This window comes from Equus przewalskii, chromosome 19, assembly GCF_037783145.1.
Source record: "Equus przewalskii isolate Varuska chromosome 19, EquPr2, whole genome shotgun sequence".
Classification (NCBI taxonomy): Eukaryota; Metazoa; Chordata; class Mammalia; order Perissodactyla; family Equidae; genus Equus; species Equus przewalskii.
Genome location: NC_091849.1, coordinates 38,150,778 through 39,124,310, shown reverse-complemented (window position 1 = coordinate 39,124,310; position 973,533 = coordinate 38,150,778). Strand labels below are relative to the sequence as shown.

General features: G+C 42.3%; 7 protein-coding genes, 1 long non-coding RNA gene and 1 pseudogene across 10 annotated transcripts; 4 read left to right on the top strand and 5 right to left on the bottom strand.

Moving 5' to 3' along the window:
* The first annotated feature begins 55,192 nt into the window (after window positions 1-55,192).
* Window positions 55,193-94,773, top strand: KCNK5 (potassium two pore domain channel subfamily K member 5). Of its 2 annotated transcripts, none has more exons than XM_008518020.2 (5): window positions 55,193-55,802; window positions 87,769-87,880; window positions 89,298-89,464; window positions 89,668-89,836; window positions 92,012-94,773. In XM_008518020.2, exons 1-5 carry the CDS (start codon window positions 55,617-55,619, stop codon window positions 92,869-92,871), a joined length of 1,494 nt encoding a protein of 497 aa, XP_008516242.1. In that variant the 5' UTR covers window positions 55,193-55,616; the 3' UTR covers window positions 92,872-94,773. The 2 variants fall into 2 exon arrangements, with proteins under 2 accessions (XP_008516242.1, XP_070442123.1); XM_070586022.1 differs by lacking the exon at window positions 55,193-55,802 and adding an exon at window positions 82,488-82,593.
* A 65,338-nt stretch (window positions 94,774-160,111) lies between these two features.
* Window positions 160,112-176,494, top strand: SAYSD1 (SAYSVFN motif domain containing 1). Of its 2 annotated transcripts, XR_011530079.1 has the most exons (3): window positions 160,161-160,470; window positions 165,473-165,924; window positions 168,408-176,494. XR_011530079.1 is itself a non-coding variant. In XM_008518016.2 (2 exons), the coding sequence occupies exons 1-2, from the start codon at window positions 160,264-160,266 to the stop codon at window positions 165,815-165,817; spliced, it is 552 nt and encodes a 183-aa protein (XP_008516238.1). In that variant the 5' UTR covers window positions 160,112-160,263; the 3' UTR covers window positions 165,818-166,360. The 2 variants fall into 2 exon arrangements, 1 of the variants encoding a protein (XP_008516238.1); XM_008518016.2 differs by lacking the exon at window positions 168,408-176,494 and having other exon boundaries at window positions 160,112-160,470; window positions 165,473-166,360.
* A 1,837-nt stretch (window positions 176,495-178,331) lies between these two features.
* Window positions 178,332-217,728, bottom strand: GLP1R (glucagon like peptide 1 receptor). Its single transcript, XM_070584533.1, has 13 exons — window positions 217,586-217,728; window positions 210,145-210,241; window positions 209,127-209,234; window positions 201,005-201,123; window positions 200,553-200,659; window positions 196,574-196,727; window positions 195,754-195,913; window positions 191,268-191,328; window positions 190,621-190,690; window positions 190,409-190,497; window positions 189,930-190,068; window positions 188,977-189,018; window positions 178,332-183,800 (listed from the first exon to the last, which is right to left on the bottom strand). The coding sequence occupies exons 1-13, from the start codon at window positions 217,661-217,663 to the stop codon at window positions 183,633-183,635; spliced, it is 1,392 nt and encodes a 463-aa protein (XP_070440634.1). The 5' UTR covers window positions 217,664-217,728; the 3' UTR covers window positions 178,332-183,632.
* A 20,386-nt stretch (window positions 217,729-238,114) lies between these two features.
* Window positions 238,115-522,035, bottom strand: DNAH8 (dynein axonemal heavy chain 8). The gene is made up of 93 exons (XM_070586021.1): window positions 521,898-522,035; window positions 512,023-512,492; window positions 511,780-511,914; window positions 507,490-507,574; window positions 504,425-504,576; window positions 503,500-503,689; window positions 502,419-502,582; window positions 496,481-496,657; window positions 494,141-494,254; window positions 486,825-486,932; window positions 484,360-484,461; window positions 478,057-478,203; window positions 473,597-473,794; window positions 471,306-471,382; window positions 469,901-470,000; window positions 469,191-469,310; window positions 467,749-467,884; window positions 464,608-464,795; window positions 458,156-458,236; window positions 457,632-457,748; window positions 456,695-456,814; window positions 444,759-444,894; window positions 443,776-443,891; window positions 441,743-441,849; window positions 435,102-435,177; window positions 433,944-434,139; window positions 429,259-429,455; window positions 428,580-428,706; window positions 425,950-426,185; window positions 424,146-424,250; window positions 419,838-419,951; window positions 418,502-418,564; window positions 413,051-413,151; window positions 410,000-410,137; window positions 409,593-409,833; window positions 406,769-406,968; window positions 403,855-404,008; window positions 402,054-402,217; window positions 400,532-400,634; window positions 399,425-399,529; window positions 398,897-399,058; window positions 395,268-395,492; window positions 392,390-392,562; window positions 390,823-391,001; window positions 385,041-385,228; window positions 382,574-382,660; window positions 382,373-382,480; window positions 381,377-381,511; window positions 379,738-379,899; window positions 377,478-377,724; window positions 377,109-377,350; window positions 376,880-377,020; window positions 375,302-375,539; window positions 370,236-370,378; window positions 369,650-369,784; window positions 369,087-369,209; window positions 363,321-363,534; window positions 360,834-360,943; window positions 356,538-356,701; window positions 354,732-354,924; window positions 352,781-352,903; window positions 351,101-351,231; window positions 345,437-345,590; window positions 343,948-344,112; window positions 342,577-342,803; window positions 340,341-340,459; window positions 338,583-338,686; window positions 337,468-337,644; window positions 335,311-335,478; window positions 334,575-334,790; window positions 331,601-331,738; window positions 330,367-330,494; window positions 328,502-328,673; window positions 326,846-327,001; window positions 322,320-322,475; window positions 320,396-320,578; window positions 316,609-316,714; window positions 314,638-314,890; window positions 314,339-314,529; window positions 308,603-308,724; window positions 305,509-305,627; window positions 303,677-303,879; window positions 293,355-293,428; window positions 291,203-291,355; window positions 290,668-290,823; window positions 282,776-282,892; window positions 280,880-280,981; window positions 272,498-272,658; window positions 256,927-257,083; window positions 253,191-253,343; window positions 252,920-253,109; window positions 241,700-241,821; window positions 238,115-238,538 (listed from the first exon to the last, which is right to left on the bottom strand). The coding sequence occupies exons 2-93, from the start codon at window positions 512,446-512,448 to the stop codon at window positions 238,251-238,253; spliced, it is 14,169 nt and encodes a 4,722-aa protein (XP_070442122.1). The 5' UTR covers window positions 512,449-512,492; window positions 521,898-522,035; the 3' UTR covers window positions 238,115-238,250.
* On the bottom strand, window positions 481,591-483,221 carry LOC103553086 (dnaJ homolog subfamily C member 2-like; annotated as a pseudogene).
* An 8,909-nt stretch (window positions 522,036-530,944) lies between the features above and the next one.
* On the top strand, window positions 530,945-556,692 carry GLO1 (glyoxalase I). Its single transcript, XM_008523498.2, has 6 exons — window positions 530,945-531,230; window positions 547,574-547,656; window positions 551,040-551,180; window positions 552,021-552,088; window positions 552,495-552,584; window positions 555,228-556,692. The coding sequence occupies exons 1-6, from the start codon at window positions 531,147-531,149 to the stop codon at window positions 555,314-555,316; spliced, it is 555 nt and encodes a 184-aa protein (XP_008521720.1). The 5' UTR covers window positions 530,945-531,146; the 3' UTR covers window positions 555,317-556,692.
* Window positions 556,693-575,945: 19,253 nt separating this feature from the next.
* LOC103553082 (uncharacterized) lies at window positions 575,946-580,978 on the bottom strand. Its single transcript, XM_070586019.1, has 2 exons — window positions 579,596-580,978; window positions 575,946-578,818 (listed from the first exon to the last, which is right to left on the bottom strand). Exon 1 carries the CDS (start codon window positions 580,693-580,695, stop codon window positions 580,000-580,002), a length of 696 nt encoding a protein of 231 aa, XP_070442120.1. The 5' UTR covers window positions 580,696-580,978; the 3' UTR covers window positions 575,946-578,818; window positions 579,596-579,999.
* On the top strand, window positions 580,390-962,351 carry BTBD9 (BTB domain containing 9). The gene is made up of 11 exons (XM_070586015.1): window positions 580,390-580,526; window positions 617,774-617,985; window positions 621,355-621,718; window positions 622,838-623,102; window positions 633,047-633,266; window positions 635,990-636,109; window positions 824,375-824,484; window positions 858,723-858,912; window positions 882,805-882,912; window positions 939,531-939,609; window positions 955,918-962,351. Exons 2-11 carry the CDS (start codon window positions 617,801-617,803, stop codon window positions 956,113-956,115), a joined length of 1,839 nt encoding a protein of 612 aa, XP_070442116.1. The 5' UTR covers window positions 580,390-580,526; window positions 617,774-617,800; the 3' UTR covers window positions 956,116-962,351.
* On the bottom strand, window positions 862,764-877,227 carry LOC139077499 (uncharacterized). Its single transcript, XR_011530078.1, has 2 exons — window positions 877,071-877,227; window positions 862,764-863,504 (listed from the first exon to the last, which is right to left on the bottom strand). It is a non-coding gene; the product is annotated as an uncharacterized lncRNA (long non-coding RNA).
* Window positions 962,352-973,533: the final 11,182 nt, after the last annotated feature.

Genomic DNA, 973,533 nt, shown 5'->3' with positions numbered 1-973,533 from the left:
GAGGCATGAGCCATCCCGGAAGGCTTCCCAGAGGAGGCGAGCCCTGAACCAGCCAGGAGCTGCTGTGAGCCCAAGAACAGGAGCTTCCTGGGAAGAAGGCTGCAGGGGCCCTGAGAGGGGAACGAGCTGAGTGCAAGGCGCTGCCAGCAAGCCAGGAGGGAGGGCGGCTCCTGCGGGTATTAGCGGAGCTGCGCAAATATTGTTGTTTTGACTGGTTGTTGGGATCAGTTTATTTTCCCCAGGAACCACAAGTGTGCTGTGCAGGTTCATTTTAGAACACGACACCCTGGGAAGAGCAACAATCTCTGGCCTCGCCTTTCCCACTTCTCCTGGTGAGACACACACACATACGCGTGCACACACACACACTCAGCCATAAAAAATAACCCAAACCACAAATGCTTAATCCACCAACGTCAAGGGTCTGCTGGAAATATCTCTCTCGTTGCAACAGAAGAACATCCCACTTTTTGTGTGTGAAGCACTTACGACAGTGCCTGGAATACTGAAAGCCCCTTAAACGTCTTTACCATGGTTTGGAGGCTGAGTCGCTCAGCAGCAAAGAGCATGGACACTGCATCCTCATCATCTGGGTTCAGAGCTCAGCTCTACCGCTTACGAGCTGAGTGACAGTGGCCAACTTGCTTAACCTCTCTGTGCCTCAGTTTCTCCATGGAACATAGGGATAATAATAGTAGCTCCCTCACACAGGGCTGTGAGTATTAAATGAGTTAATGCATAGAAGGAGCTTAGACCTACTCTGGTCTGGCTCAGAGTGAATGTCATAGACAAGATAGCCTTTATTCTCTTCACCATCACCTCCCGCCTGTGGAGGGAACCAGAAACAGCCAAACTCCCCGAAGCCTGTGCCATAGGCTCCCCTCCCCACCCCTACCGGCTCAAAACCGGCCAGGCCTTGGACACTAGTGCCCCGTGACCATGATGGAAGGAGGGAGAGAGAATGAGAATGTGCGATCCCGCGCATTTAACGGGAAATAGATGCCCAAAAGGCTTGATTCCAAGAGGGTATGAATCTCCCCTTTTCACCCCAAAACTACATCCAGGGGCTGAGGCCTCCACTACACCCCCTCTAGGAGCCTCCTGGGGAAAAGACAGCGCCATCTCCCCACCCGGAGGAGATTCTTCCTGCCCCGACTGAGCTCAGTTCCGGGGTGGGAGCCGGCCGGTGAACTGAAGCTTGGACCCGGCCAGGGTGAAGGCTCCTTTCATGGTTGAGTTTGTCTGGGGACAGAGTGGGTGAGGGCCACCGCACCCCATTTTCAGGGTGGGTTTGGGGTGGTAGCTCTCACACTGGAGTGTACGTCCATGTCCCCTGGAGGGCTTGTTCCAACACAGGTGGCTGGCCCCACCCTCAGTGTGTGTGATTTCTAGGACAATTGGCTTTTCTGGCAAGTTCTTATTGCTGAAGCTGCTGGTCCAGGGAGACCACCTTGAGAACCGCTGGTGGAGGAGCTGGAGCCTAGCCAGACCTTTGTGTGAACCCCAGTTCTAGTCCTAGGAGCTGTGTGACGTTGGTCAGGTCACTTAACCTCTTGGGCCTCAGTCTTCCCACTTCTAAAATTAGGACTTCCACAGCGTCCTCCAGATGGGTGTGAAGATTCCATGAGGACGTGGAGGCAAAGTGTCCGGCACAAGGCCTGGCCCCCAGTAAGCAGACACTGTGACTATTGCTATTATTCCTCCAGGGGCTGGAACTGGTGGTTCTCCTCCACCATCTGCTCTTCCTCAGTAATGCACCCCGATCATTAGATGGGCACATGGCTGCCCAAAATACAGACCACGTTTCCCAGGCTCCCTTATGGTAACGTGGCCTTGTGATAAGTACTGACTGATGGGGTGTGTATTAGATATGATATTGGTTTGCTACTGAAACAGAGAGATGTGAAATGGTAGTGACCTAAGTAATGGAGAAATGTATTTATTTCTCATATCGAAGACTGGTAGGTGGTCTATGGCCCGTCTGTCTTGTTGCTCTATCATTCTTAATATAAGAGATTCATCTCATCAAATAGGAAGGCTGCTCTAGCTCCTGCCATCACATCCACATCCCAGTCAGTGGGAAGGGAAGAAAGGGGAAAGGAAGATCATACTTCTTCCCTTTAAGGTCACAAATAGTAGCTGTAAATATCATTTCTACTCACATTCTACCTGCCAGAAGTTAGTCACATGACCACATCTAGCTGCAGAGGGGGCTGGGAACTGTAGTCTTCAGCTGAGCAGCTGTAGGACCAGTTAAAAATGCTATTACTATGTAAGAAGGGGAGAATGGCCACAGTGTTTACAACCAGATAGAGTCAGAAATTGTGTGTACAACTTCTGGGAATTGTCATTAAAGGAAGGGACTATTCCTTTTTTTAGCCCTTCCTTCTTCCTGCTGTTGGAATGTAGATGTGATGGTCGAAGCCTAAACGGCCCTCTTGGGCCATGAGGTGAAAGCTGCATTAAGGAAGTAGATTGACTGTGCAGGAGGGCCTGAGTCCCCAACAGTGGGGCCCCGCCGTACCAGCCCTGGGCTGCTGCCCTGTGGACTTGGTTTACCCAAGAGAGGAAGAAGTGTTTATGTTATGTCGTTTAGCCCACGGTTATCTGGGGTTTTCTGTCAGTGGCAGCTAAACCTAGTCTTGTCTTTCTTTTTTTTTTTTGAGGAAGATTAGCCCTGAGCTAACATCCGTGCCCATCTTCCTCCACTTTATATGTGGGATGCGTACGACAGCATGGTGTGCCAAGCGGTGCTATGTCCGCACCCGGGATCCGAACCGGTGAGCCCCAGGCCCCCGAAGCGGAACATGCGCACTTAACCGCTGCGCCACCAGGCAGGCCCCAGCTAAACCTAGTCTTAACTGATCGTCTTCTCCAGCTGACCGAGCTCCTCCTGTCCCTGGCGCTCCAGCTCCGAGTCCCCAGATTGTCAGTTGCCACGTGTTTTGGGAAATAGGAGGGAAGGGGGCAATCACGGGAAGTTCTAATATCTTACTGAGCTTCCCGCTGTGTGCCCCTGGCCCGAGCTGCTTGCTGTGGGAGACGAGAGAATGGCCCCAACTCTTCCTCCCTCGCTGGATCCCTGCCCTTTGCCCTGTGACTCTGCGATGCCCTCCCATGCTGCTCATACAGGTGCGGTCATGTGACTCGCTTTGGCCACTGTGGTGTTAGCAAATGAGACGCCAATGAAGGCTCAAAAAGTGCTCATGAGTTTGGGCTTGTTCTCTCCCTCTCTCTCCCTCTGGAAGTCTCTGTCTCTGTCCCTCTCCGCCATAGCCACGAGAACACTTCTGGACTAACCTGCTGGAGGAAGAGAGACGCGCGAGGAGCCGGCCATTGCATTTCAGAAGCAATAAGCAAGCCTCTGAGGACGCGAACGGCACCCTTAGTAGAAAGTGGGGAAAGAAATGAAGCTGCAACTTCCTCAGCACCTACGGTGTGCCTGGATGTGTTCACTCGGTTCAGCGAGGTGGCCATGCTGGGGCCAGCGTTCTAACCAACCTCCAGCCTGACTCCAGAGCCCTGGGCATTCACAGCAGCCTTCAGGGCCCCCAGAGACAGACCCTGACCCTGCTTCCTCACCTGGTCACGTCCGTCACCCCCACCAGTGCAGGACCTGACCCCACAGTGTCTCGCTGTGAGGCCAGGCTTTCAGGTTGTGAAGTCCAGGTGTCTTAGTCAGCTCGCGCTGCTGACTAACAAAACACCATAGACTGGGTGACTCACAAACGGCAGGAATTTATTTTTCACAGTGCTGGAGGCTCGGAAGCCTGAGCTCAAGGCACCAGTGTCTGGTGAGGGCCCACTTCCTGGTTCATAGGTGGCCATCTTCTCCCTGTGTCGTCACAGGGTGGGAGTGGGGAGGGAGCTTTCTCGGGCCTCTTTGATGAGGGCACGATGCCATTCATGCAGGCTCTGTCCGTATGGCCTAAGCACCTCCCACAGCCCTCACCTCCTTGTACCAGCCCCTTGGGGGTTAGGATTTCAGCATACGAATTTTGAGGGGACACTGACGTCCAGACCGTAGCACCAGCTACACTTTGCCACCTCATCTTATTGCCCCTCTCAGCAGGTTGGCATCTGTGTGCTGCCCTCCCCAGGATTTCCTCCTGCCCACCTGGACACACCTTTCCAGTGTAGCAGGATAGTATGTCTGTCTGTATTTTTTTCCTTCTTTCATTCTTTCCTCTTTTCCTTCCTTCCTCCTGCCTTCTGTCCTTCCTTCCCTTCCTCCTTCCTTCTTTCTTTCCTCCCTTCCTTCCTCTCTTCCTTTCTGAAATAGAGGACAACTGACCTTTGTCAGGCAAAGGGTCACTCCGGGGAACATTTAGTTACTCAAACATTCTGGTGACTGAGCATCCATTGTTCTGAGCTTAGGGGAGGGGGTGGGTCAATTTGTACAAACCTGTAGAGATATTCAGGGAGAGGGACGTGCTGCACCAGTTTACAATAGCGACCTGTGGCCCTGGGATTTGGGGGCAGACTGGACCGAAAGGTTCCGGGTCCCTCTCGCCCCATGCTTAGCCTCAGGATTTAGCCCTTCGGGACTGAGTAAACCCCTGGGGGTCTTGTCAGTTGCAGATAAGGGAGTCCCAGAGGGAGACGTTGGAGCTGCCATAACAGGGCAGGCGGAGACTGGAGCCGGTAATTGGAGTCATATCTGCCACCCCAGACCCCTGGCTAGCTCATTATCTGTAATGTTGGTTTTGCCCAAGGTTCATCCTTAGGCCTTCTTCTTTTCTCATTCCACATTTTCACCTGAGGCCATCAAGTGCCTGCCAAGGTTTCAACCACCGACTACAGCTTGACCTCTCTCAAATTTTTATCTCTAAACCAGATTTCTCCTTTGAGCTCCTGGAGCAAAGCAGTCAAGCCATCACCTGCCAATCGTCTCACGGTTCAAGATGGCCGCCTGAGTTCCCACCATGTTGTCTACATTCAGGAGAGAAGGAAGAACGGGGAGAAGAGATGCTCCACACTCCCCACTCCTTTTAAGGAGATTTCTTAAAGAGCCAGGCAATACACTTGCTTACATTTCACTGGCTAGAAGTTAGTCACATGATCACATCTCACTTCAAGGGAAGCTGGGAAAAGGAGTCTTATAGCTAGGTGAGAAAGCGCCCAGGGCCCCACTGGTCTGGCCCCTGCCTACCTCATCAGCCTCGTCTTCTCCGTCGCTGTCATACTCTGCCTTCTTCGCTGTGCAATAGTCATATTGACCTTCTCTTCGTTCCTCAGACAAGCCCAGTTCTCTGCCACCATGAGGCTTTTGTATAGACTATCTCCTCTGCCTAGAACACTGTGCAGCCTCTCCCCTCACTCCGTCCCACAGACTCAACTCCTTCTTACCCGTCGGTGCTCAGCTCAAATGCCGTCTCCTCAGAGGCCTTCCCTTCAAATGCCCTCAAGTCTCCCTGAAACCTTCATTCATGGCCCTTACCATACAAGTTTGTAATTATATACTTATCTGGGTGTTTATTTCAATTCAAATCCATTCAACTCAACAAAAATTTTTGGAGGACCTACTATATGTCAGACACCCTTCCACAGCACCTCCTCCTTGTCCCAGCCACAAGCCCTCAAGGGGCCCCTTTCTGATGGTCTCTCTGCATCTGCCTTTGTCCTTGAGGGGCCAGGACAGGCCCAGCCAGTAGACTCATGGACAGATCGTGACTGGGATAGCAAAGACTCCCTCCCAGTCTATCCTTTCCTGGGCCTGACTGGCCTGGCAGCAGGCAGGGCCAGTGGGGTGGGTGGGCAGAGCCTGGGCTGAGCACCTGGAGACTGAGTTCTGGACCAGCTCTGCCACCCACTGGACACGAGGCCGTGGGCCACTCACTGTCCCTCTCTGGACTTCAGTGTCCTCATTTTTAAAAAGAATAAGTCTCTCAGCCTGACTTTCGATGAATAGTCTCCTAATAAATGGTCAAGGCCTTTATGAAAAATCTGCAAAGGGAAATCCTTTGGGTTTCATTCATTTACCATTCATTCATTGATTCACTGACACATTCTGAGGAGCACCTTCTCTGTAACTGGCATGGTCCTGGGGCTGATGAGTCACAGGGGACCCAGAGAATGACAGACATGGGGTCAAGGAGACAAACATGTCAACAGGCGATCCCAGTTCTGTGTGAAAGGGGAGATTTCCACCTACAATCTTATATCCTTGAGACATGCAATGTTCTTTATTTCTTTATGACTTAATCTCTACTTCAAGTGCCTCCTCAAACGGGGTGAAAGGACAATGTATTCATTACCTATTGCTCCCAACTTCTCTTCTTCCATCACCTCCTTTCAATCTCTCCTCCTTTCTTCTAGCCCAGGGAAAGTATTTTCAAGTCGTGGAAGGGATGGAGGGTGGGAGAGTCTGGTTTCTATGGTTACATAACAGAATACCCCAAAACTTAGTGGCTTACAACGATCACGTTGATTTTGCTCACAAAGCTTCAATTCAGGCAGGGCTTGGTGGGGACAACCCTGCTCCACCCGGCGTCAGCTGAGGTAGCTTGAAGGCTGGGTGGATCATCTGCAGAGTCACTCACTCACGTCTGGTATTCTATGTCGGCTGTTGGCTGAGACCTAGCACGTCTGCATGTGGCCTAGGCTTTCTCACAGCACGCCGGCTGCTTCTCAAGGGTGAGCATTGACAGCGGGAGAGAAGTTGTACTGCCCTGCACGACCTAGCCGAGGAAGTCCCACGGTGACACTTGCACCGCATTCTGTCCTTCCAGGCTGTCACAAAATCCCACCCAGTTTCAGTGAGCTGAGGAAATAGACCGCACCTCTTCCAGAAGAGCATGTGGGAAAGAAATATGGCTGTGCCCATTTTTGGAAAATACAATCTACCTTTGGAGAGGAGTCCTGTTTACCTTTTTTATTTTTTTCACTTTTTTCATCGTGGTAAAATACACGTAACATAAATTTACCTTCTTATCCATTTTTAAGTGTTGTTAAATACATTCACATTGTTGTGCAACCATCATGCCCATGCATCCTCATAACTCTTTTCATCTTACAAATCTGAAACTCTATACCCTTTAAACAATACCTCCCCATTCTCCTCCCTCCACCAGCCCCTGGCAACCACTATTCTACTTTCTGTCTCTAGGATTTGCCCACCCTAAGTACCTCATATAAGTGGAATCATTCAATATTTTTCTTTTCATGACTGACTTATTTCACTTAGCATAATATCCTCAAGGTTCATCTATGCTGTAGCTTATTGCAGAATTTTCTTCCCTTTTAAGGCTGAATAATATTCCATTGTGACTATAGACCACATTTTGTTTATCTATTTATCCATCAATGGATGCTTGGGTTACTTCCACGTTTTAGCTGTTCTGAATGATGCTGCTATGAAAATGGATATACAAATATCTCTTCAAGGCTCGCTTTCAATTCTTTTAGATATACGCCCAGAAGCGGAATTGCTAGATCACATGATAATTCTTTTTTTTTTTTTTTTTGAGGAAGATTAGCCCTGAGCTAAAAACTACTGACAATCCTCCTCTTTTTCTGAGGAAGACTGGCCCTGAGCTAACATCCATGACCATCTTCCTCTACTTTATACGTGGGACGCCTACCACAGCGTGGCTTTTTGCCAAGCGGTGCCATGTCCGCACACAGGATCCGAACTGGCAAACCCCAGGCCACAGAGAAGCCGAACATGCGAACTTAACCACTGCACCACCAGGCTAGCCCAATAAAATTCTATTTTTAATTTGGGGGCAACTGTCATACTGTTTTCCACAGAGACTGTACCATTTTACATTCCCATCAACAGTCCACAAGGCTCCAATTTATCCACATCCTTGCCAACACTTGTTGTTTTCTGTCTTTTTTTTGATAGCAGCCATCCTACCGAGGTATGAGGTGGTATCTCATTGTTGTTTTGATTTGCGTTTCCCTGATGACGAGTGATATTGAGCCTCTTTTTCTTATGTGCTTACCTTTTTTTTAATGTTTCTCCCATTTTTTTTATGCCCTTATCCTTGCAGTTCTCCTAAGAGCCTGGGGTTTAGAACACAAAGATCAGGGACTTTCTGCCTCCTGCTTTGTCGTGGCCCACCCCTGAGGATATAGGACACCAGTTAACATCTCACTGGTATCCTCCAGCTGCCGTGAGAGAAAGTCCTCTGAGAGCACGAGGAAGGGAGTCTCCCCCAGGCCTGGATTAGGGGAAGCTGAGTGGAGGGAGCAGCAATGTGAGGATGAGCAAGAGTCAGACAGGTGCAGGGAGGAGTGTGAGGCATGGGGCTGGTGGGGGGACAAGTGTTCTACATTGAGAGGGAACAGCGTATGCAAAGCCTCTGAAGGAAGAGTGAAAAGAGATGTCAGAGTTGAAAGAGAAAGGAAAGAGATGAGGATGGAGAGGCAGGCAGGCCAGTTAGACTTTATCTGGAATCTAGTGAGAAGTTTTTGAAGGATTTTGAGCAAAAGAATGAGAGAAGATTTTGAGATGAGGTTCAAAGATTACTTTGAAGAAAGTGTCAACAAAATGAAAATACAACCTACAGAAAGGGAAAACATATTTGTAAACCAGTATCTGATAAGGGGTTAATATCCAAAATACAGCAAGAACTCACACAACCCAATAGCAAAAACAAATAATCCAATTAAAAAATGGGCAAAGGAACTGAATAGACATTTTTGCAAAGAAGATATACAAATGGCCAAGAGGGACATGAAAAGGTGCTCAATATCACTAATCATCACAGAAATACAAATCAAAACCACAAAGAGTTATCACCTCACACCTGTGAGAATGGCTCTCATCAAAAAGACAAGAAACAACAAGTGCTGGCGAGGATGTGGAGGACAGGGAACCCTGTGCCCTGTGGGTGGGAATGTAAATTGGTGCAGCCACTATGGAAAACAGTATGACAGTTCCTCAAAAAATTAAAAATAGAATTACCGTATGACTCAGCGATTCCACTTCTCAGAATATGTCGGAAGGAAACAAAACCACTATGTTGAAGAGATATCTACATGCCATGTTTGTAGCAGCATTATTTACAATAGCTCAGACATGGAAAAAACCCAGTGTCCATCAACAGATGAATGGGTAAAGAAAATGTGGCATACATAGATGTAATGTAATATTAGCCATAAAACAAAAAAAGAAGGAAATTCTGCCATTTGTGACAACATAGATGAAACTGGAGGGCATTATGCTAAGTGAAATAAGTCAGACAGAAAGATAAATACTGTATGATCTCACTTGTATGTGAAAACTTTAAAAAAAATTCATGGAAAAAGAGATGAGATTTGTGGTTATCAGAGGTGGGGGCTGGGGGAGAGTGGGACCTAAATAAAGGTGGTCAAAAGGTACAAACTGCCAGGTATGAGATAAATAAGCACTGGGGATGTTAACACGAGAACCATAGTTAACACTGCTGTACGGTGTATTTGGAAATTCTTGAGAGAGTAGATCTTAAGAGTTCTCATCACAAGGAAAAAAATTTTTTTTTTTGTCATCTATATAAGATGATGGATGTTAACTAAACCTATTGTGGTGATCATTTCACAACATATATAAGTCAAGTTATTATGCTGTACAGCTTAAACTTACACAGTGCTGTATGTCAATTATATCTCAATACATCTGGAAAAAGAGTAAAATGAAGTGGATTTGAGAAGCATTGGGAGACAGACATTTGGGGTCCTGGAGTTGGCTGGGCATAGGGGAGCAAGAAGGGACCACTCCCCCGGCCCTCACAGTGCCTCGTCCTCAGGTTTTGCTCAGATTCCGGCAGGGCGGCACCATCACAGCCTCTGCCAGGAGCCACCACGTCCCATGCGCTTGCCTGTTAAGTGGCCGGAGCCATGAGCATGACAAGGCCTCTGGGACCAGATGTCCACACCCCAAACTGTCCATGGATTCAGTAAGGGCCCTAATCCAAGAACGAGGTCCCTCTCTGGTCTCTTCTAGGGAGAGGAAGAGCTGCTCTGCCCTGCACACAGGGGAGCACATCCCCGACCCTTCACCCATCCCTGTCCATACCCTCAGGTGGCCGAGTGACCACTGACCTTCAAACCGGAATACCTGGGTAAGGGAGGACAGAAAGGATGGAGGGCCTTCTCACACAGCCGAGGTCGGGTGGTGAGTCTGCCCTAGGACTAAATCCGAGGCCACCTGGGCCCCTGGGTCACTTGCCCCGGGCTCCCACCGCTGGCACCATTGTGCCCTGGACAGCAAAGCCAAAGGATAAATATGCCCCATCTTCCTGCAACACTCATTTGACTCAAAGAATGTGAGGAAATAATATTATTTTTGTATTAAACACAGATATGATGGAATAGCACACAAAATTTGTGTGTGGGTTTTAGATAAACAGAAGACTTGAGATCCTAGCGGGGCTGGGAGCTGGCTGTTTCGAGCCAAGGCCCTTGGGGGAATGTGGTCTGGCCCCTTCGGGCCCCACTTTGGTGGAAAAGTTTCAGAAAGCTCAGCGTTCTCTGACAGCCGCGGTCCCAAGGGCAGGTTCTGCAAACAGCAGCCGCTGCTGCCAGGAACAGCTGTGTGTGGAAGGGGCTCCCGGGTCACATAGGAGTCACCTTGATGAGCTGCTCCTAGGGCAGTGACCTCAGGGTCACTGACAATGTGAGGGATGGTGGGAATGCTGGCAGAATCTCTCACTGACTGGTGTGGGCCTCTCCTGGCCACGGCCAGCCAGCAGCAATTCCTTCCTGCTATCTCTCCTTCTAGATGCTGCCCAAGCCGGTTCTCTCTGGGTCTCAGCTCCCAGTGAAGACAGAGCCACCGTGAGCCCAGCTGGACTTCAGTCAGCCATCGGGAGGAGGAGGCAAGAGGGAAGACGGCCAGCCCTTGTGCTGACTGTTTGGTCTCTGGTTTCACCAGCAGTGCCCCATTCTGCCACCTTTGCTCCCAGGTCAATGAGTACTAGAGTCTCGTGGTTAGAACAGGGGACCAAAGGGCTGGGGAGGGACGGACACGATGTAGGATGAGTGGAGGGAGGAGAGGAAAGGCGGCAGCCCTTCGTGATCTGACTGGGAGACAGGAAAGGAAAGAGGAGAGAGGAGCCCAAGAGAGAAATGAGAGACTTCATGTCCTGGCATCTTCCTTTGATGTGAGAAGAACCCCAGGAAGGGACATCCAGGCCATCTAGTCTGTTCCCGACAGGGTGCAATAGTACCTCTGAAGAGGCACCCAAGGCCCTTGGCTACAAAGGACTTGCTGCAGAAAAATGAGAGCTGGACACAACCTCAGGAAGCCCCGAATAGGAGGGGGAGACACGGCCTGTCCTCAGGGAGCCCCGGTCTGAGGGGAGACACGGCCCACCCTCAGGGAGCTCCGGTTTGAGAGGGGGAGACACGGCCCTGTCCTTGGGGAGCCCCATGCTGAGGGGCGTCTGGTTAGGGCCCTGCAGAGGCTCTCGCTCTTGCCTGGCTCACATAGGTACCTCTGTGGCTTTGCTTTGAATTCCTGTAAACAGAAATGGGGAATCCCAGGAACTGAGACACTTTTAATCACTCTCCTTTATTGCCCTTCCCGGGATGACTCAGTGGGAGGAAAATTACAGCTCCTGAGTGAACTGAAATGAAAACTGAAAGGGAGAGTGATGAGCAAGCCAGGCACCTCCTGGCCCTGCCTCTGCAGCCGGCCCGGTTCCTTCACCACACAAGTGGCCGCTCTCAACCGGTCACAGACAGCCACTGAAGCCACTGACAGAGCCAATGGCAGGGGGCGGGGGGGGGGCATCAGCGGGGGTCAACCTGGGACTAGAGGATGCCCAGTCCCCCAGGAGCCTTGGCAGCAGGGCTGGGCCCTAGTCCCGGCAGGGCCCAGTGCAGAGGAGCGACAGTCTGCGGGGTCTGAGGGGGGTCACTCCACGGTCCAGGATCAGACTCCTGCCCTTTCAGGCACACACCTGTTCCCCTCAGCTGGAAATCCCTCCCTTTGCCTTCAGTATGCCACCTCCTGCTCTCCTTCAGCCCCATCCCGCCCCTCAAAGCTGCCATCGCACCCTCTGTCTGAGTCCCTCTAGGCACTTGCTGTCACCTGACTGATTTGGAGTACGCGGGGCTTGTGTCTTTTCTTCTCAGCTAGACCCTCAAGCCTCAAGAATAGTGTTAACTACAGCAGAATGGGCCCAGTCCTTAGAAAAGCATGAATGAATGAATGAATGAATCAGTGAAGGAATGAATCTGGAACCCAAAGTTTTCTTGCCAGAAACAAGAGGTTTGGGGGACACCCAGTCCCACTACCTTTTCCTGGGAGGGTTGGAGGGAAACACCTCCCTGAGCTGAAAGGGGCCTTAGAAATTTCCGGAACCTGAGGCCCAGCAAGGGGAAGGGGCCTGCCCAAGGTCACACAGCTTGCCAGGAGCAGAGCCAGGGCTCGAACCAGGGTTCACTGTCTCCCTCCCTCTCTCTGACCTTCCACCCTTGTACCTGGCCCAGCAGGGGACTCTGGGCCAGGCTGACACCTAGAGGGAGACATGCCATTCTGTTCTCCCCCCACTGAGGTAGGACGTCACAGCCATGGCAGTGGCTGACAGGCTCCAGCCAAGGTGGGCACATTTCATCACCAGGAAAGCCTTGCCAGGGCTTGCAGCCTCTGCGGCCCACAGAAAGCAGGTTTTGCAAACCCTGAGCCACCTGCATCCCCATGCCAAATTTTATGCAAGCACCCAGGACATTGCAGCCCCTACAGTGAGGGCTGGGCTGTCTGGGGCCCTTCACCCACCAGAGCAGCTCCTGAGCTCACTCTCAGGGGGGTCCTGGCCCACACTGCTCTGGAGGGGTCTTGCACAGTTTTTCCTACTGTCCCCTAATAGCATCAGTGTTTGGAGATGCTCATAAAAATTACTATTCTGACTTACTCTGCCTGTCACTTCACAAATATGTCCTCACCAAACCCTCCTACAACCCAGTGAGGAGTTGGTGTTGCCCCCATTTGACAGGATGAGGACACTGGAGCCCCAAGAGGCACAATGACTTGCGCAGGTGGCACAGCTGGTAAGCGGTGGAGTTGGGACTGCCCAGGTCCAGATCCTTGCTCTTCACCGTCACGCTGCCAGTGACCCAGCGGCGACGACACCACTTGCAAACTCTCAGAGTCCTCCCAAGGAGAAGGGCACTCAGCACCCTGAAAGCAGGAAACAGGCTTCTGGATAAATTAGAGAGTGGCTGCAGGAGCTGGGGGAGTGGGTGGCGGGGGGATGCCTTTGCTCGGCCAGAATACAGGTGTGTACTGGAGTCTCCCCTTTGCCTGCTTCCCCTGCTGGTGAATGAGGGGCAGCAACTAGCGATTGAGGTGGGGGTGGTGTGGCGGCAGCCCTGGCCGGCACCTGTGAGGCCATATCTGGCCCCAGGCAGGGCAGGTCATTTCAAAGTTCTTTGGAGTTTGAACCAGCCGTGTTTGTCGGCCTGGTGCCCTGAGGGTGACAGCCTCTCAGAGGGGCCCCAGGGCTCCAATCTTAGATCTTTCCTGCTCAGTGCTGTCATTAGAGACCCCATGAAGACACAGCCACCCACCTACTGAGTTTCTAGAGAGGGCTGGGCAGGGTGGGCTAACAAACGTTGTGGAAGGTGGAATCCAGGTGGCCCCATGGATGACCCACAGTTCCTAGAACAGCCGTTTGTCTCTACTGTGTGCCAGGCCCTGAGGGACGTGAGGGACCCTGAGGGGTCACTGCCCTTGATGCGAGGGGGCAGGTTGAGTGGGACCACAGGAGCCGGAGTCAGAGGCTGCCCCGCCCCCAGGATGGAATGATTAACCTGGGGATCCCGGGAGGTGGAGATAGGGTTTACTGGAGAAGGGCTTAACTGAGCTGGATTTGAAAGGCAAATCAGAATAATGGGGCTTCCTGCCCTGGTGGATTAGTGTGAAAACCAAATGAGGTAATGGAGGGGGAAAGTATCTCGCGAAGTGATTAAAAAACAAACAACAAAACCAGACAGTTTCGAGGGCCTGTTATGTTTCCACAGGTGAGGAAACTGAGGCTCGGAGAGAGGGCGTGATTTGCCCAATGGTTTAGAGGCAAACACAAGACTTGAACCCATACCTTCTGATTCCAGCACTGGGCTGTGTCTCCTCTACACTGACTTCTCCAGAGAACGAATTCCATGGTAAAACTGCTTTTCTAGCTATCTTGTTTTATGAATTGTAATACACAGTGGGGATCCTTCACACTATAGTATAAATTAGTGGTCAGCATGCTTTGCAAAGAGACAGTAAAAACAGGGCAGTGAGGGAAATGTAAAAGTGGGGAGGGAGGTTAGGGAGGAAAAGGGACAGTTAGGGGATATGTAAAGCTTGGAGCCAGGAGGGTGGTTAAAGTACCTAGACAATGGGGGACAAGGAGGCTTGTCTGGAAGTGGAGGAGAAAGCTCAGAAAAGAGAGAGGAGAGTGCCAAACACAAACTTTACCAGATTATCAAAAGGTTCAGTGCTCAAACCCTTCCTGCCCAGGATGAGAAGCCGGGCCTGGTGTGAGATTGCAGAGTCCTCTCTCCACAGGCCCCCTCAGCCTCCAGCTCTTCTGAGCACCACCCTGGAGGCAAATGAGACGTCCCTCTCCATTTTCCCCTCCTCATGCAGAAGGGAAGAGAGGAATAAGTGAGAATCTGAGATGATCATTCAGGCTTCCTGGGCCACCCTTACTCCCATCCTGAATGGAGTTAAAGAGCCTTGCTGGATGTCTTTCACCGCTTACTAGAAGTCACAAGCCGGCAGTGCATTCTCGTCCATTATGTGAAAATGCTGAGTCTAGAACCTCATCCCCAAGTTAAATAGACTCTGAGGATAATATATTTTTTTCAAATCTCTGTTGATGTCCTCACTCTCCATCTACCTACATCATCAAGCCATGGAAAACAAATTTGGAGAAAGCAAAAAAAGGCTAAAGAAGAAAATTAAAATTGCTCATTATCCTGCTCCCTAAGTGAAAAAATGATGGTTAACTCTTTGGTGTATTTCCTCCCAGTCTTTCTTCCATACAGAGAGGTGGGAGTTTCACAGAGCACGAGACGGTGTAAAGGCTTTATATGCCACCTCCTGCCTCCCAGGAGGAGAAGCCAGTGGTCTTCTTTCTAAAAAGCCCTCAGGGCACCCACAGAAAGGCAGGTCTGCTGATCTTCCTCGTGCGAGGATGATCGAGGTACCAAATCATTTGCATGTCTTGATCCTTCAGGCTGATTTATATGAATGTCCCTGGGACAAACTAATCCCGTAAGTACAAAGTTCTTTCCACCTCCTACACTCCCCATCAAGCTCTGCCTGGGTCTGGAATGCAAGGATTCTCTCTGCACTTCAGTCCTCCAGCTTGTCCCTGTCTCCCAAGGAGCTTGGTCAAGCTCATGCCTGTGTTCGCTGTGGCCTCAGAGTTGGAGTCCTCTCTTCTTCTCACAATGAATAGTCTCTGTCCAGACCTGGTCCCTTCGAGGCAGTAAGGCCAGTCACTGCCAAGCACGCCTCGTGGCCCCGATGCCCATTGACTCCATGTTTCCAAGTGTTTTGATGCACAGACTATGGGCATCAGTGGGTGATAATAGTAGCTGCCACTCTACTCAGGGGTAGGCACTGTAGTGGGCTCTTTACATTATTGTCTCATCTAATCCCCACAGCCCCCATCACAGGACATTCCTTGATCCCACTATACAGATGGGAAACTGAGGTTCAGAGAGGTAGGGTGGTTCACCTGAGAATGTCTGGCATGACAGTCCAAAGCCATTGACCTTCCCACTCCTCCTGTGCCCGCTTTGTGCCCGGCAAAAAACAGAGTCATATGCAGGTGCCAGTGGGAACTATTGCTCACCCCAAGATAGTCCTGCGTTACCACACTGCTCTGATATCATTCCTGCCAAGGCAAAAGATCGGGTTTTTCCATTAACCTGAGTGGTCTTATTTCATCTAAAAGCATAAACTCCACGAAATTATTTAAACCGTGGAAACAGCTCTTTCACCTCCATTATTGCCTTCAAGGGCGCCTTGGGAACCCCAGCTTGGGGACATCCAGGAGGGTCAACATATCTAGTCACTGGCCTCCCACCAGACGGCCAGACATCTTGGGGATCTTCCCCCCCTTCAGTCGTTTATTGGTGATTTATTGAGCATCTGGCATATGCCAGGCACTGGGGTCGGGACCGAGCGTGTGTATATCTCTCGTCATCTGGATGTACCTGTTCATCAGGTCGGGCTCTCAAGGAAGCAGCATTAGGCAGGGGAACATGTCACTAGGGAGTGACTTTTGTGAAAGGAAACAGACAGAAGCAGAATTGGGCAGATCTGACAGGTCTCACCAGCCCAACAGGAAACTCCCGAGCAAAGATTGGCCCTTACAGGAGCCGTGCCTGAGCTGGGCGGCAATGACCAGGCCCTCAAGGCCAAGACTAGAGATAAGTGAGTGAGGTGTCTGGCGCCCAGAAGGAGAGGAGGAGTTCACACGACCTGAGCGCCCGCACCTCCTTCCATTTTGTGTCTAGGTGCCTAGTCTGCTCAACCCCGTCCCAGCCCTGGGGTCCCCCATGAGGGTCACAGTCCTTACAACTTGAAGGGAGGTCTGCGCAGCACATCTCTATGTCTGCCACGTTCTTCCATTTAGCAGATATTTACGGAGCCCCTCCTGGGGGCCAGCTTTGGGCTGTGAGATGAAACAATCGGATCCGGCTCTGCCCTGGGGCCTGCACATTCCTGGGTCAATGCCTCACTGTCTGCAGGTCGGGGTCAGGGTGACCACTTGCCTGTGTCGGAGCAGACCTGTGTCTCTGGGCGTGTCCACCTGTGTGCATGACGCTCAAGAGGCAGACACAGAATCAAGGGGGCCCTTGAAGGGTTGGGGAGATGTTCAAAGAAGCTGCAGCTTCTGAAGAAAGATGACAGAACCAAAAAGGAAGGCAGGGGCTGCTGGGCAAGTGGCCTGACAGGAGGGCGGAAAACCCCCAGCAGGAGAAAGGGAAAGTGAGTCAGAGAGGCAAGCCAGTGTCTGCTGGGGCATTTCCATGCAGGAATAAATAAGAAGCAGGTGACGGTGTGGAGGGCTCACGCAATCCTGGGCTGGCAGCTGGGCTAGGGGCCAGGAAGGAAAAATTTCTACTTCCTTAAGAACTAGGGAGTGGAGGGAGGAGAAGGAGCCGTGAAGGGAGTCCAAAGACCAAGGGCTGGGGCTGGTTCCCAGGAGAAGGAGCAGGCTGGCAAGGGGAGGGCAGGGGGATGAGAGCCGGGGCAGACCACCTGTCACTTCTGTCAGTCATCACTGACTGTGAGCCACATGCAAATGGTGTATTGGAATAAGAAGAAGTGGCAGTAACATTTGTGTAGCCTTTACATAATGGCCCCAGGACTCCCCGTTCCCAAACTGAGTCCCTTGCCCAGGCCAGAAACCTGGGAGTCGCACTAGACTCTTCTCTCTCCTTTGCCCCCTTGGCCCATCAGTCCGCAAGACTAGCCTGCTTTTTGAGGACTCTGAGAATCCTGCTCTTTGCCTCGTCCCCTTTGACCTGGCCTAGACCACTCTCCCCTCTGTCCCATGGTGTTAACAGTCCTTCGCCTGCCTGTGTCCCATCTCCCTGCCCCCTCAGATCCATTTTCTTTGCTACAAAATTTGTCCCAGCACTCTCTTGCCTAAACCCCATAGTCTTCGAGACAAAGCCTTTCTTTCTGTCTTTCTTTCTTGCTTTCTTCCTTTCTTTCTTCCTTTCTTTCTCTTTCTTTCTTTCTTTCAATTCTTCCTTTGGCCTTTAAGATACGACCCCTACTCTGCCTTGCAGCCACCTCTGGTCCCCTCCTGCAGCAGCACCCTGAAGCTCCTCCATCCTCAAACTTTCCCTCACCACATACACCCCCAGGGCTCTCTTGCTCCTGGGCCTCCCCACTGCTGTTTCCTCTGCCTGGATCACCCTCATGTGATGAATTCCTGCAGTGACCTTTAGGTCTCAGCTCTGGTACTGCTCCCTCCAGGAAGTCTTCCCTGGATTCTCCACCCCCACCCCAAGGTTAGGTGTTTTTGCCCAATTCTCTGCCAGTGGCATTGGCCTGGTTACTGTTACTGGTTAATTATAGTGACTCCAAGAGGCACAAGCTGCCTTCTGTCTTGCCCATGTTGTACCCGCAGGGTCCAGCCCACATCACCAACAAATATTTTTGAGCATCTACCTAGTATGAGGTACCACAGTAGACCCTGGGGAAAAGATGAGGAATTAGCGAAGTTCCTGTCTTCACTGAGCTTACACTGGTTTTTGCATATTTGTAAGTTATCGTGGGGAGCGAGTATTGGTTTTATAATGGGAAAATAAAAAGTGGGGGGAAAAGAAAGAAGTGAGGGAGGGGAGGAGGGAGAGAGAGAGAAAGAGAAAAAGAGAGAGAAAGGGAGGGAGAGAGGAAAGAAGAAAGGAAAGAAGGAAGGGAGAGAGAGAGAAAGAAAGGAAAGAAGGAAGGAAGGAAGAGAGAAAGAAAGAGAGGGAGAAGAGAAAGAGAGGAAGAGAGAAAGAAAGAAAGAGGGAGAGAGAGAGAGAGAGACAGGGAGGAAGGGAGGAAGGGAAAGAATGGGCCCTGTCCTGTTCCTGCCCAAACTCCTGAGTGAGTAAACCAAGCTCTTCACAATTCAGGACCGGGCTCCATCCAAGTTTTTTGACTCACTTCTTTTCACTTTCCTGCACAAACTTTATATTCCAGAGAAATGCAGTTCCCCAGGGCACCATGCTCTTCCCACCTCTGCACCTTTGAACATGCTGTGGCTCCTGCCTGGAACGCTTTTGCTGACCTTGTGGCTCATTGTTGCCCCTCAGGACTCAGCTCTTGTGTGTTGTCGTCTCCCCAGCTCACATCGGATGCTTCCTCCTCAGGGCTCCCATGACACAGGCACATACCTCCCTGGTGGCATTTATCCTGTCGCAGGCTAACTATTATCTGTGTGCCACATCTTGCTCCCACCAGACTGTGAGCCCCACGAGAGCAGAGAGAGGCTTATTCTCTTGGCTCCGTAGAGCACGTAGACCTGTGCCTGGCCCAGAGCAGGCAGTGTGGTGTCTGCTGAACTGAACCGGAAGGCTTTTAGCTCAAATCCTGTGCTTTATTCACCATGTCAACCTCCCCGGCCCTGCTCAGGCCAATGCGCTGCCAAGGCCAAGCAGAGGGCTGATGGTCCAGCCCACTCAGCCCCCGTGGGCCTCCCCATGCTCCTCAGACATGGTGATTTCCCTCTGCCATGGTGTCATCCTCCATCCCCATTTTCTTGTGGGTCCTCAACTCTAGTGCACCGTAGGCCCTGGACAGGAACAGGGACTTCAGAGTCCTGAACCCGAAAGGGACCGACAGCCCTTCAGAAACTTGTCTCCTGGCTGCTCCCATCGCTACCCTCCCTCCCCTCAAAGGTCACCACTAGCCTGACACCTGACACTATAGATTTCTTGTTGCTGTGTTCAAATTTCCCATAAGCAGAGTCACACATATGCCCCCTTTCGAATCTATCTTCTTTCACTCAACAGCATGTTTGTGAGACATACTCCCATTGTCCCACATGGCAGTCACGTGCCCATTTTCATCACTGTATGGTATCCCATTGCAAGAATATTCGAGAATTTATTTATCCGTTCTACCCTCAATGGGTATTTTGGATGTTTCCAATGTTTGACTGTTATACACGATGCTGTTATGCACATTTTGAACAGTCTTACGGTGGGCAGACATGTGCATTGCTGTTGGAAAGAAGCCTGGAAAAGAAATTGCTGGGTCATAAGATGTGCAAGTTGTCAGCTTTCAAGATATCGCCGAACAGTTTTGTGAAGCGGTTGCACACCTTTTTTTTTAAAGATAAAATAGAAAGTCTAAGCCTACACAAACATCTATGTTCCCCTCATTTTCTGCACTGTGGCGGAGGTGCAGGGAATAGTGTTGGAGGGGAAGGAGGGGAACTGGCTCTTTAGAGGACAGGGCTGGAGGTGATAAATTTCACTCAGCTGTCCTTATACCTTTGGAATTTTGAAGCATGTTAGAGTATAACCTAGTAACAGTTTCTTTTTTTAATTAAAAAAGAAGAAAGGGGAGAAAAGTTCATGTGTTCTTCAGACACCTCCTCGGGGTCTTTGCAACAGCCTCGCTTCTGCTCACCTCCAGACCTCTGTCTGAGAGTGGTAACTCCCCACCCCACCCCTCCATCCTTAACTTTGACATACATGCCAACAGTCTCAGGGAGCAGGGCGCTCCTAGTCTGAGGAGGGAGGCACCGTCCCCACCAGGAAGGAGCTGCCAGCATAATAACGACTAGGAATTACACAGCCTTGGCGAGACAGAGGAGACAGAAGAATAGGAGCGGATGAATAAACACAGAGCTGGTCACATCTAGAAATTCCAAGGAGACAGAACTAAGGTGTGGTTCAGATTCGTTGGAAGTTATCTGAAAGCACTTGCTGTTAGAAAGGGTTTGAAGGGCAGCGACGCCAGGAGGAAAGCCAGGAAGGGGAACACCACCCGAAAGCCTGTGGGGGAGGCACATGTGGACCGGGGGGCCCTGCTCCCCTTCTCCTTCCCTCTCAGAAACTTCCACTGCCCCCTAGACCCTGTCCACCTGACCCAACCCAAGAACACTGGACACTTCTCATTCAAGGACACTCCCCCACCTACTCAGTCAGGCCTAGGGGAACAAACACAGAGGGTCCTTGGCCCACCTCCCACCCCACCCACCCCCACCCTGTGACCAGGGGGCACCTGCACTTGTAACTGAAGCCAAGAGGAAGTGGCTGCTGAGCTGGGCCTGGAGGAGGGAACCAGCACTGTCTGGCTGCGTCTGCTTCTCCACCCTGAGCCCTCCAAGAGGGGCTGAGAAGGGGAAAGGCAGGAACAAAGTGTTGCTGGAACACCTGGCAGCGTTGGAGCATGTCATTCACTCATTCATTGATCCATCCTTTCAGCAAAGCCCGGACTGTGGGACAGGCTCGGTGTGAGGGGCTGGCGACAGAAGACCGGCATTGCTCTGCCGAGCTTACGACTGAGATGGTTTCACTGGCTTGATGTGATTTTAGAGATGGCAGGAAGATTCCCCCCTCCGAAATGAAGCTTTTTTCCTAACTTGCTTGAAATCCCACCATTATAGATTAGTGGTGGATTGTGGGGCCTGCAGTTCAAACATTTTGGTAGGGGGCACTCTTAGAAAAATAATCCAAAAGGGCAAGTTTTACAAAAACACGTAACCATGGGAACATGTTGCTGGGGCCCATCACAGCCCGGGAAGGACCCAGGCAGGTAAGACAGACCCTGAAGCTTGAGTTTCATGAGCCTCTCGGTAAACCCAGCTCTCCGTGGACTAAGGCCCTACTTCTTAGAAGTGCAGCTTTTAATCAAAGGAACCAGTCCTCAGGATGAGGCTCGTGCAAGGATGGTGGGCTCTGAGGGCCAGCATTCTGACAGGAAAGGAGGGTCTCCTGGAAGGGGTGAGGCCCAGACAAGATGGTGGGAATTGGAGGCGGCCAAGGTTCCTTCTCTGTCTGGCTGACCGCCTTCCCTCTGTGGCCCCAGAGCACAGTCCCTGCTCCCTACAGAGAATCTGCCTCCCTCCTTGCAGCCAACGGGAGCCTCTCTCCCCTCCTGCCCAGTAGAGTCAGTGAGGGGGTGCAGGAGGCAGAAATGTGGCCCCCTTTGAGCTTCCCACCCAGCTGGGGATACTTTGAGAAGAGAGAGCAATGCCCCCAAAAGGAAGGTGGGTGGGCTGGTTCTACACCAACCCTGTGTGGACTTTCCCTCTCTGGCTCCCTGTCTTCACTCCGGTTCAATGCAGAAGTTGTAAATCAGCTTACACCAACTTGAAGGCTTGTGAAGGCCCAGGGTCTCCCAAGGGCTTCCTAGCCGGGGACTTTTAGTTAAAGGAGATGATGGTGTCTATGTCCATCTTAGTTCCTTACAATTTTAATAAATTAAATAATTGCTTTGCTCACCCTGAAGGCCTTTCTAATTATGACACAAAACCTAGAAGCCATAAAATAGAAACTTGAAAAATTGAACTCCAAACAACAAACAATTTTTTAAATTTCTGCATGACAGAAGTTATCATAAACAAAACCAAAGGATAAACAACAATCTTGGAAAAGTATGTGTGGTTAACGTTATAAACATACAGCTAATTTTTCTAATATATAAAGAGCTCCTACAAATCAATAAGAAAAAACCTATACTCCTCAATAGAAAAAAGTGCGCAAAGGACATTGACAGACAACCCACAGAAAAAAAAATTCAAATGACCCTTGAGCATTTGGAAAGATGCCCAACCTCACCTGCAGTAAGAGAATTGCATATTTAAACTAGCACTGACATAAGATTACCACCCATCAGACTGGTAAACATCAAATGCTTATTTGTACCCTGAGTTGGCAAAGATGTGTAGAAACAGCACTCAGGTCTTTCTGCTGAGCATGTAAATTGGAACAAACCCTCTGGAGGATAATTTGGCAACAGCTATTGAAATCATAAATGCTCATTCACTTTGACCCAGCATTCCCCTTAGCTCTTGTAGTTTTTGCATTTAAAACCACCTAACCATATTAGCTATTCAAAAGTAAATTAAAACAAATTAAAAAGCTTCCCCCTAGAGCGATGTGAGTGCTTACTGAGTGAGCAAGCAGTTCTTGTAACTCATTCTTGGGTTGGGGAGAGTGGGGCGGGCAGGGAGGGGAGTGGGAGTTGGGGGGGTCACCTTCTTACTCAGCCACACACTATAGTTGATGTGTATTTTTTTTTACCATTAAACAACTTTAAATAGTTTTTCGATGCTGTCATTTATTGTTTTATGTCTATCCACAATGGCTGGTTGGTTAATAGGGTGAAGTAGAAAAAATACTGATCCTGAAGCGTAACAGCCCAACAAGGAGTTTCGCAATTTGCCTCAAAGTTCTTGTCACCAGGTCCATGATTTGCCTTCATCTGATCAAAATTATTTTAAAGCACAACATCTTGGGTTCTTCCAAAATAACAGTAAAATGAAACAAGAAAGGGTGATTCCTTCCAATTTGGCTTTGCTTTTATTGAAAAGGGAGACTTAGTCATAGATGCAAAGTGTTAGGTAGGGGGAAAAGCTTAGAAAAACCAGCCTGAAATCTTCTCCTGCACCATGTGGAAACCAAACCTGAAATGCATGCAAGGAACCCATTGACTTTTCATGATGCAAGATACAAGAACTCAACATGTCACATTCTGAAACAGTTTTTGACAATTGTTGATGTTCTAATGCATACAATAGTATCAATCCACTTTTAAATGCATTCAATACTTAATCTAAACAGGATATAACTTGTCATTTTTTAAATTGCAGTAACATTGGTTTATATCATTATATAAATTTCAGGTGTACATTGCTATATTTCAATTTCTGTGTAGATTACATCATGTCCACCACCCAAAGACTAATTACAACCCATCACCATGCACATGTGCCTAACCACCCCTTCCGCCCTGCTCCTTCCTCCCTTCCCCTCTGGTAACCACCAATCAAACTTGTCATTTTGAGTTTGTCCAACAAATCATGCTTTTCCTTAAATAGTAAGAGGCAGTTACATTGGAAAAACTCAAAATTTGTCATTATACATTAGAAATGTTTAATTAAAATGAACTCTATAATATAATCTTTAATAATACATTTCTAAGATATATCTTTTTTAACTGAAAAACACGTGTCGTATAAAAAAAAGTGCCAAATGACCTTTCTAAAATATTTTAGGCAATTCCAAATATTATATATTTAGTCTTGAAAGTGTCAGAAACTTTTGCATAACTGAGAAATGCTGTCTAAGATATGACATAAGCAATGATATTCTTGGCTTCCATGACTTAACGTGCTGTCCCTCAGCATCTGAGACTACTCAAAAGCTGATAAAGGAAGCCAGGTGAGAGTTAAACATTTTCTTGTAGATAATCCCTATCTTCAGCAATTTATAAATACTCTTGATCTCACTGGACCTTGCAAAACTTCTAGTATCTATCTATCTACCTATCTACCTACTTACCTATCTATCTATCTAGTTATTCCCACTTTACAAACAAGGACACTGAGGCCCAGAGAGGTTTACACCACTCGCCTAAGTTCCCATGGGTGTCAAGCCCAGGTCTACACCTCTACTTGACCTGTCACTCAGAGGTGGCTGCAACAACTCCCAGCTTCCCCCCACCTCCCACCCGCCTTGTATTCTAAGGACAAACCGGGTACTTTTGTAATAAAAGTAGCTCAGAGCAGTGGTGGGTGGGGTCTGGGAGGTAAGCCAGGGCTGAAGCGCTGTTGGCAGGTGGCAGCCTTTGCAGGGGGGCCTGGGGCCAAGAGCCTGGGCAGAGGGCCCTGAAGTGAACGTCAGCAGTTCTGCTCCGTGGACCGCTGAGTGACGCTCAGTGGTCATCGGTGCCTGACCGAGCTCTCGTAAATGTTTAAGCACTGGGGATGGTGGTGAGGAGTGCTGGGGGCGGGGGGGGGGGGGGGGGGGTTCAGGTACAAGAAGCGTGGAAATGGAGACTTTAACCCCAGGAGTGGGTAGTCACTCCCCACCTCCATCATGCTCCTCAGAGGCAGGAATGGGCTGCTGGGTCAGGCTGGCAAGGCCTCATCTCAGGAGTCCTGCTCTGAGCCATTCCAGGCAAGGAGGAAGGTAAGAGACTCTTGAGTCCAGGCGCCCCCCTCGCCTCCCTCATGCTAACCGAGATCCGTTTAGTCAGGACTAGGCATCGAATAGGGCTTGGCTGATTCCTTTTCGAGGGTCAAACTTTTCTGGGTATGCAGTTGTCTGAACTTTATCCTTCCCCATCCCTTTGCCACCTCATAACAGGGCCACTCCATGGGCCTCTGCCTTCCTAGTCCACCTTAGCCTCCTCCCAGGCATGGAGCCACTGATCCCTGAAGATCCAAATATCTCCTGGCCCAGGCAGGTGGAAAACAGTAAGAGATAGTGTGACCGAGGCATGGAGGTGGGCATTCAAGCAAGACTGATGCCTAAGGTCTGCTGTCCTCTTGGCAGGCTCCACTGGGCTTCCGCCATCTGCTAGGAACACTTATTTTGAACCCCCAGCACTCCCTTCATCACCATCAGCTTCATCACCAGCACCACTTGAAGGCTGGGCAGGGCACTTCACAGGTGGAATCTCATTCCATGTACTCTGTCCACCCTGGATCTGAACCAGATTTTTGGGGACCAGGAGAGCTCTTAGCCCTATGTTGAGTCTGTTGGTTGCCATCTCATATCCACCCCCGCCTTCATCCTTATTATACTGTTGTATATTAGAAGTGGCAAGGCACCCAGTTTAAAACAAACGTATTTCCCAGACTCCCTTTAAGAGCGAGGTGGCTGATGATACATTGCTGGAGGGGGCAGGGTTCAGGGGAAATTCATTCGAGGATCTTGACTGAGCTGACAGATATGTTTTGCCCTATCTCCTGTACTCCTTCCTTCCTCAAACTTGTGCTGGCTGGAGCTCCAGCTGCCATCTTGGACTATGTGGTAACCCTAAAGATAAAAACGCACGCAAAGGATGGAGAGAGAGAAAGCTGGAAGGAGCCTGGGACATCATGACATCATGGAGCTGTCACAGAAACTCTTTACTGGCTTATCTATGGACTTCTTTTATTTGAAAGAAAATAAAGCTCTATCTTATTAAATTATACCATTTTGAATGTCTCTTACTAGCAACCAGATGCAATTCCTAACTGAAACTTTGAGCTTCCCTGAAATTCCCTCTGAGCCAACACAGGCTTCCATTCCTGAAGATCTCAGCCATGAGGGGATGACATCACACATCATTGTCTTTGGGCAGTGGGTGGGAGGGACTGGGGGTGGGAGCAGTGCAGAATGTGATCCACATACTCAAACCTGAGACACTATCTACCATCAAGACGTCATTAACAAAGGGAGAGAGGCCTCATCACTGTGTTATCAAACATAAGGCCTTGGAGCCAAGGTTGACTTCAATGCCAGATCCATAAATCTCAGCTCCTCCCCTCCTTGCTCACCCTTCCAGAAGCCTTCTGGGCTGATCAATGAAGAGCTGGCAGTCCTCCCATTATCGCCTCTCTCTGACGTCTGTCTCATTCCCTGCATCACACATCTTTGGCACGTGTTTGGTTTCAGCCACAGTTGTGGTGGACAATCCCGTGTCAACCTCATGCCGCCTCAAGGTGGCTGCTTTCTGCCCCAGGAGCCTCTCCAACATCTCAGGAGCCTGTTTGGTCCAGCACACAGCCGGGAAGTGCAGGAGGCCACCTTCAGTCAGTGGGAGATGGGACCCTGTGGAAAGATGCTCCAGCCTCCTGTCCTTTGGATGGACCACTCTGGGAAGCAGCCTGTACACTTCTCAGGACATCCTGCCTACAGCGGCAACCTTGGTACGGAAACTTACTTTCCCTGTCTCACTCTATCCATTCCCTCACTCCTGGGACCACCTCTCAGATAAACTGCAAGCCCAAATCTGTATCTCATGGTCTGCTTTCAGGGGTCCCTAAACAATGACTCTGCCTTTACCACCTTGCTCAGCTCAGTCCTGACGTGATGTCTGACACACGTTCCTGTTTCTAGCCTGACCCTGGTGAGCCCTGAGGACCCTGGGTGGGCTGTGCTGGTGGGTTCTGAGAGCAGAAGCTCCATAGTAGGGATGGTGCCTGTTTATCGTAGAGCCTGGCAGATTGTCAGCTGCTGATAAAATTTTAAGGGCTTTTAGATGATAATGATGATGATAGCAAGTATGATGGTGACGGTAATGTTGAGAACAGTGCTGCTGACAGGCCTGTGAGCTGCTTATAGACAACCTGGACCAAAAGCCTTCCTTGGGAGTCTCTCGTTTGTCTCTGGATGAGTGTCCAATGGGCAAACTATCCGAATAACCAGATCTTTAACAGCAGTTCACAACCTCTGTGGAGAGCAATTACCTATCACCTTCAAATTTACAAATTCACATCCTCTTTGATCCAGCAATATCAATGAGAGAATTTTATCCCATAGAGCAAATGTGCACTAGATGGTATATGCATACGGTTATTTACGGAAGCCTTGCTAGCGTTAGGAAATTGTTGGGAACAACCTGAATATCCATCAATAGGGCACAGCTTCAAGAAATTAGAGTGTATCTAAACAAGAGAATGTTACACAGCTGAGGAAAAGAATGGGCACAATCTTTACACAACGACAGAACTGTCTTCAAGATACATTGTGAAGCGGGGGAAAAAAGGGAGCAGAACAAGGTGAAAGAGAGAGGGGGAGTGAGTTGCAAAGGACAGAGATGAGAGAGAGAGCCTTACTAATTTTTGGATTGTGTGAATGCATTTTGTTGTTGTTAGTGCTGTCAAGTCCATCCTGACTCCTAGTGGCCCTGTGCACAGCAGAGCAGAACCTGCTCATCTTTTTGTGCAATCCTCTCACCTTCCAGCGCTCTACCAGACAATGCTCGGCGGCTATTCATAGGGTTTTCATGGCCAATTTTTTCAGAAGTGGGTGGTCAGGTCCCTCTTCCTAGCCTGAAACCTGTGCACCATGGGTGACCCTGGTGGTATGTGAAACCCCAGTGGCATAGCTTTCAGCATCACAGCAACACACAGTTGCCACAATATAACAACCAACAGACGGGTGATGTGGTTCCCTGACTGGGAAACGAACCCAGGCCATGGTAGTGAGAGCACGGAATCTTAACCACTAGACCACCAGGGCTGGTCGTGAATGCATTATTTTTACAAAAAAATAAATAAAATAAAAACAACCGTTAGGCATAAGATGCAGAGATCTTTCACAATCATATCCATTTATTCCACAGATATTTACCAAGGGTCTGCTGAGTGCTGAGGAGTGTACCACGGACTAGAATGACAAGGAAGAAAGACCTCAGTAATGCCTTATATGGGGTGGTAGGTGAGGCCTGGGGGAGCTTGGAAAGGAATCAGCAATGAAAACTCATGCCACAAATGCTGAAAATGGGGTAAGTGCAGAACACTGTGGATACCTAGAAGTAGGGAACTAAAGAAGATCCAGGGTCCAGGAAGGCTTCCTGGAGGCGGTGGCACTTGTTTCAGGGTTGAAGTATGAGTAGCAGGCAGCCAGACAGGAGAAAGGGAATTCTAGGAAGGGAGAACTGCATGAGGAAAGGTACTGAGATGTGACCCAGCCCGGTAGGTGGGAACCTGCAGGGTCATTGAAACAATGGTCACTCTGAGACCAGGCCAAATGGAGTTCATGCTCCAAGGAAGAGGCCTTGATAAAAACCTAGAAGCACATGTCTCTTTTACTGAGAAACCAAATCAAGATTGGGGAAGGGGCTGGCAGTCCTGGGGCGTCTGGTCGCCTTGCTCCACCTCCCTCCATCCTTCCTCAGAAACTGGTGTGGAATCAACCTGGTTGTCAGAAACAGGCCTCAGACATGTGACCAACATGTCACCCTCTCTCCTGCCCAAATATCACATTTGGTCAGTCAACAAGCATTTACTGAGCAACCACAAGGTCCTGTTGGAAAGTGCTGAGGAACATGGGAGAAATTTAAGATACAGCCTTTGGCCTCGGAAGAGATAAAATTTACAGACAAAATAGCTTAAAAACAGAATAACTCAATTTATGACTTCATATTAAAAAGATGACCCAAAGCAGAGGCTCAGATACATACACGTATACCCCAATGTTCGTAACAGCACTATTCACAATAGTCGAGAGGTGGAGGCAAGCCGAGTGTCCAGCAATAGATGAATGGATAAACAAAATGAGGTATCTCCATACAACAGAACATCATTCAGCCATAAAAAGGGATGAAGTTCTGACACATGCTAACATATGGGTGAACCTGAAAGACATTATGGTAAGTAAAAGAAGCCAGCCACAAAAGGAGAAAGACTCTGATTCCATTCATGTGAGATATCTAAGATAGGCGAGTTCCTAGGGACAGAAAGTAGATTAGAGGTTACCAGGGGGAATGGGAGTTATTGCTTAATGGGTATAGCATTTCTGTTTGGGGTGATGAAAAATTTTAGTGATGGTGGTGATGGTTGTACAACAATGTGAGTGTAATCAATGGCACCGAATTGTACACTTAAAAATGGTTAAAGTTGCAAATACTATGGTGTATGTATTTTCCCACAATAAAAAAATAGTTTAAAAAATGTTGCTCAGGAAAGGGAGATAGTGAAGCCTCAGGCAATTTAGGAGGGCTTCCTAGAGGAAGCAAATTTGAAAAGGTCTGGAAAAATGTGGGCATAAGAGGAGAAGGAAAAGCACTGTGATGGGAGGTGGGGTGGCAGTGAGAAGGACCCCAAAAGGGATGAGTCTGATGGCCTCTCTTGGACCAGAGGGAGGACAAGAGGAGAGTCGTGAGAATCAAGGGGTCGGTAGGTAAGAGGGGACCTTCGGATCAATGATGCTCATGACAAAAATACTGCAGGGAAAGAGTGACCACTCCAGGCAGACAGTACTAATTCCATTTTACAGGTGCGTAAACCGAGGATTCTCAAGGGGTAGAGATCTGCTCAAGATGACATAGCTCGTAAGTGGCACGGTGGGGATTTGATTTGGAGTCCTGTGGCCCCAAAGCAGAGGCTCTCAACCCCGGCCATTCGTCAGGATGCTCTGGAGAGCTTTGAAAAACACTGGCGGCATCCCATCCCCAGATGGCTTTCTCGTTGCCTGGGCTGGGGTTTGAGGATCAGTTTTTTGAAAAGCTCCCCAGGGGTTCTCCTGTGCAGACGGGATTGAGAACCGCTGCTCTAAGGCCCAGCACTGTTCATCCCCTCAGCTCTTGGAGTTACTTGCTGTCGACCTCGGGCAAAATGCTCGATTTCTTTGAGCCTCATCTGCAAAATGGGTAAAAAGTACTTACTCTGCCTGCCTCACAAGGCCGGGATGATATTAATGGTTCCCTGAGCTTCCCATCCCCGCCCCTCTCCTTCGTCTCTTCTCTTCAGAGAAGGGTGAGCACACCAGGAGGCTGAGGAAGTGAGGCTATGAGGACGGGGGCTGCGCAGCAGCACTGGTACCCAGATGTTGAGGGCTCCCCTCAGAGGCTGCAGGCACAGAAGGGTAAACTGACTGAGAAAATAAGTAAATATATTGGGGATAATGGGAGCTAAGTTTCTCACTGTGGGAGAGGTGCTTTACACGTGTGGAAAGAGGCAAGGCTAGAAAGGAACTTGAAGTTTGAGATTGGAATAGGAAGTATCAGTATGAACTCATAGTTTCAAAGTATATTTACACAGATACTGAAATAGTTACAAATGTGTGGGGTGTATTATGTATTATGTGTTTATGTATGCTTTGCAAGTATATACAGTTGAAACTAATTGTTTTTACTGAGATATAATTGACATGTAACATTATATTAGTTTCAGATGTACATGATCGCTATTAACATATATTGTGAAATAATTACCACAGTAATTCTAGTTAATATCCATCACCATACACAGTTGCAATTTTTTTCTTGTGATGAAACTTTTAAGATCTACTCTCTTAGCAACTTTCAAATATACAGTACACTATTGCTAAGTATAGTCCCCATGCCGCACATTACATCCCAGGACTTATTTATTTTATAACCGGAAGTTTGTAGCTTTCGGCCCCCTTCACCTATTCTGCCCAGCCTCCAACCCCTGCCTCTGGCAACCACCAATCTGTTCTCTGTACCCAGGAGCTCAAATTTTGGGTCTTTTTGGGTTTTTTAGATTCCACGTATAAATGAGATCATACAGTATTTATCTTTCTCTGTCTGACTTATTTCTCTTAGCATAATGCCCTCCAGGTCCATCTATGTTGTCACAAAGGCAAGATTTCCTTCTTTTTTATGGCTGAATAATATTCCAATACATATACCACAACTTCTTTTTCCATTCATCCATTGATGGACAGATTGCTTCCAAATCTTGGCTGTTGTAAATAATGCTGCAATGAACACGAGGGTGCATAAATCCTTTCAAGTCAATGTTTTCGTTTTCTTCAGATAAATACCCAGAAGTGGGATTGCTGGATCATATGGTAGTTCTATTTTTAATCTTTTGAGGAGCCTCCATACTGATTTCCATAGTGGCTGCACCAATTTCCATTCCCACCAACAGTGCACAAGCGTTCCCTTTTCTCCACATCCTCGCCAACCCTTGTTGTTTCTTGTCTTTTTGATGATAGCCATTCTAACAGGTGTAAGGTGATATCTCATTGTGGTTTTGATTTGCATTCCTCTGACGACTGGTAGTGTTGAACATCTTTTCATGTACCGCTTGGCCGTCTGTATGGCTTCTTTGGAAAAAAAGTCTACTCAGATCCTCTGCTCATTTTTTAATCTGATTGGGTTTCTTTTGCTATCGAGTCGTGTGAGTTTTGTTCCTCATTATTCACAGACTCCATATTTGAGAATTCGTCTACTTGCTAAAATGTATTTGCAACCCCAAAATAAATGCTCACGGCATTTTTGAGGTCATTCACCAACATACACAGAACGGTGAAAAATTTCATTTGTCCAGTGCACCTGTTCCCAGCCTCTTGTTTCAGCTCTCCTACTGTAAACAAGTGTCCTTTTCACAGTCTATTTAGTGCCATATTTTTCTCATTTTTGTGCTTTTGGTTGTTTAAAATAGACCCTCAGTGCAGTGTGGAAGCACTGTCTAGTGTTCATAAGTATAAGAAAGCTTTGATGTGTCTTACAGAGAAAATACACATTAGATAAGCTTTGTTCATGAGTTATAAGGCTGATGTCTGAGTTCAATGTTAATGAGTCAACAATATATCTTAAACAAGTGTCTTTAAACAGAAACACACATAAAACAATATTACGAATTGATCGGTTGGTGAAAATGTTGTGACAAGAGGCTCACAGGAACCTGCCCCTGTATGTCTCCTAGGAGCAGTGATTCAGTGTCCACTAATCAGCGTTGGTGGCAACTCTAGAAAGCATAACCCACTGTGAACAATAAGTGGCTATATATACATATATGTCCTAGCTCCATCTTTTGAGAGGGCTTGGAAGTAATGATACCCCAGTAACAACATTCTATTGAGCACCCAGGTCTCAGTTTCTAAATACATCCTCCACTAAAGGAACCAGGGCTCCTTGTAGACCTGGCTGATTCCAGGGCTGGAGCAGAGAAAGTACAGAAGGACCTGGAATATTTTATCAAGCCAGAAAGTAAAGAAATGCTGGGAGAATGATGGGGACATGTCAAAGGACACAAGGAGCCAGCTTGAAGGGGGTCTGTCTGGCCCAATCTGGGACCATTTGAACACTAAAATGAATAATCATATTAATAGATTTCAACCAATTAAATAAAATAGGAATCCATGAGTCCATCCTGATGTAAACAAATACATGGGGGAGTGAGGAAGATTTTCCTTATAGCAGAATGCCAACCAATAAATGGTAGAAGGAATGCTGGAAATAGAAACATTTCTATTTAGCGATCACCACACTGGTGTTTGATTTAAACAGGAGTTGTCAATGGATGTTAAAGCTGGTGGGCAGAGGTTCAGTGAGGATCAGGATATTGGCATAATCTAATAATATCTGTCCACAAAACACATATTAATTACAAAGAGGAGATGGTGACTTTGTGGTGGAGGAGCCTGGCAGACACCAACTTGACTGAGGGATGAAGGCATGGAATCATTTCTGTGGTATTCCTGTCAGGAATGTATGCAGTGTGGCCGACCCTGTGGCTGAGTGGTCAAGTTTGCACACTCTGCTTCAGCAGCCCAGGGTTTCGCTGGTTTGGACCCTGAGCGCAGACATGGCACCGCTCATCAGGCCATGCTGAGGCAGGGTCCCACATAGCAGACTTAGAAGGACCGACAACTAGAATATGCAACTATGTACTGGGGGGTTTTGGGGAGAAGAGGAAAAAAAAAACATTGGTAATAGATATTAGCTCAGGGCCAATCTTAAAAAAAAAAAAAAATGTATGCATGGCCTGGGGCTGGTCAAGAGAAAACATCAGATGAACCCAAATTAAAGATCACCCTATAGAATAGAAGGCCTGAACTCTTTAAGACTGCTAAGAACACAAAAGGCAGGGAAAGGTGGAGAAATTATTTTAAGTTGAAAAAGATGGATGAACCATGACAACTAAATACAATGCATGGTCCTGGGTTCCATCCTGGACCACAAAAGGCAAAAGGCGTTGCTGGGACAGTGGGTAACATTTGAACACGGTCTGAGGACTGAATGCACCCCTGTCAATTCTCTAATCTGGATAGCCATAGAGTGATTCTTACAAGAGATCATTCTTGTATTTAGGGATTATGGGCATCATGTGTGCAGCTTGCTCTTAAATTCAGAAAAAGATTAATGGATGTTTATAAAAAGAAAGAGGATATAAAACAAATGTGGCAAAATGTTGAAGAGTCTGGGTGAAGGGGATAAGAGAGTTCTTAGTACTGTTCTTGAAATGTTTCTGTAAGTTTAAAATGATTTCAAAATAAATTATTTAAAAAAAATAGTGTACCCTAGTGCTTTGCAAATGCAGAGACAGTCAGGAGGGGACAGTTGTACGATGTTTTGGATGTGGATTGTTGCGGAGGGTGTGCTGTGCGCGGGGGTGGTGGTATTGCCATGGAGTGCGTGCTTATTTATTTTCCCTCCCCCGTGTTAACCCCTTCTCCTCCAGGGCAACAGGTGATGCAACCTGGGCTGTGGCAGGGAAGGGCCACACCTGAGCAAACAGTAAGTCTGGGATCAGCTGAGATGAAGGCTGTGCCGAAGTGTTTATGACTCTTCATGCCTTATCATCCCTTCCTGTTGCAACGGAGTGCGCCCCTGCCATCTGTTTGTACAGACGCTTATAAAACAACACGGCCTCGTGCCTTGCTTGCTCATAGCCTTGGGAATATCGATACAGTGCTCCTGGCTGGACAACTTGCTTCCTGCTTCCCCCGCTGAGTGTTCCCACCTCATGTGGCCCTCTGTCTCAGGTTGGAGGGGGACCCAGAACAGAGAGTAAGGAACCACGAACCCAAAGTCACCCAGCAAGTCATGGCAGGGTGGGGCTGACTGCAATTCAAGGCTATAGGTATTTATTATGGGCCTAAAATGGGCAAGGTCTAACGCTGGGCCAGGAATAGGCATTTCTCCAAACCCTACTGTGCAGGGACCTGCTATCAGGCACAGAGAGGGAAGAAAAAGGAAGGACACCATCACACCACCACTGTTGCCACCATTATCATCATCATTATCATCACTGTTATGGGCTGAGCTGTATCCTCCCCAAAAATGTTAAAGTCCTAACTCCCAGTACACAGAATGTGACCTTATTTGGAAATACGGTCTTTGCAGATGATCAAGTTAAGATGAAGTCATTAGGATGGACCCCAACCCAATATGACCGGTATCCTTATAAAAAATTTAAACACAGAGAGAGACACATATTGGAAGAATGCCACGTGAACCTGAAAGCAGAGACCAAGGTAATAGGTCTACAAGCCAAAGAACGCCAAAGATTGCCAGCAAACCACCAGAAGCAAGGAGAGAGACACGGAACAGATTCTGCCTCACACTCTCAGAAGGAACCAACCTTGTCGACACCTTGGTCTCAGACTTACATGTACTGTGAGACGATAAACAACTGTGAGACAATGAATTCCTGTTGTTTAGGCCACCCAGGTTGTGGTACTTTGTTAGAGCAGCTCTAGGAAACTAGTACAATCTCTATCACCAGCAGCACCAGCGGCAGTGCCACCACCATCATCTGCACCATCATCGTCATTGCCACCACCCTTATCATTATCACCGTCACTACCACCATCACTCCCATTGCCACAATCATCAGCACCACCACCAGCATCATCACGGTCACTTAACTCACCACATGCTGTCACTGTTCTGAGCACTTTATTTCTAGGAGCTCATTTAACCCTCGCAACAATGCTATGAGGTAGGTACTGTTACCATCCCCATTTTTCATAGACTATGAAACTGAAGGTCAGAAAGGTTAAATCATCTTCCCAAGGCCACACAGCCAGAAAATGTCTGTGCACGGGCCTCAGCATTCCTCCAGGACTGCTTCTTTCCTCTCACCTCGACAGCCATCTTTCTCCCCAGCTGTCAGCTGGTGTGTATGTGTCCTGTGCTCATCTCATTCCGCCAGAAGTCTGCTTTAATTGAGCAGATGCTTTGGCATCGTTCCCGTGCTTCTCAGGCCGTTAGGAACATGCAGGAGCACGTGGGAATCATGAACCGGGGCAGTGCCGTGCATGGAGTCCTGCCCCCAGGCCTGGTTCACTCTTTGCCCTTGGAGTGCCTATGTCCCCGCAGACAAGACTGTCCCAGCCTTGATGCCAGCAACCATCAGCAGAGGTGTCAATCACCTTTGGATGCAGTATCCACGTGGATTATGATGGAGTTTTATTGCTCCAGTTGATAACCACAGGCATTAACCACGTACATAGTAATCATGACTCAGAAGGAAATCAACCTGAGCTGTACGCAGGTATTCCTAACGGCTATCAGAAAGGGCCTAGGGGGTGTTTGAATTTCCACTAGCAATCAGACGTATGGTTCTTCACATTTCCCACTGTGCCTGGAAGCATTCTTCCCACATCAAAATGCTTCCATCAATGTTTGTTGAATTGTTTTGACACATTTCAAACGCAACCAGAGCCCCTAATCTTTTTTATTTATCAAATTTACTTGTCCTTTTCCCCTCTCTTCTCATCTTTATCTAATATTTATTTCTTGTGGAAAGGGTAGATGATGATCAGTTTCAAAAGCTGTAATGGTTTTCTCAGGTTTGGGCCTGTAGGTGATGCTTTTATAGACTATTGTCCAACTGTTTGCAGAACCTATAGCTGTTTGCAGAACCTGCAGGTGCTCGCAGACTGCAGAGCTTGTCGCTTTTTGCAAAGCCTATAGCAGTTCACAAATCCCACTGCTGTTTGCAGAGCCTATCCCTATTTGCAGAGCCTCTAGTTTGCAAATGTTTAAAAATTTTAAATCACAATTTAAAATTGGAAATGTTTTAAAATATGCATCTGTTTGCAGAACTTGAAGGTGTTTACAGAGCCTACAACTGTTTGTAGAGCATGCAGCTGTTTGTGGAGCTCTTCATTATTTGCAGATGCTATAGTTGTTTGCAAACCTTGTTGAAGTTGATCAGTATGCCTGCTGGATGCTTGGCTTCTGACTGGGCTTTTCTCCCTGAGTTAATAAGGGGTACATCTTATTAAAGCACAGACTGTGTGTCCAGTGTGATGCCAACAGATTCAAAAGATACAGAGTTCAAAGAAAGGCCCCTGGAAGAAGAGGTTTTCCATACAGTGGAGGAACAACTATGGAGCATATATGGGCCACCCTGAGAAAAATCCACAAAGACGCACAGGGTTGGGAGGATGTGAACTTCTAAAGGATCAGTCCAGCTCGTCCCCACATACATCTGGAACAGCACAGCTCCATCTATGCTGTACCCCATTCTCACCCCATGCCCACAGCCTTCAAGCTGCACCCCACCCTCTGTATCATCCTAAATTACACAACAACCACTGTCCTTCCCTGTCCTCATTAAAACTCCTTTCTCTCCGGGTCCTGATCCTAGCTAACCCTCGAGGAGAAAAGGGAACAGATTTGCAACACTTTCTTAGCCACTGGGATGTGCCACCATGAAGGGACATTAACATTTTGAGATAAGAACCTTGGAGGCTGCCATGCCTTCGCCCAATGGCACGCCCCCTGATGGTGAGATCCAGGCACAACGACAGGTAGCAAGCATGACCTGAGTGCATGGCAACCTGTCTGCCCAAGGAGAAGGTTTGCCTTGCAGGTGAGCCCCACTTTTTGGCCGCAGTTGTAGTCTGATTGAATCTTTGTTAATCGAATCCTCTTTTTCCCGTGACTCATATGCCCATTTCAGAGCAAGGATGCACCCGGAATGAAAAGTGGCTCCAGTCTAGGCATGAGCTGCAGGACGATTCAGTGGGTCCCAGGCAGTGATTTTCACTGAACAGGAAGGTCTGCTCTCTACATGTTCCTACGTGTTTGTTTTCTTAAACTTCTGCTTGGACTCTGACTCAATACATGGAATTGACGGCTGTTTCAATTCCAGTTCTTCCCTGGTTCTGTCTCCCCCTGGCACAGGTTTGCATCCTTGTCTCAGTGAAGATTTTTCTTCCTCTCCAAGAGCCATGGCTGCTAACAGTTTGGTTTTCCAGCCTGAGAGCAGGAGTGAGGCAGTTTGATCCACTTGGGAGAAGACAACTGCCATCTGGGCACGGTGACCCCTGAATCTGTCCCTTCAGATTCCTGAATTCCTGGTCCTTCATCCCCACTGCCCTCTGGGCTTCTTCGCCCAGGTGTGCCAAGAGCACCTTACACATGAAAAGCCCCAAGGCGAGCTCATTCTCTCTCCCCTCTGCTCTACTCTCTCTGCCTTATTCCTTACTTTGCAATCCACCCAGTTGTCCAGGTAAGATGAATCCTTTCCCTCTAGTCCTGATAATCCTACCTCCGAAAGGTCCCTTACTCTCTACCTTCCACTGACGGTGCAGCATCCCCATCTCATCCTTACCAGAGCGAGGCAGCAGCCTCCTTCCGGCTGTCACCAGTGCCCACCTCCAATCCAGACCCCAAGGATCAGCATTCAGTCAGTCTACAAATATTTATGGAGCACCCATAATGTGCCCATCACGAGGGACACAGCAGAGAACAAGACAGACACAGCTATGCTTCAAGGAGCTTATAGTCAGTAGGGTCTTTCTTTTAGTACTTATCTGGAAAGAATGCTTCTCTCTGTTTGGTTTTTAATGTTTTTAATACACAAGCAAGAGGTGTTCATTGAGAAAGAACTAGAAAATGCACTTAAGCATAACCAAGAAAATAACGATCCCTTCTTTTTTATGGAGATATAATTGACATATAACATTGAGTGAGTTTGAGGGCTGCAATGTGTTGATATGATACATTTATATATTACAACATGATTACCACTGTAGCATAGTTAACACCTCTATCATGTTACATAATTATCATTTGTTTCTTGTGGCCAGAACATTCAAGAGCTAGTCTCTTAACAACTTTGTAAAAATTACTCTTAAACCTACCACTCGTTCCACGCCCTACTACCATCCACCCCCCTCCCCTAAAAAACATTGTTAACCTTTTGGTGTACAGTCATGTGTTGCTTAATGACAGGGATACATTCTGAGAAATGTGTCGTTAGGCAATTTCATCATTGTGTAAACATCAGAGAGGATATTTACACAAACCTAGATGGTATAGCCTACTGCATACCTAGCCTATAGGACACTAATCTCGTGGGACCACCGTCATATATGCCGTCTGTTGTTAACTGAAATGTCATTATGTGGCACGTGACTGTATTTCTTTCCAGACGTTTTTCTTTTTCTTATTTGAATGTTTTAAAACACCATGGGTGTCTCTTCTCACCTCGAATGTGTTTATTTATTCAGCAAACGTTTCTTATTAAGCACCACTATATGCTGGGCACCGGGCTAGGTGCTGGGGATAGAGATGGGCAATCTAGCGGAGGAGACAGACAGCAAGCAGAGTCACACACACTGATATATGATTCTCCACTGTGATGGTGCTCATGAAGCCAGGGTTCAGGGAAGCATGAGTGCGTATGGTGGGGCCACGAGCTCATCACGGGGACTTGAGCAGATCAGGGAAGCTTCTCCAAGGCAGAGTAGGGCTTGCCAAGATAAGGTAGAGGGGAGAGTGTTTGGGCAGGTAAAGACTGAATTCATGAGCAGGCCTGACTTGTCTATTAGCTTTAGTGGGTACAGTGTCCAGGACCCACCATACTAAAAGGAACCCATGAAAGTGTTTTGATTTCTTTTAAAGTTAGAAGAAAAAAATGAACTTTTAGGTTGAAGAATATGTTTTAAATATAACATTCACGCCCTGGTTTTTATATTAATACATTTGTAAAATATACTTTATAGAGGAAGGGACCCACAGAGACAGACGTGCCCCTGAAAGTCACAATGTGGTCCTGGTGTGAAGGCCCACGTGGCTGAAGCAGACAGCATGGACTGAGAAGATGACGGGAGATGTGGGCAGGGGTTGGATCTGAGGCCATGGTAGGAAATAGGACTTTATCCATGAGCAACGGGAAAACAGAGAAATGACAAGATTCTTTAAATACTTCGTTTAATCTCTAAAAAGAAAATGTCCTTTTTTGAAACCGCAATACCGTATTACACCTTAAAAATATTAACATCTGGCAACAAATGATGATGATGGTTGCGTAACATTGTGAATGTACTTAATGCCACTGAATTGTACATTTAAAAATAGTTAAACTGGTAAAATTTATGTTATGTATATTTTACCACAATTTAAAAAAAGTACAGGCAACAGATAGCCACTGGGGGAAAAAATTAACAAAAACTCCTTAATATCATCAAATGTCCATTTGGTGTTTGCATTTCGAATTGCCTCATAAATGTGACAAATTGTTAAGCTGTTTTGCTTTTGTTTTCTACTGTTTGAATCAAGAGCCAAATAAGGTCTACACTTGTAATTGATTGCTCTCTTTAAGTCTCTTGTCATCTATAGGTTCTGTTCGATCTTTCTCCCTCCCTCCCGTCTTTTCTTTTCTTCTTCCTCTTCTTCTTACTTATTTTTTAAGGAAACCAAGTTGTTTGACCTGCATCTTGTAGATTACATTCTTATGGTATAGTTTACCATATTCCTCTGTCCCTTGTTTTTCCTATACAGGTAGGGTCTGTATTTCTCAATGGCAGTTGGATGTAGAGACTTGATCAGATCCAAGCTCAATTTTTGGCAAGTCTACTGCAGGAGGTTGTCGGATACATCCACAGATGGCACGTAAAGTCGGCTTTGTCTCTCTTCTGGGGATGTTGACAGCCACGGAAGGTCACCACTTAGGACATTGGTCTGTTATGAGTTGGTGGCACTCTGGTGCCAGGTGCAGAGGGGAGAGCAGGTTGGAGGCTCAGGTGAGCCCAGCATCTTTCTGTTCATCCAGGGAAGGACTTGCTGGTGGAGAAAGGGGTGGCGGGGGTCCCTGGGCCTTTTTCTCTCCACCACTGCTGAGCACTGACAGTCCTCACCTCGGTAGGGAATCTCTCCTGTATGTGAAGCTGCTTCTGGCAAATGAAGACAACCTCAGCCGGGCTTTCCTTTTGCCTTAGGTTTTTAGTTTTGACATCAGGAGCACAGCTAGCACCGCTGCGCCCCAGCAGGTAAAAGCCTGGCTTTGGAGGGACACGGCACTGGGTGCTGGACCAGTAAAGCTCGCTCCGCCCCACTCTAAGTGCCCAGAGGCCTCTACCATCAGACCAGCTGGGGTCCCAATCCTGGCTTCCCCACGCACCAGACTGGGCAAGTTACTTCCTCTTCCTGAACGCCAATCTCCTCGTGGGTAAACTGGGGACAGTTACTAGGCTCACCTTAGAGGGCCATTGTGAGGTTAAATGCAGTAATGTGTATCAAGTGCAAAGGGCAGTGCCTGGCACGTGAGAAGCACACAGTAATGGTGACTCATATCACGCATCGCTATGACCAGTCCCTTCCTTGCCCTGACAGTAAGGGAGTAAGAGGAAAGGGGCTAGACCATTCCAATATGCTCACCTTCAGTAAGGTCCTTGAGCTGGACCCCAATCCACGGTTTTTCCAGACAAGGCCATCTTGGGTCTTGACACAAGGATACGAGGATTTGGGTGGCCGGCTTGAGGAGGGAGGTGCTTCATGTCCAGAGGCAGGGATTCCAGTCCCTTATGGTATTAAATGAATAGTGGCTTATGTGCCATGAGCCCCATAATAAGGTATGGAGGCCCAGTGCCTGGTGAGCCATCGCCCAGAAGCGCACGTCCCAGGAGGCCAAGGCCAAAGTCCTGTGTGTGCTCAAGTGTTTACTGTCTAGCTCACTCTTGGATATTGGTTCTGGAGGCAGAACTTGCAGGGCTCCTGGCTCCTCCTTCCCCTTGACATCCTCCTCCCCCTCCTCCCCTCCCTGCCCCCATCTCCACCAATCCTCAGGACCCTCTACTATTTGGTGGACAAGTGGCCACTGCAATCTTTATACCCCTTGGGCGCAGTCACATTGGGGCCAGACATGGCTGTCATAGGCACTAAAGAGTGGCTCTGAACGAGGCCTTCTGGGTTTCGAGCAGCAGGGTGCGAGGGAGGGAAGGCAGGCTGCAGGAGAGGCTTGTGTGTGAGCCAAGTGTTCAGGCAGATAGGAGGCAAATTATCATGGGTGCCAAACTCCACAGAGCAGCCAATCCCGCAAACAGCAGCACGAAGTAGTGGAGCCACGAAAACAGTGACAAGCTCCCAAGTTGTGAAGCTGTTAATGCCCTAAAATCTCCTGAGTCGTCCCTGCCTCTCACTGCCACTCCTCTCTTCCTTCTGATCTCTATTGTCTCACCCCTGGACTGTTGCCACCACCTCCTAAAGGACACAGCTGCCTGGGCGAACTCTTGAAAATGCTACAGGGACCAGGACACTCGTCTGCTTAAAACCCTTCCAGGCAGAATGCTTAAATTTATTTTGTTTCACATACCCCTCTGGCTGGCTGGTGAAGCCTGTTGATTTCTTGCCAGTGTAATGTTTTTACATGCATTAAATAAAATGCACTGAATTGCAGAGGCAACCAATTATATCAAAACATGATTATCAAAATATTTCTTGAAAATAAAAATTGCATATAGCAATATAAGTGCTTTTTAATTAACATTATATTACAAGTTATAGGTGGGTCTAATAACTGACATAATTTTGTAACAATGTTTTGAGGTATCTGCCACCATTTTCTCATGATAGCAAAAGAGTCTTGATATCCGTTGGTGACAGAGTGTCAGGGGCTGCTAATGCTACTATGATTCGTTATTGAGGATGATGATAAATTTCAGGTAGAGGTTAGTGCAAATAAAGATGTGACATGTTTTTGCATCCAGGTTCATGGAGCCCCTGAACTCTATCCATGGACCTCTTGGTGACTGCAGGTTAGCTCTCCTCATGGCAACCCAACTACATTCACGCACATACCCCATCTCTGCGGCTCTTAGACTTAGTCTCTGGCTGCTGCTCCCCCTAGTGCAGGCCTTGTTGAGTCTCTTGCAGCTGCTCAGCTCACCTCCTTGCTTTCTGCCTTCATGACTACATGAATCCCTCCCTATGTGCAGTTTCACTTTCTGCGGTTTCAGTTTCCCCCAGTCAACCACTGCCCCAAAATATTAAACGGAAAATTCCAGAAATAAACAATTCATAAGGTTTAAACTGGTGCTGTTCTGAGTAGCATGATGAAATCTTGTACTGTCCTGCTCCATCCTGCCCAGGATGTGAATCATCCCCTTGTCCAGGTATCCACGTTGTACATGCTACCCACCCGTTAGTCACTTATTAGCCCTCTCGGTTATCAGATCAACTGTCACGATATCTGAGTGCTTGGGCTCAACTCACCCTTACTTTACTTAATAATGGCCCCAAAGTGCAAGACTAGTGGTTCTGGGAATTCAGACATGCCGGAGAGAAGTTATTGTTGTAAATCTCCTACTATGTCTAATTTATAAGTTAAACTTTATCATAGGTATGTATGCACAGGAAAAAACATAGCAGATGTAGGGTTTGGTACTATCGGTGGTTTCAGGCATCCCCCGGGGCTCTTGGAATGCATCCCTGCAGATAAGGGGGGACTACAGTATTTCAAAGCTGCTGTCTCCGCCCGGGCCATCTGGTGAACTCTTACCTAGTTTCCAAAGTGACTATTAAGGTCAGCCCCTGTTTGAAGTCACTCAACTCTACCAGACAGAATTGACCCCCTCCACCACCTTTGTGCTCCCTGGCCACCAAGCCTGCATAGACTTTTACTGCCCCGTTGTCTCCTGGTCATTCAAAGGCCCTTTAGGACAAGGACAGTGCCATATTATGCCGTCTCCCCAGCGCTGTGGCACAGAGCCTGGAATGTAGTATTTGCTCAAAAAAACCTTGAAGGAATGAACAAATACATAAGTGGATGAACATGAGGCATTGTAAACAGTCGCCCAAAGACACTGGCAGCTCAGTGTGGTACTATCATCCCTACAGGCAAAGAGTAATTGTCCCACTGACCATTTAGTCTTCTTATCTCCAAAGTCCCTAGACGCAGTAAGGGTGACCAGCCAAGGAGCGAGCTGGAAGAGGCCAGCAGGGACAGGTTACAATCTCCAAAAGGGATACCCCAGGCTACATAGGAAGTTGCTCACTGCAGGACAGAGAGGAGAGAGGTGTCCCCACAGGGCTGCCAGGCACACACAGTCACCCCAACAACCAGTAGGGGAGCGCCTGGCCCAGCAGGCACAGAAGGAAACCAGGAGGCTTCAGGGCAGCTGGAGGAGGCCATGGGAAGGAGGGTGGTGACAGGAAGTGCTCAGGTCACTGAGGAGAGCCACTCTCTGTGGTCTCATGTCACCCTGAGCAAGTTACTTCACCTCGCTGAGCCTCAGCTTCCTCATTCGTAAAACAGGCTAATAATCCCCACGGTGTCACTGCGACTGCTAAATGAGATACTAATAATGACTAGATGCTTTATTTATGTGCATTATCTTACTTAGTGTTTATTAAATATCTAGCACATAGTGAACATTTAAAAAGCACCTTATTATTATTGCTCCAGGCAAATATTGTAAAGACAGTCAAATGTGCCCAGGTGCCCCTGACATTTTCCACTCATCTTTTTCCTCTTCAACCACTCTCCTCATCAACCAGCTCCACTCACTCTCCCAGAACCTGCCTGCCCAAGGAGTTTATAGAGTCATCCAGCCAGGAACAACCTTGCTGGGAGTTGAGAGCAGGGTGTTCCTATGAACCGTCAAAACTTGCACAAAAATTTCAGTGGATTTGTGCATGGGTGTGTTTTTCCAAGGAAATGTCCATAGATACTCAAAGTTGTGACCAAAACAAACAAAAAGAGGATAAGAGCCACAGAAGTAAAGTGGTAGGGTCCTAATGCCATACTCTTTTCCGAGGTTTGAAAAGAGGTCTTAGGGAGAAGTCAATATTTGATGCAAAGGAATGATTCTCAAATGGTAGAATTTCAAGGACCAATGACAGTTGGAGAGAAAAGTTCTGGGGTAGGTCCCATAACTCACACACTGCTGGTTACTCTAAAAATGACCCAATCTAAGGAATAGCTTTGGGTGACCTCTGAACTGGTCAGAGTGGGGGCATCTCTTATTACTGAGTTGTTTTTCTTGGCAGTAGAAATTTTAGATGTTGCCCAAAAGCAATAAAATTCTAGTATTATCAGGTTCCCTTTTTAAGGAAAAGGCTCTGAAATGGCAATAGAGACCTATCTGAAATTTTCAAATACAAATAATTCAGAATCAATGCTCGAGCTCTGCTCTTAACCTACAAGGACATGTTTCTCAAGAGCTTAACTGGCTTTCAGAGCGAAGGACATACAGCTTCAGTACTGAGAGTAACTGAAACCCTGTCAAGGCAACACTTACCTGACTTAATTATTGTCACTTGGTCATATCTGTCTCCTCGATGCCTGGCCAATTCTTGTAACGTCAAATATCTTCTATTGAATTTACAACTTCAGTTTTTACCTTAAACCTTACACATAATATAAAATTTACCATTTTAACCATTTCTAAGTGGACAGCACAGTAGTGTTAATTCTGCACACCAATTCTGTGGTACAACAGATCTCTAGAACTTTTTCATCTTACAAGACTGAAACTATATACCCATTGAACAGATCTTTTTTCCTCCTCCCCACAGCCCCTGGCAACTTCTATTCTACTTTCTGTTTCTAAGACTTTGACCACTTTGTTACCGAACCAGGTTCGTTTTGCCCACCGCACGATTATGCCAATCACTGAGACCATGAGTTTGCAAAGAGAAAGGATTTAGTCACAAGGCAGCCAAGTGAGGAGGCAGCAGAACCAATCTCAAATCTGCCTCCCTGCAAAATTGGGAATAAGGGATATTTATGGGATAAGGGGTCGGGATGGTCTGCAGTGTGGGAATAGATGATCGGGGTTAAGAAGTAAGGTAATTGACGATCTGCGCAAGCGTAGTCCAGCTTCATGGCTCTTGATAGGACCCATGCTCACAAAATGGCAACATGACCATCACCCAAAGGTGGAGTTTTCATCTCCTTGACATCAAAGGGTCATTTGCTACTCATTCTCGCGGGTCCAATTGATGAGTTGGTGGTGTCGACTGGCCTGCACTGGACAAGAAGTTGACTCTCAGTTCCTCAAAAAACTTAAGCACCCTACCCCTTACCATGGTGACGCAGGAGCCAGAGATGTTCTCTGTAGGGTGGCTTTAGTAATGCATTATCAAACTACTTTTGGAGACAGACAACTGAGTATGGTTAAAGCAAGTTGGCCCCTGGTTTCAGCTTTAGCTACTTAATATAAGTGGAATCGTGCAGTATTTGACTTTTTTGTGACTAGCTTATTTCACTTAGCATTACGTCCTCAAGGTCCTTTCAGGTTGTAGCATATGACAGAATTTCCTTCATTTTTAAGGCTGAATAATATTCCACTACATGTATATACCATTTTCACTACTGTTTTTTACTACAACTTTATTGCTCTGTGATCTTATTTTGCTCTTCCTGGTATAAAACATGAAGGTAGCCTTATCATGTGCATTGAATTTACCACTCAGAAGCCTAATTAAATGAATAGAGGATTTGTAGGCAAATTTAACAGATTTTCCCTAGGTATCTAAATGATCCATTAGGAAAAGAGCAAGGTTACAAATTAATTGATAATCTTTCACGATGCAAGCTATTTTATAAGGCATTTAAAATGGCCTCTCTTTCATGCAATATGACAAAAAATGAAAATAAAACTTTGACCTTTTGAGTAGAGAGCTGTAAAGCTTTTGTTTAAGGAAACAAGGTTTTCAAGTGATTGTGATGACAAATAAAAATGGCAAGCAATAGCATATATTGGAGAATATGAGGAAGCCATCTGGTGTAAACCTAATTCGGCCTGACCTTTTCTTTCCAAAAGGGCCTGACTGAGGCCGTTGAGCATGCATTGTATATCTGCTTTAGATATTCTCTATGGCAAGAACAAAGGCCCTTGAGATAAAGGTGCAACTTCCCTCCCCCTCCCAATGTTGGCATTTCTTTAAGGATTAAGCATCTTTCCTTAGCCTAGGAACTGATTGCTGAGCTCACCTGTGACCACCCAGCTCAAGACAATAGACTTGCCTCCTGCTACGCCCTCCAAGAGAGCAGACCCACTACCTTCTGTGTCCATCAAGCGCTGTGCTGACAGGGCAATCTTGTGACTATTGTGGGAGGGACATTTCAATCATATGTGAAACAGCCTGTTTGGGGGTATATAACCACTCTGTATACCTCACTTCCTTGGTGCCCTGTCTTCCTTCAGGAAGAAAGGCCCTGGGCCATGGTCCTCAGATTTCAGCTCAGAATAAACTCACCCAAATTTTCATTTGTAGATTGGCTATGGATTATTGTCATCGACAGTTCTTGGCGTAGTCTCGGCAGGATTTCAGAGAAACCCACTGGAGGCCACCTGGAATCTACACTGAGCTGGCATTCGGTACCAATAAGGGCCCATTGAGCCCCCCGGATCACTGCATTCTTCAGGTGACCCTGGTGAGTTCTCTTGAAACCTGGACCTCCTTATTTTAAGTTGACGGTCCAAGAGTTTATATGAGCTGGGTAAGGTCTTAAGACTAGAGGTTTTTAAAGGGTACCGGTACAACCCTAGGTAAGAGGAACCTAGGAGGAATTTGCTAGGCCAGAGGAGCCTAGAGGGAAGTTCCTAGGTCAGAGGAGCCTAAAGGAACTTGGGAGTGAATGGGGAAGGCTGACGTTTTTAATTTGGCTTTAAATTGGAAAGAATTGTGTTTATAAAGTCTGAACAAACTGCTTGATAGAGAAGTGAGAGACTGAACGTGTTCAGCTCCAAAGAAAAGGGACACTTGCTCCTCCTGGCCTTTACCAAAAGGTGTCCTTAGGTGACTAAGGACCTCAGCGGGAGTGTCAGAGGATCAATCCTCGCAATGTGCAGCGGTCCCATAGGGAACTCCACTTTCATGCACGGTAATTAATTACAGGCTCGTCCGGGGACACGCACATGAGGGCTGGTCACCCTGCGCTCCGAGCTCCCACGGTGGTATTAGGCGGCCGGAGGGAAAAACCAAGGCATGTAAGAGAGTGTTTACAACCTTTCTATAGGGAGTAACACTCACAAGCAGCACACTGTCTGACCCACGACACTGTCCTTAGAAGTTGTTCGGACTTTATAACAAAACAAAATTAAAAGAGAAGTGGGAAATCGAGCTTCTAAAACAGCCGGATCAGTTCCCAAATGGTCAGCCTTTCCTCCAGACTCCCGTTGGCTTCATGCTGTGATTGCAATTGCTCAACAAAGGGGGATCCCAAGCCAGATTGCTAAGGCCAAAAGAAAGAATAAGAAAGAGGGGAAAAAAAGAACTGGGAAAACAAGTTTTTTCACCGCGGTCTGCTATGAGAACACCTAAGTCAAATCTAAGGAAAATCTTTGTCTATATGTCTGTCTGTCTGTGTGTGTCTATATATGTTACAAAAGTTTTTTATATTTTACCTCCGGATGGTACAATTTCTAAAGAGCTCCATTCCATTCAATTAAAGTAAGAGCTTACAAAAAGTTTTTCTAAAAGTTTTAACCCAAATGTCTTTCAAGTTAACATGATATAGGTTAATCTTTGGTTAATGAAAGTTTAAATTGATGGTTTGATTGAAAAGGCATGTCCTCAAAAGCTGTTGGCATTTGAATATGATGCAGATATGCAGCCTAGGGTTACTAGTCAAATAAGCTCAAGTTATGTGTTAGAAATTTGTCAGCAAATAATAGCTTTAAATGATAGCTGTTTGTCTAATGCCTCATGAAGTTTTCGTAGGTAATCTGAACATAATTGTTGGAAACAAATGACTTAAACAGACAAAAGTGAGTACAATAACTTTTATGGTCTGTATACTTGGGAAAAAAACAGCTTCCAAATTCTTTTTGGTAACAATCTTGAGTTTTGCCAAGTCAAGTTAAATGATAAAAATCTGAGTATCTGGGTCATTTTTGGATTGGGTAGAACACTGAAACATTATTGCTAAATGTATCCAAGTTAGTTACTTTGGGCTTCTTATTGCAGAGAGGCTAAAAGTCTTTGGGTCTCTTACTGTAAAGTGTGGCACGTTTCTAGAAATTATGAAAAATGTTTAGAATGCTGAGACAAAAGACAATTCGCAGTTGCTTACCTTTTTAGTGTTTACTACGGTTTGTTAAAGGTTAAAGAGTTCTAATATATGTGATTAAAGCTGCTAGAAATTAATAAGAAAAAAAGCTCTGTATTCAAGGAAAGTAACGTGTAAGTTTTCAGTAAAGAAGTTATAAAAGGAAGGAAAATTTTGTTTGGTTGGTTAAGAAAGATAAATTTGTCCTAAAGTACTAGGAGGAAAAAAATAAAAGGACATGGGACAAATTCTGAATGCAAAAGAAAGTTATAGAAGGTTTGCGTGAAAGAAATTCAGAAAAGAGTTTTATACCTGGTAAAGTTGGTTAAGATTGAAATAAATCTAATTAAGTAAATGGGTTTTAATATAAAAAAGTAAACTGGTACAGAAATTAAAATTTGGCTTTCTCTTAAAAGGATTATTTTCTTAAACTCTTAGTCTGCTCTTGATAAAGAAGTTGTAAAAGGTTTTTCCTTCTGAGTAAGTTTACAGAAGATCTATGTTTTGTTAAGGTAATTTCCTAGGTGCAAAAAGACAGAGGTCTCTTTATTAAGGTTTTTTTTTTTTATGAAGCATTGTTTCAGTGACCCTTGTTTCATGATGACAAGGTCAGCAACCTCTTGATCTTGTTTAAGTAAGTGTTTTAAAATCTTTTGATATTTTTGACAAGCTTCTCCCTCAAACAAATAGTCAAGTCCTAAATAAAGGTTTTCCTTTGATCTGGATGAAGGAAGAGAATTTCTCTGAGGATTTTCAGAGGGCCCCTGGGACTTCTCAAAGAAATTTGTTCTCTCTTCCTATAAAGGAGGCATACTAATTAGGCTTGTTTGGAATGCTAAAATTGCATGAGAAGCATTGTGAAGTAAATGATAATAAACCTTAGGTTATATTGTGTAGGTAAATATTATTCACTATTTTAACCTTGCTACTGATGAGGATTATTTTTGGCTCATTACTGTTAAAACTGCAGATGAGAAGGAGGCTCTGAGGAGTGGAAATTGCTTGCCCTTTGATAAGAGACATGTGCATTTGTGAAGGAAGTCTCCATCTGGGGTGTTCCCCTCTCTGTACCAGGAGGAAGGAGGGTGACCTAATCTCTAGAAACTCTTAATGGGGATGGCAAGGACTCAAGTCTTGTTTTTTGTGCTTGTCTGGTGACCTCATGTAGCTGACTTCCCCCACCACCAACGTCCTCCTTTGTCTTTAGCCAAAGATAGTATTTAGGGTGGTGGCTTCTGCCATTTACTTAATCCAATTTGATTCTTATCTAAAAGTTATAGGACCACCCAATAGCCAGACCCCACCCCCACTGATACCATTTTAACTTCTTTACATATTCTTTCCCTTGTCTTGTAAAGAGATAACTCACATGCACATGCCTTAGATTTAGCTCTACTGTCAACCCATGTTTGCAGCAGCAGCTCCTCCTGCCCATGGGTTCTGTCCCCATGCTATTCTTTAGATGGGAGAGCACTACTGCCAGACCTTGAGAGAGTCCAAAAAATCTTTCTTTTGACTCCTCAGCTCACCCACCCTGCATCAGCTACGTTGCTTCCAACATCACAAGGGGAGAAGATCATGACTGTGTTCTATTGTTTAATTTGGTTTACAAATGGGTCTTAAATATTGTATATAGGTTGCAACAAAAGGGAAAATAATACTTTGGAAGCTTTCTCCCAGTGGCTTATATAGCATCTACTCGTTGTGCTATATGCCCAAAGTATAACTCAGAGAAGCCACTTCATGAGTCACAAGGCCACTCTCTCTTCCTAAGGGACCCTTTGAGGTATGACAATTGGACTTTGTCCAAATGCCACCATCTCAAGGATAAATATGTCTTGTAATGATCTGTATGTTCTCACATTGTTTTGAGGCCTTTCCTTGCAGAAGAGCAACTGCTTTAACAGTAGGTAAATTACCATTAGAGAGAATAATTCCTGTTTGAGAAGTTCCTCCCGAGTTACACAGTGACTGTGGAACTCAAATCTGTTTGTAGTGTTTGGCCAATATTGCAGTTTTTCTACTGCGCTTACCATCCTCGATCCTCAGGACTGGTAAAACTAATGGCACAACTAGAACTTAATTGGCAAGCTTTCAGAAGCATTTACTCTCTCACGGCCAAAAGCTCTTGAGCTAGTGCTCCTTAATCTTAGATCTATACTTTTTGTAAACATCGGCTGTCTCATTTTGAAATAATAATAAAACAGCCTATGCAATTAGATGAAGAAATATATGAACCAAAGTTTGCTTAAGGGGTATATTAAATTGTTGTCATGGTCTTATTGAGGTGCTTAAAGACATGAAAGATTGGTAGCTGATTCTTTCACAGACAGCTCCCAGAACTTAGGGATCTTCGACTATAACCTGAAGAATTTATTTATTGAAAGAGACATCAAATAAGACTCTATACAGCCCAGTTGGAAAGGACCATACCAGGAGGAGAAGAACACGACATCTATTGTAGACAGCTGTCCCAAGACTCCGGACCAGGCCTGTATTCCTGACCTTATATCTCCTCATTTAAACCTTTGTTATGCTTAAACTGTATACCTATTTTATAATTTGTTTGGAATACTATCATACTTAAAGAAAGGGATTAATTTGGAACAGACTTGTCTTGAAGGCCAGGAATTTATCGAGTGACTCCTAATGGAACTCAATGGTTATATGGAACAAATCTTTGGCCTTGGCTACTGCCTGGATGGCTAAAACACTGCACCCTGAGTTTCCTTTAAAAGCAGGGAATGAGTCAGGCTGACTTAAAACCTGTTGCCAACCTCCCTCTCTTTAAGGCCAGATGGGCTTGTTCAGTGCTCCACTGGTATGGCTATATTTGCAGCTATATGTGCTTCTTCTTTGGGGTTAAAAGATGTCATTATTACATATGGAATCTCTGACTAAATTTACTCAAGAAACCCTTAATGATAGTCAAGCAGGAATACCCTTATTTAAATACTGAAACGTCTTTAATGCGAAGGGCTGTTCTTCAAAATAGAATGGCCTTAGATATTCTTACAGCATCCCAAGGTGGCACGTGTGCAATCATTCAGACTGAATGCTGTGTTTTTATACGTGATGAGTCTTCCAATGCGTCATCTCTGCTAAAGCACATGAAGAAGCAAGTGGATGCCTTAAGTGATCCTACACCCAGTTTGATTTGCTTGATTGGTTCCCTTTCAGTACCTGTTCCCTTTTTCAATCTGGATTGCAATTCCTATTTCTATTACTTATTGGAATCCTTGTACTGGTCATAATATTCAAACTAATTGTTGTTTTCTTTACTCAGTGTTGTAAGAGTAGCATACAAACTAAAGTAATGATTGCTCCATGGCTTAAAATGGTCGATCTATCTTATAATCCTGGACAAATTTCCTTTTCTGATAAAAACTATGCCTAAGAACTCATTTTAAACTAATGTTTTCAAATAAGTTGAATTATTATTGTTACTGTACTTGTTCTATGATCATATACAATGTAACTGCAAAGTGTCATAGAAAAGCACATATACAATGTTTGTGAAACAATCTAAAATTAATTGGAAATTACATGACATATGAAATGCTTCCTCTCTTAATACATATATCTCCATGCTTGTCCACTATTTCCCCCCAACGTGGACGACTAGGCAAATAAATGAGATAAAACCCTAGCGCCGAGGGACATGATGGACCCAGGGCAGGCAGCAACCACCCTGGCGCCAAGGGACAATATTTTGATCATCAATGCTTTCTATCGAAAGATTAGAGATCAAAAGGGGGAAATGACAAATAAAAATGGCAAGCAATAGCATATATTGGAGAATATGAGGAAGCCATCTGGTGTAAACCTAATTCGGCCTGACCTTTTCTTTCCAAAAGGGCTTGACTGAGGCCGTTGAGCATGCGTTGTATATCTGCTTTAGATATTCTCTATGGCAAGAACAAAGGCCCTTGAGATAAAGGTGCAACTTCCCTCCCCCTCCCAATGTTGGCATTTCTTTAAGGATTAAGCATCTTTCCTTAGCCTAGGAACTGATTGCTGAGCTCACCTGTGACCACCCAGCTCAAGACAATAGACTTGCCTCCTGCTACGCCCTCCAAGAGAGCAGACCCACTACCGTCTGTGTCCATCAAGCGCTGTGTTGACAGGGCAATCTTGTGACTATTGTGGGAGGGACATTTCAATCATATGTGAAACATCCTGTTTGGGGGTATATAATCACTCTGTATACCTCACTTCCTTGGTGCCCTGTCTTCCTTTGGGAAGAAAGGCCCTGGGCCATGGTCCTCAGATTTCAGCTCAGAATAAACTCACCCAAATTTTCATTTATAAATTGGTTATGGATTATTTTCGTCGACAGTGATGTTGAACCACTTTATGCTCTTAACGGCTTTTTATATGTCCCCTTAGATCATACATGAATTTCAGAGGGGGACTATTCCCCTTGAAATTCCTAAACAGAATATAAACAGAAATATTCCTGAATAGAAGTAAAACAAGTGTCTCAGCATTATGAAAGGATTATCAAATGTTCATTCACCAAAAGGATAATCCCTTTACCTAACTGAACTAAGGAAGAAAGAAAAGTGAGTATGCATCCTTTTGAGACCAGTGCTTAAGAGCATGAGCTTGGGGAACACAACCGCCAGTTTCTCCTAGTGGGACCCAGGGAAGTCTAGTGATGTGCTGCTCTCAAGATGAAACTCAACTCCATTCTCCAAGCTGACTGCCTTTCAAAACATGCCACTCTGAAATGATTATCAGCCATCATCTGATAAGCAAGTACAATAATAAAGCCATTGGAATGGCATTATTTATGCAACGTGTAAGAAAATACATACCCACCCCTCTCCCTATACCTACTTTTTCCTTCTCCATCTTTGAGGCTCAAGTTGTCCAGACATTCATTGATTTCAGTACAGTTTATATTTCCAAAAGCCTCACCTGGCCACAGTACAAAGAATGGGCATAGCTCCTGATCGGCAATGGAAATTGTTGATCCAAACTTGTGGATGGGGCCAGGGAGGGTGGAGAGGGCTGGAGAAGGGGAGGAGAATCAGATTCAGTGTGGAAGGAGACACAGGGAAGAGAGGCAGGAGCAGGGAGAATGGAGAGCTGGGTTAAGGAGTTTGGGAAAATTCGAGAAAGTAAGGAATAGGGCCACAAAAGGAGAGAATGAGGACAGAGTGAGCACGAAATTGAGAGCGAGAAAGGAGTCAGGACATGGAGAAATAGGCAAAGCAGAAAGATAGAGAAACCAGAAATTGTTAAAACTTCAAATAAAAACTATTTCATCCCAAAGTATTCTGCAGTGTTTTTGTGAGACAGTGAAACTGAAATAGGAAGAGGCCCTTTATTTTCTTAGGAAGAGAACACGGACTGGAGGTGGAAGAGGAATGGCAGAGGATTTTCCAAACAAAGAGAGCCTGTGGCCTCTCAAACTGCCCCCACCCCACGCTGCATGAACTGTTCACACCACAGCCCCTGACTTTCTCCATCCAGAGAGGGGGGATGTGGGACAGAAGCCTGGTCTCTGTACCAGCTGAGGGCTGGGGCATGGGACTGCAGAGTTTGGTGCAGGGTGGGTAGGAGGCGGGCAGAGGTTAGAGAAGAGGGGGCTCTCTGGGGTGGGCGAGGGACGTGGCTGGGGAGTGGGTAGTCCCCAGAGGGAGCCACTCCAAGACCTTGTTGAGGGGACTTAGCTCCCAGAAGGACACAAACATAGTACCATAAAGGAGAGACAGAAACACCTACAAACCCAGATCAGTCCCCCAAACCTGCATGCCTAGCCCCTTCCATCCAGCCTCACCAGAGATACCCAAGTTCCTGGCCCCCCACCCCCAGTAAAAATGGCCCTAACTCATGACACCTGAGCAAAGATCCTCCCTTCCCATGAGGAAAAAAAATGGCCTTGGCCAGGGGACAGTGCCCGGGGACTCAGCCCACTGCTGCCTCTGCCCCGACAGAAACAGGAGAGCATCAGGGCCAGCCCTTAGTGCAGAGCGCTGGAGGGAGCGTGCCCCTCCAACTTCCTGCCGTGGCTGGTGGAGAGACTTTGAACAAACGAACCCACCTGAGCTTCAGTTTCCTCGCTGCGAAGTGGGTATAATGATAGGTCCTGCTTACAATACACGGAAAGGATGCCGTATCGCTGGGGTTTTATCCACACTCAGTAAATGGTAGCCAAGTGAGGGAGACATATCCTGGGTGTGTGTTTTTGACAAATTCATTTACCCCTTCATTGCACAAACGTTTGTTGAGTGTCTACTATACCACAGCCACTGGGGATATATTGTTGAACAATCCAGACTCCCCACCCTCCTAGCTGAGCTTCGTGTGTGTGTGTGTGTGTGTGTGTGTGTGTGTGTGTGCGTGCGCGCGCGCGCGCATTGGGGAGTGGGGGGCGCCAAACAGAGTAAACCAGAGAAATAAAGTTATATAGTATATTAGAAGGAGTTTAGTGCTAGGAAGAAAACAAGGCCAACGGGGGGATAAGGAGCGTGCGTGGAGGGGGTTGCAATTTTAAACAGGCTTGGGAGTACGAAAGAGGTCAAGTGTTCCCTGTAGTTACAGTGCGGGGGTGGGGGGAGGAGGCTGGAACAGTGCTGCCTCCTTGGAGCACGTGGGGATATGGGGGGTCTCCCCAGGCCAGGTGAAAAAGGGGCGACAGGGAGTCGCGCCTTTATGGCTGGATTAGTTCCTGACATCCTCTGATTTTCTACAGCTTCTCCAGTCCCTTTCTAATCTCCTTTCCCCAGACTTATAGGAAGGTGTGTGAGACAGAAAGAGACTGAGAATCAAGCTTTCTTGGCAGAAACATCAGTAAGTGAAAATTGAATTATAATGAAAATACCAAGAGTAATAACTTCCTGACCTCGGTCATCAGGTACACACTCAGTTAATGCACCAGCGCTAGTAACGGACGCGACTCTCAGAGATCGCAACCCCCGGGGCCCTGCGGGGCGCGCAGCCTCCCCTGGCGGCAGCCCCGGGGGCGCGAGCGCACGGAGCACGGAGCTCGGCCCAGCACGCGCCGGCCGCGACTCCGGGGCGGGCCGCGGGGCCTGCGCGGGGCGGGGCCTGCACGGGGGCGGGGATGGCGGGGCGGGGCCTGCGGCGGCCCCTCCCCCGGGAGGGGGTCGACACCGGCGGGCAGCGCGCGCTGGGCGCGGGTTAAAGAGGCGCGCGGAGGCGGGCGCGGCGCACACTGCTGTGGCGCGCGGAGGGGTGATCCACGTGTCTCCCCGGAGTCCGGCCCACAGTTCACCCAGCTCTTTTCGCCCCGCGATTCAGGGCTTCCCCTCGGCCCCCTGGGTGTCCGCCCGCCCCCGGCCCGAGTGAGAACGGCCCCACACAGTTCCCCGCGCTCAGTGGACCAACTTGGCGGAGCAACTTTGTCCCGGGAGCGGCGCCGGGGGGACGGGACACTGCGCATGCGGAGCTCCAAATTCAAACAGCTGTTCCCAGAGGCTGGAGGGCGGGTGGATCGGGAGCCGCTGGGGCTAGGGGAGGCTTTCTCGAGGAGGCGGCCGCTCCGGAGCCATGGTGGACCGGGGCCCTCTGCTCACCTCGGCCATCATCTTCTACCTGGCCATCGGGGCGGCGATCTTCGAGGTGCTCGAGGAGCCGCACTGGAAAGAGGCCAAGAAAAACTACTATACGCAGAAACTGCGTCTGCTCAAGGAGTTCCCGTGCCTGGGACAGGAGGGCCTGGACAAGATCCTGGAGGTGAGCCGCCGCCGTACCCCTACATGCACCTGAAGCTGGCTGGAGCTGTGGGAGTGCGGAAGGGAAGCCTCTCAGCTTTGGACGACCCTCAGTCCCTGTGGGTGGTCCTGGGGATGACAGGAGAGGATGTCTCACTATGCGTCTGGCTGCTGGGATCTCTCGTTCCCCGGTGGACACGGGAGTCACCCACGCGCCGAGACTCTTTGGAACCCAGTTTGTCCAGAGAAGAACTTAGGGTTGATCTCGCGGTGAACCAGGCCCCGCGGGGGCTCGGTGTGGGTGTGCGGGTACCTCCCTCCTTAGAGGGAGGCTGTGGGGCAGATAAAGGCGTTTATCTTTCCTTGGAGACGTTCCCGGAGTTCGGGAGCCCAGTCGGTGCCACCCCGTCGCGTCACCACCTCCCAGCTCAGGGGCCGGTGCCGCGCCCGCCCGGCTTTTCTTCGGGACCCTGAGCCCGTCGGAGTTGCGGGAGGGTCCCCCAGCCCCAGGCTGAGCAAAGAACCCCGCCCCGCAGGGCTCGGGGAGGGCGTGCGGGGCTCTGTCGGGCCTGAGCCCCCGGGCTGGGGCTGGGGCTGTGGGCTGGAATGTTCGGGACGGGCTCAGGCTTCCGGGAAGACTTATCTCGCGGAGACATCCCTTAAGGGCTTGGAGTTAAATTTTGTGAAAGTAGCAGGTTGAACAAAAGAATAAAACCCAGGGAGTCCCTTTTTGGGGGAAAAGGAGAGGTTGTGCAGAGTGGAAGGTGGTGGGGAGAGTTTCTCGTCCACCTTGGCATTGGGAACCTCTTATCTTCTGGTTCATATGCCCTATGGATGGCATTGACCTCACTTGGATAAACTGTGGGGCTGACCTTGGGCCAGTTTGGGAACCGAGGCCTTCTACTCCAGTTTCTGCAAGGCTCTTAGCCTCAACCACCCCACCCTTCTTGGCCTACGCTAATGACTTCCACCCAGTGGACAGACTAGGATCTGGGTAAGAGCCTGTAGGGGCTCTAGATTGTGAGGTAGAATAGGGGTAGATCTCTTGGGGTGAAACATACCAGAAAGGAGGTTTGATGAGAAACAGCATTTAATCTACACCAGCCCCACACTACTTTATGTCTGTCTAGTTGTCCCCATTTTTCCAGCCCCAGTTTCTCCATAGGTAAAATGGGAATGAACCCATCTTCATCCGTTTGTCCTGCCCCAGACTGTTGGAAGGTAGAAAGCATTGGAAAACATGAAGATGTCTTAGATGTCTTGCCTGTGGCACCCCATTTTTGTCCCCAGGTCAATGGACACTCACACGAATGAGCATATGGGTGCCCACCAACAGCCGGGCACATGAAGACTTGTCTTCTCAGGGGCCGGTGGAAGGGGAGCTTGGTTTTCGTGGGGAGAGCCTGGGTCCTGGAGCAGTTCCCGGGGTGGGGGCGGTGGGAGGTGAGGTTGGTGGGGAGGATGAGCTTCAGAAGGTAGTTGAGCGGGTTCGCTCCTCACAGCTGGAGTTGTGGGATGAAGCCGTTGCCTGTGGATGGGTGTCTGCCCTGTGTGTGTGTGTTGGGGAGGGGTCACTTGATAATTTCCCTGAGGAAACAATTCCTCTGGAGAATGAGTTGTTGTTTAGTTTCTTCCAGGGCTTTGTTTAGAGGGGAAAGGGGCAGGCGGGGATGATAAAGAAACGAGCTGCCCTCGAAGTGTTTCCCTCTTCGCTGCTCCTCCGCCACTGCAGGGGAAGGAAGGAAAGAATTCAAGGCTGAATGTGGGAAAATAAACTTCAAAACACGAGGGGAAGGGAAAAGGAGGGGTTGGGCTGAGGCAGCCGGGTGCAGCTGGTGGTAGTAGCTTTGGAGGTTAGACAGCTTTCTCAAGGTGTTGGAGCAAACAGAATGCCTCTTATTTTGAGGTCCTGTTAAACCCGTCAACTATTACCCCCCAAGAGTGGGCAGGTAGCTTTTAGAAAAGGATTGGGCTTCAGGCCAGTCTGATTTGGAAATGATTATGGGCAGCCCTGCCCCATCCCCGGCACAAACCATCTCCAACTGGGCAAGTCCCCTCCCTTCATAGGAAAAACCCAAGAAACGAAAACGGACCAGTGGAAGCATTTTGCTAGTGTCACTTTTAGTCTGCAGAAAATTCTGCCTGGCGCGGCTTTCTGATCTGTGACTTGGGGCACTGCCTCAGGCCTCAGGAAATTGGTTTAAGGAAAAATGAAAACTCAAAAATCTTCTTTCCCATCTGGCTGCTTCAGCATTTTCCACCTGAGATTCTGTGTCGTCTTGCCTTTGTAAGCCTAAAACAGTCCCTCGCTAGGAATTCCTGGGGTGGGGGCAGGTTCCTGGGAAGGGTCGTTGGAAGGGAGGGGGCGCACTCTGGGTTGGGGTTTTTCTTAACACTGGAAGTTGTATCTGTGCTTTCATATGCATGAAAGAGAGTTAGCACACCTTTAGATCTTTAGATCTTTGGAAATAGTCCTGAGTTGTCAGGCGCTTCCTCCCTGTTCAATTGTGGTTGAACGGGGGCGGACTTTCAAATGCTCAGCACGCTACCAGCCCTGGACCACGTGATCGCCCTCCTTCCTGCCTTCAGAACCATCTTGAACCCTTGCTCTCAAGCCTTGTTCCACCAGGTGTTGGGTGACCCACTCCCCCTGCCTGTTCCGAAATTGCAGAGGCTCCCAGAAGTGGGGTTAAGCGTTGACTGAGCACCTTGTATGTTGGGCGTTGTGGGTGGTATCTGCACTTTTATGAGAGAGGGCACAGGCTGGTTTTGCCATCTGTCTTGGCCATTTACCCACCAAACCATTTAATTTTGCCTCTCTTTCCTCATCTGCAAAATGAGGCTCTGGTGAGGGCCAAGTAGAGCGTTAGGCTGGAGGTGTATGGAGCAAGCACATAGCCCTCGCCAGCATTTATTGCGCACACGTTGACCAAGGCAACTTGCCAGGTGCTTTACCTGCGTTAGTTAAGGTACTCTTTACTGCAGCCTTATGTATTCAGATAAGGAGACCGAAGCTCAGGGAAGGTAAAGTGGCCTTGGTGACACGGCAGGAGGGCGCCGCCTGGGTGGGGAATGGGGCAGTCTGCCTCCAGAGCCTGCTCTTTGGGTGCCCTTGCCCTCCCTCTGGGGCACGTGCACCTGTTGAATGGCTGGCCTGTAAGTGAGCTGAGTACATTGGTTCAGCTGGACTCTGCTCTGCTGGGAAATTCTGTTTTCTATCTCCCCTAAAACGGCATTGGCACGTGGGCTTCCCCGGCGTTCCGCCTGGCTGAGCGCCACCTCCTCTGTTACTGAAATGACCAGCCGTCCACCCCACCCCACTATTCCTATGGAAGCACAAAAAAGCAGAGGGTTGAGGTACAGGGGAGGAATGAACCTCTCAGCCTTTACCCCTGGTGTGCAGTGATCAACAGGAAGGATTTGAGAGCCCACCATGCCCCAGGGCTTCGAATAAGCACTTTACATACTTTCTTATTTTAATTTAATCTTACCAACCACCCCCTTTTATAGATGAGGACAATGACACTTGAAAAGATGATGTAACTTGCCCAGGATCATAGAGTGCAGGGTCAGGTTTCAAATCGAAGTGTGTTGTATTCCAAAGTACATGGGAATTAGTCAGCAAGCATGTATTAAGCACCTACTGTGTGCCAGGCACTGGGCAAAACACTGGGAGTTCAAAGATGAGTTAGACACGGCTGGGCTCAGACTGGCTGCTGGGGAGAAGGATCAATAAACCCACCATGACAGGATAGTTTGTGAGGCACCCCCAGAGGAATTCAGGAGGGCTTCTTAATGAGGGTCCCCAGGTCCAGCCTAAGGAGTCAGGGAGGGCTTTCAGGAGGAGGTGACCTCAAGCCACAGTGGGGTTTTGGAATTACCAGGGTTTAGCAAGGAAAAGAAGGGGGAAGAGAGTGGGGTGTTGCTTTGTGCTGTGGCTTTTGGGGGTGCAATAGGGGTCACCCCAGGCCCTGCCCTCCACTGGGGCCCCCATCCCTAACTGGGTTTTCCTGACTGCTCACGTAGCTGACCAGTTCCCAGAAGCCTCTTGGATCCTGCTGGCCTCCTTGCCGCTAAGCTCCAAACTGCGTTATCCTCTCCGGAGATTTTCCAGGTCTGCCAGACTTCTCTCCTTTCATTTCCTGGACCCTTCCTACTCTATACACGTTCCAGTCTACAGTAGTGAGGCCAATTCCCATTTTGAGGTTCTGACATCCTGTTATTCACACCAATCCTCCTCCTAAAATTTGAAAAATATAACCATGGATTATGTGGTAAAATTACATCTGACCAAAATGCTTAGAACAGGGCGTGTTAATTGGATATTTTGGAGAATTGAGGGTTAACATGAAAACCTCTTTTGTTTCAAGCCTTGGTGAAAATTGTAAAGCGCACTGGTCCACTTAACTGCCTTTGTAAGTAAAGGGAACACAATAGATCTTTTGATTATCCAGGATTGTGGAGCCTCCACGTCATTAGTTTGAACTTGAACTTTCACGTCTAGGACTGCAGAAGTGGAAAGTGGAGAAGTTGAGCTTTTGAGAGGAAATGGAAGAAAGAGGTCCCTTCCTAATGGCTCGCTTTCTTATTTATGTTCCACTCAAAGTTGAGGGCAGCCAAAAAAAAAAAATCTCAAATCGATAAATCTGCCTTAGTTAACTGCTCTGGTTAGAGTTTTAGCAGTTAAAGTGAATTTTTATTGAATCGTTTTGAGAGGTTTACTAGAGCCCTTAGGATGATTGCAGATGGATGGCATGGTAATAGAGACTTAGCCAGAATAGAAATTAGCAAGTGTTGAAAGGTTCTAGTGGGGGTGGGGGGGAGTCTTATAGAAGCGGGTACAAGGGAGGTGATGACTGTTGTTTCTAGGTATTTTCCTGGGGTTTTGCCATATTTATCATCTGGCGTTTAAAAGAAACACAATCTTCCAGTTGTGGGTGCTGTGCTTGGCTGGCTCTGACCTCAGGTCAAGGGCTTTCATCTTGAACTTGGCTGTTCGCTGTCATATTAGGCTAGCCCCTGAACTCGATGTGTGTGGTGGGGTGAGGGTAGGGAAGTACAAGGCTTTGGGGAGTAGAGGAGCCAGGCTCCTAAGACGGAACCCCCAAGAGAGTCTTTGTACAAATTGGTATGCTAGATCCAGTGGTGGGACAAGAATTGATGGGCCAGAACTGGGTGACACAGAGAGGCCAGGTGATGTGGATGACTATGGAAAAGTATGTGAAATAAGTTCACCTCCTTCTGATGTTCCTTTTAGGGAGTGGAGAAGGTAGAGGTTAATGTCTTCGGAGATTTCACTGAGTGTCCCCCTGGACTCTTGGAATAAGGCAGAGGAGCCCTGACTGGTCCGTCCTCCCCAGGCCTGGGTTGGCATGGATAGAGAGCATGCTGCCCTTAACAGGGATCTCTCACCAGCTGCCACTCGCCTCACCCAGTGCAGGCCCCCTGCTGTTGCTGAAAGACCCACCATCCAAGCAGTGTCTGTGGTTATGGGGTGGCCCCTGCAGGCATGCCATAATGTTACCCTCATAGGCTGTTTAGAACAGTGCTGGGCACATAGTGAGCGCTCATTGTGTTAGCTGCCACTGCCACCCCTCCTCCCAGATATCCCTACTACGTGATGGGGCCATCCACGCACGAGTGTGGCTCACATAGATTCAGGAAGACCTTCCTAGAGCAGAAGAAATGTCAACCAAAGTTTTTATTGTTGTAAAAAAACATATAAGAAGGAGCCGGCCCTGTTGCCGAGTGGTTAGGTTCACGCACTCCACTTTGGCGGCCCGCGGTTTACTGGTTCGGATCCTGGGTGCGGACCTAGCACCGCTCATCAAGCCGTGCTGTGGCAGCATCCCGCATACAAGAACTAGAAGGACCCATGGCTAGGATATACAACTATGTACCAGGGCTTTGGAGAGGAAAATAAAAGAAAGGAAGATTGGCAACAGATGTTAACTCAGGGCCGATCTTCAAAAAAACAGAAGAAAGTTTACCATCTTCGCCATTTTTAAGAGTACGGTTCAGTAGTGTTAAGTATATTCACATTGTTGTGAAACAGATCTCCAGAACTTTTTCATCTTGCAATACAAATTCTATACCCATTAAACAACTCTCGTTTCCCTCCTCCCCCAGTCCCCGTGACCACCATTCTGCTCTGTTTCTGTGAATTTGACTGCTTTAGATGCTTTATAAGTGGAATCATACACTATTTGTCTTTTTGAGTAAAATGGTGCAGTCCCTATGGAAAACGGTATAGAGGTTCCTCAGAAAATTAAAAATGGAACAAACGACTATATGATCCAGCAACCCCACTTCTGACTATACAGCAACCAAGTTTTTAAAGAGCTAGACAGAGGAGGAGGGGATGGTGAATCTTTCTCGCCCACAGCCCTTGGGGAAGTGTAAAACTTCGAGCTGGTCCTGGGCTGCGGCCACAGGGCAGAGAGGTGAGGGTCAGATGACGAAGCCGCTGGGTTTAGCCAAGGAATTTGAACTCACTAAATTTTTGCAATTTTCAAGTCGGGGAGTGAACGGCATTTCAGAAAGTTTCATCGTCTCTCACAGCCGTTTGCAACTTAAAAGTGGAATATTCTCCTCTAAATTAATGGCGTTTCTGTGCATTGATCCCTTTACCCCGTGGCTGTTCTGATAAGGACGCCTCCTCCTCTTCTCCTTCTGACATAATGGAATGTGTGCTTTTCCACCAAAGCCCACAGAGCTTACAGCCCCCCAAGGAGCCCACCCACCCTCCCTCACATCCCAGCTTTCAGTTAGGGCGCCTCTCTCTTCTGTTCTTCAGAGCTGGGTCCCTGTCCCTGCTGAAGACACAGCCCCGCCCAGTGGATGACCTTCCCAGATTGTGCCTTAGTTGCCCCTTTATGTAAAAGTGGGCGTGATGTGCTCCAACTCTCTTAACAGCTGCCTGGGGCCTCTAGGCTTTTTGTGAGGAGTTAACCCGGTCCCCCAAACCTCAAGAGAGACCTGGGCAAAGTAAGGGTGGGGTCACAGAAGGATCCCTCCCTACCACCTATCATTTCTGTGTTTGCTGAAGCCTCAGAGGCCAAAGGGGGCTTTAGCCCTCAGGATCTTGGTCTAGCTGGGGAGAGAAAACGGGGCCTCCCTGGTGAAACGAGGGGAGATACGGTCCTGGTGCTGAGTGATGGGTTGCAGATGGAAGAGGCTGGAGAGTTGGATGAGGGTCAGAGGGCTTCGGAAGATTCAGTTCCTGTTTCCTGAGGCCTGTAGAAACCCCTGGCCTGTGGGCGATCTCGCTTTGAGCAAAACAAGGTCCCTGCCCTCAGGGAGCCCCTAATCTAGAGAAAGAAAGGTAAGGAGCTGTTACCTGAGTGACGTTGATAAGTGTTCCAAGTGCGTACCATGGAGATAGATGTCTGCTCTTGAACTTAAAGAAGGGGGAGTGTGAGCTAGGATCGAAGGATGAGAGGTGTGAGTAGCAGACCCTGTGAGTGTCCCTACTATGTGCCACACATTGGGCTGATTCTTTACTTCTGTTTCATTGAACCAGTCCTGTGGGTGAGATTCTGCTCCCATTAAACAGAAAGCCAGAGCCAGGGGACATGCCTGAGTCTACATGGCTAACTAGAAGCTGGGATGCATCCCCGCTCCTGACTCAGAGCCTTGGGTCCTATCCATGAGTGGAGGTCGAGCCACCAGATTGGGGTGCCTGGAGTGCGCAGGAAGTTGGGGTAGGGGAGGGAGATGCCAGCTAACAGTTATTGAGCACTTGCTTAACCTCAGACTGCAGGAACTATTTTGTGCATCATCTCATGAATCTTCAGAGCAGCCTTCTGCAGTTGGTACTCTTACCGCCACTACCTCATGGTGGGAGCAACAAAATATGGACCATAGACGTTCAGTAACCTGCCCAAGGTCGTACAACTGGGAAGTGGAAGAACAAGGATTTGAACCCAGAGCCCACCCTCTGAACCATTCTGCTCCATATGAGGCTGCATTGAAGGTGGAAAAAACAAGGAACAAAGACCTAGAGGTGGGAAAGTGCAGGGCATGGGTGGTTTCTTCAGAGCCTTAGCATGTATGGGACAGCTTTCGGGACGCTTCCTTAGCTGTGTGACCTTGAACAAAAGTCAGTCTCTGCATCAATGAAGTGGGATAATAGTATAGCATCCCCCTCATGCCCACAGAATCCGTGCAAACACACTAGACAGAGTGCCTGGCACGTGCAACCAGTGACTTGCTATGTATTAGCGAGGTGCTGTTTCTGTACCCCATCTCTCTGCAGGGCCCCTGCTCCTGACACCCACTTCAGGCCCACCATGTATTGAGCTCTTAACCTGGAGATAGAGACAAGGATGATAAAACCCACCAGATCTCTCCTAGTGAAGTCACTCGTCATTTTCCATTTCCTGCAAACCCTCATTTTCCATTTACCCACAACCCTCCCCCCGAAAGAGTTAATAGTCAGCATCTGAAAATATGGAAGGTTTACTTCTTCCCTACCAGCTGGGCCCTGCTCCCTGCTCTTGGAAAAAAGGGCAAGGCTTTCTCTGCTCAGTCCTGGCTTGTCCCAGGCCTTGGTTAAACCTTTTCCCTTCTGGAGGACTCCTGGGTTCAGATGGCCTCATGGGTGTCCTCCCTGGAGGGTGGTCACGCAGGATCTGGGGACAGAGTTATGCCCTCCTTGGGGGCAAACAACATCCATCTCCCCTCTCAGAGGGCCCTTTGTAGTTAGGTCCCTTTGATTGGCTTTGAAATGTACATTCTATTTTTCCTCTCCTCCATCTAAATATTTGGGTTTCCTGCCAAAATATTTAGGCAGGATTGTGTACTTCTGGTGTTGTCACCTCCCATGGCCTACTGTAATCTGGCTGCAATTGCTTAGCTGGGTCCCTCCTGTGAGAGAGAGGCTTACCCCCAAGGCTAGGAGAGAAGCCAAGTGAGGCCCTTTGTTGCAGGGCCACTGCTAGCTCCTGTAGCCTGGTGGCTAGCGCTGTGGGCTGCTGGGGGCCTTGTCCTTGTACACAGTTGAGCTCCTCCCTGTGTCTTTGTGGACCCACGCTTGGGGCTGGGACCTGTGTCTAAACAACTCTGTAGGGAATAGCTGATTCTAACCTGGGTTCTGATTCTCCCTACAGTACTGGTCTGTGCTGTGTGAGCCCAATTTCACCTCTCTGGACTCCACTTCCTTTGAGTAAATTCATCCATTCATTCAAGAAGGCTTGGAGCGCCTGTTAAATTAGGCCCAGCGAGACTGCAGGAGCCCTGCATGGGGCCATGTCTCCCATCCTTGGCCCTGTGCACCCAGGCGTAGCCCACAAGACATGCTCAGTAAGCGTGTGAGTTTTAGTTGACCACTGACTTGCTCAGACAGTGTCCGTTGGGCCCTGGGTGCCCGGCGGTGTACCTGGCTGTGAGGGGGACCCCAAGAGCCATGTGGACCTTCAGGTTGGAAGTCCAGTCAGGAGGGCCCAAGCCTCTTAGAAGGTCAAGGCAGTCACCTGGGTGGATTGAGGCAGGCCCAGACTCTGGCCCCTGGTCTCCTAGGCTCCAGATCATGACAAGGACAGGGGGAGTGCCATTATCAAAATTTACTCCCACTTCCCCTTCAAGCCACTTGAGGTGAGGCCATGTTGCCTGATGGTTAAGACAGGCTTTCAAGTCCCACTGCCTTTGCAAGCCATGCAACCTTGAGCACACTGCTTCATTGGAAAGTGGGAGTAATATTACCCGTCTTGTTGGGAGTGAAGATAACCGGAGAAAAATGCCGGTAAAGCTCACCGCAGCTTCCAGCTCCAAGTTAACCTTTAAAACCGCCTTATTGTTATCTTCTCCCTTTGAAGGACTTTGCAGAATAAACAGCTCTCCCTCTCTGGGTCTGTTTATCTCCAGGAACCCCCGTCTCTGCTCCCCTCCGCCCCTTGTTTCATAAATTCTTCCTAAATTCCTTTCCCCTGGGATTAACAAGGCCAGTCAGCGTGAGCGTGTTTGGCAGGTCTGTCCTTCACACTGGGCTAGGTGCTGGAGGCGAGCTGTGGTTTCTGCTTTCAAGGAACTTGAGACAGAGCAAATACCCAGGCCTTCCTCCAGCAGCTGTTTCCTAAGCACGTACTATGTGCCCAGATCTGTTAGAGGCTGCTGAAGAGAACAGGCCCGTCCCTGCCTTTTGGGGAGTGTCTTCAGACCACGTACTGCGGAAACCGACAGGGTGAGTGGACGTGCTGGGGGGGAAACAGCACCCCCCTGCCCCTTCCTTGTGGAAGCTGGTGTTTGATCTTCAGAGCCTTTGCAGGAGGAGCAGGAGGAAGGCCGGGCTGTTTGCAGGGGAGAAGGGCGTGTCCCAGCTGGTACCTCCTTTGGCATGACGAGCCTGCACTGGGCTTTTTCTAAAACCCCATGGCCCACCCCAGATGGCACCCCCTCCACATCTGACCGAGGATATTGGCCCCAGGGGATGGAGCAGGAGTGTTGTATGGTGTTGCCTGGGTGACCTCAAAGAAGCTCGAAGAAATACAGGCTTTGCACGCTTGGAGCCCCACCTTTAGTCTTGCCACGGATCTGTGCACACGTGTTCATTGGAGGTACCTTCCGGTGACCTCTGGGCCTTACTCTGTGAGGTCTGGCAGCAAGACGCCATCCCATTTGCTGGATGGCAAAACCAAGGCCTGGCGAGGAGCCAGGGACACCGTCTCTAGAACCAAGCTCGGGTTACACTACCTTGGCTCACCCAGGTCCAGAGCCTTTCTTCCCTGAGCCGTCTGTCACCCTACCTTGAATCCCCTTTTAAATCAAAACCTCGATGGCGTTTTGAGGGGCAGAGCACTTAGTCTCCTTACACTAAATTGGCCTGCTGGATTTCATAACCTGCCGCAGCACACCCCTTCCTGTGATCTTGAGCGCCAGCTGCCCCACCCACTAGTGAGTTTTTCTGGGAAAAGAGGTGAAAGGTGAAATTGTGGTGAAATTGCAGGCTCAGGAGGGAGGATGTTTTTTTGGGGCCATGCAGAGCCTGGAGCAGAAATGACCTGATGCTTCCCCAGGGAGTTTCCCCATCACAGGACCCTGCTCCCTGTGTGTTTGCGCCCAAGAAGCTGTTGTTGGCTGCTTTCTCCGGAGCCTGCCTTGGAGGCTGGCAGGGGGTGGCTGACAGAGGGGAGGAGGGTCAGGCTCTGGGCACCTCTCCTGGCAGCGAATCATAAAATGTGAGGTTGCAGGGAGCTTAGTGGTTATCTGACTGGCCTCCCTTTACAGCCCTGGAGCCAAGGCCCAGACCTTGGGAGGTTATGTAATTTTTCCAAGGTTACTGTGCTTACCAGGGGCGGGGGAAGTACAATAAAGGAGTAATTAGAGCTAAGTGGGGCAATTAGGGAAGGCTTCTTGGAAGCAGTGGCCACTGAGGTTGGTTAAAAGGTGATTGCCACATCTCGAAATAGGTCTCTTGGTCCCTACCACAGCAGTCAGGGGTCCCAGTAGAGTCAGATCGGGACTCCCCCAACTCAGAAAACCCTCAGCAGCTTCTCCCTCAGACGAGGAGCCAAGGTCCTCGCAGTGGCCCAAGTGATTTGGACTCTGCTATGTGTAGTCTCGCCTCTTTCTGGACCCCTGCCCTTGACTTCCAGCTGGCCTCCTTCCAGACAGGAGGCCATCTCCTGAGGGCGGAGAGGCGTTCTCAGAGCCTGCACACTCATAGCGAGTTTCAGCTTTTACCAAGAACTCCAGGTCTCAGTCTACTGATAACGTAAATGACTCTGGGGGTGGTGGCAATGGAGGCGTAACGACAGCCACGCGACAGTAGTAACAGTAGCTGACACTTGGTGAAGGCGGGGCCACACCACATCACACCGACTCCCCAACAGTGGTAAGACAGGTGCTGTGGGAACCTCATTGTGCAGACAGGGTAACTGAGGCAGAGACATTAAACAATTTAGTCAAAGTCGCATAGCCAGTTAGTGGCCTGAACCCAGGCCTTCTGGGTCCAAGGCCAGAGCTCTGCAGTGACCTCTCATGTAGACTCTGTAGGGTCCTAACTTAGCACCAGTGACCCTGATCTTGCTAGGCTCCCAGCATTCCTTGGGACCGGCTTTCTACTTGGGCCTGTGGGCTCCCAGCCACCCAGGAGCGCCCCGAGCGTGCTTGCTGGCCTTCGCTGAGCACTGCTCTCTTCAGCATCATGGGTTCTGACACCACTGTTTCCTGACCACATTGACATATAGGCTTGTTTGCTATTTTCAGCGTGAAAAGTTTTAAAGCAAGAAAACCTGAGTTATGTATGTAGGTGCCACAGCTCAGAGTTGGGGCTGTCAGCTCTGTCCCTGGCCTCAGCTCCTTTCCCTCATCGTCCTTACAGATCTAACAGGCCCCTGACCCTTCACTGCAGGGTTTGTGGGTCACGGGACCTGGAAACTGAGCCCTCAAGAATCAAGGAGCTGGAGGGGGAGGTACAATAGCCTCTTGGCTGTGGGGTTCCTGTCTGCGTCCCCACATTACCTGCCACCTCCCTGGCAGCTAAACCCACATTTGTGACACATGCCCTGCGTGGCTTCCCCAGGGCTAACTGCCAGCAGGACGGTTGGTCTGCACCTTGGGAGGGAAGAGCTTTTTTTTTTTTCTTTTTTTTTTTATTAATGTTATGATAGATTACAACCTTGTGAGATTTCAGTTGTACATTATTGTTAGTCATGTTGTGGGTACACCACTTCCCCCTTTGTGCCCTCCCCCCACTCCCCCTTTTCCCTGGTAACCACCGATCGGATCTCCTTGTCAATATGTTAACTTCCACCTATGAGTGGAGTCATATAGAGGGGAAGAGCTTTTTTTTAAAGATTTTATTTTTTCCTCTTTCTCCCCAAAGCCCCCCAGTACACAGTTATGTATTTTTAGCTGTGGGTCCTTCTGGTTGTAGCTTTTGGGACCCCGCCTCAGCATGGCCTGATGAGAGGTGCCATGTCCGTGCCCAAGATCCAAACTGGCAAAACCCCTGGCCGCTGAAGCGGAGCATGTGAACTTAACCGCTCAGCCACAGGGTCGGCCAGGGAAGAGCTTTAATCTTGCCTTTCTCCTGGAGTGTAAGCGTCGCCTGGATACTGCCCGCATGGCCAGGGACAGTGAGGGGCTATTTTGCAGCATGCTGAGGACTTCAGAGCAGGCCCTTTATGGACTTGAATGTTTATTTTGGCTCAGGTGCCTCTGGTGTCTAGTGTAAGGTTCTTGTTCCTCCCATGCCTCCAGGTGCAGGATGGCACCTGTTCACAGTGCCTCTGGATGAGAAAGAACTGCAGCCCCATGCCTTCCCCATAGCTCCTGTTCAAATAAAACTCTCGCCTCCCGGGTCGTGGAATGCATCCTGACAGTGTTAGCTTTGGCAGGGTGCCCTTCCCTTCTCAGCATCCCGGCCCCCTCTGGAGCCGCGGGTGGAAGGGCTGCCTCTCGCCGAGGGATAAATGCTGAGTGGGCTCAGTGGAGCAGGCTGATGCAGTAGTGTCTTGTCAGCATCCCCCCGGGGAGCAGGAAAAGGGAGGGTGTCCTCACTTTTATCAGCTTTTCAGCATCCCACCTCCCGCATCCTCCAAACTTTAGCCACAGCCCTGAGATCTACTTGAGTGGCCCAGTGAGTTGGGGACTAGAAGACAGAGCTGGGTCCTGGGCCTGGTTCAGCTGACTTGCTGTGTGACCAAGCTATATCACTGCCCTTCTCTGAGCCAAGGACTTGCTCACCAAGGCCAATTAGACACTAACTGAGTGCCAGCTGAATGCCTAGGGCTGGTTTAAGGGTTGTGGGTATTGTAAGCATTAGACATATCCCTGCCTTTGAGGTTGGGGTGGGGCCATGCAACATCTATGAAGGATTATTAAGTAGGGGTGTGGCATGTTGTAGAGGCCTAGGGGGCTCCAAGGCAGAGAAGTTGCTGCAGGCTGGGCTGCCGGGGAAGGCCCCACTGACCCTGGGCCTGCGGGTTGCCTTTCTTTGAGCCCCATTGCTCTGGGCCACGCCCCGCCCCTCCGCCCCCATCAGAGCACATTGCACTGGGGCTTCTGCCTTGTCTGCACTCCTCCCCCCTCCCCACAAGGCCTTCAACCTGTGCCACGTTGGATTCCTGACCTAGCGCTCTGTGAGAGGGTAATTATTAATGAACCTCCTGAGCCATGAAGTTATGTGTCTCTCTCCTTTGACCTCTCTCCCCCCAGCCCCCAAACCCAGAGCCAGGTCCTTTGCCTTTCAATGGGCCCACCTCCAATCTGGAAACCTCCTGTTCCTAGCCCTCCCAGTGGGGGCCCTGCCTGGACAGATTCTGCCCCCACCCAGCAAGCCCTCTGGGACTGCCCCCAGGCCTCTGCCTCTTGGGTGCGCAGTGCCCTCCTCACTGGGGACACTCTGTTCCCTATTAGGACAGGTCGATAGGTTACCTGGAGAAGTACGTCAACATCTCCCTGGGTGTGCATCTGCCTAGACCCAGGGCAGGTTCCCCAGGGCCGGGGTAGGGCAACTTGGGAGTCAGAGGGTACTTCTGGGTCATGTTCTAGAAGGTTCCACCAAGCCTACTGGGGATTCAGATTTCACAGACCTTGGTTTTGGCACACCTTCTCTTTTCAGAATGCCCCGGGGCTGAGAGCTGCATGTGGTCCAACCCCTAGTCTCTACTTGTGCTGTGTTGGGGTCGTTGTGTACATATGTTAAAAGTTCTCCTTCCTGAGGCATTTCCCATCTGTGTACATGCTCCTCCACACCTCTGCCCTGCTGCTCTGCACACGCGGTTTAATCCTGGCCTGTTGATTGACTTGGTGGGCTCTGGCCGGTAGAGTGGGAGACCCTCAGACAGACTGCAACGGGGACACCTGGTGCACGAGCTGCCCTGGCCCTGGGGGTGGCATGGTTTCCTGGTGCTTCAATTTGGTGTTTCTCAAAGTGGGTCTGAGCCCTGAGCCAGACTCCAAGTGACACAAAAACAGGACTAGGGGAAGCAGAGAGACTCAAATTAACGTGCATTTTCTGTTAGCATTGAGTCATAGAAACTCCACGTAAAAACGAAAGGCAGGCGGTTCTGAGTGGGAGGCAGGATGGTTAATGTCTTTTTCTTTCTCTGCCTCCCCAGTTTTCTGAAATGCTGTTGTATTGCTTTTAAAAAAATGAAATCGAGGGGCTGGCCTAGCGGCATGGCAGTTAAGTTTGCATACTTTGGCAGCCCAGGTTTCACCACTTCAGATCCCAGGCGCGACCTACGCACTGCTTATCTAGCCATGCTGTGGTGGTGTCCCACATATAAAGTAGGGGAAGATGAGCACGGATGTTAGCTCAGGGCCAATCTTCCTCACCAAAAAGAGGAGGATTGGCAGCAGATGTTAGCTCAGGGCTAATCTTCCTCAAAAAAAAAAAAAAAAAGAAATTGAATTTTCTTAAATGGTAAGATGTAAGCATATATCATCAGCCACTTCTACACTGGCCATTTTTAATATACAAGGGACACAAAGCATAGATAAACATGGTTTTTACAGACCATACTCTGAAAACTGGTATCACTTCTGTAATTGCTAAACAGTGTGTTAGCTGCTGGAGCGCTGACTTCTGGGCAGTAGTGCTGTTGAACAATTTGAGGGGAAGGCTCTCAAAATCTGGGGAAACTAGGTGGGCCTTTGGTCTGCAGACCAAGAAGTTTGAGATTGGACACAGGAGCCGACCGTCCCCCGAGAAGAGTGTGGTTCCCTAGGAGAGGCCTGACAGAGCCAGGGGAGCCCCAGTGGTTGTACCCAGTGTTGGGGTCAGTGTCCCCTGTGAGGGAAGGCGTCCTCCAGAGGCCCAAGGACAAGTATTGTCTTGGCCTCTGCTTGCATCCACCTCTTCCAGGTCCTACAGGAGCCCAAGAAGATGTTGTCCTGCCTGTCAGATCGACAACACAAGCACAGGCAGGGTTTGGGACAGCCCAGGACCACGCGTGCAATTCAGAGTCAGAGTGTGCTGCAGACCACGGCCCAAGGCTTGGGTGAACCCCAGGGTCCAGGGAAAGGCAGACCCTGCCTAGGGGAGCATTTGGGTAGCATGTGCTGTTGTGTTTGACTCTGCATCTGTATAGTCATCACCACCCACACGTTGCTAATTAATTTTATTTTAACATGATAGTCCTAATTATTGTGGCTGTTTCGTTTTAAATTAAAATTAATAAAATTAAAGTTTAGTTCCTCAGTCACACTGGCCACATTTCAAGGGATCAGTAGCCACGTGGGACTGCTGAGATAGAGAACATTCCAACAGCACAGTTCTATTGGACTCTGGGGAGTGTTGATAGGAATCTGTTGAGGTTTTGATTGGCATGCCTGCTTCTCTCAGTGCCTAGTCAAATTCCATTCCTGCTCAAGGTGGGAAAGGGGAGAGCTGGCTCAGCAGCTTGGGAGTGGGGAGGATGATGCACCAAGAACCCGCAGGAAGGGGTTTTCCTGTTCCACCAGCCAGGAAACTTGCAGGCTCTTCTGAGGTGAGAACACCTACTGGTCTGATCTGAAGAAAGCGCGAGTCTTACAGAGGCCTGTGGATTGTCTTACCCTCTCAGTCCCATCAGACTCAGATGAGTGTGTATTTGGCGGGAGGGTGACTCCAGGTGTCCCAAACCCAGTGTCATCACTCAGCTTTGGCTCCCTTTGAGGTGGGACCAGGCTGTAGAAAGAGTCATTTTTCATGGATCTCCAACTTGTCGCTCAGAGTCTCCAGGTTCCTTCTAATTGCCTGCTCCAACCCCAGCCCCCAGCCCACCAGTCTGCAGTGAAGCATCAACACGTCCCCAGTCCTTGGAAATGCATCCCCAGTTCTAAGGAAAGCCTGTTCCTTAAGGTTCAGGGTCACTGGTCGGGTCAGTCTGCTGGCCACATGGGTACATCTCCCCTCTGGGATGAGAACTATGAACATATCATCCCACTACAAATCTAGAAAGAATGGAAAAAGGGGGTGACTGACGAAACTTGCAGGAGTTTTCCAGGTTGCTCCTAGGACACGTGATGGGGGTCCTGGGCCAGGGAAGGTGGAAGACCCGAGGCTAGGGGAGCGAGGAGGGGTGAACAGTTTTCAGAGCAGGAAGCATCTGACTGGGAGTCTGCTGTGATCTAGTTCATTCATGTATTTTGAGCTCCAGTCCCCCCATCTATGTTTGGGTTTCTTGTCCTGCTTCATGCCCCATTGCTTGGACTTGAAAGGGACTGTCCTGGCCTCGCCGTTGGTTTGCCCACTGCTTTCTTGTGCTGTCTTCCACTGTCATGTAACCCCCATCTGCCCGCCTGACTCTTGTTAGACTGTGATGTCCTCCTGGGCACAGCCTGTGTCTTGTACCTTCTTGTTTTGCCCACAGTGTCAGGGCATATGGCTGCCACTCAGCAAACACCTAATGAGTCAGTCAACCCAACTTTGAGCTGCATAGTACAAGGAAAAGGTGCCCATGACTCTGGTCCCATCTTTCCTTGGGTTAAATTGGGTTTGGTGGGTTGTGGTCTGGTACCCGGTGAGATGTGGCATTTGGAGCAGGCAGGCACAGCTGTGTTTTGCCCCTCCAAAGAAAGAAATGGTCCAGGGTCCCTGTGCGGGAGTGAGGATGGAGGGAACCCTTGTCCCCTCTTGCCCCTTTGTCCCCTGACTCTCCCTGGAAGGTGACACATGGGGAGAAGGCAGGCTCTGTCCTGGAAACCCACTGCAAGGTCACTGGCTTAGCCCTTAGCAGCCCTGGTCAGATGGCCATCTTCAGCAGACTTGAGGGTGATTGGACCTCCCTGGACAAGCCTGAGAAGTGGCCACTCCAGCTGCCGCTCAGTGTGTTGGTGGGAAACATTTCCCACAGGGGGACAGGATGCAGCCACTTGAGGAGCAGGTCTCACTCCCCTGCCTGACCCTTGGGTGACTTGGAAATCTGGTGGCATTTACTTTCCTGTCTTTGAGCCTCCCCTGGCCACACTCAGTGCACGAGGAGAGCTGAGAGGAAGCCTACCCCCAGCAACACCAGGTGCTAGAAACTAGAGTTTGTAGGTCAGGAGCATCTCTAGTTTTGCCTGTGCACCTGCTTCATGCTCTTCACATTCATGTCCATCGAGCCTTTGGACCCATAACCCTGAGAACTGAGGAGACAACGCCATGCAGGCTTGTGCATCGTGTTCCTCCGTTCTCCTGGGCAGATTGAGGGCCCCCAGAGCCTGGGTGGGCGTTCGGGGGTTAAGCAGGCTTTGAAAATGCTCTTGCTTAAAATCACAGCCCTTGAGAAGGAGAGAGAGTGTGTGTGTGTCAAAGGCATGGTCTTCTTTCTGCCTCCTGCATTTCGCAACACCGCTGTCTCAGAGTCAAGATTCTCCTCCTGTGCCATCAGGAGAATTTCCATTTCCTGTCGCCCAGCCTGTTTCTGGTCCTGTGCCCCAGGTTGGGGCGGGAGGTTTTTCCAAGCCCCACACTGCCCCTCACCTCAGCCTAGCCTCTGTGCTGGGAGGGCCAGCTGTACTTTTCCATACCTTCAGCACAACACAGCTCTGTGTTTCTTCACCCTGGTCACATCCACACACCAGTCGGCTGGGATGGGAGGTGGGTGGGAGAACCTCCCTGCAGGGTGGAAAAGGCAGAGGTGGCTATGCCTGGGCTGCCCCTCTACTTTTGTGACATACCTGAGTAGCAGTGGCAGGGATGGCATGTGGCTGGGGAGGGGTGCACCAGTTGCAGATGTCAGGTACCCGCTCCTTTCCTACACTCTTTGGGGATCCTGTTTGTATGCCATCCCTGTGACCCCCAAATGGGGGCCTTGGCGGGCCCGAGCCCCTGGTGCCACTGGTGTGGTGTGAGATCTGTGTCTGACACTTGGGGCTGAGGGAGTCTGCACTTCAGAGCAAAGCAGTGATTCTGAGGTGGTCGAGCCTTGTAGACTTGGCCCTCATCTCTGATTGTGACTCAGTCTTCTGATCTGGGATCTGGGGGCTGTCGAGGCAGAGGGCTCCCCCACCCTGCAAAGAGCACCATCCATCCCCAAATGCCTGTGCCAGTTTGCCGGTCGTTCTTGTACAATTTATTCCAGAGAAGATGCAGGCCAGCTGTTGTCCATCTCCAGCTGGAGCCTGAACCAAAGGAAATGGGCTTGGCCAGCAGCCGGGGGGGATTTAGGTTAGAGTCAGACAGTAAGGAAGAATTTTGTGGCAGGTGGTTGGCCCTCAGGAGGATCCCGCAGGGGGCTTCCTGGAGAGGGATGGGGGTGGGGTCACGCGTGGAGGCTGCAGGGCCAGGTCTGGGTGGGAAGGGGTGGTCGGTAATAAACGGGGAGGGAGGTTGCCTCATGGGAGCAGAGAAACTCGGCTGCCGACCCTGGTTAGTGCAGGATTCATCCCACTGCCCAGTACCCCTTTGGGCTTTCTTATTTTAATTAGTGAAGATGTTTACAGTTAGTTCAACCATCTGGTCATCTTAAACAAATTATAGCAAGTGGCTAGGCTTAATAATCTCTTATCATCAGAACCCCAGCCTTCAAGGATGGGCAGTTACTTATTACCTGGAGGAGCTGCCAGCAACAGGTGAAGGGAGTGGGGAGAAGAGGAAGCAGGTGGGGAGGCTGCTTTCTCCCCTGGGAGTGGGGAGAGTTTGCTGGTGGTCTGGGGCACTCTGCAGGGCAAGAGGTGGGGGGATGGCTGAAATTCTCCTTAAGGGTGTGGGTGTAACCTGGAGGGATGAATGTGGCAGGGCTGGGGTTTTGTCCCATGGAGCTAGGAGTCTGGGGGTGTCAGTGGGGGAGAGTCTTGGCCTCAGATCTGCCGCAAGGAACAGAGCTGGCAGCCACCAGGGCTCAGAGAGCTTCGTGGAACAGGGCGTCGACCGTCCCACTGCTGGGGGAGCAATAAGCAAGGGCGTGCATGGAAAGACCTGCGGCCCTCAACCGTGACATCCCTCCTGGGCCCTCCCCCCTCCCACCCGCCCGCCTCCTTCCTCTGGAGTCCTCGTGGTTCCAAAGTCTGCAGGGCAGCTGACTCACTGGGCTAAGACCTGTGCGGGCTTTCGCCCTGCACACGGGTTGCAGGGGGTAGGGGGCGGTGAGGTAGGGAAAAGGCACCATCAACCTGGGCTGCCCACACCTGCCAGGGCTGCCCATCTCATCTAGTGGAGCCAGAACCCGCTTTAGCTACAACACTGGCACCCCCCTGTGCCCTGGGAGGAGTGATTATGAAAGGCATGCATCTTGGAGACTCAGTCATGCATCTGGCAAATACTGACTCTGCACGAGTGCCAGGTTCTGCTCTGGGAACAGGGGAGATGAAGTCTCTGCCTGCAGAGCTCAGAGTCTATCTGGGGGAGATAAACAGTAGGCCAGATAACAGATCCCCTGCAGACTGTCATGTGGCGATGAGTACTGTCCCATACCCTGATCTTCCAGACGGTGGTAGCCAGGAAGGAGGGCATTGCTGTCAACGGATAGCTCAGCTATCTCCTCAGCAATGGAGGCCCCAGGCAGCAGGCACAAACCCTCAGAATGGAAGTTGCCTCCCCAGCCCCCTCGTTCTTCCCATGTTCACTCTTCTGCCCAGAGCCCGTTACGGGAGCACACCCTGTATGCCAAGCACCGAGCCATGCATCATTTCACATAATCTGCACCGCAACCTGATGAAGCCTTGGTACCCCCACTTTCCAGGTATGGAAAGGTGAAAGGCCATGCCCCAGGTGACCAGGATTTGGACCCAGGTGTGTCTGCTCCAAGGCTGGGCCTTTCCCCCTCTGCCCCCATGGTGCTTGTGGAGGGTCCCAAACTTGATGTTTGTGATTTTGAAGTGGAGTAGCCATCCCACCGTGTGTCGTCCAGGCTAACGCACAGACCTGGGCTCCGGAGAAGGGGGCAGGGTGGCTGAGCTGATGATGCACCAGATTTCCTTCAGGTCATTGGCCCGGGATGGGGAGATGGACTCAGCAGTCCCCGTGACCTCCTTTGTGCCCTCTTTAAGGGCTGTTTTTAGAAACTTTGAGTGGCTGGTGACTTCCGTGTTTGCTCCTTCCACCCCACTGTGAAGTTGGGCTAACCCTAAGGCATCTCCAGGGGCTGGGGGCGGGGAACATAAGCACACACTCATCTTAAATATCAAGATTAGATTGGTGGGTGTGACTGCACAACCCTTTTATAGTTCTGTGTCACCTGTCACCTGTATCTACCTGTCTCCTGTCACCTTCCCTGCTCCAATTTGGTTGGCATTTCTTAGTCCCATCCTAGGATGGGGTTGGATGGTCTGGCTTTTTGGTGGAAGGGCCCTCAGCTGAGACTCAGGGGCCTTCTGGCTGGTTCTTCTCTGTGCTTTGTCATCAGCTTGCTGTGTGACTTCTACCATGTCACATGCCCTCTCTGATTGGTTTCCTCAGCTACAAAATGGGAATAGCAATATCCATTTTGCCTGTCTTCCCTACAGGGTCATGAGTCTCAAATGAGATTAGGAACAGAGGAGCGCTAGGTATGAGAGGTACCTGATGAATGTGGGGTTCTGGCAGGGAGGAGGGAGATGCCGACTCAGTGCTCTCCTTAGCCTTGTTACAGAGGAGTTGAATGGGGCCCAGAGAGGTTTGCCTGGAAAGGACAACAAGCCAGAAGCCAAATCTTATGCAGGGACCTCTCTGTCCTTAGTGACTCCCACCCCTGTGGGGAAGGAGAGAGGCTGTTCTGCCTGCTTGGCATGTTTGAGGGGTCCTGGCTGAACAATTTCCTGTCCTCAAGTCTTTGACCCACTAGTTGGGAGACATCTCTTGGCATCAGTCAAAGCAGAAAGATGTCAGACACTCCCAGGATCTGGATTCTGGAGGCTGATCCAGGCCCCAGGCCAACGTCCCAGGTAGGAAAGAGATACCAGCACAGGACTGGGGGGTAGGGAAGCTACAGGTGGATGAAGGATTGTCCCTCTTGTCATTTAAACCTCACCGGACATCCCACCTGCCCTGAGTCCTTCAGAAGATGAGGCAGGGGGTGGATTTTGAGAACATGGCTCCAGAGGGTCATCTGGTGTGTGTGTTTGGATGGGAGGGAGTTCTGTCCTATTCCCCGGGGCCAGCTCTCAGGCAGCATTGCTTTGGGCCTGGAACTGGGCCGGAGAGATCCTGTGTGTCTGCACGAACAGGGATTTCCAGTCTCACTCATCAGCTCAGCCTTCCAGGTGGCTGAGAACGCCTGCTGACATCCCATCCTGAGCTCAGACCCCGCCGGCCCTTCGCTGTTTGCTTAGCCAAGCCTGCAGCCCTCCCAGGTCAGCCAGTCCCTGCAGAGCTCTGCCCTGGACTCGGCTCTCACGGGAGGGGCCATCCCAGCTGAGAACAATGGAGACACAGGGTCACCTGCCTTGTTTTCATTGTCCCTCCTGAGGGAGGACAGGGCTCCCGAGCCTGAGAAAGTCGGAAACCCGGAGGTTACTGCTGAAAACGTGCTTACCTCTGGCACGGGCTTCCCCGCCTTGAGCGTGAGACCCAGCAGTGCATCTGGGCTCTGTCGAGGCTGCTGAGAGATGGCTGTGGAGGGCACACGAGGGGAAGCCCAAAGGGAGGACCGTCAGACCTCCTGGCATGCCTGTTGATTCCAGGGGCGGGGCAGACTCGGACCTTTCCCCTAACAAGGATGGTTTGGGTCTAGGGCAGTGGTTCTGAAATTAGCTCTATATAACATTAGAGGCACCTGAGGCAGCTTCCAAGCATTCTAGTTCCCTATCCATGGCCCAAACCATTTCTGTCTGAATCTCTGGGGGTAGGACCAGGCATGAGTATTTTCCCAAGCTCCCCCAGGTGGTGTCTTACGTGCAGTCCAGGTGAAGAAGCAGTAGTATAGTGACTGCTAGAGTGCAGTGAGGGTGGGCGTGCTGTATCACATTCCCCTTGCCCAGTACGATTGCCTGGGTTTACTGTAGGCGTGACTGACACTGGCGGATGGCATTTTGTACATAGCCCCACCCGAGACACAGGGGTGGCGGGGGCGGGGGGGGGGGGGCGCTGGGGTGGTGACATCATGCTGTGGCTGGCTGCTTCCTCCCTGGCCTGGGGGCAGGCAGCTCGGGCCAGCCCTAGGCACATTACTTCAAGGACCAAGGAGGAGAGTGTGCAGTGAGGCGCCTTCTCCATCCTGCAGTGGGATCTGGGGAAGCAAGGAAGGAGGTGTGATCGAGGAGTAGGGCCAGCTCCCAACAGGGTCAGCCTGGCTTGCTGGGGGCTTGGGAAGAGCTGGAGCTGGTGGCCAGTAAGCTGAGTCCTGAGAACAAAAACATATTTTCTCAAATGTGCTGTGTGGATTGGGGGCTTGGAAGATGCTGGGCCCAGAAGACCTGGTTCTGGCCAGAGAACATGTGAACTGTAGAGAGGCATCGCCTGCCCAGGCAGGGGGACCCTGGTGGTCATAGGCCCACCTCCTCATTTTACAGAGAAGGAAGTGGGCAGAGGTCAGGGGTCCCTGGAGAACCTCAACATGTGACAGGCAGAGCTGAGCTGAACCCGGGTCTTCAGACCCTCTGTTGACATCCTAGCACACCAACCACGTCTCCAACAACTTGACGTTCCGTCTGTCTTCCAAAAACATTATAAATGTTCCATGTAGGTATTGGCGCAACTCTGGAATGCAGATAAAAAAGAAGTTAAAGTTCATTTTGCAACCACCCAGGTCTGGTCTTAACTGAGACTTGGTGTGGCTCTGTCCCCTCAGGTCCCTGCACCTGCCCCACAGCGTCCTGGAGAGACAGGGCCCGGGCAAGCTGGGCCTGTAGCTGGCACAGGTATCAGGGTGTCACCGCTGGGCCCTTGCCAATACCCTGCTCATAAACCGCGCCTGCCCCCAAGCCGCACCCTGGTCACCTGGGCTGAGGCAAGAGGGTGGGGAGAATACCGAGGATTCCTTCTGCCTGCCCTCACGTCCTCCCTCCTGGGTCAGGGAGATAGGAGGCCTGAGCCCAGCGCCCACACCCCTCCCGCTCCACTAAGGCAGGGAGCCGCTACGCGTCCGAATCACCTGGGGGGCTTGCCAGTCGCCCAGGCCCGGGTCAACCACACAGACAGGAGACGTGTGCGTGGGACCCAGACGTAGTGTTTGTGTAAACTTCCAGGTGGATCCATTGGGCAGCCTGGACTAAGAGCCACTGTGTCTGTGGCTGTGTAGTATCTAAGGTCCCTGATCCTCGGTTTCCTTGTCTGAAAACACTCCCAACACCCCTCCCCCACCCCCAATTCGCCTTAAGGGAAGTTTGAGAAGTTGAGTCAGTCTGAAAGATGGAGAGTGAGACGGATGAGGATAATTGAGGACTTGGCTAATAGAACCTTCAATTCTCTAATTTGTCTTGGGACTAAGGGAGTTAACAGGGCTCACCTTATCTCCAAGGTACTTTTGATCTGCCAGCAGTCCCCAAAAGGACGATCAGGGGGAGGACTAGCTGAGCAGCTAGACAGACAATCTATATACACCAGCCCCGTCCCACCCTACTCCCCCTTCTCTCACTGAGGCAGGGAGTTGGGGGGGTCCCAATGCGTAGGACCTGGGGTCCTACCCCCACCACCTTTTATCTGTTCATAAGTTCGTGATATTAAAGAATTTAAAAACCATTGTTCTAAACAAGCCCAAACTGCATTTCTTTGCCTGAAAAGTGCCCATGACGGGTTTCCTCATCTCCGTTTCTGTCTGTCCTGTTCAGAAGTGCCCCGACCCCCTGGGACCTTGACCCCACCCTCGGCCCCCTGCCCTGAGGGAGTTCTTTGTTAGAGACTAGGTGGACATGTGGACAGACATGGACACACAGGGAGAGCCCAACACAGAGACTGGGGAGTGGGCATTGGCTGTGTTGTGAAGCTGGGGGCAGCCGGGCGGGAGTGGGGCCCAGAGTTCAGAGAAGCCGCCACGGCCCCGGCCTGAGCTCCACCTGACAGGGCAGGAGGGGGACCAGTATGTGGCACTGTCCTCTGCAGGCTGCCTACCTTGCTTGGCTGTGTGGGAAACTGGCCAGGGTGGCTGGGTGGCAGAGATCAGGAGAGATGGGCCGTCTGAGGGATGGGGGCGGGATATCTGGGGTGTGCCTCTGTTTCCCCTGCCCTCTGCTGCCTTCGAGGAGACCTTTAGCGCACACACCCTGCCTCCCAAGTCCCCCGCTCCAGCTGTCCGGTGGCCCGGGGACCCCTGCTGAGCCTCAGTTCTCCTGTGCCCCCTGTGAATTTTTCTGGTCCCTGAGGACATTGGAGAAGTCACCGAGGAAGCACATTGATCAGACTGAGAAGATCGTTTTCACTATTCAGACAGGGAGATTGGGGCGAGGTGGCAGGTGTGAGGAAGCTTGGGGACAGGGCAGGGAGGTAAACCCCTTGCCCTTTGATTCAGCTTTGGGGGTAAGTGGTCTTCCCCCGGGGTTCTCAAGTCCCCACAGCGGCTGGTTTCCTGACACACGTGCCAGTCATAACACCGATTGCAAATACGTTGATTCATTGCTTATGGAGGTCTAGGCACTTTTCATGTGTTCAGATAGGTGTTAGTGTTGGCACTTGGAGAAACTGAGGCTGATGAGCTAAGTTATTCACCCAGAGACTTGGTGCTAGCAATTGAGAGAGCCCCCCTAGATTCAGACCCAGGTCAGTGTCACATTTCCTTGAGCCTCCGCGTGGGAGAGGGGTCGGGGCTGCGCTCCAGAGAGCCCTGCCTCTCCCTAGATGAAGAGCTCAGCCTGAGCCCAGAGGGGCTTGTAAGGATTCAGTGAGGAAAGTGCCAGGCTTGTGGTAGTAAATGTTTCCACCAGTGTTGACTTGTATATTCCTTTTCCTGCTCTCTGCGCATCCACTGTCCCCTGGGAGAGTTTCCGGAGGGGCCAGGCCTCCCGTTTCTTCAGGAAGGACAGTCCCTCCAGTCACCCCAGGGACTCTCCCACCCGCACTGCCACTCACTCTGCTGTCTGGATGAGGGGGCTTTCGTCTGCCTCCCTCACCCCGCCCCCAGCACCTTCAGCCCCTTGCCCTCTCTGTTCTCGCGGTCTGGTGACTACCACCCTCCACATGCCAGTTGAATGCTGGTGGTTTAGGCAGCCGGGCATTGATCCCCTGACCCCGCCAACCCCTCCTCTTGGTGGGATCTGACTCCGCCTCCCACCCTCTTGCTGGATCAAGGCCTTCCACCTTGTTACTGATGAATTTAGTTAAAACCCTCCTGCAGAATGCTGCTGGGAAGGTGTTGAGGGAAGGACATTAGAGGATGAGTTAGTAGAAGCCAGAGAGTGTATCCTCATTCATTCACGTTCATTTGCTTTTAACAGTATTTGTTGTGCACCTGCTGTGTGCCAGGCAGTGCTCTGGGCTCTGGGGATACAGATGAAAGTCCCTGCCCTCTCAGAGCGGACCTTCAGGGGGAGTCTCTGCGTTCCTGCAGAAATTTCCCTTGCAGTTTCCTGGGAAGCTGTGTTCCTGAGGCCTGGCTTCATTCCATGTGGCTAAGAAACCCGCCCTGCATCCCCTCTTCTCCGGCTGTAGGTAGCACAGAGATTAAGAGCCAGGCTGCTGGGTTCACACCGCAGCCCCACCCCTGACTAGCTGGGTGACCTTGGGCAAGTTACTTAATTAGCTCCTGTGCCTCATTTTCCTCACCTGTAAATGGGGTTAATAGTACCTATGTTATAGAGGTGTAAAGATTCAGTGGAGCTAAGTGATTTAAAGTGCTTTGATTGGTGCCTGTCATATAAGTGCTCAAACGTCAGCTACTAGTCAAATATCAACTGTTATACTCTATGAAATAAGGATTAATAAGCCATTCCCCGCCCACCTCCTAAGGTGGCTAGAGGGCTAGATAAGAGGGATGACAGGTTCTTTCTATCCTGCCCAGCACCGTGCACCTAGGACAATTAGCCTGTTTCACCTTCCACGCCAGAGGAACCAGGTAAGCTTTGATGGAATGAATTCAGGATGAATGCAGCCAGGGATGGTAAAGGACATTTGGCTCGGGTACCACAGACAGGCTGGGTGTGGTGGAGGCCAGCATCAAGGAGGGTCCTTAAGGCTCATCCTGCATAGCAGGAAGGAGCTCTGTGGTCCGTCCATGCTGCGGGAGCTGGACGGAGCCCAGGGAGTAGCTGCCATCCCTGGACAGGCTGCCCCCTGCCTTCCATTTCCCCCACCCAGCCTGATGGAGGGCAGGGCCCACCTCAGCCCCACCTGCCTGTATCAGAAGGTGGGCTTCATGTCCCAAGCCCTGGCTGTGCCCGCCTGGAACCGCCCACTTGTCAGGATGAATCTCTCCAGGAAGAGGAGGCCTGGCAGCCGCCTCTGCCTGGGAAACCCCGGATCCCCGGGGGTGAGGAGCTATCCGCGAACCCGGATTTTGTGGACAGTAGAGCCCGGGAGGGTGGGGTCAGGGCAATGGTTGCCTGAAGCCAAGGCCAGGGCATGAATCTCGCCTCCTGGAGGCCTAGCTGGAAATGCTGAGCTCGGTCAGAGTGGACGGACTGGTTCTAGGGCACTGTTTTTTCAGCTGGTGTGAAGGGGTGGAAGTTTGCACTGCCTCCTCCCTGTGGCCTTTGCGGGGAGGGGGGTATGACAGCGGCTAGGACCCAGAAGGGCCGGGTTCTCCTCCTGGCTTCATCGCTTTTAGCAATCAGACCCTAAGTTACTTACTTAACCTCTCTAAGCTGTAAATCCTCCTTTGCAAAATGGAAAAAATTATGGCATCTTCCCAGCAGGATTGTGTCCTCGTTAAATGAGCTCAGGGCATGTGAAGCGCTTAGCACATCTCTCTCTGCGTGGTGAGCCCTCAGTAAATCAGAACTACTTTCTTAGGACGTGACAGAGGTGGGAGCTCCATTCAGTCCCCAGACAAGAGCCGGGCTGGAGCCGTGTACAGGATCCCCCCTCTCCTGTCACTATCCAGGGTTATGTGGAAAATGAAAATAGTGCCTTGGGTGAACTTGGGAGCCAAGTTAAAGAATCTTGTGAGTGAACAGGGGCCGCCTCCTCCCGAGAAAGCTGTTTCCCTAACCCCGGGGACAGGATGCCTTGTCTAATGGGGTGTTGGCCTGGCTCCCCAACGCCCCTCCCCCAACCCTGGGATGACCTCAGTCCTGGGTCAGCTCCTCTGTTCTGGGACACCTCCGCCTTGGCCTGTGTGACCCTGACCATAACCAGTGAGGTGTTCCCACCAGAGCCACAGCTGTACATGAGGGGAACAGGGAGCATGGACCCCAAGTTCACATCTGGACCTGTGCTCCCCAAGTCTAGCTTTCCTCACCTGTCAAGTGATGCCTGGCAGAATCGCAGGGAGAGCCAGTTAGGTAATAGGAAAGCCCCAGCAAGGGGTGTCTGACATCCTACAGCACTGAAACCCTGCTGCTCTCCCCAGCCTTGGGATGGAGCCAAGCTGATTCCCAGGCCAGCTGCTTGGGCCCCCTGGTCAGAGAGGAAGCAACAACAAGGGATGCTGGAGACCACCCAGGGGCAGGTCAAGCAGTGAAGGGAGGGGGATAGGGACCATATTGACTTGCACCCCAGCTAGAACCTGGCCCAGTTCTGCCGCTTAACCTCTCTCAGCCTCAGTTTCCTGACCTGATCAGTAGGCACAGCTCCTGCCACTGGAATGTTGTAAGGGTTAGTGGTGCTTCTAGCCCTTGGGGTGGCGAGGGGGTTGGGACCCTTCAGGATGCCCCCTTTGCCTGCCCCTCTCTGGGTGACCATGGATTGATGATGGAGGTCATGGGGAAAGTGCATAGGGCCAGAGGCTGAGGCTGCAGCTGTGCCCCAATGGGCACACCATTGGTGGGGTGAAGGGCAAGAAGCCCAACTTCTCTGCTTCAAGAGGCACACTGCCCTTGTGGGTTATCTTGTTTTGCCCACTTTTAGGTTTGATGTCTCCTTCCCACTTACTAAATGATTCCCAAATCACAGATCGCCTTGGGCAAGCCAGTGGGAGCAGTGGGAGCAGTGTTGGCATAGTGGGTGGGGCTTTGCTGTGAATTGCAGGGCATTTAGCCTTTCTGATCCCTGCCCACTTAATGCCAGCAGCGCCTCCATCATCCCCTAGAATAGGTGTGTGAGAGGACAAGGATTTCGTCCCTTCACTGCCTGTCCTTGGTGCCTGGAACAGTGCTTGGCACATACAGTGCTCCCCACTCAGGCGGCAGTTCCAGACACTTCCAGAGGGTGCTACCACCCCAGTGGAGAACCCCTGTTTCAGTCACACCTTCAGCATCCCTAATGTGCGGAGGTCACCCTTGATCGAAACACTTTTCATTATCGGGAATGGATTACTGCCAAAAGCAGTCCATTCTGAAGTAGCTCATTATCCAAAAAAGCCACACCTATCCCCTCTTGGACTTTGGCCTGCTGGTTAACATATCGTGTGAAGTCTGACACCCAGAATAGAACAGAGTGCCCCAGGTATGGCCTGACCCCACAGCAAACAGTGGGCTGTTACCTCCCAGCCTTGAATAGATAAGGTATTGACACTGCCCCAGATAGTATTTACTTTTCTTTTGGGAGCCACCTTCATATTTGTTGGCTTGTTGTCAGGTGAAACCCAAGGACTTTTCTCTTCAATCTATATTCATCTTTTCTAACCCAAAGTGTAAGACATGAAAATTTTTTTTAAAAGACAGTCATTTCTTGTTAGTTTGGGCCCATTTTCCCAGTCCAGATGATTTTGAGTCCCAAACTGCCATTACAGTGTGTTAGCCATCTTCCCAGCCCAGCCTTGTCCCCAATATTGCATCCCTGGCAGATTAGACTGGTCAGCCATCTATGTCCTTACTGTGTTGTTGATTAAAATATTGAAGAGACCAGGCCTTCGGCATGACAGTGGAGAGCTCAGGCCAGGTTGATAATGATCACTCGTTCTTGGGGTTGTTGATCTGCTTTTAAATGGACCCAAATTAATCCCAGCTTCACCCTGCTTTTCCCTGTCTTGTCCACATGAATATGTTTAAGCCCATCTGTTCAGCTGCCTTGCTGAAATCTGGATGGACTGCATTCCACCAAACTTCAAGGCTTTGCAGCCCCTTGGGAGAGGGAGATGCACTCAGCTGAGCGTGACTTGTTCTTGGTGAACCTGTGCTAGCTTATGGTGCCCATCACCTCCTCTTCTGAATGTGCCAGACTTTCTGCTGTCCCCGTTTAGAAGTCTGCAAGAGTTCAGGTTTTGGTTTCTAGAATCCACGCTTTCCATTTGTATGAGAATAGGGACAACTTCTCTTCTGACATCTTTCCTGTCCCCCCGAGATTCCATGGGGATGACCAGAAGTGGCTCTCCAGTCGCATCTTTCTCTGGTCAGTGGTGCCGTTCTCACTTAGAGGTGTTCTCGTATTGCTCGTTTCATCTGTCTTGGGCTGCGCCGCCCTTTCCACTGTACAACGGATATCTGAGATAACAAAGGCTGAGAAAGGGGAGCTCAGTGGCTCTGCCATCTCTTTACCATTAACACACAGGGTGTTAAGACTTCCTCATTCTCTTGCTTTGAACATAGATTTGGTTTTTTAGACAACCTTTTGATGGACCCTCATGTTTGTTTTAGTGCTCCTGTTAGCCTAGTCGTGTCTAAATGTCCTGGTGCTCTCATCTGTATGTGGCCTGGCCAGCTAGACAGTGGCTCCCTGAGGGCAGGGTTGAAGGCAGCTGTCCTTCCTTCCCCCTGGGCTGCTGCGCGGCCTGCAGAGAGATGCTCTGGAAATGCTGTGAGGAAGCAGGGCAGCGAGTGGTGTGGTTTGATGGCCTGTCAGATGAGCATGTCATCATGGAAAATTCTTTATAGAGTTTGCAGATCCGTTTACACGGCCCTCTGGTGCTGCTGCAAACTGCACATTCCTTCAGGATAACCCACCCTTTCTCTGTTTTCCCACCAAACTTCAGTCACACCGCGGGTGGGTTAGAACTGTGGTTTTTCTTTCTCCGTCCTGCTTCCATCCATCCCTCCTCTCTCTTCCCTCGGTCCTAGGCTCCATTTTCGTAGGGAATTTGGCTGTGTTCCTGGTCTCCTGGCTGGATGGCCCATCCTGGGGCCCTCCTTGGGGGCAGAACTGGAACCTCAGATTTACAGTAGCCCCTGGCCCCTCCTTGTGAGCCTTCATCTGGGGTCCTGGCCCTGCCATTGATGGCACAGTGAATGATGGCAGGACTGAAGGATGGGATAGAGGCAGGGTCTGGTCAGGCGGAAACAGGTTTGGCAGTGTTCCTGGACTAGATAAGGTCTGTCCTGGGGTCTCCCAGTGGACTTCCTCAGGTGGCCTCTAACCTGCTGCCCACGGTGGCTGGAAGCTCTGTGGGGACTGATAGCACGATTTTGAGTCACCCTGAAATATACACATCACCTTCTGATGATCTGTCCTGGTCCAGATCTTGAAGTTGCTCAGCCCAGGGCAGAGAGAAGAAGGGCATCAAAGAAGGGAGGGAAGGGGGTCCTGTAGAGAGAGAGGACAGAGGCCCAGGCATGGGGGAAGGAGGCCAGCTGATTGGTGTACCCTCGGAGGACAGATCCAAGAGGGCACTGAGCTGACCTTTGCAGGTATCCTGACAGGGGCAGTGAAGGATGTATGGGGGTCCCTTCTGGGCCAACTCTGAGCAGTGGAACACTGCTCATGGAGGGCTGAGTGCGGCAGAGGGATCCTCCTCTGTGTCTGCATCACATCTGCCCTCTTTGAGAGGCAGAATAATCTAGTGTAGTGGTTCTCAAAGTGTGGTCCCTGGACCAATAGCATCAGTATCACCAGGGAACTGGTTAGAAATGCAAATTCTTGGACCCTTTCCTGGACCTACTAAATGAGAAACTCTGGGGAGGGGGCCCAGCAGTCTGTATTTTACACAAGCTCTCCTAGTGATTCTGGCTCAGTGAGAGGGTGAACCAATTGCCTGGTTTCCTATTCTTATCAGCTGTGGGACCTTGAGCAAATCCCTTAAGCTCCCTGATCCTCTATAAAATGTTTCATCATCTATAAAATGGAGACAATAACTACCACCTTGTTATTGTGATGATTAAGTGAGAATGCTTATAAAGAGTTTAATAGAGTGTTGTCACTGAGAAAGCATCTGTAAGTCCAGCCTCCTCTCCCCGCTTCATTGTCTCTCTCTTTTTAGGTGGTATCTGATGCTGCAGGACAGGGTGTGGCCATCACAGGAAACCAGACCTTCAACAACTGGAACTGGCCCAATGCAATGATTTTTGCAGCCACGGTCATCACCACCATCGGTGAGTCCTCTGAGACCGTCAGGATACCCACTGCCATGCCCTAGCCCCCGAAACCTTACAGGAGTCCAGCTCTGGTCACACAGCTTCATGGGGGTTCAAAATCAAGCCAGTTGCAATCTGTTCTTTTGACATTTTCCTGTGGATTTAGTAAATGCTTGGTGACTGGCCATACCTGGGATAATGTCTTTCAGAAGTCCTGACCTGGGCTCTTGGAGCAGAAACGACACGGCCCAAGAGCCAGACCCATGCAGGAGGTTGAACAGGTTGTTCACTGCACAGATCCAGCCTGTGTTTGCTCACCAAGCTGGGTGTCTATTCTAGTTATCTATGGCTGCACAACCAGCAACCCCAGACGTTAGTGGCTTAAAACACAGCTTATTATCTTTTGTCATTCTGTGGTTGACTGCGTTCAGCTGGTTGGTTCTTGCTTGAGGTCTCCTGTGCAGTGGCAGTCATGGTGGCTGGGGCTGGAGTCATCTGAAAGCCCAGCTGGTAGACCTCCAATCATATGTTTGATAGTTGCTGCAGGCTGTTGGCTGGGGGCTCAGCTGGGGATGAAAACCCAGTGGCTTGGGCATCTCACAGTATGGCAGCTGGGTTACAAGAGGGAAAATCCCCAAAGTGAACATTTCAAAAGATCAAGGGGAGAAGGAGCAAGGCTTCTACCTGGCCCACCCAGCATCACTTGTGCTGTGTTCTATGGTCAGGCAAGTCACCAAAGCCCAGCTTCAGAGGAGGGGACTCAGACTCCAGCTTGACGTGAGCAGCAGTGTGCTTGCATAAGAAGGGAAGGGATTGAGAATGGCCGTTTCTGGAGACCATCTACCACAGCGCCTCCGGGCTGTCTACCCAGAGAGAGTATCTGTTTCTCATTTGCACACTGGTGCCATATGGGCTAGTGGACAACTTGCTAATGTTGGAGGCTTATCCACCTTCAGGGAGCTCCAGTCTGATGGAGGAGACATAGCCCATACCATCATAATTGCTACAAAGGATCATGAGCATAGTGTGATCAAGGGAAATTTCATTTTTTTTCTTTGCAGGGAAAGAGTTGCCCTGAGCTAACATCTGTTACCAATCTTCCTCCTTTTTTTTTTTTTTCCCCTCCCCAAAGCTCCAGTGCATGGTTGTCTATCGGGGTGGTGTAGTTCCGCAACCGGGAAATGAGCCCGGGCCGCCAAGGTGGTGAGCGTGCCGAACTTTAACTGCTAGGCCATCAGGGCTGGCTCGGAAATTTCATTTCCTAAGTACTGATATTAGATCAACAGCAAGTAATCTTAGAGGATGGGCCTCCCTCAAGCTGGGGTGTGTGTGTGTGTGTGTGTGTGTGTGTGTGTGTGTGTGATGGAGTCAGGGCACTCTGAGTCTAGGTCCCCACTATGGCCCTGTTTTCGACCTCACTTCTCTTCTTCCTCAGGCTATGGCAATGTGGCCCCTAAGACCCCCGCTGGGCGCCTCTTCTGTGTCTTCTATGGCCTCTTCGGGGTGCCGCTCTGCCTGACATGGATCAGTGCCTTGGGCAAGTTCTTCGGAGGACGCGCCAAGAGGCTGGGCCAGTTCCTCACCAAGAGAGGCGTGAGCCTGGTATGTCCCCACCCCTAGCTGCTGGGCAGAGGTGGGGGGACCCTGGCAGGTGACAGGAGGGTGGGAAGGATTCAAGAATTGGACAGAGGTGGTAGGACAGACGGCAAGAGGGCAGTTTCAGAGCCCTCTGACCACCTCCCCAGCCCTCCGGGTTTCCCCCATCTCCACCATTGTCTGACTTGGTCTCCCCGCCACCCCCTCAGCGGAAGGCGCAGATCACATGCACGGCCATCTTCATCGTGTGGGGTGTCCTGGTCCATCTGGTGATCCCTCCCTTCGTGTTCATGGTGACTGAGGAGTGGGACTACATCGAGGGCCTCTACTACTCCTTCATCACCATCTCCACCATCGGCTTTGGCGACTTCGTGGCCGGTGAGTCCTGCCCCTCTCTACCTGCTCTTTCTCTGCTTCTCCACTCTCAATTCAGCTGACCTTCTCTGGGGTCCCTCAGGCGTTCAGTGTCCTGGGCACTTACCCTACCCAGTGAGTCCTTGATCAACCCTGCCAGGTACAAGAAGAAACTAAGGCACAGAGTGACTGCAGAAGACTTCTCTCTAGTCCCCTTCCTCAGGACGTGGCTTTTCCCTCCTTTTCTTTCCATGTTTAGTGTCTCACCTCTTCCTCTCCCACTGTTCTCCCCTCTCTCCTGAGCACTAGGGGCTGGTGGTAGGGCCTTCCCCCTGCAGGGTCTGTGCCAGGGGCCCCTCCCCATCACAGAGCTGCCTGCCTTCCCTCATTCACAGGAGCTGAGGGAGCTGCCCTGGAGGCTTGGCTCCGAGGCCCGAAACTTCACTCTGCTCTTGCCACAGGCGGCTTCAAGACAAGAGAGGCTTTCTCCCCAGCTGCCTGCCCCTCGGCCGGGCCTTCCTCCCACTCCTCCCTGCCTGATCCAGGCGGGCCGCAAGAGTCTTTGGCCGCTTTGTCTGTCCGGCCCCAGCCCCTCCTGTACTAGTGCCTGTGGCCTGCGCAGCATCTCGGTTCTTAATCTTCGGACACCCCGTTTGGCAACACTGCCCAGCTGTTTGTTCCCTCAGTGCCTGCTGCCCTGCCCATTTGCCCTCGACCTCTGCTCCAGGGGCCTCTGGTCACCCCTTCCCCCTTCCTAGGGGACAGGGGCGGGTAACCAGCCTTCTGCCCCATTGTCACAGAGACTTGGAATGCTGGGAGGGGGGCCACTGAGTGGGTGGGAGGAACAGGAAAGAGCCCTAAACACTCCACTGACCCTGGCAGATCTGGGCCTGCTGTCTTGGGAGATAAATTTAGACGGAGGCACAACCCTGCCATTGTCTAAGGGACCGTGAGCCGGCTAAGAAGCCTTTGTATTGGTGGAGTACAGCAGTGTATTTAATCACACTTTCCCAGCTCCAGCAAGACACCTAACCTCAGCCTCAGTTTCCTCACCTGACAAATCAGTTTCATAAAAAAGAAATTGCACCCACCCGACAGGATAGTGGAAATCAAATGAGTGCTATGGGCTGGGCCCGGCTACATTAGTGTGAGTCCTGGTTGTCATCATACCTTGCTTGTGACCATGACCCCTGAGCAAGATTGACAGCGCCCCTCAAACGGCACCTCCTGTCTTCAGGGGGAGACACAACGGCCCTTGCATTCGGGGAGTCTCGGCTCTAATGAGGGAGTCCTTGCCCTGAGGGAGCCCCCTCTGAAGGAAGCCCCTTCCTCCAGTCCCTTTTCCAAGTTGCTCCCAGTTGGGAGGCAGAGGGGACAGGATACATAAGACAGATGAACATGCCTGGAGGTGTAAAGTTAAACAAGAAATCTCAGCTAATCCTGGAGTGTAGGAGAGCAATCGTTGCTGTGTGGGGTGGCCCGGGAGGGCTCCCTGGAGCAGGCGTCGGGAGCCTTGCCTCAGAGGAGGGATATGTGAAGTGGGCAGAGCCCTCCGGCCGCAGGAAGAGCCAGTTTGAGGAGGTCAGAAACAGGAAGTCAGGAGGCAGGCCAGACCCCACTGAAGGAAAATCGAGGCTGCCCAGAAAATTTCCTGCTGGACCAGTGCTCACAGACGCTTGGCCCAACCGCCGGTTTTGTTCATATTGAACCAGTGAGTTCATCCCCACCCAGGAGGGTGCTGGCCACCCTCTCACTTAGCTTCCATCCTGGTTTTAACTGAACTGTAACATAAACACCAACAAAGCGCACAGAGCAGCCAGGTGGAGGTGAACGCTTGAGACGCAAACATTCGTGAACTATTTCCTGACCTGTGTGTTGGCTCCATTACTGGCCTTCCCAAAGCCCCTCCCCTTGAACCTCCCTCACCCCAGGGAGTCACTCTCCTGACCTTTCACAGAGGAGGAAACTGAGGCTCAGGCAGGTTGGGGACTGCCATAGGCACATCAGTGACTGGGCCAAGGCCCTTTAGCACAGTGGGGCAGTCCGGGTTCTAGAACAGGCCTCCCTTCCTTCTCAGTGTGTCCCCTTCTGCGTCCTAGCACTGTGCCCACTCTTAGACAACACAGCTCTGGCCTTCGTGTGTTTCCGGGTCCCCGCTGACCACCTCCTGACCCTCTGGGCTCCCCGTCTTGTCCTCAGGTGTGAACCCAAGCGCCAACTACCACGCCCTATACCGCTACTTCGTGGAGCTGTGGATCTACCTGGGGCTGGCCTGGCTGTCCCTCTTTGTCAACTGGAAGGTGAGCATGTTTGTGGAGGTCCACAAGGCCATTAAGAAGCGGCGGCGGCGGCGGAAGGAGTCCTTCGAGAGCTCGCCACACTCCAGAAAGACCCTGCAGATGACCGGGAGCGCAGGGTCCAAGGATGTCAACATCTTCAGCTTCCTGTCCAAAAAGGAGGAAACCTACAATGACCTCATCAAGCAGATCGGGAAGAAGGCCATGAAGACAGGTGGGGGTGGGGAGAGGGTCCCAGGGCTGGGGCCTCAGGGGGTTGGGCTGCCAGCCCTCCCCACCTCCCTGGCCCCCCTGGTGGTCTACTCCAAGAACCGGGTGCCCACCTTGGAAGAGGTGACTCAGACACTAAGAAGCAAAGGCCACGTGTCACGGACCCCCAGTGAGGAGGCCGGGGCAGGGCCCCCTGAGGATGGCACCCCCACCTCCGAGGTGTTCATTAACCAGCTGGACCGCATCAGCGAGGAGGGTGAGCCGTGGGACGCACAGGACTATCACCCACTCATCTTCCAGAATGCCAGCATCACCTTCGTGAATGAGGAGACCGGCCTCTCAGATGAGGAGACGTCCAAGTCCTCGCTGGAGGACAACCTGGCCGGGGAAGAGAGGCCCCAGGAGGGTCCCAAGGCCGAGGTGCCCCTGAACCTGGGCGAGTTCCCCTCGTCAGATGAGTCCACTTTCACCAGCACCGAGTCGGAGCTCTCTGTGCCTTACGAGCAGCTTATGAATGAGTACAATAAAGCAGATGGCTCCAAAGGCACATGAGGCGAGGCCGCTCCCCACCCCGCCTTCGATGGCTTCTGTTCCCCTCATCCTGGGGCAGCCTACGATGGCTGGGACCCCTGGCCCTTGGGGGGGGCGGCCCTGGAACTGGGAGGGGGCACCAGGGGCCTTCCTCACCTTGCATCCTCTCCGATCAAACATGGCATGCGCCCAGGACAGGGCCTCTGTTCTCCAGCTGAACAGGCACCCTGGCCATGGGAGGCATCTGTCCTGAGCACGGTTGGTGGATTTTTGGTGGTTCAAAGACATGTGTGGACTGGCAGGACAGACCCTGAGAAGACCTGCACCTGCGTGGGTCTTCACCCAGTCATTCGGTTGAGAATGTCACACGGTTCTCTTAGGCGGGGGCTCAGCCATTTGAGCTCACCAGTATTAATGAGCTCCTTCTGTGTGGCCAGCACTGAGAGAGGCACTTCCCAGAGAGAGGGAGGGCAGTGAGAGACCTGGGAGCTGTGGCGTGCGGGGCCGGCCCTGAGCTCCTCAGTAGTGGCAGGGCCCTGCCTGGGGGCCCGCGTTTCCCCATCCCTAGTCCCACCTGTCTGCCTGCCTGTCAGGCCCCTACCCAAACCTCAGTAGGGAAGGGGCTGCCTAAGGGGAGGGAGAGAGGAGACAGCGGGCTGGCGGGCTGAAACACTTCTGATACAGAGGACCCAGAGCAAGTCCTGACTGGGGCCCAGGGTCCTAGTCGTCCTTGATTTACTGGGACAGCCCAGAGCCAGTGCCGAGTCTCAGACACCCTTTGGCCAAGTGATGGGAGACGAAGGCTTTCTGCCCCCTGGGAGTGGTGGGGGGAAGAGCGTAACAGGCCGTGGCCACTGAGGCTGGGGCTCCTGGAGCTGGAAGCCAGGGAGCCACAGGAGTGCGCACAGCTTGGGCGCCTTCTGCCCCCACCCTCCCCGCCCCGATGGCCTCATTCCCTGCGTCCAGAACAGGGACCTCCCTGCTCCCCAGGTTGCTCTTGGCTCACAGCCGGGAATGGCCAAGTATGTGAATTGAGCTCCCTCCAGCTACTGTTGGGTGTGTGTGTGTGTGTGTGTGTGTGTGAGAGAGAGAGAGAGAGAGAGAGAGAGAGAGAGAGAGAGAGAAAGAGAAAGGAAAGGATTTGTGGCAGGGGAGCAAAAGATAATGTGAAACTGTACACAGCTTGTTTCTGGTGAGGGACTGGCGGAACTGGGTGTGCCTGAGTTCTGAGTTCTTGTGTTCTCCACAGTGCGCACCCTAGGGCCACCCACTCTGTCCTGCATGTTTTGTTATTTTTTGCATAAACTGCTGTTTTGTGTACCTGGCATCTGTTGGCTTCAGAGCCAGAGGGGAGAAAAGGTGTCAGAGTTGAGTCCCAGGGATTGGGATATTCCGTGTTCACCCTCCACCCCCAGCTTCGTTGGCCTTTCTCGGGGGACCTCAGCCAGGGTCATGATGTCAAGAGTTCCCACCCAGAGTCGGGGAGGGGGCCCTGCTCAGCAGGTGAGCAGAGTGGGGGAGGGGCATCGGTCGCAGGCGGCTGATGCTGGGCAGGAGGCAAGTGACCACTCTTGACCCAGACACCCTGTCTGCCTCTCAGCTCCCTCGCCAATACTGTGGGGCCAAATGGGGCCAGAACCCCACCCACCTCCCGCCAACATGTGAAGACGGTGATGGGCTTGTGTGTCCACTCCCCCACTCATCCTGTACCCAAGGGGCGTGCTGACCCAGCAGCGGTGCGGTGAGGAGCGGCCTCTGTCCTTCTGTGAAATGCTTTACCGAGCTCATCTTTATTTCCTCACCCCACCTTGCGGGGGTGTCGCTGGCTGTCCTGGAATCGTACACACTGTATGTACATAGTGGCAAGGATGTCAAATGTAATTTATTTTAATGTTTTTACAATAAAACATGAGATGGACAGGCCATCCTGGTGTGTGCTGTGGGGATGACGGGGAGGGTGCTGGGAGGGCAAGGTGTGGGGACAGTCTGGGAGCGTCGGGGCAGGGAGGACTGGGGACAGCCTGAGGGTCAAGAAGAGAAGTGAGGTGATCTGGAAGGGAGAAAAAAAATGAAAGTGGTGAAGAGGTGGAGGAAGGGCTGGCCACTTAAGATGAGGTAGTCAGAACAGGCTTCTTGGAGGAGGTGACAGTGAACAGGTCCAAATGTGGATAGGGGAGGAGCACTGTAGAAAGGGTCTAAGAACCAGGAAGGCCTCAGGAACCAGGGGGGAGAGGTCAGGGGCCATCACGGCAAACTCGTGTCACCAGTTGGCCAGGCACTACTGTTCAACGTGCTTTAAACTCATTATACTTGAATGAATGCCTTTGCTCTTGCAACAGCCCTGTGGGGCGGGTATTACATCCCCGTTTCCTAAGCGAGGAAACAGACTCCGTGACTGTGCATGATCTCAATAGGTAGTGAGCCTGGATTCAAACCCACGCAGCCCCGCTCCCAGGTCTGTTCCCACAGCCACCATGACGAGATGAGAAAGAGAGCCTGTGCCTTTGTGGCACATCTGATGTCCCCTGAAAGGGCTCCTGTCTCCAGGAAGGTGGACCAAGAACTCTGGAGGAGACCAGGCCTTCTGAGTTCCAGGGGGGCACTGTGGGCGAGAATGTCAAGGAAGGATGAACCAGGCTCCACTGGGTCTGTGTGCATCATTTAAGGCGAGGACTTGCCAGGCTTCGTGGTCTCAACTGTTCAATGACAATCCAGGGCCCCCTTCCCAATGCCACACAAGACGTTAGTTAAAATGTTGAGCCTTGGGAAAAATGTAAAGTTCTGTGATTGAAGGACTCAACCACATTTTTCATGAGGGCATGGGTGTGTTTACAAAGCATTCTATGTGTTTAATATACCAACCGATTCTATAACTACTTGATACCATCGCTCCCTCTGCCAGAACGTCTCTCTCTCTCTCTCTCTCTCTCTCACACACACACACAACACCCACACACACAGGTCCAGGCTTCTCTGGTTTTGCCTTAGCCCCTTTCAGCCTCCAGGTAACATTTCATCACACTAAGTACTATCTATTTAGCCCTTGACCGTCTCTCACAAAGCCCTTTGACAAGTAGGGCTCAGAGCACCCCTGTGGCATGGGTTATTTGGCCTCATTTTTCTTTTAAGGAGATGAAAATTCTGCTTTATCGGGGCACAGCTTCGCAGAATTGTGCTCACAGATGATAAAGCACAAACGGAAGATTGGGGTGGAGCTGTGGTCCTGGGCCACTGTTGCTAAGATCGGTCAGGAGCTTTCTGAGTAGAAGGTCTGGGGACAGCAGCTGGAACAGAGGGTGGGAGCCAGGAGGCCCCAAGTTCCTGAGGGATAAAGAGCAGAGGAGGGGGTACTGTGGCAAGGAGGGTTGGTGAGGCCTCACATCACTGTGTAGACTGCTGGGGAGCTGTGGTGTGGGAGAGACGGAAGGTGGAAACAGTGCTTTGGGAGTTGAGGGAGAGGACCCTGGCAAGGAAATCCCCCTGTTGATGGTAGATTCATAACCTGGGTCAGGGAGACGTCCATAAATGAGACCTACAGGTTTATGGGGGGCATTCTTCAGCCCCCAGAGGACCACCGGCCTCTGAGGCGGACGCTCCACTCCCATGGATGTGCTCCCAGCAGCACCCCCAGCCCCTGGCCGGCCCCTACTACCTCCCAGAAGCCTTCCTGCCCTACTAGAGAACTGGCACTCTGCTCTCCACCATCACCACCTGGACTCTCCATTCGTTTGGTCAACTAGTGTTCATTGAGCACCTACCATGTCCCGGCTCTGTTCTGGGCACTTGGAAAACAACAGTGGGTAAATGGACAGAAATCCCTGCATTCATGGGACTCACAGTCTGGTGCCCTTTGCTCATTTCTGGCTGTGTTCTGGTATTTACGTCCTGTCCGTACGCCCCAAGGCTCTTTGATCTTACCTCTTCTGTCTTTATGTCTTTGAATCCTCACAACAGGTTTTATTATCAACCCCATTTTACAAATGAGGAAATTGAGGCATATGTAGGGTTTTTCATTAATTCAAACTATTAAGTGGCAGCAAAACAGATTCCCTGACTTGCATTCCCATTCCTCATTCTACTCTCTGGAATCTCCTAATCTGATGGGGGAGACACCCTCAGAAAACCCACCGTCTGATGGAGGAGACAGTTCTTACCCTCAGAGTCTGCAATCTGAGGGTGAGAGAAGCACAGAGATAGAAAACAAGCACAAACTCTGTGTCCCAGCTGGGCCTCTGACCTCTCAGGTGATAGTGCAGGAGTCACTTGGCTCCATGCCAGGATAGATGAAAAGAAACCGGGGTGTTTGGATTTCACCCTCTTATAGGAAAGGGCCCATCCAGGTTACCCTCAGCCGACGTTGCAGAGCAACTTTCTGGAGCCTGGGGCAGAGTGAGGGGGAAGAAGGAGGCAGGCTGGGCTGGGCTGCCCTGGGTGGGGTCTCCAGGAATGGCTGCCCTCCCATGGGGCCCCTGAGGTTTGGGCTCAGCTCTCCCTATCAGCTCTCCACCCTTGAAATAACAGGTCCCCAATTTCCAAATTCACTCACAGCTGGTCCAGGAACCGGATGCCACTTTGTGAATTGCAGGATGTGTTTATGTAACAGTGAGAGCACCTCCCTAAATCTCTGCCTCTTCTCTCCATCCTGGCCACCATCCAGGTCACTACAGCCCCTTGCCATAGTTTCAACAGATGTTTGTTGAATGAATGAATGAGCCCCCTTAGCTGGTCTCCTTGCCTCTAATACGGACCCCCTTCTACAGACCCCCTTCCACTTGGTCATCACTGGATGTATCCTGAACTCAAATCTGACCCCTTTATCTCCTGCTTTAAACTCCTTCGGGGCCTCCATTGCCCTTCCTGGTGCCACCTCTCTCTCCAGCCTCATCTTCCACCCCCTCCATCTCCCTTTCTTTTTGGAGGCCCTCCAGTGAAGTTCTTCAAATGAGCCAGGCCTCCTCATGCCCATGCCCTTTCCTCTGCCCTGGATGCTCTTCCTCTCTCCTGGCTAAGTCCTAAATCCTGTTGGGGTCCAAGGTGCCTATCAACTTCTCTGGGAAGAGTTCCACAGTTACCTGCCCCCTGCCCGCCAGTCAGATGTCCATCCTCTGTGCCCCAGAGCACCTCCCTCAGCAAGCCAGCTGCTTCGATGCTGTTCAAGCTGCCTTCCTCCTGGTCTCACATCCACCCCCTTGACTGGGAGCCTCGGAGAGAGCAGGGAGTGGCGTGTTCACCTTTGGATCCCTACCGCAGGGCTGGGCATGGAGAAGGGCTCAGCTTTTCAGGGTTTACTGGATGGAGGTGAATGAACCAGACTCCTGGACCCTCCCATCAGTAACTCAGTCCCTGTCTTCCCAGGGCAGAGGCCAAATCAGGAGGTAAGGCTTGTTCCACGAGGACAAGTCCCAGCAAGTGGGGTGGATGATCTTGAGGGACCTTGCCGCAGGCTGTAGTGGCTGGGTGAGTCACCTAATTGTGCCAAGTCACCCGAATCTGGCAGGCAGGACAGAGACACAGTGCCCCTTATTTCTCCACACCCCAGGAAGCACTTCTATCTTCACCCCCTTTTGTGTTCCCCCACACCTCTCTGTCCTCACCTCTCATCATCCCCAAGGCAGCTCCAGTCATCCCTCACTGATGACCCGGGGGCTGGCCTCCCACCCCAGCAGCCCCCATGTCCCCCTGCTTCCCTCGGGAATACCTCTGCCCACCGTGACCCTTCATCTCCGTTCCCAGCCGCTCAGTTTACAAAGCCCTTTCACATCCATTCCTGTGGGATTGCTCAACAGCTCTGGCAGCCAGGTGCAATATTTTATAGCCCAATTTAAGGGGCTTTTTCAAATGTGTAAACCAAGTGTCTTGGTTTGGTTTCCCAGAAGAGCAAGCCCTAAGACCAGAGCTGGGAGATGGTTGGAGGAAGTAGCAGAAAGGGAGGGGGACAGAAAGATGGGGAAAGAGGAGATAGCAATGAAGGGGGTATTGTTGAGTTGCTGAGCTGATTCCACTATGGGCAACTGGGGCTCAATCGTGCTGGGGAGCCCCTGAAGAACCTGTCGAATACGCCCCAGAATTGTCCCTCTGAAGGACAGGAGACCTGCATTTATCCACCAGTTCCCACCTTACTGGTTAAGGATGTCCCCAGGGGCATTAATCCACCTTCCTCCCAGGCAGCCCGGATGTGGCAGACTATGGTTCAGTGATGGCCACGACAACGTCTCCCATCCCACGTTCTCATCACAAAGTGACCTTGTCACTCCCTGAGCAAGGGAGTCATGCCCTTGCATGTGGGCTGGCCCTGGACTGTTCCTTGATCAATAGAATATGGCAGAAGTGACTTCCTGTGATGTCTGAACCCATGAGTTAACAGGCCTGGCAGCGTCCACTTTTGCGCTCTCGAGGAAACCAGCAGCAGTGTAAGAAGCCCGAGCCCCCTGAGACCCACTTGCTGTGAAGAAGCCCACCAACCAGGTGGAGATGCCCCGTGGAGAGAGAATCTGTCTGGCCGAGGTGCCATCTTGGACATTCCAGCCCCAGCTGAGGCCACGTGGGGCAGAGCCCAGCCATGACCCAAATTGCAGAATCACGAGCGAAAAAATGATGGGTCTTTTCAGCCTTTAAATCTTGGGGTGGTTTGTGACACAGCAATAGACAAGGGGAGCCGCGGCTGGGCTGGCCCCGGGCTAAGCCACCTTCTGCCGGGCTTTGGAGAAAGCTCTAAGGCCAGATGGCAGAGGCACCAAGGCGCCCTGAGGAGGCGCTCAGGCAGTGTGTATGGACTGTCCGCGACAGCTGCCCTGACATCTAAGGAGGCTGAGGGATTGGGACAGGGGCCCAGACGGCATCTACTACCCTGAGACTGAAACTCTTTAGGTGGCAGAATTGAGACCACAGGCCACCAGGTCTTCTGACTCCCTACCAGGGGCTCTTTTCCTTACGCAAGATCAAAGTATTTTACCTTCAAGATATCAAAGTCCCTTCTACTTTGGGGTCTCTAGTCCTCTCTGCTATGTTTAAACAGCCCTGGGAGGCCTGGGGTCTGCTACCATCTAGCCACGTGACCTAAATAGCCACACTTGCCATCATGGGATCCTTCCTACATACAGGCCCTGACCAGAACACTTTCTGCCCATGATCCCATCTAATCCCCATAACAAAGTGAGGTCAGTAGTGTCATCCCCATTTGGAAGCTGAGGCTCAGAGTGGTTATGTAATTTGCTCAAAGTCACACAGCTAGAAGCAGAGCCTGGGTTCTAACCTGAGAACCCAGAGCCTGTGCTAGTAACTACCATACAAGCCAGCCAGAGCAAGGCCCTCCTGCTCCAGGGCGAGGGTGTCCAGAGAGGGTGCCCTGGCTGCAGCTCCCAGCCACTCCTCATCTGCAGGACCAGTAAGGTGAGCCAATCAGCGGGTCCCAGCCCTGCGGTGACTCCCCAGGAATCACCGGGGGATTCCTGGGCTCTGCCTCGGGGGCTTTTGACTCAGCAGGTCTGGTGTAAAACCCAGAAATACCCAGGATCTGGAAATCCCTGGCTGGAGAGCTCAGATGTCAGGTCCTGTCTGTGTGTCTGATATCTCCTGCCCATCCACCCCTGCCTGTGTTTTCATTCCGCACTGAAACCTGTGTTTACCTCCAGTGATGCAAAACTTCCTCCTGGTTCTCTGATTCCTCCACCTGCGGCTCTGGCCAGCTGAGCGCTCTGTTTGGGGTGTTGACGTCACACTCTATTCAGTTCCAATGACCTGCAGTTGCTGAGTCTCTCTTAGGTTGCCTAGAACACCTGATGTTGGTGACTGAGGAGGAAGGAAAACAAGCAACAGACAATTACTGACCAGGTGGTCAGGCCCTATCTCCATCTCTCTATCCGCTCAGATTCCCACCCTCAGCGGTTCATTCCGGGGGAAAGGTTCTGACCCAGTGGTCTAGAGCCCGTTTATACCAGCTCATGAGAGCCAATGGTTAAAGTTTCAGAAATTTTACAAACCGATTGTATGGAAAATTAAATCATATAAACATACAATTAAATTGCATTAAGAACAAATGTAATAAATACTCAAAACTCATCATTTCCTAACTACTTTACTTGTTACTGTTATCTGTGCTTTTGAGGTTATTTGCATTTATGTAGATGTATGGTGGAAATTTTATATAATGGTATGCTATGGTCACATTTTATGACATTGTGTTGGAACATTAAAATCACCCACAACGGGAGTATTTACACTACAGAAATGGGCAAACACTACAAATTGGGCTCGGCCCTTGCCAGAGGTTAAACATTTACCAGCACATCATTGTACTGAACTTCTGGACTGGCTGTGAGGACTGGGTGGGGTGGGGGGCGGTAAGGTTTTGCCCCCCTTGGAAAGGAGCAAGCAGCGTCTGGTTTTCTGGGGAACATAATTCATAAAGTGTCGCTTGCACTCCCTTGGGCCCCTCAGATCATTGCTGGTCTGGGGGTGGTCTGGGGTGAGGATTCAAGGCCTATGGGACTGCCCATGAGGGTGATGGGGCGCAGGTTACACAAGTCCGTGCCCCACGTATGTACACGGAAGCTCTTGGGTCATGCTCCAAGCTGGAGGCAGAGAGGGGCACACAGGCCTCATGTAGACGGCATGTCTGCCTTCCGCTGGCATTCTCAGACTGCCCCAAGCCCAGTCCAGGCATTGCCTTGCGCTCTGCCAAACTGCACTGTGACTTCAGCAGAGTCCTCATCCCTTGGGTGGTCTTACAATTAAACAGGAGACCCTCTTGGCAAACACGAGGTCTGGCAACTGGACTAGGACTATGGGGCGGGTTGGGATCCAGACTAAGGCTGCAAGGATTGTACTGCTGAGCACAAAAACCAGCTGACACACAGGACCCTATGCCTGAGGTAAGCCAACACAGGATGGAGTCTAAGGACTTCCAGAAATGGTCAGTCCCCAGTGCGGCAGAGGAGGTGACTTCACACAGGATGTCCACGGCCCCGGTGGGCAGTGGACGCTGCGGAGGTCCAGTGCCCCTCAGCCCACCCCAGAATCCTGCCAGCAGCTGTCCACAGTGAGCCAGCCATTGTGCAGCCCACCCCTTAGGGCAGGCATTGTCCCGCAGTCCACCAGACATGCTCTGGGCTTGTAAGCCCTCTGTGGTGCTGTCCCTCTACACCTTTTTATTGACCACTTGCTTTGTGACACCCTCTTGTAAAGTGCTAGGCACTTTACAAGGGGACCCAGGAAAAAGGCTCCTCTTTCTTTGTTCTCTTCTACTCTCATACTCTGTGTGTGTTGGTGGTGGGAGATAGAAGGAGAGGTCATGGAGGATCCAATGGGGGGTTCTTAATGACCCACTCAGAAGTGCAGTGTGTCAGCCCAAATTCTCCAAGAAGCAGATGCCACAGCTGGATTAAACTGGAAAGGACTATATTAGGGAAGGCGCCTGTGAGAAGCTGGGAGCATCATCTGACCGCAGTGCAAGTCCAATCCCAAGTAACTGAGATGGAAGCATCCTAGACTGCCATACAGACTAAGGCAGGCTTGGCTCAGCTAGGACAAGTCCTTGGTCTCCTGGGAATGGACCTACCTTGGTATTCTGCCAGGCTCCGTCACTGGCTCGAACAGCCACGGGCTGGGCGCAAACTTGGCAATGGACTTAGCTGGGGTCTTTGGTTAATTATGCTCCTTGTCTTTGGAGGTCTGTGGGGTGCAATTTTATAGCCGCCACTACAATTATTGGGGACAGAAAGAGTGCTTACATAGAAGAAGTCAGACAGTAGATAGAGAACAGAGTAAGTTCAGAGAGAAAGGCAGAAGGGCTTGTGTATATGTGTGTGTGTGTGTGTGTGTGTATGTGTGCGTGCACTGTGAAGTCAGAGAGAGAGAGGGAGAAAGACTAAGGGAAACAGAAAGACAAAGGCAGAAAGAAAGAAGGAAGAGTGGACACCACAGAGAAGATACCTTTCCAGCTCCCAGCTCCAGGACTCTGCAAGGAGATGCTGGTCCTACCTCTGGACTTCCTCAAGATCACTGGCTGAATCCTGACCACAAACTCTTCTTTCCTTGCGCCAGCTAAAGTGGTCTCTGGTCCTTACCTTGGAAAGAACCCTCACTGTAACATCCAGAGTTCTCAACCCCAAAGACCCTGGCCTGCCATCCCAGGGGAGGCTCCCCAAGACATTAGTTAGTGAGACGTCATTTCCTCACGCCCCTCCTCCACTGGGTGGCCTGGTTCTACACTAACCATCTAGAACAGTTCTTTTAGTAGTCTCTGCCCTTCCCAGGTTTTTTCTCTGATCTTGTCTACCTGGCAGGGAACTTCTCATTTGTGGCTGCTGGCTTGTTCTCTAGATGTCCCGTCTTCCCAACGAGAGGGCAGGATGGGGCTGTTCTTGGGCTGCCTCACATCCCAGGCTCGGCCTTCTCCCAACTGCTTGACCCTGGGAGGTCATTTAACCTGCCTGGGCCTCTGTGCTGTTACTTCATGTTACTGTCCATACGGGCAGTAGGTACATTTTTGTCATTCCTTTCACCCATTAAATGCTTAACGACGACTCATTGAAATTCCAGAGAGAACTATGACTGGACAGCTGTCATTCTCCAGGGTCAGACCCTGACAATTTACTGTCCTCTCTCTACCACTCCCTCAGGGTACTTTGGGTAGCCATATATCTGGGATTTACCTGAGATTAGGCCTCAGATGAATAATTCTTTACATTCGTCTAGTGTTTTCCAATCCTCTGGCACCCTTCATTTTCCCAACAACCTAGTGAAAAAGAACTATGTATTCCTGTTTTGCACACGACAATCTGGAGGTTCATTGACTTACTTGAGGTCACAGAGCTGGTGAGGGGAGGATGCGGTGCTGGCCTTCAGGTCCTCAAGATCTCGTCTCTGCCTCCAGCCTCACGGTCCCCACGGCAGCGTAGGTCCCAAAGAGTCATCTCCAAAGAACCTCGCTGAGATTCCTCAACTGGCAATGCCCCTCCCTCCAGTGTCTTTCCACCCCTGCTTGTGAGCAAACCCTTTATTTTGGTCCCACAGGAGCTCCCCAGTACCCCCAAACCTGCCTCTCAACTCAGAACAGAATGTTACAGCTGAAGGGAATTTATTCCTTCAAGGAGAACCTACTGAGTACCTATTGCAAGCCAAGGACCATTCATTTTCACCATTGAATATTAGTGATAATCTAAAGATTAGATTTTAATCCAATGGCTCCCAACCCTGACTGCATATTAGAATCACTGGGGCCTTTTCAAAGCATGTCACCCAGATCCTACTCCAACCAGTGAAATCAGAATCTTTGTGGCGTTAGGGGGCTGAGGCCAGCTATTAGAATTTTACTTAAAAACTCCCTAGATGATTCTAATGTTCTCCCAGGGTGGAGAACCTCCAGTCTAGTTGAAACACAGGCCCCCTCATGTTACAGAGGAGGAAACTGAGGCCCATAGAGGGGCAGGGCCTTACCCAAAGTCACAGATCTGAGCCTGGTTCCTCCACCTTCAAACTCCCAGTGCCCTTTCTGAAGTTACCTGGCAGATAATTGCTAAAGGCATCCATGGATAAATGTTGAGCAGGAGGGAGAGAAGGGTGACGAGTGTAGTAGACACATTTGAGATGTTTTTCCTACCCATAGTCCTTCCTGAAGATGCGACAGCCTAGGTAGCCATCTTTGAACCATGTGACCCACCTTGGCAAAGCTGATTGGACTAGGAGAGGAAAGCTGAACCAAGATGGAATAATGAGATGACCCAGCAAGGCATCTGAAATCAGGATATTGAGAGACTAAGTTGTGGGGAGCTGAGCCTGAGGTCGCAGAGGCTTGGGAGTGGTGGCAGGCATGTGGGGTCATGTGAAAAGAGAGAACAAGAAGGTGTGCAGAGAGAAGTAGGAGAGTAGAGCAGAGACATAGCAAGAGAGGCAGAGACAAGGCACTGGGAAGGCCTTGTTTCCCCTGAGAGCTCTATCCTTACATTGAACCTCATCTTTTATAACTAATGGGTTCCTTGATACTCAAGGGGCCTTGATCAATATAGGCAAGGGAACAGCCCATGCAAAAGCCTACAGGCACCAAAGATCCTTATGTGCCCCTCACTTTTTCCCCAACCCCCATCAGTGTCCCACTGAGACACTAAGTGCCTGTCATTCAAAGTTCTCAGGCAAAGGGTCAGTGTCCACCTCTTGGAGATGTTGGCAAGTTGATCTCCTAGGTCCTGCTCAAACTCATGATTCTGAATTTCCACGATGGGCGGGCAGAGGGGTATTTTAAGATTGCTTTTTTCTCTTTCTCGTGCCCCATGCCTGACACTTGGTCCCTGGCAAGGAAGCCTGTACCCTGGGGATGGGAGTGGGGCACGCAGTAAACAAAGAGCAGAAGAAAGTTCTGTGTGTCCCCGCCCCCACATCAGCACACACATCCCCACGGTGGGAGAGTGGCAGGGGTGTGGAAACAATGGGAGCCGATGAGTCATGGGGGAGGCAGGATAACATTTCTCCAAAAAGGCTCCCTCCAGCCATGTCCGGAGCTGCTGACGTCGGCAGCTGCCAGGCAGTGACACCTGGAACGATCCCCAGTTCTGGGCAGTCACTTGCCCTGCCCTGGATGGCCTGGGTTTTCTTTTTATCTCTTAATTCAACTTTTATTTTTAGCAAAGTGATATATATATAGATAAATACTTTCAGAAAGTCAAATAATATGACACAGACTGTAACGGAAAACAGCAATTGCCTGCCTCACCCTTCCCCGTCCCCAGAGGCAACTCCTTTTAGACTTTCCAGCTTTTTCTTCTTATTTTTCTTCCACTTCTTTAAATAACATATAGCTATTTCTCACCCATTATTATTTTCATTAACGTATTTTCGTTAGTAGAGATTATCTTCCTACTACAAAAGATGAGGATTAGCTCCATTCCACCCCCAACACACATACTTCTTTCCCTATCCTCCCAATAGAGTTAGATCTCAATTTATGGTTAGCTCTCAATTTGGTGCTTACATTATTATGACTATGTAAATATTACATGAGTCAGCCCTGGAGGTCTAGTGGTTAAGATTCAACCCAGGTTCATTTTGCTGTCAGGAAACCACACCACCCATCTGTCAGTTGTCGTACTGTGGCAGCTGCGTGCTGCTGTGATGCTGAAAGCCATGCCACCGGGATTTCAAATACCAACAGGGTCACCCATGGTGTACAGGTTTCAGTGGAGCTTCCAGGCTAAGACAGACTAGGAAGCAGGATCTGGCCACCCACTTCCGAAAAAATTGCCCACAAAAACTGTATGAATAGTATCAAAGCATTGTGTAACATAGAGCCAGAAGGTGAGAGGACAGCGCAAAAACTCAGGGCAGGGTTCTGCTCTGCTGTACCCAAGGTCACCAGGAGTCAGAATTGACTTAATGGCATTAACGACAACAAAAATATTACATAATGTAGTTGGATACACTTTCTTTCTTGCAGGGCATTTTGTTTTCTGTGTTTTTTGTTTGTTTGCTTAAATTTGTATGTTCCTGTCCCTAATTAATTCCCAAACTCCCTGCTACATATTGTAAAACTTCTCTTAGAAGAATAATCTGTCAGTCCCATTTTTTTTTTTCTTCATATATTGCTTTCAGAGCCAAACGCCTTTCTGCTCTTGGCTGCATGGTTGCTCTCTAGGCCTGCTACATAGCTAGCATCCTGACATGTCCCTTCACCACCGAGTAAGAATGCCACCCTTGGCCTCCTTCCTACATTGGAGCCCCTGTTTTCTGAATCCAATGCCTTCTGTCTTTCCTCATTTACCTCCTTGTTTGAAGGAGCACTTCCTTCAATAGCTTTCTCTGAAATGGTGCAAGGGAGTAAAGTTTTTGAGATGTACATCTAAAAATATCTTTCGTCTACCTTCGGCTTGATTGGCAGTTGGCTGGATATCTAATTCTAGGTTGGAAATTTTTTCAGAATTTTGAGAGTTTTTTCCCTTTGTCTTCTAGCTTCCTGCGTGGTTGCGAAGTTCAGATATTCTAATTCCTGGGACTTTAGATGTGACCAGTTTTTTCTTTTTTTTCTCTCTCTTTCTCTGGAAACTTTTTAGAACCTCTATTTCTGAGTGCTTTGCTTGGTGTATTTTTTCACTCATTGTGCTGAGCCCTCAGGCTCCCCTTCAACCTAGAAGTTCACCCCCTCTGGCCCCTTTCTGTGCTTATTGTGTCCCATCCTGATGAGTTAGGCCTCTTGGGTTGGTCCTCTGATTTTTCTAATCTTCACTTTTTGTCTTCTTATCCTACTTTCAGGAGGATTTTCTAAACTTTATATTCAACTCTCCTATTGATTAAAAAAAATTCTTTTACTTTATTTTTATTGTTTCTTTTTCTTCCTAACTTTTTAAGAGAATTGCAAATATACAGAAAAATTGAAAAAATAGTATCCTTCACATTCTTTTCCCCATCATCTAGGTCAGTGCTGTTTAAAAGAAATATAATGTGAGCCATATATGGGTTTTTTTTTTTTTGGTGAGGAAGAGTCACCCTGAGCTGACATCTGTTGCCAATCCTCCTCTTTTTTAGCTTGAGGAAGATTGGCCCTGAGCTAAGCTCTGTGCCAGTCTTCCCCTACTTTTATGTGGGATGTCTCCACAGCATGGCTGAGGAATGGGGCAGTTCCACCCAGGGGATCTGAACCTGTGAACCTGGGCTGCCATAGTGGAGTGTGTGGATCTAACCACTTGGCCATGGGGCAGGCCCCACCACATATGTAATTTTAAACTTTCTAGTAGCCACATTAAAAAGGTAAAAAAAGAAAAAAAAAAGTAAAACTAACTTTAAGGGGGCTGGCCCAGTGGCGTAGTGGTTAGGTTCACGCACTCTGCTTCCATGTCCTGGGATTCACAGGTTCAGATCCCACACGGGGACCTAGCACCACTCGTCAAGCCATGCTGTGGCAGCATCCCACATACAAAGGCTGTTTTTTGGGGGGTTTTTTTGTTTTTTTAAAAAAGATTTTATTTTTCCTTTTTCTCCCCAAAGCCCCCTGGTACATAGTTGCATATTCTTTGTTGTGGGTCCTTCTAGTTGTGGCATGTGGGATGCTGCCTCAGCATGGCTTGATGAACAGTGCCATGTCCGTGCCCAGGATTCGAACCAACGAAACACTGGGCCGCCTGCAGCGGAGCGCGCGAACTTAACCACTCGGCCACGGGGCCAGCCCCCAAAGGCTGTTTTTTGATCCTTATCCCAGGCTCCTGGTAAGGGGCTGAGCCAGCGCTGACCAAGTTAGATGTGCAAACCTCCTCAAAAATAGAAAAGCCCTCCACAAGACACAGTTGTTTCTTTATCATCATTATCATTATTATAAGAGAATAGATGAGCTTGCCTTGCTGTTTCAAATGATCTCCTATGGGTGCCAAAAGATGGACACAGATGTTAGCTAAGGGCCAATCTTCCTCACCAAAAATGAAAAACCACCACTTTAATATTTTATTTCAAAATATCATTTCAAAATATCAATATAAAAATTATTAACAAGCTATTTTACATTCCTTTTTTGGTACTAAGTCTTTGAAATCCAGTGTATAGCTTATATTCACAGCATATCTCAATTCAGATGATGTCAAGTGCTGGGTAACCACATGTGGCTAGTAGCTACTGTATTAGACAGTGCAGGACTAGATTGAACAATTGTTATTACGTATCTATCTATGAACTACTTGTATATTCTGGCAGAATGATTTGAAAGAAATTTGTAGGCCATATTATACTTGGTTTTTAAATACGTTAGCCTGCAGATCCTAAAATTAAGGACATTCTGCTATACCATCACACCACCATTATCACAGCTAAGAAAATTAACAATAATTCCCTAATATCTTCAATATGCTGTCCGTATTCAAATTTCCTCAATTGTGTCCAAATTTTCTTGTATAGCTGGTCTGTTTGAACTGAGATCCTGTCTGGTTTCATTGGGTTGTTAGATCTCCTTAGTCTTTTTAAAATCTATAATGGTTTTCCTATCTCTTTGTTTCTGCTACAACATTGACATTTTAAGAGTCTGGGCAAGTTGTCTTATAGAATGTCCTACATTCTGGATTTGTCTGACTGTTTCCTCATAATGTCATTTAATTCCTTCCTCTACCCACTGTATTTACTAGAGACTGGAAGTTAGATCATGGTTAGATTCAGGTTAAATATTTTTAGCAAGGAGGTTGGGATCATATTTTTAATTTTCAAGAGCTATTTCTTATTCTGTGAATGTTACTTTTTTACAGCATCCTATTCTTGTTTCAAAGGTTGCAGTATTTTTTTAATCTCTGAGAAAATTATTTCAAAGAGACAAAAAAGATTCTGCTTTCTGCGTCATCTCTCAGTTATGTTTTGTTCTTATTTTGGTTTCTCTTTTTTATAGAGACACTTTCTTCCAACACCCAGTGATCCTTGGTTGTCTATTCATATTTCACACTGAGGCTCTGAGTATATGAGCAAGCTTGTGCCTAGTAGACTTGGTGGCAAGTGGACTTTTTCATTGAGAAGTCCCTAATGTTAGTATCTGTAAGACTTTTCTTTTGGGCCAATTTCCCTACAGAGGGTCCCTAGAATTTGCTGGGGGATATAAACCTGTTTCCAACGTTCTGATGCTGAGCGGGGAGCATCAGGAAAACTTAACCATTCGGTGTTCAGACTTGCACTGAATTCCCCGCCTCAGCTGACAAGCCAGCCCAGTGTCTGCGAGGGTGGGGAAGGCAGTGTCCAGCAGTGCGAGGAGTGGGAGGGGATCTGGGGCTGTTGCTGCTCCTTTACCTACTTCCAACCAGGCCTCCTCAGCCCCACCCCGCACCTCCCTTCCAGAAGGATCTGGCGATTCCAAGTGCCAAGACGCTTAAGGCACCCACAGCTCGCAGCGGCCTGTGTCTCATGCCATCCTGCCCATCCTCCCACCTCCACCCAGGCAGTTAAGGTGCAGCTTCTGCCAGGCTAAGTAAGCGTCCATCCCTTTTTCGGCTTCCAGGATTTTACCGACTGCCCTACAACTTCACTCTTCCTGAGCTTGTGGGCTGTGCCTTACCCTGGCCATCTTAGTGGGTTTTAGGAGCGAGCAGAGATAAAAGCAATCAGTCCTCCATGCTGTCTCTTCAGTGGCCTATTCTCTGGCGGTGAAAAGTGAGGCTTACAGAAACTTCCAGGAAATCCCACATTCAAATTCCAACCCCATTAGGAAAGCAACATGGCCAGAGGCCTGGGAGAGGCTTGACCCCTCAAAGCTCTGCTCTGTGCCTGACTTCTGAGGAGTGCAGATGCCAGGACCTCGATTTTGACCGCAGCACTAGAGTTCTGAGAGGGCCCCTTCGCCCCAAGCCAGCACCTGCATGGCCCCATTACTCTCCTGACTCCGGCCCAATCCTTGGGGTCTGGCCACCTGCTTGCCCTCCCCTGCCTCCCAGGGCCTGGCCTTCACTCTGTCTCTCTGAACTTGCTTCTCTCTTTTGCTCTTTTTAATTCTTTTCACTTTTTATCTTATTTTCTCACTCTCAGTATCTCTTCCTCCTTCTTTTTTCTCTCTCCGCCCGCTTCTTTTCCTTTTCCCCATCTCTCTTCTCTCTCCCCACGCCCCCTCCATCCCTGTCTTCTTCCTTTGGTAAATCAGGACCTTTTCAATCTATATCAGTAGTTCTCAATCAGGGTTGATCCCCACCCCCCAACAAAACATCTGGCAACTGGGGAGGGGGTTGGAGCTAATGACCCCTAATAGGTAGAGGCCATGGATGTTGCTAAACATCCTGCAGTGCACAAGGCAGCCCGCACGACAAAGACCTACCCAGGCCAAAGTGTCAACAGTGCCGAGGGTGAGAAACCCTGCTCTCCCGTCACCCCTACTTCATGTACACTCCCGGTCCCTCTCAGAAAAACCAAGAGTACAGAGCAGAGGCCCAGAGAGGGAGCCACGCCAGCAGCTGGCTGTGAAGAACAGCCTAAACGGTGGGCGGGACGCAGCCTCGGGAATCTGCCGATGTTGGTTTTGGCCTTCTAGGGGTCAGACTGTCTGGTGGGACAGTGCTGCTTAGCCGCTCCAGCTGCTGTTCTAGCTGTTTACCTGGCTGTGGGACCACCCCCAGTCCTGGCTCAGGAGCAGGTAAGAAAAACACAGCCAGCCCACTGCCCACACCAGACTGGCCTCTCCTGCCACTGTGAAGGCCGAAGGAGCAGCCTCTGACCAGTGTGAGCAGTGGAAACTTACTTCTTTCTGAGCCTGTCCTCCCAGTGGCCCAGAAACCCTCACAGAACTCAGTGTGCAACATGATGGGGGGCAGGCAAGGGCTGGGCTGCCTTCTATGATGGTAACCCTACACTACCAAGCCTCTATAGCTGCATCCCTTCCTGAAGCTGGTAGGAATGGGGGTGGGTTGTGGGGCAGGATGGAGCCCAGCCCTGATGAACTCAGTGAAGGAGGCTAGGGCAGCTCAAAGCCAAGAGGAGAATCCTGGAGAGACCTGGCTGGGTGCACTGGCTCCAACTCTACCTTCAGACTCTGGGTCACCTCCTGTGGCCCCCCAGTATTCGTTTTTCCATTCTTACATAGTAACAGAATTTTTAGCTGGCATATGGCTGCCTAGCTAAGGACTACATTTCCCAGACTCTCTTGCAGCTAGATATGGCCACATAACTAAGTTCTGGCCAATGAGATACGAGCAGAAGAGCCAGGTGCAACATCTGGATCACGCTTTTAAAAGGAAGGAGGGTGCAAATGTGATGGCAGGAGCTGGAGCATTTATTTTGGACCATGTGAAGCTATGTGTTGAAGGTGGCAGAGCAAGAAAATAGAAGACGCATAGCTCTCCACCACCACTGAACTGCCATACTAACTCTGTACCATCTACTCAGATTTTTATATGAGAGAGAAATGAAATTATTTCTTGTTTAAGCCACTATGTTTTGGGATTTCTTTTTAATAGCAGCCTAACATGTGTCGTAACTAAAATATCTCCTCAGTGAAGTCTTACATGAGCTATTCCCAGCCTAGGCAAAGTATATGTTTCTTCTTGCACACCCAATGCTTTTCAGATGAGAAACCCATGACCTAAGATCACATTTACAGTTAATTTATGATGGAGCTGAGGCTTGAAGCCAGGCTCAAAGCATTAGCCTGGATGAAGCTCAGGTTCTATCCATTTCTGACCCTCTAGAATTCTCTGAAACCTATTAATCAAGGGGCGGGACAGGCCCCAGGGAACTCTGGCTTACTGGAGACTTTTATACTCAGTCTCATCTGATCCAATGTCTTTTCCACTGTCTGCCCTCCAACCACACTGATCTTTAGTTCTTCAAACCACCCACCCTCCATCCAACCTCAGGGCCTCTGCTCCTGCTGTTCTCTCTGCCTGGAATATGCCTTTCCCCTTTTCGCCAAAGTAACCTCTTCAAATGCGGCTCGAGCGACATTTCTTCAGGAAAGTCTTATCTGTCATCAGTCCCACTAGCCTGAACACTCCAAAAGGGCAGAGACCATGTCTGTTTTTTTGCTTATTATTGTATCTCTAATGCCTAGCATGATGCCACAATAATATTTGTGAAATGAATGAATGAATCCATCTGGGAGACCAGAGGCATAGCCACACCTGGGGGCCAGGAAATGGCTGGGCTGACCTCACAAAGTGCCTTCCAGACTCAAGGGCGGAGTCTACGAAGAGTGATGTCATCCAGGCCTCACCCACGGAGAAACCCCCACCGGGGGTCCAGGAAGCTGCTGGAGAAGTGCCTCCAGAACTTGCATATGTAAATGGATAACCAGGCTCTGATTCAGTAGGTCTGGGTTGGACCCAAGATTCTGCATTTCTAAGAAGCTCCCAGGTCACGCTGCTGCCCCCATGAGTCACGCTTAGATTAGCAAGGCCCTAGGGCGCCTCAGAGTCCCTCCAGGAGTTTATTTGTCCATCTGTCCACTCTCCTGTTCTGTCTGTCTCTGTGTGGGGCCCCTGAGCCTGGCTCCTTAGTCCAAAGAGGCAGGTCCTTTGTCCTTTTAGCCTCTCAGCACAGCATCCGAGATCAAGGCCTGGTCTGTTCACCCCAGAGGCGCCACACCACAAACCTGGCAACTGCACCCTGCGTGTCCTGCCCCTGCCGCCAGCTCCCACTCCTTCCCTTTGCAGGCCAATTCTGCATCTTGGCACTGATGGCTGCTGTGACACCCTTGGACCAGAGCCACCTCTTTAACTCTGTTTTGCCAGGGTTAATTAACTTTTAAACACAAAGGCTCTGTGTGTGTGTGTGTGTGTGTGTGTGTTTAGGAAGATTATATCAGAAAAGGGAACATAGCCTTGTCCACAGGGGTCCCCTTGTTGTGTTGTTGTGTGGTGCGTGTATATGTGTGTACGTGTGTCTGTCTGTGGGTCCTTTGGTGTTGACATCGGGTGTATATGCCTGGGCTTCTGACCCTAGTCCAATGCTTGAGTGTGTGTGGCGTGAAGAGGGAAAGGCAGGAAGGAAGGGCCTGGGCACCAGCAGCTTCATCCCTCGTCCTGTCCTTTTGCCTTCACCGAATAAACACCTTGTTTGTCCACCAGACAGTAGCCCGAGGACTCACACTCCTCCTCCTGCCCCCCAGGGCTCAGAACGGGCCAGACCTGCACAGGAAGTCTGGCTGAACCATAAGCCAGCATGGGAAATGCCAAGGCAGGGAGGCTCCATGCCCGGCCTGGGATTGGACCAGATGTACCGTACCTTCATCACCCCGTGCCTCAGAATGCAGCCTCCTCACCACACCACCCCCACCTCCCTGGCGCCACGGAGAGCACAATGGGGCCATTTCACAGCAAAATCTGTCTTTCCAGGAGAAGTTTCCAGACTCATCCAGGAAGACGCTGGGGTTCCGTAGAAAATGGAACTCAAGCTCCAGTGCCCATCTTGTTACTGGCCAGGATCTGCTGTGACCAGGTGGAGGACAGGGGACCCAGCAGCCTCACCATCCAAATCCCCCCGGTCAGAGGCATCTAGTGAAGGCAAGGACAACTTCGAAAAAGAGTTAGCTCCTCGTCACTGGAGATATGACCTGTCACTGGGAGACGGTGATCTTGCCACTTACAGTTTCCGTGGTTGTAGATGTCAAATTCTTCATCCCTCTGCCTCTAGACTGGCTGAACTGCAAGGAAGACGATTGGTCCTGAGTTTAAAGAGTCCTAGAAAAGTTGCCTTCACAGCTTCTCTGTATCCACAGATCACTCATGACTTCCTTTCCTCCATCTCTCATTTGGACAGTGTTAATTCCAGGGCATAGCCTCCAGTTTCCATGTTTATGGAAGAATTGGAGTGGCCTTTTTCTTGGGACAGAAAGTGACTAGGGTCATGCAAGAGACAGAACAGTGTTTTCCAAATATTATTGGAATCGAACCCCATTCAGAGTCCCTTCCTGCCCACCCCTTGGCCCTTCCCAGCGTGGAGGCCGAAACAAGGGCGATGGGACCCATGCTTGGAAGATGCCAAGGCCTGCTTTCTCTCCCCTGGGCTCTGGGAGTCAAGACAGATGTGTGTGTGTGTGGCAGGGGCGGGGGTGATTCTCTGCTTCTTGGCCTGGCCTCCTATGGGGAGCTTGGACATTGGTGATCGGCCCCACTTCTCTCGTCCCACCCTATCCCTCCAACATCCTCAGTCACTGTATGTGCTCCTCATCCTTTCAAGTCCTGGTCCTTAGCAGTCAGACCATGTATCCTGGCATATGAGGCTAGGAGGCAATAGTACCAAGGAGGTGGGGCTCATACCCCATCCTGGCGACCATGGAGGACACATCCACTGGTGAAGGCTCAGAGGGCACAGCTGGATTCAAGGCCCCTGAGTTCAGGTGAAGTCTGGAGCCTTAGCCCTGGCAGCTCGACCTCAAGATCCTCCCTGACTCCTCACTGAGTTTGGGTCTCCATGGCCCTTACAGTTTGGACTGTGTTCTTAGCATTTATTGAAATTTGGTCTTGAGTGTCTTTAAGACTTCTTCTGAATGTCTACAAATGTGTGTGTGCATGTGTGTGTTTCTGCATGTGCACACACATGAGAGAGAAAGACGCAGAGAGACCAAAAGGAATGGAGGCAGCCAGACAGAGGCAGGGAGACAGAGGGATATTCTATGAGAGACCCTTGGAGACCAGAAAATATGTCTCTCCCCACAGACTATGTCTCGTCTCTCAGCAGGGACATGTCTTCCCTCAGACCGGGGCTCCCTGAGGACAAGCTGTGTCCCCCCTCAGACCGGGGCTCCCCGAGGACGGGACCGTGTCTCCCCTCAGACCAGGGCTCCCCGAGGAGCGGGGCCGTGTCCCCCCTCAGACCGGGGCTCCCCGAGGGCGGGGCCGCGTCTCCCCTCAGACCGGGGCTCCCTGAGGACAAGCTGTGTCCCCCCTCAGACCGGGGCTCCCCGAGGGCAGGGCCGCGTCCCCCTCAGACCCGGACTCCCCGAGGACGGGGCCTCGTCTCCCCTCAGACCGGGGCTCCCCGAGGACGGGCCGTGTCTCCCCTCAGACCAGGGCTCCCCGAGGGCGGGGCCGCGTCCCCCCTCAGACCGGGGCTCCCTGAGGACAAGCTGTGTCCCCCCTCAGACCGGGGCTCCCCGAGGGCGGGGCCGCGTCCCCCTCAGACCAGGGCTCCCCGAGGGCGGGGCCGCGTCCCCCTCAGACCGGGGCTCCCCGAGGACTGGGCCTGTCTCCCCTCAGACCTGGACTCCCCGAGGGCGGGGCTGCGTCTCCCCCTCAGACCGGGGCTCCCCGAGGACGGGACCGTGTCCCCTCAGACCGGGGCTCCCCGAGGGCGGGGCCGCGTCTCCCCTCAGATGGGGGCTCGCTGAGAAGCTGATCTACCTAGGAATGAGGAACCACATGTCCGCCCTGTGTGTGTACGATGAATTTGTGAAGAGTCCACTTTCCCTCAGTCTTCAGAGGCCTCTGTGGAAACCCCCAGGGAACGCGCTCTGTTTCTCAGCTGGAGTTTAGAGAGGTCCCGGCTGGGAGTCCTCACTAAGAGAGATGATTAGGATGGACCTGGAGGCCTGGGACCCCTGACAGGGCTGCTGTGGGGGGGGGGGGGGGTGGGAGCGTGTTGCGGCCAGGGCCGGCAGGGGAGGGGAGGTGGACGGGGGAGCGGGGGTTGCCCTGCCAGCTGTCTCCTGCTCCTCCCTCCTATTCCTTCTCTCTTCCCCTCCCTCTGCTATGGGGCAGAAAGAGCTGGAGTCTGAGATCTGCGGCCCAAGGCAGTCCCTGATGGGTTAGTCCTTCTCCTGGGGGGTCAGCACACTCAACCCATGGGTGCCAGTGATGGGCCAAGGGGCAGCCTGCTCCGGGCACAGCAGGACCTCTGGCTTCCTCCCTTCCTGTCCGGCCCCAAGTGAATAGCCCTCAGTGTTCATGCCTTGGCCCTGGGTGGATCCGGAAGGGCAGCCCCTTCTTGGCTGTCACAACACCTCCTTAGAGGAAGAAGAGGAGGATGGATCCAGGAGCCAGGGAATACACGGAAGAGATGGACGAACGGTACGAAGAAATAAGAGGACAGATCATGAGGAGGGTGGCATATAGGCACAGCAGCTATGAATCTAGATGAGGTCGGGGTGGGTTTCTAATCACCTATCTTGCGTTTTTTGCTTTGTCACAGAACAAACAGAAGTCTCACCAGCATTTAAGCTTCTCGAAGGTGGAAACTTTGTTTTGTTCACTGTTGCATCCCATGTATCTACATGCCTGGCTCATAGTAAGTGCTCAATTTATCTTTGTTGAATGAGTGACAGATTCTCAACTGGGATGGTTTCATGGACTTTCAGACTCTTCTGTCATGTGTCTGACAGTTAGGAGAGTTTCCTCTGCTCTCCACCTGCACCACTCACATACCCCATATGCCCATGGCGGGCCATGTGGGCTGGGCCTGGTGGCCAGGAGACCTGGGTTCCAGGTTGACTCTGCTCCTCTTGAGGCTGGTGATCACACAAGTCTCTGCCCCTGGGTCTCAGTTTTTCCATCTGTGATATGAGGAGAACAGGTTCGTTTGGTGATTTGCAAAGACTTCTCCTCTCCCGCCTCAAAACAGCGGAGCCCTTTCTTCATAAGAAATCTAAAGAAAAACCTCAAAATACAAATAGCTGATCCTAAAGGGCTCTAAAGGGAGAGGGGGGAAGGACCAGACTCCAGTCCACTCCCTCTCCCCACCATTCTACTCACAGGTTCCCTGGAGCCCTTCTAGGGATCCCAGAAGCCCTGTTGAGCCGAGTTTGAGGACCATTGGAAGGGCTGCTCTCTCAATTCTAAGACCCTGAGGAAGGGGAGAGAAGGAGGAATCACAAAAGGATGGCACAGACCCTCTCTGTGCACAGTGCCCGGGGAGCAGCGGAGGGGCTGGTCAGTGTGGATTTCAGTCCCCAGGGAGGCTGGAGTGGGGGCTCCAATGATTTTGAGTTGAGGTTGAATGTTGGTGTTTGTGGTGGGAGATGGAGGGCTCCTCCAGCGTCAAGCCCAGCCCTGGCTCAGAAAACGCTGGAATAACCAGTCTGAGTCAAAGTTATGTACCCTGAAAGCTGATAAGCCTCTCCGTGGCGGAGGGGGCTCTGGGGAGAGTCCTGGCAGCAGGGAGCTCAGAGAAGGTCCTGGAAGCAGAGCCCCCTCCCCACCTCTGCAGACCTCAAGCTCTAACCCGCCAGCGTATCATCGTGCAGGCGCCACTGCCCCCTTGTGGTCATGCCAGCAGCAAGGGTGAAGCTTCTGTCCCTAGCCATGCTCAAAGAGCCTGGGGGATGAAGACCCCCCAGAGCCAATTCTCCCTGGCTGGGGTCAGGACTGGGGAACTCAGGGTATCTCTGTCTCTGGCTTCACCTTCTCCCTCAGGCTCAGCCTCTCAAAACAGGAACCACCAAAAGCCATGCAGTGTGGTGTCCCCAGCTCCAGGCTGGGAGTCTAGAGAATGCAAGCTTGAATATTGCTGCCTCCGATGCGCTGTGTGTCCTGGATAAGTTGGATAACACCCTTTGCACAAAGCCCCGGGCGGGTACAGAGTGTCCAATACATAGAGTCACTGTCAAGCGGGGAGCAAAAAAAGGTGGAGTTGGGAGGGCCCAGCCTGGAAAAAGCAGTGCTGGGGAGTTTGAAAGAGAAAGGAAAGCGGGAAGGAGGAACTCACCTGGGCGACCCCACAGACAGGCCCCAGGATTACTCACTCCTTGCCTTTAAGAAACTCACCTTGTCTGCAGGGCATCTCATATCCTTGCAATTCCCCGTCAGGGGCCATGCGTGTCCCTCTAGTCCCCCCACCCCCTACCCCGTGAGCCTCATGCTGACCCCATGGTGGGACAACAGAATAGGACGTCAGAGCCCTCATGTTTGCTGAACAATTCCTGCACAGGACTGTCGTGTTTATCCTCCCCAGCCCTGAGGCACACAGACCGGGATCGCCTTTCCTCCACTTTCCAACCATTTCCTCATTTCGGTCTGAGGTCTCACCTTTAACATTCATATTTCTAGCAACAGCCTCTTTCACCACAATCTCGTTTTTTTCTATCATGCACCTTCAAACTCTTCCAGCCTCTACCCACTACCCAATTCCAAAGCCACTTCCACATTTTCAGGTATTGGTTATGGCAGCGCCCTGGAACCCTGGAGAAGCTGGGAGAGAGGTGTGAACACATTGCCCCTCACAGCCCTCAGAAGACACCGACACTGCCGAAACCTTGATCTCAGACTTCTGGCCTCCAGAAGTGTGAGACAATAAGTTTCTTTTGTTTTAAGCTACCCAGTTTGTGGTTAGCGTGTTACGGGGGCCATAGCAAATGAATACACACCATTTCGTCCTTTTCTAACTACCAGCTTCTGCTCCTGCCCTCAGGACAGCCCCTCATCCTGGGCTCTGCCTCCACCCTCTTCTTCAATCCCTCCATCCGGCCCCCTTTACTTCCGGGACGTCCATCCCTGTGGCCTTGCAATGGTCCTAAATCAGATTCTCAGCCCCCTCGTGGTTCCTTGGTCGGGTCTTCACTCCTCTCTTGCCAGTGATTGTCATAGCACACATTTCCTGCCCTTATCATGTGCCAGGCTCAGGGGGTCGATGCTTTACCTGCATTCTCTTGTTGAATCCTCAGATGAGGCAAGTGCCAACGTTATGCCAAATTCCCAGAGGAAACTGAGGTTCAGAGAGGCTAAGTAACTTGCCAAAGTCACACAGCTGGAATATACTCCCTAGGTTTGTCTTATTGAAAGTCTGTGCTCATAACTACTGCACTCTCTGGCCTTCCACACTGTCCTGCCTCTCTTGGAGTCACCGTTTCCACCTGGGTGGCCTGCGTGCTCCTCAAGTTCATAGTGTCTAGAACAAGCTTGATAGTCCACCCCCAACCCTACTACACACACATGGAGCAGCTACCCACCACCACATCCTGTAATGGCCTCAGAATTGCCTGGGCTGGAGACCTGCCTTTCCCTCAGCCTTGCTCTGATGTCGCCCAAGTTTCCACAGAGACTGGGGCCACTTCTCTTTGAGATCTTAGTTTTTTTTTAATTAAAAAATTTTATTGATTGATTTTTAAAAATTTAAGTACAGTATTTTTCTCTTTGGTGTACAATTTTATGAATTTAACACATGTCTAGATTTTTTTTTATTGAGGTATATTTGACATACAACTTTATAGAAGTTTCAAGTATACAACATAATGATGCGATATTTGTATATATTATTAAATGGTCACCCCAATGTCTAGTTAACATTCATCACCATACGGTTACAAAATATTTTTTTCTTGTGATGAGAACTTTTAAGATCTATCTCTTAGCAGTTTTCAAATATACAATATTATTAACTATAGTCAGCATGCTGTACCTTACATCCCAGGACTTATTTAGTTTATAACTAGAAGTTGGTCCCTTTTGGCCCCCTTCTCCTATTTTGTCCACCCTCCACCCCTGACCTTTGGCAACCGCCAATCTGTTCTCTGTTATCTATGAGCCTATTTTCGTTTGTTTGTTCGTTTTAGATTTCACATGTGAGATCATATGGTATTTTTCTTTCTCTAACTTATTTCACTTAGCTTAATGCCTTGAAGTTCCATCTACGTTGCTGCAAATGGCAAGATTTCCTTCTTTTTTATGGCTGAATAATATTCCATTGTATATACCACAGTTTCTTTATCCATTCATCCATTGATGGGCGTTTAGGTTGTTTCCATATTGGCTATTGTAAATAATGCTGCAGTGAACATGGAAGTGCATAGATCTTTTTGAGTTAGTGTTTTGTTTCCTTTGGAAAATACCCAGAAGTGGAATTGTTGGATCATAGAGTAGTTCTATTTTTAATTTTTTGAGGAAAATCCATACTGTTTTCCGTAGTGGCTGCACCAGTTTACATTCCTACCAACAGTGCAAAAGGATTCCCTTTGTCCCGCCTCCTTGCCAACACTTGTTATTTCTTGTCTTTTTGATAACAGCCTTCCTAACAAGTGTGAGGTGATATCTCACTGTGGTTTTGATTTGCATTTCCCTGATGGTTAGCGATGTTGAGCACTTTTTCATGTACCTATTGGCCATCTGTATGTCTTCTTTGGAATAATGTCTATTCAGATCCTCTACCCATTTTTTAATTGGATTGGGTTTTTTTTTTTTCTGTTGAGTTGTATGAGTTCTTGATATATTTTGGATATATTATTAACTATAGTCAGCATGCTGTACCTTACATCCCAGGACTTATTTAGTTTATAACTAGAAGTTGGTCCCTTTTGGCCCCCTTCTCCTATTTTGCCCACCCTCCACCCCCGACCTTTGGCAACCTTATCAGGTCAAAGAGTTGCAAATATTTTCTCCCATTTGTAGGTTGTCCTTTCATTTTGTTGATGGTTTCCTTTGCTGTGCAGAAGTTTTTTAGGTGATGTAGTCCCACTTATTTGTTTTTGCTTTTCTTGCATTTGCTTTTGATGTCAAATCCAAAATATCGTCACCAAGATCAACGTCAAGGGAGCTTATCATCTACATTTTCTTCTAGGGGTTTTATAGTTTCTGGTCTTACGTTCAAGTCTTTAATCCATTTTGAGTTAATTTTTGTGTATGGTGTAAGATAGTGGTCTAGTTTGATTCTTTTGCATGTGGCTGTCCAGGTTTCCCAACACCATTTATTGAAGAGATTGTCTTCTCCCCATTGTATATTCTGCACTCTTTTTTGGTAAATTAATTGACCATATATGTGTGGGTTTATTTCTGGGCTCTCTATTCTGTTCCATTGATCTGCATCTATTTTTATGCCAATCCCATTCTACTTTGATTGCTATAGTTTGGAATATAGTTTGAAATCAGGCAGCATGATGCCTTCAGCTTTGTTGTTCTTTCTCAAGATTGCTTTGGCTATTTGGAGTCTTTCGTGCTTCCATACAAATTTTAAGATTGTTTGCTCTATTTCTGTGAAAAATACCATTGGAATTTTGATAAGGATTGCATTGAATCTGTAGATTGCTTTGGGCAGTATGGACATTTTAACCATATTAATTCTTCCAATCTATTAACACGGAGTATCTTTCCATTTATCTGTGTCTTCTTCAATTTCTTTCATCAATGTCTTATAGTTTTCTGAGTACAGGTTTTTCACCTCCTTGGTTAAATTTCTTCCTAGGTATTTTATTCTTTGTGATGCAATTGTAAATGGGATTGCTTTCTTAATTTCTCTTTCTCATACTTTGTTATTAGTGTACAGAAACAAAACAGATTTTTCTATATTGATTTTGTATCCTGAAACTTCATCCTGAATTCATTTATTAGTTCTAACAGTTTTTTGGTGCAGTTTTTAGGGTATTCTATATCTAATATGTCATCTGCAAATGGTAACAGTTTTACTTCTTCCTTTCCAATTTGAATGCCTTTCATTTCTTTTTCTTGCCTAATTGCTCTTGCTAGGACTTCAATACTATGTTGAATAAAAGTGGCAAGAGTGGGCATCCTTGTCTTATTCCTGATCTTAGAGGAAAAGATTTCAGCTTTTCACTGTTGAATGTGATGTTAGCTGTGGGCTTGTCAAATGTGGCCTTTATTCTGTTGAGGTATGTTCCCTATATACTCACTTTGTTGAGAGTTTTTATCATAAATGGATGTTGAATTTTGTCAAATGCTTTTGTTGCATCTATTGAGATGATCATATGCATGTCTACATTCTCGTAGCCATCACCACAAACAGGATACAGAACAACTTCAACACTGAAGAATGCTAACCTCTGGAAACCACTGATCTATTTTCCATCCTCTATTAGTTTCTTGTGGCTGCCACAAATCTTGTGGTTACCACAAACTTGGTGGCTTAAAAGAACAGAAATTTATTCTCTCACAGTTCTGGAGGCCAGAAATCCAAAATCAGTATCATGGGGCCAAAATCAAGGTGTTGGCAGGGCCACGTTCCTTCTGAAGCCTCTAGGGGAAAATCTGCTTCTTGTTTCTTCTAACTTCTGTTGGCTGTCAGGATTCCTCGATTGTGGCCGCATTAATCCAATCTTCCAGGCCAGCATCATCAAATCTCTCTCTGTGTTCCATCTTCATATCACCTTTTCTTCTGTGTAGAACCTCCTTCTGCCTCCCTCTTAGAAGGACACTTATAATTGCATTGAGGGCCCACTTGGATAATCCAGGATCATCGCGCCTCTCAAGAACATTAACTTAATTGCATCTAGAAATCACTTTTTTGCTAGATAACATTCACAGGTTCCAGGGATCAGGGTGTGGCTACCTTTTGGGGACAGGGGCACATAACTGAGCCTGCGACATGTCCCTATCACCTTTTTCAGAAGGTCATATAAATAGAATCACGTAATCCTTTGAGACTGGCTTCTATCACTCAGCATAACGTTTTTGAGATCCATCCAATTTGTTGCATTTGTCAATAGTTCATTCGTTTTGATTGATGAGTAGTATTCCATTATAGAGATGTATCAGAGTTTCTCCATTCACCAGTTGAAGAACAGTTGGATTATTTCCAGTTTGAGTGATTATGAATTGTGCTGCTATAAACATTTGTGGGCAGGTGTTTGTATGAACATAAATTTTTATGTCTCTAGAGTAAATATGCAGGAGGAGGATTGCTGTGTTGTGTGTAAGTGTATGTATAACTGTAAGAAATTGACAAACCATTTTCCAGAGTTGCTGTACCATTTTGCATTTCCACCAACCAAGTAGGAGAGTTCCAGTGGCTCCACTTCCTTGCCAGCACTTTGTATTTTCAGTATTTAAAAATTTTCAAAACCATTTTAATAGGTATATAATGATGTGTCATTGTGGTTTTAATTTTGTATCTTCCTAATTACTAAGAATGTTGAGCATCTTTTCATGTGTATGTTTGCTATCTGTATCTTCTTTGGTGAAGTATTTGCTCAAACTTTTTGTCTATTTTTTTAATCAGGTTGTTTGTTTTCTTATTGCTGAGTTTTGAGCGTTCTTTATGTATTCTAGATACAGTCCTTTGTCAGATATATGATTGACAAATATTTGCTCTCATTCTATGGCTTGAATTTTCATTTACTTTGCTGTGTCCTTAGAGTAAAAGCTTTAAATTTCAATGAAGTTAAATTTATCTTCTTCTTTTGTGAATCATATTTTTGGTGTCATGTCTAAGAACTTTTTGCCAAACTCAAAGTCACAAAGATTTTCTCTGGTGTTTTCTTATAAGAATTTTGTTGCTTTACATTTTATATTTGGGTCCATGGTTCATGTTAGGTTAATTTTTGTATATAGTGTGAGGTATGGGTTGAAGTTCATTTTTTCAGTATGTGGAGATTCAGTTGTCCCAGCACCATTTGTTGAAAACATGCCACTGACTTGCCTTTACCTTTGTCAAAAATCAATTGATCATAGGGGCTGGCCCGGTGGCACAGCGGTTAAGTGCACACGTTCCGCTTTGGCGGCCTGGGGTTCACTGGTTCGGATCCCGGGTGTGGACATGGCACTGCTTGGCACACCATGCTGTGGTAGTCATCCCACATATAAAGTAGAGGAAGATGGGCACGGATGTTAGCTCAGGGCCAGTCTTCCTCAGCAAAAAGAGGAGGAGTAGCAGCAGATGTTGGCTCAGGGCTAATCCTCCTCAAAAAAAAAAATCAATTGATCATATTTGTATGAGTCTGTTTCTGGACTCTCTATTTTGCTCCATTGAGCTATATGTCTAGTCTTTCCCCAAAACCACATTATCTTGATTATTGTAGTTTATAGTATGTCTTAAAATCAGGTAGTACAAATCCTTTGATTTTTTATTTTCTATTTCAAAATTGTTTTCTCTATTCGAGTTTCTTTACCTTTCCATATAATTTTTGGAATCAGCTTGTCTATATTGACAAAGACCCTTGTTTGTGTGTATCTTTGTAATTGTATATTCAAATTCATTTGGAGATAACACCAAAAGTTTACATACTCTTTTGAATGTGAGGCTTGGCCCAGGACTTCATCTCCCTATAGGCCCCAGGTTGGTCTCTTTGGCCATTCTGCATCCAGTCACCACGTTCTGTTAATTCATTCTTCCATTAACCGTCTCACTTGAGTCTACCCTTCATTGTCACTGTCAAGGGTGTTGCAGAAGAAGGTTCAGCCCCGTTATGATCTCACCCCTGAATGGGGGTAGTGGGCTCCAATGGTCCTTGCTTAGTCCATGCTGCCCTTTCTGCATCTTGCTGAAATCTTTACCTGGAACACTTCACTGGCTCCCTTCACTGGCTCCCCTTTGCCTCCTGAACCAAGTCCAGATTGTGTAGGTTGACATTTAAGTTCCCTTCAGTCTGTCTGCTCCCCACCTCCAGGTCTTCTCTCTTTTTTCACTGTTGTGACACCCTCTCCCTGGTCACACTGGGAGGAGTCACCTTCTCCTGTGAGGGCCTTGGGGTTTCCTACCTGGGTGCCCTTGTACTTGTTAGCCCTTCTGCCCAGCATGCCCCCTCCCCTACAACTCTTCTCTGACTGTTCATATCCTCCTGACTGGCATAGTCAACCAATGTTACTTATTGAGCACTTCACTAATAATGCCCTGGCAGGTGGAAACACATCCCTGTTCTGCAGGACATGCCAGGTACACAAGAAGCTGAAATGTTGGGTAATTTATGCTAAATGCCAGATCATAAGGACTTGGAAATTCAAAGAAGGTAAGACAAATACTTTGAGAAATAATCAGAGAAAATTTCCTTCAAGGCCTAAGCCAAACTCACCTTCCTCATAGAAGCAGCCCTACCTCCCAGCAGCCTAAAGCATGGTTGTGTGGTTGTGTGTGTGTGTGTTAGATGTGGGTGCGTTGGGGACGGTGTGGGGGGTGGGCATCTGGGAACAATACCTCTAGTTTATGAAGACAGCTTAGCAAACTCCCTTGTGACCAGTAATAACAGTTAGGTGTTACTATTTAAGCTTCTAAGGTCCTCTCCAAAATGACGTCCTCCAGGCTCAAAAACAGGTGTTTCTAACTTGGGATCCAAGGATGGGCTTCTGGGGATGCATGAATCCTTTGAAATTGTTGGGCACAGTGTGTGAGCACATGCATAAGTGCAGCTTTTCTGAGGAGGGGGTACATTTCCTTTGAGCAGATTATCAAAGTGATCTGTGACTCCAAAAAGATCACAAAATCTCTGCCCTAGGGTGAGACAGGCTGAGCTGACTCTTAAAAGGAGGACAGAGACTTGTTGTCTCCATAAATGAGACAGAGAAACAGAAGACATTATTGAACTTCTGAACATAGTGAAAGATTTGATCTCTCTCCCTCTTCTCTGCTTCTCTGCTCTTGACACCACCCCGTCCCCCAGACCCCACCTCTCTACCCCCCACCATGGGGAGTAAGGAGGGAATTCAAACTTCACTTGCAGATGAGTGACCATCTGTCCTTCCAAAGGTTTATAGAGGAAAGGAAGAATTTTATAGCCTCCTGGGGAGATAGATTAAACCAAATTAGCTCAAGGCAAAGGAATCAGGCTATTCGAGATAACACCCTTTTAAAAAACAACCCCCTTATTTGTCTCCAGATCAGGTGCGTGAGCTCTGCATGGGAAGTTGATAAATGATTTAGTTATGTTTTCCGTGTGGGGAAAGCGCCAGCTTTTATCTCTGTGATTGCTTCTTGATTTGGCAAGTTACAAACTTATCTGTTTTTCCCTAATATAATTGCCTGGCCCCTCTCCGCAGTTCGCAGTAATGTCAGCTGGGCTATCTTTCCATTTTCCTCTGGAGTTTAATATTGTTTAAGCAAACTAATTGGACTCTATTTCACTTGGCTTTGTTTTCCTGTGCCAGACCCAGCAATCGGCTGCTTGGGTTTTACTTGTTTTGTTTCTTTACAAAGTGTCACTTGGGAAGTTCCCAAGGATATTGGTATTGCTCCTTCCTCCCCTCCCGCTTCCCTTCTTTCCTTCTGTAAACATTTCTCTTCCTCTGTACTGGGACAGGCACAGGTCTAGATGAGGTGGGATTACAGAGGTAAATAAGGCTCAGGCCCTGTCCTCAGGGACAAACTTTGCACCTCCCTAGCCAGAGTTCCTAGTGAGAATCATGAAGGTTGTTCACTATACAAGGGTGCCTGGCCAAGGAGCCAACAGGGGCTGAAATCCAGCTTCCACTCTGCTTGCCAAGCCATGCACCTTGGAGCAGAGCTGTGTCCACAGGAAGAAGGGACGCCTTTTCTTATTCACAAAAAGCCACCATATGAGCCAGAAGCATCCCTTCCACTGAAATATAGTCATTATTTACTAGAATGAAGACATATTAGCATCTGGGACATCCAATTAAAAGTCTAGCAACGCAGGTTTGGTCAGAATATTCAGGACCTTCTCCTCTCTGGGCCTTGGTTTCCTCATCTGTATGATAAGGGTGTTGGATTCAAAGATCTATGGGGGCCCTTTCACTTCGGACATTCTAACCCTATTACTTGTCAAATTTAACCAAAGTGGTTCCACCCACCCACCCATCTATCCATTTCAAGAACATGGGCATCCAAGGGGAGGGATAGAGTTAGGCCACTGTAGAGAAGAGATGCGCCCTGGTGAGACCATTTCCAGCAAAGTGTACTGCTGTTACCACACAAAATTCAGGTTCTCCTACCTGATGCACATAAGAGAAAAGCCAGTTATTATGGCATCAGCTTTGGGGAAAAGAAAACAGCTTTATCGCTAAATCGATCTGCAAGGAGATAGGTGGCCAATGTTCTCAGATCTGTTTCTGAAATCCAGGCCTTTGGGTGAAACTTATGGGATAAAGGGCAGGGCAGTCTGAAGCATAGAGATAGATGATGGGAAGTAAGCAGAAGTGAGGTAATTGACGATCTGCACAAGCGTAGTCAAGCTTCATGGCTCTTCATAGGATGCATGTTCACAAAATAGTTGCATTAGCGTGATCTGAGGGTGGAGTTTTCAGCCCTTAGACATCAAAAGGGTCACTCATCGGGCATTTGCACAAGCCCACTTGATGGGTTGGTCATCTCAACCAGCCTGAACTGGACAAAGAGTCATTTCTCAGTTCCTGAAAAACCACTCTTAATTACTCTGCTGATAAGACGGGGTCAGTTGAACTGGTCCTAGAGGGCCCGTTGTTACACTCTCGTGATCTCTGGGGACATATTTCTGCCTTTGACAAGAACCTTTTCCTCCCATCTGAGAGTCACGGTATTCACATGTCCTGCTCCAGAGAGCAGCCACCATGTCATTGTAGATGCAATCAATACAATCAGCGCCGGCAGCCAGCCATGCAGTGCGAAGAGGCTGGAGCATGCGTGGGCCCATCCACCCACTGCCTCGACATGAAATATCACTACAGCCGTTAAGACTAATGAACTTCTCCCTCCCAGGCCCCGACCCGTCAGGGGTGGCGGGTGTTTTTACAATCAAAGCACCAGCAGCCCAAATGGGAGGCAACAGACAATTGCAAATATTGGATCAAATTGACCTTGGGGGCCTGGGGAGGGCAAAGAGCCACAACCAAGCATTAAAATATGGAGGCTGTAAGTGGAGGACTGAGGCAGGAAGAGAGAGTTGGCTCTGCCAGGGAGGGCGGGCCCCATCCTGGGTACCAGAGCAGGCAGGCAGGGATTTCCCACTCCTTCGGAGCCCCTTGCTTTCATCTGCCTGATTTATTTTCTCCTTTAGACCCAGCCCTCTGCCAAAGAGGATTTGTAACGGTCAGCAATAAAGACACCTAAAAGTAAACTTAAAATGAACTGGGAAGTTTTAAAGTCTCACCGGGGGAAGTCATCGTTCATTCATTCACTGGTTTACTTGTCAAATAACAATTCTCTGAGTCACACCCAGCACTGTGCTGGATACTCTGATTCATCTGGTCCTTGTCATTTAGGAATTTACACAGTACTGGAGGATCAAGACGTATATTAGGAAACTGGGGGAACTAGGCATCCTGGTGTAGGGACTCAGCATGGGCCTCACTCCGCTGTGTCTGACTCAGGGGACCTCAATTTCCTCAGCTGTAAAATGGGTGGGACTAGATCAGTGGTTTTTAAACTTCAGTGGGGATTACAGTTCCCTAGGGGACTTGTTAAAGCTGCAGATGCTTGAGATGCCCAGAGATTGTCCTTTCAAATGTCTGCAGAGGAGGCTGGAATCTGTCCTTTAACAGTCCCCTGATCCTCCCAATGTCCCCCGCTCAGGGAATTCTGATGTCAGGGTCTCTGGACATATTTTGAAAAACTCTGGGTCAAATACTCTAAATAAAGGTTAGTTTCTGGAAAAAAAGATTCAGTGGTTCAGTGGTAGACAGAGGGAAATCAGATGGGAAAATGAAAGAGCCAGGGGAGCTCAGAGACGGGCTATTTCAGGGTGGGGGGTGGGCCAGGATCTGGGGGCTCCTTCGAGGAGCCGAGGCTCAAACTACCCCTTGCAAGCTGTGTGAGGCATGGCTGTGACTGTGGTTCAGCCTTTAATTCCCTGAGCAGAGAAGCTGCGCTCTTTAGCTGTTGGTGTCACCTTAAGGAGCAGCTACAGAGTGAGCAGTTGACACGTCCTGGTACTGTTTCTGGGATGCACCAATGGAGTCACCTTCTGCTGTTAGGGTGGGGCCAGTGTTTTGGAATTTGGAAAATAAACAGTATTCAAACATATTATATTTTCATAGCATTTAAGATCATTTATCAATTACCCAAACTATAGGAACTAATGCTAGAACAGGGATGCAGCAGGACAAAGCTAAAGAGATGATCTTTATTTGAATAAATACAAATTTTTTCCCCCAACTACAAAATTCAGGGTTGACTTGCTTGGTCATCCTAAGGCAAAAAGCAGAAGAAAAGAACTTTTAAGGGGCCGGCCCCGTGGCCGAGTGGTTAAGTTCACGCACTCCGCTGTGGCGGCCCAGGGTTCGGATCCTGGGTGCGGACATGGCACCGCTTGTCAGGCCATGTTGAGGCGGCGTCCCATATGCCACAACTAGAAGGACCTGCAACTAGGGGGGATTTGGGGAAATAAAGCAGAAAAAAAAAAAAAAAAGATTGGCCACAGTTGTTAGCTCAGGTGCCAATCTTTAAAAAAAAAAAAAAAAAGAACTTTTAAAATGCTGAGGACAAGTCCAATATTCAAAGGAAAGGCATATTTCACTTTGAAGCATAGGAAATGTTTCAGAAGTTCAGCGGCTCAGGCTGAAAGTCCAAGAGAAGCCCCTGGATTGTCCTGTGCATGACACCAAAGGCAAGTGTGTTTGAGGGGCAGTGCATATGCTAAAACATGGAGGCCACTCCTTGGATGGCAGTGACAGCGTGAGTAGGTAAATAGCAACCAGAAGGAATGTATGATTTTACTCCAAGAAACTATGGATCTAGAAGATGGATATCCATGAAATACTTGAAGGACCTTTATTCCAGGACTCTTCTCCTCGTCTAGAAGAGCAGCCCAGTAGGAGTCTGAGAAGGAAAATGGGTGGAGGCCTCTAAGGTGGCCACAGGTTGGGTCCAATCACCCAGGGCTGTGGTATCCTCAAAGGTGAGATCATGCTGGCACTCCTGGGACAGCATCAACTATGTCATCCATTATATTTGAAGGAGAGAGGCTTCCAGAATTGGGTAGAGGCTGATTGACAGTCACAAATTCCCTTCTACATCCAGCTCTTGAAGAGAAAAGGATTCAGTCCAGGAAGCAAATCATGATTTAGGAGATAGAGTCAGGGCTGGCTTCATGGGCGTGCGACTTGCACAGTTGCACAGGGCCTGATGCTCAGACAGGCCCCATGCTTGGTTTAACATTCTGCTGTTGCCATCTTGAAATTCTTAATAATGCTGTCTTTGAATTTGTGTGTTAGTTTCATGAGCAGAATTCCAGTGGACCCACAATGTGTGGGAGTTGAGTGAGACAAGGTATAAAGCAAGTACAAGTTAAGCACGTGTTATGACTGAGTAAGTGGGGCTGCTGACAGCCTGGAGAGGCCATACTTTCGTTAGAACAAGAACTTGCTTCCAATGCAGAAAGAAGGCAGAGGCATTCTAAGAAATGTGAATGACCTAGGAACTCTATCCGATCCTTTTTCACTTGTGTTATTTCCCTGAATTTGCCAACCACTGACACTGAAAAGGATGACACAGAAGGAAACGGAAAGACAGGGTAACTGAATAGCTCCTTCTCCCTCAGGCCTTCCTTCCTCATCAGGAAGCCAAAGGGAGAGAGTGTTGGTAGAATGTGCATGAATCGAGAGGCGAAATTGAAAGAGTTTAGTTAGTTTTGTGCAGCGTCTCCACTGTTCTGGTAAGAACTAAATACATACACGTGTATAAGCTACAAAACGAGAATTATGTAATTTTGGTGATTCTGCATATGAGATAAATGCTCTTATATTTGCTTTTAAAACTGCCATAGGATAATATAAAGATGATTGGTAAAATTCACGCTAATAGTAAAAAACATGTTTTTCTCTGCTTAGATTGACATTAAATAAATAAAAAAACACCAAGCCAAGTCAAGAGATCCCAGAAGGAAGGAGTTATGTACTTTAGTATTTTTATTGGCAGTTTTTTCCTGCCTTTTGACCAAAAGACCTGGATTTTCATTCTGCAGTGAACCCGGCAAATTAGGTAGTTGGCCCAGGGTAGACGCCACCTCCAGTGCCGGCTGGTGGGCCAGAAGGGCCGTCTGGGATCAGAGGACCCCTCTGCAGCAGGATTTGGTGAGCACATCTTCCTGGAGTTATAGTCACTGGTGTTTGAAGCATCGGTGCCTTGGTTTTACTTGTATTAATTTCTGTCCCCAGCCGGCAGCTTGCCTCTTCTCTCCAAAAAGAGCTCTTCTGCAGCGCCAACCATGCACCTGCTGTCACAGACTTCCTGATCAAAAAGAGCAATTTAGATTTTATTACATCTCATCCCTCCCTTCTCTCCATAATTCATCCTCCTGTTCTTAAATTCTCTGCTTATAAGCTTTCACTTCCTCTCAACTGAGGGCACTGGCTCTCCCTCTTCCCATTCATTCCCCTGCAGAGCCTCACCTCTCTGCCTGTCTGGGTTGTTGAGAACTTGGGCTTCAGCTGCAAGGCTGTGCATCCTTTTTCCAGGGCAGCTTTGATGCAGTGCTGTGTCCAAGGGTCAGTGTCCAACTCCTTTGTGCTTCCAGCTTACGCCTCGCTGACACCTCATTGCTCAGTTTGGATTGGAAATGGGCTCTACTTTTTTTTCAACCATCCTTCACTTTGTCCCAGAGGTAGCCATTGACTTTTTCTCTTCTCATCCTGAGATTCTTCAGGGGTTTCAGCAGCCCAGCACAATTGTTCAAAACAGAGTTCCATCCTCTTTGCACAACAGAGCTTCTTTTAGGACTTCCTGAGATTTCTGATAGGATTTGATTCATTTGCTGAACTCAGTATTTCATCCATTCCAATCTTCTCCTTCTTGAGCAATTGTAGTTCCATGCCAGCTTAAGTCTGGAATTCTTCTTCTTGAATTTAACAGTGTGCAGTCATCATCTTCACTTTATTTAGATTATCTTTATTACGAATTCTTTTCCCCCTCTGGAAGTTTTATAAAATTACTGGTAAAAATGTGTCATCTTCCCGTAGAGTTCCAACTTTCCAATGAATTCTTCATATTCTGCTCCTTCTCAGTTCCCCAGACAGCAAGCACATTTCCTGTGCGTTTGAATTATTTCTTTAAGTCATGTGATTGTATCTTTAAGCCCAGATACTTCTTTAGGGAGGTGTTTTTTTGGGAGTCTTGATTTCTCTAAAAGATAATCTTTGCTGCTTTGATGTTCTGTTCTTAATTAGATAACTTTTGGAAACTTAACATCTGCAGAAAAATTGAGAGATTAGCATAATGAACATCCCTTATAGTCCCCACCAGGATTCACTAATTGTTAACATTTTGTCATATTTTCTTTTTCTTTATATATGACATATACTTTTTTGTTGAATAATTTGGAAGCAAATCACAGATGTGACACTCCAGCCCTAAATATTTCAGCATAAATCCCCATTAAATAAGGACATTTTCCTACATAACCATAATACCATGCTCACATTTCAGAAAATTAACAATAATTCCAAAATCTAATACAACCCACATTAAAATTTCCTTATTTGTCCCCAAAATGAATCTGACAACTTTTCAATCATTTTTTAAAAATTCTGCCATGATCATTTTGAACTACTGAGCAATCTGTTGTTCAATCACTTGGTATCTTCTACTCTTTGTAGAAAGGAGTGTTTCCCCCAAAAGAAACTGGCAAATGCACCACTCCCAAGAAGGCAGTAAAAATTCCATATTCCCAGGGCACATTATAAAAATCCACCCCACCCTAAATTCCTTAGGCAGTGGCCAATAGCATCTCGGTATATCAGTTTAAGAATTCTTAATCTCCACTGCTGTCAGACATGGTTACTTTTCTGAAATGACTTCTTAGCTATATTCTGAGGCACTGGTGCTTCCAAGCTCACGTACAATCAAGTTCCCAGACTCTTCCAACATATTTAAATTTTCAGGCATTTCCATTCTAACAATGGACTGAATTTCTCTACCAGGCAATGTTCCTCATGCAATTCCTTGTTATCTTCCATTCTGAGTGTCATTTGGATTGAAGTTGGTCCTCCAGTGGTTTCTTCGGGAAATGTTCATAAGAACATCTTTCCTAAATTCTTGCATGTTCAAAAATGTTCGATTTTACCTTTTTAAAATAAAAAGCTCGGTATAAAAATTATAGATCACACTTTCTTTCCTTGAGGAATTTTAGGATTTTTCCACTGTCTTCTAGCATTGAGTGTTGACTTAGAGAATTCTCAAGTCAGCAAGTCACTTACGTTGGTCCTTTTGCCTAATTGCCCAAAAGAATCTTTATCTCTGAAGTCCAGAAATTTTGCTAGCATATGCTTTGATAATGAGAATGCTTGTTAATTTTTTCTGGAATCAGCTGTCCCTTTTCAATAGCTAGATTCAAGTCTTCCTTGGCTTCTGAAAAGCTCTGGTGAACTATATCTTTAAATATGTGTCCTATTACGTAATTTCTGATTTTTTTCTTCAGGGCCACTACTTTTTTGTATATTGTATTTCCTGGGCTTTTCTTGTCCTTCATTTTTTTAGGTAGTATTTTGCATTTTTATTGAGGTGTATTTAAATACAAGAAACAATTAAGTGTACAATTTGATAGATAATTTTAACATATGTATATATACCCGTGAAACCATTGCCACAAATAGTGAACATATTTATTACCCCAGAAGGTTTCCCTGTACCCCTTATACTCCCTCCCTAAGTTCATTCCCACCCCTTCCCCACTCCCATGCACCACTGATTTTCTTTCTGCCACTTCAGATTAGTTTGCATTTTCTAAAATTTTATATAAATAGTATCATCAGTATATATTCTTTTTTTGGTCTGCCTTTTTACTCTGTGTAATTATTCAGATTCATCCACGTTGTTGCATGTATCAGTGGAAGTGGTGAGAGCAGACATCCTTGCCTTGTTCCTGATCTTCAATAGGAATTTTTCATTTGATCCTTCAGGTGGGTCTCTCCCCATGCACGCCCCCCACCTGTGCCCCGCCCCCGCCAGGTAGCTTCCTTACATCCATGCACTTATTAGAATTCAGTTGAAGCCTCAAGAGGGCCCTCTGGAGCTCTGGAGCTTTGTGACACTCTCCTTTCTAACATTATTCCCTGCAAACTCTAGTCCCCTTAGCCTCTCAGGTCTTCTAGCTCCTTCTACTGAACTGAGAGACTGACAGATTCTGCCTGGGTTTTTCCTTCTCTGTGCTATGACCTAAAAACTCTCTAAGCAGTAACCTGGGACAATTGTAGGGCTCACCTCATTTATCTCCCATCTCTCAGGGGTCACTGAACATCACTGAATGACACAACGTTGCTTAAATATTTGTCTTCGTTTTTAGGGTTTTTTTTTTTTTCCCCTCAGGCAGAGGGTAAATCTAGTCCCTGTTACTCCACCTTGTTCAGAAGCAGAAGTCATCGTTGCATAGACATCTGATGAATAAACTTTGAGTGAGGGGAGTTTTTTCTCCATCTGATACCTGTAGGAGTTCATGCAGGAAGTCAGGTTTCAAACCAGCAGGAATTTTCCTTATAAACTAGGAATGTAAGTTTGAGTCTGATACTGGCACAACACAGGGTTGACATAAGGGAAGACATATTGTAGAAAGTAAACTATGTTGTAACTTTGAATGACCTCTGATTAACTAACCCAGACACTTTCTGTAGATTTTATGGCCCCTCCCAGCTGCTATAAATTGATAATCTTGTTCTTTTGAGTTCCTTAGGAATGTGATGGCCCCTGGGCAGAGAGCCTATGCTGACAGCCATCATCAGTGACAACTGAAGGATCAGGGTACAGGGCATTGCTTCAGTCTCTGATGCATATTGAGTAAAATAAAAAACTATCAGGAACTAAGACCAGATGTCTGCCTCCACCTGGAGATCAGATGGAGACCCCACTGGGTCTAGGTCTATTTTTCAGGGACTGTTAAAATTTGGGTTGTCTATACTTCTTTTTTTTTTTTTTTTTTTTTGAGGAAGATTAGCCCTGAGCCAACATATGCTGCCAATCTTCCTTTTTTTACTGAAGAAGACTGGCCCTGAGCTAACATCTGTGCCCATCTTCCTCTACTTTATATGTGGGACGTCTACCACAGCATGGCTTGCCAAGCAGTGCCATGTCTGCACCTGGGATCTGAACTGGCAAACCCCAGGCCGCCAAAGCAGAACATGTGAACTTAACTGCTGCACCACCGGGCCAGCCCAGTGTCTATACTTCTTATCCTTCTGGTCCAATACTTGATTAATATGTGCCTTTGGATGTTGTTACAAAACTGTTGAGCAAGGTACAAAACTCTAATAATGCAAAATGTCAACCTGAAGCCAGGAACAAGAGAATATTTCCAAATGAGTGCTGAAGAGTTTCATTCCTCTAATCCAGATCTACGCCCCAATTCAGCAGGAAGTAGCTAGATGGGTCATCACCCCGAATCCCTCAAGAATGAGGAATGACCAAAGAATAGGAGGGACTGAAACTGGCAAACAGTTAGTCATTGATGATTAGCTAGCTAGGAACTAAAGGTTTTTTTCCTTTTTGCAATTACTGATTATAGTTTTTAGCTGTTTAACCCACCCGTTGTTAACTGTGCTGCTTAGGCAGTATGCTATCTGACTCTCACTAGGTTCCTATAGATAATATCTCCCTGGAGCCTGGGTCATCATGGTAATGGGCATGTGAGAAGGTTTTTCAGGAATTAGAACCCCTTGTCTACTTCAGGCCATCAACTGGGCCTGCACAGATGTCTGATAAGCAACCTTTTGACATAAAGAGGCTAAAAACTCCACCCTTAGGTCATACTAATGTCACCATTTTGTGAGCATGAATTCTATGAAGAGCCATGAAGTCTGACTATGCTTGCACAGATCATCAATTACCTCACCTCTCCTCATCTCCAATCACCTCTCTCCACACTTCAGACCGCCTTGCTCCCCATCCCATAAATATCCCTGAGTCCCTATTTTTGAGGAAGCTGATTTGAGACTCATGCTCTCGCTTCCTCACATGGCTGCCTTGTGATTAAACCCTCTCTCAGCTGCAATCTCATCGTCTCAGTCTTTGGCTTTCCAGTCAGTGGGCAAAAACGAACCTGGTCAGTAACAAGTCTTTACTTCTCTTCAGACAGTCGATATAGACAGCCAATGGCCTGGTACTAAAGTAAAACCTCTCCTCTCCCCACTCTCACACTGATAGTTTCCTACAAACACGGCTTGACTGTGTGATTCCTCATACCACCCCTTCTTCTTCTGTCCTCAGGACCAAACTAGATCCAGGAAAGCTCAGTTCCTGGTCTGGGCACCCAATTCTTACTCTTGTAAGTAAAGGATTTAGATTGTAAAACTTAAGGCATGCCCCTCACCTTAGATAAGTGGACTTTGCAAACTCTGAGATCTGCAGCCTCTGCATTCTCTCCTCTTCCCTCCCTTGCTCCTCATCTAATTCCACATCTTTTGACACTTTCCACCTATTTAGAGTTTCAACTTTCTTATAGTTTTAACAAAGATAGAGTATGAATTTCTGTTTCTTGTTCTCCTTGTTGCTTTTGGGTGATTTCCAGAGAAGAACAGGGAAGCATGAACTTGAGACCATCATCTTCAAACTGGAAGTCAGGACCATGCAGTTGTTGCTGTTGTTTTGAATATATTTTGTGCATCTTCACTAAGCCTGACACAGTCTCTGATCCCCAATAGGAAGTCAACAAATGCTGGAAGAATGACTGTCAAACAGATGGAGCAATTCCCCCCTAACCTGGGTCTACATATTGAGGCACATCACTGCTTCCACCCCACCTGAGATGTCCCAGAATGCACAGATCTTTCCCCCACTGAGTCTGGAGCTCCCCTCAGCACTGATGGAGCTGATGGAAATCCAAGAACACGAGGCTATCTGAAGTCTGTCTTCCAAGAGCATGGGCTTTTGAGTTGGACAAACCCAAGTTTGAAATTCAGTTGTAACATCTACTTCTTGTTGGATCTTGTTTTCATCAGGGTTCTCCAGAGAAACAGAATCAACAGGATGGATATAGTTAGTTAGAGAGATAGACAGATAAAGATATAGATACTATTTATTTATCTATCTAACTATATCCATCTTCTACCTATTTATCTATCTATCTAGAGAGAGAAAGAGAGATTTTAAGGAGTTGGCTCATGTAATTGAGGGGGCTGTCCAAAATCTTCAGTGAAGGTCAGCAGGCTGGGAATTCTGGCAGGAGTTAATGTTGCAGTCTACAGTTTGAAGGCAGTCTGGAGGCAAAATTCCTTCTTCTTGGTATGTGGGAGGGGAGATGGACCTCAGTCTTTTCTCATAGGCCTTCAACTGATTGGATGAGGCCCATCCACATTATGGAGGGTGATCAGCTTCACTCAAGGTCTACTGATCTAAATGTTAATCACTTCTAAAAAAATACCTTCACAGCAACATCTAGACTGTTTGACCAAACAACTGGGCAACATAGGCTAGCCAAGGTGATATGTAAAATTAACCATTACAGACTTTGAGGAATTTGTTCAAGCTCACTGACCCTCAGTTTTTTCATCTGTAAAATGGGGGCTATTATTATACCTTCCTCAAGGGACTGTTGTGAAAATAAATGTGGATAAATATGTAAACCTCCTAACATAGCATCTGGCAAATTGTAGACACTTAATAAACAAAAGCTACTCTTGTTTTGTCTAGAAGATATGCCTGATCTGATCTCCTGGAATCCAGTCCACTCTCTTCCATGTCCCCTGACTCCCTGTCTGTATTATAAGAGCTGGAAGTTTCAAAATCTACTTTGCTAGAGTCCTTTTCAACTAGAGAGTTTAGGCTGAGAGCAACTCAGGCAAGAGCTGGACGGACAAAGCAAGCAAGACTGGGTGGATGTGCTTATGGCTGCCAGAGGCCAAGTTTTGGTTATTGGTCACCAGCTTTGTGGGTTCACAACATGGGGGCAGCAGCGCAGCAACAGTGTTTTCCTGACCTCTGGCCTGCAGCTGTGGTGGTGTGACCTTGAACCCTTAGCCTTCAAGTGGCCCTGACTTCTATTTCTCTTGTAACTCTCTAACTGCCTGGATTAAGTCTGATTGCTTTGGGCTTGAGATCCCTAGAGTGGTTTCTGTTTCCTGCCCTGAAGCCCGATTGCTACAGAAGACTTCCCTGAAGGTCACTTCATGATGCTCTCTTCTCTGCAACCTGAGGGCTCTCCAGGCTGGCACTCTGTCCACCAGGCCCAGAAACATTCCCTGGGTCTTCCTCAGCAGGCCCTCTCAGAGAGAGAAAGGCTCTGGATTAGAGCTGTCATGATGACAGAAGAAAAAGAGACAGCATCAGTACAGCCAGCCCAGCACAAGGCATTTTCCGAACTGTACCGGTTTTCTTGCTCTGGATTAAGATCTGACTGTAGAAGAGACAGTTCTACCAACTCAGACCCGCCATTAACGTGATGATCTGCCTGTGGGTGTCGCTCAGCCCAGGGCTGGACATCTGTCTCTCAGCAGCCGGATTTTATTACACTGTAGTATTTATAGCCATAAACACCTGGGCACATTTAAAGGAACATCTCAGTCTAAAAAAACAAAACAGAACAGAACCACATTTCCCAAATGAGGACACGGACCACAACTCTTTATGAGGGGGTAGCAAAAGTGGCCTCTTATTCTCCTCAACCCCACTCCCCACTGCAGTCCAGTTTCAGGAGGGTGACATGAAAGAGTAATCTATAAAGCAACTCCTGCTGCTGGGTAAGAACTCGAGACACACTGATGGGCTGGTGGGCGCTGACTTCACAATGAGCTCAAAGTTGAGGGTTGAGAAAACAGGAGAGAAAGATGGGTGAGGAACACAAAGACAAACTTGCTGTGACCGCTGAGGGCAGGAATGGCTCACAGAGGGGAAGCACTTCCTTAAGGTTTGTGATAACAACAGCTTGTACCTTTATCAAGTGCCTACTGTGTCCGTTTCACATAGGATTTTATTCAATCTTCACAACAACCCTATGGGTTAGGATTACTAATCCCATTTTACTTATGAGAAAACTGAGGTTTAGCAAGATTAAGAGACTTCCTCCAGGACGCTGGTGGAAACGTGATTCAAATTTAGGGAGTCTGAGCCCAGAGCCAGGTCTATAAGCAGTATGCTACACTGTCATCTCTGAGGACGATGAGAGGGGTTATACTAAAGAAAGGGATCGAAACCACTCTGAAAAATAACAAGTTTGGAAAATTCTGGGTTAATCAAAGTGAAATAGATTGGATGTTTTTGCCGTTTGCTTTTGCTGCAGGACTTCTCAGAGCCTTTACTATGCTAATGTGACTGATGCAGAGTTAGAACCATTGAGAGATGGCCAGGAGGGAGAAGAAAGAGTCTTGCTTTCACACAGTGTTCATAGATAGATATAATTGCAATTACCTAAAAAAATATTCAACATCCAATCCTAGACAACTGAAATCGAGAAAAATTTGTGCATCCAGCAGTGGTCAGCTTTTTAGTGTAGGCAAGAATAAATATGTCCATGCAATGAATTGACCACAAACTGGGAAGAGAAATCTTCAGTAAAGTGGTCATCGTTAGGTGAGTCATGCCAAAGTGCTCGTAATTTGTGTTTATTTTTATTTTCTATCCTTATGTTAGAAACATCTGCTGTTTTTTATACTGCTGCACACAGAGCTAGCTACATAATTTGCAGGGCCCCATGCAAAATGAAAATGCAGAGCTCCTTGTTCAAAAATAGGGGAAAAGGTGTCGTTAAAAGTACAAAAATAGAGAGCTTTTTCTTTTCTTCTGAGGTCTCTCAACTGGTCATGGTGTTTTTCTGTTTGCTATTTCAAGTCCTTCTAAGAAAAAGATAATTAAGGTTTTAAATTATCAGCATGAATTTTACTGTTCCTCTTCATATCATGCAACGCTAGTTTTAAATACAGACCATTAGACCAAAGCAGGGCCCTCTGAGCACAGGCCTCTGGCAACTGCACAAATCTCATGCCCATGAAGCCAGCCCTGGCTGCAGAACAGGAGGAAACATGGCTTTTGTTTCACATTTTTCAAGCAGCTGATGTTGTGCCCTTCAGACAGCACTATCGGCTTTCTGACATTTACAGTGTTTCTCCTGTAGAAGTTATGGCACATGTTTGACTGATAGAGTCCACCTTTGAAAGACTATAATGACCGCTTCATTAGAGAGAGAGAGAGGAGTCAGCAAGAAAAATGTTTCCCTTGCACTTCTTGAAGCTGTAAATGTCACTGCTCATTGTAAAGAAATGTTCCCAGGGCCAGGACTGATAAACCAATCAGGCGGCCTCAGGTGAAGGCATTTCATAAACATGTTTGAAACCCGCCTGGCAGCTTTAGGGCTGAATGGACTGTGGGAGACCAGAGGCTGAGGAATGATTTCCTGAGGAGAGAGGGAGAGGACAAAGCCACCACTCTTTCAACTAGGAAGGGCAGGGGAACTGGACACCACTGGGGAGACCTCTTTTCTTTCTATGGGCTGCAGTGGACAGAGTTAAGACCGCCTGTCTGCCTTTTCCTCCTCATCCTTCCCTGCCACACAGGATCTAGTGCAAGTATGGATGCTTATGCTTTGCATAGAACTAACATTTCCACCAACTGGTGCCTCTTCTTTGCTCACCCATAACACTAGAACTTACTGGTTATGATCCTCATAACAACTTTAGGAGGCTTATGTTTTCTCTCCCATTTTCCCAGTGAATAAACTGAGACTTCAAAGGATGACGTAATTGACAGAGGTCACCTAGCCAGAGTGGGCTTCCCTGAGCCTGGAGGCCAGGCCTGGCTGGCTCCAAAGGGCATCCTCGCCTCAATGTTTCCCTGCCTCTGGGTATCAGCCTGACCCTGGCTTTCCGAAGTCAGGTACTAATTCAGCATCACACCTTTGGCTGCAGGTCTCTCTGCTGGTCTCATGGTGTTGTGGATTTTACTAAATACCAAATGCACACACATATACATACATACTCATAAATATAGTCTGTAGTCTAAAGAGAAATCTTTAGAATCTAAGCATCCCTTTGAATACTCTTTATGGTAGCAAATCTTTACCTCTAAAAGTATATTTGATTTTTGGAAATGGAAGAAAATCATTTGGAGCCTGTGATATTGTGACTTAATAAGAAATATATGTTTGGTCTTCATCCCCAGTCCCTGACACAGGACTCCTAAAACCCTTGTACATTCCTAAATGATAAGAGCACTGGGAGCATATTTTGTTCTAATGAGGAGACTCTGGGTGGCTCCTGATGGGGGCTGGTCCCCGGAAAGACCAAGCCATGATCAGAAGCTTGGAATTTTCAGCCCCTCCTCTCACTTCTCCAGAGAGGGGGGAGGGGCTGGAAATGGAGTTAATAACTGATCATGCCTGCGTGAGGAAACCTCCATAAAAATCTCAACCATATGGGTTCAGAGAGCTTCCGGGTAGGTGAACACATCCAGGTACCAGGAAGGTGACGCACCCCAACTCCACAGGGACAGAAGCTCCTGTGCTCGGGACCCTCCCAGACCTCACCTTATATACATCTTCATTTGGCTGTTCATCTGTATCCTTTATCATATCCTTTAATGAACTGGTGAACATAAGTAAATGTTTTCCTGAGTTCTGTGAGCTGCTCTAGCAAACTAATCGAACACAAGGAGGGGGTCTTGGGAACCTCCGATTTATAGTCAAGTCGGACAGGAGTTGTGGGTAACCCGGGGACCTACCACTCGTGATTGGTGTCTGAAGTGGAGGGCAGTCTCACGGGACTGAGCCCTTAACCTGTGGGATCTGACGCTGTCTCCAGGTAGATAGTGTCAGAATTGAGTTAAATTGTAGGATGCCCAGCTGGTGTCACAGAGAATTGCTTGGTTGGGGAAAACCCCCACACATGTGGTGACCAGCAGTGTCAGAAGTGAAGTGTTCTGTGTGAGAGTAAAAGAGAAGGACACGGGGGAGAAAGATTTAGGTTTTTCCAATACAGAACCTGAGAGTTTAGTGGGCTGTGGATTTATTTAGTGGATAAAGTGGGTAATCAGGATGGAGAAGGAATGACAGACTGAAGGTATGTATATGTGGATATATTAATGTATTTTACTGTGTCCCCTGAGCCAAGCACCCTGCCTGGTACTGTCGTCCAACCCTAAGCTCGGCTGTGGCCATGCTACAGGGTGGATACTATTATCCCCACTTTCCAAGGAAGGAAACCAAGGTCAAAAGAGATAAAATTATAATCCTCCAGTAGTTAGTTGCAAAGCTGGAGCTGGAATCTAATTTGCCTTAGGGGAATGAGAGGGGATTTTTTTTGGCTAAAAAATAAAAGAAGCAAAAGGAAAGAAGAAACTCATGGCTATAAAGCAATGAGATGATTTTCTAATTTGGCTCCAAGAACTGGCTCTGCAGATAATTTTAAACCAATGAATCTGAAGATGTTTTGAGAAATGGCAGCGTCGTTATAATAAGAGTCAAGTTCCCAGGGAGATCAGGAGGATGGGAACAAACACTTGGCGGCTTCTGCATTACTGTTAAGTCATAGAATTTCCTAGTCGCACCTTGGATACAGTTTAGAACCCAGGCTCTTGGCGCTCGCACAAACTATGGAGACCTTGTTCAGCAACCCCGTTCCAGGGAGGCGAAACCCAGGTCCAGAGATGGGGAGTGGAGTCACTTGCTCAAGTTCACATGGTGAATTTGTGCCATTGCCTTGACTAAAACCCAGGTGGTTCCAATGCAGTGCTGTTTCCCCACAGAACATGTTTCTTCCCCACTGTTCCGGTCTCTCACTGATACATCTTCCTAAAAACAATAGTAAACATTTTTTCAACAGAACTTTCTATGTGTCAGACACTTGAAGTGCATTATCTTATCAAGCCTTCAATCAGACCTTATGGGTGAGAAGCATCATTCCCATTTCACAGATAATAAAACCAAGGCCCAGAGAAAATTAAATAACAGGGTAAAGTTACAGAGCTAGGAAATAGAGGTTCCAGGATTTGAACCCTGGTCTGCCCACCTCCTGGTCCCGTGCATTTCACAACACCCGACACTGCCTCCTTTTGTCTGAGCTCCTTCTGCCTCTTCCTCTTTTGTCCCTTAGGGGCCCAGGATAAAGCACATTCCACTTAAACTCACCCTCCCTCCAGCTAGTCATTTCCCTTCTTTTCGTGTTTATCAACACAAATAGCCTGTCCGCCTGGCACATTTGTTTTGTTGGAGGCCTGCCTTATTCCCTGGGAACCCTGAGGAACAATGAGTTGTTGCCCAAGCCCTCCAGGGCTCCGCCCCCATCCTGGACTGCTTCCTCAACTTCCCCTGCTCACGCTGGCCCCCAGCAGAGACTGCGTTGAGGCCCCTCCAGCTTGTCTACAAAGTGCGTCAATCACTTGTTTACTTGCTTTTCCTGCCTGACCCTGGGGGTTCCGCTGGCTATTTCTTCTCTCTGGAGGTTCTCCTGAGGTGAGCTTTGATCTTCAGAGGGGAAGGGGCAACAGGAAGACGATGAGAGATGCTAGGAGTCTTGTCAGCATCTGACTCACTCTCTGAAAAGAAAAAAATCCCTCTTTTAAAGCAACTCGAGGATGCTGATGAGAACGGTGCATCCCTGCCAGTACCTGGATGGAGGTCTGTCTTTTTTCCAGGACAGAGCTGGAAAAGGAGTAAAAATTCCACACGCAAGAAACAAATTCCCCCAGGCCTTTCTATACTTAGCTAGCAGTATAATTCATTGTATAATAAACCAATGTATAACCTTTCCACAAAAAGCCACAGCTGCCGACCCCCAGTGGAGGAAGCTGTTTTTAGATGTGTATCTTCCCTTGAACAAGGCTGCTTGTAAAAACAACCCGCTCCCCGGTCTGATTTTGAGAGCTGACATGGGAACTTCTCTGGAATACTGCCTGAAAGGCCACCCCATTAGAGAGCTACTTCTTTGGGCTTCTGAGGGCTTTTTGAGCCTCAAAATCTATATTAACGTGAAAATGTACCAGTGGGCAGGGACACCTAAATATTAAAGTATTAGCCAGGGTCTCAGCAGGAAATGAAAGGGATACTCAAAATGGTTTAACTGAAGAAAATTTAATGTGGGACTATTTATAGGGGTGTGGTGGGACTAAGGGAACAATAAGGGATGGTGAGGCAGGGAGGGAGAGAGGAAGAAATACCCTTGACCCCTCTCTCCTCCCTGCCCTCCACTCTCCTGACAGTGCCTGCCATTGGCAGAACCCAGCTAAAAGCCAAAGAACAGAGGAGCCTGGGTGATGTAGTCCGTAGAAGTCAGCCTCTGGGGCATAGAGCAAGGTGGACAGGGTGAGAATGGATCAGAGGGGCCATGGGAGAATACACAGCCACCCACCCTCTCACTACAGCGTTGGTGGAGTTCTGAATTGCTTCTTTATGCAGAACTGTCTTTCATGGAATCTAGGTCATTACAAGGGCATTCTAAGTGCTGTGAAACCAGTTTATTAAACTGGTCTAAAAAACCTCAGCATTGGGTATTTTATTGTTTTTCCTGCTGCCTCTTGATTAGGGCTGTGAAAGAGGAGAACTTTATGTCCCTTTTCATATGCTCCTCTGTTCAAGGCCCAGAGAGGACACATGAACATATGATTTCATTACTCCAGAGGGTGGTTTTGCTTGCTATGTAAATTTTTACTGTAAAGTGTATTATAAGTATAGAAGAGTATATTAAATATGTGTAGAGTTGAAATACAGTACATTTAACACCTATGTACTTACCACAAAAATTAAGAAATAGGACATTAACCAGTACCTTAGAAGTCCTGCAAATGCCCCCTGTTCTTTCCAACCTCCTCCCCAGAGGCAACCTCTATCTTGACTTTTGTGCTAATCATTCTCCTGATGTTTTTTTCCTCTTGATCTTCTTTATAGTTTTACCATCTAGGTATGTATTCCTAAACAAAGTGTGTTGAGTAGAAGCACGAATCTAGCTAAGAATGAAAGGGCAGTGTTGCCCCTGTTTGATGAAGGCATCCAGGAGAGAGATAAACTAAACAGAATCTCTGGGTCAGTCTGGTTTCAGTTTCCTCAAGAGTTTGCGAGAGCCCCTTCTGGGGAAGGAGGTGGAAAGGGTCAGGAGTGGGTCTTGGGAAACACAGGGCTCTCCAGAGCTGGAAATCTGATAAGGCTATAGTGGGGGCCAGGCACTCGGGTATCCAGAAGAAATATGGCCCAGAGTGTGGGTTGCTCCTGATTTTCTGCTTCACCGCAGCCTACCTTCAGCTTCAAATCAGAGCACTTTTGTGGGGTGAAAGGAGCATCCTCAGCTGATCAGAAAATAGGCCATAGCAGGAAAAGCAGCAACCTCATAATAAATGATTAAGGCAAGTCAAGAACAGATCATCTCAGCCAGATTCACCCAGGAATTCTGTCCTCGGGTCAAAAAAAGTCTCAATAGCAGTGGGGATCCTGGTGATGACAGCTCTCAACATCAACATATCTATCTTTTGAGGCCCTCTGCTCTCATCTGAACTGGTTGTCCTGTACGCCTGGTACATAGCTGTCAATCTGAGACCACCATTTACCATCCTCTCGGGTATTTCTTTCACCCCTCTCTGGTCTTGGAGTTCATGTTTCCTGTATTCAGTGTTTTTCTCTTTCTTGGCTCACTCTCTCTTTTTTGTGGAGCATATACTCTCGTAAGTCCTTAGGCAGGGTGCATGGGGGTAGAAATTTGTTAAGACTGTACAGGTCTAGAAACGTTTTTATTCTATAGTATTTAATTTATAATTGGGCTGGGTATAGGACTCCAGGTGCGGGTTAATTATTCCATCAGTATTTTGAAGACACTTCTCCGTTGTCTTGCCTCAAGTATTACTGTTGAGAAATTTAAAGTCATTCTGATTCCAGATTTTTTGAGGGGGCTGTGTGTGTGTATTTGTAGCTATATTTATAAAACATTTTTTTCCCTCTGATAGCTTGTGGAATTTTTTCTTTACCCTCACTGATCTGAAGTTACACAATGATCTATGTGCCTTGTGAGTTTCTTCGTTTCATTCATTATGTTGGGCACTTGGTGCATTCTTTCCATCTGTTTGGGTAATTTCTTGCATTATTTCTAAGAGAATTTCCTACGCATCTCCATTTTCTCTGTTGTCCCTTTTTAGAGCTGCCAGTGTTCTAACGTTGCACATTTAAGATGATCCTCTCTTCTTTTTAATGTTTTCTCCTATTTTCCTTCTCTGTATGTTTGCTCTTTTGAGGTGATGGGGTGGGGGTGAGATGAAATTTCCTCAGTATTATTTTCCTACCATGTTAGAGTTTTTCAAGTCTTCTATCATGTTTCTCATTTTTAAGTGCTTTTAAAGAGTTCCTTGGATATATAAAGAGTCATATATATATATATAGCATCTTGTTCTTGTTTCATGGAAGTTCTTTGATTCTCAAAATATATTAATATTAGAATTTATTTGGGAAGTTTTCTTTCCCTGCATAGTTTTTGTTTCCTTCAAATTGCTTTTTTTCTGTTTGTTTGTTTTTATCTCCAATATCAAAGCCTTTCCTTAGATGTAAAACTTGGCTGTATGCTCATGATAATGAATTGGAAGGTAAAAAATTCTTCTTTCTCCAGTGTATGGGGCCTGACAACTTTGGGCTTCGGAGTAAAGTGATCTAGATCAGCTGTTTGTTGGGAGAACACTAAATTCTTTAGGCATTTACTTTTTCAGTGGTCAGATAACCCAGGGAATGGTCTTCTAGTGTCCTGTCATGACGGTAAAGGTCTAGATGCTAATGTACTGGGAGCCAAGTGTAGAAATAACACAATCATACTCAGAGTTAGTCCTATTTCATAATTCTGTTCCTAATGAAGGCCTCAAGAATGCGAAGTGGGAAGGGCATTATCAGTCCATGCCTACAAAACCTGGTGCCACCTTTTTATACACCTGGCTTGCCTTTGCTGTAGTAGAAAACTGAGCATCCAAGTGATGCGATAGGAAATAGCAAACAAGCATTTGCTGAGCATTTCTCTTATTTAAGCAACACAGTAGTAGATGCGTGTGCTTGAGCTCATTTAGTATCCACAAGAGACCTGCATGGTAGGCATTGGGGAATTATTGAAGGTTTGTCCTTTATTTTTCATTTTGCAGTTGAGTAAACAATGGCCAGTGAAGATTAAATTAACTAACCCATGGGCTGGCCTTGTGGCGTAGTGGTTAAGTCCACGTGCTCTGCTTTGGTAGCCTGGGGTTCACAGGTTCAGATCCTGGGCGTGGACCTACACACCACTCATCAAGCCATGCTGTGGTGGAGTCACACATACAAAATAGAGGAAGATTGGCACAAATGTTAGCTCAGGGACAATCTTCCTCAAGCAAAGACAGGAAAATTGGCAACAGATGTTAGCTAAGGGCCAGCCTTCCTCACCAAAAAAAAAAAAGAGAGAAAAATTAACCCAAAGTCAGACAGCTATTAAGTGTCAGAGTTAGGATTCACATCTCAGTCCTTTGATTCCAAGGCCCTTTTTTATTTTAAATATTTTTCTAAGTAAAGAAATATATGCTATTATAGGTATCTTAGAAAATATGTAAAATTCCAAATAATTTTTTTAAAAAAAATAAGGCCACCAAAACACTGTGCAATATTCTTTCATAGGGACACACCATAATTTATCATTTATTTGACTGTCTCCCAATTTGAATCATTTAGGTTGGTGAACCTATTATCTTTCAACTACATAGCATCAGCCAAGGGCAGCAGGCATGGGCAGGAGTCAGGATCAGGAAGAAGCAGGGTTCTAGGCCGTCCCTAGGTAGAGAGCTGCTGATGAAGGGCAGTTCAGATAGATATGGTTCAGTACCCTGGAGAGCTCCAGGGCAGTACCACTCAACTGGGGAACATAGCTGGGAATTCTTTAGGGTTCTGAACTGCTTCTCGAGAACGGAATGTTAAAAGAAACCGTGCACAGCTGGGATTAGAGGGTGGTCTCCTTGTCCCTGAGGGATTCAACTTCACCACTCCCTAGTTCAAAGAGCTTTGTGGGAGTAGATCATTATTCCCACCACTATGCCTTTTCTCAGCCTGTCCCTTCAGCTGGGAATGCCTGGCTAATTTCTACTCATTCTTTCATTTTTCATTTAATCATTAATTTCTCCAAAAGTCTTTCTGAGATCCCCTGACTTCCTCCTCAAAAAACTTTCCCCCTTTCTTCATCTGCATCTCTTTTGGTCACTATATATGCCACACTAGATTATAATTGTTTGTTTGTCCTCTTAACTAGACTATGAGCTCCTTGAGGGCAGGGACTGAGTCTGTTATCCTCGCTCTTAGTAAGTACTCAGTAAGTTATATTAAATATTTCATAAATGAGTGCATTTTATGTAGGCAATAGGAAGCTATGGAAGGCAGTTATCAACAATTTTCCCCTCCAAAGGACAGTTGGCAATGTCTGGAAACAATTTTTGTTGTTGCAATTCAGGGAGGTGGGCACTAGTGGCATATAGTAGGTAGAGATGATGGATGCTTCTCAACATCCTCTATGCACAAGACAGCGCCCACAACAAAGAATTATCTGGCCCAAAATGTTATTTGTGCTGAGGTTGGGAAACCTTGCTTTAGAATAATGAAATGGATTTAATCAAACTCTTCTTAATCAATTTAAGATTCTCAGAGAGCAGTAAGTCCAACTGGCTCATTTTACAGAGGAGAAAACTGAGCTCGCTGGTTGTAAGGTCAGGGCAAGAACTTGTACCACAGCACCCTTCCTACACAGTTGCACTTGGCTAACATTGTTTTTCAGCCATCTAGCACCATGAGTGGTGTAGAAATAGAATGGTTTTCTTAATGCATATTATCCTGAGTTCACCAATCAGCTTCAGGGGATAAGGATGAGACTGTTCAAATCTAGGGCTAAGTGAGAAGAAAGGGTTCTCTCAGTGGTTCATTTCTGAACAATCCAATCTGCTCTGGGAAATGAAAGATTAGTATGTGGAAGAGTGAATTATTTTAAGCCACTCTGCATTAGAACCAATTAAAGCTCTGAAGGGCCCAGCCTGCCACAGGAGAATTCACTCAAATTGCTACAGAACAAGAGGATCCAGTATGATTTCCCTCCTATCAGCAAATAATAGCATTTGGGGAGATGAACCAAAGCTTCCTGCAAGGGAAGCTTTGAACCAAATGTGATGGTTATCTCCCTCTTTGAACCAAATGCAATGGTTATCTCCCTAGAATGCTCCTGATCCCAAAGAGTGCCCCAATCATCTCTCTCATGAGCCAAACCTGCCATTTTCCCAGCAGTAATCACGTGCCTGGATTTCTCCCATTCAGCTCTGTTGACTTAGAAGAGCCAAGTGATTCATTCAGGCACAATACACAGTGAATCAGCAAAGGAAGGAAATGTAGAAAAAAGGAATCTGTGTGGCATCTTGAATAAAAGTGCCTTCCAATAAATTTGGTAAATTGCCTTCAAGGGAATCAGCTGAATGTGTTAATCATTTATTGTATATCATAACTGTCTGGTGCATATGTGATTAGCTGGAAATGAAATTTGTGGGTCCACTGAGGCTCTGAAATGATGCAGAGGGGAAGCTAGTTTCTGCAAAAGGAGCTCAACTTTCTTTGCTAAAGTTTGCCTGGGAGCGTGAAAGGCTGTTCCTGTATTGGTTGCTACTGGCAATGAGAATGTGAAGGGGGGTGGGGACAGGAAAGGATAATAGGCAGCAGGTCCCAACAAAGAAATACTATCTCTCCACCTCCATTCCTTGTCTTCTTCCTCTCCTCTGTCTCTTCTCTTCCTCCCGCCCTAGCCCCCAAACATGGGGAGAAGTAGTTTAGTAACTCAGAATTTGGATTCAGGTAGATCTAGGTTTGAATCCCATGTCTGCTCCTTTTCTGAGCCTCAGATTCTTCACCTATAAATTGGGACTACTCATGTTAATATCCTCAGCTTGTCAAAGGGGTTTACATGAGATGATGAATATAAAGCACATGGTTCATGAAGGCACTAAATAAATGTTCTATTATCATCACTGGGCTCATCCCTGCCTGGGTAATTTTCTAAAGACAGAAAGCTTGGTCCAGGGGATTTGGGAGATAGGAATCATAGGATATGAGTGGTCAAATGTAAGAAAAAAATCTCTATCAGGGATCCACTTGAAATTTTGAAGTCTAACGATTTTCCAAACCTCTTTACAAGATGTAAAACAGTTGGGTTAGTGGTTAATCAAACTTTTGAACTGCTGAGCTCTGTATTTAAGTTTCTAGAAAATGGATTTGTCACTGAGCAGGCTTGGAGAATGCCCAAAGTCTTTTGGACAATGCAATAACTCACGGCTTAGAGTTCAGAGAGAACATCAAACAAGAATCACCCTGCTATGGGTCCAAAGAAAGAAAAATGCTTCTGCCATGAAAGAAAAAGGAGTTCATTTGGTGAATCTGCAGTTAGAGGAAACACAGGGTGGTCACAGGTCTCCTAAGTGTGAGGTTCCCCACTCAGCTCTTCATCAGAATCACTGGGAGAACTTTACAAACTATCTAGATTCCTGAGTCCCCTCCTGGAGATTCAAGGGCCATGGAGGGGCTCAGGATCTTTTGCATTAAAGTGCCAAGGTGGTTCTGATGATCAGTCAGGTTTGGAAACAGCTCAGAGGGTGGAAGGCTTAGGCCCATGGGTTCCTGCTTGAGAAGTGATTCACTGAGTATTAGCTTCTCTATTCCATTTCCCTTCATAAAGATTTGACCCGTGTCTCTCCAAAATGATGTAAGAAAGATTTGGGAGTGTCTTAACCCACTTCAGAAGCAGTGATTTTGGATATGTGCCTGAGAAATGACCCTATCTGACAACGAAGGTTACTGTCATCATCAGAGGTATTTTTGACATTCAGGTCCTGCAATGAGACCCAACCTTCATGATCTCGTCTCCCACCACTCCCCACCAGGCATTTAAAATGTCTCCCAATATATCTTGAGCTTTTCTAACTTTTTTCACATCTTCCTCCCCAATCTCCAATGAGCTCAGCTTCACTAATAGAGGCAAAATGACCTAGTGGTTAAGAGGCTGGCTCTGGAATTAAGGCAGGCTGGAATTCTGGTGTGGTTGTGAGCCAACTTGCAGTATGTTAGTCAGTACTCTAGCGATAGCAGAGTAACAAGACAGAAGGGGCCTGGGTCACTGCCCAGTGGCACTCTCAAGTAATGCCTAGAAGAAAAACATAAACTTCTGTCTTATTCAAGCCACTATTATTTTTGGTCTTAATTCAAAAATCGTAAACTATATCCTACTAATTGGTAAATCAACAACTGTAATACAGGTGATAAAGATTGCTATAGAGGATGCACTTGGTGCTGAGAGAGCATACCTGAGGGAACAAAACCCTACCTGGGGAGCAAGGACTAACAGGCTTCCTAGAGGAGATATTTAAGTCAAGTATGTAAGATGAGTGGCACTTAGTGAGTAAGGGAGGAAAGGATGCCCCCAGATGAAAATAAAAAGTGTGGACAAAGGTACAGAGACAGGAAACAACATGGGATGTTTGGGAAATCACAGTTCAACATAGCTAAAGAGTAGCATTTGAATGGGCAGTGGGAAGTAATGAGGCTGGGGCTTGGGAGTGGCTTTTGTGTGCGAATGGCAGAGTGTGTGGTGACATGACAAAAACTCTAATCAGAGAATCCTTCACCATGAAATCTCTCCACATCATTAGCATCTCCTGATGAGAGATGAGAGTGAAAGCCAAAGATAAGTGCTAATGGTTTCCCTCCTAGTATTAGCTTCCTCATGGAGATCCCAGATTCACAGAGGGGCTTAGTCCATTGTCCCTAACAGCTGGATTTCTTGTGAGGCAGACAGGAATCCCCAATGGCTCCTACAAACAGACTGTGTGAGGCTGGCTGATTGATAACCCTATCAACACCACCTCAAAGCAACCTCGAAGGGAAGCCAATGGTTGAGTAAATCAAACCCAAGCCTATTAAGATAATGGGAAGAAGAGATTGATTTTGGTTCAGACAAGCTCTGGAGAGTGATGGGAGTCGGGAGAAGGCAGGAGCAGAAGTCATATGTTAGTTTTTTGATATGTAAACAATTTCAATTCAACCATCTCAGATGAATAGTGTCTTCTTTAGTCTAGAAACCTACCAAGGTACCAATTCTCCACATGCATTCCATTTTCTCTGGGTAAGGAAGATCTTCTTTTCCTCCCTGTTTCTTCCCAGGCCCTTGGTCTCCCACTGAGTTGGGATCATGCTGGTTTCATACTCTCTAAGCAGCCCATGTTAACTGGGCAATTACCTGATGAGCCAGGTACTGCTAGGCACTCCCTATCAGCTCACCTCATCCTGATATCTTCCTGTGAGGTTTATCCTCCTTGACAGATGAAGAAACAGAGGGAGAAGTGCCCTGCCCAAGGCAAAACAAAATTAGAAGCTGGGGGGTGGGGGGTGGGGAGGGGTGGTTCTTTATTTTGATGGCTCAGTGGAACGACCACTTAAGCCTAGATAGAACTTTGCCAACATCCCTCCCACCTCAAATCACTACCTCCTCCCTCCACACTTCTCTTAAGCCTCTTCTGGTTCCAAACTTTTGCTTTCTCCCCTACTCCATCTCACCTTCTTGAGCCTTTCTCTTTATAGTGAAGGAAATGGAGCAACAAAGGGAATGAGGGACTTTCCTATGACTGCGTAATGTCAGAGCTGGGACTTGAACTCAAGTGTTCAAAGTACTCGGTCCCTTGATTTCCTCCTCTCAGTTTTCCTAAGTCCTTTCCATCTTTCAAGGCCAATCAAATGCCCTGCTCTTCCATGGAGCCTTTTAGACCACCCCTGCCATCACTGATCTTGAGGTTAAGTCCTGCCTGGTAACTTCCTGCCCGTCTGTTCCACTGAAAGGACACTTAGCAGATAGTTTCTGGCATTATTTAGCATTTCACGTTCTTGTTTCATCTTCCCTATGAGTTGTAAGTTTTTCAGAGGCCAGGAATCATAACTTATACCTGTTTGTATTCATAGAAACTTAAAAATGGTCTGCACGAAGGAGGAGGTAGAACAGTGGATTCCTGGGCTCAGGAGTCAGACTCAGGTTCAAATCCTGGCCCTGCCGGTTGCTTGCTGTGTAACATGGAATTACTTAATCTCTGTCCAAGTGCCTTCCTGAAGGGTTGTTGAGAAAATTTAAGTACATAATAGTTTTCAAGGGTGTAACACAATGCCTAGCACACATTAATCACTCCACAATGGTCAACTATTTTGGAACCCAAGAAGAATTTGTTGTTGATAGTGAATTACTCAACTGGTCCTCAAAGTTAAAAAAACTTTTTTTTTAAAAGAAGCACTCAGACAGAAAATCTCCTTTCCATGGGATACAAGTCTAGAAAAGCAAAACATAAGTTGGAAGGAGGCTGACCATAGGGTAGGAATTGCCTTACTTCCCCTCCATCACATCCACCTCACTACAGAAGCAATATTGGCTCCCCCGTGTGCAGACTACTGAAACGACTAACAGCCGAGCAGGCGACAACCAAGCAGAGTCAGGACCCTGGCTGTGTTCCTGCTGCTAAGTCATGCAGAACGGGCCAACTTTCCCTTCAAGCCTCAGCAGCAGCTAGTACTGTTAGGGTGAAAAATGGGTCCATTTGGGCCCCAAACCCTGGCGGTCAGGCAAGATTCTAGAAGGTCAATGGCTGGAGAGAAATGCAAAGGCTGAAGCGGGGGTTTCCATGGAAGAGGCTGAGCAGCGGATTTTGTCAAGAATCAGGAAATATACTACTCTGGGTGCATGTGAATATATATTAGTGTAACAGTCCAGTTCTTCAAAGGATTTTAAAGAGCTTAAAAGCTTGGCTTCCTTCCAATTTTATTCCCATACGTAAACGAGGCAGAGCAAGCTCATGGGAAACACACAACGCCTATTGCTTTATGTGCCTTCTCAACTTGCAAAGAGATTCTTCTCCAAATACTTTGAGAAAATTTTAAGGACAGTTTTGGGATGGAATTTACATATAGATTATCTTTGCTGTAATCCTGTGGGCTTTGTCTGATCATCTGTCCTGCAAGCCACAGGAGGCATTTCTCTGAGCATCAGAGCTGAGCACAATGCAACTCAAAATAGAACAACATAAGGCAAGTCAGGTGGGTGGAAAACTGTCACAACCGGAGATCTTAGAATCTAAAGGGAGTTAAGGAGATGAAGAAGAGGGTAATGAGGAAGCCTCAGATAACAGGATTGGGCAGGACTGACTAAGAAAGACAGCAGAGACTGCTGGGCTCTTTTGGAACACAAGATCCCTGTAGATGGGGGAACACAAAAAGGCAAAGCTCAAACCAGCAGTAGGTGTCAGGAAAAAGCAGTTGTGACCAAGCCAAGAGCAGGTGGGGGCAAGGGGGTCATGCGGCAATACTTTCTGATGCAAATGCAAAAGATAGTGCTCTAAAGAAATGAGCTATTACCAGAAATATTTTTTGTCTACAGTAATGCCCAGGAATTATATAACCTCATCAGCTTTCCTTCTCTGGCCTCAGTTTCCCCACATTTAAATCTGAAGAAGTCATACTACTCCCCAGCGTGACTTAGTGACCCTCCCCTGCTCCCACAGACCTCTGTGTGTAACTGTCTATTAATGAGTCTGCCTCCTCAACCAGACCTTAAACTCCTAAGGGCTGGGACTGTATTTCATTCCTCTCTGCACCCTCAAAGCCTGGCACAGGGCCTGGCATATAGCAGGTGTTCAACCAACATTTGTTGACAGAATGGTCTCTAAAGTCCTTGGAGGACAGAATCAAATACTCAGTTTTTCTGATTCTGTCCTCCACAAAGCTCAACACAAACTGTGGGCCAAAACATCGTCCCAGAAGCTGTCCTGAACAGGCCGCTTCAGCTGAAGCACTGTGGCCCTCCCCTCCCCTTCTTTTCTCCTTTCTCAATTTCTTTATTCCCGCCTCCAAATATCCTTCTCGGACTGTGCCAGTCTAAAGCTCTGTTTTGCTTGCTTCAAACTTCAAGACGGGGGTCTTGTAAAGGTGAAATACCAACCAGCCCTCTAGTTTACTTCCCTTTCTGCAAGCAAGTCTGTAGGCCTGGCTTAGGTCTTACCTTAGATTCTCTTGGAAGACCCTGAGATAAGGATTAAAATGAAGAGGTTTACTGGGGAAGTGACTTCAGGGAGCACTGAGAGTGGAGCAAGGAAATGAGACAGGCAAGGGAAAAAAGGCGATATACAGTACTTTAATGAGCAGCACCGCAGTGAGCAACTGAGGCTTGTTCCTCCTAAAGACCCCTGGGAGAGTCTATGGAACACACCTCAGAGTCATCTCCCCCATGAGGAGAGAGAGAGCTGGGGTATTTATCCACCAACTGCCATCCAAAGTTGGTTGAAGACTATTTGAGGGGTACTAGTCTGCCTCATGCACTGGTTGCACACTCTCCTGCAGCCAGAGAAAGCCCTCAGGTGCGTGTAGAAACAAGCCATCAGCTTGGAAGCAATAGTGAGATCTGAGATGATACAGGCAGCAGCACCAACACCTAAAGCGACACGTTCTTAGCCTGATGCCCCAAAGTCTTCCATTCTCTCCTCCCAGTTTGCTCTCTTTGGATTAAACATAACGTTCCCCAGTTGGAAGAGATGTGGTGATCATCTAGGTAAACCAAATCCCTCTCCAGTTCAGAAATCCCCTCTACTACATTCCTGACAAGTGGTTAGTCAGCCTCTGCTTGAATACTGCTAGTGTCGGAGAACTCACTGCTCTAAAAGGCAGCCCACACTGTTGCTGGAATCCTTTTTTCTTTTTTTTAGATTCCATATTTGTCACCTTGTAATTTCCAGCTGTTGGCCTTAGTTCTGCTTTTTGGAGCCCCACAGAATGATTCTCCTCCCCCATTGACAATAGACTTTTTAATAGTTTCTAAAACTATCTGTTATGTTTTCACTATGACTCTTCTCCTCGGGCCCAAATCATCAACTGCGTTTACCACTCTTACAATATGGTCTCTAGACCAGTCGTTCTCAAGTGGGGGAAAATTTGCCTCCAGGGGGACATTTGGCACTGTCTGGAGACATTTTTGGCTGTTACAACTAGCAGGGAGTGCTAGTGGCAACTATGGGTTGTGGCCAGAGATGTTTTGAAGAATCCTACCAGACAGAACAGAGTCCCCACAACAAAGAATTATCTGGCCCCAAATGTCTAAAGTACTAAGGCTGAGAAACGCTGCTCTAGAAACATCATTATGCAGGTGACTCTCCTCTGGACACGCTATGGCTTGTCATATAAAGCACAGTGCTCAGAACTTTACATGTGGTACCCGCAGGGACAGGACCAAAGAGAGCATGAGAGCCTGGGGGTCCTCACTCACTATGACAATGGGAGTGACTGTAGCAGCTGAAGCATCCACCACATACACCCCCTCCTCCGCAGTCTGTGGTCAGGGAAAAGCTCCAGGTCCTACTGAAACAAATGATTAAGAAACAAAAGCAAAGACAAAACATAAATGCAAATCTAGAAGGAAGCAGGGTTCCCTCTGAGCATCTCCACAACCCTTTAATCATGACAAATTGAACGAAGTTCATTTCAGTTTATCTTTTTTACCCTAAAGACATAACTGTAGATCTTCTCTATCAAATTTTTGTCACCTGAAAAATGATAAACTGCCTTTTGTGTTTTCATCCAGGCCACATCAGACAGGACACACTGATGTTGATTCATTTCTTAACACTTTTTGGGTAAGCTTGTGCTGACTAGCTATGAACCCACTTAACTGTAGCTAACCTTTATTTATCTGATCTAAGAAAACACCAGGTCTAGAAGGTATTACTGCTAAGTCCCATCAAACATTCAAGAAATAGTTAATTCCCATTTTATTCAAACTGTTCTAGAAAATGAGGGGCAGAGATGGAGGCACACTTTAGCTTCTTTCATAAAGCTAGTGTAGTTCTAAAACCCAAACCTTTTAAGTACAGTACATGAAAAGAAAATTATAGGAAAATCTCATTAATGAACAAAGATGAAAATTCCTTTAAAAATTACCAAACCGAATCTAGCTTTGAATTTTCTATTTTATAAAGTGACTGAGTTCTGTTTATTCCAGGAACGCAGGATGGTTTCACAGAATCTCTATTAATGTAACTCACTACATTATTAGACTGAAGAGGTGGGAAGGAGTCAGGAACGGACGGACCACAGGCACACAGAGAAATGTTCTTTTTCTGGACTAGCTTTTTCTGTGTAACAAAAAACCACATTTCTGTAATATAAAATAAGCATTTATTTTTCACATATCATGGGGTAAGCTGGGGTCAGCTGGGCAGCTTGGCTTTAAACTGTAGGTCTGTGGGTCAGCTGGGTGACTATATCCATGGACTCTTGTTATTCTTGGACCAGCCGGCTAGCTGTTGCAAGTTCATCTCATGGCAGCACAGAGGACTAAGAGGGCGCACTCAGCAGGACAAACACACTTCAAGCCCCTGCTTGCATAACGTCTGCCATCATCCCATTGGCCAAAGCAACTTGCATGGCTAAGTTCAAAGTCAAGCAATGGGGAAGTCTACTCTGCCTTTTACGGCATGGATACAAGGAGTAGTGAGGAACTGAGGCCAAAGACTTAATATATCACAAGGCATGTGGGTATTTTATTACTTATAACTTTAAATATGACATATGTACACATATTATATATATGCGTATATATGTGCATGTATACATATATAATTTGGTATATACAAAGTATTTTATAATAAAAATCAAATTCACACATTAAGTACACTTTGGGACCCTTCTTATTTACTAGTCTCATAAACTTATTCAAAAAGGAAATTAAGTTAGTTTGGCAGGAGTTATTCTTCATGATCATCTCTTTCATCTTTATTTTTTTCCATTCTTTCAATCTCTTCCAAAAAGGGTTTAAGAGGTTTACAAAGCACTGAGACAAAACAAATGTATAATAAATCAGAAAACAAGCAAAGGAAAAATAAGGTTACTAAAGCAAGATGGAGCTGGAATGACATTAGCACTTGGCTGTACTTTCTCTGTTTGCTCTCTCAATCCTCTTTCCACTCTTCTCTACCTGCTCTATGCTCCTTTAAGGGCTCCCCTGTCTTGGGCTTCTCCTATAGCTACAGGTCCCACTGGGTTCTGATGACCACTCCGTCCTCTTGCTGCTTGAGGCCTAGAGGCTGGTAACACTTCCTGTGAACCATCCCTTGCTGGCTCCCTTAATCCTGCCACATCTTTGTAACTAACTCCTTCATGAGACTCTCCTCACTCAACCCTTTTGAAGGTGCCATGTTTCCTGCCACTGACCTGATTGCAACAGCCCACAAATCACATGTCTTAAGTCTAAATGCCTCCTCGAAGTAGACCATAAATACAGCTCTGAGGTTTCAGTGTGATTATCAACTGAGAAACACAATCAATAAAAAATTCTCCAGTCCCTCGAGAGAAGCAGACCTACTCCTGACACCAAGATGGGCAAGAAATTTTCTCTGTGGTTTCTCAAGGAGAGGTCATTGTGGTATAATGATGTCATTCTTTTATGCTTTACAAACCATCTCTAATTATTCAGGGCTCAGTCCTCAAATATCTTCTCTTCTTAGCCACACTCACTCTCCAGTTGATCTCATCCAGTTTCATGGCTTTAAATGTCACACACATACTGATGACTCCCCAAAGGTATCTCCAGTCCTGACTTTTCCCTGAATTCCCAGTTTTCACTAACCAGTTGCCTAAACTGGATATCCAATAAGCATTTCAAACTCTCGGCATGTCCAAAACAAAACTCCCCATGTTTATTCCATAATCCTTTCTTCCTAATCTTCCCTCATTTCAGTAGAGGGCCCCAGCATGATTCACTTGGTTGCTCAGGGTGTGTGTGGGGGGTGGGGAGGAGGGGGAGTGACAGAAATCCGTCTTCTTTGATTCCTTTTTCTCACACTCCACATTCAATCCATCGGCACATCATGCTGGCTCAGATCTCCAAAATATATCCAGAATCTGATCATTTCTCACCAACTCCATCACTACCACTCTAGCCCAAACAGCCAGTCTCTCTTATACTACTGTATTTGCTCTTGTTTCCCTCCTTGTAACTTGCACTCTTCCAGGGCCCCATCTGAAGCAGCCAGTGTGATCCTTTAAAAATACGTCATAGCATGTCATCTCCTGATCAAAATCCTCCCATCACCTACCATCACACCCAAATGCAGTAGTCTTCCATGGCCTATAAAGCCTTATGTGACCTGGCCCCTGGATACCTGTGCATCTTCAGTTTCTACCATTCTTCTCCCTCCTCCCACCATCCAGTTATACTGACCTCCACAACGTTCTGTGAGTAGGTCAAGTATACATACCACTTGAGGTCTCAGGACCTTTGCACTTGCTGTATCCCCCAACTGAAACACTCTTCTGCAGATATCTACATGCCTCACTCATTTCATTTAGGTCTCTGCTCAAATGGCAACTCCTGAGAGAAGTCTTCCCAGGTCATTTGCTCTAAATAGTCCCAGCATTCCTATTCCTTACTTTACTTTTCTTCATAGCACTAATCAGTACCTGACATTACATTAAACATAAACACATGGTTACGCATTTGTCTTTCCATTTATAACATAAGTGCTAAGAAAAGAGGGGTTTATTTCATTCACTCCAACACCTCTAGTGCCAAGTAAAATACTTAACACATAGCAGGCTCTGGATAAATATTTGTTAAATGAATGAAAGACTCCATTCTAGTTTGTCTAGTTTATTGACTCAAACTCACCAAGATCCAAGAAATATTTCAGCCTCAATTATGTGAGTGGCACTTAGCCAGAGGCTTAGAGCTTTAAAAATCCATCTAACAGTCCCTGACCTGAAGTGTGACCTTTGGGTGAGCAGCTATTAGAAGAGGGCACAAGGGAGCCCTCAGGGTAATAGAAATGTTCTTTATTCTGGAAGTAGGTATATAGGTGTATCCGTAAGTACAAACCTATTTAGCAGTACACTTAAGATGTATTTTAAGTTTCACTGCAATAAATTTTTTTTTTTAAGTTTCCGGTCTATCTAGACACATCAACAAGTAGTTTCCATCGTGGTTCGAGCAATGATAGACGTCTGCACGGCCTGCCTGCCAGACGAGCAGCGAGAAAGCCTCTCCAAGTGCAAAGATCGGTAAACCCGTTAAAAGGGAAAGTGGAGGCTGCCTTCCTTCGGACACCAGAACCTCCCAGAGATCAAGGGCCTTCTTCAACGCCCTGGGACCACCTTCTCAATCTGGCGCCCAAGATGAGCGCTCAACTGCTCAAGAATGCTCCACCTGCTGGGGAGCAGATCCCTGAAGAGAGATGAAGCCCGGGGCAAGAGAGAGGAACAATGGGGCAGTCTGTATGCTTCAGATTCTGAACGATGCAGCGTGAAGAGTTGCCCACAGCGTCCACGCGGTTTTGGAGGGGACTGTTAGCCATACAGCCGGCCCCGGAACGTCACAAACCAGCGCACGCGAAGCCCCAGGGCCACAGGCCCCGAGCGCGCACGCGCAGCACAGAGCCTTCGCTACGCAGGCGCACCGCGGCCCTGCGCCAGGCAAAGAGGAGGGCCGGAGACCGCAGGCGGGCGCGCGCTGCCGGGCGCGGGGGAGCGACGGCCGCGCCATGGAACAGCGGTTAGCTGAGTTCCGGGAGGCCCGCAAACGGGCCGGGCAGGCGGCCGAACCGAGCCCTTCGAGGCAGAGCGCACAAACCTCGGGAGAGAAGGCGGAAGCAGCTGCGACTCCAAGGGCAGCCTCAGGCTGGCTAAAACGGTTTCTGGGGTGGAAACCGAGGCCCGCGAGTGCCCAGACCCAGCCCAGCGTCGCTCAGGTGAGAGAACGAAAGCCTCGGCCCGAGACGGGGCCTCAGCGCCGCAGTCGTGAACTCTCCGGAAACTCCAGTCGAGGCCCCGCCCACCACGTGGTGACGCTCAGGCCCCGCCCACCATGTGACTGCCTTCTAGCCACGCCCCCTCCTCTGGTTCCGGGCGGGGCCGGGGCTGCGGGCGCCTCCGGCCTCTCGGGGGCGGGGCCTCGCGTGTCCTAGCCCTCGTGTCAGCGCTGATAACGTGGCTTTGACATTTTCTTTCCAGTGTGGAGCCCACGCAGGTCCTGTTTCCAGGCGGGAAGCGAGGGTCTAAGGTCCTGGAAGAAAGCACTCCTGCCCTTGAGTGATTCACAGCGAGCTGAGTTATCGTGACGCCCTGTGGCTTTCCACAGCCGTGCCGAGCCACAGCCCTCTGCTAATGGAGGGGAAAAGGTCTAATTGGATACTCATAAAAAGTGGCCGTAATTAAGGCTTGCATTTGATTTCGCACCTGGGCCACATGCAGCCAGTAGACCAAATAGCCTGTGCTTTAGAAATAGAAAACTTGTATTCAAACTAGCGTTTGAATGCAAAACTTGCAAAAGTGTGGCACCTGTAACTGCCAGTGGTGGCATATGCCTATTGTGCGTCACTGTTGAACTAGAGAAGCTTATTCAAGGTCAATAAGGAATATCCAAGGCGAAATCAATATTTAGATTAGTATGATAGTCTTTTTACCCTTTAATTCTTTGGTAATCTCTTATTTTGCTGATAAACTTAGCATCTCTTGGTAACTTCATTTAGTTTTCATTCAGGAGTAAAAAGGCAAGGTGGCTTGCATGTGAGATTGGAGCCGTGTGGGAATACAGGACAAAACATTAACGGAAAATCAGTGCTTTGAGACAATCTGTGACAAGGCTTTTTTACCTCAAAAGTGTAATAAGAGCCAAAAATTCCTTTTAAAAATTAAAAGGTACTGGAGCAGAAGTGTGCTTTACGCCTCTTAAAGTTATTTCTCTTCAGTTTATTTATTATCGCACAACGTCTGGTTTTGGGGGATTTTTTTAAATCAAGGAGAACTTTTTGTTTCTCAGTTTTGATTAGATATTTTTCTCCATGACACGAAAGGTTCCTTTATTCTCCATGACACGAAAGGTTCCAGCTGACTTGCAGAAACAGTGTGGCAGGATTCAGACAATCCGTTTCCTTGCGGGCAGTCTGTCTCAGGATAACTTTGTTGTTGATTAGAACTCACTGAGCACAGTTGCTTGAGATTTTAGAATCCACTTCCCCTACCCTTTTTCCTCCCCACAGTTAGAATACAATGTGTAACCCACACAATGGGTTTTGACTGTATATCTCATTTCCAAAGAAATATGAGATTACTGAGGTGGACCCAGAGAAGCCAAACTTGGAGAAAGCTTCCATGGTTAAAAACCCAAAAGCTGATGCCCTGGCAAAAGGATGAGAGAAGTGCTGGACCTCCAGTTGCTTCTTATTAATCACTCTGTTTTTCATAAGGGACTCTGTTTTAAGCTCATTGTCATGGACTTGGTTATCATTCCTGGGTTTGCTCTGATGTGAAATTTCTCATTAAATTCTTTTTTTTCTAATTTGCAATCCATCTCTACCTAATAATTTTGGTGGCTTGCCAGAGATTTCTTTAGCCTTCTTTTTGTAATTGCTTCTTTTCAGGAGTCATTGATAAGGAAGCATCCACATCCCCCTTCCTCCACGCTCAAATTTAGCTTGGGGAAAAGCAGTCCCTCAAATAAAATATTTCTTCCTGTGACAAGCTTCTACTACATTAGGACAAAAATGCTTGTAACTTTTTTTAATCCTGCAGAAACCCCCCGTCTCCCTCCCCAAGCATATCCCACACCAGCCCCCAGTGCAACATGTCGTCCCAGGGTCCACTGCCCACACTCATCCTGCAGCTCCTCACCTCCAGGCCTGGGCTCAGGTTGGCCCACAGCTCAGTGCTCTCCTTCTCTGGAGTCACCTGGCTAAGCACAGCCTTTGCATCACCCCCTCAAAGCCAGGGGTCATCTTTTAATTTCTTCCTGTCCTTCACCATCATGTGTTCATTCAACAAAATCCTTTCATGTACCCGCTGTGTTCCAGCTCCTGTCCTAAATCCAAGGAGAAAGTGTAATACAGACAGATAAAGCCCTCCTCTCACAGGTCTTGCATTTGAATTTGAAGAGGCAGGGACAGCAGCCAATAAACAAAGGAGCAGAAGGATGAATGCTGTGAAAGGGGAAGAAAACCAGGCTAGTGTGATAGTGAATTGGGAGGTGGGTGCAGAGTGCTACTTTAAATGGTGTGGGCAGGGAGGACCTCCCTGAGGAGGTGACATTTCATAGGAAGGAGCCATTCTTGCAGAAACCTGGGGACAAGGTGAAGGGCACATGTGATGACATTTTTGCTGAGGTTTGTAGAAGAGGGAGCCAGCCAGGTGACATGAGGGGGAGGGGACATTCCTCCCAGAGGGAACCACAAGTGCAAAGGCCCTGAGGTGGGAAGCAGGTTGGTATTTGAGGAATGAAAGTATCTTCCTTAAACTATGCCCAGATGTGCTGTGACAACCACAACACTTCCACACACAGCTTTCCCAGCAGAAGGTGCACTGGCACCAAAGCAAATGCCAAGTGAGGCAGAGGAATTCCCACATCCCTTCTCTCCCTTGTTTGTTCTCTGTGCCAGTTCATTTACCCCCTTCCCCCACCCCATCTCCTTCTAGCTCTCTAACCCTTCCCTTGCCATCCCCCATGAAGACCCCTAATCAAGTACAAAGAGCCTTGGAGGGAGACCATCCCAGGATCCTAGACCAACCTCATTTCTGCCTATCGCTAGCTCTGTGACTTTAGAGAAATTAATGTCTCAATGTTTCCTTATCAGTAAATTGGGAATAATAACACCTGCCTCCTGGGTTACAGGAGCTCAGGTGTCTTGAAGGCGCTCAATAAGTGGTGGCCATAAGCATTATTCTTTTTATACTCCCTCAATAATAAAATAAATTCAGTTTACTGTGAATTTCAAGTCATACACATTCAAAATGTATTCTGTATCCATCAACCCATCATTTCTCTCCAACTTGTGTGTCACCACCCTAGTCTATGCCTGGTCCTCTCTTTCTGGGCCTCTGGCAGGAGCTACTAGCAATTTTCCTGCTTCTGCTCTTGCAGCCCATTTCTCTCCGTGGCAGCCAGAGTAGTCTTAAATATCAATCCGATCGTATTAGTTCCCTGCTAAGACCTGCAGTGATTTCCTCTTATGCACACTGGTCCAATCTGAAAGGGACGTTTATTTATTTAGTAAATGTATGTGTCCTGGGGTTGGGGGGGGGAGTGTTGCTGATGATATGTTAAGGGCCTTTCCAATCTAACTGAAAAGGTAATAATTACAATGTTGGTGCTAAAAAAGGAGGTTCTAACAAAATAGAATTTCTGAAGCAACATAAATCAAATTACCTGTATTTTTTATTGAGACCAAATGATATTTGTTGTCCCCTTTTAAATGATCATGTGAAGAGCAGGGGATATAACTGAAGAAATGAACCAAAAGCTCTGCATTGAGAAACTCTGTGTGGGGTGCTGTGTTTGGCTCTGGAGACACCAAAAGATAATAAATGGCAGTCCATGGCTTCATGGTAACAATCTAGGGACATTTGTGACCTATATTAAAAGAGCGAGACTTCAGTGCTGAATAGTTTGGTGCTCAACGAGAAAGAGTGCCAGTTAGTGCTCCAGGAGGCAGAGGGGGCGCCCTCCTTGATGGCCGAGGAGGTCAGGGCATCCACAATTCACTGGTCGTGCTTTCTTGGAAGGAAGTCAAGGAGCTGGGGAGAGGAGAAGAAGCAGAGGGTATTCCAGGCCGAAGCTGGCAATGGCTTTGGGTAGAAAGCCCAGTTGAACTGCATAGAGGGTTCATGTGTCGAGCAATACATTGTGGATTGTGTTGTACAGGAAAAATTGTAGACTATTGTTTTGCAAACTGCAAGTCATGACCCATTAGTGGGTGGTGAAATCAATTTAGTTTAAAGTTTAAAAAATAGAAGAGAAAATGAGAGCTTCATATAGTGAAGGTATTTGTTGATTTGTGAAAGTTTTTTTTTCTGTTACACATATATATGCTGGCTCATAGTACAAAATGTATTTCTTATTGTGGGTCATACCCAAAAAAGTTTGGAAGATACTGGACTACAGATCAAGCTCCCTAAAGCTACCTAAATACCTGTGTCTCCCATTAGCACCCAGTGCAGAGGCCAATGTCCTGGCATTTCTGTCTGCTGAGTAAATGGAAAGCCTTGGATTCCAGCCCAAGGAGTTTAAATTTTAACCTGCAGGCAATAAAAATGTGTTGAAGGTTTGTGAGCAGGAGGTTGATGGGCGTCTTAGGAGATTCATTTAGCAGCCGTACTATGGTTTGGGGAGGGAGGCGGGAGGAGGCCGGGAGTCTAGTTAGGAAACACTGCCTGGGTCTGCGGGGAGTAGGATGGTCACAGAGGATGGAGAAGTTGTGGCTATAACAGTGATTTTTTTCTTTTTTATTATGTGGAAGGGATTTTTGTTTCCTGTTTCTGGTATAGTCCTCATTTTAGAATCATGTCACTCACAGAATTTTAGCTCATCTAATCAAATCAACAAACATATCGATTCTGTGTGCAAAGCATACGCATGGCTGTCGCATGATCAGTTACTGAGGAGCTTCTGTATGGGGCACAAATTAGCTCTTGTTAGCAGCAGACTAATCTGAGGAAATGTCTCCCGTGAATGGGAATCCATTTGAATAGTGTAAGGTTTTTATTGGGTCGCATCTCACTAAGTGCTGATCAGTTTTGATTCAGTCAGAACAGGGCGCATGAGCTCCTTGGAGATGATTGTTTTAGAGAGCAGGGCAGGAAAATAGAAATCAATGAGCCGGAAGCCTTCCCAGAGCGCTGAGAGCTGCCTCTCTACACTGGTTCTCAATCTCTCAGCCCCATGCCCCTTTATTCTTACTTCTGTTTGTTTGTGTATCCTAGGAAGCCGCTCAGCCTGGGAGCAGCACATCACAGCCACCACGGAATACAGCCATTCCTCTGCCATCGCCACGGGACCAGTCTATCCTGACCAACATCACCTTCTTGAAGGTTCTTCTCTGGCTGGTCCTGCTCGGACTGTTTGTGGAACTGGAATTTGGCTTGGCTTATTTTGTCCTGTCTTTGTTCTACTGGATGTACGTTGGGACACGAGGCCCAGGAGAGAAGAAGGCGGGAGAGAAGAGCGCCTACTCTGTGTTCAACCCGGGCTGCGAGGCCATCCAGGGCACTCTGACTGCGGAGCAGTTTGAGCGCGAGCTACAGTTTCGACCCCTGGAGGGGAGATAGGACCAGGCTCTGCTGTCCTGCAGCTGGCCTCCGCGTGGTCCCCTTAGCCCCAGGGCGTGGACTTGTGGGCTTGATTTCAGGTGCCCAAGACTAAGGACAGCGTGCAGGTTAGCTCTGTGAGCACGCGGTTCTGCATTCTCTCCCTGATCTTCCGCTGCAATTTTTTCTTTGAACTTTGCTTTGGTTTTGGTGAAACTCCCAGAAAGACACTCACTGTGGGTCTGACGCAATTTATAAAAATTACGTACAAAATAATTAAAAAAATAAAGGAGACCCGTGTCTCATTATTTGAGAGAGGTGATTTTAGAGCACTAGGAAGGCACTGGGGACATAGCTGTTTGAAGTCATGGTCGGGTACATTGGGACTGTGCATTCAAAGTGAATGTTCTCTTTCAGTCCTTTCATATTTATAGCATTTTTCCCCCTAAGAAGCTTAAATTGCAAGTTTTGTTTTTTGGGTTTTGTTTTTATCTCTTCCTGCTTTAAGGCTTGCTTTTTGGGTCATTAATGATTTTGAAAAATAAAATATCTTTAAAACGTGTACTTTTCAGCAACAGATCCGCATTGCCCATCACCACCTTCCACTCTCCTCTGTTACTCTGCGCCCACTCAGTGAAGGAAGAGAAGAGAAGAGAAAGCCCTAGGTGACAGGTGTGGGGAGGGATTTCACAAAGCCAACACTGGTAGATTTGATGAGTGGTTGTTAATGATAAACTCAGCAAGAAAAAATTCTTGAGTGTGTAGGGAGGTTCCTCTGGAAGTGAAACTCCAGACTTATTGGCTGCTTGGGCTGTTTCTTATATTCTGGGGCTTTGGAGTAAGCAGTCCCTTCGCCTGTGGGCTTCTGGTGAGAAATCAGGTAAACAGTGGTCATCCAGGCACGCTGTCACAGTCCCTTCCTCCTCCAGGACAAAGCTAGAGCTTGCCTTTGTTAAGATTGCGCAAAGCAAACCATTAAATACTTATTTTATGGATCCTACTGATGAGTAAGAGGAATCTAGTTTTAAAGCAATAGATTTTTCCGAACGTAAGATTTTAAGAATTAACGATTCCCCAGTAGATTTTCAACTTCAGAATTCAGTTATTAATTCTTATATTCTGAAAGTAACTTTAATATTTATGAGATGTTATTAAGTAATGGAGGCCTGTTGTTAATTCTTCTTTTGTTCTTGCCTGATTTACTTATTAGAGCAAAATCTTTGCTCAATTTAATTAATTTAACTTTTATTCATTGAATGCCAGCACTTTGCTAGGTGCTTCACATATGATAAAAAAAAAAAGCAGACGTGTTCCCAGTTCTCCAAGCATGCAGTCTAGCTGGAAGTGGGGTGGTGGACAAAATAATCCAGGCAATTCCAATGATAGAGTGAGGCACATTTCAGTGATGGGAGGAGTGCCGAGGGACCTTCTCATTCATCACACTTGTGGCCATTCACCCCTGTGTGCTTCAACCCTTGCTGAAAATTCCTCCATTACGCATTGCTCCTCTCTCCAGCCCTTTGCTGGTGAGAGTTGGACTGTCCCTCAGTCATCCAGTTGAACAGAAGATCCCTTTAGCTCGTAAAGAAGTCTTTTCTCCCGTGACTTCTGTCTGAACTGGACCTGTAGAAAGTGTGGGAAACAGATGACTCCCTATTAAACGTGCAAGTTTTGCTCGTATTTAAGATCCATGATTTTGTTTCCTAATTTACTTTCTTAAGGCTTCCTTCATTTCCCTGATGTTTAACTTGGCCTTTTCCACTTCATAAAAGCCAAGGACAGGGAAGAAACCTTCCTGATCGAAGATTCACTGCAATGCCCAGGGCAGTAAGCACTGTTCTAGGAAAGAATTATTTTGCATTTTAAAAAGGTATAATTCAAACTTTCACCTAAAACAAAGCACCTATAACTCTGAATTAGGTACATTTGATCCAGTTAGTAATCCCGGCAAAGTAGAGACTTGTCTTAAGCATAGAAAAGACTCAACTTAGGAGTGGACCTCACTGGCGTGCTTTGAAAATGTTGCTGTTTGTGATGAGGCAGAGCCTAGATTGCCTTAAACCCATCTTCCACGGGATCTTCTGTGAACAATTTGTCTCCTCTCCTTGCTCACCTCTTCCCAAAGTTTGCATGTAATGACAGCATTAACTTCTAGGAAAAAGGGGGTGTGAACCAATTAAATGCCTGGCAGGGTGAAGAGGAAAGGACAGTATGTATTTGCTGTTCTTATCAGGCCATTAAGCTTTAGGTGCAGTCTTGATTTCCTGAATTTGGAAAGGCCTATTGATCTCAGAATTTCCACTTAGGCCTGACCATTAGCACAGCAAGCATCTTCCATTAAAGGCTTATTCTGTCATCAGGGAACTTGAAATCCCAGAGATGCGTTCAGTTCCTATGATAGCTGTGTGTGCCATGAGGTCGTTTCTGTCTGAGTCTTACAAGAAAATTGGCTTTTGCTTTTATTTGTGTTATTTCGTCTTGCCTATTCACAGGGACTGTTAAATGAGCCTCTACTTGTAGGGCTGGAAAGGACCCAGAATGCCATCAAATGCATCCCCCTTGCCTTGGGCAGGGCCGCATTTATTTCTGATTACATTTTTTTTTCTCCTAGTGACCTCTAAAGAAGAAGAATCCAGGTGCAAGATTCGGGCGCTTCTTAGGAAGCTCTTTACCAAAAGAACCTGAGCCACCCTCCACTGCCACCCTAGGTTATTTCTTCTTATTCTCAGTGGACACAGAGCATCCTCCAGGCTGGTAAATCATTGCTCAGTTCTCTTAGTCCTCTCTCTTCTTCAGGCTAAATCCTCCGAGTTATATTCCTGGAACAATCACTTTCAAGCTAGCCTTAGCCCGTTCTGAGGGTTCCAGGTCTGGGTGGGGATGATTGTCTCAGTTGTTGAGTGCAATGACCTTTCTCAAAAGCTCTAGAGTTTTACCAGTGACGAGATAGGCGTGTATATTTTGTGCTATTAGGATTGTGCTTTGAGTGTAAGAGGTCTTCCACATTTGCCTTTTGACGGATCTGTTCATTAAAAGATTAGGCTCACAAGTTCTGTGCTAAAAAAAAACCTGGGAAGTTACACAATTGGCAGAACCAGTGATCCTCAGTTGAGCAGAAGAAAGAAAAACTCTAAACACGGGTTTTTGTTTCCTGTCACTCATACTGTTAACTTATTTTCCAGCAAATATTTGTAGGCGCACTGGGCTTGGTGCTCCTGGAGACACATAAATGAACTTGGTTCATCGGAGTCCATGGTGCATAAATGAACTTGGGCTGTGGGAGTCCGCCGTGACAGCCGGGATGCGGGTGGGGCTGGGATGCCATGGAGCATCTTGCCACCAGGGGGTAGCATAGAGCTGCCGCTATAAATCGTGGGTCCCTTCACATCACACTCGATAATTTATGTCATGTGGGAAACCCACTGGGATGTTTATCTGAACAATTTGTGCTGCTTTTTCAGGCATTCTTTTCACTCTAAGATTCTCAGAGGAAAGGGCCCATCAGAGGTCCTGGGAAAGCTACCAGAAGTGATTTATACATGTACTTTTACATAAAACAACTGCCCCTCTCTAGACTTACCGGGCAGTAGTGCAGTGGAGACGGTTAGCACTGTGCTGTCCACATCTGAGCTTTGTCGGAGGAAGAAAGACTAGGAACTTACACAGCTGGCAGAGAAACAATCCTTAAGCAAAGAAAGTAAAATTGGAACTGTATGCTCTGGTTTCTGTCACACATACTTTATTTCACACCTTTGGAGCATTAGGCTAGAGAAAGACATGGCTCTCACTCTCAAAAAGCTGAGAGAGAAGACAAGGTGAGTGTTCAAAGAACCACATTTTAAGGCATATAACGTAATACAGATGTTTATAAAGGTATAAGTAGTGTGTGTGTGTGCACGCGTGCCTGTGTGTGTGTTGGGGAAGGAGTCATCAGAAGGAGAGATCTAAATTTTGTACTACTTAGGATTGTCACTTTTATATGAGGAATACTAAGTTTCCTTAACACGGCATGGATGAATGTTTGGAAAAGTGCAGTCTATGGATCACCTGCATTGGAATGCCCTGTGGTGATGTTAAAAATGCAGATTCTGGAGCTCCACCCAGACCCACTGACTTGGAATGTCTAGGGGTAGGACCCCAAGAATCTGCATTTCAACAGCCTCCCTGGGGTCATCTCCAGCTCACTAAAGATCAGGAGCCACTGATGTAAATCATAAATGTTAAAATAGGAAGAAAACAGTGTATATTAGATCCAAGCAAAGAGAGATGGGTGTGTATTTTTAAAAGGCGCAACAAGGTTTGCCATTTTTCAAACTGTTCACTCGAAACATCAGAGCTAGAGAAAAAGAAACACAAAGATGACTTTAAAATGATGAGGAACTAACTCCAGAGGCTGTACTGTCATTAAAGGTGCTTTATTTCTGAAGTTTTCTTTAAAAACAATTATTAGCAAAAGAAGCACATGCTCACGTTAGAACATTTTGGAACAATAGGAAAGTGTTTTCTGTTGTGCTTATATGAGTATATGTCAGAATTCAGGAGGTACATAGGCTACACAGTGATAGAGTCTCCCTCCCACCATCCTGTTTGTTCTTTCTCAAGCCCACAAATGATAGCATCCTCTACACACCATTCTGCCCTTTGCCTGCTTTCTTCTTTTTTAGGTTTTTGTTTTATTTATATGCATTTGAAGTTTTCATGTAAAAGAATGACATGATACAATTTTCATTTTGAAAAGTTCATGTGGAGAGCAGATTCTTTATGTTGTTCATTCGTTCCCCTGTCTGTCCATCCACCCACCCATCCATCCATCTACTTATTTATGGAACACCTAATCTTTTTTTCCATTGGTGAAAATGTTTATATATTTTCTATACAGCCATCTTTTAAGATTTTGTTAACCGATATGGACATTGCAAAATTATTGGCTTAAGACGTATACATTCTACTTCTTATGTTAAAGTGGAGGATTTTAATTTGGGGAAAACAATAATATTAATGATTATGATAATTAAAAACTAAATCAGAATATCCTAAAAGTCAACACAACAAATTTAACAAATATTTTAGGAAAGGAACCAAATAAAAGCTGTAACCATTTGTTTCTAGAACAAATACATTCATGCATTCATCAATTTAACAGTTTTGGACAGCATTTTACTGAATAAGTGTTTTTTATTCAATTCATTGTTTCATTAATGAAAGAATTACAATCCATAAAGATGACCAAATGAGGCATAACAACCTACTCACCAGCACCTGCTTTTCCAACTTATATGAATCTAACATCTCTCTCCCTCTCTATCTATCTGTCCATCTTCACCATTTCTTAGTCTGTCTTTGGGTTTGGGCCATGATTTCTTATGAAGAGAATCAAAAGCCTAACTTAGTGTCTACTGTGGACTTTGACAGAGCGCCTAATCTTTGCCAGGCCCAGTGCTGGGCTCTGAGTATGTAGGGATAATGCAGACGAGGTCCCTTTTCTCAAGGAGCTCACAGTCAAATGGGGGCAGCAGCCAATAATCAGTTACAGAACAGTGTGGTAAGCACTATGTGATGTCTAAATGAGGACCAGAGGATAGAAAAGGGATATCGAAACACTTATGAGGTCAGGGGGTGCTTCCTGGAGGTGGTGACATTGTGCTGAGTTTGAAGGAGCATCAAGTACTCTCCAGGGAAGAAGGCAGGGGCAAGGAGGTAGCATGTCAGTCACAGGAACCCCCTGGGAAAAGGTGATTAATCATGAAGGAGAATAGCATACTTGAGGAATATGATACATTCTGAGAATTTTTTTATTATTTCTTCCAACTAGGTGTTACATATATATATGAAAGTTATTGATTTTGGTATATTAATTATGTACCAGCTCTTGCCCTTTACTGAATTCTCTTACTAATTATAATGATTTTTCGATTGATTCTCTTGGATTTTCCATATAGATTTTTTTTTCAAATTTTGTAAAATTTAGCTCCTCTTTTTCCAAGTTTTATACCTCTTATTTTTGCTCTTTGTCTAATTACATTGGCTAGAACATCCAGAAAAATGTTAAGTCAGAATAATAGTCAATATCATCTTTGTCTTGTTCTTGACTTTAACGAGCGTGCTGTAGTATTTTCCCATTAAGCATGATGCTGGCTTTAGCGTAAGTGGATCGATCGATAGACACATGGTTATCTTCAGGAATTGTTCATCTGTACTTATGTTGTTAAAAGAGTTTTTTTCCTTAAGAATGGATGTTGAATTTCACGAAATCTCTTTCAGTGTACTGGAGATTGATTATGTGATTTTTCTCTTTGATCAATTAATGTAATCAGTTGTGTTATAGATTTACTCATATTGAACCATCCTTTTATTCTTGGAATAAGTGATCCTTGACAGTAATGTCCTATTCTTTTAATGTGCTGATAGGTTCTGTTTGTTAATACTTTCATTTATATTTTTGATTAATAATTTTCATGAGGTTATACAATTTTTTGAGTATTTTTTTCAGATTTTGGAATATATAAAGACATGTTTTTAGGTCTCCATTACAGATTGTTCCCTTTTATCATTATAAAAAGCCACCTTTGTTTTCTTTATTGCTCTTTGCTCTGAATTCATCCTTATCTGATATTAAGATTGGGACCCTGCTTACTTTTTGTTTGCGTTGGCCAAGTATGCCTCTGTCCGTCCTTTGGTTTTCAGCCCGAGTCATTTTTGTCAGGTCTGTTGCTTGTATATAAAGAACATTTGGATTTTGCTTTAAAATCCATTATGAGAAATATTTTTCTTTTAATAGGTGAATTTATCTCATTATATTATTGAAGTCTTGTTCACCTCATCACATTTTATGTTATGCTTTCTGTTTATATTGCTTCTTTTACCATATGGTCTCTGCTTTTTGTTCTGTTTCCTTTTGTGTGTGTGTGTTTCTTTTGATAATTTGGAAAACTTAAATGTCTGTTCCACAGCTGTTTTTTTTTTAACTTTAAATTAATTCCTTAATCCTTCATATTTTAGGCAGTATTTATTAATATCCTGTGAAAAATGAATGTAATAAGTTTGTATTTCCACCTGTTCCCTGCTTCTCTCTATTCCTCAATACTCATTCTATTGACTGATTAATTGATTGACTTTACATTTTTAAATATAATTATAATCTATTACTTGATTTATTAGCCTTAAATTACATATTTTTACCTGTGGCTATGAAAGATGAGGAAATCCACATGCCTACACTGCTTTACGCACCTCCTCTCCCTTCTCCTCGCCTCTTTTTATTAGTTTTATCATTACTATATTGCTAAGGTTTTTCACATCTACATTCTGTTCTTTAACCATAATTGCTACATTTGTTTTAGTCTTAGTCCAACCTACAATTGATTTTTTTTCACTTACTGATAAACTATGAATATATTCTCATGCTATTCTTCTACAATATTGTTTTTGACAGCTGCATAATATTTCTGTATGGATAAATGTGCCATTTCTTGTTTAGCCAATCCCCTATTATTGAGCACTTAAGTTGTATCCAATGTTCACTAGTATGAATAGTATAAACCAGGCTAACCTCTTTGAAACTTAAAACTCTATATTTCCAACTCTTGCAAAACAGTAATTAGAGGCCAATTCCTCTCAGGACAGTGGTCTCAAACTTTAGTGACCATTCACATCTCCTGGGAGTCTTGTTAACATGGAGATTCCGATCCATAGGTCTGGGCCGGAGCCTGAGATCCTGCAATTCAGACAAGCTCCCAGGTGATGATGATGCTACTGGTCTTCAGACCACACTTTGAGTAGCAAAGTCTTTGAATACATTTTGTGTCTGTGGAATTTTGCTTGAATGAAAAAAATGCAGAAAACATAGTCTGTGGCAGTGGTGCTCATTGTGTCTTGTGAAACACTTTAAAATATTAGGTTTATATCAAAGTAATTTGTAGAAAATCATTATTATTTGTGAATGTTCATTTTGCGATTTTGTTAGTGCACCTTCAAGGTTACCCTTATGTTGTAAATCTCCTCACTTGCCTAGGCCTATTGAGGATGTGTGCATGGGAGCCTATCAGATGGCACATTGCTGTCACATGGGAAAAAAGACTGAGAACCTGGGGACCAGAAATAAAGCAGAGTTCAGACTGGCACCCTGGAGTGAGTCAGTGAAAAGAAGACTTTGATCCCCAATTTGTAGATGATACCTGCACTCCTAACCCTTGGAGATGTGTCTTTCCTTTGGCGGGTGGGTGGTTGTTAGGGTGGTTTTATCCTACCAGACCCTAAGTGATCTGGCCCCTGCCTGCATCTCTCAGTTACATTTACCTCCTTCATGTTCATCCTACCCAGGGGTTAAGCAAGCTTTTTCTATAAAGGGCCAGACAGTAAATAGCTTTGTTGACCATACTGTCACAACTACTCAACTTTGCTATTGTAGAGCGAAAGCAGCCACAGACAATATGTGAACAAAGGAGTATGCCAATAAAACTTTATTTATAAAACCAGTTAGTGGGCCATAGTTTGCTGACCCCTGCTCTAACACACCAAATAAGCTTCTGCTTTAGGGTCTTTGCACCATTTGTTCCCTTTGCTTAAAACTCACTTCCCCTAGATGGTCCAAGGATTTGTTCTCTTACTCCATTCAGGTCTCTCAGCTGTCATGTCATCTGAAAGGCCTTCCCTGACCACTCAGTATAGAATAGCACCCTTCCCCCATATCTCCATTCCTTTTTTGCCTCTCTCCTATGATAAATACTTCATTTAGTTACGTTACTAATAATATTGATCATATTTTGATAATTTCTGGAGAAAAGTATATGTATTTATAGGCGGAGTATTTTTTATACGTGTAGCAATTCATTTACAGTGAACCATCTCTATGGACAGACTTAGATTTGTTATGCAGAGTTTGTTTTAATCATATTCCTTCTAATAACTTTTCCCCTGAGATTTAGAATGAGTTTGACAGTGCCAAACATATCATATGATGAAACGGCACAGGGTGAAATGAAGGAATTGCTTTGATCTAGATCCTCATCAATTAAAAAAAAATAATGTCTTTGGCTATTCTACCTCTTACTATGGATTATACCAGGTTCTGCCCCTGTATGTAATTTTCAAAGAACTATTTATGGAAAAAGAAGAATTTCCTATATAATTTGCATGTTTCCCAGAAGCAGAGGAAGCCTCGTGGCCTAATGAAAGGCTGATCAGTGCAGGGTGAGTAGGGGAACTGGGAGAGATGTTTCCTAAGGAAAGATAATCAAATAGGAAATTCATGTGAGGACATGATAGCTTTGGAGGATCCAGTCCCAAGGAGGAGAGAGAGATCGGATTCTGAAGAGTCCACACAGGGTGTCCATGTAGCCATGCCCGTGTAGCCAAAGGCTGCTGTAGCCTTTGGAAATCTACATCAGTGTACCATTTTGAATGCAGCTGAAGAAAATCTCTCCATGTGGGCAGCTAGTGTAGAGGGTGCATGAGCCCCACATGCCCTTAGGGAGATGACTCCAATTATGGGGTATTACTGAGGTTCAGATGGCTTGGCATACTCTCAGGGGGTCCGTACCGTGGAAGAACATCTCAAGAGCTGTTGCACTTTTAACATGAGGAGTGACACCAAGACTAACCCATTGAAGGACCCCAATAGGCAAAGGACCCCTCCTGCTAGAAGAGGGTCTATATCTGAGAAGCAGGCAGAATTCAAGACTAGGATAAAGTGAGAGAATTGTGGTTTCAGCTGATGCTAAGATTCTACAGATGAGGCATCTTTTCTGGACTTGTGGCCCCATCATGCTTTGGTTGGCAGGCTTTGCGATCTCTACCAATTTCTTTAAAAAGGTGATTTTGTAAATACCTATGTAAAGTGTGGTGTTATGGACCTTTTTCTTGATTGCTAAGAATATTCCAACACAGTATAATTCCTAACATAACATGATTCTGTTATATAACATGAGTGTACATAAGATGACTTTTCATCTGTATTTTTAACTACCTTTCCAAAGGATGCTGTTGGAAGGACATTGGTTTAGCTTAACCAAAGTGAGATGTCCTTATTTTGGTGTGTGTCTCCCGCATTTTGGTTCTCTAGTCTCCGCTTCCCACATTAAGATTTGAAAATGAAAGAGCTTGAGGCTGGTTTCATTGTAAAGTGGCATCTAATTGGTGGGTACCAGTGGGGTTCAATAAAACTGAAAATTCAATTTCCTAGGAATTTTGAAGATTCTGAAGCTTTCTAAGAGGGCAAAATACATGGTGGTAAAACATCGGTCTCTTTAAGCCAGAAATGTACATAAATGGTTATAGATTGTTGAAGATTGGACCTAAAAGCTAAAGTAACTATAGCCTTTTTGTTGCAGCTATTAAAAGGTGTGATTATGTCCAAGTCCTGAACTGTGTTTCTAATTCCACCTTAGGTCATTGGAACTGAAAAGTCTTCTGTAAACATTGTTTATTATTTCAAGTCTTTGCTCTTTCACCCTAGAGATATGGAAAGTTAAAAAAAATTGTTTGCCAGTTCCCTCCAGGTGTTAGCAGCCTGCTTCAGCATCCCTCAGCGTGGGACTGCTCAGTGTTTATAATACTCAGCTATTGATTTTATTCTCTGAGGTTGTAACACAGATAAATTCTCAGGGCTATTGGTCCTATGTGAGGAGGAGCCACAGTAATTCATTCTAACACTGGTGCCTGGCATCCGTGGGAAAAAAATAAAAACAAGTGTTGGATTTACTCTTGGCTGTGGGTCTTTTTCTCTTTCTAAAATCATTATGTTAGTTAAAATGAGCCTTTGTACCAAAGGAAACAATCTATCACAGCTTGGGATTGGAGAACTCTACAGGGAAAGAGCTCAGATTTATGGAAGAAGGAGTTAATAACATTGGCTAGAGATGGGGCTCCTAACTTGGCTCCCTATAGCTTGCCTCTTGTAATTCTCATTCTTTTTTCCACCTCTGCAATTTCTTCCTCTCTTTTACTATAGCTCTTTTTCACATTTAAACAGTGCTGGGTTTTTTAATTTACTTTTCTTATGTTCTGGCCTCTTCATCATCTCTTTCCCACCTACCCTTCCCGCCTTTGGGATATATAATTTCTACTCTTTCCTTGTCCCAATACTGGGTCTATTTTCCCATCTTCTCCAACTATCTGGATACACTTTTTATCTATTCCAGTTTGTATTGCTGGGGTTCTTTCCCCCACTATTTCTATCAGAAAGGGAGACCCCACTGTTTTCAGTATTTGTCTTTATTGTGGGGATGTGTAATGGGGTGGGGAGGAAGGAAAGGAAGAGGGAAATAGGGAAGGAGAGAGAAAGAGAGAGATTGAAAGACACTGAACTGTGGGTGTTTATGACATAGGCTTCTTGGAAAACAGTGAGAGAAGATGGGTTGGGGGTGGATTCCCAACCCTTGGGAATGCTGATACACATGGCATAGGAGTGAGCTCCTTCACAAATTCTATGTGGAATTCAGTTATCCCCATCTGTGGGGTATCAGTCACTGGAATGTGGCTCTATATTGCATGCGTACATGGATGAGTCTGGAGGCCAAGAATTCTCATTTATTTCCTCCACGGCTGGGCCTCTGCAGAGCAGGGCAGCTCCATTAATCTTTCTTCAGGCTGAGGTTAAACCCCATTAAGCCAAAGTGCACCTGCTTTTCCGAGATGTCATCTATCTGACTTACGCATCCTACAAATGTGGTGGTCACTGGTCTGGTTTGGTTTGGGCAGGTGTTTTCCTGAGGGTGGGGAAGGGAGAAAAAGCTCTGAGCTCCATCTTGCTCCTGCTGAGTGGCAGAGTAAAGACACAGAGAGGTGAGAATATCAATAGTGGAGTGAATAAAATCGAAAGCAAGATTGGTGCAGACAAACCAAAATGCAGACATTCTATCTGCAGATATCAAGAATTGGCTATCCTTGTAGTTTGCTCTCAGAGTAAGAATTAGGTTTGAAAGGGACAATTCCCACAGCTTGTCTAAAAAGGAGGTGTATTTAAGGAGACCTTCAGATAAGTACATTTATCTTCAAACAGGGATAACGGAAATAGTGGAGGGATTAGGGAAAATCTGCAAATCCTCTGTTCTTCTATAAAAGTGAGTTGCAAATCCAGAGAGTGAGCAATCATTTTTGGGGAAAAGTTCATTTTCTGAAGATGAATCTCTAAACAGCAGCTCCATTCAAATTCTGTGGCTGCTTTGCAAACAAGGCTTGTGCTTTTATAGCATTTTTTTTAAAAACGGATTTAATGGACTGAGTTCATTTAGACAGGGGAGATCAAATGAATGAGTGGAATTAGAATACACGTCCATTTGGCTGTCAGTCATTATTTAAGCCACTCGACCACCCAACTTCTCTAATTAAATGACTTTGCAGTCCCTGTATAAAGGCTGCGATGGATAAATTAGTACTTGGTAAGTGCTTTGAAGATGAAAATCACAATATGAGTAATGAGCAAAGATTTTTTTTCCTTGGGCTGGAAACGGCGTCTTTTGTGTTTTCCTACTGCACCATGAGTCACCTAGGTTGACATTGCAGAAAACCTCCTCTCCCAAAGGAAGAACAAGAGAGACACAGTAATGACAGGCTTTTATTTGACTTACAAGGCAAATTAGGAAACAGCCCGAATCCATTCACATCTATACAAGGAATTACATACCATACATATTTGCTACCTATAGACACAGGTCATATTTTACATGAATTTACACATTAGAAATCACATGGAAATTATCTTGTTTAAACATTCATGAAGAGCAAACATCCGCCAAGAGCACTGAAGATAGAAATTTAGCTCTCTCTTCTGAGAGCCTGGCTCACCTCTCTCGGTGCATTTAAAGCTCTGTGTTGAACCACCTCCAAAACCAATGGGATGTTAAGATTTATCTCCTTGAGGATGTGATGGTTATTTTTAATAGGGGGGCTTATAAGATCTGCAGATTTGGAAGTAAAGTGTGAACCATTTGGCAAAATCCAGCTCTGTCCGTCGGGGGCGAATCTTGCCCCTTCCTGGCTCCCCCCGCTGGCCCCTCTGCACAGAAGCGAAAAGCCTAACTTACATGTTCCAGACTTTGCTGGGAGCTCTTTTTCCCTCACATCCAGACATTCTCATTTATATATGATTTCCTTCTCCTGGATTGCTTTGACGCTGTGATAATTAGTCATGTTAGTTTGTCCAGGTTGACTAATTACTGATAGTTTGGACAGGCCCCATCAGAAAGGTTGCATAACCCCAATGTAAGTTAGGATCCAAGCTGATGGCTGCAACGCTCCTCACTGCGCCAGAGTGAGCAAGTGGTGCATCATTGTCAGCCCTGGCAGTGCCTCACTCTCAGCTGTACCCCTCAATTGGTCACAGCTGAGAGGATGGCATTCACAGCATGGCTGGCAGGGTCACCTCTTACTGAGGCGGCAGGGGGAGGAGGGCGGGAAAGCTCATTGCGGGGATGGGCGGGTATGAGGGAGTAGCGTGGGGGTGAGGAGGAGGATGGATGCATGGGGGGAAAATGCACCAGTGCTGGATGCGGTCCTGAAAACCTGGCTAAAATGGTCGAAGGGGAGAAGAGAAAAGCTCCCTCTCTGACAGATTCAAATATAGGCAAAGTCCAAAAGACTCTTAGGAGTTAAGGGAAAACAATTATGCTTATCAGCTTCCTGCCAATCTGTCTCCACTGACAGCGCAGAAGGAATTATAGATACCATAGACACACTGTGGCATTAATTGTTAGAAATTATACTGCTTAACAATGCTTCCTGATAGGGCCCTCTGCACGGGGCCAGAGAGCTGGTTTGAGCCAGCAGGACCACTGTAGGGGCGTGGTGATGCTGTCTGCAGAAGTTTCTCACATTGGGCCATTTTCTTTCCCAAGAAACCTCACTCCAGCCATGAAAGGAAAAAAAGTTCCAGTTGATACTAATTTGGATTCGTTGAATATTTAGCACGTCATTCACATAGCTGTCTTAGCAGAAAAAGCCGACATATTTTATTTGAGGGTTTTTATAGTTTGCCTCGTAGGAGCCAAAAGCAGGGTCAGCACTGGAGATTAGAATCAATTCAGTGGAAGGAAAATAAACTTTTGGAATACATTGTGCCTTCCCTGAGCACGTCGCAGGCATTAGCAATAATGGGAGCCCCGTCTGCGCATGGAGAGGAAGCATCTGCCGCTCAGGCTCCCGCCCACCCTCGCCCTGGATTGTGCAGCCCCATGACCTTCTCAGTGGGTGGGATGATTCTGTATTCATCATCTCCTAACTTTATGCTGCTGTGCACAAGACAAAACACACACGCACACATGCGCATGCATGCACACACACACACACACACACACAATGTTCTCTCCTTGTGGAAGAAAGAGACAGGGGAGGGAACGGGGATGGAAGCTGCTGAAACATGGCCCACACCAATGAGGTGACCAAGCCTCTCAGGGCGTGCATGTGAACTGACTCTTTCTATTTGCCCTTCGTGGTGGCAAGGCCATCTTTGCTAGGCTAAAGTTGCCCAGTTTTCTAGTCTTCTCCAACTTCAGGGGGTACTAGAGAAGCAAAAGGGGAGATTTGGGACCTTTTTTTAAGGTTCTTCTAGTCTACTCTGTGTGGCTATCAGTACAGCTTCTCAAACAAGCACAGATGCATCAGAAAAACAGTAAGCCAATCCATTAAAAGAGCACTGGCTTTGCTATCTGCTATGGCTCATTTGCTATTTCTATGCATACGTGTGCTCTTATGCATTTCATTTCTTAATTTTCAGACAAGGAAAGAGATACTAGAGCAGAGATAGTAAAGCACACCCTTCCCCTCTTCTCAGTGGGATAAATCACTGGGGAGATGGCACTTTCACCATCCGGTGTGTCTATCTTTGCTGCTGTGTTTCCTCCTTAACAGAAACTCTGGATAACACTGCCAACTTTTACTTAGAGTATTTTGAATGGCCATTTATATTTTGCACTTATTCTTTCCAGAGGCCTCACTGGACTGGGAGGCGAGAGTTGGCAGGAGTCCTAGTCCAGCTTAGCCACCATCCAGCTCTGTGACCTTAGGCAAGCCACCTCTGCAAGCCTACCTCCTCACTCCTCTAGGTCAGGGCAGGAGAGATGGCCAAGGTCTTTCCCTGCTCTGAGTCTCGGAGAACTCCACTGGTGTGAGCTTCAGTGTGAACTGCATCGAGGCAATTGAAAATCATGCCTGCAATCTGGAGAGTCATTTTGAATGGAAGGCAACTTTGCAGTGTAAGTGGTTTGTTTCAGTTCTGTGATTCAGCTGCTCCAAAGATTGAAATGGCAAGGACAAGTTGACAGGATTTAAGCCTCTAATAAATTCCAGGGAGCTGGCCAGGGTGCTGAACTCAGTCTCTATTATGACAGTCTTCAGACCTTGTTGGCTGCACAGCTCACACACAGAGCGCCCCAACCCTGCTGGTCAGCAATAGTACCCCCAGGATGGAGGCAAATAAGAGCGTTCTCAGCAAGCTCCAGACTTTAGGGCATCTGACATGTAAACAGCTAGTGGAATTTTGGAGTACATTGCATTCGATATTTCCCAGACCTATTAGAACTATATTTAGCTTTAGGAGAGTTTGGGAATAGCTTGGCGGGAGTGGACTGCCATTCAAATGAATATTAATAGTGTGGCTCTTGGAGCAACGAAAATATTTCTTCAGTTCAGTGTCTGGTATCACGAAGGAAAAAGTTCCGCAGTGTTAAAAGGCTTGGGGCGTGGGGGTGTGAGGAGCCTTCTGAAATCAGGAATCACCAATATCAATTAGAGTTTAAACCAAATTGTCTGAGCTTCCCAGGTGCCTAACCAAACACTTTCTCCCCACAATTCCTCCCCCAACCATTTATTTTTCACAGATTATATCAATCTATCTCTTTCTTGCTGTGTAGTGTATTAATGATTCTCAAAATCTTCCAGTTTATCCAAAACTGAGACACTTGCACCAGAGGTTTACCCCACCCCCCATCAACCCACCAGTGTTCACCTCCCCTCTTCCCTACTCCAAAGAGAAAGCTAAATGAGTGATGCCTATTGGGAAGTCTTCCCTTATTCTTGCGATGCTGTAACATCCCCACCCCCCACCTATCTACATTTGCTCAGTCAAGGAGGCAGACTGCACAATTCCTTTCTCTAGCCTGAGGTTCAACTTCCCTATTAACATAGACACAACACTTCACTGAAGCTGAAGTATAAGAAATTTTCTGCTTGATGTGTTTTATGTCCCATTATTACTTTCCCTGCACATCACTTGCCTCTCTGAGGGGCACAGGAGAATGTGTCTGGTGCAAGGCTTTGGGGAGGGTCCCCCATCACTTAAAAAGGAGAAGGAGGGAGAGATGGACTCATAAAGGAATTCATCCAATGCTTCTCCCTCTGCCCTCCCAGGAGGTCCTATTGGACTTGCAAGAGTTGTCTCCTGCTCTGGAAACTTCCTTCGCATCCATGAACTCAATTGCCAGCCTCCCTGGGATGGCAGTTCTCCTTTTCCCTGGGTCTCTGCAGTGCTGCTACGTGTCTGCTTTCTCATCATGGCTGGGGCAGGATTGATAGGTTTTCCCTGTCTAGCCTCTCTGCTGCTCATTATTTATGGGATGAGACTGGAGGCAGGGCAAACATTAATAGCTCAAAGTGTGGATGAGCCAAGTCAATTACTACCCCACTCCCCCAAACAACATCCACCACCACAATGATTTAGTTCTTGTTTCCATCAGGTGGGAGAAATCAGAATTGCACATTTGCACATGGAGATTATTCACAGCAATAAGGAAAAATAAATAAAGTGTGTACAAGCTCCCAAGTAGGGGAATTTCAAAGGGAAGAAACCAAGGGCAGGAGAAGTCGGCCTCCGTGGTAGCAATGGCAGCTGGTAGTTTCCCCGAAAACGTCTCTTCTTGGTCACATGCCCTAAAGTTAGAGGACACACCCAAACTCCCATGCAAGATACATAATCTCCTCACAAATGAAAAACATTTCCATGGACAGGTGGAGCCAAAGCTCTCTTGGCCCTCTGAGTTCCCAATAGTGGTAGGCAATCTACTCCCCCAGGGCAGACATCTCTAAAGTTCCCTACATGAACCCAGAGGATTCTTGAGCCTTTCTAGAATTCAGAGCTCATAGCCCAGGAACAGGCTCCTCGGCAGTGGGCTTGCCCTCATTCCCTGGGCCTGGTGGGAGCAGGCACCAAAGCCAATCAAATACCCAGGGGAGAAGTGATCACCAGCAAAGGAAAACTTCAGCCACCTTTTCAATGTTCATTCTTAACATCACCCACAGCCATTTCTAGGAATAGCTGCTGGTGGTGGCCCAAACAAAGCCCCCAAAGAGAAGCTGCGTCGTGAGATGAGGGGTCCAGATGAGGGAAACAAGCAACACAGACACGTGAACAGCATCCCTTAATGAGGAGGCAGATGGGGGTGGCTGTGGCCCCAACCAGAGGCAAGCGGAGTTGGCCCATGTTACCTAAGCTCTGTGTTTGGCTGAGGTTATACCAGCATCTTTCAGAACCACCTCCTCTTACAAGCTCCCGTCTCACTAATAAGTCATTGACCTTGAGTTTGAGTCTAGGGCTGATTTGCTGCTCTGTCTGGGGAACCCCAGGGGCCTTGTAGCTTAACGGGAAGAAATCTTCCTCATTTGAGCAGCAATCGTTTTTCCTCTCCTCCCGCCACTGTGATCCAATTAGTAGGCTGCTTCTCCTTGGAGAAAATGTGTCCACAGGTCCCAGGAGGCACTGGCCATTTGCCTGTCTGATGGGTTTGGAAAGGGAAAGCAGGGATGTATGTGTGCATGTGTTCCTTCCTTCCTACCCCGGACGGTCTCTCCCACCTGGGATGACCACCCAGCCAGCAGCGAGAGCACAGGGGTGGCAGGTGCTGGAGTCTTAGCTGCAGGAGGTCTGGCACGTGGCTGCGTACACACCGCTACCCACCGTGCCTCCGCTGCTCAGGCTGCTGGTGGGACACTTGAGGGGCTTCATGCTGCTGTCCCTCTGGATGTGCAAGTGCTCAAGCCGCCAGCGCTCCCAGCTCTTCCGAAACTCCATCTGGACCTTCCGTGGGAAAAAGAGGGAAACAAAAGCCACCATGTAAACCAACTGCCCACAAAATGGCCCCATTATTACATTAGTAGGGAAGGGAAAAAATCCACTGCATTATATTAAGAGACACAAGTCAAGGCCCTCGGGCACCTAAATTAATATCCCAATAAAATTGTTTATTGTTGTCTCCTATTTTCCGCCTCCCCTCAGGAGAGAGATGGGATTGATGATCTAATTGGCCTCTTTCATCTCTAAACTCTGTGACTCAGCTAAGTACTTTTTACAATCCATCACAGGATTATTTAACGGAAGAGAACAAGAGGGACAGAGAGATTCGGGAAGAAGGGACATGGGAGAGAGGAGAAGGAGGGAGGACCTGACTTTAGAGCACGCTCTCCCAGATTTCAGCCCGGACGACTGAGAAGAGGGACGGCCCAGCCCTAAAGCTCATGGTGCCTACACCAGACTCTTCTAAACTGCTTGAGGGCTTCTGGCCCCAGCGCCTTGTGAGGAGGATGAGGACAGGAGGGAATAAGGCTGAGACTCACAGCAGCAGTGAGGAGGGGGCCGCGGACAAGGGCTTCTCAGGCTGAATTCAAACTAATCCCATCTAGAAACTAGTCCTGACCCATGGGGGCTGCAGCCCAGGTGAGGTCAGTCAACCAGAATCCCTGCTGTGCTGAGCTCAGGCCTCCCCATCAGGAAAAGCCTTCTCAAGAGGGCTGATGCTTGGGGACCAGGTTGTTGGGGCAGAAAGATACAAATCCAAGTAACACTGCAAAGCCCCAATCACCTGATGGCTCATGGCAATGCTGTGGCTCCTTGTGATGGCCTGTGATTCTGGTCCCCCAGAGGGGGCTGCTGGGACCTACATATCTAGCCTGGAGGGGTCTGGAGGCTCTTCTGGGGGACGTTCCCATAAGTTTGCCTTCCAGAGCTTCTCTGATGTCTCCTATCCTTGCCCCCAGGCACCCCCATGACGGAATGTCTCAGGCCCCAGGCCAGGAGGCCAGCTGCCAGCAGCTGTAGGTAAGCAGCTCACTGCCAATGCCCCCATCAGTGCCTGTGCAAACACCCCTCTTCTCCTGCAAGGGCTGCTATCCATCTAGCTAAGCCCAGGAAGATGCCTGGCATGGCCGCATGCTACCCCTTAAAAGAACTTCTTCTGCACGGAGTGGAGCTAAGATGGCCCAAGCCTGCCTGCCAGGATGGCCCCAGTATCCTGGACAGTGTCACGGAGCCCAGGCTTGGGTGCAGGAGGGAGGCTGAGCAGACACCCCCTATGGCCACCCTGCTCTGTGCCAGCTCGCTGCCTGGCCAAGCATGTGTGCTGGGTGTGCTAATAGCTGGGGTAGGGACACCCAAGGCTCATGGTGGCCTCTCCTGGTGCAGCAGCAAGAAGGCCAATCTTGTCCCAAAGCCCTTACCTGGGCAGAGGGGGGAGAAAGATGGTAAACTGAGGCACATCCATGGGAAGCCACAGGGACTGAAGAGGTTTCATGGATACCAGCAGGAAATCAGACAGGCCAGGACTTCTCAGAGTGCTGACAGTGGTGTCCCCTTCTGCCCCTGTCTCCCTCGGCACTTTTTCTGAACCTCCACTGTGCTCCATATGACAATTGTCATTAGAAACCATCATTTATTGGGACCTTATTATATGCCCAGCATTTTCCCATTTTCTATAGATTATTTCGGTGACCTTCAGAGCAACCCTGTAAAGCAGCTCTGGTTATTACTCCTCACTTAAAGGTGAGGAAACTAGATGCAGAGTCTTTAAGTATTTCCCCTGGTCTCAGCCAGGATTTGAACCTAGATCTGGGCTGACTCAGAGCTGGTCTCCTAACCACTGGCACCCTGCCTTCAGTGACTCTATAGGTCATGCTTTTTTCTGGCCACATCTCCTCCCCACTCAGCAGGAGGGCCATGAGGGCTGGGACCACATCTTCCTAGCTCAGTGCCCAGCATCCAGCAGGTACTCAACAGTGTTTTTTAAACAAGCCAAATGAATGAATGAGTAACTAGGTGAGCATCTGACACTGAGTTCCTACTCAGTTATTCCAAGGAAACGACAAAGGCGATAACATGCATCCTGGACCCCCATCCTAGCATGAGGTCAGTGCACGTCCTCACACACTAAGATTACCATCATTCCTCCCTCCAAGGCCCTCTCTGGCCAGGCACCATGCCAGGCTCTGGGATTTGGGATGAACTGGTAAAGCTCATTCACCTCCATTTATGCTTGGGGAGAGAGGCAAATTGATGGCCTCTGGTCACACAGCTGGGCGGTGGCAGAACTGGGACCAGCACTCAGGCTCCTGATCAAGAGCCATGGTGAGAAGACACAGCCACAGCAAAACCACCTGCCGGCCTCCCCTCCCCGTGCCCAGTCCCCACCCACCAGCAGCTGGTGCGGGCCTTGGCAGCCATGCAGGACCAATGTCCAGGTCATCTTTTCTCCTCGGGTCACAAGTACCTGGCATTGCCATGGCAACCCTGGGTCTGGAGAACAGCTCTTGTGGACAGAGGCCTTAGCCCAGGAGTCATGTGTGTTTCTGTGGCCCAGGGATGATGACGTGTCTGTCCTTGTGCCTGGAAGAGCCAGGGCACGAGGCGTCTCTGGGAGGGTTTAAAGGAACTGGGCTGTGCAGTAAAACAAGACAGACTCTGCGGGCCCTCTGAGTGGGGTCTCCTGGACCCCATGGCAGGAGCTTGGGAGAGCCCGAAGGGGGAAGCCAGCTGGGGATCTGGTGATTCAGGGTCAAGTTCTTCGCCAAGGGCAGAGCAGGGAGTGTGTGCATCCCTCCCTCCTCACAAAGCGTGGTGTTCCTGGGGGCAGGTGAGGGAAGAGGTGATGAGTGACTGGGCTTTGAGGAACGGAATCAGGAGAAGAGACTGAGCCAGGGTCCAGGGGAGACTCTCCACAGAAGTGGTGGGGAAGCCACTCACACACGCGTGCAAAGAGGGGTGTGTGCGGTGAGCGTGTGCTGCTAGAATGGCTTTGGGGAAAGAGGGAGAAGTGGGAAACAGGGGACTGGAGGGGCTGAGAAGCTGAGAAGGTGCAGAAGTGAGCCTCATTGCCTCCTCAGTGGCCTCTGCTCCTCAGTGCACACTGGGATATCTGCTACCCTGCCCCCGTCCCCTGGAAAATAAAGCAGCACAGCTTAGGGTCAGGCAGCACTTCTCCCCTCTGGCTGAGAACCACTCCTGAAACGAATGCCACCCGACAGAGCTTGTGGTTCCCCGTCGCTCAGCATGTGCTTCAGTTCCCCAGGAAGTCCTTTATGAGGACTCAGATGTGGCGGAGAACCAGGGCTGGAACGTCCCTCTGCCTCCCACGGATCAAGGGCCTGTAGGATGAGGCCCCTGGAAGCAGCCTCTACAGGTACCTTCCCTCCTTCCCTGGCCCAGCTCCACTGAGCCTGGCCGGCCTCTGAGACCTGCCCAGGAGAACAGCCAGAACCCATTTATAGGCCACCCTTTGCCTGGCACTGCCTCAATTTCCCAACCCAGCAGCCCTGAGGTATTAGCAGGGACTCGCTCCCCAACTACTAGCTCTACCACCTTCTAGCTGCTGAACTGGGACTATTCACTTCACCTTCCTGAGCCTTAATTTCCTCATCTGTAAAGTGGGGATAACATCCTGGGACTACACAGGATTGGATCTGATAAAACACTTGAGCACCCTATATACAGTAAGCACTCAGAAGATGTTGTTCGCTCCCTTCTAGAGATCTGAAGTCCACATGCTCTGAGCATTATTACCTCCATTTTGCAGATGAGGAGACTGAGGTTTGGAGGAGGAATGTGACTTGCCCAAAGTCACACAGCTCGTTAAGTGATGGGCCTGGATGGGAGCAGAGATCTGAGGCCAGAGCCCACATCCTTGCATCTTTCCTGCTACATCACACTGCTTCTTTGAGCCTTCTCACAGCTCCCTGAAATACCCAGGCCCCCATCCTCTGCTCCCCACCATGTCCCCAACACCCATAGCAAAAGTAAAATTTGTGTTAATGTGCTGATTCTTAAGATCTGTGAGCTCCAGGATCCCAGACTCAGTGACACATAAGCCACACAAAGAGCACTGAGTCTTTGAGGAGCAGTGTCCTTGGGTCACCCGAGCCCCAGCCCCACTGATGTAAACCCTCACCTGGGCCTGAATGGAGTTAACAGAGTCCTCCGCTTTGCCCCAGACTGTGGGGTGGGGGTTGTACTCTCTTCCCTGCTGGGGGTTAATCCTCTTGCAGATAATTCCCCAGACGGCCCTGCTGCAGCGTCTACAACTATTATTTGCTCTCCCCTCTAGAAGAAATTGCGGGGAGAGGGTACTGGAATTGTGGGGGAAGGTGCTGTGGCATTCGTGACAAGCAGTTTGATGGCTTGGGGTTGCTCCAGTCTGCTCCAGGCAGAGGTGGTACCTTGGAGCACAGGGCCTTCCCTAGGCACCCACAGATAGACACCCCCTCCTCCTGCGAGCTGACAATCTCAGAGAGGGGAGGGCTGTGGTCCTGCAGAGTCTGCAGGAGATGGTGTGGGGGTCGGCAAGAACCCCCTTCTCCCACTCGAGCAACCGGAAAGCCCCCGAGGGACTCATCCCCTTTCCCACAGCGGACCGGGGTCTGGCCTGCATACGCAAAGAGTGGGGTGCTTTCCTCTTTCAGTCAGAATTAATTTTAATTCTAGCCCTGCCACTATTTCCAGATCAAACCTGGGGCATGTTCCTTACTTTCTCTGATCTTCAATGTTCTTGTGTGTGAAAAATGGGAATATTGAAAGCAGAATTTTAGCAGGGACTTTTTGGGGGAAGACAGTGACAATTAAATAAGATAGTGATTATTAAAGCCCCAAGTATGTGACTTGGGTATGGCTGTGTTGAGTCACCGTAAAACAGTCAGCTCCACTTGTTCACTCAAGCCTCCCCTAACACGAGGCTAGGTCTTCCGCAAGTTCACATAGCATTGGGGTACACCTACATGTGTGTGCATGCGTGTGTGTGTGCGTGTGTGTATGAGAGAGAGACCCACGTGCAGAAAACAGAATACATGGACAAGAGGCCTCCTCAACTCTAGTGCCTCATTGGCTGAGGAGGGGGTTTCAGCTGAAAAGACTGATGGGAGTCCCCATTGCACAGCTCCAGACCAGCCAATGGCAGCAGCCCACAAGGGTCCCCATGTCCCTGCTCCGGTCTTACCTCGTTGTTGACAAAGCAGTACAAGATGGCCACCATCAGGCCCTGGAAACAAGAGTCACATCATCAGGGAGGAAGCGGGAAGGAGGTGTCCTGCAGGCAGGGCCTAGCCTGAAGCTCCTTGGGCCTCCAGCCCCAACATCCCCCTCCTCAGATTGGGCAGCCCAGACAGACCAAGAGATGGGGCTGCTGGGTTCCTTCTCCTTTCCTTCTGGAGGAACAAGCCCTTCGCTCAGATACCATGGAAGCTCTTCAACCACCCTCTCCTTGAGGAGGCCTGACTCGAGAAAGTACACTGCCTCTGACTGGGGGGCATTTTCCCTGCCCCAGCCCCATTTGTTCACTCAACAGACCCAATGCTCCAGAACCGTGATCTATGTATGAGTGTGTGCACATGTGTGTAAGTGCACATGCGTGGGCTAAGATGCTCATGGCCATCCCACAAGCCTCCTGAGGGGCTGGACCAGTTTCTTATATTTCTACATCCCCAATGACACTCACACCCCCTCAGCATCATCTAACACTAGTGGAGAGGATGAAGTCTTGGCTTTGGAAACTACGTGACTTGGCAAATCTTGTTTTAACATCTCTGAGCCTCAGTTTCCTCCTCTGTAAAATTGGGATAATCCTGCACACCTGCAATTCTGTGAGGATTAAATGCACGATGTGTGTAAGGCACCTGGCAGGGTGCCTGCCACCCAGGAGCAGCCCAATAGATGGCAGATGTGATGCCAGGCTGGGTGCCCACAGCTACATCCGGTAAGACTTCTTGTCCAATATGCTTATAGAGAAGATTGGCCTGGACGTCGGGACACCCAGGGCTTCTAGCTCTGGCTCTGCTGCAACTACGTAACTTTGGGCGAGAGCCACTTTGCCCCCAGGCCTCAGGCAGCGCATCTGCATGGTCTCTGCCCCAACCCTCCCCGGGACTTCACAAGTGAAGGCTGTACAGTCACCTGGAAGGAGGTGAAGGAGAGCTCTGTGAACAGCTTGATGAAGCGCAGCGTCCCCCGGGCATGCTCGTCTATCACGAAGGCAAAGATGATCTCATGGGTCCCCAGCAGCGGGATGAGTGTCAGTGTGGACTTGGCAAGTCTGGGGGGTGAGGGAGAGACATCATTCTGAACCCATCCCATGGATTCTTCTCCCCTTTCTGTGTCCCCAGCCCCCACGAAGTCCTGGCCTCTGGGTCACGGACACCATTCCACCCAAATACCCTGGGACAGGCTGCTTGGAAGGGAGGAAATAGAGGTCAAGTCCCCTCAGAAGCCCCGGAGCTGTCCAGGTACAGAGGTGAGGGCAGGCTTGGGGCCCGAGGCCAGGCTGGGTGGGAGAAGAAGGCCACATGGGGTTTCAAGCTCAGCACCCCAGGATCTCTGTCTCTGCTGGAAAGAAGGGCCGAGGGAGCCCAGCAAAAGCAGCCCAGTTACATCACCTGCACTTGATGTCCGTCTTGCACATAAGATTAGCTTTCAGTTTGGACACCACAATGCAGATAACCCGGACAAAGATGAGGAAGTTCACCTGCAGGGCAGATGGGCAGGTGGCTGGAGGCCCTCTCAAGACACCTACTCTCCCCCACTCCTTCCCCTGGCACCACCCCAGGCCCACCATAACTCCCACTCCCACCCCCACACCGTCACTCACTCCAATGGCAAAGAGAATGGGCAGCCGGATAATGAGCCAGTAATTCATGTTTGAGTTCCTGGTCCAGCAGCTAGAGAGGGGAGAGACACACACAGGCACCCCGTTGGACACACAGAGACCCCAGCCCACAGTGCAGGCACAGGAGCACACAGTATACATGGGCGTGCAAAGTGACACACAGAGCCACACAAGCACCACCACCAGGGGCTACCCGACAACCAATCCCACAGACCCATGAAGAGCCCTTCAAGCCACACACGCACGCGCGCGCGCACACACACACACACAGTCCTAAATACACAGTCACACACAGAGAGATATGCACGTCCCCTTCATGAACCTATGAAAGTGGTCATGTATGTACTCAGCATCATACACCAAATAACAGAAACATTTCACTGACAGTTATTACAGAAAAACCTGCAGGGGGTCCCCACGTACCCCACAGACTGAGCACCATTTGTCATCACACAATCCCAGGGAGAGGAAGGGAGGGTGTAGAAGAGAACTAAATTCATAACTTAAGCTCCTCGTCCCTCAGTTTATCGTCCCAACAGGTAGAACCGCATGCCCCTGGAGCCAAAGAACCCCATGGGGTTTGAGGATGGGGACCTCAGCACACCCACTCTTTGAAGCAGGACACTCACCCCTCATCCTCATAGAGGTACTTGACAATGCCCCAGGGGATAACAAACAGCAGGGGAACACCTAAGAGGAGAGAGGGAAAGAGAGAGAGGGCAGAGGGGCTGGCAGGCCAGAGCCACCACCATGCATACCCAGAGGCCTCTCCTTACCCTGGGCCTCTCCCACCTCCAGTCCTTCTCCTTGCCTGGCCCCAAACCACACTTTCTAGCAGGTAAGGAACTAGGCTGGTCTGGGTGCCTGGGAGAACAGAGGTGGCAGGAACCAACCCTCCCCCACACCCAACTCCCCTGACAATTCCTTAGAGAGAGGCCCTACCACATTGTGGCTGTGTTACACCCTCAGCAGTTTTCCCCCTCACATGGGCCAAACATACTGTCAGGGCTTGCTGCCAGGGCCCTGGTTGAGACACAAGGATGCCCACACCCAAGTAGCAGAGGGACAGGGCCATGGAGTAGGGAAGACATGCTGGATGAGGTGGGAACAGGCCAACTCTGATGCCCTTCTCCCTCCCACTCCCCCACCTGAGCCCACATGCCCATCTCAGTCAACTCCTTCAGGCACTGGAAGCCCCTCTAGTCATCTGTTCCCTCCCCACATGCACCTGCAGGTGGCTGTGCAGAAGCCTGGAGTAGAGATAGGAGCTCTATCCTTGATGCCAACAGCCCAACCAACTGTGCACGGTGGCCCACAATAACAACAGCTACAACACCACTTTCCACTTGGCTGAGACTTGATTGGTGTATTAGGCAGTTTCTAGTATGGTCCCCAACTATCCTGACCTCCTGGTCACACCCTGGTGTACTCCATATTGTATCAGGATTGGTCTGTGTGACTGATAATGGATGGCAGAAGAGATGGCATGTCACTCCTGAGATTAGGTTATAAAAGACTGTCTTAAAAGGTTATAAAAGCCTGGTTTTGGGCTCTCTCTCAATCTGATCACTCACTCTTAATCCGAGTGTTTTTGGAAGTGGATTCTCCAACCCCAGCTAAGCCTTGAGATGACAGCAACCCTGGCCAACAGCTTGACTGCATCTCTGTTAGAGATTCTGAGCCAGAGGCACACAGCTAACCAGATTCCTGACCATAGAGACTGAGAGATAATAATTGTTGCTTTAAGCAGCTCAGTTGTGGGGTCATTTGTTACACAGCAATAGGTAACTAATACAACAGGTTTCCAGTTCCTTGAGGGTACAGCCTCATTCATCTTCAGAGCCTCAGTGCTCAGCTCACCCTAAGAACTCAACATGTGTTTGCTGACTTAAAATTAGATTGTCCATCCTCACATGACAGATGCAGATGGATCAGGAGCTTAGGAGGGTACAGGTGGGACTAGAATGCAGGGCACACACCCACACCAACCACCCTCAACGGCTTTCTGCACCAACTCTCTCCATGCCTGTGTCTATCAACGTCTTCCTCAGGGTTGGAGATGTGGGTGCCTGAGATAGGTAAGGGTGTGCATCCTAAGATGCATGGACACAGATGTGTGTGTGTGTCGGGGGGGGTCCATGCATATGCATGGGTGGTTTTGGGGTGTCTCCCCCAGGAAGGAGCTCATTTCCAGGGCAGAACCCACTTCATACCCTTCCTGTCCCCAGCATCCATATCCTCAACACAGAGATGTCCACTCAACAGCAGCTACTGAGCAGCTCGAAGGTCTGGCTGGTGGATGGAGGAAGGGGTGGAGGAAGCAGAGAAGCTCAGAGCTGACCAGCATTCTTCATCAGATCGATCTCTCCTTGGCCATTTATTTTCACACAAACCAGACCTCTCAGCATCCATGATGCTTTAGTAACAGGCCTTCGTGAGACTGGACAAGGGATAAATGGCCTCCAAAGGCCCTAGCACATAGCACAGAGCCTGCCACACAGAAGATGCTCAGTGAGAATGGAATGAATGAATGAATGAATGACGAGTGAGTCAATATATCAATGAGAGACGTGAAGCTCTCCAGGAAAGACAGCGCCAATTTCCTGAGCCATACATGTACAGAAACCTCCTTCTTGGGCTTCCCCAGCCACTTGCTGTCCTTTCTCTCTGAGACCCCATTCCAGGATTAGGGAGCTCACTCACGTTATCAGCCAGACCTGGTGACTTCATTCAATCACCAGCATCTTCTTAACAAAGCCTTTTTAAAAATGCAGGCACAGCTCTGCCACATGCAAACATTACACACTCCCTGCTGGCTTCATCTTTCTCTCATTTAGAAAATTAACAAGACAGGCTGGAGAACAAAGCTCGAATTAAGACACACAGAACTGGCTCCAAGAAGTAATGATACCCTTGTCCATCACTTGCCTCCCTCCTGTGCAGCCTCCTTGTGGTGGCTTATGGGGGCAACCAGCCACCCACGGACTACAGCAGAAGCTGACGTGCCTTTTGGGGACTCCCCCAACTGTGTTGGAGTCCTAGGTTTTAATTCTTCTGCTTGCACAAGAAGCTAAAAGTTGTTTCTCAAGCATCCCAACTTGGGCTAGGCCTCCTGGTATCACAACAGAGCTCTTGGCTCTCTGTGAATCTCTCTCTCTGTCCTTCGGACTTTGTCCCTCTGTCTCTCTCTGTATCTCCCCACCCCAGTTCCTCAAGAGGATGTTCTGATTGGGAAGGGAGGTCCCACAGGTCCTGCCCTCGTGCCCCCTCAGACTCTGAGCCCTGAGCTGGGGCATGACGTGGTGGAAAAGGACTGGCACCTCCCCCATTTCCTACTCAGAGACCTCCAGGGCACCATACATCCCCACTAACCCTCCACCAACCACCCCCGCTCCTCTGCACACATCACACCCTCCCTTTGATTGTTCCTGCCCTCGGGTCGCCATGGTGACAGGCACTAACAGTGCTGATGCTATTTCCCAGAATGGACAGACACAGTCCCCCAGCCTGAGGACAGCCTTCCCAGAACTCCCCTTGATGGTCTAACCTTGCCCCCACCCCTAGTTAGCTGTAGGGCTCTCCAGCTGCCCACTGCCTGTTTGATTGCCCTAGCAGGATGAAGAGGCCTGGGAGGGAAGGAAGGCCAAGCAGGGAGGGGCTAGACCCGGGGGGAGGAAGCGGAAGGGTGAAAGCAGGGAGCTGTGTGCAGAGGTCAGGTCCACCTGTGTAGGAGCCTGAGCTTACTCAGCTGGGCCCTCAGGGGACCAAAGAGATGCAATGCAGGCCAGAGAATTTTGCACGATGGCAGCAGAGCCCAGGAGTCAGGAGGGCTGGTTCCAGTGCCTGCTCTGCCTGTAAGGCCCTGCCCTGCCCTAAGACACAGATCACATTTAAGGTCCCTTTAGAGCTACTCTTCTACAATGGGGCTATACAGAACCAAGTGGCCGAGGAACACCAGCAAAAATGAATGAAGTGCAAGGACAGCGGGCAGGGAGGCTGAGAGGGCCCACGAGAGCAGACAGCCAGGGCCTGCTGGGCAACCTGGACCGGGAACAGCCTTGTAAAGGCTCAGAGGCAGGAGCCAGTATGGGAGGGGGACATCGAGGGAAGATCGTGGCTATGACTGAAGCGAGAAGTCCTGGGAGGTCAAGGGGCAGCAGTGGTCAGAGCAGCCTGAGGCAGGCGAACCAGGGAATGAGAGGAATCAATGAATGAATGGCAAGCTCAAGGTGGAGGGCAGGGTCCTGTGGTGTGTGGCAGGGACACCAGCAGATTAGGGAGGACCAGAGGGCAGGGCCTGTTCTCCGGCTCCGTCCCAGGTGGGTGCCTGAGGGCCCCTCCAGAGTAAGCACTGTGGTACTTGTTTCCCGCTAGTGGGGTGGGGAGGTGGCTGCTGCTGGTGGGCGTCCCAGCCTCTGCCCCATCCCACCCCTGTTCTCCTCGGAATCCCACATGGCGAGAGGCAGAAGCACAACCAGAAATGTTCCAGCAAAAAAAAAGACACAATGGTTCTCGGCAACCTTTTTTGGCTAGAACATTTCCAGCTGGGCTCCAGGCACATCCTCGGTCCACCTTTTCCTCAGCTGGCTTCCGGCGGACCCACTCTGCCTTACTCGGCTCTCCTCTGGGCCCTCCTCTTCACCATGATGTGACAGAGCCATAGCCCCTCAGCCCCTCACTCCCAGGGACCCCCACTCTGAGGCCCAGGACACTCTATTGCCCTCAGGGCCTGGGCTGTCCAGGACTGAGTGTGGGGCTGTATTCCCAAAGGGGTATTTGAGGACAGTTCCATGACTGCCAGTGGTGTGTGTGGTGTTTTTGGCCAGATAGGGTGGGGGGGCCTCTGCTTCCATTAAGGACAAAGCGTTGTACAAAGTGGGGAGGGTAATCATAACCCCCTGCAGTGCCTTGACAGCCCCATCATAAGTGAGTCCTGAGCCCAGGAGGGAGTTATTCAGTGGGCCTGCCCCTTGGCCAAGAGGTGGTTCTGAGTAACTAGTTGGCCTCTTGGGGATAGAGTGATGGCAGCAGTTCAAAGAGGGGTCATGGTCTCCCACTGCCCCCATGCCACAGGTGGAGGAGGGGGAGGGGGAGATGAATGACAGTAGACCTTACCCCAGCCTATGCTCAGATAGAGCCTGAAGATGCGCTGCTCGGAGAAAGCTGAGAAGGCCAGCAGCGTGTACAGGTACACACCCTCCACCAGGAGCCAGTAGTAATTGGCCGCTACGCAGTACTGCATGAGCAGGAACACCAGGCGGCAGCCCAGAGAGTTCTGGGGGCAGAGGAAAGGTCCCCAGGGGACAAGAGCTCTGCCCCCTGCCTCTTTTGACCTCCCTCCCCCTCCTGCCCCAGCTGCTATCCTGCCTTGGTGAATGCAGAATGAGAGAGCTAACACCTTCTGGCCAGGGCTAGTGCTAAGAACTTGACCCGCTTTAGCTCATTGAATCCTCACTATCCTGGGTAGAAGAAACTAATATTATCCCATACAGGTGAGAAAACTGAGGCTCAGAGAAGTTAAATGACTTGCCCAAAACTAGACAGCTACTAAGGGACAGAGCTGGGATTCAAACCCAGGTCTGTCTCCAAAGACCACTCCTCTGTGTCAGGCTGACAACTCCCTAAGGGCAGGAGCAGTGTCTCCCTCCTTAGACTAGGGGTTCCCCAGGGTAGACTGCCTCTCCCATCAGACTGGAGCTCCTCATAGTGGACTGCTTCTACCATCAGACTGGGGGCTCCCCAGGGTGGAGTGCCTCTCCCATCAGACTGCATGTTTCCCCAGGGTAGACTGTCTCTCCCATCAGACTGGAGGCTCCCTGAGGACCAGGCCTGGGCAGTTCTTGCTTTTCTTTGTGCCAGGCCTGGGTGGGGTGGGGGAGGCTGGCCTTCACTGACCATCCATCCCTCCTCCAGCCCTTCCTAGACACACACACACCTGGTAGGAGAGGAGCCCATCCCACTGGTGCTGCTGGGGGGCCGTGTTGTACATCCACTTGAGGACCGCATCCTTGATGAAGACGGACAGTGCTCGGAGGATGAAGGATGCAAACAGGTTCAGGTGGATGTAGTTCCGGGTGCAGTGCAGGTGTCTGTGGGAGAAAGCAGGGCCCTTCCCTGGCAAGATGGCCAATAGTTCTGCATTGCAAACCCCGGCTCTCAAGCTAACACACACCTTGGGCGTGTTTCTGGCTCTGGGACTGTGCTCCTGTCTTCCCTCCTCTGAGAATGCCCTTCTTCCTTATAACCTTGAAAATCCTCCAGGTCCAACTCAAGTTCTGCCTCTCCATGAAGCCTTCAGCTGTGCAGTCACTGCCACACCCGCCCCATCCTCCATCCACACTCTATCCTTCTCTCTAAGGCATCTTCTTTTCTACAAAGTCATGTGTAACCCAAGTTGTTTATGGGTGAAGACCACTTTCCCCAGTGGAGACTTTGCTTTGCTTCTTGATGACAGGGCCCACGTCTTGTGTGCCTCTGGGCTGCCTTACAGAGGCAGACTGGGGCTAAGCACACCGTAGGAATTCAAGAAGTATTGGATACAATCTCAATATCCTCTCATGTAAAAAGGCATAGGAGGGGCTGGCCCCGTGGCCGAGTGGTTAAGTTCGCGCGCTCTGCTGCAGGCGGCCCAGTGTTTCGTCGGTTCGAATCCTGGGTGCGGACATGGCACTGCTCGTCAGACCACGCTGAGGCAGCATCCCACATGCCACAACTAGAGGAACCCACAACGAAGAATACACAACTATGTACCGGGGGGCTTTGGGGAGAAAAAGGAAAAAATAAAATCTTTAAAAAAAAAAAAAAAAAAAAAAAAAAAAAGGCATAGGAAACTGGAAATACAAGGACATTTTTTAACCTAATAAACGCTATCTACCCAAACTGGGAGCAAACATCATTCTTTTTTTTTTTTAATGGTTGACTTATAAGCTCTCTTTTTTCCTTTTTTTTGGTGAGAAAGACTGGCCCTGAGTTAACATCTGCTGCCAATCTTCCTCTTCTTTTTTTTTCTCTCCCCAAAGCCCCACTACATAGTTGTATATCCTAATTGTAAGCCATTCTAGTTCTTCTATGTGGGACACTGCCACAGCATGGCTTGATGAGTGGTGAGTAGGTCTGCATCCAAGATCTGAACTGGTGAACCCTGGGCCACCAAAGCAGAGCATGTGAACTTCACCATTCAGCCTGGGGCTGGCCCCCTCAAACAGCATTCTTAACTGAGAAACTTTAAAAGCATTCCCTTTAAAATTAGGAACAAAATAAGGATCATCTAGCCTTAAGAAGCTATCATCATTCCATTCAACATTGCACTATAGATCCTAGCCACTGTAATAAGGCAAGAAACAAATGTATAAGAATTGGAAATAAACAAAATTATCATTTGTGGATGATGGATTATCTTCTTAGAAAATCCAAGAGAAGTGACACACACAAATTATTAGAATTAATAAGAGAGTTCAGCAAGGTTGTTGATGTATACATACACATCAGCAATAAACAATTAAAAAGTAAATTTAAAAATTCATTTATAATATTTTTAATTGGCTACCTAGAAATAAGTTTAACAGAAGATAGGCAAGATCTCCATGGAGAATACCATGAAATTTGCTTACGCTCATTAGAGAAGACAAATTAAGGGAAGACACACCACACTCATGTATAGGAAAACTAGCTTAACGGTGTCAGCTCTCCCCACATCGATTGACACACTGAATATGGCTATCACAAAAATTCCAGCAGTGTTGTTGTTGCTGTTTGTCATGCAACTTTTAAAACTTATAAAGCAGAGCCAAGGGCCAAGAATAGTCCAGACACTCCTAAAGAACCCAAATGGGCCTGCCATAAAAGAACCAAGATTTTAAATAAAGCTATAGTAGTTAAGGCACCATGTATTGGCAAAGGGACAGATAAATAGACCAATAGGCAAGAATATAGAAGACAGAAACCAACCCAGGCATAGGTGACCCTTGCTGCATGGCAGTGTTGGCTCTGCAAACTGAGGAGGAAAGGACAGGCTATCAGTAAATGGCCCTGAAGCAATTAACTATATGTATACATGAAAAACGAAATTAAACTTTTTCTTTTCACCATAGACGAAAATAAATTCCAGGTGCATCAAAGAACCACGAGGAATGAGCAAAACTGATGACCCTAGATTAAAGAAAAAGTTCTTAAACAAGACTGTAAAGAAATTTGGTCTTTGGAAAAGAAAATTGATAAATTTCTTTTCAATTGATAAAATTAATTTTTATCAGTTGAAAATATTTATTGATGAATTTTATCAATAAAAACACATAAATTAATATATTTGATTCCACTAAAATTAAGGCCTTCTGTGGATAAAAGTCACCATAAAGTGAGTGAAAAAAACCCTACAGACTAAGAGAGGATATATCCTGGATTAGTATCCAGAGTATATAATGAATGCCTAAAATAACAAAGAAAGAGCCAAATAAAAAGCAAGCAAAGGATGTGAACAAGCAAGTCACAGAACAAAACATAAAAAAAAAAAAAGCTTAATCTCTCTAGGAATCAATATATGCAAATTATAATCATAATGAGATATTTCACACACTTCACATTAGTTAACAGTTAGATCTGAAAATACTAAATATTGCTGAGGATGGTAAGCGAAGGGAACTCTAATTTATTACTGGTGACAGAGGAAACTGGTATGACCACTTTGGAGAGCAACTCAACACCTAATAAATTTGCAAAAGCACGGGGTATTCAGACTAGGTGATTCCGCTAGGAGGTTATTCGCCCCTGGGGAAATGCACAAGGGGTCATAGGTAAGAACATTCATTGTAGTAAGGTTAATAATTCAAAAAAGAAAGACCTCAAATGTCTATTAAAAGCTTAACAAATAAACTGTGATATATCATACAATGGAGTAGAGTGACAGTTAAACAAATGAAACAGAAACACCTGTATCAACGTGACTGAATTTCACAAAAATGTAATGTTGGGCCAAAAATAACATTGCAGAAGATGTACAACATGCCATGAAAAATTTGCAAAACTTATGCTATATATTTTTGCAGATACTTACAAATGTGGTAAAAGTACAGAAAGATGTGTGGGAATTATAAGCGGCCCCCGCAGGGGTTCCCTCTGGTTGGGGGGAGCAGGAAGGGTTAGCCCAGGAAACATAACTGTGTGATAGGCTTCAGTCCTTGGGCTGGATGGTGTGTGCACAGGTGCTCATAGTATCAGCCAGTGTATTTTTGGATCTCTGAAATACTTCATAATATAAGGGGAGAGTATTCACTGAGTGAATGCATTTACTGAGCATTAACTGTGTGCCCAGCACTGACTGTGTGCGCCAGGTGCCATGGGGACAGGAGGAATGCTGCCTCTCCTGTTCCTGCTGGCTGGTGTCCTGCATTCCCATCCTTGAATCCGGCCCCCCTGGGCCTCGTCCACCAAGTGCAGAGGGAGTAGGAAGAACCTGGTACTCTGGAAGGAATGGCCAGTCTAGGTTAGATGCAGGGAAGAACTTTTCCATGGGGGCTGACAAGCTCTATAGAGAGCAGAATCTCTAAACCCCTGAAATCTCGTCTAAAATCATACTGACCTTCTGGTTATTTAAGTTACACTGCTCACCGGAGAGGATTTCTCCTAATCCTACCATCCACTGGTAAGGTTTGGGGTGTGTGCTTTGTGTGTGTGTGGTGTTTGTTTTTCCCTTTTTGCAGTATGATATGCACGCATCCACATAGTAGAGATTAGACTAAGTATACAGTCTTGTATCCTGTGTTTCCGACCTCATAATCTCTGGTATGGGCTCTCTGGAGATCTCTTAAGAGAAGAACCTGCAGCACTGTTGCCTCGGTTTGGGGTCCCCCTCCTCCATTTGGGAACACAGCAGGGAGTTAGGACGAAGCAGCCCCCTCCCACGCCCCGGGCCCCCTTACCTGAAGCCGAGGAGGATGGCAGAGGCGATGACCAGAGCGGAGAAGGAAAGCGCATAGCCCACCGTGTAGATGAAGTAAAGGGAGAGGAGCTGCTTCTCCGGGAAGCTCTGTGTGCACACGGGGGATACAGTGTACGTGGGGCAGCCCACATCCTTCTTCCCCATGGGATGGCAACGGAGCTGGGGCCCCAAGTCAGGCCCCACTGGGGACCCCGGAACACAAGAAAAAGAATAACCCATAGCAATGGTCCTGGGATTTCTAGAGCTCTGTTCCAAGGCCAGAAAGGTGAAGACATACCACCTTTGTCCAGAAAGCATGGTGTGCAAAGCCCCCAGAGGCAGGGGAACGGACAAGATGGACAGACCAGCCCACCAGATGCCCAGGGTCCCTGTTCCAATGAAGATGGGACCCTGCAACCCCCCCGCTGCTCAAAGCCCCCATCTTCAACTCACTCTCTCCCCTCCCTTGGAGTCATCACATTCAGACAGGTTCCTCCAGGGTAGGCTGGAGTTGTCCACATGCAGCCAGAGGCCATCAGCTGTGCAGAACCGGTACACGTGTCCCTGCAGCACTGGGGTGGAGAGACGCAGGAGCTGAGCCTCGAGCCAACACCACACGCCCCTCATTCCTCTCCACCCTGGGGGTCACACCTGCTCCCCTAGAAGTGACCCCTCGGAGTTAGCAACACCTCTTCCCCTCTATACACACACACAAACACACACACACCCTTCTTCCTCTGCCATATGCCTGTTTGATCTAGGGACAAGAAGGGGTCACAAAGGTGAAGGCCACCCAGCCACACCCTCAGCCTTCCCTCTCAGCCACCCTGGGATGCAGTTTGATGAATCCATGCCTTTGAGATGAGACCACTCTAGCCCATTTCCATGTCCCTGCCTGAAGCCTCAAATCACACTACTGACATGTTCTGGCATGGAGCAGCAGTGGTTCTAATAACCCCACAGCCACCCCTGCAACTTCTGAGTCTCAGGACTCAGCACCCACCTCCCTCCAATACTCCTCCAGCAGAGCAGACTCTGAGAACAAAGTAGCATAGAGCTCCTGAGAGAAAGGAAGGGACATAGCCCTGCCCTCAGGGAGCCCCAGTCTGAGCGGAGACACAGCTCAGCCCTCAGGGAGCCCCAGTCTGAGGGCAGACACAGCCCCGCCCTTAAGAAGTCCTAACCTGATGAAGGAGACACAAGTGATTTAAAAGTCGAAGGTAGAGACACAGACTTTGGAGACCCGCCATTCAAAAGGGAGGAAGACCCAGCTCCTCCCTTCAGGTAGCTCCAAGTAGTTGGAGATGGAGACTGCACTTGGAGACCTCTCAGTCTGAGAGGGGGCAAGGATCCAGCCCCTGTCCTCAGAGAGCTCTAGTCTGAAGAAAGAAGGAGATACAGTCCCGAGCTTCAGGGAATCAAGACTCTCACAGAGAGAAAAACAAAAAATTGCTCAGAAAGGAAGAGCATAAATGCAAACCAAGAGAGATCAAACACAGACACAGCAGCCCCAGGGGTGGGAAGTCTCCCTGTGCCCATTCACATCAGCTCTGGGCATCTGGGCACCAGGCAGTCCTCCTGCCATGCCTCACTGTCCACCTTCCCCGAGAGGTGCATGACTGTGGCTCCAGGTTTGCTGTGAGGCCACAAGATGGGATAAGGGGCCTACTTGCATCTGAGAGGAAATGCCTCATTACCTCTCTGCAGGAGAACGTAAGTCTGACGGCAGGGTCAGGAAACCCGGGACAAAAAGGGAGGGAGATTTAGCACAGCGGGATCAAGGAGAGAAACTGGAACCAAGGATGAATTGTAAAAGATTTTATAATTCTAAAAGATTAAAAGATTTTAAAGACCAGCTTCCCCAGCTGGGGGAGGAAGGCACAGTGTGAGGGAGGAAGAGAGAATGGAGAAGCCACTGAGGCTCTAGTTGGCAGTGGCTGGTCAGAAGTTTCCAGGTGGAGAGGTAGCAGTAAGAACCTTGCTGGGGAGAGGCTCATTAACACGTGTGTGTGACAGCATTGCTAGCCCCAAGGCTTACCCAGTAAGAGCGCAGGAGAGACGCAGCCATCTGCCATGGGGCTCTGTTTTACAGCTCACTAACTATGCATTGACCACTGCTGTCACATGCAGGGAGGACTTTACTTCAAGATCTGGTGACAGCCCTCTTCCCACACTGTCAGGCACCTGCAGGGCCTGTGGTGGGACCTTTGCCCTTCCTTAACTCTGACCCAGCGCTTCTCCTTTCTCCGCCTCCCTTTCAGAAACAAACCCCGAACTTGGTCCCTCTTCAGGAGACAAAACTGTCTGGTAATACAGTGGGGTAAGTCAGCTCAAAGCATCACTGCTTCTAGAAGAAACTGCATTTTAAGAGACTTTATCTTGTAGAGAAGCAAAAACCTGAAAATGTAATGGCAGGACTTCCGGCAGTGAGAAGAGCCGCATCCCAGTAGCTCCCTGATGCATTTATGAACGAAATCAGGCAAAGGACAAAGAGAGAGAAGGAGAGGGATGTGGTTGATACCGGCTCAACACAAGGTTGACATAAGGGAAGCCATACTGTAGAAAAGAAACCATATTGTAACTTTGAATGACCTCTGATTAACTAACCCAGACATGCTCTGTAGATTTTATGGCCCCTCCCAGCTGCTATAAGTTGACAACTTTGTTCTTTGAGTTCCTTAGGAATGCGATGACCCCCGGGCAGAGTCTATGCTAATAGGCATCATCAATGACAACTGAAAGATCAGGGTACAGGGCATTGCTTTGGTCTCTGATGCATATCCAGTAAAACGAAAGACTACCAGGAACTAAGACCAGATGTCTGCCCCCATGGAGATCAGATGCCTCCCCGACCCAGAGACCAGCCCCATATATAAAACTGGCCTGCAGTCTTTGTTCTGTAAGATGGTTTTTTTGGACATCAGTCAGCCATCTTCCCCCTTGCTAGCAAGCTGTAATAAATAACCCTTTCTCTCCTATCACCTTCCTCTCAACTATTGGCATGTCTTGCAGTGCAGACAACCCCGCCACCTTGGACGGTGACATGGTCTAATTTTAGCAACCTGAGGGGCTCATCTCAGGCCCCCGGATGCCCCTTTTATCTGCTGTGTGTATGCCTGGAATTCTTCAGCAGGGGTCTGATATGAGGCCAAACCAGTCTCCAGCGGTAGATAACCCCAGAGCAATAATGGGGATCTGGGCTGACTTCATGGGGAGTGAGACTGATGCCAGAACCTTTTCTGGGAGTCTGTTTTGATGAGAGGAAGCTGACAGAAAAGAGGAGGCAGATGGGCCCAGGAAGGGAGAGGACAAGGCAATGGGACACAAACGTTCGAACTGCCCATTTACCCAGGACTCAGCCAGCAGGTGTATGACTCGAATAATACCCACTTGCCACAGCTGGCATAGGGCCTGGCATACAGTAGGCACTCACAATTGCTGGTTCCCTCCCTACACATACCCCTTACACACCTCTCTGCAGGCCATACATTCAGAATCTGTTTTTGAACACCTGCTGTATGCCTGACACCTTTGAACATCACAACCACTTTACAAGGTAGGCAAGGTTAATCCCATTTTACAGATGAAGAAACTGAGCCTCTGAGAGGCCAAGTGACTTGCCCAAGATCATCCAGCCAGGAAGTAGCAAAGTCAGGATTCAAACCTCCAGCTGTTTGCCTCCAGAGGCTAAACGTCAGAAGCCAAATTTGCTGCTAACAGTCAACAATGGCCACGTACCATTTCTCCTCTGCCCTTCTTCTGGGCCTGGATTTGCTAACATTTAGTGTCCTCCCAGCAGGTCCTCTTGCCAGTACAGACCCCTGGCAGCCTGCACCGTTCCAAGGCCCTCTGTTTAGGATCAGCTGGGAGGCTGAGGGGTGGGGGAGCTGTGTGCACAGACGTGTGTGTTACTGCCCTAGTGTCGAGGGATCACTGTGTGCCTGAAAAGCTCAGGGAGCCTATGTGAGTGTGTCTGCCAATTATCTTCATTAGCAGCCAATATTAAAAGCCAGGGCTGGTTCCTGGCTGGGCCTGTGGTCCCCAGACACCCATCTTTGCTGCAGGTGGGGTGGGTCTGGGCACAGTCCTGCATATCAGCCCAGCTTTATCTGGCCCAGAAGCTGCTGATAAATCACAGCCAGGGGCTTGGCTCTGCTCTTGTCAACACTAGGAGGCAGCCGGCCTCATGCCAGGAGGCCCAGGGATATTTCATTAAGTCAGGCCCTGTGCTGGAAATAAAACCCCCAATTAAACACCTCCCCTCCTGGAAACTGCAGCGGCGTCTGTAATCAAGCTAACAGCCGCCCTTCCACGTGGACGCGGGCACTCAGGGCTGTGGAGAGCTGCTCATGAATCCATTAGCTCCTGCACCCTGGCAACCACAGCAGCCAGGGAGGACTACTGGGCCCCCGTGGTACAGACCAGGAAGCTGGGGTTCAGAGAGGGAGTCACAGGTCCTCCTCAAAGTAGTAGAAAGAGGGTCAAAGGCAGGGGCCCAACTGAAGGCATCAGCTTGGGGTGGGGGTGAGGGGTAGAGCCTCACATCATGACGTAGCAGAAGGAGCTGAGGGTCGGAACTAGACAGACTCAAGTTCAAATCCTGATTCTGCCCTCAATCTGCTATGGGACCTTAGGCAGACCTCCCCAGGTCTCAGTCTCTTCATCTGTAAAATGGGAACAATATGACTTCCCAGGTCTACGGTGTGAGGATTAGGAAAAAAAGCATGTGCAGCGCCTGGTGCATAGTAGGCCTTCAAACTACGGTCACAATGGAAGCCCTGCTGCTGCCCCACCCCAGTTTCTCGAAAAGGCACTCTTTCCCTGAGGCTGTGGCTGGAGCTGAGGACACCACCTCAGCCAGAAGTCCTCCGGGGCCACGCGCGGGCCTCCATCTCCCTTTGGCAACCCCGGCCTGCTGTGAAAGCTCCCGGCTCAACATTACTCAAGGGAGGCACCTGTCAGAGTTTCCAAGAATTGTGAGTTATGGGCTATTTTAAAAGCATTTTATGACTCTCATATAATTAGAACTAAGCTAACAAAACAGGTAGAGACCAGGAGGGGGTGCAGCTAATGAGACCGGAATGATTTGTAGCGAGCAGATCAGCTGTTTGTGGGTAAACCAGCCTGCTGGAGGGCCCTCAGGCGGCAGCCGGCTCTCTGAAGCCTCTCCAGCCTTCAGGTTTACAGAGAATCTTGTTGACACGAGGCATCTCCTTTGAAAACCTGCCTTCCTGGACTCATCTGCTCCTGCCCTCTCTGCGCAAGCTGGAGTCCCAAATTCTGCATGAGAGGGGTCTGAATTTGAGGGCTCGGCTGGCTTCCCTGGGACATTGTGTAGCTCTGAGGCCTGGCCCGTCTCCAAGGGGTTGCCTGCATGTCCTCCCTCCCTGGAGGACCCTCCCTCCCCCCTCTCCATCTGCCTGTTCTTTCAGGCCTGGCCTCGATGTCACCTCTCTCCAAAAGCCTTCCTGATGCCACACCCCGGGCAGAAGAGGTGGCTCTGACTTCCCTTAGCACCACTTTTGGAGCCACTGAGCTGACCTCTTCAGCCCCGTGGTGAGGGGACACCCCTTCAGCACAACACACATACACTCACACACCCCTAAGGTCTCATTGGCATCCCTGGCTCCTGACACAGACCTCACTCAGTGCCCTCTTACTGTGGGAAACAATTCTTTCTCTGGTCGCTCATTCCTCTGCCCTGCTCTGCACCCAGAAGGCTGCCCTGGGGACAGCATCACCTGGGCTCCCTGCCCTCTCCTGCATTTGGCCAATGGGAGGCACAGGAAGAAAGTAGGAGGGTGGAAGGAGAGAGAGGCTGGGGTATTTCTCCCTTGCTCCCTTCCTGCCTTGATTCTGAGGTTCTGGCAGTTGGCTTTGCCTCTCTGTGGCCACAGCTGCTGAGTAGCCTCTCTGTCACCATGACCTCCAGCTCTCCTGGGGGCCCCATAGCCCCTTTCCTGCTCCACGCAGGTCTAGGGATGCTAAAGCTTCCCACTGCTGTGCTCCTTGGTACTTTACATGCCTTACTGGCCCCTTAAGCTGCCCAGCCTCTGTAAGTGGCCTCTCCATTAAAATCTCTTCCAATTCCCAGCTGGGTGTGTTTTCTGCCAGGACCCTGCCTGAGACACCCTGCTTCCTTCTCCCCACCCCTAATTCACACTATGAAGTTTCTCCACAGGCTACTCCCTTGATCAACCCAAGAAAGCTCCAGAACTCCAGAAGAAAGTTCCTGCTCCCACTTGTGCTGGGTGAGGGTCAGAGAAGCCCCCAGTGCCAGCCTTTGGCAAGGGGACAATCAGGACAGGCCAGAGACAGCAATTATGCTATGGGATCCTGCGGTGGGTGACTCTGTGGGTCCCTAGCTCACAGAGAGCGGGGAGGGAGGCAGAGTCGGTGATTCCAGGTATCAAAAAGGAGTGAATTAGCCTGGTGAGTCGGGAGAGGGGAGCGGAGGCTGGCAGGGGGCCTGTGCAGTGGCCGTTATCTTCATAGAGAAAGCAATAAAACTGTGTTCGCTCATAAACGGGCACCACCAGGACCTATTTCCTGCTCAAATAAAATTAAAGGTGATGGATGGAGCCGTGAGCAGCAGGCAGAGCTGGGGGCGGCTTGGTGCTGAGTGATGGGCCCTGTCCTGCGCCCGGCTCCCTGGGGTCTAGAGGCCCAGCCCAGGCTGGCCAAGCGGCCAGTCCCAAACCTTTGGGAGGCAGAGAAAGTATGTGTACTGCAAGAGGTGGAGGAGGTATGTAGGGTGGTTGGAAAAAATTAACAGCTACCATTTTTCAAGGACCTGCAACCCTCCCAACACCCCCATCACCTGGTGTTACCCCATCTCCACGGGATAAAGCATGCTGAGGCAGAGAGGGAACTTGCTCATCACACAGCCACTCAGAACATCGGCAAACAGAACCATTAGATTGTAAGGCTCAACTTTTTCGTCTATAGGGAGAGGGCAGGCAGCTCACTGCCCTCCCAAGGGGTGTGCCCAGCCAGCAGAGGCCCAGGCCACTCACCTGTCTCCGCGCCCAGGGCCACACACAGGTGCTCCCACACACACACGCACACGCACACTTAAGGAAGTCCAATATAGCAATTAAACACACTGACTAAAGCAGACCCTGGAAGGATTCCTGGGTCTGCTACTTACTACATGTGTGAGCTTGGAAAAGGCACTTAGCATCTCAGTGCCCCAGTCTCCTTCTCTGCAAAATGGGAGGACAATGAAAGTCCTTGTCCCACAGGATTGTTGGGAAGATTGATTGAGGGGACGCATGTAAAGTGTTTTACAGTGGGCCACAGAAGTGCCATGTGAGGGGCCACTAATCCCCCATGTGTCTTACCCAGGTGCCCGCCTCTTTCCAGGGCCGGGCTCTCCCTGCGCACCTTGGAGAGAGGCGGGCGTATTGGGAGAGCGGAGGAGAGAGTGTCCTGAGGAGTCCTGTCTGCTCCCGCCAGGACCTGCCAGGGGCCTTGATGTTCCCCTCAGGGGCCGCCTCCTCCAGGAAGACTGCTGGCTTCCCATAGTACGACCTCACTCTCTCACTTGCTTCTGGGCTGGTTTCTGCTTGGTCTCAGGCCCCTTCAAGGCAGAGTGGTCAAGAGCTTGTGTTCAAACCCTGGCTCTGCCATTTACCACGTTATCTGGAGTGAGTGAGAAACTTTCTGGGGCCTCAGTTTCTTCATTTGTCTAAAAAGCATATCCATGGGGCAGTTGTAAAGATTAAATGAAAACCCTGCCTTTAGGGAAGGACTTAGCACAGAGTAGGTATGCACTATACATGAGTTGTTATTATTATTATAAGAGAGTGTCTTTTTTTCTCTTATTGAGACTGTGAGCTCCTAGAGGCTAAGGTGCAGGTCTCCTGTGAGCCTGGGATAGATGGGGGGTAGTGGGGGGGGCGGGGGCGACGCCTTAACTACCCACACAGTCAGATCTCCCCCTGCAACCTCTGTAGGTCTCTTACTCCAATGACCTTCTCACTTACCCAGTCATACCCTTCCCAGCGCCGGGTGTCCCCTGCAGGCAGAAGTGAGCTGGGGAGGGCCTGAGGGACAACCCCACCAATGCCCTGATCACTGTTCCCATCTGGGCTCATCTGATCAGTGAACCCCTAAAGAGTCAGGAGGTGGCTAGGTGCAGCCACAAACTAATGTTGTACATACATACATCATACATTCACACATCACGCACACACGTCATACATAAATACATACATCATACACATACATCAGAGTAATGATGCTCTGGGTAACCCCCCCCCCCCCAACCCCCAGGATCTGGCTACTTTCCTGATTACTGGATGGGAGGGGGGCTCACATTTCTCTCTTAAGTCAGACCTCACCTCCCCCGCATCTGCCAGCACAGGCCTCAGACCCAGTTACACCGATACCCCCGACTCCCCTTCCATAATAAAAGACAGGCAGACTGCCCATTAGGAGGCCTAAGGACCTTCTGGGATGGAGAGGGCTGTGTCTCAGGGAAAGATAGCAGTGCCCTGCTACTCCACACCCCGCCCCAGGCCTCCTGGATACGGAGCGGAAGGGTGGTCTGTGGAGTGGGGAGGGGACTCACCGTTACTGGCCCAGGGCAGGTACCAGGGGCAGCTGACGTTCACGAGGGAGCCCGGCAGCCCGTCTGGCCAGCAGGCATACTCGTCGAAGGTCCGGTTGCAGAACAGGCCTGGTGCAGGGGGAACAGTCTCTGAGTCCTGGCCTGGCCATGGCACTTCCCCTCCCCTCCGCACTCCAGGGCTGGCAGGGCAGAAGCCTCAGCCGTGTGCTTCCTATGTGCCAAGCACTTTCCCTACCCGGCAGGTACCAAGCAAGGGGACTCGGCCACTTATCAGCAGTGGGACCTTCAGCAAGTTACTGTCTCTGTTTCCTCACCTGTAAAATGGGGTGATCCCAAACCCACAGGGCTTTGTGGGGGTAAACAGTGTATGTGATGTACATTCCTGAGCTTAGTAAGTGTATGCTCCGCACACGATCCCTAGAGGCCTAGTCTTAAGTTAGACATCGCAGATGCAGGGGAAATGGAGCTCACGAGGCTGAAGGAACCTTACTGATGTCACTGTGTTATGATTGCAGGGCCAGGACTTGAACTCAGGCCTATCTGGCTCCAATCCTGTGCTCTTTAAACAACCCCACAAACTCCCCCAAAACATTTATTCCTGTAAATACGTTGGTTGGGGCTCCAGCCCCTGCACAGGCTGGAAAGTGCTCAGGAAGATGGAGAATGGAAAGCCCAGGTCCCTGCTTCTGAGGGGCCCAGCTGGGGACGAGCGGGAATAAGGCCACAATGAGACAGCACCCCAAGGCTGACTGCAGAGCCAATGGGCAAGAGCCAAAGACCACCTCATTCCTTGGGGAAGATTTACAGAGGAGGTGGTACTCCCGCTGGACTTTGAAGATCCTGCGAATTTTCAGTAGTTGGAAAGGGGGCAGGAAGGCATTTGGGTGAAGGAACAGAATGGACAAAGGGATGGAAGCATAGGACTGATGTGGCATCCTAGAGGGACAAATGATGCCCAACCTTGGGGCCCTTCAAAGCCTCCAGGAGGTGGTTGGGTGAGGGCCCCACCTGGACTCACCTGTGGCTGGGGGTGGAGTCTCCGTCAGGAAGCGCTGGCACTGGCGTCGGTATTCCCACCATTTCTGCAGTGTCTCTGAGAAGGACACAGTGGCACCCTGGAAGGAGGGCAGAAATGAGGGCCCCGTGGGTCCAGCCAGTCCCTTGTCTACCCACGTCCCTCTACCTTTTGGTTTCTTGATCTCCAGGGGATCTCAGATCCCCAAACTCCACCAGGCACTGGCCATCTCTGACAGTGGGAGAGAACAGCTCAGCACCACAGCGGGGCTCCAGGTGGATGTTTTGATGTCTTTATCCCTCCCAGGGGACCAGTGCACAGCTTGATGTCTAGTAAGTGCCCAGCAAATGTCTACTGAATGGATGCTGTCGGGGGTGAGTGGGGGAGGGGGGAGGGGAGAGTGTGTATCTCATTCAGGTGTCATCTGGCCTCACCTAGAAGAGAGAGTTCCTGAGGGCCCACTGGCTTCATTATTGCCACGTGTTCCTTTCCAGTGCCCAGTCAGCCTGCCTATGAGGCTGTCGCACTTCCTCAACTAGAAGGGGACATGCAGGCCCAGAGTGGAAGAGGGACTCAGTCAAGGTCCCACAGCACGCCAAGGAGCAGAGCTAAGGCTAGGACCCAGAGTCCCCCAGATCAGTGCCTGTGATGGAGCATTGGAGGGCCTGGGGCGTGGTGGGATTCAGCGCCACAGAACCTGGTAATACTACGCCATTAGCATCCCCCCAGCAAAATGCAAGCATGTTACCTGGGAGACTACACAACCCCCAAGTGTCCCCTTCCAACATAAAACTCAGATCAAATGTTCAGCTCAGCTTCTATCAACTGGAGAAGGAGGAGTCCTGAGGACATGGGGTGAAGGGGTCAGGAAAGTTCCAGAACATGGAGATCAGGCCTGCGATGGGAGGGGTCCCCCATCTGTGAGTAGGGAGAGATGAACCTCAATTTTCAGGTAAGGTAACAGAACTGGCTTTTTAGCACAGAGACCCAAACAGACCCACTCGAGTGAGAATTGTCCCTTCCGAACATTTTTGTGTACATCCTTTAGATATGTCTTGGGACTAGGTTTCTTTTTATTTGTACTTTTTCCTGAATAGGCCAAAGAGTATAAATATTCCTCATTTAGAGGCTGCAGATGCTGGAATGACCAGGGAGCTCCTTGTATAAAATTTACGGCCTATACATAATTTAAAACAAAATTTCACTTTCTGAAGTCACAAAACTACATGTGTGCTGAAATTAAAATAGCTTCATTTTGGAAGCTTGCACCTTTGACGGCAGTGCCCTGAGCACACGCTGGATCTGGTTTCTGGGTAATCCTGCCCTGGTTTAAGCTGAGTCCTGGTTTATAAGACATGTCCCATAAAGACACGGGTTGTCATGTGCTCATCCCCGGCTGCAGAGGAAGCCCCAGGGAGGGGACCAAGTTTGCCTGAGCCCCAGCCACATTGTTGGAGTAGGTGTGCTGAGGCTGCAGGTGGGCCTACCTGAAGGACTGAGCTTTTCCGCAAAGGTCAAGTGTATTTGTTTAAAAGATGAATAAATAAATAAAAGAAGAAGGAATCAACCACAACGACAGCAAAAGCAGTGCCATGAGTTTAGTTACAACTGAGTGCTCGGCACAGGTCTTACTAGAGCTGGTCCTGGGGGACCCCACCCTTTTTCCTTCTCCTCCCTGCCCCTAAAAGCAGCAACTGCTGGTGGTAGGAGGGTGGAGGGACCAGGCAGAAAGGCCCATTGATCTTTTTCTAGGAGGAGAGCAGGCAGGAAGCAAGGTCGCTGCTGGGAACAGGACCAAGCAGAAGGTGTGTTTGGGGTGGGGAGTGGTGACAAGAAAGCCCATGGAAACCAGAAGTCTCAAGGTGGGGGTTGGGGTGGGGTTAAAGGCTAAGGACACCACCAGGAAGCCAGCCTGGCCACCAACTCCTCAGAGAGCTTCAAGACAAAGGCAGCCCTGTCACCTGCCCTGAGGACCCTCAAACACAAAACTATCTTCAGACCGGGGCTCCCTGAAGACGGGGCCGTGTCTCTCTCAGATGGGGGCTCCCTGAGGACAGGCTGTGTCTCCTTCAGACTGGGGCTCCCTGAGGGAGGCGCTGTGTCTCCCCTTACATAGAGAGCTTCCTGACAATAGGGGTCCTCTGCCTTCTTCCTGCACCAGTGCAGGGTCTCCCATATGTGCTCATCCTCACAGCAACACACACAGCACAAACTAGTCACACCTCTGATCTCCCCCGACCTGGTGTTTATGGAAGCCACGCCTTGTGCCAGGCTCTGGGTGCTCAGGGGGTTTGGGTGGACATAGGAAACCCAACGATAAAGGACAGAGCCCTGGCCTGAAAGAGTCCCTAGACTACTTGGGGGTGAGGTGGAGTCAAACGCTTTGCAGGACCTAACAGAGAAGGCCGTGGGTGAAAGTGCTCGGCGCAGGGCTCAGCGTCAATGCAAAGCAGGAGGACCCTGCAGACTGAGCTCCGGTGAAGTGGGAGTTGGGGGTGCCAAGACTGTACTGGCAAGGTTGGAGGGTGGGCATTTCAGCAGGAAGGCCCAGCAGGGACAAAGGTGCAGAGGTGGGGACAGTCATCCTCCGGCAAGCAGAGGAAAGCCTTGAGCTGATGTCCAGGAGGACTTTCTGGCCCAGGGAGAGAGCACAACCTGGGACAGATGTGAGGCTCCAGTCTGGGACAAGGCTGGGACCCACCCAGTGCAACGGTGCCCCGGTGACACAGGGGAGGGTGAACAGCCCTGGCTTTAGGCTCAGATCAGGGCCTGATCCTGGCTCCCCCATAAAGTTTGTGATGTTGTAGAAGCATTTTAACCCCTAGCCTCAGCCTACACATGTTGCCAAATGGGAATAATAAGAGTCCCGACCCCTCCAGGATTGTTGTGAGGATTAAGTGAGTTAATGCTTAGGACGGCCCCTGGCACGTGGAAAACGCACAGACACTGGCAGCGGTTCTCAGGATTTCTGCTGGCAGAGTGGACCACCACTGGGCAGCCTGGCTTCCTGGGGAATCTGGGCCCCTCCCCTCTCACACTTCTAGGATCAACAAAGTCCCAGAAGGAGGAAATGAACATATTTTCATACCCAAGGACCAATCATTCTGCTCAATTGGTGACATCTTCCAGCAGCAACCAGAGCCAGTGGCAAAGCCAAGAGGGGACACTCGGGACTCCATGCCCATGGGCAGGGAACTGTGAGGAGGGGCAGGGCCCTGTCCACCAACCCCCGCCCCATTTCATCCTCCTGTGACATTTCTCCCTGAAGCAAGCCTGGAGAGGTGGAGCCGGGGGTGCTGGGTGGTGGAGAGGACACAGTGGTGATGCCCCTGCCCCTCACAGGGCAGCAGAGCTGGCCCAGAGAACAGGGCAGCTGCAGGGGGCCTGAGGGACCAGGGTGAGGGCAAGCTGGCAGGTTTGAGAATCGGGACTTGCCAGGCTTCATGGGAGCTTTCTGAGTGGGATGAAGGCAAATGGGGACAACACCCAGGGTGGAGCTTACAATAAGGAGGGGGCAGACTCAGGAGTCTGGGGAGGAAGCAGGAGGTGAGAAAGAGGATGCCAGGAGAGAGTGGTGTGCAGGAGAGAGAGCACTGGACAGAGAGTCACAAGTCCTTGGTTTAAATGCCAGTTCTGTCTGGTCCTGTGGGACCGATGGGACACACTGTAATCTTTTGGGGTATCAGCTTCCTCATCTGTAAAATAGGCATATCATCCTTCTCAAAGAGTTACTGTACAGATCCAGCAAGATAAAGCAGGTGAAAATCTTCACGAATCATCAAGCCCTGCACAAGTGGGCAGTATTAAAAGGAGAACGACATAGAGTGGTCGGTCTCAAGACCTTGGCCTCTCTGGCCCACTGAGGTGGGAAAAACTGAAAAGGGCATCCCCAAAGGAGAAAGAGGGCTCCAGGACAACTCCCGGGACCCCCCAGCCTGGAGCAGCCCCTCACCTTCCCCAGCAGCTCCTCCCAGGACCACTAGCCTCCTCCCCCTCTGCCCTCTTCCCAGAGCTCAAAGCATCCCAGCTGGCCCCGGAGCCCTGCAGGGGTGGGGCAGCCCGATCCCTGGCTCTTTGACTCCTTTTTTTCTCTTAAGGGCTTTAAATATCTGAGCAGAAGGGCAGGGCAAGGAAAACAGTACACACATGCCCACATGCATAAGAATGCTCACACGGATACACTGTCACACACAGTATCACACACACCATCCAGGACATTCTTACATACTGACACACTGACACAGAGCGTCTCTCTCACATGCACAAACACACAGACTGTCAGGCACGGACTCACATGCTGAGACATTGCCCCTCGATGCGCACATCACACTCGGACCCCTTGACTGACATATATGCAGCTCACACTGTCATACACACACGTACAGAGAAAGAGCCACATGTTCTGTCACAAGCACACTCTGTCTCACCCACACACGGACACATACTGGCAGACATCTGTTCACACACTAAGGTGTCTCACACACACACACATGGATCTTTCCATAGACACACTATCTCACACGGGGGCACAAACACATATACACTGTCAGACACACAACTACATGCTGAGATGTTTCACACAAATGACTCCCACACAGGCAGACTGTCACACACAGTGTCATGTACAAATACAGAGAAACAGGGGCTCGTAGAGGCCCCCGCCATCCCCCCAGGTCTGTCTCTCTCTTCCTGTCTCTGTCTCTATCTCTGCATCTCTGTATCTCTCCATCACACACACAGAGAGGAATCTGTCCAGGGGCAGGCTGCAGCTAAGGAAGAGCCTATTTTTCCTCAGCACCAGTCATCCGAGGGCAGCCTTGGATGGGGTTTCTTGGTTGCTCCTGCCCCGGCCCCCACCCGGGGTCCATGTCCAGGAGGGAGCCCAGCTCACGACGAAGTACACGCCGATGGCTACACACCTGGCCTCCAGCCACCCTTCCCGAGAGTGCGGAGGCACGGGGCGACCAACGACCCCTCTCCGAGCCCTGTTCTGCAGCCTGGAGAAGGCTTCCAGATTCCCCAGTGACTAAAGCTGCCGCTTCAGGGTGCCAGTGTCTCAGTCCTCTCCAAAACCCCACGTGGTAGAGCTTGTGATCCCTGTTTACAGATGAGGAAACTGAGGCTTGGGATGGTCTTGGGTGTCCTACCCAAGATCACCAGCTAATAGCAGAACTGATACTTGAACCCAGCTATGTCTTGTTCTAAACTGAGGTGTCAAAGGCTTGTCTCCTCGGTAGACAGCTCCCTCACAGGATTCTTGGGGAGGTAGGGAAGAGGGGAGGGGATGGTCCTTCCCAGCAACAATGAAACCTAGGTCCCCTTCTTCAGAGGTCAGTTCAGCCATCTCCTTGCCTGCAGAGAAGTGGCTTCCAGCCTGGCCAGACCTGCTGGAGGACAGCTCACTCTGTGCTCTTCCTTCAGTCCCTCTGGGTAAGCGGGTATTGGGCACCAGCCCAGCCCTGAGCCCCTTTCTCCTCTCTGTTCCTGAAATGCTGGGTGACCTTACACAGAGAACTCTCTTTTTCAGAGCTTTTGTCCTCCTATCAATGACATGGAGGGAGTAACTCTAGTCTTGCAACCTCATGAACAGAAAGTAGAATGCAAAATCCACCATTTTTTAGAGTCTTATATACGGACACAAGTTGTGTCACAATTATTGCAGTCTAACCTCAAAGGCCCTGTTGCTCAGGTCTCTGCGGCAGCCAGGGATGCTCAGGGCCCCCCAACAAGAGCATCGCCCAAAGCTCCACCCTCCCTGCTCACAGTCTGTCTCCTCCTGCTGCCCTGCTCTCCCACCCCAGGCCTGTTATGGCCCCAGGACATTCAGCTGTTGCCTCAGACCCAGGCTAAGAAATAAGGGGGATCGAAGAAAGGGCAGGTTCAAGACACCCAACACCTCTGGGAGAGAGAACTCTGGGGAGAAGATGGGCAGCTTCCAGAACCTTTCTACTTCCCCTTCCTCTCTTCCCTTAATCCAAATGGGGTCTGCAAACTTGACCTGGAGCAGGATGGGACCAGGGAGCAGAGCCTTCCACCCCCACCCCATCCCAGCCTGGAGGAGGTAAAGGTGACAGAGAAGCACATAATGGGTCTGCAGTCCTGGCTCCTGAAAGATCCCAACCACACCAGGGAGGCAGAGGCCTGGCTGGGGTGTTGGGGGAAGGTGCCATGGCAGGGAGGGTGTGCCCTGGGGCTAGGGGCAGTAGCTGGACTGAGGGACAAGGAGAGGGAGAGAATGAGTCCAGAAAAGAATTTAGGGGCTGAAACTGGGCTAGCACCTTAGCTGGGAGGCACATCTGTCCATATCTGGGTTCTCAGCCAGGGGTAAAGTGGGCCCTCAACAAGCCCCTCAACCTGCTGCCTGGGACAAATTTCAAGGCCTGCACAGGCCCACTGCCCAAAGCTCTTGGTTCTTTAGGTCTGGGGGTAGGAGTGGGAGGCAATGGGCGGACACGATTCCCTGACACAGGACAGTCCACCCCAGCCTGTGCCTCCTCTCTGCTCAAGCATCTCACAGCATCTTTGGACAATCGCCCTCTCCAAAACATGCCAACCACAGCCCCCAGCCTGCGAGCCTGGGGCAGGAAAGACAGGAGGACCACAGTGAGGGCTGCAGGGGTCCACCTGCAGTCAGTTCTCTGAGGGCGCCAAGGTGGCCAGGCTGCCCCTGTGTGTCCCAGTACACACCCTGGTATGTGTTGTCAACCTGGGGGGGTCGGATTGGGGGGTCAGGTGAGAGTGTGTGAGGGGGGCCTGGCTGCTTCTAGAGGAGCAGGGAGCCTCCTGCATGTTTGCTGCAGGGGCTGGGGGGAGGCGGGCACTCAAGTTCCATCTGGGAGGTCACAAGGAAGGACAACAAGCTGCCACCGCAGGGTCTCTAGGGTTATGACTCAAAGGCTGTGCTGGGGGGCTTGGGAGCGGGGAATGGAGCTGGGTGTCCACCCCCCGGCCCTCTTCGCCCTCCCAGAACCTTCTCAGGGTCTTTGACCAAGAGGGCGGGTTGAGGGGGTTGGCACTGCGGGGAAGGGGTCCGGGCGCAGTGGGAGAGGTGAGGTCGGGGAGGGGGCGAGTCGCGGGCTGTCCCGGGGCCGCAGACCCAGCTATCGGAGGAGAAGGAGTTGGGAAAGTGGTCTGGGGAGAGAGCTGCGGCGCACAAGTCCGCGCACGGTGGCCGCGGGGCAGCCGATGCCCGGGAGTGGGGCCCCGGCGGCGGGGAAGCGGGCGCCTCGCCGGGGCCGGGAGAGTGGTCCGCCGTCCAAGCCCCCAGCTCGGCCACCCAGCCCAGGGCGCCCAACTCTCCAGTCCTTACTCCCCCGAGGCTTTCGGTTCCCTCCGCCTGAGGCCGTGGAGTTTCGCTCAAGTCCCGGCCGCCCCTGCCAGGACCCTGCGCCCGCCGCCCGCCGCGCCCCCTGCATCCCCCTTCCCCGGGGTCCGCGGGTCTCACCTGGGGACGGGGGCCGGCCCTGCCCACCGCCCCGAGCAGCAGGAGCGCCAGGCGGAGCGGGCCGGGGGCGCCGGCCATGGCGGGGCGCTCAGCACTGGGCCATCGCTGCCACCTGCGGAACCGCGCGCGGCGACGAATCCCGGGCCGGTGGCGGGCGCCGGGCGCCGGGGGAGGAGCCGGCGCGGGGCCGCCCCGCCCGCGGGAGGGGCCGGGCGGGGTCCCGGGTCTTCCGCCCCGGCCGTCGGAGGCCGCCGGGCCGCCCCGCCGCGCCCTCAGCCCGTCCCGGGCCGGGAGGTGCCGGGCCCCGCGCTCCGGGCGGGCGCCGCGCGGGCTCAGGAAGCGCAGGAGCCGGGCCGACCGCTCTGAGCGCCGCCGGGGCGCTTGGCCCGCCCCCACCCCCACCCCCGCACCCCAAACCTCCTCCCAGGTTCCCCCGGCCGAGGAAAGCCAATCCACTGCCACCTACTCAGGGTAATCCGAAGGAAACTGAGGCTGGAGGAGCGCACAGGACTCGTCCAAGGTCATACTGCCCGTTAGACCCCTCCCGGAGAGTGTAACCCCAAGAGCTGCGAGTGTAGTAAGAAAGATCCACCCGGCAGGGTTACCCCCTCCCCAAGTCCTCTCCTCCTTCCTGGGCTCCGTCCCGAAGGCAGCCCTGGGACAGCCAAGGTTGGGGGCAGGAGTGGGGAGACAATGACAAATGAATCAGTGGAGCCCAGAGCCGGGGAGGGTCTAGAGGTTGCCCCACTGCGGCAGCCCCCGCGGCCCTTGCTCTGAATCACTGGGCTCTTAGAACCCATGTGTCCTTGTGATGATGTGTGCCCAAGCTGTTCCCTGTGCTTCCTGGATCTTTGTCTCCCTACTTTGTGGGCACTCTGTATCTTACCTGCCTTTGTATCCACTCCCACCTGCAAACAGTGTGGGGCAGGGGATGCCAGGCCACCCTCAGGTTCCCTTTCTGCACCCTGGCTGTGGCAGAGAGTGCCAAGAGGCCACTGACTTTATCTTCCCTAATGCCCTTGAGGAGTGGGGGTGGGAAAAGGGGATTACTCGCCCATCACAGAACTTAGATGTCACAGTTGGGAAGGGGGGCAGCAACCATTCAGCCCTGGATCCCCCAAGGGGCATGTCTGGACCATTCTAAAGAGAAGGGAGTCTGTGAGAGCAGCTGTTCCTCAGGGAGAGAACAACACTTCTCAAAGCCCCAAGGAAGGTTGAGGAGGGGCAGTGAGAAGGTGGAAGGAGATAGCCAGTGGGAGGACTACCTGGGAGTCATTTATTCCCTCCCCTGCCCAGACATCAGTCTGTAGTCACCTTCCCTGTGCCACTGGGGATTAGCTTGTTCAGCTGCTTGTGACAGAAACCCCAAATAACAATGGCATAACCGAGGGCTCTCTCCTGTGAAGCAAGGCCAAAGGTTCAGCCCAGGGCTACAGCGGTAGCTCCCTGATCATTAGGATCCCGGTTCTTCTAACATCCACCATTCTCATGGCCCAAGCCTTCCACCGAATGATCCAAGGTGGCTGCTTCAGATGGGGCCATGATATCCAAATTCCAGCCAGCAGGAAGGAGGAAAAGGAAGAAGATGGGTGTACCATCACCACCAGGACACATCCTGAAAGTGGCAGTTGTCAGTTCCACACCCATTGGTCAGAACTTCAACATTTGGGCGCTTGCCTCTAGCTGTAAAGGAGGCTGAGGAAAGTACCCTTTATTCCAGGCAGTCACTGGCAAGGTTAAATGTTAGGGCTTTTATTACTCTAGAAGGCGGCAAAATATGTGGATATAGATACAGATATAGAGAAACAACTTGCAGGCTCTGCTATACAAGGTTTGGGGGCTGGGGAGAGGTGGAGAGGAGAGAACAGGATAAGAGGCTAGAGAAAGTATTCAGACAGAACTGGGACTTTCCCATGAATTTATCAACCTCCAGATTACATTTATTCAATACATATCTATTGAACACCTGCCTGTGCTGGACACCGAACTAGGTCCTGGGAATAAAGTGGTGATGTTGTCCCTGTCCTCAGGAAGATTGTTTTCTAATGCAGGAGAGAGACATTAAACAAACAATTATTGGAGCCATTGACATTACAATTACAATCCTGATGAGCACTGTTGTGATAAGCAGATGCTGTTGAAGTCACGCCCTCAGTAATTAAAAGACTACTTTCTCTCTGCCAGGGCTGTCTCTGACCAGGAGGAGACTTTTACGTCCAGCCAGGGCAGGGGAGGCACCCCTAGGAGCAACTCTCAAGCATAGATGGACAGGAGTGGATGGATAAATACCCCAGCTCCTCACTCCCTGTGTCAGACAACTCAGAGGTGTGGACCAGTGTCCCAGAGGTCCCACTGCAATGGAGCCCCAGCCTTCCACAGTGGTAACCTGCTCAATAATGCTCCCAGTGTTGGCTTCCTCCCCTGGCCTGTCTCACTTGCCAACAGTAGGGGACTAGTGCCTCCTGGGGGCACCTCTCAAATAAAGATAAACTACTTGTCCTTAAATCTTTGCCTCAGGGTCTGCTTCTGGGAGAGCCCAGCTGAAGTCTGAGCATATGAAAGTATCCAGGGACAGAGGCCGGCCTCCTGAGCCCAGACACATTTGGGTAGCAGATTATTCAACCTCTCCTTTTAACACCTTGGGGTCCAAGCCTCTGAGTTTGCTGTGACGCTACCTCTCATCTCAGCATGTACAGCCCTGGGTCATGGCTGTTTCCTTCTCTTTAGGCCAAGGCTCCAAGAGGGCCAGCGCACCATATTTCAGCCCTGGCCCCCTAAGTGCCCACTGTTCGCAAACCCTCCTGGTTCAGCCTCTGGGTATGATGGATGATACTGGGCGCTGTATCATCCTGCACCTGACACAGGTGCTTCCCTGGATGTTGCTTCCGTGGATGTGCCTGCAGGGGCTGGGAGTGGGAGGTTTTGTCTCCCCAACTGGGAAGGTAAATACTTTTCAGAGTAGGTCCAAGGTCTGATTCCCTTCTTTTTTTTTAAACTTCACTTCTCTCTTTCCCTCCTTATCCAGTGTGCTCGAGGATTAGCTTTCTCAAACCCTTATCTGACCTTGTCCCTGAGCCCATCTGTTGGTTCCCCATCACCCAATCCTCAAAACTCGTTAGCATCTAAGGAGTCTGCTTGGGCTGCCCCCAGCTTACCTCCCAACTAGACCTCTTGCAAGTTCTTCCTCCCACCTCTTGGCTTTTGCACACTCAGTCCCCTCTGTCTGAAGTGTCCTCACCCACCTTGCTTGCCTGAGCTTCTACTCATACTTCAGGACCCAGCTCAGGCAGGCCCCTCTCTAAGAAACCTCTCATCACCCCTTCCCCTGAACACCCCTTCAAGGCAGCGTGGGTGCTCTTGTCAGCAGCAAGAGCCCTGGAAGGCTCCCGGAAACCTGCTTCTCCTCCAGGATTTCCCAACCTCTGCCCACCGCCAGAGCCTCAGTGAAGGAGTCACCCCCACCTGCAAGCTTTCCATGGTCTTCCCCACCAATTCCTCAGGTCCCTGGTCCCTCGTGCTTATGGCCATTTGGGCACTTTGGAGTCTTCTTGAATGTTTGCTGGTGAGTTTCTCGGTTTCCCCATGGCCTCTGAGCCCCGTGAGGGCAGGGGTCTTGTTTTACTCATCTCTGCACCCACAGCACCCAGCGCAGTGCTCAGGACATACTAGGTGGTCAGTGACTCTTGTTTAAAATAACAATTGGAATGAACTGAAGCATTTACCGTGTTCTGTCACCGTCTTTATTATGACATTCCCGCATTAGACTGTGAGCTCCCTGAGGGAAGCGATGTGTCCTTGTTCATCTCTGGATATCCAGCATCAGCACAGGCCCAGTACATGGTGCTCAGTAATGTTAGTTGCAATTGAAATACATCAATCCAAGTGTCCAGGGAAGTGTCTGGAGTGTTGAAGGTGCTCGAAAACTTAAGAGAAGAAGGATGAGCTGGGAGAGGACAGTCTGTGTACTGGGGTGCACAGCCCTCCCTCCCACGCTGTGAGCAGGGCCCCTCGCTCAGGCCCTGCTATGGTCTGAATGTTTGTATCCCCCCACTGCCACCAAATTCATATGTTGAAATCCTAACCCCTAAGGTGAGGATATTTAGACATGGGGCCTTTGGGAGGTGATTAGGTCATGATCACAGAGCCCTCATAAACGGCAGTGGTGCCCTTAGAAGAGAGGTCCGGAGAACTCCCTCCCCCGCTTCACCATGTGAGGCCGCAGAGAGAAAATGGCCACAAATGAACTAGGAAGCAGGCTCTCACCAGACACCAAATCTATTGGTGCCGTGATCTTGGACTTCCAGCCTCCAGAAGCGTGAGAAATAAATGTTTGCTGTTTATAAGCCACCAAGTCTATGATATTTTGTTATGGCAGCTCAAATGGACTAAGACAGGCCCCCTAGAACAGAGGGCAGGATGAGCTCCCTAAGAACAGAGATTTGAATGGATGGAGTACCATTTGCTAAACTAATAATAACCGTGAACGAAAGCAGTAGCTGCTACTTATTGACTCCCACTCTGAGCTGGGTGCTGCTGAGTGCTTAGTGGGCCCTGATCTCCTCAAGTGTTATGAGCAAGTACCGTTATACCCATTTTATAGCTGAGGAGACTGAGGCTCAGGGATGAAAAGTGAGTTGCTCAAAGAGCAATGCTGGTATTCATCTCAGGTCCACTTGCCCTCCTGATGAGCAGCTGGATCAGTGGCAGTGCCGAGGGCGCAGGCTTCAGCTCTGCCAGCCTGTCTCGGGAGCACCTCTGCTGTGGCTCTTTCCTCCACAACCCAGAGCCCTGGGTCCTGCTCCCTGCCCTCATGCCCGAAGATTCTCCTGTGGCCCTAAAGTGGGGTACCCTCAGCTTCCACTAAGAAAACTTGGTTTTCAGATCATCTTCAGAAATGGGAATGATGTGTGCATCTGAGGAAAAGATACTGCAAGTGCCTGTCCCTGTGGAGACAGATCTGAGAGCAGGTCCCCTCCCCTCCCCCCGCCCCCCCCCCCCCCCCCCGCTTTGTCCCTGCCTGGGGGAAACCCTCTCCTTAGTAGGAAGACCTGGCTAGTGGGCAGGATAGAATCTTTCACTTGCGGGAAAGGGGAGAAGGAAGAAGCGGGGAACAGAGAGAAGAGAGGAAGGGGAGAGTGGGGACAGGAGAAAGGACTGCTAACAAGGACAGATGTCTCTTGCCCATATTATTCAGGTTTCTTTCCAAGCTCCAAGTTCCTAAGAGACTTGTTTCTTTTCTGAAGCTCAAGACCATATCCCTCTTCTGGGAGACCAGATGAGGAAAGAGCCATCATCTTTTAGCCTAATATAAACGCACGAGCATGCACCCACACCTACACACAGATCTTAGAGTCTGTCAGTCTTGGGTTCGAATCCAGTGCAATCACTCACTGAACATCTCTGAGCCTCGGTCTCACAATCTGTAAAATGGGGACAATAATAAAGGCCACCATTTACTGAGCACTTGCCTTGAGCCAGGCACTGTTCCAGGAGCCCCATGAGTGTTACTTCGTTTAATGCTCGGCATCGCCCTCACCCTAGTCATCATCAGTAGAGTCTGAAGACTTGCTGCTGGGAGAAGGCAGAGACCACAAGAGTAGGCCCAGGAATCTGCCTTCTGCAGGAGCCAGGAGAACCTGGCTGCCAGCAGCTCCCAGGGGTAAAAGAGTGTGTCACTGAGGATGCCCTTGTGGGCCAGAGCTCCACCGCCGCACCTCCTGCTTCTCTTCTTGGACCCTGCCCTCTGTCCCTGACCCAGCACTTCCAGGAGCAACCCTGGGTTGTGAAGTGGGATATCCATTTTACAAATGAGGACTCTGAAGCACAGAGCAGTGAAGTAACTTGCCCAAGATGGCTTAAGATAGCCTAAGAGAGCCCGGATGCAAAGCGGTCCAGACCCCGCACACTGACTGCGTAACCCACAGTCGCCACCTTGTAGAACAGTTTGACATCAGAAACAGCTCTTGCCCAGAACCTGGCACAAAGAAGTCCCCAGTAAATGGCAGCGTTAACACCGCTATTATTCCCCACGGCCCTCCATCTTCCCTGCTGTCATTGCACCAGCTGTGCCAGGTCTCGGCAAGGCAGCAGGTAGGGCCACTAATGCCCAGGGGTCTGGCTCGGTACATCCCTTCCTGGCCAGTGTCTGGGGGAGAGAGGAGCCCAGCTGGATCAAAGAGGCCCTTCCCTCTGTGCGGTGCCACTATTGCTGCCCCCTACTCACCAGTCCAGCCGGGTTTCCCAGGTGCTGGGGCCTGTCCAGCTCCGGGCAGTCAGCTGGGGAGGATTTATAGCCTCTTGAGCTACAGTGATTATTGCTCCCTTGGGCAGATGCAACACACCATATTTCCAAAGTGTCACAGCATCGTTTTCAAAACCAACTCCTTTGTTGAGAGAGAAGTCATAGGATCACTCCCTCTTGCCAGGGAAGAAAACTGAGACCCACAAGAGTCAGGGATTAGCTTGAGGTCGCTTAGAGAGGTATTGGCAGGGTTGGTGCCCCTCTAGACAAGGAAGAGAAGAAAATGAGGTGAGAACAGCAGAGCTCCTCTCTCTCCTTCGCATGGGGACTTCAGCCAGAAGTGACAGAGGCTCCCTCCATCTCCCCTGGGAGGGATTGGTGTCGGCAGTGGGGAGAAGGTGAGAGAAAACCCAGGGGAGGGAGGGTGACCCGGGAGAGGGGCTTGGTAAGAGCAGTAGAACCAGCCGGGTGGCAGCTGTTGCCCTGAGAGGCATCTGTTCTCTCCTTTTTGACAGGAAGATTGTGCAGCAGAGCTGGCTGAACTGCTCCCCAAACCTGGGCACATAGCACGTGTTAGTTTCCTGGGGCTGCCATAGCAAAGTACCACAAACTAGGGGCCTTAAACAACAGAAATGTATTGTCTCACGGTTCTGGAAGGCTGGGGGTCTGGAATCAAGGTGTCGGCAGGGTTGTTTCTTCTGAGGGCTGAGAAAGAGAGTCTGTTCCAGGCCTTTCTCCTAGCTTCTGGTGGCCTCAGGTGTTCCTTGGCTTGTAGATGGCATTCTCCCTGTGTCTTCACGTTGTCTTCCCTCTGTGCATGTCTCTCTGTGTCCAAATTTCTCTTTTGTATGAAGGTGCTGGTCATATTGGATTAGTGACCTTATTTTTACTTGATTACCTCTGTAAAGACCCCATTTCCAAACAAGGTCTCTTTCCAAGGTACTAAGAGTTAGGACTTCAAGAACTCTTTTTGGGAGGGGACGTGATTCAACACATAACACACTGAGGCCACGTTTCCTGGTCTCCCTTGTGTTTAGTGCAGCCATTGGAATGTGGTGGAAACTGGTACAGGCCACCTCCAGGCTTGGCCCATAAAACCTCCCACACAGTCCTCCACACCCTCTCCTCCTCCATCTACCAGCTAGACACAGATGATCCAGTGGAGAACTCCAAGGCCCCAGGGGACTGTGGAACCACAAGACAGAAGGAGCCTGGGTCCCTGAATGACTGTGTGGAGAAGAATTTCCTGCTGACCTGCACTGGATTGTATCGTGTTAAGCCACTGAGATTCAGAAGCTGTTTGTGTCTGCAGTTAGCCTACCCTGAAAAACACAGCTGGCATGTGCCCCTGAGCCAGTCTAGGAGCAGAGTGAGTTAGTCCAAGCAGAGGGCTTCTGAAGGTCCCCTCTTTGTAGCTGCAATTAGGTAAATAGGACTCCTCATTCTGGGCCCATCTCCTCCTCCTTTGCTCCCTTCACCTTTGTCAGTGGATGGCAGCATCGGAAAGGGGATTCTGGGTCTCTGTGGCTGTGGCTCCTGGCTTGGGGCACAAACCTGTTTGTTCTTATCCATCTGGCTCCTCTCTATCCCTTACCCTAGTTATCTCCACCTGTCTGTCTTTTTCTCTGGAGAGAAGGTGGGGGTGGTTATGACAGAGCCCACCTGTCCCTTCACAGAATTAAAGCTCTGTAGGGAAAGAGGAAACATGACACATTCCGCACGTTTGGAAATCAAATAAAAAGGAAGCATCACACGGGCCTTCTCATCGTAGCCTTTCAGCGCCTCCGTCATGGCTAAGAAACCCACTGTGACCGAAATGAGAAATGAAACCAACATCAACCAGAGTCTGAAATAAGAGGTGTCCTCAGACTGACATGCTAACCGGCCCACCGGCAAGCGGCATCCTTCTTAGAAACTCTCCCTAGCTGTTCCCAGCTCGTAGCTTCCTTCAGACCAGCCAATTACAAGCCTCATAGAAGGGAGGAAACGCTCTGCAGAGGAGCCTGCGGGGCCCCAGAAGTTCTCTCTGAAAAGAATGTTCTGGAGCCGCGGTGAGGAAGCTGTCACTGACTTTCAGGAGTCCAGGGCTGAATCAAGGTCACTGTAAAGACTCATCAGAGTGCCCCAAGGCAAGAAGGATGAGCATGTGGGCAGATAAGACCTCCTGGCAACGGCCTGACTCTCATCCAGGAACCTTCTGGATCTGTCTCACTGACACAGGCTGGACAAAATCTTCTCCCTCGGTTCTGTATAAAAGGAATGTGGTAACCCACTTCCTTCCTTCCCCTAAATAGCAGAAAACAAACACAGAAGGGAAAATCTGAAAGTTTCTGGGCTGACTCCTCTCAGCAACCTGCACCAGGCTGCTTAGTTCTCTGAGTGGGCTGAGTGGTCATCTATGGCCACCTAGCATCTCACGGGTCACCCCCAGGATCTGGCTCGAAGCAGCTGCAGCCATCTAGGACTCACCCTGCAGATATCTCCTGTACCTCCACAAGGTTGCAGACAAGAAGTTTCCGCTCCCGTCTCTGGTCATTTCTCTCAGTTCCATCTGACTAGCGACACGGTAACACTTCAGAATTCGTGACTAGCCTACCGTTTGGGGAAGCTCAGAGTCTCCTTTTGTTGTTGGGATCTGACCTCTAGACTTGGCCTCAGGTAGACCTGCAGCTTTGCCCTGCAGGTGACATTTTCCGAGGACCAAGTCTCTTTCATTCTTTCCCCTCACAAGACCAGCTCAAGAGTCACTTCCTCCCCTGTTCTGAACGCCCTCGCTCCCAATGCACTCAGCGATGCTCCGGTTTCTGGCCCATTTGCCAAACGGGATGGCAAACAAAGCTGATGAACCTACCCAGCACGTAATGGCTCAGATGTCCAATCCCCCACCATCCAGGTGCTCTCAGGGGGAGCACCTCTGGGGAGTGGGCTCACAGAATTCATTCCAAGCACGGCGGTTTTGCCATATGAAAAGGTACAAACACTTCTCCAAGACAAACGCTGATGATGCTGGCACTGCAGGAGGGGCTGGAGGCCCCGGGGGTCCTGGAATGGGAGGCCGTGGAAACTCTGGCAACAGCAGCCAGGGATGGAGTCTTCACTGCGGTCAACACCTGGGCTGAAGCTCCAGAACTCACAGAGGCAAATCGAGGACAAGGAGTGGGTCCCCATCACCAAGCCAGGTCACCGAGTCCAGGATATGAAGAACAAATCCCTGGAGATCTAGCACTTTCCCTCTTCCCATCAAGGAGTTTGAGAGCATTGACTTTTTTCCGGGAATGCCCCTCAAGGAAAAGGTTCCGAAGATCATGTTGTACAAAAGCAGACCAGGGTCAAAGAGATTGTAGCCATCAGGGACTACAGCAGTCATGTCAGTCTGGATGTCAAGTGTCCCAAGGAGGTACCCACTGCCATCTGCAGGGCCTTCATTGTGGCCATGCTCTCCATCATCCTGGTGCAGCAGGACTACTGGGGGAATGATGTCGGCGCACCCCACATAGTGACAAAACACTGCAGCTCTGTGCTAACGTGCCTCATCCCTGCCCCCTGACTCATCCCTGCCCCCGGGCTCCTATGCCCAGGAAGCTGCTGCTGATGGCAGGTGCCACCAGCTCTGCCAGCTTTGTCAAGGCCACTTCAGCGTCACGTCCAAGACTCACAGCTCTGACCTCTGGAAAGAGACTGTTCCCTAAGTCTCCCTGTTAGGAATTCACTGACTCACATCAGAGTATCAGAGGGGCCCACCACATGCGGATTTTGTACAAGAAAAATCAGTGAATTAGACCTGAAAGCAAACCAACAAACAAAAATCCCACAAACATGGTACGGGAACATCCTAAGGAGCAAGTTCTCCTGCAGGCTCCCTACTACCATGTGGCTTAGGGGAGAGGCGCTGGTTGGGAGTGGGAAGACCTGGGCTCTCACACAGTTCTTCTGCCATTTCCTTTGTTCCCTAAAGCAGGTCACCTCCACTTTCCATCTGTACAATAATCTCTGCTATTGCCTGCTTACAGGATGGCTGTGAAAAAGAAACAAGATAATGCCTGAGAAAGAGCTTTGGAAATGGCAACACAGAGGCCTAGGGAAGCCTCACGGTCATACCTACAGTGCCCTGGGCCCCCACGGTCACAGGCTCACGGGCTTTCCTCCCAGCTCTCCTCCTCTTCTGTCCTGTGCCATAGCCAACCCGAATGTGTCACTGTGGTTTAAACTCAGCCTGCTTTTGTCCACGTCTAGCGTTTGCTCCTGCTGTGCACTCCTCCTGGAAGGTTCTTCTCTCCTATTTCCTTAGGTCAAATCCCCTTTATCCTTCATGCTCAGCCTACATACTACTTCCTCCAAGGACCTTGCCCTCCCAAAGAAAAGCTTTCCTCTGCGCTCCTATGCCACCTTATCTTTAGCACAATGACCGCTCTCTGACTTATATTGTGGCTATTGGTGTGCAGAGTTTGTGATCTCTGCCATGGCACCTGACTGAGGGCAGGGTCCCTCTGGCATCTCACCTGAGCGTTAGCATGGAGCTTGTGCACAAAAGGCTCTGGACACCATCATATTGAGTTGCAATCAATCAGAAAGGACCTCTAGAGGTAATCAATGTCTTTGGGCCCTGGAGGCAGAAGATGAGCGGCCAGGCTCCAGGGAGCAGGTCTATAAACATCTTTTGACAGAAAAGCCCAACTTCAAAGCCTAGCAATTTTAGATTATATTTGCATTGGAGGCTTTTAAAATAGCAAAACTTTAGATTTATGTCTCCGTGAACAGATGTGGAAGGGAAAATCAATTCCTCATAGGATTGGCTTATTTGTTTTTTATCGCAGTGCTAAATATTATGCACCAAGTGACAAATTAATACATAAATTGACCTAGAGACGTACACACTAACTCCACTGGATGAGAACAGAGTGAGGACCTTCTGGATCTTCTCGTGGCTGGATGTGGCAGATGTCTGCACGTTATGTGTCAGTCAAGTTGGAGTTCCCCAAAAAGATGCTGGAGGTGAAGACAACTCTAAAAGAGCCCAGACTTTTCCCCAGAAGAGGGGAAACACTCACACACATCGTTTCATGGTATGGAAGGCTGGCGCCAGCTTGCCACTGGCCTCGGAGCCTTTCCGGGGCTGTTAGAAGGATGTCAGGAGAAAGGCTTGCCAGCACCCTGGCCCCTTCTCACCTGTGCCTTCCTCCAGGACGAGAGGAAGAGAATGGAGAAACATCACAGACTGGCCCTGAGGGCAGTGCCCTCTGGAGCTGGCGGGGTCCTGCCCACCCCAATCGACCACCTGCTGTCCCCTGGCGTGGCTCCAGGAGTGAGTAATGTGAGCAACTGAAGCATGAGCATGACCATCCTCCTGCAGGCATCAGTGTCCGCACCCTCTCAGGAACCTGGAGGGCAGAGTGGGCAGGTGGGCGTGAGAGGCAATGGCGGGGCCACATGAGAAGATACGTCTGCTCATCCCCTGGGCCGCTGTCCCACAGCCCAGGATTCTGTAGGCAGGGGAGTGGCCAGAGGGGGATGTGCGATCCGGGATCCACCAGGGAACACCACAGCTGACTTCTGGCAGCCAAGGACTGGCGTGGGCTTCCAGAGAAAACAAATCAGGCAGAAAGAGCAAGACTATTCTCTAAAAAAATTCCATAAACATGGAAAAAAACTAAATGCGACCGCTTTCCCCAGGAGAGGGGATGACACATAATAGACAAAGCTTCTGACGTGGTCTAATGAAACACCAAACCGTTGGTTCTTAACTCTGGAGACAGACAGAGAGAGAGAGACTAAAGAATATTTTCTATTTGTCTGGCAACCTCTCACTCAGGTTCTCATCATGATGGACACCGGATGTCCTTTGAGGGGAGAATAGAGGGGAACAATAGAAAGGGGGGAGGATTTGCATAGTCAGGAAGGGATACATGGAAACCACAAATGACAGATGGGTGTCCTTATCCCCTCAGACACAGGTTGAAGTCCGCCATCACACGTCTGAGGAGGCTGGGGCTCCAGTGACAGAAGCACCCATGAATTTGTCATTTGGGAACTGCAAAAGAGCCCCCACATTCATAAACACCATCTTGAAGCAGCTTTGAAGGTGCCAGGAAATTAGAGGCTCCAGCGTCGAGTGGAGCGTCTGCACCGGGTCAAATGAGGATTTTGCCTGGAAATAGAGAGGAGGTGCTTTAATTAATCAGCCACAGCCTGAGTAAGAACGAGAAAGCGCTTCTGTCAGGAAAGGCAGGGAGCTGCCAGCGCAACACATATGTGTAAGCGAGGAGGAATTCCCCCCTCCCCAGGACACCTGTTCAATTAAAACTGTTTATAAGAAACAACTGTGACACGGTCACCCTGCCACATCCCACATTCCCAAGGAGGGTGATTTCGCAAGCCCCGGAGGATAGATGCAACAGAACCTCTCCCTCTCTGGCTCCTGTGGGGGAGAATGGAGCAGTTAGGGTAATCTACTATAAACCGACAGCTTCTGAGGAATTGGTATTGTTTCAAGGTAGACGAAGAACATTTTCGTTTCTTGAGCATTCCGCCAAAGTATTTATATTCATCTCAGAAGGGCGTATGTAAATCGAGACTGGAGCTTTCAAAGAATAGGGTTCCTTTTTGCAGTCAAAGCCAGATGCTGGAAGAGAGAAGCAATAGAGTTAACGAACTTTTTTCCAGGTGCTCAAGGTACAAAAGTCATTTTTTTTCTAAGGGAAAATGTAGCTCTAGCCTTCAAAAATTCTTGGGGAATTTATAGCTCTGGAAAAATAGCAATTAAGAATGGACGCTTTCAGGGGCTGGCCCCGTGGCCCAGTGGTTAAGTTCGCGTGCTCCGCTGCAGGCGTCCCAGTGTTTCGTTGGTTCGAATCCTGGGCGCGGACATGGCACTGCTCGTCAGACCACGCTGAGGCAGCGTCCCACATGCCACAACTAGAAGGACCCACAACAAAGAATATACAACTATGTACCGGGGGGCTTTGGGGAGAAAAAGGAAAAAATAAAATCTTTAAAAAAAAAAAAAAAGAATGGACGCTTTCAGATTTCAGTTGTCTTTGTGTTATGGGGTCTTTTCAAAATCTGTCCTGTCACTCTACTCAGTCTGGGGGCTCCCTCAGGCAGGGACCCCTTCATCCCCAACCACTCGGAGGGGACAGGAATCCCACCTCCCTCAGAGTCTCTGTCCCACCTCTTCAGGCCCCGGCGAAAGCTCTCTGCATTTCAGGGATGTGCAGACTGTGTGCAGATGTCAGAAATCCTCTCCCTGAAGTTGTCAAGATCCTCTGAGGAGACCATAAAGAGAAAGCAAGGGAAAACATGTTCATGATTTGTTTTTAAATCAAAGGAGGTGAAGAAGAGGATGAGAGGAGAAAAGGAAGAGTGTGGAGGAAGAAAGGCAGCGTCATGGATGCTGGGTGCTGCCCAGACCCCTCCCTCAGGTCCCAGGCTTCCCCAGCTGCCAGGTGGTTGGCTTGCCATTGCTTACAGCTACCCAGCCTCCTTGGTCCCCTTACCCCATGTGGGTCCGCCTGCAGGGCCATCCCGGCTCCGCGGCTCCTGTGGGTGGCCGAGGCCTTTGCTGTGACTGCATCACAGCACTTCTCCCTCTGCCCAGTGCTGCTTCCTTCATTCCCTCCACGGGAGCTTTTCCCGGGAAACCTGCACACAAAGCTCCATCTCAGAGTCTGTTTCCAGAGAACTTGACCTAAGATGGGTAGAGGGGCAAAATTTTTAGTGTTTTCAATGGGTGGACAATTTTCATCGCCTACAGAAAAGCCCGATAAGCCAACGTCAATACAGCCCTGGTAAGGTTTGGCGGATTCCTTGTCCGTTCAGTATTGGGCATGTTTCTGTTTATGCTGTATGTCCTAACTCTCCCTAGAGTGTTGTCATGTGACATTTTTGTGTCTAAAGCAGGATCATTTTTTAAAACCTTAAAAAAAAAATCAGAGATTCTGTTAGACACCTAAGATTAAGTCACTGAGTTACTTTGTGAGTGGCTTTTTGGCTTTTTAAATGGAAAGGATCTCCATGGTTCCCTAATTTTTTAAAAGATTATTCTATTGAGGTCACATTGGCTTATAACATTATATAAATTTCAGGTGTACATCATTATATTTCGGCTTCTGTATAGACTGCATCATGCTCACCACCAAAAGCCTAGTTGCCGTCTGTGGCCATACATGTGTGCCCCTTGACCCTTCTGCCCTCCTCCCATCCCGTTCCTCTCTGGTAATCTCCAGCCTGTTCTCCTTATCTATGTGTGTGTTTGTTTATGAGTGAAATCATACAGTATTTGTCTTTCTCTGTCTGACTTATTCTGCTTAGCATAATATCCTCAAGGTCCATCCATGTTGTCACAAATGGCGTGATTTCACTTTTTTTTACGGCTGAGTAGTATCCCATTGTGTATATATACCACCTTTTCTTTATTCGTCTTTTAATGGGCACTTGAGTTGCTTCCAAGTCTTGGCTATTGTGAACAATATTGCAAGGAACATAGGTGCGCATACATCTTTTCAAATTAGTGTTTTCATGTTCTTTGGATAAATATCCAGTGGGATAGCTGGATGATATGGTATTTCTCTTTCTAAGTTTTTTGAATCTCCATACTGTTTTCCATAGTGACTGCACCAGTTTGCACTCCCACCAGCACTGTGTGAGGGTTCCCTTTTCTCCGCATCCTCTCCGACACTTATTATTTCTTGTCTTTTTAGTAACAGCCATTCTAACGTGTGTGAGGTGGTATCTCAGAGTAGTTTTGATTTGCATTTCTCTAACTAGCGATGTTGAACATCTTTTCATGCGTCTGTTGGCCATCTGTGTATCTTCTTTGGAAAAATGTCTGTTTACATCCTCTGCCCATTTTTTGATCGGGTTGTTCATTTTTGTTGTTGTTGAGTTGTATGAGTTCTTATATATTTTGGAAATTATCCCATTATTGGATATATGATTTGCAAATATTTTTTCCTAATTGGTGGGTTGTCTTTTCATTTTGTTGATGGTTTCCTTTGCCTCGCAGAAGCTTTTTAGTTTGATATAGTTCCATTTGTTTATTTTTTCTTTTCTTTCTCTTGCCTGAGGAGACATGATATTCAAAAAGATACTGCTAAGACAGATATCAGAAAGCGTACTGCCTATATTTTCCTCTAGAAGTTTTATGCTTTTGGGTCTTACATTCAAGTCTTTAATCCATTTAGAATTAATTTTTGGATGTGGTATAAGATAATGGTCTACTTTCATTCTTTTGCGTGTGGCTGTCCAGTTTTCCCAACATCATTTATTGAAGAAACTTTCCTTTCTCCAGTGTATGTTCTTGGCTCTTTTGTTAAAGATTAGTTGTCCATAGACATGTGGTTTTGTTTCTGGGCTCTTGATTCTGTTACATTGATCTGCATGCCTGTTTTTGTGCCGGTACCATGCTGTTTTGGTAGCTGTAGCTTTGCAGTATATTTTGAGTTCAGGGAGTATGATGTCTCCAGCTTCGTTCTTTTTGCTAAGGATTGCTTTGGCCCCTAATTTTTCTTTTCATTTAGGATAGTGAATTATTTTTTATACTTTTGCTCTCTTTTACCCTTTTTTGAGCTGTGTTCTTTAAAATAACATCTTAGTTTCTTTTTCTTCTTTTGCATGTGGACAAGGAAGCGCACAGCAAGAGGCCTGTGTCCAAGAAACAGACCTGTGTCTTCTCTCTTGGAATCTAGAACTAATTTCTCCAGCTCTTTCCAGGTAACAAGGTACCTGCTGGTCTAGAATTTTCAAGAAAGCCCAGAAGGAGCATGTTAAATGAACCTACTAATTCTCTTCAAAATTCCTGAATTTCAAATGTACATTTGTTTGCATACCATACAAATGCTGATATTTGCCTCATAGTCTCTCTTCCATGCACATTATCATTTCCATCCAGATGATGAAAGCTGCTCGAATTAATGAGTCAGAGAAACATAGTTGTACTATTTTCTATGCACAATTATGAATTTCAGAGGTTTATGGTATTAGACTCTGGCTTTTTAGAAAGTCACATACTGCCTTGCGAAGTTCATTGGAACATGGACTGGAAGCGTTCAGCCTGGGTTTAAGTGTCAGCTCTGTCACTTGCTAGCTGTGAGAACTTGGACAAGTTATTTAGCTCCCCTGTGCCTCATTTTCCCCATCTGGGAAAAGAAGATGATAATCTTAGTACTGACGTCATAGGGTTGGCATAAGGATTACGTAAGTTGATTCGTGTGAAGTGCTTAAACCAGCGCCTAGCATATGATAACACTATGTTATTAAGCCTGACAGACCTCATTGAGAGCAACAGTGAGCACACAGATCTTTGATTCTTTCTTCAGAGACTCTGGCAGTTATTTATAAGAACTTGGCTAGGAAAACAGCTCTTGTGCCCAAATTGTAATGACAGAAGGAACACCAACTAGACTCTCCGGGCTATAAGCTGCTTTGTCTTTCAATCCTTCCTGCTTATTATTCATTTCGTCAACTTGGTTTCTGAATCCCCAAATTTTGCCTCCATACTGTCTTTCAAGTAACTTGCTTTACTTCCATTCTAATTGTCTTCTCTCTAGTTCCAACCCTCATTTCCTCTTGTTTGGTCTGGAGCAATAGCTCCCTAAGTGACCTACCCACTTCTATTCTCTTAGCAGCCCAGAACCATCAGTGGTTCCCCACGGTGCTTCCGTGGTATTCCCAACATGGCCTCCACCTGACATTTCCTCCCTCCCCATCATGTGCCTACATTTGTCAGTCAAACTGGGTTACTTGCTGTTCATTCAGTCAGTCAGTCAACACTTCTTGGGGTGCCAAAAAGCCAGACTCTGTTTTCAAGAAGCTTGCTATAGAGTAGAGAGACAGGTGTTATTAATTCACAGGATTAAAATTGCTAAATTCAGTTGCAACCAAAACACAGAAGGAACAATAAATCCTACCTGGCAGAAGGATGAGGGGGTCATGGAAGTCCTTGCAGAGGGTGAAGAAAGGACCAAGTGGTGTAGGGAGAACTTTTCTTTACAGACTGACCGAGGTGTAATTGAAGTCTAATGAACTGCACACGTTTAAAGTGTACAGTTTGGTACGTGCTGACACTTGAGAAATCATCACCACAATCAAGAAGATGAACACATTCATCATCCCCCAAAGTTTCCTCCTGCTGCTTTGCAATCTCTTTCGCCTGCCCCTCCCTGCCTCCCACCCCCTGGTCAGGCAACCACTGATCTGCTCTCTGTCACTGTAAATTAGTTTGCATTTTCTAGAATTTTATACATAAATGGGATCATACATTATGCACTGACTGTTTTTTGCTTGGCTCCTTTCACTCAGCGTAATTATTTTGAGATTCAATAGTTTGTTCCTTTTTATTGCCGAGTCCTTTTCTATAGAATGGGTGTGCCATAGTTTGTGTATCCAGTCAAGTGTGGATGGACATATGAGTTATTTCCAGTTGTTGACTATTACAAATAAAGCTTCTATGAACATTCATCTGTAAGACTTCGTATGTACAATGCTTTTATTTCTCTTGGGTAAATATCTAGGAGTGAAATGCCTGAGGCTTATGATAGCTGGTTCAGTCAACACTTATGGGGTGCAATAAGATTAACTTTTAAGAAGCTTTTAAGAAGACTTTAACTTTTAAGAAACTGTCCAACCGTTTGCCAAAATGGTCGTAATGTTTTGCATTGCCTCCAGCAGTGTATGACAGTTCCAGTTGTTCTATATGGGAGCGTTTTCCTCAACAAGGAAACAATGTGAGGATGAAAGTAAGTGTGATATTCAGGGAATGTCAAATAGTCCTCTTTGAGCGAGTAGAGTGATGGTGGCCCACAAGGCAGAAATTCGATTTTAGGCCAGCTCGTGCAGTGCTTTCGTACTGGGAGTACACATTCCGGGTGATGGAAACTCTCTGCGGGCTCTTGAGGAGGGGACTCCATGGTCTGGCCTCTGTCTCTGCTGTTCTGTGAAGTTTCCCATCTTCATATTATTCTCTCTCTCATGCTGTTCCCTTCCTTAGACTACATCCATCTACTGCCTTGGTGCCATCTTGGTACCATCTATGGAAAGACCAAGACCTAACTGAAATGCTACCTTGTCTTCAAGTTCATCCCTCACCCCTGAGTTTCTTTAGCCATTCTTTCATAATTCACCCATGGCCCCGAGCCACACTCACATTACAGGTGAGTCCCCTACTTGTCTGAGGTCTCTGACAGCAGAGGCTAGGGCTCATTCATACAACATCACCCACAAGAACAATCCCTTTTGGAAGATATATCTTTAGACACTTCACTTTTGGTCTTATTTTTATGCAAAGCCCAAACTAAAATAACATTTTAAATCAACGAAGGTATAAATCTCTTTGCTCATTTTGCTGAGACCTAAATGAGACTATGCGGACTGATTCCAAGGAGGAAAAAAAGTTGCTTCGCCTCCCTCCCAGCTTCAGTTGGCTTAACCATCTTGGCCCCGATCCTTTGATCTTTTCTGCTCACCAGGTCTCCCTCACTCAAGTGTGGCAGATTATGGAAGTAGTGAAAGAGCAACAATTTTGCTAAGAAAATGGTTATGTGTTTATGGAAGTTCAATAGCTCAAAATGTCTAAGGAAACCATTTAACAGGCCTAGAGAAAGAAAGCAGAACTGGGCCCCAGCCAGTTCTGCAAAACTAGGGCTAGCTGAGAAGTGCCCACCATAAGGAGGGCCATTTTGAGACACTGCTTAGGTGCCAGGTCCCCATCCCCGGGGGAGTCTCCACACCCATCTCTCTCTCCTCTGTGTTGACACAGAGCAAAGTAATCAGTAACAGCGAAAATGTTCCCAGGAAAGGGTATGTGGCTTTAAACAGTCTGATTTAGACACTTGCAAGATTCACATCTTTTCCATCTCTCTCCAAATTTTCCATAAGACGTTCGTCATTAGAGAACATTGAACCTAATTATTATTCTTTGAAAACCTACTGTGATATCTGGGGGTTTAGACTATGCTGTCTGCCTTCAACCATTTTAGCGAATGGCCAGGAACGTGAATAAAATGTGTGTGTGTCATTTGGGGACCTGCAGTTTGATCGCTATAATGTGTTTCACTTCCTCTGGGCCCACCCAGAACAGCAGGTGCTTCCAAATCCTAGCCTCAGTTCAGAAGGACATTCTTTCCAGAGAATGCCATCCTTTCCTTTAGTGTGTATTGGCCAAGGGAAATACCAGAACCCTTGGGCCATGGGCTTGGTTACTTTAGTTTTTAAACTGCCCTGGAAAGTTCTATGGCTTTGACATTGAATCAATATCAGGAGCACACCAGAGGCCACTGCTACAATTTGCATTTCACTATATATTTTCTAGCGTTAGAAAGTCACTAGACTATGTGGAATTTCCCCCGGGGTCTTCCCTGGACACCTCCCCTGGGCTGTTGCTCTGCCATCTTGTTTTGCTTATCACTGGCCTCTCTGATCAGGGCGACAGAAGGATGAGAGGGGAGCAAGGCAACTTGAAACGCTCCCTTCGTTCAGACTAAGCGGAGGGAATGAAGTCTGTGAATTTAGCTGGGGGCAGCAAGAGGAGCCTAGATGGGAAGACCAGTAGAGATGCTTCTTCACTGTCCTGAAGCTGCATGAGCATTCAATATAGGACCTCATTTGTTTTGTTAAATTGACAATTTCCTTTAGCAGGAAATAAAGGTTCATACTGAGTTTCAGACTAGCTACAGAGTAAGAAATAGCTTCACTTTTTAAAGACTTAGCTTTGTCAGGCATTCAGCATGTAACCTAATTTCATTTGATGGTGTTTGTTTTTCCTTCTCCATTTGCTGCCTAGAAATGTGTGCTTCATTATCTCCTGCAGAGTTGGGATTGGGGGGGGTGAGCTAGAGATTCAGAGTTTTCTGGGCCTCAGAAGCACTTAAAAAATAAAATAAAATAATATCAAATAAAATTAAAATAAATGACAACAGCAGCCATCCCAAACACTTCGCACCATACCACTGTTACTCCTAAGGGGTAGTGGCCGGACCCCTCCAGTTTCCATTCCACAAGCATGGAGAGGACCAAACTCAAACATTAGCACAGACGTGAGTAGATTTTATTCCAGGGAAAAGTGGCTTTTATTTGAGAGAAAAGTTTGCATCTACTAGGCTCCTTTTAGGATGCAACAAATTAATACTTTGTTTTAGATTTTTTTAAATTCAAACCTTCCAAAGTTGTTCTAACATGAGAATAGGACTTGATCTAAAAAATTAATTAGAATGGAATATGATTTCCTGGGCTGAAAAGCATTACTTTAGAATTATCTTTTTGAATATTGATATGAAGGAAAAGACGCACACAAGCAATTGCAGAACATCAACTTTTTAATTTAGAAAGAATAAACAAGCAATTATCAGGGAGAAAAAGACACACATCGCTGAGTCTCTCAATAGCATTGGCCCTCTACATGGCTCCAGGTGCCCTCAGCAAGTGGCAATGAACTTACTTGATGTCACACAAAAGGGCCACCCCCCTCAGGATCCAGTGATCTGGGGACAAGACTGTTCGCAAATACACTACAGTGATGAAGGTCAAGTCGGTTCGCCTCGGTTTCTTGTAAATAGGACACACGTACAGCTTGGGGTCCTTGGGCGCGGTGGAATTAATGGCGAAGATGTGCAGCACGGGCAGCTGTGTGAAGAGCACCTTGGGGGTGGATTCTGTGAGCTTCCCGTTCCGTCTGTCCCAGGCAGCTCCGTCCATATAGAGCCCATAAATATACACACCTTCCTGGAAGAGTCAACCATAAGGTAATAGGATTTTTTTAAAAAATTAGGCGCTGTGAGATCGGCATCTATTACTGTAATAAAGGTCGTTGGTTTGGAAGGAAAATATATACCAGTCTCAAACGCTACCAAATAAGAAAACACCACTGGGCACGCTGCACTAGTGAAATATTGAGCCCAATTTTCCCCTGCGGTATATCTGGAGGCTATGAGCGCTGGAGAAATGTTCCTGTTATTGGTTATTTGAGCGTGGGGGTGGCCTGCTTGGGACAACAGATTTAGCCAGCAGTGCCAAATCACCTCTGCGGGGAGATAAAAGTCTCTGAGAGGTCTGGCCTGTCGGTGTAGGATGGGAGCACAGAACAAGATTTGGAGCTGGGTGCCATGTAGGATCTCAGCCTGCACTGGCCTAGCTAACCTGTGGCTCTAACTTCATCTCAGTCATAGGGTGAAGAGAGATTTGTGCAGCCAGGCCTGGCCGGCAGGAGAGCCAGAGCGCCCCCAGAGGCCAGGTGTGGTAGAGCAAGACGGGCATGCTGGGCAGGGAGGGGCAGGGCTGGTTCAGCAGTGGCTGGCTGTCAGCCCAGGTCTCTCTTTCACACAATAGGACCTGCCCGAGAGATCCTCACCATTAAATCAGGAGACAAGACACACACAGAGAAAAAAATTGACAAGACATGAATTGAATACCAGCACACACTTGTTAGAGGGCTGCCCTGTGAACAGCGCTGAGGTTAAGGGCAGTAACTTCTGACGTGAAAGCTACTGTGGGCTGGAGCGCTCAGGGGCATTTGGAGAGGAGACGGCCTTGAATCTGGCCTTGAAGAGTGGGCTGCTTTTGGAAAGAAAGAGGAAAGAGGGTAGGCTTCCTAGGCAGGAGCAATACCACAAAGAAAGGCAGGATGGGTAGGCAAGCCCCAGCGTTTTATTTAGCAGAAGGTTCAATGGTTATAAAACAGGTTAAGACTTGACCTTGGAAGAATCTAGATGCCAGAGTGAAGAGTGTGAACTTTCCCTTGTAGGCAGTGGGGAGCCATAGAACTTGGCTCAGTGAGAAAAGAAAGGCTAAAAGGGAATCGCAGGGGAGACTCCAGTAATCACAGAAGCTGATAAGACATATTTATGTAGGAGATGGTGACCATGTTTCCATTTCCAGTGAGGATAGGGTAAGGGGAAGTAAGTGTAGATTATAATAAAAGAGAGTGAGATTAATTGCAAAGTGTTTCCCGGAATCCCCTCGTGTGGGCTAACAGTATGAGGATCGTATTTTTTGAACCAAAACGTGAAGTACATTGCTTGACAGTGAAACCAGGGGCAATCCCAGAAAATCAGGACACAACCAGATTGCCACCATCAACCCAGTGGGTGACAATTACTACATGAACAATACAACCACTTAGGTACCATCGGACAGTAAATTGTATCCCTTCTAGGCCCCTTTCAATCTCAGAACTTTACAAAGTCACAGTTGGAAGTGAAGTCATGGTGAATTGTATAGTGTCTCCCCAAAATCCACATCCAACTAGAACCTCAGAATGTGACTATTGGGAAACAGGGCCTTAGCAGATGCAAATAGTTATGGTCATACCGGATTAGGGTGGGCCCTAAATCCAATACGACTGGTGTTCTTATGAGAAGAGGAGAGGACACACTGAGATACACATAAGGAAGAGAGCTCTGTGACAATGGAGGCAGAGACTGGAATGATGTAGCTACAAGTCAAGGAATGCCAAGGGGCTGGTCCCATGGCCAAGTGGTTAAAGTTCCGCCTGCTCTGCTTCAGCAGCCCAGCGTTCACAGGTTCGGATCCCAGGCGTGGAACTATATACCACTCATCAGGCCACGCTGTGGAGGCATCCCACATACAAAATATAGGAAGACTGGCACAGATGTTAGCTTAGGGCTAGTCTTCCTCAAGCAAAAAGAGGAAGATTGCCAACAGATGTTAGCTCAAGGCAAATCTTTCTCACATCCCTCCACACCCCCCCAAAAAAACAAGGACTGCTAGCTACTACCAGAAGCTAAGAGAGAGGCATAGAACAGATTCTCCCTCAGAGCTTTCAGAAGAAGCCAACCCTGCCAATACCTTGATTTCGGACTTCTGGCCCCCTGAACTCTGAGAACACAAATTTCTGTTGTTTGAAGCCACTCTGTTTGTGGATAGTTTGTTACAACAGCCTTAGGAAACTAATACAGGCCTTGCTACCAGGAAACAGGGTACCGTTGCAACAAATACCTAAAAATGTGGAGGTCACTTTGGAATTGCGTAATGCGAAGAAGCTGGAAGAACTTTGAGGCTCAGGATAGAAGAAACCTGGGTAGCCTTGAATCTAGAGATTGTTGGCGGACACATGGAGATTAAAGCACTTCTGGTGCTGTCTCTGATGGAAATAAGGACCCTGCTGTTGGAAACTGGAGGAAAGACAAGCCTTGTCATAAAGTGGCAGAAAGGGCCAGAACTTGGAAATCATCTGGTCCAGCCCCCTTATTTGACAACTGAGGGAATGAAAATCAGAGAAAGGGAAGACAGGATGAAGATTTATCGAGTGTCTATGTGGGGTCCAGCACCAAACCTAAATGGTCCCCTTTCATTCTCACAACCATCTTTAATGAGGGTATCATCTTCATTTTATAGGTGAAGAAATTGAGGCTCAACAAAGTTAAAGAACTTGCCTGAGTTCACAGAACAGGTAAGCGTCCTAGCAGTGGCTCCCAATACAGCTGCTGCTTATCTCTGGAGCCCTGCCTTCTTCCAGCCAGGCATCCTTCCACCCAGGGTCCTGCAGCTAGTGGGGACACTGCTGGAACTGACCCCAGAGCTCATGACTGCTAATCCAGTTAGTCTCTACTGCCCTCAACACTCATCAGTTCTGTGAGTAGCCCACAGCTGTAGCTGGAGACGTGTGGAAAATCCTTTCCAGCAAACACAAGTGTAACTTGTAGTTATAAGGAAATACAGTCTGGGGAGTTCCGAGGACTGGTCCATAATTCCCACTCCAGCAAATGGAGGAGGTGTTGGCATTGAGGTCTCTGGTTACAACCAAGGAAACCCTGGCTGCAAAGCCAATGAACTTAACTGAGGCACTCATAGGTCAGTTTTAAGCAGAACTTCAACTTTCCGCCCTGGCTCCAGAACTGCCCCTGCTATTGCCCAGGGGTGCCTACCCCCGGGGGTGACGTGATCTCTTCCTTGGTCTGCCGCAGCACCTCATTGTGGATGGTCACGGAGTCCAGGGCCCAGCCTTTGTGGGCTCGGGTCACTTCTTGCCTCATTGCTGTGAGGAAGCCTTAAAAAAAAACAAAGAAAGCAATGATTTTGATGCGTTGCTGCAGTCCACTTTAGAAACAGGAAGGGAGCAGTGCTAATGCTCCTCTCTTATCAATCTCCGAATGCGCGCCCATCCAAGAGGAGCTGAGGTCTAACCTCAGAAGGGACATCTCTTCCCAGTGTTTTGTTTCTATGGGGACCTGCGATGAGCTAGATATTTCTCACCAGCTGACAGCAGGAAGGCAGTACCCGTTCTGCTTCAGACAGGGCCTTGGTTTGAAATTCTCCCGGGATTTCAACCACACAAGCCCTATAAGGGTTGTAATTCAGTCCTATCTTATCATTGCTGTTTGAAGATACAGTGTCTGGGATGAGACTGGAATGGTAAAATATTCTGAGAACAGCATTCCAATTAAAACTTGAATCAAACCATTATCAAGCTTCTATTGCTATAATGGAACAATTTCATTTAGTCTAAGGAAATAAGGCATAATGCCCAAATAGAAAACCCGACTTTCAATTTGATCAAACAAAGCAATCACACCGGAAAGGAGAGCTACATGTTTTAATGTGCATAATACAGTTATTTTAAGACAATACATGGTTCCGCATATTGCAGCCTTTCTTTAAAGTTAATATTTGCAAACCATGCCATTCAACTCAATAAGAGAAGTCTTTCTTGGAGAGTAGCATTTGATGTTAGAAACTATACCCTAAACTTCAAAATGGACTTCAAAACCTTAGGAAAATTTATTTGTGGCCTACATATTACATTTTGGCTTTCATGTTAACATTAAAAATTATGCAGCTCTTTACTCACAATCATGAATGAATTTTGGAAAGTGTATGTCCCTGCTACTGCTAGTGAGATTTGAGAACTATTATGCACAAACCAACACATAAGTGATAATATTTTATCAAGTTTGGGAGCAGAGGGGAGAGAAGTTGCAAGGCATAGTTACAGGCACTGAGTTAGTAGCCCGTGGAGTTAGAAAGAAAGAATTGGCCCCTAGCCTGACTTAATAAGAGAGTCAAGTTCTTCTTGCTCCCAAGTCTCTTCTTGGTTATTAAATCAGACACTCGGGGGTGCATTCATTCATTCATTCATTCATTTGTTAAATCTCTTGAGAGTGGCCACCAAGTACTAGGCACTGCTCTAGGTGGAATGACCACAAAGATGAAGAGGCCATCCATGGACCCCGGATTCAAGGAGCTCAGTTTAGAGGGAACATGGAAGGAGGCAGAATATACAATACAATGTTGTTATTAGCAAAGGTGTGAACAAAGTGAACCACTTAGAAAGACGGCCCAAGGAAGGCTGGCCGAATTGAGAAGATGAAGTTGAAGATGACTGTTGAAAAATATGTAGGAGTTTGCCAGTTTGGACAATTCCATTTAGAGGAAAAGTATTTGGAAAGTCGTGGAGGTCTAAGCTAAAGAGGCAATGATGGCAGACAAGGTTAGAACAAAGGTAGAGGGGGACTTTTCAGGGTCAGAGCTTGGACTTGATTTTGTGGATGGTGAGAAGCCACTGAATACTTAGAGTAGGCAAATGATTTGCTTGTATTTGCTTCATATAAGGCTTACCCAGAGCACTCACTCAAATAGGATTTGGTGTGCTAAAGAAAAGCCCTTGCATTAATCCAAAGAAAAGCTGGTCAATCAACCAGAGCAGCTAATTGAAGGGTTTTCATGGGTGATTCTCATAAAGCTATAGTTTCACAAAGCCGAGAGTGCCTAGTAGGAAGGGATGATTTTATGAGACAAAGCGTTAATTACAAGGTCAGTAAACATAGCAGAAGTTTGCCTGGAAGCAACTGCTGGTCAATGCCCATGGGTACCTGTAGAGTCACTTGAGGTGATTTGATCAGCAGGTGATTCTGTTGACTTCCATTTTAAATACTGGGGACCTCATACTTTAGTAGTAAAACAAACATTTTCTGTGTTTCCCAGCTAGTGGTATATATGGCCACAAGAAGAAAATCCAATTTTCCCTTCTAAGTCACTCCATGAAACCGTCATTTCATCATTCAACATTAAGCGTGCACCCATGTGGTGTATTAGACACCGTGTATCCAAGTAGAGTACTTAGAATTAAATTGACCTATTTTATGATATTTTAAAATTCACCAGTGATCTATGAATCTACAAGGTCATAATGCACAAGACATGAATCCTGGTCTTAACCATCCATCTGCACAAGTTGAAAAATTGAATTTTTCTATAACACTTTAAGTTTCAACTAAATTGCAAATTTAACTTCACTCCACATGGGGCACTCAGGACAATGATATAGGTGCCAGATGATGAATGAGCAGGATTCTCTCTTATGTAACACACCTGCTTCAAAGACTTCGGTCATTGTCAGAGAGCTCTGAAAAACTCTAGGGTAATTAAGGAGACACCATCTCGTATCTTCTCCCTACTGGGGAATATGCATATTGTTGTCTAGCTGGCTTCAACAATAAGCCTCCTAATGTTTAGGAAGCACTCTTAGTATGCCAGTAGATAGAGTCTAGAATATACATGATCTTGAGCCATTAAGAAAGGAAATGTTAAATAAATACATTGGAGGCCTGAGACTGGAGGGGAGGGGACTGTTCCACGGGCCAGTCCCACATAGAGAACATGGAGAACATGTGTATTTTTTCAAGTCTTGAGAGTTTTGTTTTGGCTTACCTAAAAAGAAGAACATGATCTTGCAGAATTCAAATTGTAGTGAATCTACTGAATTATTCATTATTGAATTTAAAAAATGAATGACCATCCTTCTTGTAGACTGATATTAATTCTAATGGAATGAAAATCTGTGTTTTCTGAAGCCCGTATAATTTAAAAAGACTATTGATACATTTTTCTTTATAAAAGCTTGAAAAGTAGTACTTTTGTCTTGGCACCAATTTATTTTTAATAATTCTTAAAACAAATTTCAACCATCAGTCGTGGAAAAGTGATTCCTATGTTCATATGTTTGACTCTGAAGTCAGAAAGAAAAGCTAGGGAAAGTCTTCAACAAGAATAACCTTCTATTCTTTGTGAGATTTAACCACCCACATGAAAATGGGTGATTTGACTATTCAAACATCTGAGTCACATGTGGTCTAAATGAGGTGCTTTAAAAAAATTGTTTCCCTTCCAACTCATACAGCATAACGCATTATTAATACACTTGTCAAGCTTGTTCTTTAAAAAAACTCACCTTTAAGCTAGGATTATACTGTGGAAAGTCAGGTCTAAAGTAACACTTGCTGTGTCTTAATTCCTGTAATAATAGTAACCCAACGTTTCAGTAAACTACTTACTATTGTTTGACTTGTGCAATCGTTGGCTTAAAGAAAAGTGTAGAGTGCTTTAAGTATCATTTCAAACAAAGCCTTGGAAAGATGAAATAAATAACTAATCAGGAAGGTTGCTCTTTTTGATTTTATAAGGAGTTGGTTGGGATTCTGTAATGATGGTTCTATAGGCGATGGTGGTTTTTTTTTTAATAAATGAATCAGTCCTTACGTAATGGGCCTTGGGTTGTGCAGTACTTCCTGTCTTATCAGTTACTAAGCCTCCCAGTAGCATCTTTGAAGATGAGGAGAAATGATGTTCCTGCCACAAGTTTATGACAGGCAGTTTTTCCCCCAAATGAGAAGCAAATGGAGTTCATTGGTAAGTTAAATAAAAGGTCAGAAATCATTAAACAAAATGGGGTTGATCCACTCAGTTGAGTAAAAATGCACCAGGCATGTTTTCTGATGCTTTGCTTGATGCTGTAAGGCAGGGATCTTAAACTTGGCTGAAAATGAGCATATCTGGGAAGACTTTAAAACTCCTGATCCCCAGGCCACAGCCCAGATCAATAAAATGAGGATCTCTCCAGGTGGAACCCAGGCATCAGTATTTTTTAAGGCAGGGCTTCTCAAACTTTAATCTTCACAGGAATCACCTGGGGAAGGGCTCTTACTAAAATGCAGGTTCTGATTCTGCACGTAGGTCAAGCGTGGGGCCTGAGATTCTGCAGTTCTATCAAGCTCCCAGGTGACGCCAATGCCAATCTGGCTGGTGGACCAGATAATTGGGTAGCAAAGGTCTAAGGCCAAGGCTCTTCACACATTAGAATGATGAAGACGAAGGGAGCTTTTAAGAAAATGAACTGTAGAGGCTCTAGAGGCCTCATCCCCAGAAGTTTTGATATAATTGGTCTGGGGCCCCAAGCATTCGTGTGTATTCAAATCTCCCCAGGTGTCTGGACCGTGCGAGCAGGGCTGAAAACCACTGCTCTGTAAAAAGATCTGCATGACAGGCCATAGACAGGTTACTGACCCACATTTGTTTCAAGAATAAATTTGACACGTGGGAAGAGAAATGCCTAATAGTATAAGCAAAATATTAGGAAAGCTGTCAGTAGTACGAGCTCTTTCCAGAATCCCCTGAGATGCACGTGTTCTCTGCAATGTCATTAATGCAGGACACGGCTGGTTCTGGCAAAACATTGAGTACAAGAGGGCGAGCTGGGCTAATTCTCCTGGCCAGGCTAGGATCAACTAACTCCACCGTGTCTGCCGTGACAAAATGTGTGCTGCTTTATGCTTCCTTTCCCTTGACCCAACCTCTCACCCCTCCCCTCCCTCCCAAACCTGTCCACTGTTCTCTCCAGAGAAGTTCTGTGGTTAGCAAACTCTTCAGCATTTTCCACCTCTTCACAGAACATTCTTTCCATCTTCTTACTCTTAGTGGAACCTGGCTCAACTCTGAAGACACTGTCCTTCCCAATTTTTCCTACACCCTTTATGAGACTCTCTCCTGCTTTGACAACCACACTCTCTGGCCACATGCCCCTCCCCTCATCGTCTCTGACAAACACCCATTTGCCCTCATTCACTGAGCATCCTGCATCATCTGGGTCTCTTCAGTATCCTACTCAGCATTTTGACCTCTCAATTCCTTGACCTCATCATTTCTGGAGACCTTCTCCTCAACTCCACCCCCTCTTTTCTTCACTTCCTTTTCTAGTTAGTCTAGATCCACCCTTTTCATCACTTGCCCAGCAAAACCCCAAGCCTGGATGAACCAAATGTCTCCCTCCTTACACTTATTCCAGGCTGCTGAACAATACTGAGACCGTCACACAGTTGCCACCATGGTTAACCATCACCAGCCTCGATGGGATTCTCAAAGCTCCCCAGCAATCCTTCCCTGTCCCCCTTATTAGTCATCTTTCTTGAACTTCTGCCACACTCCTTAAATCTCTCCTCCAACACCTTTCTGCTCTTGAGATCACTTCACTTCCTTCTTCAAAGAGAAAATAGAAAGCATCAGATGGGAATTCCCTTAACTTCTTGCCACCAAACCTACAAACTCACTTGCACCTATGCTCATTCCTTCCTTATTGCTCTTGTTACAATGGGAGAGGTGTCCCTCCACCTGCCTGGAGTGCATCGCTCCACTTGGGAGTCATCCCCTCCCGCCTCTTTTACCCCTCTCTGGTATCTTTGGTCTCTCCCTCTCTTTCTCTCTCCCCCTACCCCTCACCCCGCCACCCCCGCCCCATGCATGCGCATGCATGCCTTCCTACCAGTATTTAAATAGGCTCAAAACTCTCCTATCATTAAAAGAAGAAGAAAGAAAATTCTTCCTTCTTACCACTACTCCCCCAATTTGCTTCTCCTCTTCAAAGCCAAACTTCTTGCGAGAATTATCCATGTCGTCCATCCTCACCCTCTATCTCCATCTCCCGGTCTCTCATTCACCAGCCCTGAAATCTGACAGTCTTCTTGCTGATAAAGCCATCTGACCGTTTTTGGCCCTATCTTACCTGACCTCTGGCAGCATCTGTTACTACTTCCTAACCTCCCCTCTGTCTTCCATGGCACTGTGTTCTCCTGGTTTCCTTCTTTTAAGCTATTTGGACATGAGAGGACCATTCACAAGAGTTTGATCTGGAGGATGGTGATGCACAAGCAAATATAGCAGAATCCTGGTGAGGATGGCTTGGGAGAAAGATGACCAGATGGTAGCACTGGTGAGGTTCCCAGGAGGATGGACTATTCTACATTGGCAGTTAGAAGTGAAGAATCCGAATTTTACACTGGGGCTTTAGATGAGTCAGTCTTAGGGAGAGAAGAATAGTTGCATCTGTGAGAATGGGCGAGGTCATCAATGAAGGGGCCTGGGCCAAGGGCAGATCTACCCTGAGCAGAGCCCACAAGCAGCAGCCCTCTGAGAGATAAGAGGAGAACCAAGGAAGGTAATGGACAGAAGGCAAGGTATGAAAGAGTTTCCAGAATCAGCATCCTAGTATAGTCGAAGGGAATGATGTTGGCAGGAAGGTGGCCTTGGAGAGAGCAAATTCAGTACAGTGATGAGGTTGGCAAGGTTACAAGGGACTAGGTGGCTGGTGAGGAAGGTAACTGTGTGCAGAGACTAGAGTGATAAGGGATGTGGTTGTGACTGAAGCCAGTGCATCTAAGCCCCTCACACACAAAGGCAAGGAGGACAGGTTGTTATTCACTCTGGAGGCATTGCTAGGGCATCCACAGTCCTTCTATTGTTCTGTGATTTGGGGTCAGGCAAGGTGAGTGCCATCACTCATCTTGTGGTTTAGAACCCTGCAGTCCCTCCACCCGGATTCCCTCAGACATTAGGGGCAGCTCTGGTTCGGCAAACAGTAGCTATGGGGCATGCTTACGACTGTTACTAGATTAGAGGAAATCCCCCAGTCCCCTCCAATCCTAAAGAGCTATTAGCCCTTGGTTTGCACACCAAACAAACATCAGGCTTTTACAACCGTCCTCAAGACAAGCATTCAGAAATTGCTGCTAACTGATGATGTCACCCCGAAAACAAACACCCAGGTAAGAGGTTGTAGATGATTTTTACAGTAACAAAAGATAACAGGACAAAATTTATCCATCTCCTAGCTTGAGCAAAATCCCCTCTAATGGAACATCTTGATTTGTATTAGTGAATAATAAGTTGTCACTGATATCTGCTACAACAGACTGGCATGGTCTGTCAAGACACTGAGAAAAAGAAAAACCAGAAAAATGAGAGGAGTTTGGCATCCAAATGGCATCAAGCTCCAGATTGAGTTAAACATTAGAAAATAATGACATTGCCTGGTTCAATCTAATCTAGAGGTGAGAGACCTGGAGAGCACGTTCAGCGTCTGCTCCATTTCATTAGCAGCACCTGTGAGTCATACCTAACGTCAAATGGCAAAGCATGACTATCAATTAAGAGGTTCTGAAAGGCAGTCAATACCCTTACTTGAAGTCAGGCTCACTATAACTCCGTAGCCTGTGGGTTTAAACATATCCCCACCTATCACAAACACACACACACACACACACACACATTCACTCTCTCCACACACACACACACACACACTCGCTCTCAGAAATCAGGATCTAAATCACGTGTACCTGACGTTCTGAAAAGGTGCACCTGTGGGAACAAGAGACCAAATAAATCCTTTGAGAACCCCAAGAAGCACAATCTTAAACAATGTGTGAATATGTATACCAATGACTGCTGGGAAAACCCAGTGGAGGACAGAGCTTCTCCTGGGCCTGAGGCAAATTCGTGAACTGCCAAAAGCTGCACCACTGAACAAATATAGGGTCATGGGTACAGAGAGCTGGGCCATTTTAATAATCAAATCTAATTGCCACATGGTTGAGTTCGTCAACTGCAACAGAAAGGATAGCAAAGGGAGCTGAAGACACCAGATTGGCTCCACAGTGGCTGATTCAGCCCCTTCAAATATGACCAACAAAACATCAGGCCACCATAAGGCCACAGAGCAGCAGCACACACAGCATGAGCTCAGACACAGACCGAGGGGCAAACAACGCCTGACGCCTCTCCTTGCAGTGTGGACTTCAAAGTCACTTAGGCCTGAGGAGCAATCGCCAGAGGCATGATGGGAAACACACATGAGACAGTATCAGATGCCACACAACAGTGTAAGAACACAAAATAAATGGTCATATATGAATAAAATATGTTCAAGTGTTTTACAGTCTAGGTGACTTTGACTATACGTATTTGTGATCAAGGTGCAAACTGCATTGCATTGCATTTTACTTAAAAGTGTGTGGTTTTTTCAAATTTAAAAAATTTACTTAAATGTTTTGAGCCAAAGAAAGAAATTATTTTATCAAAGGGGTCTGGGTTAGAAGACATAAAGCCCAGGAGAGATATTCATGTGGAGAAATCAGTCGTTGACGTCAAATAGTGGCCAGAGAAGGTTCCGAATGGAAAGGACTTGATCAGCTTGCACATCGCCTGTGAACACTCATGCAGTTCGTATGTTTTCCGGATTTCCAGGTGATATGGAATGGAAAGTAATTTGTCTCTAATGTCAAGAGAAGGAAAAGGAAGCAGAGAGTTGATTGGTGTGCAAAGAAAGTTGACCTCCACTCTTCTGTGCTACAAACAGAAAGCCATCATAGATGGGGAGTGTGTGTGTGGGCCTGTAGGTAAAGGATGGGGTGCTTGCATAACTTCAGAGCTTTCTCAGCCACAGAGAGCCATGAGAGAAAGAAATCAAAGTTTAACTTGAAAACAGGAATGAAGCAACAAGAAAGGATTAGTATTACCAACAAGCAAAGACCAGTAGGAAAACTGAAATATACATCTACATTTGTATTTTTTTAAATGTTCTGGTTTGCAACATTTCTTAACAAATAGTAACAATTAAAGATTAGTTCATATGAATAATTTGCTACTTTAAGTCACATTTTTTAATTAAAAAAATCAATCACTAGAAGAGATTCTGGGCTGTGATATATGACTTAGTCATCTGTGTCTATGGACAGCCAGCGATGAACCATCCCCACTTCCTTGGTTTCTGAATATCAAAAGTGCACTAAATGACCTCAGAGTTTTTCAAATCACTGGTCCTTGCCACTCTCCCAAACTCCACGGCTGCGGGCACACCTCTCCGCCTGGATGTCCTACCAGCCCTGGCTGCTCCTTGCCTTTACTCCCAACCTGTCCCTCTTCCAGTGCTCCCCGTATTGTACCTTGCCTTCAGCCTCAGCCATTGCCACTCTCTGCTTTCTCAAAGACACCCATTTAACCACTCCATCAACTCTGTCCCCTCCTCCGCACCTGGTTACGGTCCCAGGCTCTCTCCCTTGGACCTGGTAAGAGTCTCATTGCTCTGGGCCTCCATACTCCAGTCTAACCTTTACCTTCTCATGGGATTATCTTCTATCTTTAGTGACTTCCCATTGCCTTGTGGCACAGCCCAGGCTCTCCCAGAAGACTTCACGCTCCAGCCTCACTCCCCACCACCCCTGCTCCTGCTTCCTGAGCTCTGGCCACACTGGTCTCCTTTTGTCCCCAGACGTGCCTTGTCTTTGCTCAGGCTGCTGCCTGGAATGCCCTCTTCTCAAGTCTCTGCCTCTGCAAACCCTACTCTTGCCTCTTCTTCTCAGCCCTGCCGCAGCAGAATTCCTCTCTCTGCCCTAGCGTGGCACTCCATTCTCACATGGGTGAAGCACTTATCACATTACACTGAAGTTGTGGATGTGTCTGTCCTACCAACCAGATTATGGGCTCCTTTAGGGCAGGAATCAGGTCTCAAATCTCTCTCTCCATTGACAGCACCCAGCAGAGGGGCTGGCAAATGGAAGGTGGTTAAACAATCCTAATTAAGTTAAATGCTATTTCTTCAGGCTCTCAAGCCAGAAATTACCTGGTGACAACTTACTCAAATTGAGGGCTGGTAAGGAGGACAAAGACTCATAAATAGACACACAAAATCTGAGAACCAGAATAAAAAAATTTCCTCCCCAAATTCAAAGGAAATTCTGGGAGAAAAATAGATCAGTGAAATCTGGGGGCTGTCCTTTACATATCTAAAGCCTATTGATACAATAATATACTATGTATAATTTTGGTAAGCTCATAAAAACCACCATGGTTTGTATTTTAAACCTGGAAAATGTTAAGGCATTTGAATATGCATGAAGTGAATGAATGTATGTACATAGAGGGCAATTAAATATATACTTTTAAGGTATACTATTTATTGAAGTATTATTTACACAGGGAAAAGCGCACAAATCATAAGTGTACACCTCAATGAATTTTCACCAAGAGAATACAGCCAGAGATGCAACCAATATCTGGATCAAGAAATGGAGCATTTCCAGACCCCCCAAAGCCTCCTTGTACCCTTGTGCAGTCACTGCCCTCTCCCTCAAGGGCAACCACAACCCCTGATTTTTAACACCATGGATCCAGTTTTGCTTGTTTCGATTCTTTGTATAAATAGAATCATACAGTATGCACACATTATACATACAATGTATACAGTATACATACATTGCAATGTGTTCTGTTTGATTTCCTCCGCTTAATATTATTATATGAGATTCAACCATATTGATGCAAGTAGCAATAATATTTCCTAAATCTGTAAGCGTGAATGCTTCTTAAATTGCATCACTAGTGGGGCTGTAAGGTAAGGAATCCAACATCCCTTCATTTGGGTCAAGAATTACTTGAAATAAAACCATCCATATTGTAGTAAGACAAAAAGTTGTCATGTTTCTGAACTTGAACTCTATGACATCCAGTCAGTAACACACTCAGTAAATATTTCTAGAATAAAGGAATGAATGCGCAGTGGAACCACAAAGCACTTTTTCAGGGGGAAAACAATGGAGGGAGGACATACTGTAGAAGTTAACTGAAAGAAACTTCTGCTACGTGATCATTTTTGAAATTAGTTTAATTTTCTGAATTCTAGGAACAATTTTTGCATATTTTGGTGTTTCATTTTTGCCATTTTCATAAAAGTTTAAAAACTAATGTTTGAGTGAAACTTTTTTACTATTTCACATATGCTAACCATAGACTGATGGTTTGCTGAAGTGAGCGAGAAGAAAAACAGGTTTTGCCACCATATTGAGGAAATGATATCGTAGAAAGAATTTCAGATTGAATTAGTAAAACAGATACGGGAGGATGCTCTGCGGTCTCCAGCCTTTGAAAGCATATGTCCAGCACTCAGCAAGCTGTGCGCCTCTATACTATTTTATACATTTATCACACAATGCTACTAACAACTACCCACATCTTCCAAGTTGGGCCACTCTCCTATGAACACATACCTTGGGGATTAAAGAAACCAGTCATCCAAAACACATTGGGCCTCCCTTCAAATATCCAAGTAGAAAACTGAGCATTTCTTTCCAAAAGTTCAGTAAACCAGAAGCCCAGTGTGGATGAGTCCCAGGACACTCTTTTCCAGATCTGAGGTATGCGAGCATCATACATGTTGTCCAGGGCATCTCTCAAGTTCTGAAAAAGATAAAGCTAAAATATGAGAATCAGAACAATCAACAAAAGAGAGAAATGACTGTTGAGACAATAACAGCTCACCTCACTCATAATGATGGTTCCCTCAATAGCCAATTTTAGATCACTCAGGCTATTGCGAAGTACTGAGATGACTTTTTGCATTCTGTCAATTTCTTGTCTAAGAAATATATTCATTGAATTAAGATGTCCCATCTTTACCAAACGAGCTTTCACCTAAAAAAAGGATACGATAAAAGAGAAATTTTTTATCATCTGTCACTTCTCTTCCAATGACCTCTCCTTTCTCTAAAAGTCTTCTTTTTTTCCCTCTAGAAGTATCTCTACCAGCCCAAATGAACTCTAAAATATCTCTTGCAGAACTAAACTTGCCATTAAAGTCCCCATTTTCTGGACTTCAAAAACTACTGTTCGACTAAAATGATTTTTATTTCCTACTGATTGTACTTAGTTGGTAATTGGAAATGTACTTTAAAAAGCTGAAATAAAATTGTACCTTTTTCCCTTTCAAACGATTAAGTACTAAGTGTCAGTTAAATAGTCTTTTGCAATCTAACCTTTCTAAGAGTACAGTCTGGAATATTTTTTTCATAATGCTTGCAGAGTCATTATTAGAAATGTCACAAAGTTCATACAGTACAGCCAAAATCTTTACAGAACAGTTACCAATAAATAGGATTGGCTGCAGTTTCCTAAGATCATTGTTGCCTTGTCTAGGGTGACTAAAGAGAGCCTTTCCTAATCTAATCAATGAAAATATTTGACTTTGTGGGAGAGCCATTAAACACCTTTCATTTGTTCCTTTTTGGTATATCATTTATTGACCATTTTGAAGAGATCAATATAAAAGTCTCTGGCTGTCGGGACCATAAAATACAACAATCACTGGAAAATAAGCCAATATATATATACACATTTCAATTTAGTGACATATGCCCAAGAAAAGATTGACTACAAATACTGGCAAGAATTCATAAAGAGATTTGAACTTTCTGCTGGCCACCATGGAAGAGATGGCAGAATAGAAGGGGTAAGGAGAAATACGTGGAGTGGGAGAGTTTAGAGTGATGTACCGGTCCAAAGAATCATCAATAACCCAGTCAACTGTGGAATTCTCTGCTGGAGACGCCCACTGCCCCTTGAGTCATGGAATGTTACAGATGGACGAGCTTCAGAGTCACCTGGGCCACTCTCCTCGTTTTACAGAACAAGTTTTCTGGCATGGCACAGAAGTTTCCTACTCAGCAGTGGACACTTCTGCTTTACGGCAGCTGTAAAGCACTTCTAGCAAGGGAGGGATGAAGAGGAGAAGGAAAAACTCAGAGGGAAGCTGTGACGTAAAACTGAATAGCCTGGACGGGGTACCTGAGCAGACAGAGCAAGTAACACTGCCATCCCAGTCAGACACGCCTAACCCAGTCGGCCACACCAACTTCTGGGTGCCATGCCAACCTTCAGGTATTCTCCTAAATTCCTGGTTCTAGAACTTGCATTTTTGCAGGCTCCACTGCCCTGTTCTCATCTCGAGCCCATTAGCCTCCAGTGGCTTAAAAGCATATATATCATCTTCTTTAAATCATGACTACTCTGTGGAAATTCACACTTAAGGAAAAGGGAAATTATGGAAATACTTTTGCTACCCCCTCAAAAGTGGGAAATTAAGCCTAGGTATTGTCTACAATGTCAAATCAATAGCTCAGGTACCTTTCAAGATGCTAAGAGCCCCAAACAAATCGCCTTGCCCTGCTTACGGTTTTAAAAGAGAAACTTCACTTGCAGTAGAGACACACTTGGGAAAAACTTACACTCTAGAAAATCTAATTTTAGTACTGATTTTATTTTGAGTACAATTATTGTTCTAGCCTAAAACTTTTTATTAATAAAATGAAAGATTTGCTGTAGTCTGGTGTAACATTTCATTACATTCCTGGGCCCGGGTAGTCTCTTCGACAGTAACGTGGCTCCATTTTTACTACGGAAGTCAACAGTATAATTACATTGCAACTTACAAAATTCACTTTACAGCCACATTTTCAAGAACACATCTCTTCTATAAAATAAAAGACACTAAAGAGTAGGTGCTCTTGGAAGAGGAACCCATTTCAAATGTCTCTAAGTACGAACGCTCTCCCATATAGTGACCCATTCAGTGACAATCCACTCAGTTCCTGCCAGGATTGTGTCAGGACACAGATCGTGGTGAAATGGCCCCGACCACCCCTGGATAGCTCAAATTATCCCAAGGTCTTGAAACCCTCCTCTGGTAATACCAACCTGTGGTCTAGCCACACAGAGTAAGTTTTATCTCAGTTTCACATGCCAGTTTCTAAAATCTTTGAAGGCAGGTATTATGCCTCATCTGTCTTCTGAGGATCACTTACGATGACCCATTGAAAGTACACGCTTATAATATTTATCCATTAAAAAAATATTTTCTCCCTTTACATAACTGTGAAGCCATTGATTTCAGTATCTTGGCCAAATGTCTTGGTACCCATCTTTACAACAGAAGCAAAAATTGTTTTAAGAGGCAAGAAAATGTTTTTTACTATTGGGGGCACTCACTGAAAATGGGAGGCCTGTAGCCTAGGCAGCCTAGGGGCTCCCAGCTGACAAGTATATTTTCCCCAGACTCGGGATGCAGGAGAGGGTAGACACAGGACCATAGTTACACTCACATAAGGGCAACAGCCTCTTCCTTTTTGGTTAAAGAGTTAAACTGGACTTAGCCCAGTCTAGGACTCAGGTGAAGCTCTGACCGTGAGCAGTGAGGGACAGAGGAACAGGAGAGAGGAAGCTCTCGGTGGCCAGAAGAAACAGCTCTGTCTTCTTGCGTGAAGAAGGAGGCCAAGTCGGAGGGAGCTGGAGGGCCTCTCAGAACTTTCAGGCCATCCAGAAATGTCACAACAATTAGACATTTACTTAGATCAGCAGTTCTCAGTGTGTGGTGTGGGACCCCGGAAGGCCCTTGGGATCCTTTTGGGGGGGGTCCATAAGGTCACATTTTTTTCATAGTAATGCTAAGTCATTATTTGATCTTTTTACTCTCCTTCTCTCAGGAGCATACAGTGGAGTTTTCCAGAGGCTACATGACTTGTGATTATCAAAACAGACTCACTGCAGAAGGAGGTAAGAGAATCTAGCTGTCTTCTGCTAAACCAGACATTAAAGAGATTTGCAAAAATGTAAAACAATCCCACTCTTCTCAGTGAATTTTTTTATCTTGGAAACTAGATTCATTTTTTTAAAAATAAAAATGTTGTTTGTGTTAGCATGTAATGACTTTATTACTATTACTTTACAACAAATTAATACATATTTTTGAAATTTCTCAGTTTAAATTTCTAATATATTAAATACCAGTAGTTATAACCCACATAAACAAAAGCTATTTGGGAGGACTGAGAGAATGAAAGTAGGGTGGACAGGAGACGAAAACAAGTGGTAAGTTTAAAGGATGGTCTGAGCTGGCTTGGGTAAGAGGGCTAGGGAGAGGTTTCCAGCTCAGAGGGTTCAACTATCTAGGGACCCAAAGATGGCAAAAGGATACAGAAGAGGCAACTGAAAGAGAAAGTGGAGTAGAAAGGAAATGGAGAAAGATATCAGAAAACTGCAGATCATCATTTGCAAGATGCTTGAGAAAGAAGGAAGAGAAGACCAAAAGGTAAAAGAAAGAGCTGAAAAGGAAGAAGGAATGAGCAGGGAGAGGAAGGACTGAAACCTACTGTCCCAGGGCTGTGCTCAGCTTGGTGGAACCCAAAGGTAGCCCTGCCCCGCAGGGGAGAAGGGCACAGCTCACCTCATGAGGAATGTAATCGGGAGGCAGCTTGCTCAGCATGTCTTCAGATAACCTATAAACAATGGCTTCTCGAGTCTCTCCCACTCCACCTCCGCTCTCTTTGGGTTGAATGTTGGTAATTGTTTCAAGAACAGCAGAAGCAGTGTTACTCTGATACCTGGTCAAAAGAGTGAACAGTTCAGAATACAGGACGGAAATGCACCTTCAGAGATAACTATCAAAGCTAAAATGAAATGATGAATCACGTTAGTCAAATCCAGCCAAAAAAGGGGAAACTTTGCCATCAACCTTCAGGAATGAAAAAACTACTGCCTCCTAATGGAACATGTCAAGAACATCACAGAAATGAAAAGCTCTCCATCTTCAGGGAAAGAGATTCCACAAATGACCTCAATAACCCAAAGCAGTGCCGTCCAATCGTGCTTGTGGCTATCCTAAACACCTCATGCTGGACAAGGAGCCCACCTCCTTTTACTCTCCGACCATTATGGACTGGTCATAAGAATCTACCGTTATATAACAATCTGTTAGATCAGAGAGCACCACTCACATTTCCTCAATGAATCATAAATTACTAAAATTCTTTGTTTTTTCTGTTTTGTTTTCTCATTTTCCCAGTTGTTTTATGATTTCCAAGGTGACCTAGTGGCATCCATCTGTTCCACCTGTCTAAATGCACTCCCCCATCTTTAAAATCCATATATTCAATACAGATTCACTATGCACCAGGCACTGAGCTAGGTGCTACGATATGGTGGTGAACAGGTCCCTGCCTTGGTCTGTTTCTTTAGCAGAGAGAGGAGACATTAGTCAATACCATTGTAATAAGTGCTGTGGAGCAAAAGAACAGGATGCTTTAAGAGAGTCTGTCTTTTACAGTCTGTCTGTCTCTCCCTCGCTCTCACTCTCACTTTCTAACTCTCCTTTGGGTCAACCAGATGCTCTGAGGTGCATGAATTTAGTTTTTGTCCCAAAGTTGCTGGGTTGACCAGCAATCTGGACACACAGATGGGGGGGTGTGTGTGAATGTGAGTGAGTAAGTGAGTGTGTATGTGTATGTATGTATGTGGTTTGGAGACAATTCACACTGGAAGATCAGGGAAGGTATCTCTTAAAATGCCATATCTAAGTTGAGACCTTCAGGATGAGAGGTCAGCCAGGCAAAGTGGGATGGGGAAGGAAGTAAGAAAGGACATTCAGATGAGAAGTAAGACCTGGAGGTGAGAAGGACTTCAGTGCATTTGAGGGACAGATACAAGGCCAGCACAGTTGGAGCCAGTGCTAGGAGGAGAGATGAGGATGGAGAGGCAGCAGGGGCCAGACCATGCAGCGTCCTGGGGCTACTCTAAGGATTCTGAAAGTCACCCCAAAGGCAATAGGCGACCACTGAGGACTTCCGAGCAGGGGTGTGGCAGGACCAGATTTAAATTTTCCTGTCTTACTCCTAATTTTCCACCCACAAACATTACATGATTAGATTGTTTTGAGTTACTGTTTTGTTTTGTTTGTAAATTCTGTCTCTTGCCCAGATGTATACCACATTTACATCTCTTTTCATAGGTGTCAGAGGCAAATCTAAAAGGAATTCAACAAACGTTTGAGATTAGTGATTTGTTTTCCTGTTTTATTTCCTTGGACATAAGGTAAGTCTTTGTGACATGCTACATGTATCAAAATTTTAAATGTGCATAACTTTTAGTTGAGAAGTTCTACATCTAAGAGTTCATCTTAAAGAGGGAATCAGACATTTCCATTTCTGACAGTCTAGTGTGATTGTTACCCTGAACAATTCTCCTGAAAATAACCAAAAATGCTGGCTAAGCTATGAAAAACATCTTTTTCAATACATTACTAAACTGGCAAGAAACTGAGAAACTCTCAGGGTCAAACAAAATATAGAGGGAAAGCTGGAATCTAGAGAGCTAAGCCAGATCTTACCCTGGAGGCATCGACTCACCCCTGGCGTTCTTGAGTTTCTGTTTGAACGGTACAACGAGAGGAGAGGGAAGCCCTAGTCTCAAGGTGGAAAGTCTAACTGGAAACTCCTACATAAACTTGGGACCCCAGAGGGCTACATCCAAGTGTAACAGCAAACTAGAAATAACCCACCTGTCAGCTGGGGATGGCGGGAAAAAACCCTTCCTGAGAAGTCTTAATTCACCAGGTCTGTAACATTAATTAACATTCATTCATATTACCTATGTGATTTGAAAAACCTCAAGCCAAAAATTTATTTTAAGGTGGTCCCAGGATGTCCCAGGGGGCACCTGGTGAAAGCAAACACAGATCTTCCCTGGAACAATGTGCCTTCAACCCAGGTCTCAACAACCCAATAGTTAATTTCCAACAGACATGAGCTCACAGTCAAAATTCACACACACACACACACACACAAACACACTAAAAAACCCACAAGGCACAAGTGAGCAAGAGTCAGTAGAAACAATAGAAAGCAGAACCAGGGGCTAGCCCAGTGGTGTAGTGGTTAAGTTCATGCACTCCACTTCAGTGGCCCAGGGTTCGCAGGGTGAGATCCCAGGTGTGGACTTAGACACCACTCATCAAGCATTCCGTGGCAGCATCTCACGTACAAGATAGAGGAAGACTGGCAACAGATGATAGCTCGGGGACAATCTTCCTCACCAAAAACAAAAAGAAAGAAAGAAAGAAAGTAGAACCAGACCTGCAAAGCTCTCAGATAGTGAACTTTCAGATGCACATTATAAAATATGATTTTACTATATTGAAAAATATAAAAGGTGATTGAAAATATAGCTATGAAACAGGAAACTATAAACAGGAATAGCATATTTGAAAAAAGGCCAAGTAGGACTTCTTCAAGTAAAAAATAATTAAAATTTAAAGACTGTATTAGTTTTTTATTGCTGCTGTAACAAATTACAGTCACGTGCTGCATAATGATGATGTGATCAATGACAGGTCACATATGACAGTGGTCCCATAAGATTAGTGCCAAATAGCCTAGGTGTGTATTAGGCTATGCCACCTAGGTTTGTGTAAATACATTCTATGATGTTTTCACAACAATGAAATCGCCTAAGGATGCATTTCTCAGAACATATCCCCATTGTTAAGCAACGCATCACTGTACCACAAAATCAGTGCCTTAAAACAACCCAAATTTATTATCTTACAGTTCTGTAGTTAAATCTGATGCAGATTTCACTGGGCTAAAATCATGGTGTCAGCAAGGCTGAGTTCCTTTCCTTGGGGAAGTTCTATTTTCTTGCTCATCTGAGTCATTGGCAAAATTTACCTTCTTGCAGTTGTAGGAATGAGGTCCCCAATTCCTTGCTGGCTCCCAGGTGAGGGGCCTTCTCAGTTTCTAGAGGCCATCTGCATTCCTTGGCTCATGGCTCCATTCTAACATCTTCAAAGCCAGCAATGGCAGGTTAAGTCCTTCTCTTGCTTTGCATCTTTCCTCCTTCTTCCATTTCCTCTCTCTGACCCACTCTTCTGCCTCCCTCTCCCACTTTTAAGAGCTTATGTGATTAAGTTGGGCCCACTTGGATAATCTAGGATAACATCCTCATCTCAAGGTCCTTAACCTTAATAACACCTATAAAGTCCTTTTTGTCACATAAGGTAACATATTTACAGGTTCTGGGGATTAGGATGTGGACATCTTTGAGGTGTCCATTATTCTGCCTACCATAACGGTTAACAATGGGTTAAACAGCAGATTAGATAAAGCCAATAAAAGAATTAGAAGACTGGAAAATAGATCTGGAGACATTATCTAGAACGCTTCAGAGGGGAAAATAAATGGGAAATATGAAAGAGAGTTTAAGAGACATGTAGGCTAGAGTGATAAGCTCTAACATACATTTCAGAAAAGTTTCAGAAAGATAGAAGAGGGAGAATGAAAATGAGATAACTGATGAAATAATGACTGAGAATTGATGAAAGATCTGAATTCTCAAGTTCAGGGAACTCAATGCATCCTAAATAGGATAAACAAACAAATAAACAGAAATCCATACATAGACATGTCACAATGAAACTGTTGAACACTAAAAACAAAGATAATGTCTTAAAAGTGGTCAGAGAGAACAACAGGTCATCTAGAAAGAAATGACAATTAGCCTGACAGCCAATTCCTCAACAGCAGCAATGGAACCAGAAGAAAATAGAATACTGTATTCCATGTGCTGGGAAAAAATAGCTATAAACCTAGAATTGCATACCAAGCAAAACTATCTTTCATGAATAAGGGCAAGACAAAAGATCTGAATAGACATTTCACCAAAGAAGCTATATTAATGACCAATAGCACGTGAAAAGATGCTCAGTTTCATTATTTATTAGGAAAATGCACATTAAAACCACAATGAGGTACCACTTCACCCCTATAAGAATGGTTATAATAAAAAAACAGACAATAAGAAGTGTTGGCAAGGATGTGGAGAAACTTGAGCCCTTATATGCTGCTGGAGGGTATTGTAAAATGGTGTAGCCACTTTGGAAAATAATTTAACCATATAACCCAATAATTACATTTCTAGTTTTCTATTCAAAAGAAATGAAAAGACATGTCCACACAGACTTGTCTGTGAATGTTCATAACAGCATGATTCATGAAAGTCAAAAAGTGGGGACTACCCAAGTGTCCATCAACTGGTGAATGGATAAACAAAATGTGGTGTATTCATTCACATATTGGAATATTATTTGGCTATAAAAAGCAATGAAGTACTGATACATGCTACAACATGGATCAACTGCAAAAACATTATGCTAACTGAAAGAATCCACACACAGAAGACCACATAGTATATGATTCCAGTTATGGGAAATGTCCAGGAAGGGTGAATCTATAGAGACAGAAAGTAGATTAGCAGTGGCCTGAGGCTGGGGGTGAGGGTGGGAATTGATCACAAATTAGTACAAAGATTCTTTTGGGGGTGACAGTTCTAAAATTAGATTGTAGTGATGGTTGCACAACTCTGAAAACTTACTAAAAATCATTGAACCGTTTACTTAAAACGAACGAATTTATGGTAGGTAAATTATACCTCAATAAAGCTGTTTTTCAAAAAAGGAGGGCAAAATAAGACATTTTCAAAAAACAAAAGAATTTATCATCGACAGGCCCTCACTGAAGGAGATTCTAAAGGATATACTTTAAAAGGAGGATAATTATTCCGATGGAAGGTTTGAGGTGTAGAAAAGAACTGGCCAATGCATGGGCAAATCTAAATATACATTATGGTATAAAACAAGAATTATGTGTCTATCTGTGAGGTGAGAAAAAATAAGATAAAATTAAAATACTGAAATGCCAGGAGGGAGATGACTGTAGTTAAAGTTACCTAAAGGTTTTGGCGGAGAGGAGAGTAAAGATGTAAAGATTAAAAATGGATGTTAAAATTTGCAGGATAATCAGTAAAAAGAACAGAAACAGAATACATAACTTCCAAACTAGCCAAAGGGGAAAAATAGTATGAGAAAACCTCTTTTTCAGCAAAAAGTAAAAAAGGAGGAAGAAGAAAAGAAACAAAATATAGAAAGTGTACAAAGAAAGCAACATTTTATATTTATTCTTTATATTTTATGTGTATGTTATAAAGACTCTTGCATTTATTCAACATTTAATAAATCAGTTTTAAAAAGAAATAATCAGATAAGTGTACATAGATGTATGTACAAGACTGTTTATAATAGTATTTGTAATGATAAATCCTGGCAAAGCTCTATAAAAATCTATACAGCCAGCAAAAAATGGTGATATAGCACTAGATTTATTGTTAAGAGGAGGTTATTGAATTGAGATTATTGAATGAAATAGCATGGTATCAAAACCATAAGGTATGATCTAATTTTTTGTTGATAATATTGTGCATATAAACATAGGAAAAAATCTACAAGGGTATTTTGAGTGTGAGATTTTTGAATGATGAGCTTTTCCTGTAATTATTACTTTACGCTTTCTATTTCATGTATTGTTTATTTTTCTCAATGAGAAAGTACGATTTTTATAATAAAGAGTATTATAACAATTTTCATTTTGAAAAACAGAGAAAAAAATAAGCTCCCAGAGGCAAAGGCCATAACAAGTGTCAAGAACTCAACAGAGATGAATCAGTGACAAATGTTTTAGGTTCACTGAAACACGTCTTACGAATCCCTAATAATCTTTAGACCCCACCAGAAAGACCCCTTTCTGCCTTTTCTCACAGCATATGGAACGAGAGAATCACACCTTTCTCCGTCTTCATCTCTAGGTGTGAATTAAACATTCTTTTGTGCAGATTGCCCCACTAACTGGCACAATCCTAAGGAGCTACTGCGAAAGTTAGCCAGGCTTCTTTGCTTATGAAAAAGCTGCATTTTGTGTGAAAGCTGGCCTTTAATTCGTTTAGGAAACCAGCTGAGGAATAGAGGAGATGCTTCTGTCTTCAGCATTTGTGTTTGATTCACAGGTAGAATACCACACCTGGACCCAAACCGAAGTGTCCAAACAAGTGCATCCTTTCCACAAGTCACAGCTGGGGTAAACGCACCTGCCACCGTGCTCTACATGCTGGACCTTCAGTCAGACACAGTGACTCTGAGGGTCCTGGGCGACCTGGTAAGTGTTTGTAACCCAACCAGGGTTGGGGTAGTAAGACCACATTACCTTTAAACATGTGAATTTCACAATAAAGGCCAATAAGGTAGAAGCTGATTTTTAATAAATGAAATTGATTTTGTACAAATTTGTATATGATTTTAAGTTTATTTTTTATTATTTTTTTGTAAGTAACCTCTGTTCAGATGTTGGGGGTTTAGAATATTCCAAAAGACACTTATTTAAAAAGTTGAAAGATGAACATATCAAACACACACACAATTGGACATATGAATAGAGAGCAAAACATGCCAGTAAAATGACACAAAAGGCACTTGCAAGCCATTCTGGAATTTTAAAGTATGGCACGCTCCCAGTTTTAAAAAGTCATATAAAGTATAAGGAAAATACAAGTAACTCTAGGGAGAAAAATCCTATGAAAATAGCTGATGGGACAACAAAATGAAGTTATTAGGAGTCAAAGATCCACATTATTACATAACACTTTTCAGAGATTTAAATTTCCATGTGATTCATATTACTCGACTATCTCATTCTAGCATTAGATGCAGTAAAGATAGATGATGTGGACGAACCACCATGTTAGAGAAGATGTAGGTGTCACTGTCACTGACATCTTCCGAAGAGCTGTGAAATGCAAGGCAAGTCTGGGTAACACTAAACCTCTGACCTTACCACGAACTCCATGTACGCACATTTCCACTGATTCCTGGGGCTCTCTGATTCTTAAATCAAACAAATCCCAAATCTAACTCATTGTTTGACTTCTCCTTTATCCCTCACCTGAACCGTTCCTTGTCCCACGTCCTCCAACAAATCAATGTCTTCGCCCAGCTGCCCAACCCAGAAACTTCAGAGACAGCCTCCTCATGATGCCACTCCCCAGCCTTCTTGATTTCCAAGTCCTAGTTCCAAATCATTTCTAGCATCCATCAAGAAATGTCCAGCATCTTCATCCACACTGCCTTCAAAACTGTCCCAAACTCTTTCATATGATGCCCAAATCTTCAAAAAAAAAGTCAGTCTCTGCCTTTGTCATCAGCCTTACCGTTAGGTAACCTGGCTCTTCGTGCCCCTCCCCCACCATGCTCTAGGCACCTTGGACTTGGTTCCCCTGAACATACCACACACTTTTACATCTTCATGCCCCTCCTTGGATTGTTCCTTCATGTATGTGCCCTAACCTATGTCTTTTTTTCCACTGAGCTACAGCGTTCTATTTTTAATTTTTTTTTCAAAGATTTTATTATTTCCTTTTTCTCCCCAAAGCCCCCCGGTACATAGTTGTATATTCTTCGTTGTGGGTCCTTCCAGTTGTGGCATGTGGGACGCTGCCTCAGTGTGGTTTGATGAGCAGTGCCATGTCCGCACCCAGGATTCGAACCAACAAAACACTGGGCCGCCTGCAGCGGAGCGCGTGAACTTAACCACTCGGCCACGGGGCCAGCCCCCTATTTTTAATTTTTTGATTGTATGTATTTAAGGTATACAACTTGAAGATTTGATATATGTATGCATCCTTACTGCTCATCATCTTCCTCTTTACTTGAACCCTCTCCTTCTTGCCCCCCGGTGCTGCAGTCACTTCTTCTCCACCTCTTCTCCAACCTGAGAACTCCTGCACATCCTTTAAGGCACAACTCAGATGTGTCCTGTCTCACCAGCTTCCTTGGATCGCCGAGTTGGAATTTATTACTCCTTTGCCTTTGTTCTCATAGCAATGTATATACACCTCCTGATTTTAGAGTTTTCTGTATTGTACTGCATAATTATTTGTCATTCATCTATTGTCCCTAATAGCCGATGAGCTCCAAGGGCAAGGACGGCATCTTACTACTCTTTGTATCCCCAAGCTGGCTAGACAGTATGTTCTCAATAAATATTTGTTTATTGAATTGAGGCCAAATGGCTTGGATTTTATTAAACCTCAAATATAAAGGAGAACAATTCTCCAATATTTAAAGGGCATAAAAATTTAATTATTTGTTCTTTCTTATGGTAAAAGTATAGTATATTATCATTACTATTTGTCTATGTCCTAGAAATTTTCTACAAAGGGAAATCTATATATAAATTTACATGCTCCTCAAAACACAGGAGAATCAGAAAGATATAGTTTGAGAGTGAAGGAAAACTACTTTCATTCTGACATTTAAACACAGATCTTTAAAGTTTAAAGAGAAGAGGGGCCGACCCCGTGGCCGACTGGTTAAGTTCGCGTGCTCTGCTGCAGGCGGCCCAGTGTTTCGTTGGTTCGAATCCTGGGCGCAGACATGGCACTGCTCATCAAACCACGCTGAAGCGGCGTCCTACATGCCACAATTACAAGGACCCACAACGAAGAACATACAACTATGTACTGGGGGGCTTTGGGGAGAAAAAGGAAAAAAAAATAAAATCTTTAAAATGAAGAAAACCACAGTAAATTTCCATTCATACTAAGAAAATCCAGGTTTATTCTTCCTACCTGTTCTAGCTACAAATAAAAAAGGGAAAAGAACCCGTATCTGGGATTCTCAGGAGCTCTCGGCTCACCTCCAGCTTGAATCCTCTTTGGAAACCACTCTGCACCAGTGGCTGGGTGCTAACAGCACACGCCACTGCAGGCATGACCATCCTGCTCTTGGCCACGCCAGCCACTTTCACCAGTGCTCCAGAGGGCTGCAGTGGAGATGCTGCTGCTGCTGCTGGATCTCATCTAAGAAATCACTTTCATGGTGGGTGGTTTTATTTTTTACAAGGTGATCTGAAAACAGTCTTCAAGACATGGATGTGGGGAAGCAGCCCTGCAAAGCTGACCCATTTTGCATATGAGCTGACCAGCTCTCCAGAGCATCTCCCCGCCACACATTTTATCAGGCACAGAATGCCAGGGCTGTACAACTTACATGGCTTTTTCCACAGTGAGATTTTATATTTGCAAAGATAGGAAAGGCAGAAGCCTCAAGAGCTAGCTATAATGGAGAATTGCAAATATCTCTATATGCCTCAAAAGCCCAAGGGCTTTCGGGAAAACAGTCCCCACAAATTCTCTGAGACGAAGATCGAGAACTATAATGCTCCATGAGCTTTGGTTCCGAGTTACTTCTATAAGGGAATTTCTCCTTGGAGTAAATGGGAGAAGAAGCTCATACTGGTCTCGTCACTTAGCGGTTCGGGGAGTCATCTAGGTCCTCTCTGTCGGTGGTAGAGTCAGAGTCAGGGACAATAAAAATGCAAAACAACTGAAAAACTGAAAACTGTCTATAAAATAAACAACTAACCATCTGAGATATTTAGTGCACTATCATTTCCGAATCAGCCTAGATTTATATACATCTTTGCACATGAAATACCAGTGAGCATAAATTCTTGCTAAAAAATCCAAAACTCAAAAGTGTCAGCTAATACTAAAAGGAATAATAATTACATTTATCCTGCATAGAAATGAACATAAAAGTTGTAGTAAGACATTTGATAAATTTCAGAAGGTAGAAAAATATGCATAACTGCTAATGAGAAAAAGAGTGAAAATAAATAACTGTTTTTGACATCACGATGGTTGAATTTACAGAGTCTTTGGTACCTTATAAATCTAGATAATAAAATATGAATAAACTATGCATTTTTATGGTTCCTGTCACCAAGGCATCTAAGCTCTTGGGAGAGATTATACTTATTTTAAAGCATTTATTCAGCTGGATTTCCCCCCTCCAGGTCAGGGATTCTGCATTCTCAAGCAAGGACCGAGGAGAAAGACTCATGGTCCCTTTTCCCAAATCTCCCTCTTCTCTCAAGTGCGTGGATGCTAACTTCAGAGCACAGAATCTGATAAGCAGGGACATGGAGGTCTCCGCGATGGCCCAAACACAGCCCGTGAGCCTATCTGGAAGCAAGAGTGCTGTCGAACAGGATGGACAGTCAGATAAATTAATAAGGATTCCTTCAGTGGGGGCATTCTCGCAGATTTCGCCAGTGTATCTTAGAGAGTCTGCCCCCTCCCATGGCGTCAACTGTTATCTTTGCATAAATGCACTCAAGCCTCTCACCTGGGCGCTAGTCCACGTTTCTCACCCGACTCAGATACCTCCCACTGTCTTTCCCAATTCAACACGCCCCAACTGGACTCCAACTCCTCCTCAAACACACTCCTGTTCCCAACTCCTCCGTCATCCCAGCTCCCAGGCCAGAAATGACAGGGGAACCTGTGACTACTTCTTTCATTTCACACAGAACTTTGAGAGTTACATCTCACTGGAGTGAGAAGGGTGTATTTGGGACAAGAAAACCAGGGGTAGGTTTTAGCTGGGAAGCTTCATCCGTAATTGCTTCCTGCCTCCTGGTGGCTGATGGGGGAACAGCGAGGGGTTGGTGCACAGCCCTCCAAGAAGGCGAGCTCAGTTGCGGGAAGAGTGAGGCTAGGATTCTAGTCACAAGATACTTCAGAGCCCGGAGGGAAGAAGAATCAAACCTGAGACAAAGCTCCCCCAGAGACTGAAAAAATTACCAAATGCAGAGCAGCAGAACAGAGCCTATGCCTGAGCAGGAACCAGAAACGAGCCAAGGTCCCTGGGAAGAGAAGAACAAAGGTGGATGGGGAAGACCCTAGGACAGACCAAGGGGGAAGTTCAGAATAAAGAGAGATCAGAGGAGGAGGGCCACAGGTCTTACAGGCCAGCAGTTGTCTCTAGCAGAAATAATCCTCCCTTTGAGGCAGAGATCTAGGGCTTTTTACTTGACGTCACATGGTGTGAGGAGAGATTGCAAGATCCTGACACTCTATTTTGGGAATAGATAGCTTACAGCATCTGTAGCATGCTTGCCAGCGAAAGGCTCATATGCCTGGGTCGTGAAAAGAGACAGGCCAAAAGACAAAAAAGCCTGGCCATACCCTCTCCATCCCGTCATTGTCCCTAATCTCAGCCTTCATCACACACAGGACAGGGTCTCCAAGATGGCTTATTAGTCCAAATAACCCTTCAATGTATAAAAATGTGCCCAATTTCACTCAAAATTAGAGAAAGTAAACTAAAACTATGTTGAGATGCCATTTCTCACCTGTCATATTGGTGGAAATTCAAAAGCTTCATCAACACTTCGTTGATGAGACTTTGGAAAAAGAGGCACTAATATTGCTGGTGAGAGTGCAAAATAGCACAGCACTGTATGAGGAATTTGGTAATATTCACTAATCCTTGATTTATCAATGCTGCCCATAGCAATTTACCCTGAAAATACATCTCCAACAGTATGAGAAACCATAAGCATAAGATTCTTAATTGAGGAATTATTTAGGATAGCAAAATATTGGAAACAACCTAAATACCCATCCAAAAGAGAATGGATGAATAAACCATGATGCATACAAACAATGGAGTAGCATGCAGCTGGAAAAAATAATCAGGGAAGATATCTATGGACGGATATGTGGTGATTTATAGGATACATTGTTAAGTGAAAAAGGCAAGACACAAAATAAAATACATATTATGGCAACTTTGTAAAAGAAAGAAATGGTAATAAGAATATATATCATATATGTATGTATGTTTGTAGGTATGCATGTATGTTTGAGCAAAAAGAAACTCAGAGAAGATAAACCAGAAACGAAAGCATTTGATTGCCCATCAAGGAAGGGGAAATGGGATAGAGACTAAGAAAATCAGAGTGTGAGACAAAGAGCATCTTATTAACTAGTAATGACTTTTAAACCACGTTCATGTTTCACATATTTAAAACAATCAACAAAGATGGAAAAACCTTAAAATGTAACTTAAATAGAAATAAATGTCCCTATATGTCAACTGATAGCATAACCACACAGAAAAGACAATCTGAGTGACTTCTGAACACAGTGCTTTGCACGTCCTCAGTGGGATATATTCTCGGGACAGAAAGAACTGCCAAAAAACCTTGATCTCCACCCAGCACACTTGTTGTTGGTAGAGTGATTGATGAAGTCATTCAGAGAAAAAGAGCAGATATGTTGAAGTTGCTGGGAACCAGTGTTCTCACTGTGGGAGAAAAGAGATATCAATATGGAATGAAGGAAGGCAACGAAGAGCCCCGAAGTGTGCAACTGGAACTGGAGTTATTAGTATTAGCTCATGATGTTTTAAAAAATACATATTTCCTAGCTCTGTCCACTGAGAGAGCCTATGAGGGCGCGCGTGCACGCGCACACACACACAGAAATAGATTTGGTTATCCAGAGATATATAAACATACAGAGATATAAATATAGAAAGAGGAAAAGCAAATGGAACAAAATGTTAGCGACTGGTGAACCTAGGTGAAGGGTACATGGTGTTCACTGTACTTGCAGCTTTTCTGAGGGTTCGTGAATAGTTCAAAATAAAAAGTCAAGGGGGAAAAATAAAGAATTCATTTCTATCATTGCCCCCATCCTGATGACATTTTTTTTTTTTTAAAGATTTTTTATTTTTTCCTTTTTCTCCCCAAAGCCCCCGCCCCCGGTACATAGTTGTGTATTCTTCGTTGTGGGTTCTTCTAGTTGTGGCATGTGGGACGCTGCCTCAGCGTGGTCTGATGAGCAGTGCCATGTCCGCGCCAGGATTCGAACTAACGAAACGCTGGGCCGCCTGCAGTGGAGCGCGCGAACTTAACCACTCAGCCACGGGGCCAGCCCCCATCCTAATGACATTTTAATTGCTCTTTCAGGACTTTTCCAGCTCTGGTCTGTCTTTCTTGAGAGCTGGTGAGCAGAACTGCCTAGGCACAGGAACGCCGGCCCTGTAAGCCAGGGTGAGATGGTTTCAGCCTCGTTTTCATGCTCCTTGGGAGGATTCTGTAGTGCCCTATAGGATCAGGTTCTCTAGGAATCAGCCATCATGACTCCTTGGGTCCTCGCCAAGGATGGAATCAAAGTCCAGAGCCCTCACATGTGAACCGCTTCAACTGCAAATTTGTAAGTGTGTTAAGAGTTATTGGCCATTTTTCTTCCCACTCACATGAACTCATGAGATCTTTCTATAGATTATCTCCATTGATTTACCTTCTTCACAACCTAGAAGAATTTAGTATCACCGACTGATTCAAGAGATATTCTCTGAGCACCAGGTACAGTTTAGCACGGGGGTAACGCAGTGAAAAGTTTCAGACTCATGTTTAATGACAGTAGATAGACAATAGCAAATGAATGAATAAACAGAGGGTATATCACTTGGTGTACAATTTATAGAAAAAAGAAAGCAAGGAGGAAAGAGTCTGGGATGAGGGTTGGGAAGAAGCCTACAATTTTTAAGTAAGGCAGCCAGGGAAGGCATCACTGAAAAGGTGACGTTTAAGCAAAGACCGGAAAAGGTGAAAAGGTGATCCGCAATGCTATCTGGGGGGAAGGACTTTCCAGGAAGCGCAAGTATCCTGTGGTGGGAGCCATCTGGCCGGTTTGAAGAACAGGAAGCTGGCGGGAGCTGGAGCGGAGGGGCCGAGAGTGAGGGCGAGGGCAGAAGGAGACCAGGACAAGATGGGGGGGCACATGGTATTATTGGGCCTATAGGTCATCTGAAGGTCACTGTCAGCCTTTGACTTTGACTTGGAGGGAGATAGGAGCCTTAAGAAGGTTCTGAACAGAGGGATAACGTGGTCAGATTGACGTTTTTAAAGTCTCAGCTAAAGTAAAACTATTTCTCTGTGCGCTTCTCTTTCAGATAATGTTTAAGTTGATTCTCAAACAGATCTCTAAGGAATCTTTTTTATTTCTTTACTTTTTCCCTGTCTCCAGCTAATTTATGACAGCCTCTTCAAATAACAGCTAGAGCCGCCACCAAAGAGCCATCACAGTTCTGTCATGGGGTCTGAAAGGAGCGTTAGCTATTCATGGGTCTATGAAGATGGAAAGCGGCATGGGAGAGATTAGAGGGTACAGAGAAGTTAGAATCAACACAGCTGACACAGAGGCCAGGAGGCCAAGCCTTGTGCCAGGGGTGAAGTATGTGTTCAGGGACCAAGCAACGGGAGCAAACTGGGACTCCAGAGAAGCCCAGCCAGGGCAGGAGGAGAGAAGCACCCGTGCCCCATCGCAGAGTTGTTAAAACCACAGCAGCAGGTGAGAAACTACGAGAGAGGCACACCCCACGGCTTCTTAGTCATTAAAGCTTAGAATCTGCCAGAGGAGTCTTGGTTTCCTTCATTTCCTGAAACCACTCTCCTGGACGTAAACTTTGTGGTCTTTCATCGATGGGCCAAAGGCAATGACCACCCAGAGGAGAATCTCAGCCGGGGCTTCCTGGAGCCCTCTCTGTGGGGCTGGTTGGTCTTCTTCTCAGGTAGGGATCTCCAGAGAGATGAGGGGTGAGTCCTCATCCAAAGGATGGGTCCAAGAAGGGGCTTGGGACATGGGTGCATTTCTTATCTCTTCACTCATCGCCTCCTGCCTCAGTTGCTGGGGCAGGGACCTCACAGTGACCTGACACCTCCAGCCTTTCCTCCTGGGCTCTGCATCTGTGTCCTGTGCTCCTGTGCTCTTTGCCTTGTGCCTACTGTGTGCAGTTAGGGACAGAAGGATGCAGGTGAGCACATCAGGCGAGAGGGACCACCACAGAGAGGATCGAGCAGAAATACAATTCTTCATCCTGCTTTCTCTACCCTCCTAGCCTTTTTAGATTCTGTTTATGACCATTATTTTTCATGGGTGTTTTGAGGTAAGAGGCAAGGAGCCAGGACACTACAGTTCTATCAATGGAGAGCACCAATACTAGTAACACCAACTGGTTTTATGACACGACAGAGGAGAAAACAGTCAGTGTATACGTTAGAGTTTTAACATTGCCATAAACTCTGGAGCATCAGGATTCAGTGAGGGGAGAGCAGGCCAAGAGATGACAAAGTTGTAACTGGGAGACAGGAAGTGACACTATTTTTCACAGTAAAACAAAAAGAAGGGAGAGGAGAGAGATTAAGAGAGAAAATAAAATGCCTAGTCTTTGCCTGGCTGAGTTACAAACGACCCCTTCAAATTAAAAAATGCCAAGAACTCACGTGATATCAGCGTTAGGGTGAAGCCCAAAGACTTCAGGGTTATCCAGAGATGGCAATGACTGGATGTATTCAAAATACTGGTCTAGAGTTATGCACAAGGGGATTTTATATCCGGTATAAAAACAGAACGACGGTTCAAACATCTTCTCACTGAACCAGACCTATAGGGGAGAGAAAATAAAATTGATGAACACCTAAATGAAAACTGCCACTATAAAGGAGAAAAGGCCACCCTATTTCCACTTTAATAGTTTTTTATATTGGGTTTTGAAAGCACCTTAACAAACCCGCTGATAGAATAATCAGCACTTATATGAAGTATAGACAGAGGCCACAAGACAAAAACAATGAAGCCTGGGCCTCTGCTTAACACCAAAGAAAATACTTTCTAAGAGTGAAGAGGAGAGAGAAAGCCCACTTTTGAAGAGGAGTGGGAACACGCTGCAGAGTAGATGAGGCAATAAACACACATGCGAGAGAATATCTGGGCCTTTTCATTGCCTCCCTTCTCCCACAAACGGGCTCACGCCCGGGGGCTATGCTTGTGCTCAGTGTGGCTCACAGCAGCACTGAGCACCACACAAGGCCAGGAAAACTTACAAACGCCTCCCCTCCCCTCCTGAGCCAGAGAGCTCCCTCTGTTAATTAAGTTATGTCCCTGGCCACAAGAAGAAAATGTCTTATTGTCCAACTGTCTTATTGTTCACCTTAAGGACAGCCTTTTCTCATTCCTTATGAATTGATTATCTGTAATGTAACAGCAAGAGAACAAATATATACTTGGTGTGAATAGACTTATTCCAAAGAGGGGAAAAAAAAAAATGCTGAATGCCTCTGAGCCAGATTTGAGGCAATGACTTCAGCCTCTAACAGAGCGGCTCTCCCAGGAGGAGGGGAAATAGTGGGAAGACAGGAGGAGTCGAAATGCAGGCAGGATGTCTGAATCACCGGGAGGACTCGATGTGAGCAAAGGTGGGGACTGTGCCTTACTTCAATTGACCATCCTTTCTCTAGTATCTTCCCTCCCTATCCTTCTTCCAGCTCTTTGTGGGTCCAGTGATTGCTCTGAATTACTCTGTGCACCAGTTCTCTCTTTTGCTTTATTCAGCTCAGTTTTAACCTATTCAATTTCTGTGTACAAGGCACTAAGCTTAGAATGGGAACAGAATGCAAAGATGAGACACACACAGTCCTTTCTTTCCAGGAGCTTGTGACCAGTAGCAGGATAAGCCAATTATATAATAACTACAATATGAAGTGCACTAAGGTAAGAGCCAGAGGAAACAAAAAGTGGCAAAATACTAAGGAAGCTTAAACCAGGAAGAAAGACTAGCCAGACGGATGACAGGTAAGGCTTTATCTAGGGGGTGATTTTGGAGATAAACCTGGAAGGATAGGATTTTGACAGGGGAACTTGTGATTGGGGAGACCACACAAGCAAAAGCATAGAATAACTGATGCAAAATGTGAGGCAAGTTGTGGAAATGATCCCATATTCCCTCTCCCACTCTCCAATATAATGTAGTGGTACGAGATAGGACAGGAAGGGTGAAGTGAGGTCATATTATGGATGACTATGGATGTCAGGGTGAGGATTGGTGCTTAATTTAAGAAAATGGGGAGCAGTTGAAAGTTAAAGAGAACAGTGCTGTGATCATGGGCATTATTTAGAAAGATTGGGTTTTTAGTGATGTGGATGTCTAGGGAGGTGAAGGCCGTGGGGTCTTCAGCACACAGACAACAAATGACCACACTGAGTTTCCTACTGACAGATGACACGTATCTATGAAAGTAAAATGAAGTTCCTTCTTGTTTTTCCATTACCTTATTTATGTGCACACAAATAGTTGGATTCAAAAACACACAAATAGCTGAGTTTCACAAAATTTGGAAGACATTTTGGCATATAGTCAAAATACAGACTATGAAGTCTACATGAAATTACTTTGGGAGATGGCACCTTACAGAGATAAGAAGGTACCTTACAAAGATAAGCAGTCATCTTCCAAGGACAATAAATAAAATTCTACAGTTGTTAGTTTTAGGGGAGACACAGCATAAGACCCTGAGAACAGAGAAAACAGAGGTTCAAAGATAAGCCCCAAATTGTAGGTCACAGGGACTGAGGATCCACTTTGAAGGCACTGATACACAGGCGAACTGAATCTCACTCTGGTGACTCTGGATACCATGGTCGGGGTAATGTGGCAGCTGATTCGAAGGAGAGACTGAGCCTGAGACTGAGATAAGATGACACGAAGGCAGGATGTGGACTCCACGGTGCTTGCCCGCAGCCTTCTTCAAGACGTTTCTGCCGTGAGGTTCACGTGATAACCTTGCGTCCTTAGAGCTCGAGACCCAAACTCACCTCTCTGGTTATTGAGTGGTGATCTTGGGCACGTCCAAGCTGGACAGAGGAATGAGTGAGGGGAAGGAACCGGCGAGACGGGAGGTTGGAAAGAGTGGAGGATACAGGGCAGATTCAGGGGGCATAAGGGTTTGGGGCGGCCCATTGATCAGAGAGTTGGAGCCACTAACGGTGGAGCAATTCTAAGGAAAGTCCTGAGAGAGAGAGATGGAGAACAAGTCTGGGAAAGCTGCCCAGGGGAAAAGAATGGAAAAACTGTAGGATGAACTTTTCATTTAGGGCAGTAATTGCTGAGAACAGGGTTCAAAGAAGCCAGAATCAGTGAAATAAAGGAGAAACACAACCCAGGCGGGGAGGGACCTGCCGTTACTCAGGAGCAGCCAATGATCTGCGTGGATAAGGAGCCCTGGGCTTCTAGACCAGAAGGTCTGCATGACGGAGACTGCTGTCCCAGGGGCTTTCCCCAGGCCAGGCTCAGGCCCAGAAGATGGAGAATGCTAGTCTTCTGAGAAGCAGGTTGGGATCTGCTGACTAGTCTTCTGTTGCCGTGAATGCTACAGAGAAGAAGCAGGAGAGGAGGAAAGACGCGTTAGGAAAGAGGGAGGAATTACCCAGCCTGAGATTTTGAAGGGGGAGCAGTCTGAGCTATGGACTCTTCTTCCTCTCCTGCCCTGTGCCCTGACTCAGCCGTCCACCTTGAGGTGACCATTAACCACAAGTAGCTTTCAACTGTGCTCAAGAGAGCTCTGGTTCTGACATGGAGAGCAAAGAGGTCTCCTAGAAACCCCCTTCCCTTTGCCAGCAAACTGCAGCGTTCCTGCCGCCTTTGGGTAAGGCGGTTTCAATAAAACAGATAAACCAACTAAGAGAGTTGGCTAATCAGGACTTTTCCTGAATTTTACTTTTTAGAAAAAGAGTCAAAGCATTTTTTTTTAAAGACTGATATAAAGTGCTGTAAAAAAGTATACCTAATTTTCTGGTTGTGCTCTGGAGGTCAGTAAAAATCCAATCCAATCTACTCTGTCTTAGATAACAGTAACCCTGAGCACATAAAGCTCTCAATCTGCTGAGATTAAATTGTGTTGATCATCATCAACAAACACACATTGAGTGTATCCCAGGTGCTAGAGAGAAGGCATACAGAGACCTAGAAGACTTCTTTCTTACTTCAGTGGGCTTGTAATGCAGTGGGGGAGGCAGAACACGTGTATTAGGACCCCGTATTCCCTCTCCCACTCTCCAAGGCAACTGTTCACAGCTTTTCCTCTCTCTTCCAATGTCCCAAACTCGCTCTCCCCTGCCCTCAGCTGAAGACCTGCGTCCCCTCAGCCGACGATGCTTCTTATTTCACTCTGAACATAGACAGTCAGAAGAAAGCAACGTTATCTTCCCCCATGAAACCTCCCAGTCCCTGAACCCATACCCATGTCCTTCCCATCATAAGGAAGGGGCTGCCTCCTTCTACCAGGGGGAGAGGAGGGCACCATAGGGATGGTGTGCAAAACAACCGGCACACAGATTGGTGAATCTAAACCAGCACGGGTGGCTAAGAATCATCATAATGAGTAACAGAGGTGGGGGAAAAAGGAGGCGCAAACAAAGTGTTCCACAACAGTAACACGGAAGATGCAGGTCAGAAGGGCTTGGAGTTAGAGCCTACACACTATGGTTAGATCTCAAGTCATCATGATAGAAAATGTAAAGGATAGAAATGGACTACACAATTTTCAAATTTTATTTCAAAGAGAGAAATAAAACCACATTTTTCAAAGAACAGAAAAGACAAAAAGGGGGAAAAAAAGCATAGTTAAAGAAAACCACAAAATTAGATGGAAGAAATAAGTCAAAACATAGCAGTAATCACAACAATAGTAAGAATATTAATTTGCCTGTTAAAATACAAAGACTCTCAGATTGAAAATTAAAAAGTCTGGCTATTTGTTATTTTTAAGAGATAAATTTAAAACATAATGACAGAAAAGTTAAGATAAAAGGAATAGAAAAATATAGGCCTGCTATATTAAAATTAAGATTTATAATCATTAAAAGACTAACAGGAGAACGAAAAGGCAAGCTTCAGAGTGGGAAACGACATTTGCAACCACATAATCAACAAAGAACTTGTGTCTAGAATATGCAAAAAGTGCCTATAAATCAGTTTTTTATTTTATTTTTTTATTTTTATTTATTTATTTTTTTTTGAGGAAGATTAGCCCTGAGCTAACTACTGTCAATCCTCCTCTTTTTCCTGAGGAAGACTGGCCCTGAGCTAACATCCATGCCCATCTTCCTCTACTTTATACATGGAACACCTACCACAGCATGGCTTTTGCCAAGCAGTGCCATGTCTGCACCTGGCATCCGAACCGGTGAACGGCGGTCTGATGAGAAGCGGAACGTGTGAACTTAACTGCTGTGCCACCGGGCCAGTCCCTAAATCAATTTTTTAAAAGTACAGACTACTCAAGAGAAACAGAGGCAAGGATGTACAAGCAAGTCACAAAAATGAAAATAAAAATAGCCAATAAACAAGTGAGGGTGCTCAACTCCACTAGTATTCAGAGAAATAAAAATTAAAACCAAAGTAGATACCATTATATGCACACTACACTGGCTAACATTAAAAAGACTCATAATGCTCAGTGTTGGCGAGGATGTGGTGAAATGGGACATCTCATTCTTTTGCTGGATTTATAAACTAGAACAATCACTTTGGAAACCAGATTGACATAATTGATTAAAACAGAAAATACGCAAACTCTATAACCTGGCAATTCCATTCCTAATAGAAAAACATATCCATATGCACCAAGAAATCTGCACAAGAATGTTCTCAACAGCATTATTTATAATAGCTCCAAATGAAAATGATCCTAATTTCCACCAATACAATACAATGGAATACTATACAGTAATGAAAATGAGTAAACTATTGCTACATGATATGATGTGGATGAATTTCAAAGTATGTTGAGAAAAAGAAACCAGACACAAAAGAAAACATACTCTATGATCCCATTTATATAAAGTTCAAAGACAGGCAAAATTAAACTACATTATTAAGAAGTACATACTTAGCTGGTAAAAGATATAGTGAGAAAGAAATTGTTTCTAGAAGTCAGAACTGTGGTAACGCTGAGGGAATGAGAAGTCGTGATGGAGAAGGGGCAGGCATGAGTCTTCAGGGGTGCTGGAAATGTTCTTTGTCTGTTTGAAGAAACTTATTAAGTTATACGTTTATGTTTTATATATTTTTCTGTCCTGTGCTATATTTCATATTTTTAAAAAGTAGGTTAAATTTTTTAAAAATTTGTCAGGCAAATACCAAGTAAAGGTCCATTCCCTTTCCTCTTCTTCCTTGATCTTTCCCAGTTGACGATTTCTTTTTTCTTGGTACGTTAACATACTCAGGACCTTGTCCTTAGCTTTTTTTTTTTTTCCTTTTCTTTCTCTACAATTTGTTCTTAAATGATGGTCTCATCTAATGTTTTGACTTTAAATGCCATCTACATGCTGACAAATTCCAAATCTTTCTCTAGCCCTGAGCTCTCTACTGAACTCCAGAACTGTACATCCAACTGCCTTGTTTATCTTTGTTCATTCTCTCATTCAACAAATATTTATTGAACACCTGCTATGTGCTAGGTTCTGTTCCAGATGCTGAGAATTTGGCAGTTTTGTAATCAGGCAAAGTCTCCGCCCTTATGGAACTTACAGTCTTAGACAACTCCACATGAGTGTCTAGTAGGCATCTCAAAAGTTATATGATCAAAACAGAACTGATTTCCACCCCCAGCCAATAAAACTCATTTCTTCTGCAGCCCTTCCCCTTCTCGGTAAATAGCCCCATTCTCTGTCCAGTTGCTTAGGTCAAAACTAGGGGTGATCCTTGACCCCCGACCCCTTCTCTCACCATCAGCATAATGCTGGTCGTATCTGTACAATATACCTAGAATCCAGCCACTTCTCACGTCTCCAGTGCTGAAACTCCAATTTTAGGTACTTTGGGAATTATTCTAACACAAAGTATCCTTACTAACACATCTATTTTTCTCCTCTGAACCTCAGATACGGAGGTGAGTTTATCACATTCCTTTATTTTATTATTCTCACGAGTCTAAGCCCCTTTTATTTTAGTTTTTCCCCATTCAGCCCTGGTGTCCACTCCCAGTCGCCTTCCCTCTGAGGGCATCCATTTAAATGTAGTTGCTGTATGTCCTTGTGAAATATACATGTGTTACTTCATAGATCTCACTTTATTTTTTTAAACTCTCAACACCAAGTTTTTTGTTTTTGTTTTTTTTAAAGATTTTATTTTTCCTTTTTTCTCCCAAAGCCCCCTGGTACATAGTTGTGCATTTTTGTTGTTGTTGTGGGTTCTTCTAGTTGCCAACGCTAAGTTTTTAACATGTATGCATGATGTCGTGTGGATTGTTTCTTCCAAGTGCCGCCTTGTATTCCACGATACGAGTCGACACAAACATTTAACTCATCTGTTCCCCTGTGACAGGCTCCTAGGTTGCCTTCAACTTCCTACTACCACAAATAATGCTATAAATAATATCTTTGCACATGTACACGGACCTGCCTGAGAATTTCTCTGGAAAATATAGAAGACTAAGTGCCTCCAGATTGCACCCTAGAAAGGTGAGCAACAGTATTCCGCTGTGCTCATCCACTATTTCTCATCTATTCTCATAGGATTCTTAGGGATTTGTAGTGGATGCTGTGATGCACCACCAGGCACTTCTTCAGGACCCAGGCACTCGTTCCCCCAGCTGTCTGGAGTATTGGCTACTGAGGGCTCACAGCATTGTTCCTCCCCAGGAATTGCCCTGGCAGAAAGAAGCCGCCTCAGCCAAGGTCATGTCTAGGGGTAGTGGGGAGCTGCAAACAGATCTCCATCTCAGAGTCTGTTTCCTACGATGATAACCTTCAGCTCCACATAAAATGTTGCCACGAACATTTTTATGCATATCCATTTGCGGAGTTTTTCTAGAAATGTTCTGGGATGTATCTACCCAGGCTACTTAATTTTACTAATTTTGTCCAATTGCTTTCCGGGAGGCCTGTACCGGTTTAACCCCCAGCAGCTGGGCTCCTGCCTCCACTCATCCTTACCCATACTTATCATCATCCACCTTTCTCCACATATGGCTTCAAGAAAAACTTGCAAAAATAAGTCAGGGTTGAAAGAAAAATCAGTTTTCTGGTCAACCTCCGGTCTACCAAAATACCTCCAAAGCTTATGCTTTGTTATTGAGGTTTTAATTTTGTTAAGGGGGAAAAAAATCATTGAGACAGAGAATTACCAATATAGATCCTAATGTAAAGAATTCATATAACCATAAAATACTCACATATCTGATTTTTCTCCCACTTAGGTAATGTTTATTGCTTCTTTAACATGTAAAAATTTTAGGAAGAATTTGAGTCTGGTAGATGCAGTTACACTATTCATCCTTGACGTGAGAGCCATAATTGCTAAGGAATAATTTTCTCTAGAAAATGTTTACCAAAGTGATATACATGGATTTTACTAAGCACAGAGGGGAAAAAAATTAACACCTCATCAATTTTTGATTATCTGTCCTAATGGACGAGATGAGAAAACTCAAATTATGGTTAATTCTCCAATCACTAATTTTGGGGCTTGAAATTGCCATGAGACTTGCAATCAGAGGAGGAGGCAGAGAAATTATGTCCAGTGTTTTCACAGAGGAGGGGAGGTGGGGAGAGACCCTGGGTATGAGGAGCCCATCTACATAGGAGAAGATTCATAGACCATTGAGAGTTGACCACTGCTCTGCTCTGGACCACAAGTAGACGGCTAGTTAGTTCGGTTTGGGTTTTGGTTTTGGTTTGGTTTGGTTGACTGATTCTTTTCAGCAACTCTACTGTATAGTTTTTTTCCCTTTAAGTTTGGTTTACCTATTACAAACAAAAAATACTCTTATTTAAAAGGAAAATGCAATGAAATGTGTCCCCAAGCTTTTTTTCCTAAATTGACTTACTCTAGCAAAGCAATTAAGTAGACGTTTATCAAAGTCATCTGTCACTCTGCCACCATATTGTACTTCTCCTATCATGTACCGGACCGTACTCCATGATACACCCTTTAGTAAAAATAAAAACAGAGTTATTCATTGTCAATCCAAATGAATAATTCTAAACATTTCAGAGCTTTCCTTAGAGCAAAGGTCTGGAAAAGGAAGCACTAGCATTTAAAATCACTCATTATCTTACATTAATAACTCCTTTGCTATCACATGATTGGAACTGCTATTGTTTGCTCACCAAAGAAAAATCTACAATACTAAACATTGGTGGATACATTGCTCACTGATTACTTAAAAGAGGGACAGAACAGCTATTTTTCACTCTGTGGATGTAATTACCTATAATACTCATTATAGTAATGCCAAGCCGTTAGAGAAGAAAAAAGTCATGTTTAGTGAAGAAATAAGAAAAATCAAGTAATCAGTGCTTTAAAATACTTTCTTAGTAATGTATTTTCTGAATAGGTATGAGAACAACTAGAAAATTATTCATTCACAAGATTTTTCTACAAGGTAATCCTTTGCTGTCTCAATCTGTGAGCTGTAACTACATCAAAGTATTTATTAATTTCCACAGCAATCTTATACTAGCACTACATTTCAGATATTAATAGTTTCTTTATTTTAAAAAAAACTTTTCAATATATTTGGGGTAGAAGAAGTAAGGATGCTTGATTTTTATTTGCTTTTAGTTAAAATTTTATTTTTCAGCTTCGTTGACTTTCAAAGCAACTATTTCAAAGTTACCGTTATTTGTATATACCAAAATGATAAATAATTACAGAATATGAACTCATATGATATAATTTCTCATCAAAATGTCATATTCAATTTAATACCCCTTTGTAATTTCAAGGAAAATTGATGGTTTGATGCTAGATTTCCCACCTGCTCAGAGAAAAATTCGTCATGGTTCACCCTCACCATACTGATGCCGCAGTGTCTATAATTATCTTCAAGATCTACTATGAGAAGGAAGCAAGGGAGAAGCAGCAGGAAACTGGTGTATACTGGGCTGTTATTGGGTGCCATATACCGTGCTTTCACAAATGCTCACTCATTGTTTCTCACAGAAACCATGGCCACTTTATAGATGAGGAAACAGGCTCGAGAGCCTACTAAACTTGCTCAAGCTCACAGAAAAAATAGATTTCCAACCCTTTATGACACGTGTGAAAGGACAACTGGGTTTGTGTTCTTGCTGTGTGACCTTGAGGAAGTCCCTTGTTCTCTCTTGTCTGTTACCTCATCCATAAAATGGGGATAATAGTAATGCCTTCTGTGTCTACCTCACGGAGTTATGAAAATAAAAATGAGATCCTGCATACTTGAGCACTTTGAAAACTGTCAAGTGCTAAATAATGATCAGTGACCACTATTAGAGATTATTGCTATGTATAAGCAAAAGCTTGAAAGTCTGATAAGATGTGACAAGGTGAAAAGGAACTTTCACAGGGGCTGGGAGATAACATCTTCACTTCAAAGAGGCACGAAAGAAGAAAAGTTTGATTTAAGGTACACATTCTTTTGAAGCGCACTGTGGCCCTTGGGTGTGATATGAGGAAGGCTGTGATGTTTCTCAACACACTGCGTTTCTTCATTAGTGGTCCGCCTCTGTTCTGTATGTGGTAGAGACACAAGTGTGAGACAGGGTCCGAATGCACTCCTGTGGGCAGTAAGTGTGTGAGTGGAAATGGCTGGACCAGTAAACAGCTGACTGGAATGAGCAGTCCCTTTTGGGGAGGTGGGGGGACCCCAGCAAGTTCACTGCATATCACAGATTGAAAATGTCTGTAGGACCTTGGCTTAAGGAGAGCAATAAAAATAGAAAAAAGAAACAATTTCACTCACTTTTTTAATATCACATTCATCAAGGTGATTCTGAATAAACTGAACACTGGCTGTAAAGTCAGCAGAGTTGAATTCATAGGGAATATTCCATCCTAAGGGACCAAATTTGCGTCGCTCCTTAAAAACACCAAAGAAAAGTCAGTATGGAGTGAGATTTTAAAATTGTATGCAGCTATTTCCTTTTATTAGTAGTAGTAAAACATGAAGTACAATAAAATTAAGGCATGATATAGAAATAAGTTGACATCATAGAAAAGCAGTGTACAATTTCGGGTATATTAACCATCAGAAATATCGTTCCATGGCTCTATAGCCAGATGGTTGACAAGAACAAATCTCCACATGTTTGCCCAATGAGAGTTCTTGGGTTTAAAAAAAACAGTCTAGGTCTCGATTGCCAACTCAAAAAAATGTGGTAGGTGCTCAATAAATGTCTGTTGAATGAATTCATTTATTCTAAATTGGACTCTTGGAAAGAAAGTTTCAAATGTTAAACCTAAGGGTTTGAATTTTTGTTTGTCAAGTTGAATAACTTCAGCACTCAAGAGTATTTAGACTCCCTGCTAGTTTCATTTTGTAATTTCGCAATTTCCGATTTTGAAGACTAAGAATTTCTATTGCAAAACATGACACGCTGTCTTAAAACTTTCACATTGCCTTCATTTGTTCTCTCCCATGAACCAGTGACTAACAGTTTTGAATTGCCAAGTCACCCATAAATAATCAAACTGGGCTCAGATCAAATGATTCAATTGCCTTGATATTCTGGAGACCATTCTAAAGGTATGTAAGTGTTGGAACTGATCATTCCAGGCCCTGATTACCTAGCAACCCACATAGATTAACTCAAATGTTACCATACCGTCATCTTGCCCTGCCTCAGCACACAATCTCTCTCTACGGAAGGTCCAATTGTTTATTGGGGTTAGCTCCTAGGCCTCTGAGCCTAGTACCTGAGGTGGGGACTTCTATGGAATGTAAAATCCTGATACACCTATGGGAAGACGTAATTCTACTTCTCTATCTCTACATATACACAGTCATGCATTGCTTAACAGCAGGGATATGTTCTGAGAACACATCATTAGGCAATTTCGCCATTCTGGAGTCATCATGGAGGGCACTTACACAAACCTGGATGGTATAGCCTACTACACACCAAGGCTAAACGGTAAGAATCCAATGAGACCATCATCATACATGTGGTCTGTCGTTGACCACAGTGTCATTATGTGGCAAGTGATTGTATTAGTTTTTCTTTCCTTTTTTGCCTTTCTCAACCCAACACACACACACACACACATTGTTGACACAAGCCATTCCAATAATTCTTACTGCAGCTGCTCCATGCTTTAGATACTCAATAATATCACTATTTAAAGTTATCTAAATGAATTTTAGTTTAGACAAGTTCATGGACAGGTCAGAGAAGAAATTCAGAAAGCAAGAAGGCTTAATTACTGATTTTTAGGATATGATTTTTAAATATTAGGCATACCGTGAAAATTAATGAGTCTAGATGTTCTGGCCCTAGGAGTTCAGACTGAGGGCAAACAAATAACTCTTAAAATGTAAACTACTCCCATTACCTCTAGACCTGTACTTCTTTAGGGTAGGTTGTCAGGTGTTAGACATTTGTCTGGTGTGACTCCCACGCCCACACTTTACCTAATTAGATCAAAGGTGGACAACCAGCCCAGGAGGAGCCAATCAGATTCCTTCTCCCAGGAATTTAGAGTAAGGGTTCAGACTTGCTTTCCAGAGTTATCCTAGTCAGAGCTTAAACCAAGGAGACTTGTGAACACAGGAGCTGTGAAGCACCATCTTCGACCTTGAACAGAGAAAGTGAGAAGGAGCAGAGGTGCAGCCTTGACAGGAGGAGAGACCTGTGGTGTCCCAGGTGCAAGAGCGGGGAGCCTTGGTTCCTAAAGGTGTGAGCTTCACTTGATGGCTTTCTGCTTCCTGGTCTCAGCATTCAAGTTGCCTTGCTTTGTTTGTCTAGTTGTTTCATGTTGAAATATGTGGTCTTGTAACCAGATTTTGAGCCTTGATGGTGAAAACCTGTCTCCCATTTTTGTCTCCCCTTTTGCAACTGCACCTTGGGGAAAGGCTCATGGTTGTCTAATAAACAGCAGTTGATTATTGTTAGACTAAAAGGCACTCTTCCTCTCACCCTCTGTGGGGATCAATTTAGAGGCTGACATAGAGATTTGAATTTCTTGAGTGGTGCCCAGAAACATAGAGGTGAACCGCCTCCAGGTTATTCTAGGAGCAAGGGTGGGTTGGAAGGGTCTATGGGATATTAATATGAAAATGCATTCAGCTAAGCCTTGAGTCTCTGGCGTTCCTTCCATCTTGAGGACTTCAAAGAGAAGAATGCTAACCACTTATTGGTGAAATGCAAATGTTTTCTAATTTTTTAAAAAACAGAATCAACTCTGAAATAGTTCTACTTATGTTGACTCAATTTTTAAATGTTACTGTTCAGTTAGACAGGAGATTGAATGAAGAATAATTCTTTCTTTCCTATTACTGAAGCTGCTTAAATTGGCTCTATAGAATCACTCCCATTTATACGCACTGAACGATTGCAATTCACTTGCTCCTTAAAATGTGATCTTTGAAAATTGCCCCAATGCTGAAATTTGCTTCATTTTATGTTACTTCCCATCAATTTTCATTTAAAGCATTCACTTTTTAGGTTGGTTTACTAAAGTCATAGACTGTTTAGCATATCTTGGGGAAAAAAAGTCAAAATCTTGGTGGGTGTCTTTTCCTTCACAAATGAAGTCATTTCACTTTCTTGCTACTTTTTTTGAGACTCACTAATCTCTCTAAATGACAATAAACAAAAAAACCCCTGAATTATCAGCTTGGATTACTATCAGGAATGATTCAAACCACTAGGGCCTAAGAACTCATTCAGAAGCTCAAAAGCAGGGAACTTTGCTAGAATTTGGAATATTTGGAATATTGAGTCTTTTTAGTCCAATCAGTATTTTTGAAACTGTGAAATGAGTCCTACGTGATATAATAGAAAAATTTTTGAATCAGTGTATTTTCAAAAGGTTTTAATTTCGTTGAGAAAATAAGACCTAGAAATAAGGAAAGGACAATGTGACAGTGAGCATAATTAACTGTCAAAATTTAATAGATGATAAGCCTGAAGAAAAAGACATTCAATCAGAGGCTTCTGGAAAGAACGAAACTGAAGCTGGTCTTTGAAAAGAAGGGAGAAAAGACTTCTGGGCTTGGTGAAGGCCATGAGCAAAGATAGGAACGCAAAGCTCACGATGCATCCAGAAGGAGTTTTCAGGTAGATGGTTCTACTGCAGCAGAGGGCAACCCCTAGGGAGTAGCTGGAACCATGTGCTCAGGTGATGACTCAAGGATGGAATGTAGACAGACTGAATGTCAGGATAGAGAGCCAAAACCAAACTCAAGACAAGGGAGTTATTATCCATTACTAAGATGAAGAGTTATGATTTTAGGAAGAATAGTCTACTCCTTACTGAATTTAATGAATACAATTTTTTCCCTTTATTCCAAAAAATATACAAAACACAGAACTGTTAGTGACGTATGGAAAACTGGATTCCTCCCTTAGAACTCTGAAGAAAAGTCGCTCAACGGAATCATCACTTTAATGATGGCAAAGCTATTTTCAATTTTATGGTAGGTTCTACTTCAGCCCAATGATCCTACCTCCCACAGGCCCATGCAGAATCACTTCAGTCACATCTTCAAATCAAGGCTGTCTTTGGAGCACCACATCCTATTTATTTAATAACTGGAGATAACATAAAATGAAAAAATACAATGCATACTAGACAATATAAGAGAAACTTTAACAGGTGAAAATAATTAACAGAAATGGCCAGAGCCACTGGGAAACACTACAGAGCAAAGTGTAGAAGATCTTTTTAAAAACCTGTGTCATATTATTGTAATTATTCTGAATACGTTTAAATTAAGAACTCAATAATCACGCTCCTCAAAGCAAGAAGTTTATATACACTATTAAACTTGAAGGGAGTGTTTGTCAAGGCTCAAACTTTAGAAAGAAAACAAAATGTAGGAGAAGGAAACATTTTTCTGAATAAAGACCTGCTCATAGTGGAATTCCCTGGCTGCTATTGATATGGCCATTTTTATTTAATATTTAAATTATTTCTAAGAGCCGTGATAAAATTTCCAAGTTTGCAACTGCCTCTGCAGGCCCTGAGAGCTCCTAATCAATCTCTTTAGCAAAAAACCTCAAAGAGTTGGGTATAAGCTGTTAGAAAAGTCCCAAATGTGGGCCACAATGTGGGCATGCCAAGGTGATGGGGAGAAAATTCCAAACCATGAAAAGGATGTAAAAATGACTAAAGACTCCTCCCTTAAGGGCAATGTCTGTTTGGCAGTTATTCTCAACTGTTGTTGCATGTTAGAATCACTTGGGAAGTTTTTAAAAGGACTGAGCACCCCACCCCATCATCTCCTCCCGGGGTTTCCGAGGCCCAGGTAATGGGTACGTTGGGACAATGGGCAATGGTACATTAACCATTAATAGGAAAAAACCAGAAAACATTATTCTGACCTTCCACAGGAGGTGTTGAGAGGAGACTACAAATGTAATTATTAAGTTTCAAAAGACCAAGACTTTGGAGGAAGATGTATTTAAAATTAAAATCCTGAAGGGTGAACATGGGCTTGCTTTGAAACCCAGAATGATGTTATGCTGGAGTTTCTGGGAAACCATAGAGAGACAATACTGAGTTCCCTTGAGACTCATCTTCAAGACGATTCGGAAATCTCCTCAAGGAGTAGTGGACAAATGGAGCCGAGGCATGCACCAGGGCACCGAGAAGGCAAGGCTCCCAGGGCGAGGGCAGGAGGGCTGGCTGGCAAAGAGAGACATCACCAGACTGCAGTAAGAGCAGCTGCTGCTGCAGTAACTTCCTGGCCTATGAGGATGGTAAGTTCCTGGAGGAGAGGGGAGGGAGGCCGGGAGAGTTTGGAGCAAGCAGAGCTCAGGGCAGAACTGGCTTGTGCATCTATGCAAGTTCCCATGGCAGCACCCAGGGCACCCTCCTACTGAGTAAGCCTGCTCCCACCTCACCGACCGACAGAACAAATCACACCTTCCACCACTCTTCTACCCAAGAAAGTTGTCCTTGACCAGCCAAATCTACTTCTTATGCAAGAGGCAGGGTGCTCATTCTGTTGTCTGTACCAATGAGTAGGGTCCACATAAAACATGATGCCCTTGGGCAGGGGTGAGCTGATAGCATGATGCCAAAACATAACTTAGTACGAGAAATTACGCTGGGGGACATCCAACTCTCACATTTTACCACTAGGTTCCCCATTCTAATGCGTGATGGACTCCAGCATGAACTCCTCCCCAGCTCTGAAGCTTCAGATTGTGTGACATGAGCCAGTTCCCTGTTCTTTTTTTCAGTCTCTTCAAGGACAAAATATATACACCATGTTTGTAGAAAGCAAGAGATATCTAGGTTAATTTGGAGGCATCAATTAATCAATTAACAAATGAAGTATTCGGCTATCATGTCCGACACTAGAGAAATATAAGTCACAATCTGTCCAAATCCAGAACAGTCCCTCCCATCGCAGTTGTGCCTCAAACTCTACTGAGCACACGAGTCACTTGGGCATCTTATTACAATGCAGGCTCTGACTCAGCAGGTCTGCGATGGGGCCTCAGATTCATCTCTTACAAACTCCCAAGTGAGGCACATGCTGCTGGCGCGGGACCAAAAGCCCCTAAAGAACTTTGGATCTTTCTGTCAATCTGACTCTATCCTAACCAAATAAGAGAAAATATTTGGACAATATCACAGTAAATCTTTCTGAAATTGATGAAAAAAGAACAGAGGAAACTATGTTTGAATTATCTGCACTCCCCACATAGCCACAGAACGGGATAACAGAATGTTAGAAATGGGAAAAATCTTGAAAGATCACCTCCTTCCGCCTCTAGACACACAGATGGGGAAACAGAAGCCTTGAGAGGGACATAACAACCTCACAGAGCTAATGGGCTTCACAGCGAGTCTAACGCCCAGGACTGCGATTCTCCATGGAGTGCTCTTTCCAGCACACCATGACTGGATTTTAAGAGATATTCAACCTTTAGCTTCACAGCCCTAGCAGTGGAGACTTTTTTCTGTTTTAACCCAAATACACGTGATGTTAAGTGCGAGCATTTTGGCTCCATGACTAAACCGTGGTCCTCTTGTTCTTCTGTTTAGTGGTTGGCTAATGGCCACTAAAAACACAGGTTGCCGCACAGACTGTATGGAAAATACCCCCAATCATCTCCCCGTGATAAGCACAGTGGAAGAGTTGAATCATCACCACTGAGAACAGAATCATAAAATATATTATTTGTGAATTGAGAATTAAATAACAGAGTTAAAGCAATATTTGTATTAGAGCGTGATAAGGTCTAGCAAAGCGAGCAATTCCCAGATAAGAATGTATGAAATAGACTTCAGTGACTTGGAAGCTGTAATTTACAATCCAAAGGCCACAACGGAACTTAGTGAAAATAACTGCCCACAAAGCCTTTAACCTGATTTTAACTCCCTCAGGGTTCGGGGACAGATAAACACCAGCTAGTCCTCTCTACACGGCCCTCTCTGCTGGGCAACATGGAACCTGGTAAAGTGGTAGAGACAATGAACCTAGGGTAAATATGCCCAGTATTTTCTGGGGTGAGCACCAAATTCCCATCCACCTTTAAGCAGGGTGGGGAGAGATTAGGTGAAGCTCTTGCACCCCCATGCACAGCTAAAGCACGCCTCCTGGGACCAGCCAGTTAACTGTTTTGTCTTCACTCCAGCCTCAGGGAAGGAAGACATGTAGGAAGGGGTTAAAGGAGGCTCTTCATCTCTCTGTGAAATCAAGAAGTGGATCCAGTACATTAAAATGATACAGTTTTCAAATGCAGAACACATATAAAATTCAAAAATAGAACAAAACAATGAAAAAATCCCATAGATAAGTTGCTGGGTAGCCAAAAAATTATTAAATTACTATATAAGTGGGGTTTGCCTGGTGGTATAGTGGTTAAGTTCAACCTGCTCCACTTCAGTGGCCCAGGTGCGTGGGTTGCGGTGCCTGGCGTGGACATACACAGTTCATCAAGCTATGCTGTGGTGACAACCACATACAAAATAGAGGAAGATTGGCACAGATGTTAGCTCAGGGCCAATCTTCCTCACCACACACACACACACATGCGTGCACACAGTACTATATAGGTAGATAGCAAAAGCAAAGAGCAAACTACCTGAGAAAGACAAGTGACCACTGTTACTCCTCCTCCCAACACCACCACCAATTTCACTAGCGGGGAGTAGGCTCAAAACTTGGAGTATTTACTTCCAAGGCAGGCAGTGTGGGGCTTGACCCCTAGGTCTACCGTCTGCGAAGTGGACTTAACTTCTCTGAGTCTCAATTTCCTCGTTTCTCAAACGGCGATAGTCCTACCGTGAAATGTGTCGCTAGTATGACACGAGACGGTGTACATAACATTCCTGGCCAGCATAGGCACTTTCAAAACCAAGCTCCTATCGTAATAATCTCTTTGCTCATCCCACAAATATTTACTGAGCTCTGGCAATGCCCCAGAAGCGGCTGTGACAGAGGAGATACAGCAGTTATAAAAAGACAAAGTCTTTGCCCAGGAGTTTTACATTCTAATGGCCAGGGTGGGGACAGGGCAGGAGGACACATTCAGTATATAAACAAATATATACTATGCCAGGTGGGGAAAAGCGTTATCAGGGGGAAAAAATCAGAGCAAGGAGAGCAGACAGTGCAGCAATGAGGCAACACAGCATTAGCATCCCCTAAACGTGAAAACTGCTCTCAAAAGTTACCTGCACGGTGGAGTGTAAAAATGCTACCGTGTAAAGCATTGGCTTCCACATGGGTAAATTACTGACATCCAGAAGGTCTTGATTAATTCCCGCAAATGTTCTCTTCAACCCTGCGCGTACACCTTGGGGTGGCTCATTAGTGAATTTGAGAGAAGTCTGTCATAAAAAGCAAACAGTAGTTTAGGTTCTATAAATTATTGTAAAGGATAAAATAGACATTATAATACATCAGACAACAATATGTTTATGGTACATAAAATGAGGGCTGAAATTCAGCACTGTGTAAACTAATGGCGTTAATCAGAGCCGAAACCCAATAAATTAGTACTGAGTCTTATAACTCTTCTGTAGAAATACTTGCTATATAATCTGGGTGATTCTAACCAAGATTTTGACAATTATAGTATAAGATTTTGCAGAGTAGACTTTACTGGACCAAAAAGTCCTGCTGTGTTTCCATCTTTCAATAATGCCAATTATGCCATTTTATTCATATAACTCTCAAGGAAAAGACACTTATCTCATAGTAACCAACCTGAAGCAATGTAATTGGAAATCGATCGTGGGGCTCGGTCGTTATCCATACCCGGAAAGAATCATCGCTGGCTTCAGTGGTAATTAATGTCTCTAGTAATTCTTCCATAAATTCTAGGCCAAGGTGACAATTTTGCAGTAATACCCAGCCACCCTGTATTCAAAAATGATTTCATATTAATTTCTTGCGACTTTTTTATGATTTTAATAAAACCAACTGTACAAAACTGTACACATTTTTTAAAGCATTGCTTAGAGCATGTGAATATTTTGCTTTCAGCACATGTTTTTAATAAAATTAGTATACGTCGATAGAATCATTTCTCCTGCTACTCCTAAAACTGATTACTTGAAATCAAGTGAGTTCAAAATGATTGTATTCTGCCACCCCTCGTTCAGAAGGGAACAGAAATTAAAACTTGAAGTCAGACTTGTGTGAGTACAGTGTGTGCACCATCTAATGGTGGGAATGAGTATTCTGGAATTTGTTAACAAACTGTCCTGCCTAAGGTGAATCAGAACGCACTCCAAAACCAAGTCGTCCATAGTTACAAAGAGGGATGCACGTTATCTCACGGAAGTTGGACACAAAACATCTGGTGACGTTTGCTACCATAATACTAAACCCTATTCTTGTCATCACTCTTCCCATAAATTCCTGAAACCACAAAATATTGAGCACTATCTAAATACTTGATAAAACTACCCTTAACAAGTCACATGACCATCCCTGCTCCATGGGAACACAGTTTATAAACCAGACAACGTTTTGCTACCTTATATAACAAGATCAGATACTTCCAGCTACAAAATATTGAGCACCACAGATACATAGTCAGGCTCATGTATTACGCCTTCTACTGTAAGAGAAAATACAACTCAGACTGGCCTAAACAGCAAGTGTGTTATTCTGGACAACTGCAGTGTCTAGAGGAAGATGGACTTCACGGTTAGCTTGTGTCATTGTGGATCCAGTCAGTTTCTGGTTCCCCACTCTGCATCCTACAACGTCAGCTTTATCCTACATCTGGCGTTCCTCAAGCTGCAATGTGGCCGCACCTGTTCATCGGGGGCTTTTTTCTGACAGTGGCATTATTATCAATACTTATAGCACTTTGAGAAACAGAACGTGAAAGTTATAAAAGCTAGTATTTCAAAGAACGTTAATGTGGATGCAGTATTTAAATTAAAAAGTTTCTCACTCACGGAAACTAGAGAAATTATTTAAGGCCCAAAGTTGAACTGTCAAGTCACTCAATAGAGTGAATTATTTGATCTGAGTAAAAATAATTATATATAATTGCTTTGATATCTATAAATTAAATACAATATATTACTGAATTTAACTATGTGATAAATATTAAGGCTTAGGGCACTTAAGAATTAATGACTAGCTTGAAAATTTGATGACCCAAGCGGAGTTTTAGCCCATTAACCCTCTCTAGTCATTAATTCCCAGGGAAAAGCTGCACCAAAGTTGCTATAGACATTATGACATCAAAGGCTTAAAAATAAACCAAGATCTTATTTTATTTTTATAAATGGGGCAGTTACTTATTACAGTTGAAATTGCCATCTACCAAGCATTTCTAGAAAATTAATGTCCTGTGTATTTATTAGGTGTGATGGAAAATATTTCTCAACACTCCGTCCAGCTTGCAATTTTCAGTAAAAAACATTATCAATATTTTAACATAAAGTTCTCAAATATTTCTTATTTGCCTGAAATTATTCATTAATGAAAAATGAAAGTCTGACTTTTAAACGAAAATTGAAATGTAACTGTCTCAATCTGTCACTTCTTAAGCACAATCTATTAATATTGATCATGAAATTCTGAGACTGCTAGAGTTGCATCCTTAGTAACCAGAAAGTGTATCTTCCAAATTGTCAAAAAGAAATATGTAGTGTAAAAAAAAATGGAGCATATACTATAGAATATGGAACAATCTTTTTATGGGGATGTTAGGAGCAAACTAGGTTGAGGTTTAAAATTCACAGGTAATCAAAGGTTGTCTATATACACATAAACAAAAATGGAAAATAATGATTGAGCAGCACACGCATCACTGTGGGGGTCCTAGGTGGACATGACGGCCGGAGGGACAATAGCAAGAATGTCGCATTTGGGGTAAGTGTCCCTTGCTACACACCTGCTGCATTGACATCTGAATCAGCTTTCGAGCATGAACTTCTTGTCCTTGCCCCATTGAGATAGTTCTGCATTCTGTAACACAGGAGAAGGATCGCTATGATAAAACGTGAAGTTATAACAGGATTAGAACAAAAATTAATTTCTGAATGGTCACAGCCTCCCTCCCTCTGTGGCTTCTAAGAAGAAAACTTTGTTATTCAAACAGGTCTGGCCTTTGGTTGTGTTGACGAGAGAAATAAGTGGAGTGGACACTGGAGGACCACCTGGAAAAGTAGGGACGGGGGAGAGAGACAAAGGGTGCAAGGCTGGGTGGGCTTTTAGAGAGTTTTTGCATCTTTGGAGACAATGAGAAGGAAGATTGATGGTGGGAGAGGCAGCTACAATATTATCATGGGTATTTAGAGGAAAAGAGAATTTTTAAATTTTGTTATATGTTTTGATCTGAAATCTCCTTTGGTGTTTTACAGGTGCTGCAGTAAAGATTTAATTGGCTTTTTATTCTTTTCTGATGTCAGGCTGGCAGTTTCTTCTGTTTGTCGGTTTTGGTTTTGTTTGCAAGTCTGTCTATTTCCTGAGAGGGAACTCGAGGCAGCTCAGCCCTGTGAGAGCAACATTCAGGGGCAACTGCTCCTCAGATCATCACCACCTTGGACTGAGCGTGAAGAGAAGGTGGAGACCACTTCAAGATCAGAGTTGTGATTATAACTCAGGGAAGAATACACTATTTAGGCTCATCAGTGAATTTGATGTTATAGGCAGAGAACCACACTTATGCCCTGACATGTGAATTCACTAAATTAAAGAAGTCTATGGATCATGATTGTGAAAACGGAATTGGAAATTAACTTTTTTTTAAAGATTTTATTTTTTCCTTTTTCTCCTCAAAGCCCCCCAGTACATAGTTGTATATTCTTCGTTGTGGTCCTTGTAGTTGTGGCATGTGGGACGCTGCCTCAGCGTGGCTTGATGAGCAGTGCCATGTCCGCGCCCAGGATTCAAACCAACGAAACACTCGGCCGCCTGCAGCTGAGCGCACGAACTTAACCACTCGGCCATGGGGCCAGCCCCTAGAAATTAACTTTTCATCAAGGCTTTGGGGACCTAGATTTTCCTGAGTTTGAGAGGCATGATCTCAGCCCGGGAAGATGGGGTCAGTGGGGACATCGTGAACCAGTGTGTGCTTTTGCCCTGATCTACTGGATGAGCCTGAATCTTCAGAGACACAGACCACTGTAGTTGGGCAAACAATGAGGCTGAATTGGGAACTGCTGGTAGAGGCTACAAAGGACTGGAGAAATCCATGGGGTAGGAAGGGAAATACATCAGGAACCAGAGAAGAAGCTGTCAGGATACACCATTTAAATGCCACCAGCTGGTTAATAACCAGAGATTCCATTAGGGTTTACAAGGCGCAACATTAAGGATTATTCACGGACTCAAGGCCACAGGAAGAAACTTTGCAATGGGCACCTGAGAGAGGGTGGAAGTGCACTGCTTGGAGAACCAGGAATTGCAATAGGCCAAGGGTTACTGAGCAAAGCTGGATTTTCCCACCAAAGCCCCCATGAATCTCTCCTGCTCAAGGGGATCCAGGCACTGCTCCCAGGGACGTTCAAGAAGAATCTATGCGAACTATAAAAGGAGAAGAAAGGAGAGGCGGGACTTGAATGGGAAGAGCCTCTGGATCATACAGAGGTACTGAGCCCCTCTTATTCTGACAGAATTCACAAATGTTCAATAGGTCAGTGGGGCAAGGTGTGAGAGGGACAAAAAGTAGTAACACGTGAGTGTGAGCCATAGTCTATCTCCTCTCACTTTCCAAACTCTTCTGAAATACACCTTCTCAAAGAAAGAACTGATTTTTATTCAGGTGGCTATGAGCCTGAGATTCTTCTACTGATCCAGGTAAGGGGTCAAGAGGAGACTTAGCACCATCCCTTCAAAGCATACCTGGGATCTGACCACTTCTCAACATCTCCACTTTTATTCCCCGGGTCCAAGTCACCACCACCTCTTGCCTGGATTCTTGCAACAGCCTTCTCACGGTGACCTGACTCCCACTCTTGTTCTCAGACTCTTACAACCTCCCAAAGCTGAGTCAAGAAGAAACAGACAATCTGAATAGACCAATCACAAAGAAAGAGATTGAAACAGTAATCAAAAGCATCCCAAAGAATAAAACCCCAGGACCAAATGGCTTTCCTGGGGAATTTTACCAAACTTTCAGAGAGGATTTAATACTTATCCTTCTCAAGCTATTCCAAAAACTTAGGGAAGATGGAACACTTCCTAACACATTCTATGAGACCAACATCACGCTGATACCAAAGCCTGACAAGGACAGCACGAAGAAGGAGAACTACAGGCCAATATCACTGATGAATATAGATGCAAAAATCCTCAACAAAATTTTGGCAACCCGAATTCAGCAATACATCAAAAGGATCATACATCATGATCAAGTGGGATTCATACCAGGGACACAGAGATGGTTCAACATCTGCAAATCAATCAACATGATACACCACATCAACAAACTGAGGAATAAAAACCACATGATCATCTCAATAGATGCAAAGAAAGCATTTGACAAGATCCAACAGCAATTTATGATAAAAACTCTTCACAAAATGGGGATAGAAGGAAATTGCCTCAACATAATAAAGGCCATATATGACAAACCCTCAGCCAACATACTCAGTGGGCAAAAAGTGAGCACCATCCCCCTGAGAACAGGAACAAGGCAAGGATGCCCACTATCACCACTCTTATTCAACACAGTACTGGAGGTTTGGGCCAGAGCAATTAGGCAAGAGAAAGGAATAAAAGGAATCCAAATAGGGAGCGAACAAGTGAAACTCTCACTGTTTGCAGACGACACAATCTTATATATAGAAAACCCCAAAAAATCTATTGGAAAACTAATAGAAATAATTAACAACTACAGCAAAGTTGCAGGGTACAGAATCAACTTACAAAAATCAGTTGCTTTTCTATACTCCCATAACGAACTTACAGAAAGAGAAGTCAAGAATACAATTCCATTTGCAATCGCAGCTAAAAGAATAAAGTACCTAGGAATAAATTTAACCAAGGAGCTGAAGGAATTATACAATGAATACTATAAGACATTACTGAAAGAAATTGATAATGACATAAAGAGATGGAAAGAGATTCCTTGCTCATGGATTGGAAGAATAAACATAGTTAAAATGTCCATACTACCCAAAGCAATTTACAGATTCAAGGCAATCCCAATTAGAATCCCAAGGACATTCTTCACAGAAATAGAGCAAAGAACCCCAAAATTCATATGGGGCAACAAAAGACCCTGATTTGCTAAGGCAATCCTGAGAAAAAAGAACAAAGCTGGAGGTATCACAATTCCTGACCTCAAAATTTACTACAAAGCCATGGTGATCAAAATGGCATGGTACTGGTACACAAACAGGCACATAGATCAATGGAACAGAACTGAAAGCCCAGAAATAAAACCACACATCTACGGGCAGCTAATCTTCGACAAAGGCGCCAAGAACATACAGTGGAGGAAAGATAGTCTCTTCAATAGATGGTCTTGGGAAAAATGGACAGCCAAATGCAAAAGAATGAAGGTAGACCACTATCTCACACCATACACAAAAATAAACTCGACATGGATCCAAGACTTGAAGATACGTCCTGAAACCATAAAATTATCGAACTAAAAAGGATCTTTTCAAATACCATGTCATCTCAGACAAGGGAAACAAAAGAAAAAATAAACAAGTGGGAATTCATCAGACTAAAGAGCTCCTGCAAGGCAAAAAAAAAAACAAAAAAACAAAAAAAAACTAGAATCAAAACAAAGAGAAAACCTACCAATCAGGAGAAAATATTTGAAAATCATATATCTGACATGGGGTTAACCTCCATAATATATAAGGAACTCACACAGCTGAACAATAAAAAAAGAAACAACCCGATCAAAAAATGGGCAGAGGAGATGAACAGACATTTTTCCAAAGAAGATATACAGATGGCCAATAAACACATGAAAAGATGTTCAACAACACTAATCATCAGGGAAATGCAAATCAAAACTACACTAAGATACCACCTTATGCCTGTTAAAATGGCTATAATCACTAAGACTAAAAATAAGAAATGTTGGAGAGGGTGTGGAGAGAAGGGAACCCTCATACACTGCTGGTAGGAATGCACACTGGTGCAGCCACTATGGGAAACGGTATGGAAATTCCTCAAAAAGCTAAAAATAGAACCACTACATGACCCAGCTATCCCATTACTGGGTATCTACCCAAACAACTGGAAATCAACAATCCAAAGCAACATATGCACCCCTATGTTCATTGCAGCACTATTCACAATAGCCAAGACATGGAAACACTGACTGCTCATCAACTGATGATTGGATAAAGAAGATGTGGTGTATATATATATATATATATATAATACTACTCAGCCAGAAAAAAGGACAAATTCATCCCATTTGCAATAACATGGAAAGACTTAGAGGGAATTATGCTAAGCGAAATAAGCCAGTCTAAGACAGACAAACAGCAGATGATTTCACTCATATGTGGAATATAAACAAATACATGGACAAAGAAAACAGTTCAGTGGTTACCAGGGGAAGGGGGGGATGGGGGGTGGGAACAGGGGCTGAAGGGGAGCACTTATGTGGTGACAGTCAAGAAATAATGTACAATTGAAACCTCACATTGATGTAAACTATTATGAACTCAAAAAATCAGCAAAAAATTATATGTATGTACATATGTATATCATATGTATCATATGTATATGAATTACATATATATACATACACTCATACATGTTATTTTATATCTTTATTTCTTATCAGTATGTTGTGAGCATTTTATTGTCACTAAGTATTACTGGAGAATAGTTTTTAATGGTGGCACAGTGTTCCATCATTCTGATTCATCCTTGTTCATTCAACCACTACCCTTTTGTACATTTAAGACATTTTCAATTTTTCAATATTACAGATAGCACTAGATTAAACATCTTTGTATATAAATCTTGATGCATGTCTCTCAATATGTTCTTACGAGAAATTCACACATGTAAAATAGTTGGGACAAAACATACAAACATTTTAAAGATTTGTGATATATATATAATAAAGGGCTGCCAGTGTCTCCAGCTACAATGGAATGCTGTAACTCCCACCCACACTCTTCTCGTTTGTGCTTCAATTTTATTTATGGTGCTTTTTTTTTTTTTTTTTAAAGATCGGCACCTGAGCTAACAACCGTTGCCAATCTTCTTCTTTTTTTTTTTCTTTTCTGCTTTATCTCCCCAAACCCTCCCATACACAGTTGTATATCTTAGTTGCAGGTCCTTCTAGTTGTGGGATGTGGGATGCCACCTCAACGTGGCCTGACGAGCAGCGCCATGTCCGCGCCCAGGATCCGAACCCTGGGCTGCCGCAGTGGAGCGTGCGAACTTAACCACTCGGCCACGGAGCTGGCCCCTATGGTGCTTTTTTTAAAAAAAGATTTTATTTTTCCTCCTTCTCCCCAAAGCCCCCTAGTACACAGTTGTGTATCTTTAGATGTTGGTCCTTCTAGTTGTGGCATGTGGGACGCCACCTCAACACGGCCTGACGAGTGGCACTATGTCTGCGCCCAGAATTCGAATCGGCGAAACCCTGGGCCGCCAAAGCAGAGCACGTGAACTTCACCACTCGGCCATGGGGCCGGTCCCCCTATTTATGGTGCTTTCGACATACTGAAGTTTTAAAACTTCATCCAAACTCCCCATCTTGTCCCTCTGAGTTTGGACTCTGGTATTATGATTAAGAAAATCCTAGCCACCCCAATAGTATATAACTGTTCAACATATTATTTCGCAGCTCAATTTAAGCCATTTAAAACCTTAATCAACTTAGAATTTACTTTGGAGTTTACCGTGAGGTAAAATTCTTACCTTCTTCTAAAGTTAACCTGCTATCTCAACCCTTTATTGACTAATCCATTTTCCCTGCACTGATTTGAAATGTGAATCTTATCATAGACTAAGCTATTATGTATACTGGAGTCTAATTTGGGGCCTTTCATTTTGCTCCATTGATCTGTTTATGTACTCTGAGCCAGTTCCACACTGATTAAATTATTGGCCATTTGACAAAGTTTTAAAAATCTGATGGTGTTGGTTCCCATTATTCTTTTTCGTTTTCAAGCTTTCTTGGCTATTCGTGTACATTTATTGTTCCAGATGATCTAAGACCCCTCCACTATCCAATTAAAAAAAAATACTGTTGGAATTTCAATTAAACTTGCATTCAATTTATAGATTAATTTAGAGACTATTGACATCTTTACAGTATTGAATCTTTATACTGGCAATATAGTAACTCTCCATTTATTCTATCCTACTTTTATGACTCCAAGAAAGTTTTATAGTTTTCTTCTAATAAGCATTTTTAAAATTATTTGTTTTATTTTTGTTGTTACAGTGAATGGGATTTTTGCATTTTATTTTACAAAAATGCTCCATTGATTTTTAAAATATATTTATTTTGTGACCAGCCACCTTACTGAGCTATTAAATCTCTTAAATCTAATAGTTTTTCAGTTGATTCATTTGTGTTTTTCAGTTAGACAATTACACCGTCTGAGAGTAATAAAGATTTTTGTCCCTCCTTTCCAGTAGTTATATTTTTTATTTATGATTCTTACATCAGCTGTATCTTCCGCGACAATACTAAATAATAGTGGTGAGAGCAGACATCTTTATCTTCCTCCTGCCTTTAATGGGCATGTCTCCAGCTGTTCACCAGTGAGATGATGCTGTCATTTGAAGTTCATATTCACTATCGCATTAATAAAATATTCTTCTATTCCAACTTTTTAAAAGTCAAATACAAATAATTCCTTCTTAGCATCTATCAAGGTAATAATAAGATAGCCTAAGGAAAAGTTTTTCGCTCATTGTTGTAATGAGATTTCTTAATATTGTATCTTTCCTATATTCACCCTACTTGGTGCATTCCTACTTGGTCAAAGATTATTATTATTATTTTGCATGTTTTTTTTTTTAATGTCACACTGAATTCTTCCTGCTTGCATTTTAGTGAAGATCCTTACATTTATACTGATAAGTAGGATCAATCTGTGGTTTCTTTCTTTTATGCAATTACTCTCTTGGTCTGTTTGTGATATCAGGATAATGCGATTCCCCTAAAATAAAAAGGAAAATATATCCTCTTTTTCTAAGTCTGGAATGGAAGATAGCATATGAAAGTTTTAAAGGACTTACCAAAAAAATCATCCAAGGCCAGAGCCTTTGCTGATGTAGAAATTTTAAAACTTCTAATTTTTCTCCTCTTGATTATTTGTCTATTCAGGTTTTTCTACCTTTTCTGAGAAAATTTTGTAAATTTGTATTTTTCTACAAACTTGTCCATTTTAATGTTTATTACCATAATTACATACCATTCTCTTGTTATTTAAATTTTTTCATCTGTACACATCGTTATACCCATTTTCTCATTCCTACTCTTGTATAATTGTGGGTTTGCATTTTATGTGTTTGCTCTCGAAGTCTATTTTCAAACTATCCTTCCTCTGGGACCCCTTTCTCCCTCACCCAGGCTCCCAGGAGGGTTCTCATGTTAAATCCATCTGTTTCTCCCCGGTGCCCAGGCACCCACTGCTTTCGTGCAGAATGTATCTGCTCTGAATCTCTCACTGCAGACCATAACAGGCAACAGACGGTATCCATGGTGAGAGGTTTTCTTCTCCTCTCTTCCTACCAAAACTTATTTGACTTGGTCCCATCCCTCAAGCTGCTGTCTGGTAACTGGTTAATTGATCTAATAAACTCAGTGAGAGGGAACGAAAGAGAAAGACCACTGAAGCGGGAGTTGGAAGCCCTGGGATAAGCCCTGAATCAGATCTGTCACAAACTGCCTCCCTGGCCTCATCTCCAGACCTCAGTTTCCCCAGCTGTAAATTAAGGTAGCTGGTTTTCAAGATTTCCAGAGTCCTATTCACCCCAAGCATTCTATGATTATCTACTATCCAGTTATACAAATAAAATATTTCTAGTGAGACTAGAATAATATTCTGTCTACATAAGAGTTCCATTTTCACAGCTATTTTGGGGATTTTTAACCCAAAGTAGTGAACAGCCTGAGACCTCCTAACATTCCCAAAAATGATTTAGCAAAGAGTTCTTCATAAAATTCACTGGGTCCTTCAGTGTCACAATCAAATCTACTCTTTCACTATCCTAACAAAGTAACCAATAGAAACTTGAACAACTGGAATTGGAAAAACTAAAGTAGCAGCAAGAAATGAAAACACCGAATTGCCCAGCAAAGCAGTACGATAACATGTAGTAACACTAAAAGTGATCGCACAGTTCTGGCCTTATGTATTTATTTAATGTCATAGTTATAATTTCTCCCAAAAGAGACTTTGAATTTCCTAATTCTGTTGTTATACCCTTGTTCTCCAAAACAGCATCCTTTTGAGGTAACATCTGAAATGGTAACTCTAGTGGAATATGCCCTTCTTCTAGGAACAGTATCCCCTTCTAAGAAATGTCCTCCACTCTAGCTCCATATATGTGGCTCCTGCTGTGAACCCATGTCCACAGAAACAGTTCATTGACTGGCCCAGAAAGGAGCATGTGACCAATGCATATCTTCCCTGGATGTTTGAACTTGGGACCAAGAGAGTAAGGGCAGTTTCCCTGGGAGTGTCGCACTTTGAACTTGTGAGCAGTGAAGCCCACGAGCCACCAGAGGCTAAGAGAGATGATCACGTGGAGATCGGTTTGTGGCAAGACAGAAAAAAAGGAACTTATACACAGAGAGGGGTGGGGTATAGAAGCAGGGGGACAAAGATCCACAGAGGAGTAGATCTGAGAGAGGTTTGCAAACTACAAGCTGCGAGAAAGGCACACTCTTGGACCGACGCAGATGACTGGCACACTGCAGTAAACACCAGAGCAAAACAGCCTACTTTAAAGGTGGTTAATGGGGCTTAGCCATGAGCAGTTGCCAATAGAACCCGGGAGCTCTTTGCATTGGGCATCAGTGTTCAGTCAGAAGAATGCGACCATTCAAACATGGATCCATATAGAACAGGCAACAGTGTGGTGACAATGAACAGAGCAAAGTCAAGATGAGAAAAGAGGGAATGAACATAGACCATGCCACCATAAGCGAACGGTTTACAGTAAATTCTTAATGCAGAGGAACATGTGGCAAGTACTTGGAGATGACAGAATTGATTCTATATCATGTTTATGTTAACGATATAATAAACTCAGTGTAAGTTTTATTTCATAGGGCAGGTTTAGTGATTCATAATCAATCACTTTTATAATGTTTACAAAGACATGAATGAATTAACCCTTCATAGTATGGTCATAGAGACCTGAACCTGGACAATCCCAAACGGCAATTCCACCAACATTCAGATTTTCAGAGTATGGAGAGCAGATCAACAGCCCTCCTGTAAACAGCCACCCTTAGCAGGATGGCTTAATTCTATCAAGATGTGCTCTGCATCATGTAGGTCCTTGTCCTTTAGTCCTGCTGCCTCAGTCACTGCCCTCACAACTTGTGTGTTTACAACCTTCCCCTGGAATAACTTTCCTTCTACCTCCCACCACCCCACCTGGTAAAATTTTATCTACTTTTTAGATCCTACTCAAAGTATCATCAGTGTGATGCTTTCCCTTACACCCCATGCCGCCTGAGTAGCTCTGGATCTTGTAATCAGGCATGTCTACATAACTCTGTTACAGCAGTTGTCACATTGTCTTCTGTTATGCATTTACGTCTGTCTTTCCCAGCTATGCCGTACTCATCTCTGTACTCCCTGAATCTAGCACACTGGCTGTACTAAATGGTTATTGAATGAAAACATTAATGAATGAATCTCTAATTACTATGCACTACAGTAATGGTTATAGTTTTTCACCTTGTGATAAAACAGACTTTGTTGTAATTTTATATAGATATGGCAAAAAAATTTACTCCTGTATGTTCATTCTTTCTAGTCTGCTATTCATGTACCAGGGTCACCTGCTTATGACTTAAAAAAAAAAAAAACCAGTATATGGTAGATGAGTGTGTTCCTCTCTGCACAAAGATATCTGTATCACACCCTCCCTCTAGAAGATCTGAAAAGAGAGCAAAGAGGAAGGAGTGTAATATTTTTTCTACCTCAGTTTTATGGATATGTTTCTAAGAGTCAGTTATAAAATTACGAAAGGCAAATTTGAGGCAAAAATTTGGACGTTTTGCTAAATTTCACAGATTGCTGATCATACCCAGCTTCAGTTTCTTGGCCAAGGCGTCAATTTGAATTGTGGGATCAGATCCCATAGACAGGAAACATATCAGAGGTGTTCGTGTATCACTCTCTTCCCAAGTTTTCTCCAGATTTAAGATAACTGGTTCTGTGTACTTCTCCTCCAAAGAATCTGCAATATACTTTCTTGCTTGAAAAACAGTACGGTCTGGGCACCAAGACCTAGAAATTAATACGAGTTAGAGGAAAAAATTCAGTGTGTTCATTTTTTATTCTATCAAATTCTAAGCATGTAAAGAACATATTTAATTAGCAAAGGAAAAAAAAAAGCTAGTCTCCCTTATGCAGATCTGGGTAAGAGAGATGGCAAGGTTTTCTATCCCTGGGTGAGTGCAAATTTAACCATGTGGTTTTGGTGCTAGGCCTTGGCAAGAAATAGGGCAGGGCCGGCAACAACACGGTCTGTTGCCAATCTGGAAGGGAACTTAGACATCATCTGATCCAAGTGTCTCATTTTCAGAAGCAGCAGAAACTACCCTGAAGCTTCAACTAGTTAATTTTTACAAACACATCAATGATTATCTGAGTAACTGAGGGTGCCAGCTTCATGTAAGCAATTCCTCCCCCAAACTAATACACAGGAGCACATTCATTCTTTGACAAAGATTTATCAAGCGCCAACTGCACTTCAGCCCCATTCTGGGTGCTGAAGACTCAGCAGGAACACAAGGCGGACGAGGACAGGGATCTTCTGCCAGCTCCAGTGCACGATGGGGGCTGGCCTGCTGTGCACGCTGAAGCTCTGCAGTCTTCAAGGGATCTAACGTGTCAAAGGTGTCAAAAGCAGGCTGACCAGCAAGCATTGGTTTAATCCCATCTGTGAAGCCTAAAGTGTAGTAGGTTCTAAACACAGCAACGCATTACACAAATGTCATTTAATATTTGCTATTTTAGATCACAAACTCTACAGATTCTTATTTGCTAGTAGATTCCACTATTCATTTGACTTAGATTCAACTTAACAATGATGGATGAAAGAGAGAGACATCTATTCCAATAAAAACAAGTAGCCTTTTCATACTCTGTCGATCATGAGGTCACCATTGCTGACTGCTCTGATCACCATCAAATAGTGACAACATCCAGGAAACAACTTTTTCTAAGAAATGCAAGCTCAGGTGTATAACATTAGGAAAGACAACAACTACTCCGAAATAATTCTACATCTTTTTGATATTCTTTTGGTGGTCTCATCTCTCCCCAACTCCACTCTCCTGTCTTTCTCACTAATCACACACACACACTGATCTTTCAATATAGAATCCTTCTTTGAGGTACCAGATATTGAGAAAATGTGAAAAGTGAGAAGGAAAAGAAAAGAATCTTCTTCCTTAACAACAATTTCAAATTTTTGCCTTCTATTTTAATAGCTAAATCAGCATTTATACATTTCAATAGTACAACGTTCTTGGGCTTTTCCTCAGTTGAAATTGAATTTCAGCTTATAAACTAATTGCCTTATAATTTGGTAAGGTCTACTTTTTTTAAAGAAGTAAATTCAACAATAAATGATTCACTCAAAGGTAAATGATGAACAAAGTGAATGATGAGCATATTTTTCATATTTTTTTGCTAAAAGCACTATCATTAACATGTTGTCAAGATCCCTGCACCGTCACCATTTTATTTGCTTGTCAAGGAAGTAAAGAATTGCCATCCGAAACTGCAATTTAGAAGCACATACATTTCTTATAAGAACTACCATGATGGAGTGAAGTAAGCTCCCTGAGGGGCGATCTGTGATTTAATATAATGCGTGATGCTTCCAGGTCTGATAATCTCTCTTCTCACCTGATCAGTAAAAGTTTGCGGCAAGTATCCAGTGAATCATTATATCCATCCGGGATAATTTCTTCCTCTGGAGCATCTTTATCAAACCAGCTTTTCCACCCCTTCTCATTACGAGATATCTAAAATAAACAAGCCAATTAGCAAGCCATAGGAATTATGCAATTCGAATATACTGGGGAGGATTCCAAAAAACTTCTTTACAGGCAGATAACTTTTCAACATAACTGCACAGTTTACATTTTTCTTCAGAGTCAATGACTCAAATAACATGGATATTACTATTTCCTTTCAGTTTTCCATTGCTTTTCTACATTATTCACTAAATTTAGGACCATTATACAAAATTATACAAAATGATTTGGCAGAAAAAAAGCAGACCAGGGTTTCTCAGCCTCAGCACCACTGGCATTTGGGGCCAGATTATTTTTTGTTGAGGGGCCCGTCCTGTGCATTGCATGATGTCTAGCAGCATCCCTGGCCTCCACCCACTAGATGCCAGTAGCACCCCTCCCCCCAATTCCTGACAATCAAAAATGTTTCCAGACATTGTCAGATGCTCTCTGGGAGGTAGCACAAAGTTGCCCATGGTTGAGAACCACTGATATAGACCATTCTGATATCCAAACCTCTAAATGTTGACCTCTACTTAAAATAGTGATGGACGACAAAATCAAAGCTTTTATTTTCCTGGTGACCCTCCACCCTGAGACCTTAAACCTAGGAACAGAAGAAGCGTCTCCAAGAGCTGGTCTCAAATACCTGTTCTTTCAGAAGCAGGGAGAGAACCGCGGGTTTTCAGAGGCACTAAGAGGTGCTCCCTGCAGCCCGAGTACTGTTGAGACGGATTACAAAATTGTAGATTGGGAGCCTGGTGCTACTCCTCAGCAACAATCAGGCTGGATTATTTAGACGGTGTTTGTACGCATGTTTTAGAAGCCATGGTAAGCGCTGATGACAAACAGCAAATGCTCACATAACAGATATTACGTGCCAGACTCAAGGACTGTTCAATAACTGCCCAAAGTCCACATCAGGCAAACAATTCATCACATAGGATACAGACAGGGTGCAAATTAATAACAAAAGCAATTACTCTGTAACTCAGTTGCTCCAACTTTTTCCCTGGGACACCAAAGGATGGAGGAGGATTTCTGAAATGTTTCACAACTGCCATCTTTCCCCTGAAGATTGCATGGCTCTCCCTATTTGGCTGCTCCCAAAGCATCTGCCTGGCATACGGCTGGGAGGGCCTGGGTGCTGCTGCAGCGTCGCCCCACTGCGCTGGCACCTGCGCGCTGCCACCCACAGTGCCCCCTGCAGGCCTCCTCCACACTGGTGGCTGGAGAGAGGGCACAAGGAGAGAGTGCTTATTCCCGGCCTGCTGGCCTTCCACCTGCTAATTGTGACTCTACTGCAATAGAGTGTCTGGGCGACCTGCATCTGCGATGGTCAATGGGATAACTTCCAGCCCCTTAGCCGCCCACTTCCATTTCTTGGTCCTTTTTCTGGTCCACCACGTTGGCAAGACCACTTCCAGGTGTTAAACAGTTTGGCTTGTGATGCCAAGGCAGGGTAGTTGCTGTGTGAGGCTATTTTTGTTTCAATTCCTGACACCCACTCAGCTGGGAGATTGATCTCCTTCTACTTCCTCCCTTCCTTCCACAGACAGGCCAAACCAACGGCCGCCCGAGGACGGGTCCCTAGTGAACTTCTGCAACTCTCCTGAGAACGACTCCTCCCCTTACTCTAGCCCACTCAATGTAAAAGGAGTTGGAAAGAAACAACTCATGATGTCAGGGAAAGAGCATGGGGCCAAATTACAGCTTTGCCATTTATCGGCTATGAGGCCTTGAGTAAGTACTTAACCTCTCTGAATCTCAGTTTTCTCATCTATAAAGCAGGGTCAATACTACTTCCTTGCACAGTTATCTTTGTTGCAAAGTACTTATCCCACAGTTAGCAGTAGTAGCTCCCAGATTCGACACCACAGATACTGATAATCCAATGGACAGAGGCAAATCATAATGCACATCCCTATATCAACATAGTCTGTCAGCAGAGGGCACGGGTTTTGAGTGACATTTCCAGTGGTGCTTGAAGGTCTCCCTTACCCAGTCTCTGAGCAGACCCAGACCACTTTTTTTTCCCAAAGTATTTGCTTGGGCTTGGAGCACTCATCTATGGCTGTGCTACAAAACAAAGCTTACTGTCCACCACAGATGGAATCCAGGGACTGCATTGCATTGACTCTGATCCAACCATGGTTGAATAGGTAGGAGTCTACACAACGTTCCAGGAATACCACTACACTGGCACCCCTAGTATGCACTGGGCAGCGGGAGCGGGAGTGTGTGGAGGGGAGGGAACCCATGATGACAGCATGAGGCCCCTGCCAACTTATGGTCTACCTATTGCCCCATTTGTCCATCACCAGCAACTGCAAGAAAGATGACGGTCCGCATTTGACTCTGGGAAAATGCAGGCCCTCCAGCAGTGACAGGCAGCTGTAACCAACACACCCCAGTAATAAACAACTATCTTTATTCTGAGTCACATAATTGTTTTCCAGTGAGAGTTGAATCAACCACTAATCTACAATAACCAATTTGCATTTTCAAATAAGAAAAATGACAGTAAATCAGGACCTGTTACACCATTTCACCACTATACTTCACCATTTTACAAATCCTCCATATAAATGACTGATTTTTTTTAAAAGGATCTCAGCCTCTTAATTTGCCTCAAATTCAAATTTGCATAAATTATTTAATCACAGGAAGAAGTGAAAATGTAAAAACGTCAATAGTCTACAATAAAAGGGTCCACCCGCTGTTTCTGATTCTGACAGCGAGTCAAGCAGGCTGATAAATGACCCATGCCCACCACACGGTAGGAAAATGCAGTTGCCTGCACCTTGGAAAAGTTTCCTTCTGATACTCCTTGGTCCAAAATCTCCCCAGAGAACCATGACACCTTAAAGCTACACTATTGTGCTGCCTCCTTTGGGTGAAGGAATTGTCCCAGGAGGCCCCGATTAAAATGGCTGGGGGTATTTGCGTTTACAGATCTGTACTTTTCCCCAGCCCTTTATTACCTGGTTCATAATTTCCGCAAATTGTGGAAGTTTACTCAGCTCCACAAGATTCAGCCAGGTCATATCGAGGATCCAGCGAAACGGTTTGGGAGGGCAGGCTTTCAGATCCAGGGCTGCTCCCCCTGGGGAAAGGCGTCAGCGGGAATCAGGTCAGCTCGGGATCCGTTTTTAGGAATTTATTTTCCAAATGATAAAAACGATATAACCATATTGCAGGGAAAAAAGTTGGAAAATAATTACATTACAGAAAATGTGGTTATCTTTTTTGGGGGTATATTTCTTTCAAGTCTTAGTGTTTTGTTTACTGATTAATAGCATCTTATAAGATACAGATGGCAACTCCTTGTCATTTTTTCCTGCAAAGAATTTTTCTCAGGTGGTTACAGTTGTTTGCTTTTTTTACTGTCTTTTTAACAATCTGAAATTTACAATTTTGATACCAATGAACAGGTTGAACTTTTTCATGTGTGATTTTAAAAGTCACTTCTTGGTCAGTCATCACTCCTCCAGAAGTTTGATATTCCATACTATTTTTCACGAGGTCGAAAAGATGGATAGACAGATAGATGGAGGGAGGAAGGCAAAGAGGGAGGGAGGGATATAAAACATCTGCGGGTTTTTAAGGAGGTAACTAATGTTCAAATCATTTATTCATTCATTCATTTATTCAACAAATATTTATTGAGCACCCTCTATGTCTCCGGCATATTCCAGGCACGGGGAATAAAGCAGAGAAGACTGAACAGGGCCCCTCCTCTCACGGAGTCTAGTCACAGCACTGGATCGGATTTTGCAGCACGTCACACATCAAATGAGCAGACCCAACGTGACCGTCTTCCAGCAAGACACGTGATTATAGTTACAATGTCAAAATACCTCTATTGCATGCCTTTAGCAATGTTTTATCATAATAATACCAGCTCTCTTGTTTAATTCAGATGTATGCAAAACAGTGGTTCTTGACCTTTTAATTCCAATAATCCTCCTGAAGAACTCATCAAATCCCTTCACTTCACATACCAACCCTGGAGCAAGTGTGCACCTATTAGCTGTTACTTTCACATGAACTCTCTCTCTCTGTTTTGGAAGGTTTGGGTCCAATCCAACCTGGAAGGCAAGAGCAGACCCCCTCCCTAAGATGTCTTTTTTTGTCCATGGTTTACGACAAAAGAAAGTGATATCCTTCTAAAATAACCAGGCAGGAAAAACAGGTAGATCAATTACTCTACAACGCAGGATTGCCCCTGGTATCTATTTCATTTTTCAAAGTGTTCTGACATTCTCGGCCGACGAAGAAAGTCAAAGGCACCTTCCAAATATTGCAGAAGACAAGTAGGAATTGATACAAAGGCACAGTCACTCTTGGGAAATTAAACATTTCTGCTATGACAAATAAGTCTTTCTTCTTTCCCCCTTAAGTACTGAGTTCAAAATGATAAAAAAAAAAACCATCAGTGATCTAAGGGCCATGTTTGCTAACTTTGTAGAAAACATTAAAAACAAAGTCATACCATCTTTTAAAAAATAATTTGGTCAAAATGTAAGCCAGTTCAAAACTAATACAAACTGTACAATAAACCGGTTTGGGGATGTTTCTTTAAAAAAATAAACAAATAAATAAATAAATAAAATCTCTTTGCTGCTTAGCTGATTGTACCTCGGTCAACAAACCTATCATACAATCCTAAATTAACCTTCCTGAAGCACTGCTCTGTCCATGCTACTTTCCTGCTTGTAAAACATTCAATGGCTCCCTATTGTCAACTAAATTACATCCAAACTCCTCCCCCTGGCTCTCCTGACCCTATACAACCTGGTTCTCCCTGACTGTCCAGTTTGATGACTTGGGGTAACAGCTGTTGCTCTCAACACAACCCAGATATGCAGCCTTCTTTCTTTTTTTTTGTGACAAATCTAATCCCTCTCACAAATTCCCTGCCCACTGTGTTGCACTGTGTTTCTCAGTCTCCTCTGATTGACACATTTTCGGTCAAAGAATCCAGTCTCTTTCAGGCAGTGGCTCTGGTTTGGCTGGTTTGCTGGATGGGGAGAGGTGAGGTGGGTGGGACTGTGTCTTGATGGGGAGGATGCCTCAGATCTGCATGCTGCCCTCTAGCCTCGACTTGTCTCAGTCACAGGCTGGGATCCCTGTGCTGTATCCTCTGAGCTATGACAAATCCTGTCTGACTGATAGGGGCACTGGGCTGCTGTCCACAGAGATCGGTCCTTCGTCTCCAGTTACAAAGTCCCCTGCCTTTCGGCTTCTTGGTTTGCACCTCTGCTGGGCACCAGCCCTCTCAAGACTTCCATGTCCACACTCCTGCTGTCAAACCTCAGGCTTATCCACCTAGCCACGCCCCTCCCCAATGCTGCAACACAATAGGATGTGGCTCTGGGCAGAATACAGGGGCATCTTCTATCTGGATCTTTCTTGAGCATCCTTCTCTGCTTACCCGAGGTTCTGCCTCAGGAGACAGGAAGAGACAGAATCTTTGCATCTGACCTCCTTCCACCTCTGGCTTCCTTGTCCTTCCCATGACCCGCTGTGGACCAAGGGGCCAGGTTTCCTACTGCTTTCTGTATCATATCTGTCTCTTTCCCAGGAGCCTTCCTGGCAAATGGGATTCAGGAAGCAAAGCCAGCTCACTGATAAGGAAAGATTCAAAAGTGTGCTTCCCATCCCACTTACGCTCCACAGATACAAAGCTTCCCTGAGTTATGAGGCCCAGTTTGCTCCATCTGCTGCCTAGATTCCCACAGGCTTCAATGTCCCCCTCCCCACTGCCTAGTGCCCCAAACACTAAGGATGTGGCCCCAAGTCCAAGTGAGAGCTTCAAGGTGACTGAGATGAGTCAAAGTAGCTTTCTAGATGTGATAAATCCGGGCTTACTTTATTGAGTGTCACAGAGACCACAAGCCGGGACATGTGAGCCCTCCTCTGTGGAGCCTGCCCCGCCTGCCCCTGGTGGTACTTATCACTTCCCCTCTGGGCCCCACAGCCTGTTGTACATGGAGGTACCCGGCGATGGCTGTCTGAGGTCACACAGCTAGTCAGTGGCAGAGCCCAGTCTGTCACCCTGGTTCCTAGTCCACTGCACGCTCCCGCCTTACTCCTGCGTACATTTAAAGACTCCCTTTTCTCCAGGTGTATTAGACTCGAGAAAAAATATGAACCAGATGACAGATTCCGATTTCCTTTGAACTACAAGAAATAAAGAAAGAAGAAATTTTAGAGATTATGCGAATCTGTTTGCAAAGTTTCTGCAATAGCAATTTAACCTGGATCTGAGGAAGACAGTAACTAAAGCAGAGAAAAAAGAACGATAAAGTACGAAGAAGTTATAGTTTACTGCCTGTTTGTTATAAATCGGATGTTGAGATAAAAGAGTATCACGTCCTATCACCTTGCAGTCTGAATTTGGAAATATTCGACACCTACTTCCTAAATAGTCTCTTTCATTCCCATGGCTGTGGTTGTTATTTCTAGGCCCTACCTTGGCAGCTGTCTGACTTCTAATTTGTCTGGCCTGTCCTTTCTAAGCATCTGCTGGCTATTTCAAATGCAACATGTCTGTGTAGTCACCAGAGCTGTTCGAAAACACTCAGATTCCCTCCTTCTACGCACATGGGGGCACTGCCTTTCCCTGCTCTCTCTGAAGTTCCATGTGGCCGTGCGTCTTGCTTTGGCTGATGAACTATGAGCATCAGTGACACATGTCACTTGTGGCGTAAATTTTAAGAGCCAGCACTCAATCTGCCACATCTTGTCCCTCTGCCCTAGTAATTATGGCAGCCATTTGGATTCCTGGGCGACCATGACAAGCATGTCAGAAAGAGAGTGAACGAGAAGTATATCTCTGTTGTACTAGCCATTGAAATTTTGGGACTGTTTTTCTGGCCACAAAACCTGGCCTAACCTGACTGAAACTAGGTCCCCAAATCACACTCGTTATAACCCCATTCCAACACTCCTCAAACTAGCTCCTCTTCCAACCAACCAGATCAGAAATCTCCACAGAGACCAGAAATCTTAGACTCATTTCTGACCCCTCTCTTAACTGATACATCTAGTCCATTGCCATTTTACTTCTAGGATCTCACATACCTTTTCTTCCTTCATGTTCCCATTATTTCTACCCTAGGTTATGAATGCGTTCATTACCTGCGGTTGGGAAGATTACAATAGACTCCCCTGAACCTCTTTTCTCTAATCTACACATCTGCCAGAATAATCTTCCTAAAGGACAATAAAAGCTTCCTAATGGACCGCATCATCACTGTACACAACTTGTTTCTTACCAGATCAAGAAAATCCTTACAAGCCAACCCTGGGGGCCTACTGGTTAAGTTCCGTGCACTCTGCTACTGTGGCCTGGGTTTGGTCCCTGGGCACAGACCTACACCATTCATCTGTGAGCAGTGGCTCACATACAAAAAGAGGAAGACTGGCAGCAGATGTTAGCTCAGGGCTAATCTTCCTCAGCAAAAAATGAAAAGAAGAGATAAGAAAATCCTTCCTCTAGGAATCAAGGCTCAGCAATTTAAATACTCCACTCATTTCTGTTCTCACGCTGTGCTGTTTCAGCATGGTATGTTTTCTTCATTTCTACCTGTCCTTCAGGGTCCATTTCAAAAGCTACTTTCTCCTTTTGGGGGAGAGAGGCAGCCAAAAAAATGATTTATTAAACTATATACAAAGAGCAAAAAATATAAGGAAAAGATTGTAACATTTTTCCCATGTATCAGACAATCTGAAAAATTCACAGCTTAACCTGCTAAGGTATATTTTCCAAGGAGCTTTTATTGATCCCACCAACCACATGTAATCTCTCCCTCTTTTTAGAGGTAACACTTTGTTGTTAGCTCTCTTATAACACATAGGTTATTCTGCCTTGTTTTGCGGTTATTTTTTTTTAAAGATTTTATTTGTCCTTTTTCTCCACAAAGCCCCCCAGTACATAGTTGTATATTTTTAGTTGTGGGTCCTTCCAGTTGTGGCATGTGGGATGCCACCTCAGCATGGCTTGATGAGCGGTGCCATGTCCAAGCCCAGGATCTGAGCTGGCGAAACCCTGGACCACTGAAGCAGAGTGTAAGAACTTAACCACTCGGCCACAGGGCAGGCCCCTGCAGTTATTTTTTGAGTTATCTTTAACCCCATTATGAGACTGTTATTTCTTTTAAAGCAACGTCTGGTTTACCCTTGTATTTGAAACACTAGCATGGTAGGTTTGCATAGCATGTGCTCAATAAATACCTGTTTAGCTGAATTGAATGAAAATACCACTATTTTGTCTTCTTAATTATACTTTTAACACGAAGATAAGTAATGAATAGGATTAACTTCACATGTGAAATACAAGTATGCCTTTTTCGCAGTCTTTTAAAGTCATTATACTCCCTCGCTTAAGGAATTGCCCTCTTGCAATAGCAAGCTCATGGCCAGCATCACTGTTCCTCCTTTTGGCATTCGGGCCTCCTAGTCATGGGCAACAATGATCAAACTTAATTTATATATAACTCAAAATCACAGAGTTAACAAAGACCTGAAGTAAGTCATCTTGAGTAACGAGAGCAATGGAAATAAAACAAAAGAAAAGGAGATATGAATCAAGAACTTCACTTTCATTAGAACATAATTCCTCTACTGTCTTATAAAAACGGATCTACAGGTCATCAAAGAGCATCTCAAAAGCAATATCCTTTGCATATCACATCCATTTCCAAACCCTTCACCTTTAATGAGAGCCTGAAACTCTTTGTGCTTCACTGTCCCTCGCTGAAGATCGATCTTCAAGGTCATGAGGAGGACAAAGAGGAATTTGTGGTTTTCATACAGGCCTCTGACAGAGTATGTAAAAACTTCGTATGTCAGATACTCAATAATGTTTGTAATTCTCTTTTGAGGTAGTGGAGACTTCTCAGATCTGCAATACATTTTAAAAATCAGAAAAGTAAAAAGACATTTCTAAGAGAGTGGGAATACAAACAAAAATTTTAAGGGATTGCTCTGGGGGAAGGGAGTGAGGCCCCACCTGGCCATAGATTGGTCAAATAACTTCAAGAACTGGGCCAGCGAGGTCTGGTACATGATGTTGACCATGCTCATCTCTGTGATGAGAAAGTAGAGGATGCTTCCACGGGTGGCCGCAGGCCGGAACTCCTCCTGAGCCATGTTAATCTTGATCTCTGTTTCTGCAGCCACGTGTAGCTTTTCACTTACTTCAGCCGCTGTGTGCTTGGTGGTTCGGAGGACACCAATGAGAGATTCATCATCTACCAAGGAACCTAAAACCCAAACAGGAAAACTGTAGAACACAAGATGAGAAAGGCGCAAAGCGAGATGTGTCACTTCTGAAATCATCCCGCGAATTTTCAACTCTGCTTCTTCAAAGCACAAAGAGCAGAATCTTAAGACACTGAAAGGCTTCTAGTCCAACTACCATCTGATGCCTGAGTCCTTCTAAATGTGCCTGTAGACGGTTTATCCCCCACTCTGCCTGAAAATCTGCAAAAGACAATTCTCAAGCAGCCGCATGGCTGGTCTTCAAATGTCTCGACAAAATCATGTCTCCATGCACTGCCAGTGGTTTCAGCTGTTCCATATGTGACACAGCTTTCACCTCCATTATCATCCTGATGGTTCCCCTCAAAACGTCAGAAGCTGAGCTGATCCCAATGTTACACACCAGCTTTCAGTTGAACGGCACACTCTCCACTCCTCCTGTTTTAGTACGACAGTCCTTGCCACCAAGAACTCTGAGCCCTCTACAGTCTCTGACAAGAGTAAATAGGGAGAAAGTACAAGCGTCTTGCCAGGAAGACAAATCCTAATTGTATTTTTAGTTTTACCGTTCATTACTATTTTTAATAGAAATAACACATCTACGACAATAAATTCAGTTTTAAGTTACAGAAAGACACTTGGGACGTGCTGAGCTAATGGTCATGATATCTGCAGATGGCAGTGCCCTGGCCTACGCTAGAATTCTGGATGGCAGGTGAATGCTACGGGAAGGTGCTGAGTTACTCTGATGGGCATGCCACGTCTACTAGGGAAGTCCAAATTCCAATTAACCTCACAGGAAAGAGATCTTGATCCAGCACACTCCTGGCTGGATCAGGGGAGGAGTCCTCAGCTCTCCTTGCTAATATTCAGAATGCCCAGGGGTATCCAAATGACTGGGAGAAGTCACTGGGCCAAGAGTCTGAACTTCACCAGCACAAGCAGCGCAATTAGGGCAGATGGCTTTTCCCGGTGGTCACCTTAAAGGTGGTGCTAGAGACTGTCGTGAGAGTAATGCATAACGTACGCCCAAGAATTGAAGTGCTATTGGGAAGTACTCATTATTAGACTGCTAATAAATGGTAGAACTTAGGTTACCGTAATTTGCCTACTATAGAACAATATAGTGTTTGTTGATTTATTTTCCTTGGACAAAGTATTCTTATATATTGAGAGAGAGAGAGCACATCCCCAAATCAGGGCATGGTACAATGACCCGACTGTCCAGAGGAGAACCCCTCCCTGACCTCTGAGTGGGAGGTCAAGTCAAGTCAAGCAGAGAACAAGCTGGGCCTTGGGTGCTCAAGTGCCTCTGACATGGATTACACACATCCTAACCCACTGTGGAAACTGCATTTTAATATCAAATGAAAGAGTCAATCTAAAAAAAAGAAAAATAGATTGAGCACATTAGTTTCCTTTAGGCAAGCAAATTAGCCTATTATGAGTTACCTAGCTGTATTGGGAGCCCTTATTTTTCTCATGAGAGAGCAATTATATCAAGAAATCTCTGTTATTCTCAAATGCTCAGACTCTGCTAATTCAGAAATCAGATTCTCTGCGGTCTCTCTTTAATGTCTAGATGGAAATTGCCTCCCCTTGTTTGTGCATTGATAACTCGACTATTTCCCAACATCTGTAATCATGAGGACACTGAAAAGAGGGTACAAGAAAGCCTTATTCAGAAGCCATTATTTGATTACTCCTAATAGCACAATACCTTTTGTAGCGCTCAATTTGTAGAGGAGGTTATCTTCAAGTTCTTTCATCTTTCGCTTATTAAAAGTCACATCCTCCAAAAGTTTAACCCTCTCAGACTCTAACTCCTGTTATTAAGAAACAAAAAATAGCATCAGAACTGTAATTACCAGTTATAATGGCAAATTCAATGTACTAGTGTTTGTTATCAATTTTTGAAAGTTTAAACCGAAGTGCCTTCCGAATGACAGAAGAAATTACTATCATTAGTCAAATCTATCTGTATTTTTGTTTCTCTGAACAATTTTTTAAAATTATGCCCACGAGCATTAAATTTCCATAGCACTTACACTGGCATGCATGAGATAACGCTGCTAAAATAATTTTGCCCCTTATCCCCTGCTCTAAGCTTACTTAAGTCAGAGTGTCCCATTCTCTTGGCCCTGTCCCCACACTGCCTTTGTGAGAAATGCTAACTTTATTTGCAGTCAGAAGGCATTAATATCAAGAAACCAAGAGGCGACCCAAGCCAAAAGTAAGCTCTTAGCTTGGGACCTGCCTCTAGGCACACCAGGTGCCTGGTTTGGCATAGCCAGTTGCCAATACGAATCCATTTTCCATTATTTTGCAGCCCCTTCTATCAGAGGGGCTAAACTGGATGTTTGGAAGGTACATCTTATTCTACATAAATGACGTAGTTTTCAAGTTATATTTTGAAAAAAACTTCAAGCTTTCAGAAAAGTTGCAAGACTGATACAATGAGCTCTCATTTACCTTTCACCTAGATTCACCGAATAACATTTTTCTTTATCTCTCTCTATATAAAACATTATCATTATTGTTATTATTATTATTGCTGAACCATTTGCAGGTGTCATGATGCTTTACCCCCAAAACTTGAGCAAGTCTCTTAAGTGCGCCAGGCCATTCTCTTACAAACCATAGTGCAGTTTTCAAATTCAGGAAATCTAACATAAACATAATACTCTTGCTAAATACAGAGTAAATTGAAATGATCTCAATAGCATTTTTATAGCACTTTTTCCTCTAATTTTATGCATAATCACATATTGTACTTAGAATTACGTTAAAAAGTGTTTTTAAACTACTTATTTGAGAAAGTTTCTTTAAAAACTGCTTCAGAAATTCCATCAGTTTGAGAAAGTCTTCCTAAACCAATTCATCGATCAAAAGCCGCAGCACAGCATTCATATGTGCATCTCCTGCGGCTCACATCACAGTCTGTGTGTAGATTATGTCACTCCAATTAGATCTTGTGCATCTAGGGAGCAGGAGCTGGTCCTGTTCATTTTTGTATTCTTGACAGCACTTATCTTGAGGCTCAACCCAGCAAATATTTGCTAAATTGAAGTGTGCTGAATTTAGTTCAATAACTTTATTTTACTTCTAGGAAAACTGAGCCAGAAATATGAATTCCAAATAGCATCCCAGTATAATATGCACAGCTAGTTTCAGGGAGAGACAAGTCTAATACTCTTCTTCCCCAACTCCAAGACTAGTGTACAAAGCCATTGCATGATCAGATTTGCAGTATTTCATGGGGTGGCAATGAAGATCATGGCTTTATTTGCGGGGGAATAGCTAATGAACTGGTTTCACTAAAATAGTCATCCCTGGGTGGCAGTAGAGGAACACATGGACAAAATGAAATCATGTTTGCTTCCTTTCCAGTATGATATGGAAAAACAAGCATCATGGTCCAGTGGACACTTGCGAGTCTTACAGAACGACCTGTAAAGCTTATCTAGGAAGCATTGGCAGGGTGAGAAGTCCATGTGGTCATAGAGGTTGAGACTCTGTTCTCTCTGGTCTCCATTTGTTCATGTGTACAATGGGGGTGTAAAAGCAGGATTGTTAGGAGAGTTAAGCATCCAGGTCAGGATGTCCTCCTGCAGATTAAGTGTGTGCATTTTGCTTTGTCCAGCAAGGTTGATATGAGCATCTTAGCACATCTCTTGAAGAGGAAGCTAGGCCCTAGAAAAGTGGGTGTTGGGCATTCCGGGGACATGGAGTATAGCCTACCTTAGACAGTGGAGGGGCCTGCCATACAGAAGCTAGCGCAGCCTGCATAGGGGATCTGGACCAGTGAGGAATCATCTCAGAACAGACCAAGAGTACTAGTTAGAACATGAAGGAATGACTAATTTTCAACAGTTGACACCTCATGGCCTCAAAAGGTGATGGAGGCAATGAATTGAGGGGCCCATGCTCTCTGCCTGGCTGTGGAAGTGGGACAGATTCCCTTTCTGGATTGCATAAACCCAGCACTGTTTACTGGAAATGGAGATCAAACAGCTAATGAGAGTGGAAGCTGAACACTCCCCTTTCACTCCACCCTTTCCTTTCAAGGGCTGCCTCGAGTTAACCACCTCTATTAACCAGGTGGAATTTTACTTCTTGTTTTACTGAGTCTCTCAATGTCTTTGGTGTCAGTATCATTTGTCTTTCCCTTCTTGAACGTCTTTCTTCTGTGTTTGCGGTCAACTGTTCATCTCTCTCCCTTTCCCTCCTTCCCACACGTCGTCCTCAGCCATTCTGTTCCTCACCCTCCAAGTTTGTCTCTCTGCTCTTATTTCTAAACTTGCCTTTCCTTGAACCCTTAATCCTAAAATTAATTTTATTTAAGCCAATATAAACTTTCTCGGATTTTACACAAATATATTTTATGTATGCAAATATATATAATTATATTTTATGCAAAAATTTTAATGTTTTCTAAGCTTTATCTTAAAAATTAGTTTAATCTTCTATCAGTCTCTTAAAATCTTCCAGTTTTAAGTTGTTCTTTGTTTTATTAGAACCCTAAATTTATACTTAATTAATTTCCCTGCTTTATTGCAAATTCCATTTAATTAAAATGAAAGTACGAAATCAGAAATCCCAAGAGTCCCTTGCACCCCTATGTTCATCGCAGCATTATTTACAATAGCCAAGACGTGGAACCAACCTACATGCCCAGAAATTGATGATTGGATAAAGAAGATATGGTATATATACACAATGGAATACTACTCAGCCATAAACAAAGACAAAATTGGCCCATTCGCAGCAACGTGGATGGACCTCGAGGGTATTATGTTAAGCAAAATAAGCCAGTCAGAGAAAGACGAACTCTATATCACTCCACTCATAGGTGGAAGTTAACATATTGACAAGGAGATCTGATCGGTGGTTACCAGGTAAAAGGGGGGGTGGGGGGAGGGCACAAAGGGGGAAGAGGTGTACCCACAACATGACTAACAATAATGTACAACTGAAATCTCACAAGGTTGTAATCTATCATAACATTAATAAAAATAAAATGAAAGTACGGCTCCCTATATCACTAGATTATTAGATTGTAGTAGCTGAAACTACAACAGTGGCAATAATACTCATTCAGAGCAATTTCTTTTTCTCCAAGATCATTATTTTATTGAATCTTTCAGGTATACCGAAAACCATCCAACCATACGACTATAGATATGAAAGTCAATATACCCAAAGGTTTAAAGACAGAAATAGAAAGAGTGGTGTGACAGGTGAGTGTGTGTGTGTTTGTATGTGTGTGTGTGTGTGTGTGTGTGTGTGCACGTGCAGGGCATGTTTTGGGTTGAAGGAGAAGTGAGTCAGTTACATGATTTCTTGAGAGGACTTGAAATTGTAAAACAAATATTGATGTTAACAAAGGCAAATAGGATTTGCTTAATTTTGTTGCTTTCCCATACACTTAACAATTTCCCAGGCCATTTTAAACATTTATTATAATTTACTATCAGCAGAAGTTCTTTCCCTTGAGAAATTATTACCTGTTTCTCTGTTAGAATCACTCTCCTTAGTAGCTGATTCTCAAGTCCTTTCATGGTGACGGTGAAATCAATGACTGACGTTTTAGCGTTGATCTCAGGGGTGAAGGCAGGGTTTGGTAACTTCGTCGTAATATAAAGTTTAAATGTATCCATGACATCGCATTCCTTGTCACCGACCTTCACCTACATCGATTCAAACATAAAATTAAAGACAGCATAAAGGACAGGACAAAAATTTCGGGTTCAATTTAGGAAAGCATTTATCAAAGGTCAGTGCCTGAAACTTGAATGAATTGCAAAGGAAAGACGCAAAATTTTCATCACTGATCTTCAATAATAAAGCCTATTCCTTTAGAATCATTTAGATTTGTAGCCCTGCCCGATGATGTTTTTACCCATGATACCAAGCAAATTAAGTGAAAAAATTATCCAAAACAAATGTTGAATAGAGGAAAACTCAAGGGGCCAGCCCAGTGACGCAGCAGTTAAGTTCACACGTTCTGCTTCAGCAGCCCAGGGTTCGCCAGTTCGGATCCCGGGTGCAGACACGGCAATCGCTTGGCAAGGTATGCTGTGGTAGGCGTCCCACGTATAAAGTGGAGGAAGATGGGCATGGATGTTAGCTCAGGGCCAGGCTTCCTCAGCAAAAAGAGGAGGATTGGCAGCAGATGTTAGCTCAGCGCTGATCTCCCCCTGCCCCCCCCCCCAAAAAAGGAAAACTCAAACACATCCAAGACTTGACTGTTTTTCCCAACGTGAGGAAACTGTTTCCTACCATGGAAATTTGCCATGTTTATAGGAAGTGTTATTTCTTTTTGCATTTCACAAGCATATCTGAAGCATTCTGACGACAGAAAGGGTTAATGAAATTTTCAAAGAAAAAAATGCCAACTTTTTCTCAGAAAGAGAACATTTATCCTAAACAGTACAATTTGCAGTATATTTTAAAAAATTGATTTTGCTATCTAAAAATCAGGTGGAAATTATAATATTTTTAAATAATTTAAATTTTTAATTCATCTTAATCCCACTTGCGAGTGAAAATCAACACCGCTAAGGCAACTCCCGCATTCTCAGGCACCACGCCTCCACATTGCAGATAAGAATCTGGGGTCTTTTAAAAGACCTTCAGGCACGTAGAGCCAACAAAAACTCCTTTGGCATGTTAGATACGGCATATAAAAGAATTCACATTATGAAGAAAATTTTTCTAAATAAATCTATCTACGTTTAATGAGAGAATTTGTATTCTTTACTTATTCACTGAAATTCATGAAATTAAGTTGTCCAGAGCAAAAAAACTCAATCAGAAATGCTGTCATTTATCAAGAAATAAAACTCAGGAAGCCTAAAGGTAGAGAATGACACCAATTAAAAAAGAAACACATATAATGAAAACAATTCATGTTATCACGAACGATTGGGAAGAGTTTCCATAGCTTGCGGCAAAGTCCATGAGCTTAGACTGAAAGTTAATAAAGAGAGAAACGAACAAATCAGTGTCCCTAGACTTTATGAAAATGCCATTTTCTCTAGTGAGGAAATGCAAGTTTTATTGTATAGATGTATACAAAGCTTGCAAAACCAATTTTCTCAGAGCTGCTAAAATATATTGTGTGTGTAACACTAAAATATTATTATTATTATGACCAGACAAATCTTTCCTTAATACGTTTTTTAGTTTCAGCTAAATGGCTACTCTTACCAAGATATTGCTCTCCTCCTGTATTTTTCATATACTATTAAAAAAAAAAGGAAACTGAATGTGAGTTTGGAAATAATTTCTTTTCTAGTGTATCAAATACTACCACCACCTGAAGAAAAATGCCTTTGCTGCTATGCTCAAAAAGATAAGTAGATGTCACCAGTGTTCTTTTCTTTTTTCTTTTTCTTTTCTTTTCTTTTCTTTTTTTAACAAGCTCACCTTGAAAGTGGTGCCCGATTTAATGAAATTCTTTTCCAATACATTATCCAAGGCTGGATCCAGCTCTTCACGAATGTCCTCGATGAGAAGGGGTCGACCCAAGGAAAGGCTGTCCTCTAAGTGTGTGCGGAAATATTTATGGTTCAGAGACGTTACCTAAAAATTAACAGTTCATTGCTACATAAATGTCACAAAGAATGTGCCTATTCCTAAGAGGAAACCAAGAGATTTGTGGGACAAATGAGCAGGAATCTTAAGGGCTATATAGGAAGCCTTACTCATAAAAATAAAAGTAAAAAACAAAAATTAATTTTCCAAACTTGGTGGGTCATGACTTTGTGGAAGCCCTAGATGTGTAATGGGGTCTCTCTGATCAAAAGAGGAGACTCAAGGGGCCGGCCCTGTGGCATAGTGGTTAAGTTTGCATGCTCCACTTAGGCAGCCCAGGGTTCACAGGTTTGGATCCCAGGCACGGACCTAGCACCACTCATCAAGCCATGCTGTGGTGGCATCCCACATAAAATAGAGGAAGATTGGCACAGATGTTAGCTTAGCGACAATCTTCCTCAAGCAAAAAGAGGAAGATTGGCAATAAATGTTAGCTCAGGGCCAATCTTCCTCACAAAAAAAAAAAAAAAAAAGAGGAGACTCAAGTGACATTCCTGAGATGAAATGTCAGAGTTCTGCTCCTACAGACGGAAGAGAAATAATCAAGGATTAATCCTTTTAAACTTACACATCTACAATCACTCAGAGAAAGCAAAGTAGCTTGCATATTTGTGATATTCATTTATCTTCTCTGGACCCCTATGAGATGAATAAGTGATAAAAAAAAAAAAAAAAAAAGAAGCACAGAGGACCAGCCCTGTGCGTAATGGTTAGGTCTGCACGCTCTGATTAGGCAGCTCAGGGTTCACCAGTCCGGATCCCATAGGCCAACATATACACTGATTGTCAAGCCAAGGTGGTGTCCCCCATCCAAAATAAAGGAAGATTAGAACAGATGTTAGCTCAGGGACAATCTTCTTCAAGCAAAAAGAGGAAGATTGGCAACAGATGTTAGCTCAGGGCCAATCTTCTTCACAAAGATAAAAAATTAGCACAGAAATGTCAGAAATGGTATATTAAGTCAAGCCAAGTATTCTGTCTCTAACAGTGGCACAACAAAAGAACATGATAGATACTTCCCATAAAATCAATCTAAAAGACTATATATTCACTTGTTGTATTTTTACATTTTAAAAACTTTAGAATTCTGAATGCCTGACAGGGTTATCCCTTTTAGATCAATGTTTGTTATTAGTTAGAATAGACCACTGGGCTGGTTGATCTTTGCATGAGCCAACTGGCTTTGAACTCTGACTTCTCCTATGACCCTTCCCCCAGCCTGAGAGTGAGGATTCCCTAAGGGTCAGTCCTCAACTCTCTGGCTCCTTAGACTCTAGCCTCTGAATTCAGCTAGCGCCTCAACGCTACTGTGAGTGCTAATCTCAAGACCCAAGGAAGATCCTCTGGGACAGCAGCCGATTAGGAGAGTGGAATTAAAAAACATTCTCTCTCAATTGCTATAAAAAAAAGATGTGGAATTGAAAAATTAAATAAGCCTACTCTTATCTTGTTTTGGTTAAAAAGGAAATGACTAAAACAAAAAATCCTGCACATGAAGGAATTTGTTTCTCTGGATAGATAGCTTTATTTATGCAAATACTGTGAAAGACCTTACTATGAGTTGATAAGGTAAATGAATCGAAATAAAGAGCTTTTAACTAGCTTATTAAGTAAGATGAAAAAAGGTCCCAATAAGATTAAGTCTTACTGCTCTATTTTCCAAAGAGTAAACACTATTTTTGTGATTTTGCTCCTAAGTGTGATTGTTAATTTTGGATGTCCGCTTGACTGGGCTGAAGGATGCCCAGATAGCTGGCAAACATTATTTCAGGGTGTGTCTGCAAGGCTGTTTCCAGAGAGATTAGCATTTGAATAGGTAGACTGAGTAATGAAGATGCCCTCACGGATGTGGCTGGGTATCACCCAACCTGTTGAGGGCCAGATTAGAATAGAAAGGTGGAGGAAGGGCGAATTTGCTCTCGGCTGAGCTGGGACGTCCACATATTCTCCTGCCCTTGGACATCAGTTCTTGGTTCTTGGCCTTCAGACTCGGTTTAGGACTTACACCAGTGGCTTCCCTGGTTCTCAGACTCTCAGCGTTTGGGCTGGAACTACACCACCAGCTTTTCTGGACCTCCAGCTGGTGAATGGCAGACGGTGGGACTTCTCACCCTCCATTATCCCATGAGCCAATCCCTTATGGCAAATCTCTTTCTATATATCTGTATTTATACTTAGATATCCTATTAGTTCTGATTCTCTGGAGAAGCCTGACCAATACGCCAAGTAAAGAAATAATAATTTTCAAATTGTCAATTGATTTAAGATTACATTTAATCATCTTCGATGTCTTTTATAAACTTTAAATAATATCTTAGAGCCATAATTTCAGGCTTAATTCACTTGATTTTTCTTGTGTAGAAACACTATGTTGTAGCCACCCCCAGAGCCTGGGTCATCTGCACAGACCCTCAGGTGTTGGGTCTTTACAAGGTGGTCAGTGAATTCTTTACAGGGAAATTTGGTGAATACCTTCTCTTTCCAGAAGACAGAGCTGTAGGTCTTGGAGATGGCATTGGAGGTGGCCCTGGAAAAACTGCCAAGGAGGAGCGCAGCCCTGGATATATGAAACATGTTTTGTTTTTCATTTATAAAGTGTTTCATTTTTCACTTTGCTTTCCTTCCCAAGTAAAGAAATAATAATTTTTTTCATTTTGTTTTCATTTGCATGTGTTTGTGCACGTGCTTATTCACACATTCAACTGCTCACATCCCAGCAGTTGATGGTTTTTAAAATAAGGAATTATCTCTGGCATATTTCTATTACTTCCTCAAGAAGGTTCCTGGGCTTGGGTTGCATCAGGAAGGACATTACTGAAGGCTGTCAATGAGTTTAACGCTGAAATGGAGAGACAAAGCTATGATCGGGGAAAACATGATTAAGATGAGCAGGGAGATCATCACCCAGGCGAGGCGAGAGGAATGGAGCAGGGGACCAGTTCTGGTTGAGCTGGATCCAGGAAACTAGGTTCAGGAGCAGGAGCGCTGGCATCCTCCACTCGTGCCCTCCTTCTGTGAATGCAGCTCCTCAGAAGCCACATTCCCATTAACCCCAATTCCCTTAACTCCTCTCCTCCGTTACGCTCTGATCCTTTCTGGGATTTCTCTGGGTTTTTTAAGTAAACTTAGTCTGATGTACTGTGTTCTGGAGTATTTATGAGGTGGGAGTATCTTAGGGGTGTTCTTGGGCGCTAGGCAGTGTCCACTTACCAGCAAAGCCCTAATCTCAGACGGAAATCTTTCATCCATTAAATCATCTCACCATTAAATATGATGTTTGTTGTAGGCTTTTGTAAATACTCTTTATCTGATTAAGGAAGATCCCTCCTACTCTTGGTTTGCTGGAAGTTTTATCATGAATGGTGTTTAATTTTACCAAGTGATGTTTTTTCTGCATTTATCAAGATTTTTCTTGGGCTTTTTTCCCCATAAGGATGACAGAGATTGATTAATTCATTTAAATTCAATAAATATCAGAACTCCTACTCTGTTTGAGAGCTGTGCAGAGAATATAAAGATGGTATGAAATCATAAACCTGGCCAGTAATAAGTTTATGGTATGGTAGAGATAAAAAACAAACGTGCAAAGAACAACAATTCAGGACAGACTCTAAGTCCACCACAGAAACACAAACAAGACATTGTAAGGATTCAGGACAGGCTATATTAAGCTGGAGACACAGACAAGTCTAGATGAAGGTAGTGTTGGATGTGAACTTTGAAGAATGTTTAAGACTTTCATCTAGCATATAAGTGAAGTGGGCGGTACAGCGGAGAAGACATTCTGTTTAGTAGAAACAGTACAAGAAAAATATGGATCCAGGAGACGCAGAACTGGGAAGAGTGTCTCGGAAACAAGGAATAGTCCCTATTGATAGTGGAATTGAAATACTGATGGTAACAAGATCCTCAAAGGAGCCAGGAATGTTGGACTCTGCCCTTGTCTACCCTACCTTAAAATTACTCCTCATGAGACTCCAACTCCAACACTGGACTCCAGGATGCCATGCAGTACCAAGCGCCTGAGCTAGGTTGGCGCAAATGGCCTCCAACTGAGGGATCACAAGTTCTATTGTTGCTGCTTTCCTGCATGCCCAAACCCAAGACCCAGAATAAAAGCCACATCCAACACTGGCAAAAGCAATAGAGCCAGGAAAATGGACAGAGAGAAGGAGAGTGAGATGTAGGAGAGAACAAAGGAGAGAATAATCAGAGCTTTTGCCCCAAATCACTGTTACAAAACCCAGGGTGTAAATTAGCAAACAGTTGTGACAGCTTTATTACTGGCAGATTTAACTGAAATTTGGGGAAAATTTATGATTTCAACATTACTTTCCAATGCACCAAATGGTACATACCTGCAAGTCATTTTCTTTTTCCTTTGATTTAATCCAAGTTTTGCCTTGAGTCTGTGGATCTATGAGGAGTGGGTATCTGGTGGCCTTTGTCACAATAATGCCATTCTGAATTGAGAGGTCATCTCCCGGTAGCCCCTGCAGCCCCCACTCGCCAATCTGAATAAGAGGAAAGGACATGGCCATTCGATGGAGAACAAGACTGCTTTCGTTAGTAACTAAAAGTACCACAGTAAAAAAGAAGCCAAATTTTGACATTTTTTTCCATTGAGACTATGCAACAGGTACCTAGAAAAAAACCCAAACTTGTAAATGTGAACCAAATAACATTAAATTAAAAAAAACAAATTTATCCTCTAATAAATCCTTTCTCTCATAACCCAAGACTAGGTTTAGTTCTTTATGTTGTATTTTCATATTTATGAGGAAATATCATAAACTGATTGCATATTAAACCTAAACGGGGGATTTGGAAGCATGGTTGCTGAACATTCCGAGAACATAGGAGCTTAAGATGTGGGGACACTAGCTGGGTGCTGAGGTCCAGACGGCTGGAGTTAGTGGAGATAATGAGTATCATGAGATGTGAGAGAAGAAGATACGCCCAGAGGGAGGAGTCTGAAACTTCTGCTTTCTGCCCTTTGGTTCTGCTTTCACAGGGAGTGGGGGATTGCATAGCTGGAGGCAGAGAAATGAGGGGAGACGAGACATTATACTGACAGGAGCTCATCAGTGACATTTAAAAGAAAATTTCCTTTCCAAATTAAGAGGTCACTGCCAGCCTGCCTCCACATGGTCAATAAAATCACCCGAGATCCAATGAACCAAGAAGCCTCCATCTTTGTCTAGTTACCCCAGCATCTGTCACCAAAGACCCTAATTAGTAGAGGATATCCTGGCCCACTTTGCCTCATCAGTACCCAATACATCTCCCATATATTATCTAGTCCCTGTAAGGCTAGCTGAACATTGTTTGAATTAGGGAAGATAATTTTTTAACTTTGAAATACAGATAACATGAAATTAATAGCATAGCATCCCTAAGGAAACAGCAGCTGGGGAGCATATTACAAATCAGAAAGCAGCTCATGAATACAAATTGCCTGGAAAGCATTTAACACCACAGGAGCTCTACAAGATATACTGAAAATTGACAGTGGTATCAAATTTCCAGGGAGAAAGGTTAGCGCAGTAGGGCATGCTATCGCTCAGTGATACCAGAACATGCTATTGTGTTATGCAATTGGACATTAAAAAAAGGATGGTTAATGATCAAAAGAAGGTTAATTCTAGTACTTATGGCCTAGCTAATGCCTACATTTGCCTAAAATGTTTGAAAGAGAGAGTGTCTTAATAGGACAGTGTACATAATGAGGGTTGTAAGAAGAGCTCAGTATTAGCAGGCCTGTAATTCACAAAAGAGCTTTCAGTTCACAGCAGTGCAATTGGTATTAATTTGAAAGCAAGCTTTCTTAAAATGCAAAGAAAATTCTATACCACTAAGAAAATTCTTTCTTTTTTGTAATGCTTTAGCATTTTCAAAACGATCTTTTCAATTAAAGGAAGAAAGAAAAAATTAGGTGTACCTTGATTTCTTAGTAAGCAAGAAATCAAATGAGGCTGACGCTCAAATAATATTATAAGGAAAGTAACACTTACTGTTGGAGGATCCACCAACATTGAAATAAGATTCAGGTTTTCAGTGAAAGGAATCTTCCGTGCTCTCAACTCTATCTCCCACTGGTCCTTAAGCAAATTGTTCCTAAATATCTGATTGAAAGGACCAAGATAGGAAAGGAATCCGGTGCACAGCAGAATATCACCTACGAGTCTAAGAGAAGACACAGAGTGAGTAACCTAACACACGGTCAGCTCGGCCATTAAGGAGTTTGAAGGCCACAGTGCAGTTTTGTTTCCTTACTAGGCGAAATCCTCCTGTACTCTCTGCTTAACACTTGGTAGCCAGACATGGAGAGACCCTGCAAAAAGGTGTCCCCAAGCCCAAAAGGGAGCAGGAGTGGCCACAGTTGGGGTGGGTCAGGCAGCAAGAGGGAAGGCTCCTTCCTGAAGCCTACAGGTCCAGAGCCTTGACTCCCAGAGGACCGAAGTACGCTTTTCCCGTCCCACGCCCTGGTCCTGTGCAGACTCAGTCTTGCTTAAACTAGCTTCTCCTCTCCTCCTCCTCCTCCTCCTCCCCCCTCCTCCTCCTTCTCCTCTTCCTCCTCCTTCTTCTCTTCCTCCCTCCTCCTCCTCCTCCTTCTTCTCTTCCTCCCTCCTCCTCCTCCTCCTTCTTCTCCTCCTCCCTCCTCCTCCTCCTCCTTCTCCTTCTCCTCCTCCCTCCTCCTCCTCTTCCTTCTCCTTCTCCTCCTCCTCCTCCTTCTTATCCTCCTCCTCCTCCTTCTTCTCCTCCTCCCTCCTCCTCCTCCTTCTCCTCCTCCTCCTCCTTCTTCTCTTCCTCCCTCCTCCTCCTCCTCCTTCTTCTCTTCCTCCCTCCTCCTCCTCCTCCTTCTTCTCTTCCTCCCTCCTCCTCCTCCTCCTTCTTCTCCTCCTCCTCCCCTCCTCCTCCTTCTCCTTCTCCTCCTCCTCCTCCTCATTCTTCTCCTCCTCCTCCTCCTCCTCCTCCTTCTCCTCCTCCTCCGTCCTCCTCCCTCCTCCTCCTCCTTCTCCTCCTCCTCCTCCTCCTCCTTCTCCTCCTCCTCCTCCTCCTCCGCCTCCTCCTTCTCCTCCTCCTTCTCCTCCTCCTCCCTCCTCCTCCTCCTCCTCCTTCTCCTCCTTCTCTTTCTCCTTCTTCTCCTTCTTCTTTTCCTTTTTTTCTTTTGCCATACTCCTACTCCTCTCCTTAAATTTTCTGAGGATGCCAACAGACACCAGCATGAGATACCCTTGCATTTAGAACAAACCATTCATCTACACTTTCAAAACCCCTGAGGTGAAGAGCATAGAACTGGAGCAAATATCCAGATTGTTCTGGCAAATCCTAACCATATCAGAGGCACTCTTGTACTGAAAACCTACATTGCTGAACTGAAATTGAGATTAAAAGTGTTTTACAAAATTTTCTGCCCTCTCTGTTTCCTGAGAGGGACTTAACCTGTAAGCTCTTTCTTTCTTTCTTTCTTTTTTTTGAGGAAGATTAGCCCTGAGCTGACTACTGCCAATCCTCCTCTTTTTACTGAGGAAGACTGGCCCTGAGCTAACATCCATGTCCATCTTCCTCTACTTTATACATGGGATGCCTACCACAGTGTGGCTTTTGCCAAGCAGTGCCATGTCTGCACTTGGGATCCAAAGTGGTAAACCCCAGGCCACTGAGAAGCTGAACATGCGAACTTAACCACTGCACCACCGGGCTGGCCCCTGTACGCACTTTCTTAAATGACAGGATTCAGAGATGGGTAAATGGAAATGAAGAAGAAAAGCACTTGAGGGAAATGAACTTTACGTTCTCTGACGTCCCAGAGAGGTGGTGTTTGGGGTGATGATTGAGAAAGAGAGCGATTTATAACAAAAAACAAAATTTATACCTATTAATCTGAGCTTTGAACTCTTTACTTTGCTGAGTCCATCGGACTTTTTCTCCACTCAGCCCATCGATGAGAGTGGAAGCTGCTTGCATCTTTTTCCGGCACATATCAGCGTCATTAAGCAAATCCTGCATTCATAAAGGGAGAATGTTTCAAGGAACTTTTTAAATTGCTTAATCAAACATCCATTATATTCACACGTGAAAATACATGGAGGAATTTTAATTCCCAAAATAAATATGATCTAAAAATACAGTATGATTGAAACTTTACATACTAAATTCTTATAATTCATTCATAACTTAAAATAGTATTTCTATTAAATATTTTCAAAGCATAATCAAATCAACAAAATATACCATTTTAAGTTTTGGATTTACTAATAATTCTGAGTTCTTTGCAGTCCACAAAGTATTTTTTCCCAGAAAAAAAAATTCTACACAATAGTAGTGTGCTGCAGCCAGCTTGTATCAGCTCACAAGAGCCAATTGTTAAATTTTCAGAAAATTTGTGAGCACAGCCATTATGAAAAATTAAATTATAGAAACTTTCTATTAAACAAATTATATTAAAGCAAAGGTAATAAATAATCAAAACTCATCACTTCCTAACTATTTACTACGTGTTTGTGTTATCTGTATCCTTAAGGTTAAGTCCATTGCGTCTGCGTGGGGGAAATAGTCATAACGATGTGATGCTGCCCATCTTTTTCCAAATCTGCATCCAGTGTCGTCACATTGACCACTTAAAATTGACAGTGGTGGGAGTACCTAGACCACAGAAATCAGCAGACACGGCAAATCAAGGCTTTCTTCTCCTCCTGCCTCCACCCACTAACAAGCTGACTGTCCAACATTTCCTAGACCACCGCTGCTTACACAGCCCATCCTCTGAGGTCGTATTAGGATTCGCATTTGACAGACGCAGTTAGATCAGTTGCCTCCAACTGCACAACTGATAACTGCCTGAGCTGGGTCTCAAATCCCTTTTCTAACTCCAAAGTCAGAACTCTTTGGGTGTGACATCACGGCTTACTCTTATAGAAAGTGATTATTAAAAACACAAAAAAGCATTAGGAGTGTCGACGATCCCAAATAAGTAGACAAAGCCAGGGAGTGAGGGCATTCAGGTAAATAGTTTTTCATCATAAACATTTGCCTCCTTTCTAAGTATGACACATACTTGTGTAAAATTTCAGTACGTTGTTTTAGCAATTTTGTGTATTTCATCTCACCATTTTCTCATTCATTGCTCCATCAAATTTTGCTTGGACTTTATCCAGCTCAGCTTGTTTCTCATCAAGCAGTGCTTGTGCCTTGCCCAGTTCAGCGTTGGCAACTGCCAAACGGCCCTCCTGCTTGGCCAGGTTAGCCTGGAAAGGAAGATGAGGCGATCAGTGTGGAGTCGCATTAGCACTACAAAACGTTCCTGATTTGAACTGGTGAATAATAACATCAATTACATAATTTTTTCCTTACATGGAATCTAGAGGTCATCTCTTTCAGTTATTTCAGCTGGGGAAGCAGAGGGTCTCAAAGAAATTTCATGGGAGTTCTTTTTTTCTTTTAATTATTAATGTTCAATATAGAAAACATGGAAAATGCAGAAATATACAGGAAGGACAATAAAAGTTACCCATGATTTTACCTAGAGATAGTCTGTGAGTATTGTGTTAAGAAGCTGACAACTGGTATTTTTAGGTTTTTTTTTTCCCACTTAACGTAGTATTTCCCCACATCCTTAAACACTTTTTCATGAACATTGGTTATATAGCTGCAATTGGATGTATCATAATTTACTTAACCTTTTCCCTACTTTTGAACTTTCTTTTTTCCCTCCCCATTTTTAATTATTATAAATAATGCTGTGATAAATACTATTGGGTATGTAAACATTTTGGATTGTTTCTTTGGTAAAGATTTCTTGAAGTAAAATTACCATCACAGTAATTTTTCATCTTTTTCTAAGTCTTACAGTATGGTAATTATCTATTTCTTGTAAATTTGAAATAATTAATCAGTAAAGTAACATAGCCCTAGAGTCTGCTGAAACAGAAGTTCCTTGATAACTTCCTCATTTTCTTTCTCAATATTTGGTTTTTTGAAATTAGTCCTTTCTCCCAGGAACTTTTCATTTCATTTAGATTTCTTAATGTATTTACATATGACTGTGTAAAATTTGCTTTTTAATTATTTAAATCTACATATCTGTGATTATGTGGATTTATCTTTTTTCATTTCCTCTTGTACATTTTCTTCTTGATTAGCTTTTCCAAGAACATCTCTCTTACATATTTTCTTTTGCAAAGCACCAATTCTTCAATTTTGCTACTTTTCCCTAATTTTTATTAGCTCTATTCCACTCTTGTTAAATTGTGTGTGTGTGTGCTTATAATTGAGTATATACTAGAATATTTAGTTTTTTTGATTCATCTAAGGGCTGAGAATGAAGCATTTTGGCCACATCACAAAAGCTTTAGATTTTTGTCATCATTTTCTAAATAGAAGTAATAGCTCTTTTTTTTAATGTAAACGTTCTAATTTTATTGCTTATAATCAGAGAATGAGGCCTCAGTAATTTTTGCATGTGGAATTGAATCAAGGTCTTCTTTTAGAATTGAATATGGTCCATTTTTGTAAATGTTTCTTGGACACTAGAAATAATTTTATTTTCTTTGTTCATATTGAAGAAAGTTCAATGTAGCTATTCAACCTTAAAAATAAGTGTAAAATCTTTAAATAAGTGTAAAAAAAAGTGTAAGATCTTTAAATAATTATTGATTTATGCCTACTCAGGACTGGCTACATAATTTGCAGGGCCCAGTGCAAAAGGAAAATGCAGGACCCCTTGTTAAAAAAGTATTAAGAACTTCAAGAGGGTGACAGCAGAGCATTAAGCCAAGCATGAGCTCTTCTAAACACGGGGTCCCTGTGCACAGGCTGCACGCCCATAAAGCTGGCCTCTGCCTACCAGATCTGTCATGGGTTGACAGCATGTGCCACAATCTCAAATTTCAATACTATTTTTGCTAATCTTCACTTAAAACACTAATGGATTTGGCTTATGGAATTTGACGCTATTTTATTTATTGCATAAACATTATTACAGTTAAGTCTCACCACGGATCACAATTTTTATCAATAAAAACAACTGCTCTTATAAGTCCTTTATTTCTTGAATTCTGCATTTCTAGTAACATTTCTCTCTTGGTATCTTTTTCTTTGGGTGCATTTACCATACTTTCTCACCATTCCCCTTTGCTAAAATTTTCCTATTTTCAATTTATTTTCTTCTATTTTTCTCAAAGTTACTTACCCACAGTTAAAAAGGAAGCCAACTTCTATAACAGTAACCCCCCGATCACCTACTCACAATTTTCCATTCCACAGAGAACCCACTTTCAACTCTTTTAGCTTTATGGGGTTGGGGGCAGGAGGCAGTGGGTGGAGCATGTCTGGTTGTGGATTTTAGGAACCCTTTGTACTCGTGAGGATATGCTTCTACCCCTCCATCATGAAGGACAGTCTGGCCCAGTAAGGACGGTGTGTGTGTGTGTGTGTGTGTGTATTTACCCCTCAACACTTCAATTGCATCCTTGAGAATGTCTTTTTGTTCCCTCATACGTGAAGGGCAGCTTGGGTAGTTATTGAATTCTTGAACCCCAGCATTTCCTCCTCAATACTCTGCATATGTTTTTCCATTATTTTCTAGTTTTCAGGATTGTGGGAAGTCTGCAATATCCTGATTTCTCTTCTTTTGTAAGCAACCTTTGTCATTTTGTTTGATTGATTATTCCTTAGATGTGTATAACTTTCTCTTTGTCTTTGAAATTTAAAACATTTCTAGGTGTTGGTTCTAATTTTTATAAATTTTGTTTGGAATGTAGTAATTAAATGCAGCCTCTAAACCTAATCTCTAAACTTTAAAGATATAGCCAGTTTTCCTTTACAATAGCTTGATTGTTATTCCCCCAAAATTAATTTCCTGTTTAACAAGTTGGTTTCAATTTCTTGTCTTGATGCCAAGAAATATGAAATAGATGTGAAAAGAAGAGAAATTGTGAGAGGACATACAGAAAACAAAAAATTGATTAACAGGGATACCTACCTTTATTAGTTGAAATTATGACTTCTCTTTTAATAACAGTAACACCTAACAATTGATTTTATTAAACATTGATTTACTGGGAGAAGGAAGAAAAGTTTTACCTTCAGAGGCAACACTTCTCTATTGATACCATAAAATGTTGCCATAGCAAGCGTCCAAGAAAGCAGACCAGCCACATTCCCACAGACTTTTTTGGCACTTTCAAAAGAGTAATCATCCATACTAAAATACGGCTGCAGTAACTCAACAGTCTCTTCATTGATAGTGTCCTTGGGGAACTGCTGAAGGCTCCAGAGGAAGCCCGTTGCACTCATCAACTGAAAAATAGTATTACAACCTGTAAGTTCTGAAAGAAACGAAATACTTTCTTCTTGCGTTAGGATGTACTTCTAAATTGAATTTTTTCAAAGAAGTAATAATTGATGTGCTCTAAACATACAAATCAAGACTATGGCAGTAGTCAACCTACATCTGTAAATTGCAAATTTTCTTCCCATTTCCAAGATGAAAGAGTGAAAAAGAAAAGCTATGTAAGTTTCCTGGCCAGTGAGTGTCTCTAAACGCCGCCAACCACACAGGCACTCCTTTGGAGACTGAGTTGGGTTGACATCAAGACTGTGCCAATACCAGCCACTGGTTCTGGACAGATTTTCTAAAAGGAAAACATTCTGTTTTAAAATCTTTCCCTACTTACATGTTGGGAGATGCAGTTTAAGCTAAACTATTCAATCCACAGTGATCGATTATCGTCTGCCAACTTGTCTGGTCTATATTAGTGTCCTGGGATGAGGACGCCCGCTGTGCCTCATGGGACCTACAAAGACAGATTCTACTCACTTTTAATGACTCTCCCCATGAAGGCTTGCAGCAAGGTTTTTCTGGATCCATAGTAACAGGGTCAATTTTCTTTTGAAATAGCAGCAGAACACAGTCCATAATTCTCATAATAAGATGCGGGGGCTTCGCAAGTTTCCTGACTGTGGCAATATCGTTTGGTTTGATAGTCTGTATTTGGGGTTAGGAATTAAAAAAAAAATTGAGTAGTATTCATAGTCATATGGAAATTTAATACTTTTAAAGATTTTATTTTTTTTTCCTTTTTCTCCACAAAGCCCCCCAGTACATAGTTGTATATTCCTCGTTGTGGGTCCTTCTAGTTGTGGCATGTGGGATGCTGCCTCAGAGTGGTTTGATGAACAGTGCCATGTCCACGCCCAGGATTTGAACCAACGAAACACTGGGCCACCTGCAGCGGAGCGCGCGAACTTAACCACTCGGCCACAGGGCCAGCCCCCGAAATTTAATACTTTTAAATAATTAAAGTAGATACTTTAAAATGTGTTTTCTCCCCAATCCCTGACATTATTTCCTCAAGGACTTGCATTTCTTTGCATAATGGCTCTTTCATTGTTATTCTGGGATTTCTGTTTGTTTTTATTCTTTTGTCGTCTGTTGCCCTCAACTCATTGCTTTAGAATCTCACTACCACTCATTGTCCACCACTCCACATCTCTGCTGGCGACCAGCCTCATTGATGGGTAACATTTAGACGACTCGCATCTTCAAAGCACAGTCCATATTATGTGTGGATATTAAAAGAGGAGCAAGGCCCTGAATATCAGAAACCTCACCTTCCATCTTCATTTTGAGGGCTGCCCTGTATATGGAAGGGGAAGAAATTCAAAGGAGACAAGAGAAGTTCTTATAACATCTGGCTCATAAAAATACCTTTGAAAGTTTCTATCTGTAAGCTGGATTTGGAAGAAGACATTACCTGACATTCAAGGCAAGAAGGACTGGGACATCGTATGATCAATAAAATCTCCTAAGACTTGTCTGGTTCCGTGATCTCTCTCTCTTACACTTTATCATAGGACCCATAATGGGAGTGGGAATGGAGAATGTGTCCTGGTCATTGCCAAAATTTTATTAAATGATTATCATGAATCTACTCATTTATTTAACAACTACAGGCATTCTCCCAAATAAAACAAAAAACAAAGAAAAATAGCCCTGTCCTCATAATCTTCCAGGGAAGAGAGAGAAAACATAATTATCCCAAACTAGGATTATTGGCCATGATAGAAGCATAGAGGTGCTAGGAAAACAAAGGAGAACCAGAAGAACTGAAAACTTTCTGGAAGAGGTGAGGTCTGAGCCTGGTCTTGAAGAATGACTCTTGTTAGGCAATGAAGGTTAGCATTCCTGGCAGAAGAAGAGACACATTTAAACAGATCACGATTCTTCCAGAAGCCTATAGATGTTTCTCTATGGCTGGATCATATTGCATGTAGGGACAGAATGACAAACGAGAAAGTTCAATGGGTAGACGGGAGCCAGGTTATCAGCTGCAGCACTAATATTTACTGAGTACTTTCTATGTGCCCAGCAAACTGCATTCATTACTTTTAATGCTTACATTGATCATTCAAGGATCAATGAAGAAGTATAATCCCCACAGAGACCTAAGGAAGTTAAGCAAATTTACTCCAGATCATATATCTAGGAAGCAGTGGTCACGAGAGGCAAACGCAGATCTGCCTGCCTTTGTAGCTGTCTGTGTCTCTCTTGTCTCACAGCTGTGGATGCCTCGCTTGGGACTTTATCCTAAGAGCAACAGGAACCAGAAGGGGCTTCTAAAAGGGCACATGGCACAATCTGGATAGGATGCTGGAGGAACCGAGAAAGTTCTCTATATAATCGGAATCCCTTATGCTACAGGTTAGGCCATTAATCACGAGCATTATTTCTCAGTTCTCATGGAAGGCTGATTTACGAAATGAAAATAATAAGTTATGGGAAGTGAAGACTTTAAAAAACTAGAACTTAGAAAACTTAATCAAGGGAAACATTTGTTTCCAGACTCAGAGACCACAAATCATACCAAGAATTCAATACAGTTTTCTGATTACAAACATGCCACACTTATTTCGCATCATGAATCGTGGTGCCTGCTAGGACTTGTGTTGGGAGGGATAACAACGCACTGCTCACATTCAGGGCTGCTTCTGCTTCTTCCAGCGCGGGCTTAGCCGCCTCCAGTTTGGTCTCTGCTTTTACTTTTTCACTATCAATTTCATCCACAATTTTTTGGGCTTTGTCTTTTACCTCCTGCACTTCGTTTTTTACTTTGGCTGAAGCCTGAGCACTTACTGTGACTTCTGCTAATACCTGTTAAATTGAGGAAACACACGAGAGCAAACAGAGACATTCTGAGCAAAATTATAGATTTGAGTAATGAGAGAATATGTCTTTAATATAATATAAAACATGAATAGGAGCAAATTTATTCCCCATCGAAGTCATCTGTATTTTAAGTTGTATTAAAGTAATTCCTTTGAGGCGTTCCTTGCAGTGTTCTATTTCCTAAGCTTTCCTCAGGCTTAGAATTTATAAATAAATATTTCAAGCTTTCAGAAAAATGGTATTTCCATTCTATGGAATTTGTAGAAAATTAAAACAATTCAAGTAAGTGTAATAGAATAAGGTCAGACACTATATTAAGTCTCATGGAAAAACAATAAAAATGGCTCATGTTTGTTGAATGCTTACCACATGGTGCCTCCCCTGTGCTATCTCACTCAGTCCAGTAACTGGCTAAGGGTCAAGCTTTAAGTATCTATTCTTAACAGATTCTCAGTGAGCAGAAGCTGAAAGTAATCTGAGACTGGTGGGTGGTATACAAAGGAGCAACACACATCCCTATCACCTTGGCAGGAGTATCCTTTTAACTCCACCAGCTCTTCCTCTTATCCTCTTCCCTCCTTGACACAAACTTCACATGGGACTTGGGCTATCCTGGAAAACTAGAGCTTGCAGGGACCTTAACGAGAAGACCAATATAAAGTATTGTCCAGCAGAAATTTCATCAACAGATGAGAGAGAACAAGAGAGACAGAGGCAGAGAAGAAAGAAAAGTCTTAGCCCAGGTGGAGGATCTAATAGTTTAAGTATGTCTTGCGATAACTTAAAGGGAAATATTGAATAGTCTTTGTGAACATTATCTTACCAGAAATAGTTTGTAGGTTTATACTCTGTTTACTTTTTAATAACACTTATAAAAATAATTTTTTTCCTCACCCCTCATGACAAAAGAAATGCCAACTCACTTCATCTGCTTTTACAGAAGCCACTGCCAATTCCTTCTCCTTCACCGCAAGATCCTGAGAGAGTTTCGCAACTGATTCACTTGCCTCCATAAGCTTATCAAGACCTTTACAAACACACACATATACGCTTTTGCTGAGCATACGGATACACCTTCATCAAATGCTTATTCAACATTTACCACTTATAAGGCTCCGTATAAGTATTATAACAAATACAAGACGATTATTTATGGACAAACACTTTAAAAATACACCTATCTTGGTAGCAACACATTGACCATATTCCTGAGAGTTTCAGCAGGGGATGAAGAAAGCAGCCATGATAGAAGAACATCACCTCGCTACATTTGAGGGAAAGTCACAATGCCTTATGGAGTAAGATTAGTTTAGTCAGGAAACTTATTTGACAAATTTACACTCTCCTTGGCTTTGCAAACAGCTTCTAACTATCGCTGTTTGCCTTTGAATCATATTATAGCTGAGACGGCAAATGAGACAGAAAATGAGACAGAAAATATGTTAACATTTTGGGGTTCTGTTTGCTATAAAAATGAAAATAACTGCTAAAACTGGTGCAACTGGCTCTGTGACTTTCAGGACTGTCAAACAAAACCCCTGGGAAACTGAACTTTCACATTGCGACCGGGTTCCAGACAGTGTGAGCTGGTGCATGTTTAGCATCTGGGCCTCATAAGGGGAAGGGGGAGCGCTCATTTGTATGTTTTCCAATTCCCACGGCGTAAACACTCCCAGGATGGCTGATTTCAAGCTACCAAGAGATTCTCAGTAGCGCAGCCTCATATAACACTTCTATCATGCAGAATAGAAATAAATAACCTCAAGAACACGAATAATAGTAAACTAGAGTAAAAATAACCAAGAAGTGGTAAGTTTTGAGCATTTATTGCCTCTTTTTTTTATTGCCTCCTTTTTATTACAATTTATTTAATCGTAAGTCTATATGACAATTTTTAATAGACGCTGTGTTTAACAACCAGATGATAAAAATTTAACAATCTACCCTCATGAGCCAGTACAGGTAGCTTCAGCCCGCCACTGAGTCTAGAGCGTCCTACAGAAAAGCTGCAAGAAGGTGAGCCAACAGAAGACTTCTTTCACGGTGCTTCTATCTTCATAGTAACTTCACAGACCTGGGCACGCAGTTATGCTATGTGACCAAGTTTCGTGTAGAAGAAGTGAAAAGAAAGCACTAAAGTGTCTTGGATTGTTTGGACCAAATGCTTTCCGGACATATAATCCATTCCATTGTACACTTTCCCTACGTTTGTTACCTACACCGGACATTCAGAAAATCATTGCTCAGGAAAACTCTTTCTTTTTGTTTTTGTTTCTGTTTTGCCTTTTCTTTTGTTAGAAATTTGGGAAGCATTAACGTAGTAAAGTTTATACAAATTAAGGCAAATTGTAAAGAAACCAAAAACTGAAATTGTGGTCCGTTGCCAAGAGCTGGCCTCCCATCTGCAGTGGCTATGGTGACCCACTGCCCGACAGGGTGGACCCAGAGTTGAACGAGCTGGGAGAAAGGGTTTTAGACAGAAAACAGGCCACCGCTACTCAGATTTTCTTCTGCCCAGAGTTTCTTGGCAGGTCAAAAGACCCATAAGGGTATCCCTGAAAATAATCTATTACTAACAATAAAGTCAGTATTTCGTTTTCAAACACAACAACATCCGCCAAACAAAATATAGGGATCTCTATCAAACAAGCCCTAAAAAGACAAGATTCCATTCTGCTTACCAATATTCATACGTTCAGCTTGTTCATTAATATATTTCACCTTTTCAGTATAAATGTTTTTATAACCGTTTATAAAAGAGAGATAAGATTTGGGAGTCACATGTGCTCTTCGGCGGTATCTGAAAGTAGAACATAAAAATGGTCTTCATCTCTATCGGTCTGGTGTACTCTCATAGAATGTCAATACAGACGCTCTTCCCACAGTGACATCAGTGCCATTCCAGAGAGTGAGTCGCCAGCAGGAGGGCAGGAATTGTGAATGGTTTCCCTAGAGTCAAGGTGGGAAGAACACTACATCTCTGATATTTTGATCTTCTAGAGGTCTCTGACTCGACTCTTAGCCCTGCTCTGGGCTTATTTCCTCATTTGGAGAACTGAGAAAAGAATCGTGGCCCTACACCTTCCAGAATTTTGTGAAGATCAAAAAATAAAATAGCATATGGAAACACGCTTTCAAACTTCAGGATTCTGTACAAATGTTAGGGATAAATGGTTGAAATGAATTTGTGCTATGATCTGTTTTAATTCAACTGATATGTGCTACACACCTCTTCACTGCTAGAAACCAGCAGGGTGGGCTTACAAAGTGAAAACCAGTCTCTCCACTGACCCGTCGGGTCATCCTTGAAATCAAGGCAGCCACACTTGATTCAACATTCCACTCTCTGTGGGCTTTGTATAGTAATTATATTTAACAATAGAAATAATAAAAGGAATTATTGTATACAGGAGAAACTCAGGTCAAAGAAGAGCTCCTCATAGTCTATCAAATCATTTTACCTTTTATATTAAATTCTTCACTTTTGGAGTTCTGAAGATTTATAACATTTAAAGACAAATTTTAAGGACTTGGGCATATATGTGACTATCATTAAAGCATTATATAAATATTACATTCAGAATAAACTTCTACAGCCTAAGAAGATATGAAAATACACCAATATTTTCAAAAATAAAGACATGCGTTTTTCGGGGTCGGCCTGGTGGCACAGCAGTTAAGTTCGCACATTCTGCCTCGGCGGCCCAGCTTTTGCCAGTTTGGATCCCGGGTTCGGATGTGGCACCACTTGTCAAGCCATGCTATGGTAGGCGCCCCACATATAAAGTAGAGGAAGATGGGCACAGATGTTAGCTCAGAGTCAGTCTTCTTCAGCAAAAAGAGGAGGATTGGCAGCAGACGTTAGCTCAGGGCTAATCTTCCTCAAATAAAATAAAAATAAAAATAAAGACATGGGCTTTTGCAGCTGTACAAAGGTAAAAATTTCTCTCCACAGATGATGGTAGCAGGAGTTCAAGTTAAGTAGAAAGAAAATCTTCCTAACAGTAAGAATTAATACACACAGATTCACCAAGAGAATCCAGGAGATTGTCTAGAATTATTTAGGAGAGTGATCCAGGTATGGTTTCAAGTAAAGAAAAGATTCTAGGATAAACAAACTTTTGCAAGATAGGTACTCCCTGGAAAAATGGATGAAAATGTTACCCAGACTCTCTCTGCAGAAAAATAGGTAGTCTTTCTGGGGGGTTCCGCACCCTCTGCAGCCCATCCATTAACGCTAGGGGAGAAGCCCACTGTTCCAGAGACCCATGATGGGCCATGTTTACTCACGTCTGTCAGTTGTACATAGTGAATCTCAGGCTTTGGGGGAAAATGCTGTATTTCTGAGCTGTCAACACCAGCTTTCATATAACGAACACTACTGCTGCTTTTAAGGAATGGTCTCTTCTACAGTCAATTAAAATTTTGTTTCATAATTATTTGGCATTAAGGCACTGATAAGACTAAGTAATGCAAATGCAAAACCTAAATCCCTTAACATAAGGCAATAATGAAACTTTAAAACAGCGTACTTCTTTAATCAAGATAATGCGTCTGAATAAGAAATTAATTTTAAATAGTTTAAAATCAACTAGTTAAGTCATTTTCAAAAGAAAAATTAAGCAAACAAAATAAAGTGATTCATTAAGCATCCGTTACTTGGAGGCCTGGAGGGAAAAGAGGCACTTAAGTACGGACAGTAGTTAATTTTTAAATCTTGTTTACTTATCATCTTTCAATACATACTCCCTAGAAAATCAAAGCAAGAAAAAATATTAGTATAGCTGGGCCTTTGTGCTAAATCAATATTAAGAGTCTTTTACTGGATGTTTCTATAAAAAAGAAATTAAAAAAAATTTCCTCTTTGGGGTGAACTCTGTGGGTCTGTAGCTATCATGCGTGTGTTATGTCACTTACCTTTGGAAGTAACTTTCACAGCTCTCTGAAACCATATCATGGAAGAGCCCCATTGTTTCTACAACTTGTCTTTTTGTGTCACTAGAGCAGACAATATTATAGCCTGAAAGGAAATAGGAGGCCACGGCGATCAGAGCCTCCTTGGGCCAGCGACTGAACCAGTCCATAGTGCAACCTGATATCAAGCCAGGAAATTTCAAAGAACGGGCACGGAACTTCTCACCAACCTATTGAGAGCAAAGTGAAGAAGTATTAGGAACACAGGGATTATGATTCAGCTAGAGAGGGGTTTATGTATTCTGAGCCAACAGTGTGACATCAAAAAATGTTTTAAAAAATTTTCCTAGACTGCATTAATACATAAATTAAGTGTCCAGATGAAAGGAGATAATATGTCCACGCTCTTCCCTGTCCTAAGACTACACCTGTTTTGTTCCAGGAGCTCCTAGAATAAATAATAAATAGCTCCTTTTTAAGAGGAAACTGACCAACGAGAACTCTTCTAATGACAGATGACCAGGAAAGACCTGGACACTGAAACAGGTGAGAACAGCAGAAGGAACGAGAGGTGTTTGGTGTAAAAAGGAAACAACTTAGGGAGAATGCATAACTTTCTCCAAATATCTAAAGAGCTGTCTATGGGAGACCGATTGGGTTCATTTAATAGCACTGAAACAAAATCACAGGGAAAAGACAGAGAGATAAAATTCAACCGCTGTAAAGAATATATTTCTCACTATTAGACTAAAATTTAAGCAGGTTGCCTAGTAAGTTAGTGAGATCCTCAGAGCTGGGCTGCCCATTAGGACTTTCTGTGATGATGGAAACGTTCTATGTATGTGTTTTCCAATATGGCAGCCGCTAGCCACACAGAGCTATTGAGCACTTGAAACGAAGTAGTGGGACTAAGGAATTGGATTTTTATTTTTACTTAATTTTAATCAATCAAAATTTAAATGGCCAGACATGACTAATGGCTAGTATATCGGGCAGCATGGTAAGCTAGAGATATTCAAATCTCCATCAGGGACATTCTAGATGGTATGTCTATACTGGAGGTAGAGCTGAATAAGATTATATCACCAATATATTCAATATCCAATATATTATAATTCAAACAGTCTATGTCTCTAGGTAATTAATGAAAGTTGTAGGCTACGCAGTAGTTTCCAGTAAGATGAGTATTTTAAATTATCACACTTTGGTATGAGATTTTGGTCAGTGCAGAATGGTGGTAGTAAAGTGTTCATTTGAATTCAATGTAACAAATGTTAGTTTCTGCTCAAATCATCTCATCAGAGAAGGTAAACTATCAAGTGCATTTAAACAAGTAACTCCTCCTACATAGATATAAATAAAATAAAACCTCACTGGAGAGAAGCAGAGAACAACATGCAGGTTCTTCCGTGACCTGGAGATGAAGTACTCATACAGGTTATCAAAGGTTGGAGGATGGCGAGGCAGCTCCCTTTTCATCACCGATATCAGACCTTGGGTGATTTCATCCATCTCATCTCGTGCAAACAAATTGGAGATCTTTGAACAATAGACAAGAAAATGTTCTGTATTTTAAGAGTTGCCCACAGCCAATTCACTGCCAAAGTCTGGTCTTTTTTCCCCCTGTATGTCATCTTTCTTCATATTTTCTTTCTGCATCTCCATAGCCAAATCCCTGGTTTGCCACAGATTGCTAAAAGTGCAACTTTTTATTGAGCAGCTTAATCAGGAGGAAACTACGTTTCCCTTTGCTCAAATAGCTATCACCAAAAAGCCATCTCTTCCACCATTCCAATCATCCCTTTAAACGTCCAGTGACGCCCTCTGTTCCGACTCATAGTCTCAACTCTGGCTCCAAGGTAGTTAACCAGTTCATGCTCCAGTGAGCATTACTGATACGTCATTATGAAAAGAAGAGTTAACACGCAGGTCTGATGGAGAGAAGGATGTGCTTGCAGGGCTGGCCGGCCCTCTGCTGGCATCTGGGAACTTGGCTTTTGGACTGTCTCCTTCATTACTAACTGATACGGTTGTTCCACTGCGTCTAGACTACTTATACAAACACTGGGATATATGGTGAACATCTGCGTTCCTTCTGGGAGTCTGGAATTTTGGCAGTTGTGGCTAGGTAGGGAGTAACTGCATGACCAGCCCTCCAAAAAACTGTTGGCCTCTGAGTCTCAAACAGGCTTTCCTGAACAGAAACACAATGCATGTGTTACTGCAGTTCACTACTAAAGGAAAAGCACATTCTGTACGGCTTCTTTGGTAAGCACATAGGAAGCCTGCACGTGGATTTCTCCAGACTCTACTTGAGGGGTCTTTTTCTTTACTGATCTGGCTGTGAATCCTTACTACGTTGCTGCAATAAATCTTAGCCATGAGTACAACAATATGTTAAGTCCCAGGAGTGCTTCTAATGAAGTACCAACCATGTGGGTGGTCATGGAAGTGCTGAGACAAGTGGTATCAGGAGTGGTGACAAAAACATCCATTTACTGCTGGTGGAACTCTTTCAACTATTCTATCCTCTTGATTATTAGAGAGAGAGAGAGAGAGAGAGAGAGAGAAGACAATGATAGATAGAAAATTTTGCTTCTCCGAAAATAAATTATAAGATCAAATTGAAAATTGAAGAGACAAATAAGGAACCATATTTAAAATCAAACAAAGCATACAAAATATCTGAGGCGGGCAGCATTAATTTCACAAGAACTTCAAAAAATCTACTAAATCTCACATGTTAAGCATGTCTAAAATGAAAAACGTGTGCTAAATGGCCTCGCTTCTCAAGGGTGGCTGCTCTTTCTATTCAAATTTACATTTTAAAAATATGAGCTTTTTCTCTACTTTCGGGACTTACCTCCCCTGAAGATAGCAGGTTGTTAAGATATTCCAGAAATGCCTCATCTTTTATTTCATTGTCTGTAAAGATGAAAGTGATACCTTTTCCATCAGCACCAGCAACTTTGTACAAACCTTTCAAGTCCTCTGTTAGATTATTCACGTTATAAGACCTAAAAAGAGAAGCAGTAGGAAATTTAAAATTAAAAAAAATATATAATCATAATTTATCTCAAAACACCATATAACCCATGATAATTAGAGCATAATCTGCACCTGCTCCAATAGATATTAAGTAATAGTGCCTGCTAGATAACACGGAGATTAGAACCAAATGGCTACATTATGATTCAAAGTAAATATGTTGTACTTAACTTGAGAAGTGAGAGATGGAGAATTTACCAGAAGCGCTTCGCGTTGAATAACTGGGAACAGAGAATGAGCTTTTACTCGCTGAGAGCTGAGAGTCCTCAGCAACAGATTTTGCCCAAGTGAATACATGTGTAAAACCAATCTGAAATTTGGATGAATTTGGATTTGCAAGAAAGCCAAAATAAATTATAAATAAAATTAGTGATAAATTTTATACAGTGGTAATTTGCACATCTAAGTAGCTGGATTCAGAGAAAGCCTGCAGAAAAACATGCATTATGCAATGTGATATCAATAAGAGAGATGTTATAATTATGTGGTTGCAGATGATGAAAAGAGAAGCCCTTGGTCTTTATCTGTTTCCTCTGCTCCCTACTAAATGCATGCGCCACCAGAGATGTGTAAAAACAAAGCAGACGTTTTCTGCAGTGCTGTATATGAATCCTCATGACTATAAGTCCATGATGAGGACTATAAAGAACCCACTCTTGAAGGAGATTTTACAGTGCAAGTAATAACAGTAATATGCCATAGGGTCTAATGGAAAGACTATGGGCCTTGGAACCAGAAGGACCGGGGTTCAAATCCCCATTCTGCAGCTTTAGAAAAGTTCCTTCACATTTCTCAGGTTCTGTTGACTCATCTGAAAAATGAAGATTTGTAAAGATTTGTAAAGAAAGATTTATTTAAAAAAAACAAACCTATTCGTTAAAGGTTGTTGTGGGTGTTAGAGATGATGTAGCTTAAGCACACTTAAATGAATAAATAGCTTATTTTTAAACTGGGGGCATCAGCTACCCCCTTCAGAGTGGCACTACAGTAGAAGTCTTAGAGACCTCGGCAAAAGGAACCCCATCAAAAAGAAAACATAGGTCCCTCACAAAATAATTCTGAAGGGGGGGAATTCATTAAAAAAGAGAAATTGGTTAAGATGGTTTGTTGAGATGTAGCTGCACCTACGTCTGCATCTGTGCTGTGACAGTAACACAGCCCACATCCTTCCTGCAGAGGTGGTGTAGCCAGGTGCTGTCAGAGTAATCCTCTCACTAACAGGCCAGTCTCTAAATCGACCAGGCAGTGAAATCACATAGCTATTTTGGCTATTTTTTTTTTCTTTTTTTGTTGGTGAGGAAGACTGGCCCTGAGCTAACATCTGTGCCAACCTTCCTCCATTTTGTATGTGGGATGCTTACACAGCACAGCTTGATCCGTGCCCAGGATCTAAACTGGTGAACTCTGGGCCACCAAAGCAGAGAGTGCGAACCCAACCACTACCCCACTGGGCCAGCCCCTGATTGTTTTTTTAATTAAACTGACCATTATATATTGCTTTTGCGATATGTAGACACAGTCATAACACACCTCGCCCTAGGTCCTGACCTCTCTTGCTTCTTTCTTTCACAGCTAAGCTTCTTGAGGAATTTCTAAATTTATCTTTGCTTCTTGACTACCTTAATTCAATGTGGCGTCTGCACCCATCCACTCCACTGAAAGTTTGGTCACATTGACCATTAGTTGCCACTTTTCGTGCCTTAACTTAATCAACATTTTCAGGCTAATTCGCTCCTTCCTTGGTTTCTGCAAACCACTCTGGATTTCCTCCTCTCTGCTCGTCTCTCCTCATTCCTCACTGCAAGCAAAGGGGGCTCTCTGTGTTGGGAGGCCCCACAGTTGTTTCCTCAGCCGTCTTTTCTTCTCACTATGCACCCTATGCCTGCTCCTCATTAATCTAAAAGTGTTCTCTCCATGGAGACTTCTATACTTAAATCTCCAGAACCCCCTCCTGAACTCCTCCTCCACGTGTCTAACTACCTATGGAAACTGCATGGTCCTCAGACATCTCATACTCAACACATCCTGAGCCAAATTCTCATTTTACCCTTTTAAACCTGGTCATTTATTCATTTGCTCAAACATATTTTTATAGCGTTGGTTATAGCAATGGTAGACAATGCAAAGGTTACAATGGTCCATCCTCAGGGAGCTCACAGCACAGGGAAGGAGATAGAAAAGTGAACCCACACTGCTTAATGCACTGTGACAAATACCGCTAGAGAAACTAGGGTGTCATCCAAGACCCCTTCTTCTAACATATTTTTATAGTGTTGGTTATAGCAATGGTAGACAAGTCAAAGCTTACAATGGTCTGTCCTCAGGGAGCTCACAGCATAGGGAAGGAGACAGAAAAGTGAACCCACACTGTGTAATGCACTGTGACAAATACCACTAGAGAAACCAGGGTGTCATCCAAGACCCTTTCTTCTTTCCTCTGTCACCCCACATCCAACCAGTTGCTGTCAATCCTACCAACTTTAAACAGCCCCCACTGATGCCTCCTCTCTATTCCCACTGACCCTGCTATTTTAAAATATCCCCGGGATTTGTTTTAATCAGGTATAGTAAGAAACGCAGACACGGAAAGGACTGTCACAAAGGAGGAAGCTTATAATCACAGATCCCTAGAACCAGGAGGCAGCATGTCATGCCACACAGGGCTACATGGGGAAGCATAGGGTCGGTCACGAGGCAGAAGGAGTGAGGGGAAAGCATGGGCAACAGCCTTTATTGTGGTTTCCTTGAGGAAAGCAAAGGCCGGTAGGCTGAAGAGACAGGATTGGCTAGTCTGAATAATTTCAGCAGGCTCTGGGGCATGGATGCTGCCCCTAGTTGACTGGTACTCGTCTCTGGGGTGATTAGGGAAGATGAATATTGCTTCCTGGAGTGTAAAGCCAGATAGAGGCAGTGGTTTGGAGTTTGAGCTCTGGACTGGCTGGTTTACAGATGAAAGGCACACTCCTGGGCTAGTCATTAGCTATCTCGAAGAACTGACTAGCCCTGGGAGGGGCAGTCTCTCCCCACTCAGCAAGGCTCCAGATGCCAGAACATTAAGAATACAGAAAACGAGAAAATATAGTTACATCTGTCAGAATTTAAGCCTCTGTCATTCCTGTCTACAATGACTGCAACAACACCTACGCTTGGATCACAACTCAGAGAGCTTCAGGAATCAGGCAGCAATGCCAGAGTGAAGTAGGGCTGGTGGGTCTCTGGTAATTGGAGGACTGGGTGTCCCATCTCAGGAGGCAGCTGCTGCTCAGCTCCAGGCACCTGGGAACGTAGGCCCAATGTCGCCAGATCTTCCAATTATTTCAAGAGAAGTCAGAAACATGTTTTGTTTTTTTGGTTTTCATTTTTGCTGAGGAAGATTAGCCCTGAGCCAACAGCTGTTGCCCATCTTCCTCTTTTTTTGCTTGAGGAAGATTAGTTCTGAGCTAACATCTGTGCCAATCTTCCTCCACTTTATATGTGGGTCACTGCCACAGCATGGCTGATGAGGGGTGTAGGTCCATGCCCCGGATCCAAACCCATGAACCTGGGCCACCAAAGCAGAGTGCACTGAACTTAACCACTACACCATGGGGCCTGCCCTGTTTGTTCGTTTTTTATGTGGAATCTCCTAATTTTTAAATGTTGACAACTAATTAAATTTAATTTAATTAATCTCTAGATATTTGATGTTTTTTGTTTTTAAAACGTTCTTGTAAATTGTATCTTGTTAAATTTGTATTTATTTGGCAACAGAGTGGTGTGCATGTGTTAATTTAAAAAGTCATCTAAAATGTATATGGAAATGCAAAGGGCCAAATATCCAAGATAATCTTGAAGAAGAACAACAAAGCTGTTCAAGACATACTAAAAAGCTACAGTAATTAAAATAGTGGGTAATGGTGCAAAGATAGATAAGTAAACCAGTGGAACAGACTATAGTCAGAGATATGACGAGTCGATTTATGGGAAAAAAATGACACTGTGATGTGGTAGGAAAAGGATGACCTTTTCAATAATGGAGCTGAACTAATTGGATATCTATTATATTTAAAAAATAATCTTAACTCCTATCTCAGACTGCATAAGAATAAAAATTCTAGAGAAGTTATGGTTCTAAATGTACAAACAGTAAATTTTATTTGTAAATGTGCAAGAAATTACAGGAGAATATATTCATAAACTTGGGGTAAACAAAGAGTTTTTTTAACAGAATACAAAGAGCACTAAAATAAAGGGAAAAATTGAAAGCTTAAGCTTCATTAAAATTAAGATCCACTGAGAGTGAAAAGGAAGCCAATGACTGGGAGAAGGTATTTGCAACACACACTCTGACAAAAAAATTATATCCAAAATACATACAGAACTCCTAAAAACCAATAAGAGAAAGAATCGTACCCCAACTGAAAAAAAAAAAATGGGCAAAGGATTTAAACAGATATTTCACAAAACAGGCTGTCCAAATAGCCAAGAAGAGATGAAAACGTGTTGAACGTCGTTAGCCATCTGGGAATTGCAAACTAAAACCACAATGAAATACCACTCTATATCCACCAGAATTTCTAAAATGAAAAAGATTCACAATGCCAAGGGCAGGCAGGCATGTGGAAGAATCAAAACTCTCATAAACTACTGGTGGAAGTGTAAACTGGTAGAATCACTTTGGAAAACTACCCTGCAAATCTACTAGAGCTGAATATATGTCTACTCCATTTCCAGCAGTTCTTTCTCTAAGAGTATACCCAGATATGTACAAGAATATTCAGACCAGCTCTATTTGCCAAAAAAAACACCCCACAAATGTTTGTAGTACAATGGATAAAACAAATTGTAGCAATATGTGATAAAGCCGAAGATTATACAGTGATAAGGATGAACAAGATATTGGTACATGTGGCATCATGGATGGATCTCACATAAATAGTGCAAGCAACAGAAACGACACAAAAAAGGCAAGCTTGTATGAATCGATTGATATAAAGTTCAAAAGTACAAGCCAGCCCTGATGGCCTAGTGGTTAAAGTTCAGCACTCTCACCACTGTGGTGGCCCAGGTTCATTTCCCAGTCGTGGAACCACACCACCCGTCTGTCAGCTGCCATGCTGTGGTGGCAGCTCACACAGAAGAACTAGAAGGACTTACAACTAGGATATACAACCATGCATTGGGGCTTTGGGGAGGAAAAAAAAAAGTTCAAAAACAGGCAAAACTAATCAATGGGGTTAGAAGTCCAAATATGGTTACCCTTGAGAGGGTAGTGACTAGGGTAGGACATGAGGCTTCCTCCTGGGGTTTTCTTCCTACATAGGTGTACTTACTTTGTGATTGCTCTGATCTGTGTACATTTCCTTATATATGTTACACTTCAATGAAAAGTTTACTTAAAAAAGAAATATACCAAATTGTTGTATTTTTTTTAAGTGAACATTTCACTCCACAGAAATTAACTATAGAAAACATACCGCCATGTTTTATTTTATCTTACCTGGTTAATGTTATCTGGAATATTTGATAGCCAGCAATAAAAGAGGCCAGTCTCGAAAGGCTTTGTTTTCCTGAACCACCGACACCCACCAGCAACGCATTTCCACACGATGTTCGAATTATTCGTGAAATCTGTTTTGAAATAAAACAGCATTTATTTGAAAATAGGATTCAGCTGTTTACATTTTCTTGCACTAAATGGGTCCAATGTTGACCATACGCTTCTAGACTACATTAAACTCTTTAACGGTATCTCAGAATTTTAAAAATTAAAGTTTCAGATTGATTTATTTGATTCAAATCCTTCCCGTGCCCATCTACATTTGCATCATGAAAAAGAGCACAAATTGGCTTTCCTATTTCCTATTTCAAAACTATTCTGCGTGTGTGTGTAATTTTATTATTTTTTGACTCAGTGGATGGTAGAGCTGCTCTTCCCAATACGCAGAAAGAAGATTAGAATTGTTTGCATATTATTCACCAGCCCAACACGTTGAATTATGTAGACACCCAGCTCGTCAACAAATACTACGTCTATCATATCTCTGCCAATGAAAGTTTTTTAAAAGTACCAAAATTCTGCTTACAACGGGGGCAGGAAGGCTTTGGAGAAAAAGACTTGGAGAAACAGGCTTCAGTTTTGTGTTGCTTTTTCTGTGGTTGATTTCCTCAGTGAAGGAGACTAAGGCTCGAGCTGTGGTTCTAATCTTATGTAGGCCAATTGAAGACATTGCTAAAAAGTTGTCTTTTATCATTAATGTCACTGATTGGGAAGACAGTCTAGATGGATCACTAAATTCATTACCACCACTAAAAAGAATTTTTTTAAATGCGAGTTTTACAAGTGGCAGATCAGTAACAACGCCTTGATATGCATTAATTCTATCATTATAGTTTTAATATATTAATCATTTATGTGGTTTTGCACCTAGAACAGGGTCCCAGACCCCCAAGACCTAGTCACAGTGGGTGCTCAATAATTACGTGCTGAACTGTAGGATATGAAACAGCCCTAGTACACGTGGAAATTCATGAACTTTGCAGAAGACAACTTTATGATAAATACAGAACTAACTGCCTCCCCTTTATTAAACCTCCCTACTCGGTGTTTTGACTTCCTAGAGAAACTCCTTTTTGATCTACAAATTATATAAAGAAATAACTCCTTTCTGCAGCCTTTCAGACTTGGATCAAACTATGCTCCTTTTGGGTGCTGCCTCCAGTTGGTTTCTATTTTTTCACCAGTGCTGTATACCCACCCTAACCTTTCCCCATCAGTGTGCCCATGTTCTGTAAGCCAATAATGAAATTGACATTTTTTTAGAGCATCGACTTTTCCCCCAGGGGGAACAGGATTCCTATTATATCAAAATATAATTTGAGGAGGGAGTATTTCTTCACAGGGTTCTCTATCTTACTTTCTAGGAAGGTAAAACTCTTTGACTCAGCGTGTCAAAAGCTCTGAACACAAAAGCCATCAATTTGCCTTTGAAAAACATTTGCTGTCATGTAGGTGGATTCGGGTAAGGGGTTTCTGATCCTTTGTTCTCTGAGACAGTGAACTGACCCAACGTATGGACACTCTTCTATACACTACTCGATACTATATATTTATTGTCTCATAAATTTACTAAGCTTTTACACGATCGAGTTCTATCAGTAAATAGTCAATAGTTAGAACCTTAATAAGATGAGTCATTGCGTCCTTAAAAAACACCAGATCAAGAGTTGTTCCTCTGATGATTTCGTTGAACTGTCTCTGGTAAAACTGAAGCTTTTCAGACAGAAAGTCAAAGGATGGGATCTACGGTGGGGGAGAGAGAGAGAAAAATAATATTTAAGATCCAAGTATTTATGCAAGTAACAATTGTAAAGATACTCAAAAGTAATCCCCCAAAAAATTGCTTTAAAAACTTAATGGATTTCCAAACAACCCAATCACAAAATGGGCAGGGAACATGAACAGACATTTCTCAGCCATAAAAAAGGACAAAGTTGTCCCATTCACAACAACATGGATAGACCTTGAGGGTATTATGTTAAGTGAAATAAGCCAAACAGAGAAAGACGAACTCTGTGTGACTCCACTCATAGGTGGTAGTTAACATATAGACAAAGAGAACTGATTAGTGGTTACCAGGGGAAAGGGGGGATGGGGGGAAGGGCACTAAGGGTGAAGTGGTGTACCTACAACATGACTAATAATAATGTACAACTGTAATTTCACAAGGTTGTTAACTATCATAATCTTAACAAAAAAACATAAAAAAATAAAATAAAATAAAGGGGCCATTCTACTTGAGTGTAAAAAACTTAACAGATTTCCAAAGATTTGTCACAGATTAGTCTACTTTTAGTTATTTCCATTTTCGGAGGCCTGAAACCTAACTGCATTAGCTGGTTTCCAATCTGAAATCATTCCTGATTTTTCCCTCCAAGGACCCCCGGCACCAACTCCTACCCATGGTAATTAATGTGGGAATATAATAAAGATTTTTTTCAGTTTTATTTGCTTTTTCATATTCTTTATGGATTTTAAACAAAATGCAGAAGGTGTACATAGTTTATGTAATCAAATCGTTCTGAAGGAAATCCTCCCATATTTGTTTTACAAATTGTTTCTCCCCATTTAATTCTTTGATCTATGTGCATTTCAGAATTACTTTATGTGACCTCGTTTAAAAAATCCCTTTGTTTCAAACTTCATAAAACCTATACATTAATTTAGGAAGAATGATGTGTTGTGTTGCTATTTAATCAAGTAAAGTTTTGTCATATTTATTCTTAGATATTTTACATATTTGTTGCTGTTGAATGAAATACTTTTCTGTTATATTTTCTATCTTGTGATTGTTGGCAAGAGTTGTCAGACTTTTTCTGTAAAGGGCAAGAAAGAAAATATTTTAGGCTCTGTGGCTCATAAGGTCTCTGTCACAACTATTCAACGCCGCTACTGTGGTGCAAAAGCAGCCAGACAATCTCTAAAGGAATGGGCACGGCTGTGTTCCAATACAACTTCACTTATGGATACTGAAATTTGAATCCCATACCATTTTCATATGTCACACAATACTATTCTTCTTTTGATTTTTTTTCTACCCATTTAAAAATGTAAAAACCCTGCTTAGCTCACAAATCTAATAAAAACTAGGTGATAAGCTGGGTTTGGCCCATTGACTGTAATTTGCCAACCTCTTACATAGAGGATGGGTATTGAGTTTTATATTTATGTCATACTCGGTTATCTTACTGAACTCTTAAAACAAATTTTAAGTTCTCTTGGATTATATTAAGAGATAATCATATCATCTGCAAATAATGATATTTTTGTTTTTTCCTATCTTCTAATTAGATCTATTTTCTTTTTGTCATTTTGTTGCAGCGTATAAAACTTCCAAAGAAATATTAAATAAGTGTGAAAATTGTAGACATGCTTGTCTTATACCTGACTTTAATGGGACTGCTGCTAAATTTCATTGAAAGAAATATTTCACTTGGTGTGTGATGACAGGAATCACAACCCGTAACTAACGTAGAAGTTACCGCAGCTCCGTCGTGGGACTCGAGCGCAGGGAGAAATATCTAGTTAGGTGAGTGGTCCAAAAATCTCTTTTAAAGATGAAAATAAGTACCATTTCATAGATTTTGGGGACTTCAAATGTAGTGTCTTCAGGTTCATCACCAGTTGGTTCAGGCATCTCACGGAGAAAATCTACAAAGTATGGCTCAGGAAGGATATGTGAAGCCACATCTGCGCCAACATTTTCTTCAATTGCACGAATAAGGTGCACATTAAACCACTGCTCATCTTCAGGAGTTATAAATCTGAAATAAAAATACAGTAGTAAAAATGCAAAATCTGGAGGCATGTTTCCCAACTGGACGTGGTTCCGACCTCCCTCCACCTCCTCTCAGCCCCCATCCTGCACCCCCATAGCCTCAGAACAGGGAAACAATATGTTCTGCCTTCTGACGAGAAGGACGCAACTCCACCCACGAGACTATAACACTGATGGTGTCACTTATAGAAAAGACGGACAAAGAGTCTCTCCTTGACCAAACAGTCAGGCTCCTCTGAATTTTCTCCCTAATGAGGCCACGACTTTTGGCCTTCTGTGGCCTTCTTTGCCTCACCCAGTTTTAGCAAGAATCTTGTCAGGTCAGATAGGTCCGAATCCCCCACTCCTCCTGTCTGATCACCCTTGATATCTGACCAAATTCCTCATTATCCCCAGCCCCCAGGTAGTATGTGGTCACCCCGGCCTGCTTTCAGCACGAATCCTCTTAGGTCAGTTTAGCCAGAATCCTCCCTTGCCCCTGATATTTCCTCTTAGTCATTTTCCAACCTCCCCCATCCTGTTCTTTGCCTATAAATTCCCACCCTTTCCTTGTTGTATCCCGAGTTGAGCCCAATTTCTCTCCCCTAATGCAAAACCCCTCTGCAGTAGCCCCTATACCTATCATGACCGTCCTGAGGAAAGTCTGTGTGCCTTATCGTTTTAGCAAGTGTCATGAATATTCTTTTTTCTTTAACAATATGGATGACTCACTTGGGTGAGGGCAAAGGTCCCTAAAATTTGCAATCAGAATGCAGAAGTGATAACGGTCAGTAGTGGGCAAGCATCCTCTTTCTGGGTTTGTGGGCACACAGTGCATGAAGGTCCTTTTCAGACTTACAATATCAGAGGGGGAAGAGAGAAAGTAGGGGGACTAACATTTGATGAGTACCACCTCTGTGTGAGACACCATGTAGGCCCTTTACAACTTTGTAAGACTGGCATTACCACCCATATTTTATTTTATTTTATTTTATTTATTTTTTGGTGAAGAAGACTGGCCCTGAGCTAACATCTGTTACCAATCTCCCTCTTTTTGCTTAAGGAAGATTGTCACTGAGCGAACATCTGTGCCAATATTCCTCTATTATGTATGTGAGACCCCACTACAGCATGGTTTGATGAGTGGTGTTCAGGTCTCACCCGGGATCCAAACCCATCAACTCCAGGCAGCTCAAGTGGAGCATGCGAACTTAACCACTACACCACTGGGCCAGCCTCAAACCATCCGTATATTATAGGGGAGGAAAGTGAGTCTCAGAGAGATGACTGGGCTTACGTACTGGATTTCACCATGCAAAACCTACATAGAACTCACATATTTTAGAAAATATACATAACTACAATTTGCCTCTGAACGCTATCAACTCTCTGATGATGTGATTTAAAAAGATGTCCTGTTGAAATAATACTCAGGTAAATTAGCAGAGTATTTTTTCAAGGTGACCACCAGGTGGGAAATGGCATCAATGCTTCACAAGCCCCAGAACAAAGTATCACAACACTCTTTACTCTATTTATTTGAGTAGATAATGCAGGAATTAATCCAGTAATGTAAACTTCTTATATAGTACATTTAAACTGAAAGACTGTAATGCACACCTGTCTGCAATTACTCTATTGCACTCGTGTTTGAAAAGCGACAGGAGAATAGACAGTGAATTACACTCCTCAGCTTTTATGGTTAACATTCCTTGCCAAATTCTGGAAAGATCTCGAAGATTGAAAATGTAATGAAATTTAGCAGGAGTTGGTAGCATCTTCACCTGGAGAGGAAAACAAAAGTGATAATTTCAATTCACTTCACAGATAAAACTGAAAGTAGAGCTGCTTTTAGAACTATTTAATTTCACAAATCCCATTTTAAGCAAAATAGACTGAGTAAATAAACCAAGATTAAGTTTACATTTTTGTCACAGCACTGATGGAAAAAATACATCATAAATAAACCAACATGGAATTTGGAAGACCATAAGCTCTTGTATAGGATAGATTCCAACACTGCCTTACCATCATTAGTTGGCTTCAAATAAGTCACTTTCCCCTAAGTTCTTAAAAACTATGTGAGTCGTGGGAATAAGCATTCCTAATCGTTATTAACCTTATTAGTGCATATATGGAAGTAAGTCATAACAAAAAACTGAAAGTGAGCTGGCTGTCCAACAGTTAAGAACAATGAATGTCCACTTCTAAAGTCACTAATGACTATCTTCTATAGATTGCTTGATTAAGGTCCTTAATGTGTTTTAATTTCCACAAATATATCTCTTCCTTCCTTCCTTCCTCCCTCCCTCCCTCCCTCCCTCCCTCCCTTCCTTCCTTCCTAGCTTCCTTCCTTCCTTCCTTCCTTTCTTTCTTTCAAGGAAGATTTGCCCTGAGCTAACATCTATGCCAAGCTTCGTCTGTTTTGTATGCAGGTCACCGCCATAGCATGGCTTGATGAGTGCACAAATACATTTCTATGTCACAATCTAGATTTCAGTGTGGGCATCCAGACTCAGTCAATGTGCTTTCATAAATCCATATATCTATAATAAACTGGCAGGCAAGGCTAACATGCAGCTGTAAGTACTGTGTGGTTTTTCTGGGTTTTGTTTGTTGTTTGAACACTAATTTACTGATTATTTCTACCAACTTCTAGAACTCAAACAGGCAAATCTATAACAATGACACATTCTTATATGGTGAGATACCAGTTAAAGGATAAATGTGAGGTGTACTAGGTGTAAGAAGCATTACTGGCCACACTGAAAGATTGCAACTGTTATCATTAGCATCATTTTAAAGTGAAAACAATGACAATTCTGGAGATACAAAGCAAACTCTCCACATGATTTCAGGAAAGCAAATGCCTTCTTTAGCATCTATTCACAGAATATGCCCTTTCTATAGCAAAAGAGCACCCTATTGAGTTTGTGGAGTAATTTTTACAGCCTAATTCACAGTGCAAGTTAGCACAGCAGGTAGCAGGGGACATAGAACGAAGGGAAGGGAAGGGTTATTTTATCAGTCACCTTTCAATTTCCCTCTTTGCCCAGTTCCATTCCAAGCCAAAATGTTTATTCTACTCATCAAAATGTAAAACATACACTTACATTACAAATATGCAAAATAAGGGATAAGGTTATGCGAATATTGCTTTTTTTTTTTCCTTTGCTATAAAAGCCTGCAGCTATGATGGCAGCCATTGGCAACTGAAGCAATCACTAAAGAGAATTACACGAATTCTTTCCCTCTTCTTCTCATTTATTAACCTGCTTCTTTCCTTCTCTGCCAATAATTCTCTTTAATTTTTGTCAACTTCTTTCTTTCCTCACCTGCTTGTGCTTTAAAGCTATGTAAACTAATATAAAGGCGAAGTGATATACAAGCCATGAGTGGACCAAAACAGTGCTTTGTGAAGATGGGAGATTTGAAGAAAAGGTACAAAGAAAGCTGCTTGTTTGGGAGTGGGGAGAGGAGCAAGGTTCACTCACTTCTCAGTGAGTATTTTTGAGCACCTCCCACTGCCCTTAAGAAGCTACCATGGTAAAAAGAGCAGCTAAGTCTGCTGCACCAGGGAGCTTCTGTTCTAGTGGGGGAGGCTGAGAACAAATAGGAAACAAAGATGTTGATCAACACACAAATCAACAAACAATAATGAAAGTCATGGTTAGAAAAAATAAAGTAGGATCAGAAGACGGATGGGCCCGTTGACAGTTATTTTAGAGAAAATGATCTGAGAAAGCCCCTCTGAAGGTAAGAATGAGGAGAATGAGTCAATTGAAGTCTAATGGCCCAGGGGCATGAACTACTTGAAGTGTTCCAGGAAGAGTGAGAAGGGCAGCATAGCGGGAGCAGAAAGATGGAAGGCAAGAGAGGTAAGCAGGGGCCAGAGGTGAGTTTCACGGGCTAGAGCAAGGCAGTGGGTTTCATTGTAAAGGTAACCGGGAATCTACCGGTGGTCTTAAGAAGGAGTAATGATCACTGATTGACTTTTTTAAAAAGCACTTTGGGACAGTGTAAAGAGCAGACTCTAGGCAGGCAAGAAGAAAGTAAGGAGATTGGTTAGGAAGTCACCACATGGTCCAGAGGGCAGGCGATGGAAGCACTTATCAGGGTGGTCACAGCGAGATGGCAATAAACGCTCAGCTTTGGGGCATGTTTCAAAAGCATGGTTACTGAGACTTGCTGATGGATTGGATGCAGGGGCTGAGAGAGACAAATCAAGGATGGTGCCCGGTCTGAGAATGAGGACAATTGGTGCTGCTGTTAACTAAGATGCAAAAGTCTGAGGGAGGATCATATTTAAGGACAATTAAGAGTTCTGTTTGGACATGTTAACTTTGAGATGGTTATTAGAGATCAAAATAATGATGTCTACTAAGTAGTTAGAAATAAGTTTGGAGCCAAGTGGAGAAGCCTGGTGTGGAGGTATTGATTTTGAAGTCATCTGCACAGAGAGGTGTTTAAAGCTTTGAAGCTGGAGGGGACTACCTGGGTAAAGAATGGAGATCGAGAAGAGGTCCCGGCATCAAGATCAGGTGCACTCCAGTATTTAGAGGAGGGGAAGAAGAAGGGGGGACTTAAAAAAAGGTAGCTAGTGAGGTAGGAAAGAAACTAGGAGCATGTGGCCCCTCTGAAGCCAAGTGAAGAAAGTGATTAGAGGGATCATTTATGTCAAACGCTGCTAAAGAGTCAAGTAAGAGGAAGGAGAAACTAACCTTTGGATGCCAAAATTGAGGTCTTTGGTGCCCTTGATGAGAACAGTGGAAATGAAAGCTTGTGCAAAATGGGTTAAAGATGTAAAGAAAGGTGAGGAAATGAAGCCAGTAAACATTCCTATGACAAAAGAAGCCTTGACGGAAAGACACCAGGAAGGCCAAGGCTTTTCAGAAAAAGACGTACATAAGCACATTAAATTGAACAATAGCTCCACTGGAAAACACATGGATATTCCCACATAAAATTGTCTCAGACAGTCAGACCTTGCCATTCATTCTGGAGTTTCTGTAAGAGAGGCATTCTGGAGTTTCTGTAAGAACAGCATATGCAAAGACCCTGTGTCAGCAAGGAGCAGGCCCATGAATAGAACTGATCATTACAGGGAAGAGCGTTTCCTAAGAAACACCCGATTCAATTCCTCCTCTGATAATTCTGTATCTGGAATTCCCCTAGTCCACCCAGGAATCTGAAAGGCTGGCACACTCCAGATTTCCCTAGGACATAGACTTCTGCCCAGATACGTGTAATGGCCTAATGAATTTATAGTGAACCATGACAGCTAATCCTTATCTCCTTCACCATTTTTTGGCAAATATATCAACCTTTTCTTTATCTCAGACCCACATTTAATTGCCTTTTCATGAGTTTGCCTTAAGCCACCTGGTGACAGCTACAGGCCTGCTGAGCTTTGCTCAGGGCACTGACTTGTATATTAAAACCTAGACTATTTTATTATGTAGACTTCCATCCCTCTACTAACGCACGCTCTACCTCGGAGAAACACAGAGACTTTAAGTCTTGGTTAGCCAAGACTATCCAGAAATCCGTGTATTCTCTCAGTCAGTAAACATTTGAGTGTCTGACACGGTGCAGTTGAGGGGAGACAGACATAGTCACAAATCAGAGTAACAAGTGGAAAAGCAGTCTTCTCATTTCAGCAAAATTCTGCTTAATCTCGGATGTCGTGTCTGGTTTATAGTAATATCTCATACATATGGAAAGCATCATTCAGTCAGAATATCTGCTCCCTGGAAGGAAAAGGTGTCATAAATCTATTTGAGCACCTAATTTGTCTTTTCCAAAAAAACACTACCACAAATGATGTGATGATAACTTCATGAGCCACGAGGTGAGAACTAAGCTGAATAATAGTTGACTTTTTTTTTTTATTATTGACAAGAGATAATTCTGTACCTTAGTCCATTGCCACAGCACTCTGCCCACCGAAACTAAATTCGCAATCATCTCACATATTTCAGGTTTGAACTTTCTGCAAGGATCAAAGTATCCACAGCCAATAATTCCTGAAAAATAAACGAGACTGAAGGGACAAGCTTACTAAAAGATTATAAGGTATGTGTTTATCCCTGTGAATAAATTATCCCCGGACTGATTAGATGACGTTAAGAATTTCTCTTAAGGAATCAGCTAAGACTGGAAGTCAGCAGCGGGTCCTGTGAAGCTTAGTACGCAGTGGTAAGCATTTTATACGTATTAACTCATTTAATCCGCCCAACATCCTATGTGAAAGAATCTGATGTAGATATTATCATTATTATTACTATTTTAATAGGAGTTTAGTACCTTGCCCAAGGTCACACAGCTTGTGTGTAGGCAAATCTGAGACTTGAACCCAGGGAGCCTGGCTCCAGAACCTGTAAAAACAGCACTCACCCTGAAGCATATGGGAGCTGGAAGAGAACTCAGAGACTATTTCCTCATCTTGCAGATAGGGAGACCAGCCCAGACAGGCAAAGCAAATTGTTCAAGGTCACACAGATCGGTTGTTGATAGACTTGGAATCAGGACTCACATCTCCTGACCTGCAGTCAATCAACACTCTAGCCTGGGCTAGTCATGTGACAGGTCCCAGCAGACACCCAGCACAGTGACAGTCTGACATAATCAGCCTCAGGAAGGGATGGGCTGTAGGTTTACAGACTATTCTTCCAGCTTCAAAATGTCTTTGGTTTTAGACTGCAAAAATAGCTTTACTCCACTTGGCTCCAGTGAGACTATCTGTTGAGTAATATGTTCATTCTGGGCATGGTATTTTCAGAAGGACATGAACATGAATACCTGCACAGAGATGCAGGGCAGGTTTATGAGGGGTGGAGCAGCTAAAGAAACTGGGCTGCATTCACACAGACCCAAGAAGAGCAGCCTTGAGGGAGCAGGAAATGGTCCTCCAAGGCCATGGCTGGTTGCACTAGATGCCTGTAAGGCCCTTTGGCTTCCTGAACTCCTACGATTCTAGATCTCCAACTCCCTGCGGGACAAATGCGTTATACAAGGAGCACGGGGTCTAGCACCAGCCTCTGCCCTGCACTAACTAAATGGCCTTGATTGGGCAGTTATTTCACTCCTCTGAGCCTCAGTTTCTGGTCTGTTTCCATATTTAATTTTCAATATTAATCATATTGAAGGGTATATAAAATAGTTTAACAAATGAGCAAACACTCATGTACAGACCACTAGACTGAGAACTACGACGTTGCCCCAGTACATTAGAAGCTCCCCCAGTCCATCCCCGCCCATAACCCCTTCCCTCCTCCAGAGGAAGCCACTACTCTGACTTGGTGAGAATCAGTAACTCACTTTTATTTACAGCTTTGCCACTTATGTTTTTAAATTTTGACCTTTTATTTATTTATTTATTTTTTGAAGATTGGCCCTAAACTAACATCTGTTGTCAATCTTCTTTTTTTTCCTCCCCAAAGCCCCAGTACATAGTTGTATATCCTATTTTAAGTCCTTCTAGTTCTTCTATGTGGGACGCCACCACAGCATGGCTTAATGAGCTGTGTGTAGGTCCATGCCCAGGATCTGAACTGATGAACTCCAGGCCACCGAAGCGGAGTGTGCTAACTTAACCACTATGCCACCAGGCTGGCCCCTGACCTTTTATTTTTAACTTTAATTTTTTCTTTCTTTCTTTCTTTTTCTTGGTGAGGAAGATTGGCCCTGAGCTAACATCTGTGCCAATCTTCCTCATTTAAGAAGTTTTGTCCTACCCAGTGGTCATTTAGATATTTTCCTACAAATATTTTATAGCTTTGCCTTCTATATTTAGGTCTTTAATCCATATGTATTGATTTTATCCTTAGTGTGAGATAAGGGTCCAATTTCAGTTATTTTACCATAAAAATTACTTAATATCCCAGTACTACTACCTATTGAAAGTCTGCCCTTTCCCTTCTGAGCCACAGCACTTGCTGTGTCAAATAACAAATGTCCATATACACATGTCAGTTTCTTTTGTGTGTCTTCATGTACATAACTTTTGATGGTACAGTTTATGTGAGCCTTAATTTGGTGTCAAAAATCTCATTTTAATAAACATATCAAAGTGCTCCACTTGCCTTGCTATATTATATTGTTCATCATTCATCAGCCCAAATTTCTCTGGTTAACCATGTCAAGAAAACCAAAACACAAGAGTTCCCCTACCTCCACAGCTGACCCTCAACAAGGCCATTTCCAAATATCCCTGAGTCTTCGAATAGGCTATAAAGATGAGTATTCTTAGTATTAATCCCTCTTTTCTGGTACTTAGCTCTCCATTTCAGATACTTAATCCCTTCTTCAGACAGAGCCTTTTTATCTCTTAAATAAAGTTTTTGCATGGCTTACGTTTGTTATGTAATGCAATAAAAAATTAAACACCAAGAATAGTCATACCAAAAATTTTGTCTATGGAGGCATTTGAAGGCAACGTGCAATTAAACACAGTAAACTGTCTCTTTAGACGTTGTGGAATATCATTTCGACCACCTCCGGGGTGAATCATTGCTGCTATGAGCTGCACATCCACAATAGTAGTGAAGTCTCCAGGCTTGTCCAAGCTATACATTCCTTCCATTTCCATCATCTGTCGCACAATCTCATTAGTTATCTGAAATTTTATACAGTAATATTTTAGTAACTTATCACTATCATACTCCTCCATGGCTCCTACAAAATAGCGCAGATGAGATTAGAAGAAAACCTGCAACTCTCATCAGCGAAGGGTTTGTGAATGCCAACAACCACCTTCAAGGCAATGAGACTTAGATGATGCCACTCAGGAACTCTAAACCATAAGTTAAACATGTTTGGTGCAAGTCCAGTGTGCTCTTCACCACATTGATGAAATTAATTTCCAAACAAATGTTGATAAGTGAATTATGGAATATTTGATACAATTACAACAGTACTCAGAGTTACAAATTTTGCCAAAGATATCTTTCACACTGAATATTCAACACTTCAAAATACTTTAAATCAGAATACGGGACAGTCTTACTCCTGAGCTTTCAAAATTACATTGCTGAATGTTTTCATTTGGATTTTATGTTCTTATCTTTTCTGTAGCCTCTCATACTGCTAACACTGCCCCCTTATTGAAATTTCTTCCTCTGTTGGCTCCAGAGGCTCAATTCTTTCCAACTTTGTCTTGTGACTCTGGATTGCTTCCCAAGGCCCCCTTCCTCCACTCATCCTTCATGTGTAACTGTTCTACAGGGTTCTATCCTTGGCCCTTTTCTCTTCTCACTATTTCAGGGGATGCCATCTCAACCCTATACCCTAAATAATCTCAACTCAAGAACTCTAGCTTCAGATTCTAAGATCCACGCCTGCATATCAAAATTTCTATTGAGTATCTGCAAGTAGATGATACACAAGCACCTCAAATATGATACTCTTTCATTCAACTAACATTTAATGAATGATTACTGTGTGTTTGGCTCTACTGTAGCATAGATAAAAAGCCCTGTCTTCATGGAGCATACATTCTAGTGGTAGTAGACAAAATACATGTATAGTTGTGTGTATATACGTATGTAAATAAAATGGTGTGTTATAAGCTTTTTGGAGAAAATAAAGCAGAGGGGGGAAATAGGCAGCGCTCAAGGGTGCAAGTGAATGTGGAAAGCAGAAGAGGCTTCAGCTCATGTGACATAGAAGCAAGGACCTGAAGGAGGTGAGAAAGCAAACCATTTAGATATCCAAGGGAAGAGCGTCCCAAATGGAGGAAACAGCAAACGCAGAGGCTCTGAGTGAACATTATACCCAGTACGTACAAGGATCAGTAAATGTGGTTGGAGCAGAGTCATGGGGAGACGGGATCAAACAGGTAGAGTCTTTGGGTCACAGTGAAGACTTTTCTATTTACCTTCCACAAGTCTCATGGGAGGATTCTGGGCAGAGAAGTGTGTCATGACCTGACCCATGTTTTAATTGGTTGCTTATTTGAGAATAGACTGAGACAGGTGAGGGAAATAGGGAGACAATTAAGAGGCATTTGTAATGATCAAGAAGCAAATTGTGGTTTGCACCACGTGTTTGTAACAGAGATGGTAAGTAGTGGTCAAATCTTGGATATAGTTTGAAGATAGAGCCAACAGGATTTCCTGGCAGATTGAATATGGGGTTGCTATTTCTTGAGATGAAGAGCACTTCTGGAGGAACAGGTTTAGGGAGTAACAGGAATTTGGACCTGGTAAATTTGAAACCCAACTAGACATCTCTAATTGGATAAATGAGCCTGAAATTCAGGAGCTCTTCTGCTTATAGATGATATCTAAATATGCCTCCACTCTCCTCACCTTATAGGAACTGCGGAGAAGTCTACCTTCCTTGGAGCCCTGCTGAATGGGAGAGAAAAAAAGAAAAGAAGCCTTCCCTGAGAGGTTGTGGCCTCAGAATGACACTTGCATAGATTTGCACCCTGGGTAAGCATAGCCTAAGTGAGCCAGAGACATTCAAATCTTAACCTTGCTTTGCGATGATGTTGACTGAATAAGTTCCCAAGGATCTGGCAGAAGAAAACTCAAAACCTGTCTGGATGATGGCACATACATCCTAGGCTTCAAGAAACAGCCACAGATAATTTTTAAAGGGCAATGACCTAGCAAGCAAAGATACATACAGAAAACAAGACAGTTTGAACACGAACAAGAACTATTAAAACCACAAAGAGCAGAAACAGACCCACATAGACTTCACATGCTGGAATTAACAGACACAGATTTCAAAACAAGCATGCTCAACATATTTAAAGAGATAACAAATTTGAAAATATATGCAGAGAATAGGAAATTATAAAAAATGACAACATATTTGAAAGAAAAAAGAACCAAATGATAACTGGAATTAGAACTCAACGGATAATTTGACAATAGATTAGACAAAGCAGAGAAGAAAATTAGTGAAGTGGAGGACAGAGGGAGAAATTATCTAGAACATAAGCATTGGCGAGAGAAAAAGTTGGGATGCACAGAAGAGAATTACAGAAACACAGAGGGTACAGAAGAAAGTCTAATATACATTAGAGTCTGAGAAAAGTGGAAAGAAAGTGAGGGAGAAGTAATATTTGAAGAGATAAGGACTGGGAATTTTCTAGAAATGATGGAAGACACTAAACCACAGATTCACGAGTCCCAGTGAACCCCAAGCAAATAAATACAAATAAATCTACACCAAGGAACATTATTAAAAGAAGAAAAAATTGGGCCAGCCCTGGTGACCTAGCGGCTAAGTTCAGTATGCTCTATTTCAGTGGCCCAGGTTCATTCCCTGGGTGGGGACCTACACCACTCTGTTAGTGGCCATGCTGTGCTGGTGGCCCACATACTAAAAAATAGAGGAAGATGGCACAGATGTTAGCTCAGAGTGAATCTACCTCAGCAAAAAAAAAAAAAAGAGAGAGAGAGAGACAGAAAACTTTATAAGAAAGTAAGGTAAAGAGAAGGTCTTAAAAGCAGCAAGTGAAAAAAGGCAGATTAACTTCAGAGGTGCAGTGATTAAGTGGTAGTTGACTTAACAGCAACAAGGAAAACAGAAGGCAGAAATAACATATTGGACGTGATGAAAGAAAATAACTGCCAAGTGATGGGCCGGCCCGGTGGCGCAGTGGTTAAGTTCGCACGTTCCGCTTCTCGGTGGCCCGGGGTTCGCTGGTTCGGATCCCGGGTGCGGACATGGCACTGCTTGGCAGCCATGCTGTGGTAGGCGTCCCACGTATAAACTAGAGGAAGATGGGCATGGATGTTAGCTCAGAGCCAGGCTTCCTCAGCAAAAAGAGGAGGACTGGCAGTAGTTAGCTGAGGGCTAATCTTCCTCCAAAAAAAAAAAACAAAAAACAAAAAACAAAAAAAGAAAATAACTGCCAAGTGAGATTCTTACATCCAGCAAAAATACCTTTCAAATAAAGAAGATGACATAAAGACATGTGCAGGCAAATAGAAATTAAGAATTAGTCATTAAAAAAACCTTCTCTAAAGGAATTCATAAAAGCAGAAGGAACATGATACTAGATGGAAGACCTGAGAAGCAAGAATGAATAAAGAGCAAAGAAAGTGGTGAATATGTGGGTAATGCAAATAAAGAGTGAACACATAAAACAGTAAAAATAATGCCTCATGGGAGTTCTTTTTAAAAAGAGAGATATAGACTTAAAATATAAGTCAACAATAAAAAGATGTCAGGAGAGAGATAAAGGAAATTAAAGTGTCCAAATGTTATTGGATACGCAAGATGAGAATAAAAGGTTTGATTATCTTTATTTTTGATTTTCTGCGTATGCAGGATGTACTGTCTAGGGTTAGGTAACCAGTAGAACATAAAAACTCAGTATACTATATAGAGAGTAAACAAACAAAAGGAAAGAAATGAACTTCCTAGAGAAATAGGAAGAAAGCTGCAACACATCTACGCTCAGCTGAGGGCAAGGAAATGGAGGTGTCGGAGGTCCGGGAAAAAGAAGAAGGTTTGAAATAGCCATCTCACAGAGCAGGAGCCTGAATGGAAGTGTAGCAGAGGAGCAGACAGGACTAGGATGTAAAACATGAGACGTGCAGAATAACGGCTGGGCAGCACTAGGAGCTCAGCTGAGGTCCATGATCACAATTTTAAAGTGAAACTCAGATTGTGTGGGTTTCTCCAGGCAGTTTAGCTGCATAGGAACGGGTGGGTGGAGAGCAGGCAGAGAGTTTTAATGGGACTTTAACGTGGTTAAAGCTTTCATAAATGAGTAGAGGGTGTATACTCCAGTGATTATAATGAGGGATCATGGGAAAGGAAGTGAGGAAATGGAAGGTAGTTTCATGACGGCAGGAACAATGGGTGGTAGCGCCATCTGGAGGTCTGGTAGCAGAAGGAATGAGCTACAGAGAGTGGACATGACGATCAGAGAACAAAATGCTTGAAATTGAGATAATGAAGGGGTCACAGTTACCGATAATGCCAAGGTGCAGGGTATGACTGCATGAATGAGTAATTCAAACAGGGTGGAAGGCACGATCATCGGGAGGAGGCAAGGTGAAGGAACCCAGAGGCCAAGATCACGTAGATATTGGCATCCCTGAGAATTATGACAAGCAGGACCAGCTGCATAATTTGTGGGGCCCAAGGCAAAATGAAAACACAAGGCTCCTTGTTCAAAAATTGTTATTAAGAATTTAAAGACGGCTACGGCAGAGTACCGAACCGTGTGCAGGGCCCTTTGAAACGAGTTCCTGTGCGACAGCAAGGGTCACACAACCACGAAGCTGGCCCCGGGGACAGGGACACTGCTGGAGGGAGTGACAGTGATCCAGGAATTGAAATCTTCAGGGAAGGAAGAGGTGTGATCTGAGGGTCCAGGATGGCCGCAACAACAAGCAGAGTGTGGAGTCAGACTGAAAGGATTTTGGGGAGTAGGGAAACGAGAAGCAAGGAGGACATCTCCCTTGTCTCCGGGCCCAGGGCTTCAACTTGAGAAGTCTTCAACGAAAGCAGCGTCTTGAGTTTCCATTAGAGCAAGAAGGTGACGGGAAAGTTGAGAGAAGAAGTTGAATTTACAGGGCATTTCGTGGATGAACTACAGCTTCCGGGGGCACACTGGAAGGTCTCAGGAGTTGGGAGCACAGGAGATGGAGTCAGAGAAGGGCCACACAGAGCTGTCTGGGGATTGGTCTCAGGATGAGCTGGGACCTGGGGCTCCAGGTAGATGGTGTTGATGAGGCAGAGGAGACGGTGGCGGGAAGGAGGTGTTGGGGCTCTCACCGGGAACACACACAATTCTGGCATCAGTGAGGCTCTCTAATGGGGAGTGACTCTGCGGTGCAAAGGTGATCACAACTAGGACAGTGGTGGGTGGTAGAGTTATTGAAAAAAAGTGTTTTCTATCATCAAGTACCCTCAGAGAGAGTATGTAGAGTAAGAGGTAAGAGAGCAAGGATAAAACCCTAAGAAAAGGAAGAGAGGAGCCAGAAAGGGCCCTGAAATCAAGCAGCCGGAGACAGGAGGGCAATATTGCAGAAAAGTGCATAGGGATTTCAAGAAGGGAGAAAGTCAGCTATAACTGAGAAGTCCAAGAAGACTGAGAATTGTTACTAGGCTTCATAAGATGAAGATTATTGACCTCTTTATATATAACTAAAAATACTGATTAAATATCATCTACAGGAGATATTTTAGTCATACCTGATCTCCCCATTCATTAATCACAGGCATATTAATATCATCAATAAAGACTGTCATTTTTCTGCCTCCTGGTGGCCCATATGTGCTTCCCATACGTTTATCCACGTAGCTTTCAATTGTTCTCTACAGAAAAGGAAATGGTTTGTCTTATGCATTAGATTTCAATCCATATTACTAAAAACGATGAGCATGGTTTTCAGACAGAATAGAATTTATTTAATATGTATAAATATAATTATTAAAATATATATTGTGACATTTTTAAAAATAAGTAATTTAATCATTAATTTATAGGAAAAGAGATACACTGCAAAGTTCAGCTTCGGCCTCAATATTGGTCCTAAATATGCAATTTGCTTTTGGCTTCTATCTCAGCCTGAATGCCAACTGCAGTATCATTTCTTTTGAGATATATATGTGTGTGTGTGTGTGTGCATATATATATATATATATACACACATACGGGTAAATATACATAAATGTTTTATATGCATACACATTTTATTGTAACTATCACTTAAAATATTTACTATGCTTATTACTATGGCAATGATGAGTTTTACCTGAAACATCATTGGTTCCGTGGCGGATGAAAAGTTCAGACTTTTGGATAACTGTACTTCAGGATCATATTTTTTCAAATAGGCCTTAATCATTACAGTTTTTGCAGTTCCCTGTTCTCCTGTGAGCAAAACAGCCTGCAATCACAGGACAACCACGTTGAAATGTGTCATAACGTGTTTAGTTTTAAATATTTTATGATTCTATTATTCTTTCATTCCATAGCTTAATACAACTACTCTTTAGAATTACACTTACATCAAAAAAATCCTAGTGGGATTAAAGATTTAAATGTAAACATATACTATAAAAGTACTGGAAGAAAATATGGGTGAGTATTCACATGACCATAGGAGTGTGGAAGGACTTTGTAAGTAGACATCCACTTTCCTTAGCAAGGTGGGCGTATGCAATTCAGGCGATACTGAGTTAAGTGTATCCTGGGACCTGGCGTTCATTTGTCAAACGTTTCCCTCAAATGACACTACTTCCACCCCTTGTGCTGGAATTTAATTTTTCTATCTGTAGTGTGTGAAAAGGGATGTTTCCTTCACGGTTTGCAATCACCTAAGAAACTAACAAGCTTACCTTATGTTGTTTTGCAATGGTGTCTATCAAAAAATTTGTTCTAACATTGTCAACATTTGGAACCAAAATTGATGAATATTCTGGGATACTGTCAGTTGGATAATAATATGGCTGAAGTTTCTTATTCCAGTGCTCCCAATCACCTATAAAATAAGCAAAAATTGATTTTAATAAAACTGCATTCTTCGAAAGTCGTCTTGGAAAACAAAAATGCAAGTGTTATAAACAATCAACAGAATCTCTTAAGTATTTAAAACATTTTCGTAAAATACGTAAACACGTCTGCTTATCTAACGTATGTGGCATTTGATAATTTAAATTTGTTTTGCCTCTTTGCAAAGTCAGTTTTTAAATTGCTAAATTTTTCACCTAGAGAGATCTGGCCTGAAATGGAATTAGAATCAGCAAGTGGTAAAACCAATGACGTGTTTAGTATCCGGTAGGAAATCCACATCGACTGAAAGCATGGGAAAGACCAAGAAAGCAATGACTGATGACTGGACATAGGAAGTGTGCTGTGAGAGATGGGAAAAACAAATGTGGCCCTAAACTTAGTGTAATAGAGAACCCAGACTCCTGACTTACTTACTGACTGATATTATTGCTGTAAAAATTATTATTACTACATTTCATCAATGCTAAGAAAAAAAATTTGTTTTTTTACAGAGAATTTTGTGGATGAATTGCAACTTCTCTGGAATTTAGCATTTTAGCATCTCTGGAATGCGCCTTACAATCTACGATGGCTTACAGTCGATCCATCACTGTTGGCTAGGCAAACTTGGTCAGAGATACTCAAATTGTTGCCATTTAAATTGAATTGCTTGCATTGTTGATATTGCATTGTTGAGTTTAACTGCTATTTTAAACGTCTTTAAAAAGATTATACTACGATTCAGGATTGTACAAAAAAAAAGTTACTGTGTACACGAATGCATGGAAAGAGAGCAGAGGAGCACATATTTGAGCAGTAAAGCAAATATTCGTCACTGGAGGAATAACCTCAATTTCAAGTTTCCTTGCAAAAAATCACGTCATATGGTGAATGTATGTTTAACTTTTAGAAACTGGCAAACTATTTTCCAAAGTGGCTGTATCATTGTGTAATCTATGAGAGTCCCAGTTGTTCCACATCCTCGCCAATATTGGTATTATTAATATTTTTTAACTTTAGCCATTCTAGTAGCTGTATAATGATATCCCATTGTAGTTTTAATTTGCATTTCCCTGACGACCAATGACATTGAATACCTTTTCAAGAGCTTTTTTCACCATCCATATATCTTCTTTGGTGAAGCATCTACTTAAATTTATTGCCCATTTTTAAAAAAAAATTTAGATTGGCTGTCTACACATTACTGAACTGTTAAGACTTATTTATGTATTCTGGATAAAGCTCTTTTATCAGTTATATACTTTTCAACTATTTCTCCCCATTTTGCAGACTTTTTTTCCTTTTTTCAAGGAAAGATTGGCCCTGAGCTAACGTCTGTTGCCAATCTCCCTCTTTTTTTTCCTTTTCCTCCCCAAAGTCCCAGTACACAGTTGTATATCCTGCTTGTAAGTCCTTCTAGTTCTTCCATGGGAGCTACCGTCACAACATGGCTACTGACAGACAGGTGGTGTGGTTCTGGGACCAGGACGTGAACCCAGGCCACCAAAGCAGTGAGTACCAAAACTTAACCACTAGCCCATCAGGGCTGGCTCAGCACTTTTTATTTTCTTAACAGCGACTTTTAAATAGCAAAAGATTTTAATTTTTATAAAGTCCAGTTTACCAATTTTTTCTTCTATGGTTTGGGCTTTTTTGATCCTATCTAAGAAATCTTTGTTTAACCCAATGACACAAATATTCTTTGCCTTCTTCTAGAAATTTTATAGTTTTAGCTTTTATGTTTAGGTTTATAACCTATTTTGAGCTAATTATTAAGATGAGTTTTGTGGATAGTGTGAGGTAAGAGTCAAAGCTCTTTTTTTTTTTTTTTTTTTTTAACATTTGCCTGATCTGTTGCTCTAGCACCGCTGGCTGAAAAGCCAGTCCTTTTCTCCACTGAATTACCTTGGCGTCTTTGTCAAAAATCAACTCGCCACATATGTGTGGGTCTATTTCTGAACTCTATGCTCCTTCGTTGATCTATATATATACCCTTCCACCAATACTACACTGTGCTGATTACTCTGGCTTTACTGTAAGCCTTGAAATTAGGTCACACGAGTGCTCCAACTTTGTCTTTTAAAAACTGATTTGGTTATTCTAGGTTCTTTGCATTTCCATATAATTTTAGAATCCATTTCTAACTTTCAACAACAAAAAAGCCTATTGAGATTTTCACTATGATGCCCTGAATCTGTATATCAATTTGCAAAGAAATAACATCTTAACAATATCAAGTTTTCTGGTCCATAAACATGATCTCTCTCTCCATTTATTTAGGGCTTCATTAATTTCTCTCAGTACAGTTTTGTGGTTTTCAGTATACAGATCTTACACATATTTTGTTAAATTTATCCCTAAGTATTTTACTTTTGGGATGCTATTTTAAATGGTATTTTAAAATCTCAATTTCCAGTTGTTTGTTGTGAGCATAGAAAAATACGGCTTATTATTACATATTGTTCTTTCATCCTGTGACCTTGCTAAATTCATTTACTAGTTCTAATAACTTTTTTAAGGATTCTACGTATGGTCATATCATCTGCAAATAAAGAGAGATTTACTTGTTCTTTTCCAATTTGTAGGTATTTATTTATTTGTTTGTTTGTTTACTACATTATTGCACTGTCTATAATCTCTAATACAATGCTGAATAGAAGTGATAAGAAATGTATCCAGAATTTGAAATATGAAGTACATCCGAAAAAAAGAAAAATTAAAAAAAAAAAAGAAGTGATAAGAAAGAATATCCTTGTGTTGTTCTTAATCTTGGTAAGTATTTAGTCTTTCACCATTAAGTGTATTGTTAGCTTTTTTGTAGATGCCCTTTATCAGAATGATAAAGCTCCTGTTCCTAGTTTACTGTGAGTTTCATCATGAAAGGATGTTAAATTTTGCCAAATGCTTCTTCTGCATCTATTTAGATGACTGTATGGTTTGTTTGGGTTTTAGTCTGTTAATATGGTGAATTATATTGATTGGTTTTCAAATGTCAATCCAACCTTCCATTCCTAGAATAAATGCCCACTTGGAATTAACATATTATCCCTTTTATATACTATTGGATTTAATTTGTTAAAATTTTATTAGGAAATTTATGTCAATGTGCCTGAGGAATACTAATCTATATAAAGCTTCCTTTTCTTGTAATGTCTTTCTCTGGTTTTAGTACCTGGATAATACCATCATACAATGGGCTAGGAAGTGTTTCTTCCTTATACATTTTATATACTTTGGAAGAGTTTGTAGAATTGGTATTATTTCTTCCTGAAGTATTTGGTAGAATTCACCAGTGAAGTCACCTAAGCCTGGAGTTTTCTTTGTGAAGGTTTTAATTAGAAACTCAATTTTTTTTACTAGATATAGGGTTATTTAGGATATCTATTTCTTCTTGATGAAGTTTGGTAGTTTTTATCTTTCGAGGAATTTGTTCACTTCATCTACATTGTCAAATGTATTTTTCACAATGTTGTTTCTAATATTCATTCTTATTTTTAATGTCTGTAGGATCTGTAGTGATGTTTCCTCTTTCATTCTGGACAATGCTAATTTATGTCTTCTTTTTTTTCTTGATATCTCTGATGAGAGATTTATCAAATTTATTGATCTCTTCAAAGAACTATCTTTCGGTTGGCTCTGGATTCAAAAGGAATTCATATCTAGATTTAAGGATACATTTAATTGCTAGTTTACTTTTGGAGTTAGAGCTCCCTTTTATCACTCCACATTTTTAATACATCTAATCACTTGCTGTAGAATTATTGGTCATTCTGTTAAAGATGGCCAGCAGAAAAATTCATTTACCTCACTCTCTTTATAAAGGTGCTTTAAAACACAAACTTTCACTTAATCCCCATTTTCAGCATGATTCTCATACTCTTCAAATGCGCCTGGTGTCCCCTAAGTCTACGCAACCCTGTGTTTTACAATCTTCAAACAATAATTCTTTGGCCAGTGTGAGGTAGGTACAGTTGTCTAGCAGCCTGGCTTTGGAAAGAGGACCTGGAGGTCTGTTTCTTAAACAGACTTACAAGCATCCCTCTGGTTTTCACCTCCACCTTCACCCCAGTTTCCGATGCCTGAACCCTTTGAAGGCTCTGTGGCGTACACTACATTGCTTCTCAACTCTTCCCTCTGCCGGTTTAGGGCTTCCCTTTGCCTAGTGTGCTAAATCAGTTGCCACTTACTTTTCTGCTCTCTTGCATTCAAAATGTCATCATTACTGTCTATTCTCCTGTTGTATTTACCCTTTTGATTTATGCATTAAAACAAAAAAAATACTTTTGCTGTTTTGGGGGTTTAGGAAGAATCAGGGGTAAATACAGTTTTTAGGAAGGATACTTTTTCTTCTCTGGAACTTAGAAAAAATGGGAGGTTGGCTCTGGATAAAGGCACCATGCTCACGGGCATTTCTTTTGGTGAGAGGTGAGCTGGGCCCTGCCACACACGGGAGGCTGGGGGCTGAGGTGACAGCACTGGACCTGGCTGAGTCTGCTACATGTAAGTAGGATACCATCTGCTTGGTTCATTCTCTACTTATTCTGACATTTCCCACAGGGAAGTTGTGAGACTGCTCTGTTATGCGCATTACCGTGCTTTGCATCATGAAACGTCTGTGTTCTCTACACTGCTACCTTTCCTCTTCAGGCATTACAAAGTAGGCGAGGCAAGAGGTATTGCTAGCTTATGTATGTCACTTAGGCCACTCTAAAAGGAGAAGTCAAGAGTCCCTATATCAGTTTCTGACGTAGCCAATATGGAAAATTCTACTATTCTTTGCATATATAGCCTTTAAAAATGGTATTAGCAATTATGTTATTCATAACTGGTTTAATATTTGTCCACAGAAGAGTTTACATTCTTCCCACTTAAAAAATGTCATTTCATTTCAAGTGTAAGTCACTGTGCTTACCATAATCTGTAACATAAAACTCATACATGGTTTGATTTGTGCCTTTAGGTATTTGCGGCAAATCTAACTTGCTTTCATGATTTCGTAAAAAGCCTTCAAGCTTGTCTCTGCTTTCCAATTCCAGAAGGGCTCCTAAACTCCACATTAGGCCAAACACAAATAATTTATGAAGATGTTCGACACATGAAATACCACCTTCTTCTTTGGAGGGAATCAAACCTTCCAGGAGATTGAGAGACTGAAAATATTTGAAACATAATAAAATAAATCTTTATATTTAAATTTTTTATACAAAAATTTTAAAATAATAATAAATGTAAATGAAGGAGGGAAAGAGAGAAGAAAAAAAATATATCCAGATACTGCTTGATCACTGTCCTAGAGCCAACAGCATTTAGAAGAAAGGCCATCTGTTTAGAAGGGCTGCAGGGTCTCGCAGTAAAGGATGCTAACCTGGGAATCTGGAGGTGTGGTTTCTACCCCCAGCTCACGCCACTAATCTCTCTGAGTCTCAGTTTCCTGATCTGAAAAGAAGAAGGCCTACACTAAGAAAGTTTCTGGTTCTAAGGTTTGGTTACTCCAAATTTTCTAGATCAAAGATTTTAGTTCTTTCTAACGATTTTGCAGGGCTCAGCAAACTGTGGTCCCAGGGGTCAGCCACCTGTTTGGCAAATAAAGTTTTAATGAAACACAGTAACATTCACATACGCATTGAGCCTGGCTGCTTTTACAATATAACAGCAGAGCTGCATGGTTGAGACAGAGAATTATGCAAAGCTGAAAATATTTACTATCTTTCCTTTAAAAAAATGTGTGCCAACCCCCATCAGAAAGAAATCCATCTAGGGTAAGACAACCTCAGTTTTTAAAAACAAAATTATTTCAAGATAAGATTTTTACTTATATAATGCAGTTTAAAGTAATCACTAAACAATTCATTGATTTGGGCCTTATGTATTATTCCTAACCTACCCACCCTCACTGATGGACAGCACTTACACTAAGAGAATCCAAACCCTAGAATGGATAATGAGAAATCACCTATTCACTAGAATCGGGAGAGCCTTTAAAAATCTATGATTACTTCTGTTTTTTCCAAAGACTAATAAGGAAAACTGAGTATAAGAAAAAAACTACCAACTACTCAGAGAATTGCTTAAAGTTTTCCCTATCTGATATTTATTAAACCTGCAAAGCCAAGATTGCCATCCAAGTTTTCCTGACGGCCACCAGCCCCTTTCTGTATGTTTCCGTAGAACTGCCAGCTTTATTTGTTCTGTCTACTCTCATTATTGAATGCACTTTCTGGGAAGGTGGCTAAGCTTAACGGTGGGAAAGACAGTTCATTTCTCTGCCCCTGACAACACCCCTCTGGGAAGTGAAAATAATAAAGAGACGGCAGTAAGAGCATTAATGAGATCTTTAATAGAAATCAAACTTCTCAGAGCTTTCATAGCCACATCATAAGAAGATTTCTGTGGACTGCACGAATTTTCTATTTCAGATGCCCCTAAGCTGCAACTAAGTTGAAACAAATACCTCAAGTGTAAGTAGTGAATGCACAAACAAAAATCTTACTTGCATAATGTAGTTGCACTCTAAGAGCTGCATTTTTGGATGGAGGTTTAGTTTCATAAATGTATATGCATCTTCAAATATTTTATCATACAGAGCTAGGAACACTGAACCCTCCTGTGTAGTACGCTTCTTCAGCCAAGCCTGCAGCAAAGAAACAGAATCTCTGTCTGTTAAGAAAGTGAACCATGGAAAGATGCTGAGCCTGCTTCTGCAGGTCTCTCATCCTCACCTGTAATATGGGCCTCCAGCTGAGGGCAGAGCTGCTGATGTAAACCATGCCCATCCTCGACACCGTGGCAGGAGAGGCGTTCTCGATATTGTGGACTTCAAACAAAAGCTTACAACTAGGGGCCATGGGGATGCGATCTCCATTAGCCAACGTGAGAGTTTTATTGTCGTCCAACACAGAATTTAAGTTCTCGATCCAAATGGCATCTACAGGGCCGTCTAAAATAAGGAAAATATTTTCACCTGCAAACAATTAAAACAGAAAATCACTTTTCACTTGCAAATAATTAAAGCAGAAAATTCAACAAATAATTGCGTTATTCATAAACTGGCAGGAATAAAATAATCCCAAAGGAGAGTTTATGTATACCTTTTTTAGCTTTTAACGTTTTTCTCCACAGTGTAGAAAAAATCCCATCTGTCCAGTCATTGGTAGCAGTGTCCAGTCTGCCAAACATCTGTGGCGCGGTAATAGCTTTTGGATTCATTCGCATTTCTCTGTGAGGCCTTCCGCACTCTGTTAATGCCTTCATCAGGATTGTTATAACGGTCGTCTTCCCGGAACCACTGGGTCCAAGAGTCATCAAGCCGTGACGTACCAGTGATGTCTCGTATAACTAGGCAATGAGACAATCAATTGAAAAACGTAACTGATGAGTCTTTTGCTGACATTCATAGAAGTAGGGTGCTGATATTTAGAAGGCTTTCAATAAGCACTTCATTAAAGTAACTAGCTCACTATTTAAAAGATGAGAAAATGTAAAAAGATGTTTTTTGTTTTACCTGATGTGGATAGCAGATTAGCACCACCTTATAAAAATGATATAAGTAATAAAGTAATGACGTTTTGGAACTTGAATTACATCTTGGAAATAATTAATTCAGGATTTAGTTTTTGCTTCTCAAACTACTATTCCTTGTGATTTGGGTTTGCTGATACACAACCAGCAATTTTTCCACTTTCTCTGCATGCAATGTGATGATATTGCCCCCTGGTGGTGGAAAGCAGCCACACAAACAATCATGGTGAAGATCCAAGCTACACACCTGCCTTGTGGTTCCCCAGAAGCACAATTTGAGATGAGGATTCCTGTGCAAGTGATTTATTCAGGGAATGCTCGCAGGAGAAAATGATAAGGGAGTGGGGGAAGTGGGACAGGAGAGGGGAGAAGCCAAGCAAGGCGTGACTGAGGACAAAATTCTGCAGAGGGCAGACTTAAGACTGGTCCTGAAGGGCACTCTGGAAAGTAAGTTACAGCTCAGTGTTTGTTCCACCTGGAGGCAGGGGAGCTTGACCTTCCTACTCCATCATCCGTCAGTCCTTAAGTAAGGAGAGATTGGTTTGGGGGGTGGGTGGGAAATAAACTCCCAGGCACGGCACTGCCTGCAATTCGGGGCTGCCAACCCAAGTGGCTTCCATCCTTCTGAAGGGAGTGGTGAACGTGTGTATGAGGGTCACATGGAAGCTGGGGAAGGGGCACAGAGAAATGGTGAAAGACACTCAAGGAGACATCCTAGAACGTGGACAGTGTCTACTGTAACATCCCATCTTTTGTTTCCTTAATAAATATAAGAGGTCAAAGGCCTTACAGCTGATCAGAGGTAGAATTTGAGTTATTCTCCTAAAATTTTAGATAGAAATTTATTACTACTGTAACCCATAGTTTAAAAGCAACAAAGCACTAGCCGTAACATTATTTTAAAGACTAATGTTATTGACATCTAAAAAGAACACAATATTCTAGTCCCCCACTCATTCAGATGGCTAGGATTTTAGTACTCAGTATACTATATGCATATATAAAAAATGATGTTTTACCAGAAATTAAAAAAAATTACATGGTTTCCAATACATGGATGATGAAAAATACTTAAACTTTTAAACTTTATTTCCTTGTAAGATTTGGATATGTCTCATATATTTGCACTTCTTATAATCTGGCAAGAACAGTAAGTTGAAAAAAGAATTGTTATTTTTCAAACGCAGTTTTTAACACTCTCCACAGTTTCAGTTCCTTCATTTTCCAAAAGCCCTGGAAAATACCCCCAAAGCATCAACCTCACAGAGATTTAATACTTTGTGTCTGCTACAGCTTCTCGACTCTGCTAATGAAGTGGTTGGGTGGTTGTCACAAGAATGAAATGTGATGGACAGAAAGACACTGAGAGACACAGGCAAAGGATTCAAGTCGTAGAGTAGGTGTGAACATGTTCACACACACAAAGCAGGAGCAAAGTAACACTGCCAGATTCCTAGGGCTCCATGCCCTGCGAAGGTGCCCAGCCATGGGTGAGACTGCCAGATCAGCACAAGAAGTCAGCTGGATCATTCCATCTCCCTGGATTTTCATAACCTACTATCCCCTGCTAACCATTCTTGAGTTTCTGGTTACCATCCAACCTTCTCACGGTATAAGTAACCTCAGTAAATTACTGTGAGGCAGGGTAAACCCATCCATCCCTCTAGGACCAACACATCCCCCTGAGGACTCTTCTTGAAATGATGTATTTTAACTCAGTTTCAACATTTACATCAAGTAAGACCAATATCATGAGTTCTTCTCCTCAAATGGAAATCTTGAACAATGCACACTTACTGTCATACTGATAATAGATTAAAATTTCTTTACCTGCACAAGTTTGAGATTCCAGGGTGGATGGTTAATCAAACCTTCTATCTGAACCTGGTTGGCTACTGCAGCTTGTAGTTCCACATAAGTATTACTATCCAGTTGTAATCCGGGAAACAGGTCATTGATTAAGCTGAGGAACAGGGGTTCATCTTCATCAACCTAAGATGGCATCGATTAAATTCACTTAGTCAACAAATATTTATCAACCAGCTAGGAAGCACATAGCTCTTATCATTTCATGCCCAGAGAATCATTTACTACTCTTCTAACCAGAATTGTACCCTCTAGTACTTTCTCCCTGAATACCACCACCAAATCCACATTACCAACATCATTGCACCCAAAGTTCCTTGGCATTCAATGTGTTTTATAATCTACCGCTCCAAGGTTTGATCTCATTACTTTATCATATGAATGCTTTTCTTCTCAGAGACAGATATACACATCAGTCTTAAAAACAAGCAATTAATAGTCCCAACCCCATAAGAATAGAATATTAATATTTTGTTTAAATAAGGAAAAAGTCCATAACCTTGCGTGACTGGCTCATCCAACACTGGCTCGAAAACCATCAGAGCAGAGTTCTGCCTTTCTTATAAACAGTAGGTTTGAGTAAAGTGACTCTAATCCTTATTTGCTATGTCTTGAATGCTAGATCACCCCATTTCCAACTGCTGACCCCTTCTGATTTCTCCTTACTCTCCAGGGCTCCCCTGATGCATTCTGGAATTCTTGTCTAGGAGTTTCAAGAATATTACGATCTAACGGAGGCAGTGAAGGACACTGAGCAGAGGACGTGGCATCAGAACGTCATGTAGATTTTTATTCCTGCTTCTCCACTGTGACTGTGGATGAGCTCTCTAAACTCTCTGAGTCTCTGTTCCCTCATAAGTAAAATGACAATGAGCACACAAGCCATCCATATCCCACAGGGTTGCTCTGAGACTCAAACAAGACAACACCCTGACAAGGCTTTGTAATAGTATGGAAATACAAAGATGTTAATTGTTCATTTTTCTAACTAGAGTATGAGCTTCCTAAGAAGCATTTCTTCCTCAACCTGGTACTCCCAGGGCATGGACACAATACACAGCATATAGAACCCTTGAATAAATACCACATGAACCTGTCCATCAGCTAGTTCAAAACAACCCGGCCATAAAGGTGACAAGCACGAAAGCCATGAAATAGCTATTATAATCTCCAAGGCAAACTTTCAACGTATTTTTGGAAAGTAGAAATGGTGCTGACATTTGGGGACACACATAGCTGAGACAAGCTAGTCAAATACAGAGAAAGCAAAAAGTTCTCATGATTCTCTGTGAATCCAGATTTTGATGCTTAGTATTTCTCTTACGTTATGGATAATGGTGAAGGATTGGACTAAAGTTTGGGGGCTGAAGGCTGTTTTACAGCACACAACTGATAAGGAGATGCATTTCTAGGCCATGGTGGTCAAATAAAGCCACGGAGTTTTTTTCCTTCTTCTAGAAGCACAGTGGTAGCTTCGCACACCTATTCTCCCTGCAATTATTAATCTCACGGCATAACGTGAGCCAACTCCCCTTTCTCAGCTGAATAGAAAGAAACCAGGTCAAAATCCTGAAAGAGGAGTGAGTTCAGAGAAAAAAGATACCAATTTAGAAAGGTTCATATCTCTTAGTCCTCTCATGACGGTGCTTAATTCACTATCTTCTGGTCTGGCTCTTTTTTGAGATCCAAGTGTCCTCAATACAGACAGAATATTTCTCAACCCAAAGTCATAATGAACCTAAAATGAGAAAAAAGATTATTTAGTTGAAAAACTCTAAATGCAGATATCCTGTATACATAGATATTCTGATACTTAGACTGCAGTTTTAGAGCGGCTGAGCTGCAAAGTTTTACTAGCTCAATTCTCCCGCCTTTCCTTTGACTGAAAAGTGACCCTTCCATTGGGAAGATGAAGCTGTACGATACAGCGTTCACACTTAAAGTATCTTTTGAGAATAAGACAGTCTGATACAGTCTGAGAGGCAAATAGATTTAAAATGCATAACTAACAAGTTATATACTATGTGATTCTATTTATATAACATTCTTGAAATAACAAAACTATAAAGATAGAGAAAAGATTAGTGGCTGCAAGGCGTTAGAGATTTGGGAGAGAGGTGGGGGTGGCTATAAAGGGGCAGCAGGAGGGAACCATATGGTGATAGACAGTTCTATATGTTGGTTGTGGTGACAGTTACATGAATCTACACATGGCACAACTGCACAGAACTACACACACACACACAAGTGCATATACAATCGATGACATCTCAGTAAACTCTGTGCATTGTACCAATGTCAGTTTTCTGGTTTTGTTATTGTGCTACAGTTATAAGATGTCAACATTGCAGGAAGCACAGTGAAGAATACACGGGACCTCCTCATATATTTCTTTGCAACTTCCTGTGGATCTGTAATCATTTCAGAATAAAAAGGTTTTAAAAATACATAACCAATAGGTCAAATTAATTATAAATATATTTTAGAAAAGAGGCAATGAGATTTTTTTTTAACTCACTGATTATCATTTATTAAGGCAAAACTACAAAGTAAAAAATCAAGTTCTATAGCTAGGGGAAAAATAGATATAAAAAGTTACCTGCTTAGTAAGCTGCTCTTCACAGAGTTTGTAAAGAACATAAAACTTTTGAGCCAAGATAACATTTTCAAGAAAACCGCAGCTTGCAAGTTTAACTCGCATAATGATCTGAAAATTAAGACAGTGAGATTTTTCAACCATTTTAGTGAAAAACAGGTAAAGAACATAAACAGTATTATGCTTTTAAATCCTGAGGCTTACCTGTCTATCAGGAACCATCATAGCAACAGTTCTAAATTGAATTTTTAGGTTTTCTGGTAGTTCCTGGCGCCCAGCATATCCAGGGTTCTAAAAGTTAAAAATATTTAATATTTAATTGTTGATATAATTTTAATTTCATGAATACAAATACATTTCAAACCCCTAGTTCAGATTCTAAGGTAGTACTGAAAAACATTAGATTCATAAAACATCCCTCTTTTCTCAGAAATGTGTATTGGACCATGTATATTTATTAACGTCACACCACTCCTTCTTACATATTTCCATTTTCATTTTACTAATAAAGTCACACATACACACACACCACTTTGTGTAGCAAAAATTAAGCATATGTGTATCTACTGGTTAAGAAAATAGCAAAGAAAATGAAAGAAAAGAAAAGAAAACTGAATAAATACTGGGATAGTTATGACCTAAAGTATGTTATCGAAAGAGAAAGAAAATTCAGCATTTCATATTGATCAGTTTACTTAGGTGATTTTTATTTTATCTCTTCAATTATTCTTTGCAGTCAGAATTATAGAACTCTTTGGCTGACAAAATACCATTAAAAAAAAACCATGGGGGTGAAGGGAAATAGGAATATGATGAGAAAAATATTGAAAAGGTCAAAAGTAGAGGTGGAAAGGAAGCCAAGGCATAGTAAGTAACAATAGGCTGAGGATACGTCAGAGCCAAAAGTCCAAAGGGAAAGTTACGGTTCAAAGACAAGGAAGGCAAAGAGGGGTCAGTTATTTTAGGAATGTGCATTAAGAAACCTTCAACCCCCACATATTTACTGGGCACTATCAATAGGCCAGATACCCTGTGAGGCGCTGGGAATACAGAGATCACTGGTTACCTCTCAACACTCCTTCTCTTCTGCTTAACCTAGCCACAGAACCCCAAGGCAAGCTGGGTGCATCACCACCCAGATTAAAAACTAAATTTCCCAGCCTGCCTTGCAGCTGGTGTGATTAAATTTTACACAGTGAGATACAAACGGACACATGGTAAAAAATATCCTTTTATATTTGTTTGAAGGGAGTTGATTCAATCAATTGACTGCAGCAAAACAGAGATGCTTCTGTAGCATCTTTGGTCATAAGGTGACCGTGAAGATGAAAAACGGTTCAGTAGAAACCTAGAAGGATCTTAAGGGAATAAATCCTTACGTATTAAGCCACTGTTTGGCATGTCTCAGTTATTCACAGCCTAATGCAATATCTAATTGATATTTCCAACATTCTTACTTCAGGGAGAATGTTAAACTCCTTTTATATTCTTCTAGACCATAGCATCACACTGAGTAAATTTCTTCACCCCATTTCCTCAGTTATAACTGACCACTACTGGATTATTATCATTTATCCCCAACTGCTTTACCGGATATTCGCTTATAATAAAGCTTATCAGAAACTTTCCCAATTTGCTTCCTATAATTTATCTTCGTCCACTGGAACTCTTAAAACTCAGAGTACTTTGTATTATCTTGAAATTTAGAGATTTAACTGTACAGAGAACATATAAAAACATTAAAACTGGTTTAACGTTAATTTCACTGCTCCAATTCATAGGAAATTCTATTTATTCATGCCTTCGGTTTTCTATCTTTACAACACTGTATCTCAAAGCTCTGCCCCCAATCACATGGTAACTGAATTTGTTACAGTTCTTTGGTATAGAACCTTGATGAATTATTTTGGAGATATTAAATCACTTCCATCATCCTTTATTAAGTGTCAGAGAAAACCCAAGAAAAAACCTAAAGATTAAGTAGTTAGGTTTTGATGTTACACAGATAGTAACGTCTTTCTCTAACTGGGTGTGTGACTTGAGCAAGTTTTTAAATCTCCCTGAGTCTTGGGCACCTCAGTTATAAAATACCCAGCATACAAAATACAGTACAGGGCTGCACTTCCCCACCCCCTTAAAGTTAGGCGTGGACATAGAAATTGCTTTAACCAATGACTTCTGACCTGTGTCACTTCTGGACAGAAACTCTAAGAACCAGAGCAAAATTCTTCATGTTGTCTTTTTCCTTTGCTACAGCAACCAGCAGTGATCAAGATAGTACCAGAGTAAGGATCATAGAAAGCCAACCCTGCCCTCTCCACCCACAACAGACATGTGGTGTGAGGGAGAAATAAATTTCTGTGGTTTTAAGCCACTAAGACTTGGGGATTGTTTGTTACTGCAGCTATCCTGTCTGATACAATACACATAACACTAAACCCGGCACCTTACACATAATAAGTGCTCAATAAACAGTAGCTATCATTATCATGAACATACCACCATTTTATCTTTTGTCTGGGATACTTTTACTACTCAAAAAAACATAATTCAATAAGTGAGAATAGCTCATGACCTCTGGACAGTCAGTCATTTACCCACTAATATATGCTTTCTTTTATTTAAGTCTGTAACAATTAAATCAAATTGCATTTAAAGCCTATGTTCTCACCATTGTCAAGAAGATTCCAAATTCTGGGTTTAAATCAACACAATCACCATCAGAAAAAATGAACTGTTTTTTTCTCTCTTTTCTTGCTGTCAAAACGATATAAATTTGTTGGGCTGCTACTGATAAGACAGGCAACTCAATTCTGTTAAACTCATCAAAACAACCCCAAGAACCTGACTGTGCAAGACCTGGTATGAAAAACAGAAAATGTGAAAAATTAATAGTTTACAAGATACCTTCCTGATAGCAATCATTTCTCCAAAGTGCTCCCAAACAATGATAAATTGAAACACCATTTATATACAGTCTGTTTGGCTGTTTATAAAGACATATTTAACTCCAGTGAGAAAGAGAGGTTTAATTATTTATACTTCATCACCAAAACAATGAAAATAGTATATTGCTAAAATGAAAGTGGAGACATGTCTTTACGCCCAGAGATGCTGAAGCTTGATAAAATTTCATTCAGTCTGGAAGCGCCACCTCCAGTGGGGATGAGGATGGAAGGAGCTGTAACATTTTGGGGAAACTGGCAAAATAAGGGATGCCCTGTCTGGCACAGATCACTCTGTTCCTTTTGTGTTGCAATGAGTTAAAAATATCAAGACGCTGGGTGAGACAGAGAATGGCCAGGGAGATTTTTATTTTTTCTTTATAAAATCCAGCACAGAGAGACACCTGGATATCATGAACATTGCTCCTGTCTAGTCTCTAAGGAGGAAAACTTTCATTATCTTCAGCTGCACAAAATGCTCTTCTTTCTTTTATTACTGCCCCCTGCCCCCACCCCCACCCGCCGCCTTCCACTTTTTCTTCTCTCTCCTTTGGGAATTTCCATTATACAGATGTTGGAACTTATATATCCATCCCTAAGACCCTTAAGTTTTTCTGCCAAACTTTCCATTTCCTTCTGCAAGGTATTCTCTTGGCTAGATATTCCAACTCAAGATAGATGTGGGGTTTTAAAAATTATTTTAATGAAGAGAGATTTTTTTAATTGACATTTTCAATTTCCTGTTATTCCAACTGCTATTTTCTTTCACAGCAGTCTGTTTTTCTTTAATTGGTTGTACATGATAAATTCCTGAATCTCTCTGAAGCTATTAATTTTATTTACTTTTGAGTTTTCCTCCGTGTCTCTATTAACCAGTTCAGTGGTCACTAGGTCTCTTTGCTGTTTTGGGTGCCTCCCTGACTTCTTCGAATATTTTATGAGACTTTGTTCTCTCTATATGTGTGTATCTCCTCATCTCAAATACAAATTCCTGTTTGCAGGATGCTTTCCTGCCTCTGGTGATTCCGGGGAAGGGGTGGGAGCGGCAGCAGAGCTTCTCCTCTGGGTTTGGGGCTTGCTGTCTGACCTGGTGTCTGAACCGGTGCACTCCTTGCCTCTCTGACTCAAGTTCTCATTTGGTGTCAGGACTCTCACTTCACAGAACCGTGTTACAGTTTGTACATGGAGGAAAAACACTGAGACAGCCAATTCCATCTCTTTTTCTCTGTCTTCTGCTATAATATTGGCATTCTGGGGATTACCTTGTACTCTGGTCTGCTTCTCTCAACCATCCCCCACCCTCAAGCCATGAGTGATCCACAGAAGAACCCTACTCTTTGATTAGAGAATGATTCTCGGGGTTCGAAAATATTTCAACAAGACAGGCAATTATAAAGAACAATATAATGAATACCCATGCACCCACCTATCAAATGTTAGCAATTTGCTTCAGATTTCATCGTAAGAATAAAGTATTAGAGCTACAGCTCAAGTCCAATGTGTCTCTCTTGGATGCACACTTCCTCCTTCTCCAGAGGTAACTTCTACCCTGAATTTGATGTCATTGGTTCCTACACCTGCTTTTAAACTACTGCTCTAATGCATGTGTTCACAAACACTATCTACTTTGCTTATTCAAAATGTAATTGTGTGTATCTATTTATATATCTACATCTATCTATAAAATACTGTACATACCCTCCTGAAAGTTGATTTATTTGTTCAATATTATTTTTCTTAATTTTATCCATGCTGATAACATAGATCTAATTCACTATTTTAAAATGCTCTGTGGTGCAGTATTCCATTGCATAAATATACCAGTTTAAAAATTCATTCTGCTCTCAATGGATATTTGAGTTGTTTGTAAAATTTGCTATAACAATGTATCCGTCTTGCTCATATCTTCTCGCAATACAATACGTGTGAGGAGTGGAAATGCCAGGTCAGAGAGCATGTGGGTCTCCACGTTCACCACCTGTCAGCAAGCTGCTCTCTGAAGCACCTCTAATAACTTACGCACACGTGAGGCATACTAAGAGTTACAATTTCTGCACCTCCTGACTAAGAGTGGTTTTGTCAGACTTTTCTATTTTCGCCAATTGGCAGGAGTGAGAACGGTATCCCCTTATCATTTTGCGTTTTTGAGTGATTTGAAGAAAATCTTTTTTAATGCTGGATATTAATCTTTTGTCAGCTATACATGTTAAAATATCTTCTCCCAGTCTGTAGCTTATGGCTATTTTTCCTCCTTCTTAAAGGAGAAACGCCACAACAGACTATGTAATTATATATACAAATATACAGGTATGAGATGTGCATATGGAATATATACATATGAGACCTAATTCCAACAGCCAGGTAATTAAAGGAAGGAGCTGGGTGTGCAATCTCATGTTATCTATTACAGGGCTGGTCTCACAGCCCATTTAGAGGAAGGGCCGGATGAGCGAACTCATGATATTTAATACAGGGAAGCCCCAGGGTACTTCTTTCCAACTACAGCCCCTTTCTGTCCTCCCAGAGAGAAGGACTCTCAATCTGAACCTTGTGTTTTTCTTTTCCTTTTTTACCACGTACACATATCTAAATAACATATATTTTTAGTTTTACCTATTTTGGAATTTTAAATAATCTTAATCATATTGTATATATTTTTGTGAGACTTACTTCTTTCACTGTAAATTATATTTGTGAGTCAGCTGTATGTCATGCGTCTTGTTGTAGTTACTTATTTTTACTGCTATATAGCAGTGTTATACAGAATTTCCTATTTTTTTAATTTCGTTTATATATAATATATATATGTTTACAATTTATATGTATTTACATATCCTGTCCACCACAGAGGACACTCGAGTTGTTTCCAGTTGTTTGCTGTTGCAGGTAATGCTGCCATGAACATTAACACAGAAGCCCAGGGCATAAGTGCAGTTTGTCTGAATATATACCAGGAGGTGGGATAGCTGAGAATAAACACGTATGCTATTTTTTCCAAAGAAGTTTTGCACGCCCACCAATAGCGGATGATTGTTTTTGTTGCTCTACACCTTGATGACGGTCAAAAATGCCAGGCAAACTTTTGTTAATCTGGCGTGTACAAAATGGAATTTCTTCAGAAGGGGGAGAGACAAAGGGAAGAGCTCACTCTGCCGTGTTGCTGTTGTCCTTCTTTCTGCAATTTCTTCATAATGGGCAATTCTCTGATTGCTGGTCATTTGCTTTCCTTCATTTGTGAAATGTCTGTTCAAGACTTTTCCTCGTTTTCCTATTGGGTTATCTTTTTCTCACTGATTCACAGGCATTGTTCATATATTTTGGACACTAATCCTTTTGTGGGTAATGTATGTTGCTAATGCCTTTTCCAAATTTCTGCATGGCTTTTCTCTGTCTTTTTGATATCCATTCATGAAAAGAATTTTAAAACTTAAGGTAGGCAATGTATCAATCTTTTCTTTACAGTTTGAGATTTTTGCATTAAAAATCCCTTTCTACTTTGAAAACAAAGATGTTTTCCTTTATTATCTTCTAAAAACCATATAGTTTTGCCTACCATATTTAGGCACTTAATCTCCAGAATTGATTTTTATATATGGTGTAGGCATCCAATTTTTACATATGTAGGGATCCAATTTCCCTTGTTAAATATTAATCTATTGTCCCACAACAATTTATTGTAAAGTCTCTCTCTTCGTCACTGATTTCCAATACCACCTCTGCCATCTGCCAAGTGTCCCTGCGCTAGTTCTGTTTTCTCCATTATATTCCACTGGTCTATGTATCAAGCCCGGCACCAATACCACACTCTAAAGTATGTTCTAAATGACATCTTTCTGAAATTTTCATCTTCGGTTTTTTTGTGGTTTATTGAAATGAAATTCATTTTGTATATTTCATATTCTAGTAAACTTGCCAAATTCTGTTTTCCTACAGATTAGTTGAATTTTCTTCCCATACGAATTTTCTTCATATCATTCGTAAATAACGAAGTTTTGCGTTTCTTTCTTTGCACTCTGCGCTGCTGTTGCTGCTCTGTTTGCTCCTTGCTGCATGGAGTAGGATGTGGAGCACAGTGCTGGACATAACAAGGATGGCAATCCTTCTCTTAGACGTTATCTTAAAGAGGATGCCTCAAGCTTTTAACAGGAGGATGTTTGCTGTGGATATCTTTTATCAAGTCAGCCATGTGGACGGATATCTGGGGAAGCATCTAAAGAATAGCAAGTGTAAGGGATCTAAGGAGAGAGGTGCTTCAAACGTTTGAGAAACATCAGAAAGGTCAATATGGCTGTAGTAGAGAGAGTGATTGGACAGTAGTAAAAGATGAGGTCAAAAGGTCAGGGCAATACAATGGGGATGGGGGGGGAAGGAGTGAGTGGGATTGTCCAAGACAATATAAACCATCGCAAGGATTTCAGCTTTTACTGAGCGAAGTCACTAGACAGCTTTCGGCAGAAGAGTGTAATGATCTGACTCATGTAGTAGGACTGCTGTGGTGCTGTTTTGACACTAGAAGGGAGGGGACAAGGGTAAACAGAGGAAGATCAATTAGGAGGCTTATTGGAATGGTACAGGTGAGAGAAGATGATTGGCTTGAACCAGGATGATAGCAGTGGGGCTAAGAGGTGGCAGATTTGGGATGTATTTTGAAGGTAGAGCTAATGGTGTTTGCTGACAGTTTGGATGTGAATATAACAGAAAGAAAGGAGTAAAGGATAAGTCAAAGATTTTTGTCGGAGCATCTGGAAGAATGGAGCAGCTACTTAGGGCGATGGGGAAGGCTGAGGAAGGAGTAGATACTGGGAGGGGAGATTAGGAGCTTGGTTTTAGATATAAGGAATTTGGACCTATTAGATATTTGTGATGTCAAGCAGTAGATATCAGTTGTATGTATGAATCTGGAGTTTCAAGAAGTCCAAGTAGAGATAGAAATTTGATCATATAAATAGTATTTAAAGTTCGAGTCTGCATGAGATCACCAAGAGAATGCACGTAGAGAGAAAAGAGAAGACCACCAAGGACTGAGTTCTAAGACCGAAGTGCTCTCTACTCTTTTTTTCTCTGTCCACCTGAAACCTATCTTTCAGGATTTTCTCAAAATTTCCCACCAGCTTATGGCCCCCCTTCTTGTTTTCCAGTGTTGCTATGCATCTTAAAAATCTTTCATTTCAGTGGATAACGCAGGAAGGGAAGTCACATGTGTCATCAGTTTGCTATCTTGATCTTAGCTCCTCCACCGCTGTTTCAGGCAATAACAAACTGACTCTATTTTCATAATCAAATACACATTCAACTCTTGGGTTATAATGCCTGCAATAGTATTGAACCATATGCAACTGATACTATGTAGCCATTTTTGACCCAGAAAAATAGCAATATCATAAACATCAACTTACACTAATTTTGGTTATGTGGAATAATATTACATTAGATTTGTATCAGAAAGTAACACTAAAGTGCAATAAAAACAAACTCATCAAAAATAATTTAACGGTGTTTGACACTTGCCTTTAAAAATCCTTCCTAGCCCTCGAAAATCCATTTGATCTGAGCAGTTAAACACGACCACATATTTTCCCAAACACCTTCCCATGTCTTTTGTCGTTTCTGTTTTGCCAGTGCCCGCGGGTCCTGCTGGAGCACCTCCCATGTTCATTCCCAAAGCCTGTGCTAAAGTGATATAGCATCTGCAAATGTGAACCAGATAAAGCGTTGTGAACATGGGATGACACCTGTTACAGTAAAGCACAAGCAAAAGTCCAGTGTGATTGGAATGGGCCTGTTTATTTTAGAGTTTAAGAAGCCACATAAAAGATACAGGCAACCAAACAAGGCTGGAGAACTTGATATTCATTAGAAGTCGTACAGTGATTGCAAAAATTTCTTGGGACAAACGTCTCAACTCCTCAACCCTGACTTAAAACCTTCAGGCCTTCCTTCCATTGTGGTCAGGATAAACCCTAAGTCAGAGGACCAAATAAGCTGTGGTGTGCTGGCAGAAGTTTAACCACCAAATCTCAAGGGAAAAAAATAAATCTCATTTTCATATTTGCTGATTTCAGTGGTACAAATACTTCCACCAAGGTGTACGACAAGCTACCAATGTGATATCACAAAATTGGGAAGATGTGCGTAGCTGGCTCTCACAGGCTGCTACAAGCCAACTCCAGAACACTATTGCAAATAAATCATTTTACCACGAAAGGTTTCACTCATTTAGATAAGTGTAAAGAATAATATAATGATTCTCCTCGTATCCCTGATCCAGCTTCAGTTATATTTGTTTCGGATCTAAGCAAAACTTAGCGAAGCTTTGGGAGACGTGCAGCTTTATACGTAAACATCAATGGAAGAGAAAACACGTTGACAAATTTATGCTGCAATGACAGTAGGCATATAAAGAGAGGTTGGATGAATCAGGAGGAGGTTGAAGACATAATTTGACTGTCATAATTTTACCTGGAGGCAGCCCTATTTAAAGTAATGGCAGAATTCATTGTTCTATGACCCAATTTAATGCAATTCTATAAACATTTATTGAGTGAGTTCTATGCACAGCACATGGAACTGAGTGTCGTGGGATACAAAAAGATGAAAAAGATCCAGTTCTTGTCTAGTGTCATATACTGGAAAGAACTGTGAGGGGATCTGCCATTGACTGATTATTCAGACCTGGTCAAGAAGCTTCACTTCCGGTATCAATTCCCACATTTGAAAAACAAGGAGACTAAATTAGACAATCTCCAAGGCCCCTTCCTTCTTTGCAATTCTAAAGACTTCCTTTATGGTTCTAGAGATATTTTGCCATCTTGCAACCTAAAATTCAAGACTAAATTACTCGTAGTCAACAGTCTAGCTTGTTTTTATTCTTTTATCTTTTGCTACTTCATAAAAATTTAATGTACAGGTAAGTTTAAGTAACAACTATGGTTATTTCATTGTTAGACTGACTTTGATGAGCTAGCATAGATCTAACACGACAACAATACGCTTTTTCATTTCAAATGCAATTTCAAAACAATTTTAAGCACATTATTTAATTACAAAATGGAACAACAAAAACTGAGTTTCCTACCTGTCTGTTAGTGGAGTGATAACAAGACGATCAGTGCAACCCAGAAATTCATTTTGGTAAATAAAATCAACATCTGTAATAGATACCACAGTTTGATCCAAGTCTTCCTTAAAATAAAATCTACTCTGTTTTAGCCACTCAAAATCAGTAGCTGATTTGATATGCATTTTTACCTAAAAACATGAAATACATCGAGGTTACATACTGAAATGCAATAGCGTAAAAGACAAGCATATGGGCAGTTTTTATTCACTCATCCAGGAACTGATCCTCATTCATTTAACATACATTTATTGAGCCCTTCCTCGAACCTGACATTGCTGGGTGAACAAAGACAAAGATGGTTCTTGCCTTCTGGAGCTAACAGAAAAGTACAAAAGACAAAAGGATAAACAAGTAATTGCAATAAAGTAAGAAAAGAAATTCAGAGTTCACAAAAATATGTAGCAAGAAGACTTAGCCTAGAGAGCCTGAGAGGTGTACTCAGAGAAAGACACACCTAAACTAAAGCCTGGATAAACAGTAAGAATTAGCCAGGGAAATGAAACAAAAGGGGTGAGGGAGGTGTGGGAGGGCAAAATGTTCTAGGCAAAGACCCAGAAGATCTGGTTGGCATGTTCAAGAAACTGAAAGAAGTTCAGTTCAGCTGAGGCATCAGGACTCTGGCAAGAGAGTAAGAGGTGAGGCCAGAAGAACTGGGCACGGGAAAGGGGTTGGGCATTGTTCTCACAGCAATGGGAAGCCACTGAAGGGATTAAGCAGGCAGATGCAGGTCATATATGCACATTTGTCTTCCTACACCAGCAGTATAGCCAAAGCAACCAACCTGCCCAGTCATCAGCATTTACTACGGGGCAAGCGGTACTGGGCTCCCACTGCAATGGATGCAAAAGACAGAAACCAGGCAAGTACATTTAGGAACAACATCCCACTATAACCACATTCTGGTGCTTCATGACTTTCCTTTGGCAAAGTTGGAGAAACTCCAGTCCCGCCCACTCAGGGGATTCAACATAGGAAAGCGGCAAATGGTCCCCTTCACTGCTCTTAAACCCGGTGGCCCACTTCCAGCCATTCAGCTGACACTAAAAAATGGACCTCTGGCAACTGTACAATGTTCCAATCTCCATCTAATCAAGTCTCTGTGCTATTTACAGTCTTGCTTTTGTTGTTGTTTCATTGTCTATGATTTTGCATCCCCCTCCAGTTAAGAATTCTGGCTTCCCTCCTAAAGCACAGTTTGTATTCATCCCCCTAAAACAGCTACTTTCAGGTAATATAATCCAATGCCACCCCCAGGGACTCTGCTAACACAGGACCCGCAGCCATGGAGATGCAATCAGCTGGCTACTTTCAACAATGTTAAGATGGTAAGGACGAGATGGAAGAGGAAGAAGAAAGAACGGGTAATATTTATGGAGTTCTTCCTGTAAATCAGGCTGTTCTAAGCATTATACATGGAAAAATAAAATGCAAATATCTTGGCCATGAGATCTCATTTTAGTTGAGATGTAAACTGACCAAGAGTTCAGCAGCGATTAATACAAAAACAAAACAGTTTCATGGCTTTAATTGTATACAGCCTTTTTTCTTTTTTAAAAAACCATTGTGTTTATAAAGTAAAGCTTTGCTCAGCACTTAAATTGGAAAGAAATTTCTTCAATAGGACTTCAGCTTTGAGAGTCAGTGAGAGATGTATAGACAACATCCTCAATAGTATGCTCTTAGCAGATACAGTAATGCATTCCATAGGAGTTTTTTGAGATGGACTTTAATGAAAGCCAAAGCATAACAGTAATTGCAATGCAGTGAAAGGAAATCTGTAGAAAGCCAAAGAAACATGGTCTAAGTATGTAGCTTGCTGATGATTAGCTGGATCCAGAGATCCAGAGATACATCCTAGAGCAGCGTTTCTTCACCTGGGAATCTTGCTGAAATGCAGATTCTGATTCAGCAGGTGTAGGGGAGGTGAGCAGGGGGAGGAGACTGGAGATTTTGCTTTTCTAACAGCTCCCAGGAGATGCCAATGCAACTGGCTAGCATGCAATACTTTGAGAAGCAAATATCTAGATTCCAGGGGAATAAATGGACTGAATGTCCTTCAGTCTTCAATAAATATAACTTATCTGATCAGAATTTTTGATACAAGTTTGAAACAGGTAGTCTGTGATCACATTCTCTAAAAAAGGGCCGCAAGTCGCATGAATTATGTGTCTCTGATAAAGGAAAGAGATAGCTTTAAGACGAATCAAATCAAATCAAATAAAGCAATGGTATTTAAAGACAAAGATAGTCAAATGGTGCTATTTCAATACCTCCTGGAGCCCCTACTCTATAATAGATAACCACTGCTTTAGGAGAACTTGATCTTGCTCAAGACCACTCATTAGAGTCCTATTTCCAAAGGGAATTCAGGTACCACCCCTGTTACTCGCACCACGCAGAACCTTGCCTAAGTCAAGTCTGTGATGCCAGGCTGGACACTACCAATTGGACAAACAGCCATGAGAGTTCTCTGAAGCTTGATTCTATTCAATCTGGACTTCTTTCCCAATCAGCCCATCATAACTCATAACCAATCCTACCTAAATTATATTATGTCCCTGGTCATTTAGTTTAACGTAATGATTAGTTAGTTCACATCACATCAGTCTGTTCCAGACTTTCAGGATGCCAAATGTGAGTGTACATATACGCTTGTTTAAACCACTAGATATAGGAATTTGTAGAGGTGGTATATACGGAGACAGTTGTGATGAAGGACCAAGTAGATAGAAGGTTCATATAAGGTAGGAAATATGTATGATTTAATTGTTCATTATTAGGAGCACTAAATTATTAATTAGTACATTGTTACTTTAAGAAAAAAATACTTTACCAAGTCATCAAAAATATCTCTCTGATGCACATGGATGGTAATTAGAGTTTCAAATTTCACTCTATCAAACTTGCTTAGGTCGTGTGTCGTCTGACTAATTAGAGTATTCAGGATGTCCAAAAATTTCTGATTGGTCGCTTGCATGATCTTCCTGTCATCTTTTGCATTATTTAAAGCCTCCTCTGAATCATGTGTCCACAACATCTGAATTCCCAGAAGACCAACCTACAAATCCAGCAGACAAATAAATTTGCCAAATATTTCAAGCATGTCTGCAATAACATTTGGGGGGTCACTTATTCACAAAAGACGAACAGGTTTTACTTATTTTAAATTTAGAAAAAGACATGCATTTCTCCACTCCCAAAAGAGAAAAAAAACACAATTAAGGTTCTAACTGTTGATATTTAATGATTTCAGTGTAGATATATAAATAATAATTAAAACAATGGCCACCATTTATGGAGCGATATGTGTGTTATGGAGGATGCTTTGGAAATTTTTCTCTAGAGGGCCTGAGACCACCAGATACCTCCGTGAGAGAAAGATTTTTCTTTCTCAAGAAAAGCAAGTGGAATTAATAGACTCTTTGTTGTATATTTTTCTTCAACAGGTTTTCCAAAGGTTTCTTCATAACTTCTAAAAAAGATATGCTGCCTATCTCCTTTCTCGATCTCGAGGTCTCTCTAAAATCCATATCTTTATCTACATCTACTTCTCTGCCTCTATATTTATCTAAAGGAGAGAAAGACAGAAAATGAGAAGAGCAGAAGCTTGTCCTTTGTCTCCTCATGCAGGCATAAGGAAATTGTGAGTGAATTCATGTTATCTACAATTTCTGCCCCAGAAAAGGGAGTAAAAGTAGTCAGAATGTGCCCTCTCCCCACCTCTTCGCTCTAACAGTTGTCCCTTTGGGAAGTTTGATTCATTCCCAGAGATAGATCTAAGATCACTGGGACCAAAAAGGAGCCCCACGTGTGGCAGAGGACTGAAAGCAGTGTGTGCGGCATGTGGACACCGTGGGGCATGGCACTGGATGTGGGTGAAGCAGGAATAAAACCTCCTTATCTCCGCCTCCTCAGAAACTTCCATATTTGTCCTGCTAGAGCAGTGGCCAACCTGGGGCCTTCAGGTGAAGATATATGAAAGCACCTGGCTGAGGTGAGCAACAGGATATAGAGGAAATAGCAGGTGTCAGGAAGCTCCCAATAAGTAAGCCAATTCTGACCCTGATGGCAGCAGAAGATGGTGCAAGATAGGAAAAGCGAAGAGAAACAATACAGAAACAGCAGTGTAAGGCGGTCTGATTTAAAGACAGAACCACAGACCCTGAAAAAAACCACTGCATAGTGGTACATTCTAAAAACCCATCTTTAAAATTACTATCCTGAGTCACCAAGAAAAGTTTAAATTGTGTTTTTTACTCAGTTTAAGAAGGCGGGGGACTTGAAAACTGGAGATGTCTCGTTAAAGTAAAAAAATAAAAAAATAAGAATGTCCATTCTCATCAATATTATTTGATGCCTGTAATAAGCACATTAAAAAATATTGGAAAGGAGGGGACAGCCCCATGGCCAAGTGGTTAAGTTCACGCACTCTGCTTCGGCGGCCCAGGGTTTCGCCAGTTTGGATCCTGGGCGCAGACCTAGCACCACTCATCAAGGCATGCTGAGGCGGCGCCCCACATAGCAGACTAGAAGGACCTACAACTAGAATATACAGCTCGAACTTGCTCTTCAGCTCTTCCACTTTAATGCTAAATCCTCTGTCTAAGGCTCTAGACTAAGCCTCTCCTTCAGAGCATACATGGTGAGCAAGCTTTCCTGGGGGAGGGAAAGAATGTTGATTTAGTCTAAGGAGCTATTTTCTCAGCTTATCAAATTAAGTATTCTATAAAACTTTACAATAAAGGTAATAATGCTAATAAAAATATTAAAATTTGCCAAAGATTTTATACAATGTAAAAATTGTATACAATATAAAAAATAACAATATTAACATATTTTCTCCAGGGGCTGGCCCGTGGCCAAGTGGTTAAGTTTGCGTGCTCTGCTTCGGTGGCCCCGGGTTTTGCCAGTTTGGATCCTGGATGCGGACATGACACCACTCGTCAGGCCGCACTGAGGCGGCATCCCACACAGCTCAACCAGAGGCACTCAACACTACTGGAATATACAACTGTGTACTGGAGGGCTTTGGGGAGAAGAAGAAGACTGGCAACAGAGGTTAGCTCAGGTGCCAATCTTTAAATAAGAATATTCTCTCCTGGGGCTGGCCCCGTGGCCGAGTGGTTAAGTTCGCGCGCTCCGCTGCAGGCGGCCCAGTGTTTCGTTGGTTCGAATCCTGGGCGCGGACATGGCACTGCTCATCAGACCACGCTGAGGCAGCATCCCACATGCCACAACTAGAAGAACCCACAACGAAGAATACACAACTATGTACTGGAGGGCTTTGGGGAGGAAAAGGAAAAAATAAAATCTTTAAAAAAAAAAAAAAAAGAATATTCTCTCCAACAAAGGTTGATTCTCTATACGAACTTATGTCGTTTGAATAACTAATTTCATATCATTTCAGCTGTCTCCACTGTGTGTGCAGTAGTTCAGGATTTGGAGCGTGGGTTGGGAGGAGCAGTTGGAGAAGAAATACAGTTTGGGCAAAAACTGCCTATATTTTCCCTGGATAGCTGTTGCCTTCTATCCCACACTATCTCTGACCTGGATCACAAATCATCACTTTTCATTTATCTTGGCTGAAAATTTAATAAAACTGTTGGCTCTTCACTTTCTATATCCAGTTCTAATAATACTTAGCACTTCTCAGAGCCAGAGGACATTGGAGCTGTTCAAGAGAACACTGCTCCAACCCCCAGCCTCCTCAAGGTCTTCTCTATTTTTTTTTTTTTTTTTTTTTGAGGAAGATTAGCCCTGAGCTAACTACTGCCAGTCCTCCTCTTTTTTGCTGAGGAAGCCTGGCCCTGAGCTCACATCCGTGCCCATCTTCCTCTACTTTATATGTGGGACGCCTGCCACAGCATGGCATGCCAAGTGGTGCCATGTCTGCACCCGGGATCCAAACCGGCGAACCCCGGGGACACCAAGAAGCGGAACGTGCAAACATAACTGCTGCGCCACCGGGCCGGCCCCCTCTTCTCTCTTTAAAAACTCAGTTGCATGAGAAGGCCTCTTTTAACATATTATGCCAATTTTTAATCACTTGAAGGGAAAATAAAAAGGGAAGATGGATTTCTTTTAAGAAAAGATATGCTCATTCTTTTTATATTGTCCATGTCCATATTTCTCTCTGTATTTATATCTATCTATGTATGGACATATAGAGATAGGTGCCTTTTCTATAGATAGACGTCTTATATATAAGATGAAGATTTTCATGAGTGGTTTTACCCTCAGTGTATGTCTTTAATGATGGGAGAAAGGCAGCAAGTCCTCTTCTGAGGGACGGGATGAGTTGGCCTAGAATGGTGTAGATGGACAAGCAGGTGGCTGGGAAACGAGGGTGGGCAGGCCTCTCTCACTGGTTCAAAGCTGCAACAGCCTCCTCACCATCAGGCCAACTTTCTCCTGCGTATCCTTGCCCCTTATTCCCACTGTTTAAACACTGTGCATGCTCACCTGTGCTGGAAAGTGATTGAGGAAAGGTAAGAGCTGAAATCCTGAATCGCTGATTTGATAGTAGGCAGATCTAATTATATTATGTAGTGACGACATCTGCATTTTCAACAATTCCAGAAGCCAAATCTCTACAGGACCTTTGGCCACAACAGGAGTATCCAGCTAAAAAATACATTACAAATATATTACAAATTGATGATAATTTGGTATTTTTACAAACGTCACATACTTAACTGGAGAAAGCAAATAATACTACACAAAGCATTTAAAACACGAGTAATATCAAGCAACACTAGCGGGGTAAGGAACTATAAACATCATCTACTCGAAAACCTTCGTTTTGCAGATGATAAGATGAGTCTCAGAGAAGTTAAATGAGTCATTCAAACTGGTTTGTCACAGAGCCCGGGCTGTAGAACGGGAACCCAAGTCACCTCCCCTCCCTTTTTTTCCTAAGAGAATTGCATTCTCCTCAACCTAAATTTGTAAAGAAATGCTAATAACAAGATTTTAAACAAGTTAAATTACAATAATTTTTTCTCCTTCTCTTGATATGACGGCCAGGATACGATCGTAGTCTTTTGCATGAAATGTCACCTCATTTATGTTGTCAGATACCGCAGGGAGATGTGGCTGTAAGAAGCACAACACAGAGCGCAAACGTCACACACACACAAAAAGCCACTGAGACATTTTAAAAAGCCGTCTATTTTGTATCTTTGTAAACGGTTAAGAATTTACTTCATTGTCTCCAACAAGCAAACAAACAAGATTGCTTTAACCCTTGACCGACACGGAGACCCGGTTTTTAAAATCCAGCCCTAGAGAATGTTTCCTCTAAATCCTGCAAACGCCCCTCTTATGCTGTGAGATTGGAGTAATGACCGTCGCCTTCCTCTAGATGGAGACTGAACCATATGGTACCCGCCCTCTTCCCTCCCAGAGACAGCTCAGTCCTGCCCTCCCTCTTGGCTCTGTCTCTGCCTGACACAGCTTTCACTTCCCTCCTCTCTTTCTTCATCCCTGCAACTCCCTGGAAACCAACAGGGAAGATATTATTAGCCGTTTCCCAGATTCCCAAACCAGAAACAGCCCTGGGATGTGTTTCAGTGCCTCTCCCACCCAGTTGTCTATGGTTTTTCTCCTTCTTCTGGAAGTACTGCCCTCGGATATGGCTAAAAGCATTTGAGAAGCACTCTGGAGGGAAAAAAAGGACAAATCCAAGCCACAATACTTATTTGATCTAAGAATATTTAGAGTAAAATACTCATAATAATGGATTACATTTAGTGAGCATATACTGTGTGCCAGATGCTTTTCAGTGCATTGTGTCACACAATCCTTATGACGATTCAATAACATGGGGACCCTTAATAGCCCAGTTTTATAGATGAAGAAAGTGACGCACAGGAAAATTAAGAAGCTGGTCAAAGTCACCCAGCTGGTGAGCTACATAATCAGTGACTCCTGCCTCAGGTTGATGGGCTCTGAATATGCAGAGAATAGGACATTTTATAAGAACATAATTTTTAATACTCTTCTTTCCTGCCTGCACTTTTATGATGTTGACTTCATGTTTATTATTATGTATGCTGTAGAAAAAAATGATTTAGGTAACAGATATTTAGATTATACCTGTATGGTATGGGAATCACTGGCTTGTCCAAGAATTTCCAGGAGAACTGGATCAGATACGAAGAAGAATCTTGGAAATAGTAATCGCTTCTTCTCCAGATACCTTTAAATAAAGTCATGTTAACAAACGATTTTTTCTGGATTATTAATTTTCGGGTTTTTTAGCCAAGACACAATCACTAATATCTTCACTAAGATAATAGCAAACACCTATCGTCATTTCCCATTTTCCTCTGAAATGTTTGGTTGGAACGAATGACCATGCTCCACCATGGATGGCACTTGGGAAAACAAGTGGAAATAAGGAAAGGATCCAGGGCGAGCCTGCCCATTATCTGTCTTCTTCCTCATCAAGAGCCCTCCTATGACTTTTCTAAGAGTATTGTGAATCTCATGGCTTAAACCCAAGGTGAACACATAATTTATCTCCAAACCCAGACATCCTGAGAGTGAAAGGGGGTACAATGAACCATTAAGCCAAGACTCAGGCATAAACTTGTACAAACCAGAATAGACCATTGTCGTATTTCAAATAGAAATTGAGAATAAACTGCCTTTTAAGAAAATTATCCATGAATTTGTCTGGCTAATTATTCTCTGAGTTCACATCTCTACTGCATGCCAGTAGTGGGTTGAATGGCAGCCTCCCGAAAGATATGTCCACATCCTACTCCCTGAAATCTGTGAAATGTGGCCTTGTTTGGAGAAAAGATTTTTGTAGATGTATTGAAGTGAAGGATCTCAAGAAGAGACAATGCTGGATTACCCACATAAGCCTTAAATCCAATGACAAGTGTCCTCATAAGAGACACAGGAAGAAGGAGAAGAGGAGAAGGACGTGTGAAGACAGAGATAGAAGTTACGTAGCCACAAGCCAGGGAACTCCTAGAGCCACCAGAAGCTGGAAGAGGCAAGAAAAGATTCTCCCTTAGAGCCTTCAGAATGTGCTGGCACTTTGATTTTAGACTTCTGGCCTCCAGAATTGTGAGAAAATAAATTTCTGGGTTTTTTTTTATTTTTTCTTTTTCTGAGGAAGATTAGCCTTGAGCTAATAGATGTTGCCAATCCTCCTCTTTTTTTTTTCTCCTGGAGGAAGATTAGCCCTGAGCTAACATCCCTGCCAATCTTCCTCCACTTTACATGGGGGTCGCCACCGCACCATGGCTGACAAGTAGTATAGATCTGTGCCCAGGATCCAAACCCGCAAACCTGGGCCACTGAAGTGGAGCACACCGAACCCAACCACTACACCACAGGGCTGGCCCCAAATTTCTGTTGTTTTAAGGCACCAGATTTATGGTAATTTGTTACAGCAGTCCTACAAAACTAATACAATGCCTTAACTCACCCACTCCCAAGTTGAAGGTCTTTTTTTGCAGAAAAGTTATGTGGAATGTTAAATTCCTACTGCCACTTCAACCATCACTACCAAACCAGAAATGCAGTCAGTGCTATTAACTTGTTTGAGACAAAACACTGCCACTCAGTAAAATGATAAGTAATTTTAAAATTAAACTCTTACCCTGTAAGTGACTTCTGACATACTTCCAACTGTTCATGTAAATGAGGTAAAAGCTGCCCCATGGTTTCATCTCCAACACAGCAACTAATCACATTGGGATTCTCATGAGCTCGCTGCATTATCTTTATCCAAGACTTGTCAATATTCTGAAAACGTTTTGCTTCCTAGAAAAAGTCCATAGTTAGTAAAAATTAGCATTTGGATGGTTGAATAAAGCAAAGTCTTCACTTTGGAATTTCCAATAGTTCTTCCAATAAGCCTCCATTAGTCTCATGCTACATAATTTAAAGGAGCAAATTTTTTCCATCTGAATTAACTCTGAACAACAAAAATCCAAAGTCATAAAACTGCTTATTGAAATGTTGCTTTATCACAATGGGGTTTATTGCTTATTTGTTTTCTTACATTTAATACATTTTTCAAAGTGCCACCTGATTAATTTGCAGAGCTATCAACTTAGAGCTGAAATCCAGGCTTTCAGCACCCCAGGTGTTTTGGTTTGATGAGCAAACTGAAGAAGCATGGAAATAATTTGATCCTTGGAATAATTACAGCTCAATAGTACCCCAGGAAAAAGAAAACAATAAAAACCCAAAACAAAGCGTCATTTATATTTTTGCAGAAGAAAATTTTCTATTTACTATGGAAGATATTAAGCTTCGTATTCAATTGCAAAAATGCCTCTAGAAATTGGCACAATATCGCCTCTTTTAAAACTTTAAGTGCATTTTTTTTAAAAATGTGCAACTTTGCGATTAAAAAAGAAAAGATTTATGTTTAAAAAAGAATGTGTTACAAAGGGAAATCAGTCATTTTCAAAACCCTTTTATCTTTGGTTTTAATTGATAGAGATCCTGTAAGTATGGAAATTCAAGAAGAGCAGGTTTAATTTTTATAACAAGAAAGTTACCTTCATAGAATAAAGCTATTAATAAGTTACTGGCATTTACTTAAAAGACTCTAATAAAGCTGTTTTAAAGATTTTGTTACTAGCTTTTTTTTTTTTTTTAAGATTTTATTTTTTTTCCTTTTTCTCCCCAAAGCCCCCCGGCACATAGTTGTATATTCTTCGTTGTGGGTCCTTCTAGTTGTGGCATGTGGGACGCTGCCTCAGCGTGGTTTGATGAGCAGTGCCATGTCCGCGCCCAGGATTCGAACCAACGAAACTCTGGGCCACCTGCAGCAGAGCGCGCGAACTTAACCACTCAGCCACAGGGCCAGCCCCTTGTTACTAGCTTTTAAGGCCACATTTCCCTGCCCCACAGTATGCTTTTCATCCACAATTAGTCGACTTGCTAATAATTAACTTGTGCTTACAGAATGTGGATTACTTTTAATTATACTCTCAGAGGAATGTTATAAGGTTGATTCTTGGAAGAGATGAACGGCCATAATTTAATAGCATATTTGAATGTACATCACATCTTCAGAGAACCTGGAGGTTTCAAAATATGTGAGTTTCTTCTTTCTGTTAATGTAAATCAAATGTCAGCACTTTTTTTTTTTAACTTTTTTTGGAAAGGGCCAGATAGTAAATATTTTAGGCTTTGCAGGCCATACGGTCTCTGTTACTCAACAACACATCGACTCTGCTGTTACAATATGAAAGCAGCCATATGAATGGATGTGGTCGTGTTCCAATAAAACTTTATTTACAAAAACAGGCAAGTGAGCCATAGTTTGCCAACCCCCGGTGTAAATAATCAAGACATGACCATATGTCTTCGTGAAGACTTTTACAGAGACATATAGACAACACACACCAAATTATTCCATCAGTGGTTACAAAAACCAAATTTACCTGAGGGAGCTGTTTGGCAATATCTCCACCTACAAAGACAGCTTCAAGATAAACCCAAAGGTTCTGAACTATTAGCCACTCTTCAATTATATCTGAGGAAGTGGACAATTTATACACCCAATTCTGGATATTCTTTTTAAATGGAGCATTATATCTAAAAAGTAAAAATGGAAAAACATTATATTTTAGGGAAGATTCAGAAAATAGTATGGCCTAACAAAAGTAAATTACAGGAGAAACATTCCCTTGGAAATGAACAATTTTCTAAAAGGCAGTTCCTAATAAATTTCATACAGATAATGAGATTTTTGGTTTTTTATGAATAAAACATATAATTATAGTGATTTCACTTATTGTTTCCATGTATCAGTCATGGACTAGGAAAATGGGCCAAGTTTTAGGCCACAGAGGTCCAGCAAAGGAATTGCGCTGGTTGCTTCTGGGAATAAAGGGAAAACAAGGAATAAGACGGTTTTCCAAGACTTCTGTGAACCAAATCCAAGTGGTGACTGCCTATGAGAATGACACACAGGACGCCATTTGTTACTGGTCTGTGGAACTATTACCACAAGGCCAGGGTCAAGCTGGAGCTCTGATGTCCACCTACTGATGTGCTCTTCCACTCATAGACTGCTAATTCCACCAGGCACTGTGCCTAGATTTTGCAGTGTTAGAGATCCAGCATAGCCACCCTAAAATAGCAGGGTTCCTGTTTTCTCATCATCAGGGATAGCTAAAGTGTTCATAAGAATACGAGGTGTCCAGAAACCTGGGAACAACTAAGACAGACAAGAAATAGAGTGGATCCATGGAGGAGGTGATGGGAAGATACTGAGTAAAGACCCAGTACCCTACAGTTGGATTAAGAAGCTGACTTCAGTTTGTGGCAATGGCATGTAGCTTTGAGGTGGCGTAGCTGCATTTCCTGGTGAGTGGCACTTGTTGACTAGGGCCTATTAAAACTTTCCTTGATCCAGAACAAGGTGATATGAAGATGCTCACACACAGGATGACATTCTTCTGGGTGTAGTCTGATGCCTGAGTACAACCCATAACTTCTCTGGAAGCCCATGTTATACATGGAGGTATAAAGGGAGTTGCCCCAGGGAGGTAGGCAAGTTGTTCAGGCAGTGAGAGGCATTTTTCTCAACACTCAATTAATACTAGTCTAGAACTGAAAGGCAGTCAATATGCCAGAAGCATTTTCAAAATCAAGACATGCAGACTAAGACAGTATGGCTGGGCATTCAGGGAGTTGAAGCACCTAGATATTTGGGGCCAAAAATGATCCTCTACAGGTAAAAAAAAAGAGTCATTTTTGATGGTGTATCACTTCCCAACATGACAAAGGAAGATTTGAAATAAAATCTAGCATAACCAGTCTCTGTCCTTTGGTACCTGCATTGCACAACTTTGCATGGTAGAACCTGTCGTGAATGATAGGAAGGCCCATGGAGCCCCATGGGATCAGAGATCCACCAGGAAAGTGTCGCAATCCAGGCAGTAGCTGGAATTAAGTCTCACCCATGGAGATATACAATTTCCTCCTGAAGTCACATCCAGGCAGCCCTAGAGATCCAGCAGGCACTGACTGCTAAAGATCAGTCTGAGGTTAGTTCTGGAAGAGGCTTTCTGGGTCCATTTGATGTGGCAAAGCTCTCTAGGAGGAGAATCTCCCAAAGTATTGTGACTTCTTAGATATCCTTATACTCTTTCTAGCAGGGCCTCAAGATTGAGTTCACTAGCACTGTAAATAAGTACTATACTAATAAGGCTATACGCAGGTTAAGTATGAAATTAAGAAAGCCTTGAAATCCCGAATTTCTTGGCCAGGCCACAGACATGTTCAGGTGAATCTACAGCCCTTCATCAAGAGGTCATCATTCAAGAAATCAGGATGGCAAAATTTGCAATGAACCATGAGGAAGCAGTAGTCTGTGAAGTCTAGGAACCACTGAACATCCTATGGTCCACTTTGCCAGGATTATTCAGGTTCCCTGAAAGCAGAGGATACACCCTAGGATCTTAACCCCAGCACATTCAATCCAGATCCAGAACTCGGAGCTTTGTGAATTAGTACATTATCCAAACACAAGACTGCCTCTGGGGCCAGAGGAGATGAAGGATGTCATTCATTAACGAGGGACCCCAGCCTGGAGAAGGGTTATTAGAAGCTCCATGCACCCTGGACATTGACCTCTGTTAATGATGGGGTTGTGACATACTTCTTAGGTGGGTTAGGGTGAAGGACAGTTGAGAATCACTGCACAGTCAGCTAGGGCATTAGAGATTGCTGGTGTCCAGACCAAGACCTGACAGTATATTTAATTTGACTGAGCCCATTTTCCTAAAGCTGCGCTTGAGATCAGTCACCTTTGAGCTGGTTCAATAGTCCAATGATGGACAGGTTGCCTCATTTAGGACACAGTGGACCCAGCACAGATTTACCACTTTTCACCATAACAAATGCAAGTGTGTAAGTGCTGAGGCCCTAACAGTATATTCCTTTCATGTCTTGCCAGTACACTGTTCCTGGGCCATTGGGTAAACACTTGAGCAGGTTTAAAGGAGGGCAATGATGACAAATCAGAGGAATGAAAGAGAAAGAAGAAAAAATAGAAAGGTCATCTCAGTGGGGAGCCAAGATTTTCAGGAGATAAGCTGTCAATCTAGGGGAGAATAATTATGATAGGGCCCACCAGGAAAAATGGGATGGGCAGATAAGTACCATAAAAGAAGAGATGGAGGCCATGATGATTAGGGAAAATATAGGTAGTTCATATAAGGACAGATAAGAGTTAGCCCTTTGGGTCAGAATGTTGTGTAATGCCACACCTGCAAAAGTGGGCTTTTACCCTGTATTTTAGAACCCTCAATACCCGATTAAAGCTTTCTCCCCAAGTTATAAAATCACCTGTTGCTTAGTAAGGAACCTAAGACCATTAAACTATCCTCCATCAAGGTGATAATTTCTCCCGATTCAGTTCCTTTGAGCAGGAGCTCTCCTTTTCCCTTAAAGGCTGCAAAACTCAGGTTCTGGTTGGTCCAATTCTCAACCACCTGAGTCAACTTGGCTTCAATATCCTTCTCCTTAATGGCAGATATGCAAATATCCTTCAGAGGGAAATAAAAGAATATGTCATGACATTTTCAATTACAAACTAAGTGCATCGTAAAATCAGAATTTTTTAGCTTGGACGTAGAAGTCATTTGGTCATTTTCTGGCCAAGGAAACCGAGGCTCAAGATCATCGTGTTGCAAGTTCAAACCAGAACCTTCTGACACTCTGACTACTAATTATTTTTCTGTACCATATACACAAGATAATGGAACTTAAATCACTATGTTTCTTCATTATATTTTTAATTGGCGTTTTTCTGCCAAAATGGAGATGATCACAGCTGCTCTGTCTCGGTGGCTTGCTAGGAGAAGCAAATGAGAACATATGCGAGAGTCTTTTGAACCCTTTAAAGTAACATATACACATTGCTATATTCCTGCCTGTGCTGGCCCTAATATGAATATCTCATTTGCTTAAAAAATCAATTCTATCTTTTTCTTATAGGTTTTCCTGTTTTCTTCTGAGAATCCTTGGTGGACAGTCTCACAAGGGAAAACAAAAGTAAGGCGTTTTCCCCACCATTCCCCAATTAATTTTCACACTTAGAATCAGAGAATCTCAGAGATGGGAAAGAATTTAAAGGTGCAAGCTATTTCCACGAATAACTTTTACACAAATGAGTCCGTGATAAATGTTGAAAGAGTGGTGTGAACTGCTGTGAGTTCTGAGGTGGGAGAAACGACTGCTGCCTGCAGTCAGGAGGAAAGGCCTCCTTGAGGGGCCCCTGAGAGCAGTGGGACTCCAACAGGCAGAGGAGAGGACATTGCGCAGGGAGGGAAAAGGCTTCCTTTAGAGGCAGTGCACCCGGCAACAGTAGGAATCCAGCCTGGCTAAGAGCAGAGCACACGGGGCAGCACAAACAGGACCGACTGGGGTAGACAGCACTGAGAGTCCATTTTGGAGTACAAGTAGTTAACAACTGAATCCTAGAATTCCTTGGAATTGTCAAACGGAGTTTTCAAAGCACAGTCTATGAATGGCTATATTCTTAAGTGTAAAAACCTAACTATAAGAATGAGATGGTCACCAAAGTTTTTTCACTCTTTGTTTCCTTCAATAGTATTTGAATGACATTTGTAAATAGGGTAAATAATGCTTTGAAAACAAAACTTTTGATGTACATATGTTGTTAAAAAGAGGCAGGGGAGGAGGCCGGCCCAGTGGTGTTGTGGTTAAGTTTGGCGTGCTCCACTTTGGCGACCGGGGTTCACAGGTTTGGATCCTGGGTGCAGACCTACTCCACTCATCAAGCCACCCTTTGGCAGCATCCCACATAAAATAGAGGAAGATGGCCATAGATGTTAGCACAGGCAAAAAGACAAAGATTGGCAACAGATGTTAGCCCAGGGCCACTCTTCCTCACAAAAAAAAAAAAAGGTACAAACTTCCAGTTATAAACGATAAATAAGTCCTGGGGATGTGATGTACAGCATGATGACTATAGTTTTAATGCTGTATTGTAAATTTGTAAGTTGCTAAGAGAGTAGATCTTAAAAGTTCTCATCACAAGAAGAAAAATTTTAACTATTTGTGGTGATGGATATTAACTAGACATATTGTGGTAATTATTTCATAATATATACATATATCGAGTCATTAGGTTGTACATCTGAAACTAATATAATGTTCTATGTCAATTATATCTCAATAAAAGAAGAAATAACATACAAACACTATGCATAAAAAAACTTGCAAAGAAAAAATATAAGAACTTCCACATTATGTAAATGTCTATATTATATAAATATAATAATTTTAAATATTTAATAGACTCATAGGAAAAAGTATATAATTAGAAATTTGGAAAATGTTCTGAGGAATCCACCAAGAACACAATACAGAAATAAACAGATTTCTTTTTTCTAGTAATTAAATTCTTACTAGTAATAGAAAAATTGACTTATCTCTTTTCCCTTGAAATTAGAGAGAGCTTAAAAATTTTAAAAAATGCTTGACCAGGAGGTGTGAAGACTTTCATATGTGTGAGACTTCTGGCAAAACCCCGTCTTATCAATCAATTGTTCTCTCTTTGTCAATAGTTGTAGACATAGATATAGGAATGGATTTTTTTTTTTATTGTGGTCATAATAGTTTATAACATTGTGAAACTTCAGTTGTACCTTATTATTTGTCAGGCACCATATAAATGTGCCCCTTCAGCCCTTGTGCCTACCCTCCTCCCCCCTTTCCCCTGGTAACCACCAAATTGTTCTCTTTGTCTGTAAGTTTGTTTATCTTCCACATATGAGTGAAATCATACAGTGTTTATCTTTCTCTGTCTGGCTTATTTCGCTTAACATAATACCCTCAAGGTCCATCCATGTGGTTGCGAATGGGAAATAAACAGATTTTTAAAAATAAAAGTACAGTTAAAGGACAAGGAGAATAAATTGAGGATCTCCAGACTAACATATTTCAAATAGTGATATTACCACCTTGGATTACAGCATTATTTTGCAAAACCAAGGGATGTTCACAATCATTCCAAATTTCGAGAGTGCATTATCTAGGGCAACTGGTACACCCTTGAATAAAATGTCTGTTGGTACAATTTTCAGAAAAGGAAAAGGAGACTTTCTTTAAAGGACCACTAATAAGACCTTATAATCTTATGTACCTCAATGTCATCCTTATTTTTAAGGAGTGGTGCTTCCATAATATTTCTAAGACAAAAAGAATCGGATTCCACATCAAACGGGGTTTTAGTTAACTCGGAGATTCGGTCCCAGTGTCTCTTTTTCATTGCCTTATTGGTCATCATTTCTAGTAGAGGACAGGACTCACTGAAATCATCAATTCTTTTTTTCAGATCCAAAAAAGCTTGCCAATCTTTAAGCCCTTTTGGAAGTTTACGACATCTTTCAGAAAAAAAAAGAAAAAATTATTTCATCTACACATTTCTTTGAAGAAAGTGTTATGTGTATACAGCAATATATCAGAGGATAAATTTTTTGGTGAAATGCCTACAAGATCCTAAGAAGATAGGCAATATGAAAAGATAAGCTTAATTCAACTGAAACTCACCTGTTTTGAAATTCCTGCAGTTCTGCGTTAATTTTTTCAATGTCTACATCTCCCCAAAGCATTTCATAATAACCACTAATATTGCCCATTACAGTATCATACAGTCCATACAGCTTCTGCAGTAAGTTGAGCTCCTTTCTGAGAAACCAAATAATTAAGTCATTACATAATGTATATTTTAAAAATAAATTCCATTATTGGATAGTCAGTATTCATCCAATCGAAGATGTCATATATTAGGAATACAATATCTTACAGACACCAACATGCACACAACCCTGTTGGTTTCCAAACAAAGACTTTATTAAAGTTCCATCAATTAGGTCAAGTTTACAGCTTTCAAATATTCCAGATCATATTATGACTCGACGTTAACAAATGGCTTGATTATTATCACCATACCAATCACTGCAAACAACGTGACCAAAACTTGTTAATAAGATCAAAGCTAAGGCTAAAGTTTTACTTGATTTTTTCTTTCAAAGGCAAGATAGATTTTTACAAGAATGCCTGCCTTTAAGTATAACTTTAAACATCACTTTCCTACCAAAAGCTTTCTCCCATGTGCCCAAATAAAGTTATATCCAAAATGAGAATAAAAGGAAGGATTCCAGGTCCAATCCAAGTAAAGGAAAAGTTCCTCATTGTGTAAAACACCAAAAATTGACCACTCAACAAACTTTGTGCATCTCCCAGGAATTCCTCAACCCCAAGCACATCATGAGGGGCCACTGGACCCAATTTAAGTTTTTGAGTTTATTTCTTGAGTAGTTCTAACTATTGGCAAGGATTGATATTCACAACTTTCATTATTTATTAGATAATCCAGAGACCAAAGATAAAATTGCTTATGTTTTTAATGGAGTAAAACTCATTCTATCTTGCAATTACCATATGGGTGCACTGAATCTTTTTATAAATCTAAGACACATTCTGGAATCTTAGTTATCTTGCTTTTCCAATTCTTGTTTCATTTTGCTAATTCACCATCCTAGGACCTATTTCACTATTAATCACTGATTATTCCCAACTATGCTGAAAATGACTAAAATAATAAGAAAAGAGAATGATGAAATCTCCTGTAAGGATGAGGCAATTGTGAAAAAAATAACCACTCTTGCATCATCCTTCAGGTTTCTTGTTGTGTTGCCCAAAGTAGTGCATCACCTTTCAAGAAAGTATAAAGAAAGAACTCTGGAGACAACATTTTTGTAGTCTTTGGATTTTTGTTTATTTGGCTTTCACTTAATACAGTTAAGAATTCAGAATTTTTTCATTTTCCACATAAAACAGTAAAGAGAAGAAAATTGACAAAGGCAGGTGCTTCCCACATACTAGACAGAAAAGAGACAGACAGCAGCGTTCTAGACTAATTTTGATAGTGAAACTGATTGTGTAAGTGAAATCTCAGACTATGAGCCTTTAGACGAGAATAACCTAGATGAATTTTATTAAACTCAGTCATTGATGAGTGAACAGTATATTTCAGTAGAGGCCAGGGCTTCATCATGCAATAGCTTACAACAGATCCTAGACTATCCCACTTTGTGAAAAAGATAAGTGATAGTGTTCTCTCATTATTTATGATGTTTGAGGAGGTTTTGTTTGATGCAGTCCACAGTAGACAAATGTTGGAGGCAGATGTGTGTTCAGAGGAAATAGAAGATGCAGAAATTAAAAAATTCATTGATCGTTCAAATCTAAAAATAAAGATTGTTGTATTTATAGTGCAAAGAAGATGGTGATCATCTCTTCAACAAAATCACGAGTGTCCAAGTTTTCAACAGTCTTGAGTTTGTGCATTGTTAAATGCAAGTGCAAGAAAAAACAGAAGATAAGCTAGAAGCTGTTGCAGATGGATTTGATATCTGGAATCAGTGTTTACAGGATGGGTGTGTTCCAGGTTCATGCATGGCAACTGATGAGCAGTTGGTTGCATTTGAAAGTCGGTCTCCATTTTGTGTATATATATCTTCAAACCAGGACATTATTGAGTAAAAGTTTGGGTTTTATCTGCTTAAATTCTTATTAATTTTCTAATAAAATTGTTTTTCACCATGCCTTTATTCTTACTTCTGTAAATTATTCATAAATTACTTAAAAGTATAAAAAAATAAAAAGGGTCCATGGGTCCAGATGGTAAACGAGGATGACTACTTTTCCTAGAATACTGAGAGTTAAAATAAAACATTGAGTCTCAGACTGAGGGTGCAAAAGAATTAATGAGAGAGTTTATTAAAATGCAGATTTCCTAGGACCCAATGCCAGAGATTCTGATTCAGTAAGTCAGGGGCAAGGAGAAGATGTCTGCATTTCTAACACAATTGGTCACTGGGTTAAGCTTGGCAAATGACTACTTTAGAAAAAGAATACAAACCATCTACCCTAAACGACTGAAGCATTAATTTATCTTCAGACAATTTCATGTCCATTTTGCCATGATTTTCATGCAATGACTTTAAAAGAAGTTAACGTAAAGTTCTTTTCTAAAGCCAAGATCCTAATAAGCTAATACCACTGTTTTAATTTTGCCTTTGTGGAAAGTTATATTTAAAATTCTATTAAAATATACTTGTTTAAATCCTTGATCCATTGTTTAAAATAGATTGTTACTGTTTAAAATCAATTCAGTTCCTTGGCCTTCAATCTCAATGAGTTCTGTGTCTACCCAACGAGGAGGAGCAATTAACACAAACGCAGTAAGAAGGGATTGAGAGCTAAGGATGGCTATTCCTCCAAACAAACAAAGTTATCCAAAATTGCTGTGCTTCTGCACCATCATTGACGCTAACCAAAAATAGCGATAATAAAAAAATAAAGCACAGGCTAAATATAGGCCATGAACACCCAGAATTTCTGCAATGTATTTTCTACTCCTAGAACATTGCTTCTGTATTTAGAGATTGTGTCGCCAAAGGGTCAGGAATAGCCAGGAATAAGGGGACTATTTAAGAGTGTTCCAAGGAAGGCTCTTCTCTGCAGGACAAAAGGTTTAAGGATGGACAGTATTTAATTATTTGCGTGTAACACTTGTACAGTTTCTAAACTTACCTAGTTTTGTGTAAAACCTCATAGTCAGTCACAGGCAATCCAAAAAGTTGTTCACCAGATGAATATGTAACAAATTTCCTCCACAGATCATCAAAATTGGCCTAGAAAAAGGTTTTAAAATTGTAGTAAAATATAGTTAATTCAGACCCCATTAAATTAGAATTTATGATAATTGGAATAAAAGCCACATTGAGATTTATTTAATAATATCTGTGAAACGAGGATTTGTGAAGCAAGTTTACACTGATATCAAGCTATCAGAGGAAAAGTTAAGCACTTAGGAAAATTAACTTTCAAGCATTCTAAAAGTATCCATTTTATATAAAATTATTTCTTTACTAAATTAAGTGGTCCCCGGAAGACCTATATTTCAAGTTCCCATAAATACATCTGAAAGCAATAAAATTGCATTTTAAAAAGTCTATAATTTAGGCTTTTTCACTAATTTCAACTGGTCAACTCTCCTACAAGGTTCAAATGAGTGAAGCGTTAGTATAATCCATTCAACCCTGTTTTCTCGACAAGCAATAAAGAGTCTATAAAATGAAGGATTCCATTTTAACGCCATTTGAAATAATTCTCACAATTTAAATCAGCAAGGTTAATGCACATGTCTTTTGAATTGGAATTTGAGTCTCCTAACTTAGAACGCTAAATATTAACAGTGTTAAAAGCATAAAAGCTAATAGAAATAATCCACCTGTGACAAGACATGAGTGCTCCACGTAAACAGTATAATATATCAATAAAGATCGTAAGTTCCCAGCCCTGGAAAATATCTGGCATCAGACCTGACAATGCTCAGCTAGTAATATAGACCTAACAGACCCATTAGCATATTTTACAGGAGCCAAATCAGGAAGATGTGACGACACTGGAGGAACTCAGCTGAATTCTTAGTTCCTAGAGGGCAAGGGCCACATTTTGCATTTTTTACATTCCTTGCTGGCTAGTATAGTGGTTACTCAAAAAAAATTACCGAATGAAGAGCTCATGGGACTATGTGAACATCAGGAAAGGAGAAACGAAAACTTCCAAGTTAACGTACATTCAAATAATGACATTTAAAATCTTGTTAATGTGGTGAAGACCATTGATGGATGCCAATCACTCATTCCTTTTTCCATTTAAGTCCCAAATAATAATAAAAAAAAAGACCCACAGCACCAGCTAAACCGGGAACAAAATAGCAGGTTTGTCGGCAGGCTAGCCGAGTGCCCACTAACTCCGGAAACCAGAGTAAAGCTCCATCAGAGAACACCGCTGGGAGCTGAGGCCCAAGGCAAGGCTCCTGCTTCTTCTCCAGGTCTAGATCTTGGCAATTGCTTCTGAGGAGGCAGAGTGGGCACCTGTTTTTAAAGAGAGATGGGTCTACAAATCTGACCCCAAGTCACATGTGCAGCCAGATGCATGGCAAACATCCTGCTCAGCTCACACCCCTAGGCATAGGCAGAACAGAAGGGGCAAGAAGGCAAGAGAGCGGCCCTACATTGTCTTTTCAATGAAGTGACCACACCCCTGGTAAAAGGGTGGCACACTAAAGTCCCAGTTGCTGACCAATAAATTGTAAACTCCTGAGGGAAAGACAAGGAAGTGGGTCTACCTTCAAAATACAGCCAGGCTCCAATCACTTTTCATCAACCCCAATGCCACCACTTTGGTCCAAATTACTATCACCTTTCACCTGGATTACTGCAATAACCTCCTAATTAGTCTCCCTGCTTTTACCCTTCACTGTCTATAATCTGTTCTCAACACAGCAGCCAGGGTGATCCATTGAAAACATCAGTAAGATCATGTCACTCTTCTCAGAGTCAAAGCCGGCAAGGCTGCCACAGTCTGCTTACCTCTCTGGCCTCATTGCTATTGCTCTCTCCTTGCTCATTCTGCTCTAGCCATACCAACCTCCTTATTGCTTCTCACATATGCTCTTACTCAGGGCCTTTGCTCTTGCTCCTCCGGCTGCCTGGAAAGCTGCTCCTCCAGCTATCTGCCTGGCTCATTCTCTCACTTCTCCAGGTCTCTATTCAAATGTCACTTTCTCAAGGAGGCCTTCTCTGGAGACTCTACTTTAAATTGTACCTCCACTTCGCATACACACAGCCCAGAACTCTATGCCCTTCCTTGCTTTATTTTATTCCTTGGCACTTATCACCATCCAACATTACTATCTATTTCATTATTCATCTTGCTGTCATTGCTGAGGGTTCCTCCTGGCTCAGCTGGCAGCCACCAGGTGAGCAGGCCAGTCTTAGTCTTGCCTCCTCCAGAGAGGCAGGCCAGGCCTTTCCCTGGGACCCTGGATCCAAACCTGAAGGCTTCAGGAAGCAAAGGATCAGAGCCTCCTCTAGAGTCCAGCGTAAAGTGCTGGCAAGGGTGATGAAGGGAGCTGGTTTTAGTCCAAGAATGAGCACCATAGTTCTAGAGAGAGAAGAACCCCGACAATAACCAGGGACTAGACTTTTTGTCTGAGGACATCATACATAAGTGGAAGGCTTGCGCCTACTGCATCCCATGAAAACTTGCCAGCACACCCATCCTACTTTATAGAAGTCCACAAGAGCTCCTAGGCTAGACCCACCCTCCCTGGAACCAAGCAGTAGAGACACTGGCCTCTGTGACAGATGATTTCATCTACTTGGCACAAGTTTATTCCACCAAAAATCAGCTGCAATTCCCAGTTGCTCCAATGATCTTGGAGAAATATTTTTCTTATCATGGGACGGATTTTCTATTTTAAAACACTCAAATCAAGGGATATTCCAGTCGGTTATGATGGAAAAAGCCTGAAATACCCCTACCACTCTCAGGAGAACCTGCAGCTTGAGAGATTACATCCAACTTGATTGAAACTTTTTGGCAAAAGGATGCATGGAACCAGCCTGAACCATCCATGGAACATACACATAATGCAACAGGACAAGATTACTGACTCCACTCCTCCATTTATTTGCTTTGAGGTGAAAAACCCAATAACCAAGCGATATGAAGTAAGTTCTAACATATGTAAAGGGATATTTAGAAATACCCACCCAGTATGTTGCAAAACTACAGAAAGCCTTCATATGGCTTGATTTGCTGCCAAATCTGGATTTTCCTAGTAAAGAAGAAACACTAGTTTTTGGACACCAGCTCTGTATCTCCTGGTGGGAGGACCAGGAACCTGCCTGATTATAAATGGAGGCAGAAATTGGGGCCAGGTGAAGAAAAGAAAACGTGGGAGCAGGAGAGGGGGACGGAACAGAGAGAGATTTTTATTACTGTTATTTTAAGAAGCAAAGACAAACAGTTTTTAAAATGCTGATTGGGAAGATTTAGTAAAGCGGAAGAGTTTAAAAGTAATAGAGAGATAAGGGTCAATCTAAGAAGAGAGAAGGGAGACAGTAGAGAGGTCCCCTGGACAAGAAGGGGGTCACGTCTCTCTGAAATTTACATCACAGACCCAAAATTTCCTCAGTAAATTTGGAGACAAGGTCATCTGTTCAAACAAATCTCATAAACAATCCTTTTCCCGTATTTGTACTGCAGTAAACAGCTCTCCTTCAGCTATTTGCCCACGTGGGAAACCTTCATCTTTCCCCTCAACCCAGACTCCAAGCCCATCCAGTGGATAGCTTTAATAAACTCATCATCTGTCCAGTTTTCTTCATTCCAACTGCACCTGCTTGGTCTCAAGCTTTATAATTTCTTGCTTGCATTTCTGCAACTGCCATCAGTCTGACCATCCTCCCTCCAAACCATTCTCCACATTAATGCCAGAGAAATCTTCTAAAAACGTGACTATTTTAAAAATTCAAATCTGATCATATTCCCCGGTGGGAGCCCCCCAGCCCTCATCAGGATGGGTTCTGAGCTCCTTGTCACAGCCTACAACGCCGTCCATGAGTGATCTCTGCCCACTCCGCTGCCCCATTTCCCCCACCATCTTCTTTGCACACTGCACCCCACATTACACTCCTTACATCTCCCCAAATCTCCCTGCTTATCTCCTCATAGCTGGGCCTTTGTACGAGCCCCAAATTCTCCCTAACTTGTTTTTCCTCCTTCTTCCCCTCGTTGACTCTAACTAGTCCTTCATGACACAGCTTAGACGCCTCCTCTTCCAGGAAGCCTTCTCTCCCTGCCCCACCAGCCTCCATCCGGGTTGGGAGCTCCTTACATCTGTTTCCCTAACACAAGTTCTCATACCTAGATCACAGCGTTCACCACAGTTTGGCGATTGTCTATCTAGCTCTCTGTCTCCTTACCACATTTCAGCAGCTTAGAAGTAAGAACCATGTCTTAATCACCTTTCTATCAACAAGACACACAGCAGGCATCTGACAAATTGTTTTTAATGACCGAGAATGCAGGTGGGATGGGGACATAAAGAGAACATGAACATACAGTACAGCCACTGCAGGAAACAGGACAGAGAATTGCCTGATGCTCCTGAGGGGCTAGCTGACTTAGGAATTCATGAATCTGCAAAACATTAATCCAAATGGGTATGTGATTTTTCTCCAGATGTGCTTGGCAATCTGAGCATAAAAAAAGATGGTGAATGGTTGGCCTGATCCAACAAGTATTGTGTGGTCTGAGATGGGACAAAGGAGCTGAGAAGGAAGACAAAAAATGGAAACAACCCAAGTACCTATCAATGGATGAATGGATAAAAAAGACGTGGTGTATATATACAATGAAATATTACTCAGCCATAAAAAAGATGAAATCTTACCATCTATGACAACTTGGATGGACTTTGAGGGTAATAAGCTAAGTGAAATAAGTTAGACAGAGAAAGACAAATGCCATATGATTTACTCACGTGTGAAAGGTAAAAACAACAACAATAGCAGAAACATAGACACAGTGAACAGATTGGTGGATGCCAGAGGTGATGTGGGGAGAGGAGAGGGCAAAAGGGGTAAAGAAACACATTTGTACGGCGACAGATGGTAACTAGATTTTAAGGAGTGAAAACAACGTGGTTTATACAGAAGTCAAAATATAACGATGTACACCTGAAATTTAAATAATGTTATAAACCAATGTTACCTCAATAAAACATTAATCAAATAAAAAAATGGATACAGATGGAAGATAGGGAAACCATTTGTCAATATTGAAATTCTTATTTTAATACATTTTATTATTCTATGAATTTTTATCACTTTATATACAAATAAGATGCTTGGAACTAGAATAAGGTACACACTTAAGTTCAAAATTAAAGTCTCATTCTCTAAAGATACAGAGAGATAGTGTGTGGAGAAAAGCATGGAGGGACCCAAGAAAAGGAATCAATTACATTATTTAGCAGATTAGAACATAATTAAAATCTGTATGCATTTTAAATATTAACTTTTCCATGTTAAGGTAAAACATAAATTTTTCCCTAAAATCATTTTAAAAAATAACAATGCATTGTTAATGTAACCAAAAAAAATAAATATATAAATGCAGTTCTACCTGAAATATCTGTAGCCTGTTGCTAGCTTCTTGGGGTGGTATATTTGGAACCATGGGTCCTTCCTGTAATGAATTTTAATTCTTAGTCATATATATTTATCAATTTATTTGGTTTATCTATTATTTCATTTTAAATAAATAAATATTTTTAATTTAAATGGTTTAATTTTGTTCTGTACAGGAAGCTTTCATTTATTTTTTATAAAAGCTTTATTGGAATACGTCACATATTGTACGATCCCTCATTTAAAATGTACAACTCAATGGTTTAGTATATTCACAGGGTTGCACAACCATAACCACAATCAGTTCTAGAACATTTGCATCACTCCAACTTCTACTCATTTTTAAAGGATCTCGACATAGGTAATAAAGAATGTGACAAAATTACATGCTGTATGAAGTTTGTACCACTAGAGCTCTGTTTCATTTCATTCATGATTAAAAATGATAATGCTATGGTTGTTGATACAGAGTTTGGAGACGAGACTCCTTTCACTAAATTGTTCAGCCCAAAATGGAAATAGAGATTCACAAGGTTGAATACTTAGAAGAAGCAAAAGGCAGTCTCTGGTGGCCACAAGCCAGAACATAGTTGCAAAAAGGACCCCAGATGGCCTGAACAATCATGAATATTACGGATATGCAAAATAATAGACCAGATTCCCAGTATAGTAGAATGATCGTGCAATCAAATGTTAATTAATCCAATTAAAAGAGATCAGTTTAGTACTTGTGAAAAAGAAAGTGTTATATAAGCAGCATCAAGGGCTTAAATTATCTTATGAATCCAGATCCATTGTGACCACTAAAAGAAAGTAGAATATTCTAGGGGAATATACCCAACTTCTGAGTCTAACTTCAAAGAGGTCAACCATTATAATCATTAGACCGGGTTGAATAGTCTGTGGGACTGACCGAGTATGACATTGATTATTTATTTCCAGCAACCCTTTTGGTTCTCTAAGAATTAGTGAAAAAAAAAATCAGTGGCATAATACCCTGGTATTAGGGTATTTCTAGTTTCTTCCAGCCTTCCAACCATTGTATTACACGTTCAACTGTGAGAATTCTGGCCCTGAGAAAGACAGATCCTTTGATTCTTCCACAATCACCAAAGTTGTCGCTCCTTTTAACAGTTAAATCTTCTTTCTTCCTCTACAAAACGTGCTTAAAGGACGAGCTAGCCCCTTTTTTGGATAGCTATACACGTGCAAATATAGCCTCTTATATACAAGGTACAGATCACAGTGTCTTTCTCAGGGTTCATCATTTCCATCTCATATAAACATACTCCAGAACACTTTAACACCCTGCATGCAAATGCTTAAATTACCGTCTCATATGCTTCCGCAAAGTTCATCACATCCTCACGGAAAACTTCCACGGACTCAAGTAGACTACTTTTAAATTTTGGCTGCACTTGAACTAGTTCATCTTGTACAGAAACCTAGAATAAAAAGGAATACTCAACGTGAGAGTGAAAGTACTGCACTTAAATGAAAACTATAATTCTATTCCACCAAGTTTATCATCCCACAGATGTCCTGTATGAACAGAGATGTTTCTGCAATGTTGTTTGTAATAAAAACACAGAAATAAACAAGCCAAATGCACCAACAGGAGCCTCAAATCATTCTAGTTCATGACCCAAGAGGCAAAGCCATCTTCTCTAACTGCAGTTAGACAAAAGGTTTCAGGCTGACCCAGCTCAGGCCACCACTGAGGCCAGGGTAACCGTTATCACTATAGGCCCAATCTGGGTCACATGCTGTCTTTGGGGCCAGGCCAAGGGCTGGCATTAGCAATCTCTAGTAGGTTCACGTGGTTGCCATGGCTGGAACAGTTCCCTAAAAGAAAGTGGTATTAGTCCAGGTTTAAAAAAAAAAAAAGCAAATTTCTTCCACAATGGTCTTCAAAGCTTCTGCTTAAACCTTCAATTATAACAGCTGGCACTTAATTCATGCTTACTGTCTGCCAGGATCTTCACCTAGGTTAAGTCTTTTAATCCTCAGAACAACCCTGTGTGGTAAATACAAATATTTTACCCATTTACAGGTAAGACAACTGAAGCTGAGAGAGAGTATCGTAACTTGCTCAAGGTCCCAGCACCAGTATGACGCAAGGTCAAGATGCAGAACCTGCCGCTGTGGTTTCAGGGCCCCTGCTCTTAATTGCTCTCAGCAATAGCATCTATCTTGTTTGGAACACATACTATTTTAAGCTTAACGGTGATTGTAGCATAGAATTGTTTATCTTTACTAAAGGATGGGTCAGTGGGTTTAACACTATCAGTTGAAAAGCTGAAAGATCAACCCACATGAATTTTTTCCATTGGACAATAACAGAAAGTTGGGCCTCACTGAATCTCAGTGGATGGTTCCCCATCTCCTTCCTAAGACTCACTCTCCTGACCAACCAGCAAGCATTTTTCAAAACAAGCAATTAGTCAACATTTAACATGAATTTAAATAAACATGAGTATTAAAGGATATTTCATATACATTACCTCAAGCGAGCCTCATAACTGCATATAAAAAAATTCCTAAAATATTCCTAAATGACCACATGAAGAAATTGAGAAACAAAGGTTATTAACTTGCATAAGATCACCCAGTTGGCTGATGGCAGAGATGGAGTCACAAGTCATGACCCCAGTTTCAGCTTTGTGTCCTTGCTACTATGCCTTGCTTCAATCTTAACGACAAATCTTTCCATAAACAAGAAATTTTAAACCAACATTAATTTAATTTAATTAGTATTCCATAAAACTTTTCAGTATAATTAAAGAATCTGGACATTCCCTTGGAGTTCACTCTCATGTCTAACTCGCAGTGTGTAAATATTTACCAGCTTCAAAAGAGCCTAGAGAGAAATGTGTAGCTATAAAAGCATACATTAAAGGGAAAAAAGATCTTGGGGCCAGCCCGCTGGTGTAGTGGTTAAGTTTGCATGCTCTGTTTCGGTGGCCAGGGATTCACGGGTTTGGATCTTGGGTGTGGACCTATACACCGCTTGTCAAGCCATACTGTGGTGGCATCCCACATACAAAATAGAGGAAGATTGGCACAGATGTTAGCTCAGCGACAATCCTCCTCAAGCAAAAAGGGAAAGATTGGCAATGGATGTTAGTTCAGGGCCAATCTTCCTCAAAAAAATCTCAAATCAAATCAGTAACCTGACCATCCACCTTAACAAACTAGGCAAAGAACAAACTAAACTCAAAGCAAGCGGAAGGAAGGAAATAATAAAAAATAAAGCACAAATAAATGATACAGAGAATAGAAAAACAATAGAAAAACTCAGCAAACCAAAAGTTTCTTCTTTGAAAAGGTCAGCAAAATTGACAAACCTTTACCTAGACTAACCAAGAAAAAGGAGAAAGGACTCAAATTACTAAAATTGGGAATAAAAGATGGGACATCACTACCTACCTTACATAAATAAAAAAGATCATAAGGACACAATCAACAGAGTGAATAGGCAACCCATGCAATGGGGGAAAATATTTGCAAACCCTATATCTGATAAAAAGTTAATATCCAGAACATATAAAGAACTCCTACAACTCAACAACTACAAAAACCCAATTTAAAAATAAGCAAAGGATTTGAATAGACATTTCTCAAAAGAAGATATACAAATGTCCAACCAGTATGTGAAAAGATGCTCAACATCACTTATCATTACAGATATACAAATCAAAATCTTAATGAGATACCACCTCACCCATTAGGGTGGCTACTATCAAGGAAATGGAAAATAACAAGTGTTGGCGAGGACGTGGAGAAATTGGAACCCTTGTGCAGTATTGGTGGGAATGTAAAATGATACAGCCTCAATGGAAAACAGTATGGTGGTCCTAAAAAATTAAAAATAGCCATTACCTTATGATCCAGCAATTCTATTCCTGAGTATATATCCAAAAATATTGAAAGCAGGGTCTCAAAAAGATATTTGCACACCCATGTTCACAGCAGTATTATTCACAATAGCCAAAAGGTGGAAGCAACTCAAGTGTCCATTGATGGATAAACAAAATGTGGTATATGTATACAGTGGAACATTATTCAGACTTGAAAAGGAAGGAAATTCTAACACATGCTACACCATGGATGAACCTTGAGGACATTATGTTAACTGAAATAAGCCAGTCACAAAAAGACAAATATTGTATGATTCCACTCATATAAGGCACCTAAAGTAGTTAAATTCATAGAGACAGAAAGTAGAATGGTGGTTGCCAGGGCCTGGGGGAAGGGAGAAATGAAGAGTTGTTGTGTAATGAGTATAGAGTTTCAGTTTTGCAAGACAAAAAAGTTCTGGAGAGGGGTTGCAAAGAAATTTGAATATATTTAACACCACTGAACCGTGCACTTAAAAATGATTAAGATAGTAAATTTTATGTTATGCGTATTTTACCACAACTTTAAAAAAAAAAACAGCACAAACCTACAGTAATCAAGACAGTATGGTACTGGCTTGGGGTAGACATATGAATCAACAGAATAGAATTGAGAGTCCAGAAATAAACCCTTACATTTGTGGTTTTCATTATGATTATGATTTTCAACAAGGGTGCCAAGACAATTCGTTGGTGAAAGGATAGTCTTTTCTTTTCAACAAACGGTGTTGAGACTACTGGCTACCCACATGCTTTTGCATGAAGTTGGACCCTAACTCACACCATATACAAAAATTAACTCAAAATGTATCAGACACCTAAATGTAAGGGCTAAAATTATAAAGCTCTCATGAGAAAACATAGTCGTAAATCTTCATGACCCTGGATTAGGCAATTATTTCCTTGACAACAATACCCAAAACACAAGTAACAAAAGAAAAAATAGACAAATTAGACTTCATCAAAATTAAAAACTTGCATGCTTCAAAAGACATCAGGAAGAAAGTGAAATGACAATCCACAGAATGAGAGAAAATATTTACAAATCCTTTGATAAGGGACTTGTATCCAGAATATACAAAGAATTTTTACAACTCAAAAATATACAACCCAATTAAAAAAACAAGCAAAGGATTATTTTTTATTGAAGTATAATTGACATACAACATTTATATTAGTTTCAGGCAAGCAAAGGATTTAAATTCTCCAAAGAAGATATATAAATGGTCAATAAGTACATGGAAAGATGCCATCATTAGCTATTAGGAAAATGAAGTGCCAGTACTTGGGACAATATGCATAAACCTTGAAAACATTATGCTGAGTGAAAGAGGTCAGCCACAAAAGACTACGTATTGTATGACGGTGTCTATATTCAGTGTCCAGAAAAGGGAAATCCATAGAGACAGAAAGCAGATTAACGGCTGCCAGGGGCTGGGGTGAAAAGGAGAATGAGGAGTGATTCCTAATGGGTATGGGGTTTCTTCTGGGGTGACTGAAAATGTTCTAAAAGTAGATAATGATGGTGGTTATGCAACTCTGTGAATATACTAAAAATCACTGAATTATATATGGTAGATTTCATGAATTTAAAATTTTATGAATTTTAAGCGTAAATTTTATGGCATATGGATATCTCAATAAAACTATTAATATATATTAAGCTTTTAAAAAGTATGCAATATATTGTTTTCTGAAGATAGTGACTTAATAAAAAATAAGAATTAAATTTGTACTTACAGCTTTGCTCTGCAATTTGTTGAAGGAATATCTCAAGGTATCAACCCCTTCTGATTCTTCTTTGGTTACTTCAACTTCAAATCTGTTTAAAATAGCATAGGCTTCCTGTGGAGTGGGGGTGGAGATGAAAATTATCACAAGGAAAGCAACTGCCAGATGATTCAGATGTTTACTAGAAACACATTCCTATGTCTTAGAAGAAGAGAGCATATTCTAGAAGAGTGGTTCCCAAAACTAAATGCGTATACAAAGCACCTCTAGATTCTCATGGGCACCAGATATTTACTCTAGATCCTAGGTCCTGATTTAATAAGTGCCTAAGTGATTCTGATGGACACATAGGCAGATCACATTAAGATAACTCTCCTAGAAAATACTATGCTGGAAAATATCCCCGGAATCGTTTTCTGCCTCTCTCTCCTCGTATATATGATGATGTGGCAGATACTCCACAGAAAAGAAACTTGAATCATCAAAAGGATGGATTAGCAATTGGCTTTACCAAAAGAATTTATGCTGAAGAATTAAGCTTCTACAGTCAGGAGAAAATGGTATGATAATTAGTTAAATCTTGAGGAATGGGTAGTCAGCATCCAAAATTTCCAAATATCAAGATTTAAAGAAGTAGTAAAGGCATAAAGTTCATTCGCTACCAAAGTGTATACATTTTAAATAGGTTCAAGAAAGCATACAATAGTCATGAGCATCAGGTACCCAGAGGAGGCAGTGTGCCAATCCTATGCCATGCAATAAGAGAGTGCTTTGTTTATACAGAACTTACAAATGAGTAATAAAATACATTGAGTCTGATTTTTATCACCGTGAGCCAGAAATTTTAAATAATACTAGTCACAAAATACTTGTGGTAGTCAAAATAATGGCCTCCCCAATGGCGTCCACATCCTAATCTCGGGAACCCGTGAATGCGTTCTTACCTGGCAAGATGGACTTTGCAGATGTGACCAAGTTAGAGTTTGAGCTGGACTAACCGAGTGGGCCTGATGTAACCACAAAGGTCCATATAAGGGATAGAGGGAAGCGGGAGAATCAGGGTCAGAGAAGATGTGACAACAAAAGCAGGGGAGGAGTGATGCCATTGCTAGAGGGGGCCATGAGCCACGGAATGCAGGCAGCCTCTAGAACCCAGAGAAGGCAAGGAATGGACTCTTCCCTAGCGCTTCCAGAAAAAAACACAGCCCTGCTGACATCTTTATTTTAGCCCTATATGACCCATTTTCAGATTTCTGATCTCTAGAACTGTAAGATAATAAATTAGTGTTGTTTTAAGACATTAAGTTTATGGTAATTTGTTACAGCAACAATAGGAAACGAATACAGAACTCTTCTCTAAAAATATATTTTGCTGATCTAAATTCCAACAGTCTACTACTGAGCCTAAGTGGACAACTCCCCCGGATGCTGCCCATGGTATGCCACTGGTCATGAGTGAGACCTAGCACTGGTTTCTAAGGAGAGTCAAAGATATTTGGGGAACTTCCCTAACACGTTGGGAATAATATGATAGAGTGAAATTATTCTTTTCTGTGAAATGTTGGTGTCAGTATAAAAAACTGAAAACTGTCTGGACCAGTACAGCATTACAAATACATTGACATTCCTTTGCATACTGTTCACTATTGATGATTGTCAAAATCCCTCCAAGGACATCAACATCAGAAAGGAGAAATAGGCAGACCGTGCCATAAAATAGATTAAGAAATACATTAACAGAATCACTTTTTTAGTGTGTATCCACCTTTTAAAAAACAGCATTTCAAGAAAGAAAAATATAACCATTTCTTACTTCAATTGGTCCCAAGGTCATATCCATTTGAATTTCATTATCACGGATACAAGACAAGGCTTCCATTGCAAATCTGACATCATCTAAATCACGAATAGGTCTAGATAACTTTTTCAAGTATTCATTGATAAACGCTATCATGTCTGACATTTTCTTTTTGTATTCTTCATTCAAATAGCGACAGAGTAACATCTTCCATGCCTTAGCCTCAATTGATAAGGCCAATTTCATTGGCTCTGGTGAAGACGAGAAAAGATCAAAATAGAATACAATTGATATTCTGAAACTATTCACTTTATGTATAATCTGAGCCTCAATAACTGCACTGTCCAATTTGATTGTCACAAGCCACATGTGGCTATTGAGCACGTGAACTGTAGTTAGTCTGAATTAAATGTGCTGCAAAGGTTACTAGATTTTGAAGACTATCCCCATGGAGTATGTTAAGCTGTGCATGAAAAGGACACTAAAGTCTATGGAGGAGAATTTTGGAAATTAGTCCTAGGACTGTCCAATGTGAACCTTGCTCTGCTTCTGGACATCCCATTAGCAGTCCTCCCTCACACCCCATTTTCTTCGAGGTAACTCCACACAGTGGAGTATAATCTATTGTTTTATCTGTGAAATTCTGCCCAGTTTTCTTGTTATTCCATTCCCTATCTTATACACATGGTTAGAGGATATATATAACCTGACCCTGTACCCTGGGCCTAGCTAATGGTCCCAGGTCAATCTTGATCTTCTATGGACCAATCAGAATCCTTTCTTGAGAGTTTGGAATGAGACTTGATGGGGAACCATGTGGTCTAGGAAGCAGAAAAAGTCATGCAGAAAGGGAAGAAGAAATAAGAGGCAGAGAGAAAGGATTTGCTCAGCTTCCAATATTGTCCCTGGTTCTGGTTCATTTTTAAGGCCCTGCTGCATCTTTGATTTTGCGATGCACTTTTTTTCCTTTAATGTAGCTCAAATACATTTCCATTCCTTGAAAACAAAAGAGCTCTAACTAGTCGACTCTACCTTATCAATCCTTGTGCATTCCTCTTGTCTCCTCTTGGCACCCCTACACTCCCCAGGCCTGCCAAGCTTGAAACATGACTGCTCCCCTCCCAGCTTCCAGCAGTTAAACTGAGAGGACTAGGGAGCTGAGGAAAGCATAGCCTGAGGAGAGACACACAGCCAGCTTGTTGATTGAGGCTGTGAGATCCTATCTCATGAGGTCCACGCCTCCCAGGTCTCTTTTCTTCTTTTCCTCAGCCCCCAAGGATTCAGCCCACTTTCCCCTATCTTTATAACTGTTGTCACCTATTCCGTGTTTTAATTTCCTCTCTCTAAAACCAAGCACCCAGCCAGCTAAAACACTGTGCTAACGTTGATTTTTGTATTAAGGATCATAGTGCTAATCGCTATGAGGAAACAAATAGGACAGTAAAATAACAATAATAATAATAGGTAGAGAATAGTTTCCAAAACTCTACAGAAGTTCTTATAATTATTGCCCCCGATGTATGGTTTCTGATTTCTAGCTAAATAATCACCTCAAGTACTTGCGGTTCTTCTCCAAATTAAATTCCTTCTTGACAGCTACAATAATAACATTTAATATTCATTGAACATCAACTATGTGCCAGATACTATGCTAAGTGTCTCATATAAAGTGGTTCACAAGGAGGACACTGTCATTATCACCAGCAGAAGAGATGGAGATTAAAGAGCTCAAGCAACCTTGATCGTCAAATTTGAGAGCCACAGTTACACTGTCTCCCTGAAAACAGCTCTGAAAATCTATTTTAGGTTGATAATCGATTTTACATTGATCATTCAAATATCCTCTGAAAATAAAATCTTCTCACAAATGTAAGACAAGACTGATTGTACCTCTGTAACCGTGGTAATATGTAGCCACCACAACCAGTTTTAAACTCAAACAATAGACAACATCATCTCAGTTCACATGTTTTTGCAAGCCAATCATTGTCTGCCCCTCCCTTCTGAATGTCAACAACCAGGAGGGATATACTCAATAAGCCCACCTCTGAGTGCCAACCAATCAACAACAGTCTCACCCAAGCAGGCATCCTTTTATTGATGATGGTGACCTACTTATGCCCACAATCCCAGGACTCCATGCTGCCCAGACACCCAAATGAGACTGGCAGTCTGCTCTGCTGAGAACACTGTGCCTGACCAGCTCACAACAGTAAGCAATAGAGTCAGATTGATCTTTTTATTTCAGACATTAAGTGGTTGTCTCATCATCCTTTGATACTCTAGTCCCAAATGGATTAACTTCTCAGGAGACTGCAAACTGGTTGCCTCCTATCTCATGTACACAAGCCCCTCCTCACAGTAACCCCAAAAAGAGTTTCACCTGTACTTTTAGTTGTTTGACTGTCAACTGAGAAATTGCGTAGCGTATTAAGCCACCTTGGTGTAATATTACATATGAACAATATATATAATATATATTATACACACATAATATATTTAACATATATATGAACAATACTGGTGGTTCAGAAATAGTTAATATTTATAATATTGTACCAAGGTAGCTTAATAACTGCTTTCTAAATAAAGTAACATTTCATGTGAAAATACAGATACTTTTCATAATAAATGTTTTTAAATACCTGTATGCAATTCAAGTGCTCCTACAACAATAACAGGCTTCAACTCATCGATCTCCTGTTCAAAAGTAGCATAGTGTAGAATTTCTGATCTGATTTCGGTCAGAGAGGGGTTGTTAGCCAAAAACTCCTGTAGTAAGGAACCAATGTTCTCTTTAGCTTTTTGACAGTATAAATCTTACACGTGTGATAGTTTAATTACCAAATGGCATTTCCTTATTTACTTTTCCATTTGCATGCGCTATGAGGCCAGTGGCTCAGTGAAAAAGGGATGAACTGGTAGCACTGGGAAGAGGAGGCTATGTGAGGGAATTTCACAGTCCACCATGAATGGTTACTGAGAGATCTAAAACTCTGAGTTTCTAACCAAAAATACAGCTGAGTCTATGTAAGTAGGACACACCCTTGAATATCTGGTCTCTGGACACGTCTGGAACATTACTGATACTCAACTCTTTAGGGAATTAAAGGAAACCTGCCCCAGTCTCATTATTCTCAGTTGCCTCAGAATGTCAATGCGAGAATTACACAAGACAGAAGGTGCTAGATGCTTGGCGTTTAGAAGGTCTTGGCCCCTGCTCATGAGCTCCTGTCATTATCACTGATATTTTCCTGGTCCTCCTGCACGAGTTAGACACAAAGAACTCAAACCCAGACTACATCACAAGTAGCAGAAACACACCTTCACTTTCACGTCCCGGTCCTCTGTCCACAGCGTCTTGTACTTTTGAAAGTCCTGCAAGGCCTCATGAGCCACCTTTCTGAGAGAATTCACAGAGGAAGAAAGGAGAAGGACCAGCTTGGAAATATCCTTGTGCTCAGCTACACCCGGATAAAAATTCTTCAGCTTCCGTGCAGGAATAACTTCCTCAAAAGATCCTGAAAATAGATATTTTTACATATAGATAACTTCTATATTCAAATTTAAATATTTTCAATTTTAAAATGTATAGACTTTCTTCAAGCTGTATGTTCTTAAAGACTCTCCATTCAAGTAATTAAGAGAAATTCTCTTGCTATCCTCACTTATTAAACTATTGTGTCAGATGTTGAGGTCTAGATTTCTTTAATGTGGGAAAACTGTGTTATTCCGAGGAGAGAAGCGAAAGACACTGATTAAAACCCCAAAAACAAAAAAAAAAAAGTCCTCCAAAGGAAGGTCAAAAGAATTGAAATTACTACCCCACAGAAGAGCATGGTGGTTAAAGGAGAGACATCACATTTATCGCCGAAGTGACCTTAAGCCAGTTAATCTTCCCAGAAATACTTGTGAGGATTAAATGAGACAACATATGTTTGTCTTCAGTTCAGCATCCAGTATATAGAGATCATGCAATCACTATTCACCACCACTATAAACATCTCTTACCAAAATCCGATCATGTCATATATATGTATACATATATATAATAGTGTTAGAGAATATAGAATAGTGGGTATGTAAGTTAAGATACATTTAAGATCTTGTTTAAGTTTCTTCCATACAGATAAAAGTCTCTGGCATCATTTATTAAATAGTGCATTCTTTCCCCACTGATTTGTAATTCCACCTGTGTCATATATCTAATTTTCATATATATGAGTGTTTCTGCACCCTCTGTCCTGTTTATGATCTATTATCTATTCATTGACCATTAAAAGGTTGTCTTAATTAGTCTGGCTTTATCATACTCCTTGCTATTTGGCAAGGCAGAGCCCCTTACCTTATTTTTCTTCGCCACTTCTTGGGGCTATTTTTGGTTCTTTGCACTCCCATATAATTTTACAATGAAATTTACAAATTAAATTGACAAAGTATAGAAAAATTCTGTTGTGATTTCACTGGAATGATATTGAATTTGTAAATTAGTCAAAGAATTGACCTCTTCATGATGTGGATTATTCCTATCTTCCATTATGTCATTCAATAATAATCATTTTCTCCAAAAATGCTATGCAAATATTTTTTAAACTTATTTATTAAGTACTTTATGGCTTTGTAGCTATTGAAAAATCTATTTTTTTCTATCATATTTTTCCCAGATTTATTGAGATATAATTGACATATAATTCTGCTACATTTTAATTGAATTATTGGCCATTATAGAAATACTCTTTTATTTTTGTATCTTGGTCTTTACACAGAAACATTACTGAATTTATTAGATATAATATTTGTTTCTAGATTCCTCAGATTTTCGATGCATGATCTTTAAGTAAGGACAACCTTAGTCTTCCTTTCCAATCATTATTCTTATTTTCTATTATCTGATTTCATAGTGAGGATCTCCAGTAAAATATTGAATAAAAGTGATAATAGCAGGCTTGGTTGTTTCTTCTTCGTTTTAATGAGAAAGAAATGCTCCTAGATTTTTCCACAGACACCATTATCAGAAAATCCCTCACATTCCTAGTAACCAGAGAAGATGTGTGTGAGTGAGTGAAATACCTCACATATTAAGAAGTGTATATAAAACATATGTCAAAGAAGAAGAAGAAAAAGACTTCCAATGTACTGAGCACCCAGGTTAAGAAGAGAATGCTGCCAAGATCTGAGCAGCCCTCTCTAGGCCCCTCTCCAATCACATTGCCCTCCCCTACTCCCAGAGGTAACCGCTATCCTGAATTTTCTTTGAAGATAAACCCATACGCTTATCTCTAAACAACACACAGCTTAATTTTTTAAAAACTGAGCAGTAAGCACAAACCCAGCTGTAAAGGAAAGAAAGATTAATTGCCCATGTTAGACAAAAATTCCTAGGAGAAAAGAAGCTGAACAGAGTCTCTGGGTCTAGTCTTCAGCTCTCCTACAAGTTTACAAAAGGCTTTTGTGGGGAAGCCATGGGAAAGGATCATAAGTGAGTCCTATATAGAAAACACGAGTCTCATCATTATCAGGGCACCTGGAGGGCAGCATTTGTGAGTCAAGTAATGAATGTCCATCAGGAATACAGCCAGGACAGTGGGCTAATCTGTCTTTTCCTACAACCCTCCAGTTCCCTCCAGTTGTCAGTAGCAAGTCAAAGCAGAACACTGGGAAATGAGTTTCCTCAGCTGACCTGTGGCAATGAGAGTAGAGCAGCAACTTCATCAGCACTTGGTGAAAGTAAGCAAGCACAGCCAAGAACATGGACCAGGCTCACCCAGGCATTCAGTGCAATGGTATCAGGCATCTTCGCGAGGGCAGCCAAAACTCATCCTTCTCTTGAGTCACACCGGTGGCCCTCTAGGCTTAGAATACAATTGTCATTGTGTAATCATCCTTCACCATTCACCTGAGAATTTCCTTCACCTCTCAGCTGTGTTTTATCCTGTTTCCAATAGCCCATGTCATCCTTTTTTTTTCTTCTTTCTTTACTTTCTCATTGCAGAAGAGTATGACCTTTAGTAACTTTGTGGATAAAGGTGAACTGGGGGTAAGTTTTTAAAGATACTGCATGTCTGAAAATGTCTTTATTCTACCATCACACTTGGTTGATAATTTGAGAGAGAATAGAACTCTTACTTGCCAGGTTGTTGCTAAGTCCAAAGATTCTGGCACCGAGTGGTTTTTAGTTTTACATTTAGCCTGCTACAATAATAGAGAGACATATGCAATGAACTAGGGACAAAACAAAGAATAACGGCAAACATTGGACTAAAAGTCAGAAAATTGGATTCTAGGCCTTTTATCTGGGTTCATTCCCAGACCTGCCACTAAATTTGCGACTTTGGACAAATTATTTAACCTCTCTGAAAAAAGGATGGAATAAATATTTATTTTGCCAGCTATTTTATGTATATATATATATATATATATATATATATATATATATATATATATATCTGTCCACATGTTTTTTTCCTAGACTCTTTTGCCTCTGATTTCCCAATGTTGCTCCTTCTAGGTTCTGAACAACCAGCTCAGCCATTGGCAGTTGCCTAAGAGTCCATATGTATTTTTGCTTCAGATAATTTCTCCCTCCTTCAAAAGGATATACTGTTTGAAGCTCTGCCCAGTAGGGGAAATTCCTCCTCTCACTATTCTTTAGAGCCACTCCTGAGTAGGCTGTAGTGCAGCAGAAGTCCATTTTCAGTTCACACCAACATATCAAGCCAACTCATCATAGACCGGGTCTGAGATTTTCCATCCTCCATTAGCTTGTCGCAGGGAACGCCCCAAGAGACCACAGTTATAAGCTGAGAGAGCAGCGTTGGTGGAATACAGAAAGGTGGCACTGGGGTCTGGGCTACCTGTTCATGTAACTTAAACAGTATCTTGTTTTTAATTTATGTCTCCCTGATCACCAGTGGAGGTGGTATTGTTTCAGAAAAAAGCAGTTTGACTTTTTTTCCCCAAGTGTAAATGAGATCTTGCGATATTTGTCTTTCTGTGTCTGGCTTATTTCACTTAGCATAATGTCCTCCAGGTTCATCCATATTGTCACAAATGACAGGATTTCATTCTTTCTTTAAGGATGAATAATATTCCATTGTAAAAAAATGTCAAACTCACAGTAGCAGAGAGTAGAACGGTGGTCACCAGAGGCTGGGAGGTGGGAGAAAAGGGGAGCTATTGATCAAAGGATACAAACTTTAAGCGATAAGAAGAATAAATTCTGGAAACCTAACGTACAGCATGGTGACTAAAGTTAATAAAAATGTATTGTATACTTGAAATTTGCTAAGAGAGTAGATCTCAAGTGTTCCCATCCCCCCCAAAAAAAGCAGCTATGGGAGGTCACAGAGATATGTTAATTACTTTGATTGTGATAACCACTTCACAACGTATAACTATATCAAAACACCACATTGTACACCTTAAATATATACAATTTTTGCTTGTCAAAAATAAATTTAAAAAATTTTAATGTGGCAGAACAGCAAAAAAAAAAAAAGAAAAAAGAAGAAAACAGTTCCATTCTCTACACAAGAAAGTGTCCAAAAATGTCCATGGAATTTTGAGTCAGTGTCATATCACACTCATAGCTACTTAAGGGAATAGCTCATATACACTTTATATAGGAGGAACCCATGACCTAGATTTTCTAAGCACCACGTTCCAGAAAACTAAGTTTATCAGACCAAATACAATGCTGGAAGCAGAAACAGAACTAAGGCTTACTGTAACTTTTAACTCTGACTCTAAGATTATGATAGCAGAACAGTGATAAAAATCCTTGCTCACCCATGACCAAAATCTAGAAAGAAACATCTCTCTGTTATGTTTAAGATGAAAGATGGAAAACACTAGTTGTTTTTCAAATGCAAAATTTAACAGAGAAGCATATAAAAATGACTTTTAAAAATATCTATATGCTAGCATACCCAAGAAGAATGAGAGAGACCATTTACTAATTTTTATAATTATAAGGTTCTATGGATGTGAGATTTGACTTAACGTCTTACTCTCTTCCTTCTTCAGCTGTTTTCCTGCGCTTGTATGACTCTGGTCAGTAGTGGTCCGGGAGGAACTGGTAGCGGCAGGCTTCATGTAATGGGTCTGCTGTTGCCCCCAGTGAGCCACTCCTCTGCTGACCTCCAGGGTTAACTGGATCATACGGTTAATGGCTTGTTGGATGTCATCCAAACTAGGAACCATTACCTGTGGAAAGGCAGAAACCAGTTCCTGCGACTGCCAGCACACGCTGTCAGTCCCTTTGGTTCTCACTACCCTCCTTCCCCGATGAGTGGGCAAAGCCTCAACTGGCCCAGTGGAAAGCCGCTTTAAAGAGAGGAATGTTAGAGAAGGGCAGACTTCAGACTTTTCTCTGTTCTGACGTTTTCCCATTCCATCAATTCCTGCAGGCAAAAGGGTCAAACACAGTACTTGTCATCCTTTCCCTGTGAGGGTGGCTAGATGCAGACCAAAATTACGGAGTACGTGCTGGATGTGGATGAAGCGGAATAACTGAAGAAGCTATACTGCCAAGATTCTGACCTCTGACCTTTAAATGAGCCAAGTAAGCAAAGAAGTTGTCCTCCAGGAGGCCAGAGTGGGTAGATGCGGTGTTAGGTGAGCCATAGATTGTTCCCGCCTGGCCTTATCCCTTGGCCCATCACAGAATGCACCTCAGTCATCCTGTGGGGCTTGGAGTTCCAGCTGCCAGTAAGCAGCTGGGGTGGTAGTCGAGAGAAGTTCCATGAGGAAGCAGAGGGGATCCACGGTGCTCAGGGCACAGGCTCTTTCTATTTTGCCGGCCTTAGTGGGTTGCCTCATGGTCGTGTGCTTGGGGTAGGGATTTGGACCTCGGAGATGGTCTTATGTAGACAATTTAATGTCTGAAGTAAGAAAAAGCAAGGAGATTTTTCAAGTACTTGCTAACTGATGGCTGAACAGATGCTTAACTCAACTCTTACACCAACCTTCAACAGACCGTGAGCTCTGCAGAGCAATATTTTTATAATACATAGAAATAACATTTTGATTTTTGTTAAATACTGAGATGAAGTTAAAAAATACATAAGACCAAGAGGTTACTACAATGAAAGTTGTTCTAATGCTATACTTCTTAAATGCATTAGCAAAATATCATTGTGTTAACTTGATCACTTAATAATACTTACCACATTAGGAATTGCAAGATGTACTTCAGCTTTTATAAAGGAAATAACATCTTCCGACCACTTTCGTCCGTGATGGCTGTGAAAAGATGGACATTTAGCTGATAAACCTTAACCTAAAGTTTCATAAATAGCTTGTTATGCTACAACTTTCAATCCCAAAAATAAAGCTATTTCCAAAATACCAAATTACAGGAAGAGAATGTTATGACGGAACCATAAATGTCAGAGAACTAAGAAAACACAATGATTGAATATTCTTAGAAGTAAAATGTTAGTCTCAAAGGCATTTTCTAGTATTTTAAAGTTGCTCTCTCTCAGTAATAACCATTTAACATTTTCTACAAGCACTCCTTTTTCCCAGCCCTGTATCAGATGCCAGACAAGATCACCAACAAAAAGCATATACCTCCATATACTTTTTATGTATACTTTCTGAAAGATTAAACAGGAGGGTTTTGGTCAAAGCCTTCCCAAAACCGCCTTTTTAAACACTATCACTCATGCTCACACAGAAGTACAGACACCCAGACACACAAGTGCAAGTAAAGAAGGACACACATCAGAGCTGCAAATTAGTTTGGTTACCTCCCTCTGCCTTGATCTCTGTCCCCACCCCAGACAAAATTATATAAAGGTAAACTTTCCATAGCAAGAGATGCTGGCATCACTGAAGAACCACACTTCCATTGATAAATATAAGCAGATGGGGGGAGGGAGGGTTGATCACAAGACACATAAAGCCTCTGTAGTTCAGAGTGGGGACCCAACTTTTGCACTCAGGATCAATGGTGCCCAGAAAAACACATTATTGCAAGGAACTCTTTGAACTAAAAGCACCCAAACAAAGGGAAAAAAAACCCTCTAATTCTTAGTCTTACTGTGAAATTGAAGATGCAGCAACAGAGCACATTAGACTGTATTAAAAAGGGTACAATCTGAGAACAAGAAAGACTTTCGTTAAGTATAAACAAACAGCTGACATGATAGAGGTGGTAAACAGCATGTTAGATCATTCAGTAAGATTTGACAAACTAGAGGATTAACTTAAGGAATTCTTCAACATTTCAGATGCAAAATACAAAGAGAAATTACTTAAAGAAAAAGTAAGAGAAAGGATAAAGCTAAGTAATGTTTATTGAACGCTTAATGTACGCCAGGTGCTTTTCCAAGCACTTTCCGTGAATTAACACACTTCACCTTCACATTAACTCTGTGAGGCAGATCCTCTGATTTTTTTTTTTAAGATTGGCACCTTAACTAATATCTATTGCCAATCTTCATTTTTTTTCTTCCTCTTCTCCCCAAAGGCCCCCAGTACATAGTTGTATATTCTAGTTGTAGGTCCCTCTGGTTGTGCTATGTGGGACACCACCTCAGCATGGCCTGATGAGCGGTGCCATGTCCGTGCCCAGGATCCGAACTGGCGAAACCCTGGGCCGCTGAAGTGAGCACGTGAACTTAACCACTTGGCCACAGGGCCGGCCCCCAGATCCTGTGATTTTTATTTCCATTCTGTAGATGAGGAAACCAAGGCAGAGAAGGTTGAATAGTTTACAGAAGGTCACTCAGCTCTGAGATGCCTTACTACCTAGATCCAGAGAGTGAACCCCGCATATGGTAAATTAAAGCACAGCTCTTCTCTAACTTAAGAATAAACTTATCTTTTCACCTTGAAATGATTCTCTGTGTGCCCAACAGGATTAACAGGAAAAAGTGACCTACAGTTAAACGTATAATTCGCGAATTGCCAGAATAAAGGGGGAACTCCTGTAGGCATCAAACAACAGGTTGTTACTTAGAAAAGAAAATCAGATTAGCAGCAGAACTCTCACCTGAAAATGGAAACAAAAGAAGCCAATGAAACAATATTTGCGGAGTGTGAGAGAAAGAGATTATAACCCAAACTGACCAAACTAGCACGCATGTGTGAGAGTAAGAGAAAGACATTATAGACAAAAGAGGATTTTGAAGTATCATGCTCATGAATGTCTCTTGAAAAATCATTTAAGTACTGCAGCACCTGTAAATCAACATGGCACAGCAAGCTCAGACTTCAAAAATGCCTCTTTGTGCCAAATACATCACAATCATGGATAGAACATAAAGAACGCGTACATACAAGATAAGCAACTCCATGAATCAGGAATGGATCACAAACACAAAAACAGGCTGGCCAGAGTTCTGGTCGGGAAACAGGCAGCAACAGTGGGTGGCTGGCCCCCGTGGACTATGGGACAGTAAGTGCTTCATGTGAGATGGGAACTCAGTCAGGCTTGCTACCTGAAGCCAGAAACTGAAGTCTGGTTTCCCCACTTGTAACGAGAGGCAAAACAACAACAAAAGAAAGTCCGTCCATCTACTGCCTCCAGCTGCAGCTTTCCCAGAAGACGGGGGCCTGGGGTGACAGAAGCAAATCCACAGCATCTCCAGTAAGCGGCCAAGCTGGGCCATTTCTCTGCTCCTGACTGAACCTCCCGTTTCCCAGTGCACTGTCTCTTCAGGGACAGTAACTGTGAACAAATAAGACTTGGTTCTGTACTCAAGGGTCGAAGGGTCATGTGGAGGCAAAAGCAAAACTCCTAGATATAGAGGGAAGGAGAAAGAAACAGAGAAAAATGAAAAACACTCTCGCTCAAAGAGGACCTACAAACTAAACTCCCAATATGCATGATTAAGTCTAACAGTAAGAAAGGAGACTAAAGAAATCAATAATTGGAACAGAAACTCGCTCCAGATAAAATTCACTGTATAGAATATGACAAATAAAATAGGGATATTGAGAATGCTCAAAGCGATAGATGAAGGCTATCCTCCATAAAATAATAATAAATTGCTAAACTAAAAAGGCAGAAATGATGCAATACCTGGAGGATAAGAAAAAGCATTAATTGAAATGTTTAAGATGCAATAGATGAGATCACTTTTAGATCTGGTACAGAGATACTTGCCCATAATGTAGTCCAGAAAGGCCAAAAGACAAAATATATGACAAAGTAGTTAGGAGACAGAGAGACAGAGCAAGCGGCACCCACGTTTGAGATGACCACATGTCCAGTGTGCCCAGGACAGTTTCAGGTTAAGTCTGTCCTGGTACTTCGTGTGGGTAAGCGCCTCTTCACTCAAAACAATGTCCTAGTGGGAACAATAAATTATGCGATCTCTCTGTGCAGCATTCAGCTCCTAGGAGTTCCATAAGAAAAGAATGAAGGGAATGTCCTAGAAGCAATAACCGAAGAGGAAATTGCTGAGGCTTTTCCAAGATTGAGGAACGCTATAAGCCCTCAAATAGAAAGAGCACTTCAAGAACAAAGCAGCATTAAGTAAAGACAAGTCCACACAGGGAAAGAAAACTGCAGAACACCAAGGATAAGAAACATTCCTCAGCGAGATCACTGCAGACTTCTCATCAGCGACAACATAGGGCGGAACAAAACAGAGAAATTCTTTCAAAATGCTAAGAGACAAATGAAAACTTTTTATCCAGCCAAACTGTCATGAAAGTGTGAGGGCAAAAAAGGGCATTTTTCAGGCTCAAAATGAATAAGGGAGTTTACCCCTCACAGACTTTCACTAAGGAACAAGCAGGATCAAAAAATACACAAGAACCTGAAAAGTTTATTAAAATATGCAAGTAAATAAATTATTTTTGAGTGTTCAAAACAGGTAAGACTAGGGGCTGGCCCAGTGGTGTAGTGATTAAGTTCTTGCACTCCACTTTGACAGTGGCCTGGGATTTGTGGGTTTGGATACCAGGCGCTATACACTGCTCATCAAGCCATGCTGTGGAGGCATCCCACATGCAAAATAGAGGAGGAATGGCACAGATGTTAGCTCAGCGTCGATCTTCCTCAAGCAAAAAAAAAAAAAAAAAGAGGAAGACTGGCAACAGGCATTAGCTCAGGGCCAATCTTCCTCACCAAAAAAAAAAAAAAAAGGTAAGACTAAAATATCAAACAGCAATGATAAGGTAGGTACAGTTCAGTGAGTAAAGTATGCTAAAGCCCTTGTAGTCAGAAATAAGCTAGAAAACTGAAAAACTACAGGAAGTACTTTATAAAAACTGGACCAAAATATGTGTATTCTAAATTGAAGGGTAACCACTTAAAGAACTGAAACACAGAAAAGAGGATAAAAGGGAAAAACTACCCATCCTAAAGACAAGGAAATGAATCGAAGAAAACACAAAATAAAAATTATAAATTCACCACAACAATATTAAAAACTCACAATAAGTGTAAACAGATTAAACTCTGTTACAAGACAGAGATAATCAGATTGAATAAAAATAATCAAATCTGTACCTAGGTGAGGTGACGGATGTTAACTAAACTCATCATGGTAATCATCCCACAATAGACACTATATCAAATCATTATGTTATATGCCTTTAACAAATACAGTGCTATGTGTCACTTATATCTTGATAAAATTGGGGAAAAAATGTTTCATAAGATGCTAGGTTATCAATTCCCTAGAGGAACAAAAAGGTTCTTAAAATTAAACATTATAGAGTTTACATTTAAATGTACAATAAACGGGCCAGGTCTGTGCCGAGTGGTTAAGTTCACGTGCTCTGCTTTGGCAGCCTGGGGTTCATGAGTTTGGATCCCACGCAGACCTACACACTGCTCATCAAGCCACACTACGTGGTGGCGTCCCACGTAGAAGAGCTAGAAAGACCTACAACTAGGATATACAACTATGTATTGGGGCTTTGGGGAAAAAAAAAATGAGGAAGACTGGAAACAGATGTTAGCTCAGGGCCAATCTTCCAAAAAAAAAAAATACTAAAAAAAAAGTTAAGGAATAAACCTAACAAAAATGTGCAAGACTTTTACACAGAGAATTATAAAACTTCATTGAGGGGGCCGGCCCCATGGCCGAGTGGTTAAGTTCACGCACTCGCTTCGCCAGCCCAGGGTTTTGCTGGTTCGGATCCTGGGCGCGGACAGGGCACCACTCATCAAGCCATGCTGAGGCAGCGTCCCAGATAGCACAACCAGAGGCACTCACAACTAGAATATACAACTATGTACTGGGGGGCTTTGGGGAGAAGAAGAAAAAAAATAAGAAAAATTATTAAAAAGAAAAAAATTTCATTGAAGAATATTAAAGAAGACTTCAATAAATGGAGAGATAATCTATGACGTTTGGCGGTAATTCTCTCCAAATTTATCTACAGATTCAAAAATGTAATTTAAATAAGGCTCAAAAAAAATTAGTTTTCAACAACTTTTGCTTGGTTAACTAATTAACCATACGGAAAAAAAATACACTGGTCTCCTACCTCACACTAAACACAAAAATCAATACCATGTGGATTAAATTCCTAAATATAAAAGATAAAACTTTCAGAAGACATTACGAAGTAAAGATTTCTTTTAAAAGATATAAAAATCACAAATCACTAGGAAAAGATTGATAAATTTGAGTATTTTAAAGAAAATGTTGATAAACTTGAATATTTTTAAATTCAGCAAAGGCTACCATAAAGAGAATGAAAACACAAGACACAACCAAGGGAAGATATTTGCTATATTATTTTCAACAAAGTAATACGTTAAGAACAACCACGTTATGTATTAAGCCAACCCGATAGAAAAACAGGCAAGAAAGGAAGAAAAGAAAAAAAGAACACAAATTTTAAGGAAGAGAAAGAACAAATGTTTTATAAACATGAAAATATATTCAACCTCATCAGTAACCAGGAAAATGGTGATTTAAATCCCAATGAGATGCCGTTTCACACCCCCTTGCTGCCAAGAATTGTTTAATGGAGCAGTATCAACTGTGTGCAAAGATGAGGAGCCCTGGGCTCTGGCGCCAGGCGTTTTCTGCTAAAGTGAGCACATGCATACCCCACGGCCCAGCCATTCCCCTCTTAGCAAGCGCAGCAGGAGACAAGTACAAGAATGTCCACAGGGGCTTTCTTCACAATAGCCCAAACTGGAAACAACTCAAATGACCATCACCAGTAGAATAGACAAACAGACTGCACACATGCTAACTATCCACAAGTGAAAATAAACTATATCAACATAGATGAACCTCAAAAGCAATACTGAACACTATTCAAACACGGGCAAAATTAAGTGAAACATTGATGAGGGATGCAAACGTGGTAAACTGTAAGGAAAACCAAGACAACGACATAAACATCAAGGTCAGGATAGTGGTTACCTTTGGGTGAGCAGAGAGAAGACCAGGAAGGGGACTGGTAGCGCTCAGTATTCTTTATCTTGGCCTGGGTGCTAGGAACACGGTTGTTCATTCGACCACTCTTCTTGCAACACTACACGTTTTCGTATAGTCTTTTCATGAATGGCATGTTTTAAATTTTATAATTTTGTTTGTTTTTGTTTTTGTCAGGAAGATTGGCCCGTAGCTAACATCTTTGCCAAGTTTCCTCTCTTTTATGTGGGAGGCTGCCACAGTGTGGCCTGATGAGCAGTGCTAGGTCCGTGCCCAGGATCCGAACCTGCGAACCCCTGGCCACCAAAAGTAGAGTGTGCAAACCTAACTGCTATGCCACCAGACTGATCCCAAACTTCATAATTTTTTAAATTAATAAAAATAAGAGATGCTATTAGCATTACGTTATGATAGTATTACCAGACATATTTAGCACTTTTTCAACTTGCCTTGCAACAAATATTCTTCTTTTCATTGTGTCCAAAGATAACCGTGTAGCCTTTTGAAGACTGTCTAGTAATTGATGAGAGAAAAAAGCATAGACCTCTTTACATTCCTGTAATAAAAAATCATATTAAATTTGGTACAAAAAATACTCTAACACACCCAAAGCAATAATATTAGAAATGACACGTGAAAGATGAAAAATGATAAACTATACAATTTCAATTATAGCGTAGAAATAAATTCTTTGTTTACTAAATTACTTGTTTGTTTTTTTAAACAAGAAGCAATATATGAAAAGTGTGCTTCCATAAACACCCTAGCAAACCATAAGAACTTACTCAAAAGCCAAAATTCAAAAACAGTTTATTCAAAATAATCCCAGTTTTCTCAATACTCAATAATTCACTCAACAAAACAAGCACTGATTAAGTGTGGTGCACTTCCCAATGCTTAGAGGTGTGGGCACAAGAGGATATTTAGTCTGTACTCTCAAAAAGCTCAGGGGCTGGCCCAGTGGCACAGTGGTTAAGTTCGCATGTTCCGCTTCTCGGTGGCCCAGGGTTCGCCAGTTCGGATCCCAGGTGTGGACATGGCACCACTTGGCAAGCCATGCTGTGGTAGGCGTCCCACATATAAAGTAGAGGAAGATGGGCATGGATGTTAGCTCAGGGCCAGTCTTCCTCAGTAACAAAAGAGGAGGATTGGCAGAGTTAGCTCAGAGCTAATCTTCCTCAAAAAAAAGCTCAGCTTGCAGATAAACATATTTTTAAATCTACAACACCAAAATATATAGCATGAAACAAGGGTCTGCCCCTCTCTCCAAGCCCTTCTTTCCCTCCAGAGGAGAAGTAGCCAAGTTTATCGGTCAGAACGTAGGACAAATATTGAGCCCAGGCAGGCATCTGGGCACCACATCTTGCTTACACAGTGAGTCACACCTCCAGGGCCAGCCTCTGGCCAAACTGTTCCTCTGCACTCTCCACCCAGCCCCTCTGAGACTGGGAGGGTGACGCAGGTTGAGTCGGGTCAGAAGGGAGGGTTATCAGGCATGAACAAAGAAAAATATGGTCAACGTCGGTCAATTATCAGGCTGAAGCACAGACGTGACATAATCAAATATTTTAGGTAGATCATACTGGCAGCAGTGGAAGATAGACCCGAGAGGCAGAGCTACTTAGGTGGTGACTGCACTAACGCAGCTCCAGGTGGTCCCCCAATTCAAGAGGCTCTGATGGTACTCCATCTGGCTCTGAGGACCCCAGCCAGCGTCAAAGGGAATGCAATTGGAAGAGAAGAACTCTCGTGGAAACACACTTCCTCTCTCCAGCTGACTCCAGCGATTGATAATGGCCATCTGGTACATGGTGCTGAGAAGAAATCTATGGCTAAGATCTAGACTCAGCAGGAAAGCATTACTGGATCAATTGGTGATATCATCCTTGAGCAAGAAGGTCAAAGTGGAACAAATGTGTGCTGTTTATTTCCAAAATCGGATTAGGGTGTGTGTTAGAGAGTGTAATAGTGTGTAAAATAGAGAAAGAAGGAAAGGAAGGTGAGTATAAGGGATTAAAAGAAAACGGACAGGAGCAGGAGAAGGCAGGAATGAGTATAAAGGTGGGAGTGGCATTCAGAACGGACGCACGACCAGAGGCGTGAGGCCTAAGGAGAAAGAAACTCTATACCTCCTTCTCAACCTTCACTTTCAACACAACACGGAAATCTGCCCACCCAGCATTTCTCCTGGGAGGGAGTCCACCGCCCATCTGCAGAGCTAGTGAAAAATGCACATCCCTGGACCTCAAGTGATTTGAAAGCTGAGCTTGCCTATAGGTAACTCTGCTAACACAACAATGGAGAACAAAGTCTCCACTCTGAGTCAAATGCATTGGCATTACAATCCCAGAGGTATGACGTTTACTATATAAGAAGAAACAGTTCTAGTTGTAGAATTGCCTAGAAGCACCATTAGGGGTTACCTACAATCCTGTGAGTCATAAGTCTGTGAAATTGCATGAGGTTGTTTCACAGTAAATACCTTTTTAAATTCATCTTCTTTATCGTTAACATCAACCTCAGTCACAGCATTAGGGTCATAGTCAGCGCTGTCGCCCTCTTCTGTTTCACTGCCAAAAGCAACATGTTTCCTCTGCTCTATAAAGACAAAACAAAAATATAACATTTAATGTTGAACATTTGCCTTACTCTACATGGCCAAACCTTCTTAGGAAACCCCTTCTTAAAAAGTTCTTAATTTAAAATGTGTTCCTGTAGGAATCATCTTGGAATTCAATTTAAATCACCCATCTCAATAGAATCATCATTCTACTAAGAAATATACTCCTTAAATACACTCTGTCTTAGTATATAGAAGTAAGAAACATTTTAAGAGGGTTTTATGTATTATCTAAGTATGTCTACCTTTTGAGTTTTCTAGCTTAATGAGCCGATATTTTTGTATTTTTGACATTTCTGACAAAAACTAATTAAACTATGTGGAAAAACTCCACGAGAAAGAAGACGTGCTATGGATACTTATTTAAGCTCCAAGTGTCTCAGCCTCAGCACTATCGACATTCTTGGCTGTTGGGGGCTGTCCTATGCATTGTAGGATGTTCAGCAGCATCTCTGGCCTCTATCCACTAGATGCCAGTAGCACCACCCAAAATGTGTCACCAAAGCGTGAAAACCAAAAATGTCTCCAGATGTTTAGAATGCAGTGCAAAGAAAAAAAAAAGAGAGACAGTTAACACAGCAGGACTGAGACGGTTATCCATAGAAAGGCCTGCTTGCGAGGGTGGTACCATCTGGGAACTTGGTTTTCAGGATTCCCACCATTCTCTAACTGATTTTTTAAAAGAAAGGCTCACTGTGCCCAGTTTGTGCAAATGATGCGGTAAATGCTGAACGCCTGCTTTCCTTCTGGGAGTCCGGAAATTTGGTACCTGCTAAGCAGAAGGAGGCTCCTTGAGAACATATCTGTAACTCTTGTAATTCAAACATCATAACTAACCAAATTACCTGGTATATGTTTTGCTGTTTTCCCGGTGTACTTAACTTCATAAATAGCCTCAAATATTGATATAAGTTCTCTAACGGCTTCTTCCACATGCTTACTTTTGTGGTTTAGAATATCAGCCCATTCTTTTGTGTATGTCTGTTAAGTAAAGAAATGACTATTAGTTTCCAGATACTTAAGAAATACTGTGAAACTTATTAAGATGACTTTAATTTATAAAACAATAATTAATGCCATTTGAAAACAGCTAGAGACAGTTACTAACAGTGTAATGTTTCAGAACTAAAACTGTCAATGGCTAAAGGTACAGCTGCTAAGGTCTAAGCAAAGAAAAAAAGAAGAAAGAAGAAAAACTTAAAGTCTTTGGCCTTTATCTGAGTCAATCACACATGGACATCTACATTCACATTTATGTGGTGAAAAGAAAGAAGGCTGAAGAAGTACAGAGATGATGATGTCAAAAGTTGAAAATGAGAAGTGATTTAGAAAAGGACAATCCAAAGTGTTGCTTTGAGATTCAAACGAGATAAGGTTTTTAAGTGAGCATGGTGTTATATGCCAGGCATCAATTTAGGAGCTTTCTGTGTATTAACTCATTTCATTAAATGACAACAACAATAGGTAACATTATTGTCTCCATTTCACACACAAGAAAACTGAGGCTCAGAAAGAATAAGAAATTTGTCTGAGGTCACACAGTGAGTGATAAAAATAGAGGTTGAAACCAGCTTTGTCTGATTCTAAAAGCCTGTATTTTGCTGTCTGAACTTTTCCAACAGACAGCAAAGGCTTTAGGAAGAAGTTAAGAACTAGTTAAATTCAGAAAAGAAAAGTGGCTTACAAAATTGAATAGGCCTTTTGTCAAGTCCACAATATCCATACACTTTAGGAAAGAGAAGAGTAAATGGCAGCAGCCAGTTGGGCCTTCAAAAGCACTTCTGTGGAAGAGCCCGAGCCTGTCCACACAGAACTCCCTCCAGACAGGCTTTGGGAGGGCCCACATTCCCTGTGTACTGTCCTCGTGTGGTCCTTCTTTAGCTACTGGATTGAAAGAGATACTTCTAAGTTTGTCGCTCCCACTTATAGCACCTCATCTGTATCTGAACCCATTCTCATCTTTTCTCAGTCTTCGGGGAAATTGTGTTCCTCCTCTTACCCAAAGACCTTCTCTGATCCTTCCCACCCCCGCCAACTCTTCTGACGTTGCTCCATCATTCATTCATTCCATCCTTTCTAATTTATCCAACGCAGTGTTAAACATTGGCATGACAATGGTGGCTGAGAGCCACTTCAGTCTAGTAGGGAAAACGAGTGTTAAGCAAGTGGACTCTTCCATCTGATGGTGGCAGACTGGACACATGTGTTTACATACACCACCACCCCACCCCATCATGGTTGCTCTGAAATCCCCTAAGAAAGGAACTGACACTACTAGTTAGACATGACAGACTGAATACACGTTTATCTCGGCACTTCCCTGGTTTCTCCAGAAACCTCAACAAAACAACAGAGTAATCTTTTAAAAAGAACATGCCCACGAGAATAAATGGGAGGGTGCCACATAAATTCTTCTGTATGTCTCCAATACTATGTAATAATAAAGTTCAGGGGATTCCACAGCAGGTGCTAGGACAAGTGAACAGCCACTTACAAAAGAATGAATTAGATTTTTTTCCTTACACCATACACAAAAACTAACTCAAAATGAATCATAGACCTAAATGTAAGAGCTAAAACTGTAAAACTCTTGAAAGAAAATGTAGGCATAGAGATTCATGATCTTAGATTAGGCAAAGCTTTCTTAGATATGACACCAAAAGCAGAGCAACAAAAGGAAAAGAAGATAAATTGGACATCATCAAAATTAGAAACTTTTGGGCTTCAAAGGACACTGTTAAGAAGTGAAAAGACAACCCACAAAATGGGAGAAAAAATTAGCAAATCATATATCTGATAGGGGCTAGTATCTAAAACATATAAGGAACAATTAATTATGACTCAAAAGTAAAAAGACAAACCAAATTTAAAATGAGCAAAGGATCTAAATAAACATTTCTGAAGGAAGGTTTACAGAAGGTTAATAATAATAAGCATATGAAAAAATGCTCAACATCACTAGCCGTTAGGGAAATGCAAATCAAAACCACAATGAGACACTACTTCACACCCACTAGGAAGGCTATAATCAGAAAGACAAATGGTAAGTGTTGGCAAGGATGTAGAGAAATTGGAACCCTCATACAATGCTGTTGGGAATTTAAAATAATGCGGCCATTTTGGGAAATAGTCTGACGGCTCTTCAAAAGGTTAAACCTGAGGTCAACATATGACCCAGCAATTCCACTCCTAGAGAAATGAAAACATGTCTTCACAAAAACTTATACATTTATGTTCATAGCAGCATTATTTGTAATGACCAAAAAGCGGAAACAACCCAAACGTCCATCAACTGATGAATGGATAACAAAAATGTGCTATATTCATACAATGTATTATTATTCAGTAAAGAAAAGAAACGAAGTACTAATACTCAATGAACTTTGAAAACACTGTGCTAAGTGAAAAAAGCCACAAACAAAATACCACATATCACATTATACCATTTGTATGAAATGTCCAGAACAGGCAAATCTATAGAGGCGGAAAACAGACTAGTGGTTGCCAAGGCATTTCCTCTCAAGGCAATTTCCTGAGGGTTGAGAGGAAATGTGGAATGACCACTAGTGAGTATGGGATTTCTTTTGGGGTGATGAAATGTCCTGAAATTGTGGTGATGGTTGCACAACTCTGTGAAGATACTAAAACCACTGAAGTGCACAGTTTAAGTGGTTGAGTTGTATGGTATGTGAATTGTAACTCAAAGTTGTTAAAAAATAATAATTAGTGCCAGAAATAATTCGAGCCAGGAATTTGGGAAAGAAAACGGAGATGGGAAATGAGAGATGGGAAAGTGAAGGCAGCATGTGTGGAAATTTAGAGAAGTTTGGTTGTAAATGAGAAGTGAAGGGAGATGTGGGAAGGTTTTTGTTTGTTGGCAAGAAAAAGGTGAGAGCATATTAGATTGCTGGTGGGAGGGGTCCAGTGGGAGGAGAAAGTTGAAGACATAGAGGAGAGGGAAGAAGACTGGTGGAGTAAGTTTGCCAGGAAGGCAAGAAGGCGTGGGATCTAGAGCCCATTTGGAAGGTCTAGCTTTTGAAAAGAAGTAGGAGCTTTCTCCATGGAACCAGAAGGAAGGAAAAGTTGGATGCAGAAGCAGACAACAAAGCACCAAGAGCTCTGATTGTGAAAATTATTTACAAGACTTTAATTTAGAAAACTATAAATAATCCCTGTAACTCTGTCAATGCCATCTTGCAGACACTCCAGGTGCTGGTTACTCTCCATTTGCCCCCTGCCAACCCATTCTCAGCTCTTCTCTGCTCTGCTCTGTGCAGAGGTAAACTGCCCCCTGGGTTGCCTTATTCTCTGATTTCCGGTTAGGTCTGACCCAGTGGGAAGCACCAGCAGAAGCTGGGAGAGCTGGAGGAGAGAGAGGGTGGGGTGTTTCTTTCCCACCCGCTCCTTGCTTGGAGGCCGCATCTCTGATAGAGGCTGTCTCTTCACAAATTCACCTCCTACAGTATGAGCCCTTCCACATGGCTTCAACTTCTACTGGGCTCTGAAAGCACTCTTGCCTTCCCTGGTCCCTTCAGCCCCGGGCGGGTGATGACTTCCCACCATTGGGATTCCTGAGGTGTCTCACCTTGCTGGGATCTTCACTGGTGCTGTCCCATACACAATATCCCCAACTCCATCCTAGTGCCTAAACTCTGATCAAAGAACACTTGGAAAAAAATATATTTGACCCTTGCTGAATTGGATCATCCCAAATAATCCTGACAACTCATACTGCCATAAATGCCAAGGATAAGAAACTTGGATACACACATTCCACAGCAGAGAAACTTCCTGTGTCAGCTGCCAACCCAGTGGCCCAGCCATCTTCTTTTGTTCAACAAGTGGTATAATAATGCCACTGCAAAAATTGCCTCTATAGCATGTCATTAACAGTTGAGGCCAAACAAACTAAAGCATCCTTTCCTGATAAGGACCCCATCTCTTCTCGGGAAGACTAGTCCTTGAAGATTAGGACCATACTCACAACTCAATGAACAACAGACTGAAATACTGAGGGGAAGTTCAGGGACAGACTTTCTAGGGGTTTTTTCCCTATTTTTTATAATTGAGATGTAATTCATATGCCACAAAACTTATCCTTATAATGTGTACAGTTCATTGGTTTTCAGTATTTTCACCGAGGTCTGCAACCATCACCGTTATCTAACTACAGAACATTTTCATCACCCCAAAAAAGAATCCCCAAACCCATTAGCAGTCGCTCCCCATTCCCCCATCTCCACAGCCCTGGCAACCACTAATCTATTTTCTCTTTCAATGGAGCCAAGTTGATTTTGTTGATATAATTTTGAATACCCTTTCATGTATTTACCAGTGTTTTCCTATCACAACTTGGATCATAATATTTCCCTGATTTTCTATTCCATTTGTATATCTGTTGATATACAGATAAGTCAGTCAGGGTCCAGTCATGAAAACAGATGCCACACCAGCTATTTTAATAGTAACATCCACCCCTGGGGCGTGGGGGAGCACAAGGCGGAAGCTGGAGTTATTAGAACCTGGAGCTGACAAGTGAGGGAGCTGCCCGGCTGGTGCTGCTGCCTCAGGAGCTCAGAGGGTTCTCATGGTGCTGGTACATCTGAGAGGCACACGAGGCTGGTACTGGAAGGGCTGGAAAAAGCTAGAGCCTGGGATTAACACCACTGTCAGGGTGAAGAGTTGTTGCCCATGTGACTGTGTCAGAAAGAGGAGGCAAAAGGGGAAAGAGCAAGTCCCTGCTCCCTCCTCCACCCCACTTCTAGCACATGATTGGCAACGCCTAAAAGGGAGCCAGCAGGCCAAGGAGAAATGTAGTTTGCAGAGTCCCAGCCCCAGCATCACAGAGCAGAAGGTCCAATTTGAAGCTGGCAGATGATAGCTTTTTAATAATTAACATAAGCTGTCCTAAAACCACAGTCCGATGCTCTAAGCCAAGGAACACTGCCCTGACTGCAAATAGCCTTGGTTCCCAAATACGGTCTGAAACCACTGGTTGGCCCAAACTAACCTCGTCCTTAAAAACTAGTGTTATGTATGGCATGTTTCCAAAACTGATTTCTGCACAGAGTGTTACCTGACTTGCCCTGTCATTACCCATTTTATTCTGCCTTCACTATAATGCCCCACTTGATGATAGGTTTGCAGGAAGGCAGCCCACCTGTTACTAGAACTTAGATTCCTCTGGTGCGAGTGACTGGAGTATATTGATTGGCAAAGGCACTCTTCAAAATTCCATCTCCTGTATCTTGACTTAGCATTGAGACATCACTTACCTAATAATAATAGCTTCTTCTGTTGTGCCATCAATGCAAACACCACATTCATACTCAGTCACCCTTAATCTATTCCAATTTCCTTCGTTTGTGTGATCAGTTACTCTTTCTGGGCATATAAAAGTTCTTTGCTGGTGTGTTCAAAGTAAATTCTCTCGGTAGCATGAATTTCTCCCCACTGAGCAGTTGATAGTGTCTGAACAGTTATAGGTACATATCAGTAGAAGATAGTTTTCCTTGTAAAGGGGACAAAAAGAAGGAAAGCAACAAAGCAACATAGGAATTTCCCTGCTCCTTTGCATTCTGTTCGTTTATAAGTGAGACTTAGTACGACGTGCATACAGCCAGATTGGAGGATGAGCGAGAAGAAAATGACAGGTGGGAAAATACCCCTTACCCCCGGGCAGGAAACAGGAGACTTCTTTGGAAAACTTCAATTGCTGAAAAAAGACCAGTATAGCATCTGAATGGCTCTTCCTCTGAGAATAATACGAAATCCAGGAAATAGAGCAGACGGGGAGGGTCCCAGGTTAACAATTTTGCAGCTGACCTGGAGAGTAATCAACCCAGGTTGAAACAGGGATTCAGAGGGCTCTCAGGGGAGGTCTCTTGGGGGGAAAATAATGGGGTCTCTCATATAATAGTGTATTTGAAAGAAAATGTGAAGAGAAAGACAATTAGAAACCCCAGTAAAAATTAAAAGTTGTATATGAGAAAAGATATATTACATGTACATTACGTGGTTTTGCATTGGCTAATATTTATATAGGCATAATAAAGTGTTGCTATTGACAGCTACTGTTTAACTAAAAGTGCTTTTATAACTATATTGAGAAGTCAAAGGAGGAGTGGTAGAGGATAGGGTCAAAGAGCTAAATGCTCACTTATTAAAGTAGGAAGATAATAATGTGCAAATTTGCCAACTCAAGAAATACTACCCATAGTATATTACTAAGGGATGCATAAATAATTCTATAATAGCTAAAAGTTAAAAATGAATACCTTTCCTAGCATGCAGATTGTGATCTCCAAATACCATTTCCCACTGGTAACATGGAAAGAAATGAGGGCTACCTGGAGAAATGGGTGATCTCAGATCTGGGCAAGAAATGCACAAGATGAACCTAAGATTCCTATAGTTCCAGAAAGCAAGGAAGCTTTCAAAGACTTCTGGAATCATATCAAAAACATAAAAGCCAGCCTGAAAGATTACTGGACAAAGATGGGAAAATTTAACCATCAAAAACAATCATGACTGTAATAGACTGAATCCTTCAAGTATTTAAAAATCCATAGATTCATAATGATATTTAAACAATTTAAAACTCAATGGTCATTTTATAAGTTGCTAGTGAGCCAACTCATTATTCTGAAAAGTTTTCTGTACAAATGCTATTTCAGAATAACCAACCAGTTAATGAGGGACATTTCTTCTTTATAGAAATATTTTATTCATAAATACTAAAATTAGAATATCAACATTTGGCAACCTCAAATAAAATAATGGCTCTAGGCAACAATAAGCAAGGGCTGCTAAAATCTTTAGGTGAAACCTTTAGATGAAAGGTTGGTGGAAGACTATACTGATGGATAAAGCTGACTGCCCTCTGAACCTATTGATCAATCTTCTTAACACTAAAAGGGAAACAATCTGATATTATGTGCCTCCTGATGTAATGTAACAGGAAATACATAGTATCACCTCTGAACTAGTCTGTCAGAAAAAGAACAAGAAATTGAACCTGAACTAAATCAAGCCTTTAGATCGAATTAAAATTTACAGGAAATTCAGGGGATAGAGGAATATGTTAACATTTTAAATCACACTACTAGGATGAAATCAGCAAAATATAGAACATGGAAAATTCCACAGGGCAAATGATCCCATTTCTTCAACAAATAAAGAGCCTTAAAAGAAGGAAAGTCACAAAGGACTTAAATAGACTTTCTTTTCTCCAAAGAAAATATACAAATCACCAATAAGCACATAAAAAGATGCTCAATATCAGCAGTCATCAGGAAAATGCAAATCAAAACCACGAGATACCACTTCACACTCATTAGGACGGCTACTATGAAAATTCTTTTTAATTAAAAAAATTTTTAATTTAATTTTTTTTATTTTAAATTAACAAGTGTCAGCAAACATGTGGAAAAATTGGAACCCTTGGGCACTGCTAATGGGAATGTAAAAGATGCCGCCACTGTGGAAAAAAGTTTGATGATTCCTCAAAAAGTTAAACATAGAATTACCATATGATCCAGCAATTCCATGCTAGATATATACCCAAAGGAATTGAAAGTAGGGACTCAAACAGATAATTACACACTAATATTCATAGTAGCATTATTCACAATAGCTAAAAGGTGGTAAGAACCCAAATATCCATCAACAGATGAATGGACAAACAAAATGTGGCACATCTATACAATAGAACATTACTCAGCCATAAAAAGGAATGAAATTCAGATACACATTACAATATGGATGAACCTTGAAAACATAATGTTAAGTGAAATAAGCAAGACACAAAAGGACAAGTATTGTATCATTCCACTTATATGAGGTACCGAGAATAGGCTAATTCATACAGACAGAAAGTAGAATAGGGGTTTTCGGGAGCTGGGGGAAGGGAGGACTCGGGAACTACTGTTTAATGGGTACAGAGTTTCTGTTTGGAATGATGAAACTGTTCTGGAAATAGATAGTGGTGATGGTCACACAATGTTTTGAATGTACTTAATGCCTCTGAACTGTACACTTTAAAATGGTTAAAATCGTAAATTTTATGTTATATATATTTTGCTACAATAAAAAACATTGCAAGCAAAAAAACAGGAGGGATGGTAAAAAGAACCTTAAGAGACACATCAATCAAATGCAATACATGCGATATGTGAACCCATTTGGCTCCTAATTCAAACAGACCACCTTTAAAAAGACATTTTCTATGAAAGCTATACATATGCATGACCTACGATCCAGTAATTTCACTTGTAGGTATATACCCACCAAAATAAGTGCTTAGGTCCACAAAAAAAGAAAAAGAAAAAGAATGCTCAGTGTACTATCAAAAGCTATAAACTATCCAAATGCCCTCAACAGTAGAATAGATAAATTGTAATAAATTCCTACAATGGAATATGATACAGTAATGAGAATGAAAGAACTACTGCTCCACACAACTGCATAGATGAATCTCACAGACCTGATACTGAGCAAAATACGCCAGGCATGAAGAACATGTGCTGCATGCCTCCATTTATACGAAATTCAAACACAGACAAAACTAACATACAGTGATAGAAGTCACAATGGTGATTACTTCTGGGGAGTGACTACTGCCTGGAAAGGAGCACGAGGGAACCATTTGTGGTAAGGAAGCGTTCTCTATCTTGATCTTGGAGATGGTTACAAGGGTGTGCCAAATGTAAACATTCTTTGAATGGTGCACTTATGATTTGCACACTTTGCTGTATACACATTATATCACAATAAAAAAGAAAAAGACATCAGCCTAACGTGAAAAGCAAGCTTTCCCCAACCTCCAGGTACTGCCTCTCATGAGAGGACGGGCCACAACAGCAGTGACGACAGTGAGCTGTGGTGGTGGTGGTAGTGGCAGCTGGGATGGTGGTGGCCATGTTAGAAGAAAAAGAAAAGTAAGCTGAAGTCACAGCTTCTATGGGGGCTTTTTTTTCCATAACCAAAATACCAAATAAGGCCTTGGATCCCTCACAAGGGTAGGAGGCTGGACCTGAGACCTCCCATCCCCTTTCCTGACATAGCATCAGGCAAATCAATGGCTGTAGTCTCAAGGAAAGTTGACTGTCTTGGTTGAGGCTCTGAGGTGGAGGGCCAAATTCTCCCCTGGGAATTTACAACCACTAGCTTACCCTCAGACAGGGTCTTGAGTTTACACTACCTTGTAGTTTGGAAAATTCTATCATCTGGGAAACTAACATACAGTTGTCCTGAGTTGGTAAAACTCCTAGGTACCACATAGGAGCAAATAAAAATGGACAGGTTCTCAACCAAACAGACATGCGTGCATTGGCTCTCAATCCAAAATATTAAAAACACAAAGAAATAAGTCACCTGAGCAAGAGTTGGCAGAAATAACAAAGAGCAGAATCAGACCCTCCAATTTCTTCAGATAATAGAATTGTTATAAAATATATTTTAAATGACCAAATAAAAAATAGAATCATAAACATGAGAAAGGAACAAGAGTATATAAAAAGACCAGATATATTTGTAAAAGAACAAAAAATAACTTCCAGAAATAGATGAGTAAATTCAGGTAAATAGAAAACACACAGTAAGAGGGTAGAGAATAGAAGTATACCCAAATATATTGACAGAATAATTGTATATAGACTAAAATTTTCAGTTAAAAAAAAAAAAACAGAGACTTTTCAGAGTTAGATTAAAAGCAAAATCCAGGGGGCCGGCCCCATGGCCAAGAGGTTAAGTTCGCGCACTCCACTTCGGCGGCCCAGGGTTTCACCCATTTGGATCCTGGGCGCGGACATGGCACCGTTTGTCAGGCCACACTGAGACAGCATCCCACACGCCACAACTAGAAGGACTCACAACTAGAACATACAACTGTGTACCGGGGTAATCTGGGGAGAAAATGCAAAAAAAAAAAGATTGGCAATAGTTGTTAGCTCAGGTGCCAATCTTTAAAAAAAAAAAAAAATCCAGTTAAATTTTCTTTATAAGAGAAAACCTAAAATAGGAGAACCCAGAAAGGTTGAAAATAACAGAATAGAAAAAGATATACCTGGAAAATAATAACCTAAAAAAACTGGCGTGGGGCTGGCCCCGTGGCCGAGTGGTTAAGTTTGTGCGCTCCGCTGCAGGCGGCCCAGTGTTTGGTTGGTTCGAATCCTGGGTGCGGACATGGCACTGCTCATCAGACGACGCTGAGGCAGCGTCCCACATGCCACAACTAGAAGGACCCACAACGAAGAATACACAACTATGTACCGGGGGGCTTTGGGGAGAAAAAGGAAAAAATAAAATCTTTAAAAAAAAAAAAAAGCTGGCGTAACTAAAATTAATATCAAACAAAATAGACTTCAAGGATAAAAAGCTTAATAATGTTAAAAGGAACAAATAGCCAGGAAGATATAATCATTCTAAACTTGCATGCTCCAAGAACAGGATGTTAAAATGGGTCGTTTAGTATTGTTTCCATTGCAGCCAAGGCCCCAATACTGAAATCAAATGATTTTAAGATCCAACAAGGGGGGAAGGAGGCAGTTCTTAAAAGGTAGCGGGGGAGGCAAGCCTCAGCCCATTGCCCACCTTGAAGCTATAGAAGAGAAGCTTGATCATTGGTAGAGATTTGGTAGAAATAAGTGTAGTGAACTTCAAAAGAACTACTCAGAGACCTTGACCCACGTCCTCTAGAATTGAGGGGTGGAGAGGGTGACCCATGCCTTAGTCCCGAGGCAAGAGGCTGGCTGGCTACCCTAACCGCTAAAGGCAAGAAGCGGTGTCCCGAGAAGAAGCAGCTGAATTTCCAAAGAAAGAGGAGCAAAGGCATCTGTCTCCCATGGGCCAGACTGGATCCCTTGAGATGGAGCCACCCTTGGTTGTCTTGAAAAGGACACTAGCAAGGTGACGGAAACCACCAGAGTAGGTGTAGCTGAAGCACAAGGCAGGCAAGAAAGAAAAAAAGAATTCAGTTCAAGACATAAAGTGTGTGCTTTTGAGAGTGCTTTTGCGTTATAGGCCAGCCCTCAAAAATGATTAGACAGGGTTCCTGTCTTTGTGCTTTCCAGCCAATGGAGGACAAATAGGTACTCAAATAATTTCAATTTAATGCGATGCTGAGGAGGTTAGGTTTTATCCTGTAGGACTGGACGCCACTGCTATTGAAGGATTGAAGCTGGGGGGTTTCACAATCAGATTTGGCGGCAATGTGGAGGATGGATATGATGGGGCCAAATCTGGAGGCAGAGAGACCAGTTGGATCAAACCATCGACTGCTAAACTCAAAATGAGCCCTAGGGGCCTCACCTAAGAAAGGAGTAGTAGATGTGGAAAAGAAGAGTCAACTCAAGCAAAACCTGAGTAAGAGGCAAAGCCTGCCTAAGCCTTAAGACTGACTGGGTTTAGGAAATGAGAATGAGGAAAGGAGTCCAAATGACTCCCAGATTTCTGGGTGACTTAAAGGGAAAGTAAGTGGTAGTTAAAACCATGAGAATAGACGATGTTGCCCTGGGAGCATGCACAGAGAAAGAAGAGCAGTGAACCACTGACGGAACCCCCGGGAACTCCAGCATGAGGTTGAAGACATCAGCAAGATAATGTCTAGGGCATGGCCATGGGCTTGAGCTGTTGAAGCCTTGTGAGTCTTCTGAGCTGAAGACATCTGAAAAAGCTAGAATACGTAAATGCTACTGACACAGATTTCCTCTTTTAGGTAAACTCGCATTTTAGGTTTATGAGCTAGAATCTCTATGATTAAAATATCACACACAAATCATACCTCATTGAGCGTCAACATATCTTCTACTTTGGTCGCTCGACCTTCAGGCAGGGAAATTAACACCGTTTTGGCTATCTCCTTTAGAACTGTATCGATATGCATTTCACACAAGTCACTGACCTATCAACAAGGAAAAAATGTGGAAGAAAACTCTTCTTTCATCCAAAGTGTACTTGAGTTATCAATTAATTTAGAGGACTACATCTGGAAACTTGCATCCTAAGCTAAGCGTAATTTGGTGGAAATTTTAGGAGTACGTCGGCAAAGAAAGCTTACATGGATCTAAAGTTTTATTGAGCAGCAACGTGTGCCATAACAGCATATTGTTATCTCCTTGAATCCTCATTCCAGCCCGTGAACCATTACAATCCCAGTTTCACAGCTAAAGAAACCAAGGCTCAGAGAAGTAATCTGTGGAGGAACACACAGCTGCTAAAAGGTAGAGAATCATACCTAGGTCCATCTAACTTCCAAGCCTCTGAGTTTTGTCTGTTACATCATGCTGCCACCACAGACAGACTAGCACATCTAAAAAGATATGCATCTTCTATGCAGCAGAAGTCAGAAATCAACGGACAGTCTCCAGTTAGATGACCGCCTCTTCTAATTAATGTTAGATGTATTAATGTTAATACTTAAGCATGCCATTCTGCCATCTTCCAGAGTCTACAATTGTCTTATTTTCTAAACTACACTGTGGAGTTGAACTACCATTTTAACATATTAAAGGCAAGGTAATTCAGAGACAAGAACAAGGCAACCCTAAATGAACAGGCCCCAAAGAAGTTAAAGAAACACAAAGCATTATTTTTTTTTAACTTAATGGATGTCCTTTTAGGTAAAAGTCATAGATAATTAGAGCCATCATAGATAATCAAACTATTACTTATAGCCTGAGTATTAGTGTAGGCAGTTTTAAAAAATTTATTTATCATACCTTCTTTAAAAGTTGATTGAACATATTCAAAACTGAGTCAACTTCTTGAAAGAAGCTTTCTAGTGTTAAAGATGACCATGTTAATATTGTGAGCCCTTGTCGCAACACAGACTCCACCTAGAAAAAGAAAAAACATAATAGTTTCCTTTATTAATAGGAGCATCTGCATTTATTAAAAAGAAGGCTTTCTTTTATTACCTGGAAATATTATAGGTTATGTTTCCTTAATTATATTTCCCTTCCATTATACCTAGTAAAGGTGACTTTTTGTTTTTAATCATCTTTGGCTGTCCATGAAGCAATCATGGATTCTCAGAAAGTGCTCATTATTTAGATTTAGTTGTTTTTCAAAGGCAACAAAACTTAGACAAGAAATCATTCCGTAGGAAAAATAGAGCTATAAAGTTGAAGTGGAAAGATAGAGGGTCTAGGCAAGAATAGATGTTTTAAAATCCATAATCTATAGAACTGGAATCTAATTTTAAACAACAGGGAAATGAATATAAATCTTCAATATTACTAACCTTTTTCATTTTAGGGGTCATCAGATTGACAAACACAGAAGGCACTTCCTGACATAACTCATCATAATACTGCAGAAGGCCCTGTTAAAAGTCAAAAAGGCATGTTTTACTTTAATTTATTTTAAAGCAACAGTCATACTTTGATTCATACCAGAAAGGTTTCATTATACCTGTTTCCTCATAGTCCTGCCAAGAGGGAGGCTGCTCATTTAAATTTATACTAATTTACCGTAAATTACCTGAGCATCTCCCTTAAATAGTGAGTCAATGGAGCTTTCTAGATCTGCTCTTTTCATACTTATTATTTAATTGCCTTTCTAGATTTATGCTATTTTCAAAAGTTTGGATAATTATCTTTTCATGATGTCTGCACTATGCATGTTTCCCCCTTCTGTTCCTTGTCTTCGATCATATTAAAGCATACTTATCACTGATGTCACATTTGTTTTCTTGAATCAAAATAAACATACAGGGGGTAGGCCCAGTGGTCTCGTGGTTAAGTTTGGCGCATTCCACTTGGGCAGCCCAGGTTCGGTTCCTGGACACAGATCTATACCACTCATCAGCCATGCTCTGGTGGCGACCCATGAACAAAAAATAGATAAAGATTGGCCACAGATGTTAGCTCAGGGAAAATCTTCCTCAGCAAACAAATAAATAAATAAATAAAATGTACATATAATCAGAATTAATAAGCTTTTCTATTTACTTTTAGATATTTTTAGAGATGAACCACAATGATCAATTTTTTTTTTCCTGAGGAAGATTGGCCCTGAGCTAATATCTTTTGCCAGTCTTCCTCTTTTTTTTCCTTGAGGAAGATTGGCCCTGAGCTAACATTTGTGCCAATCTTCCACTATTTTCTATGTGGGATGCCCCCACAGCATGGCTTGATGAGCAGTGTTAGGTCCTCATCAGGGATCCGAATCTGTGAACCCTGGGCCGCCATAGCAGATTGCATGAATTTAACCACTATGCCACTGGGCCAGCCCTATGAGGATCAATTTTTGACCATTTTGTAATTTATTGCACTATGTGATGGGAGATGTGGATTCAAATTAATTCATCCCCAAATTAATTAATATTAAACTGTTTCAGTGTTTACTTAATAGTTTCAAAGGTATTAATTCCTTTCCTCCTTTTCTGTTACTTTTCTGTAGTTGAACTTTTATGTGTACTTGACACTTGGCAAAGGACTTTGACTTTCATAATATCAATCAATACTATCTAAAATCCTGTAAAATGCAATGCAAGTGACATTAACTTCAATTTAAAACAGTACATTGACCACAGCCAACATCATACTCAACGGACAAAAACTGAAACCCATTCCTCTCAGAACAGGAACAAGACAAGGTGCCCACTTTCACCACTCTTATTCAACATAGTACTGGAGGTTTTGGCCAGAGCAATTCGGCAGGAAAAAGAAATAAAAGGAATCCAAATAGGCAATGAAGAAGTAAAACTCTCGCTGTTTGCAGACGACATGATCTTATATATAGAAAACCCCAAAGAATCCATAGAAAAACTATTAGAAACAATCAACAACTACAGCAAAGTTGCAGGGTATAAAATCAACATACATAAATCAGTAGCATTTCTATATGCTAACAATGAACTAACAGAAAAAGATCTCAAGAACTCAATCCCATTCATGATCGCAACGAAAAGAATAAAATACCTTGGGATAAATTTAACCAAGGAAGTGAAAGATCTATACAACGAAAACTACAAGACCTTCTTGAAAGAAATCGAAGATGACATAAAGAGATGGAAAGACATTCCATGCACATGGATTGGAAGAATAAACATAGTTAAAATGTCCATACTACCTAAAGCAATATACAGATTCAACGCTATCCCAATCAGAATTCCAATGTCATTCTTTACAGAAATTGAACAAAGAATCCTAAAATTCATATGGGGCAACAAAAGACCCCGAATTGCTAAAGCAATCCTGAGAAAGAAGAACAAAGCTGGAGGCATCACAATCCCTGACTTCAAAACATACTACAAAGCTACAGTAATCAAAACAGCATGGTACTGGTACAAAAACAGATGCACAGATCAATGGAACAAAATTGAAAGCCCAGAAATAAAACCACACATCTATGGACAGCTAATCTTTGACAAAGGAGCTGAGGGCCTACAATGGAGCAAAGAAAGTCTCTTCAACTAATGGTGCTGGGAAAACTGGACAGCCACATGTAAAAGAATGAAAATCAACCATTCTTTTTCACCATTTACTAAAATAAACTCAAAATGGATCAAAGACCTAAAGATTAGGCCTGAAACAATAAGTCTTCTAGAAGAGAATATTGGCAGTACACTCTTTGACATCAGCTTCAACAGAATCTTTTTGGACACGATAACCCCTCACATGAGGGAAACAATAGAAAGAATAAACAAATGGGACTTCATCAGACTAAAGAGCTTCGTCAAGGCAAGGGAAAACAGGATTGAAACAAAAAAACAGCCCACTAATTGGGAAAAAATATTCACAAGTTATTTATCCGACAAAGGGTTAATCTCCATAATATACAAAGAACTCACACAACTCAGCAATAAAAAATCAAACAACCCAATTACAAAATGGGCAGGGGACATGCACAGACATTTCTCCAAAGAAGACATACGGATGGCCAATAGACACATGAAAAGATGCTCATCATCACTAATCATCAGGGAAATGCAAATCAAAACTACACTAAGATATCACCTTACACCTGTTAGAATGGCAAAAATATCCAAAACCAAGAGTGACAAATGTTGGAGAGGCTGTGGAGAAAAACGAACACTCATACACTGTTGGTGGGAATGCAAACTGGTGCAGCCACTAGGGAAAACAGTATGGAGATTCCTCAAAAAGTTGAGAATAGAAATACCTTATGACCCAGCCATCCCACTACTGGGTATCTATCCCAAGAACCTGAAATCAGCAATTCCAAAAGTTCCATGCACCCCTATGTTCATCGCAGCATTATTCACAATAGCCAAGTCATGGAACCAACCTAAGTGCCCAGCAACTGATGATTGGATAAAGATGTGGTATACATATACACTGGAATACTAGTCAGCCATAAAAAGGACAAAGTCGTCCCATTCACAACAACATGGATAGACCTTGAGGATATTATGTTGAGTGAAATAAGCCAGACAGAGAAAGACGAACTCTGTATGACTCCACTCATAGGTGGTAGTTAACATATGGCACTAGGGGTGAGGTGGTGTACCTACAACATGACTAATAATGATGTACAACTGTAATTTCACAAGGATGTTAACTTTCATAACCTTAATAAAAATAAAAAAAAATTAAAAAACAGTACTTTGAGACTCAATCCTCAATTCTCCAGAGTGACAACTTGTTGTTAGTGCTGTCGAGTCAGTTCTGACTCCTAGCGACTCTGTGGACAGCAGAGCAGAACCCTGCCCAGTCTTTTTGCACCAGCCTCTCACCTTCCGGTGCGATATCAGACAATGCTTTGCTGCTATTCAAGGGTTTTCATGGCCAATTTTTCACAAGTGGGTGGCCAGGTCTTTCTTCCTAGTGTGAAACCTCTCCACTATAGGTGACCCTGCTGGTATGTGAAATCCTGGTGCGATAGCTTTCAGCATCACAACAACATGCAGTTGCCACAGTGTGACAACTAACAGACAGGTGGTATGCTTCCCTGACTGGAAAACAAACCTGGGTGGCAGTGGTGAGAGCACCAAATCTTAACCACTAGACCACCAGGACTAAAGTCACAACTAGGTACAAAAACCTAGGGCTTTTGATGCTGAAGCCAAAGTTTCCACCAAAAAGCTTCTTCTGAGTTTTTTGCATACATAAATAACAATTAAATACTATTCTGGTAAGAGCTAAAACCATTAAAGTCTTAGAAGAAGGCATATGCATGAATCTTTGGGATCTTGGATTAGGCAAAGATTTCTTAGATATGGCATTAAAAACACAAGGGACAAAAGAAAAAGTAGATCAATTGGACTTCATCAAAATTTAAAATGTTTGTGCTTCAAAGTGCACTATCAAGAAAATGAAAAGACAACCCACAGAATAGGAGAAAATATTTGCAAATCATATATATGATAAGGGATTTGTATCCAGAGTGTATGAAGAATTCTTACAACTCAATAATAAAGAGACAAATAATTCAATTAAAAATGGGTAAAGGATTTGAATAGACATTCCTCCAAACATTTACCAATGGCCAATATGCACATGAAAAGATGCTCAACATTATTAGCCATGAGGAAAACGCAAATCAAAGCCACACAGAAATACTACTTCAGAATCCAATTTATATTTAAATGAAAAAGACAGATAATAACAAGTGTTGACAAGGATGTAGAGGAATTGGAACCCTCATACACTTAATCTATAAAATTACATTATTAAGAATATTTTTTAAAATTTGCTATTCATCATTGCCATTATCCAGAAGTCTAAATCTGATTTCTGATAATCTTTTCCAATTCTGCTTTCCAACTCCAATCTCTCCCTTTGTTTGCACATCAGTATTTCAATGCTATCAAGAATCAACAATGGAAGAGAACAGACAGACCAGAAATCAACCCATGCATATGTGGTCAATTAACTTACAAAGGAGCAAGAATATACAAAGGAGCCAAAAATATACAACAGTGAAAGAACAGTCTCTTCAATAAATGGTGTTGGAAAAACTGGACAGCCACATGCAAAAGAATGAAACTGGACATCTATCTTATGCCATACGGAAAAATCAACTCAAAATAGATTAAAGACTTGGGACTGGCCCAGAGGCGTAGTGGCTGAGTTGGTGCACTCTGCTTCTGCAGTCCAGGGTTCACAGGTTTGGATCCCGGGTACAGACCTAGCACCACTCATCAAGCCATGCTGTGGCAGCATCCCACATAAAATAGAGGAAGATTGGCACAGATGTTAGCTCAGCAACAGTCTTCCTCAAGCAAAAAGAGGAAGATTAGCAACAGACGTTAGCTCAGGGCCAATCTTTCTTGCAAAAAAAAAAAACAGTAATAAAATAAAGACTTAAATTTAAGACCTGAAACCTAAAACTCCTAGAGGAAAACACAGGGGGTAAGTTCCTTGACATCCATCTTGGTAATGATTTTTTGGATTTAACACCAAAAGCACAAGCAACAAAAGCAAAAATAAACAAATAGGACTACAAACTAAAAAGCTTCTGCACAGCAAAGCAAATCACCAAGAAAATGAAAAGGCAACCTATCAAATGGGAGAAAATATTTACAAGTCATATATCTAATAAGGGGTTAATATCCAAAATATAGAAAGAACTCACACAACTCAATAGCAAACAAACAAAAAATATGATTAAAACATGAGCGAGGAACAAAATAGACATTTTTCCAAGAAGAGATACAAATGGCCCATAGGAACAAGAAAAGATGCTCAACATCACTAAGCATCAGGGAAATGCAAATCAAAACCACAATGAGATATCACCTCACACCTGTGATGATAGAATGGCTCTCATCAAAAAGACAAAAAGTAACAAGTGTTGATAACCATGTAGAGAAAAGGAAACTCTTCTCCACGGTTGATGGGAATGTAAATTGGTGCAACCATTATGGAGATTCCTGAAAAAATTAAAAATAGAACTACCACACGATCTAGCAATCCCACTTCTGGATAGATACTCAGAAGAAACGAAATCAAGATTTTGAAGAGACATTTGCATGCCCACGTTCATTGCAGCATTATTCACAATAGCCAAGATATGGAAACAACCTAAGTGTCTGTGAATGGATGAATCAATAAAGAAGATGTGATATATACACACAATGGAATATTATTCAGCCATGAGAAAGAAGGCCATCCTGCCATTTGTGACAACATGGATGGACCTTGAAGGCGTTATGCTAAGTGAAATAAGTCAGACAGAGAAAGGTAAATACTGTATGATGTCACTTATATGTGGAATCTGAAAAAGCCAAACTCATAAAAAGAGAGAGTAGAAAAGTGGTTGCCAGGGGCTGGGAAATGGGGGACGTAGAGAGAGGTTGGTAAAGGGGAACAAACTTTCAGCTACAAGATGAGTAAGGTCTGAGAATCTAATGTACAACATGGTGACTATAGTTGATAACACTGTTTCGTATGAATGAAATTTGCTGAGAGAGTAGAACTTTAATGTTCTCACAAAAATATACATATAAATATGTGACGTGATGGATGTGTTAATTAACTAGATGGGAGGCATCCTTTAACAATGTATATGTGTACCAAATCATCATGATGTGCACTTTAAATAGCTTACAATTTCATTTGTCAATTATACCTCAATAAAGCTGAAAAAAATAAAAAGAATCAACATAGCAACAAATTTCCCCTCAAGGCCACGTCAGCACAACTGCAGTGACATATTTTGCTTTTACAAAAAAGAAAACAAACAAAAACTCCTTCAAAAACAATTAGAAAATATAATCTATCTTACCTGCAAATACAATTTGTCTGCTTTCAATTTACTTTCCAGTTTTAGCAATCTCTTTGCCTGTTCTGGTACATCCAGCTTCATTTTTAGCATGCATTTAGTTTCCCGAACAACTTTCAAAATTTTGGGGTCAAAATTAACCAGCAACTTTCCTGTTACTGGATGTCGTACAAAAAGTGTGGCTTGTAAAGCTACAAATAAATGATTGTTGACATTACTTATTCTGAATTTCTTTTCTGCTTCCAGCCTTGTTTACATGCCTGTCTTCCCCTTGGACTACTGACTCCTTAAGAACAGAACAATAGTTTTGACATTGTTTGAGTATCTGACACATGGTCAGCACTCAAAACTTAGATAAATGAATGCAGAGTGTCTGCAAAGCCATAAATCAGATCCAGAGAGATAAAAATGGACCAAGAACAGAGTGCCTTTGTGCTCTGAACTGCAATACTTTTCTGAGTGAGTCTAAGGCAGCTATATTACAATGTTAGTTTATTTTTATAAATTGTGATTTAACCCCTGGGAGAGAACCAGAAGATGTGCCCAATGACAAAATATGACACATCTCACAGATTTCAAACCTTTCTCCACGCCTAACCCCCAAACTGGCTTCTTTAAGGAGGGTTATATGAGTTAAATCTCCACCCTGAATTTCTGAGAACTATACTCAATATAAGAACTGAGAAATATTTACTAAACACCATTAAGTGTGAACTCCTAGAATGTGGAGGGTTTTTTACACTACATCTGAACTACTACATGAACACCATTCATATAAATAGGCATTTTCAGATACGCTTTTTATTATGAATTAGAATACATAATCCCAGTTAGTGCCTTAGAGTGTTAGCCTAACATGAGTTACTTCTAAAGTCATAATAATAACACACTTATAGACTAGTAAGTGCTAGCTTGACTTACATCTTGTATTAACACCACCACTAACAGGGGAAGTTCACCTGTATCTTCCAAGCCTCATATTACTCCATTGAATGTGGCTGCGTCAAATTTCTAGTACAATAGTCTGTATAGCCCTTTGAAGTTAGTTGACTTATACTCATCAGATAAAATTAGTCTTGATGTGGTTCTTAATGATGCTAGTTTCATGAAGACTTCAACTAAAATATCCAATTCATTTGGAATCTTTTTAAAATTTGGCTAGAAATCATTTATTCTCCTGAGTAAATTCCAAAATAACCTTTGAACATTCATTTAATACAATCTGTCTTCCTTAAGGCTGTACTGAGTGCTCTTGAAAGGACAAAACGGCCAGACCGCTAAGAATAACGACAGCCAGGAAATCTGCTCCAGGACTGAGCGAGTGTTTCATTCCAGGTCAGTCATCATCAGAGGAACTTCATAGAGCAACCAACTAAAAAAGGCCAATACGAGGTCCCAAATCGTTATTCCGAGTTCCTATACAGTTAAATACAGTCACATCAATATAACAATAAGAAGCCTTCCAGAGCATTTCCACTGGCCTCTGTTCACATGAGAGGCAGATTTGAATCCTGGCTCTGCCACTTCCTAGCTGTGTGATCTTGGGAAAGTCACTTAACCTCTCAGTACCTCAGATTCCTCATCTGCGAAATGAGGATAATAATAGTTCCTTGTAGGGTTGGCATGCAGATTAAAGGAAGTTGCATACGTGAAGTGCTTAGACAAAGCCTGGCATATGATAAGCACTATGTAAATATTAGCTATGACTGCTATTGAAAGGATATAAAGATGAAAGTACATCGAGAGTATCCTTGGAATGCGTAGGGCAAATAAGACAGATCTATAAAGCAATAAGTGTCATGATAAAGAACTGCAGATAAAGTGTATGGAGGAGTCTGGAGGAGGAAGATATTATTACCTGCCACAAATAATAAGGAAGGGCTTTATGGAACAGGTGACTGTTCAACTTATTTTTGAACACATGCAGATAAGAGGAAAAGTCAGCAGGAGCAAAAAAAAAAAGAGTAGAAAAGTGCACGGTATTATAGAAGCAGAATAGCACATGCTCCAGCTTTCAGTTGTAAAAATTCTCTTTTGCCCTCTTCCATAATGTGAATTTTAACCTTGTCTTGATGCTCCTTTGAGAGTGTTGCTCCATTAGCAGGCTTTCATTAGGATCCATAGAATCCTGCCATACACATTACCCAGAAACAGCTGGCCTGATAGAAGTGGCCTATTAAAGGTTTAACTAAGGTGCCATTTGGGGAAGACACTGCAGGGTTGGGGCCCTGTCCTCCAAGATGCAGTGAATCCACGGCCTGTATACAATGCTGTGTCCCCAGCAGCTAAAATATATGGGTCTGGAACCAAGAGGCAGCAGTAGGAGAAATCCCTCCCACCATCATTCCCAGTGACCAACCGCAGAATTTGTGCTTCCTGTCCCTCAATCCTGTGTTCTGCTGATCCTGCCATGGGAGGGAGAAAACTTTCTCCCAGGGAACACAGTCAGGGTTCCACCACGGTTACAGATAAGAGCTTAGGGTCCAGATGGGACAAAGTGGGAACCTGAATGGACCAACAATTGAGCCCATACAATGACAACATCCCAGGGGATGCCAGCACGGATGGAGATGGCTTAGGACCATTCACTCCCCACCTCTCACTTAACTCTGCCCAACATCCCTCAGAGGTACTTAGACACTGCCCTAATACTCTTAATTTACTGGAGCTCAAAATTGAAATTAAATTCAGTTATAGGGGAAAAAAAAGAAAGAAAGGGAGGGAGGAAGAGAGGAAGGAAAAGAAGGGAAAGGAGGGATGGAGAGAGGGAGGACGGAAGACAAGCAACCTGCAATTCTTTCTCCCCTGATTGGGACTAAGATTTGAATCTACAACACGACAAAACCGAACATGAAAACTCTCCTACATCTATGGAGTAATACGTATAGAGAGTCTTGACATTTACTTTTAAATACTGTTTTTCAGAAGAAAGTCATAATCTGAGTATATCATGGCAATTTTTGTTTATAAAATTAGAATATTATTAATAGCTGTAAAAATAAATAATTGTATCATCTCCAAGTCTAGATTTTTAACCATCATAAGATTATATAAAGGGAACATAAAAACCTTTCCAGAACCATGAACCCTTTCAAAATCCCCTAAGATCCCCTCTGGGGCAGCATTACATAGTCCTATACACACCGTACTGTAACTGCGAGATCTCTCTGACCCAGGCTGTGTGATAGACCACCTCGAATTCCACCAGAACATAGGAAATTTTGTTATACTGACGAATGACAGCTTTACCTTCCACACTGGATAAGATTTCTGAGTTTTTCTGTTTTTTAAGGAAAAAAAAAAGATCTGTGTTTAAAAGACTGCTGATTGTTTTCATATCCAAACCATAAAGCTGTTGATATTTAAAATGACAACAAATAATTATGCTACCAATTTAGATTTTGCCTCAGAGTAAAACAGATGAGGAAAGCCATACAGGCCAGAGATGGAAGTAAGGAAACATACTCAGGTGAAAGGGAAAATTGGAAAAGGAAATAAAGAATTTAAAAGGAAGTCTCCAGGCCTAAGCCAACCCCAGGCATTGAGAGTCTTGACCTCCAATTCTCTATTCCCTCCCCATTTTTCTGGACAAGATAAAATGGACTGATTTTCCTTGAACTGTGGATATCAGGGCAAATTCCTAAATCCCAGCACTAAAAAAATTAGCTGTATATCAAAGGACAAAAACCAAATTTCTTCACATAAAAATGGAAAGTTCATGTTCTGATTCACGTATATGAAAAACAGGGCAATCTGCTCTGCCACTGCAGAGTCAATCAACAATCGAGCCCCCATCCTGGCCTCTTTTCTAAGACCAGGGTTTTAACTTCTTTTTTTTTTTTTTTAATATTGAGAACAATAGAAGAAATGATAGCAGTCAAACAGAAACAACAAAAATGTAATATTTAATAATGCCTAAATAATAAAATCACTTGCAAGACTATTATTTGGTGGCTATTTTGTTCTATATTTAGGCATAAGACACAACACCAAGCAAACCAACTCTGCTTTGCTACTCTGTCTCTGAAAAAATAAAACAGAAGAGAAATCAAAGAGAAGACAAACTGGCCATTTCAGAATGCCAACAGAGCCTAAGAGTATCCTGGTGTTCGTCAGAAATCTAATAATCTCAGGGACACAGAGAATGAATGTACTCTATTATCCTCTGCTGTGGTCTGTTCTCCATTCAGGAACGTCCTCTCTGCGGGTCTCTTCACCTTCACTAATGTATATCAGTGACTCATCTGTTCACACAGAGACGTGAGCTTCAACACTAGGCCTGTACTTTGTTTTCAAAACAATCATTTTTTAAAAGCTTTTATAAAGTGTCCTGCATTATTAAAAGTCATAAAGTTATAAGACTCACCCCTGTAGAGATAACTATAATTAAACAGGCTTATCTACCAAACATGAAAGAATTGGCTTAGTCTGACTCAAGCATATTTATGAACTAAACTTTCTTCGCCCAGTGAAAGAATTAGCTCTAACTACTTTATTGAACATGGATATTATAGGATAAAATATATTTCTCGTCCTAAAAACCATCATAATCCACATACTGTAAATTTAACTATCTATCAGCTTACAAAGAAATAGTCGATGGGCTCACTTATCCGGCGATAGAGCTGCCTCACCCAAAGTATTTTTCCTGCTATAGGGGGCATGTTGCGAGCAAGAGGGGGGTCATCTTTCTGAGAATGATAAAGCTGTAATTAAAGAGCTAGCATTAATGTTTGAAATTCAATACAATGGAAAAGGCAAAAAATACACAGCTATATTTGTATTGATGTCTTATCATTATTTACGTTTTATACACAGGGGAGAGTCAATAAACACGTAAGTGCATTTCAGAGATGATAACCTGAGGCTCAGAAACATGATGTTTACAATATAGAACACGTAATTATCTCTTAAACATTGCTTGTATATTTTTTCTTCTTTTTATCCCAAATTATAAGGAAGTATTTAAAAGAAGAAGCACATGGCTACATTATATCTGTCATAATATTCTCCAGAGTCCATATTTCTATACACAAAAGTATTAATTTAAATGGGCTTTCCTATACACACACAAATGCTGTTTGAAAAAACGGTTCTTAAGAGCAAAGGAGCGCAAATCGGGCTGTCCAGTGACGCACTGTCAGCACCGTCCCACATACAGCGAGGAGCATCAAAGCCACTGAGCGGTGAAAGGACAGCTCTGAAGCGCTCGGCACAAGATAAGGATGGCAAATACTTTCAGAGTAGTTCTCTTTTTGTACTAAACTACCATTCTATTTATAAACATGATACTTGCCTTCTTAGTAGCTTCAAGTTCAGCCACATAATACTGAAGAATTCGCTCAACTGTGTGGTTTATTTCTATTCGAAGACAGGGAATATTCAGCTTCTGGAATCTAAAAGTAATTGAAGTTGAATAATTAAAAAGTAAATGAGAAACACACTTAAGAATTATTGCAGCCCTAAAAATCCATTTGTTCATTAGACAAATATCTATACAGTCTTCATGCCTTGTCCCAGGATACAGTGATGAACAAGACAGGTGTGGTTCCCGCCCTCTGAGAGCCTACAGTTATCTCATGGAAAAGGGAGATATCAGTCAAGAGTCACATAAATAACTATTTAAATTACAAGGGCGCTAGAAATGTATGCAACAGGGGAACCCACCAAGGCTGGGGAGTCAAGACAGACTTCCCTGAGAAAGTGACATCCAAACTGAGATTGAAAAGATGAGTGGAGAGTTGGCTTAGCAGAGATGGAGGGGAGCTCACTGACTGGCCCTCTGCCAATATTAATGCTCACATAATTCCAAATAGCCATAATCCGATAATGATTTTGTCAGCCAAATACCACTTCCACTTAGAGACTAAATGATGCACAGGAAGTACTAGAACCACAACGTCCTGACAAAAAAATGAACTGACACCAGCATACTATAGGTAAAAAGAAAGAGACAGAAGCAGAAAGAGAGAGAGACAGAGACAGAGAGAGAAATTGCCAAGAAAATGGTACCCGTCATCTGTCTGTACAGTACTGTCACTTGTCAAAATCACTTTGTCTGTTTGGACTCTTATGATGGTCTCATGAGGTGAGGTCTCAGGAGGCATGATCCATCATCACAGAGACATGGAACTATGGCAAAACCAGATCCAAACCCAGATACCCTAGCTCTCAGAGGAGAGTGCCTAAAGGGTCCCAAACATGGGTCACGAGCCCGTCCTGAGCGGGAAGAAAACAGCTTCTGGTCCAGCTCGTCCCTCTAATCCAGGCTTTCCTGCCTCTTAGGTGAGCATGCTGCCAGGAATAGGAGGAAAAGAAGCTGCAGGGGCACTCAGCACAGAAAATGGAAAGTTTGGGGATCTACGTTTAATGATAATGCCAGTATGCAGAATTAAAATATTATTGGTTCCCTTTCTAATAACAGCTATGAAATTAATCTCAAATACAATACATAGCTGTGGGGGGAACATGTGAAATAATTTCATTTTCTTATTGAAAGACTTACTGCTACAAAAAAAATGCAATGAAAAATACTATATTTCAAATTTTTACCAGTCTATTTAGTGGTAACTGCAAGATTAAGGTTTATAAGTTTTAAAGTTTACATAGAAGAGATTCCCAAGAACATCTCATTTGAAATTGTATTTTCAGATATAAAGTTATCCCATCAGAAACTATACTGCCTAATGTATTATAAATACCTTTGAAGCAACTGAAGAGCCTGCTGAGAAGATAAGATTTTCCCAAAAGTGCTACTCATAAATGCCTGTATTTGTACCTAAAATAAAATATTAACATTTAAATGATTTGGGGCATTAAGGAAGAGATTAGTTTTAACAACAAATGACTTTCCTACAGAAGCAACGGTCTTAAACATACCTACCATCCAAGCATCTAGAACTGAACTGTCCAATATGGTGGCCACTGGCCACACGTGGCTACTGAACACTTGAAATGTCACTACTTGGAAGTGAGATATGCTGTAAGTGTGAAAAACACACTAGATTTCAAAGACTTCGTACTAAAAAAAGAATGTAAAATATCTCAATGATTTTTATATTATGTTTAAATTATAATATCTTTAATATGTTGGGTCGAATATATTATTAAAATTGCTTTCACCTGCTTCTTTTAACTATTATTCATGCGGCTACGAGAAAATTAAAATTACATATGTAGCTTGCATTTGCCATTCATTGCTTATAGGATATTACTGACCTAAAGAATTTATGAAAGGAATGAATGTCCCTTACTAACCACATTTTTCTGGGACATTTAGAATTTCTAAGCATGTTGGTAGAGCAAGGTAATGACACAACAGACACCCAGGGTCAACAGGTGTCATTTTCCAACATTCCTGCTCTCAGAAAGCTCTTTGTCAGTGCTAAGGAGGAAGAAGTAGCAGAAAATATCTTCTGACACTCCCACCATCCCTAGCAGTGAATTCTGGACTCCTGGTACCCAACCGATGGAAGTGAAGCACTCTTGCAAATTACTTTCACTTACAGATTATATCAGTATGGTCTACTGATATATACCACATCCATTAACCAACACTGGAAAAGGAAGGAAAGTTAAAATGCTGATACCTCTTTTTAAATATTAAAAAGTTAATTTGGCCCCCAAATTTACTGAAAGCTAAAATTTGCATCTAAGACCACAGTAAAGCCTTTATAACATATAATCTTTATTAATAACTCATAAAAATAATTTAGGCATTAATTTAAAAAAAAACCACAAGCTCCCATTGCCATCAAGATATAACTCCCAAAGCATTTTGGAAGCAAACTCCACTCTGCTCAACTAGTCAAACACTAAAAGTAATAAATAAAATATAACATATCTTAATATTAGAGTCTACTTTTCAAAAACTGGAAGGAGGAGCCAGCCTGGTGGCACAGTGGTTAAGTGCGCACATTCCACTTCTCAGCGGGCCAGGTTTCATGGGTTCAGATCCTGGGTGTGGACATGGCACTGCTTGGCAAGCCATGATGTAGTAGGCGTCCCACAGATAAAGTAGAGGAAGATGGGCATGGATGTTAGCTCAAGGCCAGTCATCCTCAGCAAAAAGAGGAGGATTGGCAGTAGTTAGCTCAGGGCTAATCTTCCTCAAAGAAAAAAAAAAAAACCTGGAAAGAAATCTAAGCCAAAAAGAAAAAGTGTTATTGTTAGAATTTTAGGATCTTTCTTATTTAGATTGCCCAGATTACATGTAATGTTGTTTTTAAAGTCTTTAAAAAAATAAATTAGAAAAATTACATAATTTTCCTCACCTTTGTGGCAAGAATTTCAGACTCAGGAAGTAAACAGAGTGTATTCTCATCCCTCCCTGTGTCTCCAGGACATTCTGCAGCAAAGAGGAGACCATTCCCCAGGACTAAAGCCAAGTTTTCAGCAGTTTTCAGTAAGAGAGTAACTGAGGTCATATAAACCAAAAAGGTGAGAGAGAAATGTCACAGTCTCACCTGACATAATTTCTAACTACCCTTCATCCCTCTGGTGTCCCTTAAGCTCTGACACACAGGAGGAAGGTCTCTTCAGAGCCGTTCTCTAAGCTGCAAAGAGAATGCGGCCACAAAATGCAGGGCCAAGGGGAGACTGATCCATCTGCTTACTCTCTCCTCAAATCTTTTCACATTTAAAACAAAGAATAAGGATCACAAATGTTCTCTTAGACTGGAAAAATGACATTGGCTCCTTGGCACAACAGAAATCGAATACAAATTTTAAAGTAAACTAAAAATAAACCCTGGTGACAATAGCCCTTTGGGCTTCTGGTTATTCACTGACATCTTGTATTGAATACACTCAGTTTTCATTGAAAGAAAAAAGATGGACAATATTTTGTGGACTAGCTATAAAATTATTCACACTGGCAAATATTTTTGATCAATTTGCAAGAGTAACTTATAATAAATAGTAAATATGTGAATTCCGGGACTATTGATCATATTTCACCTTTACTAAGGTAAAAATATGTATAAGTACTTACCTCTAAACCATTGATTTTTGCCATGAACTCCAAGAAATCTGTGTCAAATTCTGTCCTTCTTGGATCCAGAATGTCATATTGCTTTTTCTTGACCCCTTGATAGATATTTTTGAATTTTATTGCCATAATATCTATTCCCTCTATGGTAGAATTACCCAAGGCTGAATATGTTTGCACAATAGTTATCATTTCTGTAATCTTAAAGAGAAAAGTGTTAGTTTATTTTTAAAATGAGAAATTACCACCCTCCACTACAAGAAGCTCTTAATGAATCGCTGATTTAAAAAACAGACCAATAAACAGGCCCTCGAGTCATTTACCTAAAACCAACCAGAGGAGATAAAACGGAAGACAAATCGCTGTCCTGGCCATTACTCCTCTTAGACCGTTTAAGACAGATGACATTCTGCCACATCAGAGAGAGTTTACAACCTTTCTCAGTTTGATCACCTTGTCTTTCAAGAGGGGGAAAATATTTTGAGTAAAAGCCCTTGCAGATGTCTAAAGAGCTTCATCCCTTTGTTCTTGAGAATTTTCTAAAAATCATTTCACTGGATCACTGGATTCAAAAGCTTTGCCCTTCTTCTCGGCCCTCACTTGGCTAGAGGCTGACACTAGCATAAATTCACATCAGTTCTCCCTTTGTACCTGCATTCAGATAAAGAAAAGGCCCCAGAATCCTAAAGGATGACTGCAGTCACTTCTGACGCCCAAGAGCCCTGGGAAACCCTCATAACGAAATTTATTCAGACATGGCTGCCACCATCTCAATGTACCAACACAATCTACTTCACCAAAAAGAAATCTTTCATGTCTACTGGATACTCAGGTCCTTAATCTTCATCAGGGACTCCCCCTTTTGATTCGTGCCTTAGAGAAGAATGCCCAAAGCTCTCCTGGGCCGGCCCATTTGTCCAATGGCCAAACAGAAGAAACCTGTTTTCAGAGGAGTCCTCCAAACACCACACACCATGAAGAGAACATTACTGTTTCAGGCTGAGAAGAAAACAAAACTAAAGACAGAGCTCTCGGAAACACCAATATTCACCAAAATTTACATGGCAGGAAGATGAGGAAGAAACAAAGGACATTGTACACACTTAATCCTGTTTCCTTAGGACAGACTAACACTCAATGCAACGTCAAGTCTCCATCTACCAAAACAAGGTGTATTTTAGGCACCTGAAGCTGATACACCAGACCTTCCTCACTTGTTCCTTAAAGATCCCCAACATTTCTACCCAACTCTGAGGTCTTGGCTCTCCAACCCCAATCTCAGTCCTGTCTGTCGCTTGACTTTGGCACTCGGTCATCCTGACATTTGAATCTCAGCTTTCCCCAACAGGCTCTGACTTAGCTTGCCTTTCTGACCCTCCTCTTCAACTATGTAAAAGTTCATGGGGGTAGCCCAGCTGTGGTCTCTACTGTGCCCCACTCATTAGGGGAAGCCCATCCAGACCGCTCAGCAATCGCCTGTAGGGGATTATACAAAATCCTGACCACACTTCAGGGTAAGTTTTATAGTCCCATCTTTGAGAATCTGGACACCAATATCCACCATTTACACCTGGGAGAGATGCTAGTTAGCCAAGAGATTGTTAGCCCAGGGAAGTTGGGATAACCTAGTAATCAGGATGCACTTCAAGTGGGGCCTCTAGGGGGTGCTGCATTATCTGGTTTGGAGCCCTTGTAGCCTGAAGTTGTATTCTTAAGACAAGAGGCAGGGCTTTTCCAGAGGTAGGGCAGGGGGAGTAGCTAATGCAGCCGGCCATTACCACCCACTCCCTCTAGCATCAGGACTGCTTCAGCTGCTGCTTCACAGATCTAGGTCCATTATGCCCAGCATTAGACCTGCAACCAAAGATCTTTGCTGCTAAAGGGCTAACCATTAAAGTCCAGCCCTGAAACTCTGCCAAGTGTAAAATGCACCCAGGTTGACAAGAATCCTGGCTTCTGGAAAAATTAAAGGTAACCCGCACCCACCCCCAGGTTTACAGTCTAGTGGATTCAGAAACATCAAGCATCTTTGTGGAAGAGGTCCTGACCAATGGGGTCTACTTTTTAATTTAACCCATGCCAATATTCTTCTGCCAGCCTGGTGGTCTAGTGGTTATGATTTGATGTTCTCACAGCCACCGCTCGAGTTCATTTTCCAGTCAGGAAACCACACCACCTGTCTGTCAGTAGTCATGCTGTGATGACTGCGTGTTGCTGTGATGCTGAAAGCTATGCCATGGGTATTTCAAATACAGCAGGATCATCCACAGTGGACAGGTTTCAACAGAGCTTCCAGACTGAGACAAAGTAGGAAGAAGGACCTGGCCAACCACTTCCCAAAAAGTTGGTCATGAATGGCAGCAGAGCATTGTCTGATAGAGCACTGGAAGGGGAGAGGATGGGGCAAAAAGAGAGCACTGGCAGGGGAGAGGATGGCACAAAAAGACCAGGAAGGGTTCTGCTCTGCTGTGCACAGAATTGCTAGGAATCAGAACCCACTCAATGGCACTAACAACAACAACACATATTCTTATAGTTGGACTTTAGCCCCCAAGAAATCCCCACTGTTCACAAAATAGCCCTATACAACAGTTTCCTAGATATTGCACCAAAAGCACAAGCAACAAAAGAAAAACTTAATAAATTAGACTTTATCAAAATTAAAAACCATCTACTTCAAAGAACACTATCAAGAAAGTGAAAAGATAACCCGCAGAGTGGGAGAAAATATTTGCAAATCCTATCTAATAAGGAACTCATACCCAGAATTTATAAAGAACTCTTATAACTCAACAATAAAACTACAAATAACTAAATTTAAAATGTGTAAAGGATTTAAACAGACATTTTTCCAAAGAAAATCTGCAATGGACAATAAGCACTTAAAAAGACACTCAACACTACTAGTCATCAGAAAAATCCAAATCAAAACCACAACGACATATCGCTTCACATCTACTAGGATGGCTAAGTTAAAAAAGACATAATAACAAGTGTTGACAAGAATGTGGAGAAATTGGAACCCTCATACACTGCTTCTGAGAATGTAAAATGATGAAACTACTTTGCAAAACAGTTTGGCAGTAGCTATATGACCCAGCAATTCCATTCCTATACATATACTCAAGAGAAATGACAGCATTGGTCCACATAAAAATGTGCACACAAATGTTCATAGCAGCATTATTCATAATAGCCAAAAAGCGGAAACAACACAAACGTCCATCAGCTAATGAATGGATAAATAAAATGTGGTATATCCATACAGTGGAATGGTATTCAGCAATAAAAAAGAATGCTACAACATAGATGAACCTTGGAAACATTATACTAAGTGAAAGAAGCCAGTCACAAAAGGCCAAATATTATATGATTCCATTTATGCGAAATTTCCAGAATAGGCAAATCTATAGAAACAGAAAGTAGATTAGTGGTTGCTTAGGGTTGGGTAGAGGGGAGAATAGAGTACGACTGCTAATGAGTACAGGGTTTCTTTCAGTGGGAATGAAATGTTCTAAAATTCGATTGTGGTAATGGGTGCACAACCCTGTGACTATATTAGAAAATATTGACTTGTACACTTTAAATTGGTTAATTGTGTGGTATGTGAATTATATCTCAATAAAGTTGCTAAAGAAACAAACAAAAACAGCCCCATAGAAGCATGTATAAAAGACCCACTCAGTACCTTGCTCTCTTCATCACCCATATTTTCCTATCCTGGCTGGATCAGGAGGTTATAAATGAAAAATAGACTTCTGGACACGTCTAGGAAAAGTCCTTCAACCTGTGTAATGCCTCCACCAATTTCCAGCAAATGATGGTCGGGCCCCTAAATACTACCAGGACCTAGGGAGCTGGCAAAATGGTGGGGATGTGGGGAGGATGGTACCTAGGTGATATCTTATACAGACTGACTCCAGGGAGCCTCTGGTATGGGCTGCTTTATATGCCCTGAAAAAATATCACTCCTCCCCTGGTAGTCCTAATAAATGAATCAAAGGTCAGAAGTTTCTGACCCATGTCTGCCCAGCAAAGACATCACAAGGTTTATATACACACCATGTATACTAGCCTAGAAAGAGAAGAGGCCCATACATCCAGATATGACACAAGTACTGGGTTCTGCCAGGTATCATAGGTATTTCATCTTACACTTTTTCTCAGCCTAATACAATGGTTAAGAGCAGAGGCTTTTAAGTTCAAGTTCCACAGGTGGAGGCAGAATTTAGGTATTGAGAGAGGTGAAAGTTTGCGATAGCTTTTGTGTGACTAGCAGAAGACTGTAATGGGGAATGAAAAAATAAGGCATAATAAAATGCAGTGATCTGTGAGTAACATTGGACGAGTCATATCAATAGTGAGACGAGATCTGAACAATAATACTCGACGGCGCTACATAAAGCACAAAATAACCAGAGAGGTGTGGTTGGGGGTGGGAACTGTGACTGCGTAATGCCTACCTTCTCCAGTCTTTTGCAGAAAGCTTCAAATTTTCCAAATATATACATTTCTGAAACCTCAAAAGATTTCTCCCCTGAGGATTCTAAAATTTGTTTCCTTGTTTTGTGAAAAGATGTCTGATATTCCTTGAATAGAAAAATGCAATCCTATGAGAGAATTAAAAGGAGGAGGAGAAAGGGTAGTGAGACATTTGTTCAGGAGTCAAAAATTGAAAAGTTCTGCCCTCACACAGAACTGATCACATAGGCCCCTCAACAGGGACTGTTGCTTTTAACATTAAAAATTCAAGTTCTCTGCCTGCATTTTGAAAGGCCTGTGAAAATTAATATAGTTTTTAATTGACAACATATTTTCATCTTCTCCATTCTCATTATTTTCCCTTAACTCTTACCCTTATCAAAGCATGACATACACTATTTGTTTTCACATTTTCAAGACTAATTAGAGCTCCTAGGAGGCCAGAAATTATCTATCAATTATCTATCTATTCAGTTGTCATCTTTTAATCAGAATTCTTTACATACAGGTATATAAAACATTAAGATTGTGCAATACTAATTTATCATCCAACCATCATCATTTCTCCACAGGGAGATCATAAAGTCTTTAATGAGAGCATTGCTGAAATCCTAATATTTGACTATTGTTATACCAATGGCAAGTTTAACCAGGCTAGCGAACCTATAAGAGAGAAACAAGAGGACATTGTCACTAGGGTCCAGTAGGAATTCACTTGTCAAGCTAACATTACCTAAAAACCAAACCAGCTTTAAAAATAATGTTAAACTTTTTCAAAGCCACCAACGGCCAAGTCTAATCTTTATCATAACATCATCTCCCTGGTTTTGACTCTTCCAGCTCCCTCTTCACCAAATAAGGACCCTTGTGATTACATTGGGCCCACTTGGATAATCCAGGATCATCTCCTCAACCCAAGGTCAGCTGATTAGCAACCGCAATTCCTTCTGCAACCTCAATTCCCCCTTGACATTTAACATAACATAGTCACAGGTCCCTGGGACTATGATGTGGATATCTTTGAGAAGCCACTTGTCTGCCTACCTCAGCCAGTAAATCAGAATTTCTGTGAGTGAGACTCAGGAATCCATATTTTTAACAAGTTTCTCAGGTGATTCCTATAAACATTGTTTTGTGAATAACTGGTCTGATATCTATTTCTAGCTATGACACATCCTTCCTCCTCTATCTCCAAAAGAACATCATTACTTTCTTCGAGGTCACTGATTATTTTTCACTTGTTCAACAAAAGTGTATCAGTGCCTACCATGTGTTAGGAACTCCTTGAGATGCTGGGAACACAGATAAGATCCCTACCCTCGTGGAATATAACATCTGACAGGAATTATTTTGTATTTCTCCCTCTCCACCAACCTATTCCTTCATGTTGGATAAGGTCTTGAATAACAATTCTCATTGTTTTCTCCAATTCATCTGAAAATTATTCCCAAAAATTACACAGTAAAATTTTCCTGAAAAAATTTCACATGTAAGAGAAAACAGGTTAAACTAGAATTCAGAAAAGCAAAGCTTCCATTTCTAATTCAATCAGTAAACGGCTAGCGATTTCAAGGATTTTAAAAGAATTATGAGACTAAATTGCTAAAGTCTACGTGAACAGTTCTGGTTCCTGCCAATTGGTCAGTTTGCGGGAAATTATTTTTTACTCCCATGCCCAAAATTAACCATGGAGAAACTATAGAGGGAAAGATGGAATCCAGCAAATAACAATAACAACAACAAGAGAAGTCAGAAACTCCTAGAAGGATGATGGGTCATTTTGAACCTGAGGATGGAGTGAGCAACAGTGATTAAGAAAACAAAGAGAGAGAAGATAATATTATTTATGACTAAGGAGACATTGTACATAATAAGGCCAAGATTAGTAAGGAATATTATCAACATTATGCCAATAAATTACAAATTTTAGACAAATTGAAGAAATTTCTCAAAAATATAAATTTATGAAAACAGATTAAGAAATAGAAAAAATAGTCAAAAAACTAGGTTTTAAAAAAATGAAGCAATAATGTGTTTGTAAAGTATATATAAGGGATTAATATCCAGAACATATAAAGATCTCCTGCAATTCAACAAAAACAGAACAAACAAGCTAGTTCAAAAAGGAGTAAAGGATTTAAATAGACATTTCTCCAGAGAAGACATACAAATAGCCAATAAGCACATCTGTTTATGTGATCAACCATCACTAGCCATTAGGGAAATGCAAATCAAAACACAATGAGATACCACTTCACATGCACTAGGATGGCTATTATGAAAAAAGAGAAAATAACAAGCATTGGCAAGGATGTTGAGAAATTGGACTTCTCGTGCCCTGCTGGTGAGACCGTGAAATGGAACAGCCACTATGGAAAACAGTTCGGCAGTCCTCAAAAAGTTAAACGTAGAATTACCACACGATCCAGCAATTTCACGTCTAGGTATATCCCCAAAAGAAATGAAAACAGAGACTCAAAGAGATGGTTGCACAGCCATGTTCATAGCAGCATTACTCACAACAGTCAAAAGGTGGTAACACAAGTGTCTACCAACAGATAGATGGATAAACAAAATACGGTATATCTATACAATGGAACGTTAGCCATAAAAAGCAATGAAATTCTGATACAAGGTACAACGTGCATGAACTTTCAAAACATTACGCTAAGTGAAATGAGCCAGACACAAAAGGACAAATACTGTATGATTCCACTTATATGAAGTATCTAGAATAGACAAATCCATGGAGACAGAAAATAGAATGGAGATTACCAGAGGCTAGGGAGAAGGAAATAAGGAGTTATTGTTTAATGGGCACAGAGTTTCAGTTTGGGAAGATAAAAATGTTCTGGAAATGGGGTGATGATGCTTGCACAGTACTGTGAATGTACTTAACACCACTGAACCACACATTTGCAAATGTTTAAAATAGGGGGGCTGGCCAGATGGTGCAGCAGTTAGGTTTGCATGTTCTGCTTCGGCGGCCCAGGGTTCACCGATTCGGATCCTTGGTGCAGACCTATGCACCACTTGGCAAACCATGCTGTGGCAGGCATCCCACATATAAAATAGAGAAAGATGGGCAAGGATGTCAGCTCAGGGCTAATCTTCCTCAAAAAAAAAAGTTTAGGGGCTGGCCCCGTGGCCAAGTAGTTAAGTTCGTGCACTCCGCTGCAGGCGGCCCAGTGTTTTGTCGGTTCAAATCCTGGGCGCGGACATGGCACTGCTCATTGAGCCACGCTGAGGCGGCGTCCCACATGCCACAACTAGAAGGACTCACAATGAAGAATATACAACTATGTACCTGGGGGCTTTGGGGAGAAAAAGGAAAAAAAAATTAAAAATATTTTTTAAAAAAGTTTAAAATGGTAAATTGTATATGTTTATTTTACCACAATTTAAAAATTTTAATGATAAGAAAAAGAAGCAATAATTTAAAAATCATCCCACAGAAAATATCAAGTCCAGGTGACTTAGATGAAGTCTATCAGACTTTTTTTTGTACAGTATTTTCAGTTTTATTTTTAAAATGCAAACACAACAAAGATTGTCTTTAAGTCATTTCATGGCTCTATTTGTATTCAGCACTTGATCTTGAGCATCTGTCTTTGCTTTTACCATCTCAACAAGTTCCTTATGTCATTTCAGGTAGTCCTTTTTTGTCCTGCCAGATACTGTTTCTGCTGTTTTTCCCTCATCTTTCAGGTGTATTTACTGGACTCATTTTCAAAGCTTGTTCCAAAAGCTTCTGTTCTTCTCTTGTCCAAGAGGTGAAATCTAGGCGTGGACTTGCAAATTGTTCTGAAGGTGGTGTACTGTTGGCTTGAGGCTCTACTCCACGTAGTAGGTCATCTTTTTGAGGAGGGTTAAGTTTCTGAAGACTATTTATTGCCAATAAAATCTTTGGCAGTTCTCTTGATTCCAGTGTTCGTGTAATTGGCAATAACTTCCCATCTTGAGTTTGTTCCAGCAAGGAAGAAGCTCACAGCTTTAATTAGTAATTGCAGATCAATTCTCTTCTGACCAATTTCCACCTTTCTCTCTGTTTTCTTAGATGCTTGTCACATACAAGCCTCAACTTCTTCTTTCTCTTTTCTAATTTGCTTGTTGATTTCTTCTATCAGTTACCAGAGTGGCCCTTCCTACTTCTTTTGTGGATGATGTGTTTTATTTAAGGACAGTAAGATTTTTCACTTCTTCCATCATTTTTGCCTGCTCTATCTTCTTATCAGAAAAGTGATTCCAGGTCTTCCAATGAATTTCAAAGTTTTTGCCTTTCCCTTTTTTTTAAATGGAGATATAATGGCCCTGTAACACTACATTAGTTTCAGGTGTACAATATAGTGATCTGATACCGACTTTCTCATTTAATGGCTTTTTTTCTGGACATCTTTTTCCTCCTTTGCCAATAATGCTTGTTGTCTAACTTACTCTTCTTTCTCTTTAGCTCTAATGCAGCTCATCTCTGTTTTTCTTTAGCTTCTTGCTCCTTCCGTTTTCCTTCTGCTCTAGCTTTCTTCTCCGCTTCTTTCTTGGCTTTCTCTTTTTCTTTGAATTTTTTCATCCCTGCATCACAGCTATATGCATTATCAACTGATGTTCTTACTCAGTTCATTTCCTCTTTTTTCCATTGCGCCCTTGTTGCTCTGTTCTGTTTTTAAACTTCTCTCCTCCCACCATAACATTCTGCTTTTTTTTCCTCTTCATTTAAACAAGAAAATTCTCTCTAAGAATAGAAATATCAGAAGGAATAAAATGCCTCTTTGTCGTCAAATGATGAACATTCTTTTTATTTGACTATCTGGAATTCCTTTCAAATACTGAGAAAAACGCTTCTAAGAAATTGTCCTTTGCTTCACTTTTAGAAGGAACTGAGTTACCAAAAGCAAGATCTACACAGTTAACTTCTCCTCTTTTCACTGGACGTTTCATAAGCTTTAGTTATGCAAGTCAACTAGCCATTATCTCCTTTTATCGGTTCACCAGCTGCTTTCAGTGACGTTTTAAAACATTGCTTTATGAGCTGCCTTGGTCTGTCTCTGTGTAACTTTGTATCTTACATGGCCAAGTTCAAGAACCACAAAATGATTCTGATTCTTCCATCTTTGGGATCAAGTGTTTTCAGCATGAGAAACTATCCTAACTGCAATTTCATTTTCTATTTCCTCTGGCAACTCTTTCTTACGCCCCACTTCCAGAGGTCAGTGCATGGTGATGGCAGCACTCAGGGCCAGCCCTGAGAGCACAGAGGTTCACGTCCTGGAGGGTACTGAGTGTCTTTTCCGGCTCTACCTCGCAGTCCCAGCCTCAGGTCTTGGCTCTAGAAAGCCTAGGAATTAGTGCATGAAGACAGCCAACAACCACTTCCTGATGGAGCCTTCCTCGTGTGGTCATTTCCTTCAGACTTTAAAAAAACAGATCACTTAAATTTTCTGAAAAGTTTTCCAGAGAATAGAAAAAGGGGAAATACTTCTTTCCTCCTTCTTCCCACTCATTGTAAGACCCCAGTCTGAGAAGGACAGGAGGAGAAAGGAAAATTACCGGCTATCTCCCTCATGAAGATAGTTGCAAAAATTTTTAAACGAAATTGTAGCAAACTGAATTTGAGTGTTCAAAAAAAGATAATTACACCATGACCGACTTGAGTTTATCCCAGGGATATTAGGATAGCTTCATTTCAGAAAACCTAAAAATGTCATCCATCACATTAACAGATGGAGGAGGAAAATCTTATAAGCATCTCAATAAATATGTGCAGAAAAATTTTTTTAATCCATTCATAACTTTAAAAAATATCTCCTAGTACTAAAATTAAGAATAGAATTTACTTAATCTAATCAAAGATATATTTAAAACCTATGAAAGCATCAGAATGAATGGGGAAATGTTAGAGACATTTTTTTCCAAAGGAAGATCAAAATCAGATGCCAACTATCACCATGTCTACTAAGGATGTATGGCGGTCCTATGCAATGCAAAAAGGCAAGAAAATGAAATTAACAGAGGCTGGAGTGAGAGGTGGGGGCCAGAATATATGAAATAGCACACAACAGGTGTCTGATACAGGCAGCCATGGAGAAGATGAGGACTAACTTATGCCCTAAAAGGAGCACCAAATATAAACGAAAGTAGATAATTTTAATGAAGTTCTCTTTATATGCACATGCTACTCTCTACAATGTGTTTTTAAAGTTAACATGTTTTGTGAACGAACAAAGTAGACAAAATTGGGCCATATGGTGAAAGCTTTACTTTATGAAAATAAATATACTTATACAAACCTGAATTTTCTTTAGTACGACTGGTGTTTCCTGATCCCATACATGGTTAATTCCTCCATCAGTAATATATGCTTTACATGCTGTCACCATTTGATTTGTTACCTAAAATAAACAGGAGTACAAAATAACTACAGGCAAAGAGAGAAATAAAATTCATTTAATTTTTAAAAATCACAAGCATAAAATATGATAAATAGTAAACTTAGGGAATGAATTAATCACGGATTATTAAAAACAAAAAATAAATGCACTCCAGTCAAAACAAAGAAAATGCAAAGTCACATTTACCTGCTGCATTTAAGTCAAGGTCACTGGGGCCATAAATTTCAAAGTCAACTATATTTTCCACTTGTCTATTTCTCCTCTAATTAGTGGGACTTGATTCAGTCCAAGTGTGATTCTTCACCATGCAAACTAAATATAAAGTTAACCACTTCTCACATCCCCAAAAATAGTGAAAAAAAAAAAACCCAAGACAGCTATTTAAATGGTCAGGAGGTTAGATCAAGATAGCAGGCTGTCGCACAGAAATTTTGGGGAACTCCTAAAATATGGAGAGCACACAGGATCAAATCTACAGGGGAAAAAAAAAAAAAAGACTAGAGAAAACCAGAACCCAGCTCTGAAGAAGGATACTGTGAAGGTAGAAAGTGGAACAGTCAAACAGCTGGAAATTTTCCAAGATGAGAGACAATGTGAGGTGACCCTCAATTGTGACCCTGAACAGTGAATCTGGAGCAACTTGCACAGCAGGCAACAGTGACATATGCCAAAAGAACATAGCCGTGGGTATGAACCACAGTTTTGGAGAGGTGTGGCCACGCCCCAGACAGCTCCTGCACCCCAAGAGGACAGATCAGAGAAAACGCTATTCACATTCCCCTCCCAACAGAAAGTCCCGGCCCTCCCCGACAAGAGTCAGATTACAGCAAACAGAGCAGGGAGGGAAATGAGGAGTCTCAAATGCAAAGATGGGCGGACAACCAAGAATTACCTCACGACTGGAGAAAATGAACACGGCTACAGAGGCATTAAACTCAACAAAGAGGAAATATAGAAAAGACATATGTAAAATCTTTCAAACTTTTTTTAACTAAATAAATTTATGAGAAATATATGAGAGGATTTCTCATGATGAAAATAAAACAACTAAGAACTTGGAATTTGACATTTTTATTGTCAAAATAAAAAATTCAGTTGGGAACTGACAAGCAATTGGATATAAACGAAGAGCAAATAAGAGAGCCAAAGGTCAAAGAACAAAGATGGGTCAAAAAAAAATGTTAGGAGAAAAGAAAAGTTAGATTCCAGGGGAGAGAATAATCAAAGTCAAAAGAGGAAAACTTCCCAGGAACGAAGAGAGACTACGGTCTTTGGATTAAAACAACCTAGTGAGTATAGAAAAGATAAATGTAAAAAGAACCACATCACTTTGAAACTTTAGACATTCAAGGATCAAGAAAAAAAATCCTAAAAGCTTTCTGGGAGAATAAAACAGGTTTCCTACAAAGGAAAAATAATCGGATTAACATCAAATTTCTCATCAGTAATACTGGATAGTACATGACAATATCTTCAAAGCTCCAGGAGAAAATTATATTGAACTTAGAATCCCAGTCAAACTAATATTTTTTGAGTGGTAGGACAAAATAAAGCTATCTTCAGACATGCAGGAATTCAGGAAGTTCACCACACATGGACCCTCTCTAAAAGAACTACTTGAGAATTTTTTTCAACGAAAGAAATATGGAAATCACAAAACAGAGGTGATCAAAGAAACTAGCAATACTTAGATTTTAGTCTGAATACTTGTTGATTCATATGCCGAAAAAATATTAACAATAATATGGAACTAGAAATCTCAATGTGGGACATATGCAACAGGGAGAGAGACAAGCGACAGGGAAGAATCCTAAGGTTCTTGCCTCCTTTAGGGCAGAGATAACAATGTAATTAAACCTTAGATTTTAAAAAAAAAAAACAGTTGAAATGTGACTGTTACTTTGTATATTTATGTTCTACTTGAATCATTTACAAAGCAATTCTATTCATGTGTTTCTTGGATGTTTTTTCAAATTAGTTAAAGTAACTAACCATACAGCACGCTACACAGGAAGACATTACACAAAGCACAGTGCTGTTGGGGGTAGCTGAAGAAGCACTGTTAATAGTGGACACAATTCTCAGCTCTTAAGCAAACCTATTTGAATGAATACATTAGAAAATCACCAGCTACATTTAAACGAAAAGGCTGAGGGCTTACTTCCAACAAAGAGAAAGATAACCCTTCAATTAGGTACAACTGACTCCAGTCAACACCTTTCTTTTCTTGTCCACAGGAAGCACTAAAATCCAGAATTCTGAGAGGCACCCACACTTCCCATTTCCCCTCTCTGGATCAGAGGGAAAGCACTGTTAACTTTTTCACGTGGTTACTTGTGTGATTTCTTCCCTCGGAAACTTACCTTGATAAACAGTGAAGTCATTCTCTCTGAGGTATTATAATATCTTGACACACTGTGAATCATCCTGATGGCATTAATCAAATTTTGTATTCCATGCGCCATGGAAACCTAAAATTGAAATATATTAAGTGAATTCCATCATATCTTTATAGTTTCAATAGCCAATATCTTTTAATATTCAAACTCTAAACATACATAAAATAGAATAACAGTTTAATCTTAAGATCATATTTTACAAAATGCAACGTGGTATCCCAAACTGGATCCTGGAAACAGAAAAAAGGAGATCGGTTTTGACAAATGGACCAAGATAACGCAAGATATTAAAAGGAGAAACTGGGTGAAGAGAATTCTGTACTATTGTTGCAACTTTTCTGTATACATCTAAACTTAAGTTTATTTAAAAATAAAATTTTAGAGGTGAAAGTGATTTTAAAGATCACTAGTTGAAGCTGCTCTTTTTAAAGATGAAGAAACTGATAGCTTGAGGTGTAAAGTGACTTACTTATGGTCAGAGAGCTTGTTAAAAGCAAAGATCAGACTAGAAATCATGTTTACTTAATTCAATTCACCTTTCAGCAAACCTACTAAGTGCCACCAGGTTCTGAGGATATTGGGAGAAATTCAAGTATAAGGAATCTATTCCGGAGGAGGTCACAGCAGACTGGAAGGGACGCACACAAACAAATGAGACAAGTAGAACCGTGCAGAGCAACAGAGATACAAAACAATCGCTAATGTATATTGATTGCTCACTATGTGGCTGGCACTAGGCTAAGTGCTTCACATATTACCTTAATCCATGTTGGACATTTAAGGTAGGTTTGATTTCATCAGATCTAAAACATCACTAATTATAAGAGTGTGCTATTTCTTTACCTGCTACTGAGAAAGGAAAAAAATGCCCAAGATGGGGAATCTAACTCCAATCGGCTATACCCCCTCTGTGAAGGTAAGCACGAAGAAGAACCCATGGAGAAAAAGATGGCAAGAAAACTTACCTGTCCCATCTTGCTCCTAGAGAGGAAGGGAAAATAAACTCCCCTGAGAATTTACATCACAAATCACAAATCACAAACTAACGCTACCCCGTCACGGGGAGAACTAATGATCTAAGATAGTGTCAAGTCACATCCACAATGATTCATAAAACTCAACTGCCTGTAAGGTGTGCTCTGAGTACAGAGATGTTAAAACTTGAAAGAAAAAAAAAAAGTGCGTCTTAGACCGTATAAAACAAAGTATTATGATTATTCTCATTTTGCAAATGAGAAAATAGAGAGGAGGGGAAGTTAATGCCTTGTCCAAGGTCCCACAGCTGAAACGTAAACATAGTTATGTGCCTGAGATTTTGACAACCTGCTTTTAACCATGATGTAAATCACAAGGAAAGACAGCTAAAGTCAATGCCATTCCCGCCCTCAAGGAACTTGCCTTTTAATCTCTAGGACAATATAAAATGTATAAAGAGATTTTTTAATGGTGATGGAATAAATAAAACTAGGAGGAACAACCACTAATTAGTGTACTATATGCCCCAGTATAAGGTGTAACTAAGACATAATTAAATCAATTTTATGTGGCTTATGGAAATTGACATCATTACTTTGTAGTTAACTTTGTATGTCAGAATTCATATTATATGCGTTATCTGTAGATCAAAAACACTCTAATAAAAATATGCCTAGGAGGAGTCCCTTCCACCCTCAATACGGCAAGTCTACAAAGTACCCCTAACCCCAGCGAAGAAGGCTGACACTGTATCAAATGGGTCCATCAGGAAAAAGTCCTTTATCCAAATTTTCAACATCATTATTTGTAATAGTAGATCCTTGAGCAATCAGTTCTTACTTATCTACACATGTCCAGACATTCTATATATAAAATATATAACAGTAGATATGCCTAAAGTGCAATACCAGGATGATAAAATGAAGCATTAAACATAAAACTTCTGAATGAGAAATGGAAGCATAAGTCCTCTGCAATTTTCCTGCTCAACTAACAGCTACAAATTAAACAACAATTGCTGGCTACTTTTAATAAGAATAAAGAAAATGAGGAAAAAAGAATTTTTGAAACTATACAAATAGTGGGTGTATGAGGGGGAAGCAATTCTATGACTCAATTCTACCAGTACTTCTTTAATTTGAAAAGATAATACTTGCAACATTCCTACATCAGAGAATATGAAAAGCTCAATAACAACAAAATAATGATAATAGTAATAATAATAAGGTACATTCGTGGGTAAAGCAATTGAACAAAGTTTTTAAATTACTAGGATGAAAAGAACACCAGAACTAAAAGATCTGAAAATCATACGAATTTAAACAAGTCTTTTGAACCAAGAAGTTAAAATTAGTATGCCTTAAAATTTAGAGGTCTTGATAACAATAAAAAGCATTGTTATCTTTCTTCCAAGTTTTTTTATAATGAAAAGCTTTAAATATATAGAAAAGCACAGAGAATAGTATAATGACCACCTACACCCATCACTAGATTTGACAATTGTTAACATTTTGCTATATTCACTTCATCTATTATTTTTTACATCAAGAGCTACTTGCAGGTACTCCTTCTAGAGTAGGGTTTGGGTATAGGTGTATTTAGTATTTGCATCTTCAGCTCTTGTGAGTAACCCCAAATGCTTGTGAAGTGATAATCCTAACTTTTCTCAGGCATGAATTTTAATTGCACATGTTGTAAAGCTGAAATCAAGTCACTGAGCCACTGAGTGACCCAAGCAACAGCCATATTTCTCCATTACCATATAATTTGGTTTTCTTTACTCATGGTCATGTACACAGAAACACCTAAGAAGTGATGTAAAATGTTCTTACATGGAACAAATTTTAAAAGTTCCCAACAAAAGTCCAGTTGCTGGTACTAGGGGTAAAAGTGAACAGAGAGGGAAGTTTTTAAAAAGTCATAAATCTTTGCAAACAATAACAAGTTTTAAATAAATTAAAGTCCATCATCTAATTATAGAATCAATTACAAGACTACTTCTGAGAAGTCTTCCTATCCTCTCTCATGGTGCTTCCTCCTGGAGGATGGATTCCCACGTGGCAGTACGAACCGCACCTGCCCAGGACTCTCAACCCCACATCTTTCCCGCTCCACCCACATTAAACTCCTTGGCTACCAATGTCCTGTTGGAATGGCTATAAACTGTCCCTAAATGTCCCTCTTCTCCAAATCTAAGTGATACGGGAGATAGACTCTTCCCCTTTCCCTGCTTGTAGGATGAAACTAGCATTTACTCTTCCTCCAAAATTTTGGTCAACCAAGCCATATGGTCAACAGTGCCATGTATGTGGAGGATTTGACCATCTCTCTGAAAATTAGAATGGAGACTACTGAACATGTGTAGCAGACACTAACATAAATTATTTTGAGAGCCTTTTAATTTAGAGAATACCTTGAAGAAGCAGCATAGCGAAGTGGGAAAAAAACACAACCCATAATGCCATAGAGTGCTGGATTCAAATCCGGTCCCACCACGTATAGGTGTAGAAATGCTCAAACTCAGTTTCCCAATCTTTAAAATGAGGCTTGTTTGCAAATAGAAGGAAAATATATGGAAAGCATGTAGTACAATACCTACAATAATCTTTAATCTTTAAAGATATTTAATCTTTTAAAATACCACTGTCTGGGCATATCTCCTGCCTAAAAATGATTCACAAAAGAGGCAACACTCAGTCAAAATTGGGAAACACTGCCCTAAGTTCTCAACAAATACTAACTCCCACTAAATTTCCCTGACTTCCTCTCTCTGTCTAAAGGAAGGATAGTTTGGGGGCCGGCCTGGTGGCATAGTGGTTAAGTTCTCACACTCCGCATCGGCAGCCCAGGGATTGCAGGTTTTGATCCCAGGCGCAGACATAGCACCACTTGTCAAGCCTCACTGTGGCAGCAACCCACATAAAATAGAGGAAGATTGACACAGATGTTAGCTCAGGGCCAATCTTTGTCACAAAAAATAATAGTAATAATAATAATAATAAAAATAAAGGAAGGATAGTTTTCTTTAATTTTCATATTTCATAGGAAATACTATGAAATGCTAGATAACTTATGAATCAAAATTAAAACAAACTTTAGGAAAATAAAAGCAAATAGTAGTGCTAATATGTTCTTTAAAGGAACTCTACAGAATTATTATGAGAAAAGTAGGTTAGAAACTAGAAGATGGGTCCTATCCTGCATCACTGATTACCTAATCAGTGATGTTGGCAGCCACTATGCCATGATGAGTTTTGGTTTCCTAATATGTAAACTGGCAAGTATCTACTATGGTAGGTAGACAGATAGGTAGCTTCTAAGATGGCCCCCCAAATGCTCACCCTTGTGGTATTCATATCCTTCTATAATCCTCTTCCCCTAAGTGTGCACTGGCCTTCCTGACTTGCTTCTAAAGAATAGAATACAACAGAACTGATGTGATGTCACTTGAGAGATTAGTCTACAAAAAGATGGCGGCTTCCAACTTGAGCATTCTCTCTCTTTTTTTTTAAGTCAATATTACTTTATTTAGATCAATTTCCTTGGCCAATAAAAGATTTTTCAAAAAACAATAGGTTTAGTTAACACCTCCATCACCTCACATAATTACCATTTTTTTTGGTGTGGTGAGAAAATTTAAGATTTACTCTTTTAGCAATGTTCAAGTATATATATTTGGTCTTAGGGTTGTTTCCATATCTTGGTTATTGTGAATAATGCTTCAGTGAACAAGGGAGTGGAGATATCTCTTCAAGATCCTGATTTCATTTCCTCTGGATACACACTCAGAAGTGGGATTGCTGGACCATATGGCAGTTCTACTTTTAGCTTTTTGAGGACCTCCATACTGTTTTTCCCTAGTGACTGCACCAATTTACATTCTCACAAACAGTGCACCAGAGTTCCCTTTTCTCCACATCCTCACCAATACTCAGATAGCTCTTTTCTTTTTGAAATTGCCATTCTAACAGGTGTGAAGTGATACCTCGTGGTTTTGATTTGCATTTTCTTGATGATTAGTGATGTTGAGCACCTTTTCATGTACCTGTTGACTATTTCAATGTTTTCTTTGGAAAACTATCTATTAAGTTCCTCTGCCCATTTTTTATTGGATCGTTTGTTTTTTGGCTATTGAGTTGTATGAGTTTCTCATATATATTAGATATTAACCTCTTATCAGATATGTGGTTTGCAAATATTTTCTCCCATTCTGCAGGTTGCCTTTTCATTTCGTTGATTGTTTCTTTTGCTGTTCAGAAGCTTTTCAGTTTGATGTAGTCCCATTCATTGATTTTTGCTTTTGTTGTTTGTGCTTTTGGTATCACGTGCGAAAAATTGCCAAAGCCAGTGTCCAGGAGCTTTTTACCTATGCTTTTTCTAGGAGTTTTAGAGTTTCAGGTCTTACATTTAAGTCTTCAATCCCTTTTGAGTTAATTTTTGTGAGCAGTATAAGATAGGGTTCCATTTTGTTCTTCTACCTGTGATTATCCAGTTTTCCCAAAACCATTTATTAAAGAAACTATCCTTTCCCCACCAAGTGTTCTTGGCTGCTTTGTCAAAGTGTAGTTGGTCATATGTGCAAGGGTTTATTTCTGGGCTCTCAACTCTGTTCCATCAGTCTACATGCTTGTTTTTATGCCAGTATCATACAGCTTTGATTACTATAGTTGTGCAGCATAGTTTGGATTCAGGAGAGGTGATGCTTCCAGCTTTGCTCTTCTTTCTAAGGATTCCTTTGACTATTGGAGTCTTTTGTGGTTCCATGCAAATTTTAGGATTCTTCTTTCTACTACAGTGAAAAATTTCATTGGAATTTTAATAGGAATTGCATTGAGTCCATAGATGACTTTGTGTAGTACGGACATTTTAATAATATTCATTCTCCCAATCTATGAACATGGGATATCTTTCCATTTGTTTGTGTCTTCTTCAATTTCTTTCATCAAAGTCTTATAGTTTTCAGCGTGTAGATCTTTCACCTCCTTGGTTAAATTATTCCTGAGTATTGTATTGGTTTTGATGCTATTGTAAATGAGATTATTTTCTTTATTTCTTTTTCAGATGTTTTGTTGTCAGTGTATAGAAACATGACTGATTTCCATATGCTGATTTTGTATCCTGCAACTTTACTGAATTCATTGATTAGTTCCAACAGTTTTTTGGTATATGTACACGTATATGTATAATATCACATCTGCAAGCAGAGAATTTTACTTCTTCAATTCTGATTTTGATGCCCTTTATTTCTTTTTCTTGCCTAATTGCTCTGGCTAGCACTTCCAGTACTATGTTGAATCGGAGTGGTGAGCATGGGCAATCTTGTCTTATTCCCGATCATAGAGGAAAAGTTTGCAACTATTCACCATTATGATATTAGCTGTGGGTTTGTCATATATGGCCTTTATTATGTTGAAGTATGTTCGTTCTGTACCCAATTTGTTGGGAGTTTTTATCATGAGATGATGTCGCATTTTGTCAAGTGCTTTTTCTGCATCTATTGAAATGATTATATGATTTTAATCTTTCACTCTAGTAATGTAGTATATCACATTTATTTGTGTACGTTGAACCATCTTTGCATCCCAGGAATAAATCCCACTTAATCATGATGTATGATTCTATTAATGTGCTGCTGAGTTTGGTTTGCTAGTACTTTCTTGAGAATTTCTGCATCTACATTCATCAGGGATATTGACCTGTAGTTTTATTTTCTTGTAGTGTCCTTGTCTGGCTTTGGTCTCAGGGTAATGCTGGTTGGGTACTCTCTCTTGCTCACTCTTGGATCATTTACCCTACGGAAAGTGAGCTTCCCTGTGGAGAGGCCCACATGTTGTGGGACTGAGGCCTGCCAAAAACCATGTGAGTGGGCTCAGAAGTGAACCTTCCACCAGTAAGCCTCCCCTTCACATGAGACCACATTCCCAGCTAACAGCTTATCTGCAGCCTCATGAGACCTTGAAGCATTCAGCTAAGCTGTGTCTGGATACCTAACCTACAGAAAGTGTGATCTAATAAATGCCTATTGTTTTAAGCCACTCAGTTCTGGGGTAATTTGTTGTGCAGCAATGGATAACTAATATGTTTGTCTTTCTCAATTCACAAATGAGATTATACCTATAATAATGCTACATATTTAAATGTGGGTTAAAATAACAAATATAGTTTATAATTCATTGTAGATATATAATAGGAAATATATCTTATAAATAACTATTCTGAAGTATAAGATTTTCCCAATACACATCTATTAAAGTTATTTTAAAATGCATTAATATTTTAAACTACGCTTTAAAAAACATACTTACTAGGTCATAATTATAGAGAGGTTGACACACTTTTTCTAGAGTGTACAAATATCTGACATTATCCTTTGATTCATTTGCTGTATCAGTGATTCTCGCATCTAAATCACGCCAATTCTAAGAAAAAAATGTATAAGAATTCTATGAAACATCCAAATATCTCAGGGTGCTAAAGTTTAATCAAGAAATTCAAGCTATCTTTCCTAATCACAAGTATACTAAAATAGTAGAAATTTAAATGTGGTTGATATATTTTTTCTTATCTTCAGACAAAGTTATTATAAACAACTTGAATGAAGCCTCATCCCATTTGCAGTTAGCATCCTGTCTGCAGACTTAAACCAGACCTGCTTCCACCTGGAGTGACTTTTGTAGGTTAATTATTTGTGACATTACATTACTCTGGGTCTTCAAGAATGGGTCAAGTTATTAAAACAGATCATTATTCCAAGAAAACATTCCTATCAGCAGAGTGAACTTTCATATCCAGCAAGAATGTGCGGAGATGCTCAGGGACTATGGCAGATTGCCTCATCCAAAACATATGACAACCGATTTATAGTCACAGTAATAAAGAACTCTTAGAATAGGTAGCAAACAATATCTGAATTTTTTTAAATGGGGGAAAGATATAAACAGACAATTCACAGGAGAAGAAATGCAAATAGCCAATAAACTTTAAAAGATGCACAAATTCACTATTAATAAGGAAAAGACAAAATACAATAAGTCATTTTCCACATGTCAGATTGGCAAAAAAAAAAAATTAACTCATAAGGAGTATTGACAAAGTTGTAGAGTATACACCCTAGGGAAATACTTGCATGTATGCATATAGAAGCTTTAACTGCAGCAATGTTTGTGAACATATAGGAAAGGAACAATTTTCCTCAAAAAGTTAAACATAGAGTAGTTACCGTTTGACCCAGAAATTCCACTCCTAGGTATAGACTCAAGAAAAATGGCAACATACGTTCACACAAAATCTTGTACAAGAATGTTCATAGCAGCACTATTCATAACAGCCAAAAAGTGGAAACACTGAATGTCCATAAACTGATAACAAACGTGATATTATCAATACAATTGAATATTATTCAGCCATGAAAAGGAATGAAGTACTGTTGCATGCTACAACAAGGATAAACTTTGAAAACACTACACTAAGTGAAAGAAGCCAATAACAAAAGATCTCATATTATATGACTCCATTTATATGAAATGTCCAAAATAGGCAAATCTACAGAGATAAAAAATACATTGGTGGTTACTTAGGGCTGGGGGAGGGGGAGGGGAACAGGTGGAGACGAGAGGTGATAGCTACAGGGTAAGGTTTTCTTTCTGAGGTGATGAAAATGTTCTAAAATTGATTGTGATGGTTGCACAACTCTGTGAATATACTAAAAACCATTAAATTGTACACTTTAAATGGGAGAAATGAATAGTATGTGAATTATATCTCAAGATTGTATAAAAAAAGGAAATGACTTGACTGTCTAAAAACAAGAAAATAATTAGATAAAACCTGGTACATTAGCATTTTGGAAAACCACACAGCTCGATCTGACAGGTATAACTGCAAGATAGGCTACTGGGAGGAGAAGGAGTTGAAGAATAACACAGTATGACACTATTTACGTAATAAAAAAAACTAGAAACACAAAACAAAACTATGTAATTTCATAGGTACCTGGCATGCTCATATATAAACGCCACACAAGGTGTATTAAAAACAAATACAGTCAAATAGAAAACAGTGGTTGTCTCTATGTGCTTATCATTCAGCAACAGGAGTTATAGGGTGGTAAGATGTGTAATTAAGAGAGACCTGTTTCATCAGTACTATCTAAATCTTTTATTGAAAAAAAAACAGTATTCATGCATTATTTGTATTACGTATATTTTTTTTCAAAGGAAGAATAAAGAAAAAGAAAGGAACCTGGAAAGAATCAAGCCAAGCTGTTAGTAAAGATGACCTCCAGGAAAGAGGTGGAATAGTGGGAATGAGACATGTGATGAGACGGCATTTTTGCTTTTGACTTTCTATATAGTTCTTTACCTCAATGAGCCTGTATTGATTTACAATTTCCAAAACAATTTTTAAATAAATAGCAATCATCTCATAGTAGTACTGTCAAAATTGCTGTGTGAAATAAATCTTTGTTTCTATACTGCCTTTTCCTCTTCTGGAAATAATTGCGGAAAATGAGAAAGCCTTACTCAAAGTTTAACCCTTCTAAATACATGATTCTGATATATGATGCAAAGAAGCAGTTCAAGGAGGATAATTTTCCAGTTGGTTGTTCTGAAGTATACTCAACTTTCAAATAAAAGGTCTTTTACCTTTAACAGTTTGGAATGTGCAACATTAAGCACGTTTATGACAGCCTTACAACTTGGCCCTTTAATCTGTTCAATGATATAATTGAATTTGGCTGACATGCGTTTCCAGTGTTCCAATTCAGTGAGTGGACCTGAATCATCAGCTTCTTTTCTCATCTGTTCACTCTCAATAAGTACCTGCAATCAAAAAAATCCACAGGATGTAGAAACGTTACTTTCTTCTTTGTTAAAACCTCATAATTTGCATCTTTACAAAGAAAGATAAAAGTATAAATAAGATTCAACACTGAACAATGTTAAAAACTCCTAGCAAACTAGCAATAGAAAGGAACTTCTTTAATGTGATAAATAGTATCTACCAAAAATCTACAGCAAATGTCATAATTAAAGACGAAATTTTAGAAAATACCCTTTAAAACCAAAGACAAGTTTGCCACTATCACTATCCACTTCTATTTGACCTAGTAATGAGGTCCCAGAACAAGGTAAATAAAGCAAACAAAAGGTACAAGAATGGAAAATGAAAAATAAAATTGGCAAAATCACAAATTATATAGTTGCCACATTTAAAAAATTCAAGAATACCTGAAGACAAACTTTTACATTCAACAAAAGTGAACAATTCAGTAAGGTTGCTATATATATACATAAGTACTAGTAACATTTCTTCACAAGCCATCCAACAATCTGAAAATGCAACTTCTAAAAGGACAGCATTTGCTATAACAAATAATAACAAGGATAGGGGCTAGCCCCATGGTCAAATGGTTAAGTTTGCATGCTCCACTTTGGCGGCCCAGGATTTCACCAGTTTGGATCCTGGGCGTGGACCTAGCACCACTCATCAAGCCAGGCTGAGGCAGCATCCCACATAGCAGAGCCAGAAGGACCAACAACCAGAACATACAACTATGTACTGGGGAGCTTAGGGAGAAGAAGAAAAGAAAAAGAAGATTGACAACAGATGTTAGCTCAGGTGCCAATCTTAAAAAAATTAACTAATTAAAAATAACAATGACAAGATATCTAGAAATTAACAAACGATGTGCAAAATCTTTTTGGAGAAAATTAGAAAACTTACTTTCAGTGCACAAAAGAAGACCTACATAGATGGAGAGATATACCACGTTCATGGATGGAAAAGTTCAACAACATAAAGATGGAGATTTTCTTTAAATTAATGTATACATTCAATGAAACTCCTATCAAAATCTCAACAGGGTTTTTCATGATATTTGACAAACTAGTTTTAAAATTAATTTGGAAGAATAATTAACCAGAAATAATCAATGCAATTTTGAAGAAAAATACAGAAAGGGACTCACCATGCAAAATGTTGATTTAGTAAAAAGCTACAGAAAATAAAGCAGCATGATCAGAGTACAAAAAACAAGTAAGTAGACCAGTAGGATAGACAAAGGGGCATGTAAACTTGATATATTACAGAGGTGATATTACAAATTTGTTAGGAAAGAACGGACTATTAAATAAACAGTTCTGGGGCAATTGGTTAACTATAAGAAAAAAGACAAAATTAGATTTCTACCTTATATTATACACATACACAAAAATAATTCCAGATGGATTAAAAACCTAAATGTTAAAAATAAAATGATAAAACTCTTAAGGAAAAACATAGGACACAGGGATAAAACTATAAAGGAAGGCACAGAGCTGAAGATCATAATTGTCTAGAAAGTGGTTGCTACTAGAGGGGAATAAATGGGAGTTAAAATTGGGAAGAGGAATGCAAGGGGATGTAAGGTGCTGGTAATGTTCTATTTCCTAACTTGTGCAAAGCTTACACAGGTGTTCATTTTGCAATAATTTGTTTCTTTTATTGTACTCACTTTTATATATTTCACTATTTAAAATAAATAAACAATTTAGGAGAATATCTTCATAACATTGGAGCAGGAAAGGGTTTCCTAAATAAAACACGAAAAGCACAAATTTCCTAGGGACTGAAGGTAGCTAAATGGAGGCTAGATTACCATTTGTAACTAATACGTTTACATTAAAATGTAGAACTTTCACACAACTAAAGACACTATTATCAAATAAAAATGCAGGCCACAATGGGGACCGACAAAGGATTAACATCCAGATATTATTCAAACTCTACCAATTCAGCAGGACATCATTGAGCAATCTGAAAGAAAACTGGATGAAGGATAAGAACAGGCAAAGAGGAACAACAAAGAGGAAACCGAAATAGCCACTAAATATACTCAACCTCAATAGTATTCAGGGTAATGCAAAAGAAATCAAGACATCACTGCACACCCAACATACTGGCAATGATTAAATCTGGCAACCCCAAGTGTAAGGAAAGATTTGAAGAAATGGGAGACTCTTGAACACGTGCAAAGGAGACCTGAACAAAGATATTCACTGAATGTGTACTATTGTTGTTTCTAACGGCAATAAAAAGAAATGAGACAGGAACCAGCCTAACGAGATAGGGCTGTCCACCACTGAAGCCACAAGGCCCCTGGCCCAACAAGATAAGGCCCCTAACCAATTGGCAAGCTAGGAGAATCAGATAGAGACCACCAGAATCCACATTCCGCAGCCTTGGGACTTTCCCGGGTTTAGGCTTACACATGCAACCTAGCGCCCAGGAGTTGGCTGAAAGTGACCTCTTGCCTCACTACCATAGAAAAAAATCACACCCAGGGGTGGAGAGCTAGCATGCTAATGATACATGTAGCAACATGCTGCCAGACAGCACAGGCACAAACACAACGCCACCTCTACATGCCATGACGGAAGACATCCCCTGCTGCAACCTGATAAAAACCCCACAGTATGGCTAATAGTGGAGGAGCCGCTCACCTCTCTCTCTCTCCCTTCTTCCCTTTGTCATGACTGGCTCCCTGGTGCACAAGCTAATAAACTTTCTAACTCTTCACTCCTGCTTATTGTCTCTTTTGATTTCTATCCTGGGGGACAACAAGGACCCAGGGCACCAGTAACAGAAACATTCTACATCCCCTATTCTGAGGGAATGAATGAATAAACTTCTCTACCTCCTTAAACAGAGGATACTAGACATAGCTTAAATGTCTGAAAATATACATAATAAACTGACTTCTTCATAGAGGAACACCAGACAGGAGTTGTGAATAAATTAAATTTACTTGTATCAACATGGGTGAAAGAGAATGTTAAATGAGGAGGGAAAAAGGATGTAAAAAAAAAAAAGCTGTAAAAGGACGCTCCATGGTATTATACCATTTATGTAAAGATTTTAACCACAAATACATATTCTGTATTTTTATAATATATAATTTATATACACAATTTATTTTTATATAATATAAATCTTATAAATATGCAAATACAATAAAAATGTAAAACTTGAGGGAATGGGAGGAGACAACATCAGAATAGTGTTCATATAGAGGGAAGAGAGGAAAGCATTGGAAGCTTTAGCGAAAATAAGAGATCTGAAGCAAATATGGCAATAGGTACTATCTGTTTAACCTCAGTGGTAGTTACAGGGGTGTTTGTTATATTTTCTGTATTTTTTTGTTTGTAATTTTTCATAACTTAAATTGTGGTAGAATTTTTCTGGGTTTTTTTTTTTTTTTTTTTTTTGGCTGAGGAAGATTCACTCCAAGCTAACAGCTGCCTCCAGTCTTCCTCTTTTTTTTGTATGTGAGCTGCTGCCACAGCATGGCCACTCACAGACAAGTAGTGTAGGTCTGCACCAGGTGCCAAAGAGGAAAATGCCGAACTTAACCACTAGGCCACTAGAGCTGGCCCCAAATTGATAGAATTTTTAAGAACACAAATGAGATAAAATACATAGTTGATTTTTCAAACCCAGGATGGTTCTATCTTTAATCTATGAAATGCTTTTAATTTTAACCATGGTTTATGGAACTCTTTCCTAACCTCATTACAAGCTTCTCCATGTCCTTCAACAGAGATACTGGACACAATTTAAACTTGTCTTAAATGGCTGAAAGCCTACACGATTTAAATCACTTTTGATGTTTAATTCCTGTTCCACCATCACTCATAGATGGTAATCCAGCCTCAAATTAGATACTTCCAGGGATGCAGCACATTCCATTTTCGGGGAGGGGGGAATACTGTGAGAAAGCTATCCTGATTTCAAGATAAAATCTCTCTCCTTATAACCACCACACTCTTTCCAGTCTTACTTCTGCCTTCTAGGGCCACACAGTGCAAGTTTAATTTCATATGGAATCCCATCAAATATTTGAAGACATAACGTCACTCTTAAATCCTCTTTTTTTCCAGGTCAAACATCTCCACGTACTTTCCTTGAACAGCATCGTTCATATCCTTGGCCCATTTTTCTCTAAATTACCCATTTCTTAATGATTTATTTAAGTTTTTCATATATTATGGATACTAACTCTCTGTTATAGATGCTGATAATATTTTCTCCCAGAAGGTCATTTATCTTTTAACTTTGTTTATGGTGGTTTTTGCCATATGGAAGTTACTATATTTTTTTTTAGTAGTCAAATCTGTCGGTTTTTTCTTTCATGGCTTCTGGGTTTTGTATCTTGCTTAAGAAGATATTAATATAGTCTGACATTATGTTCTGGAACATTTATAGTTTTTGTTTTAACATTACTTTTTTAAGACTGGCTATTTTCACTCACCTTGTTTTTGAGATTCATCATGTTGTTGCATGTATCTCTTTTTCTAGTTTGAGCTTTCATATTTATGTCTATGATCCATTTTGAATTAATTTTTGTGTATGACAAGAGGTCAAGGTTTGTTGTATATATAATTTTTTTTAAAGATTTCTCCCATTTCCTGCACTGATTCTACCTAATTGTAGGCCATTTACTGAATTTTCTCAACTTGATTTCCTTATTTCAAGTTGCTAAATCTCCTTATATCAAGTCATTTTCTTTTGCTCGCTCATTTTTTGAAAGAAGATCTATATCACTTGGTCATAATAATTGGAGAGGATCTCCTCAGCCATGGTGTAGAAGAGAGCTTGATTTCCACATTGGGTTACAACTCCCCCTTCCTCCAGTGGCATAGTAGGTGGCTGCAGGAGTTCTCCCGTGGGCAGTTACCCACTTCATTTACCTAGCGACACCGGGAAGCAAATTCTGTGGCCAGCACTCCAGGCCTTGGTGGAATTTCCAAAGTCCTCCAATTTTCCCCTCCAACTGCACCTCCCTCCTTCCAGCATAGTTCTAAGAGAGGCAAGATCAGAAACGCTTCCCTCTAACTCTTGCTTGGTCAAGATTTTTCTCCCCTAGTCCTCACTTAACTGAAGATTTTCTTCTCTAGTTCCAGTGTCCTGTGTGTACGCACTAGAGATCAGTGAGTTGGCTCCTAAGGTCCCCTTTCAGTTTAAGGAAATTAGATAGCATCTGACTTTTGGCAGTGTTTATAGTCTAAATTGGCACCTCTCAGAATGTTGATGTATATCTCGTTCTTATCACTGCTTTTCTTACCACTAGAGAACATTTATTTGGCCAGAGAGTTGCAGACTTGCCACTATGGTACTGATACGAATGAGCCTATTTTGAACTTCTTTGCCAACACAGACAATTCTGTTGACCAACCAAGAGCTCCTTATTTAGCGTCTAGCACTGTGGCTATAGTCTCTCTATTGTGTCCTCTTTCTCTCTTATGAAGAGCATACACTATAAACAAAGTATTACAGATAAATGCTGGCTATTCCTGGTTCTTCATTATTTCCTTCTAAACCCATATTGGTACAGTTTCCTCCCTGAACTGAGAAATATCTCAAAATTGATTTTAAGTGGTCCGTAGAGAACAATGATGTTGCATGAGAACCAAGAAAAGGCTGAGTTTCATAAAAGAATCTGGAAAACTCCTCTTCCCTTTACTCTCAGGGACAAAACGCAATGACTAGGACACAGATGAGAACCGCAGCTCATATCTGATGAAATTACCCGAGGCAGCTCACCTGTTCGATCTGTTTGTACCATATCATCAGCACATCCTCTAGCTGACGAACAGTTTCTGAATTATTAGCTGCGACCGTCACTTCTTCAAAGGTATGCAATTTGGAAAAATCAACATTGTCTATCGTCTTTAACTTAACTGTTCCCTCAATACTTATTATAGCACCTAAAAGGGATAAATTAGTATTGAGAAGAGGTGTTTAATGTCAAAGGGTTAAATGTCAATGTGTGGTTTCAAGTTGTAATTATGAAAATGTTAAAGTTCTAATACTTTATAGAAATATAATGCCAATTGAGTGTTAGATTGTGACCATGATTTGTTAATAAAATTGTATATTTTAACAATATGAAATAATATAATTACATATTTTTTAAAGTTCACAATAAAGTATATATTTTTTAATATGGTGAAATTTTTCACAAATAATATAGAAAGAGAATCCTCTTGCTACAATAGAAAATAAAAAAGAAAACATATCTGGGGCTGGCCCCATGGCCAAGAGGTTAAGTTTCCGTGCTCTGCTTTGGTGGCCCAGGGTTTCACTGGTTGGGATCCCGGGTGTGGACATGGCACCGCTCATCAAGTCATGCTGAGACGGTGTCCCACATTCCACAACTAGAAGGATCCACAACTGAAAATACACAACCGTGTACCGGGGGGCTTTGGGAGAAAAAGAAAAAATAAAAAATCTTATTCCTGCAAAGATCCCTGGAAAGAGAGGTTCTAATGACTTGCCGTCTTTCCTCTGGGTCTCCTAATTATTTTGATTAACATCTTCTTACAAGATGGAATTTTTTTTCACTAATTTTTTTTGTTTTGTTTTGTTTTTGGTGAGGAAGATTGGCCCCGAGCTAACACCTGTTGCTAATCTTCCTCTGCTTTATGTGGGACGCCTCCATAGCATGGCTTGACATGTTGCACCTGGGATCCGAACTCGAGAACCCCAGGCCACCAAAGCAGAGAGCGCAAACTTAACCACTATGCTACCAGGCAGGCTCCTCTAATGCTTATTTTTAATAATCTATCTTATAGTTAATTTGCTCATCTTTAGTAATTTATTAAACATTAAATTTTATACTTACCATCTAAAAATGAAAGGTATCTATTGATGGTTTCAGTGAAAAGGTGTTTTTCAGATTCTCCTTGCTTGGACTGGTTTAAAGCACCCCAATTATTTGTTGCAAGAATAGCTGGTAGAAATATATTTGCCAGCATTTTCCTAATCCCAATTAAGAGTCCTTTTGATGCATCCAGAACAGTAAATAGTACATCCTGAAAGGGTGGTGTTCAAATGTTATTTTACATGCCAATCCCATTAAAGAAGTGTGGATCATAACCTGTTTTCCATTGCAATAAGCACAGACAATATATTTTATAAACTGTTAGGGAAACAAGTGTTGTGGATATTAAAGTTCTAAAATCCACCAACGCTTATTGTGCCCCCATTTTAACCATTCACATGCTTGCTCAGCAAGCAGACACTTCCCCGGTGCTCTAATTTCTGCTTAGGGAAGGAGAGATGGCCTGGAGCCTACACAACGTCAGGGAAAGGAAACTGAGTCTCCCGCCTAAAGAAAGTTCTCAGTTCAAAGTTGTCCTGTCCATGAAAAAGGGTCCAGAAAAACTCTGTCAGTCCAGGGAGAGAGCAACCAAATTAGCCTCTGCCCAGAATTTTGAATGGAAAACATGTTGGTAAAAGGATACAAACTTTCAGTTATAAGATGACTAAGTTTGGGGATCTGATGTACAACGTGGTGATCACAGTTCACAATACAGTATTATATACTTGAAAGTTGCTAAGAGAGTAGATCTGAAATGTCATCACCAAAAAAAGAAATGGTAATCATGTGAGGTGATGGAGGTATTAGAGTTAATGCTACGGTGGGAATCATTTTGCAATATCTAAGAGTATTAAATCAACTTATTGTACACCTTTATTGTTAATTATATCTCAGTAAAACCAGAAAAAAAAAGTCAAGTACATATTTGAAAAAAATGTAAACATACCTCATAAATATTTTTATTATTTATAGCAACATCATTGCGACAGCGAACAAAAAATATACAAATGCCTTTTAGTTTCTCTGGGGCTGCGCTGTCTATATACAACCTCATCATTTTTGCCCCTTTGGCTACTCCAGCAAAAGTTCGACCACATTCTGAAAACACAAGTGAAGAATTCAGCATATGATCACATAAGTGACCAAATGTTATAAACTACGGTAGATCTTACACTATTGGTTTTTTCTTTACTTTATTCTAAGAAGTTTTCAGTATGATTGCAGAATAAATTTTTTTGTCTACAGAAAGATGTCAAGAATTGCCGATCTTAAATTGCCGCCTCCTCTGGCGCCTTTCCCTACTTCTGCGCCTTTGCTCCTCTGGCCCGGCCTCCGGCAGGGCCTTCACACAACTGTTCTCCTGTCCCATCTCCAATCCTTTTTCTTCCTAATTCCTGCTTATCTGCTAGATCTCAACTGAAACACCACATCTCCTGGAAGCCTTCACTGACTCCCTCGAGAAGATCCAGTCCACTATTGAATAAATACACTCATAACACCCAACTTATATTAAATCCTTCTTTGAACTAATTTCTATCAGAATCAATCATCTAATTATAAATTTTTCTTTAATTTTAAAAAACTATTAAAAATGAGAATTCTGTTTAATGGTTGGTTGCAATATTAATATGCAAAAATCAACAGTCTTCCTATTTACAACAATAACCAACTTAAAATATGATAAAAGAATATTTAAATCCCCATCCAAAAATCACAAAAAATGCTCTGTCTCAAGCATTCCTTCCTTTGGGTTTGGGGATTCCTCCTGTGCAGTGATTCTGGAGGAAACCAGTCTCAGAGGGCTGCAAGGGTGGGCATGTGAAAACTAGACTAATTAGATTGTATAGAATATAACTATATTGGTACGAGAGAAAAATAGACCCCCTATTTGTTTAAAGACACTCTTAGGATTTCCATTATTTACAGCTGAACATATTCCTGGCTGACAGATCCATCAATTGGAGAATGGTTTCTAAAAATCACAATGCAGTTGTACTAAGGGATACTGTACAGCATTTTTTAAATGAGGTAAATCTATATGTAATGACATAGACTATGTCTAGGCTATACTGTCAAGTGCAAAAAGCAAGTCAAGAATAAAACGTATTATATGATCACATTTTAAAAATGATAATAAGCATTTATATGTTAGCACATGCATATAAGAAAGACATGTAGAGGAATATTAACCAAGTTGATAAATGCATTACTTTTGTAAGTAGCAAAAATAATGATTAAAAATATGTCTATCCTTTCTCTGGAAATTCCACTCCTGGGAATTCTTCCTAAAAAGTCTTCCTAATACACATAGAGTTGAGGCATTGTTCAAAGGAGCAAAAAGTTGTAAACAGTCTAAATTCTAGCAATAGGAGGTAAGTTTTGAAAGTAATAGTTACATTAGTCCAATGAAATACAATGCCACTCTTTAAAATTTAATTGTACAAATGTATCTAGGACATGGAGAAGAGAATATCATCAAATTTAAAAGCTATCATAGAATGAGAGTAGAGTTGGATCCTATTCTTGTAATATATAGACATACTAGATATATAGATATATACCTAATTATATATATACACACACACTCTACATATACATATCTAACTTTAACTCTCTCTCTGTCTCTGTCTCTCTCTCTCTCTATCTATATATACACCAAAGAAGTTACAGAGGAATATTCATCAAGGAGTTAACAGTGCTTATTCCAAGTGAGTGGGAGTGTGGGTGGTTTTTAGTTCTAATTATAGATATTTCCTTATATTTCTATAATTTTCAGCTATTGTTTTAATTTTTAATGAGTTATGAAAATACAGACCATACAATAATGTCACAGGATAAGAACTGTGAGAGACAGAACATCCACAGAGTAGACCTGGTCATTAATTATGAGTACACATGTTTTGTTGGGGAAGAAAGACATATGTATTGAACAATGAGATGAAAATAGAAGAACACAATCAAATGCTGTATTTTACAGTGCAAACTCTAAATGAGACAGGAGTGGGTAGGAGAGTGAGGGATGTGGTTTGGAACACTCTGGGAAGGCTCTGTAGAAGAGAGAATGCATGACGTGATCTGGAGGAGCGGTAGGGTTTAGCTGAGTGGAGAGAAGAAAGACATTCTGCGAGAGTCGGGAGGGCAGAGAAAAGGGTACAGAAATGACTTGGTACGTACAGAAAACATGAAGAGATCAGCTTAAAAAGAGCAAATTCACGTCTGAAAGAATAGATGAGATTAACCAAGTACTGTGTATCCAGGTTACTACAGGCCTTGGAGGATAAATGAGGGGTTTGGACTCAATCCAATAACTAGCAGCAGGATAAAAGATTTACTTGGCAGGAATAAGTAGTGTGAACTTCAGAGAGGAAATCTGGGAACAGATACTGGTTTTCAATCTGGAATCCTAGGGCAGGCATGAGGTAGGAGCCTAGCCTAAGGCCGCAGAGGAGGAAAGTGAGGAAGAACCAACAGGAAGAACACTAAAGGTAAAAACCACAGGACTTAAAAGATAAGTAGTCTGAGACCAAAGGATGGTGCACACTCCTACGTATGAAGACAAAAGTTTAGCAACCTGATAAAATGTTCATCATTTTAGGATAATGTGAACAGTAGGGGAAGCCAGATATTGCAGCTGACATCTGCAGCAGATACGAGATGCTGACCCAGGACCACAGGGAGCGGCTGCTGAGCTCTCAGGGGTTTCATGATAATTTCTAGTCATCTGAAAACATCCACCTATTTCAGGGAAAACGCCATTAAATTCTAGTGAAAATGTGCATTCCTCAAGAAAGGACAATATTTTCTGTAACACATTTTCTCCTTAAATCCTTTTGGTAATGCCTGAAATAGATATTTGAGCTGAAAATGTATTGTTTTTAGGACACTATCTTTTCCACATGTAAGCTTCTAGTAATGTCTTTTTATGAATATGGGATATGGATAAAAGAAAAGATATGTTGTACTTTAACATTCATGAACTAATAGCACATTACCCTTGTAAAACATCCTTACCCACACCAGGAACATCTCCTTCCTGGTACAAAAATTTCAATGTCTTACAACCATCTTTCATAAAAAAATGTGTAAATGCATCCAGCTGTTAAATAAAAGAGAAAATGATGATCAATAAAATGACTAGGGAAGTACAATCAAATGAACCAAGCTCTATGCTAGACATTTTACATACCATAACCTTCATCATTTTTTAAATTAAAAAAAAAAATGAGCCTCAAGGAGTTTATTTAAGATACACAGTGACAGGTATAGCAGAGGCAGGATCAGAATCTATTCTAAAAATTACAATATTGGGACCAGCCTGGCAGTGCAGTGGTTGAGTTTGCGCACTCCACTTCAGTGGCCCAGGGTTCGCAGGTTCAAATACCACGTATGGACCTACATACCACTCATCAAGCCTTGCTGTGGTGGCATCCCACATACAAAATAGAGGAAGACTGGCACAGATGTTAGCTCAGGGACAGTCTTCCTCAAGCAAAAAGAGGAAGATTGGCAACAGATGTTAGCTCGGCACCAATCTTCCTCACCAAAAAAAAGAAAAGAAAAAGAAAAATATCAAATGCAATGAATTCTTGTTTTTTAGACACAGTGTACTCCTGAGACCAGCAGAGTGAATATTATCATGGGCCAAAATCATGACCGTGGATTAAAAATTTACTTATAATACGTAGCATTTTACAAAGAGTTCATCTGAGCTTCACCACAATCTGGCATTAGCTAAGGTGGCATTATTAATGGCCCTCTTGCAGAAGAGAAAACTAAAGCTAAAGAGAATTTGAGGGAAGGACCCAAAGGCACACAACCACAAGGATGGAGCCTGCAACTGGACGCCAGCCCTGGGCCTCCAGATCTGTGCTCTTTCCACAGAACCATACTGCTGCTGCCTTAACTTTAGGAAACAGTCGTGTAAGCCGGGAAAGCAACATCTGCGACTATCTTGATCAGTGCTAAACGAAGGGAGAAGCAAAACTGGAAGCAGCAGAAGCATGAATGCCAATGTGGTGGAAACCTCTGCATTGGTCAGGGTCCTGGCAAGAAAAGGAGTCCCATCAAAGGGGTTTTTGAAGAAAGAATACAATACAAGAATACAATAAAGAAGCTACTTCTGGAGGCCAGAACAGGATTAAGGGAAGCAGTGGCACTCCTTGCAACAACAGGACTAGCAATGAAGGAGAGCCAGTACCACCCCAAGGCCTGGAAGGGTGGGGGTGGGAGACAGTGCTATAGCTGGGTGCAAGTTGAGAACTGGAGCTGTGGGAGAGGGCACGCTCAGGAGGAGCTGTAGTTACGGGAGGACATGACACTGACCAGAAACAAGGCCAACTGGGAAGAAACCAGACTTCTCTCCCCTTCCACCCTCTAATCTTCTGCTGGGGCCTCCCACTGCCTGAGCTATGTGGCAGCCAGAGAACAAGGGAGCCCAGATGACAGTTTCAAGAGAGTTCAGCCTTCCAGGCCACAGAGCAGGGTGGAGAAGAATAGAGAATGGATCTGAAGGCAAACAAGGTAACCATCACACCTTCTGTTGTCCTCAGTGTTGTGGTGCCTTTAACGAGTGCTTGTGCTCTGAATTGTACACCAGGCTTCACATAAAAGGAAAACTTTTCCATGTACCCAGTTTCCTAAACCACCACACCAAACCATGCCACCCATTGCTCCTTGTTCCATCTTTTTACTCACTTGTCCACCAATCTTGATGCCAGTTTACTATATGTCCTTGCCTTATCCTTTCAACCATATAAGCACTCTCATCTCTCCCAGATCTTGACATTGGTTTCCCTCCTGGTTGTGCTATCTTCCCTCCTCTGTGGCTTTGCAATTTACAAACAACTCTTAAGGAAACACCTTTCCTGGCTTGATTCTTCCCTTAAGACCTAGATTTCCTTTCTTGTAGCCTAACCAGCGTCTGGCCTGGTCTGTGACAGGCTAAAAGGAAGAATCTAACCACTTAGACCCAAATTCCAAGACATAGCCCAGGAATGACAAGTGGAAGGGTTTGGAGGCATATGGCCCTCCCAATTCTTGGCCAACAAGCTAGTCAGTGAGAAAGACTCCCTCTAAGCAGAGAAGCTTAGCCCAGAAAGCCAGCTGGCAAATATTTAAGGGTGAGATTACTAGCTCTGTGGCACGCATCTCCCTGACTTAGTCCTAGGTGCTGTCTGCCACTGAAGGCACTGGCCAGACTCAAAGTCTATGCCTAACCTTTGTAGAGTTGCTGGGATTCCAATAGCAGGGTTAGCCAAATTTTTGATGTAGCAAATTTCAGGTGAAACAAAGTTGATCACCAACTGATTTCCTCTCTAACCAAGGGAAGGAATGGTCCTCGGGACAGGCCTGAAGCCTGGGCCTACTTAGAAACACTCTCTTAGAAACTGGCCTTTCCTTCATCTCATAGTCATCTACTCAGGCACGTGTATAGGGTTGTTTTGTACCACTTTCTTCTACTTGGAGAATAGATAGACACATAGCCAGAGTCTCCAGAGGAGCCAAAATAGTCAGTATGGAAGGGAGGCCAGGAGAGTATTAAAACAAATTAAAAAAACAATACAAACAAACAAAACCAACCCAAGAATGGCAAAGAGAATCCTCTTACTATATGGGTGGTATCATCCACAGCCAAGGCAGGCTACAGAATTTGTGGGGCCCAGTGCAAAACGAAAATGCAGGACCACTTGTTAAAAAATTATTAAGAATATCAAGATGGCAACAGGAGATCATTAAACCAAGTGCAGGGCCCTTCAGCACAGGGGCCTGTTCGACTGCACAGCCCACATGCCCATGAAGCTATCCTTGACTGCACCCCTACATTCCTGCAGGGAACACTGGGGACTTGGGAAACCACACCCTACTTCCAGGTGCTTGCTGCGGCACCTCTTGTTTTATGTAACATCTCCATGCATTTTTCTATCCTTTGCCATTAAAATCACTCAGAGTTATTGACCTCTCTGCATCAATCACATTCCCACCTCAATGTAACACGCTAACAGAGCATAAAAACCAGCAATCCCATTCACACAGTCAGGGGACTGCCAGTTCTAAAGTTTTATAAGGGTCCTGGAAGAAATGAAGGGCAGACAACTTTCCAGAATTTGGCAACACATTGCATCAAGCAAGAGAGAGAGGCTCTTTTAGGAACCATTCCACAGAATCTTAGCTCCTAAAGCAAGCTAAAGAATTTTGCACAAGTTCACTGGTCCCTGTAAAAGTTGGATGTATGGACCCCAACGATGACAACCTCACCAAACACTGCCCCCACCCCAACTCTCTCACCAATGTCTTCAGTGAGCCAATCGGCTCACCACCAGCATGTACCTGCTCACTGGTCTTGCTGAGACTCCAGTCCAGTCCACTCCTAGAGGTGATGAAAAGCTCAAGTAGCTAGTAGTAATCTTATTGAAAATTAATTTAGCATCAGAGATATGGGGAAGGAAGCTGTGACACTGCTTCTGAGAGCTACTATGAAAGCCACAGCTTATCATATATAATTAGAGTGACCATATAAATTCATCCTCCAAAACTGGGACCTTTTTAGGAGTGACACTTTTAGGATGCCAGGAAAGTAGGCATAATCCAGGGCTGGCACAGTGAGACATATGGTAATTGCCCAGTTTTCTACTAAACTCATGCAATAGTCACTGTTCCCTAGCTCATATTTATGTAGTTTACTTTTCTATCTAAATAATCTGCATATGTAATTCATATAACCTGTACTTTTAAAATATTACTCTACCTGTGCTTGACCATCTCTCTAACGTCTGAAGAAGCCATTTCGAGTCAGAATCTTAGCCAAATTCTAGCTGCTAACTCTTCTCTTTCCTTCCTCCTCAATAATAGACCTTACTAGAAATATCAATCAACTGGCTATAACTACATAAAATAAAGCTTCTCTACTCAGTAAAATTCCAACCTTCTCTTTCTGAATGTTTTGTTGTTCATGACAATGATGCCAGTTTCTTAAATCAATCACTTTTCAAAGAGCAATTTAAAAAGTAATGGGGGCCGGCCCCATGGCCAAGTGCTTAAGTTCTCGAGCTCTACTTCAGCGGCCCAGGGTTTCACCGGTTTGGATGCTGGGCACCGACATGGCACCGCTCATCAAGCCACGCTGAGGTGGCGTCCCACATAGCAGAGCCAGAAGGACCTACAACTGGAACATACAACTATAAACTGGGGGGCTTTGGGGAGAAGACAAGAAAAAAAATAAAAAGAAGAAGATTGGCAGCAGATGTTAGCTCAGGTGCCAATCTTTAAAAAATGAATAAACAAATAATGATAAGACAAACTCACAGACAGAGAATCCAAAATTAATTCTTCAACCGTTACTAAGTCCAGGCCAAGATTTTCCGATAGAATTTCAAATATATATTTGTATAAAGGGTCAATTTTCAGTCTTCGGCTTTCCCTTGCATCTCTAAATCTTGCCTGAAGAAAGAAAACTACGTGTAAAAACTGTAATTATGAAGAAAAACCACCAATATATTTCATTTGCATTAAAGAGACACATATAAAAAACCTTATTATAAGCAAAACCTGTTTCTCCTTCAATGTTTCCTGTAGATTTGGAATGCCACTCATGCTGCGGCGAAATTTGGATGACCTACGAGAAGACTGAGAGAGCATTTCAGAAAGCACTGATTGGACCAATCGGGGTGCAGGCCTAGGTCGAACTCTATGTGGATCCGGCTCGTCATCGTCTGGAAGAATTATCTTTTCCTCAGAAGGAATGAGATTCAGATAATCGCTTGCAGAAGGCGAAGGACCTTCTTGGAAAGGATGGGCAGCATCTTCCGCAAAGGCTGCCTCTCCTGGAGGGGGCGGGGATTTTTCTTTCAAAGGAGGTGGAGCCTCATCTTGCAGATCCGGAGGGGCAATATCTTCTGAAGGAGGGGCTGTCTCTTCCGAAGAAGGAGGAGCTGCCTCTTCTGGAGCCCTTGGGCCAACTTGTTCAGCGCTCATGTTGTTCCCTCTTTCCTTCTGCAGAACACTTTAAACTTCAAAACCTAGGATTATAAAATGTTTTCTTTAAAATTGCACCGTAAGTTGAGTGTTATGCATTAACTTAATCCTCCCCTTGAAGCCAGACAGGTAGCAAAATCATTTTTTTCTTCTTTATTGTCTAAAGAAGCTAAGTTTACAGGGCTAGAGAGATTATTTTTTTTTAAGGGGGATAGCACGCACACACAACCCTAGGGGCTTTTGCAAACTATAAGCGCTCCTCCTGATTACGATATGCCCCCAGAGGGCTGCGGCTCCACACACATCCCATCCCTGTCATAGGAACCACTGCAACTGGTGGGAGGGCACCTGTCTTCCGTATACAAGGGCTGAAAAATGATTGACAGCCACTGTAGTAGAAGACCCATTGGTGATCACCGCGGAGATGCTGACTTGTCCAAGAGACCAAGCAAAGAGCTACATGAACCGAAATGTTCCTTGCTTGGAGGAACTCTGTGATATAATACAATTCTCCAACCAGATACTCAACTGCCCATCCATCTACCTCATCTATATGAGCATAACCGAGAACTCTGCAAAAGCAGAAAATGTCCTCTTAGTAGCCATAATGAATATCCCAACTCCAAACAAAATTCATGCTAAAATGTGATTATGACTATTTATTGAAGCAATGGTATCATAGAAAGTATAAGTCTGACCTACCCAATCAGAGAAGCTCTAATTATAAGGGAGTGTGGGAGTTATCGTGAGTACATAACCAGGAAAATTAGGGGACACCAGTGGAATGGGAGAAAATGTCAGTTATGGAAAAAACCATATTATAGGGTAATAACCAAGCCTCCATTAAAAAAGAAGTTTTCAGGATATGGCTAAGAGTCAGAAACCAGAATAATAGTAAATACTTGAAGAAGAAAAGAATAAATTCCAAAGCACATAATTCAAAAGAAGAAGACAGAGAAAGAGGTTCTCTAGGGAGAAATTCTGAGGATACAGCAGCAGATCTGACCTAAGTAAGACGGTGCTTCTTATGGAGGGCCACCAGCAGCCTCCGTAAGACACAGAGACAGCCTATAACCTGTACCCCACAGCTGCCCTCACCAGGTTTTCCAAAGAACCCATAAATGGCTGAAATTGTTTTCTTTGATATCCTAAATTGGTCTACTCAAGAACAGAAATACGCAAACTAACCTATCTTTTAGCTGCCGGCTAATCTGTTTACACTCCTACCCCGAAGATGTGCAAATAGGAAACATTGTTCCCAAAATCTGCAGGGTTTTTTTGCTCACTCCTCTTTTATAAATCCTAGGTTTTGTCTTTGTTCCTTGGCCACAATTACTGTCTATCTTCTTCACACATAAGTAAATATGCTTGGAAAATAAATAATTACACATCCTTGAGTTATTATTGGATACAACAAAAATCTACGATACCCAGGAGTTGTGTGTGCATTACATTCTCACACTTGAAATTGGCCTAGAGGAGTTGGTCATGCGATCTATAATAACTCAAGAACAAGTATAATGATACATATTAGTGAAGTCATATCAACTGACTATCACTCTGCTCAGATTTATGCTTTTGAATTCTGCAAAACAATGCACTTTACTCAGTAAGAGAATCATGCCTTCTCTCAAAGGATATTGATAGGCATGGTCGTCTGGTTTCTGAAACCAAAGTAAAATTTACTTTAATTTCAATATAATGGTAAAACACATGTACTGATTGAGCTCAGCAGGACTGGAGAGTTTCTCTGTAGGCAACCAGTGCTCTTTCTAGAGCCACACAGTTATCTGAGCCACTACAGAGCCACTATTATTTAAGCCATCAAAGAAAAGTGAAAATTGAATCATGATATTTTGTTTAAGAAATCAGGGAAGTATGCAATAATTCTTAATGAGTTTTCCCTCTAAAAATGGCTACTATTTTTAAAGTGTTGGCACAGATTAAATTTTCATAAAATGTTATTATCCAACACAATTCATTCCCTGAGGATTCCAGATAGTTGAGATTCACGGCACATAATTTCAGAAGTAGAAAAAACCCTTATAAATCACCTAGTTCAACTCTCCCTTATTGATACTGAAGTCAGGATTCAGATAAGTTACAGGTCTTACCCAATCATACAGCCAAGAATGATCTCTTTAAACTTCAGATCATACCAGATCACTGCCCTATACAGGCCTCCGCTGGGTGCCAAATACAAATTCTTGAGTCCTCCAGGGCTTCCCTGACTCGGTTCCAACCTCTCTCTCCAGTTTCTTCTATTGCCTTTGCAGTCTGTGCTGTCTGAAGTCAAAACAACTTTTGTATTTCCTGAAACAAGCACTGTTCTCTCACCTCTAGGCATTGGCAAGGAGCACACAGCCTAATGAGGGAGGCAAACATACTGACAAACACTTACAGTTTCATTGGAACCAGCCAAAGTGTGCACAAGAATCTGCGGTATCAGAGGAGAAAGCCTGGGAGGGAAATCCCTAAGGAGGAGCTGTCATTTAAGATAAGCCTTGGGAGGATACATACAACTTCCATGGAGAAGACTGGGCAAGTAATACTAACTGCCAACAATTAAATGCCAGATTCTGTGCTTGGTGATATATATAACTGTGCTTGATTTAAAAAAAAAAAAATATATATATATATATATATATATACACACACACACACACACACACAGAGAATAGAAATAACATTATATTAGTATTCAATATATTTAATATTCAATACATTTAATATTCAACATATATGTATTCAACATATATATATTGAGCATTTTTTATAACACTAATAAACCTAATTAATTTCAGTCTTTCAACCTCTATGTTCTGTTAAGATGATAAGTTTCATTTCTTTTAAAATAAATGGTCAGTTGGAGGACTCATACTCACCAATTTCAAAACTTACTACAGGCTACAGTAATCAAAACAATGTGGTACTGGCATAAGGACAGACATATAGACCAATGAAATAGATTAGAGAGGCTAGAAATAATTCATACATTTACGGTCAATTGATTTTTCACAAGAGTGCCGAGATAGTTCAACTGGGAAATAACAGTCTTTTCAACAGATGGTACTGGGACAACTGGAAAAACATGTGGATACACCTGTAAGAGAATGAATTTGGATCTCTATCTCACACCATATAAAAAAATTAATTCAAAATGGATCAAAGACCTAAATTTAAGAGCAATAATTATAAAACTTTTAGAAGGAAACACAGGTGAAAATCTTCGTGACTTTGGATTAGGCAGAGTTGTCCAAATCTTGGATTAGGGAATGATTTTTTGGATATGACACATAAAGCCACAAGCAACGAAAGAAAAAAAATTAATAAACTTAGTCAAAATTAAAAACTTTTATGCACCAAAGACATTATCAAAAAGTGAAAAGACAGGAGCTGGCCCAGTGGCATAGCAGTTAAGTTCCCATGCTCTGCTTCGGCAGCCTGGGGTTCACAGGTTCGGATCCCGGGCACGGACCTACACACCACTCACCAAGCCATGCTGTGGTGGCATCCCACATACAAAAAAAATAGAGGAATAGGGGCTGGCCCCGTGGCCGAGTGGTTAAGTTTGCGCACTCCGCTGCAGGCGGCCCAGTGTTTCGTTGGTTCGAATCCTGGGCGCAGACATGGCACTGCTCATCAAACCACGCTGAGGCAGCGTCCCACATGCCACAACTAGAAGAATCCACAACGAAGAATATACAACTATGTACCGGGGGTGTTGGGGAGAAAAAGGAAATAATAAAATCTTTAAAAAAAAAAAATAGAGGAATATTGTTATGGAAGTTAGCTTAGGGACAATCTTCCTCAAATAAAAAGAGGCAGACTGACAACAGATGTTAGCTCAGAGCCAATCTTCCTCAAAAAGAAAAAGAAAGAAAAGAAAGACAAATAACTCAATATAAAATGGGCAATTTAAAAATGGGCAAAGAATCAAAGTAGATATTTCCAAAAGAAGATATACAAATGACCAACAAGTGCATGAAAAGATATTCAACATCATTAGCCCTTAGGGAAATGCAAATCAAAACCACAACAAGATAGCACTTTACACCCAATAGGATGGCTATAATTTTTTTTAAAAAGACAATAAAAACTGTTGGCAAGGATGCAGAGAAATTTAAATCTTCATACATTGCCGGCAGGAATGTAAAACAGTGCAGCCTCTGTGGGAAAGGGTCTAGCAGTTTCTCAAAAAGCTAAACACAGAATTATCATAAGATCCAATAATTTCACTCCTAGGTGGAATTCTAGTAGCCATTCCACCCAAGAGAATTGATAACATATGTTCACACAAAAATTTGTACACAAATGTTCATGGTAGCATTATCTACAATAGCCATAAAGTGGAAACAACCTAAATGTCCAAATAGGTGATGAACACATAAACAAAATGTGGTATATCCATAAAATGGAATATTTTTCAATCACAAGAAGGAATGAAGGACTGTCACATGCTACAACGTGGATGAACCTTGAAAACATCACACTAAGTGAAAGAAGTCAAACACAAAAGGTTACGTTTTTTTTTTAGGAAGACTGGCCCTGAGCTAACATCCGTACCCATCTTCCTCTACTTTATATGTGGGATGCCTGCCACAGCATGGCTTGACAAGCAGTGCCATGTCTGCACCTGGGATCCGAACCGGCGGAACCTGGGCCGCCGAAGCGAAATATGTGAATTTAACCGCTGCGCCACAGGGCCGGCCCCCAAAAGGCTACGTATTGTATGAATCTATTTATATAAACGGGTCAGAAAGGCAAATCCATAGAGACAGAAAGTAGATCAGTGGTTGCCAGGGGATGAGGGGAAGAATTGAGCCTAACTGCTCATAGGCACGGGTTTCTTTTCTGGGTGATGGAAATGTTCTGGAATTGGATAGTGGTTATGGTTGCACAACACAGTGAACACAATAAAAACTACTGAAGTGTACGCTTTAATTAACAGGGTGAATTTTATGTTATGTGAAGTAGATCTCAATTTTAAAATGTTACTTAAAAAAAAGAAAAGAAAAACATGATAAACACTGACTGAGGAAATGACCAATTTACTGACAGTCTATCAGGAGGGTTTTGTTTGGAAAACTTCCCCTCAAATCTACCGAGGGAAAAAAAAGCATTTTGAAACTAAAGAAGAGAGAAAGATTAAAAAACAAAAAAGATACAATCAGTTTAGGCATTGAGGAGCTGTTAACCATGTTAAACATCTGTAGGCCTCAGTTTCCCCCTTTGCTCAAATCGCTATTTGTAATCTTGCAAAGAAAGGATATTAAAAGCTAAAAATGCTTAAGTTAGCTCTGAATATCACCAGGTAGGTTAAACAATGTCTATGGTTACTAAGGTCAGGCTGAATCCATAGGCTCAGAGAAGGGAAACTGAAAGCAAGTAAAAAGGAAAGGGAAAAAGAAAAGAAAGAAGGAAAGCTGGAAGGCAGACAGTAGAATGAGAAGAAAAAAATGAAGGCTTCTCCCTCTATCTCTGTGCCACAGCCATGGCCGCCATATTACGTGCCCAGGGCTATGAGATTCACCCTGGGAGACAGAAGGCAAGGCAAGACTCTAGTCCTCGAGAATGCACAATCTTATTAGGGAGATAAGTAATCCTCACAAATCAATCAAGAGTGTAAAACTGTGGAGTTCCACTGGAAAAAGAGTTCAGAGAAGGAAGAAGTTAGTGTGGACAAAATAGACAAGAGGATTTTGTGGAGGGTTTGGACATAAGATGGCCTTGAAGGACAAGTGCAATTCACAAACAAGCAGAGGGAAGAAATCTAGAGATAGAAGTAAAGAGGAAAAGCCACGAAGAGGTCAAAAAGGGGAGAATTTAGTTGGGAAAAATAAGTTTAGAATTATGCCCTATCCTATTTGTTCTTCCAAAAGGTCACGAAAAGCAAGGATTCAGAATCAGTTGAAATCAACAAATGATAAAATGCGGTTTTATACAAGCACAGATTCTTAATGTTAACATGTTAGGGAGTAGATTCAGGTCTACTCGATGCTTTTGGGCCAGCACTCCTAGGTAGTTTCCAAAAATCTCTGAATCAAGAATTTACCAAATTTATAATAAAATGCACTGAAAGAAGTCACTGTGAATTACTCTGCTCATATGGTAATCTAATAAACATAAGCGATAGCCTTAATTCAGGTAAACATATTTAAATATATACAACTTTCTACTCTATGTGTGTCTTGTTACCTCACATTCCTTGAGATTTACATAAAGCTGTTTAAGGAAAAAAACCTGCATTTAACTTCAGAAGTTGATTAGAATACTCCTCACAGAATACACGTTCTATGTAAAGAGTTCCAATTGTGCTCATCAATTGAGCGCTGACTTACATAGATTTCAAGCTAAGGACAGGACAGGCTCTTATTTTGGGAACATAGTCTTTAGGGTTAGCAGTCTGTCAACACCAAATATAGGAAACTGATACCCAGGAATTAATTACTATCCTGGTTGAGAAACAAATCCATTCTAAATAGTTTGTTATGGTTTAAAAATTTTTAAATGAATCATACAGCTACGACTCTCTAAATAAATAGATAACCACTGCCATTTTGGGCACTGGGAGATTTTGCTTGGGGGCAGTTGTAGAATTCTTCCTCTAACAAAATAATTTGAGATACATTTTTTACATAGTTTTCAAATCTCAAATCGTCCTTGGTATGTAATGAAGTCTAAATATTAAAATATCAGCTACCACTTCCAAAGAGTGAAGCAACTGTTTAATTTTAAGTTAGAAAATGTCTCCAACTACTTTATACAGAGAAATTCCTAAAAACTGCAGCAACACTTTGAATAGATGACATAGTTGAAATGGAACGATCTTAGCAAATACAGATGAACTTACTATAGACACACATTCTATAAGTGTGTGTGCATGTGTGTGTACATACACACAAGCTTGGTTGTTCACTGCAACATGCTTGTGACAGCAAACACAAGCAAGAAAACAAACACACTCCCTGGAAACAATCAAAGTATCCCCTAATAAAGGACCCATTAATCGTACTGTAGTACCCTGTCCAATAAAATTTTAATGCAGATATTAGCAATAAAAAGAATGAGGTAGAGCTATATATACAGCTATAAAAATATTTGCAAGACATTGTTACATGGAAAGAAAAAAAGCAAGCTAACAACACTGCATGATGAGACCAAGTGCATAAATTTTTTAAAGTGTGTATATGCATATATATGGTATTTCATCTATTCTAAGATGCACACTTTAAAAAGGTTTAATTGGTAGCATGTTTTCTATCATATTTTTTCTTTAAGCAATTACATATATTACGCAATTTGCATTTATGTAATTATATAAAATTACAATCAGTAATAGATTTGGTAAAATACACTGAAAGCTTTCTAGGGAAGATACACAATAAATTATTAACAATGATCACCTTGAGTGAGAAAGCCTGAGGGAGGGAAGTAGAGGAAGAACTGTATTTTTCTTTTCTTTTTTGTTTTTTTTTTTAAGGAAGATTAGCCCTGAGCTAACACCTGCCAATCTTCCTCTTTTTGCTGAGGAAGACTGGCCCTGAGCTAACATCCATGCCCATCTTCCTCCACTTTATATGTGGGAAGCCTACCACAGCATGGTGTGCCAAGCAGTGCCATGTCCACACCCGGGATCCAAATCAGTGAACCCCGGGTCGCTGAAGCAGAATGTGCGCACTTAACTGCTATGCCATCAGGCCAGCCCCAGAACTGTACTTTTCAATTTTATAACTTTCCGTATGGTCCTTTAAAAAATATAATCATGTGCATATTTTACATGTATTTTATGTGTGTATATCATATACAATAACATACAATATGTGTTTATATATATTCTTTTGCTGAGGAAGATTCGTCCTGAGCTAACACCTGTTGCAAATCTTCCTCTTTTTCGCTTGAGGAAGATTCACCCTGAGCTAACATCTGTGCTAATCTTCCTCTATTTTGTGTGTGGGTTGCCGCCATAGCATGGCTGCCAAACAGTGGTATAGGTCCACCCAGGGGATCCCAACCTGCGCCACCAGAAACTGAGCTTGCCGAACTTAACCACTATGCCACCACCAGCCCTGTATGTTTATATTTTTTTCCCCTATATATCTTAGGACTTAAAATTTAGAACCTAGGGGACCTGGGGTTTGCAGGTTTTGATCCCGGGCATGGACCTACATACCACTCAACAAGCCACGCTGTGGTGGTGTCCCGCCTACAAAATAGAGGAAGACTGGTGTAGACGTTAGCTCAGGGCCAATCTTCCTCAGCAAAAAAAAAAAAAAAAGGACTCTAAAATTCTCTAAGAATTGTAGGATTTCACAAGATTACTTCTGCAATGAAAGAGGCAGGTTCTTACTCCAAGTATTCACAGTTTGCTAGCCATAAGAGCACAAGAGTGAATGCAGGATAAACACTCGTTCATCTTCTCCCTCCCGTCCTCCCATCTCCTCCACAAAGGACTTTCTGCTACATGCAATCATTCTAAATTCTCACCACCCCTTCTCCTAAAGCTCAATTTTGGAGGTTCATTGGACCTCCACAAAGCATTCCTAGTCATTTTCAGGCGTAATAGGATGTTGGACTCCTCCACATGTAGAATACTGAAGTAAGTGAGCAAGTTGCACCCCTGCATTTTAAGTGCAAAGCCACTTCAACCAAACTCCTTTCCCTTGTGCCCATTCCTGTAACCCTATCCCTTCCTGCATTAGTACACCAGTGATTATTGAGGGGCTTCTGCTGGCTTGGCTGCTCTGGCTAAAAATAAAACTAAGGAGCCCCTCCAAAGCAAAACACACAAATTGGGGACACAGACCAGGAAACACACACACAGGGTGGTCAACGTCAAGAAAAGGTGAATTAACAAAGGGCTGAGAGAGACTGGCAGGAAAAGAAACTTCTGGAAAAAAATTGACACAGAAGATGACATTTGAGTTGGGTCTGAAAAGAGCAGTCCCGAGAGGATGGGGGAGGGGAGTATTCTAGGCAGAAGGTGGGGTTAGTGGGGTGCAAAAGCAAGAAGGCTGGGAAAGGCACAACTTGCTGGGGAAACATGGGTAATTCAGTGATGAAACTTTCGGGGTGTAGAGAAGTGAGGAGGGGAGAGGGGCGGAAAATAAGCCTGGAGGGATGGGTATTTGGTCTCTTTTAGTTTTGAATTCTTAGAAGAGGGAGTGCGGTGTGAAGTCACTTCGAGGTCCCCCCAAAGAGCCTGGGATTTACAAAGGGCAGTCACTTAGCTGGGGGTTTGCAGCAGGATGCTAACTGGGCTGGTTGGAAGGTTGGTTGGGGGCTCGGACCTAATTTTAGCAAAGACTCTACTCCCCCAAAAGGGAGGAAGGCAGGCCAGGCCTCCGCGGGCCAGGGACCCCGCCGAGGAGGGCTCCGTGCGGGAGCCCCGCAGTAGCGCTCCGAGCCGGCCCCGCCCGCGCCCCGCCGCCCCGCCGCCCTCCGCTCACCCAGGCCGCCGGGAGCGCCGCGCTGCCCCGGAGCTGTGCCCGGCTCCGCGGCCACCGAGGCTGGACCGTTGGGAGTCCGAGACCCGTTCGGTCCCGGGCGCCCCGCGCGGGCTCCGCAGGGCGCTGCTGCCCGCGGGCTGCGAGATGCTGGCTGGAGGGGCGCGGGCTCCCCGAGCCTCCTGCTCCCGCCCCCTTCCCCTCGCCCCCAGTCCCGCGCACTTAGGCGTGGGGACACTCACGCCAACAGCCGGAGAAGTGAAACATTGTTTAGGGGCCTCCGGGCCGCTGAAGGAGATGGAAATTTTGGGGAGTGGGAGATGGGAGGATTCCAAGATATGCTTTGAGGGGATTGGCATGGAAATGCGTAAATATATAAAGTAACGTTTTCTGTGACCTTTACATTTTCTGAAGTTACTCAATGTTTCGCTGGAGAACATTAAATGTTTTATGCTGAAGTCGTTTGCTTGGAAACCTATGACTTAAAATAGAGAATAGACTTGAAATCAGCAAATCCAAAAGTCCCATGCACCCCTATGTTCATCACAGCATTATTTACAATAGCTGAGACGTGCGTGGAAGCAACCTAAGTGCCCATCAACTGGTGATTGGATAAAGAAGATACCGTGTATATATATATATATATATATATATATATATATATATATATACACACAATAGAATACTACTCAGCCATCAAAAAGAATAAAATTGTCCCAGTCACAAGAACATAGATGGACTTGAGAGTATTATGTTAAGTGAAATAAGCCAGATAGAGAAAGATGAACTCTGTATGACTCCACTCATAGGTGGAAGTTAAACATATAGACAAAGAGAACTAATTGGTGGTTACCAGGGGAAAGGGGGGTTGGGGGGAGGGCACAAAGGGTGAAGTGGTGCACCTACAACATGACTAACAATAATGTACAACTGAAATTTCACAAGGTTGTAAACTATCAATAATCTTAAGAAAAAGTTAAAAAAATATAGAGAGAGAATAGAAAGGTTCTGAAGACAAAGTGACTTCTTTTCAAAGCCCATCCCCTCCTCTTTCCAGTACCTTTCTGCTTTTCCTGTAACTCCCTGACGTGGTGTGAGTTGTCCATTTTAATCGGTGCTAAAGTCAACCTCTAAATGTACAGCAGATCGATCTAAAATGAGGACTGGAAGATCTGCCAACTGAAACATAATCAAGAATGAATATAAAAATTACAAGCAGGGCCCGGCCGGGCGGCCGAGTGGTTAAAAGTTCCCCGTGCTCTGCTTTGGTGGCCTGGGGTTCTCAGGTTCAGATCCGGCGCCAACATACTCCACTCACCAGCCATGCCGTGCAGGCATTCCTCATACAAAGTGGGGGAAGATTGGCACGGTGTTAGCTCAGGGAGAATCTTCCTCAAGCAAAAAGAGGAAGATTGTCAATGGATATTAGGTCAGGGTGAATCTTCCTTACCAAAAAAAAAAAGAAAGAAAAGAAATACCATGCAGCAATTATACAACATGAGGTTACGGGGTAAGGCAGTCCCTGAGGGCCCACTGGCCCTTGCACAACTTGCTGAGTATGCCAAACTGCAAGACCTATCTGTCCTCTGACACTGAGCTTTATCCTCAGCTGGTATGTAGGCAATTACATAGGTCACAGCAACCACAGCGTGACTAAGGAGCAACTGCTAGCTTCCCAGGGAAGGGGGACTCCTTGTTTACTGCTTGCCACAGAAGATGCTGAGATCTTGGCCCTGGGTTCCTCAGCTGCCTCACAACCCACCGTCAGCATCTGGGCCCACACCGTTGCCCAGTGAGGCTTGTGGGCAGAACTGGCCTCCCATGTGATACTCCTGGTGTTTGTTAGGCTGTGAGTAATAAAACGTCTTTCTCTGATCCATTTTTGTCTCACCTTCTGTTTTTGACACGGCAGGTTTAATCCTTGTCATCTTCCCAGTCAGAGGTGCATCTGTATATTCTGATGTAATAAGAAACAGAATATAGAATGTCATATCCTTTAAAGAGCCTTAAATACATCCATATGCCTTAACCTACGAATTCTTATTTTGAAAATATATTCTAAAGAAATAATTCTAAATATGGACAACTTTCATTCTAAAGATTAGGTTTGCAGCACCGTGATTCATGCAATAGTTTCATTAACTCTGGCAGAAAACTAGGTTCATGGAATACTGCCAAATGATAGTGTCAACTGAAATAAAGAGTCTGGGTGAAGGTTAATTAAAAGAGTCTATCTGATAATCAAGATGAGGAATTCAAATCTCGGGAAACAGTCCAACAGAACATTCTGAGGAACTTCTCCAAGGTGTGTGAGTTTAAGTGCAGCTTATGTCTCTTTTACAAAAGAGTGTACATGCAGGGAAAAGGAAAAAAACTTACAACTAGATTCATATATATCAAAAAAGGGATAGGGTACATCTGGTTTTTCTCTAGACTATACATTAAAGGTAACATAAACAAGAATTCCTTGGTTATACATCAAACAAGTTTAGAGATGCTGATGTTATCTGTGTGTGGAGGGAGGCAAGGACCAGGGTCATTAATTATTCCCTTGCCTCCAAGAAATGCAGCAGTGGACGTAGGAGCTGGAGACCCTTTATCTTTTCCTATTGCTGATTTCTCCAGCTGGTGTCTTCAGTCATGAGATATGGGGCTGCAAGGTCGTTTCCACACATGCTGAAGATGGCCTGCACGCTGCTTCACAGGGCGGCATGGATTTCTTTTGTACTCACTTAAAACCTAAGCGGTTTGCTTGCTAGATTCGCCTGTTAGACCAGGGAGAGGGGTCCCAAAAATCTGTCCACAATAGCACTCCCAAGGATGCCTGAGATATGAGGAAAGTACACCTCCCATAGAGTTCTCTTGAGACCTAAGAGAAAGAAAACATCATGTAGTATGTGATATATATAAAACATTAAGTGGTTAGATTGCTCGAGACCCTGAGAAATGAATATGTCTGAAAACACGATGAGAGAATGTGCATAAAAACACTTAGCACAGTCGTACATGGTAATGGCTTAATCAGTGCTAGCTGTTATTAGTAGTAGTGTTAGTACCAGTCTATGAAGTAAAGATAAAAAAAAAAACTGAAGTAGTAGCTGGGAGACCTGAGTCTTAGTCCTGGGACTGCTCATTAACTCAACTAATTAGCTCTGAAACTCAGACTGTGAAACTGCTCTAGTCCTGAGTGTCCTCATTTGTAAAATAAAATGCGGGAGATGAGATGAGATCTAAGTTCCCTTCCTGGTCCAAAAATCTATACCTCCATAATGAGTTTGGTTTCAAGCCTCATCAACTGATAGAAAGATGATACTATCGGCAAAAATTAAAATGCCAAGACCACCAACTGGAAATGTCTCGATGTTGTAGGGAATATGTAATTAAAGTACACAGATTCTCAATATTCCTTATGTTATAATTGTATAGCATAGCCACATGATCATATTATCACACAACAATTTAAGTGGCCAGCCATTCAAGTAAAATATGGATAAATATTGAATAACTATCCACAGTTCATTCTCTTGAGCCTTTCTTCCAGGATTATTGGTTTATGGTTGAAACAGCACATTAATACATTGTTGAACTGTCCACTCTATTTGCTAAAAAAAGAAAAAGACTGCCAATGCAAAAATCTAAAACGCCTGACAACAGGAACCTGAGCAACTAATAAAATGGTTCATTAAGGAAAATTAACTTACCCATAAAAATGTTTTAAACACACCCTGAGTAGATTTCCTAATCTTAATTTTACTAACAAAAAGGAAAAAACATATATATGCCTCTTGTAGTAGGTTGAATAGTGTCCCCCCAAAATATGTCCGAGTCTTAACTTCCGGTACCTGTGAACGTGACCTTATTTGGAAATAGGGTCTTGCAGATGTAGGTCAGGATCGCATCCTGGATCTACAGTGGGCCCTCAGTCCTCTGACTGGTGACCTTAGAAGAGAGAGGGGAGAGAGATTCCAGACACAGGGAAGAAGGCCGTGTGAAGACCAAGCCAGAGATGGGAGTGATGCTGCCACCAACCCAGGAACACTGGAGCCACCCAAAGCTGGAAGAGGCAAGGAAGGATTCTCCCTGTGGACAGATTTTTGGGGACCCCTCACCCTGGTCTAACAGGAGCCTAGCAAGCAAACTGCGTACATAGAAATCCACGCTGTCCTGTGAAGCAGCCGGGCAGGCCATCTTCAGCCTGTGTCACAATGACCTTGCATTGCCACACCTCACGACCAGCTGGAGAAATCAGCAACAGGAAAAGATAAAGGGTCTCCAGCTCCTACGTCCATACTGCATTTCTTGGAGATTAATGAGCAAAGTAGCAGCTCTGGTCCTTCCCTCCCTCCACACATAGATAACATCAACACTCCAAGCCTTGTTTGATGTATAACCGAAAAGCTCTTGTTTATGTTATCTTTGAAATGTATGGATATTAGATATGTAAACACTTCCACTGCACACACACTGCTTTGTTACAAAGTCTAAAAGCTGCACTCAGATCTGCAGACCTCAGAGCAGTTCCTCAGAATACTCTGTTGGACTGTTTCCTGGGATTCAAATTCCTCACCTTGATTATCAAATAGACTCCTTTAATCAACCTTTCCCCAGACTCTTTATTTGAGTTGACATCCCCCAGAGCCTTTGGAGGGAGCATAGCCCTGCAGACACCTTGATTTCACACTGTTAGCCTCCAGAATTGTGAGAGAATACATTTCTGTTGTTTGAAGCCACCAAGTTTCTGGTTATTTGTTACATCAGCTCTAGGAAACGAATGTCCCTTCTACCAAAAAAGAAACACTTGTAAACTCTATTTGGAATTTGCGTCTTTCTCAAATAGTCACCATTCTAAACTACTCCTTCCTCTCCATTGCTGTCTTCCCTTTTGTTTCTATGTGTGGTGTTTATTACTTTAAAGCTTTAAAAAAATACATTATACAACATTTGATATACAGAGAAGTATAAAGAATAATATAACAATTATCCATTTACTCAACACCCAGCTTATGTTATGAAACAATGTCAAAACATTCAAATCCCAGTCTATGCCTCTCTTGTTGCTTCCTCCACCACCCCTTAGTGGAAATCATGTTCCTGAATTTGAAGTTGTTTATTCCCAGGCACTTCCTAATCCCATTGCTAGATGTGTATTTAGCTCTAAGCAACACATTATATTGTTGCACAGTTTAAAATGTGCAAAAATGGTATTGTGCCATATGGATCCTTTGGCAACTTTCAATTCTTCCATTTCTATTTGTGAGATTTATCCATGTTGGAATATGTTCTTCTGATTCGTTCATTTTCGCTTATGTATAGTATTCCGCCTTATGAAAAAAAACACAATTTATTTTCTTGCTGTTGGACATTTAGGCTTTGTTAATTTTTTTTCCTATCCAAACAATGTTTCTTAGAGTATAGGCACAATAATCCCCTAGAATATATATTTGGCAGTGGATCCTGGGATATACTATCTTGAACTTCACTGGATACTGTCAAATTACTTTCCAAAGTGTTTACAACAATTTAGGTTTATACCAGCAAATGTATGTGCATTTCAGCTGTTCCACATCCACACCAACGCTTATACTGACAGACTTTTAATTTTTAAATTAATCTGAAGGGCATGAAAGGAACCTCATTTTTATATTAAATTGCATTTCCTTGTTTACCAGTGAATTGGAGGATTTTTTCATATGGTTATTAGGTATTTGTGTTTCCTCTTTTGCAAACTGCCTGTTTTTCTCTTTTGTCATTTTTTTCTTTTGAGTTATCTTTTTCTCATTGATTTGTAAGAGTTTTTACATATTGTGGATACTGATTCTTTGCTGGCTATATGTGTTGCCCATACCTTCTCCCACTCTGTGGTTTGTCTTTTAATTGTTTATAGTGTGTTTTAGTTAAGATATTTTTTTCTTTTCTATTTTGTACTCTCACATCTCATTAAGAAATTCCTACCACGAATTCATAAAGACCTTCTCTAATATTTTACTAATATTTTATTATTCATGTTTTTAAGTTTTGCCTTTTCACATTTATATCTTTAATGTACTTGGACTTGTTTTTCTTTATGGCACGAAATAGAGAAATCTACTTTTTTTTTTCATATAGATAAACTATGGTATCCTAGCACCATTCATTGAAAAATTCATCATGTCCCCACTGATCTGCAGCACTAGCTCTCATTTATATCAAGATTTCGTGTGTGAGTGTGTGTGTGTGTTTGTTGTGTATTACTGCACAACAAATTACCCCAAAACTTAGCAGCTAAAAACAATAAACATTTATTATTTCATAGTGTCTGTGGGCTAGGAAGTTGGGAATGGTGTAGCTCGGTAGTTCTGGTTCAAGGTTTCTCACAAGGTCAAAATCAACCGGTCAACCAGGGCAGCAGTCATCTCAAAGCTCTACCGGAAGAGGACTCACTTCCAAGCTTACTCACATGGCTGTTGGCAGGCCTCAGGTCCTCACTGGCTGCTGATGAGAGACATCAGTTCCTTGCCATGTGAGGCTCTCCATAGCGTTGCTCACAACATGACAGCTTTCTTACCCTCTGAGTGAGAGACTGGAGAAAAAGAAAGTGAGAGAGCGCTCCCAAGACAAGAATCACAGTCTTTATTTAATCTAATCTCGGAAGTGACATCCCATCACTTCTGCCATATTCTGTTCCTTAGAAGTGAGTCACTAAATCCATACTCAAGGAGAGGAGATAACACAAGAGCCTGAATACCAGGAGGTGGGGATCACTGAGACCATCTTAGAGCTGCCTGCCACACTTTCCAATTATCCGTCTATACCAGTGCCATTACCACCCTGTCTTACTTTATACTAAGGCTTGTTATCTGGAAGGGTAGTTTCCCCTACTTATTTATTCTTCAAATGTGTCTTGCCTATTTGGGGCTCTAAACATAGAATCTAGAATCAGTTTATTCAGTTCAATGAAAAACCTTTTAGGATTTTTATTGGAATTGCATTACATTAATGGGTTAATTTGTAAGTGAATCACTATTTCATGCTATGGAATCTTCTATCCATTTGCATGGCTTATCTCTCACATAGTCTGGGAAGTTCACCAGAGGCGTTAGAGAAAAAACTGTTTGGAATGTCTTTTCAATAAAATATCTCAGACAGATTTCTTTTGTCTGGGCTTCCTAGGCAAATATTGAGTGGTAATGCAGAGTGTATGGAAGGTCTGTATATTGCCTCAACTCCTGGGTCTAGGAGCTTTAAGACCTATCTCCGTGTCGAAGTTCTGTAGTTCTAGTACATTGAGTTTTGATGAAATTTGGTATAATAAGTTAGTACCAGGTATGCACAAAATTTCTGTTGAAATTCTTATCCTGCCCACCTTTTTGCAGTGGATATCAATGGTTCAGTTTACTTAGCAACTCTCTTTTCTTAAAAGAACAGCATCCTTCTTCTTTTGTGGAACTTCTTCACCTCCCACTCCAACCAAGTGGTTCTAATCCAGGCTGCCAATCACAGTGACCTGGCCGCAGGAGTAAGCACAGGTCCTAGCCTAGGCCAATCCTAGCTCCTCCCTGGATTTTACCAAATTGAAATTCAGGGAAGAGGTTCACTCCCTCTCTGGTGAGAGGCTGAGAGGTTGAGAGCTCCAAGTTTCTAGACCAAGTATGTCTGACAAAATGAAGCTGAGATGAAGAAATAAGCTGAGATGAGAGATGGAGACATCTTGGTGGTGGCCAGGTGTGTGGTGCTACATGCCCAGTGCCACATGCATCCCTGGCCTGCTTCAGTTTGATTGGATGAGCCATTAAACTCTCATTTTGCCCAAGCCCAATCCCTTGGAACCAAAATTCCTGACACCCATGTAACTTCTTGCTAATTTACATAAGCCCTCCTATTCACGTAAAAACTCTGTCAAATCTCATTCCTCATTCATTAACATTAAGTCCTTTTAAAATTATGGGTACACCAATCATGATCATTTAGTCTTTTTATAACAGGAAGCATTTTTGAGCATCTACTATGTGCCAGTAATCAAAGAACACAGTGATGACTAAGTCTTACAATGAACACAATTAAAATACGTGCCTTAGTAAAACACACTGCAAGCTGTAGCGGAGGAAGACATTTCCTCTACCCACTCTGGGTTCTTCTGGCCAGAGAACGAATTAAATTCACATGAGACAGAATAACAGGAGAAAATTAAACAAAGCTTTATAACACGTATACATGGGAGAGGCTCAGGCAACCTGAGCAACTTGCCAAAATGGCCGAAACCACCACTTAAATATCATCTTCAGCTAAAGACAAAGGATGATGTTAGGGGTTGGGGGGAGTCAGTTACAGGAGGTTACTAGACAAGTACAGTAAACAAGGATCAGGTTATTATGCAGATTTAAGTCCTTGCCTTCTGCACTGATAAGACTTTCTAGAGAAAAGGTCATCCGGCCTTCCTGGTACAGAGAGGGAGACACCCTTACAGATGGAGATTTCCTTTACGATGTAAATATTTCTTAACAAAGGGTAAGTAAACACTGCTTTTCAGAGTTTCTTTCCTGTCTGCAGTTTTTTTTAAAAGTAACCAGCCCAAAATATTCCTCATGCCGAAGAGACATATCTTGAGGTGGCCAATTCCAGTCCCCCACAAAGTCATGGACATTTGGATCAGAAGTAGTGAAACCGTGACTTAAATCTCATTTGATCCTACCAAAATCCTGCAAGGAAGCTCAGAGAGGGGTCAGTAATTATTCCAAGCTTCTAGAGCTAATAAATAATGGAACCAAAACTTGAACCTAGGTTTACTACTAAGTCAGACTTGTTTTAGTTTTCCAGTGTTGCTTAAACAGAAAATGAAGACTTTCGGATGCTTATAATTTAAAAAGAAAACTCCTAATTCTCTTTCCATCAAATTCCAATTTCCTATCCAGTTGAGGTCTGACGTATGGGAGGTTACTGAATGTTAACAACTAAGCAGAAACAAAATTAGGTCACCAGGCAACGCAGAGAAACCATGCTGTCCAGTCAGCAGTGTTTTTTCCCCCTCAAGGGTCCCTCCCTTGTGCGCAAGGCATCTTGGTAGTTGTAGTCTTGGGACATAGAGCCCCGTGGCTGGGGCGCTGACTCACTGGGACCCAATCAGCAGAGAGCTCTCCGCGCAGCGATTGGCTGGGAGTCAGCGGCCGCCCGCCCCGCGGCGCCGTGGCCTGGTGGCTATTCCCTGCAGCCCCCAGTCGGCGGAGTGTGGGTGCTCGCTGCGTTCCTGGGAGCCGTCCGAGATCCTGCAGTGCGGCCATGGCAGACCCGCAGCCCGCGTCCAGCGGCCTCACCGACGAGGCCGCCCTCAGCTGCTGCTCCGACCCAGACCCCAGCACCAAGGTGGGCGCAGAACCGAATTCTCTCGGTTCTCTCGGTTCCCGGGAGGGAGCAGATCCCCGGACTCAGCCGGGTCCGGCCCGAGCTGGATTCGAACCCCATTCGGCCGCCGCTCCCGCTCCGCCGGCCTTGGGAGTTGGGAGGGAAGAGTGCTGATGGTGTCTGGTGGGGGATGCATGAGAAGAGCCATTTGTTCGGGTTGTTTCAAAGACTGCGACCCCACTTGCATTAGCTTGTGTATTTGGGGACGGTAACTGGAGGCCACGGCTAAGCCAGGGTCAGATAGTTTGTCAGCGGTGTGCGTGTTCCCCAGGTCAATAGCCATGGCCGATAAGAAGAGCACTTTCAGAACTCCCAGTCCAGGTTCCAAGGTCCCTATCCACGCCGGCCCCTCCCGGCCGGGATCATTTTTCTGTAACTGCCCTGGCTCCAGGCTCAACTGCTCCAAACTAATTTGATCGCTCCGAGTTTAACCGCGCCCAGAATTTCCCTTTGGCCTGGCTTTTACGGTTCCTGACGGCCACACTTGTGCCCTCCCTGTGCCTGCTGGCCCCCAGGAGAGAGGACAGAATCATGGAGCTTAGGGAATCTGAGGGAATCTTAGAAATTCCTTCACCGACCCTCTCATTGCAGCTGAGACCCAGTAAGAGGAACGACTTGTTGCCTAGGATGGCGCTCATCCCTCCAGCTTGCTTAACCTGTCTCTACTAAGAGTCAGTGTAACTCACTCAGGTGTGGTGCCTCCGTGCTTTGTCACGATGAGACGCCGCGGCTGCTGGGGTGGGAGTCGGCGGCGGGGGGCGGGGGAGGGGGTCCTTCTAGTGTTCGCATCAGTGTCAGAAGACGCCTTTGTACTTATTCATTAGACTGGGGAATTTCTGAATTCTTTGAAGATTGAATATGTGCTTTATGTAGACCTCTAGAGAGGTCGATGACTTTGACCCGTGCTTTCGCTTTGCCTTCCGGGTGTAGACTCAGACGCCTCTAATTGCTAAAGCCTTTGACTAGCGCCTGGTTCTCAGCTTAGGAAGAATGTTAGTCACTGCAAAGTTGAGAGAATAAATAAATAAATATATGTTTCCTCTCACACTCATCTCACTTATATACCCTCTAATAGTAATACCTAGTTATTTCACATAAGTTGAGTCATTCAGTATAAATTAATTTCCCAGATAACTGGGGATTTTATGTACTGGGCAATTAAAAAAAAAAGATTTGGGGGCTGGCCTCATGGCCGAGTGGTTAAGTTCACGTGCTCTGCCTCGGCAGCCTGTGGTTCCCTGGTTTGGATCCTGGGAGCAGACCTACACACCGCTCATCAGGCCATGCTGTGGCAGCATCCCACATAGAAGAACTAGAATGACTTACAACTAGGTACTGGGGCTTTGGGGGGGAAAAAAAGGAAAATTGGCAACAGATGTTAGCTCAGGGCCAATCTTCCTTGCCAAAATAAAAAACAAGCGGAAAAAAGATTTCAGGGAGATCTTTATAAAATATATTAAATAACCTTCCTTGCATTCTTAATTTACACTCCACAGTCTAAATTTCTCTTAGTGATTTGGAGTAATTATTTTTTGAGATCAGTAATTTTTGGCCCTTAAAATACCATGTAGGGGACATAAAATGGAATATGTAATAGCAGCTGGTATATAGTGAGTGTTCCAGGCCCTGGGTGGTGGTTTTAAGTACATCACTTAATTTAATCCTCACAACAACCCTATGAGGAAGGCATCATTATTATCTCCGTTTTACAGATAGGGAGACTCCAGCACAGAGGTGTTGAGTAACTTGCTTAGGGAGGACCCACACGCCCAGCCTCCATCCTATTCTTCTTTTGGAGTACTGACTCCAGTAGGAATTTTGGAACTTGATGGAAAGGAAAGTAAAAAACCTAAATGAGTTAAATTAAATACATATAGCTGATCACCTGCTATATGTAAAGAACGTGGTATGTTTGGAGGATACTGGCCTGAATAAGATGAGATCCCCTCACCAAACATACATCAACTCTAACATATGGTGGAACTGGGATTAATGTGCTATTGAAATTACAAAGCAGTCTGGGAGCACAGGAGGTAGACGTTTTGGAAGGTGGCGTCTGTGGTTTAGTGTATGCACAGGGTATTTGGAGTCTGAAGACTTGCTTTTGAATCCCCGCTTCTATCATTGGGTGCAGTGATCTTAGCAGGGCACTTGGGCTGAGTTTGTAAAAGAAGCATAAAGAGAGGTGTTATGAGGATAGCATTGTATCCATGTTTTCTAAACTATGAAAAGTGATACAATTCAAGGTTGTATTTCACCTGTGGGGATCAGGGAGTACATCAAGCAGAAGGTGGGGGTGGGACTACGCCTTGAAAGATGGGTGGGATTGCACAGTAGTACATGGGAGATGGAGGTACGTGGGAGGGCAGTGTAGGTGGGGGAACTATCTGAGACAAAATGTGGTGAGATGGCAGGAAGATGCAGTGCGGGGCACGTTCTGCAGAGGCGAGTCATGTGTTTTTGGTTGAAGTTCAGGTTATTTAAGCAGTGGAGCAGTACTGGAGAAGGCTGGAATGGTCGGCTGGAGCCACATCATGGGAGGAGCTTTGAATGGCACATCTAAGGAAGTTGGATTTTATATAGGTAGTGGGGAACCACTCAGAGTTTCGAAGCATTCTGTAGAGTAGGTTGGAGGGATCCAAGCCTGGAGGTGATGAGGACACCTAAAAGGCTCTTCCAGAGGGTGAGATAAGTGATGAGGGCCTGGTTTGGAAAGGAGAGAGCAGTGGTGGTAGAAAGTCAAGTTGCTTGTTGATCATTTCACATCTTTGTCTGAAAGGCAGACCAAAGAAGGTATGGCTGTGCCACATCCTGGGCAGTCTTACTTGACTAACTTTCTTCATAAGGCCAAATGCTTCTTTTCCCAAGTGGCGATCTCCTGAAATTCATTCTTTTTACTATCTCTATCAGTGTCATTTGAAACAATAATTTGGAGTCCTGTCCCATTTGAGTGATAGGTGATGGGGTCAGGGAAAACTTTCAGTATTGGCGACACTTAAGCTGAGTTTTACCAAATACAAAGAGGGTAGCCAGGTAGAGTTGGGTGCAGGGGTAGGGGTAAGAAAGAATGGAAAGGAGGAAGGAAGAAGGACAATGGCCAGATGGATGGATGACTGTTCTAGGCAGACACAATCATAAAATATATATAAAAGCACAGTGACATCGAGAAATGATGCAGGGACCTACAAGTAATACAATGAGACTGAAGTTATAGGCAGTGAGAGTTGAAGGGAAGGTACACAAATAATCATTGGGATGCTCGGAGAAAATATGAGCACTCCTGTTATGTTCATTTGTTTTTCTCACCCTGTAAAGATTTCTGTTTGGTAAATTTATTTTAGAATATATGTTTTATTAATATATTTGTGTATATAATTAAAATAAATGTACATTTATTGGGGGTGCATGCTCTTTTTTTTTTTTTTTTTTTTTTTTAACTGATAAGTGTATGAAATCAGAAACGTTTGAAATGACCAGTTAGGGGAATGGTGACAAAAGATCAAGTTAGAGAAGTATGCAGCAAGCACATGTGCTTGCTTTTGGGACTTTCTCCTAAAAGCTCTGAGGCATCACTGAAGGATTGATTTTTAACCCAGAAATGACACGGTTGGGTTTTCATTATAGGAAAATCACTCTGGATTGCATTTGGGTAAGCCTGCAAGAAGCAGAGATACCAGAGAGGCTGTGACGATTGTCCAGGCAGGAAGTAGTGAGGACATGAGCCAAGGTAGTGATCATTAGAAAGGAAAGGAGAAAGACTCCAGCGAGATTTAAGCATTCATGTTGATAAGACACTTGGATTAGATCACAGAGGAATGGAGAGGGAGGAGTCCAGGAAGACCCCAGCTGTCTGACTGGGGCTAACAAGGGATTCTAGAGGCATTCCCTGTTGGGAATATAGGAATATAGGAAGGAGTGTTTCTGTGGGCTGGAATGAATTTGATATTTTGAGCCTGGTGGAAATGATGCGTAGGCTGATGGAGATGTAAGTCCAGAGCTGAGGTTAGAGGTATGGGCTGGGGAATGCAGATTTGGGAATGAAAAGCAATATTTGGTAGTGTGAACTCTGGATGTATTTTATACTAGTAACAGTAAGAACAATAATAAGCGAAGTAGCTTGCTCTGGGCTGGGCACTATGCTAAGCACTTTCAAGCTTTATCCCATTTACTTTTCAACTCAACCTTAGGAGCTGAGAACTATAATTATCCCCATTTTAAATATGCAAAAACTGAGGTTCAAGAAAAGTGGTGATTTACTCAAGGTAACAGTGGTAGAACCAACATTTGAACCATATTGCCTCTGAAGGATTATGTCTCTCACACTTGTGTGTTTTTTCTCCCTTTGCATAAGATTTGAAAGGCCTCATGGTACTGAGGGCTTCTTGAGTTTTCCTGTGTCTCTTATCTGTTGTAAGAATAGACTGGCAGATGTGTTTACTAATATGACAGGTAACTTTTAAATTTAAAAGATTTTCCTGGGGGCTGGCCCCATGGCATAGTGGTTAAGTTTGATGTGCTCTGCTTCAGTAGCCCAGGTTTGCAGGTTTGGATCCTGGGCACAGACCTACACCACTTGTCAGCCATGCTGTGGCAGCGGCCCACATATAAAGTGGAGGAAGACTGGCACAGATGTTAGCTCAGGGTGAATCTTCCTCAAGCAAAAAGAGGAAGATTGGCAACAGATGTTAGCTCAGGGCGAATCTTCTTCAGCAAAAAAAAAAAAAACAAACAACTTTTTGTTTCTTAGCTATTTCTATCTCCCTTTTCTGTAGGGTACGTATACTTGAAGTATGTTGTTGAGTGTTGAGTTACAGAGTGGAAAGGAAAGAAGCACGTGAAACCAACTTAGATAAGATAGAGTAAATGTAAAGGGAGTGGCTGAATTATTTTCAAGAATAATTTGTCACTTTCTGACATAGGTTGAGTCAGGGGAGTAATACTAGAAGGAGGAAGATAGCAAAGAAAGAAAAATCACACCATATTGTACATAAACTACATGCTCCAACTGTCGTATAGTAAAACAATCTTGTTCCCCTCAGATATGCGTGTATTTCCAAAAGGATCTTTTTCTGAAGGCAGTTGGGATTTTAAAAAGTCAAGAAAAAGCAAAACTTCCTCTGTTTTTGTTTTATAGGAGATAGAACGTCTAGGGGTAAAGCATTAAGCCCTTTGCCCTCTGGTGAGAATCTGACCTTTGGTTAACTCTAGCTCTGTTTCCCAGGAAACAATCAAAACTGGTGTTTGTTACTTGACAGTATTGCGTATGGTGAAATAACTTGATTGTTCAATGGCATCTGGAAAGGGAGAACTATAAATACCCAAGGGGAAGCTACAGCTTTGGGCTCCCCTCAATGCCGTAATCTTGTAACTGTCCCTCGTGGAGATTCTGGAAGCCATGCCTATGGAGTTGCTAATAGAGAGATTGGCTCCTGTGGTACCCAGAGCTTCTACACCAGGGGGAGTCCCACTCCTGCCCAGCATGGATCTTCCCCCTGCACCCGAGCTGTGTAGACTCCTTGAAGGACTCAGAGGAACGCCTCACGCAGCTCTGTTGGCGAGCGCTGTTCCCTGACTGTTAGCCTGCCAGCCTATGGTTGTCTTCTGAGTCTGGACCTTCAGTTGAGCCCTAAGACTCCCTGCTGGGGATGATGCAACACCTTTGAAAATTCACTGGGAGAGTTGATGGGCTCCAAAGGGAGTTGGCCACACTGTTATTAAGGCCAAAACACACACTTTAGGCCAAAGAAATTTTAAAATTTCTGAAAATTTGGCTAATGCAAGTTTGAAACTTCTCTTTTCTGAAGACTGAAGGTGACAGAGGCAAGAGAGATTTCAGTTTTGAGCAAGATAAAAGATATTTCACAAAGCTCCTTAGTAACAGTTCTAGAGAAATGAGTGTCTTCATTACTAGAAAGAGAATTTGAGAGGTGGAAACCCAAAGTCAAGCTACTTTTTTGCCATTGTTCTGGCTTTTTGACGATATTTGATTGATTCTGAAAGCAGATATATAGTAACCAAACATATCCTGTTGTTGGAGGCAATTGTATAAAATCCATTTGGGGACTAACTCTGGGAAGATGGAGTGCACATGCTTTTCCCTATTCCCCCTGCTAAATACAGCTAGAAACTCTAGACATTATATATAAAGCAAACGTGGATGACTCTGAAAAGTGGAGAGAAGGAAAATTGGCTAGGGACCTTGAGACCCTAGGAACAACATGGTGGTGAATTTCCTGGGTTTTCTTTTTATCTCAGATAGCCCAGACTTGGAGCTAAAGAAGCTAGCAACCTGGAAATGCCAGTGGATGCAGACAAAGCCCATTGAAAGTCTGCCCTCTCTAGCACAGGACCAGGAAATAGGTAGTATTTCCTGACAAAACAGAAAACTTTTAGACAATAGTTGCTCTACTATACCAAACACCACAGAAAAACCTGGCCAAAGCCCCACCTATGCCAGCAAAGTCTGAGTGGAGAGCCTAATCTTCCACCCAACAGGCTATCGTGAGGTGCCCAGCTTCCCCCTGCCAGGGTGGTATCGGAGAAGGCTGAGTAGGGGGCCAGGACTTCAATCTTGCCAGGCAGTAACAAGCTTCCCCTCTTGCTGTATCAGTGGAGAAACATGGGAAACCTGAAATTCCACCCCAACCCAGCAATAGAAATATTTTGAGCTAACTATAAATGGGAGAGAGTAAAGGTATGTAAAGAGAGGTAAGGTTTTGCACTTCACACCAGCTGATAAAATGATGACACCAAGTGACTGTGATAAGTTACTTATATATAATGGAATACCTACAGCAACCACTAAAAACAGCTATACAAAGAGTACATGCAAAAATACTATAGAGAAGTCAAAATGGAAGTATAAAAAAATGTTCCAGTGACCCACAAGAAGGCGAAGAATAAGAGAAAAAACAGAAATAAATAAAATGGCCAACATAAACCCTAGTATTTCAATAATTACACCAATTAAGACAGAAATTGGCAAAATGGATTTAAAAACATGCCCCGACTTACCTATATATGAAGTGATGGATGTTAAACTTACTGTGGTAACCATTTCACAACATATGTAAGTCAAGTCATTATGCTGTATACCTAAAACTTATATAGTACTGTATGTCAATTATATCTCAATAAAACTGAAAAAAAAAATATGCCCCAACCATATGAAACTCACTTCAAATATAATGACAGAGGCAAGTGCTTTTAAAAGTAAAAGGATAGAAAAATATATATTATGCAAATATTAATCAAAAGAAAGCAGGAGTGGCTATACAGGCATATCTTGGAGATACTGCGGGTTTGGTTCCAGTCCACCACAATAAAGCAAATATCGCAATAAAGTGAGTCACATGAATTATTTGGTTTCCCATTGCATATAAAAGTTATGTGTACACTATACTGTAGTCTGTTAAGTGTGCAGTAGCATTATGTCTAAAAAAAAGGTATATACTTTTATTGAAAAATATTTTATTGCTAAAAAATGCTAACCATTATCTGAGCCTTCAGCAAGTGGTAATCTTTGCTGGTGGAGGGTTTTGTAAAAAATGCAATATCTGTAGAGCACAATAAAGCAAAACGCAGTAGAGTGAGGTATGCCTGTATCCTCATATCAAAGTAGATGCTAGAGCAAAGAAAATTATCATAGATAGAGAAGTATGTTATATAATGATAAAAGGGTCAGTTAACCAAGAAGACGTAGCAGTCCTAAATGTGTGTGCACCAAATAACATAGCTGCAAAAATACGTGAGGCAAGAGGCCAGCCTGGTGGCACAGCGGTGAAGTTCATGCGTTCCTCTTTGGTGGCTCGGGGTTTGCTGGTTCAGATCCCGAGTGCAGATCTACGCACCACTTGGCAAGCCATGCTGTGGCAGGCGTCCCACATATAAAAAAAAAAAGTAGAGGAAGATGGGCATGGATGTTAGCTCAGGGCCAGTCTTCCTCAGCAAAAAGAGGAGGATTGGTGGCAGATGTTCGCTCAGGGCTAATTTTCCTCAAAAAAATATATATATATATGAAGCAAAAACTGATATAATGGAAAGGTGGAATAGACTAATCCACAGGTATAGTTGGAGACTTCAGTACTCCTCTCTCAACAATTGATAGAGCTAGACAGAAAATTAGCAGAGATATAGACAAATTCAGCAACACTATCAACAAGTAAGATCTAATCAACACTTACAGAACACACCAGCCGGTAAGAACAGAATACACTTTTTTTCCCAGTGCCCACAGAACATATACCAAGAGAGACCATGTCTTGGGCTCTAAAACCAACTTCAACAAATTTAAAATAATTGAAATTGTACAGAGTATGTTCTCCGACCACAATAGAATCAAGATTTCTGCTACTAGACATCAGTAGCAGAAACATAGCAGGAAAATCTCCAAACACGAGGAAACTAAATAACACATTTCTAAATAATCCATGGATCAAGAGGAAGTCTCAAGAAATTTTAAAAAATACATTGAATGAACATGAAAAAAGAATCTCAGCTAAGACAGTGCTAAGAGGGAAATTCATAGCACTAAGTGCATGCATTAGAAAAGAGGAGAAGTCTCAGATCAGTGATTTAAGTTTCCTCCGCAGGAACCTAGAAAAAGAAGTGCAAAATAACCCAAAGGAAGCAGAGGGTAGGCAATAATAAAGAGCAGATATCAATGAAATTGAAAAAAAAAATAGAGAAAATCAATGAAACAGAGTTGGTTCTTTGAAAAAACCAATAAGGTTGACAGACTTGTAGCAAGACTGACAAAAAAAGAGAAAAGACACAAATTACCAATTTTGGGAATGAAAAAGGGGATACCACTATAGACTCTTCAGAGATCAGAAAGATAAGGGAATACTAAAAAAACCTCCATGTAAATAAATTTGACAGGAAGTGAACCAATTCCTTGAAAAACACAAAGTACTGTAACTTAGCCAATATGAAATAAATAATTTGAATAGCTCCATAACATAAGGAAATCGAGTTCATACTTAATAATCTTCCAAAAAAGATGTCTCCTGGCCTAGATGATTTCACTGGAGAATTCTTCCAAACAGAAGAATTAACAGCAATTCTACAGAATTCCTTCAATAAAATTGAAGAAGAGAGAATATTTCCCATTTTATAAAGCTGGTATTACCCTAATACCAAAACCAGATGAAGACACTACAAAAAAAGAAAACTACAGACCAGTGTCCTTCGTGAATATAGATGTAAAAATCCTTGACAAAATGTTAGCAAATAGACTTCGGCAATATATAAAAAAAATTACATACCATGACCAAGTGGAGTTTATTCCGGGTATGCTAGGCTGGTTCAGTATTCAAAAATCAGTCAAAGTAGTTCACCGCTTAGGAGGCTGAAGAAGAAAAATCACATGATCATATTAATTGATGCAGAAAAAGCATTTGACAAAATTGTACACCATTCATGATTAAAACATTTTTTTCTTCAGAACCAATAAGAATGGGGGAATTTCTTCAACTTGATAAAGAGCATCTCTAAACAGCTTACAGCTAACATACTTAGTGGTGATGCTTTCTCCCTAATTTTGGGGAACAAGGCAAGGGTGTCTTTTCTCACCATTCTTATTCAACATAGTGCTGGAAGTTCTAGCCAGTGGAGGAAGGCAAAAAAAGGAAATAAAAGTCATACAGATTGGAAAGAAGAACTAAAACTCCCTTTTTACAGATAACATTATTGTCTACATAGGAAATCCTAAGGAACCTACAAAAAAACTCCTGTAGAACTAATAAGTGAGTTCAGCAAGGTCGCAGGATACAAGATAAACATAACAAAAATCAACTGTATTTCTATATACTAGCAAAGAACAAATGAGCACCAAGATTAAAAATACAATACCATTTACAATTGCTCAACAAAATTGAATACTTAGGTATAAATCTTAAACATGTACAGGACTTGTATGCTGAAAATTACAGTGCTGATAAAAGAAATCATGGAAGATCTAAGTAAATGGAGAGACATACCACGTTCATGATTGGAAGACAAACCATAGTAAAGATGTCAATTCTCCACAAATTGATACACATGTGTAACACAATCCCTATCAAAGCCTTTTTTAGATATAGGCAAGATTATCCTAAAATTTATATTGAAGGCAAAGAAACTAGAATAACTCACTTTTGAAAAGAGTAAAGTGGAAGGAATCCGTCTACCTGATTTTAAGACTTACTCTATAGCTATAGTAATCACTACTCTTGGTATGGGCTGAGAGAGAGACACAGATCAGTGAACAGAATAGAGAACCCAGAAATAGACCCACACAAATATGCCCAACGTATTTTTGACAAAGATACAATAGCAGTTCAGTGAAGAAGGGATAGCCTTTTCACGAAATGGCGCTGGAGCAATTGGACATCCATAGGTAAAAAATGAAGCTCTACCTAGGTTTCACATCGTATACAAAAAAATCCGTTTAGAGGTGATCAAAAGGACCTTGACCCTTTGGTTCACGTCCCTGCCCCACCTTTATAGTTTTGTCAGGATTGTATTGTAGGCACAGAGGACGTGCACTAGAAACATCCTTGATTGTACCTTTAAAGGTTTTTCATAGTAGTTTTGAGTTAATTAAATTTGGAGAATGACCCCCAAAAGCCTAATTATTTCTATTATTCTTCCTTTTTATAACGCAAAGGAGCGAATCTTTGTGACCTAGCACCCGTCCCAGAAAAGCCAAAGATAGTTTAGGCTTACAAGACATCTCACTTTTCTTTTTTTATGACTTCTTTCATTTTTTTGTGTGTATGTGTGAGGAAGATTGGCCTGAAGCTAACACCTATTGCCAATCTTCCTCTTTTATTTTTGTCTCCCCAAACCCCCAGTACATAGTTGTATATCCTGGTTGTAAATCCTTTTAGTTCTTCTGTGTGGAATGCTGCCGCGGCATGGCTTGACGAGCGGTGTGTGGGTCCATGCCCAGGATTCGAGCTGGTGAACCCTGGGCCACCAGAGCAGAATGTGTTTAATCATTCAGCCACAGGGCTGGCCCCAAGACATCTCACTTTTATTGTTCCGAATTTAGAGCATGATAAGGGAAAGACAAAGTTAAGAATTGTTTGATAAGACAAGGCATGAATGTGTCTTAACTTTTAAACACAAGATATATTTATTTTAAACAATATTTTAGAACCATAGCAATAAACAGTAATTTTTAGGAACTTTTTTTAAAAAAGGGACTTTTTCTTAAGATCGTTCATGTGTTTACCAGAGTTAGATGATTTTGGTGATAAAAAGAAAACTCTTAGCATTGAACAATTTGATCGTTTTGTAAAAAGCAAGTCCTCCTTTTTTTTTAGGTCGTCCAAATAACACTTTTGCAGCAAAGGAGTTATAAGCCTATTTTTTATGAATAAATGCACTAAAATTGAACATACCTTTAATTTTTTTGCCATGTCTAGACTTTTCTTTTCTAAAGATTAAAAATGGTATCAGAGATTATATTACCTCTATACCTTTACTTGGAAATAATCAGTCTGCTCATCATATTGAGTCATCTCAGTCAGAAAAATGGTCTATCTTTACAACTTTTCTTTCTTTTCCCACTATCTTTTTCCAGCTTCATTGATGTATAATTGACATAAAACATTGTGTAAGTTAAGGGTGTGCGACGTGGTGGTTTAATATGTGTATATATTGTGAAATGACTACCACAATAAGGTTAGTTAATACGTCTGTTAGTTGCCTTTTCTGTGTGTATGTGGTGACAACTTTAAGACCTACTCTCTTAGCAGCTCTCAAGTATACAATACAGTATTGTGAACTACGTATGGACTTTTTAAAGTTGATTTTAATATTCTTTTATATGTATTTAGATAGCTATAATACATAGCTATGTGAATAGATAAACTTAAAGACTTTAACATTACTTTTAAGATGCAATTAATCTTAATAGTATATTAAATAAAACAAGTATACATATATGTATTCTTTTTAAACTTATACTTGTGTGTATGTCTCCATGCCATTTAATATACTTCTAAAGCAGCATTTTAAGTGTCTTCATAATATTCTATTAAGCCGTGTCATAAATTATCTAACTCTTCCTTCATTGTTGGAGGCAGTTAAGCCAAGGTGGTTAAAAAAACTGACTTTGGAACCAAACTGCTTGGGCTGGAGTTTTTTCTCTACCACTTACTCTCTTAGCAGTAGAATAAGGATGGTAATAATACATATCTTATAGGGTTGTTGTGAAGATTATATGAGTTAATTTCTGTAAGTCACTTAGAATGGTATCTGGCACATAGTTATTGTGTAAGTGTTGTGATGAATGTCTTTGTATACAAATCTTTGTCAGAGTTTCTGATTATTTCCTGAGATAGATTTTTATAAGGAGAACATCTTGGTCAGAGTATGAACTCTTAGACTCTTGAGATCCAAATTGCTTTCCAGGAAGATTGTAGGATAGGGATGGGCTAGGCATGGGATAGGCAGGGTTGTTGAACTTGTTTTACAATACTTGGCACAGTATCTACAGGAAAAAATAATTCTGTGCCTAAGGTACATGGATTTGACTGTAGCCTTTATAGACCACAAAAGTAATAATAAAGTCCTTTGTAGTCTAGAAATACTAATGCTGGTACTAGAAAGATGTTGAAGAGATGAAACACAACTGTGACCAATGTATCATTGGTGGAATGGTAAACTGGGTCATTACAGAACAGATTTTGAAAGGTAGTTTTTAGATTTTATACCTTTTCTTTCTTTCTTTCTTTCTTTTTTTTAACTGCGGAAGAGACCAGTAACGTTGGATGCAGCTTGATTGGAAAGAAAAATCTAGTGAAAGTTCATGTACTCACTCAGCAAGTATTTATTGGGTACCTACTCTGCAGGTTCTGTTCCGAGATATATCAGTGAACAGAACAAACAGCCCTGCCCTTCTGGGGCTTGTGTTCTAATGGGGGAAGAAAACAATGAAAGATAAATATAGTAAATAGCATATTAAAAGGTGACAGGTGCTTTGGAAAAAGAACATGAAAAAATGAGATAAGGTAAGGGGATTGGAGTGGAGAGTTACAATTTTAAATAAAGTGGTCAGGTAAGGCCTCTTTGAGTGGATGACATTGAGCAAAGAGTTAAAAAAAGATTAGGAGAAGTAGCTCTGGGGAAAGAGCATTATTCCAGCAGAGGAGCTGTTGGTGCAAAGGTCCTAAACTGGAACACGGCAAAGTTCAGTGAACTCTTCTGAAGACGGCAGTGAAGCAGAGTGAGGGGGTGGGAGGAGAGGTCAGGGGGGCGACAGGGGCCAGTCCTAGTGGGCCACCGTGAGGACTTTGCATTTCACTCAGAGTGGAATGGGGAGCCTTCTCAGGGGCTTTTGAGCAGAAGAGTGACGTGATCTGAATTAACTTTTTAAAGGACCGCTGGGAATAGATTGTAGGGGGCGAAGGGAGAGAGAGGGCTACCAGCCAGCCTGGGTGGGAGGTAGAGCTAGCGGCGGGGGGGGGGGGGGGGGGGGGGCGAGAGAAGTGTAGAGGTGAAGAATTTAGAGAAATTAGCTGGGGGCTGTGTGTCCAGGAAAGGAGAGCTTTGCTAATAGAATTGGCAACTAATAGCTTAATGGTGAAGGAGGAGACTAAAAAACTCATTAAAAAAGTAAAAAACAGAAGTTCCAGGGACAATCTCAATCTAGGAACAAGTAGAACTAAATGCACCAGGAGCTCCTGTATTACATCGTAAGACAATGATTGATTTTTATAGAAACGTCCTTGAATCATCAAAATAAGGTTAAATTCTGTACATTTTTAAGGCAGATAAGTAGATGGCTGATGTTTTCTTTACGCAGTAGTATTTAACATTTTCAGATAGTTTTAGTCATTTGAAAAACCTGTGCGTAGATTGCAACCTACCTCACCAAAATTATGGACTTCCATTGAGATGTGTTAGTTTTCTATTGCTAGTAAGTGGCCTAAAACAACACAAATTTATTACTTGATGGTTTTGTAGGTTAGAAGTCTGACATGGGTCTCACTGGGCTGAAACAAGGTATTGACAGGGCTGCATTCCTTACTGGAGGCCCTGGGGGAAAGTCTGCTTCCAAACCCATTCAGGTTATTGGTTGAATTCAGTTCCTTTCAGTTGTAGGACAGAGGTCCCAGTTTCTTTGCTGGCTGTCATTCCTTGCTCATGCGACCCTACATTTCCAAGCCAGCACTGGCACATTGACTCCTCACTCTTGGAATCCCTCTGACTGCCTCTCTGCCACACCTCTCTTCTGCCTTCTTTTCTCATCTCTCTCTGTCTCTCGGCCTTCCTCTTCTGCTTTTAACATCTCACGTGATTACATTGAACCCACCTGGATAATCTTCCATTTTAATGTTAGTAAGTTAGTAAGCTGATTAGCAACCTTAGTTTCATTTGCAGAGTTCTTCACAGCAGTATCTAGTGTTTGATAGAATAAGCAGGAACATCTTTAGAATTTAGTCCTTGCCTGCAACTCCTTCCAGGGACCTTAATGCACTGGCTACGCACCAAGTCGGTGTGAGGAGGGCAGCTGTCACCCATGCGGCCTGCCAGCTCCAGCTTTTCTAATCCCCTATGGTGGGGCCTGAAAGATCACGTGTAGGATTTTGGCCTGGAGCCGCCTCCTCAAGCAAATACTGTAACTGACAGAGAAGCAGCAGCCACTCGTCTTAGCCGGGAGAAGGGAATATTTGCTGTTTTTGTAGTGTTCTTGTATACGTAGTGCCTTGAAACCCATGCTTTGTCTTAATCTGCTTAACCAAGAATGTGAAGTGGAATTTTATTTTGATCTCACTTCATTGCAGTCAGAGAGACTGTGTAGCAGTTATTTTCAACAGGAGAAAACCAAAGCCAGTTGTCAGAGCCATGCTGGGGCCTGGATGTCAGGAGCTGCTCTTCTCCTTTTCAGCTGCTTGCTGAAACCATGACCTTTGGAAGTGTAGCACTTGACTGAGAAAAGCAATCCAAATATTCTAGAAACATGTAACTTCAGAGCCAGTTGCCGTATGTGTGATTATAAGCTGTGAAGGAAGAATTAAGTTATTATATTCATTAAGATCAGTTTATTAAGATAAGGTAGTTTTTAGGCTAGTTTTGTTTTAAATAGAATGTTAATGCTTAAAATAAGAGTACATTTTGATTACTTAAAAGTTTAGCAAAATAGAAAAATATCATATCCTAGTGATGCTGATTGAATAAAATATATTTGTATTTTATATGATGTGATTTATAGGGGAGAGATGTCTGTGTGGCTGCCAAGAGAGAGTTCAGAATTTTCAGGCCTGTTGTGTCAAGTCCATGGATATAACAAGAATAAAAATCTGTTAGGAAGCACAGATTTAGTTAAGACTCATGATCTGAAAGGTACCTATGGGAGAAGGAGACCTGAACTTAGAATCAGAGGGCTAGGGCAATTAATTTAATCACCCTGATGGTTTTTCTCATCTATGAAATGGGGATATTAATGCCTGTAGATAGTAATGCCTCACAGTTGTACCTAATGGGGGCAAAGCTCTAGACAATGTATTATTATTAATGCTAATAATAATCTTCTCTCCATGAATTAAAGTACTGTCTACCTTTTTATCAATCAAGTCAAACCTTCTGTTTCCTGATTTGTAAATTGGACAGTTTCACAATGGTGTTAGAGACAGTAACTTTTTACTCTTTTGTTTATTTAGGAACCTAGAATCTAGTGAGTAACTCCTTGCTTACCAATAAATTGTTCTGGAAGGGCGTTTATGCATTCGTTCAACGAATTTTACAGTGACTGACCTCTTTATTTGTAATGTCATTGTCTAGTTAAGTCACCCGAAAGCAGATGGGAGAAAAGAGTTGGAATGCAAGCAGTTTATTTGGGAGGTAGTGAAAGAAAGCTCCTAGGAGCGGGGAAGGGAGGCAATAAAAAGTGTGTAAGATTGGATTACCAGTGGGGGCAACTCGGCTTCAGTCCTGCTGGGAAGCTTCTAAGGGGCTGTGTGGAACATGCCTCAGAATTGTCTCACCAAGGGTCAAGGAAGCCAGGTTTTTTATCCACTGTTGGTTGACGGTCATTCCTGGGGTCTACACTCTCTGGCACTTTGGACATGCCCCACACAGGGATCTGCTCTTGTGACCAGAAAACACCCTTGGGGAGAGAGCCATGGGAAATTGTAGGTGCTGAGGATGAGAACTGTTTCCAGGTGGTTTCAATGGTAGGCTGAGGGGACAAAGTTGCTTTCTTCTTAAACTTTGTGTTACAGTGGCGGACTCTTTGTATCTTGTTACAGAAATAACAATTAATGTTGGTAACAAATGGTAAAAGTTGTTTAATACATACTGTTTGTCCTTAGGATTTTCTGTTACAGCAGACCATGCTGCGCATTAAGGATCCTAAGAAATCACTGGATTTTTATACTAGAATTCTTGGAATGACGTAAGTAAACTATTTATTGGCACTTGTAATGTTTAAATACATAGCTTTGCAAATATAGGGAATGTTTTCAGATCCATTTTATATGGATTAAAGTTCGCTTCAAAAGTCACAAAAGTCCTTTTGGCCAGGAGTCTGAGATTAGGCTTGACTGGCTTCTGTCAAGTTCCTCTCCTCTGACGTTGGTCTTAGCAGTATCTTTCTGAATGCCATGTCTGACCAGGCAAGGGAAACAAAAGAAAACATAAACAAATGGGACTACATCAAACTAAAAAGTTTCTGCACATCAAAGGAAATCATCAACAAAACGAAAAGACAACCTAACAATTGGGAGACGATATTTACAAATCATATATCTGATAAGGGGTTAATATCCAAACTATATAAAGAACTCATACAACTCAACAACAACAACAAAAAACTCCATTAAAAAATGGGCAGAGGATCTAAACAGACATTTTTCCAAAGAAGACATACAGATGGCCACCAAGCACATGAAAAGATGTTCAACATCACTAATTATTAGGGAAATGCAAATCAAAACCACAATGAGATACTGCCTCACACCTGTCAGAATGGCTGTAATTAACAAGACAAGAAATAATAAGTGTTGGAGAGGATGTGGAGGAAAGGGAACCCTTATACACTGCTGGTGGGAATGTAAACTGGTACAGCCACTATGGAAAATGGTATGGAGAGTCCTCAAAAAATTAAACATAGATACAGCTAGGATATACAATCATGCACTGAGGGGCTTTGTGGAAGAAAAAAGAAAAAGAGGAAGATTGGCAGCAGATGTTAGCTAGATGTTAGGGCAAATCCTTCTCTGCAAAAAAATTTACAAATAGAAATACTACATGATCCAGCTATTCCACTTCTGGGTATTTATCCAAAGAACATGAAAATACTAATTTGAAAAGATATATGCACCCCTATATTCATTGCAGCATTATTCACAATAGCCAAGACTTGGAAACAACCTAAGTGTCTGTCAATGGATGAATGGATAAAGAAGATGTGGTTGTATATATACAATGGAATATTACTCAGGCATAAAATAGATGAGATCATGCTATTTGCAACAACATAGATGGACCTTGAGGGTATTGTGCTAAGTGAAATAAGTCAGATGGAGAAATCCAAATACCATATGATTTCACTCATGTGGTAGGTAAACAACAACAAGCAATCAGAGATACAGAGAATAGATTGGTGGTTAACAGAGGGAGAGGAGAGGGCAAAAGGGGTAAAGGGGCACATTTGTATGGTGACGGATGGCACCTAGACTTTTGGTGGTGAACACAATGTAGTCTATACAGAAGTCAAAATATAGTACTGTGCACTGAAATTTATATGTTTTAAGCCAATATTACCTCAATAAAAAAAGAAAAAATTCCTCTCCTCTATCTCAACCGGTCTCACTGGGCAACAAGACATCAGTACTTGGATTTTCTCTAACTCCCTTCTCTTCCAGAGCTGCCAGTTAAATCCTTAATGTGTCCAGACCCTTTTGATGTTATGGCCACTTTTAGCCTTTGTTTATTTTTCTTGATTTGTTTCCCTAAATAGCATGAGATCTTTTTGTTTGTTTTTGGTAATATAGATACAAAAAGAATGCAATTTAATTTAATTTACTGCCTAGATAACCTCCATTGACAGTGAGAGAAAAATTTAAGTAATACAGCATGTCTATATTTAGAAAATCTAACGAATTGAGAAAAATACAAAATGAAAAGTGATAGCCTCCCTCTCCCAATCTTTTTCCCTAAAGACAACCGTTGTTAACAGTTTCTTGTAATTCTTCCCAGAAAAAGTAGTTTTGCTTATATCTATGGCATATTTAAAGGACAGAAGGAAAACAAATTGATTGAACCCTTGTTATTTGCCCGAGACTTTACATGGTGTTTCATTCGGTCTTCACAATAGGCATATGAGGTAGCTTATATCCCCATTTTACAGATGAGGGAAGAAAACAAAGCTCAAAAACATCAAGTTACTGGCCCCGAATCCCACAGTGGGCATGTGGCAGAGCTGGAACTGAATCCAGGTCTGATTGACGCCAGCGTTGACCTTCTTTTCAAAGAGCCCCCAAAGAGGGTGCAGCTTGACGTTATACTGAAAGAGATGCTCGGCTGAGGAAGGCATGTCACAGCAGGTGCGCGCGCCAGTTCCCATCCGACTGGGCTGCAAGGCCTGTGCAGTCTGCGTTGGTAGGTGCAGGCATAGTTTTCCGTGACTGGAGTATTTGAGGCGTTTGGTACTTTATTGTAACCATGTTAGAGTCAATCTTGTTTGTGATAAGTAATGCATAGATCTTACTGGGCCAAGGCATATTACACAGCAGTGATAATTAAAAGATTCGGACTGAACTCTAGAAACTTCCATTTACTATGCTTCAACCATTTCCTCTTAATGATTATGAGTGCGGTCATCTTTGAGCATTTAATCGTCAAAGATCTAACGAAAATTGTATGCTTCCTCGTTCTACCCTACTTCTTACAAAATAATCTTATACTCTTTAAACTCACTTTATAGGCCATAACATCACTTATCTTTCTTAAAACCTCAAGATTAGTAATTCACTCTTTCTCTCATATCAGTTGCTCCTTTTCCACTGGCTTCTTCCCCTCAACCTACAAAAAAGCTTGAGTCTTCTCTATTCTAGGATAGTTCTTGTCCTCTGCTCCTACCCTCCTTCCCGTCATCACCCACCCTCTATGTGGGGAGACCACGCTTGCTATTTCGCTTGTTCACTTCTCTTTCTCTGCCACTCCAGGGCAGTCCAGCTTCTGCCCCAAGCTGCTGAAATTGCCCTCACAGAAACTTTCCGTATCTAGTGACCTCAGTCTTAATCCTGTTTGACCTTTTTGCCGTATTTGATGCTGTTAACCACTTTCTTTTGACATTCATGTCTTCTGTGATATTAATCTATTCTTCCTTCCCTCTTACCATCTATCCTCAATTTCTTTTCCTAGGAGTTTGGCATAGTAAAAACCCAATAAATTTATTTAACTGAATGCCATATATCTAAAAGAACAATAAGGTAATACATTATATTTTTCACTAAATATAAAATTTTCTTTTGAAGATACTTCTGCCATTTATGAACAAGTACTATAATTCCAGCTAAATTTCATTATATTTAGAGAATTGGTGAGTTATAAAAATTTGCTTTTTTAAAAAATGTTTTATTTCACTGATATTTACAGATGAGTAAGTTTTTTAATGAGATTTTTTCATTGCTTTCCCCCTGCTTTTCTTATTAAAATAGCCTCACTACATAAGCTCTCATTCTTAGTAGAACTTGAATATTGTCACATTGATTTTAGTATGATTCAACCTTTCCTGTTATTAATTGATTCATACTTCTTGTTGTTTAATTTCAGGCTACTCCAAAAATTAGATTTTCCCACTATGAAATTTTCACTCTTTTTCCTGGCTTATGAGGATAAAAATGACATCCCAAAAGATAAAGATGAAAAAGTAGCATGGGTATTCTCCAGAAAAGCTACACTTGAATTGACACAGTAAGTTATCAGTTTTTATCTTTTTATATATTCTGCATTTTTTAAAGCTCGTTTTTTAAAGCTTTTTTCCTTTACCTTCCAGCTTCATTCAAACCACGTCCGCCTAATCAGTTTGCATTTGTAACAAATATGTTTGTTTTTTTAATGGATCTTTTGGTCTTTGTATTGTTCTTGGCATGGGTAGGGCAAGTGAGATCATTTGCCTTTTAGATAGAGAATATAAGACTAAAATGGCAAGATATTTGCCAAACTGTAGCTAATGAATGTTTAGGTACTACAACCAAGGTCTTCATAATTTCAACATTTAAAAGAGTTGAAATAGGGATTGCCCTTTCTTTTTTATTCTTTATGTTGTTCCTGTGCGCTCCTTAACAACTAACAAAAGAGCATTTATTTCAGGGTGTGTGATTGCAAACAGCTCTGGAATCAGACAGACCTAAATCTGCGTCTTGGCTCTGATGATAGCTCTGGGACCCTGAACAAGTTCTGTCACCTCCTTAAGTGGCAGTCTCATTTATAAAATGGAGACTCAAAACTAGCCCATGGAGCTGTTTTGAGAATTTAATGAACTATCAAGTACTTAGCACAGTAAATGATAGTTGCTATTATCATTATTGTTCTCAGCCAGATGCCTGGTTTTACTGTCTCCTTAGTCTTAAAATCATCCTTTGCGGGTTTGCCCTTTCTATTGTTGAAAACTTTATACAGTAGCAGAGATTACACCAAGTATATTAAGTAGTATATATACATGGTAAGATTTCAAAGACAGATTGTTGCAACTTTCTTTCAGAATAGCTGTTCAACAGGTCACTTGTAATTTTGTTTTCCCGCCTTTTGTAGCAACTGGGGCACTGAAGATGATGAGACTCAGAGTTACCACAGTGGCAATTCAGACCCTCGAGGATTTGGTATGTTTGCCTATTTGTATGTAATGTTTATAGATTTGTGTGATTTTGCATTGTGTACTTATTTATGATTTTAATAAATCTAAAACATTAAGTATAATCAACTTATTAGGAGTGTGGTTATTTTCTTAACAGATTGAACTATATGTGAGCAAATATTGGGCTTATTTTAAATAATTTATAATTCAGAGCAACTAATTAATTTATTTTACCCAGCCAGTTAGACTTAGATTCTTGTTCTTTAATATACAGTATTACAGGTTTTGAACCTTAATTCAGTCTGTTTTTGGGTGCTTTATGTTTTGAAATAAACTGGTTTTGGAAGCCACTTGTGGCACACGGAGACCCCGTTATAATTATTTATGATTATTTCTTCCTTCTCTCTGCTGTATTTTGGGGGTCACCTAAGGTCACATTGGAATTGCTGTTCCTGATGTACGCGGTGCTTGTAAAAGATTTGAAGAACTGGGAGTCAAATTTGTGAAGAAACCCGATGATGGTGAGTCTGCTCCTTGTTTTCTTCAGGCTTGTCTTTAGCTACATCACATTTATAAGCAAGTAACTTTGAAGACGTCTACTTCAACCAGCTTAAGGAAAGAAGGGAAATTCCTGGAAGAATACCTGGGTCTCTTAGGAAACTGAAAGACAGCAACTAGGTGGCTTCACTAGGGACTAGACACAGGGTCTGGAGAGCCATCTAGGCTCCCTCCCACCCTTCAAGTCTACCACTTCCTCTCATTGGCCACCAGCTTTCACTGTCTCAGGGATAGCTAGTCACCCAAACATCAGTTCTTTAAAGTCTATTTTATCTCCTATTAATATAACTACACCCAAACTCTTCAGTTAATAATTGCCTAATATTTTTTTTCATCCTTTTACAACCTTTGCATGTCCTTATGTTTTAGGTACGTCTCTTAAAGTAGTATATATCTAGATTTTGTTGGATTTATGTGTATTACAGTTATTTTACTTAGATCTGTTTCTGCTGTCATAATTTATTTCAGTTTCCATTTGAAACATTTCACTGTTTCATTTTAATCCTTTCTTTTCTTTTTTTTTCATTGAAAACATTTGATAACCAAATATCCTCCTCAGTAAGAAACGAACTTGCTCCCCTTTGCTCTCATCATGTTACTATGACCCAGACTGGGATGTTGTTGATTTATTTTTCCTTTTTCTTTGGCCTTGGCTTTTTTTTTTTAAAGGTAATAAATAGGTCAAGGTATTTGGTCACCTTTGGTCCATATATCTCTTGCAGCATCTTTCGGATTTTTCTGTCCTTTTATTAAGTACCTCAACCAAAACTGTTTCCACAGGGTCTGAGAGGCAGGGCTTCTAGGCTTTGGATGCTGAGAACCATGCCTTTATATGTGGATGACAGTTTGGAGAACATAAAATCTTAGATTTATGTTTCTTCAGTCTTGAAAATACAACTCCATTGTCCTATTTTATTTCCCACCCATTGTTGCTGTTGAAAAATTTCCTGTCTGATTCTTGTTCCTTTGTATATTGTCTTCTGTTTTGTTCTGGAAGCGTTTTATATTTGTTATTTCTTTGTCCTTGCCTTCTTTCAGGGTTTTTCCAGAACTGGCATACTAATTAGCTAGTTTTTTCTCAGATGTATCCGTTCTGATAGTCATCTTTTGTGTTTTCATCTATTGTGTTATTAATTTCAGCTATTAGAATTTTGATCCCTAATTTTTGTTTGGTTCCTTTAGTATTTTCTTGTTCCTGTTTCATAGTGGTTATATTTCATATTCTTCATCACTTTTATATTTTTTACTAGTTCTTGGTCATTGGTTTAATATTTGTTCTTATGTTTGAATCTGTAGTTCATTGTTTGTTTTATGTTATGTTCCTAAATTTTTCGTTATTTTGGTCTCAGAGGGTTTTTTTCACTGCACCTATTAGCTGTTTCCATCCATCAGGCAATGTGAATGGGGAGAAGGCCAGGCCTCAGTCCTTAACGACCCTGATGATCTCAGGAAGGTGGATTGGGTAGAGATGTCTAGGCACCTGAAAATGAGAGTTAGACACTTCACGTTCTGCAGAGCAGCTCTTCAGGTCAAATCTTCCCCTTTGTCCCTCAGGAAGAAGCAGTGTTAGTAGGAGACACTTCTGAGATTGTCATGCCCTGACCCTGGCTGTGTGGGAAGTGAGGGCTGGGGGAGATCAGTTGGTTCCCACCTGTTTTTCTCAGTTCCTCACAGGCACAAGGCTTCTGCACTGCCCTTATTTACTCTGAGGACATCTGAACCAGTAGTTTGAACCCCGCCCCGCAGTGTGTGTGTGGGGGGGTAGGTGCTGATGCCCAAGGCACTAGAGGAGCCAGAGCCAAACTAACAAAACTTCTGTTTATTCTCCCACAGCCATGATGGAATGCCTTTGGGTCCAGGCCAACATTCCACATAGGCCAGGTTAAAACAGTTACCTGTCTCAGCCCCACTTTCCTCTCCCCAGCCATCACCCCAGGGGTTTCTTACTTTTTTTTTTTTTTCCCCATTTTCCATCTGTGTTCTTTTGGGGTTGATCTTGGGGAAAGGAGCCAGAGATAGGAGTCAAACTAATTCAGCATCTTGGTCCCAAAGTAAATTTCTGAGCTCACATTTTTCCATTTAAGCAAGCAGCGCTACTGCTAGGCCTACTCACCTCTCAATCCCACTTATGAATTCCTGGGCAAAAGACTTGGATTGGCACAGCTCGGGTTATGTAGAATAGTGTTTAAAGGGTTCATATGACCCAAGCATCTGGGTCTTTTGGCTGTGTGAGTAAGCCATACTACCTGCTCCTGTGAGCACCTCCCTGTTTTCTTTTTTCTCTTTAAAATAATGTCTGTGACTACGTAACTGGTAGCATGAAGTGATATAGTGCAGGTGAAGTGAATACCTGCTACCTAGAAGATGCAGTCAGTCCCACAGTCTGTTTCAGGAGAGTTGGTCTCCAGCTCTGTTCAGAAGATAAAATGTTAGTCATTCTGAAAAATATGCATTTGGGCAACACCGATAATAAAATGGTTTAAAGTTAAAACTATAAACAAAATAATTTACTTCATTAAAATGCAAATTTGAATCAATAAAAAACATTTTAAATTTTTAAGTTTTTTAAAAGGCTTTTCAATAATGAAAATCATTTTATTTTATAGGTAAAATGAAAGGCCTGGCATTTATTCAAGATCCTGATGGCTACTGGATTGAGATTTTGAATCCTAACAGCATGATAACTATTATTTAGTTCTGTGAGAATACTGTTTTGAGATTTCAGTGAAGACATTGTGGGAGGTAAAAAAGGACACAGTGGGATTCAAGATATTCAGATAACAGAAGCATCTGGGATTGGTGGATCTTTGTCCCAATTCAAATTATTTTTAAGTCCATTTCCCTTTCCCATTTCAGCTATGTTTTTCACCTAACTGTTCAGTCATTCTAGTTTTAAAGTAGTGCTTTGTCTTATGTCCTTGAATGTAGTTGTATAACTTTACTTTTTTAGGTAATAATTAGAACAGTTCCCTTCAGAAAATGCATTTGCCCTCTATGTCCTAAATATGATTTCTCTACAAGTCTGCCTTTGAATCATCATTTTTTTAAAAAAACATTTAAAATGTTTTTGTTGTAGTTACCTTCTGGGGTTTCACTTCCTCAGAAATAACTTTTCACAACAGAAAGTAAAGAACACTGAACAAAAATGAATTTCATGTGTACTTCAAATAGTATAAAGTGTTTATTTTACAAAAGAGAAGGTACTCTTGGGAGCAATTCAGAATCACGCTGACAAAGATGCTGACAGAAAAACTAATTTCTTCTTATTTACAAAGTACTTTCGACATTCAAGGACTAACCTGTTTTGGTATGGGGAGGAGGATGGGAATACTGGGTATGCAGACACTAGAGTAGGCTGTCACATACTTTATCTCATTTAATCCTCCCAACTATCCTATGAGAAAGAAAGCAGGCTAGACATGTAAAATAACTTTAATGAATTGAAGGCAATATAAATAGGCTCAAGCACTCAAGATCTCATCATCATTTTTAGTATTTAAACTGTACCTAAAGATCAACACGTCACAACATCTCCTTCACTAGTCGCCTGTTGTGAAAACCTTCAGTGAGTTTGAGCATCGTCCTCTCGGCTGTCGCGCCTGAGTACCACTGAGCGAAGCAGTGGAGGAAGTCTGTAGCATCCAGCTGCGCTGGGGATGCCTGGCTGTTCCCGCACGAGTGGTGCTTGTTACTTGCGAAGAGCTCCTACCCCAAGGCCTTCCAGGTGCCAGTGATCGTTTAGGATAAATTATGTTCAGTGATAACCTACGTTGGTTATCAGACATCAGCTCAGTGGTCTTCCCTGCCACGATTGACGTTTGATGGGTTTTAAAAGTCCAGACTGGTTTTGCAAATCTCTTATGGCCCAGAGAATAAGAACATCCAGTTTGTGGTTCAACTACATTTAGATTTTCTGTAGACTCTAGTGGAAGACCTTTGGGTAGGCCCTGCCACCCATGTGTACACTGCTAGAAGCACTTTACGTTTCCTTTTTGGATGGAATGGATTAATGTGAGCAATTCAAACAAATAGCAGTACTTACAGACTGAAATAAAATAAAGTTTTAAATAAGACTATGTTTAATTTGTAAACTTCCATCCAGTATGTTCTTTCTTAAAAACAAATAAGGCTGCCCTCAGGGAGTACTGCAAGGATTTGAAGGGGCTTGCAGGCCCATTCTGAACTGGAAATAGTTGGAATTCTGTGCACCCTGCAAAGCAGATAATTTCTATGGATAAGGAAGTATGGGAAAGGTGAGAAGAAAAAAGTAAATAAGGAATAAAGGTTTGTGATAGAAAAAGTGTGGAAAAGACCAGATATCCAAAGGTGAGTTGTGGGAACCAATGAAGACCAATTTCACATGTTGGGTACTAGAATTATCAAATGGGAGGGTTATTAGATTCATAAATTCAGTCACTTAAACCTTTTCTCCATGCAAAGAAGCCTTTTCTTCTTGCTAAGTAAAATTTGCCAAAGGACAGCCCTTGCTTATTCCTTAAATTCATTCCTTTAGTCATTGGAAAACTACATATTGTGTCACCAGGCTTTGCTAGAGATTAGGACAAATTCACTTGCAAATTAACTTACCTGAGAAGTGGTATAAAAGAGTGAAGTAGAGCGCACGAAGCTTTCCTGTTTTCCGCAATTGGACAGCAACACTATGCAACTTACTGTCAATGTAAAATAAATCACTCACCCATGAGCCCTGCACAGCTAAGCCTGGGCCTCAGTTATAATGCAAGTGGTTTGAATTAGGAGCTGATGGCTTCCCTTCACAGCATTCTGACCAGGATTGTGCACAGTGTATATAAATATTCCTTGGCAACACAACTGCTTGTGAAGGTCATTTGAGTAAGGATGCTTGCTGCCAGCGATAAGAAAAGACCCAACTGTATCAGATGTAACAAGCACTTCAGAGGTTCTAGAATGGGTTGATAGATGGTTCAGAGATATCAAGAACCCTGGTTTCCTTCTCTCTCCCCCAGCCTGTCAAGTGTTTTCTTTTTGGGCTAATAATGTTCATGATTAAAGAGACCTATGGTGATTCCAGGTGTCATGTATAAACCAACAATGTTCAGTGAAAGAAAATACCCTTTTGTTCCTCGTGTGTCTTTAATGAGTGGAAAGCCATTCCCAACACTCCTCAGCGGACTTCTCCTCATGTCTCGGCCAGAGATGGGTCACTTGCCTGTGTCTAATCACTGGCAAAGGGACTGAGACCACTCTGACTTAGATGGATCATATTTCCCCAAGTTGCCTGCATGAGGGTGGACACTGGATCAAAACCAAGACTGCCAGAATGGAGGAGCAAATGAGGGCTTCTGAGTAGGCATAAACAGAAAGTGCAGCAGGGTGAAATTAAATATTGAGAACCTAGTTGGTGCAGGGTGCTGTAAGAAATCATAAGACATTTCCTGCCCTCAAAGAGCCTGCTTTAAGATTGTGGTTCTCAACCATATCAGAGTTAGCAGACTGTTTTTATTATAACATGGGAACATTTATAACATCTATCACACCCACTATCCTAAAATGTAATTCATATATAACTGACCTATATACACAATTTCAAAAGGGTCAGTTCAATGCCTTTATTACAAAGGAGAAATGAAATCAATTTGTAATAAAATACTATGTATTTCAATATATAAATACCCAGATACTACTACACTGAAAACAAGTAGTCAGGTGTTTGCTCTTAAGCATAGAAGAAGTAAAACTGTTCCATAGAGTATAGTTAACACTATTTGGTATTTTAAAATAAAGACAATTCATGATTCATGAGGAGCTATAATGTTAACAATTTTAAATACATACTGATTACAGGTGTGTTTTATTGGTCATTCAAAGAATGTGAATGTTACTGTTGGAAACATCATTTTCCAAAATGGTGATCCTTGCTGAAGTTTTGGATAAAAGAATAATCTTCCTTCTGTTTATATGAGGATAGTTTTGTCCTTAGTGAATATTAAAATTATATATACAAATAAGAAAAACAGAAGTTCTAGGCTCAGATAATAAACAGGCTTTACAAAGTTTTTTTGAAATACAGTTGACATAACTGTGTAAGTTTAAGGTGTACATTGTGTTGATTTGATATGTTTACATATTGCAATTTTACCATCGTAGGGCTAGCTAACACTTTGATCACGCCACATGATTATCATTTATTTTTTGCGATGGGAACAATTAAGTTCTAGTTTCTTAGCAACAGTTTAGTCTATAATCATTTTGTTGTACATTATATCTTCAGGACTTATTTATTTACTAGTTACAAGTTTATACTTTACAACTTAAAAAAAAAATGTTTAGAGGGGCTGGCCCTCTGGCCTAGTGGTTAAGTTTGGTGTGCCACGCTTCAGTGGCCTGGGTTTGGTACCTGGGCACAGACCTACACCACTTGTCGGTGGCCGTGCATGCTGTGGTGGGGACCCACGTATAAAATAGAGGAAGATAGGTACACATATTAGCTCAGGGTGAATCTTCCTCAGAAAAAAAAAAAAAAGAATAGTTTTAGATTTACAGAAATGTTGCAAAGGTAGTACAGAGAATTCCCATATACCCCTTACCTAGTTTCCCTTATTTTTAAAATCTTTCATTAGTATAGTACATTTGTCACTACTAATGAACCTATATTGATACATTATTACTAGCTAAAGTCTCTGCTTCCTGCAGATTTCCTTAGTTTTTACCTACTTTCCTTTCTCTGTTACAGGATTCTATCCAGGATACATTACATTTAGTCATCATGTCTCTTCAGGCTCCTCTAGAATGTAGTGTTTCAGACTTTCCTTGTTTTTAATAACTGACAGTTTGAGGAGTATTAGATACTTTGTAGAGTGTTTCTTAGTTGGGATTTTCTGATTTTTGTCTCATGATGAAACTAGAGTTGCAGGTTTTTAGGAGGAAGACTACAGAGGTAACATGCCCTTCTCAGTCACATCTGATCAAGGGTACATACTATCAATGTGATAGATCAATGATGACGTTAACCTTGATCACCTGGCTGAGGTGGTGTTTGTCAAGCGTGTCCACTGCAAAGTCATTCTCCACCCACCCCCTCTATACTGTGCTCCTTGGAAGGAAGTTAATATGTGAAGCCCACACCTAAGGTGTGGGGAGTTATGTTCCATCTCCTTGAAAGGAAAAAGCAGGCTGTTTACCTCTATGAACACTCAGTGAGAGTTTCCAAAGTTGTGCAGGCCATTACGGGATGTCTCACATCCCTGTCCCTCGTCCACTAAATACCATCAACCAAAAAGGCCCCCAAGTTTCCAAAACAACCTCTAGGGGTCAGTACTGCCCTGTTGAGAACCACTGGTTTAAGATACCCATTTCTAGTTTCTTTAAATTGGAGAGTGAATGTGCAGCATTTACAAAGGAATCTGAGTTCAGAATCCATAGTTTTATGCTTTCCTCCTTATTTACATATTTTTTTTTTTTTTAAAGATTTTTATTTTATTTTTTTTTTCCTTTTTCTCCCCAAAGCCCCCCGGTACATAGTTGTGTATTCTTCGTTGTGGGTTCCTCTAGTTGTAGCATGTGGGACGCTGCCTCAGCGTGGTCTGACGAGCAGTGCCATGTCCGCGCCCAGGATTCGAACCGACGAAACACTGGGCCGCCTGCAGCGGAGCGCGCGAACTTAACCACTCGGCCACGGGGCCAGCCCCTATTTACGTATTTTTTTGCCTCTATTTCAGCAGCAGTTTATTTTAGCTATTTGCCTTTGAGAGTTCTTCAGAACGTTCAACTTTCCTTTTACAGAAACTCGTTTTATATAATATTTCATTAATTATATTTATAATTATGAGGATAACTGGCTGGAACACGTTGGTACGGACACAACTGACTTGATAAGCACACAGCACATCGGGGAAGCGGACGTGCACAGGTGTCCCAGAGAGGGGCCAACTGGTTATAGGTGTTCAGCCTGCCCGGGGATCAGTTATTTGCTGAGGAAATGGTGAGTCAGGTTAACCCAATAATTAGTGCAGTGGAAATTGGTTAAGAGAATTTTTACTGTAAATGCATTGATTTGAATCCTATCAATATTAGCAAAGATTATAGAAGATTTTAAAAATGCCAACATCTAGGACTGCTGTAGTTGTAATGAAATAGGCACTTTCATAGACTTCATCCAAACTATTGACACATCAATTTTGCCATAGGTTTCAAGAGTCATTATAGACTATAAAATGTTCAGATCATTTTATCTGGTAATATTGTGATATTCTGAGAATTCTGTATCCTAGAAAATAATCAGAGACTTTAGTTTTTAAAATTATATCCAATTTGTTGCTTCCATCATTATTCATAATAGCAAAAAATTAGAAACAAATGTCCCAAACTGGGAAAATAGTTATCATAGCACCCACATATGATAGAATATTATCTATTTTAACACAATTAAATTGTGTTTTCAAAGAACATTTAAAGATGTGGTGAAATGCTCATGAGACATTAAGGGAAAAAAGCAGCATGCAAACATACACATTATGTTCTTGATTTTGTTTAAAAAAGAAACAAATACACAAAAAAATAACTAGAAGGAAATGTACTAAATTGTGATGATCCCTGGCTGCTGGAATTAACAATGATTTTATTTCCTTCCTTATATTTTTCTGTATTCAAATTCTCTAAAATGAGCAAGTATCACTTTTATAATCTGGAAAAGTAAATGAGAAATATTGCTTAATTTCCTAACATTTACTTTTTCACTTTTTGAATGAGGTATTTTAACAAACATGTTTTTGTCTGCTACCTAGACTTCTATTCAGAAGCGAATATATTAACAATTAGAAGGTGCTTTTATATTAGTAACTTAAAACTCTTTACATGATTAAAAAGACTTAAAATTCAGGGCCGGCCTCGTGGCCGAGTGGTTAAGTTCACCTGCTCCACTTCAGCAGCCCCGGGTTTCACTGGTTCAGATCCTGGGCGTGGACATGGCGCCGCTTGTCAGGCCATGCTGAGGCGGCATCCCACATGCCACAACCAGAGGTAGTCACAACTAGAATACACAACTATGTACCGGGGGGCCTTGAGAAGAAGAAAAAGAGGAAGGAAAGAAAGAAAGATTGGCAACAGTTGTTAGCTCAGGTACCAATCTTAAAAAAAAAAAAAAAGACAAAATTCTAAATGCCCAAATTCAATTCAGTGCCATTCAAATTTCTTTAAATATTTAGAGATAATGTTTAATTAGCTTTTAAAAACTGAAACAGGTAAGTGATAACCCATGAAGGAAGTTAGCATTATCTTTATCTACCCTGCCTGCTCTTAGCTGATTCTGGATGAACTTTCCTTGTTGCTTATATTCATTTTGTATTTTAAACTAGTCTAAAACTGTACCATAAATCTATAGGACAATTTGGACACGAGCATCACTTTGTGTTTATTTAAGAAAGTCCTAGTCAATATTGAAAACCATTGTGGTGTAGTCATCTTACCAGTATTTTGAACAGCCTCACTACTCCAAGGTGGTCCCTATACCAGCAGCGCAGCATCACCTGAGAGCTAGATAAAAATTAAGACCTTCAGGCTTCACCGCAGACCTACTGAATCAGAATCTTTATTTTCAAAGGATCCCCAGGTGACTCGTGTGCACAGCAAAGTTTGAGAAGTAATGTTGTACAGACTCCTTTTTATAGCCACTAATATCAGAGAAGCATATCCCCCAAAATATGAATTCTTTTCACCCTCTATTATATAGTAAAACACTCATTTGTGGTAATGAATATCTATCTAGTCCACAAACTCAGGGGTCTAAGAAGTGAAATTTTTATTTTATTCTACTTGCACATAATTTAAAGCCCCCATTTTCTGAGAGGGTAGGTAGAAACTGTCTCAGTAAATTGAGGATCTCTCCTGTTGCTTTTCTCTGCCGTAAGGTGTTAAGTTCCTGTGATGTCTAGAAAGTTGGAGGAAGGTGAGCATCTGATCTCCCATAGGCAAACCATTCTATTAGCATTAGCTAAAAAGTCAAGTGTCCTATTTGGTGCTTTGTTTTCAATCTATGTAGCTTGCTGTCAGACCATCATTCATTCCTATTGTTGAGGCTACTTCAGGTCTGGCACCTCCCTTGCTACTTCATTCTATTTCTATACTATGTCAGCCTACAGGGAAATCTTTGGGGCCAAGTCTTCTCCTCCACAACATTGACCCAGTGAGCTTTGGATCATTCCGCTGCTCATGCATCACATGAGATCATGGGAAACTAACTCTATAAGGGTTATATTAGGTCCTATCTAGTACATACCTCTTATAGCCATTTCTTCTCAGGGATCTTGCTCACTTCTAGGGGTTCTACCTGGGAAGCCAAATATAGGGGACCTCTCCTTTTAGATCTCCGGACACCTATATCTCAGGACTCAGTGATTTCCCTTTATCCTAACCCACAGATGCAGAGGAAGGTAATGCCTCTTCATAGGAACTCACCAGGTCTCAGCTCTCCCTTCCAACTCCCCACCTCATGACTCAAAACGGGAAAGTTTAGGTTTTTGAAAGTCAAAGCCCTTTTTTCTTTTGTAACATCCCTATGTCCATGATCTAGCTGCTTGAATGAGGAATACCACATGAATAATAGGATATAAAGACATATCCTATTACTATAGTAATATTATTATTATAGTGGGGTGTGCACAGCATGACTGGGAGCACACACTCATATTGTCTTCTCATAGAACAAGGTGGCTGGAAGGAAGTATGAGACAGGGATCTTGTACTGAGAACGTTATAATCTGTGGAGGCAAGGTGCATAGAAAACTAGAGCACAATAGCAAAGCAAAACAGCGACAAAAGTAAAATAGGTTTAAAAGCAATACTAACTATCCTATTTGGGGCTGTTAGTGGCCATCATCTAAAGGACTAGTTTGAAGAGTCCACCCCTAAATCAGTGGGTCTCAAAATTTGATGTGCATCAGAATCCCACGGAAGACTTGTCAAAACACGGGTGTCTGGGCCCCACTCCTGGAGTTCTGATTCTGCCGTGGGCTTTGGAATTAGCATTTCTAACAAGTTCCCAGATGATACTGACGCTGCTGGTCACAGACCACACTTTGAGAAGCATTGCCCTAAGTGTCAACATTCTCCATGGATTTGTGGGTTTTATTCTACAAACTCACTATAAAATCTATCTATTCATAGCCTTTCCTGATATCCTTTATCCTTTCACTTGCAGTCCCACCTGCCATAATTAATATGTGTCCCTTGGCTGGTCCCAACCTCCTTTCCAAAAATGACATAAATGAGATCTCTATTCCCGACAGTCCCTCTTCTGCATTTCTTTAAAGCTCAGAAACATACTCCTTGCTCCGTTTCCCCTCCGCATTCCTGTTTGTTCCTCCCAGTGTACTACATGCAGACCCTGTTCCATTGTGAACATATTCTCCCACAGTCTCAGCATGTTATTTTCACCTTTTTTCCTTGTTCAGTAAGATTTCCAGAGTCTGCTTCTAGAATCTGCATGCCTATGATGCTTGTAAATGTACTGGAGACCGGAGAGTAAGGAATTAATAAGTGAATTTAGCAAGATTGCTGGATATAAACTCAATACACAAAAATTTATTGTTTCAATAAAACAGCAATAAACAATTAGAAAATGAATTTTTATATGATTTTATTTAAAGTAGCATCTAAAACATCAAACACCTAGGAATAAATCTAAGATATGCAAGACCTCTATAAACTATAGAACTATAAAACTTTAATGACAGAAATTAAAGAAGACAAATAAATGGAGGGATATAGCATTTTTATAAATTGGAAGAATCAATAAAAAGAGAGAGAAATTCTCCTTAAATTAATCTTTAGATTTGATGAAATCCCAAACTCACAGAAGGATTTTTATGGATATTGACAAGCTGATTCTGAAATTTTTTTTGTAGGTAAGCTTTTTTTGTTATTTTAAGATTTTATTTTTTCTCCCCAAAGCCCCCTGGTACATAGTTGTATATTCTTTGTTGTGGGTCCTTCTAGTTGTGGCATGTGGGACGCTGCCTCAGCATGGTTTGATGAGCGGTGCCATGTCCGCGCCCAGGATTCAAACCAACGAAACACTGGGCCGCCTGCAGCGGAGTGCACGAACTTAACCACTCAGCCACGGGGCCAGCCCCTAGGTAAGCTTTTTTTTGGTGAAGAAGATTGGCCCTGAGCTAACATCTGTTGCCAATCTTCCTTTTTTTTTTTTCTCCTCAAAGCCCCAGTACATAGTTGTATAGCCTAGTTGTGAGTCATTCTAGTTCTTCTATGTGGGATGCCACCACAGCACGGCCTGATGAGTGGTGTGTAGGCCCATGCCCAGGATCTGAACTGGCGAACTCTGGGCTGCTGAAGCAGAGCGCATGAACTTAACCACTCGGCCATGGGGCCAGCCCCCGATTCTGAAATGTATATGGAAATAAAAAGGGCCAAGACAGCAAAAGTGATTAAGCAAAATTGGATATCTTTCTCCACTAGATACCAAGATTTCTTATAATGCCACAATAATTAAGGCAGTGTGGTATTGGTATAATGACAAATAGATCAAAGGAAAAGAATAGAAAGTCCAGAAACAGATCCTCATGTAATCGATACTTGATTTATGACAAAGGTAGCACTGTAAAGCAGTAGATAAAGGACAATGTTGTAGGTCAGTCTCCAGGAAATAGACTTGGAAACAGAGATTCACAGACAGCTGGTTTATTTGGGAGTACTTTCAGGAACAACGCCTGCAAGGAAGCGAAAATAGCACAACTGGGCAGGAGAGGTTTAAGTGTAATGCAGTAGCAACAGAGCCCTCAGCCAATTCCAGGAAGAGCTCTGAAGCTGGGACAGTGTTTTAGAGATGTCGCAGATTGAGGCAAGGGGACCAGGCCTGAAATTTGTACCACTACACTGACCAGTCACTGGATGCACGCTGCCCCCAAGGAGGGAATCTAACCTTGGGTAAGGCAGCTCCCTTCTGATAAGGAAAATTCCTGGGAGAGACGGTTGTGAGCTATCTAGCAGTTGGAGGACTGAGAATCTTGGTCCTGAAACAGGGATCTGGGCAGCACACCACAGCAATATAGTCCACCCCTCCTACCACTTGGGTCCACTTACTTTATATAATAAGTTTAATCCATCTAGGAACATTCCTCTAGGATTCTGATTGGTTTCTTTTCTTGGTTCCTGGAGAAACTTATAAGAGAAAAGTTAAGTGGAGCCAACTACTCTCCCCACCACTGCAGCTGGTTTTGTGACCACAACTGATAATTCATCATCTCTTTCCTCTACTGCTGCCATTATAGACTCCCTTCATCCTTGGCTAGCACCTCTGCCACTGTAGGTGGCTAACCTCGTGGAGTGACCCAGACTATCATCCCTGAGAGGTTTGCGCCCCCGGATACCATGTGCTTTTCAGGCCAGCCAGGGTCGCTGCACTTGTCCATTTACCATCAAAATTGGGGATAAGAATACCAATAGGCACCCAAGTGCATCTAAGGGATGCTAAGCATATTTCTAGTTGCCGCCATTGTGTAGGAGCAACCCTACATCTTCCTAATGATTGGGGTTATTACTCCTGACAAAATGGTAATTCTTTTCTTGTCCAAAGTAACAGGGCAGCAACCATAGCTTAGAAATTACTGGAATTCCACCCAACCCCACCCCCGCCACAAGCAATCTACAGATTCAATGAAATCCCTATCAAAATCCCAATGACTTTTTTCTGTATAAATAGAAAAATTCATACGGATTCTCAAGGTACTCCAAATAACCAAAACAGTCTTGAAAAAGAAGAATATTGGAGGACTTACTCTTTCTGACTTCAAAACTTACTAAAAAACTACAGTAATCAAAACAGTGTGGTATTGGTATATACAGACATATAGACCAATGGAATAGAGCCCAGAAACAAACCCTCACATATATTTTCAAATGATTTTTGATAAGGATACCAAGACCATTCAATGGAGAAAGGACACTGTTTTCAACAAATGGTGCTGGGAAAACTGGATATCCACATACAAAAGAATGAAATTGGACCTTTACGCTACACCATACACAAAGATTAACTCGAAATGGATTGAAGACCTAAATGTAAAAGCTAAAAGTAGAAAACTTTTAGAAGGAAACATAGGGGGAAAGCTTCATGACATTGGATTTGGCAATGGTTTCTTGGATGTGACACCAAAAGAACAGGAAACAAAAGGAAAAAATAGATAAAATTGAACTTCATCCGAATTTAAAACTTTTGCATCAATGGACACTATCAACTGAGTGAGAAGGCAACCCATAGAATAGGAAAAAATACTTGCAAATCATATATCTGATAAGAAGTTAATATCCAGAATATATAAAGAATTCCTACAACTCAACAGCAGTGAGACAACACAGTTAAAAAATGAGCAAAGGCGGGGCAGCTAGTGGTGTAGTGGTTAAGTTCACTCTGATTCAGTGGCCCAGGGTTCACGGGTTTGGATCCCAGGTATGGACCTACACACCGCTCATCAAGCCATGCTTTGGCGGCATCCCACATACAAAAAATAGAGGAAGATTGGCACAGATGTTAGCTCAGGGACAATCTTCCTCAAGCAAAAAGAGGAAGATTGGCAGCAGATGTGAGCTCAGGGCCAATCTTCCTCACCAAAAAAAGAGAAAAAAAAAAAAAAGAGCAAAGGATTTGATAAGACATTTCTCCAAAGAAGACATTTGGATGGCCCAGAAGCACGTGAAAAAATGCTCAATATCACTACTATTAGGAAAATGCAAATGAAAACCACGAGATATCATTTTCACCCATTAGAATGGCTATTATAAAAAACAAAAACAACCCCAAAACAGAAAATAGCATGTTGTTGAAGATGTGAAGAAACCGGAACCCTTGTGCATTGCTGGTGGTAATGTAAAAGAGTGCAGCTGCTATAGAAAACAGTATGGCAGTTCCTCAAAAAATTAAACATAGAATAACCATCTGATCCAGCAGTTCCACTTCTGTTTACCCAAAAGAACTGAAAGCAGAGACTCAAACTATTTGTACACCAATGTTTGTAGCAGCACTATTCACAATAGCCACAAGGTAGAAACACCCCAATTGTCCAGTGATGACTGGATAAACAAAATGTACGTAGAATGAATGTTATTTGCCTTAAAAAGGAATGAAATCCTGACACACGCTACAACATGGATGAACCTTGAAGACATTACACTAATGACATACGCCAGACACAAAAGGACAAATACTGTGATTCCACTTGTATGAGATACCTCGTGTAGTCAAATTCACAGACAGGCAGAATGGTGGTTTCCAAGGGCTGGAGGGAGGAGGAAACAGGGAGGAGTTAGTGTTGAACAGGTACAGAGTTTCAGTTTGGGAAGATGAAAAAGTTCTGGAGATGGATGGTGATGGTTTCACAACAATGTAAATGTACTTAATACCACGAACTTTGTACTTAAAAATGGTTAAAAAGGTAAAGTTTATGTTTTGTTTTACCACAAAAAAGAAATTAATGGGACTCATATCGTGTTCCTTGGTGCAAGTGTTCCCCTTTGGGGAAGAAGGACCTCTTCTCAAGCAGAAGCTAGAGTTGTGGGGATAGGCAGCACAAATGCTCCAAATGGATAACTGGGAGCAGTGGTGTTAAGAGGGGCTGCTCATCTTTCCCCCTCAGTAGTACCTGCTAATACCCATATAATACCTGTCGGGAGTACAGCACTAATTGTGATAATTGATTTAGTGTCTATAATGTGTCCTGGCAGATGGCGTCTCATCATTGCAGGGTATCATCTCCAAGCTGGCACCTCAGCTGCACCTTCAAAAGACCATTTCACCACTCTCTCAGACCAGCAGCTTCTGGGGGGTGCAGTAGGTGACAGGTCCAGTGGGCCCCATGATCATGTGCCCACTACTACACGTCCTTCTGTAAAACAGGTCCATTGGGCTGCTGTCACCATGAGAAGAACATGCTCCAGGGAGTCATTGCCCTTCCAGCCTGGGTCCCTAAATGGGACCCGTGGAGCAGAGCCATCCCAGGTGTCCCACAGCCTGAAGCAGAGGGAGCTTAGCTGATCTGCATGAGGAAGAAATAAATGCTTATTGTATGCCACTGACATTTTGTGGCTGTTTGTTACACAGCATTTTTGTGGCAAAAACTGAATGACCCACTTCTATATCTTCCCTCACAAATTTCTTAAGTTTATCTTGTTCTTTTTTCTACCACCTTAAGTGGAACAATTACTTTACTTGTGGACAATATTTTTAAATCTCAAAAGTGCATTTCCTCAGAAGTTTTCTTTTTTCTTTTTGAGGAAGATTAGCCCTGAGCTAATATCTGCCGCCAATCCTCCTCTTTTTGCTGAGGAAGACTGGCCCTGAGCTAACATCTGTGCCCATCTTCCTCTACTTTATATGTGGGACGCCTGCCACAGCATGGCTTGCCAAGCAGTACATAGGTCCCCACCTGGGATCCGAACTGGCAAACCCCAGGCTGCTGAAGCAGAATGTGTGAACTTAACTGCTGTACCACTGGGCCGGCCCCCCTCAGAACTGTTTTCGTCACATACAACAGCTTTTAAAATGTAGGCTCTCACTGTTATTCTTTTATTATTTTTTTGTAATTTCAGTTTTGGCTCCTCTTTAACTCAAAAAGACAAATTTTATTCTGCTATCTTTTTAATGTTAATTGTATTTTACTGCCTTGTGGCTAGTCAATGTGAACTGTATCATTTCTTCTTTTTGAAATTTACTGCAATCTTCTTTGTGAACAGGCATATGTTTGATTTTGTTTATGTTCCTTGGACAAGAACAGTATGTATCTTCTGTTATGGGATACTAAATTGTATTTAAAATCATTAGATCAAAGTCACTGAGAGTTTAATTAAAATCCTCCACAGCCACTGCTATCCCCTCCCCCCATCTTCTTCTCCTCCTTCTTCTTTCTCTTCTTCTTCTTCTTATCATTATTATTATTTGTCTACTTGGTACATCAAATTGCAAGAGACATATATTAAAGTTTCCTAATAAAATTGCCTTTTTTTTTTTTAAAGATTTTATTTTTCCTTTTTTCTCCCCAAAGCTCCCTGGCACACAGTTGCACATTTTCAGTTGTGGTTCCTTCCAGCTGTGGCATGCGGGACGCCGCCCCAGCATGGCCTGATGAGCAGTGTCATGTATGCACCCAGGATCTGAACCAGCGAAACCCTGGGCCGCGGAAGTGGAGCACGCAAACCCAACCACCCGGCCACGGGGCCGGCCCCTAAAATTGTAGTTTTAAGAAAATCTCCTTATATTCATTGAAAGTTTTTGCCTTATATAGTCTGCTTCTATAGTGTTTGATACATAAAGGTTTATAACAGTTAGATCTTCTTTATTTACTGTGCTTTTATTATACAAAATAGCCTTTATTTTCTGTGTAGTGCCATTGGCCTTGATTTCCATTCTATCTGAAATTAATATGGCCACTTGTTTTCTTTTTGTTTGCATTTACCTGAAATTTTTGCTTCCTTTAAAAAATGTTCTGCTTTATTATTTTTAGCAAGTCAAACAATCAAAGCGTATAGGAAAAAGTTAATAGCTTCCCTCTTCTTCCCCAATCACATCCATGTCGAAGAAGCTTATATTAAAAGTTGGTGTATATCCATTCTTCACCATCATTCTCTAAATTCATAAACAAGTATAAACATGTTGTGGTAGGCTGAATAAATGCCCCCTGCCCCCCCCCCCCCCCCCCCCCCGCAAATATCCAGGTCCTAATCTCTGGAGCTTGTGATTATTACCTTATATGGAAAGAGTCACTGCACATGTGATTAAGTTAGGGATCTTGAGATGAAGAGGTGATCCTGGATTATCTGGGTGGGACCTAAATGCAATCATAAGTATCCTTGTAAGAAGCAGACAGAGGGAGATTTGACACACAAGAGGAAAAGATGATGTGACAATGACAGTAGATATTAGAGTGATGTGGCCACAAGCCAAGGAATGCTGATAGCCACCAGAAGCTGGAAAAGACAAGAAACAGATTCTCCTCTAATGACTCTGGAGAGAGTGTGGCCCAACTTACACCTTGATTTCAGCTCAGTGACATTGATTTTGGATTTCTGGCCTCCAAAGTCTAAGAGAATAAATGTGCATTGTTTTAAGTCACGAACTTTCTGCTGCTGTAATATGTTACAGCAGCAATTGAAAATATGTAAGCCCCAAATTTTCCCCCTTTTTATTTTTTACAAATGTGACAGCATGCTCTTCCAGTGCTCTCCAACTAGCTTTTTTTCTCTTAATAATGTACCAGTTACATCTTTACAGGTTAATATCTACAGATGCCATTCTTTTTAACAGCCAAATAATATTCCATAGTATGGGTGTTTCATAATTCAGTTAACCATTCCTCCATGGATGAACAGCTGTTTCCAGTTTCCTATTGCAAACAGTGCTGCAGTAAACGTCTCTGTGCGTGTGTGTGTCTTATATGTTTGGATTTTTTGAGGGGAGAAGACAATAGACTCTTACGAGGATCTATGGGTAAGAACATTTTAAATTTTCATAGATGCTGTCAGATTACTTTCCAGGGAGGTTGTAACAATTCATACTGCCATCTGATTTGAATTTCACTCAGTACAAGTGAAGTTGAGCATCTTTTCATATTTTTTGCCAATTTGCATTTTCTATTTTATGCAGGGCTTGTTTAGTTCCTTTGCTCATTTTTTCCTTGGATTATTTGCCTTAACTCTTTTTCTGTCATAGGTTTTAGAAATATTTCTCCAGTCTTTCAATTAGTCTTTGATTTTACTCCCCTTCCATGACATTGGAACAGAATTCTCCCAATTCTGGCCCACTCACATCAAAAGAAGGCTGAGAATCTAAAATACCCTCCTCCCTTCTATGCTTCAACCAAGAAATCCTAGCTGTCAGTTCCTCTAACATAGTATTTTGGAACAGGTATTTCTCATTCTGAATCCATCACTGATCTCAATGGCTTCATCTGCACAGATGCTGAAAGAATACACATAGTATCAGTTGGTACAGGCTAGGTTATGCTGCAGTAACAAATGATCCCACAAATCTCAGTGACTAACAACAAAGGTTTATTTCTCCCTCACAGTACGTGTCTGCTGATTGTCTCAGCTACAGCTAATGATACAGTCTTTATCTGGAATATTGTTGGTCACCTTGGCAAAGGGACAGAGAGCACAAAAGCTTCAGTTGTGACTGAAATACATTGGTTTTGCTCAAATTTCACTGGCCAAAATTAGTCACACATGGTAATGCTTGGGTTCACCAGAGAAAGGAAATGAAATTCTTTACAATATAAGTTACTGACTGACTATGAAGAGTTATCAGTCTAGGATACACACACTGATATGTGCAAGCAATGGACAAAATCGCAAGTCATATAGGGGCATTCAATGTCTTGAAGGAAGTAAACTACAACAAAAAAGACAAAACAAAAAAACCAGACAACTCCTAGTGTCAGTGAATCAACTGGCTTTTCCCAGAGCTGCTTTTATCCTTCTGCTGACATACACAAGGGTCAACTTTCAAGCCACTGGACTGAACATTCTTCTCTCCAGGTTCAGACAGAGGCAGGACTCCCCCAGGACTAGTAGCTCCCAGTCTTTCTCTGGCATGGTAACATCAGTGCACAGATGTATCCCTGTGCCTGTATCATAATGCCCTATATCATCCTCTCAGGAAAGAACCTGAAGCCTCAAATAAAATCCCTTTCAGGATCAAGCCTCTCTCTAGAAGAGAGAGACAGTCAAGGATTTTTTTGTCCAGAAAACAACTCTAACCCAACATTCTGTTTTTGGTCATTTTATTTTGGCTTTCTCCAAGCCAAGAATTTTTCTAAAAGCTCATGCTAATCCTTCACATCTTTGCTATCTTTGCCATCCACCACCCTACCACGTGTTTCTGGAGATCTCATCTCTCTTGCAGCATGATTTCCATGTTTCTTTACATCACTGGCGTAATCATTAGTGCTGTTCACTGATACCTGGCTCTCCTCTCTTCTAGACACACACATACACTTCCTGGCTCCCTTGAGGTTGGTTCTGTGACTACTTCTGGCATGAACTATGAGTAGAAGTGGTCTCTGTCACTTCTGGGCTAAAGAATTTGCTAGTGTGAGACACTCCAGAGTTCTTTATTTTCCTTCTGGAAGAAGGCACTGATATTTTGGGCTTATGTTTTACTGATGCATAGCCTAGCCTAGCCTGACTGAAACTATCCCATGCCTTTTTCAGGTATTTAAAATACACATGACAAGTTGAAGACACTTACATTAACATTTGATAAGTCTTTAGACACATAATGGATACACAATGCTCAGTCACTCTCAAGGTAACAGTTCCAAGACTCTTACTTCTCCAAATCAAATTTAAATTGGCTCAAGCAGCTGGATCCTATTTAGGTAGAAAGTTTACAATCACTCTATTGGGCTATGCCTACTCACCCTACACTGATTTTTCTCAATGCAGTTGTGCACCTTCTGTATGACAATCACCTGGGGTATTTGTTAAAGGTAGACACCATGGTATCCCTCAAATCAGAATCTTGGGCAGTAGGACTCAACATCATTCTGACCACACTTCACACGTGATCCTTCTTACTCTGAAATTACCTTGCCCTACCTTGTCTGATTCCCCTAACTTCTAGATCAGCATTATCCAGTAGCATCTTCTACAAAGACAGAAACATTTTATACACGGACTGTCCAACATAGTAGCCTCTAGTCACATGTGGCTCTTGAGCTCTTGAAATGTAACTAGTGTGAGTGAGGAACTGAATTTTTAATTTACGTAATTTAATTTAATTTAAATAGCCACATGTGGCTAGAGGCTACCATATTGGACAGCACAGTTCTAGACTGTTGGTCCTTAAGAGCAAGAACTCTATCTTCAATCTCCGTATCCCCTCTGTGCCTGACACAGAATAACGCAGTAACTAAAAACTGACACAGGAAATAGGCCTGCACTATTTCCAGTTTTTGAGGTTCCTGGTATACTAAGAAAAGAAGAAATGCAAAAAAAAGATTACAAAAAGTGTTTTCTGGGCAAATGTTTTAAATGTTTACATTTACGAAGGAGCTTTATTGTCCTATTCTCAAGATAAATCATATTCACATTAGTGTCTCATGACAATGCCTAATAGTCATGGTGTATTCAATTAGCTTTCTACCTTTGATTTAGCAAATATAAACGAGGTATTAAGACATAATGAATCCTGCTTTCCTGCTTAGGATCTTCCTACGTACCTTTAGTTAAAGTGTCTATGTGTGACTATATATACCAGTGAATACAAATCAGATCACTAATCCATGAGATAGAAAGGAGTTTACAGCACACAATGTGATTTAGATTAGATATGAGAAAGCTAATTTTTCAAATTTTGGCCTAGTAGAAGAATGTACTGAGAAAGGTTGTGAGAAAATTATTTGACTGGAGAATGTGGGACTTGAATTTTCCTACTTATGCTTAGCAACCATTACTTTACCTATCTCCTTCAAGAGAAAGCAAAGTTAAAAGAATAACACTCTGTAGATTTGCAATAACACTAAAACTTCTTCGAAAATAATTCATTGTTCTGGTTCTACTTAGCTGATGTAAAACCCTGGAGTCCTTATAAATGACCTTCTTATCAGCACGGAAGGGCGTATAAGTTTTAACTCTTGCCTGAAGTGAGAGCAAGGGACTATGTATAAGCTAGTCGTCATTAAACATATTTATCATTCCTTCCCCAGCTTTTCCATAAGCAACTTGAGGTGACTAGTGCAATTATACATAGAATGTAGAAAGTTATAAATAAATCTGAGCAAGAGAAAACCCAAATTTAAACAGAGGGTTAGGAACAGGGAACAAATTGGAATGCAGATATGCAGGCCACAGGTTCCTATGCAAACACTACAGCTGAGCTAAAATTTGACTCAAGAGCTTCATGACAGCCAAAGGGAAGAGGGAAACACATCCAGTTACATAACCTACTTGTCTGTAAGGAAGACACATCTGTTACTCAAGCGTAGCCAAGTATTTCATGACAGTTGGCTCTGAAAGAAAATTCTTCTTGGGATTTTCCATAGGGAACACAAAATGACCAAGTGTGCAACAGCTCTGTGGAGCTGTCTCTTCTAGAATCCCTTAATGTATGCAGAAGACACAATATTCAAAAGGTAAGTCAGTAAACACTCCTGGGAGGGGCTGAAGAAGGTTTCCGTGTGTATGAGCTCAGGACAATATGGTCAGGTATGCAGTTTTCTGATGGACCAGCTAATATTCTGTGGCTGATTAAAGCTAGGTACATACTGTTTAGAAGTCAGTCATCTCATTGGCAGATGGTAGCTGGTTGACAGCCTTTTGTGAAGAGTGAGTCATTGCATTGAGATTTTTACCTAAATGGGAACATTTCTCTCTACATGGTGGGGGACAGAGGGAGCACTTGCAGGAAATTCAGGATTTTCCTTAAGAAACAATTCTTCATATAAGAAATATTAATAAGAAATTAAAAATAAAAATAAGAAAAATTAAGTCTTCGAGTCTGCAAAGTTCTATCCAATGGAGCACAGGGTCTGCAAACTCACAGACAAGTGATGTTTTTTTTTTTTTTTTACAAAGTTGACATTGGTTACCAATATTTAGAGATCAACAGATTTCAAATGTGGCAACCCTAGAAGCTCATACCACCACTTGGCAACAATCTCCTGTGCTGAGTGCAGAGCACTTACCGACCCTTTAGGCATCTGAAAGCCCTGTCAGAAAATGAAGAATCTGATTGGTTTCAAAGAAGAAATTATCAGTTGCTCACTCTGGCTATAGAAAAATCTGAATAATGCTCCCAGGAAATGTACAGCTTTTAGCAAAGTGACTGGCCTGGAAATCTACCCGTAAGAATTACTTGCAAAACACACCCTTAAGTAAAGAAATGAACCTGGTATTTAGTTACCGGATCTTAGCAATTAGATTTGAGGACATGTACCAAAATAATCATTTTAGTTTTAGAACTGGTGATCTTTACCCATTCTTTGTGACAAATGGTAAAGCACAAAATCAAACATACACTAAAGCTCATTATAATAAAATATCAGCATTAAAGAAGATAATCGACTTGATCTCTAAAGTAAGGTAGCATAAGTCCAAATAATCCAAAAGTGGTTTCAAATTATTTAGATATAGGTTAAAAACAAGGAGGGCCACAACTTGCCTGTTTTATGCTACTTGAAATACTTTGTGATCTGTCTGAACACCGATTCTATTGATCTGGACTTTCAAGGTCATGTAGACGTCCTGATTTTACAAGAACTAGGATTCTATATTGATCTCAAGGAATTTAACCTTCTTGTCCACAGAGTCAAAGCCTGAGAAATGATTCAAAGCTGCAAACATTCTTTTAAAAATAAAGTTTACTTTTTCTAAGTATAAAATAAATGTACACTATCAACAATTTAGAAAATAAAGAATCCAAGTTATTTTTCCTTCTAACTTTTTGAGAAGTTTCAAACTGACACAATATAGATATGCAGGCCAAGGGTCCTCCCAGTTACTAATGCTGAGCCACAAATTTACTCAGAGCTTCTTGGCAGTCAAAGGGAAAGGAGAAAACAGCCCGTTATATAATTCACATTGCCTATAAGGAGAAAACATATCAGTTACTCAAGGGTAGTGAAGTGTTTCAGGACATTTGGCGGAGAGAGAAAATTCTCTTGTGTTCATTTAATAAGGAATACAAAACCATATCACACCCAGCAACCACCCTACAGTAACTGCATTGGTGAGTTCTGTAAACTAGGTGGTCTAGAATCCCTGAGTCTTAGCAGAGCAGAGTATAAAGGTAGCAGCCTGGGTGCTAAGAGCATGGACTCTAGAGCCCAACTATCCAGATTTGAATCATGGTCCATCACTTATTAACTTTGTGACCTTGAGTAAATTTCTTAACCTTCTATGCCTTAGTTTCCTGACTTATAAAGTACCGTGATTAATAATATTACCTACCTTAAAGGGCTGTTTTGAGGCTTAAATGAGTTAATGCCCATAATGTACCTAAAACAGTATGTGGCACATAGTTAGCATCATCATTATTACAGTAAAAGCTACAATAAAGGTGTGCACATGATGTAAAAGTACAGAAGAAGGGCACTTACACCGACTAAGGCTCTGAGGGTAGGTTTGCAGGAAAGAAGATGCCTGTGCTGGGTCTAAATCTTGGCCTACTACTTAACTGCTGAGAGTATGACCTTGGCCACATTCCGTGAACTTTGTATTTCCACCTGCTAAAGCAGAGATATAATGTCAGCTGTTGATCCAATAAGGTGATGTTTGCAAAATTAAACGAGATAATATATGAGGATTAGATGAGCAAATGTAACAAAGCATGGCATGTATCACAAATAAATGTTTCCTCTCAGATCTAGCAGAAAAGTAAACAAACCACTCTTGTATTCAATTTTTACATGTGTCCATTTTGTCCAATTAAACAGTGTATTTATGTACAACAGAAGTAGTTGTACACAAATATTCATTCACATCACAACAAAACTACGTAGAAGAAATGATAAATGATCAGTACTGGCTTAGCACAACTCCTGTTTTTCGGTTTTTTTCCATCACCATGGAAATGCCTTGGTATAGCTATGTCCATTTTGGGGGCATATTCTGCCAACCTGTGGGAGTTGGTAAATCTAATACTTCGATTTCCATTAGGCAAAACTCCCCCCTCATCTGTATCACTTTATACAGAATTCTACTATAGCATGTAGTATATCATGTTACAGCTACAGTTCATTCAATTTATAGTCACTTGCTTCATTTAAAAAGAACTATGGTAACTAGCTACATACTTATGTGTTTTTTCCCCTCCTCAAACTGAAAGTTTCTTGAATAACTGTATCATATCTATAGCATCTGGACAGAAGCTGGCACATAATATACTGACTTTCAGTGTTTGGTGAAAGGATCCAAGTAGGATTTGAAGTGTGCTGTTAGAAACAAATGAGTCTAGCATAAAGTTGGGGGGTTACTCTAGGAATTTATGTGAAAAATATAGACCCAGTCTGATCCTCTCATTTGGTAAATGAGAAAACCGAAGTCTGAAATGGTTCAGTGATTTGTCCAAGGTTATCTAGCTAGTGAATGGCCAGAACCAAGACTAGAATCTCAAATTCCCATCAGCCATACCAGAGGCCAATCCACTACACAGGCTTGCCTTTCACACCCCAGTAATTCGGTGTCCATCTCTACTACCTCACTAAAGCTGCTACTGTTGGTCACCAATCACTTTTGTGTTGCTCAATCCAGTCAATGCTTTTCAGCCCTTGATACACTTGACCTATGTGTGGTCTCTGACTCTGCCGACTCCCTTTCTGTCTTGTAATTCTTTCCTACCTTGGTTTCAGATGCATTGCTCTCATCTATTTCTTTTATCTCTCTGGCCATTCTTTCTCAGACTTCTGTGTGGGCTTCTGCTCATCTGCCACTCCCTTTTAAAGTTAGTGCTTCCCGGGGCTCTGTCCTTGGTCCTCTTTATTGTTTCTTCTATATTTTCTCCCTGTTTGATCTCATCCATGCCTAGGACTTAAATGAACAATTATAAGTTAATGTCTTCCAAATCTATTTTATTTTAACTCAACTTCTGTCTTCATTCATAGACCTCTGTACTTCGACGGCTTATTGGATGTTTCCCTCTGGGTGTGGCAGTTCCCTCCATCAAGTCACAATCACATTGCAGTAATCTTTGAGGGAGCCTAATAAACTGCAGCCTTCTGTCCCACACAGAGGAGGATGCAGCAGGAGACTAACTATCATCTTTACTACTGACTGTATTACTTTCCTATTACAGTTGTAACAAACTACCACAAACTCAGTGGCTTAAAACGACACACAGTTATCTTACAGTTCTGGAGATCAGAAATCCTAAAATCAAGGCGTCGGCAGAGCTGTGTTTTCTCTGGGGTCTCGAGAGGAGAAGCCATTTCTTTGCCTTTTTCAGCTTCTAGAGGCTGTCTGCATTCCCTGGCTCCATCTTCAAAGCTAGCAGAGCAGATTCTTCCAATCTCTCTTTCTCTCTGACCTCTGCTTCCGTCCTAATATCTCCTTCTCTGACTCAGCCTCCTGCTTCCATCCCAGCAGTATAATCCAAGATAATCTCCCCAACTCAAGATCCTTCACTTAATCACATCTGCAAAGTTCCTTCCGGCATGTAAGGTAACATCTTCACAGGTTCTGGAGATTAGGAGACGAACATCTTTGGGTGGACATTATTCTGTAAAGCACAACCAACAAAGTTTGTACTGGATATTACCTGTGGACAGAGAGCTTCCCAATGTTAAACTCTGGAATTAAATAGATTTACTGACTTTGTAGCCCTGGACCAGGCACTCTCAACCCCACCCCCAGGCCCTCCTCCTGGAGAAACAGAGAAGAACACCAGAACAGGTCCCTGAAGGCAGCTTTCTTTCAAGCGAAAAAGAAGGAGAGGGGCTACGCATGACCGGTTTCTCCTTTTAAATTCACCAATCAGGAGGTCACCACTCCAGGGAGGAGCGGGCCGGGGGCAGATGCAGTGAGAGGCCCGGAATATTGCATTAACGGATGTCACTCCATTTGCAAGGAGTCATCATGAGTGCAGAATAAGTGTTTCCCCAACAAACATATCCATATTTGAACTCATCATCATATGGCACAAATCTGATCAGCCTCCTAAGACGGTCACCATCACTGTCTAGTAACTTAGATCAGAACGTTGTGGATAATCCAGACTCATCTTTCTTCACATCTTGCTAAATGTTTCCACCACCTACCCCAGCACACATACTAGAAACGTGGCCTACTCATTTATCCCCCGTGCAGCGCGGTCAGTTCTCCTACCTGAACAGCACTCACATCTATCCCTTCCTCTACACTTAGAGGGTAAGGCTCTTATCACTTCCTATCTAGAATACAGCCGTGGCCTCAAACTAGTCTCCCTGCCTCAAGGCTTGCTCTTCCTGTCCATTTTCACTTTTACTCGTGAAGCTTCCTCTGCCTGGAATTAACTCACCAGTTACTCTCTTCAAACCCCCACACCCTGGTCCCCCAGCTTGCCCAAGCGTCAAGCAGAATCGACCACCCAACATCAGCCAGGATCAAACTTGAACCCGAGTTGCTCTGACTCCAAAATCCATGCTCTTAACTGCTCTTGCTCGAGCACTGCCTTCTCTCATGAGATATTTTAAAGTCTAACGGGCTTTACACTTTACAAAGCATCTTTGCATAGATTATTTCCTTTTAGCCTCACAACGCTCCAATGTAGACAGGATGGGTACTGTTATCCCCATTTATAAGATGAGGAAACCGAAAGTCAGGGGAGTTCAAGGTTCGCTCCATCACACCCTGCTGGGTTAACCAGCGTCACTCAGCAGTCTTCCACATCAACCGCGCACTCAGCCCCTCTGGGTCCACTCCTCAGAGAACCTTCCGGCGCTTCGCAGTCGTAGCCGACGGGGTCCGCGCCAGTCTGGACAAGGCCGCAGCTCTCTCCACCACGGGCGCCCTGGCACCTCCAGGCGGCGACCACGGCGGGGACCTTCCCTTCCGCAGTGACGCGATCAGTGACGCCATACAGTGACGTGTGGTGACGTGCTTACCCGGAGCCAGGTGCCAGCAGGGCAGCCACACCCTGGGGTCCCCACCCCAGGAGGGCAGAGGGTCGGGCCGGTGGGGTAAAGCCGCAAACCGGCCCGAGGCGACCTCTGGGCCCTGAACCTTCGGATCCCGCGGGCCCGCCGCCGATCGGTTGCTAAGTGACGCCAGCGCGCAGAGGCGCGTGCGCGGCCACGGCGGTGTGCGTGAGAGCGGACGCGCGCCGCGGCGGCGGCGGCGAGGACGGCGGCGACGGCAGCGGCCGAGGGGGCGGTGGCTGCGAGGGGGGTGCGGAGCAGGCGGAAGAGGCGTCTGTGCCGACTGCTGAGCCGCAGCGGAACATCGTTGGGGTGAGTAGCCGGGGCCTCGCAGGGGTAGTGGGGCCCGGCCGCACCTGCTGCGCGGGCCCCGGGCGCGGGGATGCGCGCCCCTACCGGACCCGCGCGCGCCGCTCCACGCCCCTCTGCCGCTTTTTCCGGGGGCGGGGGAGGAGGGCGGACGGGGGCTGACGAGGGTCATTTCCTGGGCGCGGGCGCTCTGGAAGCGGCAGCGAGGGGCGGGCGAAGCGTCTGTAGTCGTGGAAGGTGCAGTGGGAAGTAGGTGTCTGGGGGCTTCGAGGTGGCTCTGCCAGGCTCCCAAACGAGGAGTTGGAATCAGGAGAAGCCCGGGTTCCCAGAGCCGCCTCGCATCCTGCCTGAGACCGAGAGGAGGCGGAACCGGGGCGGCCGGGCTCTGGGGTTCGGAAAGTTTGGCGCTGCTGGGGCCTGCATCGCCCCTGCCCTGGCCGGGCTCCGAGGAGGAGCCGGTTGTTATGGAGAGAGTTATGAATCAGTGCCTGCGTGCAGCGTCAGACACACCCACGACCCGGGGAGGCGATCTGTCAGTGCAGATGGGGGCGGCCAACCTGTTGCCTAGTTTCCGTCTTCACGTGTATGTGCACGTGCTTAATATAGCACGCATAAAACTTTGTTTGCCCTAGGCATTTTATCACATTGTTGCTACAGATTTTGAGGCCAAGTGGCGGATATCCATTCTCAGTTCTTCCTCATAGTCTCAAATCAGCTGTTTTATTTCCCAGAACCATGTTGTTCTGTCATTATCATTATTAGGGCCAAGAAAGTATGGAGACACTGTGTTTTATTTTCCTTGAAAGTACAGGCTTGTTACTTACTAGGCAGAAAATACAGATTCTGTTCAATATGTGGACCGGAAAATACTGATGGTTGGACAAGCCTGACTGTAAAGGTGCAGCGAATCATCAGCCCAGTGCTCTCTTCTCTGTGCGCTGGGCTGCCGCGTGGGTAGATACTGTGGTAGTTGTAGTTAACCATCCTCACGAGAAATCAGTATTGGGGGGGTTGGGAAGAAATCACTCTTTTCTGATTGTTGATTAAGGCGGTGCCTAATGAACCTATAGAAAGAGAGATGATACTGAAATTTAATCATGTTTTGTGCAAGAAAATTGGGAGAGGATAACATAACTTTTCTAAAATTCTGTGATTCACTTTCATCGCTGAGGATCTGTAAAGTACGTTGCCCGAGATTCTTACATCTTGGATCCAGTAATAACCTTGCTCTTTAACAGAGTACTCAGAATTCAGTGTCTCTTGCTCTCTGGACTATAATAGCTTTTAGGACAGGAATCATGTCTCTTCATCAAGGCCGTGTGTCCAGCACCTGCAGAAGTGCTTGCCACAGGGGAGGCACGCAATAGATATTTGTTATACATTTATGACACGGCGTAGAAGTGGTGTATCGATGTACAGCAAGCGTTTAGTTGAGTCCTTCAAGTTAATACATGTGCCTTCTCTGCCCAGTATTATGCTCCATGTGGGAGGAGGATTGAAGGATTGCAAATGATGTAGAAGACTTGGCTTTTTTTCTTTAAGAGCAAACAGTCCAGCTAGGAAGATTAAGCACCTGTATATAAAATAATTATGAACCCAAATGAGAGAGTATGTGAACAAGTGCTGTATGAGGTGCTATACTTTAAGTACAGTAGAAACTTAGAAAAGAGCAGACTTGTGGTGGGCTGAGTTAGTGAACTCTTTGGAAGAGGTGAGATTTGATCTGATCTTTGAAAGAAGTGTAAAATTTGAATTAGAGAAGAGATAAATAATACGTTGAGACAAGAGTGTGAATTTGGTCATCGGGGGATATATTGAGGAGACTTACATGTCTGGTGAGAAGTTCTCTGATGGGGAACATTGGAGAGAGAAGGTTTAGCAGGTTGGGAAGGGAAGGTGTTAAGACCAAGGCTGGCTTATCAGCATCCCACTGATAACAAGATAGAGCCTGCTGTCTGGGTAGGATGGGAGTTGTGTGACTCAGAGTAGTCTTTGACAAGACTAAGTGTTATCCTTACTTAAAATTAAAGGATATTATATTTGAACCAGGACCAGGTTGTTGTGTTATTCTGATTTCAATTACTAATTTGAGTAAATGCCTCACTATTGTGCGTACCTCTTATGAATTTAGTCTGCAGCACACGTCCCCATTTCTAAAATCTACCTGATGTGCTTGGGCTGTTTCATTGGAAATTTACTGAAATGGTGAACCCAAAGCATTTATCCAGCCACTGTCAGTGACACAGTTTTGTTTGGGATTATCTCTTATAGTGGCCTCTGAGGTTTGTAGTTGCTGCTGATCCTGTAAAAAATACAAATAATGTTAGCTGGGAAAGGAGTCTATTTGAAGAAGAATACTGAAAATATTGTCAAAAAAGATTTGAGAAAATTAAAGATGCTGCTGCCGAATATTGAACCTTTGGTCTTTATAATATCTTTTGCTGTTATGTGAGAATTCTTTTGAGTGGTGCGTAAACCTGAAGTTGAATTACTGACCTAAGATGTGTAAAGTTGCAACACCAAATGTTGCATTATTTAACAACTCAGCAAATATTTATTAGGTGCTGGCTGTGGTTAGGCACTGTGTTGGGTGCTGGAAAGACAAAGAATAAGACAAGGTTACCCTCTGAGATACTCAGTATTCATCAGAGGAGACAAACCTTTAACCATAATATGTTACGATAAGAGTTAATTACTTTTGGAATGAATAAAATGCTAAGGGTGTAGTTCACTTTGGGGAAAAAATTAATAGAGTCAGGGAAAGCTTTAAAGAAAAGTGGATGGAACTTAGCTCTGAAGGTTAAGTTGAATTTTGCCACATGTAAAAGGGAAAACAAGCATTCCAGGCAGTGGGAGAGCATAAGCAAAGTTGGCAAAGATTAAAATTGAATGGGACTTTTGGAAAACTGAGTCGTTTCTTGTAGGCTTGTTGTATGGCAGAAGTGATGAGAGAGGAAAGGTATGGTCGGAGCCAAATTGTGAGGGGATCTTCCATTCCGTTCCAAAAAGCCTAGACCTCCCTATTGTACCCCTAGCCCTGCGTTGGTGATGGAGAGCCTTGGAAGGTAGAATAATCAGATCAGAAAGTTAACTGGCAGTTCATAAGCAGAATTGCATTAGAGTGAAGAGGGAGGGAGACCAGTTAGGATGTAGGTGAGAGATGCTGGGAGCCTGAAGAGGGACAGCGGGAATGGGTGGATTGTAGAGCTATTTTAGATGTTAAAATCTGTAAATGTTATGACCAGCTAGAGGTGAAAGAGAGTGAGAAGTCAAAGATGGCATGTCTAGTTTGAATAACTGGAGATTATGATGGCATTAAATTAGAAAACACAGAAAGAGGAACAGATTTGCAGTGGAGAGGAGAAATGATGGCATGTTAATTTTAAGATCCCTGTGTGTTTAGAGAGATCCACTAGGTAATTGGAAATTCTGCTCCAGAGTTTATGAGACAGTTTAGAAATAATTGTGACTTAAGTGACAGCCTCCAAGGCTATGGAAGTAGTACCATTCTAGGAGTTAGTATAGTAGTTAACACTGTGGACTTTGCGTCAGGAAAACTCAAAGTCAAATCTCTGTTATGCCAATTATTGATTGGGTTGGGTGACCTTGGGCAAGTTATTTAACATATCTAAGCCTAAATTTCTTCTGAAGAGTGGGATTAATAATACTGTAAAGAATTGTTGTGGAGATTGAGATAGTATGTGCAGAATGATTAGCATAATGCCTAGCTTATAAATGCTTAATAAATGACAGCTGTTGCCCTTAGTAGTAGTAATAGTTACAGTTATAGAGATAGTAGAAGAAGATAGAACTACCCAGAGTAGTGGAGAGTGAAAACTGGAAAGGACAAGGAATGGAACTTTTGGAAATCAATACTTAGATCAAAGTTATATTGGATCTCAAACTTAAGCATGCATCAGAAATACCTGGAGGTCTTGGTAAAACACAGATCTCTGGACTCTACTCCCGTCGTTTCTGACTCACTAGGTCTGAAGGGTGCTTGAGAATGTGCATTTTGAAGAATTTCTCAGATGATGCTGATGCTGCTATTCCCAGGACCACACTTTGAGAACTACTGACATAGAGGGTGGATGAAGGAAGAGGAACCAGCCCAGAGACTGACAAAGAGGTGGAGGCTGATGGAGAAGCAGGAGGAAGTTTAGAAGGATAAGGAAGTAACGGCCTGCAGACTCTCTAGATCTGCCGTCTGCTTTCCGTTTCCGTAGACCTCATCTCCTTCTTATTTCTGTCTTCTCCAGAATTTGGTGTAATGCTTGGCACATAGCAGTGTCTGTGTGAATCTTGGAAGCTTCTAATACTGTCCTTGTGCATGGTTGCATGAACTTCACACAGATTTCATTCATGCTCTTATTTCTCGCTGAGTCACAGAGAAGGTACTGTTCTAATTTTACACACACACACGCATGCGTGCGCAATAACTACAGAAAATTTTTTTCAAGTAGTTGATGCATAGCTAGGAGTTTTGACTTTGTGTTAGATGCCCTCCCTCCCTTTTTTATTTTTATTGAATTATAGTTAATGTACAATATTATACTAGTCTCAGGTTACAACATAGTGATCAACATTTATATACATTACAAAATGATCACTATGGAAAGTCTGGAAACTAACCATCTGTCACCATACAAAGTTATTACAGTATTATTAACTGTATTCCCTATAGTGTACCCTATGATTTATTTATTTTATAACTGTAAGTTTGTACATCTTAATCCCCTTCCCCTATTTTGCCCATCCCCTATGCTCTTCCCTCCCCCGCTTTTTTAATGTCAGAGTCCAGTTTGCAAAATAATTGTCAATAACAAATGTCAAGATTACAATCTGTGTCTTGTATTAGGCACTTGGCAGGTTTATAATGTAAGCAAATAATGTACTCCCAGTCCCTGGGATGTTTACAATAGGATGGGCAAAATGGGCAAAACCCAAAGGAAAGGAACAGGAAGAGATACAATCACAGAAATTGGATGGAGGAGGAACCTGAATATAAGGACTTATTTCTTGTTTGCCGATATACTTTGGATCTTATATGTCTCACATACTGAAGACTTTTGGCATATAGTGCAAATCTTAGTCTTAATCTTTTTTTGAAAATTATAAGGGAGTTCCTCTGTATAAGGAAGTCAAACAATAATTGTGCAAAGATATAAGCCATTGTAAAGAGATTTCTTTTTTAAGGTTTTATTTTTCCTTTTTCTTCCCAAAGGCCCCTGGTACATAGCTGTGTATTTTCAGTTGTGGGTCCTTCTAGTTGTGGCATGTGGGACGCTGCCTCACCATGACCTGATGAGCAGTGCCATGTCCGTGCCCAGGATTTGAACTGGCAAAACCCTGGGCCACCGAAGTGGAGCTCGCGACTTAACCACTGGGCCACAGGGCCGGCCCCTAAAGAGATTTCTTGAGTTAAATTGTAGCTTCATGACTGAGTAGGTAGCTGCTTACCATGCTTCCTAGGCTGTTGTTCTCTCTCATTTATTCTTTTTTTAAAAGATTTTGCTTTTCCTTTTTCTCCCCAAAGCCCATCCTCCCCTCCCCCTCAGTACATAGTTGTGGGTCCTTTTAGTTGTGGCATGTGGGATGCCTCCTCAGCATGGCCTGGTGAGTGGCGTCATGTCCTGGCCCAGGATCCAAACCGGCGAAACCCTGGGCCGCCAAAGCGGAGCGTGCGAACTTGACCACTTGGCCACGGGGCTGGCCCCTAATTTTTTTTTTTTTTATTGCAGTAGCATTGGATTATAACATTATATAGCTTTCAGATGTACGTTGTAATATATTTCAAATTCTGTGTAGATTACATCATGTTCACCACCCAAAAACTAATTATACCATCACCTCACATGTGAGCCTAATCACCCCTTTCACCCTCCTCTCTCTCCACTTCCCCTCTCATAACCACCAATCCAGTCTCTCTTGCTATGTGTTTGTTTGTCATTGTTTTTGTCTTCTACTTATGAGTGAGATCATATGGTATTTGACTTTCTCCCTCTGACTTACTTCACTCAGCATAATACCCTCAAGGTCCATCCACGTTGTCACAAATGGCTGGATTTCATCATTTCTTATGGCTGAGTAGTAGTCCATTGTGTATATATACCACATCTTCTTTATCCATTCCTCCCTTGATAGGCACCTAGATTGCTTCCAAGTCTTGGCTATTGTGAATAATCCTGCAATGAACTTAGAGGTGCATGTATCTTTATGCATTTGTGTTTTCAAGTTCTTTGGATAAATACCCAGCAGTAGGATGGCTGGATCATACGGTATTTCTATTTTTAGTTTTTTGAGGAATCTCCATACTGTTTTCCATAGTGGCTGCACTAGTTTGCATTCCACCAGCAGTGTACAAGGGTTCCCTTCTCTCCACATCCTCTCCAATGCTTGTTGTTTCCTGTCTTGTTAATTATAGTCATTCTGACCAGAGTGAAGTGATATCTCATTGTAGTTTTGATTTGCCTTTACCTGATAGCTAATGACGTTGAACATCTTTTCAAATGCCTGTTGGCCATCTGTATATCTTCTTTGGAGAAATCTCTGTTCTCATTTATTCTTTCTGCTAACATCCATCCATTAAGTATTTACTATGTGCCAGAAACTGTGCAAAATGCTAGGCATAGAGAAAGGGTAATTGCTCTGGGCATCTAACACTGGTTTTAGTTAGGAGGTATGATACTGTGTAAATGAGTGTGCACACATTGTCAGGGGGAAGATCTGATGCCTAAATTTTATAATCTTAACTGTATATTGGCGTGAGCAGACATTAAGGACTTGAAGTTAAGTTCATTCAGCCTTATGTATGCAAGGAGCCATGGAAAAATACAGAGATAAACAGAGATTCTTTTAAGCCATCAAAGAATATATAATTTGGTGGAAGAGAAAAAATGTGTTTACAATACTACATAGATTATGATAAGTGCTGTATAAATACTGGTCACCAACTAGGTTCTCCAATGCTTGGTGAGTGCCTGAGTGTTCAGATGTGATTTCGACTCATAAACTATTATAATGTTTCAGAAATTATAAGATGTTATAAATCCACATTAATCTCCTGGGCTGTCTTTTGCATCTTTATATAATACAAAAAATATTCTGGCAGCCTGTGTCTTTGTTTTCCCACTGTTTATTGAGTAGCTGTGTTACATTAGGCTTTTTCTATATGTCATTTAATCCTTATAATAACCTTGTAAATTGGGTATTATCCCTATTTTACTAGTAAGGCAACTGAGATTCAGAATGAAGAGAACAGTTTGCCTGCCGTCTGTGGCCCGTGAGGTGGGACAGGGCTTCAGCCTTGGGCATGGACTCCGGAGCCAGTGCTCTTCATGTCAGCTCCTAGTGTCAACATGGGGCCCTGGCCAGCAAATGTCCAGATGGAGAAATTCAATCCTATTTCTGCTGTTTTTGGGAAAAGTGATTGGAAGGAGTTAGAATTTTAATAACTGCCTGAATGATTGAAGACAATTTGATAATGTTGTTAGGAATGGAGGGGAAAAGGAGTAGAAGTTTAAAGGCCCCAGTGCTGTTCTCCTGTGAAGACATGATATATTTGACCCCAGATTTTTTGGTTGACTGACAAGAGATTTTACATAAACATTCAGATTTCCCACTTCGCTATGCATGAGTGCAAAATCTTCTAGAGGAGCAACTGTACTTTTCCAAGCTGAGGACAGTTAAAGTAAATTCAGAACTCCTTTTTTATCACTTAGTGAAGAATATCTTGCTCCTCACCGCAAACAATGTGTACTTGCGATTTCCCAGCTAATCTCCCTTCTCTCCACACCCCTTATTCCTCCCATCCACCCAAGTGTTTATTTTTTAATCTATTTACAAGTTAAATGCTTGTCTGTATTTTCTGTTTGTGGTTTAACATTCTTATTCTGATTTGATTTATCCCTTTTGGGTCCTACTTTATGCATTCCTGAAATATCAACTGTAATTATCTTTATAAAGCATAGCTGATTTCAGCTAATTTCACAATAAATATTTCTATGAAATTATAATTTATACAAATGGATAAATACTAAAACTTGCATTAGTTATCTATTGCTTTGTAACAAATTACCCCAAAATTTAGCAGCTTGAAACAACAAATGTTTCTTATCCAGCAGCTTCTGTGGGTCAGGAATTCAGTTGTAGCATAGCGGGCTGGTTCTGGTTCAGAGTTCCTGGTGAGTTGCTGTCAAGCTGTTGACCAGTGCACAGCAGTCATCTGAAGGCTTGACTGGGGCTGGACTGCTTCCAAATGGCTGCCTCACATGCCTGTTTGCACAAGACTTCAGGTGCTTCATAGGGTTGTTTGCGTATTCTTACGCCTTGTTAGCTGGCTTCACCTGGAGCAAGTGGTACGAGAGAGCAAGGAGGAAATCGCGTGCCTTATATGTTCTATCTTGAATGCAGATACTGCCACTTCTGCGATATTCTATTTGTTATAAATGAGTCACTAAGTCCAGCCCACATTCAAGGGAAGGCAGTTAGGCCCCACCTTTTTTTTGAGGGGGGTGTGTCAAAGAATTTGTAGACATATTTTTAAATAACCGTAGGAGCCAGCCCTGTGGCTAAGTGGTTCAGGTCGTGTGCTCCACTTCGGCAGCCCAGGGTTTCACTGGTTCAGATCGTGGGCATGGACATGGCACTGCTCGTCAGGCCGTGTTGAGGTGGTGTCCCACATAGCACAACCAGAGGCACTCACAACTAAAATACACAACTATGTACTGGGGGACTTTGGGGAGAAGAAGAAAAAAAAAAAGAAGAATATTGGCAACAGATGTTAGCTCAGGAGCCAATCTTTAAAAAAAACAAATCCTTTGTCATGTGAAGCCATTTCCTCAGCTGAAATTGATTGTCCATGTTGGCGTACATGCTGTAATTTTTCTGACTTGTATATTCACAGTATTTTCTGGAAATACTGTGAAGAAAAGGTAGTGGTTTTAAAAATCTAAAGCAAGTTTTCATAAATTACAGATTTTTTGATTTCTTCAAGCTTTGCATCTATCTCAGCTTCAGTTCTGCTTTCATTTTTATCCTACTTTATGCACTTATTCTTTTTTTTTTTTTCTGCTTTATCTCCCCAACCCCCTCCCGTACACAGTTGTATATCTTAGTTGCAGGTCCTTATACCTGTGGAATGTGGGACGCTGCCTCAACATGGCCTGATGAGCGGTGCCATGTCCGTGCCCAGGATCCGAACCCTGGGCCGCCCCAGCAGAGCGCGAGAACTCAACCACTTGGCCACAGAGCCGGCCCCTATGCACTTATTCTTGTGTGATTCCATCTACACTTATTTCATAGTTTCTGTAATTAATCTTAAATAGAACCAAACATTTCTAAGTAAAATTAATTTACCTTTCAAACTTTTAGAAGAAAAGTACTTGCTTAACTGCTGTCTGAAGACATGCATGTCAACTTCCATATAGCTCGATGACGTTGGGTTACATGGCTTAGATGAGTCTGTTAACTTTTATGAAAGTCCTTTGGGTACTTTAGAAACTCTTCTTTTTGAGTAACTTCCTAAAGTAGATCCATTTTATTCCGAATCTCATTCTTTAGAAGGCATATATAGAATATGATCGGTTTAGTCAGGGAATCTTTTCAGAACACATCACAGTTTGGTTTATATTTTGGCACTTTATTTCTTTAGATGTTAACCACTTGTTGACTTCACCACCCCTACCCCAACAAGTATCAATTACCTGCCTTACTTTTTCTTGTAAGGTTTTATTTTAACCTATTTTTAGACAGACAGAAAAGAATTCTCATATAACCTTCACCACATTCCCCCAAATGTTAACATTTTACCACATTTGTTTTATCCTTTTTTCTTTCTTTCCATATGTATTTTTTTCCCTAACTGTTCAAGAATAAGTTGCAGATATAATGCCCTTTTACCTCAGTCCTTCAGTGTGCATTTCCTAAAAAAAGGAATATTCTCTTACTACCTTCTAATCATCAAAATCAGAAAATTAGTGTTCATACAATACTATTACCTAATCTACTGACCTTGTTGTCCCAATTGGCTTGTCCATGAATACACTTTATAGCAATAACAGAAATCCAACATGCAAAATGAAGCAAAAAACCACTTATGCAGCGCCTTCATCTTTTTTTCCCCTTTGGTTTCCTTTATCTGGAACAGTTCCTCAATTCTTGTCTTTGTGACATTGACATTTTTGAAGAGTGTGAGCCAGTTTTGTTTTGTTTTTAAATAGCATGTCTTTCATTTGAGGTTTGTCTGTTGTTTCCTCATGATTAGAGTCATGTGAATGCATTTTGGGCAGAAATACCACAGACGTGATGTTGTGTTTCCCTCAGTGCGTCATTTCAGGAGGCCAGAAATTAATCTATGGCTTTGAGAGTTTGAGTAAGGAAGCCTAGGAGAGGCACCTAACCTAAATCCAAAAGGCAGAGGGAAGCATGAATGGAATGAGGCAACAACTTTTTAAGGAGGTAATATATGAATGTGGTACAAAATTCAAAAATACAAAAGGTTGTGCAGTGGAAAGTAAGTCTTCCTTGCATCCTTAGCCCGTGGACATCCAGTTCCTCCTTCTGGAAGCAGCCACTGTTACCACTGATTTGTTAATTTGTTCAACAAGTTTTTACTGATTGCGTCTTAAATTCCAGGCACTGTTTTAGTGGTTTTTTTTGTTTTTTTTTTTAAAGATTTTATTTTTTCCCTGTTTCTCCCCAAAGCCACCTGGTGCATAGTTGTATATTCTTCGTTGTGGATCCTTCTAGTTGTGGCATGTGGGACGCTGCCTGAGCGTGGTTTGATGAGCAGTGCCATGTCTGTGCCCAGGATTCGAACCAACGAAACACTGGGCCGCCTGCAGTGGAGCGCGCGAACTTAACCACTCGGCCACGGGGCCAGCTCCCTGTTTTAGTGTTTGAGGATGGAAAGGTGAACAAAACAGGCAAAGGTCTGCTTCTGTTCATGGAGGCTTCCATTCTACTAGGGGTGATTAAAAGTAATAAAGTTTTCTGTATATCTTTTCGGAAGTATTCTGTGTATATATGGCATAATCTTATGTTTATTCTTAACCATAAATATCACTTACCATACTTACTGTAATACATCATGTTTTTTCTCATTATACCTTGGAGGCTGTTCCTTATCAGTACATGAAAAGGCTGCCTCATTCTCTTCAGCAGCTCCATAATATTCTATTTTATGGATGTTGTCAGGAAAAATTGTGAAAGACTGAAATGGGCACAACAGATTGCTGAATGTCCTATCGAGTGCACTTCTCCAGGTTGTCTGTACCTTTCCTTGTCTTTGAGCTATTTTATAACTCTGTAAGTCGTAGAAAACTGATAGTATTCTTGTCCATAGATATACAAATGGATTTTGTCCAGTGTAATGCAATTGAATGTTGTCCTGGGGATATTGGGCAGTTTTTCATCTATTTATAAAGCAGTTTCAGCGTTTCAGATAGCCTATATATACGTATGTGTGTTCTTTGACTACTTCTTTAAGCATTATAATATCTTACTGGATACTTTGTTAATTAATGAGTTAAATAAACTCTTTGACGTGTTGTTGTTTGTATGTGTCATGATTTTACTTTTTTTAAAAAATTACTTTTTATCAGGTACGTTATCGCAAGTCCCTTTTTGATGGAAATTTCATTTCTTTATAAAGCAGCTCATACCAGTTTTAGACAGTTTTAATCGCTAGAAAAATCTGTGTTGTCATGAAGCTGCATTTTGTGACGCTTTGCCAAGGAGATTAATGGATAAAAATTTTGATAATACTTCCATCAACCATTGTGACTTAGCGCCTGCCCTCCAAGAGTTTGTGGTCTGTGAAGTTTCTAGTTTATGAAGAGTAGCAGGGCTCTCGGGTAATTTGCTAAGGGAGAGCTAAGTTTGGGTTCCCCTAAGGGCGGGGAAGAACTGCATGGACCTTCTTTCCTCCAGCAGCTGCTTTTTCTCGTAGGCCCCTGGTCTGTGCTAGCTGAAGCAGAACTGAATGTCTCTCTCTGGAAAGTTGGGTGCCTGCGCACTTGTTTTTAACGCTAGCTGTAGAACTAGTCAAGTCTTGGGGACTCAACTGGAATCCCATGGCTCCAGTTACCAGCAGAGTCATTTCTCTGTTCTTCCAGGTGGTGACATTAGCAAGAGAATATAATGGAGTCACATAGTTGGGGTGGGAGTGGGGGTAGTGGTTATATTCTAAAGTCAGGACAAAATGTAAAAATCAAATACTGTCAAAATTTTCTTTAAAAAATCCTTCAATCCCTACAAAGGTCCGTGTCATGTCTTTCTTAATACAGCCATGTCCCCAAATAAGCTAATTTAGACTATGAGAATTTAGTTTTGCTAGAAGTTTTATTTGACACCCCTGATTTGGCTTAGCACCTCACTTCATGAGTGCCACCATTACAAGGCATTTCCTGGCCTGCCTCAAACACACCACAATAGAGCTATGACGCTATCTTTGCAGTTATGTAATTAGTGGTTTGGTAAAGTTCTCTCAGATACTTAGTTTGCTGTTCTGTAAAAGTAATAATCTTGTGTGCATTTGCATTGTTTCCCTTGATTTCTTTGCTCTCTCTACTTTTCTGTCACCTCTCCATTAAAGGTTTTATCACCTAGACATTAATATACATTTTGTAACTACTGAAGTAATCATGTACTATTTATTTCAGTGGTTATTAAATGCTTTTGATGTGGAGAAATCACCCACTCAGTTTTTAAAGGAAGGGTTAATTCTCCTAAAGTGGGATAATTCTGTTCTACTACTTGTTTGCCTCTGTTGTCAGTGTTTCTCTAGAGCCTTCAATTAATTCTTTGCTGCCTCCTCTTATTTATCAGTGATTGAGAAACTTCTAAAATAACTCATACCTTTTGTTTCAGACTGATTACAGCAAGGAGCGTACAGTCATTGAATGGAGTGGTGGGGAGCTCCCACTATAACTCTTCCTTCTGTATAAGTAGTTGAATTCACAAACGTTAAATTTGAGTATAATGTAACTCTTTTATTGAAACAGTTAACCTAATTCAAGTGGTATTAGGGAGGAGATTCCCAGGCAGCTACCCTTTCATCCATGCAAACATGTGTTTGACCTCCTGCTAGATTATATTAATTGTTGTGGGTACAAAAGAGAATAATTTGGAGCTGGCCATGTGGTGTAGTGGTCAAGTTCAGCACGCTCCGCTTCAGTGGCCTGGGTTTGTAGGTTCAGATCCTGGGTGCAGACCTATACCATTTGTCAGCCATGCTGAGTCTGTGACCCACATATCAAGTGGAGGAAGATTGGCACAGATGTTAGCTCAGGACTGATCTTCCTCAAGCGAAAAAAAAAAAAAGAGACAGAGATTAGCTCAGGACTAATCTTTCTCAGGAAAAAAAAAAAAAGAATAATTTATGGTCTCTGCCCACAAAGAATTTGTAATCTAGTGGGGGGAGGTAGTTTTAAACGTAGATGTTTGTAATATACAGTGGTAAGTGCTGCGATGGAAATATATCCAGAAGACTATTACCTTAGAACTTATGCCATGAATACTTAACTGTCTATCAGTACTTCTGAGGAGACATGTTAGTAAACTCTGATGTTCAGAGAAGGCATCCTGGTGAAGGTGACACCTCACTAAGCCTGAAGAAAAAGGCCTTACCTATGTGGAGGGTGGAGAGAATGTGTATTTTTGGTAGAGAGATGGCAGAGTGTCTCAGGGTAAGTGGTCACTAAGTTTGGTGTTGCTGAAGCATAGTGAGAGGCAGGGCATCCTTAGAGAGGAGGCTAGAGTGGTAAGCACGGGTCGGTTCAAGGAGGGTCATGTATGCCCTGTGAACTTGTGTCCTAGCCCAATGACCATGATACGATCATTATGATTATATTAATAATAGGATCACTAATAACAACATTTGTTAAGCACTTATTATATGCCAGGAACTGTATTAAGTGCTTTACAGATATCTCATTTAATCCTCTGGAACATTCACAAGTGAAAACGTGGAGGTGCAGAGAAGTTGAGTAACTTGTTCAAGGCCGTGTCTGCTGAGTGCAGAGAGTGGATTCCAAAGTGCAGAGGTCTATCTGACTCCAGAACCTTTTAATTGGAGAATCGTTACAAAAAGCATGATTATATATTCTATATAAGATATGATCTATGTTATATCTTGAGATTGATTATTCTGCAGCCCAAATGGAGATGGAATTGAGGGGGATAAAGGGGAAGGCAGGGAGATAGTTGGAAAGCTTTTGAAGTAGTCCAGGTAAGAGGTGATTGGAACCTGAACTAGAATTTAAGTTATTAGATAGGCCTAAGATGGATGAATTGGAGGAATATTTAAGGGGTGAAATGAAAAGATCTAACTAATTGATTAGATATAGTGGGTCAGGGAGAGGGAGGAGTCATGAGAGACTTACAGGTTTTTAGCATGGGTTACTGTGGGGCAATACCATATATTAAGATAAAAGACGCTGGAGGAAGATATGCATTAAGAGATTAGTTCGATGTTGAGTATGTGGATTTGAGGTGCCAGTGAGGACAGGCAGTGGAATCATATTGCAGGTATATGAATCTGTACATATGAATCTGAAATTCAGAGGAGAGGTCTGGGCTAGAAAGAGATTTGTAAGTTAGTAGGTAGCAGTTGAAACCAGGAGGATAGATAAATAAATTCATCGGGAAGGCATAGCCCTGGGGAACAGGACGCTTAAGGAGGCAGTAGTGAAAGAAGAGACACCTAGAGGTAAAAGGAGAACTGGGCGAGGAGAGTGTCACAGGCTAAGGGAGTAGAGTTTCAAGCAGGGCATGTTCAAGAGTGTCACAGGCTGTAGAGAGATCCAGGAAGGTAAGGATGGAAAAGTGAACTTGGGTATTCCATTTAAGAGGTCGTTGATGACCTTGATAAGAGTGGTTTCAGTGAGTGGTGGGCTGATCCTGAGACTTCGGGGATTCTGGAGTGAATCGGAGGTTAGAAAGAGGACAAAGGGTATAGATAACCTTATGAAAAGTTTGAATAAAAACTGGAAAAGGGATTAGAAAGTATGTGTGAAGTATAAGGTTGAATAATTGGCTCTAAACTCTGCATACTCTCAGCCTTGGGGAAGCTGGTTTGGGCTCAGTCCAACAAGTTGAAAGTCCTTGAAACCTTTGGGGAGTATAGACTCAATTTCTGAGAGCTGCGGCCAGCTGCTTCCTCTGTAGCCTCCCAGCGAGTCCTTCTATTCCTGGGTGAACTATAATCTGCTCTAATTTGTTGTCAATACAATATATGTCAGAAGATTACTAGCACAGTGCATTATCCTAAATGCTATTTTGGGAAAAAAAGAAAGAAAGAAAGAAGGGAAAAAAGTGATGGAGGAGATTGGTGGAGGAAACCCTAGGAAGGAAAATGATGTTATGGAGTGGCTGTTAAGTGTCAGGCACTGTACTATGTCCTTAATGTGTTTTATATTATTTTATTGCATCCTCATAGCCACCCTATCAGGGATGGGGTTATCCCCATTTCCTAAATGGGGAAATTGAGATCCTATAGCTTTATCTCTCCTTGTCTTATCCCAAGTTGTACCACTGATACCTGTGACCTTGGACAAGCCTCCCAGTTTCCTCATCTGTAAAAAGTCATGGTTATGATCCCAAAGTCTTCTCCAGCTCTAGGGTTCTAGGAATCTGTGAATATTTATTAATAGTGTTGCTATTTGGGCATGAAAAAAAGGCTATTCAGGGAATTTCCCCCCCTCAGTGAATTAATAACTTAATAGTGACACTGTCAGGTTGTACAGACTAAATAATTTATTTTCCCATCACAAAGTGAGTACTCATTATGTATGTGGCCTTAGAAGGCTACTGTAAAATAAATCAAGTAAATAGGCTTGATGACAGGCTCTCTATCAATTGTTACTAGCCCTGGGCACATGGGCAAATAGCTACCTGCAAGATCGTGTGATGCTTTTAAAGTGTGTTATAGGTTAAGTGCTAAGTATTTTTATTAATTTAGGAAGTATTTTTGGCATGTGGCCTTTAAAAATTACATTATTATATTATCATAAATCTTGATTAAGGCAACAAAATGTATTTACTATGGCCAGCTTCACAGCTGGGGTGAAATATTTCATAGCATGTATAATGAGCCACTAGGTGATGGTGATTCTCTGTTCACATCTGAAAAATGAGAGTTGGGAAATGAGTTAGAAGCTTTAAAGCTCTATTTAATTGTGAGAATTAATTTCAAGGAACAGTATCATGTGCCCAGTGAGTACTTAATAATTGAGGAGCAGGAGGGAAAAAGGAAATTATGAAGCTTTTGAACCTTCTTAAGTCCATTTTGGAAAAAGGTTAGAATAAAAATATAATGCTAATGTGACTTTCAAAGACATGCTTTACAACGTGATACATAAAGAATCAAAATTAGCAAATACCTGGCATTTTAAGATTAAATGTTCTTCTAATTTGGAGCCAGTGTGTTCTAGGTATACTGATCCTGGCAAGCAGAGGTTCTCACTGGATGTGGAATCACCCCTCATAGGGCATTATTAACATTTATAGGGGAAATTTTGTTTTCTAATGTTGCTGAGATGCATATTATTTTATTACAAATTATTTTCTTTTTTTCCCTTGTAGCTAATGTGTTTTTTAAAAGTGTTTATTAGTAGGTTCTAAATCTCTGAATTTTATTACAGAACAGTAGGGAGCGTTACAAGGCATTTATTATAAAAAAGTGGGCATTGGGTCTGATAGGGTTGATGGCCATTGTATTCATTTTCTATTGGTGCATAACATTGTGTTACAGACTTACAGTTTAAAATAACAACTGTTGATTATCTCACCGTTTCTGGAGGCTGGAAGTCCAGGCATGATATAGCTGTATTTTTTGCTGAGGGCCCCACCAGGCTGAAATCAAGGTGTCTGTAGGGGCTGTGATCTCATCTGAGGCTCAGAGTCCCTAACCAGGTTCATTGATTGTTGGCAGAATTCTATTCCTTGTGATCATATGACTGAGGCCTCATTTTCTTAATGACAGTGGGGGGAAGGGGGCGGCGCCACACTCAGCTCCTAGAGGCCACCCGCGGGTCGTAAGCGTGTGGACTGCTTACAACTTGGCAACTTACTTCTTCAAAGCCAGCAGGAGAATTGCTCCAATCGGCTATAACAGAGTCCCCTGTAAGATGGCCTAATCACATGAGTGACTATCCCATATTCACTGGTACCACCCACGCGCAAGGGGAGGGGATTATACAGGCTGTGTATACCAGCTGGTGGAAATTGTGGGGCCATCTTAGAGTTTTGCCTACCACTGCCACTAGTATCAAATCTTCATACCTATCTCTCTTAGATGTGTCAGTGGAGTTCAGTTATTTGAAACAGGAGCACGCTAGCTACTTTAAGCATTCATACAGGCATTGAGTACCCACTGTGTGCCAGGTAATTTTCTAGGTGCTGAGATGAACGAGGCAGAGTCCTTGTTCCCATGGAAGTTATCTTCTAGTGATTAGTGCGATGAAGAAAATAAAATGGAGTAGAGGGTTAGAAGTGGTGTGGGGGTGGGTGTTCTTTTAGGTGGGGTGGTCAGGGAACAGAGACCTGAATGGTGAGTAACCCGTAGTGTGGACTCTGGGAACAAAATATTCCGGCAGAAGGAAGGTAATTATAAGGACCCTGAGTCAGGACTTAGCTTGACTGTGTTTAAGGAACAGCAAGGCCAAGGTGGCTGGAGTAGGATGTGTAAGGAGAGAGGGGTAGGAGATGAGTTCATGGAGGTGATTGGGTGACAACTCATGCAGTGTCCTGTAGGCCTTAGTAAAGAGCATGATTTTAACTTAAAGTGACATAGGAAGGCATTGAAGGGTTTTAAGCAATGGAATGACCGATCTGATTTACATTTTCAAAAGATTTGTGTTGAGAAATAGCCTCTGAGGTGGGGAGATAAATACAAAGATATGAATTCTATGAAGGAAATGAATACAGTTATATGAGTGCAGATGACAAGGGACCTGCCTAGACTGAGGTCAAGGAAACTGCCTGAGGAAATGGCACCTGAGCCACACCTGGAGGATGAAAGGTGAAAAGAGGAAGGGTGGTCCCAGCAAGCAAACGACTTATGACTTATGCCAAGGCCCTGTGACCTTAAAGGAGCCTGTCAAGTGCCAGGGAATGTTAGGGAAAATGACTGTGGAGTTAGGAGCTGGATTCCACAAGCCTTGAAGACCTAGTTAAATGTTTTTCCTGTTCTTTCGTGTTAAGAGCCTTGGGAAGCCACTGAAGGGTTTTAAGTAGGGATGGGAGTTACAGAGGGAGAGGTAGAGGGAAATGGGTCATAAGCAGTTTTATAATTTGGCAGACTCAGTCTGGCTGCTGTGTGGAGGATGCTTTGGATTGGAAGCATGGACATGGTTAGGAGCTAATTGATGGTCCAAGTGAGAGACAAGGGTGGTATGGACTGGAATGGTAGCATAGAAGTTGCTAAGAAGTAAACTGATTTGTGAGTTCATTTAGGAGGTAAAATCAAAAGATTTGCTGATGGATTAGGTATGGGAAGTGGGGTTGAAGGAGGTATCATTCTGGTTTCCATAATTGGATTCACTGAGCTGGGGGACATTGCATGAGGATAAGCTTTTTTTAGTGGGAGAGGGGACATAGAGGTATGAAGTGAGTTTTGAGGTAACCAGGTGGAGATGTAAAGTAGGCGGTGGGATATAGGGGTCTGGAATTTGGAGAAGAGATCTGTTAATATCTATATGGCCTATTTTTGAGGACTTAAATATAGCAGACGCTGTATTAGGTTCTGGGGATGTAAAGATGAGTAAGATGTTTATTCAGTCTTTGTTGAATGTGTATAGGCACTGTGTCATGGTTATCACCCTCTGGAAGTTTACTTACCAACAAGACAAGTCAATAACAAAGTCACTGTATGGCCTAAAATGGGGGCAGTGATAGAGGGAAACGGAAGCTGATTCCAGAGCATATAAAAGGGGCACCTGACCTAGATTGGCAACATCAGTGAATGCTCTTGCTGAAGGGCATGAAGCCTGTTCTGAGTCTTGAAAGAGGAGGCAGAATGAGCCAGACAAAGTGAATATAAGAATCTCCTGTAGTAAAAGCCTTGGACATATGAGAGAAGACGATGACATCTCAGAAAAGCCAACAACTCCAAGTCCCTGGCCTTCACTGTGCACTGAGCCAGTGGGAAGGCAGCGTCTGTGCGGAGCTTGGATGTTCTCATGGTGCTGGTGGTGGTGCTGGGACAGTTATGTAGCCTTTTGGAAAGAGGGGAGAAGAGTATTCATGGCTGGAAGGTACTTCAGAGAACATTTAGCCCTTTCTTCTCATTTACAAATGAGCTTTCCAGTAGCCAAAGAGGAGAGCTGACTTGTAGATACCTTGTCAGCGAGTGCATGTCTCCCCAAGGCTGGGGTTCTTTAGCCCTTTACAGGATTGGCAGTGTCCTTTGTGTGTTTCCACATTGTCTCTGACATATTTATTTGGAGAGAGAATGTCCTGGAAATCTCCAGATGCTGCCATTGAGTAATGCAGGTCTCCATATGGGCTTTGTCTTTGAAGCTGATATCGGCCTAGAGTTAGCTTTTTACCTGTATGGCGAAGTGGACCTGTTCGTTAATGGGTCGACCCCTTTGAATTTAAACAGAGCATTCTCTTTGGACTACCTGTATTTGTACGCACTCTCCGTCTTTCTACCCACTCGTGTCTTTGTCCTTTTCTTCATCATGTACTGGTAGCAAATAATAGTAATAGTATAGTTGTAGTCGCCGTGCTAGTAGTGGTAAATATTTATTGAGCATTTATGATGTGCCAGGCACCATAGTAATTGCCTTACTTTACCTCATCGAATGCTACCAACAGCCTTCTGAGGTAGCGTTTACTTATTACCACATTTTACAGAAGAGAAAATGGAGGCTTACAAAGAGGTTGAGTAATGTGTCAGAGGTAACACAGTAGTGAATAGTGGTGCCGAGGTTTGAACTCAGGCCATGTGACTTTGGATACTCTTTACTGCCTTTCCTAAGACAATTTCTAAAGCAGTGCTGTCCAATAGAAATACAATGTGAGCTACAAATGCAAGCCCTGTTTGTAATTCAAAATTTTCTAGTGGCCGCTGAAGAAAAAAACCAGGTACAATTAATTTGAAAATATTTTTTATTAAGCTCAGTACATCTATGATATTATCATTTCAACATCTACTCAATATGAAAAAATAAATGAGATGTTTTACTAAGTCTTTGAAATACAGTGTGTAGTTTACTCTGACAGCACGTCTCAATTTGGACTAGCCACATTTCAAGTGCACGATAGCCACATGTGGTGAATGGCTACTCTTTTTGGTCAACGCAGCTCCAAAGGGACAGGAGAGTGGGTGTAAAGTTCTGACCGCCTTCGACTGCTTAGTCAACAGAGAGAGAAAAAACCCTGCTGAAAATCAGCAGACGAAGGAACTGACAGGGAGGAAGGCAGAGTAGTAATTCCTGGGTCTGACCCAGTGAGCAGTGGTGGGTGGAGAAGGGTTTTCCCTTTTATTGCCCTGAAGCTAGTAAGGTATCTTTTTTCTTCCTAAATTGAGACTCAGCATTTTCCCATATTGTTACTCATTAAGGTTAGTTTCCATAGTGGTCTGTTCCTTAAGGCATTTTGGGAATAAATAGGCATTTGTGGCTGGCCACCAGATATTGTAACATTATTTCTATGGAAAAGACTTAAGAATTCTAAGGCTTATAAATAACTTGTTTTTAGAATGTCATCTTTTGGTAATTGAGGAGGAGGTGAGATTAGAGAGGAAACTGTAGTGATCATTTGCTTTATGATCATTTGCTTTATGATCTCTAAGTTACAGCTGTCACGGCACAAGGAGGAGAGTAACTTTTTAGTTCATATTTATGGGTAATGCTCATCACCTGTTACTTTCTTCTCCCTGTAACTAGGCTCATAGTAAGCTTTTGCCAATTATTTGTTCAGTTGAATATTAGCTGAGAAGCAAATATTCCTAGCACTGAGCTATTTGAATCGTTTCCTTCATGAACTTCCGTTCTCAAACACTTGTTTCCTGTGGGTCTTACCCCTTATAAAAAGCAGCACAGGCTTATCCTAACAAACTAAATAACATAGAAGTGTAGAAAGAATGGACAGCCCTCTCCTTCCTCTGTTCTGAAAAGGCAAACCTGTGCACTGTCTAAAAGCATGTCAAACAGGAGTTTTATATCTTTGTGAATGGAAAAATGAAATACTGATATATCAGAGATTTTTAAGGGAATGTTGGGTCTTAGGCTTATACTGATGTTAAGGTTTGTGTACATTCCATTGAAGTATTTATAGAACTTACAGTTGAGAAAATCATAAATCACCAGAGACTTAGAACACCAAGAAAGGGGCTGCATAATAAAGTGGTTTTGTAAGTTCAAAAATATTTGAAAAATATGATAAACGCTATGTAGAGCATGATATGGGAGTATAACCTTGGTCAGTAAGTGGAAATTAGGAAGCCAAATACTTGCTGAATACTGGGGAGAGGTAGAACTTCTTAATGAAAACATTTGATTATAAGTAGTTGAGAGATATTTTTAAAATGGGCATGTATTTTTTTAAAATCAATTCCTGACAATCACGTGGAGTCCTACATTTGTGTCTACAGCCTCTGCTTAGATCATTTCATTTCAATGCATGATTTGTTTTTTGAATGCTGTCCTTGTGGGACACCAGGGAGAAAAACCTAATCACTGCTCTCCAGGAATTTGTGTTTTGATGCATTTTCAGCTAATTCTTAAAAATCTGTTATTTACTAAATTTCTTTTGGCCTTGTTTGCTCATTTCTCCTCACATTGCTTCTCAGTAAAGTGCAAAAAGTCAGAGATCACCTCTATCAGCGTTTTCATCCTTTTCTTTTTTTAAAAAACCCCTCCTTTTGATAAAATAAATATCTCATCACCTGTTGTAAGTTTCTACTTTTTAAAATTTCTTGAAATATCATTTATATGGAAGATAAGTCAACTTTTGTTTTAAAAGAAGGAAACACATCAGAAGTACATTGAGTTTACGCATAAAACTTCCCATTCTTTCCCTTTCATACCCTCACTCCCACTCCCCTCCCTGGACATTACTGCTGTTAACATTGCGATGTGTGTCCTCGCAGTTCTTTCCCGTCTGTATATTTACTTAATTAGTTAAGTAGGTATTTAAGTGCCTTCTTAAATATGTACATACACACATGCATATTTTTTCATAAATGGATCCTGTTTTACTGAGGCCTGCTCTTTTTGCTGACTGTGTTTTGGAGCTCAGGTCAAACATTCAGATCTATTCCATCCTAATTAATGGCTGCATTGTCAGGACACAATTTATTTTCCCATTGCCATATTGATGGACATTTTATCCTCTAGCTTTTGCTGTTATAAGCAGTGCTGAATTAATAACTTATATAACCCTAGAAGTACAGTTGCAGGGTTATAGGAAATGTGTATGTAAAAATTTGACAGACTCTGCCAAAAACAGTATGTAAGAGCATTTTTTCCTACCTATATGATTTAGTTGTAGAGTTTTAGAACTTGAAGCGACCACAGAATGTGCCCTGACCCCTCCCAGCCCTTTTCAAAGGTTGAAACTGAGTCTGGAGACCTGAAATGATTGCCCAGATCTTACCCAGCAGAGCTCTGAGTGCTTCCCAGTCTCTGATCTCTGTTCCCTGGGAAGCATCTTAGTTTACACACGTTGTATATTGCAAGGTTCTACCATACTGTTTATCTGTTTCTGTCTCTTCTTTGTTATTACTTAAAACAAACTTCCTTTTCAGTCTCAGATTTTCCGATAGTGTCTTGAGACTCCTGCTCTTGCCACCTTGTCTGCATAGAACATCTTTCATTTAATATCCTTAAAAAACTACCTTCTTCCATTATTTAAAACCCACCTTATCCACAGGGTGTAGGGATTACTTTAGATTTACCCGTGGGCACAGCACAGCAAAGGAAGTGTTTTATGAATCCTACTTTCTCGTCAGCAGCTAACCCCACCCTGTTGACCAAGTAAAACATAAGCTTCTTTGTTTATAAATTTGGAGAAGGAAATAGACTGCAGGCATTTGTCTGTTGCAGCATTTCTGTTACATTTGATCATTTTATGTGTGTTAAATAACGTGATGCCATTTCAATGAAATGAAATCCAACTTAACATTAACAAATTTATTATTCACAATTTATTTTTTCACTTAGAAATGACCTTCAGAAAATATTCTTCTTAAAAAATAAATAGATTCTCCTCCTCTTGTGTCAATATATTTATTCCTAAGGTGCCTGCGTAGTAGGCTTATTTCTCTTATAAAGGCTTGGTCCTAGTGTCTTTTCTTGATGGGCTATGAGAATTTCTGTCAGTGACATCCCAAGTTGGTGCTGTAGCTGAGCTGGTCACGGATCAAGATTATGGCTTTAGGTAATGGACCAACTGATGAAATTCTAAGGAACAGAGATTAGCCTTGATGCATATTTTGATCATGATAAAAGAAATAGAATTAAATATTAGATGTGAATTAAATTTGGTCCATGAATGCTGTTCAAAACTGAAGATAGCAGTCTAATCATAACCTCATCAATTATTCAGTAGCATCTTGGGGGGATTAGTGCACAGAATATAGACGATCTATCCACTACCCTTTAGAGTTCTTGTTCTAAAACAGATTATTCTCTTTTTTTATGGGTTTTATTCTCCCACAGTGTAAGTGAAGTTTATATGTGCACCAGAAGAGGGTGAAAGGCAGGCCACATATTTGCTTATTCATGGGGCTTTGTGGAAAATTTGGGGTAAGATTAAGTTTGAAACATGAAAGGGTGACAGTTTTACAGGAAAACCCCATTTTTCTAATCTTGAGACACAGACTTTTTAAACTTTTTGCCTAAGGTTTTCTGTCCCTAAAATGAAAGTTATTTGCTTGGCATGTTGTTCCTTCCCTTATTCGTACGTATACACTACAGATTTGGCTTTGGCTGTAGATTTGGATCAGTGGCTGTTGTTTGGACGGTAACTCCTAGGCTACATGAGGATAATTATCTCTGAGTTGTATTCTTTTTTTTTTTCTTTTTCATTGCAATAGAGAATGGTATGTTGGAGAAATAAAGACAATGCTCATAAAACTGAAGAGAAGAGATTATATGGGGGGAAAAACAAAAGGAAGACTAGTATAATTTGTGAACATTTCCTTTAGATTATGTTCTAGAATGGCCACAAATAAATTTATAAATCAAGATTTTAGGTGGACTAATTTCTCAGAGTTGATCTTTTTTTTATTTCACAGAAAATAGCCGAGATACCAGGGTTTAACAAACTGCATCAAAATATGCACAGTAGAACATTTTTATAACATCTACAAATGAAAAGCCAATTTCCTTTACACAGACAGTAATGCAAATGTTCACAGTAGCTTTGCTACAAAGAAATTAAATTGTTGCAATTGATGAGTCCACTGCTTTAATGGGGAGTTCATGCTATAATAACCTTTATTAATTAGGAAAATATCATATAATTTAAATCTAGGCAAGAATATTACAGACTCGTAAGTTGCCACCGAAGAAATTAAACAGAAATAGCTTGTCCTGTATTTTCAAATATTATTACAACTAATAACCTCTGCACTCATCATGACTTTTTCATTGTTTTTTGGCTCTAGGTGCATATATTTTTCTATTCCCAGCATATAGTTCATGCAGTTTTCATTGGACTTGAGACCAATAAGGCTGAGAACCCAAAAAAGGATAGTTATATAAACTCTGAGATCTGTAAGTGATAGCCACTTCTTAGACTTGTGGTCTGTGACTTGTTCCCAAAAGTCGTCTCATCTTATGGAAGGTTGCCTTATAGGGAGTCACACAGTGGAACAAACAAGAGCTGAGAGACCGAGGGAAGTTTTGTTGCTGGATAATGTAGGTCTTTGGGTAAACATTCAGAATTTAGGTTAATAAAATCTTGTAAGTTTCTGTATCTTATCCCTTTCTGAAGCACAAGCTCAAGAGGTACTTTGTAGGGAAGAAAGAAGCAGCAGCAAGCTTCAGTATTTGGGGAAACTTTAAAACATAACAGAATGAAGCTCTCTTGGGTCCTTTGATAGTTATTTTGTTCTAGGACACCTGATTTGAATGCTTTTGTTTGATTGCAAGTATTTAGGAAAGATTGTTTTAATTAAAGATTGGATCTGGAGAGACTGAAGAAGGCTTGAATTGAACAGAAAATAAAAGCACTGCAAGTTATGTATTGGGCTGGTTTTGCCTTGGGAGTCTTGGATGTTTTGTGATTGAATAAGAGAGTAGCTTCTCGCAGCCACCACAGAATTAGATATCATTGCCAAACTGAGCCAGGCACATTGCCTAGTCTGGGAGAATACTTCTTAAAAAGATGGTCCAAGGCCACTCACTGGTGGGCCCTGATCAAAAAATATTGGCAAATGTCAGGCAATCTCATAGTCTTTCATTTATATATATCCTTTGGCAGCTTACTAATAACCAATCAAGTGAAACATGAAGGGTAAGCAAAATGTGGCATTCATAAGTCCACATTAGCATAATACTAGAGTTTATAAAGGATTCTGATTTGGTATTCTGCTAAGAAGTCTGGCTACTGTGCAATCTGTAGCAACATTGCAAAGCTCCTAGTCCACATATGAATGTGCATGCATAAGTTAGACTTATTTTACATCAGTGTATCTTGAGTTGGTTATGCTTTTCAGTTGTTTCTATTCTTGTTTTATTATAAATTACTGTTTAGCCTTATTATCAATTTAATGTGTTATAGGTTGTTCAGTTAACCCTGTAATGTATATTGATGCATATTTGTATTAACAATATTCTTAGTCCGTAATTTTTCAATAAATAGAGTTCACTACATCACAGTTAAAATATGAATTATTCTCCCCGATTAGTAAAGCAGATGTATATGTAATCTCCAAAAGTTGGCTTGAAAAATGACACTTCATTCTTACCTCTTGTGGCATATTTTACCTGGTCTGGATAGAGTGTGTTAAAAAAGTTTGAGACTTGTTGGTCTGAGAAGCTAGTTGGCAGGTCTAGGAGTCAGAGTTAGAATCATATCTGGTTTCTTCCGTGTTGCTACAGCATAGCTCTTATAAGTTCAGGACCTTGAAAGACCTTGGTTTGAATCTGCTATTTATTGTCTATGTCCTCGGACAAGTTGCCTAATCTTGTCTGCGTCTCAATTTGCTATCTGTAGAATAGGATACAAAACATTCCTACCTAATCCAGTTCTTTGAATATTACATCAGATGTGTGTATAACATGCTTAGGACTCTTCCTGGCTTGTAGTAAGTTTTCGATAAATAGTAACCGTTATTATTAGGTGGAAGTACTTTCTGTGTCCCTACTGCAAACTGGTTGATTTGCTACTAGATTGTAATTTTGTTTTAAGCTTCTTTTTGGGTTAAAGCGTTCAACTAATACTCATTTATTCAATGTATGTTTTAAAACCTTTTGTATGGAGGTTTGTTGTTAATAACAGTGTATGTTTCAAATGATCTTCATGATTATTTCAAATTTTGGGGTCACTTTTTAATTGAAATATATTTGACATATAACATAAATTTAAGGTGTGCAAAGTGTTAATCAGATTCATTTATATATTGTAATATGATTGCCATTGTAGCAATAATTAGCACTTCTATCACATTACATAATTATCATTTCTTTTTAGTGGATGGAATAACTAAGTTCTAGTCTCTTAGCAAGTTTGATGATTATAATACAATATTGTTGTCTGTATTCATTATACTGTGCATTAGATCTCTAGGATTCATTGGGGAGTCACCTTATAAAGTCTGATTACTAAGAGTAGAGTTGTAATAATGGCCGTTTTCTTGTTGTTTGTGTTGGCAATGTTATATTATCTTCAATCAGTGGTTTCCTTGCAGGGACCTTTTTTAATCTACTTGTCACTTTGTGAGCGATAATTTGAAAATTCACATAAGCAGACACAGGTAGACCTGATACTTCCCTTGAACAAATGAGGACGCTATCTTCAGCTCTGCCTCTTTGTGGAATTCCCACTCTTCTCTCAAGACACCTATTTATTTTATGAGACAAGTGACTGTTTTTGACATATAGATTATGAGAGGGAGGCAGTGTCCATCCACATATTAAATACTACTAAAGATTAATTTTTTTCTCATTTTTCTAGGTTAAAAATACATACCAATAGAAGTTTTAAGGTTTTCTTCCTAAATTCCTATGGTTTGTATTACACTCTCCCTGGGATGTGAGCACCCTATTTTGGAGAGCAAGTAGCCAGTTATTTGAATAGTAATTCTGATTCTGATACAAGAGTATAACAGATAATTTTCTGAGTTCCTGTTCATTTAATATTCTGTTTAGCATAGTTGTAGTTGTTTTGGTATAGTACTTATGGAAAATAACTGTATTTGACTTTCTAAAAATCATGGCCTGCTAGTTCTAGAATTGACATTATTTGTCATCTGGTCCTACCTTGCTCAGTAGACAGTGAGTTCTTCAAAGGTAGTGACTTTATCTTTTATTAGTCTTTGTGTTTCTGTCATCATACACTGGACCTGTGTGGTACAGAGAACTCCATAAATCTTTTATTGAATGAATTATATACAGATTCAGAAACTAGTTTGTCCCTTGGCAAAGATGTGGAGAATAAATGTGGTAATTGGTAAATGGAGTTACATACACTCTCAATAAGATAATCTTGTTAGATATTTTATGATACAGTTCTTTAGTGTTCCAAGCTGAGCATATCTATAAACATTTATTTACAAACATATAAAATCATAGAGAGACAAGAGTTTGGAGCTGGACTAGATGTTAGAAATCATTTAATCTTTTCCAGAGAAAGACATTTCAGGAATCCTGAGACTAGAAAATGCCCATGAACTCCAGTCATGTTTTTCCCTTTACTGCCTGGCAGATATTACTCTTCTGCTGGGTTTAGAATTGCATTTGCAAAACAGCAGAATCAAGGTCACATCTACCAGTATGGTCAGTCTACACCTGTTTATTCAAACTTTTGGATGACAAGGATAGAGTATATATCAAAAGAAGTGAGGTATCCTTCCCATGAGAAAGTAGAATGTGATTTTTGAGTGTTTAAGATGCAGGCAGGACATCATTTATCTCCCCAAGTGATATTAATTTAAAGTTTAAGGAATACTGCTTCAAATTACACACCACATGGGTACCAAGAGCAGGAAGAAATTGCTAAACCATATGCTTGTAAATGCCATCTCTTTCCTCATGAGAAAAATCATTTATATTTTGCAATTAAAGAGCAGAAGGTCTTTTTTCCCATAGAGGCCTTTCAGTCAGGAAATATGCGGGGTGGAGAAGGCTTCCCAGGGGACATTTATATAGCAGTCAAGGACTCATTGGCATCTCTACCTGGTGGAACTTTGCTCTTTGTCTATTTTCTGATTAAACTCTGGAGAATAAACTTTAATTCTAAAAAATGTGGTAAGCCCTTGTTAAAGAAAAGTTTGTAAACAGTTCTGCTAGAAGTGAGCTTTAGAAATCGATATTTAGGTCAACTTGGTTTTTTCAGACTCCTGAAGAGGCAATTATAACATTACAACATTATGAAGACATATGGTGCTCTCACTTTATTGATGGACATTGTTCATTATTTTAGTTAGAACAAATAGGTGTGGGTTTCTTACTGCATAATGAACAGTCAGTAACCCTGAGAATCTTAGTACTGCTGGTTTAGTCATTTTTTTGATTTTTGCTGCATTTCAATTCATGAATGTTAACCAACCATAAAAAACAGTGTAGTTTCTCTACCACCATCCTTGGTAAATAAATCCATATGAAGTCCCAGAACCCTCAACTAATAGTTGTATGTAGTATCATGAATGATACTGTGTCCTGGTTGATGTATTCCTGCCCTCCCTTACCGTGAGGCCCTGTTCCCCCTGCTTTCATGCTCTTTTCCTTCCTCCCACCTTGAAGGAACAGCTTGAGTGAATAGATTACCCTTGCCCTATCCTGCGAACGTCAGCAAATTTAGTCTCTGGGATCGTCAACAGGACCAAATCTCAGAGCACTTTGTTTGCATCTGAGAAAATCTGCCTTTAGTCTAGAAGAAGTCATACTGAAAATCTCTAAGGTGAAGATCATTACTTGGGATGTATCAGACAGAGTGTCCTAGTAAGCTATGCTACCCAGGTATCTGATATTCATTACTTTTTGCCTGTCTTACTGTAATGAACTTTTTGTCCTTGCCTTCAAGTTGTTAATTAATTTTTATCTGTGCAGATAAAATATAGTCTATCTGCTTACCATTCTGTCTTAGTCACTAGATCAGCTACTGCTAGTTGTGGCAAATTAAAATACTAGCTGTCTCATACACAAACTTATTTATTTTGTAATTTTAGTGACCAAAGTTACTGAAATATTTGAATATAATTTTATTACAAGTAAGACATGCTTGTTAGAAAGATTTTAAACATTATAGAAATATGTGATGCACTATGTAAAATTTTTCCCACAACCCTGATCCATTAGGTTGACCCTTGTTACCAATTTGGTGTTTACTTTTTATTTAACAAAATAAAATTGTACTATGGTACTGTTTTGCAGCTTGCCTTTTTGCATGTAAATACATTTATCGAGGAATTTTTTCAGTTTTGGGAATAAATAACTTTATTCTTTTCAAATTATCGTATAATATTCTGTTACATGGACTTACTGTTACTTGTTTATTCAATTCCCATGAAATGGGCACTTAAGTTTTTTTCCAATTTTTTACTGTTACAGAAAGTGCTGAAGTTAACATCCTTGTGTATTTAATTTTGTGCTCTTGTGTGAATATCCAGCTTACTTTTTTCAAAATGGCTAGCCAACATCTTTTATTGAAAAAAATCCCTATTTTCTCCCACTGAATTGAAATGCTACATTTATATATATACTGAATTCCTATGTATACTTGGGTTTATTTCTGAACTAATATGTTCTAATGATCTGTCTCTCTAATAGAATATTGTTTTAATTGCTTTAGTTTGTTATTTGCTCTCCTGTCCAGTAAGCGGGCCCCCGTCAGTGCTCTTCTTTTTCAGAACATGTATCAAATCACATATTTATTCTTCCAGATTAACTCCTTTACCCCAATTTACTTTAAAAACTCTGTTGTGATTCTGATTAGGATTACTTTTAATTCCTGTATTAATTACAACTGTGTCTCAAAGCTTAAAAAACCTCTTGATAAATATAAAATTCTCACTTCTCTTTCTCAATTTTCTATGTGTCCCCATTTGTCAATTACTTTTTTTGACTGTGTGTAGCCCTACCAAGAATGTTTGCTGAATTTTGCTTTTTATTAATACAGCATTGTTTTTGTTCACAATATAAAATACAATAAAATATCAAATATGCTTATGGACAGCTAATCTTTGACAAAGGTGCTAAGAACATACAATGAAGAAAGGAAAGTCTCTTCAATAAATGGTGTTGGAAAAACTGGATAGCCACATGCAAAAGAATGAAAGTAGACCATTATCTTACACTATACACAAAGATAAACTCAAAATTAATCAAAGACTTGAAGGTAAGATCTGAAACCATAAAACTTCTAGAAGAAAATATAGACAGTACACTCTGACATCAGTCTTAAAAGGATCTTTTTGCATACCATGTCTACTTGGACAAGGGAAACAAAGGAAAAAATAAACAAGTGGGACTTAGACTAAAAAGCTTCTGCAAGGCAAGGGAAACCAGGACCAAAACGAAGACAACACACCAATTGGGAGAAAATATTTACAAATTATATATCTGTCAAGAGGTTAATCTCCATAATATATGAAGAACTCTCACAACTCAACATCAAACAAAACAAACAACCTGATCAAAAAATGGGCAGAGGATATGAACAGACATTTCTCCAAAGAAGATATATAGATGGCCAATAGGCACATGAAAAGATGTTCAACATCACTAATCATTAGGGAAATGCAAATGAAAACTACACTCAGATATCACTTTGTACCCGTTAGAATGGCTATAATCACCAAGACAAAAAATACCAAATGTTGGAGAGGTTGTGGGAGGAAGGGGAACCCTCATCCACTGCCAGTGGGAATGCAAACTGGTGTAGCCACTATGGAAAACAGTATGGAGGTTTCTCAAAAAATTAAAAAGAGAAATAGCATACGACCCAGGTATCCGACTGTTGGGTATTTATCCAAAGAACTTGAAATCAACAATTCAAAGAAACATATGCATCCATCTGTTCATTGCAGCATTATTCACAATAGCCAAGACGTGGAAGCCACCCATGTGCCCATCAACTGATAATTGGATAAAGAAGATGTGGTGTCATACACACACACACAGTGGAGTACTACTCAGCCATAAAAAAAGACACAATTGTCCCATTTGCAGCAATGTAGATGGACCTGGAGGGTATGATGTTAAGTGAAATAAGCCAGACAGAGAAATACAAACACTATGATTTCACTCATACGTGGAAGATAAACACATGGACAAAGAGAACTAACTGTTTAGTGGTTACCAGGGGGAAGGGGGTTGGAGGGGGCAGAAAGGGTGAAGGGGCATACTTATATGGTGACCAACAAATAATAATGTACAACTGAAATTTCACAATGTTGTGAACTCTCGTCTCAATAAAAAAATATCAAATATGCTTTTTTCACGTGGTGATTTAGAGATAATTGGTGTCTTTACAACATTGGGTCTTTCTATCTCCAAACAATATATGTCTGTTCATTTATTTTTCTTAAATCTCTCAGTAGAGTTCTATAATTATTTCTTTTACATGTTCTGTGAGTTTATACCTAGTGTTTATTGCATGTGTTTTGCAGTTATAAATTGCAAATCTCTTTCCTTATATTTTTCTAGCTGGTTGTTTTTGGTGTGGAAGGATACTATATATTTTCATATAATAATTTTATGTGGTCACATTAGTGAACCTCCCTTATTTTCTCTCATATTTTTTCAGTTGATTCCTATGGATTTTTCATGTGGGCAATCAGATTATCTGCAAATAGTGATTATTTTGCCTCTTTGTTTCCTAATCCACTTGACTTTAACTTGATTTTCTTTTTTTTGTGTGTGAGGAAGACTGGCCCTGAGCTGACATCTGTTGCCAGTCTTCCTCTTTTTTTTTGCTTGAGGAAGATTGTTGCTCACCTAACATCTGTGACAGTCTTCCTCTATTTTTTGTATGTGAGACATTGCCACAGCATGGCATGATGAGTGGTGCATTGTTCTGCGCCCGGGATCCAAACTCACAAACATCCGAACCATGAAGTGGGGCACAGGAACTTAACCACTACACCACCGGGCCAGCTCCAACTTGACTTTCTTAACTCTGTTGTTGTTTGTTCCTGAAAAATGTTAATAGTGATAAGAGTAGACATCCTTGTTTTATTTCTGAACTTTCTAGGAGTTTCTCTTGTTTTATTATTAACCAGATGCTTACAGCTGTTACAGTTAGGTTGTGTATGTGTGTATCAAGTTAAGAAAGTACTGTTTTATTTCTACTCAATTAAAACTTTTTTCTATAAGCTTATTAATGATTGTTTAAAAAGGTATTTTAGCTTTTATTGAGCTAATTATATGATTTTCTTTCTCCTTTGAATGTTTAATTTGATGACTTGGTTATTTTTCCTAATATTCGTCTGTCATTCTTGGAGTTGACCCACTTTGTCGTGAATCCTTCTGCTTCATTCTGTTTTGCAGTATTTTACATAAGATTTTTTTCATTTGTACTAGTCTTTGAGTGTGTGGGTATGGTCACATCTTTGTGTCAGGATTACATTGCCTTCAAAAGAAGAAGCAGAAAACTACTTCTTTTGTGTGTGTGTGAGGAGGATTGTCCCTGAGCTAACATCTGTGCCAATCTTCCTTACTTTGTATGTGGGACGCCTCCACAGCATGGCTGATGAGTGGAGTAGGTCCACACCTGGGATCTGAACCCAGGAACCCAGCTGCCTAAGTGGAGTGCGTGGAACTTTAACCACCCGCCCACGGGGCCGGCCCCCAGAAAACTTTCCTTCTTCCCATATGCACAGGAATGGTTTTGATAACATTGGGATTATCTGATCCTTGAAGTTTTGAAGAGAACTGTCCATAAACCGTTTGGATCTGGAGTATTGGGAGATCAGGGGTCAGGGATACATTTGGGCAGGGGGTAGGTTATATTCTTAGGATCCCTTTCTCCTATCGAAGTCTAAGATTAAGTAAGCATATCAGATAGGACTTTAGACTCCTTGTTTTCAGTGCTTTTGCTAACATTATTAGATCCCTTGGTTGTTTCTGGAGCTACAGAGAAAAGAGTTAACATACAGGACTGAACTGCTATCTTTAGAAAGGCCTGCTTGCAAGGTGGTCTGTGTCTGGCGTCTGGGAACTTAGATTTTAGAAGGGTTCCTGCCATTAATTGATAAGAGTGGTTCACTTAAACTGTTTGCACAAACAGTATGGTTTATGTTAAACACAGCTTTCCTTCTGGGAATCTGGAATTTGGATACATGCCAGGCAAGGGCTACTTATACAGGTCTACCTACACAAACAGCCCCCACTCAATACTCTTGGCAGATTGGGTCTCTAACAAGCTTCCCGGCTGGCAACATGTAACAAGTTGCTGTCACAGCTTGCTGGGGGAATTAAGCACATCCAGTGTAACTCTGCCAGCCCTGGTACTCTAGTGCTTAAGATTCTCTCTTGCTCTCACCACTGCAGCTGGGGTTTGTTCCCTGGTCAGGAAACCACACCACCCATCTGTTGGTTGTCATACTGTGGCAGCTGAGTGTTGCTGTGATGCTGAAAGCTATGCCACCAGGATTTCAAATACCACCAGGGTCACTCATGGTGAACAGGTTTCAGTGGAGCTTCCAGACTAGACAGACTAGGAAGAAGGACCTGGCCACCCACTTCTGAAAAACTGGCCATCAAAACCCTACGAGTAGCAGCAGAGCATTGTGAATGCTGGAAGGTGAAAGGATGGTACAGAAAGATGGGTCAGGGTTTTGCTCTGCTGTACACTGGGTTGCTAGGAGTCCGAATTGACTCGACAGCGCTAACAACAACAACAAAATTCAACTCCGTTGGGAGAGGACCCTTTGGAAACTTATCTCTGGTTTTCCCCCAGAGTTTGCCCCTTGTGCCTTTTCAAAACCTTTGCTGATTTCGCTTTGTATTCTCTCACGGTAATAAATCTCAGCCTCGAGTACAACCATGTGCTGAGTTGTGAGAGTCCGTTTCACATGATGGGCCAAAACAGTGATATTAAAAGGCAGTGGCAGAGTAATAAAATATAACAAAAAAAACTCTACTATAACCATGTCATTACTACTGTGGAAACAATCTCATGGAACTTAGAAAATTTGTCAAAGATCACATTTGTCGTTAGTGGCAGAATAAGTTTTAAAGCTTAATTCAATAAACAGTTTTACTCCGTGAACTTTAAAACGTTTTTCCAATTTTATTTATCAAATTAAAATTGGTGGTTTAAAAATTAACTTTATTGATGTGTGGTTTCTAAAACATGCTTTTTAAAATGCAAGTGGGTAGATCCAGGCTATCACTGTAGATCAGCCTAGGGCATCAGGCAAAAATATTTTCTGCATACAAACTGTGGTATTGGTAACTTTGTGAGCACCATTTGCCTCTTTGCAATAAGATTCACAATGGAATCATATCCTAAATGAACTTTCTCAGTGGATATCTTGTTTGTGTATTTGTGCACCTGAGTAATGGGTGTGAACCTAGAACAACCCAAATCAGTGGCTCTTTTCCAGGCTGCTCATTAGCATCATTTTAGAATAGTGATTCCACGTTCCAGGCCAATAAATCAGAATCTCTGATGGGTAGAGCTCAGGCATCTTTTTTTAAGTTCCCACGTTATTCCAACGTGTGGCAAGCTCATTGAGAATCACTGGTCGAATGAAAATTATTTCTATATGCTAATAAAAATTGTGTGTATTTCATACTAAGTGGCTATTTTCCATACCTGGTAATACTCGCTTTATGTCTCCAGTTGGAAAAGCATAATTAAAATGTAAGTTTAGCAAAATGAAATTGTTTGTATTAAGAAGCGCAGATCTGGAGAACCTATTAAGATAGATGTTTTTATATATGGTATTTATGTTTATTATGTGTCAGTTGAACAATTATATATTTACCTTTGAGCTAATTAACCAGAAATCAATCGTTGTCCCTCAAGAGTCATTTAGTAAATCATTTGAGTCTTACTCATGACCTGGATAAAATTTTAAGAATATTACACCAGAATGTGTGCTGGTTATATACATTGCATCCTTTAAGCCAGGGAAACTGTCTATTTGTTTAGAGTCATGCACCATCGTTGAAATACTGAATAGAGATGTGAGAATTTGTGTTGAAGAGGAATAGGGTTTTGGAATCAGGTACCAGTAGCTTTCAGAATTTCATGGCTGACATAGGAAATTGTGTTATTTTGAACGTTGATTGGGTAACTCAGCCAGAAAACAAAACAAAAAACAAAACAGTCTGACCCTTTGTCTGGAGTACAGTCAGTCCTTGATCATATGTTAGAGCAGGAGTTGGCAAGCTATAGCCTAAGGGTTAAATCCAGCCCTTTTCTGTAAATAGTTTTATTGGAACATAGCTAGGCTCATTCATTTATTTATTGTCTGTAGCTCCCTTTAGACTCCAGTGGCAGAGTTGAATAGTATAGTCTCCAAAGCCTAAAATATTTACCGTCTGACCCTTTGAAGAAAGTTTACCAACTCCTGTGTTAGACTGTTGTATCACACATTAGATGATTGAATCACTCGTGATTTGCTGATTCTCCTGACTAGCTCCTCTTAAGCTGAATTTGGTTGTTGATAAACAGGTGATTTGAGATGATTCAGTTTTTAGGGCTTTCAAATGGAGGTTGCAGTTGAGGGGCAGGGATTTGCCTTGGTGATGAGGGGAGTATGCTGGTAGCCCTCTGATGCTCCTACTATGGGGGGCCAGAAGCTTGTTTACTTACTTGCGGGGAGGGGATTGTCTCCTTGCCTAATTCACCCTCCATGTTCTTCTATGTGGCATCCTTGCTGTTGCTCCCTCTGTTTTGGATGGGCATAGAGTAGCAGGTAACTGGAGAACCTGGACCATGAGGATTTTCCACTGCAGTCTCTGGGGATAAAGACCATTTTTCACACACCTTGGGAATAGTGGATCTGAATGTGGAAGTTTAAAGATTAAGAATGGTTTAACCTTTAATCCTAGTCCAAGTGAAGAGTTCAAGAAAGTGTAGAGCTCTAGTGGAGAGAGCGTATCTGGCTCAATTCCCCATATCAGTCTCTGGAGCAACCGAGGGATAGCTGGCTCACCTTTGAACTGTCAGTCACATCTCCACTTAGGGCACCTGATTGCTGATGAAGACTCTCTTCTACTTGCCGGGTTACTTACACCTGAAAAAGCAGTACCTGCAAATATAGTAGAGCCTTAAGAATATAAACATTTTTAGCTTTCGAAGAGCATAACTCCCTTTTCTAGCATGTAAAGCTGTTGATCATGTCAAAGTCTTTGATTTTCAGTTAGTTTTGCAGAAAGGCATTGCATACAGAAACAGGGAAGTGCCTGTAAATGAGATGAAATGTAATGATGTTCTGGTAAACACAGGCAACCTGATCATCAGAGCTGCAAGTTTGGACTGGAAGTTACAGTTTGGAGAAAAATATTGGGGTTATTCTTTTTTTTGAAGGGGGTTAGGGTGCTTACTAGAAACTTTTGTTAATAAATGTCAAGTTATTTTTGTGACTCCAGAATATTATAATTTTTTATAAAATATTTAAGATGGTTTCAGACCAAAACCTCTGAAATTATTTGAAATCTGATGATTTAGTTTATTCTATTTGTGATTTAGGTCTAGATCTGTGCCCAGATGACTTTTCTACTGGGTTTAATTAGCTATACTCAACCTTTGAAAATCTATCTGTGCTAAAAGAGGAATTCCAGTTGTTGATTTTCCTTTTCCGGAGGTACTGAGAAATAAGGGACCATATATGGGTGCAGTTTTCTAGATTGTGATGGCTCCAAGTGCTGTTTGTGTTTGAAGACTTGCGTTTTTGCCTTCCTAGTGTAATGAGGCAGTGAAGGTAGAGGAGTTAATGGAAGCAAGCTGAATTGCTTCCCAGAATGATTGGGTTAATAAAGATATCAGTAATGATGAAATCTCTCGTGTGATTTTTTTTTAAGTATTTTAAAGTTTTACTTAGCTATGTTTATGGTATGTGATTTTTCTAAGTATACTCTCCTCCCACCACTAACTCTCATCCCTTCTCTATGTAATAGATCAGCGACTATCGTCTCTTCTACAAGATGAGTAACAGCCACCCCCTTCGCCCCTTTACTGCAGTGGGGGAAATTGATCATGTGCACATTTTGTCTGAACATATTGGTGCCTTGTTGATTGGGGAAGAATATGGCGACGTCACATTTGTTGTGGAAAAGAAACGTTTTCCTGCCCACAGGGTAATTTTAGCAGCGAGGTGCCAATATTTTCGGTAAGTGTGTAATACTTTTTGAAGATTCAAGTCATTTGTAGAAAACACTGGTATTTTCTACTCTATGAAAAATATGTAACAAAACATAACAATAAATTCTAGCAATCCTTCCATTCAACATCTATAAGCATTTCATCTTTGTAGACTTTTTGTTATTTTTTGAAAATCCCCTTTTCCTTCAGGAGCTGTCTTGGAATTATAGGGTTAGAAGGCTTCCTGGGCTAGATCACCCATTCTGTGCCTACATCAACCATTTCTCAAGGTCTCAGGAATATTTCTGAGGCTGAGTCTTTCTTACCTTTGGCTTCTCCTTACAGCTGATGACTAATGGAACTTAGTATACTGACTTATTGGTAGATAGGTGTCTGGTTGTATAGGTAGATTGACCTCTGGACTTGCTAATGAGCGTGTGTACCTTTTAGTTTCAGACTCCTGAGGTCCAGGACCTGTAGATGATGCAGCAGATCTGTCCCTAAGGCTTGCAGTTTGACAACCCTAAATTAAAGGAAACCTAAGTATTTACTGAGACTGTTTCATAGTTATATTAGAACTAAAACTACACGAGATGTTTGTGTACTAACTAATGTAAAAATCCTACTTACATGTAGCTATCGTTTTATTCAAACCCTTAATTTCCAAGGTTATAAATGTTAAACTGAGCTCTAATTGCTCCACATTTTACCTAATGTTAGCTAACATGGACTCATGACTGCAATATTGACTGATAATTTATCTTTGATAAATCCATAGAGTGCATATCCATAGAATCATGGATTTGCCTGGGAAACTTAATCTAAAAATTGAGATGTCAGTGGTAGAGAAAATTTCAGTTACCTTCTAACTGTAATCGGATCTTTACAATTAGAATTAACCGAGATAGCAACACAGCAATACCTAGAGACACACATTGTAGTAAAGGGTGTCTCTTGGAAATATTTACTGTTCAGCCAGAGCTCTTACAGTACTGTATAAACATTTTTAGGATGTTCCATCTTGTACATATAAAATGCCACGGTAGTGAAGCTAGGAGCTTAGAAAAGAGAGGAGTCCATTGAAGGTTCTAGCTACCACTCTCCCATTCCCCTTGCTAGTGGTCATTGCTAGCTACCAAGGCAGCTTGTCCTGGTCTAGTCATTGTTTGTTACCAGCCTCTGTCCTCTGCTTGCCTTTTCTTTTCTGTTTCTTTCCCTTTTCTTACTTTTGGTCTACTCATTACTATTAAAGTGTTTTTTAAGAGTCCATTCTTTATTAAGTCGGAACTTTTTGGCCTTATGTTTAATATTTGTTAATATTAGATACTTTACCCTCTTTCAAAAATAATTAGAAACAGCTGTATGTGCGTATCTTTTAGGTGATCAGTATATTCTCAAAAGAAATTCAAATACTTTTAGAAATTTGAAGATCATACTGAGTGAATGGAATATACTTCCCTCACTTCTCGACCTTGTTCATCGTCTCTCTTTGTGGATAGTGAAGCTTTATAATAACTGATGTCTCATTAGGCTAACCTCAAAGTCATTACCAGTGCTGCCTTAGACAGATTCTCAATGCTTTAAAGTGGTTTATGAGGCTGCACTGGAACTCTCAATATGAGCCCCCACCTTGTGGAAAGTTCCCTCCTGTACAGTTAGCTTGTCTTTACTCTGGAATTGATAGGCTCTATGACAACACTTAGGAGTGCAGAAAAGGAAGAGTAAAGAGTGATAAAGAAAACGTGTGAAACTGAGAGCAAGAGAACAAGGGGGCAAAAAAAGATTCCCCCTGTTCCTCGAAGTCTCAGAGCAGGACTAGCATTTCAAGGGTTCCCTCCACACCTGCCTGGAACTCCTCCCACCCTTCCCCAGGACCTGGCATTCTTGCTGGCCTCAAGGAAATAGCTGAAACCATCCACGAAAGATTCCCAATATTCCGAGCATACCTCTTCATTGGGTTATACTCTGCGCAAAACACCCTTGGAGGTTCTTATCAATTCAGAGGGCATCCGGCCATGACTTTAAAATCCTGCCAAGATCTACTCCCAATCCAGTGTGATCCATGGTATTTATCTGGATTCTCTTGCTCTCAGTTTCACACGTTTTCTTTATCACTCTTTACTCTTCCTTTTCTGCACTCTTCTCCTCGGGGCCACCCTTATTTCCTGATAGATTGGAGGTTTAATTGGTTCATATTATTCCTCCTAGATTAATAGAGATAGAAATTCAAATTCATTACCTGACTGGATTGTCCAGCTCTCATTTTTTAGATGAGCAGATAAGCAATAATGTAGGGGTTTTTTTTTTAATCTGAAAAATACTCAAAGACAGAAATAAAAGTGAAATCATCCATAATACCATCACCTATTTCATTTTTAATTTATAAAGTAACAAATGAAAGTCCTTCCGTCTCAGCCATCTACTCCTATTCTCTGGAGACAATCACTGTTAACAGTTTAATATGAATTTCCCCTTGATTTTTCTTAATATAGGTGGATATATCTATATATACATCTATATGCCTACACATATAAGTATGTGGTATACACTTTTTTCCATGCAACACATATGAATCTTCCACTTGACTTACTCACTTACTATATCCTAGATATCTTTACAAGACAGTATATATTGATCTCCCTTAATCTTTCTGGCTTTATGGCTGCATAAAATGTGTATATCACAGTTTTTTCAACCATGTTCCTGTTGATGGACATTTAAGATTTTTTCCAATGTTTCCATTGTTCCTGTATATATTCTTATAGATTTATCTTTACCTTGCTGAATTATTTCTCTAGAATTGAGTCCTAAAAGTGAGATTACTGAGTTGAAGGATAGGCACAGTTTAGATTTAAATAGATATTACTTAAATTACTTTCCAAAAAGAAGTCCCCATTTATACTCTCAAAGCAGGGCATGAGAAAACCTGTTTTTCCATTGCTTTTGTAGTGTTAAATATTAACAGGCTTTTTAATTTCTGCCAATCTGACGGGAGAATGGCACCTGATTATGTTTAATTGTTTTTATCTGATTATATCTTTTCCTCTAGAGTTTTAATTTTTAAACTGCCTTGTTGACCTTTAACATGTTTGTATTGATTTCACTGTTCCTCTCAAAAGAGCACTTTCATCTTTCTATTTAATGAATATCTATTACGTATCTTGAGCTCTCAGGATATTTCATTAGTCTAGTTGTTTATAGAATTAATTCAAATTTAAATGATTTCTTTTACTTTCTTTAGAGAACTATTTAAAGTGATGTGTGCATTTCTTGATATGCACTGAATCTTTGTATCGTTAAACAAATTCGTGTTTGTATAATGTTGATAACCGTTCTCATAATTTTGTAGCAAATCCTATTTGAGGTTTTCCTCATGCGTTTCTTCTCTGATGCGCAGAGCATTACTGTATGGCGGAATGCGAGAATCTCAGCCTGAAGCAGAAATCCCTCTCCAGGACACCACTGCGGAAGCATTTACAATGCTGCTTAAATACATCTACACCGGGCGGGCGACGCTGACAGATGAGAAGGAGGAGGTGCTGCTGGACTTTCTGAGCCTGGCTCATAAATATGGATTTCCGGAGCTGGAGGATTCTACCTCTGAGTATCTCTGCACCATACTTAACATTCAGAATGTCTGTATGACTTTCGATGTGGCCAGTCTCTACTCCCTTCCCAAGTTGACTTGCATGTGCTGCATGTTTATGGACAGAAATGCTCAGGAGGTGCTCTCAAGTGAAGGCTTCCTCTCCCTTTCTAAGGTGTGTCATTGCCTACAAGTAGTTTACAGGCATGCATTGTTTCAGTTATATCTCTACAGTAGAAATATAGCAATTCACTAAAAATACAGCAATAAAAATCATCAGTGTGAAAGAGGTTGTCTGTCTAGCCACCTGCCTCTGGCTGCTGAGACTCTGGATCATATAAGAGAGAGGCAGATTGCTTCTGTTTGCTTTTAAGGTTCTTCTGGTAAATTCTCTGTATAAAAGAGACTGTGCTGCTGTGTGGTTGTTTTCAATGTCTTGACAGTGAAATAGGCTCCTTTGTGGTGGTGTATATTATTTTCCGATTTTGTATTTCTCTGACAGAGAATGCAATTAATAATTCCTTATTACGAGAGGGAAAATTCATAAAGGAGATCAAGTGCATCATTGGATGTCTTTAAGTCACTCCCTTTTATTTTTTTTGCTGGCTCAAAATTCACTATTATACAGTGTACAATATGTGTTTTGCACATCGTATAATAGCTAGAGTAAAACTATTTTGCTCGAATCTTTCTCTGACCCCTGGTGGTTGTCTCCTTCCCCTTTCTGTGTTCCTCCTAGGACCTGAATATTTCAAATGAGAAAACCTATTTGAAAAGCTGCATATCTTGGTTTGTCTGTAAAGTACGATTTTTATTATCCTACTTAATTTTTAGAGGCACGGGTCTTTAAGGGTTGCACCAGTGTTGCTGGAGGTGTCTGGAAATCTGAAAACCAAAAATATGATAGTGCAGTAATACTGCAGAACAAAAGATTTTGAATTTTAAATGCCAGATGTATCCTACTGATTTATAAATGTAAATTCTCCTAAAGAACCCGTATGGAGGGACAGCTCCTCATGTTACCACTTTTCTTCTTGTTATTTTATTAAAGATGGGGCCAGATGTGTTGGAAAGACTAGATGTTTGATGGAGTGGTATAAGACGCCTATGGCTATTCATACAACCATAATGGACAAGAGAGTATATGGCACAAAGATTAAGGAAAGAAGATGGTCAAAAAGAGCTAATTGTTTCAATATAAGTGGTACTTGCAGTTCTGAAAGGTTTTACTAATTGATCATGCACGTGGTTGAGCTCCATAATAACTCACATTTTTCCTTTTTATCCTTTTCAGACAGCACTTTTAAACATCGTATTAAGAGATTCATTTGCAGCTCCCGAAAAAGATATTTTCCTAGCCTTGTTAAACTGGTGTAAGCACAATTCAAAGGAGAATCATGCTGAAATCATGCAGGCTGTGCGTTTACCTCTGATGAGCCTCACTGAGCTTCTGAATGTTGTAAGGCCTTCGGGACTGTTGTCTCCTGACGCCATTCTGGATGCCATTAAAGTTCGGTCAGAGAGCCGGGATATGGACCTCAATTACAGAGGCATGCTCAGTAAGTACCTGTTTATCCTAATCTCACCAAGAAGTTTCGTTTGCATCTTATGACAGTCTCAGCTACAAAACTATGGTGCAGGTATACATAGTATATATGAGTCTGGGAACCTACAGCTCTGCTGCCATGGACGCCTTTCCCTGTCATTCTCCTGTTAATTCCTCCTGAGATGGCCTAGCCTTTGTAGACTCCAAGATAGGCATTTCTTGCCGTTCCTGGAGAAGTTTCTCCAGCTGCTCCCTAGAATGTCAAAAATAGACAGCTTCCTGAAAAGCTTCTTCTCATGCTAAGACCTTTCCTCCCTTCCTCCATCAAATCAATACTGAGTACATGCTATGTACTTATTAATATTTTAGGTACCATGAACACAGAGATTCTAAATAGCAATAATAGTAGTTAACACTTATGTAGCATTTCCAACACTTATGTGGTGATTTTTCTTGCTAATAAAAATTATAGCAATTAACGCTTATCATGTGCTTATTTGTATCAATAACAGTACTACATGATCATTTAAGTCTCATAGCAACCCTTTGAGGTCGGTACCATTATGGCTTCATTTTACACATGAGGAAAATGAAGCACAGAGAGGTTAAGTAACTTGCCCAAGATCACACAGAAAGATGCAGAGCTTAGATTCAGACCTAGGTAGTTAGGCTCCAGAGGCTTCATAATTAACCACTAAACTATGCTGTGTAAGTGCAAAATATAGTCTCTGCCTTTGATCCTTTTCATTTCATTGTGGAAATAAGACATCCTCCCATGAAAAGTTAAATGCAGCAGTGCTCAAGATGGGTCCATGCTGTGACCTCACAAGAGGGCATGGCTTGGAATGATTGAGGGAGAGTTCATGGAGGTTTTGAAGCTTGAGGTGAGCCTTGACATTTGATTTGAATAGCATCAGGGTGGGCTGCATTTCAGATGGGAGGACTGGTGAGGTAAAGAGACAGAGGTTAGAGCATCTGAAGGACCATGAACAGAAGAGCTTGCCTAGAGTAGAAGGTTTATGTTGATTAATAACGAAGAAAATCTACAAAGGTCAGCTCAGGCGAAATCATGGAAGTCTTTGAAACTGCGGTGGGATTTTGCTTATGCACAGTGAGAAGCTGATTTCGGAGAGGGGAAGAAGCATGAGGACACTTTGATCCCTGGTACTGTACTTGATGATTTGGAAGAGGGGAAAACTGGATTCCGGGAGGCCAGTGAGGGGGGTATTTAAGTTGTGCATGATTGATACGACGTTAGACTAGGTGGCAGGGAAAATGGAAAACAGTGGATGTATAGAGGAGATACTATTTTAAAAAATTAGGTCTATTTGAGGATTAAGTTTAGGAGGAAGTTATTTTATCAAATCTAAGAAACAAGAAATTCTGAGGCACCGTTGTTTTATGTACCACTAAGAAAGGAAATGGCATTGCCAGTTAAATTGTGACACACTAGCACGTCTGTATCCCAACTTCAGAAATGTTAAAATTGGAAAAAATGTGTGTCTTAGAATTAATGAAATATATAGTAGGTCTTTGAAGAAAATGCTGAGCTTGTTTTTAGACTTACTGAGTTTGAGGGGTTCCAGGACCTCTAAGTTCTAAGTTCTGTCTCGTGTTAGTCATTTCCCTGAGTGATCTTTTCCTTGACCGTGGCTTCAGACGCTCTCTTGAAATATTGATTGATCTTAAATAGGTGTCCTTAGGCTGAACTTCTCTCCTGACTCATCAGATTTAGACTTCTTTTCACTGGGCATCGGAGAAAAAGCATAGGTTTTGGAGCCAAATTTGACTTCAAATCCTGAATTAGTGGCTTACTAGTTGTATGACCTGGTATTAGATTAAATAAGGAATTTTACCTTCAGTTTTATATCTCCTAGTATTGTTAGGAGAATTAAGTGAAATAATGTGTGCAAATAATAGGTATAAACTCAATGTTATTTTATCATTATTTGTGTTCTTCCTCATGTCTGTATGTTTGTGTAGGAATTGGCACAGTTTTAAACATTTTTATTTACTTGTGTTTGGTCTTTGAAAGCAGAGATGATCTTTGTAAGGACTATTGATCTTTAGGTCCTCAACATTTTACACACTGAATAGCATACAGCAGACACTTGGTGAGTGAATGCAAGGAGAAATGTCTAATAGCAGTGGAAGCACGTTACTGGTGTTTAGGAAGCAGTCAAAGCTGGTGATAAAAGAGTTGAAATCTGGGCTAGAGTATAGAGAAGGAAAGTAAAGGTCAAAGTCTGGGACTTGGAGAAGACCTATAGCCAGGGGGCTGAAGGCAGAAAAGGAAGAATTTGAGAGGTAGGAAGAAAACTGGGATAGGGTTGCAGAAGCCAACAGAGGGGAGAGCTTTGTGTGGAGAGGATGGTCAGCGGTATCTGGTGATGCTGAGAGGTCAGGAAGAAGGAGAATTGAGAGAAAACTTTTAGATATGAATTGTGATAAGTTGGTAAGTAATCTGAATAGAAGCTTAGCTAAACAGGGAATTTAGACCCTGAGTTTGAAAAGATAGTAAATACATTTGGTGTGTGAATTGAAGTGAAAGGTAGTAAAGAAATAGCATGGTAGCTAGAGGGGTCAGGTTGGAGAGGTCTGGAAAGAGACTGGAGGTGCTAGAGAATGGTACTAGTTGAGGGTCAGCCTTGGATAAAGTGTGGGAGGATGGAAGGGAGAGAGCTAACAAGATGAGTAATATAATTTTAGACTTTCTAAATCCTCATTATTGGATCTTCTTATATAAGCTCCTTTTTTCCCCTTCTCATCGCAGTTTTGATTTGAGGTGCTAGTAGGGCCCTGTAACTGGATTCGTTATAGGGATAGGCATGGGACATTGCTGCAGGAGTGGGGAGATGCTTTGGACATTAGCTTGGAATTATCACTTGTCAGCACAGGTGTCAGACCTGGGTTGTTACAATCCCATGAAATTACTGTGAAAGGGAGTAATCAACTTGTTGAGATACACTTAGTTCTGGAATGATATACTTGCTGTAGTTATTGCTCATAAATAAATTCTTCATTTTGGAATAATTCAGTGGTAGCTCAAGAAGATTACATAAATATTTGGGAATCTTTTACCTAACTTCTAAACTTGAGAAGAGATTAAATAGCAGGCTGTTTTTCTGACTTTTTAATTATATGAATAGTAAAATAAATAATATAAATACCAAGAAAGCATATGACTTTCCTATCAGATCCTACAAAGTAGGTTAGTTATTTTCTAAGTAAATGTTATCCAAACATTCATATCATTTTCTTTTATCAAATTTCTTCACTGTTAGGAAAAAAAGGGTCTAAAATTTCAGAATTGTTCCTGGGCTGATGATCTAGAAAGATAGTTCTGGTTATTTTGAAATTACTGATCAAATTTGTTTTTGTTCTTCCCTGGGTGTAGGTTCTGTGTCTTTCAGGACTTTTCATGAAATGTGGAGAAGTTCTGTCTTGGGACTAGGGGCGCAGATACTAATGGTTTTTCTTTGGGTTCATTAATATTGGTTACTAGAAGGTTCAATTCTTAGAGTTGCATATCCTGAGGCTTTTTACCAAACTACAGTGATTTTCCTCCTCCCTAAACTAAAGAGAACCCAAAGGGTGTTTTTAACTTACCACTGATGATTAGTCTTGGAAGGTGGTTTAGACTAGTTTTGTATTTATATAATGATGAGCATTTGTCTATACACTTAGGGAAAAGGACTTAACTTTTTATGACTTTTTTTTTTCCTTAGGGTATTTGAACTTCTTGTACTCTGACCATTCCCTTAATGTTTAGTTTTGTCTTAGCTCTGGAGCTATTTCTGCCTTGAAACTTAGTGCGTTTTCTCTTCAGGCTGAGTTATGCTTTGTTTTGTGTGTCTCCGGTTTTAGACTTTGGGAAAGAGAACAGTAATTTCTTGTTTCTTCATGTTTATAGCAGGAGCATATCACAACTTCCATCCTCAAGATTTCTTTATTGAGTAAAAGTCAGTCTGTACATAGGCCTGCTAAGTTAGATTATTGGTTGATATATAAATGTGTATTTAAATCTGTGCTGTGGGTACAGGGTCCCATGTACCTATTCCCATAGTTTCCAGTAACTCAGAGTGAGGGAGTTTGCATTGTGATGTTATAATTGTTGCTTTTCCTGCCTAGACTCATCTAGAGTGAGCTACTTGAGGACCGTAAGTATGTCTTTTCACCTGTGTTTCCCAGCATCTAGCACAGTGCCTGAATCTAGACTTTTCAAAGTAAATGGGTGACTGACTGAGTCCATCCCTTACTTCTGAACTACAATTTAAAATTTATCTCATCTATCATATGAAAACAGTAATAACAAAAATGAACATTGAATACTTTTAAAACTCTTTGACTTCTATTAATGTCTGTCTTCCCAACTATAGTTTATAGTATCTTCATTCTGCAAACTAGGGGGTTCACAAATTCTCTCTACTGAGTATTCCTCTGTGGGGGCATTTCGTGTCTGATGTGCACTCTTGTCTCCATTAGACAGTGAGGTGATAGAGGACTGAGTCTAGCACAGTGACTAGCACACAAAAGGCAGCTTAGGAGTTTTTTCTTCTTCAAATAAATAGGGTAAATGTCCAATTAAGCTCTTATTCTATGTTGTCATTCTGTGATCTTTGTATGTCACTTGCCTAAAGTTAGCAAGTGATATCGGTGCCCACCCTGGAACCAAAGTGCTGATCTGACTCACATAACTAGTGCTCTTTGAAAGAGTCTCCTGCCGGAGTTATTCTGTTTCTATTTGTGGGTGTTTGAGAACCAGTACTGTCAGATATGGAAAGGAGGCCTGCAGAGAATGGAGATAACAGGAAAGTTAAGTAAGACAGGAGTTGTCGTGGAAGTCATTGGTAATGGCACACTTGTTGGAAGGGAGCATCTGTGCATCTTCAGAGAAGTCGAGTCGGGGGATGGAAGATGATTTATGGGACAGAATGGGTAAAGAGATTGCAGTGGGCAGAGAACTAAGTGTGGATCCAAATGATCCATCAGGGTGAACACCATCTCAGCCTAGCTGTAATGGAGAGTTCAATAAGGGGTGATTAAGAACAGAAGGCAATTAAAGGGGGCTGACCCTGTGGTTGAGTGGTTAAGTTAGCACACTCTGCTTTGGCGGCCAAGAGTTTCACCGGTTTGCATCCTGGGCACATACCTAGCACTACTCATCAAGCCATGCTGAGGCAGCATCCCACATAGTAGAACTAGAAGGACCTACAACTATGTACTGGGGGGCTTTGGGGAGAAGAAGAATTAAAAAAAAATTGGCAACAGATGTTAGCTCAGGGCCAATCTTAAAAAAAAAAAAGAACATAAAGCAATTAAAGAAAAACACAAGATGATCAACCCAGCACCACTCACATTCTGGCACTGTGTAGCAAGGGGCAGGTCCTGCTCCGTTTCTCCTTGGTTTTTCTTTCTAATAATTGGCTTGTTTCTGACTAGCCTGTGGAACTTAAAAGCTTAACTTTTTTCCTTAATGTTTGTAAAATGCATCAAAAATTAAAAATGTAAAGAAAACTATTATTATCTACTATCTTGTTTAATCCCTACTACCCTACATTTTTTGAGAGCTCTTTTCTCTACTAATAGACAAATATAGGCAGTAAGAATGTTTATGATTTATTTTATTATGGCTTGAATTTTCTTATGATCATTTTTTCTCCTAAAAAAACTTTTTTTAATGTGTTATTGCAGTAACATTGGTCTAGAACGTTATATACATTTCAGGTGTACATCGTTATATTTCACTTTCTTTGTAGATTACATCCTGTTCACCATCCAAAGGTGTGAAAGATGTGGAAATCCTTCACCACACACGTGTGCATAAGCACCCCTTTTGCCCTCCTTCCTCCCCCCCTTCCCCTGTGGTAACCACCAATCCAATCTCTGTCTCCATGTGATTGTTTGTTGTTGTTTTTATCTTCTACTTATGAGAGAGATCATACGGTGTTTGACTTTCTCCCTCTGACTTATTTTGCTTAGCAAAATGCCCTCAAGGTCCATCCATGTTGTCACAAATAGCCGGATTTCATCATTTCTTATGGCTGAGTTACATTCCATTGTGTATATATACCACGTCTTCTTTGTCCTTTCATCCCTTGATGGATACCTAGATTGCTTCCAAGTCTTGGCTATTGTGAATAAGGCTGTGATGAACATAGGGGTACATGTGTCTTTAAGCATTCAGCTGTCTTTACACATTCGTATTTTCATGTTCTTTGAATAAATACCCATCGGTGGAATAGCTGGATCGTATGGTAGTTCTATTCTTATTTTTTTGAGGAATCTCCATACTGTTTTCCATAGTGGCTGTACCAGTTTGCATTCCCACCAGCAGTGTATGAGGGTTCCTTTCTCTCCATATCCTCTTCAACACTTGCAGTTTCCTGTCTTGTTAATTATAGCCATTCTGATGGGAGTGAGGTGATATTTATTGTAGTTTTGATTTACATTTCCCTGATAGTTGATGATGATGAATATCTTTTCATGTGCCTGTTGGCCATCTGTATATCTTCTTTGAAGAAGTATCTGTTCAAATCTTTTGCCTACTTTTTAATTGGGTTGTTAGTTTTTTTTATTGTTGAGATGTATGAGTTCTTTCTGTATTTTGGATATTAACCCTTTATCAGATATATGGTTTGCAAATATCTTTTCTCCCAATTGTTAGATTGTCTTTTCGTTTTGTTGATGGTTTCCTTTGCTGTGCAGAAGCTTTTAAATTTGATGTAGTCAGACATGGTACTTAAAAATATGCTGCTCAGACTGATGTTGAATACTACCTATGTTTTCTTCCAAAAGTTTCATGGTTCCAGGTCTTACATTCAAGTCTTTAATCCATTTTCAGTTAATTTTTGTGTATGGTGTAAGATAATGGTCTACTTTCATTCTTTTGTATGTGGCTGTCTAGTTTTCTCAACACCATTTATTTATTTATTTATTTATTTATTTTGAGGAAGTTTAGCCCTGAGCTAACCTCTGTGCCAATCCTCCTCTTTTTGCTGAGGAATCTGGGCCCTGAGCTAGCATCTGTGCCCATCTTCCTCTCTTTTATTTGTGGGACGCCTGCCCACAGCATGGCTTGATAAGCGGTGCTCCCCAGCACCATTTTTTGAAGAGACTTTCCTTTCTCCATGGTATGTTCTTGGTTCCCTTGTCGAAAATTAGCTGTCCATAGATGTGTGGGTTTATTTCTGGGCCACTTTTCCTCTTAAATTCATCATTTAACTATAGATTTTCCAAAAAGAAATACTTGGAGTTATGCTTTTATCCTGTGAGATACTCAGATTATAGTTACCATGAGAGAATTTCCACTTGTGTAAACACTGCCCATTTTGAAGTGAAAGATACTTCGAGGGAATCTGTATCAAGAACAGTTAGAAAAGTTCTCAAGTACTCTCGAAATAAACTTCAAAAGAAGATGTAGACTTGTGGTAGAAATTTCATTTCCATTTTAGACTTTTAGTTACAGTCACTTGAAACTCTTGTGCCTAGTATGTTATCCCTAGCTGGTAAGTTTTAAAGGTGAAGAATCTTATATTCAGAGAAAATGAAAGGGTAGCAGCAGTTTCTAAATCTGAAAGCTTGAATTCCCCCTTCTTGGCTTGGTCTTGACTGGTGGTGTCGAAACTGGAGGAGATGGTTCCAGTGGTTAGCAGCAACAGACTTTGGACCAGCACGTTTTATACCCAGCAATAAGGGAACAAATTTTCTTTTTACCAAGTGGTTGCATGTCATTGATACCTGAAAAGCACAAATTAGAAGCTTTTGTTTGCTTGCTTGCTTTATAAGTGCTTCACCTCTAGATTGGAGGCATCAGGAGGGCAGGTCTATCTCTGTCTAGTTCACTGGGTATTCCCAGTGCCTCACGTGGTACCTGGTACAGAATGAGTCCTCAGTAAATGTTATTTGACTTACTGAGTGCTTTATACTTATAAAGTACATTAGCATATATTATTTGCAGTGTTATCTTTACAGTAACCCTGTGAGTGGGTTGGGCAAAGTAGTATTGTTTTTAGATGAGAACACAAGTTCAGAGAGACTAAGAGACTTCACTCAAGGGTAGTGGATGGTAGAGCCTGAGTCTCAAACTTAGGTTTTCTCACTTTAAGTCCAACATTTTTTTTTTTTTTTTTAACTATATCAGACTGTTTCTTTCCTCTGGGACTTAGGTAACCTTAGAGGGAAGGAGTTAGAAAGAGGGGAAAGTATGGCTTTCCCATCAGAAACCCTTCATGAGGGAGGGGGCAGAGCAGGACCCCTGGAGACGAACTGCCTGGGTTCTAATCGCAGCTCTGCTACTTGCTGGCTGTTATGACCTTGGGCAACAAAGTCCCTTTAACTTTTCTTTGCCCCCGCATCCCCATCTGCGAATGGGTGTAATAGTACTACACTCAAAGGACTATTGTGAAGAGTAAGTCAAAGGAAGTAGTAAGGTTTGTTGAGTAAGTGAAAAATAAATATGAAGAATATGTGTGATTACCATGAGCTGGTAGAACTTAGGAAGTTATAAATCTGTAGTGCTTAAGCTTCTGGTGGTAAGAAGTTGAGCATGACAGGCTTTTGTTTTGGTTTTTTTCTGAGTTGCCTTAATCTTTTGCAAGTTAACTAAACCCACTCCAACCCCCATTTACAGCTGCAGTTATTGTCATCTTCTGGAGCCATTCTCTTTACTGGTCTTCATTTGAAAATTTTTTTTTTAAACCCGCATTTTCCAAGAAATCTGCAATGATGAATTACTTACCTCCTTTCCCTAAGAGCCTAATTATAGCTCACACTTCCTCCTCTTCAAATCACATAGCCAAGATGTATATGTAATGTGAGAATTCAACATTTATTTACAGTCTGTAAATTTGCTTAGTTCTCTTATTATTGTGTGCTTTTTAATATGTTTCATAATAATAATGCAGTCTTTTTTTTTAGAGCTTACTGTGTGCTTTGCAAACATCATCTCATTTAATCCTTAAAACAAATAAACAAAAACCCCGTGGGGGATAGACGTTGCCCTGTTGAGAAACTGAAGTTCAGAGGAGGTAACTTCCCAAAGTGACCTCGTTAAAGGTGGAGCTGCTGTTTAAACTCTGACTTTGAAGCTCAAGCTCTTAACATCTCCTTGATTCTGCCTCTTGTCCTTCCATGAAGAGTGTCAGTTTTAGAATGTTAGTACCAGGAGCACAGGTTCCAGATCCGTGAATCAAAATTTGCATAGGGGACCTCAGAGTCCCAGCAACATCTGACACTTAATAAAATCTAGTGTTGGAGAGGGGAAGGGCCGTAATTATAACCGTAGTGTTGATTTTGATGATAGATTGTCTGAATTTTCATTTTTAAAAATACTCAAATGAAGTAAAAAGATACCTTCTTTTAAACATATTCTTGTTTTTTAGCTAGATGAATAGATTCAGCATATCCGTGTAGACCAACAGCTCTGCTTTATTGGAACCTTTCTTTTGCTGTTGTTTTATCAGCTGTCTGACCTGTCTGCTTTGCTTTTATACGTTGTGCTCAGTCCAGAAGACAGGTACAGGTCATCTTACATGCTATTTTTGTCTAGTAGATGTTAAATTAAAGATACTAGTAGGATGAACTCAGCAGAGCTGACTTGTTTGTCCTAGTACATGTTTTTTCTAGTATTATCAACTTTTTCTTAATAATATTAGTCCCAGGCACTTTGTGGCTGTGATGCTGTCATTAAATTTAAACTTGAATGGTATCTTAATCCTCATAGGGTTGTGGATGGTATCTTAATCCTCATAGACATTTCATATCTTCTAGCTCCATACGCTTGTGTCTGCCGTTTTTAAATTAGAGGTGTATACTAGAGTCAACTAGAATGCTAGAATTTTATTTTTTCCCCCAAAATATAGAATAATAAGTAACCATTAATTAATAAATTAATTATTAAATGAAAATAATTTAATAAATAACCATTAACCTTGCTTTTTCTATTTTTAACTGTAGTACCAGAAGAAAACATTGCAACTATGAAGTATGGAGCCCAGGTTGTAAAAGGGGAGCTGAAGTCTGCCTTATTAGATGGAGATACTCAGAATTATGATTTGGATCATGGATTTTCTAGGCACCCAATTGATGATGACTGCCGCTCTGGCATCGAGATTAAGCTAGGTCAGCCGTCCATTATCAATCACATACGGATACTCCTGTGGGACCGGGATAGCCGGTAAGTTATTAGCATGACTAAGATGCTGTTATTATAGGATATTATTATACTATAATATAATAATATAGGATATTATTATACTATAATATAATAATATAGGATATTATTATACTTAATATAATAATATAGGATATTATTATACTATAATATAATAATATAGGATATTATTATACTGATATTGCTAGGATAAACTGATATTATGTTTGATTGACATGGCCTAACTTGTGGTCATCTACTTTGGTTTTATAGATTTGATGGTTTATTTCTTTGTGATCACCTTGCTATTTCTCTTGAAGTTTAGTTCAGGGGGAAGAGTTAAAGATTATATTCCTTTAAATAAGTAACATTTTTGGCTTTTTTCTGCTTAAAAAAAGAATAAATATTTGTTTATTGTGGAAAACATAGAATATATAGAAAAGCACAAAGAAGAAAATCAAAATTGCTGGTAATCTCACCACCAATTAATCTTCATATATATCTAATCACTGTTTTTTTGTTTATGCATAATCATGCACACACACACAAAACAGAAACCTGTAAAACCATAACCATACATAGTTTTATAAAATAAAGATTAGATGTGTAAAAAGCGAACTTCACTTTTTAATTACTACATTTTGAACATTCTACCCTTTAAAAAATATTCCTCTAAAATGTTAGTTTTAATGATTGGTATTCCACCATATGGGTTACCATTATTTATTTACTTGATTCCTTACTTTTGGTTATTATAATAACTTTTTAAATGCATTTTATCCTATGGATGAAGAAAAACATTGTCTTTTAGTGTGTGGATAAATAGCATCTTCTAAACCAAAGAAATTTGTCAAAAAAATTTGGTGGGCTGCAGCCTGGGAACTCACCCAATTTTGCAGTGGCTTCGAGATTCTGCCTTTCTTCTGGCCACTCTGATACTTTCACCCACTGTAGTTGCTAGGGTCCAGCCATGATGGCAGAAGGACCAGAGCAGTATGGTTGACCAAGAACTGAACTGTCTCTCTCATTGCTGCTTATCATTAACCTAAACTCCACCTACCCAGAAACTGGCATGCAGAGACTCCTGGGCCCTGCTCTGGCCTCTGAGGCTGGGCATGAAGGGCTGAACAGTAATGGTGATGAGACCATGCAAATCTTGCAGGTTAGTTCGTTTTTCTTGTTAGCACCACTGGCCACCACCCTGGCCCTTTAGGCCATTTGAGCCAAGTATAACAGAACCTTTATGAAATGAGAGTCAGCATTTCCCAAGTGTGTGTTGCTCAAGGTCCCCAGGTTACCTCTGTTTCTCTTTTACTAAGAATATATTTCTTGATCTGTATCTTGATGGGTAGAATATGATGTTTAGTTAGCAAAACTGAGCTAATTCACATATCATTTCCATGAGTCTCTGATTAATAATAACAGTATAATAATAATACTTATATAGCACTTTAATTACTTTCATATGGTAGGCACTGTTCTGAAAGCTTTACATATATTCACTCATCTAATTAATAATGAAATTAGTATAAAAATAATAAAAGAAAAGGTTAGTGTGTTTGAAACTGAAGGTAGTTATCGTCGTTTCCATGATGTTAAACATTTATAGACCACTTTGTTTTAGTATGTGCGTTACATTCATGGGGACTTGACTTTACCACAAAACAGTTCTTTTCTCACAAAAGTTATCATTCTAAGCAAAGGCGAAAAATTCAGAATCTTAAGCCAAAAAGATTCTGACATGTGTTGTAAAATTATATCCTGCGTTACTGATAACCCAGAGAGGTTCAATAAAAGGTTATAACCAGTTTGAGACTGAGCAGTAAAATGAATGGGAGTGAGGGGACAGCAGAAAATGAGGGGATGACACAAAATAAGCTGACCTTTTCTGGTCACAACTGTTGTTTGCAGGCTGACATTTATGGTCACCTAAATCTTCTGAGATTGTTCCTGTTGATATTACAGTGCAAGTAATAACTGCATCTCACATTTAAATTTGGCTTATGACAGAGCAGTATAGATTTGTTCAGTGTGGGTCCAGCATGTAATGGTCCAGGCTAGCTGAGTAGGGGAGGATGATAGGCTGTTTTCATTACTGCCAGATTATTAGCTGGCACATTTTAAGTTGTACCCAAAAGAAACACGTATTATCTCATCACCCATGCCATTTATTTTTCTGCAGGCTGCATGTATGTGTGGGATGGTCGGAGACTGGGAGGGAGCAGGAGAGAAGATGGCCTCTGTGGGGAACCATTCCGAGTTGGCTGTCCTCCTGAGAGAGCAGGGCTGAGCATCCAGGCCAGGGAAGGTGGAGGGAGAAGACACACCCGCTGCTTCTCTATTTTCTGTGCTCTGTCTGTCATGGGTTTTTAAAATGTGCTAATATGGTACGAGCAAGGCATCCTGGCCCTATTTGAAAAGTAACAAATGTCTTGCATACCGATATGTGCCAAGCACCGTGCTAGACCCTGGATAAATGAAGATAAATATGGCACAGTCCTTGTTCTTAAGCACCTTGTGATCTAATAAGGCAGATGGACAGCTGAGAGATCATTTCATTACATTGTGGTGAACACTACAATGGAAGGATCTGTACAGATTTCACCATTATCAGAATTTAATTGTTAGGCAGAAAATTTAATTTGTGAATAATGTATTTTTTGTACCGTTCAATGTTTTATGAAAGTATAACTTTGTATTGTTCTTTTAATGTGGTACTTTTTTGCTTTTTTTCTTGTGATTCATAGGTCTTACTCATACTTTATTGAGGTGTCCATGGATGAACTTGATTGGATCAGAGTGATAGATCATTCGCAATATCTCTGTCGTTCTTGGCAAAAGTTGTATTTTCCAGCCCGTGTCTGCAGGTTAGTTCTCAAGGCTAATAAATGATTTTGATGTTTATTTTGAGAAACAGACTACATTTTTCTGTCTCACGGAAGAAGAATTTTTTAGAGTATCAGCTACCAAATGCATCCCAACTGAAAAACTTAGGGAAACTATGGAAAATCAAGCATCTTAATATTTAGACTGTACTGTGGAACTGTTTATCCAAGGTGTTTTGTACCATATTTGTGTAGTAGACATGTAAATGAAGAAGAAGGGGCGGGGAGCACTGAGAAGTGGAAATGCCTTTTAAACTCCATGCTGTACCTTGAAAGCAGTTATTGTTAGAGGGTACGTTCGTTCCACAAACGCCATGAATGGTATTTCTAGAGGCTTCCCTGGCAGTTCTCGGAGCCAGGAGGAGATTTTTGGATGTCAGTGTACCTGTTCTGAATATCTGTGTTCTTTTTCTAGGTCAGTGGATAACAGTGGAGTTTGGCGAGCAGGGTTTCTAGTGGGGTTGGTTTAGGGAAAGGGAGGCTGAGACTGAGGCTCTAGCTCATACTCTCCCTTCAACCAGAGCACCTTAGCTTTTCTTGTTGTTGTGTATTGCAGCCCCATGTAAGTTTGTTTTTAAAAAGTATTGATAAGCTACTGTTCTGATGTTTCATATTCTTCCTTTAGGTATAAGCCATCTTTTAAACTTTCTTTTTGAAATTCTGCGAAACCTGTACGAATAATGAGTTTGGGAATTGAGAAGGGTGTTTAAATTTAGGCTCTCAAAATTCTGTTGTATTTTTTCTGTTGTAATTTTCCCCTTGGAAATTGCCCTCAGATATTCTTTACCTTAAAGTCAAAAGATCAAAGGCAGAAAATGATTGGTTCGTTTAGTCAGGTGTGGCAAGAAGAGAAGGGAAGGGATATGGTGGATGTAAACCAGGGAGAATGTGGAGCTGGCCCCTCGCCCACTCCCCTCCCCTCCCCGCTCTCCCCTCCCTCACCCACAACCCCTACCAGCTTCCCATTGTGGCTGAGTTGGAGCAGATGGAGATGCTCCACAGCACTTACTCTCTTGGTCAAAGACACCCTTATACTTATTAAACTCAGGATCTAACAGCATCAGGCTGAATTCTTACCTCCACCGCAGGAACTCCACAAAACCTTTCAGCCTCTGGTACTGTAAAGAATGTTGCTTGCATTTTTTTATTATGGGTATGACCGGACACAATATTGTTACCCAGGGATCCTCTTGTGTGAAAATGAAGAAAATCAATTTCATTTCCCCAAAGAGGGACTAAAGTGTCTTAGGTCTGGCAGTTGCTCTTTTATCAGAGGACTTTTGAATGGATTAAAATGAGAGGGACAAGAAATTGAGTAAGGATTCTGTGTCTCAGAGTTGCCTAGGGATACTTTGAGAGTGACAGAGGGGCCCCGACGTGGAGAAGAAATTGAATCTGCATTGACTCAGGTTATTACAGTTGTATTGGATTAAAAAATAAGCAGCATAACAACCAAAATGTCTGATGTGGACCGAAGGACTGCGTGTTTGTATTTAATTTGAAACGATAGGAACATGCCTCCCAGAACAAATAGCCGTGAATATAGTACCAGCCATGGCAGAGTCTATGTACTTTAAAACCACCTGAAAACTCTTTTTGTGTGGAGGGAGAGGTGTGCCCTCAGTCACGATCTCTGGATTTTAGAAAATATACTTGCCTTATTTATTAATGGGCATTGTTTATACTCTCCTTTCCTTATTTTGTCCCTCTCCTGTGGCCTTGCCTTTGTTGATGTAGTTTTTATGTGTTGTAAAGCCTAGCTGTATTCATGATGGTGCCGTTTGTCTTGGTATAGCCAGCTTCCAACTCTGATTGAGAAAAATTGAACAAAGGTGATGTTAGGGATAGTGATAACAAGAAAAGGAAGGAGTCTTGATATCCATATTAGTAAGAACAAAATTTTTTAATATTTGTAACCACTTTAACTTATTATGTTAATTACTCCATTCCTTCATAAACTCTGCCTTTTGTAATAGGTTGGAATTTTGGTAGTATTTAAAAATGAACCTAAGAATAAGTGCCTGTTGATTATCCAAGGACGTCTTACACGTTGTGTTTCTTATCTTAACAATCATTTATTGACTACCTAAACAATGTTCTAAATACTCTTCTTCCAGGAACTTCACTGGGCACCTATAAATTCTTTCTTTTCTTAGCACGTAAGTGTTCAGTTTGCGTTATGTTAGTTAATTTGGGCATTTGTATGTCACCTTTGTTCTTCAATGTCCTTTGCGTGTTTGTCTTGCCTCTGATACTAAAATTACAGCTCTTGGAAACAAGGAGAATGGATTCTAATCTGGTAGTATTCTTGCATGGTACTCAGGCTATGGCCTTGTATGCAGTAGGTACTCTATAAATGTTAGCACAGGTTTTGTGGAGTCAAGGCACTGACTAGATAATGAAGAGAGATTGATTCAACATTAATATGTATATATATTCATTGGCACTCTTTATCCATGTATTTGTTAAAATGTGTATCAGTGCTGGAAAACTCTCTGGAGTGGTAAATGGTTCTGTACTGTTTGCAAAGGTTACTTTGTTTTTTCTTCAAGAAACTGAATTTTGAGGTTGATCCTGAAGGATGTGCATGTCATGTATTTATGAAAGATTACATCAAATATATTCACAGAAAAAGAGAGACTCTGTGAATTGGGGAGGGTGAGATTTCCTAGCCCTCTCTCTGAGTGTAGGCTGAACTGCATGTAAACCAGCATCATGTAGTAGAAAAACCATGGGCTGCGGAGTGAGGTGGAGCTCTTCTCAAGTCCTGGTTTCATCCAATGCTGCTGTCGTGATCTTATAGTAGAGTTGTGCCTCTCCGAGCCCCTGTTTCTACACCGGTAAAAACAGGAATGACAACAGCCTTCGTGGGATGACATAGCACATACACAGGTACTGAGCATGGTACCTGGCCCAAAGGAGAGGCTTACTAAAGCGTTTTGGTCATTTATTTTTTTATTATTTTAATTATTTAAAAAAAATTTTTATATTATTCTTTTCTAATTTCTGAGACTCTCAACTGGTGTTTGGCCTTCAGAGAAAGAGAGCCATCCCTGCGACCCTTTTGACCGGGGTGGCTCTCCCTGAGGAAACTGTTCCTCACCTCAGGGGCCTGGTCTTCTCAGCACTTCTCCATATTGCCAGTCCACACATAGCAACCCAAAACACGCCTTAAACGATGCTCTTTAACTTAATAACATGCCCATTTGTGTGTTTCCAGCAGTTTTTATATATTTTGGTTTTGGCAAAGCATTTTTTTATTGTAATAAAATGTGTATAACATAAAATTTGCCCCATATAGATCTTGTGGAATGTAATTCAGTCAGCATCTCACTCCATCAGCACAGCGGACATTATCTAGTGGTAAGAAGGGTAACGTCAGGCTTCAGAGCCAGAGCGATCATTCCACCCATAGTTGTGAATGAAGGGAAATGATCTGCTTGGTCTTTCTGGGTCCTTTCAAGGAATGCATTGTGGGTTAAGTGGGGACTGCTCTATGTAGCCGGAGGCTTAGACTGATAGCTCCTCCCCAGCCTCCACGTGGGGATGGAGAAAAGTGACTTAGTTTCGGTACAGTCTTTCATATGCGCTCAGAGCCATGTTACGTCCTACCAGCTTTCTCTTTCTCAGGAAAAGACCATTTCTGCTTTAGCCATAAATTCTCCCACCTTCAGATTTTCTTCTTGGCTATCTAGTAAGCCCTGTTCAAGTTCTCCTACAGCTTTCTTAGATGGTGGAACCTAGGACTGAACAAAAAACACTAATAAGGAGTGGCAAAGATTGAGTGCCCTTGGGGTGTTTTTTTTTAAAGATTTTATTTTTTTCCTTTTTCTCCCCAAAGCCCCCCAGTACATAGTTGTATATTCTTTCGTTGTGGGTCCTTCTAGTTGTGGCATGTGGGATGCTGCCTCAGCGTGGCTTGATGAGCAGTGCCATGTCCACACCCAGGATTCGAACTAACGAAACACTGGGCCACCTGCAGCGGAACATGCGACTTCAACCACTCGGCCACGAGGCCAGCCCCCGCCCTTGGGGTGTTTTAAAAAATTTTCTAGCTGTTTCTCAGCATGGTGCTGGAAATTTGCAGCCATATAATGTTGCTGAAATATGAGAAGACTTAAAAACATGAGTGTGAATGAGCAGAAGTAGATTTCAGAGGCTCTGTGTGGCTGGGAGTTGGAATTACAGAAGTGAGCGTGGTGTAAAACTTGGGAGTTGAGGGAAAAGAAAAGAATGGCGGGCCTAAAAGCGAAGTCCTCAGAGATAACACTTATTGAGAGAGGGAGGGAAAGAGTCGATGGCAGACTGTTTATTGCAGGGGCTGGTCAGAGAGATTAGAGGAGAATCAGGAGGAGTGCAGTTGAGTGAAGACAAGGCTGGGGGCGGGGGTTGAGAAGGGTGTGGCTTGATAATTTAGAACGAGGCATAGGAGGTAATGAACTTGAACTCAGTTAACACAAGACTGGGCTTCTTTCTTTCCCTTTATTTTTAATTATCAAAGTGGAAATGCTTTTTTCATGATATTTGCATTATAAAATTATAATGTAGTTACACATTTTAAATATTCATGAAGCTTGCCCTCTGGAAAGATTATACCCAATTTTTTTCAATGGCACATAAAAATGCCCCTTTCTTCGAATCCTGACCAATGCAGGCGTTGTCAACATTTTGCCAATGTGATTTATGATTTGTGAAACATGTCTTATTTTAATGTGGATTCATTTTATCATCAGTGAGGTAGAGTGTCTTTAATACTGGCCATTTGTAATTTCTCATTTATGAAAATTCTCTTCGTCTTCTGCAAATTTTTCTTCTGGGGTGATTATCTTTTTCTTTTTGGCTTGTGAGCACTTTATTGGTATATTGATACATACACATTGATACATATATACATACAAAATATCATATGTGTGTGTATATATACATCTAGATGTATATATGTATGTCTATATATATATGACAGTATCTTTTTGCCATATAGAATTTTGCTTTTTAAAAAATGTAGTCAGATCTGTCAGGTTTTTGTTAATGATTTCTGGTGATCTGGTATCATGTTTAGAAAAGTGTTCCTCACTCCACCACTAAAGAATATTATATTTTTATATATTTTTCTACTAGTTATTTTTAAATTAAATTATCGAAATATTTAATCCAGCCAAAATATTTTGTGTGTATATTTTCAGGTAGGTTTAGTCAGATGACTAAGACCATTTATTTAGTAGTCGTTCCTTCCCACACTCATGTGAACAACCATATTTATCATCTGCTGAATTCTAGCATATACTCCACTCTGTTCCATTGATTTCTTTGACTACTGCTGAAAATGTTTTAATTACTGTAGTTTCCCTTCCCTCCTTTTTTTCTTTTCTTAGAATGAGAAGTTATAATATGCCAAATGTGCTGTGGAAAAAAGAAAGGGTGTTATAGAGCATCTGCCAGCCCGTGTTCTGGTCTCAGTGGTCACATGAGAGGCCATAAATGATGATAAACATCTGACTAGAATGGTTCTACTTTCACTTACAATAAGAAATTTAGGCATGTTTCACCAGCTAAGGAAGTAAACACACTCTTCATTTATTCACCTGTTTATTCGTTCATCACTCACTCGTTCCACAAGTAAGCTCCTACTTTGTGCTCTGAGTTGTACTTGATACCGAGGCCGTAACACTGAAGAAGACCGCCCCGGTTTCTGCTCTCCTGGAATTTGGGGGAAACAGACATAAACAAACAAATAATAATAGCATGTCAGGTGATTATAAGTGTTGTGAAGATGGTACTGTGATAGTGACTGCAGTCTGGGAAGGCCTGAGAAGGGAGCTGGGTATTTTAAGCTGAGAAGGGTAATATTCTCTAGTCGTTGTTTTAGATATTTAGGCTTTCTTTGGTGTACATTGAATGTTACGCAGGAGTAACTGGTCTACTGTAGGAGGCCTCATTAGATGAATAATAAAACGGAACTGTTTTTTGGTATAAGACACTTTAATCTCTTTTATTGCTGCCATACATTCTAGGTCCCCCCTCATCCTTGCCATCATTAGATATAGCATAATTTTTTTTACCCATCTTCATTAGATTATAGTACCTGCACAGTGGTATATGTCTACAAGACATAAAACAAATGAGAAAATAAACATTACTGTTTATGTAAGCATTCTTTCCCTTCCATATTAACATCGTACAAAATCATGTATGTGTTCTTTCTTTTCTCTTTTGTTCTCCCCCTGCCCCCGTAACTGGGCATTGGTATATTTCTTTACTTTTAAAGGCGGGCACTTTTACGTTATTCAGTGGTACACCAGGATGCTTTAGAATTATAGCTAGAATTATGCTGAGCCTTTACTTTCTCTGTATGATTGGCATCTTCAGAATTCAGGAAATGCCTTATGAGATGTAATGGAAAAAGGAATAGTTTCACTTTTAAAAACTAATCATTTTAGTTCATATTTAGTTTGACTCGTACCTCTACCTACAACTTTGATATCATAATTGAACTAAGATAGAGCGACCCTGCATAGAGGAACATTTTCCTCTAAGAATGCAAAGCAAAATGTAACCACATGGTGTCACTAAATCATAGCAATTTTACTTGGTGCCAAAGAGAGGTTGAAATTGCTTTTTTTTTATAAAACCATATTTAAACCATATTTATAAAACCATATTTATATTTAACTATAAAACCATATTTAAATATTTTTGTTCTGAAGTCTGTGATTTGTGAAATAACATGTGAAACTATTTGAGTCTTTCTGCTTGTCTGGAGCATTAATTATGCCCAAAGTCCGTAGACGTACATTCAGGTGCTTGCCAGGTCTTGAGTCGTCATCTGCAGAGTGTAGCAGATATGTGGGCTTCTGTAGTACAGTTGTTCAGTTTCATACAAATAAATTTAAAAAAAATATTCCTTTGGAATTTTGAAATAAATAGAAGAGTAAGTCAAAGGAGATAGATCCATTAAATGTTTATAAGGAATCAGGGAGCAGAAGAAAGCAAGAATGAGGAAAAGAGAGAGAGAGTTACAGGACCTCAGGGGAGACAGGAAGAGAACAGTGTAACATCTATTGAGCATCTGCTGTGGGCTAGACACGTTGTTACCCTATATGATTCTCCGTAGCGCTATGAGAGAAATACCACTAACTGCCGTAACTTTACAGATGAGGAAATGGAGCTAAATTAGTTGGTCTTTTTGACTACACAGTTGACATCACAGTCTTACATTGCCTCTGCAGGATATAAGATAAAGACATAGCTCTACTTTAGAGTAGGAAGAGACGTGGAGCCCTGGAGACGCTCTCGCTGCCTCTTTGGCAGGAGCAGTTTCCAGGAATGCTGAAAGAGAGGGCCGAGTGGCCACACTCCGCTTGTGCTGCTCACAGCCACCCAGACTACAAGGATACTGAGGAGGAGGAGGAGGGTGATGATGAACAATTGGGAAAGTTTTCTCTTTTAAAATTCTCCAAAGGGAGTGTAGCAATCCTTTATCTAGGTATGTTTTGTCAGTTTGTCAATAGAGCTTTGAATTTTTCCGCCCCTTAGCTCCCGTAAGATCGTTTTAGACTTTATTATTAGAGTGAACCTGATGTTCTTAACTCCTGATTTGTTTTGCTTCCGCTTAAATTTCATATATTATAGAATTTCCTTTCACAAGATCTCTTTACAGCTTTAATTGCTTTTTGTTGTTGTTGTTGTTAAGGAATTTTCTGTTTATTATTTTCACCCAGAATCCTCTCATTAGGGAAAAAAATCCACTGTGTTTTATATTCAGTAAGACCTTTGAGACATGGCTGTTTGTGTTTAAGTTATTCTGTTGAATCCAGGCTCTTTTTTGTCTTATTTTATTTCGTTTAAAGGATAATAACATGTTGAGCTTCTTTTCTGTGTAGTGGAAGAATTGGAACATGAAAAAATAGAACAGGGTTGTCTTTTTCCTTTGTATTTTATTTTATAATTTTAGAATATAAATTAGTGTCTTTTAATAAGCCCATTGCATGAGATGATAATAACAATAATGACCTATTATTATTACCACAAATAGCCGTTGTCTGTTTTTCATTCTGGAAGGGCAAGAACTATTTTTGGTGGTGCTAACAGTTGCTTCCCAAGCAATTAGGTCCAAGATTAAGTTCAGATAGTGCCTTCCTAGTTGATCATCAAATGTCATTTTTCTCATGCTTTCCTTCTCCTGAATACTACTCTATTACTTACGAGATTTATTTATTTACACATTCATTCAACAAACATTTACTGAACACCTGCTAGACTGTAGGCATTTAGTTTAGGTGCCAGGCGAAAAAGGATAAACAAGACATAGTTGCTGCTCTTAGGAATTTCATGATATAATAGGAGTGACCATCTTCTAACAACTGATAAAGTAAAATGTGATAGGTGCAATAATAAAGATACAGAGAGAGTTTGCAGAAGCATTGTTGTGGGGGATCCTACTGAAGAGAGGATTTGAACTGAGTCTTAAAGGACTAAGGGATTGAGCAGGCAAAGTAGGGGAGAAAGGATGTTCTGTGCATGCAGGACACTTGCCAAAGTGTATGGGAGAGGGTGTATGGGGCTTGGCCAAATCTAAACTCTTCGCTAAAAGCTCTCCATCGTTGGGTCCTTCTGTTCTCACCAGGCAAACTCATCTATTTACCATCTCCCTGCCCATACCACCTACCTACATCCCTAAGCTCAGACACTGTACAAGAATGGCAGTCCTTCTCTTTTTACGCAACCTTGTATAACTGTTTCAGGTATCTGGGACTTGGTTTTAGTTAAAGTTATATTTTTTTAAAACTTCTTTCAACAAGTTTAGAAGACTGTGAATAACTGTAAATTAGGTTAATTTTCACAAATAATATCTAGAGAATAGTCAAAATTCCCAAGAAGTGAAGAAAAAGTCCCTGTTTTGGAGCCAGGATTTGAGTCAGTGTGTCTTTTGCTTAGAAAAATAATACAATTTCATAGGCACTTCATTGTTGGGTACATGCTGCACGTAAGGAAAATAACATTAGTATATCAGTTTTCCTATTTGAGATCTCCTTTTGGAATCTGTTTTGGTACTACAGCTCTCCCAGCACTTATTTATGGAACTTAGGAAATCCTCAACCAGGAAGCCAGATACTGAACTATTGGGCATGGGACTGTGGATTTATCAAGTAGAAAGCCAAGAAGGAATATAATACAAAGCCATCTGGGACTCGAGGCTCCTTAATATGAGCCAAGGCATCCAGCATAGGGAATAGACAAAGGTGAACTATGGAACTAAGAACAGCCGCTTACAACCTAGGAATTAATGGAAATGGTGGGGAAGAGTTTCCAGGACCTCCAGCACAGCTTCTGGAGTGAATAAGAAAATGGCATCAGTAGAGTCAAGCTTCACTGACTTTGCTTCTTGGAAGATGAAGAACGGAGAACAACTAGATCTTGGAGGTCAAAAAAAAACTTGGACACAGATTTATGTGTGAATTACACAGTCATTTTCCAATCCTGTTTACTTTGGAAATGGTAATCTAAAGAAGGTATTGGTTACGTAGTTGATAATTCTCTCAGTGGACAGTTAGGCCTATGTATATTCAAATTTCACCCCACACTGCCTAGCATTGATTGCTCTGACCTTTCATAGCATTTATAGCTTGTATCACCCAATTTAGCCATTAATTACATAATATATCTTGTATGCCTCTCTCATTATTTTGTGGTCTCTGGGCCTTGCTGTATATTCCTTTGGTAGTAGTTACTCATCAGATATCTTGTTGAATCTCCTTAGCTCTCTAACATCTCCGAATGCAGGTGCCTGGATAATAATCGATTTTTCTGGAAAAACCCTTTTAACACTGCTATTTTCTTTTCCAGTGTTAGAAAGAGGTACTAGGAAACAAGAAGATTTTACAATATTTCTTTCTGCAGAAAATATGCCTAAAGAGAACTGTATGTACAAGTCTCATGGTTAATAAAATCATCAGAGATTTTTCAGTGATCATAATAAACAGTACAAGTCCCTAGATCAGGATGCTTTCTGCGGATACAGGGTTAGCTCAGGGGAGAGTGGACCAGAAGTGAAACCAGATTGCTTGTCAGCTGCCAGAAATTCTGGGCAGAGTGCCAGACTTGGTTCACCTTCTAAAATTCATCTCCCAGTATGAAAATAGAGGGCTTGATCCCTGCAAGGAATGATGGTAGCATGAACACTTGGACTTCCTTCAGCCCAAAGTACTTCATTGATGCGAGGAAAGGTGGGGAAACCGATCAGTGTGGACTGGTGGCTTTGACCTCATTTAAGAGCTGTAATATTTTCTTTAGCAGTCTTACTTCATTATGTTTCAAATTATAATTTCATAAGTTAATAATTGTTCTTCCAAATAATGTGGGTCATATATACATATGAATATGTTCTGCCTGATAGGAAGCTGTAGGTTTAATTTCTAATAGTCATAGAAATTCTATGCACATTGTGAAGCTATTAGGATGTAACAGCTGTTTTAGTTCATTTCACCCTGCAAAAGAAATGTGATGCAGACTAAAATGATCAGTAATTATGTATTTTGAAAGCTAAACCTCTAGTTATAGAAAGAGCTAATTTACGCATTAGATACTGATAAAACTACAGTATGCTATGAGTTTCAAAGTTAGTGTTATCTCCTACATAAGACTATGAAAGAGAATCAGTGCCGAAAGACATTTTCCCATCTTTGAAATCCTCTTTTGCATTGCCTATTGTAATTTTGAAGTTGCAAATCAACAGTAATGAAGAACTGCTTGATTTTTTTCTAAAGAAAAAAATTAGAAGGAATGTTAAGAGGGAGTAGGATATAGAAGGATTTTATTTTATTTCTGTTGATCAGTGCCTACCATCTGCCTTCCATTTAATGTTGTGGAAGCATGCCTGCATTTCCCAGTTCTGAACAGATGATGTGCATGGTTTGTTGAGATATATGTGTATTCTGGATGTGTGTGTGTATATATACCTATGGTGCTTAAAATCACACTTAAAGTGAAAAACAGATAATGAGTCTCCATTTTGAGCTAATTTGCATATTTAGCACTTGTACACAAAAGACTACAGTGACACTGATTTTCTTTTCTACTTTAGAATTGGCACTAACCAGCTGTCAGCAAATATTTTGATTAAACACTTTTCTTTATTGGGGAACTTTGGGGCACATTCTTTGTATAAACGTCTTGTTTTCTTTGATTTCAAGGGACGTATTTTCAGTATGATTCATGGATGCATCACATCAGTAAGCTGTTGTGCACAAAAATATATTTTTCTCTGTAAACTTCCTTTTTACTATTGATTTCTCTAGGGCAAAAGTGTGGCTCAGAACAGGATATTCCAACTCAGGATATTTGCCTGAAATAAAGGTGGGAAACAAATGTAGAAGCCTGCTTCAGGTAAACTGAAAAATTTAGGGTATAGGTTCATAAACTGGACTTTTCCAAGAGATTTTTAAACAAGATTTAACAGTTCCTCTAATATATTTAAAATATGATTTGAATACAGAAGTTTTGTCAATATTTTCACATATATTCATCTAGTCTTTGTTCTGTGTGTACCCATATGTAAACATGTTTTATGTAAAAATGGTATCATGCAGTACATGCTATTTGGAAACCTTGCACATTTATATTTATATTCTTTGTGGCTGTCGTTCCATGTCGGTACATAAATATCTGCTTTATCCTTTTCAACAACAGCACAATCTTCTAAATCTACTGTTTTTTACCTAACTAGTCCTCTGTTGAGGGACTTTTAGCATGTTTCTAGTTTTGCTGTTGTAGAACAGTGTAGACTTTGCACACTTATCTGATTATCTCTTCACATAAGCAAAGTCAAAGGATATGATCATCTTAAAATGTGAAACATGTTGGTAAATGCCTTCCAAAAGCATTGTACCAATTTATTTTCACCATATACAGCCTTGGAGCTGAAAAAAAGAAGGTCTAGGTTGGAAATAGAAATTTGAGTTGTTGTCTTAGAGGATGGTATTTGAAGCCATGAGAGTTGATTAGATTCAAAAGAGATAGAATGTGGTAGAGTGTAGAAGGAGAAGAAAAGAGAACCTAGCACTGAGTCTGAGGTGCTCCAGAATTTGATCAAGTAGAAGAGAAGCCAAGAAAGGGAATGGGGAAGGAGCAGCCAGCAAGACAAGGACAGCAGGAAAGTGTGATTTCAAGGAGGGGCAGGTCAGCAATCCCAGATGTTGCTACAAGATCAAGTGGGTGAGGAATGAAGAGTATCCATTGGCCTTGGTAACATAGTTCACCTTAGCAGCAGTTTTACTGACCTGGGAGGGGTGGAAGTCAGATTATAGTAGGTTAAAGAAATAAATGTGTAATTTATAATAAAATTAAAAATGTATATACCAATTGAGGCAGCAAATCCCCTTTTGGTAAAATTCATTCCAGGGAAATATGTATGTGAGGATGCTTATTGCACCATTGTTTGTAGCATCAAAGAAGTGTAAATTACCAAAATGCCTATCAATAAGGGAATTCATTAAAATTAAAAAGAATTAATTATATCCATGTGAATTGATCTAGAAATATTTCCATAAAAATTGTTAGATGAAGAACACGTGATGCAGATAGTGTGTTAATTACGATGCTTTTTTCAATAAACAACCTTATGTATATAAATATTTGTATAGATTTATATGAGCATAGAGAATGGTGTGGAAGGATACACATCAAACTCTAATATTGATTACTTCAGGGAAATGATAATGGGGTAAGGAGAGTAGATAGTATGCCATTTTTATTTATCTTTTATTATACTTGCTATAACATCATTTTTTAAATTAAAAAAGGAGTTGAACTTTAAAAAAAAGCTTTGGGAGTTGAGGAGATGGAGAAAGAAAAAATGGATGACTCTTTTGAGAAACTTTGCTGTGAAGGTGAAGAAAGATACAGCATGGAAGCTGGAAGTGGATGTGCTTTTTAAAGATGAGAGGTGCTAAAGCATTTTTAAATGCTGATTAAAAAGATTCAAGAGAGAGAGATCAAAGACAGAAAGAGAAAGATAGCCGGTGGGATGAGAGACACCTGCATTTTGTGTAACATGAGGAAAGAAAGAGAAGACAAATCTGGTTCCCGTCTGCGAGTGCCAGTGTGATGCCTTTATTTCCTTTAGGAAGTGTGGAACACAATCATCAGCTGAGAGTGAGAGGGAAGTTGGAGGTTTGAGTAGAGTGGAGAAAGGTAGGAAATAGTTGTTGCAGATGGTGAGAGAGTAAACTTATTAGGGAAACTCTAGCATGCCATGCAGGGTTGACTGTTTGAGATTGTTAAGCATGATTTGCCAATGGTGATCTGCCTTGTTGTGAGGTGTTCTTTGGTGAAATTCAGTTGCTCAGGTTAATGTTCAGAGAAGTCAGTGGTCGAGAGATGGGTGGGAATTTGACTAATCCAGTGTAATAAAAGGTGGGAGGGGCAAGAAAGTGGACAGTATTTCCAAAGACTCAAAAAGAAAAGTCTAGAGATAATTGCTGCTGGGACAATAATAATGATTGCTCACATCTAGATATTGGTTTCTAGTTTTTGTTTTTGTTTTATGTTGACAACACTGCCTGAACTACCACTACCATTTTTAAATGCATGTAAAGAACAGCTCTTTTGACCTGACTGTTAACTATGAGCAAGATGTATCTGTTTTCTGGCTTTCTTATAGCTCTTGAAAACAGGTCCTGGGACTTATCCTTAAATATAAAACTTATGTAAACCTATGTGTGTGCCCAGAATCTGGAAAGAAAGTAAACTAAGAAAAAGTACTAGGTTTATGAAACTGAGAATATGGTCCAGATGGGGCTCATTGCCGTTGTCCACATGGTACCTAGAAGGATGGTGCAATGTTTGCAAACTTTTCACTTGCTTGGTCAATCCAGAGGTTATTTTGAACATTGTCATTGAATAGTACTCATTATTTGGCTATTATTTCATTGGTTTTATCAGTTTGTTGTTTATGTTGTCATCTTAGAGAATATGTGACCAACAGATAGGACATTTTTGGAACAGACCTTAGGAATGTGTTTTATTACTGTCATAATGTGTTTTAAGATGCATCCTACAGAATCTAGGTTTGAAGGACTGGCTCACTTACTGATCTTTGGAGGTTTTGGATGTGCTTTTTTTTAAAATACAAATTGTTAGTGTCTTATTTTTAAAATGGCATTATCTGTGGAGTGTTGGTAATAAGGATGGATGCCTCCTGAGTACTAGGTGCTTTTAAATAAATTATTTTTTCAGTTCTAAAAACAATCTTGGAGATAGGTTTGATTATTCTCATTTTACAGAGCCTCAGAAATGTTAAGTACTTTGCCCAAGATCTCAAAACCGGAAAGGTCTGGGATTCTAATCCAGATGTGTCTAGCTTCAAAGACAGTTTTATCATACAGTGTCACTAAGAGAGAACCCATTCATGTATCTAAATAACTTCTTTCCTCTTATTTGTAAGGCTTAGCAGATATGTGCTTGGGTCTGGGACCTCACTGTTTTTTGGAAGCTTTGTTTATAGTACTGGGTTTACCCAGGAATTCTGACAAAAGTCTGCATAATGATATCCTAACACCTTGTTTTTATAGATAGGTAGAGTCTCATCAGAGAGTTTTGGAGGCTTATATACTGTCATAATGCCTGGAGGAGGAGGAAAGTTATTGCTTATTAGCTAAGAAATGGTTTATAGCACAGTTGATGCCCGCAGTTTTCCAGACACTGTAAGTATTTCATTTGGTCTTACCTGGGAGCTAAGCATTATTGTCCAACTATTATATTTCACAAATGAGGAAAGTGCGACTTAGCATAATGAACTTAAAATCACACAGCTAGAACACAACATCTGGATTGAAACCCAGGTCTGTCTGACTCTTAAAAGTCTTTTTTAACGCACAATGCTTTCTTTTCCGTCTCTGTTTATCATCTTGTGGCATTATCTTTGCTTTTTTGTGAGGCTTCAAAGATAAAAAAAAATTTGTTTTATTCTGGACTTCAGGATTCTGAAGTAATAGCTTTTCCTGCAGGGTGATCAAAGCACACACTCACACACACATTCTTTATAGGACAAGGATAATATCCATATGCTACGTATTTTTTAATCTTCTAAAAGCACTTGGTACCCTCAGTAGGTCCAGATTCTGGCAGCTGTCAGATATACATTTGGAAGCTTAATAAGTCAAGATTTTAATTTTGCTGCTATAGTTAGTGAATGGTGCCAGATTAAAATTATTTCCATTATCAGAGTGAGAAGCATACTAGGTATCATTTTATTCAGTCTACTTATACTATGATGATAGAGCATGCAGACAAGCAGTATTAAAATGTGGAATGTTAGGATGTGTTTCTGAGATGTGCTTCTAGTCCCCTGAGAAACTTTTCTAGTTCCCGAAGACAGAAGCATTTCTGTGATTGTGGTCTTTCCTAGATGGGTGCCCTTGTTATCTGAATATTCATTATCTCAGGCCTTGCAGTTGCAAAGGTTGCATTGGGAAACAGAAGTCATCGTAATATAAAAATGTTCACTGACGAACTGTCCACGTGTAAAATTAGTTCCCACTCAAACATTCATCCCCCGATGAATACTGTTCCTGCCCATCCTATCAGTTACAACGTTTCACTGATTGTTGGGAAGATGTGAAATCATCGTACTTAATTGCAGAGTCAAATGGCAGATTTTGCAAAAATACAGGAAATAAAGATTAAATGGAAAAAAGAGTCATGTTGAAGAACTGCCAGGGTTGCGTGCAAAGGCAATGGCAAACGAAACTCTGGCGGTGTGAACTGGGGAATGACCGAGGAAGAGAAGAGCCACCAAAATGATGGCGTTAGACAATTCAGGAGAAGACCTGACTGTTAAAAATTAAGAGAAATTTGGTGATGTCCAGGTGTTTTTGGAAGAATCTCTCTCCCTATGATTGTGCTGGGAAAGTTAGTCAGGAAATGTCAGAAAAACTATACCAAAAGGTATCTACCCATTGCTTACTACTACTACTACTACTTTGGTTGGCACGTAGTTGCATTTATTTTCTAAATTTTGTTAAATAGAAGATAAAATACACTTACATTTGAACTTTCAATTTTTGAACTTAATGAAACCCTTTTTTTTTCCACATTCACTATGAAATTTTGGTGCCTATTAAAATAGTGAATTGATTTTAAATGTCCTTTTTCAGATAGCTGTTGTCTTCAAATAATGAGAACCTGTAATGGGTTATATACTTGTGTTTCTGTGTCTGTATGTCATTTCTCTTCAGTTATGCTGGTAATGAGCAGCAGCGACAGACACTGGCGTGGCCAGTTAGAGATACGGGTGACACATCCTGAGTAAAATTGTCTTTTAACCAGTGAGGCAAAGAAACAGAAGCTTGATGAATGGTAGTCCCTTTTAGAAGGATGGCTCACCAGCAGATTACACTTCTATCTTGGAGAAAGGCCTTCAGGCCACTCATTAAATCAAAAGGCATTACGTGAATACAGATTTCCAGTTTGGGAGTGGTTGATGGGAAGGCAGTAGTATTGTCTTGAAGTCTTTGTTTCTGTTCAGCAGTATTGCCCATAGTTTTAATGTGACTCAGACTCCAAGATGAGTACATTTTGGAGCTTCCTAATCCATTTGAAAAGAAAAACGTGTTTGTAACTTTACCAGCCTTAATTTGGCCCACTGGTAGACTTGGCAGGCTCAGCTGAAACAGCGAGAGTGGAGTCTGATGTACCCCACTGGCTGCTTTCACCGCAGCCAAGATTCTGGATGCCCATTATTTCTGGAGATGACGTTGCTTTTTGAATTTTCTTTTAAGTTTAGGAGGCTGTGGAATACCCCAAGGTAGTGGCAGTGTTAGAGAATTCAGTGTTTTCTGGGTTTTGAAATATGTGTAAAGAACATATGTCAGTTGAAACTATAATGCTTAGTTGATTTTCTGGTAACTTCCAACAACACGCAAGCCCTGTTCTAAGCAAAATCATAAGATTGTTTTTTGGAAACCTGCAAAGTAATGTATACCTTAAAGCCATTTTCCGAATAGAGCTCATTCGTTATGACCCCCATTTACATTTATGCTTCCCTTGAACTTGGGCCAGAATATTTATCTGTGTAATTTAAGTAGCAACATGTTAGTTAAGTGCTTGATTTAAAGTAGCTGGCATTTCAATTTATTTTTCCTTTATTGGAAAAGTTCATCCCTTTGAGAGGAGTTGAATTAGTCATTGTGTGGTTTAGATAAGTGCCTTGATCTGGGGACAAAATATTTGCAGGATTTGTGGAGTTGTCTATAGTCCCTGTGTACAGGACACGTCATGAATCTCTTAATAGTTGTGAGATTGCTTTTCACTGAAAAGGATGACGTGTGTGATTAGCTCCTTCTTCATTTTATGGCAGATTGTGTAACTCATATATCATGCTAAACATAAATCTTAATTTATATTTGTCCGAGGATTTTACTCTGAGATTCACCTTCTTAGACCTGAAAAGGTTCAGTACCATTTAGTTTCTTTTTTATTAGTATGATTAAGAATGTATTCTCATCAAACTATACTTCTGTTTGTTATAAGAAGAAAACAAGTAAATACAGTGACACGTTTACTTCACTTTTTTCTTTTTAACCTCCAACCAAATAGTAAATATAAATCTCTTAGATTGGATAGTTTAGAAAATATTCTAGAAAATTTAAAAATGTAGGTATTGAACCAATAGCTCCTTCAGGGGAAGTTTTGGCCGTCTTTTTATCCCACATATACCTTGCATTATGTTACATATGTGGTAAAATTTTAGAAAATGTGTTGAATTTGTCTGTAACTATGGTGTTTTATGTTATATTATTAAACTACAGAAATACATTCTCTGGTTGGAACTAAATTTAGCAGACTGAATAATTGATGGTTTCTCATTGCTAGTCTAGTGCTTGGCTCAAGAGCTGGCATTCAATGACTGTTTCTTGACTTAGCTAATTAATTAATTGGTTGATTGATTTTGGGGATAATTTAGTCTGATGACTAAAAGAGATTTAAGAACAGTCGTGTAACGTTTACTATAATAATGTATTTTAATAAACTTGCAAGAACAGAAATTAGAAAAAATTTCCTACGTAGTAAGTTTACAGTATATAAGAGTATGAAATAGTCTCAAAAACATTATTTTTTCTTATATTTACTATTTAAACCTCTATTGAATTTTGCTTTTTTTGTTATTCTTTCCATTGAAGCTCATAGGTAATAATCTTCCTGCCTAGATCTCTGTGTTTTTAGATGAGCCTTCAAGGATCCAGTTTATATACATATATATATGTTTATATACATACATACATACATACATATATATAGATACAGTTTATACACATAGACATATATATATATACACACACACACATATGCATAAGCCAGGGGTCACTTGGAGTCTTCTAGTCCATGCAGTCTAAGTAAGAGTGCCTCAAACCCCCAATTCCATGGTCTTGGAAAGGCCATAACTTCTCTTAAGATATCTGAGAAGTCCCAGGACTTACTTCTTTACAGCTCCTCTGCCTCTGGTCTTCTTTATCTTCATGTGCTAAATTTGTGCTGCATCATGTTGTCCCAGATATGAAACAGCACAGCTTCTGGTTCTTCCAGAAGAATCCTCCTCTACAGAAGCATTAGTGACTGGCTGATGTAGACTTTTCTGAGGCTTTCACTGGGAGAGATAAGGAAAGATTTAACATTGTTCATCCCATTATTACGCCTTCTAAAATCTGTATTAGACATTATTTTTCATTTATTCATTGAAAAATATCTAATTAGTCAGGCAGTGTGCTGGGCACTGGGTAGTCAGGGATGAGCAAAAAAAGTAGTCAAGTCCCTCTTCATGGAGCTTATAGAGTAGTAGGAGAGCCAGGTAATTAAGCAGGCACACAGATTGATGTAAAATTCTAACTGTGACAAGTACTGTGAAAAAGAAGTACACAGGACATTTAATGGAGAGCTCAGACGTCACCAGGGATGGGGGTGGGTGAAGATTAAAGGGAATTATCTGGCCAAGAAGGGCATGGGAGTGGAGGGGGTGAAAGGCAAAGGCACGCTTTAAGAGTCTCTTCCCCACAGCGCTGCGGTCTATATTTTCCTCTTTGACTCTCTTGTCTCTCAGTGTCAATCTTGTTGACTGCCTTCTCCTCCAGGATTTTCCTTTAGAACTTCCAAGTTCTTCTTCCTCTCCTAGGCAGAGCAGTTCTGCTATCTCCAGGTCCTATCCAAAAATTAATTAATTTTTATAAAACTCTCCGTGTTCCTGCCAAGATTTTACCCCCAGATCACAGGAACTATTCTAAACCACACATTGGCAACATCATTCATTCGTTCAACAAATATTTATTGGACATTTGTTCTCTGCAGTATGCCTTCTGGGAACTGGGGCTATAATCCTCAAGGAATTTACAGTCCAGTGAGGGGAGCACTCAGGTAGACCTCCTTCTAAGACAATTTGGCTTGTGGAAAGCAAAAATATTCTTTTGTTTCATGAAACAGTTATGTATCTATATCATAGATACATGAGAATGAAACACAACCAAAAACTTTCAAACTAAAATAAAATTAAAAAGTTTGAAAGTTCAAATCACCAAATTAAGTACTATGTAAATCTTCATGTGTAAATATCATTATTTTAAAGTGGACTTGCCTGTTGTTGTTCCATTGTTTCTGTCCAATTGAATTCTAAAGGAAATAACGTCAGATGTGTGGATAATTTTTGTCATAATTGGAAGAGTTTTTTACATTCCTGTTTTCTCTATTTGTTAGTAAATTCTCATTTTGTTTGGTATTATATGATTTTAAAGAGAGGTAGTCTATATTAAAATGATTAATTTTCTTTAACACAAAGACATACTGCCTTGATAAGACCAATGAGCTTTTCCAGAGGGATCATTTGGTATGAATGGTGGGGAGGGGTAAGCCTCTGTAAGAAAAATTGACACTAAGAAGACTAAGCCAGTAAACAGTATATTTTGTTGAATGTCTTCCATGTGCCCAGTTTTAAGAACAATCTAGAAATCCACAGGACCTGGGATGACTTCTTGCCAATGGCTTAGTTAATCAATCTTAGATCCTTTAAGTTGTATCACTTAGCTAGATAACTAATGGGAAGTCTTGCCATCATTTCTGTTTTTTCAAGGATGGAAGGATTATTATCTTTTGGCTTTTTTACCAGACAGAATCCTATATTATCTAGAATCTTTTGAAATGAGCTTTTGCCTTTGATCTTCTAGAAAGGCCATGTGCCCCACCCCTCAGCTAATGGAACTGAGGTGTAAGGTCTATCTGGTTTTTTATTTTCCAACTCTTAAAATATCAGCTTTAAAGATGCTAGAATTCAGGTAAAGCTGGCAGAGGTGAATAGCTTTTTTCTTGGATCTGTTTCAGTTATCAGCCTGCCCCCTCTATTCAGTATTGGGTGAAAATTATAGGCCCCTGTCTTTGAACTAATTTTACTTTCGGATTGACAGACCATGGTGTGATAACCCTGTGTCTTTTGCCCCTTTACGTTTTCATCACACTTAGTGTCTGGTGGCTTTTTCTGATATATTAACAATGTGCACTTCCAAGTGGTTAGAGTCCAGGACATTAGCTGTGTTTACCAGTGAGTGAGGTTGGTGGATATTAAGTAATCCTGCAACCATAGAGTCGTCTGTCTTTCTTTTCATTTGTCTTTGGGATTGGGCTGGCCTTACCATTTGGTTCTCCCTCTTGAGGATTTCCTGCCTACGTGAGGTAGTTCTGCCATCACTTTCTCTTTCTGGACTCCTTTTATACTTCCTCTTTCCCTATAGTCAGTGTGGTAAGTTGAACCAGAACACTTCATGTAACCCAGGCATTCATCCCATGGTCATCTCTTCTTGTTCTCTCTTCACATAAGCCTAAGTGTGCTGGACACTGCTTCAGCTTCCTGTTTGGTGGTTGGCCTGAAAATGGGAAAGATCCCAAGATATATAGAAGTGGACTAAAGAACATACAGAGGCCCTTTATTGCATCTTGATCCTAAGCCAAATGCTCTAATCCAGCATTACTAGATTCCTGCTTTGTCGTAGTTGAATGCTGAACCAACTAATGATAAGGTGATACTTTGATTTTCATTCAGCTTTTGATTTTTTTAAATGTACTAAATATGTATGGAGAGAATGGTAAATGGCAGAGCAGGGATTCCTATGTCTTCAGCCACAACACTATCCTAATGATTTCTACATTCTGGGTGTTTCTAAAATCTGTCGTCCCTTGTTCCTGCTCCCTGCCCTAAATCCTGCCTTCAGCATGTCTAGCTTGCATCTTGGTGTGCTCTTTGCATTTCCCTAGTCCCTTCTCCACATTGCTGCCAGAGTCATCTTCCTAAAAGGCAGACTAATCTTGTTATTCCCCAGTCTAAAACCTTTTGGTGGTTCCTCCTTGTCTATACCATGAAATCCAAGATCCTTAGCATAAAGGCAGTATAGTGTAATGGTTAAGAGTGCAATTCTAGAGTTAGTCTGCCAAGCTTTAAATTTGCCTTTCATTTATTAGCTGAGTGACTTTGGTCAATCACTTAACCTCTCTGTCCTCAGTTTGCACACCTGTAAAATGGAGATAACAATAGCAGCTTCTTTGTAGGAGAAGGATTGCTGTGATGATTAAATTGCTTAAAAACAGTGTGAAAAAAAACAGAACAATGCCTGGCACGTAGTAAATGCTTAGTAAGTGTTAGACCTCTGCATTCTTTTTTAGTCTTACTTCCTGCTGAAATCCTAAGCCAACAAAATCAAACTGCTTATAGATTCCAAATGTATGCTATTGTAGTTCCTTATTCTGTATCTTTAAACATGATATATCCTTTGTCCAGAATGAACCTTCACCTGTGAAAATTCCCCAGGGTAGTCTAAACAATCTGAGTCCTGTAGGCATTAAGGATTCAGCAAAGTGCAGATTGCACAAAATGCCTGTCTTCATGGAGATTATGTTTTAATGGGGAGAGACAGACAATAAAAAATATAAATAAGTCAAGCAGGGAAGAGGGAGTAGGATGTTTGCGGGATGAGGTTTGCAACTTCAAATAGGCAAGCCCTCATTTTAAAGGTAACATCTGAGTAACAACCTGAGGATTAGAGAGCAAGACAGTATGGGCAAAGAGTGTTCCAGGCTGAAGGAACCGCAGCTGACCCTGACATGGGAACATACGTGGTGTGCTCTACAAATGGTAAGGAGGCCACTAAAGCTGGAGCAGAAGGAGAGTAGTAAAAGATAGCGTCAGAGAGGAAAGGGGCCAGATCGTGTGGGGCTTGACTGAGTGAGATGGGGAGCCAGTGGAGGGTGTTGAGCAGAGGAATCATGTGATCTGATCATTCTAACTGCTGGCTGGAGGACAGGCTGGAGAGGGGCAGGAATGGACACAGTTTAGCAAGAATAATTTAGGCAAAAAGATGGTGGTGGCTTGGATGAGGGTAGAAGCAGTGGAGATAGGGAAAAATGCTTTAGATTCTAATGTGTTTTGAAGATAGAGCTAGTGGCATTGGCCAGTAGATTTTACATGGGATAAGAAAAAAAGAAAGGAGGAGTCAAGGATGACACCAAGGCTTTTGGCCTGAACGACTGAAAGGATGGAATTGGTGTAAACTCTTATGAAGAGGACTGTGAAGAATAGGCTTTAGAGCAGCTTCAGTTTGAACATTGTAGGTTTGAGATACTGTTTACATGTCCAGGTGGAGATGTTGAAGAGGATTTGAATATCTGTCTAAAGTCCAAGGCAGAAGTCTGGCCTGGATATATAAATTTAGGAGTTATCAGCATACGATGCTTCTTAAACCTATGAGACTGGATGAGATCACTAGTGTCAAAAGGTTGAGGACGGGGGCCGGCCCCATGGCCGAGTGGTTAAAGTTCCACGCACTTTGCTTTAGTGGCCTGGGTTCATGGATTCAGATTCTAGGTGCGGACCTACTCTACTCATCAGCCATGCAGTGGAGGCATCCTACATACTAAGTGGAGGAAGACAGGCACAGATATTAGCTCAAGGCTGATCTTCCTCAAGCAAAAAAGAAAAAAAAGAGGAAGATTGGCAGTGGATGTTAGCTCAGGGTGAATCTTCCTCACCAAAAAAAAAAAAAGATTTAGGACAGAAGAAGGATCAAGCACACAAGACCAAGAAGAAGCTGCTGTGAGGCAAGGACAGAGTCAGGTGAGGATCGTGTCTAGGAAGCCGAGGAATGGAGTGACCAACTATGTTGTGCTGCTGAGAGGTCTTGCAGCATGAGCACTGATGATTGACAATTGGATTTGCCCTTGTGAGGGAGTTTTAGGTGAGTGGTGGGATGAAAGCCTGATCGGAGTAGGTTTAAAAGAGAAGGGAAGAGAGGAATTGGGAAGAGCATATATAGACAATGTTTTCGAGAAACGTAATTCAGAGAGAAAGGAAAGAGGTAGGGCAGTGGTTCCCTACTATCTGGAGGCTTAGCTGCACAATCACGTCTGGTAGCAACTCTCTGGGAAAGATACTTTTGCAGAAACCTAGTTATTACCATTAAGGCTTTTTTTCTCTCCTGACAGCTGGCATTTTGGGTTGCTTCCCTCCTTTATTCTGACAGGGCTTAAGTTAGCACCTACTGAAATCTTGCTTGCTTTCTGATCCTCAAATAGGACAAAAAAATACTGAGCCAGCATCTGTTGGGGGCCAGGGATACTGTCCTCCATGTTAACAGGAGTGTCAGTTTGGAGACATGACATTTCCTAAGACTTGGGGCAATGCCATGTGCACAGAGAAGGATAGCTAATATTTATTGAGTGCTTCCTCTGTGCCAGCACAGTGTGAGTGTTTTACATCATTATCCATTTCACTGTAATAACTACTTGGTGTGATAGAGCTTCATAAAGAAAATCTTACAGGTAAATAACTGGGATTTGTGACAACCCTATTAGCATTGTGTTTTATCTTACCAACTTTGATAGCTCATTAGAATGCCCAAGGATGTTTTATGCATGTCTGTGAAGTGCCAGGCACATTTATGGAACTGGGGACAGAGGTATTAAAAGGAGTCACATTGTGGGTTACTTTTAAAAAATATTATGAACTTATGGTTAAGAAGATAACCTTCATTTTTTTTTTTTAAATCGAGAGGCTAGATTTTGGGGAAAACACCCCAATCCCATAAAGATCCTCCAAAACATCTTAAATCCTTAGAATTTACGTGTCTCCCTCTCCATTGTCCCTTTCTGTAGGTATTGATTTTTCCTGGTGCCTTTTCTATAATGTCTGTCTGGCCATATCCACTTTGTTGATTTATTGCTCATCTTTTTACCTGCTGTCTTTAGAGGAATACTATGTCAAACGTTTATCCCTTCCATCACGTTAAAACAGTTTAAAGGTAGATTGTGCTCCTGGCCTAAACATGTTAACAATAACTCTTAACAATATGTGAATCATAGTGTGATTTTCAGGTAAACATCTTAGTATACTGTTTTCTTTTTATCTATGGACGTTGCTTCTTTACTCATTTACATATCTCTAGGGAAAGATAAATGCCTGAATTGGGCAAAAGAGAAATTTTGCTTTCAAATTGCTCTATTCTTTTTTTTAAGGAGCCATCTAGGAATGCACTATTTTAAAATTTTGAACTTTGTAGGCACATTTTCATTTTAAAAGAAGAGGTAAAATGACTTTTAAAAATGTGTTGGCAAAACCTGAAAAGAAAGCTCTAAACAAAGAACTCTAGCCTGACAAGAGAACAAGAAGAAATGATTACTGATGATTTCAATTTTCAGTAAATTACAAAGCATACGTAAAGTCTTCGAGGAGAGGTGATTCCTATGGCATACTTCATGCGGCCTTCACAGATAAGTGTGTAAATGAAAGAGAAATGAATTGTTTCAGCCTGGCAAATCTATACCATTTTAGTGAAGTGAAATGAGTGAAATTGAAATAATTCTATCTCTGCTTACTGAAAATAAAACATATAAATGTTTTTGATGTGTTTCTAGAGAATAGTATACTTGTAGATTTGCTGCAAAGAAACAATACTGAATCAGAGGTAACTAAAGTATCAAAAATAAGGATATAATAATGTTTTATGTAATTTACACCACAAAATTGGAAAACTACTTTGTGGTTAGGAATGATTTTTTAAAACTCCTTAGAACCTAACAAATTTTTCACAATGGGGAAAAAACTTCATTCATGTTTTCATTTAACAAATATTTATTGAAAGCCTACAATTTGCCAGTTAATAGTATTAATAAAACAGAAAAAGTCCCTGCCATTCAGGAGTTTATATTCTAGAGGAGGAAACAGATAATAAACAATCACATAGATAATTATATCATTTCACTTGTCACATCCTAAGGGCTGTGAAGGAAGAGGTCCTCCCTGAGGACCTGATGTATAAGCTGAAATTTGAGGAATGACAAGGAGGTAACTAGGTAACGGGGAGGGGGAGAGGGTTCAAAGAACTGAGAGCAGCAGAGAGTCAGCAGTGTGGAGAGCAAGGGAACATGGGTAGACAGGTACGAAGTGAAGCTGGGGTAGTGAGCTGTGGACAGCTTTCATAGGGCCTTGTAGGTCATGCTGTGGATTTTGAACTTCATTCTGAGAGCAAGGAGAAGGTATTAAAGGATTTTTAGCATGTTTGCATTTTTAGGAGATCACCCTGGGTGAAGGACTTGAATAGACATTTCTCCAAAGAAGATACACAAATGGCCAGTAAACGTGAAAAGATGCGCAACGTCATTAGTCGTTAGGGAAATGCAAATCAAAACCGCAGTGAGATAACACTTCACACCTAGTAGCATGGCCATTATCAAAAACAAACAAAAATGGAAAATAACAAGTGTTGACAAGGATATGGAGAAATTGGGACGCTTGTGCATTGCTGGTGGGAATGTAAAATGATGCAGCTGCCACGGAAAACAGTTCGACAGTTCCTCGAAAAGTTGAACATAGTTTAAACACATAAAAAATTTTTTGCTTAAGAACTTTTGTTTAAAAACACGTATAGGTGCCAACTCCATAGCATAGTGTTTAAGTTCATGCACTCCACTTCGGCGGCCCGGGGTTCCCCAGTTCAGATCCTGGGCACAGCCCTACACACCGCTTATCAAGCCATGCTGTGGCAGCATCCCACATATAAAGTAGAGGGAGATGGACACAGATGTTAGCTCAGGGCCTATCTTCCTCAGCAAAAAAGAGGAAGATTGGTGGTGGATGTTAGCTCAGGGCTAATCTACCTTAAAAAAAAATGTATAAAAAGTTAAACATATGAACAATAAGTTAAACCATATGATCCAGCAATTCTACTCCTAAGTATATACTCAAAAGAATTGAAAGCAGAGACTCTCATAAAAACTTTTACACTAATGTTCATAGCAGCATTATTCACAATAGCTAAGAGGTAGAAACAACCCAATTGTCCATTAGTAGATGAATAGATAAATAAAATATAGTCTATACATACAATGGAATGTTGTTAAGCCTTAAGGAATGAAATTTTGATACATGATGTAGCATGGATGAACTTTGAAAACAAAGATTTTGAAGATAGTAAGGACAAACATGATAATAGAGTGGATGTGGAAGATGAAGGAGAGGAGAGAGAGGGAACCTTCATCCTTGACACTGGATTTCTGGCATGAACAACTTAGTGAATGGTGGTCCATTTCCTGAAATAGGGAAATCTGGGGAGAGGCATATTGTGGGTGCAGGAAGACCAAACATTTAGTATTGAGACTTTTTGGGTTCAAGATGCCTGTGAGTCATCCAAATGGAGATTTCCAGAGGATTGGATGTAAAGAACTGATGCATGGAAAACAGGTCTTGATTGGGGAGACAAATTGGGAGTTACTGACTCATAGTTGAGTTGAAGCTATGGGAGTAGATGAGCTCAGCTAGGGTGAAGGGTTGAGAGAGAGTAGAGAAGAGGGTAGCCTTAAAGTCATAACTCTATTCTCTTGATAACCATCTCCACTCTCCCTCTATATACACTCTCCCTATATAAACTTAAGGGTTAAACGTGTAGTTAAATTTTTATCTTTCCTACTTGAGAACATCAGTACTGCTTTTATCCTTTCAGTAAGTGTGACAATGATCCTAGGAACCTCAGGAACTAATGAAGAGGAGTTGCTCTTATACAGCTAGAAGAAATGGCTGGGTTTATATTAAACTTGCTAGAAACAGGAAGAAAGCAGGGCTTTGACTAATCCTGAGTAGAAATTTCAGGGTTCAGGTCAATCCCAGAATGAAAATTTCATAGTTGGCCTCTATGTCCATGCTGCACTTATAAAATTCCTTCCTGTTTGAATTCTTCCCTCCTCCTTGTCCTTCCTCCCAGCTTCCTCTAATATTTGAGTACCTATATGGAAAGCATTGTTTAAGCGTAGGTAACATAATAGTAAAAAAGAAACAAACATGAAGCTTATTGTCTATTTTCAGTAATAATATATGTTCAAAAATTCTATTGTTTTGACTCCATTTTATGATTTTTTTATGCTTTTTATATGGGGGGAGGTAGTGTGGGAGGCCTAAAAATAATGGTCAGAATAAATATGAATAATATGCATTTCACTTTAGGAGTCTTTCACCTGAGACTACCAAAAACGTTGTCATTAAATTTCTATTTACCTTTTCCCCTTTGTCCAGCATTAAGACAGCTATTGTGTTTTCTTGACTTGCCATCCTTCTGATCCAGCTGCGAATGTCTGTGAAAGAGAAGGACCCTGCTCAGTGCAGACCACGTGAGGGTGGTGCTGTGCGTAGAGAATCGCCACTCTAGCAATTGGCATCATAGAACACAGCAGGAGATACATCACAGCTCTGCTTTGCTTTGGAGTTAAATTCTGAGTAGTGATTTTACTTTTTAAAAATTTATACTTAAACTTTTAGGTATCTTAACACTTGGTTCCAGTGAGAAGACACTGAAGCTCTCCTGCTAGTTGCTCAAGTCTTTGGTGTTCAGAGATAGCAGTGTTTTCTTGAGATAGACTTTTTATTCTATAAATCTTTATAAAGTTGGCCCTTTAGGTTGACCTTCAGTATAAGACATACTGCTTTTGTTTAGTGCTTAAAAAAAGAACAAAAAGTAAATCTGAACAGAGCCAGGCTTTTCTTTTTGTTAGAATTTTGTATCTGCTTTTATACCATGTGAGCACCCGGAGGCATCTTAAGATGGACATGATTTTATAAATCTTAAATAAAATATAAATACTTTATAGGTTGGGGATTTGCAAGTGTGTAACATGCTGTAAGTCAGTGACACTGTTGTAATACAATAAGGTTTATTGTAATACAAACCAATTTATCAGAAATATGGCTCATGGGTTACTAGCCTAATCCATAAAGTAGCCCCCACTGTGGAGCATTTCATATTAATTTATTATACCTCCACCACACGTATTATTACTTAGCACTTATTAAAAGCCAAAAATTGCTTAGGCACTGAACAAAACCAGATGATGGAGCTTGACCCAGGCTAAAAAGTTGTTTGGCGCACTGGCACAGGAGCGAGGTAGAGAAAGAAAAGCTCTGCTCTCCTGCATGCCTCCTGTTTGCACCTGTGCCCTCGCTATCCTGTTGATTCCCAAACTATTTCAGTCTCCTTTTTAACCTTGGAGTACATACACAATGCTCGTGATCCATGTGTCCTATTCATTATAGATATTAATAAAGAACCTTCACTTTTAAGAGGAAAGCACTAATACCATCAACATCCCTGCCCTTCATTCTGTGAGGAACCTTTGAGACTGGCCAAGGGATTTCTAGAAATATGTATTTCCCTTAGCTTGTGAACTCTTAATACAGCACAAAATTTTTCTTTAGTTGCTTCTCTATAAGTGTAATTCCATGTAGAGCCTAATACAGAATCGTGTTTTAAAATATCTTATTTTTAATACCTGTAGTCAAATCTCATTTATTTCTTAAAAATTGCTCTGCTTTCCATTTTATTTGTGGTGGATTTTTATACTCATGTTGAATTGGTCTAACTACCAGTTATGCTTCCCATCATTTGGCTTTTATCCAGGGAATGCAAGTCATTTTTCATATTATCCTGAGAAAAAGATAATCAAATAAATCTCTTCAAAAAATTAATAGACGTTTCAAAGTCAACTAGAAGTGATTTGCAGATTGTTTTTGATGATCTGTGCTTCTGCCTTCAGTTAACATAAATAGTCAAAAGTTGGCTGTGGCACAGTGTAATTCTTGAGTGGAACAGCGGTCATCTGGCTATAAATACTTTCAAGACCAGCCATCTGTACTAAAGGAATTCGGGCGCCAGAGTCTCAGATTCTTTACTTTACTCATCTTGGAAATTAGTGTTAACCCTGAGTTCATTTGGTTAAGGAAGTAAATACATTTAAATAAGCCTGATGTTGGTAATATTTGTTTGAACTCAGATGCAAACATTAGTTAATTTACATTAGTTGTTGACGGTAATTGTTGATATTAGTTAAATGTGGTACAAGTGATTAAAATTTGGTAAACAAAGGGCTGTAGACTTAGTAAATTTAGATTAAAAAACTGATGTAGATTGTAATTTGGGCTAGCAAAGTTACTCCTGCTTATATCTAAGAAATCTTAAAAGAATGTTGTATAGGTAGCACCTGTCAATCCTAAAATGTATGTGGATTTCAGAGTTAAAATCACAATGAATACTTTTATTGTTTCCCCCACTCCTCCCACTCCCATTTGCTTTTTATTGTTAGTGTTGACAAGACACATGCTTCTCAGAAACTCCTTAATTTCCCCAAAGTAATTTGTAATTTTCTTGTCTTTTGGGTTGAATACTATGGACTCAACCATTACTTTTTTATCTTAGGAAACTAATGAATTCTTAGGCATCAAGTGTGTAGGAATAGATTCATGCCAGATGACTTTCTCTACCAAACTGGTACCTCAGTACTATGAATTTGCAAAGAGTATAGTTCTAATAGCAGTTCTCGTGTTTAGTTTTATCAATAGCTGTATCAGTAAGGGTACGGATTAAGCTATTGCATCAAAGAGACCCAGTGACTTTGATAAAAATAGAAGGTTATTTTTCTCTCACTTAACAGTCTATGGCTGATAGGCAGGCTCTCCCTCACGACCTCATGGATCTCAGGCTGGCAAGGTGGCTCTGCCGTCCTGTAGATCTGACTTCCATGATTCCTCTGGTGGGCTCTATGGAAGCAGAGGAGCACATGCCCAATGTGTTAAGCCTGAGGCTTGGAAGTGTTATTCATTACTTCCACTCACATTCTGTTGGTGAGAACTTAGCTACTGGCCACAGCTAGTGGCAAGGGAAGCTGTGAAGTGTAGTCTCAGTTGGATGGCCACGTGCCAGCTAAAATTTGCTGAAGAGGGGAAAGCAAGTTTTGAAGGTTTGCCACCCTATCTTATATCTAATGTTTTCTTTGTTCATAACATAAAATTCAGTGTCATGTTGTCAGCACATGGTAGCTGAAGTGAAGTAAAATTCAGTGTCATGTTGTCAGCACATGGTAGCTGAAGTGAAGTAAAATTCAGTGTCATGTTGTCAGCACATGGTAGCTGAAGTGAAGTAAAATTCAGTGTCATGTTGTCAGCACATGGTAGCTGAAGTGAAGTAAAATTCAGTGTCATGTTGTCAGCACATGGTAGCTGAAGTGAAGCACTTTCCTTAACTCTCCCCTATCTCCGCCTCCTAAAAAGAAATAAAAATGAAAGATACGCTTGCCCTTGTGTTAAAATAGTAGATTAACCTGATATATTAGATCTTCAAAATCAGCAGAAATTGATAGAATTGCTCTTTGCCTTACAGGAGTTGTTGATAATCTGTGTATATTTACATATCTAAAAAATATGTCAATCAGTCGGCCTGTTGGCCACTTGTGGAAAGATAATAAAAGGAAATTCACTGAGATAAATTCCAAGAGAGCATATCTAAGCACTTCAAAGGGGAGTGGTTGTTTCTAAAAGTCCCAGTAGAAAGGATATCGTAGTCTGATGCCTTTGTTCGTTTGAATCCTCTTTTTGGAAGTACAGACTCATCAAGCCATTTTCCTGATTCCTGTGCAGTTTTCTATACACAGAGAAAATGCACTAACCTTGCAATCTATAAATATTTCTCATTTCTATGAGAGTGATTTCTCATAATAAAAAAAAAATAGTTGGAAATCATAGTGATATATTCCCTCCTTCTCTTAGAAATTAGTTTCTGATTCTGATTTTGATTTCTGTTGAAGTGGTTTAACTACAGGGCTGGAATGTGCTTATCATGCCAACATGTGTTCTTTCACCCATGTGACAAAATATTTTTTATTCTAAATTAGTAAATCATTCTAGTGCCTACTTCAGTCTTAAGTGAATTTTACTAAGGGTGAGTCCATCTCTAAGGCTTGATGATCACCTGGACACTGACAAGATAGCCAGATTTGGTTGGCTTTCTCATGTTTGATACTCCCATTCTCTCCAAATCAAGAGACAAGGGAGGAGGGAGGAATGAATTGTTCTGATCTCTGTTGACTCATGTCTTCATCATGAGTCTTGGAAAACTTAGCTAGAGGGCAGAGACTGCCTCTTTGTGGTTTTACTTCATAATGTCTATCAAGTAAGAGTGGCTTCAGAAGTAACTGAAATTTTTGCCTAAATATTGCCAGAATGAATATCACCTATGCCAAAACTAAAACTAGTTTCTGAATGGATAGAACTAAATAATCCTATGTTATTTAGTCATTTTTATTAGTCATTTTTCAGAAGACTCATAATGTTGGACTTACTGGAATCCAGTTCTGCATAAAAATCAGGTTCTACAGGAGACAACTTAGATAATTTTGTGGTCAAGGTAGCTCATCCATTTATTAAATAAACATTGATCTAAGTCTTGCTATGTGCTCACTGTTCTACTAATAATCCATTTCCCTACTTTCAGGCAAGACTACTCAGTTTTTCCTAGGCATTTTTTATTCTTAGGGATCTTAAGGAGGAGAGGAATTCCTCAGCCTATCTTACATTTCAAAATATATAAACACTAAAAAGTTTTTTCCTGATGTTCTGATTAATGGTTATGTTCTGTCATCTGGACATGGAAACTCAACCAATAACCAGCTTTCTTTTAATAAACCTTCTTCTATACTTGGATTGGTTTGCAGTCACCTCCCAGATTTTAAAATTTTGGCTCCTTACTCTTATTTCTGTCACTTTCTTATATTTTTTACTTAATAAATCTATAAACTAATATTTATTTATTTATTTTGAGGAAGATTAGCTCTGAGCCAACATCTACTGCCAATCCTCCTCTTTTTGCTGAGGAAGACTGGCCCTGAGCTAACATCCATGCCCATCTTCCTCCACTCTATATGTGGGACAACTATCACAGCATGGCTTGCCAAGCGGTGCCACATCTGCACCTAGGATCCGAATCAGGGAACCCTGGGCCACCGAAGCGGAACACGCAAACTCAACTTCTGCGCCACCAGGCCGGCCCCTGAACTAATATTTATTGATAGTGATTAGTAACTGGACAAATCTGAGTAGTGAAGATTCACTTCTTCCTTTCTAAGTAGTCTAGTTGGGGAGAAAAGACATAAATATCTCGTGTTACCTCCTAATCATTGAAGAGACGTTGCAGAGCAGCTTATTCACAAATGAAGAGTAAGCGAAAAATGCCAAATGGTTCCAGATAGGCAGCAGGACACAATAGTTTAAGAACACAGACTTTGGACCCACACTGTCAGGGTGTGAATTGTGTGTCTGTTGCTCACAAGCTATATGTCTGAACAGTTGCTTAGCTTTTCTTTGCCTCAGTTTCCCTGTCTGTTAAATACAGATAATAATAACACTCAACTTATAGCATTATTGTGAGATTTAAATTGAATTAGTTAATGTATGTAAAGGGCTTAGAACAGTGCTTGGTCATAGTAAGCATAATGTAATAATAAGAGTAAAACCACTCTAGACCAAAATGCTGTTGGAGGGTTGTGGGATGGATTAAGCTGAGATTTGAAGGACAAAGAGAATTTGGATAATCTTAGAGGAGAGAGACCTGTCCAGGCAAGGCAGGGAGATTATAAGATGTGCAGAGGGCACTGATTGGACTGGTTTAGTTGGGACAGAGTTGTCTGAAACATGAGCATTTGAATGCTGAGTGGAAAGGCAGACTCATGCCCAACTCTCAGAGACTTTCAATGTTATTGTCAGGAGTTTGGATTTAATCTTTGTAGGGGGTAGGGTACAAGTGTTATTTTAATTTTGATATGAGGTAGTTGGCTAGACTGGTGGAGACAGGTGGTGAGAGTTGTGGCAGATGACGTTATAGCCATGGCACAAGCTCGAACTGGGATAGGTACAGTAAAAAATGGAGAGGAAGACATCTGCAAGAGGCGTGGTCATGGAAAATGGAAAGGATTTACTTGCCTTTATTTTTGAGCAGTATTCTCCTGTCTCATATGTGTTCTCCCCTCATTTGGTATCTTTAACTGCAGAGGGAAAATCAGAATAGGGAGCAGTCTGTGGATGGATTATGAGAGTTTTCAGACATGCTTAGATTGAAAGACCAGTTGGAAATGCCTGATAGGCAGTTGGAAATGAAGGGCTGAAACTCAGGAGAGTAGTCAAGGCTGGAGTTAGAAATATGGCAGTCATCTCCATAGAGCTAATATTTGAAGCCATGGAAAAGTCAAGATCTTCAAGAAAGAGAACAGGAAAAGCTGGGCCTGTTCGTTGAGGAACATCTGGTTTAAGGGAATGTGACAAAGCAGCCAAAGAACTGGGAGAAAACCAGGATGGCGTTAGCAATGTGCATCGAAGAGGAGTGTTTACAGACAGAGTGCGCAGGTCAGCAGTGTCAGAGGCCCGGAACAAACAGAATGAGTCCTAAAATAGTTGTTGGATCTGGCAACAAGGAGGCCATTAGGAACCTTGGTAAGTGAAGTTTTAGTGGAGTACAAGAAACCAGATTTGGGGACTTTTATTTGAGAAGTATGGATGTGAGAGGGGAAAGAAAAATAGTATGGTTCTAGGAGGTTCAAATTAAGGTTTTTTTTAAAAAAAATGGTACATGTATACATTTTCAGGGAGAGAGAAAGAAGCCAGTGTAGAGGGAGAGATGAAAGATTTGGGGGAAGGAGGTGGATTGAACTGTCAAGGAGCTAGAGCAGAAGGGAAAGATGAGGTGGAGCCTGTGAGCTTAGCTTCAGAAGGGAGGAGGCCCACACTCTTGGGCAAGGGCATCTTGTGCCTGGACAGTGCTGTGCACCTAACAGGTATTTGGAAACGGTATATAAAGCCATGACTAAAAGGAAGAAGGCAGGCTAGGCATGAAAACAGATATTCAGGAATAGAAGTTGAAAATACGTGAGTTAATAATGCCTGATGAGTTAAATTCTGTTATCAAGATAGGAAACAAGATCATGAGACAAGGTGTTCATGAGGATGATAAAGACGATGGTTAACATCTACTATGTGTTGAGCACCATTTTAAGTGTTTTACATGTATTGCTCATTTATTCCTCAAACAAACCTATAAGATAAGTAATATTTCTCCATTTAGTGCATGGAGATATTAAGACAAGAAAGATTAACTAATTTGCTCCAAACCATACATTTGCTAAGGGCACAGTGGGGATTGGAACCAAGATAGTCTGACTTCCCAGGTCATGATCTAAACCATCAGGCTGCTATTTCCCAGGCCTTGAGTGGGGAATGACTGGAAGATTTCAAACATTCGTGAACATTTTCAACATTTCTGGTGGGAATGGTGCCTGGGAAGCAAGCCATAGGATATATTTTCTTAAAACTTTAATAGCAATGAATTTCTTAAAAATGACTTTTTTTGGTTATTCTAAAAGTAATGTATGCTTGCTGAAGAAAACTTAGAAAATGAAGAAAAGCATACATTTGAACAAAGTAATCCCAAACCCAGAGATAACTAATATTGACAATTTTGTATGTTTTCATGTAACTTTTTTCTAAGTTTATTTTTTCTTTTCAAAATTGTATCGTAATTGTATAGTTTTATATATAGTTTTGTGGGATTTTTATTTAAAATTTTATCGAATATTACTTTATGTCATCAAATATACTGTAGAAATCTCACCATTTCTCTTTTGTTGAACAATTGGGTCATTTCTGTATTTTGTTCTTATAAATAATGCTATAGTGCCCATCTTTCTTTGTCAACAGTTCTTATTATTACCTTAGGCTAGTGTATTAGTCAGGAGTCCTAGGTTTGCAAGTGATAGGAACCCACCTTGAACTAGCTTAGGTGCAAACAGAACTTTCTGGCTTAGGTAGCTGCTGTGATGGCAGGGGTGCAGCTAGGCCTCAAGGGTGCTGGAGCCAGGGAAACCCAGACACCTCAGAACCCCCCACTCCTTCTTCATGGTTCTGTCTGCATGTTCATTGTTTGAAACAGTTTCCCTCCATACCCTGGAAGCGTGACCACAGATAGCTCCGGGCCGTAGCTCACAGCATTGCTAGGACTAGCATTGTAGGACTGCAGCTTGCTTTTTTCTGAAAAGTTTTATTGTGAATGTTTTTAAACAAAAAGCTTTACAAGTATGTTGCTATACTTGCTTTATCACAAATCTATCCATCAGTCCTGCTCTCCATCAATGCCTTTAAAAAAAAATACATTTCGAAGTGAATTGCAGACATTAGTACCCTTCCCCTTTCAGCAGGCATGTAACTTAGAGTTCAATATTCTTCTTGCGTTTTTCTTTTTTCTTTTTTTTTAAAGATTTTATTTTTTTCCTTTTTCTCCCTAAGCCCCCCAGTACAAAGTTGTATATTCTTCGTTCTGGGTCCTTCTGGTTGTGGCATGTGGGACGCTGCCTCAGCGTGGTTTGATGAGCAGTGCCATGTCCGCGCCCAGGATTCGAACCAATGAAATACTGGGCTGCCTGCAGCGGAGAGCGTGAACTTAACCACTCGGCCATGGGGCCAGCCCCACGTTTTTCTTTTGATGTAAAATTTACCTACAAAGAAATGCACAAATCTTGAGTTTACGTTCATTGACTTTTGACAAATCCTTACACCTGTGTAACTCAAACCCCTATAAGACTCACTTTTTATGATCCTAGATTAAAAAATCCCATGAAATTGCTCTGACTAGCCCACTTTAGGTCTGGTGCCCATCCCTGAGCTCAAAGCGTGAGGGAAGCAGCATTTCCCAAACACAAGGGGATGCTGGACAGATAGAACTATAGATGTTTGCAGAAGAGAGCTTCCTGGAAGTTGAATTATGCTAATTGAATTTAGACAGCATGCCTTTATGCTGTGCAAAAAGCAGGTATATTGGTTTTATCTCCTTTAGAAAGCCACCTCTAATGTCCCAGAGTAATGATTTCTCTATTCTATGTCCCTGTGCTTCATCATTTTTTCTTTATTTGATATATCATGTGTTTTGTATGTTTTTAAGAAAAAAGAAAGTTTGTAAACTCTTGAGGGCAAAGACTGGTTCTTTTCAAATCTAACTTTATCCCTTGTATAATGTCATGTGATGGTAGGTACTCAAATTCTTCTCCAACCAGCCAGATCCTTTAAATATCAGTGAAAGTGCTTTTAGCTGTAAGTAATAGGAAATCCTGACTCAAAGAGGCTTAAATGATAAGGAAGTGTACTTCCTCATGTAAAAGTTCAGAGATTGGTTGGCCAGCTTCAGGGTTGGTTAATTTGTGGCTTAATGAAATTGAAATTGTCAGGGACCTAGTCTTTTTGTGTCTTTAGACTCGGCCATCATTGCTCTGTCAGTTTTGTCCTCAGACTGTATCCTTTCGTGGCTATAGATACAGATGGCTGTTACAGGTTCAGGAATCACATCCAGATGCAGTAGTATCTCTCCTTTCTGTCTCTTGAAAGAGCTAAGAAATCTTTTCCAGAAGCCCTCTAGCAGACCTCCATATGTCATTGGCTGGAACTAGTTCAAATTAACAACCCTAAATCATTCGCTGGTGAAGATAATGGAACCATGGTGATTTCTGATCAAGATTTACCCCTGGATAGGGCATCCCTCCCTTTTTCACATGAAAGAAGAGTGGACACTGATAACAGTCAGGAGTCTGCTAGTAAGAAATAAAGAAGGAAAGAATGTTGTATAGGCAACAGATAGCGCCTGTTATGCAGCATTATTCCTTAATGAAAATACTGATCTCATCCTCTGAACTCGATGGTGGTGGGGTACATTGAAGAAATTCTGTATTTGACTCTTGTTGCGGCCCGAGTGCTTTCTCAGTTGGTGACATTTGATACTGGGTTGGCTCTGGTCTTTTGGGTTTTAGGTGCTTAATGTTTTTTCTACTTCTTACTGGGATTTATCAGCGTTTGACTCTTGTTGTATTTTAAAAATGTGCGTTTTAGTTGTTTCCTCTTAATTTCATCTGGAATTAATTCCCGTAAACCTAATGTCTAAGCCTAGGTGCTCTGCAAAACAAGAGCCTGAGGCGAGGGTTAAAGTGTGGATGCTTTCTTTGAGAGGTGCAGGTCCAGGTCTGTAGGAGTAAGGGCGAAAGAAAAAGAAGAAGGGAAGAATGCAGAAAAATTGATTTGCTGTGCTGTAGAGCCAGTCCCTGCTCCACCCCGAGCCTCGAAGAGATGGAGCAGCCACTCAGCTGGCATAGTCACTTGCCGACAGGATTTCTCTGAAAGGATTTCAGGGAGGAACTATACTTGGAGTAGTACTTGGAAAAGAGAAGGAAAGGGAGAATTTACCTGCCTGGTTTCCTTCTGTCTCGTGTTCCTAGTTGATGGAAGTTTATCCAATGAGGAGCTAACTCCTCTGCACTCCCAAGCTACATCATCCAGGCCCTGTGTGGCTACTTGGGATGCTGGATCCCATGCCCTGCAGTGTGGTATTTCAGGAGCCGACTGAGACAGACAGACAGACAGACACGGAGGTGGTTGCAGGTATCTGAGAAGGTACACAGGTTTGTGTCCCAATATACTTAAGAAGGTTGAAGTTGAACTTTTTTGCTGTAGCATTACTTTGGTATTTAATTACTTGGAAACATAAGAGTTTCAGAAAGTAAGCCAGAGGCTGCTTTTGCTATCCGAAGCTATAAAGTTTTAGGTAATCACCTTATGAAATGTTTTACTTTCCTCTGGTCTGGGAATCTTATAAGAAGTGTTGGCAGTGTTTCAAAGCTCACAAATCATGTTCGTTCTCGTGGATCTAGGTCAACATCGACTTCTTCGTAGTCATCCCCAAATATGACTGAGGCTGAGTGGAGTGGCTCTGGGCACCCTTAGATTGTTCAGTCTTCCCAAGTTTATCAAGATTGATGGGCTTTTTTAGAGCTCCAGACACTTGGAAATCCTCGGAGTATTGGCTTTGAATTCTGAAAGTTGTTATAAGGCCAGCTTCTTTTCAAAGAGAGCAATGTTTGCTTTTTATTCAGAGTGCACAGAGAAAAGTGTGTTGAATTGGTGGCAGAAGAGACACAATCTGAAGGAATGAAGGAAAGAATGTCCTTTCTGGGTTGGTTTGGGCTTTGCATTCCTCATATGTTTCTTCCATTTTCTTGGGTTAAGATCTCTGTTTTTTTCCATTAGTGTGCTTTACGCAGATCACTGTGACTGCTTAATAGGTATTACAGAGTAATGGTAGCTGTTTTTGTGTGGGAGATTAAAGGATGAGCTTGTCAGAGATGAATGTTAATTGAGTTCATCTAATAAACCTGAGGAGACTTCCTGCTTCTGTGTCGTCACAGGAACTGAGGCAGAGCATTTGGACATTCCTGGCATGTTGCTAGCTGAGCGCTCTTGACCCGTTCTGAGTTGTATACAGTGGGTAGCACTGGCATGACACTGGGGCCAGGTAGCCCTTTAAGCTGCATTGAAAGCTTGAGAGTTTCTTGCCAGTCTTTAGTTTGTGCTATGCAAATTTTTGAAAGTGTTCTTAAAGGATCTGTGTTCTTTCACCAGACTTTAGCATCTGGACTTTAACCTGGGGACATAAAGTCACATTAGGTCTATTAGTGTTAAAACACACAGTTCTACATGGAACCGGTGGGTTGACCCTCTTCCTTTTTTTAAGATTAATGGAATGACTGAGTGTTATTCATTTTATTTAAGATAACCTTGAGAATAAAAAAAAACCCTCTCATTTTCTAGTCCAATGACTATGATTGCCTTTCTCTTCCATTCCCCTTGGACACTTGTTACCTGCCTTGAGGTGAGAGGCCACATGTAGGGCCGATATAAGGTGAGATATTTTCTCCTTTTTGAGGTTCTACTTATGAGCTAGAATCATAAAAATTCAAGAATTGTGCCAAATGTTCTTGTGTTGACGACTGTGATTTAGTCTGTTATGTAACTGTAATGTATAATTTACACATCCTGAAGATCATCAGTCTCTGTACAGAGTGACTATATTTAACCCTCACTTCTTTGGAAAAAGAGAACATTACCAATTATCTTTGAAGCTATATTTGTGAGACAATGCACATTGATCCACCCTCTGTCTCCATTTTTAATTTTTGGTGCGTTAAGTAGTACTTTATGATTTATTCTATGCTTTTCATGTATAAAGGCTCAGAGGAGATAGCGCTTGGTAGCTGGTGACTATATCTTGAGGCCTCCATTATCTGTATTGTGTAAACCAAGAACGATGGACATGATATCCCTGTCATGTCTGTTACTATGCAGCTCCAGAGAGAACAAAAGGGTAAATTTCTTTCCACTATTATCTTTTAGTTGCAGAAGGGGAGTGTAGAGAGGATATTGAAATATTTAATGGTGAATAGTTCTACACTCAGTAGTAAGAAAATAATACTTCTTTTTCTATCTCGTGATGCCACTAGTGCCTGTGTCATTTGAAGAGTTTTTGAGAAAGAAAATTGTTCATGTTGGTTTTCTTGTATCTTAACCTTTATAAATTAGGTCCAGTTTTAAGCTCAAATTCCATAAGGGTGTCTTTTAAACAAATTTGCTTATTTACCACCCAACATTTTGCCTCATTGCCCTGCCGCAGGCTCTGTTTATATGAAGTGTCATGATATAAGAGGAAGTGTTGACTGTGTTCACATAGAGCTGTGTTCCCTTAAGAAAGAAAGCCTTGAATAAGAAAATGATGTTCTCATTAAATCAGCTCTTTAAGAGTAGGTGGGAGGAATTGCTATCGATCTAATGGATTTAATAGTTCATATACAAAGTCTGTGGAATAGAAGTAATATTCTGCAGCTGAGTAACTGTAGATTAATCCATCTTCAAACAGAATTCTGGAAGCATCTGTAAAACTGGAAAATTACTTTTTCTTTCCTTTTTTCAGGCACAACTGGACTAAAGGCATTTCCCAAAAACTTTAGAATTAAATTATATATCCGCATAAGTAGGTCCACTAAAGACTATATGAAAAATGGAAATAAAATCATAAAATATAAATGTTAGGTTCTTCTAGGCTACATTTTCTCTGGTGCCAGTTTGTTTGGAAGGGCTGCAGTGTTGAAGGGTAACCAGAGGTCAATGGCAGAAATTCTTTCTTTGTTAGGTGGTTCTCTAATAGCTAGTGGTGGTCTATTTTAGTTCAGTCGGATGAAGTAGTCCTTTTAAGGTGGGTGGTGAAGTCAGACATTTAAACTTCTTTTCAAGCTCTCCCTTAGACCCTTTTAAAACCTTTCTTTTTATCCCACTCACTGGAAGCACATCACCAAGCCCTCCTTCTGTGTCAGAAGAGCCCAGCCATTCCCATGCCCCTCTTCCCCTTGCCTGTCATGAGTGGTTGTTCTGTGAAGATCTGGGGGCTCCCAGCACCGGTAAGAATTTTGAGAGGTATGAATGACATTCTGTGGGTGGAAATGAGGTAGGCCTTGCTTGTGTTTCATTCTCATATTAACTACACATTCCATTTGTGCTTTACGCCTACAAGATAGTCAATTTGGGTAGTGTATACTATTTGAATGTCCTCGAGGAAATAAAAAGTAAAACAATAATAATGAGAATAATATTAACAACTACAACTTTATCAGAAATGAAAAAATACAGAAGGAATTTGGACTTTTGGTAAATGTACAACTAACAGAAGAATGGACCCATATTAAGGATAACAGCAGTACCATGTGTTTTTTTAGAGCTTTACAGTTTATAAATCTCTCTTCATCTGAGTTTATTTGGCCTTATATGATAGCAGGGGGCGTGGATTGGTTTGGCTCCCATGGTTTCTTTACCCTTAAGATAAGATCTCTGAACCTAAATCTTCACACCAGCAATTTTAATTGGCATTGTTGCCACATTGTATTATTAGACTGCTTCATAGTCAGATAGTCTGCTATTGATGGCAGCTGTTCTTCTTTGTATTTAATCCTTTCCCTCTTCTGCTTCTGTCATCACTGTCACTTTCCAGTTGGAAAACTAGAGCAGATGTAGCCATCTTTATTTACTTTTGTTCTATGCTAGCATTTGCCTTCTACTAAATGAGATTGTTCTTTATGAGACAGCTGGCGATTTGTTTCTACAGTCAAGGCTCATATACTGCATTTCCGAACCTGGGATATGTTAGTAAGGCTTCAAAAATAAAAATATCATCTGAATGAGCACGACACTGGTGCTGATGAGCTACAGACAACCCTCCATCTCCTCCCCATCTACCCCCAAAAAATCACCACCGGAGTGTGTCTAGTTGATGGCATTGGCACTTCTGCTTGTCTGCTCCATCTCTCCTAATAATTTTACAACTAATAGTAGACTGTGAGAATGGCTATAAATAGTATGTGTGTATGTCTTCATATTAATCTCTTTCTTCAAAGCAGAATCATTCCTTGGGTTCATTTTTATCAGCAGTACTCCTAGTTTGTTTTTAACATCAGTCCAAGGAGAATTTTACTCTCTTCCATTTACATCGGGGTTGTTGAAATCTTCATGGAACTTTTAAACCAAGATGGGAACACTTCTTAAAACATGCTTTTATTGGGGCTGGCCCCGTGGCTGAGTGGTTAAGTTCACGCGCTCCGCTGCAGGCGGCCCAGTGTTTCGTTGGTTCGAATCCTGGGCACGGACATGGCACTGCTCATCAAACCACACTGAGGCAGCGTCCCACATGCCACAACTGGAAGGACCCACAACGAAGAATATACAACTATGTACCGGGGGGCTTTGGGGAGAAAAAGGAAAAAATAAAATCTTTAAAAAAAAAAACATGCTTTTATTAAATCAACCTTATACAAACAATTCTATAAGCCAGATAAACTCCAAGGTGCCCTGGGCTCTAATGGCCTGATAGATAGGCATTAGGTTAAGGATGGGGTGCCATGAACTCCTCAGAATTTATACTTAGACTGTATGGTCCAATCCAGTCAAGAACCACTGCGTTTGTTAATACAGCTTTCTGACTACATCCTTGTTATATCTTTGTTTATTTGGGTGCTTTTAGACTATACATATTTTAAAATCTTGGTTTTTTATTTTGTTTTTGTGAGGAAGATTGGCCCTGAGCTAACATCTGTTGCCAATCTTCCTCTTTTTGCTTGAGAAAGATTGTCCCTGAGCAAACATCTGTGCCAGTCTTCCTCCATTGTGTATATGGGACCTTACCACAGCAGCATCAAACTCAGCTTGATGAGCGGTGCCTAGGTCTGTGCCCAGGATCCAAACCTGTGAACCCCGGGCTGCCAAAGCAGAACATACAAACTTAACCATTAGGCCACCGGGCTGGTCCCCAAATCTTGTTATTTTTACATTACATGTATCATGATGTTAAACGTGAGCTTTAGCGTACATGGAAATACGTAAGTCTCAACCACAAAATTCTATCAGTATAGTTGTTATTTAAACATATTTATATAGAGAATAATTTATAATGATATGAGTCCATTTTTTAATCCACCCCTTTAGAGTTAAAAACTCACTTCTTAAACGTGATGAAGATATTTCCTGAAATTTATGGGACTATTGATGACTGCCTCTAAAAGGATTACTTCTTTGTTTTGTTTTTTTGTGAAAGGGTCAGGCATAGTAGTTTACCTTCCAGCTACACATCTGCTCTGTTACAGAAGCTGGTAAAGATTCTGCAGAGCATGTTATGTAAAGTTATTAAAGAAGAATTCACTTCAGTTCAGTAAGCAAGCTCCCACCCTTTGCTTGGCACTAGAGAGACAGTGGAGAATGAGCCCACATCCCTTTTCTTAAACAGCTCGCAGTTTACTGGAAGAGTGAGTTTTCATGGATCATCTCAATTGATGACACCTAATTGACAGTCACCATATGGTGTTGGTGTGCACATGTTCCATGGGGGCACTCCACGATTAAACAGGTGATGTGAACCGTACCATCCCTCTCCTGTAAAATTTAGTGGTAGTTTTTCATTGCCCTGTGGCTCAAGCTCAAAACCCCACTCTGAGCCTTGAAAAGGGCCCAGACTATTTCATTTACCTTTCCTGTACTTGCACACATCTAAGGTTGTCTTTCCCAGAATTGCACCTTATGCCCTTCCTGCCATTTATCCAAGCTAATCTTTTCTCTTCCAGGTGAGAATTTTCCAAATGTGAAAAAATGGGTGGTTTCCTTTCATGCTTTGAGGTGTGCATAATGAATATGTAGCTAATCATCATAATTCAAATGACATTCAGATATACTAACTGTATTTACAAAATAATATAGAAGAAGAACATAGGGGAGGAAATGATTATTTCTGGGGAATTCAGAGAATATTTTATAAAGAAGATAATATTTACCTAGGTCTTCAATGATGAGTAGGAGTTTTCCAGGTGGGAAGGTTATTTTGGGCAGAGGGAATCATATACATGAAAAGTTATGTCACCATGAAAGAACATGGCATGTTTTGGGAATGTGGATGGACTGTATGGTTTGCACGTTTATGTAGTGGTGCTGGTGCTGAGAGACAATGCCACCAATAGGATTTGTATGATAAGCTCTGAAATGCAAAAGCCAAGCCCAGTTGGTTCTTTTAGAACTGCATTGCCCGCTGGTTTAGGAACTTGATAAATATTTTTTTTGATGAAACACATAGCTGGCTCTTTGATCGAGGAGGAAAATGTGAGTAATCCTTTAAGAACCATATTCATTCATCATTCATCAGGCATTCATTCAACAAATATATATTGAGGCTGCTGCTCTCAGAGCAACAAGGGAGATATAAAGATGTTTCTGCCCTGTTTGTGTAATGCCTCTTCCCCAAATTCAGGCTTTTATTAGATTTTTCTTTTGAGAAGTGTTAATTCTATGCCGTTTTATTACATTTTATGCATGCTTGCTACTAAAGCACTGTATAGTTATTGCTGTCTCTGAAAGGTTCAGAACCATTTTAACCCGCTCCACTGCTTTATTTCAGGAGTTCTCACTCTGCATTTTAGGAGAGTACAGGTGCTCAAATGGCTGGCGTTTTTCTATGTATTGTGCCTTTCTAGCCAGTATTTATAAGGTCAAGAAGGTGGAGCATGCAGTGTTATGGATGTGAAAGCTGATTTGTACTGAGCATTTTAGGCCTAACATATCTTGGCTGCCATTCTTTACCTATGGTTGATGCAAAGAGAATATAATATTGTTTAACTGTAGTCAAGAAAAACTGAATAACCCTGAAAGCAGAATAGGAACTTTATTCTTAAAGATTGCACTCCTGGTAATATGTCCTTTTACATGTGTGTGGAAGAACACTCAAACTGGTTCTTGAGGATTATTTTAAATTCATTCATCCCTTCTCTTCCGTCTACCCACTGTCCCATTCCCTTTTTTCCTTCACCACATATTTATTGAGTAACTTGCATGTGTCAGCACTCTGCTGAGTATTGGGTTAAAACAGTAAACATCATGCTCCTTGTCCTCAGGGAGGGTGCAGCAGTTATTTCTCAACCCTGGCTGTGCATTAGCTATACATGTAAGCCTTAAAAAAAAGTCCAGATGCTGGGGTCCCTGCCCTGAAGATTTGACTCAGTGGTTCTGAGGTGGGTAGGTCGGATTACTGGCAAATTAATAGGCAATTACAATTCTTTGAAGTGGGGCTCTAGGATAATTAGTACTAGGGAGGATCTCCTAGCCTAGTCTTGGAAGATCAGGGTTGGTGGAGAGGTGAGAAGGGTGTGGGTTCAGAGTGGAAGGCAAAAGCCTGTCTTAGCCTTTTGGGAGTAACATATATGGACTGCAAGAAGAGAACGCATGGGAGATTGGTGGTTTATTGTGGTTGGAGCATAGAAGAGGAGGCAAGGAGTAGTGAGAGATGAGACTGGAGAAGCAGGCAGGGTCCACATCATTCAGGTGAAGATAATTGGAACTGTTGATGAATTTTAAGTAGTGGAGTGGTATAAAATTTATTATGTTTTCATATAATCACTCCTGCTGCTCTATGGAGAATGGCTTTGAGGGAGATAAGAATAAACTTTGAAAACTTTTACAGAACTCTAGGCAAGAAATGTCAGTGACTTGAATCAAGGTAGTGGCAGTGGAGATGCAGACAAGTGGACAGTTTAAAGAAATATTTTGTTGTTAAAATATACTGACCTTGGTTAAAAGTAGATGTGTTGGCAGAGGAATAAGAGACATCAATGTATCAAAGACTAGGTTCTTGGCTTGGGGTAGTAGGATGGATGGAGGTACCATTCACTGAGAGAGGAATATAGGAGAAGGAGCAGATTTGGCAGGGAACAGTGATGAGTTCAGTTTAAACATACTGAGTTTGATGTGCCAGTTGGACATCCAAGTAGAGATGTCAACTGGGCATTTAAGCAAATGGTCTGAAGCGTGGCAGTAGGATCTGGGCTAAAGATAAAGATTTGGGAGTTATTTGCATATAGATAGTAACTGAAACTATATGAATGCATGAGATGATTCAGTGTGTTTAGAAAGAGGAAAAGGTCTGGGTTAGAACCCTTAGGAATACCACCATTTTAGGAAAGTAGGAGAAAGGGGGAGCCTGAGAAGGATATTGAGAAGGGGTGATAAAGGTAGGAGGAACATCGAGAGAGTGAATTGTCATATAAGCAAGAGAACTTTTTAAGAAGGAACGAGTGGTCAGCAGGGTTGAATGACATAAAGAGATCAGTAAGAAATTTCCATTTGCTTTAACAAGAAAGTTCTGTTAGAAGGAAGAGCAATTGTATGGCATGGAGAGAAGTGGGTTGAAGGGTGTGAGGAAATAACCATGAGTAATATCAAATCATCATGTTTTACACCTTGAACTAATACAGTGTTGTATGTCAATTATATCTCAATAAAACTAGAAAAAATAATCGAGTAGACAATTTTTTCAAGAAGTTTGACGACAGAGATAGGATGGACGGGTGGTAACGGAGGTGGAGAGGTTGAAGGAGAATTGTTGAGATAGGAGAAATTCGATTGTTCTGTTGCTTGCCTCTTGGAGTGATCATTCATTAAAGGCCCTCTGTGAGCCAGACTCTGTGCTCCATGCTGAGAATGGATCCTGGTTCTCATGGATCTTAATTCTAGTGGAATAGCTACTTACTAACTGAATAACAAACAAAAACAATTAGAAGAACTATGAAGGAAGTAAGCAGGATGCTGTGGCTGAGAATAGCTGTCAGGACCTACTTAAGATAGTACAGTCAGGAAAGGCCCCTCTGAGGAGGTATCATTTTAAATTGAGATCTGAAGGATAAGAAGGAGACAGGTTGTAAAGAGCCTAAGAAAGAGTATTTCATACAGAGAGAGCATTAAATGCCTTGGTCCTGGGATGGGAAGGAGCTCGGTGTATTCCAGAAACCAGCAGGAACAGAAGGTCTTTGTGGCCACAGTGAGATGAGTTGGGAGAGTAGTGTGAGTTGGGTCAAGGATGCATGGTATTAGTTTGTGTTTTAGTCAAGAGCAGTGGGGAGCCATTGGAAAATTTTAAGCAGAATGACACAATTGGATTTAAGTTCTAAAGAAAGTCACAATAGCTGTTTTTTGGAGAGTAGATTGATTGCACATGGAGGTGGGACCAGAATGGAAGCAGGGAGATCACTTAGTGGTCCCTGAGATTAGGGTGAAGGTAGAGAGAAGAGGATGGCTGGTGAAATATGTTGTGAAGATAGAATCAACGTGATTTGCCTGGTTGTCCGAGGGGTCAAGGGACAGGGAAGAGGGAGCACTTTGGCATCTGGTTAGTGTCTGCATAAAAGGTGACACAGTTTACTGAGGGGGGAAAACTGAGAGGGCCCCAGAATTTTAGTGTGAGTTGGGCTGGGAAGACCTGCAGAATTATGAGTTCTCATTTTATACGTGCTAAAATTCAGTTGCATAAGAGAGAGATTTTAACTCAGCTATTGAGTGTAGATAGAGGAAAGGTTTAGTGTGTAGATAGACATGTAAAATTTGTTGGTATATAGATGTATTTCAAGCCATGAGAATGGACAAGATCACCTGAGAAGAGGATATGAAACTAAGCCCTGGGGAATGCCAGAATTGAGAAGTCAGAAAGAGAAGACAGAGCTTGCAAAGAAAATTGAGAAAGTAGCTAATGAAGTAGGAGGAAACTCAAGAGAAGGTGGTATCATGGAAGCTGAGAGAGGGTGTTTCAGGAATGGAGTAAGCAACTCTGTTAAATGTAATAGGGTCAGAAAAGTGACTGTGCATTTGGCATCAACTAGATTAATGGTTACCGTTGCAAAAGCGGGTTCAGTGCTGTGATGGGGACAGATGAGTGACAGCAAGTGAGGAGGTAGAGCTATATCAATTGCACTTGATCTGTTAGAATCGATCTAATTCATTCTTTTAAGAGCTGTATGATGGTCCATGGTGTAGTTCTATCATAATTTCTTCAGTCTTTCACTATTGATGAGCATTTGCTGTGTTTTCATTTTTGCCGTTGGAAATAAGGCTATAATAAACATTCTCTCCCCCTCCCCCCTCCCCCCTGTGTGTGAGTGTTGTGTGTATATCCATCCTTACATGGTGGTATATTTGTATAGGAGAGATTCTAGGAATGGGCTTACTGGGTTGAAGGATATATGTATTTTATGTAATTTTAGCTGTTATTGCTAATTACTTTTGCAAAAGGCTGTAAAAATTCACATTTTCACCAGCAACTTATGAGAGATTGATGATACGTGGAAAGGGGGTCTAACTGAAGATGCAAAGGCCTTGAATAGGTAAGAGGAGATGGGGTCTAAAGTACGTGTGAAGGGACTAGGCTTTGATAGGGAAAAGGACACTTCTTACTTTCTCCATTGTAATGTGGTAGAAGGAAAAGAAGATTTTAGATGCACGTAGTTTTGTATTTTTGGTGCTAATAACATGAGGAAGTTCTATAGTCTCAGTGAAATAAGATATGAAATCATCACTTGAAAAGGAGGAACTTGGAAAGTTCAAAGTATGAAATCATTTCTAGAAAGTCTAAAAGGGTTTATAGTAAGATTGTTTGGCCATGATGAATTTAACATGAAGTCTGATTGTGAAGTTTTTCTCTAGCTGTATACTGTTATTTGGATTTATGCTCAGAGAAAGTGGATACTTGGGGTCATCTAGGGCTGGAGTTTGCCAGGCAAGTGTGGTGGGGAAAGTGTAATGGAGAAATCTCATGTTCATTGAATTGAATTGAATTACAAGGGAAGAAAGGGTACTCTGCAAGGGAATAATCATACCTAGACCATAAAATCTAAGCTGAGCAAAGGGAACAAAACGGGTCATGAGATTGTGCCAGCGTCAGTGGGTTAGAAGCTTCACTGAGAGGGAAGAATTTTTAGCAACAGAGATACTAAAGCAAATGAACGGGAAGGATAGGAACGGGTGTTGGAATGTGGGATGTTTGAATTTAGAGTTTTAGCATGGGTATGGTTTCTGTTGACCAGGTCAAGGAGTTGCCCGTGAGTTTGGGTCACTGAGGTACAGTGGAAGAAGGGTCCCTGAAAGAGGATGTCAGGGACCTGGGAGGCCAAGATATTGTTTGCGTAATGTACATTCTTGTTGACATATGAGTGACAGGAGTGGGAGGGGAGGAGAAGTGAGCCAGAACAGGTTTTCAGTTGAGTAGAATGAATCTGAAGTTGGTAGATAATGGTGACAGCTGGGGCCAGAGGGGGCTTGAGCTTTGAAAGAACAGGGAGATTTGCAGGCAGAATGGGAAGAGGCGGGTTGGGAGTAGTAATGGGGAATAAGTATAGTTGCCTCCTGAGATTTATGGAGTATTGAGAGAAAAAAATAGTCACTTCTTGAGAGGGCTGCTGGGGAAGATGTTTAAATGCTGGTGATAAGGAATCTGGAGTCAGGGAGAGGTTGGGAGGGGAGAGACTGGAGAGCAGAGATTCCTGAGAAGGGAGAACAGAGGAGCTGTAGAGTCTTAATGGAGAGATCAGCCTTGGCCTCCTCATAGAGGGAAAGGGGAGGGGCAGCAGTCCTGGCTGTGGGATGGGTGGACCTAAGGCTGGTGCTCCTCTGTGCTCTGCAGACAGCGGCAAGAACAGCTGCTGAGGGTAAGGCTGTAGGGGATTGGATAGGAGATATAAGAGGAATGGAGGAGATTTGAAATAGCAGCTGTGGAGAATGGAAAAATGAAAGTGACACATAGAGGATCGTCAGGAGATGGTGAGGGCTCAGCTGAGATTGGAGAGTATGAGTTAGCATAAACTTCTCTCTTCCCTTCCTTCCCATTACATATGTAATGTTTATTCTCCCCTCTTCCCACCAAGCTGACTTAATTGCTTTCTCGTCTATGTTTCCATAATGTCAGACACCTACTTTTATGTCTATTATCACATTGTGTTACAGTGATTTACCTGTTTTCCCCTGTAGAGTTGTGAGTTCCTAGACAGTAGTAAGCCTTATGTGTCATTTACCTTCTTGTCAGTATCACCTAGAATAGTGACTGGACCATAGCAGGCGCTCAGTTAATGTTCACTGAACTGAATCGAATTATACAAGGATGGTCATTTTATTTTTCTAGTAGTTCTGTTCCTTCATTGATGTGACACTTGCTGGTTTCTGAGGGCGCAGTATGCTCAATAAGAGTAAGCCAGCCTATTTCCATGCTGTGCAAGAGTAAGATCTGTGCAGAAGATTAAGATATCCCACTTGTCTCTACAGATTTGGCATGAATTTATTTGCTTTCAGAAATTCTGTCAGCACAATCTTTGTTTGCCTTGCTATTGACCTTACCATTTGGCCATGAGGACTTTCTTTGAGCATACAGTGAATGGCCATATTCTTCTGAGTGAACAGTGCTGTGCTAGCATTCCTTCCCTTCAGAGTGAATGGTGCTTTGCTATGTGATTTGAAAGCGGTGGGAGGCTCAACATGGAGATGAGAGCTTTTGTTATACAAAGAACCCAATAAGCAAAATTAAAAAGTCACCTTGCTTCCAAAATGTTGGAAATATTGTACTGACATGAAGATCATACAACCATGGAAAAATGTTAATTTGTCCATTAACATGCTCTGTTTTTTGGGTAGGAAAATGAGGGTACGTTAAGTATTATTCATATTCTATGTCAGTAGGCACAACTTTGGTAGGAGGCTTCCTTAGGTTCCTTCTAAAATAGAGTTATAGAATCTCATGTTAGAAGAGACCATAGAGAGCAGCTGGTCCAGCCATCTAAAAAAATATTTTAATTCCCCCTTCAACATCCCCACCAGGACACCTATCACCAGGTAGGTGTCCAGCATCTGCTTGTATACCTGTAGGGATCAGCAGTTTTCCTGAGAACAGAAACTAGCTTCTGCACTGACACCAGGACATTGCTATCTCTATAACAGTAGTTCTTAAACTTTTGTTCCCAGGGCCTTTTATACTCTTAAAAATTATTGAGGACCTCAAAGAGCTTTTGTTTATGCAGGGTATATCTATCAATATTTATTTATTAGTTAATTTAAAAATTCAATAATAAACCCATTACATGTCAATATAAACAACATTTTTAATGAAAAATAACTTTTCTAAAACAAAATAAATTTAGTGAGGAAAATGGCCTTGCAAATCTCCTTAATATCTGGTATAATAAATAGAGACAGCCGGATTCTCGTATCTGTTTCTCATTCAGTCTTCTGTGATATCACAGATCACGTAGCCTCTGGAAATCTCAGCTGTACATACATGGGAGGCAAATAACTGCTTAGAATTGAGAAGCTTTGACCTCATGGACTTCCTGAAAGGGTCTCAGGGACCCCTGGGAGTTCCCAGACCTTGCTTCGAAAAGTGCTGCTGTCTAGTACACAAGAGATGGGACGAATTGATGAAGTAAACTGTCAGGGACTGGAATAAAAGGAAAGACAGATACAAAAGGGACCAAGAAAAACGTACTCACACCTGTGGTCAACAAATATTGAGTGCCTGCCACGTGCCTGAATGTAAAGCACTGAAGATACTAACACTCATGTCACCTGTTCCCTGCCATCTTCAATATCAAGACTCACTTTGACTTCAAAAAATATTTCAGGATTGTAAATTAGCTGTTTTACTAACAGCATCCATTAATTGAGAAAATGACAAAAAGCTACCGTGAATTTAGTTGTGGTTTTTAATAAATTTCTATTTTAATCACCACAACAGTATCTGTAAACATTAGAAAATGAATACCATGTCTTTGTTTTTATACATTGTACAGTTGGTCTGCAGGCAGTGCTTGGTGTCCATGGGGATTTGCCAAACCCTTGCAAGTAACTCTGCCTGGCCTGTGTCGCTGCCCCCACCACCTATGATCCACAGGTTGGGAACCATGGTTCTGTGTGTAATTTTTTTTTCCCTCAGAAGTCACTCATCAGTTCTTGTCACTGGCGTTAAAGGTATTGAGTGATAGAGTTGTTTTGAAGCCATTATGACTTTTGGTGCCTCAATTAAGATGACTGGGTGTCATAAAGAAAAGCCAAAGACAGATAAATTCGTGTGCTTCTGGGGCGTCCGGTTCTCCTCATTTGGCCTTCTCCTGCCAAGGGCAGTGGGTGGGCACTTGCAGATTGTGCATGGCTCCCCTGCCCTGTGAGATGTTGCTGAGAGCTAATGGAAGAGAGTTGTGTTGAGAGAGTTAAAACTGAGTTAGAGAAAAGTGGAAGTGTGGTAATAGTGCACGGGGAGGAGTGAGAAATTAAATGGTATCTTTTTAGAAGTCTGCCTTATTGCAGTCTGCATTGCTCCTTGGGGATTTTTCTACTGAGTACAAGAAAATCAGCAAGCACTTCTTGAAAAACCCGGATGAAATTACTGCCATAAATTTTTATTTTTTTCATGGCATAAAACCCTTAATTTAGATGGGGAGGGTTTATTACCAGTGTTTTCCTGGCATGGCTAAGTTCAATTAATTTCACATGACAAGCTCACCCCCCCTCCTTCCCTTTTTCCGTTTTTTTCTTTTTTCCAATATGTGGAAAGTACAATTTGTTATTGGTTTGCCTTTGGCTCTGGAGACCTCATTAAGGGCCCGAGAAAGGGATTCTGTCTCTCTTTCTTTGACACCTTTCTGTTTTCTGCAGGATTCAGACCATTTACATTGTCACATGGAAAGTATGTATGGTGTGTGTGAGGGGAAGGTTAGCAGATAAAACTGGTGGTGTTTAGGCCCATTAAATATTGAGTTGAAATGACTATTGCAAGTTAAGAAATTGTTACCATGGTGTTCGGCTAAGATAGGGAACTCAGCTTAAGATGAAGTCTCTGAAAAGAATGTGGGCACATTTCGACAGGAAAACTTATTTAGCTGTTCTGACAGTTCATATGTAACATACCTGGTCGTTTGAAAGCAGGAACAAGATGTCAACAGAATATTGTATTTACTCACACTCCTAAGACAGAGCATGCTGCAGCTTCAAGTTCTTGTTCCTATCAGAATACTGTGAGCATATCTTGCAAACAAGGGAAATAATCTATGGTGTTTTGTTTTGTTTTTTTCTGCATGGTAATATAGTATCTATCGTAGTGTGAATAGAAGGAGTCGCAGGAGATTCATTACTGTTTGTGAGGTGTACTGTCTGTCTTTCGGCATGTGATTCTTTATTGTACTTATAAAGCAGATATGAAAATTAGAATTGAGGTGATGGAGAATATATATTGCATAAATAAGCAATTCAAACAAAAGTTTTACCATTATAACAAATACATAGCCTGCTTCAGAGGTTGGAGATTAGAATCCTGTTACATTAAATGCTTGGCAATTAATTCGCTATTGTCTATAAAGTTCCCAAGATGACAAGTTACTTAAATACTATTATTAGGAGTAGCTGGGTTACTAATAATAATGTTCAAGTGCCAGTGGCAACAATGAGGGGATTTTAAAAATAAAGATAAATGCGCGTGATCATAGTCAAAGTGATTTGCGTGCGGAATGCCGAGCAGGGCTCCCTGTGTGCGGTGTCTTCTGAGGCTGCAGCGTGGAATGTGCAGTAATTTGGCGCCGTGTTCCGAGGAGGATGAGACAAAAGTGCTTCATTTGTTAATATTTTTTCTTTGCTTTTTGTGTATTGCTTAACCCCTTGTCAAAATAGTGTTCATGAGCAAAATTAAGGAGAAAATAAGAGAGCTGATAGAAAATAGTCTCAGCGCAGGCCCAGTGTAAAGGATGCACCTCCAGCAGTTGCTCACAGGCGTCCTTTAGACTCCAGATATGCTAGATCATTCATTCGTGAGTTTTTTAAAAAAAATGTGGTATGTAATTGGTATGGAGAAAAACATGTGGGGATTTAACTTGGTTGTACAGGTTTTTGTTCTGTGGAATTTCTATCCTTAGGCCCATCCATTTTGGATGTAATTTTGTGAGAAAAATCAACATGGAACTGAGAACTGGCCCAGTATCAATAATGGGGGGACATTACCAAAGGAGATGATACACATGAATCCTTACTATGGAGAGTGGAGCTTACATGAGGAATGGTGTGGGGCTTCTTGATTTTTAGAATCAAAGGATTTTAAAATTGGATGGTGTGCAGAAGCAGTAGTGCTCTTCCACTATTTCATGTGCCCCTTACGTTCCCCAGCCTCTGCTGCTGTCAGGTTTGGGCCATGTGACCAGCTCAGGCCAATGGGCTCTGAGTGGAAGGAGTGTGTGGCACTTTGGCCAAGGCATTTAAAAGCCAGCATGCCCCTTCCAACCCTTTCTGGGTTGCCTCCTGCTCTGTGTTTTTTTAGTACTATAACAGAACAAAATACAACCATGTGCACATTTTTGAAATATATATATGCCTCTAAATAATGACAGAAATTTATCTTATGTTACGTATACCTATTTAGCACAATCTGCTTTTTAGAAGTGTACATAGCATTCTCTTCTCCGTGAATATGCAATGTGGACGACAGACTAGTTCTGGTGTTGTGACTGGTCCTCGCCTAATGTGATCCTGGAAAAATCTCATTGTGGAGAAAACTGGGATAGGTTGAATTTGATTTTAGATATATAGCCAGGTGCCTTAAGCAGCCAGATTCATACAGTAAACCACTTTTATAAATGATCAGATTTCTGTCTCTGATACTTTGTTGCAAATCACTCACATATTGATCTTACTAAAGATTTTTATTAATATGAAAGTAACTTTATAGTTGATGTTTCTCTAAAGCCAAGAAAATTCAAAAAAGAGCGGTGTTGAGACTAAGGGACACCTCAGCCTTAAATCCCTTTGTTTTCAGGGTACCTAACACATGTTATTCTCGTTGAATGCCTCTTTCTATTAACCTGGCTGTTGCCGCGTCGGTTGGTTGCTTGCAGTTTGACTTCTAGCCAAGCTTGTGTAATTAAGACTTGAAAAAATACTGAAGCCCTGCCTGGGCCTTGAGAGAATAGCCAGAGCTGAAGCCTTGGCTTGCTGGAATGGTTGCTCAGCTAGCTGGTTGGAGTTCTACAGCAACAAGGTCTGGAAATCCTCTAGTACATGATGAGTTTCGTTGTAATAGATCTAGTTGTAAGGAATAGTCATCTGTATTGATCACAGTTCTTTCTTAGTGAATACTTCATTCTTTTGTCTTCCCTGCTCTCCTTTCCTTCCCTCCCCTCCCTTTCTCCCTCTCTTTCTTCTCATATAATGAACTGAGGAACTTGAAGAAAGGAGCCCCATACTGATGCCATGTGTGGAGTCCAAGAATCCTGACCATTTTGAAGAGCTAGCCGGTTCTGACTCTATGCTTAAGAAATATCTTACTGAATGTAGCGTGTTTAGTGATGGGTGAAATGATAAAAGAGGGAATGCAATTAGAAAAAAAAAGGAAAACCAAATTCTTGAACCTACCGTTAGACAATATAAATCACAAATAAGCATAAAGTTCAGCTAATACTTTATCCAGAAATTGTGTGTGACAGCAATGGGAGGTGGGAAAAGTTCCCTCCATGTGTACATTTTGAGAAGTACAGTGTTTTTATTTGGTACAGTTGCATATTCATTTCTAACAGACTGCATCTTAAAAGGATTGGACTTTTATAGATTCTATGAATATTCAGAGAGTCACCAAAACCAATTCTGTCCTTTACCTTATGTATCTAGACCCATCTGTCATTTGCTTTCTAGATGGTCCTAGCTCTGTATTGTGAGATTTTCCTTTTGAGAAAAAGATAATTCCCAAGTGGATATGGGGGACAAGTGGGTACCTTTGCTGCCCTGGTTGAAAGTTTCTGCCCTCAGGGTGGATCTCGGAGTGTATCTGTTTGTGTGTCTGTCTGTCACCAGGCCTTGCCCACTTTGGGATCTGGCATCAACTCTCTTAAGCTCTTAGGGCATTGTTTAGGACACTGACTCAGCAAGGGAAGGCATAATGGCTGTTGCCACTAGTAAGTCATCAGGGTACTTGGCAAGCTGGCAAAAGCTTAGAAGCCTTATCCATTTGCATTTTAGTTGGCGTGACTATTAGCCTACAGCTCAAATTTTAAAATTTGTCCCTTGAGCCCTTTCTCCCTTTTATCCTCTCATTTTCCTGAAGTTGATTTGCATCTTTAAAAAAAATGTGTTCCTCAACATTTTAAAACTCATGCCGTTTTTGACAAAATCAGAAATCTTACGCTTCCTTTAATATTATTTAAAATGTCCATTAAAAAGTAATAATTGCAACCAAAGAATCAAGGCAACAACAATTGTAGAAGGATGCCTTATTTTACTTCAGTCCTGTGAGATCACTGTGAAAGTGGGGCCTGCTTGCTTGCCACAAGCGTTTCTCCTGCTCTTGCTAGTGACAGCACAGCATAGGTCACTTTCCACATCAAACCTGTACAACTACTTTGTTTTCATGGTCACAAAGGGCAGAGAGCCTGCTTTACAAATATCATCTATTTTATTATAATTCTGAAAATGCAAGTTCAGACTAACATGTGCCGAATTTCCCCAGAAAAGATTTTGGTATGACTCCCATACCGTCTCCCACCACCTCACTGCTTTAAATACTTAACTATGAAGAGAGAAACAGATGAAAGTAATTAAGATGGGATAAGTAAGATATTCTTATTCATGAGCACATCTTGTCTCTAAGCCACTGTCCCCGAGGGGCTCTGTCATTGCTCCTCTTCTTTGCTGTCCTAACCACCTCCACATCTACCTGCACAGTTGTTTGAGCCCTGTCTTCCAGTCTTCCTTGGGCAAGAATAAGCCAGCATCACTGATTGCTGCCACAGTAATCATTCTGCTGGATAGAGACTTGTGGTGCCTTAACTAATAAGATAGTGTATAGAAATGCTTGGTGCACTGACAAATGCTAGTTCTGTTCCCTTTCCTTCTTTTCCCAGAATTCAGCGTTGTTGTTTCCAGAATGGTCTTTGTGTCTTCTTATGTATGATAGTAAAGGAGGACAGGATTTTCACAAATGAAATTCTAAATGGGTTTTATTGATTCATCCATGTGACTCCAGATCTCCCAACTCTTTTCTTGTCCTCCTTGTGGGAGGTTAGTTCTTCTGCATTCTTTTAGTAGTAAGAATGGACAGAAGAAAACTAGCCTTCTTTGAGGATCTCTATATGAGTGCAGGCACTGGGCCGAGTATTTTACTTGCATCATTCCACTGAATGTCACAACATTCCCATGAGATGGGAGCGATTATCTCCGTTTCATAGATGAAGAAACTAAGGCAGAGAGGTGTTATTTTACCTGAGTAGCTCACAGCAGTGGAGTCCAATCTAAACCCAAAGCCATTTCTCTTTACATTATACAGTGTTGCTTCGTTGGTTCCAAAGTAATGAATGATCCTTTCAAAAACATGTTCAAACGTTTCTGTTCTTTGGGTAGGCAGAAGAAAAAAAAAATAATTAAGATAATCATTGTTATCCTTTTGAAAATAGCTACCTTATTCTACCTGGTAACTGTTTGCTGTAGAGTCAGGGCAATGTTTTCATACCTTGTGGTTATAGAGTAGAAAACCAAGAATATTATAATCATTTAACTATTTTCAATTGTTATTATAAATAGAATTATGACCCCTTTTCATGTGGGGAAATCAGTGTATTTTCAAGAATAGAAGTATTCTAGATTGGTCTAAGGGAGGTTTTTTGATACCTGTAAGGGTAAATATCTTGCCCTACCTCTTTAGAATAATATTTGGAGCCCTTAACTTTGGATCCATTTTAATAGGAGTCCTAATGATGAAAATAATGTACATACAATGAATCTTTTATACTGTTGTTAAAAACAGTGATGTTCACGAAGAGAAAAAAAATGAGTAAAAGACGTTTCTATAATTTTGATCTTACCATTGTATTGTGTAACAGACAAAATAGAGTTCCATAATTTTTATAATCTTACTCTAGAGTTAAGATTTTAACACATAAAAATTAGTTAATACCACGCTAGTGCTGGCATCTCAGCCATTATTCTAGGCTTATAGAAAATAATTCACTCATCCTTGCAACGGTGTCTGTCCATGTAAGGTTTTGTCTTGTTTTACTTTGATTTCTATTTTACTCTCCAGAACGTTTCTTAGGAACAAATTAGATTTGAATAAAAAACTTATATTTGGTGAAGAATATTTAGCCGTGGAAATATCCTCTCATACTGACAATATGTGCTGAGATTAAACCAATGTACTTAAAAAAAAAAAAGAAGAAGTGGAAGGTGAGGTTGTTTATCATTCAAAATGAAAAGATTAGCTGCGGAACTCTGGCCTTTGGAAATTGCCTTTTGAGCCTTTGACCACTGGAGGGCGCTGTGCTACTGCAAACCATTTATTCAAGTCAGAAGTCATCAAATCTCTTCATTTGTTCTTCTCACTAAAAAGATAAAGGATTTATATTCTTGTAATGCCAAATCAGTTCATACTTAACATTCAGCCTTTAGCTGTAGAGACTTATTTGAATGACAGTAATGGCTTCATTTCAAGTTATTTAAATGTTTAATGCTGTGTAATTTACTCAAATGTGTATAATCCTTTATTTAACTAGATGAAAATAATATACTGTTAACATTGTTTTTAGCATTAATTAATGTGACTAATTGAAGTTACAGACACGAAAACCAATCTCCCTGTTTGGTTGCATGATGAGACTGTAAAGAGGTTCCCCTCTGGCCCAGGCAGATCGGTTCCATGCTCATCCCCCTTCAGTCCTGCTCTCTGCCCTACACGCATTCCACCCTCTCCCTGCTATTTCTATAGTTAATTTGATTTCAGTATACTGACAGCCACAGTTGGTAGCAAAACTGATTAACTGTAAATTGTTTCCCCCCCGAAAACTTGTCTTTGCAATGCATCATGATAGGAGCTTCCAAACGTTATTTTGTTATTCCAAAATGAATGTAGTAATGATTGAAATCACTGAATTCCATAAGCACTCAAAAAGAGGGAAAAAAGATGGAAGTACGTGTTGACATCACTAGTCCTGGCAGTCGGTGAGAATTCATTTTCAGCAGGAAATGGTGGAACCTCAGTATTCCTGCCTGAAGACCCCATCCACACAGCTGTTGTTGCCATTGACTCTCGGTAATAACGAAAAACAAAACCAAAAGCCCCTGCTGTGTACAAAGCTTTAGTCTGGTCTTGGAAATCTGAGGAGTATAAGTCAAAACCAGGTAACACCTTTCTGGCAGCTTGCTTGTGCTGCTGTGATGTGTTATATTAAAACTGCCCATTACCGCTCTCCGTTTGGAGGCATAAATAATTCTTTCTCGTTAAACATTGTTCTTCCAGGGTGCCAGAGAAAGGAACATCCTCGCCCATTGTAATTGTTGATAAATAGCCTGTATTCAAAGTAATTGTTAGGTCACAGCATGCTTTGCTATTGTTCTAAACTCTGTGGAAGTTTTGTCTATAACGTGGATGATTTTTTAAGGGTTAAAAATGCAGAAGTATTTCATTATTTTTAGATTCAATTTTGGGTTAGAATGATTGTTTTCAGTTTTATAGAAAGACCTATGAACAGAATTTGTCAACTCCTTCTCAGAGTATTTTATATCGTCATGTAGTCCTTTATATGCACTATTTTATTTTGTCAATAAACTCTTAAATTGAAAGCTTAAATTTAATTTCATGAGCAAAATCAATCTTATTTTGCACATGGCTCTGGTTTATTTGTTTACCAAAATTTTTTGAAAGAATTTATATGATATTTGTGCCACACCATAATTTTCCTTATCATAATTTTTTAAATTATATATGTGTGGATATTTTATATATATACACACACACATATATATATACACACACATATATAAAACATATATATGTTTTAAACATTGTGTGTGTATACACACACAAATAGTTGTCTCAGTCGGGTAAAACAAAATAATCAAAACAAAAAGTTATGCTTGTTCTTAAATGTATGCTATGTAGCACTTTAGGAAATTATGAATTCATGAAATTCACGAATGGCAGGGTGATTCAACTTTAAAAATCAGTATTTTAGTTGCATCATTCTTCTCGTTTGAATCACAACCGACGAGAATGCCCAGCACTTTATAAAAATCTCTTCCTTCCATTTGATCCTTACAAACACTGTATTAGGGAGTAGATATAAATATTTTCCCCATTTGATGTGAAGGAGACAGAGCTATCGGAACATTAACGTTACTCTCCCAAGATTACAGCAATAGCATGGCACACAGCTGTGTCGAGCTTGGTTTCCTGCTCTTTCCTCTACCTGCCTCCCTCCTTTGAAGGCTGCTGGGAACCCTGAAGGGAGGCTGTGGACACAGGTCCCAGGAGAGGCCTTCTGGACGAGAAGGCCAGCCTTTGTCTCCCTGTTCTCCCTTAGGCTGTTCCTGTGGTCAATATTCTCATCTCTAAAATGGGACCCAGTTAGTCTTTTTCCAGTTTTCTCCAAGACAGAGTAAACGATAATGAAGTTTTAATACATTGACAATTTTGAGTTTGGGGGTAAAAAGCTATTTACAGTATAGTCTTTACCTTCTGTGTTTTTAGAAGAGGGAAGTGGCTCTTTTCTTTTCCTTTACATGAAAGACAATAAACAAGCTTGAAAAGGAAAGTACTGGAAGTAAACAGATGGATGAGGCATCCTCCATCATTGAAACTCAGGGAAGTCTCTCTTTAATTATTCTTAATAAGCCTCATTGGGCCAGGTGGAGGACTCAGGATTTGTTTTTCTTCCTTCATTGCTTCCTAGCTTTGCAGTTTCTTCTCACTTTTTTTTTTTTTTAAAGATTTTATTTTTTTCCTTTTTCTCCCCAAAGCCCCCCGGTACTTAGTTGTATATTCTTTGTTGTGGGTCCTTCTAGTTGGGGCATGTGGGATGCTTCCTCAGCGTAGCTTGATGAGCAGTGCCATGTCCGCGCCCAGGATTCGAACCAACGAAACTCTGGGCCGCCGGCAGCGGGGCGTGTGAACTTAACCACTCGGCCACGGGGCCAGCCCCTTCTCACTTTTTTTTTAATGTACTTATTGGTGTGTGATAATAGGCTGATTTCTTTTAAGAGACGCAATGTTATCAGGGTTTGACTGCTCAGTTTAAATTAAATCACAAATTAGGACGTAACATTTCCTAAAGACATCTTATGTTTTAATCAGTGCTAAGGTGAAAAAGATAAATAACTACTAAAATAGCTGTAAAGTGAAGAGAATGAACAAGTGTTATTACTTAATATTATGCCAGAAAAAAGAGATACTAGTCAGTTAGTTAGCAAATAAAGGCGAGGGCGTTAATGTGATCTGTTGTGGTCCTGTGTGACCTGGACGTGGGACTGGTTAATGCTACTGTTGTTTAACCAGCACTTTGTCACTCTTGCCAGCATCGTAATACTTCAGAGCGTGTGTTATTTTTCAGAATATTGTATTTGCAGGTACTTCACAGGGACAGGGGACATCACTTTCATCTCTGCCACAACCCTGCCAGCCTGTTCTTGAGACCGTTTCTTGTATGCTTGAGTGTCACTGTCGTCTCTTTTTGCCTCCATGATCTAGTTCATGCCTGCTCTCAGAGAGCTCTCTCTCAACATGATTCTCATAGTACTATTTCCCTTTCACATCAAACTTTCACCACTTTTTCTCGTCCAAGTCCCTTTTTGGGGTTTTATTCTGGTTTTTACGCCCGTCTCTAACGTTTATAGTCCCCCAGCTGACCCAGAGGAAACCACAGTAAGGTTGCCTGGCACCTTCTCAGGAAAAGATCTACACACTAGTGTTGAGCCCTTTTTTACCTTTCGTTCTCTCTGCCTTTGACCCTACAGATCATGCTGACTTACTTGAAATGAATTCCTATAACCTGCATGTCAAAAGGACTACAAGTCCTGTCCTGTCAGACAGTCTGTTTTACCATCTCTCATCTCCTTCATTCTTCTCATTGACAGGTCTCTCTGGGCTGTGGATTCGAACTGGCCTGCAACATCTACTACTGAGTTCCCTTCTTTCATGTGTCAAATAAGAATGAGCCTTTGAACTAGAATGTCTTTTGGGATTGTAGTGTCCATGCCTCTCATTTTATAGGTGAGGTATATGGTGCCCAGAGAGACGGTGGGATTTGCCTAAGGACATGCTGCAAGTGAGCAGCAAACCCAGGACTAGCATCCTAGCCCTCTGACTCTTAGTCCATCCAGCAGTGTTTCCACTACACATTCCTTCCATTTGGGCACCGTTGAGCAGAACCTCCGCAGGCCGTGCAGATTTAGAACACTTACTCCGGCTGCTTTTTAAAGACTAACTAGTAGCTCATTAGCCAGCGCCAGTAGTTCATGCCTTGTGTGGCCCCACATCAACAATGGGCTATCACTGATCTCTATCAGAATCAGAAAGAACAAAAGCAGGGGATTGACTAGACAGAAATGCTACATTTCTGAAGTTAAAAACACCAGCAGATTTAAAAGACAAAATTAAAAGGCAAATGGCAAAGTGGGAAAAATACAAAATTTCTAACAAGAAAAAAGGTTAAAATCTTTACTGTTTGGCTCTTTAAAAGAATAAGATGGGGGCTGGCCCTGTGGCAGAGTGGTTAAAGTTCTGCGCACCCTGCTCCGGTGGCACGGGCTTGCAGGTTCAGATCCCGGGCACGGACCTGCTCCACTCATGAGCCACGCTATGGAGGCATCCCGCATACAAAGTAGGGGAAGACTGGCACAGATGTTAGCTCAGGGCTCATCTTCCTCAAGCTAAAAAAAGAGGAGGATTGGCAATGGATGTTATCTCAGGGCGAATCTTCCTCACACACAAAAAATAAAGAAAGAATGAATAAGATGAACACCCCAGAAGAAAAATGGGAATAGGACATGTGGCAGTGGGAATAGACAATCACAAGAAAAGGCATATAAATAAGTGCCCAGGTGAAGAAAAGACCAACCTCATTGTGAAGCAGAGAGAAACCATTTTGTGCTTATCAAATGGGAAAATATTTTGAATTATGTTCATAGTCATGTTGATGAGGGCGAGGTGCAACGTTCTCTCCTACATGCTGGACCTGGAAGAATTAATTAGTTACAGAAATTATGATACATACATACAGTGGAATTGCAACCCATTAAAAATGTTTTAGGAGAATTTTATGTGACACAGAAATGCTCACAAGTTGACTTGTAACAAGTGAAGTGGCAAAAAAAGATACTAAAATAAACAATATTCTAATTTTTTAAATGACATATGTATATATGCATTTTTTTAAAGCTGTAAGGAACTACACCAAATGTTAAAAGTGTTTGTTATTGAAGGGAGGGATTGTGAATGATTATTCTCTGCTTTAAATTTTTTATGTTTTCCAAATTTTCTATAATGAGTTTGTGCTACTTTTGAAATTAAAAAACGAAATAGATTCAACATTTTTTGTAAGAGGGATTGGGACCTCACCTTTGGATCACACGTTCTTTGCAGAGCTGCTGGTTCTTGTCTGACCTTTTGAAAAGCTGTCTCCTGCCCCTCGGTTTGCAGAGCTTGTCTTTGGAGTAAAGCAAAGGCCGCCTGGCACAGTGAGAATAGACCCGGTCCAGGAGCTGGGACATAATGTTGTCCGTGCACATCCTCGCCTGAAGAAGGCACTGCCCCTCCCCTGGAGGGTTTCTTCACTTACGGAGTGAAGGTGTTGGTTCCTAGTTTCTGTAAGACTGCTTGCAGCTCTAAACTCAGAGCATTCTGCTTTTCCCACAGCTCTTTGGCGCTCCCCTTTCCTTTTTATGCCCCCTTATATCATCTCATTGATCCCAGGTTGGGAGGCCAGACCGATATAAAATCTGACTCAGGGAAGTTTTGTTGTCCATGATAAAAAACAAACAAACAGACAACCATAGATACTTTCTAAAACCTGCAGGGAGTTGCTTTTTCTAAGCAGATATTTTATTCTCTATTACAGCTATTTCATACTTTTTGCATCCATTTGTAAGTTCTAGACCAGAGGTCAGCAAACTTTTTGGTAAAGGACCAGATAGTAAATATTTGAGGCTTTGTGGGCCACACAAAATCTCTATTGCATGTTCTTCTTTTAAACAAGTCTTTTAAAAGATGTAAAATGCATTCTTAGCTTGCAGGCCACAAGCAGGCCGTCGTTTGCTGACCCTTGTTCAGAACCTTAGAGGAACGAGAGATTGTTTTGTCATACCTGGTGGCACTTGAAAACTTTTTACTTTTCCGATATTTCTAAGACAGGTCTCCAGGCTATAAATAAAGTAATCCCTCAGGATGACAGAAGAGAATTTATGTAATGAATAACCAAAAGTACATTATTTTGCCCAGTTCATCAAATGTCTGTACATCTCCATTATAGGACTATTTTAAGTTGTTCTTTATATCATGTTCTTTGTACTAGTCCTGAAAATATCTTAGAATCCTAGATAGGGGTACAGACTCAAAAAGTTGACCCTCATACTTTCAAAAGGGCTATATCCAATCCTTTAAACTCTCCCCTCTAAACATAGTGGTTATGAGCACAGATGTTACAATAAAATGCACCTGCGTTTGGTCCCACCTTCATCAGTTATCAACTGTGTGGCCTTTTCAAGTTAATTAGCTGCGCTAGGTCGTAGTCTTCTCATCTCTAAAATGAGGACAACAGTAGTCTGTATCTCATAGGCTTGCTGCAAGTGTCCAAGGAGATCAGGCCTGTAACACAGTCTTGGCAGAACTCTTGGCACATAGGAGGCACTCAATTGATAGAAGATTACTATTATGTCTTTTTGTTTTGAAAGGATATTCAGTGTTCTTCCTCAGGAACTAATTATAATCTCAAATAGTAGTCAATCCCAGGAAGTGTTTTCATAACTCTGCCCCATATCACATCTACTCTAGACCTTAAACCTAGTCTACTGAACCTGTAGTCCATTTCTTTTTATTTAATCCTCATTAGACATAAAAAGAAACCCCCTGAAGAATGAAAATAAAACACTTCCTCATTAATTTTAGTTCTGTTAACCTTTTGCCATAAGTCTGATTTCCCTGTGCACTAGTTATTTTTATGTTTCAACTTCACCATTCCTGTGCCCTTCTGCAGTTGAAGAAGAAAGAGCTGAACACAGTATCCTAAACAAGGATTTCATTGTCGTTTCCTTCATCCATTCAGTAGATATTTAGAGAACATCTACGGTGTACTAAACACTATGCCTGCAGCTGGACATACAACAGTGAACAAGACCAAGTCCCTGCCTTCGTGCAGCCTACATTCTAGCAGGAGAGGTAGACAAATGAGATGTGAAGAAATAAACATGATGCTGGCTGGCAATGTTTTGAAGAAATTGGAATGGGGTAATGAGCTAGCAGGTGATTGAGTTTGGGGAAGGGGCACTTGAGCAGGATGATCAGGAAGGCCTCTCGGAGGAAGTCAGTTGAGTTGAGACTTGAATTATCAGAAGTTGGCCATGAAGAGAGCTAAGAGAAGAATGTTCTAAGCTAGTGAACAACAAAGATAAAGGCTGTGAAGTGGGAACTACCTTGGGGTATTTGAGGAATAGAAGGCAGGCAGTGGATGTCTGAAATCTGGAGGGAGAGAGTCTGCAGGGTGTTGGGAGAAGGTATGGTTAGAAATGAGGGCAGAGAGGTAGGCAGGAACCAGGAACTGCAGGCCCGTGGAAGTGTGGATTTATTCTAAGGATGATGGGAAGCCATTGGTGGGTTTAAATCAGAGGATGAAATAACTTGGTCTGTGTTTCTGAAAGATCACTTTGGCTGCTGTGAGAATGGACTGTAAGGATGATGGGAAGTTAGGTAGGCAAGGAACAGCAAATACAGAAAACTGGGAAGGAGCTGCCAATAAGACAGGAAGAGAAGGAAGAAAGAATTTTCATGGAAGCCTAAACGAGACAGTCTTTTAATTTGGGCAGAGGCGAGATGGGAGTGGACAATAGATGCTACACAAGACAGATAAGAACAGAAAATTGACTAATGGATCTAGCAAGATAGGAGTTTATTGGTGACCTTGCTAAGAGCCAATTCAGTGGAGCTGTGGGAGGAGAGAAATGAAGGGTAGAGAATAGGGATAGCAGTAAATGTAGAAGATGAAAGGAGTATCATTGGGAAGGGAAGCAAAGAAATGGCACAGAGGCTGGAGGGGGACTCAAGGTCAAGGGAGGATGATAGTAAGGTATGTTTGTATTCTAATTGGAATGATCCCCCAGGAAGGGAGGATTTGATAATGCAGGATGAAGGAGAGTGGATCTTTGCAGGGAACTAGTTGCTAATATAAGAGAGGGGCTGGGACCTCGAGCTCAAGTGGAAATTGGCTTTAGGTAGGGATGAGGTTACTTCTTCCCTGGTAACAGAAGGAAAGGCAGAGTATGTAGAATGGATGTGCATGGGTAGATTGAAGGAGGCAAAAATGGAAGCGTTACCTTCAGGTTCACAATCTCTGCCTTTTGCTGGGTCTCTGTGGTATGTTATAGCACTCTAGACCTTTTTGTGCTGTGGTGCTGATTTATTTGTGCAATATATTTTTTTCTCCTTCTCCAGGCCATGCATCTCACATACAGATCTGTTTACATGTCTATCTCTCTCACTAAACTGGCATCTCTTCAACGAGAGTGGTTATCTTTGTATCTCTAGACACAGCTCAGTGTTTGGCAAAAACGGAGTTGAAGGAATGACAGCTAAATCAGTGCAAAGGACTCATGGAACAGCCACACAAACACGCAGTAGAAAAGAAAGTAATTGAAGAGCACAAATAAGATTATGTTCACATTACTTAGAAGAATTAATATGATTTCTTTTTTTTTTTTTTAAGTTGAATGAATTGTTACTGATTATCAGAGCTGAGGAGTAGCTGAGGGGAAAAAAAGGACAACCCCAGCACCCCTGGAAGAAGGTGGGACTTGAACAGCCCCTGGAGGAAGGATGCGATAGTGTCTGGCGTACTATGGTGGGAAGCGTGGCTCTAGGTTCAGGAGAAGAGGAGACCAACGTACGTGGGAAAAGCAAATCCCAGAATGGTCAGCTTGCTTGTGGGGATCTCAGAATATCGGGGGAAGTCGTGTGTTTAGAACAAGAGTAAATGGTAAAGAGATATGACCTCAGCAGGTTCGTGCCTGAACAAGTGAGAGCAACTTCATAGAAGGTTTCAGTTTGGCACAGGTAGCTCTTTCCCAAATGCTTTCTACTTGGATTGGGGGAAAAACACAACAAAACAAAATAGTTAACTTTCTCCCTTGGCGTTATGCAGCACATCCTAGATGAAACATGACTTTCTGAGTTACAAGCTGCCCCTGGCAAAGAGGCCGGTTGTAAGAGTGTAATCTCACTGCATGCCGAGAGATTAATGTTCCGTGGGCGCTCCAGATTTGTGTGACGTCCCGTAAGTTATATCCAACCCAACTGTTCTTTTAACCACCCGCATTAAGTATCATGAAATGAGTTGCCCTGAAAGGAACCATCTGAATAAAGAAGCTTTTATGCCCTTATTCCTCCTTACTGCATGACCCCAGGTCACCACTGTTGATATTGGGAGCTTTCTCTCCCACTTTTCACTCTCTTGCCTTTAATGGATGGGAGGTCTCCACTCCAGGCTCACTCTCTCTCTCAGTCTCTCTGTCTCTCTCTGTCTCTCTCTGTCTCTCTCTCTCTCGGCTGCCAGGTGCTGGCAAATGGTGCTGCCATCCCTATTGTAGGGGAAGGAGGCAGGCGCTGGCCTCTCCATTGTGTCTCTCCCCTTCCCAGAGTTCTATGGGATACCAACTGAAGAAAGGTCACAAGCAGAGCTGCCCAGCCCATAGAGTTCGTGTTCTCCAGTTTCATTAAAATGCTGCCTTCATCTTTCCCCTGGATTTTTCCTTTTCAAAACACTTTCCGATGTGTGACCTCATTTTATTTTACATTTAGCTGACAACCTAACATCTCACCAAGGATCAACTGGGAATACAGTTCTGTCCTCACTGTGCTGTGCCATCTTGCCAAGTTTTGTCTTTGTTACTCAGCTCTCATTCAGAAAGGAATTAATTTGAATTACATGACACTATGGTTGTCTCCTTAAAGAAAGCTAGATTGTTGCACACCTTGGGACAGTATCTATCTGTAAAGGTACATGAATCTTCCAGATTCCAGATTCTGTGCCATTCCTCTTCTCTCTTCTTTCCCTTTCGTATTGTCACGGGGTCCCCTCATGCTGGAATTAAATCTTCCTGTTTTGCCTCTCCCTACTGAAGGGGCCCATGGCTTCTGTGGCCTGGCCACACAGATGTGGTCTAGAAAGGGAGTGTCACCTTGTACAGCAGTGATTCAAGCCTGGACCTAGGTTTTGAAATGTTGGAAATTTTAATAACTTTGTCATTGTACCGTGAACTCAATCACTGCCTCACATTTGTCACATAACCAGTTTATGTTTTTACTAACATGAAGGGCAGTATTCTTTTTATGCTTTCTTCTTTCTGTCTTTCCATTTTTTCCCATCTACACTGTGGATTATCAGATAAACTTAAATAGGAAGCTTGAGGCTAGGTTAACGAGAGTTTGGGTAATGCTGAGTGAGTGGGAAGCGGGGGCAGGAGCTGGATGGGGCAGGAGCTGGATGGGTTATGTGTCTGAACTCTAGTCACATTGATGTCCTCCACATTGGGCCCCTGTTGGCTTCTACGTGCCTTGTACTGCATATTTGTAAGCCTTCTTATAGCCAGAACAAGGCCCAGGGAAATCTCTACACTTATAGCTTTGGTCATCTTCTTGTGGTTTTCATATGATAACAACAAAGTTTAAAGAGAACTTTTTGAGGTTTTTGGAAACTCCTGAGACTCTTGTTTCGTCTTCGCCTGCAGCCAAGATAATTGAAGCATTGTCAATCTATTTCAGGTGCACTTCTTCAGGTAGAACGTGGAATTGGGCCTGTTCAGATAGACCAAAGGGAACACAACTTATAGCTCTTCTTGGAGCTATAACTCTGGCTGTATGTAGGATGAAAATGAAATGAAATTTTAGCCCATAAGCCAATCCAAGGCAACTTAGTCATTATACAGGAGCAGCCTCTCTTACAATTTCCAAAGTCTCCTCTGATTTTTAGTCTGGTGATTGTTCTTTCCTTTCTTCAAGGAAAACAAGATTCCTCACCCTTCCCTGCAGCTGCTGAAATAGACTCACCAGGTTTGAGGGTGAGTGAAGTAGGGCAGAGCCCATACAGAAGCCGAGAAGCCATGTTTCTCCCCTTCTTCAGTCTACTGCTTTGTCTGCCTGTGTCTGCATTTCCTCCCAGTGAAGAGAGACCAGAGCTGGTCCTCTAAGGAGAGTATGGGAAGAAAGAGAGTCAAATTCAATGATGTAGAAAGGAGAGAAAGAGGTTATAAATGAATGATGAGATTGACCTCATCCTCACTGCCGGCCTTGTAATTCTCTAGGAGAAAAAAAGGGAGACAGGATAGAGATAGTCAAATCATACTAATAGACTATTTATCAAGCATTCACTTGCCCCAAGATGCTTAAAAGAGCAGTAAATGGAGGTGTCAGATGATGTATGTGGGTAAATTAATATGATATTCAAATCAATAAAGTAAAAACAAAATGTTTTAAAGGTGGTAAGGCTTATGAAAGCATAGTACTCCCGAATATGTAACCTTCCTCTGCACGTGGCTCCTGCTCTCATATATGTACATACACGAGCAGGGGCTGGTGGTAAACTTTTTGGACCTCTGATCCCTCCCTACACGGCATCTGAGGGAACGGAGAGGAAACAGCATGTTGACCACATGCTGCTTTCTCGTAGGCACCTGCACATGCTTTTGTCTCACCTAATCCTGCACATCATCCCTGTGCAGCAGGCTGCTCTCATTTTCACAGATGAAGAAATTGAAGTTTAGAGAGATCACACCGTTTAAAAAAAAAGGGTGGTGGGACCAGATTTCAAAACCAGGTCTGCCTGTCTCCAAAGACCTTGAGTGGATTCTCTTTCCACTAAACCATGCTGCCTCATCAGAAAACTGACATCTTTACTTGATGTATTTGTAGCGTCTTTGCTTGGTTAGAGTCAAGTTAGTGATTCTTAAATGACTCCAGAATAAGAGGACCTCCTGTCGAGCCTTTACTGAAAACAAATATGCCCAGTTAGTATTGCTTTCGTTTTCACTTTCTTAACTATAATCAGCATTGATTCTTTCTTATTCCCTGATAGCATTAAGTTATGATAACATTAGGGTGACAGAAAATAAAATTGGCAAATTTAGATACTGCTTAGTACATCAGTAAAATGTGAGAATTGGCAACAGTTAAAGTAGGTCTTATCTAAAAAGTATGGACATAAATACAAAGCACAGGCGTTAAAAGCATTTCAGATAAAGATAACTTTGTTTGCTAAACAGGCTTTTTTTAGGTATAAAGGAAAATAGAGTCTTGCTTCTGAGCATCTTATTATAAGCATAATTCTGCCCCTGGCATGTCCTCTAGACGAGAGTTTGCTCTTATAAAAGAAGCCATATCAGTTCAGTTTTATTCAGACCTTACATCTAACAGGTACTAGGTACAAGGTAAGGTTATGTTATCGACTGAATGTTTGTGTCCTTCTAAAATCCCTATGTTGAAGCCCTAACTCCCACTGTGATGGTATTTGGAGGTGGGATCTTTGGAGGCAGGTAGATTTAGATGAAGTCGTGAGGGCGGATCCCTGATGGTGGGATTAGAAGAGAGACCAGAGTTCTCTCTCCGCCGTGTCAGGACACGGCAAGAAGGTGGCCATCTGCCAGCCAGGAAGAGGGCTCTCAACAGGACCCAAATCAGCCCGCACCTTGATCTTGGACTTCTCAGCCTCTGGAACTGTGAGGAATAAGTGTCTTTTGTTTAAGGCATCCAGTCTATGGTATTTTATGGTAGCTGAACTGACTTAAGATAGGCTAGTTAAAATGAATCGATCTCACTCTCTAATAAAATGTTGCCAGCCTTCAACTACTTCATTTTGCCTCTGTTCCTTTTACCCCTGAATTGCTGTAGTCTCCTTTAATTTTGACTGTCATCCCCAGTGATTAGAGAAAGAAAGCACAGATTAAGGTTTCTCTTTTCCTTTCTCCAGCTTCTGCCTCAGTGGAGTTCATGCCATTTCAGGAGCTCTTCCATTTTAGGAGAGACATCTGTCTTTGTCGTGCCTCCACGGTCCTCAGCCCTTATTAATCATCTTCAAAACCCCACCCATCCCAGGTGTCATCTCATTTAAGCCTGGACATCACAGTGGCAGGACCCTTCATGGTGTTCTTGCTGTCCCCACTGCCTCTGCATATTTTAAAAATCAGTTAAAAGTTTCTATTTAAAAGCTCCAAGGGAGAATTAGGTAGAGTAATAACATTTTCATGTGATTATTTGCCATATTGGCATTGAGGCAGAGAAATCTGTTAGAAAAACTGTTTGCTCTTTTCCCATGTGTCCACATTGAATAATATAGAGCTGGATATGCTGTCTCTATTCTGAAGCTGTCATGTGTTGTAATAACTGGGTTGACACTTATTATCTTTTTTTAATGCAAAGAGGAAATTGTCAGAGTTCGCAACGGTAAAATAGATCCTTTGTTATTTGTATTATTTTCTCTTGAAAGTATTTTTTACTGTCTTTGCTTTGATAAAACTGAAGTTTATCTGGTAAAAGACAATGGCATGACATGAAATGCCAGAATTTGGACAGTATCAGAGTAGAGCAGTATTCAAATGAGTCATTAATTGGTACTTTTTAGAACCAATGTTTATAAACAAAGCTGTCAACTCAAATCACAGCCTAACCTCATAGGATCTTGGTGCTTTATCAGAATAATTATTCATCAGTGACTTTAACATATCTTCCTGGGGTGATTAAAAGCCTCCTTTCCATACTGGTTCGTAAGCACATACTACGCACTCTGGCTTCACTCAGGCCTGGGTTCAGTCATCGTTGGGGTGTCAGGAGGGAACATGCAGCCTCACGGGTACACTGGATTCTACTTTGAATTTTATATCCATGGGAGGAATTCATGATTAGATTATTCTTGTCTTTATGCTGTGCTGCCCTGAAAACAGTTTCTAAAGTGCCTAATGGTTAAGCTTAAAAACTACTTTCATTTACTTTCAGTGAAGTTTTAATACTTAACAGTTGGATTAAACAGAGTGAAAAAAACAATGACAATCCCAAATTAATTTTCTCCAGCTTGTCAGGTGGATGTTCAGGAAATCAAATGGCCATTTCCAAACTTGCTTGCCAGTTCATTCCTTGAAGAGATGGAGAGAAGGGCTCTTGGAGTTCGCTGCCATAGAACAGACTGGGAATAAGAGCACTGAGTCTGAGCCATTGCGTTCCCAAGCCTGGCTCTGCCACTGCCACTGCCTCTCCCTCTCCCAGGGACCTGCAGAGAGTCTCTCCGTACTTTTAGAACTCAGTGTTCCCTTATTAATTTCAGCAGTTGAGCTAGACCCCATCTCAGATCGCTTCCCTGCTCTAACCATCTGTGATTCAAAGTGGGAAGTATGGCAGCTGCTTTTGGCTAAAAAGCAGCAGGGACTGGGAGATCATGGCCATGCTAGTCTTCTGAGAGCCAAATAGTGGCCCCTGTATGGAATAATTTCATTTTGGGCAATCAGCAAGTATTAAATGCCTAAATAGAAGACGCTGCGCTTGCTGCTGCGGGGCAGGATGAAAAACTGAAAACAGTCAATTTGACAGAGAAGTGAGAGCTAAAGGCACAGACAAGAAATTGATGAGTCGAGGCAGCATATGTTATTTCAGATGAGTGCTTTGTGTAGTAAATGTTGAGAGCAGGAATTGAGTTACTAAGGGAGGCCCTCTCAGACTCAGAGCTGCAGAGCAGGAGTCCGCGTGTGCAGGCAATGGTAGAAGCAGGTCCATGGGAAACAGAATCACAGACTTGTGAGCAGAGATGGGAGGGTAATACGGAGCTAGGCTGAAGTTTTCTCCTTTTCAATGCAACCGTTGCTGGGAGATTTTTCTGAGAACAAAAGTATTACTATTGTAAAAAATTTGGAAACTAGAAAAACATTAAGAAAGTAAAAATCACCAATAACCTCACAATCCATAGATCACTACTTTGATCTTTGATCTGTTTCTTTTTGGTCATGTGTATGTGTGTTTTTAAAAAAAATTAACTTCAGATCATATTGTATATGTTTTATATGTTTTTTAATTTAATGTATTACTTTTTCCCATATTATTAAATATTCCTGGAAAACTTTGTTTTAGGACCGTATATTATTTTATTATATAGAGGTATCATAATTTGGCTTTTTCTATATTGAAGCACGTATTTGTTGTTTCTGTTTTGATAGTGTAAATAATGCTGTGATGAATATTCTTATATATAAATTTTTGCTTATTATGTATAAATTATCTGATTATTTGCAGTTTCAAAAAATTATACTTGTACTTTCACATAGCGTTTAATGTGGCAACTGAGGAGTTTGAATTTTAAATTGTAGATATTAGATACTGTCTAAATTTTTTTTTATCATGATTGACTAAAAGTTCGACTCTAGAAAATAAATGTAATTGTGTCTTAGAAAGAGACTGGGGGATGCCTGTACCTTGGGACAGGTAGGAGTATCATGAAAGAAGGTGTAAGAACTGGTGCTGATATCTGTTTATTGGTTGACTCCTTTATATGAACCAGGAGCTGTACCAAATCTTGGGAGAGAGGGGATGGCTTAGATTAGTTTAAGTCACTGTCAGCTCTCTCTGGAACTACTGCAGTAGTCTCTTAACTAGTTTCCCCATTTACACTCTTGCTCTCTCTCTTTTCCACCCAGCAGCTACAGTGTTCTTCTTAAGAGATAGATCAGATCATGCACGGAACCCTTTAGACTTCCCGTTATACCTAGGATAAAATCCAGTGCCACTCTACTGTCCATTTATTACCTCTAGCTTTACTGGCCTTTTTTGTATTTTCTAAAATATGCTGAGTCCTTCTGTACTCTAGGGTTTTCCCACGTGTTGCCTCTCTTCCTAGCATACTCTTCTCCCAGTCTTCCCCTAGCTACCTCATACTTACCCTTTAGTTGCAGCTCAGTTTTCACGACCTGAGAATCTTTTTGAGTACATCACCCCTTATCTTAATTAAGTCCTCTTGTGGAACCCAGGTCTTTTTCTTTAAAGCACGTAGCACAATTTGTAGTGATATCTTTACTTGTGCATTTATTGAATGTATGACTCCCCCACTAGACTGTAAGCTCCATGAGAGCAGGGACCATGACTCTCTTGTTCACTTTCATACAGTACCTGTCACCGTCCTTGTCATGTGGTAAAGGTGAAAGAATAAATGAAAGGTGAATAAGGCAGACATGGTCCCAGTCTTCTTATAATCTTGACTGAGCTTCCATATTGGCTTTGAGGGTAAGAAAAGAGGAGGAATCAAAAATGATGAAGGCAAGGACTTCAATTTAGATGGTTGGTACACTAAAGATGTCATTGACAGAAATGTTTAGGCTAAGTCAAATTAGGAGAGAAATGATGAATCCAGTTATAGGCATGTGAAATTTAAGGATGAAAGTGGAATAAGTAAGATCATCCATTGGAAAAATTCAGCATGTCAACATCATTCTGTTGCCTCAATAAAACAAAGCCTTAATCCAAACCTATTGTTCATTTTTTATTTTGGGATGTTATTCATGAATGAGAGCTCTTTTTTTTTATTGAGGCCCTGAAGCCTTTTTTTTTTAAGAATATCACATTTATCCCTGTAAATTGCAGATGAGGAAATAGAAAGAATAAAGCCATCATTTTAGTTTCACTTGAAGACGTGGCAGTGTGCCATCTCCCTTATTGAAGCCCTGACATCTCCCCATTCTGTTTGGAGGAGAAAAATAAGTTGGAACTTTCCTCCTTCCTCCCTACCTGAGCCAGTACTATCAACTCTCACTTCAGTTGTTTTGGAAAGATATCTAAATTACAAATTTGAGGAGCTTCTATAGTGTTTCACATACTACCTGGGATCCAACCATAGTACTAGGCTTGTGATAATTAGATTTTGAATATAGTGTTTAAAGTCCTTGTATTTTGCAGAAATGGAAAGATACGTTTAAATTGGAAGCTTATTTTTCCCAAGAAGTAATAGAAGTATTCTTTGCCCTGTGAAATGTGAGTAATGCAAGAATGGACTTGATTATGACTTGAGCAGGATTACAGATCTTAGAAAGCCAAACCTAGATATAAGCTCATCTGTTCATGTTATTGACCTAGCATATTGTTAGAAAATAAGTGAAAATATGAACCAAAACCCCATCTCATGTAGGTGCCTTTTGGCCTTGTGTCTGTAGAAGTTGTGAAATTTTATCTCTGGACTGGTTGGTTAATTTTTACTTGTTTTCAAGATTGAGGCTAGCTTTGAGATGTTAGGTACAATCTGGAGGTCACACATAATTTTTTAAAAGTTGTTTAGGGGCCAGCCCCGTGGCCAGATGGTTAAATTCGCGTGCTCTGCTTCAGTGGCCCAGGGTTTCCGCTGGTTCGAGTCCTGGGCTTGGACATGGCGCCAGTCATCGGGCCACGCTGGGGTGGCGTCCCACATGCCACAACTGGAAGGACCCACAACTGAAAATATACAACTATGTACTGGGGGACTTTGGGAGAAAAAGGAAAAATAAAATCTTTAAAAAAAAGTTGTTTAAAAAACCAAGGCGTTGTCTTTGCTGCCTGGGCACCTTTCTGTGACAGCGCCCAGCTCTCCTTTTCGGTACTCGACTCAGCCTGACACAGTGGCACTTGCTGCTTAACGCTCTGTAAAGTGTTATTTAAATATTTCTAACTTATTGTTTCATGCTGGGTTTTATGGAACATAAATTTCTATTTAGGCTACTAATTTACAGTAGAAGTTTGTTACTAATATCACTGCAGGCTCCATCCATCTAAAAATATTGCTCATAACCTACACTAAAAATATCTTATATATTTGCACTGTATGTAAACAGTGTTGTGTTTTATTAGTGTTCAGAGCTTTGTCTGTAGAAATGTTGGTATTGCTGCATATATTTAGTGGGGATAGGAACTCAAGTATGGTGGAAAGGCTACGGAAAAGTGAAGTCCCTGCAGGATGGGATTTATGGAATTTTCAGAGCAGTTTGCAGAAAATCTACATACAGTTCCTACATTTTCTACAAAGACAGAGTGGAATCTTCCAGAATGTTCCGGAAGCTCTGTTATTTCATGTATTCTTCATATTTCTTAGTGGTTTTTAGAGGATTGAAACTACAGATATATTCCTCTCAAAAGAGGCAGTCGTTATTGCTTTAATGATCATTTTTTTACCCTCAAAAATTATTAAGTGGACCAAAAATAATGTAAGTTGGATAGTTTTTCTGGTAGTGAAGAGACATAATTCCAAGGAATGATATTTTGTTTTCTTTCTCTAAGTGTCCTTGAGCAGGAAGAGATAATTTAGAAGTTGGAAGGTTTAAGACTTTGAAAAGGTTTCTTTGAATCATTTTGAGTGACCTTCAGTTACTACGAGTTATTTAGACTGGTTACCTGAAAGTATTCAATTCAGAGCTCTAACCCTGTTCTTCTCTAGTAAAAATGAGGGAAAAGAAAGTAGATTCATTCTGACTAAATCCTAGTTATAAAAGAGTTAGTTTTGTTTGTGACGTCCTGATGGGTCTGATTCCCTGGATGAGGCAGCCCTTGTGCTGACCTCATCTTGTTCGCTTTGATAGCTGCATAGCCCTGGGCATCACCCGGTGAACCCAAAGTTGGTACTTGTTGACTAGTTGAAAAGGTGATTGTGTCTCAAAAACCGACTGATTTAAGTGGCCAATTAAGCTACCCAGAGATGAGCTTTTATCACCTTTCAAAGGGATGTTGAGATTTGATAGCCAGATTCATAAATGGAAAATCTTACGGCTTGTTTAAGATACATTTGCAAAAAATTAATGCCCCTAAAATAGTGATGCCGTGGTAAGATGTTTACCATCCTGTATTTACATGGTTCCCCAGAGCTCCAAAAGCCATCATCTGTGATGAAGATTTTTTACAAACAACTCCCAAAGAGTTTTAATGTAGCAAATGAATCTTGGAAAACTGCTCTCTTTCTAATTTACTACTCCGTTCAATGCATGTTAAAGAAGAAGCAGTGAATCATATAATTAAATGTGGTGTTTCAAGGCCTCTGAGGTGGCACTTTCCATTTGATACTGGCGTTTTGCTTGGCCTGTTGGACTGAGGCGGGTCTTCCTCGTCTCTTCTGAAGGCAGACTAAGTGGGAAGGATGCTTTATTAGCAGTGTGCTGCTCATCATGCCTATAGATGGCCCCTGCTGTCATGCTGTTATCACTTCACTCTACACAGGCACAATTCTTCTCTTGCTGGTTGTCTTTTACTTAGAAACTTCAAAAATGTTCACAGTAAAATGATAAAGCATTTTTAAAAAATGACCAGTAGATCATTAAGAAAAAATGCGATAGGATCTGAGTAATAAAGCTTTTCCAAAAAGGGCCTTTTTTCCAAGTTCACAATAAAATGATCACTTCCTAACCAGCATTTATATCCACAGACAAGGCATTGCCTACAACCTTGTGAGCTATAATCCACCCCATCGTCAACCTGTGCTTTCATTTTCAAGACCAAGACATGCTTTGGCTAAATGGAAATCCTATGGCCAGGTCCATGGTTGATCTCCCATCTAAGCTTAGGTCTCTGGGCAGGATGATCAGTGTGAAATTGGACTGCGTTTCATGACCAAGTTCTTCACTTTGCCATTTTCTTTCCTCCCCTGTTATTTTTTCTGTTCTTATAGAAAGGAAAACAAAGCCCATTTAACAACTGCAAAGCACACAGTCTGCAGAGGCCTTAAAGATTGCTGGCAACAAAACATATTTATGTTTTTAATAAGGAATTGAAATTTACCGCTCACTAGATAAATTTTCCCTCTCTGTTCTTTCTCTCTGGAAATGGTGTTGGGTGAAACAGTTTGGTCTACGGTAGGATAATACATTCATGTCTTTTGATTTCTGAGGAAATATTTTATGGTGTTTCCTGCCAATAATAAAAGTTTGCAATAATTCTAAATTCCGTATACATGGACAGTTTTGAGTTAAATATTAAAATATTTTGTAGGACTTCCAAGTGTCTGAAGACTGAAAGAGTATATCACATGAGGTGAATGCAGGTGAATATGAAAGTTTATTGAAACGGCAAAGATGTGGCTATAGAATACAGGTGATATATTTCAAGGTGAAAATTGAGTGATCATTTGTAGGACCCATATTAAAATCACTCAGATGAAATGACCATGTTGCCTGTATCATGGTCTTCTAACAAAGTCTTTCTTAAGAGACCGAGGAGGTTACAATGCCCTGATCAGGCAGGCTATTTTAAGAGTGGGCTTTGTCTTAACTCCTCATCTCCCTTTTCCATACTCCTCAGGATGCATGGTCAAGCAGGTCTCAGAGACTCCACCTGGAGATGAGGGATCTGGAAGCACTGTTGAGAGTCAGTGGAATGTGGTGAGCTGGGCCATCCACCGCTTTTGCCTCATTCAGAATATTTATTTGTCATCCAACATTTCCGAGTAGGCTTTTTTTCCCTTTGGATGCAACTTTAGATTTCTACAAATATACAAACAAGAACAGTAGGCCTGACAAATTGATATTTTATTTCCTTATTAAGGAATGGAATTCTTTTTTTTTTTTAATGCTTTGATAATCTTCTGAGTCCCAAATCCATCCTTGAGATTTCTCCTGCATAGTCAGACATAGTTAAATATTTTGGATGGTTATTAGGGCAGTAAGGCTAGGAGAAGTTTTGCTCAGAGAGAGGTAGTCAAATAACCTTTGAGGAGGAATATGGAAACTATATTTCTACTTATAAACTTTAATTAAAGTTTTACATACTGAGGTTGTAAATTTCATTCATTGGCCATTCTCCAAATGTTTGAGTATCTTGTCTGAGTCTACAGTGTATACTGCACATAGTAGAGGGTTTAATCTCTTTTGAGTTGAATTTTGAAATACTATCCTAGGGAATCTAGAGAGTTACAGAGGAGAATAAAACATGATTCCTACCTCCAAGGGGCTTACATTTTGATAGGTACAAAATAACTCTAAAAAAGTAGTATATGTTAAGTGAGATTAGCAGAAGTACAGAATGCTGTAGGAGTCTAGAGGAAGGAAACTAATATTTGTAGGGATAATCAGGGAATTCTTCCTAAAAAATATTCATGCTAGGCCCTCTGTCTGAAAAATCTTGGGCGTCTTTCAAGGCCCAATTATCCCTGCAATGCACTTGCCATTTCCTAAGTATGTCCATTCCCATCCCCTATAACTCTCTAAGTGGAGGAGGATGGAAGGTGAAGATGTAGGAGTCGAAGATGATCAAGTTGTTAAGCTTGAGTAATATAGGAAAATCATGGGACCCAGACCAGAGAGAAGCCAAGAGGAGGGTGGAGAAAGCTTTTTTGATAAGTTGATGAATCTCTTGCACACGTTGAAGCTAAAGTGTCAGCAAGATATCAAAGTGGCTTTGTCCGGCAGGCAGGTGAAAATGTGGAATGGTGTATACGGCAGACTAGGTTTTCAGTTGACCCTGCCTAAGCTGAAGCTATGGATGTGGATGGAAGAAATTGCCTAACAAGTTCTTATAACTCTGACTTTCTGTTATCTAAGTAAAGTATCACTAGTATTCTTGATTAATATCTAGGTTAGTATTATGGCCTGATATTCTGTTGATAGGGTAGAGATAATTTCTGTGATTTCTACCTTGGATTTATAAGTAAGGTATTGTATACAAAGATGCTAATAGCTAGAGCTGCATAAATTCAGAAACAGATAAATAGTTTTATGTTTGTCCTTGTGAAAATGACAGGCTTCTCTTCCCTAGGTCTACGAGGAGAAACCTTGAGGAAAAAGAAGGGCCTGACAGTTTTTGGAAACTAAAGCCGAAAGGGACAAAAATAGAATGAGATCCTTTTCCATAGCATTCTCTCTCTGTGGGTTTCGGAAACTGTCTTAATAACTTTTTCTAATTCTGTAATCCTTTTTTTTTTTTAATTCAAGGCCACAAATAGGAAAAGCTGTCATTTGCATTTTGGTTTAATCAACTCTCTCCTTAGCACATTCTAACGTAAGTGTTCCCTGATTTATTGACTGAAGTTTACTGGATTGTGTATGTATGTTTGGTTATGCACAGATTTGCTACTGTTGTTGTCTTTGAATTTTGGTGTTTTTATTTATCAATAATATAGCTCACTTGGCTGTGAGGAGTGTTCTAGATTTCAAGCATTTTCTAGTTTCTTTAAAATATGATTGAAAAATGCCAGATTATTTTGTGGAAGATTAGCCCTGAGCTAACTGCTGCCAATCCTTCTCTTTTTGCTCAGGAAGACTGGCCCTGAGCTAACATCCATGCCCATCTTCCTCTGCTTTATATGTGGGATGCCTACGACAGCATGGCTTTGCCAAGTGGTGCCATGTCCACACCCAGGATCCAAACTGGCGAACCCCGGGCCGCCAAAGCAGAACATGCACACTTAACTGCTGCACCACCAGGCCGGCCCCGAAAAATGCCAGATTTTTAAATGAGTGTCAGGTATTTCTTTTTAGCCCTGTTCATTTAATGTGACCTTTCTTTTAGGTCTTAGCACTGCCCTACTACACACCTATGCCTTTGGCTTTTCTACCTTGATTTTTGTGTTTTTAAAATATTGAACCATTTACAGATAAACTGCATGCCCCAATTAAAATATTTTATCCATTTTCATAACTAAGTTGTAGCCATAGAGAAATATTTTGCAATTTTAGTTCAAAACCTCAAAACAACCAACAACTACAAACAAAAAACCCACTTTGCCTTCTTCAAGAAGCACAAGAAAGTGTGGAGCTCAGAGTTTCAATCAACTTGGAAGAGAGACATCACTACACATGCTACAGACATTAAAAGAATAATAAGAGGATATTATGAACAATTTTGTGCTAATAAATTAGACAACTTGCTTGAAGTGACAAATTTGTTGAAAGATAAAAGCTACCTAAGTCACTCAGGAAGAAATAGATAACCAGAATAGCCATATATCTATTAAAGAAATTAAAATTTACAGTTAAAAACCTTCCCACAAAGAAACCCCAGACCCAAGTGGCCTTACAGATAAGTTCTGCCACACATTTCAGAAAGAAGTGACACGAATTCTACACAAACTCTTTGAGAAAAATTGGAAAAGAAGGGAGTGTTTCCCAGTTCATTCCGTGAGGTCTTCATACCAAAATGAACAAACATATTACATAAACATAAAGAAAAAACTACAAACCAATGCTTAGTTTTCTATCGTGGAACATAGATAAAAAATTCTCAACATTTTAGCAAATTGAATCTATAAAAAGGATGATACATCATAATCAGGTAAGATTTGTCCCAGGAATGCAAGGCTAGTTTAACATTCAAAAATCAATTACAGTAATGCATCTGTGAACAATGGGGATACATTTTGAGAAATGCATTGATAGGTGATTTTGTCATTGTGCAAACTTTATAGAGTGTACTTACACAAACCTAGATGGTATAGCTTACTGCCCACCTAGGCTATATGGTGCTAAAATTATGGGACTACTGTCATGTATGTGGGCCTGTTGTTGACCAAAATGTCATTATACAGCACATGACTCTAAATGTGATTCACCATGTTAGCAAACTAAAATGGAAAAATCATGAACATTTCAGTAGAGGCAGAAAAAGAATTTTATTAAATCCAACATCCATTACTAATACTCTTGGCAAATAGGATTAGAAGGGAACTTTCTCAAACTGATAAAAGGCTTCTATGAAAAGCCTGCAGCTAACATAATGCTTAATGGTGAAAGACTGAATGCTTTCTCCCAACATCAGGAACAAGTCAGGGATGTCCACTCTCATGACTCCCATTTAGCATTGTACTGTAAGTTCTAGCGAGTGCAGTAAAGTAAGGAAGAGAAATAAAAGGTATTTAGATTAGAAGGGAAGAAGTAAGCCTGTTTTTATTTTCAGATAACGTCATCATCTATGTAGAAAATCCAAGGAAATCTACAAAAAAGCTACTAAAACTAGTAAATGAGTTTAGCAAGGGTGCAGGATACAAGATCATTGTACAAAAATTAATTTTATTTCTATATAATATCTACAGACAATTGGCAATAAAAAAATTTTAAGACAATACCACTTATAGTAGCATCAAAAAATTTTAAATACTTAGAGGAAAAATATGACAAAAGATATGCAAGACACTGAAAACTACAAAACAAGGCTGAGAGAAATTAAAGACCTAAATAAATAGAGAAATGTACCGTCATGCACCACATAACGTTTCCATCAAAGATGGACCGCATATATGATAGTGATTCCATAAGATTAGTACTATGTAGCCTAGTCATGCAGGAGGCTATACCATCTAGATTTGTGTAAGTATACTCTATGATGTTCATACAATGAGAAAATCACCTAACTAAGCATTTCTCAGAATAATTCCCCATTGTTTTTTTTTTTTTTTTTTTTTAAGATTAGCCCTGAGCTAACTGCTGCCAATCCTCCTCTTTTTTTTCCCCCCCTGAGGAAGACTTGCCCTGAGCTAACATCCGTGCCCATCTTCCTCTACTTTACATGTGGGACACCTACCACAGCATGGCTTGCCAAGCGGTGCCATGTCCAAACCCGGGATCCGAACCAGTGAACCCCGGGCTGCCAAAGTGGAACGTGCACACTTAACCGCTGTGCCACTAGGCCGACCCTTGATTCCCCATTGTTAAGTGATGCATGACTTACTGTGTTTATGAGTCAGAAGATTCAATATTGTTAGGATGTCAGTTCTCAGATTGATCAGTAGATTCAACACAATCCCAATTAAAATCCCAGCAGGCATGTCTGAAGAAATTCTAAAATTCATGTGGAAATGTAAGGAAACTAGATTAATCAACACAACTTTGAAAAAGAGGAACAAAATTGGAGACCTAACAGTACTACTTGATTTTAAGACATTATAAATCAAGACAGTATGATATTGGTGTAAAAGTTAGATAGATGAAGTAAGTCATGTATCCAGATGGTCATCTATCCATCTCTTCCAGATAAAGAGAAAGTCTGGAAGTAGACTCACATAATTATGGATAACTTATTTTCAACAGAGGTGCAGAGGCACTTCAGTGGAGAAGGGAAAGTCTTTTCAACAAATGATGTTGGAACAAGTGGATATACATATGCAAAAAAATGAACTTCAGGGGCCCGACCTGTGGTCGAGTGGTTGGGTTAGTGCACTCCACTTTGATGGCTGGGGGTTTCATCTGTTTGGATCCTGGCTGTGGACCTGGCACCGCTCATCAAGCCATGCTTTGGCAGCATCCCGCATAGCAGAGCCAGATGGAACTATAGCTAGAATATACAACTATGTACTGGGGGACTGTGGGACAAGAAAAAGAAGAGGGAAAAAACCCAAAGAAGATTTGGCAACAGGTGTTAGCTCAGGTGCCAATCTTTAAAAAAAAAAAAACCGCTTCATTTCATATCTTGTACAATAGATGAAAATTAATTCAAAAGATCATTGATCTAAATGTAAAAACCTGAAATTAGAAACTTCTAGAAGAAAACGTGAGAGAAAACCTTTATGACCTTGGCTTAGGTAAATCTTGCTTAAGGCAAAGGTTTTTTAGATACAGCACCAAAAGGATGATTCGTTAAAAAAATTTGCTGAATTAGACTGTCTCAAATATAAAAACTTTGGTCTCTCTAAAGACACTTTAAGTCAATGAAAAGATGAGCCACAAATTGGGAGGTGGGGGTGGATATTTGCAAATCACATATCTGATAAAGAACTAGCATTCAGAATATATAAAGAATCCTTATAAGTCAATAATTTAAAAAACAGAAACCCAGGAGTAAAAGGGCAAAAGATTTCAACAGATAGTTCACCAGAGAGGATATATGAATGGCAAATAAGCACATGAAAAAGTGCTCACTATCATTAGTCATTGAAGATTAAAACCAAACTGAGATACCGCTACTAGATTGGCTCAAATTAAAAAGACCGACCATACCAAGTGTTGGTGAAGATGTGAAGGAACTTTAACTCTCATGCTCTGCTACTCTGCAGGTGAGGATGTAAAATGGTTAGCCACACTGGAAAACAGTTGGGCAGTTCCTAAATCGGCAGTTGCCTAAAATGTTAAATATGCACCTACTGTATGATTCAGCTATTCTACAACTAGATATTTATCCAAGAAAAATGAAAGCGTATATCCATACAAAGGCTTACACACAGATATTCACAGCAGCTTCATTTCTAATATCAAAAACTGGAAACAACCCTGATATTCATTAATAGATAAATGGAGAAATAAATTGTGATGCCTCCATGCAATAGAATACTATTCAGCAAAAAAAAGAAATAACTATTGATACATGTTACAACATAGGTGAACCTCAAAATAATTATGTTCAGTGTGTTGAAAGATAAACTGAGGTACGTTAAATTTTCGAAGAGTTTATTTGAGCAAACATAGATTCCAGGTGGGCAGCACCAAACCAGAAGTGGTTAGGAGTGGTCCACCAACAAGAGCTAGGGGCAGAGTTTTTATAGCGGAGACATGAAAGCAAAGCAGGGAAGTAATTTGCTTGGCTACAGCTTCAGCGTTGCATTCTTTGGGAGAGCCTGTTTGGCTGTTTGTAATTGGTTGTTCTTAACTTTGAGTCATTTACAGGACTTAACTCTGGCTTAGGTTTTGTTTTGCTTATGTAGGCGACCAAGGCATTAGAGCCACCTCAGTCTGATGGCCTCCTTGTTAGATTACTTCATCGAGTGAAATAAACCAAACAGAAAAGACTACATACTGTATGATTCCATTTATATAAAATTAAAAATAATCTATAGTGTCAGAAAGCACTGCAGATTGGGAACAGGGGTGGGAAGTGGGGAAATATGGGAGGAAGGGATTACAGAGGGGCCCAAGGAAACTTTTGAGGGCAATGGAAATGTTCATTATCTTGATTATAGTGATAGTTTCATATGTCAAAAATTATCAACTTGTACACTTCAAATAAGTGCAGTTTGTTTCAGTTAAACCTCAGTAGACTGTTAAAAATAAACGAAATCACTGTCCTTTCCTTTAAGAAGGGAATGGAATTATGAAGCTCAGAATTTTTACCAATGTGGAAGAGATTTTTAGAATTCAAGTGTGGGTCCAACTTGCCTGAGGTATTCCTGATGGAGACATCAAGGTATGTGGCTGTGAAACCCCAGAGATCCTAGTCAGGATTAGGGAGGTGATTTCTTAAAGCACAAAATTTAATTACTTTTATAGTTAGGTGACAAAAATTAAAGATTTCACCAATTATTAAGTTATCCAGCTTAAAAAAATGCCCCGACTGTGAAATAATTAGTAACAAATTTCATGGGTTGGCTGAGTGTCTATTTGGTGTATGAAGAAACATTTCTTTTTGTTTATTATAAATTCACTAGCTATTAGTTTAAAGTGTCCCATTGTTCTTATATTACACTAGTAAATTCTTTTTTCTTCTCTCTTGGAAGGAGAAATAAATATGCGACTGCAGTGTGCATAATGATGTTCAGACTAATGTTGTTACCAACCAAAAAACAAATAGCAATGTGTTGTCAGCTTCCTGGGTAGAAATGACATAAGGGGCAGACTGATTTTATCATTTCTCAGATCCAACTGTTTGATGATTGCTGTGATATTACTAAGTTGGAAAGGGAGAAAACACAAAACTTAAATACACAGAGAAACTTATGTAGAGATGAAATTGTTTGCATTTTCTTACTGTATAAAGTTTAGATGCAGACCCTTGGAAGTTTAGTGTTCTAATGAGAAGTCTGTTAACTTGTGTTAAAGTGTAAGTGGACAGATTTTCTCTCTGAAGTAATTATATTGGCAGTGACTCCCCACTCTATTAAATAGGCTGTTTTGGAAGGATTTTTAGTTGATATCTATATCTTAAGCTAGCTTGAGATGATCCCCTGAAGATGATGAAACAAATGAGACAGCACAAAGTCATACCTCTGTCCATGGAACACTGCAAGCCACAATATAGAAACCGATTCAGGAGGTAACAGTAGGAAATAAAATGGCTCTTTTAAAATGAAAGACTGCATGCTGACCTCTACGTTAAAAGAATTAGTCATTGCACATAATTATACTTGCAAATTAAATACACATTTGTGCAGCATGAAATAAGTTCTTTGACCAAAATTAGTCTCTGAACTTATCTCCTCCAGATTATCCATAATTATAAATGTGATTTTCAACCGTGAAGGTGTCTATTAATAAGAACAGGCTAAGCCGTGTTGAACAACAACAGCAAAATCAAAATCTTAGTAACTTGGGGTGATAAAAGTCTTTTTTTGTTGCCATTACACATCCACCACAGGTCAGAGATTCTGTTTCATATAGTCTCTCAGGGACTGAGGCTCATGGAAGCTCTGCTGTCTTACAGCTGTACCTTCTGGCACATGTGGCCTCCTTGGTCGCCCCAGAAGGGGAAGGGGGAGGAAGAGTTGGAGAGCCACATACTAGCCCTTTTCAGCATGAAAGTGACGTACTCTTTCACTCACAGCACATTGGCCAGAACCAGCAATATGGCTCCACCTAACTGCAAGGTAGCTGGAGAACTGTGGGGAAGCCTGTGGATATTCAGTGATAAGTAAATGTCTTTGCCATAGAGGGACGGTCAGATTTTCACATAACGCAAACTCTACTTTGCCTGGCACCTTTGAAATAATACCTTTAATAGAAAGTTTAATGTTAAATAATTAAAGTATCCAACTGGTAAAGATGCTTATAAAATGGCCTTTTTATGTTACACTTAAACTGTTTATGTATTCTCATTTGTTAATAAGGAGGCGAGAGGGAGAAGAGAATCAATATGTTCCTTATTTTACCATTATTCATATAAATGGTAAATTGCCAGTGTCCGTTTTCCAAACAATCAAAATGACCTTGCTTCTGACAACAAAGTGAGATTTTTGTGTTGTGTGTATATAGAAATATGTGGCCACAGTGAAGGGTTTCACTGCAAAGAGCACAAGAGAGAGCACTGGGGTGATGGAGCTGTTCTGTGATTGTGGTGGTGGCAGTTTTTTAAATTCATAAAACAATACACCAAGAAGAGTGAATTTAACTGTCTGTTAATTTTAAAATAAACTTAAAACAAAAGCAAAAAGATCATGGGCATTGCTCTGTAAGTATTGGGTAAAACTTTATTTTGGTTGTTTGTTTCATCACGCAGTGTTGTACTGCCAGGCCAACAAAATTCAGTTTTTGTCTTTTTTCCAGAAAAGAGGTATCTGCTTACAGGAAGTTTTGGTTTCCCTCAGGCACCCCACATGACAATGACATTCTTTTTTTTTTTTTATTTATTTTTTTAAAGATTTTATTTTTTTCCTTTTTCTCCCCAAAGCCCCCTGGTGCATAGTTGTATATTCTTTGTTGTGGCTCCTTCTAGTTGTGGCATGTGGGACGCCGCCTCAGCGTGGTCTGATGAGCAGTGCCATGTCCGCGCCCAGGATTCGAACCAACGAAACACTGGGCCGCCTGCAGCGGAGCGCGCAAACTTAACCACTCGGCCACGGGGCCAGCCCCGACAATGACATTCTTTAAGCTGATAATGCTGTATTTAATTCTTATTTTTATTAGCTTTAGTTAAATGAGTGAGATTTTTACTTTCTTATCATGAATTTGCTTTATTATTTCCAGTATTTAATTTTACAGTAATGATGCTTTTTAAAACTACTTGTGGAAAGATATTTCTTAAACTTGCATTTTCCTAAGAATGAAGTGATTTTCAGTGCTTTATGACCCAACATTCCCTATGTGAACTGTAAACTCTTTAACCTCAAAAATAATTAGACTAAGAAGGTACATAAGACAGTGTTTCCCCCAATTTTTAATACGTTGTGCTCATCCATAATAACACAACTGTGTCCACCGGAGGATATGAACATTGAGTTAACATTTATCAGGCAGTGTTTTGTACGCTAACTTCGTTATGTTTTGTCGCAATCCACTGTGCAAATGTTAGGTTAATTACTTGAAACCCAAACCTACTTGCTTGAAGAATTTCCATTTTGAAGTACATCAGAGTCATTATTCACTGCACCTTTTGATCTCCTTTGAAAAACTTCCCAGCATTTGTTTTCCTGTCATCTCCCTCAACAAAAGGAAACCACTTTTTGTCCTGCTGTTGTGTGACCTGGTGTGTATAGCTCTGTTTCATGGGTCTGTAGAATACCAGGTTGGATTTGGAATGCATTCTTAACATTCCCGCACCATTTGAAATTTATCCCATTTTCTGATGTCTTCTCTTTCCAAAAAGTAACTTGATTTATTTACGCACAGTTATTGAAGTTGTAGCATTTTAATTCCCTCTATCATATTCTCTCTCCATTTGGGATGATATGCAATATGCAGGGGGACATTTGCTGTTCCAGTGGGTATCATAAGAGAATGTTCAAGAGCTAAGTAGGGAACATTTCTTCATATAGAATCCATCCAGTTATCAGGCTGTCGTCAATCACGGGGTGGTACCATAGCTACATCCTCATCTGGATCATAGCATTTCTTTTAAAACTTGTCATTTTTAAAAACTATAAAACCAAATATTTAAAAGCACTCTGGATGTTTACTTTGCTGAGCCTTGCTGTTGATTTTGTTGTTTTATGGAATACTGTAGAGGAGTCCATTGTTAATCATATCCTAACCCTATAAAATATGTAACAAGCTGCTGAACAGAATGATGACAGCAGACAGAGAACAGTTTCATTTGAATTCATGCAAATGTAGAGGTTTCTCAGAAAGCCGTTTTTAAAGTATGAGCCACATTTTGAAAATAAAACAAAGAATAACGCCTTGGAGTAGAAATCTGTAATGAAACCCATAATAGCTGAGAGAGTACAATAAATTCTGTGGGGAGAGCTTTCCATTTTCTGTTCCTTTTCAAATTCTAATACTAAACTCTATTAGTAGTCAGTATAAAATAATGAGATATGAAGCCCTGCTGGTGTAAAACTATTACTAATCTGTTACTTTGCATAAATTTTCACTCAAACGATTGTCTGTGGTCTTCTTATGAAGGCCCTGTTATACGCTTTCCAGCTAAACAGATGAGACCTATTAACCATCTCCTTTGAATGGACGGTATTGGAATTTGCAGGCATTGCACTTTTTACAAGTTGGGAAAAGAAAGGGATTGCATGCAGGGAACACAAGGGTATTTACTCCAATCGGAGATCAACATTCTTATGTGATATGTGAATTGAAGTCCTTTTCATTAATTTTAGTGTCACATTAAGGAAAAGCAGAAAGGCATTTTTTACTCTTGTTTTAAAGATAGATATATTCTAAAGTGATCACCGTTCTACAGCCAGGCCACGTTGTTTTACTTTTAGTAATTATTACAACAAGAAATTAATCATTTTCTCCCCCATAAACTCTGATCTTGCCCTTATCTTTCCTATTTCAGTTCATGTTGTTTCTTGGGTTACACAGACTTAGAATTTAAGTTAGCTTTGATTCTTTTTCTCTTACTTCATATGTTTAAGCAGTCGCCAAGTTCTTTTGATTCATCTTTCATAATTTCTCTCATATCCGTTTTTTTCCATTCCCATTGCCAGCATCCTAGTGCAGGCCATTATGGACTCATGCCTAAATTATTACATCTTTCATTGGCTTCCCAACCTCCAGTTAATTCCTTTTCAATCCATCCTGCATACTACCACTAGATTTATCTTACTAAAACATGGCTTTTCTTACACTTACCAATTTGAAAGTTTGGAAGTGATTGTGAAAATAATTGAAGCTATTAGTGTTAGTAAGAGACAGCATAGTATAGTGGTACTTTGGCTTTGGAGCCAAATAGACATGGGTTGGAATCTCAGATTAATCCCTTAGTAGTAGTATGACCTTAGGGACTGAGTTACTTGTCCTTTTTGGGCCTCAAAGTCTTCAACTGAAAATAAGGAAAATAATACCATGGTTATTGTAAGGAGTAACCACAGTATATAAAGGACCTAGCTTAGTGGGCTCAATTAATGATAGTTATTAGTAGAAGTATTGTTGCTGGTATTGTTATCTTTAGGGCAAAATAGAGAAAAGAAACAGAGATTAGAAGATGGAACCAGGGGTGATGCCCCCAATAAGAAAGCAGAAGGGAAAAAAGCCCTTCTACATTGTCAGATGCTTCTGAAAGAATGAGGATTTAAAAAATTTGTATTTCTTATAATGTTCAAATTTTTTATATATCTGGGTCTCCTCCCCTTGTAATTTTTCAGATACATAAACTAAGACTTCTCTGCAAACCCATGGATCAAAGGCCATTGGTCTTGATGATTAGTAACTTAATGCTGACTTTCCAGCTTGCAGTTTCATATACAGCAATAGGTGCCAGATGGTACTGCAAAAGAGAGATAGATGTAAGAGAAATGATGAAAGATGAATCAAGAGAACTTTGCAGCAAATGCCAGGAGTAAATTGTGATAGAAAAGTGGAGGCAGAGAATGGTAGACCTTTTATCCAACAAAGTTCAGAGTGAAAGGAAGGAATGAAATAGTGTACTAGCTGTAAGAGGCAACAGGGGTAAGGGGAGGCTCTTCCAGCACAGGCTGGTGACGTAAAGTATTTAGGAGACAGGAAGGACCCAGTGTAGAAGGTCAGCATGGAAGCAAGGACCTCCGTGAGTTGGAAGGGCTAATGATACTGTTTTTATAAGACACTTGGGCTGCTCTTGGGCACTGTTGCCTTCATGTCTGGTCACCATCCTTGTACCATAGAAGAAATGCCTTCTCTGCAACTCTTCTTTTGCCTCCCTTCTGCAACTCATGATCATTCTGGTCTTTGAGGAATCTCAAAATATTTGCTATTTACAACATGTTTGAGGTACACATTTAAGGCTAGTGAGAGTTCCAAGAAGTAGTGTGGGTACTACATGAGACAACTATCTGTAAAAATGCCATACTGCCTAAAAACCCAGAAAGAAAATGTCTGTTAGTCATCTGTTAGTTTGATTCAAAGTTTATCAGACCTTCTGGTCTGTTTAAGCACCGTGCTAGGACCACAATGACTAGAGATGAGCACCTGCCCTCACAGAACTTATACTTAAGTAAGCACAAAATATCCACAATATAACACATTCATTCATTCAGCAAATATTTGTTAAATTTATGTTTAAAATACAATGTGCCAACTTCTGTGCTAGTTAATAAGGATAAAATGGGGAATGAGATGCAGACCTTTCCCTCAAAGTATTTATAGTATATAGATACGTGTTATTCACTCCATTTTGTAGTAACAAGTTCCACTAGTATGGTACAAAGTAGGGATACAGTTTAGAGTAATCAGCGATCACATGTGGTAGGAAAATCAGAAATCATTTATCCTTCATTTAAGCTGAATCTTAAAGGGGTGGGTAGACTTTCAATAAACAAAGAGAAGGGGTTAGTGAAACTTGAGCGAGGGTGTTTTTTGACAGAGGCAACAACAGAAATGATCAAAGCAGAGAAACTATTCGGACAGCCCGAATGATATTAGAGGAGAAGTGATGGATGAAGCTTCAAAGGTCGCCTAGGCTAGTTCTCAGTCATAAGTGTACGGGAGAATCAGCTGGAGAGCTTGTTAAAATGCAGATTCCTGGGCCCTTCTCCCCTCTGAGTCCTGAAGCCTGGAGAGCAGTCCAGGAACTTGCATTATTTTCTGAATTCCTATCATTTTCTGTTTAACAAGCACATCAGGTGGCCCTAGTTCAGTTTGTCTTAAGTGAAATACACTTAGAGAAACACTGACCTGGTCCCAAACACTGAATCAGTGCTTAAACCCCTTTCTAAGCATCTCTGCTAAGTGGTTGTCTACCCTTTGCATGAACTGGGACTCTGTCTTCTGAGGCAGCCTATTCTGTCTTTGAATAGCTCTGCTAAGAAAGTTTTTTCTTTTATTGAGCTGAAATTTCTCTGTGTATTCTATCTGTTGATTTTAGCTCTCCCTGCTTGAGGCCACAGAAAACAATAATAGGCCTTTTCCCATGTGAGAGCCCTTCAAGAATTAGAAGCCTCTCTTCTGTAGGCTGAACACATGCAGGCCCTCATTGGTTTGGTTTTGAGTCGTTTCCCTGTCCTGGACGCCTGCCTCTGAATGCGTTCCAGTTTTCTGTGACCTTTGTAAAGGGTAGCACCCAGAACTAAACATTGTTACTGCATGGTCTCTGAGTTGTGAGTGAATAGTACCCAGATGGGCCATGTGGTTTTATCAATTATTTCCTCATATGGTCCTCATAAATATTGTAATAGAAATATGGGGACAAAGGGTTGATTGGAATAACCTTTATTAAGAGTTTATATGCCACCCACAAAAGAAAGGGACTGGAACTGGCTTGTGTGCTTGGTACTTGTCAGCTACTAAAGTTTGGAATGAAATAGAATGAGAGAATACTGTCCTTAATTTTGCTCTACATCCTGGCTGATAAAAATATTTCTCTCTCATTTCCTTTTTCCCTCTTATGGCTTTCTTTCTCCCCACTCTTCCCCTCCCCTCTTTTTTCTTTTCCTTTCCTTTTCTTATGTGTTAAGAATTTTGCATGCATCAGGTTAGAGAGGTTATCTGTGCTTTCATCTCATTCCAGGGGCTTTCAGGTAGGGCAAAATATAATACAAGCCTGGAGAATTGGGGTGGAGGGGCTTCAGCGGTGGAGACAGAGCAAAGTCAGCCATCTCCATCCCTCTTCTTCCTCCTGTGAGCCCCGTGACACACTCTGATTACTGTGGGAGGTTCTTAGGCTTGGGTTCTGGGGTTCAGTTAACAGAGCTGCAGCTGATCAAGTTGAATTTAAATCATAAAGTGCCTTTTGGAGGGTTATGTAAATATAGGTCTCTAGGTCCGCTTTAGAGCTATTGAACCAGGACCTAACAATGTTCACCTATCTTCCTGCAGGCTTCATTCTCCTATGGATACAATTTTAACTTAGTTTTTGCCTCCCACCAACTTCTTTGAATTTATCTCAAGATGGGCTGTTTTTCCAGCATGGTAAACTGTATCATATGCCTTATTCTAATAAAGAGCCTGGTGGGGAGGGAAAATGGGAGGGAGAGATACAGTGTGTTTTTCCTTTTCCTGAGGAAGTGCTGTAATAATTTTTCTTGTTTTGTAATCTTACTTGTTCAGAAAAGATGTCTAGTAATTAACTCTTTTTGGTCAAAGTTCAGTATGACTGGACAAAATATGTCCTCTAACATTCTTGAATTTTCCCCCTTTCTTGCCCTTTAGCAACATGCTAAATTTGTTGATAACTATTAGAGCTCTTGTTTCTCCTTCTGCTGCTGTTTGTCTTCTAGAACGAGGATGTGAGTGAGCGTTACATGAACTCAGTCACAGTTCAATTATTACTAATGTTTTAGGGTTCTTTGGACTTTGCTGAGTTGTTTGCGGCATCTTTTGTTGGTTGCTTGTTATACCGGGTGTTTGGAAGGTCTCTTGAGGCTCCTCCTATCTTTCTAATCCCCAAATTGGCAGCCGAATTGTAACAAATTGCTATATACACTGACCTAAATTCTACATCTCTAATTGATGGGTCATACCTACTTCTGTGAGTGTTAACAAAGCAGCAGGATTTTTCTGAGTCTTTACTCTACTGCAGCATTTTGTCTCAGTACTAATCAACTCTTATAGAGCTTGATATATTTTCATTTGCTTTAAAAAAATAAGTAACTACAATGAAGTACTCTTGGCAAAAATCCAAGCAGTGACAGTTCTTTTGATGAGTTGTAAAATTGCCATTAATAAAGAAGAGAAATATGAATTGCATAGGGACAAGTTAGGGTTGTTGATTTTTTTTTTTAAACCAAGGATTCTTTAAGAATGATTCAGGCTTTCTAATTAGCCAGGTGCACAGGAATTTTACCTGCCCTGGTTTGATGTGTCCAGACCTGTGTGCAGTGTGATGGGGAGACCAATCCCACTCTGCCTGGCCAGTTAGTGTAGTGCAGTGAGCGTTTGCTTTGGCATCAGACAGACCTGGGTTCAAGTTCAACTCTATAACCTTGGGTAAGGTACTTCTCTAAGCCTCACTTTCCTTATCTGTAAAATATGGCTAATGCTAGATCCTGCCTCACAGAGTCCAGGATTCAACGAAATCGTGAACATAAAGATGTACTCAGTGCGTGGCATAGAGTTAGCACTTAATAAATGGCAGGTATCACTGATGAACGAGTGTGTTCCACGAACAGAGGCCGCCTCACTGTCTAGTGATGGAGACGGGCACTAAACAGATCCTCGTAAGAGTAGTGGTTTAATTATGATTACCTCTGTGACTTGGGCAAAGTACAGGTGCATTTAAAGAGGCTGCTTTTCTTTGGTCTCTCCCCTGTGATGATTACATTGACTGAATGTGTTGTGTCTTCAGCTAGGCAGATACCTTTCTGCAGAAAGAAGGCAAGTCCCCACTTAGCTGGAGTCCTCACCACTCAGATGTCTTGCTTTTGTTTTGCTGTAATGTTTCAGCCTTGGGTTCAGTAAGAATTTTCCAGGAAGAAGCAGCAAAGCCTCTGTCAGTGGGGAGAGGAATTGCCTTACTGACATTTGGTATACTCTTTCAGCTGCCGTCTAGATTGTGTGCTTCTAGAACTGAGTTTTTGAATTTTTTTTCTCTTCAACAGGGCTCGGCATGGTATTCCATATATAAGCTCTCAATAAATTTTATTAGCCAAGAGAGAAGCATATGGTCTTTCGTTCCTCCTGACATTCCCATCTTGCCAGATTATGTGGTAACAGTATCAATACAAGTGTCTTCTGGGATTGTAAATGCTATGCATTCATTTCAAGATCTGCTGATGTTATTTCTTTATTTCAATAGGTAGTCATTCAGACATTTTTCTTTTTCTCTTAAAGTGTCTGCATTTAATGAAGAAACCGTGATAATATAGATAACCCAAAAAGAAGGTTTTAAAAGATGTCTATTTTAAGAATTTTTTTTATAGATAGAATCTCCAATATTCTTTGAATGTATAATACTTCAGAGTAGTCAAATGATAATGCTAGAAAGAATGACTTGAAGGAGGGCCTTGCTGGCTCACACTCACTCACTATCAGGCTAACATATCTCACTTTAAGTTCATACCTACTGATTGGTGAATATCTTTCCTGGTAGACTTTGACTTCCTTTAACCTTTTATTAGACTCTTCAGCTTGACTGCTGGACAAATATGGGGGCAGGCACCAGAAAAGGAATCAGGACCAAAGAATCCTGTTTAGGTTTCTTCTCCTAAGGATCATTTAAGAAAGTAACAGCCTGCAGAGATTATTGTGTCAGTCAGAATAGGCGGGGTTATACTGTAGGAACAAACAACTCCAAAATCTTAGTGGTCTGTGTCTGACTCAGATAACAGATTCGTTGAGAGTTGGTAGGGGACTTTGTTCACTCTAGTCACTCAGGGACCCAGACTGGCAGAGGCTCCATCTCAGTACATGCTTTCATGATCACACAGGCAGGGGAAAGAGGGTTCTGGAGGGTTGCCTTCCAGCAGTTAAATCTTCCAGACTTAGGTCACTTCCACTCACAACTCACATGGCCCCACTCAGCCACAGAGGAATTGGAAATTCAGTCTTCCACATGCCTGGAAGGGGAGGAAAACTGGATCTAGATGTCAGTGGGTGGAGATAATGACTACAATTATAAGTTAATGCATCTTCTTTTAGTCGGTGAAAAGTTACCTTTTGTGTGTGTCTTGGGGTTGAGAGGTTAGTTTTTTAGCACTGTGTTTGATAAGCCAGACTGTTTCCAAACAGCTATTTTAACATTTAATTTGTAGTATACACATAATGCGAAATCTAATAATAACAATAATTAATACCAACATAGCACTTACTCTGTATCAGGTCCTGTTCTAGGCATTTTACATATTTTAGTTCATTTAATCCTTACAACAACCCTGTGAAAGAGGTATGTTTTTATCCCCATTTTATAGATGTTTAATCTGAAGCACAGAGAGGTTAAGTAAGAAGCCCAAAATTGCATGACTAGTAAGTAACAAAGCCAGGACTTTAACTCCACTAATCTGGCTTCAGAGTCCCAGCTTTTAGCCACTAGGATATATAGTACTTTAAAATTTTCACAACAGACCATTTTCCTCAGAAAATTGATTTCTTACGTAATTATTTTCTGTACTGTCATGGAGACTCCTAAGGCTGGAAGAGAAGAATCGAGGTATTGGCAGGGGGCTGGACTAGAGGACCAGGAAGTTTCCTTCTAGCCATGTGATTCTATTATGATTCTGGAGTAAATTAAAAAAATATTTACTGAGTGTACCAGGTACTGTGCCAGGCTCTGGGGACTTACTATAGTGAATAAGGGAGACATGGTCCTTGTCTCACAGAGCTTTTGTTCCTGTGGAATAGATAGCCATTGAAGGAAAGCACAGAAAGTCCAATGGAGGCAGGGGATTTGATAGTTTCTAAGAGGGTTAGGGAAGGTTCCTTGTCATTGGAGCTGAAGAGACAGGAAGGGGAGAAGGGGATGCACAAAGAGGGCTCAGCACTGAGGAGCGAGTGGCCACGTGAAGAAGTAGGAGAAGTTTGCTTTGAACCAAGCACAGAGACCAAGGGAGAGCCTCACGTGGTTGCAGGCCTGGAGACGCAGGAAACCGCTGAGTTGGGAAATGACACCACCAGATTTGTATTTTTAAAAACCACTCTTGGCAGAGGTGTGGAAGGGATTAAATGGGAACAGTAGTAGATTGAGGAGACTGGTGAGACTATTATAGTAATTTTCATGTGTGATGCTAGTTACGGGACTAGGATGGTAGGAGATGTATATAGATTTGAGAGATTTAGAAGCAAGCTGCTTTAGGACTTGGTGATAAACTGGATGCGTATGGGAGTCAGAGGTGGTAATGAGAGGGAGGAGGAGAGAGAGATTAAAGGTAGTTTCCTGATTTCTGGCTTGAGCAGCTCAGTGCTTGCTGTTCCCTACAATGAGACAGAATGGTGGAGAAGCCTTTGGAGGGGAAGATGAGGTAACATAGTGTACCCCTGTAGTAGGAAACAGGAGTGAAAATGCCAAGATAAGGGGAGAATGAGACAGACAGTGACAGGATGTGCATCATGAAATGAACATGAAAACACACGCCAGAAACACAAGTGAACAGCTCAGCGTTGACACAGCTCTAGCTGATGAGGCTTGGGAAGGTTGAGCCGGGGTAAACCACATTCTCATCCCTTCACATAGACACAGGACCAACCTAGACTAATCTGAAGTGTTTTGTGTGTTTACTTTTCTGTTCCTGGAGGACGTTTGTCTGTAATATCAGGGTTTCATCTTTTGTTGGTATGCCTCACAGAGGCCTGAACTGTCTTTCTCTGATTAAGTAAGTGTAGAAATGTCCAGTCTTATTTGGGAAATTGTTCATGTGGCTCTCTGTGTCACAAGGTCATATCACCACAGTCCATTTGTCTAAGTAAATATTTGCTTGACGTGCAAAAACAGAAATCAGGATGATTCTGTTCAGCTTGAGCTCGTTGCAGTGTTTTGGGTTTTTTTTGAAGCTTTGCTGCTTACGTATTCAATATCACAAGTGAGACTATTCCACATTACTCTCTCCAACTTGCCTTCTTCCTAGGAAAGGGCATCTGTTGCTGAGCAGAGCAGATAGGGTAAATCTTCTCATGGCATCATGTTAGCCTGGGTGTCCTCTTCCTCTCTAGGTACTTAGTACTTTTGTATTTCATACATAGATATAGCAAGATTCTGTTATTATATGAAATCAAGTTCGTTACAGACTAAATCTTGTCCTCATAAAGCAGTGGTTGCGTCTAACAAAAGCCTGCTTTGCCCCGCCAGCGTTCTGAAGGCGCTGTGGTTTTGTTTTGTGTATTCCTATGCATTCTAGTACCGGGAGCCATTCTTTCTTGCCATGGTTTTGCCTGGGGCCCTTAAAATCAGAACTTTAGCCCTCTCTGAGGAATCTTGGGGAGGAAAGCTTCCTGGTTTAGAGAGTGACTCTGGAACCAGACTGCCTGGGTTCTCTCCCAGCTCTGTGCATTCTCGCTGTGTAACTTTGGGCTTCATAACTATGACTTGAGCTTTTGTTTGTGCCATAAGTAAAACTGGACTGTTGATAACATCTCCTTCACAGCTTGTTATCAGGAATAATGAGGTACTGTATATAAAGCACTTAGAATAGTATCCTGCACGTAATAAAAGCTCAGTGAGTATTAGCTATTATGGCCTTCCCTTTACCTCCCAGGATTGCCTCTCTGTGACTCTCTATAATATCTAATGTAGGATTCTGTATTCACAAACCTCCTGCAACCTCTTTTCCCCCTAAAAAATTGTGAGAATTAGTAAAGAAATGGAGAGGGGCTCAGTATACCCAAAGGAACCACGAGCACCCAAGAGAGGTGAAAGCCAGCCTCTAAACTGGCCCCTTTTGAGCTGTGGGCAGCACTGCCAGTGCTTGGGGCCTGGGCCTGGGTCACCCAGCGCTCCGTGCTCCCCAGGAGGTTCCTCTTTTACCTTAGTGTTAGCTTTGAGTTCTAGAGAAGGGTGATTTTTACCCTCGGGGTTATAATTCTTTTTATTGTCTTCACGGGCAGTCACCCAGTTTCTCTACTCAACAGGGTGTTTCTGGGTATAATATGATAAAATCGATTATAATTTTCTATAGGAAAAATGTAAGTGTAAATTACTTTGCTAATTTAGAACTCAGCATCAAAAAAATTCTAGATTTGGACAAGGCTAAATTGGAAGAGCAAAGACACATCAAGTAAAACATCTTTAGGCCCTTAAAATTGCTAAAAGTCATATGATTTTAAGGTTGCAAAAGACTTACAAATGATCTAGGTTAACCCACTCATTTTAGGAGGAATAAAAGAGGCCCGGAGATGCTAACAATTTCTAAAATGTATGTAGTGAGTTAAAAGAAGAACCAGGACTGGAACCTGGATCTCCAGGCTCTCTGATCAATATTTTATCTACAATATCACACTATCTCTCTTTTAAAAGTATAATAAAATATGCATAAATGTTTGGTGTATGTAGTACAGGAGAACCTAATGTGCTATGAAGTAGACATTCAACACACTAAAAATACATCTATTATTCCTTCAGTTTGACATTAACCTAGAAGTAATATGTTAGCTATGATACACACTAAACATTTCATTAATGCTAATGTTGCTTGCCTTTTTACAATTTGGAAGGGACTTGATGGGAGGAATTTAGATCGCTGTCTGAGAATGTTTGACACTTTCCAGAAATATTAAGAAAGTTGTCCAGAAATTGCCCTAGTCTCTCTTAAACCTATTCCAAACAGACTTCCCCTCATACTGCCCCCTCAACCTGCTCTTTCTCAAGGTCACCAGTTATTTCCACAATGCCAAACGCGGTGGTCTGTTCTGAGTCCTTGTCCCCCTTCGCTTCCTAGCAGCATTAGATTCAACTAATCGTACCCTGCTCCTTGAAACACTTCATTTACTTGACTCTGGGACACCCCCTCCCCTGGTTTTCCTCCTACCTCACTGGCTGCTCTTACTTTGTGTGTGTCTCCAGTTCCTCCTTATCTCCCTGACCTCTAAAATTGAAATGCCCTGGACTCTGTCCATGACCCTCTTTTCTTCTCTGTTTATACTCATGCTCACACTCTTAGTGATCTCCTCCAGGCTCAAGGACTTTAAACCATTGCTAGGCTGAAGACTCTCAGATTTATATATCCAGCACAGACTTTCTCCCTTGAACTTCAGACTCATAAATTCAACTGCTTACTTGACATCTTTACTTGACTGTTTAATGAACATCTGAAATGTAATGTAAACAAAGTCACACTCCTGATCTAGCTTCTAAAATTCCCCTCCTCCTACAATCTTCCATATTTTGGTAAATAGCAGCTCCCTTCTTTGGCTCAGGCCGAAAACCTTGGTATCATCTAGTCTGTCAGTAAGTATTCTTAGTTCTACCTTCAGAATAGTCCCAGAACATGATCTTTCTCACCATCTGAGCTGCCCCCATCCCTATTCAACTCCTGCCCCCGTCACCTGGATTGTTCCAGTAGCCCAGTAGCTGAGCTTTCCTCTAGCCCCGTGGAGTCTTTTCTCAACCTAGCAGCCAAATTGATCCTTTTAAAACATCAAATCACGTCGCAGTCATATGTCATTTTCTCAGTAAGACTATCGCTGGTTACCGTATTTTAAAAATTGCCAAACACCTATCCTCCTTCGTTTTGTTTTCCTCCATATTATTGATTACCACATACCATATATATTTTACTAATTTAATTTGTTTATTGTTTCTTTCTTTCCCACTAAAATGAAGCTCCCCAGAACCTAGAACTATACCTGGCACAAAGTAGGTGCTTAATAAACATACTTGAAAGATTGAAAGAATGAACTCTCACTCTTCCTTTGTAGTTTTTAGAGTAAAGAATCTGTTCATCTGATTGAGGCCTGAATGACCAAAAGGTTTATTTTGTAGGAGTGTTTACATTTGAAAATATCGTCTTATTGGTAGTATGTGGGAGATGTTTTGTGTAGTGCTTTTTACTTATTCTCTTCTGAACTCGTGCCCCGCCCATCACTCCAGTAGCCCAGCTGGAAGAAATGGAGTTATCTACTTGCCATCTGTTAGCTCCCAGTGTGTACCTTGCATAGTGATCATCATCTCCCCACTTCAGCTGTTTCTCTGCTACCCAAGCTTATATTGAGGGCCCAAAGTACGTGAAAGGAGTTTTTTTAATGTACTAGATTGCCATATAGCTGTAAAACAGTACTAGCATTCTTAAAGGCATATCCTTTCTATAAATGTTTCAGATCTTGATAGTCAGTACTGTTGATGTAGGTGAAGATGTCCTTCCTCCCTTCTCTCCCCAGAGATCACTGGGCTTTGGAGCCTGGTTAGGGTCGGGGGAGGTGTTGAGATTAGAATTCCCGTTAGAACACTCATCCAGCTCTGTGACCTTGAAAACGTTGCTTAAAATATGAGACTGAGTCTGACATGTCACCCTTCAGCACAGGTTACTTCTCTTTGCCTTTTCTGCTTCCTTTTCCCTCTTCTCTTCCTATCCTCCACACATAGAAAGAATTGATTGCTGGATTTTTCAAACCTTGAATACAGAGATCCTCATTTGAACGTTGTTTCCTGCTTCAAAATTGTATTCTAGGTTAATCTTGTATGTTTCGGTGTCGTCTTTCCCCCTTAATTATTATTAATGAAACCATCTTCTCTACGTGAACTATGTACTGAGTAGAAAGGCTAGAATCTTCACTTTACCAGCATTGCAAAGTAAGACAGATATGTCTTGGATATGAGATTAAACATGACTGCATCAGAAAACATGTGGAAAGGATATTACAGCTTTCACAGTCCTTCTCAAGATGTCATTCTTTTTCAAAAAAATAACAATAAACCCAGAAAAAGACGGATAGTATTTTCACACTTCTTTTCAGCAAATGGAAGTAAAAATTAGTAATAATGGGAAAAGAACATGAATCCAAGTAAGATGTTTGCATCTTCCTCTATTTCTTCTTCCTCAAGCTGTTATGATGTGACAAATCCTACAGCTGATAAATCTCAGAGCCATGGGGCCAGAGGCAAGATACTGGCTAGGACCCCCTTCCCTCTTTTAAGGAGTTGCCAGTCGCTGTCACCCTCCCATGGCTACCCTAGGGCAGTGGGACACATCCAAGGGTGCTTTGTCATTAACGTCCCTGTTCGCCCTCTATCTTTGTGTCATGTTGACCTTTCGATCTTAAAACATATACAGGTGGCCATAGTTGACTTTGCATTTATGTATTTATACTCCTTGAACCTTGGATTTATTGTAATTTGTATTAATTAGTATATTAGTATAGTATACATTATCCCCATCCCGGCCCTTTTTGATACCATGTTTGATTCTGCATCTTTAGGAGGACAGGAGAAACTGGCTTGCGTTAGGTATCACAGGAAATCCGGGGAAAAACTGGATGCTCGAAGAGTACTGCAGACATACATATTCCTATGACTACAACTATCATTATTGTAGACTTGTAATTTATAGCACTTCATGTTTACAGATTCTGAGAAGGATTCACTGTGTGACTTGAATAATGCCAACAGCTGACTCAAACAGATAGGGATCTTGGCTCTTGTTGAGGGAAAAACACAGGGCTAGGGAGCAAGGCATCCAAACCTGTCCTGTTCCCTTTTTTTAAATGAAAAGCTCCAGGAATGAGAATGTTGATGTTAACATATATCCAGAGTAGAATTTGAGTGGTTATTATTGCTTCATTAGTTTCATTTATAGAAGATTATGTAGCCTTGCCTTGCATTGTTAGATAATAAAGTATTGGGGGGAAGTGCGTGGAGATTGGGATTTAAGATGGGAAACTGCAGTGTGTCTTTATGGATGTTCCTCACTCTACTGCTTCCATTAGCTATGGGCAGGAATCTTTAACTCTTAGCCTTCTTTTTTACGTTTAATAAAATGATACCTCCTCTCTATCTACTTAGCAGTACCAGGCAGAGATTCTGTAGAACTTGCAGTATACTTTAAAAGATTTATGGCATTTAATGATTTTGCTCCAAATTGTTAACTTTATATCCAAAATGTTAATATTGAACATTCCTTTACGTCTGTGGTTATACCAGAATACTCTTATGCCTCAATGTATTATTAGAAAGATAGCTATGGAATACTTCTGTTCTAAAGGTAGTTATTTTTGGTTTTTAGTGTGTTCTAGATTTTTTTTTAAAGATTTTATTTTTTTCCTTTTTCTCCCCAAAGCCCCCCGGTACATAGTTGTATATTCTTCGTTGTGGGTCCTTCTAGTTGTGGCATGTGGGACACTGCTTCAGCGTGGCTCGACGAGCAGTGCCATGTCCACGCCCAGGATTCGAACCAACGAAACACTGGGCTGCCTGCAGCGGAGCGTGCGAATTTAACCACTCGGCCATGGGGCCAGCCCCTCTAGATTTTTTTTAAGAACAGATCTTTAATCATTCTTTCTCTAAGATCAAATTTAATAGTCTTCTGTGTCTCGTGCTTGTGAAAGGCTGAGAGAAAAACTGTATATACAACATGAGTTGTTAGCGTTTTTCTGGGCTAACAGTGAGCCAAAGGAGCATATCACCTTAGCTATGACAAAACAAGTCAAACCTGTATTAAGCATTGTATATATTTCTAGAACTTTGGGGATACAGAATAAAAGCACATTTCCTATTCTCTGAAAGTTTCTACATAGAGAAAGATAGATATTGCCCCTATATCCTTATCTATATCTATATATATAGAGAGAGAGATGTACACCTATCATATCTGTATGTTGATATCTATGGATATGAATATATATTGTCTCTATCTCTCTATATATCTTTACACACATGCATACAAACATACATGAAACAACTAAAACAAAATTTAATGTGTAATCACTGACTTTCTAAATGCAGACTACTACTGGGGAAAGAGCATAAGAGAAAGCTATTTGAATTTGGATGCACTCATTTAACAAATATTGATTGAGTGCCAGGCACTCACTGTTCCAGTCACTGAGGATACAGCAGTGAACCCAACGCTATAGTCCCTGTTGTGGTGGAGCTTATATTTTATGGTGGAAGAAAGAAAGACAGTAAACAAACAAACATGGCAGTTTCAGATATGATGGATGCTAGAAGAAAATAAAACATGGTAGAGGAATGGGAAACTTTAAATTGGGTGGTTAGAGAAAATAAAATTTGAGTTAAAGCTTAAATCACAGGAAGGAATCAGGTAAGTAAAAAACCTCAGGGGGAAACATTGCAAGCAGAAGGAGTACTCTGGAAGAGCCACAAGGTTAGGATGAGATTGGTGTGTTCAAGGACTGGAAGGAAGGCCCATGTGGCAAGAGGGAGGGTAATAATAAGGAAAGCCGGAGATGTGGCTAGGTGCCTGATCATACAGGGCCCTGTGGGCTATGTCAAGGAGTTTGAATTTTATTCCAAGTGAGATGGGATGCCATTGGAAGATTTTAACCAACTTAAAAATGTTTTAACTCTTGTTGCAGTAGAGGCATAAGACAAGATTAGAAGCAGAGAGACCTTGGCCTGGAGGAGAACTGATGGGAGCTGGGCCTTGGGTCCTAGTTTTGGAAATAGAGAGCTATGGTCAGATTCAGGATGTATTCAGAATTTGTTGATGGAGCAGATACAGAGAGAGAGGAGAGAAATTTTGGTTTGAGTAAGTGGATGCATGATGGTGAGGAGGATCATGCAGAGGAGAGGGTTTAAGGAATGGGAATCGAGAGTTTTGTTTTAGCCATGTTAATTTTGAAGTACATGGCTCTGATATTTTACTATTTATGGGAGAACTGAATGAATTGTTTCAATGTCCTCATCTGTGAAATGGGAGATGGTAATAGTACCTGTGCCATTTGGTTGATGTGAAAATTAAATGAATTAAAACCCCCGAAGCACTTAAAACAGGATTGGACACATATTACGTTCTCAGTAAATGTTAGCTATTGCTTTGCTACTGTTGTTGTTAATTATTATTATCAGTAATAGTATATATCCAAATGAGATGTTGAATAGGCAATAGGATATCCAAGTCTGGAGCTCAGGACAGAAGTAAAGACTGGAGATAAACTTTGATAATTATCAGCATATAGGTAGATACATAAAACCATGGGACTAGATGAGATTGCCTGTGGAGAAAGAAGAGAAGAGAAATGAAGGGGGGCAAGAAGTGAGGAATGGGGTCCCTCCAGCATTTAGAGATCAAGAAGAAGAGGCAGAGACAGCCAAGAAGAACTGAGAAGGAGCTGTCAAGAGACAGGAGAGAAACCTGAAGGGTGTGGCATCATAGAAGCAAAGTGTAGAAAATGTTAAAAGACAAAAGTTGACCATATTAAATGATGCTGAAAGTAAAGTAAGAGTAAAAAGGAAGACAGACTTGACCATTGGATTTGGCAAAGGGCAAATTGACCAGAGCCATTTCAGTGGAGAAGTGGGAATGAAATCCCTGTTGGAGGGGCTGGAGAGAATGGGAAGTTAAGAAATGGGGCAGTAACTAGAGAGGGGTGGAGATTAGGAGATGTCTTGGGAAGGTTATTTTAATATGAGAGTATTAAAACACATTTGTATGCTAATTGGAATGATTCAGTAGAGAGGGAGAATTTTATGATATGAGAGAAAGAGAATAATTATAAGAACAAAGTCACGTAGTCAAGAAAGAATATGATCAAGAGAGACACTGAAGGGGAACAGAGATACCTCTTCCATTCTAAATGGAGGCAAGGCCGAGTATGGACACAGCCAGAAGTAAGATGGTAGATTTGGGGATGGAATGATGGTAATTTTTGTTTAATTGCAGACCTTTTATTTATTTCTTTTACTTTTGTTTTTTAAATTGCAATAACGTTCCGTTATAATATATAGCTTTTGGATGTACATCATAATATATTTCTAATTCTGTGTAGATTACATCATGGTCACCACCCAAAAATTAATTATAGTCCATCCTCTCACATGTGAGCCTAATCACCCCTTTTGCCCTCCCCACCCCCATAGTAACCACCAATCCATACTCCATTGCTATGTGTTTGTTTGTCATTGTTTTTATCTTCTACTTATGAGTGAGATCATACGGTATTTGACTTTCTCCCTCTGACTTATTTCACTCAGCATGATACCCTCAAGGTCCATCCACCTTGTCACAAATGGATGGATTTCATCATTTCTTATGGCTGAGGAGTAGTCCATTGTGTATAAATACCACATCTTCTTTATCCATTCGTCCCTTGATGGGGACCTAGCTTGCTTCCAAGTCTTGGCTATTGTGTATAATGGTGCAGTGAACATAGGGGTGCAGGTATTTTTATGCCTTTGCGTTTTCAAGTTCTTTGGATAAATACCCAGCAGTGGGATAGCTGGATCATACGGTAGATCTTTGCTTAATTTTCTGAGGATGGTCCATACTGCTTTCCATAGTGGCTGCACCAGTTTGCACTCCCACCAGCAGTGTACAAGGGTTCCGATCTCTCCACATCCTCTGCAACATTTGTTGTTTCCTGTCTTGTTAACTATAGCCATTCTGACAGGAGTGAGGTGATACCTCATTGTAGTTTTGGTTTGCATTTCCCTGATGGTTAATGATGTTGAGCATCTTTTCATATATATGCCTGATGGCCATCCGTATACCTTCTTTGGAGAAAACTCTGTTCAGATCTTTTGCCCATTTTTTAATTGGATTGTTGGTTTTTTTGTTGAGCTGTATGAGTTCTTTGTATAATTTGGATATTAACCCCTTATCTGATATATGGTTTGCAAATATCTTCTCCCAATTGTTAGGTTGTCTTTTCATTTTTTTGATGGTTTCCTTTGCTGTGCAGAAGCTTTTTAGTTTGATGTAGTCCCATTTGTTCATTTTTGTTTGTTTGTTTCTCTTGCCTGGTCAGACGTGTTACTTGAAAATATGCTGCTAAGACCAATGTCAAAGAGTGTACTGCCTATGTTTTCTTCTAGAAGTTTCATGGTTTCAGGTCTTACACCCAAGTCTTTAATCCATTTTGAGTTGATTTTTGTGCATGGTGTAAGGGAGTGGTCTACTTTTCATTCTTTTGCATGTGGCTGTCCAGTTTTCCCAACAGCATTTATTGAGAGACTCTCCTTTCTCCATCATATGTTCTTGGCTCCCTTGTCGAATATTAGCTGTCCATAAATGTGTGAGTTTATTTCTGGGCTCTTGATTCTGTTCCATTGATCTGTGTGTCTGTTTGTGTGCCAGTACCATGCTGTTTTGGTTACTCTGGCTTTGTAGTATATTTTGAAATCAGGGAGTGTGATACCTCCAGCTTTGTTCTTTTTTCTCAGGAATCCTTTGGCTATTCGGGGTCTTTTGTTGTTCCATATAAATTTTAGGATTCTTTGTTCTATTTCTGTGAAAAATGTTTTTGGAACTTTGATAGGGATTGTGTTGAATCTATAGGTTGCTTTAGGAAGTATGGTCATTTTAACAATGTTAATTCTTCCAATCCAAGAGCATGGAATATCTTTCCATTTCTTTGTGTCTTCTTTGATTCTTTTCAACAATATTTTATAGTTTTCGGTGTACAGATCTTTCACCTCTTTGGTTATTTGGTTATTCCTAGGTATTTTATTATTTTTGTTGCAATTGTAAATGGGATTGTATTCTTAATTTCTCTTTCTGCTACTTCGTTGTTAGTATATAGAAACGCAACCAATTTTTGCACGTTGATTTTATATCCCGTGACTTCACTGTGTTCCTTTATTGTTTCTAAAATTTTTTAGTGGATTCTTTAGGGTTTCCTAGATACAAAATCATGTCTTCTGCAAAGAGTGACAGTTTCACTTCTTCTTTTCCAGTGTGGATCCCTTTTATTTCTTTTTCTTGCCTGATTGCTCTGGCTAGGACTTCCAATTTTATGTTAAATAAGAGTGGTGACAATGGGCATCCTTGTCTGGTTCCTGTTCTTAAAGGGATAACTTTCAGTTTTTCTCTGTTGAGAATGATATTTGCTGTGGGTTTGTCATATATGGCCTTTATTATGTTGAGGTATTTTCCTTCTATACCCATTTTATTTAGAGTTTTTATCATAAATGGACGCTGTATCTTGTCAAACGCTTTGTCTGCATCTATTGAGATGATCATGTGATTTTTATTCTTCATTTTGTTAATGTGGTGTATCACGTTGGTAGATTTGTGGATGTTGAACCATCCCTGCATCCCTGGAATGAAACCCACTTGATCATGATGTATGATTTTTTTAATGTATTATTGTATTCGATTTGCCAGTACTTTGTTGAGGATTTTTGTATTGATGTTCATCAGTGATATTGGCCTGTAGTTTTCTTTTTTTGTGTTGTCCTTCTCTGGTTTTGGTATCAGGATGATGTTGGCTTCGTAGAATGAGTTAGGAAGTCTCACTTCCTCTTCAATTTTTTGGAAGAGTTTGAGAAGGATAGATATTAAGTCTTCTTTGAATGTTTGGTAGAATTCACCGGGGAAGCCATCTGGTCCTGGACTTTTATTTTTTGGGAGGTTTTTGATTGCTGTTTCAATCTCCTTACTGGTGATTGGTCTATTCAAATTTTCTACTTCTCCATGCAGTTTTGTAAGGCTGTATGTTTCTAAGAATTTATCCATTTCTTCTAGATTACCCAATTTGTTGGCGTATAGCTTTTCATTGTATTCTCTTATTTTGTATTTCTGAGATGTCCGTTGTAATCTCTCCTCTTTCGTTTCTGATTTTATTTATTTGAGCCTTCTCTCTTTTCTTCTTGATGAGTCTAGCTAAGGGTTTGTCAATTTTGTTTATCTTTTCAAAGAACCAGCTCTTGGTTTCATTAATTTTTTCTATTTTTTTTAGTCTCTGTTTCATTTATTTCAGTTGCAGACCTTTTAAAGTGAAGTATAAGGTGAAGTCATTAGAGAGTAAGACAGATGGAGGAGGACTTGACGTATTCACAGTGAGTTGAGGATCTAGACAAATGCTATGCACAGAAAAAAATCAATTTTAAAAAATTTCAAAGCTACTTTCTAAACAATTAGGAAAAAATTAGGAAGGGATAGTCTTCACATAGCAAGGGTGATCTGATATTAGTTGCTACCAATGATAAAAGAATTATTCAACCACTATCTTACTTCCATTTTCTTCAGTAAGGAGTTTTGCCTTCAAACAGCAAAGGAAAATACAAACATGGTTGGGAAGGAATTGAAGCCCAGGGTGGGTAAGAGGGTCAGAGGAAGAGCAAAGAAGCATCTGCTGCTTTAGATTAGTCCTGATCTCCAGGTGCTGTTAAATTATGTCTCAGGGGGCTCCAAGAACTTTCAGATCTCATTTTGGAATTTTCATTCACCATGATTTCTAGCTGGAAGGCTAATACTACAGGTGATTTTTTTTTTCTTTCCCAAAAGGAGAAATTCCACATACAAATAGCAATAGGCCTGATTTTTATCCCTAGGAAAATTCTAGAACTAGCCATTAACATGATGGTTTATGAGCATTTAGGGGAAAATGCATAATTCTAGTAGCCAATTTGAATTGTCTGAAAATAAGTCATTCCCACATAAACGAATGTTCTTTTAGAGTTTTGTTGGGAAATCAGGGCCTTCCTGTGGGTGCCGTATTCCTTGATCTCAGCAAGGTGTTTGATGGAGTTCTTAGGACATCTGTTTTAGATAAGAGGAAGGATGAGCTAACATTTAAGTCCCTATGTGTGCAAGGCACTTGATAAGTTGGTGAAATTACATGCAGAGTGTTGGTTCCAGAGTCAGTGACCCCTATAAGGTCTCTACTGGAGTATCACAGAATTCTGTTCTTGGCTCTGTCCTAACGGTCTTCAGAATCCTATGAAAATATAATGAGCACGTGGAAAGAACTAATGCAGTAGATGACAGAGTCAGATGAATAAATCATCTCAATGACTGGAGAAGCTGTATTATTTAACAGTTGTTCAGGATCCATTCATTAGTTCATTCATTGTTGGTATTTATTGAGAGTTTTGTGTCAAATACTCTTCTTGGTCTTAGGAATACGTGGGAAAACAAAGAGAAATGAGTCATGGTCCCAGCCTTCAAGGACCTTATAGTGTGCTGAAAGAATGCACATTAATAGAGCAGTGTTTAACTTAGAGGAATCTACAAAGGTCTTTTAGGGCTTAAGGAAGGGAGTGGTCAGTTCAGCCAGGGTGCTGTTCCACGTAGGGATGCCTCTTCTGTCAAGTGCCCAACTCCTGCAGAAGAGTCATCTCTTCAAGCTCCTCTACCCCTTTTAAAACGTCCTCTATGAAGCACTTCTTGATGTTTAAATGTCAGAGATGTATCTCATTAATCTTTGCAGCCCCTTCTTTTCTGCCCCACCCTCACCCCCACCACCCACAACAAAGCACTCTTCCCGGAACCTCTAACCTTGGGAATAACTGTTCTTTGTTCCTCATACCTTTGAAGGGACCTAGTTACCTCTTTTTATGCATAGATAGAAAAATACCTTCACTTATGCAAATGTGGAACATTAACACTTCCTAGTGCCCAGGAGCAATGTTCCCTCAAACATTACCCTGTTCTGGAGTAACAAACTATGAAGGTTAAGCGTACAGGAACAGTTTAATCTTGTAATCAAATGAAACTTAGTCTAGTTAACGCAAAACACGTAGTAATGTACCTTATCATTATTGTGCTGCATTGTAATTAGTCAAATAGAGAATGATTGACCTAAGAGAATGCAATTAGCATTTCTTTTATAGGCTAAAGGAAGTCTTTGTTCGCTTTCTCTTCTTTTTGTTAGTTCTCCATTACCTGTAATTATCTTTACTGTTGACAGTTTTTCTTGAGACCGGTATAATCTAATCGTTTTTGTGCGCTCATAAACACACACAGAAATACTTTGACGCTCAGGTTAGAAAAACAAAACTCTAGTACTTCCAGCTGCCAGGATTCTCTCTTCTCCCTTCTAGAGAGGTGTCTTTCTGTGCTTGGTCATTGCCTGCGGTGTGTGGTTGTTCTTATTCCCTGGTGTGGACTTTCTCAACTCCAGCCGTACACTGCAGTCATTTGGGAGCTTCTACAAAATCCACTGCCTAGAACCCACCTCACCGAGAGTCTGACTAAATTGGTCTGGGGTGGGCCTGCCACCAGATTATTATATTTTTTAATCCTCAGGTAATTTTAATATGCAGCTGGGGCTGAGCATCACTGGCCACAAAGGGATAGAGGTATAGTGGTTTCTTGATGTGTCCTGGGAGGGTCAGTGTGAGCATCGTGGTGCTGCTGTAGAGGGCGGAGAGGTCATGCCAACCTGGGACATAGGCTGCAGAAAGTGGAGAGACTTCACCCGGAAATCCGGGGAGACCAGGAATTGAAGCTTCGTTTCAGACCTTTAAGGGAGTGTTGAAGGCTGGGTGGTTCTGTCTTCCAGTTCAGACCTTGTACCACAGCAGACGTTCGGCATTATTTCCTGCAACACTTAGGAGCAGGCTTACAGCGGCTCTAGACAGCCTCTCTTCTCCTGGAGGTCCATCCTGACTCTCCTTTTTTATAAAGGTGCCAAGAATTATATCAGATTTTGCTTCTGGGCAGGGCTTGCCATTAAATACAGTGTGATCACAAGGGGCAACCCGGAACTTCCTCTCCCGTTCCTCCACCCTGGATGTACCTTTTACATAGAATCTCAGAGCTTGAAAGGAGCTTGAAGGATGATATCATCCTTCTTGTTTTTTAGATGAGACATTGAAACCTATAGAAATTAAATGTACTGCCTAATGTCACACTAATGTTATAAGTGTTAGAACTAAAATGAAAACCCACTTCTCTTGGCCACAAGTTCATTGCTTTTTCTATCACGTCATATTGTCTTCTGGTATATTCTGAATATTTCCAGTAAAAATATCCCTATACTTTGAAGATAGATTAACTTGGAAACCTTTGTAACTCACTCAGATCCAAGCCTAGTAGGGTGGGAAATCTATCTAATATTTGTGGTCCATAACTGACAGAAAATTTACAATGAGCTGGAAGATTGTCATCGAGCCAGTTGTTGGGCAATATAACATTTTTTCTGTATTGCAGAGAATTTCTCAATTGCTTCAGAATTTCTTCATTATAAACTGAATATGACCTTGTGGGATGAATTTTGAGTGGACTGTGCCATCTGCTTGCTGATGCCTGAAGTTCCTTTAAAGGAGGCAAAGATTTTCACTCCACAAGTAAAAGTAAAAGCCTTAAGATGCAAACGCCTCTGAGACATAACCTATTGAAACTCATTCACTCATTCACAAGTCAATCAGTGAATATAAAAATAATACTAGTGGCCATCGCTTAGTTAGTTCCTCCTAGATACTTAGCTCCTAGATGCTTTGCATACTCATCTCTAGTAATTCATACAAAAAGTTAAATGTCAGTATTATTTCCATTTTATGGATAAGGAAATCAAGCTTCTGAAAGGTCAAGTAACTTGTCCAAGGTCATGCAGCCAGTAAGTGAAAGTGCTGAACGTGGCATGGACCCTGTCATGAACTATTTAAGAATATAGTCATTTATTCATCTTGGATGAATAGGCCAACAGATAGAGATTAAATTTTTAAGATTCCAAAAACATTCTTTTAACTCATTTTGTTATCTGATTTATCATTTTTTATTATGATTTAACTGCAGAATTCCAGTACTTCGTTTTATCCTTGGACCTGATAGATTTCAAATTTTCTTAACCATTTGACCTTCTTTAATTGCTCAAGTGAAAATGAGGAGTTTATTTATGGTGACCTGTTTGACATTAGTGTGCGTGTCCTTTGGTCATCTTATGATAGTTCATAAAGGAGTTAATGGATTTTAGTAAAATCGCTTAAAGCCCTAAAGGATATCAAGGGATACCTATGCCAAGAAAACCCTGTGTAAAATAATTGGGTGGGCAAATCATGACATCTGAGAAAGGTTTTCAAATGGGGATATTCTCAGTGATCGTCTTGAATGATTTAGTTTTTTGTGGATAATCTAGGCTTAGTATATTAAATCCTTGTTTAACAGAGGAGAGTGCCATATCCTTATTTTTTAGAACATTGGTTCTTATCTCTATGAGGCCCAACATACCCTTTTTATAAGAAATATTATATAATGTCCCGTACCATACTGAAATAAAATTCATAAAAAATATAACCTACCCACAAAAATAAATTAAAAAAAAATCAATATAGCCCCAACTGGTTTTTTGGTGGACTTTAATAGGCTGATTCTAAAATTTATGAAGAAGTATAAAGGGTCAAAAATAACACCTATGAAGGAGAAGAATAGGGTGGGAAAACTAGCTTTACTAGCTATCAAGGCTTAGGAAGCGGGGCGCATGAGGGGCTTCTGAGGTGCAGGCTAGGGGTTCATTTTGCAACTATTTGCTAAGTTGTACTTTATTCATTTATACTTACACTTTATATACTTTATATCCATTTATACTTTATCCATTTTTTGTGTATGTTGGTTATATCACAATGAAAAGGGGCTTTGAGTAAATCAATGTTATGTTCTTGCTGTGGCATAAAGAAGAAATGAAAAGAAAGGATTAGACTGGAAGTTAAAATTGCTCCCACAGATTTCCAGAATGCCTCCTAGAATGATACCACCCCCACCGAAAACCTCTGATTTAGAAAATTCACTTGATAGGGAGGTTTTACAACTATATTTGATGGCACTGGTTTTCTTTTAACCAGTGGAAGAGTTCTTTCTTAATTAATTAGTTATCCTCAGTCTTTTGTGCTGCGTTTTGAGCCCATTATCGCTGATCCTTAATGAAACAGAGAGCAACTGGTCATTATTTTTAGAGACAAACATGTGTATTTTGGGCCAGGCTTTCTGTATTTTCCATTTATACTCTCCATTTCCTTTCCTTTCCTTTCTCTGGTTCTTTTGCTCTATGGATGTCCCTGTACTGGTCATTAATGAGCTGATTTATCCCATTGACAGTTTAGCTTTGGTCAGAACTCATGCCTTACTGTTTGATAGCATCTCAAAATGCAGCACAGTGTGCTTCTCATCCATTTTTCTGGTCATGGATGCAATGTTAAACGTATAGCATTGTTATGACTGGCCAGATTACTATGAGCCACTTGAGTCCTTTGCTCCGTATGCCTTTATCCTGAGGCTGACGTACAGAAACAAATATCTTTGAGATGGGCTGTCCCATCTACAGTGCAGCTTTAGGACATGTATTTATGTGCAACGGAAATTGTGTAAAGATAAGAGCAAAATTTAAAACCAAAACATATGTTCAAAAACAAATGAGTAAAGTAATCTTGGCTTCTAAAACTGTAAATGTTTTCTAAAACATTTTTATTACTTTTTTTTTTTTAGGAAGATTAGCCCTAACTACTACCAATCCTCCTCTTTTTGCTGAGGAAGACTGGCCCTGAGCTAACATCCATGGCCATCTTCTTCTACTTTATATGTGGGCTGCCTTCTACAGCATGGCTTTTTGCCAAGCGGTGCCATGTCCACACGCGGGATCCGAATCTGTGAAACCCGGGCAGCCGAGAAGTGGAATGTGCACACTTAACCGCTGTGCCACCAGGCCAGCCCCCTAAAACATTTTTATTATTAAATATACTTTGACATCATAAAAGGATATAAGAATCTTAAAAGCTTCATCCAATCTTATCACTAACATTTTAGTTTTTTTTACCTTATTCAACAGTTACAAGGTCTTTTTAAATTTTTGTGCTTTTCATTTTCTTATATAACATTATTTTTTAAACCTTTTCCGTGTAGACAGCACAGGTACTAATTTTAATGGCTGCATGGTATTCTTTTTTCTTGGTGAGGGAGATTGTCCGAGCTAACATCTGTTGCCAATCTTTCTTTTTTCTTCTTTTTCTCCCCAAAGCCCCCCGGTACATAGTTGTATATTATAGCTGCAAGTCCTTCTAGTTGTGCAGTCTTCTTCCTCTTTTTACTTGAGGAAGATTGTACCTGAGCTAACATCTGTGCCAATCTTCCTCTGCTTTCTGTGTGGGATGCTACCACAGCTTGGCTTGACGAGTGGTGTGTAGGTCTGCACTCGGGATCTGAACCCACAAACCACAGGTTGCTGAAATGGAGCATGCAGAATTAACCACGATGCCACTAGACCAGCCCCTCTTTTTCTTTTTCTTTTTTTTTTGGTGAGAAAGATTGGCCCTGAGCTAACATCTATTGCCAGTCGTCCTCTTTTTGCTGGAGGAAGACTGTCACTGAGCTAACATCTGTGCCAATCTTCCTCTATTTTGTATGTTGAACGCCACCATGGCATGGCTTGATAAGCGGTATGTAGGTCCATGCCTGGAATCCGAACCCATGAACACTGAGCCAGGCACCTCCCTCCCCCATCTTTTTGATAAAACCTCACTGTTGACCTCTTGGCAGTCTTGGATTGACAAGTCAGAAGCATTTGCAAAGGTCCATGGTCCAGGATTTTTATTGAGGCACAAGTTCGGGTTACTGCTGGTGTTGCCCTACAGGTTCCAAATGAGTTTCTTAGCTGGGGAGTGAGCAGCGGCCCCAGCCTGACGTGGGTTGGAATGCCACCTTGTTTTCTCCTGTTCCTCGTGGGCACGGTAACGCTCATAAAGCAATTAAAGAACAATACCTTCACTGAGTGATGTAAGTTCCTGGATATTGTCACCATAGTAATGATGCAGAATAGTGTTCATTTTAGTGGCAAAACTGGCTGTATTAGTCTTATGAGTAGTTGTAGTTTTCTACTTATAGAATAATTAAAGACTTAAAGGATTAAATTTTTTTTCCAGTTTTATTTTTTCTTCAGGGAAAGGAGATGTTGTCGGTGGTTTTTTGGAATTTGTAGGTTTATGAGTATCTTGGGATGAATCAGTTTTGATTATTTCAGGTCTAGTGTAATTTATTTTCCCTTGTTGTTGGGCATGTAATTTGTAGAGAAGAAAGACTGTTTTGAGCACCATAAAAAGTATTAAAATGTTTTCTCTTAATATTTCTAAGCCACTATTTTAGAGTCTTCCAAAATGAGTGTTTTCTCTTCTTTGTGAACTAGATCATACTCTGATTCTTTTAATTACCATTAATTTGAAATTTCAGACCAAGTAAAAGGGACTGATCAGAGGGTCTCATAAATAGGATGTCCAAACATTTCTGAATTACAAGTGTTACCTTTTTTTGGAAGAGCTCTATTGACATATAATTCACATATCATACAATTCACCCATTTAAAGTGTACAATTCAGTGATTTTCAGTATGTTCACAGAATTGTGCAACCATCACCACAGTAAATTTTAGAACATTTTCTTTGCCCCAGAAAGGAACTCCATGCCTTTAGCTATCACTCTCTATTTCCCCATCCCTCCCAGCCTCGGGCAACCACTAATCTTTTCTCTCTATAGATTTGCCTATTTGGAATATTTGATGTAAATGGAATCATAAAATATGTGGTATTTTGTGGCTGACTTCTTTCACGTAGTGTAATGTTTTCAAGATTCAACCATGTTGTAGCAAGATACATGTTCTGATAAGTACTTCATTCCTTTTTATGGCCAAATAATATGCCATTGTACAGATACGCCACATTTTCTTTGTACATTCATCATTTGGAAGTAGGATTCTTCAAGAGTTTGAAATCTCTGACCCGAGAACTGATGGAGCTTACTTGGTAATAGGAATGGATATGGAAAGTTTTGCCCATGACCAGCTCCCCAGAAGGATAATCAGCAAATGAAATGGTGTCCTGACCCTTTTCTATAGCCCTTCTTAGGAAAAGAGACTGCAGGCAAAAATTAAATCTACTCATAACCTCCCCCCAACAGAATCCCCCTGGGGCATCATGATGGTGAGAGGGCAAACAGAGAACATGGGGCTCTGTCACATTGGAACTCAACCAGGTATAATCTCAATAGATCTTAAGTCAAGAGACAGAAATGCCATCGAAAAAGATTATGAAATATATAGTTTACTAAAAGAGTAAACTAGCGGTATTCCTAAATAAAGGTAAGTTCCATGCTTGAAATTCATCTCACTTATTTCCTTTCAGTGTAGACACATAGCTATTTTATAAGTATGGGCTTAGTGATCTCTGGCCACCTTGCCTAGGAACAGCAGTTATCATATTCAGACCCTCTAGTCCAGGTGTTCTCAACCAGGGAGATGTCGCCCCACAGGGGTGAAAATTGGCTCTTAGGTCAAAAAGATCTTACTCTTTTTATGTGTAAAGCACAGATACATATACAGTACGTAAAGAAATATGTAGTTGTGCTACTGAAATTTCATGAAGGGGGCACTTAGGGGAAAAAATTGTCTAAAAAAGTTCCTTAGGGGGTATGATAATGAAAAACATGTTGAGAAATACTGCCTGAAGGAGGAAAATCATTACTCTAGAGAGACCTGGGAAATTTCAGGCTCCATTTTCCTAAGGATCTCCTGTAACAACTGGGAAACTCACTGTCTCACTTACACCGCTCACACACATTACACACTCTCTCCTCCTCCTCACCTACCCTCCATCCCCTTTTTAGAGGTAGGGGTGGGAGGTGTTGGGAGTGGTAGAGATGGAGAAGAGAAAGAGACCAGAATACACTTGGGTAGGTAAGTCCAGACTGTCTGATTTGTAAATGGACAGTCTTATATACAATTAGGCCAATTTCTGCATTTGGGTCTTAATACATTTACATGGTAGTTGTGCAACCCTAAACATATTTCTCCGTATACTTAGAGTTAGAAAGAGTGATTTTGTGTAATTTATTTCCCTTGGAAGGCTCATCTCATACCAACACTTTTGTTTCATCAAGATCCTTTATATTTTTCCCTTAAATTTTCAATGCAGTTAAATCTGACTCTTTATGGGCCATAAGCAAAGACATAAATGATAATAGAAAAAAGCATTCTTCAATTATAGCAGGGAAGAGTTCTAGGGTACATTGTTCAGCTGCTTTCTTTTCCCATGGTAAAAAGCTAATAAATGACTTTTAAAAGGTTTTCCTTTTTTTTTCATTTCCCCTTTGGGAAAAAAGTAAGCTGTGAAGATTAGTTACCTAAAACAAATGTTACTCGTATTGTGGGAAAATGAAAAAGTCAAGTAAAGCTAATATTCGTATACTCATTTGTTTATTCAACAAATGTTTGAATATCAGTTATTTGTCAACACTTTATGAGATACTGGGGCACAGAAATGAATAAAACAAAGGCTCACCCTCAAAAAGGTTACATTCTAGGCAGAGGAAATAGATGAAAAAACAATCAGCCCTTTCATCTCAGTGAGACACGTGCAGCAATAGAGTGTGCCAGGCAGTGGAAGGGTCGAGAGCGGGCACCAGACCCAGCCAGGTGAGGCCAACCCAAGCGCTAAAGATGCTGAAGCCTATAGAGGGAAAGCACTGAGCCCTCTGGTGACTGTGTCACAGATTGCAGAGCCTCCCAGCCATGCTCTGTTGTTAAAAGCACAGACCTTTCATAGATGACAATTCAACACCTATCTGTGTCACTCAAGAATGTCCCTTGCGGGTTTAACCCATCCCCACCTTTTACACATCCCAGTGTTTTCTTCCAACTGAATACAGTGCTTGGTACTTTGGAATTCTGTTCAGTGTCGTTTTCCTCCATCTCTTTCATTTCTAGCAATGTTTAGTCCCCAGCAATTTTTAATGCTCCATATAGCCAATCTGTATTCTGATAGGGCTTTATAGGCCCTGCTAGGGTATTTGGACTTGTTCCTGAAGTCATTGAGGAGCCATTTGAAGAAATATGCTCAGGGGAGGGATGCTTTTTTCCTTCTTTTTTTTTTTTTGAGGACTCCTCTGGCAGGCAGCAAGTATCAATGAATAAGAATGAAGTTGGATGAGAGTGCCAAACTAAAGAGAGAAAACCAGTAGGAAACTGTGATCGTAGTCCAGATAAAATGGGATGAGTCTGTGGTAATAGGGATGAAGAAGAGGAATTGGATTTGAAAGTTATTGAGGTGGTAAATGCAGTAATACTTAGGGAGTAATTGACTAGAAGGTAGAGGGTAGCTCTTTAGCCTCTGCCTTGGCTGTCGGATTAGTTTCCTATTGTTGCTGTAAGAAGTTACCACAAACTTAATCGCTCAAAACAGGACAAACACGTCTTACACTTCTGGAAGTCAGAAGTCTCAAATGGGTCCCACTGGGCTATAATCAAGTTGTCACCAGTGCTGTGTTCCCTTCTAGAGGTGCTAGGGGAGAAACCTTTTTGTGTGTGTTCCTTTTTCCAGATTCTAAAGGCTGCCCACATTCCTTGACTCATGGACCCCTTCCATCTTCAAAGCCAGCAGTGGCTGGTTGATTCTTTCTCACACTGCATCTCTCCGACTCTGTATCTCTGCCTTCCTCTTCCACATTTTAAGACCTTTGTGTTTACATTGGTCCCACCCAGATAATCCAGAATGGTCCTATCTCAGTCAGTTGATTAGCAACTTTAATCCCTCTTTTCCAGTAATCTAATCTATTCACAGGTTCTGGGAATTGGGACATGGACTTCTTTGGCACAGGGACATTGTTCTGCCTACCACAAGTACCTGTGTAGATTTGAAAGGAAAAAGTTTGGGATGGGAGCATTAAGTTGATAATTTCTATCTTAGATATTTGGGGTTTAAACTGCCTCTGGAACCTTCCAGGGAAAATGTCTAGTAGGCAGTTGAAAGTGTGGGTCTGGAGATTAGTAATTATTTGGGTATTCTTACTTTAAGGGTAGTAGCTGAAGTCATGATTAAGCATAAGATTGCCTAGGACAGGTATATGGAATAAGAACAAGAGAAGGCCAGGTGAAACTCTTGGATAACACCTGTGTTTAAGGGACAAAATAGAGGAAGAAGACCTTGCATAAAAGACAAAGATACTGATGAAGAGCATAGGAAGAAGCAGGAAGAATAAAAGGAAAGAATGATGTCACAGAAGAATGCACAGCAGTCAGCAGGACTGAAAAATATCTAAGCAGGTTCAGTGGGAGTGGTGGGGGTAGAATATCAATGGCAGCACGCTGAGGAATAAATGGGAAGAGGGAAAGTGGAGATTGATGTGAAGGAAAGAAAAGAGAAAGGGCAGTAACCAGAGGGAGGATATAGATTTGAGAAAACGTTTTTTTTAAAATAATAAATGGTTGGGATAAAATGATGAATTCAGATCAGCAGTGCCCTGTGACTTGCATCCTCTATTATTCAATGAATTAGTAAAATTTATTGGTAGAATCACTATTAGCTGTTATTTTTGAGATGCCATGGAACACAAAGACAGCTGTAAAAAACTAGAGAATAGCTTCTGGATGACCCCCGTAATTACAGATGTCTTCCCATTCCAGATAGCAGGGAAGATATTACAACATATCATCAAACAATCCACTTAAAATAAGCACCTTGACAAGCACGGGGCACTGAATAGCAATGACTGTGTTTTTGCAAATGGCAAATTTTTAGTCAGTTGTTAAGTCTTCAGTGATAGACAAGCCATAAACAAAAAAAGAAGGTAATAAATGTAACACCTAAACTTTGGTGAAACTTTTGGAGGTATTCTGTATTGTGTGTATGTTAAATGTGCACATAGCTGACATGGTAGCTACAATAACAATCAGTATTAGTCACTTTGTCTTGTAAGTTTGTCTGTGTGCCAGGAATTGTGCAGGACACTTTACACATATCAGATCATTCAATCTTCATCGACAGTCCTGTCAAGTAGATACTATATTTTTATTCCCATTTTATGGATGGGGAACTTCTCCAAGTTCACTGGGCAGAAGGGCTGAATCAGGCATCAAAGGAGCTGGCTTCTAATCTGAACTCTGTTTAATAATAATAAGTAGTAGTTTTGTGACCGTGGGCAAGTTCCAGCATAGGATGGTGCACTACTCCTTTTCTTTTCTTCTTTTCAAAGAATAAGATCCTAGAATGTTTATACAGGAAAATGACATGTAAAACTAAGATGTCACACTGTGCACCAATTGCATCACATTCTTAGAACATCATGTCCCGTTTTGATCTCTGTATTTTGACAAGTGGTGAGTAACTGACTGGGCTAGAGAAGAACAACCCAGATGATTAATTGGTTGAAAAATATGCCCCCTGAATAAGATTTAAAATAGAGCTTACAAACTGGAGGTTAACAGTGGAATTTTTGTTTGGCCTGTACAGTGTAGAGAAATCTGAGTTAGATGTTAGCTTTTAAAAATTGGATAATTTCTCATGAAAAATGCAAATCACCAGCTGCTCTTAAAAAATAGGAAACTTTGTCAACACCAATCTGCATTTCCCCTTGGTTTCAGTGAGTGTAAGTTTGTGCTCTCCAGTAAGCCCTTGGCCTCCACCCCTGTCCCCCACAAGAACATTGCAGTTTGCCGTTCCTATTTTGAGCCATGTGGCTGGAGAGAAAGAATCCTTTTTAAAAGAGAGATGTTCTTGTCCTTCCTGAAGGACTAGTTAAGAAAAAGAAAAGAAGGAAGGAAGGAGGGGGTGGAGGGAGAGTAAAGGAGGGAAGGAAGAAACTTAATTTGAATCAAAATAAGAGTTTGTTAGGAAGAAATGATTTCCTAAGGGTTAGGCAGTTGCTAGCAGGGCCATACATTGAATGATCCCAGTGGGCACCGCTTTATACAGCCCATGTGAAAGTTGCCCCTTGGAGTTGTACATACCTGTTGTATACAACTATGTGCAGTGGCTGGTTGGGAATTTCTAAGGCAGTTTACAAAATTTCCAACTGTGGAGTTTTTTTTTTTTTTTTGATGTTATGATAGATTACAACCTTGTGAGATTTCAGTTGTACATTATTGTTAGTCATGTTGTGGGTACACCTCTTCCCCCTTTGTGCCCTCCCCCCACCCCCCCTTTTCCCTGGTAACCACCGATCAGATCTCCTTGTCAATATGTTAACTTCCACCTATGAGTGGAGTGATATAGAGTTCGTCTTTCTCTGACTGGCTTATTTTGCTTAACATAATACCCTCGAGGTCCATCCACGTTGCTGCGAATGGGCCAATTTTGTCTTTGTTTATGGCTGAGTAGTATTCCATTGTGTATATATACCATATCTTCTTTATCCAATCATCAGTTTCTGGGCATGTAGGTTGGTTCCACGTCTTGGCTATTGTAAATAATGCTGCGATGAACATAGGGGTGCAAGGGACTCGGGATTTCTGATTTCAGGTTCTTAGGATAGATACCCAGTAATGGGATGGCTGGGTCATAGGGTATTTCTATTTTTAACTTTTTGAGAAATCTCCATACTGTTTTCCATAGTGGCTGTACCAGTTTGCATTCCCACCAACAGTGTATGAAGGTTCCAACTGTGGAGTTTTTTATATAGCTGAAATGGCTGCTGGTTTCACGGTGACAGTACCCTGTCACATAGTAGCAAGACCTCATCCCCTCCCTGAAATGTCCCCTCAAATGCGGTTCCTGCCTGCAGTGTAGGAGAGGGCCTCTTTCCACACAACCTTGCCAACAGAGTATGTTTCTCAGACTTTTGGAAATCTAGTTGATGAGAGATCTTTATTCCTCTCATCAGGAGGGAAGTTAAGCATGTTTTCATGTTTTAGGCATGCTTGGCAATTCTTCTTCTGTAAAATCTGCTCAGTTTCTCTCTCCCAGTTTCCTACACAAGTTTTGGTCCTTATTTGTTTTTAGGAGTTCTTTATATACTAGGAATACTAACCTCAGTGTGCGATAGGAGTTGCAGATATTGTTCTCAATTGTACCTATATTTTGCTTGTGGAGTTTTTTTTTTTTACTATGTAGAATTTTATTTGTTTTTCATGTGATCAGATTTACCAGTCTTCTTCCTTTTTGCTGCTGGATTTTGAGTCACTTAGGAAACATTTCTCCATTTCCAGGATGTAGAGGAATTTACCCATTTTTTTCCTCGTACTTAATATTTTTTTCATTTTTTATATTAAATCTCTGATTTATTAGAAATTTATCCTAGTGTGTGGTATGAAGAGGGTTAACCGAACACTACTTAGTGAAAAGGCAAATCTTTTCCAACCCTTGATCTGAGACGTTGCCTGTACTGTATAATACGCATATATTTTCATATGCAATTTGGTTCCATATCTTGGATTTTCTACTCCATTCCATTGAGCTGTGTATTCGTGTGCTGATAGCATGTTATTTCATTTATAAAGGCTTTCTAATATGTTTTAGTATCTACTCTTCTTTTTCAAGGTTTTCCTGACTGTTCGTGCTTGATTGCCCTTCCAAATTAGCCTGAAAATCAACTTGTCAAATTCCAGGGGAGGGCAAGGGAGCTGATGGTATTTGTGTTGGGATATTATTAAGTTAAGAATTAAAGAGTAGTGATATCCATGATTTTGAGTCTTTCTTTTCAAGAACATAGTATGTCTTTCCATGTATTCAAGTGTGCTTTTATGCCATGTTCTTTCTTAATCGTTGTTGCCCCTCAGTTTGGGCCAGGTTGAATTTGAAGAGCTTAACTGGCCGACACTTAGAACGTGGGCAGGTGTCAAGGGAGAGAGGTTGGGTTGGAGATATATGCTGGGAACTGTTTTCATTAGTTGTATATGATTTAATGAAATGACATTTTCCCTGTTGCATCTTTAAGTTAGTTATTCAATAATATTGTAAAGAACTTCCTCACTGAAGACATTAATTTGTAGTAGATATATGACCAGGTAGCATTTTGATATTTTCTTATCGATGAAAGAAATGTTTTAGAACTGTTTGTTTTTAAATCCTGTGTGACACACTTTTCAGTTTCATGGAATAAAAAAATTAAGTTTTTGAGACTGTTTTCATTGACTCAAGTTTTGTTTCTAATTTCAAGATAAAAAGACAGATGTTTTGGACTTTATCAGCTATACAAAAATATTCAAATAAAAACCCTTCGTATTTTTTAAATCATCAATTTCTTAGAGCAAAGAAAATGACAGTGTTTTTTAATAAAAACTCATTGATGTGCTATAGCCCAGAAAATGTAATGGTTTAGCTTCAGAGCTTAAAAATTATGGAATTGGGTTTACTGTAAGGAGATGACTAGATGAATTAGTTTGAGTTATGCCTTGCTTTTTGTTTTATACTCAGGAAATCACACACACATGCAACCACCCATAAGGTCACATATTCTAGAGATAGCCTTTTCAAGAAATTCTTAAACCGAAAAGTAAGCAATAGTTATGAGCATCTGTTTTTCTGTATTTTAGAAATATTTTTTAAGATTCAAGGTAAGAATTGTAAAAACTGCTGGCTACTCTATCTTATGCATTATCTTCCATTTCAAAATTAGTTAATACCTATTAAACCTTTACAGACCATCTCAGGAAGGTAATGCCATGGTGCTGCAGATTAAGGAATTAAGGTAATTCACTTTACATTATAGGCCACCGGACTTTTCTCTGTTGGCTAGTTGTCTAGATAGCTGTTTTTTTCCAGCACCATCAGTACCTGCAGTAGTACCCACAGCAATAGAACATCGTATCTCTTTCTCTCTCCATACTTGCTTTGGGCTCTGTGTTTGATGAGAATGGCTAGGGTGGCCGCGAGAGAGGGTGTAAAAATGCTCCTACCTTTAGGCTTAGTTTCAGAGAAAGAGTGGTAGAAACAAAAGTAATTGGAAATCCTGTTGTCAGAAAGACTTAGGAAATAAAACTTGTCTCTTCTTTGCGTACATCCCTCTTTTCTTTATGGATTCTATATAGAAACTGTTTTCTTAGGTGTATTTATAGCCTGTATGTTAAACCGTTTTTTCAGGAACTTTTCTTGTTAAGCCAATATGCAGACGTAATTACTCTCATGACTGTATCTCTTGACACAGGGCTAAGGTGTGAATGTAGTAGTCTTAGAATTATTTCAAGGGCTGGCCCGTTGGCCAAGTGGTTAAGTCGCATGCTTCCCTTTGGTGGCCCAGGGTTTCACCGGTTCGGATGCTGGGCACGGACATGGCACTGCTCATCAGGCCATGTTGAGGCAGCATCCCACATGCCACTACTAGAAGGACCCAGAACTAAAAATATACAACTATGTACTGGGAGGATTTGGGGAGAAAAAGCAGGAAAAAAAAAAGAATTATTTCAAGCTCGGCAGAAGAAAAACAAAGTTTGGTGGGCCCATCTCCCTATGTACATTACAGAGCTTTGGATTCTTCAAGCTTCAATGCAGTTAACCTTTGGGCATAGGGTAAGTGGGCAAAAGCAAGAAGAGAATGTGAGAATATTAAACAAAAAGTTGGAAAATACATAGGTTGTTGCATTGTCTCTCAGGTTATCTCACAACTTTCAACTCAACAGAGCACATGGCGGGGACCGCCGTTGGAGACAGAGATTCCCAAGTGGCAGTGATAGAAATTGGCTACTATTCCTGTCCACAAGGCCACCATAGGGAAGGAAGCATGTTCACCCACTACTTAGATGCCATAATTTTAAATCATGGCCTTCAAGTGTGAATGAGTAGAAGCTTACTTTTAGGTTATGTATTAGCTGTTTTGTTGGGACTTCTTTTCTGGGGGGAAAAAAATAATCATCTCCAAAAAGACAGCAGAAGGTAGCTTTCCTGTGATCATACATCTGGTCATACGTCAGAGTGGGCCCTTTCAGTTCCCTGAATGCAGGGGTTCTTGACTCAATCCAGGTGGGTAGTCAAGCATCATGGATATTGTTAATCTTCTAATTGGATCCATAGTTTTTTTGCATAGTTTTTTCAAGGTTTCCTATTGATTATCTTGTAGCCATGGACATAGGAAAACATTGTGAAAATACCCTGGGAAAATGAAATATTATTTTGCTTTTTATTGAAAACAATTCCGTTAACTGATTTTATCCTGCATATTTCCTCACATTTAACTATCCAACCTATCTCCCTTTCCCCAAATTAGAACTGAAGTCTTAGCACATTGAGAAAATGGCTTTAAGTGCATGACTGGAATTCTTCAGAACCCCAGCCAGGCTACTCAAGGGGATGCTGCAGATTGCACACAGGAGGCACTGTGACTGGTCTGCTCCCTGTCCTGGTTCATGCATAGCCAGGCCTGTGCACAGGCATCGGAAAGGATAAACATACCTGTGGTTAATTGGTCTTGAACATAAAGTTTCAAAGAACCAGAATTCAAAATTGATCCCCCACCAAAGGCTTCCTCTCTTATTGCTCAGAAATGATCTTTCAATTTGGGCTCATTCTGAAAGCTACCATTTGAATTGGACTGGGAACAAATATTGAAATTTACTGAAAACAACTCATTGCTTAATCTCTGGCAATTTTGTTTCATTATTTGATCAACAGATGTATTACAAGTTGGATTCAAAATGAAAATAAAAGTTTAAACAGTTAAAGTGTGGTCATCAAATAATTTTCCAGACCTGTCAGAAAATAAGATGAAAATCTATTTGAGAAATACTCAGATGCAACACAGATTTTTATTCCACTTTTTGTTTACACTCCTATCTCTGCACCCTTGGTTATGTTTGTGTTTATTTTACAAAAGGCAGTCAGGTAGCAGGAACAGAACAAGGAATTTGGACTCTGAAGACTTCATTTCTGGACCTGGCTCTGTCACTTATTAGCTGTGTGAATCCTTCTTCTCAGACTGGTCACTGAGCTTACTTGAGCAAGATGATAAGAGTACCTGTCCTACCTCCCTCACCAGGTGACACTGATTTCGGATGATAGGATGCATTTAGAAACTTGACTCCTCCCAGTGTCATTCCGCTCAGTGAGATCACACATCCAGAGTCAGTCCTTTAATCTTCTGACATTGTTTTTGAGAGTAGGGATATGAGAAAATTATTTTCCAAATCCTTCTACTTCCACTGAACTCTCTGGAATTGGGAATGCCTAGTCCTTAATGTAAGAAAACTTAATTCCCTGATCTAAGAGGCCTTTCCAAGTGTCATTGCTGACAAGAAACTTAATGGAATGATAATGTATGTATATTCCTATACACTGACAAGAAACTTAATGGAATGATAATGTATGTATATTCCTATACACTGTGATGTGGGACTTGCTTAAACTTGATGATAGTAGAATTTGGAGGGTTTTTTGTTTTCTTTTTTTTAATCAATTCTCAGCCTGTAGGTCAAAATTCCAACAGTACTTATAGCTGGGCAAAGAATTTTCCCTCTGGGCTGTGCTGACGTTCCTTACAGTTACTGTCTCTGGACTGTAAACATATTAGAGCGTTGTTGGAGCCAGCGATTTGTAAGAAGGTGCTAGATCACCCTCCCACAGAGTTACAAAGAGTTTCTTTCCTTGTTTTCCCCTGTCCTTTACCAGAGGATCTGTGAACACCTGTTGGATCTAAGCTCACATCCTGGTTGAAAGGTCTAAATGTTAGCCCACCTGAAGGGTAGCATACTCATCATCTCTCTGCTGATGCCATAGCTCTCTACGTTCTCCCCACTTTTTGAGCTCTGAAATCCCCTTACTTTACCACTGGTGCCCAACATGTCCGCCAAGCTCTTACTCCCCCAGAAGCTTTTTAAGAATTTAATTTGTAACTCTTGCACACATGTGATATGTAGCATTAGTCTAAATGCCAAATTGTTTAGCATCTTAAAGATCACTAGAATATTTGTGACTATAATATGGAAACTCAGGTAGGCTTTGTGGCTACTTTTCCTGATTGCACTGACTTCTATTTATTTAAGGATATTCAGTTCTAAGAAATTATAGAACAAATCTGGATAAAATAATTTGAAGGTGCAGTCACAAAACAATATATCATTTGCACTGGGAATGCAACACTGTTTTCTTTTTCTTTTTTACAACAGGACCTATAAGATGATTAATATGTGTTTTTGCAGGGACTTATTACTCATTATAGCTTCAATATTAGAGCATACATTAAGCCTCTGAATTTGAATCCCATTTTTCCTGTAAGTTTTCATGTGTTGATGTGAGGGTGCTGTTTTTAGGTCATGGCGATTGGGCTTTTTTAAAAGCTGTTCTTTTTCTAAGTGAATGACAGGAATCATTAGTCTGTATGGCAAGAAACCAGAAGTTGGCAGGAGGCCTACAACAACTGTCCAATTGGGTTTATTTTTTTAACTATTGTGCCAATTTCCAAATTATCTTCAGTTATAGGGCATCTGTTTTCTTTAAAAGGTTCAAAGCAGGTGATCACATGTAGTGACAGCGCTGCCCAGGTCAGTTGTGAGGGGACAGGGGTTTCCTCAGACAAAGGCTTTCTGTGTAGCGCTCTGGCCAGCAGCCAGAGACCCACAGTACACTCCTAGAATTGCACAAGGCAGAGCCACAACCATCGGGCAATTTTGTGTTTGTTCCTGAGACTCACATTGTGACTTTGATTCTTTCTGATTGTTTAGAGGTGGGGATCTGACCAGGATCGGTTTGTAAGGATTGACAACAAGCACTAACGGCCTCAGTGATTATAGCGATATTTCCTGCCTCTGCTGCTTCCCAGTATGAATTTTAAAACACTGAAAGAAAAGGGCCAGGGCTCTAATCTGAAGAGATTTCTGAGTTTGCCTCTTTTCTGAGAGAATTAATTGAGGTAGAGGTGTTTCAAGTGAGGGCCACTCTGGAGCCAAGCTCTACCTTTTTGCTTTTATCCCCTGCTGGCCAGGGCCAATTTGATAATAACGAGCCCAGAATGAAACACATCTGTTTATTTTCCCTTATGTGCTGGTAACAAGTCGAAATGCTTTTGCTCCTTTGAGCTTTGCCCTCCCCAGAATCTTGGTGTTTGTTTTGAGTTTGGTTTTTGGCAGAATGAGCTCCCATGCAGGCTCAGGGGCGTGTTCAGTAGTGTCGGGGTTTGTTGTGTTTTTTATTGACTTGCTTTGGGCTGAATCTTTCAGTTTTTAAATGTCTGACTCGTCTCCCATTGTCCTAGCTGTGCCGTCAGTAATGAATGCATCCTCTATTTTGGGACTGTGCAGGATAAGGTGCAAATTTGTCTATCCTATTTCTTTATCTAGTGACTTTACTCAGCTGGGCCTACCGCTATTTTAAAATGTTAAAGACTCACAAAAATTGTTCCGTGGTAAGTAAAGAGCACTTGTTCTCTAAGTCTGCTGAGGGGTGAAAATGGGCTAGTTCTCTAAAGGAATAGATTTATGTTAGCTACCTTTTTTAGGAATTATTTTTTTATTGAGATGTAACACACATACCATAAAATCAACCATTTTCAAGTGTACCATTAAGTGGTTTTTAGTATATTCGGAAGGTTGTGTAACCATCACCACTATCTAATGGAACATTTCTATCAGCCCCAAACAAACCCTGTGCTCAAGCAGTCACTCCCCATTACCCACTGCCCGCAACTCCTGGCAACCACTATTCTACTTTCTCTCTCTATGGATTTGCCTATTCTGGACATGTAAATGGAATCATACAATATTTGGCCTTTTGTATCTGACTTCTTTTACTTAAAATAATGTTTTCAAGGTTCATCTGTGTTGTAGCCTGTTTCAGCTCTTCATTCTTTTTTATGATGGAATAATCTTCCATTGCCTGGATATACAATATTTTATTTATCCATTCATCAATTTTTGGATATTTGGGTTGTTTTCACCCTTTGGCTATTACAGATAATGCTGCTATAAACATTTATGCACAGCTTTTTGTGTGAACATATGTTTTCAGTTCTCTTGCCTGTATACCTAGGTGTAGAAGTTCTGGGTCCTATGCTAACTTTGTTTAACTTTTCCAGGAACTTACAGACTGTTTTTCACAGCTGCATCATTTTAAATTCCCACTCTCAGTGTGTGATGGTTCTTATTTCTCAACGTCCTTACCAACACTTATTATCAGAATTTTTTTGATTATTGCCATCCTAATGGTTATGAAATGGCATCATATTGTGGTTTGATTTGCATTTGCCTGGTCACTAGTGATGTTGAGCCTCTTTTCATGTGTTATTGAGTATTTGTGTATCTTTTCTGGAGAAATGTCTTATTCATATCCTTTGCCCATTTTTAAATTGAGTTATTCGTTCTTTGTTTATTTCCATTGTTTAATTGGGTTATTTGTCTTTTTACTGTTGAGTTTTAAGGGTTCTTTACATGTTCTGTATACTAGACCCTTATCAGATATACGATTTAGAAATAGTTTTCTCCCATTCTGTAGGTTTTTTTATTTTCTTGATAATGTCCTTTGAAGCACTAAGGTTTATTATTTGGGGGAGGGGGTTGTTTGTTTTTTGCTGAGGAAGATTCACCCTGAGCTCATATTCATTGCCAATCTTCCTCTTTTTTTCTTTTTTTTTGTGTGGGCCACTGCCATAGCATGGCCACTAACAGAGAAGTAGTGTAGGCCTGCACCCAGGATCCAAATCCAGGCCGCTGAAGTGGAGTGCGCTGAACTTAACCACTAGGCCACCAGGGCTGGCCCAAAAGTTTTAGTTTTGATGAAGTCCAATTTATCTATTCTTTTCTTTGCTTGCTTGTGCTTTGGCTTTCATATCTAAGAAACTATTGCCTAATCCAAGATCATGAAGATACTCACCTATGTTTTCTTCTGAGAGATTTATAGCTAATTATTATTTTGTTTTTTGAGGAAGATTAGCCCTGAGCTAACTACTGCCAATTCTCCTCTTTTTGCTGAGGAAGACTGGCCCTGAGCTAACATCCATGCCCATCCTCCTCTACTTTATACATGGGATGCCTACCACAGCATGGCTTTTGCCAACCAGTGCCATGTCCGCACCTGGGATCTGAACTGGGGAACCCCGGGCCGCCGAGAAGCAGAACGTGCGAACTTAACTACTGCGCCACCGGGCCAGCCCCCTTGAGTTAATTTTTATATATGGTGTGTGATAGGAGTCTAAATTCTTTCTTTTGCTTGTGGATATCAAGTTGTACATGCTCCATTTATTGAAAACATTATTCTTTCCCCCATTGAATTGTCTTGGCACCCTTGTCAAAAATCATTTGACCATAGATGAGTGGGTTTTTATCTGGGCTCTCAGTTCTATTCCATTGGTATATATGTCTGTCCTTATGCCAAGACCACACTATCTTGACCACTGTGGATTTGTAGTAGGTTTTAAAATCAGGAAGTGTCAGTCCTTCAACTTTTCTCCGCCCAAGTTTGTTTTGGCTATTTTGGGTCCTTTCCATTTGAATTTTAGGATTAGGTTGTCAATTTCTACAAAGAAGCCAGCTGGGATTTTGAAAGAGATTACATTGAATCTATATATTGTTTGGGGGAGTATTGTCATCTTAACGATATTAAATCTTCCAATCCATGAACACAGGATGTATTTCCATTTATTTAGTTCTTCTTTAATTTCTTTAAACAATATTTTGTAGTTTTCAGTGTACACATCTTTCACTTTTGTTAAATTATTTGTAACTGTTTTATTCTTTTTGATGCTATTGTAAATGGAACTGTGTTCTTAATTTTACTTTCATATTGTTCGTTGCTCACATATAGAAATGCAACTGATTTTTGTATATTAATTATATTAGCTACTTTTAAGAATATATTCTTATTATAATTTCAAGTATATCGGAACCAATTAATAAAGCCAGTTGTAGTCTTTGGGATTCTTTTAAAGATGAGTATATGTATAGCTAACATTTATTGGCACTTAAGTGTCATGCACTAACCTGTGTATGTTACATTGAATTATTCTCATTTAATGCTAACCTCTATCTCCTTTTTCAGTGAGAAATCTTTGCCCATAGTCCTCTTGTTAATAAATAAGTGACAGAACTGGGACTCGAACCCAGATCTCTCATCCCCAAACCTATCTTCTTAACCTCTTGACCATATTGCCTTTGAGGAACAATTCACAATAGTTCTACCCTGGAAGCCAGGGAATAGATTAAGTAACATGGAAATATTTTCTAGGTCTCTAATTCTTGTTTATTATCAGGATTGATCATTTTACTTTGTACACTGGTGATTCTCTCCCTCCTTTGGGGAATTTTAATTTCAGAGAGATCCTTCAGCGAGAACCTGTGAGCCATTATAGAGCCTGGAGGCAGAAGGTTCTCTCAACAGGCAGGAGATGATTGAGTAGCAGTAGAGAAGATCAGGTAGGGTATAGCTTGGAGAGGCATTTTGAAAATAGAATCAAGAAACCAGTTGTATATGGGGAATGAAAAAGAAAAAGGAATGAAAGATGACGGAGGTTTTTTGTTTTTTTTTTAAGATTGGTGTTTGAGCTAACATCTATTGCCAATCTTCTTTCTTCTTCTTCTCCTATTCCCCCTTCTTCCCCTCCCCCTCCTCCTCTCACCCCTAGTACATAGTTGTATATTCTAGTTGTGAGTGCCTCTGGTTGTGCTTTGTGAGACACCACCTCAGCGTGGCTTGATGAGTGGTGCTAGGTCCACGCCCAAGATCCAAACCAGTGAAACCCTGGGCCACTGAAGCGCAGCATGCAAACTTAACCACTTGGCCACAGGGCCAGCTCAGGTTTTAGCTTTAATGATTGAATAAACGATGATGGCATTGGCTGGAAAGCAGATTAGTTAGGTGGGAGAGGATGGTGGATTCATTCAGGCAGTAGAGGGAAGTTGGTGCTGTAAAGGTTGGAATCTTAGAGTATAGTACAGTCAAAAGACAACCTGATTCATATTCTAGTTCATCACTTACTACAAGTTATTTAATTTATATATTCAACAAATATGTTGCTGATTGTGTAATGGTAAATAAAACAGAGTGGTCCCTGTCTTCATGGGACTTATACGCTATTGAAGGACTCAGACATGGTAAACACAAAGTGTATAAAAAGTAATTGTGATATATATTGTGGAGGGAAAGAACAGGATGCTGTGAGAGAGTAATATGAGGTCCTCCTTATCTGGAAAGGGGGTCAGGAAGGAAGTGACTCAAGCACTGTGACGTGCCTGAAGTGTGGTAGGAATCAGCTCGGTTTAAAGTGGGAAAGAAGCCTTCTAGGCAGAAAGAATGATAGACATCTACCTCACAGGATTCTAATGAGGATTAAAGAAATAAATAAACTGAGGATTCCTAGACTGGGCCTGTCACAAGTAGATGCTTTAAAGTGCTTACAATGAGCATGAATACTTTTATAGTCAGAAAACCAGATAAACCTTATTGTTTAAACGTGGTTGCAGATCTTGGAGAGACTGAATTAGCCTTGGAGAGTGAATCTGCTGAAACAAAAGAGGATCTAGGATCATATCCTAGGGAGTGAGCATTGGAGTAAATCAAAGAGGGAAGGTGCAAAAGAGCCTGAGAAGGGATGGTCGGAGAGGCAGTGGAGGACTGGGAAGAGTGTTACAAAAGGTGGAGGGAGAGAAGGCTTTTGAGAAGAAAAGGTGGTTAATCATGCTAGATGCTCCTAAGGCTGTCAAGTGGGATAAAGACTGAAAAGAGGTCATGAGCTTGGCCTTTAGGAGGACATTGGATGACCTTTAAGATCAGTTTTAGGTAGAGCAAGGGAAGAAAAGGGCAGATTGAGGGGCTGGTCTTTTGGCCAAGTGGTTAAAGTTCTGCATGTTCCGATTCAGCAGCCTGGGTTTGCAGGTTCAGATCTGGGCATGGACCTACTCCACTCATCAGCCAGGCTGTGGAGGTACCCCACATACAAAGTCGGGGAAGAGTGGCACAGATGTTAGCTCAGGGATAATCTTCCTCAAGCGAAAAAAAAAAAAAGAGGAAGGTTGGCAACAGATGTTAGCTCAGGGCAAATCTTCCTCACCAAAAGAAAAAGAAGAGGGCAGATGAGAAGCTAAGTCTGAACTGAAGAAGTGAAAGGAGTGTGTATGAACCAGGAGTTCAAGAAGTTTGACAAGAAAGAAAAGCAGAGAGGGGTGATTGCTTACAAGGTGAGTTGGGTGAAAATAGGTGTGCTGCTTAAGGATCTGGTCTGAGAGGAAGTGGCTAGTGGGGTGAGAGTTGTTAAAGATACTGGAGAGAAGGAATAACTGACAGGGCAGCTGGAGGAAGGAATTGATGAAGGAAGCAAAACAGGGTGGGGTCAGGAACACAAGTGGAGAGATGTGTGTTAGAAAGGAAGAGTGACAGGAAAGGGGAAAAATAGCGAAAAGGAGAGTTGGAAGACACCAGGTCTGATGGCCTCTATTTTCTCCATGGAGTAGGAGCCTGGGTCACCTCTGAGAGTGAATGGGGCAGGGGTTGGGTGAGAATGCTTTGGGAGTAGTAATGGTTTAGAATGGTCCCCATAATGAAGAGAAGCCTGCAGGAAAAATGAGTTGCTGAACAACTCTAATGGCCTTGCAAAATTTGGTACAACTAGGAGGGGTGGCGATATGTTTTTTCTCACTTATATAGTATTAATTCACATTTGTATAATACACTTTATAATTTACACAATGCTTTTCCACATACTGTCTTATTCTGTCCTCCAGTAGCACTATGAAACAGACAGATGCCTAGATGCATTATCACACCTTCATTTGTCTTTTCTTTCTCCTTTTTTCTTACAGAGAAAGTAGTCAATCATTGTACAAGTATTTATTATCTACTATGTGCCAGGCACTGTGGATTCAACAGCAAATGAGGTAGACACAGTGCTGCTCTCACCAAAATTAAAGTTTACTTGGGGAAGCAGACAAGTAAACAAGCAATTACAATACAAGTGTGATCAGTATTAAAATGAGGGAAATAGATGGTTTTATGAGACCACATAGTAAGGGTACTGTATCAGCTGGAATTAGGTTCAGTTGCATATAACAGAAAACCCAAGATAACAATGGCTTAAGCACACAAGAGTATATCCTCATGTAAAAAAAGGTTAAATATAGGCATTCTAGGACTGCTATCGTGACTCCATGAAAACGTGAAAAACCAGATTTCCTTTTATTTTTCTCTTCTGTCATCATGAGTGTTAGCTTTTGTTTTCAAGGTTGCCTCCTTGTCCAAGATGGCTACAGGGACTCCAGCTATCATGGCAAAATTCCAGCAGCAGGAAGGAAGAAGGGAAGAAGTGCAAAAGGGTGCATTTCCCAGCTGAGTCAGCAGCTTTTAAGGAGCCTTCTTTGTTGTTTTGCACAACCTTCCTTCTTACATCTCTTTGGTTAGAACATAGTCAAATGGCTACTCCTAGCTAGCTGCAAGGGAGTTTGAGAAATGTAGTTTTTATTCCCGGTAGCTATGTGCTCAGCTTGAAAAAGGGAAATAATCAAGTTGTTTTACTAAGGAAGAAGAGGAGAACAGACTTGGGTAGGCAATTCACAGTCTCTGCCATAGATATCCAAACCCATCTAGGGTGGTTGGTGAACATGTACAGGAAATTAAAATTGTTTACTGGTTCCCCAGTAACGTCATTTTACCGACAAGTGAACTGACACTCAGGAAGGTAGTAAACACTGCTCACACAATGAGTAGCCAGCATAGCAGGAACGAAGTCTTCATACTCCCCAATCCAGCATTCTTTCTCTTGCACCACTGCTTGTCACGTGATTATATGCATTTGGTATTTGTAGTTCAACTAATAGACAAATTTAAGATTTAGAGCTTTACTTCCAAATATTCTGAATATTCTAAATCTAGGTAGTATTGTATGTATTATATTAAAGTCCAGAAAGATTAAGAAGTTAGTGGGATTTAGATGGGTCCACTGAAAAGCTTTTTATAATGGATTTAGTTTAGTTTTTGTTCAGAAACTCATTTGGCTTTTGAGACACAGTCATTTCTCAGTGTTTTGCAAAGTGTTTGCAAATTCTTCCCACCATAGGACCTACCATTATATCATGAGGAGCACTGGTGAAGGCTATTCCTGAACACCATTTATTTTAAAAACAAACCTTTTCCTGGTAAAAACAAATGTTTCTCCATCTTAGCGTTGTGATATATTTCATCTTAGGAAATCCATGATGGAATGAAAGTAGTGTAGTGACAAAGGCTCTGAACTGAGAAGCAGGGGGTGTGTGACTTTGGGCAAGTCACTTCTCCTAGCCATAAAATAAAATAATCACTTTTTTAAAAAATGAGTATGAGAATAAATTAGAGAAAAAAAGGTAAATGCTTAGACTGAGACATTTGGAATAAGCAGGTAATGTTAAACTGTCTTTCAGTCATTAGCTTAATTTTCTTCTCCTTCATTGTCATAACTTGTTTGGGGATTTCCTTCTTTTCCTGACCTTTTTACCTCTGAGGGGAAGATAAATATGCAATGGAATCATTAAGAGCTGAAGAGCAGGAAAGGGCCCAGATGAGGCCTTTGCTAGATAATCAGCCTGTGACTTTCATTGTCTCTTTTTAGTCTGAGTCGTTCAATAACAACCCTCAAGAGGGTGTTTACTTCCTTTTTCCTGGGTATTTTTCCTGAATATGTGATATGCTACTGCAAAGTGAACGTTGTTTCCTTGGCATGCTCTCATATTCCTAACATTCAGGCCCATCATGCCTATTATTACCTGAGAGTGTGTAAATTAGAGGGGAGGATGGAGGAAGAGAGGGGAGGAGAGAGAGAAAGACTTACAAAACTGGCACAGTAAAATTTTATATTTTGCACACCAAACTTTTAACCATAGAGTGTTTAAGACCTAGAGAAGTCACGTAGTCCTGTGGTTTTCAGATTGTTTTCCACAGAACCCAGTGATGTGGCAGGGCCAAGTGGATGGGGCTCCTTGGAGTTAGGAGCATGTACCTTGAACACTGTTGTAAAGATCAAATGAGGTTATGTCACTCCTCTAGCTTAAAACTTTTCTGGACTCCTCTTTGCCTATGGAATAAAGTCCAAGGTCCTTAGCTTAGAATACAAGCCAGGGGCCAGCCCTGTGGCCTATTGGTTGAGTTTGGCACACTTTGCTTCAGCGGCCTGGGTTTGGTTCCCAGATGTGGACCTGCACCTCTGTTTGGTGGCCATGCTGTAGTGGTGACCCACTTGCAAAATAGAGGACGATTGGCACGTGTGTTAGCTCAGGGCAAATCTTCCTCAAGCAAAAAGAGGAGTATTGGCAGTGGATGTTACCTCAAGGACAATCTTCCTCAGCAAAAAGAAAAAAAAATACAAAGCCCTTCATGATCTGCCCACTCTGTGCCCACACGGTTTCTCCTGTTCTTTTCCTCATACTTAACATTCCAATAGTACCAGACTTCTGCTGCTTTCCTGGACTTGGCAGGTTTCACAACTCTCTGCATTTGCTCCTGATGTTTCTTCTACGTAGAATGCTCTTTCTCTCTTTGTCCAGCATTCTTCCTTGTTCCCCTCTCAGTTATCCCCAGACTTAAATAGCTACCCAACCCTATCCCGTTACTCACTGTCCTTTGATTCTGCTCCATTTCTGGTAAAACACCCATATGATCTAGAACAATATGCTTAATGTATTGTATTGTTTGTGTTCTCTGCTTTCCTCACTCTGCACACTCTCCCCGGGCAAGCTCATGGGCTCATGTGGCGTCAGTCAGTAAAAGATCTTCATCTCCTGCCCAGGTCTCTCTCCTGCACCTTCAGCCAGCCCGCTGAAATGGCCACCGCAGAGCTTCCTTAGAGTGACACACAGCGCCTCGGATTCACAACAAAATGCCTCAAGCTAACTAATCCTACCCTCCAGCATGTTCCTCTTCCTTTGTTCTCATCTCAGTGAAAGAAACCCAGTTGCCCCATCCAGAAAGCTGGGCATCATCTTTTCATTCCTCTCTCCTCCACATCCAGTCATTTCACTTTTGGCAGTTCTTTCTCCTGAAATTCCTTGCTACTCCATCCTCTTTTCCACATCTCCGTTGCAACAAGTAGCTGCCCCTTTTTTGCCTAAATTACTTACTAGCATTCCAGGGCCTCTAGAACGTTGCTGTCCAATAGAAATATATGTTATTTTTAATTTTCTAGTAGCCACATTAAAAAAGGTAAAAAGAAACAAATGAAGTTAATTTTCATAATATATTTTATTTAAACCAATATATCCAAAATATAATCAATTCAACATGCAACCAATATTTAAAATTACTTACTTGTTTTTAAACTACTTTATTTAGGTGTGATTAACATCAAGAAAAGCTATATACATATACTGTATATAACTTGATGAGTTTAGAGATAAATATATACTCATGAACCCACAATCTAGCCATAAACATGTCTATCACTTCCAAAAGTTTCCTATTGCCCTCTTTGTTTATGATGATGATGATAATGATGATAAGAACACCTAACATAAGATCTACCCCCTTAGCAAATATTTGAGTGCAACAATACAGTGTTGTTAACTGTAGGCACTGTGTTGTACAGTAGATCTCTAGGTCTCACTCATCTTGCTCAACTGAAACTTTGTACCTCTCCATTTCCCCCTCCCCCAGCCCATGGCAACGACTGTTCTACTCTCTGTTTCTATGAGTTTGACTATTTTAGATAACTCTTATAAGTGATATCATATAGTATTTGTCCTTCTGTATCTGGCTTATTTCACTTAGCTTAATATTCTCTAACTTCATCCATGTTGTCACAAATGGCAGGATTGTCTCCTTTTTTTGAGGCTGAATGATATTCTATTGTTCATATGTACCACATTTTCCAATATAAAAAATTATTAATGAGGTATTTAAATTCTCTTTTTTTAAATATTAAGTCTTCAAAAATCAGTGTGTGTTTTACACTTAGAGCACATCTCAATTTGGATGGCCACATTTCTACCTCTAAATAGGCAACTATAGTTAGTGGCTACTTTATTCAATGTCACAGCTATAAAATAGAGAGCCTGAAGCAAGGATTAAAGTGCTGACATTTTCTTTGGTAGGTTCCAGCCCAGAGCAGTGAGGGTAAAGGAAGAAATGGTGAGGCTAAATGTCGGGTGAAAATGTGATGCAGTGCACTACTGTGCTGTTCACCACTTCACAACTACTGCAAAGACACACAGCAGGTTGTTCATCAGGCATGATTCTCTCCCGTCTTCTCTTCCCCATCGATCAAGCTTCACCCCAGGGGAAGCCAGCTGCTCTGCACCTCCTTCAGTCCTTTGACAGCTGTTGAGAAAGCAGTATGACATTTTACCCACGTCCACAAGTGAAGAGTGATCAGCCTGGGTTAAAGAGCAAGTTAGAAGAGGTTGAGAGCCTCTTAGAGTCAACACTAGATTTGCGTCCAATACAGTGACTGAGCTTTTTGACTCTGTTTTTGTCTCTCTCCAGTACATTGTCTATACTGTACTCAGGTGCTCTGGCTAGACGCAAACCTGGCTTTATCACTTTGCTGTTTCAAAACCTCCGATGACTCCTCCTTGTTTTCAGGATAAGGTCTTGTTCAAAGCTTTACTTGATCTGGCCCCGCCTACGTTTCCAGCCTCCAGTCTCAGCCGTCTCCTGATCTGGCCCCGCCTACGTTTCCAGCCTCCAGTCTCAGCCGTCTCCTGATCTGGCCCCGCCTACGTTTCCAGCCTCCAGTCTCAGCCGTCTCCCTCCCGACTTGAATGATAAATACATTGCTTACCTGTTGCTGGGTAACAAATTACCCCAAACGCAGTGACTTAAAACAACAATAAGCATTTGTTACCTCACAGTCCATGGGTTAGGAATTTGAGACTAACTTAGCTGGGTGGTTCTAGCTTGAGGTCTGCTATGGGATTGTAATCAACATGTCAGCCAGGGCTTTGGTCATCTGAAGGCTTGACAAGGCTTGAGGGATTCACTTTTAAAGGTGGCCACTTGCATGGCTCACAGGTTGACACTGGCTGTTGGCAGAGGCCTTAGTTCCTTTCTATATTGGCATCTTTAGAGGACTGCTGGAGCGTCCTCACAGCATGGTGGCTGACTTCCATCAAAGAAAGTGATTCAAAAGAGAGCAAAGCAGAAGCCACCATGCTTTGTTTTGTTTTGTTTTTTAACACGGCATTGGAAGTCACACACCATCATTTCCATAATATCCTGTTGGTTACAAAAGTCAGCCCTGGTGGTATGGGAGGGAACTACGCAGAAGACAACCATTGAGGGGCCATATTGGAGGCTGGCTACCACTGAATGATGCATCCATAGAATCTCTTTAAGTTCTTTTGACATGCCTTGCCTTGTCTTTGAGCATTCCCACATACTGTTCTTGCTTACCACAAAAGAATTTTCTCTTCTGTTTTTCTTCCCCTTGTTTGCCTTTCTAACTCCTGTTATCCTTCATCAATGGCATCCTTATTGCATGCTGTCAGAGTTCCCTGTCTTTCTCCTGTCATAGCACTTATCACATTTTATCATAGTTGCCTGTTTCCTGGCCTATTTCCCCCATTAGAGTCTGAGTTCCTGAGGGCACAGCATGTCTTTCTGGTTCATTGTTGCATTCCCAGTGCCAAGCCCAATGCTTGGCAACACATTGCAGGTTCTCATTAAATAGTTGTTGGTTGGAAAAATGAAAGAAGGGATAGGCGAATGGATAGATGAATGATTTACCAAACATTTTGTCTCTTCTACTAGACTCTGAACTCCCAGAGAACAGTACTTTGATCTTTTCGTTTTTGTATCTCCAGAGTATAGCATAGTGCCCAGGAGATAATGGGCCTCTAATAAATGTCCCTTTCTCTTTCCCCCCATTCTTTTTAATGGAATAAAGATTTTGAGAGATTCAACATCTCTGTGGGTCTGTCATTAGTGGTAAATCTTATTTACAAAAATTCGTCTCTTGATTATTTCTTATTTCAATTATTGCTGATATTCCCTTATAAATCAATATTGTAATAAGATTTTGGTTTTAAGATTACGGTTTTAATAACTATAGCAGTGTTCATCCAGCCTTAAGTGGGTACTTTGAACATGGAATGTGTTTTGTGAATGGTGAATAAATTTAACATATTGATAAGTGTTTTTTTACTGAGTAACTGTGGTGAAGCTTCAGATTGTATGAGAAGTGAATCGTTTTTCTTAGATCTTGGTTCTATTAACACAAGGAATTACTGACATGTAAATTGAAATAAATTGTTTCTTTTTCTGGATTTGAAATTTAGGAGAAAATTGACCTACTAGTGGGGCATTTGACTGTCTTTCAGTCCAGTTCTCTTCAGCCACCCTGCTAGCTGTGTGGAAAGGCATCAAGTGGAAGGGAGGCTGTCGTCAACAATGTTGGCCCTGCCTCCTCCTCTCAGAATGTGCAGAAGCAGGGGTCATTTACCAAGAACCCATTGAGGTGAAAGCAATAACCTGTGGCTATGTCTTCCTTCCATTCTTTTCATTTCCTTTAAAAATCATTGTCTTATTTTATATTTTTCTTTATTTCTATACTTCATAAGTTAGCTCTGGATTTATTTTTTGCTTTTTCGTTTTCAAATTTCCCATCAGAGTTTCCTTAAGAGGGCTTGGGCTTTGGAATTGAACAGAACTATATTCGATTTCTTACTGGCTGTGTGTCCTTGAACAAGTTACTTTATGTCTCTGAATCCTATTTTTTTGTGTGTAAGATGAGGATAGAAATGACCCCTTCATAGGATTGTCATCAGGCTCAATAAGACATCGTACGTGAAGTGCCTATGTGGTCTCTCGCATGTAAGTAGATGCTCAGTTGAGATTGTCTGATACTGCCCTTCCCTAGGCTGGTTCAACTGGCTTGAAGCAGTGCCTAGCAGTGTGTCATGGTGCTCAGAGTCACCTGGCCCCAGGAATAAGTGACTCATCAGTTCTGACAGAGAGGTAGTTTCCTAGACCATCTGACGAAACTCTAGTCTGCTCTCTTTCTTAACTTCCCAACCAGCCAAAGTAGTGCATTCTGAATGAATTCTGTTTTTCCTGTGTATGTTTTCTTTTCTCTCCTTTTTTGTATTCCCTTTCCCTCTTTTACCTCATTTTCTTCTCTTTCTCTTTGGTGACTGACATTTTTAGACCCCTGCTTACTTCTACTTGCTGGTATCACCAAGACTAGTTCCTCATCCACCCTGTCTGTGCCATAGAATCTGGACTCTGGGAGAAGGACCCTCCTCCTGGGCAGCCTTTGCTCCTAAGACTCAAAGTGGGGTGAGCCACTCAGGGCTTTACTTGGTGCCCTGCCAGGAAATGGTTCTTTGGATGACGTGTCCTTTTTTCTTCATATGATCTTCAGAGAGATCTGTCTGAGAAGGATGTGGTGGGCCCCACAAGTAACTGTCTAGGCTATCCAAATCTCGAGTTGAGTGGCCTGTTAAAACAGGTCAGTGTCAAAAGTGATGAATAGTTTTTGTGGATTTTGAGCAAGTTGCCAATCGATCAGCTACTGTTTAATGAGAGAGAGGCACTATAAGAGGAACAAAAGCCCAGCTGGCTATTCGGGAGCCACCTGCCTTTTCTCTTTACTTCATTTTCTTGCTAATGAAGGAACCAATTGGTTTAGAGCGATCAATGCTGACCTATTAGGATCAGACATTGTTTTGGCATTGCCAAGGCAATTAAATTCAGCAGGGTGAGGATTAGAGAGAGAAAGGCTGTGAAAAAAAGAGAAACAAGAGACTTTTTATTCAGAAACAACCACTCTGATGTTAGAGGTATAAAAAGGATTATTAGTTAAAAAAGAATTAATCAGAACATTTTCTTTCGTGGTGAAATAATCAGAAGATTTGTTGACATTAGTTCTTAGATTTAGGGAGATAGAAAGCTCTGCTTCTCCCATCTGACTTAAGGTACAAACCTTTATTACTGCCCCCTTTCGTTTTTAAAGCTGTGACTCATCCAAAAAGCCTTCTCTATGAGACTGTGTCATGTAGTAGGTACTGTGACCTGTATGTGCTGGGTTTTCCAAAGCAGCTCTGCTTTTAAATAGTCTGGCCCCTCATCATTCCATTAACAGGTGATGCGATTCAGAAATTGTTAATCAGTCCATCACTGAAGACTTGATGGAGAGCGTAGTATATAAAACTCTTACGAAGGGTTCATGAGCTAATCATCTTGGCACACACACTTCTAATTCTTTCAGCCAAGCGTAATGCCTTCCACTTAGATGCTCAGTAAATATTTGAGTAAGCTGACTGACAGACTGACTGAATGAATGAATAAAATGGCAGGTCTTTAAAAACAGGTGGAATTTGAAGGCTTGGTATTCCAGGGTTAGGGAAAGAGCAGGAACAAGCATCTAAAAGCAGCACTGAGTAGAGTAAGTTAGGGAGACCATAGGTCCTTTCTAGAATGGAAGGCATCTACTAAATCAGGAGTTCTCCGACTTTTGGATTTCACCAACCTGTGCAATTTCCAAAAGTAATTTTGCTAAGTCAAAATTTTGACTGTCACTATTGTTCCATAATACCAAACTATAGAGTGGATATAATTTTGTTTAAAAATAGGACAGTTTGGGGCCAGCCCCATGGCCGAGCGGTTAAGTTCACGCGCTCTGCTGTGGCAGCCCAGGGTTTCGCTGGTTCAGATTCTGGGCACGGCCATGGCACTGCTCACCAGGCCATGTTGAGGCAGCATCCCACATGCCACAACTAGAGGGACTCACAACTAAAATATACAACTATGTACTGGGGGGAATTTGGGGAGATAAAAAGCAATAAAAAAAAAAAAAGAAGAAGAAGAAGATTGGCAACAGTTGTTAGCTCAGGTGCCAATCTTAAAAAAAAAAGTTTAAAAATAGGGCAGTTCTTTAAATTGCTTATCTTTTGCTATGTTTTACAAGTTCTATATCATTCTTTCTGTTCTGTACTAAAGAGAGCTGTGCACACAGACACAGGCCATGGCCTCTAATGTCTTCATCCTTGCAGAGTGCCTCCCTCAGAGTTGTCACTAAGGTTGCCTTTCATGGACTGCTGATGGTGTGCCCAGGAAGTGACTGGAGCTTTGCAGCCGCCACCTCATTGTAAGAAAAGTGGAGCCATGCATCAGCTTACGCACTGGTGACAGTGAAGGTGGTTCCCTACGTGTTCCTCAGAGTTGTATAACATCCTTGATTTGGAGGTGGTGTCTAGATGTCTGCATCTGGTTGATCTTTGCTTCCTCCACTGGATTCCCATGCTTTGGGGCTTGAGTTATGTGTCGTCTATGGGTGTTCCTTTTTTCTTGCCCATGAAGAGCTAACTGTCTTGAATGGGGGCTACGATTTTTACTTCAGAATGCTCTCTGGGGTTTTCATTGGATAACTGCTCCTGTAATTGCCAGAGAACTTTATACCAGTGGTCTCACACCTTTTTAAATCATGGACATCATTTGTAAAGAAAATTTTGCATGTGAAAAGATGATGAACATCATTAGTCATTGAGAAAATGCAAATCAAAACTACAGTGAGACACTGCTTCATGCCCAGTAGATTACTGGAATCAAAAAGTCTGATAACAACAAGTGTTGGCAAGGTTGTAGAGAAACTGGAACCCTTGTAAACTGTTGGCAGCAATGTAAAAATGGTACAGCCACTTTTAAAACAGTCTGACAGCTCCTCAAAAAGTTAAATATGGAGTTATCATGTGACCCAGCAATTCCACTTTTAGATATATACCCAAGGGAAATGAAAATATATGTCTATGTGAAAACTTGAACATGAATGTTCATAGCAGCATTATTCACAATAGCCAAAAGGTGGAAAAAACCCAAATGTCCATCAAAAGGTGAATGGATAAAATGTGATATAGCTACATATGGAATATTATGCAACCATTAAAAGTAATGAAGTTCTGATATATGCTACAACATGGATAAACCTTGATAACATTATGCTAAGTGAAAGAAGCCAGTCACAGAAGATCACACGTCATATTCTTCCATTTATATGAAATGTCCAGAATAGGCAAATCTATCGAGACAGAAAGTAGATTAGTGGCTGCTTAAGGGCTGGGGAGTGGGGGACTAGTGAAGTTGATAGCTAAAAGGTACAGGATTGCTTTCTGAGGTGCTGAAAATGTTCTCAAGTTGATTGTGATGATGGTTGTACACCTCTGTGGATATTCGATGAGCCATTGAATTGTATACTTTAAATGGTGAATTACATCTTACTAAAGCTGTTACAACAAAGATTTTCAAGTGGGCATCCCTGGTATAAGTATATTTATTCATCTGCAAATTATATACATGTATATGTAATATACTATATATAGTATCTATATATATATTACATTGTAAAACATACAAAAACAAACATTTTAAAAGTGTACAGTAAAGGTAATGGTGATTTAAATTCTAATATTTTCTTTTTGTAACTAATGAATCAGAATCTTACAATCTCCTGGAGTGCATGCACCCCACTTTGGAAACTGGTCTTTTTGACCACACGATAGAGATCGATGTGTGTGAGGCAAACCTATGTAGTAAGGCTCCATTTCCCAAGTCCAAAGAGCCTGATAACGGTCATACTGTGGAAGTCTCTGGCGTCTCTACGTCTCAGGGAGAACGAGAACCTTCTGTATTCTTATAGCCCAGCCCACTCAGATACATGATGACACCAGCAGAGAGGTATTTCCAATCACTACATTGTACCATCAGAAAGAACTTTGAGTGGCATGTGATGACAATCAATGATGGCCCTATAACCTCATATTTCATAATTACTACTAGAATATATTCGATATATATGTAGGACTCTACAGAGAGAGAAAGGAAAAATCCTATTCCCAACGGAATGACATAAAGCTGTATTTTTATTAAGAGCTTTGACTGACAGTATAAATCATAAATCACCAACATGAAGCTTGAGGCACCAGAAGCTAGAGAGAAAACATAACCTGTAAAATATACCATTCTGGCATAGTTTAATATTCACAGTGCCCAGTATTTTAAAGCTATCGTATACTAAATTAAGGCATCTAATTTTTTTAATTCAATATTTTCTTTTTTCAGGTGAATTAATCTTCCTGATCCTTTGTGCCGTTTCTTTATTATATCGTAACAATACTCAATTTGGGTATTTCCATATTTGAGTGAGTGGTTCTTGAAAAAGGTGGTGAATAGTTACTGTATATTTTTCATTAAATCTTTATAAACTATAAAGTCACTCTAAAGGACAGTCAGTTGTGAATGACTGTGAACACTCAATGTCTAGCACAGGGCTGTAAGTGTAGGGCCAGTGTTTAATATATGTTTATTGATGGTGATATTGATGGTGAAGGGTTAAAGGAGAGGAGAGTATTTTGAAATTTCCTGGCTCTGTTTGAAATGTACAAAGAACATGATATTGCATTTGCTTGTTTTTTGGTGCAGTAATGTATCATTAACAATTTATTGTGGTGTATCAAACCATGAAACAGACCACGTCTTGAGCATATTTCTCTGGCAGACAAAGGTGCAGATTTTATGTATCAAGTCAAAGGAAATGAAACTTTCCTAGCAAGGGTAAGCAGAAAGAAATTTGGCTCTAGATATAATATATATCTTTAAAATGTGGTGAAAATCAGTTAAAAAGATTTTTTATTAAAGCCTCACCTCTATTAATTAATCTCTATACTATAAATTATCACAGATTTCCTGCCAAAGACAGTTAAAAGATCAAGCGGTGAGTTTTGTACATTACATAGTTCTAAAAATAAATTATTATTGTACTATTCTGATTTTTCCCCTATGTTTAAAAATCTTTTTGTTAGTATAAAACCTGTGGTGTAACACAACCCAGATGTCATTCTTGAGAAAGGATGAGACAATGCGTCATAAAACACAATTTATGCAATCCCTTTAAAAATGTAGCTTTTATGATGACATTTTAATATTTCAGAAGTCATGAAGGTTTAATTTTAACTTCCAATTTAGATGATTCTTGGGTTTTGGGTATTAGTATTTATTAGAAACAGAGTCATTTCAAGGGTAAAGTTGAGAAACAGAATAGATGTTTTTATACATAAACAAAAAACTACTGGCCAAACGATTGATGGGGACTGCCGTTTTCAACACACTTCATTTGAAAAGGACCATATTGAATCTCTAAACACACTAAATTCAGTTGGTATTTTCCCTCTTAGTCAATAGGAACTCTAGCAATACAGTGCAGAGAAAGGAAAAAACTAATACACCATGTGTAGAAAATACACAAATAGCTCACTATGCCAAAGCAGCTTTGTTCCGTTTTCCTCAGTGAGAAACATAAAGCTGTAAAACAAATCATTATAAAAGTCTAAGTAGACCGTAATCCTAACAGCTAATATAGGTACTAAGTTATACCATCTTCATTTTTTCTTTTCTTAAAAAGCAAAACAAAACAACCCCTAATGTTGGAGAGCTGATGCTGCTGTCATTGTACAAGTCACATAGGAGAGGCCCCTCTCCTAGTTACCAACAACACGATCTGGCTCCAGCCAATTAAACTGTGAACCATAAAGCTGTTTCACTAAAGCAGACTTTTTTGTCGGGGCAGTTATACTAGAAGCGTTTTCTTGGCACAAAGTGCACATCTGAACATTTAAATCCAAATATGCTAACAGATGTCTCTTGAGCAAGAGCATCATAAAACCACATTTCACTTGAGTGAGGAAAATACTTTTTCCATCATTTCATATTTTTCACTTGGAGATTGCATTTCACTGTAGACGATATAGCCGTATGGACTGTGATTAGAAAGGGTATCTGAGAAGGTAGAATTGGTTCATCCTATCAGTGTGAGGTGAGCACACGCATTTCAAATCAGAGTGATGCTCCCTGCTTCTGAGAACATGGAATGCTAATGAAACAGACCATTATTTTTCTCTCCTGGTTTTCAGGCCTCTTCGCCACAAATGTCTGACACACTGAATTCGCTCTTCTCCTTTATGATTTTGCATGAATGTATTTGGCATCTGGGCAAGTCCTTGTCCCAAGAATTTAGTGGAATAGCTTATCTATTTGGCTGATTTCTCCTCTGGGTACAGGTGGAACTGAGTGAATGATGCACTTTTAGAAGGTTTCTCCTAAATCCATATGTTATATCTTGTGGCCGTTACTCATGATCTCTGTCATACTGACCAGATACCGACTGCTGAATAACGCATATTAGAGACTTGATCCCTTCATTTGGCTTTTGTCTTATAATTCTAGATTTAATGTAATGTCTCCCTACGGCAAACAAATATGTAAAGATTTTCATTCAGAAGCATAATAGTAGCTGAAAGAGAAATGTGATTTGGTTATCTAATTTGAAGTTCCTAATGAGGTGAATGTCCAAGAGAAAATTTTTAAATGCTTCACTGTTCCATCTGTCTTCAAGTGCCTTTCTTACTATGCAATATAGAATGCCGCTGTACAGGTACTGTGGATACAGAGTTTGGCTAAATGGGAAATTGAGACCAGAAACATCACCAACATGGAGTGGACTTTTGGCAAATAAGAATAAATCTGAAAATGTTTCCAAAATATAATATCATTATAATTTTAGTACATTTTTAGTAGTCAGAATTTTAAAATTTGACCTATTAATGTAGGAACCAGAAATCTCAGCACTGTCACTTGTTAAATTGATCTTGTAAACAGTATATTGGGTGAAAATAGACACTTTCAACCAAAGTCTGAGAAGGATCAAGCTATTGGGGGGGCAACTCATTTTTCTCTAATTCTGTATTCTTCCTTCTTTTGATATTTATTACATTTAAATTGAAGATAATTTATCATAGATGTTACTATATGTTATGATATGTTATTTTGGAATCTTTCCTCTTATGAAATTTTTTTTTTTTTTTTTTTTTTGGTAAGGAAGATTGGCCCTGAGCTAATATCTGTTGCCAATCTTCCACTTTTTGTTTGAGGAAGATTGTCACTGGACTAACATCTGTGCCAATCTTCCTCTATTTTGCGTGGGATGCCACCACAGCATGGCTTGACAAGTGGCACTATGTCCGCACTTGGGATCTGAACCTGTGAACCCCAGGTCACCAAAGCTGAGTTCAGGAACCTAACCACTATGCCACCAGGCCAGCCCCCCTCTTATGAAATTTTGAGTTGGCAAAATTGACATCTACGTTAAATTCATCCTTACATGACATGACGATTTCTCGAACTTGAAACTCATATCCTATGTGGAATAAAGTTGCTAAAATGAAATAGAGGTTTTTTGCTTAAGCTTATGAATAATAGTTTACAAAATAATATTATAACATTTAAAATTATGATATTATTTAATCTCTAATAGTTGGCCTGGTGTTTTTCAAAATTGTATAGGAATATTTTGGTTCAAAAAGCATATAATGTTCTTCCTCAAAGTATCTAGCAAATCTGCTATTTCTTAATATGTGCAATATTAATCTATCTCTTCACTTATTTGACCATTCTGGTTTTTTTTTTTTTAAAATATTGGCACCTGAGCTAACAACTGTTGCAATCTTCTTTTTTTCTTCGTTTTCTTCTCCCCATAGCCCCCCAGTACCTAGTTGTCTATTCTAGTTGTGAGTGCCTCTGGTTGTGTTGTGTGGGACGTCGCCTCAATATGGCTTGATGAGCGGTGCCGTGTCCACACCTGGGATCTGAACCGACGAAACCCCGGGCTGCCGAAGCAGAGCACATGAACTTAACTACTCAGCCACGGGGCCGGCCCCCATTCTGGTTTTTAGTAATTAACTTTGTACATAAAATTAATAATTTTCATACAATAATCATTATCTTTGTAGTGTTTTACTCTTGCAATAATAAACATGAATTCAAACAGCTGAGTAAGATTTCAAAATCAAAAGTACAGAAGGAGTTTTTCACACTTAGTTGTGTCTAGCATGCTTACCTTTATTTGAAAGTAAATAATCAATATTAACTATAAATCCAAATGGCATACCTTGTTCATGTTACTTTGGCGGTTATGTTAGATTTTACAGCATCCTACATGTCACGTGGTCATTGGTCGTGAATATATTCAGACACCAGACAATGACACCAAAGCACACCTTAGTTTAACCCTTCCAAAGGCTCAAGTTGAAGCCAAATAGCTTCAGATAGCTGAAGTCAAAGCTAAAAGAATCCTGAGCATTTAGGTTTGATGTGGAGCAAGTGTATTTTTGTCAGTATATTCCATGACAAAATTCCCTGTGAAGCCTGGCGGTCTTCTATACTAGGAATGTTTTTCTATTGAATTGGCCACCATATTCAAGCATCATCTTCTTGTGACATTTGAAGTCATTCAGGAGTTATCAAATATACCCCAACCACCTATTTTCCAATCTTCTGTGGCCTGAAAACACTGTTATTTTCCTTATCAATTATGTGACTGTCAAGAAACATTAGTTGTGAAGACTTTCTATTATGTATCTTATGGAGGTGGGTTATTCCAGTTTGTAAATGCGAACTGCTCTAACTTCTGGATGAGTTAAGCAGGCCTTTGCGGGTAGGATGCATTTTGCAAATCCAAAAGAACCATTTGCCAAAGGCCTAGGCTCAGAAGAAAGATAAAAAGGAATTTATAACTGACAGCAATCTTTGTCTTTTTTAATACCATTTTATTGAATTCTTCATAAGGTGAAAACTGCTCAGTGAATCTAAAGATATACAAATTAGGCCTGGAAAATCAAGCACATTTGATGTTATAGCAGAGAAGCAGTAAAACTTTATATAATGCAGTGTGCTTTATTTTTATATAGCCTAATTCACAGTATCACAAGACAGTTTACAGAAAGAATCAATTGTAAGCTTAAAAGAAAAAGGAAACTTTTAAGGTGAGATTTAAGAATAGAATATACTCTAATTTTGCACTTATCTTGCAACTGAGTCAGAGTCACTGTGCCTTATGTGCTGCCATTAAAATTAGGCTCAAGATGGGGCCAGCCCTGTGGCTGAGTAGTTGGGTTCCTGCACTCTGCTTTGGCAGCCTGGGGTTCCCCAGTTTGGATCCTGGGCATGGAGCTACACACCCTCGTCAAGTCATGCTGTGGAAGCATCCCACATAGAAGAACTAGAATGACAACTATATGCTGGGGCTTTGGGGAGAAAAAAAAAAAAGAGGAAGATTGGCAACAGATGTTAACTCAGGGCCAATCTTAAAAAAAAAAAATTGGCTCAAGTGGGGCTGCCCAGTGGCATAGTGGTTAAAGTCACATACTCCACTTTGAGGGTCCAGGGTTTGCAGGTTTGGATCCTGGGTGTGGACCTACACACTGCTCATTAAGCTGTGCTGTGGTGGTGTCTCACCTTCGAAAAGTAGAGGAAGATTGGTGATGTTAGCTCAGAGACAATCTTCCTCAAGTGAAAAGAGGAAGATTGGCAACAGATGTTAGTTCAGGGCCAATCTTCCTCACAAAAAAAAAAAAAAAAAAAAAGCTTAAGGTTTTCCCACTGAGCCCTATCATGCCAGCCTGCCAAAGAGGGGGGATACTGTATGACTAAGGAGGGGTGCCATGTTCCCATGCAGCTCTCCAGTCATCCAATACAAAAGGCACTGTCTCTGCTACAGCCTACTTGGTCATCTTTGGATTTGGGCAAAATTCCTCCCAAAGTCCATGCCCATATTTATCTTCTCAATTATAAACCCAGGCCTTCATCTGGACACCAACATTTTTGCCATTGTTTCCATTGTACCTTCTGATTTTATTCCAGTCCTTCTACTATCATTAATTGAATGTTATGTGTGCACAGATGCGTATGTGTGTGAATTTTTTTCTGGCCAAACATTTGTAAAATTGATTCTTGAAAAAATTTTTTTGAAATATTTTTAAACTAAGACTATCCCTTTAAATGTTTCTTAAAAACATTATTATCTGGACTTTAAAATTTTTGTGAAATATAGCATACATACAAAAGGGTGCATATATCGTGTATGTACAGTTGAAATAATTTTAATAAAATGATATATTACTCATCACAAGATTAGGAGATCAAACACCAGTACTTTTGGCATCTTTACAATATTGGGTCTTCTTATCCATGAACATGGTATCTCTCTCCATTTATTTTGGTCTTTTTTACTGTCATTCAATGAGATGTTATAATTTTCTCCACATCTTGCATATCTTTTGTTAGATTTATTCCTAGTTGTAACATATTTTTGTGGCTACTGGATACAGTATCTTTTAATTCAATATATTCTGCATGTTTATTACAAAATGTGTAGAAATGCAACTGACTTTTGGATTTTAATCTTGTGTCTGGCAACCTTGCTAAACTCTCTTATTTATCATAATTATTTATAGATTCTTTAGGTTTTTTTTACATGGTTAATAATTTTGTCTGTTTGGGTTTTTTTCCCCTTTCTTTCTCTTACTCTGATCATAGGCTCTCAGGAAAATACTGAAGAGAAGGAACGATGGGGGTGATCTTTCTCATGTTTGTGGTTTTTAAATATTAAAGAGAATGCTTCTGTTTTACCATTAAAAAAGACATTTGCTAATAGAATTTCATGCCTTTTTCAGGTTAAGGAAATTGCCTTATATTTGTGGTTTGCTAAGAGTTTTTAAAAGTTTTGAATAGTGGTTGAATTTTATCAAATGCTTTTTCTGAAAATGTTGAAATGATCATATGGTTTTTCTCATTTAGAGTTAATAAAATGAATTATATTGTAAGATATTCTAATGTTGGACGTACCTGGCATTCCTGGTAAACCTAATTTGGTTGTGATGAATTACCTTTTCATACATCGTTGGATTTGGTTAGCCAAATTCTGTTTAGTTTTGCATTTGTATTTATGAGTCAGGTCAACTAGAATGTTCTTGTACTTTCTTTGGCTGATTTGGTTTTCAAGTTTTATCAGCCTCATAAAGTGTGTTGTGGAGTATTGCTTCTTTTTCTTTCTGCTGAACGAATTTTTATAATATTAAAATTGTCTGTTTCTTCAATGTCTGGTAGAACTCACCTGTATAACCTTCTGGGCCTTGTGGGAAGACTATTAGCTATTAAGTAAATATCTTAATGTTTGTAAGGCCATTTTGGTTTTCTGTTTTTTGTTGAGTCACTTTTAGTAATTCATATTTTTCTAGCAATTTGTCTATTTCAACTAGATTTTCAAATTTATTGACTTAAAGTTGTTCATAATTTCTTATCTTTTAAATCTCTATAGCATATGTAATTATGTTCTCTTTCTAATGCCTAACATTGTTTGTCCCTTTTCTCTGTTATTCTTGATCTGTCTTGTTGGAATTTTGCTAATTAACCTTTTCAAAGAACCAACTTTGGTTTTTTGATTCTCCGAATTGTATCATTGTTTTCTGTTTCAGTATTTTCTGCTCTTATCCTTATTATTTCTTCTTTCTACTTTCTACTCTGTTGTTTTTCTAACAACGATTTAACAGTAATAACAACAAATTGATTGAACATCTAATTCAGTAATTTTCAGTCTTTCTTATTCCCTGATTATAAGCATTTTAGACTATAGATTTCCCACCAACGACCACATTAGCTAGAGCTTAAAGTTTTAAAGTCTTTCTCTAGTAAGGCCAATGCCTGGGCTTCCTCTTGGACAGTTCCTATCAATTTCTTTTTTTTTCTGTGAATAGACCATACTTTCTTGTTTCTTTGCATATCTTGTAATTTTTTTCTTGAAAACTGTGCATTCTGAATATTATAAGTGTGACAACTCAGAAAATCAGATTCTCCCTGCTTCCTAGGATTTGTTGTTGCTGCTTGTTAGGGGTTTTTGTTTGCTGGTTAGTGACTTTTTAAAACTATTTTTTAAAAAAATGTGTTTTTTTGTTATGTGTGGCCATTGAAGTCTGTGTTCTGTTTTGTTGGTGGTCAGCTAGTGGGTTTTTTTTTCCAGTTTGATTGAGATAATTGACATACATCACTTGATAAGTTTAAGGTGTACAGCGTTATGCTTTGACTTATATATTTTGCAAAATGATTACTGCAATAAGTTTGGTTAGTATCCTTCATATCATATAGATAGAATAAAAAGAACAAGCAAAAAAAAAGTTTTTTTCCTTGTAATGAAAACTCTTTGGATTTACTCAACTTTCATGTATATCATACATCAGTGTTGACTATGGTCACTGTGTTGTACGTTACATCCTTAGTATTTATCTTATAACTGGAAGTTTGCACTTGTTGACCACCTTCCTCCAATTCCCCCTCCTCCCACCCCCATCTCTGGTAACCACAAATCTGATCTTTTCTTTTTTTTTAAGATTCCATGACATAAGGGAGATCATACAGTATTTGTCTTTCCCTGTCTGACTTACTTCACGTAGCATACATGTCCTCAAAGTCCATCCATGTTGTTGCAAATGGCCCATTTTCCTCATTTTTTATGGCTGAATAACATTCCACTGTGTATATGTGTACCACAACTTCTTTATCCATTCATCAGGCAATGGACGCTTAGGTTGTTTACCTGTCTTGGCTGTTGTAAATAATGCTGCTATCAACATGGGGGTGAAGATATCTTTTCAAGTTTGTGTTTTCATTTCCTTTGGATATATTCCCAGAAGTGGAATTGCTAGATCATATGGTTGCTCTAGTTTTAATTTTTTGAGGAATCTTCACTGTTTTCCATAGTGGCTCTGCCAGTCTACAATCCCACCAACAGTACACAAGGATTCCCTTTTCTCCACATCCTCACCAGCATTTGTTATGTCTTGTCTTTTTCATGATGAGGTGGTATCTCATTGTGACTTTGATTTGCATCTCCCTAATGAGCAGTGAAGTTGAGCTCAGCTAGTGTTTTGACAGTTTCTTTAAGCACTTAGAGTCAAAAAAAGGAAAGAAACCTCTCCCAGATTGGCTCTGGGTTGAGGCAGTGTGTCATCACTTAGCCAAGCTGTTTACAACCTTACCTTAGCCCTTACTTCCTGTTTGTGCAGAGGTGAAAGCTTAGGGGCGTCTCAGATCATTCTGACCCTGCACCCAGCCCTTGGAATGACCGTTGCCTTCTCTGCTCCCCCGTATATGCAAGAGCTATTAAAAGTCCTCCATGTATCTCCTTTTCTAACGTCTTCCTTCTCAGGCTTCTCAGTCTATCATTTGTCCCACCTGTTCTCCCTTACTACAGGCTGCTGTGGCCAATAATTGTGCCTTTAAAGGCTTTTGGTAAAAGCCATTCGAGAAGGCCCCTAAGCCCTGGTAAGTTCCAAGTTGGGCAAAAGAAAGGCGTTTGCACCAGTCATTAAGGGCACTACCAGGTAGGTTGCAACCCACAGCCACAGTTCTTCAGGAACAAAGTCCATATTGCTCCCTCTGGCACTAGAGACCTGCACGAGGAGTGTGGGCTGCCGTCCTCGTGGCTGCTGCCAGTCCGAGGTGTGAGGGATGGTAAGTGGGCAATCTAAAACATCACTTTCCTACTGCAGCTTCTTTTCTTCACCATGCCTTCTCGTGGTGGTTGTCAGTTTTTGACTAGATTTCAGAGTTCTGCAAAAGTTGATTCTGACAGTTTTTGCCACCTCATTAGTTGATTTTGTGAAGAAATGGAGCCCTGGAGTTTCTTGCACCACCATTTTTAGTGCTGTTACACCACAAGTTTTAGTAAGTGTTATTTTCATTATTGTTCTTATCCAAGTATTTTCTAATTTCCATTACTTATCTTTTCTTTGACCCATGGATTATTTGTATATTTAGGTTACAAATGTATGTGACTTTTTAGTTATTTTTAGGAGGGATCTGTGTGTGGGTGAGTGTGAACTGTATTCCAGGTACTTGATTGTGGTCAGAGAATGTGATCTATGTGATAATGATCCTTTAAAATTTGTTGAGGCTTCCCTAGAATGTAGTCTTTTTTTTTTCTTTTGTAAATAAATATCTTTTGTGTGCTTGAAAAGAATGTGTATTTTTCAGTTATTGGGAACAGTATTCTCTTTATGTCCATGTTATTCTAATTGTGTTGCTAAAATATTTCATATTTTTTCTGACTGGTTGATGTATCAATTACTGTGAGAGAGCTGTTAAAATCTTCCAGTGACAGTGGATTTGTTAGTTTCTCATAGTTGTTGCTTGTTGCTTCATGTATTTTGAATCTATGTTATTAGATACATACACATTTAGAATTGTTAAATATTTCTGGTAAAATGAAACTTTTATCAGTATGTAGTTACTCTCTTTCTTGAGTAATGCTTTTCACTTTCATGTTTATTTTGTCTGATATTATTTTAACTTTTGCATGTACACTTGATGCATCTTTTTCCATTCCTTTAGTTTCAGGCTTCCTTTGGGCTGATGTTTTGTGTTTCTTCTAAACAACATATCATTGGATTTAAATTTTTGTTTGTTTGTTTGGCCATCTTGTCTTTTAAACTATAGAATTTAGTCCATGTACATTGATTGTGATTCCTAGTACTTTCAATCTATTTCTACCATATCATTTTTGCTTTCTGTTTGTCCGGTTTTTTTCTTCTAAATTTCTTCTTTATCCTTTCTTGCCTTCTCTTATGTTAAGTTCTGTTGTTATTGTTATTTCTTCATTCTGTTTTTCCCCCCTCCACTAGTTTGGAAATTACACAGTCCATTTCCATTTTAGTAGTTACATTAGATTTTGGGAATTTTAACATGCATTTTTAATTTACTAGCCTAAAATAAATCTGTATCTCTACTTTTCCTCTTAGAATCTGTAAGGACCTTAGAATACCTTTATTTCCCATCATCTCTGATCTGACCTATATACTGTTCTTTTCCAGAATTTTATATGCGCTTTGATTTTTTAATCCCACAAATGTGACATATTATTATTTTTTTACCTCGTCTTTATGTGTTTAGCATTATCCACAAATAGTTTATATTCTTGGATACCTTTCAGTAGTTTTGAGAAGGATTTATGGGAAGTAACTTTATGAGAGCCTACATGTCTGAAAATGTCTTTATTCTTCCCTCACACTTGCTTGACAGTTCAGCTACCTGTAGAATTCTAGGTTGGAAATTGTTTTCCTTCCAAAATCTAAAGGCATTTCCCTGTTGCTTTGTAGCCTCAGTATTCTTTTGTTTTTAAATTTTATTTATTTATTTATTTAATTGCAGTAATGTTGGATTATAACATTATATAGCTTTAGGATATACCTCATAATATATCTCTAGTTCTGTGTAGATTACATCGTGTTCACCACCTAAAAACTAATTATAGTCCATCCCCTCACATGTGAGCCTGACCACCCCTTTTGCCCTCCCCTCTTCCCCTATGGTAACCACCAATCCAATCTCCGTTGCTATGGGTTTGTTTGTCGTTTGTTGTTGTTTTTATCTTCTACTTATGAGTGAGATCATAAGGTGTTTGACTTTCTCTCTCTGACTTATTTCACTCAGGATGATACCCTCAAGGTCCATCAATGTTGTCACAAATGGCTGGATTTCATCGTTTTTTATGGCTGAGTAGTATTCCATTGTGTATAAATACCACATCATCTTTATCCATTCATCCCTTGATGGGCACCTAGGTTGCTTCCAAGTCTTGGCTATTGTGTACAGTGCTGCAATGAACATAGGGGTACATGTATCTTTATGCCTTTGCGTTTTCCAGTTCTTTGGATAAATTCCCAGCAGTGGAATAGCTGGATCATATGGTAGATCTATTCTTAATTTTCTGAGGATACTCCATACTGTTTTCCATAGTGGCTGTACCAGTTTGCACTCCCACCAGCAGTGTACAACGGTTCCTTTCTCTCCACACCCTCTCCAACATTTGTTGTTTCCTGTCTTGGTAATTATAGCCATTCTGACAGGAGTGAGGTGATACCTCGTTGTAGTTTTGATTTGCATTGCCTCAGTGTTCTTGAGAAATCTGAAGCTTTTCTGATACCTGGTCTTTTATAGGTGACCTGTTATTTTTTGTTCTTTTTTTCTCTCTCTCTCCGGAAGTTTCTGTATCTTTCTCTTTATTGTTAACATTCCAAAATTTCACAGTGACGTGCTTAGGCTAGTTCCATTTTTGTCATTCTTCTTAGCCCTTTAAATATGAAAACCAACATTGCTCAATTCGGCAGATTTTCTCCTATCTGTTTTCTCTGATGTCTCTTTCTGAAATTTCTCTTATTTGAATGTTGGCCTTCCTGGGCTAGTCTTCCAATTTTTTTTTTTATCTTTTCTCTCCTATTTACTTTTTTTGTTTTTGTCTTTCAGCTATACATTCTGGGATGTTTCCTCTTTTTAACTTTCTGACATTTATTTTGATTTTTTAAATTTCTGCTATCCTGTTTTTAATTTTTAAGAACTCAGTTTTACTCTTAAATAATCTTAAATTTTTCTCTAGAGTTTCTATTTCCTCCAAACTGTTTCTTTCCTATTTATTTATTTGTTTTTTGCCTGTCTCTTCTGTTTTAGAGGTTTTCCTCATATGTTCTCTTAAGCAGACCTTGATTTCCCTCTTTTATTAACAACAGAAGATTAAAAACTGATGGGAAGCTGTGCATATGTCTTAGAGCTTCATTGTAGGGCAGTGGTTTTAACCATGGCTGAACGCTAGACTCACCTGAGAAGCTTTTAAAAATCCCAACTCCCAGCACCTTCCCCCCAAGCTAATTAAATCAGACTCTTTGGAGCGGAACCAGAATCGCTAGCTTTTAAAGCTTCCCAGGTGCTACCAATAAGCAGCCAATTTTTGGGAACCATTGGTGAGCTATTTGTTATGGAGTCCCAGGTGTTTTAAAGGATTTCAGAAGGATTGACCACTCAGTGCATGCTTATTTTCCTCGTGGCTCTTTTATATTCTTCCACGCCTTCCATTGTTGTTCAGAAGTCAGCTGTAAGTTTTATGGTCTAATAAGCCTGTGCACATAATTTTTTTTCTCTGCTTTCCAGTTATACATTTTGGTTTTGATGTTCTTCAGTTTCACTACTGCATTTAGGTATGGATTTCTCTTTATCCTGCTTGGGGTTCTTTGGGATTTCTTTATCTGAGGATTGGTGTCTTTCAGTTGTCTGGAAAATGCTCATCTAATACCTCATTTAATATTGCCTCTTATTCTTTATATCTGTTCTTTCTAGAATCTTGATTAGATTAGATGTATGTTAGGTTTCCTCGCTCTGTTCTTCGTATTTCTTCATTTCTTTTATATTTTTCATTTCTTTGTGTCTCTATACAGCATGCTGTGTAATTTCTTTAGCTCTATATTTTATTTTATTAATTCTCTACATCTGTCCTTCGTTTTCTGGTTAACTCATTCATTAGATTTCACTTTAAATTATATATTTTTATTTCTCTAAGTATTGTGTGGCTTTTCTTAAATATGCTTTGTCAACTTTGATAGTTTCGTGTTGCATTATCCTACTTGGTCTCCTCTTTCTTTAGATATATTAAGCATGTTCATTTATGTTCTGTATCTGATGATTCTAGTATCTACAGAATTTGCTAGTCTGATTACGGGGGGTTATTTCTGCTGACTCACTCACTGAGGCTTCTTTCCTACTGTTTTTAGTGATTCTTTTTATCGTGAGCTCCTATTCCTTGGAATTTTTTTGTGGGAATTATTTGAGACCTGGATGTAAGTGTGTTCTTCCATGAATAACTTGGTCAGCTTCTCTCTGGAGCCTAAGGACAGGTTACCAAGGAAAGATCATTTAAAACTTAATTTTTAATATCAGGTTTTTCAGGCCATCCTAGTAGTATGGATTCTGGCCTGAAACCTGAATGAGACTGAACTTGTGCTTAGGAATTTTCAAATGAATTTTTTTCCTTTTCATATATATATTTTAGATATGTAAATATATATTTATTTATTGTTCCACTAAGAGTCAAGCTCCAGTTAAACAAGGCTGTCTCCTATTACAAGACAAATTTCTTTCTTTTCTGCTTTCTTCCTTCTTCCCTTCACTCCTTCGCTCCCTCCTTCCTTCTCCACTAACAGTGTTGTCCTTCACAAGTCTGGGCTCTGTTCAGGGTCTCTGGTTCAGCATCTCACCAGGCTTTGTCTCCTTCCCCTATGTGTACACGTGGCCTATGAAAATCCAGGGTGCTAGCAGGGATCAGCAAATGACCTCAGGGGAGGGTGATCATATATCTTGCTGTGACTGGAGAAGTATGAGTTTTTTACAGCTTAATTATTTATACCCAGAAATGTCCTGGTTTGTGCAATAAATTATATGGTCATAGTACCACAGGGCAAATACCACCTCTAAGACGTGTTCATCCCTGGGGAATGGTTCTTTTTCAAAGATTCTTGCCTCTAGTAATTTCCTATACTTTACTGCCAGTTTAACCATACTTTTGAAAGAATTAAAAGATATGTTTTGCCCATTATTTTTAGATATTCCTCATGAAGAGGAGTTTCTCTACACACATAATCAGCTATGTTGCTAGAAATGGAAGTCCTCCCTGTGTCTTTTTTTCTGGTGAGGAAGATTGGCCCTGAGCTAACGTCTGTTGCCAGTCTTCCTCTGTTTTGTATGTGGGATGCTGCCAAAGCATGGCTTGATGAGCAGTTTGTAGGTCCCTGCCCAGGATCCAAACCCGCGAACCCTGGGCTGCCAAAGCAAAGCATGTGAACTTAACCACTACGCCACCGGCCCAGCTCCTGCCCATATTTTAAAAGATCTTAGAGATTTCTTTTTTAGGAAAAACTTACTGTACTCCTTCCTTATATCAACCTATTGATTATATAACATTTCATAGATTAGAAAAATTAATAATTCTGTTAAAATGAAGAATATGTACTATGATTATGAAAAAAAAAAGCAATATCTTAACAATTAACCTTCTCAAATATTGTACCTGGAAATTCCCAGGAGAGTCCAGAAGTATTAAAGTGCGTGAGAGTGAGTTCTGGATAAATCTAATAGAATTGTGTACATGCATGCATGTGTGTATGTGTACATGTTCTTAATTTTTTTGAATGCAAGAATGAAATACACAATAAATTGAGAAACAAAAACCCAAAGTAGAGGTTAAATCTTCTTTCTCATCTTTAGACAATAGATTGCTTTGACACCAGCTGTAACAGCTGTATACTATCACTGGTTTCTGATAGTTAAAAGGTGCCATAATAAATAATGTCTGTCCGTTCATGCCATAGAGAGGATGATTTCATTCTGTTATGAGTCGTTGTTTCCAATGGAAACATTGATCCTGACCGCAGAGTAGCTTCCTTGCTGTGCCTGACATGGCTTCTTCTGAGATGTATGTGTTAGGCAGCAGTATGTAGTTACATACTTGAATGCATCTTCCACAAAAGGATATGAAATCATTATGTACAGTGTTTACTTTTCATTTGTCTACATATCACATAGACTTGTAACAAGTTTAACCAAAACTTTAGGTACTTTCTGAACAGAATAAGTTGGTTATAAAAGAAATATAGTAGGTTCAAGTAAGTGAACTTGATGAAACACTGGAGACCTCATCCATCAACTCAAGAAATTGATTTAGTTAAGCCCGACTTTGCTCAAGAAACGTATCTATGCCTTGGAGAGCAGCCTTGAGTACAAGGCAGGTGGGAGGGGTGAGTGTCACGGAGTAGGATAATGCACTTAAAGGAAATTATGACACAGTATATTCAGATGGCAGTCATTGTAATTCTGATTATTCAGTCCATTCAGAGTACTGGATAGCTTTTTATGATTATAACCACTCCAAGAAGGACAAATATAAGGTAATAAGCATACAGAGCTATTGAGTACTCAGAGTGCATAGACTGGGTAAAATGAATGATATCAGAATACATCAGCTTGTCTCCAATTTTCTTTGTACACAAATGCAATAAAATTTGATGTGCATTGCAGAGTATTAGGAGGTTTCTTAGTGGTTAATGATTTACATAATGATTTCCCTTTTATCAGAGAGTTAACACAGCTCTTCTTTCTGGATTTAGAATAATTTTACTACAGCCTTCATTCTGTTTTACCTAAATGTCTGTTTGCATACATGCCTTCATCATTTGAGATATGTGTATTTTACACATTAACCTCCATATTTGGTATTTATGTTGCATAGACCGTGGGAAAGTGACATTGAGGATAAATTTTCCTTCCCTTAATTTCATTCCTATTTCTCCTCAATTCCGTTTCCTATCACACTAACAAATATTGCCAAAAAAATTCTTCATCCTTGGAATACCCATCGCCATTATTTGTAGAGAGCAGGTCCCTATTTAGTCAGCCCTTAGGCAAACTATATGTGCTTAACTCTTTGCAGTCTTGCTGCTTGAATCATTCTCTCTGAGCTTTTCTTCACATGCATTTCTTTCCCTAAATTTTCTTCACTTTGTATAACATCTTACTTTTTTGTTTGTTTAAAAAGGAACTTTTCCTTTGTGGCTTCCCATGCTCATTGAGCAGCAAGGGATAACTTGGAGTTTGCATTTGGCCCCAGAATCTTGGATATGCTTTCTAGTTGTATTGAATGAGACACAGAAGAGTGCAGTTGGCTTTAGTTTCCTGTCATAGTTAACCCTACACATTGTTTTTGGTTGGCTCAAGGTTAATTGCTTTGGGAAAGTTTTAGCTAAGTCTAAATTTACATTTTTAGTTTAGTAATAAACTGATGTCCAAAACGTACTACTTGTGTTTTAAAAGCACTAGAACTGTAGGGGCTGGCCCCGTGGCTGAGTGGTTAAGTTCACACGCTCCGCTGTGGCAGCCCAGGGTTTCACTGGTTTGGATCCTGAGCACGGACATGACACCGCTCGTCAGGCCACACTGAGGCGGCGTCCCACATGCCACAACCAGAAGGACCCACAACTAAAATATACAACTATGTACTGGGGGGATTTGGGGAGAAAAAGCAGAAAAAAAAAAGATTAGCAACAGTTCTTAGTTCAGGTGCCAATCTTAAAAAAAAAAAAAAAAGCACTAGAATTGCTCAGTGTGCTGTGTGTGTCCATCTCTAGCCACTCAAGTATGGCTGAATTTTCCAACTTGCCCTTTCCCACAGACCTTGTCTTCCTTGAAGAAGTCTGTTCAATAATTCAAATGGTTAAATTCCTCTGAGCAAGGAAAGGTCTGATATTGTTGCTAGAGTTCAAGTATCTGGTAACCCTTCATGCTGTCGTTAGCAGTGATAGACAACACTATGGAAGATGTTGTTCCCACCCTCAGCTCTCTGACTTGAGGTGCTTGCCCACTTCCCACCCTCTGTGGTAACTGGATGCAGAGATAAGCATTTGGTACTACTTGAACTTGCCTAGAGGATGTTAGCACTGCCAGGGCACAGACTTTCTAACTTACACTAAAATGTCTCCTCCTCCTTTTTTTTTTTTAAGATTGGCTCTAAACTAACATCTATTGCCAATCACCCTCTTTTTATTTTTCTCTCTAAAGCCCCCCAGCGCATAGTGGTGTATCCTAGTTGTAGGTTCTTCTGGCTCCTCTATGTGGGACGCCACCTCAGCATGGCTTGATGAGTGGTGCTAGGTCTGTGCCCAGGATCCGAACCAGCAAACCGCAGGCCACCAAAATGGAGTGGGGGAACTTAACCATTTGGCCACAGAGCTGGCTCCTACACTAAAACTTCTTAGTACCAACTCCTAGCACAATAGCTTGCGTCTTAATGATTGCTCAGTAAATATTTGATGCTAATAAAAAGCAGGATACAAGCAATTCAGTTGTCGAAATAAGCCTTTCCAAAGTTCCTCTTGAACATGATTTTAACCAGATTTATGTTTCATTATTATATTGATTGTCAGTGCTTTTATTTTGAGAAAGAGCTCATGTAAACAACTCAACAGCATTTCTTCCGTTAACTTTCCTGGCACTTATCTAGTCCTGGCACATCTTGCCTCCTGACTTCTTCAATGCTGGTTTTATCAAGGGACTTAGAATTCCATAGACGGAAGGAATATTGAGAAGTGATTGAGTCCATAGTCCTGCCTTAAAGCAGGAATGTATGAAAAATAACTGCAAGCCTCTTTTCCCCCTTAAATCTCCAGAGTGTTGGCTATCACATCTCTGCTGCTCCCGGAGGCTGCCTTGTAGTTTTTGGACATTGTGTTCCAAAGATCACTAAAATGTCGCTGCTAACTCTGAATCCCTTTCCTTGTCACTATAGTCAGGGGAAAAAAGCCAATGACACTTTTCTAAGACACAGTAGGTGTATCCATAGGTCTATCAGTGCTTTCAGGGCCACATAAAAGGTATTGATTTCTATGCAGAGTGAGTTCTCTCTGTAGGTCTCTAGTGTGTGTGTGTGTGGATTGGAGGCGGGATTTGAGGGTTAGTATCTGTCTGCGTGCATGTGTGCATAACTTTTTTTTTTTCCAAATAACTTGTTTTAAATTGAAACATCACGTTAATTAGTTTGTTCATTCTGGTGATTATGCTGAAAATGAGAAGTCTCAGGGAGACAGTTCTTTTATTAGGATGCAGTAAGTTAAAATAATTATTAGATTTTCAAATAACATTTATTATAATCTAGATATTTCTGAGTATCAATAAATCTAGCTGTGAAGTTTTCAGAATATAACTTTTCTGTGCTATCTCCTCTTATCCTTATGTAGTTTGAGTATCGGTATTTAAAAAGATTACTTTTCAGAAAGATGGTAGGCATTAAAGCAGAGTTAAATGTTGCTTACCTTCATATCTATATATTTCTTTTCCAGTTTTGAGTTTTAATATTAACTTTTAAACTTGAGTGTTAAACCAATATTAACAAGTTTGTATGTACCTCCCAACACAATATAGCAGAATGCTTTCCTGAAGTGTGTATTTTATGGTCTCATTAAAAAAGAAACTATCACAATAAGTTTCCTTCAACACAAATTGCATATTTAAGTAATGTACTAATGTGAGAAATACAAGGGTGACTTACTCATGATTCCTATAATCAGTGAACTTAAAACCTATTAAGGTCCAAAGCTTAATCAGGAATTTTTCTAAATTATTTTCAGTGGTATCTAGGGAATCTCTGGAAACAGCAAAATGATATTTTATTCTTAATCTCTTGTGACTATGTAGCTTCCTGAGGAGAGTAGCCAGCAAGGACCAGGACCATGGTTCCTGTCAAATGATGGTCCCTACATTCTTGGTCCTGGTCACCACACAGGTAGCCAGAGTCCCTTAAGCTGCAGGAAAGCTAATAGAAGGACCTAATTCTACCCTTCCCCCAAAGATAAAGAAATGCACACACATACACAGGCAAGGCATGGAGAGAAACCTAAACGGAGTGGGGGAGAAGAACATGGAGGAGAAACAGGTAGAGAAGGAAGCCCAGCTGAGAGTTTTCATGCAGTCTGACATACCTTTGCTATTCTTGTTTTATGGCAAGTGTAAGATGCTTTTGCCTAGAGGGGAAGACATTTGGATGTATCACAGGTGGAGAGTGATAGAAATCATGTCAGGTTTGGGAAAATTGCTGGAAGGAGGACTGGAAAGAGGCTCGTATGCTCTGCGTGGAGGGTACAGAGGAAAAAGCCAGGAGTTTAAAAAGTTTGTCTAGGACTTTCTAGAACCAGATAGGTGGGCCATGCTTTCAATGCTGAGAGTGCCAAGAATGTATCCTCTAAAAAATATAAACACAAAAAATGATAAATTTGTTTTTCTTGAAAATATGGAGGAAAAGGGTTTTATCCTGTTTTGCTTCATACTTTAAAGTGTTCCTTTTTTTTTTTTTTCCTTGAAGGATCTGTAGATTGATGGAGCAGGCTTTTCTTCTAGCTGCTGTAGCACTGTGTTTGATTTTTAGAAAATGGGTTATGTCAGTCCACACCAACCCACTAAAACCCCAGCTCACCGCTGCAGAAATAGCCTGAGGAAGTGACAAATTAGTGTACCTCATCAAACTGTGATTAGGCTTGGCTCCTTTTAATAATGACTGAGACTCCACGTGGGAAGAGAACAAGCTGGCAGTTTTTACAAAGATATAATTTCCCAGGGATTTTGGTAATTAAATTTTAATTACTTTAGATTTGGGGTTGTGAGTGAGCCGAAGATATGGCTGAAGATTCTGTCGCTCAAGGCCCAGAGATGCTTGTCTCATTGTTGACACATGCGACTGATGGCCCAGGTGATGCTGAATTGTGTGCGTTGTGTTTTCCTGTGGGAGTCTCTGGGGAGGACATCTGATTGAACCTACTTCTTTCACATTGGGGCATTGTGATTTGTTGTTGCCCTTGTTAGACTGTAGAGAAAATTGTCTTGTTTTATTTGGGTTGTTGAAAACTATATACAAATCTTCCCTTCAGTTTTATAAAAATTAGAAATAGACATTGAGGCCACAAAAGGTACCGGAATTTTTAGATTTTATTTATTTTCCCAATTGCAGTCACAGGTTAGGCACTGATACAACAGTTTGGAGATGAAAGCAGACCAGCCACGTCATCCTTGTTGGATTGACTGTGTGTACATTCCTTAGTTTGTGAGCTAACCTTGTTTACATTATTTTCAATGTACTGGTGTGCAGATTGCAGAAAGATTGGGAAGCTGAGAGATTTATTATTTACAGAAGGTGGACAGTAGAGTCTATTGCTTTAGGAAAACACAGCTCAGAGGAGCAGGCTGTCCGACATTAATGAATCATGGCAATGGCAGTGACCTTGAGAAGTCATCCATCTCATTCACCCTGTGCTTCTGCACAGGTGTATGTCTCACAAACATCCCTACGCAGAATGGGCCTGTCTGTCACGTGCTGGATGAGATCCTGGAAGGAGGGCCTACAGTCCCCCCCCCGGTCCTCCTGGCCAGTGATCATCTGGTAATCCTGAGTGGTCTGAGCATCCATCACAATCACACTGGGCTGATTTTATTCATTGCTTTCTGATTATTGGAACACTTTCAGAGTTTAAGTTTCTCTGTCTTTTGGAGAGAAAGCCAGAGTTAAACTCTAGCAAAATAAAAAGTCTCATCTGTGCACAATACTCAGAATGGTAAATTGTCCCAGGCGGACTGGATCGCCTTTCAGTAAACTAATACTGCTGAGATCCATTAAAGCCGTGGGGGGCTGCCAAGTACTCACATCCTAGACTCATCAACTTGTTTTTTTGCTGACCACTCAGTCAGTCAGCAAGAGCAATGCAATAAGTCCTGGATGATAAACATGGTTCTGTTGCAGAGACAAAATGGATCACACCAGAGAAGAAAAAATGTTTCAGATGAGAAAAATAAATGCCAGGAGCAAGGTCCTTATAGATTAGAGCAAGTCCTTTCAGATCCAAGAGAGTCTGGTTTCCCATCTGGAAAAACAATGTCCCCATACTGGGCCCTTAGCCTCTGACACCTGGAAGTCTGTGGAACATCTCCAAGGAAAACCCTTGACTCCATGGCATGTTAAGGGCAAATTTCAGTACTTGCTTAATAGAGTAGAAACATTTGTTGCAATGAAATGCAGATCTGCTGTTAGTGTGAATTTATTGTGCTGCTGTAGCATCTTTATTATTTCCTATAAAATACAATCTGATTTAAAAATAACTGGTCCTATGACACTTACAAGGTTGGATCTGATGGGATGTCCATTGCAGATGAATAGCCCGGTAAATAATTTATGTCTTTTGTCACTTGTGTGTGGATTCTCTTAGACCTACTGTAATTAGCAATAAGTTCTGGAGTAAACTAGAGAGTGAAAGTACCAGAAAGTCATGTAGGTTAGTGAGTTCTATTGATTCTTTAAAATAATTCTATAGTAATGGCTATGGGAAAGAAGCCAGTGTTTTTCCAAGTCTGATTAATAGCTGATTTAATTCATAAGCCTTTAAGCCCAAAGCAAAGATTCATTTGTTTTCAATTCTGTTTTATGTGTTTTGGAGCATTGAAGCTTGGATAGTTTATTTAAATGAGGTACATTTATGACTTTTAATATGATTGCTCTCCCATTTACACAGAAGGTAATATATTATATTCAAAGAGGCAGAATGAGTGAGTAGTACTGGCTATGAAACAAGAGAAGGAGATCTGGATTCCACACTGGATGTCAGTTCTCTACTAACACTGACATAATCAAGCCCCTAATATTGCAAGGAATAGAAGTCTACTCAGACTGGCTGAAACAAACTGGGAATTTACAGTCAGGCTACAGGGATGGCTGATGGAACCAAGGAAGGAACTGTGGTCAGGCCTCATTAGAGACCAGAACAGAGACTGGAAAGTGGTCGTGAGCTGGTGTTGCTTTTGTTGTCATTCCATGGCTGTACACTCTCCTGTCTCTCACCATTGCTTCTATTTGCAGACAAACTTTCTCTTCTTCATTGAGACTATGTGGACAACCATGGTTGCCTTCATTTCAGATTTATGTTACTTCTCAATTCCAGAAATACGAATCAACTAGCTAGAACACTGATTCCTAATTCCAAATTCCTGGAAATAGAATCTGATTGGCCCAGCTTGGTCAGGTGGCCAAAGAGCTATGGCCAAGAGGACAGGGTAGTCCAGCACCAAAAGGGCACTAGGGCTAAAGCTCCAGTTTTGCCTAAGATGTTTCTCGTTGCCCCTCTTTCCTTACCTACTTCTCTTCTTCTGTGATTATTACAAACATTTTTAGAGGATTTCCTTCACAAGATGCAGAAGGGAGGAAAAGATACTGAAGATGTTTCAGGCAGAGGAAATGGCATGAATGTGAAGCTGCACAAACTGCTGAGTGAGCTGCATGCAGTTGATACTCATCAAGCATCAAGTGGGGAGTGGGAATGGCATGAAAATGAGACTTCAGGACCATGCGATTTGGAGATTCTCTGAGGAATCTAGGACTTTATCTTGAAGGCCATTTGTATATTTGTCTGTCCTGGCCTGCCCCCCTCCCACCCCCCCCCCCCAAGGAGTTGGTCATTGAAAGATTTTAAGCAGAAATGGACAGATTTTGCGTTCTCAGACGTTTACCTGGGCAGAAGTTTGAAGAATGGATTGGATGGAGAAGGGCAAGAGTAGAGGCAGAGACAGCATTTGAGTGTCTCAGGTGGGAGATAAGGGCCTGAACTAGGGCAGAGTAGTGAAAGGGAGGGGTCAAATTTGAGAAATATTAAGCAAGTACAGTGGACAAGATTTGTCGATTGAGTGGCTGTAAAGTTAGGAGAAAGGAATCAGAGATAATTCAAATTTCTACCTGGGAAACTGGGGAGACAGAGTGGTGTGAACTGAGTTGGAATCCAGAATTAGGTTTGAGTGGAAGACAGTGAGTTCAGAATTGGACAGTTGAGTTTGAAGTATCTGTGGGAGATCTAAATAGATATTTCTAGCAGCCTAAGCATCTGAGTCTGAGACTTGGAGATCAGTGCTCAAGGTACGACTTGGGATTCAAGAATACTCAGATGGTAGTTAGAGGGATGAGAGTAGATGCGATCACCCAGGAGAGCGTGCAGAGCAGGGATGCTTGGCTAGTTCCATGGGGAGGCTCCAGAGGTTCTGCTGAATGCTCTGATTGTGTGTAAAATTGTATACATGTATATTGTGGGGTGCAGGCAGTGAGGGAAAGGTCCATAGTTTTCATCAGATTCTCAGAGGGGTCCATGAATCAAAAATGGTTAAGGAGCGCTTTGCTGTAGAGCATGCATTCTGAAAGAGGGCAGTATTTCCCCCCAAGGGGCAGAAATTGGTTCCTAGGGGGCAAGAAAATCTTACTCTTTTTATGTATAAAGTGCAGATGTACATACAGTATATAAACAGATACTACATCTGTGGTATTAAATTTTCATGGGAACGGTTGGAAAGAAAATGTCTTAAAAGGCTCCTTAGAGAAATGATATTGGACAAAAGGGTACAAAACATTGGTGTGGAGGAAGAGGAGCAGTGGGTTCTCATCTGTTTTACTATCAGTGTCTAAAAGCTGAGGACGAAAAGAATCTGTAATTTTTATTGCTGACAGCAGTATTGCTGTAGCACACCTTTTCCTCCTTTCTATTATCGCATCACCACCACCACCACACACATATCCAATATATACCTTCTGAAAAGCTATATTACACTGAGCTAAGTTTAAAGAGAATAAAGGAAAAGCACTGCATTTTTCAGAAAGGGGTCTTTTTTGCCATTTCTGGTGGAACACTTGTTCAAGATGATGCACATAATAACTGTTATGAATTCATATCTAGAGTTAGAAGCACATTTTAAAACCAATCTTGCACGTTAATAGATAAATCTACTTACCCTGTCTGCCGACTGAGAAAGAAAGCAGCATTTGTGGTCTGGGGTTGCTAGACACTTCCAAGAATTGTATTCCCGTGGGCCTTTTCTCTACCTCCTCTTCTGTGGCTAATAATTTTCTCCACTGAATATCTGTTGAGCCCTCACTGTGTACGTGACACCATATCTAAACATTGAGCAGCTTTAGAGAATTCAAAGAGGACCTAGTACCCTCTGTGAGGAGCTTGTCTTTCCCCCCAAAAGTAAAAGCAGCAGTTCGTTTCAGAGGCAAGCCATTGCTGCAGTGTGATTGTCGTAAATCATGCTCTGAGTCCCTTCTTCTTAAGAAAACCTAAGTCACTATGAAGTATCAAGAGGCTGCCACTTCACTGTGTAATGTATTATGTATATTTCTAATCTTAATTCTTTTATAAGTTGCTTATGAAAAAAGATGGTCAAATTAACCAAATTTCAGTAATCTTCCCATTCTTTTATTTTAATGTAAATTATTGGCCACCCTTGGGGCCAGAGCTGAGAGCAGCAGCTTTTGAAGGGGAAAGCAAGATCAGCAGGTTCCGGCGTCTGTGCTTCATTAAGTCAGAAATGGTTTATCTGCATTAACTCTTGTTCTAAAGCCTTCACATTTTTAAACATATGTGGGTGAGGGTTTTCATAGGGTAAGTGTCTGCTTTGTGCACTTCAAGAAAAACAACTTGGCCCTTTGAACCTGTGTTCATCTTGAAGCCTTATTACTGAAAACGGAGCTCTTATCAGGCCTCCACAATCAGGACATTGAGAGTACGCGATGTGTGCTTGCCTTACCTAACCAAGGACCAAATGCCCCAAAATTGCAATGGCAACAATATGGGAATGCTGAAAGAAACGGACATTTATCATTAGAAGGAAGGATCATTCTTCTTTCCGTTCCTAGTGAGTGGTCATAAAGCTGAAAGTCTTTTTTTTTCTTTTTCCGTTCTTCCAGAAAGGCCCCATACACTAGGTCACCATTACATTTATCATTCTTTTCCACTACCTTTCATGGGATCAATCACAATTGTGTGCTTGACGCTGTTTGGGAGCATTTTGATGTTTAGCAACTTCCAAAGTATTTTAAGTACATCTTTTGGTTTTAATTCATAAGGCAATAATTATTTTTGTTAAGGGAAGGCCAGGCCTCTGTTTTACATATACTCTTTGGTTCTGCCCTGTAATGAAGGATACAGTATATATGTGCTTTGTATGCCATGCTTTGGGGACAGCTTTCCTTTCAGAGCCTGCTTTTTTGTGTCAGCTGACTGGCACCTGCAGTGCTGGGGAAATGAAGTGTTCCTCAGTGACTCCAGATAGCTGTCAAAATTAATCTGTAGACAGGAAAAGATTTCCTTGAAAAGAAGCTAGAGGAAACTGCCAAGCAATGCTTGCACATCATTCTAAGGATACACTTATTGCCACGATGGAGGCAAGGAAGGGGGACACTTATTTTGCAAATTAAAATTGTGAGCCTCTTTTCCTGACAAGTGAAAATCAGATTCGGTGGGTTTTAAAAAAATATTTAAGTTGTAAGTTTTTGATGGGTTGATAAGTCAAGCCTATTCACTTATGAAGCAGGTCATACTCTGCTTTTAGTTCTGAAGAAATAAAGCCGGCATTTTCTCACCCTTAAGCACTGGAGAACGAGGTACCTCAAGGAAACAAAGAGGAGACAGTTTAATGTAATCTCTTCCTTTTGAGTGAGAGAGATCCAGTTAACATAGAAACAGAAATCGCTGTTTTCTGTTGTTTCTTCTGAACCTTGTTTCTGGAAACCAGCAGTTGTCTAACTTGTGAGCAGTCTTTCCTTCCATCTTTTAAAAGCAGAAATTATTTTTTAATAATTTATCTACAAATTATTCATTAAGGAACGCACAGAAATGTTACTTATGGGTTGCTTTGGCCTTGAGAGACTGTGTTATCAGTTGTAGTAGCCTGTTAGTCTTACTAATATGTATAGCATGATTAGAAGTGTGTCAGATTTTTATGTCTTGTTTTAGTTCAGTTCTTATAGCTATACAGATTAGCCCCCTGGTCCGTGACCTGGGACTCACAGACAAATGCAAGTTTAAGTTAAAAAAAAAAAACCACCTGTGACTCAACAGCCATCGCCGTTTCTATGTTGGCCGAGCAGTTATATTGTACTGAAACATGGCCTTGATGTTCAGCCTGGCTCAAAGCACAGCTCTTTACTACTCAGCTTGTGAGCTTGAGCAAGTTAGTTAAACACTATGATTTTGCCTCAGTTTACTTGTCTCTAAAATGGAGACAGTGATAGTTTCTGCCTCATAAGTTATGAGGATTTGATGAGATAAATTAGGTGAAATGGTTAGTGTAGTGCTTGGCATAGACTCAGTTTTCAATAAATGTTAACTGCTTTTTTTTCCTTGCCATAAATATTACAATGGTAGCATTATGAGCCATTCCACATTAGCCTTGATGTTACAAGTGTTACAGTTGAGCACCGTCCTGAAAACACCTTTGGAGGCTGGATTGCTCAGTCTTTGTCAAGTACTTTGGGATTTCTGTTGTCACAGGATTCAGTTTTCCTAGGTCTTGATCATTTACACAAAATTGGTGCCTTACTGAATGTTTTCGTGGAATCTCCGGGAGAAGTCTTAGAGCGGGGAGAATCCATCACCTCTCAGGATCCACAGGAGCTTGTCTTTTCATCAACCTCTTTGGCTTAGTTTTTCTCCAGTCTGTGACATGTCAATATTTTCATTTTATCCTGTTAGAAGAGCTGAGAAAGAGTAAGGTTAAAGGATTTGCTCTAGGTTTAACCTGGGTTTGGTAGCAGAACTAGGCACAAAACCATTTTGACTGCTATTTGTGGATGTGGTTTATTACATAAAGTCCTTCCACAGCTAAGGTAACATGTGCCACATCACATTAGCTGCCAAGGTCAGCCAGGGAACATTGCTGAGTTTTTTATTGCATGGATTGAATTGCTTAAATGTTAATTCTAAACATTTTATCATAAATATTTAAAGCAAATAACCAATTTCCACTTAATCATAAAGCACAACTCTTGTTAGTCTGAAAGCATTTGCATGGAAAATTACACATCGCTTTAATGTATTTTCTGTCTGCTTTTGTGTCCATGTAAAAATAACAAACCACAGATGCATGATGACATCATCATCACTGAACCAAAGAAGGAAGAAAAGGAAATCATTTTGTGAGCTGAAGATTTAAACTATTCCCTGTCAGGTCATCAATGCTTTTCTTACTATTTTTAGGAGGGAGTTCCTGGGTGTAGAGACAGCTGCAAGATCAAGGACAGGTGACACTCATTCCTGCAAAATGAGTCCAAAATTTAAACACACTGTCCTCCAAATGTCCCTTGGCACCAATGAATGTGATTTTTTTTTTAATGCTACATTAGGTTCTCTAGTTCAACCCACTCAGCTCCATTGCATTTTCTCTAATGTTGTGTCCAATTTTAAATGATTTGAGTGATGGGCCCTCCATCTTTTACCTGGTCAGTGTAACCCCAGAATTTCCAGGATTCACAAGGCCTTATTCCCTGTGGTAGACCTGAGAAAGGAGTGGCAGAGCTCACAAGGTTTTAACTGCTGCCTCAGAGGCTCTAGCAACCTGAGCATTTTATTAAGAGGGCATTTAAAATTAGCATTGTTATTCCAGAAGATGCTTTCATACTGCAGTAAAAATCGTGCTGAGAGAATGTCTGATATGCAACCTAATTTCACCATTTTCTTAATTTCTTCCCATTACTCTTAGTAATATACCTCTCAAGCCATTTTATATTCTTCTCTTTGTACTTGTATGATTACATAAATCATTGTATGTCCTTCCTTTCTGTTTTTCCCAGTTATATTTGCCCAGAGTATTCATGATAAGCATAATCCTGCCAATAGAATTGGAGTGCATTACATGCAGATTTCAGAGTAACTTTTTAGAATGTAGATGTTCTTGAATCCCGTAGAAGTAGGCAGTATACACCTTCTCATAACAATAATCTGGATAGTTTTGATTTTTTTGATTTTACCTTTATCGTCTTCTCTTAAATCATTCAGTTCTGTCATTTCCAGGCCACTCTCTCCTATTACTGACACTCCCATGAGTGAAAGCCGGATTTCAATATCATCATCTTTCTAGAGAGAAATTTTTCTCTCTCCTCTGTGATGATATTTGAGCAACTCTGCCATCAGACCATGGTTATTTAATTCTATTATATTTATAAGCGATTCTCCAACCTGCTGACGGTTGTCACTTAGAAGCCTTACTGGTATTTTTCCTTTCTTCTGCTGTACTCATCAAATCCTGCCACTTTATTCCTCCAACTGTGCCCTGTCCCACCAGTACATGGCTACCTTATAAAAAGAAGTTTTGAAAAAAGAAATACTGTCTAATTGAGACTTACTTATACCAAAACATAAGCATATAGTTTCATACTCTATAATACCACTGGAAAATTCTTTGTCCTTTGCTCTTTGGGAGTAAGAAGTAATTTCACATAAATATTACTTGCTTTGATGAATTTTAATAATCTTTTAAAATTCTTACATTCTTAAATGCAGTTCTTATAATGATTACCTTTTCTTTATCCACCTTGATTCATTCATTTAGCAAACATTTGAGAGCATTCTGTGCACTTGTTTGGTCAGTGTACTGGGTGCTTTGAAAAAGGAAATGAATAAGGAAAGGTCTGTGTTTTCAGAAAGATCAGAGTCTAGTGTAGAGGAGGCTGAAAAGTGGACACTTAACTGTCACACAGTGTGAGACATGCTGTAAGAGAGGTTATGTGAGCACTGATGAGGGAGCAATTAATGCTTTGGGATAAATTGGACTCAGGAGAGACTGCACAAAGTGTGTGCCATTTGAGCTGGGCTTTCCAGGAGAAATAAGGGTTCACTAATAGCGTAAGGAGAGAAGGGTATGCCCAGGAGCAGAAACCACATGGGGAAAGCATGGACACCTGAGGTAAATTGAGGAATGACCCGTGATTCAAACAAGGCATATGATAGAAATAGCTAGTAATGGAGCCAGAAAAATAAGTGGAGGTACACTGAAAAAGTGGAGCTGCAGTCCCGTAATCCAGAGGAGCGTTAACCCCAAAGTAATTTTCCTTCCCCGTACATTTTTTCCTGACATCAGCCTCTCATTTTTTAAGTAGTCAGTGATCACTGGGAAACCTTCTCTTCCCAGTCTGACTTAGGTGCCCTTCCTAGTGCTACTCTGCTATTTTGTGTAGAATTTGTATAATAACATGTATTAATATATCTTGCAATTACCTGCCTGCGTTAAAACAGTAGGCCTTTTAGGAATTGACTTACTCATGTTTGTTTCCATATCTACTGCCTAATAGTGCTCAGCATACATATAGTTACGTGACTAAGCCAAAACTGAATTGCTCTTCTGGTATCTTTCTCAACTTGGTATTTCACACTTAATCTGAACTGGGGGGACTTCTTTAATTTAGGCTGTGAAGTTTTTAAAGTACAATGTAGAATGATCCAGTTATATTTATTTTGTAAAGTGACACCGTTATCAGTTGTCTCTGGTGTTTGTCAAAGGACTTTTGTTAAAAGATGGGATCTTGTGGCATTTAATCTTTTTTTCTTTTTGTCTAACATTTATACTGTTCCTATCCCTTCAATGAAAACAGAAGAGCAACAATTCTTTCTATTTGGGAATTAAGGGGGACCAGATGATTAAAATCAACAGTGCCCATGGGGCCAGCCGGGTGGTGCAGCGGTTAAGTGCGCACGTTCCACTTCGGCAGCCCAGGGTTCGCCGGTTCGGATCCCGGGTGCGGGCATGGCACCGCTTGTCAAGCCATGCTGTGGTAGTCGTCCCACATATAAAGTAGAGGAAGATGGGCACAGATGTTAGCTCAGAGCTAATCTTCCTCCAAAAGAAAAAAATCAACAGATAATGCCCAACCCCCAATCCCCAGTCCTCTCTCCCCAGTAAAGAATCTCTTGAGCCAATAGTTTGAACACCCTCCCTAGGAAACTTGCTCATAAATAGAAAAATCGGCTAGTTTGACTTTCCCCTCCTTTCCTTCCTCCTTCTCCCTGCTAATGAGCAGTGAAATGGCCTAATGAGTAGGACCAGAGGAAGAAGAGAGCAGAGAAGAAAGCCTTAGTGATCCACATGCTGAATTATCAGCCACTGCGTAATTGAGTTTTCTCTGGCTTCCTTCTTTCCAGAGTTCGGCGTTTTGAAGTTATTGAGGGATGTGCTGTTTCTCCAGGCACTGAGAGGTGCTGCGTTTTCAGTTTCTGCCGTGATTGTTTTGATTCAGTTGTGTGGTCTGGGAGGCTTGTGCTTCAGACAGGGACTCCAGAAAGAAAGCTGAGAGAACTCTGAATGACACGGTTCCCCTTTCCACTGAGAGTCAAGCACACAATGGCCTTTTGATGCCCTTGTCTGTTAGACTGTGCGTGATATAGGCTGAAGAGTGTTTGTGTGGCAGGAGCGGCCCTGAAAGATAAGGAAGATGCTGAGCGGAATGTGAATGCAGCCCAGCTTCACATAAGCCCCAGAAGGGGAAATAGCTGTTGGTGGTGTAGAGTGAACATCTATCCTGGCTTGCCCAAGACGGAGCTGTTTCCTGGGCTGTGAAACTTTCAGTACTAAAACCAGCACAGTCCTGGGCAAACCCGGATGGTTTGTCATTCTCTGTGCTTTTCTTAGCTTAACAAAAAGTTCGCAATCAGTTGGAAATCATTTCCTATTGTCCTCAAATCCTGTCTGATTCATTGAATGAAAAACAAAAACTTGAGAATTTTCTTGGACTCTCTGGAGTAAGCAGTAAAATTGAATGGACCCTTGTTGAAAGCTTTCTTCCTACTCCGCCTGCATCTTGCTCTCCACTTGTCTGATTTAGAACCCTTGGCTGCACTGCGCCCCAGGCCTGTGAGGCATTTCTTTGTTCTTCCTCCCCCTCGCCTTTTGCTGCTGCTGCAATAACTCCACGGATTAAAGAGGATATACAGTATGTACTTTCTCCTGCTTTGGCACTCACTTCCCGTGCCTCTGCTTAGATGCAGCTGGCTGAGCTGGGGACATTAGGAACCCTCCATGCGACCGCAGCTGAATCTATCAGGTCCCCTGCAGCAGCTGTTTTCTGAACCAACTGGGTCGCGCTGACAGCAGCAAAGGAAGGGTGCAGTGCGAATGTGCAGGAAGAACACCAGACAAGCCTGTCTCTGCTCCAGAGAGTCTAAATCACCCCATCTGCACATGGAGCGTGGTGATTGTTCTGGAGAGAGCGGGAAGGGGAGGAGATGGTGTTTTTCCACAGTTATCAAGATAAACAGAGCAGCCAGTGCTGTCTGTGCAGCTGCTTCAGTGTGAGGATGAGCTGAATTATTTTATTTTTACTCAGTGGGAATTAACACCCCCCCCCACACACACACACACACTTTTAGAGGGAGGGAGACTGTGGCTAACAAAAGCACTCAATGATTTGAATCTTTCTGCAGAATGGTGATAATTTATGGGACTGTCTGGACATATCCCTGTTTGGACATTTAATTAGTGAAAAAACAGTCCGGAAGATAAAATAGCTAAATAATCTGAGACAACCATTTGAAGACCTGGTAAAAGGAATAGGACAAGGAAGGGGGATTGGAGGAACAGCAACAAGGTGAAAATGTTATTTCAAGACAAGAAGAAATAGAGTTGTAGCCCTCAGGCTCAGGACAGGAAAGGAAATGAAGAGGAATGGTTATTATCTCCTGTATTATTGTCCTAAGTACCAGATAGTTTTAGAAGTTGTGCCCTTGTGGCCACAGCAGCTTGGAAGACCCAAGATCTCAGACTCAGTGAGTAAGTCCAGCAAAGATCCTTGATTGAACCTTTATCCTTATAGGAATAACCACAAGCATGGACATACTCTTGTGAAAAATAGTTAAGGTTTCAGGTAATGATGGCAGAATGAACACATATTGATTCTCATGCCCTTTGGAACAAAACCCCAGTAATATGACAGCAAAGGGATTTTTTTTTTTTTTTTGGTATTAAGATACCTTAATACCAAAGGATATCTACAAGGATAAATAAAATGTGAAGAGGAGGTGAAAACATGGAAGAGGAAGCTGTGAAACAGATGAAGTGGTAAATGATTTAACAGGCTCAAGAAAACTGAGCCCTAAGCCACTGAATCCTCAAAGACTTAGGAATTAGAGGCACCAAGTACCTTTGAAGTTGCAGTGAATGCGGTCAGTCAGAAAGGGCTAAAATGAAGAGGATTGGCTAACTGTGTGTTTATGAAACAGTTAAGAGCTCTAGATTGTCTCTCCCACTTCACAAAACTTTGACTGCTTCTTCCCCACTCTGATGGAAAACTGGTAATTTATTCTTTTTTTTCTAGCCTTGTTGAGATATAATTGATGTGTAACACTGTGTAAGTTTAACATGGTGATGTGTAACATGATGATTTGATACGCTTATATATTGTGAAATGATTACTACAATAAGGTTAGTTAACACCTTCATCATCACCACCTCATACAAGTACCTTTCTTTGTGTGTGATGAGAACATTTAAGATCTACTCTTCTTAGCAACCTTCAAGTACATAATACAGTTCGTTAGCTATAGTCACTATGCTATACATTAGATCCCCAAAACTTATTCATCTTATAACTGAAAGTTTGTACCTATTGACCAGCATCTCCTCATTGCTCCCCCCTCCCAGCCCCCAGCAACACCATTCCATCCATTTCTCTGAGTTAGGCTTTTTTAGATTCCACATATAAGTGAGGTCATACAATGTTTGCCTTTCTCTGTCTGACTTTGGAAATTTATTCTTTGATGAGGGTAAAACAGAGGGTCTCTAACCCAGAAAGATAGCATGCACAGTGGGGAAAGGTCACACGTAGGAAGATTAAGTGGTCATATGCCAAGATGCCATCTCTCAGTAATAGCCGCTCCCCCTCGCTGCCCCCCCCCCCCAACAAATACCCCTGCCCTGTTTTACCACTTAGCTTGTGCAACTCTGAGAGTCAGGGCCATATCTTCTATGCAGAGGATTAGAAACGTCTTCCTAGGTAATCTGACCAGTGTAAGAGGGAAGAGCTCAAGAATCTGAAAAGGGGGTTTTCCTGACAGTTGGCCCATTCAGGCAACTTTATTCTCAGTATTTCCTGTTGTATGTCTAGGTTCCTTCCTGACAACCAGATATCTGAGCAAACTAGTATGAAACATAAAGATCAAAACAAACAGGGGGAAAAACTGTATAGGGAGAATAAAACTTAAAAAAAAAAATCATTGCTATCTTCCGAGAGATTAAAGTAAATATGGCAATCTTAGACCAAGAAGATGCCATTAAAAAGGAACATTTAGAAAATAAGAAATACAGTTGTAAATTTAAAATATTAAAGCAGAAATGAAAAACTCAGTAGATAGCACAGATGATAAAGTTGAGGAACTCTCCCAGAAAGTAGAACAAAATTACAGAAAGAGGCACATAGAGAAAGTATAAAAGCTGGTAAAGATAAAGAGGTCCACTGTTCAACCTAAGAGTTTCATAAAGAGAGACTGGAAAAAATCCAGGGGAAGAAGTCAGTAACAATAATTCAAAAAAACTTACCAAAACTGAAGTACATGGGTTTCCAGATAGTAAGGGTCTCTGAGTGCCCAGCCCAGTGGAAGAAAATAAACCCACCCCAAGGCACATCATCATGAGATGTCAGAATACCAGGGATGTAGAGAAAATTTACATGGTTCCAGAGCAGGACATTGTCTTTTAAAAAGAGAAGAAAAAGAGAGAGAGAGACACCAGGTCAGATATCATAATGACTTGTTAATAGCAAAACCAGAAGCTTGACAGGCAGTAGAATAAGTTCTAATCCTTCAAAGTTCTGAAGGAAAACTATTTTCAACTTAAAATTCTATACCTAGCCAAACTACCAAATATGGAGGTAGACTAAAGATATGTTCAGACAAAGCCTCAAAATTTTACCTAATAGATTTATTTCTCAGGGAGCTATTGGGAGGTGCTTTCCACCAAAGACCAAGAAAGAAGACAGCATGAGATTCAGGATAGGGGCAATTTAGCACTGGAGAGATGAAAGGAATCCACAGAATGATGGTGAAGACAGATCCCAGGATGACAGCTTACATCAGACTTAGGAGGGCAACCAGACTTGATTAAACCACCAGAGGCCTGGGAAGACTTTCTCCAGAAGAAGCTTGCTAGAAAAACCCAATGTGTCAGAATGTTTTAAGAGGAGCTTTAATTCAAGTAAGGGAGAGTTGAGAGAGAGGAGGTGAAGTAGTGTTGAGCACCTACAAAACTAAGCAAAATAAAAATCAAGACTATTTTTAACTCATAGGGAAAAAAATTGTGCAGGAAAGGAAAGTACTACATATATCAGTTATGAATAATTGCATAATTATAATGTACACACTGGATATTGATTCAACCAAGGTTACAATACAGTCTAAATTTAGGGGGATGGGAAAGGGTGCATGTGCAGAGGGGAGAGCTAAATACTTGTCTTCTGTCATAGTAGATTAGTAAATAAAGCCTAAAACCAAAAAATCAAGAAGTAGCATTAAAAGCATGATAATTACAGATGTGAAATTAATCCTAAAATAATCCACTAAAACAGGTTAAAATGGTTGCCTCTGGGGAGGGGAGGAAATGGAGCATGGGGGGAGTCTTTTTCACAATAAACCTTATAGGCCATTGACTTTTTAAACTTTGTACGTGTAAGCTTTATTTTAAAAATGTAAGTGAAGAAAAAGAAATAGTCAAGCCAGGTTTTCTTTTTATGTTAATAAGGAGTCCAAACACCACAGCAGTAGTGGTGACTATTAGTAATATAATAGAATCTTCTTGTTTATTAAAAAATAAATCCTCTCTTACGAAGTATTCATTTTACTTTATATACATTCCTCTCATAGGTTTTTCTTTCCTTGAATTTCTGAAACAAGTGTAAAGATTGACATTTTCTTTCTGATCACTGGCTTAGCACTAATGCTGTACCAGTGAAGTCTAGGTCATGAATGGTTGAACTCTCAAGAAGCTTTCAGGAGGGAAAAAAAAAAATCCTTGCCAAACTACTACACCTCCCAACCTGCTTGCTAATCCAGCAGAAATATGGATTGGGAACAGGCTTCAAAATTGAACTTCAGCAGTGCGTAGGACTCCCAACACAGAAGGTGTGAGTGTGGGGAAATGTCTTTGAAAAAGATTGGACAGATCGTTCGGGTTGAAGCTGTCCCCTGTTTGCTCAGCCCCTACTGTAAGCTGCAGACTCTGGAGACCGCCAAATAGCACCACGTGGAGCATCCTGCTGTTTTCTTTTTTCTCTTGCTCGTGTTAAAGGTCTAACACATTGACAGGTTTTAGCAGCAAGATCTCTTATACCTGTAGTGCTGAAATTAGTATTCCTGCATGCTGTTTGGAAGCTGGAGTACGGGCTTCTACAGTGACATCAGTCACGCACTTCGAGCTTTAACAATCTCTGAGATGGTCCATTATCCATATCCTTACCCGTTTTGGCACCCAGGACAAAAATACTTCTCTTTTTCTCTCTCCTCTTATTGTGTGCATTTCCTGGGTTGCTGGTGATGAGCATTCTCCTCAAGTTTTCGGTAGTGTTATTTTGCCTCTGGTTGGTAGCTTTGTACATAGTTATACCTATGCTTGCGTTATGTGCTAAGTAAATCTCCGGATCTTTTTTTTTCTGATCCATTCTCTAGGTTAAGGTCTAGAACTTGCCAAAGGGCAAAGGAGGGTCCCTGAGATTTTCTGTGAGCATGGAAGCTTTAGTCTGGGGATAGAAGGGGCAAATGTGGGGCTTTTATGGGTTGGGTTTGTTTTCCCCAAATACATTTCATTTGGTTCTCTGAGGAGCTATTATTATTACCTGGAACACAGGTTTCTTTACATAGCTTATAAAGAATACAGAGACTTTGAGGGATGTATGTTTTGTTGAGCTTTGAAATCTCCAGCCTGATTGTATGAGGGTGTGGCATATGGCTTTTCCGTGAAAGGAAGTACTGTATGCAAAGGCCAGCATGTGGGATGTGTTCAGAAGTTGGTGGCTTTTATTTTACTTCCAGGGCTCGTGTCTCAGGGGTCTGGAGTGAAGATTTGTGATTTCCTTACTGCCTATGCTCTCTCTATTACTACTTTGACTTTGACGCTAAGTTTTCCCTTCTGTTATTCTAACCATCCTGGGCAGTTCCTGTCTTATTTCTCACTGTAGCAAGTGTTTACATTCTTAGAAGGATTCTTAGATTTTTCTTTAGAGAGAGGCAAATTCTTTCACCTTCTGTTTGCCTCTCTTCCTTGTCTATTTAACTTTCTACTTTAAAAGGGAAAGGGAGGGGATGCTCCTCCAGCCCTTAAAATTTTAAGTTACAATAAATGGCATATACTCACCATAGTCTTAGGTTAAAGAAAAGAGAGATTTTCCTTACCTACCATGATCCTAAAGCAGGCTTGCCACAGGTCATAGTCACCAAATGAGTTCTTACAGATTCATAGGGAAACTAACAAATTTAATTTTCTTCTGCCTTTTCTCTAGTGCCCAATTCCATTAGACTCATTTGTCTACATTCGTCGAAATGCACAGCCTATTGGATAAACTGAGAAAGATAATGCAGCCATTTTAAAGACAAAACTAGTGAAATTTTCTCCCCCGCCCCCAGCATCTTGGGCTAGGGGAAAAGTTAATGAAAAAATGCAAATGTTGAACTTTTTCTAATTTAGTTCTATTTCTTAAAATATTCTTTGTGTTGGGTTCAGATGTTTTATTGAGTAATAAAACTGGTTAACAGTATTCCCACGTGGGGATTTGTTCACATTAGCGCGTAACAGAGACAGAAGGGATTGGTTTATTTGTGTTCATGCTTGCTCTCTCCCTCTCCCCTGCCCATCCCTTTAGCCCTTTCTCTCTTTCTCCTTTTTTCCCTCCTTCCCTCTTTCCCGTATTCGTTTTTCATTTTGTGTCCTCTGCTTCCCACTTTTGTCTCTCTATTAATATCTTGAAAATCACAATCTGAAAAAAAAAGCAAAGATAAAAATAAAAATAAACCATGAAATAAATAAGGCATTTCTTCCCATGAAATTCAAATCAGTTCCTCTTTCCAGATCCTAAGAAGCCTATTCAGTTAGATTTTTGCCTGTGTCCTGCTAGCTGTCTGTCATAGGTATACTGTGTCTGTACTGCAGACTCATTTACGCTGTATCCATGTTCTCAGGCAGAGAGCTACTTGTGCCTTCCCATTTGACCCTTCTTTCTTCCTGCAGGGAGAGGTTTTATAACAGTTTATCCTTCCAATTTAGCAAGTTTGTCAATAAAGTTCTGTGCTAAGCACATCGCTTACCAACCTGTAGATAATTACTTGATTTTTTGTTTGTTGTCTGTCTCCTGACCTGAGATGTAAATTCCACGGGGAAGAGATTTTATCTGTATTGTTCAATCCCATATCGCGGCACCCGGCAAGAGTAGCTGTCACATAGTACATAAATACTCAGTTAATATTTGTTGGGTAAATCAGTGATGGTATGTCTGTGTGTGGCGGAGGGAATTATCTTTCTTTCAGCCATGTTTATTTTGTTTTGATCTTTGAAGCACGAGTAGTTCACAGGGAGGACTTTAAAGTTCTTGTTGCTAAATTTGGCATTCTAAGGTTAGGCTACCATGTGTGAATAGGTAAGAAGCTCTTACATCCTTCTCCTCACCATTACTACCAATGCGGAGCTGAGACTGACAGAAATTAAGGAACTTGCCCCAAATTTTGTATCTAATGCGTTGTGAAGCTCTGAGTAGAACTTAGGTTTTTCTTTCTTTTGACTTAGTTCTGTCAAAAGTCATACAGTTTGATGAGTTTTAATCTTGCCTTCAAACTACACTATAAACTTCCCCAGATGAAGGTTTACGTCCTGTCTCTCTGGTCTAATCCTCACAGTGTTTAGCACAGTTTCTTGTACCTAGTAGGTGTTTATTAAATCTTGATTAATAGCATATTTACCCAGTATACCTACAAGGGCTGTTGAATTAAATTTTACGTATCATATCATTTTCATATGATTTAGATGAATATTATAATTAAGTTCTATTTGGGATATTAATTCCAAATACAGTTTCATAAGTTGAAGGTTTATCATTATGGCAAGTTTTAAGTTCTGCGTATTAAATGTGAGGATAAAAACCTACTGTTCAAAATTCACATTTCCCCCAAATAAAAAACATTTATCTCTGATGTTGGAATGACTGTCTATTTTGGTAGCACTGGGTTATGATATGTTAGTAATTATTTACCCATCTTATTCCCTCTGCACACTTGGGTCAATATAGCATCAATTTTCTCTGAAAAACAAGATGCCTTCTTGTTTCATTTGCACTTCAGGTTGAATAGTGAAGATGCTGGAATCTGGTTGCTCCTTTTGCAGGACTAGTGGTCAGACCACATCAGCGCTGCTCTCTCAGACGTAGCCTCTGCTTAGGCTAACTCTGGACACACAGTGTTTAACCTTTCAATAATTCTTCTTCTCCCAAATAAGCAAATGCTGCAGGGGCCCTTTGCTGAAGTCAGTAGAGGAGAATCTATAGCTCCACAGATCAGCCAGAGGGAAGGTTTTCTAAGAGTAACAAATCTTTTCTGTTGCAACATGCTTTTTCTAGAAGCTTTTTGTCATTCTGGCAGTAAACTGTTTTCCACTTGCTGCCTTAGCAACAAGACCTGAAGTCACTTCCCTCTCCAGTCTGTGGTTTGATTATAAGAGCACTAACATTGTACCCAGAACTAGAAGAAAATATCAGCCTGGGAAGCTTGCAGACATTACCTGCTTCTTGGGTTAGGGAATTATTTATGTACTTTCTTAGGATCTCCTTGAAAGGAAAGGTCAAATAGGAAATGTTGGAAATGGGGAATCCAAACCCCACATGGTCCCAAGTCTGTAGCAAATGCTGCAGCTAAAGGTCTTGTCAGGTGACTGCCTCTGGCCACAGCAAAGAACGGTTTTTCTCCTCAGAGTTCTCTGTGGCCACCTCAGAGGAAGAGCCAAAATGTTGAGCATCCCTTGTTGTGGACCAGTCGTAAGCTAACTCTGGTTTTCTCAAGAGTCTTTATTTAACCCAAGAATATGAAGTTCAATTTGAAAATAAACTTTGTTTACCAGAGAATAAAATTCTGATGGATTTGGCTTTAGTTGATCCCTCAAGAGCGTGTTTAAATATTTCTTAGTGAATTCAATTTTACCTTGTAGTAGTACTTGCTCAGTACAGAAGTTAGGTGATCACCTAACTAGAGGCAAAGGATGCGAATTAACTACAGCCACCATTAGCCTTGTGGCCCACCTGAACTACGGACGAGAGAATGCCAGGGGCTTTGAGGTGGGAATGTACGAGTTGCTATTTTTCTCTATTTTCTTTAGTTTGTTAAAGATGTATTGTACGTGACTTAGAAGTTAAATCTGGTAGCATTGTGACAAAAAATGATGGAAAGATAGGTTAAAAATAAGAATTTGCAGTTTCTATTCCCAGAAGACACAGGGAATGCAATGAAATCTCCAAAGCAAAATTTCTCTGTATTTCTCAGTATTGTGATATCTCTTTGTAAGGAAATGCTGGTTTGAGGGTTTTTTTTTAATAAATTCAAACTTCAAACTTCCAAAGTTTACACAAAAAAGAAACTTTGCTGTTTCTTTTCACATTTCCCCCAAATACAAAACAACACTTCAATATTTATCTCTGATGTTGGAATCACTGTCTATTTTGGTAGCACTGGGTTGTGCTGTGTTAGTAATGATTTACCCCTCTTATTCCCTCTGCACGCTTGGTTCAGTATAGCATTGAATACCCCATTCTGTGGGTGTGGGTGGCTGGACCCCGTTCTGTGAGTATGGGTAGCTGGACCCAATATGGGCAAAAGATTCTTCCCTTGCTTCCTCATGCATAGCTGAATCAGGTCAAGAACATTTTAAATTGACTTTTCTAAAGACTGGGGGCTTAAAGCAGGAAATACCATTGAACCAGGTAATCTGCATTTGGATTTGGAACAAGTCACTTGTTGTGGCCCAGTGTGGTGTCCTAAGAAGTAGGGTGAGACCTTGCCTGTGTTCTTGAAACCTGCCCTTAGCCTGCCTCGTCATGGAGGCACCATTTTAGCATCCACAGTTAGGAATGCTTTCTCAGATAACCAGCGTTCTAAAATCCAAACCAAGAAATTCTGCATCCAACAGCTTACTCTTACAACAGAATTTCTGTTTAATGATATCCTACTCTGCCAAGCACTGCATTAGACACTTTTAATACTTATCTCATTTAAATATCCTATAAGGTCTGTGTTATTGACCTCATTTTATAGAGAAGGAAACTAAGGTTCAAAAAGGTTTAAAGCATTTTTTTTCCCCAAAGTGACAGAGTTAATTAAGTGATGGGGCTGGGCTGCAAACCTGGTTCTGTTGGACTCTAAAGCACGTTTTTCAAAACTCTATAGTGCCTTTCAATTTTAGAGTGCTATCCTTGAAGGGTTTTAGGTTTCATTTTATTAAAGAAGACAATTTCTTTTCACCCAGAGTATTATAGCTCCTAGAAACTTCTGCATTGAAACATCCTATTCTGAACTGTGTTCAGGATCCAGCCTTTGTCAGTAACTAGAAGACAGCTAACATAGAGAAGGAGGAGGGTACTGGAAACAGTTAGGCTAGGGCTCATGTGGACAGCATTCATCCTCATCAGAAACGGCCAATCTGTTGCATATCTGCCTTCCTCGGCACTGTTCAAGTTTTAATTATCTTCCAACTGCCTGAGCTGCTGTTGAGGACTTCAGAGAGAACAAAGGAGAGCTGTTCTATTTTTCAGGAGTGCTCCTCTCTGCACACTGATGAAGTCACTAGCTGCCACTGCCCTTATTATCAGGTTAAATCAGAGTCTGGCTGGGCATTGGAGAGATGATGCTGAAAGGAAAAAAAATTAATCTCAAGCTTTACCTCTTATTCAAAATCTTTTGTGACAGAGAAAATGTGGTATCGACTTCTCTGGTTTAGGTGTTATGACCCAGAAATAAGTTTTGCTTTGTTTTTCAAAAAAAAGTGTAAAAAGAGAGAAAGGACTCTTTCCCATCCCCATCCCTTGGATTTTCAATAGCTTGAGTAGTAATAACTTCTCTTCCTCGTGGGTAATGCTCCATTGTGAGCCTCATTAAGGAAATCTGCTCATGATCAAGGATGGTCCCTGTGCTGCCTCCCTCTCCCTTCTAGGCATTGCTCATGGATCAGGGCACACCTTCCCCTGAGCTGGACACGGCCTCTGAGTTCTTAATGTAGAGCTCCAGGCTGCCTCTCCAGTCCCTGAAGTTGGGGGATTGGCTGAAGCCTATTTGCTAATTGTGGTCGAGATCTTTAGTAAAGGACAGAGTCCTCTGCTAAACAACTCCTTGCTGAAGAAAAGGAGCATGACTTCTTTCTTGTGACTTTGCTACCATTTTTTTAAATGTGTATTTGAATAAGGACTTTGTGCCATTTTTATAAATTATGCTATAATTTTATGGAGACTTAGAAAGTATAGTGGAACTAGAATAATTAAACTTGTTATGAGCATTACATATATAACAGGCTAATCAAGAAGTGTGATGTACAGTGGTGAATTGCTAATTTGACCTCAGGATTATGCAGGAGAGATAGCATTATCTTCATTTATAGAGAACTTTTTATCTGGAGGCATCTCTCAGTGCTTTTCCAACCATATATATTATCTTGTTTGTTATCACAAACACTATCATTAAGGCTGTAAAATGTATTCCAGTACAATTTTTTATTTCAGTTTCTTATAATTGGGGGACGAGGGAGGGGACGTTTGCATATTTTCTCTCATTCCTGATATTTGCACCAGGGTGAAATTTGGGAAATGACTATTATCTAAACTTGGAAAGCCTGGTTCCATATAGTGTTTTAAAAAGAAAGAAAGGGAGGGAACATTACTGCCTCCCCTTGGGTCAGACCAGACTATTAACTTTAAGAACTGCCAATGGGGAATGGCCCTATTAGTCACTTCCTGGCTCCTCTACCTTGTACAGTATTAGGAGAGCTGTCTTTCCTTTGGAAGAGTCTCGACCTAGGGAACAGGAAAATGATCTGATCAAATTCCGCCAAACCACATTCCCTCCATCCCCTCCAAGGTTGCAGACAGCAGCACTCAGGCTGTCACGACCATGTGCGGTTGAAAATGCTATGCTGGTTGAGTTCCTGTGGTTTTAAGGAAATGGACAAAATTAGATTCAGGCCAAGGTGCCAGGCTTAACACACCCCTTCCGTTCCAGAAAGCACCAGAGAGATTGTCACCGCCAGCAGTAAAGGCCAGCACAATCTGTTCTACCCAGATCATTAAGAACTTATTTTAAATGAACCCCACCGCCCACCCAAACCCAATAAAGTCAGCACCTTCTGTCTGCCTTGAGGGCTCGAGAGCAGATCAGGGCCCACCTCCTGCTTACCCAGAGGGTCTGGTGAGTGCGGCAGTTGCCCTGACTCTCCGCACAGGAAGAGTAGTCTCCCCTTGCAGTGGATATGGGCACACTGAACAGCCAGTCCGGGGGATAACATTCGCATTGGTTATGAAGATGAGTTACCAACTCGTGTCAAGGAGCAGATGGCTAAATGAGGTGCACAGGGAATGCCATGAGATTCAGGCTTGAAGAAACAGGAGAAAAAGCCCATGTTACGAAAACCCCAGATAGAGTCTTCCCCAATGTGAATTTTTAAAATTGGCATTGACGTTATACAGTTAACTCGAGTGATGAGAAATGTAAAGAAATTACTGGATTAGTGAACAGCAGTTAACTCAGAAGTAAAATTACATCATCTGAGTCGAAGGTTGTTTTACATAGCAGAGGGAGGATATTACTAAAACTTTGCCCAGTCTGTCATCTCCTAATTGAAATATGCCCCATCCTTCAGAGTGTGTAGTTCATAATTTTAGAGAGTGTCATTGGTTAATCTAGTTATCTTTCCTGGTTCTTCCTTTGAATTCTAGTAAGATGGTTTGTGGCACATTCCCTGTGGATTGTGTGACACTCAGAAGAGTGAGTTTGTCTGTTCATTAGCCTGTGAACTGTCAAGTCCCTTTGGAGAGTGGGAGGAGCGAGTCACTCCAAGGTTAATTCTCGTTTGTCAGAGGTGAAGCCTCCAGGGAGATACAGAGGGTGAACAGGCCGAGATGCTCAAGACCTGCCCCGTGAAACTCTGCACTGTGTGCACATGCCAGATCCGTGTGGTCAGGAGGGAGGCTGAGAGCAGGCTGGGTCACCACTGCAGATCACTTCCTCTGGTCAGGAGAAGGCTTCCCAGCAGTTAAGTGGGGGCCTGGCGTAAGTATATAGGGTTAACTTCCTAACAAGAATTTAGGAGCAATATTAAAATACAAGAAGTGAGTGGTTCTCAGTAGTTTCTGTGGATTTTTCCTTTAAAGAAGAAAGTATTGATTTCATGCATCTGTCTCCACCGGATGAAATCTTTCATTGAGTTGGAAAGCATTTGCTTTTGTGTGTTTGTGCACCTGTGCACAGGCACATTCCTAACCACAAGGCAAGGATAGAAGGCGTTTGTTATTCTCCAGTGTAAGTGTCTCACGGACATATAATTGTACTAACATTCAGGGGTTGAGTTGAACAGTACCTGGTTTGATTTTCTAGGTAAATCAAATCTGAGTTCCACTTAATTCTCCAGAAAGTGGCGTCTCCCTAATTTTGCTGTGATTCTTCTAGGCTCAGTTGGAGCTAGCCCTGAGGAGCAGGTACAGGGTCTGAAGTCAAGTTCAAAGTCTCCTTTAGTCCATGCCCTGGTACACCGTATGTTTGCATATTGTATCTTATTCTGTTGTCTTTGGGCTGCTTATCATGGAAGCTTGTTTTCTTCAACAAATTCTTTTTACCCCCAGGTATATTCGAATAGTTGGGACTCACAACACAGTGAACAAGATTTTTCACATTGTGGCTTTTGAATGTATGTTTACAAACAAAACCTTCACCCTGGAGAAGGGGCTGATAGGTAAGTGTTACAATTACATTTTTGTACATATACTTAGATATTTTGTCTTCAGATATTTTGATATTCCATTAACTCATCTTAATCAGCTTTGACTAAGAACTCTGGTTGATTTGAGTGCCTTATGGCTGAGTGACATAGGGGAGGGCTTATGTTTGGAGAAGTAGTCAAAATACTAAGTCCAGTAAACTTAAAAGAATATAAATATTGTTCTAGTAGTTAAGAATTGGAAACGTTTTAGTGATTCATTCAGATTTGCTATGTGAGGAATGCTTATGATCGTCAGGCAAAGCCTTTCCTACCAAAGGCTTTTCTATATTTAATGGTGGGTAAGATCAGGGAGGAAGTCTATATAGTATTGATCCAGTGCTCATACTTTCCAAGGCCACGCAGGTATTTTGGCCTTTGATTTGATATGAATGGTCTGCTCAGCTGTGAGAATACCTTCTTTTCATAGAGACGTCAGTCCATATGTGTCCTGTTAGCCAAGTTCACCTCAAGAAAATGCCAGCATATAATTTAAGTAAGACTAGAGTAACTGAATTGTCATTGTGAAAGTCAGGTTATTGTGTGGGAAATACTGCCTGACTGATCTTTCAAAAGTGTATTTTTAATTTTGTTTTAGTTGTTTGCTTGGTGGTTTTGTGTTATGTTTTGATTTTGTTTTAGGTATATTTAGTCTGGCATTGTGTACATTCCATCTTAGATCTTGACATTCTAGATATCATGAGTGGTTTTTCCCATCCAGACTGGTTGTTCCTTTTTCCCATGCTCACAGGTTTTTACTCACCTCCTGAAAAGATCTTAGTTTCACTAATTAGATCCTTAAATCTGTGGCTTTACTGCAGCTTCCTTTGAAAAGAGACTCTGTATGTTCAAGTGGCGGGGGGCAGGGGTGGGGATAAGATTCCCCTGCTTTGGTGTACCTAAAATAGAATAATTTGCCGTTACAAAGGGACTCATTTCTCCTCTCCTTCTCAAGTCCTCTCCGTGCTGGGACCCATACATATTGACACATGTCCTGACAATATGATGATGATTAGAATGGGAGAGATGAGTATAACTTGCAAATATTTACTTAATTCTTTGAATGGTCACAAGTCTAAATTTTCCTGCCATCTGCTGTGTCCTAAACATAATCCTTTACTTAGGGAAATTTAGGAGAGTAATATCAATAAAGTAGCAGGAGTAGAAATTATTCCAATGTATAGAGAACTTTTAGCACTCAACTAAAATAAATAAATTGGTTTTAACTTTGTTGTGGATGTAGTGTTTAATGTTAAATATGAACGTTAATAATTTTTGTGACCTCTAGATCATTTAAAAGTTAACAGTGCTAAAGCATTGCCTGATATTATCAAGGCTTTTCATTTGGTGGACTGTATGGAATTTTGACGATGGAGGGTCGTGGGGAGGACACTCCTTGTCACCTGCTGCCTAGGCTCTTGTATGGACTGTAGGCCTCACTGTGTGTGTGATTGTGTATTTAGAGGAGTCCTCACTGAGAAGGATCTGAGAAACCAGACCACCTCATAGTCATAAGACGTGTAGCGTTTCACTGTTCATTTCAGCCCAGTGCACTGCATTTTTGAACATGCTGCAGAGAAGGCACCATCTACTTAAATCAGCCCCCCATTCTTATTGGAGGAAGAACAAGTTTGTGGACACTGTAGTTATCAAAGAAACAAGCCTATCCAGCATGAGAGGCCATTACAGGAATGAAACTCAGAATCAGTTGTAGTGAGGGATGCTATTGGTGGTCTGCATGTTCCATCCAGACTGAACTAGTCAGCATTATCAGGAGCCGTATTAGTCTCAGGCATGTCACAGGATGAAAGAAGACTGCAGAGATGCAAGAAGTGTTTTTGGTGTCTGGTCCAACACTTTTCTTCAGGCGTTTTTCTATGATGCTCACAAGTTTGACTGCAAAGGGCACTGCAATCATCTGCCTGTCATCGTCCCTCAACCACATGGGAGCAGTGGTGCAGGTAGGCAGATCTGTGAGTGCACTTGCCAGCAGATGGCCTGCAGTGGGGTTCCCTCTGGCCCTCCTCCTACCATCTTCACAGCTCAAAGCTGTCCCCATGCTGGGCAGACAGGGAGCCAATAGGAGTCATGAGGGAGTACAGGGGGATTTCATTATCCTTTGTCTAACATGACAGCTGGGCTTAGTTGAAAGGGGTGTTTGAAATAGTAATGGCCAGCTTTCCATGTTGATGGTCTCAGATGCGTTTTGGCTGCACACAGGCCTCAGCCAGTCACCCTACAGGGACCTCCAAGAAAGGATGGTCCTCTAGTGGGGGCACAGTGTATGTTGGAACCACCTGGAGTTATTTTTTAACTGTAGCTGCCTACTACTTACTCCTTACTATATTCTGTGAAATATGTATTCTCCCTTCAGAACTACTTATAGAAACTCCAGGTTTCCATGGGGAAAAAAAAGTAAAACTAAAATAATGTCATCATGAATAACTAATAGTGTTTCAAACCCTACTTTTATGTTTCGAGATTTAGAACTTCTTTCACAGTTGCTGGTCTCAGTTTCATGGTCCAGGCTATTCTAATTAGAGTAGCACTCTCTTTATAGGTCTTAAAATTACTTTAAAAGTGTTTGTATAGTTTTTCAAAATCAGATTTTAATGTTATTATTTAAAACGTGTAATGATGCCAGGAAAAACATAAATAAAAATAACTGTATCAGCTTTATGAGATTTTAATCTCCTTTTTCCATGAAAGGGTTTCCTTCCCGTTTTTGTTGACAGCTTGTCATTCTTCATGCTGCTTCACTTGTACAGATTCGTGGGGAAGCTTCGGAACCCCACGGGTTCATATGTCCATGGAAATGGACCCAGCTCAGCCACGCTGACCACATCGGGCCTTCAGACTCTGCCTACACCTCTTCCACCTTATCTGCTGCTGCCCTTCTCCTTTGGTGGCTGCTTCTGGATCATGCTGGGCTGTAGTCTCGCCTGGGAGAATCAGCCTGTGAGGACTGTCTCCTCTTCGTTAGGAGGCTTTGTGGGAAACTCGATCCATCTTACCAGTGAGACGTGGAAGGAATAATTAGAATAGATGTGACTGTCATTTTATAAGCATTCAACTTCCCAGAGAATGTGTTTGCTTTGCCTTGGTACTCCACTTTATGATACGTACATGGCGTTTGGCAAGTCGTTTTACTTTTTCATAATTGCCAAATCTTCCTTTTCATTTAGTCTTGTGTTTAAATTCACTTCTTTGATTACTCTACTAAGCTATTCAGGTAGAGAGAATAGTACACATTACTCAGCTTAAACAACTGTCAACTCACAAACAACCTAGTTTATCTATATTCTACCTACCTCCTCCCCGTTAGGTTATTTTGAAGCCAACCCCATTTTATCATTTTATCCATAAATATTTCAATATGTATCTTTAAAAATCAGGTCTTATTTTTATAGCCATAATCGCAGTGTAATAGCCCAAAATTGAACCAAAATTCCTTGCGAGTATCAAATATACAATCAGTGTTCAGATGTCCCTCACTGGATCAAAAGTCTCAAGTGAGCTTATGTGTTTTTTCACGTTGTTTAAATAAGAATTTAGGTAAGATCCATACTATCAATAAATAGTTGTTGTGACTCTCAAGTCTCCTTAAATGTATAGGTTTCCTTCCACATGTCTATCTGTCTCTGTCTTTCTTTTTGTTCTTCTCTCTCTAATTATAATTTATTTGTTGAAAAACCGAGGTTTTTGTCCTGTAGAGTTCCTAAGAGCCTGGATTTTGGTGATTGAATCCTTATGGTAACATTTAACATGTTCCTCTATTGTATTTCTTGTAACTTCGTTGTTAGAGAGAGGCTTAATCTGACTCAAGTTCTGTTCTTTTGTAAGGGTGCTCTGTTGGTGGTGGTATATGTGTATCAAGAAGTGCAGACAATCTGGTTGTCCCTCTCTTTTAGATATTCACAACCATCCATGATCATTTCCTAGATTCGTTATTTCATAATTTGGGATTGCAAAATGGTTATATTCTGTCATTCCTTCTTCATTTAGTAGCTAGAAAGAGATGAATTTCCTCAACACTCATTTGATAATCCTGAGATGCAGTTTGCCCAGGAAAAGAAGGATAAATGTTATATTCTTTCTTTTTATTTACCAGTTTTCAAATTAAAGAGGTGGTTACCTAGCATTCTCCAGAGGTGATCAATGAGGTTTGTTTGTCGGTTTTTTGGGGGGCCAGGGGGAGGGGAAAGGGGCAAGTATGTATCATTTTGAATTTATGAGATTAAACAAATTGGATGTCTTTTAATCACTTGCAGTTAGTATTATTTATATTCAAATTGTCCCTATCTTTAGCCTCTTCATATTGGCTTTTAAGTCCTTCTGGCATGACCTCAGTAATTCCTTGGTTTCTGGAATGACAAAATGTACCAGGTTCATCTTGTACATTTCCTGTCCTTGATATAGAATCGGCCTTTTCTTCAGGAGGCCCTGGTTCCATTTAGTTTGAAATCACATTTGGAAACCTCAATCTAAGCACTATAAATGATCCTTTCTACTGGATGGTCACTATTTCTAGGTCTTTTCAGTGGGCAAAACTAGGAAATACATGAACATATATTTGTTTTTTTATATATCATAAATTTATCAGGTAAAATATATCATGAGTGCATGCTGACACTTCTAATTAAAATTCAATACACAAAGTTTTTGTTTAACCTGTGAGCTTTCCTCTCCTTTTTTCCATACTGAAAATCTTGGTTACCAGTGAGGCAGTACAATAATTCATTTGCTTTGTCCTCAGTACATACAAAATAGTCTCAGAATTACCGTACCAAAACTGCCATGAACCATATAATGTAAGAAAATAGAGTAAGATTTTTGAAATCATTTTTGGAGTCCTTAGGGTATATCCCAGTAGAGATGTACAGTAAAATTACTGTGTTTTCAATTCACTTCAAATAATTCTGTGTGGTCATGCCACTATTTCAGTATACAGTTAGATTCATTTGTTCCATTTTGCTTTCAATATTTAGGGATTTCCTTCAAAAAAATTTTTTTATAACTATGTAAAATATTTACATGGTTCCAAATCAAATCTACAAAAGAGCTGTATTTAGAGGAACTGAGCTTCTGTTCCTGTCCCCTCTACTCCTGTAGGTAATCTCTTTTTCCTCTAGTTTTCAGGTTAGCCTTCTATTAAAAAAAATGGAAAATAAGTAAATGTGTATGTATGTTATATTTTGTATGCTCCCCGACATTCTTAAATAATTGGTACCATAATATATGCTATACATACTTTCTTCACTTTTCTTTTTTGTACTTAACACTTATCCCAGAGCTGGCTTTAGAGAGAGTTGCCATTCATTCCTTTTACAGCTGCGTGGCACTCATTAGTGCGGATGTGCTGTAGTCTATCCAGCGAGCGCTCTGTTGATGAGCCGTTGGGCTTGTTTTCAATCTCCTGATGTTGCACATGTTGCTATTCCCCTGTGCATCAGTCTTTTCTTATTTTTGCTAATATATCTTTGGGATAAATTCCTAGAAGAGGGATTACATGTATAATTTTGCTAAATAATGCCAAATTCCCCTTCATAAGGATTGTACTATCTTTAAATTCTTATTGGGAATGTATGATAATGACTATTTCCCCACAGCCTTGCCAATGGAGCATATTGTCAGACTTCTGGATTTTTGCCAGTTTGATAGGTGAGAAATGGTATCTCAGTGCAGTTTGAACTGCATTTCTCTTAGAAGAAAAATTGAGCATCTTTTCATATGTTTAAGGGCTATTTGCACTTCTTTTTTCTTTTTTAAATAGCTCTTCTTCTCTTATGAGTCTTGTAGATGAATAGAGAATATGCTTTTAGGAAGACTTGGGAGAGCAGTAAGCACTTTACACTGGTATTAGAGTGTGGTATTTGGCATTACAGGAGTCTGATTTCCCTTCCTAAGGTTTTCTGGTTCTTCTGGAAAATGTAAGTTCTCATAAGTCCCTCTCCATCCTTATCCTTGGCTCTGCCTTTGCTTAAGAGATAGTAGTGACTAGAGCATGGAGCTCTAACTCAGAATTCAACGCTCTCTAACCTTTTCAAAGAATGAGAAGCAGCTTCCATCACCAGCTTTATCTCATTAAGTGTTACCTCTGTGTCTGCCAGCATGGATCCACCAAGACTGGTGGCTTTTTTGTTCTAGTTTCTTGGTAATAACTGATGTAGGGCAACCAAAATAGACAGCATAGGCACAGGAACTCTGTGTTGCTGAAGCTCTGGGAACGCTCACTACTGCTGCCACCACGGAACTGGGTTGTCTGAATGGAAACAAGAGCCCGTATTCATCTGCTACTGTGCCACCTGCAGTACCACCAGGAGCAGATAGAAGAGAGATGTTTTCTGTCTTCCTCCCATCTTCCAGTCTCTCACCACTCTCTTCTATTGCCAGAACTTCACAGAAAACCCAAGCTGGCAAGTAGAACTTTAGCCTCCAAGATATGAGGTAGAACAAGGGAAGGAATGGAGCTGAAAGCAGACAGACAGATGACTGGTGCAAAGACAGAAAGACGGACAGTGTAAAAGGGGCTCCAGCCATCAGGAAACTTAAAAGTAGCTGTATCAGCACGTGGCAAGATGTAGAAATATGTGGAATGGAGAACACCAGACAAAGGCAAAGAGTGTGGAGAAAGGTTAAATATTTACTTTGGTTGTGAAGGAATCCAACGTATTTTCTTACCTCGTAAGGTAAGCCTTCATGAAGAATGATATTTTTAGTTGGGCCTTGAAGAATTCGTTAAACAATATTACAAAAGTGCTAATTTACACAGTAACAAAATGGCTGGCAGTTGTTTCCCTTTGGGAGAGCTGAAGACAGGAAATGGAAATAGGTGGTCTATAGTTGCTGCTGTCATTTAAAAGTATTTTGAAATTATAACAGGATGTTTAGTATTCAGTAAAATTCCTGGGAAAGTAAACAGAGTTGGAAATCTGTGGCGTGAAGGGCTTTTGGCATCCGCTGAACTAGGGCTATGACTTGCATGCTTTACAACTGTGTTTCAAAAATAAGTGTCCTCTGGAGCAGAAACAGAGATTTGGAAGTGGGGGAGTCCACTAGGGGGTAAAGATGTTAGAATGTGGCAAAGAAGCAAACTTGTTGGAATAGCAGAGGGGCGCTACAGACCTTAATGCAGTCTCAGCCTATTTGTCTAACCAGCTATTAAGGCAGTTCTAATTGTCAGTGAAGCTTAACTTCATCTACTGTAAATTGCTTGGCATTTAGCAGACATTTGTTAAGAGACTGCCAAGTGTATCTTAGGCACTGGGGATAGGAAGATACACAGGTATAGTTTCTGCCTTGGAGGATCATATGTAATGGAGGAGAAAGACTCTTAAATAGAAGGTGACAACACAGTAGGATAAGTCATGTATTGGGAGATTTCAGCAAATGCTATAGGAACACTGGAACAGGGGCACCTAACCTGACGTGGGGGATGGTGTCAGGGAAGACCTCCCCATGGAGGTGATGAATGGGCCATCCTTAAGGAGAGGAAGAAGGTGGAGTTTCAGGGGAGAGTCACATAAAATGGTCAGCATGTGCAAAGGCTTATTTATCTCTGACCCACTCCAAAGCCAGTGCCCCTGCCAGCGGACCACCTTGCATCTGATAGGGGCTTACAGTAGGAGTTAGTTATTTTGTCATCTGTCATCCTTCCCTGGAGAAAATGAGGCATTATTTTCTAACAAGATTTTAGAGTTTTACAAAAATTCAGATAAAGTGAATAGCCCACAAAAATGCATAGAGAAGATAATACAGTTTGTTTGTGTCTACCCTGGGGAGCCCGTGTTCTCAAACAAGACTGGGCTGTACTTGTGTGGCGGAGGGAGTGGGGGATGATGAGAGAGGGACTCCTCGGTCATTTAGCTTTCTCCATTCAGTGTGTGTGCGCGTCAGTGTACATTTATGTTTCGTTAGCCTTTATGCTTATTTGTTTTCCTTTTTGAGAATAAAGAAAGCCTGAGAAAGTTTTTATCGCTCTTATTTTAGAGGATTCACTCCTACACTTTACAGGACTGAAGCTTTTGCATCCTACTTATATCCCCTCATTATAAAGGAATATGGCAGAGTGTGTGTTTGTGTGTCCAGGTAAATGTGAATGTGCACAACTTGTTTTTAAATGGGACATCTCGGAGCATGTTTCCAACATTATGCAACAATATCAGTTTCTTACAAACCATGTTTCTGCCTCAAACTAGCATTCTGAATAGACAGGCTGTAAATGGGTAAGATGTTTCTCTGGCACTGACTCTGAAGGATATTCTGATGGTCAAAGGAGCATAAGATCTAATTTTGTTGGCCTAGTCCCTAACCCAGTACCCCAATCCTTCACACCAAAACCTAATAGGTAATTTTTTAATTTAATATTTTAAGTAGCTATTACAAATATATATTCTTATTTCCCCCGTTTTATTTAAAAAGGTAGCACATATTCACATATATCTTTTTTTAATTAACCGTGTTTCTTGAAGATCGTTTCTTAGCAGCGCATCTAGAGCTTTCTCTGCTTTTTCACGTCTGTGAAGTAATCCGTTGAACAGAGGTGCTGCTGTGCATCTCCCCAGTCCCCTGTGACAGACAAGGCAGGGTGTTTCCAATCTTTTACCATCAGTAACAGTTCTGTAATGAGCCATTTTAGAAATAGTGAAGTTTATTCAGAGGCAGTTTCGATAAGGCCTAAAACAAAAAATACCCATTTTAACCACCAGGGCCAGCTACGTAATTTGCGGGGCACAGGGCAAAATGAAAATGTGGGACCTTTTGTTCAAAGAGCAGGAAAAAAGTGCTGTTAAAGGTACTTTAGAAAAAAAATCTTTTTTCTTTTGCAGTCTCTCAACTTGGCATGATGTTTTATTTGCTGTTAAATCTCATTCTAAGTAAAGAAAAATTAAACTTTTAAATTATTAGCATGAATTTTTATCATCTTTATATCGTACAGTGGTGGTTTTAAATGCAAATATAAGAGCATTTATCTTATGTGCAGAATCACTAAAATTACACAATCCACATTGGGTAGCTCATACATGTGTATGTATTTAGCTCTTAGCAGAATGGCAGAAATTCTGTGCAAAACTCAACTGTTTTCATTTCACTTCTTAATTCATGCCCATTCTGTAAAAACTCTCTCCCGTTGGCTTACTCAGTAAGCTTCCTTAGTGAGGAAGAACTGAAGGGAAAAGGAAGCATGGGTTGTTGTATCCTTCCCTTTCTTGCTATGTCATTATTTTTAGCATAAGTATTTGGCTGAGAGAGGGAAATCACATAGGATAGAGTTCCTAGGTCGTTGGTGCTTCTTAGAACGCTGTTGCCTCCTTTCTACTTTTGAGGCAAGTTCCAGTTAAAAGTGTGGCCTCTCCAGGCTGTCAGCAGCCCCGCTTGCTCAGTCATAGTCATGGCATGTTTCCCTTGTCCCTGCTTTGAGTCTCAGCTCCTACGTGTTGCGGGTCCATTGGAATTCTGTCCTTGTGAGGCATCGTGAACATTCTACACAAACTAGGGCAGTGGGGAATTGTGGACATGTGTATGTTGTGTATCTCCTCTGTTCACAGGCTTGCTCCATTGTCCCATCTTAAAAACCATAAGTTCGAAGATGAGATTATTAAGAAATTCAAGACAGGGGCAGTGAAGTGTTAAACTAAATGTGGATCCCCTCTGAGTGCAGGGCCTGTCTGGAAGCACAGGTCACGTGCCCATGAAGCTGCCCTGATTACCACTTCTATTTACCATTGCTCTGGAAGTTCTGGTGGGGCGGAGAGGGGAGAGAGAAAGGATCAGAGGGAAGGGAAGAACAAGAATTAGGTGTCATGATGTTGGGGAAAAGGGACCAGATATCATTATCTGCAGATGTGATGTGATAATATACCCAAGGAAATGAACTGCAAAATTACTAGAACTAATAAGAACTCTAAAGAATGTAAACAGATACAATAATATATACAAAAATCAGGTTTTCTCAAATATCCCCAATAACCGGTTAGAAAGTATAATAGGGGAAGAAATTCCATTCATAAAGGCAATAAAACTATAAAATACCTAGTAACAACCCCCGAGCCATACTTCGCCTTTATACCAAGTCCATCCCTTGCCATGTTACCAAGGATCACCTGTTCCTGAACCACTTTCTGCCGTTGGAGATGGGCTAAGGGTCAGCAACAAAGGAGGGAAGCAGAGGGACATGGTGAGCTCATCAACAGTGTGTATATGAGGTGAGCATGCCGGGGGATCTGGATTTTTTGAACTTTTTTCCCCCCTACAAACAACAAATACCTACCTAGGAAGAAAGTTAATAAATCCACAAGTTCTAATGTAAAGAAACTATAAATCTTTAAGAAACGCTGAATAATAGAAAGACATATTCCTGGATAGGAAAATTTAATATAGTAAAGATGTTGGTTCTTCCCGTCTTAATCTACCAATTTAATGCAAGACTACTCAGAATTCCAGTTATGCTTTTTAAAAAAACTTTGACTAAGGTCTTTAAAAAATTTTCCAAGAGAATAAATAAATGGAAATTCCTTCCCCCCAAAATATGGAAAAAAAAAAAATGAAATGAGAGGTCTAGTACCATCAGGTATTAAAATTAGTACTACATACAAAAATACTATGGTATTAATGCAGGAGTAAACTGGTAGATAAATTAAGCAATCATTCAAACTCTGAATTAGATCCCAGTGTATGTAAGAATATAGTGCAAGATAAAGAGGACATTTCACATCAGTTGAGAAGGGAAAGGTACCATAGCAGATGGTGCTGCGACGCTTGACAATGGACAACACGTGAGATTCTTCCTTGATGCTATATACGCAGATAGTTTCCTGTTCAGAGTTGGATTTTACAATATTACTCCAAAACAACTTTAGTTTTACTGTTAAGAAGTATTTATCTAATCTCAAAGTGCAGAACTGCTTCCTCAGCATTAAAGCAAAGGCAGGAACCATAAACAGAATTCAAAGGTGTTTGACAAACTGGGAAAAAATAATTGCAACATGCGTGACAGTGAGTAGTTGTTTTTGATATATATGAAGTACTTTCACATAAGTGAGAAAAAAATATGAATCCCCAAAAGGAAATGTCATTGTTTGTACAAATTGTACAAACAACAATTTATTAAAAAAGAAAGAAAAAGCAACAGAATAGTCAATAGACGTGAAAGGGTTTGTCCTCACTAATAATCAACGAAATGCAAATTGAGACAAGATACTACTTTTTGACCTGTTTTATTGGCAAATATTTTTAATTTAAAGTTTTTCATTTACATGAGTGATCTAACAATCATTTCTCAGCAAAAATCAAACACTACGGAAGTACATGCAGTAAAACATTTGTTTTAACTTGCATTAGCCACCTTATTACTAAAATTAAGTATCTTTTTATGTTTCTTGGCCATGTCTATTTTTTTTATGAATTACATCTTCATATTCTTTGTCAATTTTTTTGTTTGTGTTTTTTATTATTAATTTATAAATTATGGATGTTCTTTGTCTTTTATATATGTTGCAAATATCTTCTCCCAGACTGTTAGTTACTTTTTAACTTGGTTTATAATAACTTTTTTGTACAGAAGTTTTTTATTTTGATTTAGTCCTGTCAGTCATTTCCTTTCTTCCTTCTGGATTTTGTAACTTGCTTAGAAACTCCTCCTTAGCCCAAAACAACGATACACTCCTCTATAGTGTTGTCAGTGGTTGGTTGTTTTGTTATTGTGGGTGTGTTTTTAGCATGTAGTTCTTTAATCCACTTAAATTTTATTTCCTGTTTGGTCTGAAGCAGGGGTTTACCTTTTATTTCTAAAATTTGACTATTGTTGTGAAATCCTTTATTGATTATTTCCTCCTTTCCCTCATTGATTTAAAATAGCATGTATCATGGATCTGTATATCTATTTTAGATTCTGTGTCACAGCACTTAACCACAGCTTTATAGTATATTTTGCTATCTAGTACTGCAAATCCATGCTCATAGCTATGCTTTTCCTAAATTTTCTAGACTATTCTTTCATATTTTCTTTTCCAATGAACTCGAAAATCAGCTTGTCAGATTTCATTTTAAAATCTTGTTGCCAAAGATGTTTTAAATGAAAATACTTAGTATGGGTGAGGCTGTCATGAAACGGGCAGTGTCATATACTGCTGAGATATGTATGGTACAAGTTTTCTAGAAGGCGCTTTGGCAATATGTGTTGAGTCCAAAAATACCCCTTGATCTATTACTTCTGCCTTTAGTAATTTATCCTAAGGAAGTGTTCAGGAAGAGCATTTCTTCTACATAAATGTTCAGCACAGTGTTGTTTATGATAACCAAAAACGAAGGACTACTAATGTCCAACAATAGGGCCACATGAAATAAATTATGGCACATTCAAGCATCAAAGTTTCTGTATAGCCATTTATAACAGAGGGAAATGCCCATAATATAATGTAAAATAAAAGAAGATAGGGGCCGGCCCAGTGGCACAGCGGTTAAGTTCACACGTTCTGCTTTGGCGGCCTGGGGTTCGCCAGTTCAGATCCCGGGTGCAGACATGGCACTGCTTGGCAAGCCATGCTGTGGCAGGGATCTCACATATAAAGTAGAGGAAGATGGGCATGGATGTTAGCTCAGGGCTGGTCTTCCTCAGCAAAAAGAGGAGGACTGGCAGCGGATGTTAGCTCAGGACTAATCTTCCTCAACAAAAAAGAAGGTAGGATACCATCTTTATAGCCAGATTGATGCCAATATTTTTAAATTGAAGATAATATATGTATTTTTATATGTGCACATATTAATTTTCTAGGGCTGCCGTAAAAAAATACCGTAGAACTGGATGGCTTAAAAATAGCAATTTATTTCTCACAGTTCTAGAGGTTGGAAGTCCAAGATCAAGGCGTCAGCAGGTTTGGTTCCTCCTGAGGCCTCTCTCCTTGGCTTACAGGAGGCTGTCTTCTCACTGTGTCCTCACATGGCTTTTTCTCCATGCACTCCCATCCCGATGTCTCCTCCTCCTCTTACAAGGACACCAGTCATCTTGGATTAGGGCCCTATCCTTAAAACTTCATTCAATCTTAATTAACTCTTGAAAACCCTATTTCCAAATGCAGTCCCACTGTGAGGTACTAGGGGTTCCTGCTTCAACATAGGAATTTGGAGGGGAACATAATTCAGTCCATCAGAGTGAATGGAAAAAAGACTGTAAGGAAGAACATCAAAATGTTAACAGAGGTTTTCTGGATGGTGGGATTACAGGTGATTTTTGTCTTTTTTTACTATATTTTTCTGCATTTATGTATTTTCTTCAGTGAAGATGTGTTACTTTTATAATCAGAAAAAAATTAATGTTTCTTTTTCAAATAAAGCTATTTCCACATTGCCTATCTTAAGTGAGAGACAAGGCAGAGTGGGCAGGGCCCGCACTAGTGCCCCCCATGCGCCTCAGCACCCCTGTACTCCCAAATAGAACCGACTAAATTTAGAAAAGTCCTATTTCTGGATTAGGAGGGGAGTTTCTTCATGAAGTACAGTGATTCTCTTGGTGATTCTGTTGAGTAAACCAAGAGTCCTTGAGACTCGAGATGAAAGATGCCAAGTGAAAAAGAGTATATGCTCTATGATTCCGTTTATAAACAATTCTCGATCATGCAAACTAATACATACTGACAGAAAGCAGATCCACGGTTCTCAGGGGCTGGGGAGGAATTTCAGAGGGGCATGAGGGAACTTCTGAGGTCGATGGAAAGTTTTGTTATCTTGATTGTGCTAATAGTTTCATGGTGTGTACATGTGTCTAACTCATCAAATTGTATATTTTAAATATGTGTGGTTTATTGTGTGTCAATTATATCTCAAGAAAGATGTTTAAAAATGGGAAGAGGGAACTGAAAGGAAAGATTGCAATAGCCTTTGGGCATTACAGAGTTCTTTATTAAATAGTGATGTGAGGGCTGTGGTTTTGTGAATCAAATGAGACCTTTACGAGGCTGTTGGAGGAGACTGCTGTATGGAATGTTTAGGGAGGGGGCCTCTAAACCTGATGGCCCTTTCCTGCCTCATAATTCAGTATTACAAGGCTTGGGCGTGTCACTGATTTGAGTAAAATTAAGTGATTGTATGATAGTGGATGTCTGGTAAGTAAGCCAGTCTGGGATGCAGCAATCTTTTGGAATTTATTGGCTTGTTAATATTGTGAAGGTGGGTATGTTTCTTTTATAGCTGCATTTGATACTTATCTTTTTAAAGACAGGAATCGGTACAGTGCTACAAGAGAGAAATGTACTTAAAAATCATAACATTACCTGTGGTAAAATTATCATAAAAACTCCCTAGTACTCGAGCAGGGGATTACTTCAATTCTGCCCTCATAACGACAGAAAATGGTTGTTGGTGAAGTTGTTTTCCATGAAGCTGTGATGAAATCAACTAAAATGGTAATAAAGCGGAGTATAAAAGTGAGGGACTCAGGTGAGATGTCAAAGTGCAGAAGGTGTTAGTATGTTCAAATTAGAAGCTTCGGGAAGTGGTTCTGTGAAATATTAAATATGGATTGATTGGGTTCTCAGTTCAGAACTGTCAGCAGTGCAGGCAGCTCTCATGCTGTGGGAGGTGGACTCCCCCAGGACGCACACCCACCCCCGTCTCAACTGGGTGGCTACCATTTTGCTAATGGTCAGAGAAGCTGAAAGACAGAGACATAGTCTCTGGTGGCAAGTGATAGTTTAGGAAAGGGCTGAGAGCCCTATTCCCTTCCTTCTTGCTCAAAACCAAGGAGCCTGTCGCCCCAGGAGCATTATTATACTTTTTTCCAATGATCGTTTGATGAACTAATGTTCGGTAGATGCTTGTTACAAGAAATTGGAAGCTCTTCTCACTAAAAACCTCGGCGAGCTGTGGAAGCACACTAAAGTATGTATCGTCAGAGATATTTTTATATTATAGAACTAACTTTTATATGGATACTATGCTCCAAATGTCAAATCTATTCCCTCCTTGCCACCACCCTAGGGCAAGTCACCACTCTCTCTCCTGCTCTGTTGTCGTGCTCATCTGCTCAGCAGTGTCCCCAGATCCTCTCTAGTCTTTCTCATTGTTCTCCACACTCCAGCCAGAGTGATCTTATCAGAAAACTCCTTTACTCAGAATCACTCAGAGGCTTTCCATTGCTCTTAGGGTAAAGTTCAAAATCTTCCTTGGCCCTCAAGCCATGCATGATCTGGTGCCTGCATATTTGCTTCATCTTGTACAAGTCCCCATCTTCCCATCTTGCTTTTTACCTTCAGGCCATAAGCCTTCTTTCTATTCCTAGAATGCACCATGCATTCTCTGACCACGGAGACTTTTTTGCACTTGCCATTCTATCTGAAATGCGCTTTACCCCTCCTCATTCTTTTCTTTTTTTCTTTTCTTTTTTTTTTCTTTTGCTGAGGAAGATTTGCCCTGAGCTAACATTTGTTGCCAATCTTCCTCCTTTTTTTTTTCCTTTTGTATGTGAGTCGCCGCCACAACATGGCCACTGACAGACAAGTGGTGTAGGTCTGCACCCAGAACTGAACCCAGGCCACTGAAGCAGAGTGTACTGAACTTAGCCACTAGGCCACCTCTGCTGGCCCACCCTCTCCTCATTCTTAACCTCAACTCATCAGACCCCACCCCCTTTCCCTTAGTAACCTCCTATTGATCCTTTAAATTTCAGCTTAAATGTCACTTCTTGAGAAAAGTTTAGCCTGACTCCCTACCCCCAGTTTAGGTAAAGTTTCTCTGTATGATGCTAATAGATCTGGGGGTTTTTCCTTCAAAGGACTTAGTTTAATTTATAACTATACATTTAGTCACATGGTTTGATGTGAATGCTTCTATTCGGGACTGCTATATTCCTAGTACATGGAATCCTGATAGTCAAAAAATGTTTACTAAACAGATGGATGGATGGATGGATAGGTGTGTGGATGGGTGGCATGATATGTTGCATTCTGAGGACTGGAAGATCAACCCAGATTCTGGTTCCCACTCTCCTGCTGATTTGCTGTGTAATAAATAAGACACAATCTCTCTGAGCTTCAAATTTCTCAGCTATAAAATGAAAAAACTAACCTAATCATCTGTTTTTGTTTTTATATAAGTATCCTTTGGGAGTAGATAATTGTGTTAATCATCTACCTCAGGTCATAATATATCATTCTCAGTGGTCCAAGCAAGGCCTTCTCTTTTTTTTTTTAAGTAGTTTTTTTTGTTTTTTTCCTTTTTCTCTCCAAAGCCCCCCGGTACATAGTTGTGTATTCTTCATTGTGGGTCCTTCTAGTTGTGGCATGTGGGACGCTGCCTCAGCATGGTTTGATGAGCAGTGCCATGTCCACGCCCAGGATTCGAACCAACGAAACACTGGGCCGCCTGCAGCGGAGCGCGCGAACTTAACCACTCGGCCACGGGGCCAGCCCCCAAGGCCTTCTCTTTTATTTATATTTCCTCTTCTTTGAACCCCACTCCTGTTCCCCTCCCCTTATGACACCATCTCTAGTATGTTTAATTATGTCCTTAATGCGCACATATATTTGTAAAATGTATAATGTTGGGGGTGTTTGTATGTGTTTTAACTTTCAAAAAGGTTTTTATGCTATAAATCTTATTCCTTTTGATACTTTTTACCCAATATTACATTTTTAAGACCTATACATCATTGCTTCTTAATGTTACTTAGTATTCCATCCTAATAATTATAAATATATTATTAGCAAATTTATATGGTCCTTACTATTTACCAGACACTGTTCTAGACACTTTACATAAAACCATTTAACCCTCACAGCAGTCTTGTAAGGTCGGTGCTGTTTCTATTCTCACCTGTTATTATTCATTCATTCCCCTGGTGATGGAGACCTAGCTTGCCTCCAGCTCCCTGCTCTCAAACAATGCTGCAGTGAATTTCCTTTATCTCTCTCCTTTGTACCTACGTGAGAATTTCTCTGGGACCTGTATCCAAAAGTATGATTTTTTTTCTTTAATCCAATTAAAATTATAGATGTTCTGATGATGACCCAGATTTACATTCCGAGGATAATTGCTACTTGGACGTGACATATGTTCTAAATAATTACTGGATTTGGTTGGCTAATACTTATTTTAGAATTTTTACACCTGTTTTCATAAGTAAAATGTGCCTATAAATTTCTTTTCTTGACCCATTTGTAAGTCATTTTACAACCAAAGTTACATAAAATGACTTGAGCAGCTTTCTCTCTTTTGCTGTTGTCTGGATCAATATGTACTAGGATATAAATTATCTGTTCCTTGAATGACGTGGTCCTGAAGGTTCCTTTCTAACTATAATTTGATGACTCGATGAGCTCCTGTAGCTGTGAGGTTCTTACCAGTGCTTCACTGGTTGTGTGGATTAGTCAAGCAGATTCCCATGGATCCCAGACCTCAGTGATGTCAGAGGGGGTTAATCTACTAGGTTCTTTGAGCCTAATGACAAAAAGATTGCCAGAAGGGGTGGGTTTGGCAAGATTGGAAATAATAGATATCACAGGGAGGGGATTTCGTCTCTGCACATTTGGCAGGTGGTAGGAAGGAAATTCTCATGCTGGTGCGTAGCTTCACGATGGAGAGCTTCTGGGGTAGACACAGGGTGTTGGTGTCAGCCCCTAGCAGCTTTGGAGAACTCGGGCAGTGCACACTTACTCTGGTCAGGTTAAACTGCTTCAATAAGCTTTGCATCATGGTCTCTGAGTCTCACTCTCAGAGCTGGAATGAAATCAGAACAGGGGACATTGCTGTTCAGACATCTCCCATTCTTCTTAGGACATATTGCTTTAAACCAGAAGAGTAGTTTTCATATCATGTTATTTTTATTTCTCATTTGGCTGAAGACACAGTGCATGCAGAGAAGATTGTCCGTCAGACAGTGACTACCTGGCACACACAGTCCATATAATGGCAGTTAAGCTGAGATCCAGAGACTGGCAAACAAGCCATAAAATCTAAATGGCAGGATTTCTTGTGGTAGACTGGTTATAGTAATTTTATGTCTCAGTATTTTACATGTGTGACATTTTGTATATTAAACAATTAACTGCCTGTTTTTGACATTTGAAGTTAGTGTGAAGAGAGTTATAAAAGAGACACTGTAAACATCCCCTCCCAGAGTGAAGTGTAAATGGCTGCCTGCCTCTGGGAGGGGAGGACCTGATGCTTCCTCACAGTGCACTCTGTACCTTTTTACTGCCAGTTTGGGTTTCATTGTCTTTGATAAACAAGATAATTGATAGAAATGAATGTGATCCTGTAAAATGGTTCCCCAATTTCAGATTTTTGTGCGGGAGGTATAATTTTCCTTATGGCACATTACTGTTCATCTTTAAATGAGTAGATTGGTTAATCTGCCTTCCACAAGAACACATTAGGTGAATTGCTCCTTATCAGAGCTGATAAAAACATGGAGTTAACCAGGGCACAGGAAGAAATGACTAATGGTCACATGAATGAGCAGGAGTATGTGGATTTTTTTTTGTTTTTTGAGAAAGATTAGCCCTGAGCTAATATCTGCTGGCAATCCTCCTCTTTTTTTTTTCACTGAGGAAGACTGGCCTTGAGCTAACATCCGTGCCCATCTTCCTCTACTTTATATGTGGGATACCTGCCACAGCATGGCTTGCCAAGCGGTGCAGTGTCCACACCCAGGAGCTGAACCGGCGAACCTTGGACCGCCGAAGTGGAATGTGTGCACTTAACTGCTGCGCCACTGGGCCGGCCCCTAGAGTATGTGGATTTTTGAGTGGAAGGTTTAGAGTTGGGTATGCAAGAAATATCTTGGAGATAAGGAGATGCAGTCCTCCTCAGGAAGAGGACAAAGGCAGTGTGTGCTGAAAAGGGAGGTCTTGCTGCTCCACTTTCCTCCTCCTTCCCCAGCCCCAGCTCCTACCACTTAGAATGCTGGTTTTGCTGCACTGACTGACTTACAGGCTGAGGATCTTAAACAAGGAAGCCCTAATGTGCTTTCTCCCTCTTATTTGATGAAAAGGACTAGGGCTTTGCAAAACTACCATTTTGTTCGATAAATTAATACTCAGCATTCTCGATCCTCTGCTGGAGGGCTCTCTTTAGGAAAGCGTCAAGGGCCAAGTAAGCAGAAGAGTGTGTAAGTTCGCACCCGGTCGGGAAGTCCGGGGTAAGATCGTTGCCAGTCTGCTTTGAAGAACCCATTTCTCTTTATGCATAAAGTACAACAAGGAAGAATGAATGAAAAAGAAAGTGGCAAATGCTTAGGAAAGAGTGTAAAATGGCATATCCATGACTCCTCTGGGGGGAATGTTGGGCCAGTTTATCACTTGCAGTCATGGTGGTTTAAAAAAGTAATAATTAATAATCATTTGCTTATCTAGGGTATTCTAATATTTAGTTTTAAAAAATAATTTATTCATGGCAAGAAAGACTGTGGTGAAATAGGATTTCTCCCAGGACGGTTCTCTTTGGCACTGTTATCACATAGCCTTTCAAAGATCCAGCACGCGAAGGGTAGTTTGCTGTCCACTTTAATGTCATCTCTTCACCAAATGGATGGGCTGCCTCCCTCCTCCTCTCCCACTCTTGAAAGGTTAGCCTTTCTTCAGAATAGTACAGGTTTTCCCAGCAACATCTGTCAACTTGGCAACGAGCACACCCTAAGGAAATTATGAACATTTGAAGACCATCTAAATACTGTAGGGAACCTTTCCTCTCCCTCTTTCTCTCCTCTCTCCATGCTCCCCCTTCTGCATTCCCCCAAGAAGAGTGGAGCAGCCACATGGCATTTACCACTGTCCATCCCACTGATAAGTTATAAGCCCGTTTATGTCTGTGATTTTTTTTAAATGTATTTTGATTTGCTCCTCAATTGTGCTAGCTCATGAAACCTCAAAGTAGCAACTATCCTAGAAGGCAGACTGTGGGCAGGCCCCTTTGTTTAATGAAGAGAGATGCCTAGCCACTGTACTGTTAGCACAAAGAGGCTTCTTTGGTCTAATGACTCGGGTGATCTTGATCTGATTCCTTAGGTCAGAAATTGCTATCCCCAGCAACTATCGACCAGAAGGAACTGCTTTCTTGGTTATTCTGAAACTGCTAGCTGCATATTACACTAGCAGGTGCTAATAGTTTTTTTGCAGGTCAGAGGAATTGTTATTGGTTCTTCCTTCTCTTGCCTCCTATGCCTTTGCATTTAAAAAGCGGCTCATGGGAATAAAAATCTCCCCTCTTGAATAGTATCCAGATTTCTGAAATGCTTGTCCCACTTACCTATTCCACATGGAGAAAAACCTGACTCTTCATGGCTGGGGAAGTACCAAGCCTGGGTCTTGTGTTTCTCTGAAAATCTCAAGATGCTTTTGTAAATATCATCTAATTTAATCTGCCAATATTCATAAGGAGGCAGAGAGAAGAAGGGATTATCCTCTTTATAGGTAAAGAAACTGAGTCATGAGGCAGTTAAATGGCCTCCTCAAGATTGCCTAGGAAACTCTTTGCGGAATTGAGATTAGGTTCTTTGGGTGCCTGCTCTCTAGTCCATTGCCTTGTCCAGTGGATGTTAGAGCTGAAGGTGGGGAGAGGAGAGCAGCATTTCCCCTCTCAGAGTTAAAGTATGTAGACGTGATGGAAAGAGAGCTAGAACTCAGAAGTAAGATACTTCCTAACAGCCAGGTCCAAAAATATTTATAATAAAGTTCCATTTCAGAATACTTGCATCCATTTTTCATTTCCAAAGGCACTAAGTGTAAACCATTAAAAGAGTAATTGATTGAAAACAGTAGTAAAAGGCTCTTTTTAAATTACATTGTATTGTATTTTGGACAAGACTTTTTTCATCATGTCCTATAAGTCTACTGGAAAATATAGCATGATTCTATTTCCTCCACTTTGGATTCCAGAGGGTGGTATAAATTGTGTTTTGCTGAAGTTTTTTTTCTGATAACTACTTTACTTAGAAGTATGAGTAGAATTGTTCCAGGTTACTTGGAAGACTTGTCAGTCTTTGAAGCTGAGTAGCCATCTTCCCCCAGGGACCCCAAGTTCACTCATTGGGAGGCATAACCTCAGTCTCACCCAGGGGATGCTCAGCTTCCTGACAGCCCTGGGCTGGCCCCTCAGGCTAGAACTAGGTGAGTGCCAGGAGCCAGATTTTCCCTCGGGCATCCTGTGTGATTTGATTACAGTCTCAATTCTGAGAGCCCAACGTTCAGAAGCTAAGACTCACCTTTACCGAAATATTTCTTCTAAATTCCAGTCTTACTCTTTTGAGAGTCTCAGAGATTCTTTCCCTCTCACACCTCTCAATCCAGGATGGGTTGTGGGAGCTAAGACATGTGAGAAATTGGTGTCATCTTCAACCTTTTCTCGCTGCCACCAAAAGCTGTGGCAAGAAGGTTCTGCCAAAGCTGAATTCTAAGAACATACTTGTTTGATTGGGACATTTTCTGTATAATTTCCAGGGCTCCTCTTAATGTTTGAACATCAATATTCTTTTAGTAAAAATTCAAATTCTATAGTTATTGATGTGTTTTAAAGAAATATCATTCAAGATCTTAAGACTCAAGCATTATCCATGATCCCAGAATCAATCTGACTTAAAACTGTTAAAGTTTGAACCACATGCAAACTCCATCTTAAAATTAAAAAAAGAAAATAAAAGCTACTGCTGTTACTGAACCAAGCTTGTTTTGCTCATTGTACAGTATGCCAATCACCGAGACGACAGGTTTGCAGCAGAGAAAGGGTTTATTCACAAGGCAGCCAAGCAAGGAGATGGGCGAACAGGTGTCACATCCACCTCCCTGAAAATGGGGATTAAGGATATTTATAGGATAGAGGGGCAGGGTGGTCTGAAGTGTGGGAAGAGATGATTGATGATTGGAGGTAAGGAGAAGTGAGGTAATTGATGATCCTCGCAAGAGTAGTCAAGCTTCATGGCTCTTCATAGGACTCATGTTCACAAAATGGTGGCGTTAGCATGATCTGAGGGTGGAGTTTCCAGCGCCATGACATCAAAGGGTCACCTGTCAGGCATTTGCACAGGCCCAGTTGATGAGTCAGTGGTCTTAAGGGGCCTGAACTGGACAAGGAGTTGAGTAAAAACAACTTAAGCACGATGGTTACATTAAGTATCATGTACCATGGTCACCCAAGCATCAGAGATTTATCTATAGAGTGGGCCTTAGAAATGCATTATCTAACTACTTTTGCAAACAGATAACTAACTAAGTATAGTTAAAGCAAGTTGGCCCCTGGTTTCACTACTTTATTAAAGGGATAGTTTAAAAAAAAAAACACTTTCTTACAAAAAAGTATTAAGCAAACCACCGCTTCTTTTGTGAGGGTTTTAAAAACCTTTTGCACATCCTTTGTTCTGTGCTCAACATGAATGAGAAATATTCCCCAAGCCATGGTGACATATCTGATCTGAGTCACAAAATTGTTGTGGCCTGACAAGACCTTTCAACCAGTAGCGGGGAACAAAAATAACTGTTGATTTCAGCATCTTTTAGTACATAAAGGAAAATAAACCCATGTAAAACTCTTATGATACTACTCATAGAAAAAGATGCCCTTTACATTATAACTTTTTAATTTTTTTGAGAAGAAGTTTCCAAAACTTGCAAAACCAGTTTCAATGACTCTTTGTATGTTAGGTATTTTTTCCCCCAGATCAGCTTGAATAACTTATCCTGATGTAGGGGGCAGTTGTAGAGTCTCTTTCTGTGACAGATTATGTCCAGAGAAAAGAAAAAAATCACCACAATGAGATAGTGCCTCTTAGTTCAAAACACAGAGCTGAATGTTTGGGATATCTTTTTTCTGACACCTGGAGATGGCTTTGTCCTCAATTTCAAGGCCTTGCATACGGAGTGAATCCTCTTTTGATACACTACAGCTAGTTACCGCTGTTAAACATCTGATGCTTGATTCTTTAAGGTCTTTCTGAATAGACGTTTTCACAGATAAAACCTCTAGCATTCAAACTACCCACAGAGAGTAAACCTCCTAAACAGTTCTGGAGTGTGCCTTCCTTCAAAGACTCCCATGTAAGGAAAGAATTCACTGATCCCGGTGAACTTGTACTGTTGAGATCCACGGGCCCTGCCCCACCTCTCCTTTGCCCCTGGGGATAACCTCCTCTGGTTTCTCACCTTTATCTTCTGGAAAGCTGCTTTCTTCGCCTCTGAAATGTTTGGAGCTATAGCTTCATAAAGTTTGTGTATGTTTGGGGGAGGCTGGGCAAGTTGGGCGGGGGCCACCTTTGAAGTTTGGAAAAACATTACCTCTTCCTGTCACCAGCTAAGTGGAGCACAGCATGACTGTCAAACCCTTGTAGTCTCAAGATACGGTGTGATTTGGGCAACCTTGGTGATGGCAGAATTGGAGTTAGAACAGGAATGATGAGAGCATTGAGAATAATACTAATTAAAGCACGCGAAAATGAGAAGCAAAGCAAAAAGGAAAAGAGGCGCAGAGGAAGGGGGCTCCAGCATTCAAAGGGCATGGTCTGTTTCTTCCCATGGGCATCCCCTGCAGGTGTGGAGAAGTGGTCATGACTGAATCCTTTGGGATTGCATTGGGAAGCAGCTGTCTCACAGATCTGGGACTAGGGTGGAAATTTGGGGAAGGAAACATTTAAAAGTTGTATGTCAGGGGCTGGCTTGGTGACACAGTGGTTAAGTTCACGTGCTCCGCTTCAGTGGCCTGGGGTTTGCCAGTTCATTCAAATCCCAGGCGTGGACCTACATACCGCTTGTCAAGCCATGCCGTGGCAGGCGTCCCTCATATAAAGTAGAGGAAGATGGGTGCAGATGCTGTCTCAGGGCCAGTCTTCCTCAGCAAAAAGAGGAGGATTGGCAGCGCGTGTTAGCTCAGGGCTAATCTTCCTCAAAAAAAAAAAAGTTGTATGTCATACATAATCGATGATTTTTCTTTGGCGATGTGATGTAATGTATCATTGAAAAGTGATTTTAACCTGATAGACAAAACTAAGAATTAACATAACTTAGTGCCAGTGTTGTAGAATACATTTTTGTAGTTTCTCTGATAGTTTCAGGAAAGATGGGCTTGTGTTCTAATTAGCTATTGTTTTATTACAGCTGTGCAGACATGACAGCTGTGGCTGTGTTTTCCTTCAGAGTAACATGACGGAAGGTTGGACTGCAGTTGGGTTGTAAGCTTGCCAGTCAGCAACATGTTCCTATATAGGCCTGGGGATAGCCCCTGGGGTGAGTTCCCTTTAAAAAAAAACAAAACAAAAAGAGTATAGGTCTGTAGGGGAGTATCTAGGTGTGACCTTAAGCTAATAGCCTTAGTTGTCTTTTTGAAGGAAATACTTTGTATCTCCGTAAAAACCTTGGCAATAGAGAAGAATCTACTCCAAGACTATTAAGCGCTTGTTTGCTGCGTGAACCACTGCACTGTTAGAAAACAGTTCTAATAAAAACAGCCAGGGAAACGTTGAATGAAGCCCAACACAAGCAGTTTTTGAAAATGACAGTCCTCTGTAAGTGCTAAGTGCTATTTCATTTTTGAAAATCTGCTTCAAGTGGGGTTTTTTCTCCTACTTCTCAAAAGGTGATCTCTGGAGACGGTTAAATAACATGTCAGTCTTATCTTTAAATATAGCTGGTACAGGTGGCCCTCAGGTCATGTCCTAGTGAAGTAATACTGCCTCTTAAAAAATTTATTACTCCTGAATTAAATTTACTGGCAATCTGTTGGCCACTCTTGGTGCTGCGTAAGAACGAAGAACAGTGAAATTGTTTTCAGATCACTTTTTCTGCACTTCCCCACAGTCCGAGTCATCCCAATATTCATAGACTTGCAGAATGTATACACTGTGTTAACGTGCAACTTTTGCATTCAGAAGCAGCAAATTAAATTTGTCTGAGCAGAATTGCTATGTGCACAGAGGGGGAAAAGTAATTTCTGCCCAGGCAGTTCCCCTTTGCCTTTTGCTCGTAGAACAGGCTATTGTAATAGGTTTGTAGCTGAAGGATGGCAAAGGAAAACCAGAAAGAGACAGACGCAAGATGCTGGATTTGGGCAGTATGGTTTTGTAAACAAAGTGACACAAATTGGGGCAGAAATTCCAGTGGGACGGGAGGAAACTGGAAGGCTGGCAGTACAGCACAAAGCTGAGTCCCGTCCAGATGGTGTTTTTAATAAATTTATCAGACGCATATGAAAGACGGTAATGAACATTCAAATGGGGAGTGGCCCGGCCCCTGCGGGAAGAAAAACAGTATGGCACCTTCTGTGCGTTGCAGTCAGTTAGAATCAGTCTCCAATTTTTCCCAGTAAAAAAGACCGTGGAACCTATTCAGACCATTGGGTAATTATTAGGCAGTCCAACTGGGCAAGCTGAGGTGTGTGTTTCTTTCTTTTTTTTTTAAAGACTTTATTTTTCCTTTTTCTCCCTAAAGCCCCCGGGTACATAGTTGTATATTTTTAGTTGCGGGTCCTTTTAGTTGTGGCATGTGGGATGCTGCCTCAGCACGGCTTGATGAGCAGTGCCATGTCTGCGCCCGGGATCCGAACCGGCGAAACCGTGGGCCACAGAAGCACAGCGCGCGAACTTAAACACTTGGCCACGGGCTGGCCCCTGAGGTGTGTGTTTCTAGGAAGAATTAATAGGAGAATTATTTCCTGCTGGAATGGAGGAAGTGGCCTATATGTGTTAGTAAACCCAGCGGTGACATTTAGGACAAACCTCTTCTGTGAGGATTCCTGTAGTATGCCGAAAGCAGAAGGCTCTCCCCTCAGGCATAAAAAAGCTTTTATATTCTTTAAAAGCCGCATTATTGTCTACATTCCTCCTCTTCCTCCTGGTCTCCCCAAAATGCTTTCTCCATCAGAAAATATTTTAGTCTACCATGAGTGACCAAACTTTCTGTATGTGCGATAAACTTTTAGGGGAGGAGCAGGTGAGAGCTGAGTGTGTATATAATGCTTGTATAGCAGCTCTTCTGCAGTGGGCATATTTGTTTTCTTTTTAATGTTTAGGTCAAGACCCAGGGATTGATCATACTTTACTTTTCTAAGAAAACTTTTACTGAGAAAGCAGTTTTTTTTCTGCTTTATTCAGTAACTTAGATTTTCCAGCTTTTGGTAAGGAACTATGTTAAGCCACAACCTAAGCATCCTTTTCCAGCTCCGATTCATTCATTCAGCAGATATTTATTTAACACCTGCTATATGCTAGGCACTTTTTCATGGCAGTTGGGAACACAGCAGTGAAAACAAGAAAGAAAAGTTCCTGCCCTTATGAAACTCACATTCTGAATCTCCAATTGTCAGGTTAGATCAGGTTGGAATACTGATTTTAATATTAAGAATTGGCACAGTGCTAGAATGATGGTCTCATCTTAGTTGTTTACAGAAGGTTGTTATCCACTGGGTTTGTGCCCAGGTCCCTGTCCTTCTCTTCTTTCAACTTGTTGGCATCATCTGGTCATTATACTGTTAATTTAACTCTATCAAAAAAGAGGCATGAGAATTAAGAGAATTGGTAATCTTATGATTTTGTACCTTATGAAGTAGATACAGTTGCTTATCAAGTTACTAGAAGAGTTCTAGCAAAAGCTATTTCTTGAAAGGAAAATTTGGGACTTGGGTAGATTTCACTAATATAGTCCATATCTGTGTGTATATGTTGAGATGTGTCTGTGTTGGGCACGCTTTGTAGATCTAGACTTTTACCAATAAATATTAATGAATAATTATGTCAAGATCAAAGTAGGAACTATCATTTGCTATTCTCCGGAACACAAATACAGGATTCCTAGTTAAGAAGGCAAAATTCTTTAACATTGCATATATGTTAGACCACCTCAAGATTCCAGAGGGTCAGAGAGTGATATTACTACAACAGTTTTGCTTAGAGAAAATGTTAGAGAATGAAAGAATCTTCTTTAATAAACTCATTTATAAATGTGTCTGTAGAAAAGGAATTTTGAGTGCTTACCCCAGCCATATTTCTCAGAGAGTTTGAAGCCATGTCAGTAATGATTTTGTGATAGTCTCTGGTACTGATATACTAATTGACCACTAGTTAAAACCAGATCAGCTAGGCATAAAATTGTGAAGCAGTAAGGTAGGGTAGGTGGAAATCGACAAACTCAGGGAGAATCAACAAAGACAGCTGGTAAGACCTAGTGGATGCTACAGAGGATATCAGTGTTCAAAATAATCATAAAATGTTTTATCCTTTCAGAGGCTTGCCATCTTTCTGGGTTTCATAAAAACAGTGTTAAAATGTGTGAAACAAAAAAAACCACACAAACTAATATTCCATGTATGCAAAAGAACATGTATGTAAAGTTTGGAGAGCAGGAACATGCGTATGCTCACCATCCAGCTGAAGAAATGGAACACTACCAAACCTTTAAAGCCCCAGTGTGTCCCTCCCCTAGTTGCATCACCACCATCTTCCTATCCAGAACTATTTGTCTGAATTTTAGTATTTGCTGTTCCCTAGCTTTCCTTTCTAATTTCACCACATAGGTCTGTATCACTAAGCAATAGAAGTGGGATGGTACTCTAGTTTTCTGTGAGTTGCTCTTCTTCTGTTTTTTTTTTTTTTTTTTTTTTGAGGAAGATTAGTCCTGAGCTAACATCTGCTGCCAATCCTCCTCTTTTTGCTGAGGAAGACTGGCCCTGAGCTCACATCTGTGCCCATCTTCCTCTACTTTATATGTGGGATGCCTACCACAGCATGGCTTGCCAAGTGGTGCCATGTCTGCACCCTGGATCGGAACCAGCGAACCCCGAGCTGCAGAAGCGGAACATTCAAACTTCACCATTGCACCACTGGGCTGGCCCTGAGTTGCTCTTCTTAACCACCTTTCTTTGAGAGATTGACTCTTGTTGATACACATAGCTCTAACTGATTTATTTTTAGTACTATGGAGTTTTTGTTTACTAGTGAAATTTTAATAACTCAGTGGACAGGTTAAACAGCAGATTAGATACAACCAGAGATCATTAGTGAACACAGATAGTAATTTTAAGAAGTTACCCAAAATGCTTCAAAAAGAAGTAAAGAGAAAAAAATGAAAAGAAGTTTAAAAATATAGAGGATGGAATGAAAAGTTCCAGCAGAGGTCTAATAGGAATTCTAGAAGAAGAAAAAACATAAAGTGAGGGAGAATCGATACTCAAAGAAATAATGGCCAGGTTTGATATTTTCCAGACTTGATAAAAGCCATAAATGCTCATATTCAGTCCTGAGCAGGATAAATTTGATCTGCATCTAGGTACACAGTAAAACAGCATAATATCATAACCAAAGAGAAAACCTTAAAATAAACTGTAGAGAAAAAACAGTGATAGCAGTTAGAGGAAAAGCAGACCTACAGTAGAAGCCAGAAGACTGCAGAAGACTGGCTTCACGGTGCTGTGGAAAGCAGCATCGAACTGAGGGTTCTACGTCCACTTAAACTGTTTGTCAAGAGAGGTGGCAAAATATGCTTTCAAACAAAGACTTTGCTGAATACTAATGAACATGTCTTAGAAAGAAGGAAGTTGAACCAACAAGAAAGGAGACTATAAAAAAAAAAGTAATGGTGAATAAATTGGTAAATGTGGATAAATAAGTTTTAACTGTATGAAATAATAATGATGACTGATAGAGTATAAAAAAAGGTGGAACTAAAATGTTAGATAACAAAACAAACGAGCCAGGAGGCAAGTTGATGGGTATTAAAAATTGTTAGGTCTTTCATATTGTTCCAGAGAAGGGAATATGTGATTTTTCATTTTAAGCATTGTTAAGTCTGATACGCATTTCTAAAATTTAGTAAAAGAATAGAAATAGAATATGTAACTTCCAAACTAAATCAGTAAAGGTAGCTGGTGGGGGAAATAAAGGAAACTCTCAGTCCATCAGAAAACAGGAACAGGGGCCGGCCTGGTGGTGTAGTGGTTAAGTTTGTAGGTTCCACGTTGGTGGCCTGGGGTTCGTAGGTTCGGATCCCAGGTGCGGACATGGCACTGCTTGGCAAGCCATGCTGTGGCAGGCGTCCCACATATAAAGTAGAGGAAGATGGGCATGGATGTAGCTCAGGGCCAGTCTTCCTCCCTAAAAGAGGAGGATTGGCAGCAGATGTTAGCTCAGGGCTAATCTTCCTCAAAAAAAAAGGAAAAGAAAACAGGAACAGAGTAGACAGAGAGGTGGGGGAAGCAGCAAAGAAAAAACTTATAAATAGAAAGCAAAAGTGAGTCTAAATATGTTAGTAAAAACAATTATTGTAAGTCACGTAAATTATTGTAAGTCAGTTAAAAAGACAAAGGACATTGATGTCTTTTTAATCTAGTTATATGTTGTTACAGGAGACCAGAGAAATAGAAAGTGGAGTGATGCTAAGGAAATAGTAGCCAAAATAAAGGTACTATAGTTATTTGACATCAGACCATGTAGACTTTAGGGCAAAACCATTATTTAGGGATAAAGAATGATACTACATAATGATGAAAAGTTTAATCCACCAAAAAGATATAATTCTAAAATGACATATGTGAAATGACATGGTCTCCAAATATATAAAGCAAAAGTTAACAGAATTATAAGGAGAAATTAACAAATCTATAGTCATAGCAGGAGATTTTGACAAATGTCTCCCAGTAATTACTAAGCACGTTAGTAATTTGAACGACACAATTAATGTTTGATATAGTAGATATATATAGAACATAATGTCTCTCAAATTAGAGAATACATATTCTCTTCAGGCACTCATAAAATATTAATAAGAATTAACCATGTACTAGGCCACAAAGCAAATCTCAACAAATTCTACAAAGTCAATATCATACAGACCGTGTTTTTTAATCCACATTGCAGTGTAATTAAAAATCAATAACAAGAAGATAACTTGAAAAGTTATATTTGGAAAGTTACAAACATACTTCTGCATAATTTATGGGTCAAGGAAAAATCATAATGGAATTTAGAAAACATTAAGAAGTGATCAGCTTTGAAAACACTAGGTATCAGACAAACCCAAATTGAGGGAAATTCTACACAATCCTGACCAGTACCCCTCAAAACACCCCATATCAAAACTTAAGGAGTAAAGCAGGACTTAGAGGTAAAATATTAGCTTTAAATGCATTTATTTAAAAAAGAAGAAAGATTAATGAGCTAGATGTTCACTTCAAGTAGTTAAGAGAAAAAAATAGAGTAATTGCAAAGGATTAGGAGGAAGAAAGGATAAAAAGAACAGAATTTAGTGAGGTAGGAAATAGAGAAAAGAACCAACAAAGCCGAATGTTGGTTCCTTGAAAACACTAATAAAGTACACAAACTTGTATAAGACTGATCAAAAAAGGAAAGAAAAGGTACAAATAAAAATAGTTGGAATGAAAAAAGGGGCATGCTGTGAAAAATTTTATGCCAGTATATTTGAAACCTGAAACAAGATGAAAATTTTCCTGGAAGGGCCAAGAATAACTAAGATAATTTTGAAGAAAAGAGGAGAAGGGAGAGGAGAGGAAGGGGAAGTGTTCACTTTATCAGACTTTAAGATGACTATAAAATTACAGTAATTAAAACAGCATGGTAAAGGCACAAGGCTAGGCAGATCAGTGAAACACAGTCCAGATCTTAAAAAGAGATGTGAATATATATAAAAACTGTATGTGACTAAAGGAACATAAATTAGCAGGGGCAAGGGGTCATTAAAAGATGCTAGGGAAAGTGACTAACCTTATGAATAAAAGATGAAAATAGATCCCCATTCACAGCAGACCAAAAATAAATCCTAAACAGATTAAAGAACCTAACGTGGAAAGCAAAATTGAAAACTTTTAGAAGAAAATATAGATAAAGATCTTTATGAATTTAGGGTAGGAAAGAATTTGTAAACCAGAAAGGAAAAGCAGAAATCATAAAGGATAAGATTAAATATTTCAACTCAATACATTAACCAACAAAGGATTGGCATCCTGCAAATCAGTTAGAGAAACAATGGAAAAATAGACAAAAGTTAGACAGTTTACAGAAGAGAGATGGAGAATGATTCCAGAGGAAAAAAAGAGAAACAAATGTTCAACTTCATCTACCAAAAAAACAAAAAACTAAAACCGCTTTGAGATATCATGACACACTCATCTATCTGACATTACCAAGAGTTGGTGAGGATGTGGAACTATGAGTTGAGAGTGTAAATTTCTACAACCACTTGGATGAGTAATTTGGCAGTATCCAGGAAGTTGAAGGTAACTCATAGTCATGAGTGTAATTCTACTTTCATATATATGTATAAGTCTTATGTATTCCTTGAAGAAACTCTTAGAGATATACACAAGAAGACGTCTTTATAATTGCAAAGGAAACAATGTTAACAATCCAAATATCCCTTAGTAGGAGACGAGATGTAGTCAGCCCTCCATATCCTCAGATTTTGCATCCACAGATTCAACCAACCTTGGATTCAAAGGCCTACAGTGGTTGCGTCAAATACAGTATAACAACTATTTACGTAGCATTTGCACTGTGTTAGGTATTATAAGTAATCTAGAGATGATTTAAAGTATACAGGAGGATGTGCAGAGGTTATATGCAGATATTATGCCATTTTTTGTAAGGGACTTGAGTATCTGTGGATTTTGGTATCTGAGGGGAGTTCTGGAACCAATCTGCCAGTGCTACCAAGGGACAACTGTATATAAATTTTGGAATATTTACACATGGAAATATTTTATATAGTTTACAAAATGAACTAGATTTATCTGTCTGTTGAATGTTCCTTTGTGCTGATTTAATGTTAGTGGTAAATGTTAATGTTGTTCACCAGACATACCTTTCCTTCTCCTGGACACACAGCAGGCTTGTACTTTCCTGCCCTCTTTGAAGTTAGGTAAGGCCCTGTGGCTTGCCTTAGTCGACCAAAGGTGAGCGAAGTGATGTGTGTTACCTCTGGGGAAGAGTTCTCAGAGCCAGTACCCAGCTCACTCTCTTCCCACTGCTGCTGTGATTGAGCAAGCACACATCAATCCAGAGCCTCTGTCACTTGGGTCCCTGAGCGATACAATGAGCAGAGCCACTTTGCTGATGGTCATTGAATATACAGAGTGAGTGAAAAATAACCCTGTTCTGTGTTAAGCAACTGGGGGGGTGAGGGCCGTCTGTTACTGCAGCCTGGAGCTACTGTCAGTATTATTTTATGTCTCAGCTTGGTTTACCGTGTGTCTTGTGCCGCTTCCTTAAGTTCTCTTCCAAATAACTGAATACTTCTCCTGTTCCGTGAGATAGAGGCACCATGACTTAGCCTCTAAATATAGTTCTTCATCTCTGTCTCTTTCCCAGGTCATGGGGAGCTTCTCTCTAAGCTCCTTCTCTGCACGGAAACTGTCCTTACAGGTTATTTCACTAGTGTTTCAACTTGTTGCTTTGGAGTTAAGCTTCACGGTCAAGGGATTTATCACCAAAAAATCCATCCTCTCTTCCTTCCTCCTTCCCTTCGTCTCTTATTGATCTGTGGGTGGCTGTCACCATCTGCAGAGAGCAAAGCAATTAGTGAAGGTATATGAGAGGAGGGCTCAAGTACCGGCATGCCCAACTTTGGAAAACAAATGCATTGTGTAGAAGATACATGTAAGATGATTTACTCCACATCATTAGAAAGCTAGAAATGTTTTGGCATGGTGGTAGTACTGCTCACCCTCTCTCTTTTCAGAAAGTATAATAGTGTACTGAAAAGTACAGTATATATCTAATGAGAAAATGTCCTTTGGGGCCGGCTCGGTGGCACAGCAGTTAAGTGCGCACATTCCGCTTCGGCAACCTGGCGTTCGCTGGTTCGGATCCCAGGTGCGGACATGGTACCGCTTGGCAAGCCATGCTGGTAGGCGTCCCACATATAAAGTAGAGGAAGAAGGGCATGGATGTGAGCTCAGGGCCAGTCTTCCTCGGCAAAAAGAGGAGGATTGGCAGCAGTTAGCTCAGGGCTAATCTTCCTCAAAAAAAAAAAGTCTTTTTTTTCCCAATCTATTTTAAGATTATGTAAAGTAAGCTATAAATCTTGAATGTCAGTAGCCAGGGTTAATTGTAGATTTGGGTTGAATCACTTAAATGTCTGAAGGAAACCCCAGCCCTGGTTAAATGCACAGAAGAGGTCCCAGAGGACTTGAAAGGCCTCACCTTTTATCACTCTCTTCTCAGTGTTTAGAGAATCGACATCATTTTTGGACAGCTATCATTTTGTGGAAGCCCTTGACTTTTATAAATGAACAGGTTGATATGGATTTGAAGTAAGAGAGAGAATCAAAACAGAGCTGGTGTTTCAATATACAGCAGTTCATGAACAAAGGAGAAGAGCATATGTGTTGAAATAGTAGAATGTGTAGAATAGTAAATAAACAAATGAAAAAGGAAAATGAATCCTGGCTGAGGACAACTGTATATTCTAAAAAGGCATTGGTACTGTGTCCTGGATCACTTTCCTGCTTTATGAATTCTAAAACACTGAATCTTTAAACAAATTTATTATACGTAGTAAGTGTAATAAGTATGTCAGTTAAGAGAATACTATTAAAACAAGTGCCTCTGTACCTACCACCCAGCTTAAGAACAGAACAAGACCAGTACTTTTGAAGCCCCTGCAGGATTTCATCTGGGAAATGAAATCAGTAAATGTTTGGGCCCATCGTTGGGGCTCCCTCGGGGCAAGATTTCATCTCCCGCTTCCCCAGACAAATTATCCTGAATGTACTGTAATAATTCCCTAGATTTCCTTTTTAGTTTTACACTTACGAATGTATCCCTAAACAAAGTATATTTTTAGTTTTGCCTTTTTTTAACTTTGTATTAATGAACTCATACTCTGTGTTTTTCTGTGCTTTGGTTTTTTTCACTCAATATTATGCTTTTTGATTCATCTATTTGTACATAGTTGTAGTTCATTAATCTCAATTATTGTGTAGTTTCCCATTGTAGTAATATTTCACAATGTAGTTATCCATTCCTTGTTTTGTGGGGTGTCATGTTTCTTTATAATAAAATACTATAGCGTTAATTGCTACATGTGGTTTGGTTTGTTCCAACCTTAGGTTCAACTTTAAAAAAAGAAAAACTGTTTGGCATGGAAAATGTGTTCATATCTTGAGATAATCAAGATATTCTAATTTCCCTTTTATTGTTGACTTGAGATAGTAATTAATTAATTTTGTTCATAGCACACTATGGGATATATTTGGCTTCTCTTATCTTGATGCTGAATCTTGTATTGGATTCACAGTTCCCATGGAGAACGTTGCAACAATTGCTGATTGTGCCAGTGTGATTGAAGGAGTCAGTCGGAGCCGAAATGCCTTGCTGAATGGGGACACCAAGAATTATGATTGGGATTCTGGCTATACATGTCATCAGTTAGGAAGTGGTGCCATTATGGTTCAACTAGCACAGCCATACATGATCGGGTCAATACGGTAAGAAGATTCCTTTTCATGCACTACTTTTAAAATGGAAGACGTGTGCAAATTGTGTTTTGGTATAGTCATGGTCCCAATAACTTCAGTGAAGACACTCTTCTGTTCTTTGCTCTGCATATTGAGCAGGGGCTGAAGGGGTGGGGAAGGGATACAGGGCGCTTGTTTGGATTTTCTGGTGGGGAGATGCACCCAGCTGTTGGACTTGGGGAGGGACTAGATTAGAGGCTCCTCCTTGGGTGTGGCTCACCTCCTTCTCAAGTCTCAGTTTGTATTGGATAGGGACTTGCGGATAATGTCAAGAGAGGTTACATAGAATCAAAAATCATTTTCAACCTTAATAAATGACTTTACATATGAACCAAACAGATCTGAATATGAGGCCTGGTTCTCAAAGGTATTCTCAGTCATCTTTATTTCTGGGTTTTTGGTTGTTACTTTCATTTTTTGTGTTGTTTTAAGAAGAGAACTTTAACCCAGGTTGCTTGATTTATAGGATTATATAATTTTAAAACACAAGACTGGTGACATCCCCCAGAAGCTGTACTTTTAGTTCAAGGGTGCTGTCTGGATCTTGAATAGCCTGCCTTTTTTTTTAAGGTTCTAAGGTTTCTGAGAGACTAATGTTATATGTATCTTTGTATTTCTTTTTTTTATTTAACGTTAGATAAGATATTTTACGTTGTATCTTAGCCTGCCAGGGGTAGAGATGTTGGCAGGACATGACTATGTTTCCCCCATCATGCTCCACCACATTTGCTTTGTTTCCTAGTCTCATTTTGAAGACAGTATGTATAAAGAGAAATAGCACAAAAGAATAAGGTAGTAGGGTTCTAATAGGCAAAGGTTTATTGATGTTTAGGGTAATAACCACAGAGGTTATTGCTGCTGGCCAGTTCCCAGGGGCACCCTGGTCAATGATGCTGGATTTCTTGGAGAATTCAGACTTTGAATTTCTTCATTTAAATTGTCAACCCTTTTTCATAAAGGGCCGCATACAGGCTGAGTACCATAGGTTAAGTACCAAATCACAGACAGAGAAGCCTTGAGTTCATACTGCAGACCAGACAACTCACTCTGTGCTTAGGAGAGGGGAAGAGAAAAGCCACAATCAGTCTGGACAAGCTACTAGTAAAAATAAACTTCAGTCACATAGCAAACAACACCCCTTCCTTCCTTTTTCTCACTGCATGCATTAACTGAAGTAATCATAAGCCATCTATTTAATAAGCCATTCTAGAATTTTTGTCATAGATGGTGTGAAACTTATCTAAATATTTCCCATTGCAGTCTATTCTTCTTCACTTGAAAAATCTGGGAAACAGTTGTCCTTCACTTGTCACTGACGCTCCTTATAGTCTCCACAATTTCTTGAAGATTACCAATCGTGTCTTTGAGACTACATCTGCAATTTCTTTCAGCAGGCTTGGGGTGTAACTCATCTGAGCCAAGAGACTTGAAATCATTTAAATTGACTAGATACTCTCTTTCTTTCACTTCACCTATTTGGGGCTTCAATTTTCTCTTTATTATGTTTGTTCTGCCATTTCTAATTTGAAGACCAGTCTTCTTGCCAATGAAGATGGAAGCAAACTGGCAGCTTAGCAGCTCTGCCCACTCTCTTTTAATGTTCCCTGTATTCTATCTGCTTACCTGGTACCCCACACCACACCACACCACCCCCACCTAACAATGTTCCATGTGCATCTCAAACCAGTATGTCAGAAATGGAATTCCATTATCCTCCCCTTCCCCTGCTCAAGTTGCCTCATGCTGTGATTTCCCCATCTCGTTCAGTGGCACCATTGGTCTGTTTATTGACTGAGCCAAAAACAGGGGAATCTTCCTAAATTTCTTCATCTCCCTCACCTCCTCCCTCAACCAGTCTGCTGTAAATTTCTGTCAATACCAGCTCCTACATATCTCACAAATCCTTTCCCTCTTCTCCATCCCCACTGCCATTACCATAGTTGTACCTTTGTAGTTTCTCTTCTCTGCCTGGTCGTCCAGACTTCCATCTGGCCCTTCGTTCCCCACCTGCAACCATCTCCCACACTGTTACCACAAGTCCCATGTGGTCACACCCCTTCCTAAGAGGATTCATGGCTGCTCTGCCTTCAGGAGAAAGTTCAGATGGAGGCATTTAAGAACAATCTGACTTGCTCCTGTCTATACAGCCTTGTCTCCTGCTTCTGCACTCACCCTTACACATACTCCGTCTCAGCCTATCCAGCTACTTTCAGTTTTGCATGGATGTGTCACCCTCTCTTACCCTCATGCCTTCAACTCTTTGAACATGCTGTTCTCACTGCTGGTGTCTCTTACTACCTTCTTATCACCCCCTTTTTACCTGATGCTTATTCCCTATTTAAGACTCCACTCCTTTGGGAATGCCTCCCTAACTTTCCATCATGTCCTGGGCTGATTTAGACATCCTTCTTCAATGATCCCATACATTCTGTATGTAATTCCTACCAGAGCATTTGTCGTATTTGTATTATACTTGTTTGCTTGCTGCCTCCTCCTAGCCTCTCCTGATATGTAAAGCTTATGGCAACTCAGAACAAGCATCCCTTGATAGATTGAATGTGCAGATGAGGTAGTCTGTCAAGATAAAGGCAATTATAGCAGGTATGGTAGGAGATCTAGAATTTTAGATCTAGTAGGGACCTCATGAGTTCATTGCCAAGGTGACATCTCTGAGATAAACAGGCTCTTCGTGTGCCAAGGCCACCTTGGCCTCTAAGTCTACCTAAAGAATCGAAGATATTGAGGCTGACTACAGAAAAAGGGGCTTAAGGCAAGAGAGAACAGTGCCCATTTGGTTTTCTTTAAATGTGGAATGAAAATGGTTCCCCCAAACAATTTTTCTTTTCCTGACTCAGAGGGGAAATGATGAGCATGAGCACAGCCAAAGGCAGAATTGTATATCTCAGCGCAGTGTGAAGCCTCCAACTTCTTTAAGCCCGGCTATTGTTTTTGCAGTGAGAAAATCCATGCAATTGAAGCCCTGTATAACTGGCTGAGCGCTCAAAGAGACACGTCTCTGTGAAACGAACATTATGTTGTGAGGAACTGCATTTGCCTCTTCTGTGACATTAGTAAGAAGAAAGGGAGAGGGATTTCCTAACCACCAATGCCTGTGGACGATGCTGGATATCTTGGCAGCCCGTGGTTAGCAGAGCTGATGTGCCCAGATAGATGTTTATTGGTAGGAAACCAGATCAGTGGCACCTCTTCATGGGGATGGGTAATTGACCAATGACAGGTTCATTAGTCAGTGACATTTGACCCACAGCTTCTATTACTTGTGATGACTGACTTGCTTTCCTGGTCACTGTACCCAAAGAAGCCCAGTGATTCTGAATCAACACCTAGAGGGACAGCATTATAGAGCGACAGACTAATACTTTCCCCATCTCTCAGAGGCAGGAGATCGGGCAATCCTGGAAACTCTGGGGGCCTAATCACAAGGTACATTGGCTTTACAAATGCAGATTTTTTGTAGTGGGTGACTACAAAGACAAAGGTCTCAAACATGAATCATCTTAATCACTGCAATCTTTATTCCTAAGAAAAGACATCATTATTTTGTGGACAAAGATTTCTTTTGTCTCTTTGCCTCCACAGAAACCATTTTTCCTTTCCTCAGAGTTTGCCCTAACTGGGTGGGCAAGCAGAGCCTTCTTTTCTGACAGACACTGCTTGTACATAACCACAGTCAGCTGGAGCCTAATCCTGCAAGTATGTCTGGTACCACTGCCCTTGTGGTACCCTGGAGAGGCTGATCTTGAAACATGATCTCTGGTCATCTCCTGCTCGCCCATTTTCTTTCACTGATTCAACAAGCATTTATCAAACGTTTTATTCTGTTCCAGGCACTATTCTAAGCACTGGGGATACAGCATCAAATAAGAAAACAAACACTGGTGCTCTCATAGAACTGACATTCTTGGGAGGGGGGAAAGAGAAACAATAAACAACACTATTTTTGACATGCTAGATATTTCGTAGTGCTACGGAACAATGAGTGGAGAGGACTAGGGTGTGGAGACAGGGCAGCTTGAGATGGAGCGGTCAGGGAAGGGCTCACTGTGCAGAGCCTGAAGGATGAGAAGAGCAAGCTATTTGGGGATCTGGGGGTTGAGCATCGGAGGTAGAGTGCCAAGGTCCCCAGGGGGAGCATGTCTGGCAGGTTGCAGGAGCAGCAAGGAGGCCAGTGTAGCTGGGGCAGAGTGAGGGAGGAGAGAGTAAGAGACAAGGCGAGAGAGGTGACATCTCTGACCAGTTTTGTTGCTGTTTCTATATTCAGTCACCATCTCTCAAAACCATCCCACCCATGGCCGCAGCTCCCATCCCAGTGTTTCGTTAGCACCATGAGAGGGGAATTTTCTTTGCTGAGGAGAGAAGGGGCAGGGTAAGGAGGCCAGCATGCCCTTAAAAGCCACCTTCTTTGCTCCTGACCTGGCTTTATGCAACCAGCTCCTGGAAGAGACAGCAGGAGGCGTCCTAGTCCTTGCAGTTTAACAGGAAACTTTCTTGCCGTCTTGTGCATTCCCTTGTCTTTCTCAAGAGCTGGAGCAGCTGTATATCTGGAAAATAAAGGAGTTTGTCTTTGTTGCTGCTAGGTTTACAGGCACAGCAAAAGTTATTCATTTTATTTGAGAGAGAAAGCGAGAAATTGCCTGGAATGTACCTTAAAAGTAGGTAACTGTAGTAATTATATCATTTTCATGCCATTTTAAAAACATTAAAATTTAAATAACAGGAAATCTTCAGAGGCCTGACCACATAAAAAGACCAGGATAGAGTCATAATAACTAACCAAATCTACCTAATGTCTTAGTTTATAGTCCCTCCGTCACCTTAGTTTAAGACTTATTATCTTTCTACTTGCTAATCATGATACCCTTTTCAATGTTTTCAGGCTAGTATGAGAAATCATATGCTATGCGTTAAGTACACCTATCACCCCGTCTTTTTCAGCTAGTAAATGATAGCACTTTGTGCAACCCTAATTATAAGACAGTCAGTTAAATTAACAATTTTTACATTAGCTTCAAAATGGTTTTGTAATTGATATGTGCAGTACTGTAAGTAAAATACCCATAATACTTTAACAAACCTAATTGTAAGTAAGTAGGCTGTCCAAGATGAAACAGCGCAGATACATGCAGCTAAATAAACCCAAAGTCTCTCTGAGTCTTGTGAGGTTTACGGAATTAATGACACAAAATATTTTGAGTTCCTCAGTTGGAAAATGTTATGTGAATATAATATGTTAGGACCAAATAGCCCAAGGTATATTCTTGATGGGTATTCATAATCTCTTAATCTGGGGATGAGGCTTTCTTTATTTTGCAGTAGGGGAAAAAAACAGTTCTATAAATTACAAAAGTTAATCTGGCACAGAATGTCTGAACCACAAACCAGTTTACGTCTTGCAGTTATTGAACCTAGATAAAACGAAGCAATAGCAAGCTGATCCTTTAAAAGAAAAAAAAAATGAGCTATGCCACTGTGGTTCTTACTCATCCTGGAATATTTTTCTTTCTCTGTGAGCTGTCAAGCCTGTGCCCGGTTCAGCTGCCCTGTCACTATTGTGTGGCTATAGCCACCTCTAGATTATCTATTCAGTTTGTAAATTACTGAGACCCCCTTTTTGACTGCTATTTTTCCTTCTTCCCACTGCTTGCCAACCTGCCAGCTATTGCTCATCCACTTCCCTCCCAAAGGATAGGAACAGAAAAGAAAAAGGAGAGGAATGACACACCATTCAATTCTGTTTCCTATTTAATAGCTCCAAATGAAATCTTAGTCGATAAGGATGGAGAGAGGAATTGAAACTAATGACTCAAATGATGTTTTGTAATTATTTGAGTATTTTCTTTTCTTTTCTTTTCTTTTCTTTTGAGGAGATTAGGCCTGAACTAACATCTGCTGCCAATCTTCCTCTTTTTGTTGAGGAAGACTGGCCCTGAGCTCACATCTGTGCCATCTTCCTTTACTTTATATGTGGGACGCCTACCACAGCATGGCTTGCTGAGCTGTGCCATGTCTGTACCCGGGATCCAAACTGGCAAACCCCGGACCACCGAAGCGGAACGTGTGCACTTAACCGCTACGCCACCCGGCTGGCCCTATTTGAGTATTTTCTACATCTGTGCTGCCCTCAATCTCTCATAAGACCACAGATAATCTTGAGTTGAAGGTAGTGACTTACTGAGATGGACTTGGGTCTTTTCAAAGATTTCCATGTGCCTAGTACAGTACTCTGTGCTGTGCTGTGGGTACTCAACACGCTACACGCTCCCTGACTGAACTGACAACAGTGTATGTTAGTGTAGCTAAAGGGAGTTCTATCTATCAACTAAACAGGACATCATATTTGCTCAGGGTGTCTGATCTAAGTGTGTGTGAGGAAACTTTAAGATTTGGCATCTCTAGCAAATGACTGAGATTAAGCTCTGGTATTAGGCGCTGACATTAGCAGGTAAGGACACTTGTTCCCACGTTTTATGCCACTTCCATTTCATTCTGTGTGAGTGCTGCACAGGCAAGCAGTACATTTATTTACATTAGCACAGCCCACTTTGCAACCCAGAGAGCTAGAAATTTCCTTTTTATAGTCTAAAGAATACAACAAACATCTAAATATATGACTCTTCTGGCTTGGATTAAGATTGCCTATAATTCTGGTTGAAATGGGAAAGATATTTTACAAAATTTGCTTCATATCAGTCATGCTGAGCGTCGTCTGTCACAGCCCTGAACCAAGGAATTCTTCCTTGTCTTGCTGATCCCTGATTTATTTCCCAAGTGTTGTTTCTCTCGCAGCCTATCTGCATCGCTGTAGAGTCTTCTCTTTCACCCTCAGACCTCAGAACTCTGGTTCCCAGAAAAATTGTTGAATAAAAAATTATGTCTGTGGTTCCCAGTAGATGCGGGAGTCTGAACTGTGTGAACGCGTAGGGGACCAGAAATCCTGGAGCCTGGAAACAGATAGCAGAGTTTGGGGGCATAGTAAATATACCTCAGTCAGTTTCATCCTAGAGGTATTTCAAGACTGGAAAATACTGCTGTGGCAACTAAATTGCGTGTTAAAAATACAAGAGGGGTGCTAGAATTCAGATGTCCTCTGGGAAACCAGGAAAGGTTCAATGCCCCCCAAAAAGTGTGTGTGTGTGTTTGTGTTTGATTTACCTCACATGTCAACCAGTTTTCTCTCTTGAGTGATTAGAGAACTTGACAACTAGTCATCATAAAATATAGCTGGATACGTGAAAAGAAAATCCTTTTAGTTTTCAAAGATTAACTCATCAAGAAGACATTTTTACAAAGAATATCAATCCCATTTGACCCAATATTTCATGCACAAGTGTATATTTAGTAATTATCCAGAATTATTTTTTGAGACCTCTCTAAAACAAATAATCACTTCACCAATAGTGCTTTAAACAATTAAAAACGAGAATCATTCACCTTGAAAGAGCAAATGAATGGGAAGCATCAACCTCTTCCTTCTGTGGTTTTACTTTAGCAGATGTTTACACATTGCTACCCTCAGGATAGGCTGCACAGGGTCACCGAAATGAGGCTTTTCTCATGAGGGCTAACAGAAGCGTAGGACTTTCAGCAAATTGACTGAAATGTCTACAGGTTTAATATGTCACATTGCTTGAATATATCTTTTGAGTATCAAGTGAATAAAGCTATTCTGAAAACTGTGAAAGGTCACAGTCATTTAAAGTTAACCCTTGAATTAATCCAAAGCAAAAGTTTACCTTTGAAAACCTTCAATTCCTTAGGCACCCTCAAATCGAAAGTTTGTTTCCTAGGACCCCAATTTTGTCACCTTGTTAAGATACTTTTGGTGCCTCTTGGTAGCACCTGATGTTAGTGTCTCTCTTTTTTAAAGTTTAGCCCTTTGTAAACTGGTAACCACAGAGGCACTTGACCAAAACATCCTTGTATCTCTAATTAAAAACAATCAGAAGCACTGAGATCAAGAAAAACTTCCATCTCCTCTTCTTGCCTCTCCTTCTATCCACCTCCATTCGGCATCCTTCTCCTAGGAAAAATGATTATGATGACAGGCTGCTTGGTGCCCCTCAAGAACTCCTTTCAGCAACTTTGCAGGACACTCAGAGGCTTAACTCCAGCTGAGGAATCATTATTTTTCTGCTGTGTTGCCTCTTTCAACAATGTATCAGATTCAGTATAAAAAGTATTGGTTACATAGATAATTGCAGAGTATGCTTTTACTTCTCCCTGGATTTTCTTTCCTTGTGCCCTTAAGACCTCATGTTAAGGATCCTCTTCCTGCCTTTTACCTTAGGATGTCTGAAACCATGTTTCTCAATGCTTATGATATTACCAGGCTTGCCACATTACCCTTTTACTGTAACAACACCAGGCGAGTCTGTTTAGATTTTCCGTACAGTTTAACGTTTAGAAATCGCTAATGGTCCTTTTCGTTGCCATGTCTTACAGTGCTTACAGTCTTTAACTGCTTCACTGTCTCCATGCAGGAGATGAAGAAACCAAAGTATATTTTGAGTTCTTTCTCTCTCTCCCCCCACCGTGAACATGGCTGTGCCACAAGTGCTAAAATTCTAGCTCGGAAGATTCCAGTTTGTTGCACAATCCTGCAGAGCCTCCTATGGCCTTAAAAAGACAGTTAGAGAGGGCATCTGCACCTTCTGGTCAACCTGCTCCTGCTTTCCTAAGGTTGTAAATTATAGAAACTTTCTTTAAAGGTTGTGGCTAAGACTTGACAACGTTTGTTTGTATTGGTAGCACTCATTTGCTGTGAAAGAGCTTGCATTTAGCTGCAAATAACAAAGAACCTAATTAGGAAAGTCTTTTCAAATGTTAGTTTTTTAATATTTTTGTTTTGTTTGTTCGTTTGGTTTGGTCTCACATAATAAAAAGTCCACAAGTGGGTGACTCCTAGTACTGGTTCTGCAATTTGGTAAGCTCTTGAAGTTTCTTGGTCTTTTCCACATGTATTTCTGCCTCAGAGAAACCAGACAGCTGCTACAGCTTTAGCTCCTATGTCTGTACGTAGGCAGGAAGAAGGAGAAGGACAAAGGGATACAAGGGTGAAGAGCCCTGCCAGCCAAGTCTGTTCCTTTTTATTAGGAAAGCCCAAGCTTTCTTTAAAGCCCCACCTAGCAGACTTGGACTTCATTATTATGTAGAACTGTCGTACAGTTGGCCCTGGCAAGGTGGGAAAGAAGTTGAGGGTCGTGTTAGGGGGTTGACTCATCCACTCAACAACTCTGCCACAGCAGCCAGCCTCGCGCTTGACATTTCACATCTACTTGGGAATTTTTGTAAATCTCTATAGTTTATGTGTTCTGTTTATTTTTTTAAAACAGCTTTTTGAGATATAATTCATATACCATACAATTTACCCATTTAAAGTGCATAATTCCGTAGGGGTTTTTTTTCACTTATTTTTTAGAGATGCCCTTTAAGCACACAGCTTCTGGGTGTATCCAAAACAGTAAATATAATAATTGTATTTTATATTATTCTCAGCTTCAAAAATGTTCTGTAAATAAAAAGCCTATATCTACTTACTGGGTAATTCTTGTCCAAAATGAACATTACTGATTATATATGGTTGAGTTTTTATTCACAAAATTTATTTCTTGAAAAAAAATGATGTTTCCATTACAAACTGCTCCCTGGCATTTGATCTACTGGTTTTCTGTCACTGGTCTTCGTGCTTTAGCAGCGCAGGGATAGTGGATGCCCCCAATGAAATTTGGGAGGCAGGGCAAGATCCCAGCTACCTTCTGATTGATCAAAAGGAGAATAAATTTTATTTGGTGTGGTTTTACTCTAGCTAAGTATATTTTATCACATCTGAATTGTCATTAAAATTGGCCATCCATATGGAATCTGTTAACCAGACATATTTGATTAACCAAAGCACCTGTTTACCTAACCAGGTTATAGAGAGTTGACTTTTCTTCTGTATTTATAAAATTCTCAGAAACTTCCCTGCACATCCATGTTATTTTGTAGTGGCAGATTAATTATGTCAAAGTCCCGCTAGAACTAACATTTTTGGTCTTTAAGATCTGGAGTTAAAACAATCATGCCCATCTGCCCTAGAATGAAATGGTGCTTTAAAAGACCTCTGACTTTCACAGGGGATATTGGGCAACAACTGTCGTACCACCTGCAGTCTTTTCCTCCTCTAATACTTGGAATGTAATATTTTGTTTGTAGGATCGCAGTGAGTGTTTCTGGCTTTTGGGACATTTGAAATGAGAACTACAGTCAGTGGGAGAGTGATAATAGCTATATCATGATTTTAGATCTTGGGAGAAGAAATTCAAATACCTCTGCCTTTTCCTCCACCATTTCTTTGTGCCCTCCCTTATTCCCATCTTCACTCCTCCCCAAAATGATGATCATGGTCAAGGCAGTTAGTTCCTTTCCAGGGAAGATGCTGATCAGATTGGTGAGTTTGCAGGACTGAGAGTGGGCCACAGTTTAGTGGAATCACTTCTCGTGTCTCATCTCCCACTGGGCCCTAAGTGGCATGGGCCAGGACCAGTTCTTCTAGAAAGAGGCTTTGCCTTCTCTCTTTGTTCCTACCTCTCTCCCATCTCTCCTCATTCCTCTCCTCTCTTCTGTCCTCACAACAAAGTGGTAAGCAGATCCATCCCTTTCTCTCCTTGAGCATTCTTATTTCCTCTTTTATCTCTTAGAGCAGCCAAGGTAAGGTTACTGCTTCAGCCCAGGGACAGCTCAGTGCTAGGCAGCAGGGGACAGTGATCTCTTCTGTACTCACTCTGTTTCTGTGGTACTAGAATGTGTGTTGGGTTGATCCTTCCTTAAATTGTAGTGGTAGGAACCAAGAATAAGTTTTGGGTGTTGAAAAAGGGACAGAGCAGGCCTCTTAGCCTGCTTTGGTTGAAGCTGTTCAGGCATAACCAACTTGGGAATAGGGAGTGCTCCTTGTCGTGTGCCTTTTGCGTTAGAGTTTTGGACCAAAATTCTAATAGCAATGAAGTGTCCCTTTGCTTCTCACTTTGTGAGACTTTCCTTGGCATATGCTTACCTCAAGAATCTTGTGGGAGGGGCCGGCCCGGTGGCGCAGCGGTTAAGTTCGCACGTTCCGCTTTGGCGGCCTGGGGTTCACCGGTTCGGATCCCGGGTGCGGACATGGCACCGCTTGGCATGCCATGCTGTGGTAGGCGTCCCACATATAAAGCAGAGGAAGATGGGCACAGATGTGAGCTCAGGGCCAGTCTTCCTCAGCAAAAAGAGGAGGATTGGCAGCAGATGTTAGCTCAGGGCTAATCTTCGTCAAAAAAAAAAAAAAAGAACCTTGTGGGAAAGGGTGGTTGTTGTCTAGGATAATAGGTCTTGTTCCTGAGTCTCTTAGGCATATGCCATTTACTTAGCCCCTGATATCTAATGCAAACCCTTGTCAATTCTTTTCTTGAAATCTAACCTTCTGTATTCATTTCTTCCCTGAGGTTAAAAAAATAATAAAGGATCTATAATCAAATAATGTCATTATTAGGAAGTTCATTCTAGCCCTATTAGAAACAATAAAAAAAGCGTTATCTATAGAGAATTGTTTGAGAATTGGTGGAACCAGATAAATAATATTTGTTGATATTAGCCTTCTTGGAAGAATAGGCAAGTGGCTTTGTCATGATTGTGTTCACTAGAGTAAGATTTTAGCTGTATATGTTAGACTCAGAGAAAAAATAGAGAATTCATGGAAATTAGTTGGAACTATTTGGGAAGACAGTGTTAAATAGAGTCATCCATTTAAAATTGGTTTCATTAAGGATTCCAAATGAGTAGTTCTGTTAAAACACCAAGCACTATAAGGTTTTTGTTGTTCTGTGATCATAGACTGCCCTGGTCAGCTTTCTTGTAAGATCCTTTTATAATCACCGTAGACAGAACTGGAGAGAGAGCAAGGGGATAGGTCCATACAAATCTTTTTTCTCCTGGTGACTGATAAACAACTCAACACTGTCTACCTAATTGATGTGGTTTAGTCTGTGGTGTCATCTTCCTCTATAACTGGTAGAGTATTTTTTTACTGCTATTATATAAACTGCCTTTTCGATGACTATATGACTTTTTTGTGTATTGTTTATTGACTTTAAATGTCTCTATAACTTCTTCATCCTACCCTACTACTTCCATGTCCTGTAGTAGGGATCTGGAGGGTGGTGGTCAGTGACTATCCTGTTTGCACATGTTCAATTTGAGAATGGAGCTCTGGGGCCTTTCATCAGTCCAGGGAATAGGGAGGGTTTGGGAATGATTTTTAGGTTTTCATTTTTAATTGGAGCTTTTGTTTTTGGTCCCATTTCCTTTCTTGTTCTTTTACTCTTAGAAGAAATACCAGAAATTGGGGGTAAAAAGAAATCTAAGAATTATCAGTACAGTTGTCACAGTAACAAAGGTGGGATTAGGACTATAGCAGAATCCAAAAACTCCTTGTGGAATTTGCTGCATGAAAATCTGTTGAAACACTTTCAGCAGAGGAAAGAGATTTTAGACATTTCTAGGCTAAGCTGAGCCTTCGTTTAAACTATACCTTTATTTCTTGCCTTTGTGCCATAACTCTTTACTGCTCAATAAGAACAGCTTCAGTTTTCTGTCTGTTCCTGGTGTCAGCAAACATTTTCTGTAAAGGGCCAGGTAGTAGGTATTTTAGACTTGGTAAATTATAGTCTCTGTCACAACTGCTCAGCTCTGCCAAGTGGGCATAGCTGTGTTCCAGTAAAACTTTATTTACAAAAGTAGGCAGCCATGGGACATAGTTTACCAATGCTTAATCTATTCAGCTCCTTTCCTCACTCACAGCTCTGATCCATATAGAGAATACGAAGAATTAGGGAAGTCCATTTGCATTTCATGGTTTCAAAAAATGTGAATAATAATACTTATAAGCCTGTTATTAAAAGATATGAATATTGATATCAACATGTAATTTGGGGACAAGATACGTACCATGACCCAGTGGTTTTTCCAGCTTTGCTTTGTCCAGGATGATCTTTGGGGGCTGCCAAAAGGAGGGGCCAATAGGAAGCCTAGCAGGTGAGACTTCAGCCCCAACTCTGACCTTAGTAGAGCAGGTCTACTTTTATCTGTTATGGATATTGAGATTCTTCCAAGATGATGTTTGTAATAGGGGTTCTGCTACTAAAGAACATTTTTGAAAATATTGGTTTACATTTTTTGCAATAAGTATAATACCTTTTTATAATGGATATTTTATAAGAAGTACCGAAGGATTTATCATGTATTTCTTTGCAATTAAATTTAAAAAACAGATTAAAATAAAAGGAACCACAGGTCATCTAAATTAAAATCCATCTCCCTCTCTTCCCCTAGCCTCCACCCTACCTTTTAACAGATTATAAATCTGACAGGATAAGGTCACAAGTCAGAGACTGAGTTGGAACTCCTGTTTCCCAATTGATGCCACTGCCGCTAGTTATACCACATTGCCTCGGAATGTCCTTATGTCCTTCTGTCTGTCAGAGGCTGCAGGAAAGTCAGTGGAGTCCTTCATGGTCCAAATAGGCTGAGAAGATAACTTGGCCCTGAATGTCACAGAGGCCACACTGTTTTCTTCTCACATGTTTCTGCTCCTTCTTCCTTTGAGCTACTAGGATGCCCCAAGCTCCTGAGTGCCCCAAGCTTTTAGGGTACAAATTGTGCTTAAAGATGTAACAGTTTCAGCATCAGCAACTTGGAGGTTACCCCGGGAATGTCTCCTGGCCCCTGACACCTAAACATTGATTGTGTGAAGAGTGGTGGTTATGACAGTCTCACACTTGACTCAGACAGGCTGCCTTAACTGGGTCCCCCTCCGCTGCTCAGCGTGAATCTCAGTATTGGCTCTTGGGGATTCAGTGCCAGAATGGGAGGATCCTGAGAAATCTGAAATCTCACCACCTTGGGTATGATTCCTTCCCTGGCTTGTGAGAGTTCTTAATCTTTTCTGTCTGTACCCTTCTGAATGTGAGTCCGTGCAGTGATATAGAGTGTGTGTGTGTGTGTGTGTGTGTGTGTGTGTGTGTGAAAGCCTAAATATCCCTGGAAGTAGCGCGCACGTGGATGCATGCACACACACATTGGGTGCCTGCATGGTACCAGGACTGTGTTCTCAGGATGCCCATGTCGGTCCTATCAGCCAAAATAAGAAGTAAAAAGGGGCCCAGCAGATAGGATTATGGGGCACAGGCGAGATAAATGTTTATTCTTCTTGATGAGGAAAGCTAAGCCAGATGAACAAAAGAAACAGTTTAATTCACACACTACAGTTTTCTAATGAAGCCTCATGCTGTGCTTGAGTCAAAGTGGCAAAGTCTAGCTGTGCCAGAGCCTTAGACAGATATGAGTGATTTATTCATCTCTGCCTCCTTCGCTCAGATTTCCTTCTTTCAGCCATCCAGTATCCATCACCGGAAAGCCCAGTTTCTGTACAGGAGTTTACCCTGGTAGCTCGCCTGGAATACATTTTGAAGGATTAGTGTACACGGCATGGAGACTGGCCCCTGTGCCGGATCCACTCTGGTGAATATTCATGCCGGCACCTGGGAGGGTTATTTCTAAAAAGGCAGCTCGTGCAGAATACATTCTAAGGAGGGAGTGTTTTTCTCTTGTCTGACGATCCTTCAACCAAATAAATGTGGGAGGGAGGGGGAAGCTACTCTGCAATTCTGGTGAGTGTTTGTGAGACAGAAACAGCGTCCTCACATCTTCTGTGGCAGTGGAGAGAACCGTGACCCCTCCCCATTCAGAGCCTTTGCCTGGGCCTCCCAATCCGGGGAAAACACAATAGGTGATTCCAGAAAAAAAATGGCAACTGCCCAGTTAGCCTTTGGTCCTGTAACCCACACCAGTTTGATTTAATTACCACTGTTTAGCAGTTAGAAAAGTTAGTTATTAATGTTCAGCTGAAAACGTTTGAATTAAAACTTACGATCCCAGCTTTGAAGACCTGGATCAAGAAAACTGTACTGAGTGGCCAGTGATCAAAAGAATTCCATTGAAAAACATAATTAACCATTTTTCCCTCTAGCCATTACAAAAAATTACATAAAATCTTGCTTTTTTCCTTGCTTTTTGCCATCCTTCAAAAGATTTGTCACATAGTTACATATTAAATTGATTAATTATCTTTTGTTTATAAGAAATTACCATAGTTAGGATCCTCACGTTTATATATCTGTGGAGAAGATGTTACTATTATTATTCTCATTAATGTTTTTATTTTAATGGTAAGTCATGTACCACATGGTAGATGATGATTTGTCGGACACCTCAGACTTCAAATAGAATAATTTACTTACTCTAAATGGTTTAATTTTACAGCATTTGCAATTTATTATAGTTTTATTTTTCTGTTTTAGAGGGTAGTTGTTTTCATGTGAAAGCCTTCACAGAAGAATTTCATGAAGGAAGTTCATTAGAGAAGGACTTAAAGGGAGGAAATTTAGACGAGGTAAATATGAGAGACTGGTGGTGAGCACATCATTGTACGGGACCTAAAGGAATAAATACGAGATTTGGGAGAGTGATGGGAAGATGTCAGTAACTGAGTAGAGAGAGGACCTGAAGGAGGAATGAGCAACAGCTAGCACAGGTGGTACAGCTGAAGGAGGATGAGGGTCTGAATTGGATGGGCAAGTTTTTAAAATCATTTTCAGCAAGAGCTCAGGACTTTGTAGATTGTGCCCTGTGGGGAAAAGAAGATGATTCAAAGCTAAAGCAAAGGTTGCAACGGAGATCTGATTTGGGTGAAAAGGTCAGGCTGATAAGAAAGAGAGGGAGAGATGTAGGAAAATAGTACTGGCTGTGTTAAGAGAGACCAGAGAAGAGATTTGGTGAGAATAAAGATAAAGAGATTACGTGACTGAATAGAAAAATTTTTCCTTGTAGTTCATCCCTGCTGGAATGTTCTCTCGCCTATAATATTCAGAGTCAAGCCTTCCCACCTTGTTTTCCTCTTCCATTCTCCCCCTTTATCACCAGGTTGAGAGAATACAAAGACCTGCCTGTAGCTAAATTGTGACGGTTCCCACATACACGGATTCCTATGAAAACTTGACCCAAGGGACTAGAAAGGAGCTGTGGAGCTTATTAAATTCCTCTTTGGCTCCGCTTCTTGGTGCTTTGTAGGCTGTGTGCATGTGGGCACATATTAGCACGTGGTCAGAGGAGGGGCAGGAGGAATAAGCTCAAGAGATGAAATAACAGTCAGAGTTAATATATTTCATAAATTATCTCTTAAGTGAGACTCTCCAAAATGGTGTGGGGGTGGAGGACTGCCAGGGGGTGTTTTCAGGTTGAAATGTAATTCAGTCTATGGAGCATTAAAAGATGCTGTACCAGGATGAGCTACCTGGGTTTTGGGAAAATGATGATTTATCTGTAGTTCCCTCTCCTCTTTCTATCATTCCCTCCTGTCCTGCTCCCTGTGTCTCCTTCAGTTCAATCAGTAGAGCGTATGATGTGCTGGGGATCATAAGGAATACCAAGACTATTAGCCATGCATGCACCCTGCACTCTAGAATCATGGTCAGGGTGGTTCCTCCTGAGTGGACCTGGTCCTGAAAGCTGAAGGGGGGGTCCTCTAGATGGTGTTACACAGGGAACATGGAGCCAGGTGGTACTTTACATCCCTACCTGTTGGATGAAGACCGACACTGGGGCCATTTTATTCCACAGGAGTCATAAATGTAAGTAAAGATCCATGGAGTAAAATCCCTAACACTCAGCTGGTAGATTAGTAAATTCTGAGCTCTTTAACATGCCTGTCCCTTCTTCTCACCCCCTAATAATTTCCTGGAACTGGAGACAGGAAACAGGAAAGCTCACACACATGCTTACTGCCGCCTTCTGCATTAACAGAAGAAACTGATTCTGGCCTTTTAAGATCACAACGGCCCCTAATAGCCTTCCTAGCAAAGGAAGCTGAAAGTGAGCTGGACTTGATACCTAGTGAGCTAAGCCCTGTGGTCTGGGCAGAACCTCTCCATTTCTACCACTTAGCTGTCCTTTTCCAATCCTGTTGGTGAGCCAGAAATCGGGGCAACCTCACTGATTGTGTAGACATGTCATGATGGGGAAGCTGCTGAGATCAAGGAAGATGGCCTTGCTGGAGGGAGGGAAATTGATGATGCCAAATTTAAACACAGGGAGGGATCTGTAAAAGCTGCATACCTGCTTAGGGTGTCGCTGCCGAAAAGGTGTCTAACATAATGAGACTTCACCTTTTAAAATATAACAAGACCATTTGAAATGGTTCCCAATATTTTTGTTGCCAATATCTTGCTTAAGGAATGGGCTATATTGGAAAGAGTTACCTTGAAAAACAGGAGAAAACTGCTTTTCTTCTCAAGGGCTTTGGCTTGGACAAAATTTGCACGTATATCCACATTGAAAACATAAAATTAAAGCATTTTCATCAAATTGGACTGTGTAGTATGAAATCTAGATCATAAGCCTAGGCCAAAACTTATTTACTAATAAAGGGTTTGCCAAGTGATTGAATAATCGGTAAAAGAGTATTACTTGGGCAGTGTTTAGCCCCTGTAAGAAAATTAACCAAATAACTTAGAAAAATGAATCTGCATTGAAAGCAGGAAATGTGCTGATTATAAATTGTTTTTTTTTCCAAATGTGATAATCTATGCAAAAACATTTTGAAATGGTGAGGTCTGTGTGAGTGTGAGGTGGGATTATGATTAGCTGTTCCCCATTCATTCCACACCCAGTATTTATCGAATGTGGCAGCTGCAGCCATGCTGTTTGGTAGTATGCTGTTACCTTTTTGTTATCATCTAAAACTAGAAGTTAAAAACTTAATCCCCCCAAGGAGTGAAACGATGGTCTCAATTAGCTGTTAAAAGTTGGTAGTTTTGTATTGTCTCAAATCTTTGGAAAGTTTTGTCCCATCCAGCTATCCATATAGCCACATCCTGCAGGCATATTCTCCATTGACCTTTCTCTACTTTCATAAAATTTACCTGGATTATACTGTGTCAAATGTAAGTTTTGATGGAAGAGAAAGCCCCTCCTGTTATTCTCCCCTTTCTCAGTGAGCCAGCCTGCATGGTGGAGCCCAAAAGTATACTTTATCATCTCCTCACCTTTCTTTCGTCCTGGGGCTTCAGTGACGAAACACAGAAACTGCACATACCAGACAACCAAGAGCTTGCACTTGTCCTTTCCCTCAGCGGCTGCAAAAGAATGTTGTTAGCCAGTGCCCTTATTACGTCCTCTCTTAGAGAAATCACCCCCATGTCCAAGATAAGAGAGGCTAAACAATGATGTCCTGTGACTAACGGATTTCCCAAGATCCCGTTCCCTCTGGCAAGCAGCTTGTGTCTCCCTCCTGCTGTTAGAAGAAGGCTGGTGTTCCCTTTGCCCTGAAAGGTTCTGCCCACTTAGAGGCAGGGCCCCTGTGGTGGCAGCTCCTTAGGAGTTCCCACGTCTGGAATCCGCAGGACAGCCACCTGGTCCACTTCACGCTCTTCCTAAAACTCGGTTCCAGTCTCCTGTTGAGAATCTCATTTTGGTCTTGCAGTCCTCCAGCAGCTCTGCTCAGCTTGACCTTGCTCTCCACCTGAGGAGAAAGCTGCATAATTGAACCTGTGACAGCCAACGATAAGAATCCCTCTCACCTTTGGGAAAATCCCTGTTTCTCACCAGTAAAGTTGTTCCTCTGAAGTTGTATTAATTCCTTCTGGCAGCTGTTACAAGCTCTCTCCTGCCTCTCAATAGCAGAGATTAGAATAGAGCCTCTAACGTGATGTTTGTCTTTCTGCTCCCCATTCACAAGAGTGACAACTGGACTCTTCTGAATGAGATGAAAGCACTGAAATTTCCCTTTGTGACCACACTTCTTACCTTTCTCCCTCACCTTCATGTCTATTGCATCTATTATTTTGCTCCATGACCTCCAGTCCCTCTCTATTCTGAAAGTTAGTCAGTCCCCTCTGACCTCACTTCACTCCTCAGCAGCCTAGAAGTGGTAAATAGTCTTAACTGGCCCTTCTTTTCTCTGACCCTGCACTGGATCCTCCTTGTCACTGTCAACCCTGCTTTCTTCTCTCCTGCTCACTCAGTGCTGCTCCTAGACAGACTTATAAACTATGCTGATTGTTCTGTCTTTACAAGGCCCCTTCCCTGCAGCTCAGCTGGCCCCGCGGAACCTGTTCCAAAGCCTCTGTTGCCTTTCCACCCCGCACTGCAGTCCTACCACTCTCAGCTCTACAAAGACTCTTTTTCGTACTTGGATGAAAAGATTGCCATCCAAAATGAGCTTCCTCTCCATCCCTGTTCTTCGCCTCATTGTCTCTCTGGTCCTGTAGCCATCATGTCATCTTCATCATCGGAACACCTGCTCTTTGTTGAGTACCTTTTCTGTCTCATGCACTCTGCTAGGAGTTCGTCTTAGGCCCTTTTGGTTCCAAGCTGCAGAAACCAAGTAAAGATGGCTTAAGCCATAAATGATGAGTTTATTAAAATGATTGGGAGAGTCTCACGGAACACTAGGGCAGACACTCTGGTGTCCCTCATGGGAACTAAAGTCAGATATTGGAATTCTGCCAGGAGCCCAGACAACCCTTCCTGAGCCACACTGTCTGTCGTCTTTGCTTCTCACTGCAGATGCCTTTCTTTGCTCTTTGTGCCTCTGGTGAAAGAGGGTCACCCCAGAAGGACTGCATTTTCATCATCCCATTTTAAGTTGTCAACTTAAAAAAGCAAATTTGCCTGTTATTTTATCTCAAAATGAGTTTATTTGGGAATGGCCAAAAGAATTGCAATTTAGATATGCACGCTATGGTAAACCATAGGCAAATCCGGAGAACAAAGGAGGAGAGCTGCCTTTATAAAGAAAAAGGGAGAGTTGGGAGGGCCTGTTGAAAAGGAATGTCCATTGAGGAAAGTAGCAGTTCAGGGCAGCAGTGGCTTCTCATTGGCCACGCTGTTGCTGGTTGGGGAGAGAAGTCTTCCTTCAGTAGTAAAGTAGTTTTACTTCCTGTTCAAAGTGCAAGCGTTTCTCTCTTCCTGTTTGGTGTAATTGACGATGTGTGATAGGGAGTGAGAGCTTCCCCTACAGGCCTTCCTACTCCAACTTAGTTAAGGTTTCCGTTATTAATCTGCACAAAGTGAACAGGGGCAATTCAGCTGGAATCTCACATAATTGTAAATTTTTGAGAGACAAAATCTGATTGGCCCAGGATGGGTCATGTGTCTTCCTAGAATGCAGTCAGGTCTACAAACCAAACTCAGAACCCCCCATGTCCATCTCAAGGTTGGGCCAGAAACACTTCTTAGAGAGAGGAGTTACTGTGTAATGGACAGATATGCCCCAAAAAAGCCACCCCTACTGCATATGCTGTTGCAGAGAATTATAAAATGTTAGAACTGGAAGAGCCCTTAGAAACCATTAAATCTAGTCCTTTCGTTTCACAAGAGATGAAACTGAAGAACAAGTAAGTTAAGTGACTTACCTAATGTCATTAGTCAATACTCAGTAAATATTTGTTGAATTGTTGAATGGAAGACAGTTATTTCTAAAGAACTTAATTTCTGAAGATCTTTAATACAGAATAGTCTGTACAAATTTTTGATGTCAAAGTATCTTTGATTTTGGCTGAGAGATTAGAAATGGATTTGATGATATAAATTATTATTATTATTGTTACTAAGATCCTGGCAGTTGATCTTCCCTTAGTTGTCTGTTTTCACCCAAATGAGAAAACTCTGCAACAGCAGCAGTCATGGCCCCAGGCATCCGGTGGAGTCTCCTGTGAAAGAGGGACATTTGGAAACAGGCAAAACAGACACTTGCTGCCAGTCTAAAAGACACCAGTACAGTGCAGAAGCTGTTGATCTCAACTGTGAAAGCTCAGCCATTGTTCACAATCTGGCACAGAATTAATCCCTTAAGAAAGGGATGAGAAAAATGCCATTCAGCACAACATAGTTTGTCATCGCATGCATAATGCAGACTTTCCAATTAGAATGCTACAATTTGGAAACTTTCTTCACAGACTGATGAGAGACCAATTATTTTAAAGAAGGGAAAACTCAGTCCACTGGGTTTGCCTCGAGTCACTTCTGACTCAAGCCACAAAGACAAGAGTTTTGAAAACATATTCGCTATTGAATTTTGTATCAAAACACCAGCAAGAAGAGCAATTAGTTGCTGTGAACTGAACCCCAGTAATCAATGGTATGCAGCCGGCCAGAGCATTTATGGAAGTTGTAAGCAAAATCACATCTGCTAATCAATTAAAAAAAGCCCAGCGCTTCACTGCTTTTAAGGGAAACTCCACAGTGAGAATAAGGGAAGATGGCGGAGACCACGTTTCATTTCATCAGGTGTTTCATGCAGCGCTCATTGGATAGAGGGGCTGGTGGCAACAGCTAAACACAGACCCGATCTGCATCAGTAGATCTTGGCCAGAGACTTCCTTTATTCAACCCCTTTTGAAAATGGCTTCTGATGTATGGTGGAAGTATGTACATGTGGGAGTATGTTTGAGGAACTCCTGTCAGTTAAAGTCAGAGGGAGCATGTCTGTCCTGGGCGAGCTCACTGGGCAAACATTCCCCAGCAGATTACAGGCCAGAAATATCTGTGTTGTTGCAGGTGCAAAGACATAGGAACAGACTTTGCTGGCAGGGAAAGAAGTGAAGGGAGTTGGTGGGTTTTCAGTTGTGCCTTATTAGAACAAAATTCCTCTCCATGGAAAAAAAGAAATTGAGCCAGTTTTTCCTTTCGTGTCCTTAGGCTGTGCTTACTTTTTTCAGCTGAATCAACAAAGGGGTTTTTATTCCTGCCTAAGCCTACATTCCAAGCAAATATGCATCCTGGCACCTGAATTAGAATCTCCCTTAAAAACTGCAGAGTGTAGGTGAGTCTGAGGCCTAGGCTTCATAACCTCAGATCCATCAGTGTCCCTTTTCTACTCAGAAGTCACCGTGACCCCACATTTCCTGCCCCTAGGGACTCTTAATAGAGGAATAGAGAGGAGATGTCTCAACCAGTATATGCATTTGGCTGCTGTTCAGAAAAAAGAATTTAGGCCAGGAGAAATTATTAAGGTAAAGATCGATAGACTAGGCTAATAAAAATTAATATCTTCAGCATGCAAATTACAATAGGCAGTGGATTAATATCCTTTAAATATAGAGGGCATCTTGTAAGTCATTAACAAAAAGATAAATATAAGTAGAAAATGGGTAAACTGTTCAAAGTTCAGTAATAAGTAAAAAGCTGCAAATTAATGAGATATATTTCATCTATCCAATTGGCAATATTTTTAAAAATATTACACAATATTGGTTATCATGCCCAGAAGCAGGCATTTGTTGTGCACTGCTGGTAGTGTGAGTATCGATTGGTATAGAGTTTTGTTTGGGGAGAGGGGAGTGGTGTGCAGCTGTTTTGTAATATGTGTCAAGGCCTCACATGCCTGCTCCAGGAGCTTCACTTACAGAAACTTTGAAAGGCGGTAACCATAGGTTTAGCTTAAGACTGTTCATCACAGAGTTTGCTTAACAGTGCAATATTATCAACTATGCAAGTGTTCTATAATAAGAGACTGATTAAATAAATTAAGAGACATCCATATAGTGAAATGCTATGAAGCCAGTACATATGATAAGGAAGAATATTTGATGATACAAAAAGGTGTTCATAATAGATCATTAAGCAAAAGAAGCAAGTTACAATTTGTACCATGTGTATGTGTTTATAAAATTACTAGAATTACAGGTGATTTTAAAATGATAATTTTAAATTAAAAAATTATAAAATAATTTTTAAACAATAATTTTCCTTGAAACAAATTGGAGGACTTTATAGAATAAGCTACTAGGAGATACAATATGCACACTTTAAAAATTCTTGCAATATGTTGTCACTCCAAGAATCTCTGCAAGAGCATTTATGATACTCATAATTGGTCTTCCTTTTTATCGTCTCCATATGCCGTATCTTCAGGGCAGTCTTTCTCCATGAAATATTTCGAGATCTGATTAGATCTACCCCAAAAGGGACTGATTATTTTCATCTGGATACACTGGTAGAAACACTCGCTCTTGATTATCCAGAAGGATAGGGATTATGAGAATCCAAAATCCCATTGGGGAAATAGCCTCAACATTGACTCCCAAAGAGCCTGTTACCAGGGCTGTCAAGTAAAGACAATGATTAATTAATTTGAAGGTTTTTCCTGGTTTTAATCTTGGCAGAGTTATGAATGACTTCAGCCCAGAACATGTGTGGAACACACACTATGAACAGAGGCTGCATTTGGAGTCAAATTTTTTAAAAAGAGAAAGATCTTTCTAAAAGGCTCATAATCATTCTGAGAGCCAGACAAACATAAAGCAAAAACTACACTTTTAGGTTGTTCAACATAAATATAAATTAACATAGGCTAGCTGCATAAAAATGCTGAAAGACTAGAGTAATATTCGAGGAAATGACTAATGAGGGAAATGATTCGCTTTCTTATCAGGCAAGCTGGCATAATGTAAGAGCAGAATTATTGGACACTTAAAAACAATAGTGTGGAATCCTGTCTGATTCACTCAGAGTACTTCAAGAGATTCACTACTCAGGAGAATTGAAGGGAATCAGTAGGGGTGATCTGTTTATGCTGTCTAAAACCTTTCTGAAAGCTGTGTACTGTCCCCACCTTCTCTCTTCATACTTTTGTTTGAGGATTTACTTTCTTTCTCCAGTTCCGGAAGTGTGGTGGGAAAATGAGACAGGTGGGAGGGATAGAGTAGACATAGCTTCCCTTATGCCTGCAGCCAGTTACAGCATTCATGGCATTCTTATGTTTTTCCCTTGATTCAGGTTATTACTCTGGGACTGTGACGATCGAAGCTATAGCTACTACGTTGAGGTCTCCACCAACCAGCAACAGTGGACCATGGTAGCCGACAGAACTAAAGTCTCCTGCAAGTAAGTTTTGTCATTTCAGGAGTTTATTCCAATTTAAAAGACAGTTTTTCTGATGGCTTCACAAGGTTCCAATGAAGATTCATGGAATCACCAAATTATATCCTTATTTGGACGTTGAAGATGTTCCTGTGATCCTTTACTTCAGTTTTGACTATTAAGTACTTAGATGAGAATTTATTTTATATGACCACACAAGCTTTCCTTATTTTTTGGTTTGAACTTGACTTTTGAATATGGCATGTACCTAAGCAGAGAAAAGAAAGATACTTTGCATATACAATCCTCTCTTGGGTCCTCCCACCACATCCCACTCTACATCTTTAGGACTTCTTTCTTCCCTTAGAGAATTTTGCTGATACGATACACACTTTAGTAGTTATTCTGGGATGCTATCCTATTCCGCACCCTCATCTCATTCTCGGGGTTAGCTTTAAATATTTATCTCATCTCCGTGTTAGCTACACTGTTACCCAAACTAGGGAAAGCTTGTACCTTAGGTCGCCATAGACGAACAGAGGCATTTCATGCATATGGTGTTGGGGCTCTTTGAGCTTGCCTGGTTGTGAGGGAAGCCAGGAGGAAGGATTCTGTGGGTTCTGACCAGCCTAGAATCATGCCTAGAATGAATATTTATATGTACATATGCCCATGTGACTACCATTCAGCTCAAAATTAGCACATTTGCAGCATCTTAGAAGATTCTCTCATACTTTTTCTTAGTCATTACTTGAAAAGAGCTCAGTGCCTTTTTGTGTAGAGCCAGATTCTCTGGGAGTCAAGACAAAGCAAATAGCTGAGATTTCTTTTTTTTTAAATTGAGATATCATTCACATACCATAAAATTCATGCTTTTAGATTGTACAATTCACTGGGTTTTAGTGTATTCACAGAGTTGTGCAACCATCACTACTATCTAATGTTCCAAAACATTTTCATCACCCCAAAAAGAAACCACCTACCCATGAGCAGTCTCCTCATTTCCCTCCAGCTCCCACAGCCCCAGCACCCAATAATCTACTTTCTGTCTCTAGGTATTTGTGTATTCTGGACATTTCATATAGATGGAATCATATAGTATGTGATCTTTTGTAACGTTTTCAAGGTTGTGGCATGTTTCAGAACTTTATTCCTTTTTACTACTGAATAATATTCCATCATATGGAAATATTTATATCACATTTTGTTTATCCTTTCATCGTTGATGAACATTTGAATTGTTTACACTTTTTGGCTATTATGAGTATGGCTACTATGAACATTCCTGTACAAGTTTTTGCATGAATATATCTTTTCAGTTCTCCCAAGTGTACACCTAAGATTAGAATTGTTGGGTTTTATGGTAATTCTATGTTTCAATTTTTGAGGAACTGCCAAATTTTCCAAAGCAGCTGCACCATCTTATATTCCCACCAGCAGTATATGAGCGTTCTAGTTTCTCCACATTCTTGCCAGTTCTTGTTATTGTCTTTCTTTTTGTTCATAGCCATCCTAGTGGAAATGAAGTGACATCTCACTGTGGTTTTGATTTGCATTTCCTGATGGCTAATGATGTTGAACATCTTTTCGTGTATTTATTTGGCCAAGATTTCATAATTGCATTAATGATGGCTTCTTAATGCAATGTCTGACACTCACCATTATTATTATAGTAATTACCATATAGCATGTTTGTGTTGGCTAGGGTAACACTTGCTACTATAACAAGTAGTGGCTTCAGCATTTCAGTGGCTTAACACATAGTTTATTTCTTAGTCATGTAACAGTCAGTATGGGTGTCCCTGATTGTCAAGAGGCTCCTCTCCACAGGTGAATGAGGACCCAGGGGTCTTCCTTCTTGTGGTTGTGCCGTTATCTAGTACCTCATCAGCATCATCTGCATCTAGCTGGCAGCTGGCGAGAGAACAGAGAGAACACATACCTGGTTCTAAACAGCCTTGGCCTGGGTGTAGTGAGCATAGTCAGTTGCACACTAGATGCTAGTATGACTGGGAAATGTAGTCAGTTCCTGCCTGGGCAGCCACTTCTCAGTAGAGCACAAATCTTGTAGCCACTCTGCCATAGCATAAGAAAACTAACAATTATTTACTAACTAGTATTCCATTACTTTCATATATTTTATCTCATTTTTTCCAGAATACAAAACACCTTGTGGTATATTGTCCACATTTTATAAAAGAAAATGAAGCAGGGCCGGCCCTGTGGTGTAGTGGTTAAATTCAGTGTGCTCTTCTTTAGCAGCCTGGGTTTGCAGGTTTGGATCCTGGGCATGGGCCTACACTCGTCAGCCATGCAGAGGCAGCGACCCACATATAAAGTGGAGGAAGATTGGCATAGATGTTGGCTTAGGGCTAATCTTCCTCAAGTGAAAAAAAAAAAGAGGAAGATTGGCAAAAGATGTTAGCTCAGGGCTAGTCTTCCTCAGCAAAAAAAAAGAAAGAAAGAAAGAAAGAAAATGAAGGGCTCTTTCCACTGTACCACATTGCCTCCTAGTACCCCAAATCATTACTAGAAAGGGCTAAACCAAGCTGGGTGATGAAAACTGAGAAATGAAGTGATTAACATTTCCAAGTTCCTAGAACCCTTGTTATACAATAGGAGTTCTTCAAGGCCCATGAACAACCACCCATTTATCTTTCCAGAGTCAGTGCTTATTGGGTACACAGCTCACAGGCCAGACCCTCTGCTTCCTCATCATTTACACATCTCACTGGTTACCATCATCCATCTCTTCTGTCATTTTATGTGTTGTAAATTGGATTCCTCATCTCTTTCTTTTATGTCCCCCTTGAAGGTGTTATACAATGTAGATTTTTAGCAAGAACTGGTTGACTAACTACTGATTATGTGCATATCATAATGATTTTATATTTATTTAAATGGGTATTTTTCTTGATTCAAAACCCCATTCATTCATTAGATCTTCTCCCATTAGGTCATCAGCATCCTTTTTTCCTCTTTTTAATTTTTTGTTCCCATTAGTTGGTAGATTTAGATAATTTATCTGTTTTTAAGTTTGTATGTTAGCACTTGATGCTACAGCAGTGTTTTCCCAATTAATAAATAAATGATATATTGGAAGAACAAGTATAGTAGCAAGAAGGCAAGTGCCTGTTAACCCTCTAACAGTCAGTGGGGCCAAAGGTTATCATTTTATATCTCTAGGCATAACCTGAATCCTTTGTGTTTCCCGTTTTTGAGGTAGCCCTTAAGAAATATAATAGAAGATATGCAGATGATAAAAGAGGAAAGAGTTTCCTTTTTAATTAATATACTCCAGAGCAATCTTCAAGAGAGGACTTAAGAATTATAGCCTGTTTTTTATTGAAATAAAGTATGTGAGCCATGTTATAAATGAAATTCTACACGATCTTTAAGGATCATAGCGCTGCCTCTTGCTAGCATTCCACCGGGTCAAGAAGTCAGAGGACAGATTTTTGCTATCCTCTGACGAATTCCTAGGGAGTGAGATTCTCCAGCATCTGCCTTGAGTGCCTGCTCCTGGGGCAGGATACTCTCCTTTAGTAGTATCTTGAGTCCTTTCTGCTGCCGTGCGAGCTTTTCTTGTTTTGCTTTCAGGGTAAAGGCTCATTTTCTATCATAGATAATCCTGTTCTTGTATTGGCTGATTTTGGTTTTTTTCAAGCTTACTGACATATAATCAATATATAAATTATATAAGTTTAGGGTGTACAACATAATGATTTGATGATACGTATGTATTGTGAAATGATTACCACAGTGAGTTAACATCCATCACCTCACCTACTTACAATTTTTTTCTTGTGATAAGAACTTTTAAGATCTACTCTGTTAGCAACTTTCAAATATACAGTACAGTTTTGTTAACTGTAGTTACTGTGCAGTACATTACCTTCCAAGAACTTATTTATCTTATAGCTGGAAATTTGTACCTTTTGACCACCTTCACCTGTTTCCCTCCCCCGCCCCCACCTCTGGCAACCACCAATCTCTTCTGTTTCTGTAAGTTCGTTTGTTTTTTAGATTTCACATGTAAGTGAGATCATACAGTATTTGTCTTTCTCTGTCTGACTTATTTCACTTAGCATAATGCCCCTCAAGGTTTATCCATGTTGTCACAAATGCAGTGACTGATTTTATAAAATTACTTTTTACCTCTCTGTTTTCACATAATCTAATCCTGTACCATTTAACCTTATTTCAAAAGACTTCACTTTCCAATCATTGATTCCTTTTCTCTAATGTCCTCTAAATTGTTGAACCCTAAATCCATGTCAATACAGTAAGATCCTAACATCAGTTTTTTTTAATTAAAAATGTAAAACATACACATGGAAAATAATTTAAACAATAAAAAAGATGAAAGTGAAAAATAAAATTTTACCCTCTCATCTCTGTTCTATTCCTCAGAAGTAGCTACTTTTGACTATTTTTTTAGTTTTTGTAACTTCCCAACTATAAATAATGTTTTTATATCTGTGTTATTAATTTATCAGCTTTGCTAACTCCTTGCCATAAAAAAATGAGGAATTTAGCTCACTTAACCAGTCCTCATTTTTTGTTAGTTATGTTTTTCTTTTTAGTTCTGCTATTTCTTAGCTTTTAAAATTAAACAACATACTTAACCTTCTCTTTTTTGACCCATCAATTGCAGACAATATTTCTCCCCCACCTTTGGTGAGGAAGATTCGCCCTGAGCTAGCATCTGTGCCAGTCTTCCTCCATTTTGTATGTGGGATGCCTCCACAGCATGGCTGATGGTTGGAATACGTCTGTGCCCAGGATCCAAACCTGTGAACCCTGGCCGCCAAAGTGGAACACATGGAACTTTAACCACGTGGCCACGGGGCCAGCCCCTAGACAGTATTTCTTGACTCTCTATGATGTTAATGAAGAAATTACCGTCCCTGCATTTCCTTCTCCCTCTCCCCATCTTCTGTTAGCTGTCCCACCACATTGACATTGTAAAGATTTATGATATTTATTTTCTGTTCTGTAACTTATAGTTAAATCTTCCATTTAAATTGATCCTGAAAAGGGAAAATTACTAAAAACTAATTATAATATTATGATTATATAAACATTGTTCACTACACGTTTAGTAATTCTTCAGATCTGTGATGAGGGAAATATTATTCTATGTCACTAAACTTGTGCCTCTCAGAAGAATTGTTCTGTGTTCACATCTAATAGATTCGATTTTCTTACTCAGAATTATTCCACAAATAAAAATAACTAGCTTCATGTTAGCCAGCTTTTTGTTTCCTACAGTTCCTAATTGCTGCTTTTTCCTGTTACAGAAGCTTCTGAGGCATTCTGTTTGTTCTTTGGTTAATTTTGAACAGACTGCTTCCGAGGCCTACTCTACAGCTGTGATCCTAAAATTTCTTTTTCTTTCCTACCTAAGTTGGTTCCACTATTTCTTATGTTTCTTTTTCTTTCTGTAGAATGTGGGCAAAGGGTAAACAAACCCTTTTTGCTTTGCAGTGAGATACTGACCCTGGGCCCAGTTGCCCTTCTAGGTCTGTTCCCTGAAAACTTGATAGAAGTGGAGTGACAGCTGTGTTATTGGGCAGCTTTGCTTATGAAAAAAGTTACCCCTGGTTGGTAAATTGCATCTGGCCTGGGAGGACTGTAAATATCTAGGTGGAAGCCACAAGTTTGGGTTTCCTGAGTGTGATGACTTGTGACTAGGCACAGCCCTCGTGAAAATTCTGGGATCTGTGTTTATGGCGTGGTTACAGGGCGATTTGGAATATAAGACTTCTAAGCCAGAGTGGCTGCACGCCTGCCCAGTGTGAGTCTTGTGCATTCTCACCTGAGCTGTCACCTGCGTGCCAACAGGAATAGCTCCTGTACAATTGTGTAGCCTGCTACAAGAACTCCCACTGAGGAGAAGTACCTGCTGCTACCCTAGTGGCATGCTGTGTTTCCTTTTCTCTTTCTCCTGGGTGAATCTGAAGCCAAATATGAGTTGGTTGGGTCTTAGTTAAACCTCTTGAGCATTGCACAGAGTAAATCTGTAGGTAATTTTTTTCAGAAAGGGAATGTGGAAAGCAAATTTTCAGAATTCTTGCATGCCTGAATCATAGTTTGACTGGGTATAGAATTCACTTCCTTCAGAATTTCGAAAGCTTAGATTTATTGCCATCTAGCATCTAATGTTGCTGATGAGAAGTGATATCATTCTGATCTTTATTCTTTGTATGATTTATTTCTCCTGATAGTAGCCTTTAGGATCTTCTCTTCCTCCTTGGAGGTCTTAAATTTCACAATGATATGGCCAGATGTGGGTCATTTTTCATCCGTCCTGCTCAGTTTGCTTCGATATGGCAATCTGCCAGTTCCCGTCAGTTTTATGAGTAATATTTCATCCACCTACCATTTTCTAGAAGTTCATCAAAATCTTGACTTGCTAATTTCCTTCCCTACAGTTTGCAACACCTTATGAATGTATTCCCTTTGTATTTCTTTGATGTCTCCTCATTAGTTTCCAGGAAGGGAGAAAGGTAAATGTGCCTACAGTGCCAGCCATCTTGAACCTAATTTCCCAAAAGCTCTGCTGCGTGGCCTGTTGATACTCCCTAGGGATCCCAGATCCGTGTCATTCCCTTCTTTGTGCCTGTCTGCATTTCTCCCATGTTACGTAGCTGTCTTCTTTCCTCCCAGCATGTACTCCTTAGCATATTGACCTCATTCATATTCATTTTTTAGCCATTTCTTCGCTTTGTCATTGTCCCATTGACTAACAATTCTGCCTGCCATCATCTGTCCAAGACTACGCCCTTGGCAAACATTTTGGCAAATGTAGATGATTAGATATAAAGAATTGGGTAATGCTGAAAATTTTCTCTTTCCACTTGAGAATTCTGTGGTCATAATCTAGACCTAGCTAGTGTTTCTAGCTTTTAACTTAATTTTCTCACAGAATTTCTGTCTGCCTGCCAGATATACTATTCAGATTCCCTTGTGAATAAGTTTTCATCTCCAACATAAGTGTTCATTAAAAATGATGTCGTAAAGAGTTTTTAATAACTTAAGAAAATACTTACATAATAAGACTTTTTTTAAAGCAGGGTACAAAATTATAGAAGTATTATTACAAGTAGGAAAAAAAATTATGGAAGAAGAAAGCCAGAAGGAAATATACCAAAATGTTAATAATGGTTGGCTTTGTGTATTAGAATTATGGAAATTATTTCTAGTTTTCTAGATTTTTGACCAATTTACATGTATTTCTTTTAAAATTGAAAAGAAAACTTTATTTGAAAAAGATTTTTTTTCTTGCTGCAGCCGTAAATGTTTTATCGATGTTTGTCCTTGCCATTATTTGAGTAGCATATGCTGGCAGGGTGGTATGGTTTATTCACTGCCAGCAATAAATTAAAGAAATTAAATAAGTGCTGTACACAGCAATATCCCAGTAGCTTTTCAGAACCTTGAAGCCACTTACCCAAGCACAAGTTGTGCTTCCCTGAAAAGGACACCTGAGCTATATTCTCCTTGTGCTGCTCCCCTGGGGCCTCTTAAAGCCCAGGTCTCCGAGAGCACTTCTTCCTTTTACCTATCCCCAGGACTTCAAAAGTCCATTTCCACCTGGCTTTCCCCTCTCAGAGGGGCCTGGCCTACTTGAGACGTTGGAGCAGGCAATTTCTACGGCGTCCTAACTTTACAGATTTCTCCCCTGTGCCTTCCCTGAGAAGCACTTTGACAGTCTCTGTGTCACCTGGAAAGGCCTCTGTGGGATCAGCTCGTCTGCTCCCCGGTCTTAAGCATCATGGTCTTCATAGCTGAGAAGCAGTGTGCCCCCCTTGCTGAATATACTGTCATTCAGTCCTGGGGAAGGGCAGCGGTCTGTTCTGAGCTGTTTCTGTGGCTGGTGCTATTTATTCCCTAGGAATCTTAGAACGGGAGTCATGTTTCTTTTTCTAAGTGCTTCAGTGGTTGAGCACAATGGTATAAATTAAAGGTGGAGAGTCACAGCCTCAGTAAACTCTTGCAAAGGGTAGCAAGATTGAAAAACAGGACATTTAAACCTAGACTGTTTACCTTGCCTGCATCATCTTTGCCATTGTTAGTGATAAAGTTGAGAAAGCTTTCTTTCCACCAGCTTTGTTTCTTAGCCTGACACTTAACAAAATGAGAATCTTGGGTTAGTTCCAGGAGGTCACTGCAAATCATGTGACCTGGGGATTGTATGTAAAGGGCTTGGGGTCACTAATATGATGCAATAGAAGGCGAGTGGGTTTGGTTTTAAAGGAGGAATTGTCTTCCCTGTTGAGACTGCTGATGAGAAGAAGTTCATGTCTAGTGTCAAGTTTTAGTTTCCAGGACGGGATTGCAGCTCTTGGCTGTCACATGGGTCCTGTACTGAAATATTGCTATTTCTTACGAGTCTCTGCTGTGGTAACAGACGAGCTGCTCTCCTCAGATCCCTGCCCTGCAAGGTTGGGAGTGTGCTTCCTTGCTCCTGCTTGAAGTGTGAGTCAATTAAAGGGCTCTGGTTGTGTAATTGTCACTTTTACATGCTGGATGGAGATTTTATTTTTCCCCTTTCATACTTAATTCCATTTTTCTACACAGCATTTGACAGTAATGAAAAAAGCCAGTCATGTTCTTTCCTCGTTTTTTTTTTAAAGGGCAAACATTGGGTGTTAATTTTGTCAAGAGTTTTAGAACTTGAATGATAAAGAAACATGTACCTGTAAGAGGAATGGGAAAAATTAACAGAATTCAGATAAAACACACACACACAGAGGACAAGTCTGCTAGTAGGCAGACTCCTGTGTTAATGATGAGCTTTCCGAGCCTGCCCTGTGGAAGCATCTCTCTCTTAGACGAGACTGGGAGACACTTGTTAATCAAGCACTGGTTTGTGAGGTTAGGAAGTTCCGTGAGTAGATGAATATTTTGGAGTAGAAAACATCACTTGGGAGTCATTGATTCATACCTGCCCATCTAGAGAAGGATTTATCTTTTGTACTGCAGAAAGTTTTTATGCAAAAATTTACCCATATGTTGGAAGCCATGTGGAAAGTAAACTTTGATGCTAAGTATGTGAACTGAGTTCTAAATATAGAGCTATCAGCAGGTTGTGTGACCACCAGTGAAGAGGGTCCTGTCCACCCAGAACATCTGACTGACAGGTGAAGGAGCTAGAAGGAAATGAAGTCCCCTTGGATAGCACATGACCAGAAGAGAGAAACCGAGAGCTCTTTTCCCTCTTCCTTGCTTAACCCAGGAGCCATGTTATTCTGTGAGGATAATAATTTTTTCCATCCCTGTTTTAAAAAAAAATGAAGAATACCTCAATAAAACTTTCTTTGTGAGCTATGTGAGCACGCTTAAAATATATGTGGTCAAAAAGATTTTTCTTTTATTATGGAAATAACTTTCATGTTAATATTATATTCCAAATGACAAAAATCAATCAAGACCACGCTAGTCCAGCTGCCATCATCTCTCTCCTCTCTACTCCTCTCTGCTAACTGCTCCCAGCACGCACACATGTGCACGCACACAGACACACACACACAGACACACACACACACATTCTCTCTGCACCCTCTCTCAAGTTTACTTTACTAGCTGTAGCCAGGTGGGATTTTTCAAGCACAACTCTGATATACCTGCTTAGAACGCTTAATTGGCTTCCCATTGCTCTCTCGATAAAGACCAGAATTCTTCACATGGTCTAGAGTGCCTACCCAGTCTAGCCCCGTCCTGCTTCCCCGGACTCATCCCGCATTGTTCTCCAAGTTCACATCAGCTTTTCACGTCCTACCAGGCATCATGCTCTGTCCTCTCACAGAGCCCTTGCAAATGCCATGGCTCTGTCTGGAGCCCACACCCCTGCCCTTTGTCTGGTTGACCCCCGTTATCCCTTGTTCTCAGCTCTAAGGCCACTTTCTCAGGAAAGTCTGCCCTGACCACCCATGTCAGCCAAATCACTTTGTTATTCCCTCTCATAGAACCGAGCTACTTTCCTTCACAGCTGATATTGCAGTTTGCAATGACCCATTCCTTAGTGTGGTTATTAAATTAAGTTATAAGGTTGTTTTTCCCCACTAGAATGTAAGCCCCATCAGAGCAGGGATGTGGTCTGTTTTGCTCACTCTTATCCACGGTAGCCTAGCAAGGAACTAGCACTTGTATTGCTGTCTGAATGAATGAATGGATGAGTGCTACCACTCTGTCTCCAGTCATGCATACATGTTGGTTTCATTTGCCTGAAGTTGTTGTCTTCACAGGGCTTAATCAGGAAGTGTGTCCATCCTAGCTCAGATCCTGTCACTTCCTTGCTTCCTTGCTCAGATGGAGAAAGGAAAAGTTTGTGGGAGAGAATAAAAGTTGCTTGTTGCCCCGATAATGTAGTCCTTATAGACTAGGAGTGTGTCTTCCCTACTTCTCTTTATTAATCCATTATTGATCTGTCATCCTTGATTCATTCACAGCCTTACTCTGCAGATTCAGTCATTGCCAGAGGTTCAGTTTTCCCTGGTCTCCACATCTATCTTTGCCCCTCAAGTTAATGACTTGGATCCCCCAGTAACAGTTTATCACTTGAGATTGGTTACTGACTGGAAGTCCATTACCTTTATTTTTAACCACTCTTAGAGTAAAGTTTTTCTTTATGGAGGGGCCAAGTGCTTTAAAAAGTGTTTGCCAGCTGTGCCCCTTTCGCTTTGGAAATTGATTTGATTTAAAATCCCAAATTTGTCAGGTTAGTAGGTTTCAGTTGTTTCTCTGGATTTTCAAAGTAAAAGGTTAAAAAAAAAACTGGCCTTAATCTCTGGAGAAGAACTCTAAAACCCTTGCCAAAGCATTCCATGTACCTCTCCCAGCAGGGTAGAGTCTAACAGAGCAGACCTCGCTCTGAAATCCTGGAGCTCTGGATCCTTCCCATGGTTACAGGATGGCTGCAGAGGGGCCAGCCACAGCACTGTCCAGAGGGCTGCTCGGGAGGCACCCCTTACCATGACCAACCCTTGATTAACCCCTTCCCTGAGATGGGCGCTGCCAGTGAAGCAATGCAGAGTGCCCCTCACTGGGCCTCTAGTCAGAGTCACAGAACCCTAACGTAGCAAGCAAACTGAGCACAGAGAGACACCAGAATAACAGTTGTCCTAGAAGTCCATTTATAAAAACAAATGGTCAGTATGCTCATCTGCAAAAAAGGAAAGTAGAGCCTGTTCATTAGTCAGTGAACAAAGGCAGCAGGAAGGAAGGTCAGTGTAGTTTTGATCATATCTTCTTAATGCGACCTGCCTCGGTTTGCCTCTGGGTCCTAACGGAAGTGCTATCTTGGTAATAATGCATGGTTAGTGCTGACTCATCTCTATCCCAGAGTACTAAGAGGCTCATGTTTTCTTTCTAGACTGAAAAAAGAAAAGGGAAAAAAAGTGTTCCTATGAGTTCCGGGTTCCAGCATGTACATAGAAACAATTTCAGAGCTGAAAGGGCGCTCTTCCTTGACGATCTGATTTATCCTTTTGGCTTCAGCTGTCTCTTCCATTCATATTTTCCATTAAATGTTGGCCCGTTCTAGAATGACTTCTCGGACTCAGCTTGTTTCAAACTAACTCATTGCTATCTTTCCCCATAGAGCAGTTCCTCTCCTATGATGTCCTTGGTTGTGTTGCTGGCAACCCCCTTCTCCTGGGCATCTGTTATGCCTTTGACTCTTTCCTCTTCCTTGCCCTCCACAGCCAGTTAGGTACTAAATCTTTTCTTTTTTTTACCCTTTCATCCTTTATTTCTATCCTATTGCCTCCATCTTAATTCAGACCCTCATACCTTCCTCCCAGAGTATTGTAGTGGCCTCTAATGGATTACCCTGCATCTCTACTCTGATTGCATCTGTTTCCATTCGTGTCTGGCACAGTGTTGCTGGGTTGGTCTGGCTGTGATTCCTTACTCCCCTGTACAGGCATCTCCAGTGGTCTACTGAGAAAAGCCTCAGATCCTTTCCTGCATCATCTTCTGTCTCTACATGACCAGTTTTTCCCAAACATCTTGTTTTCAAATATTCTGCCCCACTGTTAGACATCATGTCCAGATTTTAAATATGTAATTACCATATCTCTGACTCTCACTAAACTTTCTGACTTTTACCTTTTTAATTATCTCCTTACAAGTATCCTACTTTCCTTTCAGTCTGGCCCAATTTCTATTGCCAAGTGAGTCCATGCTTTAGATCAGCTAATTGTCTTTATTTTCACTGGCTGACCTTTAAGTTTCTACCCATCCCAAGATCTAGCCAAAAATGCTCTGTGAGTTCTTCCTTGATCTTTCTCCTCCCAAACACAAGTAACTGCTCCATTAGCTCAATGCTCGCTGTAATTGGTTTACATATAACTTGATACCATTCACTTTTTCTTGGGTCTGTTTCAGAAAAGAGAGGAAATAAGGGCTAGGCTGGGAGGAGGTTTGCTTTTTAAAAATCGAGCCATTTTTCAAGGTGTACCAGGACTTACCCTCTTGGAGGTACAGGGCCAGATTTTCCCAGAGTAGCCTCTAGTTAGAAGGTGTCCAGTCAAACGCATGGCTCAGCCAACTCTGATTCAATCTAGTATTTGCTGAGTGACCCTAGTAGGTAAAGGCTACATTGTGAGGGAAAATACTGAAGAAACAGGAAGACATTTCTCTCCAAAGGAACTTACAGGATATACACAACTTCCAAACATTTGGGAACCATCACACACACATACACAAAGTGTAAAACACAAAACGGGATCCTATAATCATAAAATATTGTAACTGAAAGTACCTTGGGAATCATAATCCAAGCCTCGCATTTGACAGATGAGAATCTGAGAAGGCACAAGTGCCTTTCCCAAATTTTCATCTAATGGAAGGATCCAGATTAGAACCCAGATCTCCTGATTCTGAGTCTCTTTGCATGGTCCAGAATTTTGCATGGCCTATAAGACCATGTGAAAAACAGACATAGAAGGGTCATAAGAATATAGATATGATCAGAAAATGGCAAGGAGTTAGGGAAGTTTTTCTGAAAAGATACATTTGAGCCTAGCAACCTTCACTGGCCCACATTATAGCTAGAAAAACTGATAATTTCCCAAACAAAGGACTCGATGAACTTCAGATTTAAAAAAAGGTACATCAGAAATAGACTCACCTTCCAGAAGGTGTGATGGAAGCTATGGAATACAAAGAAATTCACTTATATTTTCATATGATTTCCTACCTTGCTATCACTACTACTTCCTCTACAGAATATTAATTTGTCCAGCCTATTAGCTGTATCATAATTCATACTTTAGAAATTGGTTTTAAAAATATAGTCTCTATACCAGTGGTCAAGTCCAGATTACCTAGGGCTTCATTATCCAGGTTGAGGAGTATATTAGCCTCTGATTTTCTTCTCTTTTCCTTCCTATTGCCTACTTAAAAAAAAAAAATCATTACACTGTTCATTAGGCCATTTATTAGACTGTTTCCTTCTACCAAAAGAGACTTACATATGTGTTTTTTCCCTCTGTTTTAAGCCAAGATCCATAAAACATATTTTCCCCACAGTTGACATCTTTTCACGATCCCTTGAAATGGAATGTAAGTGAATTTCACCATGGTGTTGTAAATTATGTACTGAGTATCAGTAATAAACATTTCTTACCAAGTTTTAAAGTGTAGTTTCAGAGTGGTGATCATCTGGAATTGCACGTTTACCAGCTGCTTTGGAGGGTGTGAGGGAGGGTTTTCTGCTCATACACTTTTCACCTCTTTATCCAAATTAATACAACAGTATGGAGCACACGTAATAAACCTAAACCGAGGAAAAGAACGCTAGTACTCTTAGTGATGTGTCTTAGCAGTCTTGGCCTGGAAGGGGAGATGAGGAGTAGTTGCCTTGTTTGCCTTCCAGCTCCAGGCAGAGCTGCACATTAAACTGTCCTGGAGAGCTCGGGATTTTCCCCTGGGGAAGAAGGCTGGATAATACCCCTTATTCCCTCGTCTCGGGTTCTCAGAGCCTTTAGTGTGAGTTTCCTATGTGGGGATCATGCTCAGGCGAAGGAGGGCAGCACAGGTTGGTGCTGCTGCTATTAGATGAAAGTAACTTATTTATATTGTTCTTTTTTTCCCTTCCTAATTCTCTAGGGAGTGACTGAATTCTCTGTAGGATTCGGCAGTGGATATGTAGGCTTAATAGAAATTCTGACTGCTGGAGTTTTGAAATGTATCGTCTCTTCTCTAGGGTATGCTGAGGGTGGGAAGGAGGGGCTCACGGAAGCTTGTTTGTTGGTTTCACATTTCTGAATCTTGTCAATTCATTTGTCCTGATTAAAATGAAAATCCAAACCTAGACTAATCTAATGTTGAGATCACAAGTTTAAACCAACAAGAGGATATGATCCAGAGTTCACGCTCTCACGGCACCACTGAGGCCCTCATATCACAGCACCCTCTGCCTGTTGCTAGGTGCTGCAGGTGGACTCACGGGAAGCCTCAGGCACATGCAGATGTGGTTATGTTTCCCTGTGAGCACAGGAAGCCCCGATAATATTAACTAGTGTAGTAATCAGGCTTTTAGTAAGACGTGCATGTACTGTTATCTACAATTACAGATGCATTCATTTTTTAAATTTCTAGTCTTATTTTCAAATTTATACTTTCACGTTGCATTAATATCATGTTCTTATATTAATATTAATTTACTTTATAAATTTCTAAGGAAATGAGAAGGGAATACAGGGCACAGTCTTCTAAACTTTTCATATTTGGGGATGGAACACTGATAATCTCAGGCACTGTATTCTCCTTTGCCACTTCCTTAATTAAGACTATTATTCAACTAATATTGAATCATTGCCCTGCTAAAACCCCCCATTTGTGGGGCATGGGCCCATGATAACTCAAAAATGTGTTACTTATCTATCCATTAACTTAGCAGACTTATTTTGAGCCACTACTCTAGGTCAGGCACTGGGCTGGGCACTTTCCTCCTCTCTAGGGCTCATTAGTTAAGATTTCGCAGTCGGCTCATGACCAGTAGGAACTGAGAGGCCTTGATCCCAATATAAATAGAAGCATTTGTGGACTCTGACACACCTAGATTCCTCACATCTTCTCTGAGTGAATCAGTAGGGATAACATTTATAAGAGCAAGTGGCAGGCTAAATCTGGAAGCATATACTATGTAGAAAAAAGTGGGCTTGGCCTTGGTAGAGAAATAAAGATTGCTCCTTCTCCTTTCAGCCTGCTTGAGGGAAGTTCAAGTGTGCCTTTGAGCACGGAAGATCTTCCCAGAGATGGCAGGATTGCAGCCCTCGCGCTCTGCCAGTTCACTTCTTTGTCACCTTTGTACTGGAAACAATAGCCTCAGCCAGAGGGAGGCTCAGAACTTGAGCGTGTTTTGCTGCACGCGTGTGCCAGTGCTCAGGCTGCCCTCTCTGATGATAAGTGTGATGTTCAGTTTGTAATGAGCACTTGCAGTTTCTGTAAACTGTGTAATACCATATAATAAGCAGTAATTTTCCACTTATCCTTGATAACAGGAGGTTTCTGCTTGGCTTTTAGTGATAGCCAAAATGTGGGTGGTTTTTTCCCCTCACCAATATGATGAATTGTCAGAGCCATCTTTTTTTCACAATATAGATTGAAAAGTTGTTTTTGCAGTGTGTCCAAAATGTGTAATGGTGAATCCTGCCTTTAAAAAGTCAAAGTCAGAGCCAGCCCTGGTGGCCTAGACGTTAAGTTCATCATGCTCCACTTCAGTGGCCTGGGTTCGGTTTCTGGGCGTAGACCTACACCACTCTGTTAGCAGCCATGCTGTGCTGTGGCCCGCATACTAAAAAACAGAGGAAGATTGGCACAGATGTTAGCTCAGGGCAAATCTTCCTCAGCAAAAAAAAAGTCAAAGTCAAAGAAAATGATTCTGAAGTAGCCATTTATAATAAAATGACTATATACATTCTTAAGCTCGTTTTAGCTGTCTCCTGGCTGTGCTTTTTCTCAAGGGATTAGTAGCTTGAAGCCTAGCCCAATAGCTTGGATGATAAAACTGCCAAGTCTCAAGTTATTGTTTTAAATTTCCTCTAAGAGATTATATCTTAAGTATAAAGTGAACTTGCCCTAGATAACTTGGTGCCCTTCCCTGGGAGAGGAAGAGGGCCATTGTGCTGGGTACGCTTCTCCCCAGAGTCACACAGTGTCAAGATTGGATGGGCTTCTTGCTCTGATTTTTTTTTAATCATTAGGAAATACATTTAGTAGAGAAACGCATGCAAGCTTTACACTGTAACTCTCCCCACTTCTATTTAAAGTCATCTCTTGACTTACCTTTGATGCTCAGAACACCATAAAATTCAGTGTTTTTCTGTAATAAATTAAGATTGCTTTTTCATCAGACTATCTTCTCCTTTTCTGAGATATGGCTTGCATTATCTATTCATTCATTCCCTGTAGGCCTCTTGGTAACCACTTACCCCTATCAGATGGCTTGAGCAAGACCAGCAGCTGTTGATTTTGTTCTATCAGAGAAGTCTTATGAATCATGTTGATGGGAGCCCTGGTTCTCCCATGATCACTGGACACTGCGATTTGTCTGTCACAACGCTGGTCTCCTGCAGATTTCTTGCCTGGCACTTCCATGTGTCTGACTTGATAAAACTAGGATATCAGTGAACGGGGGCAACTAAGATGCCGACGTGACTGGAGCTGACCTCACATTTAAAAGATTGTGCCATTTTGGCACAAAAGGTTGGACTTGTTCATCAGAATGATAGATTGATCCTCTCTGTGTGTGGAGCTCTGTGTGGGGTTATGAAGAAAAGAGAAGATAGACCACTTGCCTATAGTCTAGTTCGAAAACAACATACACGTCAAAAAGGACTCGCCTGTCAGCTGACTCTTTCCAAGGGTCACATAAAAAGCAAACTAGACTTGAATGATTGCCTCCTGTGTCTGCTTAAAAATTCATCCAAATCAGAGAAGTACTAGTGTGCAGTTTATGAAGACAGTTTTTAGAACTAAAAAGCAAGTGAGCCACACCTTTACAAAGTTGGTCTGCTGATCAGTGAGGTGTGGGAGCAGCGTGTGCTTGGGTGGAGGCCAGGCTTCCTATGGACCCCAACATTTACAGTGTTGCTCGGAGAAAGTGCTTCTCACTCATTTGGCACAGCCATAGCCCTTTCTTTCCCAGATCTCAATCCGCATACCCCATCTCAGTGGCTCTGGGGTTTCGGGAGCTGTTGTTTGTGTTTTCTTCCTCCCATAGGGCCTTCCATTGAAATGGCCTCTCTGCATGTGGAACTGAATCGACTCTGCACATGAAATTCACTGACTCAGGTGGGAGCAGATTTTTAATCAAATACCAATAGAGCAACTTATTTTCTACTGAAATCTCTGGAGTCCTAGTATCACTGGTGCCCACATTTTCCAGTTGTTTACTGGGATTTGATTTCTAGCCCAGCATGTTGTCTTTGGGGTTTACTTAGTTCGATTTAATTAAATTAGGATTTATAGTTCTTATGACTTTTACTTAGAAACTTTACATGGAGACCCACCCCCGCTACAGATAGAACATTGTGTGTTGGCAGACAGTCATGATCAAAATGAGGGTCTTTCCTTCAAAGCAGAAGTGCTTTGCCCTGTGTATGGTTTGGCTGTTACTGTTTAGGTTCCTTTAGAATGTTGGATATTTGGATTTCAGGTTTGGGGGTAGCTTCCCAAGTTGTTTGAAATGATCAGTGTTCTTCTTTAGAAATGTGTATAGGTCAGATGATTTGTTAATTTTACTTGGATGAAAAGTAAAGTAAGGGGGAAAACCCTATGGAAAATTCAGAACTGTATTTTCAAAGAGAGGACCTAAAATTTGTACCAGTGTTCCCAACTCCTGGTCTCCATTCTGTTTGGCAAGAGGGGCTGAGGAGGAAAAGCACGTGGCAGAGAGGGTGGGGGCAAAGGGGTATGGGAAAGCAGTGTAAGAGCTGTTGTCATCCCTATCACTTCTTAAATGGGATACTCCTTTCCTTTAATAAGAACTTCTATCATGTTTTCTTGAGAAATGAGGGTTCTGGCTATAAAGAGATCCAGGGTCTCAGGTTCCAGCTTCTGAAGTCTTGTTCCATGCAGCACAGTTATGCTCAATGGTGAGACCTGTCCTTACCTCAGACCAGGGGTCTTTCAGCATCATTTTGCCCAACGGGTCTGTGGACAGCACTGTGTTTCGGTATCATTGGTTTCCCTCTGTGTTTTGTGTTATACATTTGAAGTCATTCTGAGAAGGTGTTCATAGGTTTCACAAGACTTCCAGAGACCATGGCACAAAAAAGGGAAGAGTTAGGGTCAAATGAATACTCACGTATGACAACCTTTGGATAAAGCAGATATTTTGATAAAAATAGGACATGTCGGTTACAGACATCTTTGTTATCGTGTTATTCCTGATTTCTTCATTCTTTATTCTCTTGATATTCTTGATTCCTTTACCTGATTTCTGGTTGATCTTCTGTGACCTTTTCCATCTGGTGTGCACCTCACTCAGTTCTGGGACCATTTGCCGCTAAGATGAGCATGTCAGGCTCATCCTTGTCACTGACCTCTCCGTCTTAAACCTTGAAATTGGTGACCTCAGTTGTTGTGCTTCAGCCACTGGTGCTGGGAATCAAACGAAGCTCACAGTAGACTCCAAGCCCTCCTCGCCAGGCTCGGATTTCAGAATCTTTTCTCTCTTTGCAGCTGCGTTGGTGCGTTGGTCCTGAAGGTTTGTTCTAAACCATCAGGGCTGGGGAAATGTGGCCAGCCCTCGGCTTCACTGTAGCCCTGCCTCCAACCCTCCAGGCCTGCCTGTCTTCTTTCAGGACTCCCTCGTTACTGACAGGAAGCCTGTGCGGGCCTTTATCCATTCATTCAACCCATTTTCATGAAGTACCTACCATGAGGTCAGTCCTATGCCAGGTGAAAATCTGCCCGACCACAAAACTCCAGAGCCCATGGGAGTGGACTGATGCTTGCCTTGTGACTGCCCAGGTGACTACCAAGAGTGTAAAGTGCAGGCTCCCTGTGGGTTAGCAGTTTGCTGTGCATCCACCGCATCGCAGGCACTTGGCTAGTGGAGAGGTGAGAGCCCCAGCCCCAAGGAAAGTACCAGCTACTGGGTGAAAGTGTGTGCGTGGATAAAAGTGGAAATCTCTGTTGGAATTGCCTGTGTTTAATGTAAAATTTTTCAATCTCAGCTTTTATATTAGTGATTTTGTTCTTGAAATGCTTACCAATATCTTGCCACCAGAAAGAAAAGTACACAGTATGGCAACATTAGCTGCACATAAATGAAGTAAGACAGGCAAAATAAAAATCCCTGGACTAGAAACCAGGAGGCCCAGCTCTCAGCCATGGTTCTGCCACTGACTAACTGAGCACCCTTGGGCAAGTCCTTTGCTCTTCCTGTACCTCCATGTTCATGTCTGCAAAACACGTTCCTAAAACAAGGCTTAGTGCTAGACCCCGAGGGCTGTGTTTATTAAAATAGTACAGTTTATTGTTATTTTATCAATAAAAATGTGAAATAGTTATGTAAAACATAAAATACTATGGGTTTACCTCTAAAGCTCCTTCTGATGTTTACATACCATAGTTCTAAAGTCCTAGGATAGTGTGTTGCCTGGACAGGTATACAGACACCGACATACATGTATGCTATCCATATGAATATGTATGTGAGCTTTCACTCTTACATGTGAGCGGGGCCCATACTGCAGCTGCTCCTCCCCGTCCTCCAGCCCCTTGAAACTGTCGTTAACCGTCGTGTATGAGACCAAACAGCTACGAGGAGCTCCACCTCTAGAGAAAAGCTTGCAACCTCAGATGTTTTTGTTGGGAAGTGAAAAAAAAATTAAAAATAAACTGAAATGTATTAAATACCTTGAGCTGCCTGGAGATGAAGGCTGTAAGATACATAGTTAAATGGTATTTGAAAGAAATATAGTCGTGTAGAACAGCAAACAGGGGTGCTGAAGCACAAGGTTGGTGAGTTTGTGTTGAAAGAAAGGTCAGGAAGTTAGCCTTTTCCTTCTAAGATAACTAAGTACATGCCTCATGACTGGAAGCCTTTTCCTAATGAAATATTAACATCCCTTAGATGGGGTGTGCATTAAAAATGTCTTCACATTTGTATTCTTAGCATGGACACAGAGGTATCAGTTAAAATAATTAGCCCTTGCCTGTAATCTAAAAGCCTTATCTCTTTGCTCATACTTTTTTAGAAGGCAGATGTTTTAAAACTGATTTGAAAATCAAATTTGCCCTTCAGTGATTTCATTTGGAAGAAACATAGAAGTAAACATTATAAAGAAGGCTTTTCGATACATTATGCATGCAAATGTGGCAGCCGAATTCAGGTTCGCAAGTAGAGGTGGATGACTGTTCTGGTTGCGAAAGGTTGAGTTGTTTAAATGAACACAAAGGTCGTTGGCCCTCAGAGTGTGCTCTTCTGTCATTTAGTAGCAGGGCTCTTGCTTCATGTTAAACTCTACCTGCCAAAAGGGGAGAACGGAAAGGCTCCGGCAGGCAAAGTGAGGCCACATCAATAGTGCTGTGGCTGGGTTTCAGCAGTCCATGGAGCACTTTTTGGGGCCTTTGCTCTCTGCCTAGTCCTGGGCTGGATGCGAAAGTAAGGAGTTAAGGGAGGTTTGTGCTCTAGCCAGCATACCCCTCTGCTGGCGTCGAGAATTTGGAAGCTACAGTCATAGAAATTAAATACATGCTGCAAAGACTGTCTCTGATGTATTTACAGGTTTGTCTCATACCCCTCAAGGGTCAGGGACTGTTTTCAAATTACCAAAACTCAGCACAGAGCCTGACATGTGGTGGGAGTTTAGAAATAATTCATGAGCAAATGAATGAATGAACTTATGAATGAATGAGTGGTTATGTTTTGGGGGCAATTTGGTTTTTTTTAATGGAATTGTAACACAGATTTGTCAGACTTACAAGTGAATTAGATAAAGGTTCTCTCATGGAAGAGCAGAAAATGAGATTTAAGTTAATCCAAACCACATTCTTGCTCTTCGTCCTGAAGATCACAAACTTAAGCCCTTCTGCAGGTCTGGAGAGAAGTCGTCTCCCACCCAAGGAGATGACCATCCTACCTAAAATGTGAATGAAGACTCAGCTGATGTTTCGTCTCTACTCCCACCTTCTTCCCCACCTCCACTGGAGTATTTTGAGGGAAATCACAGACATGAAACATTTCATCTGTAAATATTTTAGTATTTTTTTTGTGTGTGTGTGTGTGTTTTTTGGAGGAAGATTAGTCCTGAGCTAACTACTGCCAATCCTCCTGTTTTTGCTGAGGAAGACTGGCCCTGAGCTAACATCCATGCCCGTCTTCTTCTGCTTTATACATGGGACTCCTACCACAGCATGGCTTTTGCCAGACGGTGCCATGTCCGCACCTGGGATCCAAACCGGCGAACCCCAGGCCGCTGAGAAGTGAAACGTGCGGACTTAACTACTGCACCACCAGGCCGGCCCCAGTATGTATTTTTAATAAAGGACTTTTTTTATATAGAAAATCATGTCATCTGCAAACAGCAAGAGTTTCACTTCTTCATTGCCTGTTTGGGCTCTTTTTATTCCTTTCTCTTGCCTAATTCCTCTGGCCAAAACCTTGAGTGCTATGTTGAATAGGAGTGGTGAGAGTGGGTACCCTTGTCTTGTTCTGTTCTCAGAGGGATGGCTTTCAGTTTTTCACTGTTGCATACGATGTTGGCTGTGGGTTTGCCATATATGGCCTTTATTATGTTGAGGTTCTTTCCTTCCATACCCATTTTATTGAGAGTTGTTATCATAAATGGATATTGGATCTTGTCGAATGCTTTCTCTGCATCTATTGAGATGATCATGTGGTTTTTAGTCCTCATTTTGTTAATGTGGTGTATCACATTTATAGATTTGTGGCTGTTGAACCATCCCTGTGTCCCTGGTATAAATCCCACTTGATCATGGTGTATGATCTTTTTAATGTATTGCTGTATTCAGTTTGCCAATATTTTGTTGAGGATTTTTGCATCTGTGTTCATCAGCGCTATTGGCCTGTAATTTTCCTTCTTTGTGCTGTCCTTGTCTGTTTTGGGATCAGGGTGATCTTGGCCTCGTAGAATGTGTTGGGAAGTGTTCCACCCTCCTCAACTCTTTGGACTAGTTTGAGAAGGATAGGTATTAAATAATCTTCTTTGAGTGTTTGGTAGAATTCTCCAGAGAAGCCATCTGGTCCTGGACTTTTCTTTTTTGGGAGGTTTTTCATTACTGTTTCAATCTTTTGCTTGTGATTGGTCTGTTCAGATTGTCTGTTTTTTCTTGGTTCAGTTTTGGGAGGCTGTATGAGTCTAAGATTTATCCATTTCTTCTAGGTTGTCCAATTTGTTGGCATATAGTTTTTCATAGTATTCTCTTATAATCCAATAAAGAAATTTTTTAAAACATTAAAAAAACAAACAAACTCAGTTGGCTCAGCTCCTCAATGGGTGGATTCAGGAAGGGGATGGTCCCCAGGGTGAACAGAGCATCCTCTGGGAAGGGCTTGCTGGAGTGGGCAGGGTTCAGCCTGAGCTGTAGGAGGAAACCTGCTCTCTTTTTGTGATACTAATCCATGATCCAGAGAGACTCATTTAAAAAGGCCTCATTAAATGAACTGCAGCTCGAAAGCCCAGTGACAGTCAGGAACCTTCTGGGAAGAGCTTTATGCTACGTTACGTCTCTCTCGTATCTTTTATCTCTTTTCTGTTTAAGAATCTTTATTTATCTCAGGTTTCTCGGGAATTTGAGGAACACTTTTGTGGGTCCTTCTCCTCTAGTTTCCCCCTCCCTGCCTACTAGGAGGATTCAGACTAGGGGAGAGGGAGGCCTGTTCCATTTGGAGCGCATATTCCTCACTGCCTGCTCCTTTTAGCATGCTCCTCAGCTCTACAGACAAGACTGTAGTCGCCTCTGGTTTTGAACTGCTGCTGATGGCTCCCAGAGTTTTTCTGACTGCATCTAGCTGAAGCTATTTATGTATCTCTAATCATTGGAAGTTATAAAAGGGGCTTCTCTCAACAAATATTTGAGCACCCACTGTACTTGAAGCACAGAGACGGCACTGCATTCATACTCAATGCCCTGTTTCCTGAGTCAGGTTGAGAATTCACTGAACTCTTTCCTGCATCCTGGAAAGTAGACTTTCTACATCTTAGGTCTCCCTAGGAAGCCTTTGGAAGGCAACACTCTCAGTAGCCTGTTAACAAACAAACAAACAAGATTTCACAAAAACAGTAAGAGAGCTTCTCTGGTTTTTAGTCATTCAGTGGATAAAAAAGAGGTATTACATATACACAATGGAATAATATTCAACCTTGAGAAAGGAGGATATCCTGCCATTTGCAACATCATCAATGGACCTTGAGCACATCATGCTAAGTGAGATACGTCAGGCAGAGAGACAAGTACTGTATGATATCACTCATATGTGGAATCTAAAAAAGTCAAGCCTGTAGAAAAACAGAGAGTAAAATGGTGGTTACAAGAGGATGGGGTGAGAGGGTAAGATTGGTGGTGTTAAGGGTACAAAACTTGTAATGAGCAGTAAATAAGCCATAAAGGTCTCACGCACAGTATAATGAATGTAGACAATAATCTCTTACTGTCATTATGTAATGTGATAAATATCACTACAACAACAGTCCTATTATTGCAATATGTAAATATATCAAAGTAACATGCTGTACACTTTAAACTTATACAATGTAACATGTCAGATTTATTCAATAAAAAAAATTTTTTTAAAGGAGAACTTAGTTATTGAGGAAGGAAAAAGGGGTGATGTTGGAGAGGTTGGGGGTGTACCTGCCAGTTGCCTGGCTGACTTATCTGTTAGGAAGTAGAGACTATGCCAGCCCCACTAAAGTGTCTTTGTATCTCTCAGAAGCTGGTATATGTAGAGAGATGGTGATGGAAAATATCTCATTGGTTTCCTTTAGGATTGAGGCACTCGGTAGAAATGAGCCAAGAGAGCTAGCACCAGTGTTGTCCATTTTACCCCTGCCCATGAAGGGAGCCTCCATCACCAAAGGACAGCGGCAGCCTGTAGGACTCTATACTTCCAGAAAGAGGGGATGGGGAAACTTCCATGGCCAGCTTCACACAATGATCCACATTGGCTGCCGACAAGAAGCCCTGAGTGGGCTGTCTCCGGGCCCCTCGGAGTCGGCTCATCCTAACCTCCTCCTCCCCGCACACAAGCTAATGCCTTTTCCTTTAGTCACATCCGTTTATTCCTGCAACCTTGAAACATCTAATCATACTCAGCTCATTTCTCTCAATTGTCTAAGTCAATTCTGTTTGCTTCTCTCCTCTCGTTGACTCTCAGCTGGTCTCTCCTCAGCCTCTCCCTCTACCTCCAGTCTCTCTTCCATTCTGCCTCTAAAGGTACTATTATAAAACAGAGCTATCATACCACCACTTGGCCACAATCCTGATGCCTCAGGCTGACATGCAAAATCTTATAGCCTGACCCCAAAGTTCGTATCCACTTCATCTCTCCTTGCTTCTGTATACACCCTCTGCTTTCACTGTTGGGGGCTACAACTTGTTCTCTGGACACAGTCCGTGCTTTCTCATCTTTGTGAAATTTCCATATGCTAATGCTACTACCTGGAATGCTGGTCTTTATTGCCCATCTCCCCCCCGCCCGTCTCTGACTGGTGAATTATAGGTCATCCTTTATGCCCAGTTCATTGTCACCTCGTCTGTGAATCCTATTCTGACCCCTCCAGACTAAACTTGGAATAGCTAGAATCCCCAACTCAGGCTAAAAGTGGGAAAGACTGTTTCTGCTCTTCTTGATTGGTCCTGAAACTGGGCTCACAGACTTGGCAAGGGAGGGAAGGATTTCAGGCCTGGTTAAATGATGAAACCACTTAAAGGGTTCAAGAGAAAGCATTTTAATTGTACCTCTCTTCTTTGGTGATCAGGGAAGATCTGAATCTCGTTTGTTCACTACTGCATTCCTGCCATTTGATAGAAGCTCAGTAATGTTAATTTGCATGAATGATCCAGGAGGTCATCTGTTTCCTAATCTAGAACTTAAAAGTCACACCTGGAACTTGAGGAACTCATGGATAATATAATCATTAAAAAGAAACCACAGGACTCAGGAACTCCACTCCCAGGTATCTACCCAAGAGAAATGAAAACATATATCCACTGAAAAACTTGTACATGAGGGGCCAGCCCTGTGGCCAGTGATTAAGTTCGTGCGCTCTGCTTCGGTGGCCCAGGGTTTCGCCAGTTTGAATCCTGGGCACGGATGTGGCACCGCTCTTCAAGCCATGCTGAGGCAGTGTCCCACATGCCACAACTAGAAGGACCCACAACTAAAAATACACAACTATGTACCAGGGGTCTTTGGGAGAAAAAGGAAAAGTAAAATCTTTAAAAAAAAAAATCTTGTACATGAAATGAGTGTTCATAGCAGCATTGGTCATAATAGCACCGATTTGGAAACAATTCAAATGTCTGTCAGCTGATGAGTGGACAAACAATATGTAGTATATCCATGGATTATTATTTGGCAATAAAAAGGGAATGAAGTACTGATCCATGCTGCAACATGGATGAACTTTGACAACATTTTGCTACGTGAAAGAAGCCAGTCACAAAAGACCATGTCTTGTATGATGCAGGTATATGCAATGTCCAGAAGAGGCAAATCCATAGAAACAGAAAGTAGGTTACTGGTTTCCTGGGGCTGAGGGTGTTGGGGGAATGAGGAATGACTGCTGAAGGGTAGGGGGTTTCTTTTTGGAGTGATGAAAATGTTCTAAAATTGATTGTGGTGACGGTTGCTCAATTCTTTGAGTATACTAAAAACCATTGAGTTGTACACTCGAAAGGGTGAATTTTATGATTCACATACCATATCACAATAAAGCTCTTATTTTTAAGCAAGAAAAAAGAGTCTGCGGGGCATTTCCAGAGCAGGGCTGAAACCGCGCTTACCAGGACTGTCCACGTCAGCAACCAGGGGCAGCTCTGTGCAGTGGGAAGGCCCTTATTTTGTCTCGTTTTGTTAACTTGAATACTCCAGATTACAGACCCCTCCAGCTTTCGGCTCAGAGAAGGACCACCTTGCTATTGCTTGGATTCTTAGTTAGTTGAAGGGGGCTAGACTGAAACTCAGCAGAGAAGCATAGCTTTTCTCTCCGCTGCATTTTCTCTGCCTTTTCCTTGCAGTTCCTTTGAGAAGGCAGAAGAGAGGTATGGGTAAGAGATTCACTTTCCTTCTCTCCTCGCCCCACTTCTTCCTTATTTCTCATGGCTCTCTCTCTACAGGTGTGTGGCTGGATCAGGAATTACTGCTTTAATGCATTTTTAATGTACATAATCAAATCCAGATATTTTATTCTGGGGCTTTGGGTGAGAGGAGAGCAAAACACAGAGCAGAGGGCCCTGCTGTCATAGTAAAAAGAGTGATCCTATCTTCCTCTCATGTGGCTGGGCCACAGCAGACCACTGAGAACCAGTGCAGGCCTCAGAGGGGTCAGTGGCATTGGGGTTGATGAGCTGCCAGGCTCTTGATGGGCCATTTTAGCCCCTTTTACAGCCCACTTTATGTGTTGGCCACTAGGTCAACAGTATGAGTTCCTACTATAAATAGAGTCTTGCACTGTCATTGTAATGGGATTCTAAGTCAGTAAAATTCAAATTTTGAAATCAGAGTGATCTTTGCCCCTCATGTTATTCTGGAATAAGTATATATAAATGCAGGTGTTTGAGACATTTACATGAACTTGACCTGACTGAGCAACAGCCCTCATAAATGGCTCTTTTGATATGAAAACAACCTAATCTTGTAACCACAGAGCTACATATAACGTGTTAATTCTGCACTGACATCATAGAGGTCTCTCATAGTGCATGGTTTTTAAGTAGCATGTCTGTATTATCCCACATAATGCATTTTTACTACCAATTATTGTCTGACCTAACTCAATGCTGGTAATTCAATTTGATTATTTGATGGCATCATAAAATATTGGTAACAAAGTAGATAATAATAATGGTGTAAGAATGCAACCAAAAGCCATTTTTATTAATGCAAGTGAAGTATAGCAAATATATTTGATTTCTTCTAATTTCATAATTCTCATTATTATTCACTCATTCAACAAATAAACAAACTGAGCACCTATTAAGTATTAGGCACTGAACAAGGCAGGCAAGATTTCTGCTTTCATCAAGTTTACATCCTAGTGGGGGGAAACTGGCAGTAATAAATCAATAAGAAACTTTCAATTAGTGATAAATGCTATGAAGAAAATGAAAAAGAGTAATAGGTATTCAGTGTCGAGGGTGTGGTAGGAAAGAAGCAGCTGCTTGAGGTCAGAAAGGCCTTTCTGAGATAAGTGATACAGAAGCCAGCCTCACAAAGTCTTGGGGAAAGAGAATTTCAGGAAGAGTTAAGGCCATGAAGAGGAAATGAACTTGGTTTGTGTGTAGAAGGATGGCTAGTGCTGCTGAAGCTTTGTGAAGGAGTTGGAGAGTGGTACAAGATGAGATAGAGAGGCCAGTAGATCTCAGATTGTATGTGACCTTTAGGTCTGAGGAAGGAGTGTGAATTTGATCCTAAGAGCAATGGGGAGTTATTGTAGAGTTTTAAGTGAAGGAGTGATATGAACTGATTTCGGCTTTTTAAAGATCACTCGGAGTGGAGAATGTGTGGAGAATGAATTGGAGGGAGGTAAATATGGAACTGAGAAACCAGTAAGGAGGCTGTTGCCGTAACCTAGCTATGAGATGACAGGGTCTTGGACTAGGGTGGTGACATTGGAGATGGTGAGAAGTGGTTGGCTGTGGAAAACATATTGCTGATGAACTGGACTAGGGGCTGGGGTGGGGATTGGGGAGAGGAGAGAAAGAGGTCTTGATATGTACCTTCTCGCTCTGTCCTTGGTCTTGGACATTTCGGCATTTCGCCGCTTTTATCAATGCCCTGAAAGAAGACAGAAGGCATGCTTCTTGGGTTGCAAGATAAGACAAAGCTAGGAGGGATGACTACTGTGATAAATGACAGACATGAGGTTCAAAATGATCTCTCCAGCCTCTAATGTGGGACCCCACCAACAGGATGGGATTTAATGGGGATAAATGTGATGCCCTCCATTTAGGTTCAGAAGATCACTTGTACAAGGACAGTATGGGGGCAGTCAAGCTTGAGAGGAGTTTACGTGAAAAAGAGCCGTGGTTTTTAGTTGGCCACAGACTCAGTGTGAGGTGATAGTTAGGATGAGGCACTACAACCCTGAGCAGCCTTAGTCTACACTGGCTGCATAGTGTCCCTGTGCCCGTGCAAACTTCCTCTTGTGCTCTGTGTTGGTCAGGACACATGCGCCCATGCTTACAGAGGTACATTGAAGATGACCAGGTGAGGAGAGTTCAGGAAGCTGTTTCATGGGGGATCAAAGGAAGGAACTAGAGACAAAACAAGACCCCCAGGTAAGACAATACCAAGGGAGTTGTGAGCTCATGATAATTATCTTTAAGTGTGTACAGAGTTATCTTGAGGAAAAAAGACTCTAATTCAATTAACCCCACAGGTTGGCACTAAGTTTTGGTTCTTTTTGAGGAAGATTAGCCCTGAGCTAACATCTGCCACCAATCCTCCTCTTTTTGCTGAGGAAGACTGGCCCTGAGCTAACATCCATGCCCATCTTCCTCTACTTTATGTGTGGGACGCCTCCCACAGCATGGTTTGACAAGGAGTGCCATGTCCGCACCTGGGATGCGAACCGGCGAACCCTGGGCTGCCAAAGTAGAACATATGAACTTAACCGCTGCGCCACCGGGCTGGCACCTAAATTTTTTAATTCATACCTTCAACACACTTTTGATGAGCATTTACTCTGTGCCAATTACTATTTTTAAAAAAAGTCCTTGAACTTATGGTACTTACTTATGGTCCAGAGAGACAGATATATAAACAAAGAAGTATGATAGAGTATTCTAGATGCCACCATAGAAGTGTTCTTTGAGTACAGTGTGGACACAGTGGAGGGATTGATTGTTCTACCTGCGAAGAGTTGAGAAAGTTCTCTTGGTGGAAGTACCCCTTATGCTGAACCTGAAAGATGAGTGGGTGCTGGCACCATCTGGGGTCGGGAAGGGCATTTGGAGGTGCTTCAGGCAGAAAGAGCAGGATGTACAAAGGCATGAGGTATGAAATAGCTTGGTGCATTTGGGCAACTAAGCATGGTTTGGCGTCACTGGACAGCGGAGTGGGAGGGCCAGGGACTGCCCCTTCTTGGTTTGAGGATGAGGAGCCTTTTCCCAACACTGTGCCCTGGGCTGCCCCTGAAGTGTAGTGTGCCAACGGGAAGCGAACTGGAGAGAAGGCTGGAGGGACAAGCTGAGACCAGACTGTGGAAATCCCTGGATGCCATGTCAGGGAGTTTAACCCTATTCTTTAGGCAGAAGAGAGGAGTGATAAAGCTTGCTTTATCCAGGCAGATTGTTCTTAAACAATACATAGAATGAATTAGGAGTAAGAGAGACTGGAGATGGGAATCCAGGAAGCAGCAGTTAGAGATGAGAGGTGATGAGAGTTCAAACTAGAGCGATTGCAGCTGGGACAGAAAGAGGTCGGGGTGAGAAGCTGAAGAGGGGGGCCCCCTTTCGGGAGGGCAGAGAAACTCTATTCCTCTGTGCTCTAGTGCCCAGGGGCAGACAGTGGGGCACAGTTGGGGCAACCAGTCAGCAGGCTGGACAGGTGAGGGCCAAACAGTCTGTGGCAGGAGGGCTTCATCTGAGGAAAAGTGTCATGCGTCATTCCAGAAGTGCTAATTGCAACAGAATGCACTGTTCTCGAGTCTGTCCCCTAATCAGACACAAGGTGCCTGAGTTCTCAGCTTGGAAAGACTGCCAGCCCCATGCTGCCTTCTCCATTACACTCTCACTCAGAGCTCCGTCAGCAGGAGCTGCAAGCACAAAGGAATGTGACCCCTTGTTTTTTCATAGACGTGGATCTGTGACCTTCTGCAGATGTCTTTATGGCCTCTTCTGAAACACTCTCGAATCTTTTCCTCAACCAGCTAACTCAGCCTGCCACTGTGGCCGGCCGGCCCCGCTGTCTCAGCCGCTGTCTGCTGTTGGATCGCTTTCCTTCCCTCCTGCCCCGTCAGAGCAGTGGGGACAAGGACAGTAACTGACGTGTATGTCTGGGACTCTGTAGCATTCAGCCAAGCCTCATTGTGTGGCTCTTTGGTCCCTAGCTGTTTTTGAGAGGCTCATTGTTTAGGCCTTCAAGAATTTTTGCATTGGAAATTTGAGGAATTGGAAGCCAGAAAGTAGAAGAATATAAGCGGTGAACCACATAGTAAATATGTGCCCTTAAAACATTGAGTGGCAGCACAAATGGCTACAGCTAGGACTTCAAAGCACAAACCCCAAGAGTGGTCTCATTTGGAGAGAAATCAGAATCCCAGAATTCTCTGAAAACTTAAAGAAATCTGTGGCCACCTCTCTAGATGATGTCCTGCGTCCCCTTGCCGTGTAGCATTTGCTTTTCCTGTTCAGTGAGTGCACTGGGAGAGACGTGAGACGCATGTTGGATGAGAAAGCCACTCCAGGACACGCTTGTTAAGTGGTAACCCTCACACTGCCCAGCCCTCTGCTTGTCTCACCTGTAGAATTCTGGGTCAAATTGTGGTTATCAAGTCGATTGCCTCCAAAGCAGCTCTGCTGTCTGCAGCTCTTTGTTTTTTCGGGGCTGCTCTGTCAGCTGTAGGCTTGCCTTTGATGGGCCACAGCAGTGTTTTTCATGTCTAACTAGTGTTTTAATGTTTCTGAGAGACTGTGGTTAATTGGATCCCCATGGTACCACAAATGGCTTTAGAAGCTTCTTATGTCAGGGAGATAATTCCGTGACTGTGTGTGTGCACGTGTGCGTGTACACATGTGCCCTTACACCTGAGAAAGCACTGTGAGATGTAAGTGTTTTTTAGCCCAAATCTCAGATTTGAGAGTTTTAAACACTTGTTTTTTCCAAAATCAAAATCTTGGCATCACCCCTAGATTCCTAACCTTTCTCCCCTGTGCTCTTTGGTCGTGTGTGTTGTTCTGGGGCCAGTTGGAGCTGCCCAGCCAGCTGCATCTTGATCATGTCTACCCGTACTCCTGGGTCTGCTGTGAGCCTCCACCGTCTTGCTGGCTGCTGAGTGCCGTCCAGTCCCCGTTCACTGACTTTCTCTCACAGGGTTGCAGCAGCAGCACGGCCCTCCCACTTTCTCATCTCTGTAGTGCGCTGCTCAGTTTCTGTGAAACCGTCCAAGTGCCTGCCTCTTGCTCCGTCTTGAGAAGGGTGTCCACAGGCCTTATGCACAGGTCACCATGCTTTGAATTGTGCAGTCTGAGCACCTAGGTGGGGATTGGTATTTTATCAGTTCTCCACAAGAGAGAGGGTTTCACACTCCCATCCCCTCTCTGAACCTATTCCTAGTAACCCGAACAAGCCTAACATTCCTATGGATGGAGCAGAGAGACTCAGAGCAGGCAGGTTAGGGCAAGTGTTTCTATAAGGGAACAGGCAAGGCACAGGAATAGCTAAGTACCTTGGGGCAAGACAGGTTAGTGTACCTTCGGACTTGGGACACCTGGGAAGTAGTGAAGCTAATCACCTGTGGCCTTGAACCTCATATTCCGTCCCAGCCAATGGACTGTGCTCACTCACTGAGCACTAATATTGTTAGTCTTCTCTTTTTATGGATGTGTCCTATCTGCCTCGAATGAATTGGTGTACGTGGCGGTAATCTCTTAAGTGGTAACACTCCATGCAATGTAAGATATCATTAGACCTCTTCAACTAGAGCATAAGCTCCTTGCAGCCCAAGGTGCTGCCTGATGCTTCTTTGCACTCTCATAGGGAGTCCCTAATCCCCCTGCTCTTTGCCTGGCTGCTTAAATGACCATTTCCAGCCAGCTAGAGTTGGCCTCCTCTGTTATTCTCTCATAGCCCTGTGTTCTTTTCCTTCACAACACCTATCACAATTTGTAATTTTATGTTATCTGTAGTTTACTTATTAATGTACGTCTTTCCCATTAGGCTTTAAGTTACATGAAAGTAGGACCCTTGCCTGCTTTGTTCATATCGACATTCCCAGCACCCATATAACACCTGGCACATATTAATATTTTTTGAAGTACTAGAGGAATGGTTCCCCAGGAGGACATTAGCAAGTTTAGGGCAAGAGAATGTCTCTGTTCTCCTAGATCTTACCAACTGGGGAAGTCCTTGGCCTTCACCTTCAGGTTCTGCTGGGCTAGCTTCCTAATGTACCCTGAGTATTCTGCCTCTTCCCATTACCTCTGAATTTAACTGCTGGTGACTTGATTCAAATGAATCTCGGAGCCTCTAGGGCACATCACTGGGCAAGAGGTGGCGGCAGCCTTCGCTGATTTGTTGTCGGTCCATTTGTCCATGGTGTTGTAGGGAAGAAGGGATGGATGTCTTTGGGGCTCCAGATGCAGAGAGGTGGGTAAGTGGACTTCGACCAAGCACGTAGGGACGAATGCAAAGGCTGCCCTGGAGGAACCCACAGAGAGAGCATGCTCCTTCTATCTGCCTGTCCATGGTGACGATATGTGCCTGTCTCACAGGGGAGCTCGTGAAGACATATGGTCACCAGATACCAGCAAGGATTCCCTCAGAAGTTAGTTACCTTACACTCATTGTGACTCTCTGACCCACATTTATGGATTTATCCTAATTAGATTGCAGAACTGCAGCATCACACTTCATTATTACCTTGAAATTACAATTTCATCCTGAATGACCGAGTCTTGTAAGCAATGAAATGAGCTCCATGTTAAGCTGCAAGTTTATAATGGGTGATATTTGGATAACTCTGATTAAATATATAAATCATGAAAATCAGAAATGCAAAAAAAGTCATCTCTGTATTTGAACCAGCTCCATACTGGTCTTTGGCTCATTAATGGATCATTCTATCTCCTGCAGATCTTGGTCTTACACGAGCTTTTTCTGTTAAGTTTCTACCCTTCTTTCATGGCACATCCTTACCCCTGTTCAGACCTTCCCGCAGACAGAGCTTCTCGATTTCTGCTGTTGACACACTGAGGGTACGTTGGCTGGTAATCTCTAAAAGTCTTTGTGCGAGGTTTTTAAGTATTTTTCGTCCAACATTGGTTTTGCCCCAAGGATCCTCTTCCCCCAAGCAGTGGCACTGGATTCTGACAGTCCTTTTCTTTCCCATCATTACGAGATGGCCCTCATCCAGAAGTATGCTTATGGCCATATCCAAGATTAGGAATATTGCTCAGAAGGCCAGGGGCTTGCCAACTGAGCCAGGCAGACAGATAAATCCAAGAAGAGGCATGAGAGCATAGAAAAGGAGGTTGTGCAGGCCATGAGGCTCAAATAAATCTTATTACTGAATTATCCATACCTCAGAATTGTAAAGAATTCACAGCCACATCAAAAGACTGTAGGAAGAAGTAAGAGCAAGACAGGGATTTCCAAAGCAAGAAGAGAAATTGGTAAAGTTTGGGGAAGATGTTGGGGCTAGGTGTAACCAATTTTTTTAAAAAAGAAAGAAAGGAAAATAACAATAACAAAGGAAATAAAAAAGAAGATGTTTGGCTGAGTGGTAAAATGGAGCAGGAGCATGATAGGTTGAGGGCGGACGTGTGATGGGTGAAGAATTGGGCAGGAGGGCAGGTGACTGAATGTGTCAATTAGAATTCCTGTGCAGGAATACCTCCTCGTGCTTAGAAGGGTTATTTGGCATATGTATAGGTAGTGGGATCAACTATGAGAATGCTGTTAAATTGTTTATTGTGATAATCTACAAATCTTGCCCCAAACCCAGGATTACAACTTCATTTCTGCTGGCTTGCCCACATCAGATCTATTTAAAAAAAATAAAAATAAAAAAAAGGTAAAGAATAAGGAAAGAAAGCAGTAGGGGAAAGCTAGAATGGGATGCCAAAAAGAACCTGTAAGGCCACACACCTGCTTACATGTGTGTAACACGTCTAGCTATAAATGTATGCCTTACATGTCTGTCTGTCTACTTTACATTTGATGTGTGTGGGTGTTCCTATGTGAAATAGAGATGAGTGTTATCTGTTCTCCAACTAGAACCTTTACACATTCGTGAGGCTCCCACAGGGTTATATACTACATCTCATTTCTGTCCATTATTAAAATCAGGGTTCTTTTGTTAAGTAAATAAACTGAATGAATTATCAGTACTATTTTAGTCCTTTCTCCCTTCATCAGTGTGATTTTTTAAGCATTTTAAAAATACTTTTAAGCATTCTATTTGAGTGGCTAAAGCCTTGTTTTTTAAGACAAATCTGATTTTTCATTGTCAAATGTATCCGATTCATGATAAGTGCTTAGACCAGTCTGGTACCTTCTCTGACTTCATTTCTTCTTCTGAACCATGCATAATTACTCCAGCTCCTCCCTGCACTGTAGGGGGATTTGGAAGGTAAATGGGATCAATATCTCTGACAGCATCGCCTGGTCTTCAGAGGAATCTGTGGTATTGTTATGAGATCGTTATTGTTGTTCTCTTCCAAATTGCACCCTACGTAATGCTTGTGGCGCCCACGGTCTAGCTGGGCTTTCACAGGCAACATGATTTAAATGCAGAGGCTCCTCACGGGCTGTGCTGAGGGTTCACTGTGACATTCTGTGGGCAGGAATTTAGTGCAGCTCTTGGTCTGTGTGTCTGTGCATCGGGGTGTTGGATGTCTGAGACTGAGGCGAAGATGGTGGCCAGGCATCCTGGACAGAGGCTTCTGGACTGGAGGTGCTGGGTGATTACAAGAAGGCAGGTGCTGATTTACCTGTATGCCAGTTTATTTTCTTTTGGGAGGCAGTGTTTCAATTTACTGCATTCCTTGGAGGTTTGACATATCAATTAGATGTTATCGACAGTAATAGAGGGGCAGTTGCTGTAAATGTGAAGTTTTTACTGGTAGGCCATGAAATGACACCCCAAGGGACTGTAGCAGAGTGGCGTGATAAATATCATGTTACCTGCACACGGGCAGAGGGACTGATTAATAGGGGAGGATGATTCTATCTCCTGCACTAAAATGTTATTTATTCATTTGCTGTCAATCAAACCTTCTGTTCTAATTGGCTGAAAGGTTAAATCATCAAGATCTGCTCATAAACCAAGTTAAGGTAGGAAGAAAAGCAGCATTAAATCATAATCAGTGGCTTGTTTGTTTTCTGCATTATTGCATCTGTGTGACCTTGAGGGCCTTCCCCTACTCGCCGGTTACAGTAGCAGCCCTGAGCTGGGGACTCACATGCATGAGTGGAGGTTGCTGGAAAGGAAGAGATGTTTGCCATACCAGGTGGTGTAGCCAGAATCTGAAGAAGGCAGTGGTAGTGCTTGGTGCAATGTTGCCTCAGCATAATTAGACCACTGCTACTCTTTCTGCTGCATTTTAAATGTGAGGCTCTTGTATCGCACCACACTTGTAAAAGGAAGAATTATTTTCGAAAAGACAAATATATTTCCACACTAACAGTTTTATAAAGATGTCAGTGCATAAGTATAGGCATCATTAAATCACATTTTAAAGGCAGGCTTCTCGTTGTGATAAATCTGCATTATCAAGTCTCATTTCTGAAATGAATCATACCTTGTAAAACTTTATGAGAGTTGAGTAAAAGATCCCTTGTTGGCCAGCACAAGTGTATGTTGTCAAACCATGCAGAAAGGATAACTTCAAATCCCAGTGAAAACGCTGATAGGGTTACACGCCTTTCTTAGAAGCAGTATTTCAAGTACAAGCTACTTTTGGGTGGTAAGGAGCTTTTCTCACTGCCAAAGTAGCTTATTCAAAGACAGCCAAGAGTAAACTCCCATTCAAAGGATCTTTCTCCTCAGCTTGGCACTGTGAGATGACAGCTTGCTCTTCAGTGGGGCTGGTAAAGGTCAATATCTCAGAACCACAATGCTGAGGAAGGTGGGGCCTGCCCTGAGGGGCATCTCACCCTCTCGGATACTTTCCTCACCAGTGTGCCACCCACCGAGGCACCCTGGGCCTCAGGCTCACTTGTTCCCACCTCTGCTACCACCAGTCCAGAGAGGCGAACACTGCAACTCAAGAAGTGGACTGCTTTTCCATCATCTTGATGTTTAACAAATTCACTTCCATGGTTGCTTATTTGAGTATTTTAAGCAGAGATAGCCATGTCAACTCATGAATCTGGTATATCAATTACCATAATAAATACCATTTGATATACCATATTAAAAATAAATTAACCAAAGAGGGTCTAATTGTCAGCTCTTCAGAGAATGTCTCTGAGAGGACCAGAGTATCCAAGTGCTTTCCTCAGTGTTTGAAATTATTTGTATTTGTGTATGTATTTTAGGTCATCTTTGTGGAAAGGTGTAACAAATGTTTATTGGTGGCTCATATGGCAAAAATGGCCAATATTATCTGCTTTTTCATCTTTTAGTGACTGCTGAGTTAATTCTACCATAGGAACACACACCCATCTCAAGACCACTTGGCCTTGTTTATCCTTAGTGAATCAGAAAACTTTACAATTGTGTTGGTCCACAGCCAGATCGCATGTGAGAAGCACGACCATCCAACTCCTGGATGGTATGACAAAATTGGAACATTTCAAGTCAGAGAATTCATCAGAAACATGAAAGTTAAGAAGCTGGACTGAGGTGGCTAATTTAGTAAGGAGAGAATATTTGGTCTAAAGAAGAGAAAGTGATAATGTCCTTATCCTCCTCCTGAAGGAGCAGACTGGGCAGCACGTGTGTCTGTGTTGCTTCTCACTGACCTGCACGAAGAGCTCGTCAGTCCTCTGTAGCTGTTGTTTGTACCAAACCTGGCACACAGTCTGGGTGGGCACTTAGACAAAACTGTATGAGAGAGAGTGGTCTATTTAGAAAGTCATACTCAACAAATGGATTGTTTTTCCCCAATCAGATAAAGTGTCATATATTAGAAATTAATTTTCATATATATAGAAATTAAATGTCATATGTAAGTAGTCATTACATTTTTGTGCCTGAGAAATAAACAATCTATTGACCACTGAGATTTGAGAATAAAGAAAATTAAGTCAAGATGGCCAGTATTTCCTTTATGAAGTTGCCCAATCATAGCTTCAATGTGGCTGTCCGTGTGAGCTTCTGTCCATGCTGCACATGCTCAGCCTGAGGATTACAGTCCAGGCAGTTGGTGATAGACATTCCAGACCAGGAAAGTCAGGACGTGGACATGGGCCCAACCTACTGTGATAGAACAGAATAAGTGGGAAGGCCTCTGCAGTAGCACTGGGGGTAAAACTCAGGATAAGCCATCCTAGAGGAGGTCTGGCAGGTCCAGGGGCGTGTTGTGGATAATAGCACAGCCTACAAGCTGGCACTTAGGGAGTGTTCCAGGCGAGTGGCAGGGGCCCAACCTTGGAAACTGGGGTTCAGAAACAGACTGTAGCCCTCAGAGGGCTGGAAGGGTCACGGCAGGACCGTAGGACTTTAGGGAGCAAGGGGATCGGGTAGAACAGGGGTCAGGGCCACTTCGGCCCACAGACTCTTTTTGTATGGCCTCTAAACTAAGATTGGGTTTTACATTTTTAAAGGGTTATAAAAAATAAAGAAGAATATTTGACAGGGAACTCTGTGGCCTCGAATATTTACTTTCTGGCCCCTTACAGTAAAAGTTTGCCATCCCTGGGGGTAGACATAGACTCGAGTATGGAATAATTGCTGGAATCAGGGGTATGACATGCTTGTTGAATGACCAGGCATGAGGTGGGGCCAGTTCCTAGGACCCAAGTACACAACAGCAGGTCTAGAGCAGGGCTTGCCTAAGTGCTGAGTGACTCCCTGTACTCCCCCTCACTGAGGGTAAGATTGAACCAGCGCCTGGGTGCAGTCCGCAGGTAAGAGAGGGTCAGGCGAGTCCTGCAGCAGGCGGGAAATCTCTCAAGGACACAGGCAGTGTGGCAGCAGAGGGACACCTGACGTTGATAGTGACAGTGTGCAGAGTGCTCTCCCACCCTCTGCATTGACTTTTCATAACTGCCTGCAGGATAGATGTTTTCCAGTGTGACGGCAAAGACTCCAGAGATGAAGTGATTTACCCAAGGTCATGCAGCTAGCAAGTAACAGAACCTGGGCCAAAACCCAGATGCTGTGACTCCTGGCTGGTGCACTTCCTGCTCCAGCACAGCTCCTCTCCCATAGTAGTAATCCTTCTCCAGCAAACCTCTCCACCCGACCACGATACCTCTGGAGTTCTTTTGAAAACTGGATTTAGAATCCTCCTGCCCACAGGGCACCTCCATCTCAGTCCCTCATCCTCACTGGCACTAAAATTATCTTCCTAAATCTTCCTGATTCCCTTTTTCTAAAACCTCCCATAATTATTCCCTCTTGCGGCCTTCTACCTAGTGGAGCATAAGCTTGTCCTCTTTGTTATAGAATAGAACGGTGGGTTTCAAAGTGTGGTCCCCAGGCCTTCAGCATCACCTGGGAACATGTTAGAAATGCAAATTCTCAGGCTCTCCGCCGGACCTACTAAATCAGAAACTCTGGGGGAGGGGGCCGGCAGTTTGTGTTGAACACCCCCTCCAGGTGATGCTGATGAGCTCAAGTCAAGATCCCCTGGAGCAGTGCACCAGAATCACTTATGGCACAGCTGCTCCCCACCTGTGCGAAGTCCCGGACTAGAGCACACCATTGTTCTCTCTAGAAGGTGGTTGCTGTGTTCTTCACTGACTATGAAGGTGTTAGTGACAGCTACAGCACAGGAGTTGTGTATATTGGTTCTGTTACAAGGACCAATGAGAATTTAACTACCATGACAAATTCTTCAGATGCTGTCATCAGCTGCTAAGCACTCGTGTGCTGGGGGAAAGTAATAGAGTTTAGAAGATGGGACACAAACCTGCTACTATACAGCAGAAACACCACTTATCCAGGGACCCAGACTTGGGAGTCCCAACATCTAGATCTTCAGGGGGAAACCTTTGTTTCCCAAATGCTACATTTCTGCAGAATGCACGCCAGTGCATCTAACTAGACTCATTCGCTACAATGAAGGGACCTAGACAAGGACTCCCAGAAGTGTTCTGCAGAGTCTATACCCAAATCCACCTGCTAGCCAGGGCATTTTGACTCAAAGCTGGGAGTCATGATCTTTCCCAGACAGGTTATAAAATTGAAGATAAGAAAATGAAAATCGTAAAAACAAAAATAGGTATCCCAAAGGAACAGCCATCACCCAGTCACATGTTCTGAGTCAACAAACCGTACGGTGTCAGAGTTGCATCCTTAGTTTAGTGGGGTTCCCTTTCATGATGTTTTGTCACATCCGGAAGAAATGGTTCCAAAAGGGTGTTTGTCATCTTTATTTACAGAATAGAGCAGTGGTCCTTCACAAAGGGGGAAGGGTGAAAATATAGCTCCCATCCCCAAAGCCTTCAAGTTGATGTGGGGGGCCCTCTCCCTGGGGCAGTATTTAGGCAAGGGGTGGAATTGTTATTAGTGGCAGTGGTGCTAGGGTTTTTTTGTTGTTGTTAATCTCTAGTTAAAGGCTTCTCAGTACAGACGTTCAGATCTCAAGTTCTGCTGACTTGATGGAAAAAAAAAACAGCTGAATGACAAAACAGCTGAAATTTCATCCATTGCTCACCCGTCTCACACCCCACAGCCCTCAGGACTGCCCAGCAGGACACCAGTGTGATCCTGATGGGGGCAGAGCCATAGCAAAGGGGAGAGATGAGTAAGTCATGTGGCAACTTTAGGAAAATGTACTTTGTGCTTTCACACACTTGGTTGAACTTTTCAAAAATATTGACTAAACAACTTGCCAGCTGTGATTACCAACAGCTCTATTTGACAGACCTTGACAGGAAGCCAATGGGCATGTGCAACGTCATCTAGCATGAACAGGGCCTTCATTAGCAGCTGGAGAGGGATGAGTGCTCTCCTGGACCCGGAGGAGCGATTCCTGTCCCCTGGTGGTGTTCACTCGAGCGTCAGTAAACTGTTTGCTTAGCGAACCTAGGGGCGGGCATGAAGCCTGCCTGTACATCTCCATCACTCTGAGGGTTTTTTATGTTCCGATCTCCAGGAGCACAAATAATGTTCTTTCTAAGCCGCTCCAAAATACAAGTGATAGAAAATATCATGGAAAAGGTGAATTGCCAGACAGTAAGCCCTCATGACCGAGAGCTTATTCATAAAATGATGACAAATTTATTGCACACATTCACTGCTGGCTTTCTGAGATTAATAGCTGATCTATCTGATTTTAAAGGCTGACAATGGAATCGGAAAGAGTTACTGGTCAGTTTTCTCAGCCATCCCCTTCACCCAGCAACCTCCCTTCCCAAGAAATGATACAGAAAAATAAGCTGATTTAGCTTCAGTAGCAGTCTTACAGTATTTTATTACAGGAGATTTCCATGTGCCAAGGATAATGTTTAACCTTGTTGAATGCAATTTGACTTCTTGGCGTCTGCCTTCAACTCTGCAAAACCCTCAGAGCAGGGGACTAGCACCGTGAATAACTAGGGGTAGATTGAAACACAGCCTGAAAAGAAGCCATATTTTTGTGCATGTCTCATGGCTGTTTGTTTACCATGAAGTAGTGAAGAAGTCATTGTTTGATGTCTTAGCCTTGGGGGCATGAACAAAATTCAAAGTAGGTGTTAAGGAATATGCTGCATCGGATCTTGAGCATGCAAACATACACACACACACACACACACACACACAGCCTAGGTTCACAAAATATGTGGAGGGACTCTCTGAGATTGCTGGCCTGAGGGGAGTCAGGGATCCTCACAAAGAGGGAGATGCCTGCTCTGCAACCTCTTTCTCCCTGATTTTGCTCGTATGGCTGATTAAACTGGTCTGATGATACCCTCTGGCCTGCCGTACCTCCAGCCTCTCTCCTTGCCCAGCTAAATCCCCCTACTTGTCTTGGCATCTTATTTTTGTGTCAAATTATCTGAAGTATTTAACTCCACTTATGTACGTAACACGTGCCCTGGTTATCTCCTGTCCTGTTGGGTTGTCCACCGCGCTCTGTGAGTTCACAGGGAGCCATCGACTGCCTCTTTCCGTCCTGCACTGGGGCAGCCTGGCTGAAGGCGCTGCGATGGGCAGGGCAGGCGCGCAGGGGAGGGATGCCTAGGAACCATCTAGGGAGGGGCTGGAGAGACTTAGAACCAGCCTGTGGAGTGCAAGGGGCCTGCAAGTGAACTCATACCTCTTGTAAGTCTTAAGAGAAGTCTAGGACAACAAAGACTGGACCCAGAATGTCATTGACACCAACTTGAGGGGGTGTTGATGATTTTTATCAAGAAAATGTTTGAAAAGAGGGAGAAATGATTTAAGTTCAACTTTTTTATTGACAGAAAATGTTCCCCCAGAAGAAAGACTGTTAGGTGCACCGAACTGCCTTACATCAGCTTGCAGGTCATTCACTGTCTTGTTTTAATTATGTTGAATGTGGCAGTTTATGCAGATCCTGGAAAGGGCCTCCATGGGGCCTGCCACGAACACTTGTCACCTTTTCATTTACAGAACTCATTTTCAGAGATTCCAGCGCGTTAAATGGCTCTAGGCTAATCTTGAGCGCTTCTGTGCTAAGAGCAATAGTTTTCATCACAGAGAAACATTTTTTTGTACTCTGGAGATTTTTAAAGCTCTCCCAGTGCCCCCAATTTCTTATCTGTTCAGCTGCAAACATCAGGCCCTTAATGGCTGGAGAAGGAGAGTCTATTTTTAAGTTTTCTTACTGAATGTCTCCCCGTGTGTTAGGTGCTGAACGAATTTGGCATGTCATCAGATCTGGAATACCCGCAGGGGCTTAGTGTAATTTTTAGGTATGAAATCAGTCAGGTTTGATTCAGAAATGTCTGGCGGTCCCTCTGGGGGGACACTGGCTTGCTCAGCTGTGTGTACTGGGGTGGGTTTCTGAGGCCAGGGCCAGGTTTCGTTCTACATAGGCTTTTGGCATGAATTTCCATAAAAGCAGCCTTTTTTTTTTTAAACCTGAAATCCAGGGGCATTTAGTCCTCATTGTGTTCTGAATCCTTTTGGTATTTAAAACACTAGGAAATGAAATTGCCAAATTCTTAACATTTGAAAATTGGCTCCTGCCCATGCCTAGTGCTCACGTTTCCAACGTGCATCTTGGAGGGAGGGTGCCTCTGGGGGAGAGATGGAGGTGGCACTGGACAGCCACATGGAGCCTGGGAGGAGGCGGCACTCTCCTTGGAGGTGGCACTCTCCTTGGAGGCAACAGCCTCTTCAGAGCAAGCCTGCTCTCCTCGCAGGCTGAAGGGAGCCACTCACGTCATTAAATCAGTAATTCTGTTGAGCATTGTGCTTGCCGGGGACGAGGAGTCCTCTGGGGACCAGCAGACCGACTCTGCCCTCTCCCCCACCAGCCTCCAGAGCTGCCAGCTCTTCCACTGCCATTCAGTGGAGACTTAGACCCAGGTGGTTGTTGTATTTCAGGCAAATGTTAGCAGAATTCCCAAGTGCCTGAGCCAGGCACTGGGAGATCAAAAGTGGGAACATTGCTAATGAACAACATGGAGCAAATCAAGGTATTTGGAGTGTGCAGGGCCATGAGGGAGGAAAGGTGAGTCCTCCCTCACCCCTTCTCAACCTCTCCCCAACCCCCATCAGGGGTGGCCTAAAGGAACCCAGTGTGTTCTGGATAGGAACTTCACAACATACAAAACCACAGCCCCAGAAAGGCCTTTCAGCCTGGACATACCCGGTGCTGGGTCCAGATCATTCTACTCAGCTGCCATCACTGAGGGAGGTGAATGGCCAGCCCAGAACCTGTGCCATAGATGGAGAGCCCTTGCTCTGAAAGAGTTTTGTCGAGGCTCTTCTGCTCTCCTCACCTCCAAGGGCCATACCTGCTCTCCTTTAATATCTCCAAGAGCAGGACTCCACAATCTCTCCTGGTCACCACATTGAGTGGTCTCTAATTTCTCTGGTGGGCCAAGAGTTACTGCGCAGTTGCCAGGATTGGCAAGTTGCTGATTTCCCTTCAGCACATCAGCCAGCGGTGGGCCCAGTCACATCAGAAGGGTCAGTTGGTGAACTCAACACAGTGATGGCAAAATGTTGGTCTACACTACTCTGCCTGACTCCTGAAGTCTGGTCCAGACTTATCTCCAGGGACAGCTAGGAATTTTGGCCTGCCAAACAAGTGGCAGCAAGAGTCCCTTTATTTGTTAACTGCACAAACACACGCCTGTGCAACCTCTTCCTGCCTGTCCCTCGCCGGCAGGGACTACTTGGTGGTATTTATTCCTCAGAGGGGGAAGAAAAGATTTTGTTTCTGATGTGGACCTAAAACCTTATGAGCAATGAATTTTGTCTGAAGAAGATGAATAACTGATAATTGGCTAATGGATAATCCTTCAATATCAGACAAGGTTGAGCCAAAGTGAGTTTTTTATGCAAAATCCATATTTATTGTAGCCTTTGAGAACTCCAAGGAAATGGACAGAAGTTGGAGAATTCCGGGGTGAGGACCTTCCATCTCCACGTTGTGTCTTGGGAATTGCTTTGTTGAAGTTCTTTCAGGCTCTAGGTCTCTAAACTCTGAGCAAGATTATCTTGGACAGTAGCTATTTCTGAACCTATTTCTTATTCCCTTATTTGTTCAAAAATCTTCTTAGAGGAGTGAACTTTGTGACATAGAAATCTTTGTACCTGAAAAGCTCAGCTCTGTTGGCCAGCTTCACCAGCAAAACTAGTGGATGAAGGCTCCTGAAGAGTCTTTTGCCCTGAGAGGGGAAGGAGAGGGGTGTTTCTAGGCCCAGGAACGCAGATGGCAGGGGACACAGTGGGCGTCTGGGAGGGTCTGCAGGGACTCCTGACGCTGCCTAGCAGTGGGCTTGAGACGAACTCTCCCTTGAAAGAGCCCCAGGTTTCTGAGAGGCAGGTAATAGGCAAGGGTAAAGGTCATTAATTATAAGATCCAAGTGTGACAGAAACCCTATTAGAAAGAACACGTCTCCTCAAAAGACTTTCCAGACATTTAAAACTGTTTCAACAGAGTTTAAATTTGCAGGGGAAACCGTTAAACCTTGTAAGAAACAAATGCCAGACCGAGAGGGTGCCTTATAGACACTAATTTGATTGACCAGGCCTCCGTTGTCTCTACACCACAGAAAAGCTCTGGCCCGCATGCAAATGTGCCTGTGCGCACGCACACACATACACACCCCAACACACCAACTCCCACCACCAGTTGTGTACAAACATGAATACAGGGGCAGGAAGAAACATGAATTTTCTTTTCTGCATGATACTCAAAACCATTGCGTTTCTAGCACAGCTGCTGCTGCAAGAAAGAGAAAAGCACTTGGCCTCAGAGTCTGTTTATGTGTTTGAGCCGAGGCAGCGATTTTTGTTGCAAGGAGCTTTAAGTGAGACAGACAGAGTCAGAGAATAAGAGAGAGAGAGATAATTATCTAAATTATGTTCGTGCTATTATCGAAGACGAATATAGTTAAAATGTAATTAAATATGACGGGCTAGCAGGATGTAAGCCAAGCTTTGGAATGCTAATCATCAATTACTCCATCCCCGTAGGGGAATCAAGGCGCGCTGCATGGCAGAGTGGGATCGGGCAGCGAGTGAGATGTAGATTACAACAGCCCCGCTCTCCCGTCTCCCCCACGTGCTCACTCAGACACTCCACCGATGTCCCCAGGACACATAGCTTTCCGTAGCTGCCACAGGGTTAGAAGCTCTCAGCTCAACTTATGTGAAGAGCTGGAGGAAGGGTCCTGACCTTCTCTTTGAGAGGAAACCTCTCTGAAAGGGAAAATTATGCTATGAGCAGGGAAGAGAAAACCCAAGACCGGCTCACATTAGAGCAGTAAATGCAAGTGCATTCACCGGAGAGAGGCCTGAAATTCCCCTCAGCCACAAAGTGTAAAATCCCCACCTACGTCCAGAATCCCAGGGGCAGGAGGAACCTGGGGAAGGCTGATCTGGACTATAATTAGGATAGAAGATGACATGTGTCCGTCCCAGCAAGCTACTTGCCACCACCCATCCGCAGCCCGAGGAAGGGTTCCACCTTGGCTGTACCTTGAAAGCACCTGAGGAGTTTAAACAAGACTCCTGCAGGGCCCACCCCCAGAGATTCTGAGTTTTAATTGGTCTGGGGCGGCCCGGGAGTTGGAATGTGGAGAAGCTCCACAGAGTAACCTTGTGTTAACCCTAGTCAAGGGGGACGCAGGCAGCAGCGACAGAAGACTGTCAGCTGTTCTGTCCTCCTGCGAACCTCAGTTGTCCCTGTCTCAAGGCCCAGAGAACAGTGTAAGAAGATGGACTTTTTTTTACTGAAACATAATCTGTATATCAGCTCTGATGCTAGACTCCCAAAGAATTTTGAGGTGCTGTGGGATTCAGTTCCTGTACCATAGGTTGAAACTTAGTTCATTCCACTCGAATACTGCCTGAGCTCGCTCTAAGGCTAAGACAGAAACCTGGCCACCTCCTTGGCCGGGGGGGGATGTCAGTGAGCAGAGCAAGCCAGGGCAGACTCCAGGGACTGATGGACACCACCTAGGAGTCGAGTGAAAGAGGACCCTAGGATGCCGAATCTTCTGGTAGTCGAGAGAAACCAGAAATTTATGTTTTTACATGAAATCTCCTAATTTTTAAGTGGCGGCTAATTCAATTTTTTAAAAATACTCAGTAAGCCAGAAAAATATGTCTATGAGCCTCCCATGTGAGACCTTTGTCCCCAGTGAGCGTTTGGCCGACCAGCGTGTGACTAAGTGATCACTAATGCCAGTGGCTCCTCACAGTCTGTTTTCCTGCCCCCTCTGGTCTGCAGGCAGGTTAGACAAACTGGGCACCATCTTTCCTCAGCCTGGTACATAGATGGCTCTCAATAAATAGTTGTTGAATGGACAAACAGGGTGGCTGAAGTGAGCCCAGAATCCCCGAAGTCAGGGCAGCGAGACAGCTGTTCAGTCCAATGAGGCCTCGTGCAGGGCGATGGAACTTACTCCCACGGAGCTAGGGTAGACAGACCTCACGGAGGCCTCACTTTCCACTGGCCTCAGAGATCTGGGAGCCAGGGAACTCTTGGGAAGGGGTTGAACAGGATCTGGGCTGACTCCACCTCTTTGCTGCATAGGAACCCTCTCTGCTCTGCCTGTGGGGCAAATGAGGGGGTCCAGGATGTGCCAGGCTGGGAGCCAGTGAGAAAGACATGCAGGGCCCAGTTTAAGGGCTGTGACAACTCGAAACTTTCCACTTCACCCAGTGTCCTGGAAGATGCGCTCTCCCTCACATGCCCGGTGCAGAGCACATCTTTCCATATGATTAGAGGTGAATGTGGTCCTTGGCCCATCACAATGGCGAGGCAGACGATAAGAACAGCACGCTCAGAGGCACGGCAGGCCGCTGTGGGGTCAGCACTAGAGGCACGCTCGTCAAGAACTGTCAAAGGCATCTTCCAGCCAGTCTGGAGCTCACTCGGGCCTCTAATACCCATCATGTCTCAGTGCCACATGGCTCGGAGAGGGCTCGGTTGATGGGGGACAGCCTTGATTATTTCCTCCCGTTTCAAGAATCTTTTCCCAAGGTTCGTGTTTGTCTTCCAGCCCCTGGGAGCACAGAGGTTGTAAATAAATCTATTCCCCACATGTCCTTTCTGTTCCTCATCAGCACAGGCTTCACTCCCTTTCTTAGCTCTGCTTTCCTTTCAACTTTTGAAAATTTTATTGAAGTTGTACATGTACATAGCTTTAAAAGTCAAGTGGAAGCACAAGGCTTATAACAAAAAGCAGCAGTCCCCTGCCCCACCCTTCCCGACCCCACGTCCCAGTCCCTGGAGGCAGCTGCTTCCCTTTTTTCCCTCAAAAAAAAGTTAGGGGGCCGGCCCCGTGGCCAAGTGGTTAAGTTTGCGCGCTCCGCTTCGGCGGCCCAGGGTTTCGCTGGTTCGGATCCTGAGCGCGGACATGGCACCGCTCATCAGGCCATGCTGAGGCGCCTTCCCATATGCCACAACTAGAACGACCCACAACTAGGATATACAACTATGTACCGGGCGGGGGGGGGGGGGGGTTGGGGAGAAAAAGAAAAAGAATTAAAAAGAAGATTGGCAACAGATGTTAGCTCAGGTGCCAATCTAGGGAAAAAAAGTTAATAGTTTGAAAAGATAATACATCTGAGGAAAATACATTTAATATGGTTTAAAAACTTTAAACCATAGAGTGAAATGTCTCCCCACTACCTCTTCCTCCTGAGATGATAGTTTATGCATAAACAAATGTGTGTTTCCCCGTTTTTTTAATACAAATTTTTCTATACCTTGGAAATCTCTAGAATTTCTCCCTCCCTCCCTCCCTCTCCCTCCCTCTCTCCGTCTGCGTGGTCTTTCATCATCAGCATAGAGATGTACTGTAATTTACTTAACCAGTCCCTAGTGATGAGCTTTTGGGTCATTTTTACTCCCTTGCTGTTCAAACAATGCTGCACGCAATCCTTACTCCTGCTGCGTTCCCAGCTCTGAGTGCATCATAAGCTAAGTGATGTAAGAGGAATTGCTGGCCCGAGAGGGATGTACACTTTAAACGTTGCTGGTTGGGGGTATGTCAGTTCACACTTCCTCCAGCAGTCTGTGAAAGTGCCTGTGTCCCCCACTTGTCCAACATAACGTGATCACACTTTTAGATTTTGAGGCAAACACGTTCATTTCTTTTAGACCTTTGTTTTGGTCTCTACCTTCACGTTTCTAAACTATATGCATATTCTAGTTCTTAATTCTGTTACCAGAATTATCTGTTGTCCTCATCCTTTAAGGATTTAGCTGCCTATGCTTCCCCCAGCAAGGAGGCTGATGCTCCTCCTCTGCCATCCTCCCTCTCTGGTTAGATCACAGTTTTTCTTTGTATCATTTATCGTTGCCATTAGCATGACTATGTAACTGTAGTTCAGAGCTAAGCTGTGTAGTATGCTATGATCACTTTTTTTTGCATTCATTTCCCGCCTCCCGCAGTTAAAAATTACTTAGTTTTCTATATATAAAAATATAAATATATATATATGTATATCTCGTTCATTAATTTTCTGTGTACTTATCACTAATTCTTTCCCCTAACTTTTGCAGAGGGACAGACAGAGTCCTTCAACCTGGTCCGACACATCTGGTAAATTAGGCTCTTTTTCTCCTCTTGAGACGGCCCCTTGGAGCCCCTGCCTTCCCCTCCATCTGGGCTGGTTGCTCTCTAGGTCTGTTGCACAGCTCTCGTTCTGAGGGGCATCTCCCTTCCCATGATCCTAGGAACTCTCCTTGCCTCCATTCCGTGTCAGATGCTCTGTTTTCTGGATCCCATAACTTTCTCTGCCGTAGTTTAATCCTTTGTTTTGGTGGAGCACACTTTCTGGTAGTTTCTTGTGAATGCACTGAGGTTAATTTTTTGAGATTTATGCCTGAATGCAAGTGTCTTTATTCTATTCTAATACATGACTGGTAGTTTGGCTGAGAATAGTCCTCTGGCTGGGAACTAATTTTTCCCTCAGCATGTGGAACGAAGGGCTCCATTATCTTCTAACTCCCAGCGTTGCTTTTGAAAAGTCTCACGTGATTCTGGTTCCCACGTCTTTAGGTTGACCTGCTTTTTCCCCCTCAGAAGCATTTAGATCTTGTAAAGTTTCTCAATCATATGCTTTGGTGTGAGTGTTATCTCGTTTATTGTAGTGGCCTCTTTAACTTGGAAACATATGTCCTTCATAGCTGGAAAAATTTCTCGTGTTACTTTGACAATTTTCTAGCTCGTATCTTTTCTGTTCTTTTTTTCTGGAACATTTACTAATTGGATAGTGTACCTCTTAGTTTGATCCTCTCATTCTCGTATCCTTTTTCTCCTATTTTCTTTCTTTGTCATTTTGTTTGAGATTCTGGGAAATTTTCTTAACTTGAGCTTTAACTATTTTGTTGAATTATTTATTTCAACTCATAGTTTTAATTTACAAGAGTGTTTTCTTGTTCTCCAAATATTCTTTTTCATATCATTTTATTCTTACTTCAAGCATGTAATAATACTTTCTCTTATCTTTCTGACAGTAATATAGGTTTTTTTCCCGGAGTTTTATTCTGCTTACTGAATTATATCTCTCTCCTCTGAGTTATTTTTCTTTTCTGTTTGCTTTTGGTCTCTATCTTTCATGTTAGAGTCTTTGTGGTCCTTGGCGGGCTGTCCACCTTTAAATGTTAGGCGTTGAGAAAACTGTCTGGAATCTTTTTGTGTGTGGATGGTCTTGTGGGCTTCAGTTGAAGGTCATCAGACAGGGATTATGCATTTCATCGGGAGACCCCTGTCCGCTCATTCCAGTCAGCACACCGGCTGCCTGCTCTCCTTCTCACTGGACCCCTCCTCCAGACCTGCGTGGCCATTTCCCCCATTCGTGGAGGTCTCAGCTCAATTGTCCCTGTGCCAGAGAGAACTTCCTTAAATACATCATCTAAGGCAGTGTGCCCTTCTCAGTCACTCACACTCCATTGTTTTTCTCCATAGCCCTTCTTTAACTCTCATTTGCTTTTCTCTCTCCCACTAGAATGTAAGCTTCTTGAGGGCAGATCTAAAACAGGGCCTCCTCCACAATGAGCACTTGATAAGCGTTTGTGGAAGGAAGAATTCAGAGACAGAGAGAAGGAAGGGGAGCAGTATCTCTAGGTCTTTCCTCTTGGGCTGGTCAGAGTCTCCAGAGGGATCTTCCAGTCTCCTGCCGGGGGGTTAAGCCTGGATCACATTGCCCTGGAAGCCAGGGAGGGCAGGGGACTGGAAATCTCACCATCTGGGATATTCACTTCCGTGTCATCCCTCACTCTCAGCCCCCTCAGGATCCCACTCTCTGCTGCGCCTGGTGCCCACAGGGTCCAGACCCTTTGTTCAGGGACTCCAGAGGGAAATCTGTGTCCTGCCAAGGCGGAGGAGGCTCTACCCCCGTGCAGGCGTGAGAGGGGGCCGGGGAGTCTACTGCTCCTCCTACTTGCTTTCAGCCAGGGCTTTGGTTCAGCCGCTGCACACCCCCGCCTGCACAGGTGGCTAGTGACTCAAGGCCATGAGCCTTCCTAGGGTTCTGCAGGAGGAGTCTGCCTGCTTGACACAGAGACGGTAACGTCTCCTCATCCGGTCTGTGTTTTGCGCTCGTGTGTGTGTGTGTGTGTATGTATCATAACACATGTATTTGATATGAAACAGTTATTAAATGTCCTTACTGCCCTTTTAGTGGAGGGAGCAAAGATTAACCCAGTGTTCAGTTTGCCATGTTTAGCTGCCAGTCTGGCCCTGGCCAAATGCTTTCTTGTGTCCATCTCCCCAGTGTTCACCAGGTCTGCTACAGAAAAATTCTGACATTTGCGTTCTCTTCATAGCATAGGCAGCAGAGTCATGTAATTTCCTGGAGCTGAAAAGACCAGGCACCCTTGGCATGGGATCCACATAATCCCCAGAGAAGGCGGGCTGAGGCTTATGATGGAAAGCTATTCTAGGCTGAGGCTGCTGCCTCCCTTTCTCCTGTCGCCCCAGGCCCCGTGAGGTGTTCTCGCCACCCAGACCCTGCCCTGACAGATGGCGCCTGCACACTGCTCCTCCACCCAGTCGCTCTCCTGTCCCCTGCTTGCTGCCCCTAGAGACGCAGCTGTTTGAAGCCAGTGCACCACCTGGCAAACCCACGCCCCCGGGGGGACTAACTCCACCTTTCTCCCTAACTGTTGTATTTGCGGTTTAGTTAATTCCACCTCCGGGAAATTTTTCCTCACATAAGCACAGACATGGTTTTAATCCCTTTCTTCTCCCTCTTTCTTTTTATTTATTTCAAGAACAGTTTAAAATATAGAAAAGAATAAAAAGTAATATAACATTCACTCACATACTCATCCCCAGAATTGACTGTAGGTAATATTTTTCACATACACTTCGTCTTTTTTATTTTAATCAAAGAAATGAAACGTTCCAGTTACTGTTGAAGTCTGCTTTGTCCCCATCAGCAGTCGCATCCTTCACCCCGCCTCAGAGACAACCACCATCATGAATTCAGCATATCTCCTTCCAGAGCATTTGAAAGATACTTTATAAGCATCTGTGTTGCCACGAGGAGCACGTGTCCAGTTTGGTGTGTGTAGTGCCATGCTGTCTGTCATCCTGTACCTTGCTCTTGAGCACAGCCTGAGGCATTGTAGATCTCACCGTCCTGGTCCGTATGGAGAGAGGGAGCGGCGGCCGAGCCTCTGCACTTCGCCAGTTTCCCTGTGTGTGAGCGGAAAGATGGGAGAGTCGTAGCCAGTGGTTACTGTCCTTTTACCCCATATCAGGCACTTTCGATTTTCTCACGGGGCCTCCCAACCCTAAACAGTAAGTACCGCACTGATATTACCCCCATTTCACATGGGAAACTGAGACTGCAGGGGGCTGTCATTTGCCTGAGGTCAGCTTGTGATCCACTCGTGTGTGTGATCTCCAGCCCGGAGTCATGGCAAATGCATAAGTGACGTGTCGGTAATATTGGAGACCCAGGTGACAGTGAGTAGCCAGTGTCCCAGCCTCTCAGTAATTGGGAAGTTGCTCATTGTGCCCTTTGGTGGAAAGAACACAAAGTAACAGTCATTAAATCTGCCTTCTCTTGTTGACTCTACACTTGGCGGCCCTGGGATGTTGGCAGATCACAAGTCTTCTCTTTCTGCCTCAATGTCCTCACCTCCGAAATGGGATTTCCAGTTGCCTGCCTCCCTGCCGAACAGATCGCATTGGGAGCCCAATTAGGCAGGTCGTGCTTGTGAAGCACTTTGCCAACCACACAGGAGCCTGCAGACGGCGGCTTTGAGGAAGCCAGGTCTTGGCCCGCTTCCTTACTCTCCTTGTCCTCAGACCACCTGCCGTGTTCCAGCTGCATCTCCATCACTTATGTGCGTGATAGTATTTAATCCTGATTCCTCAAACACCAGCTTTAAAGAGATTGTTTTAAGCTGTTTAATTACTACTATGGCAACAGCATCATTTTTTCTTCCTTTTTTAACTTTATATATACAGTATTTTGGCCTCACTATGGATTAAATTGAGTTTTATGGGTGGGCCTGGGAACCCAATCAAAATTTATAGCTTTATTCCTCTGGAAAAATTGCCTCCAAGCTTCAAACAACCATTATAAGGGAAGTTTGGAAGCCCACCAGTTTGCGAGCTGGGACCACTGTGCTGTTCGCATGGTTCTCTAGTTAATTCGTGGAAGGATAGCTGATCTCCCCAGAGAGATTATAAACTTCTTAAGGGCAAGTACTACAGCTTGCAGGGACCCCCATTACACCCAGCAGGTGCCAAGCTCAAGAGTGTATTCAACAAATACTTGTGCAGTTTCTGCAAAGCCCAGCTACGTTGTCTGCCTCCAAGAGATGGGTGCTGACGGGTGAGGCTTGAGTTCCCCGGGACCCTCTGCAGTCGTCCTTAAATCATACACTGTCGAACTTGAGGCTCAGGGAAGCAGTGTGTCTTGTCCAGGTTCTTTTGGCTGAATTGTAATTATAGTAGTAACAGCACTATCAGCTATTTTTTCAGCACCTCATATATACCAGCTCTGTTGTAGATGCTTTACATTTGTTAATGTATTTAATCTTCACCGAAAAAGTGTAGTTATTTATTTTTTTTTAAAGATTGGCACCTGGGCTAGCAACTGTTGCCAATCTTTTTTTTTTCTGCTTTATCTCCCCAAACCCCGCTGTACACAGTTGTGTATCTTAGTTGCAGTCCTTCTAGTTGTGGGATGTGGGACGCCGCCTCAGTGTGGCCTGACGAGCGGTGCCATGTCCAGGCCCGGGATCCGAACCCTGGGCCACCGCAGCGGAGCGCGCGAACTTAACCACTCGGCTTCGGAGCCGGCCCTGTAGTTATTTTTATTATCCTCATTTTACAGATGAGGACACTGAAGCCCAGAGAGGTTAAGCAGCTTGCCTAAGCTCACAGAGCTGGTAAAAGTGCAAAACTGAGATTCAAACAGGCAACCTGGCTCCAGAGCCCGTGCTGCCAGCCTCTGTGCCATACCACGTCTAGCCCACGAAAGGCCAGGATGAGAACCTGCGGACTAAGGGGCCAGCCCAGTGGTGTAGTGGTTAAGTTTGTGCGCTCTGCTTCAGCAGCCCGGGGTTCACGGGTTCGGATCCCAGGTGCAGACCTATACGCCACTCATCAAGCCACAGTGTGGCAGCATCCCACATACAAAATAGAGGAAGATTGGCACAGATGTTAGCTCAGCGACAATCTTCCTCACCAAAAAAAAAACCTTGCACCCTTGACTGTCACCCCAGTGACCCTCTGAACTGGAAGTATTTTGCGTAATACTATAGTACTGGCATTTCACTTGCTTCCTGTCATGTGATCTGTATGAAAACCTTGGGCAGTAGGCAAGAGAGGTCCTTTCTTTTTTTTTAATCTTTACTTATACATTCTACCAAATTCACACAGTATAGAAAGGTACAAAAGTACAGCAAGTGTTTCTTGAAATCTTCCATCTAAAGCTGAGATCTTGATCAACATTTCGGCAAACGTTCTTACAGACATCTCCCTTCGAATGCGTATATGTATGGATACATATTTCCAGTTTCCGCATTGGAGCCTCATTCTAGATGCCGTTCTGTAACCGGGGGAGTGGTATTATTTCTGTCAGCATTGGACAAACGAGGAAACTACAGCCCAGAAAAGGGGAGTGATTTGTCTGGTGGAGAGCCAGCAAATGCCAGGGTTGGGGCTTCAATCCTGGGTGGGTTTTTCTGGTTTTAGGGGTAGGCTCTCAAAGCAAAGTCCACATGTATTTTTGGACGCTGGTTGCTGCTGTTCAGATGCTTCCAGCACCCAGTTCTGGCTCTGAACTGAGTGGGTACCGCGCCCTGATGCTCCACGGTCTTCCTGGGAGCGTTGGCTACTACAGAAGAGATTCAGGTTGCTTGGCGAGCAGGAATATTTATACAGCTCTCGATAAACCCCAATGAAAATAGCAGGCGCGCTTTTGCATAGACTAACTGTTGGTAGCAGTTTCCTGGCCCTGTGAAATCTCAGCTGAGGCAGCCTCCTTCGAGGTTGCACAGCAACTGCAGATGTGGCTCAGACGTGATGACCATTCCAGTGCCACCTTATTTTCCCATCAAGCAGCATGTAAAGTTGTTTTGAAGAAGCTGAGGGGAACTGGAATCTGATATTTGGGGAGGGAGAGAGATCTGCTCATTACCTCATCTTCGCCAACTTCCCTTCCTGCTGATACTTAGGTCTGAGGGTTGGTATCCAGTTTTGCTGAAAAGGAAATCATCTATTTAACTCTCAGGCTGTGTTAGTGAAAATGAACTCTAATGTGATTAGATATTAATGCAATGTAATGGAGGATTGGTATTAAATTGAGGCCTTCTGATCTTATTGCTCCACAAATGCTCCCTCCTGCTCAGGCTGCTGCCCTGGCAGCCCTGCTTCCCCAAGCGGAAGTGGGGGGCAGTGGCCCCCAAGCCCTGAGCCCGCCGTGGAAGCCTGGTGTGGGGAGAGAAAAGCAGAGGGGAGGTGGCAAGAGGAGCAGCAAGTGAGAGAAGGGACACCAGGGTTCAGGCCTGGCTCTGCCCAGGGCCGCTCACAGCCAGACCTCACTTCCAGCACTACCTTGGGCCTCCGTGACTTCACTGTGGAGGGAGGTGGGGTTGGACACAGGGGCCTGATTCTGGGCCTGCCCCCACTCTCAGAGCCGCAAGCATGCTGCTGAGGACTGTGAGCTTACAGGTGTCAAGGTTTACCTTTATGTCCAGAAGCACTTGAAGACTTCTTTGATAGGCATAGGGCTAGAAAGCTAAGAAGAAAATCTTTACCTCCTCCTCCACTCCCACCCCCTCCACCTCGATCCCTTTTGTGAAACTGACTTGAACCTAATGGTTGTCACTGGCTGTTGTCACTTGTCCTCGTTGTTTCCCTTTTCCCGGAGGGTGGTCTGAGGAGCAGGCAGTGGACCAGCTTTGGTATGTGCTGTAGCTTCCTTTAGAGTGGGGATGGGACTCTGATGCCCCATGCAGTGCGGACCCTTCAGTTCCCCTGACCCACCAGAGGAGGAATGCAAGTCTGTCGGTAGTTACACGGCTTAGCTCAGAAGTGACAGCGAGGCCCATGGGAGCCCGGGCCTTCCTCGTAGGCCTGCTTCAGCCCACAGCCCACTGGCCGCATCCCACCCAGCAGACTCCCAAGAAAGCCACGTGGGTCTGGGGACAAAACAGTCTGCCACCGAGAAAATAGGCCAAGAGTGCAAGCTCCGGGGATGGTCAGGTGACATCACCTTCACATGAGTAACAGCATTTTTGCAAAGAGAGTGATTTTTCTCATGCTGTTTCCAGAAAACTGCTTTCAGAGGCACAGACTTTGTACATAGGATGGTAACGACTTTTTAATGACCTTAAGGGGCCTGGTGTCCAGGCAGCAGTGAGTCAATCTCAGTGGGAGGCTCACAGTGAGAGAGAAGATGGAACACCTGAAACCAAAGGGAGAAAAACAAACCACAAATACATATATTTTCTTTGGTAGCGTTACTTGGTAATTAGACAATTACGGGAAACAGCTTCCCAGCAGCTGGCATTTCCACTGTGTGCGGAGGAGGGATGGCAGCAACTGTGAACTCCTCGCATTTATTACAGAAAATATTATTGGAGTTTACAGTTGTGGGTGCCGTGCTCTCCTCCAGTGCATTCTGATGAGCTGTGAGCATTAACCAAGAGCAGAGCCCGCCTCTCGGGGTTTGTTGAGGGTCTGCTCGGCTGGGCTTTAAACGAGCTGGCCCAGCGCCTGCTGAGCCATGAGGAATTGCCTTTAAAATATTGGGACTACTTTTGAGTGCGCCCAGAGACTGGCAAGTCCAGAGCATGAACCCTTTGGGGGGATGCGTTTGGAAGCCGGAAGGGGAGGGGCCGCGGCCTGTGGAGGAGGTGCCTCTTCTTCCCCAGGTGCCATCACGTTCCTGGGGGGGTTCCAACAAGAGCCTGGGTTCATGCCGCAGTGAGTGACCCCGCTTCTCTAGCTGCAGTTCTGGGCCCCCACAGCCCTCCCCTCGCCCCGCTCGCATTCCTGCCCTGGTTCCAAACTCACCTCCTCCCGGAGCCTTGAGTGAAGTCACTACACCCACAAGGACGCGCCTCCCTTCAGCCAGCAGCCCTCTGGGGTGGACCCGTCGTGGTCCCGGTTCAGAGGAGCAAATGTATTTAATGAACTGCTGCCAACCTTGGTCACTATCCTGCTTGGCCGCACGCTTGTCACAGTGTGAACTCGGTCTGCACCTAGTGATGCTTTATGGAGAGCTTTCTAAGAATCCCAAGGCACAGTCCCAGAATGGTGGGGGCACCTGCTCTGATAAGAGTGTAGGTTCTCAGTGGGGACACTGTGTCCTTGCTGCCTCCCACAGGCGCGCATTAGTGGAGCCCTGAGTCCTGTCCCTGACCCCCACCCCTCCCACAGCACAGGGGACAGGAGGCCCCCCCTCTCGGCTCCATCGGCCCGCACCGACGGCAGGGGTAACTGTACCGTCTAACCAGGCAAATGGCTGTGCTCTCTCTCACAGGTCCTGGCAATCAGTAACTTTTGAAAGACAGCCTGCCTCCTTCATCCGAATCGTTGGAACACACAACACAGCAAATGAGGTAAGAGTCTCCTTTCGTGAGAGACCCTGTGATATTTCATGATGTAAATGCTACATCCCGAGTTAAGCGGAACTGTTTGTTCTACCCACTAATGGCCGTTGTTCAGACAGCTTGGTACAGAAGAAAGTCCTGCTCTTGCACAGTGGGGATATCGTTATCATTTCTGGATGTCTCTTCAGTAGCAAATGAAAACCAGCTCCTATGGCTTGCTTACTCCCACCGTCCTCTCTGTGGAGCCGGCCACCACAGAGACCTTGAGAGGTCAAACGCCCTGTCCTCAGAGTCTCAGCCTTCCCAGACAACAGCTATTTCTGAGCTCCCTTGGCCCTCTGAGCGTGGCGTTTAAGGAGCCCAGCCCCCCGGGGGTGGCTGTGGCACACAGTTGCTGGTTTTCTCTGTCTACTCGGTCCTGTGCACATAAATGTTTGAGCGAGCCTCTCCCTTCCAGGCCTGTTCCTCCCCTGGCACCCGGGCCTGATGCCAGGGGCAGGCAGGTGTTCTGGCCGACCGTGCTGTTTGTAGATGTCCCTTCACTTTGGATTTAGCGAGGGAAGGGGGGCAGGTGGTTTCTCTCGTTTTTGGTCCCCGCAGCCAGGGCGGCAGTCAGGTGAGCCTGGCCTCCAACATTGCCCTGTGGTGCTCTCTGGAACAGAAATGGCTCCGGAGAAATGCACTGGGTTCCTCTGATTGGAAAAGAGAAGACAGTGCCCACAGGGAGTAGAGAAACAAGGACGCTTAAGTATGAGGGAGGGTGCTGTTAATAATTGTGCCAGGATGGTGAGGGTCGGCCAGGACCAAGCCAGGCACGCCTGGACTGCCATCCGCTCAGCAGTGTGGATTCCCATTGGGCTCACAGAGGCACCTCGGGGTCTACTTAGACTATTTAGGGTGAGAAGAGCGTTTGTTTCAATTTTGAGTTTAAAATAATCAATATGCAAGTTAATTGCTTACCTTTTCTGTTCTTCAAGTGGGTGTTGAGTGAGCCCTCGTGGTGAGGGCTTGATGTCTAGCGGATGGCCGGGCTGTGACTTAGTCTGCTGCATACACTCTTGCTTTTATAGTCATGGGTGTTTGGTGTCTACCTCTGGCGATGGCTGGTGAAAGACAGGAATCATAGGAACGGGAAGGTTGAAACTCAAGAGGTAAAGGAAAGGCATAAAAAGAGTAACAGTTCCTCAGTTTCTCCTTAACATAATCTTGCTCAGCTCTGTGCAGGACCAGCTTCCTGGGCATGCGACCAGGACATTTGCCTGGGCCTCTGCACCTGGAAGGGGGCTCCGTGCTTGGGGTTTAATGCTCTCCAGCACCATCTTAAAATTCTTAGTGATTTTACCTTTGAATTTTTTTCTCTAAGGGAAGCCCCATGGGACGGTGGAGCATGCACCAGGGGCCTGGAGCCTCAGCTCGCTCACAGGCCCGCCTCTGCCCCTTTTGGCCTCCCCAGGATGGGTTCTCAGCCACCTGCCCAGCTGCCCCACGACCCCTGCCCCACTCCACTCCCACTTGGGCCCTGGCATGTCTGCAGGGGGGCTGGATCTGGTATGAGTCATAGCGTGGGGCCGGCTCCTGTGAGGGTCTGACCTGGCCTGAGGAGTTTCCCTGTGCCCGAGGGAGTGCAGCATTCAACAGCAAATGAAAACCCCAGGACGGGTCCAAAGGGAGACTGTGGGATAAAAGAAAAAGCTTTTTTCCTGCTTTTTGAACAAGAGGCTCTAAATGTTCATTTTGCACTGAGCCCTGCACCTGACATCGCTGGCCCTGGACTCGTGCATTGTGTTCATCGGATCAGACTTCTCTAGAGCACGTCAAGGTGTTTGCAGTACTTCAAAAAGCATTTTAAAAAGTGAAAATATTGTGATGATTTATATGCATTTTGCCTTTTTATTTATTTAGAATAAAAATGATAACCGCCCACAATGTGTTTCTTGCAATTAGGAGCTTGTAAACAGAAGCCTAAAACTTTCTACCGCCTCCTTTCAAACAGACCTGAAAATGGTGAAAGTAAATCAACTGATATTTCTAAAGCACAAAATTAAAGACTGCCAAACTTCAGGCCACAAAAGCACTGTTTTCTTTTTTTGACGATGTAACAAAAGTAAATTTGAATCTACATTTTAATAAATATTGATCCCCAAACTAAACATCATATTTTTAAAATTTTTACAATAAATCCTAACTTTTCCTACCACTTAAATTTGTTAAATTAATTGTGTGTATTAGTTACTAAATTGGAAAACAGTTTCAGTTTATCTTTACATAATAATCTATTGAGCTAAAATTAAATATTTTTCATTTGTAGTCACTTGTTTCTTATATAACACACCCAAAAAATAAAAAAGACCAGATTTTTCCTTAGTTGCTAAACGTGACTCTGCAGTTATGTATTACAGCAGTAACCAGAGGAGACTGAGAGACACTGGGGTGAGTTTGCTCAGGGTCTTCTTCCGGCTCTCAGCCCGAGCGCCCCACCTCAGTGACCAGATGAAGAACTACCCCTCACAGATCTCTAAGACTGAGGGCAGGATCTTCTCTCCTTGATGAGTTTCCCAAAAACGTCTGTGCAGGGAGCCCCAGCCGCTTGGGACGAGCCGATGTGGAGACTGGACCAGCCAGTTCTAATGGGCTGACTAGTGGGTCACTAACTAACTGGGGTCTGGTGCATTGGGCTGAGTGATTTGCTCGGCTGCCTCATTGAGTCAGTTACTGATCAGGGGAAAAAGCCTCAAGGTAGTGTCGCCAACTGGGAAACATCTTAAATCAGAAAATAATGACTGGGATCGTAAGGCAGGATACATAAACTGTATCATTCTCAGAACACATAAGAAGGCACAAAAAAGTGGAATTTCACTGGGCATCAAGAATATAGCAAACTCTCAAAGAGAACGTTCTTGACTGCAGCGTCCTGGGTTCTGGGATGTCCTTTGGAAAGGAGCATCACCTGTCTTAGAGGACAGTGGGGATGTGTGTCAGTCGGTGTGGCGAGGCTCCGAGGTGTGAGGGATGGGTTGCATTTGAGGGAAGTGGGGTGACTCCAGTTAGGCAGGCAGGGCTCCTGGGGAGGCAGCCCTGCAGGAGAACTGTGATGGCGCAAAACCTCTGGGAAAGGAGGCTGGGGCAGAGTTGAGAAACCAGGGTGGCTGGGGGTGCAGGACAGCCCTGATCCCCAGAACCATGCCATCAAAGTGTCGGAGGCAGGTGCCTCTTCCTCACAGTGGAGGGCAGTGCAGAGGGCAGCAGGGTCCTCAGTCTGTCACTGCTTGTTTGCTAGGTGACATCAGCGGCCTTCCTTTAGTCAGAGCCAGGACCTGTTTCCCTTCAGATTCTGTTACCAACCCAGAGGCTGTTTTGTGCAGGTGCTGCCCCATCCAGGGAAGGAGGGTCAGAGCAGGGAATGGTGGGGAAAGTGCAGCTTGGAGACGCCTGTGAGCTGAAGAGCATTCAGAAGAGTTGGGGTTGGGCTGTTTTGGCAAGAGGTGGAAAGTGGCCTGCACAGTGTCTAAGTGGCCAGAGCTGCCAGCAGCTGTGTGACTGTGGCAATGGCAACTGCCTCGACCTCCATCCCAGCCGTTGTTGGAACAGCACAGCGTGCCGAGCTGCTGCAGGGTGGGATTTCTTGCCCAATGTGGGCTTTGCTGCAGTGGCGGCCGGGCCTTCCTGCTCCAGCGCGGGCTTGGCTGCATGTTAATTTCCCGGCTTCCCTCCTATTGCCGGCTCTCAGGCGGGCTGTGGAGGCTCAGATTTCCTGATCACCTGTTCTGGCAGCTTCTGATTTCCTGTGGCATTTTATACCTCTCCTCTGGGAAGTGTATGTCTGCTGCTGGCATCTGTCTCTCATCTTCCTTTGTGAGCACCACCGCAATGAATTCATTGAACTTTTTAGCTACGTTTATGACTTCTGTCAATAAATTCCCCTAATGCTTACCTTAAAGACTCCACCGCTTCCTTCAGTGACCTCCTGCTCCTTGTGTACATGGCGCCGTCCTTGTGATTTATCTTAGCTTCTTAGAACATTTCCTTTCATTTCCCAGAGTGTGTGTGTCGTCTCCTGCTCCGTCATCTCCCCTGTGCGTGGCATGCTTCTCACGGATCTCGTGTTCCTCTCCTTTACCCTTGGACGCCTTTCCCACACTCCCCCTCTCTACCCACTCTCGGGGCTTCCTTTGTCTTCCACTCACGCTCAGCACTAGATGGCAGGCACATGTCAGTGTGTCTCGCAGCATGTCCCCTCCCATCCTGCTCTCCTTCAGTCTGTTCTCGCTCGTCTGATTCTCCCCAGTGCCTGTAACCAAAAAGGTCCTCTTAGCTGTTCCTCAGTCACATTAGGGTGATCTCAGTCACCAACCTAACCATCGTGTGGCCATTCTGGCATGGTTGCCCGTCTACCTCAACTGCGAATCCACTCTGAGCCACTCAGGCAGCCGACACTGTTCCCCTTCTAAGCCTCTCTTGTCTGAAAAAGGTTAGAGACTGGGCCTTGTCCACACCACCACTAGTGTCGGCGGATCCGAAGTTTCTCCCCAGTAACTGTGGCGCCACGCGTGCTGGTGCCAGTACAGCACCTCTCACAGGCCCTTCCCTTCTGTTTCATTAATTATCGCAGCAAAATAACAAAGGCTCACTCCTACATCCTTAAAGAGAGCAGTCTGGGGCCAAAATGAGATCCGTCTGTGGACCCAGAAACATCAGTCAGTGTATTGAAAGAAGTAGAAGTTACGCCTGTTTCTTTTTACTGCTTTTATGAAAACCCGGCTTTGAGAGCAAGTTCTGGAGTGATTTTGCAGTAGGCAGAGAGCTCAGGGGCACAAGCAGTCCCAGGAGTTAAAAAGGACTGTAGGAAAAAGTAACTCTCTGCAGTATGGAAAGACTGGGTTCCTGCTCACAAGCGCCACGTAAGAGCCTTTGTCAAGTCAATAAGAGGAACTGAGGATGGTATCGACAGTCTGCAGGCCGCTCGCAGCGTTCCATTTTGTTTACTGAATTTATGTAGCTGAGGAGAGAGGCTGTGTCCTATTTTTCTTTGTATCCCTGGCACCCAGCATGGGCCTGGCGCGTGTGAGCATAGAGTACCTGTTGGCTGAATGAGTGAATGAACCATTCAGTCTGTCCATCCATCTCTCCCTCTCCCCATCAGTCAGCCAAATGAGAAAAAGCCTTAGTGAAACAACTTCTCATCGTCAGGAGACCCTGGCATCCCATAGCAGAGTTTCCATAGTCAAGCTGAGGAGATTGTTAAACCAGAAACTTCTGTAAATGGAAAAGTATGTATGCCAAATACCTCAGTATCTCCTAGTTTAGGACCCTTATAATAATGATAATCGTTATTATAATAGCGGTAGTATTTACTGAGCACTCCTATGTGCTAGGCCCTATTCCAAGCCCTTTATATTGATTATACTATTTAATCCTTATATGTGAAGTAGGTTCTACTCTCACCACATTTTAAAAATGAGGAAACTGAATACCAAGTGCTGGCAAAGGTGTGGAGCAATGGGCAGTTCTCCACCAGTGCTGTGGGAGTGCAGACTGACACGGTCACCCTGGAGAACAAGTGGTGTGATTTGTTAAAGTTGAACCCATGCATGCCTGCTTGTGACTGAGCATTTTCACACCTATGTATGTTCTCTAAAGAAACTCTTAATACAAGTTCATGATGCAAGAATGAGGACACTCAGGGCAGCACTGTTCATACCAGACCCAGTCGGGATACCACCCGATCGTCCATTCCCAGGAGAATGGATGAGCAGGGTGAAGTATGTCCAGGGGGCTGCGATGCATGTGGATGGATGTCACGGCATCACGAAGGAAAGAAGCCAGACACAAAACAATACGTATAGTAGGGTTACATTCATATAAACATCAAAAACATGCAGAACCAAACTGTAACATTTAAGGATGCATACACAGGTGGTAAAACTATTTAAAAAAAAAAAAAAGCAATGGAATGATTACTCTTAAACCCTGATTTGTCATTGCCTCGGGGTGGGGAGGCTCGGATTAGGAAGGGCCGCGTGGAGAGACAACGAGGCACGAGTGACATTCCTGGTTCTTGACCCAAGGAGAGTTTACATGATGTTCACTGTATAGTTATTCAACAAGCTGTACTTCTGTATTTCTTGCACCTTTTAGAGTATAGTTTTCACAATAAAAATGTCTTAAGCAAAAAGGAAACATGGATGGGGAAACTGAAGCTGAGTGCTGTGAAGTGATTTGCATAGGGCCACCCGGCTGGGGAGGGCAGAGCCAGGACTGGAGTCCAGGCAGCCTGGCTCTTAACATCCAGGCTGCTTCATCTTCCAGAAACACGTAATAACTAGTAAAGGCACAGAAACGAGCCCAGCCCTGCCCTCGCCCAGTTACCCGAGTCAGATGGTGGTGAGCAGATGGTTCCCATGGGCGTGCTCCATGCACCAGTCTATGCTAGATCTAGGAGAGAAACTGAGTCAGGGCCCTTCCTTAGGGGGATTTTAGGTACACTGCCTGACAGAAGTCACCCCACATGGAGAGCACCTTAACTCTAGTGACACTGCGAATAGCACTCGATGCTGTAGATAGTCAGAGATGAAAGTGCCGTGGCGTGAACCGAAGCAGCGGCTGATGTGGCGCTGGGTCCTGTGGGGCCGGTCCTCATCTATAAATGGATCAAGTGATCCCGGCCCTCGGGACTGGGTAGCCATGAATGAGGCTGTGTTGTGGAGGGTTTGGGAGAGTAGGGGGTTACAGATCCCTCTGCACACGCAATGCTTGCCGTGTGGGGCATAGTCATTGGCCCATGGGCTTGTGGCAGGAGGGTCTGCACAAGCCGGCACCAGCAGGGCAGAAAGTCTGCAAGTGGCTGCTTGAGCTGCCCTCCAGGACTACTCAGCACGGAGCCTGGAGTGAGGCAGAATTTATTTACAGGTTTCTGTCAGCCCGGTGAGTGGCTGTGGGCTCCCAGTGCTATCCTCGTTCCCATAGCAACATGTGGCTCTAGTGAAGGGAAAAAAAGCAAAAAACAGGGAAACAGACTCTGTAAAAAAGAAAAACAAACACATTCTTCCCTGGCCTGACGATAATTACTTCCCAGATACCCCATCAGGTCTGATCACGCCCCCTCTGACTCCCCAGGATTTCCCAGGCAGCACCCTCTGGAGGATGTCCTCTAAGCCGCAAAGGGGCACCTCAGCAGTCCTGCGCTGGCTCCCAACGCCAGAATTCCCGGCAGGTCCACACCAGGATTGAAATGGACATCCTAGCGGCAGAGACTTGGAGGGATATGGGGCAGAGGGACCAGCGAGCTACTCCCTCAGAGGGCTCGTGACCTCCAGCCTTCAGACTCCACTTCTGCCGGGGAGAAGGAACCCAGCCGAACCTGGGTGCTCATGGCAGTGATGGGGAAGGGATGCACACAAATAAAACCTGCTCGGGAATAGAAATAACCGAGACAAATCTAGCTTTCAGATGGCACCTGGATGCCCTGTGCGGTGTCTGCAGGGCAGAGGTGGCATTTGCAGAGACAGGCTCGGTGTGGGCAAGGAGAAGACAAGCACAGGAGCAGCAGGGCCAGAGCACAGGGCTGGTGGGCCAGCCTGGCGCCTGTCTGCATAATGGGCCCGGCAGAGGCTTTGCGCTGCACTGCAGTTGTTGAGGGCAGAGACCGTCTCATGGTATCTTCATGTCTCAGCACCCAGCCCAGTGTACCGTACACCGTAGCCCCCCCATAAATCAGAGCGGGGGCCAGAGTACAGGGTTCTGAGGGAAATCAGCTCCAGGAATCTCTTGTGCCAACCTGGATCTGAGCAATGAGGAAGAACTGAAGGTCGCACCAAGGCTGTAACCCCCACGACCTTAGAGACGGTAGGGCTTTGACGGCTATGAGAAGGTCAAGAATCATGAGCGTCAAGAAAATATAGGATGGCGGGAGGGGCGGGCGCAGGTGGTTAAAGGTGAGCCATTCAAACAAAACGTTGGATTTCAGGACTACACGTGCGGCTGATGATGAAGGTCAGGTGCCTCGAAGAGTCAGGCTGAGGAGAAAGGGGTGTGGAGGGTCTAGAAGTAAGTTCTGAGAAACAGCCAGCGTGCACGGGCCAGGACGGGGGCGGTGGGGAGTGCGCCGAGGACGAGAGAGGAGTCGGGGGAGGAAGGCAGGCGCCTTGTCGAGTGTGCACCGGAGACCTCGGCACTGCTGCCAGCCTCACCCCCAGCCAGCGGTGTGACCCCCAGCAGGTCACGTCACCTCCCTGGCTCTCAGGACACTTGTTTTTGAAATAAAGAGAGTGAAATAAATCTTAAAGGTTCCTTCCCAGTGAGACAGAAAAATATTTAATTTGTAGCATAATTAGAAAAGACGATGTTTTACATTTTTATACTTAAATGCCTATCATGAAAGACTTTATTGGGAAAAGAGAGGGCAAGTGACACAACAGTGAGCACTCGTCATTGTTCAAACCCTCCGCAGTCCTTATGCCTGTTGTATTGGAGGAGCAGTAATTCTGCACCAAACAAGTGGCCTGGGAGAAGGGGGCCCCGAACCGAGCAGGTGAGGCCTGGGGGCCTCTGAGCAACGAGACGAATGGGGACGTCCCGCGCGTGAGGGTTCTGTCTCGCGGCGTCCCACTGCCAGGCTGGCACTTGGGGGTTAGGCCTGAACTCTCCGTGCAGGTGGAGCTCTTCCAGACAAAACAGGCACGCGTCACCCGGACAAAGCGAAGACCTGCCCAGGGCGACTGGGGCCACACACGCTGGCCTTGAGGGGAGAGGGGGCCACAGCCAGGCTCTCTTGATGCCTGTCCAGTGGGAAGGGGTCTTGGTGAGACCACATCTGCCACGTTTTCCTGGGAACTGGAACATGTCCCTTTTTTTTGTTTCTTAGTTTTTCAAAAATAAAAAGATTCTTCTCTCCCACTGCAGGGCCAAATTAGTTAAGAGAATGAATCACTCTCCCTGGAGCTCTAGTATGTGCCGTTAAAAACAGCAGTCAGGAATTCTGGGGCTGCCTGGGGTGATATGTATTGGAGAGCCTCTTTTTCTAGAACCTTCCAAGCAGTGGAATTCCAGTTATTTGTGGGTGCCCTGGCCTGTGTGAATATGGGAAAGTGACATTGGAAAGTTAGAAAAACTGTTGCCATACATAAGCAGTGTCACCAAGAAATTTACTCCCATACCAAGTCGGAATAAGTACTTGTGCAAAACTGCTTGGGTATCCTGTCGCCTCTAAGCAATCCTGAAAAGTTGTTGCTCACAATCTGGAAATGCCTTCCTATGAAGTGGGTTCCTTAACTGAAAATAATATTTCGGGCTGTTTAGATGTACATATATAAAACTTTGGTTTATAAAAAGCCATGTTTTGTTGGAAATACTTGGTCTTCATTTTTAAAGGAACAAAAATAAAACATCTTAACTTCTCCTGAGGCGAGTATAAGAAAGACGTTAATTGTCACGCCCATCAGGAGCAGTTAACGTTTACTGAGTGCTGAGTGGGTGTGTGCTGCTGCCACGCCAGATGCCATGAAACACAGACCGGAAGTCTTCAGGGTGGTATAATTCAGAAGGACGCCTTTGTGTCTGACTTCCGGGCAGATAGCAGTGAGAGGTAGGTATCTATTTTATAAAGATGCGTCACCTTGTAAATGTAAGGTGAAAGCTTAGATCAGAAATCCTATTTATATTGGTTGGCATGAAAGCAGTCTGTGAAAATTACTCAGGAGAAACCAGAAAAGCAAGGTAGAGCCATTGGTCAACATTTATTAAATTTTCCCAATTTCTGCAACAGTTCATAGTGGACTCTTAGGCCAACTTGGCAAATTGGCAGAGGCTTCTCTGCTTTTGCAAAGAAATGTCGAGCAAATTGTGCTTGGGGAGTCCCTCTAATGAAAGGCGGCAGAGAGCGGCCCACTGAGGAATTAGTGTGATCACCAGGAAGGGGCCAGTACATTGTGTACATCCTTTCCAGTGTTCATGGAGAAAAGAACACCCCAGACTGTCTGAAACATGTTGAGAATTATGGCTCCCAGAGAGGAACAGCAAAGTGATAATAAACAGCAGCTACAAAAAAGGACACGCGGGTAGTGACTAAGGCTGTGTGGGATTCATACACACGACTACGTTCCAAATTAGCCGGCTCCTCTCGGGGGATAGATCCAGAGGCTGTTGAAGCTGGTTCAGCGAAGGTGCCCCTTTGTGAGCAGCGGCAATCAAACAGGCTAATGGGATACATGATTGCCAAAAAGGAGAAGGGAAAATGATGCGGCGACGGTGGTAATGGTTTTGCATAAATCAGTAGTGTGCCTCTGCCCTGTATGCCTCATTCACTTTTGGTCACAGCCTTTTCGAGGGGTGTCACGGTCTTGGGAAGGATTGGAGGAAAGCAGCTGAATCACACCAGCCCCTGAGCAAAGAGAAACTCAGGGCCTGGCTGGTGCTGGGTGGGAAGAGGAGCTTGGGGGTGCAGTGGGACAGGCGGCACATTTCCAGATGGGAACCCGCCCCCCGTGGTAGCGAGGACTCCTCCAAGCTGTCGGAGACCTCCAGTTCCCGTGTGACAAGAGAAGAGGCACCGCAGCCTCTCTTCCTCATGCACCTCTGCAGGGGCGGGAGGCAGCTTCGAGGCCGAGCCCAGGTCATGTGGCCACCAGTGAAGGAGACAAGTACCCCACAGCTGGTTAACTTGAAAACACCCCCACTTCCAAGAACCGAATTGGGACACCCACAGGCGCCTCCCTGCATGCCCATGGACAACGTGCCCATCCAAAGGTGCCCAAGGTCCCAAGGGAAGGAACCCAGCCTTGCACACGATGGTGGTGGAGAGGTGTACACTCCGTGATGGTTACTCTGCGTCTGCAGTGGTCCAGGACCTGGCTGGGGGTTGGCTTTGCCCTCGTGACGTGTTAGGTTCAGGGCTGGTGGTTGGGTTATCAACTGAGATGACTGAGCCAGCACACTGTTCTACAGAGCAGGGAGCAGAGTATCTCACCATGTGACCCAGACCTTTATCTGGAGTCCTCCTTTGGCTCCTCCTGCCACACCTACTGCAGATGTCGCGCTCGTTCTGCCCTCTGTGCCTCCACACAGAGGCACCGTCCTTTCCCGACTTCCACCTCCCTTCGCCTGCTCACTTTACTGCACACTCTTCTTCGCTATTGCCAGCCCTCACTGATCTTTTCATTTGTAAAACATCCTTTTTCACATAGAATCTTCACCACACAGTTTGTGGCTTATAAAATTAACTGTTTCCTGTGTGTGGCCTTTGAATCCAGCCGAGCCTGCTTGGCTCTCTGGAGATGTTCAGAGAACCTGCATTAAAGTCAGGTGGTCCTTTACTGACACCCTGGAGACTCTGGGGTCACAGACTGAAGCACGGCTCTCAGGCAGCCCTTGCTCCTGGTGCTTGGTCACTGCTCCCTGGCCACAGCGCGCCCACCCACAACCGCAGGAGAGCTCAGCCAGGCAGCGAGCGGCTGGGACTTCCGAGGGCTTCCAGTTTCCCCTGACTTAGCTGGAAGGGTCTACCGTGAGCTCTGTGGTGCTGGGGGAGGAATATCCATAGGAGAACACCAAAACAGCCCCTGAGATGGCATCAGTATTGTTAGACGTGCTGGAATCACAGCCCTTTGCATTATTTTAAAATAGGTTGATTAAATGGGCTAAAGACGGTTGAGCAGTTAATGCCACCCCAGTTAGGAAGAGAGAGATTCAGGCTGGAAGTGGGAATGACAGCGGGAACGAGGGACAACAGCGGGAGTCAGGCCAGTGAGTGTTTACACTATGGACAGTGTCTTCCTGCCAGGACAGTGTGGAACAGAAAGCAACCCTGCCCTCAGGGTAGTGTCTCGTATGGGGACCCTTCCTTAGGTGACAGGCACGTTCTAAAGAACCAGCCGTTATCCAGAGCCCGGCCACCCTGAGATCTTTTTTAACTTTGTTTTTCAGACCAGAATTTTTATTGACTTGTTTATTCCTGTGTCAGGCACCGAGGCGGGGAAAGACAACCAGACCTTGGTCCCTGAGTCAGGTAGGAGCTGACAGATCGGTAGACAGAGGCAGGAAGAGGGGCCGGGCCTTGGGCGGGAGGCGCCCTAAAACCTCGCAGGGCTGGCCTGGACTGAAGAGAAGCTTGCAAGAGCAAAAGGAGAGAAAACCCATTTAATACAAGACAGGAGAGCTTGAGGAAAGGTAATAAAGAGTAGGACAAATGTAAGTCAATTCGAGGATTAGCTTCAGCAGGGCCCTGAGGAGAAGCCTCCAAGATATTGACAGGGAGCACAGCGAGCAAGGATTACACAAATAACCGATTAAAGAACGAGATGGGGCAGGATAAAAGAGCTCCAGGGTCAGCCGCGGGAAGGTGCAGTAAAATGCTGCGTGTTCAGAACATCCGGCATTTGGAGAAGATGGAGACGGGCGCTGGGGGTGAAGTACGGCTCCAGGTCATGTTGAGAGAGAACAGGATGTCCGTTCGCTTACAAGAAGCTCAGGGAGAGCTTGACTGAGAGTGCCTGTGGGATGTGAACAAGTGCAGATGTGTCCTGGGGCGGTGGCCCGGGCCGCTGAGCAAAAGCGGGCCCCGGGGCATCCCCCCCCCCCCGCCCCCTCCCCCAGTCCTGTTCTTGGAAAGAGAGGTGTTCATAAAGCGAAAGAGACTATCGGTAACCGCCAGAAGATGGTCTTGTCACTTGAGAAGCTGAAGCAATGTTGGGCTGGCGGAGAAGAGTAGATTAATAGTTGCCACGTAGATTTTCACATTTACTCCGTGTAGCTCAGGTCAGAACTGATGGCACACGTAGTTCTTACATCTGCGTAAAAGGCCCTCCCATCTGGCTGTTGACGGGTACCTGCACATGGGCCCAGACAGGGAGCTCTGCCGTCAAGGAAGGGAGGAAGGAAAGAAAGGAAAAGGAAGGAGGGACCAGGCTAACTCGGGCCTCTGCAACCCTGGGGGCCCGCAGGAAGCCCCGCCACCGAGGCCTGAGCTCTAAGGAGAGAAATGAGCTCGCTCTGAGAGCAAGTCTCCTCCCAGACGAAGACGCATGGCCTCAGTCGGTCTTCATATTAGAGTTTGAAATGTGAAATGTGAAACAGTGGTAGAGAAATGAATTGAAGTGGGGATATGGAAAAATAGTGATGCAGAAAGTAAGCACAGAATTTATATTTTAAATATAATTTCACAGTTGACGTTACGTTTGTCTTCTGTGAACTCTTCTGCAGTAGAAGGGCTCTGTGTATGCATGTGTGTATGTGTGCGTGGTGTGTGTGTGCACGAGTGTGTGCGTGGTGTGGAGTGTACTCGAGCTGTGGAGGATATAGAGCTCCCCGGAGGAGGCGGGGCCAGCCCCCCATCCCCCCAGCTCTCTGCCGCAGCTCCTCCTCCTGAGCCCTGCAGTCTCCTCCACTCAGCCCCTCCCTCAGGGACAGTGGCAGGTGTCCCCCAGCCCTGCCTGGCATCCTCGCACTCCCAGGGTACCACTGCCTTATCCTCTACAGATGGGCCCTTATCCAGGAACAGACTCGCCTAACCTGGGCAGATCCAAAGTTCAGCGGCTCTCTTCCAGCCAGCAGGCCCCCACCCAAGGCAGCGTGAGGGTTGCAGTTCTCCTAGGAGCACTGGGGGGCCAGGGGAGGGCCAGCAGTGTGTCTCACCCTCGTGGGCTCAGAGTGTGGCCATGCCCCTGTGCCTGGCTGTCCACACAGGCTCCAGGCACCCACTGGCCCTTTCAGGCACATCACTACCAACCAGTTACACACTTAGGGTTGAGCCTCAGCATTTGCACCCAAGTTCAGTGACAGCTTTACAAGGTGCCTCCTCTTACTTATCTAGGGCCTTTGGCTAGTTTAGGAGGAGTCTGGAGACCCAAGGGAGAAAGGCTTGGGATAAGGTAGTGACGTTCAGACAGCCCAGGCCCTACCAGGTGTATGTCCAGGATGCTCTGGTTTTAGCAGCTGGTCTTCTGCCCCTGGTCCCCCAGCTCCAGGCCCTGGTGACCAGACGGCTCCCCCAGCCTCAGTTCCTGTCACCTCAACAGCCCACACCCCACTTTCTCTAAGACTCTCCTGCGCCAGCAGGCCCCTCGGGAACTGGATTCACCCCTAAATCCCATTCCAGCTGAGGCCTCGTCTGCACCCTGCTGCCACCCTCACCAATCTTAGCCTCCGTCTCTCTCTGGGATCCACCACTGCCAGGCTCTCCCCCAGTGAGCTTGCGCGGGCCCTCTTGTCCCCACAGCTGCCCGAGCTCCAGCCTCCTGTGCCAGCTTTTCTCGGCCTGAACTTTGGGAACTCTCTTGGAGTGATTCACTCCCCTGAACTTCACTTCTGACAGGTGACCTCCTGCTCAAAGCTCTCACCCCGCCAAGACCGTGGTGCTGGCCCGAGCTGATCACACTCCCCGCAGTGTGCTCCATCTCTAGGCCCCCGCCCCTCATTGCCGGATGAATCTTCCCAGGCATCCCGGTACCACTTCACGTACACTCCTGAGGCCAGGAGCTCTGTCCTTGGATCTGATGTACCCGCCCGGCCCTGTGGGGAGCAGCCACTCAATATTCATGGGATGAGTGTCGTGGAGTGTTTCTGCTCCTGAGCCCTCGCTGGGCCCCTCTCCTTAGGGTTTGCTGCGCAGAGCTTCTCCTCGGACACCGCTGGGCTCTTTCCTCCCCATGGTCTTCACCCTAGTTACTCCCCTTGCCTGGAGCACTTCTAACGCCAAAATGTCCTCTCCTTCCCTCCGGGGCCTGCCTAGTAACTCTTTAAATTAACTCTATTCAGGGCCTAGGGTCCCCTCGGTGCTGTCAGCAGTGGCCTTCAGACATTTGGTTTGCATCTCCTCTAAAGGGACTTTGGGAGAAAGTGTAATCCTGTGGACGTTTTGAGGTTGAGAAGCAAAATATTTCTTCATAAGTTTAAATACAGTTACTTTTGTTAATATGAGATAGAAAGCAAACATTTTATAAGATGGAATATGACTAATTATTAGGAATACATATTTGATGACATGATTTGCTAAAATAGATTTTAAGCAACTTATTGAATACGGCACACCAAATCTGGAAGTAATTGTGGAAAACTTTTATCCACGGGTTTTAGCCAGTGTTTCTTGAAAATGTTTTCATAATTCTGGAAAAATTCTAGTTACATTAAAAAAAAAAATTGCCTGTCATGTATACACTTCAGTTGGGTACTCAGAACACCTCACTGAGGCCACACTCACCTCCCAGGGGCCCCGCCCTGCCTCTTGGAGGCTGCGTCCCTCGAGGGCTCCGTGGGCACGAGGGAGCCTGCGCCCCAGGGCTGCATGCCCAGCAGGGCAGGCGAGGGCCACGCTTTCCTTCTGGGAGGGGCGAAGGCTGCTGTGAAGTCAGTCACGCTCTCAGGCAGCTTTAGAAAATACAGAATTTGAGGATCTGGAAATTGATTCCCTTCAAACTACTGGCATGCCCTGGGGAGAGTAGATCGTAGCCCACACTGAAGACCAGGGAGCTGGGACCCAGACAGGCTTGGCTGGCAGGCAGTGCTGAGGGGATTTTCCGTGTGTGCGCCGAGGGGGTGTGGGCCGTCATCCTGAAGGCCCCCTCCGCCTGCCCCTTCTCCCCGCACCCCCAGGCCGCACACCAGCAGCCTCGGCCCTGGGCTCCGTGGTGCAGTGGTGGCCCGGCTGAGCACAGGCCTCTGTAATGCTTCCGGGGGGACCCACGGGCGGAGGCAAGCTTTTCCTGGCTCCAGGGGTGGCCGGCTCCTCCACGTGAGGGCAGGGCGTTTGTTCCAGGTTGGCCCAAGTCCCCTCCACGGCGCTGCTGCCAGCTGGTGACTGTGCCCCAGGAGCTTGTCCCCTCCCCGAGCACAGGGCAAACGTGAGAGGGAGGGGCTCCCTTGGCCCTCGGAGATCAGCCCAGGGGTAATGCCCCGCTGACTGTTTTTTTCATAACTTTATGAGATGTAATTCACATACCATACAATTCACCCATTGAAATGTACAATTCAGTGGTTTTTAGTGTATTCATGGAGTTGTGCAGCCTCACCAGTCACCCCCTGTTGACTTTTAACCCAACTGCCAAATGCAAGAATTAATTAATTATAAAAGAAAAAGGAGCTCATGAGATAAAAGTAACCAAAAAGTGGAGCAACCCAGTGAGAGGTCTTACAGGAACCCCCATTGCGCCGTCCAACTCCAGGCCTTCCGAGCACTGACCTTCGTCCTTGTCTTCACCGACTGAACCGGGTTTACCAGCTTCCAGTTGCTGTCAGGCGGCTGCTGGGGCAGGGGGGTGGGAGGCTCTCCCTCTAGGGCAGCTCCCAGTGGGACGCTGCCCCGCACTCACTGGTCTTTGCCTTCTCTCCCAGGTGTTCCACTGTGTCCACTTTGAGTGTCCGGAGCAGCAGAGCAGCCAGAAGGAGGAAAACAGCGAGGAGCCGGGGACCGGGGACACCAGCCTGGCCGGTCAACAGCTCGACCCCCACGCCCTGCAGGCCCCCAGCGGCAGCTCGCTGCCCTCCAGCCCGGGCTCCAACTCACGCTCGCCCAGCCGGCAGCACCAATAAAGGAGGCATGCAGAGGCGAGATCCACTGTCCCCCCAAGCAGGGATCTTTCTGACCGCCCCCCACCCCCCAGAGGAGCAGACCTGGCTGCAAAAGCCGACCCAGAACAGGTTTTCTCCCAAGGACAGAAAGGGGCTGCATTGTTCTCCTCAATTTGTTCAAATCAGGCTGGTCTCCAGGGGGAGAAAATGGGTCTTCAGTCTTCATCAAGCCCACCAGTAACACCCTACCTCTCTAATCTAAGCCAGGCAAGGGAACAGAAGGAAGGCATAGACAGGCCCTCAGCGGAATACCAAACAGCACGTGAACGCTTGAACGGAAGAGCATCTCTCCGTCCTCTGTTACCTAGAGGCACCCTTGAGGAAATGGGTTTCGTAGAGTGTTTACTGTTAGGAGCACATTGTCCTGGCAACTAAATAACTTTTTATTTCTTTCAGTTATTTTCCACTTGCTGAATCATAGGTGTTCCAGATCTTGTTGAAATGCTCAAACAGCAAATCACTTGTTTTAATCCCTTTTGAGCTCTAATTTTCCTTCCCTAGTTTGGAACGTGTAAGCGTGGGGTACAGCCGAGAAATACTGTGCACATCTCAATGAGGCTCTGGTGCAGCTCAGTACGGCACCTGACAAGGAAACCCTTTGAGGAAATTCAACAAAATGCACAATGAGCAAATCAACCCACGGACACTGGAGTTAATAATCACTCGAATTGCTGAGTTATTAACCTGTCATTCCTGAAATGTATCCAGCCTTTAAGCTTGGGAGGCTGACAAGGAAATAGTTATGATGCCACCTGCTAATTTCAGGTTCAGAATTACATGTATATAAATCTCTACCAACTGTCGGTTGGGCGGGACCTGCCCGGGAACGGCCCCAGGTTAGCCGAGCGGTCAGTGTTGGGAATATGGGGCCGGGCCTTTGCCGCACGTGTGGCTGATTGGTGGTTGCTGTGTTCCCCCAGACCCCAGTCCTCAACCCGGGATTGGAAACAAGCGGGTCTAAGAGCTCTTCTCCTAATCCTCATCAAAACGATCTCCTCTGACTGTGTAGCTGAGTCTGGCTCCGCTATGTCTCAGTAATTTGCAGTCCAGTGCTAACTGCCTTTGTAACTGGATCAGATTCTTGTCTGGCTTTGCTTATCTCCAGAGTTTCCTGTTGGCTGTTGGTGGCTGTCGCAGTCAGCTCCACATGAGGCCCCCCAAGTGAGCAGCACGGTGTCCCTGAGTCCTCCACACACAGGCTCTAGTCCTCTGCGTGCCCTATGACCCCGCTTAGAAGGAGGGGTGGGGTTTACGGGGAGTGGGCTTTCTTTCTGGTCCTTTCTGGTGTCTCAAAGACACGTTGGTTGTGGGTGTACAAAGAGCCAGTGGGTCGACTGACTAGTCTTCTCCTCGCATAACTTAGTTTCTAGTGAGTTTCAGTGTTGGAATGATAGGGTGGCATCAGACTGCATGAACGAACAGGAAGGTGGTCTTTCTGTTCACACACAGGCCGGGAAGGAGATAGTCCTGGGGGAGGAGGAACAGCTGGGCCAGCCTTCTCCCCACGTCCCCAGAGCTCCGAGAGTCTCCCTCTGTGCCCTCAGCTCTCTGCTCTGTCCACTTCTCCACTGTGGGCTGGGCGGAACCCCTGAGGGTGCCAGGCATTTCCCAGTGGGAGGGGCTCCTGTAGCAAATGGCGGTGCCATGGCTCACAGTGAGTGGCCGCCCTCCATGGCTTGGCCGCTGCCTCTGTCAGCATCCAGCCCCCAGTCGCCAGTTAGCGCCGAGGATTCCTGCCCACTCAGCACCTCCTTCAGCAGTGCACTCGCTGCCCCATGGGGACAAGAGGAGACAGAGAAGTCAGAGCGAGGGCGGAGTTCACATGTCTCGAAAATATCATGTATTCAAGGGCTTCTTTTTAAAACTTTGAGGTCACCTGTCCAGAGAGGAGCCCCTAGGCTTGGAGGCCAGCACTGCTGACCTGCGGAAATGGGGAGTCGGCTGGGAAGGATCTGGAAGAGTTGACCCCACCCTCTATCTCCAGACCTTTCAGTTCCTCTCCCCACGCAGCACGCGTCGCCGTTCTAGGCACAGGTAACTAAGTGCCAGCCTGGCAGCTCAGCTTCGGGTGGCTTGCCTCTCCCTCGCATCTCCTGTGAACTTCTGATTTGGGCAGCCGGAGGGCTCTTTCTGTATGCCTGGCTGGGTCAGGGCCCTCTGGAGGGGGCCTGGAGACCCCAGTGGAGTGCGTCACACCAGACACTCCCAGGACAAGGCCTGGGTCTCCAGGGAATGAGGGATGAGTGGGCAGCCAAGAAGAAGTCCCCAGGTGACTGGCATTCTCCAGAGCCCTGGCTGGTCCCAAGGAGGACTTCTGCCCTGGAGCAAACTGGACCAAAAAGGCCCCAAAACCTGAAGAGACAAAGGGAGCCAAGTGGGAGTGCAGAGGCTGAGACGGCGGGTGCGCAGCTGGAGGGTCCCCAGCACCCTCAGGGTCTTCAGCGCAGCAGAGGGTGGAGGCGGTCCTGCTGGGAGCTGTGGGTGTGAGGAAGGAGACGCCAAAGCTGAGCGGAGGGGACAGGGGCAGGAGGGCACAGCCCGTGTGGTGTCTCGTTTGAGGAGGGGTCAGGGGAGGCCAGACTCCCGGCAGAGACAGACAGAGGGGGCTTTGTTGTGATGCTGCTTCATTACAGACTGGGAGATGACACCTTGGTAACCAAGCCTAGCTCAAGAAACAACACTGCAGAAACCCCTGCTCTTCGTTTCAGATCATGTTTTTTGGGAGAGTAAAAAACAAATTCTCTGGGGCTTTTGGGGAAAGCCTTCAAAGCCACCTTCGGGCACCTCCTGGAAGGGTCGGGTAGGGCGGCACTGAGCACATCAGGCGACGCGTGTGCCCTGTGGGGCGTGTGCTAGGCAGGATGTGTGCTTCCCGGCAGGTTATGTGCCATGAGGGGCTGGCGCCTTAAAGGTGGGGTTGCTGCTCAGCACTTTGGACTCGAGACAGGTGTAATAGTATAACACACACACAGACACACTGTCCCATATTCTTAGCGCTTTTTCTGTTTTTCTTCTGGTTTTAGTTAGAACCATGGGACCATCATGGATGTGGGTCTCTTCTCAATTGCTCTTTAAATTGTCACTTTTTTAATCTTATTAAATGAAGTGTCAATTCCTGACAAATACATTAAAAGTGTTTTATTCCTAGAAGAACTGGGAAAAGAAATTATTTTCAGCAAGAGTGGGATGTGTTTGTTAGACTGACTCCTTGGCAAAAAAAAAAAAGTTCTCAAATTGTGCAAAAAATTGCTCAGTAGTTAAGCTGTCGCCCCAATTGTCAAACTGCTGTGCTGACGGCGCCAACCCAGTCAACTTCACCTTTTTTAATTTAGATGATAACAAAACAGTAATCACTTACTCTTTCTAGAGACTCGGAAAAAAGGAGGGTGTGATCTGTGATGACAGGCAGAGCCTCTGAGAGCCGAGGCCACTTGGTCATGGAGAGAGGGACGCTCCCCACTGCCCGCCTCACTTCAGAACCTCCCTCTGGACGAAGATGTCCAAAGAGGAGAAGAAAATTAAATTTGTCTCCTTCCAGGGGTTTTTCTCATTAAGGTTTGCTTTTCGGCGTTATCATCTTAATCCTGCCATCCGTGCAGGTGGCCGGTTCCTCTGGATACTGCCCCGGTGGCCAGGGGAGCGGGCCGGGCAGGGCGCCGGCCATGGCCGTGGCTGCAGTGGTCAGGCCAGGCTCCATTTACTTTTGCAGCTGCAGCTGTCGATCCTGTGTGTTTGTCCTGAGAACAGCTCCAGCAGGAGTTCAGTGCTCATTAGGGGCCCTAGGGATTTAAAATACAGGTCATGGTTCTGCACCACCATGGTTTTATTATTATAATATTAAATTAGAAGTTATCCTGGTGCCTGGTGTCTGCTCAGGAGTTTCTGGAAGAGGGGAAGGGACTGGTTTAGACAGCATGCAGGGCAACTAGGATGCTCCCGCTTCTCCGCGAAGTTGCCCCGGTCATCCCTGGATACTGTCCAGGGTTCTGAGGCCCGGCTGTATGCAGAGAATGGATGGAAAAGGCGGCAAGAAGCATTTGGTTGGAGGGCAGACTGGCTTCCGATACCCCCGGGGCCTGGCCCCTCGTGGGGCTGTGGGAGCAGAGAGAGGACGTGGTTCTGCTGGTTTCCATCAGACTGGCCAGGGCCCATGGCTTCCTGCTGCGCCTGGGGTCTCACCTGTGCAGACGTGGGGAGCTGCTTGGGTGACTGCATGCCCCCCAAACACCCCACATCCCTTCAGTCCCTGCTGCACCACTGCGCGCCGGAGCCGCCCCATTGCAGAGGTGGGGAGCAGGAGCACAGAAGAGCCCCCACACGCACCTTGTTTGGAAATCACTGTTCTACCTCTTTTTAAATTACTCATTTAAAAATTAAAGTAATAACACTCATGGAATAACGTTCCCACCAAGCAGAGGGGGCAAGAGTGCCCTCCCTCTCATTCTGGCCCCCAGTCACTCCTGACCTGGACCTGGCTCGTCAAGACCCGTGGCAATGTGCCCCAGCCTCTGCCCCCAGCATCCGTCCCACCAGCACCCTGGCCTCTCCCAGCCCGAAGGGGTCCTCCCACTCCATCAGGTTAGTTTCTTGTCTTTTCAAAGAACTGAAATATTCCACCAGAGGCCTCATGGCCTGAAGACTCACCATCATCCACTTGTAATTCACTATAAAAGTCTTGAGCATTTAGCATTTGCATCTTGAGTATGTACAGCCCTGAGCCCAGGAGGGTGAGGAGGAGGCCTAGCGCCCTACCCCTGTCTCCACTATTGTCTCCTGCTCCGCCATCACTGCAGCTGGGACAGCTGAAGAATGCCACCTTTGAGAGCCAGTGGATGGTCACTCCGTCCCACGTAGAGGTGGAAGGTCCTGAAGCAGAGGCCCTGGGCCCCTGCACAGAGCAGACAGCGCTACCCTGAGCGAAAGGCGTGGAGGGAAGTGGGAAGGAGGGTCTGCGAGGCCGGCAGGGTGGGGATCTGGGCCCTGGGCCTGGGTTTCCGTGGACACCCTGGGAACGCTGGTGACATTGACTGTTGCAGTCTCACCAAATAGCCGCCTCCTACCAAGTGAACCCTGGGGTTTGTGGCCTGGGAAGGTGAGGGCGCCTGAGCAGCAGTGGGGTAGAGGGGACCAGTCTGTCAAGGTCGCCATGCCCGTCCCTGGGCGGAGGTAGCTTCCACTTTCCACCTTGGGTGCACAGAGCAGGCTGGTCCTCTCCATGGTTGCTTCTAGCCCCAGATTCCTGGGTTTGTTCCCAGTCCACCCCTCCTTCCACCTGGGGCCTCAGGGTGGGGCAGTGCCCCAGCCCATCTTCTACAGGAGTTGTTCCCAGAGGCCTGCCCCAGGCAACAGGGTCTTGCTGGGCCCCCCAGCAAGGGGCTCACAGGGTTGATGGGGCAGGGTGCTGACAGCGAAATCTGAGAACCTTGTAGGAGAGGACAGCAGGGAGCACAATGCTGGCTGACCTGAGCCAGGGCTGCTCAGGCCTTAAGGAACAGAGGACCAGGCGGAGCTCCCCAGGGCCGTGGGGCCTTGCCTCTCCCAGCCTCTCTCCACCAGAGGGCAGCTCCAGTTCTCAGAACTCCCCTCCAGAAGTGGTCTTCTGAGAGGCAGTGCCCACTCAGGAACAGCCAGGAATCTCCCCATCAGGCTCTCCCCAGCACTGAGGTCCCAAGGACATCCTGCCCCCAGCACCTGGGAAAGCCAGAGGAGCGAGGCCTCAGGCTCAGCCTCTGGACCGGGGTGTGGGGAGGGGGTGACAGCCTCAGGGTTGGCGTGGGGCTCGCCCACAAGCTACTCTTGCCAAACGTGTGGATATTCTGAATTCACCAGAGAATGTGAGCCTCCTCTGTCTTGGGGGTTTCTGGGCTTGCAAAGGTTGATGGATGCCATCCCCACACCCCTTCGCAGGCCTCTGGATGTAGGAGGGTGGGGGCCGTGCTGTGCCTGAGGGGATTGGCTCTCCTAAGCCATAGGTAAAGGAAGGCTCTCTCCAGAATGCTACAGAAGCCCAAAGGGCAGTGTTGCTGTTTGGAATATGTATTAATTTGTGGGCAGGATGCAGCTTCTTCCTCATTTTGCAGAGCAACCGAAGTGAGCAAATATATGAATTCTATGTGTTTGAAACAACCCCTAAGTTTGTGTCTTTGAGACTGCTGCTGTGGGTTTCCTTTTAGAAATAAAGTGATGACTTCTCGTGCTGTCTGTGTCCCTCGACCCTCTCTCCAGCCCCCCTGCAGCCCCATGCTTTCTCTGCCTCTGGGCGGGAGGCAGTGTCCGAGCGAGCGCTGTGTCCTTCAGTGCCGACACAGCCCTTGGAAGTGGACCCCACATCAGCCTACATACACATGTGGACAGCGAGGCATGGAGTGGCTGACTTGTTCCAGGGTGGTCAGAAAGAGGAATGTGGGCCCACGCTGTGACCACAGCTCTGCAGTGCTTTCTTGTCAGAGCGGAGAGGCCCTAAGAGCTCCTTTCCAGGTTCCTGTGCACTGGAGAGCCCCCCACTGCCGTCACACCCTCTCCACCCTGATGGCCCATTCAATGCCATTTTTGGTGGGACGAAAATCCCATCACCTTGAACCCAGGTCCACTTCCCTTGTCATTTCTCCTGCTCTGAGCTCAGTCCCGCTGCCACGTTTTTCTTTCTCCTCCTGTCTTCTTCTACATAGAGGCCCACAAGTATTAGACAGTGGGTGTCATGACCCCTCAGCATCCTCTTACTCGGCACCCTCGCCTTGGCCGGTGGCCCCAGCACGATACGGCGCCCACAACTGCATGTGAGTCTCCAGGCTACTCTGACGGTGCCACAGGGTCCATAACTCACGTGAACACAGGAAGGTACTTGGCTGCCTCTGTTCTTGGCCTCATACTGAGCTCTGGTTACTTGAAACAGCTTGAATCAGGTAGGGGTGAGTTACCATTCAATGTAGTTTCTTTTCTGAAGCTGAACTCAGGACTTGACATTTCTCTTTGAAGTCTGGTGGGTTTAGCCTAGAACCAGAGCCTCATGTCAAGGCCATTTCGAAACTTGATTCAGCTATCATCGTGTGAGCTAACTCTCCTAGCTTTGATCATCTAGAACTGACCAAATTTCCAACAATTTGCCAATGTAAGCGTTGCACAAGACAAAACCAAATCCAGAGAGCACTGGGGTTCGCCCTGCAGCTGCCCCAGTCCCCTCAGGCCACAGACACCACCCAGCCCCTTGCTCGTCATTCAGCAAGTGGGCTGAGCACCCACTCAGGCTGTTTTCTGAAAAGTGCTGGCATGGAGCAATGACCAAAGAGGACAAAATACAACAGTGTCCTGCCTTTGTGGCTTTTACACTCCAGACAACAGACAACATACATGAATGTCAGCATGGCCTGTGCCCTATGTGCCAACGTGGAGAAGACAACCAACACACAGGTAGAAATAGGTGGTCCAGGGAAGCTCCATAAGAAGGCGACAGCTGGGCAAAGCCCTGGGGGAGGGGACCAAGACTCGAGCCCTCTGGGGAGACGGTTCCAGGAGGGAGTGAGAAGGGGAAGGCCCTGCCATGCAGAGGGGCTGGTGTGGCAGGGACTGGCCAGGGGTGGGAGATGAGCTGAGCAGGACGGGATCCTGGGGGCAGGGGAGGCTCCTGGACTGTTGGAGAATGCTGGGCTCTTTCTTCTCTGAGTAAGATGGGAGCTGGTGGAAGGTTCTGGGAAGAGGAGTGCCCTGATCTCACACTTGAAGAGGCTCACTCTGGCTGCCGAATGAAGAAGTGCTGCAGGGGGAGGGGAAATGGGGCACAGTCGGGGGCTGGGGGCTGTTGCAGCAGTCCCGGGGAGAGGTAGGCAGTGGAGGAGGCACCGTCTGCTGTGCACGCAGGGCGGACAGGGTCTGTGGGAGGGGTGGGGGTAAGAGGAAAAGCAGAGTCAATGTCGACCCCAAATGGGTCAGTTCCCAATGTGCCGGGTTTGTCAGGGAGAAGACTGAACTTCAGAAGGACCAGCTCAGCAAACACAAAACCCAAGTATTTAAGGAAAATGACACGAACTTTACAAGGTGGCCAAGTTCATACTAGTCTGTCTGTGATGGGGAAAAAAAAAACAATGTCTCACTTAACCCAGCCCCAAAGGTCATGACTTTTCTTCCTACATCAACTAAGCAAGTCAGGGATAAAACTGCCTTAACACGGGGAGTCTCGGTTTGTGGGAAATAGTCCAGATTTTATTATATGGGGACCAGAACGAGTCAGGATGGCCCTGTTATTTCAGTTTAGCACAGGGTGTAAATTGCTTGGGTTTTTGTTTTTTTCTGAGCGTGGTGTGGGACGTGCTCAGTTATCATTTTAGCAGAGCAGTGTGTCACTTTTCGTTTCTACAAGTTTGCGATGACTACTAGAACAGCAGTTCTCAGACTCTGGAGGGCGTAAGAATTACCTGGGAACTTGATCACATGCCACATCCACACCTCCACTCCTGCCCCCACAAAGTCTGATTCACGGGCTGGTGTGGACCAGGGATCTGCACTCTCAAGTGCCCCATTGCTTCTGGTTCTGACAACCCACCCAGCCTTTGGAGGAAGGCTTAACTAGACCTGAGCAGCTGGGAGCCCAAGCCTGGAGCGGAGGGCTGAGGTCTAGGCTGGGCATAGAGTTGGGGGTCACCAGTGTTTATGGTGTTTAGAACCAGGAGCCAGGAAGAGATCACCAAGCAGGGAAGAGACAGGTCCCAGACCCCCAGGTAGAGCCTAGGAAGGTGAGAAGGGACAGCAAAGGTGGCTGAGGGACCTGCAGAGCCCACAGGGAGGGCGGATCAGTATGTCGAATGCACTGAGGGCTCAGGTAAGATGAGGGCTGAGGACTGACTGGGGATTTAGGGAGCATCTGATTCTGGTGGACTCTAGTTTTCTGGAATTGACGACCTCTGGGACACTCCCTGAGGCTGGCTGTGAGCTCATGTGTGGGTACCTGGGATCCCCACTTTCCTTTCTCAACGTTTATAACCCTTCTAACACACCGCTCTTTCATTTTGCTGGGGATTGGAGGCAGACTTTAAGGACACCCTCTGCCTGCCCCTATGAGTATTAGCATTTCTTCCATTGACGAGATTTTTCCACCAATGACCAACGGTTGTTATATTGCAGTATCTGTACCCAGGATACACCTGCCCAGGACTGAAAAGGATAAACTCTTCTGAAGTGGCTACAGGTTTTACTGTCCTTTCGTCTATCTGGGACCACAAAACTTCCAGTATATTCTACTTGTTTCATCTATTTAAATTTTAAAGATCTAAAGCCTTGGACTTTGAATTCGAGATGGCAGACTGCTAGTTTGGAGGGCAATTTGGCAGTGTTGACTGAAATTTAACGTGCAAATGAAGTAAAATGCGCATACATTGTTGCCTCCCCCTCCCTCTCTAAATCACAAATAATGACAAAAAAGATATATAGTTTGAAAGAAAAAAATTAACCAGAATGGAAAATAAGGACGGGATGCCAGAAACTCAGGAAATGGTGAACAAGAGGGGGATTGCCTAAAACCACAGTGGGCTTGCTTTGACATTTCCATGTAGAACACGGTATACAACGAACAGAGGACACATGAATGACTCATCAAGTGGCCACGTCTCCGATAAGGTGGCTCCACATGTTGCAAGGGCAAAGGAGATGCGTAGCTCTTGCTCACTGCTCCCATTCTGTGCAGAAGCAGCACAGCTCAGGCAGACGTGTGCACTCCGAGTGATGTCACCTCTCCAAGCCTCGGTCTTCTCATCTGTCAAGTGGAGCTGATGGTAACACTTCCTAGGACTGTGAGGATTAAATAAAACTGTGTTCGAAAGGCTCCTGGGCCAGTACCTGGGGAGAAGCAGGTGTGTGATACATGCCAGCTGTTCTGATTATCTGTCAATATGACTCCAGTAGCCTAAAGCAGTGGCCCTTTCCGTCTGCATTTTTCCTACTCCAGAAACAGTTTTAAAACCCCACTTCATTGTCAGGTACATTTCCCTTTTCCTGACCACCACAAACGCTAAAAGGACAGGGTCCTTTGTCCTGAGATCCTCCACTGGTCATTTTACAGGGAGGAACAGCTCCTGTCTTGCATCCTCCATGATCTTAGTCATGGGCTGAGAGGTGGGCTGGGGCATCATCGGGTGCAGCAGAAATATTGCTGACACTTCACCTTGTGGTCAGGAGTGACTGGGTCACCACACCCCTCCTGAGTCTCCATCATTCCCCACAGGCTTTGGGGCATCTGAGTAATGCGGTCTCCTGGGCCTCGTTGACGTCTGAAGCATTGTTGATCAAGTTGTGTCCTTCTATTCCCACCAAAGGGCTCACCCCCACTGGGGTTTTTTACCCCAAACACCCTAAATCCCAGTGCCCTCCATCAGGTTCACCTGCTGGGGTTTCCCTACAACAGCTGCTCAAGGTCAGCAGTTTGCCCCAGGGCCCTGCCCACCCCCAAAGGGATCAGACCCCCGAGGCAGAGGTGCTCGAGTGGTCTGTGTGGAACCTACCAGACACCCATGGAAGAAAACCACACTGTTGTTTGGGGCCAACTCTGACGTTATCTGTCACACTGTTGCCCAACTTCTACAGGTTCCCAAGGTTTAAGAGGAAAAGAATGGGAAGACATTTTTGAGGAAATCCACCCAGTACCTTTTTAGTCTGCAAACTGGGGAAACAGGCTATTAGCTGGGGTAACCAGTTTGAGAATGAGTGTTTCAAAGGTAGACAGACTCACTCCTTTGTGCCTTCTGGCCATGGAGCAGGAGTGACGCTGCATTAGAGCCTTGGCCTTAACCCGGCTGCATCTTGGACTCACCTTGGGAGCACTATGAAAAACACTATGATGGGGCCCACCCGAGGTATTCTGGTTGACTTGGTCTTGGGTGGATCCAGGCTTGGGGATTTTTTTAAAGTTCCCCAGGTGATTCTAAAGGAGCCGTGGCTGAGTGCCTGGGATGGTGGAACCTTCCACATTCCCCAGCTGGGGAAGAAGCCAGAGGGAGAGTCAGAGGTCTCCCAGACTGGGAGTGGCTGATGAAGACTGGGAGGGGTGGGTCCTCCACTGAGGACCTCACTGAAGGTCCCAGATCCACTGCCTCATTAACACCTTCTGCTCATCACCACCTTCACTGCTTCATCAAAACCTTGGGCTTTGAGTCTACCAGGATGGCTGCGGTCACCTTCTTGGCCCTGATCACCTTAGGGCCCCAGAGGGGTCCTCACCCCCAATCTAATCCACAGCTCCCTGGACGACTGTCCTCACCTGGCACAACCATGTGTGTGAGACAGCTCCACCCTCTTCAAGAATCTGGTTGACTGAGCCCACTGGAAATCCATGATGCTCAGGGGGCCGAGAGCTCCCTGCAGTTCTCTGACATCTCCTGTTCCAGTCACATCGCTGCAGACCAACCACCCCAGGACTTAGTGGCCTAAAATAATATTTATTTTGCTCACAAATCTGCAATTTGGTCAAGGCTCAGCACACAGCCCATCTCTGCTCCACTTGGTGTCAGCTGAGTCAGCAGGAAGGCTGGGCCAGGTCATCTGAAGACTCACTCACTCCCGACGCTTCTGGCTTGTGCGCTGGGAAGACTCAGACAGCTGTGCTCCTGGACTTCTGTCTCAGTCTGGGCTCTCCAGCATGGCAGCTTCAGGACAGCCAGACTTTTTTTTTCAGTTGAGGTGATATTCACATAAAATCCACCATTTTAAATGAACAATTCAGTGGCATTTAATACATTTACAGTGTTATGCAAACAGTACCTCTATCCAGGTCAAAAACACCCAAAAAGGAAACCCCTCCCCCATTAAGCAGTCAATTCTCATTCTCCTCTCCCCTCAACCCTGGGTAGTGACTCACCTGCTCTCTCTCTCTCTGGATTTACCCATTCTGGGTATTTCATTTAAATTGAATCTTATAATGTGTGGTCGTTCACCCATGCTGTAGCATGTGTTCAGTACTTTCTTTTTGTGCCTGAATTGTAGGAATATATCACATTTTATTTATCCATTCATTCCTTGGTGGACACCCGGGTTGTTTCCATCTTTTGGCCATTGTGAATAGAGCTGCCATGAATGTGTGTGTGCACACGCTTGAATCCCTGCTTTCAATTCTTTCAGGTGTATTCTGAGTGGAATTGCTCGATCACACAGCAATTCTGTTTAACTTTTGAGGAACCCCCAAACCATCTTCTACAGTGGCCACACCATTTTACATTCCCAACAACAATGCTCGAGAGTTCCAATTTCCCCACGTGCTTCTCAACGCTTGTTATTTTCCAGAGTTTGATCATCACCATCCTGGTGGATGTGACTAGCCAACTTCTCACACTGGCTCTGGGCTCCTGAGGCACATGTCTTGAGAGAGTGCCAGGTGGAAGTCTGATCACGTGGCTTTTAGATCTAGCCTGGAGCCAGCAAGCACCACTTGTGCCATATGTGAGTCATTGGAAGCAAGTCACCCAGGCTAGCTCATATTCAAGGGGAGGGGCTCCACTTTTTGATGTAAGGAGTATCAAATAATTTAGGGATGTTTTAAAATCACAACATCTCTGTGACATTTCTCATCCACTCTTAGACCAGTGCTCCTCAGAGTGCCAGTTTGTGATAAGATAAGGAGCTTACACCAGAAAACAAATCAATACACTGCTTCCTTCATCAAGAGTCTGTCAGCTGACCGACGCAGGTGGTTAGCCACACAGCCGACTTACACTTGCACCCAAGCCCCTCACCTCAGTCTGTAACACAGCGGAAGGACCTGTGGGCCCCTCGAGTAGCACTGTGAACCTAAGTGACCAATTCACGCCCTCAACTCTCTCCCAGGTTTTACTGGGCCTGAAGTTTATACAATTTGGGGGGCCTTCTTTAAGAATAAAAATATGACCACAAAATTAGATTCAAAGGTGAATACGAAGCATGAGATGTCACAACAAATTACACATTTTTAAAAGTTGACAAATACCTAAACACCAAAAAATCCAGCAACTCAACACAACAGTTTTAGTGATTGTGACACACGTCTATAACACAGTCACATGCAACATGATGTTTCGGTCAATGACTGACCACGTATACGATGGCAGTCCCATAAAATTACTACAAGATAACCTAGGTGTGTAGTGGGCTACACCATCTGGGTTTGTGTAACTGCACTCTATGGCGTTCGCAGAAGGAAATCGCCTAAGGATGCATTTCTCAAATGTATCCCCATTGTTAAGTGACGCGTGACTGTACTTATGTCCTTCATTGTCTGGCTGTGTATTCTTTGATCACCCCTCCACGTAATAATGATTTCATAATATTGTGCAAGAATAGAAAGATTCCTCAATCTTTCCTCTAGAGTGGTTGATAAAAATGTTTTGAATTATTGATACTTTAGAAAAGTTTCTTTCATCTTTAAAACTCCCATTGGCACAGACATAAATTTTCAGAACTGTAATCAGGTTTCTTTCATGTATGAGCTGTAAGAGTCCAGGACACATCAAGAATTCCTAAATTAATCTTTAATACTTTTTACACTGAAAAAAATATGGTGCATTTATAAGTAGTATATGCTACATTGCCGAGCATATTCCTGACAAGAGCAAACTTCTGTTTTGAGCAAGCATGGATGAGAATCAAGCCTGCCTCTTTTCAGTTCACATATGTGATGACTGGAAGAATTTTCCACAGACTAGCTTCTGGCTGCATACATTTCAAGTCTTGTCTCCCCTCCATGACTTGCCTACTCCCTGTGGCAGGTTCTATAGGACATGTTCATATTGCAACCATCCTGGCCTTGCACCTTGAAGTCATGACAGCGGGCGATGGGCAGAGTTGTGAGTAGGAGTCTTCCCAGATGCCATCCCTACCCCTAGAATGACTATCAGTAACCCAACTAAACACACAAAGTGACTGAAAACCACACAAATATATCCTAACTCCAAACTAAATATATCTCCAACTTGAATTCCCCTCAGCCAAACCCCCAAAATGCCCACATGGCCTCAGGACCACCTAACAGAGGAAGAAGTGTGATGGAAAGGAATTTGGAATGGAAAGAGAGACCAGTTTCAACCAACTGCAGTTAAAGTATCCTGCTCTTGCAAATTTTTTATAAAACCTTGGGAACATGTGAACTTGTTACCAAGGCCCACTGCAGGGACTTGTAAGGGGTCTCAGCAAGAGGCCTCCACCTAAAATCTCATTTCACTGTAACTCCACCTCAGCTCTCCTTATCCAACCTTACAACCACCTGATAACCCTTCTTCCTATTTCCATGAGAAAACACAACAGAGAACTGCCACAAGCTCCCACTGCCACTTCCACCCACCCGCCTGTGCCTGAGCGCCTTGCCTCGTCACAGGCACCACTCCGGACTTGTTCCCTTTCTCCTCCATCATCTATTTCTCCCTCTCTCCTGGCTCATTCATTGGCATAAAAACACACAGTCATTTCTCCCTATTTAAAAATAAACTCCCTTTCCCCCACACCTGCTCCACTACTGCCCTTTTCTCTGCTTCTATTACAGCAAAACTCCTTGAAAAGGAGGCTCCCGTAGCTAGGCTTCCCAGTTTCTCCTACTCAGTGACCAACCCCCGGTCTCCGGATGCCGGGTCCCTGAGCACCTCCTCCTCAGGCAGCCACTCCCTTCTCCCTGAAATGCATCAGGACTCCACTCTCTCTTGGTCTCTTCCTTCCTTGCTGGCAGCTTCTTCTCCGTCTCCTTTGCAGGTTCCTCTGTGTGTCCCTGAACCTCATACCACTGAGATGTCCCTAACAAAAGCCTGGTCCATTTCCTTTCCTCCATCTCTATTTACTCCCTCCCTCCCTCCGTGACCTCAGCCAGGCTGAGGACTTTAAGTATTAGCTCTATGCTGATGATTCAAAAATGCACATCTAGCCAGGACCTCTCCACTGAGCTCCAGAGCTGTATATCCAGGTGTCTCCTCCACATTTCCACCTGGATGTTTAGCCTACACCTCAGCTCAGTCTATTCCAATCCAACCACTAATCCTGCTCCTACCTGAGTCCTTTGTTAACATCATCTCCAGCCTTGCAGTTGGTCAGGCCAAAACCATGAAGTCACCCACGACTCCCACCTCTCTCACCCAGATCCAATCTGTAACTCCTATTGTCTCTACCTTCAAAATAAGTCCAGAATCCAACTCTTCTCACCACCTTCCCTGCTCCCTGAGCTCGGCACCACCGCCAACTATTGCCTGGATTATCAAGTAGCCTCGTCCCCGGCCTCCTGCTTCCTCCCTCGCTCCCTTCCAGGCTGGTCTCCTCAAAATCCAAGGCAGACCGCATCTCTCCACAGTTCAAACCCTCAATGGTCCCTGCCTCAGAGAGAATCTCAGAGGCCCTCGACTTACTAAACCTCCCCCCGCCGCCGCGGCTCCAGCTTATTTTGTATTGCATGATATTAACCCCTCCTAATATTCTTTGCACTTCCCTTATTTTGTCCCCGTTCCCCACAAGGTAGGCAGTATTTTTGGCAACCACTGTATCCCCAGTGCCTGGAATGGTGCTGAGCGTGTAGCAGGTGTGATGAGGGCCACCACAGCCAGGGCTCTGGGATGAAAGGTGCCAGTGACAGGGCTCGCAAGGTGTAGACCAGGAGCTTCCGTTTTTCAGGCCTGTGTCCTGATCACTGCCCCTTCCCTTTTGAGCACTGTGTCAAATGGAACAGATCCCTTTCCTCCTAGTCTGGGACTCCCTCCCTCACAGCTCCTCCCACTGCCTTGTGGGCCTGGGCCTGTGGACTCCAAAGACCGTACCAGTGCTCCCTCCCCAGGGGGCTGGCAAATTTTCACATCTGATCCTCTGGCCCTCCTGCTCTCAAAGCCTTCCACAGCCCTGGCCCCCATCAAGTCCACAGTCCTCCCCACAACAGCTATGCACTTCCCACACCCAGGGGGAGGGCGGGATGGGGCTGTCTGGAGGAGGTGGAGCAAGAGGAGGGCTCTGGGACCAACCCCTTGAGCCCAGCCCCCCAACAAGGTATTTTATCACCTGTCATTCACGAGTCCCCAGCCTGGGAGCAACTCATTCACTAACAGCTTAGTCACCAAAATCTGTGAGACACCCCACCTCCCCACTTGCAGCCCAGCCGCTTTGTCCCCCTCTTCCCAGGCCGGCCCTCTCTTGCAAATCTTGAAGGTGACCCGTCAGTTTTATTTTTTAGGGGGAAGCCTGCCCAGCCCGGCTGCAGGCCCATAAGCAGGGCGGGAGCAGCATCTCCCAGGGAGGACCCTGCTCTCTCGCTCCTGGCTCACTATCCATCTCAAACTCCCTCCAGTAATTGATTGGAAACACCCTTACGTGTAACCATGGGGAACAGAATTCAGGCCAAAGGAAAGGTGAAGTTCTAGGAAGCAGCCAGCAACCCCAGCTGGGTGTGTGGGGTGGTGGGTCGCTGGGACAGTGCACCACATATAAGCTGGAAACTCCAGGCTGGCCTGGCTAGAATCAACCCCTAAGTTTTTCCTCAAGAAAAACAGAAGTGTTCAATGAACTGGGGCAACTTGTCCCAAAGTGTGCTGGTTAAGGTCCTGAACAAGGAGCACGTCTGAGTGGTTTACCACCGGGGAAGAGGGTGGGGGTAGACACAAAGGGTGAAGAGACACATTTATATGGTGACTGACAAATAATGCACAACTGTAATTTCACAATGTTATAAACTATTTTGACCTCAATAAAAACAAAGAAAAGGTCCCAAGGTAAAAATAAGTCATGTACTGCACCTTCTGATGCACCAGCCACCTGCATCTTTCAAAACATATCTGACCAGGAAACCAGTATTCCATTCTGCATCACTGGGGACCTGAACTCCCCAAAACTCACTTTTGGGAAGTGCTAGGACAGGCTGGTTTCTGAAAACTCAGAGTCCCAACATCCTGTGAGGGCTCATCACTTTCGTCTTTTTTTTAAGTCAACATTATACGTGTGTGTAGGTCATGGTAGTAGTATATATGCTAAACGTAATAAAGCTTTACTGCATTCCTATCCTCCATCTCCAAAGAAAACCACTGAACTTTTAGTTTTTTCTTCTGCATTTACCTCCACATTTCTAAATTACATGCTTATGTTGCCTCTTGAATTCTCAGTTTTAGACATTATTCGTTGACTTCCTACCGTGGACAACGGGAACCCAGCCCTCCGATACTATACACACACCCAGCTCAGTCTCTTAAGAGTTCCATAATTAATTTTTACCAGAGCAACATTCATCATTATTTGTATGTGTTTACATTCTTATTTGTATGTAAATATCTTTCACAGCTGAGTCACAGGGTCTATGGTTTGGTCCTCTTCCTTTGTTAATATTTTTTGTTTGACATTAATAGTCTATTTTTATTTGCTTAATTTTCTATCTCAGATTCATGTCCAGACCCTGTGACACATGCGTAAACCAAG

Excerpts from the sequence above, each read along its gene's own strand:
- KCNK5 (XM_008518020.2), top strand. The coding sequence starts at position 55,617 with ATGGTGGACCGGGGCCCTCTGCTCACCTCGGCCATCATCTTCTACCTG. Across the intron at positions 55,803-87,768 it reads GCCTGGACAAGATCCTGGAG|GTGGTATCTGATGCTGCAGG; the intron begins GTGAGCCGCCGC and ends CTCTCTTTTTAG. Across the intron at positions 89,837-92,011 it reads CTTTGGCGACTTCGTGGCCG|GTGTGAACCCAAGCGCCAAC; the intron begins GTGAGTCCTGCC and ends TCTTGTCCTCAG.
- SAYSD1 (XM_008518016.2), top strand. The coding sequence starts at position 160,264 with ATGGAACAGCGGTTAGCTGAGTTCCGGGAGGCCCGCAAACGGGCCGGG. Across the intron at positions 160,471-165,472 it reads CCCAGCCCAGCGTCGCTCAG|GAAGCCGCTCAGCCTGGGAG; the intron begins GTGAGAGAACGA and ends TGTGTATCCTAG.
- GLP1R (XM_070584533.1), bottom strand. The coding sequence starts at position 217,663 with ATGGCCGGCGCCCCCGGCCCGCTCCGCCTGGCGCTCCTGCTGCTCGGG. Across the intron at positions 210,242-217,585 it reads GGGCCGGCCCCCGTCCCCAG|GGTGCCACTGTGTCCTTCTC; the intron begins GTGAGACCCGCG and ends CCCTCCTTCCAG. Across the intron at positions 190,498-190,620 it reads CCATTCTCTTTGCCATTGGA|GTGAACTTCCTCATCTTTGT; the intron begins GTGAGTGACGGT and ends TCTGCCCTGCAG.
- DNAH8 (XM_070586021.1), bottom strand. The coding sequence starts at position 512,448 with ATGAGCGCTGAACAAGTTGGCCCAAGGGCTCCAGAAGAGGCAGCTCCT. Across the intron at positions 382,481-382,573 it reads TGATGGTTCCTGATAGACAG|ATCATTATGCGAGTTAAACT; the intron begins GTAAGCCTCAGG and ends CTTAATTTTCAG. Across the intron at positions 290,824-291,202 it reads TTCCAATTACATTGCTTCAG|ACTTCTCTCAAATTCACTAA; the intron begins GTTGGTTACTAT and ends TTTTTATGACAG.
- GLO1 (XM_008523498.2), top strand. The coding sequence starts at position 531,147 with ATGGCAGACCCGCAGCCCGCGTCCAGCGGCCTCACCGACGAGGCCGCC. Across the intron at positions 551,181-552,020 it reads GCTACACTTGAATTGACACA|CAACTGGGGCACTGAAGATG; the intron begins GTAAGTTATCAG and ends CGCCTTTTGTAG. Across the intron at positions 552,089-552,494 it reads TTCAGACCCTCGAGGATTTG|GTCACATTGGAATTGCTGTT; the intron begins GTATGTTTGCCT and ends GGGTCACCTAAG.
- LOC103553082 (XM_070586019.1), bottom strand. The coding sequence starts at position 580,695 with ATGACCCTCGTCAGCCCCCGTCCGCCCTCCTCCCCCGCCCCCGGAAAA.
- BTBD9 (XM_070586015.1), top strand. The coding sequence starts at position 617,801 with ATGAGTAACAGCCACCCCCTTCGCCCCTTTACTGCAGTGGGGGAAATT. Across the intron at positions 858,913-882,804 it reads TACATGATCGGGTCAATACG|GTTATTACTCTGGGACTGTG; the intron begins GTAAGAAGATTC and ends CCCTTGATTCAG. Across the intron at positions 939,610-955,917 it reads CACACAACACAGCAAATGAG|GTGTTCCACTGTGTCCACTT; the intron begins GTAAGAGTCTCC and ends CTTCTCTCCCAG.